This window comes from Muntiacus reevesi, chromosome 2, assembly GCF_963930625.1.
Source record: "Muntiacus reevesi chromosome 2, mMunRee1.1, whole genome shotgun sequence".
NCBI classification, from domain to species: Eukaryota; Metazoa; Chordata; class Mammalia; order Artiodactyla; family Cervidae; genus Muntiacus; species Muntiacus reevesi.
The window spans coordinates 137846162-138999594 of NC_089250.1; the positions used below are offsets into that span (position 1 = coordinate 137846162).

The 1153433-nt window shown below is 39.2% G+C and overlaps 10 protein-coding genes, 3 non-coding genes and 4 pseudogenes across 26 annotated transcripts; 14 read left to right on the top strand and 3 right to left on the bottom strand.

Annotated features, from left to right (window-relative positions):
- The first annotated feature begins 32716 nt into the window (after nucleotides 1–32716).
- Nucleotides 32717–391014, top strand: PLCE1 (phospholipase C epsilon 1). The gene is made up of 33 exons (XM_065922944.1): nucleotides 32717–32967; nucleotides 69706–71262; nucleotides 204600–204888; nucleotides 241381–241697; nucleotides 297145–297290; nucleotides 303674–303932; nucleotides 305963–306168; nucleotides 317096–317771; nucleotides 325488–325655; nucleotides 327235–327352; nucleotides 327942–328098; nucleotides 332034–332159; nucleotides 332251–332387; nucleotides 334490–334728; nucleotides 336491–336552; nucleotides 337277–337442; nucleotides 340617–340724; nucleotides 341837–341953; nucleotides 345461–345619; nucleotides 352274–352403; nucleotides 356026–356147; nucleotides 357049–357166; nucleotides 362543–362674; nucleotides 363818–364108; nucleotides 369652–369815; nucleotides 371092–371353; nucleotides 373705–373823; nucleotides 375966–376094; nucleotides 377754–377963; nucleotides 384933–385091; nucleotides 386528–386746; nucleotides 387057–387265; nucleotides 389750–391014. Exons 2-32 carry the CDS (start codon nucleotides 70060–70062, stop codon nucleotides 387240–387242), a joined length of 6894 nt encoding a protein of 2297 aa, XP_065779016.1. The 5' UTR covers nucleotides 32717–32967; nucleotides 69706–70059; the 3' UTR covers nucleotides 387243–387265; nucleotides 389750–391014.
- Nucleotides 42282–42388, top strand: LOC136162077 (U6 spliceosomal RNA). The gene has a single exon (XR_010661927.1). It is a non-coding gene; the product is annotated as a U6 spliceosomal RNA (small nuclear RNA).
- Nucleotides 376132–422011, bottom strand: NOC3L (NOC3 like DNA replication regulator). 4 transcript variants are annotated; one of them, XM_065922946.1, is made up of 22 exons: nucleotides 421864–422011; nucleotides 420494–420701; nucleotides 417591–417723; nucleotides 416549–416706; nucleotides 415889–415942; nucleotides 414435–414565; nucleotides 413216–413377; nucleotides 412751–412844; nucleotides 410833–411008; nucleotides 410299–410427; nucleotides 406046–406177; nucleotides 404275–404355; nucleotides 403850–403950; nucleotides 400821–400893; nucleotides 400672–400735; nucleotides 400514–400585; nucleotides 399995–400176; nucleotides 398612–398740; nucleotides 397884–397981; nucleotides 395834–395918; nucleotides 391869–391943; nucleotides 376132–376793 (listed from the first exon to the last, which is right to left on the bottom strand). In XM_065922946.1, the coding sequence occupies exons 1-21, from the start codon at nucleotides 421870–421872 to the stop codon at nucleotides 391911–391913; spliced, it is 2304 nt and encodes a 767-aa protein (XP_065779018.1). In that variant the 5' UTR covers nucleotides 421873–422011; the 3' UTR covers nucleotides 376132–376793; nucleotides 391869–391910. The 4 variants fall into 4 exon arrangements, 3 of the variants coding, with proteins under 3 accessions (XP_065779018.1, XP_065779019.1, XP_065779017.1); XR_010661547.1 differs by lacking the exon at nucleotides 376132–376793 and adding an exon at nucleotides 391162–391332 and having other exon boundaries at nucleotides 391414–391943; XM_065922947.1 differs by lacking the exon at nucleotides 391869–391943.
- TRNAE-UUC (transfer RNA glutamic acid (anticodon UUC)) lies at nucleotides 388505–388577 on the bottom strand. The gene has a single exon. It is a non-coding gene; the product is annotated as a tRNA-Glu (tRNA).
- Nucleotides 422012–435524: 13513 nt separating the features above from the next.
- On the bottom strand, nucleotides 435525–435627 carry LOC136162101 (U6 spliceosomal RNA). Its single transcript, XR_010661950.1, has one exon. It is a non-coding gene; the product is annotated as a U6 spliceosomal RNA (small nuclear RNA).
- An 8702-nt stretch (nucleotides 435628–444329) lies between these two features.
- Nucleotides 444330–533845, top strand: TBC1D12 (TBC1 domain family member 12). Of its 3 annotated transcripts, XM_065922949.1 has the most exons (14): nucleotides 444869–445370; nucleotides 485514–485637; nucleotides 487220–487279; nucleotides 508396–508511; nucleotides 513240–513322; nucleotides 515595–515712; nucleotides 516935–517041; nucleotides 522322–522402; nucleotides 524694–524782; nucleotides 526592–526663; nucleotides 528164–528292; nucleotides 528557–528666; nucleotides 530873–531131; nucleotides 531995–533845. In XM_065922949.1, exons 5-14 carry the CDS (start codon nucleotides 513298–513300, stop codon nucleotides 532061–532063), a joined length of 1059 nt encoding a protein of 352 aa, XP_065779021.1. In that variant the 5' UTR covers nucleotides 444869–445370; nucleotides 485514–485637; nucleotides 487220–487279; nucleotides 508396–508511; nucleotides 513240–513297; the 3' UTR covers nucleotides 532064–533845. The 3 variants fall into 3 exon arrangements, with proteins under 3 accessions (XP_065779020.1, XP_065779021.1, XP_065779022.1); XM_065922948.1 differs by lacking the exon at nucleotides 487220–487279 and having other exon boundaries at nucleotides 444330–445370; XM_065922950.1 differs by lacking the exons at nucleotides 444869–445370; nucleotides 485514–485637; nucleotides 487220–487279 and adding an exon at nucleotides 492219–492236.
- Nucleotides 533846–541207: 7362 nt separating this feature from the next.
- HELLS (helicase, lymphoid specific) lies at nucleotides 541208–581011 on the top strand. Its single transcript, XM_065922951.1, has 22 exons — nucleotides 541208–541366; nucleotides 541815–541936; nucleotides 546549–546671; nucleotides 549515–549571; nucleotides 551963–551999; nucleotides 552089–552153; nucleotides 557924–557965; nucleotides 561008–561232; nucleotides 561606–561788; nucleotides 562099–562242; nucleotides 562967–563163; nucleotides 565173–565269; nucleotides 566527–566688; nucleotides 567744–567883; nucleotides 567977–568115; nucleotides 569400–569483; nucleotides 569566–569685; nucleotides 570253–570369; nucleotides 570682–570841; nucleotides 573643–573739; nucleotides 573821–573897; nucleotides 578218–581011. The coding sequence occupies exons 1-22, from the start codon at nucleotides 541336–541338 to the stop codon at nucleotides 578310–578312; spliced, it is 2514 nt and encodes an 837-aa protein (XP_065779023.1). The 5' UTR covers nucleotides 541208–541335; the 3' UTR covers nucleotides 578313–581011.
- A 19216-nt stretch (nucleotides 581012–600227) lies between these two features.
- LOC136160001 (cytochrome P450 2C18-like) lies at nucleotides 600228–641169 on the top strand. 2 transcript variants are annotated; one of them, XM_065922952.1, is made up of 9 exons: nucleotides 600231–606364; nucleotides 613953–614115; nucleotides 614289–614438; nucleotides 617283–617443; nucleotides 619928–620104; nucleotides 624450–624591; nucleotides 630525–630712; nucleotides 638393–638534; nucleotides 640516–641169. In XM_065922952.1, exons 1-9 carry the CDS (start codon nucleotides 606191–606193, stop codon nucleotides 640695–640697), a joined length of 1479 nt encoding a protein of 492 aa, XP_065779024.1. In that variant the 5' UTR covers nucleotides 600231–606190; the 3' UTR covers nucleotides 640698–641169. The 2 variants fall into 2 exon arrangements, with proteins under 2 accessions (XP_065779025.1, XP_065779024.1); XM_065922953.1 differs by lacking the exon at nucleotides 619928–620104 and having other exon boundaries at nucleotides 600228–606364.
- An 8055-nt stretch (nucleotides 641170–649224) lies between these two features.
- LOC136157278 (cytochrome P450 2C9-like) lies at nucleotides 649225–681795 on the top strand (annotated as a pseudogene).
- Nucleotides 680781–735086, top strand: LOC136158237 (cytochrome P450 2C19-like). Its single transcript, XM_065920015.1, has 10 exons — nucleotides 680781–680892; nucleotides 697633–697842; nucleotides 699028–699190; nucleotides 699363–699512; nucleotides 715044–715204; nucleotides 716815–716997; nucleotides 725193–725334; nucleotides 728597–728784; nucleotides 733853–733994; nucleotides 734905–735086. The coding sequence occupies exons 2-10, from the start codon at nucleotides 697675–697677 to the stop codon at nucleotides 735084–735086; spliced, it is 1479 nt and encodes a 492-aa protein (XP_065776087.1). The 5' UTR covers nucleotides 680781–680892; nucleotides 697633–697674.
- LOC136158238 (GTP-binding nuclear protein Ran-like) lies at nucleotides 712743–713412 on the top strand (annotated as a pseudogene).
- A 12510-nt stretch (nucleotides 735087–747596) lies between the features above and the next one.
- LOC136157279 (cytochrome P450 2C18-like) lies at nucleotides 747597–771993 on the top strand (annotated as a pseudogene).
- A 53218-nt stretch (nucleotides 771994–825211) lies between these two features.
- On the top strand, nucleotides 825212–861336 carry LOC136158239 (cytochrome P450 2C19-like). Of its 2 annotated transcripts, XM_065920017.1 has the most exons (9): nucleotides 825212–825379; nucleotides 827764–827926; nucleotides 828084–828233; nucleotides 844351–844511; nucleotides 845792–845968; nucleotides 851531–851672; nucleotides 857381–857568; nucleotides 860283–860424; nucleotides 861155–861336. In XM_065920017.1, exons 1-9 carry the CDS (start codon nucleotides 825212–825214, stop codon nucleotides 861334–861336), a joined length of 1473 nt encoding a protein of 490 aa, XP_065776089.1. The 2 variants fall into 2 exon arrangements, with proteins under 2 accessions (XP_065776089.1, XP_065776090.1); XM_065920018.1 differs by lacking the exon at nucleotides 845792–845968.
- A 40886-nt stretch (nucleotides 861337–902222) lies between these two features.
- Nucleotides 902223–933930, top strand: LOC136158240 (cytochrome P450 2C19-like). Of its 3 annotated transcripts, none has more exons than XM_065920020.1 (9): nucleotides 902223–902324; nucleotides 911479–911641; nucleotides 911820–911969; nucleotides 916704–916864; nucleotides 918011–918187; nucleotides 925647–925788; nucleotides 930193–930380; nucleotides 932890–933031; nucleotides 933749–933930. In XM_065920020.1, exons 1-9 carry the CDS (start codon nucleotides 902223–902225, stop codon nucleotides 933928–933930), a joined length of 1407 nt encoding a protein of 468 aa, XP_065776092.1. The 3 variants fall into 3 exon arrangements, with proteins under 3 accessions (XP_065776092.1, XP_065776091.1, XP_065776093.1); XM_065920019.1 differs by lacking the exon at nucleotides 902223–902324 and adding an exon at nucleotides 909791–909958; XM_065920021.1 differs by lacking the exons at nucleotides 902223–902324; nucleotides 918011–918187 and adding an exon at nucleotides 909791–909958.
- A 41309-nt stretch (nucleotides 933931–975239) lies between these two features.
- LOC136158241 (cytochrome P450 2C19-like) lies at nucleotides 975240–1012232 on the top strand. 4 transcript variants are annotated; one of them, XM_065920025.1, is made up of 9 exons: nucleotides 975240–975323; nucleotides 988437–988599; nucleotides 988809–988958; nucleotides 993916–994076; nucleotides 995251–995427; nucleotides 1003066–1003207; nucleotides 1008258–1008445; nucleotides 1011169–1011310; nucleotides 1012051–1012232. In XM_065920025.1, the coding sequence occupies exons 1-9, from the start codon at nucleotides 975273–975275 to the stop codon at nucleotides 1012230–1012232; spliced, it is 1356 nt and encodes a 451-aa protein (XP_065776097.1). In that variant the 5' UTR covers nucleotides 975240–975272. The 4 variants fall into 4 exon arrangements, with proteins under 4 accessions (XP_065776097.1, XP_065776094.1, XP_065776095.1 ...); XM_065920022.1 differs by lacking the exon at nucleotides 975240–975323 and adding an exon at nucleotides 986794–986961; XM_065920023.1 differs by lacking the exons at nucleotides 975240–975323; nucleotides 995251–995427 and adding an exon at nucleotides 986794–986961.
- A 402-nt stretch (nucleotides 1012233–1012634) lies between these two features.
- Nucleotides 1012635–1045957, top strand: LOC136157280 (cytochrome P450 2C9-like; annotated as a pseudogene).
- A 22741-nt stretch (nucleotides 1045958–1068698) lies between these two features.
- Nucleotides 1068699–1104809, top strand: LOC136158243 (cytochrome P450 2C19-like). Of its 2 annotated transcripts, XM_065920026.1 has the most exons (9): nucleotides 1068699–1068866; nucleotides 1071251–1071413; nucleotides 1071571–1071720; nucleotides 1087832–1087992; nucleotides 1089264–1089440; nucleotides 1095004–1095145; nucleotides 1100854–1101041; nucleotides 1103756–1103897; nucleotides 1104628–1104809. In XM_065920026.1, exons 1-9 carry the CDS (start codon nucleotides 1068699–1068701, stop codon nucleotides 1104807–1104809), a joined length of 1473 nt encoding a protein of 490 aa, XP_065776098.1. The 2 variants fall into 2 exon arrangements, with proteins under 2 accessions (XP_065776098.1, XP_065776099.1); XM_065920027.1 differs by lacking the exon at nucleotides 1089264–1089440.
- Nucleotides 1104810–1153433: the final 48624 nt, after the last annotated feature.

Sequence of the window (1153433 nt, forward strand, 5' to 3'; positions counted from 1 at the left end):
TGGGACATTTGTTGTTTCCTCTGCTGAAAGCAGCATTCTGTCCACCTCTTCTGGGAAGTTTTTAGCTACCCATGTATACATGGGCTTGCCAGTATTCTTACAGAAGGCATCCCCAATACCTCTGTAACTGGTCTAAGGTTGGATAACTTACCCAAATTGGGCCAATTGGAGTCATTCCCTAGTAGTTTTGCACTTTAGGCCAGAGAACCAAAGACTCTGATTCTTCTAGTGACAAAACAGAAGCTGCCTGTCTGGTTGACAAGATACCTGTTCCCTACCACAGGAGAGGGAATGAAGCTGATGTTCAGAAAAGACAAGATGACAGGTAGAGATAATATGGCCCACTTGAAATCCTGAACTCCAAGGTCTATAGCATTCTTGTGGTTTGGTTATGTGAATCAGGAAAGTCTCAAGTTAGGCTTCTATTTCTTGCAGCCAAAACACAAAGAACAACCACAATGAAACCCTCTCAACTAATATAACTGATCCTCACTAAAAATGACACTTTTTGTTTTAGAAAGGTTTTCTATGTACCTCCTAACAATAGCCCAATTAAGTAGCACAGTAATTTCTTTAAAAATTGAGACATAATTCACACACCATAAAATTCACCATTTTAAGGTGCACAATGCAGTGGTTATTAATACATTTGCAAGATGTATAACCACCACCACCAACTAATCCCAGAACATTTCATTATCCCAGAAAAACAACTCCAATCCTATTAGAAGTCATCCCTATACCTTCCTCTCCCTTGCCCTTAGCAACCACCAAGCTATTCTCAGCAGAGATGTTCTCATGCTCATTTAAAGGCAAAGAAAAGGAGGCCTGGATATTCTGGTGGTTTTCTTAAGAGGTTGGAGCCAGGATTAGAACCTGTTAAACTACTCTACCTCCCTTTTGTGAACATATTTAGGCCCAAGTCATTATATTTATTTGTCACTGTAAAATGGAAGAGCGGGTTAAAACAATCACTGGTAAATTACTGCAGCCATTTAGAAATAGTGTTGGTTTGTTCTGAAAGGTCAATTGATTTTGACATTGCTTGCTTTACTTTTGTTAATGTTATGCCTTCCTAATGAAAGAGATTGTTTTTGTTTACTTCTTGGCAACTGAAACCCACTTGACACCCCCATGAAAGAAAAAAAAAGGCTATTGAAGTTAAGTCAATTGAGCTGAAACTGCCTTTTGTGTACATCTAAGGAGAAAACAAGTTTTAGTTCCTTTCATAGTCATATATCTTAAGCACAGTAATTACATTTTAGCCTATTAAGCTTCTGATGAGGGCAAATAAACCTTATACAAAATTTAGACCGAGTTCAACAGGATTAGAAACGGGAGGTCAGAGAGAAGATGTGGATATTACACGTTGAATCATTTGGAGTTCAAACCAACTTAGGGCCTTTCTTTTTGGCAGATATTATTTTAATAAGAGTCATTGCCTACAGACTGCTTTAATCTAATTCTAGAAACCAATAAATTGCAATCTAATTGTGAAATGATGAAAGACAGTGATTTGAAGAAATGAATGTGTTTACATGCAGTTTAGCCCAAGCTCAGTTTTGCAAAAAGGAGTCTGAAATGTCTAATCTCTACTTTAGGGGTAAAAATGCATTTAGGGGGCCACACCCATATAGCCGGATATGTTTCTCCCTTTGTGTGCCTTGCCTTCCACGCCTGGGAGTCTATTTCTGTCGAATCAGATACCACCAGGCCTGTACATCCCCGTCTCCAGAGCCCCTCAGGGTAAAGAGCTGAGGAACAGTAAGTCCCCAGAACAATTGGGGAGCCTGTTCACAGTTTTGGCTGCCTGTGCTGCTACTCTGCCAGTCTGTCTGAAGCATTTGGGGAACACCCAGTCTTTGCAAAAGTTTGAACATGGTGCTAGGGAACAAAAATGAATAAACAATAAAATTTACCCCAAGCTGAGAACAAGGACCTCACTCTCCTATCTGATTTCCTGCCATTGAGCCAGATCTGTATCAGAAAATCCAGTGCACATATGTGCAGGAGTAGGGAGAACACAGACTCCTTCCTAGGCCACCTGAATGTGCTGGGTCTATCAGTCTCTCCAGTCAGATCAATTGCTAAAATATAGTCAACTGGTTTATTTCACAAAGCAATGGTCGTCCTCATGCCTTTGTCCTTGGTTATACTGTCACTCTACTGGAACATCCACACCTCTCCTCTCCCAAGACTGACTCCCCCTGGAACCTTCCTGGTGGTCCAGTGGCTAAGATTCTGAGCTCCCAATGCAGGGGGCCCAGGTTCCATCCCTGTTCAGGGAACTACATCCACATGCCGCAACTAAGAGTTAACGTGCTGCAGTGAAGTTTGAAGATTCTGTGTGCCACAACTAAGACCTGGCATAGCTAGATAATTAAATAAATCGCTTCCTTTGAAAAAAAAGAATAAAAAGACTGACTCCCTGCTTGTCCTTCTAGGCTCAGCTGTGCTATTTTCCTGGGAAGCCTTTCCTAACCTCCATCTGCAGTTAAGTCCCTCCTCAATGTTCCTCCAGTGTCCACCCAGTTTCATTCTGCATCCTCCTATTGTGATGACTATTGTAGTTCTTTTCTATCTTTTCTTTAAAAATCTGTCTTTCCCATTAGATGGTTTCTACAAAATCTGGCCTATCAAATTTATCTCTGTATCCCAAAGACGTGATATCATACATGGCTTTCAGCAGGCATTGAATTCACTCAAAAATATGTGTTGGGATTCTTCTGTGTGCTACGTACTACGTGTGCTATGTTGGAAGCTGCAGCTAATCATCACTTGTGCTTGCTGAATGAATAGTCTCCCATCCTTTGGTTCTTTGCCATTTTTTGCACTGCAGTGGAAAAGAAACCTTGCCTGGTGGCTTAGTTACCAAGACCTGAATGCAAAGGGTGAGAGAGATGTCCCTTTGGATTCTTATTTATATGTATTGATTGCTCACTCTGCCATGGAGCAGCAAGCAGCTATGTGTTCTCATCCATTTAGTGGGCAATGGAGCATGGTGGATAAGAACCCAACATGAACTACATTCTGCCCATGAGTCCTACTTCTATAATGTCCTAACTCTAGGACTTTTGTGAGTTCCTTAACCTCTGTTTCCTCATCTGTAAAATGGGGAGAGACAGACTGGAAGAGGGTGATCAACCATCCCAGCTTGCCAGGGACTACCCCAGTTTTAGCTGAAAGTCCTGCATCCTAGAAAACCCATCAATTCCAGGCAAACCAGGATGTCTGGTCACTCTAAGCTAACTTTCTTGCCTCAGGACTCATGGTCTATAAGAGGCCCATTCGAGCTGAGTAGTATGAAGCACAGCTATTGAACAATCTCCCGCTGCAGCTCTCACACTTTAACCTACATCAGAATCACTTATAGAGTTTGTTAAACACAGACTGCTGAATCCCACCCCAGAGTTTCTGATTCAGTAAGTCAGAGGTAAGGCCGGAAAAGTTGTGGTTTAACAAGTTTCCAAGTGCTGCTGCTGCTACTAGTCTCAGAACCATACTTGGAGAATTACTGGTCTGTGCATTTAAATTGATATGTTATCAGCTGAGAAACAAAATTGCTCTCGACCTAAGCTGGCTGATCTCTCCCCCAAAATTGGAATTATAAGCTAAAAGAAAAATGTTAGAAAACCTTTGGAGCATCTTTCTATCAATGGCATAGCTCTAGTGAGAAGGTCTTTGTGTCTCAATTTGTGTAAAATGGGGCAAACAATAGGATCTACATCATATAGCTGTAGTACTGAATAAGTACTGAATAAGTACTGAATAAGTTAATACATGTGGAGTTCTTAGGGCAATGACCAATGCATGGTGAGAACTTCCTGTGATTGCTTATTTTCTTAAAAATAATTTTATTTCTTTATTTTTGGCTGTGCTAGGTGTTCATTCCTACACAGGATTTTTTTCTAGTTGTGGCAAGAGGAGGCTACTCTATAGATGCAGTGCATGGGCTTCTCCTTGTGGTGGCTTCTCTTGTTGCGGAGCACAGGCTCCAGGGCACACAGGCTTCAGTAGTTACAGCATGTGGGGTCAGTAGTTGCAGCTCCCAGGCTCTAGAGCACAGGCTTGATAGTTTTGGTGCACCGGCTTAGTTCCTCTTCAGCATGTGGCATCTTCTTGGATCAGGGATCAAACCCATGTCTCCAGCACTGACAGGTGAATTCTTTACCACTGAGCCACCAGGGAAGACTTGTGATTGTTTATTAATGTTTTTATTAATTATGGATGCTCATGTCTCTAGAGATGACGAGGCTTCTGCCCTCCTTAAATTTCCATGGTTTAACTTCTCCTCTGCTTTCATGAGATAATATAGTGTCCTTCCAAAACATTCCTCTATGGCATGTGGCATATGCCAAGCAGAATAACAGCCTCCCAAATACATTCACATTCTCATCTCTGGAACCTAAATGGTAAAAGAGACTTTGCTGATGTGATTTTAACAAAGAGAGATATCTGAATGGGCCCAATGAAGTCATGTGGGTCCTTAAAAGGGAAAGAGGGAGACAAGAGCATCACAGAAGAGAGGCAATGACGGGAGCAGAGTTGGAGAGATTTTTAAGATGTAACACTGCTGGCTTTGAAGATGGGGGAGGGGAAACAAGCAAAAGAATGTAGGCAGCTTCTAGAAAAGACAAGAGAAAGAAGTTTCCCATGCACATTCCAAATACCATACTGTTAGCTCACTGAGGGCTGTTTTGGACTTCAGACACTCACAACTGTAAGAAAATTATATTTTAAGCCACTAAATTAGTGATAATTTGGTACAGTAGCAATAGGAAACAAATACATGGCATAAGCTAACCAAAGCTAAAGTTACATTCCGTTGCTCACAACAAATAAACAGTTTGGCAACAGCTCCTGGAGAAGGGAAAGGCTACCCATTCCAGTATTCTGGCCTGGAGAATTCCATGGACAGTCCATGGGGTTGCAAAGAGTCGGAACTGACTAAGCAACTTTCACTTCACTCAGTACAGTCACTAGGAGAGTCTAAAGAATGGGCAGGTCTCTGCTGGGTGGTTGTTCAAGTCCTTATGGCATCTATTGGGATCACCGGGGGGCATTCTATTTGTAGCCGAATTGGTCTTGGGGGGAGGTGAATTTTAAGTTGACTTTACTCATTTGTCTGGCACATTAACAAGGACAGTTTGAAGGCTAAGCCTTCCTCAATCTCCTTGTGATCTCAGGGATTGTCCACATGATCCTTCCAGCAGTATTGCCAGACTTCATATATGGGAGCTCTGAGTTCCAAGACTGAGGGTTCCAAGAGAACCAGGCAAAGGTTCTAAGACTTCTTTTCAATTTTTTATTTTTAATTGATTGATGATTGGTTTACGATACTGGATTGGTTTCTGTCATCCAACATGAATTAACCATAGGGGTACATATCAGCTCAGTTCAGTTGCTCAGTCATGTCAGACTTTTTGCAACCCCATGGACTGCAGCACGTCAGGCCTCCCTGTCCATCATCAACTCCGGAGTTTACTCAAATGAGTTGGTGATGCCATCCAACCGTCTTATCCTCTGTCATCCCCTTCTCCTCCCACCTTCAATCTTTCCCAGCATCAGGGTCTTTTCAAATGAGTCAGTTCCTTGCAGCAGGTGGCCAAAGTATTGGAGCTTCAGCTTCAGGATCAGGCCTTCCAATGAATATTCAGGACTGATTTCCTTTAGGATGGATTGGTTGGATCTCCTTGCAGTCCAAGGGACTCTCAAGAGTCTTCTCCAATACCACAGTTCAAAAGCATCAGTTCTTCGGTGCTCAGCTTTCTTTACAGTCCAACTCTCACATCCATACATGACTACTGGAAAAACCATAGCTTTGACTAGATGGACATTTGTTGGCAAAGTAATGTCTCTCCTTTTTAATATGCTGTCTAGATTGGTCATAACTTTTCTTTCAAGGAGTAAGCGTCTTTTAATTTCATGGTTGCAGTCACCATCTGCAGTGATTTTGGAGCCCAAAAAAATAGTCTGACACTGTTTCCCCATCTATTTGCCATAAAATGATGGGACTGGATGCCATGATCTTAGTTTTCTGAATGTTTAGCTTTAAGCCAACTTTTTCACTCTCCTCTTTCACTTTCATCAAGAGGCTCTTTAGTTCTTCTTCACTTTCTGTCATAAGGGTGGTATCATCTGCATATCTGAAGTTATTGATATTTCTCCTGGCAATCTTGATTCCAGCTGTGCTTCATCCAGCCCAGAATTTCTCATGATGTACTCTGCATATAAGTTAAATAAGCAGGGTGACAATATACAGCCTTGACGTACTCCTTTCCCTATTCAGAACCAGTCTGTTGTTCCATGTCCAGTTCTAACTGTTGCTTCCTGACCTGCATACAGATTTCTCAAGAGGCAGGTCTGGTATTCCCATCTCTTGAAGAATTTTCCACAGTTTGTTGTGATCCACACAGTCAAAGGCTTTGGCATAGTCAATAAAGCAGAAGTAGATGTTTTTTTGGAGCTCTTTTGCTTTTTTGATGATCCAACGGATGTTGACAATTTGATCTCTGGTTCCTCTGCCTTTTCTAAGTCCAGCTTGAACATCTGAAAGTTCACAGTTCATGTATTGTTGAAGCCTGGCTTGGAGAATTTTGAGCATTACTTTACAAGCGTGTGAGATGAGTGCAATTGTGCAGTAGTTTGAGCATTCTTTGCCATTGCCTGTCTTTGGGATTGGAATGAAAACTGACCTTTTCCAGTCCTGTGCCCACTGCTGTACATATATTCCGTCCCTTTTGAATCTCCCTCCTACCTCCCACCCATTCCCACCTCTCTAGGTTATTACAGTGCCCCCATTTGAGTTCCCCAAGTCCTTCAGCAAATTCCCATTGGTTATCTATTTACATATGTTAGTGCATATGCATAAATGCTACTGTCTCCATTTATTTCACCCTCTCCCTTTTCTCCCCCACCCTTGTCCATAATTCTGTTCTCTATGTCGGCATCTCCACTGCTGCTTTGTGAGCAGATTCATCAGTATCATCCTTCCAGATTCTATATATATGCACTAATATACAATATTTGTTTTTCTTTTTCTGATTTACTTTACTCTGTATCATAGGCTCTAGGTTTATCCACCTCATTAGAACTGACTCAACGTGCTCGCTTTTTACAGCTGAGTAGTATTTCATTGTATATATGTACCACAGCTTCTTTATCCATTCATGTCGATGGACATCTAGGTTGCTTCCATATCCTAGCTATTGTAACTAGCGCTGCAGTGAACACTGGGGTACATGTATCTTTTTCAGCCTTGATTTCTTCAGGGTATATGCCTAGAAGTGGTATTGCTGGGTCATATGGTGATTTTATTCCTAGTTTTTAAAGGAATCTCCATACAATCCTCTATAGTGGCTTAATTAATTTACATTCCCACCAGCAGTGCGGGAGGGTTCCCTTTTCTCCACCTGCTCTCCAGCACTTGTTGTTTTTGGATTTTTTGATTATGGCCATTCTGTCTGGGGTGAAGTGATACCTCATTGTAGTTTTGATTTGTGTTTCTCTAATAATGAGTGATGTTGAGCATCTCTTCGTTTGTTTATTAACCATCTTATGAGCTAGTTTTTATTGCTTAAGAAGCAGCACATAAAGTTAGCTATACACACACACACACACACACACACACACACACACACACACACAAAGCACATGGCTAAGAATTGGGGAGTAGTAGTGCCCCTAGAGCAAGATTTGAGGCACTGTTACTGATGGAGGGGGAAAGGATACTAGAACCAAAACCACAGGACTCTTCTAATGAAGACACAGAAGGCAGCCAGTTGAGAGATAAGAGAAAAGCAACCCCCATAGCCAACCTATTTTAAAATCCCTATTTTAAAGAATGAGTCTATAGCTTAAAAGACATCAAATATGTAAAATAAGTGTTAAATGAATGGGGACTATGGGTTTCATTATTTGTTTCTTGTTTAAATTATTTTTTAATGTACTGATAAAATAACAATATTAAGAGAAATGAAAACATTCAGAATCTCACCACACTGGCACACAGTTTTGAGTTTTTTCTCTCCTTCCAGTCCATATAACCTTGGTCTCCATATTTTTGAAGGTTAACTAATTTGTTATTTTATCTTTAGAATACCCACACAACCAGGATTCATTAAAGTATGGTGTCTTTATTTACCAATTCATGAAAGTTTATAGGAAATATATTTAACTTCATTGAGATTATTTTTTCTTTATGCATAAACTGCAATTGTCTTAAGTTAAAGAAAAACTCATCTATAATTCTGACACTATAGTACAGTGAATTAAATGTTTATATATTACCTGTTAATCTTGGTTCATATACATTCATGCTCTTTTCCCCTAAAGTTGGAATCTATTTCTATTTTTCCAACTATTTACTTAAAATTTTTTTAATTTACAGAAAAGATTCAGCAATAATATCTTTATATCCCCTATACATAGATCCACCAATTGTGACTATTTTGCCACATTTGCTTTTGCTCTTTCTCTCTGTGTCTTATTCACACTCCTCCATACAACAGACACATACACGATTTCCTTTTGCTGAACCATCTGAAAGTTCTAGACATCATAATACCTGATGCCTGAATACTCAATCATGTGTCTTCTACATAACCAAAATACGACTGTCATACACAAAAAATTTGACACTTATATAACAGTATCTAATATACAGTACATAAGCATATACTTCCAGAATATCTTCTAATGTTGCTCTTTAAATTTTGGGACTTAATCAAGGTTCACTCATTACATCTTTGTCACATCTCTTAGCTTTCTTTTGGTCTAGAAAAATGCCCTGTCATAGTTTTAACTCTTTCAGAGACTGACTTTTATTTGAAGAGTCCTGACCAATTGTTTCATTGTATATCTCACATTCTAGATTTGCCACATTGTATTCTCATGATTAAATTCAGGTCAAACATTTTGCTCAAGAGCACTATGTATGTGATGATGTACATGTGCTTGTCACTGCATCCCAAGAGGAAGCACATGATGTCAGGTTGTTCAGTTACTGGTCATGCTAATCTTCACCCCTGGGTTAAAGTACTGTCTGTTGTGAAAGTAACTTTTCCCTTTGTAGTTAATAATTAATCTATGGAGGTGACACTCAGAGGCTGTGTGACTATCTCATTTCCCAACAACATTTTACCCAGAGGATTGGGATCCCTTAACAATGCTTCCTAATTACTACACTGGTGGCTACAAATGGCAATGTTAATTCAATCACTATTCCTGTTTACAGATTTAGCTGACACACTTCTGTATAAATGAGCTCTATTCCTCCCCTTTGAAACATCAATATAAACTCTGTTTTCCATGCCTGTGTGGTCTTCTCTCACACTGACACTAGACTTGGTCATGTGACTTGCTTTGGTCATGGGGACCCTAGCAAGCATGACCAAATAGAAGCTTGATTAGCTCTTGCATTAGAACTTGTCTCCTGGGAACATTCTTTTGTAAAACCAAGCCATCGAGCTACAAAGTCCAGGTTATCCTGTTGGAGATAGAGACCACATAGAAAGGCCTAGGAGAGTAAGACACCACGTGAAGAATGAGGCCAAAGCGTAAGGCAGCCAGAGGAATGGTTCCCACTGACAGCTCGTGGAGCAAAAGAACCACCCTCAAATCATGAGAAGTTATAAACTGTCATTGTTTTAAGCCACTAAGTTTGGGGCATTACATTTTATTAGATAACTAAAATAAAACACACACTCAGAGAAGTCTTAATGGTAGTGTTGCATAAAAAACTACCCCCAAACTTAAAAGCTTCAACCAAGAATTTATTAGTTCTCATGATTAAGTAGGTCAAAATTCAGAAAAGGAACAGCAGGGAAGACTTGATACTGCTCTACAATGTCTGAGACCTCCGTAAGGCTGATGTGAATGTGGGAGGCTGGAACAACTGGGAGCTGTCTGGTACTTCCCCCATATATATATATGGCTTATCCGCATGACTAGCTTAGGCTTCCGAGTAATATGGCAACCCCATAGTAACTATTTCTCACATGGCATTTCAGGGCTCCTAAGAACCAGTGTTCCCAGAGACAGGAAGAGGAAGCTCTTTCTTAAGATCCAAGTCTGCACACTGGCATAGTTACTTCTTCCACTGAATTCTATTGGTCAAAACAGCATCCAAACCTGCCTACAGTCAATCAGGAACACAGAATCTACCTCTTGATAGGAAGAAGTCAAAAAATCTACAGTATCTTTAATCTGCCAAACATCTCTTCTTTTTCATTCTATTCTCTCCTTCTCCTATAGGAAACTGTTTTAATTGTGTGTGTGTGTGTGTACATGCATGCACATTTTCAAAAATAGGTGAAAAAACCCATAAGTTTTATTTCTCCTTTCTTTTAATACAATAGGTAGCAATATTTAAATGTTCTTTTGTACATTGCTTTCTTCCTAGATGGCTTTATTGAGGTATTAATACTATATAATAAATTTCACATACATATCTAAAGTGCATAATTTCATAAATTTTGACCTGTGTATATACCTATGAACCACCAATACAATCAAGATAGTGAACAAGTCCATCACCTCTCTCTCATTTTCTTTGGTCACACCAGGAGGCTTGCAGGATGTTAGTTCACCCACCAGTAAAAGCATAGAGTGTCCTAATCACTGGACTACCAAGGAATTCCCAACCCCTGTCTCATTATAATCCTTCCCTCCTGACACTCTCTCCCACCTTGTCTCCAGACAGCCATTGATCTGCTTTCAGTCATTACAGATTAGCTTGCATTTTAAAGAATTATATATAAATAGAATAATACAATATATCTTTCTTTTATGTTCTTCTAAAATTTGACTTCTTTCACAAGGCATAATTATTTTGAATTCTTCCATATTGTTGCATGTATCAGCAGTCTTTTTTAAACTGATGAGTACTATCTAATTATACAGCTATATCACAACTTTTTTATCCATTCATCTGGTGATAGATATTTAGGTTGTTTCTAGTTCAAGGCTTGTCGTATTCTGCTCAAACTGCTGTAATAAAATACCATAGACTGGGTGACTCAAACAATAGACATTTGTTTCTCATAGTTCTGTGGACTCTGAAGTCCAAGATCAAGGTGCCAGCTGATTCAGCTCCTGATAAGGGCCCTCCTCATGGCTCACAGACAACTACCTTCTTGCTATATCTTTACATGGTAGAGACTACTCCCCACCATGCAGTGAATACTGTTATTATCAGCATTTTACAGAGAATGAAACTGAGTCACAGGTAAATGAACTTGCCTAAGTTCCCACAGCAATAAAGAACAGAGTCAGAATTGAGGTCAAGGTCATCTAAATCCAGGCTGCACCTTAACCATGGCTCTATATCTGCTTATTGAGCACCTTCTGTGCACCTGGTACGATTCTTGGTACTATCCTAGGATACCAGCTAACAAGCAAAACCCCTGACCTCATGGGGCCTTCAATGGGGAGGCAGACATTAATCACATTAATAAATCAATCTACAATATGCCTGCTGGAGATATAAGATATGGAGAAAAATAAAATGGGGTAAAGAGGATAAAGAACACTGGGGTGTGCAGGCAGTAGGGGTTGCTGTTTTGCCATTTAGATTTGTCAGGAAAAAGTATACTGATTAGGCCACATTTGAGCAAGAACACAAAGGAAGTGAGGATGAAACCATAGAAAACATTTAAGGGAAAATAAATATAAAGTCCCTGAAGTAGAAAAATGCCCATCATGTTAAAAAACAACAAGAAGGTAAGTAGGATGGAGAGGAAAAGTGGAAGGGAGAAAGAGAGAAGTTAGGGATACCAGGTCATGCAGGGCCTTAAAGGCCAAGGGACTTCTGAGTGAGGTGGGAACCCATGAAGGGTTCCGAATAGAAGAGAGATGTGATTCAGTCATGAAATGTGACTGACTCACATTGTGTAAGAATTATTCTAGCTGTACTATGGAGAAAAGTATGGAGATTCCTTAAAAAACTAGAAATAAAACTACCATATGATCCAGCAATCCCAGTACTGGGCATATACCGTAAGGAAACCATAACTGAGCAAGATACATGTACCCCAAAGTTCACAGCAGCATTATTTACAATAGCTAGTACACGGAAGCAACCTAGATGTCTACCAACGGATGAGCAGATAAAGAAGTTAGGGTACATATATACAATGGAATACAATTCAGCCATAAAAGAACAAATTTGAGTCAGTTGTAGTGAGGTAGATGAACCTAGACCTGTAGGGTAAAGTAAATCAGAAGGAGAAAAACAAGAATCATATATTAATGCTTATATATGGAATCTTGAAAAATGGTATCGATGAACCTATTTGTAGGGAAGGAATGGAGAGACAGATGTCAAGAATGGACTTGTGGACACAGTTGGGGAAGAAGAAAGTGGGACAAATGAAGAAAGTGTGTGCTGAGTCACTTCAGTCATGTCTGACTCTCTGTGACCCTATGGACCATGGCCTGCCAGGCTCCTCTGTCCATGGTATTCTCCAGGCAAGAATACTGGAGTGGGTTGCCATTTCCTTCTCCAGTGATAAAGTATGAAGTGAGTGAAGTGAGTGAAGTGAAGTCGCTCAGTTGTGTCCAACTCTTTGTGACCCCATGAACTGTAGCCTACCAGGCTCCTCCATCCATGGGATTCTCTAGGCAAGAGTACTGGAGTGGGTTGCCATCGCCTTCTCCTATGGAGAAAGCAGCATCAATGTATATAAACTACCATGTGCAAAATGGATAGCTGGTGAGAAATTGCTGTATAGCACAGGGAGCCCAGCATGGTGGTCTGTGATGACCCAGAAGAGTGGGATACGGGGAGGGAGGTGACATACATGTAATTATGGCTGAATCGCATTGCTGCATGGCAGAAACCAACACAACATTGCAAAGCAATTTGCCTCCAATTAAAGAATAAATAATAACAACAAAGATAAAAAGAATTATTCTGGCTGTGGTATGGAAAGTAGATGGTAGAAGGCAACAGCAGAAGCAGACAGATCAGACAGGAGGCAGTTGGCAAGGGTGCAGGTAAAAGGTGATGGTGGCTCTGGCCAAAGCAGGGGGTGAGAAATGAACACTATCTTTGGGGCACATAGCAGCCTCATTGCTTGTTTCCTGGGGGCTCTTGCTTCTCAGAAACTCATCACTGACCTTTGGGCACATCACAGACTACTGGAAGCCTATCTAAGAGTTTACTGAGTATCCAGGGTCTTCTGGGTTAAGGAAAGTGTCTTTAATCAGAACAGCAGCTCTGTGTTGTCTGACATCATGTAATGCATTTAGCTTAATATAGATGAATAATGAAAAACTTTAATGAACTACGGCAGAGCCTGCAGCCTCTGATAAATCTGAGCATTACTGCTCTTCCGACAGTAGAATTATGCTCAGGGTTCAGATAAAATTGCATTAACTGTTGCTTCTCTGTACTCAATAAAAAGCAGAAGCATGAGTCACATCCCCAATTCTAAAAGTAATACTTTTGAATACTGTGATAAAGTCTGCAGAAATGCATCCAACTGGATGTCAAGGACCGATCCTTTGTGGAGTTACCTTGGTCAAGGGCTGGTCCTTGGCTTTGAGGGGTCAGAGATCTAATTTGGTTGTTGATCCAAAGCTGCTCAAAGGCTGAAGGCAGATTCTGGCCTGCCTGAAGGTATATGTGGCCCAAAGCAGAGGTCATGCTGGCGTCTCCATGTGGGATCCAGAGTCTGAGGAAGATGTTGTGAGGTGTCAAGTGGTTTAACTGAGATGCCACTCTCGGCACTGGGGCACTCAGGAGGAAGCTGGGTCATCAGAGATCAGGACAACATAATCATTAACTCTAGGGAACAACTGCCTGGGTTCAAATCCCGATTCTGCCACTTAAATTGCTTAATCTTCCTGAATCTACACTCAGTGAGTTAAAATGTATGAGGTACATAAAATAGCACCTGGCATGTTGTGTTTTTACATGATAATATCACAGTTAATAGTAGAACAAAGATAAGGTAAATCAGAACAGCTACCAAGGGATCAGACTGAAAAAGAACCTATGTTTTACAAGGTGAAGCCCAAAAACTAATTCTCCCTGGTTAAGATCTGCCTGAACAGTGGACCTCCAACAATATCTATCTCCCAATCCCCCAGAACCTAGGAACATGCTACCTTACATGGCAACAAGGGACTGTGCAGATATAATTATGTTAAGGATCCTGAGATGGGTAGATTATCTTGGATTATCCAGGCAAGCCCAAGATCTTCCCATGGACCCTTGTAAAAGGGAGACTGGAAGATCAGAGGAATATACGTGACAACAGAAGCAAAGATCAGAGTGACAGAAGCCATGAACAAAGATACCATAACAGTTAAAGGGAGAAAATAAAATTGTATGAAAAACTGCAAAAAAAGCAGTTGTAAAGAAACTATCAATAAAACAGGATGACATGGTAAAAACTCATTACTCACTGGGTTTCCCTAGTGGCTCAGTGATAAAGAATCCTCCTGCCGATGCAGGAGATACAGGTTCGATCCCTGTTCTAAGAAGATCCCACACGCCGTAAAGCAACTAAGCCTGAGTACCACAACTATCAAGCTTGTGCTCCAGAGCCTGGGAACCACAACTACTGAAGCCCATGCACCCTAGAGACCATGCTCCACAACAAGAGAAGCCACTGCAATGAGAGCCCGGGCACTGCAACCAAGAGTAGCCCCTGTTTGCCACAACTAGGAAAAAGCCCATACATCAATGAAGACCCAGCACAGCCAAATATAAATACATACATAAAATAAATAAAATTCTAAAACAACAATAAAACTCATTATTGATTGCCTTATAGAATGATCACCTTCCATGCAGGGGAAGTAGTCTTGAGAAATACCTTTCCAACTGGGAAGCACTGGCATGGCTCAAAAGAGAGGACCTGGAGTTTTTTCCCCCCTGTAATTCAGAAGATTAACTTGTTTGTTCTTTCTAGGGCAAAAGAGGAGAGAATGTGTTAAAAGACCCTCATGCAGTAGATACAGGATAAAAATGTACTATTATTATTCATTATTTGTCAATGCCCAGTCTTCCATGGTTCTGAGTTCACTGGGTAGGTACAGTTACAAATTCACAGCAAGTGGTCTCACTAGGGCAATGGTCTGTCTGAAATATTTACATTTAGAGGGTGGATGATAGAAAGGTCATCTGAATCCCACACTGAGGTCCACTGCAATGACAAATGGCAGTGTTTGCTCTTCAAAGGAATGTGGCTGTACACCATTACCTGCCTGACTCAGGGTGAGTGCCTGGCATGTGCAAACTGCTTGGCAGAAAAGGCATCCAGCGTTATCCGAGCAAAGCCCACCAGAGACACTGCCCCATGACTGCTGATGACCTTCAAGTCCCTTGTCCCCAAGGATAAGCAAAGAGCTTCCCACATGTGAGCTTGCTGGCTGCTGCCTGAACTCTGAATCTTCCCCTGACTGCTTACTTTTCCATTTTGATTCCTGTCTTCACTGTTAACCTTCAGGACCATTTCCCCACCAGTCGACCTTGGATCTTTCAGTATCAATTCTTGTTCTCCATCCCAACTGTGCTGCTGCCTCACACCAGATCACATAAGCCCCATTCCAATTGTACTTCAACCCTCCAAGGCAGCTTTTCCCCCAGCGCTACCCATGTGAACCATCCCCCAGCCCTCAGAGTTTCCCCAGGGCATTTCATGAACTTGAAACTAAGCACTCAGAGTGTCTTTCAGGGATATTGGTTTTGATGCAGTGTAGTAATTGGAGTTAACCAAGTATGTTACAGAAAAACACTGCCTGGCTTTGAAAAGTAGATCTTTCACTTACTAGCTACGCAAACTTGGACAAATTACACCCCTACGTCTCAACTTTTTCATCTATAAAATGCGGCTAATGATTCAATGAGGCAATGCCTGTTAAGGGTTAGCTCAGGGCCTGATAAACAGCAAATAACCATTAGCTACCACTGGTGTCACTCTTGTTCCTTTGTCACAGATTAACTCAGTGGCATCATAGTAACCTTAAAATACTGAAGATTGCTTAACTTTCCACCAATGCATAATACAACATAAAAGCACGTACTTTTTAAATCTTAGTTTTAAGAATGGGCCCTCCTTCTCTGAAATCAAAATAGGAAAATGTGTGGCTATTTGGTTCATGTAAAAGATGACATGATGACTCTCTGGAGGATTTTTACCCAGCAGATATGACAGTATATCTGTGGCAGAAACCGTCTGATCCAAGGCTTAAACACAGAGCATCCTGAGAAAATAGTGTAGAAAGATGATAAGTCCGTGGCTGGATGAAAGAAGTACAGAATAAGGCTGACAAGACAGGAAGGTGATGGTGATGGAGGGCCTTGAATGCCAGGTTGAACAGTAAATGAATTGCAAGGCCATAGGATTTAGAGACCAATAGCCTGGGTGTGAATATTTGGCCTCATACTAAGTAAACAGTGACATTCAAATTTTTCAAATATGACACACAGTAAGAAAAATGGTTTATGTTTTGTTCCAGCACAAACACACACACTCACTCACTCACACACGTGCTCATATACATATACTCTTGAATCAAAGGTTAATGAAACAAGTCTGTTTTCTATGTCTATGTCTCTATTTCTGCCCTACTAATAGGTTCATCAGTACCATTTTCCTGGATGCCATTTATGTGTTAACATACAATATTTGTTTTTTTCTTTCTGACTTACTCCATTCTGTACAACAGGCTCTAGGTTCATCCACCTCACTAGAACTGACTCAAATGTATTCCTTTTCACAGCTGAGTAATATTCCATATTGTATATAGGTAACCATAACCTATTTATCTATCCATCTGTTGATGGACATCTAGGTTGCTTCCATGTCCAAGCTTAAATAGTGCTACAATGAACACTGGGGTACATGCATCTTTTTCAATTACGGTTTTGTTAGGATATATGCACAATAGTGGGATTGCTAAGTCACATGGTAGAGACATAGACATAGAAAACAGAATTGTGGACACAGTTTGGCGAAGGAGAGGGTAGGACAAATTAAGAGAGCAGCACTGAAACATATTTATTACCATATGTAAAATAGGTAGCTAGTAAGAAGTTGCTGTATAACACAGGGAACTTAACTCAGTCCTCTGTAACAACCTAGAGGGGTGGGATGGGAAGCAGGATTAAGAGGGAGAGGATACGTGTATACACGTGACTGACTCACGTTGTCGTATGACAGAAACCTACACAGCATTGTGAGGCAATTATCCTTCAGTTACAAATAAATTTTTAAAATGTTAAATCACATTAACATCACAAAAATGTTAAATCACATTAACATCACAAAAATGTTAATGAAACAGCTCCTACCCTTAATATGCATGATGTAGTCTGATGTTTTCTCTTCTATTTTATTTCATTTCTTAAAGCTGCTAGCCATGGCCATTAAATTGATCTCATGACCCATTAATGAGCTGCATCCTACAGCTGAACTAGAGAAAAATTACTTAATATCTCTGAACTTTAGATACTTACTATGAAGAGATGATGCCAATATTATAGAGTTGGGGATTAAAAAAGACATAGTATATAAAGCACCTAATATGGTGATTGATACATAGCACATACTCAATAAGTAGCAGTTGAAAATATTTTTGCAACTAATTGATGGAGGTGAAGAGAAATATTTTGAGGAGTTAAAGATTTCTGGAAATTTTAAGCCTAGTGATCAGGAAAAATTGTGCAGTGACATCAATAGGGTAAGAAGATGGTATAAGGCTGACGGGGAGATACCTAAGGTTTTGTTGCATGGCTTCATTTTTGCTTTCATTTCTGACTATAAAAATCACACCTGATCAATATACAGCTTGGTGTTTTTTTTTTTGTTTGTTTATAATACTTTAACTCAAAAGTCTAAAATATTTATGTACTTTAAATGTTCACTAAAATTCCTTTCAATGCTTTTAGACTTAGAAAGCATTTTCCCACAATTGGACAAGCAAAATATTCACCTCCACTTTATTTTACTTCCCTATGTTAATGATTTCACTTTAACGTTCAGTTATTAATTCCTTGAAATGTACTTGATATATATATGAGGTGAGGCTCTTGATAGTTTTAGCCAGTCAATTTTCCTAAGGCATTGTTTAACAAACCATCCCTTTCATACTGACTTATTGCATTTATCCTAATGTTTATTATACCTATGTATATTATATATACGCATGTATGTCTTTTGGGGTTATTTTCAAATCCATCTTTGCTATCATTTTGTTCAGTTTATACTTGTGCTCATACTATTCACTTTTCCTTTTAGTGGTATTGAGAAATTTTTCTAGCTCAGGAAGTACAGAAAGTAATAAACACTATGTAACCACATTTCAGAATCAACAAATATTATATTTGCTTCATATATTTTTAAACGAAAAAATTTTATTTTTTAGAGCAATTTTAGGTTCACAGCAAAACTGAACAGGAAGTACAGAGGGTTCCCCCAAACACCCTGTCCTCACACATGCACAGTGCCTTCTCTGTTATCAACATGCTGCCTCAGAGGAGTACATTTGTTAATTGATGACTCATGTTGATACATCATCATTGCTCAAAGTCCGCAGTTTACATTAGGGTTCACCTTTGGTACTGTACATTCTATGTGTCTTCATAAACATACCAGGCCATGTATTCACCACTGTAGTATCATGTGGAATAGTTCAGCTGCCCTAAAAGTCCTCTGTGCCCCAACTATTCATCCCTTCCTCCCACCTAACCTCTGGCAAACACTGATCTTGTTACTGCCTTCACAACTTGCCTTTTGCAGAATGCCATATATTAATAGCTGGAATCACACAGCAGGTAGTCTTTTCAGATTGACTTCTTTCACTTAGTAATGTGCATTTAAGGTTCCTCCAAATCTTTTCAGGGCTTGAGAGTTCATTTCTTTTTAGCACTAAAACACATCTCTTTGTCTGACTATACCACAGGTTATTTATTCATTCACTTATTGAAAATGTCTTGGCTATTATCAAGTTTTCTTAACTATGAATAAAGATTCTATAAACATCGATGTGCAGCTTTTTTATGTGGACATAAGTTCTCATTCTATTTTGGTATACACCAAGGAGTCCAGTGAGCTTCCCTGTTGGCTCAGTGGTAAAAAATCCACCTGCCAACGCAGGAGATGCAGGTTCCATGCCAGGGTTGGGATGATCCCCTGGAGAAGGAAATGGCAATCCACTCCAGTATTCTTGCCTGGGAAATTCTATGGACAGAGGAGCCTGGCGGGCCATATATAATCCATGGGGTTGCAAAAGAGTTGGACATGACTGAGCAACTAAGCAACAACAGGAAGTACAGTTGTTAGATTATATAAGAGTATGTTTAGTTTTATAAGTGCACCCCAATGTTCATCACAGCACTGTTTAAGCCAGGACATGGAAGCAACCTAGATGCCCATCAGCAGAAGAATGGATAAGAAAGCTGTGGTACATATACACCATGGAATATTACTCAGCCATTAAAAAGAATTCATTTGAATCAGTTCTAATGAGATGGATGAAACTGGAGCCCATTATACAGAGTGAAGTAAGCCAGAAAGATAAAGACCATTACAGCATACTAACACATATATATGGAATTTAGAAAGATGGTAATGATAAACCTATATGCAAAACAGAAAAAGAGACACAGATGTACAGAACAGACTTTTGGTCTCTGTGGGAGAAGGCGAGGGTGGGATGTTTCGAGAGAACAGCATCGAAACATGTATATTATCTACGGTGAAACAGATCACCAGCCCAGGTTGGATGCATGAGACAAGTGCTCGGGCCTGGTGCACTGGGAAGACCCAGAGGGATCAGGTAGAGAGGGAGGTGGGAGGGGGGATTGGGATGGGGAATACATGTAAATCCATGGCTGATTCGGTCAATGTATGACAAAAACCACTACAATATTGTAAAGTAATTAGCGTCCAACTAATAAAAATATATGAAAAAAAAAAGAAAAAGAAAATAAAAAAAAAGAACTGCCAAACTATCTTCCAAAGTGGCTATACTATTTTGCATTTCTAGTAGCAGTGTTTGAGAGTTTCTGTTGCTCCACATACTCACCAACATTTGATATTGTCAATGTTTTCGGTTTTGGCCACTCTAATAAGTGTGTAGTGGTGTTTCATTGTTTTAATTTGTAATTCCCTAACAATATATGATGTTGAACATCTTTTCATACAGTTACTTGCCAACTGTATTTCTTCTTTGGCAAGGTATCTGTTCAGGCCTTTTGCCCATTTTTCAATTGGGTTGTTCATTTCTTATTGCTGCGTTTTCTTTTATTTTTATAAAATACCTTTATCTATTTATCTGGCTGCACCAGGTCTTTGTTGCAGTCTGCTGGATCTTTGGTTGCAGCACTGAACTCTTACTTGTGGCATGTGGGATCTAGTTCCCTGACCAGGGATTGAACCCAGATCCCCTGTGTTGGGAGCATGGAGTCTTAGCCACTGGACCACCAGTTCAGTTCAGTTTAGTTTAGTCGCTCAGTCATGTCTGACTCTTTGCCACCCCATGGACTGCAGCATGCCAGGCCTCCCTGTTCATCACCAACTCTTGGAACTTGCTCAAACTCATGCATCGAGTTGGTGATGCCATCCAACCATCTCATCCTCTGTCATCCCATTCTCCTGCCTTCAGTCTTTCCCAGCATCAGGGTCTTTTCCAATGAGTCAGCTCTCTGCATCAGGTGGCCAAAGTATTGGAGCTTCAGCTTCAGTCCTTCCAATGAATATTCAGGACTGATTTCCTTTAAGGGACCACCAGGGAAGTCCCTTAGTGAGTTTTAAAAACTCTTTGTATATTTTGGATAATATTCCTTTAGCAAATGTGTCTTTTGCAAATATTTTCTGCCAATTTGTGGCTGTCTTCTCATCATTTTGACAGTGTGTTCTGCAGAGAAGTTTTTAATTTTAATAAAGTCCAGTTTCAGATATTTTTAGAAATCAGAAACATTACAGATATAATTGAAATGATTTTTATACCCTTCTCTTTTAGCTCCTTATCTGTCTAGAGGCAAATCCCTATCATGAAGTTAATGTGCACACATCTTATCCATGTTTTCAATACTTGCATTTCACACATGCCTGTAAACCAGATACTATCTTATTTTGTTTGTTTTTCAAATTTACAGCAATGCTATCATACTGTAAAAGTCATTCTGCAATTTTTCTTTTTCACTCAAAATTATATTTTTGAGATATATCCATGTTTATTTATTTATTTATTTTTTTAAAAAAAATTTTTCTTTTTTTTTTATTTTTCAGTGGGTTTTGTCATACATTGATGTGAATCAGCCGTAGAGTTACATGAATTCCCCATCCCGGTCTCCCATCCCACCTCCCTCTCCACCCGATTCCTCTGGATCTTCCCAGCCCAACAGGCCCGAGCACTTGACTCATGCATCCCACCTGGGCTGGTGGTCTGTTTCACCACAGATAATACACATGCTGTTCTCTCGAAACATCCCACCCTCCCCTTCTCCCACAGAGTTCAAAAGTCTGTTCTGTACTTCTGCGTCTCTTCTTCTGCCCTGCATATAGGGCCATCGTTACCATCTTTCTAAATTCCGTATATATGTGTTAGTATACTGTAATGTTCTTTATCCCTCTGGCTCACCTCACTCTGTATAATGGGCTCCAGTTTCATCCATCTCATTAGAACTGATTCAAATGAATTCTTTTTAAAGGCTGAGTAATATTCCATGGTGTATATGTACCACAGCTTCCATATCCATTCATCTGCTGATGGGCATCTAGGTTGCTTCCATGTCCTGGCTATTATAAACAGTGCTGCGATGAACATTGGGGTGCACGTGTCTCTTTCAGATCTGGATTCCTCAGTGTGTATGCCCAGAAGTGGTATTGCTGGGTCATATGGTAGTTCTATTTCCAGTTTTTTAAGAAATCTCCGCACTGTTTTCCATAGTGGCTGTACTAGTTTGCATTCCCACCAACAGTGTAAGAGGGTTCCCTTTTCTCCACACCCTCTCCAGCATTTATTGCTTGTAGACTTTTGGATAGCAGCCATCCTGACTGGCGTGTAATGGTACCTCATTGTGGTTTTGATTTGCATTTCTCTGATAATGAGCGATGTGTAGCATCTTTTCATGTGTTTGTTAGCCATCTGTATGTCTTCTTTGGAGAAATGTCTGTTTAGTTCTTTGGCCCATTTTTTGATTGGGTCATTTATTTTTCTGGAATTGAGCTTCAGGAGTTGCTTGTATATTTTTGAGATTAATCCTTTGTCTGTTGCTTCATTTGCTATTATTTTCTCCCAATCTGAGGGCTGTCTTTTCAAGTTACTTATAGTTTCCTTTGTTGTGCAAAAGCTTTTAAGTTTCATTAGGTCCCATTTGTTTATTTTTGCTTTTATTTCCAATATTCTGGGAGGTGGGTCATAGAAGATCTTGCTGTGATTTATGTCAGAGAGTGTTTTGCCTATGTTCTCCTCTAGGAGTTTTATAGTTTCTGGTCTTACATTTAGATCTTTAATCCATTTTGAGTTTATTTTTGTGTATGGTGTTAGAAAGTGTTCTAGTTTCATTCTTTTACAAGTGGTTGACCAGTTTTCCCAGCACCACTTGTTAAAGAGATTGTCTTTTTTCCATTGTATATCCTTGCCTCCTTTGTCAAAGATAAGCTGTCCATAGGTTCGTGGATTTATCTCTGGGCTTTCTATTCTGTTCCATTGATCTATATTTCTGTCTTTGTGCCAGTACCATACTGTCTTGATGACTGTGGCTTTGTAGTAGAGTCTGAAGTCAGGCAGGTTGATTCCTCCAGTTCCATTCTTCTTCCTCAAGATTACTTTGGCTATTCGAGGTTTTTTGTATTTCCATACAAATTGTGAAATTATTTGTTCTAGTTCTGTGAAAAATACCTTTGGTAGCTTGATAGGGATTGCATTGAATCTATAGATTGCTTTGGGTAGAATAGCCATTTTGACAATATTGATTCTTCCAATCCATGAACACGGTATGTTTCTCCATCTGTTTGTGTCCTCTTTGATTTCTTTCATCAATGTTTTATAGTTTTCTGTGTATAGGTCTTTTGTTTCTTTAGGTAGATATACTCCTAAGTATTTTATTCTTTTTGTTGCAATGGTGAATGGTATTGTTTCCTTAATTTCTCTTTCTGTTTTTTCATTGTTATTATATAGGAATGCAAGGGATTTCTGTGTGTTAATTTTATATCCTGCAACTTTACTATATTCATTGATTAGCTCTAGTAATTTTCTGGAAGAGTCTTTAGGGTTTTCCATGTAGAGGATCATGTCATCTGCAAACAGCGAGAGTTTCACTTCTTCTTTTCCTATCTGGATTCCTTTTATGTCTTTTTCTGCTCTGATTGCTGTGGCCAAAACTTCCAACACTATGTTGAATAGTAGTGGTGAGAGTGGGCATCCTTGTCTTGTTCCTGATTTCAGAGGAAATGCTTTCAATTTTTCACCATGGAGGGTGATGCTTGCTGTGGGTTTGTCATATATAGCTTTTATTATGTTGAGGTATGTTCCTTCTATTCCTGCTTTCTGGAGAGTTTTAATCATAAATGAGTGTTGATTTTTGTCAAAGGCTTTCTCTGCATCTATTGAGATAATCATATGATTTTTATCTTCCAATTTGTTAATGTGGTGTATTACGTTGATCGATTTGCGGATATTAAAGAATCCTTGCATTCCTGGGATAAAGCCCACTTGGTCATGGTGTATGATTTTTTTAATATGTTGTTGGATTCTGTTTGCCAGAATTTTGTTAAGGATTTTTGCATCTATGTTCATCAGTGATATTGGCCTGTAGTTTTCTTTTTTTGTGGCATCTTTGTCTGGTTTTGGAATTAGGGTGATGGTGGCCTCATAGAATGAGTTTGGAAGTTTACCTTCATCTGCAATTTTCTGCAAGAGTTTGAGTAAGATAGGTGTTAGCTCTTCTCTAAATTTTTGGTAGAATTCAGCTGTGAAGCCATCTGGTCCTGGGCTTTTGTTTGCTGGAAGATTTTTGATTACAGTTTCGATTTCCTTGCTTGTGATGGTTCTGTTAAGATCTTCTATTTCTTCCTGGTTCAGTTTTGGAAAGTTATACTTTTCTAAGAATTTGTCCATTTCATCCAAGTTGTCCATTTTATTGGCATAGAGCTGCTGGTAGTAGTCTCTTATGATCCTTTGGATTTCAGTGTTGTCTGTTGTGATCTCACCCTTTTCATTTCTTATTTTGTTAATTTGGTTCTTCTCTCTTTGTTTCTTAATGAGTCTTGCTAATGGTTTGTCAATTTTGTTTATTTTTTCAAAAAACCAGCTTTTAGCTTTGTTGCTTTTTGCTATGGTCTCTTTAGTTTCTTTTGCATTTATTTCTGCCCTAATTTTTAAGATTTCTTTCCTTCTGCTAACCCTGGGGTTCTTCATTTCTTCCTTCTCTAATTGCTTTAGGTGTAGAGTTAGATTAGATCTCAATTACAGGAAAAAAATTGTTAAAAATTCAAACATATGGAGGCTAAATAACACGCTTCTGAATAACCAACAAATCATAGAAGAAATCAAAAAAGAAATCAAAATATGTATAGAAACGAATGAAAGTGAAAGCACAACAACCCAAAACCTATGGGACACTGTAAAAGCAGTGCTAAGGGGAAGGTTCATAGCATTACAGGCTTACATCAAGAAACAAGAAAAAAGCCAAATAAATAACCTAACTCTACACATATCCATGTTTAAACTCACAAGTCTAGTTTATTCCCATAAGCTATTGTACAGCATTTGGTCATGAGTAGACAAAAGCAACGTGTTAGTGTATTCACCAACAAACATTCATATATTCAGGCTTGTTTCAATTAATTTTGGTAATTAACAACAAGCTGCAAAGAAATTATAGTATGTCTCTTTATGTATATATGCAGAACATTCTCTGTATAGACACAGATGTGGAACTGGAGTAGATGTTGTCTAATGACTCTTAAAAGAGGTGGTACTCATTTATATTCTCAGCAACAGTATAATTCTAACATTTATTCTTGCCAGACTTTAAAACTTTTTCGGTCAAGTAGCTGAGATAGCTATTTTATGTAAAAAGAATCTCATTTTAAAATGTTTTTATTTTTTCCAGATTATAAATAAGGTTTATATTTTCTATAAATTACCTGTTCATATCATTTGCCCATTTTCTATTTTTCCTTCTGATTTCAAGACAGTCTTTAAAAGACACTAATGATTTATTGGTTATTATGTTGCAACTTTTTTCTTTCAATCTTCAGATTTTGTTTTACATTTGTTAAAGATGCCTGTGATTATATGTTTGGGCATCCCTTGTAGCTCAGTGCTAAAGAATCCTCCTGTAAGGCAGGAGACACAGGAGATTTGGGTTCGATCCCTGGGTCGGGAAGATCCCCTGGAGAAGGAAATGGCAACCCACTCCAGTATTCTTGCCTGGAGAATCCCATGGACAGAGGAGCTTGGATGGCTACCATTCATACGATCACAGAGTTGAACATGACTGAAGCGACTTAGCACATAGTTATACAGGTTATATGATTAAAGCCAGATTTACTGATTTTCTCTTACTCCTTAGCTTTTTAAAGAACCTCATCAAAGAATTCCTTTTCTACTCTGAGACCACAGATAACTTATCCTATAATTTTGTCTAAAAGTTTCTATATTTGGTAGAGTACATCCCTTTCCTTTACTGTTTCAGAGTCATCTTGGCTATTGCATAGTCCTTTAGATACCCAGGAAAATGATCACCTCATCTAAAAGAGGAAGTAAACTAGGATTGGCCTCATGCATGAAGATACATGAAGCAGGCATGCATGCTCTGTCACTAAGTCGTGTTTGACTCTTTTTCGACCCCATGAACTGTAATCCGCCAGGCTCCTCTGCCGTGGGATTTCCCAGGCAAGAATACTGGAGTGGGTTGCTGTTTCCTTCTCCAGGGGCTCTTCCGTACCCAGGGATGCAACTCGAACCTCCTGCATTGGCAGGCAGATTCTTTTCCACTGAGTCACAAGGGGAACCCTCATCTCTGGATTAAACAGAGTTAAAAGGTTATTTATTTGGAATTTCTCATTATTTTTAATATGTCACTGTGAATTGTAAACCTCCAGCATTTTAAAATATATTTGCCCACAGAGACTCTTTACATTGTTTAAGTAGTAGCAGGTGAAAATGCTTTGAAAATACCGTACTAAAACTTTTTTTGTGTAAGGATTCATTGATATGTACTCCATTAAATTATAAGCTTTATGAAGGTAGAGATTATGTCACTCCTTCCCAGTCACTGTTGTTTTCCTAGTACTTTACACAATTCCTACACTAAAAGTCACTCAGTAAACATTTAATCAATTAATTACCTACTTTCATTTTTTTCAATGATTATTGTGTTAGTATTCTCAGTTACAAGTAACAGAAACTAACTTAGGCAAGAAAGCAATTTACCAAAAGGAATTTGAGTAACTTGCAGAATTGTTGAGAGCTGGATAGTCAGCCTCAAAACTAGGCTTCCAAGAATAATGCCCCAAATAATTTCCCAGGCACTGGAAGCTATAAGTTAGCACCACTGCCAGGAACTCAACTTTTCGGGAATTCCATCTGCTACCAGCACTGAAGCCACCTTGGCACCAATTTTCCAGCTTTACAGATGCCCCCAAAAGTTTACTTTGCTTGCTCTCATTGTTGCCAGCAAAATGTATTCTGTATAGAATTTCTGTCTTCAAATTGTTCACTTTTGAATCTAAGTCGCTCACACATATGCCTGACTGATGATGCCAGGTAACTGGTCACTGCCCCAGCTGCAATGGAGGCTGGAGCAAACATGGTTTATAGCTAATAACTTGGGAAAACAAGAATTGTAAGGAAGAAATTTCCAAACCCAGCAATGGTATTCCAAAGGAAACAAAGACTTTTCTACTTTTTTGATTAATCGTGGTAAAATAATTTCTCAGAATATTATCAATTTAAGGTAGATTTTTAAAAATTGGTTAGCTTAAACTTTATCATGGTCTTCACAGGTGGCACTAGTGGAAAAGAATCCACCTGCCAATGCAGGAGATGCAAGAGATGGGGGTTCAATCCCTGGAGTAGGAGATGGCAAACCACTCCAGTATCCTTGCCTGGAGAATTCCACGGACAGAGGAGCCTGGTGGGCTACAGTCCATAGGTTGCAGAGGCAGATACAACTGCGCGCAGCATAGCAACAGCAACAAACTTTATCATGGTATTCTTTTATAATTGAAAGTGTCACACATCTATTATAGTGTTCTGTTTCCCTTTTATAATTTTGTTAGTGTTTTTATTCTTGATTATGTTTTACAGAAGTGTTACTTTGTTTTAATGCTCCCCTCAAAGGCATTTTATATTTTCCAAAGAACCAGCTCTTAGATTTAACTTCTAGTTGGTTAGGTTTTCATTTTTACTTTCTTTTTTTTTTTAATTTTATTTTTCTTGGAATTGTTTTTGGCATTTTTTTCTTACATTTGAATTCTCAGTTCATATATTTTTATACTTTCTTGTTTAATAATAAAAACATTTAAAGATGCACATTTGCCTTTAATTACTGATTTAGCCACATCTCATAAATTTAGATTATGTAATATTCTCATTTTTGTCATATTCCAAGAAATCTACAATTATCATTTATATTTCTTATGTGACCCAATCATTATTTAGAAGAACATGGTTTAACTGTTGAGCAGTTGATGTTTTTGGTTAAAAATATTTAATATTAACTTCTAGTTTTCTTGCATTTTAGTCAGAGAATATAGCTCATAAATTTCCTGGAATTTCTTGAGATTTTCTTGGCCCATTCTTATAAATGCCCATGGAATTCAGAAGAGAAGATATCTATTCTCTATGTGCAGGTTGTAAATGTTGTTAAAAGTAATTTAGATTCTGTTTTCCCAACTTTCTTCATTATATTAGTAAAATCTATACCTAAATAATGAATAAAATCAGGCCTAGAGAACTGTTATAAAAACAAGTCACACGAACAAGCCATGTTAGTGGGAGAGACAGTGTTTTAGAGAAAAGAGGAGATCGAAAGGATACGGGAAGGGCTGGGAGAGCAGAAGGAAAGGTAGGCAGAGGAGAAAGGAAGAGTCAGAAGAGCAACTCGGACTTTTGAGAAAGTACAGTTGCCCAGGAGGGCAAGTGTGGAGCACATTTTACACACACAGAGCTATGGCTGATGGAGATGTTCTTTCAAACACTGCTTGCAATGTCTTTGTCAGGTTGGGAAGCTGCCCCTAGAACATAAGAATGAAGATAAAGAAGTGCCAGCCTAAAAGAAACAAGTGGAGGATGGATGCTAGAGGGAAATAAGCAGTGTCTTCCACCCTCCCTCACTTCCTATACTTCCTTTACTCACTTCCTTTACTCCAGTGTTACCTCTCAAAGAAGTCTTTCCTGAGACATTCTATTAAAATTGCAATCCTCTCCAAGACCTGCAGCGCTCTGTCTTTTATCCTTGCTTTGCTTTTCTCAAGCATTCATCACCTTCTACTATACTACATGCTTTACTTTTTACATAGTTCGTTGTCTATGGATACCAGAATATAAGCACCATGAAGGCCGGGACTTTGCTGACTATTGTGTTCACTGTTTGTATCTCTGATATACAATGCTTGACAAATAGTAGGTGCTCCATACATTTGCATATTGCAAATGCATATTGCATATCAAAATATATTGATATTTTTGCATAAAAGAATCAAAGAAGAGTACAAAGGTAAACAATTGGAGCCGCTGCTATCATTATTATAATTTCTGGCAGAAGGAGTGATTGAGCATGATGATTGTTAATAAAAGGATCTGGGAGAGCTGGCAGATAGTAACATGCTAACATTAATGCAGGAGGCTTGCAGAGAAACCAAAGAATGAGCTTGCAGAGGGGCTTGCACAGCTAATCAGCATCAAGATACCAGTTGGAGAATCAGTGAACAAATTAATAGCCAGTGAAAACCTGCTCCATATCATCTACTCTTCACAGGTGACCAGTCTGATGATCTATGGACAATTCACAGCACTTGGGATCACCCAGGAGCCAAGGTCATTTTCCTAGTGACTTACTTCAATTAAGTTTGTAGAAAAGATGAGTTTTTCAAAAGACTATTATTTTCCTTTGAATTCCACAACCATACCAGAGTTCTCTTCAACACTGTGGCCACTTAGAATGATATGAAACTTTAAAACCTACCTCTTGAGAAGTCTCTTGCCCCAAAGTCTATGCTTTGGGATTCTAGGACAGTTAAAATGTTTTTTTAAATTGTGCTTCTATAATTTTTAGCTATGGCTCCTTGAGATGATTTGAGCTACCCCTGCCTTTTATGGATAGCAACTGAACCAGATATTAAAATGAGATTCCAGAATATTTCAAGGGAACAAAAAATGGATGGACTTTCTGTCAAAACACCAAGACATCTGCAATATTCAAAGGAGATCCCAGTTTTTAAATACCATACATATAAATGAAAATTAAGTTCTGAGTTTTATTTCTTTAATCTAAGTGCTTCACATAGAGTAACTCGCTAAAGCCCTCACAGCCACTGTGAAGGGCAGGTATAGTTTACAGAAGAGGAAAATGAGGCACGAAGAGGTAAGAAACTTGCTCAAAGGCTCACTCACACCTGGGAAGTGGATTAAGGTTATCAACTCAAGTGGACTCACACAGGTCTGTGCCCCTAATATTGGCCATGTTGAGAGATAGATCTCCTCCACCCTCACTCCTATCACCCCACAGAAGTAGACCTACCTATTGCTCTAACATGCTGGTATTTCCACTAACCTTGAACAGCTTTAGTACTTCTACCCTCACATATGAGAAAACTCCGAAAAACTTGTTTTGGGCTCTGTGTCCACTCTCTGAACTCACCAGCCTATTTGCAGACAGCTGGTAAACCCCATACAGTCTGATGCATAGACTTAGAATGAGAGGAAAGGGCGAGTCCTAAACTCGGGGCCGCCTTGTTCCTTCAGTTCTTCCTTGGCTTCCAAAGCTGACCCAAAAGTCTGTTGGCAAATTCCTCTGCTTAGCAATTAGCTACTGTTGAACAAAGATCAGTACATTTGTCAGTTGTGCCTGTGCTGACTACTTAGTTCCCAACCTTAAGGTTTGTTTATAAATGGGTTAACTGATGGCTGGCTTGTTGAGTGTGGCAAAGGGCCAATCTTTTCTGTAATATGTGCAGTAGGGGGACTGCGGCCTCCCACTGGCAGCAACAACCATGAAGTCAGAGACACCGCCCCCCCCCGCCATAAAAATTACAGGATGTGAGAGGAAGAAAGTGGGGACATGATTCCATTTCTTAAAATGATTTTACAACTTAAATTCCCTAGCCCAACATTTACAGCTTAAATCAATTTCCATCAAATGGAGACCATTATGCAACAAGTTCAAAAGAGATGTGTGCTTTCTTCTGGAATTTCAAACAAAGATGCACTACATTTAAATAGCTTCCACAGCATTATTTCTTGGGGCTTTTGTTTTTGTTGTTGTTTTTGACTATGCAAAATGGTCTTGTATACAAAGATGCATAACTCAGTTTATTGAAACTGAATTTTCCATGGAAACCGTCCAGTGCTCCCCCAATTCACAAGCACTTTATCTGACCGTCTTTCTTCCTCCAGATAATGGCTGGCAGCAACCCACAGTGTGGAGGTTATACGCTGTACTTTAGAAAAAGTCTTGAATGGAGCCATTGTTCCCCTGAGATGGTCTGTGTGTTTCACTGAACAGAGAGCAGGGTGTAAAAAAGGCACCTTGTGTGCAACTGTTGGCGAGGTTGGGGAGTGAATTAAAATCTCCAGAAAGTCTGGGCAGTGCTGTTCAGAGGAGCAATGAACCCTCTGGAAGCACTGTTAGCTCAGACATTCCAATGCGGTGAGGCAGCCTCAGGGACATGGCTCCCTCCAGTCTCATTTAGAGAGGGATGGAGGGGGCGAGCAAAGGACATTGATCTGGACCTGATCTCTTTGCAAAAAATTGGGGAAGGCCTTTTCCAGGAATGGGGTGTTATTGATTATCACACTCAGATAACTTTCCTGTCTAATGGACCTAGACTTTCCTTGGTTACTAATAGTGAAGTGACTCATTTGGAGGATTCATGTTAACTGCTTGTGCATCTATCAGTTTGCAACAATCTAATTCCTGTGTGCCTTTTTTTTCTTTTTTTTTTAAACAGACAAGGCTTTGAGGGCTCCAGGTGATTAATGATGTTTGATATTACTAATTCATTAAATGCATTATAAAACCACAATCCAAAACTGTATATTGAATAAAGAGCCTACCTTGTGTATTGTCAATAATGCTTCCTTTTTCCTGGAGCCTGAAGCCTCATTCACCTCCTCAGAACGTGCAGGGACAGGGGTTGGGGTCAGTGACTACTTCCTATTCCTCTAGTACTAAGATCTCAAGCTTTTCTCGAACAAAAAGTTTCCTCCGTCTTCTGCAGAGGTCTTTCCACAACCAGCTCTCAAGGAAGGAGGTAATGTTGATTTTCATTAAAATCCTAGTGGTGAGAAAACAGCAAAACAGTGTAAGGACCCAGGCTGACATACTTTTCTTTAAGGCAGGATTCTTTGGTGCACCCTCCTGTGCATTCTTTGCTCCAACCCCTCCTGCGCCTGGAAGCTCAAAGGATGGGAGGCCACTTTTAACAGTGACCTGAAAGAAGGGGTCAAACTTGAGCAGCAGGAAAATGTGTGGGAGGAGGTGGGACCCTTCCAGGTAGAGGTTCAGAGTGGGAGAAACACCATGTCGGGTTCCTACAGTTACGGGGAGTTAGTCTGGAAGGCAGTAGGGAGCTGATGAAGGTTTCTGTACAGATTAAAGTTGCAGAAGAGAAAGGACAACATGGTTGCAGTGTGAGGGAGTACAAGGAGTGGACAAGTGACTGAATGTAGGAGGAGAGGTCATAACTATGGAACGGGTTGGTCCATTAAAATAGGTGAAGAGGGAGAGGGATTTAGGGGAGGGAGAGGGGTGTGATAATTCGATTTTTCTCCAGGTCTCTGGCTCTCTTGACTGCTAGTTGGGTATAAAAACCACCTCAACGGCCAGGGAGGGCTCGGTGCAGAGGCTGCAGTTTCTGGCAGCGCTGAACATCTCCTGCTTGCCTCAGCAACGAAAGACACTAGATTTGGAGTCCACAGACCTGGAGGCCACTATTTGGATGGTCACTACACTCCGCAGCCTGGCGCAGCACCGGGCACTGTGGTGCTCAATAACAAATAGCTGTTGGATGAGTGACGGAACACATTGGAGACTCGGTGCTGCCCTTACCAGAGTAACCTTGGTTCGAGTAATTTAACCTTCAAGAGCCTCAGTTTCCGTGTGTGTGTTGAGCAGGGACGGTGCCTGGCGGAAGGTGTGAGACGATAAATTCCCGCGGCCTGAGTTGGACCGAGTTTCGGCTCTCCAGCCAGAGCCGGGCGACCCCGCCGCACTCTCCCCAGCTCCCACTGAGGCCCGGACGCCGGGGGGCCCTGGGAGGCCGGGCGGGGGTCGCCGGGCCGACGTCCAGGGCCAGGGTGGCGGCGGGGTCCGCCCCTCGCGCCCGCCTTCTCCGCGCGGCCCGCGGCCCGGGGGCGGGCCCGTCTCAGGCCTCTCCCCCCGGCCGCCCGGCGGCCCGCGGCGGCGCTCGCGGCCTCTCACCCGGGGCGGGCGAGTTCTGGGAAAGCCCGGCCCAGGGCGGGGGCCCCGCTGCCGCCCGCGCCGCCGTCAGGGCAGCGCGCAGAGCTCGGCGGGCGCGGAGCGAGGTAGCGGCGCCGGGCGGGGGCGCACGGGGCGGCGCGGGGCCGGACGACCCCCGAGCGGGAGCGGCGGCGGCGCGCCCCGGCGGTGCCTCCCGGGCTCTGCCTCTCGGGCACTTGCCCGGCTCTGCGCGCTCCTGGCATCTGCTCCGCCGCTGACACACAGTAGCGGGGACACCCGACGCCGCTAGCGACAGGCACGTTCCAGAAGGACGCTGCAACTTGGGGACTCCGGCGCGCCCGGCCAGCAGAGGAAAGGTGAGGAGGAGACTCTGGAGCTCGGTTCCCGAGGCGTGGAGAAGGGGAGAGAGGGGCTTGTAATCTCTGAACCAGTCAGTAGAGCCGCCGAGGGCAGCCAAACTCACCCAGCTGTACCTGGCGGGAGAGTGTCCCTCCCCCGCCCCATCTCCAGGGGAAAACTGAGGCTGGCGACTCCCGAGGGGACGAGACCCAGCCTCACATGGGCTGGAGGACACCCTGGTGGGGCTTCCTTCGCCCCTTCAGATGTTTGCCTTGGGTCTCCACTGCATTTTGTGTGTGCAGTACGAAGATGAAAAATATAAACTCTTTCTGAGGCGGTTCCTAGTGACAGTATTTCAAGGAAAAGTGCTCAAGAGAGTGTTCCTGGAGAGATTAGCTACATCAAGTCCTAGAAAATACAATATTGGACCTGGGTCTCACTTTCACTGGCCACTAGAAGAATGGCTGCGTCTTTTTGCTTAACGTCCTCTAGTGCTGTGATAATGAATAACCTAGAAGGAAAAGTCCTCCATTGTGGCTGATGTTAAATGCACAGTGTAAATTTATGGTCCCCCCCGCCCCACTTGCCTTGTATTTAAGTCATGAGACACTTGGTACAACTGACTCAACTAATTATTGAATGTTAGAGAGATCCATCATCCATCATTTAAAGATTTAGCAGCGTCATTTTAAAGAGGGAGCACACTCAATAGATGTTAAGTAGGAGTCACTTGATGGAAAAGTTTTATTTCCACATGGTTTTTAATTTGGGTTGCATCATGCAAAGTTTGCCACTAGGTCATTTAGATCTTGCAGGATTAGTGCATTTCCTTGTGTTTCTGCTAAGAACCCCGGGTCGGGATAGGGTGGGGTCCCTGTCAGAATGGGCACAGCCAAGGCCTGGGGTGCTGCAACCCACCAGGAAGAATTTTTGAGAGCCTGTCTTGGGAGGTGGATTTAGGTGACCCCGTAGATGCAATTACAGGGCCCAGCTGGCCCTGGGGGAAGGGGTGGTCGACTATCTCTGGATGCTGTATCCAGCCACATCTTCACGTATGCTTTCTGAAGAGTGCCTGGGGTGCTGTCATCTAGCACACCCTTTGTTCTTCCTGAGTGCCCTTTCTGCTCCATTTCATTACTCTAAATCCTAACCAGTTTTGTTGCTGCCATAAGACCTTCCCTCATACCCCAGTCCCAAATAGTCAACTTTCTCAGGCTCTGATGCCTGCAGCATTTTACCTTCCTGGCTTTTCTCCTCTCAGCATTCTTTGAGAAGTATTTATGTAGATGTTTCATTTTCCCTACTGAAGGACTTCACTGTGGCTTTCTTGGCACAGTGTTCGCACCTAGAAGCCTCTCTGGAAATAAATAGTGCTATGGCTTTGGTTCTTCAATACAAATCTCTGTTTTGGAGAAGAGGGTTCAGAGAAGAGCATAATGTTTACCATTCGAATTGTCCTCCACTTACAACCCCACAGGGGAAATTTTCCTTATAGCCAAGAGTCATGCATAATAATCATTTTTGGTCCAAGCCTGGGGACCAAGTAAGAGCTGGAGGGGACTGTCTTCCAGTCCTTCTAGTAAAATAAGCTCCTTGGATATGCGCCAAGGTTGACCTGTGTCATTAAAAATTCCATGCTCCAGTGGGTTGTGGTGAAGCTAGATTCCAATGAAGGTGGTTGGTTTTCTTTTGCTATTTGCAACTATTCTAAGTTACAGTCTCTTCTGGGCGTTTGTTGTATACTTTAAACAATTCATTTAATGTGCAATTTGTTACCTACAAATTTTTTTAATGAATAATGGAAAGTTGAAAAGAATTGTGCTTGCTGTTTTCTCAAGCAGAGAGCAGGGAATGTTCCCCATGCCTGGGCAAGAGGGGATATTTGCACAGAGTAAGGCTGCTCTGCACTAGTGTATTGGCAGTCCCTGCCATGCCACACCAGGGTGGCAATCAGCCTGTATAGGATAACAGTTGCTTCAGCCTGGGCTCCTGCTTTCTTTGCCTGGTCTCACTGTGCTTGAGGGAAGAAGGGTCTGAGGGAGCACGATAATATAGAGCTTTGAGTTTGAAGGAGTAGTATAGCAGAGAAGAGGAGAGAAAAAGCAGTAACAGCGTAGAGTGTGAACTGGTATGATCCAGGTGCTTTCCTCTAGATGCTTGGTTAAGATCTTGGCACTTAGCAGGTGGAAATTTGGTTGGGGAGAGCAAGGGCAGGTGACTGGGGAGCCTGGTATTCCTGGAGAAGGCTGAGGGGTATTGATGGAGGCTTAGGGAAGCGTGTGGCCCAATTATGTGGGGTTTCCTATGAGGAGAGCTGGAGATGGGGAAGTGGGGAGTCGAGAAGGAAGAAGAAGATATCAAAGGTACACTTTGTGAATGGCCAGCTACAGGATCTAGAAAGGAAGAGAAAACCCTCTTCAGCATCATGTGATCTTCTCTTCTCCCAGGGTGCAGGACTCAGGCTTGGTTTTTTTGTGTTTTTTTTTTTTTTTTAAGTCAGCCCTGTAATTCATCTATATAGGTTTTCATGAGCCAGATTGGAACCCAGGCCTCTACAGCTGTGCCGTCCAGTCAGGGTAGCTACAAGTCACATAGGGCTATTTACATTTAACTTTGAGTAAGTTAGAATTAAATGAGATTAGTCACATTTCAAGCACTTAATTGTCACATGTTGCTAGTTGCTACCATACTGGAGCATGAAGATATATAATATGTCCATCATCTTAGATGTCTGCCCTGGGATATTCATAATGACTATTAATCTCCAAAGTACTAATTTCCAAGTCAAATTTAGTCATAAATTAACAATTTCCTATTCTTAGTCCCCTACTAAGTCTATTTAGATAAAAATAACAGTAGTAGTTGTTGTTGCTAACACTGCATTCTAAGTACTTTGTATCTGTCAATTCATTTAATCCTAACAACAGCATTAGGTGCTAAATGCCAGAGACCTGTTATCCCTTACCTGCAATTCCAAAATTTAAAAAAAGAAACTCTCAAAACTGGTTTTTATAAGTTTGGCCACAAAATTTGGTCTGAATTGACATGAGGTTCTTATGGTCTTAATTTTTCTCACTGATAAATAGTATATCTACATTTTTTATTCTGGAAATGATGGACATGTTTGCTATAGGTCATAGACTTCCGTGGTGGCTCAGATGGTAAAGCATCTGTCTACAATGCGGGAGACCCAGGTTTGATCCCTGGGTTGGTAAGATCCTCTGGAGAAGGAAATGGCAACCCACTTCAGTACTCTTGCCTGGAAAATCCCGTGGATGGAGGAGCGTTGTAGGCTACAGTCCATGGGGTCGCAAAGAGTCAGACACGACTGAGCGACTTCACTTTCACTTTGCTATAGATCTCACCTACAGCATTATTTAATATATGACATGTGTACTGTTTTGCCATTACCAAAGCCAAAAATCTTCTGATTTTGTGTAAGGACATATAGACTTCTATTTTTATGCCCCTTTTGAAGACAGGAAAACCGAGGAACTAAAAGGTTAGGTAACATACATGAAGTCAGAGCAAGAAAGTGCCAGGGCCAGGATTCATGCAGAGCTGGCTGGCTCCAGACCCTGTTCCCTTGACCACTGTGCTTTCCTGTATCAACCCTTAGGTTCATCACCGAAAACAAACAACTGGCTCTTTTTTGGTGGAGTGAAACCAAATAACTTGAACTTGGCTCATTAGAAAATTACAGATAGGGTTATGGCTAAATTGTTTAGCAATTGAGGTTTTGGAATGCTGTGACTAGTTAAACCACCGTAATTGGTATGCTTTGCAAGTGTTTAGCTTACCCTTTTCCACCTTAGCTAATCACAGTTTGTTTAGAGCCATTCTCTGTGAAAAGAACTGATAGGAAAAGAAGCTGCTCATTGTGGCTGTTGGTAAAACTGCTGGACCCTTGCTGAAACCTGTGGCACATGGTTCTCATAACAGTTGTAGAACAGAAGGTAGGGCATGGCTTGGTCCTGGTGTATACCGACTGTTGTGCTGTGGGTGGGACCATTCTGGTGGCCAGCCGGGGTTCTGAAACTTCCTGGTAGGGCGTTGGAGGATCTGAGTCAATCTGACTTGGTTGGAAGTCTCTCCCGGAGAGACTGAGGTTCTCTCTTCTTTTGGGGAGGTTTGACTAGAATCACAGGGTTGGCCTGGGGTCAGGAACAGACTTTTCACTTTCCCTCTTTAGCTGGTCCCTTCTTGGCTTTTTTGTTCAAGTCTGCATTTGAAGAAGCTCTTTAGTAACCCCAAGCTTTATCCTGTGAGTATAAGAAAATGTTCTGAAGCTCTACCATCTGTGGACCTTATAGCCTAGGGTCTGCAGGACCCCTGTCTTTCTGTGTCCTGGGTGCATGTGTACCTCTCATGACATAGCCTTCAATGTTCTAGTGGTCGTGGTACCTCCAGTTATAATAGCTTAAGGTATAGGGGCAAGGCACTCTTGGTCCAATACAAGGGCTCTAGAATCAAATTTACCTGGTTTTACAGAAGCTTTGCCATCTACTAGCTGTACAGCTTTAGATAAGAAGTTAACTTTTCTGTAAGATAGTAATTTTGCAGAGTTGCTCAGAGACCTAGGGCTTCCCTGACAGCTCAGCAGGAAAGAATCTGACTGCAGTGCAGGAGACGCAGGAGACACAGGTTCGATCCCTGGGTTGGGAAGATCCTCTGGAGGAGGACATGGCCACCCACTCTAGTATTCTTGCCTGGAAAATCCCATGGACAGAGGAGCCTGGCGGGCTACAGGCCATAGGGTCACACAGAGTTGGATACAATTGAACACTCACACATCACGCATTTGAGACCTCAGTAAGATAATGTACCTAAAGCGCTTTGCGTAGTGCCAGGCACATAGTCAGTGTTCAAAATGTTAGTTACTAATGTTATTGTCTTTTCTGGGTCTTCCTAAGTCTTGCCAGTCTGCAACTTTAGGCTTAGGAAAAATATGTCTAGTACGTTGAATAATGCCAGTGATCCTGTAAATTGTCCAAGTCTTAATCCCCATAACCTGTACACATATTTCCTAACAGGACAAAAGGAACTTTGCTGACGTTTTTAAAGATTTTGAGATGAGGGGATTATGCTAGATTACCTGAGTGGGCTCAACCTAGTCAAGAGGGTTCTTATAAGAGGGAGGCCAGAGGATCACAGAGTCCCTCATAGAAGGTCCGACTCATGTAAGAAAGGCGTCAGGAGCCAAGGGATTTAGGCTGCCTTGAGATGCTGGGCCTCCAGAAGGAAAACAGCCCTGCCAACCCACCTGAGACTTCTGGCCTCCAGAGCTGAAGATAACAAATCTGTATTGTTTACACCACATTTGAGGCCATTTGTCACAGTAGTTATAGGAAACTCACAAGAGTGTAGAAGAGAAAAAAGAAAGTAGTCAAGAGGGAAATGAAAGCTGTCAAAGTAAGAGAGTAATAAGCGCCAGGATTTAGTTTGAACTTTGCTAGGGACTTGTTCTGACTACCTTATGTGTATTAACCTGTCATCCTCACTACAACCTTCTGAGGTAGGTACTTTTATTATCTATATATCATGGAAGGAGATGCTCAGGCACTGAGAAGATAGGTAACTTACCCAAGTGTACACAGCTAGTATGGGGTGGTGGTTTAGTCACTAAGTCGTGTGTGACTCTTGTGACCCCGTGGGCTGTAGCCCGCCAGGCTCGTCTGTCCATGGGATTTCCCAGACAGGGTCACTGGAGTGGGTTGCCATTCCCTTCTCCAGGGGTTCTTCCCCACCCAGGGATGGAACCCAGGTCTCTCGCACTGCAGGCAGATTCTTGACCAACTGAGCTATCAGGGAAGCCCTAGTACGGGGTAGTGCTGGGATCAAATCCACAGTCTGGGACTCTCTTTATTTTGCTGGGGACATAATTGCTTTATAATGTTGTGCTAGTTGCTGCTGCACAATGAAGTGAATCCACTATATATATATTCATAGATCCCCTCCTTCTTCGACCTGTCTCCCACTGCCCCCATTCCCTGTCTCCCGCCCATTCCATCTATCTAGGATTCCCCAAAGCAGGCATTTCTGTGTCTGCTAAGGCTGACAGTGCCAGCCACTGAGTGGTATGTTACTGTAAGGAAGGAAAAAGTGATATTTGAATGGGGTAGAAGGAGTGTGTTATAGCCCTACCTCACCGAAAAAAAAAAAGAAAAGAAACATGGGTATCAAAGCCCTTGGTAAGTTCTTGCCCTTTCTGTCTCTTGTAATGTGAGTGGACAGCTTGCAGCCGGAGGACGCCGGCTCTGGGAGCAGTCCCTGTGCTGGCCTCCCTCTCGGCTTCCCACCTCTGTTTCTCCGGCAGCCCCGCTCACTCACCACAGACCGCTGGCCCTGGCGCCCAGTTGGCTCGGCTTCCCACCTCTGCCTGTTTATTGGATTTGCCTCATTCCTGACTCTCCGCTCCAGCCCTGAATTCCACCTTTTCCTGGCCCCTCATATGCTCAAACTTGAGATGGTTCGTGTCAGATGGTGAGGTACCTCTGGGACTGCTGGGGCGGGTGCGTGGTGGTGATTTCTTTCTTTTCCTTTGGGTTAGTTGCCTGTTGATGACTTTCTAGCTGTGCTTCTTTTGCCTCTCAAGCTCATAATGCAGAGTGATACTGGTTTTCCAATTGGAGCCTCTGCCAGGTGAAGGAGATGGTGGAAGAGAAAGGTCTCAACCCTTCATCCCATTTTGCTCACAGTCCCACTCTTACTCATTTTATTTATATAGTGAGGTCCTGCCTCAGATTTGGCATGTAAGCGGACCTCTGTGCTAGAGAGACAGAAGTTTGTTTTGAGAAGACCTAAACCCTGCATTAAGGCACACTAGGTATGACCTTAGCCCAGAGACTTGGATGTGCAGGAAATAGAACTCTGCTATGTTTTCTCTAATTGTCTTTTACAAGTTGAGGATCTGGAGCCAAGGTGCTTAGATTTGTTTACCTGGCTCCACTATTTATATGCAATCTGTGTGATCTTGTGCAAAATACTTGTTCTACTGGGGCCTAAACTTCCTCATTCACTAAATGGGAGGGGTGACAGATAGTAGCATCTGGGCCTCGCTGGTGGCCCAGTCATAAAGAATCTGCCTGCCAACGCAGGAGACTCAGGTTCGATCCCTGGGTTGGGAAGATGCCTTGGAGAAGGAAATGGCAACTCATTCCAGTATTCTTGCCTGGGAAATCCTTTGGACAGAGGAGCCTGGAGGGCCACAGTTCATGAGGTCACAAATCAGTCGGATATGACTTAGCGACTAAACAGCAACAACAAAACAGTAACACCTAGTGAGTGAGACTGTTCATGTAAAGGGCTTAGAACAGTGTCTGATAGACAATAAGAATTCAACAAATATTGGCTCTTAGGCTCAGTTTCATGCTGATGGAGTCTCCATGGTGCTCTCCCCTGGTGCGCTGGGGGTCTTACTTCCATTACTCCTCTCTCTCCTAATTGCCACTGTTCACTGTGCCTGACCACAGATGACTTCAGGTACATCAGGCTGCTTCTCATGGGGCCACAGCTGGCCCTCCCCGAGGTCTCTGAGGTCTTCCTGCCTCTTCCAGGAAGAGGGTCCCTTCGGTTCTGAGAAACTCTGGAATGTGTGTTCTTTTCTCTCCTGCCTGCCAGCTATGGGGGCTGAGATGAGAGGGACAGGGTGGAGCTCCAGTCTTCTCCCTGCTTTTTCTCCGTGACATTGGGTCTATAAGACAGGCTTCATACTCTTGCATCCTTTCCCCTCGCCCCTTAAGGCATAAAATAAAATAATCATACAGGGTGGCTAGGCCTGACAGGGTTGTTGGTTAAACAGGGCTGGCCAGTACCGTTATTTACGTAGTGGTGGTGTTGCTGCTGGCTCCATGGACTGATCTGCTGTGGGGCAACCCCACAGAAATATGCTCCAAGTCTAAAAACACTGGAATGTCTCCTTCAGAAGGCCTGGTTACATTTGTACATGAGTTCAGAGCTATAACAAAATGCAGTTAGCATTTATGAAATTTATTGCTTTGTAGAAGCAGCTACATTTTGATAACAAAACAGTAAGGGTGCTCCATTCAGAATTAAGGAAGAGGCAGAAGCAAGGAGAGACTCTATTTTGATGACTTCATTTTAGGTTTAAACTATACAATATCACTGACTATGGAAAATCCAGAGAATGGAAAAAAAATCACTGGGAAAAACACATGTGACCAAGTGCATACTAGACACATCTGGGATTAAAATATCATATAACACAGTTTAATTTGGATATCACTGGAGTTAGTTCAAGTTACTGTCATTTCTAAAGAAAGCTTCAATTCATTTGTTATTATTAATAACACAAACTCAGATTTCATTGATGAACATATTTTTGCCTATGATCCGCTTGCCTGGAGGAGTTGAAGCACTCTCTAATAGTCTGGTTTGTCCATCTCAGGGAGGTGGATAAAATTCACAGAAGTTAAATGCTTTTGGCATGAGATTGTATTCCTTTTTCCCCGCAAAGGCAGAATGAATTTGGATGACAGAGTCGAGCGTGAGCCTCACTGGGTCTGCAGTTTTGCTAACTGCTGGGGTCTGAGTAAATTCAGATTCACTTCTCTACCACTCAGCAGGCTAATTAGTCCCTAATTCAGCTTGGTTTACTGTGGCAGAGGTTATTCTTTCATGGTGCCTCCGGCAGGGTCCTAAAATTCACAGTGAGACGGATTGGTCAAGCTCCAGGCAGTTGTGAAAGAAATATGCTCAGTTATTATTTGAATCTCAGAGAGGACGGCAAGAGCTTCTTGACTTATGCATAGAAACGACATAAATTTGTAAAAAGAACTCCAAAAAGTGACTTTGCTGTGGCATCAGTGTAACAGCAGTCAGATAGCCTTGCAGGTTCTTTTCAGGGCACCTCTTCCATCTAGGATTTTGGCTAAGTACCCTTTGCTGACTGAGAACTTCTCGAATGCCAAGTCATGGGATGGCTGACAACAGGTGAAGTGTGTTCCTGACTCAGGCAGGCAAGTCCAGATCAAATTAGCTACAGAGGATCAGAGAGCGTGCTTACTTCTAGCCACGCGATCTATCTCTGATGAATTGTCACTATCTATCTAAGCAGTCAGGAAGGTCTCAAGTATGTCACTTGTTTAGATTATTAGTTATAAAAAATAAAGAATTTTTAGACAAACACTGTATGTTTTCACTTATATGTGAAATCTAAAAATCAAAACAAACGGACGAATACAACAAAACAGAAACAGACTCACAGATACAGAGAACAAACTAGTGGCTACCACAGGGGAGAGGAGTACAGGTTAGGGCAAATAGGTGAAGGGAATTAAGAGGAAAAAACTAGCAGTTATAAAATAAGTCAGTGCTAGCTTCGGTAGCACATATACTAAAATTGGAATGATACAGAGAAGATAAACATGTCTCCTGCACAAGGATGACACGCAAATTCATGAAGCAGTCCATACTTTTTTAAAAAAGTACTAAAAAAAAAGTCACAGGGATGTAATGTATAGCAGAGGGAATATAGTCAATATATGTCATAACTTTGTATGATATATAATCTCTAAAAATATTGAGTCATTATGTTGTACATCTGAAACTAACACTGTAAGTCAACTATACTTAAATAAAAAATTAATTAAAAAATAATTTTTAATCCAAAGCCATTTTAACAACTAAAATTCTGTCTTTTAATTATTAATGCAGATGTTATGCATCTATTTATGATTTGTTTCTTTTTTATTACATGCTGTGTCTTGCAACAGTGAAAATTGAGAAATCCAAATGTTCCCCTCTCACTTTGAAGAGTTGGAGAAACGTCTTCTCAGAGACAAAGATTTGACCAAGTCACGTGGCTGGGTAGCTGTAGGACTGGAACTTTTGTTTATTTCAAGCAAAATTAAGACCATAGTATAGATACCTAATTGGAGAAGGAAATGGGAACCCACTCCAGTATCCTTGCCTGGAGAATCCCATGGATAGAGGAGCCCGGCAGGCAAGAGTCCTTGGGGTTGCAGAGTCGGACACAACTGAAGCAACTTAGCAGGCAGCATAAATACCTAATACACAATTTTCAATTGTGTTTCTTTGCCTAACATTCTATCATTAAGATGTTTCCACTCCATTAAGTGTATTTAAATCTTGATTTCAGTGTCTGAATCTCATCTGTCATGTTGTCCCATGGAGGGTTTACTGATTCCCCCCCTTTTGGGCATTCAGTCGTTGATCCCCAATTTTTTCTATTTAAGTAACTCTTCATTGCCTAGGTCTCTAATTCTTTAGCACAGAGTCCTAGAAGTGAAATTACTAGGTCAAAGTGGAGAACTTTTTTAAAGGCTCCAGATAAATACTGGCAAAATGCTTTCCCAAAAAGGTTGCAACAGTTTGCACTTCAACTAATGATGTGCTAGAGTAGTCTTTCTGGTGGGATGTCAATGAGAGATATCAGACTTGGTACTTCATAGTTTGAATGTGCATTTCTTTGATCACTAGAGATAAAAAACATTGATATCTCATCAATGTGCTTCCTCTTGGTCAATTATTTAATCGCATACTTTGTCCATTTATTTGAGACATCCTAATGAATTAAGACTGTAACGTATCATTGTCATTTGATGCTGTTTTTCTCAACTAGCATTTTTTCCTGATTATAATACAATGCAAGTTAATTTTGGCTAATTTTGGAAAATAGAGAAAGGCACAGCAAAGAAGTCCAAAATCACCTGCATTCCTACCATTTAGAGTTCTTACTAATGTTTGGTTCATGGCTTTCTGGGTTTATTTTCTTTTTTTCCAACTTGAGATCATGTTTTCACATTTTATAGCTTTTCACCTAACTTTATAAATCATAATTAGGCAAATTATGTTTATCCTACTATGGGATACTCTGTATATATATATTAATGAAGTATCATATTTTTGAAATGTTTATTGTGTGTCTTAATGTGCAGAAAGTTTTCCATATGGCCAGATAGGTCTCTGTTCTCCCTGGAGATTACTTCCACAGCTTTCAATTTGTACTCTTTATTCCTTTCTGTGATTAACTGTTGTTTTTTTTTCTTAGGTTTTTAGGCTTTTACTTACGCTCAGTTTTTTATTTGAAATTAGTTTTTTTTGTTTGTTCATATTATGAGTTGAAGACCTATCTGTTTTCTAAATACTTAATTTTCCTTCATAATATATTTATTTCCTCAGATTTATATTTCATATATAGTTTTCTTAAATAGTATACCTATTCGATTATCCTAGATTATTCCTAATCTTATTTGGTATATTCTAAAGTCAACTTTGGAGAAGGAAATGGCAACCCACTCCAGTGTTCTTGCCTGGAGGATCCCAGGGACAGTGGAGCTTGGTGGGCTGCCGTCTTTGGGGTTGCATATATATCGGACACGACTGAAGTGACTTAGCAGCAAAGTCAATTTCAGGCCTAAGATATCTATTTGTAAATTCTTTAATGAGTACCACACTGTTTTGGTTAGTTAATATTTTAGCCTTATAACATTAATTACACACTGGATTCTCATTATAATTATTAAAATTTTTCTTATTTTCCTTGGTTATTCTTATAAATTAAGCTTTGAAACACTTTGTCAGAATGTCAAATATCTGTTGATATTCTGATTAGGATTATAATAAACCTATATATTGGGCTTCCCAGGTGGTGCTGGTAGTAAAGAACCCACCTGACAGTGCAGGAGACATAAGAGATGCGGGTTCAATCCCTGGGTCAGAAAGATCCCCTGGAGGAGGGCATGGGAACCCACTCCAGTATTCTTGCCTGGAGAATCCCATGGACAGAGGAGCCTGACGGGCTATGGTCCATAGAGTCACAAAGAGTTGGACATGACTTAGCAGACAGGCAAACATATATTAATTTAGGAAGAATTAATATGTTTATGTATTTAGTCTTTCCATACTCATATGTTTCTTAATTTACTTAAATGTTTTTATATCTCTTACTGAAGCTTGTAGTAACCGTCATGTAAATCGTAAATGTATGCATGCATGCTCAGTCCTGTCCAACTCTTGTAACCCAGTGGACTATATCCCACCAGGTTCCTCTGTCCATAGAATTTTCTAGTCAAGAATTCTGGAGTGAGTTGCCATTTCCTACTCCAGTGAATCATATATTTCTTACTTATTTTAAAATAAGTTTTACATTTTTATTTAATCAGCTTAATTTTTTAGCTGATTTTCCTGAACTTTCTAGGTAGAGAATTGTGTTGTCTGCAAATAATAATTGTTTCTTTTAAATCAGAAATTTGAACATAAATTACTAAAAGGGAGGATGATAGACCTTTTAATTTTACTCCTGATTTTAATAGAAATGCTTTTCATGTTCAGTAGTAATTATGATGTTGCTCTTGGTTAAAAATAGTTTGAGGAAGGAGTTTTATATTCGTAGATTTTTTTTTTTTTAAGTGAAAGGGAGTTGAATTTATCAAAAGTCAAAAGGTCATCTTTGAGATGACTGTGTGCTTTTTTTTCACATTTGACCTACTGATATGTTATATTAACAAGTTTCCCATCATTAAACCATGTTTTCAATCTTGTTGTGGCAGTTAATTATCATCATGTTAATGAATTCTATCTGTAGAGATTCATCTAGGACCTATTTAGATTTTACTTTGTTGGGTTTTTTTTTAGATTTATTTTAGCTATGGTTGTCAAAGACTGACATTAAAATTAGCATGCTGCCCCTGAGTGTGCATAGATTGAATTCCTGGAGACCTCCTGTGCTGTCCTGAGAGTGACAGGGCCAGCTTAAAAAATGGTGAGGAGCTGGAGGCCCTGTTGCTGTGGGATAGGGTAAGGACAATGAAGTGTCACAGTAGCTTGGTTCATTGGGGCTTTCCTGTGAAGTGAAAATGCAATGTCTTTTGTTTTTTTTTAAAAAAACTGGGACACTCTTGTTTCTTTGCACTCATCATAGAATAGGCAGAATTGAAACTACGACTAGAGGGTTAGGCACTGTTCATAATGATTCCAGACATCAAATGTGGACCTCAGTCTCCTTTTCTAAATTGATACAGGATTTTAAGTAGCAAAGCAGCAAACCTGAAAGATAAGCGTAGAGTCTAGTAGGAGTCAAATTGAATGTCAAGTCTTCGTTTAGGTGAAAAGTTAAAAAAAAAAAAAGTTCCTAAGGCATACAGAAGGGAAGAGAGAAAGTGGTTACAAAAGAAAAATATTAAATGGGGAGTACTGTAAATGTGCATTTGACAGCTTTAGGACTGAGAAACTGACCCAACGATTTAGCTGCTGTGTGCATATCTTTGTGGAGAAGTTGAGGAGACTCTGAGCCTAAGATGTAAGAAGGTGGTTGGTTGTTTCTTCAACTCAGTCTTCTTCACACTCTTCCTACTTCTGTATCGCCCCTCATTCTCTGTCTCGTTTTTCTACAGTTTTGTGTTTTCCCAGTCTTATTGTCTCATCCACTCAACATTGTCTCATCCATTCATCAGTCCTTCTCAGTCACTCCCATGTGTGAAGCACTGTGCTGGCTGATGGGGGATGCTGGTGAGCAAGACCCCCATGGCTACTGCCCACCTGAGCTTACCTGAGCCAGGTGTTGATGAAGGTGAGAATCTGATAATCTCTTAATTTATGAAACAAGATGTTACTAACTCTCCCCCTTACTCAGTATCTCAGACATTTGCTTATTTATAGAAGGATATTATAAAACATCGTGAATGAGGAATCATTTCTAAATTGTAAAATTAGACAGTTTGTTGTTGTTGTTCAGTCGCTCAGTTGTGTCCGACTCTTTGCGACTCCATGGACTACAGCACACCAGGCTTCCCTGTCCTTCACCATCTCCCGGAGCTTGCTCAGAGTCATGTCCATCGAGTCAGTGATTCCATCCAATCATTTTATCCTCTGTTGTCCTCTTCTCCTGCATTTAATCTTGCCCAGCATCAGGGTCTCTTCCAGTGAGTCTGCTCTTTGCATCGGGTGGCCAAAGTATTGGAGCGTCGACTTCAGCATCAGTCCTTCCAATGAATATTCATGATTGATTTCCTTTAGGGTTAACTGGTTTGATCTCCTTGCAGTCCAGGGGACTCAAGAGTCTTCTCCAGCATCACATTTCCAAAGCATCAATTCTTTGGCGCTCAGCCTTCTTTGTGGTCCAACTCTCACACCCATACATGACTACTGGAAAGACTATATCTTTGACTAGATGGATTTTTGTTGGTAGAGTAATGTCTCTGCTTTTTAGTATGCTGTCTAGGTTTGTCACAGCTTTTCTTCCAAGGAGCAAACATCTTTTAATTTTAGGCACTATTTTGTTTTAAGGGGCTTGGTTAAACTCTGTGACTTGACTTATGGGAAGGAGGCGTCTGTTGCTGCTCCTTGATGTTTTCTCAAGCAAAACATCTTCATCCTTGTTTCTTCCCTTCTGAAGAAATTTCTTTTCAAACTGGAAAAGTTCTGGAAGCAAGGGCTGCTGGGACTGAAGAAGGAGCACATTCTAAGGCATAAACTAGAAGGACCAAGGAGAGGCAGGGTGTGCTCACCTTGACCAGCTCTGTTCGGTGCAGAGGCTCAGGTGGAAGCTTGGGAGAGTGCCCAGGATGTGGTTGCTGCTGTATCGAGAAAGCCATTCAGGTTCATCTGGAGAAACTAGTTCACATAAATACTCTGCTGTTGCTTCATTATGCTTTTTAAATTGGTTCTGTAAAGAGCATATTGACTGCATTCCTAATGTTATCAAAAATCTTAGCCATCAAAGATCTTTCAGTCCAGTCAGGGAGAGAGGACACAAATACCTGAAATTGTCTACATCCTCACCAAGAAATGGCTGAGTCCCTGGCCAGCTGTTAAATGGCTTGAGTCCAGGAGAGGGAGCTCTGGGCTGGAATTTTCTGGACAGAGAGAGGGCTGAAGGAAGCTGGGTATGGCTTGATGAAAAGGATGGGAAGGTGTTTCTGCCTGGGAAGAGATAAAACCATCCTTAGAAGTCTGGTTCACGGGAGTGTGCTAGTTGGCCAGGTGAGCAGTGTCTCCTCTGAGGCCTTCTTTTTCCTTGTTTGCCTTACATGCATGTTGTGGATCCTTCAAATATATCCACCTCCATGAGTTTCATCAATGATTCCAGATCTTTCTGTAATCCATGCCCCACTCCTAAGCTCCAGAGCTGCACATACAGCTGCCTGTGAGACATCTCCCCAAAACCCATGTCTCAAATTGAACTGTCTTTTCCTAAACCTATTTCTTCCACATTCCCCATCACAGTGGATGGAATCTTTATGGATTCAGTTAACAAGACTGGAAACCTCAGCTCTCCAAGCACAACCCCCCACCCTTACCTTCTGAGCTTCTCCCTCCCGGTATTCACTACACTTTGCTACCTTCCATTTCCATGTCTATCTTTCCCAATAAATCATGTGCTCCATGAAGGCAGAGTCTTCCCAGGTGGCACTAATGGTAAAGAACTCTCATGCCAATGCAGGAGATGTAAGATACGCATGTTTGATCCCTGTGTGGGGAAGAATCCCCTGGAGGAGGGCATGACAACCCACTCCAGTATTGTTGCCTGGAGAAGCCCATGAACAGAGGAGTCTGGTGGGCTATAGTCCATAGGGTTGCAAAGAATCAGACATGATTGAAGAGACTGAGCATTCATTAAGCCAGGGGCAGGGTTCACTTCTTTTGATCTCTAGCTCCAGCACAATATTCAGCCTGTGACAAAAGTGCTCCATAAATACTTGTAGATTGATAGTATGAATTGAACTTCCTGTCCATTCTGCCTCCTAAATATTTCTTTAGTCAGGCAGACCCTAGTTTGAAATCTAGCTTTGCTGTTTACTAGCTGGGTAACTTTAATAGATCTATTTTTTTTTAATTGAGTTAGTTTTTAATTTACAGATTAAGCTATTTTTAATCTCACTATGCATCAGCTTCTGAATCAGTAAAATGGACCTAATTGTGGTGCCTACCTCATAGGTTTGACATGAATTAAATGAAATAAAGCATATAAACTATTATATGCATAATAAATAAATTATGCATAAATAAAGCATATAACACATTATACCATGTGTTTGACACATGGTGTAGTCTTAACTGTTACAAAGGTAGGTTTGAAGCTAGACTGTGAAAGTCCCTTAAAGTAGGTTAAGAGGTGTGTGCTGTATCTTTTAGAAGGGGAGGATCCATGAAAAGTTAAAACTGTGTGGCAGAAAAACCATAATCTGTGCAATCAACCCAAATTTGTGTAAAAATCAAAACTCTATCACTTAATAGCTGTAAGCTTTTCACAAAAGTACCTAGCCATTTTTGACCTCAGTTTTAAACCTCTAAAATTAATACACAGTATTATAATATTATATAACCTCTAATAATAATACTCAGTACCAGGATTTGTTGTAAGGTTTAAATGAGATGGTATATGAAAGGTGTCTGAGACTATTTTTTTTATAAGTTGCTGTCTTTCTTCCAGTGATAAGTTCTGGGTTCCCTTGGAAAGGTATCTGTAGTCCAGAGGGTTTTCTTTGGCTCAACTTCGTTTAACATTTTTGTCAGACTTGGATGAAGGCAAAAAACCTTATTTCCAAATTTGCAGATGACTCAAAGTTGGCAAAATAGCTAATACAATAGGTGATGGAATGGAGGCTCAAAATGACTTCAACAATCTGGAATGCTAGGCCTTCACCAAATGGGAAGTTGGGCATCTAGCAGATGGATCAAAGTAGTCAGGGACAAGGAGACCGTTTATTTACTTTAAAATTTTTGTTGGAGTATAATTGACTTACAATATTATGTTAGTTTTAGGTATACAGTGAAGTGAATCAGTTATACATATACATGTATCTACTCCTTTCAGATTATTTTCCCATATAGATCATTACAGAATATTGGGTAGAATTCCTTGTGCTATAAGTAGGTCTTTATTCATTATTTATTTTATATATAGTAGTGTGTATGCGTCGATCTCAGTCCCCTGATTTATGAGGAGACCATTTAGAAGGAGATTCCACTAGTCCAGATGATGAATGGAAAGGGTCTGACCAGGGGGTGGTGTCAGTGGCTAACAGTTTGGAAAAAATTTTTAGAAAAATCACCAGAATGTGACAAATAACTAGATGGGTGTGTGGACGAAGAGGACAAGTGATAACTGGGAAGTTTCCTTTCCGAATTCCTGGGAAGTAGGAGATGCCAGTTAATAGGAAGGAGGAAGTTAGGCAGAAGAATTGAATTAAGGAGAGAAGGGAGGACAGGAATCTGGTTTTGTACTTGGGGTGTTGGCTGTATCCAACAGGAAGTTGGAAAGTCAGGACTGTAGCTGGTGGGAGTGGCTGTGTCTAGAAAGAGGCATTTGGGAGTCATCCACTTAGAGGTGATAGTTGAAGCCGTGGGTGGGAGGGGTTGGGATGGCCAAGGAGTGGCCAGTGCTATTCAGAATAATTAGCGTTGTTGGCTCTAACTAGAGATAAGCAGGATAAACAAACCCATGCCCAAGTGGGAACTAGTTCTACTGCCTTCCAGGAGTTCTTTAATGCATTAAAGCAAACTTTCACAGGATGAAAAAAATCTCATATAATAATTTCAGATTTTCAAAAAGTTATTTTTCATTACACAATATGTAAATACGTTCTTGGTTGTAAAGAATGTGAACATTGTAGATAAAGTAAAAGCCCCTATAACCCCTTTCTAAGTCTGCTTTTTCTTTTTTAGAGGTAATCACTGTTCCTAGTTGGGCGGGTGCTGTTCAAACGTTTTGCTATGCGTTTATACAGTTGTACATACACATACACATAATGATATACTTTGTGTGTTTTGTTTTATATAAGGCACCCCTAACATGTTTTATTCTTTGATTTATTTTTATCTGAAGAAAATGAAACAATACACCCTGGAACCCTTTCTAGGTAAATGTATCTAGAGCTAAGTTATAAAAACAACAAAAAACTTGTTCTCCTGGATATGAATGTACTATATTTTATTTAATCATTCCCTTGTAGATGGAATATACCTTCTCTCCAACTTTTGCCATCTGCTCATTCTGCAAGGCACAGTGCGATCCCTGTGTTTTGGGAAGATCCCCTGGAGGAGGAAATGGCAACCCACTCCAGTATTCTTGCCTGGAGAACCCATGGACATAGGAGCCTGGCGGGCTATAGTCCATGGGGTCACAAAGAGTCGGACATGACTGAAGCGACTTAGTGTACACACACACAATGTGTAGCAGACTGCCCAGGAGAAACTGGGATACGTCAGTGATAGTAAGCCAGGAGTTGGCAGACTATTGGGGCAATGAGAAGCACATAAAGAAGAGGAAAGGCAGAAAATGCTGCTTCTCTCTCTCTTTTTTTTTTTTTTTTTGGTAATAACTTTGTATTTTGTATAATCTATAAAAATATGAAATCACTATTTTGTACACCTGAAACTAATATAACATTGGAAATTAACTCTACTTCAATTAAAAAGAAAGACAAATCAATAAATCACTTAAAAAGAAGGCAAAAGATATATAGACACATTAAGGGGTATACTAAAGGTATTTAATAAGATAAAGTAAAATCAAGTAATAGAAAATGCTACTTCTTAAGATTGCCTCACACTGTGTTGGTTTCAGGGAAGGAGACCTTGTTTGTTGTGGAGCTGCAGAAGGAGATGAGAGAGGCTGAACTCTTTGTGTTTTAGATGGAGACGTGGATGGACGATGGAGGTGTAATCTATCGCCCTAGTTCTTGGTGCCTTAGTTCTTCCTGCCTCACCAAGGGATCAATTACTAATATATTACGAACCTTAGGACAGGGAATTTCTGTGTCAGGCTCAGCCACCTGCTGTGTTTAACCTTGTCAGGATCCTTTCTCTGCCTTAAGCTGGAGGAGCTGGAAGTAGTGAGGAGAAAGGGAAGAGGAGGGTGTATGCTCATGAGATAGGGACTTTCATCTGGATCACCAGGTCCAAGCCAAAGTTGGAGTGATTGATTTGGGGAGGGGTGGGTTGGGTTTGAAAACATTTTTCTTCTTACAGATACCATCAAAATGAATACATGAAATTTTCAATTCCCACTGGGAGCTCCTGAAAATATACCATATACCCCAGTGAGACACTGGTATACTGTTCCCTTTTTCTTTCTTTTTTTTAATTTAGTTGGAGGATAATTGCATTACAAAGTTGTGTTTGTTTCTGCCACACAACAATGTGAATCAACCGTAAGTATACATATGTCCCCTCCCTCCTGGGCCTCCCACCCCCCATCCCATCCCACCCCTCTAGGTTGTCACTCACTGAGTTGAGCTCCCTTGTATTATACAGCAACTTCCCGCTAGCTGTCTATTTTATATACGGTAATGTATATGTTTTGATGTTACTCTCTCAGTTCGTCCACAGTCTCCTTCCCCGCTCTGACTCTGTTCCTGCTCTGCAAATAGCTTCATCGGTGCCGTTTTTCTAGATTCCATGCTGCTGCTGCTGCTGCTAAGTCGCTTCAGTCGTGTCCGACTCTGTGCGACCCCATAGACGGCAGCCCACCAGGCTCCTCTGTCTCTGGGATTCTCCAGGCAAGAACACTGGAGTAGGTTGCCATTTCCTTCTCCAATGCATGCATGCATGCTAAGTCGCTTCAGTCATGTCCGACTCTGTGCGACCCCCATATACAGCAGCCCACCAGGCTCCTCTATCTCTGGGATTTTCCAGGCAAGAATACTGGAGTGGGTTGCCATTTCCTTCTCCACTAGATTCCATATATGTACATTAATATACAATATTTGTTTTTCTCTTTCTAACTTACTTCACTCTATATAACAGGCTCTGGATTCATCCTCCTCACTAGAACTGATGCTCCCATTTTTTCTTGAACGTGTGGGATTTCTTGAGTGTAAGGACTCAAGAAGGAAAAGGAAGGACAGCCTTTTCTGTACTTGCTTTGTCCCACCTCAATCATTCTCTCTCTCTCTCCATCCACCTCTCTTTCTCTTTCTGGTTTTCCTGCCTTTGGTGCTCTGAATCATATTATGTTGTAAGCAAATTTGGGACTTGTGTATTTTATGCATAATACCAGGGACCTCCTTTTCCTTCTCTTCCTTGCTGCTGCCTTCATTCAGGGCTCAGGAGATTCTCCTTTGCTCAGTCTCAGGAAATCACACTGGTTCTACTTTCTACCCTTCCCTCTGTTCAGAACTGACTCAGCTGCTGCGAAGCTCTGCCAGGCAGTTAGGAAGCTGCACCATCCCAGGGCGAGATGGCCTAGAGCTGGGCTCCACAGCAGCCCCAAATCAGCTACATAGGCAGCCCATGTTCTCCAGCACATGTGGGAAGAATTTTCCCTTGGGGTCTCTGTCTAGTTCCCCAAGCCTAGCTCCTCCCGATTCACATCCTCCCTGTTTGCAGCACAGTGAGGTTTGGTTGACTTTTTGTGTTTCTCCTGTTTCTGCTTCCAGGCAAGTCCGGCCCTCTGAGGTCCAGGAGCTGGGCTCATCTCCCCAATGAGTGGGCTTATCTCTACAAGGCCTCCACAGGCCTGTGTTTGAAATGGCTCTGATCTGCTACTTGTGAGAGAGTGACCACCACCCACCTCTCTAGGTACATCTCCCAGCCCTTCTGCCCTGACTTGTCCCCTGACACACCAGATACTCCATCAGTAAAAACCCGATGCGTTCACTACTTGGAGCTCCCTGAGCATAGCACATGGTCTTTCCATTCTGTGCCTCACCCTGGGCTGCCCATTGGTCTCCAGCCCTCTTCCTTCTGTCCTTTAGGTTCAGTTTAGGTGTCAATCACTCTACAAAGCCTTCCCTGACTGCCTTCATGCCAGATTGACTTCATTGACTTTGGGTTTTCAATATTGCATCTGTATCCGCCCCTCCACTGTGATGGTCTCCTTTACCTCTCCATCCCTAGGGCGAGCTCAGGACCTGGATTATTGCAGGCACTCAGTTCATGCTTGTTGAACCCCACTGGCTTAGGGCAGGGAATATCTTTGTAGTTTTTCTTCTATGTTTGCCCTCCTGGTGGATCGCTTCCTTCCTAAGTAGCATCTTGTTATTTGAGTCCCACTAGTATCATCTTTGGAGGAGGCAATGGCACCCCACTCCAGTATTCTTGCCTGGAAAATCCCATGGATGAAGGAGCCTGGTGGGCTGCAGTCCATGGGGTCGCTAAGAGTCAGACAGACAGAGCGACTTCACTTTCACTTTTCACTTTCATGCATTGGAGAAGGAAATGGCAACCCACTCCAGTGTTCTTGCCTGGAGAATCCCAGGGATGGGGGAGCCTGGTGGGCTGCCACCTACGGGGTCACATAGAGTCAGACACGACTGAAGCAACTTAGCAGCAGCAGCAGCAGCAGCAGCAGTATCATCTTATTTGAGGCTCACCAAGAGGCCTTGCTTTATAATAAATTATTAGGTTGCATTCTGTTTGGATGGTTTGCTGGGGAGAGTGGCATTTTTAGATTCCAGACAAGTCTCTGTCTAGGAGGAGTGGAGAAACGAGGAGGGGCACATACTGTGCAGGGTCAGGAAGGAGGCCCCTTGAGGTGCTCAGGGCTTCATGAGCTGCCTTTCCATGCATGACAACCCCATCCTATGTGGAGTCTTTCCTTTCAAAGCACCTTGGCATACCTGGTCTCATTTGATCTTTCCTACAAGTCACCTTCAGAAGTAGAAGGCAACAGGTATACACAGTGAAACAGATAAGGCGGATTCTTTTATTTATTCTGTATAGATTTATTGAGTTCCCATTCCCTTGCCGGGAACACAACAATGAACAAAACCAGCATGTTTCCAGCTGTCAGGAAGTTCTGGTTCTAGTCAGGCAATGCCAACAAGTGAGTAGTGTACAAATAAGTAATACATAGAATTTCCAGTGACAGTACGTGCTCAAAAGACAATCAGACCAGGTAATATTACAGAAAGTGATGAGTGGGAGGGGTGAAGGAACTGCCCTAGAGCAGGTAAAGCCTTTCTGAGGAGATGACATATGAGCTGAAGTCTGAAAGGTGAGAAGAAACAGGCCAGGTGATATGTTGAGAGTCCGAAAGTGGAGCTGACCCTGGAGCCCCGAAGCATTTCCTTTAGCTGTTCTCTTACTGTAGGAAAGCAACCAAGGCCATCAGTCAGGACAGGAAAAAAATGTGTGTGTGTATATATATACATATATATATATATATATATATATATATATATATATATATATACAGAAAAAAGATATATATATATATATAATACATATATGTAAATACATATATCAGTTCAGTTCAGTTCAGTCACTCAGTCATGTCTGACTCTTTGTGACCCCATGAACTGCAGCACCCCAGGCCTCCTTGTCCATCACCAACTCCTGGAGTCCACCCAAACCCATGTCCATCGAGTCGGTGATGCCATCCAACCATCTCATCCTCTGTCATCCCCTTCTCCTCATGCCCTCAATCTTTCCCAGCATCAGAGTCTTTTCCAATGAGTCAGCTCTTCGCATCAGGTGGCCAAAGTATTGGAGTTTCAACTTCAACATCAGTCCCTCCAGTGAACACCCAGGACTGATCTCCTTTAGGATGGACTGGTTGGATCTCCTTGCAGTTCAAGGGACTCTCCAACACCACAGTTCAAAAGCATCAATTCTTATTTGCTCAGCTTTCTTTATAGTCCAACTCTCACATCCATACATGACCACTGGAAAAACCATAACCTTGACTAGATGGACCTTTGTTGGCAAAGTAATGTCTCTGCTTTTTAATATGCTGTCTAGGTTGGTCATAACTTTCCTTCCAAGGAGTAAGCGTCTTTTAATTTCATGGCTGCTATCACCATCTGCAGTGATTTTGGAGCCCAAAAAAATAAAGTCTGACACTGCTTCTACTGTCTCCCCATCTATTTCCCATGAAATGATGGGACCAGATGCCATGATCTTAGTTTTCTGAATGTTGAGCTTTAAGCCAGCTTTTTCACTCTCCTCTTTCACTTTCATCAAGAGGCTCTTTAGTTCCTCTTCCCTTTCTGCCATAAGGGTGGTGTCATCTGCATATCTGAGGTTATTGATATTTCTCCCAGCAATCTCGATTCCAGCTTGTGCTTCCTCCAGCCCAGCATTTCAGTTGCCCCTCAAACTTGGCTCTGTTTGGCCTAGTTTAATATCATAAAATGTCACTTAAACCTAGCAAATGTCCCTTTAATAAATTTCAACTAAACCCGTCAGTTTTATGGACCATCTAACTCAGGGCCTACCAAAGGATTTGGCACAAAGTAGGTGTTCAGAAAATAATTTGTTAAATGAGTGAATGAATTAATCTTACCCTTTGGTTGAATCCCATGGGCAGAGGAGCCTGGCAGGCTACAGTCCATAGGGTCACAAAGAGTTGGACACAACTGAAGCAACTTAGCACACATGCATGCACCCTTTGGTTGACCAGCCCTTGGAAGCAAGATTGAGCAATCTGGAATTTATTGTACTCGAAGAATAGGACAGTGTTTACAAGTATATCAAACAGGTGAGATGACGCATGATGATTTCAGGGGGGCACAGACTGTGATTTCTCTAGATCTTCTCCTTTTTAACATAAGATTTAGAATGTTAGGATAGAGATTGCTAAAGTTGATGTAGATTTTATTATGTCCCAAAGTTTCTTTTAGAGAATATAATATTAAACAAGAGAAGCAGGATAAGAATGGTACAAACAGTATAATTTCAGTTCTATTAAAAAAAATCTACATTCATGGGGGGAAAACTGGAAAGAAGTTATAACAAAATTGGGACTTACCCAATGATCTTACCTTATCTTTTCTACTTACCAGACTTTTTCCAAATTTTCTACAGTAAGTGTGTATTACTTTTATAATCAGAAAAATATAACATGTGATTTGTTAAACAGTTAGTATAGAATGTGGTATGACATTCTTGCCAAAGCCTGCTTTTTTTTTTTTAATCCCTGGCATTCATCATAAAAATCACAGCTGATATTTCAAATAATGACATTATGGTACCAAAAGTGAACTGCACCTTAGCAGATGTACTCCTACCTGTGTCATGTGACACAGTTGATCTGCCGAGGAGCCTACACTATCCAGATGCTGAGATTGGCCATATCATGGCTCCTTGCCTCTACCTGCGCGTCCCTCAGCTTCCCTGGGTACTTGCTTCCACCCCCCCACCCCGCACCTGTCAGAGGCTCGGGAATGGCTGGGAAGCTGGTAGCGCAGGTCAGAGCTGCCCTGCTTGCTTCTGATTGTGGACTCAGCAAACAACTCTGTAATTTGGATTATATTGACTGCCCTGAAAAATAGCAAATGTGCCAAGGTATTGTCCTGTAGACTAAACAAATTTAAAAAAACTAAAAGCAGCCAAACCCTGAAAACTTATTCACTTCATTTTTTCAATCAGGTGAAAAGTATGAATAATATTGCTTCTCCCTTTTGGATGATGACATCTCAGTGGTAAATCGAGACATCGCTTAAGTGAACTTCGAGTTTTAACAAGATCTTCTACTTGCGTTTTTGACTTTACCGAAAACAAGTGCCATTAGAATGATATCAACTGTTTGAGTCAGTTGTTGGCTTGGGCCTCCACCCAGAATTTGATGTCATTGATGGGCATCCATGAGCAACAGGAATAATTTTGAAACTTTTGACCACAGGACCTCTGAAGACCTTCATTAGTGCTAGTGTTAAATATAATACAAATGTAAAAATGAAAATGGCCATCTTATGCACTAAGTATGTGGATTTAAAATGCTTTCTATCTGCTAGGGCTTTGCATGGGAACCTTTATGAAACTGGAGAGTTACTGAGTCTGGAAATGTTTCACTCAGTGCGATGATGAAATGTAGACTAGGTATCAGATGTGGCAGACCCAGGATGGAGGGAGAGAAGGAAACACAGCCATGAGGAATAGAGTTTGCAGGACTTGAATCATATCTTATTTTGATTAAATCAGGATCAGTTTACTGAGAGCCTGTAATGTGAGAATGTGTTAGAGTAGTAGAGGGATTCTATTATGGTTATCTTACTCAAGAGTGAGTTCATTTTCATCACATGTATTTTTAATTCTTTGGAAAGACAATTACATTAATTGAGGAATGACATGTAGAATATCAGTTTGAAAAAACATTTAGCGAGTGGGAGTACTGATGTTGCCTAACTATCAATTAAATAAAAATAGCTTGTAACATGAGCTCTAGGTATCCCATCTAAAGGGTGTCAGTAGACTGCTTGGGGAAGCCCTTTATATTTTTGATGCATTGATTGGGTAAAACAAGATTTTCAAGGAAGAGGCTCCAGGTTATTCCCACTTTTCTCTTTTCATTGCACAGCTTCTAAAAATGTGCTGCTTTGACCTAGTATGAGAATTTTCCAACTCCAGGATGAATTGTCCAAGATGGTTCTACTGCTTCTGCTGCAGTTAGCCTTAGTGAAGGCAGAGTAGTCTCCAGGTGCCAGCCAACCCATGACCTTCCATCTCTCTCCAAAATGAGACTCCTCCCTCTCTCCTCCGCTTTCTCCCTGGCCTCACTTCCCTGGACAGAGTCCTCTTTTAAAGACTGTGACATTCTCTAGGAAGTATTGGTCAGAGATGAAGTTAGAAAAAATCAACTGAGACTAAATCACAGAGGGTTAAATGCCATCTTCTGCTGTCCACTTTTCTCTCTTCTCATCAGCTTACCAAAAACATAAATCTTTTTGTGCATGCATCTTGTGAGTGTCTATACCATAATCCTATCCGCCTCCACTCTTGACTTAAAGCTATATTCTACTATGTCTAATATCTCCATATTTCTGGGACAGCAACAAGGAGAGAAGGGGTGATTTGCAAGCTGATTGGAGAATGTGTTTTTCAGTGACATTTTCCTTTCCTTCTGAGTTTTATAATTGAAAATTAACCTGTGTGGACAAATGTTTTTTATGATCTTGCATGTTACTGTATTGTCAGCCTTATCAGTATATTCGTTTGGAATTACTTATTTGAGTAACTTTCTCATCTACTTATCAGTAGATTCCTGATCTTAATCTCTTTGGATTTCTGAGTCATAAGTCTAGAATCAGACTCTGAAACTTTTCTAATAGAGTAGAAGTCACAAAGGGTTAAGTCTTTGGGGTCTTGGGAAAGGATCTAGATGGGTACACCAGTGCTTTTGGGGAGTGTTTTTGAATCTTTGCTTCTTTGTGAATAATGGAATTTTTGTCATCATAGTTCAGAGAAAGGAGGTCAGAGAGAGGTGGAACAGCAGAGATTCAGTGGAGAAGAAAGACTCCTCTGAAGACTGACTCATATCATGCAGAGTTTGGGTGTGATTGTGTGCATACACCAACAACTGTGCACTCCATGTCCCTGTGGTAGGAAGAAGGGGAGGAGAGGGTTTTGCAGACATAATATTTTCTTTAATCTCTTTGCAGAGTGGACTTTGGAGAAGAGCAAGCCTAAGTAAACAACGTGGCATAGTTGTTTGTCTGTCATACACATGATACTCAGAAAGACTCTATGAAATCCTTTCTTTAAGTTAAGAAGCAAATAGAATTATTTGGTTACCAGCTTTGATGGTTACCCCAGTGTTTCTTTTCCATGATGGTGAAATTCCTGAGCAGTTTTCACCTTCTGTGATTAGTTGAAATGTTCTCCTACAAGCTTCAAATGAATTCATGGTTATGCATTGTATTTTCTTTATCTTTCTTTACACTGCTCATCCTATGTGAATATGGGTAAAGTGATTGCTACCTCTTTGTAAAGTTCCACCCCAGACCCCGCTCCAGCAGAACTTTACTGATCCCCTGGTGCTTGGCCATCTTGCTTTCTTAACTCTGTAGAATATAATCAGTACTTAATAAGTAATTGAGAGCTGTCTGATAGATTAGTTTTTGTTGTTGCTGTTAAGTCCCACCTCCTTCTAACACCTACAGTTAGAAAAGACAGTATGCTTGTATTTCATATTTTTCTAATTTTACTATTCTTTATGATACAAAGTACCCTTTCTGGTTTAAGAGCATAAAATTGGAAACATCATAGAAATTAGGGAATATAACTTCCCCTCCAATTCAGGAATTTTCTATATAGCTTCCTTGTTACATTAGTCTGTTCTCTTAGATAAGTCATTCAAGTACTTTGAGCCATATTCATAAAATGAGGGTGACAATAGTACTCACCTTTGTTAGCAACGTGTCTGGATGCCAGTGACAGAAAACCTAAAATAGTGGTGTCTTAAGAAAGATAGCATATTATTTTCCTCTCTCCCAAATCCAGGAACAGGCACAGTGGCTTCTATCTTAATTCTTTGCTATGCACAGCATCTAGTTTCATGTTCACCTTGCAGTCTGATATGGCTGCTCCAGTCCAGCCATCGTGCCTTCCTTGCCAGCAGAAAGGAGAAAGAGGAGAAAGAAAAGGGCATACTTTCTCTCTTCAAGGACACTGTCCACAAGTAGCAAACCATTCTGCTTATATCCAATTAGCACTAACTTAGTCACCTTGCTACATGTAGCTATAAGGGAGGCTGATAAAGAGATGGCCTTGTACTTGGCTGAAATTCAGAGTTTATATTACTGAGTGATATGGGAACAGATCTGGGGGACAATTAGTAGTCTCTGCCACCCTACTGATAATTTTATGAAATAAAAAATGATGAAATGAGATAATATGTACAATGTGCTTCAGGCATGTGCTTCATGCCTGACATATAATACATGCTCAGCTAATATGTAAGTATTAGCCATTGTTTTTATGGCTAAACATTATAGGCAGTCATTCATTCACTGTATTATTTGTTCAACAGATATTGAATACCTACTGTGCTGAATACTATACCTCTCCTGTTTAAATCCTTCTATCAACAATCTGAAGGAGACTACTGTCCAAAATAGCTTATTTTTTATGGGATAGCTCTAAAAGTTCCATAACTTATTTATCAGAGTAAGTCAAAGCATGCTTCCTAAATAATTCAGTCTTACCCTTTGAAACCATAGAACAAGCCTGTTTCCTCCATTCAGTTCGTCAAATATATGAAGTTGGCTAATAAGTCTCACATTTAGTTTTCTGACCCTAAGCAGGCATTTTTGTTGCTCATTTATTTAGTATGTGGTTGGCAAACTTTTTCTGTAAAGGGCTAGATGGTAACTATTTCTGGCTTTTCAGGTCATAAGTCCTCTGTCACAATTTCTCAACTCTACCATCATAATGGGAAAGCAGCCTTGGACGTTTTATAAGTGAATGGCTATGGCTATGTTCCTATAAAATTTGTTGTTGTTGTTTAGTCTCTCAGTTCTGTCCAACCCTTGCAACCCCATGGACTGTAGCTCACTAGCCTCCCCTGTCCATGGGATTTCCCAGGCAAGAATACTGGAGTGGGTTGCCATGTCCTCTTCCAGGGGATCTTCCAGACCCAGGGATCAAACCCACGTTCCTGTGTCTCCTGTTTTGCCAGGTGGATTCTTTATCACTGAACCACTGGGGAAGGCAGTTTCTATAAAATATTATTTACAAAAACAGATAGCAGGCCAGATTTTGGCCTCATGCTGTGGTTTGCCAACCCTGTGATTTAGCCCATGCTGCTGCTGCTGCTGCTGCTGCTAAGTTGCTTCAATCCATAGAAACTTATAAATAAGGTTATTTGTGACTGATATTCCCATTGTCTGAAGCTGAAAACTTTCTTTGTGTCACTCCTGATTTTTCTTTTACATTTCATTTCTCTTTTTGTCTTATTACTTTGGTTAAGATTTTCAGCACCCCTTGCATCTCCATAGCATTACTTGTTGGCCAATTATTTCCCTAGATATGTTATCCATCATTTCTAGCTTGGAAATGCTCTTTGACAAATCTTCTCTTGTTCTACCACATGTTGTTTGACCTCCCCCAGGCTGACTCTTCTCCAGTCATCTCACAAATCTGTCCACATTAAGAAAATAAGAATCCTTTTTCCATCCCTTTCTTCTTCAAACCTGTTAGACTTCGATTTTCCTTTGGTGGTGCTTCAGCTTTTCTTCACTGAGCAGTCTAATACTAACTATAACCTAATCCAACTTCCCTTAAAGACAATTTAGAGGAGGCAGGTAGAAAATTAACATTTACTAATGGACCAGGCACTGCTGACATTTACAATATGTGTGTTTCATTTCAATGTTATAGACATGGTAAGTGCAAGTTGAGATAGGTCATATCACCAGCTGTGGTCATGCAGCTGAAATACAAGGAATCATTCCCAGTTACAGAATAGAAATTCAAATCTGACTGGACTGGGGAATTTAAGTGTGCGCATCTGGCAAAAGTAATTCAAAACCATTCACAAATACAGCATAGTTGCTATACTTTGGTTGTCCTCTCTCATCAAGACATTTGTAAAGCAGAGAATAACAAACATTTGTGCTGAACTTTTGGTTTTCAGAACATTTACTTCATAGTTTTATAGAGTAGGTGATTGTATTTCAATTTTGCAGGAAAGCAAATCAAACCACAAAATGATTAAAATGTTTGCAGGAATTGCCAGCCACCTGCTTCTAGGAGAGTCCACAGTTGCTCTTCTCAGAAAAGTTCATCGCACCTCTTTTCTAGCTACCCCCTTATTGTTTTTTAGACCTCAGCTCGTCATCATCTTCTCCAGGAAACACTTTCTGCAGTCACCTCTACCTTGTGCCCACCATCTGATTTAGATGCTCTTTCTACATCTTAAACAAGATCATCACCCTCTTTGTACTGAACCTTAACTGATGTTGTATTAGCTTGTAAGGAAATCAAGGGCACATCCCTGCCTCATTTAACTTTGTACTCAATAAATATTTGTCAAGTAAAGGAATGCCCTGAGATGGAGCCAAGTCAGTGCTGCAGGGAGTCATTTCCTTGTGATGTTTCTCAGTTCTGATTATACCTGGAGGCAAAACAGAAACCTCAACCTTCCAGAGACAAACAAAAGAGGATCCTCCCTGAAGCCATTGATTTCTGCAGCCAGGGAACATCAGAAATTCAAATCTATGGGGTTTCAGACTAGAAAGCAAAGAATGCAGCATAACTTTGGTGAAGTGCACAGGTTCTAAAGTCAGTCTTCTTAGATTTGAATCCTGACTTCACCATTTTCCAGCTGTGTGATCTTTGGCAAGTGACTTAGCTTTTCTATACTTGGGTTTTTGTCAAACGTGGATAATGATGGAATTTTGGTATATTAGTTATCTATGGCTGTGCAACAACTTACCCCTAAACTGAGTGCCTCATAACAATAGACATTTATTATCTCACAGTTTCTATGGGTCAGGAATTTGAAAGAGGCTCAAGTGAGTGCTTCTGGCTCAGGGTTGCTCATTAAATGACAATCAAGATGTTGATTGAGGTTCCTGCCATGTGGAACCTTGACTGAGACTGAAGGATCACCTTCCAAGATGGCTGACTCAAGTAGCTTTTGGCAGGAGGCCATAGTTCTTCCCACCAGCAACTCTCATTATGGGATAATAATTGATTTCCCCCAGAGAAAGCAAGAGAGGAAGCCCCAGGGAGAAACTCCAGTGACTTTTATGACCTATTTTTAGAACATACACTGTTACTTCCACCACATTCTCTATAGAAGGGAGTCACTAAGGTGGCCCACGTTCAAAGAAAGGGGAATTAGGCTCCACCTTTTGAAAGGAGTATCATAGAATTTGTGGACATATTTTAAAACCACACACTATCTTATAGATTTGAGTGAGAATTCCATGAGATAAGAATTATAAAGTGCTTAATAGGACTTAAGCAGCATCTACCTTGAATTACTTTCCTCATAGATTAGAAAGGACAAATGAACTGTCAATCTGAAGGCTTTGACTTGAAAAATTACTCTATAAAATGGAGCAAAGATAACAGAATTAATTGATGCCATAAGCAATTAAAGTATTCAGTATAGTTCTTGGCATGAAAAGTTGTTCATGTTTTGAATTTTAAAAAGTGAGTAAAAACAGCATGTACAGTGTGATCTGGTGTTTGTGTGATTATATACAAATATCTCTGTATGTTGATACATAAGGGAGCATTCAATTTTTTTTTCCATTTATTTTTATTAGTTGGAGGCTAATTACTTGACAATATTGTAGTGGTTTTTGCCATACATTGACCTGAATCAGTCATGGATTTACATATGTTCCCCATCCCGATCCCCCCTCCCATCTCCCTCTCCATCCCATCCCTCTGGGTCTTCCCAGTGCACCAGTCCTAAACACTTGTCTCATGCATCCAACCTGGGCTGGTGATCTGTCTCACCCTTGATAGTATACTTGTTTCAGTGCTGTTCTCTTTGAACATCCTACTCTTGTCTTCTCCCACAGAGTCCAAAAGTCTGTTCTGTACATCTGTGTCTCTTTTTCTGTTTTGCATATAGGTTTATCATTACCATCTTTTTAAATTCCATATATATGTGTTAATATACTGTATTGGTCTTTATCTTTCTGGCTTACTTCACTCTGTATAATGGGCTCCAGTTTCACCCATTTCATTAGAACTGATTCAAATGAATTTTTTTTAATGGCTGAGTAATATTCCATAGTGTATACGTACCACAGCTTCCTTATCCATTCGTCTGCTGATGGGCATCTAGGTTGCTTCCATGTCCTGGCTATTATAAATAGTGCTGCGATGAACATTGGGGTGCACGTGTCTCTTTCAGATCTGGTTTCCTCGGTGTGTATGCCTAAGAGTGGGATTGCTGGGTCATATGGCAGTTCTATTTCCAGTTTTTTAAGGAATACCCACACTGTTCTCCATAGTGGCTGTTCTAGTTTGCATTCCCACCAGCAGTGTAAGAGGGTTCCCTTTTCTCCACACCCTCTTCAGCATTTATTGCTTGTAGACTTTTGGATAGCAGTCATTCTGACTGGCATGTAATGGTACCTCATTGAGGTTTTGATTTGCATTTCTCTGATAATGAGTGATGTTGAGCATCTTTTCATGTGTTTGTTAGCCATCTGTATGTCTTCTTTGGAGAAATGTCTGTTTAGATCTTTGGCCCATTTTTTGATTGGGTCATTTATTTTTTTGGAATTGAGCTGCAGGAGTTGCTTGTATATTTTTGAGATTAATCCCTTGTCTGTTTCTTCATTTGTTATTATTTTCTCCCATTCTGAAGGCTGTCTTTTCACCTTGCTTATAGTTTCCTTTGTTGTGCAAAAGCTTTTAAGTTTCATTAGGTCCCATTTGTTTATTTTTGCTTTTATTTCCAATATTCTGGGAGGTGGGTCATAGAGGATCTTGCTGTGATTTATGTCGGAGAGGGTTTTGCCTATGTTCTCCTCTAGGAGTTCTATAGTTTCTGGTCTTACATTTAGATCTTTAATCCATTTTGAGTTTATTTTTGTGTATGGTGTTAGAAAGTGTTCTAGTTTCATTCTTTTACAAGTGGTTGACCAGTTTTCCCAGCACCACTTGTTAAAGGGGTTGTCTTTTTTCCATTGTATATTCTTGCCTCCTTTGTCGAATATAAGGTGTCTGTAGGTACGTGGATTTATCTTTGGGCTTTCTATTCTGTTCCACTGATCTATATTTCTGTCTTTGTGCCAGTACCATACTGTCTTGATGACTGTGGCTTTGTAGTAGAGCCTGAAGACAGGCAGGTTGATTCCTCCAATTCCATTCTTCTTTCTCAAGATTACTTTGGCTATTTGAGGTTTTTTGTATTTCCATACAAATTGTGAAATTATTTGTTCTAGTTCTGTGAAGAATACCGTTGGTAGCTTGATAGGGATCGCATTGAATCTATAGATTACTTTGGGTAATATACTCATTTTCACAATATTGATTCTTCCAATCCATGAACACAGTATATTTCTCCATCTATTTGTGTCCTCTTTGATTTCTTTCATCAGTGTTTTATAGTTTTCTATGTATAGGTCTTTTGTTTCTTTAGGTAGATATACTCCTAAGTACTTTATTCTTTTTGTTGCAATGGTGAATGGTATTGTTTCCTTAATTTCTCTTTCTGTTTTCTCATTGTTAATGTATAGGAATGCAAGGGATTTCTGTGTGTTAATTTTATATCCTGCAACTTTGCTATATTCTTTGATTAGCTCTAGCAATTTTCTGGTAGAGTCTTTAGGGTTTTCTATGTAGAGGATCATGTCATCTGCAAACAATGAGAGTTTCACTTCTTCTTTTCCTATCTGGATTCCTTTTATTTCTTTTTCTGCTCTGATTGCTGTGGCTAAAACTTCTAAAACTATGCTGAATAGTAGTGGTGAGAGTGGGCACCCTTGTCTTGTTCCTGATTTCAGGGGAAATGCTTTCAATTTTTCACCATTGAGGATAATGTTTGCTGTGCGTTTCTCATATATAGCTTTTATTATGTTGAGGTATGTTCCTTCTATTCCTTCTTTCTGGAGAGTTTTTATCATAAATGGATGTTGAATTTTGTCAAAGGTTTTTTCTGCATCTATTGAGATAATCAGATGGTTTTTATCTTTCAGTTTGTTAATGTGGTGTATTACATTGATTGATTTGTGGATATTAAAGAATCCTTGCATTCCTGGGATAAAGCCCACTTGGTCATGATGTATGATCTTTTTAATATGTTGTTGGATTCTGTTTGCCAGAATTTTGTTAAGGATTTTTGCATCTATGTTCATCAGTGATATTGGCCTGTAGTTTTCTTTTTTTGTGGCATCTTTGTCTGATTTTGGAATTGGGGTGATGGTGGCCTCATAGAATAAGTTTGGAAGTTTACCTTCTTCTGCAGTTTTCTGGAAGAGTTTGAGTAAGATAGGTGTTAGCTCTTCTCTAAATTTTTGGTAGAATTCTGCTGTGAAGCCATCTGGTCCTGGGCTTTTGTTTGTTGGACGATTTCTGATTACAGTTTCAATTTCCGTGCTTGTGATGGGTCTGTTAAGATCTTCTATTTCTTCCTGGTTCAGTTTTGGAAAGTTATACTTTTCTAGGAATTTGTCCATTTCTTCCAGGTTGTCCATTTTATTGGCATAGAGCTGCTGGTAATAATCTCTTATCATCCTTTGTACTTCAGTGTTGTCTGTTGTGATCTCTCATAAGGGAGCATTCTAGAATGAGGTTCCTCATAGTATTAATCATGGTTATCTCTGGGTGGTAGAATTTGTGTTAAGGTAAACAAAAATTTGTGTTTTTATTCATTGTTTGAATTGTTTTGCACTGAGCATAAATCTACAAAAATAAGGGTGGCATTTTCCAAAGAAAATAAAAAAGAAACTAAGTTGGAAAGAAGACATGAAAGGTGGAAAGGTTTAGCATGTTGAGCCAGGATTTTGCTTCTCTAAGTGGACTAGTTTATTCCCTGTGATGTATCTGATTGATAGGCTATCCTCTGATCCTTCAAGTTTGTTGTGAAGACTTGTATGTGCTGGGATCAGGTGAGAGTTTGCGACTGTGTTTTGCTTGAGGGGACATATATTAAGAGAAGAAGGGGAAAGTATGGAGAATTAAGGAGAAGAGCATCTGTGTGGCATCTTTGCCATCTGTGTGGCAAAGAGCAAAGACAGAACAAATCTGGTGTTGACAGCAAAGCCTGAATGCTCATAAGTTGCCTTGGGAAGAACAACTTTATCCATAAAAGAACAATATACTTGTGATGGGCACTCACTCTGTCAGCCTAGAGTGCCTTGAATATCTTCTATAATTGCACTTGCTGCATTGAACTGAAATCTGTTCAATTCTCCCTCCCTCTTAACAGACTTCCAAGCAGGTCCTGGCTATCTAGCCTATTACACTGGCTATTTAGCTCCCAACATGTAGCAGGGTTTAATAATCTGAAGAATAAAATAGCTTAAATTATTTTTTAAACTAGTGTCATTCACAATTGAAAATATTTATGCTTCCTAACATTTAACTAAGTAATTTATTGAAATGAAAGAGCAAATTAAAAATGTGTATATTTTATGGAAGAAATTGGAGAAACTGCCCAAAGATGCTTTTTGAAAGGTTTAAATATATCATTTATTTCCCATTTGTCACATCTGTTCTTTGTTCACCTTTTCCTTTTTTCTACCTCTTTTTTTTTTTAATTACTTGAGAAAAATTTCTAAGATTCTAATGTTTTTACTTACTTTCTGTATTTTTGGTTAAAGTGATTGCATTGTGGCTTATAGTATACATCTTAAGCTTATGACAACCTGACAATATTACTTTAAGTAATATTACTGGGCTTCCCTGATAGCTCAGTTGGTAAAGAATCCGCCTGCAGTGCAGGAGACCCTGGTTTGATTCCTGGGTCAGGAAGATCTCCTGGAAAAGGGATAGGCTACCCACTCTAGTATTCTTGTGCTTACCTGGTGGCTTAGCTGGTAAAGAATCTGCCTGCAATGGGGGAGACCTGGGTTTGATCTCTGGGTTGGGAAGATCCCCTGGAGAAGAGAAAGGCTACCCACTCCAGTATTCTGGCCTGGAGAATTCCATGGACTGTATAGTCCATGGGATTGCAAAGAGTTGGACACAACTTTCACTTCACCCTAATTCATGTAGAAAATAGTCTTATATTAATATATTTCCATTTCTTCTCTTTTGATCTTTGTGCTGTTATTGTCATATATTTTACTTCTAGATTTAGTCATTGTTATTATTTTTGCTTTAAATGGTCAATTAGTTATTTAAAATGTAAGAAAAATTGTATTTATCTACATATTTAACATTTTTCATACTCTATTTCTTTTTGTAGATCCTGATTTCTGTCAGATTTCTATTTCTTCTACCTAAAGGACTTTCTTTACCATTTCTTATTTTAGTGAGCCTTCTTTTTTTTTTTTTTTCTTTTTGACTGCATGGCTTGTGGGATCTTAGTTCCCCAACCAGGGATTGAACCCATGCCCCCTGCAGTGGAAAGATGGAGTCCTAATCACTGGACCTTCAGGAAAGTCCCTCTTTATCTTTCTTATATGTAAGTTCACCCTTGATGAATTCTTTCAGCTTTTGTATGTCTAAAAGTCTTTATTTCATTTTGTTTTCAGAAAATATTTTTGTTGGGTATAGAATTATAATTTGGCAGTGTATATGTATATATATATATATCTATATATATATATGGGAGAAGGAAATGGCAACCCACTCCAGTATTCTAGCCTGGAGAATCCCGTGGACAGAAGAGCCTGGTGGGGTGCTGTCCATGGGGTTGCACAGTGTCGGACATGACTGAAGTGACTTAGCATGCATGCATGCATTGTTGAAGGAAATGGCAGCCCACTCCAGTATTCTTGCCTGGAGAATGCTAGGGACAGGGGAGCCTGGTGGGCTGCAGTCTATGGGGTTGCACAGAGTGAGACATGACTGAAGTGGCTTAGCAGCAGCATATATATATATGTATATGTATATATATATTTTTTTAAGTTTATTTTTTTAATAAACTTTCTTATTTTTTAATAAACTATTCTGCATTGTTCCTAATGAGAAGCCTGCTAGCGTCCCTATTTTTCTCCACTCTACTTTATGTGTCTTCCTTCTCTGATTTCCTTGACTTTATTGAAGTCTCAACTTCTCTTTAAATTAGACACACTGTTTGGTTTCGTCTGAGTCCCTTCTCCCTCCCCAGTAGCCGAAAAACTCAAAAGGTATAAGCTAGGGCATTTATCGAACTCACCTTATTTATTTATTCTTCTTTCTGGAATTACTATTCTATGTTGCCTGTTATTCAATATCTCAAAGCAATTATTTCATTATTTTTTCTGACTTTTTTCAGTTGTTTAAGGAAGAAGCATAAACCTGATCTCTGTTAATCTGTACTGGCTGGAAACAGAAATTTGAAATATTGAATCAAAAAAATAAATACCTAAAACCAACTTCTGATTGCAAAACTTCTCCTCAAAATGGATTCACATTTTGCAGTAGCTTAGAATTATGAGGTCATTTTTAAAAATTTGTTTAGTGTTTGACATTATCTCTTTTTCTTGCAGGATACATTCAACTGGATTTTTAAATCATTGTAAGCCAGTGATGGATCAGAAGTTACAGAATGCAATGCCGAATAAAAGTCTTCGAAAGAATTGCTTCAAAGAACCAAAAAAAGAAAATTGATCTACTTCCTTAATACCTTGATCTAGAAAAACATACTGCACATAGTAGGAAGTGATAACTGGAAAAGTTTATTTGGGTCTTAATATACCTAAGTGATAGGAACTGTCACTTTGTTTCTCAGAGGGCTTATACACCTGAGATTATGTTAAAAACCAGTAGTTTTATTAACATCTTGACATGATCACAAGAGAGGACAAACAGAGGGCTAGCTGAAACCCTGCACCTTGGTCAAGATGACTTCTGAAGAAATGGCAGGTTCTGTTCTCAGACCTGTGAGTCAGAGAAAAGTGATCTCTGCTCAGTCAACTGTAGATGAAAGTAATGATAAGGTCTCCGACATCAATGTTCCAAAGTCTCATCCTGTCAGGCAGAGTGGGGAGACTTCTCATACCATCTCGCAGCTGACCAAACTTACAGAAGAATCTTCAGGAAGCAACGTGCCCCAGATTTTCTCAGTAGCAAGGGAGAAAATAACCAGTGATGAGAACAGTAATGAAAATTGCTGGGAGAAAAGCATGCCAGATTCTGTGAAAAACCTTAACATTAACTGCAACAGCATATTGAAAAACCATCAGCATGGCCCTCCTCAGAGCCAGTTTTATGAAACGTGCAATTCTATCACAGAGGAAGGTCTGTGTTTGGAAACTGGAATCCCTTCTTCACTGGAAGGAAAGGTGTTCCCTGGAATTCAACTGGAAATAGACAGACCTCCCATGGGCATTAGTCCATTAGGAACTCAGTCAGCCATCATAGAGACAAGCAGGGCGGTCCCTGAAAGCAACATGACAGTATTTCACTTGCGTTACGAGGTTGACAGAAGAATGTCAGACAGTCTCTGTCCCCTGTCAGATAACTTGATTTTGGATGATTGTGGAAACTGTGTACTACCTACTGTTGGTGAGGATCAAGAGAAAAATTACATGGCGTATACTTGCCAACTGATGGAATTGACAAGTAACTGTGACAATAAGAATAGGCAGCTGCAGTGTGATCATTGTGACCCCTTGAATGACAAATACTTGTGCTTTGAAGGCTCTTGCCCAAAGGCCGATGTGGTATGTTCAAGTGACAGCTTTTGCAGGGAGGATTTTACTGACAGTCCACCTGCCAAGACCTTTCTGAGCCATTTTGAGGACTTCCCTGATAATTGTGAAGATGTAGAAGAAGATTTGTTTAAAAATAAAAAGGAGCGGTCTGCTTGGTTAGTGAGGAGATTTTGCAAAAATGACAAGGAAGTTAAGAAATCTGTGTTTACTGGGACAAGGGCAATTGTGAGAACCTTGCCTTCTGGTCACATTGGACTGGAGGCTTTGAGTTATATTGATCAGAAGAAAAATGGTCTCTTGTTGCCTCCTGGGAGAGTCATGGAACGGCTGTCAACAGTGGTGGTTAGGCAAGATGGTTCCCAAGGTCTGTCAGAAGCCCAGTGGTATCCGGTAAGAGTTAAAGTTTCTTTTAATCCATTTTTCAAAGTTGACTTTTTAAAACTCCAAATCTCCATTGTCTTAATTCATGGGAAATGTTCAGTTCTGGCCAGTGATTCTTAGGGGAAGCATTTATAGTTACTGGAAATTAGTAGACCTAACAGATACTGGAATTGACAGCTGTCAAGACTGAGTTAATTCCACAGCAACATAAGTCACAAAATACACATAAATATGCGCTCAGAGAAGTTAGGGAGAGTCCCTGATTACTGTATGCGGGCTTATAAAACAGAAACTCCTGGGAGTGGGAAAGTGGTTCTGCTAACTAATTATTCAGCTCTATCCTTCAGAGATATGTCTGTCCTCTTCTGCCATGGAGTTCATCGTTGTTTTTAGGTTGCAAAGCTTAAAAGAACTTAAATCTCATTTTCTTTCTTTTTTTTTCCTCTTATTTATTTTTCATTTATTTTTATTAGTTGGAGGCTAATTACAATATTGTAGTGGTTTTTGCCATACATTGACATGAATCAGCCATGGATTTACATGTGTTCCCCATCCCGACCCCCCCTCCCACTTCCCTCCCCATCCCATCCCTCTGGGTCTTCCCAGTGCACCAGCCCTGAGCACTTGTCTCATGCATCCAACCTGGGCTGGTGATCTGTTTCACACTTGATAGTATACTTGTTTTAAATCTCATTTTCTCTGCTCAGTACCTCTAGGCAGTGCTTCCTGGTTTTTCCCTCTTAACCCTTTTTATGCCATGGCCCTCTTTGGTTATTTGATGAAGTTTTCGGGTTGAGAAGAACACTTTTAAACACATCAAATGAAATAGAAAGGATCATAAAGGACACAGATTATGTGGATAGACATATATCAAAATATTTTTGAAATTGTAATATAGCAGGGTACTTCTTTATTAACACACTAAATAATGGCAGCTGATGATGTGATAACTACCATAACTTCAAGGTAGTGAAGAATGTTAGTAGGGAATGGTTTACCTGGGACTTTCCCAGTTTTAGCAGTGCAAGTCCCATACTCTGGGAAGCCACACAGTCTTGGACAAACCAAGACAAATTAATTAATTAGTTACCTTAATTATAAATACTATTTTAGAGTCTCTTCCATGACTATAATATATGGCAATATCTGTGATTTCTATTGGTGACAAAATCACACGTACTGCTAGTGTTACTGAAGTTTGTTGCTTACATTCATATTGAAAGGAAATGCTAGACTTCTATTTGAGGTTAATAAAAGAATTTTTTCTCATCCAAATTTCTGGACTCTCTGAGTTCTATCCATAGTTCTCCCTCTTTAAGATTCCTGCTCTGGAAATGCACTCAATTAGCTGTGCACTCTTAGACCTGATCTTTGCATCAGAAGCCAGCACCATGTAGTCTCTTGTTTTTTTTTTTTTTTCCTTCTGTGGCTAAGTAGCCCTATTTTCTTCAACTGATCTTAGTGAAGAAGCTGTTTCTATAACTTTTGCATTCCAGTTTTACACAATTCCTTAAAATCTGGCCCTAAAAATAAACCCAATCTAAAAGAACATCCTTTTATTGATCTATGACTAGTATATTTTTATTTTCATCATCATCAATTGTGGGAACGAATATTTATTGTGAATTTAAATATGCCAGGCACTGGACTGAATAACTTACACACTTCATTTCATGAAATCATCTCAACTACTTTCTGATGTGGTCTGATTATTCACCCCATTCTATCATTAAGAAAACAGAGTCTAAAGAAAATTCTATACCTTCAGTTCAGTTCAGTGCGTTGCTCAGTTATGTCTGACTCTGTGCGACCCCATGGATTGCGGCATGCCAGGCTTCCCTATCCATCACCAACTCCCGGAGCTTGTTCAAACTCATGTCCATTGAGTCGGTGATGCCATCCAACTATCTCATCGTTTGTCTTCCCCTTCTCTTCCCACCTTCAATCTTTCCCAGCATCAGGGTCTTTTCTAAAGAGTCAGTTCTTTGCATCATGTGAGAGTTTCAGCTTTAGCATCAGTCCTTTCAGTGAATATTCAGGACTGATTTCCTTTAAGATGGACTGGTTGGATCTCCTTGCAGTCCAAAGGAGAACTCTCAAGAGTCTTCTCCACTATCATAGTTCAAAAGCATCAATTCTTTGGCACTCAGTTTTCTTTATAGTCCACCTCTCACATCCATACATGACTACTGGAGAAACCATAGCTTTAACTAGACAGACCTTTGTTGACAAAGTAATGTCTCTGATTTTTAATATGCTGTCTAGGTTGTTCATAGCTTTTCTTCCAAGGAGCAAGCATCTTTTAATTTCATGGCTGCAGTCACCATCTGCAGTGATTTTGGAGCCCAAGAAAATAAAGTCAGTCACTGTTTCCACTGTTTCCCCATCTATTTGCCAGGAAGTGATGGAACTGGATGCCAGGATCTTCATTTTTTGAATGTTGAGTTTTAAGCCAGCTTTTTCACTCTCCTCTTTCACTTTCTTCAAGATACTCTTTAGTTCCTCTTTGCTTTCTGCCATAAGCGTGGTGTCATCTGCATATCTGAAGTTATTGATATTTCTCTGGGCAGTGAACCTGTGTGTAATGATGATGACAAACCCAGTGAAAACCAAATTATCTATCACAAGCATTCATGCCCACTAGAATTCAAAACGGAAAAATAGAGCTGTGCAGAAGAACAAAGGAATTCAATATATACTGATCAAGAAAGATGTTCAAGAAAATAACAAATGAAAAAAATATAAAGCACAAGTTTCCAACCGTCTTCTACTGAGGTATAATGTACACATCATTTTAAAGTATGCAAATCCATGCTTTTTAGTACATTCATCTATCACAACTATCTAATTCCAAAATAATTTTAACACCTCAAAAAAAAACTCTTGCGGCTTTCCTGATGGCTCAGTCATAAACAATCTGCCTGCCAATGAAGGAGACATGGGTTCAATCCCTGATCCAGGGAGATCCCACGTATGAAGAGCAGCTAAGCCCGTGCACTGCAATTATTGAGCCTGTGCCCTAGAGCCCAGGAACTGCAACTACTGAAGCCCCCACACCCTAGAGTCTGTGCTGCATAACAAGAGAAGTCACTGCAGTGACAGGCCTGCGTACCACAGCTACAGAGTAGCCCCTGCTCGTCACAATTAGAAAAAAAAGCCCAAGCAGCAATGCAGAGCCAGCACAGCCAAAAATAAGGACAAATAAGTAGATAAATAAGAAACTCCTTAACCATTAGTGACCACTCTTTATTCCTCCCCTTCCCCTGGCAACCACTAATCTGCTTTTGGTCCCTGTGGATTTGCCAATTCTGGACATTTCCTACAAGATCTGACTTCTTGTGACTGGCTTCTTTCACTTAGCATCATGTTTTCCAGGTTCATCCATGTCATAATGTATATCAGAACTGTATTCTTTTTTATGACTGAATAATATTCTACTATATGGATGTACCAGATTTACTCATCCATTCATCAGCTAAAGGACAATGGGTTGTTTCCTCTTTGGGGCTGTTATGAATAATGCTGCTATGAATGTTCCTGGACAAGTTTTAGAGTGAACATATGTTTTCATTCCTCTTGGTAAGATACTTAGGAGTGGGATTATTGGGTCGCATGGTAACGCCATGTTTAACATATTCGGGAAGGAACAAAACATTTTCCAAAACCACTGCTCCATCTTATATTCTCACCAGTAATACATGAGAATTTCAATGTCTCCACATCCTCACCAACACTTGTTACTATTCATTTCATTTGTGAAAGCTGTCTTAGTGGGTGTGACCTGGTAATTCATTGTGGATTCAATATGCATTTCCTTAATAACTAATGATGTTGAAAAGTTTTCCATTTCCTTGTTGGCCATTTGTATATCATCTTTGGAGAAATATCAATTCAGATCATTTCCCCATTTAAAAAAATTGTTTTTTTTTTCCTATTTATTGTTGCATTGCAAGGCTTCTTCATATATTCTTACGAGATATGTGATTTGCAAATATATTCTGTTGATGGGCTTTCACCTTTTTGATACTGTGCACTGATCCTCAGAACATTTTAATTCTAATGAAGTCAACAATTTATCTACTTTTTCTCCTTTGGTTGCTTGTACTTTTAGTGTCATATGTAAGAAATGATTTCCTAATTCATGAAGACTTACATCTATGTTTCCTTCCCAGATTTTAAGTCTTTGCTGTTGTTGCTATTCAGTCATTGTGTCTGACTCTTGATGACCCCATGGAGCACACCAGGCTTCCCTGTCCTTTGCTCCCTCCCAGAGTTTGCTCAAACTCATGCCCATTGAGTCAGTGATGCCTTCCAACCATGTCATCCTCTGTCATCCCATTCTCCTCCTATCCTCAATCTTTTCCAGCATCAGTGTCTTTTCCAGTGAGTCAGCTCTTGCATCAGGTGGCCAAAGTATTGGAGCTTCAGCTTCAGCATCAGTCCTTTCAGTGAATATTCAGGGATGATTTCCTTTAGCATTGACTGGTTTGATCTTCTTGCTGTCCAGGGGGCTCTCAAGAGTCTACTCCAGCACCACAGTTCAAAAGCATCAATTCTTTGGCGCTCAGCCTTCTTTATGTTCCAACTCTCACATCCGTACATGACTACTGGCAAAACTATAGCGCTGACTGTATGAACCTTTGTTGGCAAAGTGACGTCTCTGCTTTTTAATGCAAAGTCTAGGTTTGTCATAGCTTTTCTTCCAAGGAGGCAAGTGTCTTTTAATGTTGTGGCTATAGTCACTGTCCAGAGTGATTTTGAAACCCAAGGAAATAAAATCTCCCACTGTTTCCATTCTTTCCCCAGTTATTTGCCATGAAGTGATGGGACCAGATGCCGTGATCTTAGTTTTTTGAATGTTGAGTTTTAAGCCAGCTTTTTCATTCTCCTTGTTTACCTGCACCAAGAGGCTCTTTAGTTCCTCTTCACTTTCTGCCATTAGAGTGGTATCATTTGCATACCTGAGGTTGCTATTTCTCTGGATAGTCTTGATTTCTAGCTTGTGATGCATCCAACCCGGCATTTCACGTGATGTACTCTACATAGAAGTTAAACAAACATAGTGACAGTATACAGCTTTGATGTACGCCTTTCCGAAATTTAACCAGTCTGTTGTTCCATGTCCAGTTCTAACTGTTTCTTCTTGACCTGCATACAGTTTTCTCAGGAGGCAGGTAAGGTGGTCTGGGATTCACATCTCTTTAAGAATTTTCCAGTTTGTTGTGATCCACACAGTCAGTGGAGCAGAAGTAGATGATTTCCTGCAATTGTCTTGCTTTTTCTATGATCCAGTGGATGTTGGCAATTTGATCTCTGGTTCCTCTGCCTTTTCCAAATCCAGCTTGTACATTTGGGAGTTTTCAGTTCACGTACTGTTGAAGCCTAACTTGAAGGATTTTGAGCATTTCTTTGCAAGCATGTGAAATGAGCACAGTTGTATGGTAGTTTGAACATTCTTTGGCCTTGCCCTTCTTTGGGATTGGAATGAAAACTGATGTTTTCCAGTCCTGTGGCAATTGCTGAGTTTTCCAAATTTGCTGGCATATTGAGTGCAGCACATTAGCAGCAGCATCTTTTAGGATTTGAACTAGCTCAGTGGGAATTCCATCACCTCCACTAGGTTTGTTTGTAGTAATGCTTCCTAAGGCCCACTTGACTTCACACTCCAAGGTGTCCAGCTGTAGGTAAGTGACCACACCATCGTGGTTATCCTGGTCACTAAGACCTTTTTTTATGTAGTTCTTCCATGTGTTCTTGCCTCCTTTTCTTAGTATCTCCTGCTTGTGTTAGGTCCTTGCCATTTCTGTCCTTTATTGTGCCCATCTTTGCATGAAATGTTCCCTTGGTTACTCTGATTTTCTTGAAGAGATCTCTAGTCTTTCCCATTGTATTGTTTTCCTCTATTTGCTTTGTTCACTTAAGAAGACTTTCTTATCTCTCCTTGCTACTCTTTGGAACTCTGTACTCAACTGGGTGTATCTTTCCCTTTCTTCTTTGCTTTTCACTTCTCTTCTTTTCTCAGCTATTTGTAAGGCCTCCTCAGACAACCATTTTGACTCCTTGCATTTCTTTTTCTCTGGGATGTTTTTGGTCACCACCACCTGTACAATGTTAGGAACTTCTGTCTGTAGTTCTTCAGGCACTGTGTCTATCAGATCTAATCTCTTGAAACTCTTTGTCACTTCCATGATATAATTAGGAGGGTTTTGATTTAGGTCACACCTGAATGGCCTACTGGCTTTCCCTACTTTCTTCAGTATAAGTCTGAATTTGGCAATAAGGAGCTCATCATCTGAGTCACAGTCAGCTCTGGGTCTTGTTTTTGCTGACTATATAGAGCGTTTCCATCTTCAGCCACAAAGAATATAATCAGTTTGATTTTGGTGGACCATCTGGTGACCTCCATGTGTAGAGTCGTGTCTCGTGTTGCTGGCAGAGGATGTTTGCTATGAACAGTGTGGTCTCTTGGCAAAGCTCAGTTAGCCTTTTCCCTGCTTCATTTTGTATACTCCAAGGCCTAACTTGCCTGTTACTCCAGGTATCTCTTGACTGCCTAATTTTGCATTACAGTTACCTATGATGAAAAGGACATCTTTTTTTTTTTTTTGGTATTAGTTCTAGAAGGTCTTGTAGGTCTTCATAGAACTGTTCAACTTCATTTTCTTCATCATTAGTGACTGAGGCATAGACTTGGGTTACTGTGATGTTTAATGGTTTTCCTTAGAAATGAACTGAGATCATTCTGTCACATTTGAGATTGCACCCAAGTACTGAATTTTGGACTCTTTTGTTGACTATGAGGGCTACTCCATTTCTTCTAAGGGAATCTTGCTCATAGTCTTAACGTCTTAATTTCAGATCTTTGATCCATTTTCAGTCTATGTTTGTACGTGGTGTGTGAGTTAGGGGTCAAAATTCATTGGTTTGCTTATGGATACCTTCTTGCTCCAGCAGCATTTGTTGAAAAGACTAGTATTTCCTCACCAGATTTTTTCAGCACTCTGTTTGGTTGATAATCAGTTAACTGTTAATGTGACGGCTTATTTGTGAACTCTCAGTTATATTCCACAGATTCCTATAGTATCCACATGCCAGTACCACCTAGTCTTGATTACTGTGGCTTTGTAGCAAGTTTTGAAATTGGGAAATGTGAGTCCTCTAACACTATTCTTCTCTTTCAAGACTATCTTGGCACACTTCCCTACGAAGGTTAGGATAACCTTGTCAGTTTTTGCAGAGAAGGATTCTGATAGGGACTGTGTTGAACCTAGTTTGCTGTGGGTGGTATTCAGTTCACTTCAGTTGCTAAGTTGTGTCTGACTCTTTGTGACCCCATGGACTTCAGCACGCCAGGCTTCTCTGTCCATCACCAACTCCCGGAGTTTACTCAAACTCATGTCCATTGAATTGGTCATGCCATCCAAAACTCTCATCCTCTTATCATCCCCTTCTCCTCCCACCTTCAATCTTTTACAGAATCAGGATCTTTTCAAATGAGTTAGTTCTTTGTATCAGGTGGCCAAAGTACTGGAGTTTCAGCTTCAACATCAGTCCTTCCAATGAACACCCAGGACTGATCTCCTTTAGGATGGACTGGTTGGATCTCCTTGCAGTCCAAGGGACTCTCAAGAGTTTTCTCCAACACCACAATTCAAAAGCATAAATTCTTTGGCACTCAGTTTTCTTTATATTCCAACTCTCACATCCATACATGACTACTGGAAAAACCGTAGTTTTGACTAGAGGGACCTTTGTTGACAAAGTAATGTCTCTGCTTTTTACTATGCTCTTCAGGTTGGGCATAATTTTTCTTCCAAGAGCAAGCGTCTTTTAATTTCATGGCTGCAATCACCATCTGCAGTGATTTTGGAGCCCCCCAAAATAAAATCTTTCACTGTTTCCATTGTTTCCCCATCTATTTGCCACGAATTGATGGGACCAAATGCCATGATCTTAGTTTTCTGAATGTTGAGTTTTAAGCCAACTTTTTTCACTCTCCTCTTTCACTTTCATCAAGAGGCTCTTTAGTTCTTCTTTGCTTTCTGCTGTAAGTGGGGTGTCATCTACCTATCTGAAGTTATGGATATTTCTCAGGCAGTCTTGATTCCAGCTTGTGCTTCATCCAGCCCAGCATTTGCATGATGCACTCTGCATATAAGTTAAATAAGCAGGGTTACAATATACACTCTTGATGTCCTCCTTTCCCAATTTGGAACCAGTCCATTGTTCCATGTCCAGTTCTAATTGTTGCTTCAGAGTCTCAAGGAAATTCTGTACCTTACCCAAACTTACTAAGCTAGTAATTGGTATAACTAGGATTGCAATCCAGGCAATTAACACTCTTAGTTTCTCAAGATCTAGAAAAATATAAAATTTGATTAAGCTTTTAAAGTAACAAAATAATTTTGTTCTTTTCTGCGTCTGTTGATTTGAGTGACTCCACTCACTGATGCATATGATATCTCACATATGCATCAGAGTTGTGTGTTCAGCAGAGTGGCTCTAACCCTGCTTATGTTTTAGAATCAGTGTCCAGGCTCCACCCCAGACTCTCTGAAGCAGAACCACTGGGATAGGACACAGCATCAATATTTTTTCCAAGTTTTCTCCAGGTTGTTCTATGATTCTATGGAGTTGAGAACCACTGACCAGGAGCTTAAACTGAGCTTTTTGTGTTTTGGTCAGGACATTTCAGGAATATTTGCTCTTCCCTAAATTCCCTGGTGACTCAGTGACAAAGAACTCACCTGCCAGTGCAGGAGACGCAGGTTCAATCCTTGGGTCAGGAAAATCCCCTAGAGAAGGAAATGGCAATCCACTCCAGTATTCTTGCCTGGGAAATCCGATGGACAGAGGAGCTTGGCGGGCATGGGGTAGCAACAGAGTCGGACACAACTTAGCGACTGAACAACAAACTCCTTGACCTGGCTTCAGCTCTCAGGAGTGTCAGGGCTGTCCTGGGGGCCTGCCTGAACAATGCCAGCCTGGAGGCTCTTCTGTTTGTACATTTGAAGGGCAGTTCAGCCCAGCAAGTGTCAGGGAATTTGGTTTTGAATCTTCACCTGGTTTCTCAAGAAACCTGAATCAGGAAGTGGTGTCAACTACCCACATGCTCACCAGTGATTCTGGGGAATTTTGTCCACACAGAAGAAAATAGCTTGTCCTAGTCACATGTATCCTGCCAGCACCGTAGTGACTTGTCCAGTGCTTGCCATAAAACCGCTGCTGATGGCAGCATGCTGTCTCGCTAAAATAATGAATTGCTTTTAAAATCCATGTACACTTGAAATTGAACATTAAGAACACAACAGAAATTTAAATACAGCAAAGTAAATGGAGGTAGATTACTTGAAACCATTATCAGAGTCCCCTGGACACTTATATAAGCATGAGAGTCGTGAATGGGTTATCAGTTTCAGAGTACTCTTTGGCATTCCTGTACTCATTCCTCCTGTTTCTGGAGCCCTGCCACTTCTTCTGAGAATGTTCACTGGTCCCTAGCTCAAACCTGTCCCTTTCTGTCCATCCTGGAGGCCTTGGGATGGGTAATTTCCAATGAAAAGAACCAAAAAGATGATGCAAATCATCTCTTCCCTGCTTCTTAGTCTCTGGAGGCTGGGAGAAGCTGCCATACCTCCTGCAGAGTAAACCTCAGGAACTTCTCTCTCCTCCTCTCTCTCTGGGCTTCCAGGAGGCTGCGGGCATTTTTATTAACCCTTAAGCTGAAGCTGGGGGATAGACTGGTTGTCTTCCTGGTCTTTCTTTTTTTTGAAGTTAATTTACAATGTTGTATTAATTTCTGACGCACAGCAAAGTGGTCACTATATATTATTTTCATATTCTTTTCCATTATAGTTCATTTTAAGATATTGAATATAGTTCCCTGTACTATACAGTAGGACCTTATTGCTTGTCCTCCTGTCATCTCATAAGGGTGATTTCTGAAAGGGAGAGCCTTTTCTGAACATTCAAACATGGCCGGGATGAATCAATATTTTCTAAAATGTGGTATTGTCTCTGCATTTCCTTTTTTAGTTAGGGTCTAAACTAAAGAAATCCTTATCCTTGCAGTGTTTAAGAACACATGGATAAATAAATCACAGCCCCTTTCTGTAAATTGCTTTCTCCACCTAAAAAAGATACAGACTCCCACAGTTGTGCTCTTGTTCCTGTTCTTTGATTATTTTACATACTGGCTCTCCAGTCAGATTCTAAGTTTACTAAGGGAAAGAAATGGCCCTGTCTTTTTGTTATACTCTACATAATGTAAGCACGATGCCAAGTATTAAGAAAACATCATGCTTAGAAACATGGTCTCTGGAGTCAGTTGGCCTGAATTGAAATTGTGACTTTGACTTCATCACCTTCTGGCCCTGTGACCTTGGAGAAGTTGTTTAGTCTCCTTGTCTCTAGATATCTTATAGGTAAACTGGGAATAATGACTCTTGAGGGGTTAAATGAAATGCCAGCAGGGAGAATTACTCTCCTAGCCTGGGACCATTTATCTCTTGCTTGTTGTGAGCTGTCCCCACCTCCTTCCACTCCTTGGTGCTTCTCACACAGGGGTGTTTACGATGGTGCATTTGAATGTATGTTCCTTGATGGATGATGTAGTAGCTTCCATAGTCCTTCCTAAGCATTTAGAGAATGTGTTATTTATCTAATTACTACCTTTGCCTACATTAAAATTTTTTTCTTGTATGCCTTCGTCAAAATGACCCAATTAATTTATGTTTGCACAGCTGTGGAGAGAAGAATGGATTTGAATGGGAGACGTTAGTGAGGATTAATGCTCGCTGACTAACTATGGTATCCTCCTCCTCCTTCTGCCTGTTAAAAAATTAAAACCTACCCCTTATCCAGTTACACCTCCGCTCTCCTGCTCTCAATTTATTGAGAGCAGATGACTTATTTTAGTAAGTTGCTAAAGTCTTCAGGTTAAAAGTTGATTAAGGGTGCTTTTCCTTTAAAAAAAAAACTCTCCTTGCCCAAATTTTGGGGGCTTTAAGTACCTAAAGTTATCCTGAATATGAAGTACAAGAAGTTCCTGCCTCTGCTGGAATCACTCATGTAACTCTCTGCATGCACTGGATGATGGAACACAGATAGAGCAGGGTGGCAGGGCAGATAGCCCACCAGGTCCTGTCTTACTGCCTCATTTATTTCCCTGCCTTGATCCCCAAGAGGACTTACTGTGCAAGAATATGTACAGCAAAATAGAAAAAAGTCAAGTTTTATTATTTAGAAATCGGACTCTAAAACTAAATTTAAAACCAGCTTCTACATTGTTAGTTCCTATCCTACTTTTTTTTCCTTCTAAAATGTGTCTTTCTTCTTCATATTTTATTTTGCTCGCCAGAGAAAATTTAACTTAAGAGGCAGTGAAGAATATTTGAGTGTTTAACATAAATATCTTTGTCAGTATACATGTCTTGGATTCTTTATTTTCTCTATTATGTGTAAAGGGACCAACTGGTAATAAATTCATCTTCTAAGTTGTAGCTGTTATGGATGATCAAATATCCATTGAGCCCTGCTGTCCAGTGTTGTAATAGATGGCAGTTGAAATAGCAACATGTCTTGTTTTCTTGTCTGGAAATTTGGTCTCACTGCAACTTGGATACAGTTTGGATCTTGAAATAATTAGAATTTCACAGGGTGCACAGGCTAAACTGAAAGGCTATGCTTGGGGACATGCCAGACCTCCTCTTCTATTACGAAAGGTTATGTTGAGGTCATGACATGGGTATAGGACAATACCGGCCCCTTCCTGCTGAGCAGGGTGAAAGGGATCCAGCTCCCGGCCAAGCCCTGTGCAGTTTAGTCCCATCTAGAGCATCAGTGGAAAATGTGACGGGCTGTCAGAGGCCAGCGCTGTGATGGTAGGACAACTCTCTCAGTAGCTGCTTTGGGACAGTTTAGATGAAGTTACTTTCATATTACTGTAGTTCTACCAGCTCTTTGGCTAGGATTTGGCCCCTTCCCCCACACCAACCCCCCCCCCCCAAAAAAAAAAAAGAGGAAAAGGAAAAGACTAACACTGACCCTGGACCCTAGTTTAAGGTGAATGTATTCATGGCCATTGTTATGCTAGCTTTGGAACATGATCAGATTAGGATTTTTTTTTTCATTTTCCCCAGATGTCCTGCTTAGTAAGAATTAACAGCTGTAGAGGCCTGGAGCATCCCTGGAAATGGGCTCTGGTTAAGATGAGGCCTAAAAAGAATCAGAATCCATAGGCAAAGATAGAGCATTAGATGGAGGCTGGATCTAACCCACGCTGTGCATTTTTACACAGGAGAAACTCAGGCTTCCCATAGAATGACTTCCCTATTGTCATGAGTGGTGAAGTGGCCCTCTCCCCCCATCCCTTCCCTAGATGCTGACTCAAGTACAACAGGCCTCTCAGGGCTAAAGTCCTCCTGGAATGATGCAGATTCAACATCCAAGGATTGAAGCATCATTAGCAATGGGGCAGAGTGTTGGGGACAGTGACATTCCCTGACCCTCCATGACTAGACTAACTCAGGGCTCAGGCAAAGCCCTGCCTGAAAAGCTGTTCCCAGACAATGGTACCGGGGTCTTTTTCTGACCCTAAAGAGCCCCATCCAGTAGTTTTTGTCCTTGTAGCTGGCCTGGATACATTCAGAGCCTCAGCTTAAACATGGGGTTACAGAGCTTAGTTGTCCAAACCCCAACCCCTTCCCTCTCATTTAGGTCATCACCCCTTAAACCCTCAGAAAGAACTCAGCAGAAAACCACCTCTGCCTTCAGCAACACAAAGACACAGTGATTTTTAAGGAGAGCCCATACTTTGAAACTCACTGGCAGATCTCCTTAGAAGAAGAAATGCTTTGACTTCTTTTTTCTTTTCAAAATAGTTTTATTGAGATGCAATTTTCATATGGTACAGTTTACCTGTTTACAGTGTATAATCCAGTCATTTGGAGCATATTCACAAATGTGTGCAAACATCTCCACAATTTTAGAACATTTTTATCACCTTATAAAGAAACCCTGTACCCATTAGCTGTCATCCTCCATTCTCTCCACCCTTCTACCCCTCCCTTAGCCCTAAGCATCCACTAAGCTACTTTTCATGTCCATGTTGTTATTGTTGCTCAGTCACCCAGTCGTGCGTAACTCTGTGACCCCATGCATTGTAGCACACCAGGCTTCCCTGTCCCTCACCATCTCCTGGAGTTTGCCTAAGTTCATGTTCATTGCATCAGTGATGGCATCCAGCCATCTCATCCTCTGACAGCCTCTTCTCCTTCTGCCCTTGATCTTTCCCAGCATCAGGGACTTTTCCAGTGAGTCATCTGTTCACATCACATGACCAAAATACTGGAGCTTCAGCTTCAACATCAGTCCTTCCAGTGAATATTCAGGGTTGATCTCCTTTAAGATTGAGTGGTTTGATCTCCTTGCTGTCCAAGGGACTTTCAAGAGTCTTCTCCAGCACCACAGTTTGAAGGCATCATTTCTTTGGCCTTCTGCCTTCCTTATGGTCCAGCTCTCACAACCATATGTGACCACTGGGAAGACCATAGCCTTGACCTTTGTTGGCAGAGTAATGTTTCTGCTTTTCAACATCCTGTCTAGGCTTGTCATCGCTTTCCTGCCAAGAAGCAATTGTCTTCTGATTTCATGGCTGCAGTCACTGTCTGCAGTGATTTTGGAGCCCAAGAAGAGGAAATCTGTTATGACTTTCACCTTTTCCCCTTCTATTTGCTATGCAGTAATGGAATCAGATGCCTTGATCTTAGTTTTTTTTTTTAATATTTAGTCCTAAGCCAGCTCTTGCACTCCCCTCCTTCATACTCATCAGAGGGCTCTTTAGTTCCTCTTCTCTTTCTGCCATTAGAGTGGTATCATCTGAGGTTGTTGATGTTTCTCCCACCTGTCTTTATGCCAGCTTGTAACTCATCCAGCCCGGCATTTCTCATGATGTGTCAGTGTAAAGGTTAAACAAGTAGGGTGACAGCAGACAGCCCTGTCATACTCCTTTCTCAATCTTGAACCAATCAATTCTACATAGGGTTCTAACTGTTGCTTCTTGGCCTGCATACAGGTTTCTCAGGAGATAGGTAAGATGGTCTGGTATTCCCGTCTCTCTAAGAGCTTTCCACAGTTTGTTGTGATTTACACAAAGGTTTTAGCGTAATTGATGAAACAGAGATAGATATTTTCCTGAAATTCCCTTGCTCCCGCTATAATCCAGTGAATGTTGGCAATTTGATATCTGGTTCCTCTTCCTTTTCTAAACCTAGCTTGGACACCTGGAAGTTCTTGGTTCGCATAATGCTGAAGCCTAGCATGCAAGATTTTAAGCATGACCTTAGTAGCATGGGAGATGAATGCAATTGTCCAATGGTTAGCACATTTTTTGGTACTACCCTTCTTGGGAATTGGGATGAGGATTGACCTTTTCCAGTCCTGTGACCACTGCTGGGTCTTTCAGATTTGCTGACATAATGAACACAAAACCTTGATGGCATCCTCCTTTAGGGATTTAAATAGTTCTACTGGAATTTGAATGCATCCCCTAGCAGCAGTGCTTCTTAAGGCACACTTGACTTTACATTCCAGTGTCTGACTCTGGGTGACTAATCACACAATAGTAGTAATTGAGTTCGTTAAGACCTTTTTTATACAGTCTTCATATATTCTTTCCATCTCTTCTTATCTCTTTGGCATCTACTAGATATCTACCATTTTTATCTTTCATTGTGCCCATTTTGGGACAGAATGCTTCCTTGATGTTTCCAATTTTCCCGATGAGATCTCTAGTCTTTCCCCTCTTATTGTTTTCTTCTATTATTAAACACTGTTCATTGAAGAAGGCCTGCTTGTCTCTTCTTGCTATTCATTGAAACTCTGTGTTTAATTGGATGTACCTTTCCCTCTCTCCCTTGCTTTCCACTTTTCTTCATTCTTCCACTATTCATAAAGCCTCCTCAGATAACCACTTTGCCTTCTTGTTTTTCTTTTTCTTTGGGATGGTTTTGTTCACTGCCTCCTGAACAATATTACAAACCTCTGCCCATAGTTCTTCAGGCACACTGTTATCTAGACCAGTCCCTTGAATCTATTTGTTACCTCTACTGTGAATTCATATGAAATTTGATTTAAGTCATACCTGGCTGTCCTAATGTTTTTCCCTGTTGTCTTTAATTTAAGCCTGAATTTTGTTATGAGAAGCTGATGATCTGAGCCACAGTCAGCTCTGGGTCTTGTTTTTGCTGACTGTATACAGCTTCTCCATCTTCAGCTACAAAGAATGTAATCAGTTTGATTTCAGTATTGACCATTTGGTGATATCCATGTGTAAATTCATCTCTTGTGTTGTTTAAAGAGAGTATTTGCTATGACTAGTGCATTCTCTTGGCAGAGTTCAGTTAGCCTTTTCCCTTCTTCATCTTGTTCTCCAAGGCCAAACTTGCCTGTTACTCCAGGTACATCTTGACTTCCTACTATTGAATTCCAATCTCTGATGATGAATAGAACATCTTTTTTAGGTGTTAGTGCTAGGAGTTCTTCTAGGAGTTCATAGAACTGATCAGCTTCAGCTTCTTCAGCATCAGTGGTAGGGGCATAGACTTGGATTTCTGTGATGTTGAATGGCTTGCCTTGGAAACGAACTGAGATCATTCTGTCATTTTTGAGGTTGCACTGTAGTACTGTGTTTCAGACTCTTTTGTTGATTATGAGGGCTACTCTGTTTCTTCTATGGGATTCTTGCCCATAGTAGTAGATATAATGGTCACTGAATTAAATTTTCCCACTCCCATCCATTTTAGTTTACTGATTCCTAGGATGTCGATGTTTATTCTTGCCATCTCCTGCTTGACCTCGTCCAATTTACCTTGATTAATGGACCTAACATTCCAGGTTCCTATACAATACTGTTCTTTGTAACAATGGATTTTACTTTCATCATCAGGCATGTCAACAACTGAGCATCGTATCTGCTTTGGCCCAGCTGCTTCATTTGTTCTGGGGCTATTGGTAATTCTCCTCCACTCTTCCCCAGTAGCATATTGGACATCTTCAGGCCTGTGGGACTCATCTTTCAGTGTCATATCTTTTTGGCCTTTTATACAGTCCATGAGGTTCTTACAGCAAGAATACTGGGGTGGTTTGTCATTCCCTCCTCCAGCAGATCACATTTTGTCAGAACTCTCTGCTATGACTTGTCCGTCTTGGGTGGCTCTGCCTGGCATGGCTCATAGCTTCATTGAATTACTCAAGCCCCTTCTCCACGACAAGGCAGCGATCCATGAAGGGGATCCATGTCTATAGATTTCCCTATTCTGGACTTTCATATGAATGGACTCACATAGTATGTGGCTTTTGTGACTGGCTTTGTTCACTCAGTGTAATATTTTCAGGGTTCAAGTTTTATTTATATTTTTATCATATACTGGTAGTATTAATATGTCACTTTTTACTGCTGAATAATATTCCATGGTATGAATGTACCACATTTTCTTTATCCATCATCAGTTGGACAATGGTTTTTTTCTATTCTTTGGCTATTATGAATAATGCTACTGTGGACTTTCATGTACAGGTTTTTGTGTGGACAATGTTTTCTTAAGTGTATACCTAGGAGTGGAATTGCTGGCTCCTATAATTGTGTTTAACTGTTTTGAGGATCTGCCAGACTGTTTTCCAAAGAAGCTGCAGTTTTTTACATTCCCACCAGTGATGTGTAAGAGTTCTAATTTCTCCATATTCTGACCAACATTTCTTAGTGTTGACTTTTTGCTCATGGCCATCCTGGTGGGTATACAGTGATATCTCATTGTAGTTTTGATGTGCATTCTCTTGATGACTAATGTTGTTGAACATCTCTTCATGTGCTTATTGACCATGTGTGCATCTTTGAAGAAATGCCCGTTCAAATCCTGTGCCCATTTTTAACTTGTTTTTTTAAATTATTGAGTTCTTTGTATATTCTAGATATGTCTATATCTGGAAAGTAGGGAAAACCACTAGGCCATTCGGGTATGACTTAAGTCAAATCCTTTACAATTATACAGTGGATGTGACAAATAGATTCAAGGGATTAGATCGATAGAGAGAGTGCCTGAAGAACTATGGACAGAGGTTCATAACACTGTACACGAAGCAGTGACCAAAACCATCCCCAAGAAAAAGAAATGTAAGAAGGCAAAATGGTTGCCTGAGGAAGCTTTACAAATAGCTGAGAAAAGAAGAGAAGCAAAAGGCAAAGGAGAAAAGGAAAGATATATCCATCTGAATGCAGAGTTCCAAAGAATAGCAAGGAGAAATAAGAAAGCCTTCCTAAGTGAACAAAGCAAAGAAATAGAGAAAAACAATACAATGGGAAAGACTAGAGATCTCTTCAAGAAAATTAAAGATACCTAAGGGAACATTTCATGCAAAGATGGGTACAATAAAGGACAGAAACAGTATGGACCTAACAGAAGCAGAAGATATTAAGAAGAGGTGGCAAGAATACACAGAAGAACTATACAGAAAAGATCTTCATGATCTAGATAACCACGATTGTGTGATCATTCACCTAGAACCAGACATCCTGGAATGCGAAGTCAAGTGGGCCTGAGGAAGCATCACTACGAACAAAGCTAGTGGAGGTGATGGAATTCCAGCTGAGCTATTTCAAATCCTAAAAGATGATGCTGTGAAAGTGCTGCACTCAATATGCCAGCAAATTTGGAAAACTCAGAGCAGTGGCCACAGGACTGGAAAAGGTCAGTTTTCATTCCAATCCCAAAGAAAGGCAGTGCCAGAGAATGCTCAAACTACCACACAATTGCACTCATTTTACACGCTAGCAAAGTTAATGCTCAAAATTCTCTGAGCTAGACTTTAACAGTTGGTGAACTGAGAACTTCCAGATGTTCAAGTGGGATTTAGAAAAAGCAGAGGATCCAGAGATTAAATTGTCAGCATCTGATGGAAAATGGAAAAAGCAAGAAAATTCCAGAAAAACATCTGCTTCATTGACTATGCTAAAGCTTTTGACTGTGTGGATCACAACAAACTGTGGAAAATTCTTAAAGAGATGGGAATACCAGACCACCTTACTTGCCTCCTGAGAAATCTGTATGCAGGTCAAGAAGTAACAGTTAGAACTGTACTTGAAACAACAGACTGTTTCCAAATTGGGAAAGGGGTACAGCAACGCTGTATGTTGTCACCCTGCTTATTTAACTTACATGCAGAGTAAATCATGCAAAATGCCAGGCTGTATGAAGCACAAGCTGGAATCAAGATTGCCCAGAGAAATATCCATAACGTCAGATATGCAGATGACACCACCCTTGTGGCAGAAAGCGAAGAGGAACTGAAGAGCCTCTTGTTGAAAGTGCAAGAGGAAAGTGAAAAAGCTGGCTTAAAACTCAGCATTCAAAACACAAAGATTGTGGCATCATCACTTCATGGCAAATAGATGGGGAAACAATGGAAACAGTGAGAGACTTTATTTTCTTGGACTCCAAAATCACTACAGATGGTGACTGCAGCCACAAAATTAAAAGGTGCCTGGTTCTTGGAAGAAAAGTTATGCTCAATCTAGACAGCATATTAAAAAGCAGAGACATTAGTTTGCCAACAAAGGTTCGTCTAGTCAAAACTATGGTTTTTCCAGTAGTCATGTATGGATGTGAGAGTTGGACCGTAAAGAAGGCTGAGTGCTGGAAATTGATGCTTTTGAACTGAGAAGACTCTTGAGAGTCCCTTGGACTGCAAGGAGATCAAACCAGTCAATCCAGGAAATCAAACCAGGAAATCAGTCCTGAATATTCATTGGAAGGACTGATGCTAAAGCTGAAGCTCTAATACTTTGGCCACCTCATGCAAAGAACTGACTCTTTAGAAAAGACCCTGATGCTGGGAAAGGTTGAAGGCAGGAAAAGAAGGGTACTTTAGAGGACAAGATGGTTGGATGGCATCACCTACTCGATGGACATGAATTTGAGCAAGCTCTGGGAGACGGTGAAGGACAGGGAAGCCTGGCATGCTGCAGTCCTTGGGGTCACAGAATCAGACACGATTGAGCAACTAAACAGTAAGTCTATTATCAGATGTATGATTTGCAATTTATATCTTGAGAGAGGTATAGATATAATGAGTGAGAGTCAGGAGAGTAGCCAAGAAGGCTTACAGTTTTCATGCACAGTGAAGCTTGTTAAACCTTTCCTTTGAATATTGATCTCGTTCTTTGTCTCACACTACCACACTGGCAACGACTTTCAAGTAAAACTTTCTGTCTTCCTTTTCCCCACAGTTCTTTCCAGACCCCAGTCTGCATGGTTGCTCCCCCCTTTTCTGCCTCTGCCTAAGCTTTTTATCATGAATGTGAATTTTTCAAATTATCTAAGTTCTATTCCCTGGAACTGTGCCTGGGATCCCAATTGTCACCTGCAGACTGGTGCATCAAAAGGAAGGCATTGGAGGCAGTGATGATTGAGGAGGAGGTCACCCATCAGTTCATAGTAACATGCTCCTTCATGCACAGGTGCAGCAGGACCAGACCTGGGCTGAGAAAAGCAGATGCCTAGGGTGTAAGATTAAAGAGACAGGGTCTTGCAAGTGCCAGCCCTGTACTTATTAGTAAATTATGTATAATTCTTAAATTTTGTCTTCTTAAATTTTGAGCCCTGGGTAGCTTACATATCTCACCCTAGTTCCAGCCCTGGGTATGAGAGTCTAGGGGTATCTGTGGTTGCATGGGAATGTGTGCATGCTCAGTTGTGTCTGAGTCTTTGCAACCCCATGTACTTGGGTCTCCTAGGCTTCTCTGTCCTTGGGATTCTCCAGACAAGAATACTGGAGTGGGTTGCCATTTCCTACTCCGGGGGATCCTCCCAATCCAGGGATCAAACCTGTGTCTCTTGAGTCTCCTGCATTGGCAGGCAGATTCTTTACCACTGTGCCACCTCAGAAACTCCATGTATGGCTTGGAAATGCGTCTTATCTTCCTAGTTCCAGAATGGCCTTGAGTAAAACCCCATATACCTTAATACAGACATTCTTAAAATATAAGCTAGGAATGGCTCCTCATCTTTAAAGGATTCAAAAATATCACAAGAAGGATAATATTTTATAACACGTGAAAGTTATAAGAAATTCAAATTTCACTCTTCATCAATGAAAGTTGTTGGAACACAGCCACACCCATTCCTTTATGCATTGTTTATAACTAATTTGTGCTTGTTTATAATTAGTTAGTTTATAGTTTATAAACTATAATTTATAGTTAGTTTATAACTATAGTATATAGTTATAGTTTATAACTATAGTATATAGTATATAAACTATAGTTTATAGTTAGTTAGTTTATAGTTATAAACTATAGTTTATAGTTAGTTTATAACTAACTCAGCAGAGTTGAATAGCTGCAATCCAGACTGAATTGCCTGCAGAGACTGGACTATTTATTATCTGGTCCTCTACAGCTTAGAGGACCCCTTGCTTAGAACACCCCTTGCTGTCTGGCTAATTCCTACCCATCCTTCCTTCCTGAGCCTGGATTTCACATTCTCTCCATGGTCTTTACTATCAGTCCCCTCCCCCTACCACGGATCCCAGTCTAGCATTCTTCTGATAGTCAGTACTCAATACATATTTCTTGAATGACTCCCTGAAATATAAATGAATAAAGGCAGTTTCCACCCACTTTTGATGTTTTCTCTCCTTTCCCAAACCCAGTGCAACTTTTTAGTTGTCCTTCCCCTGACCCTCAGAGCTTGGAACCAGTTCCTTTGTGCAATACCTAGGACAGAATCAGAATTTTCCATTGATATTCAAAAGGATCTTTTTTAATCCCGTGAACCCAGAGATACATGCTTGTCACCTCCACAGACTTGGCCATAACAGACAAAGAAGGGATGTGTTTGGACTTCCTTGTTCCTAGTCCCCCATTTCTACTGGCTGCAAAAAAAAAAAAAAAAAAAAACAAACAAAACCTTGGGAAAGTTTTCAAACATTTTGAGTTTACAAGGGAACCCCTGGTTCTGCTGTGATCCACAGGGATCCAGGGAGGAAAGAGAGTCCCCTCCTCTCATAATCCAGAGGAGCTCCGTGTCTGCCCTTCAGAACCCCCAGTCCATACAGGCAGATTTCCATCATGGACCAGAGGGGATCTGGCTTCTGTTTCTCAGTTGTGGTCAGGGATGAGGTTGGTGGTGAAGAGGAGAGCATGCCAATGTCAATAACAGACCTGAGGTAGCACTTCCCCACCCCCAAGAAAAGACCTAAGTACCAGTTCCAGCTCTACTGTTAACTGGTTGTGTGACTTTAAGCATGTCACTTTAGGACCTGGGATTTTAGTTCCTTTGGATATAAAGAAAAGTGAGGGCCAACGTGTACTCATGACCTGCTATGTGTCAGCCACTGTGTATGTATTTGCCTGTATTAACTTAATGACTGTTTCCTCTTAACTCTAAAAGCCCCAACAGTCTATGACTTCCTGATTTAAGTCCCAACCCTGGATTTTGGGTTGAGTGAATATTCTCCCTCCTCAAGCAGTGCCTCCTGGAGGTTTGATTTGGAGAGAAACTTGGGAGAGATGATTCTTCATCACTGAGCTGCATGGATCAGCACATGAGTGAGCCCTTCCTGGGTTCTCACAGAGTACTGGGTCCTGGGCTTCCCAGAAGTCTTTGCTCTTTTCACTCCCTTTCATCCTCACAGTAATGGTGTAAGAGGCCGATAGTATGAACATTCTCATTTCATGCTTATGACAAGTAATGAGACCAAGTTCACACAGTGTCAGGATTTGAACCCTGCGTCTGACTACCTCCAAAGCCCACACTCATAATGGCTTCTCAGAAGTTTCCCTGGAAGATTCTGATGTAACTCACCCCGGTAACTTGGCAGAGGTTCTGCTCTCTTATTAAATGTGCGAATGTTGAGCTGGATGAAGCCTTGAGCTATTTCTTTCTTCAAATGTGAGCTGGGTGTGACCTTTGGATGAAATGGGAGACATGGGGGAACAATACCAGTTCTTAATGTGAGGGGCGTGTTGGCTATTGAAATGGCTAAGATTTATTTTTTATGACTCAGCCTGCAAGGGGGAGGAAACCAAGCCCGAAGATTTGAATTTTTCACTCAATTGCTGTAATTTAGAAGGACATTTTAAAAGTTTTATAAGTAAGTAAGCAAGAACACAGTCCAAAGCAAACTGCACACATCTGACTCACAATCTATAGCTTATTCATGATCACGCTGAAATAACCCAAACTAGGGGGGACATAATTCAGTATTTTTCCATATTAATTTCAAGTTTTCTCTCACCCCTTAAAGATTCTGACCAAGTGACCTGAGTATGAAAAACATTACTCAGTAACATTTCTTTCTGCAGTCACACCTTTATAAAGTGAAATTTTCACCTATTTCACAAGGTTTTGAGGCTGTAGGAAGAAAAAAAAAAAAAATGAGCTGGTTGTGTATTCAAGTGTTTGGCCAGTGTTATAAAATCTCCCTGAAATTGTAACTTTTCTCAGTCCCTGCTCTGAGGATGCACAGTGAGGTACTTGGTGGGGAAAGGAACTCAAAAGCTACTGCAGAGGCAGCATAACAAAACTAGAGTCGGCTGTATCCTTTCAGAAGCATCGCGCATCGAAGGGTACCTGGTTACTGAAATCTGACTCTTTAGTTTCTTTTTAGTGTGCCTGTCTAGTTTTAATAACCTTGTCTTCAGCTTGAGACTAGTTAACTTTTATCACCAACACCTAGTTGGTATTACCCCTATGTTTTGATAGAATAAGGAGTCAATGTTTTCAGTAGACCATGCTGAGTAGGCTAGCTTCAGAGAGATTTAGCACCAAATTATAAATGGTGACACTTTAATAGTGAGTGTGGATGTGTCTGAGAGCCAGTATGTGGGAGTTTGGCAGTGGGAAAGCCCCATGGCTTCAGTTTTTCCAGATCGTGTACCCTTCCATCAAAGAGTAATTTCTTAGCCTTAAAAATCTTTCTTTTACAAGGGGGAAGTTCATTTGAGTTCTAAATTGGTGAATCCAAAGCATGTTTAGTAGCAAATGCATTATTTTTCTCTTTAATGAGGGAAAGAAAATAGTCTCAGTCCTTGAACGGACCAGCCAGTTGTTTTCATGGCCACAAACCAAACATGGGCACCATGAAGATGGTGTGACTGGCATGACTGATATTTTGTGAAGGTAATGCCACTATTGTGGCAACCATATTTTCCAAATAAAAAGTTGAGAACTTTTTATTGAGAGGAGAAAGGGACAGACTATTTGAAATTGAGACTGACCCAGGAAATCCAGAATTATTGGACTTGGTAGTTATGGATCACAGTTTAAAAGAAAAACACTAAGAGTGACCTAGTGCAAATCTAATATGCTGCTAGAAAAATCAGGAGCCTCAAAATCAATGACTATATAATGATGGTAAAGAATTGTCCACATGTAAAGATAACCATTAAAAGCCTAGAATGGGATCCAGCAAGTATTTTTCCTAAAATTTTTGTTTTTCTGTATTTTGGCAAGTATTTGGTAGTTATCATGCTTTGAAATTGTGAAGGTAATTAAATAGGTTTATTTTAAACCCCAGGACATGCTCAGTTAAATAAGATTTGTCCCTTTCTGAGGAGTCACCTTGAAAGCTCTCTCTGCTTTCCATTCATGCTGCCATTATGCAAGATTTCTTAACCCTTTGAACTTGGATTGATATTTTCAAAACAGCCCATATTAACATCCTGGCTAATGGTAGTTTAGGTCATACTGATGTATAACTATGAAGGCTAGGTTTTTTTATATTTATTTATTTACTTTTAATTGGAGGGTACTTTACAATATTGTCTTGGTTTCTGTCATAGATCAGCATGAATCAGCCATAGGTATACATCTGTCCCCTTCCTCTTGAACCTCCTTCCCACCTCCCACCCCATCCCACCCCTCTAGGTTGTCACAGAGCACCAGTTTGAGCTTTCTGCATCCTATGGCAAATTCCCACTGGTTATCTGTTTTATTAGTACGTATGGTAAATGTATGTTTCCATGCTACTCTCTCAATTCATCCCACCCTCTCTTTCCTCCACTGCATCGTCAAGTCTGTGCCTCCACAGACCTGCAGATAGGTTCATCAGTATCATCTTTTCTAGATTCCATTTATATGCATTAATATATGATATTAATTTTTCTCTTTCTGACTTACTTCACTCTGTATAATAAGCTCTAGGTTCACCCACCTAATTAAAACTGACTCGAATGCATTCTTTTTTATGGCTGAGTAATATTTCATTTTATATATGTACCACAGTGTCTTTACCCATTCATCTTTTGATGGACTTCTTGGTTGCTCCCACATCCTAGCTATTGTAACTAGTGCTGCAATGAACATTGGGGTTTGTGTGTCTTTTTCAATTATGGTTTCCTCAGGATGAATACTCAGTTGTGGGATTGTTTGGTCATACAGTAGTTTTTTTTTTTTTTTTTTGTTCCTGACTTTATTTTTTTTTTTTTTTTTTTTTTTTTTTTAATATTATTTTATTAGTTGGAGGCCAATCACTTTACAACATTTCAGTGGGTTTTGTCATACATTGACATGAATCAGCCATATAGTTACATGTATTCCCCATCCCGATCCCCCCTCCCACTTCCCTCCCCACCCGACTCCTCAGGGTCCTCCCAGTGCACCAGGCCCGAGCACCTGACTCATGTATCCCACCTGGGCTGGTGGTCCGTTTCACCATAGATAATATACATGCTGTTCTTTCAAAACATCCCACCCTCACGTTCTCCCCCAGAGTTCAAAAGTCTGTTCTGTACTTCTGTGTCTCTTTTTCTGTTTTGCATATAGGGTTATCGCCACCATCTATCTAAATTCCGTATATATGTGTTAGTATACTGTAATCAGTTCTAATGAGATGGATGAAACTGGAGCCCATTATACAGAGTGAAGTAAGTCAGAAAGATAAAGAACATACAGTAGTTTTATGTCTAGTTTTTTTAAGGAATCTCCATACTGTTCTCCACAGTGGCTGTATCAATTTACATTCCCACCAACAATGCAAGAGGGTTCGCTTTTCTCCATACCCTCTCCAGCATTAACTTGTAGAATTTCTTTGATGATGGCCATTCTGACCAGTGCAAGTTGATACTCACTGTAGTTTTGATTTGCATTTCTCTAATAATGAGCGATGTTGAGCATTTTTTCATGTGTTCTTAGTCATCTGTATGTCTTCTTTGGAGAAATGTCTGTTTAGGTCTTCTGCCCACTTTTTGATTGGGTTGTTTGTTTTTTTGGTGTTGAGTTGTGTGAGCTGCTTGTATATTTTGAAGATTAATCCTTTGTCAGTTGTTTCATTTGCTATTACTTTCTCCCATTCTGAGGGTTATTTTTTCACTTTGTTTATAGTTTCCTTTGCTGTGCAAAAGCTTTTAAGTTTAATTAGGTCCCACTTGTTTATTTTTGTTTTTATTTTCATTACTCTAGAAGGTGGGTCATAGAGGATCTTAGGGCTTCCCAGGTAGTGCTAGTGGTAAAGAACCTGCCTGCCAATGCAGGAGATGTAAGTGATGCGGGTTCAACCCCTGGGTTGGGAAGATCCCTTGGAGGAGGGAATGGCAGCCCACGCCAGTATTCTTGCCTGGAGAATCCCATGGACAGAAGAACCAGGTGGGCTATGGTCCATAGGGTTGCAGAATCTAACACAACTGAAGCAACTTAGCATGCATGCATGCACAAAGGACGTTACTGTGATTTATGTCAAAGAGTGTCCTGCCTATCTTTTCCTCTAAGGATTTTATAGTTTCTGGTCTTACCTTTAAGTCTTTAATCAATTTTGAGGGCAGGAAAAGGGGATGACAGAGGATGAGATGGCTGGATGGCATCACCGACTCAATGGACATGGGTTTGGGTGGACTCTGGGAGTTGGTGATGAACAGGGAGGCCTGGCGTGCTGCAGTTCATGGGGTCGCAAAGAGTCAGATACGATTGAGCAACTGAACTGAACTGAACTGAATCCATTTTGAGTTTATCTTTGTTTATGGTGTTAGGAAGTGTTCTACTTTCACTCTTTTACATGGAGCTGTCCAGATTTCCCAGCATTATGTATTGAAGAGACTATCTTTTTTCCATTGTATATTCTTGTCTCCTATGTCAAACATAAGGTGCCCATAGGTGCATGGGATTATCTCTGGGCTTTCTGTCTTGTTCCATTGGTCTGTATTTCTGTTTTTGTGCCAGTACCATACTGTCTTGATGACTGTTGCTTTGTAGTTTAGTCTGAAGTAGGCAGGTTGATTCTTTTAACTCCATTCTTCTTTCTCAAGATTGCTTTGACTATTCAGGGTCTTTGTGTTTCCATAAAAATTTTTTTGTTCTATTTCCATAATCTGATAGGAATTGCATTGAATCTGTAGATTGCTTTTGGTAGTATAGTGATTTTCACAGTATCAATTCTTCCAATCCAGGAGCATGGTATATCTTTTCATCTGTTTATGTCATCCTTGCTTTCTTTCATCAGTGTCTTATAGTTTTCTGTATACAACTCTTTTGTTTCCTTAGGTAGGTTTATTCTTAGATATTTTGTTCTTCTTGTTGCAAAGGTAAATGGGATTGATTCCTTAATTTTTCTTTCTGGTTTTTCATTGCTGGTGTCTAAGATTTCAAGAGATCTCTGTGTATTGATTTTGTGTCCTGTAACTTTACTAAATTCAGTGGTTAGCTCTAGTAATTTTCTGATAGTATCTTTGGGTTTTTCTATATATAGTGTCATGTCATCTGCAAACAGTGAGGGTTTTACTTCTTTTCTGATTTGGATTCCTTTTATTCTTTTTCTTCTTTGATTTCCATGACTAGGACTTCCAAAACTGTGTTGAATGACAGTGGCAAGAAGGGGCACCCTTATCTTGTTCCTGGTCTTAGAGGAAATGCTTTCAATTTTTCACCATTGAGAATAATGTTTACTGTGAGTTTATCATATAAGGCCTTTATTAGGTTGAGATAGGTTCCTTTCATGCCCATTTTCTGAATTTTTTTTTATCATAAATTGGTGCTGAATTTTGTCAAAAGTTTTTCTGCATTTATTGAGATTTTCAAATGATTTTTGTGTTTTAGTTTGTTAATATGGTGTAACACATTGATTGATTTGTGTATATTGAAGAATCCTTACATCCCTGGAATAAACCAATTTGATAAAGGTGTGAGATCCCTTTAATGTGTTGTTGGATTCTGTTTGCTAAAATTTTGTTGAGGATTTTTGCATCTGTGTTCATCAGTGGTGTTGGCTTGCAATTTTCTTTTTTTGTGTGATGTTTTTACCTGGTTTTGGTACCAGGGTGATGGTAGCTTCATAGAATAAGCTTGAAAAGTGTTCCTTCTTCTGCAGTTTTTTGGAAGAGTTTGTAAAGGATAGGCGGTAGCTCTTCTCTAAATGTTTGATAGAATTTACCTGTGAGGCCATCTGGTCATGGCTTTTGTTTTTGGGAAGATTTTAATCACAGTTTTAATTTCAGTGCTTGTGATTGGCTTGTTCATGATTTCTATTTCTTTCTCATTCAGTCCTGGAAGGTTGAACTTTTCTAAGAATCTGTCTGTGTCTTCCAGGTTATCCACCTTATTGGCATATAGTTGTTCATAATAGCCTCTTATGATCTTCTGTATTTCTGCATTGTCTGTTGTTCTTTTTTTTTTTTTTTTTGCATTGTCTGTTCTAATCTATCCTTTTTCATTTCTAATTTTGTTGATTTGAGCCTTCTCCCTTTTTTTTCTTGATGACTATGGCTAATGGTTTATCAATTTTGTTTATCTCCTCAAAGAACTAGCTTTTAGTTTTACTAATCTTTACTATTGTTTCCTTCATTTCTTTCTTCATATATTTCTGCTCTGATCTTAATTATTTGTTTCCTTCTACTAACTTTGGGGTTTTTTCCTCTTCTTTTTGTAGTTGTTTTAGATGTAAAGCTAGGTTGTCTATTTGATCTTTTTCTTGTTTCTTGAGGTAGGATTGTATTGCTATAAACTTCCCTCTCAGAACTGCTTCTCTGAACCCCATAGGTTTTGAGTCATCTTGTTTTCATTATCATTCATTTCTAGTTTTTTGATTTCCCCTTTTATTTCTTCAGTAATCTATTGGTTACTTAGAAATGTATTTTTTATTGTTTAATCTCCATATGTTTGTGTTTTTGCAGTATTTTTTTCTTTCTGTAATTGATATCTAGTTTCATAGTGTTGTGGTCAGAAAAGAGACTTGATACAATTTCAATTTTCTTAAATGTACTGAAGCTTGATTTGTGACCCAAGATATGGTCTATCCTGGAGAATGTTTCATGTGCACTTAAGAAGAAAGTGTATTCTTCTGCATTTGGATGGAATGTCCTAAAGATATGAGTTAGGTCCATCTGATCTAATGTGTCACATAAGTCTTGTGTTTCCTTATTCTCTGTTTTGATGATCTGTCCATTGCTGTAAGTGGAGTGTTAAAGTCCTCTACTACTGTTGTGTCAATGTCTCCTTTTATGTCTGTTAGTATTTGCCTTCTGATTGAGGTGCTCTTATGTTGGGTGCATAAATATTTACAATTGTTATGTCTTTTTGGATTTATCACTTGATCATTATGTCGTGTCCTTCCTTATATCTTGTAATAGTCTTTAAGGTCTATTTTGTCTGATATGAAAATTGCCACTCTGGCTTTGTTTTGTTTTCCATTTGCATGGGATATCTTTTTCCATCCTCTCACTTTCAGTCTGTATGTGTCTCTAGGTCTAAAGTAGGTCTCCTGTAGACAGGATACATATGGGTCTTGTTTTTGTATCCATTCAGCTAGTCTGTATCTTTTGGTTGGAACATTTAATTCATTTATATTTAGAGTAATTATTGATATATGTGTTCCTATTGGCATTTTCTTAATTGTATTAGGCTTGTTTTTGTAAGCCTTTTCTTTCTCTTCTGTTTCCTGCTTAGAGAAGTCCTCAACATTTTTTGTAGAGCTGATTTGGTGGTCTAAATGCTCTTAACTTTTGCTTGGCTGTAAAGCTTTTTATTTCACCATCAATTTTGAATGAGATCCTTACTGGGTAGAGTAATCTGGTTTGTAGGATTTTCCCATTCAGTACTTTAAACATATCCTGCCATTCCCTTCTGACCTGCAGAGTTTCTTCTGAAAGATCAGATGTTAAATTTTATGGGGTTTCCCTTGTATGTTAGTAATTGCTTTTCCCTTGCTGCTTTTAATATTTTTTCTTTGTGTTCTGTCTTTGTTAGTATGATTAATACATGTTTCAGTGTGTTTCTCTTTGGGTTTATCCTGTATAGGTGTCTCTGCACTTCTTAGACTTGACTGACTATTTCCTTTCCCAGGTTAGGGAAGGTTTTGACTATAATCTCTTTAGAAATTTTCTCAGACCCTTTATTTTTCTCATCTTCTTGTGGGTCCCTTATAATTTGAATGTTGGTGCATTTAATACTGTCCCAGAGGTCTCTGAGACTATCTTCAACTCTTTTCATACTTTTTTTTTCTTTATTCTGCTCTTCAGCAGTTATTTCGACTATACTCTCTTCCAGCTCACTTAGGCTTGTTCTTTGGCCTCAGATATTTTGCTATTGATTCCTTCTAGAGCATTTTTAATTTCAGTATTTGTGTTGTTTATTTCTCATGTCTGTTTGTTTATTCTTTATTTCTTCTGAAAGTGAAGTGAAAGTGTTAGTCACTCAGTCGTGTCTGGCTCCTTGTGACCCCGTGAACTGTAGCCTGCCAGGCTGCTCTGTCGATGGAATTTGCTAGGCAAGAATACTGGAGTGGGTTGCCATTGGCTTCTCCAGGGGTCTTCCCAAACCGGGAAGATCTTCCCTACCTGGGACTGAACCCGGGTCTCCTGCACTGCAGACAAATTCTTTACCATCTGAGCCATTGATCCTTGTTAAATATGTTAACTCTTGCATTTTCTCCATTCTGTTTTCAAGATCTTTACTATTATTTTGGACCATCTTTACTATCATTTCTCTGAATTCTTTTTCATGTAGTTTGCCTATTTCTTCTTCATTTGTTTGGGCTTGTGAGTTTTTGCCTTGTTCCTTCATTTGCACAATATTTCTCTGTCTTTTCATTTTTTCTAATGTACTGTGTTTGAGGTCTCTTTTCTCCAGGCTATAGGGTCATAGTTCTTCTTTTTGGTCTCTGCTCTCATGTATGAGGTTGGTCCAGTGGTTTGTGTAGGCTTTGTGTTGGGAGGAACTGATGTTTGCATTCTACTGGGAGGCGGTGAGTTTATTCCTTTCTGATGGGCAGGGCTATGTGAGGTGGTGTGTTTGGAGTGTCTATGGGAAGCCTGTCTGCTGATGTTTGGGTTTATGTTTTTGTCTTGCTCATTCTTTGGGTGAGGAATCCTTCACTGGGTGCTGCCTGCAGTTGGGTGATGCTGGTTCTTGTATATAGGTGGAGGCCTTCATGGGAGTCCTCACTAATTAACATGCCCTGAGGTCAGGAGTTCTTTGGCAGTGTCCTGAACTCAGCACTCCCACCTCAGAGGCTCAGGCCTATTCTCTCTCCATAGAACCAAGACCCCACAAGCTATTTGTTATGGCATTAAAAGGGATTCAAACAAACACACAAAAACAAAATGTGAAACAAGAAACAAAAAATGAACCCCAAATAGGAAATGCAAAATCAGACAAATACTAAAACAAAGGACCATTCACACAAACACACACACACAAAACCACGAGCAGTCCAAAGAAAACAAAGCACAAGGGAGTAACCGAGTGGACAAAGGAAACCAAAAATTATATTGACCAATTAAAAACAAAACTAAAACACAAATCAGAAAATAAGACCAAAGCAGAGTGCCAACTTTGGAATAAAGCAAGGAAAACAAAGAAAACTAATAAACATGATGAAATAAAGAAACAAAAGGAAGAAAAGGAAAAAAATAGAAAAGCATATTAAATAGAAGTATATAAAAAGGATTTGCTTATATTAAAGAATAACGACAGCAGGAGAACCATAGGAAAACCAAACAAAAACAAAAACAAAAAATTTTTAAGGAAAAAAAAACCCCACTGAACCACAAAAAAGCCAGTGTAGAGGTAGAAGCTTAGAGTTAATAATAATAACAACTACAGCACAATGAAAAAAACAAAAGAGAAGTAAAGAAATCCAGAACCAACTATAGAATGAATCAAAATATAAGAATAGTAAATGTTTTTCTTGGGTCTCAGCTGTCCGTGTCCTTTTCCCCTCTGTGATTCATAGCCCACCTCTGCCTCTCTAGGAGACCTTCCAATACTGGGTGAGCTGGTTTCTGGACCTGCTTTGGGGACAGCTCAGACTCTAATTGGGCCCTACTCCTGCATGTTCTTGCCTCCAGTGTCCTCAGCTGCCAGTGCTCGGGCTCTTTCTTTTATGGGAACACTCATTGTCCTTTTATATATTCCACTGGACAGAGTCTACCTAGTTGATCATGTGGATTTAATCTGCAGTTTGTACAGCTGGTGGAAAGGTTTTCAATTATCTTAGCCACATTGCCTGTGGAGTTCAATTGTGGTTTTATCCCTACCTCTGCTTGTGGGTTATCTATAGGAGTTTGCTCCTGAGGCTCTCCCGGAGGACTTGGGTCTGCCTCAGTGAGGACTAGGCTTGGAGGTGGCACAGCTTTTTGGATTTCGGTGATCCTGGCAGTTTCAGATGCTCAGGGATGCTGGCGACCACGGGTGCAGGAGCCATGGCACTATTAGAATCTTTTTCTAACCTATGACAGCAGGCGCTCAAAGGGTCCCCCTGGCTGGCATCCTGCTCTACTGCTCGGCACATCAGTCATTCAATGGCCAGCCTCTCTGTGTTCTTTGTTGGTCAGCTGCCAGCGCTGGCGTGTGGGAAGAGAGAGGCTTCAGTGTGGCTCCGCCCTCTGTGTGTGACTCAGCAGCATGGCCCGGCCTCCGTGGCTTCCTGGCTTTCCTCCAAAGGCATTCCCTGCCACGATCTCCTCCCTTATATCCCCTTGGGCGTGTCAGCAGCAGTCTTCACCCTGCGTTCCAATCCCTGTGTTCCAGCTCCCAGCCACTGAATGTTCCAGCGGACTTGAGCCCCTGTCCGGGGTGTGTAGGTCTGCGGCATGGATTGTCTGTGTAGTTCTCACTCCATTCAGAGTGTCACAGACCAGCTGCTTCACTCTCTGACAGTGTCAAATGCTGCCCCTCCGTCCCAAACAATTTCCCCGATATGGGCATCTTGCCCCTGCTTCAGTTCCCCCAACCCCCGGTGCAGGTCCAGTCCCACTCACTCTCCTCTTTTTCTCTTCCTTCCTTCATCCTACCAAGTTTTACATGGATTTGTATATTTCTGTCCAGTGGTCAGGGACTCCTGCCCGCTGTCAGCTGGTGTTCTGTGAGATCTTCTGCATCTGAAGATGTATTCCTGATGCATCTGTGGAGAGAGATGTACTCTACATCCACCTACTTTTTCACCATCTTGTCTTCCCTGAAGATTGGTTTTATTTAGGGTCTTATAAGCAGATTGGACTTGAAAGGAGGTGTCTGGAAATGTTTTGAGCAAAGGTAAAATGACAAGCCCTATGTATGAAGCAACTTGAATGCAAACTTGACCATAGCTTTACTGTCTGGCTTCCCGTTCAGCATCGATAGATAGCTCAAAGGCACCCATGATCCCGTAATGCACCTTTGGTTTGGATCCAGCCTCAGGAGCACCAACCTCATGCCAGAGGGCAGGTTGAAATTTGGCCCCATCTCCTTCACCCATCTTGGCCAGGTGCTCTTGTACAGGGCACAACACTTTCAACTGTAAGTGATGATTCTGGGTAATACCACATGGAAGAGAATCAGAAGAGCTACTGAAATCCAAAGCTACAATTGTTTTTTTCCTTAGATTCATATATTATGTGCTCAGCACAGTGGAGTCTATTAAATCCCAGTGGTTGGAAATATAAACAAATTTGTCCAGTGTGAATGATTTGCTAGGCGAATATAAAATAAGTATTTGGTAACTTTATGAACTACAGAATTCTTGAGCTGGAAGGCTCATCTTCTATAACTTTATTCAGCCTCTTGTTTTATGGATAAATTAATCAAGGTCCTGGGCTTGTGAAGTTATTTGACCAGGTTCACATAGCTACTGATGGAAGCCACAGAATTAGAAACAGGATCTCTATCTCTTCATCTCTAAAACAGGATAAAAATATGTGAAACAGCCTGTCACACAGTAGGTGCTCTGTTAGTTGGCTGATTCTGAACCTAATGTCTTTAAGGTTCCTGGGGTGTATGGATTTCTGGTACAGCACCTGCCCTAGAATAGTTCATGGTGGGATAGTTCAGACTGACAAACCCATTCTAGCTTTTATTTATTTTATCATTTTCCCAGATTGTAAACAACCTTAGTTGGTGCATAGTTTATCACATTTCTCCTGTGTTCCCTGGCCCATTACAATTTTCAGGCTTATCCTATCTTCAGTTCTTTAAGAAGCTGGCTCATCTTGTTGCAATAACATTGTCAGTTCTTTAAGTACTCAAAGATGCCCTTTAAGTTTGAATGTAGCCAAGTTTTGTGAGTTCATTTCTCCTCTTAGTCCATGTTTCTTTCCATCCTTCACTTGGCAGGTAGCTCTCTCTGGTTAATGACTGTAAGTTCTTCAAAGCATCCAGAGCAGCCGTGGGATCCCTCCCAGTCTCTCAGGAGGATATTTCCCCTTGTTCTTTTTCTCTTATTTACGGGAAGCAGAGCCAAATGTGAGACACTGGGCCCAAAAGGAGGGGCCAGACCTGGCCTGGGAAGAGCCTGTATGGCCTGAGCTGCAAGGAATCCAGCCAGGAATCCCAGGCTCATAAAATGTTCGCACTGGAAGGGCCATGGAGACCATCAAGTCCAACCTGTCATTTTACAGAGAAGGAAACTGAGGCTTAAAGGAAGACAGGGGCCTTGCCCAAGTCTGGTCAGACATTGATTTCAGGTCTCTCAAGCCAGCTCTCCTCCCCTGTACCACTTGCCAGATGCTATTCCTGACCCATAGGCATGGGACTGAATTGACTGAATTATGATAGTGAAGTTATTGAAGGCTTAGGGCTCCAGGGTGGTTAAGTGAGCTCAGGAGCTAGAACACCTGGGTTAAAATTCTGACTACACTTACTAGCTTTGTTACCTAATGAAAGTTGCTTGAGCTCTTTGTGCCTCTGTTTCCTCATCTCTAAAGTCGGGGCAATAATTTGACCTACTTTGGGTTGTGAAGATTAATAGGTGGTTAGCTGTTAAATGGTAACATACGTTAACAAAAATATTCTTACTTTTAAAGCATCTAAATAGTGCCTGGCACTATCATTGTTGTTTCTCAAGCCTCAATTTTTAACCAAAATTCTATGTTATCTCCCTATAAATACATTTTCCTAGGTTCCTTGACAAAATAAATCTAAATTGTGGAATGTAGTATCTGCCATAAGACTGGGAAGAAAATTTGTGTAGCCTAAGAAGGCTTCCTGGAGGAGGTGGGGTATCTGCTCAGTCCTGTCAGGTTTGAGATTACTCATCTTCCCGCAGTGAGAAAGCAAAATATCCATCATAAGAAGACTGACCACCTTTCTCACTTGCAGGAGTCCATGTGACATTTTCCAAGTTGTTGATTTTAGAGACCGTTTGCCATTTTGCCTTACCCATTTTTTCCACCAAAGAAATTATTCTGTGTAAAACTTAAAGTGATTTAATTTCTGTCATTAGAAAAGGAATTTTCCTGTTTTATTGTCAAGGCATCAATTGTGAAAATTACCATCTACACTTTGCAAAAAGTTGTTAACAACATCTGTTGATGTAAGGAGGCAGGGGATCAGTTTGTTTATTTGTTTATTTATGTAATTGGTCATTTTCACTAATGAAATAAGCACTCATAAACTTATCAGCTAAAAGTAAAGCTGAGGCCTTGACATACTCTGTATCGAGCCATAGAGTCTCCTCTTTTGGCCATCTCACACCTCTGCCTCTCTCCTCTCCCCCTTCTTCCCCCACCCAAAAATACCATCATCATCAATTCTTTCTATTATTCCCTTACTTTTCTTTTTATACATTGTTATTGAATCTATATGCATTATTAAGAACTATACTTTTTTTTTAACTAAATGCCACTGAACTGTACACTTTAAAATGGTTAGTTAATTGTGTTTTGTGAATTTCACCTCAATTAAAAAGCTATACATTTCAAATTTCAATTGTTTTACTTTACACGAAGGCATGCCTATGTGTAATCTTTTGAGACCTTTTAAATACAACATTATATTTCTCAGTTGCATTTATGCTATAGTATATTGCTGTAGTTCATTTGCTTTGATTGCTGTAAATATTCCTCCAAATATGTCATAGTTTACTCATGTATTCTCCAGTTGATGGACATTTAGATTATTTCATGTTTTTTTTAAACTATTTTAAACTGACTTTCCATGATCATTTTTGTATGTGTTGCTTGTTTTCATGTCCAGAATATACAGCTGATCCTTGAACAACGAGAGTTTGAGTTGCACAGGTCCACTTATGTGTGGATTTTTTTCCAATAAATCCATACAGTAGTACACATCTTTTGGGTCAATTGATTGCAAAGATGCAGAACCTTGGATTTGGAGAAACTTTTAAAGTTACACACAGATGTTTCAACCACACAGTGTTAGTGGGGGTGCTGTGTAGTACCCCAACAGCCTTGTTGTTCAGCGGTCAACTGTATACCTAGGAGCAGAATTGCTGGAGCTTAGAGTGTGTGAGTATTCAATTTGGGAGATAGTGGCTGTTTTCGGAAGTGGCTATACCAGTTTTGACTTCATGACCACCCTAATGAAGTAAAAAATTCTCTGGATCTATATCCTTTCTAATACTTGATGTTTTTCAACTTGTTTTTGCCAATCAGGCAAGTTTATAGTATTTCTCTGTGGTTAACTTTGCATTTTTCTGACCACTAGTGATACTAACTGTATCTTCATATTGTCATTGTGTTTCTTTTTTCTATGAAATACCTCAGATCTTTTGCCCACTTTCTATTGGGTTGCTTGTGCTCCTGATTGATTTGTAGGAGGGTTTTATTTTATATGCATTCCTGATATTATCCCTTTTTGTTTGTGTGTGTTATTAATACTTTCCCCCTATTTTAAATGGTCTTCTCTTTTTTGTAATATTTCCTTTGGAAAATAAAATTCTTAGTTTTCATAGTAAAATTTAGTGAAGTTTTACTTTGTAGTCAGTACTTTTTTAAAGAAAAATTTTCACTACTTGAAGTCTAAAGGATACACTTATATTTTCTACTAGGAGTTATGAAGTTTTATGGTTGACATTTAATTCCCTAATCCATTTAAATCTTTGATTTTGTGTATGGTGTGAGACTGGGATCCCATTTTAATCTATTTCCATGTAGATATCCATTTTCCAGCTCTAATCTGACATGCCACCCCTGTTATATATCAAAATCCTACATATGCCTTGCTCTTCTCTGAGCCGTCATTATAATTCATATGTCACTGTGCCAATAATATTAGGAAATCATAACAACTTCTTTTCAGAAATGTCCTTACTATTCTTAGTTCTTTGCTCTTTATTATTATTATTGAATTATAACATACCTACAGAGAAATATACAGACCATACAAAGGGTACAAGTGAGCAAAACCCAGATTCCCCCACAGCCAGTCCCTCCCACCAGGAAGCTTCCACAAGCCTCTTATCCTTATCCATCAGAGGGCAAACAGAATGAAAACCACAATCACAGAAAATTAACCAAACTGATCACATGGATCACAGCTTTGTCTAACTCAATGAAACTATGAGCTATGCCATGTAGTGTCACCCAAGACAGATGGGTCATGGTGGAGAGTTTTGACAAAATGTGGTCCACTGGAGAAGGGAATGGCAAACCACTTCAGTATTCTTGCCTTGAGAATCCCATGAACAGTATGAAAAGGCAAAAAAACATGACATTGAAAGATGAACTCCCCAGGTTGGTAGGTGCCCAATATGCTACTAGAGAAGAGTGAAGAAATAATTCTAGAAAGTATGAAGAGACAGAGCCAAAGTGAAAACAACACCCAGTTGTGGATATGACTGGTGATGGATGTAAAGTCCGACGCTATAAGAACAATATTGCATAAGAACCTGGAATGTTAGGTCCATGAATCAAGGCAAATTGGAAGTGGTCAAACAGGAGATGGCAAGAGTGAACATCGACATTTTAGGAATCAGTGAACTAAAATGGACTGAAATGGGCAAATTTAATTCAGATCACCATTATATCTACTACTGTGGGCAAGAATCCCTTAGAAGAAATGGAGTAGCCCTCATAGTCAACAAAAGAGTCCAAAATGCAGTACTTGGGTGCAGTCTCAAAAATGGCAGAATGATATCTGTTCGTTTCCAAGGCAAACCATTCAATATCATAGTAATCCAAGCCTATGCCCCAATCTATAATGCCAAAGAAGCTGAAGTTGAATGGTTCTATGATGACCTACAAGACCTTCTAGAACTAATACCAAAAATAGATATCCTTTTCATCATAGGGGACTGAAGTGCAAAACTAGGAAGTCAAGAGATATCTGGAGTAACTGGTAAGTTTGTCCTTGGAGTACAAAACGAAGCAGGGCAAAGGCTAAATAACTGAGTCTTGTCAAGAGAATGCACTGGTCATAACAAATATCCTTTTCTAACAACACTAGAGGAGACTACACATGGTCATCACCAAATGGTCAATATCGAAATCAGATTAATTATATTCCTTGTGGCCAAAATGGAGAAGCTCTATACAGTCAGCAAAAACAGGTCAGGGAGCTGACTGTGGCTCAGATTATGAACTCCTTATTGCTAAACTCAGACTTAAATTGAAGAAAGTAGGGAAAACAACTAGACCATTTAGGTATGAGTTAAATCAAGTCTCTTATGATTATAAAATGGAAGTGACAAAGAGATTCAAGAGATTAGATCTGATAGAGTGCCTGAAGAACTATGCGGAGGTTCGTGACATTGTACAGGAGGCAGTGACCAAAACCATCCCCGAGAAAAAGAAATGCAGAAAGGCAAAAAGATTGTCAGAGGAGGCCTTACAAATAGCTGAGAAAAGAAGAGAAGTGAAAGGCAAAGAAGAAAAGGGAAAGATATACACATTTGCATGTAGAGTTCCAAAGAATAGCAAGGAGAGATAAGAGAGCCCTCCTAAGTGATCAAAGAAATAGTGCAAAACAATAGAATGGGAAAGATTAGAGATCTCTTCAAGAAAATTGGTGATACCTAATACCTAAGGGAATATTTCATGCAAAAATGGGCACAATGAAGGACAGAGATGGTATGAACCTAACAGAAGTAGAAGATATTAAGAAGAGGTGTCAAGAATACACAGAAGAACTGTACAAAAAAGATCTTAATGATCCAGATAGCCACGATGGTATGATTACTCACCTAGAGCCAGACATCCTGGAATGCGAAGTCAAGTGGGCCTTAGGAAGCATCACTACGAACAAAGCTAGTGGAGGAGATGGAATTCCAGTTGAGCTATTTCAAATTCTAAATGATGATGCTGTGAGAGTGCTGTACTCACTCTGCCAGCAAATTTGGAAAACTCAGCAGTGGCCACAGGACTGGAAAAGGTCAGTTTTCATTCCAGTCCCAAAGAAAGGCAATGCCAAAGAATGTTCAAACTACCGCACAATTGCACTCATCTCACATGCTAGCAAAGTAATGCTCAAAATTCTCCAAGCCAGGCCTCAACAGTACATGAACCTTGAACTTCCAGATGTTCAAGCTGGATTTAGAAAAGGCAGAGGAACCAGAAGTTAAATTGCCACCATCTGCTGGATCCTAGAAAAAGCAAGGGAATTCCAGAAGAACTTCTACTTCTGCTTTATTGACTGCGCCAAAGCCTTTGACTGTGTGGATCACAACAAACTGTGGAAAATTCTTAGAGATGGGAATACCAGACCACCTGACCTGCCTCCTGAGAAATCTATATGCAGGTCAAGAAGCAACAGTTAGTATAGGACATGGAACATTGGACTGGTTCCAAATTGGGAAAGTAGTACATCAAGGCTGTATATTGTCACCCTGCTTATTTAACTTATATGCAGACTGCATCATGTGAAATGCCAGGCTGGATGAAGCACAAGCTGGAATCAAGATTGTCAGAAGAAATGTCAGTAACCTCAGATATGCAGATGACACCACCCTTATGGCAGAAAGCAAAGAAGAACTAAAGAGCCTCTTGATGAAAGTGAAAGAGGAGAGTGAAAAAGTTAGTTTACAGTTCAATATTCAGAAAACTAAGGTCATGGCATCCAGTCTCATCATACGTGGCAAATAGATGGGGAAACAATGGAAACAGTGACAGATTTTATTTTGGGGGGGCTCCAAAATCACTGCAGATGGTGACTACAGCCATGAAATTAAAAGACACTTGCTCCTTGGAAGAAAAGCTTGAAAAACTTAGCATATTAAAATGTAGAGACATTAATTTGCTGATAAAGGTCCATCTAGTCAAAGTTATGGTTTTTCCAATAGTCTTGTAGGGATGTGAGAGTTGGACCATAAGGAAAGCTGAGCACGAAGAATTGATGCTTTTGAACTGTGGTGTTGGTAAAAGACTCTTGAGAGTCCCTTGGACTGAAGGGGATCCAACAAGTCCGTCCTAAAGGAAATCAGTCCTGAATATAGATTGGAAGGACTGATGCTAAAGCTGAAACTCTAATACTTTGGCCACCTGATGAGAAGAACTGACTCATTGGAAATGACCCTGATGCTGGGAAAGATTGAAGGCAGGAGGAGAAGAGGACAACAGAGGGCAACATAGTTGGATGGCATCACCAACTCGATAGACATGAGTTTGAGCAAGCTCTGGGAGTTGGTGATGGACAGGGAGGCCTGGAATGGTGCAGTCCATGGGACTGCAAAGAGTTGGACATGACTGAGCAACTGAACTGAACTGAATACAAAATGTACAACTCACTGTATTTCACAAAGTGAATGCAGTGATGTAACCAGCACCGAAATCAACAAATACAGCATTAGCAACCCCAGAAACCTTCCTTATGTCCTCTTCCAGTCTCTTTCTGCCTCCTTCCAAAGTCAGCAATCCTATCTTCTGACACCATAGATTCATCTGATCTATTTTTTAAGTTTATGTAAATGAACTCATAATAGGTACTATTTTGTAGGTCTTTTTTTACCTAACATTTTATCTGAAAGATTTATTCATGCTGTTTCATATAGTTGTAATTTCTGCATTTTCACTGTAAGTTAGTACATATTCTTTTCCATTTCAAGAATATACCACTTTTCACCCATTCTACTCCATTCTTAGTTTGAAGCTATTACGAATAGTGTTGTTCTGTTCCCTGTCTGCCTCTATCCTTTGCCTGAACTGGTTCCCTCTTCATGTCATGTCCTCCTTACTTCAGTACTTAAGATTCTGGCCATTTTATAAAGCCTTATTAAGTACATTCCATCTCGGTGTGAACCTTTCTTAGGCTTCCACAGTATACCAACTTATTCTTTGTCAGGGCATATAACCTTATAGTTTATGAGTTGAACCCTAAGTGCAATACTGAGAAGAATTTTGCCCAAAAAGTTTACAAAGTAATTATCTCTAGCAAATATGTCCTAATAGGGCCTAACTTTTTTTTTCTTTTCTTGTATTTTTTAATTAATTTTTTTTCATTTATTTTTATTAGTTGGAGGCTAACTACTTTACAATATTGTAGTGGTTTTTGTCATACATTGACATGAATCAGCCGTGGATTTACATGTATTCCCCATCCCGATCCCCCCTCCCACCTCCCCCTCTACCCGATCCCTCTGGATCTTCCCAGTGCACCAGGCCCGAGCCATACCAAAATTTGACAAGTTTTTCCTAAACATGTAAACACTGAGTTCCTGTGTGGTCATATGCAAGACAAGGAGGGAGTAAGAAGTGTCCAAAAGTTTGTGTAAGTCAAAGAAATGTTTGGGATGACCAACCTCCATTTTATTCTTCTTTAGGAGAAAGTCTTCAGTGGGCTCATGGTATGATGTGATGGAGAAAGTGCTCAGCGTTGTTAATGATGCTTTTTCTCTTAACCATTGCCAGTTTATGGGATGGGATACATGGAAGAAGTTGAAGCAAAATGTTAATATTTAGTATATTTTAACGTTATCAGATGGCTAGGGAATGGAAACTTGTGGAAAAGTTCTTCTCAACTACTTTTTCAGATTAAGGATACTTGGGGACCAAAAGGTTCTGTGAGTTAGTAGTAAGTGGTTTGAAATTCATCATTTTCTTACTAATGGGACAGGACATCTGAATATGCTGAGTCAAAAGATGCTAAAGTAAAAGCAAAATACAAACCAAACAAGTAAAAGTAAACATAATCCTGACTTGCTCAAATAAGTAAAGATATTCAAAGTCAAAGTGGACATATTATTTGAACATTGATTGATTGATTCATGCAGCAGTTATTTATTGAGCACCTACTACTCTGTGCCAGGTTCTATGAACGAGTTAGAGAAACAGTGAACAAAACAGAAATGCCCCTGCCCTCTTGTAGTGTGTTAGTTGGGATGGGGGTTCTGTTGTCTTTAACAGTGATGACAAATAAAAGTGGCTTAAATAAGATAAAACTATTTCTTTGTCACTTAAGAGTGGTCTGTGGTTATTTTGAAATTCTGCCCTACCACATTATCCAGGGACCCAAGCTTCATCTGGTATATTTCTCTCATTCACGTGGTCCTAGGTGGCTCAACATTCCATCTATGTCCTCAACAGTAGGAAGAACAGCAGGAAGAGATGGCACACCCAGTCCTTCTAAAGGACTGAATTGTCCAGAGTTTGTCTACATCACTTTTCAAAACATTTGATTGGCTAGAATTTTGTTATATGGTCACTGCATAGCTCCAGGGGAAGCTGGGAAATATAGTCTTAATTCTGAAAGATCATATGCAGATAAATTCAAGGGTTTTGTGTCCAGGGGAGAGTGGGTAATGCAGGACAGTCAGCAATCTGTTATGTTCTAGTAGAGGGAAAAATACCATCGGCAAGACACAAATAAATAGATACTGTATAGTCAGATGGTTATATGTGACAAAGCAGGTACATAAATAGAGACTAAAACGGAAAGAGATACTATCTTAATAAGAGAAATAAGAGAGGAATTCTCTGATTAGGTGGTATTTTATCAGGTGCATATGGGGAATGTATAACTTTACTATGTATACATGTTCTTAAGCTCGTGGTCTTGCAGAGCTATTTAGGAGAAATTGAAATCATAATTGCAGAAGAGATTCACAGCCTTTCATGAGTAAAAACACACTTTAAGATTTTTCCAGCTGTGTTGGGGTATCTGAGTGATCAAACATCTTCTTTGCCATTGGTAGCTCATTTTAAGAGAAATTCATCCATCTGAAAGGAAACTATGCTCATCAAAAGAATACATCATTCCATAAATTGTGGAGCATCAGTTCAGTTCAGTCGCTTGGTCGTGTCCAACTCTTTGCGACCCCATGAGTCACAGCACGCCAGGCCTCCCTGTCCATCACCAACTCCAAGAGTTTACTCAAACTCATGCCCATCGAGTCAGTGATGCCATCCAGCCATCTCATCCTCTGTCGTCCCCTTCTCCTCCTGCCCCTAATCCCTCCCAGCATCAGGGTCTTTTCCAATGAGTTTACTCGCATGAGGTGACCAAAGTATTGGAGTTTCAGCTTCAGCATCAGTCCTACACATCCTAGAACTAACCAGAAATTTCTGATAATGTGGCCAAAACACAGGGCAATGTTGGAGACCTAGAGTACATTCTTTATCATAAGGGTGCTAAAAGTGAAACTTAAATATCAGAGTTAGTAAAATAAACCTGGATTCAGAATTGAAATGTGCTGAGACTGAACACAGTCCATAATGCTTGAAAATAGTTATGCATGCTAAATATCCATGTTTTTGTAACCAAACTCAGGTTGAGCTGTTCACTGCTTGAAAACCAATATTCGAGGGGCAGATGTTAATAGAAAGGAAAGTTCTCTATTCCAGAGACTGGCAACCAAGGGAGAGGGTGGACTCAGGTCCAAAGCCCAACTCTTCCTGCAGACAAAATGAACAAAGCTTTTAAAGGAGAGTTTCAGGGGTGCACAGGTGGAGGGAGGGGACTTCATACAGAACAACTCAGTCAGCCATCTTGAAATTGGCCATGCAGTGGTCTGATCTGGTCTTCTTGATGGTTTAAGTATAGTTACTTTTTAGTTCCAGGGTCAGTTTATTCTTATTTCTTTGAGGCCAGTTCTTGGTATTGTGGCAGCTTGGGTGTGTTAGTTGCTCAGTCGTGCCCGACTCTTTGCGACCCCATGGACTGCAGCCCACCAGGCTCCTCTGTCCATGAGATTTTCCAGGCAAGGATACTGGAGTGAGTTGCCATTTCCTTCTCCAGGGGATCTTCCCAACCCAGGGATTGAACCCAGGCCTCCTGCACTGCAGGCAGATTCTTTACCAACTGAGCTACAAGGGAAGCCCATTGTGGCAACTTAGGTTATGGCTAGTCTTGTCATCATATTATAGTTAACTTCTTCCACCTGGTGGGGGTTTCAGTATCTACAAGGCAGCTCAAAGGATATGGCTCAGAATATTATCCATAACTTTTGAGGAGGAACTTATAAAGGTCCTTGACTTTGTTTAATGACTAAACTATTATTATTTAGTTTTGTTCGACTACTTTCCTTTGCTTTTGCATTTTCTTACTTCCCTGATTAAATTTATTCTTTGACTGAAGTTTTTCTACAGACAAAGGCAGGCAGAGGACATGGGTAGGGTGGGTCTGTCCTGGGAAGACTCCATAGATCTTGCTCCATTTCATTCTTATCAACATGATTAAAAGTGAACGGTGACAGGCAAACCCATCTATAGACCTATGGGTAGGTTTTTGGTCATTTGACTCACTTCTTGGGTGTCTTTGTATTTTTATATATTATCTCCCTTGGTGGTAGTGGTTTAGTTGCTAGGTCGTGTCTGACTCTTTGCAACCCCATGGACTGTGTGTGGCCTGCCAGGCTCCTCTGTCCAAGGGATTTCCCAGGCAAGAATTCTGGAGTGGATTGCCATTTCCTTCTCCAGGGGATCTTCCCGACCCCAGAACAAACTTGTGCCTCCTGCTTGGCAGGCAGATTCTTTATCACTGAGCCACCTAGGAAGCCATTATCTCCTTTAATAGTCTTTAAATTAAAAAAAAAAAAAAAGATACAAAAGCAATGCATATTCCTTGAAAGAAAAAATGGTGTATAAAAATTTACAAGTGATTGATTCTTCCTTGCCTAATCTCTCCCCACCGTTATCTCAACTCCATGTTAGCAATATCCTGATTCTGGTACCAGATCTTTTCCTATGAATTCTAATAGGTTTCAAGCTTCTGGAGGCTATGGCTTTCTTATTGAACTTTGTAACCCTTTATACCTAGAACAGTGCTTTGCCTAAACCAAGTTCTCTGTATCTGTTTATTTGACAAATGATTTTTTTTAAATCTTTCTTTATTTGGCTGCATCAGGTCTTAGTTGTGGCATACTCGATCTTAGTTATGGCATGTGAGATCTCACTCCCTGATCAAGGGATCGAACTCAGGCTTCCTGCGTTGGGAGCTCGGAGTCTTATCCACTGGATCACCAGGGAAATCCCTTGATGAATGATTTATTGAACACAGATTGGAGGGAGAAGTCCCAAATGGAAAACATTTATGATAAACCAAAAGCAAAGTCTTCAAAGTTCAATTCAGTTGTATCTGACAAGAAATATTAGTAATGACCTTTAAAGGAGCACTCGGAGAGGTATTTTTCTACTTCTTCCATGTCCCATAATACCAAATCATGAAGAGATAATGAACAAAAACTTGAGAAAAGATGGATATGTCTCTTCTGTCTCCTCCTTCTTAGAGAGTGAAGGACACATAGAAAGGAGAGGTTTGGAGGATTGAGAGGGGCTCTAGCAGTAGATAAATCTCTCACTTTGTATTACCAGACTCTAAAATTTGCTGTAGAGTATTTTTATGGATAATTTCTTTTACAGATGTGTTTGGAGAAGATTGAAATTATCTTGGTAAAAGCACACCTAGATTCCACATTGCAACTTAAACATATTGTATTTTATTTCCTTCAGCACAAGGGCAGGGAACTCATTTTTTCCTCCCTCCTTCTTTTAATTAAAAAAAAAAAAAAAAGAACAAAGAAAGTCCAAAGTGTCTTTTCCTACTTGGAATGAAAAATTAACGATTGCTTTGGGCATAGAGGTAGTGAGCATCAAGTCTTGATCCGAGTTAATCAGGAATCGCCTTTAAATATAAAGAGCCCTGACTCTGGAAGGCTAGAAAAATATAGTCTGAAGGTGTGATTCATATTATTTCCCCAAGGTTTCATTTTTATTTTATTATTCTTCAGCTCCATGACTAAACGTTTATTTGGTGCTAGCAAATTGAAAAAGTCTGGACTGCAATAAGCCGTTTGCCGTTGCTGATTAATTGCCATGGGCATGCTTTTGAATCCTCCTGGTGAACCTGAAGTGTACTGTCCCGCAGAGTGCTTTCCGAAGGGAAAAGTTCTGGAAGGATCTTCATTTCTTTGAGTTTTCATAATAGTGGAATGTGTTATACAGGCAGCAGAGCGAGCAGTTAAGAGTTGGACTCTGGAAGAAGTCCCGGCTCCACTGTTAACTCACAGTGGAGCCTTTAGCAATTTTCTTGATGTTTCTTAAGTCTCCACTTTTCTCACCTGTAAAATGAGAATAATGAAAATAGCACCTAATGCAGAGAGTCACGAAGATTGGATATCTGAAAAAGCACTAAACATAGCACATGGCAGTCGTTCCAGTAAATTGGAACTGCTGCTGTTGTGATTAAGATCTCTATGACTACTATGAATAATGAAATGGGAAGTTCTGTCAGAGGACTATGCTTTCCACATCTGAGCAAATATTGTACACTTCAGTATCTTGTAATATCTTATTATAGTACCTTATTTAGTGTGCATGATGGTTTTACTCTGCTAAATGGCAGTTGTGTAGAGGCCATGCCCCCCACTAGATTGTACACCCCCTGACTTGCTCTAATATAGTAGCCTTTGCATCTGCCAAGGTGTCTTGCCTACAGCAGGGCCTCAAGAAGGGCTTCTTGGATTGCATTGGGAAATTATAGGCAGAGGGCTGGGTTCCAGCTTTCTCCAGAGTGAGGGCTGTGTGTTAGAAATATCCCCCTGGTTGTTGAATGAAGGCCGGGGATAGGGATTTGGCGTTCCAAATAGGAACTAGGGCTGCCAAGGTCCTAGTCACCATGGTAGGAGCCAGCCATCCAGTCTCTGAATGAAGTTGAAGAGTTGAGCAGATTTGGAAAACAGAAGTTAGTTTATTTTACAGCGTGGCCACATTAGTTTCTTTCTTTTTCTCCCTAGTAAGTATTTTAAGTTACAAAAAGTAAATGGTAATTTGTAAATTGTCAGAATCTGGGTTGAAGAAACTGGCAGTGAAAGTGTCAGCACAAATGATCAAATCATCAAGGGAAAAAATGCAACTTTGCGTGTCTCAGGAGGTAGTTAAAGTCTTACCGTGTGAGGGAAGGGGATAGACAGCTGTGAATGAAGTCGGCCTTGCTGATCTTTTCAGCCTAGGATAAAATCAATCCTGAGCAAAGAGAAAAAATACTAATTCTCTGTACAGTTTGTAAATGAAGGGGTGACTGATCCTGCCTGCTGAGCAGGTGGAGTCCAAGAAGTTTGGGGAAAGAGAGAGACCAGTGTTAAATCCAACTCTGCAGTTGTTCCCTTTTGTTATCTTTACTCCCACTCAGTTTTCTTGCCTGGAGAATCCCCATGGACAGAGTAGCCTAGATCCCATGCGGTCGCAAAGAATTGGACATGACTGAGCGACTTTCATCATCATCTTTACTCCAGCTCATCTTCATTAAACTCTCAATTTCCTTCTTCCTCTCAGACCTCTGTTTATACGAGATTTCAGTTAAGGATTCCAAAATGTCCCCGTTGTCATTCTAAGACATAGCATAACTGTTTAATAATGATGACTACATACCTTATGTGTACCTAGTGATGTATAGGAGGGCTGTTTGATGATGATTTCCACTCAATTAATGATGCACTTGTATTTTTGAACTCCTTCCCTATACCATATATACCGTTTTCTTGTATAGCTTTTGCTTTATGTGTTTAAAGAGATTTTTATGATTTTAAGTTTTTAAAATAGTTAATTGCTTGGTTCCTGTGAAGTTAGCTGTTTTAAATTTCTACATGATCATGTAAAGTGAACTTACAGTTAACTAATTGACAGGATGCTAGCGTTTGAGGAAATTTCACTTATTAATCTTTATATTGTAGGCTTCTCTTTCATATTTTAGTCAATAAATGATTTCTTCAAGCTTAATCATTTTTTTTTACAGACTTTTAACACATTTGTTAGCATAGGCTTACTATGATGAACAAAACAAAACAGACTGAGTTTCTATCCTTGAGCTTATAGTCTGGTGGGGCTTTTTCTCTGTCGTAGAAATTAAAGACACCCTACTAGGTGAAACAAGAGATCATGTGGAAGGGGAGAGTCATCCCCCATTTCTGCACAATCTCTCAGAGTATCAAAAGATGAAAAGGTGCAATTGTGGTGGTCTGTTCTGTGAAGGAGGTTGGTTAGCTGTTACTAAACCTATTTCCCTTCCTCGTCAGCTCACGGCTAGACCAGACTCCCTTGCAGTCTGATATGTTTGTGTGTCTGTGTTTTTGGAATGTGGACAGAAGTGAGGTAAACCATGAGGTCTAGGAGGTCCCGGGAGGGGTGGAAGGCAGGATGCAAGGAACCTGGTTCCTAAATCGCCACTTAGAAATCTTCCTGCTGAGTGCCTGCAGCTGACTGTGTGAGCAGGAAATAAACTACTCTGTGAAGCTCCTGAGAGTTCAGGGTTTCTTTCTTACAGTATTCAGAATTACCTGAGCCATTAATAACATTCCCTTCTAGTGCTTTTAGTCAACTGGGGCAAACAGGCAAAAATTAAATGACCACTCAAATTATATGTGACGCTAAAATGCCCTGGTCCGTCAGAGAAGTCAAGGGCAAGCCTGTGTAGATTACTGAGTCATTTTGGAAGAGTTGAAATTTGAGAGCTGTCATCTGAAACAGGAATATGATTCATTTTATAATGAAAGAAGGCAGTATAATAATGAGGATAATAGTTGATCCTCTATCATAGGATTTTTCTAAGGATTAAATTAATGATGCATTATAAATAAGCTAATAATCACATGCATAAATGAATAAAACATAGAATGTTGCCTAAATCATAGTAAGTGTTTATTGGGGTTTTTTCCAGATAAAATAGACTTTATTTTTTTTTCCATTTTCCATTTTTTTTTTTTTTACTTTACAATGTTGTATTGGTTTTGCCATACATTGACTTTTTTGTCTTACTTTTGAGTTATACTTCCTGGGTTCAAATCTCAGCTCCGCCTCTTTCTTGTAACCTGGGCAATTTGTTTAACCTCGCTGAGTTTCAGTGTCCCCACCTGAGGCTGCCAGCAATGCATACCTCATAGAGTTATTGTGAGGAGTAATGAGGCAGTTTATGGATCTCTCCTTAGTGCCTCATGCAGTGCATGACAAATTCATGGTCTTCCTCTTCAAGCCGTTTTAGAGCATCTCTTACCTTGAGCTAGCCCTGTTAGACTCCATGGGGATTCTCTGTGATTCCTGCTTAGAGATTCTACTATCATTTGAGAAGGCAGGATGTGCACACAGAATTAAATAACCATTCAAAGCATTGTATGATTTCATATGAATTTGACTGGTTGTATCACTGTTGTGGCCACAGACCAGTTTGATTATTAGAGGACCTTTCAACCCATCCTGAGACATTGCCCATCTCAGTACTCTACATCCAGTAGATTTCTGTAGCTTAGCTAGTCTTTGGATATCTGTACAGAAAAATTATACATATGTGTGTGTGTGAGTATATATATATATATATATATAGGCAAACTCTTTGCTACCTCAGTAGATATGAATTTTCTGAAAGCTAAAGATACATTTTTTTCTGTTCCTTTCTTTCTTTTTTTTTTCATTCCTTTCATTTTGAAAAGCAGTACCATATGCTTAAATTTATACTACTCACTCTTGGATTTTATCAACATTAAAAAGAGAGGGTTGAAAAAAAAGAGATTAGAAGGTCAGACTAGATTAGTGGTTTTTAAATGTGGTTGAAAGATCACCCAGAATTTATGATTTGCTTTTCAAAAGCCATAAATTATATTTTATGAAATATTAAATAAGTAGGAATAGCAATTATATACTAAATTAAATACTTTCTTATTTTAGATTCTGGTATAGACTGTGGTAAACAGTATTAAAATTGTTTAAAGTAACTGATTTTTCAAACTTGAATATTTGTTCTAAAAAGTTGAGAATACAAAAAAGAGAAAAAGAAAAAAAAAATTTTTGTAATTGAACCACCAAAGAGTGACCGGTAAATATCCTTTCAATCTTTATTCTATGCATATATGTTTTTTCACAAATTTTGACTCATATATAGTGTTTTGTTTCTTAGTCTTTTTTAAAGGTATAATTTACCTTAGCATAAAATTAAAAACATAAAAATTCCTTGTAAAATGTACAATTCAGTGGTTTTTAGTATATTCACAAAGTTGTTCAGCTATTACTATAATCAATTTTAAAATATGTTCATCACTCCAAAGGGAAACTCTTGTACCTGTTAGCAGTTACTCCTCCAGACCTTGGAAGCTACTGAACTGCTTTGTGTCTCTGCTTATCCTGAACGTCTCATATAAATGGAATCAAAATATGTGGACTTCTGTAGCTGACTTTTTCACTGAGTATTATGTAGCCAAGGTTTGTCCATGAGTAGCACATATTCATACTTCATTTCTTTTTTGGCTGAATAAAATTCTTTTGTATGGATATACTACTTTTCACTTATCCATTCAGTAGTTAATAGGCATTTAGATTGTTTCTGCTTTTTGGCTATTATGAATAATACTGCTGTGAATATGTATGCCAGTTTTGTTTGTGAATATATTTTCAGTTTCCTTGAAAATGTTCATTGCTCAATCATGTTCAACTGTCTGCAATTCCATGGAGGACCCCTCCAGACTCCTCTGTCCATGGAATTTTCCAGGCAAGATACTGGAGTGGGTAGCTGTTGCCTTCTGCAGGGGATCTTCTCAACCCAGGGATCAAACCTGGATCTTCTGCATCATGGGCAGATTCTTTACCGTCTGAGCCACATTCCCTTGGGTCATATGATAATTCTATGTTTAAAATTTTGAGATATCTTCAAACTATTTTCCAGAATGACAGCACCATTTTCATACTGTTTTACAAGCTGCTTTTTTCTTTTTGGAAGAGAGGAAGAGGGAAGTGATAAATGCATTTCCCACATCAGATTTTACTTGCTAAAGCATTTAGATTCTTACTCTCTAATGTCTTTTACTGTTTGCCACTTCAAAGGTAGTATTCTAGTTCACATCCTCTTTATTTTTATTATTTTTATTTTTTATTAAGATGTAGTTGATTTAAAATATTACTTTCAGGTATATAACATAGTGATTCAAAATTTTTATAGATTATACTCAAAGCTATATAAGATATTGGCTATATTCCCTGTGATGTACAATGTATCCTTAAAGCTTTTTTATTTTATACATAGTGGTTTGTACCTCTAGATCCTCTACCGCCATCTTATCCTTCCTTGCTTCCCTCTCTCTGCTATGAATATTGGGGTGCACATGTCTTTTTGAATTAGTCTTTTCATTTGCTCTGGATATATACTCGGAAATGAATTGCTGGATCATATGACAAGTGTATTTTTAGTTTTTTGAGCACCCTCCATACTGTTTTCCACTGTGGCTGTACCAATTTACATTCCTACCAATGATGTACAAGGTTTCCCTTTTCTCCATATCCTTGTCAAAATTTGTTATTTGTAGCCTTTTGATGATAGCCATTCTGACAGGTGTGAGGCAATATCTCATTATGGTTTTGATTTGCATTTCTCTCATGATTAGCCATGTTGAGCATCTAATGATGTGGCTGTTGGCCATCTGTATGTCTTCTTTGGAGAAATATTTATTCAGGTTTTCTGCTCATTTTTTAATCAAGTTGTTTGTTGGTTGGTTGGTTGATACTGAGTTGTATGAGTTATTTGTATATTTTGGATAAAAACTCCTTATCAGTCATATCATTTGCAAATATTTTCACTCCATTCAGTGGGTTGTCTTTTCATTTTGTCAGTGATTTCCTTTGTTTTGCAAAAGCTTTTAAGATTAATTTGGTCTCATTTGTTTATTTTTGCTTTTGTTTCCTTTGCCTTAGAAGACAGGTCCAAAAATATCTTGCTATGATTTATGTCAGAGTGTTCTGCCTATGTTTTCTTCTAGGAGTTTTGTGGTTATGTTCTTACATTTAGGTCTTTAATTCATTCTGTGTTTATGTTTGCATATGGAATGAGAAAATGTTCTAATTTCATTCTTTTACATATAGTTGTTCAGTTTTCCTGGCACCAATTACTAAAGATTTAGTAACTTATACTAAATATACAATTGTATATACAATATACAATTTCTCCATTGTATATTCTTGCCTTCTCTGTTGTAGGTTAATTGACTATAAGTACATGGCTTTTACTTCTGGGATGTCTATTCTTTTTCCTTTTTAAGTCTTTATTGAATTTGTTTACATTGTTGCTTCTGTCTTATGTTTGGGGTTTTATTTTGGCAGCAAGGCATGTAGGATCTTAGTTCTCTGACCAGGGATTAAATCCAAACCCCCTGCATTGCAAAGTGAAATCTAAACCACTGAACCACCAGGGACATCCCCTGGGCTCTCTGTTCTTTTCCATTGATCTATATGTCTGTTTTTTTGTGCCAGTACTATACTGTTATCATGAGTGTAACTTTGTAGCATAGTCTGAAGTCATAGAGCATGATACCTCCAGCTCTGTTCTTCTCAAGATTGCTTTGGCTATTCAGGATCTTTTGAGTTCCTATACAAATTTTAGAATTATTTTTTCTAGTTTTGAACTTTCAGTTTGTGTATGTCTTTAGATCTGAAATGAATTGCTTGTAGGAGCATATTTTTGAGTCTTGGTTTTGTATCCAGAGCACGTGAGACTTTGTGTGAGCCCTTTAAGAGTGGAGTCTCTATTTCCCACTGCTTTCTGGGTCTCCCCAAAGTAAGCCTCACTGGCCTTCAAAGCCAAATTTCCTGGAGGTCATATTCCTTGTGCAGGACCCAAGGGCTGCAGAGCCTATGTGGGGTTCAGATCATTTACCCCTTGCAGAGATCCTTTCCAATTGTAATTATTCTCTCGATTGTGGGTCACCCAATCAGGGGTATGAGTCTTGACTATACTGCCACTCTGCCCATCCTACCTGTCTCATTGTGGTCTCTTCTTTATACTTTAATTGTGGAAGAGATTTTCTGATAGATTCTGGTCTTTCTAATCAATAGCTGTTCTGTGAGCAGCTGTAATTTTGGTGTGCCCTTGAGAGGAGGTGAACTCAGGGTCTTCCTACTCTACCATCTTGGTCAAGCTCCCAGGGTACTTTTTCATCTATCATTATATCACAGTCATTTGCATAACTGACTACATTTTCTTTGAAAATGTTATTTTTAGTAGCTGATCTACACTCCATCATGTGGTTTGCACAATAACTAAGTCAACCATTTTCCTAATACTGGCTCTTTTGTTATTATTATTATTAATAATTATACAGTGACATTGTATGCATCTGTATTTCTTCTAGAGTAAATTCCTGGAGGTGGAGTGACTGAGTCAATGGGAATAGATATACTTAAGGCCCGTAACACTTAGTGTAACATTTTCCTCTAAGAAGGATTAACAATATAGACTTCCACCAAATAGTGTGCATGGCACTTGTCATATCCTTTGCCCATTTTTCTAATGAGGACCTAGCAAAAAAATGTATTAGTTTTCTCTGGCTACACAGCAAATTATCACAAATGTAGTGCTTTTAAACACCATGAACTTATCATCTCAGTTTCTAGAGAATAGAAGTCTTGTGTGGTCGGATTGTATTCTCAGCTCACATTTTCACATTTCAACATCAAGTGGTCTACCAGGGCCCCCTGCCTTGTCTGGGACTCAAGGTCTTCTCCAAAGCTCACTAGATGTAGGTAGAATTCATTTCCTTCTCACCTTTTCTATTCATTATATTTCTTTCTTTTTCTTTGAATTAGGAAGTTACTCACTTTTAGTAGTTGCATACCCATGTTCTGCAGATATGAAGTTTGAGAATCAGTGGATGAGATTAACTTTAAGACCCTTCTAATTAGAATATTTTATAATTTATTAGTTATTTGGCCATCTTTCAGCAACAAAAACCTAGCTGTAGTTAAATTGGTGTAACAGGAAGACCCCTCCAATTAACAGAGACTTTTTAAAATGGAGAGTTAATGCTTCTTTTGTTTGTTAAAATGCTTTTTTAAATTGTCAAGTCTACATACATATTAGCTGATATTATTGTTATTGGTATGTAAATTTGGAGGAAGCTCAGAACAGTCTCTCAGTGCTCTTCCTTTTCAGGACTGGGCCTGTCTTTGGAATCAGAAACAGCCTTTTTCACAAATGTGTTCACAGAACTCCGGTCTTGCAAAGTATTCTTTTGAGCCAAGAATTTTGTGATAACCAAGTTTGAGATAACCTTACATTCTGTATTTTTACTCCTCCTTTTGTGCTCTCCTGGAAAGTCAGTAAAGAACTTGTTTAAATTGCTAGATCATGTTTTCCTTGGCTAAGGAATGAGCGCGCTATGACAGTGCTGCTTCCTGTGAATCCTGTCTCCATTAGCCAGGCTAAGCAGAGCTGAGCAGGCCATCTAAAACTTGGGTGATGACCAGGAGCCTGAAAGGGTAAGTTTTGGGGATCTAGAACAAATCACCTAACCTGTTGGGTGTTAATTCTTCTTGGTAAAATGAGGATGGGAGGTGAATTACACTTTAAATTCTCAGTTTCAATGTTATAGGATTCTATCATTTACTTTATTATGAAAGTGTAAAGAAAAGTGCTTCATAAACACAGCTTTGCCAAAAATAAAATAATAACAAACCACACCAAAACAAAACACACAAAAATTATTAAAGTCATCTGCTGGACCTCTGAGAAACAATTGGATCATGGAAATCTTTCCTCATGAATTTTTGAGTAGTCCCATAGTGTGAACTGTGAATTATGGTGCTGAAGAAGACTCTTGAGAGTCCCTTGGACAGCAAGGAGATCAAGCCAGTCAATCCTAAAGGAAACCAACCCTGAATATTCATTGGAAGGACTGATGCTGAAGCTGAAGCTCCAATACTTTGGCTACCTGATGGGAAGAACTGATTCATTGGAAAAGATCCTGATGCTGGGAAAAATTGAGGGCAAGAGGAGAAGGGGACAACAGAGAATGAGATGGTTGGATGGCATCACCAACTCAATGGACATGAGTTTTTTGTTTTTTTTTTTTTTCATTTATTTTTATAAGTTGGAGGCTAATTACTTTACAATATTGTAGTGGTTTTTGCCATACATTGACATGAATCAGCCATGGATTTACATGTATTCCCCATCCTGATCCTGCCTCCCACCTGCCTCTCCATCCCATCCCTCTGGGTCTTCCCAGTGGACCAGCCCTGAGCACCTGTCTGATGCATCCAACCTGGGCTGGTGATCTGTTTCACCCTTGATAGTATACTTGTTTCAATGCTGTTCTCTCTGAACATCCCACCCTCGCCTTCTCCCACAGAGTCTAAAAGTCTGTTCTGTACATCTGTGTCTCTTTTTCTGTTTTGCATATAGGGTTATTGTTACCATCTTTTTAAATTCCATATATATGCGTTAATATACTGTATTGGTCTTTATCTTTCTGGCTTACTTCACTCTGAATAATGGGCTCCAGTTTCATCCATTTCATTAGAACTGATTCAAATGAATTCTTTTTAATGGCTGAGTAATATTCCATAGTGTATATGTACCACAGCTTCCTTATCCATTCGTCTGCTGATGGGCATCTAGGTTGCTTCCATGTCCTGGCTGTTGTAAACAGTGCTGCGATGAACATTGGGGTGCACGTGTCTCTTTCAGATCTGGTTTCCTTGGTGTGTATGCCCAAGAATACAAAGGATCATAAGAGATTACTACCCGCAGCTCTATGCCAATAAAATGGACAACTTGGAAGAAATGGACAAATTCCTAGAAAAGTTTAACTTTCCAAAACTGAACCAGGAAGAAATAGAAGATCTTAACAGACCCATCACAAGCATGGAAATCGAAACTGTAATCAGAAATCTTCCAGCAAACAAAAGCCCAGGACCAGATGGCTTCACAGCAGAATTCTACCAAAAATTTAGAGAAGAGCTAACACCTGTCTTACTCAAACTCTTCCAGAAAATTGCAGAAGAAGGTAAACTTCCAAACTTATTCTATGAGGCCACCATCACCCTAATTCCAAAATCAGACAAAGATGCCACAAAAAAAGAAAACTACAGGCCAATATCACTGATGAACATAGATGCAAAAATCCTTAACAAAATTCTAGCAAACAGAATCCAACAACATATTAAAAAGATCATACATCATGACCAAGTGGGCTTTATCCCAGGAATGCAAGGATTCTTTAATATCCGCAAATCAATCAATATAATACACCACATTAACAAATTGAAAGATAAAAACCATATGATTATCTCAATAGATGCAGAAAAATCCTTCGACAAAATTCAACATCCATTTATGATGGACATGAGTTTTAGCAAACTCCAGGAGATAGTGAAGGACGGGGAAGCCTGGCGTGCTGCAGTCCATGGACTCGCAGAGAGTCAGACACCACTTAGCCACTAAACAACAACAGCAGAGCATGAACATGTATATGTTCATAATATAACTTGTGCTGATTTAATGGCCTAAGTGACAAATTCAGGTGCACACTTCCTTACATCAGACCCATAGAGTGGTGACAATTTGAAAGGGAAAGGAAGAAAAGAAATCTGGCTGGACAGACACAGTCATGGTGGAAAGCAGGAAGATTAGATGTCTGTAAAGGAATGCACTGCGGGCCTCAGATGATGTGGGGCTAATAGGCAGCCCCCGGTAGTTCCTGAGTACTGAAATAACACTCTGTAAGGAATGGTTTAGCCAGATTGCTTGGGCTGTGATGCTAAGACAGATCAGAAGGGAGAATTTCTGCAAAGACCAAGACTAAGGCTTTGGCAGCAACTTGGTGGGCAAAGGTGGGATTGTGTCAGGTTGATGCGTAAAGCAACGTAGAGGAAGGGTTGTTGGAATGTGGTGACTCATTGAGGCCTGACTGATGAGAGAGGAGGAGGAACCGGCAGTCACTCCAGGGTAGAGATTTCAGAAAAGGAAGTGGTGCCATTGGTGATGATAGAAAATGTGTGCGGAAGTAGTGATGTAGAGGTAAAATGATGTTCTTCGTTAGATAGTTGAGATTTGGAGATGCAGCTAGGTAGTCCAGTGCAGCTGCCCAGTGAAGAGGGCAGGCAAGCACATTGGGAAGTGGGACTGAGAGAAAGTAACTCTGTTGCTCTGAGTATCAGCAATATTTGTGTTCCATGCTAATCTTATTTACTCATGTACTATTGCACTGGGAAGGTACCTTGTACTCCATCTTACACACCTTCTACCTAGTTTGAAGGTAAATTTAATTCATTGCTTTAACACATTTGACATATAAACTGCTTTTTGAGCTTTATTTTATCTCTATGTTTTTTTTTTTTTATTTTTTCAGTAGGTTTTGTCATACATTGATATGAATCAGCCATAGAGTTTCACGTATTCCCCATCCTGATCCCCCCTCCCACCTCCCTCTCCACCCGATTCCTCTGGGTCTTCCCAGTGCACCAGGTCCGAGCACTTGACTCATGCATCCCACCTGGGCTGGTGATCTGTTTCACCATAGATAATATACATGCTGTTCTTTTGAAATATTTTATCTCTATGTTTTCATGAATGTAATGAGTGGTCCCTGTTTCAATTCAAGCATTCAGCATTCTCTTCCTTCTCCTGATAGATTTTTTTTGTTTGTTTATTTTCATTGTGGCTTTTGAAGAATTGCCTGGGTTTGATTAAACTTGGCACACTGTTAAATTACATCAGGTTACAGTGGAAGGGCTATTTGCATTTTTTGTTTGCCTTTTTAAAATTAAAAAAGGCAGTTAGAAACAATATCCATATGGACACTTCTTTAAGATTCATGATTTTAATGCCATGTGGTATGTAGGTCAGGGCTCGGGTGGTGTGAGGGGAGTGTGGCTTTGAAATGAAGGCTTACTTTATGCTGAGTTTTGGACAAGTTCCTTTTCCTCTCTAAGCTTCAACTTTCTCAACTGTAAAATAGAGTTATTCATACTACTTATTTCCTATTGTGGTTGTGAGATTCCAGTGAATTGATATGTATAAAGGCTTAGGATGGTGCCTGGCACCTATTAAAAGTACCCAATAAATAGAGCCTACCATTATAATTATTATTATCATCATTATTACTATTATTTTTATTAGCAATGGAAATATGTGAGGTCTACAGATAGAACTGGTCAGGAAATTTAATTATACATACAGAAAAGAATAAAGGCATATTAACAATCAAGAGAAAATGGGGAATAAGATTAGTTTGCTTTAAATGTCTGTTTCTTAGTTTTGCGAGCTTGGCAAGACTTTACTTCCCTGTGCCTTGAAGAAATGAGTACTCTGTGGCTGGCCTTACAAGAAAATTACAAGGATTAGTGCATTTATATTGAACTCCTGGACTCTGATTGCAAAGTAGGAAATATTTTTTGCAGCTGTGATGCATTAATGTTAGCATGAACTGAGGCACAATTATGGGACTTAGATTTTTTTCTGCCCCCTTTCAACTTTTATTAAACCTTTCTATGCTTCTCAGTTGTGAGACTAAGAAAATGGCAGAGAATGTGCCTTCCATATTCAGTGAGGTGGGAGCCATGGGACGGGGCACTGGCTGCTCAGCGTGACGAGCTTCAGGCGAAATCTGTTTTGCTTTTTTCTGATCTGAGCAAACTTTCTACAAAATGTGTTTCTAACTGAGTCAAGCTGGAGAAACCAGTTGTGTAGGAAGATTATAACAGGTTGTGGTTGAGGTGGAAATGAAGCTCTTCATTGGAGATCAAAAGATTAGCTTAAGCAGGTGATCTCTAAATGGTAATGCTCCTCAAGTCCATGGAAATGGAAAAGACCAAACCAACAGCACATTTCTGTGGACCAAGATTGAAGAGTACTAAAGACCAGGCCCTTAACGAATATATCCAGGACAAATGAAAATCACACAAAACAGTAGCTGGATTTCTTTGCCATTAGACAAAGAGAAATTTCCTTTTTACTTTTATTATAAAGAAATGATCCCCCTGATTTTCTATTTTTCAGACAAGAGAGTGGAAGTTTGACTGATGGTTTCTAAATTGTAGCACAATGAAGCTCAAGTACAAAGGCTAGTTTTTGTTTTCTCATGCCTCAATGATGCCATTTGGAGGGACCACTCATGTGCGGAGCCAGCGTAGTGATGGAGAGCAGACCCTTGAGCCTGACCGCCTGAGATTCAATCCAGGCTCCACCTCTTCACAGCTGTGTGCCTTCAGGAGAGTTCCTTGGCCTATTTGTCCCTCAGCTTTCTCACATTTACAATGTCAGAATAGTAGTAGCTACCTTGGAGTAGTAAGAAGGAAAAGAATTGATAAGTATATAATGCTAAGAACAGTACATGGCATATAGAATGAGCACTAGATATGAGTTAGCCCTTACGGTCTTGATAGTTTGGTGGTTAAGAGCGTGGGCTCTAAACTAACATGGCTTGAATTTTGTGTTCCTACTTGGCAGCTGACCTTAGGCAAGTTACTGACTTCTCAGAATCTTTATATTTGCTAAATGATTGTATCTATTTTGTATGATTGAAAAGTGAAAGTGAAGTTGCTCAGTCGTGTCTGACTCTTTGCGACTGCATGGACTGTAGCCTAAGGCTCCTCAGTCCATGGAATTTTCCCGTCAAGAGTACTGGAGTGGGTTTCCATTTCCTTCTCCAGGGGATCTTCCCGACCCAGGGATCGAACCCAGGTCTCCCTCATTGCAGGCAGATGCTTTACCGTCTGTTTGACTGATGTGACAAATTTACAAAACACTTCATGATTCACACAGTCCCCAGCATAAGGTAAACCCTCAATACATGTTACTTATTGCTTTCTTGATTTTTCCTGTGTTCAGATTTCAGAGACAACATTATGAGCCCTCAAGCAGAAAACTGGAAAATCTGAGGATGACAGCTCTGAGGGCTTATCTCTACCTTCCGTTGCTGGAATAGCCTTCCCAGATTTTATGTTGGCCCCTAGACAGCATAGTCAATTGTTGTCTTTCTGATTTTCCAGGCCCACAGTGTTCTATAGCCAATCTTGGCAATACATCAGGTTCTAGGAAAGTACATGAATCATCATGGGACTCTTGACTCTGCCCTTCTGAACTTCATAAAAACATGTGATTCTATGAGCTGATTTCCTAAGTATCCTTCTTCCCTGATGTGCTCACTTCCTTTCATCTACTTATGTCATCCACTGGCAGCCCCTTCCATGGCTTTCTTGTCCCTGGTTTCACACGCACCATTTATGCCCCCTCCCCTCCTGCTGCATTTATACCAATCCCCAAAACATATTTTGCACACTCCCTCCTGTCCTTTCCTTTATAGCGGTTTTCCTTTTTCTTTGACTGTGCTGGGTCTTCATTGCAGTGCCCTGCCTTTCTCTAGTTGTGGAGAGCAGGGGCTGCTCTCTAGTTGTGATACGTGGGCTTCTCATTGCGTGACTTCTCTTGTTGTGGAGCACGAGCTCTAGGGTGCATAGGCTTTAGTAGTTGTGGCACATGGACTTATTTGCCCTGCTGCATGTGGGATCTTCCTGGACCAGGGATCGAACCAGTGTCCCCTGCACAGCAAAGCGGATTCTTAACCACTGGACCACCAGGGAAGCCCAGAAGTTTCGTTCTTAATGAAGATATCACGTACTCTGCCTTCTTCACAAATGAAAGCCTCACCTTATTTGTAGGGAAGGAGTGGATTTGGCTTTCCCATTGCCCTGTACTGGGAGTAGACAATGAACTGCCACCTTCTTGACTCTCACAGGATGTTCTTGTCACCTGTCTGAGGTCCTTGCTATAGTATTACTACATTCCCTTTCTATAATCCCTGACTGAACATCTAGAATAGACCCTGGCACATAGTAGGCCTTCTAATATCTGTTGAGTGAACAGAATCAATGAATAAATTTTTCTCAGGAGTATTATCAAAATTATCAACCTTCATGGTTTTTGCCTACCTGGGCCCCATTTTTAATCATTGTTTTTTCATTCACTCAATAGATATTTATAAAGATGCTAGGGGTGGCTCACCACTGGTCTCTTCTGGAGACATCTCCTTTAGTAAGATAAATATATATTGCTTAAATAAATTAATCAGTGTTGTGAGATGTGTGTGAAGGAAAAGTGCAGGGTTCTGTGGGGCCTAACCTAGTGGGGAATGAGATGGTCAGTGAGGGCTTTTGTAAGGAATTAAGGCTCCATGCTGTACTAGGAGGAATGATGACTGGTTAGGTCAAGGTGTCTGGGAGGAGTAGGACAGAGTGTTCCAGGCAGACGGAGTCATGTGTGCAGAGGTGTGAAGGGAAGAAGCACAACATTCTTTGAAGAGTCCAAAAGAAGACCAGAGGTGAGGAGCCAGGGTGGGAGGGAGCTGAAGATTGTGAGAGGCGGGCAAAGGCAAGATCTGGGGACTTCAGTATTCATTTTGGTAACTCTCGATATTCCTTAACATCATAGCTGTCAACTCTGTACAAGTGCTTCCTTGCCTGGCATGCTTCTACACATTGTTTTTATCCCTATAAATACTCTTTTTACTTTGTTTTCAACCCAGTGAGATCACAGTGATGAGACCTGGAGCAGATCATTGGTAAGGGAGGCTAATTGAATGATTAAGAGAATGAACCTTGCAGTCAGGCTGAGCTATGGTTCAAATACTAGTTTCATCACCTAGTTGGGTGGCCTTGGGAAAGTTTGCTAAACCTCTCTGAGCTTCCATTCTCTCACCTGAAAAAAAGAGGATGCTAATATTTACCATGTGAGATTTGATAAAGATTAAATAAGCCAATGGAGTGGAAGTGCTGAGCACAGAATTTGGGTCCTAATTGCTCATTACATGACTGTGCTTGTTGAGAGTTGAGAAGTGTTTAGAGGCTCTGTGCTCTAGGAAGCAGAGGAACCCAGCCTTTTTTCTGCTGCTTCTTGACCTTTCTCGGGGGAGCCCTGACCAACAACTGGCATCAGAGTTAAATTTTTTTGTGTTTTGTTCTGCAACAGCTTTCTTGGAGTATGAGCCAGAGACTTTTTTCTTTCCTTGTTCTGCTTTCAAGAGCATCTAACATCCATGTTTAATACTGACCTCTGGTTCTCACTCAGCAGTCCTTAAGGAAGCTGTCTGTTCTAAGGTCTTCTACTTGCCTGTCTCTGTCACTCTCCATGTTTAAATTTCCCACCCCAGCTGCTCACTTAAACTCTGCCTCTCCCTATTCTGAACTCTTGTCTGCCCTGGACATTGAGATCTGGTTGTTTTTGTTTTGACTATCCAGTAATATGGTCCCAGACTCTAAGATTGCCCTGGATGGGTGATGTTATATATTCCTTTACCTCCCCTTGACCTACTGGCTCAGGAGCCAAGACTAGCCTCTGACACCTGCTAGCTGGGGAAACTTACACCCTGTTTTCCAGTCCTAACCCAGACTCATGTCCAGCTTCTTGGCATTACTCCCTACATGTAAAACCTCATGCTGTTGCTACCTTTATTTCATCTTAGATAAGAGACACAACCTTTGGATTCCCACAACCAGCTCTGAGTCAACCCAGTGAAAACAGAATTCACCTCTGTATGCCTCATTCTCTCTGCACTTTGGTCAGGTTCCAGGCCTAGAACTTATTATATCATATTCACCATGAAATTATGAAGTCTTCAAGGACAGCAGTTGTCCTTAATTATTTCTGTGTTCCCAGTATTTAGTTCAAGCCCTGGAAAATCAAAGAAGACCTTTAATTGAAGATTTTCAAAATTAATTAGAAATTGTCACCCCGCCAGGGAAGTTAGGGTCAACCTGTACTGTTGGGAAGGAATAGAGCCCATGTCTATTAGAGGACAGAGGGGCCTTGGAACAGTTCCAGAGATGGTTAGCTTCAAATTATTTTGGGGAAATTTCCATGATCAGCTGATAGTCAGTGATGTGGCCTCCCTCTCTGCTTGGGGAGGATTTTCTTGAAACCGGTATGGCACAAAAATTAGTGTATTGATGTTTGCAGCACACTCTGCTTCTCTAGCCTGCAAAGAATAACTCTGTATTCTATTTACTGTCTCTTCCTAAAGAGATAGTATACTGTCTGGCTGAAAGAGAAGCTAAGTTTATCAGCAAACTAATGGATACCCAGGGAAAAGTGGGAGAAGAACAGAAATCAAAGATCTATCTGGGCAGAGAGTGAACGTGGGGGAGGTCATTTTACAGAAAGCACTCTGTAGCTGCTGAAAAGTGAAAAGGAATTAAAGAGGAAAGAGAAGCAAGAAATGGGCCCCTCTGGTGATCTTTAAGGAAAGCAATAAAAGATTTGACTTGGGAATAAACTCTCTCTGCATTTTTTACTGTTGTATCCCTTATATCCAACGCAATGTCTGGCACATATAACATTTTCAATAATTGTTGGTTGAATTAATTTCTTTAAATATTGGAACTGAATCTTCAGCAAATGTTACTACTCAGACAGTAGGCCCTGTATTCACACCGTTCACAGTATTATGGGGCTTGGAATCAGATCCATTGACACCATGCGTCTAGTATGGCAAGGTGTTGTGGAGAAGCAGGGGAACATGTACCAACCCACCCCCAACTTCACAGAGTAAGACAATGGCCTCCTGCAATAGTACTTCAGGACCAAGGACAGCATCTGTTGGACATGCCCCCTCATGTTTTAGTGCTGCGACTCCCCTGCTTGTGTGTGACTTCAACATCCTGGGTCCCTTATCTTTCCATTACACCAGCTCTGCAACCCTCCCAGTTAGGATCAGTCCAACTACTGCCTTCTCCATTTGTAGACATGGCCTAGGACTGTTGGACAAAAATGACAAAACTAATCCCTTGGATGACACACAAATACACGTTCTTCTGTCTCAGCTCCACCAAGCAGTCCTAAAGTGTTGCTAGTCATCACTCTCTCCTCCATGCTCCACAGTGGTTATTCTAAACCTGCGTCACCCTAGCTCCTCATTCTTTTGCCTGTCCTTCCAGTCTCAGGATGACTCTTCCTCTAACTTCCATGAGAAATTGAAGGTACAGGGTGGGAATTCTGTTAATTTCCTTTTCATGCTCACTTTGTTTGCCCTCAAAAGGAAAGGTATTCTTTGGCCTTCTCAAAACAAATCCCCTACCTTTGCTTCTGAGTTCCTCTCCCCATCTCTCCAGGTCCTCCAGGTCCAGACCTTGTTCCATCAGCTGTCCTACCCTCTCCTCTGGATCTCTACTAGATTCTGCCCAACATACTAGTCAGTGTTGCTGGACAACTGTGAGGTTCTGTCATATTCACTCAGAGTCATTATTTAAAGAAATAGATTTGGAGACCCTTCCCCAGGTCTCCTGAATCAGGAGATAGTGTCCTATATTTAAAGCAAGTATTCCTGGTTTGCAAAATACTGTTAAAAACTCTGCCTTTATTATTGCTGCCCCCAAACCATTTTTCACCCCAAAACCAGAAATACCTCTCAGAAATGCAAATCTGATCACATCATTCCCTGTTAAAAGCCCCTTGAGAGTTTTCTAATAAGTTGGGGTCAAAGCAGGATGCACAAAGCACATTCAAAATGGGTAATTTAAAGAGAATTTAATCTAAGTGATATTCACAAAGGTGTTCCGGAGGTGAGACAGACAGGAGGGCCACTGCAGTGCCCCAGGACCAGCAACAGGAGCTCTAAAAGGGTTAGGTGAGGGAGGGATTCCTTGCCTAGGAACAGAGGACTGCCTGATCTGAGCTGTAGTTAGTGGAAGGATGCATCCAACCTGGGACAGCGATAGAACAAATGAAAATAAATCCTTTCTCCTTTCTTCCCTCTGAATTTGTGCCCGTGTTCTCCATTGAATGAGGGAAGGGGAGCCGGGGGGTGCAGTTTATATCGGGCAGCCTTCAAGGTAGGGAGCATGGTGGAGAAGGGAGGATAGTGGGATTTGGGGAGGTAAGGGAGAGGTGGGGCCCGCAAGCCATAGTTACCTATCTATAGGATAAGGGCTGGAGCCTCAGGGTGGCTGTGACACATGATGTCCTCTCCCCATGAGGCTCCTCCCTCCTGCTTCTATCCTCCCTACAGCGTCTATAGATGGCATGGGCTCCGGGAAGCTCCCGGTTGTTCCTTTGCTCATGTAACCTCCTTTGCCTGAAATGCTCACTCTGTTATGTCCACTGAACACTTGCCACACTTTCTGCAAAACTAAACTCGAGTGACACCATTTCTGTGAAGCCTTTCTTTAGCTTCCTCACCAAGTAGAATTGGCTACTCCTTCTTTTGTGTTCCCATCATTGTAATAACAGGTAACATGGATGGAGTGCTTACCCTGTGCCAGACACTAAGAAGTTTGCGTGTGTTTACTAATTAAATCATCATAACACATCTATTATCCCCATTTTACAGGTGAATAAACTGAGGCACAGAGTGGTTAAGTAAAATTGCACTAGCCAATGGGCTTCTCTGGTCATTCAGGTGGCAAAGAATCCGCCTGCAATGTGGGAGACCTGGGTTCGATCCCTGGATTGGGAAGATCCCCTGGAGGAGGGCATGGCATCCCACTTCAGTATTCTTGTCTGGAGAATCCCATGGATAGAGGAGCCTGCTGAGCTACAGTCCATGACGTTGCAAAAAATCAGACACAACTAAGTGATTAAGCACACAGAATCCAGCTGATAATTGGTTTAGCAGGATTTGAAGCTAGGCAGTCTGTCTCTAACTGCTTAACGACTTTGTCATAGAGTCTCATGATTCTATGTATTACCACTTGACTGCATTAATGTATTTATATGTCTGTCTTTCTCTATCAAACCACAAACTCACCAAGGGTAAGATGGTGTTTTATTGATCATTTCCTCACTAACCCCTTGCCTTGCCCCATTACATAGCACAGAGCTTGGCAAAATGTAGATATTTGATGAATGAAAAAAATGAATGAAGAAGGGAGGAAAGCAATCTTTTGCAAATATCCCCTCTTCACAGTTGAGACTACTACACTGTAATAGCCTATGCTATAATTTCAACCCAGATCTGCCTGACTACAGAACCCATACCCCTGTCCTCCATCTATCAGGTTGCTTTCAAGAGGAGTTCAAAACTTTAATGCTATACAACTGTTTCCAAACAGAAACTTGGCAAACTACTAGGCATAACTCAGATAACTCATTGGAGATTGAACGTCATTTAAGGTTAAGACCTAAAGCAGAAACTCTATTCAGGAATAATGAACTAGAACTAGGGGGTAGAGATGGGGAAATGGAACAAGGATAAAGTTCTAGGTCAGAATTCAACATAGTATCCAAAGAGATGAAATTTAAGACCCATAAGTCTAGAAACAGGACAGGCATCTGACCAGTTCTGTCTCTTCTTGAAGCCATGACTTAAGTAAACAGACAAAGAGTGAACATGATTTAAGGAATATGTCTTCCAAGGAGTTGGGTGAAGTTTGACCCAAGCCATGTCCACAGGGTAGCCCTCTAGAGGCTCTAGTTCTATAAGGGTTACTAAAATATTAGCAGAAAATATTGAGAAGAATGTGTCAGTTAAGTTAACTTTCCACAATCAACTCCTAAAATGACCTGGGAAGCAGGAGGTCACCTTCCATCAAGTGAAACATGTTTTGAAGCATCCCCACCAGTGCTGGTCACTCTTCAAGCAGTGAATGAATGTGCAGGCCATACCTGCAGCCACAAGCATCAGTCTCAACCCAGCTAGAGTCAGCTGTCATCAGCAGGTACCATCAACCAGACCTGGTATTGAGTAATGCACAGCATGATAGTGACTTATTTAAATTTTGAACAGTTAAGATGTGTAGCTTAGGAAAAAAATGCATGCCATCAATCAGTGTAAAAACATTCTCTTTTTAAAACATAAAGAATTAGGTATACATTTACTTATGAAAAGAGAATCGGTTTTTGCTCTTGTTCCAATGAATAAATGTTGAGCAGATATGTTAAGAACATCAGTGTAAGAGATGCCTAAATGTCTGATACTCCTCTCTGAACCCACATGCTCTGTTAATGCTTCATCCTAAAAGAAGAGAGCATCCCACACTTCAGCAGGAGCATTGATCTCCCAGTGCCAGCTGTTTCATTCTCCTCTCAGTCTGCCCCTCATCTCCCTCCTCTTTATCCAGGCTCAGTTCTAGTTGCCCGGTTACTGAATCAGTTGCTTCCAAGATATTTTAACATCCCAAGATTGTTCCTTGGCATGGAGATATGCTTTTTTTGAGCAAAACTTCCAGGCTTTTCCACAATCCAATGCCCCTCCACAGTAAACATTTTTCCTTACTATTCCTGCTACCCTCTTTTACTGGGAAAATTTCCACCTTAGTCCTTGCAGATAGAACATGTGGGCTCATTGTTGCTTCTGTGCCTTCAGCACTGCCTCCTCAATTCCCATCATCCTCCGTCCCTCCCCAGTCTCAATTCTCTTTTTTCTGTAAATCATACCCACTTTTTTGTCATTGTTCAGTTACTCAGTCATGTTCAGCTCTTTGTGATCCCATGGACTACAACATGCCAGGCTTCCTGGTCCATCACCAAATCCCGGAGCTTACTCAAACTCACGTCCATCAAGTCGGTGATGCTATCCAACCATCTCATCCACTCTTGTCCCCTTCTCCTCCAGCCTTCAATCTTTCCCAGCATCAGGGTCTTTTCCAGTGAGTCAGCTCGTCGTATCAGGTGGCCAAAGTACTGGAGTTTCAGCTTCAGCATCAGTCCTTCCAATGAATATTCAGGACTGATTTTCTTTAGGATTGACTAGTTTGATCTTCTTGCAGTCCGAGGGACTCTCAGGAGTCTTCAACACCGCAGTTCAAAAGCATCAATTCTTCGGCACTCAGCCTTCTTTATGGTGCAACTCTCACATTCATAAATGACTACTGGTAAAACCATAGCTTTGACTATATAGATCTTATTCAGCAAAGTCATGTCTCTGCTTTTTAACATGCTGTCTAGTTTGGTCATAGCTATTCTTCCAAGGAGAAAGCATCTTTTAATTTCATGGATGCAGTCATGCTCCGCAGTGATTTTTAACCCCCAAAAATAAAGTCTGTCACTGTTTCCATTGTTTCCCCATCTATTTGCCATGAAGTGATGGGATAGGATGCCATGATCTTCATTTTTGAATGTTGAGTTTCAAGCTAGCTTTTTCACTTTCCTCTTTCACCTTCATCAATAGGCTCTTTAGTTCCACTTCACTTTCTGCCATAAGGGTGGTGTCATCTGCATATCTGTGGTTATTGATATTTCTCCTGGCAATCTTGATTCCAACTTGTGCTTCATTCAAGTGGGCATTTTGCATGATGTACTCTGCATATAAGTTAAATAAGCAGGGTGACAACATACAGCCTTGATGTACTCCTTTCCCAATTTGGAACTAGTCCGTTGCTTCATGTCTGGTTCTAATTCTTGCTTCTTGACCTGCATACAGATTTCTCAGGAGGCTGGTAGGGAGGTCTGATATTCCCATCTTTTTCAGAATTTTCCACAGTTTATTATGATTCATACAAAGGCTTTGGTATAGTCAATGAAGCAGAAGTAGATGTTTTTCTGGAATTCTCTTGCTCTTTCTGTGATCCAGCAGATGTTGGCAATTTGATCTCTGGTTCCTTTGCCTTTTCTAAGACCATCTTGTACATTGAAAGTTCTTGGTCCATGTACTATTGAAGCCTAGCTTGGAGAATTTTGACCATTACCTTGCTAGTGTATGAAATAAGTGCAGTTATGCAGTAGTTTGAACATTCTTTGGCATTGCCCTTCTTTGGAATTGGAAGAGCAGTAATGTTTTCCAATCCTGTGGCCACTGCTGAGTTTTCCAAATTTGCTGGCATATTGAATGCTGCACTTAAGTAACAGCATCATCATTTAGGATTTGAATAGCTCAGCTGAAATTCCATCACCTCCACTAGCTTTGTTTGTAATGATGCTTCCTAAGGCCCACTTGACTTCACACTCCAAAATGTCTGGCTCTAGGTGAGTAATCAGTAATCACACTGTGCTTATCCAGGTCATTAAGATCTTTTTTTGTATAGTTCTTCTGTGTATTCTTGCCATCTCTTCCAAATGTCTTCTGCTTCTGGTGGGTCTGTACTGTTTGTTTCTGTCCTTCATTGCATCCATCTTTGCATGAAATGTTCCCTTTGTATCTAATTTTCTTGAAGAGATCTCCAGTCTTTCCCATTCTATTATTTTACTCTCTTTCTTTGCATTGTTCACTTAGGAAGGCTTTCTTATCTCTCCTTGCTATTCTTTGGAATTCTGCATTCAAATGGCTATATATAGGTCCTTCTTTCTCCATAAAGCCTTTCTTGATGGTACTGACCATTGTTAGTCCTTTCCTCTGATATGACCTTGTACATTTCACACATGGTGCTAAGTATTTTACTCCCATCCGCACACTTAAAAAAGCAGAGACATTACTTTGCCAACAAAGGTCCACCTAGTCAGGCTATGGTTTTTTCAGTAGTCATGTATGGATGTGAGAGTTGGACTATAAAGAAAGTTGAGCGCCTAAGAATTGATGCTTTCAAACTGTGGTGTTGGAGAAAACTCTTGAGACTCCGTTGGACTGCAAGGAGATTCAACCAGTCCATCCTAAAGGAAAGCAGTCCTGACTATTCATTGGAAGGACTTGATGTTGAAGCTGAAACTCCAGTACTTTGGCCACCTGATGTGAAGAGCTGACTCACTGGAAAAGACCCTGATGCTGGGAAAGATTGAAGGCAGGAAGAGAAGGGGACAACAGAAGATGAGATGGTTGGATGGCATCACTGACTCAATGGACATGAGTTGAGTAAACTCCAGGAGTTGGTGATGGACAGGAAGGCCTGGCATGCTGCAGTCCATGGTGTTGCAAAGAGTTGGATACAACTGAGTAACTGAACTGAACTGCAAACTTAATCTTGCCAGCAAATCTGGCAGGAGACATTACTTCCCCATTTCAGAGATGAACAGAGTGAAGTTTTGAAACACTATGCAGCTCAGGAGAAAAGGAAAGATATACCCATTTGAATGCAGAGTTCCAAAGAATATCAAGGAGAGATAAGAAAGCCTTCCTCAGTGATCAAAGCAAAGAAATAGAGGGAAATAATAGAATGGGAAAGACTAGAGATCTCTTCAAGAAAATTAGAGAAACCAAGGGAACATTTCATGTAAAGATGGGCACAACAAAGGACAGAAACAGTATGGACCTAACAGAAGCAGAAGATATTAAGAAGAGGTAGCAAGAGTACACAGAACTACACAAAAAAGATCTTCATGACCCAAATAACCACGATGGTATGATCACTCACCTAGAGCCAGACCTCCTGGAATGCAAAGTCAAGTGGGCCTTAGGAAACATCAGTATGAACAAAGCTAATGGAGGTGATGGAATTCCAGTTGAGCTATTTCAAATCCTAAAAGATGATGCTGTGAAACTGCTGTACTCAATATGCCAGCAAATTTGGAAAACTCAGCAGTGACCACAGGACTGGAAAGGGTCAGTTTTCATTCCAGTCCCAGAGAAAGGCAATGCCAAAGAATGCTCCAACTACCGCACAATTGCACTCATCTCACACGCTAGCAAAGTGATGCTCAAAATTCTCCAAGTCAGGCTTCAGCAATACGTGAATCGTGAATTTCTAGCTGTTCAAGCTGGATTTAGAAAAGGCAGAGGAAACAGAGATCAAGTTGCCAACATCTGTTGGATCATCAAAAAAGCAAGAGAGTTACAGAAAAACATCTACTTCTGCTTTATTGACTATGCATAAGCCTTTGACTGTGTGGATCACAGCAAACTGTGAAAAATTCTCCAAGAGATGGGAATACCAGACCACCTGACCTGCCTCCTGAGAATTATGCATACAGGTCAAGAAGCAGTAGTTAGAACTGGACATGGAACAACAGACTGGTTACATATTGGGAAAGGAGTACATCAAGGCTGTATATTGTCACCCTGCTTATTTAACTTATATGCAGAGTACATCATGCGAAATGCTGGACTGGATGAAGCACAAGCTGGAATCAAGGAGAAATATCAATAACCACAGATATGCAGATGACACCACCCTTACAGCAGAAAGCGAAGAAGAACTAAAGACCCTCTTGATGAAAGTGAAAGAGGAGAGTGAAAAAGTTGGCTTAAAACTCAACATTCAAAATAAAAAAGGATACATCCTTAAAAAAAAAAAGAAAAAACAACTCAACATTCAGAAAACTAAGATCACGGCGTCTGGTCCCATCACTTTATGGCAAATAGTTGGGGAAATGTTGGAAACAGTGAGAGAGTTTCTTTTCTTGGGCTCCAAAATCACTGCCTGTAGTGACTGCATCCATGAAATTAAAAGATGCTTGTTCCTTGGAAGAATAGCTATGACCAACCTAGGCAGCATATTAAAAAGCAGAGACATTACTTTGCCCATAAAGGTCTGTCTAGTCAAAGCTATGGTTTTTCCACTAGTTATGTATGAATGTTAGAGTTAGACCATAAAGAAGGCTGAGTGCTGAAGAACTGATGCTTTTGAACTGTGGTGTTGGACAAGACTCTTGAGAGTCCCTTGGACTGCAAGGAGATCCAACTAGTCCATCCTAAACGAAATCAGTCCTGAATATTCATTGGGAGGACTGATGCTGAAGCTGAAACTCCAGCACTTTGGCCACCTGATTGGAAGAGCTGACTCATCGGAAAAGACCCTGATGCTGGGAAAGATTGAAGGTTGGAGGAGAAGGGGATGACAGAGGGTGAGATGGTGGATGGCATCACCGACTTGATGGACATGAATTTGAGTAAGTTCCGGGATTTGGTGTTGGACAGGGAAACCTGGCGTGCTGTAGTCCATGGGATTGCAAACTCTCAGACATGGCTGAGTGGGTGAAATGAACTGAACTCATGCAGCTCAGGATAAGGTAGCTAGTAAGTGCTAGAGCTGGAATTCAAGACCCATTCTTGGACTTGCTGTGAATTCCGTGAAAATAACACTTTTTTCTTAAGGGCAAGGCCATTCTGTTTTGGCATGTCCCATACAGAGTCTAAGGGCTGGGAGGATATCTGTACTCATGTACTGCTTCCCTGCTCCTCTCACACCCCAAGGCTATCCTGGCTTGGAAGACTCTCCTTTGTGCTGGTGGCACCACCTTGATCTTGGTGCCTGACTTCTTTCTTCCTCCTCTGGGAAAAGGCATCTATTACACTATTCCTTCCTCTGCCACTGCTTCCACTCCAATCTAAGCTGCCCTTCCTACGGTGCATATAGAGACAACAGGGCTCATGGAGCCACCTCTTTGGTTCAGGAGTCTGTCACCCAAATGATGATTAAGTCATTTTTATTTTAAGAAATCGATAGTAAAGGAAGCCCTACCTCTGAAGCTCAGCTGATGGGAAATGGAGTGTGCAGCTGAGAGTTCTAGAGCTACAGGACCCCAAAGACAGGGCTGGGCCCTGGAACTTCTTCTAAGCCTCCTTCCCTGTCTTGAAAACCCTTTGTTTACAGCAGAAAAATCTACTTCTTTCTTTGCTACCTCATTACTCCCCTTCCTCTCTGTTGGTTATCACTCCTATTTTTGTGTTTTCTTTCTTCTTGATATTAACTCTTATCCTCCTATTTCTGTTCCCTCTTTTACCTCTCTTTCTCATTCATCCACTTCATTCCATTGAGGAGCTAAGGAATACCTGGATGGTGGCTGATTAAGAAGGCTGTGCTCCAGGGTACTGTTTAGGGTGGTGGAAATCGTTCTGCCTGGATTCAGCTCCCAGCTCTACCACCTTCTTACCTTGGATGCATGACTGACTGTCTCTTCTTCAGTTTTTTCGTCTGTTAAATGGGCATGAGAGAAGTTACTGAGGCTGAAATGCAGTGTGTGTTTGTGTTCTCAGTCACTGAATTTCGTCCAACTCTTTACAACACCATGGACTGTAGCCCGCCAGACTCCTCTGTGTCCATGGGATTTCCCAGGCAAGAATACTGAAGTGGGTTGCCATTTCCTTCTCCAGGCGATCTTCCCACCCACTGATCAAACCTGCATCTCCTGCATTGGCAGGTGCATTCTTTACCATTGAGCCATCTGGGAAGATTTTACCTCTTTATTATTTGGCTGTTATTGTCACTATTATTTGGATTTACATTTTAATTTGAATGTTCTTAGGTGGGGCCCATTGTCCCTACCTTTTACCTGCCGTGTTTCTACAACTTGGCCCATGTTGCCCATGTCATCTGTCTGCTTGTCTCCTGTAGGTATTTGAGCTGGTGATGAGCCCAGACCAAAGCTTGGAAACTACTCAAAATGTCTTCATTTATTTTTTTATTCCCCTACAAATAAATCATTTTTCTCTCAAGCATCAACAGTGACATTTGTAGAGTCTATTATTATTATGTTTAATTCCTAGAACTACAGTAAGAGTTTTCTGTTCTCATTTTTGTGGATCATGATGTGGGTTAAGTGGATGTCCCCAGATGCCATCTGATGGCCCTTTCTCTAACCTCTCTGTGCAGAAGCAGGCTTACTACATCACCTACACCTCAGCAAAAATTCAGACCCCTCCCCAAGCACCTCTGACTGCAAAGCTTCCTTTGCCAGGCAGGACCAGGAATTCTTTTTGTTTCCCTCCCCACCCAGGAGTACCCAGCTCTCTGGCTGCCATCTTCATCCTTCCACAGCCAACTTCCCACCCCAAACTTTGGGCATTTTCTTGGTGTGTAAACCTTCCCCTTTTTCCCCCTACTATCCATCTCAAGCAGCTCATCACAGTTATTTATTTAAAGAAACACAAACTGCCACAGGCAGTGCCTCATTTGCATGCACCTGGAGTCTTGGGAGCTTGATTACCCTATGTTGTCCTACAAATAGACATTGAGAGCTTATTTGGAGGTTCTAGCTGGGGAATGGAGAAGGCAATGGCAACCCACTCCAGTACTCTTGCCTGGAAAATCCCATGGGCAGAGGAACCTGGTAGGCTGCAGTCCATGGGGTCACAAAGAGTTGGACACGACTGAGTGATTTCACTTTCACTTTTCACTTTCATGCGTTGGAGAAGGAAATGGCAACCCACTCCAGTGTTCCTGCCTGGAGAATCCCAGGGACGGGGGAGCCTGGTGGGCTGCCGTCTATGGGGTCGCACAGAGTCGGACATGACTGAAGCGACTTAGCAGCAGCAGCAGGGGAATGCTGCTACTTGTATACCCTTGACTGAAGAATGGTCCTCCTCCTCCTCCTTCTCATGTGCTTCAACCAAGCACATGACTTCAGGAGGGACGTACATGGAGCAGTGAAGGAGGAAGGGACACCCACTTATCCAACCAGAGCAGCTGAATTAACCCTGGCGATCAATGGGTGACAGATGTTGCAGTTCAACTGCCTTCACGTCCTAGTTTGCCTTTAAATGAACATTCTGATAAATACATTTTCCCTTGTCATAACTTATTTTTATAGAGTGGCTTAGGATCCTAATCAACAACCTTTTCTATGGGTGAACATGTTCTGAATTTCTAATAACTGACTTAAAAATTTGTAACTGATGTGTCAAAAGTCATGTGGAACTTAGTGAGGCCTGAAAATCATCAGGAATAGCTTCATGGGAGGTGCATCTGGAGTTGGACCATAAGGGATGTGTAGATTTCAGTCTTGCATTGATCCATTTTCCAGAGCATGGTATTGATTTTTTAAGAATAGCTTTTCTAACACCAGGTGGGACATCTATACGAATAAGGTCTGCTTGCCCTGCTGCCACTGCTTAGTCGCTCAGTTGTGTCTGACTCTTTGTGACCCCATGAACTGTAGCCCGCTAGTCTCCTTGGGGAGACTAATCCATGGGGATTCTCCAGGCAGAATACTGGAGTGGGTTTCCATGCCGTCCTTCCGGGGATCATCCCAACCCAGGGATCAAACCCAGGCCTCCTGCAGTGCAGGTGGGTTCTTTACCATCTGAGCCACAAGGGAAGCCCAAGAACACTGGGGTGGGGGGGCAGGTAGTTTATCCTTTTTCCAGGGGATCTTCGCAACCCACGAATCAGATTGGGGTCTCCCACATTGCAGGCGGATTCTTTACCAGCTGAGCTACCAGGGAAGACCATGAATAAGTTCTACTCCTCTCTTATCAAATAAGCAAGGGCTTCCCAGTTGATGCTAGTGGTAAAGAACCGGTCTGCCGATGCAGAAGACATAACAGGTGTGGCTTCCATCCCTAAGTCAGGAAGATCCCCTGGAGAAGGGCATAGCAACCCACTCCAGTATTCTTGCCTGGAGATCCCATGGACAGAGGAGCCTGCAGGGCTACAGTCCATGGGGTCGCAAAGAGTTGGACATGAATGAAGGGACTGTGCATGCGTGCACACCTAGACAATACAGGGTCTACACCTATTGTTTGCCATAAGGACAGTAGGATTTCAAGTGCCTGGGCTTCCCTTCATTCCCTTCCTTCCCCTTCTCCTTAGGCTAAATTCTTATCTTTCATGAAGTGGTTCAAGAATCATCTTTCCTGTGAGATCTTTCCTAAACCTCTGTGTCCTCCATCAGTTAGTCTCTCTCTTCCTGCTCTGGAGCACTATGTTTTTGCTCCATTAGCGGAATAGCTGGGAACATGTCCATGTCTCCAGCTGGACCCAGAGCTCTTTGAGGGAAGCCTTGTGCCTCACCTTCCTCTCCCCATCACTCAGCACAGTGTAAGCCCCGGATGCATCCTCCAGTTTTGTTCACAGCAATAACACATCACTTAAAAATAGTAGGCTAGGGACTTTCCTGGTGATCCAGTGGTTAAGACGCCAGGCTTTCACTGCAGGGGGTGCAGGTTCAATCCCTGGTCAGGGAAGTAAGATCGCTCATACCAAGCAGCATGACCAGAAAGCTAAAAAAAAAAAGTCTAGTAGAAATTTCGTTTGAATGCATTAACATTCATTCTGATTTACCTGAGAAAGAAAAATTGGTGTAAAATTAGGTGACAAATCCATGAATGTGGATTTCAGGAGTCATTTATCTTGGAGGACTGAGTTGTTGTTTTTGTTTTTACTAACTAAGTTGCTAACATTCTGTCTTTTACATTAAAAGTTCCATGGGGTGAAAGCATTGCCTGAGTCTGTCTGACTGTCTCAGGCAGAGCCTACCTTCCTTTGAGTGAAGGGGATGTGTTTGAATCCTGTGGCTGGAAACATACACGTCATGAGATAAATACGCGGGCATTTGTGTTAGGACAACAGATGGTATCCTCTTCCTGAGTGAAACAGGAAAAGCAGGGCTTCTAGGAAGGCCTGCACCATGACCTGGTTGAGGGAGTAGTATCCAGAATGTGTCCCGCTTCAGTGTTCCCTTCTCCTTATCATTCTTTGCCTCAGTTTTGCAGATGGGAAATGGATGGAAGTCAGTGGAATTCTTGTGTCATAAAAAATAACTAACCCTTATTTCCTGTGAGTCAGGTAGTGTGTTGAATGCATGAGCTCCTTTAATCTAAGATGAGGGCCCTATGAGATGATAACATTAGGATTCCCGCTTCACAGGAAAGGAAACAGCAGCTTAAACAGGTTAAGTGACCGGTTGACCGCAAGTAAATGAAAGGATCTATAACTCAAATCCAAGTCTCTATGACCATAGATGGAGAAGGAAATGGCAACCCACTCCATTATTCTTGCCTGGAGAATCCTTGGACAGGGGAGCCTGGCCAGCTATGGTCCATGGGGTTGCAAAAGTCGGACACGATTTAGCGACTAAACCACCATGACCATAGAGCTTGTCCTTTTAGCTCTGCCTTGCGTGCATGCGTGCTCAGTCATGTCCAATTCTTTGCAACCCCATGGACTGTAGCCCACCGAACTCCTCTATCCATGGAATTCTCCAGGCAAAAATACTGGAGTGCTTTGTCATTTCCTTCTCCAGGGCATCTTCCTAACCCAGGTATCAAACTCATGTATCCTGCATTGGCAAGCATGTTCTTTATCACTGAACCACCTGGGAAGCCTCTGTGCTCAGCTGCCTCAATGGGAGCTCTGAAGAGCCTGATAAAAAAGCCAAATAGATAGAAGGGGTCAGAGACATCTTTATTAGAGTGTGTGTTCAGTAAAAAGGTAATGAAAATAATGTTAAGTATTTTCTTGAGAGAGCTCTCAGTCCAGAGAAAAGACAGATGCTATAAAGCTGCACAGTGGTTGATTCAATCAATAACTTGATTTTTTTGCATCCAGTTAAGCTGATTTGACTGTCAGGTGATTTCTAAGACCTGTAATACCTCCATTGCAGTAGTAGTTCAGAGGATAAAGTCTTTATTAGGGCTGGAAGGGGCAGTGTGAATGTTTGAGAGGTGTACTGCCTTTTTTGAATTGTGCATTGTTGTCTTTTTTCCTACCAGTAGGTGGAAATAGAACTGAATCTTTCAGCTGAGTCCTAGCAGGATTCCTTTCATTTCTGCCTCAAAGGAGCAACAACCCAAAAAAGCCCTCAGGAGAAGTTTGAAGCATGCAGTTAAAAGATTGCTATTCTGCAGTTGGACTGGAATATTTCCAATCTGATGGTCAGATAATGTTTTTATCCTCTTACAAGGCCAGGGTGTTCGAAGGAGGCGCTGGCAACCCTGGCTTTCCTGTGAACCTTGCTGGACACCCACTTTGAATCATCTTTTTTTTTTTTTCCTTTCCTGACTACGCGTCCTTTTCTAAGGCTTTTATCTCCAGTTTTAAAACCTTTGTACTTACTGTCAAATTGTGTATGATGGTGTTTTTTTCAGGAACTACATTTCTGAAATTAAAATTTACCCAAATTAGAACAATCCATAGTGAATAAAGTAGGTGAGGAAAGTCTCCCTTGCCTTCCCCACCTTCACCTGCATTCACCAACAGATACATGTATCTCCATTTAAATAAAAGGGGGATCATGTAATATGTGTTACACTGCATCTTGCTCTTGCCACGTATTGAGGTTTTGGGGTTGCCCGTATATGTGACTGTCTCTAGAGCAGTTCTCACCTGGGGACAGTTTTGCCCCCCAGCGGACACCTGGCAATGACTGGGAGCATCTTTGGGTGGATGGTGGTGCTACTGGCATCTAATGGGTGGAGGACAGGGACGCTGCTAAGACATCTCCAGTTCACAGGACAAGCCCCCACTGCAGAGAATAATCTGGTCCCCAAAGTCAGTAGTGCTGAGGTCGAGAAACCCTTTTCCAGAGAACCTCATTCTTTGTAATGGGTACATAGTATTCACAGTCTCGAGTTCTGTCTTGTATTAATCCATCTTCCTACTAGCAGTCATTTTTTTTTTTTTGAGGTATAGTTGATATACAACAGCATTATATAAGTTTCAAGGGAACAGCATAGTGGTTCACAATTTTTAAAAAAGTTATACTCCATTTATAGTTGTAAAATATTGGCTGTATTCCCTGTGCTGTATAATACATTTTTGTAGCTTATTTATTTTATACGTAGTAGTTTGTACCTCATATTCCCCTACCCCTATCTTACCCCTCCCCACTTCCCTCTTTCCACTGGCAACCACTAGTTTGTTCTCTGTGAGTTCGTTTCTTTTTTGTCACATTCAATAGTTTGTTTTATTTTTTTAGATTCCACACAAAAGTGGTAACATGCAGTTTTTGTCTTTCTCTGACTTATTTCACTAAGCATAATATCCTCCAGGTTCCATCCATATTGCTGCAAATGAAGCAAGATTTTTTTCATCTTTATGGCTGAGTGGTATTCCATTGTATATATAACACATCTCTATCCATTCATCTGTTGAAGGACACTTATGTTGCTTCCATACCTACTAGCAGTCATTTAAAGCTGTTTCTAACCCTTTGCTATTAAAAGCAATGTTGCAGTAGTCATTGTTTTACATATTTATGCACTGTGAGATTTTATTTCTATAAGATAAGGACATAGAAGTAAAATGTGTGAATATAGGGACTTTATTTTAAAAGTAAAAGACCTACAGACTGAAAGTATTTTGTTTTAATTACACAGCAAGTTTATTTGATGGCAAAACCTAATATGAAGGCATGAGGGCTAGTTACAATCTTTATTCTGTATACTGTATTTAGACATTTTGTAATTATGGAATACTGCCTTAGTCCCTGCTGGGGATGTTACATAATATATGGCATAAGTACCTCATTCATTTTAAAAAATTTTTATTTAAATTTTTATAAATTTTTCCTGAAATATAGTTGATTTATGATGTTGTATTAGTTTCAAGTATATAGCAAACACTGGAGTGTGTTACCATACCCTCCTCCAGGGTATCTTTCCAACCCAGGAATCAAACCTGCATCTCTGATGTCTCCTGCATTGGCAGGTGGGTTCTTTAACACTATTGCCACCAGAGAAGCCCATCAAGTGTGTATATATATGTGTATATATGTGTGTGTATATATATACTTCTTTTACATTGTCTTCCATTATAGGTTATTATAAGATCTCATTGGTTTTTTTAGTCTGAAAACAATTGAATCTCAATGCTCTCGTAATTAACTCTTTGATGCTGCAGGGATGCACCACATTTAGTTCCTATAATATTCTTGTGTTGCAACAAGCAGACAGCAATGACTGATGATTTTGTGTTCTGCATCTAAACCACCCCCCCCAAAAGATGATTTTGTTTCTATAAAAAAAGCTGTATATGTTCAGTTTATAGTTCTTGCCAGTGTCTCGTGGTTTTCCATGCAAATTAACTTATCAGAAAACATCAAGCATGACCCTGAGAAGCACTTGATAGTTGTTGCCTTGATAGTTATGAATCTCATAAAAAATATTAGCAATATTAGCAACAATTGAGTGCTTACTGTGCTTCATGCCTAATCAACATTACCAAGTCAGACTTTTATGATAATACCACAAGGAGGTGGTGTTATGGTAATACCACAAAGGCTTTTTAGCTTCCTTTATACTTAAGGGAGAATCCCATGAACAGAATAGCCTGGCGAGCTACAGCCTGTGGGGTTGCAAAGAGTTGGACATGACTGAGCAACCTAACACATACTTAAGGGAACAGGTCTCAGGAGTTGAGATCTTGGGTAAAGTAACATATCTGGGGAGAAGCAGAACCCAAGCTTGCAGTGCAATGTGCTATATCCTTCGCCGTTGTTATTCCAGTTCACTTTCCCTCATGGGGACAGAGTTTTAATATTTTTACATCAGTGGTCATTAAAATTTTTTTGAGAAAAAATTAATCCCAAGTTCCTTTTTCTCTCAAGGGGCTGCACTTGCATTTGAGGGCAAATAGGCAAATATTGCTCAAGTCAAGTGAATATTTTCATCACAATGTTAAGAGAAAGTCATTGGAACAGATCTGAGGTCACACGCTCTCCCACCAATGAACTCTAGCCCTGAGCGTTGTTTGAAATGAGAAAATGTTAATGTCCTCCCTGGAGCCTGTATTTGATATAATATTAGGGGAAAGCTTTCAGTTATATTTATTTCTCTTGGTGTAATCCCAAGAAGATGTCAGTTTCCATTATGAAAATTGCAGGTGTAAAAAATATTATCTTCTGTTTGCTACAGCAGAGCCAGTCCAAGAACCCTTTGGAGAAATTCATGCCCCAAGCCAACTGGAATTTCTGATGCCTAAATTTTTTGTGTGTGACCAGCCTAGGCTGAAGTGGTGTCCAAAAAGGATGCTCCTAGGTTAGTTTTTTAGCTACCATTGGCATAATCCACTTTGCTACCTCCTGGCTCTGAGAGTTCCTCCAAAATTCTGCATGCAAGGAACCTTCCCATTCCTCGGCAGATTCCCACTTCTTAATGCTTTTTTCCCACCGTGTCCTCTGCAGCTCAATCTCCTGTTTTATTAAAGTTTCTCAAGTTTATCATTGATTTTTACTTCAATGAAAGGGAATAATCTGACCCGCACAGTTTTTATTGTTGCTTTTAGATGTCTTTAGCTTATTACTCATGGTCTTTCACCCTGGATGAATTCTCTGTGGTTCCTTGAACTTTAAGGAAGAATAGGTACATTCTCCTTGACCATGACAACAGTGCCCTTCCTTAGAACTGCAGAACCTTTCATGGAGGTTTCTGTAGATTATGCACTAACACCTCCCAGGCCTGGGCTCCATTCTGCTTCAGGGCCTTTGCACATGCTTGCTTCCTCTGCCTGGGGCATACTCTTCTACCTACTACATCTTGGTACCTGGTAGTTGATTTCAGTTCATATCCTCAAGGAAGCCTTCCCCAAAACACACCATTCTCCTGCCCTTATCAACCATGAGTTTATTTCATAAATCTGTCTCTACCATAAGACTGGACATGGTATTGGGCCAGAGACCACATATTTCAGTGCAATAAGTATTTGTGCAGTGAGTTGACAAACAAGGGCTGTACATATTCTGGATTTCAGGAGAAGTAGCTCCTCTGCTTTTAAACTTTATTTCTGGACCAATATTTTTTCTAAAATGTGCATCTTTCTTCACATCATCCATCTGCCTTTTCACTGTGCTGATCTACTGGCCTTCACACTGGGCCTCTGCAGGGCATCCTGGTTCCCATTCTGAGCCCAGCCAGCCCTCTCAAAAACTGGCTTAAATAGATACTTTTATTTTCTGTTGTTCCTTCTCAGTATCAATAAGGTTGTTTTAAATATAGTTTATTTGCTTGTGTTTATTTACATTTCAAGCACACAGAAAAGCACAGAGAGGCTGATGGCAAACAGCCATGTACCCATTGCCCAGAGTTGCAAATGTCAACTTTTGTGGTGTTTGCCTCAAATTTTTTTAAAAGAAACAAAATGCTACAGAGACCAGTATAGACCCTATTCCCCACTCTCTCCTCCTTCCTCAGAGGTAACACTGTGTGCACAGTTGTCAGTCGAGTCATTTGAAAATCTGTAAGTGGACTAGAATAGACAACTTGACATTTTGGCTAGCCTTATGAATGGTAAACATTATCTTACTCTCGTTTTCATTAATATTTCCCTGATTATGGGTAAGGTTGAACATTTTTCATATTTACTAGCTGCATCTAAGAACAGTTCCTTCCATTTATCTGTTTGGTTGTTCCATTTACCTTTTTCCTGTTGGTTTGTAAGTTTTCTTGTGTAGTTAGATTACTCCTTTGCCTTTTCTATATGTTACACTTACCTTCTTCTAGCCCATAACTTGTCTTTTAGCTTTGTTTACATTATCATGCATTTTATAGAAATTTTAGATTTTAATATGATTCAACTAACATTTCCTATATGTTTTCTACTTTTTAAAAATTAAACCATTTTCTACTCTGTGACTGTAAAGGTATTCTCCTTAACATGTTTTTAATGCTTTGCTTTTCACAATTGGAACTTTCATTCATCTGGATTTTACTGTTGTTGTAATTAGATAGAAATGTAATTTATTTTTACCAAGCCTTCACATACAGTTGGGTATACTTCTTCTGGGAGGGGAGGAGAAGGAAAGATTTATTACTTGTAGCAAGTAAGGAGAATACTGGGGAATCTTTCCTAAAATAGTGTCTCTTATAATGGCACATTTCTTCCTTTGCCATTTTTATTCTTCTTATTTACTTTTCTTGTCTCATTATACTGCCTAGTACTTCTAGTCCATTATTAAAGGGATGTGTCATTAGCCCTATACTAAATTTCATTTAATTTGACTACACTAGTAGTCATTAATGTAGGTGTTATCTCATCTGTGTAGATGAAGGAATTGGAGCAGACAAGTAACCTTTCCAGAATCACACAGCTAGTAAGGAAATAATAGAGTCAGAGTTGAGACCCAGGTTTGAGCAACTACAAAGTTGAACTACTTATACTACCTTTTGCTCACAAATGACTTAAGAAAAAGATAGCCCCTTCCCTGCTCTTGCCCTGAACCTCTACGTCCAATGAGGAAAGAACATTTTATTGAAGTGATGCCATAAAAGCACTTCTTGTGTGTCTGAACAAAACCAATAGACTTTGTTTAGTTTAGACCTGCCAAAAGCAGATTAAAGAACCATATATGTATGAAACAGTTCTTATTCCAGATGGTATAAACATTCACTCAGGTAATAAAATCACATCTTGATGGAACTTCAGAAATGAGAAGTAGATCTTAATAGTAAGTTAACATTTTCAGGAATATTGTCGAGTAACTCAAGTTTCCTTCCTCCCTTCCTTTCTCCTTTCCTTGCTTCCTTCCTTCCCAGCTTCCATTCATGAAAAATCTGAGGCAACTTAGAAAGATCTACCCAAAACAAGGTAAAATTAAAAGATAAGGAAGTCAGAGCCAAGAGGAAATAGATACAGCAAAATAAAAATCAGTTCTAGCCTTAGTGTCATTTGCAGGAGTGTGGCCACAACATAGCCCAAAGCTTCCTAGCAACCAAAATAAAGAAAACCTATCCAGCTACACTATTCACAGGGGGAATGGGATCAAAATAGAATCATTGCCAAAGGGATACACAGTTTTTCCTAATTCAGAGAGAGGGGAGCTTCTGCCGTGACCTTCATATAGGGGCCCTGTGTGGTGTTGTGAGCAGTGCTTACCAGCATCTTCTTGGTAATGAGAAAGTATGCCTCACTTGGACCTGGTTCCCATACTTGACCCTGAGCCCCTTGAAAGGGCAGGGACCATATTTATTTTATTCTACATTACATAACAGAGTCCAGACCCCACCTGTTATGTAGTAGGTGCTCATAAAATATTTTTTCATTGAGTGAATATTACTTGTTCAGTTCAGTTCAGTCACTCAGTCATGTCTGACTCTTTGCGACCCCATGGACTGCAGCATGCCAGGCCTCCCTGTCCGTCACCAATTCCCGGAGTTTACTCAAAGTCATGTCAATTGAGTCAGTGATGCCATCTAGCCATCTCATCCTCTGTCGTCCCCTGCTCCTCCTGCCCCCAATCCCTCCCAGCATCAGGGTCTTTTCCAGTGAGTCAGCTCTTCCAATCAGGTGGCCAAAGTATTGGAGTTTCAGCTTCAGCATCAGTCCTCCCAATGAATATTCAGGACTGATTTCGTTTAGGATGGACTAGTTGAATCTCCTTGCAGTCCAAGGGACTCTCAAGAGTCTTGTCCAACACCACAGTTCAAAAGCATCAATTCTTCAGCACTCAGCCTTCCTTATGGTCCAACTCTAACATTCATACATAACTAGTGGAAAAACCATAGCTTTGACTAGACAAACCTTTGTGGGCAAAGTAATGTCTCTGCTTTTTAATATGCTGCCTAGGTTGGTCATAGCTATTCTTCCAAGTAACAAGCATCTTTTAATTTCATGGATGCAGTCACTACAGGCAGTGATTTTGGAGCCCAAGAAAAGAAACTCTCTCACTGTTTCCATCATTTCCCCAACTATTTGCCATGAAGCGGTGGGACCGGACGCCATGATCTTAGTTTTCTGAATGTTGAGTTTTAAGCCAACTTTTTCACTCTCCTCTTTCACTTTCATCAAGAGGGTCTTTAGTTCTTCTTCGATTTCTGCCGTAAGGGTGGTGTCATCAGCATATCTGAGGTTATTGATATTTCTCCCAGCAATCTTGATTCCAGCTTGTGCTTCATCCAGTCCAGCATTTCACATGATGTACTCTGCATATAAGTTAAATAAGCAGAGTGAAAATATACAGCCTTGACGTACTCCTGTCTCAATTTGGAACCAGTCTGTTGTTCCATGTCCACTTCTAACTATTGCTTCTTGACCTGCATACATTTTTCTTAGGAGGCAGGTCAGGTGGTCTGGTATTCCCATCGCTTTAAGAATTTTCCACAGTTTGTTGTGATCTATACAGTTATAGGCTTTGACATAGTCAATAAAGCAGAAGTAGATATTTTTCTGGAACTCTCTTGCTTTTTTGACAACGGATGTTGGCAATTTGATCTGTGGCTCCTCTGCCTTTTCTAAATCCAGCTTGAACATCTGGAAGTTCATGGTTCATGTACTGTTGAAGCCTGGCTTGGAGAATTTTTCAGCATTACTTTGCTAGTGTGTGAGATGAGTGCAATTGTGTGGTAATTTGAGCATTCTTTGACATTGCCTTTCTTTGGGATTGGAATGAAAACTGGAATATTATATGTAATATTTATCAATAAAAGTGAATAGCTCAATACAAAAATCAGTTGTATTTCTTTACACTAGCAATGAACAATTCCAAAATGAAGTTAAGAGGAACTTGATGTTCTTAAAGAGAAGTTAAGAACAATTCCAGTTACAATATCATCCAAAAGAATAAAATGCTTAGGAATAAATTTAACAAAAGAGGTATAAGACTTAGACACTGAAAACTGCAGAAAATCATTGAAAAGTCAAAGGCAAAACATTGGAGAAAATTTATAAAAAGCAATTTTATGAGAAGTAAAAATATTTATATTTTAGGTATGTAGCTTTCTGATGATTTGATTTGATCAAAGACTATAATTTAAAATTTTAAGAGGAATAGGTGAGCTGAACTTACTTTTGGTGATTCTTCATGATTACTTTTTGCATCCAAGCTCCTAGTAAGAAGGAATAGCAGAGAACTAGAGTTTACTTCTTGGTCAAGATCTGAAAGTAAATGTTATATATTGTCAATAAAAGATGCTGGTAAGAACTTCAATGTCGTTTAGTTGCTGAGTCATGTCTGACTCTTTTGTGATCCCATGGACTGTAGCCTACCAGCCTCCTCTGTCCATGGGATTTCCCAGGCAAGAATACTGGAGTGTGTTGCCATTCTCTCCTCCAGAGTATCTTCGCAGTCCAGGGATTGAACCCATGTCTCCTGCATTGGCAGGCAGATTCTTTATCACTGAGCCATCAGGGAAGCCCACTAAGAACATAGATGAACTCATAATACATATACGGTACCATAATTGTTTTGTAAATTGGAGAAGTTTGTATTAGGTAAAATGAAATCAGGATGTACAAAGAAAGTGGGAAACTGCCTCAAATGTTTAGCATCTAATTTATATTGAGGACATTTATATTACTAATTTCAATTAGTAATCTGTGTGTATATATATACACATATATATATGTATGTTTTAAAACACACGTCTGCTGTCATTAATAATTATCACTGAGCCCATAATGTGTACCTGGCACTTTTGTAAACAGCTTTCTTGACATTATCTCATGTAATGCCCATGACTCTATAAAGGAGACTCCAGTGTAATGTCTCCTGTTATAGAAGAGGAAATGGAGATCTAGAGAGGTTAGGCCACTTGCCTGGGTCACACAAAAGCATGTGACAATGCCGGTAACCACACCAAAACCTGTGCCCCCAGCCACCCTGCCATATTGCTCCACTTATTCCTTGCTCAATCATAGCAAACACCAGTTTCCTGTGGTTGGCTAGAAGTGAATGTCCCTTTCAGGTATAGCCTGTGGATGTACCATGGGGGTCTTGTTTTGCTGTTGTCCTCAGGATGCTACAATTAAAGAATTGTCCCGATTTTAAGACTGTCTTTCCAAAGAGTCTCTTGGAATTTTAGGATACCAGCTACAGTTTATAGGACATTTGCCAAGTTTTGGGCTCAGAAATTTCATTGTACATTGTAAAGTAATTATACTACAATAAAAAATTAAAAAGAAAAGAAAAAAGAAATTTGATTGCTCAAACAGAGGCCTGGACATAAACATGATTGCCAAACTTTGTTCCTGCCTCACAAGGATAAGTTTGTAGATAAGACCTTGGGCTCTAGTCAACAGGATCAGTTCATGTTCTGTTTCAACAATAGAACCTTCCACATGGTGTTGCTGAAAGTAAGGTTGTCACTTAGGGCATTTAGCACACCTTGGGGCACCTAGAAAGCTTTTAATAACGGTAGCTGCTAAAACACACAGCCTTTTAAGAGGACTTCGGTGTGAGCAGTGCATCTCAGCAACCAGCAGACCCAGCCTGCAGTTTAGAGCTGAGAGCAGCTCTGGACTGCAGACTCCTGAGGCCACCTGGAAACTGGCCAGCTTGGACTTTGAAAATTTAAACATTTTCAAATTTATTTTTAACCAAACTTAAAGGAAAGGGATTCCCACAGTGTGAAGGAGGCTGCTACAGCTTTGCCATTTCCCACAGGGAAAGGGACCCAGGGAGACTTCCTTTTGTTGGTGAAAGAAATGAAGGGGAGGGCGAGAGTTCGAGGTCAGGAAGAAGCCGAGGACTGGGAGCTTGAATCTGGGTTCTCGGCCAGCTGTCCCTGGAGTTCCCCAACTGCTCTTTCTATGGCTATAAAAGCAGCGGGCTGGACTGCAGGCCCTTGCAGTGTTGACATTCTGTGAAACCATAAACGCCTCTTTGGAGCTACAATTTAATGGGAGCCCTCAGCTTTTATGGTGGGGTCCTTGTAAGTTGGGGCCCTTGGAAAGATGTCTCTGTATCGTTCAGTCGAGTCCTGGGGAAGGCATTGTCCTTTTTGTTACCCAGTGCCCTATATCCCAGCTTGTAAATTCCTCTGGAAATTTGGAGCCAGAAAAAAGGTTGTCTTTCAGCTTAAACTCTTACAGTTTTTTCTGATTGGATGACATCTGTGATACCCCCTCAGTGTGTTTCTCTTATTGTTCCGTTTGCCAAGAAGCTCAGAGCTAAAGGCAGTGGTTAGCAATAGTGGCTTCCCTCAGACAGCTCAGGCCTCTGAATCCTTCTTAGAACTGACACTGTTGTTGTTGTTTAATTTTATTTACTTTAAAAAGCCCACCAGATCCTTCTGTGGCATCAAATAGGGCATAAAATGTTAGTGTAGGATGACACAGTAAATAGAAATACATGACTAGTTTTCCCCACCTCCAACTGTGTCCATCAGCTGCTTCCTTCCCCACTCCCAGCAAGTTGGAAACAGCAACAACTGACACATAATAGAACCTACCCGGGACCTTGAATTCTTCTAAGTCCTTTGTGTGTATTTTCTCATTCAACAACCTTGTGTTTGGGGATACTGTTATTTTCTTTATTTAAAGATGAGGGGAGTGAGCGGACTTCCCTGGCAGTCCAGTGGTTAAGATTCTGTGATACCAATGCAGGGGCCATGGTTTCAATCCCTAGGTGGAAAACTGAGATACCACAGGCCGTGTGGCCTATAGAAATAAATAAGAAAGAAAGAAAAAAGATGAAAAAAGTGAGCCACTGAAAGGTTAAATATCCAGGCGAGGTCTTGCCATCCCTTTCCTTCACTAGTGATGGATAGTCAGGCCAAGGGGTCACATTAGACCCAAAGAATTCCTCTGTCCCTGAGAATCCCAGTGGCCTAGAGGCCTTGGTTTGTTTATGTGGATGATTAGTAAGCCAATTACAGACAGCAGAAAGGGAGAATTGAAGCCTGGGGAAACCTCTCTCATTTCCAACTTCCCTGGGGTCTATTGCAAACTCCAGTTGGTCCTCTCTATTTGATGAACTCCATGGAGTCTCAGAGATGTCAACCCATTTTTTGCAGTGTGTATGGAGTTGGGCTGTGGTTGGGGGATGGTTCCTTGGACATTTCAGTTTCCCCCAGACTTAGATCTGGTAGGAGGCCAGCATGGCTGTTGGGCACAGAGGTTCACTGCCTCCCCTGATGGGGTGGTGAATGCCTTCCCTAGTGTTGCCAGACTTCCAGAGTGGGCACTCAGTCAGGGCATGTGGCCACAGACCCTGAGCAGGTCCTGCAGGGAGGCTTCTTTAGTACCTGCTTCTCACTCCTCTTCACACTGAATGCAGGAAAAACTATGGGTAGGGACAGGGTGGGAAATTGGGGCTTCCTTGGTGACCCAATTGGTAAAGAATCTGCCTGCAATGCCGGAGACTAGGGTTTGATCCCTGGGTTGGGAAGATCCCCTGGAGTAGGAAATGGCAACCCCACTACCGTATTCTTGCCTGGAGAATCCCATAGACAGAGGAGCCTGGCAGGCTACAGTCCATGCAGTTGCAAGAGTTGAGTGACTAAACCACTACAGTTAGGGCTCACCATCCAGGACCTGGCATGGTAGACAGACTAGGTAAGAATAGTCTTAGTTTGGCCATTGAGCTCAGTTTGGAAATGTGTCCACAGTCAATATGTGGATGTCTAAGTGTGACCAAATAATAAGACAGTTTTTAGAAGTAAATAATCCAGACTTTGTACTTTCAAATGCATCTCTCATTTAGTCAGTCTACAAACATCGGTTGAGCCTCCCCCAGTGCCAAGTGCACTGTCAGATGCTAGGACACGGCACAGGCAAGCTCTTCTGGGCTGCTGGTGGGGATTAAGTGATTTTGCAGGCTATGCCTCTGCTGTGGTCACGTTCTCTGCTCCGGAAGCCTTGTCTTCTGGAACTGCTTTGGGCAGCTCTGCCTTTAATCTGGAGATGGTATCATTGCTCGAAACATTTTTGGAACTCCCCTTTAGGAATTGCCTTCCGAGCTAGTCGGGGCCACACAGGAAAATCCATCTCACTATTTTATAGCCACACCTAGCTTGTGACCAAAAAAGGTATTACCCAGCTTGATGACCCACTTATTCCCCAGACTTGGCTCTGATTGACTTGCCTGTGAGCCAAAATTGCATCCACCCTCTAAGGATGGATATTTACCACCACTGAACATATTAGCAGTAATTTGGGTAATTTTGAAATAACACCTCACTTGCCCCAGACTCCCGTGGTCCTGTGCCTCAGTTGTAACACTTAGCCCGGTCACCCTTGTGGTGGAACAACCTTCTGCCTCTATTTCCCCCATCAGGCTGGGAGATTTGGAGGGCAGAACCATATGTCTATAACCTCTGCAGTGTCCAGCATGCATTTTGATGTTCAAAAATGTATATTTACCAAAATGCAGCGTACAGGTTCTGATGGAAGTTTCCAAAAAAGCGTTCCAGGATTGCTGCAAGTGACAAGAGTGTTGTTGGATCAATGGGCAGTGTAGTGGACCTGGAATACATAGGCTCTGGAATCTATCAGGCCTGACTCCAATCCCTACTTGTCCCCTTTACCAGCAGTGTGGCTGGCCCTACACAAATTCATTTCCTCTGAGCCTCTATTTCTGCAGCTGTGGAATGGGGATAATGATACTGCCTTCTAGGGGCTTTTATCAGGAAAAGTGAGAATGTTCATGTAATGCTCTAAGCATAATGCCTCTTGTGTAGTACGCTAATTCAATAAATGAGAGTGGTTCTTTTACTATTATTATTATTGCTGTGTCATTGTTGTGTTGGAGTGAATTCTCATTTGGATGCATAAATTCTGATTTTTTTAAAAGAATAATGTCTCACCTAGCACTCCCATCCTTTAAAATTGTATGTCATAGAGATTTCATGCTGAAATGTAGTTGCTAGAATCCAACTAAGTCCAAGCTCCTAATTTTTCAGAGCTCAGAAAGGGAAGTGGGTTGACTGAGGTCATGCTGGTTCATGGCAGTACTGGATCAGGCCAGAGATCCTTTTATGTGACATTTGATTCTTGCCCCCTACATTTGGAGGTTTTCCACCGTCCTTCCAAGGGTCTGGCAAGCAGGCTAGGGACTCTGGAGCCTGCCATTCTTGGGCGGCGACAGCCAAGGATTTGGCTTATACCTTTGGGGAACTGTAAACACATGCTTCCCATGCATTTGTGTAGTAACACTTTGTCACTTTGCAGAGCACAGAGCATGCTTGTGATGGTGTGGTTGTATAGCTGGTGAAGCCGGCAGGAACAGTGGGCTGGTAGTCAAGGAACACACCAGACAGACCTGGTGCCATCACTTAGGTACCAGGTTTGAGCTTCAGCTTCTTCATCTGCAGAACCTGAATGGTAATAAGTATCTGCCACATAGTGTTGTTGTGAGGGTTCAATGAGGTTTGCACGTAATGTGCTTAGCATAGTTATGTGGCACATGATAATTACTTTTAAAATTTCACATTATGATCGGTTAAACACATCTAAACTGAAACAGTCTACCTCTGGCATCCCCACTAGTCACAAGCCAATCTCTGATCAGTCTTGAAACTTTACCTGGGCTCTCTTGCAAATGGGCTCTATTGACAAACCACTTCCCCTCCCCTTCCCCCTTTTCATCCAGCATCATGCCTCTCAAACTTTCCCATCCCAGCCTGATCAGGGAAGACCATAAGATGCTAAAGTAACCAATAGCAGTTGTCCATCAGGAATGGTGTTGGGAACCCCTGAACTTTCTTGTTCACCAAAAGTCATGAGACTTCCCTGGAGGTCCAGTGGTTAGCTTCCAATGCAAGAGGCTCAGGTTTGATCCCTGGCCGAGGAACTAAGAGCCCATGTGCTGCACACTGTGGCCAAAAAGATAATTTTTAAAAAATTATGGAAAAACAATGGACTTCTGGCTTAAATAAGCAGTACTTTTCTTGGAAGATGCCTTTCCTTTGAATGCATTTGCACCTGTGAGAGGCTCTGGTCTCCTGCAGCATGGCAGGCTTCCACATCCCTGGGTTGATGCCTTCTACCATTGCCACCTTGATACCAGGTTCTTTGCACACGAATGCACTGGGTTCTGTCTGCTCCTTTTTTTTTTTTCAACTAAAACTTTATGTAATTGAAAAGTTCTGAATTTCTGTTTGGAAAGCATGATGATACTCAGTAAGACCAGAACAATCCAAATAATCCTAAATTTACAAAGACTAGATTCATAAAACCCCAGGGTAATTTTTTTTTTCCCCCATCTAGAAAAATCGTATTTCATAGCAGTTCTTACAATGCCCTGACTCTGGATGGGGCCCTCCCTTGATTCTAGATATTACATCATTTCATTTCGGCTAATGTAAACACTCATCACCCTGCATGTAACAGGATTTTTAGTACAGTTTGAGATTGGGCTTCACTCGGTGGGTCGTTGCAATGATTAATGGTTTCAGAAGGAAGTGCAGCAGGAAGAAGCTTTGCGGGAATGGAAGAGGTGAGGGAGCTCCATGTGAGATTCTGCAAAAGGATTAAGATTTGGCACCGGGCTTGGTTTCTGTGCAGCCTCTTAGGCAGAGAGCCTCAGGAGAGGGAAGCAGGCTGTCAGCTGGGGTTTTGCACGCTCTCAGCCTGCCTTGAGGGTTGCTTGGTTCTTCCCTCTCTCTGCAGTACCCAATTTTACCTTATTAAAGGATGGATGTGGATGCTGAAGCCTTAAAGAAGACCAGGTAAGGGTTCCTGTTGTCCATGAAGTCCCCTGACGTTCTTAATGCATGAAATCTGGGACTGTTCCTTTTCTCACACCGCTGTTCAGTGTTAGCCAAAACACAATTCCTCTGAGACATTTCACAGAGAGGATCAGGGAAGTTTCTTCCCTAGTTAAAGACGTTTCTAAAATGTTTTAACCCAAAATACTGAACAGTTAGAGATGCAAGTTTCTCTTCCTTTGAAGACATAGCTTTAAGATTATCGCTGTGCATTTTAATTTACAAGATTTTGAAAGGAATCCCGAGGGTGTATTAGATATTTGTTTTCCTTCCTTTTATAATGGCCTGTGGTGTGTTATGTCTGTATCAACATCTAGTTTAATGAAAACTGATTCATGATATTCTTCAGAATACTAGCTTTTGCATAAGTTGATCTTCCTTTTGCAGATTTGATTTTCTTTTTAATCTTTTGGCTTTTGTGAATACGATTGTGGTAAGAAATAGGCTTAGTATAACTAATTTTAAAGTATACTTAAGAGTTCAGTGCAGTCATGTTTGATAGCATCCCTGGTTGAAATGAGCTACATGTTTTTTAATGATTTAAATATACCTTATTGAAAATGTTTTTCCATGTCAGTGTCCATAGTTTATCCGTGTGGTTAAGCTGTTTATTCACCAACATTGAGAACATGTTGGACCTTTGATAAGATTAGTTCAAGAAATAACAGAAAGAGTAGTTTCCTGCTCACCACCAACTCAATTCCAAATTCTGTTCCTTTTCTTTAAAAAAAAAAAAAAAATTCTGGGGTTAAAAATAACCCAGAATAAAACTTGAAAACTGTTTTGTTTCTCTGTATTTGGCTAACTTCATTGCAAAGTACTGTGTTTAAGGAATTCAAGCTATGAAGACTACTCTTGAAATGGCTCACATAAGTCTATCTCTGAATTTCTACAGCCCCTTTCAAGAGCGTATGATGTTTTATGAGTGTTATTGGGATTCAAGTTTTCAATTAAGTTTTTATGCTTTCTACACCCCTTGTAGATGGATGAAAATAACATGAGAAATCATGTCAATTTCCTGACACAAGCTCATTTTTCTTGCATCCAAAGTAGTGTAGAGTTGTCAAAGTGAGAATAGGGGGCATTTGACACTCCTCTTTACCATAAGAGTGTGGGCGTCTTCATAGGAGCGAATGCCTGGTGCTTGTTGTGGCAGAAACATAGACACAGGAACTGTTTTTTAAAAATATTTATTTTTTATTGAGGTATAGTTGATTTATAATGTTGTGTTAGTTTCAGCTGTACAGTAAAATGATTTGCTTATATACACTTTTTCAAATTATTGTTCCACGTGCGTTGTTACAAAATATTGACTGTAGGAACTCTTGGTCTTTATGATTTATTGAAAATAAAATGTTTTTGTTCAATGTAGAGGACTCTGACCCTGTAGCAAGGAGGTCTGTATACCCAATTGGGCATAGGTCTCTATACTCTATGCCCTTTTTGCTTGATGAGCCCTTTTAGTTCACGTAGTCCCTGTTTCTTCCTTTGGGAGACAGACTGGCAGGAGAATCTCTAGCATTTTGTATTGCTTTAACTGAGCACTGCATCCATTGTGTTTCTCTTAGTGGGATGGCTAATAATAAAGCAGATTTATGGCTCAATTTGAGAAGGTGTGAGAGCAGCTGTAATCTTTAGGAAGAAAAGAATCATGCCAAGGATTAAACACACAAACTCTTTAGTTGTATTGTGTTCATTCTCTTCTGGTTATTAGAGAATCTAGACATGCTATTGTTACAAATACTTTTCATAATTGAGTTTAAAAAAAATCATGCTGTATAGTTGGAAATGGTTAACCGTGATGTTGTCCTGACTTGACTTATGGTCATATTGCTGTCTTCTTAAGGGTAACTTTAGTCCTCTAATATTTTTAGAAATATTAATCAAAATATATTTTGTTATATTTTTGTCAAGAAACAAAATATAATTTTGTCAATGTATTACTTTATCGTCATTCTACCTTCTTCCTCCTTATCTGTCATGTAGGATAGAGGGGAAATTGTCCAGGTAAACACTTGGGGATAATTACTAGGAACCTTCTAGGATGTTGCCATGAATTGTCCTTTCCATCCTGGCGTGCTGTTGATAAAGGTTCCATTTATTTGTTTTTTTTTATTTTATTTTTATTGAAATAGTAAGACATTCTCATGAAAAAACATAAGCAATACCAAAAAAACAACAAAAAGTCTCCGCCGTGGACCCCCGACTCCCATTTCTCCTCTAGGCCATGTTGAGAATTCTTTAAATCAGCCAACAGTGCTTTCAAGCTGTGCTTCTCAAAACACCTGTAGTATTGCTGCTGGATAAAACACAGCTTCCTGGGCTCCACCCTGGAGACACTGAATCTAGGAGACTAGAGTTGGGCCCCCAAATGTGCATTTCTAGTCGTTTCCCAGGTGAAGCTGCCACCTGCCAAGACAACCCTTTGATGTGTGCTGGCTTCAAGTGAAGGTCTCCTTCTGTGTCCATTTTTCACTTTCTCTTTTCTAGTTTTCAGAATGGTTGCAGTTGCAATGAATAGCCCACACTATCCCTTTGGGAGAGAACCATGGTGGCAGATAAAATCACATACCTGTAATCAGCACTGGGGTAGAGAGAAGGGTAGTGATAGCGGCAAATATTCTATGTGAATGGCTGCAATGTGTGAAGGGCATTGCTCTGTGGGTGGGCTGCTGTGAGTTCCAGGCTCGATTACAATCTGAAGCAATCATCAGTTAAAGTGAGCACAGCAGCCGCCACCAAAAATCTCTTTTTATTGGTTGTGATTTTGAAAACATTCACTGTAATTATACACACACACACACACACACCCTCGAAAAATGACCCATCTCTGCCCCTGCTCATTTCTGCTTCCCTACAAGTATTGCCACATCTGTCTGTCCTCTGGCATGTGCTGCAGGTGGCCCTGTTCGACACAGAAGAATCCAGGTCACACTTTGGTGTTGGGCAGAGTGCTTCCCATGACACCAGCCTGGGTTATAAACAGGTTTGTTCTCATTGATGTATTGGCCCAAGCCATTTTACTGGGGACCTTTTGTGCCACACACTGCTGAGCTCTGAGATACAGCATGGGCTGGACAGACAGTCCCTGCCTTTTTGAGGCTTTAGATATTGTAGAGATTCTTGGGGAAGGAGATAAGTAACCCAGGGTGGGGATGGAGAAGGGGAGAAAGAGAAGACTATGACATGTAGGTGCTTAGTGATAACTGGGTATACGGATGGAGCCCTTCCAGTTCATGTTCAGTTGGCTTAGATGGTTTCTTGGTGCAGGTCATAGTATTAGGAGGACCAGGAGATACCCTGGAGGGGGACATATAGTTCTTGCCCTCAAGGAGTTTGCTGTTCAAGGTGATACAACTCTAACAGTCCAGTGTGGTACACTGATAAAGAGCTTTTCCATACATGGGGACCCACCCCCCACAGACAGTGTTATGTGGTTGGATAATAAAATATAAGCAGTTGTCTCTGGCGCCCACTTCTGCCATTTCTTAAAGGAGCTATTGCTACAAGAAGAACAAAAAGGTAAAACACCTACTGTGTTTCATTTCATGTTCATTTCACACCCTGACTTGCTTGGCCACTGGGTGCAAATTGAATTCAAAGTGCTGAGACATAGAATACTAGTAACTTCCACATGCTCACCTGCAACATGAAGACATACAGAGAAGCATCAGGTATATGTGTGTGTGCTGGAGAGGGTAGGGGTTTTACCAGAAACTATGTCTGTTCAATGATTTCTCCATTGAGGTAGCTAGCTAGCTTAGGAATCCAGTGGGGTCTGCAGATCACATCCATGAGGAAAGAACTGTGGCAACCACTGCAGGCTTAGGCAGGTGCAAGACACAGGGAAGCCTTGGGGCATTCCAGAACTATTTAGCAATGGTTGGCAAATGGAGTCATAGTCCCCTGGCACAAATCGAGTGAAGACCATCTGGTGAAAATGATGGAATAGAGATAGGAAATCAGTTGGCTGGAAGCTGTCCCATGCATGCCCTGTGAGTTACATGCCAAACTCTCCTTTTTGGTTCCAGCACCATAACTTGAAACCATACAACAGCGAGGTTCTAAAGTCTAATTTGGGAAGCTGAGAAGGAAGCTGAAGATCAGAAACTTTTGTGATCATTGCTGAGCCATAGTCATAGATAGATAGATAGATAGATAGATAGACAGACAGATAGCTGTACAGACCATCCATGAAACAGGTGGATTTTAAAGGTCCTAATAAGAGCAGAATGCAGGGCTGTTGAATTTCTTAGAAACCAAAGGCTTTCATGAGACATCTGGCAAAGAAGGGTAGGAAACTAGGGTCATGAAACAGATTTTCAGAGCAGTGGAGAAATCCAAGGAGCCTTAGCATAAAAATGCCATCAGGAAATGCCTAGTGGGTGGAAATAGCCAGCAGTTAATGAAAATATGGCAGTAGAAAGGAGTTATGGGCCACCTGACAAGGATAATGAGATTGAGCTGGAGACTGGAGTAGGACTGGCCGAGCTAAAAAAATTGGGCCAATTAGTAATAATGAGGGTGTTTACTTGCTTGTAGATTGGCAAAATACCTCCCTGGGATGAATTAGGACAAATGATCATTTCCTGTGCTAATGATTTTACAGAAGAAAAGGAAGACAAGCACCGTAGAAGGTGCAGGAAGCATCTGTGTGTGAACACGGTGATTCAATGATCCTAACAAGTTTAAGATTAAGGGTCTGGTGCAAGAATGGAAAACTAAGATAATGTATACGTAAAAGGAGAAATGAGAAAAATGTGAATAGTGATTATGAAAATATATCTTAAACTTCAAGAATCTTGCCAACTAATTTTTTAAAAACGTTGCCAACACCTATGGGGAAGCATAAAGTATGACAAGATTCATAAAACCATTTAGTAGGTTGGGTTGAGAACCAGCTTCCTTTTCTTACCTCACCTTCTTTGATGAAGGCAATAAGAATAAATAACCATTTACTAAACACTTATTGTGTGCCAGGCATCAGGCAAAACTCTCTACGTACCTTCCTGCATTTGACTCACAGCCCTCCTTGTGTGTGCTAGGTCGCTTCTATCGTATCTCTTTGTGACACTATGGACTGTAGCCTGCCAGGCTCCTCTATCTATCCATGGGATTCTCTAGGCAAGAATACTGGAGTGGGTTGCCACTTCCTTCTCCAGGGGATCTTTCTGACCCAGGGATCGAACACATGTCTCTTATGTCTCCTGCATCGGCAGATGAGTTCTTTACCACCAGCACCATCTGGGAAACTGGCCCCCTGCAATAGGCCTAGGGGTTGGAATAATAACCTCTATTTACAGACGCAGCTCAAAGAGGATTGCTCAAGGCAAGACATATTCCTAAGAAATAGATATCTTCAGGAAAAATAGAAAGTTGATTGAAAGAACAGAGAAACCCACCTGGGAAGCCCATGAAAAAGATCCACCTATAATTTAAGGGGCATCTGTAAGAAATAGACATTAAAGCAAAAATAAGAAGGCCTTTTAAAGTAACTGGAGTGAAGGAGCCAGCCAGAGAACCGGTAGAACCTTTGTAGATTACCGGAAAACTCCTTCGGATGTATGAAAGGAAGCCAGCAGGCATAATAAATTATTTGCCTTGATCTTTTCAGAAAAAATATATCAAACTGAATAATACTCTTAAATCATCTTTAGAAGAGAGGTACTAGATCAAGTAGTGGTGGATGCACAGAATGTTCTAGACCAGTTGACAAACTGGATGTGGATAAATAACCAAAGACAACTCGGCATTCATCCAAGAGTTCCAAAGGAATTCAAAGGTGAAATTATGGGGCTGATGGTTAAAGCAACTAATCTTTAGCTTCAAAAACCCAGCAATCCCCTAAGCCTTTGTTGTCCGGAAAAGATGTCTGGCTCTACTACTTCATTTGAAAATAAATTATCATAGATATATGTAAAATATGAAATATGATAAATCAAATCTGAAAATAAAGACAGCAGTGATTTTTGAATTCCCAAACCCTGATGTCACAGTCCTGAAAGCTTTGTGAACATTTCATTCTTGAAATTGCCAGAATTACCCAGCCCCTTATGATCGTGTAGAATAAGCTTATAATTATTCATGTGAACTCAGTAGCTAAAGCAGAAAGAAACAAATGGGCAGTGACTCAGGGTTTTGAGAAAGTATTCATCATACAGTTCTGCTTCATTTAAGGGGGAGAAGATTCCTGCAGCCTCGGAAACGGACGCTCACTCTCCATTAATTAAATAGAAGGCATTCGCAGGATTTGGAAACTAATCAGCTTTTGAACCCCTAACTGCACAGTCCAGCTGCCCAATTTGCCTGGTGGTCTGGCCCTGCTCCCAGCTGGCTCAGGCCTTCTCCCCTTTTTCATGGTCTTGACTTTGTCTAGCGTTGCTCGCTGAGAAGTCCAGATGCCCTGTTCTTTGCTGTGCTGCAGGTATTATAGCTCTAGTTTTCTAGGGTATGTGCTAAATTGCTTCTGTCGTGTCCAACTCTGCAACCCTATGGACTGTAGCCTGCCAGGCTCCTCTGTCCATGGGATTCTCCAGGCAAGAATACTGAAATGGGTTGCCATTTCCTTCTCCAGGGGATTTTCCTGACCCAGGGATCAAACCCAAGTCTCTTGCATCCCCTGCATTGGCAGGCAAGTTCTTTACCACTAGCGCCACCTGGGAACCCTCTTTAATGTATAGAGCAGGAGTAAAATGGGCCTGGTGTGGGGAGGGGCCTGGCCAGAGTCAAAACATAGTCAGAAGTTGTACTAGATTAGAAGTTGTACTAGGCGAGGCCCATACAGGGAGTTGATCAGGGTCAAAGCAAGCAGCAGTAAACAAGAGATGGAAGCTGAGGTGAAAGTCATTCAGTCACTTAACAGATCTTTTTTGAGTACAATGTGCCAGGCATGGTACTGAGGATTTGAATGAGACAACCACTGTGAGAAAGATAATCAAGTAGACAGTCACACTAGAGCAGAGCAGGGTCTCTCAGCCTTGGCATGGGTGACATTTGGGGCTGGACAGTTTGTTGGGAGGATGGTCCTGTGCATTGCAGGATGCTTAGCAGCATTAGATGCCAGAAGCATCCGGTCACACGTACAGTCTTAACCAGAATGGTTTGCAGATATGTCCTCTGGGAGGTGGAATCATCCCTGCTGAGCATCTATGCAGTAATGTAGGATAAGGAAGAACAGTGATTTCAGTAACTCCTGCTCAGTCCCCTTAGCCCAGACCTGGCGGGGAGGGAGGTTTCCTGGAGGAAATCATGTCAGGAGGAGACTTGGCAGGGTGAGTAGCCCTCAGGTGAAGGTTTAGAGAAGTAGGGTCAGGCAGGGGAGAGCTGCAGGCTGAGGGAAAAGCCAGGTCTGGAGTCCAGAGGGAGGAAGTCCTAGGCCAGCTGAGTGGTTATTCATGGGTGGTGGTGGCTGTTGTTCGGTGGTAAGTCATGTCCAACTCTTCGCAAGCGACTCTTTGTTACCCCGTGGACTGCAGCACGCTAGGCTTCCCTGTCCTTCACCATTTCCTGGAGCTTGCCCAATCTCATGTTCATTGAGTCAGTGATGCCATCCAACCATCTCATCCTCTGTCACCCCCTTCTCCTCCTACCCTCAATCTTTCCCAGCATCAGGGTCTTTTCCAGTGAGTTGGCTCTTCACATCAGGTGGCCAAAGCATTGGAGCTTCAGCCTCAGCATCAGTCCTTCCAGTGAATACCAGAGGGAGGAAGTCCTAGGTCAGTTAGGTGGTTACTCATGGGCGGTAGACACTCCTTTTAGTGCATTTATCATTGCCCAAGGGGCAACGTTTCACACACCAGGTCCATCAGCAGGCCTGTGCTGTGGCCCAGCTCACATGCCATTAATACAGGCTGATCAGGGTCTTCTTAGGCTGCAAGGCAGATCTGGAACTTGAGGGATCTCCAGGTCAAAGAGTGAGGCTGTCATCTTGAACTGTTCTCAGGGGCTTTCTGTGATTCAGATTCATCCTTATTCAGCCCATCACGTCATTGCTTCAGTCAGAGATTACTAGCTCTCTTCACTCTCCCAGCTGTCTTGGCTATTGCTCCTATGGGCAACATGGAATGATGCTGAAGAGGCCAGGACCAGAATTAAGGAGACCTACATTCTAAGTACCTCTGTCTTTCACTTGCTGTTTGACCTTCATTGTGCTGCTTATCCAGCTGACTCATTTGCAAAATGATGTTCCTAGAGACAACCTAGCTGGTTGTCTCTACTCGTTGCCCTGGGTTTGGAATAACAATGTCTGTAAAGGCAGACTGAAAAGTTGCCTAATCTACTACTGTCAAAAGGTACTGTGTTGGCACTAGGAGGGACAAATTACCATTGAGTTGACTCATATTAATAATAGGAACTTAACATGTGAGTATCGGACAAGGGAATGAAAGAAACTCTCATCAGGAGGTGAGTTCAGAGAACTTCATATCAGCAAGTCTGGTTTCCCTGTCAGGCAAACAACTGCGACATGTAATAAAGAGGACTCTCTCTGAACACTCAGCTAACACAGCATGTCAGGCACAAAGCATTATGGCTTCTATATAAGAAAGTACTGAGAGGATTACACCTGACCGGATCCCACTGATGACCCAGGTACCTCCCCACTGGAGAGATGATGAAGAGCAGAAGCATTGGTGACCAGATAAAATTTACATGTAGGCAGTGGTAAAGCTCAGACTGTTCAGCTCTTCAAAGTCTGTTTACCCTGTGTATGTGGGAAAAGGGAAACCCTAGAATACTTTTTATTTGGTTATGCAAATAAGGTCTCCCAACAAAGATTCTTGAAGAATAAGTTATCGTGGACTTGGGGACTACTATATATATATATATATAAACATATATTTATTTAAATATATATAGATAAATTTATGCCATTTGTTTTTTTTAATTTTTATTTTTTGCCATGCCATGTGGCATGTGGGATATTAGTTCCCAGACCAGGGATCAAACCCATGCCTCCTGTGTGAAAGCGTTAGGTAAGGCCCTAACCATTGGACCACCAGGGAAATCCTGGGGGATACTGTATTGACAAGATGAGGACCTCTGCTGGGGAGAGTACTTCATATATGGTGGGAAAAGTGACATCAATGAAGTTTTTCACTGTATTTGTTCATTAATGAGTCCATTCATTCAACCAGTATTTACTGAGCACTCACAACTGTGTGCCAAGCACTGGGCTAAGTGGTAGACCAACAAGCCTCTGCCTGATGGAGCTTCCAGGCTTCCTATAACCAGACTTATTCTGAAACAGCTGGAGAAGGCATACAGGGAGCTGTTTGAAGCAGTAAGATGGAGCTCAGCCATAAGAACTCCTGAGAGAGCTATGTCCACTAACATAGTAGACAAGGGTGTAACAGATGAGTTTCAAAATGCCGTTTCTGAGAGCATCAAGCTTGGCAGCCTAGAATTTTAGAAAATTCAGCTGCTTGCACAGAAGAGAGAAGGGTCAGAGAAAGGAGGCCTGCCAGGAGGTTGCTGCAACAATCCAAGTGTGAGGTGTCTAAAGCCAGGGCTAAAGCAGTCAGAGTGGAGAAGAAGGGTGTCTGTCTGAGTCATGTTCCAAAGTATCACTGGCTGCCTGGTTTAGGGAGGAAGAGAGGGTAAGAGGCAAAGGTGACGCTGAGGTTTCTAGCCAGAACAGTGACATATCTCTTGTGTGACCGTGAACCAAATTCATTTGGGCCTGGTTACTTTGCTCTCCTTACTTGCTTGAGTAAGAAGTTTATTCTCAGTATCTGGAAGAATTGAGAGTGGGGCCACTTGATCTAAAATTGTGAAGTTACTTTTCCTTGGGCTTCAGACTGCCCTGGGGACTCTTTCCCACTTTCAGTGCTCAGCGCCTAGGTGCCTGCAGGTGGGGAGGTTGTAAAGGTCACTAACATGTTGGTGTAATCTGCTCTGCCCTCATGCTGCATGCACACCTCCAGGCAAGGTAACAATCAGTTTCAAGACTGGTGCTCAACAGTTAGCTTAGAGGGAGGGTGTCCAGGGCGCTGGTGGGGACACTGCATGTGGGAGGGTTCCTCATCTGGAGGTTCAGGTGTACTTCCTGGAGGAAGCACCTAGAGAATGAACGTTGACTTGGCCAGAGTTACCAGGAAGAGGAAATAGCATTTACAAAAACCTGGAAGTAAGAGAGAGGAATGAGCGGGTGATAAGACTTGGGACGCCTGGAAGGAGCTGTTTCTGCTGAGTAGCCAGGCTCCTCCCTTCTTTCCAGAGAGAAATGCAGGCCCAGGCCTCATTTACCAAGGAGAGGTGGCCTGTGACAGGCTGGGGGGTAGAAGGGCTCTTCCTCAGAGGCTGTGGTCTGCTTCCTATCTCCTGAGTGACTGTGTGACCCCCACAGAGGGGATCTCGGGGCCCTCAGTGCTTTCATGAATGAAGTGAGGACTCCTGAGTGCCTGTCAGTGTCTCAGTTCTGAGGCTCTCTAAAATTATTTTTAAAGCTGAGGAAAAAAAAAAAGCAACTACTGAAAACAGATTTCAGTCCTTATTAGGTTGCAGAATGGGAACAGAAACATAACCTGGTATTGAGAAAGAATTCAAAGAACCATTTGAGAAGAAGCATCTTTGATATTGAGTAGATAAAGGCTCTGTGGCAATTCAAGTCAATCCTGAACTTGAATTACCAAAAAGCATGAGATGAATCACAGGAGAAATCTGAGGAAGGAGAGAAAAATGCTCCTCAGAAACAAGTGGGCATTTGAGAAAAGGGACTGAGCACCTCCTCCCCTTGCCGCCAGGTGAGGTGAGTTTCTTGGTAAATATGGTGGCCATGGGCTGGCACAGAAGATGTGCAGGGTGACGAGGGCCACAGACCTGCGTCAGAGAGCTTGAGCTCCTAGGAGGGGCCACCCGTATCTGCCTGGAAGCTGTGGGGCACAGATGCTAGATGCTAGACAGGTAGGGCCTTCGAGACCAGAGGCTTTGTGGAACTGGGTGCCAGCTGAGCTGGGCAGGCCCAGCATCTGACAATGTAGTGGTGTGTGTGTGGTAGGGTGTGTTTGTGGGGGTGTGTGCTTGGAGTTGCCCGGGGACCTCTGAGGCCACGGGTCAGAATCCCGGAGGAAACCGGACAAGTGGACCTGGCAGCTGACCATTTATCTGCCCTTCCTGCTGAGAAGTCACATTCTGACAAGGAGTCCAGCGAAGAAGAGGAGAATAGGTTTCTTCTACAACAGCGTCACAATATGAGCCAGGTAGAGTCAGGCATCCTCATCATTTCTTCAACTTCATCTTCATAACAGCAGCAGCAGCTGTAATGTGCCGAACATTAAGCTAAGTTTGTTATCGACATTAGTTTCAAGCCTCACAACAACCCAGCAAATAGGTCTTATATTTATCATCCCCATTTTATCCATTTTTCCTCCAGTGAGGCAATGGAACCTCAAGGAGGTTGAGCCTCAAAACTAGTGATTTGCAGACATGAGGATTCACATACATTTTCCTCCTTCTCTTCTGTGAGACACAATATGATTTTTTTCCAGTCCCAATCAGTTGTACCAATGTGCCGTGTTCCCAGGAAAGAAATAATAATAAGCAAGGTTGTTTTTAGATTTTATTTTAATAATTTAAAAAAATGATGTGTTTGCATTCCTATAATTTGCATTTCTTTGATAATCAGTGAAGAGTACAATGTTTATACTATTTATCTTTCTGAGAGAATTGTCTTCCCTTTGTTTTTTTGTCCATTGTGAGATCTCTCATATCACAGATGAAGATAGCATAACCTGGAGAGTTTAAGTGACCCGTCCAAGGTCACACAGCTAGTTATTGGAAGGACCAAGGCCAGAACTTACCCACAGGCTCTCTTGATTGCTCTCTGCCCCATTGCCCTGGGCTGAGCTCCCAGGGCCCCCATCCTGCCGCCTCAGTGGGGGAGGGTACTTGAAACCTCACTCTTTGCAGGGGCTGTCCCAGGGGGAGAGAGAACAGGAAGACAGGTCCTTGAAAAAAGCATCCTGACATGAAGTCCTTTCTACAAAGAGCCCTGGAATCTCTTCTGATGAGCAACAGGCCAACCTCTCAGACATTAAAAGCTAGTTTGTTTTGGGGGAAAAAAAAAAAGGTACAAAGAAGAAAAACAGTGGAGGAGATAGATAGCACATATTTAAAGAATTCTCACTGGGGATTTTGAAAGCAAATATAAAAACCAGCTAATAAACTGCCCATCACAACCGAAAGATGAACCCACCTAAGATCTCCCTGAGGCAGTTGGGACAAGAACAGCTATTCTGTGAAACCTGCTGTTTAAAGAGCACTGGCTGCCAGGCACCATGCTGAGTGCTTCTGGAGGATTCTCACTTATGCCTCATGAGCACGTGATAAGATAGATACTGGTATTAGTATTACCACCATTTTATAGATAGGCAAACAGGCTTTGAGAGGTTCAGATTTTTTTTCAAGGTCACCTGATAAGAAGTGGCGAAGTTGGGGCTTGTACTGTGGCCTGAATCCAAGGTTTGCTCTTAATTACTTATGCTACCAGATACCCTGAGGTCGTGTCTTAACCAGTGAGTGGCAGCAGTCCTCCAGCTGGCATGCATGGGGACAGTCCTTATGAAGACAAATTATCCCAACCACTTTGAATAATGGTCTAGAAAACAGCACCCCAAAGACCAGGTTTTCAAGACCGTTATTCAGTTTCAGTAATGGAGGCTCAAGACATTTCATTGTAGGTAACAGCTCAAAGTGTTGGAGCTGAGATGACCCAGACTCAATTATTGAGGCATCTTGCCTCACCTGCGCTCTTAAAGTGAGGTGAAGTCACTCAGTCATGTCCGACTCTTTGCGACCCTGTGGACTGTAGCCTACTGGGCTCCTCCGTCTATGGGATTCTCCAGGCAAGTACACTGGAGTGGGTTACCATTTCCTTCTCCAGGGTATCTTCCCAACCCTGGGATGGAACCCGGGTCTCCTGCCTTGGAGGCAGACGCTTTAACCTCTGAGCCACCAGAGCTCTTACCCTTCCCCCATCGTGTGTGTGTGTGTGTGTGTGTGTGTGTGTGTGTGTGTGTGTGTGTGTGTGTGTGTGTGTACACACACGTACACATGCACTCACACAGTCACTTATACACCAGAACAGCTAAGAATAAATAGGTTCAAATAGCTTAAGCAAACAGTTGGCTGAAATGACAGGCTCTGAAGCTGACGGGCACTATGCCAAGGCATTCTAATTTCATCTCCACAACAAACTCATATCTCTCTTTTAAAGAGATGTGTCATTTTGATTTCAGCAGTTGAGGCAGGAGGTTTTTCAATGTGAATTCCTCCCAGCCCTTCTTAAATAAAATGAAGAACAGCTGAGCCTTGTCTTGTCTAATGTATGGCTTTCCGTGATACTTTTATGAGTGAGTAGCGTAAGCAGAGAGGAAGTAGCCTTTAAGAGAATCAGTGTGCCGCTGCTCTCAGCTGCCCAGTGTTGTCTCCAGCAATGAAGATTTATTTTATAAACACATACACAGTGCTTACTGTACAACAGGTGCTGTTCCAAACAATGTAGCAATAGTACATCCTCATCACAACCCTGTGAGGGGGAAACTGAGGCAGGACGAAACCTAGTAGTTGTTCAGCTGTTCCCCACCAGGGACCAGTTTCATGGAAGACAATTTTTCCATGGACTGGGGAGGGGAGGATGGTTTGGGGATGATTCAAGTGCATTACATTTATTGTGCACTTTATTGCTATCATTATTACATCACCTCCACCTCAGATCATCATACATTAGAACCCGGAGGTTGGGGCCCTCTGGTTTACCTGAAATCACTTAGCTGGGGAATTGGTGGAGCTGGACTCAAAGCTCAGGTAGCCTGGCTTCAGTACCGGTTACTCGTGGGTAGTTGAAAATTACATTTTCTTCTAACATCCAGTCAATTATCCTCATGCAGGACTTTTCTCACACAGAGAGTAAGCCTGAAGTTCATGCATTCCGTGACCCTGGAGGGGAAAAGAACTAAACTCCAACAAGCAATGGGAAATGAGTCAGAGTCTGTTTATTTTGGTGATTTATTTTGTGAGAGCAATCTGTTGAATGAATGAACAAGGGAAGCGTGAGCTTTTCACAGCTTCTGTGTGGCTACTCCGATATTTAATAACTCATTTCTTTTGATCTTCTAAGTCATCTAGTTGAAATATCCCCAAGTTCAGATATTACGGTTTATAATTGGCCTTCAGCCCCTGTCTGCATCTGGCATGGTGGACTCAACTACATCTCACCCCTTGTGCGTTTGACCTCTTACTCTAAAAATAAGGGGCAGATGAATGCTTATATTCTTTATAGAACAGATGATGGTTTTACTGGATGAGTATGGTTTATACTTTAGAACAGCTGCATGCATGGAAAGAAATTATTTGAGTAACCTGTTTTCAGACCTTGACACATACATTTGGCTTTAAATTCAATATGTACTTTCTCAAAAAGGATAAAAATATAAACAGTCTTCTCATACATTATCCTGCACATCTGAATCCTGTGTTTTAATGGTTTCTCTTGTGACTCTGGTGCATAATACACTGGTAATAGGAAAGGAGGTCCCATTCATTTGCCTCTTTGGAATGACATGAAAACTGTAGAATGTTAGAGTTGACAGGGAACTTGGAGGTCATCAGGGGTGACCCTCACCCCTTTCTTTATATGAGGATTCAGAGACCCACAGAAGTTTGATTCTCCAGGGCCCCTCTAGTCAATGGTGGTAAACATGAGGCTGGAACCAGGTCGCCTGACTGCAGGCCAACAGAGTTGGCCGAAGCTGAGATAAACTTTAAAAAGTTGGTCTCCAGAGGTTTTCTGGCCACCACTCTCTGCCTGACAGTGCCAGCCTCAGTCCTTGCCAATACGAGGGATTGGCTATCTGTCCTCTGAGCCCTCAGACACCTCTTCCAGGTTTCAGACCAGGAGTTGTCCCTTTTGTGTATCAGGCCCTCATTGCCTGAACGCTGCGTTGGCCTCCTCACTGACAGACCTGGTGTTCCTGATCACCTCCTCTCAAAATACATAAAACATTTTTAAGACATGTAACTATCATACCCAAAAGGCCAGTCTTGATGACATCAGACCTTTTCTAAAATACTGTTGTCCGTTTCATTCACTGATGTGTCCCAACCATCTGGAACAGAATCTGGCACATAAAAGGCACATAGTAAATATTTGTTTAATGAATAAATGACCTCATTTCCTACTGAATAAATGAATTCTTACTCCTTAGCCTAGTGTTTGAGGCCTTTTATCACCTGGCACTCATCTTTTCCCACCTTTCCCCATCTATCCTCTGTTAATTTAAAACGGCAACATAAAAGATATTCTTTTAGGCTAATGATTTATGGAGTGTTCATAAATGTCAGGCCTTTTCTAACCTCTTTATGTCCATTATCTCATTTAATTGGCACAAAAACTCTATAATGTGAGTGTACTATTATTAATGACATTCTACAGATGAGTAGAATAAGTCACAGAGAGGTTAAATTACTAAGGATGAGGCACAGCTGGGATTCAAATTTGGGTAGCATGGCTTCAGACCCATGTACATAACCGCTGTGCTATAGTTAGCTTTCCTGTTTATTTTATTTTTTAAAAGAATTTTTTAATGTGGGCCATTTTTAAAGTCTTTTACTGAATTTGTTACAATATTACACTGTCTCTCTTCTGTTTTTGGTTTTTTGACCACAAGGCCTATGGGATCCTAGCTCCCTGCCCAGGGATCGAACCCACACCCCCTTGCACTGGAACGTGAAGTTCTAATCACTGAACCACCAGGAAAGTCCCCTGTTTAGTTTATTTTTTAATTACAAATTCCAACAATCTAGAAATAAAAATAAAAAGTGACAATCGTCCTTCTCTCCAAAAAATTGAGATAATCCACATGTATCCTTTTAGATGACTTTCTTGTGTTTCAATGAATAGTTATATTATTTTAAAACTAAAATGGTTGATATTATACATATTGCAACTTGTCTTTTTCCTTTATTATATTTTTGAGATTTTTTTTCTTCTTACTGCACATATTGCTACCTCACTCTTTTTCACTGTTACCTACTATTCCATTGTATGGATATACCATAATTTATTCTATCAGTCACTGATGATGAACATGAACCCTTCCTTAAAAAAAGGAACAGAACTGCAATGAACATCACTGTACTTTCATCTGTACAATGTTAATATCTCTATAAGTTTAGATTCCTAAAAACGTGGTTGCTGGATCTTCAGGTATATACACTTAAAACTGTGATGGATATTGATAAGTGGCCCTCTGGAAATTTTGTGCCAATTTATTCTCCTGCTAACGGTGTATTGAAGTTTTTGTGATTTTCCTTACTTCCGTGTACAAGTTCAGGAAGTAAGCCCTAGCTCCCTTCCTAACAGTTCCCATCCTGAGAACTCCTGTCCTCTGATCTTCATGCCTTTCTTTCTGTAGAAAAGTTATTTTGTCTTCCTACACTGTTTGGCTATAATCAAATCCTTCCTGACCCCTCTCTTCTTACCTGTGTGAACTCTGTCTCTCTCTGTCTCTCTTTCTCTCTCCCCCCCCACCCCCCTACCCCGCTTGGTTATGCAACAACAAAATAGAGCTCCTCATTCAGGCCTTGATTTACTGGTTACAACTTTCCTATCAGGGAACTTGGAGATTACGTAGAGAAGAGTGAACTTGAACTCTGTGTTCCTGACTGTGATGACGAGTCATGTGGTGCTGGTTGGAGGTGATGTTCCCAATCTTGCAGTATCAGTGTTTGGCTGTGTAGGTAAAGATGTCATTGTCATCTCAACCAACCTTATTTGGAACACGTCCATGTTTATGATTAAGAAAGGAACAGAGGGTTACAGTGGAAGGCAAGACTGGAGAAGTCCTTTAACTGATGAAGGGGATGGAAAAGGAGAGATAAAGCCATGATGCTTGCTGGGCCCTTCCTTTGTGCCACCCCCCTTGCTTGGTGCTTTCAATACATTATTGAATTTAATCCTCCAGTGAGAATAGACTAAACAGCTTAGGAATGTTCTGTCTGGAAAGAGGAGGAGGAGGATGTGAACAGTGTCTAAAGTCATAATAGACTTCCTAGCATAACTACTAGGAAGAAGCAAAGATAGCCCTTGGAGCTAGAGCAGAACAAGTCTAGGACAAGATAAAGGTACTTCTGAAATTGGCAAGTAAGTGGTGCACTCTGTGGCCACAAGTGTGGTGCAGATGGAAACATAGATTTGTTTTTTAAAGGTTTTAGGAAGTTACATAGTAATGGATTGCTACTAGCTTTCTAAAGAAAATTAGAATTTTGGGGGTCCATACCATTCCTTGATGTTAAGGAGTCCAAACATGCTTTTGGCTCTAGTGTTCCTGAAAGTGTTAGTGGTTAGTGGAAAGGTTAGTGGTGGGTAGAAGGAAGGCATTCTGGACTTTCTTCATCTCACTTTAAGCCAGAATTGCTCTACTTCTCATCTTTTATAATTTCTCTGCTTCTCCATGAGATTTCACTTGAACATATTTTTTGTTACAAAAAAGAAGTCATAAGTCATTTCATTTGATTTCACTGAAGATGGGCTGTGGGGCTAACCCACCATGGCAGATCTTACCTGTGGATCAAGGCTCCACTGTTGCTTCTCTCCATAGCACAGGCTGGGGCCTGCTGGCCTTCTAGTCCATTCCTGACCCCAGTCATGGGAGGGGAAGAAAGAGAAGGCCCATGCAGCAGTAGGAACTGTTCCCTGTTACTGGAGGAACAAAGGCCTCAGCCTGACTCAGGTTCATGCCTCCCCTGTGCTGTTCCCCAGTTCCTGGTTTAAGTCCTACTCTTGCCTGATCGTTCCCTTGAGCTCTAAGTCAGAAGACAAGGGTTGAAATCTCTGCTTGGCCATTTTGCAGCAGTAAGGTTTTATTTTATTCTGAACCTCTCTCTAAGCCTGTCTCGTGTATGTTTCTCGTGTATTCCTGTTGGGCGGTTATGAGGATTGATTGAAATATGGCAAGTAAAGCACTTTGCAGAGTGCCTACGGTGAGGTCAGCCCTGAAATGGGGGTGTCAGTGGTCAGAGTTGCTGCTGATGTATGTTATTTTTATGCCTCTCATCATCATTGCTAATATCCTGTGACAGACCTGTGACTTGGAGGAGACTTTGATTCCTGCCATGAGACTTGATTCTGAACCACTGATTGTCCCCCTGGACACCTTTCTGCTTCTTTCCAGTCCCACAGCTCACCTGATCAACACTGACTGTTCTCTCCTTGTCTGTACTTGGGTTGATATCATAAAGGACAATACACAGGAATACACAATAACAACCCTCTTGGTGCCGTTGTTGCATTTAGAGAAGTACACTGTATCTCCAAAACACTTCACATAAATGGTTTCATATTTGATAGGTTTCCTTTTTTGAAATTGAACCTTTCAAATGTCAATGACAGAGCCGGGGACTGGCTAGTGGCATAGAGAAGTACAAACACAGGTCCTCTGGTTGCCAACTTCATACCATTCCCTGCCATCATTGAGTTTACACATCAAGACATACTGCTTTGCTTTCTATTGATATATACTTGTAAATTTTCCTTTGAGTCTGGGAGCAGGAAGAGCGTGAGAGTTCAATTCTGCTTCTCTGTAGTAGTGGTAGTGGTTTAGTCACTAAGCTGTTTCCTACTCTTTGCAACCCTGTGGACTGTAGCCTACCAGACCTCTCTGTCCCTGGGATTTCACAGGCAAGAATACTGGAGTGGATTGCCATTTCCTTCTCCAGGGGATCTTCCCGACACAGGGATTGAATCCAGGTCTCCTGCATTGCAGGCAAATTCTTTACCAACTGAGCCACCAAGGAAGCTCTAGCCATATTCTAATCAGCTGTTAAAACGGAGGAAAACTGGGTCTTTATGGAAAAAGAAACTTTTTTTCTTTGATCTATTCTTGTTCCAGAATGTTCTGGATTTATCCCAACAACAGCTGTAAAGATGTCTGTCAAGATTTTGCATTCCCAAAGGCCTGAATACCTGAGACAAAGAGAAAATACAGTCAAAAAATAAATAAAAATAAAATACGTAAACTGTTTTAATAAATAGAAAATATGCTTATAAGACAGACTTTCTAAGTAAAATCATTTTGCCTCTGTAACCAGTAGATCTTACCATCTTAAGGGTATATTATGTCTCTTTGTGCCAAAAATCACAAGACCTTTTGTTCTTGTCCTTATGATCCACTGCAGTGCTCTATTCAGAGTTCTGGGATGGAGCGTTTTTTTTTTTTGCTACTCATTTGAAGTTCCTCAAATGGAGACACTTTCGGTTGCAGGTTTGGAGTATGTTTTCAAACCAGTGTAGAGCCAGGATCTAGGAGAACTTTTCACATAACTTTCGATGTTTTGGATAGAGTCCTTTGACAAATCCTGTTTGCATTGCAAAAATTATGGAAGGAGTATAGACCCCTTCTAAAATTCATCCAGGAAGTAATCACCCATGTAGAGAAAATTTTATGCATAAATGTATATATCACAACAGCTTATATAATAGTGGGAAACAGGAAAACAACTGAAATTTACACTAATAAGAGAAGGTTGCATTACACTGTGGTTTGTTCTTGGAAAGAATCGTACAATGAAAGTGATATCTTTTAGTATTACAGAGAGCAGTTTGATTGCTATGTAGAAAAAGAAGAAAAATAAATTGTATTTAATACACTCACAATTAGGCAAAAATATATAGTGATGTGGTATCATGTGCAATCTTTTACTTTATTCTAATTTTTCTATATTCAGCATGAATTTTTATAATTGGGGGGAAGTTTTTGAAAACTGAAAACAGAAGCATTATCCTTCTTTGTTGGTAATCTTGTGTTTGTAGTGCTGCAAAAGCATCTTTGATTTTTCTAGAACAGTATTTCTCAACTTCAGCCAGTTTGGGGTTGGATAATTCTTTGTGGCAGGAGCTGCCCTGTGCCTTCCATGTAGCAGGATCATTGGCCTCTACCCATTAGATGCCAATAGCATGTCCTCAGTTGTGACAACCAAGAAATGTCTCCACATTTCCCCAAATGTCCCCTAGGGGCAAAATAACTGAGAACTGCTGTTCTATAACTGTGTACTGATACTCCCCAAATTCCCACCCGCTCTGTGGGCAAAGAGAGACCAGAGAGATGAGGGGCAGGAAAGAAAATGTCTGGAGATTGATCTGGAGGGTTTTGGTAAGGGAGTTATGCCAGTAACTTGTATAGCATTAGGTAAGTGTGGTCAGGAAGAAGGGGTAGAGAGAGAATGGGCTCCTGGAGTCCCTTGGAAAGGGAGGCAGCTGCTAGGCAAAGCTACATAGGCTGAGCTGGCCTCCACAGCACACAGTTTTCAACAAGGAGGACATAGTGTCTGGCAGTCCAAGGGCCACCCGCATCAGGGAGACCTACCAAGCCATAGCAGAGTCCGTTCAGTTGTGCACAATGATGGAGAAATCTAGGATTCATTCATTCATGAAACACTTCTTTGTGGCAATAAGGAGCAAGATTTCTTCCAGTTACAGATTAGGATTCTAGGAGAGGACCTCAGCCCCTTGCAGGAAGAAATGGGATAAGGAGAGAGTCCGAGCAGACTTGGAAGGACTAAGATTCCTGCAGGTCTGGTCACAGGAAGGAGGGAGAAGACTGACTTCCCAGCTAGGGTGAAAACAGATGCACTGGACTGGAGACTGTGGCGGCTGCACCACAGAACTAACGCTCCTTAAATCTCCCTTGACTTGGAGCAGGGTTGTCCTCATAAGTAGGGCAGCACAGTGCTCTCGAGTACATTAGGAGAAGCACAGCCTCAGATAAGGAGGAGGACTAGGCGAGATCGCTGAGGGCACTGGTGAGTCAGAAATGAGATCATGCAGAGTTGGTTCTAGACTGAGAGCCTTTTTTTTTTTCTTTCTTTTCATATTAAAAAAAATTGTTTTGTATTAGAGCATAGTTGATTAACAATGTTGTATTACAGACATAAAGAACAGACTTTTGGACTTAGTGGGAGGAGAGAGTGGGATGATTTGAGAGACTAGCGTGAAAATGTATACATTACCATATGTAAAACAGATGAGCAGTGTGAGCTTGATGTATGAAGCAGGGCATTCAAAGCCAGTGCTCTGTGACAACTTGGAGGGATGGGGTAGGGAGGGAGGTGGGAGGGGGGGTTCAAGATGGGGAGGAGGGACACAGGTATACCTGTGGCCAATTCCTGTTGATGTATGGCAAAAACCATCCCAGAATTTTAAAGTAACTGTCCACCAATTAAAATAAATAAACTTTTTAAAAATTCTAGAAAACCCCCCAAAAACAAAAACAAGACAATGTTTTGTTAGTTTTAGGTGTATAGCAGAATGATTCAATTATACATATACATGTATCTGTTCTTTTTCAAATTCTTTTTTCATTTAGTTTATTACAGAATATTGAGCAGAGTTCCCTGTGTTATACAGTAGGTCCTTGTTGGTTACCTATTGTAAACATCCTAGTGTGTACATGACAGTCCTAAACTCCTGATCTCTCCATCCCACATTTTCCCCCTGGTAATTATAAGTTCCTTCTCTAAGTCTGTGGGGCTGTTTTTGTTTTATAAATAAGTTCATTTGTATCCTTTTTTTTAGATTCCATATATAAGTGATACCATGTGATACTTGTCTTTCTTTGTCTGATTTACTTCACTTTGTATAATAATCACTAGATCCATCCATATTGCTGCAGATGGTATTATTTCATTCTTTTTGGTGGCTGAGTAATATTCCATTGTACATATGTACCACATCTTCTTTATCCATTCATCTGTTAATGGAAATTGAGGTTGTGTCCATGTCTTGGCTATTGTAACTGTTGCTGCAGTGAACATTGGAGTGCATGTATCCTTTTGAACCATGTTTTTCTCCAGATGTATACCCAGGAGTGGAATTGCTAGATCATATAGTAGCTCTATTTTTAGTTTTTTAAGGAACCTCCATACTATTCTCCACAGTGGCTGTACCAGTTTACATTCCCACCAACAGTTTAGGAGGGTTTTCTTTTCTCCATACTCTCTCCAGCATTTATTGTTTGTAGATTTTTCGCTGATGGCCTTTCTGACTGGTGTGAGGTGATATCTCATTGTAATTTTGATTTGCATTTCTCTACTAATTAGTGATATTGAACATCTTCTCATGTGCCTTTTAGCCATCTGTGTTAGACTGGGACCTTTTTACTTGGTGCTGTAAGTGGAGAAAAGAGAAGGCCAGGTTTTCTATAGGAAGGATCACTAGAAGCAGATCAAAGAATATGCACTTTTTGTATTTTGATGGGTAGTGCTAAATTACCTTTCACAATAACAGTATAATAATGAGTGGGTGAAATACAATTGTGGTATTTTATGGTGCTTGAATAAAAGATTTATTATTTTAGAAGTTTATAAAGGTTTATAGATGTTGCAACTTTGGTTTTGTGGCTTGTTTTGGATCATATCTCTGATTTATATGATATCCTGTCTGGAACACAGTCCCTAAGCATAAGATATTTCCTATGGAAAAATAACTTGCTTTATGATAATCTGCTTTATGACATGCTTTCCAGAAATAATGCATGACAAAAAGTAAAGGTTGTCTATAAAGTTGGTGTTTGTTTTACCTGTTTGTGAGTTACTGTGCTTTTGTTTTCCATAATGGCTGATTTATTTTCCACCCTCTACTACTATAAATATATATTTAATAAAACTTGAAATACTCTTTTTTAAAAGTTTATGAAGCACAGGGAAGATGCATAGATGGATTTGTAAGTCGACGGTTCGGATTGAATACTGTATGTATCTTCTATGTCATGAAATAAATGCATTCAATTAGTTTGAAAAGTACGAAATTTCCATTTTGTAGCTCAGAACAATCAAGAATCATCAGTTTCATATAGTTCAGTCTAATAGTAACGTTGGCTATAAAGAAAATTTTAGTGAAATGAATATTGTGGTTTTTATTGCTTTCTTTAAAATTTAGATTTATTTCCCTGAAGACAGGGTTGAAAACTTGGATTGTGTATCATTCTGGGCATGGCTGGAATTCAACCAATTATTCTTGCTTAGAGTGGTTGCTTCCATTGGAATGAAAGTTCTCAACCCTGGCTGTTCATAGAATCATATTTAAAATCAGGGAACATTTAAAAGATACTGATGTGCCCCATGGTAGCCTGATAAGTAAGAACCTTGTGGGGTGGGGTGGAGACAGGCCGGGCTCATGCCTTTTTGTTTCTCAGGTGACACTAAGCTACAGCCAGGTTTGAGAACCACTGCAGTAGAATTTCACTTTACGGAGACTCAGCAAAGCTTTTCTGTGCCTTAGATAAACAAAAACACAACGCCACTGCTCCTGATTTATCTCCCCAACTTACTTTTGGACCAACAAGGTCCAAAAAGAAACTATGGGGGGAAAAATGTGTTTACATCAAACCTGTTTTGATTTTCATTCAGCTTTTGGTTTTCATTCAACAGAACATTTATTGCATGCCTAGCATGGGCCTGGTCCTATGGCTGGGTGTTTTGAGGAAATAAATTAATGATGAGTGAAAGAAGAGTTTGGGCCCTTTGAAAAGCAGGAAGGGGACTTCCCTGGCTGTCCAGTGGTTAAAACTCTGCACTTCCACTGCAGGGGTATGGGTTCGATCACTGGTCCAGGGAATTAAGATCCCATATGCCACATGGGCAAAAAAAATCAATAAACAAAGAGAGAAGGTTAAAAACAAAAACCAGGTGATTATATAAAATGTCCAGAATAGGCAAATTTGTAGGGATAGAAGGTATGTTAGTGGTTACCTAGGCCTGGAGAGGTTAGAGAAGAAATGAGGAGTGACTGCTCATGGGAGTGGGGTTTCTCTTTGCAGTAATGAAAATGTTCTAAAATTAGAAAGTAGTATTGAGCTTCCCAGATGGCACTAGTGGTAAAGAACCCGCCTGCCAATGCAGGAGACAAAAGAAACCAGGGTTCAATCCCTGAGTCGGGAAGATCCTCTGGAGAAGGAAATGGCAACCCATTCCAGTATTCTTGCCTGGAGAATCCCATGGATAGTGGAGCCTGGTGGGCTACAGTCCAGAGGGTCACAAAGACTCGGACATGACTGAAGCAACTTAGCGTGATGTTTACACAACTCTGTGACTATACCAGAATTCATTGGTGGTACACTTCAAATGGGTGAATCTCAATAAAACTGCTGTTGAAAAAACTAAAAAGCCACAGCTATGCTTCACTAAGAGGACTTCACACTAAGTGAATTAGGAACAGCAGAGAAGAAACTTTCCTCTCCACCCATTCCTTTCATATTTGACAGAGCTTAAAATGGGGACAGTAAGAGAGCAAAATGGTGCAGAGCCTGCTTGGAGGCATTTAGTTCTCACCTATATTCCAGGTAGCATCTGAGTGTACAGGGGAAGATGGGCCAGAAGCTGTGCAGATGTTCTGGGACATCCAGTGGGTGAAAAAGACCAGAACTCACCGAGTCCCAGACAGTGCTTTACGTATATGATTAATCACCGCCCAATATTCCCATTTTACTTCAGTGAAACTTGGGTGTAGAGAGGGTAACTGTCCCAAGGTCATACAATTATTTCTAAGAAGCAGCCTTAAGACTGCCTTAAGGAATGGGTAGGTTTCTGTTAGGAGTGTGAAGCTAGAGGTATTGAGTGACAGTAGAGCTGAAGGCTGTGGTGTGCTGAGGGGGATGGAGAATAAGCAGCTCATTTTGGCAGGAGCAGTGGGTTCTGGTAGGGTGATAGTGGAAAATGATGCTAGAAGGATGGAAGGAGGGAGGTTATTGAGGAGCTCTCGTGACCATGCTAAAGCATCACCATTGAAGATCATCAAAGCAAGGCCATGTGGAGTCTTCTTGGTGCACAGGTGTGTGTGTGTGAATGGGTGTTTCTCTGCATCTACTTACAAGCAGCTATGAGTGTATTGTCTGGCACAGCACCTTGTTCCTTGCATGACTCCAGGTCTGTGATGGGCACCACAGGACCCAGAAGCCCACCTGGCCCCCTGATGGTCCCTGGGGAGCAGCCACCAAAATAGAAGTCATAGTGATCTGGGAGAACAGAAAGCTACCATAGGACCTGCCTTTAGAGCATAGATTCTTTGCTGTCATAGCAAAGTCTCAGCCCAGGGGACCTCCTCAAGCCCAGAATGTTCAGGATGTTTAGCATCAAGTCTCCTGGACTAAGAGGTAAACTCTCCAAAGGGAAAGAAGAGTCTGTTTTCAACTGACCCCCTCACTCTCCACCAAATGGTAGTAAGTTGGGTTTCCCAGTCTTTGTCTCCCTTCCCTCTGGGATGCACGGGGACCAGCAGTGATGTGGCCACAGCAGCAGAGGAGGGATAGACATTCAGCCTCTCAGGCTGATAGTCTGTTCCTCAACCCAGATCGACGCTTCAGAGCCAGAAGCTTTTTGTGCCCAAGAACACATTCCTCTCTGCCGTCCTAGCTCAACTCTCTCCATCTTGGGACTTAGTTCCTTTGTGAATGTCTTTTCATGATCTCTCCCTGGTCTGACTTCAGTCATGCTTGGGTTTTTATACCAAGCCTTGTAACACCTCACTCGCAGGTATCTTTACTAGTATGGTAATCTCCACATCCCCTCAGATACTCAAGGTGATCGCAGTGCACCTCTTTCCTTATTTCTTCATCCTCAGACCTTAGAGTAGGTTAATTCTAGTGTGCTCTGATTTTTTGCCCTCACATGATTCTAGGCACGTGGTGGCCACCCACATCCCAGTGAAATCAGCCTGTTCCCAAGTACTTGAGCCTCTCTCTTCTCACTTATTATCTCCTGTCTCATCCTATTAATTAACTTTCTCTAGTGCCTGCCCTGCTTTCACGGTTATCCCTGGTCATGTAAGAGACACTCGATGAAGCAAAGGTGAGTCATTGATTAATCAGTAAGCACTTCACAGAGGAGTGACAAAGAGCGATAATTGTTCTGATATCCAAAACCAGGGCGAACCATGGAACATGCTCATCTCAGACACACCATCCTTGCTTCTTTTTTTCCTGCCCCTGCCTTCCTCTCTGCATCTCCAACTTCAAAATTTTCTTCATGAAATTCTCCTTACCAAATTCTTACCATACCTACAGACACCCCAATTTATTTTTCAATTTTTCTTGGAGTATAGTTGTTTTACAATATTGTGCTAGTTTCTGCTGTATAGTGGAGTGAATCAGCCATAGTGAAAGTGAGGTCACTCAGTCGTGTCCAACTTGTAGCAACCCCATGGCTGCAGCCTATCAGGCTCCTCCGTCCATGAGGTTTTCCAAGCAAGAGTACTAGAGTGGGGTGCCATTGCCTTCTCCAGAATCAGCCATAGGTATGCACATATCCCCCTCTTTTTTGGATTTCCCAACTGTTCACTGTGTGGATCATTTGCTATCTATGTTCTACATACCACTCTTGACTTTTCATACCACATTTGCTATGTTCTACATACCACATTTGCTATGTTCTACATACCACTCTTGACTTTTCTTATTTCTCTGTCTTGTGTCTGAAAATACTATGATTTCTTTTAAACTTGTGTGTGTGGCCTTTGATTGATTTTGGATGTGGGGAAAGGATCCATGGCTTTGGTAGGAGAAGGTTGCCAAGTCTTCAAGAATTCTTAGGAACATGTGCAGGGCAAAATGTGAAAGAGCAGATGACAGAACCTGCTGGAGGAGATGAATGGAAACCAGAGTTAACCTGGTCAGGGACAGCCATGCTGAATATACTCCACTTCGTAAAAGAGATCGCCTTAGTTTCTCCATGACTGCAAGGGGGAGAGCTGACAAGAAGAAGGAGTGATTTGGAGGGAGGGCATTGAAAGAAAAGAAAGATCTTCTGATATCATCTCCATACCCTGACTCTCTAGAGCCTGTTCCCGAGCCTGTTCCCCCTGTGTCCTCCATGCCTAGCACATCCTGCTCACTATTGGAACCACACAAGTAGGTGTTGAGAGGATCCTCTGTGGCCTGGTGCCAGGTCCCCGTATGTGGTCCTTCTCCTCCCATCATGAACACAATGAATAGAACTCCTTCTCTCTTTCACACACATAAAGTGGATGGCTGAACATGGTTTGGGTTCTTGTAGTGAGGGCACAAGATTTTGAGAGAGGAACACAGGGATTGAGCCTTTCAAGGAACAGAAGGTGGCCATGGATCATAGAACCCTCCAGTTGAAGCCTCATTTGCTTCTGAAAAGCACCCATCCACTGATCATCTGAGGAAGCTACAGAAATGTCTGGGATTTACATGGAGTACGACCCCACAAAGTCTCCTTCCTCCACTCAGCCCTACATTCACATTTTTCAATTCACATTCCATCAGTTCCTACCTGCTTGCCTGGAAGTAAGCCTCAGTGTCCTCACCCTCCAGCGTACCTGGCCATGGACTCATGCCAAACACTAGCTGCATCATCTTTATTTGCCCCTGCCTTAACATACTGGTAATTTCCAGTAAATACAAGAGACAGTTTCAGCCAAGAGCTAGTTGAAATCAACTCAAGGAACAGTTCATGAATTTCAACTGTGTGCAATACAACATACCCTAAATCATTGTAATCATGGAGAGTACAAAGGAGAGAGACTCTTGGGACACCTCACAGTTGATCCCAGGGGAGTTGGTTACAGCTATGGCTAGTATTTACACTCTTGTTGACATTGTCTTTGGTTAGGTATAGTCACATCTGCATGGTGTCCTTTACAAAGTCTTAGAGAATCACGACTGCATCCAGTTGTTTAGGGCTCTTTCAAATTGAAGGACAATAGTATTTTAGATTGTTGTAAGAAGCCCAGAGACTCTGGAGACAGAGAAAGCTCTTTAGTCTACTTTTTGCACAATAGAGCTTCATAACATTGTTCTGTATATCATCTTTTTACCAAAACACTGTCACCTGTTTCTGTCAACAAAAGACCTCTTTGTTTTGATAGCCAAGGAAAACCTTAAGCTCAGTAGAGACAACAGTACAGGCTTTTTAAATGACAAAATGTAAGGGCTAAAATGCCTTATTTTGGGAATGTAAATTAGAAACTTTTTTTTTCTTTAATGTGACTGTCACCCTCAGTTTTGATCAACTTTAAGTTTGTTTTGCTTTGTTTTTAATGATATCCATGGAGTTCTTTGGAATGCCGCTCAGGATAACCACAGCTTTTTTATCTGACTACAGAGTAGTCATAAGGGAGGTGGGAGATGGTGACTTTCCCACACCCTTGAGCCCTCTGAAATGTTGTCTTTGACCTTCAGTTTCTCTGCGTAATCCTATCCCTGAACATATGTGCTCCGACACACATGTAGCTGACAGCCTCTGTAACAGGGCAGAAATTCTCTATCTGGGGATGAGACAGTGCTCTTGACTCTTCTCCGTGAACTGGAGTACAATTCTAATACATTCGCCTGTTTATTTCTCTGTAGTTCTTAATATTTTGGAACCTTCTCGGAGGCTTTTTTTTCCTCTGCTATCTTCCAGAGGTAGAGAGGAAGGTCATGTTTCCTTCAGAGCCTTCCCATTTCCATCTGACTCCACACCTCCTACTAGACAGGAAAAGTCTTAACCTGCAGCCCGTCCCGTGGGGTGCCTCTGTCAGTGTTACACTGTGGAGATGAATGAAGCCCATGGTCTCTCTTAGTACAGGTTGGCAGGTATGTTGGGTACTTCATTCCTTCCCTTTGGTTTTTGTTAATAACAAGGAAACTACCACATTTAGGAAATCTTAGACATGATCGTCTCTATCCCCTTGGTGAGTTAAGATGAGATTGGGTCTTGTTTGATGTTGCATCCTTAGTGTTTAGCATGACACCCTGAAGAGGTGATAGGTGTCCTCAGGCATAGGAAATATAACCCTCTAGCTGTAAACCTTTTTTTTTTTTTTCTATTGAAGGCAGTTCCATGGTAGTTAGCTTAGAAAATATGTGTGAGAGGAAACAGTTCTGGGCTCAAATGACATCCACTTGTAAAGACTCAGAAGGACTCTACTTATCTCCCCAGATTCATTGCCCATTCTCTTAGCTCCAATAGGGAGCCACTTTGTGCATGGTACTCCTTCTGTCTAAAACATTTTCGTCCCTCTTATCTTACTCTGCCCTCACCTTTGCCTGGCTGGCTCTCTGTCTTTAGGTTATGTGTAGATGTCACTTTCTAGGAGAAGCCTTCCATGGTCTTCTAAGACCTTCCTCTGTGTACCTGAAGCACATTGTATTCACAGTATTGCAGAATTGCCTGCCATCAGAGAATTGCCTACATTCTGGCCTACTTCCCCTGATGCTTGGAAACTTTTCTTGAGAATAAAAACGGTTTTATTCATCATTTTGTCTCTAGTTTCTGGAATGCTATTTGGCACAAAGTAGGCAGCCAGTAAATATTTGTTGAGCAAATGAATGATTGGTGTCCAAATAAGGAAGTTATTCATAGGCATAAATACCTTCTCCTTCAGAAATTTAAGTGCAGCCAGAGACTTTGTGTCTGCCCTGGCTGCCAGTTCAAGCTTCTCAGAGGATTCCCTTGGGTGAGTGCCTCTGCCTGAGGCCTGATTGTTGCAAAGACCCTTCAGGCTGCCTTCTGACCTGACTGGGCTCTTAGTGGCTCCAGTTCCTACAGACTCGGTGGGCTTTATCCATCCACTGCTGCCTAGTCTGCTTGCTCTACCTGAAGTATGCTCCCTAACTGGCTGTTAAGCTTGATTCTACCCTCAGATGAAACCTGAGAGTCTATACAGCTGGTTATAAACGACTCTCAAGTCTACTTGGTAGCGTGAGGCTCTGAAGTCAGTGTCATCGTGCCTGCAACCAGCTCAGCTAGTCAAGGCCAGCTTACATTGGGTCCTGTTGCTGAGGGAGGGTCCAGTGTTGGCTCAACGACTGAGTTCCTATTCCTTGGCAATGCGGGGGAGGAGTGTCCCTAGCTTCTCTCCACTGACCATTCACTTGGCTCCCATCATAGGAGAGACTTTCAGGAATTAAAGCCCTACAGTTTTCTGGTAGAAGAAACACATGCATTCAATAATGACAAACAGTTGACCGCTCACAACTAGAGGAGGGTCTCGGTTTGCAGATCATACTAGTCAGTACTGCTCCCTTATTCCCACCTTCTTCCTTTGCCCATGGAATTGAAGCTCAAAGGATCCAGATCAAAAGGGGATAAAAGAAATGAGAGTGGAGGAGAGAGATGAGAAAAGGAGAGCAAGTGAGGAGGATGGGAAGACAGAACAAGGAAAAACAGGGTACGAGTTAATAGGAATAACTATAAGAAATAAAGCATAAAAAGGCAAAACAGGGGACATGAACTTGGGGAGGAATAAAAAATTGTGGAGTGAAGAAACTTTGGCGACCCAGAGAGCTGGAGAAGACACCTCCAGGAAAAACCTGGAGAGAAAGAAGAGAACAGAGAAGTGAGAGGAAGGAAGGAATCTGGGGGGAGAAAGGACTCATGCTATAACTTCCATGTTACCAAGAGAATTATTAAGAAGTTCCCACTTATTGAATGCCACCTATGTAACCAGGCACTGTGATAAGACTTTGCATTAATAGCGTTGCAGGTGCATTTGGCATAACTCAGCTCAGAGTCTGATTGTTCATGGAGCTGTGGACCAGAAAAATGCTCAGACATCTCCACATGAGTTCACATTGAGGAGGCTGGGCAAACTTATTCCTGAGCATAGAAGAGGCTCCATTGCCTTGGGAGAACCAGTGAATAACAAGGAGGGATAGGGGAAGGGATGATAGGTGTTCAGGGTGGGAAGTTGTTTCTGGTCTTGGAGTCAAGCAGGCATGGCCTTAGAGCTCTAGAGATTCAGGCATGGATGCTATTCTGAGCACTTGGATCCTCCAGGGCTATGTAGTTGGAGAACCCATAGCTATCTTATCTCAGTTAATCCTGGTTTATACCAACCCTCTGATAACCTCCATTAAAGAAACACGAGTTACTTGCCCACTGCTACTAGGTGGTGGCACTGGAAGTCCAACAGGATCACAGGATGCAAAGACCAGGCTCTTTCTCTCCATCCTAAGGCATTTGCTCTTTGTCCCACCCATGGTGGTCAGAGCAGTGTGTTCCAGGAGGTCAGCCTCGGGCCGTCTTCAGGCAAAGAGGAGAAGGAGGAAAGGTAGTGTTGGTTGGTCCAGAAGCAATGACCTGGGCAGAAAGGGGCCTCTTGGAGCCATCAAGATAGATGGTGCCACTGATCCTTTTGATCACAACAAACTGTGGAAAATTCTTAAGGAGATGGGAATACCAGGCCACCTGACCTGCCTCCTGAGAAGTCTGTGTGCAGGTCAAGAAGCAACCGTTAAAACTGGACATGGAACAACAGACTGGTTCTAAATAGAGAAAGGAGTCCATCAAGGCTGTATACTGTCACCCTGCTTATTTAACTTAAATGCAGAGTACATCATGAGAAATGCTGTACTGGATGAAGCACAAACTGGAATCAAGATTGCCGGGAGAATTATCAATAACCTCAGATATGCAGATGACACTACCCTTATGGTAGAAAGCAAGGAAGAACGAATCAGCCTCTTGATGAAAGTACAAGAGGAAAGTGAAAAAGTTGGCTTAAAACTCAACATTCAGAAAACTAAGATCATGGCATCCCGTCCCATCACTTCATGCAAATAGATGGGGAAATGGTGGAAACAGTGACAGACTTTATTTTTTGGGTTACAAAATCACTGCAGATGGTGACTGAAGCCATGAAATTAAAAGATGGTTGCTCTTGGAACCTAGATAGCATATTAAAAAGCAAAGACATTACTTTGCCAACAAAGGTCTGTCTAGTCAAAGCTATGGTTTTTTCAGTAGTCATATATGGATGTGAGAGTTGGACTATAAAGAAAGCTGAGTGCTGAAGAATTGATGCTTTTGAACTGTGGTGTTGGAAAAGATTCTTGAGAGTTCCTTGAACTACAAGGAGATCCAACCAGTCCATCCTAAAGGAAATAGTCCTGAATATACATTGGAAGGACTGATGCTGAAGCTCCAATTCTTTGGCCACTTGATGCGAAGAACCAACTCATTGAAAAGACCCTGATGCTGGGAAAGATTGAAAGCAGGGGAAGGGGACAACAGAGGATGAGATGGTTGGATGGCATCACTGACTCAATGGACATGAGTTTGAGTAAACTCCGGGAGTTGGTGATGAACAGGGAGGCCTGGCGTGCTGTAGTCCATGAGGTCATAAAGAGTTGGACACAACTGAGCGACTGAACTGAACTGAACTGATTCTTCTGAGTTGGGCAGAGGAAGGGAAGTTAGAAGCTTGTTGAGTAGGGATTCAGTTGGGGCTCAGGAAGCAAACAACCTAGCCCTGCAGATTGACCTTGGTTTCATCCACCTGTTGTGGACACAGCAGCCTGGAGCCACAGGACTTCAGGAACTTTCTTTCCCTCATAGCTTCTCATGTGCATAGCTGAGCAAGAACACTGCCCCAAGCCTCTGAGCCAGGGCAACACAATCTAGAGGATTTGTAAAAGTTTGTTTTTGTCTTGCAGGGGCTTTGTCCCCATGTGATTCATTAACTGACCCGCTGCTCCTTAGAGTTGCAGGGAGCCTGGTAGTTCAGGCCTTTAAATCCCTTCTGTCGACCTAATTCACAGCCTGACATCACAAGCCTCCCAACATAATCCATTTGTACTGATTCGATTTTTTTTTTTCAAGAGGCTTCCTTGGCAGCCAGGTTTTCTCATTACGAATATGATTCATCTGTATGGTAATTCCCAGTAGAATTAGTATCTTAGACATGATTCATCTTGGGAAATATTAAGCCAGAAGCATCACTTCAGAAAGGCCTGGTACATGCATAGCTGCAGGGAACTTCTGCAAGAGATGCTTCTTCATGAAAATAGCATTTGTCAAGTTGGCCCTGTGCTGGACTCTGAGGTAGGGGCTTTGGGGAAACAGACATGAGCACCTCACCCCTGCCCTCAGGAGCTCACATTCTAGAAGGCAGATGACATGGATGTGCATGTTATGGGATGGATAACATGAGAAGTGCAATCAGAAATGAAAGGTAATGTGGTCTCATAAAATATCAGGTGGTCTCATAAAATATCAGGTTCTCAAACTTTAGCAGGAATTAGGATCACCCAGAGGGCTTGTTACAATACAGATTTCTGGGCCCCAACCCTAGAGTTTTGGGTTTAGTAGGTCTGAGGTGGGGCCCAAGAATATGTATTTCTAACAAGTTCCCAGGTGATGCTGCTGTTGTTCTGGGCACCCCACTTTGAGCACCTGCTGTAAAGACTTCAGTGCTTTCACCCCTATTCCCTCTCTTCACTGCTTACAAGGTGTTAGGCAGTGTGCTTTCTGCTGGGGACAAAATGTGGAACAAAACTTGACTGCCATCCCCACCTGGGGAACTCAGAGCCTGGAAGGGGAGTAAACAGCGACTTCCCCAGTCTACAGAAAGTACCACTATAGAGTTTTGTATGGGGGCAGCTGGAACTCAAAAAAATGATGTTTGCTGAAGCTGGGGGAAAGCTGCATGGATGAGGCAAAATCTGAACACAAGTGTAAAATGTGGATGGAAAGAAGATATGTGGAAGGGCATTCATTCCCAGCCTTTACCTTCTCAGATTATCAAATGTCCTGGGGCATCCCCTCACACTCCTTCTTAGACATCTCCTGCAGTCACAAAGTTTTGACTGCCTACAGAAGCGGGTGGCATAGCTCTGGTTAATTGGCCTGGCCTTAGCAAAGTCTTTATTTTTGGCTCTGTGGAGCTCTATTTGGTCAGTGTCTCGTGCATGGTCTGAATATTCTCAGTAGAATGGAATTCTCTGCACAGGCACTTGAATGGAATGTAGAATGAAGAGCAAAGGAAGCAATGGGCTTGCTACCAAATTCCTTCTCCCCATCCCTACCACTCCAGTCTCCAGGCTGCCTCAGCTACCACCCTCCAACCCATAACAGCCTCACTGTTTTTGTTGACTCTTCAGGAAACTTGGTGGTTTTTATGTCATTGCATTTTGTGTAGACACACACATGCATCAGAAATCAAGCTTCCAGCATCTCAACTTTCTAGAACACTGCTTCTGGATTCCAGAATTTAGGAAAGGGGCCCATGAGACCAGTAAAAGGGCTTTCCAAACCACAACTCTCACACTTGATTCCTTGAGGAAGGCTCCGGCATTGTTCCCCAGCCTATTAACTCTCAGTTCGCACAGTTCAGATGACCATGGTTATTTGTTTTTCCAGCTCAGGCTACTTTAAGAATCACATTATGGGGATTTTAAGGGTGCTGTTACAAGTGGATATATAGTCGCTAGTGAGAAATGACAGATGATATTGAAGGAGAACCCTGATGAGTGAGATACTGACTATATGCTGTATTCAAAAATGATGATGATCTAAAATAGAATGAAATGATGCCATCTGCAGTAACATGGATGGACATAGAGACTGTCATACTGAGTGAAGTAAGTCAGAGAAAGAGAAATATCATATGATATCACTTGTATGTGGAATCTAGGAAAAATGGTGCAAATGAGCCTATTTCCAAAACAGAGTCACAGATGCAGAAAACAAACATGGTTACCAAGGGGGAAGGTGGGGAGAGAGAAATTGGGAGATCGGGATTGATATATACATACTACTATATATAAAATAGATAACTAATAAGAACCTACTGTATAGCACAGGGAACTCTACTGAATACTTCATAATGACCTATATGAGAATAGAATCTACAAAAAGTGTATGTGTGTATATGTATATATGATTTACTTTGCTATGCAGCAGAAATTACGGTAACATTGTAAATCAATTATACTCAAAAAAATTAATTTAAAAAGTATCATGATCAAAATTATCATTAAAATTAAGGTTAATTAATATCCTTTGTCCTCCATTTAAGAAAGCTGAGACGTATTGGTCATCAAACAGTAACACTAAGAGGTATGTAGGGATAATGTTAGTTGACCCCTTCATGTTAAATGTAGAAAACTGTGGTAGGGGGTGGGTTTTGATCATGTGACGGAGTTTGTCTTTTTTTTTTTTAATCATTGTCCTCATGCATCTACCATAGTCTCTGTAACTGCAACTCAGCATTTGTTGAATCCAGAAAGTCCATATTGAATCCATATCTGTTTTCTTTTAAGCCCCATGATTCTTTTAAATCATCATTTTCATGAAAACTAAGGATGGAGACTAGATCTGATTCAGCATTCTCAACTCTTAGGAAAATCAGCAAATGATAATGGGATAATGTTAAAATATTGGTGAATTTCTCAGAACAGATCACATTTGTGTGTGTGCTCAGTCACACAGTTGTGTCCGACTCTTTGTGACCCCATGGACTGTAGCCCACCAGGAATTTAATCCACGGAATGGAATTTAATAGAATTAAATTCCACCATGGAATTTAATCCATGGAATTCCATCAAATCCTTTGAATTTTCCAGGCAAGAACACTGGAGTGAGTTGCCACTTCCTTCTCCAAAGGATCTTCCCAACCCAGGGATTGAACCCATGTCTTCTCTGTCTCTTTCATTGGCAGGCAGATTCTTTACCAGTGAACCACCTGGGGAGCCCCTCAGATCACATTTGGTTAGTAGCAATTAGAGCCTCATCTGGTTGCAGCTTTTCTGAATGCTTTGTAAAGATTTGGTGCTATTTCATGTGACTTCTGTATCTGATGTTCAGCACGTACAGGTAACAATGCAATGTCACCGGTGATTTAGATGAATCCTATAAGGTCATGACCAAAAAACTATCATGACCAAAAAACTAAAGGATTCTAGTCAATTTCTTGGTGAGGATATAAAAGACCTTCATTAATTCTATCAAGAACTATTTATTGAGAAGTTGTATTGCCAAAACTTCCAGACCTTGGCGATCAAGCAGTGAAAAAGGAAATAAGATCCTCTTGAGGTTGCATTCTAGAGGGAGAAAACAGACCATAAAGAGAGGTGGCAGGATCGCTATTGCAATACAGTAATCTCAGTTACCTTTTCAGATTTTGAAAGTATGATTCCAGTGTCTAATGGTCAATACCATTGTTGTTGCGAATTCAGCTGTTGGTAAAATTATCATTAGTTTGCATCTACTCTACCTTTCTTTCTAGCTTTTTTTTAAAAATTGGAGTATAATTACTTTACCATTTGTGTTAGTTTCTGCTGTATAACAACATAAATTAGCAATATGTATACATATATGCCCTCTCTCTTGTGTCTCCCTTCCACCCACCCCATCCCACCCCTCTAGGTCATCACAGATCACTGAGCTGAGGTCCCTGTGCCATACAGGAGCTTCCTACTAGCTATTTACCCCTCTCTAAAAAGAGCTTTCTTGGACAACTGCAGTATAGGATTCTCTAGCTGTTTGGTTTGGTGGCTCACAGTACTGGCTTAGAGATGCAGAGTCCTGATGCTGAGTCAGGTGTATGCACATTAGTTCCTTGTTTTTATGTGATGGTAATAGTAGGACCTCTTTCTCGAGCTGTTCTGGAGTTTCAGTGAACTCTTGTCTCAGTGCTCAGGGCCTACTTCATTTTAAACATTCATTAAATGTTGCAGTGATTACAAGTATTATTGTGTGTGTGTGTGCTCATCACTTAGTCCTGTTCAACTCTTTGAGATCCCATGGACTGTAGCCTGCCTGGCTCCTCTGTCCTTGGGATTTCCAGTGTAAGAATACTGCAGTGGGTAATCATTCCCTTCTCCAGGGGTCTTCCTGACCCAGGTACTGAACCCAGGTCTCCTGCCTTGGCAGGCAGATTCTTTACTGTCCCAACCACCAGGGGAGCCCATAAGTATTACTGTTAAGGGTCAATGGACACCTAAGTAACAAGCCTCCTTCTTGTTGAAAGATTTTGGGAGATAGCTAGCAGATCTTAGAACATTGTGATTTTCCATAGCTCTGACCCTAGAAAGAAAGCTTTTGGAACAGAGCAAGTACAAAATTGACTACCCTTGTCAAGCACTCTCTTGGACCCCAGTAGAAGTCAAGATAAGACAAAGCCCTTTCTGGCTGTACAGAGGAAGGAGCTTTCCTCCTGGGTGAGTGCTAAGGACCCGATGTGCCTGGCTGCTTTATGCCTTTCAGTGCTCTTAAGTCTTTGATTTCATCTCCGTCTGAATTACCCAGCCTTGGATGTTTGTTTTATTTGGGTTTGGATCTGAACTCCATGTCCCAGTGTTGGTTTCTTGAGTCACAAGGAACTTCAAATATTTCCTTAAGTATTGTCTTAAGGACTGCTCACTTTTATGCAAGTAACTTCGTAATGGTAAGGTCATGCTTCTCAAACGCAGCACCTGCCGTGGTGAAAGTAGTGTAATTCCATGGAGAGGACCCACTCACAGTTCACAGTGGTGGGTAAACCTAGGTGCTATGGAGGACAACATTGATCTATAGCTCTTTATGTAAATCTTTTTTATTGACATATAGTTGATTTACAATATTTACATTAACTTATGTTTATGTTATGCAAATGTACATATAAAGACAAATGCTTTGTGTTTATCTCAAAGACAAATATGTTATCCTTTCTACATGGGATCTAAAAAATATATAGAGATCTTAAAAGTTCTAAGAACTCCACAATGGCCATCCATAAAAATCTTGACTCCTTTCCTTCCTTCATTCCCAGTGACTTTAGCGAGTCCTGTAGAGTCCATATGTGAAATGTATCTTGACTATTTATAACAGCCTGCAATTGCTAGCTGGCTTATTTGATTTAATTGTTTGCTGTCTGCCTTCCTCCAGTGAAAGTTCTTTTTGCATGTTTGCAGAGTTCTTTTCTGTATGTTTTCAATGCATAGAGACCAGTCGTTGGATGAGTGGATAGACACACACCTTTTCACCAAGATTGGATGCCCTGCTGTAAGGTGCTGATCGTATATCGAAAAAGATATTGACGCATATAAGCAGTAGTCTAATTTTCAGCACCTTCTGTTACCACATTAATCAAGTGAGATAAAGTTTATATATTTTTTTCACCTTGTAATTCAAACTACAAATCTCCATAAAAAGGAAACACATTTGCTCATTCATTAGTCATAACTTGACTGTTTTCCAAAGTACTTTAGGGTGACCATGAAAGGAATGATCATGAATAGAAACTATAACAACTGCAATGTTAACATCACTTAACCCTCTTGCCAATTAATGACATTTTCTTGAATCCCGTTGTTTGGGTTTTGGGTGTGACCATGTTTAGTGCAATTGGATAAAGGGGAACCACAGAGCCGGACAAACTCAATTTCAGTCTTGGCTCAGTCTCTTACTGGTTGTGTAAAGTTGACTGTCTCACTCTGTCTCTCTAGGCTCACTGTCCCCATCTGCAAAATGAATCAACCTCATAGGGCTAGTGTGTGGATTCAGATATCATGCAAGGAAATGCTTATCATTGCCTCTACCACATCATCATTGTGTAAGTTGACTTTTGCCACGTGCCGAGGCATTCCCAGTGCTTCCTGGTTTATACAGCACTCATTCATGCAGCTCATGTACCTGTGAATTCTCTGGATGCTTCTCCTAGTCTGGATGAGCTGATCTTTGCTGGGCTCTCTCATGTGTCTGTGATGGCAGGTGGACTAGCCATTGGATGCTCTAGGAGGGATTCACTATGTGTTTGCCTGTTGGCAAAGTGAAAGAAAGTGAAGTCACTCAGTTGTGTCTGACTCCTTGCGACCCCATGGACTGTAGCCTGCCAGGCTCCTCCATCCATGGGATTTTCCAGGCACAAATACTGGAGTGGGTTGCCATTTCCTTCTCCAGGGGATCTTCCCAACCCAGGGATCGAACCCAGGTCTCCCACATTGCAGGCAGACTCTTTACCATCTGAGCCACCAGGGAATCTGCCTATTGGCAGGCTACTGGCAAAGGTGACAAGAATGACTCAGCCATGGTCTGTCATCCTCCATCAAGTTAGTTCTGGCTCCTTCACCTGGTAGTTGTTTCAGAATTCCCAAAAGTGGCAAGAGAGAGCAAGCTCCAACACTGAAGACTTCACTGGCAATACATTTACTGAATTCCCATTGATTAAGCAAATCCCAAGACTGGCCTGAAATCTGTGAAGGAATAATGTATGGTCATTTTTGTAGTCTATTGCAATCATCCTTGTCACCATCATCATAAAAGCCAATATTTGTTGAACGTTTATTAAGCAGCTGTTCCAGTCCTAGTACTGTGTTTATCAAAGCTTGTAATTCTTACTACAACTTTATAGATAATATGTATTATATCTCTATATTGGAGAAAGGGAGACTGAGACACAGAATGGCAAAGCAGCTTAGACAACGTCATACGACTGGGAAGCAGAGAAGCTCAGACTCAAACCAACACTTCAGAGAAACACTCATAATTACTGTTTTATACTGCCTCCTTCTCCCATTCTATTATAGGCAAAATTTTCAGTAGTTGCTTTTTTTTTTTTAAATGGATGATCTAGTAAGGGGTTATTGCCTATATTTTAACATGTACCCTAGGCACTTCCATATCTTTGAATTCAGCTTATCAAGTATTGGTATGAATGACATGTGTTAGTCCAGATCATGGTAGGACCTGTAAGTATCTTTCTGATCCTTTGTGGATGGGGTGTTAGCAGTAGTGACAGCAGCTCAGGGATGTATTTTTAGAACTCTTCATTTCTTCTTTCTTCAGACAAGTTGGAGGGCTTAGAAACAGCTGGTAGCAAGGCTGAATAATTACTTAGTATATCCAAGTGTGTGCATGCATACTCAGTCATTTCTGGCTCTTTGCGACCCCATGGACTGTAGCCTGCCAGGCTCCTCTGTCCATGGGATGTCCCTGACAAGAATACCAGAATGGGTTGCCATGCTCTCCTCCAGGGGATCTTCTCAACCCAGGGATTGAACCTGCGTCTGCACTGCAGGCAGATTCTTTATCACTGAACCACTGGGCCTTTCTAGCAGCATTCCTCTGCTGAAAACAAACAAAAAGACCAAAAAAAGTGAAGGGCTACCCATCTCTGATAGATTAAACCTCTTTTCTTGACTTTCAAGGCTCTCCTTTGTCAGGTCAACTGACCTTTTCAATTCCCCAGTGATTTCCCTATACTCTCTGCTCTTAATACCTGCTCTACTCACTGTCCCCAAGACACACTGTTTTCCAGCCTCTTCACCCTTACTTGCCACGTGACTTGCCTTCCTCAGTTGCCCCAGTTAGAGCCATGCTTCTTCTTTTATCTTTAGCTATCAAATCTCACAGTGGGTTCTCTTCTCTGAACTTTCAGATTGTTTACTTCTGAAGGACTCTTTTGAGACTTAGTGTGTTGGAGACTGCCCGTATGATTTGGAGCCGGGAGAAGAAAAGCATGTTCTGAGCTCTGCAACTCTCTACCCCCGTTTGTCCTCACAATACACCCAAATAAGGTTAGAATGACATTATCCAGCACGTAAGAGCAAGGGTATAACTCCATCACAGTGAATTTCATAGACTGTGCTCTGTGCTCTGTGCTCTGTTGTTATACAATCACCTGATGATTGTTTAGAGCAGGGTCCATTCTCTTCTTGCTCAGTGCTGATGGGCACTGTTTCTAGACCCCAGACTGAGCACTTTGTATGTATTGTCAGGGGGAAATCCCAGAACATCTCTAAGAATGGGCATTAGTATCCTCTCTGGCTGGTCAAGGCAGACCTGGGTGTGCAACCCCACAAACCTGATCCCAAAGCCTGGGCTCCTTCTGTCCCAGCACACCATCTCTGTGGCCACCAGAAATTTAATGACAGAATTAAAGTTAAGGATTCCACACTCTGTCTTCAAATGGAAAGTATATACCAGAAAGCAGAGGAAGGCAGAGTAGAAATCTAGTCAGGGTGTCATCACAGACTAGTTCAATAGGGGTCCTTTTGAGTACCCTGGCATGCTAGTTAAGGTGAGTTTTGGAGTGTGTGGCTTCCCAAGGGTGTGTGCAGAGTCTGAAGGGCATGCAAAGTTCTTCCCTTCCCTCGCCACTCATCACTGTCACCTCCACCCTACCCTGAACTTTTTATCTGTTCACCCTCCTTGTTAGACTGTGAACTCTTGGAGAGGAGAAGCTGTTGTATTTACCAAGGCCTAACACATAACTGGTATATAAACACAGAAGAACAATTTTTTAATTTGATGCATCAGTTGTCAACCAAGGCATGGTGCTCAAGGTAGCATGATGCAGACAACACAATATAGTAAACATTTATTCCACTGTCAGAAAGCTAGATTAACTCACCCTGTGTTTTCTTTCTTCTCTGGCATTTATACACTGCCAAGAAGGCTCTGGCTTCCCAGAGACCTTGACAAAACCCCATATCTCCCAGATATAATGTCAAACCTCATAACTTTCAGGTCTCATTTTCTAAATTAGATTGTGAAGTCCTACAGCACAAGAGGTGTCTGTTAATCTTCGTAAACACCTCACATCTTTCAATGCAGTGCCTTGCACAGAGCAGATCTACATAAACGCATGTTGAACAATTCCACTGAAATGGATTGGAATTATGGCTGGGAAAATGTGATAATCCAATCTCTTTGAGATAATTCCTGGCGAATTCAGGTGATGAAGGCAAGAGGAAATCAGGATAGTGGCAGAGGCAGAAGGAAGAAAGGAAGGAAGGAGAAGTGGGCAGGATCTGTCATCTCATTGGATGTGGGGGTGAGGGAGGAAGAGGGGGGAAAAAGGATTCAAGACTTTGATCTAAGCTGATGGATTGAAAGCTTATAACCAAAAAGGGAATATAGAAATTCTCCTGCCCCTTAACCCACTCACCCTTATTTCATTCTGAGCATGAAAGGAGGATTCCTCATGAATGTCAGTCTGAAGGGTTCCTTGAAGATAGACAGGTCTGGGGTAGTCACTCAAGAGAGTCCAGAGCGACAAATAGGAAAGGTATGCCCTTGTCCCGCTGTAGACGAGCTTTGCTCTGATAAAGAGAAGGAGGAGAAATTTGAGCTGAATATATTTTTGGTTGGTACAAGTCGTAAGTGCTCTGTTTGATAGCAGGGCTGTTTGAACGACCTATTTCATAACTGCACATAGCTTTCCCAAATAAATGGTGTCTGTAGAATGTTCAGGTTAATGTATGAGCCCGGTGTTCACGATGTTTGCGCTTAGAGCGACTGAGACTTCTTTCTTAATAAGTCATCTTGGCATTTTGTCAACAAGTTAATTTGCTTTTCTAAGAAACTAGATTAATACTTCCTGTACTTTGTGCTATTCACAGATCTACAGTGCAGTGAGAAGGGGAGAAGCCACAGAAGAAACAATTAGATCTCTTCTCCATTTCTTCGCCAAGCTCCCAGCCTCCGAGACAGCCCATGAAAGGATCAGTGTCAGTCCGTACTTAAAGCAATGTGTCCGAGACACGGTGTGTGAGTATCGTGCCACCCTGCAAAGGACTTCCATATCTCAGTACATCACCGGCTCTCTCCTGGAAGCCACCACATCTTTAGGAGCAAGAAGCAGCCTCCTCAATTCTTTTGGAGGATCCACGGGACGAATGATGCTGAAAGGTACTGTCTGAAATTTCACTTTTAACTCTTCATCATTGAATGCAGGAAAGAATCTGAGTTAACATTTATGCATCTCCTCATGGAAAATTGAGTCCACTTATCAACAACTTTCAGAAAAGGTAGCTGCTTCAAAGGAATATAAAATGATAGTCCTTTACCAAAATCCCTTAAGGTGTAAGCATTCTGAATAATGAACATTAAGATTTTGAAATTTCTTTTTCAAAAGAAGTAAATGACTAAAATGCTGTGTTTAATTTTTTTAAGTTATACTAATAGATGATGTCTCCTAGTGGTGGTCTATGATAGATGTCAATTACTGTAAAAAAATAAAAGTAAAAAAGCTCGTAAAAAAGTGTAGTCATGTGGTCACAGTGAAAACCAACTGTTTCACTCAAAACAGAGTGGAATAGAGTTCTCTCGCCTACACAGAATTAATAGGTTCATGTTGACCAGAGAAGCTAAAGGCCATCTTCCAGCGACCCCCATCTTAAAAGACAAGATAGTCAGAAATACTGCGAAGAAATTAAAACTAATGGAGAATGGGATCTCTGCATCAGAATTTCCCAGCTACTTCCCACAAGTGGCAGACAGGCAGGTCAGAAATGGCTGTGCACCAATGGAGATTTGTGCACTGCACAGCTGTCACCACCCACTTGGCATCCTTCCCTGGCAGGAAGCTGCCAACCAGACGGGGACCACGCAGAGCAGCGTTCCACTGCTCAGCGGCTGCCAAGAACTCTCTCTGACATCCTGCCACTTCTCTCAAGGAGAGCCCCTCTCATCCCTTCATAGCAAGCCCCAGACCTACGACTATCACACCAGTGGTCTTCCTCCTTGACCTTCAACCTCCCCTACCCCGCTCCACCCCAACACCCCTTGGGAAGACCCTAGAGGAGGTCCACACCTGTCTGTGTACCATGTGGGTGCCATGCTGATTTGTTTTCTAGTGTCACCTTAACTTTTGTGGATCAGTTACAAATCATGAATGAAGAAAAACACAAGATGGGGACCACTAATCCCAGAGACTAAAGAGGAGAAACTTAGATTCATATATGTTTCCTTCATTCATCATATGTTTTTTGAGCCCCTGGGTGCTGGGTTGGGGACAAAACATAGCCCTTACCCCCATGGAAATTGTTGAGAAGATCCCCTGGAGAAAAGAAAGGCTACCCACTCCAGTATTCTGACCTGGAGAATTCCATGGACTGTATAGTCCATGGTGTTGCAAAGAGTTGGATACAACTGAGTGACTGTCACTTTCACTTTTTCACCCATGGAACTTGTAGTCTCTAGGTACTAAGGGTTTCCCCTATCCACAGGATTCAAGATTTCTCTATTCTGATGCGACTCCTGGTGACTGCCAAGCTTGTATTCTCCATCAGTGATCTTCCTGGGAATTTGAGTCGAAACTGACATATAGAGTTGCCAGAGCTTCAGTGCTTGTGACTCTATGTGAGGAGCTTATCCTGTGTGTTAATCAGACTTTTGTATCAGATACCCACTCTGTGCCAAGCAGTGTTTAGGCCTTATGGGAGATCCTAATAACATACAAGTCAGTTTTCTTGCCTTTAAGTTTTTATGATCCTAGTGAGGCAGCCAGATTTGCATGCACCAACTATTCAAAGAAAAGACTGCAGAGAGTTAAATGCCAAATAATGTGGAAGTGACTCTAAGAGTTCAAAGTGTTTGAAAGTAGAGTTAATGGTCCATGTGACAAATGGTTTGGCTGCAAATGAACAAAGTCAATAAAAGCCACTTTGTTTCTTCTCTATTAATTGCAAAAGGACAGATTTCCAGGCTCCCGAAATGTTGTGTTTTAGTTCCCAGGTAGGCTGCCTCCAGTCTTACACAGACCTTTGGGGAGAAAAAAGGAGGCCATTAGTTAAGGTGTCTGTTGCCCTGATAATAAGTAAGTTGATCTCCATTGCTATTTGCACTTTCCTGTTCATATCAGAGCTCTGAGATCAGCATTCCTATCTCTGGGACTTGTTGGATCATCAGCTAATGAGTGATCATTGAATTGGATTTTATGCAAGAGTTGGGAGTTTCTTTTAACTTTCTGTTTTACACCTCTTTAATGGTTTCTGATATCCATCTGCAAGTAGTTTCTGCTGAATAATATAGTTAGCAGGTTGGCTTCAGCTCCAAGCTAATTTCTATATCTCTACCTTGCTCTCTTGGGAATCTTTTTCAACTTCAGCGCTTCCTCCCATGGGGTTTTCAAAATCTGTATGTGCTGTAGTGAAACATATGGTTCTTCAACATGCAGTGGAATATAATACATCTTAAAAAACCATACATGGCCGTTCAAAATCATGGAGTGTTTAGAGAACCTGTAGGTTCAGCATATTGAGTAGCTGGGTCTTGAGCTCTATTGGCCTCATACTCCAGCAGGAGGTCTGGACAATATTCTCGGCTGCTATACCACGTTTGTCTGCTTGTCTTATTGTTCACTATGTGTCCTATGGCATTGAGCAGGCCAACAACTTTCAGCACTGTGTCACTAATGAAAATCTATGGGAAGTGTGTAACATACTCAGTCTCCAGGTTATAAACGGCTCATGTTCCAGAGTTCATTTCTCAGGAGCTGTGTGGGACTCAGAATGCTTTCTGGAGAAGCAGTATTAAACATTGTGATTTGGTTCCAGACTTTACTTCTCAAAAACCTCTTTAACCCACAACACAATTGAAATCTACACACTTCCCATGGAATAGAGAGAAAAACACAATTATTAGAATACTGAGCATCAGCCTCCAGGAAATAAAGTGATACAAATGAGTTAAAAGGCATTTGTTGTTGAGGGGAAATCATTTTAATTAAGATGAGTAGAGTTAAAGTAAAACATCCTGGAGATTTTGTAAAGAACTTTGGGCCATTTCATAGATTTTAGATGTTGGCATCTATAGTTCTGTCATTATGGTTAATTATATTTTGAAACTCATATCTAATGTGAAAGATTCAGAAAATTATTATCCCAGTAACTTTATTTTCTTTTAACGAGAGGCTTATAAATGGAATGAATATGGGAAGAGGGAGGCAGGACAAAGTTTGTAATTTTTTCCCAGAGGGAAAAGGTAAGGAAAAGGGTCAAAAAGAATGACCTTTTCCATGAGAGAGATCACATTTAAAGTGGATTAAATCGAGTTGGAAAAGGTAGGGGGAAAAAAAGGAGGAGGGCGAAAAACAAATTCTATATGATTCCTTTTGTGTGGGGTGCTTAGAATAGTCCGAATCATCAGAGACAGAAAGTAGAACTGTGGTTGTAGGGGCTGGTGGAGTGCGGGTTTGGATGCGGAGTTACTGTTAATGGGTACAGAGTTTCATTTTGCAAGATGAAGAATTCTGAGGATGGATCATGGTGATAATTGTGTAACAATATGAATTTACTCAATACAACTCAGCTGCATTAAAAATGGTTAAGATGCTAAATTTTGTTATATGCGTTTTTACACCAATGAACACACACTCACAAATCAAAGGATTTAAACAGGAGGAACACATTATGCAGGTCTTTAGTGCCAGGCCCATTGAGATGTTAGAAAGAACCAAGTTTGTGAAAAAGAAATGTGAAGACAGATTTCCAGGTGACCTGCAGGTGCCCCAAGTCAACTTGTCTCCTAGAAGTGGTCATGATTTCAAAACGAGGTTTGGAGCTGCCTCTAGTAGGTGAGAATGGGAAGGGAAAATGTCCAATCAATTCCTTCATTACTCACAGGGCATTCCCAAGTCAGGTCTTGATAATGTCAGGGTTGATTGGCCAGAATTCTGCAGCTTTGCAGCGTTACCACAATCTACAAGATTCTCCTAACTCTCCAACATCTTCATCAGTTTGCACCCCTCCAGTGGTACGAGTAGCTCTAAAAAATCGGTCGACAGTCAGTTCATTCCTGGTTTTCTGCCTTCAGGACCAGTGAAGATGGTCTGTCTGCTCAATGGAAAGTTTGCCAAATAATGAGAAACATTTTCTGATATGAAGCATCGATCAGCAAGGGTACACTATCTCAAAAAATGGAAAATGGAGAACTTACTCCATCCTATCAGGGACTTCCACTAGTTGAGTACAGTCAAGATCTTTCCGGTTCCCATCTAATTCCCCTCCTCCTCCTCCGTTAACCTTTCTAGAATCCCAGAACCAGCTCTGTAGAGCAGTGGCAGCCAAGAGTTCTTGACTTCAATAATCAGGAAGACGTTTTCTAAATCCATTGCCTACTTTTCTTTTTTTCCAATGTACTCCCTACTAAAAGTTACAAAAGCAAGATAAAGACAAAAAAGGGAGAGAAAGGAATGAGGTAATTGACAGTAATGTAAAGCACTGAAATAGCAAAAGTAAAAAAAAATAGTGATAAGGAAGAGGATTTTTCAATATAAGGTGGCTGTTTTCAAGTGTACATTTTGTATCAGCTTGTTCCTAAGTTTGTAAATCAAAGGATTAAATATTTACATGTAACTTGGACAAAGCAGAGTCACCCATATTTAAATTATGTAGTAGGAAATGCTCATTTTTTAACCAGTTTGGGTGTGTGTAGGTATAGAATAGTTATTAATAAATAAAGTTATTCATCATAGATAGACTATAGGTAGAATATTAATATGAAAAGAGGGAGTTTCACTGGTGGCTCAGATAGTAAAAAATCTGCATGCAGTGCAGGAGACCTGGGTTCCATCCCTGGGTTGGGAAGGTCCCCTGGAGGATGGCATGGTAACCCACTCCAGTATTCTTGCCTGGAGAATTCCATGGACAGAGGAGCCTGGCAGGCTATAGTCCATGGGGTCACAGAGTTGGATGTGACTGAGCGACTTACACTTTCACTTTCACATGAAAGGAAAAAGTACCCTGCAGATGTAATATTCTTATTTGAAAATGGGGAATATTCTGTTTCTGATAGAAAGGTCTAATAATTTTCAGCTTATTTTCTTCTACTGCAAGAAGTATATTCTACTTGTCTTTTTCTAAAGTGAATAACTTTGAGCATAAAAATAGGTAGACCTAATAGGAATATACACACACATTTGAACTATGTGATTGTATCTCATAAATAATTTAGTTTATGAAGGCTGTCTTGGTTGACTTCCTCATAATCAAAACAATCACCCTTTACATGCCTACCAGGCAAGGGAAGACGTCTCCATGGTTCTAATTCCAAGATTGAAGTGTATTTAAATCTGACTTACTAATTTTGTGACCTTGAAATTATTTTCTTGATGTTAAAGTATGCTGAAACTTGGGGTATGTTTTTATACCAGTTAATCAACTGAGAAGTATTTATTCAGTGCCCGCTGTTGTCTAGGGCGGTGTCACCTCAGAGAAGAATGGAAAGATCACATCTGGAAGCCTTCAACTTGTAAGATAATATTTCTCACTCCAGCGAAAATGTAATAATAGGTTTCAGGTTTAATGAACTAGCCCTTACTGCCACCCTAAAAAGATTCACAAAGTTCAAGGCTAGTCAGTTGAAGGTGGGGTCTGTAGCTCATGGGGCCAGAAAGCTTGGTGGGTGCAAGATGAAAGCCTCTGCCTTGGGATACGTGTGGCCAGGCATGATCCAGGAGTGTGACTTCATGTCTAGATGTGACCTAAACCTGTGCAGGTGTTTCTGATGAGTGTGACACCATACCCCTGCTTATAACCAGGGGGAACATCTCCAAGGCTTCAGGGCAGCACGAAGTCATCAACCTCAAATATTACCAGAGATATGATGCTTCTTGAGTCAAAACAATCAAGTGTATTTTGGGGAAGGAGGAGGGTCAAGCAGAGGAACTAACTTTTTAAGAAAACTTTTCCAAGCTGACATCCTTATTACTGTTATCTCTGAAGTTGCAAACTCTCCCATCTGTAAAGAGAAAGTTGGGCATAGGGAAGGATTGGAATTAGAATCATAGTAATAGTTGTGAATATATTTTTAGTTCTTGCTGGGTGCCAGGTATTACTCTGGATGCTTCACATATTTGACTTCATTGAAACCATTCAGTGAGAGAAAACCAAACCAATGAGAGAGGTACTCTTTACTAATGAGGAAACTGAGGCCCAGAGATATGAAGAAACTTGCTTAAGAGTGCATGGGTAGTCTGTGATAAAGTCTGTGCTTGAACTCAGGCAGCTTGGTGAGTCCTTATTGTGTTTCAGACAATGCACCAAGTCCTTTATTTGCATTATTTCATGTAGTCCTTTTGGGTTGACTTGTGTCCCTTGAAAGAGATACGTTGAAGTTCAAACCCCAGATCCTATGATGGGACTTTATTTGGCAGTAATATCTTTGCAGATGTAATCACGTTAAGATGAGGTTGTTTTCTGTTAGAATGGGCCCTAAACCCAAGTGAATGGTTTTCCTTATCAGAAGAAAAAACAGGCAGACAGACCATGTTGGGATGGACACCATGTGACACGAGAGGCAGACATCAGAGTGATGCATGCAAACCAAGGAATGCCAAAAACTGCCAGCCAGCAGCAGCCACTAGAAAAAGACAGGAAAAAATTCTTACCAGCGTGTAAGAGGGAGTATGGCCCTGCCAACACCTTTCTTTGGGACCTCTAACCTCTAGAACTGAAAACAAAGTTCTGTTGTTTTAAACCATCCAGTTGTGGTATTTTGTTAGGGTAGCACTAGGAAACTACAACAGTCCTTTTCTGGCAGTCATGTAAGGAAGAAATTATTAGTGCTAGGAAACTAAAGCTCACAGAGGTTAAATGACTTGCCCAAGGTCATACAACTAGTCAGTGTGTGTAGCCAACTCAGATCAAGCTTCTCCAGGGCCTCTGGTCACAGTTGTGATGCAGACATGTTTGCAGCTCTCCGATGGCACTGTCCATTTCTGCTTTGTTTTCATTGATCATGGATTTTTCTGGTCTCAGTCTCTAATATTCATCCTCCTCTCCCATGAGCATCTTGCCTAACACAGGACCAGGCACAAAACAGACAGTCCATAAACTTTCATAGATTCCAGGGGCAGATGTGTTCATAGAATCAAGGAACATGTGATCATTGCTCTTTATCACATTTGATTGAATGAGATAATTTTAGAACCAAAGAAAGAAAGCACTAATTTTCACTGTAGGCTGCACTAACCTGTCAGACTCATACAAAATGCAGATACATTCAGTAAGTTTCCAAGCTGGTACAAAAGTTATTTTCAGTGTCTCAGAAGGTACTATCAGCACAAGGTCCTGGAATAGTTACAGAGCTATCTCCAGGGCTTCTCCCTTCTTCCTCAGACACGCCTTGCCTCTGGGGGTTCAGAGCCCCCTTGACTGTATCAGCCCATTTACTCCTCACTTGCTACCCCATAAAAACACAATTTCCTTTTCTTTCTGTAGTGGATCCTAGCTGGACTTTGTGAAGAGAGGGATCTGGTGGGTTGGAATGGAGACTTGGGGCGTTGACTGACTGATGAAGGAAACTCCCCTGCAAACATCAGGGACAGATAGAGGAGCCAATGGTAATTGATAGAGGAAACAGAGCACCCAGGTATAAAGGCATGAGACAGGAAAAGGCACAATGTGTTCAGGGACTGCTGGTCTACCATGCTGTTATGGCCAAAGTTTGAGGTGCACCGGAAGTAAATAGGAAGGTATGGGGCAAGAAAATAGGTCTCCAGGGGACTGTAATTCATGATAAAGAGCTTGAATTCTACCTTGTAAGTAGGAGAGACACAGAAGGGTTCTAAGGAAGGATGTGATGTGATCAGATCCTTTAGAAAGATCCATCTGGCTGCAGTGTGGAGTGGGGCTGCTCAAAGCATCATCTTTAGCCCACCTGCATCAGAATCACCCAGCCTGAGTGTCCACAAAATAGCTTTCCTTGGCTTCATTCCAAACCTACCAAATCAAGAGTCTCTGATCAGGAATTCCCTGGCAGTTCAGTGGTTAGGACTCCATGATTTCATTTCCCAGGGCACAGGCTCAATCTCTGGTTGAGAAACTAAGATCCTGTAAGCTATGAGGCATGACCAAAGGGAGGGGGGGAGCATGGCCAAAGGGGGAGGGGGAGAGCTAGAATCTCTGATACTTCAGGTGAGAATGCCTGATGTGGAAGGTGGATGGAAGGAAAGAGTAGTGAGAACTGGAGGCATTTAGGAGGAGGCATTGCTAAAGCTCCTGAGAGTCCCTTGGACAGCAAGGAGACCAAACCATTCAATCTTAAGGGAAATCAACCCTGAGTACTCATTGGAAGGGCTGATGCTGAAGCTGAAACTCCAGTATTTTGGTCATCTGGTGTGAACAGCTGACTCATTGGAAAAGTCCCTGATGCTGGGAAGGATTGAGGGCAGAAGGAGAAGAAGGTGTCTTAGGATGAGATGGCTGGACAGCATCACTGATGCAATGGACATGAACTTGGGTAAACTCTGGGAGATGGGGAGGGACAGAGAAGCCTGGCGTGCTGCAGTCCATGGGATCAGAAAGAGTCGGACATAACTGAGCAACTGAACAACAGTATTGCTAAGGCAGTGTCAGGTACTGCTGGCCCATTGTAATCTGTAAAAATTACAAAAAGGCCCCCTCTTCACTCTCTCCAGGGTGATGAAGCCTCATCCCCACATACATCATTTAGTGCACAGCATGTAGACTCAAATCTCTCTTCCACTTGGGTACAGACCTTTGTACAGTGCACAAAATTGTCCCCTGTTGTTACCATTAGTAATACATCCTTCCAATGTTGGTAAAAGTTAATTGAAGTATTGGATCATATGCCCATCTATCCTTCCCATTGCATCAAGAAATCAAAAAGTTAAGGTTTGGTTAAATCCTAATATTAAATTCAGAAAGATGACTGGTGAGGACAGCAACCCCAGTCAGTCACTTGGACTTCCCATATTTGTTCAGTTCAGTTCAGTTGCTCAGTCGTGTTCCGACTCTTTGCAACTCCATGGACTGCAGCATGCCAGGCTTCCCTGTCCATCACCAACTCCCGGAGCTTGCTCAAACTTATGTCCTTTGAGTTGGTAATGCCATCCAACCATCTCATCCCCATATTTGAAATGATCATAAAAATTCCAAGTCCTAGTTCTAGAAACTCTGAGTGGGCCATGTTTTAGAAAACCATTTGCCAGATAGTTGTTTGAAACTCTGTACCCAAAAAAACAACAACTCGATTCCAATCCTTTCCTCCAAAGCTTGTTTATTGCATGTAACACTGAACTCATAACTCTTTTAAATCAAGAAGTCTTAAAATATGACTTTTCAATGTCAGTAAGTAAATGTTCCCCCCAGTCAACCTGGCATAAGAAATCATTGCATTGATCTTGAAAAAGGAAGGTTTAGAGAAGGAGAAAGAGCAGTTGGATAACCTTGGAGGAGTTAGGAAATACATTTAAATTGAAATATAAAGAGAGAAAATTAAGAATAGTATTTAAATCAATTAAAAATAAATAAATTTTAAAAAAAGAAAGCACAGGAAGCATAGTATTTAAAGCTGAAACAATACAGTTATCAACAGAAAAATAAAATTAAAAAGATGTAATTTGCAGTGATGGGGAGAATGGGCCAAATTTCTCATCTTCCATCGAGGTGATTAAATACACCATTCTTGAAAGGGAAGGGAATTTTTTTTTTCAAATGAGATGCAAATCTTTTCTTTTCATCCTTAAATTGTACATTTATTATTTATTTATTTTTGGCTGGGTTGTGTCTTTGTTGCTGCGTACAGGTTTCTCTAGTTGTGGAGCTATTATAGTTGCAGCGCATGCTTGGGCTTCTCACTGCACTGATTTCTTTTGTTGTGGAGCACGGACTCTAGGGCATTCGGGCTTCAGTAGCTAGAGGGCATGAGACTTAGTTGCCCTGAGGCATGTGGAATCTTAGTTCGCAGACCAGGTGTGCAACCCATGTCCCCTGCGTTGGCAGGTAGATTCTCAAGCACTGGACCATCAGGGAAATCCCCAAAATCTTTTTTTTCTTACAGTTAAAAGATAACTGTCAAAGAATAGGCACAGAATCATGCAAAAATGATTGCCTCCAAGAGAGGCCTTTTACTTGTCACCTCCTACCCATTTATACTGTTTGAATGTTGATGTTCTTGTCTGTACCACATGACCAATGGTTAAAAAGAGGCATTTGGAGCCTGTGTGCAAACTTTGATGGATTTAAGCCCCTCGTCTCCAATGATACTGTTTTCTGAAGCCATTTGGGGCTCACATTCAGATGAGAAGGGGGAAAGAGGCATTGTTAAAGTAAGTGGGGAGAAAGGCTTAGAATGAATAAGAAAAGTATTACTGGGGCTCTCTTTGTCCTGTTAATTGCTTCATGGTTAAAAGAAATTGACTGGGAACATCATTCTGTCTTGGGTTTGAGTCTCGATTTCAACACTCTGCCATCTTGAATAGGTGACTTTACTTCCTAGGCTTTAGTGTCTGCCATCGTGAATCAGGAATAAAAGTGACAACTTCACAGAGGTGTTCTGAGGACTAAATGAGATAATGTATATAAAGAACTGAGCAAAGTATCTGGCATCTCTGTTCAGTAAATGTTAGGTTGATGATGTGATGCTGAGGATGATGAGGGTAGCAATGATGATTGCTGCCACCCTTACCAGCCCCTTGAAATGCCAGCCTTCCACTGTTCTTAATTCAGGTGCTCTGCTCTTAGCTCAGTCTTAGATGCACACAAACCTCCAGGTTTCCCTGGCTCTGGACTCAGAGAAGTAGTATCTTACAGGACACTTGAGAGCTTGTTTGGAGGTTTTAGCAGGGGAGCACAGCTTCTCGTATACCCTTGACCAAAGACTGGTCCTCCTCTATCGGGGATGGTCGGCCTCTTCAACCGAGCGTGCAGCTTCAGGAGGGATGCACATGGAGTGGTGAGGGAGGAAGGGGACACCCGCCTAGCCAACCAGATCAGCCGAATCAACCCTGGCGATCAATGGGGTGACAGATGTCGCAACCAGATCGCCCTGACATCCTTACAGGACACTTGAAAGGAGGTATCTAGAGGCTGGATTCTGCCCCTTTGTAAGGTTTTCCTTAGGATTCATGCATCAGATCATTCATTAATTCATTTAACAAACATTTGTTGAGCATCTTCTATGTGACAAGCACTGTGCTAGGCCCTGAGGTTAAAACAGTGAATAAGACAAAGTCTTAACTTTCAAGGAAGTCATCTGATAGTGCAGGAGATGGACGAATATCCCTGCAATTTTCAGATGGTAATAAATGTTGTAATTGAGATAAAAACAGGATGTAGGGGCTCAGAGGGTCCCTGTACCAACTTGAGTGAAGTCTGAGGTTTCTAAAATCACTTAAGAGCCTGGAGAAATGTGAACACCTTATGTAACTAAGGAAAACAAGCTCTCACCTCTGTTATGATGCTTCTGTTGTTTTAGTTCCGCTTTTTTGCTGGTATCATCTCTGTTCCCTCCAGAGTAGAAAAGGTGCTAAGCATTTATTCCTGGGATTGGGCACCATGTTTGCTAAGCTTGGTATAAAATTTAGTGTTCAAGTTAGAACTTGTACATTTTTATGAAGTTGCATTACTCTTTACAATAAAATTAAATGTTTCAATACATGTAACTAATTCTTTTGAGTGTTTTTAAATTGTTTACCTTTTTAAAGGACAAAAACCTCACTTCAATGAGCTATGAAAATTCTTGTCCATGGGAACATTTATAGAACATAGTGGAATATACTTATAATTTGTTTATAATAGCATGTGGGTCAGTAGCAAATATTTAAGAGGAAAAAAAAGAGAAGATCTCAGGACAATCTGAGTCATTATTTAAACTTCTGTCGGAATTGAGTCTTAAAACCAAGAAATTACTAGTACAGTTAAAGTTGTTAGTGGACATTTTAAGAGGGTTTGGTTTTCAATGGACTAAACTCTAACAGAAGATGTTACCATCTTCTGGAAAGTATAAAATGTTTTGCCAGCTGGAAATATGTACATATTTGGCATTTTAAGCCTTTTTACTCTCTATTTCATTGTAATTACAAACGATTCTATGATGGCCTGAAAAAATGGTTGCTTCAGCCCCTCTGAGGCTCTTCTTGTGAATTTTACAGTCACCAGAAACACCATTGCTCACAGTCAAGGGATTTCACCCTGATTCACACCCAGAATCATGCAACTTCTGCATTAGTAAGCAGACTCGTCTAAAATCCATTTCAAGCAGATATTTTGGGGGATGATCTGGAAACATGGAGGGAAACTGACAGTATAAAAAGTTTCAGAGACTCTGGCAATGCACAGGATCTGAGCTTATGGACTACCAAGTCTAGAACTAAAACCTTTAACTGGGCTTAAAGGGGCAAAGCCTACATTTGGTCTCCAAGCCTCTCTGATCCCCAACCCAAGTTATTTTCTTTTTCACAGGAAAACAGATGTGTGTATTTATTTATTTATTTTTCATTTATTTTTATTAGTTGGAGGCTAATTATTTACAATATTGCAGTGGTTTTTGTCATACATTGACATGAATCAGCCATGGAGTTACATGAATTCCCCATCCCGATCCCCCCTCCCACCTCCCTCTCTACCCGATCCCTCTGGGTCTTCCCAGTGCACCAGCCCTGAGCACTTGTCTCATGCATCCCACCTGGGCTGGTGATCTGTTTCACCAAAGATAATATACATGTTTCAATGCTGTTCTCTTGAAACATCCCACCCTCGCCTTCTCCCACAGAGTCCAAAAGTCTGTTCTGTACATCTGTGTCTCTTTTTCTGTTTTGCATATAGGGTTATCATTACCATCTTTCTAAATTCCATATATATGTGTTAGTATGCTGTAATGTTCTTTATCTTTCTGGCTTACTTCACTCTGTATAATGGGCTCCAGTTTCATCCAGTTTCATCCAGTTCCATCTCATTAGAACTGATTCAAATGAATTCTTTTTAATGGCTGAGTAATATTCCATGGTGTATATGTACCACAGCTTCCTTATCCATTCATCTGCTGATGGGCAACTAGGTTGCTTCCATGTCCTGGCTATTATAAACAGTGCTGTGATGAACATTGGGGTGCACGTGTCTCTTTCAGATCTGGTTTCCTCGGTGTGTATGCCCAGAAGTGGTATTGCTGGGTCATATGGTAGTTCTATTTCCAATTTTTTAACAAATCTCCACACTGTTTTCCATAGCGGCTGTACTAGTTTGCATTCCCACCAACAGTGTAAGAGGGTTCCCTTTTCTCCACACCCTCTCCAGCATTTATTGCTTGTAGACTTTTGGATAGCAGCCATCCTGACTGGCGTGTAATGGTACCTCATTGAGGTTTTGATTTGCATTTCTCTGATAATGAGTGATGTTGAACATCTTTTCATGTGTTTGTTAGCCATCTGTATGTCTTCTTTGGAGAAATGTCTGTTTAGTTCTTTGGCCCATTTTTTGATTGGGTCATTTATTTTTATGGGATTGAGCTACAGGAGTTGCTTGTATATTTTTGAGATTAATCCTTTGTCTGTTGCTTCGTTTGCTATTATTTTCTCCCAATCTGAGGGCTGTCTTTTCACCTTGCTTATAGTTTCCTTTGTTGTGCAAAGGCTTTTAAGTTTCATTAGGTCCCATTTGTTTATTTTTGCTTTTATCTCCAATATTCTGGGAGGTGGGTCATAGAGGATCCTGCTGTGATTTATGTCGGAGAGTCCAACCCAAGTTCTTAACCACCAGGAAATCTTACAGTTTTAACTCCCACTCACATTTCACCCTGTACTGACCTTGTGTGTGTTTGTGTGTATGTGTGTGTGTGCGTGCACGTGTACGTACATAAATATAACATAGAAGCCCCAATTTGATTGCAAGTTCATTCAGACTACAAAATTGATCTCTTCTCTGTGTACCTGCTGCCTCCTTGCCCTGTACTCCTCCCAGGACTTCTAAGACATCTCCGGTATTCTCTGTTATGCGAACCTGTAGGGGTGGATGGAAGGATCTTCCCATCTATGGCTGAGTAGTCATAGCACAGAATCAACCAAATGGGAGAGGATGTCTCAGAAAATATTTGTTGAGTGAAAAAATAAGTAAATGAATACATACATACAACTCGAGGTAACATACAATTCCCCGTACTAAAACGAGGAAAGAAATTTGAAGCCATCTGGTTCGAACCCGTGAGCATCACCATCTAGAGTTAACTTACCAGCAATGACTATTTTTCAAGCATCATTTACAAAACTCACTTGGGGCTGGTCCCCGTCCTGCTCAATCTGTGACTGGAGGTACAGGGCATAAGTCAGACCATCTGAGAGCCATACAAGGAATATTTAAGCCTTTGATCTTCCTTGGCCTCTGACTGAGAGAGTCCTGCCCTGGCCCATATTGAGGCAGACGGCCATGGAATGACTTCTCTCTGGTCTGTTTCTGTCACTGCTCAATGTGTCCTTGTACCCCTGAGCCAATTGACACGTGCACTTGAGGGTCTTATCTCTGCAAAGTGGACCTACACTGTTGTTGAGAAAAGAGAAAAGGCAGGGGGAAAAGAGTGACCCCAATCTCTGCATTAGCCCTGCTTTGAAGGGTCTGGAGTCTCTTTCTTGAGCAAAGAGATGAAGGCACCTCTGTTCCACAGCCCTCACACTGAGAGAGGAGTCCATGTTCCCTCTCTGTCTCTGGGGGAATGCCCTCTTCTCAGTGGTCATCATACCCCCACACATGCCAAGGACAGGCCGCTGGTGGTGGAAATTCATTTATCTTGCAAATATTATGAAACACCTTCACTGCCAGGTACCAGGAATAGAACAGACGTTGTACCCACCCACATGGAACTTAAAGACCAGTAGGGAATCAAGTAATTACAAAAATAAACGACAAGTTGTGGCTGTTGTACATGCTACCCGGGAAAGGGCCATGCACATGTGATCCTCGAAAAGGGGGATTTGACCCAAGCAGAGAAGGCTTCCACGTAAGGCTACAGGCTCTCCTTAGCCTGTAGGTAAGGGAAGGGGAGCAAGAAGATTGTTCTAGACAGAAGTAATCATTTGCCAAGGCCTCATGGCAGCCAGGAGTATGGCAAGTTTGAAGTTTGAGTGGACAGTTGAGATCTGGAGGGTTCCCTCTCAAGAAAGTCTGAAGAACTCAGAATGACAAAGGCTAACAGGTGTTGGGTGCTCACGGTGAGCCAGACACTCTGACAGTTTTTTTTTTTTTTTTTTTTTTTCGGTATTATCAAATTTAAAACTCATATTTTTACATGAGAAGAAGCTAAGCCACAGAAAAGTAAAGCAAGCTGCCAGATAGTACAGACTGTAGTTAAGGGCTCCTGTCTGTATCCTTGGGAGCCATGGGAAACCAAGTTTCAAACAGAAGAAGGGACACAATAGGATTTCTCTTTCAAAAGGATGATTCAGGCAAAAATCAGCTTGAGATGACTCCAGCCCTCTTTATACCCAGATAAAAATGTTAACATTTAACACCACTGAAGATATTGAATCAGAGAATAAAGGATAATCTGAAAGAAAGCTACAGCTCAGATGAGCCAGTACTCTGTGGTTGTTCTGAGGAGGCAGGCAAAGGACAAATAACCTAGTAACCCAGCTCTCTCTACTTCCTGGGAACTGTATTCCAAGAAGTTTAGAAGAAAGGTTTGTGGTGTGGACTAGAAAGGAGGATTGATGACACCCCACCCACCACCCCCCCGCAGGCCCAGAGGGACTGTTAACACTCCCCCACCCCAGGCCAGACTCTCTGAGTACTGAGTCATAGCAGTGTCTTGCTTTAACTAGGGAAGCAAAAACTCCCTGGTGGGCCAAATCCACGTCATGTGGCTTTTTCCTTGACAGCTTCAGTATTTTTTTAAATTAGGAAATTTTGCGTTAAAATGTAGAGTTCTATCTTTTCTGGCACCCCCGGGCCCCCCATTCTCCCCTGGCCCCTTGCACTGGCCCTGATCCATACACCTGCCTCCAAGCAAGATGCATCAGTTCAACTCACCCTCCCATACCTACCCACCCGGACCCCACCGCTGGGTTATCTCCCTCCCGTTCCGGGTCTCATTTTCTCACCTGCCCGACCCTGCAGACATCTTTTGTGTGCCCTGGGTGGTATGCCAAGGAGAGTTTTAGCTCTTGGGTTTAGGAGGCTGGGCTGGAAGCAGGGAAGTCTTCTGTGAACCAGCTTCTGCTTGGAAGTGGGGGAGTAGGGTCTCATTCCAGGCAAGAAAAATATGTGAGATAAAGTAAAGGGTAAGTATGAGGAAGTGATTCTCAGCCAAGATCTCATGGGGGGATTACAAGGAGGCATAAGGCTAAGTTGGTAGATCCGGTCACAATTTGGAGAAAACAAGGGGGAAATTTGGATCTAAAGCGTTAGACAGCCATCGCAGGCTCTTAAAGCAGGTTGAATTTTAGGAAGGAAAGACCAACAAAGGTCAAGCGTCTGGAGTTAGGACACCCTCGGAAGGAGGGAGAGTCGTAATCACAAACCTACAAGGATATTCCCGGATCAGGAATAGTGTGCTCAAAATAAAGGGCCAGAAGCCAGTGTGAACACATGTAGTTTATGTTGGCCCAGGGCAGTGCTTACAGGAAAAAAAAAGATTGGTCTTGAAAATTTAGCATCACAGGGAGAAAAATGAAAAGGTAATAAAAATTACGGTTGGTTAAGAATGGAGGCATTTTTACTATGACACAGCAACATTGTGAAAATCCCCACGCTCGTGCCAAGGGATATATGCTGCTAAACTTCTCTCGGAGTTTGGGCTTTTGGCTGGTCTTGATGCAGACTGCTCAGCCCAAGGGGCTGGGAGCAGGGCCTCATTGGACTTCCATAAAGCATAGATCTTGCCCAAATGTGGAAAACCTTTAGGGACATGAAAACCATTAGGGATCTGTAGCCCTGACTTGAACCAAGCAGAATAAACAAACCCCTGCCCAAATTGGAACTCACTGGATGCCTTTCAGAGTTATCCAAGGGGAAAGGCTGGAGGCCTCAAGGGTCTTCAAGTGGGTTAATGTCCTGTTTCACTGCTTCACTCCAGTCTAATTTAACTGCGTGCTCTTCAGTCTTTGTCCTTTTTTGAAGTGTCTGAACACCTCAGTTGCAAACCCAGAAATAGACTGTGTTCTGAACCTAAAACATATACAGAATTCCCCCGTTTTTTTCCTGCTAATGGGATGTTAAAGTCCAAGTTAGATCTTCTGGAAATGTGTTACATATTCAGAAACTGGGCTGGAAAAGTTCCAGAGAGCATTCACATTTTCCATAGACAGGGTCTTGGTAAGTTCCCAACCTTGATTTCTATTTTCAATATCCTTTGTCACTCTTTCCAGTCTCATTGTTTAGTTTTCTGTATGCATAACATAGTGTAATTGTCTCTCTCTCCCCATAACAGTTAGGTGACATGTTTTCTTTTTTATTCCATTTTTTTAAAATGGGGAGGCAGATGTATAGAGAATTGTGAACAATCATTCATTCACTGAATAGTCAACTTGATGCCTAATCAAGTTAGATGCTGTTTGGAGACAGTGAAAGGGGTAGATTGAAGAAGAATTAGCACTACTCCTGTCTTCCTGATGTTCACAGTCTAGTAACAGATGGAGATGGACACAGAGGTAGGAAACCAAGACTCAGAGCAGCTAAGGACCAAGCCCTAGATGGTCATGAATCCAAAGGTCACAGAAGCCTGATTTGAACTAACCTCAACCTAGACTTGGGGCTTCCCTGGTGGCTCAGATGGTAAAGAATCTGCCTGCAATGTGGGAGATCTGGGTTCAGTCCTTGGGTTGGGAAGATCCCCTGGAGGAGGACATGGCAACTCACTCCAGTATTCTTGCCTAGAGAATCCGCTTGGACAGAGGAGCCTGAGAGGCTACAGTGCATGGGGTTGCAAAGAGTCGGACACGACTGAGCAACTAAGCACAGCACAACCTAGACTTGAGCTCTTAGCCTGTCTCTAGTCCACCTCTGGGAAACGAAATGTAACACACCGTGAAAACGTTTGCTGAGTGCTAGCCATGGCTTTGTCCTAACCAGGGAAAGCAATGAAAAGAAAGCATGTTCTTCATCTCTAGGAGTCAGTGATTTAGTTGGTAGAAAGACTGATGTTTGAATATGTGGTTACACCATACCGTGACACATACGAAACAAAGATTAGTGATTAAAAGTGTGCACTTTGGCAACAGACAGACCTAAATCCCAGCTCTACATCAGGCAAGCTTTGTAACCTGGAGCAAATTGCTTAAACTTTCTGTTCCTAAGTTTCATCATGTTTTCTATAAAATGAGGACAATGTAGATACTTGCCTCACAAAATTATAATGGGATAAAATCAATGAACTTAGTGATTATAAAGCATACCGTGCAAAACAAACAACAGAAAAAGGTGGATGTAGAGCAAAGAAGACATTCCAGAAATAGTAAGAACAAAGGCTTAGATCAGAATGGCTCTTAGAAGGGATTCAGATTTGGGTCTAGCAAGGGGTCAGGTTTGGCAGAAGGGAGAGAGCATGGGGGGGCCTTTGGAAATGGAACTGGGTAGCGTGCCCTCATCTGGAGGCTGCCTGGAGCTGCGGGTGGACTCTGGGGGTCAGTGCAAACCTCAGGAAACAGAGCTTCCCCCAGCTCTTGACCTCAGAGCTCATTTCTCCCATCCACACCCACCCTTCTCATAATTCCAGGCCACATCAGCCACCAACAGCAACCCACCTGCCTGGAAGTTCTCTCCCTTCTTGGCTATTAATAATTCAGGTGAATAATGCACATATAAATTTACTTTTCTTTTTTTCTGCCTCAGACATGAGAAAATTGGAATTTTTTGTGCAAACTCTTTCTCTTAGAAGAAAAAGAGAAAAAGCATAGAAGGAAAGGAGGGAGGTAAAAGAGAGAGAAGAAGGGAAAGGGAGGGAAATGCCTAGAGATGGGGTGGACATACAGGTGCATGATGACCGATGTGTTCAGCAAAGCACAGACTTACTATCCCATTTATCAAAAACAGGTCACACAAATCACTCTTGCCAATGGATTCCATTGAAAGGACTTTCTGTTCTTCTCTTCCCTGCTCTGTCTGAATGCCTGGACTTAGAGAAATTACACTAGCTATTTGAGGAAGAGTTTGCTTGCTGACATGGATGCCACATCCCTTCCAGAACCTTCTGATTTCTCCACAGTAGGGGGAGCAGGGAGCCCAGGTCTTAGATTCCTTTGGCCCTGGACTTTGTCACATTTCCTCCTGTTTATCAGTCTCTCCATCCATTCATTCAGTGACACTTACTAACCTCTTCTCTCTGCAGGCACTCTGCCAAGAGTTGGAGATAGCAACATAAGCTATAGGAGGTCCAAACAACAGTACTACAGACTCTGAAAACAACACTGAAAAAGGACCAGGGCTACCCAGAGCACCTTTGTATCAATTTACAGTGCCCAAAGGTGACTGCTTACAGGTCCCAAAGGACCTGAATTCTTGTGCTTTTTCTTTAAAAAAAAAAAAAAATCATTTCTATACCTTTATTACTTTGGACTTAAAAGGAAAAAGCCTGCATTGCTTTAAAAATATTGTTTTTAATATTGTATTAAGATCTTAATATTTTAAGATCAAAATATTGATCTTTTCTACTGTTCGATTTAGTACAAGTTAATGAGAAACCATGTACTTATAAAGGGACCTGTAGTAGAATAAAATAGCTTTAATTTAGGCTTCTATGTTGAAGATCAATTTTTGAGGTATAGTTTCAAAGAGTCATTTTAGGGGGATCTCATATTTGATTATTCAATCTCTCTGAGCCTTAGTTTTCTTTATCCACAAAGTGGAAATAATAGGCTTAGTCTATAAATCAAAGGAATGTAGAGGCATTCAATTTTTTTACTCTAAGCCATTATACATATGTAAACTGCTTCTATCACCGTTGCACATAATTGTGATGATAAGTATTGACTATAGTTGAGGCCCTGCCTGTGGGTTTGTGAAACCAGTGGGCTTATTCTCTGCTATATCTGGATGCTTCTTTTCCTGTGGCCACTGCACTAGTAAAGAAATTCCATCAAAGCAGTGCTTTTCAATTAGTAATGTGCATATGAGTCTCCTGGGGACTTTGTTGAAATGCAAATTTCAATAAATTTGGATTTGTTAGGATTTAGTAAATTTGGATTTACTAAGTCTGGGTAAGGACTGAGATTCTGAGTTTTTCAGGGATTCCTAAATGATGCACTTGTTGATGGCCAAGACCCTCATGTGGAGCAGCAAGACTCTAGATTACCTCTGGAAGCCTCCTCAAGGGACCTTTCTGTATCTCATGGCTTCTGTGTTACCCACCTTTGCCAAAGGAGACCAAACTCCTCCTCTGAGGTTCAAGAGTTTCCACTCCAGCCTGTGCCTGGTCTTAGAATAGGAAGCCCACCTGCTGCACACAGAACAAGAGCCCTGTCCTGCTGCAGCACCCTTTGGTTCTTGCCACACACAGGAGGCAGCTTTAAAAAAAATATTCTCCTGTATCTTTGTTCCACTTTTCCTTGAGCTCTAATCCTTACTTCTGAAGGCATCTTCAAAGTTTGTTATGGTCAGTTCACCAGCCCATTTGAATTCATCTTTGATTCCTGAGGCACTGGTCTGAGCCAATCAAGTCCATGGAAAATGGACTTCTAAACCCAAATGCACTTGCCCAGTTTCTAAGAACTACATACAACTCAGCCAGTGCGAGTAATAGAAACAATAATATCTATCATTTGTTGAATCAGAAACTACATACCATAAACTATTCTAAGTGCTTCAGCAACATCAACCCTCTTGCAACTCTAAGTATGGTCCCAGAAACAGCAGAAATCTTAGACCCCACCCGGGACCTAATGAATCAGAATCTGCATTATTTTATCAATACAATTCCTAAGTAAAAATCCTGGGTTCAGTCCTAGCTATCCTACTCAATAATTGTACAAAAATCTTTTCTCCTTTGCCCTCTATCTTCATTCCCTTGGTCTCATTCAATTTCAGGGTCTTCTTGGAAAGGTCCCAGGTCTTTTTCATTGACAGAGATTGTTTGAGCATTCTCTTTGGTGCCCAGGATTGGCGGTCAACAACTATAAGACTCAGAGTGGCCAGAGAGGATTCTTCCTTTAGAGAGAGCAAGAATCAGCCAGTTGGGTCCCTTCAGTTGAAGAGCTTATAGAGTAATTAGATATGATTCCCACCCCCCCCCCCCAGCTGTTAGTAAATAGAATCTGCTTGTATTATTTATATTTATATCTGTAACTATAGATAAAAAGGAAGTCACCCTGAAAGAAATAACAGACCAATGAGCAATTGGTCCTTCAACAGAATGAGAAGTTACATGTCTTATGTGTATTAATGAGCTGTTCCCTCCCTTTGCCAACTCTCATGTGCTTATAAACAAGTAAATAATAAGACACTTCTAGGGCATATGACCACCTCCCCAGAGTTTATGTGGAAATATTCAGGTCTTCTGTGAATGGCTGAGTGTTTTATGTACATCTCATGTGGTTTCCAAAGCAACCTTGTAAGTAGGCTCATGATTCCCACTTCAAAGATAAGAAAACTGAGACTTAAGGACCATAAATTGGTGCCCCTACTTAAGAAGAGCTTGAGAAGGGGGAGGATAACTGGTAGCTTCACTCTCTATTGTCCTGAGCTATTCCCTTCTGGCCCCCAACTTGCCTGCCCCAGTCCACAAACTCAAACCTCTGTCATTAGGCTAAGTGGGTGTCTCTGTTTTAAAAGACACTTCGACAGCCTCATGATGATCCCACCCCCATCCACCTTCAGAGGTCTGCCAGTGTTTGTCCCAACCATAGATGATATTTCATTTCTAAGGAGTTGAAGAAAACTGATTTTCCCCATCTTCTTGTCTCTTCAGTGGTGGTTTGTACGCCTTCCAGCTGGGAGTTCACAGGAAGGTGAACAGATGGCCTGTTCCACTCAAAGAGATTAATTACAGGGTTAAGCAACTAAAGGGGGTGCTGAGCAGGATTTGAACTTAGTTCCATCCCATTCCATCCATTCCATCAGCCCAGGCACCTGATCACTCTCCCGACTTGCATGTGCAGTCCAGGGCTCCTTCTTTACCACCTCCTTATCACATGCCTCTGGTGGGAGACATGAGATTGAAGGTGCCCAAGGTACCCAGGCATGAAGCCCTGGATTGCACAGTCATAGCTGGCAGCAGTCTGGCTCAGGATCACAGATACCAGAGGCTGGGCATGTACTCATGTCCAGGAATGGGCACCAGCTCTTTTGTGTCTGCTGCTCCGAGAGAGGATGACAGCTGTTATTCCAGGTCTTATGACTGTTTTATACCAAATCAAAGAGGAGCTGGCCTCAGGAAGAAAGCGTGAGGTCTCTCTTAGACATCGTGAAACCCGTATGTGTTTTCTTTACACATTTTATTGAACTGGCTCCCTTCTCCCACGTCCCACTGCCATCATGGACATCATGTCACAGAGTCAAATGGCCTTGCTAACCCCCTAGACTTTGGCCTAAGAAAGGTCTTGTGAGGATTCTTCTGAACATCTTATAGTGGAGGACAGTCAAGAGGTTGATGCAGACGTCCATGCGGGTGGATTGAGAGAAAGCAATGAAAATGGGATGGAAGCGACTCATTCTGGAAATAACTAGTAGATGCAAACTCAGCCCAGGAGGTGGAGGAGTAACAAAGTCCCCAAGAATTTGGACCTGAGGAAGTGAAGATGATACCCTAAATAGAAGTTCAACTTGCATAACTTCACTCTAAGATGCTGGTTGTTCAAGTAGACCCTCCCAATAGAAGCATCAGAATTGGAGCTAAGTGAGAGGTCAGAACTGGAATTACACATTTACAAAGTCATCTGCTTAGCTGTGATGGTTGCAGCTTGAGATGAACATTTCTAGGAAAGAGAGAGGTGAGAGAATTGAGACTGTAGAGTTCAGGCTCAGGAGCTGCAAGAAGACTCAGAAACCAGTGTCATTTCTGGAGAGTAAAGAGGAAAGCCAAGATCATGTAGTGTCCTGAGGCCGGACTCAGGGAAGGTCCACGGTATTAGGCTTAGACTTATAGATCACCAGGCTCCTGCTCCATGACATTTGCATGGTAATTTTAATGCACCAAATCATAATTTTCTCTAATCTATCACTAGCCACCTTGGCATGACTCTTTTTTCCCCCTCTTAAAGGTGGCTTTGACTTTGTCAGTAAAGATCTTCTACTCAAATAATATTGCATAATTAAATACAAAATAGTTTCTATACAGTCATGTCCACTACTAGATAAGGTACATACCATAGGCTGAATTCTTGTGGTAAGTACTTACTAAGGATTTGAGTTGAAATAACATTTGGTCAACAAGTGACACAATGTGAATCCTTATGCCTTCAGGTTTTGGTCCCATTTTAGTTGAAAAGGGGAAATGAACAGTTTTGAATTTGTGCATAACTTTAACTGTGGTACCCAGAGTACAAGAAATGGTGAAGAGAATGGATTTTGAAGTCAAAATGAATCTGAGTCAAATTCCTGGCATCACTACTTACTACCTGTGAGTATTTAGGCAAGTTACTTAACCTTTGGCATTTCCTCAGCTATAAAATGAAATATTTAATCATACTTGGGGGCTTCTCTGGTGGCTCAGACAGCAAAGTATCTGCCTGCAATGCAGGTGACCCAGGTTTGATCCTGGGTCAGGAAGATTCCCTGGAGAAGGGAATGGCAACTCACTCCAGTATTCTTGCCTGAAGAATCCCATGGACAGAGGAACCTGGTGGGCTACTGTCCATGGGGGTCACAAAGAGTTGAACATGACTGATTGACTAACATTTAATCATACTTAGACCAGAGTCATTGGTAGGACTAAAGGAGATACTTAAATAAAATGTTAGCAAGTAATGCTGTCAGTACAATTAGTACTGCCTTTTATGGGCAAAAAGAAATAAATAAATTCCAGGTTGACGTGTGTTTTTCTTATTAAGTGACTTTGAGCTACCCAAAGTCTGGTACAGGTCAGTTCTAAAACAATATGTTTTAAATCAGAAATAACACGCACCAGTTTTAAGTCATAGAGCTATTTTAATTGATACTCAGATCACCATGGGTTGAAAATGTGATTATAATAACAAACAACAATTTTCAACATGCATTTTTAAAATATACATTTCCTTTCTTTAAAACAAACATAATTTTTAAAAATATCAGAGTGTTTGTGGTTTGAAGTCATGGTTACAGTCACGTCCCAGTTTGCCATCTGTTCTTGTCCAATGTACAGGTCCAAGTTAAGGTCAGAACTGCAAATAAACAATAAATGTCTGCTGGTCTCATACAAGGCTTTTCTCGGTTAGGATGTACTTGAATATGTGATATGTTAATATAAAATAAATACGCAGTTAAACATATGAAAATTAAAGTAATGCACCATATTAATGGAATAATGGATAACAACCACATGATCATCTCAATAGATGCAGAAAAATCATTTGACAAAATCCAATACCCTTTTACAATACCTTTTTACAATAAAAACTTTAAACAAAATAGGAATAGAAGGGAGTTTCTCTAACCTGATAAAGTGTATCTATGAAAAACCTACAGCTAATATAATGTGTTACAGTGGAAGACTGAGAATTTTTCACCCAAGATCAGGAACCAGACAAAGATATCTCTTCTCACCACTTTTGTTCCACATTTATTGGAGGGTCTTGCTAGGGCAGTTAGGTAAGAAAAAGAAACAAAAGGTATTCCAACTGGAAAAAAAGAAGTAAAACTATCTCTGTTATCAGATAACCTGATCTCATATATAGAAAATCATAAGGAATCCACTAAACTCCTATTAGAATTATTAACTGAATCCAGCAGGCTTGTAAGACAGAAACTCAGTCATACTTCTGCATGCTGGCCATGAACAATCTGATAGTGAAGTTACAAAAACTGCTTCATTTACAGCAGCATCAAAAATAATAAAATACTCAGGAATAAATTTAACAGAAGAAATTCAAGACTTGTACACTAAAAACTATAAAGCATTGTTGAAAGAATGAGACTGCAAAAGAGACACAGATGTATTGAATAGTCTTTTGGACTCTGGGAGAGGGCAAGGGTGGGATGATATGGGAGAATGGCATTGAAACATGTAAATTATCATATGTGAAATGAATCGCCAGTCCAGGTTCGATGCATGAGACAGGGTGCTCAGGGCTGGTGCACTGGGATGACCCAGAGGGATGGGATGGGGAGGGAAGTGGGTGGGAGGTTCAGGATGGGGAACACATGTACACCCATGGCTGATTCAAGTCAATGTATGGCAAAACCAATACAATATTGTAAAGTAAAAATTAATTAATTAATTAATTTGAAAAAAAAAAAGAATTTTAAAAGACTTCAATAAGTGGAAAGACCTCCTGTGGTCATGAATTTAAAACTAATATTGTTAAACTGACCATACTCCCCAAAGTAATCTACTGATTCAGTGCAGTCCCTACCAAATCCACCTGCTGTTTTGGGGGAATTAACATGCTGATTCTAAAATTCACATGGGCTTTCAGGGTCACAAAATAGCCAAAGTAACTTTTTAAAATAAACTTTAAAAGTGAAAAAAATTGGAAAACTCACACATCCAATATCTAAATTTACTACAAAGCTACAGTAATCATACTGGCATACAGACAGACATATAGACCAAAAGTATGGGATAGAGATCCCAGAAGTAAACCCTTGCATGTATGATCAAACAATTTTCAACAAAGATCATTCAGTGGGGAAAGTTTTTCCAAAAATGATGCTGGGAAAATTGGATACACTGTACAAAAATGAATTTGGACCCTTGCCTTACACTGTATACAAAAATTAACCTAAAACAAATCAAAGAACTAAATATAAGACCTAAAGCTATGAAACATAGGGGGAAAGCATCATGACATTGTATATGGCAATGAATTTTGGATATGACACCAAAAGCACAGTCAACAGAAGAAACATGGAAAATAGGACTTTATCAAAATGAAAAATTTTGTGATATCTAATGTCTTATAATAACTTATTATTGAAGATAACCTGAAAATATATATATGTAACTGAATCACTTTGCTGTACACTTGAAACTAACATAATATTGTAAATCAACTATATTGTCAATTTTTTAAAAATAAATTGTTTGTCAAAGAACACTATCAGTGAAGCTAAAAGGTAGCACACAGAATGGGATAAAATATTTGCAAATAACATATATGATAAGAGACTAATATCCAGGATATATATACAACTCAACAACAACAAAACAACCCAATTCAAAGTTGGGCAAAGGACTTAAGTCAATATTTCTCACAAGAAGTATACAGATGGCCAGTAAGCACAGGAAAACATGCTCAACATCGTTAGTGACTAGGAATATGCAAATCAAAACCATAAGATACCGCTTCACACTCACTAGGATGGCTATAATTTTTAAAAAAATTTAAGGAAAACAAATGTTGACCTGGATGTGGAGAAATTGGAGCCCTGTACATTGCTGAGGGAATGTAAATTGGTGCAGTCCCTGAGGAAAACAGTTTGAGCATTCTTCAATAACTGCTAAACACAGAGTTATCATATGATCCATCAATCCCATTCCTAGGTATTTACCCACACAAAAGATTTTACACAAATATTCGTAATAGCACTATTCATGATCATCAAAAGGTGGAAACAGCACAAATGTTCATTACCTGATGAATAGATAGACAAAATTTGGTATATACATAAAATGGAATCTTATTTAGCCAAAATAAGAAATGAAGTACTGATTCATGCTATAACATTGATTTACCTTGAAAATATTATAACTGAAAGAAGCCATACACAAAAGGCCACATACTGTATGATTCAGTTTTAGAAAATGTACAAATCCATAGAGACAGAGTGGTGGTTATCGGGGGCTGATATGAGTTGGGCCAGGGGAAATGACTGATAATGTGTGTGCATATATTCTAATATTATTGCTCAGTTGTGTCTGACTCTTTGTGACCCCATGGACTGTAGCCTGCCAGGATCCTCTGTCCATAGGATTGTCCAGGCAAGAGTACTAGAGTGGATTGCAATTTCCTCCTCCAGGGGATCTTCCTGATGTGGGATCGAACCCACGTCTCCTGTGTCTTCTGCACTACAGGTGGATGTTTTACTTGCTGAGCCTTAAAGGAAGTAGCAGTGATAAAAAATGTTCTAAAACTAACTATGACGACAATTCAACTCCATGAACATACTTAAAAACTGCTGAATTGTATACTTTCAAAAATGAGTTTTATGGTATGTGAATTATATCTCAATTAAAAAAAAAAAGAATGGACATAAATAACTCAGCAGTATTTTAGCATGAAAGGATTTAACTCTGAAACTATTCTGACTTTTCAATGAGGTTTGCTGATGATGCCAAACTAGAAGGGATGTGACTGTTCATAGAGGGTACAGCTGCCAAGTTAAGAACAGCAAATTCGGGGTGAGGAGGGGATAACATTTTTTAAAGTGGGGAATCTATTACTGAAGTGTATGGCAAAATGTGATGGATATTTTCCTATGAATAAATGAGGATCTTTAAAAAATGCTTGATTATGGTGGGCACCATACCAGAGGGTACAAGTTGCAGGTTATAAAAACAAAGCAAAAGTTTCCATACCCTGAAATGGTTTGATATATGACTAAGTCTCTCCATCTGACTTCCAAGATGAAAGGCCCCAAGATTCCTTCCTCTTTCAAAGGATAAATTCACTACAATAAAAAAACAGTTAACTACTGAGAGCTGAATATGTGCTAAATGTTTTTGCATGCATTTTCTCATTTTAATTTCCCCATCGTCATTGTGACATGCTTGTAGAGAACTTACCCAAGGTCAGTCAGCAAGTCAGGGCCTGAGCTGTGCTGCAGCCCCACTCCTGGACCCCACTCGTAACCACTGGATTATACTCTCCATTATCTTGTTTTCTTCCTCTGGGGGAGATTCCCCCCAGGAGTGTACAACACCTGAGGTTCTTCCTGCACTAAGTAGGGGAGACAGTGGAGTAGAGAGGGAATTCTCAACTGGGAGTTGGAGACCAACTTTGCAAATAATCAGCTCCAGGACCTTGGGCAGGAAGCGTGATCTCTTAGAGGCACTGTTTCCTGATTTGTAAGGTGTGGAAAATTTGTCCTAGCTGTCCCTGAATGAGGTCCTTCCAGCTCGATCATTTGGTCCGAGTCCCACCTCATTTACCTACCACTAGGAAACTGGTTGTATAGAGACACTAAGAGGAACAAGTCCTTCAAGCCAGAGAGGGTGGTGATTTGGGGAGCCTGGACTTTGGGTGTCAGACTGATGTGGCAAGGCTTCCATCACTAATCTCAGGATGATACTGAATAAGTTCTGTAACTTCTGTCCCTGTATGCTAAAATGAGTATAATAATAGGAGAGGGTATAAATAAAATGAGTATAATAATAAAATGAGTATATAATAATATAAAGTGAGTATAATAATAATAAAACTTTCCTGGTTTTCTAGTGACTAAGACTCTGTGCTCCCAATGCAGGGGACCTGGGTTTAATCTCTGGTCAGGGAACTAGATCCCGCATGCCTCAGGTAAAAGCTGGTACTCCCAAATAAATAAATAATTTTTAAAAATAAGCTTTAAAAAAGTAATAGCATAGGGTACTATGGCTTAAAGTGCTTGTGAGGACTGAGTGAGACCTCTTTAGGGAGCTTACAGCAATTCTTAGCATACTGTAAGTAGTGATTATTATACATTATTTAATGATATTATAATTTATTTAGTATTATTATTGATGATTATCATTATAAAATAGAAGCACAGAATCCCTTAAGGGTAAATAGTATAGGTTTAAGTTGCTCAGCCAGATCAGACTCTGATGTTCAGGTGACCTGCTTGGGCTCTGCTCTAGAAATATTCACATCTACTGGGTTGGCCATCAGGAATGGCCTGCTGGGTACAAGGGCATTAGATTGTCACTGGCACTCTAGAGTTTCCCTCCAGTTAACTTTGAGCCAGTAATGCCACTTTCCTCTGTAAGCATGGTATCTTATTATAGTTTACCATATGAATTTTGGCTCAATTAATTTTGTTTACCCAAAATAATCAGAAACAATAGGTGATCAATGAGAAATATGGCTAAAACATTTGACTAATGTGTGCTGTGAAAAGAAATTACTGCTCCCTGGAAATTTCCCAGTGTGGGTGGGGAATTTTTCTCTGCTTCAATGTTATTGGAAAATATAATAAGCACATATAATGATATATTTAAAAACTCTATCACTGTTATTTATAATGACATAAATGGTAAACATAACATTGACTACTAAAGAGCCATTAAGATCAAATATTAGAAAACCAGCTTTAAAGTTGGGTAAATGTGTACTGTAGAATAAGTTGGGTTTTTTGTTTCTTTGCTTCAAAAAAAAACCCATGTGTTCTGATCCTAATTTTGTAAATGCTTTGTACATTTGTAGAAAAAATATGAAATGCTGCAACAAAAGTATTAGCAGAGATTATCTGTGGGTGTAGGATTAAGATTGTTTTAATACACTAACAATGAAAAAACAGAGAAATTAAGGAAACAATACCATTCACCATTGCAACAAAAAGAATAAAATACTTAGGAGTACATCTACCTAAAGAAACAAAAGACCTATACATAGAAAACTATAAAACACTCATGAAAGAAATCAAAGAGGACACAAACAGATGGAGAAACATGCCGTGTTCATGGATTGGAAGAATCAATATTGTCAAAATGGCTATACTACCCAAAGCAATCTATAGATTCAATGCAATCCCTATCAAGCTACCAACGGTATTTTTCACAGAACTAGAACAAATAATTTCACAATTTGTATGGAAATACAAAAAACCTCGAGTAGCCAAAGTAATCTTGAGAAAGAAGAATGGAACTGGAGGAATCAACCTGCCTGACTTCAGACTCTACTACAAAGCCACAGTCATCAAGACAGTGTGGTACTGGCACAAAGACAGAAATATAGACCAATGGAACAGAATAGAAAGCCCAGAGATAAATCCATGAACCTATGGACACCTTATCTTTGACAAAGGAGGCAAGGATATACAATGGAAAAAAGACAACCTCTTCAACAAGTGGTGCTGGGAAAACTGGTCAACCACTTGTAAAAGAATGAAACTAGAACACTTTCTAACATCATACACAAAAATAAACTCAAAATGGATTAAAGATCTAAATGTAAGACCAGAAACTATAAAACTCCTAGAGGAGAACATAGGCAAAACACTCTCCGACATGAATCACAGCAGGATCCTCTATGACCCACCTCCCAGAATATTGGAAATAAAAGCAAAAATAAACAAATGGGACCTAATTAAACTTAAAAGCTTTTGCACAACAAAGGAAACTATAAGCAAGGTGAAAAGACAGCCCTCAGATTGGGAGAAAATAATAGCAAACGAAGCAACAGACAAAGGATTAATCTCACAAATATACAAGCAACTCCTGAAGCTCAATTCCAGAAAAATAAATGACCCAATCAAAAAATGGACCAAAGAACTAAACAGACATTTCTCCAAAGAAGACATACAGATGGCTAACAAACACATGAAAAGATGCTCAACATCACTCATTATCAGAGAAATGCAAATCAAAACTACAGTGAGGTACCATTACACGCCAGTCAGGATGGCTGCTATCCAAAATTCTACAAGCAATAAATGCTGGAGAGGGTGTGGAGAAAAGGGAACCCTCTTACACTGTTGGTGGGAATGCAAACTAGTACAGCCACTATGGAGAACAGTGTGGAGATTTGTTAAAAAACTGGAAATAGAACTGCCATATGACCCAGCAATACCACTGTTAGGCATACACACTGAGGAAACCAGATCTGAAAGAGACACATGCACCCCAATGTTCATTGCAGCACTGTTTATAATAGCCAGTACATGGAAGCAACCTAGATGCCCATCAGCAGACGAATGGATAAGGAAGCTGTGGTACATATACACCATGGAATATTACTCAGTCATTAAAAAGAATTCATTTGAATCAGTTCTAATGAGATGGATGAAACTGGAGCCCATTATACAGAGTGAAGTAAGCCAGAAAGATAAAGATCATTACAGCATACTAACACATATATATGGAATTTAGAAAGATGGTAATGATAACCCTATATGCAAAACAGAAAAAGAGACACAGATGTACAGAACAGACTTTTGGACTCTGTGGGAGAAGGCGAGGGTGGGATGTTTCGAGAGAACAGCATGTATATTATCTATGGTGAAACAGATCACCAGCCCAGGTGGGATGCATGAGACAGGTGCTCAGGCCAGGTGCACTGGGAGGACCCAGGGGAATCGGATTGGGGGGGAGGTGGGAGGGGGGATCGGGATGGGGAATACGTGTAACTCCATGGCTGATTCATGTCAATGTATGACAAAACTCACTGCAATGTTTTGAAGTAATTAGCCTCCAACTAATAAAAATAATTGAAAAAAAAAAAAGATTGTTTTAATTTTCTTCTATAAAGAAAGTATAAACTTCTCTAATTTTTTATACTTTCATGGTGGACTCATGTCTCTCTGGAAGTCAGAGTGAGCACAGAAGTTATTTTTTACTAATAGGAATACTGTCGTATTTTCTTCTTCTACGAAGCTCTTCCATCACTTATAAAGTATTTTATCTGACTGTGGTTTAATTCTCAATCTATGCATATTGGTTTTTTCCCTTTTTTTTAAAAAAAAAGTATGACTTAGAAATAGTATGCTTCATTGATTTGTGAACTCATAAAATCATGCAGTATTGAGGACCAGACACAGTTGTTGCAAGATTGATTGTTACTCCAAAAACCAATAACAGATAATGAGAAAGTATCACCAACTAGCTGACCTTTCTCCATCTAAACCTATTACTTCCCTGTTGAAAAACAGTTTTCAACTCTGCCTGAGATTTAGTGTCTGCAAGTCAACTTTGAATCTTAATAAAAGAAAGAAATCAACATCCTTCCTCTCCTGTCTTATTTTATATGATTGGAATCACATCACTCAAAGACTACTAAGTGTGAGGTTGATGAATCCAGGGCTTCAGTTAAAAAAATAAAGGATTGCCTACAAAATGAATTCAGATCAAAGAAAAATGGGTAGAGTAGATATAATAAAAGTTTTTTCTTCGCTCTTCCCTAATTGCAATTTGAACTAATTTTTCAAAAACAATACTGCAATATTTGTAAAAATCTGAACTGCTCAAATACCAAACCAGTTTGTGCCCATAAGAAGATTAGAATTTTGTTCTCTGGCTGAATTTTTCAGATAACATTTGATATATCTTTTTAATACTGTAAAATTACATTAGAAAAAAGTTCAATGAAATAGTAGACAGTCTCTGGAAGTGGAAGTTTATAGGCAAGATCAGGGCTTTCTGGTCCTAGGAAGGAAGGAACCAAGGGTTAAGTGGATGTCTCTCACCACAGCATCCCTCAAGGGAAGACTTGGCCCAGATTCTCCTCCTTCAAGGTCGGGTGATTGCATAGGTCCACCCAGAGACCCCAAAGTTTAAGATGTATATTTCTTCACGTGTATATTTGGATTCTCCTGCCACCCCCATTGTTTCTTCATGAGCCACACCTGTTCTGTAGTGCCTTCTAGAAAATAAAGCTCCCTTCATTTTCTACACGGATGCTTCATCTCTGTTAATATGTACTACAGCCTTGGGCAATGATTTGCAGTTTCCTAAATAAGCAATGCTCTCTCTCACCCTTGGATCTTTACATAGACCTGTATATATTGTCTTTGGCAATGTGACAGGCCAAGCTTCTTTGGAACCACTAACCTCACAAGTACCCAAGGCCCTATTTCCCCCAGTTGACAAAAGTTTTGAGGAAACTATAATTTCTATATAAATGATATAGAGATAGATAGCAAAATTGAGGATAGCTACTATGTGCTATGATAGTTTTTCCCCTAGTGGGAATTATTAAAGGCTCTGAGAAGTCCTGAAGTTAAAATAGAAAAAAGAAAGCTTGTTTAATTTTGTTTAACCCAGTATGTCTCTAAATTAGTAACCAAGGAACCATGTTTTGCATAAATTCAGTGTAATACACTTTCAAAAATGTTGATTTCAAGCATGGGAACTTTCATATGAATTTGTAAGAAGGAAAGGAGAGGGCACTTTTTCATTAGTGTTTGTTACATTCTAATGTAATTGTAATGTTGTGATTGACACGATGGTTCCAGGCTGACCAGAGAATGGAACTGTCACCTCTTTAGAGTCAAATCCTTACCTTTAAAGTTTGAAGAGTTCATCTCATCAGACCACTGCAAGTAAGCAAGCACAGGAAGTTGACTTATACTAACAGAAATCACTTGCGATGCATCTGAAATCCATAATGCCAATGTGAGTTTCTGTTGCTACATAAGTTCATATGCTGAGTGATCAAGAACACAAACTCTGAGGTCAAAAAGACCCTAATTCAAATCCCAACTTCCCAGCTGACCACTTATGTTACCTTATGTGAGTATCACATAATACCTACCACCTGAATTAATCCAACCATCTCATCTTCTGTCACTCCCTTCTCCCCTTGCCCTCAATTTTCCCCAGCATGAGGGTCTTTTTCAGTGGGTCAGCTCTTCGCATCAGGTGGCCAAACTATTGGGAGCTTCAGCTTCAGCATCAGTCTTTCCAGTGAATATTCAGGGTTGATTTTCTTTAGGACTGACTGGTTAAATCTCCTTGCTGTCTAAGGGACTCTCAAGAGTCTTCTCCAGCACCACAATTCAAAAGCATCTATTCTTCAGTACTCAACCTTCCTTATGGTCCACCTTTCACATCCTTACATGACTACTGGAAAAACTATAGCTTTTACTAGACAGACCTTTGTCAGCAAAGTAATGTCTCTGATTTTTAATATGCTGTCTAGATTTGTCATAGCTTTCCTTCTGAAGAGTGAGCGTCTTTTAATTTCATGGCTGCAGTCACCATCCATAGTGATTTTGGAGACCAAGAAGATAAAGTCTGTCACTGTTTCCACTTTTTCCCCTTCTATTTGCCATAAAGTGATGGGACTGAATGCCATGATCTTCAGTTTTTGAATACTGAGTTTTAAGCCAGCCTTTTCACTCTCCTCTTTCACCTTCATCAAGAGGCTCTTAGTTTCTCTTTGCTTTCTCCCTTTAGAGTCATATCATCTAGATATCTGAGGTTGTTGATATTCTCCTGGCAATCTTGATTCCAGCTTGTGGTTTTTTCACATGATGTACTCTGCATGTAAGTTAAATAAGCAGCTGTTTCATAAGATTAGGGAGTTATTTTTATTTCCTTCACAGAATGCTATACTTTGAAATCATGTCTTAAACCTGGTTACTTCTGGGAAGATTTACTATATATGGCTAGTTCTACTGTACATAAATGATCAGCATCAGAAACTGAAATCTGCCTCCGTCATCATTCATATTCTGGCTCAGTTTTGGGGAAATCTGGTCACTTTCTCAACCATTCAGCAAGTTGGAGAATGGGATCTTGTAGGCTTGATTGAGTACCTGCCTTATTTTAATTATTTTCAAATACGAGCTTAGAGAGAACCAGATATAATTTGGTATTCCACATCGACATTGTCATTTAAGACAGACCTGGTTTCCACTTTTCTGTTCCATCCACATCCTTATTGATTTATTAATTTGAACAGACTGCATGGCTTGAGTTTTGGATCAGAAGATATAGTCGCCATACTCATAGAGGAAGGAATCAGGGAAAGTAGACTACCCTTTAGAGAAGGTAGGTAATGCAGGGTAAGGCTAGTTGGAGTTTAAGGGAGAAGGGATATTTGACTGGTTTGTGTTTAAGGATAAAGATAATTAACATCTCTCTAGGCAAAGAAGAGTCAGTGGAAAGGAAGAAATGGAAGGTGGAGATATCCACTGTGGCAAAGTAAACATGTGCTAAGAGAATAATTTTGAGTCTACGAATGAATGCCTCTGGTACTTCTATCTAATGCACTTGCTACCTTCCTTCCTGCTACCACCTTCTTATTATCAGTTGTGAAGCAGGCAATAAACTTTATTTTATTTATTTAGATATATCTCCTAATTACCTATTTCTTCCTTACTTGTATAGGTGGTTCTGTCCCTGTAAGGAAAGTAAAGTTTTTGTCGCTCAGTTGTATCCGACTCTTTGCAACCCTATGGACTATAGACCTCCAGGCTCCTCTGTCTATGGGATTCTCCAGGCAAGAATACTAGAGTCGGTTACCCTTTCCTTCTCCAGGAAATCTTGACAACCCAGGGATTCAACCTGGGTTTCTTGCATGACTGGCAGATTCTTTACTGTCTGAGCCATCAAGGAAGCCCTCTGTCCCTGAAAACCCCCAGATAAATCTAAGTGGAACTGGCATCTTTGAGGGCGGGATATTGGCAGGGTAGACCGTGAAGTTTTGAAATCTGGTGTGCGGAGGGTCCTTAGGTCTCTGGTGTGTTCACACACAGGGTGCACATCCCTATACGTGTATAGGCCTCCTCCCCCTACAGCCTTCTGTCCTCTTCCATTTCAGTTGTGTTGCCCGTGCCCACCCTCAATCCTTTTCAGACTGATGGTTAGCCCTGGAGGATGAGGAAGCAAATAGTACATTCTCCTTCACTAATACTCTGCAGAGTATCACAGTGAACTGGTTAGGGAATGGTGTGCTAAATCACTTCTGCTTCTGAAAATGGGAAACCAAAGAGTGGGAGGGGGGCAAGACAGATATCAGAAAGGTCTCCATAATAGGAGAGATAGTATAGACTATTCACCAAGCAGAAACTTTGATTGATAAACCTATAAGATTTTTTAAATTTTTATTTTTAATTAGAAGATAATTGCTTTATAATACTCTATTGGTTTCTGCCATACAATGACATGAATCAGCCATAAGTATGCAAATATCCCCTCCCTCTTGAACCTCCCTCCCACCCCCCACCCCAGCCCACCCCTCTAGGCTGTCACAGAGCACCAGGTTGAGCTTCCGTGTTACATAGCAACTTCCCGTTAGCTGTCTGTTTTACATATGGTAATGTATATGTTTTAATGGTTTGTCTCACCCTCTCCTTACCCTCTACCACTGTGTCCACAAGTCTGTTCTCTACATCTGTGTCTCTATTTTTGCCCTGCAAATAGATTCATCAGTACTGTTTTTCTAGGTTTCATATATATGTGTTAATATACATTATTTGTTTTTCTCTCTCTGATCTACTTCCCTCTGTATAACAAGCTCTAGATTCATCCACCTCAGTTCAACTGACTCAAATTTGTTCCTTTGATGAGTGAGTATTATTCCATTGTATATATGTACCACAGCTTCTTTATCCCTTCATCTGTCGATGTACATCTAGGGAGAAAGCTGTAGGATTCTGAATGGCTCTCAAGTAAATATCTGTTGTGCATGCATGCATGCCAGGTCATTTCAGTCATGTCCAACTCTTTGCGACCCTATGGACTGTAGCCAGCCAGGCTCCTCTGTCCATGGGATTCTCCAGGCAAGGATACTAGAGTGGGTTGCCATGCCCTCCTCCAGGGGATCTTCCCAAACCAGGGATCAAACCCGTGTCTCTTACATCTCCTGGTTCTTTAGCATTCTCTAGCACCACCTGGGAAGCCCAAATATCTGTGATAGGGGATACCAATCACAGTGTAACCATGGCTTCTGTTGCTTTATTTCAGAACGCCAACCAGGCACGTCTATGGCCAATTCCAGTACCCTTTCTTCAAGTTCAGCTGGGATCAGCAAGGAACTGATTGATCTGAAGCCCCTCATCCAGTTCCCAGAGGAAGTCGCCAGCATCCTGATGGAGCAGGAGCAAAATATTTACCGAAGGGTCTTGCCAGTTGACTATCTTATTTTCTTAACCCGGGGCTTGGGCACCACAGACCGCCAGAGGTCCCTGCCCTCCCTCAAAGCATCCATCTCAGCATCCATTCTTACCTCCCAGAATGGAGAGCACAACGCCCTCGAAGATCTTGTGATGAGATTTAATGAGGTAAGAAGCCACTCTCAGATTTGTTGTGATTGAATCACTGGTGATTTTTTTCATTTTTAGTTAATTTTTAATTGAAATATAATTGATTATAATGTTGTATCAATTTTTGCTGTATAGCAAAGTGAATAAGCTATTCATATACATATGCCTTTTTAGATTCTTTTCCCTTATAGGACATTACAGAATATTAAGTAGAGTCCCCTGTGCTATGCAATAGGTCCTTATTAATTATCTGTTTTATATATAGTAGTGTATGTATGTCCATCCCAATCACCCAATCTGTCCCTCCCCCACTTTCCCCATGGTAACCATAAGCTTGTTTTCTGCATCTGTGACCCTACTTCTGTGTTGTGAGTAAGTTCATTTGTACCATTTTTTTATATTCCACACATAAACAATGTCATATGATATTTGTCTTTGTCTAACGGCTAGTAAGTGACCTTTAGGCATTTCTCCTTTTAGGTTTGTTTGTTACTGCTATCTCATCTGCCTGTCTGTCTCGACGCTTCCATAATGACTGTTTTCTTTCCAGGCAATGAGATAGACACACTGTCAGCTTGCCTTTCACTCCACTTCACCCTTCAACCTAATTGAGCCCATCTCCATCCCATAGCATAACCATGTTCTACAAGCTTTCACCCTTTGGACAACCAGAACCCCTCATTTTCTGTATGCCCTTGCCAAAATGTTCTCCCCGGGCTCATTGTCAAATTGTCTCCTCCTTGTAAGCCCAGGTGTCTTAATTTGGAGTTTGATGACATGATCACTTGCCCATGGGGTCCTTCTAGTCCACTCCATCTGCTATTGTCAGTTCTCCCCTGCAGAAATTAAACACTAATACACCTGGGTCAGGAGTGCTGGGAGGAACATGGTCTTGAAGGACAATGAATTGCCTCATTCCTGACCTCTGTATACCATCAATTTCTCAGCCCCAGAAAGTCCCTCCAAGGGCTCCGAGACCTTGCCAGAAGCAACTTCTAAAAAGGACAGGTGTGACCAGAGTCTGGGAACACCTAGAAGGGAGGTATTGTAAGAGGTCTAGGAGCTTGCTGGGAGCTTGCTGGACACCCTGTGACCTTGGACCAAGGATGAAGGACAGGTCTTTATGAAGCGCTAGGGTCAGGGGATGCTGTGCTCCTGGACTTAAAGAATACTTTCACTCCATAGCCTAACCCCACACCCAGAGCTTTCTGTTCTATATTTTATTTCTTTTAGACTTCATTTCCTTGTCTTGAATATTAAAACACAGAATTTCAGTCTGTGTGTTTGGTGGTTGTTGGTTGGTTGCATTCCACAAACCCAGTAGTTTCCTCATCATTTAGTAAACTACCTAAATGCTAACATAATATCCTAGGTCTCATATATCTCTGATTGGCAGAGGATCAATCAACCTTTGTTACTTAAACACTTTCCAACCATAGCAGCTCACCTTGCAGTCTCCATAGCCAGTCAATCATGACCCTGTTGATGGTTATATCATGACAGTGAGGCCCAGTGGATGAAGAGAGTGTTAGAGGCTGATCTCAAACAGCTCTGTGTTCCAGAGATGCCCTGAGCATCATTTCTCAAAGGGAGATCGTGATTCACAGGAATTGCTAGTAGTCATCTAGCACTGTCATGCTGATTATTTAACATGTGCCACTTATTTGTTCCTCACAACCAACCTTGGGAGACAGATTCTTGTCATTAACCCCATTTTACCAAAGGGGAAACAGACACGAGAAGATGAAATTCTTTTCAAAAGGTCCCATAGGTAGTAGGTGGCAACAGCGATACTGAAACCCACAGAGTCAGGTCTCAGAGCCTGGGCTTTGAACCATAACATGAGAAAAAAATCAGACAATCCCAAATTGAAGGCCATTCTACTCTTCAAATGTGTCAGGGTCATGAATGGTAATTGTCAAAAACTAGAGAAGACCAGGAATTTTGTGCTCAACTAAATATAGTTTGGGGTCCTATTACATCCTGGACTAGAATAAGGATATTGATGGGAAACTGGTGAAATTCTAATAATGCATGTAGTTTAATTTGTATGAATGTATCAATGTTAACTTCCTTGTTGTGATAATGGGACTATGGTTATGAAAGATGCTAACACTGGAAGAAGTTGGGTGAACTATGTACAAGAACTGTCTGTATTTTTGTAACTTTCCTGTAAATCTAAAATTACTTCAAAATTAAAAGGTTTTTTTAAAGAACTAGTGAAACTCAGAGAGGTTGAGTCACTTGACCAAGGTCACACAGTGGCTGAGTGATGTCAGGATCCAGATGTCTGTCTTTAAAGTATATTTTCTTCTCAACCAATTGCCTTGCCTCTCTACTTGTTGAATTACCAAGTTAAAGTTTGTAGTAAAATAAGCATTTCTGACTTAGACTTTAATTAGCCCAAGGTCTCCTTTAACTTCTTGTGCATCTACTCTTTTTCTACTTCTCCTACCATTTCTGTTTTTATCCAATTTCCTATTACCATTCATTCATTCATTCACTCACTCAAGATTTATTTATTGAGCACCTACTATTCTGCAAACTTCTCTTTTTTAAATTGGTGTGCCAAATATCTCTTTTAAATAAGAAATTAGCATCACTGACTCAATGGACATGAGTTTGAACAAACTCCAGGAGTTAGTAAAGGACAAGGAAGCCTGGTGGGCTGCAGTCCATGGGATCTCAGAGAGTCAGACACAACTTAGCGACTGAACAACATATGATGAAAATTTACAACATTATTATCCCATGCTTTGGTTCTTTCAGAATTGGATATACAAAATAAATGCACTTTCCTCAATGGAAGTAAAATATATTTTTCTTCAACATGGGAGAATCTCAAAGACAAGAGAGAATACTAGCTTCATTGCTAGTCACTTAGGAGAAAGGCAAATGCATTTGTTCACGCATTCAATCTTTCAGTTGACTTGTTTTCTGTACTTCTCAGAAGCAGGAGACCATAGTGGAAAAGCACTAAGGAAAGTGAGTAACAGTCTGTGGCTGCCAGAAGCTACCAGTCTTAGATTGTAGTCAGGCAGGGGCACAAATCTATACCAAAAAAGACAGAAATTATGTGCTGTGTGAGTGACACAGATGGTGGGAGCTGAAATATCCAGGTGGGCGATCAGACTCTGCTTCACACTGGTGTTTGCGGCCAGGCCTTGAGGGCTGGTTGGGATAGAGGGGGACCATCTCAGGAAACGGGAGGAGGTCATTTTGGGCAAGAATACAATATGACCAGTTCTTGTCATGAACAGGAAAGCCTCATGATCATGGTCTGAGGCAGCTTGCTCCTAATTGTCAAGAGAATGTGATCATGAGCTAGAAGTTTCCCAAATCCTAACAACTCTTTACATAAGGACTTAACTGTAATGTTGGGGAAAGGGAAGAATATCCCTGATGCCTCTCAGGCAGTGTTGCATAACATTAATTCTTAGGAAAATATGGTGAAAATGCAACTCCAAGTACAGTCATGAAATAACTGAAAGGGGTTTTGCTTATGTTAAAGAAGGCCAGGAGATAAATCATTTAAAATCCATTTAAATTGTGGCTTGGAAGCAAAATTTCTCCCCATTTCCCCTTCTCCTCCCCGATGTCAAGACTAGTACTTGCCAGTGACTTTTCTTTATCCTTGTAAGTAAGCAGAAGCAGGCACAAGGAGCCAGGCCCCAAGCCAGTGGTAGTCAAGGGGGTCCTAGTGAAAAGTAAAAAGTGTTAGTCCCTCAGTCATGTCCAACTTTTTGCGACCCCATGTACTGTAGCCCACCAGCCTCCTCCGTCCATGGGATTTTCCAGGCAAAAATACTGTAGTGGGTTGCCATTTCCTTCTCCAGAGGATCTTCCCAACCCAGGGATCAAACCCAGGTCTCCTGCATTGCAGGCAGATTCTTTACCATCTGAGCCACGAGGGGGTCCTAGGGGTGGGCTCAATCCTGCTCCCCTTGGTTTGGAAGGCAGGGCTTGCTGAACCCTTTTGACCCAGACACCTCTCTGCAGTATATTCTTGTTCTGAAGCTCCGAGAAGCCAGTGTTCTCTCTTGTTCCTCTCAGGCTCAGCAGGCTCACTTCCTGGCCACCCACAGTGTCTTTTGCTCTTGACAGTCTCAAATCATATTTTTCTTTTCCACACTCTTTCTTCCTTTCTCCCACCTCTACTTCTAGTCCATATTCTTTTTGATCTTCCTGTTTTTAGTTTCTCTTCGAATTAATTCCAGAGCCATTTATCTCTATGAAAAGGAGACAGAGAGGCATTTTTTGGTAGATAATTTTCCCAAAAAGATGACATACTTTATCACGTGCCTTTGAGAAGAGATGAAGGCAAATACAGATTGATGACCATCCTTACTAGCTCTGAGTTCACGTCCTTTTCTTGCAAAGGGCTGTGATAGAACATGATTAGGGGAAGCGGTGTATGAGTCACTAGTTCTCAAACCTTATGCCTCCTCAGTATGGCCTCTGCTTTTGTCTGGTTGTCCACCCACTGATGGCCTTTGGGGTCAGAATTCATCATCCTATGCCCTGAGAGGGCAGTTTTTCTTTTTGAATAGGTCTTAGCAAGACCATTCTCAGAGCTCCTCTCTTGAACCAGCTGATTCAAGGACAGGTGGCGAGCCCAAGACTGAGCCCCCAGTTAGACTGAGACCCAAGGAGGCTCAGGAGAGATTCCCCCTGGCTCTTTACCCCAGGTGACCTTCCCCCACCCTCCTGTGTTTGGTCAGCCTAAGCCATCATCAACCTGCTTCTCTAGACACACAAATGTAGGCAGCCCAGAGTGACACTCAGGTGCTGCCTGTCCCTTCCATCTGGTGAGTTTCACCAAATGTCAGTTCAACAGTGTAAAGGTCACCCCCTCTATAAAGAGTGCCAAGGTGCAGCTTAACTCTCTAGGAAAGATCATAAGAATAAATAAACCATCTGACCAGAGAAAGACTGTTTGGGCCTGAGTCCTTTCAGCCAGAATCTCCTTGCTGTTCCGTTGCTCTGTCATGTCTGACTCTTTGTGACCCCATGAACTGCAGCACGCCATGCTTCCCTGTCATTCACCATCTACTGGAGTGTGCTCAAACTCATGTCCATTGAGTAAGTGATGCCATACATCCTTCTTGTCCTCTGTCATCTCCTTCACCTCCTGCCTTCAATCTCTCTCTCCTAGCATCAGGATCTTTTCCAATGAGTCGGCTCTTTGCATCATGTGGCCAAAGGATTGGAGTTTCAGCTTCAGCATCAGACCTTCTAATGAATAGTCAGGATTGGATTCCTTTAGGATTGACTGGTTTGATCTCCTTGCAGTTCAAGTGACTCTCAAGAGTCTTCTTCAACACCACAGTTCAAAGGCATCGATTCTTCAATGTTCAGCCTTCTTTGTGGTCCAACTCTCACATCCATACATGACTATGAGAAAAATCGTAGCCTTGACTATATGGACTTTGGTCAGGAAAGTAATGAGTCTGCTTTTTAATATGTTGTCTAGGTCGGTCATAGCTTTTCTTCCAAGGAGCAAGCGACTTTTAATTTCATGGTTGCAGTCACCATCTGCAGTGATTTTGGAGCCCAAGAAAATAAAGTCTTTCACTGTTTCCACTGTTTCCCCATCTATTTGCCATGAACTGATGGGACCAGATGCCATGATCTTAGTCATTGAATGTTGAGTTTTAAGTCAGCTTTTACACTCTCCTCTTTCACCTTCAAGAGGCTCTTTAGTTCCTCTTTGCTTTCTGCCATAAGGGTTGCATCATTTGCATATCTGAGGTTATTGAAATTTCTCCCGGCCATCTTGATTCCAACTTGTGCTTCATCCAGCCCAGCATTTCATATGATACTCTGCATTTAAGTTAAATAAGCAGGGTGACAATATACAGCCTTGATGTACTCCTCTCCCAATTTTGACCCAGTCTGTTGTTCCATGTCCAATTCTGTTGCTTCTTGACCTGCATACAGATTTCTCAGGAGGCAGGTAAGGTGGTCTGTTATTCCTCTCTCTAAGAATTTTCCACAGTTTGTTATGATCCACACAGACAAAGGCTTTAGTGTAGTCAATGAAGTAGAAGTAGATGTTTTTCTGGAATTCTCTTGCTTTTTATATGATCCAACAGATGTTGGCATTTTGATCTCTGGTTCCTCTGCCTTTTCTAAATCCAGCTTGAACATCTGGAAATTGTTGGTTCACATACTATTGGATCCTCACTTGGATTATTTTGAGCATTACTTTGCTAGTGTGTGAGATGAGTGCAATTGTGCAGTAGTTTGAACATTCTTTGGCATTGCCTTTCTTTGGGACTGGAAAGAAAACTGACTTTTCCAGTTCTGTGACCACTGCTGAGTTTTCCAAATTTGCTGGCATATTGAGTGCAGCACTTTCACAGCATCATCTTTAAGGATTTGAAATAACTCAGCTGGAATTTCACCACCTCCACTTGCTTTGTTTGTAGTGATGCTTCCTAAGGCCCCCTTGACTTTGCACTTCAGGAGATCTGGCTCTAGGTGAGTGACCATAGCATCGTGGTTATCTGGGTCATGAAGATCTTTTTTGTACAGTTCTTCTATGTATTCTTGCCACCTCTTCTCAATATCTTCTGCTTCTGTTAGGTCCATACCATTTCTGTCCTTTATTGAGCCCATCTTTGCATGGAATGTTCCCTTGGTATCTAATTTTCTTGAAGGGATCTCTAGTCTTTCCCATTCTATTGTTTTCCTCTATTTCTTTGCTTTGTTCACTTAGAAGGCTTTCTTATCTCTCCTGGCTATTCTTTGGAACTCTGCATTCAAATGGGTATAGCTTTCCTTTTGTCCTTTGTCTTTCACTTCTCCCCATTTCTCAGCTATTTGTAAGGACTCCTCAGACAACCATTTTGCCTTATTGCATTTTTTTCCCTCAGGGATGGTTTTGATAACCCCCTCTTGTATAGTGTTAGGAACTTCCATCCATAGTTCTTCAGGGACTCTGTCTGTCAGATCTAATCCCTTGAATCTATTTGTCACTTTCACTGTATAATTGTAAGGGATTTGATTTAGGTCATATGAATAGCCTAGTGGTTTTCCCTACTTTCTTGAATTTAAGTCTGAATTTGGCAATAAGGAGTTCATGATCTGAGCCACAGTCAGCTCCTGGTCTTGTTTTTGCTGACTGTATAGAGCTTTTCCATCTTCAGCTACAACGAATATAATCATCATGATCACTTTGACAAATTCCAACATCCAGAAGTCTCTCTGTTCGTAGCCCAGGAAATACCATTTCAGCATAGTAACAAAAAAGCACAACGTATCATCATGATCAATGGGAACTTCCCTGTGGTTCAGTTGGTAAAGAATTTGCCTGCAATGCATAAGACCACCTGTAATGCATGAGACCAGGGTTTGATCCCTGGCTCCCTGGCTTGGGTCAGGAAGGTCCACTGGAGGAGGAAATGGCAACCACTCCAATATTCTTGCCTGGGTAATTCCACAGACAGAGGGGCCTGGAGAGCTACAGTCCACAGGGTTGCAAAGAGTTGAACATGTCTTAGTGACTAAACCAACAACAATGACCAAATGTGTTCCTTCACTTGAAATATTTTTTAAAAAAATATTGGTTTTGAATTTGTACACTCAACCTTGTTAGGAAAGTTTCCTATCAAAGCTTCCTGTCCCACACACTCATACTCTTTCATGCAGAAAGCCAAACAAATCCTCTGCTCAGGACTGCTGTACAAACTATTTTCCCTCATATTGGAATACTCATGAGGTAAGTAATAAAGCTCTCTCAGGGTAAGGGAAATTTCAGCTCTCTTTGGAAAACCAGATTTTTCCCTGGGAAAGCATTTCTCCCTAGAGGCATACCTCTGAGAGCAGAAATGGTATTCATTTCCCTGGAAATTTCATGCCACATTCCCCAGGGAACAGAAATTTTAGTTCAGAAGTTTCTGGACTAAAGAAATACGTGCATGCTAAGTCGCTTCGGTCATGTCCAACTGATTTATGAATATAGGACACTTGTGAGAGATGCAAGCAGGAAGACACGGGGGCTCTGCCCCGAGGATTAAATACGCTGCCCTTTTATAACCAAAGGAAAGTCAAGGAAGGGGGAAAGACACCTTCTTTAAGTAGGTATGAGGCTTAGATCTCTGGCTCCTCCCTATATCAGGCAGGAGAGAGTATGACCCTATGAGGTCAAACTAGGATTATCATAGCACTTACTCAAACCAGTAGACATGGGTGGTGACATTTTTATTTCACCTAATGGCCTGGAGTATATCTCGTGCATTTATTTATGCCTTTATAGAAGCAAGCCTGCTTCGGGGAATTTTGATAGCTTTCTTGAGTAATCATTAACTTACAGTGATCTTTCAAAATATCCTAGGTTTCCCTATCTACAGTGGCCTGCCTGGGTTCTAATCCATCATTTCTCACTGTGGAACCTCAAACCAAGTACCTAATCCCTCATCTTTCTCTGGGGATATTAATAGTACCTACTTCACATGGTTGATATAAGTCAGAGAGATGATGTGGGTAAAGCACTTAGTGAGGACCCAAGACACAGTCCTGGGTTCAATGTCAGTTACAAACAAAACTAAAATAGCTGCATTTTCACAATAACTAATTATAATAGATCCCACTTATTCTTATCCCCTCACTTAACAGATGATAAAATGGAAGCACAGAGAGGCTAAGTAAATGACCCATGGTTTCAGAGTTAGTGTTTGAACTCAGGTGGTCTGACTTCTGAAGGCAATATTCTTGATGCCATTGAATCAGAAGCCATAAGAGCCCTTTTCCCTCACCTTGGTCTTTTATTCTGAATTAAACCATTTGCTTCACAACGATATTCAAATATTCTTTATTATTTCAACATGTATAACACTGTTGACCTCCTTGTTGACTCCAAGATATTGAAAATGTGACATCTCCTTTGAATTGGCAGACTGTGGCGCTGGAAATGGGTAGGACAGTGGTATTGCACAATGTCTGAGAACATTGTCCTAGAAGAGTAACAGAATTTCCCAGTACCAGGCAGAAACGGGATTTAAGGTCTTTGGCTTTTAAAGTTTCCCTTTTGGTTTTGAAATCTGCTTAGGTACTGGGTACTTGAGAATGTAGGCTGCCAAAAAAAGAATAAAATAAAAATGTTACTTTAGGGACTTGCCTCATCCAGTGGTTAAGACTCCAGGCTCCTGTTGCAGGGGGTGCGGGTTTGATCCCTGGTCAGGGGACTAAGATCCCACATGCTGCACAGTGCAGCCAAAAAAAGTTTTTTTTTCCTTTGTTTCTTTATCCTCTTTCCTTGACCACACCACATCTGCAAATCTTTTTCCTCCTCTTTTTCTGTATTTCAATTTTGCATGAAACTTATACTCCCAACAGGCATGGGTTTTGAAATTCAAAATCTCCTTGAAAGACTGGGAGTACAGTTATTTTGTGGATTTTTTTTGGCTGTTCTCTAGTTGTGCTCCAATTTGGGGCAGCAGGAGGAGGCTTTGGAGAGGACCTGCTCAGTATCTTGTGAATTAGTCCCTCCACGCCTGAGTTCATGCTTTAAACATCAAACATGATTTCCTTTAACAGTGGCTTTCATTGATCAGCAGAATGAAAGCAATGGGCATCTGAATATTTTTCAAATACACACATGCCTGGAGCTAGTCCACAGGAGATTCTGGCTGTATGAATCCATGGTGGGCCTGGGGATCTGTATTTTTAAAAAGCTCCACTATATATTACTGATGCCACCAATGGTTGAGAATCATGACTCTAGACCATCAGGAGCACAGGTTTTCAAAGAGAAGAATAAAGCTGTATCCCAAAACAAATTGGGGGGAAATGATTCCAGTCTTTAGAGACAGTGTAATAGTTGAAAATTGTCTAAATAGATAAATGAACAATAAATGTTAAGTGTGATGGCTTGCTTATTTGCCTATTTGCTCTTTCCTTCCTTCCTTCCTTCTTTCTTTCTGTATTTTTTTAATTGTTTGGTCCTAGAGCACTTGGTTTTGAAGTCTTCAATATTCAAACTATTTTATTACTATGACAGGATATTTTTATTCTTATTTACCCTGCTTAAGGCTCACATCATGCCTTTAGTGTTTAGCCATTCTAGAAAGAGAACTGCCAAAGCCATAGATTCATTGGAGGCCTGTTTTATTCTGTTGAAAGTAAGCATCAAGTTATTACTTCAATCCCTGGACTGATAAAAATAAGAATGCGTCCAGTGGAAATTAGCAAACAGACAAATATGATTTTGATGTACATGAGAAGTATTTATTTTTAACTGGAAACAGTTAACATGACTCAGAGAAACACTCCAGCAGCTTCTCAAGACCCCATATTCTTTGCCATCAGGCGTGTCACTGAGTGACACTGAGGGAAAGAGACTGGGCTTTTGAGATTCTCCCCAGGACTGCCTTAAATGACCCTGTTAGGATGTTTAATTCCACTCTGAAAAACCACTCTTTCAGAGGTCTTTACTGCACATGTAGGAGCCAGGGCGGAAAATTTATGCTTTGCCAAGAATCTACATTCACCAAAGAGATTTAAACAGTCATAAATCCAGTTGCCTTCTTGATGCCCCGCCTTGGCTTTTATCATTCAACAGATTTTTACCAAGGTACGTCTTGTATTCTAGGTACTGTTTTGTGTGCTGGGGATACAGCAAAGAACCAAGACAGAGCCCCTCTATGCATAGAGCTCACATTCTAATGTCTAAAAGGCATCTCAAATGCCTTCTCTCTACTCTATTCACATACCACATAGTATTTTCCCCATTTATCTCCTTCCTCTCATTTCAGCATCTACCTGGGTGCTCAATTAACAAACGAAGAGTCACTCTTGATTTACTCTGTCTACCCAGACTACCAACACCCAAACCATCAGCAAGTCGCATTTGCTCGACTTACAAAATACACCTGGAATTGGACCACTCCTTAGCATTTCCCCTAGGAGGTTCCCTGGTGGCTCAGATGGTAAAGAATCTTCCTTCAGTGTGGGAGATGTGGGTTCGATCTCTCGGTCGGGAGGATCACCTGGAGAGGAGAATGGCTACCCACTCCAGTATTCTTATCTGGAGAGTTCCATGGGCAGAGGAGCCTGACGGGTTACAGTCCATGGAATCACAAAGAGTCGGACACAACTGAGTGACTAACACTTTCCCTTTTTTCACTTTAGCATTCCCCCTGCCACCACCTTGGAGCCAGTCACCATTGCACTCACCTCCAGTACTACTTTGATGCTTGCATATCCTATAATCCTTTTCTCCACCCAGTGGCCAGCATGGTATTTTATAAATATGAAGTGGATCAGATCACTGCTGTTGTTTAATTGCTAAGTCATGTCCAACTCTTTGTAGCCCCATGGACTGTAGCCCACCAGTCTCCTCTGTCCATGGGACTTGCTGGGCAAGAACCCTGGAGTGGGTTGCCATTTCCTTCTTCAGGGGATCTTCCCATCCAGGGATCGAACCTGTGTCTCCTGCATTGCAGGCAGATTCTTTACTGCTGAGCCACTTCCTAAAAATTCTACTAGGTCTTCCCTTTGCATTTGGAATGAAATCCAAAATGGCAAGACCCTGCATGATTTTGCCCTGTCAGCATCTCCAGCCATCTTTGTACCTGGCTCTGTTCCAACCACACTGGACTTCATTTTGTTCCTGAAGATGCTGAACTCATTCTTCCCACGCAGCCTTTGCACTTGTTCCCTCGACCAAAGACTGTCTCCCCCACTGCTGGTGTCTGCTTTTTCTTGATCATGTCTCAGTTCAAGAGTCAGGGAAGCCATTGACTTGTTTACTTTTTGTCAGAAACCTGCTTACCCTGTTCACTGCTATAGGTCTAGTTCTTTGCCAAGTGTCATTTAAGTTCAGTTCAGTTCAGTTGCTCAGTCCTGTCTGACTCTTTGCAACCCCATGGACTGCAGCACGCCAGGCTTCCCTGTCCATCACCAACTCCCGGAGCCTACTCAAATTCATGTCCATCGTGTTGGTGATGCCATCCAACCATCTCATCCTCTGTCATCCCCTTCTCCTCCTGCCTTCAATCTTTCCCATCATCAGGGTCTTTTCCAATGAGTTGGTTCTTCACATCAGGTGGCCAAAGTTTTTGAGTTTCAGCTTCAGCATCAGTCCTTCCAATGAATATTCAGGACTGATTTCCTTTAGAATTGACTGGTTGGATCTCCTTGCAGTCCAAGGGACTCTCAAGAGTCTTCCCCAACACCACAGCTCAAAAGCATCAATTCTTCAGTGCTCAGCTTTCTTTATAGTCCAACTCTCACATCCATACATGACTACTGGAAAAACCATAGCTTTAACTAGATGGACCTTTGTTGGTAAAGTAATGTCTCTGCTTTTTAATATGCTATCTAGGTTGGTCATAGCTTTTCTTCCAAAGAGCAAGCATCTTTTAATTTCATGACTGCAGTCACCATCTGCAGTGATTTTGGAGCCCCCAAAAATGAAGTCTGTCACTGTTTCCATTGTTTCCCTATTTATTGTCGATGAAGTGATGGGATCAGATGCCATGATCTTAGTTTTCTGAATGTTAAGTTTAAGTACTAGATGCTTAATACATATTTAATAAATCAGTTCAGTTTAGTCACTCAGTCATGTCTGACTCTTTGCGACCCCATGGACTGCAGCACACCAGGCTTCCCTGTCCATCACCAAACTCCCAGATCTTGCTCAAACTCATGTCCATTAAGTTGGCAATGCCATCCAACCTTCTCATCCTCTGTTGTCCCCTTCTCCTCCTGCCTTCAATCTTTCCCAGTGTCAAGGTCTTTTCCATTGAGTCGGTTCTTTGCATCAGGTGGCCAAAGTATTGGCGTTTCAGCTTCAGCATCAGTCTTTCCAATGAATATTCAGGACTAATTTCCTTTAGGATTGACTAGTTAAATCTCCTTGCAGTCCAACGGAATCTCAGGAGTTTTCTCCAACACCACAGTTCAAAAGCATCAATTCTTCAGTGCTCAGCTTTCTTTATAGCTTTCATATATAGTTAATAAATGAATAATGCTAATTGGTATTAGCATTTGTTTCTTGAAATAGATGTTGTTGGACATAATTAGCAAGACATGTCCCTTTGTTCAAGGAATTTAGTCAAGTTCCAGACACATAAGACATAAAATATTAAGTAAATACACATACTTAGAAAAAGGCAGTGCAAAGCATCACCTGTCACAGGAGAGACAGTGGTTGGAGAGACAGAGGTAGGTAGTGGAAAGAGTATGATTCTGTTTCAAAGTCTGGTTTTGCATCCAGGTTCTGCTCTTACTCACTATGAGACTCTAGACAAGTAAGTGATCACATTACTTGATAATCAGCTTCATATTTCCCACCTGTGAAATGGGTTAATTTTATCAAATTCACATAATTATTGGGACATTTAAGCAAGCTAATGTATATAAGATCTCTCAGTACAGGATAGGTATTCAATAAATAGTAACCAGGGGAATTCCTGCCACATGGGACATAGGATTGTGAGAGTGGAAGAGAGTCACACAGGCACATCTCGAGCATGGCCAAGGGCTTCAGAGCCTCAGACGTTGGGAAGGCTTTTATCAGACACAATTATAAACTTTATCACTGATGAAGTTTCAGAGATTATGGTATGTTCTCCTATCTTCACCAACTGTAGGAATCTCTCTCTTGCATAGTCTGACCCAGCTTTTGCTAAAAACTTTCAAAGACAGAGTTCATTCCATTTTAATGAGCCTGTTATGTTGATGGAACTCAGTTTGTTTTAAAAATTTTCCTTAAACTGAAATCTGCCTCTTCATAAATTCTACCTGTTCCTCCCAGGGGGCTAATAGAAATTGGCTTCCTTTGGTTTGGTTCTCTTGAGATTGGGCATTCCTCACACTGTCCAAACTTGTATTATTTTTGAACATCCCTCTTAAGAAATGAGGCTCCCTCGATTCATGGGGTCGCAAAGAGTCGGACACGACTGAGTGACTGAACTGAACTGAACTGAATCTGCTTTGAATAGTGAGACTCTTCTTTCTTGCAACTGGGTCATTCTCCTGCTCTTTACTTTTTTTATCTAATTATTAGCCCACTGATGATCAACTAAAACCCCTAGACTTGTATCATACAAAGAGACCATGCTCAGATTTTGTCTGTGCATAGGTTGTTTTGTTTGTTGTTTCCTTTTTTGAAAATATTTATTTATTTAGCTGTGCTGGGTCTTAGTTGTAACATGTAGGATCTTTAGTTTTGGCTTGCAGGATCTAGTTCCCTGACCAGGGATCCAACCTGGGCCCCCTGGATTGGGAGCATGGAGTCTTAGCCATGGGATCTCCAGGAAGTCCCTGTTTGTTGTTTTCTTATGTGGAGGTAGTATTTGATATTTAAGTCTACTAAGTGTTTTCTTTTGGCATATTAAAACCTGTCAAAAATTTTTGAATATTAATTTAGTTATGTATTAGCTTCCACTCCCCATATATATATATATTTTTATATTCAGGCTTGATATGCGTGTCTCATGTTTTTGTTGTTGTTGTTGTTGTTTTGTTTTTTAATTTTTTTTTTTCTAATTTTTCAGTGGGTTTTGTCATACATTGATATGAATCAGCCATAGAGTTACACGTATTCCCCATCCTGATCCCCCCTCCCATCTCCCTCTCCACCCGATTCCTCTGGGTCTTCCCAGCGCACCAGGCCCGAGCACTTGACTCATGCATCCCACCTGGGCTGGTGATCTGTTTCACCATAGATAATATACATGCTGTTCTTTTGAAACATCCCACCCTCACCTTCTCCCACAGAGTTCAAAAGTCTATTCTGTACTTCTGTGTCTCTTTTTCTGTTTTGCATATAGGGTTATCATTACCATCTTTCTAAATTCCATATATATGTGTTAGTATACTGTAATGTTCTTTATCTTTCTGGCTTACTTCACTCTGTATAGTGGGCTCCAGTTTCATCCATCTCATTAGAACTGATTCAAATGAATTCTTTTTAATGGCTGAGTAATATTCCATGGTGTATATGTACCACAGCTTCCTTATCCATTCATCTGCTGATGGGCATCTAGGTTGCTTCCATGTCCTGGCTATTATAAACAGTGCTGCAATGAACATTGGGGTGCACGTGTCTCTTTCAGATCTGGTTTCCTCAGTGTGTATGCCCAGAAGTGGTATTGCTGGGTCATATGGCAGTGCTATTTCCAGTTTGTGTCTCATGTTTTTAAATGCAAATTGTTGGTAAACATGTCAAACCAAATAAGAATTAATAGGAAACCTTTTGGCACATCGTTAGACTGCTCATCAGGTTGCCCTGAACCACATATCTCCTCTTTATGTAGTGTTTTTAAGCTAGATGTAAATTTCCATAATGCAGTCATCTGACAGATGTTCCTCATTTTGTTTCTGAGTGTAGCTTGAGATACTCTGTGAAATGATTTTCTTAAAACCAGTAAACATGCTTGATATGCAAGTCAAATTATCCTCTAAAAAGGAAAGAAAAAATTTGGTTAATTTGACAAAGAACTGTTGGAGGATGTCTAATTGTTATTCCACTTACTTAAATAACGATGATGATGATGATGATGATGACAGAGAAATTAATAATGTAACCACTGTTAATTCTGTGCCTTGCACTGGGCACCAGGCCAAGCACTTTACATACCTAATCACTTTTAGTTTCCACACAACTCTGAAAGATGGGAATCACTGCTTTATTTTGCAAATAAGAAAACTGAGATTCAGAAAGGCTACATAATTTGTCCAGTTATCACACAGCTAGAGAGTGACTAAACTAAGATGAAATTCAGGCTTTCATGACCCCAGAGCCTAAATTCTTTGTTTTATTGCTCTATGTATCTAATTACACAATAACTACTTGCCCCAGGAAATACCATGAATAAAGAGATGAGGGCAGGACTTCCCTGGTGGCCCAGGGGTAAAGAATCTGCCTGCCGGGCAGGCAGGAGTGCAGGAGACACAGGTTCAGTCCCTGGTCTGGGAAGATCCCACATGCTACAGAGCAACTAAGCCCACACACCATAATTGTTGAGCCTGTGCCCTGGCGCCTGGGAGCTACAACAACTGAACCCATGTGCTGCAACTGCTGAGCTCATGTTCCACAACAACGGAGCTGCCACAGCTACTAAGCTGGCACACTCTAGAGCCCGTGCTCCACAACAGGGCAAGGCACCTCAGTGAGAAACCCACACACTCTAAGAAAGCGTAGCCCCCGCTTACCGCAACTAGAGAAAAGCCCACACAGCAACAGAGACCCAGACAGTCAAAAATAAACAAATAAATTATTTTTTAAAAAAGGAAATGAGGCCAGAAAATGCTGGTTTGTTTGAGGGATTTGACTGGACTAGAGCAGCATCTCCTAAAGTGAGTTGTGTAGGAAGTCCGTTCACTCATGTGGCATATTCATATGCCGCAGCCTGGGCCAATGATAACTTTTTCTTTTTTCATTGCAGGACTTCTCAAGTCATTTATTGTGCTCATGTACGTTGGAACTCTCTTAGAGGGCAATATTTCATAAACATAACTTGAGTATTGCATAGTAGTAGGCCTGGTACCTATTATAAAACATGCTTTAAGAAACTCTGCCACATGGGAAAAGTAGGTGGGTTTGTCATATAAAGGAGAAGGTGGGTTTTGGCTTAATGCCTTAGCCTCTCTAAACTACATGGCTACAGATCCTTTGAGAGCTGGAGACAGAGCAGGGAAGGAAGTGAGGCTTCAACTCCGGTCAAAGCAGGGCAGATTCTGTGGAAGGTGAGGTCTTGGTCCCTCCTGCTCTGGCACATGGGTCTGAGCCGCATGAATTTACATGGTGAGACCCTAATCTCGTGATTCACATTTCACAAGCCTCACACAAATACAAGTTTCATTCCTTTATCATTATCCCTCCCACTTTAAAAGCTGTATAGACACTAAAATTGTATAAAAGTCATTAGGCTAGAAAACATGAAGGACAAACCCTGAGCAAAAAATGCAGCCAAGAAGGTTGCTGGCCTTTCCAACCACTACATCCATCTCTTCTATCCTCTCTCCCTCCTGCCCCTTCCCTAGGTACCTACAGCTACCATGATGCAAGGGTTTAATATGAACTTCAGTTCAGTTCAGCTCAGTCGCTCAGTAGTGTTCAACTCTTTGAGACGCCATGGACTGCAGCATGCCACGCTTCCCTGTCCATCACCAACTCCCAGAGCTTGCTCAAACTCATGTCCATTGAGTCAGTGATGCCATCCAACCATCTCATCCTCTGTCACCCCCTTCTCCTCCCACCTTCAATCTTTCCCAGCATCAGGGTCTTTTCTAATGAGTCAGTTCTTCGCATCAGGTGGCCAAAGTATTGGAGCTTTAGCTTCAGCATTAGTCCTTCCAGTGAATATCCAGGGTTGGTTTCCTTTAGGATTGACTGGTTTGATCTCCTTGCAGTCCAAGGAACTCTCAAGGGTTTTCTCCAACACCACAGTTCAGAAGCATCCATTCTTTGGCACTCAGCTTTCTTTATGGTCCAACTCTCATATCCACACATGACTATTGGAAAAACCATAACTTTGATTATACAGACTTTTTGTCAGCAAACTTATGTCTCTGCTTTTTAATAAGCTGACTAGATTTGTCATAGCTTTTCTTTCAAGAGCAAGCGTCTTTTAATTTAATGGCTGCAGTCACCATCTACAGTGATTTTGGAGCCCCCCAAAATAAGTCTATCACTGTTTCCATTGTTTCCCCTTCTATTTGCCATGATGGGATGGCACCGGATGCCACAATCTTAGTTTATTTAATGTTTAGTTCAATTCATATTAAAGTTGCCTTATCTTTTTGTTATGAGTCATTCCGTAATTTGTAAAATGCTATTCTCTTCAATGAAAAGTAAAATCACCATATGTTTGTGGCAGTTCTTTATTTGGATCAGTTGAATATATAAATGTAACATCTACTCCCTGGAAGTGGAGGAAATAAAAATCTGTATGTTTATGGAACTTCTCTGGTAGTCCAGTGGTTAAGACTCCATGCTTCCAACGTATGGAGCCCAGATTTGATCCCTGGTCAGGGAACTGGATCCCATGTGCTGCAACTCAGACCCAGTGCCACCAAATAAATAAATAAATAAATCAAATTGGAATTGTTTATTTTTTTAAATCGTCATATAAAAGATTAAAAAAACTATGAAGTTTTTTCTAGTTCTGGGCTTTCCTAGTAGCTCAGATGGTAAAGAATCTGCCTGCAACACAGGAGTCCCTGGTTTGGGAAGATCTTCTGGAGAAGGGAATGGCAACCCACTGCAGTATTCTTGCCTGGAGAATTCGACGGACAGAGGAGGCTTGCGAGCTATAGTCCATGGGGTCACAAAGAGTCATACACAACCAACCAACACACATTTATAGTTCTATCTAATACTGTCTTAAAAGCTTCCTATTGTTTTATAAGATATTATTATTTTTGTTGTTGTTGTTAATCATTAACTGGAGAAACCAACAGTCAATCTTGGGGGGGGGGGGAAATTCTAAGGTATACTTAAAACCCCAAATCATATAGTGACCTGTTTATACTGTGTTTTATACTGACACAGAGCTCATCACATGAGTTATTTCATCCTTACAGGGCCACTCTGATTTTGGTTCTGGGTCTCCAGTCTGTCCTTCTGTGTCCACATCCAGAGCTCTTACCCTCACCATTGCTGCCTTTCACTCCCACTGCAAGCCTAGCATTTTGATAGACATTCAGAGAGTAGCTTTTCCTAAAAATTGTGCTGCAGAATCCTGGTTTCTCAGCCTGCGCTGGAGGAGAAAATAAGATAAAATAAAAGATTCATGGTTCAGTACCTTCCAGAAACATGTTTGCAGCTTCTTCCTTGTGTATTGATATTCCCAATGCACATTAGTGTATTGAAGACCTGAGAAGTCCATCAATAAAGACACTTATAGTTATTAGTTCATCAGCATTTCCCAAATGTGTCTCACTTCCAACTTTATTTACTTGGTCTTTCTCTAGTTTCGCCAAACACACTGCTCTTGAAACAACCAAGGATAAAAAATAGTAAGGAACAAAAAGTACCCATCTGAAATATTTAAATTGCATGAGAGTTGATGTATGTTCTAGCCTTCCCCCTCTCCTCCCACCAGGATGAAGGCTGCAGGTCAGTTAGGGCTGAACAGTCCCAAGATAGGTTAAATGAATGGCAACGAGCAACAGCTGAAGAAACTTGGACTGTTTTGACAAAATGGGAGACTTCTGATGTGGGCAAGATAGGTGCATTTCAGTATTTGAAAGGTTACCATGAAAATGAAACTGAGTTATTCTTTGTGACTTTAGGGTTAGGGTCAGGCAAAACTAGGGCCCATCATTTTGTCTTAGCCTTGGAACAGACTGCCTTTGGAGGTAGTGAGCTTTCTACAACTGGAGAAATTTCACCAAGGGCCTGGCTGGCTCTCTGCAAAACTGGGAAGAAACTCATGGTTTGGGTTGGGAGGTTGTCCAAGATCAAGCTGTGGCTTGTGGGCCAAATCTATGCCACCTCTTGTTTTTGTATTGCTTGTGAAATATGAATAATTTTTGCATGTTTAAATGATTTTTAAAAATCAAAAGAAGAGTAAAATTTTGTGATGGTTGAAAATGATATGAAGTTCAAATATCAGTGTCCATACAAAAAATTGCACCAGAACACAGCCAGAATATTGGTTTGCATATTGCTCTATGGTTGCTTTCTTGCTGCAAAGCCGGTTGCAACAAAGATTGAATGGCTCACAAAGTCTAAAATATTTATAATCTGGTCTTTTAGAGAAAAAGTTTGCCAAAAACTTTGAGATCATCCAATTGCCTTTTTTTTTCCAACTGGGAGATTCTGTGAGGGAGAAAAGTTTTTGCCTTAGATTGGGTAGAAGGTCCTGGGTCACTTGGAGACCACTGGTACAATAACCTGCAGGGATGGAAAACCAGGGTGCAGTGGTGAGAAAATGTAGAATGATGGGGCAGGAAAACTTGTTTGAGAAGGAAGTCAGAACACAAAGGTGAGAGTCTGGATGGTGCTCATCAGATCAACACAGTACAGGAAAGGTATTTTTCTGGCAATAGGGAGACATGTATAAATTTGTGTCAGAAGAGAGACATAAAACCTTTTCCTGTGCTTGATGAACTTAACGGTGTTCTTAATATCTGCTTTATTTTACGGCACAGTTAAATATATCTGTTGTAATATCTCTCAGCAAGAGGGGATTTTCTAAATGTTCTTGTTTATAAATGTGCAGAAAATTTTTGCACAGAGAGTCATGCTTTTGTTGGCCAAAGAAAGTGAACACTTGCTGATTTTCTGGCAATCCTAACAAAAATACTGAAGTGTATTTATACTCTGGGGGCCAAAATGAATTTCAAGATGACAGCGCTGAGATACATAATCAGCCCAGCTTTCCTCTTCTGCCTCCACTGGGTTTAACAACTCTGTCAAATCCCTTCCTCTGAAATCCACTTCTGCAAATGAGTTGAAACTAATTTTCTCTACAGCCACATAAACACAAGACAGGCTTCCCTGCTGGGCTCTCAAAACCTTGGTCCCCAACCAGGGAGTGAGATAAGCATGCTATGTCCACCAAAAGTGTGGTGCAAAACTGTCTTTTTTAAAAAGCAAAGTTTTTACTGATTTTTACAGTGTGATTTCCTTATTAGCATCTCATAACTATTGTAAAAAAAAAAATGTTTACTTCACATTGTTTTGAAGTATTATGATATTCCAGAATGTCAAACCAAGCTTAGTTACTGTTCTTGTTTCAATCAAGGCAGGATACCTATTATGTAATACAATACTGTATGTGTGTGTTCTCAGTTGTGTCCAACTTGTGACCTCATGGACTGTAGCCCACTAGGCTTCTCTGTCCATGGGATTTCCCAGGCAGGAATACTGGAGTGGGTTGATATTACCTACTCCAGGGGAATCTTCCTGACCCATGGATCGAACCCACGTCTCTTGTGTCTCCTTCACTAGCAGGCAGATCCTTTTACCACTGCGTCACCTGGAAAGCCCTTCAGTACTGAAAAGTAACTATTATCTCTGCCAATGAAGGAATCAGATATTCTATTGATAAAAATCCACACAGAACCAAACATCCTACTTTGGCTAACAGTTTTGCCATCCTTTCCCAGGAGAATTCAGTGACAGAGTATTTAACAGGACTCACATTCATTCATTTGGTTGTTGCATTTATTCCCTGTCCCTGTGGCAATAACAGGAGCTAACTGCTCGTCCTTCTCTCGTAGCTTCCTATCCCTGACCAAGTAGTGTTCAGGCCTTTTAGCTGCATTCAAGCGTCTCCCTACGGACCTGTCCAGCTTTTTCCCTGAGTAATCCCTCATGCACCTTTCATAAGAATCAGCCTCGAGGATTCACTGTTGTGCTCTGTTGGGAGTGGCAGGGACCCCACAAAGTTTCAGAGGGCAGCATTCACCTAGTGCCCCAAACAGCAGCTCTGGAGGAGAATGCTGGCCCTGGGGCTTGAATTTAAATCCCAGTTCCAACAGTGAGTGTGGGATCCCAGGCAAGTTTCCTAACCATCCTGTACCCCAGTCTCATCATCCATGAAATGGTACTAATAACACCCATATAACATGTAGGCTTGTTGCAAGAATTATGAAACTGTTTTGGGGGAATATATTTGCCACAATGATCAACCTTGATTCAAGAACTCAATAAATATCAACTAAGGAAGATCTCCTGGAAGAGGGCATGGCAACCCATTCCAGTATTCTTGCCTGGGGAATCCCTTGGACAGAGGAGAGCCCGGTGGGCTACAGTCCATAGGATCACAAAGAATTGGACACAGCTGAAGAGACTTAGCATACCCACACACAGTGTTGAAGATAATGATTCTAGGAAAACTAGTAACTCTCAATCACTTCTTTTAGAGTGGATAAGAAAAATGTTTCCAATACTATAATATTTTAAGATTTCTATTTACAAGCTATCAGGAGGTTTGGGAAAATGGAGGTCCCCATTTTGAACAGTTGAACACGCCTATGCAGGCTCTTTGAATGACTGCAAAAGTGACAGATAGAGATACTGATATTAGGAGTGGTTCTACTGTCTGTATCTGGAGTCATAGAATGGAGAAACTGCATTTAAGGTATAGTGTGATAACATTTTTAACTCATGCTCTTTTTTCAGAATTAAAAAACATTCATATGTACATTTAATGTGATTTGAAATTTTAAAATATAATTGATAGCACGAGTAAAAGCATTTAATAAAGTGCAAAATATACATTTAAAAATATCATGTGTTCTCCTCTCCCCTACCTGCCCTGCCCCAACTGGGCAACAAGAGTGCCTTCACCCTTAGCAGGTGGTAGGATGGTCCAGATTCCACATGACCTCTTCCAGCCCTGGGAGTTTATGATTTGGCGACTCAGTGTTAAAACCCTAGAGATCCAAGTCCTCCTCTTAACAGGAAAGAAGTCCCTGTGTAAAAGGACACAATGAGATGACAAAGAAGTATTCCTAAGAACTGGAAGCTTGCTTTCTTTCTTTTCTATTTTTTGGAAGAGGAGGTGACATGACTGGACATCTTTGAGGAGAGTAATGCCACACCAGTGATGCCCTTTCTCTTGGGAAGATGAGACTAGTGAGAAAAAATCACACATACAGAAAGACATTCTGTCAGCTGTATAACTCCCTGAAGATTTTGAAAACTTCTTTCTTAGAAATCCTGAAGGAAACAATACATACTCATCTGCCTGGACTTAAGTTACATGACTCTGGACTAGCTGTGAGATCCTGACTTCAGGGAATTTCTGCCATCTCTGTACCATGAATCTAAAAATAAGGCCAAGGGTGCTTTTAACAAGGTGATGAGTCTGGATTCTTCCTTTTGCCTCTAGCCAGCCACATGATGCTGAGCAACTCCTTTAATCCCTGGACATTAGTTTCTGCCCTGTAAGACAAAGGTTGAAAACAAGCGATCTCTAGCACCCCTTAGAATTTGAGCTCTGGAGTCTGATCTCCCCAAGTTTGAATCCTAGATGCATTGTTTATGTGACCTACATTACTAAGCTTCTCTTTCCCCCTCTGTCAAATACCCTCTAGATGGGGCCATTTGATGCCCCCATCAATTCTGTTATGATCAGTTTTTTTGTACAGTCACTGAATTGTGTACATCTCTTTGCAACCCCATGGACTGCAGCATGCCAGGCTTCCCTATCCTTCACTATCTCCTAGAGCTTGCTCAAACTCACATCCTTTGAGTCGGTGATGCCATCCAACCAGCTCACCCTCTGTCACCCCCTTCTCCTGCCTTCCATCTTTCCCAGGATCAGGATCTTTTCCAATGTCAGCTCTTCGCATCAGGTGGCCAAAGTATTGAAGCTTCAGCTTCAGCATCAGTACTTCCGATGAATATTCAGGACTGATTTCCTTTAGGCTCAATAAATGCCATCTATTGTTATAGTCCTCTGATGCTTAATACATCAGATGAATTGAATGTAATACCGAATCCACAATACCCAGTATGTGCTATACACTCGCTATACCCCTATTTTCAGGGAAAGAAGGGGCAGGAACTGAGTCTGCCAGTCAGCAGCCATGGCCCTGGGTTCAGTGGCTTGGTTTCTATGGGGTGGGGTGACAGCAAGGGTTCTGTGACTGTTGCATCCTATATATTTTAGCATAGTGTGCTCTTCATTTCTTTGAGGTAATAACTTCTTATCTGATCCACCCTCAGCCTGGTTATTACAGTTGGGCAGAGCCCACAGGAGAAACAGCTACACCCCCAGCTGAATCTTCTTTGGATGAGAGAGGAGGCTCAATAGCCTGTCTTCCATGGGAGAAATTGAGGGAGAAAGGGCCCCACTTAAACATAGTAAGGGGGGACTGCCCAGCTCTGCATGCCTGATCCTCCTTCTGGTGTGTTTTCTCTACTGCTGGCAGCACTTCTTTTTTTGTTTATTATATTCAGTATTTGTCATTTTGTAACAGCTTTATTGAGATACAGTTTATATGTAATAAAACAGAAAGATTTAAATTATATACTTCAGTGACTTTTTAGTATATTCAGAAGAGTTACAGATAAAACCACAATCGATCTTATTTTATTTCATTTTGATATTTTATTTATTTTTTGGCTGCGTCAGGTCTTAGTTGCAGCATTTGGGATCTCTAGTTGCATCATACAAGCTCTTAGTTGTGGCATGTGGGATCTAGTTCTCTGACTAGGGATCGAACCTGGGCCCCCTGCATTGGGAGTGCAGAGTTTTAGCCATAGGACCACCAGAGAAGTCCCACCACAATCAATTTTAGAACATGCTCATTGTCCACAAAAGAAACCCCCTACCCACTGGCAATCACTCCCTATTCCTCTCTAACCCTAGTTCCTGGAAACCACTAATCTATCTCCTTTTAGTCTCTATGAATTTGCATATTTGGGACATTTCACACAAATGAAATCATACAACGTGTGGTCTTTTTGTGTGACTTCTTTCACTTAGCATAATGTTTTCAATGGGGGCTTCCCTGGTAGCTCCGTGGTAAAAAATCTGTCTGCTGTGCAGGACTCAGATTTAATCCCTGGGTCAGGAAGACCCCCTAAAGAAGGAAATGGCAACCCACTCTAGTATTCTTGCCTGGGAAATCCTATGGACAGAGGAACCTGGTGGGTTACAGTCCATGGGATCGAGAAAGTGGTCAGACATGACTTAGCGACCAAACAACAATGTTTTCAAGGTTCATTCACGTTGAGTTATAGCACACATCAGTGCTTCACTTTTTTATTGTTGAGTAATATTCCATTGTATGGATATAGCTCATGTTGTTTACCTGTCCTTCAGTTGATGGACATTTGGGTTGTTCCACTTTTTGGTTATTACAAATAATGCTGCTGTGAATATTCATGTATAAATTTGTGTGTGGATATATGTTTTGAATTCTCTTGAGTATTTATATACCTAGAAGTGAAATCACTGAGTTATATATTAACTCAATTTTTAACATTTTGAGGAATTGTCAAACGGTGTTCCAAAGTGCCTGTACCCTTCTATGTTCCCACCAGGAAAATAAGAGGATTCTGATTTCTCTACATCCTTGTCAAAATCTTTTCTATTATAGCCATCCTCGCAGAGGTGATGTAGTAGCTCATTATGATTCTGATTTCATTTCCCTAAATGGCTAATGATGTTGAGTATCTTTTCATGTGCTTATGTTTTTATATCTTCTTTGGAGAAATTTTCATTCAAATCTTTACAACATTTCTGACAAAGCTGCTTTGCACATTCATGTATAAATCTTGATAAAATGCTTCACTAAGATATGGTCTCATCCTTTATAGATTGGCTATTGTCATTCTGAATCCTTAAGTAGGAATATGTATCCTGGGCAGGAAAAGTGAGCTCTACTTCCAAGTGTGGATAAGAAGAAAGGGATCAGCACTTAAGACTGTCACTCTAACTGGGGTTTGTGTCTATAAGCAGGAAAGACAGAAAATCGGTTGTTTTCTAGACAAGTGTCCATTCTCAACAGAAAAACTCTGGACTTGAAGGTAGAAAACCTGGGTTCAATTCCTGGTTCTGCTTGGTAACTATGAATAAGTTGCTCAGTGGGTAACTTAGCTTATTTAAACTTTCCTTTCCACCATCAGCCCCCTCCCCTTTTAAGGAAGAGTTAAACCTCTTACTTAAAAAAAAATTATTTAATTATTTGACTGTACCGGGTCTTAGTTGCCACACTCAGGATCTTCAATCGGGCATGTGGGATCTTTACTTGCAGCATGTGAAGCATTTGTTATGCCCTGTGAACTCTTAGTTGCATATGTGGGATCTAGTTTCCTGATCAGGGATCGAACCCAGGCTCCCTGCATTGGGAGTCTGGAGTCTTAGCCATGTGGACCACCAGGGAAGTCCCTCCACTACCACTTTTCAATGATCCGATTCTCTTTTTTGAATTGAAGTATAATTTACACACTGTAGAGTTCACCTTTTTGGTGTACAATTTGTATTTTTTGACAAATGTGTAGATTTCTGTAATGACCACCACAAACAAATATTTCCCTCATTTCCAAAGTTCCCTTTGTGGTCAGTCTCCTCCCCATCTTCAAACCTGTGGGAATTAATTATCTGACTTCTCTCTTTATCCTTTTGCCTTATCCAAAATGTCATGTAAGTAGAATCTTACAGTCTTTTGAGGTTGGCTTTTTTTCATTAAGCATAGTACTTTGGAAATTCATTATTGTTATTGTGCATGTCAGTATTTTGTTCTGAGTAGTATTCACTAGTATATACGTCTATTATGGTTTTATTAATTCATCAACTGAAGGACTTTTGGATCATTTTCACTTTTTTTGCAATTATGAATTAAACCACTAAACATTCTCAAATAGGTAAAGATAGGTTTTAATTTCCTTTGGGTAAACCTAAACTATTTTGCAAAGCATTGTGCAAGGTGTCTATATCATTTGCCATTGTCTGTATCTGTATCATTTGCCATTCCCAGTGTGACCATTCCGGTTGCTCTGTGTCCTCACCAGCACTTACTGTCACAAACCTCAGTTTTTTAAATCTGTAAATGGAACACCAGTCTGTCTTCCCCTCTCAGGATTGTTATATAGAAGTAAAAATGAAATAGCTTAAGCAGAAGTGTTTTATAATCTGTTAAGTGCCACACCCAAGTAAGACATGCTCCCATGTCTGATGATAATGATCATACCCATACCCACTTATATGCAAAACTTGTTTCCCACATGAACTAAATGTCTTGTTTTTTTCCCCTACGTCTTGGCAGACAGAGTGAGTTACAGCAAGTCTAAAGCAACAAGAGGTTTTGCCTTAGATGCATTCTGAAGTTTGTTTTGGCTTCAGATTTTGAACTTTTCACAGAAGCAGATAAATGGTCAAGATGTAAATCATCAAGTGTGAGTCAGTTTTGTAAAGAAACATGACCCTCTGTGATGGAAGTCAGCAGGAGTGGAATCCGCAGAACAGGCAGTATGACGTGCTGTGGGAGAAATAACGGCAGGGCTAACCAGGCAGTGTCCCCAGGGTAAGGCATTCATACGACTGTGGCAGATAAGAGGACTGGCTGCCTCATATGCCCCATCAGGGTGGGGTGGAAGGGGTGGAGAAGAAAACTGAACATAAAGTAATAATTTTAGCTTACTCTTTGGTTGTTGTTTTTGTTCCTTATTTTTTTTTTTTTATAAAAATCAAAAGCTTTTTATTTTGTATTGGGGTATAGCTGATAAACAAACAATGTTATGATAGTTTCAGGTAAACAGTGAAGGAACTCCTTCAAACATATATACATGTATCCATTCTCCCCCAAACCTCCTCCTATCCAGATTGCCATACATTGGTTGTATGTATCATACATTGGTACATAACAGTTGAGCAGAGTTCCGTGTGCTGTATACAGTAGGTCGTTGTTGGTTATCCATTTTAAATATATCATTAACTTACTCTTTTCAACTTTGAGGTTTACTTTTGAGTTAAAAACAGAAGTGTGTGAGAAACAAATTGGCAAATGCTTTCTCATTGACATTGGTATGAACTAATGATTAGCATAATGTACAAGTGTACATGTAGTACATGATGTACATAATGGACATGTAGAAATGTTGGTAGGTATGTATGAATTCATAGGTCAATATACACACTTGTATTTCCTTGCTCTGACTTCTGAGGGCCTGGAAGCAACTGACACCCCAGTAGCAATGAGCACACCTTCTTCCCAGCTCTTGGTTTCTAATTCCATTCTTCAGTAAAAGGAAGGGCTCCTTGGATAAATGTCTGATTCTAGGACTAGGGCAAGCAATATACAAGATGAACCTGGAGCATCTAGTAGGGCTAGTATATAAGTAAGAGGCCAAAAATCCGCAGTGATGGTATGTTAAAGAGGCACAGGAGCCAACTGAAAGAGCTCCCAGTGGCCAAAGCTAGAGCAATTAGAGCAACAAAATAAAGTACTACAGGTACCTCTGGCTCTTTGAAAAGTTCATTTTACTGCATTTCAGTTTTACAAAAGATCTGCACTAGTACCTGTTTTTGCTCACCAAAAGAAATCCAAAAAGGATTTCCATTTCTACAAAAAAAAAAAAAAAAGGCAAAAAGCAAGAAAAAATAGCATTAAGCACAGGTTTTACAGTGAGCAGTTATAGACACAGCATGCATCATGGCCAGCAGTAAAGTGTCAACACCACTCTCCTTCCCGGAGAGCTACACTAAACGTCTCAGTGCCATAGCTCTGAGTTGTGTCTGTGAACATCTGTGCTTTCTATCAGTTTATCTTGTGGTAGCAAGATGTGTCCTAAGATAATCACTTATTCTCTCTATTACACTAATTTGGTTTACAAAATGATTCATAGGAACACTCTACTTTCAGATAGCAGGGAAAACCCATTTTAGAGTATATGGCCTGTCACGGCTTTTTATAATGAGCATTTGTTAAGTGGAATGTCTGGTGTCAGATGGTTCTATAAAGACTGTTTGGTGTCCTTGTACCTCGCAAGCACACTTAGAGGGACCACATGGAGAAGTCAAGACACGTGCAGGTAGTGAGAAAGGCAGGACCTGGGATATGTGCCTTTATTAGGATCCATGAGTGGAATGCTTTGGAATTTCTGGGATAAAGCCAGATTGGTCAATTCAAAACAAAAAGAGCAGGGTTTTGATAAGCTCCATGGAGGTCTTGTCTAAGATGCACAAGGCCTCAAGCAGAGTATTGGGGAAGAGTGCTCATCCAGAGAGTCTTTGAGGGAGTCCTTATCCTAAACCTGTATTTACTTGTGATTCTGTGCCAGGAGGAAGGGGCTAGTGTCAGTTTAACACTTGGCCACACAGAATGGCTATCAAGGCAACAATATCCCAGAGTAGCTGAGCTCTCAACCTATCCCAAAGTGTAAGTCTTCATGGATCTGTACTGATATATGTAAATGATTGAGTCAAAAAATAAGAAACATAGGCACGTATCCTATGGAAAAGAATTCAAAAGATCTCATTCTAGAAACTACCCTCTAAGAGATGGAGCATGACTCCCTACTGCTTCAGAGTGAGCTTCATCTGGTGACATACTACCGAAGAGGACCATGTGGAAAGGGAGGAAAAAATGAGTAACTTTTCAAAATAAGGACATTAAGTAAAAACTGAGGGAAAGTGAATAAATTATGGAATTTAGTTAATAATAATATACCAGTATTGTTTTATTGTGACAAATGTACCATACTAACGTAAGACGTTAAAAAAAGGGGAAATTGGGTTTGTGAGAATTCTCTGTATTACTCTTGCTGTTTTCCTGTAAGTCTAAAAATACTATAAAATTAAGCTTACTTTTAAAAAACTTCTCACAAAATAAGAATCGAGCTAAAATTTCATTTGTATATGTAAGTATATATAGGACATTTTGCCCCACTGAAAAATATTCTCTGAAGGATTTCAGTTTTAATCTTGATGAAATCTTAAACAAGATAATTTTTAAGGTTATGTGACATGAATTATGTAAGCTTCAAATAAATTTTTTTTAATTTTTTTGTTGTTGTCCTTTTTTTTAATTTTTTTGTTGTTGTCCACTTAGAAACCCAAAGAAAAGTATGACTATAGATATTTGGGGTAGAGGGCAGTTTTGTTCTAAAATTTAAATGTGGAGACATGTTTGGTAAAAAATAAATAAATAAAACCCAGAAGATAATTATTTAGACCATCACACACAAAATCATAGGCCACTTTTTATGCCAAGTTAAAAACAAAATTCAGCTTGTCTAGCTTCATTTCTGTTTGTCCTCTAAAACTTAAAAACAATTTTTTATATATAATTTTTGTTATTTTTTTTTTTTTGCCACATCACATGGCATGCAGGAATTGTACCCAGACCCCCTGCAATGGAAGCACAAAGTCTTAACCTCTGGACCACCAGGGAAATCCCTGTAAACTATTATTTTGTTTTGCTTCTCAAGTTAAATAAGAGGAAGTATACAAATAAGATCAATTTACAGATGGTATAGTATAGAACCCAATATTTTATAATGTGACCATAAGATGGCCAGTATGTGCCCATATCCAAACATCTGGACCGTCTAGGTCAATCAGTCAAGATGTTTTATGCCAAGAGGAAATTTCCATTTTCCTTTTATCAGATTAATTTATTCCTGGCCACAGTACCCTGACCCCCTTCCCTGAGATAATAGTGATGCCTTTAAAGGACATGTAGCAGCTTAACCTTCCATTGCTTTCTAGTGAGCTTCCTGTTACAGAAAGTTTCTGGCAGGATGTCTCACGTTCAGATCCAATTCACTGTGGTGAAACTGAGCCAAGAATTTCATGCCCAGGCCCCACAGGAACTGACACTCCAGTCTCACCTCCCAAGACTCAGGGCTGCCAATCACTCAGTTTTTGAGGGTCTTTTCTCTGTGGACTGTGACCTTAGGACTGTAGTCTTGGCCTATTATTACTCTTCAGGGTGCACTTTGACCCATTCTGTGCTCAGCTGGTCATTTATGACTTGATCACAATGTGAGGAAACCTTGGCCCTTTGGCTGCAAGATATATAAGTCCAACAGAGTTAGGCAGTTACCTAGGTACGAAGTTTATTTATTGGTTTGATTTATCCTAATGTAAGTCTGGCTCATCACAGTTTTAGTCTGAAAACATCTTTGCAGCTATGTCCACCCCTGAGAGGAAAGTGTGACCTCAGTTAAGCATACCCAGCACCTCTTCAGTACCTTCTGTGTACTGAAGGTTTTTCTTTGTGATTTTTGCCTAGTTGTTCAAGTAACTAAGTTACTGACTGGATACTGCGGTTTCTCTAACCTGACTTAGAAGTGGTGATAGCTATGATTAGTTGAGCACTTAAGTCTACACGGTGGGGTTCATCCAGGGGGGCTTATTAAATCCCCTGCACAGTCTTGTTTTTTAGATGGGCACACCGAAGTGCAAAGAACTTAGAACACATTTCAGAGTTCACACAGCTGGTACCTGGGAGAAACTGGGATTCCAAAACAGTTTGTGTGCCCCTAAAACCCCGACCCGTAGTGGCACTCCAGTCAGATCTGGGCTCTGCCATGCTCTCTGCTCCCCCTAGCTGTAACCCCTTCCTCTATGGCACTTAGGGGCACCTGTCAGTCTGCCCTGACAACACAGCACTCCTAGGTCCATCTTTATACTTATCCTATTTTCCTACACGTGCATGCTCAGTTGCTTCCATTGTGTTCAACTCTTTGTGACCCCATGGACTGTAGCCCACCTGGCTCCTCCGTCCATGGAATTATCTAAGCAAGAATACTGAAGTGGGCTGCCATGCCCTCCTCCAGGGGATCTCCCCAACCCAGGGATCAAACCGGCGTCTCCTGCGTTGCAGACGTATTCTTTACTAGTGAGCCACCTGGGAAACCCACACAAGGAAACCTTAAAGTACAAATTAGAGTGTTTACTTCATACTGATGTTTTAAGGGGAAATTATTTTAAATACAATCAATTTGGGGCTTCCCTCATAGCTCAGTTGGTAAAGAATCTACCTGAAATGCAGGAGACCCCGATTTGATTCTTGGGTCGGGAAGATCCTCTGGAGAAGGTATAGGCTACCCACTCCAGTATTCTTGGGCTTCCCTTGTGGCTCAGCTGGTAAAGAATTCTCCTGCAATGTGGGAGACCTGGGTTCGATCCCTAGGTTGGGAAGATCCCTTGGAGAAGGGAAAGGCTACTAACTCCTGTATTCTGGCCTGGAGAATTCCATGGACTGTGTAGTCCTTGGGGTCATAAAGAGTAAGACACAACTGAGCAACTTTCACTTTCACACACTTGCTTTGGGAGCATAAACTACCATGTTTCAAACTTCAAAATATGGAGTTCTTCAGCTTGCATTAAGCTCATAGTTTCCCTCTTTTTGGTGACTCCATAGTCCACAACAAAAATGTCATACTCAGAAATACCTTGTTTCCTAAATATATTTTGTCCATATCCCCATTATTATGTCAGAGTGAATAGTCACAATATCTGAAGGCAGAAAAAATACAGTATTTAATTTGAAATAATATATAGGGCAGTGAGAGAGTGGGGACCCTCAGGTTTTAATCTGAAAGCTTCTGCTAACTAGCTTTTTGTGACTCTTAGCAAAGGCAACCTCTCTGAGCCCTATTTTCCTTCCTTGTAAATTATAAAATGTTAGCGTTGGACTCATTGTTTTTTACATCTCCTTCTTCTTGCAAAAAAAAAAAAAAAAATAGAAAAATTCAAGAAGATTTTTAGAAATGGTGGAGTAGAAAGACTGGACAAGAAAGGATAAAACAGAGCAAGAAAGAACACATAGGCCAAGGGAAACTGATACCATTGATTCAAAAGTTAGGCCAAGCTTCCTGGTAGCCTAAGCAAAAAGAGAGAGGTGATAACACAGTATTATTGTTATCTGAAAAAGAAAGTTTAGAGAGAGGAGAGAGAAGATGAATGAGAGGAGGAAGGCAAAGAAGAAGCAGCATACCAGATTGTCTGAAAATCCAAGCTAAGTTCAGGGAGGAATTTTTTCTGCGTCCTACGGAAGGTGGATAGTCTCTAAGAACTGTTTGGGGGACAAAAACATTTGCAGAAACCATCTCTCTCCAGTCACATTTTATATTGACCCTCAGTAAAAGGAAATGATTTAAAAGCATAGCTCTCTAAAGATATGTACGTAGAGAGCTGAGATAAATCTAGTCCAGGTGTATTGCTCACTGAGAGTCACTTGGCACAGGGATAAAGCTCAGAAAATCTCAGGAATGAGTGCCTGGTATGACCCTTAGGATGTCTTTTGCAAATACCAGTCACCTCAGCCAAGCTTTTGACAAGCATGATATAGAACAGACAGTTGAAAGCTGAGATTCCTGGCAAGTTCCTTTGTATACAAAAGTCAAGTTTGTGGAAGTTCTCTCCCCTTTCATCACCTTTCTATTCCCCCAGGAATCTTACGTGTCTACCTGAAGAGAGGGCTGATAAATGTTATTATTAGAATGACCCGTAATGAGGGAGGGAATTTCATTTTCTACTGCGTGGAAAGCTATGTTGTTGGATTTTCTTTTTACAACAAACATGTATTGCCTAAAATAATGAAGTTGAAACTAAGGACCTTATGAGTGGTGAGAGAGAGAGAGGGGAGGGAGGTTGGGAAGGTGGAGAAAGAAAAAATGAAAACAAGTGCAGTTGCATGCAAATAAATTTGATAAAGTCTGCTTAACTAAAAGAAGAAAGTTATGCACATGAAGCCCTAGTGCTGTCTGTCCTTTCCCTTAGACAGGACAAGTATTTATTGAATGACTAAATACATAGAACACAGAGGAGAAGACCGGCCTTCGGGAGCCTGAGGGCAGAGTCTTCTGTTGGCCACCTTGACTAGGAAACAAGTGTACTTCAGCTCTTTAAAAACACTTTGTTGTGAGTGAGGCAGCATCCTAACGCCCTTTCCGGGGTGGACAGCTCCAAAATGCACTCTCCTCACCCTCAGATGCCTAAATGGATCACTAAATGGATTTATCTGTCAACCAGAATTATATGTCAGAGGCAGGCTGCCAAAAGCAACTCTTTGGATCCAGCGGAGTTGGAAATGAGCTCTTCCTCCTGTTGTCAGACAGCTAGCATTTTTGTTTGCTTCTTGAGGCCATGCTTGGAAGAGCTTTCATTTGTTCATTCAGTCATTCATGCAGAAATATTGATTGAGTGTCTATGACATGCCAGGCACTGTTCTAGGCTCTGGAGATCCTGCAGTGGGGAAAAAAAATGATGAAAATATCTACTGATAGAATTTCCATTCTAGTTAGGTGGAGACCCATGATAAGTAGAGCATATGGCATGATAAGTGCTAGAGAGAAAATAAAGCAGGGGAGAGGGTTGAGGAGTGTTGGGGAGGAGTGACTTTTTTAATACTTATTTAACTTTATTTATTTGTCTGCTCAAGGTCTTAGTTGGGGCATGCAGGATCTTTGATCTTCATTGCAGCATGCAGGGTCTTTAATTGCGGCATATGGGATCTAGTTCCCTGACCAGGGATCAAACCCAGGGCCCCTGCATTGCAAGCACAGAAACTTAACCACTGGACCACCAGGGAAGTCCCAAGAGTGACTATTGTAACCTTAAGTAGGGAGGTGAGGGAAGACTTCACTGAGAGGCTAATATTTGAGTAAAGACAGGAAGTGGGGGAGAAAGTGATCGATCTGGGTTTCTGAAGGAAGCTGTCCAGGCAGAGGAAATAGTAAGTGCAAAGACCCTGTGGAGATGTGGAGGGGGCGGAGTTAGGTTCACATGCCTGACACATTCAAAGTACAGTAAGGAAGCCAGTGTGGCTGTGAAGGATGGAAGAGAGCAGTAGGAGGTGAGGTCAAATAGCTTGATGGTATAGAGTTTTGTAAAACATTTCAATTTTATCCAGAAGGATATGGGAAATTGATAGAAAGTTTTGACCAAATTGTGGGTATTCTTTCCTGACTTGTTCTTTTACTCAATTTTGTATTTGAAATTCATCCATGTTGAAATGTGTGGCTATGGTTGATTCATTTTCATTGCTCTCTATTGTTCCATTGAGTACTCTTTACCCTTCTACCATTGGAAGACAGTTGTTTCTCTCTTTTTTTGCTCATCATGTGGATGCCTCTTTATATTTACAGTTGTGGGGAGTGGAAGCAGGTATATCCTATTCACCTCAATGCCATATTGAAATAATTTGGGGATAAGTTAAGAGTTAGGGATCTAGGCCATTCTTTCTCTTATGAACAGCTGTAATTTGTACCATCAATGGACAAATCCTATGTAATACAATCTTCTAAAATTCCTTCAAGTATCCAGAAGGAATGTAAGATCCAGAAGAATGTAAGAATCCTGAAATCCTGAAAGGAATGTTGAGATACATGGCTTGGCCCCATAGGTAGTTCCTGGACATGTATCAACAGTGGACAATGGTCAAATCTATGTGTCTGAGTTGTTAGCAAATAGCAAAGTTGTCGGTTAAGCCTGCCTTCTCCTTGTTTGGGCTTTGAGAGGTTGGATGAGACTCAACATGAGGTTGAAATGATGTTCTGAGGAGCTCTAGGAAATATTCCTTGAAGAGAGACTACTCTCATCTAGCCTGTCTTCATCAGAGAAGCTCTGCTTTCAATGTTGTATCCTAGGCATTAGCATAAAATCCTGGGGACTCCAGTTAAAACCATTTGACTAAGTGACCTTTGAAGTTCTTTACAACTTTAAAGTTCAGTTGCCACACACACACACACAGTGTTTAAATTATCTTGCTTGCTAAGTCACTTAAGTCGTGTCCAACTCTATGCGACACTATAGACTGTAGCCTCCCAGGCTCCTCTATCAATGGGATTTTCCAGGTGAGACTACTGGAGTGGGTTGCCATTTCCTTTTCCAGGGGATCTGCCCGACCCAGGGATTGAAACCATGTCTCTTATTTCTCCTGCAGTTGGCAGGTGGGTTCTTTACCACTAGCACTACTTGGGAAGCTCCTTAAGTTATCTTAGTATTTACTTTTTATTAGAGAGTGTTTTAACAAAAAAGTCAAATTTACTTTCACAATTATGAATTTACTAACCATTGTAGCTTAAACACAAGACACTTGATTCATTTACAAAGAATGAATAGCCTTCTCTTTCTTTCCCAGCATGGAACAGTTAGGAGCAGGTCTACCTCATTGAAGTGAGGGGTGTGGGAGCCACACAGGTACATCAATTGCATGCCAGAGAATGTAGGGTGGTGATGGGGCACGTAGGTGATGGTTGGAAGAGAAGGGCTGGATGGTTGGCATACCAGTTACTTTAAGCAAATAACCCAATCAATTGAATGGATAAGTACTAAATATATTAAGGAAAAATATATGAAAGCCAGGTTCATCACTGTTGGAAAAGATGCAAACTTGGAAAGAAGAAAGGACCTTAAGGTATTGTAATGGAAATGTAGATTTCATTATGAACTTATGTTTTTAAATATATATAGATATAGAGATAAATATGGGAGTAGTTAAAGGGGGTGTGTGTGTTTGTGTGTATTTTCTAGTGCTGTATAACTAAGGGACCTAGAAGAAATGACATTCCAGTAGCATGAGGACACTGAACACACAAATACCAGATTCTAAATATCACCCTTCACTTAAAGGAAACCAAGGGTTTCTTGGAGAAATGGCTTATTCTGTGGGTGGAGCAGGAAAAATTCAAGAGAAGTCTGAAACATCTTGTTATACTAGAATGTAAGGGAATGCTCAAATGATGATGGTGTATGTCAAGAAGACCCAGAATTTGAGCTTCTGCAATTTGAGCTTCATTATGATAGTCATGGATTCCAGTGTAGTAGGAAGTTTAGCAATCTATTAGTCTTTGCTGATTTAAGTTAATGAATAAATAAATAAATGAGGGGGCTTCCCAGGTGGCACAGTGATAAAGAATCTGCCTGCCAATGCAGGAGATGCGTGTTTGATCCCTGTGTTAGGAAGATCCCTGAAGGAGGTAATCGCAATACCCTCCAGTATTCTTGGCTGGAAAATGCCATGGACAGAGGAGCCTGGCAGGCTATGGTCCACAGGGTCTCAAAGAGCTGGACTCAACTGAGTGACTGAATACACTCATGTACAAAGAAAGGAAATCTCATCCTTACCAAGAATGCAACTAATAAAAATAGAAGAAATAGTGGAAATATAAATAATCATTTGGCAACTCTCATAGGGGTGGGTGGTTGATCCAGGTGGTAGTCATCTGTTGAAAGCAGGTAGACAAAGGGTTGATGAGGAGCAATATTTCAGTGTGTTCATTGAATGACCTCCACATAAACACTGATCAGTTATCGAGGACAAATGGTGATGTTATGGTACAGAGATCTGGTCACATGATCAAGATCTATATGACCAAGTGGTGTCATCCTGTACCTTCTGTTGTGATGCACTGAGACGAACCCAGTTTCATCCTGGGGCATTCCTGCTGAAACAGTGAAACTGAAGTCCGGTCATGAGGAAGCATCCCATGGAACTAGGCAAAGGGCTATCCTACAGAATGGAAGCCTGCAATCTTTGAAATTGTAGAGGACATGAAAGAGAGAAATGGAGAAATCATTCCTGATAGAGAAAGACTGAAGAGACCTGAGAACAAAATGCAGACTCTCCCCACTCAACCCCAATCTCAACTCAGACCTACTGAATCAGAACCTACATTTTAACAAAATCCCCCAAAATTCCTGTGCATACTGAAATTTGAAACAGCCAGAGCCCTAGCTCAGCAGTTCCTAGGCTTAATCAGTATCATCTAGAAGGACTTTTTAATAGGATTCCTCTGCTGGCTCAGATGGCAAAGAGTCCACCTACAATGCAGGAGACCTGGGTTTGATCCCTGGGTTGGGAAGATCCCCTGGAGGAGGGAATAGCAACCCACTCTAGTGTTCTTGCCTGGAGAATTCCATGGACAGAGAAGCCTGGTGGGCTACAGTCCATGGGGTCACAAAGAGTCGAACATGACTGAAGTGACTAGCACTTATTTACTTGATTTAATAGGACAGATTCCTCCCCTCTCCGCCCCCAGATCTATAGAATTAGATACTAAATGGCCAATTCTCACAGGTGGTTCTGATACTAAGCCACCAGGTTCTAAATGGTATTGTCTTCTGTATGTGACCAAAGTGGGGTTCATTCCATTCAGACCTGGAAATAGATTGGAGAATCAAACTAATCATCACCTTGATTCTTACTCTAAGCACAAAGACATGACCCCAAACTAATATTCCAATGCAGGGATGGAATGTAAATAAATATTGCTGGCTCACATTTCAGGAGTTTTCCAGGACATTTAAGTGGATTTGAAAAATACTTTTTAAAAGATTGTTTGTACAAACATCATACTCTTTCCAGTCCTTGTTTGGCATGGAGTTTAATCAGATTTAAAATGGTAAGTGTTCTTTGTAAGGTTGTATGTTTCTTTTCTTCCAGGGCATGTAAAACAAGACATCTGGGTTTTATCATTAAAATACTAAAACATGTCCAGCATTTTTAGGAAATCTGGGCCTGAGTTTATATGCTGCAGGTGTTGAACAGATTTGATAGAAGGCTCTAGTCTATTCATTTACAGTTAAAAGGAAAAAAATTTATGCATACCAACTTTGTTTCAGAAAAATATTTGACTGAAACATCTGAAGTTTTGACTGTATCTTAGAAAACTAAGATAAAATAGAAATCATTTAGTCAATCTTATATGGAAATGGTGTCAGATAGCCTTAGTTTTATATTGTACACTGAACTCTCATCCACTTATAGCAAAATTTGCTTTTGCTCTCTTATTAACATCTGTCAGTTTACCTGTGGACATAAATAGCTCATGGAGCAGAGGCCAGTGAGGGAGCGGTGAGAGATATATAATAAGACATTAAACTAGGTCTTCAGTGGTAAAGAATCCACCTGCCAATGCAAGAGATGTGTGTTCAATCCCTGGTCCAGGAAGATCCCACACGCTGCAGAGCAACTAAGTCAGTGCACCACAACCACTGAAGCCCTCACACCCTAGAGCCCCTGCTCTGCAACAGGGGAAGCCACCACAATGAGAAGCCCACACACCACAGCTGGAGAGTAGCCCCCACTCACCACAACTAGAGAAAAGCCCAAGCAGCAATGAAGACCCAGGTCAGCCAGTAAAGAAATAAGTAAATAAATTTTTTAAAGACATTCCTTAAATATTTTAATTTCTAAGTTAAGTGAAATGCCACATTAAATGTAGGTGCCTCACAAAACCAAATGCCATATCTGGAAATTATTGAATATGTGCCCATTAATATTGGTAAAATTGGCTAGCCTTTCTACTGTGCTTATAAGCACTCTCACCTTATTTCATTTAACCCTCCCATTCTGTAAGGTAGGTGTTGCTGACATGCCTGCTTTAAATTGAAGGAATAGAAGAGAGTAAGTAGTTGGCCCAGTATCACAGTTAGTAAATGTTAGAGCTGAGACGTGAACCTAGCACTTCTGACTTTGAGCACTGCCTACCCTGGCTCCACTGCATCCAGGAAAGAATATTTGTCCAGTCAGCACCCCAAAAGCATGATCTTGCTTTGTTTTGGTTTGGTTTGGGCTTTTGCCTTGTTTCGTCTAGTTTTGGTATAAGATATGCCACTTTCTAATACTTTAAGCAGCGTTTTTTATTTTTCAGTCTCTGTCAACTGTACCCAAGGCACTTTCGGAGTAAATATTCCTCTGAAGAGATTTCTTGAGCCAGTTGTAAAGCATGTCTTTAACCCCTCTGAAGTGAAAGCTCACCCTCCCGCCACAGAAGAAGCAAAGCTGGTGTTTAGCCCCCACTGCCTCCTGCCCTGGCTTCAGGGAACCTTAAATTACCAGACCCCAAACAGGTCAGTCACTTTTAGAGAAACTGTCAACACACCCTCAGAAACTGTCAACACCCAGCCAGACTTCTTTAACTGACTCTCCTGAAGAAAACAAGCAGAACTTTAGTCCACACAAGATCACTCTGAAGTCCTGCCAGCCGCGTGGCATGGCCCCCGTCTCCAAAGTAAATCCCCTCTTCTGCTGGCCTGAAGCTCCCTCCAGCCGCTCCAAGTTTTGAATTTCTGCAGCTCCTGTCCTTGGCTTTATGCCCATGCACTATTCATTGGGGTCCCCAACCCATAATCCTCACACCAACACTGGTGAGCAGTCGTTGTCTCCCTTCCCAGAACACACATTCTGGCAGGATCTTCTTGGAAGGCTTCTTCCCACCTGCCTTCCTCCTCCCAGAACAAGAAGGTTTTTTTTTGTTTTTTTTTTTTTTTGACTGCACCACCTGGCATGCGGGATCTTACTTCCTTAACCAGGGGTTGAACTTGCATTGGAAGCATGGAGTCTTAAACACTGCACCCCAGGCAAGTCCCTTTCCTAGGTCTTTTTGTTTGCTTATTTGTTTTTTCAGAGATTTCCTGACTCTTCCTCAGACCTCTCCTGTCATCACTGAAGGCAGTGATGTTGTAGCAACTCTACAAAATGTAGTTTCTCCTTATCTTTCTTCCAGCCTCCCTTCTAGAATCCTGCCCCAAATCTCTGTGAGCAGGCGGCTGCCCACTGAGAGCGTCTCATTGCCCTGACTCTTCTTCCTTTTGTTTCTTGGGTTTTGCCCAACTAGGACCTGCTGCCACTGTCTCTTAGGTTCCCTGAGCTAGTGTCTTCAGCACTTCCTCCAGTTCCCCTCCTCCTCCACTCCATCAGACCAGGTTAGCTTCTTGCTGGCATGTACTGCTTCTTCACCTGGGAAGTCTGCCTCTGCAGACCCATGGGTGGAGGGAGTGAGAGAGGGAGGGGGCAGTGCATCAGATCCTCTTCTCAGAGATAGCGGAAACCCAGCAGATTATGACTGCAGGATGTCCTGAGGTCAGAGACCTGAGGTCTAGCCCCAGCACTATCGCTGACCAGCTGGATAACCTTGGGTAAGTCACCTGACCTCTCTGGTTCTCTTGTGTTTCTTTATCTATGAAATACAGAAAGTGATCTAAATAACCTCTAAGGTCCTTTGATGTAGTCGTTGTCATATTGTATAGTGGAACCACAGCTAAAAGCTGGTCTGCTCAGCTCTTTTTTCTGACCGCCTTGGCTATGAAATAATAATTGCCTGCATGCCTTAATATCCTCATTATGGATTATAAAAAAAATCTTATTTTTGTATTGGTTTTAGAATTCCCACAATATATTGATTCTGAATTTTTGACACCTGTCACAAAATCACAGGCTGCCATTTCTGGCTATTTCTACCCCCTGATGTCCACTCACACCTTGCAGCTTCTAGAGGTGGAAGGATGTGTTCTGAGGTTGAGCAGATGCAGGCCAAGGTCTTCAGAATTGCCAGTGGAGATGAGGCTACGAGGGCTCCAGGCTGTAGGAGCTCAAAGAGATCCAATGCCAATATTCCAGAATTCCTTTAGGGAAAAATGACATGGTATAAAGAATTTCAGGCTTCCCAGGTGCCGCGAGTGGTAAAGAACCTGCCTGCCAATACAGGAGACACAGGCTCGATTCCTGAGTCGATCTCCAAGTCAGGAAGATCCCCTGGAGGAGGGCATAGCAATCCACTCCAGTATTCTTGCCTGGAGAATCCCATGGACAGAGGAGCCTGGTAAGCTACAGTCCATAGAGTCGCAAAGAGTCAGACATGACTGAAGTGACTTAATACCGATAAAGAATTTGGGAAACTCTGAATAATAGCCCCTTAGAGATTTACCATGCATGTTAGCATATTTAAAGATCTAAGAAATACTGTCAGTGAAGAAATCTTAATTGTTCCCAGCATCTCCCAAACCTGAATGGCCCCAGACACTTTCTTCACAAAATAGCTAATATCTGATAGAACATGTCCCCAGAACACAAGCTGGGACCTATTACCACAGAACCTGGCTGACCTGTCTCTGCCTGGGTCTTCCAAGCAGAAAGAGAAAACTACAGTTATTGAAATATTTACTAAGCACCTACTGTATGCGGAACAGCTCAAAACTGGCACAGAGTCTGCCTGCCAAGATTTCTTACAAGAAATCTTTCATGCAAACTCTTAAAGTTTTCTTTCATGCAAACTCTAAAGCTGCATGGGGTAGGCAGACGTGAAGAAGCATGCCAGTTGGCACACAGGGCAAAGTTCAGGTACCATGTGGAAGCGCTGCAGCCAGGCCCCGGGGCAGTGGTTTGCTTCCTGAAGTGAATTTCCACGCACTCAGCTGTCAGGCTCAAGTTCTTAGCTTTGTGCCACAGGGTTGTTACCATTCTCCCAGTTACATGACCTTATCACAGGACAGTCATTGTTTTCACAGATTAAGGGGTTGGAGAGACACACCAAGGACTTTTATTTTGTGCTGGCATCCTAGAATTTCTGCCTTACGTGTACAGCTCTGTTGGGTTTTATTTGGAATTGGGATCTATTCTTTCCCAAGAAAAGATGACCTCCTTCTCACAAAGTGAGACAGGTATTGAGCTGGCCAGCGTCCCTTGCTGCTGTTTAGCCCCACTCTGAATCAAGTGTCACTACTGACCAGCACACCTAGTGTTTCCTGGACAAAGGAGCCAGGGCTCTTAAGGCAGCTGCCCTTACAGAACCTAGCTCTGACTCACTGCTGTTTCCTAAGCACTTCCCCTCCCACCAAAGCACATCCACGTGTCCCCACTTCCTCAGACAGCCCTCACCACACCCTCGCTCCTCATCTCCTGTGTCCCATCCATCCCTGCTGACTGTCCTTAGACTTTTGTTGATCTGGTTTTTTTGGGGGGAGGGTCTCAATTTTTTCTTACATCCTTTCTGCCTTCCCTGTATCTTTCCTTTTTGGTCTCTTTAAAAGAAGCAAAGGATCATTCCTTCTGAGGGTTTGATCCGTGGGAAGTCTCTCTCTGCTAAACAAAACAGAGAGGCTGGCACTGTAATTAAAAGGCCAACATGGTTTCCTCAAAGAAACATCTTTGAAGAAGGAGCTGCATATTTTTTTTTCATTATCAGCATTACTTGACATTTATTGAGTATGTACTCTGCTCCAACCACTAGAGCCCTTTACATATATTTATTGTCTATTAGTTACCACATGCCCCTCTTATGGCAGGACATTTTATGGGTGAAAAATTGAGTCTCAGGGAAGGTAAGAAACTTGTTCAAGGTAACAGAAATAGTAAAAAGTAGTGCCAAGATATGAACCTACACTTTTTTGGCTCCAAATCCTGTGTTTTCCCTTCTCTCTCTCACCTCCCGTTAAAACAGGGAAGCTAAAATGACCGAATTCTGGTTTTAATCACATTTATTCCTTAGCAAGTTTCGTTCACAGAAGCTCACCCCTACGCACATGTACAGCACAGACAGCAGATTCCATTACCTTCCTCTTAATGATCTATTATATCTACCAGGGCCCAGCAGGGAGGATGTAATGGATCTTGGTGGGATGCTAATATCCTCTGTTTGTTCACACAGATTTGTCTTTAGAGGAACATAGGCGAACACATGCAAATGATTTTATTCCCTTACAATCTCTCCTTCCTGCTTGATTGCTGGTATCTCTTTAACTGTTGATCTCCTGTTACCTGCTTACCATCCACCTTGCGGTCAGCAAACATTTGCCATTGGGCCCTAGGGGTGAAACAGTGACTTGTGGCGCTCATTCTTCCTTTCCTGTGACAGGAATCCACCTGCCCTGGGGTCCAGAGTGATTCACAGCAGGTCTCAGAACCTCTGGCCCTGCTCAGTGGCCCTAGAAGACTCCCTTCTCTCTCCCTTCTCCAAGCAGTGTGGCCTGTGACCAGTGAGTTTCCCACTGGGGGACTTAGGTAACCAGGGAGTCCATTTCCTGTCCACCACTCAGAGCACCTCAGGATGGAGCCACTCCTGGGGTGACAGCAGCTCAGGGGAGGTTTCTTAGGGCATCTCCTGACACTTCCTCAGACCTCTGCCCAGGACACCTCGCTGCCCCCAGGAGTGAGCCCAGGGATGGAATCTCTTGCAGGGCTTCTCTCACACTCTCCCTCCACTTCCAGACTCAAATTCATGCTTGTCAGAGAAAACTTAGAACTTGACACAGGTGACAGAGCAGGAACACTGGGGGACAGCTGGCAAGCCCCTGCACCACATTCTCTGTGACCTATCAGGACGCCAACGTTCTATTTCTACAGGGGATGAGACTCAGCTGCTCAAATCTAGAGCAGAGCTCCGCATAGTCTGTGTGAAGGCATTTCTTTGCTCAGTAGATCAGGGCCCTCGTCAGGAGTAAAAGTTGGCCCTCTTTGCTCAAGAGAAAATGGAAAAGAATAAAGCACGTAGTTTAAAAGCTTTTGATTTGTCTTGTTCCTAGTTTTCAGGTTGTGTCGCCTTGGACAGACTACCTCAGTCACTTTGAACTTCAGTTTCCCCATCTGTAAAACGGGAACACTGTTAGGGCTGTGTAGGGCTGAGGGGATTAAACAGAATAAGCAGTGTCCCTCTCATAGCACACGACTAATACTTTGAAGCTATTGTTACTGTAAGTATTGTTATTAAAATCATGCAAAGAGGAAAAGAAATTGATTCATAAGCGATCCTGCAATAGGATCAGGATAGTGTGGAGCTGGCAACTCATGTCAAGATGTTTTGTGTAAACTGCTAGCCATGGTTTTTTTTAATTAATTGATTTATTTGGCTGCACTGGGCCTTAGTTGTGCATGCAGGATCATCCCTGTTATGTGGGATCTTTCATTGTGATGCACAGACTCTCTAGTTGTGGCCTGTGGGCTCCAGAGCGAGTGGGCTTCAGTAGTTGCAGAGCACGGGCTTAGTTGCTCCACCATGTGTGGGATCTTAGTTCCCTGACCAGGTAGCAAACCTTCATCCTCTGCATTGGAAGGTGGATTCTTAACTACTGGACCACCAGGGAAGTCCCTAGTGGTGAGTGTTAATCCCATTATTAAAATGGGATGAAATTAAAAAGACCCTGTTCCAGGACAACAATAATACTTTTACGAAAGGAGAGAATATGCATAAAATGAGGCTTATTCTTGAAGAGTTTTTAAAAAATGATTTCAGAATGAATGATCCATTCAGTTGTGGTAAGAGAGAAGAGGGTAACACAGCCTGCATAGCTGTTGTAATTCTCTGTAGACCATTTAAATAGAAATGGCATTTGGATCTTTAAGTCGAAGTATGTCCAACGGTGGATTTTAAAATAGTAAATATCCATACAAAGGAATGAAATCTTGTCATTTGTGGAAAATGTGAAGGGACCCCAAGGGTGTCATGTTAAGTGAAATAAATCAGATGAAGAGAACTACCTTGTGGTTTCACTTATATGTGGGATTTAAATCACACAAAACAAAACAAAAAAAAGTGAAGCTCATAGATGCAGAGAACAGTTTGGTGGTTGCCAGAGGCCAGTGAGGGGTGAGAGGGGAATGAGTGAAGGGGTCAAAATGTACAAATTTACAGTTATAAAATAATGAAGTCATGAGGATATTTTTTCTATATATGTATATATACATATTTATATATAAAATGGTAGTCAACATGTTATCGTTAATAACACTGTATTTCATTTTTAAAAGTTGCTAAGAGAAGAGATCTTAAAAGTCCTCATTACAAGAAAAAAAATTGTGTATGTGTGGTAATGGATGCTAACTGGACTTGTTCTGGTGTTTGCTTCATAATAAATACAAATATTGAATTGTTATGTTGTATACCTGAAACTAATATATGTCAATTATACTTCAATATTTAAAAGTAATGTAATGTCACAAAGAATGGAACAGCAAAACATTTTAAAAATTTATAATGACTGTATGCGTTATACAAAAAGGCAGTTTAAGTATGTCGTGTAAAATTGAGGACTTGTCAAAGTTTCTAGAGTTCACATCCTGGGAATATTCACATGTAACTTATGATACAAGCTTTTAGTTAAATGGAAGAACAATAAATGAAAAGTGTGTTTTAAAAACAGTAAATAATTCTAGTGTATTTAGAATCTAATTTCTGAGTATATAAGGAATTTTTAGTTGAATAATTTGAGAATAAGCAGTTATCTTTTGCAAACTACAGGGAAGACATTCTGCAAACAACAGAAAGGTGGCTGAGTGATATGGTCCCTATTTTTAAGGAGCTGACTATTTAGAGAAGGTGGACGTATATACAGTTGACATCATTGCAATGCAGAGCATGCTAACTTACTTTTCTCATACTTGATCCAACCTCTTCTGCCCCCATGCCTAGCATGTTCCTGGCAAGTTCACAGGCATGCAGTAACTGCTTGGAAAGAATAAGCACTGTATAGAGATATAAATAAAGTGCTTTGGGAGGTTGACTGGGACCAAGGAGTGGTAAAAAGATCAGACTTCCTTTTGGACTTCCAAAGATGGTAGCATATAAATGGGTAAAGTTGGCCTTGTACTTACCTAATCATGTTATCAACCACACTATTATTTAGTTCCTTGTTTATATTATTTTCCCCCATGAGGCTCCAAGCTCCCCATGGTAGGTATCATATTTGTCTTTTTTGCTAGTATCCTACATGGTGCACTGTGTAGTAAATACTCAGTAAGTGTTTGTTGGAAGAATGAGGGTCATCTGATAAAGAGAGTTAAGAATTTTTCTTTCCAGTTACAAGTTAACAGCAATAGCAACCTGCTCAAACAAAATAAGGGAATTTGTTCATTTATTAAATGAAATATTCTCAGGGCTTCAAGTATGGCTGGATCTAGGAATCTGACCAATAGCCTCAGGAATCTATTTTCATCTTTCGTTTGTGCTGGCTTCGTTCTCAAGCAGGCTTTCCTGATACTGTGGCAAAGGTGGCTGTTGATAGCTCCAGGCTCATATCTTTGAAGTTTATGATTCTGATGAAAAGATTGTGTCTTTTTTCCTAACAGTTTCAGCAGAAGACTCAAGGAGACTTCTGGTTGGCCTGACTTGGCTCCTATACCCATCTTTGAACAAATCACTGAGGCCAGGCCTAAAGGTGGGGGGTATGGGTGCAGCTTCATGTAATCTGTATAGATTGAGGTGGAGAAAAGGCAGTTCAGCTAAGAAATGTTGGACAGGCAAAGGGAAACAAGCACGTGCACACAGCACAAGGAGCAGACAGAACATCACCAGAGAGACAGGAGGAATAGGCCGAGAAGAGGAAATGGTATGAAATGTAGTAGGATTGGAATGTCAGACAGATGAGTAGTGGGAAAGAGTCAAAATTAATGCTGGAGATGTAAATTTAGATCAGATGGTACCAGGATGGAGGGCCAGAAAAAAGAGGTGGAGAGTTTGTTCTGTAGACACTTGTGCTGCAGTTTGAGGGGGGTATAATCCAGGATGTGTTTAGGGCTTCTCCAGAAGCCACCTTCAAGTGTCTCCTTTTTCCCGAGTCTCTCCTAAACAAAGTTATGGTGAAACCATGCCAGGCAGAATAGGAGTTTCTTCTGCACTCACTTCACATCCTCAGGGAGGATGCTATCAATATACCTATTAATCACATAGATAAATCTACATATATATATGAATTGGGGAAATTTAAATAGGAAAAATGATATTTTATTCCTAATGAGGTGTCAGAGAAGCCTTCAGAGAACAGGAAATAGGTGAGCTATCCTTTTAGGACAGGTTTGCATTTGAGGGACAAACCCTTCTTAAGGCTGCTACAGGTTCTTCCTGATCCAGCCTTGGGCTCCTTCCTTCCATGGAGTTAGGAACTGAGACTTAAAGACTCCTCTCTCTGGATTTCTGCGCTCTGCTTCCTGGAACTCAGATAGCAGTACTAATAGTGGTTATAGAAGCAGCAGGTGGCCGCAGTAATCCACTTCTGTTGAGCCCTTAAGTACATACTGAGCACCGCATTGAGGTCTTAGATATAGTCTCCAGGTTCATCCTGATGACAATTTTATGGGGTAAATATTATTATTCCCCTTATACTGAAACAGAAATGGAATCTCCAAGAGGGTAGATCACTTGTCTCAGAGACCTGCACAGAGTAACAGTGGAACTGGGAGTTGAAGACAGGTCCACTCTGAGGTCCATGCTCCTCACCACTGTGCCATGCCATCTCCTGCTGGCTCCGAGTTGTGAGTTCCAAATGGGTCAGAGCTCCAGCCTCAGGTGCAGTTACAGAGGTGGTGACTTAGAATACTGGACAGGTACTACAGAAGTGATGCTTCCTGACTCGAGGCTCAGGGGCCGAGAAAGGGACACTGAATCCCAGGGAAAGCTCTCAACTTAAGTGCATTTGAGAATGCAGATTTGTGGTCTGCAGATCTAGAGAGTCTGGTTTCTAGGTCTGAGTGGGGCCTTGTAATCTGTATTTGAATAAACAGCCTAAAGATTCTGATGCAGATGTGCCATGTTGTGAGGAGTGCTGCCTAGGCAGGGACGTGTGTGTGTGTGTGTGTGTGTTTCCTGCATGTGCATGCCAATTACCCTAGTTCAAGGGTTGTTCTAATAAAGCTCTGTAGAGGGTGGATAAAGATATGCACCACACACAACCCACTTCAGAGGAGCTTTTCTACTCAGACTTCATGGCCTTCTTTAGACTTTACCATTTAAGCCTGGACTTCACAGTGAGGGTGACCAGATACCCACTACAAAGGATCATCTTTCTATGAAAACTTGTGTTCAGGATATTCAAAAAAACTTTTTGGCAGGAAGTCATCGGTCCCCCTTTTCTGGACCTGGGAACAGCAGTAGGAAGTGTTCAGGCCTTTTCCCAAATATAATCTCTGGCCATTTGAAGGCTGAGAATCCTCTCTGCCCATGGCCTCCTGGGACTCTGAGTGGCCTGCCTGCTGGTCAGGGGCACCGAACATCCCCACACTGGGGATGTGGGAAAGATGGTCTCTGCCCTGGAGGTCTGGGTGGGGGTGCGGGGGGGAGACAGAAGAGACCCATGTGAAAGAGTCAGGCACACAAATATAACAAAAATAAGCCAGAGGCAAACGCGTGCAGCTGTGAGAATCCAAGTGCAGACGTGACGCTGGACTCAAGGTCCAACATCCAGTGAGAGAGAAGCCGGAGGAGGCTGTGTGTGAGGGGCTAGGTGAGCCGTCGGAGCGGCCTTCCCAGGGAGGTCACACGCACTCACACGTGACTCCCCTCGAGCGTCTGGAGTGAGCTGTGCTGCTGGTGAGTGCGGCAGCCCCCAAGTCAGCCTTTTGGGGAACACAGTGCTGACAGCGCAAGGGGTCTGGGGCACCACCAAGCGCAGAGGGTGTGGACCCTGCCCCCGTGCGAAGTCAGGGCAAGCCTCCCCAAGGTAGTGAGGCCTTCATCAGATTCCCGACCACAGCCCTGCCCCTGACTTTAGGGGAGTCGGGATGAAGTACAAGGAGAGGCCCCCAGACCCCAGCCCGTGGCCTGCCCACCTCCTCCTTCCACCTGGCTCGTACGCCTGTATCATGTGGATATCTCCGGCCCCAGGTGTAAACTCCGTCCATATACTACCCGCCCTTGGCCAGCCTTCAGGCCTATTGTTGTGACTGACCCTCAGGAGGACTGATCCAGATATCAGGCCCTTGCCATCCTAGAAGTGGGGTGCTTGAACAGGGGATTGGGAATACTGGTCTACAGGGGTGAGTGATCTGGTGGTGGGCTGACATGTTCCCTCTTGCCCACAGGCTTCTTATTCTTGGAGGGAAGCAGGGGACACAGCTGAATGAGGGCCAACGTGGGCCTCTATAGCTTGGGGCATGGGCAGGGTGCCTGGCTACAGGCCTAAGTATGGGTCTGCCTAAAGGATGTGTCAATGTTAGCTAAAGCAGAGGTGGAGGGCTGAGAAGGGGTACCTTCCCATAGAAGGAACAACCAGTACAAGCTCCATAAGATGGGAAGAGCCTGGTTCACCTCCCTAAGAGGAGGGGTGTGGGGAGAGCCAAGGTGAGACTGGAGAACAGACAGGGGCCTCCAGGGCCAAGGTAAGGACTCAGCTTTACAAAGGACATAGTCAAGGCGTGGTGCACCAGGGAAAGGTCACGTTGAATGGAGCAAGAACGTTCCTCTCAAACTGAGCTTATATGATGCCAGTAAGGTGTTTGATGTAGGGAGAGAGAGAGCAACTTGTTCAGTCTGTGGGCCTCAGAGTACTGAGAAAGGCCTGAGAAGGAAGGAAAAGAAAACAGTTATGGAGGAGCTGTAGCCATGTAGAAAGGGGTCAGGATTGTCAGGGTAAGCACAGAGCCTCTGGGAGGAACACTGAAGGAACGGGACTAGGGCCCAGATTCTCTGTCTATGCTGTGCTGACCATTGCAGTGAGGCAAAATAATCTGACACATATAACACCTTTCTGCTTTAGGACCGTTCCCTGTGTTTGAGTCGTAGTACTACACATGTGCGATTCGTGTTTTTCTGTGTGGTTTCCTGAAAGTCTTTATGGATTGGCAACACATTCCTTCATCCACTTAGTAAATATGACCATGTTTATGCTGTGATCTACATTTTACAGTCATCACTGAATCCTTGTTTTCTTTTTGCGTCATTTTAGAATTTGCGTTTTTTAGAATTAGTGGCGGCACTCTTGTTACTTAATGCTTGTGGAATTATTAGTACATTAGGCCACAGTAAGAATTGTTCCCAAAGTCTGTAGGCAGATATTCTGTATGTGTGTGTATCTGTGTGTGCATGTGTTTATGATAGCAGTGCTTACATAATCTCAATAACCAAGCCCTAGGGACTCACACTTGGAGATGGAACAGTTGGTTTAAATTAGGTTTCCATGTGAAATATGGTATCACTGTTTTTTTCCTAGCATTGTGGGAAAGTATATGGAAAATAATTTGACTGATAGGAAATAAATCTGGATGTGTGGTCAGGACTGAGGCACAAACCTCATGACGGTCAGTGCCTGCTCTCTGAAGCAGGTCTCTCCAGGGGAAGATGTGTTAACCCTTTCAGGTCACAGCACTGACAAGTCACTGTGTGGTACCCAAATAGCCTGAAAGAACAGTGACTTTGCAGAAATACTGATTTTCCATCCATTTCAACAGGAAAGGCACTAAAGCCATACAAAAAATATAGCCAGAGGCCTCAAGAATTAATGCATTGGGTGTCTTTGAAGAACAACTTTAAATTTTTAAGAATTTCATCTTTATTTTAAGGAGATGGTTTCGAATGTCTAGCTCAAAGAGTCAATGATGTTGTGATTCTGAATGTTTTCTCATGACTTCTTTTGGCAGGATTGGTGTTGCTCGGTCACTCAGTTATGTCCAATTCTTTTTGACCTCCTGGTCTGCATCACGCCAGCCTTCCCTGACCTTCACTATCTCCCAGAGTTTGCTGAGACTCACATCCCTTGCGTTGATGATACCAAGCATCTCATCCTCTGTCACCCCCTTCTCCTCCTGCAATCTTTCCCAGCATCAGGGTCTTTGAGTCAGCTCTTCACATCAGGTAGATAGGGCTTATCAAAAGCTGATCACACCAACAGAAGAATTGGCTGAAAACTTGAACGACACTCAGTCTCTATTGGCAATATAATGGCTTGGTCTAGAGAGCCAGAGTTCCACAAAAGTGACTGATAACTGGGTAAGCAGGTGAAGGGACAAGGCCGAGAAGCAGTGAGCCAGGGATTGCTCACAGCTGCAGGAGAGGGGTTGACTTTGGGAATCCCAGAGGTCTCCTGTGCTCCCAGAGGAGTCCCAGGAGACCAAGCGAAAGGTTATCTCTTTCCCAAGAGGATCTTCATTCTTTGCAGGATGGTCTGGACTCTGGCTCATCCCAGGGGTCTGATTCCAGATCTGTTCCCTGACGTCTCATGAGAGCTAAGCTAAGTCTGAGCAGGTGGAGAGTGGTGGTGCCTGCTGAGAGCCCACTGGGCTGGGGCTGGGCTCAGGACTAGAAGGTGGCCCATCACTTTTTGCTTCAGCCAATTTCAGAAAAGAAGAGACAGATTATTACTGCAGTGCTCCTGACTGGTACCAGATTATAACCCTGTGCTAGCATGGAATCTCTCTGTTGCTGTCTCCTACTTGTTTGTGTATAGGGAAAGGAAAGGTGTGTTCAGCACTGATCTTTTCTGTTCTGCTTTTTTCATTTTCTAAATCATATTTTGATACTCTTCTTGATACCTCCTCCTTTGATTCCATCTCTGTCTTCAAGTGTGCATCTCTTATTGAGTGCTTAGAAGGACCTACCGGTGCCAAGTTTACCAAAACTAGCTTCCCTTCATCAGAGGAAAAAGCACCAGCCTGGGAGTGCTAGTTTTGACATTGTGACGTTGGCAAGTCAATTTCTCCCACGAGCCTTGAATTCTTGATCTGGAAGAAAGAGGTTGGGCCGCCCTCTGTGGTTGCTGCCAGCACTAAATGCCATTCATTCCTCTCATTTTATTTGGAGGAAAGGAGGCAGAAAAGTGTTCCCTTAGACCTTGAACTTTTCCCCCTGTAACGTCCTATGTTCAGGCTTCACTCTCACTCAAGCCAGAGAAATGAGTTGCTCCCCAGGTTTCGGCTCTGTTGCTGAACCAAGTAAAACTCGTGGGCCGTGGCAGGGGTGGGGGTGGGGGATCAAGGTCAAGACCAAGGTTTTGATCTACTAACAACTGAACTTATCAGTCCAGACCTTAAGCAGGATGGAAAAAGTAACTTAAGTGAACATTAGTATCAAGGCACCAAAGTATAGGTAGCAGCAAAATAATCTTACAGATTAAGCAAAGGATTTTGAGGCTGCATACCATAAAGTGGGGACTTTAATACTAGATTATTATTAAGTATTATACTCTAGTTGCACTGGTCATAGGAAATACCCTCTTCCAACAACACAAGAGAAGACTCTGCACATGGACATCACCAAATGGTCAATACTGAAATTGTATTGATTATATTCTTTGCAGCCAAAGATGGAGAAGCTCTATATAGTCAGACAAACAAGACCAGGAGCTGACTGTGGCTCAGATTATGAACTCCTTATTGCCAAATTCAGACTTAAGTTGAAGAAAGTAGGGAAAACCACTAGACCATTCAGGTATGACCTAAATCAAATCCCTTATGATTATACAGTAGAAGTGACAAATATATTCAAGGGATCAGATCTGATAGACAGAGTGCCTGAAGAACTATGGACGGAAGTTCATGACATTGTATAGGAGGCAGTGATCAAGATCATCCCAAAGAAAAAGCAGTGCAAAAAGGCAAAGTGGTTGTCTGAGGAGGCCTTACAAATAGCTGAGGAAAGAAGAGAAGTTAGAGGCAAAGGAGAATGCAGAGTTCCCAAGAACAGCAAGAAGAGATAAGAAAGCCTACCTCAGTGATCAATGCAAAGAAATAGAGGAAAACAATAGAATGGGAAAAGCTAGAGATCTCTTCAAGAAAATTAGAGATACTGAAGGGAACACTTCATGCAAAGATGGGCTTAATAAAGGACAGAAATGGTATGGACCTAACAGAAGCAGAAGATATTAAAATAAGTGGCAAGAATACACAGAAGAACTGTACAAAAAAGATCTTCATGACCCAGATAATCACAATGGTGTGATCACTTACCTAGAGCCAGACATCCTGAAATGTGATGTCAAGAGGGCCTTAGGAAGCATCACTACGAACAAAGCTAGTGGAGGTGATGGAATTCCACTTGAGCTATTTCAAATCCTGAAAGATGATGCTGTGAAAGTGCTGCACTCGATATGCCAGTAAATTTGGAAAACTCAATAGTGGCCACAGGACTAGAAAAGGTCAGTTTTCATTCCAATCTCAAAAAGAAAGGCAATACCAAAGACTGTTTGAACTACTGCACAATTGCTTACATGCTAGCAAAGTAATGCTCAAAATTTTCCAAGCTAGGCTTCAACAGTCCATGAACCGTGAGACTTTAGATGTTAAGCTGGGTTTAGAAAAGGCAGAGGAACCAGAGATCAAATTGCCAACATCCGTTGGATCATTGAAAAAGCAGGAGAGTTCCAGAAAAACATCTACTTCTGCTTTATTGATTACACCAAAGCATTCGACTGTGCGGATCACAACAAACTGGAAAATTCTTAAAGAGATGGGAGTAGCAGACCACCTTACCTGTCTCCTGAGAAATCTGTATGCAGGTCAAAAAGCAACAGTTAGAACTAGACATGGAACAACAGGCTGGTTCCAACTCAGGAAAAGAGTACGTCAAAGCTGTATATTGTCACCTTGCTTATTTAACTTATATGCAAAGTACATCATATGAAAGACTGGGCTGGATGAAGCACAAGCTGGAATCAAGATTGCTGGGAGAAATGTTAATAACCTCAGATATGCAGATGGCACCACCCTTATGGCAGAAAGTGAAGAACTGAAGAGCCTCTTGATGAAAGTGAAAGAGGAGAGTTAAAAAGTTGACTTAAAGCTCAACATTCAGAAAACTAAGATCATGGCATCTGGTCCTATCACTTCATGGCAAATAGATGGGGAAATAATGGAAACAGTGAGAGACTTTATTTTCTTGGGCTCCAAAATCACTGCAGATGGTGACTGCAGCCATGAAATTAAAACACTTTTTCCTTGGAAGAAAAGCTATGACCAACCTAGACATCATATTAAAAAGCAGAGACTACTTTGCTGACAAATGTCCATCTAGTCAAAGCTATGGTTTTTCCTTTTTTTTTTTTTTAATTAGTTGGAGGCTAATTACTTCACAACATTTCAGTGGGTTTTGTCATACATTGACATGAATCAGCCATGGAGTTACATGTATCCCCCATCCCGATCCCCCCTCCCACCTCCCTCTCCACCCGATTCCTCTGGGTCTTCCCAGTGCACCAGGCCCAAGTAGTCGTGTATGGACGAGAGAGTTGGACTCTAAAGAAAGCTGAGCACAGAAGAATTGATGCCTTTGAACTTTGTTGTTGGAGAAGACTCTTGAGAGTCTCTTGGACTGCAAGGAGATCAAACCAGTCAATCCTAGATGAAATCATTCCTGAATATTCATTGGAAGGACTGATGCTGAATCTGAAACTCCAGTACTTTGGCCACCTGATTCAAAGAACTGACTCATTGGAAAAGATTCTGATGCTGGAAAAAATTGAAGGCGGGAGGAGAAAGGGACAACAGAGGATGAAATGGTTGGATGGCATCACTGACTGGATGGACATGAGTATGAGTAAGCTCTGGGAGTTGGTGATGGACAGGGAAGCTTGGCATGCTGCAGTCCATAGGGTCGCAAAGACTCAGACAGAGCTACTGAACTGAACTGAACTGATACTCTGGTCTGTATAGTAGAAAGGCAAATCACATTAGACTAAATTTAAGCCTAAGGGAGAACAGTATCTATATTAGGTATTTAACGAGTAGTTAACACCTCAGGGACACACATTTCATTTTTCATGTGTACGTGCTCAGTTGTGTTCAACCCTTTGCTACCCCATAGACTGTAGCCTGCCAGGCTCCTCTCTTGGTGTGATTTTTCAGGCAAGAATACTGGAGTGGATTACCATTTCCTCAGGGGATCTTCCCATAACCTGCATCTCCTGCATCTCCTGGTTGGCTAAGATGGATTCTTTACCTCTGAGCCACCAGAGGCACACAGCTCAGTTCAGTTTCAGGCTTTGCTACCTATTGGTTGGGAACTTTGAGCAAGTCTCTTAGGCCCTCTGTCCTTCAGTTTCCTCATCTATAAAATGAGCATAATTATGGTTCCTGACTCAGGATTGTTGTAAGAGATCCATGAGTTAACATATATGAAGTGCTTAGAACAGTAACAGAAGTGCTATGTTGGTTCTATTATTTAGTCATTTGAGGAGCATAATAGATAATGCATTTGTGTAAGATAGTTCAAAAAGTTTTTTGTGTTTTTTCATTTAATATTATGCATTGTACTCTTTGACAAATGGACTTTTGTTCATGTGCTAAGTGCATTGATTGCATTTATTCTTGCTCCATCAGTCAATACATTTAAACCATCTTACCTTTAGGCCTTGTTTTCCTATGGTCTCATGGAATTTTATAGATGAAAAGGGATTATGTGAATTACCTTTCAGCCTCATTTTAAAGGTGAGAAGATTAACAGAGAGGTTAATTCCATTGCAAAGCAGTAATGGAGCTAGAGCTTCAATTCAGTCTCTTGACAGGGTCCTTCCTTTCCTAACACTAAACTGACTTAAAAACAACAACAACAATATTTTTCTCATATGTGTCAAGCTTCCCTGGCCTGGTTTCAGTGGATGCCCCTTTCTGCATTCTACAGGTGAGCTCCTGGGTGACGTGGCTGATCCTCGCGGCAGGCTCCATGGAAGAGAAGCGGGAAGTCTTCTCGTACTTGGTTCATGTGGCCAAATGCTGCTGGAATATGGGCAACTACAATGCCGTCATGGAGTTCTTGGCCGGCCTCAGGTATGGGCAGTGGAATATAGTTATCTGGGGTTTCCTCTTAACAGCTGAATAGCACTGAATTAATTGTCTGGGTAACCATATTTACCCCAACTAGGCAATTGGTACTGATTTTTGGGGGGAAATATATTACCCTCTGTTAGTGCCACAATCCCTGTTCCTCAGAGGTGCTGCAGAATTAAGCAGGCATGATCCTACTCCACTGTGTCTGCCCTGATCCCATGCTCTTGGGCAGACTGAGTGTCTGATTGCTTAACTCATTCAGCGCCATCACTGACCCCCTTTTCCACTTCCTGCCCTGTGTGCCCCACTGTTACCTGTCTCTTCCCAGATCTACCTTACACATTACCTAGCACTGTAAGCTGCCAACCACTGACTGCCCTCACCAATAACAGTGGCTTATGTTGTTAATAAGCACTGAATAATCTTAGCTGTCATTTTTATTGAACACTTACTACATGTCAAGAATTGAACTAAGCATGTTCTGTGTATTAAAACTTTCGATTGTTGGAACAATTTTTTGAGGTAGATATGATTATTATTTCCATACCGGATGAAAGAAGAAATGTCTAAGATAAAAAGAAATGAAATCACTCACACAAGGTCACCTGGTGTGGCCAGGATGTGAATGCAGGCCACCTTGATTTCAGAGCCTGTGCCCTTAACTTCAGTGATATCTTCCTCTTACACCTTCTCTGTCAAGCTAATAATAAGATCAGCATTCTGTCATTAAAGCCTCCGGCTGTATTCCCTTTAAGTATCAGTTACCTTGCTAAAATAGCTGTTCCTCACTCTTGTGGGTGGCAGTGTGGTATGAGGAAGAAGAGGATAAATGGTGGAATTAGAATAACAGGGAATCAAATCCTGGCTCCCCTGTGGAACAGCTGTGTAATCTAGTTACTTGACCTCATTGAGCTTCATTTTCTTCATCTGCAAATGGGGGCAATAATAAAAAGCACCTACCCCTTTGCATAGGATTTAATGAGACAATGTAAAATGTTGAGTATGTGTGTCTGGCATGTAGTAAGGCTCAAGAAGAGAACTTGTCATTGCTGTTGTTGTTGTCTAAGATTTGTCTTCCCAACGAAGATCTATAAATAGATCTTGCTTCATAACATTTCAAGGTTTTTCTTTGATTCTCCAGGCCCGACATAGGGGTTCAGGATTGGGGGTGGAGAGGAAAATTCTTAGTTGGAAATTTTTTCGTCCTTTTGAACTTTCTCAACTAAGAATAAACTCACATGATCATGTCGTTGGCATTTAAAATGGTCATACAAATGCACTAAGCATGGCTTGAAAGAAGGAAAAATAGAAAAGTACTGGGTGAAGAAAAGGCTATATCCAGATGATTTGATTCTCTATGTGATAAATTTTCTACAAAGAATCTGTGCTACTTTTCTTTTTTAATATTTATTTATTTATTTGGCTGTACAAGATCTTAGTTGTAGCAAGCAGGATCTTTCATTGTGGTTTGCCGGCTTCTCTCTAGTTGCAATATGCAGGCTTAGTTGTCCCACAGTATGTGGAATCTTAATTGCCCAAGCAGGTATAAAACCCACATCCTCTGCATTGGAAGGCAGATTCTTAACTGCTGGACCACCAGGAAAGTCCCTGCATTACTTTCCTGTAAAAAAATAGAGATCATATTATGATAAATTAGTCCTGTTTTAATGGTGCTTGAGCTTCCCTGGTGGCTCAGCGGTAAAGAATCCACCTGCAATGCAGGAGATGCCAGAGATCCCGGGTGTGGAAGATCCCATGGAAGAGGAGATGACAATCCACTCCAGTGGGAAAATCCCATGGATGAAAGAACCTGGTAGACTACAGACCTCCTGGTGGGCTAGGGTTGCAAAGAGTCGGACACGACTGAGCAACTAAGGACACACATACAATGGTGCTGATCCTTCCGTGTTTGACTAGCAAACTGGTGCTGACTGTTGTCTGGGAACCTCACTTCCTCTCTTCTGGATGTCACCATCCTCACAGCATGGCAGCTGGCTCCCTCCAAAGTGAACAATCCAAAAGAACAAGGCAGGGACTTCCCTGGTGGTCCAGGGGTTAAGAACCTGCCTGCCAAGGCAGGGGACATGGGTTTGATCCTTGGTCTGGGAACTAAGATCCCTGCATGCCAGCGGGCAGCTGAGCCTATGCACCACACCTGTTGAACCCTTGTACTCTGGAGCCCGTGCACCACAACTACTGAACCCCTGAGCCCCAATTACTGAAACCCATTGCCTAGAGCCTGTGCTCTGCAACAAGACAAACCACTGCAATGAGAAGCTTTCACACCACAACTAGGGAGTAGCCTCCACTCGCCACAACTAGAGAAAGCCTGCACACAGCAACAGAGACCCCCTGCTGCCAAAAATAAATAAATAGATAAATAAATAAATGGAAAGAGCAAGGCAGAAGCTGCGGTGCTTTTTATGTCCTGGCCTCAGGAGTCACACACTGTCCACTTCTACCATGTGGTACTGATCATGTAGGACCAGCCCTGGCTCACTGTGAGTGGGGAGCACACTGCAGCAGGAAGTGTGGATCTTTGGAGGCCATCTTGGAGGTTGGCTGCCACGTACCATGTATTAGAGATCCCTTGATGCAAAGCATAGCCTCATAATGCCCAATGGAGGCCTTGGGGAAATGTGACTTTTAGACCCAATTTAATTTGAATTCAAAATCTAAGAAGTCCATGTGAAAGTGAAAGTTGCTCAGTCAATTGTCTGACTCTTTGCAACCCCATGGGCTATAGTCCATGGAATTCTCAATGCCAAAATACTGGAGTAGGTAGACTTTCCCTTCTCCAGGAGATCTTCCCAATGCAGGGATTGAACCCAGGTCTCCTACCTTGCAGGCAGATTCTTTACCAGCTGAGCCACAAGGGAAGTCTATAGAGCCAGGTAATTCTTTCTGAGATGAGAAATAATGTCAAAGCAGCTAAACCTTACCATTGATTCCTGGCCACCCCAGACCCACTGCTACCTAGTGTCACACTCCTATATTTGGCTTAAGGCTGAATTAGTCTTTACAAATAGATGGGTAAAACTACCAGGTTTAATAGTTCGTCAGCCAGAACAGTAGATACAGGAGGTAAGTTGCTGGATGTCCTTATGATGGAATGATAGTGGAGGAAGAGCTCACATGTGCACTTTAAAGTTTGAAAGCGTTTAGATTACAAGTAATTGAACTGCATCAAGATAACTGATTTTTTTTTTTAAAAACAATTAGAGGGGAAGGGGGCACAATCTAATTGTTAAGTGACTGCTTTTCTGTCACCTTTGTACATTTTGCTTTCTCGAACTAAATTCTCAGCTGTTTACAGGAAATGAGTAGAAGTACAAAGATTTACAAGCAGCAATATTTACTCAATTTTAATGTCAGTATAAAATAACCCAAATGTCAATGACACCTTGGTTTTAAAATAATAAAATAAAATAAACCAAATGAATAATAACAGAAAAATGAAGGAAATAACATGATGCATCCACACACTGGAATATTATTTAATCACCAAAAACAATGTTTATAATAATTTTAATATCACAGGACATCAAGTAACATATAATATATAAAACTACCTGGGAACAAAGCTGTCCATACTTAATAACCTCAGCAATATTTATACAACAAAATGTATAAAATATTTAGACCAGACGGACACAAATAGGATAAGTGCTGGAAGGAAATATACCTACTGTTTTCTGTGGTTGGAAGAACTGTGAGTGATGGTATTTTTGAGATTGTCTACAATGGGCATACCTTTTTAATCATGAAAAGAAATAAAGTTTTTTTTTAAAAAGTGTCAGTCCTCAGTCTAACAAAAAACCATTGCTATTTGCTAAGATTTGTCTCTTGCCCCACCCACATATCATGACTCATGAAAAAAAGGATGATCAGATAATGAGAACCAAGTCTCATTCATGTGTTCACTTCATTTATTTAAACCTCCATTCCATGCCCCCAAATGGATTCTCACCACCTTATAAGGAACTGTTTGTAGGATAAGTTGAACCCAGTTGGGGGAAATCAGGAGACAGTTTTATTTTTCTGACCTCACTGTCTTTCAAACCTGCCAATTGGCTCTTCTTTCCCTGAACTCTGGAATATACCTTGGGCCCCCTGTGTCTTTCCCTGTCACTTGTGTGGTTAATAAGCTGTCTCCTTCACCTATGCCCTTGAGCGCTAGTGAAACCCAGAATCATATGGCAGTGCCATAAAAGCAGGTCGCCTACAGCGTGACACCATTTGTATAAAGTTTAAAAATGCACAAACAATTGTACAAACTGCTTAGCAATATCTGCCCGACTTGAGAAAGTATGAGGAATTGTCAGGGAAGGAGTGCAGTAAAATTGCAGTCGTGGTCCCTTGTGAGGAAGGGAGGGGGGTGTGTTCACGGAGGAGTTCTCTGGGGCCTCAGCCATATTATGAATGCTTTAATTTTTTAAACTGAGAGGTTGATGCATGAGTGTTTGTCATGTTCTACTTCTTGATGTCTTTTGGATGTCTTAGATATTACCTAATGATTTTTTAACTCAGTCTGATATAAATCAGAGCTTCAAGTTTTCATTTAAAACTTCAATAAAAGGAGTCAAGGGACTTCTCTGATGGTCCAGTGGTTAACACTCCACACTCTACTGCATGGGACATGGGTTCAATCCCTGGTCAGGAAACTGAGATCCTGTATGTCACACTGCTGCTACTGCTGCTAAGTCGCTTCAGTTGTGTCTGGCTCTTTGTGACTCCATGGACTATATCCTGCCAGGCTCCTCTGTCCATGAGATTCTCCAGGCAAGAATACTGGAGTGGATTGTCATGCCCTCCTCCAGGAGATCTTCCCAACCCAGGGGTCAAACCTGTGTCTCTGATGTCTCCTGCACTGGCAGGAAGGTTGGTTCTTTACCACTAGTGCCACCTGGGAAGAAAAAAAAAAGGAAGAAAAACTTCACCCTTTCCCCAATTTCACAGCCCTACCAGTCTCAGAAAGCTGCAGTAAAAAAGAAAAAAAGCTGCAGTAGGTGGGAAGATATAATTTATCTTTTCTCTCCCTCTGTCTCCAGCTCAGGGTTCCTGCAGAAAACATGGGCAGGACAGGAGAGAAGAAGGGAGGAGGGGTAAAGGGAGCCAGTCTAACTTGACTGGGGCCGCTGTGGTCCAGCCTTGGTGACCCCACAGAGAGCCATGTGGGGTGTTTTCAGGGTCACTTCCTACTTACCTGTCCTAACTCCCCCCAGTTCCCGTCTGGAAGCAACCCCCTGTACCATCACCTGGAGAGGGGTGGTACACCCCCAGCCTGGCCCACCACTCAGTCCTCCCCCACAGCATCTAGTTCTGGAAGGCCTACCCTTACAGACTCTTTCCACTAGGGACCCCTTCTTTGGCGGGAAGCCTTTCAAGATAACTCAAGCCCCGCTGCCTCTCAGGGTCCATTCCAGACTCACAGAAAGCCCCAGCACTTTGCCCACCCAGGCTCTGCAGACGCAAAGCACGCCCACCGGATCCTTCTCCCTCACATAGCCATCCCGCGGCCCCAGGCAGCCTCTCGTCCTTACACTTTCCCAGGAAGTCACACACCAGGCAGCCCACATGATCAACAAGCTGCCAGGACATGGGCCAGCCTCTCCATGAAGTTCCCCGAAGCCCCTGAACTTGGGGAGATCTCCTCCTTCTCACTCACCATGTCCTGACAGCCATCTGCAAAGAAGTCCCCACTTAGCTGCTCAGACCCAGCTCTCTGCTGATGGAGGGTGGGAGACCTCTGCAGGAGAACACTTTGAGTCTCCTGGTGACGACATGCTGCCTCACTTTAGAAGATGGAGCTCAATGTCAGCTGTTGTTCTTAGCAGCAGTTTAAACATAGGAAGACTCTCATTTAACATCCTATTCTGCAAATGATACTTTAAGATAAGATCCCTCAAGATAGGCCAGTGACTTAATGTCAGTTGAAGCAGTTCAATAGAAGAGGCCAAAACAGGTTTTGTGGGCATCACTGCAGCACTGGCCTCATCCAGTTATGTTTAAAAGATCAAGAGGAGTGAATGGAACACATTTTCTGTGAGTGATCCTCCATGAATATTTGTAAAAACTGTATTACCCATCAGGTTTCCCTTTTGGGAAACCAGGAAAACTCAGACTTAAGGTTCGGTGCCCACCTTCCAAAATTAACTCCCCCCAATATGTGTTTTTGTATATATCTCTGTTTAATTTCATATTTCAATTTATTAAAGTAATATTCACATCATTTGGGGAACTACGTGGCAATGTGAATCCTAAATAAATATTAAAACAGAAAGAAAACATAAACAAATGAATTTCATACAGAATTTAAGCTGTCTACTGTTACGATATTATTTCTCCTTTGGTCTAAGAACAATGTCCCTGACTTGCCATAGGTCAAGGAAAGTTTTAAAAATGTGGCAGTTTATGGACCAGTCTGACCTGGAGACCATGAGGAGCCTGAAGGACGCCATGGCCCAGCACGAGTCTTCCTGCGAATACAGGAAGGTGGTGACACGAGCGCTGCACATCCCCGGCTGCAAGGTGGTTCCGTTCTGCGGGGTGTTCCTGAAGGAGCTCTGTGAGGTGCTGGACGGAGCCTCTGGCCTCATGAAGCTTTGCCCGAGGTACAATTCGCAGGAAGAAACTCTAGAGGTGAGACCTTTCAAAACTCTCATGATCTGGAGAGTCGTTGTTGCCTCCTGGCTTATCACACACAGAAGCCAGAAGCAAGACACCTCTGAGCCCGGGGCTATCCATTGTCACAGTTGTGCTGACTAACAGTTAGATCCTTGGGGGGTTCCCTGGTGGCTCAGACAGTAAAGAATCTGCCTGCAATGCAGGAGACCTGGGTTCGATTCCTAGGTTGGGAAGATCCCCTAGAGAAGGGAATGGCAGTCCACTCCAGTATTGTTGTCTGGAGAATTCCATGGACAGGAGCCTGACAGGCTACGGCCCATGGGGTCACTAAGAGTTGGACATGACTGAGCAGCTGACAGTTTCACTTTCACTAGATCCCTAAACATTCCAAAGAAAAGAAGGCCAACTAGCACTATTGGGGCTTTATATTAAGTTAGCTTTAATGGGGTAATGTACAAATGGTGTTGTTTTTCTGGGTGTTTTTTTTTTTTAAGGTTGATGGGATTTTACTCTCTTGTTAGGTGCAAATAGGTGAAGGGGATATAAGAAGTCAGATGAGAGTAGTAACTTTTTGGGGTCAGTGGAAGAAAGACTGAGGGAAAGTCAGTGCTGCCTTCTTTTCCTCCACTCTGGGAATTTGGCGTGTTCTCTGAGGATGTGCTCTGGGCTCCTGATCATGCTGTCCCCAGCCCATTGCTGCTCATTCCCAACCCCCAGCACGGGAAGAACCACATGAGCTTGGACTCAAGAGTATTGGGCTGTGCAGAGAAGAGGCACTGAGAAACAGAATATACAGACACCTCTCTATATGGTGTTTATAAATGAAAGAAGGGATTGAAAGGTGGGGGACTTTATAGAGAAATTTGAAGAGTCCCATGCCCGGAAGTCCCATACCTAAATCTAGAGTCATTCTCGCCATGGTACCAGCACCCACTGTTGACCTTACACACACACACTCTCCCCCTCTCTCCTCTCTCTCTCTCTTTCTCACCCTCATTCACACCCCTTCTTGGTGACAGTGGGAAGACTCTCCTAAAACTGCAGCCTCTTCCAGGTCTCCTGGGAGCAAAAGAATTACCTGGTATCAGGGAGACTTAGAGCCCCTGACAGGTGCTGGCAGCATTACTGGCTTCTATCTCCCTGACTTGTGAAAGGGTGCATAAAGTGCAAGAAGATACTTCCCCAGTGGTTCAGCGGTAAAGAATCTGCCTGCAGTGCAGGAGACGCAAGTTCAACCCCTGGTTTGGGAAGATCCCCTGGAGGAGGAAGTAGCTACCCACTCCAGTGTTCTTGCCTGAAAAAATCCCATGAACAGAAGAGCCTGGCAGGCTACAGCCCATGAGTCAAAAAGAGTCAGACACAACTTAATGACTAAATAACAACAACAAAAAAGAGTGCAAGAAATGAAGGAGAAAGCTTAAAGCAAGCCCCCCAAGCTGTACCCGCACAGGCTCCCTCACATCTCAAAAGTAGGGAACTCCATATCTCATGGCCTAGCCATCCCTCTGACCTCTGATGGAAGATACTTCCCTGATTACAAATACAGACAATAAGAGCTTATAAATCACCAGGAAGCCTCTGTGTTACTGTTAAGATATATGGGAAATAAAGCAAAATGTCCCCCTTCCTTGATCATTTCCTTGGGCCCCAGTAATTTTATCTGGTTCCATAGAATAATAGATTTCTGTCATGGTTTTCCTCAATTCTCACTACAGGAATAAAATAACTCTATCCTTCCTCTGTAAAGTGGCTAATCTTCTCCCTAGGGAACCTTGAAATAATATTGCTTTTCGTGTTATAAACTCGAAGTGGAGTGTTGATTCCTAGAGGGACTGAAGTTGTCTTAGTGGAAACAACAGTAAGTTTTGGTATTTCATGTGGTGAAAGGAAAAAATGTTTTTCCTGGAGGTTGGTTTTCCCCCCAATAAAATAGGCACAAATGCCATTATTTATGATTGTTATGATTTCGTTTCTCTAGCCAAGTAGGTTATTTAGATGTAGTATGTGAAACTGCGATAACAAATCCTCAATATATTTCTCTGTAGTTTGTAGCCGATTATAGTGGACAAGATAATTTCTTACAACGAGTGGGACAGAATGGCTTAAAGAATTCAGAGAAGGAGTCCACTGTCAACAGCATCTTTCAGATCATCAGGAGCTGCAGTCGAAGTCTGGAGACAGAGGAGGAGGACAGCCCCAGTGATGGGAACAGCTCAAGGAAAAATTCCCTGAAGGATAAAGCCCGATGGCAGTAAGTTTTACATGGGATGTTTTACATGAGATTTAAAAATTGAGATTCTCATTTCTTCTTTTTCCTACTCCAATTTGGTTTCAGTTGTAAATAGCATCCATGTATGTGTTAGTTGCTCAGTCGTATGCAATTCTTTGCAGCCCCATAAACTGTAGCCCAGCTTCCCTGGTAGCTCAGATGCTAAAGCATCTGCCTGCAATGCGGGAGACTGGATTCGATCCCTGGGTCAGGAAGATCCCCTGGAGAAGGATATGGCAACCCACTCCAGTACTTTTGCTTGGAAAATGCCATGGATGGAGGAGCCTGGCAGGCTACAGTCCATGGGGTTGCAGATAGTCACACACGACTGAGCGACTTCGCTTGCACTTTCAGACTGTAGCCCACCAGGCTCCACTGTCCATGGAATTTCCCAGGCAAGAATACTGGGGTGGGATGCCATTCCCTTCTCCAATAGTATCCAGAGTATACATTATAAATCAACTATACTTTGATGTGTTTGTGTATGTGTGTTAGTTGCTCACTTGTGTCCGACTCTTTGCAACCCCATGGACTGTAGCCCACCAGGCTTCTCTGTTTATGGAATTTTCCAGGCAGGAATAGTGGAGTAGGCTGCATTTTCTCCTGCAGGGGATCTTCCCGATCCAGGGATTGAACTGACATCTCCTGTATTTCTTGCCCTGGCAGGCTAATTTTACCACTGTGTCACCTGGGAAGCCCCAATACTTCAATTAAAAAAATAATTTTTTAAAAAGGGTTTATTAATTACTGGGTAAGTCATGGGGCAAATATTAACATTTTTAAATCAAATATACTGATTTAGTAGGATTGGCAGAGAAGGCAATGGCAACCCACTCCAGTACTCTTGCCTGGAAAATCCCATGGACAGAGAAGCCTGGTAAGCTGCAGTCCATGGGGTCACTAAGAGTCAGATACAAATGAGTGACTTCACTTTCACTTTTCACTTTCATGCATTGGAGAAGGAAATGGCAACCCACTCCAGTGTTCTTACCTGGAGAATCCCAGGGACGGGGGAGCCTGGTGGGCTGCCATCTATGGGGTCGCACAGAGTCGGACACGACTGAAGTGACTTAGCAGCAGCAGCAGCAGTAGGATTGGAGTCAGTCATACCCGGAAATCAGCACTGTTGCAGCTCCCCCCAACTTCTGATGATTCTAAGGCAGCTCATCACTGATTGACAAGCATTGCAATGCTTCCAGGATATCACTTTCAGGTGGCATCTGCAGTGTTGTGATTGCCTCGCTGTTCCGATTGCTGTTTATTGACAAGCATTGCAGTCCACCCATGACATGCTTGCTTAACCCAGGACCAAATGAGAAGTTCAGAAATCAATGGTCTTAGGGTAGCCGTTGCATCTCTTCAAGGCCATTTACTCATGGTCAAGCCCAACTCAAAGCGGAGTCTGATCCACCTGGAAGAATCCTTGAGCATGACCCAAAAGCAGAACATCTGCTGGCTTTGACATCTTGGCCACAAAAGGTTCTGTTTGTGTGGCATACTCATGAGTCATACCTGGCAGTTGTCTCCCAGTCCTTGTAAGACATCGCTGTTTGTTTTGCAAAGTCTTTCCTGGATGACTGTGTGTGCATGAACCTACATTGGGAAGAGACAGTGTTTCTGGAAAATAATTCCTTTGGAATGGTAGTGCTGGATCCTCAGGATCAGTTGTGAACTCAGAAATGAACGCCTTGTGCCTGAATCCCAAGTATTGTTATTAAAGAGATGAACCTATACACCCAGTTTTTCCAAAGCCTTTGAGCTTTTTTCCAAACCTCATCTCCTAGCTCATTCCCCCATAGGGAGGGGATCCAGGTGCTTAAAGATGAACCAATATTGTCCTTATCACAATGTCACATCCCTAAAGCTCAAATTTCACAAGTAGCTTCTACCAATTGTTCTTTTTAAGTTGGTTGTGAGTCAAAGATTATTTGAAAGTTTCTCACTAATTTTTGCTGATGTTGGTGCCATCATATATAAATAGAGAGAGGACCATCTACAAATAAGCACAGAGACTTCTCATAGCCCTTAACTCCTTAATCTACATCTATGTACCTGTCTCTATACATAGGTATCTATGTATATATCTACATCCTCCCACAAAATATTTTGTAAATGCTTATAAGAATAGATGTAAATAATTGAAGATATAAAGGGAAAAGGAAAGTAGGATAGGAAAAATAAACCATACAGAAATGTATACTATATTGTCTTTACAGTGACTAAATTTTGTTCTGAGATAGTGACCATAAAAAAGAGGGAATCAGAAGTCACAGTCTTTGTAAGAAAAATCAAACAAATGTTTGGGAGAGGCACACCTGTTCTTCATACTGAGATCTGGCTGAAATTCCTTCCTTAAATCCTCCAATAAAGGATATGTCATCTCTGAATAGATAAAATTTCATATGATTTTTTTTATAACAACCTTCACTTGGGGCTGTGTGTGTGTGTAGGTGTATATGTTACTTATAGGTGTTAGTCTTTCTAAAAATACTTTTAGGAATGCTTGTGACTAAGCTGGTAAAGAATCTGCCTGCAGTGTGGGAGACCTGGGTTCAATCCCTGGGATGGGAAGATCCCCTGGAGAAAGGAACAGCTACCCACTCCAGTATTCTGGCCTGGAGAATTCCATGGACTGTATAGTCGATGGGGTCGCAAAGAGTCGTGGACATGACTTAGTGACTTTCACTTCCCTTCCCTTCACTTTTGGTTGAGACTCAGAGACCAGGCCTCTGAGTGTTTCTTTACCATCTTTTTCCTTTTGACTAGGTTTCCTTCAAGTAATAAATTTCATACCTCATACCATCACCTCTTTTGAAATCATTATTTCCAATTCTCTACTTGTTCCTTTGTCCCCTCCCTAATCGTTTTATCATCTACATTCTAAGATCACTGCTTTTCTACTTCGCATTTTCTAGACTCCACTTGTAAGCACTCTTAGAAGGGAAAAAGAAGCACAAAATTGCAAATATTTCTTTTATAAAACCCAAGAAGTCAGATTGAAATCCTCACGTTGAAATTTATGTACTTCAGTAAATTTTCTTACCCCACATGATGGCTATTTTGAAAAGAACCACTGAACACACAAGATGAGGGTGGGGGTGTTTAATAGAATTCACTGAAATCAGATCAGCAAGCACAGTTTCCGGGACCATTTGCCAGGACTTGGGAATCCATTTCTGATTTGGAATCCTGCATTAAAATATCCAGTACAGGGCTGTGTGTGAAAAAGGGATTTCCAGATCTCAAAACCCACGGGAACTGTGCTTTGTTGTTGATTTTGCTGAAACAAAGACTCTGTAAACAGTAACCTCCAGCCCCTTTCCTATGGCAGCCACCAACCCTGTGAAAATTACATCAGAGAAAGAAGGGATGACCTCATGGTCATTTGGTTCACCCAACCTGTAGGGTGTCTAATAATTCTTCTCAAACATCTCAGCTACTCCTGCCAGAACACCCACTCAAAACATTGACAGAAACCCCAGAAAGATGGTCATAAGAAATTCAAGACCTCAGCAGGAAAGGAACAGGGTTGAAATAATCTCAAAATGTCAGTGAGATCTTAAGGGCATCAACTTATCATCTCCATGGACAGTTGAGAAAGTGGTGCCTAGAGAGGTGAAGTCACTTCCCTAAGTGGTGCCTAGCAGAGCTGGGTTGTGAGCCTGACTACGTGATCAACTGCAGGGCAGGCTCTTTCCTCCTGCAGTGTTGAAGGCATTTCTTGTCACTGTGGAACTCTCGACTTCTTTTTATTCCTAGTTCCTATAGATTAGGAACATCTAAATTCTAAAAGTAGCCCAGTTACATTTCATATGACCTATAAAGCTCATTAATAATGACTTTTCAAATTTACCAGTATGAAGAATAAATAAGTTTTGCTTGTGTGAGTGTAAGTCATGAAGGCATAAGAGTAGCGTATGGCACCATTGTAGGAAAATGGAAATGAAGAATATTTAGGTGTATAGAGAAGAGTGTTGGGTGCTATAGGAGCCACAAGTTCTTATTACCAACATTGTCCACCCTCTTAAAATACTTCTTTAAAAGGATTATTCCATTTGGAGAAGTTGGATATAAGCAGATAACAAGTTCAGGCAGAACCTTAGAAGGGAGGCTGTTTGGGATGATTCGGAACTCAAAGCTTGCAGTCACATTGTCTGGGACTCTATGTTGCCCCCACCACTTACTATTTGTGTCACCTCGGTAGGTGACTTAATCTTGCTCTTGTGCTGTGCTTAGTCACTCAGTCGAGTCTGATTCTTTGCAACCACATGGACTGTAGCCCACCAGGGTCCTCTGTCCATGGGATTCTCCAGGCAAGAATACTGGAGTGGGTTGCCATGCCCTCCTCCAGGGGATCTTCCCAACCCAGGGATCAAACCCAGGACTTCTGCATTGCAGGCAGATTCTTTACCTTCTAAGCCACCAGGGAAGCCTAGTAAGCCTCAATTTTATAATCTGTAAAATGGGAATGATTGTAATGCTTTATTTATAAGGTTGTTGTAAGGATTATGTGAGAGGATACATGTAAAATAAGGAATTTTGCATTATAAAGGCATATAAATGGTGGGAATTGTAATTAACGCTTACCATCACAAATAGCGGAGACCTTAAGGTATGGGCACTTGTGGCAACAGTCACCATTTGAGAAGCAGCCCTCAGTCACCCTGCCCTTCTTTATGGGAGAACACAGAGTATGCGCTGCTCTCCCATCCCAACAACCTCAGACACTTCCCTGAAAGATGACCCAACAAGGATAGAAATAAGAAAGCTAAACATGAGTTCCTTTGCTGTGTGCCTGAAACTATCACAACATTGTTAATCAACTATACTCCGATAAAAAGTAAAAAGTTTTTTAAAAAGCTAAGCATAAGGAAATAGAGTATCTGAGAAAAGATCATAGATACCAGGACTTGCCACACATACACATGCACACTTACGTGCACACATGAAATAATAAAATGATAGGAAACCAGTCACTGAATCTCCGTGAAGGATGGTGCAGCGTTATAAACACCAACCTCACAACATCCTTTAGGGACACCTGACTGCCTCCGCCCAGCCAAGAGCTTAACACGATCTCCTCCCACTCCATGGCTGGCTCTGTTAGGGGCTCCTGGGACTGGGGATACCCAGGAACCCTTCTCTTTCTCTTTTTTCCTGTCTGCTTGCCAGTACACCAGACCCAGTCCTGCTTTTATTACCATAACAAAGAAAGCCATTTCCCCGGTCTGCACAACATTCAAGGGCTTCCCAGGTGGTTCAGTGGTAAAGAAGCCGCCTGACAATACAGGAGACTGGGGTTTGATCCCTGGGTTGGAAGATCCCCTGGAGGAAGAAATGGCAACTCACTCTAGTATTCTTGCCAGATTAATTCCATAGACAGAGGAGCCTGGCGGGCTATAGTCCGTGGGCTCAGAAAGAGACAGAATGGAGCAACTGAGCATGCATGCACAACATTCAGTTTAAACTTTTTTATCACTTGAATCCCAGCATGAAACTTGGACCACATTTTTACAAAGAAGCAGTGTTTGTTTTTGTGGCTGTGTTTTAGGATATTGACTTTGCACACAAACTGGGCCATACTACTAGTATTTGACATGCTATTATTTATCAAGAGCCTACTTTTAAAGGAACACTGTTTTAAATACTTTACATTTAAATTAGTTAATCCTCAAAGCGATTCTATTTCGCTCAAGATCTCACATTTAGCAGGGCCAGAATTTAACCTCAGGCAGGCTGGCTTTAAAGTCCTTGCATTATGCAGCTATAATTTAGAAGCTGCCTATGGCTGAGGAAAGTGCTAAGTTAATTAAAAGCAAGAATTTGCCAGAAGCAAAGTTGAAACTCAATTTTATTACAGGGTACAGCTATAGCAAGTCCTTTGGAAAAAGTGCACCTTTTCATGTCTTACAAAATTAAATTTAGGCTTATCACTTGATGAATCATGTTTATATAATCCATTTAACTCTGCAGGAGTAACAAAATGTTATGAAAAAAATTAGTGCCAAGTCGCTTCAATCATGTCGGACTCTTTGCAACCCTGTGGACTATAGCCCACCAGATTCCTCTGTCCATGGGATTCCCCAGTCAAGAATACTGGAGTGGGTTGCCGTGCCCTCCTCCAGGGGATCTTCCTGAGTCTCTTGTGTCTCCTCCATTGGCAGATGAGTTCTTTACCACTAGTGCCACCTGGGAAGCCTGATAAGTAGCCCACTTTTCCCCTAATGTAAGATCTTCAGGGATTTCCCTGGTGGTCCAGTGGCTAAGACTCCACGCTCCCAGTTCAGGGGGCCGAGGTTCAATCCCTGGTCAGAGAACTAGAGTCCACATGCTGCATCTAAGAGTTCAAATGCCACAACTGAAAGATCCCTCATGCCACAATGAAGATCAAAGGCCCCATGTCCCCAACTAAGACCCAGTGCGGCCAAGTAAATAAATATTTTAAAAATAAATATTTTCTAAAATGAGTTATATTTTTAAACAGATTTTCATCATGGAACATTAGAAAGGTGTTTACCTGTCAATTTATAGTTTCTAACTGAAGGATGCTTCAGAACCTCTTCAGGGGTTGAATATAAACTTTCCTTCTCTTTTTATTTCTTGGTCCTCTCCTTAAGACATATGACCTAAATTTGACTAGGTAGGTTTTTTTTTGCCAGTACCACATCTTTGATGCCACTTGGTTCCTGAGTAACTCTTTAAGTCCCACCTAACTCCTTCTTGTAAACCCACAGAAACTTGTCTCCTGAGAGAATCAGGCACAGAAGTGCATAAAATTCACTATATGATGTAAGAGACAAAGCTACTAGTTTCTTTCTTAAAGTGATCTTATTTTATTACACCTGCCAATTTTATCTTGGGCATTAGTCCCTAGAAGACTGCCTTTTAGAGGAATTATTAACACCTAACATTAGTTCTTTTGTGTCTAAAATAGAACTGATGCTAAGAAAGATAGTGTCCATTCTCTCCCAGCTTACATCATAGCTGAGCAGTTGAAACAGGCTCCAGAAAAGCCTCATAATTTTTCTTTTCCAGATACGACTTTTCATAATGCCTATAGTTTTTCACTGGAAAATATTTGATTTAGCTCAGAACTCAAATTAAATGGGATATGGAAAACACCATTTCTCTTGCTAAATTAAAACCAGAAGTTCTATGTCCAAATTAACATATGTTACATTTCATGGGTATTGATACTCTCCAATTGAATCCTTTTTGCTCTTAGGGGAAAAAAAAAAACAACAAAAACACCAGCAAGCAGTGTGACAGGGAGAACGTGGAAATGGTCCCAGAGAAAGGAAATAAAAAGATTAAAGAACTTGGATGTGGCCCTGAGGAAAGCCCCTCTAGAGGAACAGCTGGACTGATTTAGCCTAGAGAAAAGGAAGTGGGAAGGAGAAGAAGCAGGATAAAACCTTGATCTTTTTTATGTTTAATTATAGTCATGTACTTTACTGAGCCAGAGTCTGTGCTGAATCACTTACCAGTATTATCTTATTTGAGCTTCACCATTACTCTTTGAAAGTGGGTATTGTCTTTTTGCCATTAGCAGATGAGTAAAGTGAGGGTCAGAGAGGTTGAGTGATTTGACTAGATCACACAGTGAAGAGGTAATAGAGTCTAACATTAAACCCAAAGTGAATAGAGGCTGTGCCCCTAACCACCTTGCTACATATATGTATAGAATGGACAGAAGTATTATGTAAGAGAACCTGAGTATTGGTTTCCCATTGTTACTGAGAGAAATTTCAGAGAGACTGATAATTTAAATACAAAAGATTTTCTTCCTTTCTCATTCTTTCTTCACTTTTTATGGTGAGATGTAACAATAAGAAAAGTGCATTAAAAAGAATGGATTTGCACCTAAAACTCAGATCTTAAATTCTAATAAGCCTTCAGTGAAAGAAAGCAAAGCTCCTTGGAGAGATGACTGCTTCTAGGACTGGGGCAGGAAATATATAAGATGAGCCTGGAGTATCTTGTGCTAGAAAAAGTAAATAAGTGCTGAGGAAAAAAAACTAAAACAATAATGAGGTTATATCAAAGATGCACAAGAGCCAATGGAAAGTTATATTCTGTTGGCCAAAGCTGGAGCAATTTGAGTAACAAAATAAAATAGTATTAGATTATAACCCAAGTAAGTAAGTGAAAATCGCTCAGTCGTGTCCGACTCTGCAACCCCATGGACTGTAGCTTGCCAGTTTCCCCTGTCCATGGAATTCTCCAGGCAAGAATACTGGAGTGGGTAGCCATTCTTTTCTCCAGGGAATCTTCCCAACTCATGGATCAAACCCAAGTCTCCTGCAATGAAGGCAGATTCTTTACCGTCTGAACTACCAGAGAAGCTTTGATTATAACCCAAAGTATTACATAAATATTCACAAGTCCATGTATGTAAGTGATAACAAAGCAAACACATGGGGGAGAAGAGACAAATTTCTCATGCAGAATTCCAAATAACTTGTGTGGATACTCTGACCTCTAGGTGGTAGAGCAGACTCACCTTTCCTTATGTGTGGGCTGCACACAATGACTTCCTTCCAAAGGGGACAATGTAGAAAGGAGGTTGTTGTTTTTTTTAAGTAACTTTAAGTGGACACTGTAAAGTGGACACTGACTAGCACTACCTCAGCCAGGTAAGCATCAATAGCATAAGCCCTGTTGATAGTATATTCCCTGGATATGATGTGACAAGAATGGCACTTTGCCTCTGTGGTCTTCCTCCCCAGAACCCAGAGCACCAGAATAATTATGAGAAAATTATCAGGCAAATTCTAATTGTTGGTCATTCTACAAAAATTCCTGACCACTGTTCCTCAAAACTGTCAAAATCATAAAATCAGGAAAAGTCTGAGAAACAATGACATAAAGAAATATGAAGGTTAAATGTAATATGGGCTCCTGGATGGAATCCTACAAGAGGAAAGGGAAATGGGTAAAAAACTAAAGAAATCTAAACAAAGTATGTGCTGTGCTGTGCTAAGTCATTCAGTTATGTCTGACTCTTCACAACCCCATGGACTGCAGCCCACCAGGCTCCTCTGTCCTTGGGGATTCTCTAGGCAAGAATACTGGAGTGGGTTGCCATGCCCTCCTCCAGGGGATATTCCCAACCCAGGGTTCCAACTCAGGTCTCCCGCATTGCAGGTGGCTTCTTTACTGTCTGAGGAACGCAGAGAAGGGCATCCTTGGGTGGGCTTGAACCACCAATCTTCCAGTTAACAGGCAAAGGCAATAATGCCACCGATCATGCCACAAAGACTAATACAAATACTAAACAAAGTATAAGACCAATACTAATACTAAGCAAAGTATGGGCTTTAATAAATAGTAGTGTTTTGTGGTATTGGTTCATGAATTGTGTCAAATACACCACCCTAATGTAAGATGTTAATATAATAGGAAAAAAGGTATATGGGGTATGCTATCTTTGCAATTTCTCTCCTAATCTAAAACTATTCTGAAAAAATTTTTAAACTAATGTTTTTGAATAGTTTCAAGTGAGTGTATGTGTAGCTACCATCCATTATCAGTACCCATAAACCCCTTTTTTCCTGTCTGTTATGTCACCATCTTTCCCCCTAGAGAAAAATTCACTTTTGTCATAATATATTCTGTTTTTCTTTATAATTTTACCACTTTATGCCTCTCTAAACAATATAGTATAATTTTTCCTTTTTTGAAATTTATATTAATGTAATCATGCAACATGTATGCCTGTATGTCCTGCTTAAGATTTGTCTGTGTTGTTGCAGGTGGTTAACCATTGCATGTTTACTTTCATGGCTGTGCAGGCTGGTGTTATATGAATACATCAAATTTTATTTATATATTTGATTGTTGCTGGACGTTTGGGTGGTTTCCAGTGTTTCCAGTGTGGATTATTTGAAAAGGATCTTTTGGTCATCAGATTTGTGAGATTTCTTGTGGATTTCTTTTCTTTCTTAAGAATATCTGTTTATGTGAGGCATGGAAGAAGAACATTTTCCTGTTTGAAAGCAGGAGTGGAATCTTGCTCAGGGACCAGGATCTAGACCGAGAGTCTGAGAAGCCCAAGGCCGCTTCTCAGACCTCGCCAAGAGGCTGTCAACTGCCCAAGTGTCTCGAGGTGATGGGAATATCCCTTCCCAGGGATGTATGGACCAATTCCTCAATTTTACCCACCCCTTTGCTAGTGATTTCTGTGGATCAAGCAGTGAAAAGCCTTGACCTTAGTAACAGTTTCTCATGCTTTGAAGAGAATGAGTCTCTCTTAGGCACATTCCTACCAAAGTAGCCAAATAGAAGAAAGAGAGTCAGGCAGACCAAATTCCTGCCTTGGGTAGGTCTCTTCTGAGCTGGGTTACCTGGAGCCAGTTACTCACCCCTCCTGAACCTCAGTTCCTCCATAGATTAAAAAAAAATATGTGTACTTGTGGCTGATTCATATTGCTATATTGCAGCAGCCAACACAATATTTTAAAACAATTATCCTCCAGTTTAAAAAATTTTTTAAAATAATAATAAAACTTACTTTGCAAGTAGGTCATATTAATTGCAAAAATGTGTGTATTTAACACAAGAGGAAAGACTAATAAATAATGAAGATTGTTGTTTACATTAAAAATACAATAATATAGTAGTTCCTTTATTCAACCTGCTCCAGTACTCTTGCTTGGAAAATTCCATGGACAGAGGAGCCTGGCGGGCTACAGTCCATGAGGCCTCAAAGCCTATGGTCAGACATGTTATTAAATATAAGGTTTTAGAATACCGCTATATAAAATCACTCTGACTTGTAGCATTTTATATTTCCTATGCTAATTTGAATTTATAATGGAATGAAAAATGATGCCAGTATCAGTGAAAGATTTTTGTTGTCCTTACTTCTGATTATAAGACAGATCAAATTTGTAATTCTTTCTGTCAGGTTTATAATTGGAGATTTGTTGGATTCTGAAAATGACATCTTTGAGCAGTCCAAAGAATGGGACTCTCATGGATCGGAAGAGCCACAGAAAGCCTTTGACCATGGGACGGAGCTCATCCCATGGTACGTGCTGTCCATCCAAGCTGATGTGCACCAGTTCCTGTTGCAGGGGGCCACAGTCATCCACTACGATCAGGACACGCACCTCTCTGCCCGCTGCTTCCTCCAGCTTCAGCCTGACAATAGCACCTTGACCTGGATGAAACCCACCACTGCTTCCCCAGCCAGTGCTAAAGCAAAACTTGGTGTGCTCAGTAACACATCTGAGCCTGGCAAATTCCCGTTACTGGGCAATGCTGGATTAAGTGGCCTGGTGGAGGGGATCTTGGATCTGTTTGCAGCAAAGGCTGTGTACATGGGACACCCTAACATTGATATACACACTGTGTGTGTTCAGAACAAATTGAGTAACATGTCTCTCTCAGAGACTGGTGTGACACTGCTCTACGGGCTGCAGACCACGGACAATAGATTATTGCACTTTGTGGCACCAAAGCACACAGCTAAAATGCTCTTCAGTGGATTGTTGGAGCTCACTAGAGCTGTGAGGAAGATGAGGAAGTTCCCTGACCAAAGACAGCAGTGGCTGCGGAAACAGTACGTCAGCCTTTACCAGGTAAGGGGAAAGGGATGCAGCCTTCCCTGTCTCCTTGGTAGTATAATTCTCCAGATTTATCTTGTAAAAACACACTGGACAACTAGACCACCAAGGTTCATTTTCCCAGCTCTGACAACTGTCTACCTGAGTGATGTTGAACAGCTTTTACTTAACCTCTCTGTGCCTTAGTTTCTTATCTATAAAGTGAGAAAAATAATGATATTACTCATATTGTCCAAAGGGTGACTGTGAGGCTTGACTGAGCTAATATGTGTAAAGCCATAATGTAAATTCTATGTATAAAGCATAGTGTCTGGCTCAAAGTAGGTCCTATTATTATTTTGTATGAAAATAGTGACTTCTCACATCTGGAAAGAAACAAGTTAATATAAGCATTTTCACTTAAAGTGAAAATGGAAAGCATTGTAATCTGAATGCTTTTATACTAATTAGGGACTAGCTGATGTGTTGGAAATCTTCACTTTGGAAACCGAAATCCTATTTCATCTTCTAATGTGCTCCATGACTCTCAGAGAGTTATTTAATTTACTGTGTATTGCTGCCAAACCGTAGAACTTGTAAGATTAAAAGAAACATTCCCAAATGTGAGATAGTCACAACTAGAGTTCTTCCAAACCTCATTTGTAGTGGCAACAGCCCTTAGGAGGCAGCTTAAACTGAGTGATTTTTTTGTTAACCCTGAAGTATCAAGATCCCTGGGTTGGGAAGATCCCCGGAGAAGGAAATGGCAACCCACTCCAATATTCGCCTGGAAAATTTCATGGACAAAGGAACCTGGCATGCTATACAATCCATGGGGTCACAAAAAGTCAGACATGGTTGAGCAACTGAGCACACACACACGCATCAGGTACTTTGACCCTCCAGCCAAAGGTCCACCAGCACTGGGTTGGATGAGGTGGTGAGAAGAGACACAGGTGTAGCTAGAACCACATGCTTATGGAGGAAGGAGGGCAGAGAGTGCTTGGAAATTGAGTCATAAACCCCACTACAAGGTGACACTATTGGTGGGATTGTCAAATGAGTTGTATAGAGTATTCAGTTTTTCTTTGCTATATTTTTGTGTCTTGAGTGAGTGAAAGTAGCTCAGTTGTGTCTGACTCTTTGAGACCCCATGGACTATACAGTCCATGGAATTCTCTAGCCTAGAATACTGGAGTGGGTAGCCTTTCCCTTCTCCAGGGGATCTTCCCAGCGCAGGGATTGAACCTAGGTCTCCCACATTGCAGGCAGATTCTTTACTAGCTGAGCCACAAGGGAAACCCTTTTCTATCTTATGGGGGATGAATTATCTTTTGTAGTGTCACAGAACAAATACCACTGTGACTTAAATTACTCAAAGGATTGATTTTCGTGTACTTTTCATAGTTCTAACATGTTTCTGACAATTTAAAACATTTTCTGCTCTGGAATGTTAGTAGAGTCACATGTGTAAAACCCCTTCTTTCCCCTTTCCCCACATCCATACAGTACTTAATGAGTAGAGATCTATCCTGAAGAACTCAGTTAATTAATAAGCACTTGGGCCTATATACATGATTATGCTGCACTGCACAAAGCCAGTTTTAGTTAACTCATCTAAAATGGAAACCAACGGACCTCTCTGGTGGTCCAGTGGCTAAGACGCCTTGCTCCCAATACAGGGGGCCCAGGTTCTATCCCTGGTCACAGAACTAGATCCCACATTCCACAACTAAAGATCCCACATGATGCAACTAAGACCTGGCACAGCCAAATAAATAAATATTTTTTGAAATAAAATGGAAACCAAAAATGCTTGCTTCCTGTCTACTGCACAGGGAACTCTCAGTGGTGCCGGCTGTTTGGAAGGAAGGTCTCCAGGAGCTATTATGAGTATTGGTTTTCAATTACAGTAATTCCTCAGCCTTCTACAGTCATGAAAATGCATTCAGTCTGGTCATGAACCAAAGTCTTTGGGCTCAATTACAGTCACTGTCACAAAACCTCTGTGGTTTATTTGCTCCATGTTTTTCCTTCCCAATCTTACAAAGTAGCTGAATTAACATGTAAAGCCTACTTAGTTTCTCATTACTAAGTTCACAGTTACTGTACTGTGGCTCAGGTGGTAAAGAATCTGCTTGCAATGCAGGAGACCCGAGTTTGATCCCTGGGTCAGGAGGATCCACTGGAGAAGGGCATGGCTACCCACTCCAGTATAGGAGCCTAGGGGGCTATAGACAATGAGGTCGCAAAGAGTCGGATACAACTGAGGAACCAACACACAGCACAAAGTTTCTCATTTACCCTGGCAACCTTCAGTTTATGCTGAGGGGGCACCAGATGAGACCACAGACAATGGATGAGAAAAGGTGCTGCTGGAGCTGAGACAGAGGAAGTGACTTGGAGCGGACTTGGTCTTACGCAGTTATAACCACAGCTATATCCCTCCCTTTCTCTCCACCCCCATCCTTCCACCCCTGTGAGGAACCAAGCTGTCACAGTGTAAGGGCAAAAAGCCTCCATATACCTCAGTCACTTCTGAAAACATAGATGGCATTCATCCTCAAAACAATGTATTACACAAGCTGCCTAAGACAGACAAGAGTCTTAGACACTCAAGATTTCTTTCTTTCTTTTTTTTTTTTTAAGTGAAAAAGGTCAACAGACTACTCATTTTCCCATCATATAGACCAGTTCCCAAATTGTATCAGGGAATATTAAAAAGATGCTAATTTGGCACTTGGAGAACAAAAGGTCAAATAGGTATTATCATTCTAAATCCCCCCTTGGTGATTTATAATACAGCTTAGCGTACTTAAAACTCTGAGAAGTCCCAAAGTACAAAAGAAATTTTTAAACTTATCTATAAACTAAAGAAACATATGGAAGATCTTGATTTCTTCCAAACTTCTGCTAACAGCCATATAAGAATATATCTTTATCCCCAATTTAGGAAGAGCTTATTTAGAAAATAATCTTCCTAACATCCAAGTCCTCGTCTGTGATAAATGTTTGCAGTGTTACTTTCAAATACAAGTATTTTAGTGCTAGTGAATATAAACTAAGCTAATGAAAATAGTAGTAAGAGATAAAGCAAAAGACAAGAAAAAATAGTGACTTCTGTTTTTGTTTGTTTGGTTTTTGGGGGGGGGCTCTGCTCTTGAGTCTTTGTTGCAGTATATGGGCTTCTCTTTTTTTCCAAGCACGAGCTCTAGAGCCCGTGAGCTCAGTAGTTGTGGCATGGACTTCATTCCCCCAAGGCATGTGGGACCTTAGTTCCCTGGCCAGGGCTTGAACCCGAGTCCTCTGCATTGAAAGACAGATTCTTAACCCCTAGACCACCAGGGAATTCCCAATAGTGATATTTGTAACAAAGTCTAGGAATACAAGAAATTTTTAAAAAGCAAACTGTGCAGAAATTTGATATGGGATGTGGAAGAAAGGTTGGTATCATGAGCTTTGGCTCAATGTTATGGGCAGAGCTTAAGAACTCGTATATTTGGAAAGATCTCTGGGAAGCTAAGGAGGTTATACACAGGATTATCAGTAAACTTCTTTGTAAGCAACAGAAACAGATTCTGGCTATCTCCAAGGAAAAAAGTGGGGCATCTATTTAAAGAGTTAGATTGTTTTAAGAGTCTTTAAGGTATCATATGCAAAGATATGCCAAGTTAAAAGTACATGAATTTTTAAAAAAAATATGTATTTATTTAGCTCCATGGGTCTTAGTTGTGGCACTCAGGATCTTAGATCTTTGTTCCTGCATGCTGGATCCTTAGTCTTGGGATGCAGGATCTTTTCATTGTGGCATGCAAACTCTTAGTTACAGCTTGTGGGATCTAGTTCCCTGACCAGCGGCTGAACCCAGGCCCCCCGCAATGGGAATGTGGAGTCTTAACCAATGGACCACCAGGGAAGTCCCAAAAGTACATGCATACTTTTTAAGGAGTCAATTTCCTAATTCTCAGTGTTCACATGAACCATTTTCTAAAACCGAGAATGTACCTTCACTTGCTATAGCCCAAATTTAAAATAGAAGGTACATCTTTCATCCATCCCAAACAAGGTTATTGTTTTGTGTAAAACAAAAGGAAGATTCAAAGTACATTTTAGTTCCCAGAAAGTCTCCTTTAAAGATTAAACAAAGGCATCCTGCCTTTTACAGGCCTAAAATACTTCCATTAATAGTAAAGCTTGGCCCATGTTAGGATGTTCTGAATTTATGAAAACCAAAGCAGTAGAGGCTGATTCTTTTATATGTACATGGTAATGGGTCTATTAAATTTTATTAAAGATTTTATTTTTTAGAGCATTTTTAGGTTTATTATAAAATTGAAAGGAAAGTACAGAGATTTCCCATAAACCTCCTGTCCCCACACATACATGGCTCCCCCATTATCAACATCACTAACAAGAATGATATATTTTTTACAAAGGATCAGTTCAGTTCTGTTCAGTCACTCAGTTGTATCCAACTCTTTGCGACCCCATGGACTGCAGCATGCCAGGCCTCCCTATCCATCACTAACTCCCGGAGCTTAGTCAAACTCATGTCCATTGAGTCAGTGATGCCATCCAACCATCTCATCCTCTGTTGTCCCTTTCTTCTCCCATTTTCAATCTTTCCCAGCATCAGGGTCTTTTCCAAGGAGTCAGTTCTTCACATCAGGTGGCCAAAGCTTCAGCATCAGTCCTTCCAATGAATGCTCCGGACTGATTTCCTTTAGGATTGACTGGTTGGATCTCCTTGCAGTCCAGGGGACTCTCAAGAGTCTTTTCCAACACCACAGTTCAGAAGCATCAATTCTTTGGTGCTCAGCTTTCTTTAGAGTCCAACTCGCACATCCATACATGATTAATGGAAAAACCATAGCTTTGACTAGACATCCTTTTACAAAGGATGAACCTACGTTAACATGTCGTAATTTCCCAAAGTCCATAGTTTACCTTAGAGTTCTCTCTTGGTGCTGTACATTCTATGGACTTGTACAGATAAAATATACTGACATATATCCCTCACTACAATACCATATGGAGCATTTTTGCTGCCCTAAATATCCTGTGTGCTCTGCCTGTTCATCTTGCTCCCACTCCATCCCACTCTCTCCTAGCCCCTGCAACCAGTGATCTTTTTATTGTCTCCATAGTTTTGCCTTTTCCAGATGTTATATAGTTGGAATCATAGAATATGTAGCCTTCTCAGATCGGTTTCTTAAGTTTTCCCCCATGTCTGCTTGTGGCTCGATAGTTCATTTCTTTTTATTACTGAGTGAAGTTTGATTGTCTTAGTGAACCACAGTTTATTCATTCATTCGCCTACTAAAGGTTTCTTGGTTGCTTCCAAGTTTTGGCAATTATGAATGAAGCAAGTGTAAGTATCCATGTTCAGGTTTTGGTATAGATACAAGTTTCCAACTCATTTGGGTAAATATCAAGGAGTGTGATTGCTGAATCATACAGTAAAAGTGTGTTTAGTTTTGTAAGAAACTGCCTTCTAACGTGGCTGTAACATTTTTAATTCGCACCAGCAGCAAATGAGAATCCCTATTGCTCTGCATCCTCACCAGCATTTGGTGTTGTCAGTGTTCTCAATTTTGGCCATTCTAATAGGTGTGCAGTTGTACCTCCTTGTCTTATTTCACATTTCTCTGATGACATATGACGTAGAACATCTTTTCATATGCTTATTTGCCATCTGCATATATATTTTGGTGAGGTGTCTATCAAATTCTTTGACCTATTTTTTGATTGAGTCATTTGTTTTCTTATTGTTGAGTTTTAAATTTTTTTTGTACATTTTGGATAACAGACCTTTATCAGATATTTCTTCTCAAATATTTTCTCCCAGCCCGTGACTTGTCTTCTAACTTTCTTGACCATGTCTTTTGCAGAGAAGAGCTTTTAAATTTTAATGAAGTGGTCTACTCTGTTTAAGCATTAGGTTTAATGTTTAAAAATGTATTAGTTAAAACCCATAGATAAAATTTTACAGAATTTTTTTGTAATCAGAGTATGTTATGCAATAAGGTAGTTAAAAATCAGCTTATGAAATTGTGTCACTTTGCAGTCAGTTTGGTGATATATTAGCAGGAACTCTCTCCAGCAGATCTGCACCAGGTGGAATCATCTCCAGCCGTTTTCATTCTTTGTATCACTCCATTCAAGATTCATTTTCCAGGGGTGGAGGTTTTTTTAACTTTTTATTTTGTATTGGGATATAGCCAATTAGCAACCAGTGTTGTGACAGTTTCAGATGAATAGCAAAGGGACTCAGCCATATGTATACATGTATCCATCCTCCCCCAAATTCCCCTCCCATTCAGGCTGCCTCATAACATTGAGCTGTACTGTAGGACCTTGTTGATTATTATTCATTTTAAATATAGTAGTGTGTACATGTCAGGGGTGGTGAGTTTGATTGACTTATTTGGATCCTATACCAACCATTGGTCAAGGGAGGATGTTCCCCATTGACTGATAGACCCAAGACAGTATCCAGTGACAAGAGATAAAGTAAACTTGGATATGGTTAAAGAAAAGAAAAATGACCCACAGACAGGCATAAATCACAGATATTCAGGACAGAAGCTCACCAAAAGGTTTCATCACATATCATTCAAAAGATCACCAAGTATCCAATTCACTAAGCATCCTGGGATCCGTAATGGGATTCAGGAAGTAGGAGGTCACAACTCAGGTCATCAAATCAGATAGTCATGGAACATTAGGAACAAGCACAGACATGAAGGTGCAAACACACACACACATGCACACATGTTTGCGCACAAAGTCGCTTTATTATTTGCATATTATCTACAACAAAGCCAAAATCTATTTATAAGCACATCTTTGCATTTGCAAAGGAGGACTAACCTTAAAAACTTGTAGAAAGTAAAGATAGTAAATAGAAATAGATTTAAAAGGTGCTTTTTCTATGACTTGTGAAACATCAATATTGTCTTCAATTTATATGTGACTTTTTGTAGTTTTATTAACTTTCCTGACTTACAAGGAGAATTGTTGAACACTGTTTAATTACTCCATCCCTTCTGATACTCAGTGCATGTTACATAGAGCTGCCTTACAAGAAACAGCTATTGTAAACCATTATGTACCCACTGAGGATGTTTTCACTGCTCAAGGCATCATAATATGCGTGGTGTTCTGAGTCCCCTGGGCTCTCTGTCCTTGGATATCAGTCACTGAAGAAGATGGCAGCTCAATTACTTGAGGTGCCCCCAAAGCCCTTCAAAATGAATTTCATGTACTCCACCTACTCTGACTTCAAGTCAGACTGTCCCAAGCATCAAGCTAGGTAAAAATATAGCTAGAGTGATGAAACAACAAATAGAACTTGATTTTACTTCAATAGAGTCATACACACATATACCCCCTCCAAGTCCTTCAAAGCCCAGATTTACAAAGTACATCTTAATGAATTTGCCTGCAGTGATAATGCTGAAACATAACTTCTGAAAGTGGAAAGGGAAATTTTTTTGTTAATCCCAATTGAACGTGGCTATATTAAAGCACAACACTGGAACTCAGCTGGATTTGACCAGGACCACATAGGACTTGATGAAATCCCCAACAGAGAGTCCGGACAGTTAGAGCCGCTTGGGTGGCCAGATCATTATTCTTTGGTGACAGCCTGTGCTCCTCTGCCTCTGGGAATTTCCGAAAGCCTTTGATACATTTACTCCCCCTTTACTCATTCTTTCCTTATGGGTTCAGAATGTGTCTCTTTTACAGGAGGATGGACGATATGAAGGCCCAACTTTGGCTCAAGCTGTGGAGCTGTTTGGTGGCAGACGATGGAGTACTCGAAACCCCAGCCCTGGGACATCAGCAAAGAGCGTCGAGAAGCCCAACTCCTTAAGTATAAGCAGCGCCAAGAAAAAGAAGAAAATCCTTATGAGGGTAGGGTGTTACTTGTTTATTAAGCATCCAACCCAATCATCTGGGACCACTGTATAACCATAAACTATTTTAGGTCATTTGGATTGGGGACAAGGTGAGATGTAAAACAAATAAAATACAAGAGCTTACCAAGTGCCCACTGGATGCCAAGCCCAGTACTAGGAACTGAGTCACCACCAGCAAAAAGTCAGGGTCCATAGAGGGACACAGAGATGCTAACAAACACAGTGAGATCTAAGTGAGAGTCCCTGTCACGCTGTCTGCAAAGTGCTGTGAGCTAGAGAGAAGGAAAATAGAAGACTGGGAGTCAGGCAGGGATGGTTCCACAGAGAAGGTGAGAGGTGGGTCTTAAAGGACAGATAGGATTCACCAGGCAGACAATGCAGGGGACTGCCTCTCTGGCACAGGGGGCCCTGGATTCAGGCTTCAGGTTGGAGCATGGGCTCTGTGGTGGGCAAAGAAAGGATAATAAGGAACAAGCATCATATTAGGAAGGTTTTGGAGGGTCAAAAGGCTAGAACTCAATTTAAAATATATTAACAAGAGAATCAAGTGTCCATCCACCAATGAAGGATAAAGAAAAGGTAACATGTACATACAATGGGGATAAAAAGAGGGAAATCCTGTCATGTGCTGCAACGCAGATGACCTTAAGGACATTATCCTAAGTGAAATAAGTCAGTCACAAAAGGACAAATACTGCATGATTCCAGTTATAGGTATGAGATACCTAGAGTGGTCCAACTCTTAGAAACAGAAAATAGAATGGTGGTTGCAGGGACTAAGGTGAAGGGGAAAGGGGGAGTTGTTTAATGAGTATAGAGTATCAGTTTTGCAAAAGTGAAAAAGTTCTAGAAATACCTTGCACAACAAAATACAAATAGTTAGCACCACTTTCTCTATGGTACATTTAAAAATGGTCATGTGTGTGTTAGTTGCTCAGTTGTGTCTGACTCTTTGCAACCCCATGGACTGTAGCCTGCCAGACTCTTCTGTCCATGGGATTCTCCAGGCAAGAATACTGGAGTGGGTTGCCAGTTCCTTCACCAGGGGATCTTCCCGACCGAGGGATTGAACCCAGGTGTCCCACATTGCAGGCAACTTCTTTACCATCTGAGCCACAAGGGAAGCATTAAAAATGGTTAAGATGGTAAATTCTGTGTTTTATTTTTTAGCATGATATATATATGTATCACTCTATATTATATGTTACATTATTTATATTATCACTATAGTGTGATACATTTTCTTCATGTTTAAATGGAAGAAGTTCCACTCTTTGCACTTGGGAGGCTGTTGACGCCTAGGTTGAACTTTATCTGCTTTATAATTCTCTCTCTGCACAGACTCCAGGGATCTTATGCCTTCTCTTGTCACCCTTTCCCCCAAGGAGTACTTCATTATTATGAAGAACACATGGGATAAACAGAACAAGGGAACACTTGGTCAGCCTTCACATAGGTCTTTACTGGTTTCACCAGGGGGAGGTGGTACTGATGGTGGATCAGTGAAAAAATAGGGACCCGCCTGAGCTAAGCAGAGATGGGAAGGATAAGCATGGTGAGTTTTCTGTTCCCAGGGTGAGAGTGGAGAGGTGACGGATGACGAGATGGCCACCCGCAAGGCCAAAACACACAAAGAGAGTCGGAGCCGGAGTGGTTCTGATCCTCAAGATGTCAATGAACAAGAAGAATCAGGTAAAGCAGCATCTTCACATCTAAGGGTTTTTTAAATGGGAAAATGTGCATTTGGTTTTAAATTGAGATATAAATATCACAGGTCTTCTTAACTAAACTCTTTATCTTATTAAATATACTTACCTTTGTTTTTAACTGGATGATGGAACCCAAGAGGTATTTCTGCAAACTCAAGTTTGCAGATGTAAGTTGCATTTAGAAGAAAATACTAACTAGTTAACTTGCCATTATTGACAAGGAATATTAGATTTGAAAGATACAATCAAATCACTGGATTAGACCAGTGATTCTTACCTCCTGGTTGGATATTAGAGCTTTTCAAAGACTCTCTGCATGCTCTAGCTACACCCCAGCCCAACCGATTCAGATTCTGTGTAACTCCAGGATATCTATGCACTGTTTAAGTTCCCCAGATGATTCTGATGTGTAGCCAGGATTGAGAACTCGCCAGAATATTTTAATGCTTCTTATACAGTAATTGCCTGTATAGATTGATTTCCTCAGACATTTAGAAACATCTTTTCTATCTGATTTGTGAGGGAAAGTTTAATCAGAGTCACTGTCTTTTTTCTGTCTTCCACTCTCACAGAGGCAAATGCCATCATGAACCCTCCCAACCCTCTCCCTTCCAGAAGAGCCCACTCCTTGACCACGACTGGGCCCCCTACCTTGGCTGCCGGGACATCATCTCCCATCAGGCCAGTGTCCTCCCCTGTGCTGCCTGCTTCCAACAAGAGCCCGACCAGGTGGGGCCTTAACATGATAAAAAGGACCCTTTACACCATTCGGGTTGTGTAGAAGGGCATCCTCTTTCAGCGCTCTGTCGAAAGATGGTCTCTAACAATCACTTTAAAACTGAAAACCCCCAAATTTTAAAAGCTATTAATTTTCTTGACTGCATTTTCCTACTTTCTCACATTACTACCATTCACACTACTTTGCGACCCCATAGACTGTAGCCCGTGAGGCTCCTCTGTCCAGGAATTCTCCAGGCAAGAATACTGGAGTGGGTTGCCATTTCCTTCTTCAGGGGGTCTTCCCAACCCAGGGATTGAACCCAGGTCTTCTGCTTTGCTGGCAGATTCTTTACCATCTGAGCCACCAGAGAAGCCCCTCACATTACTATAATGGCTTCTAATTTTTTTTGACAAACCAATCCTTCAAAGGTCAGGAACAGTAACAAAACCTGAGCAGTCCGTCTCTAAATCTGCATTGTCTGGTCTAGCAGCCACTAGCCACAGGAAAGACTTCCCCAGTGACACAGCAATAGAGAATCTGCCTACAACGTGGAAGTTACAGGATCCCTAGGTCAAGAATATCCCCTGGAGGAGGGTACAGCAACCCACTCCAGTATTCTTACCTGGAGAATCCCATGGACAGAGGAGCCTGGCAGGCTGCAGCCCGTGGAGTTGCAAGAGTCAGACATGACTGAAGCTACTTAGCACAGCACAGCAGCCACAAGAAAACAAACAAAAAAAGTTAACTGACTATTTAAATTCAAATTTAATTAAAATAAAATTTCAATTTCAGTTCCTCAGTCACACTAGCCACATTAAAAGTATTGCAGAGCTACCACTGGCTGGTGGCTACTGTATGTACTCAACAGTGCAGATAAAGAACATTTCTATCATTGCAGAAAGTTTTATTGGATAGCACTGCTCTAAATGAAGGATAAATGTTTTCATGTAAGCAACTTGATCCTTTGCTAATGGGTGAAATATATTTAACACTCTTCTCATGTATAAGATGTACATGTCTGGAGAAATGAATGTCTTACAGCTAGTTGGAGAGGTTTAGATATAATCCTAAAGCTGGTATTACTGTAAATAATTTTTTAAGGTCCATGCCAATTAAAGATTTGAAACAACAGCTACCCTCTTAAAAAAATATATTAAAATGAAAGTCTTTCAGAGGAATCAGAATGCCATACCATCTCTCTCAACCCCACACTAAAGTTTAAGAAATGTTGAGATTCCAGACAGAACCATGATAAAAAAAAAAAAAAGCAGACATTCTATTACTTCGTCAGAGAAGTGGGAGGAGGATATGGGTCTGTATAGGTACTGTTTTAGAAACATTTCTATACACACACACTTAACACACATGCATCACCCGCCCTCTTCTCTCCTTCTCTTCCTCCCCGCATTTCCCTCCTCCTCATGTCTGTTTTTCTCTTTCCTTGTCTCTGTGTCTCTGTCTGTCTCTCTGGGTGTCTCTCTCTCTGTACCTCTCTCTTTCTCTCTCTCAGAAGCTTGCTATAGATAAAAACCCTACAGTAAATCCTCTTTTAAAGGGAAGCATCCTTTCATAGTGTGAATAATGTACATAATTTCTGCATTTGGCTTAACTGGATCACAGGTACCTAGAAATCCTTTTTACCACTTTTGCAAGGTTTGTAGGTTTGTAACAAAATTAAAGCTACAAAGAATCAGGATTCTTTGCATTATATTTCAGCCTAAACAGTCTCTTGATGAAAGTGAAGGAGGAGAGTGAAAAAGTTGGCTTAAAGCTCAGCATTCAGAAAACTAACATCATGGCATCTGGTCCCATCACTTCATGGCAAATAGATGGGGAAACAGTGGAAACAGTGTCAAGCTTTATTTTTTGGGGCTCCAAAATCACTGCAGATGAAATTAAAAGCTGCTTACTCCTTGGAAGGAAAGTTATGATCAACCTAGATAGCATATTAAAAAGCAGAGACATTACTCTGCCAACAAAAGTCTGTCTAGTCAAGGCTATGGTTTCTCCAGTGGTCATATATGGATGTGAGAGTTGGACTGTGAAGAAAGCTGAGCACCGAAGAATTGATGCTTTTGGACTGTAGTGTTGGAAAGGACTCTTGAGAGTCCCTTGGACTGCAAGGAGATCCAACCAGTCTATCCTAAAGGGGATCAGTCCTGGGTGTTCATTGGAAGGACTGATGCTGAAGCTGAAACTCCAGTACTTTGGCCACCTCATGTGAAGAGTTGACTCATTGGAAAAGACCCTGATGCTGGGAGGGATTGGGAGCAGGAGGAGAAGGGGATGACAGAGGATGAGATGGCTGGATGGCATCACTGACTTGATGGGCATGAGTTTGAGTAAACTCTGGGAGTTGGTGGTGGACAGGGAGGCCTGGCGTGCTACAATTCATGGGGTCACAAAGAGTTGGACACTACTGAGTGACTGAACTGACTGACTGAACTGTCTAACTGAACTGAAACAGTACCCTGGGAAAATAAAACGGCCACATAAGTACAATTAAGTGGCCTTTCCCTTTACTTCCATCACTCATAAGCAGGAAAAGGAAAGACAAAGTAAACAAAGAAAATGTTTTCAAAGAGGTAAAAATAGAGAGACTACCATGCCAGATGCAAAATCAGAGGACCCCGCCATAGGAGGACAGGGGGCCAATAAGAGAAGACAAGGCGGGAGAAGAGAAGTCAGCCTGAATACTCTTCAAGAAGAAAGCAAAATTGAGCCCTAGGAAGGAACCGAGTAGAAGAATAGAGGTTCCTAAAGTAAGAGGGAGTTGGGTGCCTATAGACAGTGGCTGGTCAGGGAACCAGAGGAAGGAAGGCATGAAACATACATGTTTAAATTCAAATGAAAAACCACTTTGTTATCAGACCTTTGTCCTCTTCTTCAAGATCTACCCTCTGTTTCCCACACCATACTTGGAATCAACAATCCAGGCCTACAAAGTATAATACCATAAATCTATCCATTTGTAATACTCTTCCATTAATGGAGGTGACCTTCAGATGTCAACACAAAATAATTTTCCATAAATAAGCACTGTTGAAAGGATCAAGAACAAGCTAGCTATTCGTTACAATATTCTCTCTATTTTCTTATATATTTGAAATATTTTAAAAATGAAAAATTAAACACAAAAACAAAAATGAAAAAAAAAAAAAAAGAAAGAAAGATCCTACTAATTGATTTGACCAAAAACCAGCCAAAACATTTCTCATACTCTCCTCTCAAGGAACCAGCATAGGAAATAAAAAAATATTGTGAAAGAGCTAGACTCAATTTTTGACCCAGATGACTGATATTTTTATATTACATAGATACAGCCTTGGCAGGTGCAAATATAATTCTAGGCAAGAGTTGGCTTGTTTCCACCCTTCATATTTTTGTGACTCACATTTTCCATTAGCATTAAAAACCCTTCCTTGTTTTCATCTAAAAACTTTTAAAGAAAGAAGAAAGGGAAGACATTGATACATTCAAGATTTTCTTCTTAAATGTGTTTCTATGATTTAAAATATATGAAAGCACATGAATAATTTTCCATAAGTTATAATTGCACAATGTGGGGCTCTTTTTTGAAATGACTTTTCTTCAAAACCACTGAATTTATGGGGTTTTTTTCCCTCTCATTGACCTGTGATTTCAAAGACCTGTTTTGATTTGTAGAGGAATATTAACTCAGCTTTGTGCCCTTATTAAATAGGCTGTAAACATGAAGTGGTTTCAATATACAATGTTTTATTTCCTCTGATGCAATATAGATGAATTTGGAGAGAAATGAAAAGATGTAATAATTAAAGCAATGCTTAGAAAGAAAAGAGCCTAAATTTCAGTGACTTGCAGTCCATCTTTCTGTTCATGTTGCTAATCCCAGAACGTCTCTTAGGGCAGAGTGACAGAACCGGTCCCAGTTCTGCCCATCAAGGCCGTGTCTTTGTTGCAGTGCTTGGAACAGCAGCAGCTGCTGGCCAGGGAAGATCAAAGGAGGGATGCAGGGCTTTCAGAGCTTCATGGTTTCAGACAGCAGCATGAGTTTTGTGGAATTTGTTGAGCTGTTCAAATCATTCAGGTATGGCCGGCTTTCTTCTCAGCCTTCCCTCCTCTTACCCTTCCCTTGTTAAAACGGAGCTAAAGATGAGGTGTTCTCCACCCTGTGCCAGTGTGAGGAGCCGCAAGGACCTGAAGGACCTCTTTGACATCTACGCCGTACCCTGTGATCGAGCTGGCTCTGAGGCAGCCCCCCTCTATACCAACCTGACCATTGATGAAAATGTCAGCGGTCTTCAGCCTGACCTAGGTTTGTGTGACAATTTAATATTTCCCTTTGAGACCTTTCTACCTAAAAATTGAGAGACCCAGTCATGCAAACCTTCAGCCTGTCCCACATGGCACACTACCTCCAGGAGCATGGTGAAATGCTTAGAGAATCATTTCTCTAATGGGAGTGTCATGGGATGGTATTATTAGCATTTTGGACTAGGAAATTCATCATTGTATGGGTCTGTCCTTAGAGCCCAGGATATATTTAACCGAGCCTTCCAGTCATTGTGACAACTAAAAATCCTTTCCCACTTATTGCCAAATGTCCACGAAGTTTGTGGCATGTCCCAGTTGGGAACTGCCAGTTTCTTCCCTACCTCCAGGTGGGTGGGTGCTGCACCCAGCGTTGGGAGCAGTCTGCCCTTTGACAGGAGGGTCTTGCCTGACCTCAGCAAAGTACTCCTGCCTGAACATTCAGGACATTCTTCCTAATACATAAACCAGAATTCCTTGATCCCATTCATTGCCGCCACCATTACCATCACCACCCATTTATTTGAGGCCTATTATTTTTCTCTTCTGTTCTTGCTGGAAACCATAAACCTTTCTAAAAAGCAAAAAACAAAATTAACTTAGTCCTCTTTCCTGCATTTTCTTTTTTAATTATTTGAAAACATATTGTCCTTAAGAATACAAACCTTTTTCAACCTTATAACCATTCAGTTATAAATGTACATAACTGTAGATTTGTCAAGTAGTTATAGTTTTCAAAAAAAATAATAGACTATTTTTTTTAGGACAATTAAGTTTACAGAAAAATGAGCAGAGAGTACAGAGAGTTCCTGTATGCTCTCCCCCGTACATACAGTTCTCCCCTTAGTAATTTTTTGCATTAGTGTGGTATATTTGTTACAGTTGAGCCAATATTGATATATTTGAAGTCCATAACTTACATTAATGTTCACTGTCTGTGTTTTCTATAGGTTTTCACAGAAGTATAATGACCATGTATTTGCCATTACAATAGTATACAGCATAAATAGTTCTACTGTCCTAAAGACCTGCTGTGCTCCGTCATGTCATTCTCCCACTCTCCTCTGAACCTCTGGAAAATACTGATCTTTTTCCTGTCTCCATAGCTTTGCTTTTCCCAGAATGTCATGTAGTTGGGATCATATAGTATGTATGTAGCCTTTTCAGACTAGCTCCTTTCACTGGGTAATATGTGTTTTAAGGTTTCTTGATGTCTTCTCATGGTTTGACAGCTCATTTCTTTATATTGCTGAATAATATTTTGTTATATGTATGCTTGCCCATTCACCTGTTGAAAGACATCTTGGTTGCTCCTGAGTTTTAGCAATTATGTAGAAAACTGCTATAAATATTTGGTATGCAGGCTTTTTTGTGGACATAAGTTTCCAACTCACTTGGGTAAACATCTAGGAATGGAGTTGCTGGATCCTATGGTGAGCCTGTATTTAGCTCTGCAAGAAACTGCCACCCGTTCTCCGTGGTGGTTAGAATGAAAATGACCGGCCATACCAAAGAGGGTGCAAATGTGGAGCAACTAGGGCATTGCTCGTGGCAGTGTGAAACAGTACAGCCAGCTCAGAAAGAATTTGGCTGTTTCTTACAAAATAGAATGTACTCTTACCATATAATCCCGCAACTCTACTCCTTGGTATTCACCCAAATGAATTGAAAACATATGTTCACACAGGCACCTGCACACAAATGTTTACAGTTACACTTTTAAAGTACAAAAAAACGGTAATCTTAAGGGTACCTCTTCCATGCGTGCTCAGTCATAGAAGTGGTTATTCTCAAAAACCAAGGTCTGAATTCAACCTAAAGTCCCCAACTGAATTTACATGAGTTTGCATCTGATACTAAAGTTTATGAGCTTTTAGGATCATTGACCTAGCTCTCTTCATTTCTTTTATTTATTCACCAATTCGTTTTTTTATTCCTTCAACTATGTGAAGCCAGGAAGAAGCACTGAGCTTGATAGCTTGTTTAGACAGATTAGTGAAGAGTTACTACTGCTTAATATTTCCACAACACCATTATCTCCAAAAATGGGCTTTATGAAAGATGCTGGCTAGCCCGTCCATGTTCTGTCGGATGGTTCTGTTTCAGATTTGTTGACCAGAAATGTCTCAGATTTGGGGTTATTCATCAAGAGTAAACAGCAGCTGTCCGACAACCAGAGGCAGATATCTGATGCCATTGCTGCTGCAAGCATTGTGACAAATGGCACCGGAGTGGAGAGCACATCTCTGGGTGTGTTTGGAGTCGGCATCCTCCAGCTCAATGACTTCCTAGTGAATTGCCAAGGAGAACACTATACTTATGACGAAATCCTCAGCATCATCCAGGTTTGTATCTTTTTTGTGTGCAAGCACATGTGTAAAGCTTCTAACTATTCTAATTATTTTCTGCTGAATGTTTACTCTTTTTATACTTCCTTCCAATGCCTTTAAAGTCTGGAGGAGAAATAAAAGGTTATTTTTTTTTTTAAATACCAAATATGTGAGTGTTCTTATTTAACATACAGTTAACACAGGTCCTAAACCTTTTTCTTTTGCTGTTGTTGTTTAGTTGCTAGGTCATGTCCGACTCTTTTTCGATCCCATGGACTATCCAGCCCACCAGGCTCCTCTGTCCATTGGTGCTTCCCTGGTGGCTCAGCCGTAAAGAATCCGCCTGCCAGTGCAGGAGACTCAGATTTGATCCCTGATGTGGGAAGATTCTCTGGAGAAGGAAATGGTAACCCACTCCAGTTTTCTTGCCTGGGAAATCCCACGGACAGAAGAACCTGGCGGGCTACACTCCATGGCATTGCAATAGTCAGATACAACTTAGTGACTAAACACCAAGTCACTTTTACCCAGTGGCTACCATAAGGAATCAGTACATGATTGTTTTTTGTTGTTCCAGTACATGCAATGGAATCGGTAGTTAGGTCATCAGCTATTTTGATTGTCTGACAAATGTTTATCAGCTTCTCCTCTGGGCCTGGAAATATAGTATTTAAGATCAAGTTCTAACCTTCATAGCAGTTTACATTCTAGTGGGTGAGGCAAACTATAAATGAATAAAGTTATCATGTAATTTCAGATAATAATGGGCTCTGAAAAAAACCTGAGCAGAGTAAGGGAATGGAAGGTTGAGAGGAGTAGGCCAAGGCCACTCGAGCGAGGTGACACCTGGCTTGAGTCCTGAATGATTAAGCCTTGTAAGGATCTAAGGAGAGAGCTTTCCCGACAGAGAGTAGCAAGAAGAAGCCAGATTGGTGTATGTGAGGAATAACAAAAGCCAGAGGGACCGTAGCAGACTTGATTTCAGACAGTGGGCAGGGGCCAAACCATCCAGGCATCTTAGGCCATGGTAAGGAGTCCATGGGAGGTAGGAAGCTATTGGAAATTTTTGAGCAGGGGAAGATAATTTAAGTTTCTAAGAGGTCACTCTGGCCCCAGTGGAGTGTAAACTCTGCTAGGGAAGGAGTGAAGGCCAGAGAAACTGGGAAGGAAGCTGTCACTGTAACCCAGAGAAGGTGGTCATGGCTTCCTCTAGGGGGTGAGAGGAGAGAGGGGGCCAGATGGTTCCCTGTGGCTGCGCCACATGCATCAGAATTAGTCTAGGCTTTTAGCCTCCCTTGTCAATTGATTAGGAATCAGTGGATTAGCTGGCCAGCAACTGGACTTGATCACTGGCGATGCTAAAAATGTAAGATTATGATCACATGATTGAGTGTGCACTAAGATATGATGGAGTGTGACCACTGTCCTGAGTGGACCTTCACATTCATCTCCCACCAACTCTGTAGTAGCTGCTGTTCTGATTCCTGTCTTCACCTGGATAAACTGATACTGTTTGTTTCCATATAAATCAGCTTTATTCTTTTCTCCCTTTTTTTTTCCTCTTAAATAAATATGCTTCCTATAATAAACTCACACATAATAAATGTTTTCTTTTGGACTGAAAAACTACATTTTAACACTCCATAACTAAATTAGTCCAAATATTTGGTTTAGGTATTTCCTGATGAAAACAGAACAGTTTTAAAAAATGATGTGGTGGGTTTTTTTCCCTTTAGTTTCCTTTACCTAAATAACACTCCTTTTGTATCCCTTGCAGAAGTTCGAGCCTAGCATTAGTATGTGTCATCAAGGCCTAATGTCATTTGAAGGATTTGCAAGGTAACTTTTAAAATATTTTTGCCCATCATTTAAGCATGTATATTTTTCAAATAGACTTATAGATACAGAGAACAAACTAGCTGTTACTAGTGGAGAGAGGACTTGGGAGAGGGACAAGATAGGGGAAGGGGGACTTCCCCAGTGGTCCAGGGGTTGAGACTCTACATTTCCAACACAGGGGGCACAGGTTCAATCCCTGGTCGGGGAACCTTAGTTCTGCCGTGTGGTGCAACCCAAAAAATAAAATAATTTTTAAAAAGATAGGGGAAGGGGATTAAAAGATACAAATGATACATATGATAAATACAGGATTAATGTATAGTACAAGGAATATAGCCAATGTTTTATAATAGCTTTATGGAGTATAATTTATAAACATACTGAATCATGATGTTGTATACCTGAAACTGGGCTTCCCAGGTGGTGCTAGTGGTAAAGAATCCGCCTACCAATGCAGGAGATGTAAGAGACGCGGGTTCAACCCCTGGGTCGGGAATATCCCCTGGAGGAGGACACAGCAACCCATTCTAGTATTCTTGCCTAGAGAATCCCATGGACACACAAGCCTGGCAGGCTACAGTCCATGGGGTCGCACAGAGTTGGACACAACTGAAGCAACTTAGCATGCATACCTGAAACTAATATAATATTTTAAGTCAAGTATACTTCAGAAAAGAGAGTATATAGTTTTCCTATACAAGTCTGAGAAAATTGTTTCCCCTAGGTTTCTAATGGATAAAGATAATTTTGCCTCGAAAAACGATGAGTCACAGGAGAACGTTAAAGAAATGCAGCTGCCCCTCTCCTACTATTACATTGAATCTTCACACAATACCTACCTCACGGGCCATCAGCTCAAGGGAGAATCCTCAGTAGAACTCTACAGCCAGGTACCGAGAATTTCACTGGGAATGTGGTTTTCATTAACCTTATTTACGTAACCCCCAGTCACAGAAAGTTGACCCCAGGCTCCTTTGATGAGCTTATATGCTGTTAATTGTGAAATGTGAGGAAACATGATGTGTGGGAAGCTGCCGATATATACGACTGTTTCTTTGCTTCTTTTCTTTCCATTCCGCCCCCCACCCCCCATCTATACTTAACCTTTATTCTAGGCAAAAATAAATAAATAAATAAGTAGTAGTTTGAGACTCATAGCTTTTAGATCTTGGTTAGTTTGACCTACTCCTACTAAAATTAGATTTTCCCATGAGAAAACTATCTAATCACTTGCCTAGATGCTAAATAAATCAATATATTGTAGTGGGAAAGCACAGGAGAAAATGCAACTGTTTATGAAGTTATTCCCAGAATGTTATTTATTTTGTTTTGCAATTTGTTAGAAAATTAATCCATCATTATGACAACCAACTTACCAAAAAAAAAAAAAAATCTACAAAATGTAGGCATTATCCTTACACACTTAAATTGATAGGAATGTTCTTGAAAACTCAGAAGGGTCTCTGGACTAGAAAAAGCACATCCTTTTCGCCTAAACATCCAGCTCTCAATTATCTGTATGGCTGTTGCTTCTGTTGTATTTTCTGCAACACCTTTGTCTATGCTCCCTGTTTTCTGAACTCCCACAAGACCAGTTAATTGAGGGAGGATCTAGCTAGGTCCTGTGTGTGTGTGTGTGAGTGCCCATGTCTGTGTGTTGGGGGAAGGGGTCCAAGTGTAAAAATTATTACTGTATTGTATACATAAACACAGCACACTTGAGCTTCCTTTTTTCCTCAGATTACTCTAGATATTTCTCAAAGCATGGGTTAAACTTCTGTCCCAAAGCTTATCGGGTGTGGAGTATGTCTTTTAAACTCTAAAATTTAAAGAGTTTTTATTATGAAATGAAGATGTGTTCTTAGAGCGATGATTTTTAAAATAAGTGTCTGTCAAGGGACCTCAGCTGCTGACACAGAAGAGCTGACACTGGAGGGTCCCATGCCCTGCTTCCACTGCAGCTGAAGATTTGCTCTTTTATGTGTTTTCTATATTGACTCTCTGTTTGCACTGAGAATTCCAAGGTTAAAAGAAGTTTCAAATCTATTGTTCTAAGGGAAAGAAATGAAATGTGTGTGTGTGTGTGTGTGTGTGTGTGTGTGTGTGTGTGTGTGTGTGTTTATTCCAGGAAAATAAGCAGGGACTGGTGTCCTAGCTTTAATTCCTACTATACTTACCTATTTGACATCAGGGAGGTTTTCTTTTTTAATTTTTTTTTTCAGGGACATTTTCTTTTTAAACTCCTTAACATTACACCCCAAGCCTTTGAATAAAGCACAGAAACTCCTCAAATAGATTCATGGATGTGATTAAACCTTAAATGTGAGGCTCCCTTTTATTTCATTTCTTACCACTCTGCTGTCCTTCGACTCCTTCAATTACCTCCTAACATTCGTTACTTATGGGTCGTTGAGAAGTGAGAGAAAGCCCTGTTCTCACCTGGAATTTCCAGCCCTGGTTCTCCTATTCTAGCAGTATGTGGAACCTTTAAAGTTATGTGGACTTTAATACAGACCTTTAGTCTTTTCATGCTGAAAACCATCTGGTCTGCTGCCGGTCAGTGAACGTTCTTCCCAGTGTGGCTCAGTGCAGAGAGCCTCACGTCTCAGCTGTCATGTTACACAACAGTTTCAGCCCAAAGCAACTCACCCCTAGATACTCTGATGCTGAAAAATGCTGAGGGCCTTAGGATTCTTTACCACAGAATCAGTTCCCTGTGGGATGAGAGGTTGCCTAGGAAAACTGGGTTCTCTATGGTGTGCAATGGGAAGAATCTAGCAAGTATCTCATATAAAAGCATTAAGGGGGATTCAACTATCTAAGTTATGTTGTAGCAACTGTAGTGGCCACTAGCCCCCAGTTACTGGATTGCTGCTGTATGGAAATAGGTATGTGGATTCTTAAATCAGAGAGTTGGCTCATTCACAGATACATACACCTCTTAGCTTGGTTGACCCTTTTGAATATCATCATCTTTAAGATGGTCCACACATAGAGTCTATGGAAGAAGAAGTTGATCCAAGCTAACATTACAGAAATGCCACCCAAATACATGGGTCAGGAGCTCTGCTTCTAGCTTTTAGATTCAGGAAAGCAAATAGGTATCATCTCATCTAATTCATTGGTAATGTTTCCCGGGGTTCTTTGCTGAGGAGGTCATGAGACAATGCATCAGAGCTTTGGGGGCAAATGTGTTATGATTGATTACTGATGACTGCTATGGGTATGGAAAAGGGGAGTTTATGGATTTATTTGCCATCTCTGCTGTGGATGCTGTTCTAGGATTAGACAGCAAACAAATTCCTGATAACTCCTTGCTTCTACCCTTCTCACATGCTACATGTTCATAGCAAAGGTATTAGTTTTGGGGCTAAATAGAAGAGCTTTGGGCTTCCCAGGTGGTACTAGTGGTAAGGAACCTGTCTGCCAATGCAGGAGACATGAGACACAGGTATAGTCCCTGGGTCAGGAAGATCATCCCCTGGAAGAGGGCTTGGCAACCCACTCCAGCATTCTTGCCTGGAGAATCCCGTAGCCAGAGGAACCTGGCAGGCAACAATCCATAGGGTCACAAAGAGTCAGACACAACTGAAGCAACTTAGCACCACACACAGAGGAACTTTTATCCTGATTAGATTCATATAAATATTTCAGTTCATTAAAGAATCAGTGTCCTCATTTCCTCATCAGCACCTGTGTCATCTCCTCTGACATCTGCCCAAATAGAGCTCTAGCCTGGCTTTTTCATTTCAGGATATACCATATGTAGGTCACTTGAAGGACCAAAGTTGATGGGAAAATGATCATATGTTATTGCTATCAAATTTTACCTTCCACTAGTATTAGCTCTGGTCAGCACTCTTTCCACCTTAATCTGTTCTATCCCTTCCCCACCTGTGATATATTGTGGCCTTTGGCCAACATGCAATGTTTCTTTTCAATCTTAGGCCCTTCTGTTTTAGCCTGGAGCGTGAACACTGATATGTGGAAGCCTGTGCTGGGTTTAATTTGAGGCTTTATCTCCATTTGCTCATCTGGGGTGGATTCACTCATTGATCCCACAGGTCCTCCTGCAAGGCTGTAGGAGTGTAGAGTTGGACTGCTGGGACGGAGATGATGGAATGCCCATCATTTATCATGGACACACCCTGACAACCAAGATCCCCTTCAAGGTAATGCTTTATAACTTTCTTTAGATCAGATCACAGAGAGTCATTATCTTTATTCATCATTTAAATAGTGACTCTTCCAAGTTATACCTTAGGTTGGGGGGGTTCTTATCCTGGGGCTTAAGACCTCCAAATTGTGGGGATGTGCACATGTTCATTTTTGGGGGAACTGATCTAAAACTCTCCTTATATTCCCATTCAGCCAAAGTTTAGTAACCATTACCTTAAATTAATTATCATGTAATAATGTTATTGTAATTTCTGTATCGTAAAATGATACATAAAAGGTAGGAGTTGTTCTCTTGCTGTAAGAATTAAAGATCATTTTTCCTGGTGTTCTGCTGACAAAGGCCAACATCACATGTCGAGAGAGGATGAAACAACATTATAGAGTAATGAGAACCGATTCCACCTCGGGAGATTCATCACTCAGGAAGACTGGTCTCATTGTATTATGATGTCAGTTTCTAGGTAGTTTATTTGTTCATTGTGCAATTATAAACCTCAATCTGAGGGTCTTTGGCTGTGGCAAAGTTTCTGAACTGTAACTGGACTGAGAAGGAATATTACTGTTTCTGTCTTGTATGTGAAGATAATGGCTAAAGTATATTTTCTCTACAACTCATTTTCCTATTCAGCCTTCCTTAAACTTCTTTTGCCTTATACTGAGGAAAGGAGGGATTGATAACTATATTTATGTGCATACATAAATATAGGTGATATATGTCTTATTACCCCAAGTAGATTTGATTGTAAACTCCTTGAAAGCAGGAAAGTATCTTATGCATCATTATTTTTGATACTGTAACTAAAACAATGTATCTTACCTATAATATACTCAATATATATATGTTGATTTGTTAAACTGACGATACTGATAACTGTTCTACATAGTATGTGAACAATACTTAATATAATGTGAATAGTTTAATGTCTTTATAGAAAATAACCTATTGTATTGCTTAACTTGAAAATAAATTTAAAAAGATAGAAACCATTTTGGCCAGAGTCTTCTGCATACACCAAGTTAGATGCCTTCTGTGGCTATTAGTACCTTGCTTCCTGACACCCTGGGCAGATATCTGGGCTCTGATGAGACTTTTTGGCCCTCACAGGAAGTGGTTGAAGCCATCGATCGCAGTGCCTTCATCAACTCTGACCTACCCATCATCATATCGATTGAGAACCACTGTTCATTGCCTCAGCAACGAAAAATGGCAGAAATTTTCAAGGTAAGGTATCAGCTAAGTGACAGGATGGTGTCTTGGTCTTTGTCTTGTTTGACTATTGTTGAGCTTAATTTGGGGCAACCATGGACCACACTACAGCTAGACCTCAGCTGTGAAACATGTATAGTTAGATCCCTCAAACCTGAGAAATGGGGATGCCCCTATGAGCTTGGCGCTCTCTCTTGAGTGGTTCATCTTTTCAGCTAATGATTGAAGCATTCTTCTGTAGTCTTCTGGCAATTTCTAGAAAGCCTTCAGAGGTAAAAGAAGACCAACTCTCCAACACTTTTGGAATCACAAATCAAGGGTGCCAGGGTGTCATCTGCCAGTTATATATAGAAAAGCTGAAAATATTTAAGGGCAAAGAAGTCAAATCTTCTTGCGGCCCAACTTCAGATATAGAGATCCGTGTTGGCAAAGAGGTTAGACTGGTCACAACAATTGCTGTTAGCACCCAGCTCTTCCTTATGCAAAGAAACTATAATACAAACAGATTTAAAGGCAAATACTCCAGTATACTTCCCCCTTCCCCACTAGTAAAGGCATTTATGGGAATATGGCTCTCAGTGGGAGGGAGGGGCATGGAGAGAAGAAAATGTTCCCAAATACAAAACTAATGCCAACAAAACTAATTAGCCTTTCATATTGCCTTTTCTTTGCCATCATTTAGAATGATGGTCTCTAGACTTTTTTTTTTTAATAATGTTATTTATCTATTTTGTGTGCCAGTTTTTCTCCAGTCACAGCAAGTGGGGTCTACTCTCCAGTTGCAGTGCATGGACTTCTCATTGTAGTGGCTTTGCTTTATGCAGAGCGCAGGCTCTAGGGCGCAAGGGCATCAGTAAGTTAGGCCTGTGGGCTCACTAATTTCAGCTCCCGGGCTCTAGAGCACGATTCAATAATTGTGGCACATGGGGTTAGTTTCTCTAAGGAATGTGGGGTCTTCCTGACCCAGGAAGCAAACTCACATCTACATTGCAGGTGGATTCTTTACCGCTGAGCCACCAGAGAAACCCTCTAAACTTTTTTGATTGCATACTTTTTTTATTTTAAACTTTTTTTAAGTTTTTTGATTTTTTTTTAAACTTTTTTGATTTTAAACTTTTTTGATTGCATCAGTAAAATATGCTATGTACTCCTATTGTGTATATTGACTTATTCATAAAAATTATTCATAAATTATATATATATCCTACTTACTAACATATTTTATATATTAATTAAAACATGCAAAAATAAAATATAAAAAAGGGTAACAGAAAGGATGAAAGTAAAGAATAGCATTTTAGTGCTATTATTTATTAATAATACAAAAACCTTTTGTTATCATAAAAAAAATTAGGACTATTTATTTATTATCTAAATTTTCAGTGGGAACAATGTGATTGAATACACCTCATTATTTTTGAAACTTTTGTGATTGCTGACTTGCATGTCTGGTTTTAAGTTTAGTTTATTATTTCAGCATTTGTCTTTAATAGCTATAGTAGCTGATAAAGATGCCTTACAAAGATACCTATATACAGATGGAAAAGAGTTGTCATTAACTGCACTTGTTAAATCACGGTACTCATTTCTCAATTCTATTAATGAGGCAAAGGTTCTTGTTGGAATTTGGCTAGAGAGTTTGTATGTAAAGGTCTTGCCTTTATATACTTTTATATTTTGGGGCTTCCCTGGTGGCTCAGATAGCAAAGAATCTGCCTGCAATGCAGGAGATGAGAGTTCAATCCCTGGGTCAGGAAGATCCCCTGGAGAAAGGAATTGTGACCCACTCCAGTATTCTTTCCTGGAGAAGTCATGGACAGAGGAGCCTGGCAGGCTACAGTCCATGGGGTTGCAAAAAGTCAGACACAACTGAGCGACTGACACTTTCACTTTTATATTTTTAACAGATGAGTTCAAACTCCACTAAAATCCTTCATTTAGAGGATTTTGTAACCATTAGAAAATCTGTTTCCAAGTTTTTGACTGTGCCTACATGAGTGTTTATGTTAAAATACATTGTTTCCTATAACAAAATCACATAACAATAGAAATATCTTTAGACAGTTGTCTTTACTCTTTCCAGAACACAAATTTTATCTAAAAAGCAACTGCTTTCTCAATCAGTGTTAAAATGTTACACTTATCACATAGGAACAGACTAATAGTGATTTTATAATCATCATCATTTGGTAACAAAGTGCAGCACAGAAAAAGTCAGAAATTTTAGGGTACTTTTTTTTAAAGAAAATTGCATAACTTAGAATACTCCTTTGACTAACTAAGTGGGCTTCACCAGTGGCTCAGACGGTAAAGAGACTGCCTGCAGACCCAAGTTCGATCCCTGGGTCAGGAATATCCCCTGGAGAAGGAAATGACAACCCACTCCAGTATCCTTGCCTGGAAAATTCCATGGACGGAAACCAGCCAGCTACAGTCCATGGGGTCGCAAAGAGTCAGACACAACTGAGCGACTTTACTTTCTTTGACTAAGTGCATTTTCCTTGAATAAAGTGTAAGCTTCTGTATGTTTGTAAAGGATTTTCATAATCACTTTTCATCTAATTACAAAATATTTTAAAGAAAAATCTTTTTTCGAAATTAACCACAGTGGTCACCATGGCACCCAAACTGTGATCATCTCAATAAGCTGGTACCAAACAAAGATGTGAGGGACACACCTTTGGTCCCTCTGCATCAGTGGAGACCCCTTGCCAGCCCTGCAGGGACCTTTATGAACAGCCTCTGACATACATTGAGGGTTCCATTTTCAGTCTGTACATTAAGCACTAATAATCTTCCATTTGTGTTCTGTTTTCATTTAAAAAAAAAAAAAGACAACTAGAAATAGAAACTGCCATATTTTCTACCCTCACTCCAGGGGGTCATCCTGTACCTTTCCCCACACCCACCTCCTTGGGGGACACAAATGTCCCTTTGGAGACCAGTGCTCAGGAAACCTTTGTGAGAATGGCGTTCTTTATACCAAATGGTGACAAATTCTCCCTGTTATTTTTCATTTTGCCCCAACTCCCCACGTTCTTCAAGGTTTGTAGCCTGTGACCTCCTGCCCACATCTGGAACAGTCCATATTCTACAAACCACAGCTCTGACTGAATCTCTTTTTCTTCTTTTGTACATCAGACCCCAGAGTGTTTTCCTAAGCAGTTAGAGCTGCCCTCTGGTTCAGTTCAGTTTAGTTCAGTCGCTTAGTTGTGTCTGACTCCTTGCAACTCCATGAACCACAGCACGCCAGGCCTCCCTGTCCACCACCAACTCCCCAAGTCCACCCAAACCCATGTCCATCGAGTCAGTGATGCCCTAAAACCCTCCTCCTGGTTTCTCACTGCCTCCCTTCTTTCCACTAAGAAACTATGCAGAGGGGTGGGGACACATGGATACAGCTTCTTTCCTAGTTCCTCTTCTTGGGATTTTTAGAAGAATTCCATTGGGCTGAAATACCTAGCCAAATGATTTAAGTATAGACAAAAGTCATTGATGATGTGTTTTCCTGTATTGTTTTAGACTGTGTTTGGAGAAAAACTGGTGGCTAAATTCTTATTTGAGAGTGATTTCTCAGATGATCCAATGCTCCCCTCGCCTGACCAACTCAGAAGGAAAGTGCTTCTCAAAAATAAGAAATTAAAAGCCCATCAGACACCAGTGGATATCTTAAAGCAAAAGGTACGCTCTTGTTAAAGAGGTTACAGGGATGCTGCATGCCGAGAACAAAGAAATTGATGTCATTCTAAACTTTCAGCCAGGTAACCAGTTTTTGGAGATTCCCTTTCCTTGAATGATATATTTGAGTTTTGGCTTTTGTTTTAATAGACTGATAAATACTCTCTTCCCACTCACCTAAAATTTTATTTTGAAAAATTGACATAGCATATACCTCATTATTTAATTTATTCTGGGCAGAATAATGTGCGACCTTTATCTCTGGACCTGGGCTTCACAATTCTCAATCCCTCAGTGGTCACTGGAGTCCCCTTTAGAGTCCCTGCCCCTGTGGAGCCCTTGAACATGAAGTTGTGACCCCTGAGGTCAGCTGTAGACCCCCAGTAGCAGCAGCTCTGTGGTCATAGCCCTGTGGAAGCTGGCATGGTGTATCACTGTGGTATGTGGACCCCAAGGCACTTCTGTGTCTGCCTCACTCATGACATCTATACTCAGAGCACCCCAAACTTGCCTGCATAGGAGGGCCCTCTGCCTTAGGATATGTGAAAAAGTTCAGGTCCAGGACGGGTGAGTCCATATGCCAGGTTGCACTTACTCATTGCACAGAACGACAGCTGCCAAAACTATTTGCCCTGTTTAGGAGGGCACTGTTGGCCCTGAAACACCACTTTTGAAACTTACCACAGCCAAGAGTTGCTGCATAAACCTCAGTCCCCAACAGGAGGAGAATAGTATTTATTTTGTATAAATATATAATAGATAACATAAATTATATACAAATGTAACATACAAAAACAGTACTTGTCAAATAAATCAGCCCAGTCAGACTTACATTTGATCAAAAAATGTCTGACCTTATTTTTTTATTCACATAAATTTGTATTATCATCCCTCTGATGCACATCTCACTTCTAAAGTTTAATTCCAAGGTAGATGGATAGACAGACAGAGGAAAGGAAGGGAAGAAGGGAGAGATAGGTAGATAGATAGATAGATACAGATAGATGATAGACAAGACATAAAACCTTGAATGTATTTACTGCCTGGATGAAATAAGATGCCCCCTTCTTTCATTTCTTAAGACTCTCTCAGGAGCTCTGCATCCTCAAATGTTCTTTTTACTGCCTGGAATGGTTTTTCACCTCATCTCCTGTATCACTGTAAGATTGTTGCTTGATCAGTGAGAGTTCTGCCTGTTTTTTGTAAAGTGAGAAGAACAATCATGAAGAGAAGGTGGGAAGGGAAAATTAGCCAACCACAAGCTTGTTCTCAGGCAAGCCTGTTTTAAAAAGAGTGCCCAAACATGATGAAAAATCTTGAGTCTGGAGATAGATTTCTTTTAAAGATCCAAGCCTGCATGTTCCTAGAAGTCTTCGTGTACCCTGGAGGTACACATTGCCCAATTTGACCATCATGCACAGCTCTGGGCCAAGAGTTGCAAAAGCAGCCACCTTCAGGGGCCAACCAGGAAACATAAACATAAGAGCCAGCTGGATATATAACAGTTGGGAAGTGGTGAGGAGGGCAAGAGAGTGCACGTGGCTTCATGAATGAGCAACCGTAATTAAAAATTCTTAAAACACTGCATCAGCCAAACAAGTCTGGCCTGGAGGTGAAGTCAGCCCTAAGTGCCACCAGTTTGAGACATCTACCAGGTCTGCCTTTGTGCAGATCTGCACTCCCCAAAGCTGCTGCATTTACTTGGGTTCCAGAAGCCATGAGACCTACGCAGACGGGCTTTGTTATGAAGCCGTTTGACCAAAATGTTAGCGTGTATATGCTTATGCCTGACCTCCTCAAATTCTGCAGCAGAAACTGACTCCCCCACATAAAAGGCACTTTTTTTTTTGCAGCACTGTTCCTCCACTCTGCTGTCTTTATCCAGAAACTACTGCCCACATTTCAGTGCCAAGCAGATCCAGCTGCCCTGTGCTCTATGGTCTTCAAGACATAGTTGGATGTTCTTGTAGTTGCTGCCTTTCCTGTTCTTTACACATTTGCAATGACTTACACAGTGTCCATTCCACTAATGAATAGATCGTGTTGTTGCAAAAGTCTTCTGTATGTGGAGATTGAATCTTCCTTCCTGTTCCTCCTACTCTTTGGCACAACTTTCCTCTGCAGCTGCACAGACTAACTGCACATCTTGAAAGCCAGCATGTCTCTTCTCACCAGCTTTTCTCTTCTCCAAGTTAAACCTTCCTGTTGTGTCAACAGTGCCTCACAGGATATGACTCTTCCATTAAGACTATTTTGATATTCTTACGTTTGTGGATATGCTTGAATTTGTCCATCTTAAAACATGATTTCCAGAACTAAGTTCATGCTCAGGGTCTGTCAACTCATTAACAGTGTAAGCATCACCTCTCTTAATCTGAACTTTATACCTCAGTTAATACAACCTCAGACTGTTCTTGCTATTTAAATTCTTTAACACCTACCAGGCCCATGTTGAGTTTGTGAAAAACAAAGAGTTCAGTTGTTTTCACAGGACTAAACTTATGTCTAGTCTCCCCATATTTCCAGGTTTACAATTAATGTTAAACTTCTGCATGGCAGGAGCCTCACATTTATCGCTCTTAAATTTGCTCTTCTTGGTTTGAGTATGTTATTACAACATATAAGGTTCCCTGTGGGTTTTAACATTTGTCATCCAATGTATTTATTAGTAGTTTTCCAAACTGTGCCTTCTCCCAGGTTGCCCTTGACCCAGACGACCCATTGGAGAGCCCTGTGGCCCTTTTTGCAGGCCCTCCCTGGAGTTTAGGTGATTATGCCTCCTGTCTGGTTCTCTGTTCGCTGAAGCCCACATTTCTGCAGAATCTGGTTCAACCTCTTTCTTTACAGAATATAAATTGAGGTCTAGCCATCTATGGGACTTTCTCCAAGTCTCCCAGCTCATAGTGGCAGAGGCAGGATTCTGATTCTGGTCTTTAGGAAAGATTTTGTCAAAGGCAGTCCAGAAGTCAGGATATATTGATAAGAACCACTGGGGCAGGGACTTCCCGGGTGGTCTAGCTGCTAAGCCTCTGCACACCAATGCAGGAGGACTGAGTAGTTCAGTCCCTGGTAGGGAACTAGATCCCACATGCCACAACTAAAGACGCTGCATGCTGCAGCTAAGACCCAGTGCAACCAAATAAAGAAAGAAAGAATCACTGGGGCACTTTCAAAGACACAGAGTTTTAGGTCCCAAATCTGCCTAACAAAATCAGAATTGCCATAAGGAAGTCCTGGTAATCTGTTTACTTAAGAAGAATTTTTACCATCCTGAAAGTTGGAAAATGCTGCTTATTTGTTATTTCCCACAAAGTGAGTTACCATACCCAAAAGGTCTAAACAGGTTTCTGTATGGGAGATTTTTTCTTAGTAAACTTGTTCTACTTCTTTCTAGTCACCTCTTTATTTTCTGTGTTCTCACAACCAAATAATCCATTTTAAGACTTTGTCAGGTATCACCTTGACATTTCCTACCACTTGACTTCCACAACTTACTTCTTCCTCCTTTTGGAAAAATGGGACAATGTAATTCCATTATCAGTGTTTTAAGTACAGTTCCAGACCCCTGTGATTTTCCAGGGAGTTCCCTGATGGCTCAGATGGAAAAGAACCTGCCTGCAATGCAGGAGACCTAGGTTTAATCCCTGGGTTGGGAAGATGCCCTGGAGAAGGGAATGGCTACCCATTCCAGTATTCTTGCCTGGAGAATTCCATAGATAGAGGAGCCTGGTGAGCTATAGTCCATGGGGTTGCAAAGAGTTGGACATGACTGAGCTACTGACATGCTGCTGACAGTCATATTGTCAAGGCTTTTCAGTTGCCTGACAGGTTGTGGGTCCAGACCTGGTGATCTGAGTTCACATGGGGCTGAGTGGTGCATGCCTAGAGTTCCAGTGTGCTCAGACCCATCCCTAACTTACAGCATCTGGGTCCTTTCTATTCAAAGAACTCACCCTTAGCAAGGAAAGACTGACTCACAGCCTGATTTCTGAACCCTTGGTCTTCTGAACTCCAACCTGCTAGACTCAGTTCACTCAGTGCCAGGTGCTGTGCTAGGGGCTGGAGGAATAAAGCCAGTGAGACATGGCTCCTGCCTGGGCCCATCTGAGCCAGTCTCTTCACCTGATCCCTACCTCTGACCCTCTGACCTATATCTGAATTGCTTTTATCAAGGGCTGAGATCCTGTTCTGTCCTAAAGTAAGTAGGATATTGCAAAGAATAAAGAAGTCAGCTCTTGACTGTCATCAGGTCACCCATCCCATACTTCCTGCACTGGGGGAAGTACCTGCAAGTTGATGGGGCCTTGACACTCCGCTTTCTGATACCTGGTGGTAGAACTTTGACTGGCAGCTCTCCCCTTCCTGGTTTCCCCAACTTTCTGCCTGGGGAGGGGGTGGGGGGCCAGGCTTCCCAGCTCTTGGCATCGCTATTCATGATACTTGGCTCCACCCTGCGTGTTTACTGTTTGGAGGTTATTTGCTTATCCAGGACAGATAGACTTGCTTCTGTGGCTCACTTGTGCCTGGAGCATATTTCCCAAAGTTTGAAAGAACGCTAATCCTATGAGACACTCTGGGAAAAAAAAAAATTCCCAGTTAAATAAGCGTGGGAAATGCTGCACTGAAGATCTTTGAAGAACCGTGATGTCCTTTAGCATATTTAATGAAGGCTCTGAGAAACTCTGTAGTAGGAATGTGTTTTAGTTTCTGTAAGATGTTGTTTTTAAACTTCCATTGTGTTGTATGGTTACTGTAATTGTCATTTTTTTATATAACAGCTGTTAACATCCATGGAGCTAGTGTTCCATAAAAATTTTGAGCTTAGGCCATGTTCAATTATCTGGAGTTGACTGCATTGTAAAAGATTTATCTGGGTATTGAGATAGCCTAAATCCTATCTTCCTTATGTATATATTTTATTACAAATGCAATATAATCACATTTCAGGAAGCTTAAGAGAGAATTATTGTAAAATACACTTAATTCCAAAGCCAAACACAACCTACAGCACAGGGATTCTTAACCCTAATAGAATCTATGGATAGAATTCAGGAGGCCCATGAAGTTAGATGAAAAAAAAAATACATCTTTTTCTTTTTTGGCCACACCACGCAGCTTTCAGGATCTCATTAATAGTTCCCCAACGAGGGATTGAACCCATTCTCCTTGCAGTGGAAGCAGAGTCCTAATCACTTGGGCCTCCAGAGAATTCCTGAGGAAAAAAAAAATTACATCTTAATTTTCACTAACCTGTAGCTAAAATTTAGACTTTCCTCTGATTATAAATATAAGAAACACACCAGAATAGAATTGGCAGTATATGTCTTTGTCATCAATAGAAATCACAGGTTTTTCATATTATATCAGAGTTGCTGCCTTTATCTCCAAGAATTATTTATGCTCATCACTATTTTACAAGCATTACACGACCTGCCATTATATATTTTTCACTGTGTTAGTAAAGAAACATATATTCCTATAGCATTGATTTGTCTTTTTACCATGATAACTGTAGTCAACATTCCTTTTTTCCTTTGTAATCTTGTATATTTTATTCTATGCATTTAAAATATTCTGAGAGGGATCTTATCTCACTAGACTGCCCAAGGAATCTGTGCCTGCCTGTATTAATATTTAAAATCTAGCCTTTTATGCATGTCATTTTATATAATCATTATATAGAGGCATAAAGGTCTTAACGTATAGTTATCAAACAAAGGATATAGAATTATATATATTTGCATAGGTGTATATATATGTATATACTCACATGGATGTGTACACGTACACTTATGAGTCTACATATGTATATACTCACATGGATGAGCACATGTACACTTACAAGTGTATATATGTATATACTTGCATGACTTAGTTCCTCTATTGTTGGACTTTTAGGTTGTTTCCTGTTTTTAATTCACGCAAATAACTTTGCCTGTATTTTGGACTATTTCCTTATGCTAGGCTCCCAGATTTATATTTATTCTTGTGTCCTGTGTTATTCCCTCACAGTAATTCTACTCAAATGTAGAGGCACATGACCTTTCTGATAGCACACATCAAGTTTCCAGAAGCTTCTAAGCCTATTTTGTTAATCTGACTGATGGTTCAGATAAAAACTTTTTTCTGAAAAGTTGATAAAACTTTATTTGTTGAAAAAACTTTATATTGTTCAAAGAATTTTGTCTAAATCAACTATTCTTTTTTCCCATCCATAGGAATTCTAACATTTCTCTCAATGTCAAAGACCTTTAGATAGTATTTTAAGAAGAGGGGGACAGTTTTTTAGCAGAGATTTTCTTTTTCAAAATGAATGGACTGACTTACTTCCTCATCATTCATGATTGATGATTCTCTGAAGCACCCAGGTTTCTCCTGGGAAGGAGGGAAGTAGTCCTAGGGGACCTGGATTCCAATTCCTTGTGATAGTTTTCTAAATGTTCCTGGATTCCTCCTGCAAAGATGTTAACATTTGCCTAAGTATTAATGTTGTATTTTAAGCGAATGTAGAGTTTTGGGGTTTTTTTCCCCCTAATAATCAAAATAGGTTAAGCCACTTTTTAGGACTATGGTAAGCATTGGGTAGTCCTTTTGAAAACCATTGATGAAAGTTTAGTAGCTGGGTATCTACAGTCTTTAATTATTGATATCTTACAGGCTCATCAGCTAGCATCCATGCAAGCTCAGGCTTATAACGGTAGCAATGCCAACTCCCCACCTGCTAATAATGAGGAAGAGGAAGATGAAGAGGATGAATATGATTATGATTATGAATCCCTCTCTGATGGTAAGAGAGCCAACATGACGCTGTACTCAGGGACGCACAGTTGGATGATTTTTCTACTGGGTTTTTTGGTGTGGTTTTCTTTTTTTTTCTCCAAAATAAGTCTGGCACTCTATAGACAAACAGTACAGATTGTTGTAATATTATCTAAGAGTTTCTGGAATCCTGTCACTTAGCAAGGAGGACCAAGCAAGGAAGGGGATTCTGTCAGCCACTAGAGCCATTACTAAAGGAAAGAAGAGGATGCAGAAAGCAGCACAGGAGTTGTTCCTAAATTGGTTTCTAGAGAAAGAGGTAGAATTACAGCAGAGAGGCCACATTCTTACTCTTTCAGTATCTGGCATGTCTGATGCTCTTGGTGGAACTTGTAGACTGTGGTTAAATCTTTTCTATCTCCTGAACCACCTGCAGGGAGCAGCATCGAGTTCCCATACTCTGCTTCTCCTTCACTGCTTTCACTCTTGCTTTGCAAGAACATGGGAAAAAATGAAGCATCATTCCCCTTCTGCACCCACCCCCCTACCGTGGTTCTCCAATTACTAAGCCAACCAGACATTTCCTTCTGGCCCCACCAAAAAGAGAAAACAACACGGGTGAAGACTAATGGTGCACTACAAAAAAGTCACAGGAATGATACTACCTACCCTGTTTTACAGGTGAAGGGGTCTTCTTACAAAAGAATTAGGTTTCAGGTGTATTTCATCTGGACGAAATTCATATCTCTGCTAGGGATTACAAAATGCTTCCTCAGGTACCCACTGCTGATGATAGATTGTTTTAATTTTGGCAACATCTGAAAGACAAATATTTAGTCATGAAAAAATGCCAAAGTTCCTGTTTACTTAAGCATTTAAATGTAGACTATATTACTTCTCATTGTTTTGTTAATGTGCAGATATACCCAGACCAGCAACGCAACCATTTACCACTTGCATTAAGACTGCAGCCAGGGGACGTCCATGGAAGGCCAGTAGCTGAAACTTTGTCTTCCATTGCAGGGCATGCAGGTGCCATCCTTAGTCAGGAAGCTGGGAATCCCACATGCCTCACTGCCAAAAAGCCAAGACATGCAATGGAAGCAGTGCTGTATCAAATTTACTAAAGACTTTGAAAATGGCCTACATAAAAAAAAAACGTAAAAAAAAAATGACAGCCAAGCCTCCTCCAAATATCCACTTCTCATGCAGCGTGATTGTCTAGTCATGTTTCCGTGAGCCTCCATCATGGTCAGCAGCTACAGTCTAATCTGTTTCTGCCCCCAGATATAATACTAGTCTCTGTCCATTTAATAATTGTCCTTAGTAGTAGTTGATTGCTTCATGTGCTCAGTCAGTTGCTTAGTCATGTCTGGCTCTTTGTGATCCCAAGAACTGTAGCCAGCCAGGCTCCTCTGTCCATGGTGATTCTCCAGCCAAGAATACTAGAATGGGTTACCACGCCCTCCTCCAGAGCATCTTCCTAACCCAGGGATCGAGCCTAAGTCTTTGGGTGGAGTCTTTACCATCTGAACCACCAGCGAAGCCCAAGAATACTGGAGTGGGTAGCCTTTCCCTTCTCCAGGGGAACTTCCTGACCCAGGAGTTGAACTAGGGTCTCCTGCATTGCAGGCAGATTCTTTACCAGCTGAGCTACCTGGGAAGCCCTGACTGCTTCATACCATCAACTAAAAACTGACCTGAAATCCTGTCAGTTAACACAAGGGGCATATTCTCTAATTGGGAGACTGAAAAAGCATGATAACAGGAAGGAGTCAAGATCATTTCTTATAGCCTATTCCTCAAAAGCTGTGGGAAGATTCTCTGGAGAAGAGAATGGTAACCCACTCCAGTATTCTTGCCTGGAGAATTCCATGGACTTAGGAGCCTGGCGGGCTATAGTCTATAACATCACAAAGAGTCAGACACAACTGAGTGGCTAACACTTTCACTTTCACTTTTCTGAATCCATTGAAAGCAAATCAGGCTGAAAACTCACCTAGGTAGCCCAGTTTATCTCTTTGACAACTCTAGTCCTCAGTTTTCACATATATAAAATGAGCAAATTTCTCTAAAACCTTTTTTTGGCTATAAAACTGTGATAGTTCCTGGGAACTATCTGAAAATTACTTCCAGAAAATCTAAAGGAAGTTGCAAATGAGGCTCATTTATTTCAGGAAGTACTACTCTGCCTTTTGGCCAGTAAGTTCTTAATGAATATTTATTCAATTAAATTTTATTAAAGCAATATCAATTAATTTTTCCCCAACCTTGCTGTACATCTTAACTAGCGTTGAACATGCACTATAGATTTGAATTTACAACTTTATATAGATATTCTGTGACTTCATATATATGAAGTCTAATGATTGCATGATTCTAACAAATTAATCAATTTCTATCTATTCGACATGAAGTATTTTGCAGACTATTAGGACCATCAGTAACTGAAGATAGGTAATGTGAATGTGGCAGCATGATTAATGTTAACAATGTTTGCACTTCTTTTATTGCTAGTCTTTGCATCCCTTAATAGTCAAACTATTAAATCAGTGGAAGAGTTCTTAGTTCATTTATGTTGTAATTTAAGCTGTTGTTATTTATGCTTTACTTCATACCTTAATTTAATTTATCTGGCTTTTTGCCTTAATTTTCCTTACTTTTGTCCCCTTTCTGATTCTGTTTTTCTGTAGCAGATGTCCTTACTGCTTCTCCTGCTCCTAACAGTCAGGAAGGTAAAGCCATTTGAACCTGGCATTTTAACTGCATGAATGTCAGCATTCTGTTTTCTATTGTTTAGGTCTGATTCGCATGTGACACTTATAAGAATAAAAATGTCATTAACTGATAGATCTAATTTATTTCTTGGCAGCCTGCATGGCCCTGATTTGGTATAAGGATATTTTGGTCTAAGCATTTGTGGTCTGATGAGATAGTAAATTGTGGGTGAGAAATGAGCTTTCTTGTTTGTCATTTTAAAAGAACATAATCATGTTTATTTTCCTAAAACCTTTACAGTCATTTTGAATAGAAATACCAAAGTAAGAGCAAAGTATAAGATTATCTGTCATACTTTGGAAATGTTTAAATCTATCTTGATTCCTCATCTTAAGATTTTCCCTTCATAAATTGATAGACAATTATGAAAACTTTACTTTCCAATTAAGTATATTTGTGAAAACTGCATGGCAAATAACAATGCCTTTTTCCCCTCTGGTTTTGACATTTCTAGAGGTAAAAGAAACTAATAGCTTCGTTTTTAAGTGAGAGTGATTAAATCATGTCTGTACCATGAAGTGAAGAAGTGATTCAACCAATCAACCTTTCCCAAACTTGTGTGCTGAGAGCTTCTTGACAGGGTATCTTCCATAATCTGTGCACAATTCGAATTGTGCAAAAATGAGTTTTCTCATTTAGATTATGTCTATATGGTACCAGAACTAACTGGTAAGTTAGTCCATTCAATCAAAAATGAATATATCATTTAACAAAATTTAAAAATTTAAGCCATTATTTTGGTAATATGTAGTCAGCACCTCAGTCTTACAGATAAACACAAGAACCTGGATATTCTTGCAGTGATGTATAGACACAACCTTAAAGTAAAGCATTCAGTTCTTATTCACTAAAGCCTGCCAACTCATTTTCAGACAACATTCTAGAAGACAGACCTGAAAATAAATCATGTAATGACAAACTTCAGTTTGAGTATAATGAAGAAATCCCCAAGAGGATAAAGAAAGCAGATAACTCTGCTTGCAACAAAGGAAAGGTAGGTGAATGGTTTCTGTTGGATTGCACTTGGACATGGTATTCTTGTCAGTTTCAGATAGGATTTCACTCCATCCCTATCCCTTCCCTTCACCTTGCCCCTCACTTTCCCTTGAATGCCAAAGCCCATACAGTGATGATATGGGCCCCCTTCTATCATTTATAGAAAGTTAGTCATTTATTCCTCCAGCCAGTACCTACTGGAGGTGTAGCATGTGGTAGGCACTAAGGTAACACAGGTGGTGATTTAGCAATGGAAGTAAACATGTCAACAGCGCTTGGAAATAATTACAAAGAGCAGTGATTACACATTGTTATCAGATCATCTGGAAGATGAAGTTGAGAAGCAGATGAAAACAGGGCATTCAGAGCAGGAGGACAACCTGGTATGTTTAGTGAATTGCCGGAAGTTTTAAAGTTGTTTGGGATGACCAAGAAGATAAACGGGGCTGATTGGGAAGTGTTAGCAGAGGGAGGACACTAAGAATGGAAAAATAAATGAGATACCTGGACCCAGTCCTCAAGTGCCTCACAGTGTTAGACTTTGAGCAAATTGATAGTTGCAGTGACATTGTTGGAGAACAAAATAACAAAATGTGCCAAGAATTTGAGCCACAGAAGATACATACTCCATCATCTATTTGTTCAACAAATATGCATTGAATGTTCTACATTTTAGACCCTGAACTATATGCCCTGGGGGAAGATGAAAAATGTTAGACTCAGCCATTGCTCTCAGAAAGCTTTTCTCTAGGGAAGGTGTTAGAATGTGTATATGGATAGGATAGAGCAAGTGAAACACACTGATCACAAAAGAAAGGAACAAAGAGCTTTGGGGAGTCAGAGGTAAGTGATCTGATCGGTACCTTCCCTGTAAACCAGTATCATTGTTCCCTTAATAGGTTTATGACATGGAACTGGGAGAAGAATTTTATCTTCCTCAGAATAAAAAGGAAAGCAGACAGATTGCACCAGAGCTTTCTGACCTTGTCATCTATTGCCAAGCAGTAAAATTCCCAGGTAAGAGTAGACAGTATCATTTATAGCATTTAAAGATACCAAAAGATACAAATATGCTATTAAATCAGGTATTGTGAATGGTCTCAAAATAACTAAAATGTGTTGTAGAAATCACTGTTCTAGTACCTTCTAAATATTATTATTTGCTTTGATGCTGCTGTGGATAATACCAAAATATTATCATTTTTTCAGACCATACCATTTCTCTTCATAATAGTTAATAATAATCATAATATTCACAACAACTAATAGCTAAAATTTATTAAGCCCTTAATTTTAAGTACCAGGATTTGTATTAAATATTTTACATACATCATCTTAAATGACTTCATAATAATTCTGTGAGTAGGCAGATTTATCCCTATTTTTACATGAAACAATCTGAGAGAGATGAAATAATTGGCCCAAGGTTTCAGAGCATATCAGTTAAGACTCTTTTCTTTGAAAGTGGCAGAAATTGTCATAAGCAAAGAAGAAATGTATTGACTTGTGTGTTGAAAAATGAAGAGATAAACAAGTTTCAAATACATCTCTATCCAGGGCTTTCCTCTCACTTCATAGGATCACCCCATTGACTCTCACTGGGTCACCACTGTGTTGGCCCTTTTTCCTTCATGGTGGCAAGGCAGCTGCAGCAGGCCAGTGCTGCATGCTTCTAGATTCAGCTTCAGGATGAGTCTCTTTCAGAACTTTCAGCAGCAGTTTCATTGTTTTTCATTGGGTTTTTGCCCATCCCCAAACCAGTCACTGTGATCAAGGACATGCAATGCTCTGACAGTCTAGGGCAGTGGTCCCCAATCTTTTTTGGCAACAGGAGTTGGTTTCCTGGAAGACAGTTTTTCCACAGATGGCATGGGGGAAGGGGTGGGAGAGGAGGGCAGAGGAAGGCTTCATGATGATTCAAGAGCGTTACATTCATTATACTGCTGCTGATCTGATAGGAGTTGGAATGGGAAAGGGCTGTAAATACGAATGAAGCTTTGCTCACTCACTCACCTGCCCCTTACCTCCTGCTATGGGGCCCTGTTCCTAACAAGTTACTGACCACTACTAGTCTATGTCCTGGGGATTGGGGACCCCTGGTCTAGGACTTATGTCATGTGCCCCATCCCTGAGCTAGGTAGTGAGTCTCCACCCAAACTGCAAAGATCAAGGACAAAATTTCAGTGGAGGTTTCCCCAATTGGCCATTTTTAGAAGTACAAGTGAACTTATGCTGATAAACCATTGCCCCCAAAATTGTGCATTTCAGTTAATGAAGGATAGAATTCTGACTCTGAAGCTCGTCTGCCTCCAAAGTCCTGCTCTTAACCCTAGGACTACCCTCCTGTCTTGTTAGGGTGTGCTGCTAGTGAGCTCATCCAAATGGAGCAGCAGGAGGCAGAGGGCAAACAGGAAATCCATAAATATCTGGAAGTCAGAAAAATTCATCTCCTCTTATTAAGAAGAAAGATTCCCTTGTACAAGATTTCTGAGGACAGGAAAGCAGCTGGCATTGGGGCACCCATCTAAATGTTAGTAAGCAGCTTGGATGAATTTGACCTAGAGAGGGAAATTAAAACACCAACCCTCGTTTTTTTCAAGGTGGTCTGGATGCAGATCCTGCTTCCAGAGGCTTTATCTTAAGACCCAGTTCTCACACTCTGCCCTGCAAAGGGGACAGAAGTCTTAGGCTATCAAAAAATTAGATAACCAGTGGTCTCTTCACACACCAGAGGACGATAAAAGTCATAGAACTTTCTCAATTTTAGATTTGCTCTTATAAACTGCTTTTATTTTTTATTTTTTTATTATTTTTTTTTCTTTTTTATTTATTTTTATTAGTTGGAGGCTAATTACTTTAGGTTTTTGCCATACATTGACATGAATCAATCATGGGTTTACATGTGTTCCCCATCCTGATCCTCCTCCCGCCTCCCTCCCCATCCGATCCTTCTGGGTCTTCCCAGTGCACCAGCCCTGAGCACTTGTCTCATGCATCCAACCTGGGCTGGTGATCTGTTTCACCCTTGATAGTATACTTGTTTCAATGCTATTATCTCAGAACATCCCACCCTCGCCTTCTCCCACAGAGCCCAAAAGTCTGTTCTGTACATCTGTGTCTCTTTTTCTGTTTTGCATATAGGGTTATCGTTACCATCTTTTAAAATATATAAATATAAACTGTTTTTAAACTTTTGGCAGCTGCTACTGCCTATCTGCTAGCATATTCTGTTGAGGAGGATAAGAGTGAATAAGTAGCCAGCAATGGCAACCCACTCCAGTAATCTTGTCTGGGAAATCCCATGGACAGAGGAGCCTGGCGGGCTACATATTCATGGGGTTGCAAAAGAGTCAGACATGACTTAGAGACTAAACAACAACAGATTTCAAAGAAATGAAAGAACCTGGCCATGTAGGTTTAGTTTCACAGATCCGGACTTTCTGTCTCATGAGTACACCATATCTATAGTTAGTGAAATTGTTCTTATCATGGGATAAAATTCTTTCACTGTTGATGAGTCTCATGGCCTGCATGTCCCTCATCTCAGGAACAAATGTGAAGACCACTCCATCCAAGAACCATACTCACTGCATCTCTTGCTCTTTATAAATTTAGCTGTCACTGCACCCAGAATGTTCCTCTGGCTCTGTCTTTTCCTCTCAAGCACTGAGTCAACAAAGAGCACAAGTTCCCAGAGATATTTGAAGTCACCATGAAAGATTACATTTCTCTACTGATAGAGGATCGTGGAAGGGTCAAAGGTCATTTGGTACAGTTTCTGATGAGGCACAGGCAGAGCATGGGGTTGTTTGGCTTGTTTTTAAAATTCCAAGTGTGCTGTTTTTTAAAGTGTTTAAATAGCACACATCCTTTATAAGTATGCTATATTCTAATCCCCCCTTTTTTAACCTTTCTTTTAGTAATTGAAGTTTCTCACATTTTTTTCCCCAAATTTATTTCCTTTCTCATAATGAGTAAATTGCATTGCCCAAATCATTGTCGTAATAGCTTCTAAATATTTATTGTCATTATGATTTGTTTGAATAATTCAGGAGGAAAATACCCTACAGTGTGAATTTCTTTGAGATACAACTTAAAAATTTATATGAATATAATAATTTTTAAAAGTGTTCATTTTGCCCTACTGTTGGTTTAATTTTGCTACATCATCAATTTCTATGCATCTCACCTTTCACCATCCCAAGTCCCTTCCCAAGGAGCCACCATGCAAAAACTTCTTCAGAGCAGGGAAGCACCGTGAAGACCATGGGTGCATCCCTCCCCAGATCATGGACCTGCTTCACTGGCAGTCACTCCTCAGTGACTTGGCCAGGGCGTTCTATAACTTCTCTGCACTTTGGGTTCTCTACTGGTGAAACAGGCATAACTTGCAAGGTTTTTGTATAAACAGCCCTAACTTGCAAGGTTGTTATATAAATTAGCAATAAGGCGCACAGTGTGACTAGCACACTATCTAGAAAATAATTGGCTCATTGGAAATAGTTGTTGTCCTTGTCATTGGTGAAGGGACCAACCGGGCAGATTAAGGGTCTTTGTTGCTCTTTCAATAACTTCTTTGCGCCTCTCCAGATTCTTTCCCTTTTCTTGATCACTCAGCGCTTGTTTTCTTGCTTGCTCACCCCACCCCAGAGAACACCCAGGCTCCTCAAAGGGGATCATGTACCCTTGGGGGATGTCAGCATGTTCCAGGGTGTGTGCAAAAACCCCAGAATGAATGCAGCCCCTCACTCTGACCCTTCATTGGTTTTCCTTGGGAGAAAATCCACTGTTACATCATTGTGTAGAGGGCAAAATTCACAAAAAAAGTTTTAAGATAAAGAATTCACTTGTTCAACTTTGTGCATCTTTGCAGTTTCAGATACTTCAGAGGAAAAAAAAGATATAGAAGCCCCATAGCAACTTTGCACTAAACATTTTCTCTGAACAGGACACCCTACTAAGTATGCAGATATACATTATCTCATGTAATCCTAAGCAGGACTCTCTTAGAGATGAGGAATAAGTGGTGAGAGAGGTTAAGTAATTTGTGTGAGGTCACTCCGCAGGGAACAGGGTTTAAATTCCAGAGTCTAAACTCTTATTGAGCTCAATTGTGTCCGACTTTTTGCAGCCCTATGGACTGTAGCCCGCCAAACTCCTCTGTCAATGGGATTTTCCAGGCAGGAATATTGGAGTGGTTTGCCATTTCCTCCTCCAGGGGATCTTCTCAATCCAGATATCGAACCCGCTTCTCCTGGGTCTCCTGCATTGGCAGACAAAATCTTTACCACTGAGCCACCTGGGAAGCCCACACTGTTATTAAACACTACTTACTCCTGTCTTCTCACATGATATTCTTGGAAATTTTATTTTCATTTAAAGTGGCCTTCCTGAATACTGCTTCAGCTAAAGGAATTCTCTCTAATGGTACAATTGTAGAGAGTGGGACCATTTTGAAGGCAACTCTGGTTTCACTGTTGCCTTTACATCCTGCCCAGCTGCCATGTTTGTTTGGTGTGAATTTGTTTCCTCATTCAGCAAATACCTGTGAAGTTCCTGATGTGCCCTAGCACTGGCCAGACAGGAAGACCAGGAGTGAGGAAGAGAAGCCCTGAAACATAGTTATCAGCATAATCTGTTTCCCATTTAATCCTCAGGTTAACCCTGTGAATGAGTTCCTATCACTGCACCCATTTTGCTGATAATGCAGCTGAGGAACCAAGAAGGTAGATGTTAAATCAAGGTTCCTATGGGCAGGAATTGATCCTGGACAGTTATGATATGGGCTTCCCAGGTGATGTTAGTGGTAAAGAAACTGCCGCGAGTGGGCAGGAGACTTAGGGGACTGTGGGTTCGATCCCTAGGTTGGGAAGATTCCCTGGAGGAGGGTATGACAACCCACTCCAGTATTTTTGCCTGGAGAATCCTATGGACCTCTGTCCTGGCAGGCTAGAGTCGAAGGGGTCACAGAGAGTCGAACAGGACTAAAGCCACTTAGCACACAATTATATGACAGCTCAGGCCTTTGGCCATTCTTTCATCTCTCCAAACTGCACTAATTAGGTTCTAGAGTCTAATTGTTTAGGCTCTAAAAGATTTTTTTCTTGCAATTTTTCAAAATCTTTCTGTTGCATAACCCAGTAGGTATGGGTGTGATTTTGTGGTCGTCTTGTGATAATCCTGAAGGTCTTGTCCCATTTGCCTACAGAGATAAAAACTTCACTGTCATTACTTGCAATGCTATTATTAATCGTGCTAAAAATGCTAGTAGATCTTCTGTACTGGGTTAGAAGGGAGTAGCAGGACTTCAAAATAAACATTAGCAGGGATGGAAAATGTTGAGTTCCCTTGCTTGTAGTTTTTGGCTTATTTATTTTCATTTTATGGGAACAGGCCTGTCAACTCTAAATGCATCTGGCTCGAGCCGAGGAAAAGAAAGGAAAAGCAGGAAGTCCATTTTTGGCAACAATCCGGGCAGAATGAGCCCCGGGGAGACAGCACCATTTAACAAAACATCTGGAAAAAGTAAAGTCACCTTCTGACAATATCTTTGCCTGGTTCTGCATGCTGGAGAATTCTGAGATTTCACTAAGCACTTCCCTGGACATTTTTAATCTTTTTTTTTATAGTCATGATTATTCATATTATCTCAGTGTGGTGTAAATATTTTTTTTTAATTACAAAATTATCCTCTTAACTTCCTAAAAAATAGTCTTTCACTGAAGATGTTCTAAAAGTCTTTGCCTCAGAAGTAAAAATTGGAGCCACCTTGGAACCTTCTCATGGTTCTTGGAACTGTACTCATCCCCATTATAATTCCAGAAGATATATCCAGTTTATGTCTAATTACTTTTTATTGTCAAAGTCATAAATTCTCATAGTTAAAAAACTCCAACTATAGAGTATTATTAAAGTTTCTTTCCACTCGCAACATCCCAGTTCTACTCCCCAGAGGTAACCACTATTAAGTTTATTGTATTTAGTTCAAGAAAAATAAGATTCTTTTTAAGATAATCCAAATGGGATATAACTGAAAATGTATAGCTTTTATATGCACTGTAGCTTTCTGCATAGCTTTCTGTACATATAATCTACTTACCCTCCTTAATGTCCCTGTGGTATTCTGTTGTGTGGATATACTGCCATTTATTTAACCATTTCTCACTGGTAGAACTTCTGGGTTGTTTCCTGGGTTTTTATTGCTTTGTATGTGTGTGTGTGTGTGTGTGTGTGTGTGTGTGTGTGTGTGTGCTATAAAAAAATACTGCTGAGTGAATACCTTGCATATGCATACATTGTTTTATATCTGTGCAAATATATCTACAAGAAAATGAGATACTGAGGCAAAGTACTTTAGGGCTTTTAATTTAAATTGGTGTTACACTTACTTTCAAACTCTATAGCTGTTCCTTTTGGGGGGAAGATCTAGTTGGTTTTATTATTTATTGACTCGTGAATGGGTAGCATTCCATCTAGCAGGTAGAAAGGCACACCCTTTACGGCTGTCCTTTAGTCTCAAGGTGGGGGACTAACTCACAGGTAACACTCTAGGTGCGCGCCAATGTGTCCTGTGCTGTGATTGTAGCCCGCGATGTTGTTCAGGTTTCTCTTTCTAAATTACCTCAAGTGTTCTGCACTAATCTGAGGCTAATCTTTGGGGGGGTTTAGGTTCCTGTGAAGGAATGCGACAGGCCTGGGAGGACTCTCCTTTCTCCGTCAACCCAACCACGTCCCTCAGCGCTATCATTAGAACTCCCAAATGCTACCATATCTCCTCGCTGAATGAAAATGCCGCCAAACGTCTATGTCGCAGGTATTCTCAGAAACTGATCCAGCATACCGCCTGCCAGCTGCTGAGGACGTACCCGGCTGCCACTCGCATCGACTCTTCCAACCCCAACCCCCTCCTGTTCTGGCTGCATGGGATACAGCTCGTGGCACTCAACTACCAGACAGATGGTAATGGGCCTGCTTCTCCCAGAGGACTGCCATCGCCTCTCGCTCCTTTGCATCTTACATCTCAACAAAAAACATGTTTTCAAGGGGGCAAGAGTCCCAACTAGGGCCTATGTGAGGGTAAAAATACAGGAGACAGAAAAGAGAAGAGAATTAGACACTAAATTGTACTCTTGACTTTTCAGAGTTAAGGTGATAGGAGAAAAAAACCTCAAGGAGTCCTGAATAGTCCTTGTTCCTGCTCCATTTTTAAAGCACTTTTTAAAAATGTTTATTATTATTATTTGTTAATTTATTTATTTTAATTGGAAAGAAAGAAAGTGAAGTTGCTCAGTCATGCCTGACTCTTTGTGACCCCATGGTCTATATAGCCTAACAGGCTCCTCCATCCATGGGATTCTCCAGGCAAGAACACTGGAGTGGGTTGCCATTTCCTTCTCCAGGGGATCTTCCCGACCCAGGGATCGAACCAGGGTCTCCCACATTGTAAGCAGACGCTTTTACCGTCTGAGCCACTAGGAAAGTTTCATACAAAAGTCTCTGCCTTAATTGGAGGATAATTACATTTTGATGGTTTTTGCCATGCATCAATATAAATCAACCACAGGTATAGATACATGTGTCCCCCCTATCCTGAACCCCCCTCCCACCTTCTTCCCCACCCCATCCCTCCAGGGTGCCCTGCTTCATGTATCAAACCTGCACTGGTCATCTATCTTATATATGGTAAAGAACATGTTCCAATGCTATTCTCTCAAAGCATCCCATCCTTTCCTTCTCCCAGTGAGTCCAAAAGTCTGTTCTTTACATCTGTGTCTCCTTTGCTGCCCTGCATGTAGGATAGTTGGTACCATCTTTCTAAATTCCATATATATGCATTAATATACAGTATTTGTCTTTCTCCTTCTGATTTACTTCACTCTGTATAATAGGCTCCAGAATCATCCACCTCATTAGAACTGACTCACATGTATTCCTTTTTAATTAACATTAAATAGTATTCCATTGTGTATATGTATCACAACTTCCTTATCCACCCATCTGCAGATGGACATCTAGGTTGTTAAAGCCCTTTTTAAAAATAGGACTGCTACTGATAGAGCTGTGTCCAATTTGTTTTTAAAGACCTGTCGGGGTAAAGATTTCTTAACACTCTTTAGTAACTGTCTTGTTCATTTTTTCTTCTTGCAGTTAAAAAGTAGGGTCTTTCCAAACACTTTGCAAGTTAATACCATTTTAGCTTCTTCTCATCCCTTTGAGATTGAAATGGAGATGAATGGTCAGTGCTCAGCGAGCAGCTAATGCAAAGGAAACAAGTCTATGAATTATATGGACAGAGAAAGTAGTGTTCGGACTTCTCCTCTGTCCATGAGATGCTCACAGGGGATAACGGGTGAGGCTGAAAACTCCCGAGTACAAGCTAGCTTTTACTGCAGGCGGCTCCCTGTGCACTGGGTTTCCCTGGTAGCTCGGGTGAAAGAATCTGCTTATAATGTGGGAGACCCGGGTTTGATCTCTGGGTCAGGAAGATCCCCTGGAGAAGGGAATGGCAACCCACCCCAGTACTCTTGCCTGGACTAAGGCACCTGGTGGGCTGCAGTCCATGAGGTCGCAAAGGGTCGGATAACTGAGAGACTAAACAGCAGCAGCCTGTGCTCACTCTTGACCCTTGTTATCTCATTTAATCTCTGAAACCACCCTAAGAAGTAGGAACCTTTATAATCCCTATTTCTCAGAGAAGCAAACCAAGACAAAGAGCAATTAAGTTGCTCACGGTCACAGAATGACTTATAAATTCAAGGACTCTCAGAGCTTAGAATGATAAAACACTCTGGTTCCACTTAGATGTGGGGGGAGGTGGGGAGCTATAGCAGATGAAGAAAGAGCAGATGAGGAATGTTTCCTCAAAGCTCTTTCAAAAATCAGATTCTTCTCTTTGAACAGTCAAGCAGCCTGCGCCTTTCTCTCACGTGCACTGAATCAGATCCTAACCAACCGTGCTGACCCATCCACCATGGCGTAACCCTGTCTGCAGCCAAGGTCAAACCACAGCTATAGCTCTGGGATCAGCCAGCCACCTGGCACTGGCGCCACCAGAGCCCATTTGTGGCCAACCCTGGTTAGAGACATCAGTCATATTTTCTTGCCCTTGTTATATTTGCTCCTTTCAGTTGAAATTGAATAAGATAATGCAGGTGAAATACCATACTTAGCATAGTGCCTGGAGTGTGGACAGCATTCCACAAACATTAGCTCTCATTAAGTATTTTTGATAAGTTATGAAAACAGTACACTTTGGACTCGCAAGTGGAAATAATAGTGAAATATTTTCAAAGCTGTAAAAATTTCTTTTCAGTCTGTTCCAAGTGGCTTGTGGGTTTATATCTCTGGCCCTGTCTGTAGCCCTGTGTCCACTGGCGCCCTTGGTTGAGATGATATGGAAATATTTTAAGTGAACTGAAATAACTGGCTAAATGGTTTTCTCAAGGAAATGGAAATGCACTTGGTTTGGGACGTGTCCTTCCTCCTGAAGTGCTGAGGCTGGTGCAGACACACTGATGGCAGAGGGAGCCACAGCTGAAGGGGACATAGGAATGGGGCCCTCCTCAAGCCTCCTTGTGGTCTGGAAGCACACACGGAGGCTGCAGCTTGGCCTCCACTCCCCCCTGGAGGCTCAGCCTCTTCCCCAAATCAAGCTGGGTGCGTGTTCCAGCTGCCCCACTCAGGTTTCTCTGTGTCATCCTCAAGTTTCTCTATGTCATCTTCCAACCCAGGAGGGAGTGCTGCCATAGATCCTCTCTTGATTCAATGCAGCCAGTAATGATGAAGCCTCTTCCATGCTGGACAAAGCTCACACTGTGTCCAGTTTCAGTCTATCTGTAAAAAAGGTCTTCATTCTCGCACACTGGGGGTAGAGCCTAGTTCAATCCCTTGCATATAGTAGGTGCTCAATAAATGCATGTTGTGCTGTGCTAACACTGTCTCGATGAGCTTCAGCAGAACCTGTCATTCTTGATTTTTGGTCTAGATTCCTTCTAGGTATTGGCAGGTGAATTTTAAGTCCAAACAGACAGATAAGCGTCATTGGAATCACTATATTTTAATTTTTGGAAAAAAAAAAATCCTGGGTTAGGGAATGCTTGATTTTCCATGAAATATCCCAACCAAATAACAAATAACCCCTTCCCCATATCCCTTGTAATAATCCAAATATGTTCCATGGGTTGTTTGCCTTAAGTTTCCTGAATTTCAGGGGACCCTGGTGCCCCAAAGGTGTGCCCATGGACTTAGGGTCACTTCTTCCCAAGATTTCCAATGGCTCCATCAACTCCAAGAAGGTCTGCAGTGATATGAAACCAGGAGTATCGCAGGTCTACACTCAGTAAAACAAACTCTTAAGTTTGGAAACTGACCTCATCCTGATATGCAGACCCTGGTTATTATAGGCAACAGCCCCTGAAAGTTCTTTCCATTTGGGTCAGAATGGTTCTTCCCTCATATCCCAGGACCTACAGGTATGTAGAAATGCAGCCCCAAGTCAAAAGAAAAACTTCCATTAATATTTATTATGCTTTTCTGAATAATCGTCACACACTTTCTGATGACTTTTCCAGCCCCCAAATAAGCGTAATGATTATGAAAGTGTGTCAACTTCACACAGGGTTTTTAGTGACTAGAAGGACACAAAGGTAAAGGATATGCTTAATCTGCCATCCCATGCATTGACTGAGAGGGTTGATGGAGTTACATACATCTGTGCACATTCATTCTTGGTTAAAACGGGTTTTAAAACTATAGCCCTAGTTGAAGTTTGGGGACCACCCTAGGGGGCAGTAGGAGGGCTAGATTTAAGCCCCATCTTTATTCTAACTGAGCAGCTGCACGTAGATCTGTTTTACATAACAAATCAAGTGAGATTTTAGTTAGGAAAGGTGCTTTGAAGTTTTGCAGAGCTACAAAGATAGACACAATGCCAATGAAATCAGACTTCAAACCTAAATGAGTGTGGCCAGTATAATCATGACTTGATACCTACTGTTTATTGAGCACCTTCTATGTTCCAAAGGCTGGGGTAGGGATTTTTGCACATGATCTCGCTTATCTTTATGACATCCTTGTGAGATGCACATTATATGGCCCAGTACTTAAGATTAGGAACTGTGAGTCAAGCTGCCTGTGTTCAAACCTTATCATTCACTTCTTACTAGCTAGATGCCTTGGACTTTTTCACTTTTCATGCCTCAGTTTCTTCATCTATAAAAATGAGAAATACAAAAAGCATCTACCTCATGGGTTATTGGGAGGCACTAGTACACACATGTTCTTAGAATGGGGCTTGATCATCTGACCCATCCTTGCCCACGTCTGTGTTCCTCTGTAAGAGGATAGCCTGTTTTATCCCAGGAAGAGAGTTTTTTCCAGTTGCAGGCAATTGTCCCCAATGAACCAGGCACACTGGGACTGGTAGCATCCAGTGCACTAATTTTATTGATAAGGGAGACAGAGGCTCAAGGAGCTTTGATGTGTGTGTAAGACATCTGACCCCAGAAATGCCTGCACATAATCCTGGCCAACCCCACTTATGGGGAAATTTTTTAATCACAAGACAAGGAGAGAGGCCAACTTCTCATTGCTCTGTGGGGCTTACTTGCCACACTTTTCCTTGATGTTGGTCCAGGTAGCAGAGTTCATTCTGCACATGGAAGGAATCTGTCAGAGGGGACATTTGTCAGGTGTATCTCATAAACTTCTTGCTCACTTGGAATGCAGCTTTTCTACAGACTTGTGCCATCAGATGAGCATTTGGGTGTGTACAAGCCCCAAACCATGCAGAGATCCAACCATTCATCAGACAACTCTGCCAAATAAAATCTGGCCACAGAAGACTGGAAGCTGTTGTGAGGGTTCCCAGAGTGTATTATTGAGGGGATTGTGGACATAATGTGAATCACATGTGATAATGATTGTTTTTTCATACCTAACTACAATTTAAAAATAGAGGTAGAAATACTGTAATTTATGAGTTGAAATTGAGATTTCAAGGAAAAGATATGTTTCTTTGGCTCTTTTCCTGGCCTTTCTTGGATTCTTAAGATTTCATCTTATGTTTGAAAAGGCAAGAATTAGTCGTATGATTGTCTGCGTGGTTTGGTGTTTGGGGATAAGAAAATGCCATTATGCCTTTCTAAAATTCAATATAAAATTCAATATAAAAGTATTTCAAAGATTAGTTTTTAAAAGGATGTTGCAAATTTTAATTTGCAGAAGGAGTTTTAAGTGGCAGGAGTTTTTTTGAATGGCTCCTGGGTTGGAGCAGGAAACGAGGCATATCCCATAGACAGTGAGCTCCATGAAGACTGTGGGTATCTTGTGTCTTGGTCCACACTGTATCTCTGGTGCCCAAGAGCTGACACATAGTAGGCACTCAATCTATGGAGTGAATGGATAGTTCTCTCTTCTTCCTGTTTAAGTTTAGAGAAAATCGGTAAAATCTATTTGTAAGGTAACACTTAAGCGACCAAATAACAAGTGATGCTATTTTACAGATCTCTCTTTACATTTGAATGCCGCCATGTTTGAGGCCAATGGTGGCTGCGGTTATGTTCTGAAACCCCCAGTTCTGTGGGACAAGAACTGTTCCATGTATCAGAAGTTCTCCCCCTTGGAAAGAGACCTGGACAACATGGAGCCTGCCGTCTATTCTTTAACTGTAAGTCTGGCCCCTGTGGTCCCAAGAGAATATAAGAAGGTGTTTAAGCCCTACTGAATATGAACTGCTTTTGACTTCAAGGCATGGCCAAACTCTCATGTCACAATTTTGTTGGTGCAGATTTAGTTCCCAAAAGAATTTCTTTACTTCTCAGAAGGCACAGATGAGGTTTAGGTGCACAGTTGCCAGGTACTAGACTTGCCAGAGCTCAGAAGGTAGAGTGATGACCCCCCTCCCCTGCTTCCACCTCCATACTGGTGATGGTAATTCTGTCTTCCAGGGCCCTCAGAATCATAAGTCTCAGTGCACCCCAGAAAAGCTGAGGTCCCTGTTAGAGCAAGTCATCTTAAACTCTAATAGGCTCTTATAAAAAGTAAAACAGGCATCAATATACAAATCAATTAAACATCTTCCCTCCTTACAGTCATTCCTGGCCTCTCCTTATTCCTTTTATTGTCTAATTAACTAATTGTCAGAACTCCACAGACTGCCCTTAACATCAGAGTCCTCATAGCTCATTACTCAATTTTATTTCTAGCTTCTCTCACTCCCTCTTAGCTGAGGGAAAAAACACACACACACACACACACACAAAACTGAATGGGTGCTAGAAAAGACAGGGAGTGATGAAATTATCCTTCTGTCCATCTTTAGATCTCGTCTGTTTCCCTCCTAAGGAGGAATGCCAAGCAGTGTCTGCTCACAATACCTCACACCCCTGGGAAACCCCAACTCACAGATTATCCTACCACCAAACTGCATTTCCTCTTTCCCTAAGACAGGAGAGCAGTAGCTCCTTTTCTGTGTGACCATTTCTGCTAGACTTGATTATAGCATCATGTTGATAGAAGGCTATAAATTTTGAACAGCATTCCTTGTGCCTTGATCCAGAACTTAACTATTTAAGAAAAACATTTTGGAGTTATAAAAGATACACCTAAAACACTTTGAAGAGAATGTTAGTAACACATTTGTGGCTTCACAATTAAGGTCTTTTTTTCTCAATTTCTTGATAAACAATTTCATCTTAATTGTGTGGCTTTTTGAAGATGTTTAAGTGTATTGACAGTTGAAAGGTTATAGTTAGGTCAATGCTGTTGACAAAATAGACTTTCCCATGATTCCAGTCTCTTTTTTTTTAGCAGCCTTATTAATCATTTACTTGGTCCATTCCAGAAGGTTCTTTGTCTTTCTTTGCAGAGGGAAGAAGTGAAGCTCAGTGGTGACATCTGTTTCTTTTGCAACCCCATTAACTTTGATCCTTTCTTCCCCTCAGATTGTCTCTGGGCAGAACGTGTGCCCAAGTAATAGCACGGGGAGCCCATGTATCGAGGTCGATGTCTTGGGCATGGCCTTGGACAGCTGCCACTTCCGCACGAAGCCCATCCACCGCAATACTCTGAATCCCATGTGGAATGAACAGTTCCTCTTCCGGGTTCACTTCGAAGATCTCGTATTTGTTCGTTTTGCTGTCGTGGAGAACAACAGCTCGGTGGTCACTGCTCAGAGAATCATCTCCCTCAAGGCTCTAAAGCGAGGTAGAATCACTGTCAAAAGTTCGTGATCATTGTAGCTGAGTGACGGGTTCCTGGAGTCCATTACACGCCTCTCTCTACTTTTGTGTATGTTTGAAATTTTCATATTAAAAAGGTAAAATAAGAGGCAGAAGAAGATAATGCAAATTTGAACCCTGAGCATGCCTCAAAAGGCATTTTTCTTTTACGTTATTCCAAATCCAAGGTTATTGACAACATCTCTTATAAAATATGGCCTCTGCCACCTCTGCCTGTTTTGGGGAGCAGTGGTCCTTGTGTTCTTATTCCCATATATCCCTCCCCAGTAACTCCCACTGCACCCCTGGCATGTTTAAAGTTGGAACTGTTGTAAGGAGAGGAAACCAAGAGCGGGGAGGGTTGGGTTGTGCTGGTGGCATCAGTGGGCTGAGGTTGGAGTCAAGGTCTGGTGGGAGGCCATTGTGGAAGGCCATTGTGGGAAGCCAAGGGTGGGTTTGGGTGCAGAGCAGGGAAGGTGGAGAATCCTGAGCAAAGGTTAGAGCTGTTGTCTTGCTGTCTGTTGGCTTTGCCATGGCCCTCGGGGAAATGTCAGCTTGTCACACTTGTCCAGAATGTTCATGCACTGCTTCTCAAAATTGATGTGCAATCAAGTCACCTGGGCTCTGGGTAATAAAATGCAGATCCTGATACAGTGGGTTTGGGGCTTGAGATTATTTATGTCTTTCTAACAAGCTCTGCAAGGAGATCCAACCAGTCCATCCTAAAGGAGATCAGTCCTGGGTGTTCACTGGAAGGACTGATGCTGAAGCTGAAACTCCAGTACTTTGGCCACCTCATGCAAAAAGTTGACTCATTGAAAAGACCCTGATGCTGGGAGGGATTGGGGGCAGAAGGAGAAGGGGACGACAGAGGATGAGATGGCTGGATGGCATCACCGACTCGATGGACATGAGTTTGAATAAACTCTGGGAGTTGGTGACGGACAGGGAGGCCTGGCGTGCTGCGATTCATGGGGTCGCAAAGAGTCAGACACGACTGAGCGACTGAACTGACTGACTGACTGACTGAACAAGCTCTGGGGACACTGCCCCTGCTGATCTCATTTGAGTATCAAGTTTCCTGAACATGCTTCTTCCTGCAACCACATTTTGCCAGCCTCTGAGCTCCACCAACATGTTGCAGTCCCCTACTCTTTAGTTTTTTTTTTTCCTGTTTCTTTTCTCCATTGTGTGAGTGGCATATGGTCATACTCACTGTGTTATGTCATAACACTGACTGTGTTAGTCAGTTCGGGCTGTGTAACAACATACGACAGACTGGGTGTCTTAAATAACAGAGGTTTACTGTGTCAGCTTTGGAGGCTAGAAGCCCAGGATCAAGGTTTCAGCAAGTTTGCTTTCTACTGAGGCCCCTCTTCTTGGCTTGCAGAGAGTCACCTTCTCGCTGTGTCGTCACAGGACTGTCCCTTGGTCTGTGTGCACAGCATCTGGTGTCTCCCCGTGTCTGCCTTCCAATTTCCTCTTCTTATAAGGACCGTTGGTCATGTTGGATTAGGCCCCACCCTAATGACCCAACATCACCTCTTTAAATCCTATTTCCAGACACAGTCACATTCTGAGGTACTGGGAGTTAGAGCTTCAACACACAAATTTTAGGAGGACACCATTCAGTTTCTAACAGTTATTATAGAAATATGATGAAGTACAGAAGAACAAAAACAATTTTAAAAAAAATTAACCATCTTTCTATTTCTTCAAGATAGTGACTTTTGGTGTAGATATTTTTTGCAGGCTTTATTTCTCTGCCCATGTGTATAAATATTAACAAGTAAGCTTCCTACTAACCTTAATGTTTTGCGACTTACTGATTTTCACTAACATATGTAGTGAACAACTTATCAGGTAAATAGATACACATCTTCGTTACCACTTTACAGAGTTGCGTATTATTCTATTTTATATTTGTACAAACACTCACACTGTAACTTCTTTAACCAACTCTCTGTTGTTGGAATACTTTATTATCACTAAAGTTGTTCTAAGAGGAAATATTTGTAGAACAGTGAGTCTAGATGACTTGATACAAAAATGATCAGATTTTCCTACTGTACGTTGTTTAAGTTTAAAATGTTCGTTTTGAGTCCAAATTTAAAAACAGCACTTGGACAAGGTAATTACAACCACTAGGTGGCGCCAAACTGTCCCCGGGGGCAGCACGCGGAGAAAAGACATCTGTCGGTCACCTGCCTGTTGTCACCCCCGCCCATCTGAAGGTCTTATTTTTCCCTGTCATTTACTGACCTCCCTGGGGCATCTTCTCTGCAGAGCTCTGCAATGCATGGCTAACAAGCTTTTCCCAATTCTGCATTGTTCCAGGATATCGACATCTTCAGCTGCGAAATCTCCACAATGAAGTCTTGGAAATCTCTAGTTTATTCATAAACAGCAGGAGGATGGAAGAAAATTCCTCTGGCAATACTGTGCCGGCCTCTCTGGTAATTAAGTTCTATTTCACTCAGCATATTTGTGGGAATTGCTACACCAGAGGCAGGCTTTCTTGTGGTCCAGGAATGTGGTCCATTCGAGTCATATATTAGGTGGCTATGGATATAATTATAACAACAATGGCTGATACCTGACACATTCTAAGCACTTTACACATATACTGACTCATTTGATCCTCACTAACTTCATGACATAGCTGTTAGATCATCTCTATGTTACAAAGGAAGGGGAGTGCTAAGTACACCTGAGGTCACACAGCTATAAACCCAAGTTCATCATCTAGTGCCAAAGTACTTGCCAGGGAAGTGAGCCAAAATTAACAACACAGGGAAAAGGCTAATTACACAAAGCCTGCTAGGAAGCATCTTGATACTTCTAGAAGGTTTAGGTTAGACCAGGAAAATCCTTTGCTTCTTCAGTAGTGCAGGGGCAGATGTCACAAGTGAGCAGGATTGGGTGAGCAGCCAGGCGCTGCTGGCAACAGGTTAACTCTGCAAGCCTAGCAGTACCCTGGCACCTGAGACTCAGCACCTACACTCTCGGGAATGGGAGAGGAACACTGCAAAAAGGGCCACCATTGCAGAAGCTGGGTTTTAACAAGTTCCCCATTGGTTAAGGTCCGTCAGTAAAGTTTGAGAACTGATGGTGAGGTCCATCGGTTAAAGTTTGAGAACCGTTGGACCAACGCTCACCCTGGTAACGCAGGGTTGTTTACCTCGATAAGGCACTCTGCTTTGATTAACTGGTTGATTCCACTATGCTTGCTCTTGAAAAATTAAAGGGTGTCCATCCATTGCCACTTTACATGTTTAGGAATCTATTCACAGCCACACTGATCTTTTTTTAATTTATTTTGGCGGGGGTGCGGCTGCAGTGGGTCTTTGTTGCTGCACACGGGCTTTCTCAAGTTGCAGCAAGCAGGGTCTACTCCTTGTTGCAGTGCTTGGGCTTCTCGTTGCAGTGGCTTCTCTTGTTGGGGAGCAAAGGCTGTATGCACACGGACTTCAGTAGTTGCAGTGCTCGGGTTTAGGTGCTCTGCAGTATGCATGATCTTAGTTCCCGGACCAGGGACCGAAACTGTGTCCCTGCATTGGCAGGTGGATTCTTAACTTCTAGACCACCAGAGAAGTCTGGTTGCATCCACCTTATACTTCAGTGTGGTCCTAACAACCTTTGAAAAGCTGCCTTCTGTGCTCACAGTGGTGCCGACTTGACCGCTGCCGCCATCACCCTGCTTCCTCCTCTGCTTCTCCTTCCCTCACCTCAATGGTTTCTTCTCTCTCTGTGTCCCTCAGCTTGTTTTCTTGGGCTCTCCTCATTCTCCCTTCAGCAAGTGATCGAGGTTGAGTATAGCATGTTGGCCAGTAGAGAGAGGTGTTGCCTCTGCCTGGTGCCTGCCTGTTAGCCTGCCTGCCTGGGAAGCAGGGACGGTCTGCCTGGTACCTGAGAGCAAGAATTAGATGGTAGTGTCCCATTCTGGGTGTGTCCACTTATTCTTCTAGCTGTTCTATTCTAGAAACCCCCCACCTTGAAGCCAGGGATGTCTTATTTCTCCCTGAAACCCCAGAGCCATCATTGTCAGCCTTCCATAAATTATTTTGTATTTTGTGAATGAATCTATCTCAGTATACAAACTGCTCAAAGACTTGAGAGTTACACACCTCCCCAACTCTTCCTAACAAAAATACTTTTTATATCACAATTATTTGTGTGCCTGGACAGCAAGCTCCAGGAGGCCAGAATATTTTATTTATCATTTTACCATCAAAATTCTAGCCCAGTGCCCTGAAGAGAGATGGAACTCAGTAGACACTGTTGAATGTCACTTCATAAGTAAGGGCTGACATACATTTCAGACAATATCAGTCCCCTAATTATGATGGAAAGAAACACTGTTATTTAAAATAAATTGTTACTTTGGTGGTATGCTGCTAAATATTCTTACTAAACTATTAAGGAACATGCACTATTGCCTAAAACCACAAAAAGATGCATCTGGTTATAAAAGGTTGGCCTTATTTTGCATTTATCTGTCCCTGCATGTACTTCTAAGGACCAGCACTTCTGTATTGATGTAGCCTAGAAACAGAAGAATGAAAATGAATGAGAAACCATATGATCTTCCTTGACAGATGTTTAATACAGAAGAAAGAAAATGTTTGCAGACTCACAGAGTCACAGTGCATGGCGTCCCAGGTCCAGAGCCCTTTACTGTTTTCTCTATAAACGGAGCCACTAAGGCAAAGCAGCTTCTCCAACAAGTAAGTTCACTGAGTCTATAGTTAAGAAACAGTTCTTTGAGAGGCATCTCTAGGTTAACATCTTGTCTAGCATTTTACAACTGACTCAAAGTCAGAGCAGCTCAAGTGTCAAATTTCATAGATTATAAAACAGTAGCTACTACCAAAGGGTTTGGGCTGTTTTGTTTTTGAACTTTGGTGTCTACCCTCACAAAGCACTGTTGGGGTTTTGGAGACAGTGTACAATATAATGATGAAAAGTAAGGAAGCATTTCCATGGACCACCCATAAAAAGCAGCACATTACTCTCTACATGAGTAATCCCAGGGCTGTGGAGTAGGACTGGGGAGGGAGTGATGCTGGCCATCTCATGGAGATGACAGTGTCAACTGACCTACCCCTGGAAGCTTCATCCCTTAGTTGTTGCTGTAGTGGTAGCTGCCTTGCCCCACAAAATCCACAGTCCAGCATCAACCTGAGACCAAGGTCTGCAGTGAAGGGAGAAGAGTCTTCCTAAGAATCTTCTATCCCACCTCCAGCCCATCCCCAGGTCCTTCTGCTTCTCTGAGTGAGACCAATCAATCACCAGGTGCTAATTCTGGTCATTGCATGCTTGCATGGTCGAGTGGATGGATGCCTGAGGAGAAGGATGTTTGCTTACTCCATCCCAGAAGTTGGCAGCCTTCTCTGGTCACTCAAAGTTCAGCTTTTGCCAGTAATCTGGATAATAGAAAACCATGTGAAAGAATACATCAGTAAGAGTAGCTATCATAATGTTTACCAGGACTGCCCTGATGGCTCAGACAGTAAAGAATCTGCCTGTAATGCAGGAGACCTGATTTGATCCCTGGGTCCGGAAGATCCCCTGGAGAATAAACCCACTCCAGTATTCTTGCCTGGGGAACCCATGGAGAGAGGAGCCTGGCAGGCTCTAAGTTATCCTGATGCACCTGGGTTACATTTTGCAGTCAGTGCCTCAATCATAAAAGGAAACAAAATTAAGAGACAGAATTGTTCCTCTTATTGTTTCCACTGTATAGATGAGGACACTTGAGTCTCCACGGGTTCAGATATCTTGGCCAGAACCTCACAGCCAGTAAGTACTAAACGCAGGCCTCAGACCAGAGTCTGTTTGGCTCCCCAGCCTGGTCTCAGCCACTTCAACTGTCAGGGTCAGTAGCCAATAGAGAAAACAGGCCTCTAGGCACACTGTCAAGACTTTATTGAAAGGGGAATTCCCAGGAACTTAGATCAGATGAGATTAGAAGATGATTGAGTATTTCTAACATGAGAATGGGAGATTATCTTGGTAAAAGCTGGACTGGGTTCTTTGCCTTTGGTCTTGTGTTGCAAGATTACAAAGAGCTAAGTTCATAGATTGAAAAACCTAAAGTTTTTAATTCAGTAAGAGCTCTTATTCCATCAGTGGGAAAAACTGTTTTGCTGGCTGGTGATTATGAATAAATTGTTTCATTGCCCAGAATGAACATAAACAATTCTTTTTGGACATAAGAGAATTCTAAGATCTTCCAGAAAGAGTTACGCAACACTGCAGGGTAGATTTCATTTATAAATTGCAAACCAAACTTATCCGAACCCTGAGAAAATAGACTTGTTTGGGTTTAAAGTTTTTGCCATTCTTCAGAAGTGTGCCTTAATCAGCCTTTGCTTTTTCTTTAGATTCTCATTATGGATCAAGATACCAAACCTATTGCCACAGACTATTTTTTAATGGAGGAAAAATATTTCATATCTAAAGAGAAGAATGAATGTAGGAAACAACCGTTCCAGAGAGCCATTGGTCCAGAAGAAGAGATTGTGCAAATTTTAAGCAGCTGGTTTCCAGAAGAGGGATATGTTGGCAGGATTGTCTTAAAAACCCAGCAGGAAGTAAGTGTGTCCTGGGGCAGCCTACACAGTAACAGATTATATGTAACTCACTATCTCACCACTGGCCGTCTCCCTCAAATTCAGAACTTCTTATCACCGCAACTTGCTTTATAGTCTTCTTTTAAGGAAATGTGGAGAATTGATTTTATTCTTCTGCACATATGCAGAGGGTTAACTCTAAGTTATAGAAATCTGGTTTAAAAATCATCCCTTAGGAAACAAAGGGAGAAAGAACTCAAAGGATTCCTTAAGCATGTCATCAGTGTAGTGTCCAGCGTTTTACCTGAATGTGTGAAGACCTGGCTGTGGGGCTCACTGCTGTGTAATGGAAGGTCCGTAGGCATTTGCATTTGGGGGTTGGTTGCCCTCCCATCGCTGCTGCTGCTGCTGCTAAGTCGCCTCAATCATGTCCAACTCTGAGACCCCATAGACGGCAGCCCACCAGGCTCCCCCATCCCTGGGATTCTCCAGGCAACAACACTGGAGTCGGTTGCCATTTCCTTCTCCAGTGCATGAAAGTGAAAAGTGAAAGTGAAGACTCTCAGTCATGTCTGACTCTTAGCGACCCCATGGACTGCAGCCCACCAGGCTCCTCCATCCATGGGATTTTCCAGACAAGAGTACTGGAGTGGGGCACCATTGCCTTCTCCGGTCCTCCTGTAGTGCCCATTCAAGTTTTAGCTAATAAAAGGTTTTTTGCTAATTCATGAAACAACAGCATTGCTTTGAAAATACTCCATAAGATTACACAAAGTAAGAATAACCTCTCAGCTTTGGCCTGAATTTGTAGCAGATTATATTATGGTCCCTAATATTCCCATGATCATTCTGATAATGGAAACAGTACTGTCTGTTGACTCCAGATTGGGGGAACTCCTGATGGGGTTTGCTGATGGAGCACTTTTCTTTTTAATAGACTTATATTAGCCCACTAATTGACTGCCATTTTTAAAAATGACATATAAGGTCATTACATAGATAATAATGCCTTATGATAGATCAATAAGAAAGCAGTTGAAGCAGTTCAACAATCTGATTAAACAAATATTTATTGAGCACTTAATTGTGCCAGGCCCTGTTCTAGGCACATGATCTGCCTTTTTGGGGCATGAAATAGAGATGCTGTAAAATGCCCATTGCTGGTCCATGCTTGCTAGAACATAGAGATGATAAAGAGCCCATTTCAGCATTGTGTGTTATTTTTCACTCTCTGCGTAACTATGAACATGGCCTGCAGCCTCACCACACTCCTGCTTCTCTAGGAACCAGATCCTCTGTGTTCCCTCCTAACCTTGTCTTAGATCATAAAAGGACACTTCCTGTAAGCCAAGAAATGTAATTATCTCCCTAGCCTCTTCTCCCCATCAGACATGTACAAAGTACTAAGATGGCGGAGAAGCAATTCTAATCATAAAAACTGTAGAAGAAAACATCAGAGAGCTTACCTGGGCCATCTTTAATTTCTCTCATTTTTTTTCCTATTTCTAATTGTCTTTGTCACATGTAAATAAGTACACTAGGGACCTCCCTGGCAGTCCAGTAGTTAAGACTCTGTGCTCCAAATGCAGGGGGCACCGATTCGATCCCTGGTCCAGGAACTATTAATAAGATCCCGCCTGCCACATGGCCTAGCCAAAAAAACAAAAAAGTATCCTAGAAGTGACAATTTCGGTGAAGTGAATTTTTTAACCATATATTGCATCATGACTTACAGTGTTTAATGCTCTCAAGCACCCAATATTTTGAATCATCTTATGATATAATGGAAACCATTCTACACGGAGGAAACAGGTTCAGAGAGGTTAGATTATGACAGGGTGAGAAGTAGAAAGAACTGAAGTCTTACGGTTTCCAGTCAGTATTCATTCCACCACCCCATGCTGCCCAGGCTGGAGCTGAGTCAGGGCTTGTGGCTTCCCCATGCCCAGCACCAGGGGAGGCAGGAGGAGGCAGTGAGCAGCAATGGGCAGACTGCCGAGTGTCACGATGGGTCTTCATCACAGGGTTGGAAGGACTGGGAGGCCAGGGCTGCCCCTTATGCAATTAAAATGTATATGACAATAAGCAGTAGAGATGTCAGGAATAAATGTTTAATCCAGGCTGGTGGAACAGAAGCATTTTGCAAAAAGGATATAGTAGAGGGGAAGGCTAACAAGCATTTTCTGATGAGTATAATATAGCAAGTTCTTCTTTATATGCCTTGTTGAGAGGAAAGTTTTGAAATGACTGAAATATGTCTCAAAAGATAACAAATCATATTTCATGTATCTAAGCTTACCAGCTGCACAGTGACCACAATACAAATTTACTGATTGACCAAATGAATTCAGCACTTACTGAATGGAAGCAGACACTGGCATAGTTGATCGATTTGGGCTATAAGTATTTCCACTTAGTCTACTCTGTGAAACTAGAAAGCTATGTAGGCAGTTTGTCTGTATGTTAAAAGTTCCAAAGCTGCTGTCTTTGACCTTTGATCCTGCCTGTCTGCTTTGTATAATTTTCTTGTTTCCTGGGCTCGCAAGCTGTTAGGTATCTTTCTGAGGTCAATAGGCTCCCCTCTGACACCTGCTGGATTTGAAATGAGACAAACCCCGCTCTGACACAAATTAGATAGATGACCTTCAAAGGATCATCTGAATTCTTTAAACTTCTGTGTCCATGTTTGTAAAATTTATGATAGAAACTGGGCTTCCCCTGTGGCTCAGCGGTAAAGAATCCAACTACAATGCAGAAGTCGCTGGAGACACAGATTAGGTTCCTAGGTCAAGAAGATCCCCTCGAGGAGGGCATGGCAACCCACTCCCGTATTTTTGCCTGGGGAATCCCATGGACAGAGGAGACTGGCAGGCTACAGTACATAGGGTCACAAAGAGTCGGACATGACTGAAGCAACTTAGCACGCATGCCTGATAGAAACTACCCTGCTTGGTTCAAAAAATTATTATGAGACTCAAGTCAAACATGTAGATAAAATGTAGAAAAATGCTTAGTAAACTATAAAGGAAGATGCAAATGAGGATTATTGTTATGATCATAATCTATGGCTCCTAATGTGACTGAAAACAGCTTAAAAATCAATAAGCTCTAAGTAAGGCTCTAAGGAGTGCTCTTAGAAATAATTCCTAGTGCATGGTCATTGTGTTATTTTATATGGCAACTTAGAACTTTTCTGTCTTGCTTACTTACATCCCGGCTTTCAGGATTATAAATTATGTCGTGTGAATTACCACCCAACCCCACTCTCCAATTGGTTAAATATATTGTAATCAATGCAATGACATACTATGGAAAATCTTTAGAAACTGACATGAAATTATAATCACAATCTTTTTTTTAAAGGTATTTCTGATGTGGACCATTTTAAAAGTCTCTATTAAATTTGCTACAATATTGCTTCTGTTTTATGTTTTGGGCTTTTGGCCCTGAGGTATATAGCATCTTAGCTCCCTGACCAGGGATCAAACCTGTACTTGCTGTGTTGGAAGGTGAAGTCTCAACCCCTGGACCACGAGGGAAGCAGTCCCTGATCACAGTCTTTTAAATAGAGAAAAAATGAGTTGTAGAACAGTGTATGTACTACAGTCTCATTTTATGTAATAAAAATAGAGAATAGCTCTCTCCCCCTCACGCATAATCTGATGAGTGGAATCCAAACACTTTAGCTGTATGTAAATCGTAGGGATCACAACTGTAGGAACAATGAAATGACTGGAGCGAGGCTGTGCAGCTGATTGGTGAGAAGCCCCAGGAGCCAGTCCGTTTTGGTCCTGGCTACAGTTTGGCGCCACCTGGTGGCTGTTACCCATTTTGACCTTACAGAGGGCCCGGTAGGCTACAGTCCACGGGGTCGCAGAGTCGGACACGACTGAGTGACTTCACTTCACGTCACAGTTTGGCGCCACCTGGTGGCAGTTACCCATTTTGACCTTAATATCAACAGGGACAATTCTGGTTCCTAGGGCTGGTTGGAATTTCTAGGACAATGAGTGATTCTTGTATTCTTCTGGTTGGTTAGCACCGTTTCTGTGGGATGTTATGAGATTAAGCTAGAAGCACGCTGGGGACTGGAGGGCCTTCCTGCCAAATCCTCCCATCCTGAGATGGGATTGCCTACTGATTACTTGCCTCACCTCCCCATCGTCTCCATGCTGCTCCCTTGTGGGAGATAACTTTACACGACCCTCGTTTGAAACCGGCTCTAGCAAAGAACAGGAGCCATTTGACAATGACATAATATTTAAGTTCACGTAATTCCAGGATTTCTTTTTGTTTATTTATTTCTGGTTGTGCTGGGTCTTCGTTGCTCTGCAGGCTTGGTCTAGCTGTGGCGGGTGGGGGGCTACTCTCCACCGTGGTTCACGGGCTTCTCCCTGTGGTGGCTTCTCTTCTTGCACAGCACAGGCTTCAGTACTTGCGGCATGTGGGCTCAGTTGCAGCTCGAGGGCCCTAGAGCGCAGGCTCAGTTGTGGCACAAGGGCTTTAGTTGCCCGTGGCGTGTCGAACCTTCCCAGACCAGGGATTGAACCGTGTCCCTTGCATTGGCAGGTAGATTCTTCTCCACTGTACCACTATAGAAGTCCCAGGGTTTCTTTGTATATATTTATTCACATACACAAAAATACATTTTTATATCCATAGCAGATGGTTCAAAGGATACACAACCTAACAACAGTGGTTTTTTTTATGGAGAATGAGATGGGAAAGGTGGAAGAAAGAATGAAACAAAGTAGAAATGGGAAGTTTGCCTTTATATTGATATATTTCCTTACTGCTTGAAAATTTTTGATATCTATGTCTATGTTGGATGAGGCATTAATACCATTTCTATGATTGGCTAAAAATAAAAAACAAAAAATACATGTCTATAGATATGGTAAATAATCTGCCTGCAATGCGGGAGACCTGGGTTATATTCCTGGGTCAGGAAGATCCCCTGGAGAAGGGACTGGCAATCCACTCCAGTATTCTTTTTTTTTTTCCCCCAAAAACAAGAGTTTTATTCATTTCCAACTTATATGACTTGGGTTTTAGGGTTGATAATTCTTTTCATACATTGTGGGATTTGGTTTGCTAGTGTTTTGCTGAAGATTAGAGATAAACGGTTTGCAGCTTTTACTTATTTTTGGTACTGTCTTTGATTTTACTATCAGGGTAATACTGGCCTCATTAGTTGGGAAGTATTCTTGTTGATAGAATTTGTCCTATTGACAAAAATTACAGAATAGGCCAATTTCTGGAAGAGACATTTTCTGAAATAGATTTTTTTCCTGTAAGAGTCTCTTTTACATTGGTACTAATCCTTTAAATGTTTGGTATAATTTTTCAGTGAAATCATATGGGCTTGGATATTTTTTTCAGAAGCTATTAATTATGGATTTAAAAAGATTTTAATGGTATAGGGCTATTTAGATGATTTCATATTGAGCTTTGATGGTTATGTTTTTTGAGGAATTGGTCCATTTCTTCAAATTTATGAATATAAAGTTATTTGTAGTATCCCCTTTTATCTTTTTAGTGATTAGAATCTGTAGTGACTTGTGCCTTTTTCTTGGAGGTTTATGCCTTTCTCTAACCAATTTCATGGCTGCAGAGCAGGCAATAAGATTAATAAAGACTGGAATTTTGCCAAGTAATTCAACAAAGAATGGAGTGATGGAGTTGAGAGTATATGCAAGGGAGCGATTATTAATAATAATGTACTATAGACTCTGGGTAAGTGAGGGAGAGAGGGGAGAAATACTATGAGAAGCACTAGGATTAAAGGACTGTGGGTTCTAGTGAGGTCTAATGATTGCTGGAGTCAGGGCCTATCCAGAGTAAGAAAAGTTAAGGGCAAGTAGTGAGAGATTAGTGATAGTGATAGTGAAGTCGTTCAGTTGTGTCCGACTCTTTGCGACCCCGTGGACTGTAGCCTACCAGGCTCCTCCGTCCATGGGATTCTCCAGGCAAGAATACTGGAATGGGTTGCCACTTCCTTCTCCAACACTCCAGTATTCTTGCCTGGAGAATTTAATGGACAGAGGAGCCTGGCAGGCTACAGTCCATGGAGTCACAAAGAGTCAGACACGACTGAGTGACTAACATTTTCACTTTCAACTATGTATTTAAAGCACATAATTATAAATGTAAAATTCACTGAAAGTCAACCCACCAAAAACCATCTAACCTGATGACCAATTCTCATAATTACTGAGAATTTTGTCAATATTCATTTCAATGTGACTTACCTCCAGTCATTGTTTTAGCCTTTCCACTGTGAGTTTTGTTCATTCAGCCAGCCAAAATGTCAATCTTGCATGTTTCACATTTCAGATGTCTAGCATTTCTTAAATGCTCAAGTTTTGTTGGGGAATGGATGGGATTTCTCTTAAATGTACTTACTGTATTCTTATTTGACTTTTGCATGTGTGCTAAGTCGCTTTAGTCAAGTCTGACTCTTTGTGACCCTATGGGCTGTAGCCCACCAGGCTCCTCTGTACAAGGGATTCTCCAGGCAAGAATACTGGAGTGGGTTGCCATGCCCTCCTCCAGGGGATCCTCCCGACCTAGGGATGAACCAGCATCTCTTATGTCTCCTGCATTGGCAGGTGGGTTCTTAACCATGAGCACCACCAGGGAAGCCCATTTGAATTTTAGTAACTGGAAAAATGGCATATTGTCTTTTTACAAATTTATCTCTAGCTTTTTTGTGGACTCAAAATCCACAGCAAACACAAGCAGATCTACTGGCTTGTTCGGGACCAGACCTTATCAGGGTGTCAACATTAGCAGAAACTTACAGTACTTTCCTCCTCTAAGATGACATGTATATCTTTCTAGGATAGTTTGTGAGACAGTAACTAGTGTATGGGGTATCAAGCTAAGAAGTTGTTTCCACGTTACCAAGATCCAACTCAAATTTTTACTAGATTTTTCTTTCCTTATTCTACGTTATCATTTACTCAGACTTTCCTTTTCTTAACATAGAACCTGGAGGAGAAAAGCATTGTGCAAGATGACAAGGAGATGCTCCTGAGCTCAGAGGAGGACAGCTTCTTTGTCCAGGTGCACGACGTTTCCCCCGAGCAACCGCGCACGGTCATCAAAGCGCCCCGTGTCAGCACCGCGCAGGACGTCATTCAGCAGGTGAAGGCCTCCCCGCCCTCCCCCAGCCCTGTCCTCAATGTCAACTGCTGGGCCCAGCTCCCTCTGGGGATGAGGTTCGGGAACAAAGGGGACATGACAAGGCAGCATGTGCCTGGTAAGGCTGGGAAGTATCCGGTCCTTCAACGGTACTTGCCCAGTATATGCTGTGAGTCAGGCTCTCGGAAGCCTTGACAGCTGAGCCAGAAGGTGGTTCTGCAGAGCAGGAGCACCATCGTCTATCACCTAGTGTCCATCTCTCTGGGATCCTTCAGACGACATGCAGGAGGACTCTCTGACCCTCTCCCCTTCTATGTATATGGCTCCAGAGAACTCTGCTGCTTTCATTCCAAGCCCTGTAGTGGTTTGTGTTTATTAAACACTTGCTTGAGAAGTTAGCATAATGGTTCACAGCACAGACTCTAGATCAGGTTGCTCCAGATGTAAACCCTGGCTCTGCATCTTACTAGGTCAGAGAGCTTGGGCAAGTCATTTAACCACCTGTGCGTAAGTTACATGGGTGTGCTGGTAAATTGGCTCTCTTTAAAAAAAAAAAAAAAAGACCCTGATTTGTAGCATTTGTCAGTTTCTATCTTGTACATTCCTCACACATCAGATTCCAATGGGCTCCAGCACAATGCCGTGTGCCAAGCTACCACACAGGAAAACGTGAAGATAGTATAATAGCACTTTCTTTATAGTTACTGTGGACATTAAGTAAATACATGCAATGGACATTTGCCTAGTATAACACCTAACATGGCCAAGCACATTTAAGTGCTATTTGCTACACTGATTGCACAATAATTTGGTTAATGTTAGTCTCCTTAATAGGGGAGACTTTGAACTCCCCAGACTATATACAGTGTCTGGAACATAGGAAATTTTTGATGCGTGAATACATGCATAAATGAAAGATAGTCTCGATAAAAGATAAAAGAGAAGTGAGACCAGGTAATTCTTAAAATGCCTTCAACATCCAAGACCAAGAGATGCAGAGGCAGTGTCGTGGGCCAGAGAGGCTCTGGAGGGTCAGGATTCTGTCCCTCACTGTCTGGGTGACTTTCAGGTCCATGAACTTTGGTGGATGCAGAAAATCTGGCTCAAGTCCTTTTTGTGTTACTTACTAAGCTGTTCATCCTCTGGAATCTGTCTGACCTCTTAAGTTTAAGCTTCCTTGTCTGAAAAATGGGGATTAGAACATCTAAATCATGGATGGGTGCTGTGAAGCTAAATGAGGCAATATGTGCAAGTTTGTATAAGCTACAACTGTGAAAATGTAAAATGAGAAGTGGGATGACATGATCTGAAAAGGATCCTCCAACCCCCACCCCTGTCTAAAAGTCTGTGACATTTTTCCACCTTAAAGTCTCATTTACAGGGAAGCAAGTGTTGGAGATACTATATCTTTATTCTGTTGATCATAACTTACCTTTCAGACCTTATGCAAAGCCAAATATTCCTATAGCATCCTAAGCAACCCCAACCCGAGTGACTATGTGCTTTTGGAAGAGGTGGTGAAAGACACCGCCAACAGGAAGTCTTCCACCCCAAAGGCCTCCCAGCGTGTCCTTCTGGATCAGGAGTGTGTGTTTCAAGCTCAAAGCAAGTGGAAAGGTGCAGGAAAATTCATCCTTAAGCTAAAGGAACAGGTGCAGGTAAAGTTCATGGTTATTTTGCTCTAGCTGATTTTCATAACTACAGTAAAATCAAATTCAGGAGCTAGTGAAAGCCAGAGGAAGTTCCTGAGTCAAAGACACTAGTGGGAAGAATTTTGCTTGGCTCTATTTTCACCGTGTGCAAAGAAATGTCTTTCCCTCTGGGTGTAAGCAGTCCTGAGGTGGCAGGGGGGTGGGGGGTCCCCTCCGCCCTGCTTTCCAAAGCTCTGCCTACTAGAGAGAGAACAAGAAAGGGCTCTGATACAGTCTCTTTAACCTAATACCAAGGGAAGGTTCTTATTTTCCACAGGCATCTCGAGAAGATAAAAAAAAAGGCATCTCTTTTGCAAGCGAACTCAAGAAGCTCACCAAGACTAAACAGCCCCGAGGACCCACATCACCTTCTCAGGTCTTGGCCTCAGAAAATGTCCAAAACAAGGAAGAGAAACCTATGGGTGGCCTGCCTTCCAGTGACACCACAGACTACCGACAGTGAGCAAGATAGCACGGTTTACCCAGGTATCCTGAGTCTTTGCAACGTTCTAAACGGGGGTCAACTAGACTACTTTGTAAGACATAAGTTTGTGCACCGTCTTTTGTCTTTTCCTGGAGGACGAAGTCCCTGAGCCAGGTAGGGATAGAACCCTACAGAAAAGGGGCTCTGAAGATACACACGACTTCAGCACTGATGATTTCAGATCTCCTTCTTTTGTAGACAACCAAGGCCCCAAGAGGACAATAAACTTGCCCAAACTACAGTAGCTTTATTTCATCAGACATAAAACTGTCTTAATTACTGGTAATTCATATGAACATTCTCAAAGGACTACTATGGGTCATTCTGTTTTCATTCTTTGGATTTTTAGTTTGCTGTTCTTCTAATTTAGGTCTGATTTAGCCTCAACAACCTCCATTTCTTCTGACTCAATGGAAAAATTAAAATCTGGCATGCAGGTTGTGATGATTAAAAAGAAAGCAAAATGACATAATAGCCTGAAGTAAATCATGCCTTTGGTTGCCAGCTCACTGCTTGGTATTCACATACAGAGTAAATTTCATTCTGTTTTAAACTACTTAAATGGATCTGAATTTTTTTTAAAAAGGCATGTGAGGAAACCAAACATAGATCTCTTCTTTCACTTAGTTCTTTAATGAACTCAAGGGATTATTAAAGCCCTCTTTTCACCTGTTCCATCATAGAGTTTTAAGATTTAAAATCCTTGAGAGACCAACAGCATGGTGAAGGCATTGTTGCCTATATTACACAGCTGCATCATCTGTCTGTATCACAATCAGATATTTCTTATATAAAACTGTAGCTCACAATTAAAAGTATTTATTGATACCTCTTGATGGGGCCAAATCTGACTTACAAGAGCCCATATTGAGTCAATGTTTAAGAAGCAACTCCTAAAACAACTGGTGCCCCAGATACACTTACAAAGAAACCTCTTTCAAAACAGCCACAGTGAAATACAGGAAATCACCTTCTCCAGAGCTTCTGCACACCCCACTATTCCGAGTCAGGGCTGTTTAGGTTCTGTATGCAAAGACTCACCAGAAAGAAATCTCAGCACCATGGCAGCAGTCTACATCATACAGCATCAGATAATACTGAATCCGCACAGAATAGTGAAACCCTGGGCTGTTCCAGACTCTGAGAAGGCTCAGCACCCATTTTCTGTTGTGGTACATCTGGTATTTCACACCCTCCCCCTTTTTTATAGTTATCTTTATTACCACCTTCCTTCCTCTTAGTTCTCTGACCAGGAATTGAACCTGGGTGCTTGACAGTGAAAATGCAAAGTCCTAACCACTGGACCACCAGAGAATTTCCTGGTATCTTGTTTTTAAAGTTCCAGACTCAACTTACTTTCCTTCTCAGTGACAGTGTCACTGAGATAGTACCTTCTCCAAGAACTAAGTGAGCTTTAGGATTAAGCACCGTGTTGAGCCTCTCCAGCTTTTGGAAAATGACTCATCATGGTAGTAGGTCTGTGAGCACACACAGTAAAGACAGTGATCAGAATTTCAAATATTGTTCTCCATATTAAGAACTTAGCATCAAATAAATCATAGGTGTGATAATGTTATGCACACCTCTCACTTCTCTGTTATAACCTCCGTTAATGATAGAGTGAAATTACACTTGGCAGAGGAAGAGCCCTGGGTGTGCCATAAGATTAATAAGTATATAATACAACTCCATTAGAAACCTGACTTCAAAATAATGTGCTTGCTCTAATGAGCATTACTAATTGCTTATATTTTATGAGAATAGGGAAGGTGGTGGTGCTTTAGATGACTACCTTTGGATTCAATTTTCCTATCATAAGCAGAAATTCATAATCAGTCAGTTGACTTCTTTCCCTAAATTTGGGGAAGGTTCTCTTTAACAGTCATTGAAAGAATAATAGCCATTGGTGCATAGATGTATATATAGTAGTATATGTCCCATGTTATTAACTTTACAAATAGTGTCTCCAAGAAAGAGCACTTGTGAAAAAAGAAGGGCCTTTCTGTATATGCTCATAAGAAAACAAGTTTAGTATTTTTATTGCTTTCTGAGCAACATAATATTTCATGTTATTTGTTCTGAAATATTCACCTCTAAAGTTTCAAGAGTTACCCCCTAATAATCATCTAAGAATTTCTAAACAAGTTATTATTTACCTTATCTTAAGTAATATATTTAACCAGTTGAAAGAAGTCCACCTTTTAAAAAAAAAAGAAAAGAAAAAGCTGAACAGTTTAATTGTGGTTAAAAAACTTTCTAAAGAATGTGGTGTTCCAGGGCAGAAATAGCCTAATGTTCCACCTCCCAGGAACATCATGTTCTAACACTATGAGTTTATAGGAAATACTCTCTGCCCCAAACCCAGCCACCAGAGCTGTGGGTTTCTGTTGGTTGAACAACCCTAAACCTTGCTACACTGTGAATTGTTTCTGCTGCTTCACTTTGAAGATATTAATACTAACAAGCCTATGTATACAACTTTACAGGTGAAGATCTTTTGGCAAGAAGTTAAAATCAAGAACGAACATAATGGAGACAAATATAATTCCCTTATTTTCATAAACTAAACTGGAAACTTACGATTTCTGAACTCTTGATATGAGGTCCACACTGAGGTCAAGCAAAATGGTACAGGGCTTGCTATCAACTGGTTTCCTACTGAATGAAGGAAAGAAGCCCAGCAGACTGCCATTTTACATGTCAACAGTTGGAAAAACCACAGCTAAGCTTGCAATAATTGACTTAGAACAGGAGTCAGCAAACTTTTGTAAAGGGCTAGTCAGTAAATATCTTTGTTCTTATGGGCCAAATGGTCTCTGTTGCAATGACTCAGTTTAGTGCAAAAGCAGCCATAGACAATACATACATGATTGAATGTGGTGGCTGTGATCCAAGAAAACTATTTAAAGACATTGGAATTGGAATTGCATATCATTTTCCCATGGCATAAATATTCCTCTTTGGATTTTTTAAAAAAATCATTTTAAAATGTAAACTATTCTTAGTTCAACAGCCACACAAAAGCAGGTGGCAGGCTGGATTTGGCTCAAGGGCCACAGTTTGCTGACCTGACTTAGAAAACTGGGAACAAGATGCACAGAGGTAAGAAAACAAGCAGGCTAGTTTAGTCATACCTATTATGGCTAAGAATTGGAAGCTTTGGGGCATTGCACATGTAAATATGTCCTCTAGGACTCATTAAAAATTCAATCTACTCTCTGTATTGTGTACCATCGTGAACTCTCCTATAGTGTTTCTTTTTACATATAGAATGATGTTGGGTTTTTTATGTTTATTACTTATATTCACAGACTTTTGGTTTCTACAAAATGAATTTAGAATAATGTTATCTACTGAGTTGTGGCATCTTACTAAGAAACTTAACCATGTTTCTAACGCAGAAGTAGACTGAGTTGGTGTTTATTTATTTTACGAGGTTTGTACTGACACTGTACCTATGTATTTATTATACATAGCTTTCTTGATATTGCTTGCAGATTAGAAGCATTAGTGGTTCTATTTCACTATTTGAAAACAAATCTCCTTAAAAGAAAATGTATGCCCTGAATACCTGAAATAGGCCAGAATTTCATGTATCTTGCCATTTAATGTAAATTATTTTTAAAACCTTGCTGTATAAGACTATCATGTAAGTGGTAAAGGATTTGTCTTGTTCTTGGCACGAAGCAAATTGTGACTCTTCACATGAAATGTGTTCCTCTAAAGTAAAATCCAAATTTTATCTTTCTAATGACCTTCAAATTTGATGTTTTTCTTCAAATTATAAAACATACTAAAATCTCTAATCTCTGCTTTAAGACATTTTCACCATAAAAAAAAAATGAATAAAACAATTCCCCCTTCTTTGTGTACTCTAACAAAAGTATCAAAAACACAACACAGCTTTCATGTTATTGGAAGTTCTGACTAAGTCAAAGCCTTATTGCTAAAAGAATCACCGTTTACTTGTCAACAGCATTCAGGCTATTTCAATTTGATGCTGTTTGTACAGTACTACAGGTTTCTTTTTAAATGAAATAATCAGTCTACAACAAATGCACAATGCTGCCTTCACTTTATTTATTTATTTATTTTTTTGTTGTTGTTGGTCTTGTTTAGCTCACAAGACCTCCAAAAATTGAGGGTCTGCCTTCACTTTAAAAATTTTTCCAGAAACCGTCATCAAACTTGTCTCAACTAATGGGCGTTTTTGCCATCTGTTTGGGCTTTGCTGTGCTTTCCGACTCTCTACAACTCCATAGACTGCAGCCCATGTCTCCTCTGTCCATGGGAGTTCTCCAGGCAAGAATACTGGAGTGGGTTGCCATATCCTATTCCAGGGGAGTTTCCCAACCCAGGGATCAAACCCAGGTCTCCCGCATTGCAGGTGGATTCTTGACTGATGGAGCCACCAGAGAAGCCTCTGGTTGGTGTTACTGTGTCATAAAAATCGAGTTACAAGTCCAGCTGGCTAGAGTCAAGATGAAAACTGTGCAGAGTGGTGAGGTGGAAAGCAAGACTGGTCTCACTAGGTTTTATCAACTGGTCTTGACTCTAAGCCCTCCATCCCACCCCAGGGTCCTTAGCATAAAATCTGGAACTTACCTTGAGACTGGTTTTAGCAAGTGAGTGAACCCAGCCTTCTGCCTATGTCGCAACCCATCTTGGTTGTTCATCCCACTGTGAGGTAAAAGTACATACTCTAAGGTATTTGAGTCCTGGGGATTTTAGGAGGGACACATTGCTCAAAAATGTAGAGGGTTTACTCTATTATTACAACTAACCAACACAACCTGGTGTTTGCCAAAAGTAAGAAATTTTGATTTAAAGTTTCTCTGAATTATACAGCTGCATTAGTATACCAAACGAAAGAAACTGTCCTACTGTTTAGAATGCATCTAAAATAGCCACCCAGGCTCATACCCATTACCATTTCATACTTTTCAGACTACTAAAAACCTGGGTAGCAAACTTTCATCAGTAAAGTTGATATGGGAAAGAATCTAAATATGTAAGCTGGGTTTATTACAAGATTTTGAGGAAAAATATTTTAAGATGCTTCACTGAAAACAGAAAGAAAGGAGCATGAATTCTGTCCCTCTGCTGGGTGATTCCAACTTTTAAGATTACAGGAGTTGGCAGGAAAGGATTTAGACTGGGAATCCAATGTGATGTGTGACGCCAGAAGAAACAGAGTAACTTCCTATCACCTCATCTGGAATTTACTGTCTTGCCAACTAATGTAAGATCACATAAGGGTGTGAAGGAGTTGAGAATAAGTCTGAGGATAAACTTGTAGGAAGTAACAACATTATTTGGGCAGAAAGTGCCCTCCTGAAGGAACACCTCCTTTCATGTCATCTTTAGCAAGTAAAAGTTATTTATAAATTCTCCAGTTGGGGGGAAATACGGAGTCCAGACTCAACAAAAGCGAGTCAAAATTCAAATTTACTTTTCAACAAAGGTCTCTCATCTTGATGGCTCTGGAGACAGTGGAGGCTCATTAATGACAGTTGGCATCCCCAGTGGCTCCGTATGTTCTTTTCTTAAAAACTACATCTTTCCTTTCCTCTGTTCTCTCCCTTTCCAATATCTCTGTAGACCTCTCCTCCTCTGCCAGACACCCACAGGCCTTGCTTAATTCCGAAAAGTGATAAGACCTTGTGTACTGGTCTGGTAAAACAGAATTAACTAAAGCATAAAACTCCACAACTCTGCTGCCATGCCACTAAGGAGGATTTTCCTGACTGGTGTCTGATCTTAAACTTGGCACAGTGAGAGGCAGCCTACAGCTAAAGAAATCTCTAGATGGCAGCCTTGAACCCCTCCAGTTGCTTCTCTCACATCAGCAGCAAGACAACAGGGCAATCCCTGGACCCTCCAAAAAGTTACTAGAAAAGGAGACTGGCTTGCCTGATGGCTAAGGATTTTGACAGGACTTCCTGAATGTTTTTGAGATACTGAATCTCCAAGATTACCAAGCTGTTTGTATACATCTCTTAGATCTAAAACATGCTATGCTGAAGTCTGCCATTAAGCAGGCCTCTGAAACCTTCCCTGTTTCAGATGATACAGGTCTCTGAACTTCAACAACTCACTTTGACACTCAACTGGGTAATGCCTCATTCAAACAAAAATGATCTGACTCTGCATACAAGGGCATGGAAGACTGAGGCTGTATCATGTCTGTTGTTAACCCAGTTCACTTTGAAGTGCCTAGCACAATGCGAAGCACATAGCAGGTGTTCAATATATATCTAGTTAAAGAAACAGATATGAAGACTAGTTTATAATAGCCTCGGGCTGTATGTCTGTGTGTGTTATCATTAATGAGTACAATATTTAGCTCTGAAAATGAAACCCATCAGTACAAGACTGTAGAAGTTAAATGCACAAGTATGTTTCATCCTCAATTCAATGGCAACCCACTCCAGTACTCTTGCCTGGAAAATCCCATGGATGGAGGAGCCTCGTAAGCTGCAGTCTATGGGGTCGCTAAGAGTTGGACATGACTGAGCGACTTCACTTTTCACCTTCATGCATTGGAGAGGGAAGTGGCACCCCGCTCCAGTGTTCTTGCCTGGAGAATCCCAGGGATGGGGGAGCCTGGTGGACTGCCATCTATGGGGCTGCACAGAGTCAGACATGACTGAAGCAACTTAGCAGCAGCAGCAGCAATTCATACAGTATATTCAAATACAAGATGTATAATTTTATGGTCCCACTGTGATTCTCTGTATATGTAACAAGAAGGTTAAAAGCATAGTGCAACTGTGGAATAGTTGATGAACTTCTGTTTTAAAATTGATCTTTCATTTAAAGTATAGTTTCTGCTGCCAAAGTGAAATATAAATGTATTTATATATGTTTGGAAAAATAAATGATTTGTGACATGTCCTGGTCACTTGTGTTCCAACAGGGAAAGACCCCTTGGTCATCTAAACAAATATTCATAACATTTCTGGCTTTTAATATCTATAAAGTGGGTTAGAAGCAAATATTTATATGTTGAATCATACATTTCTCACCATTAAATAATCAAGCCTCAAAACTGATTTTATAAACTAGTTGGACTGCTGTGCTTTTTTTTTAATTCTCAAAAGAATAGAAAAAGGCAGCTGTTTTACTCAACTATTCACAGTAAAGAATATTTATAAACTGGTAATTAAAATACTTATTTCATAGGCCATTCCTAGAATATGTTAACAGTCACATAAAATACTACTTTTTTACTTATATTCCTAAGGATAGGCATTTCATCCATTAAAAAAAAAAGGGACGGGGGGAATAAAATCAAAGCCCCCCCGTGCTGCATGCACACTAAGCTGCTTAAATAGTGTCCAACTCTTTGCAATCCCACGTAGCCTTCCTACCTCCTCTGTCCGTGGGATTCTTCAGGCAAGAATACTGGCGTGGGCTGCCAAGACCTCCTCCAGGGGATCTTCTGACTCAGGGAACAAAACCACATCTCTCACATCTCTTGCACTGGCAGGTGGTTGGTGTCTTTACACCACTAGTGCCACCTGGAAAGCCCAAAAGACCCTCACTGGATACCTTTTATCCTTAAGACAGAATGGTAAAGTCTCAGACTGGTTTTTTCCACTTGGAAGGAATTTTTCCCCTTTCACCCTCCAGAGTATGTCAGAAAATATGAAGGACTTCCAACAGACTAGAATCACACTCAAACTTTCTGCGAAAGCAACCATGATGAGCACTCATTTTTTTCCCCCATATACCAAATTAGGTTACTTCTTGAAGTTTATTGTCCACTAAGAGCCAAAGAACTTGGTATCCAATTGCAAGCTATTTTTCCTTTTCTCAAAAATTTTCATAAAAATATATACACTCAAATTTAGACTGTTTCTCACTTCCATCATGGTGGTGCAATAAAAATAGATTTATTTGGTTATAAAGAGTAACTGACTGGTAAAAAGCAATCTCATAGTCTTGATTTTCCTGTGCGTATTTTTAGGATTGGGGCAGAACCCTGTGCCACGCAAAAGATAATTCTTTCTCCTCAAGAGAAAGTCCTAAATTAACAATATATCTTTATGTGCACCTGCACAAACACACAAAAATACATGAAGTCCAGTGACTCCTCATTCTTCTACTACCGTAGTGATGTTTCCAAACATTTGGTAAAATCCAGAGGCAACTGAGTAGCAACTTGACTGCAATGTCTTTTGATCAGTTGACTTAACTCTTCATTTAAAAATGAATCCCCTTGTAAAACTTTATCCTGAAAAAATATTAGAAGTATGAGTTAAAAGTCTGCTTATGCTGTAAGCAAAGCTAAAAATGGCAACAGCTGACATCAAACCAACACGTGAAACATAATGATGACAGGGGCTGTGTCAGGTCTTGGACGTGTCAGCTAGTCTACACTGAATAAGAGAGTCTCCTATCTCCATAGGATTCCAATCCCAGAAATTCACCCTACCATCAACTCCTAAACATGAAAAAAAAAAAACCAAACACCTAGAAAACAGTTTAGCAAGTTGAAATCAGCTACTAAGAGACATTTAGTTTTTATTTCATCTTTTAAAAAAATAATGAAAACTACCACATACCTTCCTTTTGGAGTTTGAAGATTCAACAGGAGGATTGAAGGTCATTGCTGCCATGCTATACGCCTCAAAAAGTTCTGCAGCAGATCTATAATAACAAACATAAGAAATGTAAAGACACCAACCCATCTGTATAACCTGTAAAGTTAGATTGTACCCAAAGAATTAGATCGTACCCAGAGAAAATAATTTGTACTCAATGTATACTTCTTAATCTCCCTCACCTATTTCTCTCCTCCTCCTAACCCCCTCCTTTCTGGCACCACCTCACTGTTCTCTGTATCCATGACTGTTTCTGTTTTGTTGGTTCATTTATTCTGAGAGTGAAATCATATAGTATTTGTCCTTCTCTGACTTATTTCACCAAGCATAATACGTTCTATGCCCATCCATGTTGTTGCAAAGGGCAAGCTTTAATACTTTTTTTCATGGCTGAGTAACATTCCAGTCATAAATACCTCATTTTCCTTATCCATTCATTTATTGATGGGCATTTAGGTTGCTTCCATATCTTGGTTATTGTAAATAATGCTGTGATGAACTTAAGGATACACATATCTTTTCTAATTAGTACTTTTGTTTTCTTTGAAAACCAGCAACACACACATACAAAATAAGTCCTAAATCCCTATGTTACAATTTCGTTATCCAACTAAATCCACCTCAGATAGGTCTGGTATACACTGATAAATAGAAGTTTGAACAAAAAGGCTGAGCAAAAGACCTCAAATTTAATGTGATCAAATCCCAACTCAATCAGTTACGTGAACAATATGCAACTAAGTGTTAAGTTAGTCACGAGAATACAAGGCATGGAGTTATCTTCCACGGATTTCCAACAGCATTCTTCAGTTGTTTGCTTGGATTGGAAGCAAGCAGGGGCCAATCAGGATAGAATAAATGTCCATACCCTTGCATGTAAATGAGTCCTTAATGATCTGAGACTGAAGAAGGGCAAAGGTTATCTCTATCCTACCCAGAATGAAAAGGGTTTATAGGAAATTATAATTTTATACTTCATTAAGAGAGGTGGGTAGCTGACTATTATGACGTAAAAATACAGATCTGTTTTGTCATCTCTCCCAGTATTTCCAGAGAAGCTGGAAATGTGATTTTTGGATGAATTCTCCCAAATTTGACAATTTAGCAACGAATCAGACTTTTGTTCAAACACTGAAGAGGCCAGAAAATCTTGTCTTCAGGCCACCTGTCTGTGGTCTTTGATTAAAGAAACCAAAAAAAAAAAAAATAATAATAATAATAAAGAAACCAATGGGGCTGTAATGGAAGGGGAAAATCTAAGGCACAATATTAATTCTGAATGGTGGAACTATCACAAAGGTGTCTTCTGTAGAATGAAGTATTTCCTAATTGATCTTGTGTGGGGGTGGGGGGGGAGAAAAAGATTAATTACTACTGTTTCAACTTCTTTGTACTTTTTGAAATTTTTCAGAATAAAAAGTTGTGGGTAAAGAAACTTCTTTTAGGAGGACCCCCTTTTCCCCATCTGAAAGAGTGTAAGATGAACACTGTAAGTGGCAGTCCAGATTCTGACTGGTCAGGGGGCACAAAAAGATAGTTGTGAGGGCTAAGAAGAGAAAGTGCTGTCTTCTCGATGGCAGGGCTCAAAGCACTTCTTCTCTCTGCCTCCTCACTTCTCCCCTTCTGGTCCTAGCAGAACCATTCAGAGGGGAGGGGAAAAGGGAATCTGGTTAGACTCAGGGATTTTCACATAAAGCAAATATGGCATCATCTTATTACATGTTGAACCTAAATAATAAGCACCTGGGAATTCACTATTCTTTCTACTTATCTGTATGTGTGAAACTTTTTATAACTAAAAAAAAAAGTAATTATGCAAAACAAACCAAATCTCAGTCAGCAATGTTTTCTCCTTGGAATAACTCAAGAATATGAAGTGGACCAAATCCAGATGACCAATTGCCACTTTCCATTTTGAAATCTATTACTTTGTAAAAAACAGATTTGTCATAGTCAAAACAGCTATTAGCTAAAATCTGCAGTTCTATGATAAGGCGATGCTACATACTACCTTCGGCTCAATTCTGGTTTGAGCGCTTCCGAGCCTTCCGAAGGGGCTCCGGCAATGAGGTGAACAGCGAACTTCTGCACTATAGGATGGTAATGTCGCTGAAGGGGAAAGAGGACAACCACATTTTGTGCAGGTCAGTATTTTATAAGACACGAGCCAAAGTTTAATAAACACCACTTTTTCTAAAAACCGCAAATGCATATCTAATTCATTAGAACCACCTACCCACAGAAAAAAACAGTATATTTGCTCACAAGTTGCTTTTACAGTATGAAAAGGAAAAGCAAAAGGCAATTTCTCTTTCAGAGTAAAAAAGTTAGTTTACAACAGGTTTCCTGAAATGTATTTCCACTCGAATGCTACTGTTCACACTATAGGGTCACAACATAGGTTAAACCCTCTTGAAACTGGCAGGCTTCTGAAAGTCTCCCTGGATAGGACCCAATACAAATATTCCTGATAACGAATCTTCTATTTTGAATAGTGTCAGGGAAAGATTTCAGGAAATCTCACCCTACAATACACTGTCACCACTTTCTGCTTCCTTAGAAAATGCATCTCAGCATCTTAATAGCAAGAGCAAAGTGAGATATGGACTATTAAGACAGGAATTGTAGGAAACGCAGTCCCAAAACAAAATACATTAAGTTCTCTGGCAATTATAACTATTTGGGCAAAAACTGAAAAATATTTTTCACAAAAAGGAAAGGGCTGGGGGGGACTCTTACCCGCAGTGCATGCAGTTCCCAAAGAGCGGTGTTCTGAGCGTTGCAGTACTCGGGTTCATCCAGCTCAGGAAGGAAAACCCCACTTCCCTGAGATTCATTGTCAAGCAACAAGTCTGTTTTAGGGAAAGTCTGCAAAAATGTCACATTAAAAGAAGGACTAATTAAAGCAATATTATTAATTTTAAGGATGCTATTGGATTCTGTACTTTTACTTCCATTTAAACATAATTTGGTTCTATAGTTACATAAGAGATACAAGTACATGTACTTTATACCTAGTTTTAATTTCTGCAATTTAAGTTTGTCCCATAACAGAACAAAAACTGCAAAAGAATATTTCTTAGCTTGCTTTGAAAATAATTCATTTCATCTTGCAAAAGAAAACAGATATTCTTTCACTCAGCAACCCCACTTTTAGGAATCTTTTTCAGAGAAATAATTACATTAGATACACATATAAGAATATTCACTATAGCATCATTTATAATAGCAAAGAAGCAAACAACTTATGTCCATCAAAAGAAAAATGCAAAGTGTAAAAGCCAGATTGCTTAAATTTTAATTTCAACTCTGCCACTTGCTAGAAGTGTCACTTTAGGCAAGTTTCTTTCTCTGGACCTCAGTTTTTCCTATCTATAAATGAGAAAAATAGTAGCTACTTCAGAGTTGCTATGAAAATTAAGTGAATTAATTTTTGCAAAGCATTGTAACAGTGCTTTCACACAGTAAGAACCATGTTAAACCAGCAGTCATTAACTAGACAAAGTAGCCGTATTCGTACTGACACAAAAATGTGTTCGCCACCATTAAGTGTTAAAAAGAAAAGTTGTAGAGCAGAAATGTAAATCATAATCCCCTCTCCGATAAAAGAAAAAAAATTATGTTGTTTGTGTGTGTTTAGGACTTCCCTGTAGCTCAAATGGTAAAGAATCTGCCTGCAATGCAGGAGACCAGGGTTCAATCCCTGTGTCGCGAAGATCCCCTGGAGAAGGGAATGGCAATCTACTCCAGTATTTTTGCATGGAGAATCCCATGGAAAGGAGCCTGGTGGGCTACAGTCCATAGGGTCGCAAAGAGTTGGACATGACTGAGTGATTACTACTTGTGTGTATTTAGCATAAACATTTATATATGAATTTTTTAAAGTCTTCTGGACAGATACGCATCAACTGGTAAAAACGGTTATTTCTGGAGAATGTCAGTAGGGGTGGAATGTTTTCTTTTCATAATTTTATGTACTTCTTTTATTACCTAATCTTATCACAAATATGAATTACTTTTATAATTAAAATAATAATGTAAATGGGGGAAAAGACATACATCAAACAAAATACCACTGTTACACAGCGAGAACTATGCTCTATTTGTTTGCACCCTACTTACATGCATTAATATTCTGTTAGTTGCTAAAATGCCAATGCTCGAATTTGGAAGCACATGAAGAGCAAGGGTACAAAGGCGCTTGATGAAGGCAAGGGCCCGCTGTTGAGAAACTTGCTTTCTGCGTTTAGTCAGCATGACATCAAGACACTGGAGGACGGTCTCAACACCTTCATTCGTAGCACCTAAAACAGCAGATAAGTCCCTTCAGGGCTGGTCTCATCCCTTTTTCACTATGCAACTTCACTGAACTAAAAAAATCCTAGATGAACCTGTCGTGCCTGTCCCACATCATTTCCCTAACTGATGAAGCAGTGCTACCCTGCCTATGTATTGCTCTGAATTGGAATTCATCTCCAGTCAATTCCAAAAGTTTTCTGAAATACAGATGTGTGGCACTGGCAGGTCAGCATTTTATAAACTAGCTCCTATTTCTCAATTCTCATTGACTAGAACTGCAGTCACAACATAATCTTAAAAGATAAAGATTTATTAAAGACACATTATCTAAAACATACATACCTGCATGTAATTTGAACAGTGTTTTGTAAAGATGAGTATAGAATTTCATTGGATCAATATTCAGAACATCACCTTTGAAATGACAACAAACATCAATTAGGTATGTTACAGCCTTCACAGGCTAAGACAAGCAGAACTTGGTCAAGAAACTATCTTACCTTGCCCAGAAAGAATATGAAAAGCAGTCTGGACACAGTGAAGACTTTCTTGATAGCTTAAGTCCTTCAAAAGACAAAGACAAAAAAGGGATATTAAGAATAACTACAATTTATATCTTAAAAAGTAATTCATTAGTAGAGTTACTTACACCAGACTCAATGAGAGAATGTAGAACTACTAATAAATCATCAAAAAACTCCACATTTATAAGGTGAGCAAACCTAGAATCAAACAAAATTTGGTTAAAAGGTAATGTAAAAATAGATATAGAGAACTTAAAAATTAAACGACTTTAAAACCATGTTTTTAATATTACTTGTTTCAAAATGTTAGCTATGCTAGAGATGATAGTGATTATATTTTTCATTAATTCATACTGGCCTCTTGGACAATTCATCCACAACTAGACACTATACTCAGCAGGAGGATATGAGGCACTAAACAAATTAAATATATTTCAAAAATACTCCTGCTCAGAGAAAGAAGGTGCTGAAAGCAAACTACTTCTCTGAGACAAGCTGCCTAAGTGCCCAAGCGATGTTCTAAGTAACAAAGGAGTCATCAGTTACAGCTTCTAGGGAAACAGGGCAGAAGAAGGAAGAGAGGAAAGATTTTGCTATTAACAAGAAAACAGACCCTCGGAAAGCTTAAAAAATATAAACGCTGGACCTAGTGCCCAGCTCAGGCTCTCCAATTAATTACCTACATAATCCTAAATTCTGGCCTTTTATTTCTAGAAATGACTGAGATAACTCAATAGATTTAAAGAATCATGTGAGCTACTAAATGTCATAGTACTCTGTACACTATAAAATGTTAGGCACTGAAGTAGTTCAAGTCAGAATATCTCTTCAGTATTAGTGCAAAAGAGCCTTTGACACAAAGTAAATATTAGAAGGAAAGACCTTAGAGGTCATAGATTCCCTGTGCATTGATACAACCTTTTGGAGAAGTAATACAGCAATAATTATCAAAATTTAAAATGAACATACTCTTCCACCTAGCAGTATATGCATATAAGTACATTGAAGCTATTTCCAGTGTAGCACTGGGGACTGATCAAATAAAGTATTATATATCCATAAAATGGAGTATCATGAACTTAAAAGTGGGTCTGTATGTACTAACAAGGAAGGATACACAGAATAACTGTTTATCAAAAAGAGAAAAGTTACAGAACAGTATACATTTGTGTGAAAGATTCAATCTATATGAAAGAAGACAGGTAGGCAGATTTACATGAGTTTGAGTAATCTCCGGGAGTTGGTGATGGACAGGAAGGCCTAGCGTGATGCGACTCATGCAGTTGCAAAGAGTCGGACACAACTGAGTAACTGAACTGAACTGACTAAATAGGAAAGAAAGGAACTTATGATCTTTTAATTTTTAACTGCATTATTTGAATTTGTATTAATAAATGACTATTATTAAGAATTTGTTTAAATATAGAAATTGGTCACTGAAAAAACAAACAGGTCCTCCTTAATGTAATAATACCTTCTCTCTGAATCTCTCACTAACCTCTCTTTCAATGACAAGAACCACACTATCTTACGAGGCAAACCATTTCATCACCAAACAGCTCTAGTCATTAGGAAGCAATTTCTTCTATATTGAACCGAATCTGCCTTTTCTCTATCTTTCAGACATTACTCCTATCTCTAAAGCTGGGCTGCCAAACAATGGTAGCCACTGGCCATCAGGCATTTGAAATGCAGCTTGTCCAAACTGAGATGATGTGCTACAATGTAAAATATATACCACTTCCCGAAGATACATTATGAAAAAAGGAATGTCAAATATCTCTTTAATGTTTAACACTCACTCTTATGGCAGAAAGTGAAGATTCTCTAAAAAGCCTCTTGATGTAAGTGAAAGAGGAGAATGAAAAAGTTGCCTTAAAGCTCAACATTCAGAAAACTAAGATCATGACATCTGGTCCCATCACTTCATGGGAAATAGATGGGGAGACAGTGGAAACAGTGTCAGACTTTATTTTTTTGGGCTCCAAAATCACTGCAGATGGTGACTGCAGCAATGAAATTAAAAGACGCTTACTCCTTGGAAGGAAAGTTATGACCAACCTAGATAGCATATTAAAAAGCAGAGACATTACTTTACCAACAAAGGTCTGCCTAGTCAAGGCTATGGTTTTACCAGTGGTCATGTATGGATGTGAGAGTTGAATTGTGAAGAAAGCTGAGCGCTGAAAAATTGATGCTTTTGAACTGTGGTGTTGGAGAAGACTCTTGAGAGTCCCTTGGATTGCAAGGAGATCCAACCAGTCCATCCTAAAGGAGATCAGTCCTGGGTGTTCATTGGAAGGACTGATGCTGAAGCTGAAACTCCAGTACTTTGGCCACCTCATGCGAAGAGTTGACTCATTGGAAAAGACCCTGATGCTGGGAGGGATTGGGGGCAGGAGGAGAAGGGGATGACAGAGGATGAGATGGCTGGATGGCATCACCGACTCGATGGGCATGAGTTTGAGTAAACTCCGGGAGTTGGTGATGGACAGAAAGGCCTGGCGTGCTGTGATTCATGGGGTCACAAAGAGTTGGACACGACTGAGCAACTGAACTGAACTGAACATGTCAAAATAATATTTTAGATAAAATAAATTCAGTAAAATATACTTAAATTGATTTCACTGTTTCTTTTTCCTTTTCAATGTGGTTAAAAGAAAATTTTAAATTACATATGTAGTTCACACCATATTTCTATTAGATAGCACTGTTCTATGGGACAATATCTCAAATAATTGTAGAAAACTATCATGACAACCATAACTTTGTCTCACATCCCCCAACAGGTTCATCAGGGTTCACAGAATAATACAAAAAGACCTATCTTAAGAGGAACAGATTATATAAGACTGAAAACTGACTACAGAGCAGAAGGAAACCAGAACTAAGGGATCAATCTTAGGGAAAGTGAGAACTGAGTAAGCAGGAAGAGTTAGTGAAGGATATTAAAAAAAATAAAGGTTTGAAGTGAGAAAACAAAAAAATGTGTAGTGTTATGAACAGTTTCAAGGAAAGGCTGGTAACAAATAGAAAAGGAATGAGAACTGAGGACATGAGGTAATCATTAGTGAACCCTGTTTAAAATTCATGATTACTTCAGTCTTATTTATTTAGAAAGAATTTAAAAGATTTCAACCTACACAGCCCTTACTTGGCAAGACCTTCCAAAACTGCTGGCAAGAGAGGTGACCTCTGGGCCTTCTTCAGTATTCTGAAGTAGGTCACAAACACGATGTTCAGAGTCTCCGTGTGCTGAGAACAGACAAAATGACTTCAGTATAACCTAGTATACTTTCTCCCAAGTTACCAAAACTATCACTTTTGAAAGCTCAGTCTTTTCCCATCCCTCCCTCACTATTCAACCTTAAGAGTTTCAACAAAACAGAATGAAGATACACATACTGTTATTTCCTAAAACTACCATCATCATTCAGATTAACATTTCCTGCATATCATACACCCAAGTCCCATGAAGTAAACCAAAATCATACAACCATAAGTTGAAACAGTAAGTCTCTAGTTAAGATCACTTAACAACAGTTTTAAAAGCATAAGAGAATGTGTGAAACTGCCTACCAGTTTAAGTTTTTTCTCGGTACTCTCTGAAGCTTCTGCCTCCCGAAGTTCTCTCTCTAATTTCTCTTCTGCTTTCTTCCACTGAAAATAGATTTTAAAAAAGGGTGTACCACTGAGTGAAGAAGCTAGTTTCAGAGACGCATTATATGTCAGTATTATGAAACACATACAACAATACTATAGACTGTCTACAGATACAAATACAAGCAAAAAGAGAAAATCATGGATAAAAAACATATACAAACCAAATTTATGACAGTGGCTGCCTCCGAGGAGGAAGACAAAAGAATGGGATTGGAGAGAGGAACAAAGGGGCTCCAACTCCATCACCAGTGTTTTCTTTCTTTTCAAGAAAAAAACTGAAGTGTATTAAAACTTGCTCTTCAGAATAGTAAATACTTGGGATATGTTATACTACTCTCTGTAACTTAAATTCTATTGCTACTCTCTGTAACTTAAATTTTCTACAACTTAAATTCTTTCAAAAAGAAAAAAAAGGACACGCTCAGCCCAGAAAGAATTCTTATTGTGAAATCATGTACAACGTGAAAACCAGTCATCAACAATACTTTCCAAACTTATTTACATACAATGCATAAAACTAGATACTATACATACAGAAATTCAACAAAAAAAACAATTTTTCCCCACTCCCTCCTGCTGTTAAGAGCAGTAAACAATGGTTGCCACACTGCCTGAGATACAGAGGACTGACTGAGGAATAGTTTCCTTCCCTCACATGAAGCTGTTGAAGATCTGCTAAGAATCTCTGATTCCCCACTGTAGGCACATACATGCTGTTCTTAACAGGCATGTCCAACCTACATTAGGAGAGTGTAGTATAAATAATTTAAATATTAACCTTCATTTGTTAACAATCACTAAGTCTATTTTGATATTTCTGTCTTTTTAAAAAATTTATTTTTTACTTGAGGTATAATTGCTTTACAGAATTCTGTTGTTTTCTGTCAAACATCAACAAGAATCAGCCATAGGTATACATGTGTCCCCTCCTTCTGATATTTCTGTCTTGTTTTCAAAAGTTATTAGTTTTGTTTTCAAAAGTTATTCACAGATGGATGTTCCTGGAAATTACTTTGTATTTTGTTCTTAATAACCCATTTGGATAACCTAATAAACTGTTTAGAAATGTTTTGAGAACAGATCATAATGACGATGATGGTGGTGCTAACTAACGTTTATATAGTACACCCAGTGCTGTACACTCCGTTAAGTGGTTTTCCTATGTTATTCTATTTAAACTGCACAGTGACCCCTGCAAGGCAGTGCTATTATTAGTTCTATTTCTCAAAATACTAAAAATTTTTAAAAAAAGCTTACAAAATCCCATAGCAAATAAATAAAAGTCTGGAATTTCAACCTGGGTTTCAAATCCAAAGCAATAGAAAAACAAGATTCAATTAAAACCTATTTTGTTGCCAACCTCACATGAATACACCCTTTCTTTTAAGGAAGGAATCTGTGTTACCACAACAAATCTAAGACGACCTTAAAAGCCAGCATGGCAAGAAAAAGCCAAAGGATAAAAGACAACATGGCAAGAAAACCTCTTCACCTGTTGCTCTCTTTGCTAATGAATTGTCAGTTAAAGCTGATTTCACAAAACATTTCTTTGCAATAACTGGGGAAAACAAAATCCTCTAAATATCAGATTTTGAAATATTTATATTTATGATTTAACTATGATTTTTACCTATGCCTATGATTTTACTCTAAAATCAATTAAAACCAAAAAGGAAATCAATCAAACCTTTCTCTGCATTCTTGATAGAGTTTTTCTCTTTTCCTTAAAAGTCATGAACTTTTTTGGTTTATTAATATCCTCTGTATCTTTTTTCACTTCTACTTCTTTGATTCTTAGGCATAAGAATGTTTTTAACATCTGTTATTAAAGAAAACACAAATACACAGCTTAATATTTATATTGCTTTCAAATACTTTACACAGAATAAGCATTAAACAATGTTATTTCCTTTCTTCAAGTTAAAAAAAAAAATCCAAAAAACAAAAAAAACTTTGCAACATCTTTTATCACATTTTATACAAAGTTCTATTAGCTTTTTGTTAAACATATTCAGTAATTTTCGTCTATGATTGGACACTAGCATTTGTCTAAATACACATAATATTACTTTGCAATGAAAATAAGAAGAAGAAGAGAACTCAATGTGGCACTGGTAGACAGGACGACAAGAGCAGACAGGCCAGAAAAGGTTGGACGAGCATGGGAGGCGAGGATATTTTAGATATTTCTAAACCAGCTTTCATTTCCCAAATCAGATTCAATTCTGCAGTTAACAGTTCTAATCTTTTTTTCTCAATAAAAAAATAATATGAAGACTAGCATTATTCATTTTAAAACAATTTCTTTAAGCCAGTGGTTCTCCAGCCTGATCAGATATCACACTCACTCAGAGGGCTTGTTAAAACACAAACAGCTAGACCCCATCCCCAAAGTCTATGATTCAGCAGGTCTGTAACAGGGGCCCAGCTGATGCTGGTCCGGGGTCCATGTGTACTACTGCCTTAAGTCATTAAAAAAAAAAATCAGAAACTAATTCAGAAATTGATGTATTGTGTGCTACAGTGGCCATCCAAACACAAAGACAAAGGGGCTTAAAATCCTACATTTTCTGGGGAAGACACCACTCTACTGACCAGCAGTTACAGCAGTATTCTGTGTGTGTGTGTGTGTGTTGCGGGGGGGGGGGGGGGGGAGGGGGAAGAACTACAGGTTTATATTATTTTGAAGTTCCTATATGTACATTTTGAAAAAAGTTGAGAATTTCATTTAAAGTGTGGAATGGAAACCAAGAAGAATGAAAAGGATAAATACTGCACCTTAAGTCATTCTAGGCATCAGAAGATTTTAGTGTTTTGTAGGTATTCTGTGTGCTCCTAAAATATCCCCAGGGTATCTTCCCAACCCAGGGATTGAACCAGTGGCTCCTGTGTCTCCTGCACTGCAGGCAGATTGTTGACTTGCTGAGCCATCAGGGACGCTCCCTCCCCAAATAAATAACTCCAAATCAAAGAAGGCAGCACACGGCCCCTTACTCATCTTTGGTAAAGGAACCAGGAAAGCAGAGCAGGAGAAGGACAGTCTCTGCAACAACTGGTGCTGGGAAAAATGGATATCCACACACAGAGCTGTGAGACTGGACCCTTATCTCACCAGGCATAAACATGAATTCAAAATGGATTAATAAAGACTTAAGTGTAAGACCCCAAACCATAAAACCCCATAAGAGAAAATGCAGGGGCAAAGCTCCTTGACGCTGGTCTGAACATTAATTTTTCAGATACAACACCAAAAGCACAGGCAACAAAAGCAAAACAAATGAGTTAGACTATGTTAAACTGCAAACCTTTCACATGCAAAGGAGACTACTGACAAGACGCAACGGCAACCTGCTGAACGGGAGAAAATATTTGCAAATCATGTATCTGCAAGGGGTAATATCCAAAATAATAAGGAACTCAACTCACAGAAAAAAAACAAATAACCCAACTTAAAAAAGAACAAAGAACCTAAATACATGTTTTCCAAAGAAGACGAACAACAAATGACCAATAGACAAATGAAAAGATGCTCAACAGCACTAATCATCATGGAAACGAAAATAAATATGGCAGTGAAATACCACCTCACATCTGTTAGAATGGTTATGGTGGCTCAGCTGGTAAAGAATCCACCTGCAATGCAGGAGATATGGGTTTGATTCCTGGGTCAGGAAAACTCCCCAGGAGAGGGGAATGGCAACCCACTCCAGTATTCTTGCCTGGAGAATCCCATGGACAGAGGACCCTGGCAGGATACAGTCCATAGGGTTGCACAGAAGTCAGACACGACTGAGCAACTAAGCATTCAAGCTTGCACACGGTGCAGTTAGAAAGAAAAGGAAAGCCTAGTACACTGTCGGTGGGAATATCAAGTGATACAGCCATTATGGAACAATATGGAGCCTCCTCAAGAAATTGAAAAATACAATTATCATATGATCCAGCAATCCCTCTTCTGGGTATATATCCAAAAGAAATGAAATCAGTATCTCAAAGAGATACCTGCACACCCATGTTCACTGCAGCACTGTTCACAAAAGGCAAGATATGGAAACAATCTACATGTCTGCTGGACAGATGAATGAATAAAGCAAATGTGGTGAATACATATAATACAAAGGAATATTATTCAGCCATTAAAAAGATCTTGTCATTTGTGATCACACGGACGAGCCTGGAGGACATTATGCCAAGAGAAATAAGCCAGACACAGAAAGACCAATACTGTATGATCTCAAGGTAAACACAGAACCAGAGTAGAATGGTGGTTGCCAGGGGGTGAAGGAAATGAGGAAACTGGTCAAAGGATACAAACTTTCAGTTATGAGGTGAATAAGTTCTGGGTATCAAATGTACAGCATGGGGACTACCGTTAATAATATTCCATCATACACTTGCAATTTGCTAAGAGAATAGATCTTAAGTATTCTCACCACACAAAAAAAGGTAATTATGAGAGGTAACGGATGTGCTAACCTGACTGTAGTAATCATTTCACAATGTATACATACATTAAATCATCACATCGTACACCTTAAAAAAAAAAAAACCACTGTAAAAATTGTAAACATACAAAACAAACAAATACCAAGAAAGTAAAGAAAGCAGTTTATATTCTAGCATCGATAAAATAAAAGTGTTTCCTCACATCCAGTTTTGTATTCAAGCCCTATTATCTGCTTACTCTAAAATTCTGAGTAATATTTAAGCCCAATATTTGTAATTTTAGCAGTTCAGCTAAAATGATCAGCTTCAGGTGATGAAAAGGGTTTGATGACAAAGGAAGACTTCAAAGTTATAAAATAAAAAAGTAAAAAATTAAATTAACAAAAATATCTAAGGCCCCAAAGAAGAAAACTATAAAACTTCAGTTAAGAACATAAAGGTAAGATACTTCATATTCTTGAATACAAAAAAAATCAATTCCATAAAATAAGTAAAATGTAAAACTTCTATGAAGCAAAAAGACCACAAGATTAAGAGGAACAAGTAAATATTTGCAATTTATATAACAAAGATTTAATATGCTTACTATGTAAGCTCAACAAACACAGACCTTTTGTTTCTTTTGTTCACTACTTTATCCCTAGGACCTAGAATAGGGCCTAGTACATAACTTTTATTGAAATAAATGAGTATTTAAAAAATTAACGTATCATTAAGAAAGACAAATATCTGAGAAAAAAAACTGGCAAACAATACAAACAGGTAAAATATTCAAATGACTAATAAATGTATGAAAGGAAGCAAAACCTTACTGAGAAAAATGTGTAAACAAAATAAACAATTTATTAATATACAACTTTTTTACCCAACAGACTAACAAAGATTAAAAAGTGAAAATACTCAACATTGGGTAGGTTGTAGGGAAATGACACTCCTATCATTGGTGGGAACACAAGTGTTCAAATGTTTTTGGAAGACAATTTGGCTTTATCTCTCAAATATTTAAATGTGTATCCTGTTGGACACAGAATCGACACTTAAGAAACTTAACTCACAGATTATTCACACAAATGTGAAAAAATAACGTGGCCAAGATGTTCTTTTCTATGCTGACTGTAATAGCAAAAATTTAGAAACAACTCAGCCGTCCTTCAAGTAGGGACTACATATTCACATAACGGAATACTAAGGCAGACATTCAAAAGAATGGAATAGCCCTTTACAGAAATCCACAATCCATAAAAACTCCAGAATAGTTCCCATTGTATAAACCCATTTTTAAAAAAAATATAAACACAGCATGTCTCTATCTGTATCCATAAATGTCTATGATAGAAGGATACATGCCAAATTGTTATGAGTGGTTACTTTGGGGGAGTACTTTCACTTTATAGTTTACACACTTCTACAAAAAACAAATGCTTCATAACAGCTGAAAATTAACTTTGTACTTTAAAACCAAACACAATGCGAGGTGAGAAAAGAAAGGCTTACCTCTGGCCGAACTTCATAATTTCTGCCCTTCACAAAACCAGATATCACTTTAATTACACCCAGGGAAGCTTGGCCTAATTTATCTTGTTTAAATAGTTTCTTTACTGCTTCACAACACATTTCAGATATCTGAAAAATAAAATGTTACACTAAACCAGTGTTTCTCAACTTCAGCGGTACTGACACTTTGGGCCAGGTGATTCTTTGTTGTGAGGGCCGTCCTATATGGTGTTTAGAAACCTCTCTGACCTTTGATCTAGCGGCAACAATCCCCTCCTCCCACCACCACAGTCTTGAAAATCAAATGTGTGCAGACACAAGCGTGATGTTCCCTGGAGGGTAAAACCAGTTGCTACTCAGAACCGCCGTGACAAACTTATTTTCAAACAATTTTCTTGAAGAGACAGTATTTAACGGACCCCATTTTAGCAATAAATAAGAACCCCAAAAGAATTTTGAGAGAGAGGGAAAAAAATAATCACATAGTCTTGGATTTTCTGTTAAGGAAAAGCAAAAGCAGCAAAAGCAACCCACCGATTTTGACATGTCATTCATGAGAGGGACAATCAATACAATGATGTTGTTGTGAAAGTTGAAATGAGGCAGGGCCACCAGCAGCTCACACAGGCTCTTCACAGCCACCTCTGCCAGCCCCTTGTAGGCCTTTAAGGAAACCACATTACTTTTCTTCAGCTTCCTTTGCTTCCAGTCTAATCAAAAGATAACTGGGGTTACTTTACTCACTGGTTAAAATTTCAATTAATTAGTTTCTTTTACACTAATAGGCAATCATATGAAAAATCAACATGCCATCTGAATTCTTAAATATGAGTTGTCTACACTTAAGACACAAGTACAAATGTTATCACTAACACTTACCTACCATCATTCATCTTCTGACTCTCCCCACAATTACAAGAATCTTGGATCTTACATCATTTCCCCAGGCTTAGTGCTAATGCTCATTGTGGTATCTTTACCCAAGAGGTCCAGAAGAGGTTTAACTTCTTCAAAATAACTGATGATTCACAGTACCTCTTTTCTAGAAATATCTACACACATACTCTGTAATGTACTGTAACACAGTATCTTGAATATGAGCATACGAAAATATGCCGATTTTTTTTCTAAAGTAGGTTCAACATCTCTCTCTTCATCATACACAGCCAGAGATGAGAAAGACAGTGACTTTTTACATTTTAATTAATTAATTAATTTTTTGGCTGTGCCACGAAGCATACAGCAACTTAGTTCCCCTACCAGGAATCGAATCTGTGCCCCCTGCAGAGGAAGCATAGATTCCTAACCACTGGACCACCAGGGAATTCCCCAAGTGCCTTTGTTTTGAACTTGCTTCTCATAAATGTGATTTTTCCTCAAACAGACTGCATTCACCATAATTAAGAACAATATATTCTATTTACTTAAAACTGACAAGACTTCATAATGGATGGATGAATGGATAAACAAAATGCAGTGTGTAAATACAATGGGATATCATTCAGCCTTAAAAAGGGAGGAAGATACTGACACACGCTATAACAGGGAAGAATCTTGAAGACATTATGATAGATAAATAAATGCTAGTACGCAGGTTCCAGCTGGGATGACAGAGCACAGAAGCAATATCCATGCCACCCACCCCACTCCATATCCTTACTGGACCAAAAGATTCAGCTCTGTTGCCGCTGAGAGGGCATCTGGGTGCCATCCAGATGGCAGCTGGATCCTTATACCCAGCACTGAGTAAAGGAACCCAACTGAGTCAGGTGAAAGCTCCTTGCCTTGGCAAGAAATCTCTTCCCCATTCATGTCAGAATGATCCCTGTGCCCTTTTTCCTCTGAACGAAGAGAAAGCAAACAGCGTCTGACAAAAAAGTTTATCATCCTGAAAATGTTAAGTCCATTTTCAAGGCACTCATTACATCCACTCACATTATCTTTCTTCCCCGAGAAAGATATCTTTCTCTTCCTACTCCTTCCAAATAAAAAACAGTAGAATAAATTCCAACCATTCATAAATTCAAAGAAACATAGAACTATTTACTAGGTACAGGACTACAGCAATGCTAATACTAATATTGATAGCTGATGAGGCACAGTATCTAGTACAGGCACTATAATCCTACTTTATACCTATAAATTAATTCACTCCTCACAACAATCTTGAGATTGGGTTGTTCCTATTAAAGAAAAGCATCAAAATACTATTAAAGAATAGTACTTTAACTATTCTTATTCCCATTTTATAGACAGAAAAACTGCAGCACAGAGAGGTTGTCCTTTGCCCATCACGGGTCTTCAGAGGTGAACCAGAACCTGAACTCAGAAGTCTGACTGTAGACTCTGTTCCTGATCATACACTAAACTGACTCAACACACAGGACAGAATACAGAATTCACCTTCCTGAGAGCTCAGTGCACTACACACTCTTAGGATACTTTAATATACCTTTGATCATTTGCTCCAGATTTTCCAGATAAAATCTGTATTGGCTAACCAGGCCTTCTTCAAATTCTCTTAATTTCTGGGTTTCTTTGCGGATCTAAAAAGACCAAAAAGATCATTTTCTTAAATCAAAATATTAAAATCCATTTTTAAATTAGCGCAAAATATGAGTACCCCCATTATTTCTCCCACCTCTGCATGCTCAGTTGCTACAGTCGTGTCTGACTTTTTGTGATCCTATGGACTGCAGCCCGCCAGGGTTCTCTGTTCATGGGGTTTTCCAGCAAGAATACTGGAGGGAGTTGCCATTTCCTCCTTCAGGGGACCTTCTTGACCCAGGAATTGAACCCACATCTCCTGCACTGTGGGCAGATTCTTTACTACTGAGCTATCAGGGAAGCCCTTCTCCTGTCTCTAGCGAAGCAAAGTTTTCAGCTTATTTTGTGTAGTAGTTATATCCAGCATTACCTTGGTGGATTTTTCTGCCTCTGTTAGGGGTCGTATTTTATATGAAGGAGTAATGTCTTTAAATAACTCCATCAAAGAAACTATCACCAGCTTTCGAACAGTAACAGCCACATCAGGATCCTGCTCCATCAGCATAGAACGTAATTCTTTCAATTTTTTAATCTGTTAAAGAAACAACATATAAGGCTAGAGAAATGGCAAGATAATTATGAACAAAAGAAAACCACCACACATCTGGCATGATAAGTGAAATTCTCACCATGGCTCACAGTCTAGTCCAGCCACATACAATTCCAGACACTGCTCACATTAACAACACATAAATCACTTAAGTTCTAAGTGCATCAAATTTTTGTTAAAAAAGCAGTTAGAAAAAATATACTTATTTATTAATCTATGTATTTTTAGAAATTCTTTTTTTGAGTTTTCTTTTTTAAATGATGCTACCTTTTTTTTTTTATGATGCTACCTTTTAAAAAATTGAAATATAATAGTTGATTTACAATGATTCATGTGTACAGCAGAGTGATTCAGTTATACACATACAGATACATATGTATTCTTTTTCAGATTCTTTTCCATTACAGGTTATTACAAAATAATGAATATAGTTCCCTCTGCTATACAGTAGTTCTTTGCTACTGATCTATATCTGAATCCCAAATTCCTAATTTATCCTCCCCCACCCCTTTCCCCTTTGGTAACTGTAAATTTGTTTTCTATGACTGTGAGTCTCTTTCTGCTTTTAAAATAAGGTCATTTGTATCATTTATTGAGATTCTACACATAAGTGATATCGTATGATATTTGTCTTTTTCTGTCTGACTTTATTTACTCAGTCTGCTAATCTCTAGATCCATCCATATTGCCACAAATGGCATTGAGTTTTCTTAAACCAGGTGTGTCCTACCTATTTCCCTAAAAACACTTTCTAAAACACATTGTTACATACATCAATCAAGTATAGTCCAATATCTTCATTTAGAGATGAAGAAAATAAGACTCAGAACTTTCAAGCAACTTTTCTAAGATCACAGAAGAAACAAAGTTCAGATTTGGATTAGGCTAAGCTTCTATGTACTCTTTTTTTAACTCAGGTACTACCATCGTGTTAATGCCCTTCCTCTCCGTGTGTGCTTACAGCTAGGAAGAGAATCTTAAAAGATCAGACTATCACACCACATAATATGAAGATCCTAAGGAAATTAATTATACTTACATTACTTTCTGGATCTGATAATATGGCAGATGCCAAGGCTGCAATATGCATTTTCCTCTCCTGCAGTTTCTTCTTCCTCTCAATTAAATGTTCTTCTAATGTCAGCTCCTTAATGGGCTTCTCAATTATCTCTAAAACAGATTAGGTTTCACCTCGTAAACATTTCTTTATTTACAAGTATCCAAGAATCTTAATGATTAAAATAATTTTCTTGTAGTAACAAACAACCATAATGATAGCTAACTTTTACCAAGTACTTGCTATGGGCCAAGATTACTATTAATACATATAAATCTTTCACTAATCACTTGAGCCAAATACTACTGTCATTAGCCTCATTTTGTAGATAAACTGAGGCAAAGAGAAAGTAACTTGCCTAAGCTCAGATATCTGGCAGAAATGGGATTAAATCCAGGTAGTCCGATTAAGAGTTCTTAAGTACTATGCTAACTGTTGCTGTTGTTTAGTCACTAAGTGAAGTCCATCCGACTCTTTGTGATCCCATGGACTGTAGTCCACCAGGCTCCTCTGTCTGTGGGATTTCCCAGGCAAGAATACTGGAGTGGGTAGCCATTCCCTTCTCCAGAGGATTTTTCTGACCCAGGGATCAAACTTGGGTTTCTTGCATGGGTAGAGGTTCCATGCCACTGAGCTATAAGGGGAGCCCACTATGCTAATAAATCCACAATAATTTATACAAATTAAGAGAAAAAACAATCTGATTTAGTTTTTAAAAAGTACAAAACATGCTCCTCTGTTTTCAGCTCTATGCAAAATACATCTACCTTAAGAAATTTACATGGAACTAGATTTAACAAACACACAAGCGTATCTGGTATAAGCCTATGAAGAATGACCAAAAACAGTTAAAATAGTTGCCCTGTAATCTCATTTACACTAATAAGGTTTGCTAAGACAAAGTAAAATTTAACTAGCTTGTTTTATCACAAATTCCAAACCAATATAGCTTCAAACAATAAAGTATGTTTTTTCAGTTTAACTGTGATTGGAATGGGTCCAACTATTAGAACCCACATTTAGTTACGTTAAACAGACATACATAAAGTACAACTGCTCTAAGAAAGAGCCACAGTAATTTTGTACCAGAGTCATTTTTATCCTTTAGGCTCAAAAGTTAATAGTTATTTGTAGGCAGGTCCTTACATTATGATTAAAAAGAATTCAAAATAGTAATGATTTATCAGACTCTCCACAAATGCCTAGACATCACAAACATAACTGCATAAAATCTTCCATAGGAAAAGCAACAAACAATCAAATTACACAAGGTGAGATTTTCAAAGTGTGGGAAAATGTTCAAAATGACCTTGAAATGACCAGTACTCCAAAATGCACATTCCAGATTACATCTAAAACTAATTCACTATTAAGTAAAAAAAAAATATATAATTCTCAATTAACAATTTAGTAACTAGAAAGATACATCCCATTACCTTCCTCAGGTTCCATCTCCTCTTGATCCTCTTCATCTTGGTTACTGTCAATAACTATACAGAAAATATGCATATTAAAAATGTGATAATATATGTAAGTTGTAAAACCACAAGGAAAACCAGGGAAGTGATTACCATAAAACTCAGGAAAAGAGTTACTTTTGTTCGGAGAGAGCAATTAGTGATTAAGGGGAGCAGAAGGGATATTTCTGAGTGCTGGCAGTATTTCTTTCTTGCCCAGATGGTAGTTTTACGGGCGGATTTTTTTTTTTTTATAAACCACATAATTTCACATCTTTGATTCCCAGACTTTTGTGTTTTATTTCACAAAAATAGATGTATGGGGAAAAAAAGGCTAAAAAAGGATGACTAGTATGTTTCTAATTTTAGAAACAAAAAAATGAAATACTCTGAAAAGAATCACCTTAACCTTGCAGCTTCAGCTGTACTCATAGTAGAATGGGCATAATTGAACTATGAGATAATCATTTGTATTTCCGGCCAGAACTGTCAACTTTGCTCTATGACTAACTGTAGCTACCCTGTTTTGTAGATATGAGTAAAAGTCAAAATAAAACAAATTTTGAATGAGAAAATTTTGAACGTGATATTAGTAAGGGACCCAAATTTTAACCTAATACACAGGCTGAGCAGATTCACCTGGTTTCTCTCTGGTCTGTGGGATTATACCACTTTTATCTTTGATAGGAAGTAAGTGAATCAGTTCCTTCTCTGGCGCAGTTTGCAGAGTTCTTGGTATTTTTTCATATTTATCTATAACACTCTCATGCTTCCGTTTCTTGACGTGAACAGGCTCACTGCAAGAAAAAATTTTAATATATTTAAAAAAGAACTCAGAGACTTATTATTTTAAAAGTACATAAAAATAAATCACTAACCAAATTCAATTGGCATAAAGATATTAGCACTTAGATCAGGAACATAAGAGGCATTTGTATAGTAAATGAATCGTATGGCCTACCATATAAAGCCATAAAACTACGGTTTACATTTAGTTTTCCCTTTAGCGGCAAAACAGAGGTGAAGTTAGAGATTTTTTTTTGAAGAATATTCCACACAACCAACGTGGACATCGTGCCAAAGGTTTCACTTTCCCCAAAACCTTCAGAACATAGCATGGACTTTGGACTTCACCTAAGTTTAAATTTCAGATCCATTATTTGTGACTATGGGAAAACAGTTTCCTTTCTGTGAAACAGAATAATACCTACCTGATATGGTAACATGGAATAGGAAATGGCAACCTATTCCAGTAATCTTGCCTGGAAAATTCTATGGACAGAGGAGCTTGGCAGGCTGTGGTCTATGGGGTCACAAAGAGTCAGACACAACTGAACAACTAAGCATGACAGGATAACAGCGACTGAGACACGGGTAACATGGCCGTAAGGAACCCGGGACTGTTTTGCCTCAAATGGAGGAGAGCATACTTCACTCTGCTTCACTATTCAGACTCAAAAGAAATAAAGATATATACTAAATAAAATCAGCTTTTTTTTTTTAATGAACTAGTTTTATTTACAAAATAAATAGAATAAGGTTTACAGAATAGGGTTTACAGTTTACAAACTTCAGTGTTCAGAAATGAGCAGCATCTTGCACTAACCACCTGAGTAAAACTCAGAACCAGGTTTTTAACATTGAAAGGATGTGAATGATTATAATCTAAAAGAAATATTACCTGGAAGAAATGTCTCTCGTTAGAAAAGATGCTCTTTGTCCTAAATCTTTCATTAACTGTAAGTCATCTTCATCCATCATATCTAAAGGAAGGGCTTCCTCCTCTTCTCCCTCTTCCCTCTCAATCCTTTTACCTGTTCCAACAAACAACAAAAAAAAAATCAGGAATTAGCATTAGAGACATAGAACCCTCTGTTTTTGTGTCTACAATAGGAAAAGCTTATGTTTTTCAACTACCTTACCCCAATGTTTCTAAATGTGAGCACTACTGACATGCTGGGCAGGACAATTCTTTGCTGTACTTGGGTGACCTATAAAGAAAGCCCCTTATAGTTGCCATATTTTTGCCATAATTAACCATAATAATCGCCATATATGCCATAATAATTGCCAAAAATTAACACTGTATGCAGGGCAGGAAGCAAGAGTTAGAACTGGACATGGAACAACAGACTGGTTCGAAGTAGAAAAAGGAGTACGTCAAGGCTGTATATTATCACCCTGCTTATTTGACTTATATGCAGAATACATCATGAGAAACGCTGGGTTGGAGGAAGCACAAGCTGTAATCAAGATTGCTGGGAGAAATATCAATAACCTCAGATATACAGATGACACCACCCTTATGACAGAAAGTGAAGAACTAAAGAGCCTCTTGGTGAAAGTGAAAGGGGAGAGTGAAAAAGTTGGCTTAAAGCTCAACATTCAGAACTAAGATCATGGCATCCGGTCCCATCACTTCATGGCAAATACATGGGGAAACAGTGGAAACAGTGGCTGACTTTTTTTGGGGGCTCCAAAATCACTGCAGATGGTGATTGCAGCAATGAAACTAAAAGACGCTTACTCCTTGGAAGGAAAGTTATGACCAACCTAGATAGCATATTAAAAAGCAGAGACATTACTTTGTCAACAAAGGCCCATCTAGTCAAGGCTATGGTTTTTCCAGTAGTCATGTATGGATATGAGAGTCGGACTATAAAGAAAGCTGAGTGCCAAAGAATTGATGCTTTTGAACTGTGGTGTTGGAGAAGACTCTTGAGAGTCCCTTGGACTGCAAGGAGATCCAACCAGTCCATCCTAAAGGAAATCAGTCCTGGGTATTCATTGGAAGGACTGATGTTGAAGCTGAAACTCCAATATTTTCGCCACCTGATGTGAAGAGCTGACTCATCTGAAAAGACCCTGATGTTGGGAAAGATTGAAGGCAGGAGGAGAAGGGGATGACAGAGGATGAGATGGTTAGATGGCATCCCCAACACAATGGACATGAGTTTGGGTAAACTCCGGGAGTTGGTGATGAACAGAGAGGCCTGGCATGCTGCGGTTCATGGGGTTGCAAAGAGTTGGACACAACTGAGCGACTGAACTGAAGTGAACAGTGTTGCAATGAACATGCTTGGGCATATATACTCTTGGAAAATATTTTCAAATAATCATAGGATACATTCCTAGTAGTGAGATCTCTGGTTCAAAGGAAAGTCTATTGCTTTTTTCTTTTAATTCTTACTGTGATAGTTCACATTTGAGTTTATGGGTACATACATATTTTTCTCCTTTTTACTCAACTGGTGTAAGCCCATCTTACAGGTGGTGATAATCTATAATTTCAAGTGGGTCGAAGCTCCAATATATACTACTTTTCATCTTACTTTTTAAAATTAAAATTCATCTTATAGACTATTTCATGTTAGAACATAAAAAAAGTTTCTTTCTTTCTTGAAACATGTTTCTCTCAATTTCTAAGACATATACAATTTAACTTTTCTTCCTAATTCTCTGGCTTCACCTCAAACCACATTACAGGTTTCTCTATTCACTTCTTAAATGCTGGCATTTCTTAAAATTATTTTCTGGGTTCTCTTATTTTCATGTTACACAGTCTCCCCGGTGATTTTACTCAAGTCAAAGGCTTTGATTACCATCTATATAGTAATAATTTGCAGAACTCTAACCCAGGTCTTCCACTTGAACATTACCTATACCCAACTCCCTAAGAGACTTAATTTATATGCTCAACATGTAAGAAGAAAGACATTTTTTGTTTTTATTTTTAAAATATAATACCTAACATATCATGCTTTTTAAATTCTTCTGAAATTTAGATAGATATTAAAAATATCTAACTCAAGCAAGGCCTTTTTTTTTTTTAATAAATGAAGTACCTGGAGATTAAGTGACAGACTAAGGCCACATCACTAATAAGAAACAAAATCAAGAGAAAAGCTCAGGTATCCTGACTTCCAGTCCCATGCCCTTTTATACATCACAATAGCACGGTTGCCAATGGAGCAAATTAAATAGGTCACGGTAAGAGAATGAGATGTGCACAGGAAGAAAGAAAAGTCAGATATAGTCAAATATTAATACCCTGAAAGTACCACTTCTGCTGTAGCAAAACAGGTCTGAGTCAGAATGATCATATTCCTTAACTGTTTTGAGTACTTGGGAGTTTTTGAACAGGCTGACAAAAGAATAACCTTGATGATTACAGCTCAATTTCATTCCAAGTGAAAAGAAAGCCAGAGTTTAGAAAACTAAGTGATACTTGGGAACACTGTAAAGAATGCAGCAGAGAAAAGCAACTTTTTTCTTAGCTAACTGCCAGTGAAATGGGAAAGTGGCAGCACTGGAATGCCCAAAAGTTATTTATATGGTTATTCTGAGTTTGTTTTCCCAAGTATGCACTGAAAATCTTCAGATCTGCTTTCTAAACAAACTAAAAGCAGAGGCTGGGTCTCTTTCACCGTGAATACTGCATTAAAATGTTTTCTCATAGTGACTGAAATACATAGGACTACGATCCTTCTCTAGGAGTGATGGCTAAAAAGCAAAGTTATTGCATGAAGAATATTTTAGAACAAATTAATAGAAACTGGAACACAGGAATGTTTTCACAGTTACCTGGTCGTTTTTCCTTTGGGTCCTCCAATGGAACGGGTTTCTTAGACACGGCATCTTTTACAGCTTGCCTTAGTTTCCTCTGCTCTTTACGGTACTTCTTGAGAGTGCTTTGTTGTTTAAACTGTTTGTTTTTTAGCTTGTTTTCAAGTTTGATTTTACTAGTTTTCAACAACTTCCGAAAGCTTGGAACCTGTTTTTTATTTCTTCTCTAGAAAACAACAACAGAAGGGGCACTGAATAACCAGAAAAATAAATTATTTTTTTTCCTTTATTTTTTATTAGTTAGAGGCTAATTACTTTACAATATTGTAGTGGTTTCTGTCATACATTGACATGAATCAGCCATGGATTTACATGTGTTCCCCATCCTGAACCCCCCTCCCACCTCCCTCTCCATCCCATCCCTCTGGGTCATCCCAGTGCACTAGCCCTGAGCACTTGTCTAATGCATCCGACCTGGACTGGTGATCTGTTTCACACTTGATAATACACATGAATATGTTATTTTAAAAATCAGGTTAAAAAGAACTGATTATAAAATTTCATTAGACCAATTCCACAATTTTAATGTCTCACAGTCACGGGTCTTGCATATAAGACCTAAAACCACACTATGGCATTAACCCTAGAGAACAGCACTAGATCAGGAGTTATTCAACGGGAGGTTCTTCCCGTGACCAGAATCCACAGCTGCTCAAAAGGGTCGAAGACTAAAAAAAAATGTGAAAAACCACTGAGTTACTGGTAAATGGTTATTCGAGGCTAGTTTAACACTCGTGGTTTGGGATACTAAGATTAAAATATTGGCTGTTTTTAGCAATAACAAGTGACATTTACATATCGCTTAACTGTTTACAAAGTGCTCTAACATATTACCGCCAACAGCCGAGAAGTAGTGATTGCTGTTATCCTCATATTACTGATGAAGCTACAGCTTAAAGAGATCAAGGCAAAGTGAGGAAAACAAAGCTGAACTCGGATGTGGATTACAATTTGCTTTTCTATATCCTTATCTTCAGGAGGAAAAAAAAAAAGAAGGTCCGAAGACTCATAAACTTATTGGAAGCAGGACCGTTTCTCATCTGTAAAATAACGAGTTCAAAAGAGGGTCTTGAAGAACTCTTCAAGTCTGACATCTTATGAACTCGAACTCAAGACTTCGTGCTAGTGTCATTGCGGCCCGCTGAAGCCAAGAGTGCACAGTGGGTGAAAAAGAAGGAGCCAGGTCTAAGAGAGAGGAAGTTGACAGCGCGGAGAGCCAGGAGGGAGCCCCTAATCTAGGCCACCGCCGCCGTCCCACATACAACGCAGCGACTCTGTGACCCAAAAGGGTCCTAAGCCGCGGGGACCGGGTTTCTGAGGACACTCACGGCCTTCATCCTTCAGTGTGCAGGGTACCCCGGCTGGACAAATTCACCGGGACAGCGGTAATCCAGGAATCCCGAACCAGCAACACACGTGGGAAATCAGCAACACTGAACCAGCCGGAAACTGCCACTAGCCCCTCCCCATCCTCCGCCGCCGGAAATGGGGGCGGGACTTCCGTAGACAGGGGCTGTCGTGCGCCCTCTCGCGGCCTTGGGCAGACGGCGCCCAGGCGTGCACGCGCATGGCCGCGCACGCACCGTGAATCACCAAAGGTGGGTAATCAGTGGTCACTCTACAGGGTCTCTGAATCTGACTCCTGCCCAATTTCCTTGCAATTCTTCAGGAAATCGGGCTTCTCTTCTCAGAACGATAGGATCTGAGTTTTTCAGTCATCTTCCTGTATTTTGTACCTCTCATGTTTAGCTTGTTATAGAATATAGCTCGTCTTATCTTTCTATTGTGAATACTGATTTTTGTGGGACAGAGAAGAGCTTATTCCATTTGTGAAATACCTGCCCCTTGACAGGTTCTCTGGGCGAGTTGTGGTTGGCTAATGATTTCTCATGAGTTCTGGCACTCAAAAGTCTATGACTCTTAATGTTTTATTTTGAAACCCTTTTTGCCTTAATTTAACCACTTCATAAACAGTTATATCAGTGAGATTCATCTGCCTTTCAGTTTTTTATAACTATAACTTTTCTGTAAATTCTACTGTCTCGTTAGTAATTCTTCCGAAGTCATTAGTTTTAACAGGAAGATTTATGCATTGCAAGAATAACTTTTTCAAAATGATTGACTTTAAAGACTTTTTCTTCATGAATAAATTTAAGAATTCTACTTTCGTGTTTTTTTTCTTGTTTGTTTGTTTTTGTTTTTAAAATCTGCAATTCTGAGAACATCTGGGCTGTCTGGCCTAGCAGTCCTGAGCTAGAGGGGAAAGGCCAGTAGATGCTCCAAAGAGTCTGAGCTCCCTTGTAGGTGCTGGTCTTCTAGAGACTGAGAAGAAACCTTTCAGTTTCTGGATCCCACTTTAGAGACCAAGAATCCCATTCTATCCAGAACTCTTCTTTCCCTCTCTTCCAACTTCCTCAATTTCCCCACTGCTGTCCTTTACACACATTCTCAGAGACAGCAGAACCTGTCCCACTGGAGTATTACTTCATCAGACAAATTGAAAACATTAGCCTGTGCTCTTCCCAAGTGTCTGAATTCCTTCTCAAACATAATGATTTATCTGTGGTCACTCCCATCCTTTCAACCTCTTGTTCAGTCTCTCCGAGGATAAGGCATATCCATTTCCATTCGAAATGAACTTCTCCTAGCTTCATCACACTCCATGTATCACTTACTATCCCTGCTCTCTATTTCCCTCCCTAGTGCATCTTTCCCCGTGGCCGATTAATGTGTGCAAATCTCTTCCATCCTTCATTTTCCTTCTAATGACTTCTCCTTTTAATTGCTGTTTTATTTTCCTCATTCTCTGGTTGTCTTTACTTCAAAAAAAAAAAAAAAAAAAAGGAAAGAAAGAAAAAAGCTATATTACTCTTGGTATCTCCACTTCATCTTCTCTATTATCACAGCCCAAGCCTGTGCTAGCTTTTTTAAGAATTAAGTCATACTTTTGGCCCATTTTTAGTTTATAATCAACTAAAAATCTTTGGATCATTTTTAAGCACTTGCCAAGCTAATCTTTCCCATCTTGATTTTGAGCAATCTGTCATTTAAACACAAAATTAACAAATGGAAGTTTACATGATTCCTACTAATGTAATCTGGTTTCTCAGTTATGTCATCACCAGCTTTGTGTCATTTCCCATTCACTCAGTCCACACTAAGTTCAGTTTGGGCTAGATTCTCTTGGATCTTCCATAGCTTTCCTGAATACCTGGACTAAGAGGGTCACTGGGCTACCCCATACTAACTTCACAGGGACTGTTCCCAGAGGTTCCTGTGAACCCTTTTGAGACCCTGCCCATAATAGTCTACTGTAACTGCTCTCAATAAGATCACCAGGAATCTCCAAGTAATGTGAATTTTTTTAAGCGTGCATTGAATTACATTATTTCTTTTTTTTTTTTAACCTCACTAGATCTCTCTACTGCAATTTTCCTTTCTCACATTAGAATTTGACTCCCTTGGCTCCATGAACAGCCTTTTTACCAGCTTCTCCTCCTACATTCTTTCCTTCATCCTCCTGCCTCTTCAATGTAGGTTACTCTCAGGGTCCCACTCCTGACCCACCTTTCTACTTCTCTTTTTGTTCTACTTGCCCTTCTGGTGTGATCTCATCCATCTACCTAATGCAAAGAACTTCCTAAACCTTATGTGTGTGACACCTATATGAAAAGATAATGATTGGACTCACTGTGTACAGCAGGTAAAGTAAAATGTCTGCCTCTCGAGAGATGTTTCTTTATGACTCCACTTAATAGATTCTATATGGGCGGGATGCACCTGTGCACATATGTGGTATATAAAACTTAACTGTGCTGAAGATTATTTTTATCATTAAAACTATTGTGTACTCTTCTTAAAAACTTTTTTTCTAAGCTAGGTCACACATAGCAAATAATTTATGTTGTGGGTCATTAGGAAATGAGGCTAAAATAGCTAATAATAATAATTATAACTAATGACTAATTATTCAATTTGAAATTATTAACCCAAAAATCTAAATAACAAAAAATAATAGTGTAGCAGATGCTGTCATCCCATTGACATCCTCTCAGCACTTTCCATTCAATACATGCAACTTTTAACTTGAGAAGTTTTTCTCAACCCCTACAGGGCAGTCAAGAAGCACCAAGGATCCTGAGAGCAGTCTTCAACCAATGACAATTGAAAGCTGAAGGGTAAATACATATGCCAAGTGTGGTAGGCTAAAAAATGTCCTCTGAAGATATCAGGCCCTGAAACTGGTGAATTTTATGTTTTAGAGCCAAAGGTATGATTAAAGATCTTGAGATAGAGAGATGATTCTGGACTGTCCAGGTAGCCCCTAAATGCAATCACATGTGTTCTTAGGGGAGCCAGGCAGAGGGAAATTTCACGCAGACAGAAGTGGAGACCTTGTGGCCACAGAAGCGGAGAGTGCAGTGATGTAACCACAAGTCAAGGAGGGCCAGCAGCTACCAGAAGCAGGAAGAGGCAAGGAGCAGACTCTCCTGTGGATCCTCTGGAGGGAGGATGGCCCTGCTGACTGCATGATTTCAAGGATACTGATTTCGAACTTCTGGCCTCTAGACCTGTGAGAGAATAACTTTTCATTGTTTTCAGCTACCAAATTTGTGGTAATTGTCACAGTGGCCACAGAACACTAATATACCAATATTTTTACCCATAAGTACACTTCTCAAAAGCAGAACAACTCTGAGGCATCTTCCATGGTCTCCAAGAGCCTGCAGAAGAGTTGAGCCCTACCTGGGGGATTACCCACCCGTCAGCCTACTCTATTACTGACTTTCTCTTCTCAGTCTCGCTGGCTTATTCTTCCATCAGAGGTTCCAGGTCACTCCATCAAGATAAACCACATACTCTCAAATCCTTCTATATTAGTTTCCTGGAGTTGCAGTAACAAAATACCATAAACTGTGTGGCTTAAAACAAAAACATTTATTCCCTCACATTTCTGGAGGCCATAAGTTGGAAATACAGTAAAGATGTTAGTTCAGTTGGTTCCTCCTCAGGGCTCTGAGGAGAAGTCTGTTTCATTCTTCTCTCCTAGCTTCTGGTGATGGCTGGCAATTCATGGTGTTCTATGGTTTATAAATGCATCTCTCCTATCTCTGCCTCCATCGTTGCATAGCATTCTCCCCCATCTCTGTGTCTTCACTTGGCCATCTTCCCCTCATATAAGAAACACTAGTTTCTTATATAAGAACTTCAGTTTCATGACATTATCACAACTTGGTAACATCTGTAAAGATCCTATTCCCAAATAAAGTCACATTTCTACATTCTGGGGATAAGAATTATAACATCTTTTGTAAGGCACATACTTCAACTCATAACACCTTGACTCAGTGTCAAATTTAGGGACCCCTAACCTAAGCCAAATCACTTAATAAGCACTTTTATTAAGCATTTTTATTTCCTAAGCATAAGCATTTTGATTTCCCTAAATATAATTATTTTTCCTCAGTAATCTTATGATATTGTATCCATTTCAAAGTTAATAAATCTGAGGATTAGATATTATGGTGTAGTCAAGTCTGTGTTTTACCAGGCAGGAAATGTAATAAGATGCCAGTTCTACCAGTGGGAATGGTTTTCAGTGAAAGAGATCAAATACCTTAAGTGCTTTTTTTCCCCCTCATCTGCAGTATTATAGATCAGGAAACAAAGAGGGATTTTCTTAGGGTTGTGATAATCTTTTCTATTTGAGATTTTGTTGATAAATTTAATTTCTAAGACCTGAACGTTTCCTCTTTCTTTGCTTGCATTGTCTGTTCAGAGCCACTTTGTTTATTCGTTGCTTTCCAGAATCTTTGGGAAAGGGGGAGTAGATTCCACACACAAAGTCATGTCCAGTTTCTGATAATCCCTTTGGCAGCAATAGTTGCTCCCTCTCTCTCTGTACCAGACTCTGCTAGGAGCTCTCTGTGAAAGAGTGTTCTGTAAAACAAGGACACATTGTCTCTGCCTCTGTTCTGAAGCTGCTGGTAAGTACCCTGCACAGGGAAGAGACCATAAAATGAAACTAATTTTCATGAAACTACCTAAATCTTAGGTACCTTGTATATCACAATGTGCCCCGGCTTATTCTGATATTCTCTACTTCATCTTTCATCAAAGGCCAAGTCCCCCCTCTGGTTACAAGTTTGGAAATACTTCCACTTATGGGCTTATCCGCATATAGTCCTAAAACCTGCTTAGGTGGCATTTATGCTTCTGATTGTTTCCCTTCATTTTCTAAGCTGACACTGCTATTTATTATTTTTTTAATTGTTTATTTATTTATTTGACTGTACCCAGTCTTGTGGGCTTCCCAGGTGGCACTACTGGTAAAGAATCCGCCTGCCAGTGCCTGAGACTCAAGAGACCTGCATTCTATTCCTGGGTCAGGAAGATCCCCTGGAGAGGGAAATGGCAACCCACTCTAGTATTCTTGCCTAGAAAATTCCATGGACAGAGGATCCTGGTGGGCTACAGTTCATGGTGTCATGAAGAGTTGGACACGGCTGAGCACACACATACATTCTACATACCCAGTCTTAGTTGTAGCAGGTGGCAGCTTCTATCTTCGTTGCAGCATGTGGGATCTTTAGTTGATTAGTTGTGGCATTCGAACTCTTAGTTGCAACATATTGGGATCTAGTTCCCTGACCGGGGATCAAACTCAGACCCCCTACATTGAAAGCATGGAGTCTTAGCCCCTGAACCACCAGGGAAGTCTGTGTTGCTAATAATTAAAATCCTCTCAGGTGAATAAATGGATGCATAAGTGAAATAAGTAGATATTTATGAATAGATTGATGAGAGATCTTGATGATCCAAAATGTCTCCTCCAACATCTGTCACACCTCAAAAAAGATAAAGTCTGCCCCTAAGGAATCCCTCTCTTGGGCTTGTTAGGAGCAAAAGGACTTTTTAATATCCAGAAATTATGGGAATGAGTGGCTTATGGAGGTGGCAAAGATGGAAAATGGAGGAGGAGTAGAAGGTAAGTGAAAGAGGCACCAAAACAGCTAGGTTTTAAACACCAGGTGCATGTATGTCATAACATCATGATAATTTCAGTAGGCACATGAGTTATGTATTTCTGCTTAACAAATTACTCTAAAAGCTATCAACTTAAAGCAATAATAAACATTTATTATTTCACATAATCTCTGTGCATCTGGAGTTTAGGAGCAGTTTAGCAGGATGACTCTACTTCTGGAAGTTGCAGTCTTAACTGTTGGTCAAGGCTACAGTCATCCGAAGACTTTACTGAGGCTCAAGGATTAACCTATTTTTTCTTTTTTAAAATTTATTTTTAATCAGAGGATAATGGCTTTACAATATTATGTTGGCTTCTGCCATACAACAACGCAAATCAGCCATAAGTTTACATATGTCCTCTCCCTCTTAAATCTCCCCAGAAGGATTACCTTCTAAGATGGCTCACTCATATGGCTCTTGGCAGGACGTATCATTCCTTATTTACTGGCTGTTAGCAGGAAGCTTCAGTTTCTCACTACATGAACTTCTCCATAGGGCTGTCTTCATGATACAGCCGCTGGCTTTCCCCAGAGCAAGTTATCCAAGAGAGAGCAAGGGGAAAACTCTAATGCCTCTTAAAGATCTTAGTCATGGAAGTCATCACTTCCACTATTCAGTTTGTTAAAAATGAATCACCTTATTTCAGACCACTCCCAATGATAGGGGACTTAGAGTATACTTTTTTGAAGAGAAAATATCAGAATTTGTGGACATATTTTAAAAACATCAGTTTTGGATTCAGTGAACATTTACTGAGCATCTTTACTGGGACCTGAGTAGGCACTGGATTTCAAACACAGATTATTTTCCTATTACCCAACGCTAAAGAAATCAGAATTTATATAGATGAGATGATTTTAGAATACGGGATGTTACATGACTATGATAGGTTTAAAGTTGAATGGATGTGTAGGTGAGATTTAAATCATGGACAGCATGAGAGACTGATTTTCTACTGAGAAGATAAGAAAGATTATTTTGTAACGTGTGTGACTGCCCATTAATTAAACCTTGTAAGTCCTGAACTGAGAATTAATACCAAAGTACAGGAGTCATAACTAATTCCATCTTTTAACCTGAGACACCTGGGTCATTACTCTGTATTTATAAACAATAAATATTTACTGTTTTTTGGATTATATGTAACTGATGAATTGAGGTGAATCCTAGGTATAAGTTTATGTACCCCCCCTTGCTTGTTGTAGATTTTGATTATTCTGGGTGTTTTCTGTTACTTATTTCTTTGACATGGTCTGCTCTTTGGGGTTTAGAACAGTCACTGGGGCACAGACTTGAGCCTCATGGCCAGATTCTGCCAGAGGAATAGTTTTGTTTGGTTAAAATTGTGTGTGTGTGATACTTTTCATTGATTTTTTAAATACCTTTGAGTGGACTATATATTCACTCGGTATTTAGTCTCTAGTTCCCCCACCAGCCCCAGTACTTCCTGTTGTCTGTTATCCATCAGCCTTATTGGTCCCTAAAGATTCTTGAGTATGAGACATGCATCTTTTTTTTTTTTTTTTTGAGACATGCATCTTGATTATTTTAAATCTCAGGATTGCATGGCATAATATTAGTTCAGCCTACTCTTACTCACCGTCCCAAAGGTGAACTGTTTTCAGTAGATCAATCACTTTAGGTCAAAAGTACTGTTTTGGTTGTTGTTTAGTCGCTAAGTTTTGTGACCCCCCCTGAACTGTAACCCACCAGGCTCCTCTGTCCATGTGATTTCCCAGGCAAGAATATTGGAGTGGGTTGGTAACTATCTCCTTTTTAGCTTAGTCAGTATCTATTTGCATTCTGCTAAACCCTTGTTTTCTCTCCAATTCTTTTTTCCTTTCCCTTCTTTTCATCATTCTTGGTGAATATTCCCCTCTTCCAGTGTTTCTCAATTGCCACATCCCAAATGGTATGTGGAAAAAAGCTTGAGGATAACAGTGCCTACCAGTGAGTGAGATGGTATACAGCACCTGGCTGCAAAAGGCATGATGAACTTAAGAAACAGTCCCTCCTCCTTTCTGGCAAATAATTTCAAGACCTTCTGTGAGGCTCTTTTCATAGCTCTTCCACTTTGGTTCTCTTTTCCAATCTTTATTGTTAGTTCATTAATTTATCCTTTTATTAATTCACCCATGTAACAGATATTAACTGGCCACTTAACTATCAGCCAGTGTCCGGGCAGGAGAACGAGAAAATGATACCATCCCTGTGCTTGTACGGAGAAGGCAATGGCACCCCACCACAGTACTCTTGCCTGGAAAATCCCATGGACGGAGGGGCCTGGTAGGCTGCGGTCCATGGGGTCGCTAAGAGTCAGACACGACTGAGCGACTTCACTTTCACTTTTCACTTTCATGTATTGGAGGAGGAAATGGCAACCCACTCCAGTGTTCTTGCCTGGAGAATCCCAGGGACGGGCGAGCCTGGTGGGCTGCCGTTTATGGGGTCGCACAGAGTCGGACACGACCGAAGCGACTTAGCAGCTGCGCTTGTAAGGCTTTGGTCTACTGGTGGGGAGCAGACATTAGTCAAACAAACCACCCAGATAGATGTAAAGTTTTCTAATTCTAAAACGTTTGGTTGTAATTAGTGCCGAAAAAGAGAGAATATGGTGTTAAGACCTATTATGATAAGGTACTATGGCCTCACACGAGAGGTCATACGAGGCTTTTATTAAAGAATTGATGGCTGAGCTGAGATCTAAAGGAAAGAGGAGTTAACTGTGTTGTATGTGTGGGTGGTGGTGGTGGCGGTGGTGATGGTCATCGTTGTCTCAGAATTTTTAGCAAGTGCAACAACATATGCAAAGCCCTGTGATCAAAGGGAACAGAGACTGATTGCCCATCACTTCCCTGCTCTCTTGCTTTTTCTTTCTTAACTTCTATCCTTTCTTTTCCTTACTTCCTCCCCTTGTTTCTTTCTTTTTTCTTGAATGCAGAGTTAACACCTTCCTCAGTTCTTGACACATTAACATTATTCATCCATGCAGAGACTCTGTTACTTTCTTATTTATCAGTATACTCAGTTTTATCACTTTTTAGCAATTCCTTTCTCTCTCTTCCATATTCAGCCATTATTTATATAGATTTTTAAAATTTATTGATGCTCTTGAGAAAGGCATATTTGTTTTGTATATATGTATTATTCATCTATGTAAATGATTTTGTTTTCTTATTCTCATTTCTTTTTTTCACTTGGCACTGGTTTTAATATAATTATTCTGTGTATATCTGTGTATCCTAACCTTGCTCTGTGTATATCTGATCTGTTGTTGCTAATTGTTCATAGTTCTTCATCTTGTTTATTACACATTTAAGTCAATTCAGAATTGTCTAGAATTCTTTTCCACCTTACACAAGAACAACAACATGCCTTAATACACACTTTAATGAGCGTCTTCTAATATTCCTCTTAAGGAACTGTGAGAAATTTCCTTTGAAGGATATAATCAGGAGAGGAATTGCTGGGTCACAGGTTATGCATGTACTTGATTTGACTAAGTCATGCCAGCTGGGTCACCAGAATAACTCAGCTACCAGAGGTTTTCTGTTATATGGTTACCTCATCCCTACTGCCCTCCAACAGAGCACCCTAGAATCTTCTATTCATTTTTTTCCCTCCTGTATTCTGTTTATCCTTCACGCATCCGTTGTGAGCAAGCCACAGGGGTTCTCTTCTCTCCCCAGTGGCCTAAATCCAGAGCCGGTTTATCACAACCCCTTCAGGAATTTACAATACACAGTTGTATACTAAAGATAATCACCAGCTCCTAAAGGAGGTTTCTGTTGTCCATTTTGTTAAACATTTAAAACCACATGAGATGGCCTATAATTTGTATACTTCTCCGTGGTGTCTTTTCAACTCACAAATATTTATTAGGATTATCTCATCACTAAGGTGGACTAGAAGCAGGTTGAACCAAAGAAATTTTTTACTTAATCTCAAAAGAAGAAATGTAAATGACTTAAGTAATATGGTTGTGGGGTGGGCTGGGATAGAGAAGGAGGTAGGTCCACCTTCATTAGTAGTACTTTTCAAAGAAAAGTATAATAGTTTGAAACAATTAAAGACAGTCGTCTTGTAAAGTTGCAAAGTTTTTTTTAAGAGATAGGATCTAGCTTGGTGAGGGTTTAGGATGATGGGGACTTTCACACAGTGCTGGTAGGAAATGTAAAATTGTACAACCTTTTCACAAAGCAATTTGAAAATGTGTATCAAAGGACAAGACCGTGACACTGGACAGTGCAGAAAACTGGAAGGCATCATCTTGACTAAGTTATTAAAGTTAGCGTTACAAGTATTGGGAATAAACTAGTATTCTGTACCTCCCGCTACTAGGCCTGGGGACACAAATTCAGTGGTATTCTTACCAAAAATTCATAACCTGGATTGAATTATGAAGAAACAATTAAACCAAACCTAAACTGAGGGATCTTATAAACAGCCAGCCAATCTTTTTCAAAACTATCAAGGTCATTCAGAATCAACTACTTAATTTACAGAGCCCTGATCAAATTAAAATGTGAAAATTTCAAAATTTCCTTGAAAATGATGAAGAATTTCAAGACAACAATGACAGAGCATTAAATCAGATGTGCAGGGCAGGACATATGCAACTGGACAGATAACCCAGAGGTCATGAAAGACAAAGAAAGACAGAAACTGTCCTGCATTGCAGGGGTAGAAGGAGACATGAAAACCAAAAGGAATGCTTGATCCTACACCGGATCAGTCACATTAGCAGGACAAACTGAACAATTTAAATGAGGTCTGTTTCTTAGTTCAGTTCAGTTCAGTCACTCAGTCATGTCTGACTCTTGGCGACCCAATGGACTGCAGCACACCAGGCCTCCCTGTCCATCACCAACCCCCAGAGCCTACTCAATCTCATGTCCATCGCATCAGTGATGCCATCCAACCATCTCATCCTCTGTTGTCCCCTTCTCCTCCTGCCTTCAATCTTTCCAGCATCAGGGTCTTTTCAAATGAGTCAGTTCTTTGCATCAATCAGGTGGCCAAAGTATTGGAGTTTCAGCTTCAGCGTCAGTCCTTCCAATGAATATTCAGGACTGATTTCCTTTAGGATGGACTGGTTGGATCTCCTTGTAGTCCAAGGGACTCTCTTATTTGCTTCTTCACAATTCATAGTTATGATATGTGTTTGGAAATGCATTTCAGACTATTCTTTTAAAGAATTGCTATTTAATCCGTTTTAAAATATCATAAAGGGGCTTCCCTGGTGGCTCAGTGGTAAAGAATCCACCTGCCAGTGCAGGAGACATGATCGCTGGTCTAGGAAGATCCCACGTGCTGAGGAGCAACTAATCCTGTGCACCACAAACTACGGAGCCCACACTCTAGAGCCTGCGAACTGCAACTACTGAGCCCATATGCTCCAGCTACTGAAGTCCATGTGCCCTAGAGTCTCTGTGCCACAAGAGAAGCCACCACCATGAGAGGCCAGTACGCTGCTACTGGAGAGCAGCCCCTGCTTGCCACAACCAGAGGGAAGCCCACACAACACTGAAGACCCAGCACAGGCAATAAATAAATGCACAAAGAAATAGAAATATTTTAAAAATAAAATATCATAAAAAGGAAAAGCATATATAAAAAAACTCTCCATCATTCTCTTTTCATATCTATCCTTTTTAATTTTTATCAAATTGGAGATGCTGGTTTTATGCATCATCATAGTTATGATATACAATTATATTTCTCTACCTTTTATCTAATATTGTTTTGTAAAATGGCCCCATATTTCTATATTTTGTCATTTTAATCAACTTTGTAATATTTCATAGATAACCCTAGTTTTTTGTACACTTTCTGTATTAATGACAATTTAAGTGATTTCTCACTTTATTAAGACATTTTGTTACAGGCCTTTTTGTGTAGCTTTTATTTTATTATTTTGAATTATTTCCTTATGACACATTCCCAGGAGTAGGATTGCAGTGCCTATTGATATGTGGCATCAGTTTGCTTCCCCAAAGGATCAGTATGCATTTCTAGAGCATCTTATCTTTCTCTTGGTTTGTGGCTGTCCTGCTGTGGTTTACCAAATGACAGTTGCTTTGTGATCTTACTATCATTCATTTCCCACATGTGTCTCACCCTTGTGGTTAATCTGCAATACACATCTTCTCAATACTTGTATTCTAACTATAATCCGCAACCTTAGTCCTAGCCACTTCTTTTACTAGCTAAGGCTTTACCAGGCATGCGTGGAATTTAAATCATTTCTGGAAGTTGAGGATGATTCAACGAAGAGGAACTCAGAAGAGTACTTAGAAGAAACAGCCAAAATGTAGGAGGAAAAAAATGGAGACAATAGAGAAATGAGACCTAAGGAAAAAGTGTTTCTTTTAAACTCCTGAAAGGTTAATATGAAGGTGACTAAAAGAGCAAGGCAGTGATCAGATATGGGTTTTTTAGAAAGTGCTTTGGTTGCAGCATGGGGAAATGTTTGAATATGGCCCCAAGGGAATGTGGAGAAACTGGTTGGAGGTTACTTATGTCACCCAGGGAAGAGATGATGGTGACTTAATCTGGGTGGATAGATATTGTGAAGTGAGTACATTTAGAGGATATTTACATTAAATCCTTAGACCTTATCCATCTTATAGCTGACAGTTTGTAAGGATCTCAGCTATCTACTTTCAGAGGATCTAATGTAAAACATGGTGAACTACAGTTAATAACATTCTTTTATGTAATTAAAAAAAAACACAGATATTCAGGAGGGTAACACAAACAGACCTTAGTGACTGCTTGGTATTGTTGTAGTCGCTCAGTCTTGTCCAACTGTTTTGCGACGCCATGGACTATAGCCTGCCAGGGTCCTCTGTCCATGGGATTTTCCAGGCAAGAATACTGGAGTGGGTTGCCACTCCCTCCTTCAGGGGATCTTCCCAACCCAGGGACTGAACCCTTGGCTCCTGCATTGGCAGGCAGATTCTTTTACCACCTAGCTACCTGGGGAGCCCAGACTAAGTATATTAGCCTCCTAAGGCCGTGATAACTAATTACCACAGATTTAGTGCTTTAAAACAACAGGAATTTATTCTCTCACAATTTTGGAGACCAGAAATCAGAAATCAAGATGCTGGCAAGGGGACTACTCTGGTGGCTGTGGTGAAGAATCCACCTGCCAATGCAGGAAACACGGGTTTCCCAGGTTGAGGGAAGATCCCACATGCTTCGGAGCGACTAAGCCCTTGCACCACAACTACTGAGCTGATGCTTTAGAACCGGGAACTGCACGTGTTGAGCCCACGCACTAGAGCTACTGTAGCCTGCATACCCTAGAGCCTGTGTTCTGCCGCAGGACAAGCCACTGCAATGAGACGCCTGTGCACTGCAACTAGAGAGTAGCCACTGCTAGCTGCAACTAGAGAAAGCCCACGGGCAGCAACAAAGACCCAGCACAGTAAAAAATAATAAATAAATAACATTAAAAAAGATTATGTTGGCAGAGTTGGTTTCTTCTGAAGTCTGTGAGAGAGAATGCACTTCATGCCTCTCTCCTAGTTGATGGTGTTGCCAGCAATCCTTTGTGTTCCTTTGGCCTGTAGATGCAGCATTCAAATCTCTGTCTCCATCTTCACATGGTCTTCTTCCCAGAGTCTCCATGTGCCTTCTCTCTCTTTTTTTTTTTTTTACCACTCATTACTATTTAAATTTTTTAATTTAACTTTTATTTTATATTGGCATATAGGTGGTTAACAATGTTGTGTTAGTTTCAGGTATATAGCTAAGTGATTTAGTTATACATACATATATATATGTGTGTGTTTATACATATATATATTCTTTCTTTTTCAGATTCTTTTCCCATATAGGTTATTACACCTATTGAGTAGAGTTTCTTGTGCAATACAGTAGGTCCTGTGATTATCTGTATTATATATAGTAATGTGTATATGTTAATCCCAAACTGTTAATTTATCCCTCCCCAGATATGGAATACTTCGTGAATATGTGAGTCATCCTTGCACAGGGACCATGCTAATCTTCTCTGTATCATTCCAGTTTTAGTATATGTGCTGCAAAAGCAAGCCCTTCTCTTTTTTCTTTTATAAGGACACCCATCACAGCTACTTATTAGCTCTATGAGGAAGGAGGAAGCACAGCTGGAATCAAGATTGCCAGGAGAAATATCAATAACCTCAGATATGCAGATGACACCACCCTTATGGCAGAAAGTGAAGAAGAACTAAAGAGCCTCTTGATGAAAGTGAAAGAGAAGAGTGAAAAAGTTGGCTTAAAGCTCAACATTCAGAAAACTAAGATCATGGCATCCGGTCCCATCACTTCATGGCAGATAGATGGGGAAACAGTGGAAACAGTGGCTGACCTTATTTTTCTGGGCTTCAAAATCACTACAGATGGTGATTGCAGCCATGAAATTAAAAGATGCTTACTCCTTGGAAGGAAAGTTATGACCAACCTAGATAGCATATTAAAAAGCAGAGACATTACTTTGCCAACAATGGTCCGTCTAGTCAAGGCTATGGTTTTTCCAGTAGTCATGTATGGATGTGAGAGTTGGACTATAAAGAAAGCTGAGAGCCAAAGAGTTGATGCTTTTGAACTGTGGTGTTGGAGAAGACTCTTGAGAATCCCTTGAACTGCAAAGAGATGCAACCAGTCCATCCTAAAGGAGATCAGTCCTGAGTGTTCATTGGAAGGACTGATGTTGAAGCTGAAACTCCAAAACTTTGGCCACCTGATGCGAAGAGCTGACTCATTTGAAAAGACCCTGATGCTGGGAAAGATTGAGGGCAGGAGGAGAAGGGGATGACAGAAGATGAGATGGTTGGATGGCATCATCGACTCGATGGACATGGGTTTGGGTAGACTCAGGGAGTTGGTGATGGACAGGCAGGCCTGGTATACTGCAATTCATGGGATCGCAGAGTCGGACATGACTGAGTGACTGAACTGAGAACTGATGAGGAAGGGAGTATGTCTAATCCAGGATTATCTCATTTGGGGAACCTTATCTTAATTATATCTGCAAAGACTCTTTTCTAATAAAGTCACATTTATAAGTCCTTGAATTTAGGACTTGGACATATCTTTTCCAGAGATAAATTCAACCCACTACACTTGGCTAATTGGATAAGAAAGAGGGTCGTATAAGAAAGAGAATGACTCTTGGGTTTTAGGTGTGAGCAACTAAAATATAGTCATTTGGTGAGATATGGAATATTATAATAGCAGATTTGGAGAAGGCAATTATGAGTTTAGACTTGGAGGTACTGGGATGGAGGTGACTTTTAAGACCACCAGGTATACTGGGTATACAGTTGGCATATAGGATTTGGAGAAACTGAGTGAATGGTGGTGGTATGTATTAAGATGGAGAATGCTGAAAGAAAACTAGGAGACTCATTTAATCATATTTATTATGTCTGTTATTGTTGTTCAGTCACTAAGTCATGTCTGACTCTCTGCGACCCCACGAACTGCAGCATGCCAGTCTTCTCTGTCCTTCACTATCTCAAAGTTTGCTCAAATTCATGTCCATTGAGTTGGTGATGGTATCTAATCATCCTTTCCTCTACCATCTTTTCCTGCCCTCAATCTTTCCGAGCATCATGGTCTTTTCCAATCAGTCGTCTCTTTGCATCAGGTGGCCAAAGTATTGGAGCTTCAGCATCAGTCCTTCCAGTGAATATTCAGGGTTGATTTCCTTTAGGATGGATGGTTTGATCTCCTTGCAGTCTATAGGACTCTCAGGAGTCTTCTCTATCACAAAAATTCAAAAGCATCAATTCTTCAGTGTTCAGGCTTCTTTATGGTCCAACTCTCATATCCATAAATGACTAAAAATATCTATATGTAAATATGTAAATATCAAGAAGGCATTTGGATGATAATGTTGGAGCTGTTGATACAAACTCTAGAGTCTTCAGTTGATAAATGATCATCTAAATACTGAGACTACCTGGGTTAAAGAGGGTTGAATAAGAAGAAAAGAGGGTTCAGAACTATTCCTTTAGGAAATTTCAGTTAAGAGGGAAGAAATTCTCCTTACCTTGAGGAAATTAAGAAGTAGTAACCGTAGAGGTAGGGGGAAAACTGAGGGAGTATGGCAACAATGGAGTAATGAAAACTGAGAGGAGCAAAAGTGTTTCTTTTAAAAGTTTGAAAGTCAGATGCATGAGTATTTCAGAATGGAGGGGTGATCAAGGAATGAATGCTGTTGAGAGATTAAGCAAGATGGAGGCTGGAATTTCTGTCTTAAGTTAGGGACAGGGAAGTCATTAATGAGAGTGTACACCACAAGCTAGAATTGTGGACACAAGCTAGAATGGAGTAAATGCGGGGGCAGAGAGGAGTGAGAAAATAGAGACTAGAGACATCTTTAAAATGTTATTCTTTGGAAATAAACTTACAGAAAGTTACAAACATAAAAATAATACAGGAAACACTCATATCATTCCCAGATTTGCCTAGTGTAACATTCTTAAAAATTTTTTTGAAGTATGGTTTACAATATCGTGTTAATTTCTGCTATATAGCAAAGTGACTCATACACACACAGACACATATTCTTTTCTGGTTTAGTTTATCTCAGGGCATTGAACATAGGTACATGTGCTATGCAATAGGACCTTGTTTATCCCACTGTTAACATTTTGTCCTACTTGCTTTATCCCTTATTCTGTGTATATGTGTGTGCATGTGTATTTTTTTAAGCCTTTGAGGGTAAATTACATATATCATGGCCTTTTATCCTAAATACTCCAGTGTATGTTTCCTAAGAATAGAAATTTTTTCTTATAGAATATAGCAATTGTTAATTATAAATATCAAAATTTTTATTTTGACACCTTTATTTAATCCACTATGCATAAGACAGCTGTGTTGGCTGATCTAACACAGTCCTTCATAGAATATTTTCTTTTTCTCTACCTAATACAAAGTCCAGTTTAGGGGCAGATATTACATGTAATTGTCATATTGTTTTAATATTCTTTAATCTCAAACATGTTCACAGTTTTTCTTTGACTTTTATAATTTTACCATTTTTTTTTTAATTTTTGAAGACTAGAGTATGCCCCCCCCCACCATTACATTTTATAAAAGAGAATTTTCCTCATTTTGAGTTCATCTGATGCTATTGTGTGATTAGACTGAGGTTGTACATCCTTGGACACATTGTATCCTTCTCAGGGTATAACCTCTAGAGGTGCACAATGTGTGAACATCCTTTTAAAGAAGCTTTAGCTTAGGGAAGCAGAGAGATAAGCTTGTAGCTACTAAGGCAGTATTCCTCAGCCTTGGTTATAAATTAGATTTACTCAAGTGGCTTTTAATACCAGTGTAAGGGCTCCTCCTCCAGAGATATTGACTTAATTCTTCTTGGGTATGGCCCAGTCATCAGGGTTTAAGAAAAAAAAAAATTCCCTGGCCCTCATCATCTCTCAGAGTTTGCCCAAGTTCACGTCCACTGCATCGGTGATATCATCCACCCATGTCTTCCTCTGTTGCCCTCTCCTTCTGCCTTCAATCTTTCCCATAATCAGGGTCTTTTCCAATGAGTTGGCTGTTTGCATCATGTGACCAAAGTATTGGAGCTTCATATTTTAACTAGGGTAATATTTTATGGTAGAGATTGAGAATATCCTTTCTCATATAATGATTTCATCAGATTTATAGGAATCTTCAAGGATGTATTATTTATGCCTGGAGTGGTAGTAATGTAGTAAGTGGTGTCAAAAGTTCTATGTCAAACACTTAATGACCACAAAAAGAATATGCTACACCTTGAAAGTAGATTTTGTACTTCTTTGTAAGATAGCTTATGATATTACTTATCAGATAAGACAGAAAATTTTATTGTTGAAAGTGGGAAGTATAACCGCTAATCACTAACAAGAATTACTAATGTTATTAATTATGCAGTACTATTATTGTAGACAAAGTTACAAAATAGAAATGTGTGTCAATTTTGAAGTCTGCACTGAGAAAACAGAAGGGTTGTATGGGCTATTATGGTTCATAAAAGCTTCTTGTATTGACTATGAGGAAGGAAGGAAATGAGCTAAATAAACAACTTGAAGAAACTTGATTTTAAAAATAGTATGATGTTCATAGAGGGAGAAGTAGAGTGGTTGCTAGAAAAAATAACAAGTTAGGGAAGTTTGACAGCAGGAAGAAAATTGCAGAGATAAATTCTCTAGGAAGAGAGGAAAAAAGATGAAAAGAGAAAAGATTGAAATTAAATTCTCTTAGCTACCCTCATCTTTACCATTTTACTGTACAACTATACTTATGTCTAGATATCTCCTACATTAACTTTTTTATTGAGATGAAATTCACATAAAATAAAGCCATTTTAAAATGTGCAATTCAGTAGCATTTAGTACATTCACAATGTCATGCAACAACCACTTGTATCAGGTTCCAAAACATGTTCATCACCCCCAAAGGAAAACCCTTTATCTATAAGACATTCCTGCCCTATTTTTCCCCTGCCCCAGCCATTGGCAATCACCAATCTGCTTTCTCTATGGATTTACCTGTTCTGGACAGTTCATATAAATGGAATTACACAACATGTGATCTTTTGTGTCAAGCTTCTTTCACTTAGCCTAATATTTTTTTGATATTCATCTACTTTGTAGCATTATCAATACTTAATTCCTTTTTATGGCTGAATAATAGTCCACTGTGTGTATATGTCACATTCTGTTTACCAACTCCTCTACTCATGGACATTTGGGTTGCTTCCATCTTTTGGTTTTTATGAATAGTGCAGCTCTAAACATTCACCTACAAGGTTTTGTTTGAACATCTGTTTTCAATTCTTTGGGGTATATACCTAGGAGTAGAATTGCTTAGTGGTAAAGAATTACTTAGTGGTAAAGAACCTGTCTGCCAGTGTAGGAAGCATAAGAGACTTGGGTTCAATCCCTGGGTCAGGAAGATCCCCTGGAAGAAGCATGGCAACCCACTCCTGTATTCTTGCCTGGAGAATCCCAACGGACAGAGGAGCCTGGCGGGCTACAGTCCATGGAGTCACAGAGTTGGACACAAGTGAGTGACTAAGCATAGCCCAGAACAGTGGGTGTGAGTGCTATCTTTGAGGTTTTGATTTGCATATCCCTAGAGATTATGGTGACCATCATTTTATATGCTTATTAACAGCTTTTAGCATATCTTCTTTCAGAGAAATATATGTTCAACTCCTTTACTCATTTGTAAATTGGGTTGTCTTCTTGTAATTCAGTTCTTCATATATTCTGGATACTGGGCAGTTTATCAGATATATGAATTACAAATATTTTCTGTCTTCCTATATTAACTTTTCCACCTGTATCTTGGAGGTCATTTCTTCTTCTGAAAAATCTTGATAATAAGTTTATTGCTAGGGACTTCCCTGGTAGTCCAGTGGTTAAGACTCTCATGTTTCCACTGCAGGGGGCAAGGGTTCAATCCCTGGTTAGGGAACTAAGATCCTGCACTAAGATTTGGACTCTCAGTCAAAAAAGGAAAAAAAACAAAAAACAATGTATTGCCAACTATGCCCTTGGCACTTTACTTAGGACCTTGAGAAATGCTCACTATAAAAGACATAATGTTTCTTAAACTGGATGCTAGGCACATGGATAGCCATTTTATTTATGTATTTTATTACTTATATATAGGTTGTATTCACTTTTTTGTGTGTATTTTTTTTAAAGGCTTGACAATGCTGCTTCCTCTAATTCTCCATTCTCCTACTGCTATCCTTTCATTGACATACTTCTAGAACGAGTGGTCTATATCTGCCACTTCATATTATCAACAACTAGTGTCTCTTTAGTCCCTTGCAATATGATTTCTTTGTCCATCCTTAAATAATTTTTGAGACACCTTTGAGTCTCTGCCTCACATTCATCTTTAGTCTTTCTTCCCAGGTGAAGTTACCAGTGACTCACCTAGTTGTATTATGCAAATACCTCTTCAATCTGCCTCTTTAAACTGAAGCCCTAACCAAAGTTTTAGAACTCTAAATGCTGGATATTTTACTTTCCCAGCTATATTTCCCCTGTTAATCAAGTTCTTTCCAATCCACAACTATTTTTGCAAACCACATCAGCTTCATTCTCAAGAGTTTTGTAGTGATTGACTGGTTCCTCCTGTAACAGAGTGCAGTGAGCTCAGCTTTTAGCACAGCAGCCTCTGCTATGCAGATGACACCACCCTTATGGCAGAAAGTGAAGAAGAACTAAAGAGCCTCTTGATGAAAGTGAAAGAGGAAAGTGAAAAAGTCGGCTTAAAACTCAACATTCAGAAAACTAAGATCATGGCATCCAGTCCCATCACTTCTTGGCAGATAGATGGGGAAGCAGTAGCAGACTTTATTTTTCTGGGCTTCAAAATCACTACAGATGGTGATTGCAACCATGAAATTAAAAGATGCTTACTTCTTGGAAGGAAAGTTATGACCAACCTAGATAGCATATTAAAAAGCAGAGACATTACTTTGCCAGCAAAGGTCCATCTAGTCAAGGCTATGGTTTTTCCAGTAGTCATGTATGGATGTGAGAGTTGGACTATAAAGAAAGCTAAGTGCTGAAGAATTGATGCTTTTGAACTGTAGTGTTGGAGAAGACTCTTGAGAGTCCCTTGGACTGCAAGGAGATCCAACCAGTCCATCCTAAAGGGGATCAGTCCTGGGTGTTCATTGGAAGGACTGATGTTGAAGCTGAAACTCCAAAACTTTGGCCACCTGATGCGAAGAGCTGACTCATTTGAAAAGACCCTGATGCTGGGAAAGATTGAGGGCAGGAGGAGAAGGGGACGACAGAGGATGAGATGGTTGGATGTCATTACCGACTCAACGGACATGGGTTTGGATGGACTCTGGGAGTTGGTGAAAGACCACAAGGCCTAGTGTGCTGCGGTTCATGGGGTCGCAAAGAGTCGGACACGACTGAGTGAGTGAACTGAAATGAATTGCTGTGTGCCATTACTCAGCACCCTGTTACCAGGAAATGGGTCCTGCTCAGCCATTGGTCCATTCGTCAGAGGTCCCCACCCACTGGCAACCAATTGTCAATCAGCAACCCCGATGACCCTGCTCAGACATTGGACAGCTCAGCAGTGGGCCCCACCCACAAGAACCAGCTGTTAAGAAAGGACAGTTAGTGAGGGGATTCAGCCAACAGTGCGTGGGGGAAGAGGGAGGTAAAAGGTGGATCCTGGCCTTCTCCCTGGGACCCTCCAGTTTATTTGGCCTTTGGTCAGTGAGTGAGCTAGGGCACCAAGAGAACAGGCTTGGAGCTATGTTCTGTAGGACTTAAGAGCCCTCAACAAGGCCCTCCACTGGCCTTGGCCCAGGTCTTGAGGCAGCGGTGAACCTCTCCCCCATCCTTGTCTCTGGGACCTAATAGTAGCGGTGGTCGGTCTGGGTCACAGTGTGTGGGACGTGGTGTCCCGCTTTGGGTGGCCTGAGAAGCCTGACAGCCAGATGAGTTAGGTGCCTGGCTCCCTCAGTGATGACAGTTGGTCAGGGTCTGGGGAACCTGACCCTGAGGGAACCGCCAGCTGAGCTCTGCTTCCTTTTAGCCAGGACCTGGACCTTGGAGGTTAAAAGTTGTACCTTGGGAGCTTGCCCTTTCTTATCAGGACAGAGAATAATATTTGTTTGGTAGAGGTTTACAGGAACATCGTTACCTGACCATGACCTGACTTTAAGAACAAAGGCTCTGACACCAAGAAGTTGCAACTAACCATAAAGTGCTTTGATGAAAGCTTTCAGTAACTTTGGGGTTAAGGTATGAGCCACCCATCTGCTTGCATGGTGCTGTAATAAACATTTCTCTGTTCCAAACTCCAATATTTTAGCATTGTTTTGGCCTATCTGTTGGGCACACGGATTTGGTGATGTTCGGTAACACTCTCTTCAATCCTTCTGTCTGAACAGTTATCACATCTTGGGATTTCTACCTTAAATACACGTCATTTCCATTCATTGGTTATCACCCCATTTTAATCCATTTTCATGGGGTGCTGGAATTATTTCAATAGCCCTCTCTGCCTGACTCTACTATCTCCTCAAGTGATAATGGAAATCTTTAAGAGTGATGCGATGTAATGTTGTCCTAGATGGGAAACATAACTTTGCTAATATTGGGAAAGGTGAAGTGGAGAAGGAAGCGTGTTAACTTGAGAAGAAAACAGCCCTGAATAGTGGGGATGGAGCAGTGGATATAAACTAGAGGTGGAAGGACTTATTCTAAATCCTGTATTCTATTCCCATAAATTGTGTTAGTCGCTCATTGGTGTCCAACTCTTTGTGACTCCATGAACTGTAGCCTGACCGTTTCCTCTGTTCATGGAATTCTCCAGGCAAGAATACTGGAGAGAATTGCCTTTTCCTTCTCCAAAGAATCTTCCTGACTCAGGGATGGAACCCAGGTCTCCTGTATTGGGAGGCGGATTCTTTACCATCTGAGCCACCAGGGAAGCCCGATATAAGTACATCAAGTGAATTTTTGCTAAGGGAGGCATACCCGGGCTTCCCTAATGGTCGTCCTGTTCGGAGTGGGCCAACCAGCCTCCACTGTCCAGAGGGCTGATCCCAGATTGCCGGTCGCAGTGTCACGGAGTGGGTCTCTCTAGCTACCGACTCTATGGTTCGCGGAATCTCCAGGTCGGAGCTTGACCGGTCTGGCTTTTGCGCGTGCGCGAGCCCAGGCGCGTGCCCGCCCTCCTGCAACTGCCCGAATTCCCGAGAGGGAGGGGTGGGTCTGGGAACGTTGCGGCGATAGCCGCTGCGGCCCCGGCATTCAGGGCTCTTCCCTGGCCAAGCCTGTGCTGGGGAGCTTCCGCTGCCTCCTCCGGCGGCGCTCACCCGGCCACAGATGGTGGGTCCGGAGGATGCCGGAGGCTGCTCGGCAAGAAACCCCAAGTTGCTCCCTTTGCCGGCGCCCGATTCCGCGGGCCCGGACGGGAAAATGATTCGGGCCACAGGCGGCTTTGGCGGAGGCGTCGGCGCTGTGGAGCCTCCCGAAGAGGAGGAGGAGGAGGAGGAGGAGACGCCGCCGCCTCAGCAGCTCCTTCGGTGTTACCTCGCGGCGGCCGGGGCACAGCTGGAGCCCGGGCTGTGCTACTGTCCGCTCCCTGCCGGCCACTCCTGTGGTCTGCCGCCCTCGGCAGCCCCGCGCTCGGACGCCTGCCAGCCGGACGCCGGCTCCAAGCACCGCGACGCGGAGGCGGTGGATGCTGGCTCGGCGCGACACGGTGGCATGACCAACGGGGACTCGGGCTTTCTGCTGGGTCAGGACTCTCGCGACCTGGCCCGCGTCGGCAGCCGGGAGCCGTGCCACCGCCGCCTCGGTCCGGACGGGCCTGGCGACGAGGGCGCGGACGGCGCGGGCATCCTGTCTGACTGGGCCGCGCCGCTCGAGGACCCACTGCGGAGCTGCTGCCTGGAGGCGGCGGACGCCGAGGAGCCCGAGGGCGCGGGCAGCGGCGCGAGGGACAGTTCGACCAGCGACGGCAGCGGCAGCGAGGACTTGGAGCGGCCGGGAGCCGGAGCCGGGGGTTCCGAGGAGGGCGCGTCGCCCATCACCTCGGCGGAGAGGACTAGTGGGGGCTCCGGCGCCAAGCCGCGCGTCGGTTTCTCTGACGTTCACTTGAACTCTCGGAATACGTTCGAGGTGAGCCGCTGCCAAAGCGCCCGCGACCACCTGCCGCCGGCGGGGGCGCCGGTGTCCTTGCCGGCCGCGGACCAGGGCCCTGCCGGGCCCTCGACTCGGGCTCGACGGAGCGGCGGCTTCGCCGACTTCTTCGCCAGGTACAGCTCAGGCTACGCCGGGGATCTGGGCGGGCTCGGGGCCGGGAGCGGGCGGAGAGCGACGTGAGTGCAGCCTCAGCGTGGCTCTCGCTGGCATCAGGATTGAGCTTTGATTTGTTACAGGAGGGACCAGGAACTAGGTCTGCATTGTGTTGCGCGTCTGGATCGGAGAAGTTGTGAGCGCGGGGAGCCAATCTTGGTGTTTCCCTGAGCTGGACGCTGTACCTGCCATTCACATCTGGTTTCTGTGAATTTAGGCCAGCGTGCTAGTGCCATATCTACAGTTTTGCCTCTTCCGGAGAAATAGACAGCCTTCTTCGTTCGCGTGTACTATACTGTTGGGATTTAGGGGCGGGTGGCGGTGCGGTTCGGGGTTTGTGTGTACTGGTGCGGTTGTGAAAGAGAAAGGGAAGTCTCTTTGCGTGGAATCTAAACCCATTCGAGTAGTTTGGGGATTATTGAAACTAGACGTGGTTGAGTTTCATAGCGTTTAACAGCCTGTTTCAGTGGCCTTTATGAAAAGACCGTCAGTTTAATGTTTAAAATTTGATCCAGCCTTTAAAACCAAATTACTATGGCACTTTATCTAGAAAATTCCTTTTCCCCACTTTTGCCAGATAGACCTATACTTTTTTTCGGTAACTTCTGTTAAATTTTTATGGTGTCGTATATGTGATTTGTCTTGCTAGTCTTCAAGTTAAATTGTGGTGCTGGACATCTCAGTTTCTCAGTGGGACGTTGATAGGGATAAATATGTCTTTAGAAAATACTCATCTTATTTCACCTTAGTGAAAAAGCAGTGTCCTGTGAGTCAGATTTTGACATGCTTTTTTTTAAAGTCTCTAGACAAATAGGAAAATATTTCCAACTTGGAAAACCCTCCCTTTCAAAGTTCTTTCTCCTTTTTTCTGTGTTTTTGTTCCCTTTTCAGGGATCATGACAAAAACCAGAAATAAAGAAACAAAGTAATGAGTCTCAGGTTTGAGAGGATATGCAAGCAGTGTGCGTATCTGTAGACTCACAGAGTTTTCTGATTGAAATTAGTGTTTCTTATTCCCTTTTCTACTCTAGTAACTTTTATTTTTTCCTGCTTGTGTACATTTACAAATAAATTATGAAGTTGTTTAAATCAAGATTGGGGAAATCCTAATTATGTTTTAGTCATGTGTGTATTTAGTTGCTCAGTGGTGTCCAACTCTTTATGACCACAGACGGTAGCCCACCAGGCTCCTCTGTCCATGGGGATTCTCCAGGCAAGAATGCTGGAGTGGGTTGCTAGTGCCCTCCTCCAGAGGATCTTTCCACCCGGGGATCAAACCCAGGTCTCCTGCATTGCAGGCAGAATCTTTACCAGCTGACCTACCAGAGAAGCCCTGTTTTACTCATAGGACAACATATATAGTAGTGAAATGTGTATTTGTGCCTCAAATTGTGCAAAGATCTGTGCAAAGAGACATACTTAAAGCTAGTAGTGGCAGTATTTTTAAAGCTCTTAAGGTGTGTGAAGCCTGTAGGTATTTTGTTTTTTTGTTTTTTGTTTTTTTTTTTGACTTTTTTTGTGTGGAACTTGTGGGTATTTATTGGTCATGTTTTGATGTCAGGTATCAGGCAGTTTTAGACTTGAACAGGGCTTTGGAGAGCATAGCTAGTTGACATTCATATGGCTTAGTTGGTATTCATATGATATACTTTTCATGTGTATCAGAGCACTGAGTGTAAAGTCAGTAAACTTAGGTCCCCTGAAATTAATTTCTCTAAGCTTCATTTTTGAGATATGAATGTCAAGATTCTAAGCATCGTTGCTTCCTTCATATAACATTTTTGGGAAAGTACAGAATCAGACATTAGAACTGTTTTTCTGTTAGCCTTTAGTCAAAACCTTAACTGGATGCTGAACACCTTCAAGGCAAAGACTATGACCTTCATTTCTGAATCTGAAATATCTAGTGTTGTATGAAGAATCCCATTCAGATTGTGTTGAAGTGACAACCTTCATGGACTGTCCCTCTTTTACTGTTCTCTAGGTAGTGTAATTTTGAACAAATCTATTTCCAAAAAGAATAATCAGAAATTTCTCTTCTCCCTACAACCTCAGAGTGTTTTTCTTCCCATAAACAGTTGTCAGCTAATGGCGGAGCTGGGTTAGAAACCAGGGTTCCTGATTTTCAGTCCAGGAATTCAATCATAACTTACGTTTACCTGTGACTCTCTTCTTTCCCACCTGATTATCTAAATCTTTCCCTTCTCCTTTCCATTTCCTCTCTTTCTCTTATCTGGGTCAAAAAATCTATAACAAGAAATACTTTAAAAGACTGGTTTCCTATTTGTTTTAACCTTTTACAAGTAAAGAGAGTGGACCATTTTATGGTTCTGTTTATGTTACTACAGAAATTTGTTCAATCAAGGCACATGATTTACAAAAGCCTCATCGAGTTGGATAGAAATCATGTAGGAGAAAAAGGAATTTGGTCCAAGATGGGACAGTTCTCATTATCTCCTTCCTGCTTGCCCTTCTAGATGAAGTGAGTTCTAGTTCAGACTCTGTTGGGAGCTTGCCTCAGCTGCCCCTGGGCATCTGTGTTTATAGTGACTTGATTACGGGAACCCTAGAAGTAACATTCAGAAGGACATGGCAGCCCACTCCAGCATTCTTGCCTGGAGAATCCTGTGGACAGGGGAGCCTGGTGGACCGCTGTCCATGGGGTTGCACAGAGTTGGACAGAAGTGAAGTGACTTAGCAGCAGCAGCAGCATGCATTGGAGAAGGAAATGGCAACCCACTCCAGTATTCTTGAGTGGAGAATCCCAGGGACGGGGGAGCCTGGTGGGCTGCCGTCTATGGGGTCGCGCAGAGTTGGACACGACTGAGCGACTTCACTTTCACTTTTCACTTTCATGCATTGGAGAAGGAAATGGCAACCCACTCCAGTATTCTTGAGTGGAGAATCCCAGGAACGGGGGAGCCTGGTGGGCTGCCGTCTATGGGGTCGCGCAGAGTTGGACACGACTGAAGCGACTTAGCAGCAGCAGCAGCGGCGGCAGAAGTAACATTCCCCCAGGTCTTTGACCTTTTCCTATCTCTAAAAGTTTTGAAGTGCTAGGTACATACCACTGCTGCCACTCTCACCAACTTAGCAGTGAGAAGATGAAAGCTAAAAGACAAATCCCTTGTGTTTGTAGGCTAGCTTTTGTTTCTCAAGGGTATGTTTATTATTCTGTTCTGAAAGTGAAGTAACTTGAAACCATTTTTATGGGTCCTTTAAGCAAATCCATGTCTTGTTTTCAAACTAGACTGGTTTGTTTTTTTAAGTTATACACTCCTTTTTGTTTGTTTTTTATGTATGCTCTTAATAGGTGTATTTTAAAAGACATTTAATACTTTTGAGTATTAATACTCAAATTGAATACTTTTGTTCTGATTGCACTGGCAAAGTCACTGTTTAGAAACACACAAGTATGTATCTGTGTCTCCTGATAGTGTTAATATATATTTTTTTAAATACAAACTGTGCATGATAAATCACAAGAATTTAGTAACTTAAAAGGGCATGACTAAGGTAGGGAAAAAATACTAAAGATTTTTTTCCTTCTATCTGAAAGATAAACTTTATAGATTCTGGAATTTATATAAGTCTTTATAGATTGGTTTTATAGATTCTGGAACATAGAGATTCATGTAGCTTACCCTGTAGTTACCAACTCTGAAACTTCCTAAACGTTGCACAAAATTATTTTTGTGGATCTCTTTCTATTATGGGTAGCTGAATAGGGAAGACTAGCAATGAATGGTAGGCTCATTTAGTGGTTTCTCTTCACATATTAGGCATCCCTTGTGGCTCAACTGGTAAAGAACCCGCCTGCAATGTGGGAGACCTGGGTTCAATCCCTGAGCTGGGAAGATCCCCTGGAGAAGTGAAAGGGTACCCACTCCAGTATTCTGGCCTGGAGAATTCCATGGACTATATAGTCCATGGGGTTGCAGAGTCAGACATGACTGAGCGACTTTCACTTTCATATATAGGCAGTCTCTAATCTCCCCACTATGAAAATTGTTGAGAATATATTTTTTGTTATGATATTGAGAATTTTTAAAATTTCTGTTATAATTTTTCTTAGTTTAAGATTCTCAGAAACAACAAAATCAACCATATTTTCACTACTACTCAAAATTTAGTTGGTGTACACTAGTTGATGAAATCATTATTCACCGGACTGAGCCATCATTGACCTTCATCAGAAAGGACTCCCTTATTTGTCCTACAGTGTATTTTCTTCCCAGTCAACTAAAATAAAAGCCACAGTTTCAGGACCAGTTTCTAAAAAAAAAAAAAATCCCTTCTTTAACATTTCAATAAAGGAAAGGTAAAATATCAAACCTCTGATAAGTTTTAAAAGATTTTTATAGTTCCCCAAAGCAAACAGTTCTTTATAACAGGTGTGGTATGATTATTTAAAAGGAGAATTAAGATATATCTTGCTCTAAACATTAATTTTTTGTTAGTACAATACTATAAAAATATTCATTAATGTGTCACTAAGGAAATTCTGTTGGACATTACTTTTATATTAATATAATTAAAATGTGTAAAATTTTAGAAAAACTGAAAAGAATGTCTAATTAGTTGCTTTAGAATAAAAATGAGTCTTTTAAGATTTTAGAGTGTTGTGAAGCTACCCATTATAATATTAGATTGGGGAGCTAATGGCTGAAGAGTGTTTTGTTCCCTTTATGGCTAGCCCTCTCCCCCAGCTCAGATCCAATAATTTCTTAAAAAAAAAAAAAAAACAAAAAACAACTAACTGCAAAGCACTAGTTACCTATACCAAACCATTAGAAACCCAACATTGATTCAAGGAGTTCATGGTTAGAGATGTAATCATCTGAATATAAATTCAGTAGAAAGTATTGCTACTGCTAAGTCACTTCAGTTGTGTCCGACTCTGTGCGACCCCACCCCTGGGATTCTCCAGACAAGGACACTGGAGTGGGTTGCCATTTCCTTCTCCAATGCATAAAAATGAAAAGTGAAAGTGAAGTCTCTCAGCCATGTCCGATTCTTCGAGATCCCATGGTCTGCAGCCTACCAGGCTCCTCCGTCCATGGGATTTTCCAGGCAAGAGTACTGGAGTGGAGTGCCATTGCCTTCTCCGTAGAAAGTATTGGGAAACTGTAATTTTTGTGGGACTTAGTTAATTTTAATCACTCAAACATTATTTCGAAGTGCTAAACTAGACTAACATTTTAACACTAAGCCCCAGTAAGCAAAGCAGACTCTAATATTAACTTGGAATTGGGACTTCCCTGGTGGTCCATTGGTTAAGAATCCAGGCTTCTGTGGTAAGACACAGAGATTTACTTTTTTATTTTATTTTTTGAGACTTACTTTTTATTTTTTAAGATATTTTTTGAAGAATAGTTTTATGTTTATAGAGAAGTTGCAAAGGTACTATAGAAAGTTCCGATATATCCCTCGTCCAGTTCTCCTGTTGACAGTATCACTTAACTCTGGTATATTTGTCACAACTAAGAATCCATCATTTGTATGTTATTACTAGTTAAACTCCACGCTTTGTTTGGCATAGAGTTATTGACTAAAAAAGCCTTCCCAGGTGGCTCAGTGGTAAAGAATCTGCCTGCCAATGCAAGAGATACAGGAGACTTGGGTTTGATCCCTGGGTTGGGAAGATCCACTGGAGAAGGAAGTACAGTCCGCTCCAGTATTCTTGCTTGGAAGAGTCCATGGACAGAGGAGCCTGACTGCCTACAGTCCATGGGGTCACAGAGTCGGACACAACTGAGCACGCATGCACCACGCCTTTACTGTTGGCTGTAAGACTCTCATATGGGAAACTATTGTGGTTTACTGTAAAATCAGAACTGTTTAAAGTAGAAGGAATTTTAGGAATCACTTTATTCATTCTTTAATACTCTATGGAAAATCAGGGTTAGCTTCTATTTGCTAGCCATCACTTAGTAAGATGGTATTAATTTAGTATTGGAAATGAACTAGAGATGTTAATGAGTTCAGGTGATCTAAAGCAATGTTTTTTTAAAGCTTTTCAGTTCAGATTATTTGGATTTAACAACCAGTACCCATTTGCCTCTGAAAAGAAAATGTCAAGTGTATTTTAATTTTACATAATTTCATATTTTTACAAAATATTTTAATATGTTTTTCCTTTATAATTTTTTTGATTCCTGAAATATTCCTGTGACCTAAGAAAGGTAGGGTTTATTTTTATTTTATAGCTATTTGCCCAGAGACAGTTAATTAAAGAAATATCAGAACTAGGGATAAGTATGATTCCTGGGGCTTGAAGCTAATACATTGATTTCTGTGAATTATAAGAAGTGTAGTGAACATACTATTGTCTTGAGACATAAGAAACTTGACTTTTGTCCTGGGTAGTTTCTTTTCTTGTATCATTAAATAATTTATGTGATCTTGGGCAAATCACTAAATTTCTTCACTTCACTTTCCTCATCTGTGAAATTTGGAGATTCAGAGTGCCTTTCAGCTCCAATACACTGTTGTAAACCTCAAATATTTGTTGGCTAAATACTACAAATGTGAATTGAATTGAGTTAAAGAGAATGCTTTTTTAAAAAAATAGCTTGTTTTTTCATCTATAAAATGAAAAAGTTGCCAGGGATAGAAATACCCCTTCAACTCTGAATTCTACCTTGAACATTTTTTTGGTAAAGGCCTAACTCTACCTGAGAGTAATCATGCTAAACATCAGTCTAAACATTAGTGATCTTTGTTTATTTTATTTTATTTTTTTTCAGTGATCTTTTTTAGTGTCTCATAAGCAGGCAGTCTCATAAACAGACCAACAGCTCTCTCTTTTTTTTTTCTTTAGCAATTCTAGATTTTTTTTTTCTTTATAATTTCTTTGGAGTAGGAAAGAGAGAGAGTAAGATAATAAGTAAATTCTAGTTAATCAGTGAATTGGAGTTGGATACTTGAACTTCCAGACCATGAGTTTTTTCTGTTTGCCAGTGTGCCGCTTTGGGGAACTGATCACTTAGTACAATAGTCCCTAGCCTTGTTATACTGCAAAATAACCTAAAAGCACATTAAAAAAATGGGATGCTTCATAATTCACAACCCTTAGTTGGATTTAGGGGACATGCCCTTGGCAGGTGGAATCTTTAAGCTATAGGATGGATATGGAAGTGAAGCAAAAGTTGTTCGGTCGTGTCTGACTCTTTGCAACCACATGGACTATACAGTCCATGGAATTTTCCAGGCCAGAATACTGGAGTCGGTAGCCTTTCCCTTCTCCAAGGGATCTTCCCAACCCAGAGATTGAACTCAGGTCTCCCTCATGGCAGGCGGATTCTTTACCAGCAGAGCCACAAGGGAAGCCCTGGATGGTTATAGCGTACTGCTTAAAGATGCTGATTGTGGAGTTAGACTGCTTGAATTAGCTTGTTGTTTTTTAGTCACTACGGTGTGTCCGACTGTTTGTGACCCCATGCACTGCAGCACACCAGGCTCCTTTGTCCTCCACCATCTCCCAGAGTTTGTTCACATTCATGTCCATTGATTTGATGATACTATCTAACCGTCTCATGACAACCTACTCCAGGTTCTTGCCTGGAGAATCCCATGGACAGAGGAGGCTACAGTCCATGGGGTCGCACAGAGTCTGACATGACTGAAGTGACTGAGCACAGGCACTGCACATGCCCATCGAGTCAGTGGTGCTGTCTTAACCATCCATCCTCTGCCGCCCTCTTCTCCGTTTGCCTTCAATCTTTCCTAGCATCAGGGTCTTTTCCAGCGAGTTGGCTCTTCCATCAGGCGGCCAAACTATTAGAGCTTCAGCTTCAGCATCAGTCCTTCCAATGAGTATTTAGGGTTGATTTCCTTTAGGATTGACTGGTTTGATCTCCTTACAGTCTAAGGAATTCTCGGGAGTCTTTAAGCACTGCAGTTCAAAAGTATCAATTCTTGGGCACTCAGCCTTCTTTATGGTCCAACTCACACCTGTACATGACTACTGGAAGCACCATTGCTTTGACTATACAGACCTTTGTCAGCAAAGTGTTGTCTTTGCTTTTTAATATACTGTATAGGTTTGTCATAGTTTTCCTTATAAGAAGCAAGCGTCTTTTAATTTCATGGCTGTAGTCACCATCTGCAGTGATTTTTGGAGCGCAAGAAAATAAAATCTATCACTGATTCAACTTCTTCCCCAAATGTTTGCCATGATGTAATGGGACCAGATGCCATGATCTTAGTTTTTTTAAGGTTGAGTTTCAAGCCAGCTTTTTCACTCTCCTGTTTCACCCTTATCAAGAGGCTCTTTATTTCCTCTTCACTTTCTGCCATTAGAGTGGTATCATCTGCATATATGAGGTTATTGATATTTCTCCTGACAATCTTGATTCCAGCTGGTGATTCATTCAGCCCAGCATTTTGTGTGATGTACTCTGCATATAAGTTAAATAAGCTGGGTGAAAATATACTGCTTTGTCATACTGCTTTCCCAATTTTGAACCAGTCAGTTGTTATGCATCTGGTTCTAACTGTTTCTTCTTGACCCACGTACGAGTTTCTCAGGAGACAGGTAAGGTGATCTGGTATTCTCATCTCTTTAAGAATTTTTCACAGCTTGTTGTGATCCACACAGGCAAAGGTTTTCTTGTAGTCAGTGAAGCAGAAGTAGATGTTTTTCTGAATTCCCTTGCTTTCTCCATGTTGGCAGTTTGATCTCTCGTTCCTGCCTCTTCTAAACAGAGTTTTTACATTTGAAAGTTGTTCATGTACTGCTGAAACCTAGCTTGAAGAGCTTTGAGCATAACCCTGCTAGCATGTGAAATGAGCTCAATTGTATGATAGTTTGAACATTCTTTGGCATTGGCCTTCTTTGGGATTGGAATGAAAATTAGCTTACTAGCTGTGTACTTACGGATAGGTAACTTGACCTCTCTGGACCTTAGACAACTCATCCATAAAATGTGGGTAATAACGATAGCTATCTCATGGGATTATCATGAGCGTTAAATGAGATAATATGGTAAATGCCTTGTATTTATTATGTGGTGTATAGTGAGGATCCACATCTTATTATTCAGACTACAGAAGATAGCCACAGTTCCTTTCCCAACTCCCTCACTGAAATCACTGGTTTAAAAAAAGGGAGAGCCTGAGATGAATTTTTTGTGTACTCACTAAAGAAGCATTGCACAATTTATGTAGTAGATTTTTTTAAATTTTTTAAATTTTAAAAATTTTTTTATTTTTCAGTGGGTTTTGTCATGTAGTAGATTTTAAAACAGTTTGTATTCAGAATTGGATGGGTGTTAAAGTGGACTCTGGTGTAATGATACAGCATTTCTAGAAGTCTTGAAGCTTTGCCTAAAAAGCAAATCTGAGAAGGAACTGAAAGGAGAGAATGTTGAGAAAGATTAAAATATTTGTATCTTTTATTGTTTTAAGGACCTTACATAGACAGGGAAAGACACTTTTTCAGTATAAATTCATGAACTGTTTAACTTGGCTTACTCATATATTTTATACTTAGTATGTTGTGGTAGGAAAACTATGGGGAAATGTGGAAACATTGGGAGATTTTGAAGTGATACAATTGTTACACATCTCCAAATGTATTATTCAGAAAGGGAAAGACAGACCTTTTTGAAGTGGCTTATTCCTATTCCTAGGAACCCTATTGACTACATTAAAGTTGTCCCCAGGGAGTTCTGATTGCTTGTTGCTTAGACCCTACTACAGTAGTTATTAAACATTAGTGTTTAAAACTGGGCTTTCCAGGCGGCTCTAGTGATAAAGAACCTGCCTGCCAGTGCAGGAGATATCAGATACCCAGGTTCAATCCCTCGGTCAGGAAGATCCCCTAGAGGAGGCATGGCAGTCCACTCCAGTATTCTTGCCTGGAGAATCCCATGGACAGAGAAGTCTGGCAGGCTATTGTCAGGTCTATACGGTCACAAAGAGTCGGACACAACTGAAGTGACTTAGCAGTAGCAGTAGCATCAGTGTTTAAAATTACCTGTGGTAGGGGATGGGGTGGGATGTGAATTCCTTGAGTACTCTTTTTGATTCTGTAGATCTTGGGTGGGGTCCAGTAGGAATCCAAATGTTTAACAGGATTTCTCAAGTGATTCTGATGAAAGTGGTTCACTTCAGTTCAGTCGCTCAGTCGTGTCTCACTCTTTGCGACCCCATGAATCACAGTACACCAGGCCTCTCTGTCCATCACCAAGTCCCGGAGTTTACTCAAACTCATGTCCATTGAGTCGGTGATGCCATCCAACCATCTCATCCTCTGTCGTCCCTTCTCCTCCTGCCCCCAATCCCTCCCAGCATCAGGGTCTTTTCCAGTGAGTCAGCTCTTTGCATGAGGTGGCCAAAGTACTGGAATTTCAGCTTCAGCATCGGTCCTTCCAATGAATACCCAGGACTGATGTCCTTTAGGATGGACTGGTTGGATCTCCCCGCAGTCCAAGGGACTCTCAAGAGTCTTCTCCAGCACCGCAGTTCAAAAGCATCAATTCTTTGGTGCTCAGCTTTCTTCACAGTCCAACTCTCACATCCATACATGACCACTGGAAAAACCATGAAAATGGTTACCACACTATAATTCGTGAAATACAGTTGACTGTTTTCAAACAGGAGTTTGAACTGCCCGGGTCCACTTACATGTGGATTTTTTTCAACAATAAATACTACAGTCCTACACCATCCTCTGTTGATTGAATTCTGGGTGGAGAGGAAAAGGGGATGACAGAGGATGAGATGATTGGATGGCATCACCGACTTGATGGACGTGAGTTTAAACAAGAGTTGGTGATAGACAGGAGTTGGCGATAGACAGGGAAGCCTGGCGTGCTGCAGTCCATGGGATCGCAAAGAGTCAGACATGACTGAGCGACTGAACTGAACTGCAGATAAGAAGGGCGGACTGTAAGATTATACTGGGATTTTTGACTATGTTAGGTCCCCCTAGTCCTCGAGTTGTTCAGGTGTCAGCTGAAATTATTGATAGGCAGAGCTCTCCAGGTGGTAACTAAAAGAAGGTACAACATACATTTAAAGCTTAGATTGCTTTATTGACTTAAAATTAAAATTGGGTCATATTGAGGTACTATGTAATTGATGAGTATGAATAGAGATACAGGAGAAAACAGAAATAAGTACAAATATAGAAGTATTTTACTAACTTTCACTAGATTGAGAAGCTATCTCTGCACAATTAAAATCCTGCTTTCCTTTTTATTAGTGGGAAGGTTCTTTTACTTTCACTTTATGTGGTTTTAGATAGCCATACTTATGTGTTCTGTGAAAAGCTTCAACTCAAAACACTTTACTCAGGTCTCTTCAACATGGAGTCAGAACTTAACTTCTTCTTATTTATACTTTATCAAAAAGGGCATTAATTTTCCTTCCTTCTGCTGAGTAGTTGTAATTCTTTTCCATGCCTTTAAGAAAAAATTCTGCACGTTGCATGTGGCTTATTCCCCTCCAGAATTTGCTGCTTCAGCCTTTCTTGCACTTCTTATTTCTGTAGCCAAAACAAGAAAGAGAGGGGAACTCATGTGACTGTCTGGCTTTTTAGCAGGCTCTTTCCTGCGATTAAGAGAAGTTTACCTAGGAAAGCAAGCCACAAATTACATTCCTACTTAGGGCTAGTTTAAGAGTTAACTTGGTAATGTGTTTAATTTTTAATTTACCTTTGAATTTGCTTTTCAGTTTCTTTTTAATTTAAATTTGATTTTGGGTTACATTTCTTGGTTAAAAACAATACTTGCTTCTGTCTCTCTCTAACCTCACACAGATGAAAACATTTTAAATTTGGAAATGAACATGATAGTTTTGAAATCAAATTCTGTGCTGTGTTCTCATATTTTCCCCAATACTGTAGCATACAACTACATTATTTAGAATTTCCAAATCTGGTTTTCATCTAGACTGTTTGTAGTCATTTTCTAGTCAAGTAGGTAAAATGCTTTTCTTTTGCTGTCCCAGAAAAGTTATTCAAAGACCACAACACTTTATTGGTTTTTGTTGTTGTTAGAAAAACATAAAATGCTCATTTACCTCCTTTCTAAAAACATCACGGGGAGTACAAAATACACTATAGATAAATACTTTGTTTTCACGCATTCCAGTTCAGGTAGTGAGAAAGGAGACAAAATTGGGAAGGTGTGGGGGTTTCCTTAGAGACGAGAGAAACTGTTAGAATGAGTCTGAAGAGGTTCCTGCAGAGAAAAATTGCTGGAGAGAGTAAGCGTTAGCTGCAAGTTAGCTTGGTACTTTGGTCTGTGCGCTTACCACAGGTTATTTACATATTTATTTTTCTATTCTGCTTATATCAATGCCCTGGGGTGCTTCTGGCAACTTCTTAAAGATTGTTGCTGTGCCTCTTCCTCTTAACTTCCCTAATATCCCCATCCTGGGGCTTCCCAGGTGGTTCAGTGGTAAAGAATCCACCTGCCTATGCAGGAGCCACAGGAGATACAGATTCAGAGCCTGGGTTGGGAAGATCCTCAGGAAGAGGAAACTGCACTTCACTCCAGTGTTCCTGCCTAAAATTCCAACAGAGGAACCTGGTGGGTTACAATCCATAGGGTCACAGTCAGACACAACTGAACAACTAAGCACCTTCATGGCTTCTTAACAGGTTATGTCTTGCAAAAGCAACTTTTTTTAATGACAGATTGTATCAGTTCAGTTCAGTCGTGTCCGACTCTTTGTGACCCCATGGACTGCAGCTCGCCAGACCTCCCTGTCTGTCACCAACTCCCAGAGTTTACTCAAACTCATATCCATTGAGTCTGTGATGCCATCCCACCTTATCCTCTGTCGTCCCCTTCTCCTCCCGCCTTCAATCTTTCCCAACATCAGGGACTTTTCAAATGAGTCAGCTCTTCGCATCAGGTGGCCAAAGTATTGGGAGTTTCAGTTTCAACATCAGTCCTTCCAATGAATATCCAGGACTGATTTCATTTAGGATGGACTGGTTGGATCTCCTTGTAGTTCAAGGGACTCTCAAGAGTCTTCTCCAACACCACAGTTCAAAAGCATTAATTCTTCGGCATTCAGCTTTCTTTCTAGTCCAAATCTTGTGTCCATACATGACTACTGGAAAAACCATAGCCTTGACTAGGCAGACCTTTGTTGGTAAAGTAATGTCTCTGCTTTTAATATGCTGTCTGGGTTGGTCATAACTTTTCTTCCAAGGAGTAAGCGTCTTTTAATTTCATGGCTGCAGTCAACATCTGCAGTGATTTTGGAGCCCAGAAAAATTAAGTCTGCCACTGTTTCCACTGTTTCCCCTTCTATTTGCCATGAAGTGATGGGACCAGATGCCATGATCTTAGTTTTCTGAATGTTGAGCTTTAAGCCAACTTTTTCACTCTCCTCTTTCATCAAGAGGCTCTTTAGTTCTTCTTCATTTTCTGCCATAAGGGTGGTGTCTTCTGCATATCTGAGGTTATTGATATTTCTCCTGGCAATCTTGATTCCAGCTTGTGCTTCCTCCAGCCCAGCGTTTCTCATGATGTACTCTGCATATAAGTTAAATAAGCAGGGTGACAGTATACAGCCTTGACGTACTCCTTTTCCTATTTGGAACCAGACTGTCTTTCCATGTCCAGTTCTAACTGTTACTTCCTGACCTGCATACAGATTTCTCAAGAGGCAGGTCAGGTGGTCTGGTATTCCCATCTCTTTCAGAATTTTCCACAGTTTATTGTGATCCACACAGTCAAAGGCTTTGGCATAGTCAATAAAGCAGAAATAGATGTTTTTCTGAAACTTTCTTGCTTTTTCGATGGTCCAACAAATGTTGGCAATTTGATCTCTGGTTCCTCTGCCTTTTCGAAAACCTATATATAAGGTTTAATTTAGACTTTAAAAGTTTAGGTTGTTAGTATGACAGATTCATATATTACAGTTTACATATATCAAAGTATAAGATAAATGCAATATACAGTTTTACAAAATGTAGTCTTACTTGAGCTCCAGTGCTAAAAGGTAAGTTTCTCCTACAAGGACCATGGTAAAATTAGCACACAGTTTAAATCTGCCACCCATAAGAAACTTATTCATTATCAGGAAGATATATTATGTATAAATTTAAGTTTTGAAGTAAGTTATTGAAGTTTTAAATCGTTTTTAAATCTGCCACCCATAAGAAACTTATTCATTATCAGGAAGATATATTATGTATAAATTTAAGTTTTGAAGTAAGTTATTGAAGTTTTAAATCGTTAAAAGTCTTAATTGACTAAGTAGTTTCTGTGTTGTGAAGAGTGATAAAATTTGAGTTGCTTTTTTGGTTACATAGCCCTTTACACTCCTTACCTCACCCATGTTGAATTGACTTTTTAATTTTATCAGTACACCAAGAGTTAAAGAGCTTGGGTGTTGTTTGGAAAACAAAAGATTTGTTGTAATTCATAATTGGGTGTTGAATACACAAAATTTGTTGTCTAAAAGTTAAAAAATATAACTTTTGATAAAAATGATATGAGGTAACCAGCACAGTGATTGAACATATAACCAGAGAGTGATGTCCATCTTTGTGATATACTTCCAGAAGCACAAGAATACCATACTAGGACCGTGATTACCTTTCAAAATAAGTTATACTGTTAGCACAAGTGAGAATTATACTGCGTGAAGAAAAAAAATTAGAAGCTAACCACTATAAAATGTTCTTGATTAAAATAATAACTAGCTACACATTGTAATGAAGAGATAAGATTGTTTTGCTGTTGTGTGAGACCACCAAAATCTTTTGATTTTGATGGAAATGTCATAACATCAAGTGGAATAAAAGACAGGTGCCTTGGTCAGTAGAGATATTTTAACTGTGCTCCTGGAAGACGGGTTCAATTCAGAAAGTGCTTCTAGGTCAGATGAGCAAAGTGTCAACTAAACAACCAACCCCAGAGCTAAGTGTCCGCCTTTCTATTGTGAGAGAGTTTAGGCACCTGATAGATGTGGTTTGGCCTCTGCTTGAATTTTTTCACTAACAAGCAACTCTGTTTCCTCAATGCAGCCCATTGAGGGTATTAATTGTTAGAAGGTTCTTTATGTCAGGGAACAGTGTATCTCTTTGTAATGTTCCTGGTCCTCATTTGCCCTTTAGAGCCACAAAGAACAAGTGAGTTCTTTTACATAATTGCTGTTCAGAAATTTAAAGATTGCTGCTGAATCTGTTTTTGACCCTGCTAGCTAAGCATATACAATTCTTATGAATTAGCTTGATATTTTCTTACCATTTATTCATTCAGCAAATGCTATTGAGCCCTATTATATATATGAGGTACTAAGGAAATTAGAGAAAAAATATTCTATTAACAAACTTAAGATGGGCGAATCATATAAATTAGTACTTACAATACAAACCTGATTAGTGTTATAAAAGAAAATACAAGGGTGCATCAGTGGCACTGAAGGAGTGATTAACTTTGGTCATAAGACATTAGGGAACTTTTTACATTAGATGAAACATGAATGCATAATTTTTCTGTTTTGTTTTGTTTTTACTGATGAGGAGGAGGGTTTGGATTGGAATGAGTCTGAAGCCAGTACAGGCACACAACAGCATATGCAGAATTATACATGAAATAGCACAGCACTTTTGAAACTATAGAGACTTATTAGTATGACCTCACCTTAGGACGCAGGGCTTCCTTGGTGGCTCAGTGTTAGTAAAAAGTCCGCCTGCCAGTGCAGGAGATGCAGGTTCAATCCCTGGGTTGTGGTGATCCCTTGGAGAAGGAAATGGTAACCCAGTGCAGTATTCTTGCCTGGGAAATCCCAGGACAGAGGAGCCTGGCAGGCTACACTCTACGTGGTCACAAAAGAGTCAGATGTGACTTAGCAACTAAATAATAGCAACAATAGAACAACACCTTAGGGCAAGTGAGGTAAAGTGTCAAAAATGGAGACGGAAAGGTTGGGGCTAAATTATCAATGAGTTTGTGTGACAGAACTACATAGTTTTAATTGATTCCATGAGGGGTGGCAGCATACCAGACTTTTGATGGGTTTTCAAAACAAGGGCAACATGCTTAAGATTGTGTTTTAGAACAGTGACTCTGGTAGCAGCGTAGCAGATGATTTGGGACTTGAGAAACTGGGACTTGGATAGTTTATCTGTAGTGGTAGTTTATCTGTACTTCTCAGTCTCTTTATTAAAGTGTGATATCCAAGTCATTGATGCAAATCCAGTCTCTATCAGAAGAGTTAACTAACAAATTCAGTGATATATGCTTACCTTGGGCTTCCCGGGTGGCTCAGATGGTAAAGAATCTGCCTGGAATGCGGGACGCCCAAGGAAGGAGGAAGAAATGGCGATCCACTCCAGTATCGTTGCCTGGAGAACCTGGGGCAACCTGGGGCTGCGAAGAGTTGGGACACAACTGAGCAACTACCATACACACGTGCCTACACAGTAGCCATTTTGTGAAGCTTTAGTGAAGGTAAACTTTGATTTTTGTTTTGAGGGAAGTGAGATGATATGAAATTGGAGAGTCATGTGAAAAATTATGTCTACCATGTTTTATAAGGAATTTGATGAGGGGGGTGAAGAGCCAGAATAGTTGTTAGGCCAATTTTTTCCCCTTTAAATTCAATTACAGTTGATTTACAATATTATACTAATTACAAGTATATAACCTAGTGATCTGATATTTATGGGTTATACTCCATTTAAAGTTATTACAGGGATGTTCCTGGTGATCCAGTGGCTAAGACTCCATGCTCCCAATGCCGTGGGTCCAGATTCAATCCCTGGTCAGGGAACTAGATTCCGCATGCCACAGCTAAGACCTGGTACAGCCAAATAAAAAGTAATTAAAAATAAATTAAAAAAATAAAATTATTGTAAAGTATTAGCTATATTTCATGTACTATACATGATATCCTTCTAATTTATTTTATACCTAGTAATTTGTAATTGTTGTGGAACAGAAGGGAAACAATTTCAGAGGAAATCCTGTGAGAATAAAGTAGTAAAATCATGTCTTTATATCCAATGCACAAGTTCTGTATATTGCTTCATAAAAGTGGATGGTGGACATGTACCCATCACCTGTTTTTGAGGATTGAATGAGGTAAAGACTAAGTGTTGAGACTTTCATCATTACTTGTAGGTGTATGTTTCTCTTCTACTAAAATGAAAACTCCCTGCAGATATGAAACATGTCTTTTTTGTCTTTGTAAAGAGACATAGAGCCATGTATATACGAACACAAAGATTTATTGGATTAAGAACTTTTTAAAAAAGTACCAGGGCTTAATAGTTAAATGATTGGAACCTTTGGAATGGTTACTCTGGGAGTAATAGTATCATTTCTCAAAGTATGTTTGATTCTCTGGGAGATGTTTCTGTAGGAGAGAAATCAGTTGGGCCCATGTAAGATAACACTGAAAAATTGAACGTGGAGGAGAGTCATAGTTGAAATACATTAGGAAACCAACTAAGCAAGTTCAGTTATATATTAACTATAGTAATTACTCTAATATTCTAGATATAATAGATTCATCCCCAGGCAAATAGTGAGACACATAATAATATGTAAATGGTTGAAATTTATATAAACAAGCATAAATTATTTCACCTCTGGTACTCTTCTTCCCCTCCCCTCCGGTACTCTTCTGAAGGATTAAATAAATTCAGTGACTTGGGGGTCTGCCACCCTTGAATTTGGTCATCTTGTGGTGGTTAGAGCTATACCAGTTTAATTTTGGTGAAGCCTACAACTCTTGTTAACAGGGTGTTTGCAAAACAGTCTGTATTTAAAGGACTCACTTATATAGTTTGTGGTAAAATACATAATACAGCATCTGTAACTGATACTGTTATAATGTAAAAGAAATATACTGAACTTTTTTTTTTTTTTAATTTATTTTTTTATTTTTCAGTGGGTTTTGTCATACATTGACATGAATCAGCCATAGAGCTACACGAATTCCCCATCCCGGTCTCCCATCCCACCTCCCTCTCCACCCGATTCCTCTGGATCCCCCCAGCCCAACAGGCCCGAGCACTTGACTCATGCCTCCCACCTGGGCTGGTGGTCTGTTTCACCACAGATAATATACATACTGTTCTTTCGAAACATCCCACCCTCCCCTTCTCCCACAGAGTTCAAAAGTCTGTTCCGTACTTCTGCGTCTCTTCTTCTGCCCTGCATATAGGGCCATTGTTACCATCTTTCTAAATTCTGCATATATGCGTTAGTATACTGTAATGTTCTTTATCTTTCTGGCTCACCTCACTCTGTGTAATGGGCTCCAGTTTCATCCATCTCATTAGAACTGATTCAAATGAATTCTTTTTAACGGCTGAGTAATATTCCATGGTGTAAATGTACCACAGCTTCCTTATCCATTCATCTGCTGATGGGCATCTAGGTTGCTTCCATGTCCTAGCTATTATAAACAGTGCTGCGATGAACATTGGGGTGCACGTGTCTCTTTCAGATCTGGATTCCTCAGTGTGTATGCCCAGAAGTGGTATTGCTGGGTCATATGGTAGTTCTATTTCCAGTTTTTTAAGAAATCTCCACACTGTTTTCCATAGTGGCTGTACTAGTTTGCATTCCCACCAACAGTGTAAGAGGGTTCCCTTTTCTCCACACCCTCTCCAGCATTTATTGCTTGTAGACTTTTGGATAGCAGCCATCCTGACTGGCGTGTAATGGTACCTCACTGTAGTTTTGATTTGCATTTCTCTGATAATGAGTGATGTGGAGCATCTTTTCATGTGTTTGTTAGCCATCTGTATGTCTTCTTTGGAGAAATGTCTGTTTAGTTCTTTGGCCCATTTTTTGATTGGGTCATTTATTTTTCTGGAATTGAGCTGCAGGAGTTGCTTGTATATTTTTGAGATTAATCCTTTGTCTGTTTCCTCATTTGCTATTATTTTCTCCCAATCCGAGGGCTGTCTTTTCACCTTACTTATAGTTTCCTTTGTTGTGCAAAAGCTTTTAATTTTCATTAGGTCCCATTTGTTTATTTTTGCTTTTATTTCCAATATTCTGGGAGGTGGGTCATAGAAGATCTTGCTGTGATTTATGTCAGAGAGTGTTTTGCCTATGTTCTCCTCTAGGAGTTTTATAGTTTCTGGTCTTACATTTAGATCTTTAATCCATTTTGAGTTTATTTTTGTGTATGGTGTTAGAAAGTGTTCTAGTTTCATTCTTTTACAAGTGGTTGACCAGTTTTCCCAGCACCACTTGTTAAAGAGATTGTCTTTTTTCCATTGTATATCCTTGCCTCCTTTGTCAAAGATGAGGTGTCCATAGGTTCGTGGATTTATCTCTGGGCTTTCTATTCTGTTCCATTGATCTATATTTCTGTCTTTGTGCCAGTACCATACTGTCTTGATGACTGTGGCTTTGTAGTAGAGTCTGAAGTCAGGCAGGTTGATTCCTCCAGTTCCATTCTTCTTTCTCAAGATTACTTTGGCTATTCGAGGTTTTTTGTATTTCTATACAAATTGTGAAATTATTTGTTCTAGTTCTGTGAAAAATACCGTTGGTAGCTTGATAGGGATTGCATTGAATCTATAGATTGCTTTGGGTAGAATAGCCATTTTGACAATATTGATTCTTCCAATCCATGAACACGGTATGTTTCTCCATCTGTTTGTGTCCTCTTTGATTTCTTTCATCAATGTTTTATAGTTTTCTATGTATAGGTCTTTTGTTTCTTTAGGTAGATATACTCCTAAGTATACTGAACTTTGTAAGTATTGCCTTTATAGCTGTTGCCAGTTTTGAAGTATCCTTTTATACTTTTCTACTTGTGAGGTAAATATTTTCTTTCACTTTTCTAATTAGCAAAACAAATTACATATTTTCTCCTGTTTTATGGTTTGTCTTTATACTTTCTTGATAGTTTCATTTGATGCGCAAAAGTAGAAATGTTTTAAATTTGATATATTACAGTTCTAAGTATGTATAACCAATTTAGTTTGTACTGTAAAAGGTAAGATATTTATGTAGCTATCCAGAGTACAGAGGCAAGAAATTGGAGAATGTGTGAAAAAGAGTACAGTTAGAGTTACTTAGTTTTAAGGAATATAAGCCAACTTAAGCTACTTAAATGCAGGAGAGTTTATTGTAGGCTTGTAATAGGAATCTTGTGCACATTCTGAAGACAGAAAATAAAATATACCTGGGCTATAGAGTACCTGGAATAATGGTTTGTCTGTTTTCCAGGGAATGCTTGGCTTTTCTCATCTCTTTTCTGCCTCTTGGTTGTTCAGTGCATGGTTTTTACCTGCATAAGCTGTTTCAACTGTACCTAATTTATCAGTTCAAGCTTTTATTGTCGTTTGACTCAATCTCTAAGTCTTCTATTTAAAAATCCTGGAAATCTGATTGTCTTAGCCTGCATATGAATTTATCCATGTTTTATCAGCAGTCCAACTTAATCAGTGCTGACTGAGGGGCAAGACCATGAAACACAAATATGGCCATTTTGGGCTACTGCTTCAGTCAGGGTTGGGACAAAGATACTGTCAAAGAAGTGGGAGTAGGTTGCAGGTATTCTAAAGTCATATATATTTCTCCTAGTTGTAAAAAGGGTAGTAGAAAATAATGTTGGAAAAATAATTTGAGTCCAAATTGTAAAAGAGTCTTTAATGCTCGGTTAACAAAAATTAAAACTTTTCCATAGATATTAGAGAGGGTTGAGGATTTGGGGCAAGAAATGAATTTCTTTATTCTTTTCTGCTTGTACTGTGAAGTTTATTCTAGCCAGAATGAGTTAATATGCTATTCTCTCCCTTTAATTTCTGTTTGTCTGAATCCTCCCTTGTTAATTCAACAAACATATTTGAGTACAGAATGTATAGCAGGAAGAGAAGGGGCTAGGATAAAACCTTTCTGGTAAAGCCAGTGATGATCACATTGCAAACATAAATTGAAATGCTTATGACGTTGATACTACCAGGGAGCGTGGGATGAGGGAAGCAATATTAATCCTCTAGCACTGAATCTGGCTTATAAATCCATCTTTGTGCTCATTTCAGTGCTTTACAGGGATTGGGAGGGGTAACTACAAAGAGGTAACATGATTGAGTTTTTTGGGGATGATGCAAATGTTTATTACCTCTACTGAGGTAATAGTTACACAGATCTGTGTGTGTGTGTGCTCAGTCGCTACTGAGCAGTTTTGACTGACTCTTTGTGACCTCATAAACTGTAGCCCACCAGGTTTCTCTGTCCATGGGATTTCCCAGACATCCCACTCGTTGCTGTTTTCTTCAGGGAATCTTCCCCAGCCAGGAATCAAAACTGCATCTCCTGCACTGGCAGGTGGATTCTTTACCATTAAGCCACCTGGCAAATGAATCTTTACATGTGGTAAAAGTTGTAGAACTGTATGCCAAAAGAAAGACAGTCAATTTTTATTCTGTGTTAGTTTTAAAAATGAAAATTTCCTGAGTTTAAATACCTTACGTGCAGGTTACTGTGGAAATAGTGCAAGTCTACTTCTCAATGCATTTAGAGTTTAAAAGTAGCATTCAGATTATTATATAAGATAGAAAGTAAAATAAGGAGAGAGTGATTTATAGAAGATATGGCTCATGGGGAGAAAGTTTCATAGAAATAATAGCTCCCCAGACTGCACTTCTCCATTAGACTAGTGTGATAGACTGAGTGTGTCACCTCTAAAATTCGTATGTTGATACCTAATCCCCACTGTAATACTGTTTGCTGGCGGGGCCTTTGGCATGTGCTTAGATCATGAGTGTGGAGCCCTCATGAATGGGATTAGTGCCCTTATGAAAGAGGCCCAGAGAGCTCTCTTGTGCCTTCTGCCTTGTGAGGACACAGTGAGAAGACTATGGTCTATGAACCAGGAAGCCAGCTCTCATCAGACACTGAATCTGCCAGTGCCTTGATCTTAAATTTCCCCAGCCTCCATAACTGGAGGGAAGAAGCGTCTTTTGTTTATAAACCAGCAAGTGTTTGTTTTTGTTGTTGTTGTTGTAGCAACCATGAATGGATAAGACAGCTAACTTGAGGATAGCAGTTATTTTTTTCTCTGCAGCCTTCAATTAGCAGACTGATTTATGTGTGCAAGCACAGCACCAGGGTACAATGGTCAACACGGAACTCACAGTCTAATGAGGTGGCAACATCCATAAAGCTCACATTCTAATGCAGAAAATGACAACTAATTAAATTTTCAAAATCGTTTTGGCTATTCTGCTTCCTTTGCCTTTCCACATCAATTTTAGAATCAGCTTATCTATATTTACAGATACTCTTTGTTAATTAACTTGGGGAGAATTAACATCTTTACTGTGTTGAATTTTCCATTCCTGAAACACAGTATATTTCTTTGTTTTTAATTTTGGTCTTATGAACTTTTTTTATCAGAGTTTTGTAGCTTTCAGCATACACATTCTGCTTATGTTTTCTTCAGTTCAGTCACTCAGTTGTGTCCAATTCTTTGTGACCCCATGGACTGCAGCATGCAGTAATGGACAGGCTTTCCTGTCCATCACCAACTCCTGGAGCTTACTCAAACTCATGTGCAACAAGTTGCTGATGCTGTGCAACCATCTCTTCCCCTGTTGTTCCCTTCTCCTCCTGCCCTCAATCTTTCCCAGCATCAGGGTCTTTTCTAATGAGTCAGTTCTTCATGTCAGGTGGCCAAAGTATTGGTGCTTCACCATCAGTCCTTCCAATGAATATTCAGGACTGATTTCCTTTAGGATTGACTGGTTTGATCTCCTTGCAGTCCACAGGACTCTGAAGAGTCTTCTCCAACACCACAGTTCAAAAGCATCAATTCTTCAGTGCTCAGCTTTTTTCAAGGTTCAACTCCCACATCCACACATGACTACTGGAAAAGCCATAGCTTTGAATAGATGGACCTTTGTTGGTAAAGTAATGTCTCTGCTTTTTAATATGCTGTCTAGATTGGTCATAACTTTTCTTCCAAGGAGCAAGCGTATTTAATTTCATGGCTGTAGTCACCATCTGCAGTGATTTTGGAGCCCAAGAAAATAAACTCTCTCACTGTTTCCATTTTTCCCCATCTATTTGCCATGAAATGATGGGACCAGATGCCATATCTTAGTTTTTTCAATGTTGAGTTTTAAACCAGCTTTTTCACTCTCCTCTTTCACTTTCATCAAGAGGCTCTTCAGTTCCTCTTCACTTTCTGCCATAAGAGTGGAGTCATCTGCAAATCTGAAGTTATTGATATGTCTCCCGGCAGTCTTAATTCCAGCTTGTGCTTCATCCAGCCTGGCATTTTGCATGATGTACTCTGCATATCAGTTAAGTAAGCAGGGTGACAATATACAGCCTTGACATACTCCTTTGCCAATTTGGAACCAGTCCATTGTTCCATGTCCAGTTCTAACTGCTGCTTCTTGATCGGCATACAGATTTCTCAGGAGATAGGTCAGGTGATCTGGTATTCCCATCTCTTTAAGAATTTTCCACAGTTTTTTATGATCACACAGTCAAAGGCTTAGGAGTAGTCAGTAAAGCAGAAATAGATGTTTTTCTGGAATTCTCTTGGTTTTTCAGTGATCTAACAGATGTTGACAATTTGATCTCTGGTTCCTCTGCCTTTTCTAAATCCAGCTTGAACATCTGGAAGTTCTTGGTTCATGTATTATTGAAACCTGGCTTGGAGAATTTTGAGCAGTACTTTGCATCATGTGAGATGAGTGCAATTGTGTGGTAGTTTGAATACGCTTTGGCATTGCCTTTCTTTGGGATTGTAATGAAAACTGACCTTTTCCAGCCCTGTGGCCACTGCTGAGTTTCCCAAATTTGCTGGCATATTGAGTGAAGCACTTCAACAGCATCATCTTTTAGGACTTGAAATAGCTCAGCTGAAATTCCATCACCTCCACTATCTTTTCTTAGATTTATGTCATGTTTTCTTAGATTTATGTCAAATATTTAATATTTTTGAGCTATTATCAGTTTAGTTCAGTCGCTCAGTTGTGTCCGACTCTTTGCAACATCATGGACTTGAACTATTACAGATTATGTATTTTTAACATTTCGGTTCCTAAATAGTCACTGCTATACTATATAAAAATATGATTGATTTTTGTTTGTTTTCTATCTTATAACCCTGGTAAATTATTAGTTCTAGAAGCTTTTCTGCGACATTTATTTTTCGTGCCTTGGTGTCCTGACGAGGATTTTACATTTTTTTTTGAAGGGAGTCATGGGAGTGGAAAACCTTACTTTGTTACCAATCTCCAAAACATTTGGTCTTTTACATTGAAGGATGATGTTCTTGTTGTTCAGTTGCTATGTCATGTCTGACTCTGCAACCCCATGGACTGCAGCATGCTAGGCTTCCCTGTCCTTCACTTTCTCCCTGAGTTTGCTCAAATTCATCTGCCTGCAACACAGGACATGCTGGAGTTGCGGGTTCGATCCCTGAGTTGGCAAGTTTCCCTGGAGGAGGGCGTGGCAACCCACTCCAGTATTCTTTTCTGGAGAATCTCATGGACAGAGGAGCCTGGCAAGCTACAGTCCATGGGATCGCAAAGAGTCAGACATGACTGAAGAGGCTGAGCACAGGCATAGCACGTGTCCATTGAGTTGCTGATGCTAACCATCTCATCCTCTGCCATCCTCTTCTCCTTTTGCCTTCAGTCTTTCCTAGCATCAGGGTCTTTTCCAGCGAGTTGGCTCTTCCCATCTGGTGCCCAGAGTATTGGATCTTCTGTCAGTGTCAATCCTTCCAATGAGTATTTAGGGTTGATTTCCATTAGAATTGACGGTTTCATCTCCTTGCAGTCCAAGGAACTCTCAAAAGTCTTCTTTAGCACCACAGTTGGAAAGCATCAATTCTTGGGCACTCAGCCTTCTTTATGGTCCAACTCTCACATCCGTACATGACTATGTAAAAACCATTGCCTATTGCTTTGACTATACAGACCTTTGTCAACAAAGTGTTGTCTTTGCTTTTTAATATATTGTATAAGTTTGTCATAGTTTTCCTTATAAGAAGCAAGCATCTTTTAATCTCATGGCTGCAGTCACCATCTGCAGTGATTTTGGAGCCCAAGAAAATAAAATTTGTCACTGATTCGACCTTTTCCCCATCTATTTGCCATGAAGTGATGGGACCAGATGCCATGTTAGTTTTTTTAATGTTGAGTTTCAGGCCAGTTCTCCACTCTCCTGCTCTCAAGAGACTCTTTAGTTCCTCTTCACTTTCTGCCATTAGAGTGGTATCATCTGCATATATGAGGTTGTTGATATTTCTCCTGGCAATCTTGATTCCAGCTGGTGATTCATCCAGCCTGGCATTTTGCGTGATGTACTCTGCATAGAATTTAAATAAGCAGGGTGACAACATACAGCCTTTTCATACCCCTTTCCCAGTTTCAAACCAGTCATTTGTTCTGCATCTGGTTCTAACTGTTGCTTCTTGACCCACATACAGTTATCTCAGGAGACACATAGGGTGATTTGTTATTCCCATCTCTTCAAAAATTTTCCAGTTTGTTGTGATCCACAGTCAAGGTTTTCTTATAGTCAGTGAAGCAGAAGTAGATGTTTTTCTGGAATTCCTTTGCTTTCTGTGATCCAGCAGATGTTGGCAATTTGATCTCTGGTTCCTCTGCCTTTTCTAAATCCATCTTGTACATCTGAAAGTTCTCAGTTCAGATACTACTAAAGCCTAGTTTGAAGGATTTTGAGAGTAAGTTTACTAGCATGTGAACTGAGTGCCATTCTGTGGTGGTTTGAACATTCTTTGGCCTTGCCCTTCTTTGGATTTGGAACGAAAACTTACATTTTCCAACCTGTGGCCACTGCTAGCTTTTCCAAATTTGTCGACATATTGAGTGAAGCACTTTTAACAGCATCTTCTTTTAGGATTCTAAATAGTTCAACTGGAATTCCATCAGCTCCACTAGCTTTGTTCGTAGGAATGCCTCCAAAGTGCTTGACTTCACACTCCAGGATGTCTGGCTCTAGGTGAGTGACCACACCATTCTGGTTACCTTGATCATTAAGACCTTTTTCGTGTAGTTCTTCTGTGTATTTTTGCAGAATCTTAATCTCTTCTGCCTCTGTTAGGTTCTTACTGTTTCTGTCCTTTATTGTGCCTGTTCTTGCATGAAATGTTCCCATGCTATCTCCATTTTTGTTGAATAGGTCCCTAGTCTTTCCCATTCTGTTGTTTTCCTCTACATCTTTGCTTTGTTCATTGAAGAAGGCCTTCTTATCTTTCCTGGTTATTCTCTGGAACTCTGCATTCAGTTGGGTATATCTTTCCCTTTCTCCCTTGTCTTTCACGTCTTTTCTTTCCTCAACTATTTGTAAAGCCTGCTCAGACAACCAGGAAGTTTACCATCTTGCATTTCCTTCTGCTTTATTTTGTACTCCAAGGCCAAAGTTGTCTGTTATTCTAGGTATCTCTTGACTTCCTACTTTTGCATTTCAGTCCCCTGTGATGAAAAGTATGTCTTTTTTTGGTGTTAGTTCTGGAAAGTCTTGTAGGTCTTCATAGAACTGGTCAACTTCAGTTTCTTTGGCATCAAAATTAGGACATAGACTTGGATTATTGTGATGTTGAATGGTTTACCTTGGAAATGAACCGAGATCATTTTGTCATTTTTGAGATTGTACCCAAGTACTGCATTTTGGACTGTTTTGTTAACTATGAGGGCTGTTCCATTTCTTCTAAGGGATTCTTGCCTGCAGCAGTAGATATAATGGTCATCTGAGTTAAATTTGCCCATTCCCGTTCATTATAATTCACTGATTCCGAAGATGTAGATATTTACTCTTGCTATCTCCTGCTTGACTATGTCTTATTTATCTTGATTCATGGACCTAACATTCCAGATTCCTATGCAATATAGTTCTTTACATCATCTGACTTTCACCACCCGACACATCCACAGCTGAATGTTGTTTCCACTTTGGCTCAGCAGCTTCATTCTTTCTGGAGCTGTTAGCAATTGCCCTCTGCTCTTCCCCAGCATCATATTGGACACCTTCCAACTTGGGGGCTCATCTTCTGGTGTCATATCTTTTTGCCTTTTCATACTGCTCATAGGGTTCTTAGAGCAAGAATACTGGAGTGGTTTGCTGTATCCTTCTCCAATGGACCATATTTTGTCAGAACTCATCTCTATGACCTGTCCATTTTGGGCCCCGCATGACATGGCTTATAGCTTCATTGAGTTATAAAGCCCCTTCTCCAAGACAAGGCTGTGATCCATGATGAGGAGTGTGATGTTAGCTGTAGGTTATTTTTACAGATGCTCTCAACCATGCTAGGTAACTTCCATTTTATTCATAGTTTTCTGTTTACTTTTTAAAATCTAGACTAGATTCAGGATATTTTCAAGCGCATAAATTGATATGGGTCATGTTTTTTCTTCTTTAGATTGTTAAGATGGTGAATTATATTGATTGACTATTGACTACTGAATGAGCGTTGCATTCTTGGAATACATCCCACTTGGTCTTTTCTTTTTACCTATTGTCACTTTTGATTTTTTTTTTATTTGAAAATATAATAGTTTTATTGAGATATAATTCACATGCCATAGAATGCATCCGTTCAAAGTGTACTCAGCTCAGTGATATTTACTCAGTTCACAGTTGTGCTATAATCACCATAATTTTAGAACATTTTTATCCCCCCCCAAACTGTGTATTAATCATGAAGATTAAATATTAATACATGAAAAGATATTTCACTTTTATGGTAAACAACACTAGCATAGTTTTATTTATGTAAGAGACATTAATGGATAAGTATTCACATGTGGTTAGTTTTATTCATCATTATCAGTCTTTATCTTGCCTTTCTCTCCCAGCTTTCTCTTTTTTTCCTTTGACTGAGCTGCATGGCTTGTGGGATCTTATTCTTCCAGCAGGGATTCCCTGACAGTGAGAGTGCTGAATCCTAACCACTGGACCACCAGGGAAGTCCCCTCCAAATTTCTCTTAGAGGTTAAAAGATATCTTACCTCCTGATGACTGAAATGTTTTTGCTTGTATTTTACTGATGTTGTTCCTTGTTCCTGCTCATGTTCTTCTCCTAAAAGTTCTTTCCTGTATCCTTCCTCTTTTCTTCTAGTGGTTTCTGTCTTTTCTCTGAATGTCTTAGGTACTACACTAGGCTTAACATAACAGTTTCTCTTCATGAAACTTTGATACATGATGTAATTAGTATGTAGCACAAAAGCAAGAATATTCTTATAATTATTTTTCCCTTCCTTAGTTGTATTCAATTGTGTTTTCTCCGTGCAAAGTGAAGGTTGCTCAGCTATGTTTGACTCTTTGCGACCCCATGGACTATACAGTCCATGGAATTCTCCAGGCCAGAATACTGGAGTGGGTAGCCTTTCCCTTCTCCAGGGGATCTTCCCAACCCAGGGATTGAACCCAGGTCTCTGCATTGCAGGTGGATTCTTTACCAGCTGAGCCACAAGGGAAGCCCAAGAATATTGAAGTGGGTAGCCTATTGCTTTTCCAGGGGATCTTCCTGACCAAGGAATCTAAGTGGGGTCTCCTGCATTGCAGGAGGATTGTTTACCAACTGAGCTCTCAGGGAAGTTAAAGAATTAAAAGATCTCTGTCAGTAAGATATTGCCTGAAACTTATTTACTAAAAGAAATAACACATACTATAAGATGACTTGCTGACATGAAAACAGGAGAAAGAAGAAAATAATTTATGTATTTGTGTTGTTTAAATGAGTATCAGGAAGCATTTTGGCGATGTGTTGGGTGAAAGCGAATAGGCATAGTTGGAAGCTCTTATGTTGTGATTGTGCTATGGAGGATGTGAACAAGATGAGTTTGATTAGAAAGAAGAGAAATTGTGTGAGAGACCTGGCTTCAACATTTACTATTGATGTGACCTTGGGAAATGGCTCGTGAACCTTTCTTGGGGGTGGTAGGGTGCCACATTGAATACTTGGAACATTTGATGAAAGCTATAGATAGCTGCCCAAGAAAAATGTTTATGAGTACATTATTGACTTTAAATTGTACATACAGTTTGAGGAAGCCCATGGACCTCCTCTAGTCTGTTCATGTAGGTGCACTGATTCTTGATCAAGGACCTTTGACCTGGTTTCTGTCTGAGGTCCCTAGCAACTCTGAAATACTTTTAAAAAAGAATTACAACCTTTACTTTCAGCATCGAAATTCTGTTTTTGTTTTTTTTTACAAAGAATAAATGATACTGAATTCTGTACTTTTCTGATAGTCCTGATCTGTGGCAGTATTTAGGTTAGTTAAACAGTATGTATTAAGTAAAATTCTCTATTTTTTTTTATTTTTAGGATTTGTAATAATGACAAAGACAAGATCCACAAACGGCCTAAAAAAGAAAATTCTTGAAATTCAAAAAAGCCTGTTATTTAGCAAAAAAAAAACCCAAACAAACTTTTTTTTGCATCTAGTCAGCTGAAAGTCTTTTTCAAGTGAAAAATGATTGAGGTTTGGAAAGAATGTAAGTAATCTTCATGCCAGATCTTTAATCCAAAATACTCAAGGGTAGCCAAAGAACTGTGTTTTAAAGAGACAGTACTTATACTTCTTTGAATTAATTATGTAGTCAACTGTAGCATTCCATGTTCACTAGATAATGTTTTCTTTTTGGCCTTCTATTATACTTTAGGGAAACTTAAGTACAAAGTCCAGGAAGTTGCTGTGTGTTCAGAAGTCCAACTTCTGCTGAGACAGAATTTGAAGATCAGGTCATGATTTCCAGTTTTTTAAGCTGATTTTTCTCTCTTGATTAAAGTTGAATTTTTTCCTGTTTTGAAAAGTATTCTAGCCCATTTTTAATGTATAACTACATTTAAATGATAGTTAGAATTTATTTAATGAATCTAAAAAGTGTAAAAAAGTCATATACATGTAAATATTAGGCAAAAATAGTGTTGTTTTGCCAGAACTGATGATATTGTTGGTGGTAAGAAGGTTCAGGATTATGTAGTCACAGTTTCCTGTAACTGTCGGATTTCATAGTCTGAGAAAATATGGAATTTATATGATTTTTGCTCAGATATATAAATGGGTTTGCTAATTCTTAAAGACCCAAGTACTGGAGATTCTACTTTAGAAATCATGAGCAGAGAACTTACATGGTGTGAATAAGTTGTGGCCCTTTTTGGTTAGCTATATCCCTTAATAAGGAGTAGTAGGCAAATGATCTCTTTTATATAGTTTTTAACTCTTTTAGTGTGGTGAAAGAAGTGAAGAAATCTTAGAAAAATGAAACAGATATGTGAAGCAGGTATTAACAAGTAAGAGCCATTCATCAGCCTTTATTATAAAAACCACTTAAAAGAAAAAACTTGGCCTTTTAAAATTTTCTTCCTCTTCTTATCCCCACATCTGTTATTTCGTTGTTGTTGTTGGTGGTGTTTCTCTTTTCTTTTTCTTTACATTTTCAGCAATATAGAAACATTGATCTGGTATTTCTTCAGTTGGTGCTGTTTCTTAACTGTTGCTACAGATTTTCTCAGTTTCTATTTGTTATGAAGAGTGGACGTAAGTAGTGCGGAGAATAGAAGATGGTGTATTTGTATCTCTGGTGTGTAGGTTGTTGTGTATGTGAACATAGTGTTGATTGGAGTGGAGAGTGATTTTAATGGAAAGATGAATTACTACTGCCTCTCCTTGTTCGCTATATACACTGACAAAATGTGTCATAGAATGAAAAGCAAACACAAAAAAACCCCGAACTAGAAAACATAATTTTAACGTTTCCAGTGTATCTGAATCAGTAAGATACCCAATCTGTAAAGACTTGACAGTTGGAGTGGAGGGAGAACAGCTCAACTGTTCCCAGATGTCAGCGCATCTGGGTTTGTTACTAGAAGAGAAAAAGACATGGACACAGACAAATAGGACCTCACAACATCAGCTTTAATACTCATAAAATCTGGGTTGAAAGATAACCTTTGTACCTCCTAACTCTAAATGTATCCAGCTAGTCACTAGCGCAGCAGGCCTTTCCTGTAGAGATGGGAGTAGCGAAAACAACCTGCATATTACAAAAGTAGAGCAAACAGTATCTTCTCTGCTGTTTGGTAACAATGTCTGTCAGCAAAATTTTATCTCCTAAGTTGGAGATGTATAAGGGAGAAAAGAGATGCTTGGAGTGTCCCTCTGCCCTGGCACTCCCGTGAAACATGAAGCAGTCAGAATGAATGATTTCTGTCCCCCAGCAACGATGTATAAATCTCATTCATACAGTCAGGCTTTACCTCCAATTCAGAGTGAAAGAATTGTCCCCTTTTAAGTGTGGATGCTTGAACACATTTAGCAGTTTTGTTCTGCTAAGACACCTTTAGTGTTGCTTTAAAGTCAAGAACTTTGAATGTCTTGGGAGGTGGGAAAAAGGTGGGGGGAAGAGACAGACAAAGACAGTTTGTCTTTAGTTTGAAAAGCTGGTGAGGAGGAACCTATGCCCACATGTTTATTTGCATTGGGACCTCCAATTTCTCAGTCTCTTGATGGTGGATTGGGGCAGGCAGGGGGCAAGGGAATGGGCATGAGAAGAACAACAGAGTATGGGATGTTTTTTAGTCTATTTTTGTAACTTTTAATTGTGTTTTCCCCTTAAGGTTTGATAAACTGGTATTTTTCTTCCTAGGCTAGCAAGTAGAAGCCCATTAGTCTGTAATGTTGTTTTAATATCATTCTGTATATTTGTAACAATGTTTTAAAATTATTTTTCATTGGAGATGTATGTCATTTAGCTACGTTATAGTTTTTTCATGGCAAGGGATAACCTGAAAACCCAATCCAAAATTTCTTAGTGGTTTAAGAAATTATTGTGAAACATTATCTGATGGCCTTTCTTTGCAGTTAGATACCTGTGGGTTCATATTTATTTTATGACAATCTCTTAGAGTAACTAAATTTTACTGGATAGGTAAATAGAAGATATTTGGCTTTGGTTTGTTTTTATGATTTAATGAGTATTTAGACTTCATTCTGGTCTTATTATAATATTGTACTATAATACATATTATAAGCAGACTTTTTATTGTGGGAGTTATCTATTTATTTGCTTTTTTTCCCCTTTGTATCCATTAAGATTAAGGAATTGCATCTATTGGAAGACCAACTGTTGTTTGGTTTAAAAAAATAGTATTCCTTGACTTTAATTTTGGAAGTTCAAAATATTTTTGTAAATTAATTTTGCACATAAACATATATATATACATGCATAACATTTTTTTTCCATTTATTTTTATTAGTTGGAGGCTAATTACTTTACAATATTGTAGTGGTTTTTGCCATACATTGACCTGAATCAGCCATGGATTTACATGTGTTCCCCATCCCGATCCCCCCACCCACCTCCCTCCCCATCCCATCTCTCTGGGTCTTCCCAGTGCACCAGCCCTGAGCACTTGTCTCCTGCATCCAACCTGGGCTGGTGATCTATTTCACCCTGGATGCATAACAGTTTTTAATGATTCAGAATAATTTCTAACTATATTTATTCAAAACTTTGTGTATATTTGGCATTTTGTGATTTGTAAAGGGTTCTGTTCTATAACTTACAGGGATCTAATGTACAGTGTCGATGTGTACAGCCTCTAGTTTTTCACATGAAATTGTGTTTGGTTGTAATTACAGTATCTAATTGTAGGTAAAGGTTATAGAGACAACCACTCCCAAAAACTCCTTGTAAAACTCTGCACATGAGTTTTCTGATGTCATTATCACTATTCTTTGGTATAATTGCTTCTTACATTTGTGGTCTTCTCATTCTTTTGCTCTGTCTGTATTCTCAGACAGGTGACATTCTTTGAAGCTGTGCTTCACTGAATGAAAAAATAATGCTTATGTTCTTTTACTTTATGGTGCTTTAATTAAGTAGATATGTAACCCTGCAATTTTAGAGAATGAAAAGCTATTTTTTTCACCTTACAGGCACTACCTTGTTCATGCATTGTTGTGAGGAGAAAAGCAATTTATAGATTTTTAGATCTGAAACTGTTAAAGTTGTAGTTAAAGATTTCGATCTTGTCAGCGATTGGAGTTGATGGTATCAATAGCTGTGAAAAACAGCCGCCCCCTGCCCTCTGCAAGAACTAATTATCAGTGTGAAGGCTTCTGACTAAATAATTACCTCAATATGATGAAGACAAATTTATATATGAATGTAAATTGACTCTAAGAGGAATACTTACAGTCTGAAATGTTTATCAACTTAGGCCCAAAGAAGTATGTCTAAACTTGTGATGCCTAAAACTATAGGCAGAGGCTAGCTTTATAACTCCTTAGTGATAGACTAAGAATATGAAATCTTTTAATTGGTTTAGTTAGTGCTCTCTAGTTACAAGGGAGTTCCAGTTGGTACATTAGGTTTATATAGCTTAATAAAAACTAGTGTTTTTTTTTTTTTTGACACATACAAAAGAAAATACATATGTAGCAGATATGTGAATTATGATGCCTGGTATACATTGGTAAACCTTTTGTCCAATCTCAGAAACAGAACATTACCAACGCTACTATTGAAAATATATTACCTTGTGAGTGCCTTTTTATCCTGCTCACCCCTAAGAGGTAGCAGCTATCCTGAATTTCCTTGATGTTTTAGGGAATAATTTTTGCCCCAAGTTTTTGTTATTATTTTTATCATTTTTGAGCTTTATAAAAATGATACACTGTGTGAACTTTGCATCTTGCCCCACCCCCTGTCTTTCTTTTTAAACTCACCGTTGTTTTTAAGATTCATCCATGTTGATGGATGTATCTTTAGCTCATTCTCATGGAGGAATAATATTGCGTTTACTAATTAGCATAACTTAAGTTTTCTATTCATCTGTCTGTGGATCTTTGAATTGTTAAAAGGTTTTTGCTCTCTTGAGCATGTTGCCTTGAATGTTTTTTATATATCTTCTAGTGCATATGTCCATAACATTCTCTGGAGTATGTAGCTAGAAGTATAATGCTCGATGGTAGTGTAGTGTGTGCAGCTGGAACAAATGTGATTACACCAATGTAAATTCCTCACAGTGTTTCTTTCCCTCTACGTTTGGTGTCATCAGGTTTCTTAGTTTCTGCCAATCCAGTATAAAATATTATTCTAGTTTCATATTCCAGAAAATCAAGCAAAACTTTAATAATATGTACACATGGGAAAGACCTAGGAAAACTGAGTAATGTTGTGCCTCTTCACTTTTTTAGAAGAATTTGAGAAAGATTGGTATTCTTCTTTAAATATTTGTTAGATTTTTCACCAGTGAAGCCATCTGTTCTTAAAGCTCTTCTTTGTTAGGTTTTTGACTATTGAGTCAGTCTCAGTCAGTCTCCTTACTTAAAAATCAGTTCAGATTTTCTGTTTCTTGAGTCAGTTTTGGTAGTGTGTGTATTTCTAGGAATTTTTCCATTTAAGTTATTTGATTTGTTTGTGAACAGTTGTTCATAGTATTCATATATACTCCTTATTGTTAGTAATATCCCCCTTTCACTTCTGCTTTTCATAATTTTAATCTTCTCCTTTTTTCTTAGTCTAGCTAGGAATTTGTCAACTTTGTTGATCTTTCCATAGAACTTGCTTAAAATTTTTTTCTATTGTTTGTCAATTCTCTTTTTCATTTTATCCACTCTAATCCTTATTATTTCCTTCCTTCTGCTAGCTTTGGGTTTAGTTTGTGCTTCTTTTTCTAGTTTTTTTTTTTTTTTTTCAGGTGTGCAGTTATATTATTGATATGAGGTATGGTTCTTTTTAAATATAGGTGTTTACAACTATAACCTTTCCTCTTATTGCCTTTGCTGTATACCATAGGTTTTGATATGCTGTATTTCTGTTTCAGTTCATCTTAGGTGTTTTCTAATTTATAATTTCTTGACTGATTTATTCACTTATTGGTTATTTAAGACTATGTTGTTTAGTTTCCATATATTTGTGAATTTTCCAGTTTTCTTCCTGTTACTTTATATATATGTGTGTGTGTATGTGTGTGTGTGTGTGTGTGTGTGTGTGTGTGTGTGTGTGTATTTCTTTGACACATTTATCTATTTATTTATTTGGCGTGGATGGGTCTCAGCTGCGGCACACAGGGTCTTCGCTGTGCCATGTGAGATGCCATGTGAGATCTTTCATTGGGGCGCAGAGACTCTCTAGTTATGGCACAGGGGCTCCAGAGCATGAGGGCTCAGTTGTGTGGTGCTCAGGCTCAGTTACTCCATGGCATGTGGGATCTTAGTTTCCCAACCAGGGATTGAACCTGAGTCCCCTGCATTGCAAGATGAATTCTTAACCACTGCACCACTAGAGAAGTTCCTCTTCCTGTTACTGATTTATAATTTCATTTTATTCTGGTTGGAAAAGATACTTTGTGTGTTTCTAATCTTTTAAAACTTATTAAAGCATTTGTGCCTTAACATATAGTTCATTCTGGAAACTATTCCATGTACCCTTAAGAATGTGTATCTTACTGTTGTTGAGTGGGATGCTCTGTATATGCCTATTAGGTATAACTTACTTAATGTTTAAGTCTTCGATTTCCTTTTTGACCTGTCTGATTGTTTTTTTATTAAAACTGTGGTACTGCAGTCTCTAGTTACTGTAGAACTGCCTTTTCCTTCAGTATTGTCAATTTTTCTTCATGTATTTTTCTTCTGTTGTTAGGTGTGTGTATGTTTATAATTGGGCTTCCCTGGTGACTCAGTGGTAAAAGAATCCACCTGCTAATGCAGGAGATGTGGGTTCGATCCCTGCGTTGGGAAGATCCCCTGGAGAAGGAAATGGCAACCCACTCAGTATTCTTGCCTGGGAAATCCCATGGACACAGGAGCCTGGTGAGCTACAGACTGTGGGGTTGCCAAAGGGTTGGGCACAAGTTAGCTACTTAACAACAACAAAAATGTTTATAGTAGTTATATCTTCTTGATGGATTAAACTTTTTTCCCCAACATATAATGTTCTCTTTTGCCTCTTGTAACCTTTTTGACTTAACATCTATTTTATGTGACAATAATATAATCACTGCCATTCTCTTTTGGTTACTATTTGCTTTCGATGTAATTTTCCATCTTTTTACTTTTAATCTCTTTGTATCTTTTTATCTAAAGTGAATATCTCATAGACAACATGTGCCTGCTGCTAAGTCACTTCAGTTGTGTCTGACTTTTTGTGACCGAATGAACCATAGCCTACCAGGCTTCTCTGTCCATGGAATACTCCAGATAAGAATACTGGAGTGGGTTGCCATGCCCTCCTCCTGCGGATCTTCCCAACCCAGGGATCAAACCCTTGTCTCTTCTGTCTCCTGCATTGACGGGCAGGTTCTTCACCACTGTGCCACCCAGGTAGACAACATACATAGTGTTTTTAATCCAGTCTTCCAGTCACTCTCCTTTTAATAAAAGAGTTTAATCAACTTATATATTTAAATTCAATGTTGATGAGGAAGGATTTCTGTCATTTAGCTGTTTATTTTCTGTATGTCTTATATATATTTTTTGTTCCTCAGTTCCTCCTTACCACTTTTTATATTTAGTTGAATTTTTAGTGTACCATTTTGATTCTCTTATGTTTATTTTAAAGTTATTTCCTAGTGGTAACTTTGGGGATTGCAATTGACATCATGAACTTAAAGAAACCTGGTTTGAATTATACCAAATTAATTTCATTAGCATATAAACCAGTTTCATTAGTGTACTAATATTGTGCTAACTATATACATGTCTGTACCTCCTTGTTTATATTGTTATTGTCAGAGATTACATGTTTGTATGGTGTATGCCCAATAACATAAATTTGTAAATATTATTTTCTGCATTTACCTTTTAAATCACATAAGAAAAATGTGGAGTTACAAACAGAAAAGTACAATAATACTGGTTTTGACATTTACCTGTGTAATTAATTTTAACAGTGTTATTTCTTCTCATGGTTTTGAGCTACTTTTCACTTCATTCTGAAGAATTCTTGACACTTCTTGTAGGGCAGATCTGTTAGGAATGAGCACTTTTAACTTGTTTATCTAGAAATATCTTCATTTTTCCTTCATTGTTGAAGGATAGATTTTTGCTGCATATAGAATTCTCAGTTGATAGGTTTTATTTTCCCCCCCAGAACTTTAAATTATGTCAGCCTGACATTTTATGGCCCACAAGATGTCATATGAGAAATCAGGTGTTAATCTTATTGAAGATAGATTGTTTGTGATAGTTGCTTCTCTCTTGATGCTTGTAAAATTCTCTTTGTCTTTTGGCAGCTTGACTATAATGTCTCTCCATGTATATCTACTTGAATTTATTCTGCTTGGAGTTTGTTGAGCTTCTTGGATGTGTAGGTTTGTGTCTTTCATCATATTTGAAAAAGTTTTAGCCATTCTTCAAATATTGTTTCTGCTGCCCCCTTTTTTCTTTCCTCTTCTGCTTCTGGAACTCTTATAGTACATATGCTAGTATACTCCACAGTGTTGCACAAATTTCTCAGGCTCTGTTCATTTTTATTCATTCTTTTTTCTTTGTGCTCTTGAGACTGAATAAATTCAATTGTCTTATCATCATGTTACATGGTGATATTTTCTTCTGCTTGCTGTAATCTGATGTTGAACTATTTTAATGAATTTTTAATTTTATACTACTTTTCAGTTCCAGAATTTGTTTGGTTCCTATATATAATTGTCTCTAATGATTCTCACTTTGTTCCCTGCTTGATTTCCTTTAATTCTTTGTTCATTGTTTTGGTTAGCTCATTGGGTATATTTACGACAGTTAATGTAACATGCTTGACTAGTAATCTCATTGTCTCAGCTTCCTTAGGAATGGTTTTTGCCAAATTCTTTCTCCTGTGAATGGTCTATACTTTGCTGTGTCTTTGTATGTATTATAATTCTTTTCTTGTTGAGACTTGGGCATTCTGAGTGTTATTATGTTGAAATTGTGTAAATCTGTTTTCTCAATTCTCAGTGACTGCAGATTTTTGTTCGTTGAAGACTAGAGCCATCTGTTTGTGTTATTTCCAAACTGTTTTTGCAAAGTGTGTAATCCTTTTTGTGTGTGGTTACAAGTTTCTGTTCTGTTATTTCCTGCAGTTAGCTGGTGGCCTGACAAAGATTTCCTTAAATATCTGGGTCAAAAAAAGTACCCTTTTTTAATGTTCTGATAGATACCACCAATGGAAGCTGCTGTTGCTGCCTGTTCTAGAAACTATTCCTCCTGGCTGGAGCCAGCAGGTTGCTGTCTCCACTGCTGCAGGAGGGAGGGACTGAGGAACAGTTGATGGTAGTTGGTTCACCCATGCTCTTTACTTAGGGAAGATCAGCAGCCTCTCCATTCATGCACTCCCTTGGTGGTTATAAATTTCTGCTAAGGTTCTTATAGTTCTAAAATGATTGATTCCAATTGCTCTTTCTGGCTCAATTTTTACTTTGGTGGAGGGACTGATTTCTAGATCCTTCTATTTGTTCATTTTGCATCAGTGATGTCTTTTGAAGTGCAGATGTTTCAATTTAAGCTTGATTCATCAGTTTTTCTTTTATAGATCATGGTTTTGATGTCTTATACAAGAATTCTTTGTATAAACCTTGGTGTCAAAGGTCCTTCCCCTGTGTTTAACATGGTGGGATGGGAAACCTTGGTTGGAAGGTGTGTAGGCAGGCCACATGGAGGCTTGTGGGGGAAGCAGAGCTTGAGGAGAACTTTCTGGGAAGTATGAGTGAGCTGTGTGGGGCTTACAGAGAGAATTAGTACTTCAGTGCTGGCAGGAAGCCTTTGGGGTGCCAGTTTAAATGTTAAGAGGACTACAGGAAAGCCATCTGCCAGTTGAGTTGCTGAGGCTGTAAGTTTGCTGAGGGACTTGGGCACATGACTGAGCAGAATTCTGTTGGATATCCTCACAGCAAACCACTGACACACTCTGCTTCAGCTGGGAACCACAGGAGAGCAGAGCCCCTTTCTCCTGCAGTGTCCCTGCAGTTCTCTCTACTGAGAAAGTGTAACAGCTTCATGTTTATTTTAAAAGGAGAGATGCTCAAAGGAATTCCATGTTGTCACAGAGCGTATACTGCAGGGTTCATAATGGAGCTACGAGGCAATAAATTGATGAGCACCACACAAGGTATAAAATAGTATTTAAATTAATAGGCTATCCTTTGAGGCATGAAACTTTATTGTAAATATACCTGTCCTTCATGTAATCATTATTGAAAATTTAGATATTTTATGAAATAGAAAACTGGGTAACTATATATGGTCTCAGATGAAACTTCTAGAGTATTCTAAGTAGGAATTAGTCTAAATTGTCATCAAAAGTCATCATTTCACTTCCACTGCACACCCAGGAAAATGAGACTGTTTCTTTATTACTGATTAACTCATATTTTGTAGGAGTCCATTGATATCTTTCTAAACTTGAAGAATAGCCTTAACATTATGCATTAAAAATTTATCCCATTCTTATCACAATAATGTACTTTTAAGAACAGATGTATGTATGTATTTTGAGTATAGATTAACCAAGTTATTTGAGATTTCAAATACTTTATGACTGTATGTAAAAATTGTAAATTTTCTTAGTGAATATTTATATCACAGCTTATATGAAGTGTTTATATTCAGTTGGATTTATTGTACCTTTCTGATTAGTCTGTGGTACCCTGGCATGCCATATTGATGTATACATACTTTGAATATCATTCCTGCTTACATGTACAATATATACTTAATTTGGTTGGTAAGGGCATGGTGATTATAGGTAAAATTCTTGTTCCTTATGCAGATTTTTTTAAGACTGTCAATGAGAAATAACTTTCTTACTAGGTTACATGTAAGCTTTTCTTTTGCATACTTGACTAGGAAAAACAATTTGCATATACATATATTATAGGAATAGGCTCAGTAGATACTCTTTTATTTCAAACACTAACAAATTGTTACAGAGAATAATTAAGTAGTATTTTCCCACAAAAATTGTATGGCTTAATCCTTTACCTATTTTATCCAAGTTCTCTTTAACTTTTTTGTTTTCAGATTTTTGGCTTTTACTGTCAAGTATAATACATGTATGGTCAATTCTAGTACACTTTGTAGCTAATTCAAAGCAAATATTTACATTTTATTTACATCTGTCACTTTTCAAATAGTTCCCTGGTTATCAGAAGCACAATTCATGTAATTTCTCTTGTTTCAGAAACCTTTTCCCAAAAAGGACAAAAGAACTCAAATCAGTTGTACATAGTGCTCCTGGCTGGAAACTATTTGGTAAAGTCCCTCCCAGAGAGAATCTTCAGAAAACTTCCAAAATCATTCAGCAGGTAAGTACTAATATAGACATATGGTTTGTTTTGCTTTTCAAATATTCTCTTCTAGATAATCAACCACATTCTACTTTCATTCATTTTTTTAACATACAAAATTTTGTGACTATAGACATTTGTAGTAACCTTAAGTTTTTTTTTAAAGCATGACGTATATTTTCAATTATATTTTATGGTTGTGAAAATTCTTTATAGTAACAGAACATTGATTTTATTTCCTAGTTATTCCTTGGAGAGTGTCTTTTTTCTTTCTTTTTTAAAATTTTCTCAGTAAACCATTCTCACCACATACTGTGACTTCTAATTGAACATGGTAGCGTTTGCAATGGCATAGATTTTATGTATGATAGGTAGTTGTGAACTGATGAAGCAGTATAAAGTGAAAACTGAGTAGATTTTGAGGTTGAAAATTTTCCTTGGTCATTTTCTGGTTTTCTACCAAGGACTTTGTGAGGTGGGTGGGTATATATTCTGTTTCTAGTAATTTAGAAGCCAACTTCTGTTACCTGTCTTAATACCCATCTTCTTGAGTTCTTAAGAACTTCATGTCTTATTTGACTTCTTAGCTTGTTCTGCTCAGTAATAGGAGATCAGTGAGACTGGACAACAGTGAGACTGACTCTTTTATCAGTTTCTGGCATTTTTAAGTTTAGAGAAGTTATTTCTCAGAAGGAGATAGAATGATAAATTTCTTATTTATCTCCTTCCAGTTGTAGTTTATCAAATTTAGCACATCCAGCATTTATAAAAATAATCACCATGAAAACAGTAATCATCATTTAAATTGGAAAAATATTTTCCTTAAAGGATTTAATAGTGTTCTCTTTATTGCTGAAAAGAAAAACTGGTTTCCGAAGTAAATGAGAACATAATTTTTAGATCTTTAATAGCATTTGTTATAGTTAATTTCATTTGCAAGTACTTAAAATATCAACTAGTTTATATGCTGCTCAGACTTAACACTAAAGTGCTATGATTCTCAAGCTGTGTGTCTAGGGCACCCCATGTGCTGCAGCAGCTAACGCTGATGGGAACCATGGCAAACTCAGTAATACTCTTCCACTGTTTGTTGGATACGGTGCAACCTGATAGCTTGAGGTGGTACACAGTTTTAACATAAAATGGCAATGTATTACTTTCTGTGACATTGTGTCTTTGTGAATCTGGTTTTTCTGAGTTTGCTGTGGTAAAAATCAGATACTCTGCAATAATCAGTGTGAAACAGGAAATGAAGGTGATGGTGTCCAGTCTTATTTCAAGATTTGTGAAATTGTACACTGCACAAAAGGCACACATGCCCAATTAGTGATTAATTGTGGTTATTTAAGAATGCAATAAGGCTTTCTTTTAATTTATGTGCATTTTTTCAAATGACTACTAAGTACTGGGACATAACTACTCATTAAACAGAATAATTGAGTACTTCTGTTGGTTTGGGGGTGCCAATAATAATGACTGAGACACTAAGGTTGCTGTTAATCCAATAAAGTTTGGGAATCTTTGCTATCTGGACATCTTAAATTTTAACTCTTTTTTTTTTTTTTTTGTAAAGTCTAAAAGTAACCTCTCTTGTCTATAGAGTTTTTCAGAAGACCAAGTTCGCCCTCTAGAGGCAAAAACAGTGGTCTTGCTATTGAAGGTTTGTATTCTTGACTTTATGGTAGTTTACCTGAAATATGCATGTGCATATAGTACTTTAATATCTTTATGTAAACTAACATTCTGTGATATTTTATTACTGTAGGTCTCTAATTACTAGTGGATAATTATCTGTTTACTGATGTGCCATTGCCTTTAATCTGCTGTTTTCATTTTGGAGTGCCAAGGCCTCACATTTTCTTTCCTTTATATATATATGTTGTTTCAAAATTTGATGAGTGGTCAGGAAAAGAACAAGTCTTATTTTCGTATGGGAAGAAAGAGTAGAATTGAAATGCAATTTCTATCTTCTACAGTGCCTTTCTGGCTGTTTACACTTGTTGATTTCTCCCAGCTGCTGCTTTTAATTTTTGAGTGTTCTGGTGTGTGTAGGGACTAGTGTGTATTTTGGTGCCTTTTTCATGCTTCTGTTTGTTTTCTGGGGGCCGTGATGGACAGCAAAGTCATTGTTCCTCTGACCATTTTCCACCCTCAAAAATATGTGTCTGTTTCACCATGTGATGGAGTATGTCTCTACTTTCTCTTTTACTACAGTTTGTGTCCTATACCCGACCCCCCATTTGTCTCATTTTGCTATTCTCTTCCTGCAATTGCCATTTTAAAAGTGGGCATGATTTTCTTTTATTAGTAATGGTAAAGCTACAATATTCTGTTTCTACTTGAAAACAGTTTTTTTTACAGTCCTAATTTCTAAACTCTGTAAACCATTATCAACATAAAACTACATTTGAGATCTTTGACTGTGTTCGCATGTAAAATGTGTGTTGTGTTTAGAGTCAGAAATATAAAATAATGTAAGAGTAAAACCATGAAGAGTGTTCAGACACATCTGTCATGTTTTAGGATAAGGTTTTAAGCTGTTACGGCTATAGGAAATGAAGGTAGCTAGTATTCCACTGTAAAACTGCTTGAAAAAGTGAGACAGTGCAAGAAGTACTAAGGAAAAAATAGATTCCTTTGATCTTTCTGAGGATGCATCACTTGCTTCAAGAAGGGCAAAACTGTAAAATTTGTTAGAATATTAGAGTGGTAGTAGTATTTTATAGGATAATTATTTCATTAAGCAGATATCCAGAAAGGAGTTGCCATATTCTTAAGGATGAGTATATGTTTGGGGGCTATAATTTTTTTCTAATGGAAAGACACTTATAAGATTATAAACTTAACTAAACTACTTTGAATTACAACCTTTTTCTCTATTAATTATTAATTGCACAAATAGCACATGATTATATTCTCTATAAAATATAAAACATTATAGGAAGGCATATCTCATTTTACTTTTCCCTTCACCAGTTTTAGGCCTTTTAAAATTCAATTTTTGTGTAGAAAATACAGTTATTTTCATGTGTATATATTTTTACATTATATGTTTTTTTTCCCCAAGAACAAAATGTTACTGTATATACAATTTTTTGCCTTCTTTTAAGTATTTTGTATCTATAGTTTTTCAGAGATAAGTGAAGTTCAAAAGTGAAAGATACTTGTAGGTTAAGTATTTTTAAAAGTTATTAAAGATTTGATCAATTTTAGTACTTTCCATGTTAATAGTAAAGAAGTATAAAGATCATTTTAGGATAATAGCAAAGTCAGACTGACTCAAGTTTGACATCAACTTGACAATCAGTCCCCAAATTACACGAATATTCATAATATTATTTTATGAGGATTATCACATGTGTTCTCTTGCAGGTGTGAAATTCCTGCTTGTGGCCATCTGAACCAGTTGGTGAGCCATGTTAAAAATCACATCTATTATTTATAAATAGTATTTCAGTTATATTGTAGTTCAATTGACCTAAGTTTTTGGTTTTTCTAAATTAATAGGCTGAAGTTGGAATACAGCTACATAGTTTGTCTTATGACCTCCAAACTGCAAGTGAGAATTATTTCAAATGCGCCATGTTATGTGTAACTGTAACATGATTGCATACTAGATCGAATATAGTCTATGTCAAACTCAGTCTTTCAGTAGAAAGTAATTTTTTGCTTGGCACTATTTTTATATTGGCATCTTTTTCATTATGAATAGGTGAGATTATAGTACTTAGAAGATGTTTCATGTTTTTCATCACTCATGTCTTTTTCTGAGTGGTGTTATAGTTGAGTGTTAGAATCACTTTCAGCTATCTTTTGGCAAGCAAGGAAAAAAGTTTTAAGACTCAGTTTCTTGATCTGAGCATTTCAAATTGTCTAAAATAGAATAGGTCATGGACTTACCTGGTAGTCCAGTGGTTAACACCTCACTTCCATTGCAAGGAGCGCACGTTTGTCCCCTGGTTGGGGAACTAAGATCCCACATGCCGCACAGCGTGACTGAAAAATAGAAGAAAAACTAAAGGAGAATAGGTCACTCTCCTCAGTTAAGCCTTTGACTTTAGGAACAGTAAGTAGCATTGTGGAAAGAACTAGAATACACATGCTTTGTGAGCACTAATTATATTACAGTTTGTAAGGGTAGAGCATAGTTTTCTGGTTACTAACTTTATTGGTTTATGTAGTTAGGATACTTGAAAAGTTTGTTATTTTTAGTTACGCTTAAATATAGATACCTTCAGTATAAAATTTGAGTGAACAATAAATGAACTGCAATAAATGAGCTGCAATAAATGAACTGCTTCATTGTTGTTAAATTGTGGAGGGTCTGAACTATGTTCAGAATTTGTTTCTGATAAGTCTTTAAAACTGTTACACACTTGCATGTTCTTTCATCTTTATTTACCTAATGTATTGTCACCTTGAAAAGGAAGTGAATAATTATCTTTCTTGCCACACATGTGTTCCATATTTATAGTTAATGATAAATTGCTGTGTCTTTCCTATGTATGAATAATTCTTGATTTCATAAATGTTGATTTCTGTGGCCTAAAGATTGAGAGAGGACTTTGTGCCAGCTCTGGGCCTGTGCTCCTGGGAGAGTGGAGAAGTATGAACCTTAAGAAAGAAGGTTAAATTAGTTAAAGAAATGAAAAGAATAACAATAATAAGTTATCACAAATTGAACAGGGCAGAATTGAGGGGAATTTTTTTTTTTTAATTGTTAGAGACAGAGACTTGGAAAAGAGCTGCAATTTGAAAATACTCTTACTTGTTATTTGATTCCAAACATGTAATTCTAGTATCAAAGTAGAAGTTATATTTGTTCTGTCATGATGTCAGACTTATAATTATGTTAGGCTTCAAATTACACTAAAACAAAATTGTGTTAATAGCTTTACCAAAATGAAGCTTGTTAAAACACTGCTGTATACCAGAGGATGATGAAATGCTTTTCCCTAGGTTTCAGTTAAACTTGAATTATGGGATGCGTTTTATTTCTTCTAATTCATAGATCCTAGAATCAACCAATAAAGGTATCCTAATTGGCTATCCCCTCTACTACAGGCATGATGATTTCCCTGGCTTTTGGATCAAATTGTGTAAAATTGTCTTTATCTTGGGTAGACATGTTCTTAAGGTGATAGAGATGTACACATGGGGAGTTTCTTCCATTTCTGAAACATTATTCTGGCTGTCTATAAATGGCTGCCATAATATAGAAACATGAGGGTATACTTACTGGCCTGGATTTAACACTAACCCCTTTAGGAATAGTGTTCTCACTCTACGCTGAAACTCAAAAGTCAAGTCAGTGTATATGCATCAAGCTTCTTTTGGCTTTCACATTGTCTTTAAAGGAGAAGCTCCTATTTTATTCTTCCTTCTCCCCAGACCCCATATCTTACTTCAAGAAGTTGATCAAAGACTCCTGCCACCCTCCCTTTGAACCCGTAGACTTATCTTTTCTCATATCCCCCTCCTGGTACGTTCTTTTTCTGGTGAGTCCTTTAGCCATAGAGCCTAAGACATCAAAATGTTGTAGGGTACCATTCTGTGACCAGCTTATTGTGTGACTTCATATTAGCAAGCTCTAAACCTTTTCTCTGGTAGAATTTGAAGGACAAAATTCTTTAATTGATCCTAGATTCTTCTCTAAGTTTGTTTGGCTTTCATTTTAATGAATGTGTATTTATTCAACAGACATTGACTGTATGATGAAATAGGCATGGTTTAGGTTCTTGAGAAATAGATTAATATGAGTCCTAGCTTTCCTGTTACTCCAGTATAACTGTGGGGAGGAGGGGAAAGATTCATATGTGGTTCTTAGACAGTGCAGTGAGTGCTGTAGTTGTGCACAAAGCACAGGAGTAGAGATGTACTCAGGATTGCGTGCAGCTTGTGTTCTCAAATATGCTAGTAGGAGTTCACCAGGTAGGCAAGATGGGGAAAGCCATTCCAGACAGAGAGAATTGAATGAGCAAGCAGGAATGCACTCAGTATTAGATCAGAAAGAATCTGCTTTCAATGCAGGAGACCCTGGTTCAATCCCTGGGTGGGGAAGATCTCCTGAAGAAGGAAATGATAACCCACTCCAGTATTCTTGCCTAGAAAATCCCATGGAAAGAGAAGCCTGGTGGGCTGCAGTCCATGTGGTTGCAAAGAGTTGGACACCACTGAGTGACTGAGTAGGGTAGAGGTGAAGGTCATTAGCCACAGGTTAGAAAGTTGGCCTCAACCAAAATACTTTCAGTGCTGAGACATCAAATTCATATATTGGAAAAATTCTGGAGGCTTTATAGAAACTAGAAAAGAGTGAGACTGCAAAGGGCTTTAAAATTTGTTGTAGTAGTCTATGATTCTTGTTCTCCAACACAGTGTGGATTACCTAGGGAATGAGTTAAAAATACAGTTTCTTCAACCCCATACATTGACGAGATCGGGCGCGTTCAGGGTGGTATGACCGTAGACAACCCTATACTTTGAGTTCTTAATGTCAATTTTGTGTTTTACAATTCTTGTGTTTCTAGTTGTTTCTTTTTCAAATCTGCTATATCACTTTTTGCAGTTTACAGTTCCCTGCTGAGATTTCAAGCTTGGCCTTTATCTCCTTAAACATAGTAAGTATAGTTTTACATAGCCTGTGTCTGATAATTTCAATGTCTGGAAATTCTATAGGTCTGTTCGTATTGAATATTGATTCTGCTAGTTTTTGTTAGTGGATGCTATTTCATTTCTGTGTGTGCTTTGTTACCTTTGCTTGGGTGCTGGGTGTAATATTTGAAATATTATATGTAGAAAGCAATTTGAAGTACATCTTGTTTGCTTCCAAGTTTTAGCAATAGTGAATAAAGCTGCTATAAACATCTATGTGTTAAGTATTTTTGTGGGTGTAAGTTTTCATTTCTTTTGGGTAAATACTAAGGAGCCTGGTTGCTGAATCGTATGGTATTTTAGTTTTATAAGAAACAGCCAAACTGTCTTCCAAAGTAACTGTACCATTTTGCATTCCTACCAAGAAATGAATGAGCATTTCTTTTGTTCCACATTCTCACCAGTATTTGGTAATATCAGTGTTTTGAATTTTGACCATTCTAATAGGTGTGTAGTTGGTATCTGAATGTTATTTTAATTTGTAATTTGCAATTGACATATGAATTAGAACATAGTACTTGTCATCTGCATATTTTATTTAGTGAGGTGTCTTTTCTGATCATTTTTGATTGGATTGTTCATTTTCTTATAATAATAAAAACAGAACTCAGCAGAATTTTAAGAGTTCTTTATGTATTTCATATAGCAGTCCTTCATCAGATATATCTCTTGTAAGTATTTCTTCCAGTCTATGTCTTCTCATTCTTTTGACAGTATCTTTCACAGAGCAGAAGTTTTTAATTTTTATCAAGTCCTGCTTCTCAATTTTCATTTTCATGGATTATGCCGTTGTTGTTATATCTGAATAAAGTCATCACCATACCAAAAGTAATCTAGGTTTTCTCCTGTCTTATCTTCTGGTAGTTTTATAGTTTTTTGTTTTATATTTAGGTCTATAATCCATTTTGGGTTAATATCTGTGAAGAGTGTAATTTCTATGTCTAAATCCTTTTTTCTTGCATGTGGATGTCCACTTGTTCCACACCATTTGTTGAAAAGACTACCTTTGCTGCATTTTATTGCTGCTGCTCCTTTGTCAAAGATTAGTTGATTGTGTTTATGTGGAATTGTTTTCCACCGTCTATTCTGTTCCATTGTCTAGTCCTTTGTCAATGCTGCATTGTATTGATTACTGTAGTTTTACATTAAGTCCTGAAGTCTGGTAATGTTAGTCCTCCAAACTTTCTTTTTCTTCGATATTGAGTTTGGTATTCTGGGTCTTTTGCCTCAGATTTTATATATTGACTAGATCATGGCATCTGCAAGCAAAAGCAGTTTTATTGTTTTCTTTTCCAATCAGTATACCTTGTATTTCCTTGTCTTGTTGCATTAGTCAGGACTTTTCATACAATGTTGACAAGCAGTGGTGGGAGGAGACATCCCTTGCCTTGTTCTTAGTGGGAAAACTTCAAAAATTTCTCACCATTAAATATAGTATTAGCTTTGGGTTGTTTTGTAGATGTTTTTTATCAAGAAAGGAATGACCCTTTTTTTCCTACTTTAATGAGAATTTTTGTTATGAATGAGTTGAATTTTCCCACTTGATCTTGGCATATAATCCTTTTTGTACATTACTTGATTATTCGATTTGCTAATATTTCATTGAGGATATTTGCATCTGTGTTTCTGAGATGTATTGATCAGGGTTTTCTTTTAATGTCTTTGCCTGTTTTAATATTAGGGTAATGCTGGCCTCATTGATTAAATTAGGAAGCATTCTCTCTGCTTCCATATTCTGGAAGAGATCATAGGGAATTGATATAATTTGTTCCTTAAATGTTTCTTAAAAATTTGCCCATGAACTCATCTGGGCCAGGAGCTTTCTCTTTTGGAAAGTAATTATCAATGCAGTTCTCTTTGTCCTTCCTTCTTTCACTCCTTCACTCCTTCCCTTTCTCCCTTACTTTTCATTTTCCCCAGCTTTTTTGAGAGTATAATTGTTGACTGAATTTTTAAAATAGATAGCAGGACTGTTCAGATCATCTCTTTCTTCTTCTGTGAGTTTTAACAGATTATGTCTTTAAGGAATTTATCCATTTCATCTAACTTATCAAGTTTATGGACATATGATTGTTCATAATATTTCTTTAACATACATCAAATCTGTGGTGATTACCCCTCTTTCATTTATGATATTTGTAGTTTGTATCTGCTTTTTCTCTCCCTGTTTCCCTTCCTTCCTCCCTTTATCCTAGAGTTTGCAATATGCATTTACAATTAATACAAACCCATTAAAAAATATTGTTTACCACTTCACCATGCTGCAAGTACTTCATAACAGCAAAATATTCCTAATTGCTTCCTTCCATCCTTTGTATGCTAGCTGTCATTCCTTTCATTTACACATGAGCATGCTCACATACACATACACACAACCATATATAACTGAATGTGTCATTATTGTTTTGAACAAGCTGTTATCTGTTGGATTAGTTAAGGATAGTAAAAATAGAATTTTTATTTTACTTTCATGTATTTCTTTCTGATACTGTTTCTTTTATGTAGATAAAAATTTCTGAGGTGTCCCTTTCCCTCTCTCTGAAGAGCTTCTCTCAACATTTCTTGCAAGGCAGATATCTATTGGCAACAAATTCTCTCAATTTTTGTTAGTTTGGAAAAGTCTTGTTCTTTTTTTTTTTTTTTGAAGAATAATTTTGTAGAGTGCAAAACTTCTCCATAAATTGTTATCTTTGCTTTTGTGTAGAGAGGTTTTTTCACCTCTGGCTTCTTTCAAGATTTTTTAAAATCTTTGATTTTCCATAATTGGCCACCCACTCCAGTATTCTTGCCTGGGAACTCCAGTGGACAGAGGAGTCCATGGGGTCGCATAGAGTCAGACACGACTGAGCGATTGTCACACTAACACACTTTCTGCAATTTATATATGATTTGCCTAGGTGTAGTTATTTGGGCATTTATACCACCTTGTGTTCTGAGCTTTCTGACCTGTAGTTTGGTGTTGACATTAATTTATAGAAATTCCTGGTTGTCGTTCCTTCAAATATTGCTTCTGTTCCATTTTTTCTCTCTTCTTTTGGTAGTCCCATTACATGTATATTACATATTTTGTAGTTGTCCCACAGTACTTGGATATTCTGTTCTGTTTTGCTCAGTCTTTGTTCTCTTTTTCAGTTTTGGAGGTTTCTAATGAGGAATCCTCTAGTTCAAGGTTTCTTTCCTCAACTGTTTGCCTCTACTCCATCAGAGGCATTCTCCGTTTCTCTTTTAGTTAATTTTCTTTTTTTTAATCTGTAGCATTTCTTTTTCGTTCTTTCTTAGAATTGCCATTTCTCTGCTTCCATTATTCATCAATTCTTGCATGTTGTCTACTTTTCCCATTAAAACTCTTAGCACACTAATAGTATTCAAAAATTCCTTGTTTACTAAGTTCAACATTGTTACCATATTGACTATGGTTCTGATGTGTTCAACCTCCTTGAACTGTAGTTTTTTGCTTTTTAGTATGTCTTATAATTTTTTGCTGAAGAGTGGATATGGTGGGCTCGATAAAGAACTTTAGTAAATAGACCCGAGTAATGTAGTGGTGAGGTGTAGCGGGAGGGAAAGGGTTGCATACTCCTGTGATTAGTTCTCGGTCTTTTGGTGATCCTGTGCCTTCAGACTGCACTTTGCCAGTGCACAGGCACTTCTCAGTCCCTCTGCCCCCTTAGGTGGGAGAGGTGGACTGGAGTTGGACATGTTCCTTTCCCCAGATAGGTTAGACTCTGATAAGACTGCAGTAAGTTAGGTTCTGGTGAAATAGTTTTTCCTGAGAGCAAGCTTTGTTAAGAACAGATTGCTCTAATATATTTCAAAATAGTTCCTTTTCCCCTCCTACTGCTGCAAGCACAAGGGCGTTTTTCTCTGTCATTCTCTGTGAGGACCTGATAGAGTTCCTGGAGGTAAAACTTGCTCAAGTATGTGGGGCTGGGATCTCTCAGAGTCTTAGCTTTCGGACATGTCCGCATTAAGCCTCTAGCAATTTGTCAGTTACAATTCAGGTTTTCCTACCCTGGCGTTGGTTCCCACAGAGGTTTCTTCAGGAGTTTCTACCCTGGTAAATTGTGATACTCGACATCTATCTACCTGTCTCTTTCTCTAATTTTGTGACAGCAGTTTGCCCTGTGACCTCATTTCTCTGAGAAATATAAGAAGAGTTGTTGATTTTTTTTTATATGTTCAGCTTTTTACTGACTAGAATGGGTAGGCAACTTTTAAGGTTCTTACATGCTGGAGCAGAAAAACAAAGTTGAAATACTAATATTTTGTTAAGAATTTTTGCTTCTGTTTTAATTTGAGATCTTGGTCTATAATTTTCTTTTACTAGTTTTGTCTGATTTTGGTATTGGGATAATGCTGGAATTATTGAATGAATTGAGAGCTGTTTCTTTCCTCTCTCTATTCTAAAAGAATTTGTGTAGAATTAATATTTTTTCTTCCTTAAATATTTGATGGAACTTGGCAGTGAGATTATCTAAGGCAAAGTTTCTCAGCTTTAGCACTATTGACATTTTAGGCCTTGTCATTTTTGTTCTTGGGGACCTTTCCTGTGCAGTGAAGAATTAGTAGCATCTTTGGCCTCTGCCCGGTAGATGCCAGCAGCATTCCCTCACAGTTGTGGCAACCAAAAATGTCTCTTGATGTTGTCAAACATTCCTTAGGGCCAGAGTCAACCCCAATTGAGAATTAATGACATAAACGAAGTATACTGGGATTTTTGTTGTTGTTACAGTAAGTACCTTACATGCGAACCTTTAAGTTGCATGCTTTCAAAAATGTGAAAGTGCGTTCTGTCAGCGTCAGGCTGGAGTGAAACTGCAGTTTGTCCTCGGTCTTCTTGCCTGTTCACTCAGTTCCAGCCCCTGTATGCCAACTACTCAACTGTCATACTGTGCTTTTCAAGGTACTGTACTATAGGGTTAAAAATGCTTTGTTTTTTTGTATTTGTTTTTTATGTATTATTTGTGTGAAAAGTATTATAAACATATTACAGTATAGTACTATATAGCTGTTTGTGTTAGTTGGGTACCTAGGCTAACTTTATTGGACTTACAAGTTGGACTTATGAACACACTCAGAATAGAAGTTTTTCATGTGTAGGGGACTTACTGTATTATTGGATAGCTTTTTAATTATAAATTTAAATTTTAATCGATAGGAGGTATGTTGTTTTCTGTTTTTTCTTGAGTCAGTTTTGGTTAACTTGTATCTTTCAAGAGATTTTTATGTTTCATCTCTGCTGTAGGATTTATTGGAATAAAGTTGTTAATAATATTCTCTTATCCTTTTAATATCTATCTGTTATGTCATAAACATAGAGATGATCTCTCACACATTCCTGAAATTAGTAATTCGTGTCTTCTTTTTTTATTGATCAATATTACCAGAAGTTTATCAGGTTTATTGACCTTTTAAAAATATACCCCTTTTGTTTCATTGATTTTTACCTCTCTCTCTATTTACTCTTGCTTTGGATTTTTCTAGTTTTTTAAAGTGGATCATTGATTTTAGACCATTTATCTTTTTAATATTTGTATTAAGCTGTACATTTCCTCCTAACTGTGCTTTAGCTGTGTTTAACAGGTATCAGAATTTTCATTTTCACTCAATTGAAAATGTGTGTTGTTTTAACTTTCAAATATTTTAGACTTTTCCCAGATAGGTTTTTGTAAATAACTTCTAATTTTATTCCATTATGCTCACGCAATATACATTATGCAATTTCAGTCTTTTTCAATATTTGAAAGTTGTTTTATGTCCCAGATATAAGATGTTTAGAGAATATTCCTTGTGCATTGGAAAAGAATGTATGTATTCTGCTGATGTTAGGTCAGTGTTTTATAAATCTCAGTTGGGTCGTTAGATGATAGTATTGTTTAAGTGTTGTATAATTTTGCTGATTTTTTGTTCTATGAATTACTGAGAGAGGAATAATGAAATATCCACCATAATCTACTTGACTGTTTCTCCTTTTCTCTTTTTTCTTCTGTTTTTGTTTTGAAGCTTTGTTTTTATGTCTTTTTGGTGAATTGACCTCTTTACCATTAATGTAATGTCTTTTTGCCCTGGTAATGGTTCTTATTAGGAAGTTTTTGTCCAATTTATCCACTATAGCTTGCTTTCAATTAGTGCTTACATGTTAATTGTTCTGTTCATTTGCTTTTTTCCATCTTTGTATTTAAAGTGTTTTTTTTTGTATATAGCATATATTTGGGTCTTTGTAGGCAGTCTAAATACCCTCTTCTTTTTAAAGAGTGTCATTTACTGTCATTTATTGGTATGACTGAATTTAAATTTACCATCTTGCTACTTCTTTTCAGATTGTCCCATCTGGTCTTTGCTAATTTTTATCTCATTTCCTGCCCTCTTTTGGATTAAATGAGTGTTTTTAGTACTCCGTTTTATCTCCACTATTAACTTATTAGGTATACGTTTGTTTTAGTTTTTCAGTTGTTGCTCTTGGCCAGCAGTTTTCAAATGTTTTATATTTACAACTGCTTTGGATTCTGGCTATTAAGGATCTCAAAGAGTTTCTTGTTTTTGTTTCTTCCAAAGAGTTTTTGTTCATGGGAATTGTCTATGAGTAACTGCTGTACCCAGAATTAATACTGACAGGTTGAAATATTTATTAGTTCATTTAAAAATAGCAATAATAAAGTCATTACATGTTAACATAAATAATATATATTTTAAAAACTGTTTTAAAAAACCAACTGATGGGAAGACTAGCATTGATTTACATTTTTACACATCTCTTAATGTCTGGCTTAATATTATGAAAGAAGATTGGATTATCATTTCTACTCCTGCATTCAGTTTCTGCTTGTCTATTGTTTTAGTTTAAGTGTGTGAAGAAAATATGGCCTTATACTAATATCTAGATAGTAAAGGAAAGAGTATTTTCATATAGTTGTGTGTTTTCTTTTTGATGAAGAAGGAAATGGCAACCTGCTCCAGTACTCTTGCCTGGAGAATTCCATGGACAGAGGAGCCTGGTGGGCTGCTGTCCATGGGGTTGCAAAGAGCTGGACATGACTGAAGCGACTTAACATGCATGCATACATTGGAGAAGGAAATGGCAACCCACTCCAGTATTCTTGCCTGGAGAATCCCAGGGACAGAGGAGCCTGGTGGGCTGTCGTCTGTGGGGTTGCACAGAGTTGGACATGACTAAAGTGACTTAGTATGCATGCATGCATTCTTTTTGATATGCACAAGGAATCAAAGGAGGAATATTGGTCAGATATTTTCCAAAATGGTCCTTAAAAGAAAAACTACTAATTTTTTCCTGCCCTCAGTACTTCTGACACCAACTGTGTAGACTGTGTAGGGTTTTTCTTCACATTGACCAATTCTTCCACCCCAGTTGAGTGTCCTACAATTCAGTTCAATTCTTGGGCTGTTTATCTGGAATTACTGTTAACCCCCAGGTTAAGAGTCCTACAAGACTGCCTCTGATTTTAGATGCTTAATACAAGTCAGGCTTCTAGTACTTCTTTTTTTTTTTTTCTGGCCATGCTGTGCAGCAGTTTATTACATAAACAGCCAGATGGAAGAGATACATAGGGCAAGGTATAAGGGAAGGAACATAAAACTTCGAAGCATGCTATGGGTTCATTACCCTTTTAGCCCCACAGAGTGCTCACCAACCCAAAAGTACTCCGAACTACTTCAGGTAGAATTTTTTATGGAGGCCTTACTATAATAAATAGGCACAATTGATTAAATCATTGCTTACTGGTGATTAATTCAGCCTCCAGGACCTCTTCCCTCTCCAGAGGTCAAGGGGTAGAGCTGAAAGTTCTGATTTTGAAAGTATATAGTTGGTACCCTTGGCAATGAGCCTCCATTCTGAAAATATTTAGGAACCTTCAACTACCAGTCATCTCATTAGCATACAAAAAGACACATCATGTCAGTGATTTCAAAGGTTTCAAGAACTGTGTGGCAGGAAATGGGACAGAGACAAATAAATATTTCTTATTATATCACATCCTCAATTTTGGGTTGTCTGATGATTTCCTCATGACTGGACTGGGGCTATGTTTTCTGGCTTAGATAGTAAAGAATCTGCCTTCAATGCAGGAGACCCAGGTTCAATTCCTGGGTGGGGAAGATCCACTGGAGAAGGGATAGGCTACCCACTCCAGTATTCTTGGGCTTTCCTGGTGGCTCAGCTGGTAAAGAATCCATCTGCAATGTGGGAGACCTGGGTTTGATCCCTGGGTTGGGAAGATACCCTGGAGAAGGGAAAGGCTGTCTACTCCAGTATTCTGACCTGTAGAATTTCATGGACTGTGTAGTCCATGGTGTTGCAAAGAGTCAGACATAACTGAGCAACTTTCACTTTCATTTTTCATGTTATTGCTTTGATTGTGCTAGGGGATCAACAGTTTTATTCCTTGTTTTGCTTTAGCAAAATTGTCAACATACTGACAAAGAAACTATTAGCATTATTAGGACTATAGTTTTGACTTTGTAGACATCATGAAACCATCTCTGGGACACTGTTATGATATATATCTGTAATACAATCTATCTCCAAATAACATTATACCACTTTGAGTACAATGTAATAATTTTACAACAGTATACTGCCGTTTTGTCCCTTCTGATTTTGTGCTGTAAACCCCCTCAATACTCTGGTATTATTTTTGCATTTAGTCAGATATCCTTTTAAAAATTACTTTTATATTTTTGTCTCTTAGTTGTGTCTTTTCTAAAATGTCTTTCCATATTTACTATTTTTGGTGCTTTTATTTCTTTGTGTTTTCATGTAATGTATTCTTTCTTTCTGCCTGAAAGATCTCCTTTAAAATATATAGCAGGTCTACTGACAACAGATTCTTTCAGGTTTTGTTTGTCTGAAAACATTCTCATTGTGCTTTTATTTTTCAAGTGTGTGTGTGTAGAATCCTAAGTCAACAAGTTTGTTCCCTGTTAATTATTTTTTTTCTTTCAGCAACTTAAAGATTTTCCCATTGTCTTCTGACTTGCATAGTTTCAGATCAGTTTGAATAATCAGGTCTCTTCTGAATATTCTGTGTATTCAGTGATGACTTTTGTATCTGGTTAGGGTTAGTAGGAATGTGAATACTTCTCAGCCATAGGTGAGCTGTGGGAACTCTTTTACTTACCACTCCATAGTAATTGTTCTTTCCCCAGAAGTTGTTTTTCTTTTTTCCCGGTCTTATAATGTTTTGCCCTACACACATCCATTTAGTATTCAGCTAAATAATACCTCCAGAGGACTTCTATGCAGATTCCTAGAGCTCTTTCTCATCAGAATGCTTCCTCTTCTGATGCTCTGGCCCACAAATTCTGCCCCCTACTGCCCCTGACCATTCCAACTAACAGTTGGGACGTTCTTCCAGTTTTCCCTTGTGCACTAGATATCCAGAACTGCCCCCATGCATAATTTTTTTTGTAGATATTAATATTTTATTTTATTTTTTAATTTATTTATTTTAATTGAAGGCTAGTTACTTTACAGTATTGTAGTGGATTTTGCCATACATTGACATGAATCAGCCATGGGTATACATGTGTTCCCTATCCTGAACCCCCTCCCACCTCCCTCCCCATCCCATCCTTGAGTGTCATCCCAGTGCACCAACCCTGAGCACTCTGTCTCATACATTGAACCTGGACTGGCGATCTGTTTCACATATGATAATACATGTGTTTCAATGCTGTTCTCCCAAATCATCCCACCCTCACCTTCTCCCACAGAGTCCAAAAGTCTGTTCTTTACATCTGTGTCTCTTTTGCTGTCTCGCATATAGGGTCATCGTTACCATCTTTCTAAATTACATATATATGTATTAATATACTGTATTGGTGTTTTTCTTTCTGACTTACTTCACTCTTTATAATAGGCTCCAGTTTCATCCACCTCATTAGAACTGATTCAAATGCATTCTTTTTAATAGCTGGGTAATATTCCATTGTGTATATGTACCACAGCTTTCCTATCCATTTGTCTGCCGATGGCATCTAGGTTGCTTCCATGTCCTGGCTATTATAAACAGTGCTGTGATGAACATTGGGGTACACGTGTCTCTTTCAGATCTGGTTTCCTCGGTGTGTATGCCCAGGAGTGGGATTGCTGGGTCATATCAGAACTGCCCCCATGCATAATAATAGGATGATCAATAGGCTTACCTTGTTTGTTTCCCCTTTGGGAACAAAGAAGTCATTTACAGAGAGACAGTATGAATTACCTCTTCCTTGCCCACCAAGTGGGAATCTACCTATCTTTCTGAAGAATTTTTTTGTCCAACATGTATATATAACTTTTAGAAATGTATAATAGATGAAAATCAAATACTTGTTTCTAATTACATATTCAATTTGCATATGTAATAGCATATTAAGAAATAGTACCTTTTTATTCAGATCTGTTTGCATACATCTTCAATGTCAATATATTCAGTATCATTGAGCATTTTTGTGGTCTTTAGCTCCAGAACAGTGCATCTTCACTTTTGTCCAAGTTTGTAGGAGGTACAGTGCCTTTTAAGTGTACTGTCTTGTTACTAGAAATTTTGTCTCAAGCCACAAACTTCCAGATGCTTTATATTTTTTCTTTTATTTGTTCTATAAGTATAAAATTATCTCTATGACCTAGTCTCTTACTATATTGCTGTTTACAGTAATGTTTTAAAGACTCTTCATGAGTGTTTGCAATTGAATGGTTACACCTCCAGGAATTGAGAATCCTTCATTACTTCATGTCCATTTTCTTCCTTTCCTACTCCAATTGAACAAAGCCACAACAAAAAAAATTGAACAAAAAATCACCTTCTAAGATTTTCCTGTGGTCCAGTGGTTAAGACCCCACACTTCTCCTGTAGTGGGCATGGGTTTGATCCCTGGTCAGAGAAGTTCCACATGCCACAGCAAAAAAATAAATAAATAAATCACCTTCCAAACTATATTCTGTATTGACTGAGATAATTTCAGGATGACGCACCTCCTCCAAATAGTGCCTTGCCATTCAAACTAATAGAGAAATCACCCATAATATGAGAGATGTTAAGCAAATATGTCCTCTTTTCTAAGAGATTATTTTGAGGAAAAACATCTTTTTCATTTATGTGAATCTAGTATTTCTTTGCCTTGGAATAATAAGTAATTTTTTCTACTCTGTGCTCATGGAGATGCTATCAGTTGTTTACCATCTTTTGAGCAGACTTAGAATTAATTGCCTATTTGCCTCCAATTTTCTTACAGTAGAAGTGAGTGAAGTCTCTCAATCATATCTGACTCTTTGCAACCCCATGGACTGTAGCCTACCAGGTTCCTCCGTCCATGGATTTTCCAGGCAAGAGTACTGGAGTCAGTTGCCATTTCTTCTCCAGGGGATTCGCAACCCAGGGATCGAACCCAGGTCTCCCACACTGCAGACAGATGCTTTACCGTCTGAGCCACCAATAGCTAGAATAAATTATCCTACAGATATTGCTAGCCTGCCTCTAGGATTGTTTTCATCTTCTATTCTAGTTATCCAATTAAGTAGCTTTCATAGAAAAATAGTTGAGTGAAAGATGAAAAATAAGTTAAATTGACAAAATAAACAAGCTTCGTTGCAATATCTCATAGAAATATATTCCCTAAGAGAAAAACTAGATGCTTCTTATCTTACCATTGGTAGGTAGCTCCAACAACTCAAAATAAGTCAGTTAAAACTGACCTTGGGAATTCCCTGGTAGTCTGTGGTTAGGACTCTGTTTTCACTGCTGGGGACCCTGGTCCACTCCTTGGTCCTTGGGGGGAACTAAGATCCTACAAATTGCATAGTGTGGCAGAAAAAAAAAATTAACCTTTGTTGTTAGGAAATGAGGAGATTGATGTGGTATTTTCAGATAGTGAGTGTTCTATAGCTAGCATTATATACTGATATCCTTGGACTATGATATTTCCAGTCATTTTTTAATATTGTAAGACTTCTTTCTGACTTATAAAATTATCAATATTTTGTTCATTATTAAAATTCTTTTCTTTTTTTTTAGTTCTACCACTTTATTGCTACCATCCCATCTCCCTCCACCCTCGTGCACACATGCTCAGTCATGTAATCCCATGGACTTCAGCCCGCCAGGCTCCTCTGTCCATGGACTTTTCCAGGCAAGAATATTGGAGTGGGTTGCCATTTCCTTCTCCACACTATTAAACTTCTATGGAAGGAATATACAGGGGATTTTTATGACATGACACATGGGTTTAAAGTGAAAATGGCTTCAGGAATCTCCCCATGATGTACTATTTGGTTGTATTTTTAAAAGATGTCTTATGGCTATCAACTACATATCAATAACTTGAACACTACTATCTCTCTCTGTTGTCCTCGAATTGAGTGATTTAAGAATTATGTGATTTTCCTCAGCTACAGCAATAGGCCCTGATTAACTTTAATTCACTGATAAAGCTTATTTCTCAGGTCATTGTGATTGCATGTTGAATGAAGTGTTTACTGGGACCTTCCAGGAAGGGTACTTTGTTTTTCTTTTGTGAAAGTTGCTATTAGAAGACCAGCTAGAGGATCTTTGAAAGTTGTGCTCTAAGGATGTGACAGTTGGCATTGCTACAGTCATTTCTCTGATCAACAAGCCAGCCTCCAGGTGAAGCCCACACATGGAGGAGGGCGTAGCTAAGAGAGTGGTGGAGCGGGTTAGTCTCTGACTGGTACTCTTGGTCAAACAGAAACCAAAGTTATAGAGAATTGTTGTTACAGAGACGTAAATATACAGAATATTAGTCCTGTAGTCTGATTCATTTGCCTAAATGTATCTGATATCACTTTGTGATTAATTTTGAAAGTACTGATATTTGATATTTTACTATTTCTGATACAATTTTGTACTTTTAATCATGTTAGACTAGCACTTTTATTTGGCAAATATTTGAGTCATTAAAAATGTATAAATCTATCCTATTTTCAGATGAGGATGGATTAATACCATGTTTTAAGCTTTTAAAAAAAATCATGCTCTAGAAATTTAAAGCATTTTTATGCTAAACATCTGTGATAGGAAGTACTCAAATATAAATTCCTTCTTCTTCTCATGTGAAAAATATCTGAGTGACAATTCTGTATAAAGCTCCTTTGTAAGGTGAATACATAAATGATATTGGTGAACTTGCTTTTGTGTTGCCTTTTATGTTAAACATGTACTTAGTTAATTTTTAATAAAGTATTCACTTTTTGTTCTGTCTTTAGTGGCTTTCCAGTTTGCTCAGCATGAATTCCAAGTATTTTTGCCAGTGAAAGGCCCTGTAATTTAGTCTATACTTTATTTCCTATCCTTTTTCATATTCATTGAGATTAATATTTCCCTAATCCACACTTTTGCTTGTTCCCCCTCACCTGTTCTTTCCAAGTCTTTCTGTCTAATTAATGTCTATCATTTTAGCCTTAGTTCTGATCCCAGCTCTTAAGTAAAATCTTTGTCAGTGATCCACAGTAACTTTATATAAAATGGCCTCTCATAAATAAGCTACTTTATTTCTTGTAAGAAAAGTCAGACAACACTGAGTAAAGTAAGACAAGTGCCCTTCTAGTCCAACCCTCCAGAGGGAAACCTAATTGTTCAAATTCCTTGATGTTTTTCTATGTATATTTGACCATAATACGACTTATTTGGTTATCATGTCTTTTGACTACCATATTGGAGAGTACAGTTCTAGGGACTTAATCATATTTGTTTGATTTTTCTTTTGGCAAGAATACTTCAAGAATGATGATATGTACTTCACATTGCATCAGGAAACACATACTGTCTGGTAGTCTTTTAAAATAATGTGTGGATGGATTGGTGATTGAGGTATTGTTAGCTCCAGCCTCCCATTTTAAAGTTCCTTATTAGCCTCTCACTAAATGATTTCATTTATCTCATCATTTAAAATTATTATAGATAGCTACTTGACTGTCTGCTAATATCATCTTTGTGCCTCAGTTTCCTCTACTGTGAGTTAGGTGCCTCACAAGGTTGTTTCAAGAATTAAATGTTTAAAGTGTTTAAAACACTGTGTGGTATGTTGTCAGTGTCAGTAAATGCTAGTTGTTATTTTTAATATGTTGACTTAGGAGTTTTATTTTACTCTCTGTGTACTGGCATTTGTTTGCATGGAACATGCTTTATTGGGTAGTATTCATTGCATTCTGTCTGGGAGTGAGGTCCAGGTCACATTGTAGGAAAACAAAGTGCCATGTAAGTGATAACAAACCTCATATGTGTTAGCATCTATGGTTTTTAATAAGAAAAACATTATCAGAAAAGGGGATTACACTTGAGTTTGTAATGAAGAAAAGAAATATTGATCATAATAACATGTATATCCTAGATATTAGAAAATTTTGAAAACAAAAAAGAAATGACTCCACTGTTTTTGACACTGAAAATTTTGAAAACAAAAAAGAAATGACTCCACTGTTTTTGACACTGAAAATTTTGAAAACAAAAAAGAATGACTCCATTGTTTTTGACACTGAAAGGCTGTACAGTTCTTTGAGATGGGAGTTAGCAAAAATGAACATACAAAGTTCTAAATAATTTGAGAAAGAAGTCTCTAAAAATCCAATGCAGTCATGCAAAGGAACTCTCAGACTAACAGCTTAGATTTGGTGGAAGGAAGAGGAGATGTGGAATTAAAGACAGTTATAAAAGAATAGTTTAGGGACTTCCCTGGCAGTCCAGTGGCTAAGGCTTCGCCTTACAAGGCAGGGAGTGCAGGTTCAATCCCTGGTCTGGGAGTTAAGATACCATTTGCCTGGTGGCCAAAAAACCCAAACATAAAACAGAAACAGTATTGTAATGAATTCAATAAAATGGTGCACATTAAAAAAAAATGTTAAAAAAAAAGAATAGTACAAACCATTGTAAACTGTGGCAGAAACCAAAAGTAAAGCTTGAAGTTTATAGAAAATGATTGACATCATAAATTGTTTTTTAAAGTAATATCAAATAAGATGAAGCTTCAACAAGATTATCAGATTTTTAAGAGGGATGGAACCATCATTTGTACTTTGCAACATCAGATTTGGTAGTGAGAATCAGTTTTTGAGTTAGAAAAAATAGTAATTTAAAAGAATTATACGCCATGGTAGGAAAACAGCTAGTTAATAAGAGAAACACTTGATCACTTTAAATGCATTTCATTTTCTTCATTTGAGTTAATGTCTTTATCTGACAGTGAACTTGAAGATGTACTCATAAGTAACCATTGAGAATATCATGAAAAATATATTTATTATCTGGAGATGATCAAATACTAGCTTGATTTCTTTTTGTTTTAGAAAGGGAATAATGTGGGTTCTGGAAATTATAAATAGTCACAATTTTGGTATTGATCTGCAACTTTCTAGAAATTTTAGCAGAAGCTTGTGAACATTTATGAAAAAATGCTCAAATGTAGAAATTTAAATATGTCCGACAAAAACATATCACGTTAAACCACCTTCATTTCTTTTAAGAGAATTATCAATTCAGTTGAGTGAGAAAATACCATAGTAACAGTTTTTTAAATTTTAGTGAAATATTTGAGTCTTTTGCCTTTTTTGGGGTAAGATATGTTGGTGAATTGTTGTTTCAGTTTAAAATGGTGGGTAGATTTATAGTAGTTAGATTCAGAGTATGTTGAAATCCAAAACCAGTATGATTAGGGGTTCAGTGTCACACTTGAAAGAGATCTTCAGAGCATTAAAACAGGATTATCTGTTTCTTGTGTCAATATTTTTATCGTTGATCTGGCTGAAAGTTTAGAAAGTAGGCTTATCCGGTGTAGATTATTCAAAGCTGGACTTTGAATAATGGAAGTGATATCATAGACTTGGAAACTGGAAACTGATACCATAGAATGCAAACAAGAACATCTTCCTAAACCTTACCTAATTAATCTAGTACATTGTACCTTCCCCTCTTTTAACATACTTTCATACTTTATATATTGCATAAATTAATAGTTTAGATTGCTTCAGGGCAAAAAAGTGACTTTTTTGCCTATCTGATATTTTTACCAAATTAATGTATGAATTGTATGTATTCCTTATTATAGCATAATATCCTAAATGATACAGATTTAATTGGAAAAGTCGCTGCATAAGTATATTTTTATCTACTCTAGGAATATGAAGCACGGACAGGGAGAACCTGTAAACCACCACCTCAGTCTTCAAGACGAAAGAATTTTGAATTTGAGCCACTTTCTACCACTGCCCTGATTCTTGAGGATCGACCATCGTAAGTATTTCTCATCAGGCATACTGTTTGTATTTTGAACTTAAATTTAATTTTTCTTATTAGTATTTCATTTAAAAGGTATCAGTAAATTAAAGAAATTGGTTTTAAAAAGTTCTTTTTAATTCCAGTGATGAATCCTAACATAAATAAGGAAGAATTGTTGATCTCCAAGATTTATGCATGTTTTCTATGTCTCTATGAGCCAGTGTATGAAACATAAAATATATATAACATAGTATATCTGTTACTGTGTCAGCCTTCCTCTGTCTTATCTTTTTTTTTAATTGAAATATAGCTGATGTACAGTGTTATATTTCAGGTGTACTGCATAATGATTTGACACTTTTATATATGTTATGAAATGATCCAGATAACAATAACCATCCATCCATCCTGATACAAAGTTATTGCAGTATTACTGATATATTTCTTATGTTATATCTTATATCCCTGTGAATTATTTATTATATAACTAGAGATTTGTACTTTTTTTTCTTTTTAAAGTTCTACCAGTTTATTGCTACCAACCCATCTCCCTCCACCCTCATGCATGTGTGCTGAGTCATGTAACCCCCTCCACCCTCAATGCATGTGTGCTGAGTCATGTACCCCATGGACTATAGCCTGCCAGGCTTCTCTGTCCATGGACTTTTTCAGGCAAGAATACTAGAGTGGGTTGCCATTTCCTTCTCCAGAGATTTGTGCTTCTTAATCCCTTTCACTTATTTTGCCCACCCCTCCCACCCCTGCTCTGTCTTGCCTTCACATGATAGAGCAGTTAGTTTTTGTTTCTTTATATTTAATATGCACTTAAGATATATTTATCCTTTTTGCCATGCAATTACTATCAACCAATTGGTTTACTGTTATTAAGAGTATATTTTTGAGACTTCTTTAGTGGTCCAGTAGTTAAGACTGCCCACCACTGCAGAGGATGTGGGTTTGATCCCTGGTCGAGAAGCTAAGATCCCACACGCTATATGGTGCGACCAAAAAAAAGGAAAGAAAAAACCCCAAATATATATATATATATTCAAATATATATATATATATTCAAGATTTTTTCCTGGGTATTAAGGATATATATATATCCTTCCCATCTTAGCTTTCTACAAAGCTGCTGTTCTTCAAAATAAAGTCTCTGATTTGTTATCAGACAAAACACACCGTCCCTAAACCAAGACTACTTGGTCCTTAACTCCTTTTTTTCCTTCTTAGGCTCTCTGGACCTAAACTTTTTCTTCTTTTAGATTTCTCTTTCCTTCCAGTATACAAACTCCTAACTTTATTTAAAGTTACATTCCTAGTCTGTATGTTTTTCCACCCATTATCCTGATGAGTGTAATAAAAAAAATCTGGAGCCAAACAGGTAGAGGTTGAACATGTTTTTAGATATTATGAGAGGAGAAAAGCTGAACATAAGTACATTATTTATTTGTTCTTGTTACATTTCTTCATACTAAAGATTGTGATCTCAGTAGTTTTTTTTTCTTTTTTAGGATTTGGTAAATATGTCCATATTCATTGTTCATTAGTATTAAAAAAAATTTTTAGTTATGAGACCATGTCAAAGTTTTATTAATATTTCAGTCTTGCTGCCAGGTGAATGAACAAGGCTAATTCAGAGAGTGTTTAGATAAGCAAGAAAAGAATACCTGGCTAGGTAAAGAATACTGACTAAAGATCTTTAGACTCTTGACTGACTGATAGCTTGGTAGGTAATAGCCAAATTCCCAGACCTTTCTTAAACTTTTAAAAATTCATCCAAAATAGATTAAGATTTTAACCAAGAATTGTAACTTCTTTCCAGAAGAAGTTTATAAAAATACAGTGCAAAAGGTTTTGTTCTAAACAGTGTTTGGGATAAATATTTCTTTACACCTTACTCTTTTATAATTAAACTTTTCTTTTAAGCCTTGTCTTTTCATTATTACCCTAATTTGGAATGCAGTTATTCTATTTCTACTTCTCACCTGCCTCATCCTTTAAGGATCAGACTTTTTCATTTCTTTCAAGTCTGTTGACTTTTTCAGCCTGCAGTGAATTCTTTTACTTCTGAATGCGTTTAAAAAAGACTTTGTTCTGTGTGATTTTCATGAATTGGATTATGGTATGCTTTGGTGTGGTTTTCTTCATGTTCTATCTGTTTGGGATTCATTGAGCTTAATGTATCTCTGCATTTATAGTTTTCTATTGATTTTGGTAAAATTTTAGTCTTTATTTCTTCAACAGCTTTTTGTTCTGCCCTCCCTCCTTTCTTCTGAGATGTACATTAAACATATGTTACTTGATATTTTTCCATAGAGTCCCATAGCTCATTTATGTTTGTTTTTTTTTTTTTTTTTTGAGGGGGTGGGGTTTCTTTCTCTGTACAGTTTTATATTGCTATATCTTAAAGTTCAGTTACTTTTTCTTCTGTAGTATATAATTTTCTGTCAGTCCTATCTTTTGAATTTATCATTCTAGAAATTTTCATCTGTAGACATTGGATTTGGATCTTGGATTTCTCTTATCATGTTACTTCCTTCTTCTTCTTGAGTATGTTTATAACAGGTTTATCGTCCTTGAGTTCTAGTCTTGTTATCTGACAATTTTGCCCTATTTCAGCTGATTGATTTTTCTTCTTATTATGGTTTTATTTTCCTGATTCTTTACATCCCTGATAATTTTTATTGGATACCAGATACTGCGTTTTTACATGGTTGGGTATTGGACTTGTTTGTATTCCTTTAAATAAATATTTTTTGGTGTGGTATGGAATTGCTTTGATCCTTTTGACCTAATTATTGTTACAGTGCTTCCAGAACAACCGTTAGTGTAGAGCTGATTTATAATTTATCCTTACTACTGAGGTAGTGCCCTAAGGAGTCTGTTGAATACTCTATTAGGAGATCTCTCTTCTTTGATGGCCCAGTCCAGTGTGATTTTGAAAATGTTCTACCTATTTATTTCTGGTGTTTCTTTCTCTCGCCACTATAGTTTAATCACACACATACATAGTTCAGTGTTCAGCCAAAGCCTCTGCAGCTGCCTTCTCTCTGGTACACAGTTACTCAAATTCTATCTGAAACTCTAATAAGTTTTCTCACTCAGCAAGACTGGTGGGCCCTGTTTTGGCACTTCCTTCCAGCACTGAGACCTGGAAATTCCAGGGAGTAAGGTCAGGCATCTGCAGGGTTACCTTGTTTCCTTTTTCATAAGGAGTATGGTCTTGTGCTGCCTATGGTCCAGCATCTTAAACTGTAATTTAATGTATTTTATTTGTTTTTCTAATTAATTAAGGCAAGAAGATAAACCTGATCCCTCTTATTCCATTATGGTCTGAAGCAGAAATCTTAACTTTTATTCCTTCCTGCTACAACATAGGAGAAAGCAATGGCACCCCACTCCAGTACTCTTGCCTGGAAAATCCCATGGATGGAGGAGACTGGTAGGCTGTGGTCCATGGGGTCGAGAAGAGTTGGACACAACTGAGCGACTTCACTTTCACTTTTCACTTTCACGCATTGGAGAAAGAAATGGCAACCCACTCCAGTGTTCTTGCCTGGAGAATCCCAGGGACGGGGGAGCCTGGTGGGCTGCCGTCTATGGGGTCACACAGAGTCAGACACGACTGAAGTGACTTAGCAGCAGCAGCAGCTACAACATATCTAAGGAATCTTAACCTGAGATGGCAAGAAGTAGAATATATAATTTGAAAGTTTGTCCCACCTTTCCCCACCTAGCCTGTTGAAAATCATTTAAAAAACTGGTTCTAAAAACTTGACATTATTATGACATATTTGGATATGTGGTAATATTCAAATGTATTTCATTTTGTATAGTCATATATCTAAATCATGCCTCTGTGAAGCCATTGATTTTATAAACCAAAATATAATATATGCAAGTGAGTAACGGATTATCAAAATTTTATTTAGAATGTTATGTTAAATCTCTAATAAAGTGGAAAGCATATAAATACTCCTACTTATTTGCCAAGAGAAATGAATGCAGATAGCCACACTTGAATATTTATAGTAGCTTTTATTCACAGTAGCCCCTAACTAGAAACAGTCTAAATGTCCATCCACATGGGTAAATGGAACATTACTCACCAATTAAAAGAAATCATTACTAATACACAGGACAAAGTGGATGAATATCAAAAATACGCTGAGCAAAAGAAGCCAGGCAGAAAAGAATCTATACGAAATTCTTTATTAGAGACTAATCTATAGTGATAGAATCAGATATGTGATTGCTTAAGGTAGGAGTTTGGTAAGTATTAAGTGTAAAGGGGTCAAAAACTAACTGTGGATTTATGGGAACATTCTGTATCTTGATTGATGCATATTTTGCACAGATATATACGTTTGTCAAAACTCATCAAACAGTACCCTTAAAATATGTATGTCCATTTTGTTGGGTGAAATTATACCTCAAAAAAGTTGACTAAAAAATAAACTATAATGAGTTTAACAAATAAGCTAGTTATTGGCTAAAATCAAACATATTTAAATGACATATAAACAAATATATATGATATTTGATATATATAACAAATATTAGCAACCTGGATCTGATTCTTTTCTAAAATGCAGAGTTCTTTTCAACCTTATACTTTCTTATTGTATGAAATGTGAAAATTAAGTTAGAAATTCTTTTGTATCTGGCTATATAAAGAAAGTAGATCAGTAAACTTAAGTTAGTCTTTAAAAAATTGACTTAAATTTTGTTTTTCCTCAGAAATCTTCCTGCCAAATCTGTGGAAGAGGCTTTACGTCACCGACAAGAATATGATGAGATGGTGGCTGAGGCTAAAAAACGAGGTATAAAATTTAACTCCAGGTGATATATTTTATTTATTGATGTTAGTACGAAATTCATTTCCTACTAAATTCATTTCAACAGGATGGCAAATGGTGAAATTGACCAAGTCTGTCTTTAAGATGATGCTGACTAGATTTGTTTAAGGAGAAATAAAATGTCATACAAGAATCATAGTTTTTAAAATACTTTTACAAAACTAGTATGAGGAGAAAGGTCTAAGACTATCTGTGAGAGACGTAATTGCATCATAAACCTGGGACTACTAGTACTTTAATTTATAAATGAAGATGTTATTCATGAATCCATTCATGAAATTCATTTGTTTTTTCACTAAGCTTTTGATATTTTATAATTTAAGAATTTTGACATTTTGCAGTAACTTTCTATAGGTTATGGGAATATGATTTGGAAGTAAAAAGTGACTTATGAAGTTTCATGACTTATGAAGTTTTTCTCAAGTCCCAGTTATGTTATTTTGACAGGCACAGAAGTGTATATTCTTATGTGTATAAATTCACACATTTATTCATTCTCTCTTCCAACCAAAAATAAAACATAAGGATGATTTAGCAATACTTACTTACCTAAGTATTGTTAGTTCAGGGTACATTTTTAGAAAATATTACACAGTTATCTATATTTTTTGGCATAAACTTTATTAACAACTGATATTTTTTCCTTTGACTTAAGTGAATCAAATATTATAATAATATACACTTCTGCTTTGTGGCACAATCTTTTTAGAAGGCATAATTATGTAAACATTGGTTACATTTATTTTACTATACAATTTGAAATATTTCTAGCATACCCAACAAATTTTAATTGACTCTTAACATTGACATTACTATTTGATTAATGTTTAAGATGATTATTGATAAATTAGATGAACCTAACAATATGATCGGAGAAGGCAATGGCACCCCACCCCACCTCCATCCCATGGATGGAGGAGCCTGGTAGGCTGCAGTTCATGGGGTCGCTAAGAGTTGGACACGACTGAGCGACTTCCCTTTCCTTTTCCCTTTCATGCATTGGAGAAGGAAATGGCAACCCACTCCAGTATTCTTGCCCGGAGAATCCCAGGGATGGGGGAGCCTGGTGGACTTCCGTCTATGGGGTCACACAGAGTCGGACACAACTGAAGTGTCTTAGCACCAACAATATGATATGATAGAAGTAACATTGAATTGGGAAGTCAGAAGGTCAAAGCTTTAATCTTGTTTTATGCTTCCTGGATGTGATACTCTAAATAAATCTTAATTTTCCTCATCTGTGAAATGTTTGTGTGTGTTGGAGAAGAAGGGTGGAGGAGGGGGCAGTTGACTACATCTGGACTTTTCATGCCCTTCAGTCAACACTTAGAATCTGAATACATAAATAAAAAAACGTGGAGCTATTTACTTGCCCCCTTAAGATGGTTTGTGAGTCATGTGTGAAACACAATTAGAAAACAGTTTAGCCAGCTAATCTCTGAAGTCCCACTGGTTCTAAAATTCATTCATTCTCTGTGTATGTACTTCTCTATTTGGGGGGCATCTCTTATTCCAAAATTGTGACTCCTGATCATCAGAGTGGTGTTAGGTGTATGTGTGTGTGTTAGGAGGATTTTAAAATTTCCATGTAATTAGTAAACTGAAACATCATAGCAAAAGAAAGGGTCACTGTAATAGTGCTATGGCAATATCATTTTTCAATGTCATGTGGGTTTTTGTTTTTGTTTTCTGTGCCACATGGCATGTGAGATCTCAGTTCCCCGACTGGGGATCAAACCCACACCTTGTGCATTGGAAGCTCAGAGTCTTAACCGCTGAATCACCAGGGAAGTCACTGTCATGTGGTTTTATGTGAAGAAATTCATAAACCCGTTGTATGAAAAAATTGGTATTGTTAGTCACTCACAGTTGTTTATTTTTACATAGTTAATTCATGAGAAATTTTACTTCATTGATTAAGTATAAGTAGACTATGTGATATAGTAATCTATTTAAATTATTTTTTTGAGCTTTGTTCCATCCATTTTTGTAGAATAGAAGAAGCTATTTTTAAATTATGTTAATCAAGTTCATTTTTTTCTTTTTCTCTCTTTCCCTCCTTTCCTCTTTCTCCTTTTTCCTTTCTTCCCCTTCTTCCCTTCTTCATTTCCATTCTTCCTTCCTTTTACCAGAATATTCTTTATGTGAAGGTCTCTTTTGTAGACTTCGGTAGAAAGAGAAGGGCATTTTGATCGGGTTGTTTTATGTTGAAATAATTTTTACTTGTTTAAAACAGAAATTAAAGAAGCACATAAAAGGAAAAAAATAATGAAAGAAAGGTTTAAACAGGAAGAAAGTATTGCAAGTGCAATGGTAATTTGGATCAATGAAATACTACCCAATTGGGAAGTAATGTAAGTAAGCAGACTTTTCCTGAATTTCAGTCTGTCTCCAAAGATCTCATGTTTCCAATTTTATATTTTGATGACTTCTAGCATGTATTGTGTTTTGGCTAAATTATACTGTTAACCAGAGTTTGAAAATTTTCATGCTTATCTCTGTTGTTTGCTTTTGTAAATCCCTCAATCTCATATGCCTGCTTCCCTTACTGACCACCCTCTATGCATATCAGAATTTTATCTATCATTTGAATCGTATCTGAATACTTGTTGATCTATGAAATTTCTAATTTCCTGTTACCATATTTTCTTAATTCTTACGTACTATCTATATTGCTACATGTACTGTTGATGTAATAGCAGGATTTTTGGCAAAGAAAATATTAAACATATACATTCATTGTAATATGCATTTATTAAATGGTAAATATTAAAGTGATTTTAATATGCTTCTCATAATCAAGATAATATGTTATATATGATCTTTCCCTTCTGTAATGTCCCATTATACTTTGAGACTAATACACTTCTTGCGTTACTTTGCCTTTATTTTTTGATAATATTTTTATACATGCATTATTTTTCCTCTGGACTGGTGGGAGATGACTTCTGCAATGCCAAGTATAGGATGTGCTTTGGGAATGTATTGAATATTGGCATAATGTGATAGATATTATATTAGGCTCTTTACACAAGTAATCACCTTTGATTCTCACAACCTTTATTTCCTTTTATCTTAGAGGGATTCTCAGAGTCAGAGAGGTTAAGTGATTTGCCCAAGGTTGTACAATTAATGAATGGCTAACTAGATTTGAACTCAAGTCTATCTGATTTTAAAGCCCACACTTCTTTCAGTAGACTGTGCTGCCTCCCAATGACTAGAGCTTTACCCGTAGTAAATACTTCGTGGTTTTGTTTTTAGGACTGTATTGACAATGCATTTTTATATTCTTTTTATGATGATTTTTCATGATTTTCCTATATTTCTAATTCTCTCATTGTATCCTTAGTGTAAGTGCAGTTATGGAAGACAGTTCCCTTTAAATTGCTGTATATTTTTTAGACATTTTTTTGCCTACATGCATGAACCCAAGGAAAGAATGCATCACATACTTAAGTCTCCATGTTCTAAAAAATCATTCAGTCATTTGGCCGTAGACTAGGTAAACCATCATGGAACTAGTATTTATTGGTATAAAAAGTAACTTTCTCCTTTTTTCTCCCCCTTCAATTCTAGGCGTAGTACGAGAAGAGTTCGAGAATTGTGGTGGCAGGGATTGCCCCCTAGTGTTCGTGGGAAAGTTTGGAGTCTAGCTGTAGGAAATGAACTAAATATCACTCCTGGTTTGTATTCTATATTCAGTTACTCCCACACATGTTAATAGCCATCTTCAGAGATACAAAACAGATGAATAGATTGGTCATTTAAAAAGGCAGTACCATATATATCATTTTAAGAGCATACTTCATTCCCCACGCCCTCTAAAACCTGATACAATTTAATAAGTTACTGTATTTCATATTATGTATATAAAATTTGTGTGTTTTCCTTTAGTTTACAACCATCAGTAATAATCTTGACATCCAAATTAAACTGTGGATAATAACTTCAAGAACTTCTGGGTATAGGTAGCAGTAGATGAATAAAGATATACAAGGAAAAATAAAATAGTCTAGTTGTGGACAAGTTTCCTCTTTATTAAAAAAAAATATTATGGGAAGGATAGAAATTTCTTTTCCTGTCTCTACACAAACCAGTCATTTTGAATGTTTTTATTTAAAAATTTGAAAAAAACAGAAGTAAGATTCTCATTGCTTTTATTTTTTTAAGTTTCTTAAAACCTTGAAGCATAGGAGTAAAATATAGATAGGAATAAAATGTAGTGTAGTTTTGATGAACTAAAAAAATTAGATAAAATAAGGATAGTATCACATAGAGTAAAATAATTAATAATATTAAAAATGGTCTGAATGATAATGATAATGCCAGACAGAGGCACCACAAAAAGACTTTTAGGGATTCTAGTATAATAATATAAATAATACATTGTTACTTAAAATTCTTATTTACATATTACTGAAAAAAATTCAATGGTGAAGTACAAACTGCATGTCTGTCCCCCTCTTTCACCCAAACATCTTCTCTTAATCCTACTATGGATTAGTGAACAATTTGGTATATGTTCTTTCAGATCTTTTTTCTATGCACATAAAAAGGGTACATCTACTTATGATACTTTTTAAGCCTTCTCGTTTTATTTTTTTCCCAAAAACCATCTGAACATCCCTCCATGTCAGCGTATACAGGTGTATTTATACTTACTATAGCTGCAATGTATTTCTTGGTTTGGCCATACTATAATTTATTTAACTATTTTCCTAATGATTGCTAAATCAGAGACATTTGTGTCAAAACAATATCAAGGTGAGTTTTTTTACTCCTCAAAAGTGAATAAAATGAATGAATATTACCCACATAGAGTATGACTGAAAATAATTTAGAAATATTTACAAAAGCTTCAAAAAATGTAACCTCTAACCCATTTATTCTAGTTCTAACACTTTAAGTAAATAAACAGAATTACAAAAGCTTTTCTACAAGGATATTCATTACAGCAGTCAGCATTATATATAGTTGTTTAGTCGTGAAGTCATGTCCGATTCTTTGCGACCTCATCGACTATAGCACACCAGGCTCCTCAGTCCTCCACTATCCTGGAGTTTGCTCAAATTCATGTCCATTGAGTCAGTGTACTATCCAACTATCTCATCCTCTGCCACCCTTCTCCTTTTGTCTTCAGTCTTTCCCAGCATCAGGGTCTTTTCCAGTGAGTCGGCTCTTTGCATCAGGTGGCCAAAGTATTGGAGCTTCAACTTCAGCATTAGTCCTTCCAATGAATATTTAGGGTCAATTTTCTGTAAAATTGATTGGTTTGATCTCCTTGCAGTCCAAGGGACCTTCATGAGTCTTCTCCAGGAGTTTTGCAGAATTTATAACAAAGACCTAAATGTCTGTCTTCGGTCTTAAAAGTGATGTCAAAAAAAATTTTTTTTTTCTTTTCCAAAACTCTGAAGAACATCTTTATGATAGCATGGGATAAAATCCTTCTGTAACAGCCTAGATTGGTAAATAGGATTACAAAAAAAAACACATATTTTGTACAATAAAAGCACTGTGATTAGTTGTGAAAATATGCAAACTCTGGAATTAAACAGGCTTTTCATAATTTCTCGTGGTGAGAAATTGATGAATTCATGAGATAATGTATTGTAAAATATGCTTTTCAAAGACTGTCTTTAACGAATTAATTTATATGCTTCTCCCTTCTGCCTTTATGGAAATATTGAAAAACCCATACCTAATTGAATTGTGTTTATTTGATTTCTTAAAATATGGCAAGTAGTGAATCTTAACTGTAGAAATGTAGCCCATTGTGTTAAAATAAATCTGGCTAAGAAAACATAGCAAAAAAAAAAAAGTGATGCCAACTTTGAGTAACATGATCATATATGGTTTATAAAATTGATTTTCACAGATATCCTATAATAGATGTCATTTTAATGACTTTTTTCAATTAAAAATAGAATTTAAGGGAAGTATTGAGAATTAAATTAAGCTTAGCAAACTATTATATTGGTTTAAAGTTTTAAGAATCAGTTTGCATACAGGTAAGATGATGAAGTATTGGTGGCTATGTTTTATTTGCAGTTTTGTTGAGAACTTTAGCTTTACAGTATTAGGTATATATAACTTAGACATTAAAATATTGATTAAGTTGGTGTTAATCTTTTGCAATACTCTAATCAAAAAGTTTTTTTTTAAGCTTGAAATTTATAGGGCTTATAAAGTAACTGGGTCATTCATTTTCAAAGTAATTTTAGCTTCTTTCTATTAAACAGTTATGTATTCAGGAGTGAATGAGGTTCAGTTGATCAGTCATGTCCGACTCTTTGCGACCCCATGGACTGCAGCACATCAGGCTTCCCTGTCCAGGAGGCTTCCCCTCCTGGAACTTACTCTAACTCATGTCCATTGAGTCGGTGATGCCATCCACCCGTCTCATCCTCTATTGTCCCCTTCTCCTCCTACCTTCAGTCTTTCCCAGCATCAGGGTCTTTTCAGATGAGTCATTTCTTCCCATCAGGTGGCCAAAGTATTGGAGTTTCCACTTCAGCATCAGTCCTTCCAGTGAATATTCAGAGCTGATTTCTTTTAGGAAGGACTCGGTGGATCTCCTTGCAGTCCAAGGGACTCTCAAGAGTCTTCTCCAACACTACAGTTCAAAAGCATCAATTCTTTGGTACTCAGCTTTCTTTATAGTCCCAACTCTCACATCCATACATGACTACTGGGAAAACTATAGCTTTGACTAGATGGACCTTTGTTGGCAAAGTAATGTCTCTGCTTTTTAATATGCTGTCTAGGTTGGTCATAGCTTTTCTTCCAAGGAGTAAGTGTTTTTTAATTTCATGGCTGCAGTCACTATCTGCAGTGATTTTGGAGGTACTCATTCTCCTTTTTTTTGTTAGTGGTGGTAAGAAAGCTAAATTTCAATGGAAGTAAATTTACTTTTGATAACTTTGTTTAGTTTCAGGGGCTCTAATAGTTTAACATTTTTTCCTGTTGTATTTGTTTTAATCATGAAATCTATAACCATTAGAGAATAGTAACTCTGAATAGAGGTTCTAAAGTTGATCACATGTAGTTCAAATCTTAGTTCCACTATATATTAGGTTTGTGACCTTGGGCAAATTACTTAACATCTAGAGGTCTTAGTTTTCTTTAAGTGGGGACGAGATAATTAGCTATCTCAAAGGAGTGTTCTAACAGTTATTTGTGATGATAAATATAAAATTATAGTGAAAATAAAATTTACTGAGAGTGTATATGGTATCATTATTGTCAGAAAATCAGAAAGTGAAATGTACACTGATTTCAAAGTATTCTCTGTTCAAGTCCAAGATACCTCTTTAAGTCTGCTTCAAGCTCTACATTTGCAGATACAGAATAAAATGTGTGACATGCGCAAAATGTCAAGCATGGAATCGAACCGAGATGCAAGTCATCTTATTATAGATAAGCACTATAACTCTTCCTGGGAGAGATATCCTTTGATGTTTGGAAATGCAGTGCTGCATTTTTATTATTGGGTTAATTTTGTGACTTCCAAAGGTGATGTAGTTATTTGGCAAGCCTCTCTTCTTCCAGGACAGTTTTGACATTTGAGAAGAATAGTGAAACTTTTGGACTTAGCTTGGAATTAGTTTGAAATCAGAAAAGTGCAAACTTTAGTTTGATAACTGCAAAAAAATTATGTCTAAATTTTAAGAGTATATCTACATCTTATATGAAGACTTGTGCCCACTGATGGAGTTGGGCACAAATAATAGAAATTTTAAGTTTTTTCTTCTTTTAAAATTTCTTCTTTCCAAACTATGAGTAGTAAATACATTAAAAAAATATTAATTGAAGCAAAATATGTTCTTGGTATATTGGGCAGTATTATATAAATTTTGATATTTGGGCACGAAATATTTTCTGCTGTCTTGTCATTGAAATTTACTATTTTTATGTAAATTTTAAAATATTTGTAGTGGTTAGTTAGAAAGTAGAAACAATTAAAATTTGAGAGTTGAGAAAAATTTTCAATTTCTTTTGTTCTTGGAATTTTAATGAGATCCTGTATATGAAAGCACAGAGTAACAGTCTCAAAAAGTTATTGGGCAATTGAAGTAAAAACACAGGGGTTGAGACTTTTGTATGTAGGCCTTCTGGCGAAATCTGTGAAGTTTGGTAGCTTTGAATAGCTTGGTTAGCCTTATCATAATGTCATAATAGAGATATCATATCATAGCAATATCATAATAGAGAAAACAATTTTAAGAGAAGGAAAGCAAGAACCAGCATTTGTATTTATTAAGGATCTATATGGTGTGAGGAGCTTAATGTAAATTACCTTACTTAATCATGGGCTTTCTGGATGGCTCAGCAGGTGAAGAACCCACCTGCAATGCAGGAGACTCGGATTTGATCCCTGAGTGGGGAAGATCCCCTGGAGGAGAGCATGCAACCCACTGTAGTATTCTTGCCAGGACAATCCCATGGACAGAGGAGCCTGGCTGGCTGTGGTCCATGGGGTCGCAAAGAGTCAGACACAACTGAAGAGTTGGAGCACACATATACAACCCCATGAGTGGTTGTTACTTTTCTCCAGTTTACCGACGAAGACAGCCTAGTTCCAGAGTGACCTTTCTTGAAGTCTCACAGGTCGTAAGTGGCAGAGCTGGAATTTGAATCTAGGTCTGACTAACTCTAAGAAAATTATGTTTCTGCTATTCCACAGTGATACTTCTTTAGCAGAAGCATCTTTTCCAGCCTCTTAACATTCTTTCTTTATTGTAGCTATTTGGATGACCTCTCTGCAGTATTTTATCTTTTTGGTTGTGTAATGAATAGTTTTGGTAGAATCAAGTACTTCCGTTTACCATGTTTTTGATACCTGCCATGTAAGAGAAATCTGACGATATAGTAAGATTTTTATCTTTATTTTTAAGAGTTAAAATAGAAATATGTGGATAAATTTCTCTTATTATTTATGAATTTTTATTCTTGTTTTTCCCCAGAACTTTATGAAATCTTCCTCTCAAGAGCAAAGGAACGGTGGAAAAGTTTCAGTGAAACAAGTTCAGAGAATGATGTAGAAGGTGGGCTATTTTTGTTGTTGTTACTAGAAATTTCTCAAAATCCAGGTGCTGAGATATGAGTGTGAATTTTACAATATGTCAGGAACTGCAATAATTCTTTACATACATTATCTCCTTTAATGTTAATAACCGTTTAAATAGATGTTATTATACTGAATCATATAAGAGGAAACTGAGGCTCAGAATAGTTAACTTGGGAACAGTGAAGCTATGATGTAAACCCAGGTTGTTGGACTCCAGAGTCCAGTTTTTAATCACAACAGTAAAAGTAATGGGGTGCAGTATTTTTAGGCCACCTCTTACTTAAAAGATAGATGATCTTCACAGCTCGCTTGTGACCTCCCCTGCAGAGGAAGCATGCTCTTTTCTCTTATGCTGTTGGATTATCACTTCAATTCAGTCAGTACCTGAGCTAGGTTGGGCAGGATTGCAGCTTTAGATAGACTTATTAGTTCATCTTGGGTTTCAAATTTGTTGATGGAAAGAACCACAGGCTCCCTGCTTTAATGAGACATTCTCCCAAGGGCCATGTGTCTGTGGGTGATTTCATATGTCTTTCCTGCCTGGCTTTCTGCACTACACTGGAACCCAGCAAAAGTTCCACAGAGGAAAACCAGATATACTTTCAGGCTCCTCCAAATCAGTCTTATTGGGCCGTGAAAAGCTCTTCTGCTTTCTCTTTCCTCAAGCAGAGTACCTTCGTCTCTGGCAAGCTCAGTCCTGAGCCCATTCCCACACTTGGCAGGTGCCCCTAGGAATAAAAATGGCCACTGGTATCCACTTACCTGGGAAAGGAAAGGAAAGGCTCTACTCTTTCTGAGATTTAAACCCTTTAGAACTCTCTGTGCTCACAATTCTCTTATGCCTTTTTTTTTTTTTTTTTTCCCTTTTCTGGCCACACCACATGGCTTGTGGGATTTTAGTTCCTTGACCGGGGACAGAACCCAGGTCCTCAGCAATGAGAGTGCAGAATCCTAACCACTGGATCACCAGGGAATTTCCTCTTATGCCTTTTTTTTAAATATATGGTATTTGAAATCTGTTTTTTCCTAATTGTTATTGCAAGAGCAGTAGTCTTTCCCCTACCTTTTATAAAACCTAGAAACAGAAATCTTTTACCATAAAACTTTGTGATAAGTGTATGGATTCTTTCTTCATATTCAGTTCAGTTCAGTTCAGTGGCTTAGTCGTGTCCGACTCTTTGCGACCCCATGAACCGCAGCACGCCAGGCCTCCCTGTCCGTCACCAACTCCCGGAGTCCATCCAAACCCATGTCCATCGAGTCAGTGATGCCATCCAACCATATCATCCTCTGTCATCACCTTCTCCTCCTGCCCTCAATCTTTCCCAGCATCAGGGTCTTTTCCAATGAGTCAGCTCTTCGCATCAGGTGGCCTAAGTATTGGAGTTTCAGCTTCAACATCAGTCTTTCCAATGAACACCCAGGAGTGATCTCCTTTAGGATGGATTGGTTGGATCTCCTTGCAGTCCAAGGGACTCTCAAGAGTCTTCTCCAACACCACAGTTCAAAAGCATCAGTTCTTCTGTGCTCAGCTTTCTTTATAGTCCAACTCTCACATCCATATATGACTACTGGAAAAACCATAGCTTTGACTAGATGGACCTTTGTTGCAAAGTAACGTCTCTGCTTTTTAATATGCTGTCTAGGTTGGTCATAACTTTCCTTCCAAGGAGTAAGCATCTTTTAATTTCATGGCTGCAATCACCAGTGATTTTGGAGCCCAGAAAAATAAAGTCAGCCAGTTTCCCCATCTATTTTCCATGAAGTGATGGGACCGGATGCCATGATCTTAGTTTTCTGAACGTTGAGCTTTAAGCCAACTTTTTCACTCTCCTCTTTCACTTTCATCAAGAGGCTCTTTAGTTCTTCACTTTCTGCCATAAGGATGGTGTTATCTGCATATGAGGTTAATGATATTTCTCTCAGCAATCTTGATTCTAGCTTGTACTTCCTCCAACCCAGTGTTTCTCATGATGTACTCTGCATATTAAATAAGCAGGGTGACAATATATAGTCTTGACATATTCCTTTACCTATTTGGAACCAGTCTGTTGTTCCATGCCCAGTTCTAACTGTTGCTTCCTGACCTGCATACAGGTTTAAGGCTATAAGTTCCAGGAAAAGCTGTGATGTTTCTTTCAAGTTATTGATTATTCAGCTTTTAACTTTCCTTAAGTAACATACATGCTGTGTGATCATTCTGTGTTTACAAGACTGAACTTGGTATAACAAGTAATCATTTCAGTTTTATCTACCTGACAAATGCAGGTGTATCTGTTGCTGATCGAGAGGCCAGTCTAGAATTAATTAAATTGGACATATCCCGTACATTTCCATCTCTCTACATCTTTCAGAAGGTAAGGGTATCTCAACTAACTTGTATCAACTATTTTTTTTTTAATCCAAAGGAACAAATTCTTTAAATGCATAGCTATTATTTTTTAAAAGCATAACTATAAAAATTGAAGGCCTTTATATAAAAAAAGGCAAAACTAGTAGGAAAATAGTAAAGGCATTTCTGTTATTTTATTCCACTGACTGAATGCATTGCAGTTAGATAGCACGGAAAGGTACCTGATGAGTTTTCCCTGAAGTGAATTTGTCTAGTTTCTATTCTGTACATTTTTGCCTAGTAAGTTGGTAAACTATAAGGAAGTTTGCTTCAAAACTTAATTTTTTTTTTCAGAATGATAATTGTAATAGGAAGGTTTGTTTTTTGTGCAGATTATTATGAAATTGCTTACATTTTATGAGGAGAGTAATGGTTACATTTTATATGCATATATGACAAGTCTTTATTCATCGAATTCTTCTCTATGTTGATAAAGTGATATTGAAAGTTTCACCATTAAGATTAAAATTTGTAATTATTAATAAACTTAATTTTGTGTCTTCTTGGTTTTCTTTTGCTGAAATTGTATTATATCAAATGAAAGAATCTGTTTTCATTATAAATTTATTGTGCCAACTTTAGATGTCTTTATTTTTATTTTTTTAACTTTGATGATATTTTAATTTTTTTTCTTTTAAATTAATTAATTTATTATTTTATTTAACAATATTGTATTGGTTTTGCCATACATTGACTTGAATCAGCCATGGGTGTACATGTGTTCCCCATCCTGAACCCCCCTCCCACCTCCCTCCCCACCCCATCCCTCTGGGTCATCCCAGTGCACCAGCCCTGAGCACCCTGTCTCATGCATCGAACCTGGACTGGCGATTCGTTTCACATATGATAATTTACATGTTTCAATGCCATTCTCCCATATCATCCCACCCTTGCCCTCTCCCAGAGTCCAAAAGACTGTTCAATACATATGTGTCTCTTTTGCTGTCTCGCATACAGGGTTATCGTTACCATCTTTCTAAATTCCATATATATACGTTAGTATCCTGTATTGGTGTCTTTCTTTCTGACTTAACTTATGTCACTCTGTATAATAGGCTCCAGTTTCATCCACCTCCTTAGAACTGTTTCAAATGTAGTCTTCTTAATGGCTGAGTAATATTCCATTGTGTATATGTACCACAGCTTTCTTATCCATTCATCTGCTGATGGACATCTAGGTTGCTTCCATGTCCTGGCTATTATAAACAGTGCTGCGATGAACATTGCGGTACATGTGTCTCTTTCAGTTCTGGTTTCCTCAGTGTGTATGCCCAGCAGGGGGATTGCTGGGTCATATGGCAGTTCTATTTCCAGTTTTTTAAGGAATCTCCACACTGTTCTCCATAGTGACTGTACTAGTTTGCATTCCCACCAACAGTGTAAGAGGGTTCCCTTTTCTCCACACCCTCTCCAGCATTTATTTGCTTGTAGACGTTTAGATAGCAGCCATTCTGACTGGCGTGAAGTGGTACCTCATTGTGGTTTTGATTCGCATTTCTCTGATAATGAGTGATGTTGAGCATTTAGATGTCTTTAAAATTGCATACAACTCTATAGTTTGTATCCATCCATCAAGTAAGTTTATTTGACTTTTTTGGTTTTCCACAATTACATATTTTTTATCCATACTTCAGAACATATCTTTGCAGAGTGATTAAGTATACTGACCAAAACTAGTCATTTAGGAAATATTAAGTTAATTACGTGTTTTTTGAGAATTAACTTAGAAACAATTATTTGTATAGCTTGACATTTCATTTTTCTCTTTTCTAAGGGTGGCCCATATCATGATGTCTTACATAGTATATTAGGGGCATATACATGTTACCGACCGGATGTTGGTTATGTAAGTATTTGTTTCAATCTGTCTTTTGAATATAAACATTCTCTCTTATCTCATAGTAGCTTATGTTGTATTAGCTCTCAAATGTCTGTATCTCTATAGTTTTTTTCTTGTTCCTGTCAGCTTACTCTGAGAGGAATTTTCCCTTTCCTGACAGAGGCTTGTGAAACTGATTGCCAGCTTTCTTGGAGAGCAGCTAGGGATTTGACCATTCAGTTTGTAAACTTTTATTTATTATCCCTCCTGTGTTGCCTTCTCCCCTTCTCCCTAACTCTCCTTTTCCTGATTGTCTCTTTAGAGATAAACCTCAGGTTCATCTGGGTTGAGGAAAAGGTAGGTACTTGTACATACAGAGTAGAGGGGAGGATTTGCTCCTTTTACAAATTTTTAACCAATCCAAGTTTTAGTCCTTCCTCTCAATTTTAGAGGTGCCTGATAACTTCAGTTCTTGAGCCTTCCAGAATTTGTGGCTGAACTGGCTTGCTGCTGACTGGCTTTCTCCTCAGCACATATTTTAGTCTCAATATTCCCTGTATAGTTAAATTAAAATTTCTAAAATGCTATTGACATCTTTTAACTACTGTCTATATTATTTTCCATTTTCTTTTTTGTTCTTCTAGGTTAACTCTTATCTTTTTATTTACTGTTATCTTAGTTGGATTTGGGAGGGAAGGGGACAAAGAAAAATGTGTTCAACTTCTCATGTTTTACTGGAAATCATAAAACCTTCATTTTCTTGCCTTTGTCTTAAAATGGAAAAATTTTAGAGATTTCACAATAGGGTGGCTGTCTGATACAACTTACCCTATTTTGTTGCATGTTCATTTGTACATTTGTTTATTCATCCATTCACTCAACAAATATTTATTGTGTGCTTATGGCTATATGCCAGGCTTTGTTCTAGGCATTTTATTTGGCTCTGTGAACAAAAGAAAGATTCCTCCTTTTGTCTCTTATAATTTAGAAGGAGACAGACAATAAACAACAAATAAGTAAATCACATGTTTATTAAAAGGTGATAAGTGTTATAGAAAAAGCATGGCATGGGTTGGGGGGAAAGGGAAGTTTGGGCATGGGGCAGGTTGTAGTATTAAAGATGTCCTTATGAAGAAAGTAAATTTAAACAGAGAATCTCTTTTGCTCATGTGTTCTATAGTAGAGTCATAAAAACATTACATAACCCCTTCACATTTTTAAGTTGACATTCATTTAAATTTTTTCATTATAAGTTTCATCATAAAGGATTTAATTTTTAGCACTTATTAAATATTGATATTTTAAAATAAAACTTTTATTTTAAAACTGTATGTGCTCAGTTGCTCAGTTGTGTCTGACTCTTTGGAACCCCATGGATTGTAGCCCACCAGGCTCCTCTGTCCCTGGAACTTTTCAGACAGGCATTCTTGAGTGAGTTGCCATTTCCTACTCCAGGGGATCTTCCCGACTCAGAGATTGGACCTGTGTCTCTTGCGTCTCCTGCATTAATTTCTCTTCCCTTTGAAGGTCCAAGGGATGTCCTTCATAGCAGCAGTTCTCATTCTCAACTTGGAAGAAGCAGATGCCTTCATTGCATTTGCAAATCTCCTGAATAAGCCATGCCAGTTAGCCTTTTTTCGTGTGGATCACAGCATGGTATGGACATTTAGAATGAATTATGTTTTTCTTTGACTGTCAGTTTCTATAGTCTGATTGCCCTTACAGAGTAAAATACAGTAATTAGAAGACCAAGGTGATCTAAAATAAGCCTTTCATTGAATTACAGTTTTATGAATACTTGATGAAAAGACTCAGAAAGAGGTGCTAAGCAAGATTTTCTATTAACTTATGAGTAAGGATTTAATTTCTCAGTTTCTTGAGTATACTCTTAAATAATTTTGTTGAAATTTCTATCTTTAGATGTTGAAATATTTTGCAACGTTTGAAGTATTTTTTGAAGAAAATCTCTCCAAACTATTTCTTCATTTCAAATCTTACAGTCTTACACCAGATATATACTTGATAGACTGGTAAGTCATAACATACGTAGAATATAGTAATTAAAAGGAAAGAGAGTAAAACTTTTTGCCTAAAGTAAATCTGATGCACAGGATAATACATACAAGAAAAACTCTTCTCTTAGGTATAAAGAAACCCTCACATTTCTGTTGGGAGGGATTTGATTAAGAGCGTGAACTCTGGGTTGAAATCTGAATCCCTGTTTGTATATCAATTTCCAAACTATAAATATATGGGAATAATAATATCTCTATCTTGAGTTGTAGTGAGAGTGTTCTGCATGGATTATCTCACTCAATGCCAGATATATACTAAGCTCTAAGAATTAGTTGCTATTCCTTTAATATTCTTAACATACAAGGGCTTATGATAGCTATGATAGGTTTTCTTTACTGAGAGCTTTGTGTTTTTCAAGGCCTTATCCAGTTGTGTGACCAAGTATTGATACCTTATTTAGGTGCTACTGCCTTTTTTTAACTTTACAATTCTAGCTCTTCTATTCTAACTTGGAAGGTTTGCCTAGGACTCTGCTGAGCAGTAGCAGTAGGTATTTAGAGGGGGGTGAATTTTGCCCAAGAGATAGAGCAGTTGATCTTAAGATAGATTGTTAAGAGTACATATGAAATATTTAAATCTTAAATCCTAATGATTAAAAATCAGTGGCTTTCATATAAGTGATAATAAGTTTTAATATAGACAGTGGCATTGATCAGCTATCTTTATGGTTGTTTGAGGTTTCTTCTATTTAGACTTTAAAAAAAAAAAACTTATTTTTCAACGTATTCTCCTGTTCCCATTAGGAACATTAGAGTTCCTTTGGGTAGGACCTAAGATCATGGGGAGAAGGGTTTTATATTATGGGACCTGAAGGACCAAGATCAAATACTAAATCTGTAAAGAATGGGGGTAAAACTGCTCAGCTGTCCATCTTAAGAACTGTGAACATGAGGCAAAACAGGATCACAACTGATAAAGGGAGCAGGATGAAATTAATACTGAGTGAGTACTGTATATTAGAAACTGCCTCAGCACTACTAATACCCTTTCACATTTTGAACAGTGAGTTGGTATTCTCTGTACTACCAAGAGTATGTTTTAGGTTTTCTGGAGGGCTTTTTTTTTTGGCTGGGCCTTATAGCTTTTGGAATATTAGTTCCCTGACTAGGGATAGAACCCAAGCCCTCTGCAGTGGAAACCAGACTCCTAACCACTGGACTGCCAGGGAATTCCCTCTGCTTTTTGTTATGCAATTAAATATGTGTTTATAATTTAAGAAATAGACATGGAGTTTTGTTTCACTCCATTGAGCTTGTAACATACAAAGCCCAGAACCAATGGTGCAAGAAAAAAGAAGAATAAGTAAGTGGCAGTGCTAATGAGGATTTATTTCATTTTTTGGCGGGAGAGCCTTTAGTTGACTTGCTCACATTTCATCAACAGTATCTCAGCTAAAGTCTGTGTAAAAAATGTGTACCTTCTTTGCCAAGGTAACATCAAGAGAAGTTCTCTAGCATCTACTCTCCCTACTTCCTCAACCACAGTGCTACTCCAAAGTACTACTGAATAAAGACACGATCAAACATTATCAGAAAAGATGGGAAAAACCTTTGGTGATTTTATTGGAGGGTATACATGCTCCAAAAGAAGTAGTAAGTAAAGTTTGGTGACCGGAAAACAAAACAGTAGGTGTTTGTGAAGAAGAAAAAAAAAAGGAGAGAAGTCAGGCTTTATGGTTTTGTATTTAGGTTAATATAAGGTACTTGTTGTCATACAATAATAAGAAGTAACTTTTATTGAGCATATCTTATGTGCCATTTACTATTCCAAACACTTTACATTTAGGTAATTTTATTATCTTTGTTTACTAATGAGCAAACTGAGGCACAGCAAGGTTAAGTATCTTACTCAGGGAACATAATCAATAAATTGCAAATCTAAGATTCAAACTCAGGTACGCTGGTTTCAGAGTCCATACCCTTAACCATGATGTTATTCTGCCACTGTAGTTTGTATTAGCCTGTATCGCTGCATAAGATTATAAATTCACATACTTCTGTCATTTATTACTTAATTTTCCACTACTCAAGTTGAGGGAAGAAGCCATATCTTATTTGCCTTTTCAGCCCTAATTTAAGCACTTCTTTTTATATAGAGATGCTTAATGAGTGAATGAATAAATGAATGAAAAATTTCAATGGCTTTTCCCCCTAATTTTAGGATCTTCACACTATATAGCAAATCACTACCACTTGATCTGGCCTGTCGAGTATGGGATGTATTTTGCAGAGATGGAGAGGAATTTTTATTTAGGACTGGATTAGGAATCCTCCGATTATATGAAGAGATTCTTCTACAGATGGACTTTATTCACATAGCACAGTTTCTAACTAAATTGCCGGAAGATATCACATCAGAAAAACTGTTCAGCTGTATTGCAGCCATTCAGATGCAGAATAGTACCAAAAAATGGACTCAGGTAGAGTGACATTTTCCTAATTCTAACAGATGTATTAAAAGTTTTTTTTAATGTAAAAAAAAAGTTAAGTATTTCACAAATGTTAGTGCTTAAGTTTAAAAAAAAGCTTTAAAAATAATTTTTGACTTTCAAAAAAATATTGCTTCTCTTTCACCTCTCCAGACCTATGGCTTTATGTTTATGTAAGTCCAGTAATATTTTGAGTTTAGTGAAGTACAGCCTACAATAGGCATGAATTGCCAGGGTAATTATATAAGCACCTTGGTATTTCAAATAAACAACAATTGTATTAAATACCTGAATGTGTACTAAGGGTTTGCAATAAAAAGAATGTAATATATGATTCTGACTTTTTAGATGCTTAATGTTGTTAGGGAAGCAAATATATTGACAGTCTAAAGTGTTAACACTTGCTTCATGAATGATGGACAGTAGGCATAAGTTCACAGTTTTATTGCTTATGAAAATGAAAATATAAGAATATTGGTCCAGTCAATGTATGGCAAAAACCACTACAATATTGTAAAGTAATTAGCTTCCAATTAAAGTAAATAAATTAGTTAAAAAAATAAATATTGGGAAAATGCAAAAAAACAAACAAACGAATGAATAAATATTGGTCCAGGAAATGTTTTGTTACCTAATAGTAATTTTATAATATTGGCAAGTGATGAAAACTGGAATCTAACTGTATATCATAAAATTGGGTTGAAACAAACGAGGATTTGAGAATGACAGTCTTTCAGACAGCAAAGTTATGTATGCTAAAGCTTTTTCATGTTAATAAACTATAGATTTTAACATCTCTTTAATCTGCATGGTTGTTGTTTTTAGCATTAATGTTTACTTTATATAATTTCCAGGTCTTTGCATCTATGATGAAGGATATTAAAGAAGGAGACAAGAATAATAGTCCAGCTCTGAAAAGCTAACCTTCAAAATTAACAAAATAATTGCAATATAACAAATGTTTTTTGATAAGTTTTTGTTTCCTATGTAAAAAGCATGGTAGAAAATGCTGAAGAAAGCTAAAAGAATCAAGACATGGAAAACTACTGATTTTGAATTCCATGGCTGAAGTAAATGAGTAACCCACTGACAGTATTAATTTAAAAAGTATTTTATAGGGAGAGCCATTTTACAAAGGAGAAAATTTAAATGGCTAGTTCATACTCCATAATATGGAGTGAATAGTTTAATGCAATAAATTTTTTAATAGCTTTGGATATAGTTCAAAATTTTTACATCTTTTCTTTTTTTAACTATTAGCATAAAGGCACTTTGGAGGTCAGAACAGGCTATTTAAATACTACTTTAACTCCTAAAATACTATTTGAAATAAACGCCTTAGTACAGATATTATCTCCGGTTCCAAATATTTGAAGATATTATAGACCAATAATAAGCAACTTTGATTGTAAAGTGTTTATGTCACTGATGTTTATATTCACTCCCAGGTTGGGGCGAATTTGGGTTATTTGGGAACTGGAAATATTGGTAGGAGATTGTTTAGCACTTATTTAAGTGTTTTCCACAGTATCATGTCTGTTTTTGAAAGGAAATTGTTTCTTTTTCTCAAGGAATTCCTGTCACTCAGAGGAATTTAGCTTTTCTGTTTCTAGTCTAAGAATTGTTCATCTAATAATTTAAGAAAGCTAACTGGTAGAAGAAAATTTCTTTGCACTTTAATGGACTGAATACTTTTTGGAGGGAGTAAGTCCATAAATATAAATGAGGTTTTTCACTGGTAAGAATAAAAAGTAATGAATTCTGAGAGTTCTTAAATAGCATGCTACTTGGCAAGACTTTAAGTTTGTTAGTTAAAATTCTTTCACTGTCTGTATAAACAAAATTTGGTAATTCCAGTTTGAATTTTGAAACATGTAGCAAAGTCCATGACTTGTAAATCCCTGTGTGTAATTTTCTAATCAATGGAAATGAGAGTAAAAGAAAGTTAAAATTTAATTTTTTTCTAATGAGTTTAACTTTGATGATATAGTAGATAAAGGAATGATTAATTATTGGTAATCTGACATTAAATTTATTATGTTTGATTCTTGAGCTTAAAATAAATCACTTTATTATTATTGATATCTATATAACATGGTATTTGGTTAATAAATAGACTTATAGTGTGCTTTTATGTTGCACTTTGGTTTGAAACAACACTTAAGCACACTATTTCTGTTAGCCGTATATAGTCTTCAAACTAACAAGTCTGAGAACCTTGTTAGTGTAGTGACTGCCTCTTTAGGAATATGGGACCAGATGGTATCCATGTATTTTTACCCCATGGGTCACTCTAGCCTAGGGACCACTAATGGAGCCCTCAGAAGTTAACTCCTGTCATAGGAGCTTTCTTAGTGGAAACTAGTAGTGTAATAAAATATTGAGGGAGTACTCAGGGTCTTAATAGGTTTTAGAATGACATATTAACTCTGATAACTACTTCCTTGGTATTGGTGGCCCTGATAGAGGGAACAAAACCCCTGGCAGTAATCTCATTGAGGTTGTACTACCTGCCAAAATTTAATCTTACTTTTGTGTATTTGTTTCCTAAGTTGGGCCTAAGTTACTGTATTTCTTTTTCTCATTTTTATTATTGTACAGTTTCTTTACCTTTCAAGTATAAATGTGTATATAAAATGTAAATACAAGGAATTTACTAAAACCCACTATTAACAATTACTGTGTAAATAAAACTTATAAGCAGAGCAATTACTTGAAATGAGTCTTCATTATTTAACTACATGGGGGATATTTAACTACATGTGGAGATAAAAAGGGAATAAACTTTTCTGCCAGATTTCTCTTCCTGAGGATGACTGGGCCTTTTGGCTTTTGAAATTGACAGTGCTGGTAGTGAGAAAGTTGTATCTTCCTTAAACCTCTTATATAGGCATTATAGAGTTACTCATTATTCACATGGTCAGTGTATGGCAATTTTTTGGGTAAAGTATATTTTCAATTAAAAAATAACTTGCCTGGGAGAGAGGTGGAAGGGAGGTTTTAAAGGGAGGGGACATATGTATACCTGTGGCTGATTTATGTTGATGATGGCAGAACCCATCACAATATTGTAAAGTAATTATCTTCCAATTAAAAATAAAACTAAAAAAATAACTTTCCTAAAAACCTCAAGATGTGAAATTGAATATGATGTTTTGTCTGTCTAATCAATATTTCTCACTCATTGTCCTTTCACCCCTGATCTGCACTATATTGTTTAAATGCTACTGGAAGACTCCAGTAACTAGTGTAGCTTTCTAAAGTCAGAACACATAGTTTTTGCTGATTTCTTTTGTAGTGATGACCTTCAGAGAATGTTATTGATTTGAGTATACACACACACACATATATAAGTAGAGTATATATATGTATATATGTATACTTTAATTGAGGTATAGTTGATATACAGTGTTGTGTTAGTTTCTGGCGTACAACAAAGTGATTCAATTATATATATATTCTTGCTTTCTGTTGAAGAACTAAGAAGGATTGAAGAAAATTTCTTCCCCTCTGACACTACCCAGGAAAACTTAACTCACCAAAATGACTCACCCTTACCTTAAATACTTCTTCAGCTGAAAACCAAAGATGTTAGGGGTATGGTTTGAGACTTCAAAGGGGAAGCAATTCACATGGAGATGAAAAGCAAATGTTTGATAAACAGATGTTTGCTGGGCCTTGCAAGACAATGAGTGGACTCTGATCTTTCGCCCCTGCAGTTTTCCCCACCTCACCTAGTCTATATTCTTAGTTCTATTACAGAATAGACCCTCTATCAAAATTCTTTTTGGCAGATAAGGGGACAGTAACAAGAAAAACTTACTGAGTCTTCTGTTTCTTAAAAATAATTAGCTTAATTTAAACTTCACACCAAAAAGACACATTTTTGGGTGACAAATTTTGCTTTCCTACAGTGCTGGTGGCTCAGCTGTAAAGAATTCACCTGTGGTACAGGGGCCACAGGAGACATGGGTTTGATCCTTGGGTCAGGAAGATTCCCTGGAGGAGGGCATGGCAACCCACTCCAACATTCCTGCTTGGAAAAGCCTGGCAGGCTACAGTGCATAGGGTAGCAAAGTCGGACACAACCAACTGAACATGCATGCACGCACAGTGGTAAAACCATTTATTTGGACTTCACTGTTTCACAACATGTGAAAGTGAAAGTTGCCCGGTCATGTATGACTCTTTGCGACCCCATGGACTATAGAGTCCATGGAATTCTCCAGATCAGAATACTGGAATGGGTACCCTTTCCCTTCTCCAGGGGATCTCCCCAACCCAGGGATCAAACCCAGGTCTCTCACATTGCAGGCAGATTCTTTACCAGCTGAGCCACCAAGGATGCCCAAGAATACAGGAGTGGGTAGCCTATCCGTTCTCCAGCGGATCTTCTTAACCCAGGAATCGAACTGGGGTCTCCTGCATTTCAGGTGGATTCTTTACCAACTGAGCTATCACAACATGTAAAGATGAAAATTATATCATGTTTTTAAACGATTAAAGACTTTCTTTTTTTAATATCAGGGAAATTAGCCCCTTCAGAGAGAGAAGAAAGCCTTGCCCTTTAAAAAAACTGTTTGCTAGAAATGCAAATCAAAACTGCAATGAGGTGTGAATGGCCATTATCACAAAGTCTACAAATAATAAATATGGAGAGGATATGTGTAAAGGGTACCCTCTTACACTGTTAATGAGAAAGTAAACTGGTATAGCCATTAAAGAGAAGAGTATAGAGGTCCCTTGAAAAACTAAGACTCTACACATGGACATCACCAGATGGTCAACACTGAAATCAGATTGATTATATTCTTTGCAGTCAAAGATGGAGAAGCTCTATACAGTCAGCAAAAACAAGACCGGGAGCTGACTGTGGCTCAGCTCATGAATTCCTTATTGCCAAATTCAGACTTAAATTGAAGAAAGTAGGGAAAACCACTAGACCATTCAGGTATGACCTAAATCAAATCCCTTATGATTATACAGTGGAAGTGAGAAATAGATTTAAGGGACTAGATCTGATAGAGGGTCTGATGAACTATGGACAGAGGTTTGTGACACTGTACAGGAGACAGAGATCAAGATCATCCCCATGGAAAAGAAATGCAAAAAAGCAAAATGGCTGTCAGGGGAGGCCTTACAAATAGCTGTGAAGAGAAGTGAAAAGCAAAAGAGAAAAGGAAAGATATTCCCATCTGAATCAGAGTTCCAAAGAATAGCAAGGAGAGATAAGAAAGCCTTCCTCAGCGATCAATGCAAAGAAATAGAGGAAAACAACAGAATGGGAAAGACTCGAGATCTCTTCAAGAAAATTAGAGATATCAAGGGAACATTTCATGCAAAGATGGGCTCGATAAAGGACAGAAATGGTATGGACCTAACAGAAGCAGAAGATATTAAGAAGAGGTGGCAAGAATACACAGAAGAACTGTACAAAAAAGATCTTCATGACCCAGGTAATCACAATGGTGTGATCACTCACCTAGACCCAGACATCCTGGAATGTGAAGTCAAGCGGGCCTTAGCAAGCATCACTACGAACAAAGCTAGTAGAGGTGATGGAATTCCAGTTGAGCTATTTCAAATCCTGAAAGACGATGCTGTGAAAGTGCTGCACTCAATATGCCAACAAATTTGGAAAACTCAGCAGTGGCCACAGGACTGGAAAAGGTCAGTTTTCATTCCAATCCCAAAGAAAGGCAATCCCAAAGAATGTTCGAACTACCGCACAATTGCACTCATCTCACACGCTAGTAAAGTAATGCTCAAAATTCTCCAAGTCAGGCTTCAGCAATACGTGAACTGTGAACTTCCAGATGTTCAAACTGGTTCTAGAAAAGGCAGAGGAAGCAGAGATGAAATTGCCAACATCCGCTGGATCATCGAAAAAGCAAGAGAGTTCCAGAAAAACATCTATTTCTGCTTTATTGACTATGCCAAAGCCTTCGACTGTATGGATCACAATAAACTGTGGAAACTTCTGAAAGAGATGGGAATACCAGACCACCTGACCTGTCTTTTGAGAAACCTGTATGCAGGTCAGGAAACAACGGTTAGAACTGGACATGGAACAATAGACTGGTTCCAAATAGGGAAAGCAATAAGTCAAGGCTGTATACTGTCACCCTGCTTATTTAACTTATATATGCAGAGTACATCATGAGAAATGCTGGGCTGAAAGAAGCATAAACTGGAATCAAGATTGCCAGGAGAAATATCAATAACCACAGATATGCAGACAACATCACCCTTATGACAGAAAGTGAAGAAGAACTAAAGAGCCTCTTGTCATGGGAAATAGATGGGGAAACAGTAGAAATAGCATCAGACTTTATTTTGGGGGGCTCTAAAATCCCCGCAGATGGTGATTGCAGCCATGAAATTAAAAGACGCTCACTCCTTGGAAGGAAAGTTATGACCAACCTAGATAGCATATTAAAAAGCAGAGACATTACTTTGCCAACAAAGGTCCATCTAGTCAAGGCTATGGTTTTTCCAGTGGTCATGTACGGATGTGAGAGTTGGACGGTGAAGAAAGCTGAGCGCCAAAGTATTGATGCTTTTGAACTGTGATGTTGGAGAAGACTCTTGAGAAGTCCCCTTGGACTGCAAGAGGATCCAACCAGTCCATCCTAAAGGAGATCAGTCCTGGGTGTTCATTGGAAGGACTGATGCTGAAGCTGAAACTCCAATACTTTGGCCATGCGAAGAGTTGACTCATTGGAAAAGACTCTAATGCTGGGAAGGATTGGGGGCAGGAGGAGAAGGGGACGACAGAGGATGAGATAGTTGGATGTCATCACCGACTTGATGGACATGGGTTTGGGTAGACTCCTGGAGTTGGTAATGAACAGGGAGTCCTGGCGAGCTGCGATTCATGGGGTCGCAAAGAGTCGGACACGACTGAGTGACTGAACTGAAGTGAAAAGCTAAAAATAGAGTTACCATGTGATCCAGCAACCCCACTCCTGGGCATATATTCAGAAAAGATGCAAACTCAAATTTGAGAAGATATATGCACCCCAGTGTTCATAGCAACACTGTTTACACCAGGTGAGACATGGAAGCAATCTAAGTGTCTGTTGACAGATGAATGGATAGAGGATGTGTTATGCATGCATGCACACACACATACACATCAGCTATGAAAAAGAATGAATGCCATTAGCAGTGTTGACTTAAACTGCACCACCTGAGAATTGAGTTAAATTCTATTTGGGGCAAAATGAGGACTGCAGCCTGCAAGACAGCACCTTAGCAGATAGCTCTGAGAAACTGCTTCATAGAGGTGGGGGGGGGGGGCGGCGGGGGGGGGGAGGTCAGTATACATATGATATTTGGTGAAGAGAGTATATATGCAATCAAGCACATATTTTTCCAAAAGGTTTCTACAATCTCATGAAGCCTTTCCTAGTCAAAAGGAACAGTCATCACCATGAAGGATTTTAATGTTTTTCTGGATATGAGGAGAATTGGGCTCATAAACTCAGCTCTTAGAATATCTATCTGAAGACCTGTCCTGCCAGTCTTTTCCTGAGTACAGAGTGCATTTCTGTTCTCCACTCTGAGCTCCTTCAATGGGTGTTGAAAGTCAGCAGCTACAGCAGCACATGATTTCATCCTTTGTAGAAGTAGATGGCAAGCAACCATGGAAAGTGCCAATTTGTAGTTGACAGCATCAAGATGCATGGACCTAGAGATTATCATACTCAGTGAAGGAGGTCAGAAGACAAATACATGATACCACTTATATGTGGAATCTAAAAAATGCTGCAAATAAAGTTACTTACAAAACAAATAGAATCAGACATAGAAAGCAAACTTAAGGTTACCAAAGGGGGAAGAGGAGTTTGAGATTAACGGATAAACACTATTATATATAAAATAGAAAACCCACACAATTTCATGGCTGCAGTCACTGTCTGTAGTGATTTTGGAGCCCAAGAAAATAAAATCTGCTGCTGCTTCCACTTTGTCCCCATCTATTTCCCATGAAATGATAGGACTGGATGCCATGATCTTAGTTTTTCGAATGCTTAGTTTTAAGCCAGATTTTTCACTCTCCTCCTTCACCCTCATCAAGAGGCTCTTTAGTTCCTCTTCACTTTCTGTCACTCTAATGGTTGTTGACATTTCTCCCGACAATCTTGATTCCAGCTTGTGATTCATCCAGCTGGGCATTTCACATGATATACTCTGCATAGAGGTTAAATAAGCAGTGTGCCAATATACAGCCTTGTTGTATTCCTTTCCCAATTTTGAACCAGTCCACTGTTCCCTGTAAGGTTCTAACTGTTGCTTCTTGACCTGCGTACAAGTTTCTTAGGAGACAGGTAAGGTGGTCTGGTATTTCCATCTCTTTAAGAATTTTCCACAGTTTTTTGTGATCCACACAGTCAAAGGCTTTAGCATAGTCAATGAAGCAGAAGATGTTTTTCTGGAATCCCCTTGCTTTCTCTATGATCCACTGAATGTTGGCAATTTGATCTCTGGTTCCTCTACCTTTTCTAAACCTAGCTTGTACATCTGGAAGTTTGCAGCACAGTGGCAAACGTGTCAGGAGATATACCAGTTCAAACGGTGTCAGGTGTGGGGCCAGATACTAGATGAAATTTCTGTCTTTCGAGAATCAAATGAAATTGTTTGAATTCCATCCTATTTGTGTTTGGATAAATCTTCCCCATTTGATCTCTGAGGAATCAGAAGGGAAGTTATTGGCCTTGAGCTGATCATTGAAGCTTGCAGAGCAGAGACTACAAGGAACAAAGTAGAGAAGAGCAACAGATGGAGAAAAGTTTTGGGTAGGTTGGCCACAATTGAGTTCAAAACAGAGAACAAGAAAAGATTCTCAGTAGATTAGGGGAAAGCCTTGTAAAAAGTAGTGTTTCAAAAGTCAGGAAAAGAAATTTTGGAATTGACTGTAGGTTAAAAATCTTAGTAACATGACACTGATTGATAGCTATTGTCCTTGATTAGAAAGGGGTAGGATTTAAGAGTAATTATTAATGAAGGTTATAATTTATCTTAATGCAATCTGAACTGGCTTTCAAAGACCTGGGTTTGGCTACTATTTTATCACAAAATGACTGTAGGCTTCTGGCTAAGTTAATTTATCCTCTGTGAGCATCAGTTTTCTCACCTATAATGTAGAAATGAAAACAATCTTCTCTGCTAATCTCAGTGTTACAAAGGTTGCTGAAGATGGTTATGGTGCATTGTAAACCCTTAAGTTTTGTACAATTACAGTTAGTAAAGCAGTTGGGAGTCAGAAATGGAGGAAACAGATGGTTACATGGCAGGTATACTGTAAATTCTGAGGCTGGGGCGGGGGTGGTACAAGAACTTGTTAGAAGGGGCTGCAGGCAAGAAAGTGTGGGACTGAAGACTGAAGTGAAAACCAGGGGCCAGAAGAGCCCAGCTCCTCCCTTTAGGCACTTTCTCTAATTACTGAACCTCTATTGAATTCCTGAACCTTATGTCTTTTCTACTGGCCACTCCGCTACGTTTATCACTGCATTAAATTCTCCTTTATCCTGGAACAACGTTTTAAAAAGAACTCTACCATAATACTATCTCTCTTATTCCAGCCACAAAAGAGCCCTCTTCTGGGTCACTTCGGGGAGTTTTCACTCAAAATGTTAACTGCGGATGGTGGCCAAAGTTGGCAGTATGTATTTCTCACATCTTCACCTGGATACTAGGTACCTCTTTCTACCTAAAGGATCATCCGTTGGCGGGGTTTAAATCACGTCAGCCAGTGTGTGTGAAGGTGCCTTTCAAACTGTTCAGAGTGCTGCTTAAGCCTGCATAGTGAGGCATTATCATCAGTTACGTAAGGAAACAGGGCCGTTCGCTAGGCAAACTCGTCCAGCATCACAGAGCTAAAGGCTAACTTCTGCAGCAGAATCCACCTACCCCAAGCCCGAGGTCCCCATAAAACGCTTACCGTCGCCGAAGTGGATTCTGAGGAAAACCAAACTCCGCCAAATCTCGCGCCTCTGGGACTCGGGGGCGGGGTGGGGAGCACGAAGCATCGCGAGATGACGGCGTTTTCCCGCGAAGGAGAAGCGCGCGTTTTTCTCTGGCTGGACGCTTGGGCGAGACACTGGGACTGCCGAGCGGCGAGTGAGGATTTAGCGTGCGGCATTGCAGGCACTGTGAGGAGGGCACCGGTTTCCGGAGTGTGTGTCCAGCCATGCCGGCGCAACGCCCCGCGAACAGCGGCGGTAAGTGAGGAGAACTGCCTTCCAGCGCGGGCTGTGGCGTCCGGGGCGGGGGTGGGGGAGCAGCATGGAGACTGCAGCCGAACTTTTGCGGGAAGAGCCGACCCCGGTCAGAGATTGAGGAGGAAAGGAGGTTTCCCCTTTCTGTGGGGAGGGGTAGGGGACACCCGAAGTTGCGTGTATTTGCATAGTACAGGAGATTTTACACAGGAGACCCGCGTTTTCCTGAACGTCCCCAGTTGTACACTGCGGTCCCGGCTACTACTAGTTGACATAGTGAAGACCTAGGAGGTCTCTGAGAGGTGATGCTGGCGTCCCCCCTGGGTCTTCAACTTTTGCGTCAAATGCATCTCGGAAGGCGACAAGGGTTGTTTAATTCGGACATCGAGTAATTGGTCATTTTTTAAAACTGCAATTTAAAAGCCCTTTTCCCCCCCGCTTTCCCCGCCAGGGCCCCTCGCTCCAGATGTGGTTGAACAGCCGGAGACTGCCGTGATTACCTCAGTCATGCTAGAGGAGGAAGAACAGCTTGAGGCTGCTGGGCTAGAGAGAGAGCGGAAGATGCTAGAAAAGGTAATTTAGGCATCAAGTTCATCGTCGTTAAGTAGTAACCTTATGCGTCCTTGGGGGTGTGGTTTGTGTGCTTAAGTTTACTAGTTTTTACAGACTTTTAAACAGACTGCCTTATTTATCTATCTTTACCGATACTACTTTTGGGAAAGCTTTGCACAAGCTTGGAATGATGCTTCTATTAGTTATAGTCTTGGTCTGGAAAGTGGCCTCATCTCTCTTAAGTTAGCATTTCAAATTGCTTGTTCAGCCATTATAATAATTCTTCCAAAGTTGGTAGTTAATTTTTTCAGTGTTCTCTTTCCACCTAAGTAATCAACTTGCTTTTTGCTTTCTTTTTCATTGTACTTTTTCAGTGACATTGTCCTTGAGGTTTTCTTATTTTGAAGACTGCTAAAAGCAGTTTTTAACCTCTTGAAAAGCTTCAGTTTTTGAATATATTTAACTCCAGTACTGTCCCACCCCGTTGCTTACCTGCCAGCTCTTAATGTGCTCCCTACTAAGTAATTTCTTGTAATAATTTGTAGTAATTTCTTGTAATAATTTATTTAGCCCTCCCAGTATTACGATTATATCGATTATATCGATATTTCCAGTTACATATGATGAAGCTGAGGCAACTGGGGCTCGTGTCACACACTAATGAGCTCAAATTTGACTGCTTCCAGAGTTTTTTTAACATTATACCTCTCTCAGGACATTAATACTGAATTAACATCCTGTAATTATAAAACTACTTAAATTGGGGATTTAAATTCGGACTACTTGAAAAACTACTTAAATTCGGTAGTGTACTCCAAAGGGAAGTAATACATTAGTTGGTTCCCTCCTATTTTATATCAGTAATGATTCTTTTGTTAGCCTTGTTAACACCTCGTGCTCATTTACTGTCAGTCACTGTTCTAAATGCTGTACATGTATTTTACTCATTGAATTCTCAAATATTCTATCATGTAGATACTACTGCTAACTCATTATTACTATTATTAAACTTAATAGTTTAATTATTAGTATAAATTATTTTATTAAAGTATTCTATAAAGTAGTTCTATTTTCATTCTGTGTTACAGATGAGGAAACTGAGGCACCGAGAGGTTGCCTCTAGGTGTCACAGCTAGTAAATGGCAGAGCAAAGATGGTAATGTAGGCCCTGTGGTTTCAGAATTCACACTTTTTAACCAGATTGGTATACTTTCACTCCAGTAAATTCTGGTTCTGTTGTTACTCATCATCTGTAGTTGTATTGGTTAAGGTAATAAGTTAATAAATTTTAATAGAATTGGGAGGTCAACCGTAAACCACTTTTACTCATTCTGTGAATTCCCATAGTACTCTGTTACACAGTATTATCATTACTTACTTTCTCACTTTGTTTCTTGAGGGCACATCACATTTTTTTTTTGTAGACTGTGCACTTGGCAAGATAGTAGGCAAGTAATAGGATAATAAATGTCTGTTGAATTTCTAACTAAAGTAAAAGAATATTTTATAATATATTACATAACATATATGACTATATAAATGAAATAAACTTTGTGACTGTTGTAGCAAGGTGAATTGTAAAGGATGGATCCTGGAGCACAGTCCAGAGTAGAATCAACTTCAGAGATTGTAAGAAGGATAAACCCTTAATTTTGAGTAGTGTAGTTCAGTTTTATAACCCATGAAGATTGTTGGATAAGGAAATGCTCTTCAAAGAAAGATAGGTATAATAAGAATACATTTCAAAAATGCTTTAATAGGTACTTCCCTGGTGGTCCAGTGATTAAGACTCACACTTTCAATGTAGGGGGCGTGGGTTCAATCCTAAATTGGGAACTAAGTTTCCACAGGCCCTGCAGTGCAGCCAAAAATTTTTTTTAAATAAAAAACAATTTTAAAAAGATGTGTCAAAATTTATGGAACCATAAGTATTTGCTGATTAAACGGGGAGTTCATTTCTCCTTTTAGTGAAATTTTTAAGCTTTCGAACAAACACTTTCATTCTAAGATTTTTTTGGAATTGTTAACACTTGAGGGATAGGTATGGTACAACTAGCTTTTCTTTAGCAGTTATGTATCATAGAACTTAAAATATCAATTTTTTAATTGATTTTTCAGATTTTCCATGAATAAAGCTCTTTTCAATCCCATTGGTACAAGGGTGAAAGACTGTGGTTCATTGTTATTACATGTCTTTTTATGAACAGGTATTGAAAGAATTTTGTTACTTTTTGTCCTTGACATAAATTATTCCTACCTCAGTGACTATGGAGAAAATTCCAATAAATCTCTTATAGGTCTTTGGAGCTAAAAAAAATTCATCATACAAAAGTAATGATTCCTTTTAGGAGAATGCAGTACTTATGGGCATATATTTAGAAGTACTTAAGAGAGGAAGAGCTAGCTTAAGTTCTTAATGAGAAGCATTTGCTTTGGTTTAGGAGATTGGAAGTTTTGTGAAGAGCCTGGAGAATGATATTGACATTCATTTGCTACAGTTATTTTCTTTGACTTTTCACCTGCATTTCCTTTTGAAAGAAGTCATTGTTAGTCTAGAAGTCTTTAGAGTAGCCTTAATGTCTGTGTAGTGGGGGGAAGGGAAAGGTAAGAGTTGGTTCTTGGAAAGGTAAAAGGAAAACAGCTCATATTGTGTAGACTGAAGTATACCTCCCTCTGCAAAAAGAAAATGAAAAAAAAAAAAAATTCTGGGCTTGAGAGAGATGATGGGATAGACAGTGACGAATTTATGCTCATGGTATCCATTGGCATACTCTTTTACCCATGAAGAGAAACTTACCACCAGGCACTCAGTACTTTCCACAGGTGAAGTTGATTTACTTTAGTATAACAAATAACAAAATTAAGAAAGAGAAATGATAGATGAGAAGATTTACTACAAAATTATTTTGAAATATGGAAGACTGGGTTTAAAGGTTAACCATTGGCATAGTCTGTTGTAAATTATTGTTCCATGATGGCATGTTAAAGGTTTAATTACTTTTAAATGTATGCTAATTTATTCTGAATAAGACTTAAATCAGCAGATAAATTAAGCCCAAAGGATTTTAAGTAAAATATAAAAATAAAGTTAAATATAGTTATTTTTATGAAAGTCAAGTAATTTCATTTCATTTATAATGTCCATTGCATTCAGTGACTGACTGTTGGAATCATAGTAGTAAATTGGTAATAGTCAAAGAAAGGCCATCCTAAAATAACTGAAAATAGTTTTATGAGATACTAACAGATTATTTGCATGGAGAAGTTTATGGATGATTTTTAAAGAATTTTAATTTTCTTGTAATCCACATATATTACTTTCATTAGATTTATTCTTTGATGTCTTATTGTCACTACTTTTGTAATAGAAAATAAATAATTTGTTTTGAAAGAAAAGTTAGATGACATAACATCTGAGAAATACAAGCCAGTGTATAATGGTGTCTGGTCTATAATGTCAGGCCTTAACCACTGAATTAAATTTACTTCACACACACACACACACACACACACACATGCAGGAGTGGGATTGCTGTTTAGTAAGATTTGCACATATTCAACTCTTTCTTGATTTTAGCCCACTTACTGCTTTTCTTTTGAGTTCAGAGTACAGTATTTAGTTGGCCACTTATAAACTGGATTTGGCTTCTGCCTGTTTATGTAAATAGGTTTTATTGGAACACAACTTTGGTTTATATATTTATTGTCTGTAACTGTTCAAAGGCAGATTTAAGTATTCGCAGTACAAACCATATCATGCTGAAATATTTAAATATTTGCCCTTTTACAAAAAGAGTTTGTGAACCATTGAACTATGCTATTTATTTGTTGCTTTTGTTTTCTCTCTCGTGCCTTCTGTTTACTTTTATTGTGACTTGAGAGATCCTCCTTAGCCACTAGAATGTTGCATACTTTTATGAATGAAAAATAGATAGTGTGTGGCAGCAATATGAAAAGCAGAGGTTTGTAGATAGAAGTTGTACAGAGGTCAAAGATAAAGCTAAGAGTATGAGAGTAAAAGGAACCTAAAAGGTAAGGGCAGATCTTGGGTAACACAGTACTGAGGAGAAAAGAAGCTTATAAGAAATTATCAGATTTAGCTTGTTGAAGTATTTTAACAATATCGTATTTAAGTTCTCATACTAGATGTTCTAGTCCTTAGCCAACGAGGTTATCTTCTACTTCCAGTGCTCTTTCACATAAAACTGGTGTATAAAATTTTTCTTTTTCTGAAATCATTTAGTTTTTTAAAAACTTAATTTCAACTTGAATTAAATATTTACTTTCGAATTGTAATTTCAGATATTTTGAAAATGGGCCTTCAGTTTCATAGATGCCAAAACCCATGTTTTCAGTGTCTGAAATTTCAATATTTTGGTAGCCAAGCTATTAACATATTTTACCAGATTGCCTGTTGAACCCCAGAATCATATTTTTTTAAGCTATTCTAGTTTTTTGTTTGAAGATAGGCATTTTTAGTAAGTGAATTTATTATTATAAAAGTATTTTATTAATTATAGGAAATATATTAAACCTAAAGTGCAGTTCTTTAGTCATCTTTGTTACACATTGTGCAGAAGGATCAATGTATGTCAGCAAACTTAATACTTATGGAAACTTTCTCTTTGGATAGGCTCGCATGTCTTGGGATAGAGAGTCCATGGACATTCGATATCGTAGACTTCAACATTTGCTTGAAAAAAGCAATATTTACTCCAAATTTTTATTGACTAAAATGGAACAGCAGCAGTTAGAGGTATGTACGTGTGATTGATTATAGTTAACAGCTTAATTTTTTTAAAAAAAGCTTTATTGAGATATAAATTATATGAAATATAATGCACACATTTTAAAATTTAGAGTTAGGTGAGTTTTGACCTGTGTAACCATCAGTACAGTCAAGATAAAGAACATTTCCATTACCCACAGAAGTTCTCTTCTCTCAGTGATCTCTGCTTCTGGCTCTGGACAAACTGATCTCTGTTTGCTGTAATTATAAATTGGTATTGATTTTTCTAGAATATTATATGGATGGAATCATGGAAAAAGCATTCTTTTGGTATTTTGCTTCTTTAGCTCAGCATATTTTTAAGATTCACTTATGTGTATTTATTTAATAGATCATTTTTATTCCTAAGAAGCATTCCATTGTATGAATATACTAACATTTTTTTAATTCACCTTTTGACTGATTTTTATTCTGTCCAGTGATTTTTTTTTTTGGATGCCAGAAATTTTGTATTTTATTTTGCTCAGTCCTTTTTTTTTTAATGCTTTATTGAAATGTAATAGATACACACAAAAGTGTACATATTTAAAATGTATACCCATGAAGCCACCCCAACTGTAATAATGAACATAACCATTAATTCCCAAAAATTCTGTCTGTCTCCTTTTTAATGAGATATGACATAGAGAGTTATCTTAGTTTCAGGTGTATAGTTTAATGATTCAGTATTGCTGTATATTTCAAAATGATCACCCCAGTAAGTCTAGTGAATATCACCATACCTAGTTTAAAAAAATTTTTTTCCTTACAGTGCACACTTTTAAGATTTACTCTCAGCAGCTTTCAAATATGCAATAAGTATGGTGGCACACTGGTAAATAATCTGCCTGCCAATGCAGAGATGCAGGAGACGCAGGTTTACCTCTGGGTTGGGAAGATCCCCTGGTAGGAAATGGCAACCCACTCCAGTATTCTTGCCTGGAAAATTTCATGAACAAAGGAGTCTGGAGGGCTATATTCCATGGAGTCACAGAGAGTCGGACACGATCGAGATTGTAGCACACACATTATTCACTGTGGTCACCATGCTGTATAGTACATCCCCTTGACTTGTTTATTTTATAACTGGAAATTTCTACCTTTTGACCCGCCCGACCCTCCAACACTAATCTGTTCTCTGTATCTGAGCTTTTTTTTTTTTAAAGATTCCACATGTGAGATTATATAATATTTATTTTTCTCTTTAATTTTACTTAGTATAAGGCCCTCAGATCCATCCATATGGTCACAAATAGCAAAATTAGATTCTTTTTTTATGGCTGAATTCTGCCCCCTTTTTAATTCCCTGCCATCCCTCACTTTCTGGCTTTCCTCATTTCCTGTCTTCTGATCTGCTTTCTGTAATTATAGGTTTGTCTTCATTTTCTGTTGTTGACAGGTTCTTTTAGCTTTTATGTTTGAAAAAGTCTTCATTTACCTTCATTTTTAAAAGATTATCTACAGGATGAAGAATGTGTTTTTCTTTAGTGCTTCCCCCACCCGCCCTCATGCAGTATTTTAATTATATTTCACTGCTTTCTAGCATTCACTGTTTCTAAGAAAGCCCAAGTCCTTATGATGGCCAGAAGACCATAAGCAGTCTGGTTGCCTCTCTCAACCCTATTACCTTTCAAACCTTGTTCCAGGTGTGTTTCCTGCTTGGAACCCTCTTCTCAATAGATTCCTGCCTGGCTTACTTCATTATCATCTTCAAGCTTTGGCTCAAATATTTTTCCAATGAGACCTGCCCTGACAACGTTAAATAAAGTTACCTGGCACCTCTTCCCTCATCTTGTTTACCTTGTTTTGTTCTTCCCATTGCATTTATCATCTAAGACACTGTATAATTTATTTCTAAGTCTACTATAATAGATGAAGATTTTAAAACTTGGGCTAATGTTAACACTACAATAAATCCTTTTGTCCCCATCATTGACCGTTAATGATTATCAATGAAGATCTTGCTACATTTGCTAAATTTTCTTTTTTCTTTGTTGGAGCCCTTTTCAAAACACTTTGATAAAATGAAACAGAAAAACAAATACCAAGCTTAATGACTCCTAAGGCAAATACCCTTAACCACCTCTTGGAAATAATTTGAATCGTTTTATGTCCTGCTTTTAAAACTTTGTTAGGGGGCTTTGGAACAGCTTCTAGTCTAAGAATAACTTGGTCCCTCTTCTGAAAGTTTTTCTTGATGCCCTGTGTGTTACGAGGCCTTTCAGGTTTGGCTGACGGGAATATGAACTGTTCCTGATCGGTTGTGAGTACAGAGATTGTTCTGCCTGCTTTCTAGTTGCTCTTTTCCTGGCCTTCATTTTCTACACTCACACACTGATTAATATTCAGCCTGAGAGTGCCCCTGTAGATCTTCAGAGCTTCTTTTTTATGTTGCTTTCTCCCCTCTGGTACTTTGACCGTGGTTTGCCAGCTCCTCTGAGTTTTGCACTTTGTCTTCTCAACTCAGACTGCAGAGCTCTACAGTTTGGGTTTCCCTCCATTATTTGCACTTGGACGTTGCCTCTAAGCAGGAAGCTTAATAGTCAGAAGATTCACCTTGTTTGTTTCCCTCTTGTCAGTGTTCAGTGTCCTTTGCTGCGTGATGAAAAGTTGCTGAAAACCATTGGTATGTTTTAATCTGGATTTTAGTTGCTTAAGGCAGGAGGGTAAATCTGTTCCCTTTTACTTCGTAAAGGCTTGAAGCTCAAATTTTTGGTTTTTTTTTTTAATTTTTGTATACAGTTCCTTCATTGTGATCTTAAGTTATTTGATATATGTGTTTCATACTTTGCATTTTCCACTTTTGACACTAAGAAAAAATTATCTTGTAGGAGCAGAAGAAGAAAGAGAAATTGGAGAGAAAAAAGGAATCTTTGAAAGTTACAAAGGTAATAAATAGTAAGCTAGAATATTTTATATACATTACCTTAGATATTGAAGACATTCTCTTGTATTCTTTTGACTCTTGATCATCTTTTTAATTTTAATCTTCTTTATCAGATAACCTTTCTTTGTTGGTTGCATAGAACCATGTAAAATCTGTTTCTCAGAATCTTAGATATGGAAGGAGAGCTAAACTGTGACCTTTAGTTTCTTATCCTATGGACTGTATTTCATAGTAGCAAAATTTCACTTTATAATCTCAGGAAAAATCTACAAATATTTTATTCCTCAAGGCATTTTATAAATGACCAACTCTTTTGGAGCCTGTAATGATTGCTCTTCTTCATGCCTCTAACCATACCAATAATCCAAATTTGTATCTTGTACATAGCTGTAGCAGTGGAACCAAAACTGGAGTAGATAGCATGTGTGGTAATAGCATTTCAGATAGAGCATCCATTTAGGGATAGCCTGAATTTTAGATGTGATCTTTTGGAGGAATATGTTTTCATTTTTTTTACCATGAGGCTTTATATGCCATATTGATAGGAATTGCACAGACAACACTTGTGCTAGTGAAAAGAGAAATAATATGGATAACAATTATTGAGTGCTTACTGTGTGGCAGGTGTTGTTCTAAACTTTACATGTCTTTACTTAATTCTCAAAGTAGCTCTTTTAGGAAGAGATACTATTACCCACATTATGTATAAAGAAGCTGATGCAAGGAGATAAGAGTACAGTCCATCCTCATTATTCATAGATTCCATGTTTTCCAATTAGCCTACTTGCTATAATTTGTTACCCCAAAATCAATACCCTTGTTTTTGTGGCCATTCACAGACATGTGCATGTATGGAATGGCAAAAAATTTGAGTCTCTCCATAAGTAACATTCCCAGCTGAGGTCAAAGCTGTCTGCCTTATTTAAGCTGTCACAGTGTCAACTTTTGTTGACACAAAAGTGTCCTTTTTGTCTGTGTAATGCCATGATTTTTGTATTTTTGTGGTTTTGGTGATTTTGCTGTTTAAAAGACTGTCAGTCACAGTGCTGTAGTGCTGTCTAATGTTTCTTATGCAAGAAGATTGTGATGTGCCTTATGGAGAAAATATATCTGTTAGATAAGCTTCCTTCATGTGTGAGTAAATTGCTCTTGACTTTGAGTTCAGTGTTAATCAGCATATGTTTTAAATGAGCTGTCATAACAGGGTTATGTATTGATCAGTTAATGAAGATGTGCTTGCAGGAACCTAAGCTTGTGTTTCTTCTAGATGCACTGATTCGGTGTTCACTAATTCAGTATTCTTTATGATGTATTCATGATGACTTTATAGAACTCAGCTATTGTGAATGAGAATTGACTAAGTTTGAAGGTCACATAGCTAGTTAATTGTAAGCTAGAATTTGATCCTAGGATTAATTTCAGACTCCACACTTGATTTCTACCCCAAACTGCCTTTGTTAGAAAATATCAAAATGCCAATAAGAAAAATAGGGAGGGTATCTAAGTCCAGTTACTTGATTTTTAGTGTAGTTAGTGGTGATGTTAAAGTACATAACAGGTAACTGTACAACAAAAGCAATTGTGGAAAACTGATACTTGACTCAGTTGCTAATTCCAGGGACTTTGGGTTTTTGAAGAATGTACTTATAATTTTACTGGCTTAACCAACCATTTACTCTGTACTCTTCAACCTGTTGCTTTAAAACAGTCTTTACTTTCACCAAGCTAACTTTTTATACCAGCTTTTGGGGTTTTTTTTCCCTTTATTCTAAAGGTGTCAGCCATCATATTCTGTCTATTCCATTTCACTATTCTCTTGATACTTTCTTTTTTAATCTTTTAAATTTTTTACTTCATTTTTATATTTACCTTCTTTGTCATTTTCATTTTTCATGCATGTTGTCTTCCTATTCTTTTCCAACTATAATTTTGAGACTGTTTTTGAATGTCTCTTCCTTTCATCTCCTTTCACTAGAATTTTTTCCATTGGTTTTCTCTTCGATAATCTACTCTCAGTTGTATTTAACTTACAAAATTATACTGAAATGAGTACTCCTTTCATACCATAACCATTGAGTACCTTCAGCGTAAACATAGTTAGAGAAGAGATGTACATGGTAATTACAAAATAAAAATGCCTCTGTTTAATTTTGAACTTTGTCTTTCTTACAATGGAAGAAAATGGAGGAAAGTAGAGTCTTTGGGAAAAAGTAGAGAGTTACAAACAAGTTATAGTAGGGAAATATAGGAAAAGGTTACCTTTTAATAAGCATAATAGTGAAGAGTTCTGGATTTGGTTGAACTGCAAGGAAAGCTTACTTAATCAGTGCCTTAAAGCTTGTAATACTATAGAAGTTTTGGGAAAATAATAGTATAAATCCTTGTTTTGTAGGATAAAAATTCCATTGATGCAAGTGAGGAGAATGCAGGTAAACTTCTTTGTTATAGTTTTGAAGAATATGTGTTTATATTTTTTGCTTAATTTACTATAAAAACTAAAATGGTATTGTTTTTATAGTCATGAAAAGGAAGAGAGGAAGAGAAGATGAATCATACAATATTTCAGAGATCATGTCAAAAGAGGTAAAAATAAAGGGGGAAGGACACATAAGGTTTTATGTTGTGTATAACCTATGTGATATTGATAACTATTACTTAAAGGTGTACTGATTACTGATATTTACCTGTCTTTTCAGCCAGTTAAGTGTTTTAGGGAAGAAGATGGTTCCGTCTTCCTGTCTGTTAAAAGATCATGAGCTTGACCTAGTGAGAAATTGTTACAACTTCTTATAACCTCAAAATTGTATCTTAAGAAAAATTGTTAGGGAGCTAAAACCATAAACTAATTTCTAAAGCCATTTCTGTTTTCACCTTCTCACTTAGTACCTCATTAAATAAAAATTAATTAAAGAGTAGCTTTAATTACAACAAACCCTAAATATTCCTTAAGCATAATTTATCACATTCTTAATATTAACAAAAATTCTAACTTTATTATCTGCTCTACTTTTCTTTTATCTGAAATTATAACTCTTCACATCTTCATAAAGTATAAAGTTTAACATAATACTTATCTTTTTTAAAAAGTTAACTAATTTATTTATTTTGGCTTTGTTGGGTGTTTGTTGTTGTGCGGGCTTTGCTATAGTTTCTGTGTGTGAGCTTCTCATTGCAGTGGCTTCTCTTGTGGGACACCGGCTCTAAGGTGTGTGGGCTTCAGTAGTTGCAGTTCCCAGGCTCTAGAGCACAGGCTCAGTAGTTGTTACGATTGCTCTGCACCATGTGGCATCTTCCTGGACCAGGGATTGAACCTGTGTCTCCTGCATTGGCAGGCAGATTCTTTACCACTGAGCCACAGGGAAGCCCCATACTTGTCTTTACTCTCTGGATATACTCTTTATTTTCCCTTCTTTCCCCATTTAAAAATAATATTCAGGACCCTCTTGATTTGTTGTGGAACACACTGAGACTGCAGTGAAAAACACTTAATTAATAATAGTGGAAACACTATTAATGAGGTTTATTCAAGTTTAGCTAATCACACGGCTGTTATTTTAATTCATCAAATGTTGGTGGCATATTTGCGATGAGCAAGCTTTGTGCTAAGTGGATAAGGTCAATTAGTAAAGAAAGGTAATTGTTATAGGGAGGATTCTATTTTAGGTTAATCATTAAAGGGATGTTGCCTATAAGTTTAAATTATATATAATGGCCCATCTCTGGGAACTCTGCTTCCCAAGTAATGAGCATTAAGCTAGAATATCTTTATTTAGCTCACAGGAAACATCCTGACCAGACCCACCTGTGAATGACTGCAGGGAGGAAGAAATTAACACATCTCTTGATGTGAACTGGGCTTCCCTTGTGGTTCAGCAGTGAGGAATCTGCCTGCCAGTGCAGAAGATGGGGTTCCATCTCTGGGTCGGGAAGATCCCCGTAGGAAAGGAAATGGCAACCCATTCCAGTATTCTTGTCAGGAAAAATCCCATGGACAGAGGAGCCTGGTGGGCTACAGTCCACAGGGTTGCCAAAGAGTCAGACACAACTTAGTTACTAAACGATAACATTGATGTGAACCGGGAAATGTTTGACTTTACTCCCTCCTCTTTTAGTATAAAAGGAGCCTGAATTCTAACTCAGGCAAGATGGTTCTTTTGGGTCAGGAGCCCACCATCGTCCTGGTTTGCTGGCTTTATGAATAAAGTTGTTATTCCTTGCCCCAGTAGCTCTTCTCTCAATTATTGGCCTGTTGTGCAGCAAGCAGTATGAACTTAGACTCAGTAGCATCATCACTCTTTTTGCCTCAGCATTTATGCAGTGAGAAATATTTGGAAGGAAGTAGTCAAATATACTCTTGAGAGTCCCTTCGACTGCAAGAAGATCCAACCAGTCCATCCTAAAGGAGATCAGTCCTGGGTGTTCATTGGAAGGACTGATGTTGAAGCTGAAACTCCAATACTTTGGCCACCTCATGTGAAGAGTTGACTCTTTGGAAAAGACCCTAATGCTGGGAAGGATTGGGGGCAGGAGGAGAAGGGGACGACAGAGAATGAGATGGCTGGATGGCATCACTGACTCAACGGACATGGGTTTGGGTAGACTCCGGGAGTTGGTGATGGACAGGGAGGCCTGGCATGCTGTGATTCATGGGGTCGCAAAGAGTCCAACATGACTGAGCGACTGAACTGAACTGAGTCAAATATAATTGGATAATTGGAAAATGCATTGAACATATAGAGGGGTATGTAACTCAAGCCTGAGTTTCATAAAGGTTTCATCTAGGAAGTTGAGACTTGAGGGATAAAAATTAAATCATGTAAAGGTGGTAGGCACAGGTTAATAGAAATAATAAGATATAGGGAAGATGCTGGGTTTGTGTTATAGGAAGAGGTGATAATCTTTGACAAATGTCCAGAGGCAGAAGAGTTCCTGGAAAATTCAAAAAATTTAAAAAGAAATTATATTTGACTCCAGTTTATAAACAGAAGAGAGGTATAGGATGAAGCTGTAGAGGTAAGCGGCGTCAGGAGTTTAGGAAGTTTAATTTCTAACAAGAATACTTATTAGTTGCTATTGTTTTGATTCATTCACAGATTGTTCTCCAGAAAGATTAATCTCAGCTAGGCATTTTAAAAGACAACTCTTCTATCTATTCTCTATATTAAATCTCTTTAGCCTTAGAATATGAATATCTGTATTTATATGATACTTTACATACACATATGTATGTATGTGTGTGCTGCCAGCCACTTACATGTCCTTTTTTTCTCCTGTGTATCTCAAATTTGAGATATGCTTAAAATTTCTTGAGTGTATTTTACTGTTTTATCCACTTTAGCCTCTGCCTATGCTATCCTAGAATTTAATTCTGTCTTTAATTGTAATGCCCTGATGACAGTTTTTTTCAGAAAATTTGATATAATGTTCTCCTAAGTCACTAGGGTCATTGTCTCCATACCCTTAGCATCTAGTAGGTAATTCAAAATCAGAACACTTTTATTCTTTATTTTTAATACATTTGTCTTTGCCTCTTGCTCAGGATTGCATATTCAGGTCTCTAATCCTGAGAGAGGCCTAAAGTGGCCTGGAGTTGGGATTTTAATACATTTGGAAGTGAATCCTTGAATAATGGTGGTAACCACAGCTTGACTCTAGAGCAGGATTTTGAAAACTTTTTCTGTCAAGGGCTAGATAATAAACATTTTATGACTTTGAATAGTTTTGTGGGTAACTCATCCTGAACTTTGCCGTTGTATCCAGAAAATAGTCACAGACAAATTGTACACCAATGAGCCTGACTTTTTTTCTAATTAAACTTTCAGTTCAGTTCAGTCACTCAGTCGTGTCCGATTCTCTGCGACCCCATGAATCGCAGCACGCCAGGCTTCTCTGTCCATCACCAACTCCCGGAGTTTACCCAAACTCATGCCCATCGAGTCGGTGATGCCATCCAGCCATCTCATCCTCTGTCATCCCCATCTCCTCCTGCCCCCAATCCCTCCAAGCATCAGGGTCATTTCCAGTGGGTCAGCTCTTTGCATCAGTGGCCAGAGTATTGGAGTTTCAGTTTCAGCATCAGTCCTTCCAATGAACACCCAGGACTTATCTACTTCAGGATGGACGGGTTGGATCTTCTTGCAGTCCAAGGGACTCTCAAGAGTCTTCTCCAACACCACAGTTCAAATCATCAATTTTTCAGTGCTCAGCTTTCTTCACAGTCCAACTCTCACATCCATACGTGACCACTGGAAAAACCATATAGCCTTGACCAGATGGACCTTTGTTGACAAAGTAATGTCTTTGCTTTTTAATATATTATCTCGGTTGGTCATCACTTTCCTTCCGAGGAGTAAGCGTCTTTTAATTTCATGGCTGCAGTCACCATCTGCAGTGACTTTAGAGCCCAAAAAAATAAAGTCTTAACACTGTTTCCACTGTCTCCCCATCTATTTCCCATGAAGTGATGGGACCAGATGCCATGATCTTAGTTTTCTGAATGTTGAGCTTTAAGCCAACTTTCATTCTCCTCTTTTACTTTCATCAAGAAGCTTTTTAGTTCCTCTTCACTTTCTGCCACAGGCTGGTGTCATCTGCATATCTGAGGTTATTGATATTTCTCGAGGCAGTCTTGATTCCAGCTTGTGCTTCTTCCAGCCCAGCGTTTCTCATGATGTACTCTGCACAGAAGTTAAATAAGCAGGGCGACTATATGCAGCCTTGACGTACTCCTTTTCCTCTTTGGAACCAGTCTGTTGTTCCATGTCCAGTTCTAACTGTTGCTTCCTGACCTGCATGCAGGTTTCTCAAGAGGCAGGTCACTTGGTCTGGTAGTCCCATCTCCTTCAGAATTTTCCACAGTTTATTGTGATCCACACAGTCGAAGGCTTTGGCATAGTCAATAAAAAAAATAGATGTTTTTCTGAACTCTCTTGCTTTTTCGATGATCCAGCGGATGTTGGCGATTTGATCTCTGCTTCCTCTGCCTTTTCTAAAAGCAGCTTGAACCTCTGGAAGTTCCCAGTTCACGTATTGCTGAAGCCTGGCTTGGAGAATTTTGAGCATTACTTTACTAGCGTGTGAGATGAGTGCAATTGTGCGGTAGTTCGAACATTCTTTGGGATTGCCTTTCTTTAGGATTGGAATGAAAACTGACCTTTTCCAGTCCTGTGACCACTGCTGAGTTTTCCAAATTTGTTGGCATATTGAGTGCAGCACTTTCACAGCATCATCTTTCAGGATTTGAAATAGCTCAACTGGAATTCCATCACCTCCACTAGCTTTGTTCGTAGTGATGCTTGCTAAGGCCCGCTTGACTTCACATTCCAGGATGTCTGGGTCTAGGTGAGCTGATCACACCATTGTGATTATCTGGGTCATGAAGATCTTTTTTGTACAGTTCTTCTGTGTATTCTTGCCACCTCTTCTTAATATCTTCTGCTTCTGTTAGGTCCATACCATTTCTGTCTCTTATTGAGCCCATTATTGCGTGAAATGTTCCCTTGGTATCTTTAATTTTCTTGAAGAGATCTTGAGTCTTTCCCATTCTGTTGTTTTCCTCTATTTCTTTGCATTGATCGCTGAGGAAGGCTTTCTTATCTCTCCTTGCTATTCTTTGGATCTCTGCATTCTTTCCTTTTCTCCTTTGCTTTTTGCTTCTCTTCTTTTCACAGCTATTTGTAAGGCCTCCCCTGACAGCCATTTTGCTTTTTTGCATTTCTTTTCCATGGGGATGGTCTTGATCCCTGTCTCCTGTACAATGTCACGAACCTCCGTCCATAGTTCATCAGGCTCTTGGTCTATCAGATCTAGTCCTTTAAAGCTATTTTTCACTTCCACTGTATATTCATAAGGGATTTGATTTAGGTCATATCTGAAAGGTCTAGTGGTTATCCCTACTTTCTTCAATTTAAGTCTGAATTTGGCAATAAGGAGTTCATGATCTGAGCCACAGTCAGCTCCAGGTCTTGTTTTTGTTGACTGTATAGAACTTTTCCATCTTTAGACATTTATAAAAACAGGTTGCTGGCTAGAGTTGGTCCATGGGTAGTAGTTTGCTTTTTTACTAGAGGACTGTGAATTTGGACTTAAGATAAACTTCAACTAAGAAAAAAAACAAACTGGAAAATTTGGGAGTAAATATTCCAATTTTAAGTTCTGCTTACAAATTCAGGATTTTATAAGATGCCATGGGCATAATTTTGTCTCATGTTTGATTTCTCTGTATTTTAGTTACTTTTTGAGCCTTATCCCCATTTCCTGGCAGAAAATCAGAATAAGAATAAATGTTTGTTGAATAAATAATTGAATGGACCACAATCATTGTTATTTTGTTTCTGTTTTCTCAATGTTTTAGGAAATTTTGTCTGTGGCCAAGAAAAATAAAAAGGAGAATGAGGTAAGAGATTTATAAGAGATAATAAATTTAGGAGTCATATTTGTGTCCCTGATCATTAGTTCTTTTTTCTCTTAATCACCAGTGTACATTTTTTCTAACTAGTTGTCCTATAACATTCTTCTTTCCTATCTATCAACTTTAAGTATAATCTATTATATGTTCCTTAATGTGTAAATATTAATTTTTGAGTCTTTGAGAGTCTGGCAAACATGCAGGTAACTGTTACTATATGTATATATACATTCCACATGTATATATTCCACAGCTTGTGGAAGTCCCTTGGGATACTTCAGTCTTGTTTCTGGCCTTCCAAGATTTTCTTTGCTTTTGTTTGAGAAGGCTTGTTTCTGTCCCCACCCTCAACCCCTCATTTTATGTAGAGAGATGCCTTGTGACCTGGATATTTACTATCCAAGACTCTATAATTACAGGATTTTTTTCTTTCTTCAGTATAAGGTTTGGTTTATGATGCAGTTACAGCCCACCTATGTTAAATGTAAATAAGATTAAGCATATTTTTTTGATAAATCTTAGATGTATTTTAAAAGATAAAGTCCAGTCTAATCTTCTATCACAATTTACTGTGGAATTGATATATATAATAAGTAACATACTGATCTTGTGTCATTCTGATGAGTTTTGTTAAGTGTATATATTTTTGTAGCCATCATCCAAATCAAGATTTTAGCACCTTTTCATTATGGTATAAGGATCTCTGGTATCCTTGCCAGTCATCTGCCCACCTCTATTTTCTGTTCCTTTTCATTCACCGTGGATGATGATCATTGATGATGTTTTGTGACTAGTAGGTTTTTTTTATTGCTGAGTAGTATTCTATTACATATTATAATGTTTCTTTATTCATTCTCTTAATGAGCATTTGGGTTGTTTCCACTTTGTAACTATTCTGAATGAGGCTGCTATGATAATTTCTGTAAAGATCTGTGTGGACATGTTTTCATATTTTTTTGATATATACCTAGCAATGGAATTGCTGGATCATATAGTAAATGAGGTTCAACTTTATAAGAAAGTAGAGCTATTTTCTGAAAGTGAACCCATCATTTTACTCTCGCTCAGTTCAGTTAAGTCACTCAGTCATGTTCGACTCTTTGCGACCCCATGAACCGCAGTATACCAGGCCTCCCTGTCCATCACCAACTCCCGGAGTTCACCCAAACCCATGTCCATTGAGTCAGTGATGCCATCCAGCCATCTCATCCTCTTTCATCCCCTTCTCCTCCTGCCCTCAATCTTTCCCAGCATCAGGGTCTTTTCAAATGAGTCAGCTCTTCGTATCAGGTGGCCAAAGTATTGGAGTTTCAGCTTCAACATCAGTCCTTCCAACAAATATTCAGGACTGATCTTTAGGATGAACTGGTTGGATCTCCTTGCAATCCAAGGGACTCTCAAGAGTCTTCTCCAACACCACAGTTCAAAAGCATCAATTCTTTGGCGCTCAAGCTTTCTTTATAGTCTAGCTCTCAAATCCATACATGACCACTGGAAAAACCATAGCCTTGACTAGACGAATCTTGTTGACAAAGTAATGTCTCTGCTTTTTAATATGCTGTCTGGGTTGGTCATAACTTTCCTTCCAAGGAGTAAGTGTCTTTTAATTTCATGGCTGCAGTCACCATCTGCAATGATTTTGGAGCCCCCAAAAATAAAGTCTGACACTGTTTCCACATCTATTTTCCATGAAGTGATGGCACCAGATGCCATGATCTTAGTTTTCTAAATGTTGAGCTTTAAGCCAACTTTTTCACTCTTTCCTCTTTCACTTTCATTAAGAGGCTCTTTAGTTCTTCTTCGCTTTCTGCCATAAGGGTGGTGTCATCTGCATATCTGAGGTTATTGATATTTCTCCTGGCAGTCTTGATTCCAGTCTGTGCTTCTTCCAGCCCAGCGTTTCTCATGATGTACTCTGCATATAAGTTAAGTAAGCAGGGCGACAATATACAGCCTTGACATACCCCTTTTCCTCTTTGGAACCAGTCTGTTGTTCCATGTCCAGTTCTAACTGTTGCTTCCTGACTCTCCACTAGTAGTGTATAAAAGTTTGAATTCATATCATGCCAGCATTTCATGTCATTAGTCTTTTTAACCTTAGCTGTGAAATGAATCGTATGTAGTTTTATTTTGTATTTTGTTAGTTACTAATGTAGAGTTAATTTTTGTGTTTGTAATGGCTGTTAATGTGTTTTCTTTTGTAAAGTTTCTGTTTATATCTTTTGCCCAGTTATTGTGTTATTTGTGTTTTTGTTGATACGTGAGTTCTGATTGTTGTCAGATATATATACTGTTATTTTCTTTCTGTTCCTGGCTTGCCTACTTAGTTTCTTAATGATATCTTTTTTTAGTGATATCTTTCAATAAGCAGAAAATTTTAAATTTTGTAATAGTCCAAATCATTACTTTTTTTCTTTTGGTGGTTAGTGCTCTTTTTGTCTTGTATAAGAAGTATTTGTCTATCACAAGGTTATCAAGATTTGTGATAACCTTGTGAAAATTTATCACAAGGTTATTCTCTGTTTTCTTCTGAAAGCTTTATGGTCCTCAGTTTGATGTTTAGGTATATCATTTAATCACAGATTTTATGTATGGAGTGGTGAAAGTCAGGTTCCCTATATTTCCAGTTGAATATTCAGTTGTTAGCATCATTTATAGGACTTCATTTGAATTGACTTAATCCTTGTTTTCATATTATTAAAATTGAGTTTGAGCATAGCTAACCAATGAAGTCTACCTTTGGTCAAAAGTTGGTGCTGTGTCAGATAAATTGACACTCTTTAAGTTTGATAGAGTTTTAAACTATATGTACTTTGTCCCTTTCCCTGTAGTTAAGGTAATTACTTAGAGAAAGTAAATAATTTTTATATTCTAGAATGGAACTAACTCTAGATTTTTATTCAACATGTGAAGTGATCTTCACCGTGATTATGTGACTGCAAATTTTGATTAGTAGTTACATTTTCTGATTAACAGAGGGTAGCAGCATAATTATGTATTAAACTTTTATCTGAACTTTTTTCTTTACAGAATGAGAGCTCCTCTTCTATTGTGTGTGTAGAAGATCTTCAGAAAAATAAAGATTCAAATAGTAAAATTAAAGATAGATTATCTCAAACGGTTAGGCAAAATACGAAATTCTTTTTTGACCCAGTTCGGAAATGTAATGGACAGCCAGTACCCTTTCAGCAACCGAAACACTTCACAGGAGGAGTGATGCGGTGGTACCAGGTGGAAGGCATGGAATGGCTTAGGGTAATAAATACATCCTCAATTTTGATACAAGATACTGTTTAATTTCTATATAATAACCTATTAATATGATATAACACAACTTGAGCTGTTCCTTCTGTGTGTCACTATTATATATAAGACATACATTTCTGTGTAAATATTTATTTTCTAATTTATTTACCCAAAGTAAGTTTTTGAAAGTGAAAATTTATCTTATTCAAGGCTACCATTTTTATGGCTTTGGAAACTGATTTCACACAGTGTTTTTATAACTTAAAATGTGAATATGTCAGTCTTATCATAATTATCCTCTTTGGATTAAAGGAAGAAATAAACAGCTGATTCAATAGATGTTTATATCAGCATTCAAACAGAGTGTATATTTTTTGTCCAGATGCTTTGGGAAAATGGAATTAACGGTATTTTAGCAGATGAAATGGGATTGGGGAAGACAGTTCAGTGCATTGCTACAATTGCATTGATGATTCAGAGAGGTGTACCTGGACCTTTTCTCGTCTGTGGCCCTTTGTCCACACTTCCTAACTGGATGGCTGAATTCAAAAGATTTACACCAGAAGTAAGACATGCTTCCTTTTGTTAAATATATTATCATTACAAATATTTTATTGTTTTGTTGCCTGAATTAAGTTACAGATCTCTTATTATAATTCTGTTGATTTCTGTGTAGCACTGCATCTTATTTAACTTATCTTTCAATAGCAGCAATACCTGCTGTAAGTTTATATAGACTACGTATTAGTCATCTCAGAAATCTTGCCTATTATATTTTTTTCTCTCGGAAATGTTTAACTTCATATTTTTCAAATTGTTGTTATTTATATTTTGTTCTAAAGTTTGTTACCAATCAATCTAATAAAATCTTATAGATTCCTACTATGTTATATCATGGGGCCCAGCAAGAGCGTCGAATATTGGTGAAGCATATTCACGAACGGAAAGGGACACTCCAGATTCATCCTGTGGTGATCACTTCATTTGAGATAGCTATGAGAGACCGAAGTACATTACAGGTACGAATGGTCTTATAGGAGTCTTTGTAATCCATAAATCACATTTCTGAAAATTTATATCACCTTCCAAGAGCATTTGTTTATTTTTTATTTTTTCCTGATGGAATAGATTGCATTGGGTATATTCCTTTAGAACCTGGAGGTTTATATTAACCACAAGATTGAGATGAAGATTGTAGTCTGTAACAAGAAAATTAAAGCCTTTGGCACTTAAATCTTGGTAGCCACAACACCATTTAAATAATTTTTTTTTCTTTTCCTTGTTTTTTTTTTTTCTTTTTTAATTTTATTTTTTTGGCTATGATGAAAATTCCAATGCTATTTAATGTTTCAGAGCATATATAACTAACAAAGTCTTTCAGTTCCTTTTTTAGGACTCCAGGATAACACTAATTAAAAACTTGACAAAGCATTAGAAAGGAAAACTACAGACTACTTTGCCTAAAGAATGTAAATGGAGATTCTTAAATACATAACAGCAGGTGAACTTTATTAGTTCAAGACCAAGTGAGGACTGTTTTAGGAATACAAGTATATATCATTTTCAGAAAATCTAACGTACTCTCTTAGTAGATCAGAGGAAAACATGATTATCTCAATAGAGAAATACCATTCAATAAAATTGGACATTCATTCCTAATAAAGTGGTTTTGTTTTTAGAATTGCTTTTAGGAGAAATTGTGAGACCATCATATAAAATGTTTCCCCTGAATTCCTTTTCTAGAATTGCTATTGGAAATACTTAATAGTAGATGAAGGACACAGAATTAAGAACATGAAGTGCCGCCTAATTAGGGAGTTAAAACGATTCAATGCGGATAACAAACTTCTTTTGACTGGTACTCCTTTGCAGAACAATTTATCAGAGCTTTGGTCATTGCTAAACTTTTTGCTACCAGATGTATTTGATGACTTGAAAAGGTAGGTAAGCCAGTTATTTAATTATTGCCTATGTTTTTCTAAACGTCTCAAAATCTGTGTTCATAGATTAATTTCTTCTAGGTAGCTGGACTTCAATAATAGCTTTTGGCTAGTTCTTTGTAGTATATTTGTTCTCTATTTTTTTCTAGTTTTATTGAAAAATAATTGATATACATTACTGTATAAGTTTAAGATGTACAGTATGATGGTTTGATTTACATATATTGTTAAGTGATATACCACAGTAGGTTTAGTGAACATCCATCATCTCAAATAGATACAATAAAAAGAAAAAGTTTTCCTCCTTGTGATGAGAACTCTTAAGATCTGTTCTCTTAACTACTCTACTATGTATCATAAAGCCATGTTAGCTATGGTTGTCATGTTGTACATCATATCCCTAGTGTTTGTTTTATAACTGGAAGTTTGTACTTTTTAACCACCTTCCTCCAAATCCCCCTCCCCTAGTAAGTTCTACTTTTGACACAAATTATGAGAAGAGATAAATAAAAATGATTTTCAAGTTTTTATTGCATTTATTAAAGGAAAACTTTTATACTGCTTAGTTTTTATTTTTATTTTTTTTGACTATGGCACATGATTTGTGAGATCTTAATACCCCAACCAGGGATTGAACCTGCAACCATGGCAGTGAATGCTCCCAATATCTTAACCACTGGACTTCCTGGGAATTCTCCGCCTTAAAATAATTTTATAAAGTTCCTTATTGTCTTAACTTTCACTTTCATATGGATTTTTCTCATTATATTCTTACAAACAAGAGATAGAGGTTGACTACATCTCCTATCTCACACATAAGAAAACCCAAGTGTCAAATTATTAAAAATATAACTAGTTAATGCCAGACTTAAAAATATAACCAAGGTCTCTCAGTTTCACCCTCAAGTTTTTTATTCTAGAAGCTGTATTTGAAGCATACATCATAAAGAACAAAATATAAACGTAGTTTTCAGAAAATCAGTGTGCTCAGAATGGAAAAGTAAATAATCTTACCAGACATTAAAAATAGTCAAAATAATTGGTTTATACTTTGGCATCAGTGAAGTAAGAAAGTTAATTTTATATGGGAAAGTAACTTTTAATGTTTTTGAGACTGTGTTCCTCCTCGGGTGACAAGATGTTAGCCCAAGGCCAGGCTGTCTTAGGGAACATTTATTGAAAGAGATTTCCAAGTCCTGTGCATTTCTGCTGAGTTAAGAGGTAGGAGCTGGGAATCTGAATTCATAAAATGTGCCTTAGGTGATGAAATTTTGGGAATATCTGGTCTATCTACTGTTATTACCATTTTCCCTAATTGTATTTACTGACAATATTAGTGCAGACATGCTTATATTTGATAGTTCATGTTAATATGGCTTTGTTTTGTTTTGTTTTACATTGTGAAGATCTTAAGGATATTAATAGAAAGCATTATCGGCCTACATATATGTTGAATCCTAAAACATTGTAGTGGGTCACATTTTTACTAAAAGAAAGAGAGTCATATACCCTTGATTTTCAGAGACAGTTTTTATTTCTATAACTTTATTAAAATGTTTCATAAAATGTGTATCTTAGGATGTGAGGGTGATGTGGCTGTGACATCTGTCATCCCACTGATAGCTAAGGTTGCTTTGATTATCAAGGCCAGTGTCCCTTTCTTCCCATGAGATATGTGCATTCTTCCTGAAGCTGCATATTTAGTGGAAGAGGACGTTTCCCAATAGAGGTGGACCTGTCTCGAGGTCCATTTGTAAGAGAACATGGGGTAGGCAAGCTTCCAGGACTCTAGACATATCCAAATGAAGTCTGCCTTTAAAGAAAGAGGAAAAAAATGTACCTTAATGTTTATTTGGTATTTATACTATTGTAAGATAATATATTTATAAATCAGAAAAAATGTTCCCTTTGGAAAAATGCTGCTTCATAATATACAGATTAATATATAAAAATGTATTAATGTAATTGATTTACATTGATAGGTTAACTTATAATTTTTTCTTTTACAGCTTTGAATCTTGGTTTGATATCACTAGTCTTTCTGAAACTGCTGAAGATATTATTGCTAAAGAGAGAGAACAGAATGTATTACATATGCTGCATCAGGTTTTTTGATTTTCTTATTCTGCTTACTATAGACTCACAGAATAAAAAAGACACCTTAGAAATTACCTATACAACCTGTTGTAGATTTTGAAAAATGAGCTTCCTGCACCCCATTTTAACTTACTCTCCTATCCTTTCCCCTCCCCCAGAAGTCTCATGGTATGATAGCAGAACTAAAGTGCTTTTTCAAACTTTTGTCCTTTCCACATAGACTCATTTTATCCATAATGGTTATATATGTATTTGTCAGCCAAAAATAAAAATAAGTGATTTTTATGCAGTATTTGCCAATAATAGTTGCATAATTTACTTACAAACTGTGATCCATTCTTCCATTTTATACAGATTCTATCTATCCTATCTGTCTTCAAACAAATACAGTCTTTCAAAAGTTTCTTATGTGGGCCTGAATTTCTTCTCAATTGTGCTTTGACAATTTTATTCAAAATCTTTCTGAAAAAGTTTTTTTGACTTTTCAAGTTTTTGACTTTGAAGTGAGACAGTACAGAAATCAAAGTAAAAATAATATCCCAAATCATATGAATGTTTTTTTCTGATAATTGCATGTAGGTGTATTTGTTTCTGGACTGCTGCCTACAGATACTTTTTTCTTAACCTTCTGGTAATGTTCTGTCTCTGGCTAAATTAAATTCTCACTGTACTTGGCTCTGTACCTGTGAAATACTTAAGTACAAGAGCCCTAAAAATGAACTTTCTATATGTAAATTTTAAGATAAGGCTGTAAAGGTATCTTTTAAACACCTGAACAGTTTGATAATGTATAATTATTGCTTGTCTGTTTTTAAAATGTGGAAATCTCTTGTCATCACAGCTGATGAAAGAATAATTTTTAAGTCTGAAGTTTTAAAACTTACTGAAGGAAACTTTTCATGTCTACTTTTCTGGGTCAGTTGTTTTTGGTTTTTTACTAATTCAAAACCTCACTTTTAAAAAATATGGGCTATAACTTTATCCCTAAGAAGTATATATACCATCTTCTTATTTTTGCTTTTTAAAATACTCAAGTTATACTAGAATTTTTGTAAAATTAATAAGTTGTGAACACAGATAAACACTGTGAGTTTATCATGTGGTCTGGTCCAGAAAATTTCATGGACATATTTTATATCACTTTTTGAGATGATAGGTTCATATAGGAAGAAAGGAAGAAGGGATAAGATGGTATTTGGGAGAATATTCCTTGAAAATATGGAAATGTTTAATGTTTACATGTATTTATTCATGTTTAAATTTTAGATTTTAACACCTTTCTTACTGAGAAGACTAAAATCTGATGTTGCCCTTGAAGTTCCTCCTAAACGAGAAGTAGTTGTTTATGCACCACTTTCAAAGAAACAAGAGATCTTTTACACAGCCATTGTGAACCGTACAATTGCAAACATGTTTGGATCCAGTGAGGTAGAGTGTGGACTTGAAATAACCTGTAAATGACAGTTGGCATAGAAAATTTTCATGGTTCATTTCAATCTTAAAAGGCTCATCGCCTGTTTTCATGACTTTTTACAATAAGGCTCATTACCTGTTTTCATGACTTGTTGAGGGTGAATTTCTAATTGGAGTATAAGGCATCAGGCCAATAGCAAAAACTGTCTAAAGTTCAGGTGATGGTTTTTGCAATAACTGCTTTATCGTCATCTGAAATACTGTGTGGGGGTCAACTTGAAAATAAATTTGAGCAAGCACACAGTATACTAAGGCTGGCCAGCTAGACCAGTCACCTCAAATATATAATCCCTTTACAGGAGGTTGTTGGTAGCCAAAAACTTAAATAAAATCCTGTCTCTGAAAGAAGCATCTCTTTTAGTCACCCATCATATTAAAAGAAATTGAATTAGAATGTGAATATCTTACAACTGGAGATCGGGAGACCCTTAAATTTTGTTAAGATGTCCAGATTTTTGACTGTTTGCCGTGTACCTATGTGTTTCTTTTCAAAGTACTTATGGTCATGCATCTTTGTTTTGTACAATCATTAGACCATTTTTATTTTAATTAAAGGAATCTCTGACTTTTTAGCTGTTAGAAAATTAAAAGTTGTCTTTTGGGAGGAATTTCATTGCTGTATTATACCAATCCAAAGAAATACCCTCTGTAATGATACACAGGGTCTTATTTTAGCCCAAAGCTATTATATTCCTTTTTATAAATTCAGAAGTTTTATCTACCATTTTTTTCCACTGTGATATGACTGCATTAACTCTGAAACTAGATATGGGCACCAGTGTTAAAATAATGAAATTTCACAGGAAAACATTTGCATTTGGCTATAGTTTATGGATCCTTGGTTTTGCACCTTTGAAAATGATGAAATTCAGTGATGAAAGAGAAAAGTTTTTTAATATCTTAAAACACTTTGTACATAAAAATGTTATACCCTACTTTATATATATGTATATATAGAATTTAAGGGTATGCTTTTTAAACAGATATTCCTTTAATTTGTTCTGTTACAGAAAGAAACAGTTGAGCTGAGTCCCACTGGACGACCAAAACGCCGAACTAGAAAGTCAGTAGATTACAGCAAAATAGATGATTTCCCTAATGAATTAGAAAAATTGATCAGCCAAATACAGCCAGAGGTAGACCGAGAAAGGTGTGAGTTTAAAAATAGATTTTTTAAAAGTATTCTTTAAACTGTATTTTTTTTAAAATTTCTTTTATTCATGGATTATACATTTTTGGGCAGAACTGTTGTGGAAACAAATGTCCCTATAGAATCTGAAGTTAATCTGAAGTTGCAGAATATAATGATGCTACTTCGAAAATGCTGTAACCATCCATATTTGATTGAGTACCCTATAGATCCAGTTACACAAGAGTTTAAGGTAAATACTATTTAATACTATACTATTTTGATTTCTGTGACTTTTTTATGTTGTGTGAAAGTGTCATTTTGTTATTATTTGCAGTAAATACTTTGCTGTTTGTCATGAAGATTGTAATCCTTTTAGTAAGTAGAGATGATAGTCTTCTCCCCCCAGATAAAGGTTGTTTTCTATATGTAAGCTAACTAATATTTTATTTATATGTTTTATATAAATAGCTAAGAATTCTCCTAAATTTAGAGTGACATTAGAAATATAAGTTTTTTTAGTAACCAGTTGGCTTCCACTCCATGTTTTACTTAGTGTCTGTTTTAGAGGTTGTTGTCACCTTTTCAGTATTCCTTTAGTTAGTATTCAGCTTGTCAAAGGCAATCTGACTGCTCATTGCTTAACTTTCAACAAATAGCCACAGAACAGAACAAAAAGTTGATGTTGAGTTGCAGGCTCCCAGATTAAATGAATGAAATTGGTCTCTTGGGTGATTGATGGGAAGACAACATATATTAAGTGACATCCGTTCTCAGTAACTCTAAATAACCCTGTTTTAGAGTAGATTCCTCATCCTTGGCATATTGACATTTAGGACCAGATAATTCTTTGTTAAGGTGATACAGGCTTGTGGGCTCTAGGCCAGTTGTCCAGCATCCGTAGCCTCTAGCCACCAGATGCCACAATAACTCCCCTCCCCCAGCTGTGTCAACCTAAAGTATATCTCAGGCACTGCCCAGTATACCCTGGAGGTTGGAGGGCAAATTTGCCCCAATTAAGAAGACTGCTTTAAAGCTTTTCATTGAACAAGGAAGAAGATAATCTCTGGCGGTGATTGATAATTCATCAGAAGATTAATTTCATCTTTGATATTTAGGTTACTTATAAGCTCTAACACTTTCTTTCATTTCTACTAAGAATTTTGTTAGTAATTTTCATACACATTTGGTTGAAAGTGTACTCAGTTATAAAGAATAAACCTCAATATTAAGTTGAACTTAATGTTTTATTATACAGAGTTTTGGGGTGAGGGGTGGGGAGGATAGATTAAGTATACACTTAAACTATAGTTTATATTTTGTGAGATCATTGATTTTAAATTCTAGAGTATATCTTTCCTTGAGAACTATCTCCTGATAAAAAAGGTCAAATAACAAAGTTAGTTTAAAAGGTGGGACTTACTTGTCATTGAAAACTTAAACCTGTAAACATGGTTTTTATTTTGACAAAAACAGATTATTATTTGTTGTGACTTTTTTCTTTTTTTTGTTTAAATTTTTCCTTTCTTTGCTCAAGGTTGATGAAGAGCTGGTAACAAATTCTGGGAAATTCTTAATTTTGGATCGAATGCTGCCAGAACTAAAAACCAGAGGTCACAAGGTTTGGTACTTTTGATTGGGCTTTTGGCTATATATTATTTTTTGTTAGTAAGTATAGATACTAAGATATATTTAAATTTCAGGTGCTGCTTTTTTCACAAATGACAGGAATGTTGGACATTTTGATGGATTACTGTCACTTTAGAAATTTCAGCTTTAGCAGGCTTGATGGATCCATGTCATATTCAGAGAGAGAAAAAAATGTAAGACTGCTTGTGTCATACATACTTAATTCTTTGTAACTCCTTTCTTGATTTCTGAAGTAATGTTCAATAGACCTAGGGACTCCCTGGTGGTCCAGTGGTTAAGACTCTCTGTTTCCACTGCAGAGGGCACAAAGTTGGGTCTCTGGCTGAGCAACTGGGATCCCACATGCCCTGTGGCACAACCAAAAAATAAAAAGACTTACATCCTAGGGCCTCTAGCTTATTGCCACAACCTGGGCAATAGGCATGATTATTTTGTTTCATGGAAGATGAATCTGATAGTTTTATCTCTTTTCCACCAAATTGGTCTTTTCTACTTTATGCCTTCTGGGGCTGTCAGTATTTATTTATCCCACATCAGAAGTCCTACAGATGCTTGAGAACTATACCCAGCTTGAAGAATGCTGGCTTATGTGTCCCATGGCATACCACTGCCTTCCCCCTCCTTTGCTGATAAACAGATGGTGATAAGATAGCTACTGCTACTTACTAGTAAGTTTTTTATCCACATTCCAGGAAGGAACAGTTTCTTATTTCCTTATGTTTACATCCTTTTGCTTTTAGATACACAACTTCAACACAGATCCAGATGTGTTTATCTTTTTAGTGAGTACCCGAGCTGGTGGCCTGGGCATTAATTTGACTGCAGCAGATACTGTTATCATTTATGATAGTGATTGGGTAAGTTGGAAGTATAGCAATAGACAGATTATATTTCCATTCTAATCTTTCATTGTATATTTTGCAATTTCATTTACCTGTTTTGAAAACATATCCATTATAAGATAAGAATCATTTCTTTGTCAAGTGTTTTGTGTGTAAACACTTAAAAATGTATTTTTATCACTGAAGTAACACTTAGAAGCCTAAATTGAGTTAAGGCACTGTTTAAAAGATTCTGGTTGGATCATCCTATTTGACTCTACCCACATAGTATGAGTTTAACTAATTTTAACCTTAAACTGTGAAATGTTTTTCTTTTTAACTTTTAAGAACCCCCAGTCTGATCTTCAGGCCCAGGATAGATGTCATAGAATTGGTCAGACAAGGCCAGTTGTTGTATATCGTCTTGTTACAGCAAATACTATTGATCAGAAAATTGTGGAAAGAGCGGCTGCTAAAAGAAAACTGGAAAAGTTGATCATCCACAAAAGTAAATAATATTTTGTAGTACTTTTTTGCTTCAGTTGTCTATTATGTGTTGTGAGTTTTGTTATTGTTGTTACTTTCTTTTTCTTTTTTTTTTTTTTTGTTGTTGTTGCTTTCTTAAAAGAAATCAGTGCAAGATTTAAATAGGCAGCGGGGAATTTGAAGCTATGTGTACTTTTTTTTTCCATTTATTTTTATTAGTTGGAGGCTAATTACAATGTAGTGGCTTTTGTGTACTTTTAAAGTATCTTAAAGTCTGAAGTCTGTCATGGCGCTTTGACATGATGTTACTGATTATTCTCTATTTTCATTAAAAAAAGTTTTATTGAAGTATAGTTGATTTCTAATATTATGTTAGTTTCAGGTATACAATTTTTATATATTTTACTCCATTTAAAGTTATTGAAAAATAATGACTTTAATGCCCCTTCCCTTCTCCCCACTAACCACTGGTTCTCTATAACTGTGAGTCTGTTTTCTTGTTTGATTTTTTTGGATTCCACATACAAGTTTTAGCATACAGTATTTGTCTTTCTGTCCTTTTTCACTAATCATAATACCCTCTAGGTTCATCCATGTTTCGAATGGCAGAATTTCTTTTTTTTTATGATGACTAATACTCCATTTTATACTCTTCCTTATCCATTCATCAGTTGAACACTTCGGTTGCTTCCATATCTTGGCTATCATAAATAATGCTCCTATGAACATTGGGGTGCATGCATCTTTTCAAATTAATATTTTTGTTTTCTTCAGATATATACCCAGGAATAGAATTGCTGGATCATATGGTATTGGGTTGGCCAAAGAGTTCATTCTGGTTTTTCTGTAACTATCTTACAGGGTGGGATGGATTAAGAGATTGGGACGGACATATATACACTATTATGTATATATATAGGTAACTAATGAGACCTGACCGTCTAACTCAGGGAACTCTACTTAGTGCTATGTGGTGCCCTAAATGGGAAGGAAATCCAAAAAAGAGGGGATATATGAACACATACAGCTGATTCACCGCACTGTACAGCAAAAACTAACACAGCATTGTAAAGCAACTATTCTCCAATTTAAAAAAGAAGATTAAAGGTATATTGAAGTAGTGCTACCATAAAAGTACTGACTTTGCTGAGCCCCCACTATTTAAAAAATATTTGGTTCCAGTATACCCTTTTCATAGTTTCGGTAATACAATATTAAAAACACAGCATTTTTTATATAGAAAAGATTCTGAGAAATAGGGAAAGTGATGTGGGTGAGGCATTGGCATTTTATGTTCTGTCCCCTGAGAGTCCTTGGAGTTCTGCTTTTGTTTATTTGATATAAAATTCTGTTTGGGCAAATGACTTGATGGGTGCCTTAAAAACATTGAAAATCATCTTCTGTACACTTTGAAGCATAGAGAAATCATAATAATGTTGAATATCACTAACAATTTATGCTGCTTTTCTACTCAAAAAAACTTTCTCCAGTGTATTTGATTTTGAGAGAAATAATGGATTAGGTTTTAGACATCTTTAATTTGACTTGATGGAGCATTCAGATTGTAGTTAGAATTTCCGTTGAAGAAAACAGGTGCTTGGTCCAAGTAAGATTTTGTGCAGATTAAAGTTTTTTCACCTATGCTGCTTTTAGGGATTTGAATGATGAAATACATTATATTTTGTTTATTGAATTTGGTTTAAATTGTGTGTGCTGTGTGCTTAGTTGCTCAGTTGTGTCCGATTTTTTGTGACCCCATGGACTGTAACCCGCTAGGCTCCTCTGTTCATGGGGATTCTTCAGGCAAGAAAACTGGATTGGGTTCCCACGCCCTCCTCCCAACCAAGGGGACCTTCCCAACGAAGGGATCGAACCCAGGTCTCCCTCATTGCAGGTGATTTCTTTACCAACTGAGCCACCAGGGAAGCCCAAGTGGGTAGCCTATCCCTTCTGAGGGGAACTTCCCAACCCAGGAATCAAACCAGGGTCTCCTGCATTGCAGGTGGATTCTTTACCAGCTGAGCTACCAGGGGATTTTAAATTAGGTACAGTCTTTATAGGTTTATTTTCCCAAGTTTTATTGTTAGTAATTTTAGAGATTAATTTCAGAGAACAAGTTGAAAATAATTTTTTAAATGCTGGCAATATTTTATTGAGGTGTAATACACATACAGTAAAATTCCAAGCTAAGGGTATGGCTTGATGCTTCTAACAAGTTATACTCAAATAATTGTCATCCATATCAAGGTAACATTTCTGTTTTCCAAGAAAGTTTCCCTTTACAGTATTTCCCAGACTCTTGCTCCTTACTAGAGGGCAGTCACTATTCCAGTTTTTGTCAAATGGGTTAGTTTTTCCTTTAACTTCACACCTGGATTCATTTGTACATACATATTCTTCTTTAGCCTAGCTACTTATATTTGACGTATTTTGAGATTCATTTCTGTTGTTGTGTTAGAAGTTTGTGATTTTTTTTTTAATTGCAAAATAATTCATCCATTCTTTCGTTGATTGATGTTTGGTTTACAGATTTTGGTTCTTACGAATAAGGTCCTCTTGTTACAAGTATTAATGGACATATGTATTTATTTGTCCTTTGTCTTAGGGTGGGTATATGTTTACCTATAGAACACTACCAAACTTTTCCCAAGTGGACATACCATTTTACTCCCACCTGCAAAGTATGAGAACTGCAGTTGCTTTTCTTTTTTACCAACACTGGGTTTGTCTGTCCTTTTTATTTAATGTAGGGTATTCTGATTGGTTTGTTTTGGTTTTAAAAGCAATTTTGAATGTTTTTAATTTTTTGTAAATTTTTTCCAGATCATTTCAAAGGTGGTCGATCTGGATTAAATCAATCTAAGAACTTTTTAGACCCTAAGGAATTAATGGAATTATTAAAGTCAAGAGATTATGAAAGGTAAGATTATTTTTACTTTAGAAAAATATAATTCATAGTTTTGATTTATCCTGTAGACCTGAGTATTTTGTTTTCTTATAGGGAAGTAAAAGGATCAAGAGAGAAAGTCATTAGTGATAAAGATCTGGAGTTGCTGTTAGATCGAAGTGATCTTCTTGGTAAGTATCTCTTATGGTTTTACTTACTATTTTTATGGAAACTTTGAAACATATGCATAAGTAGAGAGAAGTATAATATACCCCTGTGTACAACTCATTCTGCCCTAATAGTTTACAACATTTAGCCAATTTTGTTTCATTGCCATTTTCTTCAATCAGAATGTTAAATATATGCCATAGCCACTTTTAGGCATCATTTATTGAGAAGAACGTGTTTTTAAATATCATCACTATGTCATTATTACATTTGAGAGAGTTGACCCTAAAACTTTAATAGCAGCTAATACCCAGTTCATATCCAAATTTTTCCACTTGGCCCAGTCTTTTTACAGTTTGAATCAGGATCCAAATTCCATTGTTCTTGCTATCTTTTTTCTTCTGTATCACTTTCCTCCTCACCTTTGTCATTCCATGCTGTTGATTTGTTGGAGAAACGGGGTTATTTGTCCAGCGAAACGACCTGCATTCCAGAATTGGCCAACTTCTCCCTACCATTGTTCTTTGACTTGTTCCTCAATCTACGTATTTTCTGTGAAGTGGTAAATAGCTGTGAAAATAGCTCTACTGGCTTAATAAGATCCAAGTTCCGTATTCTAGGAATACCAGTGCTTTGTTCTCATTTTAAATCATATAAAGAGATGTATCATGTCTGGGTTTCTTATTTTTAGTTAGCTAAGTTTAAGATTAATCAGCTGATTCAGGCTGATCTTCATTTACTATTCTGTTCTATTTAACCCGACTTTTTTTAGCATTTATTTATTGTGGTTTAGAAGCATTATTTTTTTGAGCATTGCAAAATGCTGATTTTCTTATTCTGTCATTCCTTTATTAGCTGGAATTTGTCTATTATAACTTTGCCGTATAAATTATTTGGTTACTCTGAGATACAATCTGTATAAGCAAGATAGGGCTTCCTTAGTAAGTCAGTTGGTAAAGAATCTGCCTGTAGTGCAGGAGACCCAGGTTTGATCCCTGGGTCAGGAAGATCCCCTGGAGAAGGAAATGGCAGCCCACTCTAGTAATCTTGCCTGGAAAATCCTATGGAGGAGCCTGGTGGGCTATAGTCTATGGGTCTGCAAGATAAATTGCTGCTTTTATGTATAAATTGTAAGAATAATGAGTTGATGCCTACAAATGGTGATCATAAGTTATTTTGAATACAAATAAATATTTAAAACTCATCCTTTCCTACTCATTCTGTAACATGGATATCTATGCTCTTGTTTATTTATGTATATTGTATCTCCAGAGTGGAAATAAATAATGGTATCTTTTCCTAATTGTGTTCAGCAGTGTTACATTAGTAGCTTGCTGTTGGTGATGGCAGGCATAGAAACGGGAAAAAGATAAACCACAGCCCTTTTTGGGGAATAGGAGTCTGTTGTTAAACACCAGCACATCACTGAGTATAGCATCATGATATCTTCAACTTAGTTTCAAATAACTCTTCTAAAATTTGTCATCTTACTGAGTTGAGAGAATTCTTTATATATTCTGGACACAAATCCTTTATCAGATGTATGTTTTGCAAATATTTTCTCCCAGTCTGTGGTTTATCTTTGTACTTCCTTTGTGTCTCTTAAAGAGCAGAAGGAAAAATTTTGATGAAGTTATACTTATCCTTTTGTTGTTATTACTCACAATTTTGGTGTTGTATCTAATCTTTGCCTAGCAAAGTTGTGATTTTTTTTTCTCTTCTTTTTAACTAAAAATGTTTTTTTGGCCACACCACATGGCATGTGGGATCTAGTTTCCTGACTGGGGACTAAACCACACCCCTTGCACTGGTAGCGTGGAATCTTAACCACTGGACCACTAGGGAAGTCTGATGTTTTAAGAGTTTTATAGGCTCATATTTGAGTTAATTTTTGTGTAGGGTATAAGGTAAGGGTCTTGATTCAGTTTTTTGGTTGTCCAATTGTCTCAACACAGTTTACTGAAGATTATTCTTTCCCTATTGAATTGCCTTGGCACCCTTGTTGGAAATCTGTTGGTCATATATATGAGGGTTTTTTCTATACTCTCAGTTCTCTCCTATTCCTGTTAATCTGTTTGTTAATCCTGTGCCAGTACTACACTGTCTTGATTATTGTTTTATGGTGAGTTTTGAAATTGTGAAGAGTGAATCCTCCAATTTTGTTCTTCTTTCTCAAGTTGGTTTTAGCTGTTCTGAGTTCTTTGCATGTTTATGTGAATTTTAATTTTCATATAGTACAGGAAAAATATGAGATAAAGATACACCATTATGGCCAAATCTAAAATATATTATCAAATAAACAGCAGCAGCATAGAAAGCATAAAAGGATAGGGTAACATCTGAAAATATTAATTGACATTAACTGAATAAAAAAGAACTAGATTCTGAAAACCCGCTTGACATACCTTCATAATCAACCGCATAAGTCTTAAATATGACAAAGAAAATGTTCTTAATCTGAAAAAATACATTCATTTAGTAAATTACTAAGAAAATCAAGAATAGTTGAGTGTAACAGTTGTCATTCCCACTGTACATTATAAAACATAATGCAATATACAGGAAATCCTTAACTAATGTTATAAGATAATAAAAATAGGAATAATTAGTTTCATTATACTGCTTTTGCAGGTGATATAATTATCTCCATAGAAAATCTGAGGGAATCTAAAAGTTAGAATTCATAAAGTTTGCTATAAATTAATAGTATGTGTATTAGCAGTAATTATTTAGAAAATTAGATGTTTACAGCAACTACTAAGCTGTAACATACCTAGAATTAAATATAATAATTTCTTTAAGACCTTTATAGAGAAGCTATGAAACATCCAAGGACAATAAGAGAAGGACTGAATACATGACAAATTTAACTGTATTCATGGATACGATTAACTTGTATTCCTTACATTAATCTTCTAGTTAAAATCCACAATATTATGGTTCTTTTAAGAGCTTTGACAGGCTGTTTTTAAAATTAATATGGAATGGTAAAGGACCAAGAGCCAAGACAATTTTGAAGAACAACAAAATATTTTATATCGGGTACTAAGATTCAATATAAAAATCATAATAATTAAGGCTGTTGATTTAACATATAAGATAAATTGACTACTGATATGGCAAATCCAGAAAGTCATCCAAACTTCTATGGAAAGATCAATAGATGATAAATGTCATTTCAAACCAGAGAGGGGAAATTCCTATTATTCCTTGCAGATACTGCAGGCTGGGTTCCAGAGCACTGAAATAAGGAAATCACACATTAAAAAAAATTTTTTTTCAGTGCTTGTAAAAGTTAAGTTTACACTATAGTCTGTGTGAAATAAATGTGAAATAACATTGTCTAAAAGAAAAATATCCACACTTTAAAAATACTTGATTGCTAAAAAATGCTAACCATTATCTGAGCCTTCAGCAAGTCATAATCTTTTTGGTGGAGGGTTTAAAATATTGTGAGAATTAACCAAAATTCAAGACAGACATGAAGTGAGCAAAAAATGATTCTGATTATGTTTGCTCAACATAGGGTTGCAACAAACCTTCAATTTGTAAAAAATGTAATAGCTGCAAAGCACAGCAAAGCATGGTTTGCCAGTTTGTATCAACAGTGGTAAACCTCATCATATTCAAGAGTAAATTCTAGATAAGTTAAGTCTTCAAAACTTTAAAAGCAAGACATTTAACTTAAAAAATAGGAAAATATCTGTAGGATTTTAGGATAGGAAAAGAATTCTTAAATAGGATACAGAACCCTCAAACTAAATGAACAGATTAATAGATTTTATTAAAGACTTCTGTAAAAACAGTGCCATATACAGGTAAATGACAAACCACAGACATCTGCAGTACATAGCACACAGGAAATCATATCATATATAAATAAATGTCAACAAGAAAACTGAACAGTTAGTTACCAGGAGTGAAAGAGACAACCATTGAACATAAAAAGATGCTTCAGTCTCCCTAGAAGTCCGAGAATGCAGATTAAAGCCAGAAGTAATTTTATTTCAATAGCTATCATATTGACAAAAATATAAGAGATTTCAAATTAGCTGTGGGAGTATAAAGATATATTTTCATGGTGTTTTGTGTTCCTGCTTTTAAACTAACCATAATTGGGCTTTAAAAAAATTATATGTATGTATATATCTGAGAATATAATTCACATTGGTGGTGTTTATTGCTAGGTATAACTTAAGTTCAGTAGAAGTGATTTTGATTAGCAAACTGGTGTTTCTGTTTGTTCCTTGGAGGTCAGTTCTCGTTTTAATAAGAGGAGATTTCTTTGTTAAGTTCTTACACTTTTTTTTTTTAAAATACCTGTTTATATATTTTTCTCTTAGATCAAATGAATGCCTCAGGACCAGTTAAAGAGAAGATGGGGATTTTCAAGATACTAGAAAATTCTGAAGATTCTAGTTCTGAATGTTTGTTTTAAAAGAATGTCTTCAAAAAATTCTTGTTCACATCTAGTGATCTGTATTGGTGTTAAAATCCACATTTTTCACTCTACTTTGATTATATCAGTTTACATAATATAACTGTACCATGCATAATTTTTGAACCTTATTAAGAGCAAATACATATATTAAGAGTAAATTTAGATTTTCAGTTAATTTTTCAGGTTCGGTAGTACTCTTGGGTACAGGCTGATGTGTACTTAACCACTGCCAGATTTATACAGTCTTCCTGTGGAAGTTTAATGTTTTTCCCCCACCCTCCTTTTTAGCAGTACAGTTCATGGGTTTTTGGTACTTCAGTTATGGAGTAGATTTTGGATGGGGGAAAGACTGGGATGATACTGTCCATTGTTTTAGAAACGGTTTGATTTTTAGGGTCTATTTCTATAAAATGGTTTGCCAAATAAATATTTGTTATAAGATGATCTCATCAGATTATTTTTTCAGATAAATAATGGGTCAGGTAAATAATGTCAAAAGTCTTGACTGCCATTTCGATTTATCAGTACTTTACACATGTCATATATATAAAGATTTCCACTGGACACTGGGTCAATGCAGAGACGGCTTTGGAAGAAATTGCAGGTTCTTGACAAAAGAATTTGGTTCTAGAAGTTGGAAGTGGCAGGGTACCATGCAAAACAGAAACAGAAAAAGAGAGAAGAGACCCTGAAAATTATAACAGGGAGGGCTTAAAATAAGACTTAGGAATATAAGTAACACATGATCCATAACAGAGGAGCATAGAGACCAAGTTGGGAATCATTTAGGCCCTAATTGAAACTGAAGAAGAGAAATACTTAATGCTGCCTGAAGCACACATTTCTGTGTAGGTTGTTACTCTTGGTGCCATGTATATTCCAATGTAGATCAGATTCTCTTTGCTTTAGGGCAATGGAAGCTAGGTGGACTCAGAAGAAAAACTGTTTTCAGAGACTATTCAGCCAAGTAAAGAACAGACAACAGTGGATTTTCTTTAAAGTGGGAATGTTCACCAGTCTCTGACAAACTATCATCATAACCTTGGTTGGTTGCTTCTTACTCCATTGTCTTACATTCATCTCAAATGATTATTTCATTTGAGTCTATCTCTGTCCTCATATTTCTGATACTTCCTGTCTCTGGTCTTGCTCCCTTGTCCTCACAGAAAATAAAAACAATCAGAAAAGAACTTCTAAAAGTTGCCACCATTGCATCTGTAAACCTACCAGCACCTGTCCCCATGTATCCTTTCCCTTCATGGGTGTAGTCTGTTCTAGCTAGAGCCAACAGAAACGCCCCATTTCTTGTTTTACAGCAAACTCCTTGAAAAGTCTATATTCACTGTTGACTTGTTTCACTTCCATTTTTTTTTCCTGAATCCATTCCGTTCAGACTTTTTGTCTCCAGTGACCTCTGAGTCATTTTGAGTCCGACCTCAAAGATCACTTACTTGATCTTTCAGAAGCATTTCATATAGATGTTTAATTTCCACTAACCAGTTTCTGTAGTTTCCAAGTTTTTAGCAGACACATTTGTCTGGTTCTTCCTACTTCTCTGGCTCTTTATCAGTCTCCTTTGCTATTTATTTGACTCATTAGAATCTCCCGAGAGAACTTGGGACTCCCTTGATGGCTTGTTGCTTTAAATCCCAACTGTGTATTAAATGGATTTCCCTGGTGGGCCTGCAATGTGGGAGACCTGGTTTCAATCCCTGGGTTGAGAATATATCCTGGAGGAGGGCATGGCAACCCACTCCAGTATTCTTGCCTGGAGCCTCACCATATACAGGAGCGGGCTACAGTCCATGAGATCATAAAGAGTTGAACACAACTAAGTGACTAAGCACAGCACATGTATTAAATACCAACATTGTAGTGGTGACTCAAGATTTATATCTCCAGCCAGAATCTTTCTCCTGAACTCACTTCCAACTGCCTTCTTCACATTTTTACTTGGTTGCCTGATAAACCATCCCAGTCTGAACTTCATGAACTTGTTATCCAGCCTCTTAAGAATATTACCATTCATGTGGTTATTTTTCAGCTTCTGAAACCCTGTGTTATCTCTTGTGTCATTTTATTGACATTTTAATGACTTTAATCATTTTACTGTTACTTTAGTTTCCAAATTTTAGTTTATGGGGGCAAGGGTAACAGATGTATTCATTCTGTGATATTGAAACATGTTCCCTGCTTCATCTGTATGAAAAGGTATTCTTAAACCAGGACTTGTCTTCTGTCACTTGGTCAAATTGCCATGAAAAATAGTTCATTAGCTTTATTATTCAGTGAGTCATTCTGTATTATGAGACAGATCCTGAATGTATTGGGAGGTATAGTGAAAGTGGTCACTTGAACATTTCCAGGCAAACGTTTGATGGAATTTTTCAGGAATATTTTAGCAATTTGATTTGTTTAGTCTTAGAACTTTGAAGTAATACATTATGAAAAGCCTGAAATGCAATAATATTTATATTCAAAACATTAAATAAGTGCTTCTAGTTTTAAATTCTATACTCTTTATTTCAAAACTTAGTTTTGGTTTTGAGCTTTTTAACAATGCTACTTAAGTTTTTATGATTCTGTTTGCTGTATTAGTACATCTTCACAAATAACATACTATGTATTAATACTTTACCATCAATTGTGGCTATAAAAATCAAGCCCAAGGAATCCTATTTATGAGTAAAATTAAAGATATCCTTTTGGTCTTTATTTCTTTGGAATCACTGTTATCACTGGTTTATAATTGCTACATTCAGAGAAGAGGTAACTTAAAATCTAGGGAAACTTGTCTGTTACATACATTTTACATCCCTAATTTAGGTAATGATTTTAATTCTAAATGGATTTGATTAAAAGATAAATTTTTAAAGTGAATTATAAAAACAAATTTTTACTTTTTCTCAGAATTTTCAAATGAAAAGATGCCAATTATTGGAGAAATTCAAATCAAAAGTGCAATGAGGTACCACCTCACACCAGTCAGAATGACCATCATTAGAAAGTCTACAAATAAATGCTGGAGAGGATATGGAGAAAAGGGAACCCTCTTACACTACTGGTAGGAATGTAAGTTGGGGCAGCCACTTTGGAAAACAGTATGGAGTTTCCTCAGAAAACTAAAAATAGAATTACCATATGATCCACTAATGCTGGACATGATATACCCAGACAAAACTCTCATTCCCCGAAAAGATACATACACCTCTGGATTCATAGCAGCACTGTTCACAATAGCCAAGACATGGGAACAACCTAAATGTCCATCAGCAGATGAATAGATAAAGAAGGTGTGGTATATACACACAATGGACTACTACTCAGCCATAAAAAAGAACAAAATGATGCCATTTGTAGCAACATGGATGGACCTACAGATTATCATAGTAAGTGAAATAAATCAGCAAGAGAAAAAAATATAACACTTTTATGTAGAATCTAAAATACGACACAGAATTCGCTGGCAGTCCAGTGGTTGGTGAGAACTCTGCACTCTCACTGCAGGGGACATGGGTTCAATTCCTGGTTAGGGAACAAAGATCCTGCAAACTGTGGTGCAACTGAAAAAAAAAAAAAGGCAAATGAATCTATCTATGAATCAGAAACAGACTCAAGGACATAGAGGACAGACTTGTGGTTGCCAAGGGGGAAGGGATTGGAAGGGGGACAGACTGGGAGGTTGGGTTAGCAGATGTAAGTTAATATACATGGAATGGATAAAACAGCAAGGTCTTACTGTATAGAACAGAGAACTATATTCAATATCCTATGATTAAACCATAATAGAAAAGTATATAAAAAGAACTGTATATATATATATATATATATATGTATGTATGTACACACACACATATATATAACTGAATCACTTTGCTGTATTGCAGAAATTAACAACACTGTAAATCAACTATATGTCAATAAAAAATTTAAAAACAGCTGTACACACTGCTACATTTAAAATAAATAATCAACAAGGAAAAGAAAACAGTCCTCACCCCTTGTATGATGTAGATCTGTGGTCCTGATTTCTCCCAGGTGACATTTTTCTCCCTGCCCAAGGCAGTGACTTTGAACCAAGGACTTGACTTTGCCCAAGGACTGACAGTGAACTTTTTCACTTCCCTACATTGGTGGATAGAGCTCTTTTAATCCTTTATTAATAGAATGAAGCAATCTTGTAGACACCTAGGTGTTATGTAGTTGTTTCAAAACTTAATGCCCCATTTTGAGGCTATAATTCTGTCCTTTCCTTGGGCTTCGGAGAAGGCAATGGCACCCTACTCCAGTACTCTTGCCTGGAAAATCCCGTGGATGGAGGAGCCTGGTAGACTGCAGTCCATGGGGTCGCTGAGTTGGACACGACTGAGCAACTTCACTTTCACTTTTCACTTTCATGCACTCGAGAAGGAAATGGCAACCCACTCTAGTGTTCTTACTTGGAGAATGCCAGGGATGGGGGAGCCTGGTGGGCTCCCATCTATGGGGTTGTGCAGAGCCGGACACGACTGAAGCGACTCAGCAGCAGCAGCAGCAGTCCTTGGGCTTACGGGTCAATTCTGTATTCCACTCTTTATCTTTTGGATTCTGGAACCTGCATATTTGTCTATCTTTCCTTCTAGTTTGTATAAAAGTATTTTTGTAATATTTTATGCAGCATGTATATGTGTTTATATTACAGTTGATGGGTAGGTATTCACATCAGTTCTGTCTACCATATTTCTTTGGGTTTATTTTGACATTCTTATTTTCTGATTGTTGAAGTTGGTTGTCAGTCACTCAGTTGTGTCCGACTCTTTGCAACCCCACGGACTATACCCGCTAGGCTCCTCTATTCATGGAATTCTCCAGGCAAGAATACTGGAGTGGGTTGCCATTCCTGTCTCCAGGGGATCTTCCCAACCCAGGGATCGAACCTGGTCTCCTACAATGCAGGCAGATTCTTTACCATCTGAGCTACCAGGGAAGCCCTGAAGTTGGTTAGTGAGTTTATTTCTTTTCTTGCTTATAATTCAGTGATTACATGCAAAACTAAACAATTTATATACTGATAGATATCGGGCATTTATTGAGATTCATTTGCAAATAGTTGGGATTTTAGTTTTAGAATCTTTTCACACAAAATTATTTAGAAGGTGTTTTAAAATATTTTGAACAGTACTATCAACTGGTGGGTAGATTTAAAAAATTTTTTTGGTTAAATTTAAAAAAATGAATTCTGACTTCATTGCATTTTGATCAGTGGATGTTGCCTGAATAACAATTTTGCTTTTGGTGGTCAATTAACATATTCTTTGTGGCCTAGTAAGTGGTTAATTTTTGAGAGTTCTACTCTCAGCTTTGTCCTGGAGCTGATGCGAGGTCAACTACATCAAATGCTTTCAAGTTTGGCTTTGCTGCTCCATTCTTTCATGAGGAGGTTGACTGTGTCCTATAAATTCTGCCTAACTACCCCCATTCTACTTGCATCACATATAATTTCCCATTAGCCAAAGAAAACCACTGGGTCAAACCCAGAATCACAGGGTGCGGGGGAGGGCACTGTAAAGTTACATTGCAAAGAAGTGGGAACAGGGACAGCAGAGGCATTTAAGAAAACTACCATTGAGAATTATTTCTTACTCTCAAATGCAAGACCAGTTGGAGATAGTTGAAATTGTTTTTGGAAGCCTTGTGATATTTAGTTGACTCTGCCCAGTCTTCAAAGCTTAGTTCAAATATCAACGTTTCCATTAATTTTTCTTGATTCTCGTAACAGGGTATTTTTATCCCTTTCAGATTTCTACAGATCCTTCTACCATTTTTAGGACACTAATTATTCAGTATCTTACAACTCTCTGAGAATATGCATTTTATTCTTGACTAGAGAATAATGTCCTGATGACCTTTTTTTTTTCCTGAAAATTTTCCTTAATTCCTAGTTCAGACCCTGGTGTATGCAGTAGTTGTCCAATAAATATTTACTGAATAAACACAAGAATGAACAAATGGAAGAAAGTTTAAGTAAACCTTCAGAGAGGGTTTTTGGACCTAAGAAAATCCCTTAAATTCTGTAAGACATCCTTGTATGTTCTATTTATTATTTTTTTTATTCTTACAAGGAAAATGCTCAATTTCCAGTAATATTAATTTAAACTTGATCTTATTTGAAGTGTTTCCTTAAAGAGAAACAGACGCAAGTCACACCCAGACTCCAAGCGACAATTTATTTCTCCTAAAGAGGTATAATATCATATTGTATATAAATGTATATGATATTTGAATTATGAAACTAATCTGAACATTTTGCAGCCAAGACGCTTGCTGACTGAGCGACAGAGTAGGAAAAGGAGTGAAGCCAGACTGAGGACTACTGGGAAGGGACAAGGACACAGGACTGGCCCTTAGGCATCTCTCCATCACTCTGCCTCCCCTTGTCACGTCTGCCTCTGCAGAGGGGTCTGTGCCTCCAGGGATGGGCACCCATGGTTCTGACTATCAGAGGAGGAAAACGCAGACTTTCTTTCATGGAATCCTGGCTGCACTGACCACAGGAAGCAAAAAGGAGCACATGCGTAGAGGGAATCCACTTGTCCACAGTGAGTTTGTAATCAGCTCTGAAATACTTATACCCTTTGTCAGGGAGATATGAGTCACATGCTGTTATGGTCACTCGAAGGGTGATGTTTGTTTGTTTTCATCAGCAAATTGCTATCCTACTTCAGAAAAATTTTTTGTCACAAGCCAGCTTGTAGACCAAAAAAAAAGCTATAGTGACATCTAATGGTAATGCTGGGCTTCCCTTGTGCCTCAGATCGTAAAGCATCCACCTGCAATGCAATGATAATGTTAGCTACCATGTGTCTATAGGGCTACCGTGTACCACACACTGTTTCAAGAATTTTACCTACACTAAACCTTTCAGTATGAATTGTTCAAGGCCATCTGTTAGGGAGAACTCCCTGTCAATCCAGTATACCATTTTTCCCTTAAAAATGAAACCTTATCAAAAAAAAAAAAAAAAAAAGCTTATCAAATAACAGCAGAACTATTCTCTAAAAGCTGCTTTTATTCTTATGTATTTTAGAGAAAGATAATATAGGTTGGTGCCATCTTTTGCCAGATGTCTATTGTTATCAACTGCTTCCTGGGTTTTTTCCTACTTTGTTCTCTGTAAATCTGTCCTTAGTTCTTCTTGCTTTAAAATAGATTGCCTATAGAGGGAGAAGGAGCGGGTGGGACGAATCGGGAGAAGAACACTGACATATATACACTACCGTTGTTAAAACAGATAGCTAGTGGTAAGCTGCTATGCGGCACAGGGAGCTAAGTTCAGTGCTCTGTGATGACCTAAAGGGGTGCAGCTGCGGGAGGGAGGTTGAAAGGGAGGGAGGCTTCAGAGGGAGGGGATGCATGTATATATGGCGATTCATATTGTTGTATAGCAAAAATTAACACAACACTGTAAAGCAATTATTTTCCAATAAAAAATAAAAATAAACTGCCTTGAAACTTGCATAACCTGTTAACTCTGTGTTCAGACCTCCAGCTCAGGTGACTCTGCACCCACTGTCCCCTCCCAGCCCTATAAGCCTGCCTGGGATTACTGTGCCTGCAAGGATCTCATTGACAAGTACCCCTGAATAGCTCCACTGGTCAGTGTGGCTTCTAAAGGGTCCCTCAGCCCTTTTGTTTTTCACTTGACAATGAATGGGAAAATTTTTACTTAGTGACCCCTTTCTCTCCAAAGAATATAAACATTCTGCCACAGACTTAGTCTTATCATGTTTCAATTGAGAAGGAACTTCAATTGGGAGTCAGCTAACTCAAGGATTTCCTGTTACTGATAGTAGTGTAATACAAACTTGTTTTTTATTTTATAACCATCATACTTCCTAAACAAATTCTTCTTTGCTGCAAGTAAGTACCATGAAATAGAAAGAGAACCCCTCAAAGTGCAAGCTGGAGGACAATCCCAGAATTTAACCCTGAAATTTGTATTAATACCAAAAATGGTTATACATTGCAGTATACAGAAAGACCACAAGGTGGCATCATTTCCCAGATTAAAACTGACCTTCCCGGTTCTAAATACTTCAGTTTTTCTACTTTACTGGGTGAGATTTCAATTTTATTTATTTTATTTTGCCGGTTAAAAAATGGAAAGAGCAATAATTCAGTAACTCCTGTATCTGTAACAGCAAGGGAAATTTCCAAGTTATTTCATCATATTTTAAAGCAAAATCTACTTTTTCTAATTATAAAATAACAATTTCAGAAAAATTGGAAAATATAGAAGCACATATATTTATGTTTCAGGATAATATGGTATATAAAACCTAGTAAATTGCTTTTTCAGGTAATAATATGATACACAATTTATATCTGTAAATATTTCCCAAGAATATTATTGAGTACATACTCAATTAGTTTACAGTATTCATGGATCATTATTATTCTAAAAAAATTGTTTCTTATTGGATAAATATTGGATATATAAGGATGTTTCCTGTATAGGTGTTTGTAAATCTCTGATTTGCTTCTTAGGATACATTTCTACAAGTCTGAAAGTGTGAACATTTTCTAGGCTTTTGCTAAATATTGTCTAGGAATGATTTGCTTGTTTTTACCCATTTACCTGGTCTTTTCCAATGGTGCAGTGGTGAAGAATCCGCCTACCAATGCAAAAGATGCCAGAGATGTCGGTTTGATCTCTGGGTTGTGAAGATCCCCTAGAGAAGGAAATGGCAATCCACTCCAGTATTCTTCCCTGGAAAATCCCATGGAAAGAGAGGAGACTGGCAGGCTACAGTCCTTAGTCCTGAGGGCTGCAAAAGAGTCAGACAGGACTTAATTAAATAGCAATCCATTATCTAGTACTGTGTGTGTGTGCGTGTGTGTGTGTGCCTGCGTGTATTAATTTATTCAATTAATTTTGTTAAATCTGCAGTTGTGGTCCTTGGCTAAGAGGAGACTCTGCCTTGGGCCCGCCGGTGTAATAAACTGCACTCCACTATCTGCATTGTCCTTCTGAGTGAGTTTGTTTCCCGGAGAGTGTGGCTATAACATTTGGTGCATTGGCCGGGAAACTCCTCGCTTTGAGGAGACAGATCTCATTTGAGGCCACCCCAAGGTTTTGTAGCTTGAATCTCCTAGAGGGGGGAAGGCGCCTCGCCCCTCTGGAAGGATTCTGCTTTTCAATGCCAGGACCTTTCACATCAGCAGGTAGTGGACGGCAGCAGGGAAACTGAGTGCTCAGGTGAGGAGGAACCCACCCAGCAGGGTGGAAGAGGGGGCCTGGTCACCCCCCTGGGAGGGACTAGAAGGAGCGGGGACCCACAGGAGCCTGGAATAGGCAGATGGTGATTGCTTGGTACACAGGTCGACGAGTGTGCTAAGGTTTAGGAAGGAAATTTGTGAAGGACATTTAGGAGGTGTGTCCACGCTGTCTCGGGGAAAATTATTACCAAGCGATCGCCAGGGGATTTTTAGGATAAGAAACTGGTCCTTGTATGCTCGTATTCTGCCCTCCCCCAGGAGGTGTCCCGTCTGCTGTGAAATTCTTGACCCCCTCGGAATTGTTAGGCTAGAAGGAGGGGGATACAGAAGTGAGTATGAATTGGCTTTTCCGGAGATGGCCTGGGACATGAGATATTTAACCCATTTGTGTTTTCATCCACACCTGATCAAGCCCAGCAAGGCAGAATGAACTTTAAGGGAGAAACAGTCTCGGACCATGTGATGTTCTGGTTCAGCTGTGCTGACCGGCAGGTGAAGACATGCTGATCCCCCTTCTCCCTCTGGGATCTGGCAGGTAAGGCTCTTCTCACCCCAATTAGGAAGGAGGCAGAATGGCAATTTAAGTGTCACTGAGTGGAATTATCAGAAGTACATAGGGTACTGAGAACTTCTTAGACAGAACGAAAAGGAAAAGTAGAAGAAGGTCCAAGAAGGTAAGCAAGATGGGTGAAAGTGAATCTAAGGCAACTGTATTGGAGTGCATGATTAAAAATTTAAAGAAGGGATTAGGAGGAGACTATGGGGTGAAGATGAAGCCTAACCGCCTCCACATACTCTGTGAGGTCGAATGGCCCCCTATGGGAGCAGAATGACCACCAGAGAACACCGTGAACTTAAAAATAGTGGAAGCAGTCTATACAGTAGTCACAGGAGAGCGAGGACACCTGGATCAATATCCATATATTGACTCATGGCTAGGGTTAGCTTGAGACCCTCCTACTTGCACAAGGTTCTGTATCCAGAAGGGAAAGGGAAAAATATTAATGGCACAAAAATTGACTGATGATAAAAAAGGAAATTCTACAGGATTTGGACGTGGATGACCTGACCCCTCCCCCATGCTGGATAATGACACGCCTGCCTCCCAGTGCTTCACCAGGACCGGAGGCTGCCTTAATGCCTGATCCAGGGCCAGGTGAAGTTTCTGCAACACCCACTGCTCCTCCGCCAGCTTTCCTGGAGTTCGTAGAGCCGCCGTTTGGGGAGGCTCCGATCCGGTGACAGAAGCCTCTGGCCAACACTTCAAGGCTCTGGCTCCAACTGAACCGCCCAAGCTATACCCGCCTCTCCCGGTGAGTACTGACAAGAGGGGGAGGGAAATGCTGGAATTAAGCAGAGACTGCGCTCTGCCAGAGAGCCGGAGAGAATAAAAGAGAACAGACAAGAGACTTACAGTGCTAGCTACTGCTCTGGAAAAGTCTATCTCAGGCCCTCTGGAAAACCTCATCTGCCCCAGGGACAGGACAGTCCTTCAACCGGTCCCAAGGGAGGCCCCCGTCCCCGTTACAGCCTAACCATTGTGCCCGGTGCAAGCTTTTGACCACTGGAAGAATGAATGCCCTAAGGCAAGGAAAGAAGAGGAAGCTCCCACAGTTTTGGGGCTTGCTGACTTGGAAATTAACTAGGGCTGCCAGGGCTCAGAGATATCAGGTCCCTGAGAGGCCATGGCAACCGTAAAAGTGGGGGACCAAAACATTGACTTCATGGTGGATACAGAAGCAGAACTGTCGGTAGTAACAAAACCTGTGGTACCACTGTTCAAAAAGACTACTGCTGTTACTGGGGTATCGGGAGAAGAGATGATTAAATCATTTTGCCAGCCCAGAAAATGTCAGATTGGGGGGAGGCACCAAGTGACATTCCTGAGTGCCCAGTACCCCTGTTGGGAGGAGACTTGCTCTCCAAACTAGGAGCACAGGTGACTTTCTCCCCTAAGGAGAGGCCCACCTTCTGGACGGACTCTATGACTTATTTGCCCTCTTTCTCAGTGCCAACCCAAGATGAGTGGAGGTTGCATGAGCCCCTGAAGGCAGAGCCGGGTGGGCCGGAAGAGCATGAGAGAGCTAACTCAATTGTTCCCTGAGGTCTGGGTGAAAGACAACCCCCCCTCCCCCCAGGCTGGCTGAACATCACGCCCCAGTGATAATGGAACACAAACCAGGTACCATCCCGGTTAGAAGGCGCCGGTACCCACTATGGATGGAGCCTGAACTGGCATATTGCCCTACATCAATAGATTGAAACAAGCAGCCATTCAGTAGAGTGCCAGTCGGCTTGGAATACGCCAATCCTGCCAGTCAAAAGGGAAGGAGGACAGGACTATAGGCCTGTACAAGATCTCAGGCTAGTCAACCAGGCTACTGTGACTTTACACCCCACTGTTCCAAACCCCTATATCTTGCTTAGCCTCCTCCCGCCGAGGACTAAAGTTTACACTTGCCTAGATCTCAAGGATGCCTTCTTCTGCATACACCTTGCCCTAGCATCACAGCCCATCATTGCCTTTGAATGGGAAGATTCAGTCGGGAGCAACAGATAACAAAGGCTAACTCCACAGCTATCTTTGGGGAAGCCTTGGCTTCTGATCTGGACTCATTTCATCCGGAAGAGTATGGATGTCAGCTCCTACAATACAGGGATGAACTGCTGCTGGCTGCCTGAGGCCAAGGAAAAATGCTGGAAAGGGACAAATGCACTGCTCCAGCTGTTGATGGAAGCAGATTACCGGGTGTTGAAAAAGAAGGCACAATCTACCAAGAGGAGGTAAGGTATCTGGGGTTTGTTTTAAAGAAGGGCTCAAGGTTCCAGACCCTAATTGGGTCCTATATACTGATGGCACTAGCCTGATAAAACAAGGACAACAGCTGTTGGGTTAACCAGAGCAGAAGGGGCCATCAAGACTGAAAAGAGATGGTGGGAATTGTCAAGTGACAAATTATTGCTACCAGAGGAGCTGGCACACACTCTGGTAAGCCAAACACACCAAGCGACCCACCTAGGCCATGCTGCCTGCTCACAGGTTAATGCTGCCTCTCGGGTATTCAGACAAAATCCTCTCGGTATTCAGCTGAAAGGCACACTGCCCCTTGAACACCTGGGAGTAGACTTCACTGAAATGAAACCTCACCAACACTACCATTACCTGCTGGTCATGGTATGTGCCTTCTTGAGATGGGTAAAAGCTTTTCCTACCTGGACTGAAAGAGCATCAGAAGTAGCCTGGTGCCTGCTTAGGGAAATGGTTCCCAGATTTGGATTTCCTACCAGCATTGGATCAGGCAATGGCCCGGCTTCTGCAGCTGATTTAGTACAACAAGTAAGCAAAACTTTAAACATCAAATGGAAACTGCACACTGCACATAGGCCCAGAGTTCTGAGATAGTGGAATGAACCAACCGGACACTTAAAGAGACTGACTGCTCCTGAGTGGACTTGCTTCCAATGGCTCTGCTCAGACTCAGGATGACCCCACAGTCCCAAGACTATTCTCCATACGAAATTGTGTAATAATAAATAAATAATAAAACAGATGTCAACAAATTTGCCTCAGGTAAGGGGGGATAGGATTTCACAGCAGATGGAACTGGGTAAGGTAATAAATCGGGTAACTAAGTTTGTACAAGAAAGGGTGCCATTCCCCCTTGGGGAACAGATTCATGAGTTTACACTTGGTGACCAAGTATGGGTCAAAGATTGGGAACATGATTTGCTAGCCCTTTGGTGAAAGGGCCCTTATGTTATTCTAACTACCCCTACTTAAAGTTGCAGGGATTGTCCCTTGATCCATCACACCAGAGCAAAGAAGGCATACCATGCTGACCCGGAGGACGCCAAGTAGACCACCCAGAATGACCCCACCGACCCACGGGAAACCAAGATCATTCTGAGGAGGAAGAAGAAAACGAGGTCCCGGACGAGCCCTCTACAGGATGGAGCTGGGTAAACGACTCCTGCTGCTTGGCCTCACCAATGCAATTCTGAACCTGACCACTGCTCCTGCACAGGACAACGTCTTCATCTCGTGGGTCACAACTCTGCCAACTGTTGGGTGTGTGGGGTTATGCCCCTGTCAGTAATGGACAGACTCCCCTGGTGGGTATCGCCACTCTGTTCCTCTCTCCAACCATAACCTTTCTTTGCTCACCTGGTGTAAGAAGAAGCCATCAATGGGCCAGGGACATAGGGTTACATTTAACATGAACACCAGCCTTATGGAGATAACAAAGGCTTATACCTCATATATGAAAATTAAAGAGGAAAAGGGCTACCTTAACAAAAGGGGGACAGGCCTCCCGGTACCTTGAACAATACTACCAGGTCTGGGATGAATATTTCTGGATGACTCCTGAGAAAGGACAGTTGATTACCCCTGCTACTATTTGCTGGGAACAAAAAGAACAGCAAGTTGGATTTGGAGACCACCCCCTAGACCCAAAAGAATTAAAATATATGGGTTATTTGTCCCTTGAACAATGTAAACAAATCTTGAAAGTTATCTATCACCCCAATCAGTCTGTTCAGTGGCCTGGTTCCGACTGGAAATATAATCCTGGAATGCTCTGGGTAGCCCCCAATGGGACCCAGTGGCTCTGTGGGCTTAACTTATGGCCATGGTTACCAGTTGGCTGGGTGCGGCGTTGCACATTAGGATTTGCTTTCGCCCATGGCAGAATTAAGCCTAGCCTACACCAGCCTCCAGTAAACCTGCCTTATCTGCATGCAAGATGGACACGATCTGTGTTCCAATGGTATGACTATCTTGCTGCCTTGTTTGTACCCTCTGTAGGGACAACGGATATCATGGTTAAGGTAGAGGCCTTAACTGATTTCACTAAACAGGCCCTCTTAGATAGTACAAAAGCCATTCAAGCTTTGAACGAGGAACACATTCAGATGAGGAAGGCAGTAATTCAAAATAGGATGGCATTAGACATACTCACAGCAGCCCAAGGAGGGACTTGCACTGTAATTAAAGTCGAATGTTGCGTGTACATCCCTGACCTGTCTGGAAATGTATCTACTGCCTTGGAGGATATGCAAAATCAAGTGAAAGCCATGTCTAATGAAAATATTCCCTTTTGGACTGCAGTCCTCTCCTGGGTAAATGGAGACTGGTGGAAAACCATTGTAACTGTTGTTATAGTAATCTTAATTATACTGCTTTGTGGGCCCTGCCTCCTACAATGCCTTGTGAATTTTGTGATGCAGAGGTTGATAGCATTGTCTCATGTGGGTGGCAGGAGGGTTAAGGTACAATATATCTCAATGAATGATGCTCGTTACGGAAACTAAGAGCATCAAGAGGGGGGAATGAAGAAGGAATTCATAGGGCCTGGACTCCATCTCAGGCCTGTCTGTGCTGATCGTGCTCGGCCACCTCTCCACTGGACTCTGAACTCTCTGCTTAGTGCCTGTGGGAACGACAATGGAAGGATAAGACCCCCTCCGGACAGGTGAACCTTGAAGATCATATCCAGGTTACTCATCACCTAAGAGAAAACAGACACTAATCACCCCTGCCTCCGGACACTATCTATCAGAATGTAAGCACAGGCTTATCGGTTATTAACTATTTGGAATGTAACTGCGGGCTTATTGATTATTGACTGTTTGAACACATAACACGTGGATGATGGGGTTATTGTAGTTGTATTTGCCCTTCCTTTGTTTATGTAAGTCTCAAGGGAATTGGGGTAGTGGGTTTGGACACATACACATCATACACATGGGGTATAAAAGATTTTCACAAATGCTGGTCAGGGTCGTTGGCTAAGAGGAGACTCTGCCTTGGGCTCGCCAGTGTAATAAACTGCACTCCACTAAAAAATAAATAAAAAAATAAAAATCTGCAGTTGTAAATATTTATAAGTCTTTTAATGCATATAGTCTAGGAATGATTTGTATATACATCTATATATCTATATCTATACCACCAAAGAAGCTATTAAGAAAAGGTGGCAAGAATACACAGGAGAACTGTACAAAAAAGATCTTCACGACCCATATGATCACGATGGTATGATCACTCACCTAGAGCCAGACATCCTGGAATGTGGAGTCAAGTGGGCCTTAGAAAGCATCACTATGAACAAAGCTAGTGGAGGTGATGGAATTCCAGTTGAGTTATTTCAACTCCTGAAAGATGATGCTGTGAAAGTGCTACACTCAATATGCCAGCAAATTTGGAAAACTCAGCAGTGGCCACAGGACTGGAAAAGGTCAGTTTTCATTCCAATCTCAAAGAAAGGCAATCCCAAAGAATGCTCAAACTACTGCACAATTACATTCATCTCACATGCTAGTAAAGTAATGCTCAAAATTCTCCAAGCCAGGCTTCAGCAATACATGAACCGGGAACTTCCAGATGTTCAAGCTGGTTTTAGAAAAGGCAGAGGAAGCAGAGATGAAATTGCCAACATCCGCTGGATCATCAATAAAGCAAGAGAGTTCCAGAAAAGCATCTATTTCTGCTTTATTGACTATGCCAAAGCCTTTGACTGTGTGGATCACAGTAAACTGGAAAATTCTGAAAGAGATGGAAATACCAGACCACCTGATCTGCCTCTTGAGAAACCTGTATGCAGGTCAGGAAGCAACGGTTAGAACTGGACATGGAACAACAGACTGGTTCCAAATAGGAAAAGGAGTTCGTAAAGGCTGTATATTGTCACTCTGCTTATTTAACTTATATATGCAGAGTACATCATGAGAAACGCTGGGCTGGAAGAAGCACAAGCTGGAATCAAGATTGCCGGGAGAAATATCAATAGCCTCAGATATGCAGATGACATCACCCTTATGGCAGAAAGTGAAGAGGAACTAAAAAACCTCTTGATGAAAGTGAAAGTGGAGAGTGAAAAAGTTGGCTTAAAGCTCAATATTCAGAAAACTAAGATCATGGCATCTGGTCGCATCACTTCATGCGAAATAGGTGGGGAAACAGTGTCAGACTTTATTTTTTTGGGTTCCAAAATCACTGCAGATGGTGATTGCAGCCATGAAATTAAAAGATGCTCACTTCTTGGAAGAAAAGTTATGACCAACCTAGATAGCATATTAAAAAGCAGAGACATTACTTTGTCAACAAAGATCCGTCCAGTCAAGGCTATAGTTTTTCCAGTGGTCATGTATGGATGTGAGAGTTGGACTGTAAAGAAAGCTGAGCACTGAAAAATTGATGATTTGAACTGTGGTGTTGGAGAAGACTCTTGAGAGTCCCTTGGACTGCAAGGAGATTCAACCAGTCCATTCTAAACGAGATCAGTCCTGGCTGTTCATTCGAAGGACTGATGCTGAAGCTGAAACTCCAGTACTTGGGCCACCTCATGCAAAGAGTTGACTCATTGGAAAATACCCTAATGCTGGGAGGGATTGGGGGCAGGAGGAGAAGGGGACGGCAAAGGATGAGATGGCTGGATGGCATCACCGATTCAATGGACATGAGTTTGAGTAAACTCCGGGAGTTGGTGATGGACAGAGAGGCCTGGCGTGCTGTGATTCATGGGGTCGCAAAGAGTCAGACACGGCTCAGCAACTGAACTGAACTGATACCACCACAAAATTAAAATAGCACTTACCTATACTTTTATTAAGTAGGGTGCATATGTAATTATTTATCCATTCATTTTTTATCTATTAATTTAATTCGTGTGTGGTTGAGAGTGAGAGAGAGAGAGAGAGAGAGTGTGTGTGTGTGTGTGTGTGTGTTAGTTGCTCAGTCATGTGACTCTTTCAATCCCATGGACTGTAGCCTCCAGGTTTCTTTGTCCATGGAATTCTCCAGGTGATAATACTATAGTGTGTGTGTGTGTGTGTGTGTGTGTGTGTGTGTGTGTGTGTGTGCATTTTCTTGACATGTCAATGTGTTTCTTACTGAAAGTGATAGGAAAAAAAATGTTTTAAACCCCAAACATGTGGATACTGAGCACCAAAATTGCTACCAGAGCTCTGTTATACATTGTTCCTCTGTTCAGGGACCCTAGAGAATAAGTCTTCCAGTTTCATTTTATTGATAAGGAAACTAGGGCCACAGAGGAAAGCAATTTTCCCAAAGATGAGGACAGAAGCTAGACCCAACAAAACAAAAAGGCAGCCTACTAAGTTGGAGAAAATATCTGCAAATTATATATCTGTTAAGTGGTTAATATTAAAAATATATAAATATTTAATTTATATTATATAAGCATATATATTAATATTTAATTTAATATATAAATAGTAAATATGTATGCTGCTATCATACAACTCGACAGCAAAAAAACCCAAACAATGCAATTAAAAGTGGGCAGAGGATCTGAAGAAACATTTTTCCAAAGAAGACATACAGATGACCAACAGACACATGGAAAGATGTTCTATATCACTAATCATCAAGGAAATGCAAATCAAAACCATGAGGTATCACTTCACACACCTGTTAGAATGGCTATGATCAGAAAGTCAACAATAACAGGCACTGATGAGGATGTGGAGAAAAGGGAACCCTGGTGCATTACTGGTGGGAATGTAAATTGGTGCAGCCATTAAGGAAAACAGTATGGAGGTTCCTCAAAAATTTAAAAACAGAACTACCTCACAATCCAGCAATTATACTTCTGGGTATTTATCTTCAGAAAATGAGTTCACTAACTTGCAAAAATAGATGCATGACCATGTTTGCTGCAGCATGAATTATAATGGCCAAGATACAGAAAAAACCTAAGGGTCCATTGAAGGATGATTAGATAAAGAAAATGTAGTCTACGAATGCAATGGATTGCAATTTGGCCATAATAAAGATTGAAATCTTGGCATTAGCAACAACAAGGATGAAACTTGAGGGTATGATGCTAAGTTAAATAGGTCAGAGAAAGACAAATACTATATAATGTCATTGACATGTGGAATTAAAAAAAAAACCCAACAACCCCCAAAAAACTAAGATCCTAGATACAGAGAACAGACTGGTGGTTATCAGATGTGGGGGTTTAGAGAGAGCAAAATGTGAGGAGTCAAATGGTATAAACTTCAAGTTAAAAGAGAAAGAAGTCATGGAGATATACTTACTGTACAGCACGTTGACTATACTTAGTAATACTGTACTGCATATCTGAAAGCTGCTGAGAGTAAGTCTTAAAATTTTTCATCATGAGGAAAGAAATTCTGTAACTATATATAAGGATGGATGTCAACTAGACTTATTGTGGTGAGCATTCTGCAATATATACAAATATCAAGTCATTATATTATACACAAGAAACTAATATGTTATATGTCAATTATGCTTAAAAATATAGAAACATAATTTCTTTTTTTTACTGAGGTGAAATTTAACAACAGGGAATTGTACATATACTAAAATCGTACAATGTGATGAGTTTTGATCAGTGCTAACACCAATGTATCAACCATCTGATCAAAATACAGAATATTATCATTACCCCTTAAGTCCCATTATGTCTGATCCAGTCAATCAAGGTCCATAATTGTCCTAAGAAAAGACTTTTCTGATTCTGTAACTACAATTTTTCCTTTCCCTGAAATTTGTACACGTGAAATAACATAATTTGCCAGTTTCACAGCAACAGTTCCCATAATTTCTGCTACGGAGAAGAGTGACACCAGAGCTCTGCCTGCCCTGCGTCAGGCTCTTACTAACCAGGAGGCAATGTTCCTCTGCCCTGATTATCTCAGGGTCTGGTACCAGGTGACCAGGGGCAGTATACCTATGCCCTGGAGCCTGCTGAAATTATTCAAACAGTTAAATCTTAAACTTACTAATCCTACTTATTCTGCCTCACCCATTCCTTCCCACGAAAACCAGGATAAAGGCTTCTGCCCATGCTTTCCCTTGTCTTGTTTCAGCTGTGAGCAGCAACTTCTTCCGTCATGACAGTCAGTTCTGTGTCTGTGTGTATTACCAAACCTGATGAAAACAAATCCCAGATGTATTTTAACATAAGTAGTTTTTACAAAAAAAATTCAGATTTTCTACATATAAACTCATCCCTTTGGTGAACAAGGAAATTTTAATCTCTTCATTTTCAGTATTCTTGTCTGTTTTCTCTATTTTTTTTTCTTTCCATATCTCACTCACTAAGATCACTACTTAATGTTGAATAGAAGCAATGAGAGCTTGCCTTGTTGTTCATAGAGTGGGGAAATGTTTCCATGTTTCACCCACAGAGATAGCGCTAACTCAAAGACTCTATTGAGGTACTTTATCAATAGAGGAACTTTCCCTCTATTCCAGTTTTTTCTGCAGGGTTTTTCCATAATTAATGGGAAGTTATTTTCTTCCAAATTTCCCCAAACCTATTGAGATGAATTTTTTGCTTTGTCTTCTTTACTTAGTTAACGAAAGTGAACTTAAATTTTGTATTTTTTAAGGTGAACTTGCATTCCTGTTGATAAACGCCACTTGGTCATGACATTATGCTTGTTGCTGGATCAATATATTTTAAGACAACATGAGCACGATAGTGACTGGTGTGTGATTATTTTTCTGAGTGATGTCTTTGCTGGGTTTGGTGCCAGGATAATAATCGGTTTCCACAAGACATCAGGAAATTTTCTTCCTTCATCTTCAATTTGATAGAATTCTTGAAGAAGCCATCTGAACTCAAAACTAACTTCATGGGGTGAGTTTTGATTATAAAATCAGTTTCTCTGATCAACGTGACTTTTTTGATTTTTCTATTTGATCCTGTGTCATTTGTGTGAAGTTTGATACTCTGGGCATACTGGGGCCTGTCCTCAGATGGACAGTTCCATCTTCTCAAGCACTCCCTTCTAGGACCTCTTTGATCTGGGTGTCTCTCTAAATGCATTCTGAAATTGTTTTCTTATGAAAAACCTGCCCAGCCTGAATCGTTATCCACGAGAAGGTGAGATAGATTAGCTAGTCCACCTTTACAAAAGAGTGCAGTTCTCCCATTGCATCGCTGAATGGACATAAAAGGGCCCCTCTTACTCAACAGCACCACCACTGTTGTTCCCATTACTCATGTTGTTCCCATGACTAATGGGAACAAGTCTGGGCAGCAGGCTGATCCCAATTCAAAGGCTCCACTCATGTTGGAAGCTGCCCAGGATCACAAAAGCAGTTTCCAGTGTTGGACTCAGGTACCGATGGGAACTTGAGACTCGGTGGTGGTCGGACTGTGTGCGATTCTCCAGCCCCAGGACCTGGCTGACACCAAGGATCTGTGACACAGCTCCCCTGAAGACACCGACAGCGGCTCTGCCCTGACTGTCTGCAGTTCTGGACCAGACTGAGGATCAGTACAGCCTGTTCTGTTGTTTGTAGTGCAGGACTAGCCTAAGCATGAGACCCAAGACACTCTGCCTAAATACTTGAGCCTGCGGTTGTGCTCTCTGCTTCCACACCCTTCCATATGCCAGCTCTGGGGACACACCTGACCCTGCATCAGCCCCACTGCTGGGCAGAGATGCCTTCACACCTCATCCTCTAGCACCAAGGTCCCCCAGACCAGCTCCGGGGGCAATATCCCACTGAGGACATCAGGACATCTTTGTGAGAGTGTGTGTGTGTGAGAGTGTGTGCGTGAGAGAGAAAGAGAGAGAGCGTATGCGTGTGTGTGTACACATGCACTAAGTCGCTTTAGTTGTGTCTGACTCTGTGCAACCCTATAGACCGTAGCCTGCCAGGCTCCTCTGTCCATGGGATTCTCCAGGCTGGAATACTGGAGTGGGTTGCCATGCACTCCTCCAGGGGATCTTGCCAGCCCAGGGATCAAACCCATACCTCTTATGTCTTCTGCATTAGTAGACAGGTTCTTTACCACTAGCGTCATCTAGAAAGCTGTAAATGAAGTCTAAAGACACTGTTTTGAAGAGGGAGTTATACTGGGATAAGTCCATCTTTCCCATGAAGAGCCTGAGGGTCCCAGTGGCCACCAGGTCCCCTGGGGATTAGGGCAGAGGCCAGGAATGACCACCTGAGGCTACCTCCTTCTTCACTGAACATCTACAATCAGTGCAGCATCTTCCGGAGTGCCACAGAGCCAGAGGCACTGGACACAGATGGATCCAGCCCTGTTGGACTCCCACTCCACAGGGAGCCCTGTTGCCCTCCCTACGTGATCACCACACACTAGCCATTTAAAGATTCAACCATAATCTATTGAGACTACAAAGTAATTTTTAGCTCTTTCTTGTAAGACTGGTAGATAGAAACATCAACAGAGAAGAAATGCAGAACACATGTACACCCATGGCGAATTCATGTCAATGTATGGCAAAACCAATACAATATTGTAAAGTAAAAATAAATAAATAAATAAATAAAACTGGAAAAAAATGAAAAAAATAAAATAAAATACAACATTGTGTTCATGTCGATCCCAAACTCCCTACCTCTCCCTCCCAAAATGTCTACTTTCTTAATTATGTTTTTAATTCTCTTTCTATCAAAAATTGTTTCTAGAAAAAAAAATAAAATAAAATTTCAAGTGTCTTTGTGGATTAAACTGTAGTGTTTAAACAAAAATCAACTGACTCATCAAAGAAACATCTACTACTTGTTGTTTCCAGATGTATGATGTAATGAATAATGCAGTGTAATATCTTATATTGAATCAATCCTGAAACATTAATATCAAGATGAAAGGAAGCAAAACCACTTGCCACAAATGAGTTATTTATTTTAAAAATAAATACACACATAGTTCCACAATAGTTTGAGGAAGATAGGAAACTCAGTGGCATAGAAGTCTTACTGATACATTAGGATTTGTACAAGTGTCATGGTGGAAGACACAGGTAATACACTTCAAATTTCAGAATGGAGTTGTCCAGGGAAAAATGCCAGGACTTGATGGACAAAAAGGTGGACAAAGCCCCCTTGACAGGGTCTGATTCACAGGGGTATATGCAGGCTTCCTGGACTGGTCATAAGCATCCTCTTGCTAGGAGCTCCCTGCTAGACTCACAGGAAACATGGGTTGGGGATCGGAGCTGCAGGGCGGGTTCAGCCTGGCACAGGGCGAGGCGGGGGTCTGAGGAGAAAGAGGCAGCACCCTGCACGGGGGTTGGGGGAGCAAGTGGTCCTTTCCAAATCTCCTTAGGGCTCAACAGATGCCTGAGGAACCACTTCTAGAAGTTCCAGTTTAATCACAGGGCTTTTCCTTGTCTCAGGTCTTTAATCTCTTCCCTGTAGATGATGACGTTTCATTCAGTTCCCTCTCAAATTCTCATGAGGTTTTGGTTCCACAGATAGACTTCTGTGTGAAGAAGGAACGGATCCTGCCAGCTTTTTTTTTTTTTTTTTTTTTTTTGAGACCTTTGTTTTCTGTAAGTCTTTAAAAAAATTATTGATTTATTTTTGGCTGTGCTGGGTCTTTGTTGCTGCATGGGCTTTTGTGGCTAGCAGGGGCCACGCTCTAGTTGCAGTGCTCAGGCTTCCTGTTGTAGGTGCTTCTCTTATTGTGGAGCACAGGCTCTAGGGCATGTGGCTTCAGTAGTTGTTGTTCCCGGGCTCTAGAAAACAGGCTCAATTGCGGTGCACAGGCTTAGTTGCTCATCTGCATGTGGCATCTTCCTGGACCAGGGAGCAAACTAGTGTCTCCTGCATTGGCAGGTGGATTCTTTACCACTGAGCCACCAGGGAAGCCCTTCTGTAGGCCCTTAGCTCATCATTCTCACCCTTTATCAGGTCATCTCCTTCAGAACTTCCCACTTGTTGCCACTAAGGACCATCTTCTGCAACAGGCCATTCTGAGATGTTCTTCTTGTTTCTGTTGACAAGGCTCAGTCACTTCATTTCCTCCCTCCTTAGGATGTTGATCAACCCATTTGACTGAGGATATTTCAGTCTGGACAACTGGACAGTGATGATCTGTCAAGTGGGTGTTTTCGTCTCTTTTTCAGCCATGTGGGTATAGGATGAATTATTCCTGCTATTTTGAATGTCCAAATATACATGTGACTTTGGAGCATCCTGCTGTGTCAACCTGGATCCTTCCAGGTGGGCAACATCCTCTCTATCCTCTGACTCGAGGTTATCACCTATGTCCACTTTCTCCATGGAAGTGGTCAGGACTTTGATCCTAAGTCAGCATCCTGCAGGGACATGCCTGGACTCTACACTCAGGCCTGAGAGTGCATAGTGGGGACCCTGACCCAGTCACTAACAGTAGTTTTAATTGTGGTTTAGCCTCTTCCACTTTGTATAATGTTATTAGCTCCATCTCCCAGAGGCTAGATCTTTTGTTGTTGTTGCAGGAACAGAATCAACTGTTCTCGGTCTGAATACTGAGGATTTCCCCCCTCTCCCCATGTTTTACTACAATGCATATGATGTTCCTCATCACAGAGTTAAAGGTATCCAGGTCACAAGGTACTTCTGCATTTGCATCCTCTTCCCTCACAGAAGGAAACATCAAACATTTTGCTACAACCGCTCATGCTGAAGGGCTACTGGCAGATTCCTTGTCTCTCTGTAGAGAAAGCCATTCTTTGACTGCCTGGAAAATTCTGCCTAAAATGAAGTGAGCTGTGAACACCTGAACTGTCACAGCGCACTCCACCATCTCCCAGTGACATCCAGGGACAGTGAGACTGTGTGTCTCACTGTTGGTGGGTTCTGCCAGGAAACTCTTTAGAATTTGCCACAATCGCTACAATTACATCCCCCTGCCAGGATGTGGTTCCTCCATAGTGGCTCCTGAAGCAGAGGTCCCTACAGCTGCTCCCATGGCCTGCTGGACCACTCCACACTGTGGGGATAGCTGAGCTGGTTTCTCTGTCCAGTGTCGCTCCTGCGACAGGTAACTGGCTCAGACCATGCAGAGGGCTGATGAGCAGCATCACAGCAATAAAAAAATGCACATGCCTTCCACCCCACCTCGGCGTTTCCATTCCTTGACTTAACACTGTTCCCTCTGCAACCCCAGCAGGTCCATCCAACCCCCTGGGCCTGCTGTACTCTCAGCCTGGGAAGATCCTCTTTCCATTGCCAGTGTGGGGTCACACCCTTCTTTTAACAACTGTGTTCACTTGCCCCTGTGTTCAGTGCCCAGGGCAGGGCCTGACCAGGACGAAGAGCCCAGAGCTCCGGGCATGTTTGTGAGAGATACATGACTAAGCATTTGAATGAATGGAGGGAGGAGAAAGCCATCCTGGGCCAACTCTGGATATTCACATATCACATTCTGCTGACTCCTCAGGCAGTTAAAACTGGTCAACATAGAATGGAGAGTGATGTAATAAAAAATCTCGAACAAATGCTAATAACAGATGACCATGTAACACAGGGGCATCTGAGGTGGTACTAGTGGTAAAGTATCCACCTGTGAAAGCAGAAGATGCAAGGGCTTGATCAAGGGTCGGGAAGATCCTCTGGAGTAAGAAATGGCACCACACTCCAGTATTCTTGCCTGGAGAATCCCATGGGCGGAGGAGTCTGGTAGGCTACAGTCCATGGGGCTGCAAAGAGTCAGACATGACTGAGTACATATCACATTAATAAAAATTCACCATGTTGGACTATAAAAGATCCTCAACTTGGATAAAGTTAAACAGCATAATGAAGATCATTTCCTATAATTCCATTTCAGGATAATTAAAAACAAAGTGTAAAGCAAAGAAAACAACTGTTTGGAAATTTCATGAACGCTCCTAAATAATCTTTTAGAATCTTTAAAATAAACAACATTGCACACTACTTCAACAATACTAACAACGGATACACTAACGATATGTAGAATAGAGATTATTCAGTGAAGAAAATTCAAGGGCTCCCCTGGTGGTTAAGAATTTGCCTTCTAATGCAGGGGGCACAGGTTCCATTTGTGGTTGGGGAACTAAGATCCCACAGGCTGCCGGGAAACTAAGCCGGCGCACCACAAATAGAGAAGCCCGCCTGCCACAATGAAGACACAGCCCAGCCAATTAACTGAAGGGCTTCCCTGGTGGCTCAGATGGTAAAGAATCTGCCTGCAATGCAGGAGACCTGACATCACAAGTAGAGAAGCCCGCCTGCCACAACAAAGACCCAGCATAACCAAAATAAAAGCCAAACAGAATAAACAAAAAAAAGAAAATCCATACCATTTATTACTTAACACTTAGTACAAGCATGTCACAAGGAAACAAACAATAATGTAGTTTTAAAAAGTTAGAAACTGGAAAGGAGGTACAAAGAAAGCACAGCAGTAAAGAAGTTTAGCAGAATGGGTTTTAGAGCTCTGAAAACCAGAACACTTTATACAAAAATATAAGAGCTGCTTACAGAGTCTCTATTTTCCTTTTCTCTGAGGATGTCCGATGAACTATGGACTCTTGCTGAAGCTTCCCTCAAAAACAGCTTAAAATCCTGTTGGAAAGTACATGCTTCTATACAAGTGGACATAACAAAAGAAACAGACTCACAGATAGAACAGACTAGTGGTTACCAGTGAGGAGAGGGAAGGGAGGAAGTGGTAATATGAGGGCCGTGGGGTTAAAAGGCACAAACTACTATGTATCAAATAAGCTACAAGGATGTGTTGTACAACCCAGGGAATATAACCAATTTTTATAACTATAAATGAAGTATAACCTTGAAAAGCTGCACATCACTAAATTGTACATCAACTATACTTCAATAAAAACCCAAATATGATGATCTTATGAATGTCTTTGTACAATCATTACTGTTAGTGATGTAGTAATGCACAAGATTCCAGTCACATATAGAACTTCATGACCACTAAATGTTATTTCCTGTTCAGTTGTGCGTGTTGAGATGGTTCTGGGCTATGAGTTGCTCAATGAAGTCTTTGTCTTCCATTTTCCACTGAATCCACACCTTTTGTTCTATCTAAAATCTCCCTTTCTTGTGATGTGTACTTCGTTCCATCATGTCTGACAATGACAGAACAGAGAACGCAACCGAAGCCCCTGTACCTGGAGGTGACTGAGAGGTGGGGGAAGTCAAGTTTTTCTCAAGGCTTGACCCCTCGATTTTCTGAGACTGCCTTTCCTTAGTACCTGAGCAAGTTTCACCTTGGTAGTGATGGAGAAGGGCAAATTCCTATCTTTTATGTCTTCTCTTGAGACACCATGATCCTTTGATCTTTGCATCAAATAAGGAGCATCTGTTTAGTGTGAGCTTGTTATTCTGTGAACACCCACTGGGGTATGTGTTCGAGGAAACTAATGTTTAGGGGCTTTGGTTTTTCATTTTCTTAAAATTGTTCTTGAGGCAGCTGTGGAGTAAACTACGGTGTACCACAATGGGCATTAGAGGACTATTAGTTCAAATACCAGTTCAGTTCAGTTCACTTGCTCAGTCGTGTCTCACTCTTTGCGACCCCATGGATTGCAGCACACCAGGCTTCCCTGTCCATCACCAACTCCTGGAGCTTACTCAAACTCATGTCCATTGAGTCAGTGATGCCATCCAACCATCTCATCCTCTGTCATCCCCTTCTCCTCCTGCCCTCAATCTTTCCCAACATCAGGGTCTTTTTCAAGGAGACAGTTCTTCACATCAGGTGGCGAAAGTATTGGAGTTTCAGCTTCAGCATCAGTCCTTCCAACGAACATTCAGGACTGATTTCCTTTAGGATGGACTGGTTGGATCTCCTTGCAGTCCAAGGGACTCTAAAGAGTCTTCTCCAACACCACAGTTCAAAAGCATCCATTCTTCAGCACTCAGCTTTCTTTACAGTTCAACTCTCACATCCATACATGACTATTGGAAAAACCATAGCTTTGACTAGATGAACCTTTGTTGGCAAAGTGAGGTCTCTGCTTTTTAATATGTTGTCTAGGTTGGTCATAGCTTTTCTTCCAAGGAGTAACTGTCTTTTAATTTCATGGCCTCAGTCACCATCTGCAGTGATTTTGGAGCCCAAGAAAATAAAGATTAAAACTGGTTCAAATAACAGCTTTGTCATTTATTAGCTGTGGGACTCTGGACACATCTCTTGTTCTCTATGAATAATTTCCCTTTCCCCACATGAAAAAGAAAAATTAAAATTTTTTCCTCTAGTGATATTTTTGAGGGGAGGAGGAGGAGAATTTAATGGTAAAATGTGTAAATTTACTTTTAGCTAAGAACTTGATACATGTTTAGACCTTCAAGATGTATGAGTTATATTACCTGGTTTTTGTTTAAGAAGCTATACTGTTAGTATGGTACAGTAAAATATTTCAAAAGGCTTTCATTTTCAAGGACAAAGTATATTAGTATTTGATAAAGCATTAAAGGATAAGCATCTTGTAATATACCAGGTTTGCCCTCAAAGTCATAAATTCTCGACTGGTTACTGATCAGAGAATCCAGAATGTTGAGCAACTTTTTGATTAAATCATTTATTAGTTCACTAGTCGTCAACCCCCTGGAGTGTTTAAAGAAAACTCACCAGGTTGTTCCACCCCTGACTTGTTAAACTGGAATGCTCAGATGGGTCATTAAAAAAAACGGCAAGAGCAAACAAACAGTACCATATTTTAATCTTTATCACAGGGCTAAAGTCCCTTCAAAAGAGAGATTAAAGTAGACCTAGCTGACTGTTCACTTTCTGAGTTAGAGGCACAGGTTAAATTGGCAGGGACTGTTATAAAAGCTTTAGATTTCAGGCTCACAGCCATCTGAGTGAGAAGAGACGATGTCAATGGATCTGGCTGTGGCCCTGGTGCTCTGTCTCTCCTGCCTGCTTCTCCTCTCACTCTGGAAACAGAGCTCTGGGAAAGGGAAGCTCCCGCCGGGCCCCACTCCTCTCCCAATTCTTGGAAACATCCTACAGTTAGATGTTAAGGACATTGGCAAATCCTTAAGCAATGTAAGTAGGTTTTATGTTCCTCCAGTGGCTTGCAAAGGGTAAGTGAACATCTACTTTAAAAAATATATATTAAAATACATTACAGTATCTTAAAATTACTAAAATATGTCATTTTAAAGCAAATACTCCCATGGAATATTACTTTTTGTCTGTCATTGTCAAGAAGAGTGGAAAGCATTTCTTGAGTAGAGAAACATTTAGGTCTCTGTATAACTGAATCAAAATTATAATGTGGCAAAAGATTGGAGTATTGCTTCTCTTCTTTGTTTCACCACATTTGCTATGATTTTTGGCTGAAGGTAAATGATAAGGGAAGTGTTTTGTGATTAGAGATGTCATTCAAGAAGTCATCTATTATATAAACTGCGTGTTTTGTTCAGAACAACCATGAAAATTTAATGTCTGTGAAGAAGCGAACTACGCTTGATGTTAAGGAAATAGCTTGGGATCAGGACAAGTATGAGTGAAAGAAAGAAAAAAGTCATTATTCAGAGCCAGCTGGGTGGTAACAAAATCCTTTTGGATTCTGCACAAAACTGCTGTCTGCAAGACATGATGCTAGATGAAAGTAATTGTTCTTCCATGAGCTGCTGCGTGTCCTGGCACTGACTCTGTGATGCTTGCTTGCTTCCTGTCAGTAATAGCAGAGGATCTTAAACTGGGCTGGGCATTTGAATCACTGAGGGTGGTTTTTAAACATGTAGATTTCTAGTATTTATTACTGCTGAGTCAGAATTCCCATGGGATGAGCTTTACAAGTGATCTGGAGGCAGTCAGTTGTATATTGGTTCTGAGGTCGGCATAGTGGTTACCGATAAATGTCTTAGGCACTAGAGGTCGACTAAGCAGTGTTGAAATTTGGGTCTTCTCTTTAGTAAAAATTTCTCCAAAGAAGACATACAGATGGCCATAGACACATGAAAAGATGCTCAACATCACTGTTAGAGAAATGCAAATCAAGACTACAGTGACATATCACCTCACACTGGTCCAAGTGGCCTAAGTAATAAAAAGTCTACAAATAACAAATGTTGGAGAGGATGTACAGAAAAGAGAACACTCCCACACTGTTGGTAGGAATGTAAACTAGTGCAGCCACTATGGAAAACAGTATGGAGAGTTCTCAGAAAACTAAAAATAGAATTACCATATGATCCAGCAAATCACTCCTGGACATACACCCAGAAAAACTATAGTTCAAAAAGATACATGCACCACTATGTTCATAACAGCACTATTCACAATAGCCAAAACATGGGAGCAACTTAAATGTCCATTGACGGAAGAATGGATAAAGAAGATATGCTACATATATACAATGGGACACTACTCAGCCATAAAAAAGAAGAAATTGAGGCCATTTGCTACAGCAACATGGATGGGTCTAGAGACTATACCAAGTAAAATAAGTCAGAAAGAGAAAGACAAATACCATATGATTTCACTTATATGTGGAATCTAAAATATGGCGCAAAATGAACCTATCTTCAAAACAGAAGCAAGACTCACAGACGTAGAGAGACTTGTGGCCAAGGGAGAGGGAGGGGGTAGGGGAAGGACAGACTGGGAGTTTGGGATTGGTATATGCAAACTATTATATTTAGAATGGATATACAACAAGGTCCTACTGTGTAGTCTAAGGAACCACATCCAATCTCCTGGGATAAACCACAATGTCAAAGAATATTTAAAAAATTATATATGTGTAAAACTGAGTCACTCTGCTGTATAGCAAAGATTGGTACAACACTGTAAATCAACTATACTTTAATTAAAAAAAAGATATTTGGGTCTTCTATTAACTGTGAGACACCAGAAATAAATGGGAGAGTCTTTGAGCCTTAATCTTTTTCTCTATAAAGCAAGGTAAATAAACCTAGCTCAGGGTATTGATATGATAATGAGTAATAATCTGAGTACCAATTGCTCAGGCCATGGCCTGGCACATCAGAGATGATATAATAATCACCATCATATTTTGTCTTTTATAACATTTTAATAAAGGACTGTTGATTTACAATATGGCATTAGTTTCAGGTATACAGAAAACTTTTGCATTTTTTTTGCAGTTTATATTCCATTATACATTATTACAAAGTATTTTTAAATGGAAATAATGGTGGACCCTTATTATTTTAAGAAAAACATCCGGACACACATACACATATCCCTAAAGGTTTTCACGGAATTGGGACTGAGGTTTAGAACATACACATTTTACTAAAATTCCCCAGGTGGTTCCTGACATGACTTACATCATAAATTTAAGATAAATTGTATATTGTAGATATTAAAAATTTTAAAGTTATGACATTTATGAAGGACTACTGGCAACACAATATGACTGTGTCTGCTACATTTATCTAAAGATACCCACTTACTAAGAAACAATAGGCTCAGCAACTGATCTCAAACAGAAAAAACCGGATTCAGTCTGATATGGTACAACTTTGAATCTGTCAGTAAGTAGTACCATCTTCATAGAATACCTACTTCCAAAATGTTTGTTAGCACACTTTGAAATTACTCTGCCATCATCAAACATAAATTTTGAAATTATAGCCATCCATGACTTACTTCCAATGAATATTCATTGGAAGGACTGATGCTGAAGCTGAAGCTCCAATACTTTGGCCACCTTGCAAAGAGTCAACTCATTGGAAAAGACCCTAATGCTGGGAAAGATTAAGAGCAGGAGGAGAAGGGGGCACAGAGGATGAGGTGGTTGAATGGCATCACCAACTCAATGGACATGAGTTTGAGCAAACTCCAGGAGATAGTGATGAATAGGGAAGACTGGCGTGCTGCAGTCCATGTGGTCACAAAGAGTCAGACATGATTAAGCAACTGAAAAACAGCAAATGACTTAGTTCAGGTAGGTCAGATCACTACCATTCTATTCCAGCTTTCTGAATTTGTAAAAGGGAAAAGCCTTGTAATGCACCTTTCTCTAGCATACCGAATAAATTTCAAATTGAAAATGTGACTTACTATGGTAACACATGTGTTACTACTATAAACATTGTACAAAGAAAAACAGAGGCAAGATAGGTATGGAAAGAGAAAAACCTTCTTTTGTTGGCCCTCAAACTGAGTGAAGTTCTGAAATGCAGTGATGATCTCTGCATTTATAATAGATATCTGCATGTTCTTACTATGTAAATAAAATGGCTGGTATGAAGCAACATTAAAGTTTGTTAACAAGTGAATTCTTTCTAACTTTAACCCCAGAGGAAAGTCTGGATAAACCATATAACATTTAAATATGCTTTGGAATATAGCAATACAGCTTATACTATATGAAAGTTTTGACTTTTTTCCTGTTAGAATTTTGTAATTGACTCAAGTACTATTACATCTCCATTTCTGCATATGAAGATAGTGACTTGCTCCAAGTAATTCCCAAGTAGTATATCACCTATAATTTGAACTCTAAAGTCATGCTTTGGTGCCTGTAAGATGTTCTAGAACAAATCTGATTGTAAACCATTTTGTGTTTATGTTTTACTAGATCCTCAGGGAAAAAGGGGTGCTTACCTTGATTTTTCAGATTTTAGAATCATTTCCAGAGGACCAACTTGTCTAGTGAATGTAGAGCTTAATTTAACTAAAGTCTTGATTCCAAATCCTTTAAATCTGACCTAAAAATTTTTATCCTTTTTTATCTTTCAATATGTGCATATAATTGTCCTTTATTCTATCTTGTTGGCTACTTTTCAGTTCATCTCAAATTGCAATCTGCCTGGGGACAGAATCTGAAACTTAAAACTAAATGTTTATAAATTTATAAAGCCTTATAAATAAAAAAAAGCTACCTTTTTTACTAAGTAAAAAAAACAAAACAAAAACAAAGCAAAGTTAGGAATACATTTAATTCTATGGAACCCAGGAAAAGGACTGGAAAACTGAATAAGAAACTTTCCGAAAAGCCAAGTACTGATTTTTGTTCTCTTCTTTGAAAAGAAACTATTAATATTTCTACCAAAATTTCTAATGCCAACTATGGCTTCCTTTAACATTTCTCCTGTTTTAAGGAGAACTATATTAGCTTCCTAAACAACAAAAAAATCCAGTGAGATATACACCTGATATAAAAGTACCCATAGTTTCTTATACTGCCTCTTTTTCATTGTTTTTGTCTTCAAAAGGAGAAAGAAGGACAGAACAGGAAAAATAGCATTTAGTTTTTCATGTAAAGTAATTATTAAAAGAGATTATCCCTGGAAATCATACTTCTCTGTGGTAGCCCTTAACGTTTAAGGATCAGGAAATAAAATATCCCGCTATTACACAAACAGAACAAACATATAAATAATGAAATTACTCACCTGTGAGGCCTAGAGTATACTCCCTTCTCTGTGGTTTGATTTACATAAGTGAAGAATCTAAGTTCGTCTGTCTTGAGAATGAATGAAGGATACGTTTGTTTGAACCACTGAAAGGATTTTTCTTAATGGCTGAAGCCATTTTATAATGTCGAAATCCCTTTTCCCTATTTTGAGTAATGGAAGTTCATTCTTAAGAATATGGTGTCCAACAACGAAAACAATCTGAGGATTTGTTACTTGTCTGTGATGTAAACTGACTCCCCCTTCCTTTACCATCCACGGCCCTCCGGGACACTTTGGTAGGCGTTTATTTTACAGCATGCAGGGGCTTGCCCAGTGACTTAGTGGTAAAGAATTCACCTGCAGTGAAGAAGATGCAGGAGACGCCAGTTCGATCCCTGCGTGGGGAAGATCTCCTGGAGGAGGGCATGGCAATCCACTCTAGTATTCTTGCCGGGATAATCCCCTGGACAGAAGAGCCTGGTGGGCTGCTACCCATGGGGTCTCAAAGAGTCAGATACGGCTGAAGTAACTAAGGACACAGCATGTATCTGGGACGCTTGCCCCAGGGTTCCACCTAGTATAAATACTCTGCCAAACTCATGCCACGACGGAAGTGGCTGCCCACTGCCGCTAGGAAGTCCACCAGGTGATGCTTCTGGGGCCAGGCCGAGTTGTCCGCCACCGCAGAGCTGCTGGAGGGCCATTAGTGAGGAGCTGCTGGTGATCAGCCGCCCGGGCTGGGATTCCAGACGCAGGACAAGCACGTTGCTTTGCACTTGATCCGCTTCCAGCGGCTCGTGCTCAGTGGTACCGCCGCTCCCACGTCTCAGGCTCCCACTGGCGTCTCCCCGCAGTGCGATCGCTTTATGGCCCAATCGGTGATGGGCGCCGCCATCCTCGTTGTGGCCTGTTACAAGTTACTGAATGTATTTCCTTGTGCTGTACAGTAACCCTTGTTGCTTTTCTGTCTCATGTATAGTAGTTTGTATCTGTTCATCTCGTACCCCTAATTTGTCCCTCACCCATTTTGGTTACCCACAAATTTGTTTTCTGTGTTTGTGAGTCTGTTTACAATTTGTCTATAGATTCATTTGTGTTTTTTAAGATTCTCTATATAAACGATATCATGTAGTATTTTTCTTTTTCTGACTTAGTTCACTAAGCTTATTGCCTAGGCCCATCCATGTTGCTGCAACATTTTATTGTTTTTTTATGGCTTAGCAATATTCCATTGTATGTATATACCACATATACTTACACCATTTATCTGTTAACGGGCCCTTGGGTTGCTTCTATGTCTTGGCTGTTTTAAGTAATGCTGCTGTGAACATTGGGATGCGTTATCTTTTTGATTTAGAGTTTTCATTTTTTTTATCTGGTTATATACCCAAGAGTGAAATTGATGGATTATATGGTAGTTTTATTTTTAGTTTTTAAAGGGACCACACTGTTCTCCTTGGTGGCTGCACCAATTTACATTCCCACCAACAGTGTAAGAGGCTTCCCTTTCCTCCACACCCTCTTCAGCATTTAGTACTTGTAGACATTTTGATGGTACAAAATGGTACCTCATTGTGGTTTCAATTTTCACTTCTCTAATTGTTAGTGATTTTTTTTTAATTGTTAGTGATTTTAACAATCTTTTCATTGCATGTTGGCCATCTGTATGTCTTCTTTGGAGAAAGGTCTATTTAGGTCTTCTGCTTTATTATGCTGAGATATGTTCCCTCTATACCCACTTTAGTGAGAGTGCTTTTTTTTAAATCATGAATGGTTGTTGAATTATTATACTTATAAATCCCAAAGAAAGGCAATGCCAAAAAATGCTCAAACTACTGCACAATTGCACTCATCTCACACACTAGTACAGTAATCCTTAAAATTCTCCAAGCCAGGCTTAAAGCCGTACGTGAACTGTGAACTTCCAGATGTTCAAGATGGATTTAAAAAAGGCAGAGGAACCAGAGATCAAATTGCCAACATCCATTGGATCATTGTAAAAGCAAGAGAGTTCTAGAAAAACATCTACTTCTGCTTTATTGACTATGCCAAAGCCTTTGTGTGGATCACAACAAACTGTGGAAAATTCTTAAAGAGATGGGAATACTAGACCACTTGACCTGCCTCTTGAGAAGTCTGTACGCAGGTCAAGAAGCAACAGTTAGAACTGGACATGGAACAACAGACTGGTTCCAAATCGGGAAAGAAGTACATCAAGGCTGTATACTGTCACCCTGCTTATTTAACTTATATGCAGAATATGTCATGAAAAACACTGGACTGAATGAAGCACAAGCTGGAATCAAGATTGCTGGGAGAAATACCAATAACCTCAGATATGCAGGTGACACCACTCTTATGGCAGAAAGTGAAGAAGAACTAAAGAGCCTTTTGATGAAAGTGAAAGAAAAGAGTGAAAAAGTTGGTTTAAAACTCAACATTCAGAGAACTAAGATCATGGCATCTGGTCCCATCACTTCATGCGAAATAGGTGGGGAAACAGTGGAAACAGTGACAGACTTTATGTTTTTGGTCTCCAAAATCACTGCAGATGGTGACTGCAGCCATGAAATTAAAAGACGCTTGCTCCTTGGAAGAAAAATTATGACCAACCTAGACAGCATATTAAAAAGTAGAGACTACTTTGCCAACAAAAGTCTGTCTAGTCACAGCTATGGTTTTTCCAGTGGTCGTGTATGGATGTGAGTGTTGGACTATAAAGAAAGCTGAGCACCAAAGAATTGATGCTTTTGAACTGTGGTGTTGAAGAAGACTCTTGAGAGTCCCTTGGACTGCAAGAAGATCCAACCAGTCCATCCTAAAGGAGATCAGTCCTGAATATTTGTTGGAAGGACTGATGCTGAAGCTGAAACTCCAAAACTTTGGCCACCTGATGCGAAGAACTTACTCATCTGAAAAGACCCTGATGGGAAAACATTGAAGTTGAGAGGCGAAGGGGATGATAGAGGATGAGATGGTTGGATGGCATCACCAACTCAGTGGACATAGGTTTGGGTGGACTCTGGAAGTTGGTGATGGACAGGGAAGCTTGGTGTGCTGCAGTCCACAGGGTCGCAAAGAGTTGGACACGACAGCAACTAAACTAATACTGATATATAAGATCCAGAAATGTTTGTAGTTATGTGTGGGAGAATAAAATATCAACAATATGATGATAATAACAGTCTTAATCATGAGCAAAATAGACCACATTGTGACTTCTTTTCTAATATTTACATTTTCTTTCCATTTCTCAGCTCTCAAACACCTATGGCCCTGTGTTTACAGTGTATTTTGGCTTGAGGCCCACTGTTGTGTTGCATGGATATGAAGCAGTGAAAGAAGCCCTAATTGATCGGGGAGAAGAGTTTTCTGGAAGAGGCAATCTCCCAATGTCTCAAAGAGTTAATAAAGGATATGGTAGGTATGCATGTGCACGTGTCCAACATTGCTAATGGGGGTGGGGAGAATGGAAAAGAGGAATTTGAAGAGCCCCCTCAGCAGAGCTTGGTCCATCTCCGAGGCTGCCAAGTGTCAGCTCACTCCTCCTTCTCTAGGGCCTCCCTCCTAGTTTCTGTTTCTCTTTCTGGTAGGAATCCTCTTTAGTAATGGGAAGAGATGGAAGGAGATCCGACGCTTCTCCCTCATGACCTTGAGGAATTTTGGGATGGGGAAGAGGAGCATTGAGGATCGTGTTCAAGAGGAAGCCCATTGCCTTGTGGAGGAGTTGAGAAAAACCAATGGTGGGTAAATCTATGCTCTATTATTCTGAACTCAGCAGACTGCTCTCTTCTCCAGAGACACTCTTGGAAACATTTCAAGGGCGGCCATATTTTTCATATGGTTCATTGTTTTCAACCCTCCCATGGAGAAGAGAGAGAGGAGAGAGCCAAGAGGGCTTTTGTGTATCTATGCTTGTTGTGTGTGTACACCCACGAGGGTGCATATAGTGTGGATTAAAGGTCATTTAATCCTATTCTGTTTTGAAATTTTTGCTTTCAGATCATTAGGTCATGAAGGTAGGAGGTTTTGAGTCTCATTTTTTTGTGTGTGCTAGAGAGCAATTTTTCCCCCCCATAGTGTCAGTGTGGATTATCTATTCCAGAACATTTCATCAGGGAATATTTGTCAAGTGGACACGGTGGGAATGAATTCATCATGCCCCTCTGGAAGGCATGTGCTTTCACTTAATTGGCCTGTATTTGATGGTCAACCTTACTCAGATGTCTGAGGGTTTCTTCAGACACTCATTGCCTACAGTTCTAGCCAGTAATGATACGTTTCTATGGTTTTAATTACTTAGGTATCCTTCAGTGCAGGCCTCATCCATTGTGATTGCCTTGTAAACAACTTTTAAAATTATCAGCTTGAGTTATTTAATGTTGCTTCTAAGTTACAGTATTGTTTTATGAATTCTAAGAAATAGATGCTATAGAATAATCCTAAAATTTACACAAATACGAGGTTATAAAATGATTTGTTTAGATTTCAGCCTGTCTTCCCTATTAGTTGCTTCCAACTTCAACTTTCTCTTTACATTTATCTCTCCTCCTTTACTAGTAAAGAATCTGCCTGCAGTGTTGGAGACCAGGGTTTGATCCCTGGGTTGGGAAGATACCCTGGAGAAGGGAAAGTCTATCCACTCCAGTATTCTCGCCTAGAGAATTCCATGGACTGTATAGTCCATGGGGTTGCAAAAAGTTGGACATGACTGAGAGACTTCCACTTTCCCTTTCCCATGTTTTGTATTTTCTATATTGTATGATACTTTGACATCTTGGGAGGCCTTGCAGACCTGGGGAGCAACTGCCTCTCCCGGGGTCAGTTAATCCTGAGATAGAGCATCACATCTTTTCTATGAGCGTGCCTTTGATTTTCAAGCCAACCATCCAGAGCCCATACCCTCTGGATACCTACTTTATGAAACCCTCACGCACCAATCCAATATTCTCCCTGCCCTAAATCAACCCAAGGCATTATGGGACAACCAGGGACCATCCCTACTGCCTAGCTGCTGCTGCCGCTGCTAAGTCACTCCAGTCGTGTCCAACTCTGTGCGACCCCATAAGATGGCAGCCCACCAGGCTCCTCTGTCCCTGGATTCTCCAGGTAAGAACATTGGAGTGGGTTGCAATTTCCTCCTCAAATGTGTGAAAGTGAAAAGTGAAAGTGAAGCTGCTCAGTCGTGTCTGACTCTTTGAGACCCCATGAACTGCACCGTGCCAGGCTCCTCCATCCATGGGATTCTCCAGGCAAGAGTACTGGAGTGGGTTGCCATTGCCTTCTCCCTACTGCCTAGAACCCTCTGAAATTACCCAAACTATCCAATCCTAAGGTTAGTTAGCATACTGACCCCACCTTGCTCATTTCTTCTATGAAAACCCGTGAAAACTCTGCTCCATGCTCTCTCCTGACCAATCTTGGTGCTTCCCCATGTGGCCCTGGGTGGTGTACCCCTCCTCTTGGGAACAAACTATCTTCTCTATGACTATCATCTCCTGCTCTGTTGACCTCATCATGTGAATAAAAATAAAGCCCCAAGTACATTTTAAAACAATTGGATTTGGGACTAGAACTCTTAGGGTAATTTTTCACCCCTACTGCTAGCTGTATTGACTTATGAAGCGCTTGTCACAATGAGTCTTATTTTCAGTCTGAATTCCAAGTTATCTGCTTTGTAAGTCTTCCTCCGCGACGTGACAGGAAAAATTAAAAGTCAGATTTTAGTTGTCACACACATGGACATTTCATTTTAACCTTTCTTGTTTGCTTTGTGATTGAAGTTTGAAATGAAGAATTCTTACTTTCATTTGAGGCAAACAAATCTTACAACTTGTAGTTTATTTGTGTTACTTTTTCTTCTCATACAGCATGGATGACTTTTACTTTTACTCATTTTTCCATCAAATACCTGAATTTTTCCTTAATCTTTCTCTCTTAAATCTCTTCTTTTTCTGATCCTACCAGTCATTCCTTCAACTATTTATTATATATAAAAGGTTCCCAGGTTCCTAAATATTTTTTCCTTCGTACATAATGCTTAATTGTCTAGCTTACCAGACAGATGTGATTCTGTACTGATAGATAACTTGAATTATTGTTTTTAACCGGACCTTTACAATTTTTTTCCATTCTGCAAAATAACCAGCAATTTGGCTCAAGGTAGTGAAGTAAATGGAGATTTTGAAAACCAGTTATTAAACAAACTAGGATGGGGGAGTTCCTTGTTGGCTGAATTAGAATTCTGGGCGCTCTCTGCCATGGGCCCAGGTTCAGAATTCTGGTTAGAATTCTGGGCTCTCTCTGCTATGGGCCCAGGTTCAGTTTGTAGTTGGTGAGCTGAGATCTCTCAAACTGTGCAGCCCAGCTAAAAAGTTAAAAAAAAAAAAAAGGTCTGTTAAACCAACAAGGATGGAATGGTCAATTCATGTTAAAAGCAATAGTGATGTATTTTAAGCATGCTTAAATTTTTGCCAATAAGGGAATTTCTATTTAGATGTTGATTCAGAGATTCTAAAATTATCTGTTATCCACAGCAGCTTTATATTTATAATAACAGTGTTTTATAAATCTTTTCAATTCTTTAGGGTCACCCTGTGATCCTACTTTCATCCTGGGCTGTGCTCCCTGCAATGTGATCTGCTCCATTATTTTCCAAAATCGGTTTGATTACAGAGATCAGAATTTTCTTAACTTGCTAGACAAATTTAATGAAAATCTCCAGATTATGAGCTCCCCATGGATACAGGTGAGGTCAGGCTTCTTTTTTCCTAAGAAGTCATCTGTGTTCTTTTCTCTGACAAGTTCAGAATTCAGTATGGACCAAGCTGTGAAGAGAATGTTTGAAAACTGAACATTTTGGATATTACAGTGTGGCAACTGGGAATCAGATTTTCCCCTCTTTGCTTTGCTTTTTGGTTTGATATAGTTTGTTTGTTTGTTTGACTTTTGCAAGCTGTAGCTATTCATTTATTTAGTGACTTTTCTAAACTGTTTTGGTACAATCTCTCTTTTTTTTTTTTTTGTCTAGTGTGGTTGCTGACATTTCTGTTCCTTTAGCTTATGTTCAGCTAGTGTTTGGATAGAGTTTTTTGGGGTTTTTTTTTTTTTTGCTTTTCTTTTTCTTTTTAAAAAATTGAATAAAATATTCTTTAAGTTCTGTAGTGCTTTAAAATTTTCAGAAGTCTCACCTACAAGACTTCATATAATCCCATAAAACCCCTTTTCCCCTCACTACCCTTGTATTGCCCCTCTCCTCTCCCTCTATAGCTTGTTTTCATATCTGTGAGTCTGTGGATAGCAATGTCGCTGGATGTGAGGATCCTAAGAAAAGAAAGGTGAGACAAAGAGATGGAGATGGAGATAGAGAGAAAGGGAGGAAAGAAGAAAGGGAGAAAGGGAGGAAATAAAGGGAAGGAAATGACTCCTCTAGATTTGTCCTTGCATGCTTAGTTGCGCAGTCATGTCCGACTCTTTGTGATCCCATGGACTATACCTGTGAGGCTCCTTTGTCCATGGGATTTCCCAGGCTTTTCCCAGTATCCCGGCTTGTCCCAGGGATTTCCCAGTATCCCAAGAATACTGTGGTGGGTTGCCATTTTCATCTCCAGGGGATCTTCCTGACCCAGGGGCTGAACTTTTGCATTGGCAGGTGGGTTCTCACTGGGCCACCCGGGAATCCCTTAGCCAGGTTATTTTCAACTCTGTCTTGGTCTTCTCTTGTCACTTGCACTCAGCCTAGAGATCAGCCAGAGGTGAAAGCTTAGGTCTTAGGTCTTTTCTTAGCAGGTGTCCTGCCCTGGGCATGTGTATAGATTTCTAAATTCCTCAGTATATGTGGGCGCTTTTGAATGTCCTAATTTCTTAAAGGCACTCCCTCCCTAGCTGTTCTTTCTGGAGTTTGGTGCTCTTTTGTGTGCCTTAACTGTAATCTTTTGCTCCAGGCAACTGTGGGTTTTTCATTAATCTTGCCAGGTCTTTGAGAATCCCTACTGTGTTTCTACCCTAAGTTTCAAGTCAGATGAAACAAAAACAAGTGCCTGAGTCAGTGCCTCCGGTGGCCCCAGACAGGTTAGAACACAGATACACAGTTCTTTGTTAGTGAAATCTGCTCTGGTCCCACCAGAATGAGGAACCAGGCTCCCATACCACACTCTGCCCTTGTTAAGGCCACTGCCAAGGAAGGAGGTGGGACAAGGGAAAATATAACAGATCTTTTCTGCTGTTTTTAAGCTGTCTTTTCCTTGATTCAACATTTATGTGATTGCTATAAACCTTGGTGCTCTAGAGTTCTGACAAGTTGATTCTGATAGTATTTACTTAATTTTCTGACACTTTTTAAAAGAGGGATAGGCCTTTTGAGTTGTCTGCTGCATCATTTTTGCTGATGTTATTCTAAATGAATGTTCGAACGTAACAGTCTTGCCTTAGTGTCATAAAGTAAACTTCTGAGAAAGGTGACTGTGCCTTTATCTTACAAAGAAAAGAAATGCCTGAATATATGGCTGGAATTCAAGACTCTTGACTCCCTGGCCAGTGGTTTTTCCACTACCCCACAAAAACCCAGTTTCCATAAACTACTTTGGTGACTGCCCAAAAGCATGCACACAGCACTCAATGAACATCCAGGCCCTTACTGGAAGGTTTCCATTGTGCATAGACTTGTCCGCCAATCACACTTAGAAATTTCCTCATCACATTACTTAGCAGAAATATCCTACTTTAGGAAGAAAGAGGATATCTCTTTCAGAGAGGAAGAAAGTTTGTGAACAGTGATGCCACTGGGAACACTGACCAGGGCAGGGGTGTTTGATGCTTTAGTTGGTATCCTAGCTGACCAGGTGATTGGGCTTGGAATGATAAAACTTCCAAACTTCCTTGACCTCTGTCTTCATCTATAAAATGTGCATCATAGTAATTCATCTTACTCTGTATTTCAAGGTTATAAAGAAGAAATAATTTAGAAAAAGAGAGAATTGACATAAAAATGCTTTAATAACATAAAGTTGTTGTATGAATATAGGAAATTACTGTCAACCTTTATCACCTGGTCAGAGTTTTCTCCCTTAAATACCTCTATCAGCATAAAGGATTATTTTATATGTACAATATAAAAAGCTCCCCCTGAAGATATAGACCATTCACTTCAGTTTCTAACCAGGGCTTGGCATATGGTATATATGTCTTCAACATATATTTTTAATTTAATAAATACATATTTTTAATCTTCAAGGTCTGCAACAATTTCCCTATTCTCATCGACTATTTCCCAGGGAGTCATAACAAAGTACTTAAAAATTTTGCTTATGTAAAAAGCTATGTTTTGGAGAAAGTAAAAGAACATCAAGCAACTCTGGACATTAATAATCCTCGGGACTTCATTGATTGTTTCCTGATCAAAATGGAACAGGTAAAATGTTGATGACAGATTGGTTATCTGTTTGCGTGAATTTTTTTGTTCATTAACTTGTTCTGTACTTACTAGAGATGTTTAATGGTTAGAGAAGAAATGCTTGATTAGCACTTTGGGTACTATTTGTGCATGGGTTTGGCTTGAGCATCATGGGAGATTTAAAATTGACCTGTTAAATAACTGGGATACATGGACCTTGTCTGTTGGGTACTAATAGGCTGGCTGAGAAGAAAGAGAACACACATCTCAGGTGAAATGGAAGTGCAGACAAGTGAGAAATATGAAATACTGAGCCATAAAAGGAAGGTGGGTGTGATCATTTCATATAGCATGTGGGAGAGTGAGAAGCAAGGGTTTAGCCTGCTTGGGTTTTCTGTATGTCCTGAAGCTTGATGTATATCTTCAAATATTTGCAATAAGTCATCAGGGAGGGAATTTCAGATTGGTAGAATGATGTCATGAGAGGTTCAGAGGTGTTTGTGGTACAGAGACTAGGTGGGTAGAAGAGAGAAGCCTTAACTGAGTGTAACCAAAAATAATTCTGGACAGATATAGAGTTGGAGGTTGGTGTCCTTCAAGTAAATGTGAATGAGAAGTTTTGATTTTTATCAGGTAGATGTATGAACCAGAACAAGGGTAGAATGCAAATAATTACTGGGGAAGAGTATCCTGGGAGTTCTGTAGAATGACCGGTACAATAAGAATGGACCTCAAGGACCAGCTATGAGATTTTTCATTTCTTTGAACTTTGGCTTGAGGAAAGTCTGGAACATGGAAATGCAGAGGATTCTGAAACAAAAATCAATCTGTCCATCTTGTCATATTATCAGAGATCTATAAAGATTAGTTTTAGTTAGAAGAGAGGATAAGAGCCAAATTATAGGGACTGTCTGGGAAATCTCAGTAAAAAGATCAAATTTCTTACCTGAGAAGTTCAACCAAGGAGGGAAAAATTCAGATAGTAAATCTTAATAGTGAATATGATTAGTGGTAGGGTCAAGTTGGAAACTGTGGCAAGAGAAATATAGGTGCCATAAAAAAATCTGTGTAGGTGCAAAGCTGTTCTTGAACTGGGGAAAGGCAGAATCCAGCAAAAGCTGTAAAATGCCCTGTAGAAACTAATTCTAGAGAAAGAAATTTCTTCATCTGAGGCCATCACTATTTTATTCAACCACTTTGTAGCACTGGGCAGAAATGAGAAATTGGTTAGTAGGCTAAAATGGCAAGGAGTCAAAGATGCTGATGAAGGTGACATTCGAAGAATTGTTCATGGATTTGAACTGGACTGATCAAATCATGTGTTTCAAACAGAATGAAAGGAAGCACGTGGAGTGGCTTAAAGAAATGGGAGGAAGGAAGAAGCAAATCTGCTCTCTGCTTTCTTTGGTGCTTGGGCAATGATTTTTGTCTTTCTGGGGCCCAGTTGATTTGAGAATCTGATTAAGAGTAAGGAAACTGTCCTAGAAAGATGCATCTATATGAGTTCCTGATATTTTGCACATAATTTGAGGGATTCTCATTATGCTATAAAATCTCTCCACTAATCCTGGGTTAAGGAGGCTCTAAGATGTCTGGTATTCCATTTAACAGTGGCTGTTTCATCAGTGCTATGTTTAAAACCCTTATTGTTTCTCTGGACTTCACTATCATATTTATTTTTTATAGCATCTTTATTCAGTATAATTTATATACCATATCCCTCACACATTCAGTATACAATTCAGTTTTTTCACACAGTTGAACAACTACCACCACAATCAATTTCTGAATATTTTTATCACCGTGAAAAGAAATCTTTTATGCTTTTGGAGTTACCCTCATTCCTCCCCAATCTCCCCAGTTCTAGGCTTCACTAACCTACCTTCCATCTTTATAAGTTTGCTATTCTGTACATTTCGTATTAATGGAATTATACAATATGTGTCTTTTGTGTCTAGCTTCTTTCACTTAATGCTTTTAGGGTTCATTGATGATGTAGCATACATCAGTACGTCATTCCTTTAAATGATTAAATGGCATTTCAGTGTGGATATACCACATTTTATATTTCTGTTTGTTGGTTGATGGACATTTTGGTTCCTTCTATTTTGGTTTTTATGAGTTTGTGGACATTTATGTACAAGTTTTATGTATGTGTGTGTTTGTTAAGTTGCTTCAATCATGTCCAACTCTGCGACCCTATGGACTGTAGCCTGTCAGCTCCTCTGTCCGTGGGATTCTCCAGGCAAGAATACTGGAGTTGGTTGCCATGGCCTCCTCCAGGGGATCTTCCCAAACCAGGAATTGAACCCGTATCTCTGACACTTGCTGTAATGGCAGGTGGAATCTTTACTACTAGCACCACGGGGGAAGCCCCTCAAGTTTTGTATACACATATGTTTTAATTCCTCTTTGGTATATACCTAGTGATAGAGTTGTTGGTGGGCTTCCCAGGTCACACAGTGGCAAAGAATCTGCCTGCCAGTGCTAGAGACACAGGAGATGGGAGTTCAATCCCTGGGTCAGGAAGATCCCCTGGAATAGGAAATGGCAATCCACTCCTGTATTCTTGCCTGGGAAGTTCCAAGGACAGAGGAGCCTGGTGGGCTGTTGTCCATGGAGTCACAAAGAGTCGAACGCAACTGAGCACAGCACAGGCAGATGATAACTTTATATTTAACCTTCAAAGGAAGTGTGGCAGATCAAAGTCTTAATGTAAGAACTGAAGTTATAAAACTCTTAGAAGAAAACTTACACATAAAATTGACTGCACCATTTTATTTACTCACCAGGAGTGTGTGAAGGTTACAGTTTAATCACATATTTGACAGTGCTTCTAATTATCTTTTTGATTATCTAATTGTCTTTTTGATTCTAGCCATCCTAGTAGAATCTGATCCATTTTCACATGGATCATGTTGCATCTGTAGATCAGTTTGGGAGTAATGCCATCTTAACTATTCTAAATCTTTCAATAGATAAACATGGAATATATTTCCATTTATTTAGGTCTTCTTTAATTTCTTTCAGCAAGGTTTTGTATAGGCTAGCTTACTTTTGATAGGCTATGTGTACATAACCACTGATCCTTCAAATTCACTTGAACAGATAGAAATAGCAATAACAATTTATAAGAACTCTACTTTCCTTGGCCTCAGAGTAATTTTGAGTTGACAAACTTAGAAACTGTGTGAAGTTGATGTTACCAGTGGGGATAACTACTTTTGTCTATCAGGTACAACTGTGATAGGGTTAAGTCTATCTTAATGGTGTTGGATTACATAATATTAGGCATGCCACAGGTCGCTTGGGGATTATAATAGTCTTATTAAATTAATGCTAGTCTAGAGGACTGGATAGGAAAAAATGATTATTTTTTGGTATGTTCATGACCTATGTAGTCAGTATTTCAGATTGTTTCATTGTTATTACCAATTTTATGTCATATATATCCCTCCTCTAAACCCACCTTAGTTGTCCTTGTGAAGGGCTTTTACTCTCCCAACTTCCAACTTGTGAGAACTTTATTCAGTTAATTCCTTATTCTGAGCATCTGCACTCATTTCCTCGACCAAGCTGCCTATTGCCTCACATCTTGGAATACAGTAGTGGCTGGCCCCATTTTGTTTTTGTATGTGGGATAAATAAACTCACTATTTCTTTAAACCACTGTTAACTTTTTTTTTTTTTTGTAGGCAAACACAACCTTTATTGATAGAAATGAGCAAATTAGAGTCATATCTTGAGAAATGTTATAAACCAGAATCAAGACTTTGCAATTCTCTTTTCCTTTTAAACCCTTTTATCTGGACTCTGCCTAAAGACCCATGAAGAAGTTGAAAATGTGCAAAAGCTAACATAGCAGCACATCCTAGAATAAATTACAAATAAAAAGAATGGATTCACAGAGACTCTTATGTTGGGAAGTCCAGGACTAGTCATGAAGTATATTGAACTCAAGTGCCTTCCATTTTTCTTCAGCATATTTAAGTGTTTAGGTTTCATTTTCATGCTCAGATACTCATGTTTCAAAATGATGACTGCACCACTTCTACCTCTGTATCTGTGTTTTGACTATGAAGAAAGAAAGAGAAACTGGCATCAGCAAGCTGTTTGGTAAGAAGTAGGTTGCTTGACCAGTGCACCTGCAAAAGAGGCTTGGAATGAAGTTTTTAGGCAAGTTAGGGATGAGGAGTAGGAAATCAAGACTGCATCAGCCCAGTCCACACACTTTGCCAGTTGTTGTAGTACTGCACTCGAGTGTCTAGGTTTGTTTAGCTTTTTAACAGGGTGTGTTATTTTGGATTGATTTTAATTATTTATGCTGGCAAACTACCAGATAATTACTTCAAATAACTCCTAGGAAAAGCACAATCAAGAGATGGAGTTTACTTTTGAAAACTTGATAGAAACTGTGTCTGATTTGTTTGGAGCTGGGACAGAGACAACAAGCACCACGCTGAGATATGGGCTCCTCCTGCTGCTGAAGCACCCAGAGGTCACAGGTATGATAACATGGTGGGCAGGGTGAGTTTTGGGGAAGATATTGGGTCTTCTGTCTTATAATTTCTCTTAGAGAAGCTTTAGTTTTGAAATTTCTATGCCACCAGCTATAAGCTGCTGAAATATTTTTTTTAAAAAGGTGAAAGTTAGACAAATTTGTATAGTAGGGAGGATTGCTGAGAAAAGTGAAGACAGTATGAGTAGTAGCAAAGGCAATAAAGCTATGGATTTCATCAATAAAAAATTTTGATTTTTATGGACTTCATGGGAAGTTTGGACTTCATGGGAAGGGATCTGCAGCAGGCACAACCAGCATAAATTGGCCTACAATGCAATGTTGGTTTTCTTAAGAAGTAGACACTTGTTTTTACAGAAATCTTTCCCTGTTCTAAATATGCAGCATCATAATGCTAGGGTAGGGAAGATGGGAGCTATATTGTTGAAGTATAGCAGAAATGCTAGGAATTTGGTGAGAAAGCCTGATAATATTTTCACAGTCTGAGAAGTACTTTAAAAGGTTAGATTTAGAAAAAGATATATGCTATTTAGATGAAGATGTACCTAAAAGAATTTTTTCCCTTTTTAAACATTAAGTAAGATAGCATTTCAAGTTGTAAATAAATACACACACAATACATATACAATTGCAAACCATACATACATCAGTTATACAATTTGATTTTTAAAACATTGTATATTATTTTGATATGAAAATAATACTACTTGATTCCTGTTTTTCTTTCTGTGATTGTCAAGACCAGCTCAACAAGCTGGGTTTTTGAAAGCGCGATACGGTGAGAGAATAAGAAATGAGACCCAAGAATTCATAGAAAAGCGAGGATCAGGGGACCAACACTGCTCCAAGGTGAAGGTGCCGAAACTGAATCCAAGCCAGCTTTATTATACTTTCAGCCATGAATGAAAGAATATGTGGGGAGTTAAACTATAATTTATGTGGCCTTCAGGGCCAAAGAACAAAATGATCATTAATTACCATTGAGTGATTAGGAAACAGTAATCAATAACAAATCAGTAACTAAGACTAATATTTTTATTGATAGATTTTCCACCAGATACGTAAAACCTGTGACTCAGACGCCAGTTGAGAAACAGTCTGGGGTCGGTTTTCCGATCCCAGGATCATATCTTCTTTTCAAGATTATGCACTGTTCCCTCTGGACTTGTTCCAAGAGTCTCATGCCTTATAGCATCCAGTTTATCAGTAATTATAAATTTCTTTTGCGGCCCTTACTGGGGCCTGCTTTTCTTTTATTCTTCCTGTCTCCTACATCTCCCCCTTTTTGATTTTGTACATGATAAGAAATGGTGAGAAATGTTAGTTGCTGTTGTTGGCTGCATTGTCTCTTGATTGTTTTTCTCTAAAGAAACACAAACACATAATTAATAGCACTCCCATAACCAGAGCAATTCCATATCCAAATGTCTTGATCTGTTTTAAGGGATTAAGACAAGAAAGATTATCAGCAACAGTATCAAGAAAATCTAATCCAGAAATTACATCGAGATATTTATTAAAAGCTTTTAATATATCTTGTTGTAGATCTTGAATATCTACAGAAATATTATCTTGGTTCAATAGGTGTTGTTTAATTTCATCCCATCTGAATTGTGTCTTATTGTATTTGAAAGCTGTTATACAAAAGGAAGTATAGTTCCAATCACATTTTAGTCTCACCTGTTTTTGTAAACTGACTAGTTGATCTCTTAACAAAATAACTGATTGTTGAATGTTGGTCACTTGGGAGGCCAACTTTCTATCAATTTTTTGTTGAGTGGTCCAAAGGACATAGGCATCTTTATGTCATTCTTATAAAAAATGAACTGTTTGTACAGATTTATGAAGAGCCATTTCAGCTACGGCTGTTGTAGTGGTGATAGCAATAATGTCTAAGATGGCAGCAATTAGCAATCTCAGAAAACATTTAACATGTTTAAGATTTTTTAATATTTCTTCAATGACATAAAATGTAGGGCTTTCTTGTCAAGGTCGTTGTAAATCAACTGGAACCCATATGTTAGTTTTGGCTTTAAGAATGTAAATACTGTCAACTTTTAGCAAAAGGAATGGTATTATTTATACATGTATAAAATGAACAGTTAATAGATGTTACTAATCTCAAATTGGGATCATATTTTGTTGATCCTATCATAAAAACCAAAGGAATTTTTACACAAGTCTGAATAGTGTGGAAGGAGTTTTTTTGTAAAATTAAAGGTAGCTTTTGGGTCATTTAAAATATATTCAGTATATCGTCTTTTCCAAGCAATTAGTTTTTTTAATATCATGGATATTTTCCATATTTTATCATGAATAGGATAATGATCTAAATGAGGCACAGGGGGAGCTAATCCTACCCCATGTCATATGAGAGATTGAGTACCATAAGTACTAATTGTCTTATCATTATATAACCATGGGGAAGACACTTTAGATTTTATAAGTTTAAGGATTTCTTGGGGTCCCCAATTGATAATGGAACCTTCTGCAACATTTAATAATAAGTGACCTTCTGATCCTTTACATAATTTTCATCTTAACCAATTTTCAATACCATGGAAAGTCAATACCATTTTTCAGCAACACAATCAGGAAGGTCAGGTGGATTCATCATGCTGGAAGTTTCCTCTTTTTCTAAAAAAGTAAGAGCGGTTAGCAGAAAGAGGGAAGTCTTATCTTCATTTGATTCTTTGACAACTGACAGCCACTTTTGATATCCTGTTTTAAGGCATGTACTTCCAAAACCAATACAAATAGGAGTGGCATCAGAACCAATAGTATAATTTATCAACTGACTGTCTTCTTCTTCCTTTACAGTCTATTTTAATGTGTCCTAATTTTACATGTTGGTGACATCTCATATCTGTCTTTTATTAGCTTTAGACAATGTTTGAGCCAGAAGTTGCATTGTATATGGTTCTGACTCAATATCCTGGCAAACTTTAAAATATTCTTCTAGAGGGGCACTCTATGCTTTGAGAGCCTGAATCACCTTTTCCCATTCTGAGTTAGCATTGTCATAAGTAAGAACTGGCATCAGCAAATCTCTCAAACCGGGTTGTGAGACTGTTTTATTTAAATTTTGATGTAGCCTGGCAATAAAATCTGCATAAGGTTCCCTATCTGATTGTTTAATTTGGGTAAATGAAATCGAGCCTTGTCCGGGTGGATTTATTTTCTCCCAGGCTTTTAAACATATCATTCTCACTTGAGTGAGTAATTGATCATCAAGTTGTAACTGAGCTTGAATGTCAAAATGTACCCCACTACCCATTAATTGATCAAGTGTTATAGCAACTGGCGGGTTGGCTGTTGCATTTCTGTGAGCTTGTTGACTTGCCTCATCTTGCCACCAGGTCCTAAATTGTAAAAATTCTGAGCTGGACAGGCAAGTTCTGGCTATCATTTCCAATCATAAGGAATTAACTGTTCAGCTTTGAAAGTCCCTGAATTAGTCCCATGGTAGAAGGAGAATTAGTTCCATATTGGGTACATGCCTGTTTTATCTCCTTTATAGTTTTAAATGATATGACATTATAATCATAATGCATTCCTCCTTGTGGGAATTGAGGATCTGGTGGGATTTGAGTTACAGCCACAGGGAGAACTAAAGCGTCCTCATCCCACTGCGATTGTGCCATACGAACTCCCTTTTGTAAAGGCGTCATTATTAGGCACAGTTATCTGTGGTTTAAAAACAAATCCATCATCTCAAGGGGTTTCAGGATTGAAAGGAGGGGGCTCGACCAAAGGTATAGTTGGTTGAGCGAGAAAGATCTGTTCTTGATTTCTATCATTTTTTTGGCTCTTATTTTTTATTTTTATTGATTGTTTCTCTTTTTCATCACCTATGTTATAATATAAATTCATTTCCTCCTTTTGTTCTTGTGTTTGTTCTATGGAATCCCCTGAATCCGAGGTTTCGGATTGCAGCGGTCCTAAAGCTGTGTTTATAGGATTCCCTACTGACCATACAGACAAAGGAATCTTTTCGCCGCGTTGGTAGGCACGGCGCAGGCAATGCATATCTTCTTGCCATTCTTCATGCCTCAAAGTCCCTTTATCTGGATCTAGCCAGTAGCAATATTTTTCAATGGCAGAAAACAATTTTTTAGAAGAGGAGTGAGATATCTCAACCCCCGAACTTTTAAACAAAGTTTTTAACACTTGCATATAGTCACTATGTTTAGAAGGATTTTGCCCCATTGTTACCCCGATTGACAAATCCGCAGGGGTGTACTTACCAAGTACTTTCTTCGTCTGCCGAGCTGGCCGGTTTTCCCTGCGTTCTCTGCTGCTAGGAGCTAGCCTCGCAGGCTGGATTCACTTTCGGGCCCCTGTTCCGGCGCCACTTGTCTAGATCAACTCGCAAGCAGGGATTCCGAAAGCGCGATACGGCAAGAATGAGAAAAGAGACCCAAGAATTCATAGAAAAGCGAGGATGGGGGACCAACACCGCTCCAAGGTGAAGGTGCCGAAACTGAATCCAAGCCAGCTTTATTATACTTTCAGCAGTGAATGAAAGAATATGTGGGGAGTTAAACTATAACTCATGTGGCCTTCAGGGCCAAAGAACAAAATGATCATTAACCATTGAGTAATTAGGAAACGGTAATCAATAACAAATCAGTAACTAAGACTAATTTTCTTATCTATAGATTTTCCACCAGATACGTAAAACCTGTGACTCTGAGATGCCGGTTGAGAAACAGTCTGGGGTCGGTTTTCCAACCCCAGAATCATATCTTGTTTTCAAGTTTATGAACTGTTTCCTCTGGACTCGTTCCAAGAGTCTCATGCCTTATAGCATCCAGTTTATCACAATTATAAATTTTTTTTGCGACCCTTGCTGGGGCCTGCTTTTTTTTTTATTCTTCCTGTCTCCTACATGTGATGATAGAAATTTCTTGACTTAATAATATACTGTTTGTGTTTAAAGTCTTTCATCATTTCTATTTTTTATTAGTCATCCTCTATGCTAATATATGGGCTTCCCAGGTGGTGCTAGTGATAAAGAACCTGCCTGTCAATACAGAAGATGTAAGAGAGGCAGGTTCGATCCCTGTGTTCAGAAGAGCCCCTGGAGGAGGACACAGCAACCCACCCCAGTATTCTTGCCGGGAAAATCCCATGGACAGAGGAACCTGGCAAGCTACAGTTCATAGGGTTGCAAAGAGTTGGACATGACTGAAGTGACTTAGCATGCATGCATGCTAATATATAGGCTTCCCTGGTGGCTCAGATGGTAAAGAATCTGCCTGCGATGCAGGAGACAAGAGTCGGGAAGATCCCCTTGAGGAGGGCATGACAACCCACTCCAGTATTCTTGCCTGGAGAATTCCATGGACAGAGGAGCCTAGTGGGCTACTAGTCCATAGAGTCAGGAAGAGTCAGACACGACTGAGTGACTAACACTTTTTTCACTTTTCATGCTAATATATAGGTGTGCACAGATTTATCTCAAAGTCTAGCTTGTATGAGGGTCATTTGTACTTGTAATATGATAACTCTCTAACCTAAGTCTAGGTGTACTTCTGGACATATCAGTTCAGTTCAGTTCAGTCGCTCAGTCATGTCCGACTCTTTGCGACCCCATGAATCGCAGCACACCAGGCCTCCCTGTCCATCACCAACTCCCGGAGTTTACTCAAACTCATGTCCATCGAGTCGGTGATGCCATCCAGCCATCTCATCCTCTGTCGTCCCCTTCTCCTCCTACCCCCAATCCCTTCCAGCATCAGGGTCTTTTCCAATGAGTCAACTCTTCGCATGAGGCGGCCAAAGTATTGGACCTATAATTGATGTTTATAACGATGTTGGAACACCTTTACAGAGTTTTATGTCACCCTGATTTGGTATGAAAATATGGCATGTGTTTTCCTCTTTTTTCCAGTAGTCTTACTTGTGTCTTATCAGCTAAAGTCCAGGAAGAGATTGATCGTGTGATTGGCAGACACCAGAGCCCCTGCATGCAGGACAGGAGCCACATGCCCTACATGGATGCTGTGGTGCACGAGATCCAGAGATACATTGACCTGGTCCCCACCAACCTGCCCCATGCTGTGACCCATGACATTAAATTCAGAAACTACCTCATCCCCAAGGTAAAATTGTTTCTCTTACAGTGACCTCAACACTCTTGAAGTTCCCATATTCACAGTATGATTTCAGTCCTCAAGCTGAGAAAATTGGAAAAATCATACATGTGGCAGCTTGATGGGTTTTGTGCTGTTTCCAGTTTGTGGCTATAAATCTTTATGACAGATCTCGATATCTGGCTAAGTCTCCCAAATTTGTTCTGCTTCTTTAATGTTGTTTTGGTTACTCTTAGCTGTTTACATTTCCAGATAAATATTAGTATTCATTTGTCAATTACCCAAAACATTCAGTTGTGATTTTTTTCTTGGTAGTATCAAATCAATTTGGAAATTGACATCTTGACATGTTGATGCTTTCAATTCACAGATACAGTTAATCTGGATTTTCTTTAATTTTTTTGATACTGTTTTGTTTTTAGTACAGTGACTTGCACATCTGTTATGTTTTTCTGAGATAAGTAATATTTTTGATCTTATACATTTTATAATTTTAAAATTGCTTATTCCATTTTTTGGTATATCAAAATATCAAGATTTTATTATCTTGATGCCCTTATATCTAGCAACTTTTCCAGATTCATATATCATTGTTAATAATTTGTCTGTAGATTTATTTGTAATATCTATATGCACCACAGTTCTGCTACCTGGTTTAATACTTGTTTTATTCTTTATTTTCCAATTCTCATGACTTTGATTTACTTTATTGCATTATCACACTGGCAGGATTTCAAGGATAGTATTGAACAAGGTGGTGATAGTGGCTGTAGTTTCATTTATGATATCCTGGAAGAGGTAAGGATTATATATCTCATCATTGAGAATGATATTTTATGTACATTTTTGTAAATATTAAAAAAAACAGATTAGGGAAATACTTCATAATCCTATTTTTGTATGATTTGGGGGATAACCTTTATTTTTATAGCAGTTTTAGGTTCACAGCAATTTTAAGCTGAAGATGCAGTGATTTCCCATATACTTCCTGCCTCCACACATGCATTGCCTCACCCATTATCAATATCCTCTACCACATTGGTAGCCTTTTTTATAGTTGATGAGCCTATATTGACCATCATTAGCATCCAAAGTTCATCATTTACATTAGGGTTCACTCTTGTACATTCTGTAAGTTTGAGCAAGAGTCTAATGATATGTATCCATCATTGTAGTATTATATAGAGTAGTTTCATGGCTCTAAAAATCCTCTGTGCTCTGTCTATTCATCCTTCTCTCCCCCAAACCCCTGGCAACCATTTTATGTCCATTGATTAGGAACTCCCTATTTTCCCCTCTCCCTTGCTGTTCACAGTCTGTCTAATTTTTTCCACAAATGTGTGTATAATTTGATCAAATGAATTCTCTGCATTTGTTTACATGGTATATATTTTGTTCCCTTTGTCTCTGTCTCTCTCATATATAAAAAGCTGAATTAGTTTTGCTACATTTTATTGAGGACATTTATATTTATATTTGTAAGAGGCTGGTCTACAATTATCCTTTCTCAAAAAATTTTTGTCCGACTTCTGATACCAAGGTAATGCTGGCCTCATAAAATAGGTGGGATATTTTCCATACTGTGGGTATATTTTTATTATGTATATATATTTCTTTTGGGTGTTCAGTTAGTTCTGCCTTTTCTGTGCCTAATAAGTTTGGTTTAATTTCAGATATTATATAAGAAAAATACACAGTCTTAGGTGATGTTTATCTTCTCTGCTAGACAGAATTATGTAATACCTCCTATTTCAGAATTGTACATGTACACAGTCAAAAACTGACTGCAGATGCCAATTTACCTTTCCAAGTTTCTTCCGTCCGGAATCTGGAGACCAATTTTTGTTAGCAGTTTTCCAGTGCTTTCTAACACATGGTTTCTGTTTTTATTCAGACTTTCTAGTTGGTGTCCTACAAGCTATTCTATTTTGAAGACTGCATATGTTACTATTCTATATAAAAATAAGATAACTAAAAATTCTTCTTTGAGAATAAAAGGGTTGTGAGTTTCTTAAGGTTGAAATTATTACTGCTGTCTTCTGGGAAAGATGGAATTCTGAATATCTGTGTGCCCCTTATGAGAACCACTAGCCGCATGTGCCCAGTGGATGCCTGAAATGTGATTAATGCAACTGAGGAACTGAACTTTAAATTTTATTTACTTTTGACTGACTTTAAGTATAAATAGCCACAGATCACTCAAGTCTATCATGTTAGAGCTGTTCTAAGTTTTTTTTTTCCCTCTCATATGGGTTTAGAAATGCCTCATCCTTAATTCTGCAACACTAAAAACTTGAAAAACTAAAAACAAATATAAATTGAGTGCAATTTCATTTGGTGGTCAAAACATTACTGGAACTGAAGTGAATCTATTTTTATTCCTTATTTATGCCACTTTGTGTGACTATTCATGTCCTACTGGAGACATGTGTATACTGTCTGTAATACTAATTGTGTTTACCTCAAAATGTTGCAAGAATTAAACTAGGTAACATATATTTTAAAATATGAGCTAAAACTATGAGACATTTTCGTTTATCAGAGTGATGAGGTCAAAGGCTGAAAAAACCTTTTACTAGTGAGGATATACATAAACAAGTGCTTTCAGGTGCCACTGGTAAGACTGTAAATAAGTACATTTTTTCTTTTTTTGAAGGATATTTTGGCCATAACTATTAAAAAATAAAATATATCTTATAATGCAGCAGTTATAATTCTTGGTGTCTACTACAAATGCTTGTGAAGGAATATCAAAATGTATCCTTGCATCATTACTTGTAATAAAAAAAGTATTTTTAGCTATTAAATATTCATTGCAAGTTTAATGGCACATTTATATTGTGTAGCATGAATAAGGCGGATGTATATGTGTTGACACACTTCCCAGGTGGAGCTAGTGTTAAAGAACCCGTCTGCCAGTACAGGAGTCATCAGAGACACAGGTTCGATCCCTGGGTTGGGAAGATCCCTTGGAGGAGAACATGGCAATCCACTCCAGTATTCTTGCCTGGAGAGACACATGGGCAGAGAAGCCTGGTGGGCTATTGTCCATAGGGTCACAGAGAGTCTGACAGGACTGAAGTGACTTAGCAGCAGTAGCAGCATATGTGTTGACATCGAACAATATCTAAATTATTTCATTATAGAAAAAAATCAAAATCTAGTGGATGTTTGTCATTGGGTAAAAAGAGAAGAAAGTGATAAGTAGCATAAATGTATATAGGATTATCTGCTAATATGCATAATATCTGTGGAAGCACATATAACTAGTTGGTGGGAATGGTTGTTTTTGAAGAGTCTAAATGAGTTTGTGCAGCTAGATAGGAAGAAGACTTACTTTTTACTGTGTGTGCTTTTTTGTGACTTAATATCTTCCTCTATTTTTCACTTGAGGTATAAGTTATGTAAAAGAAAAATCACCATTTTAAGTACAGAGTCTAAAGAGTTTTGACCAATATGTGAAGGTATGTCACTACCAACACAAGTAATATATAAACACATTTTCATCATCTTGAAAATTTCCCATATTCTCATTTTGCAACCAATCCGTTTCCCCCAGTTTTAGCCCCTGATAACCACTAATCTGTTTTTAGTTCTACAGTTTTGCATTTTCAAGAGTTCAATATAATGGAATGTGACGTAAGTGAAATAACTTGTAATCAATATATGCCTTTAATCTCTTTTTTATGTGGCAGAATATGTTTGATTCATCTTTTTATTGCATATATTAGTTTATTCCTTTTCTATTGATGAGTAATCCATCATATGGAGTACCACAAATTGTCTATTCATTGACTGATTGATGAATATGTGGGTTGTTTCCAATTTGGGGCTATTTGAATAAAGGTGCTATAAACATTTCCATATAGGTTTTTGTGTGGATGTAAGTTTTCATTTCTTTTAGGTAATACCGAAGAGTGAGAGTGTTGTTTAAATGCTTAACTTCATTTTTAAAAACCCATCAAACGGTTTTCTAATATGGCTGTGATATTTTACATTCCAAGTAGCAATACATGAATGAGAGTTCCAGTTGCTGGGGGTACCCTTCATCACTTGCCTTTGTTAGTGTTCTTACATTTTTTTTAAAAAAATTCATTATCTTGTATTAATGGCTTCTGTTTGTTTTGTTTGTGGTATTTATTAGTATTCCTCTAGCCAAATCACCTGCCTTTCTATCCCAAACAAAGCAATATGTTTTGAAAATGGTTTTGAGGAGCTGTTCTTGGGTGGTGGTGGGAAAGGGAGTTTTGGTCAGATCGCCATTGATTGGTAGGGAAAAAAAGAAAAATATGAAACCAAGTACATGTCTCTCCTTCCGTAGAAGGGCTTGCAGGCTTGAGTCAAAAGAGGTCTGACCCCACGAGGAAGGTGGGGGCGGAGGCAGAGTTAAAGGTTAAAGGTCGGGACCTCAGCGCCGCACGGCGTTCCACTCGTTGGTACCCGTAGTCCCCGCGTGGAGAGTGACAGAGGAGGGGTGGAAGCCGCCTCGCGGCTTACACGGTGGGCTCTCCAACGCGCTTCGTTCAGCACATGGAGCGCCTTGGGGTTGTTGGCCGAGCGGCGCTGTGAGACGTAGTCCAACATATGGCAAGAGTCTCCTCTCCGAGGGCGCAGGGCACGTGGGGCGGCGCCGCCTGGACCAGGTGGAGAACTCGATTTTCTCGTCCCCCAGCCTGGCGCGACAGGTTGGCAGCGCTCACAGAACCCTAGCCGGTGGCACAGTTGCGCATCCCGCAGGGCTCGGGGCTTGCACTTGGGATGAGGAGGGATGAGGTCGGAGACTAAGCAAAGGCTCATTCCCACACTGTTTTGTTGCTGTCGTTTATGCCTTGCGTTGTGCGTGGCCAAGTGGCCGGGTTGCGGGCAAACACCGGCCGCTGGCCCTAAAGGGAAGGGACCTTGGTGCGCAGTCTGCTTGTCCCCTGACTCCCCCGCCCTAACACTTGCTGATGCGCCCTCTAAATTTTAGACACTGTAATAGTTGTGTAGTGATACCACATTTTGTTTTACTTCTGTTTCTTTGGCAAATAGTGATATATATATTTTTCATATGTTGATTGGCCATTCATATGTATTCATTGAGTGTTTGCTCAAGTTATAGTTCTATTTTTTATTGGGTTGTTTGCCTTCAGTTCAGTTCAGTTCAGTCGCTCAGTTGTGTCCGACTCTTTGCGACCCCGTGGATTGCAGCATGCCAAGCTTCCCTGTCCATCGCAAACTCCCGGAGTCCACCCAAACCCATGTCCATTGAGTCGGTGATGCCATCCAACCCATCTCATTCTCTGTCATCCCTTTCTCCTCCCGCCTTCAGTCTTTTCCAGCATCAGAGTCTTTTCCAGCATCAGGGTCTTTTCCAGTGTCAGCTCTTCACATCAGGTGGCCAAAGTATTGTAGTTTCAGCTTGAGCGTTAGTCCTTCCAATGAATATTCAGGACTGATTTCTTTTAGGATGGACTGGTTGGATCTCCTTGCAGTCTTGTTTGCCTTATTACTTACTGCAGTTCTTTATATATTTTGCATGCAATCCCTTTATCATGTCTAAGTGTTGCAAATATTTACTCCCAGTATGTGTCTTTTTCTTTCTTTTTTTGGTTTCTAACAATGTTTTTGAAAGAGCAGAATTTTTTTTTTAGAAAAAGGCAGAAGTTTAAGATTTTGATGATGTCCAATTTATCAGTTATTTCCCTTATGACTTGTGTTTTTGTGTCACACTTATTTCCAGCATGTTATCAAATATTTATACTCATCTTTTCTTTTTCAAGTTTTATACTTTTAGCTTTTATATTGAAGTCTATGATCCATTTAAAATTTATTTTTACTTATGGTGTGAAATAATGATCATACTTCTTTCTTCATGGATATCTACTTGTCCCAACACCATTTGCTGAAAATACACCTGCTTTTAAAATCTTAAAGTAACATTTTCTTGTATTATTTGTTTTGAGATTATACAAGGCAATAATTTTAATAATAAAATTATAAACCTTAGATGTGATAAACTTAAGGGGTGGAATTACTCCCAACTTTAAATTTAAAATTTTAAAATTTAAATAGTATTTAAACACACAGTGGATATATATAATATATGAAATATATATGAAAATGTGTATATATTTACATTTTAACTACATACCTATCATCTGTCTATCACACTTAAACCTAAATAATACTTCAGTATATATATCTTCCAAACAAGTGAACAAGGACTTTATCTACATAAAGTAAACATTTACATCTACGTAAAGTAAAAACATTTGCACTAAAGGAATTATCATCTATACAGTAATTTTATCTAGTATATATATATTATAATTACATTTTCTCAGTTATCCTAATATATCTTATGTAATTTTTCTTGAAGGGACATCTAGTGTCCAGTCAAGGAACAAGTATTTAATTTATCTGTCCCTTTACTCCCCTGTTATCAAGAACAGTTCCTGTTCCTATGTTTATTTCAATACATTGACAACTTTGAAGAGTCTAAGACAATTGTCACTTTAAACATTTGGCAGTCTGGCTTTGGTAATTGTTTTCTTGAGATTAGATACCAATTCTGTGCATTTGACAAGAAAATTACATAGGCGATGTTGTGTATGTCCCACTGCATCGGATTTTGGCTGAAGACATGTATTGTCAGTTTATCCCATTAATGGTAATGCTAAGATGATCACTTATTAAGGAGGAATCTTCTATATCTTTATTGATGAGTGTCTGTTTTCATAGGCAATTAATTAAAAATCTATGGCATGTACTTTAAGACTTAGTGTATACTGTTTCCCAAAACATTCATCCAACAGTTTTAGTAATAATTGATAATCTTTATCTGCTTTGTTGAAAAATGAGAATTTTTCTAATTCTGTCATCTGTTTTTTTAAAATCTAGAATTCATTCATAATGTGTTTCTCCACATTTTAAAATTAAGAGAAACAAATTTCATCCCAAAGATAAATGCTCAGTAGTTGTTAGTGTATTTGTCTAAGAAATAATTTTTTCCTCTTGGGAATATTTTCTTTTTTATTGTGGTAAAATAAGTTATAATGTAAAATTACCATTTTAACTATTTTAAAGTGAGCAATTCAGTGAAATATAGTACATTCACAATGTTGTGCAACCATACCTACTATCTAATCCAGAACATTTTCATCACTCCATAAAGAAACCCAACCCATCCTTTAAGCAGTCATTGCCCATTCCTCCCTCCCTCCAGCCCCTGACAACCACTAACCTGTTTCTGTCTGTACGGATTTGCCAGATGTCATTTTTAATCGTTTCAGACCTCTATTTTTGAAAAGCCCTGTAAACAGGTTCCAAATACATCTGACTTTTCAAGAGCCATCAGAGGCTTTCATTTTCATAATCCACATATGAGATGTATGAAAACGAAATGATGAAATTGAGCAAAACAAACAGCAGTGTCTAAACACTGTGATAAGTAACAGGGATTCAGAAACCAAGTAACCAAGTACTCAGTACTTCAGATGCTATTGGAGGCCACTTTAGTAACATCACTGCCATTGAGCTTAAACCCATCCGTGTTTATTGCTTGGTCTGTCTCTCTGAAATTGCCACTGCCCTTCTTTGGCCTTGGGGTTCCTCCCCTATAGATCAAAGATTGGACTAAATGATTTGCAACATTTCTTTTGCTCCATGACTTCTTATAACTCAGTTGATCTTCATCCTTCATTCCAGGGCACGACTATAGTGACATCACTGAGTTCTGTGCTACATGATGACAAAGAATTCCCCAACCCAGAGGTATTTGACCCTGCCCATTTTCTGGATGAGAGCGGCAACTTTAAGAAGAGTGACTACTTCATGGCTTTCTCAGCAGGTAATAAAATTAATTTCCTTAAGTACTTAGGGAACAAGGTACCTTTCTGGAGTTGGTTGGAATTTAATGATGCCCTTTCTGGGGCTGGTAGAAATGCTTTTTGTCCACAATCACAAGCACCACTCTCAATTCCCATGTGTTTCCCCCCTCACCATATATCCCCAGTATTGGAACTTCAGGGAGGTGACCCAGTTCTTCCAAAGTAAGAAAGCTAGAAAACAGGTTAATTAAATTATGCCTCTAGCATAATTCAATAATAATCTTAGGTAGCACTGAGCTACCTGTGAGGTCCTCTTAGCAGGTGAAACTTTTAGATTTTGCTTCTCTGCCATGAGAATGGTACATAAGTCCATAAGTTTGAGTATTTTCCATGAGTGATATCCCTCACTCCCTAGGCTGAGTTCTGGGGTTAAAAGTACAGAATGGGCACCAAAGTGGGCTCACAATCTAGTTAGGGAAGCAGATTACTAAAGAGAACATTGAATAGTGTTGTGAGAGAGGAAAGCACAGGCTGCTCATGAGACCAGAAGGAGAAACACTTTTCTGGTCACTCATACCCACAGTGAGGCATAAAATGGAATAAGGAACATTCTTACAGAAGAAAGGGAATTTGAACTGCCTCACAGGAACAAAGTGAGAAGAGAAGGCAGGGCAATTTTACAGGAGCAGGACATTCTTTTAGATTGAGAAAGTCAGAACCTGCCAGCTAACTGTAGTGTCAGTGCATCCTTGGGAATGTGGCAAGATACCCTGCAGTGGTTCCAGAGCACTGTGATCATCCTCCACTCTTGATCATAGATCTTGGATACTGGGTCTCTACAACTACAGTGTGTGCTGAGTCTCTGGCCACAGATTCACCTCCATGTATTTGATGGCTTTTGATGCCTGCTTTGTGTTATCTTCTGAGCCTTCATTTCAAAAGCACACATTTTAGCATAGCAGAGGAACCAGAATTATGATTCAAGGTGATTCATGCTTCAACTGAAGCAATAAATGTGATATTGAGGAAACCCAGAGAGGGTAAGATTCTGCTGTTTGTGAAGATTGCAAAGACCATAAAGAGGAAATGACATGGGGGCGTAGGTCCTGAAGGAAGTGTCAGGGACATGCATCTTGACCAAGTGAAACATCATGAGACAAAATTAGAGGTTTAATAGTGTTTTGGAGATTGATGAAGAGTGGATATCGCTAACATTGAGAGTAGAGGGTGTGAAGAATGGAAAGAATGATATGGAACATCATGTTGCTGCTGCTGCTGCGTCGCTTCAGTCGTGTCCGACTCTGTGCGACCACGTAGGCGGCAGCCCGCCAGGCTCCCCCGTCCCTGGGATTCTCCAGGCAAGAACACTGGAGTGGGTTGCCATTTTCTTCTTCAATGCATGAAAGTGAAAAGTGAAAGTGAAGTCGCTCAGTTGTGTCCGACTTCTGGCGACCCCATGGACTGCAGCCTACCAGGCTCCTCTGGCCATACTGGGAACAAAATATGAAGGGCCAGCTCAATTCATTTGGACCTCATAACAGATGGGAGAGACATTTAATATTTTCAAATGGGAGACTGACACATTTAGACATGTACTTTTGAAAGCACGTGGAGGAAAAATATCTTTGGCTAAATTTTGTGCCAGAAGTAGAAAGGAAGCACATATGTACAAGTTTCCTCCTCTCAGGGCTTCTCCTTTCAGTCCACCTGGACAAACAGAGTAGGGGTGTTTATACAAAGATTGATGGAAACTGGAAGTGGAATAGAGCAGTTAAAATGTGGGAATACACGATGAAGTACTTGATACTGAGCTGACAATCAATATTTACTGAATGAAAAGTTCCTATGAAGATATTACGTGAATAGCAAGTGTGTCTCTCCTTCTGTCTCTGTCTCTAACCATCTTTCCAGGCCTCCATCTGTTCAATCATTCATACATTTTGTGACAATTCAAAATGTAATGTTCAGGGAACAAATCCCCTGTGTGTATGTTATTTTCAGGAAAACGAAATTGTGTGGGAGAAGGCCTGGCCCGCATGGAGCTGTTTTTATTTTTGACCACCATTTTACAGAAATTTACCCTGGAATCTGTGGTTGACCCGAAGGACCTCGACACCACCCCAGTTTCTAGTGGGTTTGGCCATGTGCCACCCCTGTACCAGCTCTGCTTCATTCCTGTGTGATGAAGGGCAGTCCATCGGCTGCTGCTGTGCTGTTGTCTGTAATTAACTCTCCTCTGGGGCATCATTCACCTCCTTCTTACTACCAGGGATGCTCTTTTCTGACCGCCCATCTCATACCACCACAATTTTCTCCAGTGAATATCCAACTTCTATGTGAATATCCGGTAAATATCCAGCTTCTATGAAAGGAAAGTCTCCTGAGTTTTACTGCACAAATATATTTGCTGTCTTCATATTCTGTAACACTTATATTGACTACCACATATGCTAATACTTACTTAGAGTCAGTACCGTATTATCAGTGTAAAACAGAGTGAAATGGTTGGTATAAGCCAACACATAGCCATTTGCTCTCCAGATGTTCTAAATAAAAAGCAGAAGTTTTTGCTGAGCCAGTCTCAGACTTTCCTTCTTTTGTCGTAATGCAGGTAAAAAATGAATGAAAGTAAGAGTCTGAAGAGGCTGTGCTTGTCCTCATAATGATTAACACAGATAGGGACAAAGGGGAAGAGGGTAGGAACACTATTTGCTGAATATCACCTGGGCTTATTTGAGGATTAGATTTGGAAAAGAGAGAAATTGTGTCCAAGAGCAGCTCCAGCCTGTAGGGAAATAGTGAGAAAATCAGCAATTGGGAGGACTGAATAATAAGTGTTAGAATTCATTCCTCTGGTTGGTGTTACTATGAACACTAAAAGAAGATATGAAATGTTCACATTACTTTGTGTTTCAAACTTATAGTCAAATATTAACCTATGTTTCTGTATTTCTAATCATGTATTCTAAGTGTTATTTTTTTCTCTGTGAGCAAGAACAAAATCCCTTGAAGGTGTCACCAGATTCTATTTTTTTCTACTTTCCATCACATTGTTTTATATGTAACATCAGTGATGGCAATATGATTCTATGATCCTGAACTTTTTAGTCTCAAGACATCTCTGAAATATAGATAACTGACAGATAAAGAATATCTTTGGGACTTATCCCTGAAACACTAATGGAAATGAGAATTAGAAATTCCTGTTGAAGGTTTTATTAATATTATATAAAAGATTTGACTTCTTTTAAGGAAACATGTACTAAAATTATTCAGGTCTTTGATACCAAGATCAGGTATAAGGTCAGCAGTTTACATTCAGGTTAGCAGTTTATACTCACCTGGTTCAGAGTATAAATTCTTTGTACATACTACCAAATTTTCTCTCTGACACTTGGCGTTTGTTTTAAAAATGTATGAAGCAACTATTAGCTTATATCCCAATAAACTAGTTTTTCACGTATGAATACTTAGTATTGCCATTGGACATCTGAAAAAGTGCTCAGCACATTAAGCTTTATGGAAGTGCAAATTTAAATTTTAATGAGATATCCTTAAATAGCCATCAGAATGGTTAAAATGAAAAAAAAAATTACACTACGTTTTGGCAAGAAAGTGAAGCAACCGGCATTCTCAGAGTAATATTGTAAATTAGTTCAACCATTTGGACAACTATTTGGCCATTTTTTTGGAAGTAAACACATGAATGTTCAGCAGTTTCACTTGTAAGTATGTACTAAACAGAAATGCAGTACTTTGGGATTTGAACAAGACATGTTTAGAAATGCACATAATAGCACCAATCAAAATAACCCCACACAGCAAGAACCTGAAATGTCTATAACAGTACAATGGAAAACATAAATTATGCAATTCTTTTTTATGATTTGTGTCTTGATTACACGGAAATATTCACCCTCTGTTAGTGTTTGACATGCACATTTAGAATATGCATATTTTCTGTATGGATGTTATGCTTCAATTAAAACATTTATTTAAAGGCAAGCAAATCTACAGAAGAAATATTTGAGCAGTAATTTCAGAGAATTTCGCAAAATTAATGTCAGATGCCATGCCACACGTTCAGGAAACTCTAAGAACATCAGGTTGGAAAAATACCCTGAAGTCTACATGTAGGTATATCATATTCAAACATAGAATATAAAAACAAAGAAAATATCTGAAAGAAGCCAGAGGAAGAAAAAAAATCTTACCTTTAAAGGAACAGAATAAGAATGACATTGGGATTTTCTTCAAAATCTGTGCAAGCAGAAAGAGAATGAAGTGAAATATTTAAAGGAAAAAAAAAATGCACCAACTTTGATTTCTGTATACAGTGAAATTGTCTTTAAAAGTGAAGAGATAAGGACCCTCAAACAAACAAAACTGAGAGAATTTGAAGCCAGTCCTTGACTGGCAAGAGGGTACCTACATGTGAAACACATGCACATAGAATCTACATGCAGATCTTACACCCTTTACAAAAATTAACTAAAAATGAATCATAGAACTTAATGCAGAGTGCAAAATTTTAATTCCTAGGAGATCACATGAGAGAAAATATAGGTTACCTTGACTAGGTGATGACTTTTAAAATTTATCTCTGAATCATAATCCACAAAAATAATTGATAATTCGGAGTTCATTAAAATTAAAACCTTCTACTCTGTGATATATACTGTCAATGGAAGGAAGAGTGAGACAAGCAACAGACTGGGATAAAGTATTTGCAAAAGGCATATCTGGTGAAGGACTGTTACCCAGAATAAACAAAGAGCTCTTAATTAAAACTCAACAGTCAGAAATAAACAACCTGATTTTTAAAATGTGCAAAATATCTGAACAAAAACATTAGCAAAGAAGATATCCAAGGGGCAAATAGACAGGTGAAAAATGCTCAACATCATATATAATTAGAGGCTTGCAATTAGATACCACTACACACATCATGTGTGTGGGTGTACTTAGTTCTTTGTGTGTGTCCAGTTCTTTGCAGCTCCATAGACTGTAGCCCACCAGGCTCCTCTGCCCATGGAATTTTCCAGGCAAGAATACTGGAGTTGGTTGTCATTTCCTTCTCCAGGGGGTCTTCCCAACTCAGGGATCAAACCCATGTCTCTTGTGTCTCATGAATTGACTGTTGGATTCTTTACCATTTGTGCCACCTGGGAAGCACACATTATAAAATGGCTAAGGTCCAAATCATTGACAAAAGCAAATATTGACAAGGATGTGGAGCTGCAACATTTGTTAGTTGTTAACTGGTGGGATGCAAAATGGTATAACCACTTTGGAAGAGTTAGCAGTTCCTTAAAAAATGAAACATATACATACCATATGATCCAGCAGTCATACTCCTTGGAATTTACTCAAATGAGTTGAGATCTTACATCTGCACAAAAACCTGCACATTAATGTTTTTAGTTACTTTTTTTTAATAAAAACATGTTTATTCATAAAATTAACTTTTATAGTTGCTTTATTCATAAATTTATGTCAAAATTTAGAGGAGTCGAGATGTCCTTCAGTTGTTGAAGTATAAACAGTAATGTATCAATTGAATGGAATATTATTCATTGTTAAAAAAAAGGTAGCAAGCCATGAAAAGAACCCTAAACACATTATTAAGTGAAAGAAACCAATTTGAATGCTACATATTGTGTAATTCTAACTCTGTAACATTCTAGAAAATTATGGAGACAATACAAGATCAGTGGTTTCCAAGGGCTTGGAAAGGAGGGACAGATAGATGGAGCACAGAGAACTTTCAGGCCACTGAAATCATTTTGTATAATACTTTAATGGTGGATACATGCTCATGCTACATTTGTCAAAATCCATAGAATGTACAAAATTAAGAGTGAATCCTAATATAATCTGTGAACTTTGACTTATCATGTGTCAGTGTTATATCATTAATAGTAATAAGTGTACCATACTGGTGAGGGTTGCTGGTGGTGGGATAGGCTGTGTGTGTGTGAGTATGTGTGACCACTGTGTACCTAAAACTGCTGTAAAAAATAAATTATATTCTTTAGAAAGAAAACCCCTAACCCACAACTCCAGCCAACCTGAAGTTTGCATTACTCTGTGACAGTGGAGGACTTAATATTCATGGTGTCCTAATCATTTGGACAACAGAAATGCTATTTGATGTGAAATGTCATTGACTGGGAGTTGAAAAACAGATTCTAACCGAAGGCCTTATAAGAATGTAATGAGGATACTTTATCCACTGTCATTAATTGCTCATTAAAATAAAGGCTAGATTAACTGATCTCAGAGATACTTTCAGCCTTTAAATTATCTTTGACTCTTTCACTCTATAAAAAGAAATAGCTTTAACAGAAGGAATGCTAAGCAGAGCAAGCACACTGATTTCTCAAGGAATAAAATTGCTCTAACGAAAGTGACTGAATTTATTTCATCCAAAATTAGGTAGAGTTTAGACCTCTGTAAGTTAGGCAGCAAGTTACTACTTCTCCTTTTTTTCTAGTTGAAAGGTACACTATGTCTTGTACTCATTCAAGTTAATAGGTTACAAAACTAAACTTATCTGACCCCCACTTTAATCAGCTGGTGCAGTAATTATTAACTCAATTGAAATATTTGAAAATTCATTGACTAGGATGAGTCACAGAATATTGAATCATGGTACATATGCAGTAAGTGTGGTGACCCTGGTGAACTGAATGTTTGCATGGAGATGTGGGTTCCAGTCTCAACTCGATCACCTGCAGGTGCCATGTACACCCTTAGCACAGGAACTGAATCTCCAAGGCCCATCCATGAATTGGAAATAATTTTACCTTTGGGAAAGATAATTGAGATAATCATAAGAGAGATTATGGTGGGAAAATCCTCTGTTTAAGGTGAATAAGATATGAATCCATGTAAACATGAGGAATAAAACATTTTGTAATTAGCTTTTGGTGGTTTAGTCACTAAGTCGTGTTTGACTCTTGAGACCCCCTGGACTGTAGCCCACTAGGCTTCACTGTCCATGGGATTTCCCAGGCAAGAATACTGGAGTGAGTTGCCATTTTTTCTCTAGGGGATCTTACTGACCCAGGGATCAAACCTTGGTCTCCTGCACTGCAGGCAGATTCTTTATCGACTGAGCTACCAGGGAATTCCCAGGTATTAGCTCTTAACAAAAACTTGTTTTTCCTTACTAAAAGAGCTTAGGAATAACTTCACTAATTAATTTTGAATAAATATGATGATATGTTGTAGAACACGTTTGTAAAGCATTGTCATTGTGATCTAGTGATGTTTACCTTTCCAGTGATATTTAGATCTTCATGACCACTGTCAATCTCCCGTTCTGGTCTGCATGTTATAGTGGCTCCATGCTGTAGGTCTGTTTAATGAAGTCCTTGCCTCCCATCCTCCACTGAATCCATATGTGTTGTTCTGTGTAAAATCTCCCTTCCTTGCTGTTGATGATAAATTTAAATTATAATGGAGTGATCACAGGATTCCCAGGTGACTCAGTGGTAAAGAATCCACCTGCCAATGCAGGAAATGCAGGAGACACAGATTCAATCCCTAGGTCAGGAAGATCCCCCTGGAGGAAGAAATGGCAACCCATTCCAATATTTTTGCCTGGGAAATCCCATGGACAGAGGAGTCTGGTGGACTGCAGTCCATGGGGTCACAAAAGAGTTAGACATGACTGAGCAACTGAGCACAATCACAGTTCAGGCATACAAAAACAGGAGGCAATTGAGGATCTGGTCTCCAACATGTCTCTGAACCCCTGAGAACTTGATATCCCTTTGACCTGTACCAGACCCAAAGACAGGATCAGCCCTGTTCATAGCAACACCTGCCAGCTGCACCCTTATGTTCTAAAGGTCTTCCCTTGGAATTTTGCAACTGTTTCTGAGCCCAGCCAATGTTTATGTAACAGAAACTTTTACCCATTGCCATATCCAATTACGATTCTTGATAAGTAACTCATGTGACTAACCGTACTCTTGCAATCTTCCCGTTTATAAGTCTCCGCCATTTTGTAGTCCAGTGGAGCACAATTCAAGTGCTTCTTGAGTCTGTGTCTTCTGGGCTACAATCCTAACAAACCCTCAGTGAATACCTTTTTGTTTCAATCAGGTCTTTTCTAAAATTTTGGTTAGCACTGTGCAAACTTCATTCTGTTGCTTCTGACAAAGACAGACTTCAAAAGGCAATAGAAGCAATTGTGTCTGGAAGCAGCTGGGAGGCTGGAGTCATAGTTTCTCAAACTTTCCCTATTCAATTCTTGAGATTGGCTCTTCCCTCAGTTACTTGAGTAAGTTTTACCTCTGCAATGATGGAGAGGGGAGAATACCTGTTTTTGATTTCTTGTTTTGAGAATCTGTGACCCTTTTTTCCTTGGATCAAGTAGGAGACATCTGTTTAATGTGAAACCTGTTATTTTGTGGTCAGTGGGGTATATATTCAGAGTAATGTATCTGGGGGTGGTGGAAGAAACTTTCACATATTCAGGTATGGGGAAGTCATTCTGGCTTATACATGATTTGACGTGAACTTTATGATAACTAGAACAGCCTGTCTTATGGTCTGTTTTCATACCTTGTTTATCTGCTTTAACTCTTAAAGAGTGCATTATCCAGATGTAAAGAATGTCCACTTTGAAGATAGGGATACAATGCCTCCCTTCAAATGCCATCAAAGTTAAGGATGTCTTCCTAGATGCCAAAGTCATACTAACTCTCTGGGCATGTGCTGATCTGTCTCTTTTGAAACTTTGAAGAAATGTTCCCATGTCATGTTTGATGTGTATTATTTTTTCTGATAAGTTGTAAAACGGTACTGAAAACCATGCTTCTGTAGAGCTATTTTTCAGAGCTACTGAGAGGCTCTCTCTGTGGTATAGACTTCAATTTTACTTGAATAAAAGTCTCTTCTGTTCCTTATTATAAACTGCTTATTGATTATTTGTGTTCACAGGGTTTTAGTTGTCCTGCTAAATTTGTTCTTGAGGCAACTATAGTGTGAGTGCATTATAACTGATGGACATCAGAAGATCTTAAATTAAATCTTAGTTTTATTAATTATGAACCTCGTGACACAGGATAGGCTTCCTGTTCTCCCAGAATCTCTCTTTCCCCCATTTGAAAAAATACAAAATAATAATCCCTATTTCCAGTATATTTCTTTTCTTTCTTTCTTTCTTTTTTATTTTTTGTGGGCAGGGGAGGGAGACTGAAGATGTCAAGGTAAAAGGATGTAAATTTGCTTAGCTAATTACTTTATTTCTGTTTGGCCATTCAAATTGTTTGAATTATGTTAATGTTAACCAGAAGTTCCAAGAATGGAGACCTGGTTGAAATAAACAGGTGTTTAATTGAGGTTTATTAGGACTGTAGCCTAGGAGACACACATTGAAGAAGACCTTGAATTGTGTTCCACTGGACTACAAGGTGGGGGAAGCTTAACAAGGTAAAAAACAAACAAACAAAAAAAATCCAAAATACAAACAAAAAAAAAAACAAGGTAAAAAACACAAAGTTACATAAATTATTTGTCAAGAACTGGGATTGGAGCTGCATGAATTAATGGTGCTTTTTGTCAAGCAAGGGTAGGTTGAGGTTCAAAATGATTACAGAATGGAGTGTGTGGGAACTTGAAACTACATGGCGGCAGCTTGCTGCAGCTAGCATATATATTTTCTTTTTTTAAAAGGTGACACTTTACCAATTTAAGAGACCACAATTTAGAAAATGTTAGTGTATTCACAACATTATGCTTTATCTAATTCCAAGATATTTTTATCACTCCAGAAAGAAATACTGCCCACTAAGCAGATACTGTCCATATTAAGCAGACACTAGCCATTAAAATGGAGAAGGAAATGGCAAACCACTCCAGTATTCTTGCCTGGAGAATCCCAGGGACAGAGGAGCCTAGTGGGCTGCCATCTATGGAGTCACACAGAGTCGAACATGACTGAAGCGACTTAGCAGCAGCAACAGCAACCATTGAAAATGGCTAGTGGTATTTTTGAGTTTGACACAGTTCTAAAAATTCAGGTTCTCGGATATGCAGAAATATGTCTGAAACCACATCCACAATGGCTACGCATTTCCATTCTGGTGGTCAGAACCATAATTAACTTCATTTTGATTTTTAAATTATCTTAACTATGTCATCATTAGCTGTTTTATGTATAGGCAGCTGTAATGTTAGTATAGTACATTAAAATGTTTTAAAATCTTTCATATTCAAGGACAAATTAGATTTTAGATACATGTGCATATTAGATAGTGTTAGATATAACATTACAAGATAGAAAAGACATAGAATACACTGATATTCCTCAAAATCATAAATTCCCAACTGGTTGTTGACTTCAGTCCAGAGTTTTGAGCCTTTTTTGGCATCAAACTATTTATGTCAATAATTCTCAATCCTGGTTGTGTGTTAGAACCATTTAATTTTTTAATTAGCAATACCTGGACCCCAACCCAGTACAAATATACCAGAATCTCTGGAGTCATCATTGGACACAGAGAAAATAAGACTAAAGAACAGTTTGTTTTTGGTTTTGTCAGAGTGGCCAAGTCCCACAGAATAGAGTACAAAGTGGGTATAATTGATTGATCTCTTTACACCTAAGACAGGTGCAAATTGAATTAGCAGGGACTGTTATAAAAGCTTTAGGTTTCAGGCTCACAATCTTCAGAGTGAGAAGAGACGGCATCAATGGATCTGGCTGTGGCCCTGGTGCTCTGTCTCTGCTCTCTACTTCTGCTCTCACTCTGGAAACAAAACTCCGGCAAAGGGAAAATCCCGCCGGGCCCCACTCCTCTCCCGATTCTTGGAAATACCCTACAGTTAGATGCTAATGACATTAGCAAATCCTCAAGCAATGTGGGTAGGTTTTATGCTCCTCCAGTGGCTTGCAAACAGTAAGTAAATTAAGCCCAGTTATGACACTGGTGGGCTTCCCTGGGGTTTCCTAGGTGGTGCTAGGGGTAAAGAATCTGCCTGTCAGTGCAGGAGACTTAAGAGACTCATGTTTGATCCCTGGGTTAGGAAGATCCCCTGGAGGAAGGCACCGCAACCCACTCCAGTATTCTTGCCTGGAGAATCCCATGGACAGAGGAGCCTGGCAGGCTACAGTCCATAGGATTACAAAGAGCTGGACACAACTGAAGCAACTTAGCATGCACGCATGGTGGCTCAGAGAGTAAAGAATCTGCCTACAATGTGGGAGACCAGGGTTTGATCCCATCCCTGAGTCAGGAAGATCTCCGAAGAAGGGAATGGCTACCCATTCCAATATTCTTGTCAGGAGAATTCCGTGGACCAAGGAGCTTGGCAAGCTATAGTCCATGGTGTCGTAAAGGGTTGGTCATGACTGACTAACACACCAGTCTATCCTAAAGGAAATCAGTCCTGAATATTCATTGGAAGGATTGATGCTGAAGCTGAGACTCCAATACTTTGGCCACCTGATGTGAAGAGCTGACTCATTGGGAAAGACCCTGATACTGGGAAAGATTGAAGGCAGGAGGAGAAGGGGACAACAGAGGATGAGATGGGTTGGATGGCATCACCAATTTGATGGATATGAGTTTGAGCAAGCTCCAGGAGTTGCTGATGGACAGGGAAGCCTGGCATGCTGCAGTCCTTGGGGTTGCAAAGAGTCAGACACGACTGAGTGACTCAACTGAGCTGACTAACACACACACATGATACTAATACATATTTCTGGGGGCATATTGTCAAAATAGGTCCTTGTGTAGCAAATTAGTCCCTGTAAATACTGTTACTTCTCTTGCCTTTTCAGGCATGTCATTGTCATAAATAGAGGAACAAAGTAGGATTTTGTGAGTAGAGAAATGTTTAGCTCTTTGTATGGCTGAAATAAAAGTGTCAGAACCTGGGAGTATTGCTTCCCTTCTTTGTTTCATAGCCATTTGCTATGATTTGGGATAGAAGATAAATGGTAAGTGAAGTGTTTTGTGATTCAAAATTTTCTTCCAGAAGTCATATACTATATAAGCTATGTGTTTCCTTCAGATGACCAGGAAAGTAGGACATTTCTGAAAAAGGGCGTTGTGCCTGAGATTAAGGAATTAGCTTGGAATCAGAACCAGCATGAGTGAATGAAAGAAAAAGTCATCAGTCAAGGCCCAGTTGGTGGCATCAGCATTCATTTACATTCTGCAGGAAGCTGGTGTCTGTACCCTGTGAATGCTGCAGGCTGGAAGATGTTTTTTTTTCCCATGAGATGCTGTATGGCCTGGCACTGCCTCTGTGATGCTTCTGTTCTTTCTATTTTACTAATACCAGTGGATCTCAAACTGCGCTGGGCATTAGAGTTATCTGCACTTATTTTTAAAATACAGGTTTCTAATATTCATCTTTGGGCTACAGAATCAGAATTCTAATGACTGACCTGTGGTGATTCTGAAGCAGGCAGGTGGCTGTTGGTTTAAAGGTGGGCCTGGAGGGTTGATACGTTGCCCAAGGATCAGAGATTGAGTAAGAAGGTTTTCAAATTTGAATCTTCTATATATAGCCATGGAACGCTGGAAAGGAATTGAAATTCTCTACCTCAGTTTCCTTATTTATAAGCTGGGGTGAATAAACCTGCTGAAGATGCTGATATGTGGGTTAATTATAATCTGTGTACCAGTTACTTGAGTCCTATCTATAAAGTGGAAACTGTAACAATTACTATAATACTTATGTATTCAGAAATATTTTAGGCTGTTTGTGGAAGAATAGAAATGTAAAAGTGTGATAATAATATAGAGTCAGGTATTATATTTTATCAAGTTGTGACCTATTTTGTGATTACATGCATCTCCTTCCCCAGCTCTCAGAAGTCTATGGCCCTGTGTTCACTGTGTATTTTGGCATGAAGCCCACTGTGGTGGTGTATGGATGTGAAGCAGTGAAGGAAACTCTGATCGATTTGGGAGAAGAGTTTTCTGGAAGAAACAGTCTCCCGTTGCTTGAAAGAATTAATAAAGGACCTGGTAGGTGTGCTTGTGTGTGTGTTCAGCATTGGCATTGGGGGTGGAGAGGGTAGATTAGAGGAATTTGAAGAACCTGGCAGCAGGTCTTGGTTTACCTGAAAGGTTGCCAACTGTAAGCTCACTCCTCCTTGCCTAGGGCCTCCCTCCTGTTAATAGTTTCTGAATCCTCTTTAGCAATGGCAAGAGATGGAAGGAGACCTGGCACTTCTCCCTCATGACCCTGTGGAATTTTGGGATGGGGAAGAGGAGCATTGAGGACCGAGTTCAAGAAAAAGCCCGCTGCCTGGTGGAGGAGTTGAGAAAACCAATGGTGGGAGATGCTGTATTCTGTAAGCCTGACCCCCAAAGCCCCCTCTCTTCTCTTTTGACATCCTTGGAAACATTTCAGGAGAGGCCACGTCTTTCACATGGGTTATAGTTGTCAGCCCTTCTGTGGAGGGGGAGAGTATGAATAAGAGAGAGCCAAGGGAGCTTTTGTGTATCTGTGCTTGTCATATGTGTAATTGTGCATGCAGTGTGGATATTGGTCATTTAATCATAATCCTGAACCTCTTTTCAAGTCAGAAGTCACAAGGAATGGTTTTGAATTATTTCCTGCATTAAATAACATTGTTTTTCCATAGCATAAATGTGGTTGTCTATTTCAGAGCATTTCAGCAGGGAATATTTGTTAAGTGGACAGGGTGGGAATGACCTCATCATGCCCTTATGTAGTATGAAACTTGTGACTTGTATGTTACATAAGTGAACAATATTTATATAATAAGCCTCACAGACACATTTGAGGGCCCAGGCCTGTAGTTCTGACTAAGAGTAATACTATTTTATTTTATTAGGCATATCTTAGTACAGTTCTTATCAATATTGATTTCTCTGTGCAGACAGTACCATTTAAAAATATCAGCTTTCATTTTTCTTGTTAATACTTAGTGTATTGATTTATATATACATTTATTTATAAATTTTGAATAAATACTTGCTAAATCATAATTCTGCAAAATACACAAATACTAAGCTAGAAAATGTTTGGTTTAACTAGACTTTAGCCTTATCAGTAAATGCTACCCTGTCTTCTCTGAATGAAATTTGGCTTTGCTTTCGGTTTGCTAAACATTGCCCCCTCTTTACTGGATTTTGGTAACAAATGTATGGTAATTATTTACTTCCCACTACTAGGTATAATGACCCATACAATGGTTATCACAAGGATTCTGATTTTCAGCTCATATTTCAAATTACTCTGTTTTAAAATTCTTCCTTCTATATTAAATGGAAGACTTGAATCAGATTTACTGTGAATCACATGTTGACAAAGAAATTCCCAAGACTTTCAAAATTACTATCTATCTGTCTAGCCAAAACAAAAGTTGTTTTAAACTTGTTGCTGCTGCTGCTGCTAAGTTGCTTCAGTTGTGTCCAACTCTGTGCGACCCCATAGATGGCAGCCTACCAGGCTTCCCCGTCCCTGGGATTCTCCAGGCAAGAACACTGGAGTGAGTTGCCATTCCCTTCTCCAATGCATGAAAGTGAAAAGTGAAAGTGAAGTCGTTCAGTCGTGTCTGACTCCTAGAGATCCCACGGACTGCAGCCTACCAGCTTCCTCTGTTCATGGGATTTTCCAAGCAAGAGTACTGGAGTAGGTTGTCGTTGCCTTCTCCGGTTTTAAGTTTAGATCTCTCTAATTTTAAAAGGAACCAGGCTTAGAAGCTCCTTAAAGAAGCCTGGCATAGTTCCATGCCTTAACCATTTGTTCCCAACACTTTACAAAAATTTGTAGTAAAAAAACTATGTAACATGAGATCCATGATCTTAACAAATTAAGTGTCCATTATAACTATGGATGGAGGTTTGTAACATTGTAACAGGAGACAGTGACCAAAATCATACCAAAGGAAAAGAAATGCAAGAAGGCAAAGTGGTTGTTTGAGGAGACTTTAAAAATAGCTGGGGAAAGAAAAGAAGTGAAAGTCTAGGGAGAAAGAGAAAGATATACTCAACTAAATGCAGAGTTCCAGAGAATAGTAAGGGGAGATAAAAAGGCCTTCTTGAATGAACAATGCAGAGAAAGAGAGGAAGATAACAGAAGATCTCCTCAAGAAAATTGGAGATAACAAGAGAACATTTCATGCAAAGATGGGTGCAATAAAGGACAGAAACGGTAAGGACCTAAAAGAAGCAGAAGAGATTAAGAAGAGGTGGCAAGAATACACAGAACTGTACAGAAAAGGTCTTAATGACCTGAATAACCACAATGATGTAGTCACTCACCTAGAGCCAGACATCCTGGAGTGTGACATCAAGTGGGCCTTAAAAAGCATTACTACAAAAAAGGTTAATGGAAGTAATGGAATTCCAGCTAAGCTATTTAAAATCCTAAAAGATGATGCTGTTAAAGTGCTGCACTCAGTATATCAGTAAATTTGGGAATCTCAGCAGTGGCTACAGAATTGGCAAAGGTCAGTTTTCACTCCAATCCCGAAGAAAGGTAACACCAGAGAATGTTCAGACTTCCATACAATTTCACATGCTAGCAAGGTGATGCACAAAATCCTTCAAGCTAGGCTTCAGCAGTATATGAGCTGAGAACTTCCAGATGTACAAGTTGGGTTTTGAAGAGGCAGAGAAAGGCAATCTGAAACAGATCAGATTGCCAACATTTTTTGGATCATGGAGAAAGAAGGGAGTTCCAGAAAAACATCTACTTCTTCTTTATTGACTACATTAAAGCCTTTGACGGTGTGGATCACAGCAAACTATGAAAAGTTGTTAAAGAGATGGTAATACCAGACCACCTTACTTGTCTCGTGAGAAATCTCTATACAGGTCAAGAAGCAGTGATTAGAAGGAGACATGGAACATGGACTGTTAAAAATTGGTAAAGGAGTACAACAGAGCTGCATATTGTCACCTTGCTTATTTAAAACTTCTATGCAGTGTTTGGGCTTCCCTGGTGTGAATTGCCAGGCTGCATAAATCACAATCTGGAATCAAGATTGCCAGGATAAATATCAGCAGCCTCATATATGCAAATGATATCACTCTAATGGCAGAAAGTGAATTTTTGTGTAGCTATTTGTAGGTGGAAGAAAGGGCAACTTTTTTGGCATGTGATGCTTTATTATTTCAAGAAAGGTAAAAACATAGCTGAAGCACAAAAAGGATTTGTGTAGTGTTTGGAGAAGGTGCTATGACTGATTGAACATGTGAAAAGTGGTTTGCAAAGTTTCATGTAGGAGATTTCTCACTAGACAATGCTTCCTGATCAGGTAGATCAACTGAAGTTGATAGTGATCAGTTATTGAGAACAATCCAGGTGGGAGATAGCCAACATGCTCAAAATATCCAAATTAAGCATTGAAAATCATTTGTACCAGCTTGGTTATGTTAATCACATAGATGATTTGGTTCCACATAAGTTATGGGAAAAAACCTTGACTGTATTTCCACATGCAATGCTCTACTTAAATGTAATAAAAGCATTCATTTTTAAAACAAATTGTGATGCGTGATGAAAAGTGGTTACTGTACGATAATGTGGGAAGAGATCATGAAGCAAGCAAAATGAACCACCAACCACACCAAAGGCTTGTCTTCACGCAAAGAAGGTAATGTTATGTTTATGGTAGAACTCTATTATGAGCTCCTTCTGGAAAACCAAACTATTAATTCCCACAAGTACTGCTTCCAGTTAGAACTTGATGAAAAATGTCAGGAATTAGTCAACTGAAAATCCATAAATCTCCATGTGAATAATGCAAAGCCACATGTTTCTTTGATGACCAGGCAGAAACTGTTACAGCTTGGCTGGGAAGTTCTGATTCAACCGCTGTACTCACTGGACATTGCACCTTCAGGTATCAATTTATTTTGGGTTTTACAAAATTCTCTTAATGGAAAAATTTTCAGTTCCCTGGGAGACTGTAAAAGGCACCTGGAACATTTTACTCAAAACCAAAAAGTTTTAAGAAGATGGAAGTATGAAGTTGCGTGAAAAATTGCAGAAGGTAGGGGAACAAACGGTGAACATGTTGTTCAATAAAGTTCTTGGTGAAAATGAAAGATGTCTTTTCTTTTTACTTCAACAAAGGAAATTTTTGGCCAAATGGATACTTTTTGTTTCTGTAAGTTTGACTCATTTAGATATTTCATATAAGGGGAATTATGAATCCTTTGTCCTACTGTGATTGGCTTTTTTCACTGAGTACAGTTTGCTCAAGTTTCATCTATGTCGTATCATGTGGGAAGATGCGTTTCATTTTTATGGCTGAATACTATTCCAGTATATGTATTTACATGTTTTCTTTATTCATTAATCAATGGGGAATATTTAAGTTGTTTTACCTCAACTTTTAAGGTTATGGAAGTACAAATATCACTTTGAAAGTTTGAGTCAGTTCTTATGAATAGAAACTCAGAAAGGGGATTACTGGGTAATATGGTAATTCTAGTTTTAATTATTTGGGAAACCATCCTAGTATTTTCCATAGGAGCTCCTGGTAGTAGTATTCTATCTCCCCACCCTCACCAACAGTTGTTATTTTCTTCTCCACTCCCTCCCTCTCCTTCTATCCCTTCATCCTTCTTTCCTTCTTCCTTTTTTTTTTTTTTTGGATAGTGCCTATTCTAACAGATAGAATAAGTGATATCTCTTGCTTCTGATTTGCATTTTCTAATGTAGAGTGTAAATCTGGACAATTTCCCCACTATTTTGTAATGCAAGTGTCTGATTTGATCTTTGATGGCTGAGGCATCCATTTCAAAGGGGCATCCAAAGCTGACTGTCTCAGATAAACAGTCACAGGACTAGATAAAGAGCTGGTTGCCTCTCCTCACTGAGTCTCCTTTGTTTTAGAGATCTTGCTTGATTTCAGTGACTGACTTTTTGAGCTATGTTTTTTCCTTTTCTCTTCCTGTGCTTTAAATTCCCACTTATATATATTAAGTTCACCAATAGTTGTACACCTTAAACTAATATATTGTAACTCAGCTATACTTTAGGTAAAAAAGAAAGTGAGCCCTTCACTGGGAATATGATTAACTTGATTTAAATGATGGGAAAAAATCAGAATTTATTAAAACATACTGTGAAATATAATATTTCCTGCTGTATTGAAGGGCAAGAAGTCACAGCCTTCAGTGATTTTGGGCCTCCAAATGTGAGGTCTCCCAAAAGGGAACACAATGCCTGTGATCCAACAGATGCCGCCACCCCCACGGTGATTACTGAGGAGCTGGGACTGTGGTGGGGGAGGGGTGGATGCAGGAAGCAGCCATTTGCCACATCTGCCACCCCTGACTGTAACCCAGGAACTAGGTAGCTGAAGGTACATATGAAAGGAATGAATTCAGTGAGCCCAGAGGCTTGCACCTTATGAACCACAATCTCTCTCATGTAAGCTTCACCTCTTCTGATTCTACTTGTGATTCTTTCAGCTGTTCATTAAGCAAAAAATATTTTGAGGTCCCTAGTTATTCTCCTTTGTATATCAGTGCTTAATTTCCTACAGGCTTTCCAGACAGATGATATTCAGCACTCATAATTTTAGTTATTAAATGGTATTTTAAAATTGCCTCTTTAAATTTTAATTTTCACCATTTTCTCTTCAAATTAACAGGCATCTTGGGTGAAAAGGGTACAAGAAAAGGCAGCAGAAGTGAATTGAATAATAAAAAACAACCCGTTAATTAATTACCTATGCTGAAATCTACTCATTTTAAGTTAAAAGTGAAATGTTGATTTTATGCTTGGTGAATATTTGTTGTTAAGGGGATTTGTAGATATGATATTGTTTAAAGTTTCTAAAACAACTTTCACATGTTATCTCAAACACCAGGTGTTTCATCTGTATGACTTCAATTGTCCAAAGGGATGCCCACTGCAATTGAAGGACTTCTAGGTCCTTCTAGAAAGGCTCCCATTACTCACAAGTCTTGTCATTCAGTCTCCACTGTTGACTAAAAAAACATAGTCACATCCTGAAAGTAGAGATTTATTTTATTTGGTGGGAATGGTTAGGACTCTAAGTGTGGGAGACCACCTTACAGTCGCTCTGAGAAAACTGCTCCTAGGAGGCAGGAGGGGGAGTCAGGCTATATACAAGTTTGCAACAAAGGGAGCAAGCAGTCTGAATATCAAAGATCAGATATCAAGTTAAGGAATTTAGCATTCTGTGTATGAGAAGATGCAAGCCTATGGACTCACTGAATTCATTCCTTTGACATGTGCCTCAGCTCTCTGGGGCCAAATCCAGTTTCCTTGTTCACCTGGAGGAATGCAGCCTCCTGAAACTTCTTCTTGCCTTCCCCCAGCTCCTCAGCAGTCATCTTGGGGGGTGGCAGCATCTGTCAGATCTCAGTTTTGGGAGCCCTCATTCATATTTGGAGGCCAGAAATCACTAATGGCTATGACATTTCTTGTTTATTGATATGGCAGGAGGTACTTTAATTTCACACCACTTAGTTGCTATTTAGGGATTTTGCGGTGGCTCATCAGTAAAGAATCCATCTGCAATGCAGGAGATGTGAGAGATGCAGGTTCCATCCCTGGATCAGGAAGGAGGTAATGGCAACCCACTCTAGTATTCTTGCCTGGAGAATCCCATGGACAGAGGAGGCTGGCAGGCTACAGTTCAATTACAAACAAGGTATAAAATGCAAATATTATAGTATAATATGAAGATGGGCATGATCTCTGCACACACTGTTTGAGGGAATGAAAGAGAATGGCATAATCTAACTGGACTTCTTTATGACAGGTGGTTGAAAATAAATTTAATATGTTTGCATGAAGGACAAGGAAAGGAATTTCAGATGCGTGAATAGTGGATGTAAAGGTGCAAAGGTATATGATGGGAAAGAGTAGGTGAATGAAAGAGAGAAACCTTAATTGAGTATAAAGTAAAATTGAAGAAGGAATTCATAGGGCCTGGACCCCATCTTAGGCCTGTTCAGCTGATCATGCTCGGCCACCTCTCCAATGGACTCTGAACTCGGTGTTTAGTGCCTTTGGAAATGACAACAGAAGGATAAGACCCATTCCAGACAGGGGAACCTTGAAGATCGTATCCAGGTTACTCCTCGCCTAAGAGAACACATACACTAATCACCCCTTCCTCCAGACAGGCCATAAATTTTCTGTACCTATCGGAGTGTAACCTCAGGCTTATTGATTAGTGGCTAATTGTTTAACTATCTAAGCACTTGGCACATGAATGGTGGGATTATTGGGATTGTATTTACCCTTCCTTTGTTTATGTAAGTCTCAGGGAATTTGGGGTGGTGGGTTCGGACACGTACACATGGGGTATAAAAGATTTTCACAAATGCTGGTCGGGGTCCTTGACTAAGAGGAGACTCTGCCTTGGGCCTGTTGCAGGAAGGGGGACCCCTTCCAGGGCCCAAAGCTGGCTCTTGTCTAACACTCAGAAATGAATTGTCCGAGGAGACACATGCTGACAAAGCAAGAGATTTTATTGGCAAAGGGCACCCGGGTGGAGAGCAGTAGGTAAGGGAACCCAGAACTGCTCTGCCGCATGGCTCGCAGTCTTGGGTTTTATGGTGATGGGATTAGTTTCTGGGTAGTCTTTGGCCAATCATTCTAATTCAGAGTCTTTCCTGGTGGCCCACACATTGCTCAACTAAGATGGGTGCTAGTGAGAGGGATTCTGGGAAGTGGACAGACACGCGGTGTCTCCTTTTGACCTTTTCCGAACTCTTCCAATTGGTGGTGGCTTATTAGTTCCGTATTTCTTATCAGGATCTCCTGTCATAAAACAACTCATGCAAATGATTACTATGGTGCCTGGCCAGGGTGGGCGGTTTCAATCAGTGTGCTTCCCCTAACAACTCCCCCCTGAGAGACTTCATACTCAAAATGCTTCTTGGGAATTGGGGCAAAGGTCTCTTTCTTCTGTAACTTCTTCCTGCTGTGCCTGGGCGTAGGCCAGCCTAGCAGAGCAGAGGTCTCTCTCTACCTGATCTAAGTTGGGGTGTTCCATATCTGAAACCAGCTTTCACTCTTGTAATAACAGCAATTTAGTTTGAAACTGTTGGCACCTCTCAGAGAAGAAATAGACAGGGGCCAAACAGGAGCCCTAACAGGATGGTCATCACTGGTCCCCAGAAACAGGAGGCAACATTTGGGGTGAGGGCTGCAGGGTTTGTGACTTTTTTTTTTTTTTTTTTGATTGGCTGGTGGTGAAGCAACAGAGCTCTGCTCCAGGAATCTTGTGTTTAGTCTGAAGTTACCGTCCTCCACCTGGGTGGGGGCTCCAGTTCTGTAGAAGAACTCAAAAGACATTGTTATGCATATTTCTTTGAGTAGGAACCAGGACCCTGTCTCAAGGCTGTACCACCATTTGATTGTTTCTCTCCTGTTTCTATATTCCCTCCCTTCCCTGATTAGCAATCGTTTGAATCCACTCTTTGGAACTCAGGGAAGGTCAAGGAGGCTGAATGAAGCCTATATCCTACAGATAAGAAATGGAGAACACACAGCAGATTTGTACTCCAGAGTCGCCACCCCAGAGTCTTGCTCAGCTTTTTTTTTTTTTTTTTGGATTAGATTATTTATTTATTTATTTATTTATTTATTTTTATTTTTCAGTGGGTTTTGTCATACATTGATGTGAATCAGCCATAGAGTTACACGTATTCCGCATCCCGGTCTCCCATCCCATCTCCCTCTCCACCCGATTCCTCTGGATCTTCCCAGCCCAACAGGCCCGAGCACTTGACTCATGCCTCCCACCTGGGCTGGTGGTCTGTTTCACCACAGATAATATACATGCTGCTCTTTTGAAACATCCCACCCTCCCCTTCTCCCACAGAGTTCAAAAGTCTGTTCTGTACTTCTGCGTCTCTTCTTCTGCCCTGCATATAGGGCCATCGTTACCATCTTTCTAAATTCCGTATATATGTGTTAGTATACTGTAATGTTCTTTATCTTTCTGGCTTACTTCACTCTGTATAATGGGCTCCAGTTTCATCCATCTCATTAGAACTGATTCAAATGAATTCTTTTTAACGGCTGAGTAATAGTCCATGGTGTATATGTACCACAGCTTCCTTATCCATTCGTCTGCTGATGGGCATCTAGGTTGCTTCCTTACACGCCAGTCAGGATGGCTGCTATCCAAAAGTCTATAAGCAATAAATGCTGGAGAGGGTGTGGAGAAAAGGGAACCCTCTTACACTGTTGGTGGGGATGCAAACTAGTACAGCCACTATGGAAAACAGTGTGGAGATTTCTTAAAAAAACTGGAAATAGAACTACCATATGACCCAGCAATACCACTTCTGGGCATACACACTGAGGAATCCAGATCTGAAAGAGACACGTGCACCCCAATGTTCATTGCTCAGTTTTAATTTAGAGAACAGGGCAACTATGACTGTGATAACTTCTTGTCAAAATGGGGCATAGGACTGCCTCAGCTTGGAGAAGAGACACTGAATTGGAAGTATTTCTGAGTTCCAAGTCCTAGATCTGAGCCTTGTATGATTAAAATCTCAATCCCTTGGTCTACCATTTTGTTGTAACAGACCCAATTAGTAGTAGTTGGAGGAGGGATAACTGGAATTTTAATAGACAAAATAGATCTCTTTCTTTTTAGAAGAATAGGCCTGAAACCCAGTCTGGACCTGGCATTTCAGGGAGACTTTTAGCCAGGTGGCCAGTTGCCTAGTTTTATAAAAAGTAAGGTTGCAGTTACTAGCTTCCAGCAGACATTGTTTGGAGAATGGTGGCATCTAAGCCTGCCACGACTCAGACATTTCAAGAGTTTAGCAATACAAGGTCTAATCTGAAATTACACCCATAGTAACACCTAGTTATTCCCCAGGGTGCCTGAACCATAGCTGAGCACTCTGTTTTGACTTTTAATTGTAAAATTTTCCTTAATAACCAAAGCAGATGTCACCATTAATGATGTCAGTGTTTCTCTAGGTATGAGAAGATGCAAGAATTGGGACTCATAAAATCTCCTGAAAAGATCTAACTATCTGAAGGCCTGTTCTGCCAGTTTTTTTTAGAGCACAGAGTGCCTCATTCCTGATTTTCACCCCTGAACTCCTTTCAGGGCCGTTGAAAGTCAGAGTTGCAGTGGCCATGATTTAATCTCTCTAGATGCAGATGGCAAGTGTCAATCTTCAGTTGGCAGAGCCCCTTTTTGCTCATAAACTTGACCATGATTTTGAGGGGGGCATTTCATGACCATTTTATCCCATGGTGCGGAGAATGTCCATTCTCAGGTTTGGCAAAGATTTTGTTGACAGGCCACTCAATGTGCTGTTACTGAACTAGGCCATAAAACAATATCCAAAATTCTCTGGACCACCTGTCTTACTAGCCTCTTGGTCCAAGAAAACATTCCCTCTTGTTGTTTTTTCTCATATCTAGAGTTACACTGTTATCATCATCGTTCTCATAGGGAACTATGTATTATTTTATCAGAGGCCTCAGTCACTCATTTGGCAGTGTAAGAAACAGCAATTTTGTAAAACAGGTGAAATATAAAGAACATAGCCAGCAGTATTAGTAAAGTCACAAGTAAGACTTGAGCTTCCATTAGATGTAACCCAGTATATCCCAGGTCATCTGACTTAGTCTACTCTGTACGAATCTTTATCTTTCAGGGAAATTATACATTGGCACCACCATCTATAAGGCACATAGCCCAGTTTTCTAGTGTTACTAGACTGATTATCCTTAGTATGATTTAATTGTTTCCAACACAGAGGAGACTTTAAACCTAAATTACCATAGCCTGGTGTTATCTATATAAATCCTTCTCATAATTGTGGGAGATTTCTTTATCCTTTGCTGAAACTTTTCTTGTTGCTCTGATTAAGCTTGAGTAATAGAAAAAACCTCAAATTTATGGCCAGAGTCAGAGCAGGCATTATTAATTGACCCGGTGAGGGGATCCCATCTAGTAGTATCACAGTGACCTGAATATGACTATAATTTTTTTTTTAAGTAAATTTCCTTAGGGCCAACAATTTATAGAGTCTTGTAGTAGAGAAATTTACCAAGGTAACCCAGAACTAGATACAGGTAATTGGCCACAAACCCAACAACTGGATTGATTTCTAAAACTATCATAGGATCAGGCCTATGATAGAAAAGCATTTGATTTATAGGCAAAGGTCTAAGAAGTCAAGAAAACATTATAAATGATCATACGAATCAGGTCCAGCATCTTGGACAAGCTGTCTGCCTCTGATGTCGTCGTCTTCTCATCCTGGTGTAGTGTAGTTTCTCCTGTTTGAGCATCATTTTAAGGTGAGATCAGGTCAGCTGTTTTCTCTATAGACCAATCCAGTGTAGGGGCCTTTGGAAGTGGGAATTAATCTAAGAGTTAATTTCCTTCCGTTTCATTGTGCATGAGCTAGTTAAGAGTACCTGATAAAAAGTCTTTCCATCCAGGTTGGAGACAGTCCCTTAAATTATGTCTTTTTCCAGTCCTGGTTGCAGGTCATGAGGCATCTGATCTTTATCCAAAGATAGATTATTAAGATAAGCTTCAGAAACAAACTTAGGGTGTTCTTTAAGGATTCAATTAAATTTTACATTAATATCACATAACAGCAAAGAACTATCTGAGAAATGAGTCTTACTACATGCAGACCTCCATTAACAAACTGGGGTTTAACATTTTTTTGAAATATCTTTTTCTCCCTAAAGTTACCCTCATTTTTATCAAATACAACCAAATTAAGGCTAGTTTGCTTGCAAAATAGGTCTGTTATCACTAATTTTGGTCTGATGATTTATATAGCCATAACTGATGATAGACTTTTTATTTTGCTGAAACACTTATTGGATCTCAGACTGAACTTTTAATATAAAACAGGGCTGGGAAACTCACACGAAAGGCTTATCACAGATTTTGCCTAACAAATCTAGGTGAACTCTTTTCTTTTTAAGGTCTCAAAAATTCCTTGAGATTTTTGTACCTGTTAGTGAGATAACCTTTTTAGCTCATTTGATAAGCTTACTGGAAACTTAAAAGTTTCAAATTTCTGGAGGAGTCAGATAGACAGAAAATATAATTGTTTTGTTTATAACATGTAATTTTACCAAATTATTTTTATAATTAGTTTGAGAGGAAGGTTTTCCCTACTCCCAGAAAACACATGATTTAAACCTGTAATTTCTCAGATAGAAACCATGAAAGTTATAAGCATATTTGCTGGTTCATTCAGTCCTTTGTTAACTTTTGTGAAGTCATCAGGGTTTTCATTAGAATACCAAGACATATCAAAATGTTAAGAACTCCATATAATTTCTAGGATATCTGTATTAGTAATTTTTCATACATTATAACATGAGCAGATTTATTACTCATTTGATAATCTTTTATGTAATTTAACCAACCAAATAGTTTAATATCTCTCTTTGGGATGTTTCAGGGGCCCTCTGAAGCACCCCAAAGTTAGCTAGAGGTCAAAGGAACTTCAAAAGAATTCGATTTAGGAATTTTTATGGAAAAGATCAATTAAAAGCGTTTAGAACATTTGGTCAGATTTAGTCAATGTTGATGGCTGTATCATTTAGCTTGTTGATATGTCACAATGGGAGTAAATATCAAGGCTCAAGGTCTAGTGAAAGTCAGCTCAACCATCTTGGACCTAATTGGCTCTAAGCAGTTTTCTTACAACCATGTCATTCCTAACAAAATCCACTTACCTAACTAATTGTAATTCAATTTTAGAAAATCCTGATCATGCATAACTCTTTTTAGTATTCTTTCATACGTTACTGAAAGCACACTTCCTGCTTTCCTTTAGCAATCAAGAGCTAACTTTTATATTAGCATTTTATAGATTGGTGAGCATAAATACCAGTGATAATTTCTAAAACTCTTGCTTTCTTAAAACATTTTAGGATGACATCGAACATTATTCATTTATAGTCCCAAATCTCTTTAGTTTTTCTGTAAAAGGAAATCAGTGTTTAGTAGTAAATGTTTCAAAATCTTATTTCATTTGGAAATGACCTAATTATTTAATAGACTTCCAATACTTAGTTTAGCACAACCCTTAGAAATTCAAGTTATGCCAATCTGGGGAGACCATTGTAGACAGATATTCTTAAAGAATAATTATTCTTAATAGAGTTTATATATAAACTCATACCTCATTTACATTTTCTAGAAGTTTTTTCACTTGAGGTAATTTCCTTGTTGACAAACGAGGTAATAGGTATAATATTTAACTTATATTAAACCTAGGTACAATGAAAATATTCTACTAGAGGTTAATTACTCTAAGACATGTCTATATTAGATAGGTCAACAAACAAGCATTAATATCAGGTATTTAGTACTGAATATTTCCCAGTTCACCTAAACCTGGAATTTATTGTTTAATTTAGAATTATTTGATTTGTAAGCACTTACCCCCTTTTTTAAGCCAATTAAATAGAGCTCATTTAAAAATTAACCTAAAAAATATTTTCCACAGACAAAGACATACCAAAACATATTTAGACAGACACAGTGCAAGATCTAGCTTCATTTTCTAAGTTTGGTCATGAATTAGATATTACAATATAAAATTTACTAGTTTATAAAAAAAGTTGAAATAAATAACATTTTTAAAGGCTTTTTTCCTTTTTCTCTCAGTCTCAGGAGTTAGAGGTGGTCTAGATAAGTGTTCCTGAGAGCCGTGGTCTCACGGCACAGGAAAAGAAAATCAAGTTCTAACAAAATCGCAGCAGGTCTAAATGGTGTCCAGACAAAGCAAAATGGCCGTCACAAATCATAACACAGAACAGAATTAAAACACATACATATAAACCTGGCAGTCCTCATCAGACACTCCCTTAAATACAAGAATACAGTCTCTCAGAAAACCTTCTATAGAGACACAAAACTTCAGATGTCTTCAAAGATTTCAAAAGGAGGAAAGGAAGCCAGGTTGAAAGGATGAGGAGGAGGCGGGAAAGGGGGGCAAAAGGGGTGGATTTACAGACGTCTCCTGCCACCTACAGACACCCAGGTGTTACAGGACTTTTCCCTGGGCTTCCAGAAAAGGGAGACCAGAGACAATGCTGGCACACACACAAACACGGAGAGCCAAAGACAAACACACAGACAGACAAACGTCGGGCGACAACACAGCGCTGGGTTTTCGGGCCCCCTGAATTTTCTTTCCCCCCGGTACAAGGTTTACCTTACCAAATGGCGTCCACTGCTCACTAGACTCGGGATCAGGAGAGGAACTCTCCTTCCCGCAGAGCCGGCTGCCTTCCAGTGCACTCGCTGGCCTCGGTCTTGCGCTGGCTGGAACGTCCAATCCGTTCCCCCTTTATAGAAAGCTTTCTCCTGCGCCAGATACCTTTGTGCTTCTCAGCAGGGCCTCGGATTTACACTGGACTTTTCCTGAGCACCGGTGCTATTATCTATCCTTCCCCTCTGTCCTGGAAGTGTTCTCTTTCCCTGGTCAAGGGATCCCGGACGAGCCCCCAAAATGTTATGCCCGATGTCCAAATCCCCGAGTGGGAAGAGAGAAGTCTTCCAAGATAATGCAACTCGCAAAAAAAGGGAAGTTTATTGCTGACTCGAGTCAGGGCTTGCTGCCGCAACCAACGCAGTGGTGCAGGGTCAGAAAGCCCTGAGCAGAGGTGGTTACCCAAATTTATAAGGTATGCATAAGCGGTTAGTAGCTGGCTTAAGCAGATTGGTTACAAGTTTGCAAAGCAATTTTATTGGTACAAACTTTCGTGGGCTTTTGTTCAAACTTGGGCATTTGTGGGTTTTTCAGCTTTCCCCTGATAGGTTCCCTTTTTCTTGCTAGGCGCATGTTGATTGGCTGGCTCCAGGTGGCCTGATAATCATGTTACCCTGGAAAACCAGGCCTACTCCTAATCTAGGCTGCCAGTCATGGCGCAGCCTCACAGAAACAGTGTCACACTATTTTTTTGGGCTCCAAAATCACTGCAGATGGTGATAGCAGCCATGAAATTAAAAGATGCTTACTCCTTGGTAGGAAAGTTATGACCAACCTAGATAGCATGTTAAAAAGCAGAGACATTACTTTGTCAACAAAGATCCATCTAGTCAAGGCTATTGTTTTTCCAGTGGTCATGTATGGATGTGAGAGTTGGACAATGAAGAAAGCTGAGCACCGAAGAATTGATGCTTTTGAACTGAGGTGTTAGAGAAGACTCTTGAGAGTCCCTTGGACTGCAAGGAGATCTGACCAGTCCATCCTAAAGGAAATCAGTCCTGGGTGTTCATTGGAAGGACTGATGCTGAAGCTGAAACTCCAGTACTTTGGCCAGGTCATGTGAAGAGTTGACTCATTGGAAAAGACCCTGATGCTGGGAGGGATTAGGTGCAGGAGGAGAAGGGGATGACAGAGGATTAGATGGCTGGATGGCATCACCAACTCGATGGATATGAATTTGAGTAAACTCTGGGAGTTGGTGATGGACAGGGAGGCCTGGTGTGCTGTGATTCATGGGGTGGCAAAGAGTCGGACACAACTGAGTGACTGAACTGAACTGAACTGAACTGAATCTTAACTCATTGCTGATTTGTCTACCATGGATGGGAATAGATATGATGTAAAGCAATCCAAGCCTGTGCCCTGAGACTGGGAAACAGTGAAACAGTCATAAGCCTTATCCTCTTACTGCTCTAAGGGATTGTAAGTCATTGATTTCTTTCCCTAGTCCTCCTTAAGAGCAGATTAGGGTGTCTCCAATGGTAAACATTTCATTGTCATAGACCCACTTTAGGTAATAACAGAAGTAGTGACAAAGGAGTGGTCCTTTATCTGGTCCTGTTAGGGACATTAAGGTATTTTAATAGTAGGCTGGGTGGAGCAATGTTGCCTACAAGCAAAAGGGTCCTGATTATAAGAGTTAGTAATTGGCTCAAGAACAAATTGGTAAGAGGCAACCAACCAAATGTTCCATAAAAGTGGAATGGAGATTTGACCCAGGGATGTTTGTAATTTTAGGAGAAGGGTGGTAAGGGTTTGGGCCCCAACGGCCTGCAAGGCTAACTCCCAAAGTGGCAAACTTTATCCCTGGAAGCCCAATTGCCTTTGAAGGGATGCCAACTGATGAACTTCTAGCAGGCATTGTGTGCCTGTCGCTCATCCTAGAAGGTTCACTGAGAGATGGTGATGTTGCACATGTTATAGGAAACATGGAAGATGAAGACCTGAATATCTAGAGGAGTTGGATATTATACAGTATTTCCCTCCCACGGGCTAGCTATTTTTTTGGTTGTCCCTCCGTAAGATTGTAGAGGCGACATTGTGGGCCCAGCAGTGGGGCTGAGGAAAAGAGCATGAAACAGGAAGAAAGGGTGCAGAGCACAACCTTTGAAAGGATGAATAGCACAAGGGCAAAACATAAACCAATTAAAATCAATTGGGTCCGAGATAAGTCAAATTCAAGTAAACCTTAATCCCCAATCTGTAAGCCAAAAGACACACCCAGAGGTGGTGGAACAGTGCTAAGGCACTGTCAAAAGACAAAGGAGTGGGTGGTTCCCCAATGGGTGGGATGATCTTCCCACTCATTAGCATATGAATTCATCCCCCCCCCCCCATCCCCGCTCAAAAAACCTAGCCAGGCCTCATTCCATGGCCCATATCTTGTAGAATGTGACACTTCTCTCTGAATCTTAACAAGTCTACCTCTTACCTATCGCTTTGTCTCTCACTGAATTTTTGCAATAAGACATCAGAGCCTGAGCTTCATTAGGTCCTGAAGCCGGGCATCCTGGGTTTTGGTTAGGCTTGAGTCCTGGGAGAGAGAGCTGAAGGACAGGAGAAAAAAGCAGTGGGAAAAACATGCCAAGGAATCCCCTTCATAGTCTGCCGGAAAATTTGCTAAATATCTGACCGGTGCTCACAGTTTTCATTGGCCTGATCCTTGGCACAAAGAAGAGTAAGGACAGAAGAACCCCCACCGGCTTGTGTAACAGCTACGGGAGCTCAGCAGATAGAGCCTTTGGGACAGGCTGAGGAGTAACCGCTCCATAGTCCCTCAATTGTGCCCACTGCCGCCCGCCTGTTCACGGGGGGTTCGAGGAAACAAGAAACTCGAGATTGTAAAGGAATTAAGATTTCATTAGGCATATGTCCCTCCAGCCATAGGAGCGAGGATCATCTGGAGGTCTTCTGGAATCTGATACTGAGCCACAGAAGCTTTTTGTTGAGTTCGTTTTTTGCTGTCCCGGTTTCCAGCACAATGGGCCTCTTGTCACTTCCCTTGCAATGGGTTTTCTTCGCATTCCACTTCTACCGCGGGAGCTTCACCAAGTTGGGCTTCTGCTGTGGTTGGCCTCCTCCTTGTGGGGCCGTGCTGAGGTTGTTACAGCCAGGTTAAATCTGAGTCACGGCACCATAGATGTCAGGCGAGTGTCTACTCCTTGGTTCTGTCTCGTTGCAACAAAGATTTGGAGTGACAGACATTAAAGTCCTCAGCATATCACAGCTCTCGGGTCTTGGACAGACTGTGTTATAGCTCTCAGGTCTCGAACGGACCGTGTTATACCTCTTAGACAAATCAGTGTTACAGCTCCGTGTTACAGCTCTATTTTATTTAGATAATAACAGGAAAATCCATTCTCAAGGCGTGAGGGCCTGTCGACCCAAAGATGCGAGGAGAAGAGTGTCCCAGCATGTGGGGGAGAGAGAGAGAGAGAGAGAGAGAGAGAGAGAGAAAGAGAGAGAGAGAGAGAGAGAGAGTGAGAGTCCTCCAGCCCTTTGGCTCCTCTTTTTATGTTTTTTCTCCCCTTGGGCCTGCCCTATGTAAATTGGGTTAGCCAGGAGTGTTGTTTGTTCTACCTGAGGTCCTCACTCTGGTCCTCAGACCTTCCTTTGTTCTATTTTTGCAGGCTTTTCTCTTCCTTATCTTTTAGCCACCGCCATTCTGGACTCCTTTTCCCTATTTTAACTACCTAACATTAATAGAGCACACACTCAGTGAGTTTAGTCTGTCTTAATTGTGTTTATTACATAATAATAGGCATGGCACTGGGGCCCTGGAGATTATAAATGCATCATAAAATTAATGCTAGTCTAGGGACATGTTTACAAAATATACTTTTTGCATATTAATGATCCCTTCTACTTAGTATTTAAAACTACCTGCTTGTTATGTAGTCTATGTCACATCATAGCATCAATCCTAAAACAGCATTACTTGTCCTTTTTGATTGCTGTCTGTCTCCTTATTTATGAGAGATAGTTACTTAGTTTGTCAGCTTTGGCATTGCATAACTCCTTCCCTTCCCTTTTCCCCTTGGGCAGAGAAAGCCTCAACTTTCTGTTTTTATGATTGTAGTGTAACTTAAAGCTGTATATTCTTTTTATTCCTACATTTGTTTCTTAGGTCAAACTGCTAATTGCATTGCATGTGGAATACAACCACGATGGTCCTGTATTGTATTTGTGAATCCATCCCCTTTATTATAATTTACATGTAGTTCATTTCGGGTTGTGCTGCCATATTAGCTTTGTACAATTTCAACTTCATCGTGAATATACAGACAGTATTGAGTTCATGTACATTTTTAACAAAGAAGAGAATTATGAAATCTTGATTCAGGCTTATAACATCTTTCATGTTATGGCCCTAATTTATCTATTTCTACTAATTAAAATTTGTTCATCTATAAATAAGAGAAAACCTATTAATAAATGCTTTAATGAATAGAGGCTATATTTATCTCATGTACAAAGAATCTTCTGTCAGTGTAGGAATAGTACAGTAGTCCTGAAACATCAGGGATTCAAATACCTCCCATTTTTATTTACTTATGCTGAGTATATAGAGCTCATGTGCATGCATGCTAAGTCTCTTCAGTCGTGTTTGACTCTTTGCAACCCTTTGGACTGTAACCTGCCAGGCTCACTCATTATTAACACTTCTTGTCCGAAAATGATGTTGGGGTGTTCTAACAACTCCTTCAGATATTTGTTTTGGGTAGGAAGGAGGGCATAGAGGAAGCAATTCCAATAGCCTTCTGCTTGTATCACACTGGTGAAAACCGTGTTGCTTGTTGTTGTTGTTTAGTCACTAAGTTGTGTCTGACTCTTTTGTGACCCCATGGGCGGTAGTCCGCCAAACTTCTCTGTCCATGAAATTTCCCAGGCAAGAATCCTGGAGCAGGTTGCCATTTCCTACTCCAGGGGATCTTCCCAACCCAGGGGTCGAGCCCACGTCTCCTGCATTGGCAAGTGGATTCCTTACCACTGAGCCACCAGGGAAGCCCACTTCTTGGCTCACCTAAATGCAAAAGAGGCTGATGAATGGAACTTTTAGGCAAGTGAGGATTAAGTTAGGAGAAACTGATGTTTGAATCAGCTGATCTATAATCTCTTGCTATATTCTACAGTAGATTTTTTTTCTATAATTGCACCTTGCAGTGTGTGTGTGTGTGTGTGTGTGTGTGTGTATGACTTCCCAGGTGGTACTAGTGGTAAAGAATCCATCTGCCAATACAGGAGATGTAAGAAACATAGGTTCGATCCCTAGGTTGGGAAAAACCCCTGAAGCAGGGCACAGCAATCCGCTCCAGTATTCTTGCCTGGAAAATCCCATGGACAGAGGATCCTGGTGGGCTACAGTCCCTAGGGTCTCAAAGAGTCAGACATGGCTGAAGCAACTTAGCACACACACACACAGAGAGACATATAAAATAGGCTTAACTTTAAAATAATGTGAGTTATTTTGGATTACCTGTAATTCTGAAAAGTTAGCCTGTCAAATAATTGTATCAAATCATTCCTAGGAAAAGCACAATCAACAATTGAACTTTACATTTGGAAGCTTGACAGCTACTATATTTGATTTGTTTGGAGCTGGGGTAGAGACAAGCACTACCCTGGGATGTGGGCTCCTCCTGCTGCTGAAGCACCCAGAGGTCATAGGGATCATAATATGGTGGTCAGGGTGATTTCAGAAGAGATACTGGAAAGAAACTGGGAGTGCTTTCCGTCTTGTTACTCTTAGAGAATTACTTAAATCTCTGTTTGAGCAGCTTAATGTTTTCAGATTTAATGAAGGGGTCTTTCATAAAATAATAAGAGAACATCTTTGTATAACCTGAGAGGTTGAAGACACGGTGTATAGCAGCAAAATCAACACAGCAGCATCTGGATTTCATGAGAGGTCATTTCATTTCATGGCCTGGGACTTCATATTGGTTTTATTATAGAAGGGCCACTTACGTGTCTGCTCGTTCTGAAAATGCCATGTTCTAAAGCCAGAGTAGGGAAAATGGAACCTCTCCTTATTGAAGTCTGAGGGGAAGTTCTAAAACTTAATGAGGTAGCTTGAGATAACATCCAGATTCTGGGAGTGATGAGTGACTGAAAGTCACTTAGTTGTGTCTGATACTTTGTGACCCTATATACTGTAGCCCTCTAGGCTCTTCTGTCCATGGAATTCTCCAGGCAAGAATACTGGAGTGCGTTGCCATTCCATTCTCCAAGGGATCTTCCTGACCCAGGAATTGAACCCCGGTCTCCTGCATTGCAGGTGAATTCTTTACTGTCTGAGATACCAGGGAGGCCCACATTCTGGGAAGTGCTCTAAGCATATAGAGTCACAAAAAAGTGTACCTTTTAGGCATAAGATGCCTATAAAGGTATTTTTTCTTTTTAAGTCCAGAAGTCTGTTTCTATAAAAATGATGCTTACCAAAATAAGAAGTTTGAGGGTCAAAAATTTTAAATTTTACAAAGTGCTTTTTTTTTTTTTTTTTGAAATTTACCTTGTAAGAGTTTATGATTGTACATGGTGGGTTAGAAAAGACATTATCTTGTCCTGTTTCACCATCCCATTAAAAACTTATTACAAATAAGACTAAGAGTTTTAAAATTGAACAAGAGGAGGTCAGGAAATAGCCAGCAAAATTTCAGCATATTTCTGAAGCACAGAGAACATACTGAGGAGTAATAATGAACTCAGTAGGGAAGATGAACTTGCATCCTAAATGTAGAAAGGAAAAGGTACCTAATCAAAGTTAATATGTATCCCTCAGTTTAGTTTAGTTTAGTTCAGTTGCTCAGTAGTGTCTGACTCTTTGTGACCCCATGAATCACAGCACGCCTGGCCTCCCTGTCCATCACCAACTCCCGGAGTCTACCCAAACTCAAGTCCATCGAGTTGGTGATGCCATCCAGCCATCTCATCCTCTGTCTTCCCCTTCTCCCCCTGCCCGCAATCCTTCCCAGCATTAGGGTCTTTTCCAATGAGTCAACTCTTCACATGAGGTGGCCAAAGTATTAGAGTTTCAGCTTCAACGTCAGTCCTTCCAATGAACACCCAGGACTGATTTCCTTTAGGATGGACTGGTTGGATCTCCTTGCAGTCCAAGGGACTCTCAAGAGTCTTCTCCAACACCACAGTTCAAAAGCATCAATTCTTCAGTGCTCAGTTTTCTTCACTGTCCAACTCTCACATCCATACACGACTACTGGAAAAACCACAGCCTTGACTAGACGGACCTCAGTTGGCAAAGTAATGTCTCTGCTTTTTAATATGCTATCTAGGTTGGTCATAACTTTCCTTCCAAGGAGTAAGCGTCTTTTAATTTCATGGCTGCAGTCACCATCTGCAGTGATTTTGGAGCCCAAAAAAGTAAAGTCTGACTCTGTTTCCACTGTTTCCCCATCTATTTCCCATGAAGTGATGGGACCAGATGCCATGATCTTAGTTTTCTGATTGTTGAGCTTTAAGTCAACTTTTTCACTCTCCTCTTTCACTCTCATCAAGAGGCTTTTAGTTCCTCTTCCTCTTCTTCTGGAAACAGAGTCAGACTTTACTTTTTTGGGCTCTAGCTTGTGCTTCTTCCAGCCCAGCGTTTCTCATGATGTACTCCGCATATAAGTTAAATAAGCAGGGTGACAATATACAGCCTTGAGGTACTCCTTTTCCTATTTGGAACCAGTCTGTTGTTTCATGTCCCGTTCTAACTGTTGCTTCCTGACCTGCATACAGGTTTCTTAAGAGGCAGGTCAGATGGTCTGGTATTCCCATCTCTTTCAGAATTTTCCACAGTTTATTGTGATTCACACAGTCAAAGGCTTTGGCATAGTCAATAAAGCAGAAATAGGTGTTTTTCTGGAACTCTCTTGCTTTTTCGATGATCCAGCAGATGTTGGCAGTTGGATCTCTGGTTCCTCTGCCTTTTCTAAAACCAGCTTGAACATCTGGAAGTTCACAGTTCACGTATTGCTGAAGCCTGGCTTGAGCACATCTGAGGTCAGGGGCGGTGGCCGAGAGGAGCTACCCCACATCCAAGGTCAGGAGAGGTGGCCATGTGGAGATACCCCCTTGTCAGAGGTAGGGAGCAGCGGCTGCAGTTTGCTGGAGCAGCCATGAAGAGATACCCCACGTCCAAGGTAAGAGAAACCCAAGTAAGATGGTAGGTTTTGTGCGAGGGCATCAGAGGGCAGACACATTGAAACCATAAGTACAGAAATCTAACCAATCTGATCACATGAACCACAGCCTTGTCTAACTCAATGAAATGAAGCCATGCCGTATGGGGCCACCCAAGACAGACGGGTCATGGTGGAGAGGTCTGACAGAATGTGGTCTACTGGAGAAGGGAAGGCAAACCACTTCAGTATTCTTGCCTTGAGAATCCCATAAACAGTATGAAAAGGCAAAAAGATAGGACACTGAAAGATGAACTCCCCAGGTCAGTAGGTACCCAATATGCTACTGGAGATCAGTGGAGAAATAACTCCGGAAAGAATGAAGGGAAGGAGCCAAAGCAAAAACAATACTCAGTTGTGGATGTGACTGGTGATAGAAGCAAGGTCTGATGCTGTAAAAAGCAATAGGAACCTGGAATGTTAGGTCCATGAATCAACGCAAATTGGAAGTGGTTCAACAGGAGATGGCAAGAGTGAACGTCGACATTCTTGGAATCAGCGAACTAAGACTGGAATGGGTGAATTTAACTCAGATATGTATCCCTATAACTCCATAAAGTTCAGTATTTAAAAGTACCAAATGTCAAAGAGGGTAGAAGGAAAACGAGACTGAAAAAAGGAGCTGTCTCTGCCTCGTCCCCTTGACAAATCCTTTTATCATGTAACATTTTCTCCAGTGGGATGAGAAAGGCTTATTCTTCAGAGAAACTGAAACCAACAGGCTCTATACTCAGGGACACTGGGCAGAAAAAGAGGAAAATAGTGAGGTGCACAGATGAGAGGCAAGGTTGGGGAAGAATCCACTTCTTGAATTCAGAGACTTTTAGTTCCTTTCTCTATTGTAGTTCCCAAAATGCAGGGAGTTTCTGCTTGTCTTATTATGTATACTAATAAAGAGGTACATATAGATGTATCTTAAGCCTAGTTCACAGGAGAGTTGAATGTATCTATATTATAGCAGTTATCTCTTTATGTTTAGGTGAATTTCTGAACTATAACTGATGTTTATAATGTTGTTGGAGCACCTTCACAATACCTCACAAGTCCTTCAATTTGTATGCAAATGTGGTGTGCACTTTTCTTTCTCCATCATTCTTACTTATCTGTTACCAGCTAAGGTCCAGGAAGAGATTGACCATGTGCTTGGCAGACACCGGAGCCCCTGCATGGAGGACAGGAGCCACATGCCCTACATGGATGTTGTGGTCCATGAGATCCAGAGGTGTATTGATCTGGTCCCCACCAGTCTGCCCCATATGGTGACCTGTGACATTAAATTCAGAAATTACCTCATCCTCAAGGTAAGTTTGCTTGTGTGCTAGGTTGCTTCAGTCGTGTCTGACTCTGTGCGACTCCATGGGCTGTAGCTTGCCAGGTTCCTCTCTCCATGCGATTCTCTAGGCAAGAATGCTGGAATGGGTTGCCATTCCCTTTTCCAGGGGATCTTCCTGACCCAGGGATCGAACCCGCATCTGCTATGTCTCCTGCACTTGCAGTTGGGTTCTTTACCATTAGCGCCACCTGGTAAGACTGGTTCCTCTTATACTGACCTCAGTAGTCTTGAAGTTCCCTTTTATACAGTATGAGTGCAGTCCTCTATGAACACAAAAATCCTTTGTGTGGTGGCTTGATGGAAGATGTGCTGTTTCTAGTTTAGTCTGTAAAGCTTTATAACAGGCTCTGGCAGCTGACAGTGCAAGTGTTCCAAGTTTGTTCTGCCTCTTTTGTATTGTTTGTCTCATCTTAGCTGTTTATTTTTCCAAATGTTATCAGTTTTTATTTGATATTTATTAGTATGAGTATCAGTCAATTTACCAAAACACTCTGCTGGGATTTTTATCTGGGTGACATTAGATCAATTTGAAAAGATTTAACATCATGACACATCGAGTCTTTCAATTAATGGGCATGGTATATAGTCCTTGGTTTGGGGGCTTTCTTTAATTTTCTTAATAATATCTTTTTCAGTAAAATTGGCTTGCAAAACTTTTTTGCAAGATGCTTAATACTGTTATAAGTTTTAAATAACGACTATCATTTTATTATCTGGAATACAGAAGTATAATTAATTTTATCATTTGGATGACATATATAGCAGCATTGCTAAATTAAAAAAAATTACTAATAATTAATTGCAGTTTCTATATACATTGTCATACTATCTGGGTAAATATCTTTGTTTCATCCTTCATCATTTCTGATCTCTTGCAGGGTGAAGATTAACATAAACTATTAAGCATGATGTTTTATATACATTTTGTTAGATTTTTAAAGTCAGTTTCAGTTCAGTTCAGTTCAGTCATCCAGTCCTGTCTGACTCTTTGCGACCCCGGGGACTGTAGCACACCAGGCCTCCCTGTCCCTCATCATCTCTCAGAGTTTGCTCAAACTCATGTCCATTGAGTCGGTGATGCCATCCAACTATCTCATCCTCTGTCGTTCCCTTCTCCTCCTGTCCTCAATCTTTCCCAGCACAGGGTTTTTTCCAGTGAGTTGGCTCTTTGCATCAGATGGCCAAAGTATTGGACCTTCAGCTTCAGCATTAGTCCTTCTAATGAAAATTCAGGATTGATTTCCTTTAGGATTGACTGGTTTGATCTCCTTGCATCCCAAGAGACCCTCAAGAGTCTTCTCCAATACCACAATTCAAAAGCATCAATTCTTTGGTGTTCAGCCTTTTTTCAGGTCCAGCTTTCACATCCATATGTGACTACCGGAAAAACCATAGCTTTAACTAGATGGATTTTTGTTGGCAAAGTAATGTCTCTGCTTTTTAATATGCTGTCTAGGTTGGACATAGCCTTTCTTCCAAGAAGCAAGGGTCTTTTAATTTTGTGGCAGCAGTCACTATCTGCAGTGATTTTGGAGCCCAAGAAAATAAAGTCTCTCACTTGTTTCCATTGTTTTCCCATCTGTTTGCCATGAAGTAATGGGACAAGATGCCATTCATGATCTCCGTGTTTTGAGTGTTGAGTTTTAAACCAGCTTTTTCACTCTCCTCTTTCAGTTTCATCAAGAGGCTCTTTAGTTCCTCTTTGCTTTCTGCCGTAAAGGTGGTGTCATCTGCACATCTGAGGTTATTGATATTTCTCCCAACAATCTTGATTCCAGCTTGTGCTTCCATCCAGCCTGGCATTTCACATGATGTACTCTGCAAATAAGTAGGGTGACAATACAAATATACAGCCTTGACATACTCCTTTCCCAATTTGGAACCAGTCTATTGTTCCATGTCTGGTTTTAACTGTTGCTTCTTGACCTGCATAGAGTTCTCAGGAGGCAGGTAAGGTGGTCTGCTATTCCCATGTCTTTAAGAATTTTCCACAGTTTGTTGTGATCCAGACAGTCAAAGGCTTTAGGGTAGTCAATGAAGCAGAAGTAGATGTTTTTTCTGGAATTTTCTTGCTTTTTCTACGATCCAATGGATGTTGGCAATTTGATCTCTGGTTCCTCTGGTTTTTCTAAATCCAACTTGAGTATCTGGAGGTTCTTGGTTCACTTACTGTTGAAGCCTGGCTTTGAGAATTTTAAGCATTACTTTGCTAGCATGTGAAATGAGTGCAATTGTGCCATAGTTTGAACATTCTTTGGCATTGCCCTTCTTTGGGATTGGAATGAAAACTGACCTTTTCCAGTCCTGTGGACAACAACCATCAACAGGAGAATGTTGGATTCCACCAAAAAATAAAAGATACCCCATATCCACTGGTAAAGGAGAAGCCTCAGCAAGATGGCAGGAGGGGATCAATTGCATTTAAAATCAAATCTTAGACCTATGAGAGATGCTCAGAGGGCACAAACAAAACCTTGTGTGTGCAGCACTGAGGGCAAGGAGCAGTGACCGCCCAACAGGAGACTGATCCAGACCTGCCTTTGAGTGTTTGAGTGTCTCCTGCAGAGGCATGGGTCAGCAGTGACCTGCTGTGGGGACAAGGGCTCTGGCGGCAGCAGACCTGGGAGGCATGGCATGTGGCATTAGTCCTCTTGGAAGAGGTCGCCATTGGCCCACCATAGAGCCACTGAGCAGATGACACACACACTGCAGAACCATTATAGCAAAGAAGTTCTTACACTATTGCAAAAGTTCTAGGGCCCACAATGGATTTCCCAACCTGGGCATCTGGCAGAAGGACTGAGAACCCCCAGGGAAACAACAAAACCTGTGCACCAGGACCCAGGAGAAAGGAGCAATGACCCCACAAGAAACTGAGCCAGACTTGCCTGTGATTGTCCTGCAGTCTCCCGTGGAGGCTTGGGTTGACAGTTGCCTGCCGTGGGGTCAGGGCCACTGACTACCACAATCCTGGGAGCTGCAATATGTTGGCATAAATAAGTCTTTTTGAAGGCCAAACTACAGGGAGGGAACACAGCCCTACCCATCAGCAGAAAATTGGATTAAACATTTACTGAGCATTTACTGAGATTTACTTGGCCACCAGAGCAAGACCCAGTTTTACAAAGCCATCCTTTCCATCAGGAAACTTCCACAAGCCTCTTATCGTCATCCATCAGAGGGCAGATGGAATGGAAACCACAGTCACAGGAAACTAACCATACTGACCACATGGATCACAACTTTGTCTGACTCAGTGAAACCTTGAGTCATATTAGGAATAGAAGAGAGTTTTATTTGAGCCAAATTTAGGGCTAAGCCTGTGAGACAGCCTCTCAGATCACTCTGAAGAGCTGCTGTGGAGAAGCATGGTTTTCAGCACAGTTTTATACTTTGTCAGAACAAAGTTCATCAAGCAAGTCAGGGAAACATTCCTTCAAGTGACCCCCCCACCCCCGCCAAAAATCAGCAGGTATACAGAGTCAGTATGACTTTGATGCCTGGGAAGGGAGTCTTTCCAGCTTTGATGTCCTAAGAACATTTAATCTGTATTTTTAACATTCTTTATTTCTGGTCAGTCAACCCTTTTAAAAAATGATTAAACAGATGGGCAATGTATGTCTGATAGGCTACAAAGAGGCTGCTTTACTTAATGTAAAATTCAAGTTAAATGAAGTATAAGCCAGAATGACTTCCCCGTTCCTCAGTATGTAAAAATTTCTTCCATTAACATGAGTTTATCTATCTATCCACCTATCCATCAACACCTCACTACTTTAGTGTGTATGTCTCATTAACAATGATTTTTATAAAGAGAACAATAATATTCACACTCAAGAGTTACCTTGAGTACAATCATATTATCTTATGTACTGCCTATACTTAAAAATTCCTGACTTGCCTAGAATATACTTTATAACTTTCCTTTTTCTTTGCAATTTAGTATGTAGCCTAGGGACAAGCGTATAATTTAGTTAGCTTTTCTCTTTAGTTTCCTGTTATCAGTTCCCTTTGCTCTGTATTTCTTTCAACATTTAACTTTGTGAAGAATTCAATTTAGTAGTCTTGTAAAATATTCTGCAGGCAATTGTTTTCTAGAAATTAGATTTCAATTATTATTTGGTTAGACAGCTATGTAGGTGCATTTGTGTGTTCCACTGAAATTCATTTGGGAGGTGGGGATACATGTCACCCCATTATTGGTATGGGTTGTTCTTCATATAATAAAGTAGTATCTGCCAGATTTCTCTATGGGAGAGTTTCTTTTTTTTTTTTTACATTTAATTAATGAAAATCTATGGTGTAGTACTTCAGGGCTTTGTAAATATCAAACTTCTTAACAATTCACTCTACAGCTTTAGCATTTATGGATGACACTTGCTTGAATTAATGATCCTATGCTGAATTGTTATAAAATGATTTTTCTAATTTTATCTTCGTTTCTGTTTCTATGCTGAGATTAATCTGTAATGAAATCTACCCTATACTTTCAAATAAGATAATCTGCATGAAAGTGATTAACACTAATAGTTGCTCTAGTACTTATTATTATCATAGAAGAGGTTATTTTTGACTAGATCAGCTATCTGTTTACAAAAGTACTATGGACAGATAACTCCAAACGCTTCAAGTTCCAATAGTGATTTCCATTTCAAACTGTTGTCCACATGTGAGAAGAGTAGAAACTGGTGACAAAGCAGCTGTGGGGGACGGACACCAGTGTCCAAATGTGGTGATAAGCAGAATGGATTCACCCTAGGGTCCATGTACTCACTGTTTCAAATGCTTTTGAGATTTACTTGCAACATCACTGCCACTCTGTTGGGCCTTTAATGGACTGGAACCTGGTGGTCCAGAGTTGACAATGAGAAAGTGAAAGAAGGAAAGAGGCTAATATTCCCTGGGTTACGCAGCTGGCTTTCGCGCTCCAGGGAATCAGCCAGAAATAGAGAGATGGACGGAAGGAAGGAAGGGAGGGAGGAAGGGAGGAAGGGAGGAAAGATACGGGGACCAAAGCTCCGATGGGGCAAAGGTGTTTTAATCAACATGGTATGGGCATATATACTGTCTTACAAGGTAGTTATTCTCAGCAAAGATAAAGATTAAAATTCCAGATTTACAAAACACAAGGCGATCCCTATTAAAGAGAGAAGAGGGTACTTATCACCATAATGAGAAACTAACAAAAGAAATGCCTGGATTCCTCAACCCTGGGAAAGGGAAAGGCGTGCCTCTCCTCTTAATTCCTGAATATTCAGGAATTAATAAGGACCAGAGGATTCCTGACACCACTCATCTTTAATTTATTTTTGTTTATTACTTGCTCTGTCTGCTGCTGTCTTGCTCAAAATGCCACAGCCCTTCTTTAGGCCTAGGATTCCTCATCTATAAATCATAAAACTGGACTAAATGGTTTGCAACATTTGTCCAGCTCCAGGACTTCTGTGTAGTTCAGTTTATGTTCATCTGTTCTTTCCAGGGCACAGATGTATTAACGTTGCTGACTTCTGTGCTACATGATGGCAAAGAATTCCCCAACCCAGAGATATCTGACCCTGGCCACTTCCTGGATGAGAGTGGCAACTCAGTCACTCTAAGAAGAGTGAGTACTTTATGGTTTTCTCAGTAGGTAACACAAGTTTATTTTCTTCATCACTTCAGAGAGCAGGATACCTTTTGGGTATCAGTTGGAATTTTCATTCCCAAAGTAAGGATGGTGAAAGTGCTTTTTTGTCCATGATGAGGGGCAACGATCACAGTGCCCATACACTTTCCCTCCCCTCAATACATCATCATTGTTGGGCTAGATTACTGGAGCTTGGAGAGGTGACCCAGTTCTTTCAAATTCAGAAATAAAGTTTGAGCTACATTCTGAAAATGTAAGAAAAGTGCATCTTAGACAAAAGAAACTGTTATAAATCTTTGAAACTTCAAGGTTGATGAAGAGTAAATATACTTAGAGCAGAGAACAGAGGCTGTGGAGAATGGAAAGAAACATGTTGGACCATCAGATTAGGAACAGAAAATAGAATGAATATATGTGTGTTTCTAGAAAAAGATTGAACTTGAAAATATCAAATTGCAGCCATAGTATGAGAATACTTAATGAAGTATGTGGTATAGTGCTGATGCTCAGTAAATGTTTGTTGAAAGAAGGATACCTGTTAAGATAAGATTTAAGTGGATAGCATGTATGTCTACCCTTTGTTCATCTGTCTATCCAGCCATTCTGCCTTCCTTCCATTCACTGAAACATTCATCAAATGCATAGTCTCTTTCCGACAGCCAGAAACACAATGTTCTATACATATACAAGGAGTGTATGTACTCTCTGTGTTTCTTGTTTCCAGGGAAATGGATTTGTGTGGGAGAGAGCCTGGTCTGCATGGAACTGTTTTTATTCCTGACCACAATTTTACAAAAATTTGCCTTGAAATTTGTGGTTGACCCAAAGGATATTGACACCACCCCAGCTGCCAGTGGATTAGTTTCTGTGCCGCCTTCTTATGAGCTCTGCTTCATTCCTGTGTGAGGAATGTTAGATCATCTGGCTTCAACTGCCTCTCATCGGGGCATCACTCATCTCTTCCCCTTCAGTTTTCCTGAGAATTCCTTCTCTGACCTCTCATCTCATTGTGCTGTTTCACTGCAGAAATGTATCTTCTATTCTCCATATTCTGTAACATTTGTATTGGCCATCACATATGCTAATACTTGTCTATTATTGAGTATTATTATGTAATCAGTACCAAATATAGCAAGATGGTTAGTGTATACCAATGGAGAGCCTTCTCCTTTGCATGTTCAAAATAAAAGGCATAATTTGATGAGTCAGTTCTCAGATTCTCCCTTTTTTGTGCATAGTGCATGTACAAAATGGAAGAAAAGGTGCTTAAAGGTCGTGATGTTTCTCCTAATTATATGCCAGTACATTTGGCATTCCAAAGGATAACAGCTTTTGGGGGGGACTGGAATGAGGAACTCAATATCTTGCTTGTCTTGGAACATTGATAGGACTCAATATACTCTTGAAACCTGGTGAAAGCTAGAACAGAAAAGCAGGCTGCACTAGCATGCAAGTTTGAGACCTTCAGAATCTTTGACTGAGCTGGTTGGTGAGGTTCTTCACCTACATGAGACTGGTTACTGTAGATTGGGAGAACTGACTGTTGGTGTAATGTGCAAACACCAATGCAGAGTGTCAAAAAAATGAAGAAGCAGAAGATACATGATTTAACAAAAATATATTTCAGAATAGCCACAAAAATCATTACTGGTTTCAGGAGAACAATAAAGAAATGAAGCAGAAATTTCAACAAAAGAAAATTTAAAGGTACCAAACAGAAGTCAGATAATTAAAGAATGTAGTAATTGAACCTAAGACATCATTAGAGGGTTCACAGCAGACTGGATCAAGGAGAAGTGATCAGTGAACTCAAATATATATATATTACTGGAGATTATTCAGTCAATCAGGGGAGTGAAAGAAAGACCAGGAAAAAGAAAAGAAAGATTAAGAGATTTATGGGACACCATGAAATGGGCCAATATAATAATACAGGAGTCTAGGAGGAGAAGAGAGAAAGAGAAAGGACTAAAAATCTTATTCAAAGTAACAATGTCAGAAAATCTTCCAAATCTGGGGAAGAAGTGGACATAAAAATCCTGGGTGTATAAAGAACCTCAGATTTAAAAATCAAAGAAATCCATGCTGAGACACACAATAATTAAATTGTCAAAAATCAATGACCATGACAGTGAGAGCAGTCATAGATGATAGCTTGTCATATACAAAGAACCCCACAAAACTGTCAGTAAATTTTAGAGCAGAAACTGACTGGAGAGAAAATAGAACATATCCTCAGAATCCTGAAAGAAAAAATAAAATCTTAGATATGAGGACACTCACAGGCTGAAAGTAAATGGATAGAAATGACTTCCCTGATGGTTCAACAGTAAAGAAACCACCTGCAGTGAGGAGACATGGGTTCAGTCCCTGGATTGGGAAGATCCCTTGGAAGAAGAAATATTTTTGCCTGGAAAATCTAATGGACAGAGGAGCCTGGTGGACTGCAGTCCACAGGGTTGCAAAAGGTTGGACATGACTTGGAGACTACACCACCACAACCACATAGTTGAATTTGCAGCCTTGTGTTACTTTCTGCTGTAAAGTCATGTGATTCAGTTATGCATATGTACAGGTTCTTTTTCATATTCTTTTCCATCATGGTTTATCACAGGATATTGCATATAGTCTCCTGTGCTATACAGTAAGACCTTGTTTATCCTTCCTATGTTTAATAGTTTGCATCTGCTAGTCTCAAACTCCCAATCCATCCCTCTCCTACCTTTCTTCCCCTTGGCAACCACAAGACTGTTTTCTATGTCTGTGAGTCTGTTTTGTAAATAAGTTCATTTGTGCAATATTTTAAATTCCACATATAAATGATATCATACAGTATTTGTCCTTCTCTTTCTGACTTCCTTTGCTTAGTATGATCACTTTTAGGTCCATCTATGTAGCTGCAACTGTTACCTCTTGCTGAGAAGAGGCAAAGAGGGAAATAGATCACATGCAATACTTATATTAGGAAAGAAAAAAAAAAGGATGTATCTTTATCTAGACTAAGAGAAAAGTAAGACTCAAATAAATAAAATCATAAAGAGAAACCTGTACAGCATTACCATGGTATAAAAGGATCATAAGAGACTATTATGACCAATTATATGCCATTGAAGAAAGTCAGAAAAGACATACAGTGAGTTTGAATCAGTAAGAGATTGAATCAGTAATCAATAGCCTCCTGACAAAGAAAAGCCAGGGACCACTTAGTTTCATTGGTGAATTTTAAATACTTAAATGTAGAAGAATTAATGTTAATCCTTTTCAAACTCTTTCAAAATGTGAGAGGAGGGAACACTTCAATATTCATTTTTTTTTTGAGGCCAGAAATTCTGTGGTACCCAAGTCTGGCAAAGATGCTGCCCAGTAAAGAAAACTACAGGTTAGTTAGTATTCCTTATGATGATGGATGTGAATATCTTCGATATAATTCTAGCAGAAAAAATTCAGCTGCCCATTAGGAGTATCCTTTCACTATAAAAACACTCAACAAACTAGGAGTGACAAAGGCCACATGAAAAGTGATAGCTAAGATCTTAATGGTGAAAAGCAGAAAGCTCTCTCTAGAAGAAGCTCTCTCTCTTGAAGATATGGATGGAGTAAATATACTCACTCTCATTACTGATGTCCAATGTACTACTTAAAGGGCTGACTAGAGAAATTAGGCAAGAAAAAGAAGTAAAAGTCATTCAAATCAGGTGGAAGAAATAAAATGATATTTATTCACAGATCACATGATGTTATATGAAAAAATCATAAAGATTCCATACAAAAAGCCCTGTTAGATCTAATAAATGAATTCAATTTCAATGCAGAAAACATTTTCATTTCTACCCATTAATAATAAACTGTAAATTAAAAAGTAATATCATTTATAGCAGCACAAAAAAGAAAAACTTATGAGTAACTCAACTAAGGACATGAATGACTTGTACACTAAACAATATAAAAGTTGCTGAAAGAAATTTAAAAAGATGAGCAAATGAAAAGACATCTGTGTTCATAGATTGAAAGAATTAATGTTGTTAAAATGTCCATAGTACTAAGGCCAACTATGTTTCAATGCAGTATCTATTAAAACCCTAACAATAATTTTTTTTTTTTATTTTTTATTTTTTAAATATTATTTTATTAGTTGGAGGCCAATCACTTTACAACATTTCAGTGGGTTTTATCATACATTGACATGAATCAGCCATATAGTTACACGTATTCCCCATCAAAGGAAACCATAGACACAATGAAAAGGCAAACTATAGATTGGGAGAAAATATTTGCAAACAGTACAACTGGAAAGAGCTTACTTTTGAAAATATACAAGCTCATACAACTCAGCAGTAAAAAACAAATGGCCCAATTGGAAAATGGACAAATGACGTAATGACCTAAATAGACATTTTACCAAAGAAGACATACAAATGTCTTATAGACAAATGAAACATGTTTCATGTTGCTAATTATTTTAGTAATGGAAATCAAATAAGGTAGCATCTCACAAAGGTCAGAATAGCTATCATTAGGAAGTCTACAAATAATAAATGCTGGAGAGGGTTGTGGAGAAAAGGGAATCAGCTTACACTGGTGATGAAAATATGAATTGGTACAGCCACTATGGAAAATAGTATGAAAGTTTCTCAAAAAACTAAAAATAGAATAACCATGTGATCCAGTGATTCCACTTATGGACATATATTCAGACAAAGCTCTAATCTAAAAAGAAACATGCACCCACTATGTTCTCAGCAACACTAGTCACAATAGCTAAAACATGGAAACAAAAAAATGTCCATCAACAGAGGAATGGATCAAGAAGATGAGGTACATATATACAATGGAATAATACTCATGCATAAAAAGGAACCAAATAAAATGCAATTTCCAGCAATATGGATTGCAACTAGAGATTATCATACTAAGTGAAGTCAGAAAGAGAAAGGCAAATACCATACAATATCACTTACCTGTGGAATCTAAAATAAAACACAAATGAAGATATCTACAAAATAAACCCACAGATACAGAGAACAGATTTAAGGTTGCCAAGGGAGAGGGTGGGTAGGGGAGGGAAGGATTGGAAGTTTGGGATTAGCAGGTGTAAACTATTATATTTAGGATGGATAAACAATATGTTCCTACTGTATAGCACAGGGGACTATAGTCAATATCCTGTGATAAACCATAATAGAAGAGAATATATATATAACTGAGTCACTTTGCTGTGCAGCAAAAATTAAACACAACATTATAAATCAACTGCTGCTGCTGCTAAGTCACTTCAGTCATGTCCGACCCTTAGCGACCCCATGGACTGCAGCCTACCAGGCTCCTCCGTCCATGGGATTCTCCAGGCAAGAGTACTGATAAATCAACTATAATGCAATAAATTTTTTTAAAAAGAAAACAACAGAGCTGGAGGCATCACACTTCCTAATTTCAAAATTCTAATATATTATATTATGGAGCTATAGCAATTAATCAGTATTGCACTGATGTAAAGATACACATAAACAGTGCAATGACATTGTATAAAGTCCAGAAATAAATCCTAGCTAATAGAGTCACTTGAACCTTAATTAGTATGCCAAGACTACACAAAAGAGCAGTCTTTTCTACAAATAAAGCTGGAGAAATAGATACAACTGTTGAAAAGAATGAAATTGGAGTCTTATGTTACACTAGATATAAAAATCAACTAAGAAGGGGTTAAAGATTAATTGTAAGACCTGAACCTATAACACTTTTGGAAGAAAATATAGGGTGTAAGCTTCATGATCTGAGTTTTGATGATGATTTCATGGATAAGACACTAAAAACACAGGCAGAAAAAGAAAAATTAGACTAGTGGAACTATATAAAAATGAAAAGCTACAAAGCAAAGGGAATAATCAATAAGGTGAAAAGGCAACATATAAAATGGAGAAAATATCTGTAAATCATATCTCATGAGAGGTTAATATCCAAAATATGTAGGAACTCTTACAACTCAATAGTAAAAATCCATGAACCCAGTTTCAAAATGGGCAAAGAGCTAGAAGAGCCATCTCTTAAATAAACATAACATTAGCCAACAAGTATACAAAAAGGTGCTCAACATCACTACACATCAGGGCAAGGTAAATCAAAACCACAGTGAGATATATCCTTACACCTGTTGGGCTGGATATTTTAAAAAAGAAAGGGAGTGTTGGCAGGAGTGTGAAGAAATTGAAACCCTTGTGTACTAGAAATGCAAAATGATGCAGCTTCTATGGAAAATGGAATAGTGACTGATCAGAAATTAAAAGTAGGATTACCATATAACCAGCAATGTCACTCCTGGCTATTTACCTAAAGAACTGAAATTAGGATATTGAAGAGATACTACACTTCCATGTTAGTTTTGGCATTATTCATAGCAGTCAATATGTGAAGAATCCTAAATGTCAATCAGTGGATGAATGGAAACAATGGGATATACATACAATGGAATATTATTCAACCTTAAGAAATAGAATATGCTGCAGTACTTGATAACTTGAATGAACATTGACCAATTAGGCTGAGTGAACTTAGACAACTATGGAGTATAATCACTGCATAATTCCATTTATATGAAGCATCTAAAATAATGAAATTCATATAATCAAAGAACTGAATGATGTTTGCTAAATCCTAGAGAGTAAGACAAAGGGGCAGTTGTTAATCAACAGATATAAGATTTCAGTAACACAAGGTGAGGGCTTCCTTGCTGGCTGAGCTGGTAAAGAATTGCCTGTTAATGCAGGAGATGCAAGAAGCATGGGTTTGATCCCTGGGTTGGGAAGATCCCCTGGAGAAGGAAATGGCAACCCTCTCCAGTACTCTTGCCTGGAAAATTCTATGGACAGAGAAGCCTGGCAGGCTATAGTCCATGGAGTCTCAAAGAGTCGGACACGACTGAGCATGCATGCGCACAATGCAAAATGAGTATGTTCTAGATATCTACTGTATAGAAGTATGTCTATAGTTACCAGAACTGCATTGTACCTTAAAAATGAGTTATAAGGTTATATCTCATGTTAAGTGTTCTTACCACAATAAAACAATTTAAAAAGTACATGCAAGAAGAAATATAGTCCAAATAGGTATTTATCTATTAAATGAACTGAATCAATAATTATTATATTTCAGATGAGAAAAATCCAAGACTTTGGTTCACAGGTGAATTCTATGAAATAGTCAAGGAATAATTTATACCAATTGTCTATAATCTCTTCCAGAATATAGTAGTAAAGGAAATTCTTACTCAATCATTTTATGAGGCTAGCATTAATCTAATTCCAAAATCAGACAAAGACATTACAGAAGAGGAAAAGTACAGACCAATATTCCTCATAAACTTAGATGCAAGAAGTCTCAGCATAATATTAGCAAATCAAATCCAGTAGTGTAGAAAAGGAATTGTACACTGGGCCCAAGTAAGACATATTTGAGGTATGGAAATTATGAAATCAATTAATGTATCCCATGTGAAAATCAATGTACCCTATTACATCAACAGTTTAAAGAGAAGTCCCATGATTGTATATTGACAGATGTATAAAAATCATCTGAGAACATCTAAAACCACTTGTGATTTAAAAACTCTAAGCAGACCAAGAATGGAGGAGCAGCTTCCTCAACTTGATAAAGAAAATTTACAGAAATTCACAGCTAACATCATTGTTAATGGTGAGAGACTGGAAGCTTTCCTGCTAAGATAGATATGAGACATGATGTCCCTTCTAATTATTCCCATTTAGTATTGAACTGGAAGACCTAGCTAAATGCAATAAGAAAAGAAAGAAGAAATAACATTTACACAGATTGGGAAGGAAGAAATGAAACTATCTTTGTTTGACAATGATGTGATTATGTAGAAAATCCCAAAGAATGAAAAAACAACTAAGAGGCAATTTTAGCATGTTCCCACATACGGTAGGGAACAAGCAATAGTCAGTTGCTTTCCTATATACTAGCAATGGACATGAACTTGGGCAAACTCTGGGAGATAGTGAGGGACATGGAGGCCTGGCATGCTGCAGTTCATCAGGGTACGGAGTCAGACGTGACTTAGTGACTGAACAATAACAATATTAGCAATGAACAGTTGGAATTTGACATTAAAAACACAATATTATCTACATTAAAACAAAAATTAAGCACTTAGATAGAAATCTGACAAAATTTGTATGTTCTATTTGAGGAAAACTCTAAACCTCTGATGGAGAAAACTAAAAAGATTTTTAAAAAATGGAAATACATTCCACATCTATCAATAGGAAGATTCAATACAGTTTAGATTTCAGTTCTCCCCAGTTTAGTCTATAGATTCAATGTGATCCCAATCAAAATTTCAGGATGATTTTTTGAGATATTGACAGTAAGATTCTTAAGTGTACATGAAGAGGTTAAAGACCCAGAATAGTCAACACAATATTAAAAAAGGAGAGCAAAGTCAGAGCACTGACTCTCTCTGATTTCAAGACTGATTGCAAAGCTACCATGATCAAGACAGAGTGGTATTGATGAAAACAGAGACAAATGATTTAATGGAAAAAAGAGTCCAGAAATATTAATAGGTAGACAGATACAGTCAACTGATCTTTGACAAAGGAGCAAAGCAATTCAATGGAGAAGGCTAGTCTTCTCAACAAATGCTTCTGCAATTACTAAGTAGTCTCTCACTCAAACACATGCACACACACAAATTATCTTGTAACCTTCACAGATGTTAATTCAAATGAATCATAGACCTATGTGTAAAATGCAAAACTATAAAACTTACAGAAGATAATATAAGAAAAAATACTGGATGTTCTTGATTTTGACAATGATTTTTATGTGTATCACTTACAGGTAGAATCCAAGGAAAGAAAAGAGTAATTTGAATTGCATTAAATTTAGCCACTTCTGCTCTGCTAAATGTTCTGTCAATAGAAACCATTGAGTGGGGAAATTATTTGCAAAAGATGTATCTGATGAAGGATCATAATCCAAAATGCACAAAGAACTCTTAAAACTCAACAATATAAATATAACAATCTGATTTTAAAATGGGCAAATCAGAAACAGGCACATAAAAAGCAAACCAAATGGGAAAGGGTGTGGTGGAGGGATAAATCAGTAGTTTGAGATTAGCAGGTACAAACTAATATATCTGTATAATACAGATGAATAACAAGGTCCTACTGTATAGCACAGGGAATTATTTTCAATACCCTGTAACCATAATGGAAAAGTGTATGAAAAAGATATATGTCTCTCTCCGAATCATTTTGCTGTACACCAGAAACTAATACAACATTGTTTATCAACTATAATTCAATAAAAATAAAAATAATAGGAGCCACCCTAAAAATGCAAGAATATATAGACATGGCAAATAAGCATGTGAAAAATGCTCAACATCATATATCATTAGACACTTGCAGAAGAAAACAGCAATTAGATACCACTACAGAATGGCCAAATTTCAGACCATTGACAAAACCAAATATTGGCAAGGATGTGGAGCAACAGGGACTCTCAGTCATTGTTGGTGGGAATGCAAGCAGTACAGCCACTTTGGAAGACAGTTGACAGGTTTCTTAGAAAACTAAACACATGTTTACCATATGATTCAGTAATCACATTCCTTGGTATACCAATGAGTTGAAAACTTATGTTTGCATAAAAATCTGCACATGAATGTTTGTAGTTGTTTTATTTATAATTACCATAAAATAAATTCTATTAATTAAAAAGAAAGATGTGCATCCACAATTATAGCTGAAGTCAGGTTTGTATTGCTGTATGACAATGAAGATCTTAAAGCTGATCATTTGGACAGCAGCAGGAATGTTACTTAATGTGAGATGTCACTCAACTGGGAGCTGGAAGAATGGAATTCTAATGCAAGGCCTTGTACTGAGGCAATGAGGACACTTTGTCTCACTGTAATTAACTGCTCATCAGAAAAGTAAATTAGACTAACTGATCTCAGAAATTCCTTCAGTATTTAAATTATCTTTGACTCTTTCATTCTATGAAAAGCAATGAGCTTCATCAGAAGGAAAGTGGAGCAGAGCAGGCACTTTGTTGTTCAGTCACTAAGTTGTGTCTGACTCTGTGACTCCGTGAAGTTCAATCACACTCACACTGATTTCTCAAAAAATTAAAACAGCTGCTCTAAAACAAGTGATTGAACATATTTCACCCGATTTTAGCTGGCTTGTCTTTTAGGGCATAGGGCTGTGTGAGGTAGGTAACAAATTACTGCTTCTTTTTGTAGGAAATAAAGGTTACCCTGAGTCTTGTTGTTCAGTTGCTAAGTTGTGTCCGACTCTTTCCGACGCCATGGACTGCAGCATGCCAGGCTTTCCTGTCCTTCTCCATCTCCAGGAGTTTGCTCAAACTCATGTACACTCAGTCAGTGATGCCATCCAATCATCTAATGACTTGCTAGAGTATGAAGGTTACAAAATTAAACTTGTCTGACTCTGATTTAAATGAACTGGTGCAGTAATCATTAACTCACTTGATATATGTGGAAAGTCATTGACTAGGATGAGTCAGAATATTGAATCATGGTACATATGCAGTAAGTGTGGTGACCCTGGTGAACTGAGTGTTTGCTTACAGGGAGGCATGCCTGACTCAGGAGATATGAATTCCAGGCTTAGCTCTATAACCTGCAGGTGCTGTGTCCTTGGCACAGGAACTGAATCTCGAAGGCCCATCATAAAAAGGGAAATAATTTTATCTTTGGGAAAGGTAATTGAGAGAATCATAAGAGATAAAATGGTGTTAAATTCTCTGTTACATGAACTCATGTAAACCTGAGGAATAAAGCATTTTTTTTTTAGGAATAAAATATTTTGTAATTAGGTCTTGACAAACACTTATTTTTTTCTTACTAAAAGAGCTTAGGAATAACTTCACTAATCAGTTTTGAACATATAAATGTATGTTGTAGAACTTCTGTTTGCGAAGCATTGTCATTAGTGTTCTAGTGTTAACCTTTCCAGTGATATTTAGATCTTCATGACCACTAACTGTCATCGCCTGTTCAGGTCTACATGTACTGGTACTGTGGGTCTGTTTAACGAAGTCTCTGCCTCCCATTCCCCACCAAATCCATACCTGTTGTTCTGTGTACAATCTCCCTTCCCTGCTGTTGATCACAGATTGAAATTATAATGGAGTAATCATTGTACATAAATGGAGTCAGGCAGTCATTGGGAATCTGGTCTCAGACGTGTCTTTGCACCACTGAAAACCTGACATTTCTTTGACCTGGCCTAGATCCAAAGACAGGTCTAACCCTATTCAGAGCAACACCTGCCAGCTTCACTCTTGTAGTCTCAAGGTCTCCCCTTTCAACTATGCAGCCATTTTGGACCCCAGTTTATCCATATTTAATAGGAACCCTTACTTGCCAGATCCAATTATACTTCTTAAAACACTCATGTAATTTTGCAGGTTTTGCCGTTATAAGCCTCACCCATTTTGCAGTCCAGTGGGGCACCATTCAACTGCTTCTTGAGTCTGTCTCATGCCACAGTCTTAACAAAACCCCAATAAACATCATTTTATTTCAGTCAGGTCTTTTCTAAAATTTTGGTTAACACTGTGTATACTTCATTTCATTTTTTTCTTATTCTGATGAAGAAAGACTTCAAAAGGCAACAGAAGCAGTTGTATCTCGAGGCAACTGGGAGGCTTGAGCCATAATTTCTCAAGCCTTCCCCACTAAGTTCTCAGAAATTGGCTCTTCCCTCAGTTGACTGAGTAAGTTTTATCTCTTTGGTGAGGGACAGGGGAGAATCCCTATTTTTGATTTCTTCTCTCGAGAATCTGTGAGACTTTTCCCTTGGAGTTCAGGGACATCTGTATATTGTGAAGCCTATTATTTTGTGAACAATCAGGTGCATATTCAGAGTAACATTTGGAGGGTTTGATTTTGTTTTTCTGAAATATTCTTGAGGCAACTGTGGTATATATGAGAGAGCATCACAGTGGACATCAGAAGATCTCAGTTTAAATCCTGCTGCTGCTGCTGCTGCGTCACTTCAGTAGTGTCCGACTCTGTGCGATTCCATAGACAGCAACGCAGCAGGCTCCGCCGTCCCTGGGATTTTCCAGGCGAGAATACTGGAGTGGGTTGCCATTTCCTTCTCCAATGCGTGAAAGTGAAAAGCGAAAGTGAAGTCGATCAGTCGTGTCCAACTCTTACCGACCCCATGGACTGCAGCCTACCAGGCTCCTCTGTCCATGGGGTTTTCTTTTTTTTTTTCCAAATGCTTTTAATGCTTCTATTTTTTTTTCCAGTGGGTTTTTTCATACATTGATATGAATCAGCCATAGAGTTACACGTATTCTCCATCCCGATCCCCCCTCCCACCTCCCTCTTCATGCGATTCCTCTGGGTCTTCCCAGTGCACCAGGCCCGAGCACTTGTCTCATGCATCCCACCTGGGCTGGTGATCTGTTTCACTATAGATAATATACATGCTATTCTTTCAAAACATCCCACCCTCACCTTCTCCCACAGAGTTCAAAAGTCTGTTCTGTACTTCTGGGTCTCTTTTTCTGTTTTGCATATAGGGTTATCATTACCATCTTTCTAAATTCCGTATATATGTGTTAGTATACTGTAATGTTCTTTATCTTTCTGGCTCACCTCACTCTGTATAATGGGCTCCAGTTTCATCCATCTCATTAGAACTGATTCAAATGGATTCTTTTTAATGGCTGAGTAATATTCCATGGTATATATGTACCACAGCTTCCTTATCCATTCATCTGCTGATGGGCATCTAGGTTGCTTCCATGTCCTGGCTATTATAAACAGTGCTGCGATGAACATTGGGGTGCACGTGTCTCTTTCAGATCTGGTTTCCTCAGTATGTATGCCCAGAAGTGGTATTGTTGGGTCATATGGCAGTTCTATTTCCAGTTTTTTAAGAAATCTTCACACTGTTTTCCATAGTGGCTGTACTAGTTTGCATTCCCACCAACAGTGTAAGAGAGTTCCCTTTTCTCCACACCCTCTCCAGCATTTATTGCTTGTAGACTTTTTGGATACCATTACTGGCGTGTAATGGTACCTCATTGTGGTTTTGATTTGAATTTCTCTAATAATGAGTGATGTTGAGCATCTTTTCATGTGTTTGTTAGCCATCTGTATGTCTTCTTTGGAGAATGTCCATGGGGTTTTCCAGGCAAGAGTACTGGAGTGGGGTGCCATTGCCTTATCTGGTTTAAATCTGAGTCTTATTAATTATTAGGTTGGTGCAAAAGTAACTTTGCCATTTGATACTGGAATAAATTCTTAAATGTGGGGAATCAAACTTGGGTCTCCTGTGTTGCAGGCAGATTCTTTACATCTGAGCCACCAGGGAAGCCCCTGTTATGTTATACATCATTTTAATGCACATTTCTTGCTTTGTGTTTTTTGCCAATGACTTATCACTTGTGTTTATTTTATTTTTATTTTAGACTAGGGAAATGATGTTAGAGAAAAAGCAAATTCAAATGATTTTCTCTTTGAGTTCAAAATGGGTGGTATAGCAGCAGAGACAACTCACAACATCAACAACGAATTTGGCTTAGGAACTGCTAACAAATGTACAGTGCAGTGGTGGTTTGAGAAGTTTTGCAAACAAGACAAGTCTTGAAGATGAAAAGCACAGTGGCCAGCCATCAGAAATTGACAATGACCAACTGAGAGGATCGTCAAAGCTGATCCTGTTAAAACTACACGAGAAGATGCTGAAGAACTCAACATTGACAATTCTATGGTCATTTGGCATTTGAAGCAAACTGGAAAGGTGAAAAAGCTCTATAATTGGGTGCCTCGTAGGCTGACTGAAAATAAAAAAATGTCGTTTTGAAGTGTCAGCTTCTGTTATTCTGTTCTGTTCCATTCTATTTATATTCGCTGTCATGACCAACTCTTTGCAACCCCATGGACTATATCCCGCCAGACTCACGTGTCCATGGAATTCTCTAGGCAACAATACTGGAGTGGGTTGCCATTTCCTTTTTAGGGGATCTTCCTGATCCAGGAGTTGAACCTGGCTCTCCTGCACTGTAGGTGAATTCTTTACCATTTTAGCCTTCAGAACTACACAACAGCAGTGAAGCATTCCTTGATCAGATTATAACATGCAATGAAAAGTGGATTTTGTATGAGAACTGGCAATGACCAGCTCAGTGTTTGGACCAAGTAGAAGCTCTGAAACACTTCCTAAAGCCAAACTTACACCAAAAAAAGGTCATGGTCACTGTTTGGTGGTCTGCTGATCCACTACAGCTTTCTGAATCCCAGTGAAACCATTACATCTGAGAAGTATGCTAAGCAAATCAATGAGATGCACTCAAAACTGCAACTCCCTTATCCAACATTAGTTAACAGAAAGGGCCCAGTTCTCCACGACAATGCCTTACCACATGTTGTACAACGAACACTTCAAAAGTTGAACAAATTGGGCTGCCAAGTTTTACCTTGTCCGCCATATTCACCTGACCTGTTGCCAACTGACTACTGCTTCTTCAAGTATTTGGACAGCTTTTTTCAGGGAAACTGCTTCCATAACCAGGATGCAGAAAACGCTTTCCAAGAGTTCAATGAAGCTCAAAGCATGGATTTTTATACTACAGGAATAAACAAACTTATTTCTCATTGGCAAAAAAATGTGTTGATTGTAATGGTTTCTAAATAAAAAGGTGTTTGAGGCTAGTTATAAGGATTTAAAATTCATGGTCCAAAACCACAATTTTGTTTGCACCAACCTAATACAACCTTTAGGACACTGGCCATTTCTAATCACCCAGAATCTTCCTTTCCCATACTGAAAATTACAAAATTACCATCTCTACCTTCCAATGTTTAATTTTTGGTGGAGTAGACTTGAGCTTTCAAGGTAAAAGTCATGTACATTTACTTATATAATTACTTGATATCTCTTTGGTCTTTTGAGATGTTTGAATTATGTTAGTATTAATGACAATGGCGATCTGGTTGAAATCCAAGAGGTATTTGATTGGGGTTTGTTATGACTGCAGCCCAGGAGACACAGATCCAAGAAGCAGTTAAATTGTATTCCACCAGACTACAACACAGGAAATTTATAAATGCAAAAAACTGCAAGGGTACATACATTTCTTGTGAAGAATTAGAATTATTTGTATACTTATGGCTGATGCATATTGATGTATGGCAGAAACCAACAATATTAAAAAGCAGTTAGCCTTCAATTAAGAATAAATTTAAAAAGAATTAGAATTGTAGATGACAAGATGTAAGGATACTTGTCAGCAAGAATTTTGGAGTGGGGGGGGGTGTGTGTTCAAAATGGTTACATAGTTATGAAAGGGGTGGGGAACTTTGAAAACAAAATTGTAGCAAGTACCTGGTAGCAGATTCTGTTTTGAAATGGTTGGTGGAGTTGTTGAGTTTGACACAGTTGGCAATTCAAGTTCTCAGTAATGCAGGAACTTATCTAAACACACTCATAATGACTGTGTAGCTTCATTTTGGATGCCTGAACCACAGTAACTGCATTTTGATTTTTAAGTGATCTTAAATATGTCATCATTACGTATTTTATGTATAGGCAAATGTAATATCAGTAAGTACATTAAAATATTTTAAAATCTTTCAAATTCAAGGACAGAGTATTCTGGTGCTGGATATAGTATTACAAGATAAACATAAAAAAATAAAATTAAAAAGACATAAGAAGAGACATTACTTTGCCAACAAAGGTCCATCTATTCAAAGCTATGGTTTTTCCAGTAGTCATGTATGGATGTGAGAGTTGGACCATAAAGAAAGCTGAGTGCTGAAGGACTGATGCCTTTGAACTGTGGTATTGGAGAAGACTCTTAAGAGTTTCTTGGAATGCCAGGAGATCAACCCAGTTCATCCTAAAGGAAATCAGTCCTGAATATTCACTGGAAGGAGTGAGGCTGAAGCTGAAACTCCGGTACTTTGGCCACTTGATGTGAAGAACTGACTCACTGGAAAAGACCCTGATGCTGGGAAAGTTTGAAGGCAGGAGGAGAAGGGGATGACAGAGGATGAGATGGTTGGGTGGCATCACTGACTTGATGGACTTGAGTTTGAGCAAGGTCCAGGAGCTGGTAATGGACAGGAAAGCCTGGCATGCTGCAGTCCATGGGGTCAAAGAGTCAGACACGACTGAGCAACTGAACTGAACTGAACTGAAGATAAACTGATTATCCTCGGTGTGAGATATCTCCAACTGGTCATTGATTTGAATCCACAGTTAGGAGCCTTTTTTTTTTTTTTTTTTTAATTAGCCACACCTGGACCCAATCCCAGGGCTTCCCAGGTGGTAAAGAACTGTTCTGCCAATGCAGGAGACATAAGAGACATGGATTTGATCCCTGGGTTGGGAAGATCCCCTGGAGGAGGGCCTGGCAACCCACTCCAGTATTCTTGCCTGGAGAATTCCCTGAAGAGAGGAGCCTGGTGACTTACAGTTCATAGGTCACAAAGAGTCAGATATGAGTGAACTGACTTGGCATGCAATTATGGGCCCAATCCCAGTACAACTAAACCAGCTAGACTGGAATTTCCAGAGTGATCATTGGACACAGAGAAAATAAGATTAAAGTGCAATTTATTTTTCTTATTGGGATAAAGTCTACTCAGAATAGAGTGCAAAGTGGATGTAATTGATTGGTCTGTTTATATTGGAGAGGCCCAAGCTGAATTGACAGGGATTGTTATAAAAGCTTTCAGGCTCACAGTCGTCTGAGTAAGAAGAGACGGCGTCAATGGATCTGGCTGTGGCCCTGGTGCTCTGTCTCTCCTGTCTGCTTCTCCTCTCACTCTGGAAACAGAGCTCTGGGAATGGGAAGCTCCCTCCTGGCCCCACTCCTCTCCCGATTCTTGGAAACATCCTACAGTTAGATGTTAAGAACATCAGCAAATCTTTAACCAGTGTAAGTAAATTTTATGCTTCTCCAGGGTCTTGCAAATGGTAAGTAAGTTAAGCCTAATTATGAAGCTAATACGTATATTTCTATGGGCACACTGTCAAAATATGTAAATGTGAAGAAAATTACTTCCTGTAAATTTTGACACTTTTCTTGCCTTTTCAGGTATACCATTGTCATAAATAGAGGAAAAAGGAATGTGTTTTCTGAATAGAGAAACACTTAGCTCTTTGTATGGTAAAATGAAAATAATAAAGTATTTAAAGCTGGGAGTGTTGCCTCCCTCCTTTGTTTCACAGCCATTTGCTATGATTTGGGGCCGAAGGTAAACAGCATTTTGTGATTTGAAATTTTCTTCCAGAAGTCATATACTACGTAAGCTGCCTGTTTTGTTCAGAGAGTCAGGAAAATATAACTTTTTTGCAAAAGGGCATTGTGCCTGATATAGAGGAATTGACCTGGGATGAGGACAAGCATGAGTGATTGAAAGAAAGAAGTCATCACTCAGGAATCTGCAGGAAGCTGTTGTCTGTACCCTGTGAATGCTGCAGAGTGCAAGATGTTGTTCTTCCATGAGATGCTGTCTCTCCAAGCACTACCTCTACGATGTTGCCTCTCTTTCTGTATTAGTCTTACCAGTGGATCTCAAACGAGGCTGGGAATTATCAGAATATATTTTTTGAAATGATAAATTTCTAGTATTCATCATAGGGCTATAGAATCAGAATTTTAAGGACTGCTCTGTGAGTGATTCTGAAACATTTGGCTGGCTGATGGTTTAAAGCTGGGCTTTGAGGACTGTTACATTCCTCTCAAGGATCAGAGGATGATTATGAAGATCTTCAAATTGGAATCCTCTATATATTAGCCCTGGGATGCTGGAAATGCACCAGAATTCCCTGACCTCAGTCTCCTTATTTATAGTGGGGCAAATAAACCTGCTGAAAGTGTTGATTTGAGGATTAATTATAATCTGTGTACCAGTTATTTGGACCATTATCCAAGATCTCAGGTCATCCATAAGTGGAAACTGTAACAATCACCATCATACTTAAGAATTGAATTGAGAAGTATTTTAGGCTATGTGGCAGAATAAAAACATAATAGTAGGATGATAACACATTCTGTATCAGGCACAATATATTATCAAGTATTGACTTCTTTTGCTATTACATGCATTTCCATTCCCAGCTCTCAAAAGTCTATGGCCCTGTGTTCACTGTGTATTTTGGAATGAAGCCTACAGTAGTCTTGCATGGATATGAAGCAGTGAAGGAAGCTCTGATTGATTTGGGAGAGGAGTTTTCTAGAAGAGGCAGTTTCCCAGTGATTGAAAGAACTACTAAGGGATATGGTAGGTGTGTATTTGCATATGTTCAGCTTTGATAATGGATAGGGGTGGTCAGGGTGAAAAATAGGAATTTCAAGAACCCCCCAGCAAAGTTTGCTCATCTCAGTCTCCCAAGTGTCAGTTCACTCCTCCTTCCTTAAGACCTCCCTCCTACTTCTGTTTCTCCTCCCATCAGGAGTTGTATTCAGCAACGGGAACATATGGAAGGAGACCCGGCGCTTCTCCCTCATGACCCTGCGGAATTTCGGGATGGGGAAGAGGAGCATTGAGGACCGGGTTCAAGAGGAAGCTCGCTGCCTGGTGGAGGAGTTGAGAAAAACCAATGGTGGGTGATGCTGTGCTCTGTAACTCTGACTTTAGCAGCCTTCTCTCTCTCGGTGATGCCCTTAGCAACATTTTGGGGCAGCCACATCTTTCCTATGGGTGGTGGTTGTCAGTCTTCAGATGAAGGGGGGAAGGGTGTGAAGCACAGACAGCCAGGGGAGCTTTTGTATATCTGTGATAGTCATGTGTGTCATATGATTGTCCCATGATGGTACACACAGTGTGGGTATAAATGTGTTTTAATAATACTCTATCCTGAGGTTTGTGTTCAATTCAGAAATCACAAGGATAGCTTTGAGTCTTTTCCTAAAAAAGAGAACAATGTCTTTCCTGTAGCATTAAAGTGGGTTGTCTATTCCAGAGCTTTTTACCAGGGAATACTTGTTAACTGGACAGGGTGAGAATGACCCTTATGAGTCATGAAACAGTGACATTTATGTTCATTTAACTGGACGGTTTTTATACATATGGCCTCACAGACGTGTCTGAGAGTCACTTCAGGGCCCAAGGCTACAGTTCTGGCAAATAGTAATGACATTTAGGGATTTTAATCGTTTAGGTATGTCTTAATGCTGCTCTCAATATGACTTCTGTATAAATGCAGCACTTAAAAAAAAATAACTTCACTGTGTTTTACCTTTACCACTGAGCTTTCTCCATTGTAATTTTCCCATTTCTAGTAGTGGCTTTTTCTTTTCTCTTAGAGAAGTCTCTTTACTATTTCTTGTAAAGCTGATTTGGTGATGCTGAAGTCTTTTAGCTTTTGCTTGTCTGTAAAATTTGATGTCTGTATCGAATCTGATTGAGAACCTTGTGAGTAGAGCATTCTTGGTTGTTGATTTTTGCTTTCAATCACTTAAAAACTTTTAACTGTGTCATGCCAGTTTCTTCTGTCCTGCAGAATTTCTGTTGAAAAGTCAGCTGATTGTGTAATGGGAATTTCCTTACATGTAACTTGTTAATTCTCCCTTGCTGCTTTTAATCTCTCTTTAATTGTTTGACATTTTAATTACAATGCGTTCTCTGTCACTTTATCATTCTCTTCTTCTCCTGGAACCCCTATAATGTGATTGTCAGAGTCTCTTAAAGTGCCCTCATTTCTTTTCATGCTTTTTTCTGTTCCTTATCAGTGATTTCTGCTACTCTGTCTTCCACCTCAGTGATCCATTCCTGCATTTCATTTAGTCTATTCTTGATTCCTTCTAGTGTATTTTTCATGTCAGTTATTATGTTCTTCATCTCTGTTTGGTTGTCCTTTATATTTTTCAATTCTTTGTAAAAAACTACTAACTTCTTGCTTAGTGTATCCATTCTTCTCCAAAGTTCTTTGATCATCTTTTTTCTTTTTTTTCTAGTTGAGTCATGTGGCGTGTGTGATCTTAGTTCCCTGACCGGGAATCAAACCCGTGCCTTCTATAGTGGAAGCACAGGTTCATAACCACTGGATCACCAGAGAATCTCTGATCGTCTTATTGATCATTACCCTGAACTCCTTCTTGAGTAGATTATATATCTCCACTGCAGTTTGGAACGTGTTCTTCTGTTGCCCCATTTTTTGTCCCTAACTTGCTGTTTTTATTTCTGTGTATCTGGTAGGTTGGTTATAATTCCTGACCTTGGAGAAATGATGTTTTGTAGGAGATGTCCAATGTGTCCCAACAACACACTGCCCACTCATCATTAGAGCTATATTCCTCAGGATTTCCCCCCATGTGGGCTGTTTGTCTTTCTGTTGTGGGCTGACTACTGTAGGCAACATGGTAGTCTTGGTTGACCTCGGTCAGATTGATTGATTGTTCCTGCCTTGTACAGAGGCTGCCAGTTGCTGGTTGGCCATGCTATCCCAAGAAGTGGCTGATTGTGGAACCCTGGAGCATTCCAGAGGTAGTGCTGTTCACTGGTGGGTGGAGTCAGGGTTCATGAGATCCAAGGATTGGTGCCTGACCACTGGAAGGTGAAGCCAGGTGCTGTGTCACTTGCTGGCCCAGGTGAGCAGAGTCAGGTCCTGGGATCTGCCTAGGGGCCCAAGGATTCCAGAGTTGGTATGGGACCACTGGTTAGTGAGACTGGTTCCTGACACAGCAGGCTGTGGGTTCTGGGGTATTCAGAAGCTTGTGTTGGCCTGCTGGTTGTTGAGGCTGGGGCAACAGGGGTGGCCTTTTAGAATTGGATGGGTTGGGTCCACAATCTGCAGGGCTCCTGTTATTCTGGGGCTGGTGTCTGTCCACCAGTGGGTGAGGCTGGTGCTGAGCCTAGGCTAGGCTAACTGGTGGGCGGGTCTGAAGTCTAGCAGGTCTCAGGTTGGTGCTGGCCTGATGACGACTGGGCTGGTTCACAGACTATAGGCCTGTGGTAGTCCTGTGACTGGTGTCCACTCATGGTGCAAGAGGCTGGTCACAAGGCTAGGGCAGGCCTACGGGTTGGCAGGGCCAGGCCTAGCTGGTGCTGTTGTATGCATGTGTGCTCTGTTGTGTCCAACTCTTTGCAGTCCCATAGACTGTAGCACTCCAGGCTCCTCCATCCATGGAATTTTCTAAGCAAGAATACAGAAGCAGGTTGCCATTTTCTTCTGCAGGGAGTCTTCCTGACCCAGGGGTCAAACCTGTGTCTCTTGCATCACCTGCATTGACAGGCGGGTTCTTTACCAAGCTAAGCCACCATTAACCTACTGGTATGTGGACTGGGTCTGCATGCTGTGGGGCTGTCAAATTGTCCTGGGTTTCTTATCCACATCCTAATGGTTAGGCTTGTCTGATGAGAGCAGGCTTGCTGGTGGGTGGGGCTGGGGATTCTGGCACTGGTGCCTGCCAGTGGTGTTTTGAGCTGAGTTCTTTGTTCTCTGATTGTAGGGCCCTGGGATTCCTGGGTCTAGTGCCTGTGCAATGCTGTTTAGAGCTGAGTCCTTGTCCTCTGGTAGACAGGGCTGTATACAGGGGTGTTGTGAAGTCAGAGAATCTCAAAGCAGCCTCTCTGCTGGTGGGTAGGGCTATGTCCCCATTCAGTTAGCTGCTTGGCCTTGGGCAAGTATTGGTGCCTACAGGCTCTTGGGAGGTAGGAGGGGGCTGGGTCATGATGCTAAACCAGAGGGAAGATTCCAAAATGGCACTTGCCAGCACCAGTGTCTATGTGGCAGAACAATTTCCCCAAAATGGCTCCTACCAGTATTTATGGCCCCAGGGTGAGCCCCAGGTGCCTCCTGCCTCTCTGGGAGGCTCTTTGAGATCAGCAGGTGGGTCTGGCCCAGGCTTCTTTCAAATGAATGCTTCTATGCTGGGTACAGAGCATGTGAGATTTTGTATGTCCTCTTCATGAGTGAAGCTTCTATCTCCTCAGCCCCCTAGGGCAGCTGAAAGTAAGTCCCACTGGCCTTCAAAGCCAAACATTCTGGGGATTCATCTTCCTGTTGTAGGACCATCAGGCTGGGGAGCCCAGTGTGGGGCTCAGACAACTCACTTCTTGAGGACAGTCTCTGCAATTGCAATTTTTCTTGCCTTTGTGTGTCGCTTATGTGGGGGTGTGGTACTTCACTTCACCCCTCCTACTCATCTCCTTGTGGTTTCTTCTTTATATCTTTAGTTGTTTAAGATCTTTTCTGGTGGGTTCTGGCTTTTTTCATTGCTGGTTCTTCTGTATATTTTTGTAGTTTTGGGGTGCCCATGAGAGGAGGTGAGCTCAGGATCTTCCTGCTCTGCCATCTTTGCCAATCTCCCCCCACATTTCTTTTTTTTTCCATTTCTTTTTATTAGTTGGAGGCTAATTACTTTAAAATATTGTAGTGGTTTTTGCCATACATTGACCTGAATCAGCCATGGATTTACATGTGTTCCCCATCCTGATCCCCCCTCCCACCTCCCTCTCCATCCCATCCCTCTGGGTCTTCCCAGTGCACCAGGCCCGAGCACTTGTCTCATGCATCCAACCTGGGCTGGTGATCTGTTTCACCCTTGATAGTATACTTCTTTCAAGGCTATTCTCTCAGAACATTCCACCCTTGCCTTCTCCCACAGAGTCTAAAAGTCTGTTCTGTACATCTGTGTCTCTTTTTCTGTTTTGCACATAGGGTTATTGTTACCATCTTTTAAAATTCCATATATATGCATTAGTATACTGTATTGGTCTTTATCTTTCTGGCTTACTTCACTCTGTATAATGGGCTCCAGTTTCATCCATCTCATTAGAACTGATTCAAATGAATTCTTTTTAATGGCTGAGTAATATTCCATAGTGTATGTGTATCACAGCTTTCTTATCCATTCATCTGCTGATGGGATCTAGGTTGCCTCCATGTCCTGGCTATTATAAACAGTGCTGCAATGAACATTGGGGTATGTGTGTCTCTTTCAGATCTGGTTTCCTTGGTGTGTATGCCTAGGAGTGGGATTGCTGGGTCATATGGCAGTTCTATTTCCAGTTTTTTAAGGAATCTCCACATTGTTCTCCATAGTGGCTGTACTAGTTTGCATTCCCACCAACAGTGTAAGAGGGTTCCCTTTTCTCCACACCCTCTCCAGCATTTATTGCTCATAGACTTTTGGATAGCAGCCATCCTGACTGTTGTGTAATGGATGCTACCTCATTGAGGTTTTGATTTGCATTTCTCTAATAATGAGTGATGTTGAGCATCTTTTCATGAGTTTGTTAACCATCTGTATGTCTTCTTTGGAGAAATATCTGTTTAGTTCTTTGGCCCATTTTTTGATTGGGTCATTTATTTTTCTGGAATTGAGCTGCAGGAGTTGCTTGTATATTTTTGAGATTAATCCTTTGTCTGTTTCTTCATTTGCTATTATTTTCTACCATTCTGAAGGCTGTCTTTTCACCTTGCTTATAGTTTCCTTTGTTGTGCAAAAGCTTTTAAGTTTAATTAGGTCCCATTTGTTTATTTTTGCTTTTATTTCCAGTATTCTGGGAGGTGGGTCATAGAGGATCTTGCTGAGATTTATGTTGGAGAGCGTTTTGCCTCTGTTCTCCTCTAGGAGTTTTATAGTTTCTGGTCTTATATTTAGAGCTTTAATCCATTTTGAGTTTATTTTTGTGTATGGTGTTAGAAAGTGTTCTAGTTTCATTCTTTTACAAGTGGTTGACCAATTTTCCCAGCACCACTTGTTAAAGAGGTTGTCTTTTTTCCATTGGATATTCTTGCCTCCTTTGTCGAAGATAAGGTGTCCATAGGTACGTGGATTTATCTGGGTTTTCTATTTTGTTCCATTGATCTATATTTCTGTCTTTGTGCCAGTACCACACTGTTTGATGACTGTGGCTTTGTAGTAGAGCCTGAAGTCAGGCAGGTTGATTCCTCCAGTTCCATTCTTCTTTCTCAAGATTGCTTTGGCTATTCGAGGTTTTTTGTATTTCCATACAAATTGTAAAATTATTTGTTCTAGTTCTGTGAAGAATACCTTTGGTAACTTGATAGGGATTACATTGAATCTATAGATTGCTTTGGGTAGTATACTCATTTTCACTATATTGATTCTTTTGATCATGAACATGGTATATTTCTCCATCTGTTTGTGTCCTGTTTGATTTGAGGGGAAATCAAACCATCTGTTTGATTTCTTTCATCAGTGTTTTATAGTTTTCTATATATAGGTCTTTTGTTTCTTTAGGTAAATATATTCCTAAATATTTATTCTTTTTATTGCAATGGTGAATGGAACTGTTGACTCAATTTCTCTTTCTGTTTTCTCATTGTTAGTGTATGGGAATGCAAGGGATTTCTGTGTGTTAATTTTATATCCTGCAGCTTTACTATATTCATTGATTAGTTCTAGTAATTTTCTGGTAGAGTCTTTAGAGTTTTCTATGTAGAGGATCATGACATCTGCAAACAGTGAGAGTTTCACTTCTTCTTTTCCTATCTGGATTCCTTTTACTTCTTTTTCTGCTCTGATTGTTGTGACCAAGACTTCCAAAACTATGTTGAATAATAGTGGTGAGAGTGGGCACCCTTGTCTTGTTCCTGATTTTAGGGGAAATGCTTTCAATTTTTCACTATTGAGGATAATGTTTGCTATGGGTTTGTCATATGTAGCTTTTATTATGTTGAGGTATGTTCCTTCTATTCCTGCTTCCTGGAGAGTTTTAATCATAAATGGATGTTGAATTTTGTCAAAGACTTTTTCTGCATCTATTGAGATGATCATATGGTTTTTATCTTTCAATTTGTTAATGTGGTGTATTACATTGATTGATTTTCAGATATTAAAGAATCCTTGCATTCCTGAGATAAAACCCACTTGGTCATGATGTATGATCTTTTTAATATGTTGTTGGATTCTGTTTGTTAGAATTTTGGTAAGGATTTTTGCATCTATGTTCATTAATGATATTGGCATGTAGTTTTCTTTTTTTGTGGCATCTTTGTCTGGTTTTGGAATTAGGGTGATGTGGCCTCATCGAATGAGTTTGGAAGCTTACCTTCTTCTGCAATTTTCTGGAAGAGTTTGAGTAAGATAGGTGTTAGCTCTTCTCTAAATTTTTGGTAGAATTCAGCTGTGAAGCCGTCTGGCCCTGGGCTTTTGTTTGCTGGAAGATTTCTGATTACAGTTTCGATTTCCGTGCTTGTGATGGGTCTGTTAAGATCTTCTATTTCTTCCTGGTTCAGTTTTGGAAAGTTATACTTTTCTAGGAATTTGTCCATTTCTTCCAAGTTGTCCATTTTATTGGCATAGAGCTGCTGGTAGTAATCTCTTATGATCCTTTTTATTTCAGGGTTGTCTGTTGTGATCTCTCCATTTTCATTTCTAATTTTGTTGATTTGGTTCTTCTCCCTTTGTTTCTTAATGAGTCTTGCTAACGGTTTGTTTATCTTTTCAAAAAACCAGCTTTTAGCTTTGTTGATTTTTGCTCAGGCCTCTTTTGTTTCTTTTGCATTTATTTCTGCCCGAGTTTTTAAGATTTCTTTCCTTCTACTAGCCCTGGGGTTCTTCATTTCTTCCTTCTCTAGTTACTTTAGGTGTAGAGCTAGGTTATTTATTTGACTTTTTTCTTGTTTCTTGAGGTAAGCCTGTAATGCTATGAACCTTCCCCTTAGCACTGCTTTTACAGTGTCCCATAGGTTTTGGGTTGTTGTGTTTTCATTTTCATTCGTTTCTATGCATATTATGATTTCTTTTTTGATTTCTTCTATGATTTGTTGGTTATTCAGAAGCGTGTTGTTTAGCCTCCATATGTTTGAATTTTTAATAATTTTTTTCCCCTGCAATTGAGATCTAGTCTTACTGCACTGTGGTCAAAAAAGATGACTGGAATGATTTCAATTTTTCTGAATTTTCTAAGGCTAGATTTATGGCCCAGGATGTGATCTATTCTGGAGAAGGTTCTGTGTGCAGTTGAGAAAAAGATGAAATTGATTGTTTTGGGGTGAAATGTCCTATAGATATCAATTAGGCCTAGCCGGTCCATTGTGTCATTTAAAGTTTGTGTTTCCTTGCTAATTTTCTGTTTAGTTGATCTATCCATAGGTGTGAGTGGGGTATTAAAGTCTCCCACTCTTATTGTGTTATTGTTAATTTCCCCTTTCATACTCATTAGCATTTGCCTTACATATTGCAGTGCTCCTATGTTGGGTGCATAATTGTTATATCTTCTTTCTGGATTGATCTTTTGATCATTATGTAGTGTCCTTCTTTGTCTCTTTTCACAGCCTTTATTTTAAGGTCTATTTTATCTGATATGAGTATTGCGACTCCTGCTTTCTTTAGGTCTCCATTTGCATGAAGTTTTTTTTTTTCCAGTCCTTCACTTTCAGTCTGTATGTGCCCCTGTTTTGAGGTGGGTCTCTTGTAGACAGCATATATAGGGGTCTTGTTTTTGTATCCATTCAACCAGTCTTTGTCTTTTGGTTGGTGTATTCAACCCATTTACATTTAAGGTAATTATTGATAGGTATGGTCCCGTTGCCATTTACTTTGCTGTTTTGGGTTCGTGTTTATACAACCTTTCTGTGTTTCCTGTCTAGAGAAGAGCCTTAACATTTGTTGAAGAGCTGGTTTGGTGGTGCTGAATTCTCTCAGCATTTGCTTCTCTGTAAAGCTTTTCAATTCTCCTTCATATCTGAATAAGATCCTTGCTGGGTACATTAACCTGGGTTGTAGGTTATTCTCTTTCATTACTTTAAGTTTGTCCTGCCATTCCCTTCTGGCCTGAAAATTTTCTATTGATAGATCAGCTGTTATCCTTATGGGAATCCCTTTGTGTGTTATTTGTTGTTTCTTGCTGCTTTTAATATTTGTTCTTTGTGTTTGGTCTTTGTTAATTTGATTAATATGTGTCTTGGGGTGTTTCGCCTTGAGTTTGTCCTGTTTGGGACTCTCTGGGTTTCTTGGACCTGTGTAACTATTTCCTTCCCTATTTTAGGGAAATTTTCAGCTATTATCTCCTTGAGTATTTTCTCATGGCCTTTCTTTTTGTTTTCTTCTTCTGGGACTCCTATGATTCGAATGTTGAGGCATTTCACATTGTCCCAGAGGTCCCTGAGGTTGTCCTCATTTCTTTTGATTCTTTTTTCCTCTCTGCTTCATTTATTTGCACCATCTTATCTTCTTCATCACTTATCCTATATCTGCCTTTGTTATTCTACTGCTGGTTCCCTCCAGAGTGTTTTTGATCTCATTTATTGCATTATTCTTTTTTAATTGACTCTTTTTTATTTCTTCTAGGTCCTTGTTAAACATTTCTTGCATCTTCTCAATCCTTGTTTCCAGGCTATTTATCTGTAACTCCATTTTGTTTTCGAGATTATGGATCACTTTTATTATAATTATTCTAAATTCTTTTTCAGGTAGATTCCCTATCTCCTCCTCTTTTGTTTGGCTTGGTGGGCATTTTTCATGTTCCTTTACCTGTTGGGTATTTCTCTGCCTTTTCACCTTGTTTAGATTGCTGCGTTTGGAGTGGCCTTTCTGTATTCTGGTGTTCTATGGTTCCTTTTCATTGTGGAGGTTTCTCCCAGTGGGTGGGGTTGGACGATTGGCTTGTCAAGGTTTCTTGGTTAGGGAAGCTTGCGTCAGTGTTCTGGTGTGTGCAACTGGATTTCTTCTCTCTGGAGTGCAATGGCGTGTCCAGTAGTGAGTTTTGAAATGGGTCTATGTGTTTGGTCTGACTTTGGGCAGCCTGTATGTTGACGCTCAGGGCTATGTTCCTGCGTTGCTGGAGAATTTGCGTGGTATGTCTTGCTCTGGAACTTATTGGCTCTTGGGTGGTGGTTGGTTTCAGTGTAGGTATGGAGGCTTTTGGATGATGTCTTATTACTTAATGTTCTGTGTAGTCAGGAGTTCTCTTGTGTTCTCAGGTTTTGGGCTTAAATCTCCTGCCTCTGGCTTTCAGTCTTATTCTTCAGTAGCCTCAAGGCTTCTCCAATTATACTGCACTGATAATAAAACTTCTAGGTTAATGGTGAAAAGATTCTCCACCGTGAGGGACACCCAGAGAGGCTCACAGAGTTATATGAAGAGGAGAGGGAGGAAGGAGATAGAGATGAGCAGGAGGAGAAAAAGGGGGACTGAAGAGGAGAGAGACAGATCTAGGCAGTACTCTCTTCCCTAAGTGTTCTTCGTAGCCCAGAACACCCACAGAGATTCACAGAATTGGATTTAGAAGAGAAGGGGGAGGGAGGAAATAGAGGTGATCTGGGGGAGAAAAAGGTGAGTCAAAGGGGGAAAGAGTAATCATCACATCTTTGAGATCCTGATTCAGCTATTTTGCATGAAAACTCAGAAGTGGGACTGCTGGGTAATATGGTAATTTTCTGTTTATTCTTTGAGGAATGGCCATACTGCTTTTCATAGTAAATCTTTTGACATTTTATCAAGTGTATATAAGGGTTCAATCTCTCAACTCCCTCATAAACACTTGTTATTTTCTTCCTGTCTCTCTCTCCTTCCCTCCCTCCTTTCTCCCCTTTTTTTCTTTCTTTTTGATAATGGCCATCCTAACAAATGTGAGGTGCTACTTCTTGCTTTTGATTTTCATTTTCTAATGTGTAGTTTAAACTCAGACAGTTCTGGATATTTTTCTTTTTTGTAATGCAAATACCTGATGTCGGCCGGCCGTGATCACCAAGGCATCTGTTTCCGAATAGCATCCGTTTCAAAGGTGGTTATCTGAAATAAACACAAGCCAGCCAGGAGATTAAAGAGCTCTTCCCACTGAGCCTCCTTTGTTCTTGGATGATTTCAATTACAAGTATTTTGGCTACTTGTTTTTTTTTTATCTTTCAGTGCTTTGTATTTCCACTTTCTAAGTCCTAAATTCACCCATAATGAGCCCTCAAAACCCTGTGCCCCAAATTTTACCCCAGTGAGAGCAGAACTCCGGGCCACTGTGTGAGTTGTCACTCTCTGCCTCTCTCCACTCACAACCTCATAGTGTGTTCCCAGGTGTGTTGGCAATATCCAGGTCTTATTGGTAATAAAGTTCTATGTTTCAAAGTTTCCTGATGGGTTTTGCTGAAGGACTTCTTGCAGTCATAAAAAGAATCACAAGGTCTAGTTCATCTATACCTTTGGTTATTGATAGGCTGAGACCAGCACAAAATATGATGATTAACTTAATACTTTCATGTGATTTTCTGTTGCTGTTCAGTGTTGTTTGAAATTTATGAACCCCTTTTAGCATTTCTTTTAAGACATGTCTTTGTTGTTGTTATTTAGTTGCTAAGTCATGTCCAGCTCTTTTGAGACCCCATGGACTGTAGCCCACCAGGCACCTCTGTCCATGGGATTTCCCAGGCAAGAATACTGGAGTGGGTCACCATTTCCTTCTCCAGGGGAATCTTCCCAACCCAGGGATGGAACATGCATCTATCTCATGCATTGGCAGGCCGGTTCTTTACCCCTGAGGCACCGTTGAAGCCCTAAGACATGTCTAGTGTGGATTAACTCCCTCAAATTTTGTTTATTTGAGAAAGTGATTATTTGTCCTTTATTTTTGAAAAATTGTCTTGTCAGTAGAATATTCTTGGTTGGTAGCTTTTTTCTTTCCATGTTTTGAGTATATCATCCCATTGCTTTCTGGCTTGCAATGTTTTTGCTTAGAAATCATTTGTTAGTATTATGATGGTTGCTGCTATCAAGATTCTCTCCTTGTCTCTGATTTTGGCAGTTTGAGTATAATGTATCTCAGTGTGAGTTTCTTTTCTTCATCCAAGTTAGAATGTATTGGCCTTCTAGAATCTGTGTCAGTTTTTCACTCAGATGTAGGAAGTTTTTGCCGTTATTTCTTCAAATAAGCTTTCTCTCTTTTCCAATAATGTGTATATGGACCCCCTTGTTGATGTCCCATAAGTCCCTTGTGTTTTCTTCACTCTTTTAAATATTTTTTTTCCTTTTGTTCTTCTGAGTAATAGCAAATGACCTACCTTTGAGCAAAAATTTTATGTGACTTATTGTGTTCTTCAACCTGACAGATTTCAGCTGTTTTTAAAAAATGTATTCTGTTTCTTGATATTCTCATTTGTTCATTGCATCATTTCCTTGAGTTTGTGGAGCATCTGTGTCACTTTTTTTTTGGCCTTGTTGTGAGTCATGTGAGATCCTAGTTCCCAGACCGGGGATCGAACCGGTCCCCTTGCACTGGAAGCACACCATCTTAACTACTGGATCACTAGGAAAGTCCCTGCATCACTTTCTGATAAAAACTTTGTTTAGACAAGTGATATTACTCCATTTCTTTAGGATCAGTTTCTGGGATTTATTTTGTACATTGTTTGAGCCATTTTTCCTGCTTTGTGTGTTTCATGACTTTATGTTTAGATTCATTAATTTGAAAAAATAGCTACCTCTTTCAGATTTTATGGGCCAGCTTTATATAGAGCAAAAACACTTAGCAAGCATCTTGGCTGGAGATTCTGGGACCCTCTGAAACCTGTTTCTTTTGGTGGCCGCAACTACTGTGGGCTTATGTGTAGAATTTCACAACTAGGAAAGCTTGCCAAGCTCATTCTCAGGAGCTAGTCCTCTCTTGCTCTCTTTGTTATCTGTCTGCACACTGAAAGTTCTGTGGTTCAACAGAGGCAAGCTCTTCCATTTCTCAGTGGCATCCAAAAATCTGTAGGCTCCCCTTCAATGCCTTGAATCAGGTTAGACAGTTACCAGTCCTTTGAGCTGCCCTCCAAAAAACCAGGACACTGGATGAAACTCCACTCCTCTCCCCCTATTAGAGGATGAGCCTCAAGTTGTGCACCTTCTTTAGACTGTGTCAGGCCATGCTGGTCACAGCACATCACTTTTCTCACCCTCTATTCTCAGTGATTCCAGACATCCAGACTGTGCCAGTTCTGTCAGCACTCCAAGTGACGCAGGACAGAAACCGCTTCCTCAAGCAGCCCACTGCTGCATTGAATGCATGTTTCATCCGTCTCTTTCCTGGATTAATCACAACCTGGGGCATTCTTTTGCCTCAGCACTGAGTTTTTGCAGGGGAGGTGTTGATGCAGGTGAAGTGATATTGCACTTCTTATCAGTTTTATTTTCTCTGTTTTCAGCTTCGTAGTGGCCTATGGTATTGTGACTTCTTAAAAGTTTCTGAAAGTCTCATAAAGAAATTTTAATCCACATATCATTGCTAAACTGGTGTTTCTGTGGGGGAATGAAGGCTGGGACTTCCTCTTACACCGTCATTCTGATGTCACTCCTTACTGTACTTTGACTCAAGTAATCCTAATCACATCTATATATGTGAATATTGTATCTCTCTTTATATAGTGAATTAAAAAAAAGTTGATTTATTTATTTGACTGCTTCAGGCCTTAGGTGTGGCACGCGGAATCTTCACTGTGTCATGTGAAATCTTTCGCTGAAGCACAAGGGCTGCCCCCGGGCCTATGGGATCTTAGCTTCCCAACCAGGGATTGAACCTGTGTTCCTTGCATTACAAAACAGAGTCTTAACCACTGGACCACAAGGGAAGTGCCAGAATTTTCTTTGATTGCTTGATTGCACCAATTTTATTTTATAGATCTCCTACCAAAAAAGAAAACTTTTCCTCTAGTATAATTTCTTCATTGGAAATATAATAAACTTGATGTAAATGATGAAAAATTTAAATTTATCAAAATTTAATATTCTGTTGATGGGTAAACAGAAGACTAGCCCAGAGGTCCACATAATGCAGATTTATTAATTTTTATGGTCATTGGAAATGAAGGTCATTTAATTCTTAAGGAAGGAAATTTTTTTAACATTGAAATGACACATAAAGAAACTCCATTTGGAGATGGACGCGGAGACGCTTCTGGAAGTAACATCGCGATGACTGCCCAACGAGAACCCCAAGTTCAGTTCAAACTTGTTTTGGTTGGTGATGGTAGTACTGGAAAAACTACATTTGTGAAGCTTCACCTGACTGGTGAATTTGAGAAGTATGTAGCTACCTTGGGTGTTGAGGTCCATCCTCTTGTGTTCCATACCAACAGAGGACCTATTAAGTTCAATGTATGGGATACAGCTGGTCAGGAGAAAATTGGTGGACTGAGAGATGGCTATTATATACAAGCTCAGTGTGCCATTATAATGTTTGATGTAACATCAAGAGTTACTTACAAGAATGTGCTTAACTGGCATAGAGATCTGGTATGAGTGTGTGAGAACATCTTAATTGTGTTGTATGGCAACAAAGTGGATATTAAGGACAGAAAGGTTAAGGCAAAGTCAATTGTTTTCCACCGAAAGAAGAATCTTCAGTACTATGGCATTTCTGCCAAAAGTAACTACAACTTTGAAAAGCCCTTCCTCTGGTTTGCTAGAAAATTGACTGGAGACCCTAACTTGGAGTTTGTCGCCATGCCTGCTCTTGCCCCACCAGAGGTGGTCATGGACCCAGCCTTGGCAGCACAGTATGAGCACGAGTTAGAGGTTGCTCAGACAACTGCTCTCCCGGATGAAGATGATGACCTGTGAGAAAGTGAAGCTGGGGCCCAGCGTCAGAAGTCTAGTTTTATAGGCAACTGTCCTGTGATGTCAGTGGTGCAGCATGTTTGCCACTATTTTATAACTAAGCAGAACATGTGCTTAATCTTTGGGTGCTGAAGGAGATGGATGGGCTTTGGAGTGAATGTGGCAGTTTAAAAAAAAAATGCTTTCATTTTTTGGACCTGCATATTTAGGTGTTTTGGAACACAGTTGTTTCCTCCTTGAGTTTCAAATATAAGACTGCTATAGTCACATGACAATATTGAGAGGTGGAATCTTGTTTGTTACTGTCATTCCCATTCCTTTTCATTTAGAATCAGAATAAAGTCGTATTTCAAATATCTAAAAAAAAAAAGAAAAAAGAAACTCCATTTGCCAATTAACCTTTTCTGGTTTCACTTCCCTGGGATTTATGTTTGATATAAAAATTATATTTTATATTTACTTTGGACAAAAAATCCAGTTCATAATACTCGTTCACTCATATTAGTTTTTCTTCTCATATAGCATGGATTCTTCCTGCTTTTATACATTTACTTTTTCACATACACGAAGTCTACAATCTCTCTCTCTTTAGCTTCTTCATTGCTGATTCTGCAAATATTCATTATGTATTTCTTTTCTCTTTCAAATATTCATTATATAAAAAACATTTGGAGGTCCCTAACTGTTCCCATTTTCCTATGTCAGTGTTTATGATACTCAGCACTGATAATGTTAGTAATTAAATGATATGAAAACGGTCTCTTCAGCATTTTCATCATTCACCTTTCAAATTAACAGATACCTTAGGTGAAAAAGATATAAGAAAAGGCAGTGAATATGAATTGAATTTATTTTAAATTTTATGGCTGTGCCATGTGGTGTGTGAGATCTTAGTTCCCTGACAAAGGATCCATCTGTACCCCCGGAAGTGGAAGCGTGGAGTTTTCACCACTGGACGGCCAGGGAAGTCCCTGGATTGATTAAAAAAAGAAATTATTTACCATTTGCAGCAAAAATGGATGGACTTAGAAATTATCATACTAAATGAAGTAAGTCAGAATGACAAAGACAAATATCATATGATATCAGTTGTATGTGAAATCTAAAATGTGACACAAATGAGTATATCTGTGAAAAACACAGACTCACAGACATAAAGAATAGACTTGTAGTTTCCAGCAGTGGGGGAGGGAAGGATTGAAAGTTTGGATTAGCAGAGGTAAGCTATTATAAATATAATGGATAAATTACAGGGTACTATTGCCTTGAACAGGGAACCATATTAAATATCCTGTGATAAACCATAATGGAAAAAAAATTGAAAAAAAAATATATGTTTGTGTGTATAACTGAAACAATTTTCTGTACAGTAGAAATTAACAATGTAAATAAACTATACATCAATACAATGTAAAGATAAATGAATAGATAGACCTTATTTAAATCGGTTAACATGGTCTTTCAGATTAAGGTAAAAGTGATGTGTCAATTTTTGATTTTGAATATTTTGCTGTTAAGGGATTTTGTACAAGAAATATTGATTTAAAGTTTCCAACAGTCTACCTGTTGTTTCAAAAATAAAGTGTTTCATGTGTATGTTTTAATGATGTGTTTAAATGTTTGTTATTCTTCAGGATTGCCCTGTGATCCCACTTTCATCCTGGGCTGTGCTCCCTGCAATGTGATCTGCTCCATTATTTTCCAGAACCGTTTTGATTATAAAGATCAAACTTTTCTAAATCTAATGAAAACAATAAATGAAAATATCAAGATTCTGGGCTCTCCGTGGATGCAGGTGAGGCCAAGGGCCTTTCTTCTTGAGGAATCATTTATTCTCTTTTTCCCATGAGGTCCAGATCTCTCTATACACCAAGCTGTGAGGTGAAACTGTGAAGAGCACAGTACTACCCAGAGCTTAGCATCATGGAATGCTCATCTGGGGCTGCTGGCTGAGCCCTTTAATGTTAGACAGGAAAATGCTGCTGCTGCTGCTAAGTCACTTCAGTCGTGTCCAACTCCGTGTGATCCCATAGACGGCAGCCCACCAGGCTCCCCATCCCTTGGATTCTCCAGGCAAGAACACTGGAGTGAGTTGCCATTTCCTTCTCCAATGTGTGAAAGAGAAAAGTGAAAGTGAAGTTGCTCAGTCGTGTCCAACTCTTGGCGACCCCATGGACCACAGCCTACCAGTCTCCTCCATCCATGGGGTTTTCCAGGCAAGAGAACTGGAATGGGGCGCCATTGCCTTCTCTGAGACAGGAAAACACATGCCTGCAATTCAGTCCTGTTGACACTGTTCAGTGGTTTTTCTACCAGTTTTGAAAGCCCAGTTTCTGTAAACTACTTTGGTAACATCCCCAAAGCATGCCCACAGCAATAGAAGGAATTCCAGGCCCTTCTGGAAAGGCTTCCATTACTTACAAGTCTTGTCATTCAGTCTCCACCTAGTTACTACTTAACCACCTTAGTTGGCAGAAATATCTGCATTTAGAAAGCAGGAGAATATCTCTTTTGAGTGAAAAAGTGCTGTCAGGGGACACTGACTAGGTTAGGACTGTTTGATGCTTCAGCTGGCATCCTAACTGGCAAGTTATTTGCTTTGGGGATTGCAAAAAATGGGATTTTTTTGGGGGTAGGAACCACAAACCAACATCACAGGTGTACTCTATACTGAGCTGACATGTTCTGCCTTTTGCCTAAAAGACTGTGGTGTGACCTTACAGAGGTCACTTAAGTGCTCTGGTGCTCAGTTACTTTAGCCAAAAACATTGAGTTTCATGGTGTCTTTAGGACCCTTTCTGGAAAAGGAAATGACAACCCACTCCAGTCCTCTTGCCTGGAAAATCCCATGGACAGAGGAGCCTGGTGGGCTACAGTCCATGGGGTTGTAAAGAGTTGGACACGACTGAGCGACTTCACTTTCACTTTTTTCACTTAGGGCCTTTTCAGTCCTATTAATAAAATTCATATTTTATGTTTGAGTCTATGAGACAGAGGTAGAAACATCAGAGACCAGCTCTGTGCTCTATATCAGGCTGTGCAAACTTTCTTAACCTCCGTTGTCATCTACAAAGTGTGAGTCATTGTCCTTTGTGCCAACCCTTATTTCATGATTATAGAGAAGAACTGATGTAAAAAACAGGCAGAATTGATGTAAAGATGTTTTCATACTGGAAACATGATATGTAGGTGTAGGAAATGATTATTATTTTTGATCCCTGACCAAAATTTTCTCCTTGAAATACTTCTACCAGCATAGAAAACTATGTATTTGTATAATAAAAATACTCCTCAACATTTAGAGACCATATTTATTTTAATATTTATACTACAGTTTCCAACCAGGACTTGGCATGTAAGTTTTAACTGTTTATTTATTTAATAAACCATAGTTTTCTCTTCTAGGTCCTCAATATTTTCCCTGTGCTCCTTGATTTTTTCCCATGGAGTTATAGTTATAAAAAACTTATTACAAATATTGCTTATGTAAAAAATTATGTTTTGGAGAAAACAAGGGAACACCAAGCATCCCTGGATATTAACAATCCTCGAGACTTTATCGATTGCTTCCTGATCAAGATGGAGCAGGTAATAGGTTAAAGACAGTTCAATTATTTGATTACTTGTGCATTTTCTAGATCATTGAATCTTCTGTATTTACCAGGGATGTTTCAGTGGTTTGGCAAGCAATGCTGACAAGCATTTTAAGTACTTGTGTGCATGAATCTATGCTAAGCATTATGAAGATGTAATATTTAGTCATTAAATAAGTGAAATGCCTTGATTTTGCTCTTTGGGTGCTAATAATCTATGCAAGGAGAAGCAGAATGATGTCATAGGTGAATTGGAAACTGATAACAACTAGTTAAAAGTAACAAAATATCATGGTATAATATGATGATGAACGTGATCATAGCACACACAGTGTAAAGGGAATAAAGAAGGATGACTAGCTCTAGCTGGGCTTCCTGCTTGGCTGGTAGCTGCAAATAGATCAACATATTTGCATCGAAGGACAAGGGAGGGAATATGAGATGGATGAATGATGTATGTATGATGCTGTTTACATAGGCATGTGATGGCAAAGAGTAGGTGTGTAGACAGAAGAAGCCTTAATTGAGTGTAAAGTAAATGGATTAACAAAGATATGGAGTTATATTAATATTATATGATTCTGAGCATGAACCCTGCACTACGTGTTGGAAAGACCATTTTTCCCACATGAATTATCTTGGCAACTTTGTCGTAACTCAACTGACTCATAATTTGAGCATTTGTGCATTCTGGCCTCTGTTTCAGTAATCTAAATGTCAGTTTTTACATCAGTGGCACATCATCTAGACATCTTAATTACTAGTTTCATATTTAGTTTTGAAGTTGAGTAGTGTGAGACCTCTAATTTTTGGTCATTTTGTAAGATTGTTTTGACTTTTCTGTGCCCCTTAAATTTATGATAAACTTGTCAATTTATGCAAAGAAATCAGTGGTGATTTTTATAGAGATTGTGCGAAATCTGTCGATCAATTTATGGAGTAATGTTATTTGAAAAATTAACGTGAAATTCACATAAATTCAGTTCAGTCGCTCAGGTATGTGATTCTTTGTGTCCCTGTGGACTGTAGCACGCCAGGCTTCCCCGTCCATCACCTACTCCCAGAGCCTATTCAAACTCATGTCCATTGAATGGATGATGCCATTCAACCATCTCATCCTCTGTTGTCCCCTTCTCCTCCTGCCTTCAGTTTTTCCCAGCATCAGGGTCTTTTCCAATGAGTCAGTTCTTCGAATTAAGTGGCCAAAGTATTGGAGCTTCAGCTTCAGCATCAGTCCTTCCAATGAATATTCAGGACTGATTTCCTTTAGTGTTGACTGGTTGGGTCTCCTTGCAGTCCAAGGGACTCTTAAGAGTCTTCTCCAACACTACAATTCAAAAGCATCAATTCTTCAGCACTCAGTTTTCTTATGGTCCAACTCTCACATCTATACATGACTCCTGGAAAAACCACAGATTTGACTAGATAGACCTTTGCTGGCAAAGTAATGTCTGCTTTTTAATATGCTGTCTAGGTTGATCATAGCTTTTCTTCCAACGAGCGAGTGTCTTTTAATTTCATGGCTGCAGTCACTATCTGCAGTGATTTTGGAACCTAAGAAAATAAAGTATCTAACTGTTTCCATTGTTTCCCCATCTATTTGCCAGAAAGTGATGGGACCAGATGCCATGATCTTTGTTTTTTGAGTGTTGAATCTTAAGCCAACTTTTTCATTCTCCTCTTTCACTTTCATCATGAGGCCCTTTAGTTCCTCTTCGCTTTCTGCCATAAGGGTGGTGTCGTCTGTGTATCTGAGGTTATTGGTATTTCTTCTGGCAGTCTTGATTCCAGCTTGTGCTTCATCCAGTCTGGCATTACATGTGTTGTACTCTGCATATAAGTTAAATAAGCAGGGTGACAATATGCAGCATTGATGTACTCCTTTGCCAATTTGGAAACAGTCTGTTGTTCCATGTCTGGTTCTAACTGTTGCTTCTTGACCTGTATACAGATTTCTCAGGAGGCAGGTCAGATGGTCTGGTATTCCCATTTATTGAAGAATTTTTCACAGTTTGCTGTGATCCACACAGTCAAAGGATTTGGCGTAGTCAATAAAGCAGAAGTAGAGGATTTTCTGGAACTCTCTTGCTTTTTCTGTGATCCAATGGGTTTTGGCAATTTGCTCTCTAGTTCCTCTGCCTTTTCTAAACCCAGCTTGAACATCTGGAAGATCTTGCTTCAGGTACTGTTGAAGCCTAGCTTGGAGAATTTTGAGCATTACTTTGCTAGTGTGTAAGATGAGTGCAACTGTGTGGTAGTTTGAACATTCTTTGGCATTGCCTTTCTTTGGGATTGGAATGAAAACTGACCTTTTCCAGTCCTGTGACCGCTGCTGAGTTTCCCAAATTTGCTGGCATGTTGAGTGCAGCACTGTAAAAGCATCATCTTTTAAAACATGAAATAGATCAGCTGGAATTCCATCACCTCCACTAGTTTTGTTGGTAGTGGTGCTTCCCAAGGCTTGCCTCACTTTGGACTCCATGATGTCTGGCTCGAGGTGAGTGATCACACCATCATGGTTGTCTGGGTCATTAAGATCTTTTCTGTATAGTTCTTCTGTGTATCTTGCCACCCTTTCTTAATATGTTTTGCATGCCATACAATTAATAGTGTACATTTTGGTTGTATGTCATACCTTCACAATGTTGTGTGATCACTAGTTCTTATTTCAAAACTTTCTCATCACTGTACAGAAGCATATGCTGTGTATTAAATAATTGCTGTCCATTCTCTCCACCCCAGCATGTGTCAACTTAATCTGCTTTATGTCTATGATTTGCCTTTTATGGATTCATTGTATAAAAGGAATCATAGCATCGCCCCTTTTGTTTCTGGCTTCTTTCACCCAATATAATGTTTTGGAGCATTTTCTAAGTTGTAATATATATGAGCACTTTGTTTTTTTCATTCATGGTTGAACAGTATTCAATTGTATGTGTGTACTATAATTTTTTATGCATCCACAGATTGGTCAACATTTGTTTTGTTTTTCTTTGGGTGTTCTGAAAGAGACTGCTACTAATATTTGTGTACAAATTTCTTCATGGGCACATTTTCCTTTTTGTTTGATATTTTCCTTGAAGTGGAATTGAGAAGACATATGATATTAATAATTTTATGTCTAACATTTGAGGAATAGCCAGACTTTCCAACAGTGACTGCAGCATTTATATTCCTGCCAGCAATGTGTAGAGTTCCTATTTTCCCACATAATTGCCAATACTTACTTTCTAATTTTTAACGCTATTAAAGCTTGCTTAGGTAATGTGAAGTTGTATCTGGTTGTGACTATATTTTGTGTTTCCTTAATGAACAGTGACGTTGAGTGTATTTTCTTGTTTGGAGAAATATCATCCAAGACCTTTGCCTTTTTAAAACTGGGCACCTGTCATTGTTGTTGGGCTGTTTTCCCAACATATTGGTTGTCATTTCACATCTTTCATTATGCTTTTGATACATAAACATTTTAATTCTATTGAAATATGATATATATTAGACAAATACATATGTACACACATATGTATATTTGTTACTTTGGTGTCAAATTTAAGAATTGGTTGCCATTTTTGAGTTTCTAAAGCTATAGTACAATGTTTTCTTCTAAGTGTTTTATAGATTTACCTCTTGTAAAGTATTTTTCTGTATTTTTTTAGAATTTATTTTTAATTGGAGGATAATTGCTTTACAATATTTTGTTAGTTTCTGCCCCTACATAAACATAGATCAGCCATAGATAGACATATGTCTCTGTCCTCTTGATCTTCCCTCCCACTCCATCCCACCCCATCCCACCCCTCCAGGTTGTCAGAGAGCACTGGGCACTGTGTTAATTTGATACACATACATATTATAGAGTGATTGCCACACTAAGTGAAGTTTCTCAGCCGTGTTTGACTCTTTGTGACCCGTGGACTGTAGCCCACCACGCTCCTCCATCCATGGGATTTTCCAGGCAAGAACACTGGAGTGGGTTGCCATTTCCTTCTCCAGGGGATCTTCCCACCCCAGGGATCGAACCTGGGTCTCCCACATTGTAGGCAGATGCTTTGCCGTCTGAGCCACCAGGGTTACCACACTAGCATTGGGTTAAGTCCTCTATCTCTCACATAATTACTATTTCCTTTTTTTATGGTGAGGACATTTAACACTTTACTCTGTTAGCAACTTTCAAGTGTATAATACAGTATTGTTAGCTATAACCACCATAATGTACATTAGATCCCTAAAACATATTCATCTCACACCTGGAGGTTTTTATCCTTTGACCAATTATCTCCCTATTTCTTCTGGTACCACCACTCCCACTCCTGATAGTTGCTATTCTGCTCTCTTTTTCTGTGAGTTTCTTTGAGTTAGGCATTAAATATATATGTGTGTATCATATTTAAATTTTTCATCTATTTTGAGTTAAATTTTTTATATGGAGTGAGACAGGGTCCATTCAACGTCACTGTTCATTAAGGAAACAAACACAAACACAGGGTCATGTCCCGTGTTTTTCCTGCACCTAGTTGTTCCTGTACCATTTCACTGTCAGAGTAACTATCTCATAGTAACAACATAATTCTAATTCTTCCCTTCCATCCCTTGTAGCATGCTGTCATTCGTTCCACCTGTATGTAAGCATATATATATTTATATATGAAGTATTCATAGGCATTACTCCATCAAATACTTTGTTGTTATTTTGAACTTTTAGCTATTAAATCAATTATGAATGAGGAAAAGAAAACTTTTAATGTTTATGCATTCTTTTCTTTGTAATTCTTTATTTCTTTATGTAGATGTGGTTTTGATTGATATGATTTTCCTTCTCTCCAAAGAATTTCTTTTAACACTTCTAGCAAGGTAGTCATACTGGTAACAGATTACTTCTTCTTTTTTTTTTTTTTTTGATCTGAGCAGTTCTTTATTTCTTTCCCTGTGGAAACATCATTTTGCAAGGTACACAGTCTTGGTTTGTGGTTTCTTTTCCTCAACACTTTAAATATTTCACTCCACTGTCTTCATACTTGCAAGGTATGTGAGGGAAAGTTAAAATAATTCTCATCCTTTTTCCTCTTAAGTAAGGCACTTTTTACTTTTGGCTTTTTGAGAATTTTAAATTTACCTTTGATTTTTGTAGTTTGAAAATGTATGCCGAGAGTAGGATTTGTTTTTGTTTTTTGGCAATATTTTAATCAGTGTTCTTTGAGTTTCTTAGATCTGTAGTTTGGTGTATGATACTAATTTGGGGGAAATTCTGATTCATTATTGTCTCAAATATTTTTTTCTACTTCTTTTCCTCTTACTTTTCCTTCTGGCATTCCCAATATGAGTATGTTACACATTTTGAACTTGTCCCATAGTCCTTAGATTTGCTTTTTCCTTTTTCTGTCTCTCTTTTTAAAGTCTCTTTCTCTTTGTTTTAGAGGTTTCTACTGTGATATCCCCAAGTTCACAGATTATTTCTTCACTGTGTCTAGTGTAGTACTAAGCCTGTCTCCTACTATTATTATAGAACTCTTCATTTATCCTTTCAATTATTTCAATGTTTGCTTCATATATTTTGTGGCTCTGTTATTTGGTGCACATGGGTGTTGTTGTTATTGTTGTTGCTTAGCAGCTAAGTCCTGTCCGACTCTTTTGTGACCCCATGGACTGTAGTCCATTACGCTTCTTTGTTCATGGGATGTCCCAAGTGAGAATACTGGAGTGGGTTGCCATTTTCTTCTATATGGAATCTTCCCAACCTTGCAGGTCAAACCTGCAGGCAGATTCTTTACTGCTGAGCCACTGGAGAAGCCCACATATAGATGTATAATGTTATAGCTTCTTGAAGAATTCATCTTTGTTGATCCAGTAAAAAACACTCCATTCTCATTTGTTCCATTTAATTTCTTTTTGATTAAAATCTAACTTTTTTTTTTTAACATTCCTGCTGTATTTGGTTACTCACTGCTTGCAAAATCTTTTTCTCTCTTTTTCATTCAACATATTTGTATCTTTCAGTCATAAGTGGGCTTCTTGTAGACAATATGCAGTTTTTAATTGAAAAGAATTTACATAAAATATATTAATTATAGATATACAACATAGTGATTCAATATGTGTATATATCACAAGATGATTAGCATAATAAATGTAGTTACCATCCATTCACACATGGTTATAGGTTTTCTTTCTTGTAATGAGAACATGAGAACTTTTAGGATTTACTTTCTTAGAAACTTTCAGCGATACAGTACAGTATTAACTATAGTCATCATGCTGTGTAGTAGTTACCCATGACTTATTTATTTTATAACTGGAATTTTGTACCTTTTGAGTTCCTTTATTCATCTTGACCACTCCCTGTCTCTGGCAGCCAATGTGTTCTCTATATTTATGAGATCAGATTTTTAAAATATTTCACATGTAAGTTTGATCATATGGTAGTTATCTTTCTGTATCTGATCTGTTTCATTTACTGTGATAACTTCAAGGGCCATCCTTCATGATATCACAAGTGTTAGGATTTTCTTCTTTTGCATGCCTGAATTATATTCTATACATATATGGATATATTATGGATATATAATAGCTTATATATATATATACATATATATATATACACATAGAGTTTAAAATTTTGTTCTTTAAGTATCTGTCTTAAATTGTGAGTTTTAGTCAAAGTGACTAATTACTTTAATTAATATTGAAGAATTAGTTTAATGTTAATGACTTTATTTCTATTCTGCCATTTTTTTGCTCTAATGCATTTTATGATTGCTGTTTCTCAATTTTTCCATTATAATCATATTTTTTGTTTGATCAATTTTGCAGGCACCTTTTTAATGCCCTCTTCAAATTTTTTGTGTTTTTTTAATTGATTTCTTAGTACTTATAATGGGGATTACTGTTAATATCCTATATATATAAAATATATAGCAGTCCAGTATAAAATGCTTCCACAGTAGCTTCAAATTGCATATGTTAACTCTGCTCCCAGCCAATGTCATCTCCCTCTATTTTGTTGATGTTATAAATTTCATCCTTATATCTTTTCTGTCAAGAACAGGCATTTCTAATGATTTTTATTCAATTTTCTATTAGATAATATAGAAAAGAAGAGTTTTTATACTAGGATAAAATAATATTAGCTTTAGTATTTACCTACATTATTATTTTTAACAAAAATATTTATTTGTCAATCTGGATTTGAATTATCATGGAATACCTTTTGTTTTAACCTGAAAGATGATTCCCTTTAGCATTTCTTGTAGGGCCAGTCTTTTAAGAAGGAACCCCTTAGGTTTTATTTTGGAGATGTCTTCTATCACCTATTTTGTGGAGAGATAGTTGTGCCAGATATAGAATTTTTGGTTGACATTTTTACACTGAGGACTTAATAACTTTCCATTGATTTATGGTTTCCACAGTTTTTGGAGAAAAATGATATATTATGCTATTGTGGGTCCTTTGTACACCAGGGAGTGTGTACAAGGGAGTCACTTCTCCCTTGACACTTCAAACATTCTCTAGTTTTGGCTTTTGACAGTTTGATTAAAATATACTTTGCTCTGGATCTTTTTGGCTTCAATATTCTTGGAGTTTGTTTAGCTTCTTTTATTCATACATTCATGTATTTCACCAAATTTTGGAAGTCTTCAGCCATTCTTTTTTTAAATATTTATTTTTTATTTCTTCTCTCTTTCTTTTCTGGGGCTCCCATTAAGTGGATATTGGTATACTTGTTTGAGTTCCAGTTGTGTCTTAGGCTCTGTTCATTTTTCTTTTTTCCTTTTTCTTTCTGATAGTCACAGGAAATTTCTGTTCTCCTGGCTTCATGTTTGATTTTTTTTTTTTTTTTTTTTTGGGCTTCCTCCAGTCTGCTGTTGAAAAATTCTGGTAATTTTTTTTTTTTTTTTAATTTCAGTTATTGTACTTTTCAGCTCCAAAGTTTCTCTTTGGTTCCTTTTTATAGTACTTTTCTCATTATTCCCCACTTGTATATATATTTTCCTGATTTGCTTTAGTTCTTGTATGTGGTTTCCTTCAGCTCTTTGAGCCAGTTTAAGACATGAATTTTAAACTTTTTATTGAGTAAATCCTGTATGTCTGGGGTTCATCAGGAATGATTTGTGTCAACTTGTTTTTTACCTGTTAATGGGCCATGTTTACCTGCTTTTGGTATGCTTTCTAATTTTTAAAAAATCAAATCATTCCTAGGAAAAACACAATCATCAATCAGAATATACATTTGAAAACCTGACAATCACTGTATCTGATTTGTTTGGAGCTGGGACAGAGACAACGAGCACCACGCTGAGATATGGGCTCCTCCTCCTGCTGAAGCACCCAGAGGTCACAGGTATGATAACATGGTGGGCAGGGTGATTTCACGAAAGATATTGGAAAGAGACTAGGAGTGCTTTCCACCTTGTTTCTCTTGTGGTGATTTAGTCTCTAAGTCATGTCCAACTCTTGAGACCCCATGGACTATAGTCCGCTGGGCTCCTCTGTCCATGGGATTTCCCAGACTAGAATACTGGAGTGGTTTGCCGTTTCCTTCTCCAGGGAATCTTCCTGACCCAGGGATCGAGCCCAAGTCTCCTGCATTGCAGGCAATCTCTTGCATTGCAGGCAGATTCTTTAAGGACCGAGCCACAAGGGAAGGCCTTAAATCTCTGTTTGAGCACCTTAATGTTTTTCAGATTTAGTGAAGGGAAAGTAATGGGACATCTTTACATAATATAGCAGGATGACAGGAGTGAAGACACTGTGAAAGGTAGGAAAATCAACATAGCAGCATTTGGATTTCATGGGAGGTCACGTGTAGTGGGCATAGCCAGCATGAGTTGGCCTGTGGTTGCATAATGTCTTTCTTATGGAAAGATCACTCTGGGGTTTTCTCATCCTGAAAATGCAGTGTTCTAAAGCCAGGGCACAGAAAATGGAAATTCTGCTTTTTGAAACATAAATGGAAATCCTGGAAATTTTGTGAGACTGCCTGATGAAACTTTCAGTGTTGTGAGTGCTTTAAAAAGTTATATTTACAGGGAATTGGTTTAAGATGTGCATATAAAGGAATTTTATTAGTCAAGAAGTTTATTTCCAGGAAAATATTTCTTACCAAAATAAGAATTTGATAGTGGTGGGGGTTGGGGTCAATAATTTTATCCTTGCAAATAACTTTTTGTTAGAAATTAACCTTTAAAGAGTTAGCAGTTGTGAACAGCAGTTTAGAAATACACATGATCTTCTGTTGTGTTAGGGTTTCAGTAAAATGACCATAGCCTAACAGGCCAGGGTTAGCTTTTTAAAATTGGAGAGGCAGCCAACACATCTTCAACAAATTTTTGAAACACAGAGCATATTGAGAGGTGACAGTGAAGTCAGAAAGAGAATGAAGTTATGGCCTATATGTCAGAAGAGGAAGTTGTATAATAAGGAGAGTCATTTGTGTCCTTACCATCCTGTAAGTTTCAGTATTTAGAAGTACCAAGAGTCAAAGAGGATGGAGGGAGAAATAGGCTGATAAAGGTAACTGTCCCAGTCACAACCATTTGACAGCTCCTTTTATCAGACCATTCGTTCCCCAATAGGATGAGAGAAGCTTATTGCTTAGAGAAACTGAAACTAAGAGACTTTACACTCAGGACACTGGGCAGAGACAGGGGCAAAGAGTGAGGTCATGACTTGGAGGAAAGGTTAAGAAATCCCCTTCTTGAATTCAGGGACTCTTAGTTCCTTTCTCCATCCTGGTTTCTGAATTTGAACAGCCAGAGAAAAACTCCAGAGAGTGAGCACTCTGGAGAAAAGGCCTCCAAATTTTACCATGTAGATAGAAAATTCTCTTGACATGTCTAGCAGAGTGAATGAAATAAAAATTTCCACCCCAAGACACAGGTCATGAAATTTCTGAACACCAGAATAAAAGAGAAAAATCACAAAAACTTTCAGAGATGTTGGTCCTTTATTGGATCGAAACCTGATGGTCCAGAGTCGACGATGAGAGAGTGAAAGAAGGAAAGAGGCAAATACTCCCTGGGTTACGCAGCTGGCTTTTGCGCTCCAGGGAATCAGCCAAAAATAGAGAGAGAGAAAGAAGGAAAGACAGACATGGGGACCCAAGCTCTGATGGAGCAAAGGTGTTTTAATCAACATGGTGTGGGCATATATACTGTCTTACAAGGTAGTTATTCTCAGCAAAGATAAAGATTAAAATTCCAGACTTACAAAACATAAGGCAATCCCTGTTAAAGTGAAAGAGTTGTAAACAATCACTTTTTACCATATGGTTCATAAGAAGGAAGAGGGTACTTATCACTGTGTTGAAAAACTAATGAAGGAAATGCTTGGATTCCTCAGCCCAGGGAAAGGCATGCCTCTCCTCTTAATTCCTGAATATTCAGGAATTAATAAGGACCAGAGGATTCCTGACAGATCCAAAACAGCACACAGGAAGCTTCCTGTTAGGTGCTTCCTGACACAGAGAGATGTAGCATGTCATAGATAAAGGATTAGAGTTTACTAAGGCATCAGAATTCAAGTAAACTATCAAACTTTCATGTTCAAATGCCTGAAGTCATGTCAGAGAAAGTCATGGGCTTCAGGAATCTTGAGAACTCTTGAAGCAGAAAAAGTGTCAGGGCTGTTGCTAGATAGCAGGCCTGGAAAATATCCACTTCTAAATGGATCAGGTGGATAAAGCAGGTATGAAGGGAGATGCCAAGAACAAAAGACAAAAGGTGATGGATTGTTTGTGGCTTCTGAATAATAGGAAAATTATTATTAGGAGTTTGAAACATCTACCTCAGTATTTGGAAATAATCCTAAATCAGGGTACAGAGTTTTATGAATTGAACTAAAGAAACATAGTAAGGTCCAAGAAGTTACCAAAAGGAAGCATAATCATAGTTTTCTTATGAGTGAACATTGTTTATTTAGTCAGAATCATGTTAAAATGAATGTTCTAAGAGCTAAAAATTATGGTTTAAATATATTGGAAGTGGGGTAAGGGGATTTGTATGTGTATTTTGTATGAGGTGGGGATAGAGATGTACATTCTCAGCTCTCATACCAGGAAATCAGATATTGTTTAAAAATCTGTATATAAAAAATAGAAAGAGTCATTGATTAGAAATAGGACAAAAATTTCAGAAGAAATCACTACAATGTTGAAAGTGACATCATTTGGCAATTGGAGGATGAAGAGAGTAGCACTGCATATTGCACACACAGAATACACAAATACACTAAAACACATATAATTTACCTTTTCAATCTGCATATTGTTTTGATATAAAATTAATAGATTCCTGTTTTTCTCCCTCCAGTGACTTTAGTTTCTTTATCTTGTGTTTTTATTTTCAAACTTTTCATCATTTCTGCTTGTATTACTGTGTATGCTAACATAGAAGTCTCTTTAGCTGTATCTTAAGTCTAGCTTGTCAGAGACTTACATGTATTTGTATTATGGCAATTCTCTCTCCATGTTGAGGTGCATTTCTGAGCATATAACTTAAGTGTATAATGTTGGGATACCTTCATGAAGCATCATGCATCCCTGAATTGCTGTGCAAATGTGGTGTGCAATTTTTCCTTCTTCAGTCTTACTTATCTCTTATCAGCTAAGATCCAGGAAGAGATTGACCGTGTGATTGGCAGACACCGGAGCCCCTGCATGCAGGACAGAACCCGCATGCCTTACATGGATGCTGTGGTGCATGAGATTCAGAGATACATTGACCTGGCTCCCACAAGCGTACCTCATGCTGTGAACTGTGATGTTAAATTCAGAAACTACCTCATCCCCAAGGTAACATTGGTTTCTCTTATACTGACCTCAGTGGTACTGAAGTTCCCATTTTAGACAGTTTGGGTGCCATCCTCTATGAAAGCAAGATGAAAGAAGTATAAGTAATCATTTGTGTGCAGGCTTGATGAATTGTGTATTTTTTCCAGTTTAGTCTGTAAAGCTTTATAACAGATTTATAACAGCTAGCAGTGTAAGACTTCCAAATTTTCTATTTCTTTTATCTGGTTTGACGAAGATTAACTGTTTACATTTCCAAATGAGTGTTAGTATCAATTTGTCAGTTTACCAAAACGCTGCAGGGATTTTTGTCAGGGTGATATGAGGTCAATTTGGAAAGATATAACATCATGGCATGTTGAATCATTGCATTAATTAATATGATATATGGTCCAGTTTTGAAAGGCTTTAATTTTCTCAGTAATTTTTTTCTGTACAGTGGCTTACGTATCTTTTCTTTTTTCCCCTTAGGTGCTTATTGTTGTTTTAAAATGCCTTTTCCATTCTATTATCTGGATTGAAAATATAATTGATTTTATCATTTTAATAACTTTATAAGAAACAATCTTGCCAAATTTAAAAATCAGTGTTTAAAATTTCCCTCTAGATTAATCGCAATTTCTCTATACATTGTCATGCTGTCTGGGCTGATAACTTTCTTTTAGCCTTGTTTTCACTTCTGATCTCAGTAAATGGTGGCTAACATTTCACTATTGATAATGATATTTTATGTACATTTTGCTACGTACTTTTTAAAGAATCAGAGTGGAAAATATGTTCTCATTTTTAATGCTATTTTTAGTCATGGACATATATATATATATATATAATTTTTTCATATTGATATCTGTACTTATTGGTATGGTTGAATACATTGACTTCACTTTTCCCACTGAATATGCATATTATAAGTATATATACGCAGTTGGATTTCATTTGCTACATTCTGTTCAGGACTTTACTGATTATGGTATGAGATTTTTGGTTTACAACTTTTCTTCCTCAACATTTTTTCATTGAATTTCTGTTTTAAAGGTCAAGCTGGCATGATAAAATTAGGTGAGAAATGTTTCAAAGTGTGGGTGTATATTTATTGTTTTCCTCATTTCTACCTTTGGCCACTTAGTGTGTCTTTGAAATGTCTAGTTACTTTTGGTTAAATACCAATTTTTATAAATGAAAAAATGCAGAGTTCGGATATTATTTATTTTATTCCAGAAAGGGTCCATCCCTCTCCTCTTTGGCAGATGGAATGATGTAACTTCTCCCATTTTGAGTATTTTGAGTAAAATTTGAACATTGACAGAGACTAATACTAACTTTCGGTGTCAGCTTTCCTCTTTGAGGTTCTCCAAACTTTGGAATATTGAGAGAGATTTTTGTCTTAGCAGATTTCTCATGCTCTCTAACACAGAATATCTGTATATATTCAGACTTTCTAATTGGTGTGCTGAAACTTCTCTTATCAACTTGAAGCCAAGACATATTACTATTAAAATTACAAAATAATATAACTAAAATTTATATTTTGCTGGGGAAAGAAAGCAATGAGATTCTTAAGGTACAAGTACTAGTGCCAGTTCTTGGAGAAGACAGAATTGATGATTTTACTAGATTATGAGACGTGTCTCAGTGATTGCAGTTTTGATATAAGGGTTAGGACTTCAAGTCCTAACTGAGAGAAGACTTTTCTTTTGTGACACTGGGGTCTGAGGTAATAATTGATCAAGCTTGTTTCTACTCTTATTTCTAAGTATGTGGGAAACACTGTACTAGAATGGAGTGGCCCATCTCTCACATCCACTGTATTAGGAAATGACCATTATATTGTTATACATCTATTACCAAGCATATACTGGGGATGATCACCCCCTTCTGCATAGCCCTCCCAGTGTAGAAACATAAATATTGAGTTTTATTCTTGTTTAGTCACTAAGTCATGTCCAACTCTTTGTGACCCCATGGACTATAACACAGCAAGCTCTGCTGTCCTCCACTGTCTTCCAGTTTCCTTAATTTCATGTCCATTAAGTCGGTGGTGCTGTCTAACCATCTCATCCTCTGCTGCCCTCTTCTGCTTTTGCCTTCAATATTTTGCAGCATTAGGGTCATTTCCAATAAGATTATTAGGAGGCTGATTCTGTTATACCTTTTTACCAATCATATACGTGATTAGTTTTAATCCAAGGCTGGAGCCACTGGGCTAACTGGGAGAATGCTCTAAGACAGAAGTATTACAGTATTTAAGTAATACTTCAGAGTGTAAGTATTTCAGAATTTGAAGCTTTGAAGTGTCTGATGCCCTTTGTATCCTTTTGTACACTTCTGTTGTAGCATGGAAGCAGTCAAGGACATATTAAACAAACAAGAATGGCTATATCCCTGTCTTTTTGGAAGCAGAAATTTAGATTGCATATAATTCCCATGTGTCACAAAGTGTCTTCCCTGATTATTTTCCATTTAAAATACTTAGGTCATTGTTTGTACTAAGGCTATATGTGCAAATAGGTGGATATTTGTTAGTATGTAAGACTGTCTAAAAGAACATTTTGCAATGCTGTAAGATTGATGTGTGGTTGTTTTGTTTGTTTGTTTTTCTAAAGAACATTTTCCAGCACAGGGTCTGAAAGATTTACCCTTATAAACTTCATAATTTTAGTGCTTACATTTAGATGGTGGTTCATGCAGGTAATTTTTACTTATGATGATGAGTAATGATTATGCTTCTTTTATTTCTCTATGAAATGTGCATTTGTTTGAGCAGCGTTTGCTGAAAGTATTGGCTTTTGTACCTTTTTTGTTATCTTAAATGTTTTATTTATTTCTTATATAAACCTGAACAAGAGAATAATAAAGAGCTGTAGACCTTTTATATGATAACCTTAGGGGATGGACAGAGAAGGCAATGGCACCCCACTCCAGTACTCTTGCCTGGAGAATCCCATGAACAGAGAAGCCTGGTAGGCTGCAGTCCATGGGGTTGCTAAGAGTTGGACACGACTGAGCGACTTCACTTTCACTTTTCACTTTCATGCATTGGAGAAGGAAATGGCAACCCACTCCAGTGTTCTTGCCTGGAGAATCCCAGAGACAGGGGATCCTGGTGGGCTGCCACCTATGGGGTCACACAAAGTCGGACACGACTGATGCGACTTAGTAGCAGCAGCAACTGGAGGGGATGGAAGATTTCCCCAAGTTTGCATTAATTATTTTTTAAACATAAAACATTAAAAACATGTTCATATGTATGTTATATATGAATTTGTATATTTACCTGCTTTTGCAGTGTTGAGAAATAATCAATAAACGATCTGTAAGAGGGATAGAAAAGAGCTTTATCTGAGCCAAACTGAGGACTATAGCCCAGAAGACAACCTCTCAGATAACTCTGAGGAACTGCTCTGGAAAGGTATGGTTTATCCACACAGTTGTATACCTCGTCAGAGCAAAGAACATCACGAAGCCGGAAATACATTCTTACAAGGTTGCAAAAAATCTTTATCAACATATGCAAAGCGAGTTGGTATGGCCTTGGCACCTAAGAGAGGAGTCCTCTCGTTGCAAGAGTTTCAACATTGGCATCCCAGAAAGTAGGCATTTAATCTTTATTTTTAACATGGACATTCTTTATTTCTGTCCAATATACATTTTCTTAATAATTAGTGTGTATGTTTGATAGGCCACAAACAGGCTGTTCTAGTTAGCATAAAATTCAAGTTAAATCATTTATAAGCTAGAATGATTTCTCCATACCTCAATATGTAAAAATTTCTTCCACAAATATTCATTTATCAATCTATCCATCTACTATCTACACTTCTCTATTTCAGTATGTATAGCTCAAAATAATGATTTTTATATACAGAGCAATAACAGTAATTATACTCAAGAGTTATCATTGACAGAATAATATTATCTAGTGTACAGCCTATATTGAAAATTTCCTAGTTTTTCTGGAATAAACTTTATGGCTTTTTGTCTTTGAAAATCAGTGTCCAGCCGGGAAACAAGATTATAATTTGGATATCTTTTCCTTGTTCTCCCTGTTCTCTCCTGTTACCAGTTTTATTTGCCCTCTTTGTTTTCTTTCAGTACATTTTAACTCTGTGAAGAGTACAATTTAGTAGTCATGTGAAATATTCCTCAGGCTGGTTTTGTGTGATTGTTTTCTGGACATAGATTCCAGTTATGATTTCACCTATATGGGTGCTTTGTGTTTCCTGATGAAATTCATTGGGGAGGTGAAGGCACATACGTGAATTATCCCATTATTGGTTATGCAGTATTGTTCACATGATAAAGTGGTATCTGCCAGATTACTCCATGACATAGGTCCTTTATTTCACATTTAATTAATAAAAGATTGCCTGGTACTTTATTGGTTTGTATCTTGCTTCTCAATCATTTACCCAACAGTTTTAGCTTTAATAGATAAAACTTGCTTAAACTAATGATCTTAAGCAGAATTGCTGTGAAATGATTTTGCAAATTTTATAGTCCTTTCTGTGTTTCAAATCTAGGATTAATCCGTGATGAAACCTGCCCTATATTTTTAAATAAAGACAAACAATCTGCATGTCAATGGCAAACAACAATATTTGTTACTGTACTTACATTGTTATCGTAGAAGAGGTTATTTTGTATTAGATCAGATGCCTGTTTACAAAAGCCACACAAACAGATAATTCGAGATATTTCAAGCACAATAGAGACTTCCATATTAAGCCATAATCCACATATAAGATGAGTGAAAATTGAAATGATAAAGCAGCTGGTGGGGGCAGATACCATGTCCTTAATGTGGTGATTAGCAGAATGGGTTCATAAGTTCTAGGACCCACGTACTGAGTATTTCAGATGCTGCCAGTGTTCATTTTGACAGCATCACCACCACTAGTCTTAAACTTACCCTTGTTTATTACTGTTCTGTCTGACTCAAAATGGCACTGACCTTCTTTCGAGCCAAAATTAATCATCTATTGATGCTAAGATTTGACTAAATGATTTTCAGCAGTTCTTCTAGCTCTGTGAGTTCTTCATAGTTTAGTTTATCTTCATCTGTTCTTTCCAGGGCACAGATATATTAACATCACTGACTTCTGTGCTACATGATGACAAAGAATTTCCCAACCCAGAGGTATTTGACCCTGGCCACTTCCTGGATGAGAATGGCAACTTTAGGAAGAGCGACTATTTCATGGCTTTCTCAGCAGGTAACACAAATTTAGTTTTTTCATTGCTCCAGTGGACAAGTTTCCCTTGTGGCTCAGTGGGTAAATAACCCAGCTGCAATGTAGGAGACCAGGGTTCAATCCCTGGTTTGGGAAGATCCCCTGGAGAAGGGAAAGGCTACCTATTCCAGTATTCAGCCTAGAGAATTCCATGGACAGTCCATGGGGTTGCAAAGAGTCAGACACTACTGAGTGACTTTCACTTTCAGTGGACAAGGTGCCCTTGGGCATCCTTTGGAACTTCCATAGTGCCCACTCTGGGCCTGGTCAAAATATCCATTTTCCATGATGAGAGACAGCAGGCCCAATGCCCATGCACTTTCTCTCCCTATGAGACATCCTCATTTTTGGAGTAGATTACTAGAGCTTTGGAGAGGTGACCCAGTTCTTTCTGACTCAGAAATAAAATTTAAGCTATATTCTGAAAATACAAGAGAAGTGCACCTTAGACAAAAGTTACTCTGTGTTATAAAACTTAAAAACTTCAAGGTCAATGTAGATTTGATATACTTCCAGCAGAAAATAGAGGATGTGAAGAATGGAAAGAAAGACACTGGACCAACACAGTAGGAACAAAATACAACCAATGTATGAGTATTTCTAGAAAAAAATTGATGGAACCTTGAAAATGTCAAAATGGAGTTATAATAATCTTAATGAAATATGTGGTATAGTGCTGATAACTCGATAAATATCTGCTGAGAGAAGGATACCTGTTAAGATTAGATGTTAGATGGATAGCATTAGTGTCTACCATTTGTCCATCTGTCTATCTAGCCATTTGTCTTCCATCCATCCATTCAAACATTCATCAAAAAGTTACTGCATAGTCTGTTTCTGGCAGCCAGAAACACAGTGATCAAGAAGTATGTACTATCTATGTTACTTTCAGGAAAACGGATTTGTGTGGGAGAGGGCCTGGCCCGCATGGAGCTGTTTTTATTCCTGACCACAATTTTGCAAAAATTTACCCTGAAATCTGTGGTTGACTCAAAAGACATTGACACCACCCCAGCTGTTACCGGGATAGCTAATGTGCCGCCTCCTTACCAGCTCTGCTTCATTCCTGTGTGAAGAATGCTAGATCATACAGCTTCATCCGTGGCATTGTCTTTAACTCCCTTTCATTGGGGGCATCGTTCACCAGTGTCATGTTAATCTTTCCTGAGAACACATCTCTGACCTCTTCTCATTCCCTGTGCAACTTCACTACAGAAATATATCTGCTATTCTCCATATCCTGTAGTATTTGTATTGACCATCACATATGCTAATAGATATCTAATATTAAGTAGTAGTGTGTACCTAGTACCATGTACTCAGTACAAAGTAATGCATGATGATTAGTGTGTGCAAATGAGACCTATTTCTTCAGTGCATGTTTCTAATAAAAAGCAGAATCTGATGAGCCACTTCTCAGTCTTTTTTCTTTTGTGCATATTGAAAGTAAGAAAGGAAAAAAAAAGGCAAAGATGTCATACTTGTCATGATAGTGATATGCACAGAGGAGGACAGAGGGAATGAGAGCAGAAAACCTCCCTTGAATGTTTCTTATGTAGTTATTTGAGATTTGATTTTAAAAGTGAAAGAAATTATTTTCAAGAGCAGCTTCATCCTGTAGGGAATATTGAGATCAGTGGTAGTGAGCAATTAAAAGTCAGACACAGAAAACTACAATTAAAAATCAGAGGAGAAATCAATGAGATTGTGTATAAGAAATCACCTATAGCCAGTCTCTCTCCAAAATGAGAGAGAACACAAATTTCACAAGTTGTAATTAAAAGAGGGGCCATCTCTTTGATGCCATGGATATTGAAAGCATAATGGAGTATTATGAACAGCAGAAATAGAGAAGTCATGCTAAAATTTGTATGTAACCAAAAAGACCCTAAAAAGTCAAAGCAATGCTGAGAAAGAAGAACAAGCCCAGAGGCATTATACTTTCTGATCTCAAACTATACAATGAAACTACTGAACTGGCAAAAAATGTTGTGAAGATATTTATACTACACAAAGCAATCTATGTATTTAATGTAATCCCTATCAAAATATCCTTGACATTTTCCACAGCACTGTAAAAAACAATTTTAAGCTTCATGTAGAACTACAAAAGCCCATGAATTGCCAAAGCACTCGAGAAAAAAGAATGACGCTCCCAGACTTCAAACTATACTACAAGGCTACAGTAGTCAAAATAGCATGGTATGTCATAAGCACAGACAGAGCAATGGAAAAGAACAGAGAGCTCAGAAATAAACTCAGGCACATGTGGTCAATTAATCTGTGACAAAGGAGGCAAGTATATACAATAGTGAAAAGACAGTATCTTCCATAAGTGGTATTGGGAAAACATGGCACTACATGTTAAATAATGAAATTAGAATATTTACCTACACCATACACAAAAGGAACTTTAAAATTGATGAAAGACCTAAATGTAAGACCAGAAACCATGAAACTCACAGAAGAAAACAGAGAACACTCTTTGACATAAATTATAGCAATTTTTTTTTTTTTGGATTGGTCTCTTAAGGCAAAAGAAATAAAAGCAAAAATAAGCAAATGGAACTTAATTAAACATAAAAACTTCATACAGCAAAGGATGTCATCAGCAAAAACACAACCTTCAGAATTAGAGAAAATATTTACAAATAATATGACCAATAGGGGTTAATATCCAAAATACATAAAAAACTCATACAACTCAATATCAAACAAGCAATTCTATTAAAAATGGTAGAAGATATGAATAGACTTTTTAAAGAAAGACACACTGATGGCTACCAGGCACATGAAAAGATGTTCAACATTGCTAATCATCAGAAAAATGCAAATCAGAATGACAGTGAGAAGTCACCTCACACCTGTCAAAATGGCTATCATCAAAAACACCACAAATAACAAATGTTGGAGAGGGTGAAGAGAAAAGAGAACTCTTGTGCACTGTTGGTGGGAACATAAAGTGGTGCAGACACTTTGGAAAACAGGAGTGTGCTTAAAAACTAATAATAGAACTACCATACGACCCAGCAATTCCACCCCTGGGTATATAGCCAAGGAAAATGAAAACAGTAGTTCAAAGAGATACAAGCAGCCCAGTGTTCATAGAAGCGCTACTTATAAGTCAAGTCATAGAAACAACCCAGGATCTATCAACAGACAGATGGATAAAGAAGATGTAGTATAAACATACAATGGAATAAAAAGAATGGAAAGTCATAAAAAGTCATAAAAAGAATGAAATTCTGCCAATTACAGGAAGGTGAGTGTTCCTAAAGAATATTATGCTTAATGAAATAAGTTAGACAAAGAAAAATACTCTATGATAGCACTTATATGTGAAATCTAAAAAAATTATGCAAATTTAGACGAGATTTCAAGGTAAAAGTCATGTACATTTACTTATATAGTTGCTTTATATGTCTTTGGTTGTTTAAGAGGTTTAAATTTTATTATCGTTAACTATGAAATCCCAGAATGGAGATCTGGTTGAAATCACAAAGTGTTTATTTGGGATTTGTTAGGACTGCTGCCCAGGACACACAGATCCAAAAAACGCTTAAACTGTATTCTTTCAGACTACAAAATGTGAAAGTTTATAAAAGCAAAAATGGCAAATTGTGTCAATAATTAGGATTGGATATTTTGTAATAACTGTTGAGAGAAAGTAACCTTTAAAAATTGCACAAAAATTTAAGAATTTTAAAGAGTAAGTATTTTGAAACTAGAAAAATAATCTTGGATTACCTGGCACACTCAGGGGAATCACAAGAGTCCCTGAAGGAGGAGGTGGTCAGGGGGATCAAAGAGCCAGAAAGATGCTATGCTGCTGGCCCTGGCGATGGAGGAGGTGGTATGAGCTAAGGAATGCAGGTGGCCTCTAGAGACTGGAAAAGACAAGGAGATGGATTCTCTTGAGAGCTTCCAGGAGGAATGCAGCCCAGTCAACACCTTAATTTTCAGACTTGTGACCTCTAGAATTGTAATATAATAAATTAGTGTTATTTTAAGCCAGGAAAAAAAAAGTTAGGATTGGAGATGGCAAGATGTAAAGATTCTTCTTAAGCAAGGATTGGCTGTGTTTGAATGATTGAATAGTTGTGAAGCAGGCAGTTTTGAAACTACAAACTTGCAGTTAACAGCTACTAGTCTATATCATTTTGCAAATGGCTGGTGGAGTACTTGAGTTTGACACAGTTCAGAATTGAAGTAGTTAGTGATGCAGGAACATGTCTGAAATCACATCCACAATGACTGCCCACAGTTACTCCATTTTGATTTCCTTAAATATGTCATCATTAACTATCTTATGAGTAGGTAACTGTAACGTTGGGTTTCTGTGGTAGCTCAGTGGTAAAGAATCCACCTGCTGAAATCCCTTCATTCCTATACACTAACAATGAGAAAACAGAAAGAGAAATTAAGGAAAAAATTCCATTCACCATTGCAAAGAAAGGAAAAGAAAAAAAAAAAAAAAAGAATAAAATACTTAGGAATATATCTACCCAAAGGAACAAAAGACTGATATATAGAAAACTATAAAACACTGATGAAAGAAATCAGAGGACACAAATAGATGGATAAATATACCGTGTTCATGGATCAAAAGAATCAATATAGTGAAAATGAGTATACTACCCAAAGCAATCTATAGATTCAATGCAATCCCTATCAATACCAAATACCAAAGGTATTCTTCAGAGAACTAGAACAAATAATTTCACAATTTGTGTGGAAATATAAAAAACTTTGAATAGCCAAAGCAATCTTGAGATAGAAGAATGGAACTGGAGGACTCAACCTGCTTGACTTCAGGCTCTACTACAAAGCCACAGTCATCAAAACAGTGTGGTACTGACACAAAGACAGATATATAGATCAACGGAACAAAATAGAAAGCCCAGAGACAAATTCACACACCTATGGACACCTTATCTTTGACAGAGGAAGCAAGAATATACAATGGAGAAAAGACAATCTCTTTAACAAATGGTGCTGGGAAAACTAGTCATCCACTTGTAAAAGAATGAAACTAGAACACTTTCTAATGCCATACACAAAAATAAACTCAGAATGGATTAAAGATCTAAATGTAGGACCAGAAACTATAAAACTCCTAGAGAAAAACAGGCAAAACACTCTCCAACATAAACCACAGCAGGATCCTCTATGACCCACCTCCCAGAATATTGGAAATAAAAGCAAAAATAAACAAATGGGACCTAATTAAAATCAAAAGTTTCTGCACAACAAAGGAAACTATAAGCAAGGTGAAAAGACAGCCTTCAGAATGGGAGAAAATAATAGCAAACAAAGCAATGGACAAAGAATTAATCTCAAAAACATACGAGCAACCCCTGCAACTCAATTCCAGAAAAATAAAAGACCCAATCAAAAAGTGGGCCAAAGAACTAAACAGACATTTCTCAAAGAAGACATACAGATGGCTAACGAACACATGAAAAGATGCTCAATACCACTCATTATTAGAGAAATGCAAATCAAAACCACAATGAAGTACCATTTCATGCCAGTCAGAATGACTGCTATCCAAAAGTCTATAAGGAATAAATTTTGGAGAGAGTGTGGAGAAAAGGGAACCCTCTTACACTGTTGGTGGGAATGCAAACTAGTACAGCCACTATGAACAGTGTGGAGATTCCTTAAAAACCTGGAAATAGAACTGCCATATGACCCAACAATACCATTGCTGGGCATACACACCAAGGAAACCAGAATTGAAAGAGACCCGTGTACCCCAGTGTTCATCACAGCACTGTTTATAATAGCCAGGACATGGAAGCAACCTAGATGTCCATCAGCAGACGAATGGATAAGAAAGTGGTGGTACATATACACAATGGAATAATACTCAGCCATTAAAAAGAATTCATTTGCAGTTCTAATGAGTTGGCTGAAACTGGAGCCTATTATACAGAGTGAAGTAAGCCAGAAAGAAAAACACCAATACAGTGTACTAATACATATATATGGAATTTAGAAAGATGGTAATGATAATCCTGTATATGAGACAGCAAAAGAGACACAGATGTATAGAATAGTCTTTTGGACTCTGTGGGAGAGGGTGAGGACAGGATGATATGGGAGAATGGCATTGAAACATGTAAATTATCATATGTGAAATGAATCGCCAGTCCAAGTTTGATGCATGATACAGGGTGCTTGGGGCGGGTGCATTGGGATGACTCAGAGGGATGGGAAAGGAAGGGAGGTGGGAGGGGGGTTCAGGATGGGGAACACATGTACATCCATGGTAGATTCAAGTCAATGTATGGCAAAACCAATACAATATTGTAAAGTAAAATAAATAAATAAATAAATAAAACTGGGGGGAAAAAAAAGGAAGAAAAATCTACCTGCCAATGCAGGAGAGGCAGGTGCAATCCCTGGGTCAGGAAAATCCCCTGGAGAAGGAAATGGCAACTCACTTTAGTATTCTTGCTTGGAGAATCCCATGGGCATAGGAACCTGGCAGGCTATAGTTCATGGGGTCGCAAAAGTTAGACACAACTTAGTGACTAAACCCCCACCACCATTTGCTTGCAAACAGTAAGTAAATTAAGCTCAACTAAAAAATAGTAAATATTTCTATGAGCACACTGTTAACATAAGTCACATTACTTCTATAAACTTTTATATTCTCTTGCTTTTTAACTCTGTCACTGTCATAAATAGAGAAGCGATGTGCTTTTTGAGTAGAGGAACACTTAGATTTTTGTATGATCAGTTCAGTTCAGTTCGGTTCAGTCGCTCAGTCGTGTCCAAATCTTTGCGACCCCATGAATCGCAGCACGCCAGGCCTCCCTGTCTATCACAAACTCCCGGAGTTTACTCACACTCATGCCCATCGAGTTGGTGATGCCATCCAGCCATCTCATTCTCTGTCATCCCCTTCTCCTCCTGCCCCCAATCCCTCCCAGCATCAGGGTCTTTTCCAATAAGTCAACTCTTCGCATGAAGTGGCCAAAGTATTGGAGTTTCAGCTTCAGTGTCAGTGCTTCCAATGAACACCCAGGACTTCTCTCCTTTAGTATGATAGAATCAAAATAATAAAGTGTCAGAAGCGTGAGTGTTGCTTCCCTTCTTTATTTCACAGCAATTTGCTATGATTTGGGGCTGAAGGTAATTGGTAAATAAAATAGTTGGTGATAAAAAATTACCTTGTGAAAGATGTGCACTATATAAGCTGTGTGTTTTGTTCAGATAGCCGTGAAAATAGAACTTTTCTAAAGAATCACATTGTGCTCAGTATTAAGGAAATAGCTCTGCATGCATCAGTGAAAGAAATCATTAGTTAGAGCCCAACTGGCAGCAGCAGCATTCATTGGATTCTGGAGGAAGCTTCCATCTGTACCCTGTGAATGCTGCAGGATGCAAGATGTTGTTCTATGGGATGCAGCATGTCCTGACACTGCCTCTTTGATGCTTCCTTTCTTTCTGTGTTAGTGATACAAATGGATCTCAAACTAGTCTGGGCATTAGAATTATTTGAACTTATTTTTTAAAATACAGAATTGTAGTATATTCAGTATTTTGTAATGGCTTATAATGAAACAGAATTTTAAAAGATAATATATGTCATATATTTATAATTGAATCAATTTGCAGTACTCTTGAGATTAGTTATTGTAGTTTTACAACACGGTATTATAAATAAACCATACTTCAAAATATAATCATAGTATTCATCATGCATTCATGCATGCTAGGTCAGTTTAGTCATGTCAAACTCTGCAACCCTGTGGACTAGGGAATCAGAATTCTCTTGGGAAGAATTCTATATGTAACTCTGAAGCAGTCAGCTGGTTATTGGTTTAAAGGTAGGCTTTGATGATTGATATATTACTCAAGAATCAAAAGTTGAACAAGAAGAGTTCCAAATATGAATCCTCTGTATAGTAGCCATCAGGATTGGAAATTAATTGCGATTTCTTGACCTCAGCTTCCTTATTTAAAAGTAGAGCTAATAAACCCACTGAAGATGCTGATATGAGGATTAATTGTAATCTGTGTACCAGTTACTTGGGCCTTTGCCTGGCATTGCAGTTCACTCATTAGTGGAAGCTGTAGCAATCGCCATCATATTTATGTATTAAATTCAGGAACATTTTATGCTGTATGTGGCAGAATAAAAGCATAATTGTGGGATGATAATACATTTTGCATCAGGCACAGTATAATATCACATATAGACTTCTTTTGCTATTACATGCATCTCCATTCCCAGCTCTCAAAAGTCTGTGGCCCTGTGTTCACTGTGTATTTTGGCATGAAGCCCATGGTGGTCTTGCATGGATATGAAGCCTTGAAGGAAACTCTGATTGATTTGGGAGAGGAGTTTTCTGGAAGATACAATTTCACAGTGAATGAGAAACTAGAAAAGGACATGGTACGTGTGCATGTGCACATGTTCTGCTTTGGCAATAAGGGTGAAACTGTGTTCTGTGTTGGCAATAGGGGTGAAACTGAAAGTTGCTCAGTTGTGTCCAACTCTTTGTGACCCCATGGACTACAGAGTTCATGGAATTCTTCAGACCAGAGTACTGGAGTGGGTAGCCTTTCCCTTCTCCAGGGGATCTTCCCAACCCAGGGATCAAACCCAGGTCTTCTGCATTGCAGGTGGATTTTTTACCAGCTGAGCCACAAAGGAAGTCCAAAAATTCTGGAGTGGGTAGTCTATCACTTCTCCAGCAGATCTTCCCAACCCTGGAATTGAACCGTGGTCTCCCTCATTGCAGGTGGATTCTTTACCAACTGAGCCACAAAGGAAACCCAAGAATACTAGAGTGGATAACCTATCACTTCTCCAGCAGATCTTCTCAACCCAGGGATTGAACCCTGGTCTCCTACATTGCAGGTGGATTCTTTACCAACTGAGCTATCAGGAAAGCCCCAGGCAAGAGGGGTTGGGAGGATGGAAAAGAGGGATTTGATGAGCATTCCATCAGAGCTGGATCCACCAGAAAGGCTGCCAGCTGTCAGCTCACTCCTCTTTCCTTACTAGTTTCTGTTTCTTCTCCTGGTGTAGGAATCATTTTCAGCAATGGGAAGAATTGGAAAGAGACCCAGTACTTCTCCCTCATGATCCTGCAGAATTTCGGGAGGGGGAAGAGGAGCATAGAGAACTGTGTTCAACAGGAAGCCTGATGCCTTGTGGAGGAGTTGAGAAAAACCAATGGTGGGTGATTCTATGCTCTGTAACTCTCACCTTAACACACTGTTCTCTTCTCCAGTGACACCCTTGGAAATATTTCAGGAGTGGCCACATATTTCATGTGGATCATTATTGCAGCCCTTCTTTGGAAGGGAGGGGTATGAAGAAGAAGAAGCCAAGGGAGCTTTTATGTAGCCATGCTGACTGTCATATGTACACCCATGGTTGTTCGCACAGTGTGGGTTTAAAGATCATTTAATTATACTTTCTCCTGAACTTTGTTTTCACATCAGAAATCACAAAGAATAGTTTTAAATCATTTCCTGAAAAACTCAGAGAACAATAATTTTCATTGCATAAATATGGGTTGTCTATTTCAGAGCCTTTCAACCGGGAATACTTGTTAACTTGACAGGATGGGAATGACCTCCTCATACCCTTATGGAGCATGAAACAAGTGTTATGTGCATTCACTTAATTGAACTATATTTATATATTCAGCCTCACAGAAATGGCTGAGAGTATGTGCAGGGCCCAAAGCTATACTTCTGGCTGATAGAATTGTTCTGGCCACACTTGCTAGAAAATATCAGCATTTCTTATTGAAAGATTGCTACTGTAAACCGTGTGTTAGGCCAGAATTCTTGACCTCCAGAGGAGAATTTTAAGCTGGGGTCAGATGAGGCTTGAGTACTTGGAGCTTTTGCATAGCAGAGTTTTAGAGATAGGGAAAGTATAACAGAGATAGGGAAAGCTTCTGACATAGACATCAGAAGGGGACAGAAAGAGTGCCTCCTTGCAAGTTTTAGCAAGGTGTTTAATGTGGGAGGAAAAGGGGATGACAGAGGATAAGATGGTTGGATGGCATCACTGACTCAATGCACATGAGTTTGAGTAAACTCCAGGAGTTGGTGATGGACAGGGAGGCCTGGCATGCTGCAGTCCATGGGGTTGCAAAGAGTCAGACACGACTGAGTGACTGAACTGACTGTATGCCTGTTAGAAAGCTATTAATCAGATAAGAGAGATACCTCAAGGCTGAGGGAGTTTCACCAGGCCACTCTTCCACAGTATGCATTTTTGAGATAGTATGGCATGAAGTGTGTCATCCCCTGGCCATAAAACAATTGACAGGAATACTGGCTTGTTGAGCATTATGAGCCCAAGGTTTGAGAAAAGAAAAAAGTTAGTCCTGTGCAGAACCATTTTCAAGAAAGGCAGATTCCAAAACAAACACAGCGTTTCTCTAACACAGTTTAATAAAATCATTTCCATAAGAAAAACACATTGGTTAGCTCAAGGTAGAACCAGGTGTGTCAACACAGAATTAAAAGAAGCCTCTTTTAACTTTGTGTCAGTCAGTTCAGTCGCTCAGTCATGTCTGACTCTTTGTGACCCCATGGACTGCAGCACATCAGGCTTCCCTGTCCATCACCAACTCCTGGAGTTTACTCAAACTCATGTCCATTGAGTTGGTGATGCCATCCAACCATCTCATCCTCTGTTGTCCCCTTCTCCTCCTGCCTTCAATCTTTCCTAGCATCAGGGTCTTTTCAAATGACTCAGATCTTTGTATCAGGTGGCCAAAGTATTGAAGTTTCAGCTTCAGCATCAGTCCTTTCAGTGAATATTATGGACTGATTTCCTTTATGATGGACTGGTTGGATCCCCTTGCAGCCCAAGGGACTCTCAAGAGTTTTCTCCAACACCACAGTTCAAAAGCACAAATTCTTCAGCACTCAGATTTCTTTATAGTTCAACTCTCACATCCATACACGACTGCTGGAAAAACCATAGTCTTGACTAGACAGACCTTAGTTGGCTAAATAATGTCTCTGCTTTTTAATATGCTATCTAGGTTGGTCATATCTTTCCTTCCAAGGAGCAAATGTCTTTTAATTTCATGGCTGCAATCACCATCTGCAGTAATTTTGGAGCCCCCCAAAATAAAAACTGTCACTATTTCCACTGTTTCCCCATATATTTGCCATGAAGTGATGGGACTGGATGCCATGATCTTAGTTTTCTGAATGTTGTGTAGAGAAGGAAGAAAAGTTTGCCATTTGCAATTTACTTCTTCCTGCCGCTTGAAGTCCTCTGGTCTTCCTACCTGTTGTGCAAGTCGCTTAATCATGTCCAACTCTTTGGGACCCCATGGACTATGCAGTACATGAAATTCTCTAGGCCACAATACTGAAGTGGGTAACCTTTCCCTTATCCAGGGGATCTTCCCAACCCAGGGATCAAACCCAGGTCTCCCACGTTGCAGGCGGATTCTTTACCAGCTGAACCACAAGGGAAGCCCAAGAATACTGGAATGGGTAGCCTATTCCTTCTCCAGAGGATCTTCCCAGCCCAGGAATTGAACCAGGGTCTCCTGCATTGCAGGCAGATTCTTTACCAATTGAGCTATGAGCAAAGTTACCCTCTCATTATTTCTTGTTTTCAATACTCATTGTATTGATTTATATGTTTTGAATAAATATTTGCTATGTCATAATTCTCCAAAAATACCAAGTTACAAAATGTTTTTTTTAACTAGATTTCAACATTATCAACACCTGCTCTCCTGCCTTCTCTAAATCCAAATTGATTCTCTTTTCAGTTGCAAACTTTGCCCCATCTTTACTGAATTTTGGTAACAAATATATGGTAATTATTTACTTCCCACAACCAGATGTAATAACCTGTAAAGTGTTTGTCACAATGAGTCTAATATTAAGCTTATATTACAAATTCCACTATTTGAAAATTCTTTATTCTGTATTAAGTGAAACAAAAGACACCAAATCAGATTTTACCTCTGACTCACATATAGCTAAAGAAATACCAACAGCTTTTCCAAATTACCTCTGCCAGTCTAGCTAAAATAAATGTTGTTTTATTTATTATTGTTTTATTTATGTAATTGCTCTGGGACATCTAAAGGAGCCTGGCATAGAATCTACAAGCTACATATTTCTTTTATCTATGTCCTACCATTTCTTCCCAACACCTTTTAAAAATTTAAAAACACCTGAGATCTGCCATCTTAACAAATTATTAAGTGAATACTACAGTGCTGAGTATTGTTAACTATAATGATACTGTTATACAGCTGGTCTCTAGGACTTTTCATCTTTTCATGCAATAAGAAAAGAAAAATAAATAATAATTATATAGATTTGGAAGGAAGAAATAAAACTATCTTTGTTTGGCAATAATGTGATTATGTAAGTAGAAAATCTCGAAGAATCAAAAAACATCTAAGAAACAATTTTAGCGTGATTTCAGTATTTGGTGGAGAACAGGCAATAATCAGTCGCTTTCCTATATACTAGCAGTGGACATGGACTAGGGCAGACTCTGGGAGATGGTGATGGACAGGGAGCCCTGGTGTGCTGCAGTTCATGGGGTCACAAAGAGTCGGACACGACTGAACGACTGAACAGCAACAGCAATCACATTTCAGGTGTACAAAAATGGGAGTCAGGAGCCATTGAGAATCTAGCCAAAGACCTGTCTCTGTACCACTTAGAACTTGACGTTTCTTTGACCTGTACCAGACTCAGGCAGAGGATCAGCCCTATTCAGAGCAACACCTACCAGTTCCACTCAGTCTCAAGGTCTCCCTTTTCAACTCTGCAACCATTTTGGGCCCCAGTTGATCCATACTTAATGGGAACCCTTACTTGCCAGGTCCAATTATACTTCTTAACAAACAACTTATGGAATTTTGTTTTGCCCTTATAAGCCTCCCTCATTTTGTAGTCTGGTGGAAGCACCATTCAACTGCTTCTTGAATCTATGTCTCTCATGCTGCAGTTCTAAGAAACCCCTCAGAAACATGTTTTATTTCAGTCATGTCTTTTCTCAAATTTTGATTAACACTGTGTATACTTCATTCCATTATATCTGATAAAGACAGACTTCAAAAGGCTACAGAAGGGTTGTGTCTCATGGCAACTCGGAGGTTTGAGCCATAATTTCTCAAGCCTTCCACCGAAATTCTTGAGATTGGCTCTTCCCTCAGTTACCTGAGAAAGTTTTACTTATTTGGTGATGGAGAGAGGAGAATCCCTCGTTTTGGTTTATTCCCTTGAGAATCTGTGACCTTTTTTTCCTTGGAGTCCAGGGACATCTATTTATTGTGAAGCCTGTTACTTTGTGAATAGTCAGTTGGGTGCATATGCAGAGTAACATTTTAGGGGTTTGGTTTTGTTTTTCTGAAATTATTCTTGAGGCAGCTGTGGTATATATGAGAGAACATCACAGTGGGCATCAGAAGATCTCAGTTTGAATCCTAGTCTTATTAATTATGAGCTATATGACATTGGACATTTCTGTTCACCCAGAATCTTCCTTTCTCTCATTTGAGAGATACAAAATTACAATCTCTACCTTCCAATGTTTATTTTGGTGGGGTAGACATGGGATTTCAAGGTAACAGTCATGTACATTTAATTATATACTTATGTCTTTGGTCATTCAAGATGTTTGAATTATGTTAGTGTTAACCAAGAATTCCAAGAATGTAGATCTGGCTGAAATCAAGAGGTGTTTGTTAGGGATTTGTTAGGACTGCTGCCCAGGAGACACAGATCCAAGAAGCACTTAAATTGTGTTCTTCCAGACTACAAAATGGGGAACTTTATAAAGGCAAAAAACCACAGGGATAGATAAATGTTTTGACAGGAATTAGAACTGTAGATGACAAGATGTAAGAATGCTTGTAAGCAAGAATTGAATGGGTTCAAAATAACTATATTGTTGTGAAGGGGGTGGGAAACTTTGAAAATACAAAACTGCAGCAAGCACCTGCTAGCAGATATTGTTTTGAAATGGTTGGTGAAGTCCTTGGTTTGCCACAGTTGGGAATTCAAGTTCTCAGTAATGCAGGAACATGTCTGAACACACCCATGATGACTGTGCAGCTTCATTTTGGAGGCCTGAACCGGAGTTACTATATTTTGATCTTAAAATACAATGATCTTTAAAATACAGATGATCTTAAATATATCACCATTAACTATTTTATACATAGGCAAATGTAATATGAGTACAGTACATTGAAATATTTTAAAATCTTTCATTTTCAGGGACAGAGTATCCTAGTGTTGGATATAGTATTACAAGATAAGCATTCAAAAGCAAAAAAGGCATATTGGTTGTCCTCAGAGTCAAATATCCCCACTGGTCACTGATTTGAATTCAGAGTTATGAGCCCTTTTTGGCATCAAATTATTTATTTCTATAGTTCTCAATCCCAGCTGCACAGTGGGACTTTTTCCACCCACTAGACCCAATCCCAGCACAGTTAAACCAGCCTAACCGCAATTTCCAGAGTGATCATTGGACAGAGAGAAAACAAAGCTAAAACACAGTTTATTTTTATCATTGGGGCAGTCTGCTCAGAATAGAGAGCAAAGTGGATATAACTGCATGGTCTGTTTATATCAGAGAGGCATAGGTTGAATTAGCAGGGACTGTTATACAAGCTTTAGGTTTCAGAATCACAGTCGTCTGAGTAAGAAGAGAAGGCGTCAGTGGATCTGGCTGTGGCCCTGGTGCTCTGTCTCTGCTCTCTGCTTCTCCTCTCACTCTGGAAACAGAGCTCTGGGAAAGGGAAGCTCCCCCCAGGGCCCACTCCTCTCCCAATTTTTGGAAATGTCCTACAATTAGATGTTAAGAACATCGGCAAATCCTTAAACAGTGTAAGTAGGTTTTCTGCTTCTCCAGTCAGTGTCTTGTACATAGTAACTTAAGCACGATTATAAAACTAATGGGGTTTCCCTGGTGGCTCAGTGACAAAGAACCTGCCTGCCAAGTAGAAGATCCAGGTTGATCCCTGGGTTGGGAAAATCCCTGGAAAAAGAAACAACAACCTGCTCTAGTATTCTTGCTGGGAAATCCTACATTTCGCTAGGACACACTGCCAAAATAGGTCAGTGTGGAGCAAATTGCTTCCTGTGATTTTGACACTTTTCTTGCCTTTCAGCTATGTCAATATTGTAAGCAGGGGAAAACAATAATGTGTTTTGTGTGTGTTTAGCTCTTTGTATGGTAGAATCAAAGTAATAAAATATTAAACATTGGGAGTGTTGCTTCCCTTCTTTGTTACACAGGCATTTGCTGTGATTTGGGGCTGAAGATAAATGAAGTGAAATGTTTTATGATTTGAGATTTTCTTCCAGAAGTCATATTCTATATATGCCAGGTATTTTGTTCAGATGATCAGGAAAACAGAACTTTTCTGAAAAAGGCTGTTGTGCCTGATATAAGAAGTTGTCTTGGGATTAGGACGAGCATGAGTGATTGAAAGAAAGAAGTCATCAGTCAAGAATTTGCAGGCAGATGCCATCTGTACCCTGTGAATGCTGCAAGATGAAAGATGTTGTTCTTTCACAAGATGCTGTATGTCCAGGCACTGCCTCTATGATGTTGTCTCTCTATATTAGTAATGCCAGTGGATCTCAAACTGGGCTGGGAATTATCTGAATTTATTTTTTAATATTACAGATTTCTAGTATTCATCACAGGGCCACAGAATCACAATTCTAATAATTGCTGTCATTAACTGATTCTGAAGCAGTCAGCTGGGTGTTGGTCCAAAGGTGGGCCTTAATTATTGCTATGTGTTTCCTCAAGGATCAGAATGTGAATAAGAAGAGTTTCAGATTTGAATCCTGTACACATAGCAGCCCTGGGACACTGGACATGAAGTGGAATTCCCTGACCTCAGTTTCCTTGTTTATAAGTGGGGCAAATAAACCTGTTGAAAGTGCTGATACGAGGATTAATAATAATCCATGTACCAGTTACTTGGACTGTGGCCCAGCATCTCAGGTCATCCATAAGTGGGAAGTGTAACAATCTCTATCATACTTATGTATTAAATTCAGAAATATTTTAAGTTATGTGGCAGAATAAAAACATAATAGTAGGATGATAATGCATTCTACATCAGGCACAATGTGTTATCAAATATTGAGCTCTTTGCTATTACATGCATCTCCATTCCCAGCTCTCAGAGGTCTACAGCCCTGTGTTCACTGTGTACTTTGGCATGAAGCCCATGATGGTCTTACATGGATATGAAGCAGTGAAGGAAGCTCTGATTGATGTGGGAGAGGAATTTTCTGGAAGAGGCAGTTTCCCAGTGCTTGAAAAAGCTACTAAGGTTGATGGTAGGTATGTATTTGCACATGTTCAACACTGGTAATGGGTAGGGGTGGTCCATCTATGAGCCTCCCAATTGTTGGCTCACCCCTCCTTCCATAGGACCTCCCTCCTAGTTTCTGCTTCCCCTCCTGGGTAGGAATCATGTTCAGCGTTGGAAAGAGATAGAAGGAGACCTGGCGCTTCACCCTCACAACCCTGCAGAATTTTGGGATGGGGAAGAGGAGCATTGAGGACCGTGTTCAAGAGGAAACCCACTGCCTGGTGAAGGGGTTGAGAAAAACCAGTGGTGGGTGATTCTGTGCTCTGTAACTCTGACCTTAGCAGTCTTCTCTCTCTCTCCAGTGATGCCCTTGGAAACATTTCGGGGCAGCCACATTTTTTCTATGGGTGGTGGTTGTCAGTCTTCAGATGAAGGGGGGAAGGGTGTGAAGCACAGACAGTCAAGGGAGCTTTTTATGTATCTGTGATTGTCATGTGTGTCATGTGATTATCCCATGATGGTACACACAGTGTGGGTATAAATGTGTTTTAATAATACTCTATCCTGAGGTTTGTGTTCAATTCAGAAATCACAAAGGATAGTTTTGAGTCATTTCCTAAAAGAGTTAGAGAACAATGTCTTTTCTATAGCAACTGGACAGGGTGGGAATGACCCTTATGGGTCATGAAACAGTGATATTTGTTTTCACTTAATTGAACAGTTTTTATATGTACAGCCTCACAGACATGTCTGAGAGTCACTTCAGGGCCCAGGCCTACAATTCTGGCCAATAGTAATACCATCTATGGTCTTAATCATCTTGGTATATCTTAGTGCAATTCTCATCAATTATGCTTTCTTTGAAAAGACAGCAGTCTTTGAAAACTATCAGCATTCATTATTTCTTGTTATTCAATACTAATTGTACTGATTTGTATATTTTGAATAAATGTATGCTACATCTTAATTCTGTTAAAACACACATATACCAAGTCAGTTCAGTTGAGTTCAGTCTCTTAGTCGTGTCTGACTCTTTGCAACACCGTGAACCGCAGCACACCAGGCCTCCCTGTCCATCCTGGAGACCACCCTAACCCATGTCCGAGTTGGTGATGCCATCCAACTGTCTCATCCTCTGATATCCCCTTCTCCTCCTGCCCTCAATCTTTCCCAGCATCAGGGTCTTTTCTAATGAGTCAGCTCTTCGCATCAGGTGGCCAAAGTATTGGAGTTTCCGCTTCAACATTAGTCCTTTCAATGAACACCCAGGACTGTCTCCTTTAGGATGGATTGGTTGGATCTCCTTGCAGTCCAAGGGACTCTCAAGAGTCTTCTCCAACACCACAGTTCAAAAGCATCAGTTCTTCTGTGCTCAGCTTTCTTTATAGTCCAACTCTCACATCCATACATGACCACTGGAAAAACCATAGCCTTGACTAGAGAGACCTTTGTTGGTAAAGCAATGTCTCTGCTTTTTAATATACTGTCTAGGCTTGTCATAACTTTCCTTCCAAGGAGTAAGTGTCTTTTAATTTCATGGCTTCAATCACCATCTTCAGTGATTTTGGAGCCCCCAAAAATAAAGTCAGCCACTGTTTCCACTGTTTCCACATCTATTTGCCATGAAGTGATGGGACCAGATGCCATGATCTTAGTTTCCTGAATGTTGAACTTTAAGCCAACTTTTTCACTCTCGTCTTTCACTTTCATCAAGAGGCTCTTTAGGTCTTCTTTACTTTCTGCCATAAGGGTGGTGTCATCTGCATATCTGAGGTTATTGATATTTCCCCCAGCAATCTTGATTCCAGCCTGTGCTTTATCCAGTCCAACGTTTCTCATGATGTACTCTGCATAGAAGTTAAATAAGCAGGATGACAATATACAGCCTTGACGTACTCCTTTTCCTATTTAGAACCAAGTCATGAAATATTTATTTAACTAAATTTTTACCTTAGCAACACCTGCTTATCTTGTCTTCTCCAAGTAGAATTTGGTTCTGTTTTCAGTTTGTAAATTTTGCCCCATCTTTTTTTGGATTTTAGTAACCCACTCCAGTGTTCTTGCCTGGAGAATCCCAGGGACGGTGGAGCCTGGTGGGCTGCCATCTAAGGGGTCACACAGAGTCGGACACGACTGAAGTGACTTAGCAGCAGTAGCAACAAATGTACAGTCTGGAATATATTTCTCTGCCATCTCATTTTGCCTAAATTCCTGTGTTTGTGGTCTCTGTTCCACAGGCTGCAGGGCTGTAGTTCTTCTAGCTTGTCTGCCCCTTGGTGCTTGAGATTAGTCCTGGAGCTGTGCAGGCTTCCTGGTGGGTGGGACTGAAACCTGCTCATTAGTGGGTGCAGTTGGGTCTTGTCCTCTTGTGGGTAGAGCTGTGTCACAGGGTATGTTTAGAGGAAGCGGTTGGCTCAGGATAACTTTAGGCAGCCTAAAGTTAACAGGTAGAAGTCACCATTTTGGTAGAAATATCAATAACCTCAGATATGCAGATGACACCACCCTTATGGCAGAAAGCGAAGAAGAACTAAAGAGTCTCTTGATGAAAGTGAAAGAGAAGCATGGAAAAGCTGGCTTATTCTCTCAGATTATCCCACCCTCGCCTTCTCCCACAGAGTCCAAAAAGTAGTTAGCTAATAAAAATAAATGAAAAAGAAAAAAGAAAAAGCTGGATTAAAACTCAACATTCAAAAAAAAACTAAGATCATGGCATTTCCCCCCACCCCTATCACTTCATGGCAAATAGATCGGGAAACAGTAGAAACAGTGACAGACTTTATTTTCTTGGGCTCCAAAGTCACTGCAGATGGTGACTGAAGCCATGAAATTAAAAGACACTTGCTCCTTGGAAGAAAAGATATGACAAATCTAGACAGCACATTAAAAAGCAGAGACATCACTTTGCCAACAAAGGTTCAGATAGTCACAGCTATGGTTTTTCTAATAGATGTCGGGAGCCGTTAAGGGAGGTCCCGCCCGTGACGAGGTCATGAAGAAAATACTGGGCAGGCAAGGTCGTCCGGGACCCCATCCATGACGAGGGTCACGAGGAAAATACCTGATAGGCAAGGCCGTCTAGGATAAGGGACCCTCCAGGTTGGCCTCGGCCTCTACCCTACCCTATATCCTCCCCCCTTTTCTGCTGTTGTTCTTGTTTGCCCTGCTGCGGATTCTTGTGTTGCCTGCCGAGAGCTCTCCTGCTCCTCTTTCACTGAATGAGGACCAACTTAAAGCCCTAATTAATAAATCTCCTGGATGCTGGCACCCTATGAAGGGGCCAGGGATGAAGGAAATGCTTCAATTCGAACCCTTTTGCTGGCATTCTGGCTTGTTTGATAAATATGTGCTCTCATGCACAAAATGCTCATGATTGTTCTAAACATCCTAAGCACAGTACGCTAACAAAAGAAACTATTAAGCATAGGTCCCTCTGAGGGGTAAGAAAAGCTCCACAAATATTATAGCCACAAATGTGCCTAATAGAAAATAGTTTAGATAGAGATTAGCTGGTGACGTCTTGCAGGTAATTAACTTTTAGACTAAGAGCCTATTTTGTGCCATATCTGCTGTTTTTGCAATCCTTTGCATTTCTGTTCTATAAAAACTGTAATCCTATCTAGTTCCCATGGAGATGACACCTAATAGAAAGAAAATAGATTAATTTTAAGACAGGGTCGGCTACTGAAGTTACTTAAAGTTGAACCAGGTGCAAGCCATAAATTGTCAACAGGCCTGAAAGCCAAAAGATATTATACATAGAGATTAACCATTAAAAGGCCCTAATAGGCACAGAGCCCTTTGGGGGGGGTGGAAAGCCCTATTAGAAAATACAAAAAGTATTGTTTTAAAAGTGGTTATTAGATCAACATTTGATTGATGTTAATGTGTTGAAGTTATGCAGTGGAAACTATTGTTAATATAGTTGGAGATCTAGAAAAATAAGAGTTTAGCCCTAGTGTAAAAACAATAAGATAATTGTTAATTTTAACCAAGAGTGCTAAACAGGGGCTGCCTCACCAGAGCCACAGAGTCTTTGTGTGTTAAACTTTTTAGATAAATTTAGCTGAGAATTTCTGTAAAAAGACTGACTTTTATGTTAACAGGATTGTATTTCTATTATGTTACAACTTGCTGTACCATGAGACTGCCACTTTTCTGTTTTCTGCTAACCTCAAGGCCAGAAGATAGTGTATAAACAATCTATGGAAAAAGACTCTCATAAACAAAAAATATACAGAGCACACCTTGTTTCGTGAAGGACAAGCTGATATAATGTTAAACTAAGTCTATATGCTTATCTGCCCCTTAGAAATGTACCGACTTAGGGTATAAGTGCTATGGAGAAAAATAAAACAGAGCTTAGTATCATGGCGTACTCATCTGGGGATGACTGCAGAGCCCTTAATGATAGACAGGAAAATACATGCCCAGAATATAGAACTGCAGTTCAGTCCCATTTACCCTGTTTGGTGGTTTTTCCACCAAGATCCAAAGACCAATTTCTGTGAACTACTTTGGTAACTTCCCCAAAGCATGACCACAGCAGTAGAAGTACTTCCAGGTCCTACTGGAAAGGTTTCCATTTGCCCACAAGTCTTGTTCCCCAATTTCTACTCACGGATTCTTCAGCATGTTAGCTGACAGAAATATCTATTTGGGAAGAAAGAGAGTATTTCCTTCAAGGGGCTCCCAAGGGACACTGATATGATAGGGGAGATTGATGCTTCAGTTGGTATCTTAACTAACAAAATAATTGCTTTGAGGATAACCAAATGATTATTTTTTAGTGTAGGAACCGCAAACCAACATCACTGGTGTACCCTGTGCTGAGCTAAATGTTCTGTCCTCTGCCTGAAAGACAATGGTGTGACCTTACAGAGGTCACTTAATTGCTGTGGTTCCCAGTTACTTTATCCGTAAAATGTTGAGTTGTGTTTCATGGTGTCTTTAGGACCCTTTTAGTCTTAAAATACCGATTTTATGATTGAGGCCACTAAACAGAAATAGAAATATCAGGGATCAGCTTGTTTTCTATATCAGATTACCTAAACTCCCATAATCTGATATCATCTATAAAAGGTGAATCATTGTGTTTCATGCTATCTCTTATTACATAATTGTGGAGAGAATTGATGCAGAAAATGAAAGAATTGATACAAAGATGCCTTTATACTGTAAACATGATGTATGAGTATAGGAGATGAGTACCATCTTTGATTCCTGGTTATAATTTTCTCCCTGAAATATATCTATTAGCATAGAAAACTATGCATTTGTGAAGTTAAAAAGTCCCATCTATACAGTGACTGAATTATTTTAATATTTATAATTCATTTTCTAACCAGGGCTTGGCATATAATATTTAAATCTTCATTAAGTGTATTCTTTTTTTTTTTTTTTTTTTTTTTTTTTTAATATTATTTTATTAGTTGGAGGCCAATCACTTTACAACATTTCAGTGAGTTTTGTCATACATTGACATGAATCAGCCATATAGTTACATGTATTCCCCATCCCGATCCCCCCTCCCACCTCCCTCCCCACCCGACTCCTCAGGGTCCTCCCAGTGCACCAGGCCCGAGCACCTGACTCATGTATCCCACCTGGGCTGGTGGTCCGTTTCACCTTAGATAATATACATGCTGTTCTTTCAAAACATCCCACCCTCACGTTCTCCCCCAGAGTTCAAAAGTCTGTTCTGTATTTCTGTGTCTCTTTTTCTGTTTTGCATATAGGGTTATCGCCACCATCTATCTAAATTCCGTATATATGTGTTAGTATACTGTAATGTTCTTTATCTTTCTGACTTACTTCACTCTGTATAATGGGCTCCAGTTTCATCCATCTCATTAGAACTGATTCAAATGAATTCTTACATATACACCATGGAATATTACTCAGCCGTTAAGTGTATTCTTTTAATGAACAATTTTGTTTTCTAGTTTTGCAGTTATTTCCCTACTCTCATTGATTATATTCCAGGGAAACATAAAAAATTCTTTGAAAATTTTGCTTGTATGAAAAGTTATGTTTTGGAGAAAACAAGGGAACACCAAGCATCTCTGAACATTAACGATCCTCAGGACTTTATTGATTGTTTTCTGACCAAGATGGAACAGGTAAAATGTTAATGACAGCTCGATTATTTGATTGCTTGTTTTCTGACCAAGATGGAACAGGTAAAATGTTAATGACAGCTCGATTATTTGATTGCTTGTGCATTTTTAGAGCTGTTGAATTTACCAGTGATGTTTCAGTGGTTTGGCCAGCAATGTTGACAAACATTTTAAGTACATGATGTATGTCCAAATGTATGGTATGCATTATGGAAGATATAATGTTTAATTGTTAAATTAGTTGAATACATTGATTCTACTCTTTACCTACTAGCAATCTTACTACAGAGAAGTACAGAATGACACCTCAGATGAAATGGAAACAATTAGAAACAAGTTAGAAAATACAAAATATCATGGAATAATATGAAGTTGAACATGATCATTGCATACACTGTATTAGAGAATAGAAAAGAATGGCTTAATCTAGCTGGGCTTCCTGCATACCAAGTGTTTGGAAATAAATCTGAATATATTTACAGTGAAGGACAGGGGAAGGAATTTTAGATGGTGAACACTGCATATATTATATATAGTAAACATAGGCCTGTGATGAGGAAGAGTAGGTGGATGGAAGAGAGAGAGCACTTTGAGTGTGAAGTAAAAATGAACTGGTATGAATGGAATGAAATGGAATGGAATGGAATGGAATGAAATGGAATGAAATGAAATGAATGGAATGGAATGATATGGAGCTGGAATTATATGTCTGTGGGCATGAATTCTATACCATGTGTTGAAAAGACACCCCTTTTCCCTCTTTGCCCCCTTGTCAAAAATTAGTGCACTCAAAATTTGACCCTTTATTTGTGTAAGTAAGTAAGTAAGTGTTAGTCACTCAGTCGTGCCCGACTCTTTGCGACCCTGTGGACTGCAACCCACCAGGTTCCTCTGTCCATGAGATTTTCCAGGCAAGGATTCTGGAGTGGGTTGCCATTTCCTTCTCCACGGGATCTTCTCAACTAGGGATTGAACCCAAGTCTCCTGCACTGCAGGCAGATTCTTTACTGACTGAGCTACAAGGGAAGCCCTAGATTATTTGTGTAATCTGACATCTATTCCATTAATCTAAATGTCAGTCCTTATACTAGTAGCATATCATCTGGTCATCTTAATTATTAGTTTTGTATTTAGTTTTGAAGTTGAGAACTGTGAGTCCTCTAATTTTGTTGTTAATTTTTAAAAGTGTTTTGGCTATTCTGAATGTTTTGAATTTTCAGGTTAATTATAGGATAAACTAGTCAATTTATGCAAAGAAATTTGTGATTTTTATAGGGATTGCAGGAAATATGTTGATTGATTTATGGAGTAACATCATTTTAAAATATAGGTAAATTCATGTAACATGCAATTCACTGTTTTAAAGTATATGATTTAGTTGTATATACTTGCATTCTCAATGTTGTGTGATCACTAGTTCTCTCATTTCAAAACTTTCCTATGCTCTCCAGAAACATACCATATCCATTAAATGATCACTCTCCTTTCCTTCCACCCCATCATGTGTTAACATGTTTTCTGCATTATGTCTATGAATTTGCTTGTTATGAATATAATATGGGACTACTCAGGTGGTGCTAGGGGTAAAGAACCCTCCTGACAGTGCAGGAGACATAAGAGATGTGAGTTCAATCCCTGGGTTGGAAATATCCCTTGGAGGAGGGCATGGCAACCCACTCCAGTATTCTTGCCTGGAGAATCCCATAGATAGTGGAGCTTAGCAGGCTACAGTACATGGAGTCACAAAGAGTCTGACACGACTGAAGAGACTTAGCATGCATGCATGAATATAGCATATAAAAGAATTTATAGCATTGCCCCTTTTGTTTTTGGCTTCATCTAGTATAATGTTTTGGATTCTTGTCTAAGTTACAGTGTATATCAGTATTTGTTACCCTCTTGTATGGCTGCATGATATTCCTATTTAATATACGTACCATGACTTTTTATACATTCATGTATTTGTGGACATTGGTGGTGTTTCCCTTTGGGTCTGAATGAACACTATTGCCACAAATATTTGTGTACGAATTTCTTCATGGACGTATTTTCATTTATGTTGAGTATATTCCTAAGAGTGAAATCTATGAAACCTATGGTAATTTTAAGTCTGACATTTTGAGAAATAGCCAGACTTTCCCATGGTGACAAGCATTTATTTTCCTACCAGCAATGTAAAGCATTCCTATTTTCCCACATAATTACCATTATTTATTTTCTAGTTTCTTGTAGTTATTAAAGCTAGTCTGGTTAATGTGAAGTGATCTCTCTTTGTGGTTTTAGTTTGCATTTCCTTAATGAACAATGATCTAGAATATATCTCATATGTCATTACCCATTTTTATTTCTTCTTTGGAGAAATATTGTTATTCAAGTCCTCTGTCCCTTTAAAATTAGGTTCTTTGTCTTCGTTGTTGAGCTTTGATATTTTGGTATTATAAAAATAAAGTAAAAATTGATATTTTTGGTATTATATCCTTACATATATGTGTGCATGCATGCTCAGTCACTCAGTTGTGTCCGACTCTTGCAACTCCATGGACTGAAGTTGGCAGCCCACCAGGCTTCTCTATCCATGGGATTTTCCAGGCAAGAATACTGGAGTGGGTTGCCATGCCATCCTCCAGGGGCTCTTCCCAACCCAGGGATTGAACCCAGGTCTCTAGCATTGCAGGTGGATTCTTTACCATCTGGGCCATGAGGGAAGTGTAAATTATTAGAGAAATACAAATAAAAACTACAATGAGGTGTCACTTCACACTGGTCAGAGTGACTGTCATCAGAAAGTCTACAAATATGGCTCAGTGGTAAAGAATCTGCCTGCCAATGCAGAAGCCACAGGATATGTAGGGTTTGATACCAGGTCAGGAAGATTCCCTGGAGAAGGAAGTGGCAACCCACTCCAGTATTCGTGCTGGGATAATGCCATGGACAGAGGAGTCTGTCAGGCTGTAGTCCGTGGAGTCACAAAGAGTTGGACACAAATGAGTGACGAGGCATGCATGCTGTAAATGGTAGAGAGGATGTGGAGTAAAGGGAACCCTCCTACATTATTGGCGTAAATGTAAATTGGTGATGCCATTATGGGGAACAGTATGAAGGTTTTTCTAAAAACTATTAATAGAGTTCTCATATGATCAGCAATCCCACTCCTAGGTATGCATCCAGAGAACACTATAATTTGAAAAGTTATGCACCCCAGTGTTCATAGTAGCACTGTTTACAGTAGCCAAGACATGAAAGCAACCTAAGTATTGATCAACAGATGAATGGATAAATAGGATGTGATATATATATTCAATGGAATATTACTCAGCCATTAAAAATGAATTAAGTAATGCCATTTGAGCAATATGGATGGGCCTAGAAATTATCATACTAAGTGAAGGAAGATAGAGAAAGACAAATATTATATGATATCACTTATATGTGGAATCTAAATATATATACATATAAGTTAACTTATTTATAAAACAGAAACAGACTCAGACATAGTAAACAAACTTATTTGGTTAGATAATAAAGGGAAGGGGGTGATGAAATGGGAGTATGGGATTAATAGATACTCAAATACTATATATAGAATAGATAATTACTGTAAAACACAAGGGACCATGTTTCATACAGTTTACAATGTCTTGTAAAAACCTATAATGGAAAAGAATCCAAAAAAGTGTATATCCTCTGCTGTATACCTAAAACTAGCACAGTTTTAAAAATCAAGTATAATTCATTTAATTATTTTTTCCTTTTGCCCTTCCTCTGCTGGAAACATGAGTGGATTTTTCTCCAGTTGCACTGTCAGAATTTGCTCAAGCTCCTAGAATAAATTTCAAAAATTATGGTAGCTCCTGGATGACTCAGTCATCCTGTGGAGTCATCCTTCTCTCAGTGTTTTCCACACTGAGCTTTTAGCAATTTCTCAAATATGATTCAGATTTTCCTACCCTAGCACTGAATTTCATTGTGATTTCCATTCATGAGCTCTTCTTTGGTAAGTCTGACTCCCTATTTCCCCCTTTCAACCTCTCCAATTTAGGGGGCAGTGGTTTTCCCTTTGTGTTCAATTCTCTTAGGAGTCTTAAAAGATTTGTTGATTTTAGTCTGTTCAACTTTTCACTTGTTATTAGAAATGGAGTTGAAACTTCCAGGGCCTTTACATGTAGAGCTATCAGATTTATTTTTCTACATTTATGCATTTGTAAATTTTCATTCTGTTTTTTTATTTCCATCCTCATTTTATTGTGGTCAGAGAAGACGGTTTGTATCATTTTTATCTTTTTCAATTTGTCAAAAATTGTTTATGACCTCACATATAGTTTACTGTGGAAAAAATTGTATATACACTGGAGAAGATTGTACATTCTTCTGTTCTTGAGTGGAGTATTCTTTTATGTCTGTGAGAATAATTGACTCTAGGGTTGTTCAAGTCTTATATATTTACTCATTGATCTTTTGCCTAGGTGTACTATACATTATTGAAAGCTGAGTTTTGAAATCTCCCACTGTTATTGTAGAACTCTCCATTTATCCTTTCAGTTCTATAAATGTTTGCTTCATATATTTTGGGGGCTCTGTTGCTTGATGAATATGTGTTTATAATTATATGACTTGAGAATTCACCTTTCTTAGTCCAGTATAAAACATCTCATTCTTATTTGGTCCCTTTAAACTAATTTTGATAAAATTTTTCTCTAACATTATTATAGCCAGTCTTGCTTTATTTGGCTACTCATAATTTGCAAAATCTCCTTCCCTATTTCTCATTCAATGTATTTGTGTTTTGGCATCTCAAATGTACAACATCTTGTACCACATACAAGGTTTTTTGTTGAGAATAGTTGACATATAACATATTAGTTATATAGTGTCACATAATGATTCAATATATGCATATATTAAAAATGATGACTCCAATGTATATAATTAACATTTATTATTGCACATAGTTATAGAGTTTTTCTTGTAAATCTTAATTTGCTCTCTTAACAATCCAAATAGGGAATATGTCATTAACTATAGTCATCATGCTATATATTACATCACCAGGACTTATTTATTTTATAACTGGACTATTTGCACTTTTGATTCCCTTCATTCATTTTGAACTCCCCTCCCAACTCTCACAGCCACCAATGTATCCTCTCTATTTATAAGATCAAGTTTTTAAAATATTTCACATATAAATTTGATCATATGGTAATTTGTCTTTGTGTGTCTCATTTTTTTCACTTAGCATAACTTCAAGGCCAATCCGTGTTGTCACAGACATCAAGATTTCCTTCTTTTATGGCTAAATTATATCCTATACTTGTATAAATATATTATGAATATGTAGTGGAATGTTTAGATACACAGTTTAAAATCTTATTCCTTCAATATCTGTCTTAAACCATGAGTTTCAATCAATTAAAGTAATTATTCATATTGAAGAATTTATTTCTGCCCTGTAACTTTTTGCTCTAATGTATTTTATAATTTCTGTTTCTTAGTTCCATCAATATGGCCTTATTTTTGTTTGATCTTTTTCTAACGTACCATTTTTTCATTTCCATCCAAATTTTTTGTGTGTTTTAAAATTAATTTCTTAGTACTTATAAAAGAGATTACTGTTAACATTCTAAATTCATAACAATTCAGTATGAACTGGTTCCTCAATAGCTTCAAATCGTGTACATTAACTCTGCTCCCATCCAGCTTCATCCCCCCTTTATTTCATTGGTGTCACAAAATCACATCTGTTTATTTTGTGCCTAGAATCATATAATGATTGTTTCCTGATTTTTTTCCTTTTAAATAATATAGGAAATGAAATGAGGCTTTTATATTAGAAAACAGTAGCTTTTGCTTTTCCATTTACCTACATTGTTATTTTTAAGAAAGAACTTTGTTTGTCAATCTGACTTTGAATTATCATCTTCTTGTCCTTTGGTTTTGTTAACTGGAACCCCGTAGCTTTTAATTTGGGGATATCTTATGTCTCCTAATTTATGGAGGGATGGTTTTGCCAAATACAAAATTCTTGGTTGACGTATTTACACTTACGATTTTAAATATATCTTTCCATTGATATTTGGCCTCTACAGTGTCTGTGGAAAAAATGAGTGGTTATCCTAATGACGATCCTTTGTACATGACAAGTTACTATTCTCTTGATGCTTTGAACATTCTCTCTTTTGCTTTTGCTTTTCACAGTCTGATTAAAATATGCCTTACAGTGAGTCTGCTTGGTTTCATTCCTCTTGGAGTTTGTTTAGCTTTTTTGATTTCTAGATTCATGTACTTCACAAAATGTTGGAAGTTTTCAATCATTCTTATTCAAATACTTATTTTCTGTTCTTTCTGGGAACAGAAACTCTTTTCTGGGATTCCATAAAGTGGATGTTAGTACAATCGATTGAGTGCCTTGGGTTCTTAGGTTCTATTCATTTTCTTTATTCCTTTGTCTTTCTGATAATCACACTGGGAATTTTTATTCTGCTTCAGATTTGCTGTTTCTTGGATTTCCCATAGTCTACTGTTCAAACTTTCTGGTAAATTTTAAAATGTTCAGGTAGTGTGATTTTTAGCTCCAAAATTCTGTTTGATTTATTTCTATAGTACCTTTCTTGTTATTCTATACTTGTTCATACACTTTTCGGATTTTCTTTAGTTCTTGATGATTTTCATTAGCTATTTAAGCATATTAAAGACATATATCTTAAAGTTTTTGTTTAGTAAGTCCATATTTGGACTTCCTCAGGAATGATTTGTGTCAACTTTTTTTTTTGCTATTACTGGTCCATACTTCCTCCTTTTTTGTATGCTTTGTAACTTTTAAATTAAACTATTCCTAGGAAAAGCACAATCAAGAACTGGAGTATACGGCTGAAAACTTGGCAAACACTGTATTGGATTTGTTTGCAGCTGGGACAGAGACGACGAGCACCACACTGAGATATGGGCTCCTCCTCCTGCTGAAACACCCTGAGGTCACAGGTATGATAACATGGTGGGCAGGGTGACTGCAGAAGAGATGAGAGAAAGATGCTTGAGTGTACTCTACCTTGTTTCTCTTAGAGAATTACTTAAATCTTTGACTACTGAGCAGCTTAATTTTTTCCCCCAGATTTAGCAAAGGGATAGTAACATGATGTCTTTACATAATACATGAAGATATTAAGCACCTGATTTTCATGGGAGGTCATATGTAGCAAGCACGGCCAGTATGAATTGGGCTTGAGCTGCATATTGGTTTTGATTATGGAAAAACCACTCTGATGTTCCCACATGCTGAAAATGCAGTGTTCTAGAGCCATGGTCCAAGGACTTCCTCAGTAATCTAGTGGTTACAACTCAGTCTCCAATGCAGGGAGTATTGATTCAAACCCAGATCAGGAAATTAAGGTCCCACATGCTGTGGACAGAGCTGCCAAAAATCAAAAAAAGAAAAAAAGAAAGAAAGAAACCAGAGTTGGGAAACTGGAAGCTCTCCTTATTAAAGAGATTGGAAATCATAGAAACTTAGTGAGGCCGCCTGATGCAATTTCAACAGTCTAAGAAGTCCTCTAAAGAGTTAGATTGACAATAAAATAGCTTAAGATAGGAGGCAGGAGGGGGGATTGGGAAGGGGAACACATGTAAATCCATGGCTGATTCATGTCAATGTATGGCAAAAACCACTACAATATTGCAAAGTAATTAACCTCCAACTAATAAAAATAAATGTGAAAAAAATAAATAAAATAAAATATGAAAAAAAAAGATATGTATGTAAAGAAATTGTATTAATCCATAAGTTTGTTTCCAGAAAAATGGTTGTTGCCAAAATATACATTTTGAGGAGTCAAGAATTTTATCTTTCAAAAAGAACTTTTCGTTAGAAATTAACTTTTTAAAAAATTAATTAATTTATTTATTTTACTTTACAATATTGTATTGGTTTTGCCATACATTGACTTGAATCCACAATAGGTGTAGATGTGTTCCCCATCCTGAAGCCCCCTCCCACCTCCCTCCCCTTCCCATTCCTCCGGATCATCCCAGTGCACTAGCCCCGAGCACCTTGTATCATGCATTGAACCTGGACTGGCGATTCGTTTCACATAAGATAATTTACATATTTCAATGCCATTCTCCCATATCATCCCATCCTCGGCCTCTCCCACAGAGTCCAAAAGACTGTTCAATACATCTGTGTCTCTTTTGCTGTCTCACATACAGGGTTATTGTTATCATCTTTCTAAATTCCATATATATGCATTGGTATACTGTATTGGTGTTTTACTTTCTGGCTTACTTCACTCTGTATAATAGGCTCCAGTTTCAGCCACCTCATTAGAACTAATTCAAATGTATTCTTTTTAATGGCTGAGTAATATTCCATTGTGTATATCTACCACACTTTCTTATCCATTCATCTGCTGATGGACATCTAGGTTGCTTCCATGTCCTGGCTCTTATAAACAATGCCGCAATGAACATTGGGGTACACGTGTCTCTTTCAATTCTGGTTTCCTCACTGTGTATGCCCAGCAGTGGGATTGCTGGGTCATATGGCAGTTCTGGTTCCAGATTTTTAAGGAATTTCCACACTGTTCTCCATAGTGGCTGTACTAGTTTGCATTTCCACTAGCAGTGTAAGAGGGTTCCCTTTTCTCCACACCCTCTCCAGCATTTATTGCTTATAGACTTTTGGATAGCAGTCATTCTGATTGGCATGACATGGTACCTCATTGTGGTTTTTGACTTGCATGTCTCTGATAATGAGTGATGTTGAGCATCTTTTCATGTGTTTGTTAGCCATCTGTATGTCTTCTTTGGAGAAATGTCTGTTTAGTTCTTTGGCCCACTGTTTGATTGGGTCTTTTATTTTTCTGGAATTGAGCTTCAGGAGTTACTTGTATATTTTTGAGATTAATTCTTTATCCATTGCTTTGTTTGCTATTACTTTCTCCCATTCTGAAGGCTGTTTTCTCACCTTGCTTATAGTTTTCTTTGTTGTGCAGAAGCTTTTAGTTTTAATTAGGTCCCATTTGTTTATTTTTACTTTAATTTCCAATATTCTTGGAGGTTGGTAATAAAGGATCCTGCTGTGGTTTATGTTGGAGAGTGTTTTGCCTATGTTTTCCTCTAGGAGCTTAATAGTTTCTGGTCTTACATTTAGATCTTTAATCCATTTTGAATTTATTTTTGTGTATGGTGTTAGAAAGTGTTCTAGTTCCCTTCTTTTACAAGTGGTTGATCAGTTTTCCCAGCACCAATTGTTAAAGAGATTGTCTTTTCTCCATTGTATATTCTTGCCTCCTTTGTCAAAGATAAGGTGTCCATGGGTGTGTAGAAATTAACTTTTAAAGGCTATGGTTATGTTTAGAAGCACATGTTTTCTTGTTTGTCAGAATACCACTGAATGATTATAACCTATAACCTATGAGAATTAGCCTTTCTAAGTTGGAGTCAGGAAGCAGCCAACAAATATTCAACAAATTTTTGAATCACAGAGAGCATATTGAGGGTTGACAATGAAGTCAGTAGAGAGGATGAAGTTATAGCCTAAATGTCAGAAGAGGAAATGGTATAATATTGTGGTTGTTGTTCAGTCACTAAGTCATATTCAACTCTTTGCGACTCCATGGACTTCAGCATTCCAGACTCGCCTGTCTTTCCCTATCTCCCAGAGTTTGCTTAAATTCATGTCCATTGACTTGGTGATGCTATCTAATCACTGCCATAAAGTGAATGGGACCAGATGCCATGATCTTAGTGTTTTGAATGTTGAGTTTTAAGCCAGCATTTCACTCTCCTCTTTCACCCTCATCAAAAGGCTCTTCAGTTCCTCTTCACTTTCTGCTGTTAGAGTGGTGTCATCAAACGAGGAGAAGTCATTTATGTATTTACAGTCCTTAAGGTTATGTTTGGAAGTACCTAGTTTCAAAAAAGGTAGAGGAAGACATAGGCTGATAAAGGAAACTCTCCCAACCACAAGTCTTTGATAACTCCTTTCAGGTTACTCTGTTTCTCCAATAGGATGAAAGATGTTTACTGTCTAGAGAAAGAGAATCTAAGAGGTCCTACTTAGGACACTGGGCAGAGACAGGGGAAAAGAGTGAGGTCACAGCTTAGAGGAAAGTTTAGGGAAGAGTCCACTTCCTAAATTCAGAGACTCTTAGCTCCTTTCTTATCCTGCTTCCTGAAATTCAGCAGCCAGAGGAAAACTCCAGAGAGTGAGCACTCTGGAGAAAAGACTTCCAAGTTTTGCCATGTAGACAGAAAATTCTCTCAACATGTCTCACAGAGTGAATGAAATAAGAACATCCACCCCACGACACAGGGTCATGAAATTTGAACATACCTGGATGAAAGAGAAAAAAATCACAAAAACATTCACAGAGATGTAGCAGGTCCTAGATAAAAGAGTTGACAACAGCATCATAATTCAAGAGCAGCTATCAAACTAGGTAATAATTTTTAAAAGGGTATTTTCAGACTTGTATGTTTAACAAATTTTTACCCACTCTTTCCCCTTTCTCATCCAAATGCCTAAAGTTATGTCAGAGGAAGTCATGGGCTCCAGTGATTTGGAAACCTCATGAAGGAGAGTGAAACTGTCAGTGTTGTTGCTAGACAGCAGGCCTGGAAAATACCCATTTCTAAATGGGTTAGGTGAATAAAGCAGGTGTTTGGGGAGATACCAAGAACAAAAGAGAGGTGATGGACTCCCTGTGGCTTCTGAATAATAGGGTTATTATGATTAGGAATTTGAACATCTACCTAAGCATTTGGAAATAATCCTGAATCAGGGTACAGAATTTTATGAATTGAGCTAAAGAGATGTGGTTAAGTCCAAGAAAGTACCAAATATGAAGCATGGTCATAATTGTCTTACCAGAGAGCATTATAGAATGATGGTACAATGAATATTCTAACCATCAAAAATTGCAGTGTAAATATATGAGGGAAATAGATTAAGGATGTGTGTGTGTGTGTGTGTGTGTGTGTGTGTGGTGTGTGTTATTTTGTATGAGGAAGGATGGAGATGTAAATTCTCAACTCTCAGACCAAGATGTCAGATATTGTTTAAGAATCTGTGAGTGAGAAGTAAAAACAGAGAGTCATTATTCAGATATAGGACATGAATTTCAGAAGAAACTGCTAGAATGCTGAAAGTGGTGGCATTTGACAGCTGGAGAATGACCTGAGTACCATTGCAAATTGCACATGCATAATACACAAATACACAAAACACATGTATTATAATTTAACTTTTCAACCCATATTATTCTGATATAAAATTAATATTTGAGTCTTGTTTCTTTCTTCAAGGACTATAATTTCTTGACTTTATATTCTGTTTATATTTGAAACATTTCATTATTTCTCTTTTGTTTTATCATGTATGCTAATATAGAAGGATGTATAGATGTATCTTAAGCCAGGCTTGTAAGAGACTTTTATGTGTCTGTATTATGGCCGTTATCTCTCTCAGTTTAGTTCCACTTCTGGTCATATAGTTTATGTGTATAATGATACTGGGACACCATCGTAGTGCCTCATGTATCCCTGAATTGGTGTGGAATGTAGTGTGAATTTTCCTCTTTCTCCATCAATCTTTCTTACTTTCCTTATCAGCTAAGGTCCAGGAAGAGATTGACCGTGTCATTGGCAGACACCGGATCCCCTGCATGCAGGACAGGAGCCACATGCCCTACACGGATGCTGTGATCCACGAGATCCAGAGATACATTGACCTGGTCCCCACTGGCCTGCCCCATGCTGTGACCCATGACAATAAATTCAGAAACTACCTCATCCCCAAGGTAAGAGTGATTTCTCTTTTACTGACCTCATTGATCTTGAAGTTCTCATTTACACAGTATGGGGGCAACCCTCGATGAACACAAGGTGAGTAAAGTAAAAATAGTCATGTGTGTGGTGGCTTGATGGGTTGTGTGTTGTTTCCAGTTTAGTCTGTAAAGCTTTATAACAGATTTTGACAGGTAGCAGTGCAAGACTTCCAAACTTGTTCTGCTTCTTTTATGTTGTTGGGCTAACCATAGCTGTCCACATTTCCAAATGAATATTAGTATCAATTTGTCAATTTACCAGAACACTCTGCTGGGATTTTTTATCAGAGTGACATGCTAGATCAGTTTGGAAAGACTTAATATCATGACACATTGAATTTTTCATTTATTGGATATGATATGGTCTTTTTATTTTAAAGGGCTTTCTTTAATTTTTTCAGGCAGTGATTTGCATATTTTTTGTCTTTCCAAGGTGTTTATTATTGTTATAAGCATTTTAAAATGCATTTTCCATTTTTACATGAAATATCAAAATATAATTGATTTTATGATTTTGATGACCTTATGTGTAACAACCTTGCTAAATTTAAAGTCATTTTGAAAACATCTCTAGTTAATAGCAATTTCTATATACACTATCCTGCTATCTGGGCTAATATCTTCGTGTCATCCTTGTTTCATTTCTGATATGAAGGAGAGTAGAAGTTAACATCTCACTATTAGGAATGATGCTTTATGTATATTTTGCTAGAATTTTTTTTTATCAGGTTAGAGAAGTTTCCCTGTGGCTCAGTGATAAAAGAATCCACCTGCCAATATAGGAGATGCAGGAGATACCATTTCAAGCCCTGAGACAGGACGATCTCCTGGAGGAGGAAACGGCAACCCATTCCAGTATTCTTGCCTGAAAATCCTCATAGACAGAGGAGCCTGGTGGCTACAGTCCATGGAGTCAAAAAGAGTCGGACATGACTGAGCAGGAGCACGGACAACATGTATTCGATAGACCATAACAGGATGTTTTAATTAATACAGAATTCAAGTTAAATCATTTATAAAACAGAATGACTTCACTATATGGCAATATGTGAAAATTCCTTCCATTAATAAATGCTTATCTATCCGTATCCAACTATCCATTAAAAGCTCCCTACTTCAGTATGCATACCTCAATAACAGTGATTATTGTACGAAGAAGAATAATAGCATGTGCACACAGGAGTTATCACTGAAACAATAATAATATTTAATGTACAGGCTATGCTTAAAATTTCCTAATTTTCTTAGTATAACCTTTATAGTTTCTTTTTCCTCATAAGCCAGGTGAAGGTTTATACTGTCACTTATCCCATTATTATTGGTTATGCAGTGTTGTTCACATGACAAAGTGGTACCTGCCAGATTTCTCCAGGGAACAGGTCCTTTTCTTACAGTTAATACATAAAAATCTATTGCATGGTACATTAGACAGAGAATAGCACTTCTTAATCATTCGCCCAACAGTTTTAGCTTTGCTAATTAAACTTGTTTAAATTAATGATACCAAGCTGAATTGGTGTAAAATGTTGTTTCTAGTTTTATCATACTTCCTGTGTTTCAAATCTAGGGTTAATCTATAACGAAAGCTACCACATATTTTTTTTAAATAATTTTTTAAAAAAATTTTTAGCTGTGGCTCTGTCTTTGTTGCTACCTATGGGCTTTTCTCTAGCTGTGGTGAGTGGGGGTTAATCCTCGTTGCAGTGCACTGGCTTCTCACTTTGCTGTGACTTCTCCTGTTGTGTAACACATGCTTTAGGGCACATGCTATAGGGCACTAGCTGTAGTGCATGGGTTCAACAGTAGTGGTTCCCAGGTTCTAGACCAAAGGCTCAATATTTGTGGTGCTTGGGCTTAGCTGCTCCACAGCATGCGGGATCTTCCCAGGGCAGGGATTGAACCCGTGTCCCTGCATTGACAGGTGGATTCTTTACCACTGAGCTACTAGGGAAGCCCTACCGTATATTATTAAATAAAGACAAACAGTCTTCATGGCAACGGTAAACACTAATATTTGTTACCATGCATGCAAGCCAAGTTGCTTCAGTTGTGTCTGACTCTGTGACCCTGTGGACTAGCTCACTAGGCTCCTCTGTCCATGGGATAACTCCAGGCAAGAATACTGGAGTGGATTGCCATGCCCTCCTCCAGGGCATCTTCCAGACCTGTGTCTCTTAAGTCTCCTGCATTGGCAGGCGAGTTCTGTACCACTGAGCCACCTGGGAAGCCCCATTTGTTGCCATACTTATTATCACAGAAGATCATAATCCATTTACAAAAACACTATGAACAGATAGCTCCAGACCTTTCAAGTCCAATAGAGACTTCCCATATTCAACCATAATCCACATATAAGATGAGTGAAAATTGAAATGATAAAGTAAAGCAGCTGGTAGGGTCAGACACCACGGTTCAAATGTGACAAGCAGAATGGTTCATGAGGTCTGGCACCCTAGAAATACCTAGTATTTCAGAGGCTGTTCACTTAGCAGCATCATTGCCACTATTCTTAAACTTATTCTTCTTTATTGCTTGTTCTTTCTGCCTCAAAATGTCACTGTCCTTGTTTGGACTGAGGATTCTTCATTATTGATCATAAGATTGTACTAAATGATTTGCAGCTGTTCTTGCAGTTCTGTGACTTTTTCATAGTTCAGTTTATCTTCATCTGTTCTTTCCAGGGCACAGATATATTAACATCACTGACTTCTGTGCTACATGATGATAAAGAATTTCCCAACCCAGAGGTGTTTGACCCTGGCCACTTTCTGGATGAGAGTGGCAACTTTAGGAAGAGTGACTATTTCATGGCTTTCTCAACAGGTAATATTTTTTCCCCCCTATTCAGTACTTTAGAGGACAGGATACCTTCTAAGGATCAGTTGGGAGTTACATACTACCTACCCTGGGGCTGGTAGAAATGCTCTTTGTCCATGATGAGAGGCAGCAGTGCAATACCAATGCACTTTCCCTCCCCATGAAACATGTTCATTATTGGCTAGATTACTGGAGCTTTGGAGAGGTGACCCAATTATTTCCATTTAGAAATAAAACTTGATCTGGGAACTGAAAATATCAGAGAACTGCAACTTAGCCAAAGAGAATCTTGTGTTATAAAACTTGAAACTTCAAGGTGTGTTAGAGTTTGGTGAAGAGTAGGTATACTTAGAGCAGAGAACAGAGGCTGTGAAGAATGAAAAGAAACATGTGGGACTACTAGACCAGGATCAGAAAATAGAGTCAATATACGTGAGTTTCTAGAAAAAGATGGGTAGAAATTTGAAAATATGAAATTGCAGTTATAATGCATGAATAATTTAATCAAGTGCTTGGAATAGTCAGTAAATATTTCTTGAAGGAATGATATTTGTTATGATAAGATGTTAGGTGGATAGCATATGTGTTCACCCTTTTCCCATCTGTCCTTCCAGCCATTCCATCCATCCATTCAAACATTCGTCAAATGGATACTACATAGTCTCTTTCTGACAACCAGAAAGACAGAGTTCAAGGAGTATGTACCCTCTGTTTGTTGTTTCCAGGGAAACGGATTTGTGTGGGAGAGGGCCTGGCCCGCATGGAGCTGTTTTTATTCCTGACCACAATTTTACAAAAATTTACCTTGAAATCTTTGGTTGACCCAAAGGACCTCGACACCACCCCACTTGTCAATGGGTTAGTTTCTGTGCCACCTGTTTACCAGCTCTGTTTCATTCCTATGTGAGGAATGGTAGATCCTCTAATTTCTTCAGTGATGTTGTCTTCAACTCCCTCTCATCTGTGGCATCATTCACCTGCTTCCCGTCATCTTTTCTGAGAGTTCCTGCTCTGACTTCTCCTCATTTATTGTATAATTTCACTGTAGAAATGTATCTGCTGTTCTTCATACTCTGTAACATCCATATGGCCACCAGATATGCAAATAATTATATAATATTGAGTAGTTCTATGTGCATAGTACTATGTGCTCCATACAATATAGAGCAAGATGATTACTGTGTGTACAATACAGAGCTATTTCTGCTATGCATATTCCTAATAAAACACATAATTTGATAAGCCAGTTCTCAAGCTTTCCTTCTTTTGTGCATATTGCATATAAGGGAGGAAAGAGAGAAGGCAAAGATGTCACATGGTCCCATATACACAGAGGACAGAGGGAATAAGAGTAGAAAAACTCCCTGGGCTGAATCTGAAGGTGGAGGAATTGTTTTCAGAAGCAGTTTCATCCCTGTAGGAAATATTGAGATCAGTGATTGTTGTCATTTAATCACTCAGCCATGTCCAAATCTTCTGCCATCCCATAGCCTGTTGCCCACCAGGCTCCTCTGTCCATGGGATTTCTCAGCCAGAATTCTGGAGTGGGTTGCCCTACCCTCCTCCAGGAGATCTTCCCAACCCAGAGATTGAACCTACACCTTTTAGGACTGCTTATTGGCAGGCAGATTCTTCACCATTAGCACTATCTGGGAACCCTGTTCAGTGTGTACTAAGAACTCTAAAACTCAACAACCAGAAATATAACAAGCCCATTTTAAAAATGGGCAAATTACTTCCCAGGTGGTCCACTGGTTGAGATTCTGAGTTTCCACCTCAGGGGGTAGGAGTCTGATCCCTGGTTGGGTACGTTTCATTGGACAGCACAGTGCAGTCAGAAGGAAAAAGAGTGATCTGAATGGATACCTCACCAAAGTAGATATATGCAAGGCAAATAAGCATGTGGAAATGCTCAACATGACATATCACTAGGGACTTGCAAACAATAACAGCAGTGAGATACCATTACACCCAGATAACAATTAGTAAAATCCAAATCACTGACAAAACCAAATATGGGTGATGATGTGTAAGCAGCAAGGACTATTATTGTTGTGTACAATTTTGCATGGTACAGTCACTTTGGAAGTCAGGTGATAGTTTTTACAAAACAAAATATGTGATTATGAAATGATCCAGCAATCACACTCCTTGGTATTAACCCAATGAGTTGAAAACTTCTGTCCACATAAAAGCCCTCACATGAATTTTCATAGTTATTTTATTTATAATTGCCAAAACCTGGAAGCTACCACGAATCCTTCAGTAGGTAAATGCATAAACTGCAGCACTGTTTACATTTACCTACTTCAGTAGGTAAATGCATAAACTGTTCAAAATAATTGAACATTATTTTGTTATTAGAAATGAGCTGACAAACCATGAAAACTCATGGAAAAACCTTATGTGAATTACTTAGTGAGAGAAACCATCTGAAGACTACGTACTATGATTTCTACCATACAACATTCTGAAAAAGGCAAAATTATGGAGACAGTGAAAAAAATCAGTGGTTTCCAGGAGTTTGGTAGGAGGGAAGAATGAATAAGTGAATCATAGGTTTTTAGGGTAATGGAACTATTCTGTTTGCTACTACAATGATCTATTCAAGTTATTATGGTTTTGCCAAAAAACATAGAACACAACGCAGAAGATGAAACTTTTAGAAACCATGGACTTTGGTTGATGATGCTGTGTCAGTTCTTTGAGTGAAACAAATATACCACACTGGTGAAGGCTGCTGATAGGAGAGGTTTTTGGGTATGGTAATGGACATGTGGAAATTGTATACATTTCACCTAGTTTGAGTGAGAACCTAAAACTTCTCTAAAAATAGCTTCTAGTATTTAAAAGAAAAAATCCAACTCTACTTCATAACTCTTGTCAAGGCAAGGTGCATTCATCTATGGTGGTGCAGACTTTAATGCTGATGCCCTCCTGATCATTTGGACATCAATTTGAATTTCAGTTGATGTGCGATATCACTAAATTGAGAATGAAAAATGCAGAATTCTCAGATAAGTTCTGGTATTAATGAATTGATGACAGTTTAATTTCATGATTAGTCACCATCTGCAGTTCACTTGAAAAAATTTAAGATCAGGTGAGTTGATCACAGAGCTCCAATTATTTGTCATTCTTTCATACCATAAGAAGAATTGCCATTCATAACCCTAGCAAGAAGAAGGAGGTACAGAGCAAGACACTCCTTTCTCAAAGAATAAAATAGTTGCTAAAGGAGAATGACTGAGCTTATTTTATTCAAAATAAACTGATTTAGTTCTATCAGAGTTAGAGCCATTTGAGCTAGGCAACAAATCAGTGCTTAGGTTTGTCCTGATTAAAGTGGTCATGGAGACCTAGGTTCACTGAGCTCAAAAGATTACAAAACCAAACTTTTCTGACCTCCAATTAAATAAACAGGTTCTATAATTATTAACTATATTAATATTTACTTGAAAGTCACTGATTAGGGTGCATTATGAACCTTAATGGTACAGTAGATACTGGTGTACCTAGTTGCACTGAATGTTTTCCTGGAAGGAAAAGTCCAAGACCAAGTATGTGGGTTCCAATATGAGCCCTAATACCTGTGGTCTGTATGTCTTTGCCTTAAGTACTGACTCTCAGAGAACCTGTCTCTTCACACTTAAGTTGAGAGCAGTTTACATTAGGCAAAGTTATTTGAGAAAATCTGAAGAGATATGATGGTAAGGAAATTGTGTGAATTGTCAAGCTCCCAAAAATATCAGGGGTAAAACATTTTGTAAAAGGGGCCTTGACAAAACTTAATTTTTCCTTAAGAGCTTACCACTCCAGTATTCTTGCCTGGAGAATCCCATGGAAGGAGGAGCCTGGCAGACTACAGTCCATGGGATCGCAAGAGTCAGACACAATTTAGCAACTAGACCACCACCACTATAGCTCAGTTGGTAAATCATTTGCCTGCAATGCAGGAGACCTGGGTTCGATTCCTGGGTCGGGAAGATCCCCTGGAGAGGGAAATGGCAAACCACTCCAGTATTCTTGCCTGGAGAATCCCATGGACAGAGGAGCCTGGCAGACTACAGTCCACAGAATCGCAAGAGTCCGACACAATTTAGCGACTAAACCACCATGTTGACATTTGTACATATTTTCATTTGTGCAGATTCTTTAGTGATCTAGTAATTATGTCTTTCCAGGGATACTTAGATCTTCATGACCAGTACATGTTGTCTGTGTTTAGCTGTGTGGACTGTGGTGCTTCTGGCTGTGGGTGCATTTAATGGAGTCCCAGCCTTCTCTCCTGTACTGAATCTTCAATGGTTGCTCTTTCTATAATTTCACTTCCCTGGTGTGTATCCTTTAGTCATCATTTCTGACAATGACAGACTAAAAAGCGACAGGAGAAGCTATGTCTCAAAGTGACTGAGAGGTGAGGAAGGACATGGTATCTCAAACTTTCCCAATACATTATTTTTCAGTTACACTGATATTTTCAGATTGTGTCTTTATCAGTTAAACTGATGAAATTTTAACTCTTCAGTGATGGAAAGGGAAACCATGTATTTTTCTTTTTCTTCTTTTATTGTAATATAGTTGATTTACAATATTATATTAGTTTCAGATATACAACATAGTGATTCAATATTTTATGTATTATACTTTCTTTAAAGTTATTACAAAATAATGACTTCATTTCCCCATGTTGTATAATATATCCATGTTGCTTATTTATTCTATACATAAAAATTTGTTTCTTAATCCCATCCCCTGTTATGCCCCTCTCTATTTGTTTCTTTCTACTGGTGACTACTAGTTTGTTCTCTGCATCTGTGAGTCTGTTTTGTTACATACATTCATCTTATTTTTCAGATTTCACATGTGTGTTGACATAAAATATTTGCCTTTCTCTTTCAGACTTTACTCACTAAGCATAATGCTCTCTAAGTTCACTAATGTTGTTGCAAATGGAAAAATTTCATTCTTTTTTATGGCTGAGTAATATTTCAAAGCATATGTGTATACCAACTATTTTTAAAAATACATTTATCTGTTGATGTTCACTTATTCAGGCATCTCCATTTGCAGCTCTCAAAAGCCTATCGCCCTTTATATTTCAGTATGAAGCCCATTGAGGTCTTGCATGGGTATGAAGCAGTGAAAGAAGCCCGAATTGATCTGGGAGAGGAGTTTTCTGGAAGAGGCATTTTGCCTTTGGCTGAAAGATGTAATGAAGGACTTAGTAGGTGTGCATGTGTGTGTGCTCAGCATTGGTTCACCCACGGCTGGCTGTGGAGAGGATGGAAGAGAGGAATTTGAAGAACCCTGAAACATACCTTGTTTCATCTCTAAGGCTGCTATGTGCGGCACAGCCTCCCTCCTAGTTTCTGTTTCCACTCCTGGTAGGAATCATTTTCAGCAATGGGAAGATATGGAAAGAGATCTGGCGTTTCTCCCTCCTGACCCTGTGGGATTTCGGGATGGGGAAGAGGAGTCTTGGGGATCAAATTCAAGAGGAAGCTGGTTGCTTTGTGGAGGAATTGAGAAAAACCAATGGTGGGTGATGCTATACTCTAGCTCTGACCTTAACAGACTACTAACTTCTCCAGTGACGCCCTTGTAAACATTATAGGAATGGCCATATCTTTGCCATGAATAGTGGTTGTCAGTCCTCAGATGGAGGGAATAGGGTGTGAAGCAAAGAACCAAGGGGGCTTTTATGTATCTATGCTTATTGTATGTATGCTCCCAAGATTGCACATACTGTGTTGTTACAAAGGGTTATTTATTCATAGTCTCTCCTATGCTTTATTTTACTAAAATCAGAAATCACTAAAAATAGTTTTGAGTCATTTCCTGAAAGGGAGAACAGTGGTTTTCCTATCTCACAAATATATTGTCTATTCCAGAGCATTTCACCTGGGAATACTTTTAAATGGACAGGGTGGGAATGATCTCCTCATATCCTTATGGAGCATGAAACAAGTGTCATCTGTATTCACTTAATTGAACTAAATTTATATGTTCAGCCTCACAGAGAAATTTACTTCCAGGACCCAGGCCTACAGTTCTGACCTATAGTTCTGCCATCTGTGATTTCAGTCCATTAGGAATATCTCCATGTAATTCTCCTTAATCATGAGTTCTCTGTTTAGGCAGCACTATTTAAAAATGCCAGCATTGATTATGTGTTGTTACTCAACACTCACTATATTTATATTTTAAAAATATATGCTATGTCATAATTCAACAAAATACACAAAACCAAGTTATTAATATGAAATGTTTTATTTAACTAGATTTCAACCTAATCAATACTTTTTTACCCTGTCTTCTCTAAGTGAAATTTGAACTATTTTCGGTTTGATAAAATTTGCTTCATCTTTATTGGATTTTGATAATAAGTTTCTGGTAATTATTTACCTCCCACTACTGGGCCTATAATGTTCATCACAATGACTCTGATAGGAGTTGCTAAATACACATGCTCCTTTTATACCCTAACCCTTTTGTTCCATGTCCTACCATTTCTTTGAAACATTTAGAAATTTTTGTACTAAACAAACAAACAAACAAACAAAAAACACGTTATCTAGCCTCTTAACATGTTGTTAAGTGTACCTGATACTATTCTTAACTATAATCATGCTCTTGTACATCAGGCCTCTAGACTGTCATCCTGTATGGCTGATACTCTATTTAACTCTCCATTTCCTCGCCCCAAAGCCCTGCTAATCAGCATTCTACTTTCTGTTTCTATGAATCTGGCTTACTTTGGCTACTTCATGTAAGTGGAATCATACAACATTGGTCCTTTTGTGATCGACTTTTTTCACTTAGCAAAATGTGCTTATGGGTCATTCATATTGCAGCATGTGACAAGATTTCTTTCATGTTTGTGGCTGAATAACATTTCAGTGTTTGTATTTACACATTTTTAAATTCAATAATAATTGTGAGATCTTTAGGTTCTTTCCACATCTTGGCTATTGTGAACAATGCAAATATCTCTGAGATCCCAAATCACTCTTTTGGATAAAAACTCAGAGGTGGAACTTCTGGGTAATATAATAATTTTACTTTTAATTCTTTGAAGAAACTCCATAATCAAAATATGAATGCAAGGACCAGTCCAACCACAGCGTTGGTTATTGATAAGCTGAGGCCAGCGCAGAACTTAATGATTAGTGATGTTGAGCATCTTTTCAGATACCTGTTAGCCAATCTTCTTTATTTTTTAAATGAACACAAATTAAAGATACTATTTATTTCATTAATGAGCAAATCAGTTACAATCAGCTGTAACAAGGTGTTCCAAGCGGTTCAAAGAACATGGATGGAAAAGTTCAAATTTATTTAGTGTAAAAGAATGTTGATGTGAATGTGCAAATGAAGGCGAATTAGCTAGGAAAGTCACTGAATCTGAAAGAACAGAGTTTGTATGTCTATAGACAAGAATTATTTTGCATCACTATTATTGAAAATTTAGAAAACTGCACAATAACTCCCATAAAATCACAGAAAGGTGAACTATAGGCAATGAATAGTTTTCTGCTGAACTATACATTGTTCCTACACTGTAGCTGTAACTACACCTACATATCCAGTTTTTAAAAAATCAACTTCCTGAGTGAGTGTGGTCTGCATTCAATATTTTCTCCTAGTTTTATTGAGATATAATTGATATGTGTAAGTTTAAGGTATACAATATGTTTATTTTATATACTCATATATGCAGATTACCACCTTCATATAGCCTTGTTTAACACCTCCACCAAGTCGCTTAATTACCCTTTCTTTAGAAAACATATGAAATCTAATTTCTTGGCAACTTTCAGTAATGATTATGTTAACTGTAACCATAATGCTGTGCATTAGATCTCCACACTTGATTCATTTTCTAACTGGGAATTTTTTCTCTTCAACCAACATCTCGTCACTTCCCTGACCTCCAAGCCCCTGGTGATCACCCTTCTACTTTCTATAATTTAGGTTTTTTTTTTTTTTAGATTCGACATATATATTATATCCTATAGTATTTGTCTTGCCCCTTTGTCTTTTTTCACTCAGCATAATGTGCTCAAGATCCATTTGTGTTGTGACAAATGCAAGGATTTCCTTCCTCTCATGGTTAGATAATATTCCATTGCATCTATGGATGTATATACAGTTGACATTTGAACAACATGGATTTGAACTCGTGGATCCACTTATATGTGGTTATTTTTCAATAAGTACTTGCTATAGTACTACATGACTCATGCTTGGTTGGATCCTGGAATGTGTAACTGCACATATGGTGGTCCAACTCTAAAGTTATACATGGACTTGTCAACTGTATGGTGGGTCAGTTTTTCATCCCCATGTTGTTCAAGGGTCAACTCCTTGTGTGTGCATGTGTATATATATATATATATATATATATATTTTTTTTTTTTTTTCTTTATCCATTCAACAGTTGATGGGCACTTAGTTTCCATATGTTGGGTACTGTGAATAATGCTGCAATAAACATGAAGTATAGAAACCTCTATGATATCCTATTTTCATTTAATTCAGAAATATATCCAGAAGTAGGAGTGCTGGATCATATGGTAGTCTTTTAAATATGTATAGGAACCTTCAGCCTATTTAACATAGTGACTGTACCAGTTTACATTCCACCAACAGTGCATCAGTTCAGTTTGGTTCAGTTGCTCAGTTGTGTCCGACTCTTTGCGACCCCGTGAATTGCAGCATGCCAGGCCTCCCTGTTCATCACCAACTCCCAGAGTTTACTCAAACTCATGCCCATCGAGTTGGTGATGCCATCCAGCCATCTCATCCTCTGTCGTTCCCTTCTCCTCCTGCCCCCAATCCCTCTCAGCATCAGGGTCTTTTCCAATGAGTTAACTCTTCGCATGAGGTGCCCAAAGTATTAGAGTTTCAGCTTCAGCATCAGTCCTTCCAATGAACACCCAGGACTGATCTCCTTTAGGATGGACTGGTTGGATCTCCTTGCAGTCTAAGGGACTCTCAAGAGTCTTCTCCAACAGTGCATGAGTGTTCTATTTTCTCCACATCACAGGCAACCCTTATCTCTTGACTTTTTGATGGTAGCCATTCTATCAATGGCTTCCCTACTAGCTCAAATGGTAAAAAATCTGCCTGCAATGCAGGAAACCTGTGTTAGATCCCTAGATCAGGAAGAGGCCCTGGAGAAGGGAATGACAACCCAGTCCAGTACTCTTGCCTGGAGAATTTCATGGACAGAGGCTCCTGGCAATCTACAGTCCACAGGATCGCAAAGAGTCAGACACCTCTCAGCAACTAACACTTTCATCCTATCGACAACGTGGATTTTGTGATTTTGATCTGCATTTTCTTGACAACTGGTAATATTGACTACCTTTATATGCACTTGTTGGCCATTTGCGTGTCTTTTTGGGAAAATGTCTATTCAGTTCCTCTGCCCATTTTTAATCAGGTTGTTGTACTTTTTACTGAGTTGTATGAATTCTCTACATAATTTGGCTATTAATCCTTTATAAGATGTATGGTTTGCAAATATTTTCTCACACTTTATAGATTGCCTTTAATATTTATTTTGTTGTTCAGTAAGGCTTTTTTTCTTTGATGTAGTCCTATTTGTTTATTTTTACTTTTATTGCTTGTACTTTTAGTGTCACATTTAGAAAGTCACTGATTTCGTTCATTCATTCAAGTAATATCTAGTAACTACTACATGACATTCAGATAAGAGGAATAAAGAGGGGATTAAAAAAAACTTGTTTCTTAGATCAAGTTCAATGAGTATTTTCTCTAAGATTCATTCTAGTAGTTTTATGGTTTCAGGTCTTACACTCAAGTCTTTAATCCACTTAAAGTTAACTTTTGTGAGTGGTAAAGATAGGGGTCCTGTTTCATTCTTTTGTATGTGAATTTGTAGTTTTCCTAACAGTATTTATTGAAGAGACTATCCTTCTCCATTAAGTATTCTTGGCTCCCTGTCAAATATTAGTTCATAATATGTGTATGGTTTTATTGCTGGGCTCTGAATTCTGTTGCATTGGTTTATGTGTTTGTTTTTATGTCAGTACAACATTCTTTTGATATCTTAGCTTTGTAATATGATTTGAAATCAGAAGTTTTAATGTGTTCAGCATTTTTCATTCTTCTTGGAATTTCTTTGGGTATTTGGGGTCTTTTTGTAATTACATGTGGATTTTTAGAATTATTTTTTTATTTTTGTAAGAAATGCCATTAGAATTTGATAGAATTACAATGACTCTACAGACTGCTTTGGATATTATGGACATAATAATAATATTAATACTTTTGATTCATGGACACTAAATAGCTTTTCATTTATTCATGCCTTATTTAATTATTTTCATCAGTGTTTGTGAGAGATCAGTATACAGCACTTTTGTTTCATTGGTTAAATTTATTCCTAAGTATTTTATCATTTTATTGTGAAAAAATGGGATTATTTTCTTTGTTTCTTTTCCAGAGAGTTTGTTTTTAATGATTAGAAATGCAAATATTTTTTATGTTGACTTCATAGCCTGCAACTTTACTGAATTCACTGATTAGTTCTAACAGTTTTTAGTAGGATCTTTAGGGTTTTCCATATATAAGATCATAGCATGTGCAAGCAGACTTTTTTGCTTCTTCCTTTTCCTTTGTGTGTGCATGAGTGCTCAGTCGTGTCTAACTCTACAACCCTAGGGTCTGTAGCCGATCAATCTTTTCTGTCCATGTTATTTTCCAAGCAAGAATACTGGAGTGAGTTGCCACTGAGAGATTCTGGGGCTAGGATTCCAGTACTATGTTGAATAGGAGTGGTAAGAGTGGGCATTCTTATTGTTCCTGATCCTAGAGGAAAAACTTTCAATCTGTCACCTTTGAGTACAATGTTAGCTGTGGGGTTGTCATAGATCGCTTTACTGTATTGAATAAAGTAATATAGAAGTGTTTTTATCCTGAAATTTTGTAGTTGTTTAGTTGCTCATTCGTGTCCAACTCTTTGCAAACTCATGGACTACAGCATGTCAGGTTTCCCTGTCCTTTTCTATCTCCCAGTGTTTGTTCAAATTCATGTCCATTGAGTCAATGATGCCATCCAGCCATCTTATCCTCTGTTGTCCGCTTCTCCTCCTGCCCTCAATCCTTACCAGCATCAGGGTCTTTTCCAATGAGTAAGCTCTTCACATTAGATGGCCCAAGTATAGGAACTTCAGCTTCAGCATCAGTCCTGCCAATGAATATTCAAGGTTGATTTTCTCTAGGGTTAACTGGTTTGATCTCCTTGCTGTCCAAGGGACCCTCAAGAGTCTTTTCCCAGCACCACAGTTCAAAAGCATCAATTTTTCGGCGCTCAGTCTTCTTTTTGGTTCAACTCTGACATCTGTACGTGACTACTTTAAAAACCATAGCTTTCACTATACGGACCTTGGTGGGCAAAGTGATGTCTCCTGTTTTTAACACACCATCTAGGTTGGTCATAGCTTTTCTTCCAAAGATCAAGAGTCTTTTAATTTCATGGCTGCAGTCACCATCCTCAGTGATTTGAGAGACCAAGAAAATAAAATCTGCTACTGTTTCCATTTTTTTCCTCATCTAGTTGACATGAAGTAATGGGACTGGATCTTAGTTTATTGAATGTCGAGTTTTGAGCCAGCTTTTTCACTCTCCTGCTTGTTTCGCCTTCATCAAGAGGAACCTCTTCACTCTCTGCCATAAGGGTGATGTCATATGTATATCTGAGGTTGTTGATATTTCTGCCAGCAATCTTGATTCCAGCTCATGATTCATCCAGCCCAACATTTCACATGATGTACTCGGCATATAATTTAAATAAGCAGGGTGACAATATACAGTCTTAACCTACTCCTTTCCCATTTTTGAACCAGTCCATTGTTCCATGTATAATTCTGTTGCTTTTTTACATGAATACAGGTTTTGCAGGAGGCAGCATAGGTGATCTAGTATTCCCATCTCTTTAAGAATTTTCAAGTTTGTTGTGATCCACACAGTCAGATTTTCATGTGGTCAATGAAGCAGAAGTCGGTGTTTTTTTGGAATCATCTTGCTTTTGCTATGATTCAATGGATGTTGGCAATTTGACCTCTGGTTTCTATGCCTTTTCTAAACCCAACTTGTACCTCTGGAAGTTCTTGGTTCAGTGCTGTTGAGACCTATCTTGAAGAATTTTGACAACCTATTGAAAGGTTGTTGCTGAACGATGAGATGCGGGATTCTTGGCCTCCGGAGGAGATGAATTCAATCCGGGGCCAGAGACGAGGCTGGATCGCTCAGAGCTTTTGTGTAATAAAGTTTTATTAAAGTATAAAGGGGATAGAGAAAGCTTCTGACATAGGCATCAGAAGGGGGCAAAAGAGTATCCCCTTTGCTAGTGTTAGCAATGGAGTTATATATTCTCCAATGAATCCAAAGAATGTCTGGAGGTTGTAAAGACCTCACCAGACCCACTCCCATAATTTACATTTTAAGATAACAGAGTTGGCCAGAAGGTTTAATCCAAAGATTGTCCTCAGGTAGGATACATCCTTGTAAAGACCAGACCTACTCCCATAATTTATGTTTTAAGATAACAGAATGAGCCAGAGGGTTTTATCCAAAGACTGTCCTCAGGCAGGATACATTATTGTTATATAATTCTAAGGAATGTAGAGGAAAAAAATTAAAAATTTGTCCTTGAATATCCCAGACCTCTCTCTCCTTGGGGACCCCTAGGCTTCTTATCAACCTGCCTAGGAAATGACTCTCTCACTATCTTGTAGAAAAACCTTGACAACACATGAAATTAGGGCAATTGTGCAGTAGTTTGAATAGTCTTTGGCATTACCCTTCTTTGGGACTGGAATGAAAACTGACCTTTTCCAGTTCTATGGCCACTGCTGAGTTTTCCAAATTTGCTGGCATATTGAGTGCAGCACTTTAACAGCATCAACTTTTAGTGTTTGAACTAACTCAGCTGGAATTCCATCACCTCCACTAGCTTTGTTGATAGTAATGCTTCTTAAGACCCACTTGACTTTGCATTCCATGATGTCTGACTCTAGGTGAGTGATCACACCATCATGGTTATCTGGGTCATTAAGACCTTTTTTGTACAGTTCTGTAGATTCTTGCCACCTCTTCTTAACCATTCTGCTTCACTTACGTCCTCACCATTTCTGTCTTTATTGTGCCCATCTTTGTATGAAATGTTGTTTTGGTATCTCAAATTTTCTTCAAGAGATCTCTAATCTTTCCCATTAGATTGTTTTCCTCTACTTCTTTGTATTGTTCACTGAAGAAGGTTTTCTCATCTCTCCTTGCTAATTCTTTGGAACTCTGCATTCAGTTGAATGAAATTTGATATTTGTCAAATACTTTTTCTATATCTGTTGATATGATTAATTTTTGCTTTTCATTTGGAAAAAATGGTATATTGCACTTATTAATTTGCACATGTTCAAAAGAACTTTAGAAGGTGTGGCAATGTTTTTCTAATCCTTAAATGTTTGTAGAATTCATCAGTGAAACCATCTGATTCTGAGCTTTTTTGTTGTTGGGTTTTGACTACTGATTTGACAACCTTATCATTTTTGGTTTGTCAGATTTTCTGTCTATTCATAAATCAGTCCTAACTGGTTGTCTCTTTCTAGAAATATGTCCGCTTCTTCTAAGCTATACATTTTGTTGATGTATAATTACTCATAGTAATCTCTTCAACTTTTTGTATTTCTGCGGCATCACAGAAATGATATCAGTATCAGTCGTAATGTCCCCTCTTCGTTTCTGATTTTATTTATTTGAGTTTTCTCTTTTCTTCATAGATAATCTAGGTAAAGGTTTGTTAACCTCTTTTAACTTCTATATTAGAAGTAATGGTGGTTTATGCACCACCTTCACATTAGTATGAGATTCTGGATTAGTCTGTATATTTACATATATCAACAAGTTGTATACTTTTGTATGCTTTTGTGTTACTGTTCAATGTCCTATTGTTTGAACTTTAAGGACACCTTTTAGCATTTCTTGTAAGACATGTCTAGTGGTGATAAACATCTTCAGCTTTTGTTTATCCCTTTTTTTTTTTTTTTGAGAATTGCTTACCAGATATAGTATATTTGATTGGCAAATTTTTTCTTTCTTTTCTTTGAATTTATCATCCCACTCATTTCTCTCCTGCAACATCTCTGCTTAGAAATCTGTTGTTATTGTATGATGCTTTTGTTGTAAGTGACAAGTCACTTTTTTTCTTGCTGTTAACCATAATTCTCTCTTTATCTTTGACTTTTGACACTTTGATTTTCATATATCTCAGTTTAGATTTATTTTGTTTATAGTTAGAGTGTGTTGGACTTCTAGAATCAGGGTATCAGTTTTCCCCTTGATATGGAAACTTTTTTGCCAGTGTTTCTTCAAATAAGCTTTATGTCCTCTCTCCCTTTCCACATAATGAGTATATTGATAGAATTATTGGTGTCCCATAAATCTCTTAGGCTTTCTCCACTTTTTTTTTCATATTTTTCCATTAGTTCTTCTGATTGAATAACACCAGATGACCTATTTGAGTATATTTTTAGGTGAATTATTGTGTTCTTTAACCCAAGAAATTTTAGCTGCTGGTTCTTTTTTATGTGTCCTACCTCTTTGTTAACATTTTTGTTTTGTTTATGGATCATCTTAACCTTATGGAGTATCTATCACATTAAAAAAAATTCTTTGTTCATGTCAGTGATATTCTCCATTTCTTTAAGACCAATTTCTGTAGATTTATTTTCTACCTTTATTTGAATCATGTTTCCTGCCTCTTTTTGTGTTTTATGACTTTGCGTTGGGATTCAGGATTTTGAAAAAACTGCCACCTCTCCCAGTCTTTGTGGGTCAACCTACTATAAAGTCAAACACCAGGAATCATGGTCAGGGCCTCTGGAGGCCTCTGAAGCATTTTTCTTTTGTGGATGCTGCTTCTCTGGCCTTTCACAATTAAGGATGCTTATCAAATTAATTTCAGGTAATCTCTTGTTCCCTTTGTTGTCTGTCTGCAGCACTGTGATTTCTCTAGTTCAACGGAAGCAAACAACTCCACTTTCCCTTATCTCAATGACATCTAAAAATTGCACACTCCCCCTTAATGTCCTGAATCATATGTGACAGACACTATTCCCTTGTGTAGCCCTCCAAAAGATCAGAGCACCAGATGAAAGCTTTACTCCTCTCCCATCCCCTTCAAACAAAAGCCTGAAGTGGTTTAACTTCTCTAGGTTGTGCCAAGCCACGCTGGCCCTAACAAACTAGTATCCTCACTTTCCTTTATCCTCAGTGCTCCCAGACATCTGTACTGTGCTAGTTTTGAGAACTTTCTAAGTGAGGTAAGAAAGAAAAGCATTTCTTCAAGCAGCCACTGAAAAGCTGTTTTTTTTTTTTTTTTTTTTTTTTTGATGCATGCTTCATCCTTCTTTTTCCTGCATGGCTCTTCTTAGCTGTGTACTCACGTACAGTACTGCAACTACTTAACTGAATTTTGAAAATATCAAATTGCTTTAGCTCATTCATCATCACTAAATTAGTGTTTCTTTGGGAGGACAAGAGCTGGGGCTTGATGATTTCACCATCAGGAAGATGGTTTTGTTTTTGTTTGTTTGTTTGAATATTTATTTATTTGGTTGGGTCAGATCTTAGTTGTGGCTTGCGGGATCTTTCATTGTGGTGGACAGATTCTCTAGTTGTGGCACACAAGCTTAGCTGCTCCACAGCATGTGAGATCTTAGTTCCTGATTGAGAGTGAGCCCACATTTCCTGCATTGCAAAGTGGATTCTTAACCACTTAACCACTAGGGAAATCTCTTATTTTTCATTCAAGTAGTTCTTAATTACTTCTTTAGATGTGAATTTCTTTATCTCTCTCTGTGTAACAAATTTTCATTGATCATTTGATGGCAGCAATTTTATTTTATAGATCTCCTACCAAAAAAGAAAACTTTTCTTCTATGTAGTTTCTTTACTAGAAACGTGATAATGTTGATTTACATGATAATTTAAAATTTATTGAAATGTGCTGTTCTGTTGATGGCTACATAGAACAATATTCCAAATGTTTGCATAGGGAAGTTTTGCCAAAATACATTAATTTTTGATCATTAATAGAAAAAGAATGAACTTTTAACCCCAAGGAGAGAATTTTTTAACATTGAAAGTTAAAAAATTCATCAATTTACCTTTTTGTTTCAGTTACCTGAGATGTATATTCAAAATAAAAATTTTACATTTTATTCATATTTTAGAAAAGTAAACCATCTTATAGAAGTTGTTTACTTTTATTAGTTTTTCTTCTCATGCATCATGGTTATTTGCTGCTTTTTAAAATCTATTCCTTCAGATACATGAATTCACCCACAGTCTCTCTCTGTTTAGCTTCCCTGTTGATTCTAGAGATGATTCTTTCAACTATTCATTATATAAAAAACAGTTTACAGTCCCTAACTATTTTATTTCTTTCTCTATCAGTGTTTAATTTTCTACAGGGTTTGCAAACAGGTAATATTCAGCCCTGATAAATCTAAGTTATTATTAATAAATGACATAAAAATGGCCTTTGAAAGTGTTTTGCTTTTTTCCCTTCAATTTAACAGGCACCTTAGGTGAAAAGGATACATGTAAAGGCAGTGGAAGGAAATATTTTTTTCCCCTCAAAAAACTGTTATGAGCTAACTAGGGTGAAGTGATCTACTTAGGTTAAGGTAAAAGTGAAGTGCTGATTTTGTGCATGTGGAATACTTTGTTGTTAAGGGTTTTAGTAGGTAAAATATTGTGTTAAAGTTTCTAAAATTAGTTTTATCTCAAAGACAAAGTATTTCATGTGTATCTTTTAATGATGTATTTAAATTGTTTATTATTCTTTAAGTTGGCCTGTGATCCCACTTTCATTCTGGGCTGTGCTCCCTGCAGTGTGATCTGGTCCATTATTTTCCAGAACCATTTTGATTATAAAGATCAGATTTTTCCAAATCTAATGGAAAGATTAAATGAAAATATCAGGATTCAGGGTTCTCCATGGGTTCAGGTGAGCCCAGGGTCCTTTCTTCTTGAGAAATCATTTCTGCTCTTTTCTCCATGAGGTCCACGTCTCTATACAGCAAGCTGTGAGCTGTGAGGTGAATGTGTGAGCAGCACAGTCCTGCCCAGAGCTTAGCATCATGAAGTGTTCATCTGGGGGCAATGGAAAAGCCCGATATGATAGACAAGCAAATGCATGCCCAGAATTGTTGTTGTTGTTCCCTCACTAACTCATGTCCAACTCTTTGCAAGCCCATGGACTACAGCACACCAGACTCCTCTGTCCTCCACTGTCTCCCAGGGCTTGCTCAAATTCATGATCATTGAGTTGGTGATGCTAACTAACCATCTCAAACTCTGCCTCCCCATTCTCCTTTTGCTTTCAAGCTTTCCCAGCATCAGGATCTTTTACAATGAGTTGACTCTGCATCAGATACCCAAAGTATTGGAGCTTCAGCTTCAGCATCAGTCTTTCTGTTGAATATTCAGGGTTGATTTCCCTTAGGATTGACTGCTTTGATATCCTTGCAGTCAAGGGACCCTCAAGAGTTTTCTCTAACACCACAATTCCAAAGCACATTGTTCAGTGGGTTTTTTTTTTTTTTTTTTTTTAACCAATTTCCAAAGCCCAGTTCTCATAAACTACAATAGCGACTTCCTCGAAGCATGCCCACAGCAGTAGGACTTCCAGGCCCTTCTGGAAAGGTTTCCATTGCCCACAAGTCTTGTTACCCAGTCACCACTCATTGTTTCTTTGTCACATCAGTTGGCAGAAATATCTGTGTTTGGCAAGGAAGAGAATGTCTCCTTCAAGGGGGAGAGTGCTGCTCGGGGTCACTGACTAGGATAGGAGTGTTTGATGCTTTAGTTGGTATTATAACTGACAAGGTAATTGCTTTGAGGATGACAAAATGATTGTGTTTTGTGTGTGTGTGTGTGTGTTTGCGTGTGTGTGTGTGTGTGAAGCAACCACAAACAAATATTGCAGGTGTACCCTCTACTTTGCTGGCACGTTCTGCCTCTGTCTAAAAGACAATGGTGTGGTATTACAGAAGTCACTTAATTGCTCTGCTGCCCAATTACTTTATCTATAAGATGTTGAGTTGTGTTTCATAGTTCTTACAATGCTTTCAGTCTTAAAATAACTGATCTTATGTTTGAGTCTATGAGACAGCGGTAGAAACATCAGGGACCAGCTCTGGCTTGCATATCAGGTTGTCCAAACTCTCCTAACCTCTATTGTCATCTGCAAAATATGAGTCAGTTTTTCATGCCATTCCATATTTCATGATTGTAGGGAAGAATTGATGTAAGAAAATGAGATCGTTTTTGTAATGATAATTTTATTTTATAAAAATGTTGTATGAGTATAGAAAGTGATTATCATCTTTAATCCCTGGTCAGTATGTTCTCCCTCATGGAGACATCTATCAGCGTGGAAAGTTAAGTATCTATAAAGTAAGAATTCTCCTTAATACAGAGACTGTATTATATTAATATTTATATTACCATTTCTGACCAGAGCTTGGCATAGGGTATACAAGTATTCATAGGGGTTCTTTATTTAATAAACTATTTTCCTCTCTTCTAGGTCTGCAATAATTTCCCTATGCTCGTTGATTATTTCCCAGGGAGTCAAAACAAAGTACTTAAAAATATTGCCAGTTTAAGAAGCTATATTTTGAAAAACACAAGCGAACATCAAACATCCTGGGACATTAACAACCCTCAGGACTTTATTGATTGTTTCCTCATAAGAATGGATCAGGTTCAGTTATCTGGTTGATTGTACATCCTCTCATTCATTGAACAGTTCTGTATTTACCATGGTTATTTTCATGGTTGGGCAAACAAAGTTGTCCAGCAGTTTAAGTACCTATTGTGTGCATGAATATACAATGAATATAATGAAAGACATAATATTTGATTCTTAAATAAATGAAAAAATTGATCCTGCTCCTTGGGAACAAAGAATCTCTCCAAGGAGAGACTGAATGACACCTCATATGAAATGCAAACAATTATAAGCAATTTAGTAAGTCACAAGACTTACTCTGAGCAACTTTCAAATATACAATATATATGAACTGTAGTCATCATGCTCAGGAATTATTTGGACTTCCCTGGTTGGTGGATCAGATGGTAAAGAATCTGCCTGCAATGCGGGAGACCCAGGTTTGATCCCTGAGTCAAGAAGATCCCCTGGAGAAGGACATAGCAACCCACTCTAGTATTCTTGCCTGGAGAATCCCATGGACAGAGGAGCCTTGTGGGTTGCAATCCATAGGGTCAGAAAGAGTCAGACACAACTGAAGCAACTCGAGGGGTAGTCCTAAGATGGCAGGGGAATAGGACTGGGACTTTCTCCCCCACAAATTCATCAAAAAATCATTTGAACGCTGAGCAAATTCCACAAAACAACTTCTGAACGCTGGCAGAGGACACCAGGCACCCAGAAAGGCAGCCCATAATCTTCAAATGGAGGTAGGGAAAAATATAAAAGATAAAAAGGGAGACAAAAGAGTTAGGGATAGAGATCCATCCCAGGGAGGGAGTCATGAAGGAGGAGAAGTTTCCAAACACCAAGAAACCCTCTCACCGGTGGGTCTGTGGGGAATTTTGGGATCTCAGAGGGCAACATAACAGGGAGAAAAACAAAACAAAACAAAACACCCACAGATTACGCGCCTAACCTCAACTACTATTGGAGAAGTAGCCCAGATGCTCCTGTCCATCAGAAGCCACAGGGGCCTGAACAGGGAGGTGCAGGCTGCATGCTTAGGGTAAGGACCGGGCCTGAATGCCCTGAGAATAATCGGAGGGAGCTAACGTGAGATAGCAACCCAAGCTGTAGGATAGCCAGAAAGGGGGGAAAAGAGAGAGAGAGAGAGAGAGAGAGAGAGAGGAAGAGAGAGAGAAAACTTTCCTACAAAAAGCTATAAGGCACAACTTGGCCAGCTCACAGAAAAAGGATTGAGTGAAAACCAGAGGAGGGCTAGCTGGCTGTGGACTGGTCCCTGCCCCCACCAGAGGCAGAGAGACAGGCGGGAGACAGCCAGAGCCAGAAGGCAAGGGGCAATCTCAGCCCCAGAGAGGGCATCCTCCACCAAACTGTGAGCAGGCTCCCAGTTGCTAACCAAGTTTTCCTGGGATCCTGGATGGTTGACATCTGCCAGGAGGGTCGCAGGCAGAGATCAGTGCACTAGAGGAGACATGCAGCACACCTGAGATGGCGCTCCTGATGCGCACCCAGGAAACTGAGGGGCTGGGACCAGGGCGGTGATAAGACACAGTGCCCACCTGGGGAGACTGCGCTTGCCAAGCACCTGGCCGCCTGAGCTGCTTGGACCTGGGAAGGGCATAAAACGCAGGCCCAACTGAATCTGTGCCTCTGTGGAGTACCCAAGAACCTGAGCCTGAGCGTCTTAGACGTGGGAAAGACACGCAACCCAGGGCCCGCTTTGGACAGTTCCCCTGCAGAGCAACCTGGAGCCTGAGCTGTGTAGACCAGGAAAGCGCACACGCCGTGAGTGGGGGGAGACCCAGTGTGGCCCAGACACTGCTTGTTTGCAGTGTTCCTCCCTCCCCACACCACAACTGAAGAAGTGAGCCTAAATAAATGACCACATTCTCCCCCGTGTGTCATGGCAGTAATTAGACACTGAAGAGACTTGTGAAGAGACACAGAGGAAGCCAAAATAAACAAAGAACAGGGAACTGCTTTGGATGTGACAGGTGAAACAGATTAAAACCCTGTAGTTAGCACTGGCTACATTGGAAGGGGCCTATAGACCTTGAGAAGAAGTATAAGCTGGAACAAGGAACTATCTGAAACTGAACTGACCCCACACTGCATTCAACAGCTCCAGAGAAATTGCTAGATACATTTTACTATTATCATTTTTTTATTAAAATTTTTTTTAATTTTTAAGTTCTTTAGTATTCCTTTAATTTTCCTTTTTATAACCTACTATTATCTGCAAAAAGACCACATTTTTAAAGCATATTTCAGACATACATATTATAATTTTTGTGATTTTGTTTTGTTTTTTTAATATTGCATTTTTTACAGTCTAACCTCTACTCTAGATTTTTAATCTTTGCTTTTTGGCATTTGTTATCAATTTTATACCATTAAGAATCCAATCTTCAGTACCCATTTTTACTTAGGAGTGTGATTACTGGCTTGATTGCTCTCTCCCACTTTTGCCCCTCCTTCTTCTCCTTCAGGTCACCTCTATCTCCTCCCTCCCCCTTCTCTTCTCTACTTAACTCTGTGGATCTCTCCAGCTGTGTAGAATACTTAGGAACTGATTACTGGATAGATCTGTCTGTCTCCTTTTGACTCCCTCTCTTCTCCTACTGGTCACCTCTATCTCCTTCTTCCCTATCCCCTTCCCTATGTAACTCCGTGAACCCCTCTGAGTGTTCCAGACTGTGGAGAGCACATAGGGAATTGATTACTGGCCAGATTGCTCTCTCCTCTTTTGACTCCTCCTCTTCTCCTCCTGGTCACCTTTATCTCCCTCCTCCCTCTTCTCTTCTCCACGTAACCCTGCGAACCTCTCTGGGTGTCCCTCACTGTGGAGAATCCTTTCTCCATTAACCTAGATGTTTTATCATCAGTACAGTATGGATAGAGAAGTCTTGAGGCTACTGTAAGAATAAGACTGAAAGTCAGAGGCAGGAGGCTTAAATCCAAAACTTGAAAACACCAGAAAACTCCTGACTCCAGGAAACATTAATTGACAAAGCTCATCCAAAAGCCTCCATACCTACACTGAAATCAAGCTTCACCCAAGGGCCAACAAGTTCAAGAGCAAGATATACCAAACTAATTCCCCAGCAATGCCAGAACATAACCCTGAGCATTAAAATACAGGTGGCCAAAAGTCACACCAAACCCATAGACACCTCAGACCTCAATACTGGACACTTCACTGCACTCCAGAGAGAAGAGATCCAGCTGCACCCGCCAGAACACTGACACAAGCTTCCCTAACCAAGAAACCTTGACAAGCCACTGGTCCAACCCCATCCAGAGGGAGCAATCTCCACAATAAAGAGGAAACACAAACTTCCAGCATACAGAAAGACCCCCTCAAACACAGCCATCTAAACAAGATGAAAAGGCAGAGAAATATTCAGCCAGTAAAGGAACATGATAAATGTCCAGCAAGCCAAACAGAAAGGAGGAGATAGGAAGTCTACCTGAAAAAGAATTCAGAATAATGATAGTAAAAATGATCCAAAATCTTGAAAACAAAATGGAGTTACAGATAGTCTGAAGACAAAGATTGAGAAGATGCAAGAAATGTTTAACAAAGACCTAGAATAAGTAAGAAGGAGTCATTCAATAATGAATAATGCAATAACTGAGATCAAAAGCACTCTGGAGGGAACCAACAGTAGAATAACTGAGGCAGAAGACAGGATAAGTGAGATGGAAGAGAGAATGGTGGTAATAAATGAAGCAGAGAGGAAGAAAGAAAAAAAGAATGAAAAGAAATCAGGACAACCTTAGAGATGTATGGGACAATGTCAAACGCCCAAACATTCGAGTCATAGGGGTCCCAGAAAAAGAAGCAAAAAGAAAGGCCATGAGAAAATACTTGAGGAGATGATAGTTGAAAACTTCCCTACAATGGGGAAGGAAATAGCCACCCAAGTCCAAGAAACCCGGAGAGTCCTAAACAGGATAAACCCAAGGCAAAACACCCCAAGACACGTATTAATCAAATTAATGAAGATGAAACACAAAGAGCAAATATTAAAAGCAGCAAGGGAAAAGCAACAAATAACACGCAAGTGGATTCCCATAAGGATAATACCTGATCTTTCAATAGAAACTCTTCAGGCCAGAAGGGAATGGCAGGACATACTTAAAGTTATGGAAGAGAAAAACCTACAACCCAGATTACTGTACCAGCAAGGATCTCATTCAAATACAAGGAGAAATCAAAAGCTTTACAGACAAGCAAAAGCTCAGAGAATTCAGCACCACCAAACCAGCTCTTCAACAAATGCTAAAGGATCTTCTCTAGACAGGAAACACAGAAAAGGTGTATAAACTCCAACCCCAAACAACAAAGTAAATTGCAATGGGATCATGCTTATCAATAATAACCTTAAATGTAAATAGGCTGAATGCCCCAACCAAAAGACAAAGACTGGCTGAATGGATACAAAAACAAGACCCCTATATATGCTGCCTACAAGAGACCCACTTCAAAACAAGAGACATATACAGACTGAAAGTGAAGGGCTGGAAAAAGATATTTCACACAAATGGAGACCCAAAGAAAGCCAGAGTAGCATTACTCACATCAGATAAAATAGACTTTAAATCAAAGGCTGTGAAAAGAGACAAAGAAGGACACTACATAATGATCAAAGGATCAATCTAAGAAGAAGATATAACAATTTAAAAGATATATGCACCCAACATAGGAGCACTGCAATATGTAAGGCAAATGGTAACAAGTACGAAAGGGGAAATTCACAGTAACACAATAATAGTGGGAGATTTTAATACCCCGCTCACACCTATGGATAGATCAACTACACAGAAATTTAGCAAGGAAACACAAACTTTAAGTGGTACAATGGATCAGTTAGACCTAATTGGTATCTATAGACATTTCACCTCAAAACAATGAATTTCACCTTTTACTCAAGTGCACACAGAATCTTCTCCAGGATAGATCACATCTCGGGGCATAAATCTAGCCTTGGTAAATTAAAAAAAATTAAAATAATTTCAAGCATCTTTTCTGATCACAATATGGTAAGATTAGACGTCAACTACAGGAAAAGACATGATTAAAAATGCAAACATATGGAGGTTAAACAACGTGCTTCTGAATAACCAACAAATCACAGAAGAAATCAAAAAAGAAATCAAATTATGCATAGAAACGAGTGAAAATGAAAGCACAGCAACCCAAAACCTAAAGGATTCAGTAAAAGCAGTGCTAAGGGGAAGGTTCATAGCAATACACACTTACCTCAGGAAACAGGAGAAAAACCAAATAAATAACCTTACTCTAACCTAAGACAACTAGAAAAAGAAGAAATGAAGAACCCCAGGGTTAGTAGAAGGAAAGAAATCATAAAAATTGGGGCAGAAATAAATGAAAAAGAAACAAAATAGACCATAGCAAAAATCAACAAAGCTAAAAGCTGGTTCTTTGAGAAGATAAATAAAATAGACAAAGCATTAGCCATACTCATCAAGAAAAAAATGGAGAGGAGTCAAATCAACAAAATTAGAAATGAAAATGGAGAAATCACAGCAGACAACACAGAAATACAAAGGATCATAAGGGACTACTATCAGCAACTATATGCCAATAAAATGGACAACTTGGAAGAAATGGACAAATTCTTAGAAAAGTATAACTTTCTGAAACTGAACCAGGAAGAAATAGAAAACCTTAACAGACTCATCACAAGCTTGGAAATCAAAACTGTAATCAGAAATCTTCCAGGAAACAAAAGCCCAGGACCAGAAGGCAGCATGAGAGGTGTCATATATCAGACACTTTTATTGAAGTACATTGGTTGTATTAGACTAGTGTCTGACTAGTCCCCAGAGTACCAACATAGTTTCTCACTCTGTCCATAGACAAGTTTCTGAAACTTCCTCTCTGCCTTCTTTGTGACATTAATCCAGTAATGTTATCATAACAATACTGACTTTTGATCTATGTAAAGAAAGGTTTTTAAAATTTACATAAGTTTTCTTTAATTTCTTTCAACACTGTTTTTACAATTCCTTTCAGCAGTGTTTTGTGTAATCTAATAAAGGTGGACTGTGTACACATAACCACCTTATCTCCAAATCCAATTCAAGAAATAGAAATACTAATATTGTTTTATGAGTGCACTGCTTTTCTTACTGACTTTAGATTAATTTTGAATTGACAAGTTCATAGCTTGTGTGAAGCCAAGGGCAATGATTCTTTTTCTAACAAGTACACACATTCAGAGTGTTTAGTCTGCCTTGATTGCATTTATTACTTAATATTAGACATGGCACTGGACCCCTGGAGATTGCAAATGCATCCCAAAATTAATACTGACCTAAGGGTGGTTTTGCAAAAATACACTTTTTTGCATGTTAACAATCCCTTCTATTTAGTATTTGAAACTGTCTTGTTGTTGTCTATTCTATGTGCCATCATCTCCTCAGTCCTAAACCAATATTGCTTGTACTTATCAAGTGCTTTTTCTCTCCCAGTTTCCAAGTGACAAGAGCTCCATTCCATTAGTCTGTCAGTCTTTGCATTTGCATTATCCCCATCTGTCCTTTTGCCTTAAGGACAGTGAAGGTCCCAAATTTTCATCTTCATGAATGTGGTGACAATTCAGATTGTATGTTTCAATTCATTCTGTGTTTGTTTCCTAGACCAAGCTGCTCATTGCATTGCATGTGGAACACCATCGTGATGGCCCTGTATTGTCTTTGTGAATCCATCCACTCACTATCATTCATTTTAAGTTGTGCTTCAATATTAGCTTTTGCAAAATTTCAATTTCATAGTGAATGTACAGACAATTTGGGGTTCATATATATTTTTAACAAAGAAAAGAATTATGAAATGTTGATTCAGGCTTATAACATATTTCATAATATGGCTCTAAGTTATCTATTTCTACTAATTAAGATTGTGTTCATCTAAAAATAAGAGAAAATTTGTTAATAGTGGCTTTAACAAATAGTGGGTCTAATTGCCTGATATACAGGAGTGTTGTCATGTGTCAATATAGGGATATAGTAGCTCTGAAACATGAGTTCTAAATGCTTTCCAGTTTTCTTTACCCATACTTAATATATAGCCCTCATTTGATGGCAACATTCTCCTGCCTCCAAATCACGTGTACTCTATCAGTTCAGTCACTCAGTCGTGGCTGACTGTTTGCGACCCCATGAACTGCAGCATGCCAGGCCTTCCTGTCCATCACCAACACCCAGAGTCCACCCAAACCCATGTCCATTGAGTTGGTGATGCCATCCAACCGTCTTATCCTCTGTCGTCCCCTTCTCCTACTGTCCTCAATCTTTCCCAGGATCACAGTCTTTTCCATTGAGTCAGCTCTTCATATCAGGTGGTCAAATCATTGGAGTTTCAGCTTCAGCATCAGTCCTTCCAATGAACACCCAGGAGTGATCTCCTTTAGGACGGACAGTTTGGATCTCCTTGCAGTCCAAGGGACTCTCAAGAGTCTTGTCCAACACCACAGTTCAAAAGCAACAGTTCTTCAGCACTCAACATTCTTTACAATCCAACTCTCACATCCATACATGACCAGTTGAAAAACCATAGCCTTGACTGGATGGACCTTTGTTGGTAAACTAATGTCTCTGCTTTTTATATGCTGTCTAGGTTGGTCATAACTTTCCTTCCAAGGAGTAAGCATCTTTTAATTTCAAGGCTGCAATCACCATCTGCAGTGATTTTGGAGCCCAGAAATAAACTCTTCCAAATACTAGTTTTTTAAAAAATTTTTATTGTAGTATAATTGATTGACAATGTTATGCTAGTTTCAGGTGAACAGGAAGTGAATCAGTTATGAAAATACATATATCCACTCTTTTAAAGATTCTTTTCCCATATAGGCCATTACAGAGTATTGAATAGAATTCCCAGTACTATACAGTAGTTCTTATTAGTTAACTATTTTATACATAGTAGTGTGTATGTATCCATCCCAATCTCACAATTTATCCCTCTCTCCCACCTTCTGCCTCAACCCCTGATAACTATAAGTTTATTTTCTACATCCATGGCTCTTTTTCTGTTTTATAGATAAGTTCATTTGCACCCTTTTATAGATTCCAAATAAAAGCAGTATCATATGATATTTGTCTGTCTCTGACCTACTTCACTCAGTATGGTGATCTCTAGGTCCATCCATGTTGTGCACATGGCATTATTTCACTCTTTTTAACAGCTGAATAATATTCCATTGTATATATTTACTACATCTTCTTTACCCCTTTCTCTGTTGATAGACATTTAGGTTACTTCCTGTCCTGGCTGTTGTAAATAATGCTGCAATGAACACTGGGGTACATGTATCTTTTTGAATTGTGGTTTGGTTTTCTCCAGATATATGCCCATGACTGGGGTTGCTGGGTCATATGGCAGTACTATTTTTAGTTTTTTGAGGCACTTTCATACTGTTCTCCATAGCGATTATAGCAATTTACATTCTTACCAATAGTGTAAGAGGGTTCCCTTTTCTCTACACCCTCACCAGCCTATATTGTTTGTAGGTTTTTTCTGATGATGTCCATTCTGACTGGTGTGAGATGATACTCCATTGTAGTAATGACTTACATTTCTCTAATAATTTGCGATGTTGAGCTTCTTTTCTTGTACATCTTGGCCGTCTGTATATCTTCTTTGGAGAAATGTCTCTATATCTTGTGCCCAGTTTTTTAATTTGTTTTTTGATACTCAGTTGCATGAGCTCCTTGTGTATTTTAGAAATTAATCCTTTGACCATTGCTTCATTTGCAAATATATTCTGCCATTCTGAGGGTTACCATTCATCTTGTTTATGGTTTTCTTTGCTGTGCAAAAACTTTTAAGTTTCATTAAGTCCCAATTGTTTTTGTTTGTTTGTTTTTGTTTCCGTTACCCTAGGAGGTGGATCAAAAGAGATCTTGCTTCTATTTATATCAAACAATGTTCTACCTATGTTTTCCTCTAAGAATTCCGTAGCATCTGGCCTTATGCTAGATGGTAAAAAATCTGCCTGCAATGCGGGAGACCTGGGTTCAATTCCTGGGTAGGGAAGTTCCCCTGGAGAAGGGTATGGCATCCCACCCCAGTATTCTTGCCTGCAGAATTCCATGGACAGAGGAACCTGGTGGGCTACAGTCCATGGGATCACAAAGAGTCAGACAAGACAAAGTGACTTACACACACAATCCATTTTGAGTTTATTTCTGTGTATAGTGTTCTAATTTTATTCATTTACATGTAGCTGTCCAATTTCCCCAGCACTTCTTAATGAAAAAGCTGTCTTTTCTCCATTGTGTATTCTTGCTTCCTCTGCCATAGATTAGGTGACCATCAGTATGTGGGTTTACTTTTGGACTTTCTACCATATTCCATTGATATATCTATTTCTGTTTTTGTACCAGTACTATACTGTCTTGATTATTGTTCTAAAGCCCAAATCAGCAGAATTCCCATACAATCTAGTGCTTATGACTCTGTCTCCCAATGCAGGGGTATGGGATCAATCCCTATTCAGGGAACTGATGTCCCACATACTGCAGGGTGTACCGCCCCCCCCCCCTAAAAAAAGAGAGCCAGGGATGGGAAAATGGTAACTCTCCTTATTGAAGCATAATTGGAAATTGTAGAAATTTAGTGAGGTTGCCTAATATAATTTCCACAGTCCAGGAAGTTCTCTGACAAATTGGATTCACAAGAAATTGGCTTAAGATATGAACATAAAGGAATTGTATTACTCCATAAGCTTCTTTCCAGAAAAATGGTTATTGCCAAAATATACATTTGAGGGGTCGGCAATTTTATCTTTCACAAAGAACTTTTTGTTAGAAATTAACCTTTAATGGTTTGTGGTTATGCATAGCTGTTTAGAAATACATTTCATCTTGTTTAGTGTCAGAATACCACTAAAATGATTATAACCAATAACATATGAGAATTAGCCTTTTAAAGTTGGAGAAAAGGAGGTCAGGAAGCAGCTAACAAATATTCGACATATTTCTGAAACACAGCATATTGAGAGGTGATAATGAGGTCAGTAGAGAGGATGAAGTTGAGGTCAGTAGAGAGGTTGAAGTTAATGTCAGAAGAGGAGGCTGTATAATGAGAAGTCATTTATGTTCTTAGAGTCCTGTAAGTCTCTATATTTGGAAGCACTTTGTTTCAAAAAGGATAGAGGGAGACATAGGCTGGTAAAGGTAGCTCTCCCAGCCACGACTCTTTGATAACTCCTTTCATCAGGTAACTTTATTTCTCCAATACGATGAGAGAGGTTTGCTGTACAGAGAAAGGGAAGCTAAGAGGCCCTACACTCAGGACACTGGGAAGAGACAGGAGAAAAGACTGAGGTCACAGCATAGAGGAAAGTTTAGGGAAGAGTCCACTTCTTAAATTCAGACATTCTTAGTTCCTTTCTCCATCCTGCTTCCTGAAATTCAGCAGCCGGAGGAAAACTCCAGAGAGTGAGGAATCAGTTATGTCCAAGAAAGTACCAAATATGAAGCATAACCGGAATTGTTTTACTGGGGGCATTGTTTATTTAGTTAGAATGATGTTAAAACGAATAATCTAACAGTCAAAACTCATGGTGTAAATATATCGGGGAATTGGACTAAGGGGATTTGTGTGTGTATATTTTGTATGAGATGGGGATGGAGATATAAATTTTCTACTCGTACCAATAAATCAGATAGTTTTTTAAAATTTTTAAATAAAAAATAGAGACAGAGAATCATTATTTAGAAACAGGACGTGAATTTCTAAAAGAAATGGCTAAAATGCTGAAAGTGTTGGCATTTGGCAATTGGAGGATGAAGTGAGCCCCATTGCAAATTGCACACACATAATACACAACACAAAACAGATATATTATAATTTAACTTTTTAACCCATATTGTTTTGATATAAAATGAATATTTAATTCTTGTTTTTTTCTTCAAAGACTATAATTTCTTGACTTTATGTTCTGTTTATATTTGAAACATTTCATCATTTCTCTTTGTTTTATTTCATATGCTAATATAGAGGTATGTATAGATGTATCTTAAGCCTTGTTTGTAAGAGAGTTATATGCGTATTATGGCCATTCTCTTTATATATTTAGATGCATTTCTGGGCATATAGTTTATGTGTATATGATGCTGGGACACCTTCATAATGCCTCACATATCTGATTTGGTATGGAGATGTGGTGTGCATTTTCCTCTTCCTCCATCATTCTTACTTACCTCTCATCAGCTGTGGCATCACCAACTCAATGGACATGGATTTGGGTGGACTTTGGGAGTTGGTGATGGACAGGGAGGCCTGGCGTGCTGCGGTTCATGGGGTCGCAAAGAGTCGGATATGAGTGAGCAGCTGAACTGAGCTGAACTTGCCCCACTGCCAGAGATTGAGCTCTGTGGTGGCAGTGTCCTCTCCTGTGGAGAAGGTGGAAAGCAGTGAGTGAGTGCCTGGCCACCTTAGCTGTGTGGGATGCAGCTGGAGAAACTCATTGCTTTCCAGCATCAACCAGAGTACTATAGCAGGCCTCTCATGACCAGGGGCAGAAACGCAGGTAAGAATTTCAGAGGCCGTTATGGGGGACACAGCCCTGCTGACTGTTTATGACTTCAGCAGGGAGTCTGCCCACAAGCCTCTGGCATTGCCTCACATTTAGGACCTCCCCAAAAGGTCTGCAGGTGTTACCACTGCCTGGAGTGCTAAATCCGGTACTTGCCCACTATGGCTGGATACTAATGTCTGTTGTTTATTGCAGTGGTGTGGGTAGAACTAGCAATCAGAGTACTCTCAGAAAATGAGACCAGAATGTGTTGGACAAGTGAGAAACTATAAAATGGAGCTTTAGTCCTATCTTCTGGAAAACAGAAAAGAGGTTTCCACCAGCAAGTCTGGTTAGTTTTAAGAACAAGAGAAAACACAGAAGATTAAGAATTCTGCCATAAGAGAGAGCAAAGAAAGAGTGTGAGTTTTCAGTACAAAACCTAGGACACCTCAGATAGAGAAACACCAATAAATAATACCACTATCTGTAGACAACCAGTTAAGATTTAAGAAGGTGTCTGCTATTTCAAAGGTGAAAGCAACAAAACAAAACTACAAGAACGTGAAACATGAAGGCAACAGGCCATTGCCAAAAGAAATCAGTGATTCTCTAACAACTACGGAGAAGGCACTGGCGACTCACTCCAGTACTCTTGCCTGGAAAATCCCATGGACGGAGGAGCCTGGTAGGCTGCAGTCCATGGGGTCGCTAAGAGTAGAACACGACTGAGAGACTTCACTTTCACTTTTCACTTTCATGCATTGGAGAAGGAAATGGCAACCCACTCCAGTGTTCTTGCCTGGAGAATCCCAGGGAAAGGGGAGCCTGGTGGGCTGCCATCCATGGGGTCGCACAGAGTTGGACACGACTGACGTGGCTTAACAGCAGCAGCAGCTAACAACTAAGCACAAATTCATGGACTATTATTATCTAGTCACTAAAGAATTCAGCATAGCTGTTTGGAAAACAACAAATAGAATTCAGGAATATATAAAAAGATTTATAGCCTATGACCAAATGGGATTTACTTTATGTATGCAAGATTGATCCATCATTTGGATCAATTAAGGTTCAATAGCAACAGGTTAAAGAAGAGAAATCAACATGATCATACTAATAGATGTAGAGAACAATTTGGCAAAATCAAAGTCATTCAGGATAAAAATTCTCTGGAAAGCTGGAATAAGGAGGGAACTTCCTTGACTTGATAAACAGCAGGACACTTACATGCAAAAAAAAAAAAAGAAGGTCTACACACAGATGTTATATTCTTTACAAAAATTAACTCAACAATGGATCATAGAACTCAATGTAGAATGCAACACTTTTAAAAGGTAACATAAGGAGAAAATTTGATTACTTTGAGTTTGCTGATTATCTTTTAAATACATTATTAAAATCATCATCCATTAAAGAATTGATAGTGTGGATTTCATTAAAGTTAAAAACTTCTGCTTTGTGAAGCACACAGCCAAGGGAATAATAAGATAAGCAACAGACTGGGATAGAATGTTTGCCTAATGCATATGTGATTTGTGGTTGTTCTGGGACATGCCAGGCTTTCTGTCCTTCACTGTCTCCCAGAGTTTGCTCAAACTTATGTCCACCGAGTCAATGATGCAGTCCAACCATCACATCCTCTGTTTCATCCTTCTCCTGCCCTCAGTCTTTCGCAGCATCATGGTCTTTTACAGTGAGTTGGCTCTTCACATCAGGTAGCCAGCAAAAGTATTGAAGTTTCAGCTTCAGCATCAGCATCAGTCCTTCCAATGAATATTCAGGGTTGATTTCCTTTAGGATTGACTGGTTTGATCTCTTTGCAGTCCAAGGGACTCTCAAGCATTTTCTACAGCACCACAGTTTGAAAGCATCAATTCTTTGGCCCTCAGCCTTCTTTATGATTCACCTCTCACATCCATACATGACTACTGGAAAAACCATAGGTTTGATTTTTTTTTTTTTCCATTTACTTTTATTAGTTGGAGGCTAATTACTCTACAATACTGTAGTGGGTTTTGTCATACATTGACATGAATCAGCCATGGATTTACATGTATTCCTCATCCCGATCCTCCCTCCCACCTCCCTCTCTACCCAATCCCTCTGGGTCTTCCCAGTGAACCAGGTACGAGCACTTGTCTCATGCATCCAATCTGGGCTGGTGATCTGTTTCACCATAGATAATATACATGTTTCAATGCTGTTTTCTTGAAACATCCCACCCTCACCCTCTCCCACAGAGTCCAAAAGTCTGTTCTGTACATCTGTGTCTCTTTTACTGTTTTGCATATAGGATTATCATTACCATCTTTCTAAATCCCATATATATGTGTTAGTATGCTGTAATGTTCTTTATCTTTCTGGCTTACTTCACTCTGTGTAATGGGCTCCAGTTTCATCCATCTCATTAGAACTGATTCAAATGAATTCTTTTTAATGGCTGAGTAATATTCCACGGTGTATATGTACCACAGCTTCCTTATCATTCATCTGCTGATGGGCATCTAGGTGGCTTCCATATCCTGGCTATTATAAACAGTGCTGTGATGAACATTGGGGTGCACGTGTCTCTTTCAGATCTGGTTTCCTCAGTGTGTATGCCCAGTAGTGGGATTGCTGGGTCATATGGCAGTTCTATTTCCAGTTTTTTAAAGAAATCTCTACACTGTTCTCCATAGTGGCTGTACTAGTTTGTATTCCCACCAACAGTGTAAGAGGGTTCCCTTTTCCCCACACCCTCTCCAGCATTTATTGCTTGTAGACTTTTGAATAGCAGCCATCCTGACTGGTGTGTAATGGTACCTCATTGTGGTTTTGATTTGCATTTCTCTGATTATGAGTGATGTTGAGCATCTTTTCATGTGTTTGTTAGCCATCTGCATGTCTTCTTTGGAGATCTCAATTACAGGAAAAAAGTTGTTAAAAATTCAAACATGTGGAGGCTAAATAACATGCTTCTGAATAACCAACAAATCATAGAAGAAATTAAAAAAGAAATCAAAATATGCATAGAAATGAATGAAAATGAAAACACAACAACCCAAAACCTATGGGACACTGTAAAAGCAGTGCTAAGGGGAAGGTTCATAGCATTACAGGCTTACCTCAAGAAACAAGAAAAAAGTCAAATAAATAACCTAACTCTACGCCTAAAGCAACTAGAGAAGGAAGAAATGAAGAACCCCAGGGTTAGTAGAAGGAAAGAAATCTTAAAAATTAGGGCAGAAATAAATGCAAAAGAAAATAAAGAGACCATAGCAAAAATCAACAAAGCTAAAAGCTGGTTTTTTGAAAAAATAAACAAAATTGACAAATCATTAGCAAGACTCATTAAGAAACAAAGGGAGAAGAACCAAATTAGCTTTGATCTTTGTAATATGCTATCTAGGTTTGTTACAGCTTTTCTTCCAAGGAGCAAACATCTTTGAATTTCATGGCTGCAGTCACCATCTGCAGTGATTTTGGAGACCAAGAAAATAAAGTCTGTCAGTTTCCATTTGGCATGGCATCCGCTGATGCCATGATCTTCATTTTTTGAATGTTGAGTTTTAAGCCAACTTTTTCACTCTCCTCTTTCACTTTCATCAAGAGGCCCTTTAGTTTTTCTTTGCTTTCTACCATTAGGGTGTTGACATCCGCGTATCTGAGGTTATTGATTTTTTTCCAGGCAATCTTGATTCCAGCTTGTGATTAATCCAGCCCAGCATTTCCCATGATGTATTCTGCATAGAAGTTTAAGCGGGGTGATAATTTACAGCCTTGTCATACTCTTTCCCCAATTTTGAACCAATCAGTTGTTTCATGTCTAGCTCTAATTGCTGCTTCTTGACTCTCATATAGGTTCCTTTGGAGATAGGTAAGCTGCTCTGGTATTCCCTTTTCTTTCAGAATTTTCCAATTTTTGTGATCCATACAGTCAAAGGCTTTAGAGAAATAAATATCTTTCTGGAATTCCCTTGCTTACTTGCACATGAACATTTATAGTTGCTTTATTCATAAGTGAATGTGTATGAGCAAAATGATATTTATGCTTATTCATTATCCAAGTGGTTATAGTTGCCTTATTCATAAGTTTATGTCAAAACTTGGAAACACCCAAGAAGTACTTCAATTGGTGAATGTATAAACAAACTGTGATACATCAGTGCAATGGAATACTGTTCACTCATAGAAAGAAATGTGGTGTTAAGCCATGAAAAGACATGCTGAATGTTACTAAGTGAAAGAAACCTATGTAAAGACTTCATGCCATTGTTGTCCAACTCTATAATATTCTAGAAAAGGGAAAACTTTGAAGAAAATTAAAAAATCAGTGGTTATCAGGGTCTTGGGGAGGGGATGAATGAATAGATGAAGTACAGACAGTTTCTAAAGCAGTGAAACTATTCTGTGTGGTTTTAGTGGTGGATACATGTCATTACACAGTGGTCAAAATCCATAGAAGTCTCAAAATTAAGAGTGAATCCTAATGTTATTTATGGACTTTTGATTTATAATGTATCAACATTGTTTCACCAATAGTGACAAATATACAATGCTGGTGAGGGTTGTTGGCTGTGGCAGAGACTGTTTTGGGTGGGGGAGGTGTGGTGTGAGAACTATGTACATTCTGGTTAGTTTTGTTGTGAACTTAAACTGTTCTAAAAAATAAATTATATTAATAATAATAAAAAAAAAACCCCTAATTCACAACTCTAGTCAAACTAATCGAACTGGTTTTCATTAGTCTGTGACAGTGGAGGGCTTGATGTTGATGACCTTCTGATCATTTAAAAAGCAATGGGAATGCTATTTGATGTGCAATGCCAAAGAACTGAAAGTTGGGAAACTGGGGTTTGTAAGACAAGGTTTTGTACCAGCACAGTGATGATGCTTTATCTCGCTGTCATCAATTGCTCTTTAGGAAAAATAAAGATTAGACTAATTGATCTCAGAGATTCCTTCTACTTCTAAGTTACATTTGACTCTTTCATTCCATAGAAAGAAATGAGCTTCAACAGAGGGGAAGTGGGACAGAACAAGGACACTATTTTCCCAAAGAATAAAATGAGTGCTCTAGAGAAAGTGACCAAATTTGTTTGATCCAAAATAAACTGGTGTACATCTTTTACAGTATAGACCTGTGTGAGTTAGGCAGCAAATCACTGATTCTCTTTGTCCTAAATACATATTACACAGATTCTTGGAGTCAGTAAGGTTTAAATTTCACATAAAAAGCTAAACTTTTCTGACCCTCATTTTTTTCAACTGATGCTTAATTATTAACCAAATTGATATATTTGGAAAGTCATTACTAGAATGAATAACAAAATATTGAGTCATAGTACATAGTCAGTAAATGCAGTGCACCTGGAGAACTGAATGTTTGCTTGGAGAGAAGCATGAGTGTCTCAGGAAGAGGTAATTGAAAGAATCCAAAGAGTTATCACAGGTATGCTAATTCTCAGTTACATGAGGAATAAAACATGAATCCATGTAAACATTAGGAACAAAACATTTTGTAATTAGGTCTTGACAGAAACTTATTTTTTCCTTATTAAAAGTACTTAGCAATAAATACACTTATCACCTTAAACTGATATGAAGGTATCTTTGTAGAACATATGTTTGTAAGGTACCAGCATTAGTGATCTAGTGATGTTTACCAACCCAGTGATATTTAGATCTTCATGACCACTAACTATCCTCTCCTGTTCAGGTCTGCATGTCTGGTAGTTCTGTGCTGAGCATCTCTTTAATGAAATCCTTGTCTCCCATCCTCCACAGAATCCACACCTGCTGTTCTGTGTAAAAACTCCCTTCCTTGCTCTTGATGACAAATTGATATTATAAAGAAGTAATCACAGCTCAGACATACAGAAATGGAATCAGTGGGCCTTTGAGGATGTGGTCTTGGGTGTGTCTTTATATCACTGAGAGATTGGCATTTCTTTGACCTGATCCAGACCCAAAGACAGGACCAGCCCTATTCAGAACAACACATACCAGCTGCATTTTCATATTTTCAAGTCTCCCCTTTTAACTGTACAACCATTTGAGACACCAACCAATACTTACTCAATAAGAACACTTCTTTCCACCATCAATGATATTTCTTGATAAACAACTCATGTTACTAACTGTAACCTTGCAATCTTCGCACTTATAAGCTTCCCCCATTTTGTAGTCCAGGGAAGCACAATTCAAGTGTTTCTTGAGTCTTTGTCTCCTAGGGTACAGTACTAACAAACCTCCTATAAATACCTTTTTATTTTAACCAGGTCTTCATTTTCTAGAATTTTGGTTGACACGGTGCATACTTCATTCTATTATCTCTGACAAAGAGAGACTTCAAAAGAACAGAAGCAATTGTGTGTGTGAAGGCAGCTAGGAGGCTTGAGCCATAGTTTTTCAAATTTTCCCCACTAAAATCTTGAGATTGGTTCTTTCCTAAGTACCTGAGGAAGTTTCACCTCTGCAGTGATGGAGAGGGGAGAATTCCTGTCTTTTATTTACTCTCTTGAGAATCTATGACCGTTTAATCCTTGGAGTCAAGAGGTATCTATGCAGTCTAATTTTTGTGAACAGTCAGTGGGGTGTACATTCAGAGTCACATGTTTGGAGATGATTGAAGAAATTGTCATGAATTGAGATATAGGGAAGTCATTCTGCTTACACATGATTTAACCTGAGGTTTATGATAACTAGAAGAGCCTGTCTTATGGCTTTAGGTTATCATACATTGTACATCTACTTTAACCATTAATGAAAAGAAGATAAAATTCAGAAGCAAAGAGTGTTCACTTTGAAAACAGGGGTAAAATGCCTCCCTTCCTATGGTATACTAGTAGTCCACTGAAGATAAGATTTCATCTCAGGTGCCGAGGTCACACAACCTCGTTGTGTACATGCTAATCTGTCTCTTTTAAAATCTTGAAGGTATGTACCCCAGTCATGTTTGATGTATGACCTTTCCTCTGATGAGATATAAAAGTGCGATGAAACCATCCTTCTCTGGAGCAGTTTATAAGGCTGCTGAGAGACTGTCTCCTGGGCTATAGTTATCAGTTTGACTCAGATAATGCTCTTTTCTATTGTGTGTTATGGGCCTCCCTTGTGGCTCAGTTGTTAATGAATCCGCCTACAATGTGGGAGACCTGGGTTCGATCCCTGGGTTGGGAAGATCCCCTGGAGAAGGGTAAGGCTACCTACTCCAGTATTCTGGCCTAGAGAATTCCAAGGACTGTATAGTCCATGGGGTCACAAAATGTTGGATGTGACTGAATGACTTTCACTTTCATTCTTTATCATAGACTGCTTATTGCTTATTGGTTATTATGAACTCCCCAGGTTGGTAGGTGCCAAAAATGCTACTGAGAAGTGTGGAGAAATAACTCCAGAAAGAATGAAGGGATGAAGCTAAAGTGAAAACAATTCCCAGTTGTGGATGTGGCTGGTGATGAAAGTAAAGTTTGATGCTGTAAAGAATAGCAATTTATGCAAAGGAACTGGGATTGTTAGAACCATGAAACAAGGTAAACTGGAAGTGGTCAAATAGGAGATGGCAAGAGTGAACATCAACATCTTAGAAATCAGTAAACTAAAATGGACTGGAATGGATTAATTTAATTCAGATTACCATTATATCTACTATTGTCGGCAAGAATCCCTTAGAAGAAATGGAGTAGACCTCATAGACAGCAAAAGAGTCCGAAATGCAGTTCAGTTCAGTTCAATCACTCAATCGTGTTCGATTCTTTGCCATCCCATGAACCTCAGCACGCCAGGCCTCCCTGTCCATCACCAACTCCTGGAGTTTACCCAAACTCATGTCCATTGAGTTGGTGATGCCATCCAACCATCTCATCCTCTGTCATCCCCTTCTTCTCCTGCCCTCAACCTTTCCCAGCATCAGAGTCTTTTCCAATGAGTCAGCTCTTCGCATCAGGTGGCCAAAGTATTGGAGTTGCAGCTTAAACATCAGTCCTACCAATGAACACCCAGGATTCATCTCCTTTAGGATGAACTTGTTGGATCTCCTTGCAGTCCAAGGGACTCTCAAGAGTCTTCTCCAACAGAACAGTTCAAAAGCATCAATTCTTCGGCGTTCAGCTTTCTTCACAGTCCAACTGTCACATCCATGCATGACTATTGGAAAAACCATAGCCGTGACTAGATGAACCTTTATTGGCAAAGTAATGTCTTTGCTTTTTAATATGCTGTCTAGGTTGGTCATAACTTTCCTTCTATGGAGTAAGCATCTTTTAATTTCATGGCTGAATCACTATCTGCAGTGATTTTGGAGCCCCCCAAAATAAAATCTGACGCTGCTTTCACTGTTTCCCCATCTATTTCCTATGAAGTGATGGGACCAGATGCCATGTAATTAGTTTTCTGAATGTTGAGCTTTAAGCCAAGTTTTTCCCTCTTCTCTTTCACTTTCATCAAGAGGCTTTTTAGTTCCTCTTCACTTTCTGCCATAAGGGTGGTGTCATCTGCATATCTGAGGTTATTGGTGTTTCTCCCAGCAATCTGATTCCAGCTTGTGCTTCTTCCAGCCCAACGTTTCTCATGATGTACTCTGCATATAAGTTAAATAAGCAGGGTGACAATATACAGCCTTTATGTACATCTTTTCCTATTTGGAACCAGTCTGTTGTTCCATGTCCAGTTTTAACCACTGCTTCCTGACCTGCATACAGGTTTCTCAAGAGGCAGGTCAGGTGGCATGGTATCCCCATCTCTTTCAGAATTTTCCAGTTTATTGTGATCCACACAGTCAAAGGCTTTGGCATACTCAATAAAAGAGAAATAAATGTTTTTCTGGAACTCTCTTGCTTTTTCAATGATCCAGCGGATGTTGGCAATTTGATCTCTGGTTCCTCTGCCTTTTCTAAATCCAGCTTGAACATCTGAAAGTTCACAGTTCATGTATTGCTGAAGCCTGGCTTGAAGAATTTTGAGCATTACTTTACTACTGTGTGAAATGAGTGCAATTGTGCAGTAGTTTGAACATTCTTTGGCACTGCCTTTCTTTGGGATTAGAATGAAAACTACCTTTTCCAGTCCTGTGGTCACTGCTGAGTTTTCCAAATTTGCTGACATATTGAGTGTAGCACTTTCACAGCATCATCTTTTAGCATTTTAAATAGCTCAACTGGGATTGCATCACCTCCACTAGCTTTGTTCAGAGTGATGATTCCTAAGGCCCACTTGACTTCACATTCCAGGATGTCTGGCTCCAGGTGAGTGCTCACATCATCGTGATAATCTGGGTGCAATCTCACAAATGAGAGAATGATCTCTGTTCATTTCCAAGGCAAATCATTCAATATTACTGTAAGTCTATGCCAAACCACTAATTCTGAATAAGCTGAAGTTGAATGGTTCTATGATGACCTAAAAGACCTTCTAGAACTAACACTGAAAAATGATGTCCTTTCATCACAGGGGACTGGAATGCAAAAGTAGAAAGCCAAAAGATATCTAAAGTAACAGGCAAGTTTGGCAAGGTAGTACAAAATGAGGTAGGGCAAAGGCTAATAGAGTTTTGCCAAGAGGATGCACTGGTCATACCAAACCCTCTTCCAACAACACAAGAGATGACTCTGCACATGGATATCACCAGATGGTCAATATGGAAATCAGATTGATTATATTCTTTGCAGCCAAAGACAAGAAGCTCTATACAGTCAGCACAAACAAGACCAGGTGCTGACTGTGGCTGAGATCATGAACTCCTAGTCACAAAATTCAAACTTAAAGTGAAAAAAGTAGGGTAAACCACTAGAACATTCAGGTATGACCTAAATCAAATCTCTTACAATTATACAGTGGAAGTGACAAATAGATTCAAGCGATTAGACCTTCAGAGTGCCTGAAGAACTATGGATGGAGGCTTATGACACTGTACAGGAATCTGTGATCAAGACCATCCCCAAGAAAAATAAATGAATTTAGGCAAAATGTTTGTCTGAGGAGCCCTAACAAGAGCTGAGAAAAGAAGAGAAGTGAAAGGCAAGGGAGAAAAGGAAAGATATAGTCATCTGAATGCTGAGTTCCAAAGAATATTAAGGAGCGACAAGAAAGTCTTCCTTAGTGATGAATGTAAAGAAATAGAAGAAAGAAATAGAATGGGAAAGACTGGAGATCTCTTTGAGAAAATTAGCAATACCAAGGGAACATTTCATGCAAAGATGGGCACAATAAGCTACAGAAATGGTATGGACCCAACAGAAGCAGAAGATATTAAGAAGAGGTGGCAAGAATACACAGAAAAACTATACAAAAAAGATCTTCATGACCCAGATAACCACGATGGTGTGATCATTCACCTAGAGCCAGACATCCTGGAATGTGAAGTCAAGTGGGCTTTAGGAAGCATCACTACAAACAAAACTAGTGGAGGTGATGAAATCCCAGTTGAGCTATTTCAAATCCTAAAAGATGATACTGTTAAATTGCTGCACTTAATATACCAGCAAATTTGGAAAACTCCACAGTGGCCACAGGACTGGAAAAAAGCTGGCCACAAGTCAGTTTTCATGCCAATCCCAAAGAAAGGTAATGTTAAAGAGTATTCAAATTACTCAACAATTGCACTCATTTCACATACTAGCAAAGTAATGCTCAAAATTCTCCAAGCCAGGCTTCAACAGTACATGAACCAAGAACTTCCAGCTGTTCAAGCTGGATTTAGAAAAGGCAGGGGAACCAGGGATCAAATTGCCAACATCCATTTACATAAAAGAAGCAAGAGAGTTCTAGAAAATAATCTACTTCTGCTTTATTAACTATGCCAAAGCCTTTGACTCTGTGGATCACAATAAACTGTTGGAAATTATTTAAGAGATGTGAATACCAGAATAACTGACCAGCCTTAAGAAATCTGTATGCAGGTCAAGAAGCAACAGTAAGAACCAGAGATGGAACAATGAACTGGCTCAAAATTGGGAAAGCAGTATGTCAAGGCTGTATATTGTCAGCCTGCTTATTTAATCTACATGCAGAGTACATCATGTCAAATGCTGGATTGGATGAAGTACAAGCTGAAATCAAGATTGCTGGGAGAAATATCAATAACCTCAGATATGCAGATGACACCTCCCTTATGGCAGAAAGTGAAGAGGGATAAAGAGACTCTTGATGAAAGTGAAAGAGGAGAGTAAAATCTGGCTTAAAACTCAACATTCAAAAAACTAAGATCATGGCATCTGGTCCCATCACTTCATGTCAAAGAGATGGGAAAATAATGGAAACAGTGATAGACTTCATTTTTGAGGAGCTGCAAACTCACTGCTGATGGTGACTGCAGCCATGAAATTCAGACACTTCCTCTTTGGATGAGAACCTAGACAACCTAGACAGCATATTCAAAAGCAGAAACATTACTTTGCCAACAAAAGTCTGTCTAATCAAGCCTATGATTTTTCCAGTGGTCATGTATGGATGTGAGAGTTGGACCACAAAGAAAGCTGAGTTTTGAAAAATTGATGCTTTTGAACTGCGGTGTCAGAGAAGATACTTCAGAGTTCTTTGGGCTGCAAGGTGATCAAAGCAGTCAATCCTAAAGGCAATCAGTCCTAATATTCTTTGGAAGGACTGATGCTGAATCTGAAGCTCCAATACTTTGGCCACCTGATGTGAAGAACTGACTCATTGAAAAAGAGCCTGACGTTGGAAAATTGCCTGATGCTGGAAAAGATTGAAGGTAGGAGGAGAAGGGGACGACAGTCAGATGGCTGGATGGCATCACCAACTTGATGAACATGAGTTTAAGTAAGCTCCAGGAGTTGGTGATGGACAGGGAAGCTTGGTGTGCTGCAGGCCATTTTGTTGCAAAGAGTCAGACATGACTGAGTGACTGAACTGAACCAATTGATTGTTTCGGCAGCAGTTTAGTTTGATTTTACTAAAGCTTTTCTTCTTTGGTAATAACTGAGTGCAAGAAATGGGCATCAGAAGATCTCAGTTTCAATCCTAGTTTTAATAATTATGTGTGACCCTGGAAAGCTCTCCTGCTTTCCCAGAAGCTTCACTTTCCTCATTTGAAAAATATGAAATAATAATCTCTGCTTTCCAGAGTTTATTTTTTTTTTAGAAAAGGGGAAGATTTTATGATAAAAGACATGCAAATTTAGTTAGTTAATTACTCAATTTGTGTTTGGTCATTTAAGATGTTTGAATTATGTTAGTGTTAACCAAGAATTACAAGAACAGAAACTTGGTTGAAATAAAGATATGTCTAATTGAGTTTTATTAGGACTGCAGCCCAAGGGACACATTTCCAATAAGCACTTGAATTGAGTCCCACCAGATTGCCAAATGGAAGAAGTTTATAAAGGCAAAAAACTGCATGGCTACATAAATTGTCAGTAAAGAATTATTATTGGTGGGAATTTCCTGGTGGTCCAGTTGTTAGGTCTCCGTTCTTCCACTGCAGGGGGCACAGGTTCCATCCCTGGTCAAGGATCTAAGATCCTGCATACCTCACAACTCGGCAAAAAAAAAAAAAAAAAAAAAAAAAAAATTAAAATTGGAGCTCAAAAAAAATAAGGTGCTTTTGTTAAGAAAAAAATTGGTTGAGACTTGGAATGATTGCATACTTGTGAGATTGGAGGCATTGGAATCTTTTGCACAGCAAAGCTATTCATGAACAAAACAAAGACAACCTACAAAATAGGAGAAAATATTTGCAAATGAAGCAACCAACAAGTGAGTAATCTCCAAAATATACAAATAGCTCATGCAGCTCAATTAAAAAAAAAATCCAAAAGTGAGCACAAGATCTAAATGGACATTTCTCCAAAGAAGACATACAGAAGGCCAAAGAACACATGAAAAGATACTCAACATCACTAGTTATTACAGAAATGCAAATAAAAACTATCATAAAGTGTCACTTCACACTGGTAAAAAGGGCCATTATCAAAAATCTGCAAACAATAAATGGTGGAAAGGATGGAGAGAAAAGAGAACCCTCTTATACTGTTGATGGAAATATAAATTGGTACAGCCATTATGAAGTACAGTAGGGAGGTTTCTTAAAAATCTAAAAATAGAGATATCATATGATCAAGCAATCCCCCTCCTGGGCATATACTCAGAGAAAATAATTTAAAAAATAGCATGCACCCCAGTGTTCACTGCAGCACTATTTACAGTAGCCAGGACATGGAATCTACCCAAATGTCTATCAACAGAGTAATAGATAAAAGCAATATGATACATATATACAATGGACTATTACTTAGCCATAGAAAGAACAAAATAATTCCATTTGCAGCAACATAGATGGACAGGGGCAATGATAGCAGCAGTCCTGGCAGGTGCCTCTTGGCAAATGCCCTCTTGAGAGGTTGCTATTAACCCTATCATTCAGTTCAGTTCAGTTCAGTTTAGTTGCTCAGTCATGTCCGACTCTTTGTGACCCCATGGACTGCAAACACCAGGCCTCCCTATCCATCGCCAACTCCTGGAGTTTAATCAAACATGTCCATTGAGTCAGTGATGCCATCCAATCATCTCATCCTCTGTCATCCCCTTCTCCTCCTGCCTTCAATCTTTCCCAGCATCAGGATCTTTTCAAATGAGTCATTTCTTCACATGAAGTGGCCAAAGTATTGGAGTTTCAGCTTCAGCATCAGTCTTTCCAATGAATGTTCAGGACTGATTTCCTTTAGGATGGACTGGTTAGATCTCCTTGCTGTCCAAGTGACTTGCAAGACTCTTTTCCAACACCACAGTTCAAAAGCATCAATTCTTCTGTGCTCAGCTTTCTTTATAGTCCAACTCTCACATCCATACATGACTACTGGAGAAACAATTGCTTTGACTAGATAGATCTTTGGTGGCAAAGTAATATCTCTGCTTTTTAACATGCTGTCTAGTTTGGTCATAACTTTTCTTCCACAGAGCAAGCATCTTTGAATTTCATGGCTTTAGTCACCATCTGCGTGATTTTGGAGCCCCTCCCCCCCCAAAAAAAATTTGGTCACTGTTTCTATTGTTTCTCCATCTATTTCCCATGAAGTGATGGGACAGGATGCCATGATCTTAGTTTTCTGAATGTTGAAATTTAAGCCAACTTTTTCACTCTCGTCTTTCACTTTCATCAAGAGGCTCTTTAGTTCCTCTTCACTTTCTGCCATAAGGGTGGAGTCATCTGTGTGTCAGGTTATTGATATTTCTCCCAGAAATCTTGATTCCAGTTTGTGGTTCATCAAGTCTGGCATTTCTCATGATGTACTATACATGTAGGTTAAATAAGCAGGGTGACAATATACCACCTTGATATACTCATTTCCTGATTTGGAACCAGTCTGTTGCTCCATGTCCAGTTCTGACTGTTGCATCTTGACATGCATACAGATTTCTCATTAGGCAGATAAGGTGGTCTGATATTCCCATCTCTTTCAGAATTTCCACAATTTATTGTGATCCACACAGTCAAAGGTTTTGGCATAGCAATAAAGCAGAAATAGATGTTTGTCTGGAACTCTCTTGCTTTTTCAATGATCCGCGGATATTGGCAATTTGATCTCTGGTTCCTCTGCCTTTTCTAAATCCAGCTTGAACAGCTGGAAGTTCGTGGTTCAGTGCCTTTGAAGCCTGGCTAGGAGAATTTTGAGCATAACTTTGCATGTGAAATGAGTGCAATTGGATGGAAGTTTGAGCATTCTTTGGCATTGCCTTTGTTTGGTACTGGAATAGAAACTGAACTTTTTCAGTCCTGTGGCCACTGCTGAGTCTTTAAAGTTTGCTGTCATATTGAGTGCAGCACTTTCACAGTATCATCTTTTAGGATTTGAAATAGCTCAGCTGGAATTCCATCACCTCCACTAGCTTGGTTCATAGTGATGCTTGCTAAAGCCCACTTGACTTTGCATTCCAGGATATTTGGTTCTTGGTGAGTGATCACATCATCATGGCTATCTGGGTCATGAAGATTATTTTTATATAGATGTTCTGTGTATTCTTGCCACCTCTTCTTAATATCTTCTGCTTCTGTTGGTTCCATATCATTTCTATGCTTTATTGTGCCTATCTTTGCACCAAATGTTCCCTTGGTATCGCTAATTTTCTTGAAGAGATCTCTAGTCTTTCTCATTCTTTTGTTTTCCTCTATTTCTTTGCATTGATCACTGAGGAAGGCTTTCTTGTCTCGCCTTACTATTCTTTGGAGCTTTGCATTCAAAAGGATATACTTTTCATTTTATTCTTTACCTTTTGCTTCTCTTCTTTTCACAGCTATTTGTAAGGCCTTGTCAGACAACCATTTTGCATAATTGCATTTCTTTTTCTTGGGGATGGTCTTGATCATTGCCTCTTGGACATTTTCACGAACCTCCATCCATAGTTCATTAGGCACTCTGTCTATCAGATCTAGTCCCTTGAATCTATTTGTCACTTTCATTGTATAATCATAAGAGATTTGATTTAGGTCATACCTGAATGGTCTATTGGTCTTCCCTACTTTCTTCAATTTAAGTCTGAATTTGGCAATAAGGAGTTCATGATCTGAGCCACAGTCAGCTCCCAGTCTTGTTTTTGCTGACTGTATAGAGATTTTCCATCTTTGAATGCAAAGAATATAATCAATCTAATTTGGTATTGACCATCTGGTGATGTCCATGTGTAGAGTCTTCTCCAGCAGCTGAATGGCGCTGGAGTGGTGGCTGCATGGCACTGGAGCAACTTTGAGGAGATATCCCTTGACCAAGGGCAGAGAAGCCCTAGCAAGAGGGTAGACATTGTAATGGCAGCTGCATGGTGCTGGAGCAACTTTGAGGAGATACCCCATGTCCAAGGGCAAAGGAAAAGCCCCAACAAGACAGTTGGAGGGGCAAAATCAGTTTAGAATCAAACCTCATATCTGCCAGAGATGCTCAGGGGGCTCAAACAAACCTTGCATGCACCAGGACCCCCAAATCCCCAGAGACTGAGACAGAACTGTGCTTGAGTGTCTCCTGTGGAGATACAGGTCAGCAGAGGACTGTTGCAGGGGAAGGGACTCTGGGTACAGTAGATCTGGGTATGGCATAAGCTCTCCTAGAGGTCACCATTAACCCCACCATAGAGCCACCAGAATTTTCACAGGACTTGGGAAACAGACTCTTGGAGGGCACAAACAAAACTTTGTGTGCACCAGGACCCAGGAGAAAGCAGCAGTGGCTCCACAAGAGACTGACTCAGACTTGCCCATGAGCGTCCAGGAGTCTCTGGCTGAGGTTTTGGTCAGCAGCAGCTTGCTGCAGAGTTGGGAGCATTGAGTGCAGCAGTGGGTGCATGGGACCTTTTGAAGGAAGTGGTCACTTTCTTCAGTACCTCCACCATAGTTTGGCCTCAGGTCAAATAACAGGGAGGGAACAAAACCCCACCCATCAACAGAAAATTGGATTAAAGGTTTACTGAGCATGGCCCTGCCCATTAGAACAAGATCCAGTTTCCCCCTCAGTCAGTCTCTCCCATCAGGAGGCTTCCTTAAGCCTCTTATCCTTCTTCGTCAGAGAGAAAACAGAACGAAGACCCTATCATAGAGCCTGTAAACTCCAAGACTGGATATAATAGTGCAGATGGTCCAGGATCTTTGAAAAAGAATGGAGAAGATGCAAGAAATGTTTACCAAAGACCTAGAAGAACTAAAAAACAAGTAAACAGAGATGAACAATACACTGGAAGGAATTAATAGCAGAATAATGGAAGCAGAAGAACAGACAAGTGACCTGGAAGACAGAAAGGCAGAAACACTGGTATAAAACAGAATGAAAAACAAAATGAAGATAGCCTAAGAGTCCTCTGTGACAACATTAAACACACCATCCATTGCATTATAGGTGTTCCAGAAGGAGAAGACAGGAAGACAGGTTCAAGAAGGGAGAGTATAAGGATGTGCACTCATCTTCTACTGCGAGAACACCAAAATCACAAATAGTTGCTGAATAACCATCTACAGGAGAATGCTGGAACCCACTAAAAGAAGATACCCTACGTAAAAGGACAAAGGAGGGGCTGCAACAATATGGTAGGAGGGGTGTGATCATATTTAAAATCAAACCTCATACCCACCAGAGATGCTTGGAGAGCACATACAAAACCTTGTGCACATCAGGACCCAGGGAAAGGAGCAGTGACTCCCACAAGAAACTGAGTAAGACCTGTCTTTGAGTGTTTGAGGGTCTCCTGCAGAGGCATGGATCAGCAGTGGCCTGCCAGAGGGACAGGGTAGCAACAGTGGGAGGTGTGGCATGTGGCATAAGTCCTTATGGAGCAGGTTACCATTAATAATATAGAGCTGCCAGGTGGGTGATCCACAAACTGGAAAACAATTATACCAAAGAAGTTCTCACAGTGTTACAAAATTTCTAGGCCCCCAACAGACTTCTCAACCTGGGGATCGAGCAAAGGGACTGAGAATCCCCAGGGAATCTGACTTTGAAACCAGTGGGACTTGATTATGTAATTTCCACAGGACTGGGGAAACAGAGAGTCTTGGAGAGCACAAACAAAACATTGTGCACACCAGAAGCCAGGGGAAATGAGCATTGACTGCACAAAAGAGTAAGTCAGACTTGCCAATGAGTGTCCTGGTGTCTGTAGCAGAAGCATGGGTTGACAGTGACCGGCATGGGGTCAGGGACACTGACAGCAGCAGCCCTAGGACATGCTTTCATAAGTCCTTTTGGGGGAGGTTATAATTTTCGCTACCATAGTTTGGCCTAGGACAAACACAGCCCCACTGATTAGCAGAAATTGGATTAAAGATTTACTCAGCATAACTCTGCCTATCAGAGCAGACCTAGCTTTCCCCACAGCCAGCCCCTCCCACCAGGAAGCTTGCACAAACCTCTTATCCTCATCCATCATTGGGCAGACAGAATGAAAACCATAGTCACAGAAAACTAACCAAAATGAACACATAGGTCAAAACTTTGTGTAACTTAATTAAGCTATGAGGCATGCCATGTAGGGTGACCAAAGATGGTTGGGGTCACGGTGGAGAATTCTGACAAAACATGGCCCCCTGGAGAAGGGAATGGCAAACCACCTCAGCACTCTTATCTTGAGAACCACATGAATAGTATGAAAAGGAAAAAAGATATGACATGGAAAGATGAAAACCCAGTTTGGTAGGTGCCCAATATGCTACTGGAGAAAAAGTAGGGAAATAACTCCAGAAAGAATGAAGAGCCTGAGCCAAAACAGAAATGACACCCAGTTGTGGATGTGACTGGTGGTGAAAGCAAAGCCCAGTGCTATAAAGAACATTATTGCATAGGAAACTGGTATGTTAGGACCATGAATCAAGGTAAATCGGAAGTGGTCAAGCAGGAGATGGCAAGAGCGAACATTTTTAGTAATCAGTGAACTAAAATGGGCAGGAATGGGTGAATTTAATTCAGATGACCATTATATCTACTACTGAGGGCAACAATCCCTTAAAAGTAAGGAAGTAACCCTTATAGTCAACAAAAGAATCTGAAATGCAGTACCTAGGTGCAATCTCAAAAACAACAGAATGATCTCAGTTCATTTCCAAGGCAAACAATTCAATATCTCAGTAATCTAAGTCTATGCCCCAACCACTCTTCCAATGAAACTCTACACATGGTTGTCACCAGATGGTCAATACCACAATCAGATTGATGATATTTTTTACAAATGAAGGTGGAGAAACTGTATACAGTCAGCAAAAAACAAGACTGGGAGCTGACTGTGTCTCAGATCATGAGCTCCTTATTGCAAAATTCAGACTTACCTTGAAGAAAGTAAAGAAAACTGCTAGACCATTCACATATGATCTAAATCAAATCTCATGATTGTACAGTACAAGTGACAAGTAGATTCAAGGGATTATATCTGATAGGGTGCCTTAAGAACTATGGACAGAGGTTCACAACACTGTACAGGAGTCAGTGATCAAAACCATTCCCAAGGGGAAAAAATGCAACAAGGCAAAATGGTTGTCTGAAGATGCCTTCCCAATTGGTGAGGAAAGAAGAGAAGTGAAAGACAAAGGAGAAAGGAAAGATATAACCATATGAATGAAGAGTTTTAAAGAATAGCGAGGAGAAATAAGAAAGCCTTCCTAAATGAACAAAGCAAAGAAATAGAGGAAAACAATAGGATGGGAAAGACTAGAGATCTCCTCAAGAAAATTAGCTATACCAAGGGAACATTTCATGCAAAGATGGGCACAATAAAGGATAGAAATGATATGGATCTAACAGAAGCAGAAGATATTAAGAAGAAGTGGCAAGAATACACAGAAGAACTATACAATAAATGTCTTAATGACCCAGATAATCACGATGGTGTGATCACTCACCTAAAGCCAGACATCCTGGAGTGTGAAGTCAATTGGGCCTTAGGAAGCATTGCTATGAACAAATCTAGTGGAGGCGATGGAATTCCAGTTGAGTTATTTCAAAGCCTGAATGATGAAGCTTGTAAAAGTGCTGCACTCATTAGGACAGAAAATTTGGAAAGTTCAGCAGTCATGGGATTGGAAAAGGTCAGTTTTCATTCCAATCCCAAAGAAAGGCAATGCCAAAGAATATTCAAGCTACTGCACAATTGTACTCATTTCACATGCTAGTCAAGTAATGCTCAAAATTCTCCAAGCTAAGCTCCAATAGTATATGAAGAGAAAACTTCCAGATGTACACACTGGATTTAGAAAAGTCAGAGGAACCAGAGATCAAATTGCCCACACCCATTGGATCATAGAAAAAGCAACGGAATTCCAGAAAAACATCTACTTCTGCCTCATTGACTACACTAAACCCTTTGACCACATGGATCACAATTAACTGTGGAAAATTCTTAAAGAGATGGAATACCATAGCAGCTTACCTGCCTCCTGCAAAACCTGTATGCAGGTCAATAAGCAACAGATAGAACTGGACATGGAACAACAGACCGGTTCAAAATTGGGAAAGGAATATGACAAGGTTGTATATTGTCATCCTGCTTAATTAACTTTTATGTAAAATGCATCATTCAAAATGTTGGGCCAGATGAATCACAAGCTGGAACCAAGATTGCAGGGAAAAATACCGATAACCTCAGATGTGCAGATAATACCACCTTAATGAGAGAAATAAAGAGGAACTAAAGAGCCTACTGATGAAGGTGAGTCCTTCATTGGAAGGACTGATTCTGAAGCTGAATCTCCAATACTTTGGCCACCTGATGCGAAGAGCTGACTCATTGGAAAAAATCCTGGTGCTCAGAAAGATTAAGGGCAGGAGGAGAAGGGGGAGACAGAAGGTGAGATGGTTGGATGGCATCATCAACTCAAAGGACATGAGCTTGAGAAAACTCCAGGAAATAGTGAAGGACACGGAAGCCTGGCGTTCTGCAATCCGTGGAGTTGTATAGAGTCAGACATGACTGAGCGACTCAACAATGAACAAGAAGGCGAAGAGAGAGTGAAGAGAACTGAGAAAACATTCGTAAAAATAATAGCTGAAAACTTCCCTAGCATAGGAAAAGAAATACTCAGCCAAATCTAGGAAGCGCAGAGAGTAGTAGGCAGGATAAACCCAAGGATGAACACACCAAGACACGTAGTAATCAAACGGACAAAAATTAAAGACAAAGATAAAATATTTAAAAAAACAAGGGAAAAATGATAAATAGCATACAAGGGAACTCCCATAAGTTTATCAGCTGATTTCCCAACAGAATCTCTACAAGCCAGAAGGGAATGGCACAATATATTTGAAGTGATGAAAAGGAAGAAGATATAACCAAGAATACTCTACCCATCAAGTCTGTCATTCAGATTTAAAGGAGAAATCAAAAGCTTTACGAAAGCAAAAGTTAAGAGAATTCAGCACCACCACTCATTTGCTTTACAACAAATGAAAAAGGAACTTTTTTAGGCACGAAACACAAGAGAAGGAAGAGACCAACCTACGAAGAATAAACTCAAAACAATTAAGAAAATGGTAATAGTAGCATATATATTGATACTAACCTTACATATAAATGGATTAAATGCACCAGCCTAAAGACAGGTTGACTGGGTGGATGAAAGATGAAATATATGCATGTATGCATTTCCACTTATGCGTTTCTGCATCACTCTACTTAAGCCTCCAAAATGTAATTATTTTCTACTGTTAGGTTAATCATGTTTCCATTATGGCTTGCAATTGCAATTATGCAATTTTTGTCTGGCTATTAATTGTGAAAACTGATAAACATCTTTCATTATTGTGATTATGTGACTAGTGTTCATTTAATACGATTGTGTCATGGTTGTTCGACAGAAAATAATAGAATTCTATATCACTAAAACTACCATTTAATAGAAAAACCTGTAATTACTTTTTCAAATCCAGATGCATGTTATAATTATCTGCGAATTTTTTGAAAAATACAAATGCTTAAGTATTGTTTTTTTCTCCAAAGTTCCAGATGTGATTCTAGTGAGCAGCCATGTTTAAAAGTAACTGGATCATATGATAATCTTTTACTTTTATCTAGTTTATTTCACTTTTTCTCTTTCATATTCAGTGCTCCCATTTCATTTAGTTTGTTTTCCAATTTCTCTGTCTCTTTTTGTTGTTGTTCTTTCTCAAACCTTTATCAAGTGTAGCAGAAAAGCTTTCACTTATATATGTACAATACAATATGTAACTTTAGAAAAGTTATGAATTTTTGCTTAGCTAAAAAATGTACTACGTTTTGGTTCCACTTGTTTTACTACATATGAATAGAATGCTAGAATGCTAGAATTCTAATTTATATTCACTCAAACCATTGCTATAATTCCATTTATTCTGGCATCAAGTATTACTGCTGAAGGTCTAGAAAGCTTATTATCTCAGTGATTTTTAAAAAATTTTGAGTGAGGCTTGAAACTTCTAATCCAATTCTGAAAAATAGTAAAGAGATGCTATGTTGTAAAAAAAAAAATAAAACAAACAAACAAACAAAAAAAAAAAAACCACAGGAAATTAACAGGTGGTACAGTATTAACTGGGCTTTCCTCGTAGCTCAGCTGGCAGAGATTCTGCCTGCAATGCAGGAGACCCCAGTTCATTCCTGGGTTGAGTAGGTCCCCTGGAGATAGGCTACCCACTCCAATATTTTTAGGCTTCCCTGGTGGCTCAGATGGTAGAGAATCTGCCAGCAGTGCAGGAGACCTGGGTTTAACACCTGGATTGTGAAGATCCCCTGGAGAAGGGCACGGCAACCCACTCCAGTATTCTTTCCTAGAGAATCCCCTGGACAGAGAGGAGCCTGGTAGGCTACAGTCCATGGAGCCACAAAGAGTCGGACACGACTGTATTAGTATTTAGTATTTAGTATTAACTAAAGTACAGATTTTGTTCAAATTTCACAAAATTTTATGCTAGTGTCCATTGTTTGTTTTCATACCTTATTCAAGATTCCACATTGTGTTTAGTTGCATTGAGCTGCTTCAGCTTCAAGCAACAAATTCTGATAAATGCTCTTTTTATTTTTATTCCATTACAAATATTTTCTAGTTTCCCTTGTTATGACTTCTTAGATATACCCATCATTTAAAAGTGGATATTTAATTTCCAGATACCTGGAGTTTTAAAATTATCCTTGATATTAATTTCTCATTTAGATGCTTTCTTCTCTTCAATCACCCTCTGTGTTTTTTCTTTTAACCGTTTTAAGATTTTCAATGTCTAAGTCAAAGATCTGTATTGATAAATATCACATTGCACTTGAAAATATGTGGGCTATTAATAAAAGAAAAAAAAATAAAAATATATTTTGATATTGATTTCTGACATAATCCACAGTGGTAAGAGAACACAATCTGTATGATTTCAATATCTTTAGATCATGAAATTTTTGCACCTTGTTTTATGTCCCTGGATATGTTCCACTGTCTCCTGGATTATAGTATATGGGAACTTGAATAGAATTTGTATCCTGCTATTGTGTGAAAATTGTATAAATCTAGCTATGTTGAGTTGGTTCATAGTGCTTTTCAGATCTACTGTATACTTTCTAGTTTTCTTTCTATTCATTCTGTTAATTTTTGAGAATTTGATATTGAAACTCCAACTAAAAACCTTATTTTATCTACTTAAAAAGATAATTGCATTACACAGTGGAACTATATGCAAATTTGTTCTATATTTTCCAAGTCGCCTGTAAATGTGGTATCATACTTTCAGAATTTAAAGGATTAAAAATATTTTAAAGTGAAAAATAGATAACTAATTAGGACTTACTGTATAGCAAGAGGGTCTACTCAATATTCTAGATTGTCTATATGGGAAAATAATCTAAAGGATAAAAAGAATGGATATATGTATATGTATAACCTATTCACTTTGCTGTATACTTGAAACTAACATTTGTAAATCAAGTATACTCCAATAAACTTGTTTAATTTGGTAATAAATAAATAAATAAAAATGGCATAGAATATACTGATTGTCTTCAAAGTCATAAATTTGCAACTGATCATTGACTTGAATCCAGAGTTTTGAGCTTTTTTGGGCATCAAATTATTTATTTCAGTGGTTCTCAATCCTGACTGCACAGTGAGTTTTTTTTTTTTTTTTTAATTATCAAACATGGATCCCAGCCCAGTACATGTAAATGACAATCTCCAAAGTCTTCACTGGACAGAGGGAAAACAAGATTAAAGGGCACTTTAATTTTATCTTTATCAGTGGCCAAAGTCCACTCAGAATAGCGTATAAAGTGGATGTGATTGATTGATATCTTTAGTCCTCAGAGAGACCAGTGCTGAATCAGCAGGGACTTAGGTTTTAGGCTCACAGTCGTCTGAGTGAGAAGAGACGGCGTCAATGGATCTGGCTGTGGCCCTGGTGCTCTGTCTCTGCTCTCTGCTTCTCCTCTCACTCTGGAAACAGAGATCTGGGAGAGGGAAGCTCCCGCCGGGCCCCACTCCTCTCCCGATTCTTGGAAACATCCTACAGTTAGATGTTAAGAACATCAGCAAATCTTTAACCAATGTAAGTAGACTTCATATTCCTCCAGTGGCTTGAAAAGGCTAAGTAAATTAAGTCCAGTTTTAAAAATCATATATATTTCTCTGGGCACATTGTTTGTTTGTTTTTTTTTTTCTTTTACTTTTTAATTTGTATTCATTTATTTTTGAGTGCATTGGGTCTTCCTTGCTGCACACAAGCTTTCTTGAGTTGTGGCAGATTGGAGCTACTCTCTAGCCATGGTGCACAGGTTTCTCATTGTGGTGGCTTCTCTTGTTGTGGAGCATGGGTTCTAGGGCACATGGGCTCAAGAGTTGTGGAAAACAGGCTTAGTTGCCTTGTAGCATAAGGAATCCTTCTGCATTAGGGATTGAACTTTCATTAGCAGGTGAATTCTCAACCACTGGACCACCAGGAAAGTCCTGGGCACGTTGTTAAAACAGATTAGCAAATTACTCCCTGTAAATTTTAGTATTCCTGTTGCCTTTTCTGGCCTGTCATTGTCATAAGTAAGAGACAAAGTAATGTGTTTTGTGAGCAGGGAAATATTTGTCTTTGCACATGTAATAGAATCAAAATAATAAAATGGCAAAAGCTGCAAGTGTTACTTCCTTTCTTTGTTTCACAGCCATTTGCTGTGGTTTGGGACTGAGAGTAAATGGAAAGTGTTTTGTGATTAGAGATTCCCTTGCAGAAGTCTTTTACTACATAAACTGTGTGTTTTGTAAAAAATGGCCATGAAAATAAAACTTTTCTGAAGAAGCACATTGTGCTTGATGTTAAGGAAATAGCTCTGCATTCAGCACAAGCATGAGTGAATGAGAAAAAGAAGTCACCAGTCAGGGTCCCACTGGGGGCAGCAGCACTCATTTGGATTCTGCAGGAAGCTGCTGTCTGTACCCTGTAAATACTGCATGATGGAAGATGTTGTTCCTCCATGAGATATGCATGTCCTGAGGTTGCTCTATGATGCTTCGTGACACCAGTGGATCTCAAACTAAGCTGTGTATTAGAGTTATCTGAATTTATTTTTTAAAATATGGAATTCTGATATTCATCATAGGGCTAGGGAACATGAATTCCCATTGGAAGAACCCTACACGTGGTTCTGAAGCAGTTAGCTAGGTGATGGTTTAAAGCTGGGCTTCGGGGATTGATGCATTGCCCCTTAAGGATCAGAAGGTGAATAAGAGTTTCAAATTTAAATCTTCTATGTAGTACCCATGGGACGCTGGAAAGGAAATGGAATTCGCCAACCTGTTTCCTTATTTATTGTTGTTGTTGTTCAGTTGCTCAGTTGTGTCTGACTCTGCTACCCCATGGACTGCAGCACGTCAGGCTTCCCTGTCCATCACCATCTGCTGGAGCTTGCTCAAATTCGTGTCCATTTAGTCAGTGATGCCATCCAACCATCTTGTGCTCTGTTGTCCCCTTCTCCTCCTGCCTTCAGTCTTTTCCAGCATCCGGGTCTTTTCAAATGAGTCACCTCTTCCCATCAAGTGGCCAAAGCATTGGAGCTTCAGCTTCAGTATCAGTCCTTCCAATGAATAGTCAGGGTTGATTTCTTTTAGGATTGACTGGTTTGATCTCCTTGCAATCCAAGGGACTCTGAAAAGTCTCCAACACTACAATTCAAAAGCATCAGTTCTTCAGCACTCAACCTTTTTTATTGTCCAACTCTCACATCCATACATAACTACTGGAAAAACCATAGCATTGACTAGATGGACTTTTGTCAGCAGAGTAATGTCTCTGCTTTTTAATATGCTGTCTAGGTTGGTCATAGCTATTCTTCCAAGGAGCAAGCACTTTTAATTTCATTGCTGCAGTCACCATCTGCAGTGATTTTGGAGCCCAAGAAAATAAAGTCTGTCACTGTTTCCATTCTTTCCCCATCTATTTGCCATGAAGTGATGGAACTGGATTCCATGATCTTAGTTTTTTGAATGTTGAGTGTTAAGCCAGCGTTTTCACTCTACTCTTTCACTTTTATCAAAAGGCTCTTTAGTTCCTCTTCACTTTCTGCCATAAATGTGGTGTCATTGCATATCTGAGGTTATTGATATTTCTCCTGACAATCTTGATTCCAGCTTGTGTTTCATCCAGCCCAGCATTTCTCATGATGTACTCCTTATTTATAAGCCGGGCAAATAAACCTGCTGAAGTTGCTAATATGAGGATTAATTATAATCTGGGTACCAGTTACTTGGGCCATTGCCTAGCATAATGGACCATCCATAAATGGAAACTGTAACAATTGCCATCATATTTATGTATTAAATTCAAAAATATTTAGACTGTATGTGGCAGAATGAAAGCATAATAGTAGGATGATAACATTCTGCCTCAGGCACAATATAGTTTCAAATATTGACATCTTTTGCTCTTTTGTGTACCTCCTTTCACAGCTCTCCAAAGTCTACGGCCCTGTGTTCACTGTGTATTTTGGTGTGAAGCCTGTCGTGGTCTTGCATGGATATGAAGCAGTGAAAGAAGCCCTGATTGATCTGGGAGAGGAGTTTTCTGGAAGAGGCAGGTTTCCATTGGCTGAAAGATCTAATAAAGGAAATGGTATGTGTTAAGCATTGGCAATGGAAGTGGGCAGGATGGAAACAGGAATTTGAAGAGCTCTCCAGCAGAGCTTCGTCCACGTGGGAGGCTGCCAAGAGTCAGCTTACTTCTCCTTCCCTAGAACCTCCCTCCTAGTCTCTGTTTCTCCTCCTGGTAGGAATCGTTTTCAGCAATGGGAAGACTTGGAAGGAGATGCGGCGCTTCTCCCTCATGACCCTGAGAAATTTCGGGATGGGGAAGAGGAGCATTGAGGACCGAACTCAAGAGGAAGCCCGCTGCCTGGTGGAGGAGTTGAGAAAAACCAATGGTGGGTGATTCTATGCTCTGTAACTCTATCATTAAGTCTTCTCTCTCCAATATTCTGGGAGGTGGGTCATAGAAGATCTTGCTGTGATTTATGTCGGAGAGTGTTTTGCCTATGTTCTCCTCTAGGAGTTTTATAGTTTCTGGTCTTACATTTAGATCTTTAATCCATTTTGAGTTTATTTTTGTGTATGGTGTTAGAAAGTGTTCTAGTTTCATTCTTTTACAAGTGGTTGACCAGTTTTCCCAGCACCACTTGTTAAAGAGATTGTCTTTTTTCCATTGTATATCCTTGCCTCCTTTGTCAAAGATGAGGTGTCCATAGGTTCGTGGATTTATCTCTGGGCTTTCTATTCTGTTCCATTGATCTATATTTCTGTCTTTGTGCCAGTACCATACTGTCTTGAGGACTGTGGCTTTGTAGTAGAGTCTGAAGTCAGGCAGGTTGATTCCTCCAGTTCCATTCTTCTTTCTCAAGATTACTTTGGCTATTCGAGGTTTTTTGTATTTCCATACAAATTGTGAAATTATTTGTTCTAGTTCTGTGAAAAATACCGTTGGTAGCTTGATAGGGATTGCATTGAATCTATAGATTGCTTTGGGTAGAATAGCCATTTTGACAATATTGATTCTTCCAATCCATGAACACGGTATGTTTCTCCATCTGTTTGTGTCCTCTTTGATTTCTTTCATCAGTGTTTTATAGTTTTCTATGTATAGGTCTTTTGTTTCTTTAGGTAGATATACTCCTAAGTTTTTTATTCTTTTTGTTGCAATGGTGAATGGTATTGTTTCCTTAATTTCTCTTTCTGTTTTTTTCATTGTTAGTGTATAGGAATGCAAGGGATTTCTGTGTGTTAATTTTATATCCTGCAACTTTACTATATTCATTAATTAGCTCTAGTAATTTTCTGGAAGAGTCTTTAGGGTTTTCTATGTAGAGGATCATGTCATCTGCAAACAGCGAGAGTTTCACTTCTTCTTTTCCTATCTGGATTCCTTTTATGTCTTTTTCTGCTCTGATTGCTGTGGCCAAAACTTCCAACACTATGTTGAATAGTAGTGGTGAGAGTGGGCATCCTTGTCTTGTTCCTGATTTCAGAGGAAATGCTTTCAATTTTTCACCATTGAGGGTGATGCTTGCTGTGGGTTTGTCATATATAGCTTTTATTATGTTGAGGTATGTTCCTTCTATTCCTGCTTTCTGGAGAGTTTTAATCATAAATGAGTGTTGAATTTTGTCAAAGGCTTTCTCTGCATCTATTGAGATAATCATATGGTTTTTATCTTTCAATTTGTTAATGTGGTGTATTACGTTGATTGATTTGCGGATATTAAAGAATCCTTGCATTCCTGGGATAAAGCCCACTTGGTCATGGAGAACATAGGCAAAACACTCTCTGACATAAATCACAGCAAGATCTTCTATGACCCACCTCCCAGAATATTGGAAATAAAAGCAAAAATAAACAAATGGGACCTAATGAAAATTAAAAGCTTTTGCACAACAAAGGAAACTATAAGTAAGGTGAAAAGACAGCCCTCAGATTGGGAGAAAATAATAACAAATGAGGAAACAGACAAAGGATTAATCTCAAAAATATACAAGCAACTCCTGAAGCTCAATTCCAGAAAAATAAACGACCCAATCAAAAAATGGGCCAAAGAACTAAACAGACATTTCTCCAAAGAAGACATACAGATGGCTAACAAACACATGAAAAGATGCTCAACATCACTCATCATCAGAGAAATGCAAATCAAAACCACAATGAGGTACCATTACACGCCAGTCAGGATGGCTGCTATCCAAAAGTCTACAAGCAATAAATGCTGGAGAGGGTGTGGAGAAAAGGGAACCCTCTTACACTGTTGGTGGGAATGCAAACTAGTACAGCCACTATGGAAAACAGTGTGGAGATTTCTTAAAAAACTGGAAATAGAACTGTCATATGACCCAGCAATACCACTTCTAGGCATACACACTGAGGAATCCAGATCTGAAAGAGACACGTGCACCCCAATGTTCATCGCAGCACTGTTTATAATAGCCAGGACATGGAAGCAACCCAGATGCCCATCAACAGATGAATGGATAAGGAAGCTGTGGTACATATACACCATGGAATATTACTCAGCCGTTAAAAAGAATTCATTTGAATCAGTTCTAATGAGATGGATGAAACTGGAGCCCATTATACAGAGTGAAGTAAGCCAGAAAGATAAAGAACATTACAGTATACTAACACATATATACGGAATTTAGATAGATGGTGGCGATAACCCTATATGCAAAACAGAAAAAGAGACACAGAAGTACAGAACAGACTTTTGAACTCTGGGGGAGAACGTGAGGGTGGGATGTTTTGAAAGAACAGCATGTATACTATCTATGGTGAAACGGACCACCAGCCCAGGTGGGATACATGAGTCAGGTGCTCGGGCCTGGTGCACTGGGAGGACCCTGAGGAGTCGGGTGGGGAGGGAGGTGGGAGGGGGGATCGGGATGGGGAATACGTGTAACTATATGGCTGATTCATGTCAATGTATGACAAAACCCACTGAAATGTTGTAAAGTGATTGGCCTCCAACTAATAAAATAATATTAAAAAAAAAAAAAAAAAAAAGTCTTCTCTCTCTCCAATGATGCCCCTTGGAAGCATTTCAGGATGGGCCACACCTTTCCTATAGGTCATGACTGTCAGCCCTCATGTTGAGGAGAGAGGGTTTGAAGCAGAGAACCAAGTGGGCTTTTGTGTATCTATACTTGCTATGTGTGGACTTCTATGATTACACATACTGTGTGGTTATAATATGGTCATTTATTCATAGCATCTCCTGAGCCTTGTTTTAATATCAGAAATTGCTGAGAATAGTTTTGAGTCATTTCATGAAAGAGAGAGCAGTGGTTTTCCTGTATCATAAATGTGGTTATCTGTTTTGGAGCATTTCACCAGGTAATACTTGTTAAGTGGACAGGGTGGCAATGACCTCCTTATGCCCTTATGGAGCATGAAACAAGTGTCATATGTGTTTACTTAATTGAACTATATTCTTATATTCAGTCTCACAGAAATAACTGACAGTTACTCCAGGATCCAGTCCTACAGTTCTGGCCAATAGTTATGTCATCTATGATTTCAGTCCATTAGGAATATCTCAGTTCAGTTCTCCTCAATCGTTGAGTTCCTCTGTAAAGGCATAAGTGCATGCTAAGTCCCTTCAGTCATGTCCGACTCTTTGTGACCTTATGGACTGTAGCCCACTAGGCTCCTTTACCCATAGGATTCTCCTTGCAAGAATACTGGAGTGGGTTGCTGCCCCCTCCTCCAGGGGATCTTCCCGACCCAGGGATTGAACGTGTGTCTCCCTCTTAAGTCTCCTGCATAGGCAGGCAGGCTCTTTACCACGAGCTCCACCTGGGAAGCCCTCTCTGTAAAGGCAGCACTATTTAAAGATATCAGCATCAATGATTTCTTGCTACTCAATACTCACTGTATTTATATTTTGAAAAAGGATATGCTACATCATAATTCAGCACAATACACCAAACCAAGTGATTAATATGAAATGTTTTATTTAACTAGATTTCAACCTAATGAATACCTTTTTACCCTGCCATCTTGAACTAGAATTTGACTCTGTTTTCAGTTTACCAAACTTTGATTCATCGTTATTGATTTTGATAACAAATTTATGGTAATTATTTACTTCCCACTGCCGGGCACAAAGTGTTTGTCATAATGACTCTGATTTTTCAGCTTGTATTACAGATTACACTGTTTTAATTTTTTTATTAAATAAAATAAAATAATTAAAGAATTAAATAAAAGTAAAGCTTGAAAATCAAATTTCATGTGAATCACATATAGATGAAATTTCCCAAAGTTTTCATAATCACCCTCTACCTATAATGTAAAATAAACTTTATTTTATCCTTACAAGCCTGGAATATAAAGGAGATTGGCATAGGAACCACTAAGTATGGCTCCTTTTGTTCCATGCCCTACCTTTCTTTACAACACTTGAAAATTTTTTTATAGTAAACAGCATATAACACGAGATCTATCCTCTTAACATTTTACTGTGTGCAAGGCAGTATTATTAACTATAATCACACAGTAGGCCTCTAGAGCTTTCATCCTTCATGACTGTTATTCTCTACCCATTGGATTCTCCATTTCCTTTCCCCAAGGCCCTGCTAACCAGCAATCTACTTTCTATTTCTTTGAGTTTGACTTCTTTGGCTACTTCATCTAAGTGGAATTATGCAACATTGGTCCTTTCATGACTGACTTTTTTATTTAGCAAAATATGCTCATGGGTCATCTGTATTGTAGTATGTGACAAGATTTCTTTCATGTTTATGACTGAATAGTACTCCAGTGTGTGTATTTGCATATTTGATTTTTTGCTCTTTATTGAGGGGTATTTAAGTTCTTTCCACCCCATGGCTATATCTATTTGAGATCCCAAATCAGTTCAGTTCTTTTGGATAAGAACTCATAAATGGGACTTCTGGGTAATACAGTAATTGTGTTGAATATTTTTGATTTTTGAGGAGCCTCCACAGTCAAAATATGAACACAAGGGCTAGTCCAACCACACCTTTGGTTATTGATAAGCTGAGACAAGCGCAAAACTTAATGATTAGTGATGGTGGCATCATTTCAGACACCTATTGAGCAATCTTCTTTATTTTTTTAAATGAACACAAGTAAAAAATATTATATAACTCATTAATGAGGAAATCAGTTACAAAAAGTAGTAACAGAGTGTTCCAATCAGGTTATAGGACAAGGGTGGGAAAGTACAGATTTATTTAGAGTGAAAAAATGTTGATTATGAATGTGCAAATGAAGACAAAACTAGGTAGGAAAGTCAACTGAATCTCTACTCTACAGAACAGTTTGTATGTCTAGAGATAAGAATTATTTTGTGTCACTATCTATTGTTGAAAATTGAAAAAGTTGCAAAATAGCTCCCATAGAATTATAGAAGGGTGAACTATAGATAGTGCATAGTTTTCTACTGAACCATACATTTTCCCTATGTGGTAGCTGTAACTACACCTACATATCCAGGTTTTAAAAAAATCAACTTCCCAATATCTGCCTCCTTAGCGCAGTAGGCAGTGCCTCAGTATCATAAAAAATCAACATCCAGAATGGATGTGGTCTACACTCAATATTTTCACCCAGCTTAATATTGAGATATTATTGATACTGTGTAAGTTTAAAGTATACAATATGTTGATTTTATATACTCATACACTGCAATAGATTACTACCATAGCATTGTCTAGCACCTCCATCAAGTCCCATAATTACCTTTCTTTAGAGAACACATAAAATCTAACTTCTCAGTAATTTTTAGGTATGTAATATGGCTATGTTAACTCTAATAATATTGTTGTGCATTAGATTCCTCAGAACTGATTCATTTTCTAACTGGAAATCTGTACTCCTTATCTCCCCAACCTCCTGCCCCCTAGAAACCATCCTTCTACTCTGTTTCTATGAGTTAGTTCTGTTTTTTTTTTAGATTCCACATGTAAGTGATTTCATAAAGTATTTGTCTTGTCTGTCTTATTTCACTCAGCATAATATGCTCACGATATATTCAGTAGTAGCAAATACAAGGATTTCCTTCCTCTCATGGCTGAATAGTATTCCATTGTGTATGTGTGTGTATGTGTATATCACTCAAGTGCTGCACTTAAAGTGATGTATATACAGTAGACACTTGAATAACATGGATTTGAACTCATTGGTCCACATATATGTGAATATTTTCCAGTAAGTACTTGCTATAGTATCACATGACTCATGCTTGCTTGGATTCTGGAACATGTAACTGAAGATGTGGAAGGTCAACTGTAAAGTTATGCATAGATTTTGGACTGTGGCCAGGTGGAATGGGGGTCAGTGCTCCATCCACGTGTTGTTCAAGAGTCAACTCTGTGTGTATATTTATTTTTTCTTTATCCATTCAGCAGCTGATAGAGACTTCTTTGTCTGCATATCTTAGATATTGTGAATAATGCAGCAATAAACATGAAGTACAGAAACCTCTATGATATTCTGTTTTCATTTCATTCAGAAGTAGCAATGCTGGATCATGTGGTAGTTCTATTTTTAATATATAGAGGAACTTCTACTCTGTTTTACATAGTGACTGTAGAAGTTTGCATTCACACCAATAGTGTTTAAGTGTTCACCTTTCTCCACATCCCAGTCAACCCTTGATATCTCTTGACTTTTGATGGCAGCCATTCTAACGTGTGTTTTGTGGTTTCAATCTCCATTTTCCTGACAATTGGTAATGTTGAGAACCTTTTATGCACTTGTTGGCCATTTGCATGTCTTTTGGGAGAAATGTCTGTTCAGTTTCTCTGCCCATTTTTAACCAGGTTGCTTTTCTTTTTATTGTGTTCTATGAGTTCTCTACATATTTTGGATATTAACCCTTTATAAGAAATATGGTTTGCAAATATTTTCTCACATTTTGTAGGTTTTCTTTCATACTTATTTTGCTGTACAGAAAAGCTTTTAACTTTGAGGTAGTCCCATCAGTTTACTTTTGATTTTGTTGCTTGTGCTTTTGGTGTCACATTAAAAAAATCACATTGCCAAAACCATTCTCAAGGACTATTTTCTTGAAGCTTTATTCTAGTAGTTTTTTGCTTTCAGGTCTTACTTTGAAGTCTTTAATCCACTTAAAGTTAACTTTTGTGAATGGTAAAGATAAGGGTCCTGTTTCATTCTTTTGCATGTGAATTTTCCATTTTCACAACACCATTTATTGAAGAGACTATCCTTCCCCCTTTAAGTATTCTTGGCTCCCTTGTCAAATATTAGTTGATAATATATGTATGGGTTTATTACTGGGTTCTGAATTCTGTTGCATTGGTTTATATGTTTGTTTTTATGCCAGCACAGTACTATATTGATATCTTAGCTTTGTAATATGATTTGAAATCAGAAATTTTAATGTGTTCAGCATTTTTCATTCTTCTTGGGACTTCTTTGGGTATTTGGGCTCTTTTGTGATTCCATGTGGATTTTAGAATTATTTTTTGTATTTCTGTAAGAAATGCCATTAGAATTTGATAGAACTTGATAGAATTACAATGCTACAGACTGCTTTGGATATTATGGACATAATAATAGTATTAACACTTCTGATTCATGGACACTAAATAGTTTTTCATTTATTCATGCTTTATTTAATTATTTTCATCAGTGTCTTTGAGAGATCAGTATACAACACTTTAATTTTTTTGGTTAAATTTATTACTAAGCATTTTATCATTTTATTGTGAGTAAAAATGGGATTATTTTATTTCTTTTTCAGAGAGTTTGTTTTTAATGAACAGAAATGCAAATCATTTTTTATGTTGACTTCACACCCTGCAACTTTATTGAATTCACTGACTAGTTATAACAGTTTTTAGTAGGGTCTTTAGGCTTTCCATAGATAAGATCATATGTGCAAGCAGACATTTTTTACTTCTTCTTTTTCCTTTGGACACATTTTATTTCTTTTTACTGAGAGATAACTGTGGCCTGGACCCCCAGTACTATGTTGAATAGGAGTGATAAGAGGGGGCAATCATATTTTTCCTGATTCTAGAGGAAAAGCTTTCAGACTGTCACCTTTGAGTATGATGTTAACTATAGGTTTGTCATATATCACTTTATTATGTTGAGGAATATGGAAGTGTTTTTATCAAGAAAGAATTTCTAATTTTGTTAAATGCTTTTTCTACATTGATTGTGTTGATTTTTGCTTTTCATTTTAATAATGTGGTATATTGCATTGATAAATTTGCATATGTTCAAAAGAGTTTGAGAAGGATTGGCAATGTTTCTAATCCTTAAATGTTTGTGCAATTCACCAGTGAAACCATCTGGTTCTAGGCTTTTTTTGTTGTTGGGTTTTGATTACTGATTTAGCAACATTATCATTTTTGGTTTGTGAGATTTTCTGTTTCTTCATGATTCAGTTCTAACAGCTTGTCTATCCATTTCTTCTATGCTATACAGTTTTTTGATGTCATAGTAGTTGCTTCAACTTTTTTTGTATTTCTGTGGTATCAGTTGTAACATCTCATCTTCACTTCTGATTGTTTTTCATTTGAATTTTCTTTTCTAATTAAAATTTTTTCCCATTTATTTTTATTAGTTGGAGGCTAATTACTTCACAATATTGTAGTGGTTTTTTGTCATACATTGACATGAATACACATGTAATTAAAATTTTTTAAATAGCACTTGTTATTTGGAGTGAAACTTCCTTGTACACCTTTTCATCCATTTATTTGTTTGTTGTGTTTTGGCTGCGTGGCATGTGGGATCTTTGTTCCCTGACCAAGGATCAAACACATGCCCCCTGTATCGGAAGTGTAGAGCCTCAACCACTGGACTGCCAGGGAAGTCCCTGCCCTCTCTCTCCTGTTTTTTTTTTAGATAATCTAGGTAAAAGTTTGTCAGTTTATCTTTGAATTCCTATACTAGAGGTAATGGTGGTTTATGCACCACTTCTACATTACTCTGGGATTCTGGATTGTTCTATATATTTACCTATAGCAGCAAGCTTTATACTTTTGTGCTATGTGTTGCTGTTCAGTGCCCTATTGTTTCAACTTTAATGACACGTTTTAGCATTTCTTGTAAGACATGTCTACTGGTGATGAACACCTTCAGCTTTTATTTATCTTTAATTGGAGAATTGTTTTGCCAGATATATTAAGAGTTTTCTTGGCTGACAATTTTTTTTTCTTTTTACTGTATCATCCTACTCATTTCTGGCCTGCAACATCTCTGCTTAGAAACCTGTTGTTAGTTAGTTGTATGATGCTTCTGTTGTAAGTGACTATTTCCTTGCTGCTATCACACTTCTCTCTTTATCTTTGACTTTCGGCAATTTGATTATAATGTATTTCAAAGTGGTTTCATCTGTTCATCCTAGTTAGAGTGTGTTGGCCTTCTAGAATCTGAGTGTCAGTTTTCCCCCTGATATGGAAAGTTTTTGCCACTATTTCTTCAAATAAGCTTTCTGTCCCTTTCTATCTCTCTTCCCCATAAAATGCATATTGATATAATTATTGGTGTTCTGTAAGTTCCTTAGGATTTCTTCATTCTTTTTCATATTTTTCCCTTTTGATCTTCTGATTAAATAATATTAACATGGGCTTAGTTACTCTGAGGCATATAGAATCTTAGTTTCCCAACTAGGAATGGAACCCAAGTCTCCTGCATGGGAAGGCAGATTCTTAACCATTGAACTACCAGGGAAGTCCTTTTTTGATTCTTTTCTGTATTTTGTCTCTTTGTTGACATTCTCATTTTGTTCATGAATCATCCTCTTGAACTGGTGAAGTATCTTTATCATATTTAAAAAAATTCTTTGTTCTTGTAAGTAATACCTCCATTTTTTTTTAGGATCAGTATCCAGAGATTTATTTTCTACCTTTGAGCCATGTTTCCTGCTTCTTTTTATGTTTTGTGACTTAATGTTGGAATCCAGGATTTTGAAAAAAATTGCCAACTCTCCCAGTCTTTTTTTTTTTTTTAATGGGTAGTTCAGAGCTGATTCTGCCTTCTTTTTTTGATTATTTAAATTTAATTAAATTATTTTTAATTGGAAGATAATTTCTTTACATTATTGTGGCCCAGTCTTTATGGGCCAACTTTATATGAGGCAAAACTCTCACCAGGTATCTTGGCTAGGGATTCTGGGGGTTTCTGAAACCTTTTTCTTTTGAAAATGAAGATGCAACTTCTCTGTAGAGAATTAAATAACTTCTCTTTAGTGTAGACTTTCACAATTAGGAAAACTTGCCAAATTCATTTCAGGTAATCTCTTGTTCCTGTTGTTTGTCTGCAGCAAGGTCCCCCTTCATACCCTGAATCAGATGAGACAGATACCATTCTCTTGGGTAGCCCTGCAAAAAGTCAGAGCACCAGATGCAAGCTCTACTTCTCTCCCATCCCCTTCAAGAAAAAATCTGAAGTGGCTCAGTTTCTTTAGATTATGCCAAGCCATGCTATCCATAGCAAACCACTATCCTCACTTTCCTTTATTCTCAGTGGTCCCAGACATCCATATAATCCTAGTTCTGAGAACACCCCAAGTGAGTTAAGATAGAAATCATTCCTAAAGAAGCCTCTGAAAAGTCAGTTTTTCAGATGCATGCTTCATCCTTCTCTTTCCTGCGATGGAGTAATCACCACCTAGGACATCCTCTTCCATCATTGAGTTATGTCAGGTTGGGGGAGTTGCTAATACAGAAAAAATGAAATTTCACTTTTATGTTTTAATATGGCTGTTCTTAGCTGTGTACTCATCTATGGTACTGCCACACCTAACTGGATTCTGAAAACCTCATTAAAATTTTTACTGCATTTATAATTTCTAAATCAGTGTTTCTAAGGGAGAACAAGGGCTAAGACTTCCTATTTCACCATTTTCCTTATGTCACTCTGTCAGGTGATTTTTAATTGAAATAATTCTTGATCTATAGATATGAACTTTTAATCTCTGCACATAATGAATTTTCATTGATCATTTCATTGAAGCAATTTTTTTTTTATAGATCTCCTACCAAAAAAGAAAACTTTTCCTTTAATGTGATTTCTTTATTGGAAATATGAAAATTTTGATTTAAATGATGCATTTAAAACTGATTGAAATAAACTAATCTATTGCTAGCTACACAGAACAATATCACAGATGTTCACATAGGGCAACTCTGCCCAAATAATTAATTTTTGATCCGAAAGGAAATGATAAACATTTAATTCCTAAGGAGACAATTTTTAAAAATTTTTCATCAATTTACCTTTTCTGCTTCACTTACCTGGGATTTATGTTTTGAAATAGAAATTTTGCACTTTATTCTTATTTTTCTATGATCCAACCTGTGTTGGCAATTTGATCTCTGGTTCCTCTGCCTTTTCTACATCCAGCTTGTTCATCTGGAAGTTCTCGGTTCACGTACTGCTGAAGCCTAGCTTAAAGGATTTTTGGGATCATGGAAAAAGCAAGGGAATTCTAAAAAATTCATCTATCTGCTTCCGCTTCATTGATTCTGCTAAAGCTTTTGACTATGTATTATTGTTGTTCAGTTCCTCGGTTGTGTCCGACTCTTTGCAACCCCATGGACCTCAGCATGCCAAGCTTCCTTGTCCTTCACCATCTCCTGGAGCTTGCCCAAATTTATGCCCATTGAGTCAGTGATACCATCCAACCATTTCATCCTCTGTCCTGCCCTTCTCCTCCTGCCTTCAATCTTTCCCAACATCAGAGTCTTTTCAATGCGTCAACTCGTTGCATCAGGTGGCCAAACCATTGGAGCTTCAGCTTCAGTATCAGTCCTTCCATTGAATATTCAGGGTTGATTTCCTTTAGATTAACTGATTTTGTATCCTTGTAGTCCAAGGGACTCCCCCACAACTTTCTTCAACACCACAGTTCGAAAGCATGAACTCTTCCACACTCAGCCTTCTTTATGGTCGAACTCCCACATCCATACATGACTACTGGAAAAACCACAGCTTTGACTAGACGGACTTTTGTTGCAAAGTAATGTCTCTGTTTTTACTATGCTATCTAGGTTGGTCATAGCTTTTCTTCCAAGGAGCAAGCATCTTTTAATTTCATGGTTTCAGGCACCATCTGCAGTGATTTTGGAGCCCAAAAGAATAAAGTTGTCACTGTTCCCATTGTTCCCCATTTATTTGCCATGAAGTGATGGGACTGGATGTTATGATCTTAGTTTTCTGAATGTTGAGTTTTAAGCCAGCTTTTTACTCTCCTCTTTCACTTTCATCAAGAGGCTCTTTAGTTTCTCTTCGCTTTTTGCCATAAGGGTGGTATCATCTGCATATCTGAGGTTATCAATATTTCTCCCAACAATCTTGATCCAGCTTGTGCTTCATCCAGCCCAGCATTTCCCATGATGTACTCCACATAGAAGTTAAATAAGCAGGATGACAATATACAGTCTTGTCATACTTCCTTCCCAATTTTGAAAAGTCCGTTGTTCCATGTCCAGTTCTAACTGTTGCTTCTTGACCTGCATACAGGTTTCTTAGGAAGCAAGTTAGGTGGTCTGGTATTCCCATCTTTTAAAGAATTTTCCACAGTTTGTTGTGATCTACACAGTCAAAGGCTCTAGCGTAGTCAATGAAGCAGAAGTAGATGTTCTTCTGGAATTCTCTTGCTTTTTCTAAGATCCAACGGATGTTGGCAATTTGACCTCTTGTTCCTCTGCCTTTTCTAAACCCAGCTTGAACATCTGGAAGTTCTTGGTTCACATCCTGTTGATGCCTCACTTGGAGAATTTTGAGTATTACTTTGCTAGCATATGAAATGAGTGAATTTGTCTGATACTTTGAACATTCTTTGGCATTGCCTTTGTTTGAGATTAGGATGAAAACTGACCTTTTTCAGTCTTGTGGCCACTGCTGAGTTTTCCAAATTTGCTGGCATATTGAGTGCAGCACTTTCACAGCATCATCATTTAGGATTTGAAATAGTTCGGCTGGAGTTCCATCACCTTCAGTATCTTTTTCACATGATGTTTCCTAAGGCCCACTTGACTTTGCATTCCAGGATGTCTGACTCGAGGTGAGTGATCACACCATCATGGTTATCTGGGTCGTGAAGTTCTTTTCTGTATAGTTCTTCTGTGTATTCTTGCCACCTTTTATTAATATCTTCTGGCTCTGTTAGGTCCATACCATTTCTGTCCTTTATTGTGACCACCTTTGCATGAACTCTTCCCTTGGTATCTCTAATTTTCTCAAAGAGATCTCTAGTCTTTGCCATTCTCTTGTTTTCCTCTGTTTCTTAGCATTGATCACTTAGGAAGGCTTTCTCATTTCTGCTTGCTCTTTTTTGGAACTCTGTATTCAGGTGGGTAAAACTTTCCTTCTCTCCATTGACTGTGTGGATCACAACAAACTGTGGAATATTCTTAAGAAGATCGGAATACCAGATCACCTGGTATGGATTGACTTGTTTCATCTCCTTGCTGTCCAAGGGACTCTCAAGAGTCTTCCCCAGCACTACAGTTTGAAAGCATCAGTTCTTCATCACTCAGCCTTCTTTATTGTCTTACTCTCACATCTATACATGGCTACTTTAAAAACCATAGCTTTGACTATATGAACCTTTGTGGGCAAAGTGAGGTCTCTGTTTTTTAAAACACTGTCTGCCTTTGACATAACTATTCTGCCAAGGAGCTAGTATCTTTTCATTTTGCAGCTGCAGTCACTGATTTTGGAGCCAAAGAGCATGAAATCTGACACTGTGTCCACTTTGTGCCAGTCTATTTGCCATGAAGAGATAGGATCACATGCCATGATCTTAGTTTTTTGAATGTTGAGTTTTAAGCCAGCTTTTTCCACTCTCTTCTTTCACCTTCATCAAGAAGCTCTTTAGTTCTTCATTTTCTGTCATTAAAGTGGTATCATCAACACTGAATATGCTTTGGAAGGACTGATGTTGAAGCTGAAGCTCCAATACTTTGCCCAACCAGATGCGAAGAGTTGATTCATTGGAAAAGATCCTGATGCTGGGAAATATTGAGGGAAAGGGGTGACAGAGGATGAGATGATTGAGTGATATCACTGACTCAATGGACATGAGCTTGAGCAAAGTCAGAGAGATAGTGATGGACAGAGAAGCCTGGCGTGCTGCAGTTCATGATGTCACAAAGAGACAGACATGACTTAGTGACTGAACAATAACAATTCACATTTTAGACAAGAAACCCATTTTATAAAAAGTTACTTTTCTTGTTCTCATTTATTTTATTTGTTTTTTATTGGAGGATTTTTGCTTTACAATGTTGTGGTGGCCAACATTTTTCATTTGTATGTTTTTCTTCTCATACAGCATGGATACTTGCTGCTTTTTAAAATCTGTTCCTTCAAATACATTAATGCACCTACAATCGCTGTTTAAATTCCTTGTTGATTCTAGAGATGATTCTTTCAACTATTCATTATATAAAATGCATGTTGAGGTTCTCAACTATTCCCTTTTTTTCTTTATCAGTGCTTTATTTTCTACAGACTTTGAAAAAAGATAATGCTCAGCGCTAATAAATTTAGGTTATAAAATGATGTAAAAATAGCCTTTTAAACTGTTTTCTTTTTTTTTTTTTTCCTTGAACTTAACATTCGTTTTGCATGAAAATAGTACAAATAAACGCTGTGGATTTTATTTTTTGTTTTGCTTTTTTTTTTAATTAATTAATTGATTTATTTTTATTAGTTGGAGGATAATTACTTCACAATATTTCAGTGGGCTTTGTCATAAATTGGTATGAATCAGTCATAGAGTTACACGTATTCCCCATCCCGATCCCCCCTCCCACTTCCCTGTCCACCCGACTCCTCTGGGTCCTCCCAGTGCACCAGGCCCGAGCACTTGTCTCATGCATCCCACCTGGGCTGGTGATCTGTTGCACCATAGATAATATACATGCTGTTCTTTTGAAACATCCTACCCTCATCTTCTCCCACAGAGTTCAAAAGTCTGTTCTGTACTTCTGTGTCTCTTTTTCTGTTTTGCATATAGGGTTATCATTACCATCTTTTAAAATTCCATATATATGTGTTAGTATGCTGTAATGTTCTCTATCTTTCTGGCTTACTTCACTCTGTATAATGGGCTCCAGTTTCATCCATCTCATTAGAACTGATTCAAATGAATTCTCTTTAACAGCTGAGTAATATTCCATGGTGTATATGTACCACAGCTTTCTTATCCATTCTTCTGCTGATGGGCATCTAGGTTGCTTCCATGTCCTGGCTATTATAAACAGTGCTGCGATGAACATTGGGGTACACGTGTCTCTTTCAGATCTGGTTTCCTTAGTGAGTATGCCCAGAAGTGGGATTGCTGGGTCATATGGCAGTCCTATTTCCAGTTTTTTAAGAAATCTCCACACTGTTTTCCATAGTGGCTATACTAGTTTGCATTCCCACCAACAGTGTAAGAGGGTTCCCTTTTCTCCACACCCTCTCCAGCATTTATTGCTTGTAGACTTTTGGATAGCAGCCATCCTGACTGGCGTGTAATGGTACCTCATTGTGGTTTTGATTTGCATTTCTCTGATGATGAGTGATGTTGAGCATCTTTTCATGTGTTTGTTAGCCATCTGTATGTCTTCTTTGGAGAAATGTCTGTTTAGTTCTTTGGCCCATTTTTTGATTGGGTCATTTATTTTTCTGGAATTGAGCTTCAGGAGTTGCTTGTATATTTTTGAGATTAATCCTTTGTCTGTTTCTTCATTTGCTATTATTTTCTCCCAATCTGAGGGGTGTCTTTTCACCTTACTTATAGTTTCCTTTGTAGTGCAGAAGCTTTTAAGTTTCATTAGGTCCCATTTGTTTAGTTTTGCTTTTATTTCCAATATTCTGGGAGGTGGGTCATAGAGGATCTTGCTGTGATTTATGTCAGAGAGTGTTTTGCCTATGTTCTCTAGGAGTTTTATAGTTTCTGGTCTTACATTTAGATCTTTAATCCCTTTTGAGTTTATTTTTGTGTATGGTGTTAGAAAGTGTTCTGGTTTCATTCTTTTACAAGTGGTTGTCCAGTTTTCCCAGCACCACTTGTTAAAGAGGTTGTCTTTTTTCCATTGTATATCCTAAGGCAGTGGATTTTAATTGAATTGTCTTTTTCAAAAACCATTATTTACATAGCTAGGGTGAAATGATCTACTCAGGTTAAGGTAAAAGTGATGTGCTGATTTTATGCATGTGTAGTACTTTGTTGTTAAGGGAATTAGTAGGTAAAATATTGCTTTGTGAAAATGAAAGTCATTCAGTCGTGTCTGACTCTTTGCAACCCCATGGACTATCCATGGAATTCTCCAGGCCAGAATACTGGAGTGGGTAGCCTTTCCCTTCTCCAGTGTATCTTCCCAACCCAGGGATTGAACCCAGGTCTCCTGCACTGTAGGCAGATTCTTTACCAGCTGAGCCACAAGGAAGCCCAAAATATTGCTTTAGAGTTCCTAAAATTACCTTTACCTGTTATCTTAAATACAAATGTCTCGTGTATGTTTTAATGACTTGTTTAAATTGCTTGCTATTCTTTAGGGTTGCCGTGTGACCCCACTTTCATCCTGGGCTGTGCTCCCTGCAATGTGATCTGCTCCATTATTTTCCAGAACCGTTTTGATTATAAAGATCCGATTTTTCTAGATCTAATGGAAAAACTGAATGAAAACGTCAGGATTGTGAGCTCTCCATGGGTTCAGGTGAGGTCAAGGTCCTTTCTTCTCCGGGAATCATTTCTGCTCTTTTCTCCATGAGGTCCAGATACACCAAGCTGTGAAGTGAATGTGTGAACAGCACAGTCCTGCCCAGAGCTGAGAATCACAGAGTGCTCATCTGGGGATGATGATGGAGGCCTTTAATGATAGACAGGAAAATTCATGCCCAGAATACAGAACTGTAATTCAGTCCTATTGACACTGTTCTGTGATTTTCCCATCAATTTCCAAAGCCCCTTTCCATATACTATTTTGGTAGCTTCCTGAAAGCATGCCTACAGCAGTAGAAGGACTTCCATGTCCTGGAAAGCCTTCCATTGCCCACAAGTCTTGTCACCCAGTCACCACGTAAGGACTTCTTCAGCACATTAAGTTGGCAGAAGTATCTGTGTTTGGAAAGGAAAAGAATGTCTCAAGGGGGAGAGTGCTGCCAGGGGACACTGACTAGGACAGGAATGTTTGGTGCTTCAGTTTGCGTCTTAACTGACAAGGTAATTGCTTTGGGGGTGATAAAGGGGATTGGGGATTTTTGGTGTAGGTACCACAAACCAACATCACAGGTGTGGATTTGCTGAGCTGACATGTTCTGCCCTCTACCTAAAAGACAATGATGTGAACTTGCAGAGGTCACTTAATTGCTCTGGGTCCCAGTGACTTTATCACGTTGAGTTGAGTTTCATGTTTTTTTGTTGCTTGTTTTTTTTTTTTTTTTTTTTTTTTCAGCCTTGACCAGATGGACCTTTGCTGGCAAAGTAATCTCTGTTTTTTATTATGTTGTCTAGGTTGGTTATAACTTTAGTATTCTTTCAATCCTGAAATATGATATTATGTTTGAGCCTATGAGATAGCAGCAGAAACATCAGGGACCAGCTCTGGACTGGATATCAGGTTGTCCAAACTCTCTTAACCTCTGTTGTTTGTCATCTACAAAAAGTGAGTCTTAGTATTTCATGCCATCCCATGTTTCATGATAGTAGGGAAGAGTTGATATAAGAAAATGAGATAATTTTTATAACAGTGCCTTTATACTATACATAAAATATATGATTATAGGAAATGTTTATCATCTTTGATCCCTGGTCAGAATGTTCTCCCTCATAGGCATCTATCAGTATAGCAAACTGTGTACCTGTAAGGTAAGAATTTCCCTCAATACAGAGACCATATTATATTAATATTTATAATACCATTTCTGGCATATGGCATATGGTATAGAATTATTATTAAAGTGATCTTTATTTAATAAACAGTTGTTTCTCTCCTAGGTTTGCAATAATTTCCCTGCACTCATTGATTATTTACCAGGAAGTCATAACAAAGTACTTAAAAATGTTGCTGATTTAAAAAGTTATGTGTTGGAGAAAGCAAAGGAACACAAAGCATCCCTGGATATTAACAACCCTCGGGACTATATTGATTGTTTCCTGATTAGAATGGAGCAGGTAAAATGTTAATGACAGTTCAGTTATCTGATCGATTGTGCATTCTGTGGTTCAGTGACTAGTTCTGTATCCACCAGAGTTATTTTAATGGTCAGGCAAGCATTTTAAATACCTATTGTGTGCATGATAAGTAGAAAAATTGATCCTGCTCTTTGTGCACTAAGAATCTACCCAAAGAGAGACAGAATGACACCTCAGGTGAAATGTAAACAATTATAAACTAGTTGTTTATTCCCTAAGTTGTGTCTGAATATTTTGAGAAAATACAAAATATCATGCTGTAATATGAAGATGGTCATGGTAATTGCACACACTGTGTGAGGGAATGGGAAAGAATGGCTTAAGGCAGCTGGCCTTCCTGTATGTCCAGTGTTTGGAAATATAATAATATATTTGCATTGAAGGACAGGGGAGGGAATTTCAGATGGGTGTATGCTGTATTCAACAGTGCAGAGAAGTGTGATTGGAAAGAGTAGGTGGATGGAAGAGAGAAACCTTAATTGAATGTAAAGTAAAATGGGTTGGCATAGATATGGAGTTGGAAGTTGGTGTCTGTGAGCACCATTTATGGAAAAGACTTTTTCCCACATAAGTCATCTTGACATCCTTCTCAAAAATCAGTTGACTCAAAATATGGGGGTTTGTTTGTGTAATCTCAATTCTATGTCAATTATCTCTGCCACTCCTTATGTCAGTATCACATCATCTGGTGGTCTTAATTACTAGCTTTGTAGTTAATTTTGAAATTGAAATATAACTTAACTTTGTTGTTCTTTCTAAAGATAGTTTTGGCTTTAGTGGTCCCTTAAATTTCCATGTGGATATTAGAATAAACTTGTCAATTTATACCAAGAAGGCAGTAGTGATTTTGATAAGATTGCAAAATTTTAATGAGTCTATGCTTCTGGACTGTAAACTTCATGTGTGTTCCTCAGTGTTTTTCTCCCTCCTTAGATGGGGCAGGAAAAGCGAGAGTGAGCTAGAGCTGGGAATTTCACTTCTCCCACCTGGAATGCTAGAGATAACTGGATGGAATATTTTTCCACCCTCAAGTTGGTTAGTGTCTGATAAAACCCCAGCAGGTGAGGCTCTGATTAACTAGCTTCTCTTGAGGACAGGACTTCTTAAGACTTTATTTGGCTACTCAATCTTGCAATATCTTTTTTCTTCTTACTCATTCAATGTGTATTTGGGTCTTAAGTGACTTTCTTGTAAACAATGTACATTTTTATTTCTAATTTGAGGAATTAATATAATAAACATATAACATATTAGCTTTAGATGTACAACATAAAGATTCAATATATGCATGTATTGCAAAATGACCACCACGATAAGTCTAAATAACATTCATCTCACATATAATTGCAGGTTTTTCTTGTGATAAGAATTTTTAAGATTTACACTCCTAGCAACTTGCAAATTTACAATGCAGTATTAACTATAGTTATCATGCTGTATAGTACATCCCTAGGACTTATTTATATTTTACAACTGGAAATTTGTAATTTTGACCACGTTCATTCATTTTGACCCCTCTTCATCTCTGATAGCCACCAATGTGTTCTCTGCATTTATGAGTTCAGATTTTTATTTTATATTCCATGTATGTGTGCATGCTCAGTCACTCAGTTGTATCTGAACTCTTTGCGACCCCATGGACTGTAACCCATGAAGCTCTTCTGTCCATGGGATTTTCCAGGCAAAAATATTGAAGCGAGCTGCTATTTCCTATTACAGGGGATCTTCCTAACCCAGGAATTGAACCCAGGTCTCTTGTGTCTCCTGCTTTGGTAGGTGAATTCTTTAGCACTGCGCCATTGAGAAAGCCTATAGTCCACGTATAGGTGAAATAATATGATATTTTATTTTCTCTTCCTGATTTATTCCATTTAGCATAATGCCTTCAAGTCCCATCCACACAATCATAAATGGCAAGATTTCCTTCCTTTTTATGGCTATATTATATTCCATTGTAAATGGGATATTCATCTACACAGTTTAAAATGATTAGATGCAGTGAATGATTTACTTCAGTATACTACTGTTTATTGTAAAAAGTACAATGCCAGAAACTTTCTGGTAAATTTTAAAATTTTTCTGGTATTGTACTTTTAGCTCCCAAATTTCTATTGGTCCTTTATTATAATGCTGTTCTCATTATTGATATTCCCTATTGTTCTGATACTTTTCTGATATTCTTAGTTCTATGTACATGGTTTAATTCATCTCTTTGCACATACCTAAGACATGTATCTTATAGTTTTTAATCTAGTAATTCCAGTGTCTGGGCTTCCTCAACAGTGGTTTGTGTCAATTTTTTTTCAGCTGTTAATGGACTATAAGTTTTATATGATGTGATAATTCTGGAAATAAGATTTTACTCTCTTCTAACAATTGTTATTGTTATTTGATGAAGACTGTATTCATTTCTTTTTGTAGTAACTTTTCTACATTATTTTTGCCAAGACTATTTTATTATCTTGTATGGTCACTTGACTTTCTGTTCTATTATCTCCATAGTTGGATAGTGACCTTACAAAGATTCTCTTAAATACATGTACCTAAATATCAATAGGAAAAGAAAGCATTCTCTTTATGTTTTCAATGAAAACCATAGAGATTGAAACAGTGGTTTTTCTCTGTGCCAGCCTCTCAATAATCCAAACACACAGTCCCAATGTAGAAGAATGTGGTCTAGTTTCCTGCTCTGAGATCCGCTGGCTACACCACAAATACAGTCCATGCTTTCCATAACTGTCTGCCTTGGAACTGGGTTTTGAGGAGTGTTAGGCAGCATGGGAAATGTCACATTTACGAAACATTGCATTTAAGCACATTGGCTGCAAGTGTCTAACTAGTTTCCAGAATCCCAAAGTAGTTGCTCAGATACTGTGTGCATGGTGAGTTGTTTCAGTGGAGGGATGGATTTCTGAAACTTCCTATCTGCCTTCTTTGGGACATTAATTCAGTAAAGCTATCATAACAATACTGAGTGTTTTGATCTACGTTAAGAAAGGTTTTTTATTTATAAGCATGCTAAGTCACTTCAGTCCTACCTGACTCTGTGGACTGCAGCCTGCCAGGCTCCCCTGTCCATGGGATCCTCCAGGCAAGAATACTGGAGTGGGTTGCCATGCCCTCCTCCTAGAGATCTTCCCAACTCAGGTATCAAACCTGTGTCTCTTCCATCTACCTGCACTGGCCAGTGGATTCTTTACCACTAGCGCCACCTGGGAAGATCTTTATTTATGTAGGTTTTCTTTAATCTTTCAATATTATTTTATAAAATTCCTTTCAGCAGTGTTTTCTATAGCCTAACAATGATAGGCTATGTACACATAACCACTTTATCTTCAAATCCAATTCAAGGAATGAAAATACTAGTATTGTTTTATGAGTTCACTGCATTTCTTACTGACTATGAATAGTTTTGAATTGACAAGCTTATAGCTTGTGTAAAATCAAAGGTGATGACTCTTTCTCTAAAAAGTATACTCATTCAGAGTGTTTGGTCTCCCTTCAGTGTGTTTATTACTTAATATTAGACATGGCACTGGACCACTGGAGATTGCAAATGCATCGTGGAATTAATACTGGCCTAAGGACAGGTTCACAATGTTTTTGCATGTTAGCAGTCCCTTCTACTCAGTATTGAAAACAGCCTGTTTACTTTTACTTGTCAAGTGCTTTTTATGTTGTTGTTCTGATTCTGTGAAAAATGCCCTTGGTAATTTGATAGGGATTACATTGAATCTGTAGATTGCCTTGGATCATATAGTAATTTTCAAATATTGATTCTTCTGATCCACGAACATGATATATCTCTCCATCTGTTTATGTCATCTTTGATTTTTTCATTGGGATCTTATAGTTTTCTGAGTACAGATCTTTTGCCTTGTTAGGTAGGTTTATGCCTAGATGGTTTATTCTTTTTGGTGTGATGGCAAATGAGTCGGTTTCCTTCATTTCTCATTCTGATCTTTCATTGTTAGTGTATAGGAATGAAAGAGATTTCTTTTCTATGTATTAATGCTGTATCCTGCAACTTTACCAAATTCATCAATGAGATCTAGTAGTTTTATGGTAGCATCTTTAGGATTTTCTGTGTATAATATCATGTATAATACCATTGGTTGCAGTGTGGTGGGTATGTGCTCAGTCATGTTTGATCCATTGGTTATTTAACAACATATTGTTCAGCCTCCATGTGTTTTTGTCTTATACACTTTTCCCTGTAATTGATATCTAATCTCATAGTCTTGTTGTTGGAAAAGTTTCTTGATATGATTTCAATTTTCTAAAATTTACTGAGTTTTGATTTGTGACCCAAGATGATATCCTGGAGAATGTTCCATGTCTGCTTAACAAAAAAGTATATTCTGCTGCCTTTGAATGGAATGTCCAATTAATATCTAGGACAGTAAGTTTATCTAGTCTAATGGGTTATTTAAGGCTTGTGTTTCCTTCTTAATCTTCTGTCTGGATGATCTTTCCAGTGCTGTAATTTTAAGTTGCCCACTGTTATTTTGTTTCTATAGATTTCCCCTTTAATGGCTGTTAGCATTTGCCTGATACACTGTGGTGCTCCTATGTTGGGTGCATATGTACTTACAACTGTTACATCTTCTTGGATTGATCCTTGATCATTATGTACTGCCCTTTCTTGTCTCTTGTAAGAGTCTTTATTTAATTTACTTGTTTACCTTATTTATTTGGCTGTGCCAGGTCTTAGTTGTAACATGCAGGATCTTCTAATTGTGGCATGCAAGCACTTAGTTGCAGCATGTGAGATTTACTTCCCCAACCAGGGGTCAAACCTGGGCCACCTGTGTTGGGAGTGCACAATCTTAGTCACTGGACCACCAGGGAAATCCCAGTCTTTATTTTAAAGTCTATTTTGTCCAATATGAGTATTGCTACTCCAGCTTTCTTTTGATTTCCATTTGTATGGACTATCTCTTTCCATGCCTTCACTTTCAATCTATCAAATACTTGTTTTTGAGTAAGAAAGAGAAAGTGTACCAGTAGGCTTCTACTTACATCTTGTTTGCAAAATGTTAAGCTGCATAGCCTGAAAGTGAATGTGTTAGTCACTCGGTTGTGTCTGCCTCTTTGTGACTTCATGGACTGTAGCCCGCCAGGCTTCATGGAAGCCTGTCCATGGAATACTCCAGGCAAGAATACTGAAGTGGGTGGCCATTCCATCATCCAGGGGATGGAGAAGTCATTGCCTTCTCCAGGGGATCTTCCCTACCCAGGAGTCAAATTTGAGTCTCCTGCATTGCAGGAAGATTCTTTACCATGAAAGCCACTACCTAAATGCAAAAGAGACTGATGAATGGAACTTTTAGGCAAATGAGGAATAAGGCAGGAGAAAATGACATTTAAGTCAACTGATCTATAGTATTTTGTTTTTCTATACAGTGTTGTTTTTTTTTTTCCCTGTAATTGCCAAGTAGTTTGTATGTTGCCTTAATTTTAAAACACCATGAGCTATTTTGGATTAAGGGAAATTCTGATAAACTAGCTTGTCAAACAATTTTATCAAATCATTCCTAGGAGAAACAAAATCAACAATTGGAGTATACTTTTGAAAACTTGACAACCACTGTATTTGATTTGTTTGGAGCTGGGACAGAGACGACAAGCACCACTCTGAGATATGGGCTCCTCCTGCTGCTAAAGCACCCAGAGGTCACAGGTATGGTACATGGCGAGCAGGGTGACTGCAGAAGAGATATTGGAAAGAGACTGGGAGTGTTTTCCATCTTGTTGCTCTTAGTTCAGTTCAGTTCAATTGTTCAGTAGTATCCGACTCCTTGCGACCCAATGAATTGCAGCCCACCAGGCCTCCCTGTCCATCACCAACGCCTGGAGTTTACTCAAACTAACGTCCATGGAGTCGGTGATGCCATGCAGCCAGCTCATCCTCTATCATACCCTTCTCCTCCTGCCCCCAATCCCTTCCAGCATCAGGGTATTTTCCAATGAGTCAACTCTTCGCATGAGGTGGCCAAAGTACTGAAGTTTCAGCTTCTGCATCAGTCCTTCCAATGAACAACCAGGACTGATTACCTTTAGGATAGACTGGTTGGATCTCCTTGCAGTCCAAGGGACTCTCAAGTCTTCTCCAACACCACAGTTCAAAAGCATCACTTTTTTGGCACTCAACTTTCTTCACAGTCCAACTCTCACATCCATACATGACCACTGGAAAAACCATAGCCTTGAGTAGGCACACCTTTATTGGCAAAGTAATGTCTCTGTTTTTTAATATGCTATCTAGGTTGGTCACAACTTTCCTTCCAAGGAGTAAGCGTCTTTTAATATCATGGCTTCAATCACCATCTGCAGTGATTTTGGAACCGCAGAAAATAAAGTCTGATGCTGTTTCCACTGTTTCCCCATCTATTTCCCATGAAGTGATGGGATCAGATGCCATGATCTTAGTTTTCTGAATGTTGAGCTTTAAGTCAACTTTTTCACTCTCCTCTTTCACTTTCATCAAGAGGCTTTTTAGTTCCTCTTCACTTTCTGCCATAAGGGTGGTGTCATTTGCATATCTGAGATTATTGATATTTCTCCTGACAGTCTTGATTCCAGCTTGTGCTTCTTCCAGCCCAGCATTCCTCATGATGTACACTTCATATAAGTTAAATAAGCAGGGTGACAATATACAGCCTTGACATACTCCTTTCCCTATTTGGAACTAGTGTGTTTGTCCATGTCCAGTTCAAACTGCTGCTTCCTGACCTGCATATAGGTTTCTCAAGAGGCAGGTCAGGTGGTCTGGTATTCCCATCTCTTTCAGAATTTTCCACACTTGATTGTGATCCACACAGTCAAAGGCTTTGGCATAGTCAGTAAAGCAGAAATAGATGTTTTTCTGGAACTCTCTTGCTTTTTTGATGATCCAGCAGATGTTGGCAATTTGATCTCTGGTTCCTCTGCCTTTTCTAAATCCAGCTTGAACATCTGGAAGTTCTCGGTTTACCTATTGCTGAAGCCTGGCTTGGAGAATTTTGAGCATTACTTTACTAGCGTGTGAGATGAGTGCAACTGTGCATTAGTTTGAGCTTTCTTTGGGATTGGAATGAAACCTGACCTTTTCCAGTCCCGTGGCCACTGCTGAGTTTTCCAAATTTGCTGGCACATTGAGTCCAGCACTTTCACAGCATCATCTTTCAGGATTTGAAATAGCTCAACTGGAAATTCCATCACCTCCACTAGCTTTGTTCATAGTGATGCTTTCTAAGACCCACTTGACTTCACATTCCAGGATGTCTGGCTCTAGGTGAGTGATCACACCATCATGATTATCTGGGTCATGAAGATCTTTTTTTTACAGTTCTTCTGTGTATCTTGTCACCTCCTCTTAATATCAATCTCTGTTTGAGCAGCTTAATGTTTTCAGATTTAACGAAGGAATGGCGTTGGTACATCTTTACATAATACAGGAGGATGACAGACAGGAGTGAAGACACTGTGAAAGTAACAAAAGTGATAAAGCAACATCTGGATTTCATGGGAGGTCATGTGTAGCCCAGTATTCTTGCCTGGAAAATCCCATGGGCTGAGGATCCTGGTAGGCTACAGTCCATGGAGTCACAAAGAGTCGGACACGACTGAGCGACTTCACTTCATTTCACTTCACTTCACGTGTAGCAGGCACTCCCAGCATGAATTGGCCTGGGGCTACATAATGGCTTTATTATGGAAAGACCACTTTGTTGCCACCTCACTCTGAAAATGCAGTGTTCTAAAACCAGGGTAGGGAAAATGGAAATTCTCCTTGCTGCTGCTAAGTCGCTTCAATCGTGTTCAACTCTGTGTGACCCCATAGATGGCAGCCCACCAGGATCCTCTGTCTCTGGGATTCTCCAGGAAAGAATACTGGAGTGGGCTGCCATTTCCTTCTCTGGAAACTCTCCTTACTGAAGCCTGAATGGAAATCCTAGAAATTTAGAGAGGTAGCCAGAGATAGCGCCTACTTTCTGGGAAGTGATCTAAAAATTTATATTCACAAGAAATTGTACTATTCAGGTTTAAGGTGCCTGTAAAGGTATTTTATTAGTCCAGAAGTCTGGTTCTAGAGAAACAGTGCTTGCCAAAATAAGAACTTTGGTGGTCTATAATTTTATCTTTTACAAAGAACATTATATAAGACTTACATTTAAAGAGTTATGATTATTCATAGCAATTTAGAAACAATGCCCTGTCATGTGTCAGGATGTCTCTACAATGACTATGAACTATTACAAATGAGATTCAGTTTTCTAAAGTTGGACAAGAGGAGGCCAGGAAACAACCACAGATAGAACTTTAACAAATTTCTAAAACACAGAGAACATATTGAAGGGTGATAATGAAGTCAGTAGAGAAGATGACGTTGTATCCTAAATATCAGAAAAGGAAGATACTTCGCTGGTAGCTCGGATGGTAAAGAACCCACCTGCAATGCAGGAGACCCCGGTTTGATTTCTGGGTCAGGAATGCTCCCCTGGGGAAGAGATAGGCTCCCCAGCCAGTATTCTTGGACTTCCCTGGTAGCTGAGATGACAAAGAATCCATCTCCAATGCGGGAGGCCTGAGTTCGATCCCTGGGTTGGGACGATCCCCTGGAGGAGGGCATGGCAACCCACTATAGTATTCTTGCCTGGAGAACCCCCATTGACAGAGGAGCTTGGCAGGCTACAGTCCGTGGGGTTGCAAAGAGTTGGACACAACTGAGTGACTAAGCACAGCACAGAGAAGATTAAGTTGTGTCCTAAATGTCAGAAAAGGAAGATACATAATTAGGAAAAGTTATTTATATCCCTTCCATCCCGTAAGTTTCAGCATTTAGAAGTAGCAGGTGTCAAGCAGAATAGAGGGAGACAAAGGCTGATAAAAGTAGCTCACCTAGCCACAACTCTTTGACAACTCCCTAGTGGCTCAGAAAGTAAAGAATCTGACTGCAATGCAGGAGACCCAGGTTCAATCCCTTGGTCAGAAAGATCCCCTGGAAAAGGGAAAGGTAATCCACTCCAGTATTCTTCCCTGGAGAATTCCATAGACAGAGGAAGCTGGAAGGCTACAGTCCATGGGATCACAAAGAGTTGGGCATGACTGAGAGACTAACACTTTCAGTTTATCAGATCACTGTGTTCCCCCAATAGGATGAGAGAGGTTTACTCTCTAGAGAAGTGGAATCTAAGAGGCCCAATGCCCAGGACACTGGGCAGAGAAAGGAGGAAAGAGTGAGGTCACAGCGTGGAAAAAAATATAGGGGAAAATTCACATCTTGAATTCAGACTCAGCTCCTTTCTGCATCCTGCTTCCTGAAATTCAGCAACAAGAGAAAAACTCCAGAGAGTGAACACTCTGGAGAAAAGACCTCCATATATTTCCATGTAGATAAATAATTCTCTTGATGTGTATAGCAGAGTGAATGAAATAAAAACATTCACCCCAAGATAGAGGGTCGTGAAACTTCAAAACACCAGGATAAAAGAGGAAATCACAAAAACTTTCAGAGAAATTTAGCAGGTCATAGATAAAGGATTAGAGTTCACAACAGCATCAGAATTCAAGATCAACTATCAAACTAGGTATTGATTTTATAAAGGGTAATTTCAGACCAGTGTGTTTGACAAATTTTTACCCACTCTTTCCCTTTTCTCATCCAAATGCCTGAAGTCATGTCATAGGAAGTCATGGCTCCAGAAATCTTGAGAACTCATGAAGGAGAATGAAAGTGTCAGGACTATTGCTAGGTATCAGGCATAGAAAATATCCACTTCAAAATGGGTTAGATAGATAAAGTAGCTATGAAGGGAGACACCAAACAAAAGAGAAGTGATTGATGATCTGAGATTTCCTTATAGAAGGAAAATTATTATTTGGAGTTTGGAATATTTATCTCAGTATTTGAAAATAATTCTAGATCAAGATACAGAAATGTATAAGAAGAAATAAAGAGACATATTTAAGTCCAAGAAAATACCAAAAATTAAACATAATCATAGTTGTCTGATCAGGAAGCTTTGTTTATGTAATCAGAATGATGATAAAATGAAATTCTAACAGCCGAAAGTTGTGATCTAAATATATTGGGGGAAATGGAGTAACAGGAATTATGTGTGTTATGTGTGTTCTGTATGAAGTGGAAATGGAGCTATACTAATAAATTCTCATCTCCCATAGGACAATATTGTCTAGAAATAGGTATGTTAAAAATAGAAACAGTGAATTATTATTTAGAAATATAGCATCAATTTCAGAAGAAACTGCTAGAATACTCAGTGTGGTAGCTTATGGAAATTGGAAGATGAAAAGAGTACCATTGCAAATTGTACAAATATACAAAAACATGTGAAATTTAACTTTTCTACCTCTATATTATTTTGTTAAAAATTAACATCTGATTCCTATTTTTCTTTCAGCAAGGACTATAATGTCTTGAGGTTATGTTCTGTTTATATTTTAAAACAGTTCATCATTTATTTTATCATGTATGTTAATATAGAGATATGCATGGATGTATCGTAAGCCTAGTTTTTAGGAGACTTACATACATCTGTATTATGGTCATTTTCTCTCTATGTCTGGGTGTACTTCTGGGCATGTAATCCAAATTTGTTCTGCTTTGTTAATATTGTTTTTCTGATCTTAGCTGTTTACTTTTCCAAAAATTAAAAAAAATTTTTTGTTTATTTATTCATTTAGTTTTGGCTGTGCTGGGTGTTTGTTGTTGCATGTGGACTTTCTCTAGTTTTAGCAACTGGGGCTACTTTCTAGTTGCTGTATTCAGGCTTCTCATTGTGATGGCTTCTCTTGTTGTGGAGCACAGGCTCTAGGGCACACAGGCTTCAGTAGTTACAACACATAGGCTCAATAATTGCGAGACACGGGCTCAGTTGCCCGGCAGTATATGGAATCTTCCAGACCAGAGATTGAACACGTGCTTCCTGCATTGGCAGGCAGATTCTTATCCACTGGACCACCAGGGAAGTCCTAACTGATGTTTATAATGATGTTGGAACACCTTCATAATGCCTCGCGTATCCTTGAATTCAGTCCTGAATATTGATTGGAAGGACTGATGCTGAAGCTGAAACTCCAATACTTTGGCCACCTGATGTGAAGAACTGACATTGGAAAAGACCCTGATGCTGGGAAAGTTTGAAGGCAGGAAGAGAAGGGGACGACAAAGAAGGAGATGGTTGGATGGCATTACCAACTCAATGGACATGAGTTTGAGCAAGCTCTGGGGGTTGGTAATGGACAGGGAAGACTGGTGTACTGAGGTCCATGGGGTCGCAAAGAATTGGACATGGCTGAGCAACTGAACTGAACTGATCCCTGAATTGGTATGCAAATATGATATGCGCTTTTCTTTTTTGCATTAGTCATACTATCTCTTATCAGCTAAGGTCCAGGAAGAGATTGACCATGTGATTGGAAGACACCGGAGCCCCTGTATGCAGGACAGAAGCCATATGCCCTACACGGATGCTGTGGTCCACGAGATCCAGAGATACATTGACCTGATCCCTTCCAGTCTACCCCATATGGTGACCCGTGACGTTGAATTTAGAAACTACATCATCCCCAAGGTTAGATTGATTTCTCTTACAGTGACTTCAGTGGTCTTGATATTCCCATTTCACTGTATGGATGCAATCCTTAATGAACACAGATGAGAGAAGCACAAAAATCATATGTGTAGCAATTCAATGGTTTGTGTATTGTTTCCAGATTAGTTTAGAAAGCTATAAAATATTTTGACAGGTAGCAGTGTAAGTCTTCCAAATTTGTTCTGCTTTGTTAATGTTGTTTTTCTGATCTTAGCTGTTTACTTTTCCAAACAATGTTAGTACTAGTTTGTCAATTAACGAAAGCTCTCTGCTGGGATTTTTATCAGTGTTATATTTGATATATTTAGAAAGATTTAACATCATGACTCATTTTATCTTTGTGTTAATAAATATGGTATATACTTCCAATTTTGGGGGGTTTATAGCTCTCTCAAAATTTTTTGGTGTACTGATTGGCTTGCAAATCTTTTATTGTTTTTTTCCCCACTAGATGCTTAATATTATGTTTGCTTTTATAAAATTTTTAGCCTTTTCTATTTCTTTTATCTGGAATATGGGAATATAATCAGCTTTTATCATTTGATGATTTTAATGGTAGGAAACTTGCTAATTTTAAAATCATTACTAATAATCTTTCTCTAAATTAATTGCAATTTCTATATACATTGCCCTGTAATCTGGGTTAATATCCATGTTTCATCTTTGTTTCATTTCTGATCTATAGGAGAGTGGAGGTTAACCTCTCACTACTGAGCATGTTTTATGTACATTTTGGTAGATTTTAAAAATTAGATTAGGAAAACTTACCCTCTTTATTTTTTATGATTTTTAGGTTATAATTGCTATACAATTTTTTCATATTGATTTCTGCAACTATTGCTATGCTTGTATGGCCTTGTATTCCCCACTAAATATACATATTATAAGTATACACACAGCAGAATTTGGTTTGCTACATTTTGTTCAGAACTTCTCTGTTTAGAGTAAAGAATTTTGGTTTACTATATTTCTTCTTCAAAATTTTCTTGTCAGATTTCTGATATTAAGATAATGTTGTCCTTATAAAGTGAGATGAGAAATATTCCCTAATGTGGGCATATTTTATAAGTCTTCCCCTCTTCTACTTGTTGTCACCTAGCTGTGCCTTTGATGTGTCTAATAACTTTTTGTTGAGTATCAATTGTTATAAATGAGAAAATGCTGAGTTTTAGGCAATGTTTTTATTCTTCCACACAAAGTTCATCCTTCTCCTAGTGGATATTTGGAATGATATAACACCTCCCTTTTAAGTAAAATGTGGGCATTGACACAAGCTAAAATTAATAATAACTTTAGATGTTAAAGCAGTGGAAGCATGAGTCTTAACCATTGGACCACCAGGGAGGTCCCCCAGCCTGTATTTCAAATTTTCCCACTTTTACTGGAATATCCTTTATAGTCTTTTCCCCCCCTTTTTAATTCAATATCCAACCAAAGAACAAGCGTGAAATCTGGCAATCTTTACTTTTTAATCTTCCATTACGAGTTCTCTTTGCCCTCTTTGTTTTCTTTCAGTATATTTCACTTTGAGAAGTGTTCAGGCCAATACTCATGTAAAACATTCTTCAAGCTGGTTCTCTAGTAATTAATTAGATTCCAGTTATGATTGGGCAAGAGAACTACATAGGTGCTTTGTGTTTCCCACTGAAATTCATTGGGAAGGTGGGAGGCCACATCATGTCACTTACCTCGTTATTGGTTATGCACTGTTATTCAAATAATAAAATAGCATCTATCAGGTTTCTCCATGGCCTAAGTTCTGACTTTATTTTTACACTTAATTAATAAAAATCTATGGCACATATTGGCGGAGGTGGTTTAGTCACTAAATCATGTCTGACTCTTGCGACCCCATGGACTGTAGCCTACCAGGCTCCTCTGTCTGTGAGATTTTCTAAGCAAGATTACTGGAGTGGATTGCCATTTCCTTCTTCAGGGGATCTTCCTGACCCAGGAATTGAACCTGGGTCTCCTGCATTGCAGGCAGATTCTTTACCAGTTGAGTTATGAACTTGGTAAATTTCATGCTTAACATTCACCCTACAGTTTTAGCATTAATAGGTAAATGTTGCTTAAGTCAGTGACCCTAAGAGGAATGGTCATAAAATGATTTTTCTATTTTTTTCATCCTTTCTTTGCTTTTAAACTAGCATCCATTTCTAATGAACCCTGCCACATACTTTAAGAAACAATCCACATGGCAATGATAAATACTAGGAGTTGTTATTATACTTATTGTTATTATCACAGAAGTTATTATTAATTAGATGAGAAATTTCTTTATAAAAGCCTTATGAACAGATAATCTAGACATCCTAAGCTCTAACAGAGTCTCCCCATTTTAAACCATAATCCACATATTAGGTGAGTGAAAACCAAAGTAGAAATAAAGCAGCTGATGGGGACAGACACCAGTATGATAAGCAGAATGGATTCATAGGGTCTAACACCCTAGGATCTATGGACTTACTACTTCAAATGCCACCGAAGTCCACATTAGCAATATCACTGTCACTTGCCTTAAGCTTATTCCTTGTTTATTACTTCCTTGTCTGGCGCAAAATGCCATTGTCTTTCTTTGGACCTAGGATTCCTCACCTGTAGGTCATAAGATTGGAATAAATAATTTATAATATTTCTTCCAGCTCCATGACTTCTTTATAATTCAGTTTATCTTCATCTTTTCCTCCCAGGGCACAGAGGTATTAGTGTCGCTGACTTCTGTGCTGTATGATGACAAAGTATTTCCTAACCCAGGAGTGTTTGACCCTGGCCACTTCCTGGATGAGAGTGGTAACTTTAAAAAGAGTGACTACTTCATGCCTTTCTCAGCAGGTAACAAAATTTTTTTCCTTCGTTACTTCAAAGGATAAGATGCTTTGGGGGAGGGGGGATCAGTTGGAACTTCTTATAAAATTCCCAATCAGGGGCTGGTTGAATTGCTCTTTTCCTATACTCAGGTGTAGCAATTGCAATGCCCACACACTTTCCCTCCTCATAATATATGCTCTTTACTGGACTAAGTCACCAAAGCTTTGGAAAGATGACCCAATTCTTTCAAATTCAGAAATAAAATTTGAGCTAGGTGCTGAAAATATAAGAGAAGTGCACCTTAACCAGAAGGAACCATGTGTTGTAAAACTTGAAACTTCAAGATATGTTGAAGATTGATGAAGACGTAGTTAGAGCAGAGAATAGAGGCTGTGAGGGGTAGAAATAAAGATGATGGAGACATCAGACTAAGAACAAAAAATACAATGTGCTGTGTGTTTCCAGGAGAAGGAAAAGATTTATGAAAACATGAAATATCAAATTGTATGAGAATAGTTGATGAAGTACTTGGCATAGTGCCAAAGCTCATTGAAAATTTGTATAAATAAGGATAGCCGTTAAGATATGAAAGTATGTGAACAGCATGTGTATCCAGCCTATGTCTGTCTATCTAACTGTTGTGGCTTACATTTATCCACTCAACCATTCATCAATGGTTACTGTATAGTCTCTTTCTGACAGCCAGAAACACAGTGTTCAAGGAGTATGTACTCTCTGTGTTTGTTATTTTCAGGAAAACGGATTTGTGCAGGAGAGAGCCTGGCCCGCATGGAGGTGTTTTTATTCCTGACAGCGATTTTACAAAAATTTACTTTGAAATCTGTGGTTGACCCAAAGGACATCGACACCACCCCAATTGCCAATGGGTTCGTTTCTGTGCCACCTCCTTACAAGCTCTGCTTCATTCCTCTGTGAGAAGGTGTCTCCTATGATGTTGTCTTTAACTCCTTCTAACTGGGGCATTGGTCACTTCCTTCCTCTTCATCTTCTGCCTAGGAATGCCTTCTCAACCTCTTTTCTTGTTATGGTGTAGTTTCACTGCAGAAATGTACCTGCTATTCTCCATGTCCTGTAACATTTTTATTGGCCATCACATATGCTAATGCTTTAATCTATTATTGAGTAGCACTATGTAGTCAATACAAAATAGAACAAGATGATTAGTGTATGGCAGTGGAGAGTCATTATTCCAGTGCATGTTCCTAATAAAAGGCGTAATTTGATGAGCCAGTTCTCAGAGTTTCCTTATGGTGTGCCTAATACAAGTAAGAAAGGAAGGAAAGTAATCCAAAGAAGTCATGTTGGTCTCATAGTGATCAGCACAGAGGACTAGGGAGATTAAGCAGGAAAGTTCTCTTGGCTGCATGTCACTTAGAGTTACTTGAGGTTTGGATTTGAAACTGAAAGAGATTGTGTTCAGGAGTGCCTCAATAGGAAAATATTGAGATCAGTGATAGTAAGGAATTAAATCCAAAGTAAGTCACAGAAAACTACAAATGAAAATTAGAGCAGAAATCAATGAAATTGCAAACAAGAAATCAAGATAAAAGTCAATGAGACCAAAGCTAATTCTTTGAAAGGTTGAATAGAACTGATAAACCCATAAGTAACCTATTCCCCACTCCAAGAGAGAAGACACACAATATTAATATCATTGCTAAAAGAGGAACCATAACTTTGAATCCCAGAGCACTAAAAGGATAATAAGGGATAATTATGAAGCTGTATGCCCACCAGTTTGAGAAGTTCAATGACATAGTTAATTTCACACACAATCTTTCAAAATTCACACACAAAAGAGTAACATCAGTAACATGGCACAATAGGAAGACTTGAACTTTTCTTCTCCTAATGGGCACATTAATTCACAGAAACACATGGATAAATTCTTTGTAAAAATCCAAAAGCTAGTTGAAAGACTTCTGCACCCTTAGTGAATGTGAACCTAACCACATCAAAGCCAGAAAGAGAAGCAGATCCTCTCTCACCACAACTACGAAGCCCAGCAATGTGCTGTATAACTTGGCAGGAATCCCCCTTCCAGCTCTCAGCTTCTCCTTGAGGAGCAAAGGAGTTGGCATGCACATCTGGCATTCCAACTTCTCACAGCTGTGGGGGAACTTCATGAGGAACTGGCCTCTGTGTTACTTTTCTTGGAGCACTGAAAGGACTCAGCTAGCTGTAGCTACCTGGGAGTTTCAAGAACATAAGAAGCAGGCTGGACTAGCACACAGGTTTGAGAGACCTCCAGAGTCCCTGGCTGAGCTGATTGGTGAAGTTCTTCTTCTCCATGTGACTAGTCAGTGAAGACTGAAACTAGCTGTTGTCTAATGTGCAAATAGTAATGGAGAGAGTCAAGGAAAATGTAGAAACAGGAGATGTCTGATTAACCTGAAACATCATTCAAAATTAGTCATGAAGTTGATCACTGGGGTCTGGAAAACAGTAAAGAAATGAAGTAGGAATTTCAACAGCAGTGCAGAAAATTCAAAGGTATGAAACAGAAGTCATAGAGCTGAAGAGTACTTTTTGTATTTAAAGAAAATCATTAGTGGATGTAACAATAGACTAGATCAAGCAGAACAAAAGATCAACAAACTTGAAGATAAGACATTGGAACTTATTCAATTGAGGGCAAAAAGAAAAAAGGAGGAAAAAGAAAAGGAGTTTAAGGGACTTATAGAACACTATCAAGTAGATCAATACATGCAGTAAAGGAGTCATAGACAGAGAAGAGAGAAAGAGAAAGGACCAGAAAAATTATTATTTCAGAAAAGTTATTGAAATTAACAATGGCAGAAATCTTCCCACATCTGGGAGAGGAAGTGCACATAGAAGGAAGGAGGTACCAAGCAGGACAACCCTTACTCAGGGAATAAAATGGTAACTCCAAGAAAGTGATAGTTTTTTTATTCAAAAGAAGCTGGTCTGGTTCTATTAGAGTTAGAGCCATGTGAGTTAGACAGGAAATTAGTGCTTTGGCTTGTCCTGGTTAAAATGTTCCCTGAGACATGGGTTCACTTAATTTTTTTTTCCATTTATTTTTATTACTCGGAGGTTAATTACTTTATAATGTTGTAGTGGTTTTTGCCATACATTGACATGAATCAGCCATGGATTTACATGTGTTCCCCATCCCGATCCCCACTCCCATCTCCCTCTCCATCCCATCCCTCTGGGTCTTCCCAGTGCACCAGCCTTGAGCACTTGTCTCATGCATCCAACCTGGGCTGGTGATCTGTTTCACCCTTGATAGTATACTTGTTTCAATGTTATTCTCTCAGAACATCCCACCCTCACCTTCTCCCACAGAGTCCCAAAGTCTGTTCCGTACAGCTGTGTCTCTCTTTCTGTTTTGCATATAGGGTTATTGTTACCATCTTTTAAAATTCCATATATATGCATTAGTATACTGTATTGGTCTTTATCTTTCTGGCTTACTTCACTCTGTATAATGGCTCCAGTTTCATCCATCTCATTAGAATTGATTCAAATGAATTCTTTTTAATGGCTGAGTAATATTCCATGGTGTATATGTACCACAGCTTTCTGATCCATTCATCTGCTGATGGGCATATAGGTGACTTCCATGTCCTGGCAATTATAAACAGTGCTGCGATGAACATTGGGGTGCATGTGTCTCTTTCAGATCTGGTTTCCTCGGTGTGTATGCTCAGGAGTGGTATTGCTGGGTCATATGGCAGTTCTATTTCCAGTTTTTAAAGGAATCTCCAAACTGTTCTCCATAGTGGCTGTACTAGTTTGCATTCCCACCAACAGTGTAAGAGGGTTCCCTTTTCTCCACACCCTCTCCAGCATTTATTGCTTGTAAACTTTTGGATAGCAGCCATCCTGACTGGCGTGTAATGGTACCTCATCGAAGTTTTGATTTGGATTTCCCTGATAATGAGTGATGTTGAGCATCTTTTCATGTGTTTGTTAGCCATCTGTATGTCTTCTTTGGAGAAATTTCTGTTTAGTCCTTTGGCCCACTTTTTGATTGGGTCATTTATTTCTCTGAAATTGAGCTGCAGGTGTTGCTTGTATATTTTTGAGATGAATCCTTTGTCTGTTTCTTCATTTGCTATTATTTTCTCCCATTCTGAAGGCTGTCTTTTCGTCTTGTGTATAGTTTCCTTTGTTGTGCAAAAGCTTTTAAGTTTAATTAGGTCCATGGGTTCACTTAAATTCTAAAGGTTACAGAACCAAACTTTTCTGACTCCAGTTTAATAAGCTGTCACTGTAACTATTAACTGTATTAATATTTATTTTGAAAGTCACTGATTAGTGTGAATCATGGAATATTGAACAGCAGTGCCATATAAAGGAATTATAAAAATCAAACAAAGCCTATAGTCAGCATAAAGAAGGAATTAATAAAAATCACAGTGGAAATAAGTTAAACAGAGACTAAAAGAATGATAGAAAAGACCAACAAAACGAAGAATTGGGTTTTTTGATAAGGAAAAGAACATTTGGTAAAATTTTAGCCAGACTCATTAGGGAAATTAAGAGGGGAACATATAAAATTAGAAATCATTGAGCTGTTACAACCAATATCACGGAAATACAAAGAATCATCAGAGAATACTACCAACAGTTATTTGCCAATGAGCTGGACAACCTAGAAGAAATGGATACATTCCTAAAAACATATAATCTTCCAGGACTAAATCAAGAAGAAATAGATAATCAAAACAAATTACTAGTATTGAAATTGAATAAGTAATAATAATAAAAATATGCCTACAAACAACCGCTCAGGACTGGATGGCTTCACAGGGGATTTTACCAAACATTTAAAAAATAGTTGATAATTCCCTGGTGATTCAGTGATTAGGACTTTGTGCTTTCACAGCTGGTGATCAGATTCAATTCCTGGTCAGGGAACTAAGAACCCACAAGCTGCACAGCACAGGCAGAAAAAAATAGTTAATACCTATCCTTCTCAAGCTATTCCAAAAAACTGAAGAGGAGGGAACACTTCCAAACTCATTCTGTGAGACCAACACTACTTTGATACCAAACCAAGATACCATTATGAAAGAAAACTACAGGTCAATATCCCTGGTGAACAAAGAGAAGAAGTCCTGAACAAAATATTAGCTGAATTCAGCAATACGTAAAAATGATCCTATACCATGGTCTAGCGGGATTTATTTTAAGGATGCAAGGATGATTCAACACTTGCAAATCGATTAAAGTAATATACCATATTAACAAAGCAAAGGGTTAAAACCCCATGATCGTCTTCCCCGATGCAGAGAAAGCATTTGACAAAATTCAATATCCATTCATGACATATATATACATTAAAAAAAAAAGACTCTCAACAGACTTGGTATAGAGGAGGGAACATATTTCGAGATAGTAAAGGCTGTTTATGACAAACCAACAGCTAACATCATATATACAATGGAATTTTACTCAGCCATAAAAAAGAATGAAATTTTACCATTTCCAGAATGTGGATAATCCTGAAGGGTATTATGCTTAGCAGCATAAGTCAGATAAAGAAAGACAAATACTGGACATTTTCACTTATATGCAGACTCAAAAATAAAACAAGTGAACTAATACAACAAAACAGAAGGAGACTCACAAACACAGAAAATAAGCTAGTGGTTACCAGTGCAGAGAGGGGTAGAGGGAAAGGGTAAGATAAAGGAAGGGCTTTAAGAAGTACAAACTACAAAGCATAAAATTAAAGTTAATAAGATACGAGGATATAATGTACAGTGCATGGAATATAGCCAATATATCATGACAGCTTTGCATGGAAGATAAACTGTAAAAATACCTAATCACCATGTTGTACACCTGAAATTAATATAATATTTGAGTTAACTATCAAAAAAGTGAAAGTGTTTGTCGCTCAGTTGTGACTATAGCCCACCAGGCTCCTCTGTCCATATTCATTCTCCAGGCAAGAGTACAGGACTGGGTTGCCATGCCCTCCTCCAGGGAATCTTCTCAATCCAGGGATCTATCCCAGGTCTCCTCCATTGCAGACAGATTCTTTACTGTCTGAGCCACCATGGAAGTTTGAGTAAACTATGACAATAAAAAAAAAAAATTGGGGCTTCCCTGGTGGCCTAGACAGCAGAGAATTGCCTGTTAATGTGGGAGACACAAGTTCTATCCCTGGATCAGGAAGATACCCTGGAGGAGGGCATGGCCGCCCACTCCAGTATTCTTGCCTGGAGAATCCCATGTGCGGAGGATCCTGGTGGACTACAGTCCCTGGGGTCACAGAGAGTTGGACACTTCCACTTTTTTCAATAAAAAATAATTTGGGGTATCACTAGTTTTACATTTTATGGACAACTTCAGAAATTTACCTTTAAGGAGACTCTGTATATGCATAGCAGATTAGAAACATACTTAATCTTGTCCTGTGTCAGAATCTCACTGAAATGACTATAATCTCAATTACAAATGAGACTTAGTCTTTTATAGTTGGAGAAGTGTATCCCTTAATACACCAGTATGCATATCTCAAGTACAAATATCTTCTCATTCATAACTTTAAAAAATTTTGTGCTCAGGAGTTGTTATTGATGCAATAACATCTAATATATAAGCTATATGTAAGTTTTTCTAACTTTCCTAGAATATCTATTATAGCTTTTTTTTTTCCTTTGCAATTTAGTATCCAGTGAAGAAAATGGCATATAATTTGGTTATCTTTTTCTATTGGTATCCTGTAATCAAGAATAAATTCACTTTGTTTCTTTATTCCCAATCATTACATTTACATTTTGGGGGTCCAAACTAGTAGCCATGTGAAATGTTTGATTGTTTTCTAGAGATTAGATTCCAGCTACGATTTTGGCAAGAGTACTACATAGATGCTATATATATGTCCCACTGAATTTCATTGGGAAGATGGAGGCACATAATATCGTGTATCCCATTATTGGTTATGTCAACCTCCTCACTAAACAAGGAGGTATTCCCAGATGTCCCCATTGTAGAGGTTTCATCATTTAATACATAATTAATAAAAATTTATGGAATGGTACTTTAAGACCTTTTGAATATTCTACAGTCAAAGCATTCACCCAAGAGCTTTAGCATTTGTTAATGGTCCTAATCTGAATTGTTGCCAAATGATCATTTTTTTTTTCTATTTTATCCTCTCTTCTGTGTTTTTAAGCTAAGATCAATCCATAGTGAAGATTTCCCCCATATTTTTTACCTAAGGGAAGCAAATTACACTTCAGTGATAAACACACCTTAGTTGTTACTGAACTCTTTCTCATTGTCTCAAAAGAGGTCCTTTTTCATTAGGTCAGATTTATTTGTATACTTACAAAAACCCTGGGAATGGATACTTCGGACATTTCAAGTGCCAGCAGAGATGAGGTGAATGAAAACTTGAATAATGAAATAGAGCAGCAGATGGGTACAGACACCAGTGTCCAGACTCCATGATAGCAGAACAGATTCAGGTCTGGTAGCCAACCACCCATGTCCTTGGTATTTCAAATGCTATGGGAGGCTACTCTAACAAGATTGCTGCCACTGGCATTAAACTTACCCATGCCTGTTGCTTTGTCTGTCTGGTTTGAAATGCCTCTGCTCTTCTTTGGACCTAGGCTTCCTCAACTATGAGCTGAGTTGCACCATTTCTTCCAGCTCCATGACTTCATAACACATTTCAGGACACAACCATATTTACATTTCTGACTTCTGTGCTGGATAATGACAAAGAATTCCCCAACCCAGAGGTGTTGGACCCCAGCCACTTCCTGGAAGAGAGTAGCAACTTGGAAAAGAGAAATTGGTAGAAAAAATTTATTTCCTTCAGTATTTCATGGAGCAAGACACCTTTTTGAGATCAGATAGAATTTACATGGTGCCCACTCTGGGACTGGTAGGATGGCTGTTTGTCAATGATCAGAAGCACCAGTCCCTAAGCCCACGTGGTCCCCCCTCTTCATGATACACCATTATTAGGCCAGATCACTGAGGTTTCAAAAGTTGATCCAGTTCTTCCAAATTGAGAAAACTAGAATATGAGTTGATGAAATTCTTCCGCTAAACACATCACTGTGTGTCTGAGAACTCCTCAGAATGTAAAACTCATTAAGACTTCCCTCACCTGCCATGAGAAGGGCACCTAAATTTGGCCAAATACAAAAATGCACTGAAAGGATCATGCGCCATGATTAAGTGGGATTTATTCCAGGGATGCAATGATGATTCAATATCTGTATTTGGCTTGCTAATTGTTTGTAGAGAATTTTGGCATACAATGCTCTCTAATGCGTTCATCATCTCATTTATTGAGTTCTTTACCTCAGAATTTGTTTGGTTCTTTTTTAAGAGTTTCAAACCCTCATTGGTATGCTTTCTATTCATCAGTTGTTTTCCTGAGCTTCTTGAACTGCCTCTCTGAGTTTTCGTGTAGTTCATTGAATTTCTTCATGACTGCTATTTTGAATTCTCAGATCACATATTTTGTGACTTTAAGTTTGGTTTCTGGGGATTTATAATTTTCTTTTTGTGGTGCAGTATCACTGTGGTACTTGATGAGTTAGTTGTTCCTCTGCTGGCTCATTTGAAGTCCTGAATACCTTTTTTCTCCAAGTAAAGGCTTTAAAAAAATCAATCAATCAAACAAACAAACACACAAAAAATTGATTCTAATCATTCAACTGATTAGAAATTAGAAGCCTTTCTTTTATTTTCCAGTAGTTGGCAGTATAGCACAGGTTTTTGGTTTCTCTTCCCTGAGCTGCCTCTCAGTTCCGTTCAGTTCAGTTGATCAGTGGTGTCCAACTCTGCAACCCCATGGACTGCAGCACCCCGGACTTTCCTGTCCATCACCAATCTGTGTTCAGACTTGCAGTGACTCCCCTGGTTTTCCATCCATCTGATTCACCACAGGTGTCCTGACGCCTTCAGTCTGGAGCTTCTGATAAGCTGCCTCCAGAAAGAGCTTAGCTTGCTCACACTCTGCAGTTGCTGGTAAGGTTCTACCTTCCTCACTTTTGCCAAAACGTAACTACTCATTCACACGAAACATATTTTTACTTCCAAACTTCCACTGTTACTGTCTCCCTGCCAAGTCTATTTATTTTTGTGGTTTCACCTTATATGTTACTTTCTTTACTATTTTAATGGAATTCTAGGAGAGAGTGGAGGTAAACGCCTTTGCTCATTTTTTGATGACTACTACTGGGAAGTGTCTCATAAAATTGTTATAAATATTTTATGCGCTATTGAAGTTCAAGGCAGTATCCTAGAACTCTTAGAGCAAAACAACTATTTTGTGTGTAGGTACATGCATTTGTGTGTGTGTATCCAGAACAAGAGGTCATCAGTGCTAGACTCAGATGTTTCAGTTCAGTTCAATTCAGTTCAGTCGCTCAGTTGTGTCCGACACTTTTTGTGACCCCATGAATTCCAGCACGCAAGGCCTCCCTGTCCATCACCAACTCCCGGAGTTTACCCAAACTCATGTCATCAAGTCTGTGATGCCATCCAGCCATCTCATCCTCTGTTGGCCCCTTCTCCTCCTGCCCCCAATCCCTCCCAGCATCAGGGTCTTTTCCAATGAGTCAACTCTTCGCATGAGCGAAGAGTTCCCAATGAGTCAACTTTAGCCAAAGTATTGGAGTTTGACCCTTAATTTTATATTGTTACTATATGTAATCACAAAATATGGTCTTTACTCCTTTCTCCACTAGAGAGAGAGAGAGAGAGAGAGAGCGAATGCACATACATATATAACAAACTTTTAAAATAAAAGTTTTATTAAGCTTTTGACAATAATATTTAAACAAATGTCCATATCGGCATTGTCATTTAAGCTAGTTCCTAAAAGGCTAAATCATTTACTGAAGGAACATAACATTTTTGTAGTTTTGTCTTAGAATTTCTTCTGGTCTTGTGGATTAGAGCAACAGACTGAAGTCAGTCTGGTAATTTTAAAAAGAGTTCATTCACTGGTCTCCATCTGATCTACTTTCTCTATGGACACTTGTGTATTTCACCCACAATCCCTTGGATGTTTGGTCTTTCCCCAACCTTATTAGCCATAGTGGGATGCCTCACCAGGTGGGAGAAGCAAATGCCAAACTCTTGTTTTCCCTGACCCCCATGTGGCTAGGACATGGTCTGGTGACTTTCAGTGACTTGTAGGCAGGAACCAATGACTCAAAGGGGTAGAGACTGGGAGCCCCCCCTTGCATTGAGTTCCTAGGGCAGCAGTGGCAGCCGGGCTGTGCTGGAATGTCAAGTGCAGTGCTGGAGGGCTTGGAGGTGCAAGATGTGGAATCTTTCACTTGTCAGTGGTGGTAGGGATGTCCACACTTGAGTTGTGCCATGTAGTAATGGACATTGATCCCATGTTTCATAGAACCTGTTCATTTATTCTAAAAATTTTGTGAACTACCTAGTCTCATTATCAGAAATTCCTTTCTTATTGAAATCAATCTGAGTTGGTTTCTGTGTTGTGCCACTAAGACCTGTGAACTGATGGCCTTCTCTTTCTCTGTGTCGTCATGCCTTTGTGCTGTGTGCTTAGTCGCTCAGTCATGTCCAACTCTTTGTGACTCCATGGACTGTAGTCTGCCAGGCTCCTCTGTCCTTGGGGATTGATTGTCCAGGCAAGAACACTGGAGTGGGTTGCCTTGCCCTCCCCCAGGACATCATGCCTTTCATTTTATATTTATTAACTCAAATATGTCATTGCTTCATTTGACCTCTGTAACTTGAATTTTCTGGCATTAGCTAGAAAAGGGGTTCTTGAAGAAGCTGGGAGGGGAGAATATAAGGCCACAGTAGGCCTGAGAGCCAGAGAGAGCCGTTCTGGAGATCCACCAGAAATCAGACCAGCTGAGGGCTAGCTCAACGAGGACAAGATGTCCCTGCAGAACCAGCTTTGCTCTAAGTCCCAGCTCATTTATCCTCATATATCACATGCTCCAGAGCCACTGCTCACCAGCCACACAGAGCTCAGGAGAAACCTCTTAGCCCCAACCAGAGTAAAAAATCACTTGGGTACAAGCCTGACAGCATGGTTCAAATGGAAACATCATAACAGAAATAATTTTGTGATGCAAGTATATCCCCTTAGATTAAAAGAAGAATGCAAAAACAAAACTCTTTACTGTTTATGTGAAATTCAAACTTTTAATTTTTTAAAATTTTATTTTATTTTTAATTGGTGCATAATTACTTTACAATATTTTTCTGGTTTCTGCTATACATCAACATGAGTCAGCCAAAGGTATACACATGTCCCCTCCCTCTTAAACTTCCCTCCCACCTCCCTCCCCATCCCATCCCTCTAGGTTGTCACAGAGCACCTGCTTTGGATTCCGTGCATCATACAGCAGTGAAATCCAAATTTAAGTCGATATCCTGTATTTATCATTTGTTAAATTTGGCAACCTTGCCTATAGGACCACCATTAGTGCAAATAATGAGGAACTGGTCTTGTACATGACTTATGATTTAGGTCCACGTCCATCCAACCAAGGAATAAATCTTACCTAGAGTGTCACATCTGTCTAAGAATCTTTCAACATCTGTTTCTGCTGCTTTCAGATACATCTTCAGTGTTTGACAGAATTATAATTCTATGAGAACAAGTTGAAAGCTGACAAATATCCATTCAAAGTATCTTGCTGCCTTCGTACTTAAAAAAAAAAAAAATTCTTACTTGGCTCTCTGGGTTTTCATGAAACTTTCATATAACTCCCACCTCATCATCTTTCACAGGAAGCTTCTTAGAAGAGAGGATAAGAGTAAAGTATCTTAAAGTAGTTGGCCTGAGTGCCAATCCCAGTTAGAGCTCAAAAGAGGTGGAGGGAGCCACTCGGTGACCAACTCCCTGCTCCCACTGGCACTCCTGCATTCACAGCGCTCTTTCTGTGGGCCAGCCCTAGCTCACAGAGGGTAAACTGTAAAATGACTGACATGGAGACCCAGACGCCCTGCCCTCAGGCACATGGAGATGTGGGATGGGACACAAATGCAGGAGTGGGGATGACAGCGACCAAATACAAGAGGAAAGAGGATACAGAGGATGAAGAGTCTCATCCAGCCCTTTGGGAAGTGGGAGTGGAGAGTGCAACAGCAGTGAACCACTCCTCGTGGGAGAACATTTGAGCTAGTCTCCAAATTTGGAGAGGAACTGGCATGAAAGATGGGGAAAGGGCCTTCCAGAATAAGGAAGCAGCCTGAGAAGGCCCAGATGGGAGAATACAGGGCACGCTTGTATGGCAGGAGGGAGAGTGCTGAAGGGCAGTGGGAGGGATGATTAGAAGGAGGCCTTGAATGTGGAGAACAGGTCCTCAGTACCTGGAAACTATGGAGAATTTCATAAAAGTGACTGGTGTGACCCATCCCCCCCACAACGTGGAGGCAGAGGTGGTAGAGGTAGGGTCACAGTGAGGACGCCAGACCAGGGAGAATAGAACCCATAGGATATGATGTTCAATTCCTGGCTGGGCATGAAGTTCCCAGAAGGAGCCACAGAAACCTTGAGCTCCAGCTGGACACAGATCAAGGGTGCTGGCCCAGAAATCAGTACACAACAGTCACAGGACTGTTAAGATGATGAGGAATTCCGTGCTGCCTGTGTTGTATTGTGGTTGGTGCAGGTGGAGGGTTCAGGGACTCCTTCCTCAAGCCAGCTCTAAGTCATGCATCCTCTGTGCAGGGGCTCCCAGTGTGGGGGGATGGAGTGATCCAGACTCAAAGTGACTGCTCCCAATGAGTGGGCTCAGGACAAGTGACAGAGCAGTGTTTTCTTCACTGCCCTGGACTTGGCATTGGATTCTTGGGCTGAGGGCTGGGTGAAGGTTCTCTTGGATCCTCCAGGTCCTTTGAGGGGAACTTGTGCATCTGAGAAGAAACCTGGGGGCACCCTGGAGCTCTAGAATGTTTCTACTTGAAAACATTTAAAAAAAGGAAGAGTGTTTGGACATTTCAAATGATTCTGGTGGCTGATCGCTCACAGAAAATATCGTATTTTTTAGGGAAAGGTAGACTGATATCTTGAATTAAAGTTTGCTGCTAATCAGGACATCTCTGGTGGTCCAGTGGTTAAGAATCTACCTGCCAATTCAGGGGATGCAAGTTTGACCTCTTAAGGGGGAACTAAGATCCTACATGCTATGGGGCAACTAAGCTCACACACCACAACAAGAGAAGCCAGGGAACCATAATGAAAAATGCCCAGCACAGACAAAAATGTTAAAAAAAATTTTTTTTTAATGTTGCTTATCTAAATAATGCAAAGAACAGCATAAATGAGTAAACTATTTTGTGTAATAAAAACCATTCAGAAAACTATAATATTGGCAAGGTGTGAAGTGAACACAAGTGAAATTATTCAGGGACCTGGTGCTGGATGGAAAACTTTACCATCAGAGAATCTACCTCCTGTGTTACCCCATCACTCTATCCTCTCCAGGACATGATGATTTGAGTGACTCTGCAGCGACTTCTGTGAGCTGTTTTCTTGTGAATAATTTCTCTAGGTTGAAACACTGTTATCCATGGCAAGATTGGTTTGATCAAGTAAATCCATCATGAATCAGAAGAATTAAATTCTCCACCATATCAGTGGACTTCAGTGGACTTAAATGAAAGGATAACCCACTTCCTCTCTAATTCCAAGCCTCTGCTCTAGAATGAGTCACTGTGAACAAGGCTGGGCAGCTAGTTTTAAGTGCTTTCAATGCCTGATCTCAGAATGTCTGCAAACCCTTCAGACAATGAAGGGGAGAGTCCCTTGGGGCCACACTCAGAGGTGAGATTCTTCACAAGATTGTTTCATTCTCAGGACCTGCAATGGGACACAGAGCTTTCAAAAAATTGGTTCTAACTAAAGTGGGGACTCTTGCCTGGAGAATCTCATGGACAGAGGAGCCTGGCAGGCTACAGTCCATGGGGTCACAAGAGTTGGACACAGTTAAGTGACTAAACCACCACCACCACAAAGTGGGGACTTGGATTTGGATTGTGAGGAAAGAGAGACTTCCCTTTCTTTGATTTTAAGACCAGCTCTTTAGGACCCAAGGGAAATTTCAGGTTAGGAATAAAGGACGACAGCCTTCCCTTAAGGAGAGGACTCAGGGACAGAACATGGGACCCTCCTGTCTCAGAGGAAGCAGCACCCTTGGACAGGGATCAGGAAACACATGCTCCAAGAGTTCCATGCACCAGCTGGTTCCAAGCATCAGCTACCTAAGGTTCCATGCCTGGAAGCTGGACTTTAATCACAGCTGGGTAGATCTTTGTGTGAAGTCTATAATCTCCTCCACACAGATGAAGAGATTTTGTCCAACCTCCCAGGATCTCAACCAAAGAACACAAGATTTTAGTTACAGGAAACAGAATCTGCCTTTGTAAAGAAATGATTCTCTGCAGTATTTCTTTGAGGTTTTTAAAATCACTTTCTGTAGGTCTTAAGGAAAATTCCACTTCTTGCTCCAAGCCACAATCTGCCTTGACAGGCAATACCTCCAGGTGCTCTCCTTTTTTATGTTAATAAAGTTCAGTTATTTAATTTCCTTTTTCTCAACTTGTTGATATACTCTTTCAAAGGAGCCTTCTTCAGTCTGGAAAATTTTATGATGACATGTCACGTGGGTTTTTATTTCTCTTCTCAGCCACATTGGTGTAAGATGGATTGTTCTCTTTGATTTGAATGGTTAAATGAGCACTTGACTTGCAATCTACCTCCAAAGTCCTCTGGGCTTCCCAGGTGGCTCAGGTGGTAAAGAATCTGTCTGCAATGCACAAGACCTGGGTTCGACCCCTGGATCAGGAAGATCCCCTGGAGGAGGGCATGGCAACCCACTCCAGTATTCTTGCCTGGAGTATCCCATGGACAGAGGAACCTGGCTGGCTACAGTTCATGGGGTCACAAAGCCAGACACTACTGAGCCAATTGCCACATCATTAACTTTCAATTGCCACATCATTAACTTTCGATCTGTCCCTTGATTTCACGTTACCTAATGCACCCACTCCCACATCGAGCAGAGAAGCTGCCTGAACTTTGACTTTGAGCCAGCTTCCTGCAGAGGTGTGACTGGACTCTCAACACAGGACCTGGAGCTCATCTTGGAGACTTTGAGGCTTTTTTCAGTTTGTAATAGTTTCGGTACATAGGATTGGACTAGTCTTGATGCCTTATTTGTATTTAAAATGTTTTATCATTTTAAGTATAAAGATTGAAAGGACAGATTCTGATTCTCATGGATTCTACTGGAGGGTTACTTTGAAGAGTGAGCGGAGTGCAGACCTTCTGTCTGGGATGTGCCTGTTCATGGCATAACTGAGCAGGACCCTCTGGGGCCTTCCCCTGTATCCTCTGCTTTAGCCCCTCTCTGAATTACCTAGATACTAGTATTTGATCCACATTTCCTGAGTCGTTTTGCAGATGTGAATCCCCCTTACCAACAAATGGGGGAACCGATTGATGACCATAAGCACATACATAGCCCAGGCCTGCCGGAGCCTAAGGACTGATAATATTAACCCCTGTGACACCACTCTGCCACCTTGTCATTAGCCAGCCTGAGAAGTGTGCACAAGGCTGATCACATACCCTGCAGATGGCATCCCGCCCCCTGCCCCACCACACATGCCTTTTAAAAAAAAAGCTTTGCCAAAGCCATTCAGGAAGTTCAAGGCTTTTTAGTATATGAACCACTCAACTTACAATAAATCTTTCTCTGCTCCAAATTCCAGCCTTTCAGTTTGTTTGGCCTCACTGTGCATCGGGCACACAAACGTGCATTAACAATGGTTGTGGGATGAATCAATGAGAAAGGAAATGAGTGAGCCAGGGACAAAGTCATCATTGGCTGATGCCGAGGTTGCACAGTGAACTCTGAACTCCGCAGAAGGTTCCCCTAAGTACAGCTTAAAACCCTGCTGGAAAAGCACACACTCATGGGAGATTTGGGGGCTAATGTAAACCAGACCCACACCCCGCTCCCAGAATGGGTGCTCTATTCATGGGAAGCTGAGAGTCTCATGTCCAAATGTGAAAACTGAAAATCAAAGAGCCTGTGCTTCTCCCTAAACTTCTTAATTTCTGTGGGGTCCAGAACAGGACAAAAAAGTGGATGCCACTAGCCTGAGAGACAGGCAATTCTGTCTTTCTAGCTGTCTCTTCAACCCATGGTCCTCAGACATCATATAGATCTTATGTGTACCTGCCTTTTTCCAAAGCCGGTGTTCAGTTCAGTTCACTTCAGTCACTCAATCGTGTCCAACTCTTTGCGACCCCATGAACCACAGCACACCAGGCCTCCCTGTCCATCACCAACTCCCGGAGTCTACCCAAACCCATATTCATCGAGTCAGTGATGCCATCCAGCCATCTCTTCCTCCGTCGTCTCCTTCTCCTCCCACCCTCAATCCTTCCTGGCATCAGGATCTTTTCGAATGAGTCAACTCTTCACATGAGGTGGTCAAAGTATTGGAGTTTCAGTTTCAACATCAGTCCTTCTGATGAACACCCAGGACTGATCTTTAGGATGGACTGGTTGGATCTTCTTGCAGTCCAAGGGACTCAAAAGAGTCTTCTCCAACACAACAGTTCAAAAGCATCAATTCTTCGGCGCTCAGCTTTCTTCACAGTCCAACTCTCACATCCATACATGACTACTGGAAAAACCATAGCCTTGACTAGATGCACCTTTGTTGGCAAAATAATGTCTCTGCTTTTTAATATGCTTTCTAGTTTGGTCATAACTTTCCTTCCCAGGAGTGAGCATCTTTTAATTTCATGGCTGCAATCACCATATGTGGGGATTTTAAAGCCCCCAAAATCTGATGCTGTTTCTACTGTTTCCCCATCTATTTGCCATGAAGTGATGGGACCAGATGCCATGATCTTAGTTTTCTGAATGTTGAGCTTTAAGACAACTTTTTCACTCTCTTCTTTCATTTTCAACAAGAGGCTCTTTAGTTCTTCTTCATTTTCTGTCATAAGGGTGGTGTCATCTGCATATCTGAGGTTATTGATATTTCTCCCAGCAATCTTGGTTCCAGCTTTTGCTTCTTCCAGCCCAGCATCTCTCATGATGTACTCTGCATATAAGTTAAATAAGCAGGGTGACAATATACAGCCTTGATGTACTCTTTTTCCTATTTGAAACCAGTCTGTGGTTCCACGTCCAGTTCTAACTGTTGCTTCCTGACCTGCATACAGGTTTCTCAAGAGACAGGTCAGATGGTCTGGTATTCCCATCTCTTTCAGAATTTTCTATAATTTATTGTGATCCACACAGTCAAAGGCTTTGGCATAGTCAATAAAGCAGAAATAGATGCTTTTCTGAAACTCTCTTGCTTTTTCGATGATCCAGCAGATGTTGGTTATTTGATCTCTGGTTCCTCTGCCTTTTCTAAAACCAACTTGAACATCTGGGAGTTCACGGTTCACGTATTGCTGAAGCCTGGCTTGGAGAATTTTGAGCATTACTTCACTAGTGTGTGAGATGAGTGCAATTGTGCGGTAGTTCGAGCATTCTTCGGCATTGCCTTTCTTTGGGATTGGAATGAAAACTGACCTTTTCCACTCCTGGGGCCAGTGCTGAGTTTTCCAAATTTGCTGGCATATTGAGTGCAGAACTTTTACAACATCATCTTTTAGGATTTGAAATAGCTCAACTGGAAATCCATCACCTCCACTAGGTTTGATCATAGTGATGCTTTCTAAGGCCCACTTGACTTCACATTCCAGGATGTCTGGCTCTAGGTGAATGATTACACCATCATGATCATCTGGGTAGTGAAGATCTTTTTTGTACATTTCTGTGTATTCTTGCCACCTCTTCTTAATATCTTCTGCTTCTGTTATGTCCATACCATTTCTGTCCTTTATCGAGCCCATCTTTGCATGAAACATTCCCTTGGTAACTCTGATTTTTTGGGATATTGGGATCTCTAGTTTTTCCCATTCTGTTGTTTCCCTCTATTTCTTTGCACTGATCACTGAGGAAGGCTTTCTTATCTCTCCTTGCTATTCTTTGGAACTCTGCATTCAAATGGGAATATCTTTCCTTTTCTCCTTTGCTTTTCACTTCTCTTCTTTTCACAGCTATTTGCAAGGCCTCCTCAGACAGACATTTTGCCATTTTGCATTTCGTTTCCTTGGGGATGGTCTTAATCCCTGTCTCCTGTGCAATATCACGAACCTCCTCTGTCCATAGTTCATCAGGCACTCTGTTTATCTAGATATAGTCCCTTAAATCTGTTTCTCAGTTCCACTCTATAATCATAAGGGATGTGATTTAGGTCACACCTGAATGGTCTAGTGGTTTTTCCTCCTTTCTTCAATTTAAGTCTGAATTTGGCAATAAGGGGTTCATGATCTGAGCCACAGTCAGCTCCCAGTCTTGTTTTTGCTGACTGTATAGAGCTTCTCCATCTTTGGCTGCAAAGAATATAATCAATCTGATTTTGGTGTTGACCATCTGGTGATGTGTGTAGAGTCTTCTCTTGTGTTGTTGGAAGAGGGTGTTTGCTATGACCAGTGCGTTCTCTTGGCAAAACTCTATTAGCCTTTGTCCTGCTTCATTCTGTACTCCAGGCCAAATTTGCCTGTTACTCCAGGTGTTTCCTGACTTCCTACTTTTGCATTCCAGTGTCCTATAATGAAAAGAACATCTTTTGGGGGTGTTAGTTCTAAAAGGTCTTGTAGGTCTTCATAGAACCATTCAACTTCAGCTTCTTCGGTGTTACTGGTTGGGGCATAGGCTAGGATTACCATGATATTGAATGGCTTGCCTTGGAAACGAATAGAGATCATTCTGTCATTTTTGAGATTGCATCCAAGTACTGCATTTTGGGCTCTTTTGTTGACCATGATGGCTACTCCACTTCTTCTAAGGGATTCCTGCCCACAGTAGTAGATATAATGGTCATCTGAGTTAAATTCACCCATACCCGTCCATCTTAGTTCACTGATTCCTAGAATTTTGACGTTCACTCTTGCCATCTCCTCTTTGACCACTCCTAATTTGCCTTGATTCATGGAGCTAACATTCCAGCTTCCTATGCAATATTGCTCTTTACAGCATCAGACTTTGCTTCTATCACCAGTCACATCCACAACTGGGTATTGGTTTTGCTTTGGCTCCATCCCTTCATTCTTTCTGGAGTTATTTCTCCACTAATCTCCAGTAGCATATTGGGCACCTACCAACCTGGGGAGTTCCTCTTTCAGTATCCTACCATTTTGCCTTTTCATACTGTTCATGGAGTTCTCAAGGCAAGAATACTGAAGTGGTTTGCCAGTCTCTTCTCCAGTGGACCACATTCTGTCAGACCTCTCCACCATGACCTGTCTGTCTTGGGTGGTCCTACGTGGCATGGCTTAGTTTCATTGAGTTAGACAAGGCTGTGTTCCATGTGATCAGATTGGCTAGTTTTCTGTGATTATGGTTTCAGTGTGTCTGCCCTCTGATGCCCTCTCGCAACACCTACCATCTTACTTGGGTTTCTGTTACCTTGGACATGGGGCATCTCTTCACGGCTGCTCCAGCAAAGCGCAGCCGCTGCTCCTTACCTTGGACGAGGGGTATCTCCTCATGGCGGCCCCTCCTGACCCTGAACGCGGAGTAGCTCCTCTCGACCCTCCTGCGCCGGTGCAGCCGCTGCTCCTTGGACTTGGGGTAGCTCCTCTCGGCCGCGCTTCTGCGTCATCTTTCGCAGCCACCGTGCTTCTTCAAAAGCAGGTGTACTTTTGCATTTTTCTTAGAATCTGACAGTACTGGGTTTCCCACATCTTTTCCAATTATTACTATTTTTGAAATTTAGCCTTTTTTATGAAGTGTGAATCCCTGCTGAATAATTTTGCTGTATCACTTTTTTCATCTACTCCTTGAACTTTCATATTTCCTTCTTTGTGGATTATCATTACAATATGTGCACTTTAAAAAAATTTTATTTGACTGTGTCGGGCCTTAATTGTTGCATGTGAATGTGAAATCTTTAGTTGAGGCATGTGGAATCTAGTTCCCTGTCCAGGGATCAAATCCGGATGCCCTGCATTGAGAGCATGGAGTCTCAGCCACTGGATCACCAGGGAAGTCCCAAGGTATGCACATTAAAAATATTGCTTTGTAATTTTATTTTTGAAGCTTGATTAATTTTTTTTGAAAATGTTTGTTTAGTGAGGTATCTTGGTTTGGGGTGGGGATGAGGGTGCAGAGGCAGAGTATGTGACAACCTGGGGAGGAGACAGCATGAAGTAGGGTGAAGAAAGCACTCCCACTGAGGGACACCCCAGTAGGGAGTATCAGAGCCGAGAGAGGTAAGGAGGGTACCCATATGGAGCAGGTGGGAGGAGCTACCTTGTTTGGAAAGTTATAGCCCATCCGCGTGGATGGGAGGAGGCTAACAAATACTAACCTAACCAAGTAATCAAAGCAAATAGTATCTGTCATGACAGATTGAAACTGTCACCTCACAGCATGCAGTAAACAGAAAAAACATAATTTTGTAATATTCCTGTCAAAGATGCACAACCTGAATCTAATCATGAGGAAACATCAGACAAATTCAAACTGAAGGATGTTTTACAAATGCCCAGACTATACTCTTCAAGAGTGACAAGGTCCTGGAAGTCAAGGAAAAACTGAGGAACTCTTCCAGACTGAAGGTGACTAAGGAGACATGAAACTAAATTGCAGGATGTGATTCTAAGGAACTGGATGCAAGGAATATCTTGGGAATGTATTGGTGAAAGATAGAGATAAGAATTAGATGGTCCAAATGCATCAATATTAATTTCCTGTTTGTATTTAAGTTTGTATTATGGTCATGCAGGAAAATCACCTAGTTTTAAGAAAATGTATACTAAGTATTCAGATCTTTAGAACATTGGGCCAGCATCTTACTCTCAACCTATTCAAAATGCATGCTACCAACTTTCCTATATACTTGCACTATATAATTATGTACATATCTGTGTGTTTATATAGAGAGAGTCAACTATGGGTTCATTTCCAAATACACAAGCCTTTCACAAAAGATTTGATACTGCTGGTGGACATCTGAAAAAGTTCTCAGCATTGTTAATCAGTTTTCACAGAAATGCAAATTGAAACTTCAATGAAGTATTATTATATACCATCAGGATGATTAAAATTGGAAAAGATTATACTAAGTATTGGCAAGAAAATGAAGGAACTGGCACTTTCAAAGTAAACCATAAATTGCTTCAATCATTTGACCAATTATTTGACAAGTGTTTACTAATGGCAACCCACTCAAGTATTCTTGCCTATGGAAAATCCCATGGACAGAGGAGCATGGTGGGTCCATAGCATCACAAAGAATTGGACATGACTGAGCAGCTGAGCACACACACACATATACTTAAAGTGAACTCATGCCTATCCAACAATTCCACTTGTCAGTATGTACTGAACAGAAATGTGGTACATTGGAATATCAAAGAGCCATGCTTACAAATTGTTGGTGGGAGAGTAATTTGATACTGCCACTATGGAAAACAGAATGGAAGTTCCTTAAAAAACTAAAAATAGAACTACCCTATGATCCAGCAATCCCACTTCTGAGCATATACCCAGAGAAAATCATAATTAAAAAAGATGCATGTGCTCCAATGTTCATAGCAGCACTATTTACAATAGCCAGGACATGGAAGCAACCTAAAAGTCCATCATCAGAGGAATGGATAACGCAGATATGGTGCATATATACAGTGAAATATTATTCAGCCATAAAAAGGAACAGAGTTGGATCATTAGTAGGGTTGTGGATGGATCTAGAGTATGTCATACAGAGTGAGGAAAGTCAGAAAGAGGAAAACAAATATCATATATTAAAACTTATATGTGGAATCTAGAACAATGGTATAGATGATCCTCTTTGCAAAGCAGAAATAGAGGCACAGATGTAGAGAACAAATATATGAGTATGAAGGGGGATAAGGGTGAAGGAGTTAGGAGGACTGGGAAATTGGGATGGACACATATACGCTATTGATATTGTGTATAAAATAGATGACTGGACTTCTCTGGTGGTCCAGTGGTTTAGAATCTGCCTGCCAAGGCAGAGGACATGGGTCAGTCTCTGCTCCAGGAAGATTCCACATGCTGAGAAGCAACGAAGCCTATGTGCCACAACTACTGAAGCCCGCATGCCTTAAAGCCCATGCTTCACAAGAGAAGCCTTGAGCACCACAACTGGAGAGTAGTCCCCACTCACTGCAACTAGAGAAAGCAACTAGAGAAAGCAATGAAGACCCAGCATTGCCAAAATAAAAATAAATAAATCTTAAAAAAAAAAAAAAAAGTAGCACAGAGAACCTTTTGTATAGCACAGAGAATTCTAGTTAATACTCTGTCGTAGCCTAAATGGGAAGGAAATTCAAAAGGAAGTGGATGCATGTATATGTATGGCTGATTCATTTTGATGTATAGCAGAGACTAACACAATATTGTAAAACAACTGTATTCCAATAAAAATGAATTTAAAAGAGAAAGTAGTGTAGAAAGAGATGTTAAAGTTATTAGATCTTAAAAGAAAAAAGTATTTTCATAATGACACCATTCAAAATGATACCAGTCTAGAAGCATCTAATATCCATAACAATACAATGCAAAAAATAAGTCGTAGAATAGTTATTCAGATTAAACAAAGCACTAATCACAAAGCAAAATCTTACTACTATTATTTGTAACAACATGAAATAACCTCGGGCTTCCCTGGGAGCTCAGATGGTAAAGGATTTGCCTGAACTCACAAATGAATTATCAAATGAAAAAAGATGGATACAAAAAAGAAAATGTATGATTCCACTTATTTAAAGATTGCAAACAGGCAAAACTAACCTATGGTATGAAGCAATGCATTTCAGGTCCGGGGTAAGTAGTGAGAAGAGAGTATATAAACAGACTTCTGGGTCCTGGCTAATTCTTTTCCTTGACCTGTGTGTTGGCTGCACAGTATATGTTCACATGATAATTCACCAAGCTGTACATTTAAGACATAGGCAACCTTCTCTAGGCATATTATGCTTCAGTGACAATGGTTGTTTAAAAAGAAAGTTTCAACTTACAGTTCTGCCCAAGCTTTGACTGTGGAGGACTTCGTGTTGATGTCTTCCTGGACACCCTTGGTGGTTTAGTTGCTAAGTCGTGCCCAACTCTTGCAACTCCATGGACTGTAACCTGCCGGGTTCCTCTGTCCATGGAATTCTCCAAGCAAGAATACTGGAGTGGGTTGCCATTTCCTTCCCAGGGTATCTTCCCAACCCAGGAATCAAACCCGGGTCTCCTACATTTCAGGCAGATTCTTTACTAACTGATATACAAGGGAAGGAATTTCCTGGACACCCATAGGAAATCTCTTTGATGGGACAAATTCTTGAAATGGGTGTTGGGAAACTTAGACACTAAGATAGGGTCTTGTACTGATATGTTGGTGCCAATCCACCTCACTAAGTCAGCAATTCCTAAAAATAAAGTAGGAATGAGACTAGTGGATTTCTGAGACCCTCCTACCTCTTAAATATCTACGATTCTTTCATTCTACAGAAAGATAGAGGACCAACAGAAACCTCAGATGGAGGGAGGAGCAGGGCAGAGTAATAAAATGATTACTGTCAAGAGAGTAACTCAACTTTTTTTTTCTTTTTTGACCCAAAATAAAGTACATCATCTGTCTCCGAGTGTACACTATGTGATTCAGGTAGCAAATGACAGCTCTTTGTCCTGGGTAAAAAATTCATTGCAACCTGGGCTTATTGAAGTCCCAAAGGTTGCAAAAGCAACATTTCTGATCCTTATTTTAGTCAACTGATGCTGTAATTATTACCTCAGTGTTTATTTTAAGCATCCCTGATTAGGGTGAATCATGGAATACTGAACTACGGTACACATTCAGTACATGTTGGTGACCTTGCTTAAGCTGAATGTTTGCTTTGTTCTTGTTCAGTTACTAAGTTGTGCGACCCCATGGACTGCAGCACACCAGTCTTCCCTGTCCTTCACTATTTCCAGGTGTTTACTCAAACTCATGTCATTGAGCTGATGATGGCATCCAACCATCTCATCCTCTGTTGCCCCCTTCTCCTCCTGCCTTCAATTTTTTCCAACATCAGGGTTTACTTAGAGGGAAGCATACAGGCCTCAGAGGAATTCAGGCTCAGCTCTACTGGCTGCAGACACCATGTCCTTGGCCCAAGTATTAAATTTCTAAGGCCCAGCTTCTTCATCCTTAGAATAGGAATGATTTTACTTTAGGCAAAGTTAATCAAGATTATCTGGAGGGATATGATGGGTATGAAAATTTTCTAACTGTCAGTATTCCTGTAAGCATGTGAGGAATAAAATATTTTGCAGCTGGATTCTTGACAAATCTTAATTTTTCCTTATGAAAAGAGCTTAGAAGTAACTGAATTAGCCAATTTAGAATAAACATCAATATGATAATTCCCCCACAGAAGATGCCTCAGTCAAGCATGGCCATTATTGATCTAGTAATGTATATAATTCCCTGCTATTTAGAATCTCATGATCATTGAATGGCTTTTCCTGTTCAGGTCTTAATGCTGTGCTGTGGGTCAATTTAATGAGGTCCCTGCCTCCCATCCTTCACTGAATCCACACCTATTGTTCTGTTTAGAACCTCCTTTCCTTGATATGTATTCATCATTCCATTATTTCTGAATATGATTGGAAACAAAACAACAGAGGCAACTGTACCTGGAGGTGACTGGGAGGAAGTCCTCCCTCCTAAATTCTCTGAAATGGACTCTTTCTCAGGTCCTTGAGCTAGTTTCTCCTCTTTAGTGATGGAAGGGGACAACCTTTATCTGATTTTCATTCTTTGAATTCCTATGACCCTGGTATCCTTGGGCTTCCATTTAATGGTAAATCTTTTGTTCTGTGAACCCTGCAGCGACTTTCAAGAGAAGCCACTAGTTTGGTCATTCACATGTGAGTTATATTTCCATTTCTTTTGGTGACTGTAATGTTAGTACAGTGCATTGAATTATTTAAAAGGTTTTCTTCCATTTCCAGGACAATGTATTCTGGTATTTGATAAATCTTTATAGGATACATTTTTATATATAAGATTTAAAATACACTCATCTCTTTCAAAGTCTAATTTCCTGACGGAGCACCAGTCTGAAAAGCCAAAATATCAGGCAGGTTTTTGGATCAAATAAGTTACATCAGTAATTCTCACTCCTGGCTGTATGCTGTAACTACGTCTGGGGTTTTCTTTTTTAAAAAATTACCACTATGTGGGACACAGCCAAGATGTGTCCAGAGTGGGGCATTGGGAGAAAGAAAAGCGAGACCAAGCAGCTGCTAATTTTTATCTTTATCGGTGGGCCAAAATCCAGTCAGAAGAGACAATAAAGTGCTTTTAGCTGATTGATCAAGCTGATTGTATGCAGGTCAAGAAGAAACAGTTAGAACTGGACATGGAACAGCAGATGGGTTCCAAATCGGGAAAGGAGTACATCGAGGCTATATATTGTCACCTTGCTTATTTAACTTATTTGCAGAGTACATCATGAGAAATGCTGGACTGGATGAAGCACAAGCTGAAATCAAGATGGCCGGGAGAAATATCAATAACCTCAGATTTGTAGATGACACCACATTTATGGCAGAAAGTGAAAAAGAACTAAAGAGCCTCTTGATGAAAGTGAAATAGGAGAGTAAAAAAGTTGGCTTAAAACTCAGCATTCAGATAGCTAAGATCATGACATCTGGTCCCATCACTTCATGGCAAATAGATGGGGAAACAGTGGAAACAGTGAAAGACTTTATTTTGGGAGGGTCCAAATTCACTGCAGGTGGTGACTGCAGCCATGATGCTTACTCTTTTATACCAACCTAGGCAGTATATTAAAAAGCAGAGACATTACTTTACCAACAAAGGTCCATCTAGTCAAAGCGATGGTTTTTCCAGTAGTCATGTATGGATGTGAGAGTTGTGCTATAAAGAAAACTGAGCACTGAAGAGTTGACGCTTTTGAACTGTGGTGTTGGAGAAGACTCTTGAGAGTCTCCTGGACGCCAAGGAGATCCAACCAGTCCATCCTAGAGGAGATCAATCCTGAGCATTCATTGGAAGGACTGATACTGAAACTGAAACTCCAATACTTTGGCCACCTGATGCAAAGAACTGACTCATTTGCAAAGAGCCTGTTGCTGGGAAAGATTGAAGGAGGGAGGAAAAGGGCATGACAGAGGACGAGTTGGTTGGATGGTATCACACACACAGTAGATATGAATTTGAGTAAACTCCAGGAGTTGGTGATGGACAGGGAGGACTGATGTGCTGCAGTCCATAGGGTCACGAAGAGTCGGACATGACTGAGTGACTGAACTGAACTTAGGCGATTGGTCACTTTGCAAATGAAAGAATGCTAAGTCATTTTAGTCTTGTCAGACTTTTAGTGACCCCATGGACTGTAGCCTGCCAGGCTTCTCTCTCCATGGGATTCTCCAGGCAAAAATACTGGAGTGAGTTGCCATGCCTTCCTCCAGGGGATCTTCCAGACTGAGGGATGGAACCTGGGTCTCTTATGTCTCCTGCATTGGCAGGCAGATTCTTTACCACTGAGCCACCTGGGGAGTCCAAATGAAAGAGTAAGAAGTAGATCATCAGGAAGTCTTATAAAAGCTTGGACTGCTAGCTCAGGCTGACTTTACAGGAGAAGTTGTCAGTGGATCTGGCTGTGGCCCTGGTGCTCTGTCTCTCTTGTGCACTTCTCCTCTCACTCTGGAAACAGAGCTCTGGGAAAGGGAAGCTCCTCTCCCAATTCTTGGAAACATCCTACAGTTAGATGTTAAGGACATCAGCAAATCCTTAAGCAATATAAATATGTTTTATGTTCCTCCTTGGTTTGCAAAGAAGAAAGAAATTAATCCTTACTTTTAAATAAAATATCTTTCTTGAGGCAAAGTATTAAAATATAACATATTACAGCTAACACTCCTTGTGGATTTTTAAAAATTTTATTTTATTTTTAATTGGAGGATAATTTCTTTACAAAATTATGATGGTTTTTGCCATATATCAGCATGAATCAGCCATAGTTAAATATGTGCCCTCCCTCCTGAAACTCCCTTCCACTTCCCTTCCCTTCCCACCCCTCTAGGTTGTCACGGAGCACCTGCTTTAGGTTCCCTGCATCATACATCAAATTTCTGATTTTGATCTTTCCATTGCTTTTTTTTTTTTTTTTTTTTTTGTCTGTCATTGTCAGAACTAGAACAGAGTGATATACACTTGTCATGAACAAAAGCTTTACGTCATTATAAAGTGAGATCAAAAATAGTAAAGTGGATGTATGTTTATGTATAACTTATTTACTTTGCTGTACAGCAGAAACTAGCTCAGCATTATAAGCAATTATACTTCAATAAAAATTAATTTTAAAAAAGGTGATGAGGTGGCAAAATTCAGGACTGTTGCTGCTTGAAAGAAGGAAAATCCTACATTTTTTCATGGCTATTTGCTATGATTTTTGGCTGAAGATAAGTGATAATGAAACTGTTTCATTTTAGATTTCATTTACAAAAACACATGTACACCCATGGAGGATTCAAGTCAATGTATGGCAAAACCAATACAATAATGTAAAGTAAAATAAGTAAATAAACAAATAATTTTCAAAAAAAAGAAAGGAAGAAAAAATTGATGAGTTGCTAAAACAAAAGCCGATCTAGAGGGGGAAGTGCCTTCCTCTCCTGGAGGCTCTATTCCCAGAGAGCTGGAGGCAGAGGCTCAAGTGGCCTGTCTCTTTGATGGCTTCCCAGCCAACACACCAGAAATGTTGTGGAACCTGGAGTTGCAAAACACACCTAGGAGGACACTCAAGGCAGTGGATTATAGTTTACAATGCCAGCGGATCCAAGGGGAATCAGTTCCCAAGGACCCTGATGCTCTGAGAGACCCAGTTTTATACCCCCCACTACATGACTGGTTACATGCTAGCAACCTCTTTGTTGTACATGATTGAGTTTTACAACAAATAGGTGCTAGGAGAACAAACAAGTAAGGTTGGTGTGGGGACAAAAGTTATATATCAATGGGGGATGTCTCCATGGTTAATATAACAGGGACAGCCTGACTTCAACTACAATCCCCGTTTGTCATCTGTAGGGAAGGAAGTCTCCAGGAGACCTGGTTTTCACTAGCAATGGTTTCCTCACTCTTGGGCAGGGTCCAGGCCCAGTTCACAACCAGTCTTTAAGATGGATGACAGGCTTTAAGATGGAGTCTCTCCTGCTTTCCTCACACTGGCCCCAACTTTAGCTTCACCTCTACTGATTCTACATTTGATTCTTTCAGCTGTTCATTGAACAAAAAATATTTTGGTGTCCCTAACTATTCTCCTTCGTTGTATATCAGTGCTTAATTATAGGCTTTTCAGAGAGATGATATTCAGCACTCCTAATTTTAGTTATTAAAGGGTATTTTAAAATGACCTCTTTAAGTATTTTCACCATTTTCTCTTCAAATTAACAGGCATCTTGGATGAAAAAGGTACAAGAAAATGCAGTAGAAGTGAATTGAAAAATGAAAGAACAACCCATTATTTAATTACCTACGCTGAAATCTATGCTTGGCTAAGATAAAAGTGGAGTGCTGAGTTTATCCTTGTTGAACATCTGTTGTTAAGGGAATTTATAGATAAGATATTGTTTTAAGTTTCTAAAACTAATTTCACCTGTTATCACAAACACCAAGTGTTTCATCTGTATATTTCAATGGTGTCTTAAAATTGTTTCTGATTTTTTAACTTCATCCTGTGATCCCACTTTCATCCTGTGCTGTGCTCCCTGCAGTGTGATTTGCTCCATTATTTTCCAGAACCATTTTGATGATAAAGATCAGACTTCTCTAAATCTAATGGAAAAGTTGAATGAAAACCTCAAGATTCTGAGCTGTCCATGGGTTCAGGTGAGGCCAAGGTCCTTTCTTCTTGAGGAATTATTTTTGCTCTTTTCTCCATGAGATCCAGAACTCTTTCTGTACACCAAGCTGTGAGGGGAAAGTGTGAAGAGCACAGTCCTGCTCAGAGCTTACCATCATGGAGTGTTCATCTGGGGCTGATGGTTGAGCCCTTTAATGATAGACAAGAAGATGCATGCCCAGAATACAGAAATGCAGTTCAGTCCTGTTGACACTGTTCAGTGGTTTTTCCCACCAATTTCCAAAAACTACTTTTGTGACTTCTCCAAAGGGATGCTGACAGCAGTGGAAGGACTTCCAGATTCTTCTGGAAAGTCTCCCATTATTCACAAGTCTTGTCATTCAACCCCCACTATTGACTAAAAAATATAGTCACAACCTGAAAGTAGAGAGTTATTTTATTTGGTGGAAATGGTTAGGACACTGAGTGCCAGTGACCACATCTCAGTAGCTCTGAGAAAACTGCTCCAAGGAGGTAGGAGGGGGAGTCAGGCTATATACAAGTTTGCAACAAAGGGAGCAAGCAGTCTGAACACCAAAGATCAAATATCAAGTTAAGGAATTTAGTGTTCTGTGTATTGGAAGATGCAAACCTCTGGGCTCACTGAATTCATTCCTTCCATATGCACCTCAACTCTGTTGGGCCCGATCCGGTGTCCTCGTTCACTTGGAGGAGTGGCAGTCTCCTTAAGCTTCTTCTTGATTTCCCACAACTCCTGAGCAGTCACTTTGAGGGCTGGCAGCATCTGTTGGATCTCAGTTTTGAGAGCTCTCATTCACATTTGGAGGCCGGAAATCACTAATGGCTATAACATTTCTTGTTTATTGATATGACAGGAGATATTTTAATTTCACACCACTTAGTTGCTACTTAGGGCTTCCCTGGTGGCTCAGTGGTAAAGAATCCTTCTGCAATTCAGGATATGTGAGAGATGTGGGTTCGATCCCTGGGTCAGGAAGGAGGGAATTGCAGCCTGCTCTAGTATTCTTGCCTGGAGAATCCCATGGACGGGGGAGCCTGGCAGGCTATAGTCCATGTGGTTGCAAAGTGTTGGACATGACTTAAGTGACTTAGCGCGCGCACACACACACACACACACACACACACAATTGCTACTTAAGCACATGAGTTGGCAGAAATATCTGCATTTAGTGAGGAGAATATCTCCTTCAAGGCAGAGAGTGCTGCCAGGGGACAATTAGGATAGGAGGGAGAGTTTGATGCTTTATTTGGCATCTTAACCTGCAAGGCAATTGCTTTGGGAATGACGAAACGATTGATTTTTTTTTTTTTTTTTTTTGGTGTAAGAAACATAAAATAAACATCACAGGTATGCCCTGTGCTGAGCTATGTTCTATCCTCTGCCCTCTTTTAAGACCTCACAAAAATCACTTAATTTCTCTGATGCCCAGTTACTTTATCCATAAAATATTGGTTGTGTTTCTTGTGTTTTTAGGATACTTTCAGTCTTAAAATACCGATTTTATGTTTTAGTCTATGAGCCAGAAGTAGAAACATCAAGGACCAGTCCTGTGCTCTTTATCACATTAATTAAATTCTCTTGTCACCTACAAAAGTGAATCATAGTATTTCATGTCATCCCATATATCATGATGGTAGGGAAGAATTGAGGTTAAAAAAAAGAGAGAACAGATATAAAAATGCATTTATGCTATAAACATGATATATGAGTATAGGAAAAAATTATCATATTTGATCCATGGTCACAATTTTCTCCCTCAAATGCATCTGTCAACATGCGCATGTGTGTGTTAGTCACTCATTCATGCCTGACTCTATATGACTCTATGTACTGTAGCCCACCAGATTTCTCTGTACATGGGTGACAATATACAGCCTTGACATACTCCTTTTCCTATGAAAACCTTATACCATAACACATTATCTGTTTGTCTTAGTTACTAGCTTTGTATTATAGTTAATTTTGAAATTGAGAGGTGTGAGTCCTCTAACTTAATTTTTAAGAGTATTTTGGCTAGTCTCATTGCTCTGAATTTTCAGATTAATTATAGGATAAACTCATCAATTTTTGCCAGGAATACAGTAGTGATTTTCGCAGGGATCACAGGAAATCTGTAGATCAGTTTGTGGAGTAATGTCATTTAAAAAAATAAGGTGAAATTCACATATCATACAATTATCTATTTTAAAGTGTACAGTTTATTGTATTTAGTGCATTCACACTATTGCATTATTACTTGATCTCTCTAATTTCAAAAATTTTCCATCACTCTGCAGAAATATACCCTCCCATTAAATGATCACTAACACATCATGTGTTAACCTGTTATCTGCTTTATATCTTTATATATTTGCCTATTATGTATATATCATATGAAAGGTCTCATAGGATTGCCCTTTTTGTTTCTAGCTCTTTGATCTAGTATAGGGTTTAGAAGGTTCATCTAAGTTGCATGCACACGTGCTTTGTTATTTTCTTTTATGGTTGAATAATATTACATGTTTTCACTTATTGCAATTTTTTATACATTCATCTATTGGTATACATCTGTGTTATTTCTATCTTTGAATCTTATGAATAGTGTCACTGTAAAGACTTGTGTACAAGTTTTTTTTGGACATTTTTTCATTTTTATGGGGTATATTTCTATGAGTAGAATTGATGGGGAATGTGGTAATTTTATGTCTTAATTTGGAGGAACTGCTAAACTTTTCTACAGTGACTACAGCAGTCATGTTCCCATAAGCAATGTACACAGGTTCTATTTACCCACATAGTTGCCAATGTGTATTTTCTAATTTTTTGTAATTATTAAAGCTAGCCTAGTTAATGTGAAGTGGTATCTTGTCATGGCTTTGATTTCCATTTCCTTAATGACCAATAATGTTGAACATATTTTTATGTGATTTCAGTATAGTATGTCCACCATTTTTACATTTTCTTTGGAGAAATGTCATTCGAGTCCCTTTGCACTTTTTAAATTGGGGAGCTTGTTTTTGTTGTTGAATGTAAAAGTTGTTTATATAGTTTGGGCATTAAACCCATATACTATATATATAAAATACATGAAATGCAAATATTCTTTTCCCATCCTGTAATTTTTTTGTTTTACATCTTTGATTGTGTCATTTGATGTGTGTGTGTGTGCACCTGAACACGTGCATACACTTAGTCATTCAGTTGTGTTCAATTCTTTACAACCCCATGGACTGTAGCCTGCCAGGCGTCTCTACCCATGGAATTTTCCAGGCAAGGATACTGGAGCAGGTTGCCATTTCCTCCTCCAGGGGCTCTTCCTGACCCAGGGATCAAATCCGTGTCTCCTGCATTGGGTATATTCTTTACCACTGAGCCACTTGGGAAGCACACACACACACACACACACACACACACACACACACACACACACCCCTTATGGTAAATGCACATAAAAAAATCTCTGTATATAGAACTCATGGTAACCACACCAAAATTCTACAATAGGTACAAACACACAAAAAAGTGAAAGGAATACAAATATAATGCTAAAGATAGTCATCAAATCACAAGGACAGAGAAGAAATAAAGAATGGAACAATTTATTCTTGCATTGGTCTTATACTCTGGAGTTGTGCTGAATTCATTTATTATCTCTAGTAATTTTTTTTTTGTGGGTTCTATATGTATACTGAATTATTTGCAAATAATCATAGTATTACTTCTTCCTATTCAAACTGAATGTCTTTTATTTGTTTTTCTTGCCTAATTGGTCTGGAAGTGAAGTGAAAGTTGCTCAGTCATATCCAAATATGTGACCCCATGGACTGTATGTCCATGAAATTCTGCAGGCCAGAATACTACAGTGGGGAGCTGTTCGCTTCTCTGGGGGATCTTCCCAACTCAAGGATTGAACCCAGGTCTTCCTTATTGCAGACAGATTTTTTTACCAGCTGAGCCACCAGGGAAGCCCAAGAATACTGGAGTGGGTAGCCCATCCCTTCTCCAGTGGATCTTCCTGACCCAGGAATTGAACTGGGGTCTCTGGCATTGCAGGCAAATTCTTTTTTTTTTTTTTTAATTTTATTATTATTATTATTTTTTACCAGTTGGAGGCTAACTACTTCACAACATTTCAGTGGGTTTTGTCATACATTGACATGAATCAGCCATAGAGTTACACGTATTCCCCAACCCTATCCCCCCTCCCACCTCCCTCTCCACCCGACTCCTCTGGGTCTTCCCAGTGCACCAGGCCCGAGCACTTGTCTCATGTATCCCACCTGGACTGTTGATCTGCTTCACCATAGATAATATACATGCTGTTCTTTCAAAACATCCCACCCTCACCTTCTCCCACAGAGTTCAAAAGTCTGTTCTGTATTTCTGGGTCTCTTTTCTTTTTTGCATATAGGGTTATCGTTACCATCTTTCTAAATTCCATATATATGTGTTAGTATGCTGTAATGTTCTTTATCTTTCTGGCTTACTTCACTCTGTATAATGGGCTCCAGTTTCATCCATCTCATTAGAACTGATTCAAATGAATTCTTTTTAACGGCTGAGTAATATTCCATGGTGTATATGTACCACAGCTTCCTTATCCATTTGTCTGCTGATGGGCATCTAGGTTGCTTCCATGTCCTGGCTATTATAAACAGTGCTGCAATGAACATTGGGGTGCACGTGTCTCTTTCAGATCTGGTTTCCTCAGTGTGTATGCCCAGAAGTGGTATTGCTGGGTCATATGGCAGTCCTATTTCCAGTTTTTTAAGAAATCTCCACACTGTTTTCCATAGTGGCTGTACTAGTTTGCATTCCCACCAACAGTGTAAGAGGGTTCCCTTTTCTCCACACCCTCTCCAGCATTTATTGTTTGTAGACTTTTGGATAGCAGCCATCCTGACTGGCGTGTAATGGTACCTCAGTGTGGTTTTGATTTGCATTTCTCTAATAATGAGTGATGTGGAGCATCTTTTCATGTGTTTGTTAGCCATCTGAATGTCTTCTTTGGAGAAATGTCTGTTTAGTTCTTTGGCCCATTTTTTGATTGGGTCATTTATTTTTCTGGAATTGAGCTTCAGGAGTTGCTTGTATATATTTGAGATTAATCCTTTATCTGTTTCTTCATTTGCTATTATTTTCTCCCAATCTGAGGGCTGTCTTTTCACCTTACTTATAGTTTCCTTTGTAGTGCAGAAGCTTTTAAGTTTCATTAGGTCCCATTTGTTTAGTTTTGCTTTTATTTCCAATATTCTGCGAGGTGGGTCATAGAAGATCTTGCTGAGATTTATGTCGGAGAGTGTTTTTGCAGGCAAATTCTTTACCAGGTGAGCTACCAGGGAACCCCAATTGGTCTGGAGAGTTCTTCTATTTCAACTAAATAATTTTCTACGTGTCAATTAAACATCAGTAAAGCTTGGAATATGTAGAGTACATGCAGAGTACATCGTGCGAACTGCCAGGCTGGATGAAGCACAAGCTGGAATCTAGATTTCTGGGAGAAATGTCAATAACTTTAGATACACAGATGACACCACCATTATGGGAGAAAATGAAGAGGAACTGAATAAAGTGATGAAAAGTGAAAAATTGATGAAAGTGAAAGAGGAGAATGAAAAACCTGGACTAAAAGTAAGCATTCAGAAAACTAAGATCATGGCATTTGGTTTCATCACTTCATGGCAAATAGATGGGAAAACAATGGAAATAGTGACAGATTTTATTTTGGGGGACTCCAAAATCACTGCAGATGGTGATTGCAGCCATGAAATTAAGACACTTGCTCCTTGGAAGAAAAGCTATGACCAAACTAGACAACATATTAAAAAGCAGAGACATGATTTGGCGAACAAAGGTTCATCTGGTCAATGTTACGGTTTTTCCAGTAGTCAGGTATGGATGTGAGAGTTGGACTATGAAGAAAGCTGAGCGCTGAAGAATTGATACTTTGGAGTTGAACTGTGATGTTGGAGAAGACTCTTGAGAGTCCCTAGGACTGCAAGGAGACCCATCCAGTCCATCCTAAAGGACATAAGTCCTGAGTTTTCATTGGAAGGACTGATGCTGAAGGTGAAACGCCAATACTTTGACCACCTGATGCAAAGAACAGAGCCATTTGAAAAGATCCTGATACTGGGAAAGATTGAAGGCATGAGGAGAAGGGGAAGACAGAGGATGAGATGGTTGGATGCATCACCGACTCGATGAATATGAATTTGAGTAAGATCCGGGAGTTGGTGATGGACAGGGATGCCTGTTGTGCTGTAGTCCATGACGTTGCAAAGAATTGGACGTGACTGTGAGACTGAACTGAACTGAAAGCCTGGAAATTTTTTATGTATTTAATGTGTGTTCTCATGCATTCTCAATCTCTTTTTTTGTGTCCAGCTCTTTGCAACACTATGAACTGTAGCCCACCAGGCTCCTCTGTCCATTGGATTCTCCAGACAAGAATAATGGAGTGGGTTGCCATGCCTTCCTCCAGGGGATCTTCCAGATCCAAGGACTGAAGGTGGATTCTTTACCACTGAGTCACTGGGGAAGCACATTTAATGTGTACTACATGCTATTTTGATACATGTATGCTGGAGGCTGTGCTTAGGAGTTGAATGGGATTTTGAACTTGCTTTTCTGCCACACTGAGCCATAAGATGTACTCTGCCATTGCTGGGTACTTGTGGCTAGCATTTCTGGCAGAAAAAAATACTATATTTTTGCTTGATTTTCCTGTACGTTGGTGTCATATTGAACAAGTCTTTGCCCAGACCAATATAAACAAGCTTTCCTTTTATGCTTTCTTATAGGTGTTTCATGGCTTTAGGTCTTAGGTTTATGTCTTCAGTCCACTTTGAGGTGATGTTTGTATGTTGTAAGATAATGATCGAAATTCTTTTTTTTGCAGGTGGTAATCTAGTTTGCCCAGCACTCTATTTTTGACAGATTGTGCTTTCTGTATTATGTGTCTTGAGATCAGTTGATCATAAATTTGTCCACTTCTGAATTCTTTATTCTTTTACATTTGTCTGTGTATTTGTTTTTAAACTGTTTGATTATTATAGCTTTGTAATATAGTTTGAAATTAGAAAATGTGATTGCTCCACACCTAGTCCTTTTTAGCATTGCAGTGATTATGCAGGGTCTTTTGTAGTTCCATATGAATACTGACTTTTGACTGCACTGAATCTTCATTCCTGCACAGGCTGTCTCTAGTTGCAGCAAGTGGGAGCTATTCTCTAGCTGTGGCACATGGACTTCTCACTGTGGTGGCTTCTTTTGTTGCAGAGCATAGGCTCTGGGGTGCATGGGCTCAGTAGTTGTGGCACATGGGCTTAGTTGTCTCACAGCATGTGGGATCTTCCTGGACCAGAGACTGAACCCGTGTCCACTGCATTGGAAGGAAGCTTCTTAACTACTGGACCACCAGGAAAATCCTTACATATGAATTTTAATTTTTTTTTAATTTCTGCGAAAAGTTCTGTTTTCATACAGATTTCATTGACTCTGTAGATTGCTTTTGATGATATAGCCATTGTAACAATATTAATTCTTCTTATTGATATACATGGGATATCTTTCATAAATTGGTCCTCTTCATTTTTTTTTTTTTCATCAATGTCTTGTAGTTTCTAGTGTGCAGATTGTTCACCTCCTTGGTTAAATTTATTTTAAGTATTTTATTCATTTTGTTTCTATTTCCTAAAGCTCTGTCAGTTTTGCCTCACATATTGTAATGCTCTGATGCACTTGCAAATAAAACTATTGCACTTTACAGTTAATGTCTCCTATAATAAAAAATAATTATACTTCTTCTTTTCCATCCTTTGTATCATTGTTGTGGTTCATTACACTTATATATAAGCATATGTATGTTTATATATATATTCATAACCATTACATAATCAAATGCACTGTTATCACTTTCTGTAAATTTTTATCTGTTAGAGCAATAAAGTAAATAAAGTAAAACTTTTTATTTTACTGTCACTCATTCCTTCTTTATAACCATTTCTTTATGTTGATGTGTTTCTGACCTATGTGTTTCTGACCTATATGATTTTCCTTCTCTCTAAAGATTTTTAAAACATTCTTTGCAAGGCAGTTCAACTGGCAACAAATTCCCTCAATTTTGTTTGCTCAGAAAGTCTTCATTTCTCCTTACCTTTTTAAGGGAATTTTGAAGGGTACAGAATTTAGATTGTTGGTTTGACCATCTGTATGTCTTCTGTGGAGAAATGTCTGCTTAGGTCTTTTGCCCTTTTTTCAATTAGATTGTTCATTTTTGTATTGTTGAGTTAGATGAGTTCTTTGTATATTTTTGAAATTAAGCCCTGGTTGATCACATCATTTGCAAATATTTTTCTCCCATTCTGTATGTTGTCTTTAAATTTTACTTATGGTTTCCTTTGCTGTGCAAAAGCTTACTCATTTGATTAGGTCCTATTTGTTTATTTTTGTTTTTATTTGTATTGCCTGGGAGACTGACCTAAGAAAACATTGGTATAATTTATGTACCAGACACACTTATCTAAGCCTACCCCTGGATGCTGCAAGAGTTTAATCTCCAGGGCGCAAAAATAATTTCTGAGACCCTTTGTGCACAGCCAGTAGTTGTTTCAGTGGAGGGACTGATTCCTAGAACTTCCTCTCTACTATTTGTGTGACATTACTCTAGCAATGCCATCCTCACAATACTGAGTGTCTAAACCTATGACGAGGAAAGTTATTTGTTTATTTAGGTTTCATTTAATTTTTGTGTGTAATAATGATAGACTGTGTACATGTAACCTCTGTATCTCCAAATCAAATCCAAGAAATGGAAACACTAATAATATCGTTTTACTAGAGCACTGCTTTTCTTAATGACTTCGGAGTAATTTTGAATTGAGAAGTCAAAAGCATGTGTGAAGCCAATGTTACTGATGGAAATGACTTTTTACTTAACAAGAGCACACATTCAGTGAGTTTAATCTGTCTTTATTGTGCTTATTGTATAATAATAGATATGGCACTGGGGCCCTGGAGATTATAAATGTATCATAAAATCAATGCTAGTTTAGGGACATGTTTACAAAATATGCTTTTTTTGCATGCTAACTATCCCTTCTACTCTATTTAAAACTGTCTGCTTGTTGTTATCTATTCTGTGTCATTTCATTGCCTCAATCCTAAAACAGTATTCAAATCAGTTCAGTTCAGTCGCTCAGTCGTGTCCAACTCCTTGCAACCCCATGGACTGCAGCACTCCAGGCCTCCCTATCCGTCACCAATTCCTAGAGTTTACTCAGAATATTGAGTTGGTTATGCCATTCAACCATCTCATCCTCTGTTATCTCCTTCTCCTTCTGCCTACAGGGTCTTTTCAAATGACTCAGTTCTTCACATGAGGTGGTCAAAGTATTGGAGTTTCAGCTTCAGCATCAATCCTTCCAATGAATGCTCTGGACTAATTTCCTTTAGGATGGATTGGTTGGATCTCCTTGCAGTCCAAGGGACTCTAAGTGTCTTCTCCAACACCACAGCTCAAAGGCATCAATTCTTTGGCACTCACCTTTCTTCATAGTCCAACTCTCACATCCATACATGACTGCTGGAAAAACAATAGCTTTAACTAGACAGATCTTTGTTGGCCAAGTCATGTCTCTGCTTTTTAATACGCTGTCTAGGTTGGTCATAACTTTTCTTCCAAGGAGCAAGCGTCTTTTGATTTCATGGCTGCAGTTACCATCTGCAGTGATTTTTGGAACCTCCAAAAATAAAATCTGTCACTGTTTTCATTGTTTCCCCATCTATTTGCCATGAAGTGATGGCACTAGATGCCATGATCTTAGTTTTCTGAATGTTGAGTTTTAACCCAAGTTTTTCACTCTCTTTTTTCACTTTCATCAAGAAGCTCTTTAGTTTCTCTTTGCTTTCTGCCCTAAGTCTGGTGTTATTTGCATATCTGAGGTTATTGATATTTCTCCCAGTAATCTTGACTCCAGCTTGTACTTCCATCTAGCCAGGCATTTTACATGATGTACTTTGCAAATAAGTTAAATAGGCAGGGTGACAGTGTACAGTCTTGACATACTCCTTTCCCAATTTGGAATCAGTCTGTTGTTCCTTGTCCAGTTTTAACTATTGCGTCTTGACCTGCATACAGATTTCTCAGGAGGCAGGTAAGGTGGTCAGGTATTCCTATCTTTTTAAGAATTTCCCACAGTTTGTCATGATCCACGCTGTCAAAGGCTTTTAGGGTAGTCAATGAAGTAGAAAAAGATATTTTCCTGGAATTCTCTTGCTTTTTCTATGATCCAATGGACATTGGCAAATTGATCTCTGGTTTTTCTGCCTTTTCTAAATCCAGCTTGAACATCTGGAAGTTCTTGGTTCATGTTCTGTTGAAGCCTGGCTTGGAGAATTTTGAGCAATCCTTTGCGAGCATGTGAAATGAGTGCCATTGTGCCATAGTTTGAACATTCTTTGGCATTACCCTTCTTTAGGATTGGAATGAAAACTGACCTTTTCCATTCCTGTGAACAACCCTCAATAGCAGAATGTTGGATCCCACCAAAAAAGATACCCTGCATCCAAGGGCAAAGGAGAAGCCTCAACAAGATGGTAGGAGGGGGTTCAATTGGGCTTAAATTCAAATCTCAGACCCACCAGAGACACTCAGAGGGCACAAACAAAACCTTGTGCACACCAGGACCAAGGGCAAGGAGCAGTGATCCCCCCACAGGAGACTGAGCCAGACACACCTTTGAGTGTTTGAATGTCTCCTGCAGAGTCATGGGCCAGCAGTGACCTGCCATGGGGACAGGGGTAGTGACTACAACAGTTCCAGGAACTGTGGCAGGTTGGCATAAATAAGTCTTCTTGAAGGCCAAACTACAGGGAGAAAACACAGCCCTACCCATCAGCAGAAAACTGGATTAAAGATTTACTGAACATTTACTGAGATTTACTTGCCTGCCAGAGCAAGACCCAGTTTTACAAAACCATCCCTCCCATCAGGAAACTTCCACAAGCTTCTTATCCTCATCCCTCAAGGGGCAGATAGAATGGAAACCACATTGACAGAAAACTAACCAAACTGACCACATGGATCACAATCTTGTCTAACTCAATGAAATCATGAGCCATATTAGGAATAGAAGAGAATTTTATTTGAGCCAAATTTAGGACTAAGCCTGTGAGACAGCCTCTCAGATCACTCTGAAGAGCTGTTGTGGAGAAGCATGGTTTTCAGCACAGTTTTATATCTTGTCAGAACAAAGTACATCAAGCAAGTCAGGGAAACATTCCTTCAAGTTTTTTTCTTTCTTTCTTTTTTTCCCAAAGATCAGCATGTTTACAAAGTCAGTATGGCCTCGATGCCTGGGAAGGGAGTCTTTTCAGCTTTGATGTCCCAAGAACACTTAATCTGTGTTTTTAATATTTATTTCTGGTCAGCCAATTCTTTTAAAAAATGATTAAACAGACCACAAAGAAGTTGTTTTCCTTCAAGTAAAATTCAAGTTAAATGAAGTATAAGCCAGAATGACTTCCCCATACCTCAGTATGTAAAAATTTCTTCCATTAATATCAGTTTATCTATCTATCTATCGATCTACCCATCAACACCTCACTACTTTAGTGTGTATATCTCATTAACAATAATTTTTTTATAAGCAGAACAATAATATTTACACTCCAGAGTTACCATGAGTGCAATCATATTATCTAATGTACAGCCTATATTTGAAGATTCAATTTAAAAATGATTTGCCTAAAATATAATTTATAGCTTTTTTTTCTTTACAATTTAGTCGGTAGCCTACGGACAAGCATATAATTTGGTTACCCTTCTGTTTAGTTTCCTGTTATCAATTCCATCTGCTTTGTATTTCTTTCAAGATTTAACTTTGTGAAGAATTCAATTTAGTAATTTTATAGCAGGCAATTATTTTCTAGAGACTACATTTCAGTTACTATTTGGTTAGACAACTACATAGATGCATTTGTGTGTTCTACTGAAATTCATTTGGGAGGTAGGGATACATAATGTCACCCCGATATTGGTATGTGGTGTTCTTCACATAAAAGAGTAGTATCTGCCAGATTTCTCCTTGGGAGAGTTTCATTTGCTTTTATATTTAATTAATAAAAGTCTGCGGTGTAGTACTTCAGGGCTTTGTAAATATCAAACTTCTCAACCATTCACTCTACAGTTTTAGCATTTATTGATGAAACTTGCTTGAATTAATAATCTTACGCTGAATTGTTGTAAAAAGATTTTTCTAATTTTATCATTGTTTCTGTTTCTAAGCTGAGACTAGTCTGTAATGAAATCTACCCTATACTTTCAAATAAGATTATTTGCATGAAAATGATAAACACTAATAGTTGCTCTAGTACCTATTATTATCACAGAAGAGTTATTTTAACTAGATCAGATAACTTTTTCCAAAAGTACTATGGACAGATAACTCCAAACACTTCAAATTCCAATAGTGATTTCCATTTCAAACTGTTGTCCACATATGAGAAGAGTGGAAACTGAAGTGATGAAGCAGCTGTTAGGGATGGATACCAGTGTCCAAATGTGATAAGCAAAATGGATACACCTTAGGGCCCATGTACTCACTATTCCAAATGCTGTTGAGGTTTACTTTAGCAATATCACTGCCACTCATCTTTAATTTATTTTTGCTTATTACTTGCTCTGTCTGCCACTGTCTTGATCAAAATGCCACAGCCCTTCTTAGGGCCTAGGATTCCTCATCCATAAGTCATAAAATTGGACTGAATGGTTTGCAACATTTGTCCAGCTCCAGGACTTCTGTGTAGTTCAGTTTATCTTCATCTGTTTTTTCCAGGGCACAGATGTATTAACATCACTGACTTCTGTGCTACATGATGACAAAGAATTCCCCGACCCAGAGGTATTTGACCCTGACCAATTCCTGGATGAGAGCAGCAACTTTAAGAAGAGCGAGTACTTCATGGCTTTCTCAGCAGGTAATAACGCAAGTTTAGTTTCTTCATCACTTCAGAGAGCAGGGTACCTTTTGGGCATCAGGTGGAACTGGCATCCTGCGCTAGGATTGGTAAAAATGTTTTTTTGTCCATGATGCGGGGCAGTAATCACAATGCCCACACACTTTCCTTCCCCTCAATACATCATCATTGTTGGATTAGATAACTGGAGCTTGGAGAGGTGACCCAGTTCTTTCAAATTCAGAAATAAAGTTTGAGCTACATTCTGAAACTGTTAGTAAAGTGCACCTTAGAAAAAAGAAACTCTGTATTATAAATCTTTGAAACTTCAAGGTTGATGAAGAATAAATATACTTAGAGCAGAGAACACAGGCTGTGGAGAATGGAAAGAAACATATTGGACCACCAGATTAGGAACAGAAAATAGAATGAATATATGTGTGTTCCTAGAAAGAGATTGAACTTGAAAATATCAAATTGCAGCTATAATATGAGAATACTTAATGAAGTGTGTGGTATAGTACTGATGCTCAGTAAATGTGTGTTGAAAGAAGGATACTCGTTAAGACAAGATGTAAGTGGATAGCATGTATGTCTACACTTTGTCCATCTGTCTATCCAGCCATTCTGCCTTCCTTCCATTCACTGAAACATTCATCAAATGGTTACTGCGTAGTCTCTTTCTGACTGCCAGAAACACAATGTTTAAGAAGTATATGTATTCTATGTGTTTGTTGTTTCCAGAGAAAGAGATTTGTGTGGCAGAGAGCCTGGCCTGCATGGAACTGGTTTTATTCCTGACCACAATTTTACAAAAATTTGCCTTGAGATCTGTGGTTGACCCAAAGGACATTGACACCACCCCAGCTGCCAGTGGGTTAGTTTCTGTGCCGCCTTCTTCTGAGCTCTGCTTCAGTCCTGTGTGAGGAATGTTAGATCATCTGGCTTCAACTGCTTCTCTTCAGGGCATCACTCACTTCTTTCCCTTCAGTTTTCCTGAGAATTCCTTCTCTAACCTCTCATCTCATTGTGCTGTTTCAGTGCAGAAATGTATTTGCTATTCTCCATATTCTGTAACATTTGTATTGGCCATCACATATGCTAATAATTGTCTAATATTGAGTATTATTATGTAATCACTACAAAATATAACAAGATGGTTAGTGTATACCAATGGAGAGCCTTCTCCTGTGCATGTTCAAAATAAAAGGCATAATTTGATGAGTCAGTTCTCAGACTCGCCCTCTTTTGTGCATAGTGCACGTACAAAATGGAAGAAAAGGTGCAAATAGTCATGATGTTTCTCCAAATTATGTCAGTACATCTGGCATTCCAAAGGATAATAGCTTTTGGGGGGACTTAAATGAGGAACTCGCTTTATCTTGCTTGTCTTGGAACATTGACAGAACCCAGTATACTCTTGAAGAAAGCTGGTGACAGCTAGAACAGAAAAGCAGGCTGCACTAGCATGCAAGTTTAAGACCTTCAGAAACTTTGACTGGGCTGGTTGATGAGGTTCTTCACCTACATGAGACTAGTAACTGTAGATTGGGAGAACTGACTGTTGGTGTAATGTGCAAACGCCAATGCAGACTGTCAGAAAAAAGGAAGAAGCAGAAAATGCATAATGGAACAAAAATATAATTCAGAATAACATCCACAAAGATCATTACTGGGTTCAGGAGAACAGTAAAGAAATGCAGAAATTTCAACAAAAGCCAATTTAAAGGTACCAAACAGAAGTCAGATAATTAAAGAATATAATAATTGAGCCTAAGGCATCATTAGAGGGTTCAGAGCAGAATGGATCAAGGAGAAGAAGTGATCAGTGAACTAAAATATATATCATTGGATATCATGCAATCAATCAGGGGATTGAAAGAAAGACTAGGAAAAAGAAAAGAAAACTAAAGAATTTATGGAACACCATGAGATGGGCCAATATAAGAGTCTAGAAGGAGAAGACAGAAAGAAAAAGGACTAGAGAGCTTATTCAAAGTAACAATGTCAGATAATCTTCCATATCTGGGGAAGAAGTGGACATAAAAATCCTGGATGTATAAAGAACCTCAGATTTTAAAAAATCAAAGAAATCCATGCTGAGACACACAATAATTAAGTTGTCAAAAATCAATGACCATGAGAGTGAGAGCAAACATAGATAGTAGCTTTTCATATACAAGGGACCCCATAAAGCTGTCAGTAACTTTTAGAGCAGAAACTGACAGGAGAGAAAATAGAACATATCCTCAGAATTCTGAAAGAAGAAATAAAATCTCAGATTTGAGGACACTCATAGGCTGAAAGTAAATGGGTAGAAATGACTTCCCTGATGGTTCAGCAGTAAAGAAACCACCCGCAGTGCAGGAGATGTGGGTTCAATCCCTGGATTGGGAAGATCCCTTGGAAGAAGAAAGAACAACCACTCCAATATTCTGGCCTGGAAAAGAATCTGATGGAGAGAGGAGCCTGGTGGACTGCAGTCACAGGATTGCAAAGGGTTGGACATGACTTAGAGCCTACACCACCACGAACACATAGTTGAATTTGCAGCATTGTGTTACTTTCTGCTGTAAAACAAATTGATTCAGTTATGAATATGTAAATGTTCTTTTTCATATTCTTTTCTTATCATAGGATATTGCATATAGTCCCCTGTTCTATATAGTAAGACCTTGCTGTTTATCCATCCTATGTTTAATAGTTTGCATCTGCTAGTCTCAAACTCCCAACCCATCCCTCTCCTACCTTTCTTCCCCTTGGCGACCACAAGTCTGTTTTCTATGTCTGTGAATCTGTTTGTAAATAAGTTCATTTGTGTAATATTTTAAATTCCACATATAAGTGATATCATGCAGTATTTCTCCTTCTATTTCTGACTTACTTTGCTTAGCATGAACATTTCTAGGTACATCTGTGTAGCTGCAAATGTCAACTGTTGCTAAGAAGAGGCAAAGAGGGAAATAGATAGCATGCAATGCTTATATTAGACAAGGGAAAAAATGGATGTATCTTTACCTAGACTAAGAAAAAAGTAAGATTCAAGTAAATAATATCATAAAGAGAAACCTATACAACATTACCACAGAATAAAAGGATCGTAAGAGACTATTATGACCAATTATATGCCATTGAAGAAAGTCAGAAAAGACATACAATGACTAAAGAGATTGAATCAGTAATAAATAGCCTCCTGACAAAGAAAAGCCCAGGGCCACCTAGTTTCCTTGGTGAGTTTTAAATACTTAAATGTAGAAGAATTAATGTTAAACCTTTTCAAAGTCTTTCAGAATGTGAGAGGAGGGAACACTTCAAAATTCTTTTTTTTTTTTTTTTTTGAGGCCAGAAATTCTGTGGTTCCCAAGTCTGGCAAAGATGCTACCCAGAAAAGAAAACTACAGGTTAGTTAGGATTCCTTATGAGGATGGATGTAAATATCTTCAATATAATTCTAGAAGAAAAAATTCAACTGCCTATTAGGAGTATCATTTCGTTAGGTAGTTAGAATAGGAAAAAGGAGTCCAGAATGGCGGTGACAAAAAGACAAGCAAGGGAAAAGCCAGTGAAAATAGAACAAAGCAAGGCCAGAGGACTGGAATGAGAACCTCAGGTAAAACAAAGAGCACTCCTGGCTAGTCCAGTTCACATATGGCAGGTCCGGGGGAGGAGAAAAAACATATCAAAAGAGGAACCAACGGGCCGGGGGTCTCTCTCACACGTTCACTCTCTTTCTCTCCTCTTTTGGGTCAGGATGCCATCATGCCTCAAGGATGTATTTTCCTTTATTTTCTAAATAAAGCTGAGCTGTAACACAGAGCTGTAACACTGATCTGTCTGAGAGCTATCACATGGTCTGTCCAAGGGCTGAAACACTGGTCCATCACTTCAAATTTTTGTTGTGATGAGACAGAACACTGCCCCAACATTCAACATTCAGAAAACTAAGATCATGTCATCCGGTCCCATCACTTCATGGCAAATAGATGGGGACACAGTGGAAACAGTGGCTGACTTTATATTTGGGGGCTCCAAAATCACTCCAGATGGTGATTGCAGCCATGAAATTGAAAGACGCTTAGTCCTTGGAAGGAAAGTTAGGACCAACCTAGACAGCATATTAAAAAGCGGAGAGATTACTTTGTCACCAAAGGTCTGTCTAGTCAGGGCTATGGTTTTTCTGTCCATGGCATTTTTCCAGGCAAGAAATCCTGGAGTGGGTTGCTATTTCCTTTCCAGGGGGATTTCCCAACACAGAGCTCAAACCTGCAGCTCCTGTTGCATCTCCTGCATTGTAGGAAGATTCTTTGCTGATGAGCCACAAGAGAAGCTCCCATTATTTCATTATTTTTGACAAAGTCAGACTCCAAAGGGCAGCAAAGCATTTGGGTTTGGAGGCAACTGGGAGGCTTAAACCACAGTTTCTCAGGCCTTCTACATAAATTCTTGAGATTGACTCTTCCTTCTATTGCCTGAGCAAGTTTTATCATTTTGTTGATGAGGAGGGGAGAGTACCTTTTTAACATTTCTCCACTTGAGAGTCTATGACCCTTTGCACCTTGAATTCCAGAGAGATGTATTTACTGTGATGCCTGTTGTTTTGTGAACTGCCAACGTGGTGCATATTCAGAGTACCATTTTAGTGTGTTTGTTTTTTTTTTTCCCCAAAGTAGTCCCTGAGACAGTTGTGGTATATATGAGAGAGCATCACAATGAGCATCAGAAAAATTTCAGTTTAAATCCTAATTTTATTTATTATGAGCCTTGTGACACTGGACGGTTGTCCTCTTTACCCAGAATCTCCCTTTCCCCCATTTGAAAAACACAAATTTGCCATCTCTACCTTCCAGTGTTTGTTTTGTTGGGGTAGTCCTAGAATTTCCAGGTAAAAGTCATGTTGATTTACTTAGACAACTATTTTATATGTCTTTGGTATTCAGGATGCTTGAATTATGCTATTGTTAACCATGAATTTCCAGAATGGAGATCAGGTTGAAATCAAGAGTTGTTTATTTGGGATTTGTTAGGACTGCTTCTCAGAAGACACATATCCAGGAAGTACTTAAACTGTGTTCTTCCACACTACAAAATGAGGAAGTTTATAAGGGTAAAAATTACAAACTGTGTCCAAAATTAGGATTGGATATTTTGTAATAGCTATTAATGGAAAGTAAACTTTCCATTGTACAAAAGATTAAAGATATTAAAAACTAAGGATTTGAGAATAGAAAATCATCCTGGATTACCTGGTATGCCCAGTGGAATTGTAAGAGTCCGTGAAGGAGGTGGTCAAGGGGATCAAAGAGCCATGAAGATGCTGTGCTGCTGACCTTGGCAATGCAGGAGGTGGTAGGAGCTAAGGAATGCAGGTGGCCTCTAGAGACTGGAAAAGACAATGAAATGGATTGTCCCGAGAGCCTCCAGGAGGAATGCAGCCCTGTCAACACCTTAATTTTCAGATTTGTGACCTCTAGAGTTGTAGGATATAAATTAGTGTTGCCTTAAGCCAAGGGAAAAAAAAGAATTAGAATTGGAGATGGAAAGATGCTTCTTAAGCAAAGTATGGCTGTGTCTCAAGTGATTAAATAGTTGTGAAGCAGGCAATTTTGAAACCACAAACTTGCAGTTAACAGCCACTAGTCTATATCATTTTGAAAATGGCTGATGGAGTATTGAGTTTGACACAGTTCAGAATTGAAGTAGTCAGTGATGCAGGAACATGTCTGAAATCACATCCACAATGACTGCCCACAGTTACTCCATTTCGATTTTTTTAAATATGTCATCATTAACTATTTTATGAATCAGTTCAGTTCGGTACAGTTCAGCTTCTCAGTCGTGTCCGACTTTTTGCGACCCCATGAATCACAGCACGCCAGGCCTCGCTGTCCATCACCAACTCCCAGAGTCTACCCAAACCCATGTCCATCGAGTCGGTGATGCCATCTAGACGTCTCATCCTCTGTCGTCCCCTTCTCCTCCTGCCCCCAATCCCTCCCAGCATCAGGGTCTTTTCCAATGAGTCAACTCTTCGCATGAGGTGGCCAAAGTACTGAAGTTTCAGCTTCAGCATCAGTCCAATGAACACCCAGGACTGATCTCCTTTAGGATGAACTGGTTGGATCTCCTTGCAGCCCAAGGGACTCGCAAGAGTCTTCTCCAACACCATAGTTCAAAAGCATCAATTTTTTAGCATTCAGCTTTCTTCACAGTCCAACTCTCACATCCATACATGACCACTGGAAAAACCATAGCCTTGACCAGACGGAACTTTGTTGGCAAAGTAATGTCTCTGCTTTTTAATATGCTCTCTAGGTTGGTCATAAGTTTCCTTCCAAGGAGTAAGCGTCTTTTAATTTCATGGCTGCAATCACCATCTGCAGTGATTTTGGAGCCCCCCAAAAATAAAGTCTGACACTGTTTCCACTGTCTCCCCATCTATTTCCCATGAGATAATGGGACTAGATGCCATGATCTTAGTTTTCTGAATGTTGAGCTTTAAGCCAACTTTTTCAGTCTCCTCTTTCACTGTCATCAAGAGGCTCTTTAGTTCTTCTTCACTTTCTGCCACAAGGCGGGTGTCATCTGCATATCTGAGGTTATTGATATTTCTCCCGGCAATCTTGACTCCAGCTCGTGCTTCTTCCAGCCTAGCGTTTCTCATGATGTACACTGCATATAAGTTAAATAAGCAGGGTGACAATATACAGCCTTGATGTACTCCTTTTCCTATTTGGAACCAGTCTGTTGTTCCATGTCCAGTTGCTTTTATGAATAGGTAACTGTAATGTTGGGTTTCTGTGGTGGCTCCATGGTAAAGAATCTACCTGCCAATGTAGGAGAGGAGGGTTTGATCCTTGAATCAGGAAGATCCCCTGGAGAAGGAAATGGCAACCCACTTCAGTATTCTTGCCTGGGAAATCCCATGGACAGAGGAGCCTGGCAGGCTACAGTCCATGGGGGCACAAATAGTTGGACACGACTTAGTGACTAAAGAGCCACAAGTGCAATGTTAGTACAATGCATTCAAATACTTTGAAGTCTTTCACTTTGAAGGACAAAATACCTAGCATTAGATAGAGCATTCTTTTCAAATAAAGAGAATATATATTACAGTGATTGTCGTTCACAGCTGGTCATTGATTTAAATTCAGCATTTCAAGCCCTTTCTGTCATTAGATTTTTTATTTCTTTAGTTCTCAATCTTGACTGCATAATGGAAACACTTTGTAAAATTATAACTGGAACAGCATCTATTGTGATTAAACCAGAATCTCCAGAGAGGTCACTGGACACAGAGAAAGCAAGACTAAAGGACAGTTTATTTTGATTTTTATCAGTAGGGTAAAGTCTACTCAGAATAGAGTGCAAAGTGGATATAACTGATTGACCTGCTTGTATGGGAGAGGCCAAGGTTGAGTTAACAGGGACTATTATAAAAGCTTTAGGTTTCAGAATCACAGTCGTCTGAGTAAGAAGAGACGGCGTCAATGGATCTGGCTGTGGCCTTGGTGCTCTGTCTCTGCTCTCTGCTTCTCCTGTCACTCTGGAAACAGAGCTCTGGGAGAGGGAAGCTCCCGCCGGGCCCCACTCCTCTCCCGATTCTTGGAAACATCCTACAGTTAGATGTTAAGGACATCAGCAAATCCTTAACTAATGTAAGTAGACTTTATGTACTGAAAACAGTGAGTAAATTAAGCCAAACTTAAAAAATAATATTTATATATACATAAGCTTTGATATTTCCCCTGTTTTTTTTTTTTTTAAGCTCTGTCATTGTGATAGAGAAACAAAATAATGTGTTTTGTGAGTAGAAGAGCATTGCTTTTTGAATGGAGCAATCAAAATAATAAGGTGTCAAAAGCTAGAGTATTGCTTCCCTTCTTTATTGTTTCCCCAAGCCATTTGCTGTGACTTGGGACTGAAGGTAAAGTGGTAATGAAGTGTTCGGCAATAAAAAAAAGTTCTTTGCAGAAAATGTGCACTATATAAGCTATGTATTTTGTTCAGATGGTCAATTCTATGGAAACAGAACTTTTCTGAAGAAGCACATTGGGCTTGGTATTAAGGAAATAGCTCTGTGTTCAAGACCAGCATGAGTGAGTGAAAGAAACAAGTCATCAGTCAGGGTCCAACTGGCGGCAGCGGCGTTCATTTGGATTCTGCAGGAAGCTGCCGTCTGTACCCTGTGAATGCTGCAGGATGGACGATGATGTTCTTCCATGAGATGCTGCATGTCCTGGCACTGCCTCTACAATGCTTCCTCTCTTTCTGTGTTAGTGACACCAGTGGATCTCAAACAAGGCTGGGTGTTAGAACCGTTTGATCTTATTTTTTAAAATATAGAATTGTAGTATATTCAGCATTTTGCAGTGGCCTATAATGGAACAGAATTTGAAAAAATAACATGTTTTATATTTATGTATTATATATATTATACATATGTATGTATATACATGCATGTATGTATGTATACATTTATATAAAACTGAATCATATATACACATGTGATACACATTGTACAATATGTATATATACAAACATGTATACATACATATATGTGTATATATATATACATACTTATATATGTATATAAAACTGAATTCGTGTGCTGTAATCTTGAAACTAGTACTGTAGTTTTATAACAATATTATAAGTCAACTATCCTTCAAAAAATTATTGTAGCATTCATCACAGGACTGGAGAATGAGAATTCTCATGGAAAGAACTCTACATGTAACTCTGAAGCAGTCAGCTCGATGTTGGTTTAAAGGTGGGCTTTGAGGAACCATATATCATTCAAGGATCAGAAGTTGAACAACGAGAGATTCAAATTTCAATCCTCTCTATATAGTAACTCTGGGACACTGGCATGAAATGGAATTCCTTGACCATGGTTTCCTTATTGATAAGTGGAGCAAATAAACTTGCTGAAGTTCTTGGTATGAGGATTAGTTGTCATTGTGTATCAATTACTTTGGCCATTGCCTGGCATTGCAGTTCATCCATTAGTGGAAGCTGTAACAATCACCATCATGTTTAGGTATTGAATTCAGGAATATTAGGCTGTATGTAGCAGAAGGAAAACATAATCATAGGATGATAACACATTCTGCATCAGGCATAATGTATTATCAAATATTGACTTCTTTACTATTACATGCATCTCCATTCTCAGCTCTCAAAAGTCTACGGCCCTGTGTTCACTCTGTATTTTGGCATGAAGCCCATGGTGGTCTTGCATGGGTATGAAGCAGTGAAAGAAGCTCTGATTGATCTGGGAGAGGAGTTTTCTGGAAGAGGCTATCTCCCAGTGAGTGAAAAAGTTAGAAATGGACATGGTAGGTGTGCATGTGTGCATGTTCTGCATTCAAAATGGGGATGAGGAGGATGGAAAAGAGGGATTTGAAGAGCCCTCCAGCAGAGCTGGATCCACCAGAAGGGCTGCCAACTGTAAGCTCACTCCTCCTTGCCTCGGGCCTCTCTCCTGTCAATAGTTTCTGTTTCTCCTCCTGGTAGGAGTCGTTTTCAGCAATGGCAAGAGATGGAAGGAGACCCGGCGCTTCTCCCTCATGACCTTGCGGAATTTTGGGATGGGGAAGAGGAGCATTGAGGACCGCGTTCAAGAGGAAGCACGCTGCCTTGTGGAGGAGTTGAGAAAAACCAATGGTGGGTGAGTCTATGCTCTAGAACTCTGACCTTAAGGAACTGCTTCTCCAGTGACGGCCTTGGAAGCATTTCCGGAGTGGCCGCATTTTTCCTGTGGATCATGATTGCCAGCCCTTCCTTCGAAGGGGGAGGCTGTGAAGAAGAGGGAGTCATGGGAACTATTGCGTAGCCATGCTGATAGTTTGGTGTACACCCATGGTTGTGCACACAGTGTGGGTTTAAAGATCACTTATCATACTTTCTCTGAACTTTGTTTTCACATCAGAAATCACAAAGAACATTTCTGAATTATTTCCTGAAAAAGTGAGAAAACAATATTTTTCTCATGTCGTAAATATGGATGGTCTATTTCAGAGCATTTCAACAGGGAATAGTTGTTAACTGGACAGGGTGGGAATGACCTCTTCATACCCTTATGGAGCGTGAAACTAGTATCATGTACATTCCCATAAATGAACTATACTTTTGTTTTCATCTTCACAGACTTGTCTGAGAGTACTTCCAGGGGCCAAACCTACAATTCTGGTCAATAATAATGCCATATGATTTTAATCATTTAGGGATATCTTGTTGCAGTTCTCATCAATTATGATTTTTCTAAAAATCAACACTATTTTAAAATAGCAGCACTCATTATTTTCTGTTGCATAATACTCACTGTATTGATTTATTTTTTGAATAAATATTTGCTATGTCATAATTCTGCAAAATACCAAGTTGCAAAATGTTTTATTTAACTAGATTTCAACATTTCAACACCTGCTTACCCTGTCTTCTCTAAGTCAATTTTGGCTGTCTTTTCAATTTGCAAACTTTGCCCCACTGTTATTGGACTTTGTAACAAATGTATGGTAGTTATTTACCTTGCAGTACCAGGTGTAATCACCTATAAAGTGTTTGTTATAATGACTCTAATTTTCAGCTTATATTACAAATTCCACCATTTATTTATTTATTTATTTATTTGGCTGCACTGGTTCTTACATGCACTATTTGGGATCTAGTTCCCTGACCAAGAATTGAACCCAGGCCCCCTGCATTGGGAACATGGAGTCTTAGCCACTGGACCACCTTGGAAGTCCCAAATTCTGCTATTTTAAAAAAGAAAATCAGATTTTACCTGTGACTCACATATAGACAAAGAAATACTCGCCCCAAATTACCTCTTTTCCAAATTACCTCTGCCAGTCTAGCTAAAATAAGTTTGCTTGTTTGTTTTTTTAAGACTTAGGACTCTGGAACCTGGCATAGAAGCCCAAGATACACGTTTCTTTTACCTATGTCCTACCATTTCTTCCCAAAACCTTTCAAAAATTTATGGTAAAAAAAAAAAAACCCACCTAACATGAAATCTACCATCTTAGCAAATTGTTCAGTGACTACTTGCTTACAGCACTGAGTTTGTTAGCTATAGTCATACTGTCATACAGCAAGTCTCTAGAACTTTTCATCTCACATGCCTGATACTCTGTACTCTTTGAACTATGACTCTCTGTTACCATACCAAAAAGAGTTCACTTCTCAGTGAGTGTTTAATCAGAGACAACTCCAAGAGTAATTGTCATACAAATTGAAGTGTTTATTTGCATCTAGTAAAGGGAATCATTCTTCAAAGCTCTGGCTTCCTGAGCAAGGAAAGCTTTGTCCTTTTATCAGGGCAGGGAATGAATATTAGCAGGAAAGTTTTGTCATTACATATAAAGGTGGTCATAATTTCACAGAAGCCCAGTTTGGGAACATGCTTCTTCATACATCTTGTGTTATGTTAATGGGCCTTAATCTCTGACCACAGAGGAGATTTTAGCATTCACATGAAGCAAAGGTAGCTTTTGGACAGTTTTTGGTTTGTGTGCTCAGTCTCCAGTCTTGTGGTTGGGCCCAACCTGGTTTGAACTGGCTTTTGAGAAAAATCTCTTCCTGGAACCTTCTGTACCTTAAAAAAAACAACACAACACCAACAAAGAAACCAACATTTGTTGATATCCTTACATGAATTCCCTAGGAACACAGTGAGATTTCTTGATCTCACTCTTTGCATGAGTTACTCAAGGGCAGAGGCCTACTGGAGTCATCTTCATTTCCTCTTCCTCCAGACTCTGGCAACTAGCATTCTGTTTTCTGTTTCCATGGGTTTGACTACTATACACACACACACACACACACACACACACACATACATATGTATGTATACATATGTATACATATATACATACATATATAAGTGGAATCATGCAACATTTGTTCTTCTGTAATTGATTATTTTCACTTAGTACAGTGCGTGCACTTTTCATTCATGTTGTAGCATATGATGCAATCTTTCATTTGTATGACTGAATAATATTTCAGTGTATCTATTTATCACATTTTCTTCTGTTTAAATAGCTTTATCTTGAATTTCTAAGCAACATTGTACATTACCTAGTGCAGATTTTCCATGATTTGATAAAAATTCAGAAAAATTGTTTATGTGAATATAATTCAATCATATAACTGATACACTGAGATTGCAGCTAATTGGTCTCTGACTTTCTCCTCTTTTTTTTTTTAATATTTATTTATTTTTGGCTGCATTGATCTTAGTTGTGGCATCCTGGATCTTGACTGCAGTATGTGGGTTTCTCTCTAGTTGTGGCCTGTGGACTCTGTAGTTTGCAGCACATGGGCTCCCTGGTTGAGGTTCACAGGCTCAGTTGCCTCGTGGTATGTGGAGCCTTAGTTCTCCAATAGATCCCACGACCCCTGCATTGGAAGGTAAATTCTTAACCACCAGACCACCACTGGAAAGTCCCCAGTGTTTAATTTTCTACAGAAATTTCAGATGGATGATAATCAGCATTGGCAATGTTAGTAATTAAATTATATGAAAATGCCATCTTTTAAAAATTTTTAAATTATTTTTTAGTCAATTTCCTTCATGGAAGTATAGTTGATTTCCAATGTTGTGTTAATTTCTGCTGTAAAGCAAAGTGATTTAGTTATACATACAATATATATATATCCTTTTAAAAATATTTCTTGCATTATGGTTTACCATAGGATAACAAATATAGTTCTCTGTACTGTACAGTAGGACCTTGTTGTTTCCACACTATACATAACTCTTAACATCTTCTAACCCCAACTTTCCACTCCACTCCACCCCCCTGTCAAAATCCTCCCCACTGGCAACCACCAGTCTGTTTTCTATGTCTGTGATTCTATTTTTGTACCCATGATTTTTCTTTTTCTTTTTATTTTTTTTATTAGTTGGAGGCTAATTACTTCACAGCATTTCAGTGGGTTTTGTCATACATTGATATGGATCAGCCATAGAGTTACACGTATTCCCCATCCCGATCCCCCCTCCCACCTCCCTCTCCACCCGATTCCTCTGGGTCTTCCCAGTGCACCAGCCCCGAGCAATTGTCTCATGCATCCCACCTGGACTGGTGATCTGTTTCACCATAGATAATATACATGCTGTTCTTTTGAAACATCCCACCCTCACCTTCTCCCACAGAGTTCAAACATCTGTTCTGTACTTCTGTGTCTCTTTTTCTGTTTTGCATATAGGGTTATCATTACCATCTTTCTAAAGTCCATATATGTGTTAGTATGCTGTAATGTTCTTTATCTTTCTGGCTTACTTCACTCTGTATAATGGGCTCCAGTTTCACCCATCTCATTAGAACTGATTCATATGAATTCTTTTTAACGGCTGAGTAATATTCCATGGTGCATATGTACCACAGCTTCCTTATCCATTCGTCTGCTGATGGGCATCTAGGTTGCTTCCATGTCCTGGCTATTATAAACAGTGCTGCGATGAACATTGGGGTACATGTGTCTCTTTCAGATCTGGTTTCCTCAGTGTGTATGCCCAGAAGTGGGATTGCTGTGTACCCACGATTTTTAAATTGCATTTTCATTTTGCCTCATGGCTTTGCTCTTAAATTCTAATTTAAAGGCAGAGAATGATAGGATTAGAAAGCAGTGGGAGCATTGCATGGACTCCAAAGACCCAGGTTTGAGTCCCAATATTGCCCCTATCTTGCCAAGTGATTCTGGCTGAATCTTTCCTGCTTCCAGGACCTTGTCCTCTTATTCTTTAAAATGGGCACAGTAATACCTAACAATATTAGTATGAAATATATTCAGTGAGTTTAACTGAAGGGGCTTTGAAAATGCTGAGGTACCACACAAATACTACAAAATATAGTTACTCAAGACCATGTTAAGTACAACCACTTCTTACAACTAATTGAAAGTTGCCCCTTTCCTTTTCTGAGCTTCCGTAATCCTTTTCCCAACAATTGCTTGTATTCAGATTGAGTGTTTGTATTGCATGGTGTGCCTCCTGCTGTTCTCTGCCAGCTCTGCATCTTGCCAGTCCGGGGGATTGTAAGCCACCCAAGGATTATAAACCACCACTTATATTCTCTCCTATTTCTCTTAAAAATAGTATTTTTAAATATTTTCTTCTTTATCCCTTGGACAAAGGAACACTGGGTGAAGAGAGCACAAGTATTAGCAGTGGATATGAATTTAATATTTTTTTTAATGTTATTTAACTAGCTATTCAGATCAAGGTAAAAGTGATATGTTAATTTTATGCATGTTGAATATTGCTCTGTTAAGGGAATTTGTAGTAGAAATATTGACAAACTTTCTAACATAACATTTCCTTGCTGTCTCAAAGGCAAAATGTTTTTCACATGTATGCTTTAATGATGTGTTTAAATTGTTATTCTTTAGGGTTGCCCTGTGATCCCACTTTCATCCTGGGCTGTGCTCCCTGCAATGTGATCTGCTCCATTATTTTCCAGAACCGTTTTGAGTATAAAGATCAGATTTTTCTAGGTATAATGAAAATGTTTAATGAAAACGTCAAAATTGTGAGCTCTCCATGGCTGCAGGTGAGGCCAAGTTCCTTTCTTCCCAAGGAATCATTTCTGCTCTTTTCTGCATGAGGTCCAGATCTCTCTCTGCACGAAGCTGTGAGGCGAATGTATGAAGAGCATAGTCTGGCCCAGAGCTTAGCATCGTGGAGTGCTCATCTGGGGTAGATGGCTGAGCCCTTTGAGAGCAGACAGGAAAATACATGCCCAGAATGATACAGAACTGCAATTCAGTCCTGTTGACTCTGTTCAATGGTTTTTCCATAAACTACTTGGGTGACTTCTCCAAAGCATGCCCACAGCAGTAGGAGGACCTCCAGACCCTTCTGGAAAGGCTTCCATTGCCCACAAGTCTAGTCATTGTCTCCACTTAGTTGCTACTTCAGCGTATTAATTGGCACGAATATCTGCTTTGGGGAAGGAGGAGAAGATCTCCTTTAGGGGGAGAGTGCTGCAGGGGACACTGACGAGGACAGGAGAGTTTGATGCTTCAGTTGGCGTCCTGACTGACAGAATAGTTGCTTCGGGGATGCCGAAATGATTGTTTCCTTGGTGTAGGATCCAAAAACAAACCTCACAGGTGTACCCTGTGCTGAGCTGACTTGTTCTGCCCTCTGCCTAAAAGACAATGGCGTGACCTCATAAAGGTCACTTAACTGATCTGGTTCCCAGTTACTTTATCCATAAAATGTTGAGTTGTGTTTCATGGTGTCTTTTGAACCCTCTAGGTTTAAAAATATTGATTTTATGTTTGAGGCTACTAAACAGAAATAGAAACATCAGGAATCAGCTCTATGCATATCAAGTTATCCAAATTCTCTTAACCTCTACTGTCATCTATAAAATGTAAATCCATCCCTTATTTCATGACTGTAGGGAAAACTTGTTGTAAAAAATTAATAAGATAATTGATATAAGGATGATTTTATACTATAAACATGATGTGTGAATATAGGAAATTATCCTCTTTCATCCCTGGGTTGAATTTTCTTCCCCAAATACATCTATCAACATAGATACAGTGTATTGTGAAATAAATATTTCCTTCAATACAGTGACCATATTATATTACTATTTTAACATGGCTGCTCACCAAGGATGGGCATATAGTTATAAATTTTCATAAAGTGTTCTTTATTTAAAAAACTATTGCTTCTTTTCTAGGTCTGCAATACTTTCCCTGTTCTCATTGATTATTTCCCAGGGAGTCATAATAAATTCTTTAAAAACTCTGCTAATTTAAAGAGTTATATTTTTGAGAAAGCAAGAGAACACCAAACATCCCTGGACTTTAACAATCCTCGGGATTTTATTGATTGTTTCCTAATCAAGATGGAGCAGGTAAAATGTTAATGACAACTAAATAACTTGATTGCTTATGCAGCTTGAGGGGATCATTGAATTTACTGGAGATATTTCAGTGCTTGACATTCTATGCTAACATGTATTTGAATTGTGCATAAATCTATAGTAAGAATCTATTGTGAAAGATAAAACATTTAACTGTTTAATCAGTTGAATATATTGATTCTACTCTTCACATACTAATAATACACCTATGGAAAGGCAGAATGACACCTCAGGTGAAATGGAAACATTTAGAAACAAGTTAGAACATACGAAATATCATGGTATGATATGATGATGGACATGATCGTTGCACACACTGTATGAGGAAATGGAGAAGAATGGCTTAATCTAGCTGAACTTTTTGCATGTCAGGTGGTTGGAAATAAATCTGAATATATTAGCACTGAAGGGCAAGGTAGGGAATTTCAGATGGGTGAATGCTGTATATATAATGCCGTATATATTGGCCCGTGATGGGAAAGAGTCGGTGGATGGAAGAGAGAAGCCTTAATTTTGTGTGAAGTAAAATGAATTGCCATAGATATGGAGGTGGAGTCACATGTCTGTGAGCATGAATCCTGCACCATGTGTTGAGAAGACTATTTTCCCACATGAATCATCTCGGCATCTTTGTCAAAAATCAACTGACCCAAAATTTGAGAGTTTATTTGTGTAACCCGACATCTGTTCCTGTAATCTAAATGTCAGCCCTTACACTTTCATCTGGCCATTTTAATTACTGTTTTGTTTTTTTTTTAATCAGATACATCTCTTTGCCAGCATAGGTCCATATAGTTAAAGCTATGGTATTTCCAGTAGTCATGTATGAATGTGAGAGTTAGACCGTAAAGAAGGCTGAGTGCCAAAGAATTCATGCTTTCGAACTGTAGTGCTAGAGAACTTGAGAGTTCCTTAGATTGCAAGGATAGCAAACCAGTCAATCCTAAAGAAAATCAACCCTGAATATTCATTGGAAGGACTGATGCTGAGGCTGAAACTCCGACATTTGGCCACCTGATATGAAGAACTGACTCATTGGAAAAGACCCTGATGCTGGTAAAGATTGAAGGCAAAAGGAAATGGGGATGGCACAAGATGAGATTGGTAGATAGCATCACCGACTTAATAAACATTAATTTGAGGAAACTCTGGCAGGTAGTGGAGGACAGAGGAGCCTGTCCTGCTGCAGTCCCTGGGGTCACAAAGAATTGGACCCAAGTTAGCAACTGAACAACAACAGTTAGTTTTGAAGTTGAAAAGTGTGAGTCCTTTAATTTTTTGTCATTTTAAAGATTGCTTTGGCTTTTGTGTGTCTCTTGAATTTCCAGATGCATTTTGGGATAAACATCAGTTTATGCAAAGAAATGAGTGGTGATTTTGATATGGATTGCAGGAAATATGTAGATCAACTTATGGAGTAATGGCATTTTTAAATTGAGGTGAAATTTGCATCCTTATAACTAGCCATTTTAAACTGTACACTTTAACAAAAAATAAAGTGTACATTTTAGTGATATTTAGTGCATTCACATTATTGTGTTACAATTAACTCATTCATTAATCACTTTATAGAAACATATCCTATCCATTAAATCATCACTGTTCCAATTCCTCCACCCAATTATGTCCCAACCTGTGGTCTATGTTTTGTGTCTATGAATTTTCTTGCCATGGATATAGTGTATAACAGAACTCATAGTATTGCCACTTTTGTTTCTAACTTCTTTCACCTAGTATGTTTTGGAGGTTTATTTAACTTATAGCATGTATCAGTACTTTGTTTTTCTCTTTTATGGCTGCAAAATTTTTGATTTTATGTACATATGATAATTTTTATTCATTCATGTGCTGTTTCTTCATGGAGTGAAATTGATGAGATGTGGTAATTTTATGTCTAATATTTTAAGGAACAGCCAAACTTTTTCACAGTGACTGCAGCATTTATATTCCCACTGGCAATTAAAGGTTTCTATTTTCCAACATAATTGCCTGTACTTAATTTCCAATTTCTCGTCATTATTAAAACTTGCCTAGTTAATGTGAAGTGGTTTCTCATCATAGCTTTAATTTACATTTCCCTAATGAGCGATGAATTGGACATGTTTTTGCAGGGTGTTTGTGGCTTGTTATCTGGGTCATGAAGATCTTTTTTGTATAGTTCTTCTGTGTATCCGTGCCACCTCTTCTTAATATCTCTGCTTCTGTTAGGTCCATACCATTTCTGTCCTTTATTGAGCCCATCTTTGCATGAAATGTTCCCTTGGTATCTCTAATTTTCTTGAAGAGAGATCTAGCCTTTCCTATTCTATTGTTTTCCTTGATTTCTTTGCACTGATCCTGAGGAAGGCTTTCTTATCTCTCCTTGCTATTCTTTGGAATTCTGCATTCAAATGGGTTTATCTTTCTTTTTCTCCTTTGCTTTTCACGTCTTTTCTTTTCGCAGCTATTTGTAAGGCTGCCTCAGACAGTCATTTTGCTTTTTTGCATTTCTTTTTCTTGGGGATGGTCTTGATCCCTGTCTCCTGTACAATGTCACGAACCTCCTTCCATAGTTCATCAGGCACGTTGTCTATCAGATCTAGTTCCTTAAATCTATTTCTCACTTCCAGCGTATAATCATAAGGGATTTGATTTAGGTCATATGTGAATGGTCTAGTGGTTTTCCCCACTCTCTTCAATTTAAGTCTGAATTTGGCAATAAGGAGTTCATGATCTGAGCCACAGACAGCTCACAGTCTTGTTTTTGGACTTCCAAAACAAGCCACTGGTGATGGAATTCCAGTTGAGCTATTTCAAATCCTTAAAGATGATACTGTGAAAGTGCTGCACTCAATATGTCAGCAAATTTGGAAAACTCGGCAGTGACCACAGGACTGGAAGATGTCAGTTTTCATTCCAATCCCAAAGAAAGACAATGTCAAAGAATGCTCAAACTACCACACAGTTGCACTCATCTCATATGGTAGTAAAGTAATGATCAAAATTCTCAAAGTCAGGCTTCAGCAATACGTGAATTGTGAACTTCCAGATGTTCAGGTTGGTTTTAGAAAAGGCAGAGGAACCAGAGATCAAATTGCCAACATCCACTGGATCATCGAAAAAGCAAGAGCGTTCCAGGAAAACATCTATTTCTGCTTTACTGACTATGCCAAAACCTTTGACTGTGTGGATGACAATAAACTGTGGAAAATTCTGAAAGCGATGGGAATACCAGACCACCTGACCTGCCTCTTAAGAAACCTGTATGCAGGTCAGGAAGCAACAGTTAGAACTGAATATGGAACAACAGACTGGTTCCAAACAGGGAAAGGAGTAAGTCAAGGCTATAAATTGTCATCCTGCTTATATAAGGTATACGCAGAGTACATCATGAGAATCGCTGGGTTGGAGAAAGTACAAGCTGGAATCAAGATTGCCAGGGGAAATATCAATAACCTCAGATATGCAGATGACACCCCCATTATGGCAGAAATTGAAGAAGAACTAAAGAGCCTCTTGATGACAGTGAAAGAGGAGATTGAAAAAGTTGGTTTAAAGCTCAACATTCATAAAACTAAGATCATGGCATCCGATCCCACCACTTCATGGTAAATAGATGGGGAAACAGTGGAAACAGTGACTGACTTTATGTTCTTGGGCTCCAAAATCAATGCAGATGGAGATTGCAGACATGAAGTAAAAAGATGCTTACTCCTTGGAAGGAAAGTTATGACCAACCTAGACAGCATATTAAAAAGCAGAGACATTACTTTGTCCACAAAGATCCGTCTAGTCAAGGCTATAGTTTTTCCAGTGGTCATGTATGGATATGAGAGTTGGACTATAAAGAAAGCTGAGCGCAGAAGAATTGATGCTTTTGAGCTGTGGTGTTGGAGAAGACTCTTGAGGATTCCTTGGACTGCAAGGAGATCCAACCAGCCCATCTTAAAGATCATCAGTCCTGGGTGTTCATTGGAAGGACTGATGTTGAACCTGAATCTCCCATAATTTGGCCACCTGATGCGAAGAGCTGACTCATTTGAAAAGACCCTGGTGCTGGGAAAGATTGAGGGCAGGAAGAGAAGGGGATGACAGAGGATGAGATGGTTAGATGGCATCACTGATTCACTGGACATGAGTTTGAGTAAACGCTGGGAGCTTCATGGACTGAGTGGCCTGACGTGCTGCACTCCATGGGGTTGCAAAGAGTCAGACACAACTGAGCGACTGACCTGAACTGAACTTCTTGATGAATTCACCTTTCTTAGTCCAGTATAAAGCATCCCATTCTTGTTTTTTCCCTTTAAACTATTTTTGATAAGCTTTCTTCTAATATTAATATAGCCAGTCTAGCTTTATTTGGTACTCATAGCTTACAAACTCTCCTTCTTTCTCATTCAATATATTTGTATTTTAGCATCTCAAGTGAGTTTCTTGTACAACACACAGGGTTTTTTGTTTTTTTTAGAATAGTTGACCTGTAACATGTACAGTTATATAACAGTAAGTTATAGGTGTACCACATAATGACTCCCTATATTACAAAATAATTACTACAATATTCACAATTAACATTTTACCACACATAGTCATAGATTTTTCCTTGTAAATCTTAAGATTTACTTTCAGCAATTCAAATAGGGAATATGCCATTAATTACAGTCACCATGCTGTATATTACATCACCAAGGCTTATTTGTTTTATAGCTGGACATTTGTACCTTTGATTCCCTTCGCTCATTTTGACCTCTTCTCCCATCTCTGGTAGCCACCAATGTGTTCTCTCTGAGATCAAGTTATTAGAATATTTCACATATAAAGTTGATCACGTGGTATTTGTCTTTCTGTTTCTAATTTCCTTTACCTAGCATAATAAATACAAGGCCCATCCATTTTGCCACAGGTGTCAGGATTTCCTTCTTTTATGGCTAAATTATATTCTATACTGGTATAGATTTATTGGGGATATGTAGTGGAATATTTCCATACACAGTTTAAAATTTTATTCCCTCAATATCTGTCTTAAATCATGCGTTTCAATCAAAGAGATCAGTCATATTGAAGGATTTATTTCTGCCTGTAATTTTTTCCTCTAATATATTTTATAATTTTGCTTCTCAATTCCATCAGTATAGCCTTGTTTTGGTTTGATCAAATTTTTTCTAGTGTAACTTTTTAAATTTCCATTCAAATTTTTTGTGTATTTTAAAATTAATTTCTTAGTACTTTTAAAAGAGATTACTGTTACCATTCTAAATTCGTAACAATTCAGTATGAACTGATTCCTCAGTAGTTTCAAATCACATACAGAAACTCTGCTCCCATCCATCTTCACCCCCTTATTTCACCAGTGTACAAAATTATATCTCTACAGTATACTAACACATATATATGGAATTTAGAAAGATGGTACCGATAACCCTATATGCAAGACAGAAAAGAGAAACAGATGTATAGAACAGACTTTTGGGCTCTATGAGAGAAGGCGAGGGTGGGCTGATCTGAAGGAACAGCATCAAATCGTGTATATTATCAAGTGTGAAACAGATCGCCAGTCCGGTTTGGATGCAGGAGACAAGTGCTCAGGGCTGGTACACCTGGGATGACCCAGAGGGATGGGATGGGAAGGGAGGTGGGAGAGGGGTTCAGGATGGGGAACACATGTAAATCCATGGCTGATTCATGTCAATATATGGCAAAAACCACTACAATATTGTAAAGTAATTAGCCTCCAACTAATAAAAATAAATGAAAAAACTTATATGTTTATATTTTGTGCCTAGAATCATCTCTTTATAATGAATTTTTAATAAAGTTTTCTTTTACATAATTTAAAAAGTGAAATGAAGCTTTTCTATTAGAATACAGTAGAAGCAGTGATAGATTTCTTCTTCTTGGTATCTAAAATCACTGTGGATGGTGACCGCACCCATGAAAGCTATGACAAATGTAAATAGCATATTAAAAAGCTGAGCCTCTACTTTGTAAACAAAGATCCTTGTAGTCAAGGTTATGGTTTTTCCAGTACTCATGTATGGATGTGAGAGATGGACAATAAAGAAGGCAGCGCGCCAAGGAATTGATGCTTTCTAACCAGGGTGCTGGAGAAGGCTCTTGAGAGTTCCCTGGATGGCAAGGAGATCAAACCAGTCAATCTTAAATGAAATCAACCCTAAATATTCATTGGAAGGACTGATGCTGAACCTGAAGCTCCAGTACTTTGGCCACCTGATGCACACAGACGACTCACTGGAAAAGACTCCGATGCTGAGAAATACTGAGGGCAGAAGGAAAACAGGGTGACAGAGGATGAGATAATCGGAGGATGAATCATCTCAGAAGATGAATGGTATCACCAATTCAGTGGACATGAACTTGTGCAAACTTCAGGAGATGGTGACAGAGAGGGAAGCCTGGCATGCTGCAGTCCTTGGGGTACCAAAGAGTTAGATGCCACTTGGTGACTGAGCAACAACAACAATAGTAGTTTTTGCTTTTTTATTTGCCTACCTACTTATTTTTAACAAGGAACTTTATCAATCTGGCTTTGACTTATCATCTTGTATCTTTGGTTTTGTTAACCAGGAACTCCTTACCCTTTATTTTGGGGTGTCTTATAGCTCCTATTTTATGGAGGGATAGTTTTGCCACTTACAAAAGTCTTGGTGGACATAATTACCTTCAGGATTTTAAATATATCTTTCCACTGATTTTTGGCCTCTACAGTTTTTGTGGAAAAAATGAAATGTTATCATATGGGTGATACTTTGTATATGACAAGTTACTATTCTCTTGATGCTTTGAACATTCTCTCCTGTGCTTTGCCTTTTGACAGTTTTACTAAAATATGCCTTACTGTGAGTCTGTTTGGTTTTATCCTTCTTGGAGTTTGTTTAGCTTTTTGGATTTAGAGATTCATGTACTTTGCAAAAGTTTGGAAGTTTTCAGTCATTCTTATTTCAAATACTTATTCATTCTCGATCTCTCTTCTGGGACTCTATAAAGTGGATGTTAGTACAATTGATTGAGTTCCATGGGTCCTTTAGGATCTATTTATTTTTCTTTATTCCTTTTTCTTTCTTATAATCACATTGCAAATTTTTATTCTTTCTTCAGGCATGCTGTTTCTTTCTCGAGTTTTCTGTTGTCTACTATTCAAACTTTCTAGTAAATTTAAAATTTTTCAGGTATTGCATTTTTTTAGCTCCAAAATTCTGTTTGATTTATTTTTATAGAAATTTTCTCATTATTTTGTACTTGTTATGTACTTTTCAGATTTTCTTTAGTTCTTGATGTTTTCCATCAGTTGTTTAAGCATATTTAAGACATGTATTTAAAAGTTTTTATTTAGTAAGTCCATGCCTGGACTTCCTCAGGAATTATTTGTGTCAGCTTGGTTTTTTACGTGTTAGTGGCCCATGCTTCTTCCTTTTTGGTATATTTTATAACTTTTTAATTAAATTATTCCTAGGAAAAGGACAATCAAGAACTGGTGTATACGGTTGAAAACTTGGCAAACACTATATTGGATTTGTTTATAGCTGGAACAGAGACAACGAGCACCACACTGAGATATGGGCTCCTCCTCCTGCTGAAACACCCTGAGGTCACAGGTATGATAACATGGTGGGCGGGGTGACTGCAGAAGAGATGAGAGAAAGATGCTTGAATGTACTCTACCTTGTTTCTCTCAGAAAACTATTTAAGTCTCTGAGCAGCTTCATTTTTCTCACATTTAATGAAGGTATAGTAATCTGACATCTTTACATAATATGAGATGACTAAGAGGAGTAGAGACTCTGTGAATGGTAAGAATGTCAACACTGTAGCATATGAATTTCATGGGAGGTCATGTGTAGCAGGCATGGCCAGCATGAATTGACCTGGGGCTGCATATTGGTTTTATCATGGAAATGTAACTGTGATGGCCCTTCATTCTGAAAATGAGATGTTCCAAACAACAGTGTCTGAGGACTACTCGGTGGTCTAGTGTTTACAACTCCACCTCCAATTCACAGGGTATGTCTTCAATCCCAGTTTGGAGAGCTAAGGTCCCATGTGCTATGGAGGGTGGCCAAGAGTCAAAACAAAAGAAAAAAAAAAAAAAAAAAGCCAGTGTTGGGAAAATGGAAATGCTCCTTACAAAACCATAATTGGAAATCGTAGAAATTTAGTGAAGCTACCTGATATACTTTCCATAGTCTAGGAAGTTCTCTAAAGAGTTAGATTGATGATAAATTGGCTTAAGATATTTATGTAAAGGAATTTTGTTGGTCCATAAGTTTCTTTTCAGAAGAGTGGTTATTGCCAAAAAATGCATTTTGAGGAGTCAAGAATTTTATCTTTCACAAGAACTTTTCGTTAGAAATTAATTTTTAAAGGATTATGGTTATGCGTCACTGTTTAGAAACATATATTACCTTGATTAGTGTCAGAATAGCCCTGAAATGATTATAACATATGAGAATTAGCCTTTTAAAGTTGGAGAAGAGGCCAAGAAGCAGTCAACAAATATTCAACAGATTTCTGAAATATAGAGAGCATATTGAGGGGTGACAATGAAGTCAGTAGAGAGGATGAAGTTGTTGTTCAGTCACTGAGTTGTGTCCAGCTCTTTGCAACCCCATAGACTGCAGCACGTCAGGCTACCCCGTCCTTTAGTATCTCCCAGAGTTTGCTCAAATTCATGTCCATTGAGTCGGTGATGCTATCTACCCATCTCATCTTCTGCTGCTCCTTTCTCCTTTTACCCTCAATCTTTCCCAGCATCAGGGTCTTTTCCAAAGAGTTGGCTCTTTGCATCAGGTAGCCAGAATATTGAAGATTCAGCTTCAGCATCTGTCCTTCCTTTGAATATTCAGGGTTGATTTCCCTTAAGATTAATTTTTTTGATCACCTTTTAATCCAAGGGACTCTCAAGAGTCTTCACCAGGACCACAATTCAAAGCCATCAATTCTTCAGTGTTCAGCCTTCTTTATGGTCCAATTCTCACATCCATACATGACTACTGGAAAGGCCTTACCTTTGACTATATAGAATTTTATCAGCAACATGATGTCTCTGGTTCCTATTACTCTGGCCTGGTTTGTCATAGTTTTCCTTCCAAGGAGCAAGCATCTTTTAATTTTGTGGCTGCACTCACCATCTGCAGTGATTTTGGAGCCTAAGAAGATAAAATCTGTCACTACTTTCACTTTTTCCCCTTCTATTTGGTATGAAGTAATGGGACCGGATTCCATGATCTTAGTTTTTTGAATGTTGAGTTTTAAGCTGACTTTATCACTCTCCTCTTTCACCCTCATCAAGAGGGTCTTCAGCTCCTCTTCACTTTCAACCATGAGAGTGGTATCATCAAATGAGAAGTCATTTATGTTCTTATAGTCCTAAAAGTTCTGAATTGGGAAGTACCTAATTTCAAAAAGGATGAAGGGAGACAAAGGCTGATAAAAGTAGCTCTCCCAGCCACAAGTCTTTGATAACTCCTTTTATCAGGTAACTTTGATTCTCTAATAGGATGAGAGAGGTTTACTGTCTATAGAAATGGAATATAAGAAGTCCTACACTCAGGACGCTTGGGGGAAAGAGTGAGGTCACAACATAGAGGAAAGATTAGGGAAGAATCCACTTCTTGAATTCAGAGATCCTTAGTCCCTTTCTCCATCCTGCTTCCTGAAATTCAGCTGCCAGAGAAAAACTCCAGAGTGAGCACTCTGGAGAAAGACTTCCAAGTTTTGCCATCTAGACAGAAAATTATCTTAACATGTCTCACAGAGTGAATGAAATATAAACATCCTTCCCAAGACACAAGGTCACGAAATTTCAGAACCCCAGGATGAAAGAGAAAATCACAAAACCTTTCAGAGAGATGTAGCAGATCATAGATAAAAGATTAGAGTTCACAACAGCATCAGAATTCAAGAGTAAATATCAAACTGGGTATTAATTTTTAAAGGGTGTTTTCAGTCTTGTATGTTTGTCACAGTTTTTATCCATAGTTTCCCCTATCTCATCCAGATGCCTGAAGTCATGTCAAGGAAGTCATGGGCTCTGGGGATTTGAAAAGCTCATGAAGGAGAGTGAAAGTGTCAGGGCTATTGCTAGATAGCAAGCCTGGAAAATATCCACATCTAAATGGACTAGGTGGATAAAGCAGGTGTGAGGAGAGACATCAAGAGCAAAAGAGAGGTGATGGAGTATCTGTAACTTCTGAATAATAAGTAAATTTTTATTAGGAGTTTGAAACATCTGCCTCAGGGTTAGGAAACAATCCTAGGTCAAGATACAGAGTTGTTTGAACTGAACTAAAATAATATGGATAGGTCCAAGAAAGTACCAAAAAGGAACATAATCATAATTTTCTTACCAGGAAGCAATGTTTATTTAGTCAGAATGCTGTTAGAGTGAATATTCTAACAGCCAAAAGTTGTGGTGTAAATATATTTGGGAAATGGACTAAGGGGATTTGTGTGTGTGTTTTGTGTGTGTGTGTGTGTGTGAGTGAGTGTGCATGCGATTTTGTATGAGTGGGGGGGTGGAGATGTAAATTCTCAACTCTCATGCCAGGACATCAGATTATTGTTTTAAAATCTGCAAGTTAAAAATAGAAGCAAAGAGTCATTATTTAGAAATAGGATATGAATTTCAGAAGAAACTGCTAAAATGCTCATAGTGGTGGCATTTGGCAATAGGAGGATAAAGTGAATACCATCACAAATTGTTCATGCAAAATACAAAATAAAACACATATAAGTTAAATTTTAGCCTATATTATTTTGAAGTAAAATTAATACTTTATTTTATAAAATTTTATAAAATTAACATTTTATTCTTGTTTCTTTTTTCAAGGACAATATTTTTTAATAATTAATTTTAATTGGAGGCATTACTTTACAATATTGTGGTGGATTTTGCCATACATTGACATGAATTGGCCACGGTGTACATGTATCTCCCATCGCCAACTCCCCTCCCACCTCCCTCCCCATTTCATCCCTCTCAGTTGTCCCACTGCACCGGCTTTGAGTGCCCTGTTTCATGCATCAAACTTGAACTGGTGATCTATTTCACATATGGTAATCTATATGTTTCAATGCTATTCTCTCAAATCATACCACCCTCACTTTCTCCCACAGAGTCCAAAAGTCTGTTCTTTATGTCTGTATCTCTTTTGCTGTCTTGCATATAGGGTCGTCGTTAACCATCTTTCTAAATTGCATATATATATTGCAGTATATATATATATGTATATATATCTTGCAATAAATATACTGTATTGGTGTTTTTCTTTCTGACTTTCTAAATTGCATATATATATTGCAATAAATATACTGTATTGGTGTTTTTCTTTCTGACTTACTTCATTCCGTATAATAGACTGCAGTTTCACCACTTCATTAGAACTGATTCAAATGTGTTCTTTTTAATAGCTGAGTAATATTCCATTGTGGATATGTACCACAACTTTCTTATCCATTCATCTGCCAATGTGATTTCTTGACTTTATATTCTGCTTATATTTGAAACATTTCATCATTTCTCTTTGTTTTATCATGTATGCTAATATAGAGATATGTATAGATGTATCTTAAGCCAGGCTTGTAAGAGACTTACATGTGTCTGTACTATGGCCATTACCTCTCTATGTTTAGGTTCCTTTCTGGTCTTGTAGTTTATGTGTATAATGATGTTGAAAGTGAAAGAAAGTGTTAATTGTTCAGTTGTGTCCCTTTGCGACCCCATGGGCTGTAGCCCACCATGCTCCTCTGTCCATAGGATTTTCCAGGCGATTGCTAGAGTGAATAGCCATTTCCTGCTCCAGGGCATCTTTCCAAACCAGGGATAGAACCCAGGTCTCCAATATTACAGACAGATTCTTTACCATCTGAACCACTAGGGAAGTCCATAATGCTGTTGAGACACCTTCATAATGCCTCATGTATCCCTGAATTAGTATGGAATAAGGGTGTGCATTTTCCTCTTTCTCCTTACTCTTTTCTTCTTACTTATCTCTTATCAGTTAAGGTCCAGGAAGAGATTGACCGTGTCATTGGCAGACACCGGATCCCCCGCATGCAGGACAGGAGCCACATGCCCTACACGGACGCTGTGATCCACGAGATCCAGAGATACGCTGATCTGCTCCCCACCAGTCTTCCCCATGCAGTGACCCGTGACATTAAATTCAGAAACTACCTCATCCCCAAGGTAAGACTGGTTTCTCTTATACTGACCTCATTGGTTGCATAGTTCCTATTTACAGAGTATGGGCACAACCCTCGATGAACACAAGGTGAGAGAAGTAAAAATAGTCTTGTGTGTGGTGGCTTGATGGGTTGTGTGTTGTTTCCAGTTTAATCTGTAAAGGTTTGTAACAGATTTTGACAGGTAGTAGTGCAAGACTTCCACATTTTTTGTTTCTTTTATATTGTTTGTTTAACCATAACTGTCCACATTTCCAACTGAATGTTAGTATCAATTTCTCAATTTACCAAAATACTCTGCAGGGATTTTCTTTTAGAATGGTGACATTTTAGATCAATTTAGAAAGACTGAATATCATGATATGAATATGATACAGTCTCCCTGTTTGAAAGGGTTTTCTGTAAGGTTTTTCAATAATTTATTCCAGGCACTGGCTTGAATATTTTTGGGATAATTTTCCCAAGGTGGTTATTGTAGTTACAAATTTTTTAAATGCCTTTTCCATTTTTTGTATGTAATATCAAAATATAATTGATTTTATAATTTTTATGACCTTATACATAACAAACTTGCTAAATTTAAAATCATTTCTGAAAATTTCTTTCTAGTTAATTGCAATTTCTATATACATTATCCTGTTATCTGGGTTAATATCTTTGTACCATCCTTTATTTATTTCTGGTCTGAAGGAGAGTTGAGATTAACATCTCACTATTGGGAATGATGTTCTATGTATATTTTGTTAGTTTTTTAAAAATCAAATTAAGAAAGTTTGCCTGGTAGCCTAGTGGTAAAATAATCCTCTTGCCAGTACAGGAGATGCAGGAGACACCAGTTCAATCCCTGGGTCAGAAAGAGCCCCTGGAGAAGGAAATGGCAACCCACTCCAGTATTCTCGCCTGGAAAACCCTGCCAGAGGAGCCTGGTGGGCTACAGTCCATGGGCACAAAAAGTGTTGGACATGACTGAGCAGGAGTACGGACAGCGTATATTTGATAGACCATACCAGGTTGTTTTAGTTAATGCAGAATTCAGGTTAAATCATTGATAAGTCAGAATGATTTCACTATATTGCAATATATGAAAATTTCTTCCATTAATAACCACTTATGTATCCAACTATCCATCAAAACCTCCTTACTTCAGTATGCATGCCTCAATAACAGTGATTATTGTATACAGAGGAATAATAGCATGTCTACACAGGGGTTATCACTGAAACAATGATATTATCTAATGCACCGGCTATACTTAAAATATCCTAATTTTCTTAAAATAACCCTTCTAGTCTTTTTTTTCCCCTTCATAAATGAGGTGAGGGTCCATACTGCCACTTATTCCATTATTATTCATTATGCAGTCCTGTTCACATGATAAAGTGGTATTTGCCAGACTGCTCCAGAGCAGAGGTCCTTTTCTTACATTTAATACACCAAAATCTATTGCATGGTCCATTAGGGCTTTGAGAGTATAGTGTTTCTTAATAATTGACCCAACAGTTTTAGCTTTGCTAGCAAAACTTGTTTAAATTGATGATATTAACCTAATTGATATGAAATGATTTTTCTAGTTTCATCATTCTTCCTGTGTTTCAAATCTAGGATTAATCTGTGATGACGTCAACTGCATTTTTGTTTCTTAAATAATTTTATTTATTTATTCATTTATTTTTGGCTGTGCTGGGTCTTTGTTGCTACACGTGGGCTTTTCTCTAGTTGTGACGAGTGGGGCTTAACCTTCGTTGCAGTTCATGGGCCTTCCATTTTGCATGACTTCTCTTGTTGTGGAGCATGTGCTCTAGGGCACAAGGGCTTCACCAGCTGTGGTGATTTGGCTCAATAGTTGTGGTTCCCAGGTTCTAGAGCACAGGTTCAGTAGTTTGGTGCCTTGGCTTATCTGCTCCACAGCATGTGGGATCTTCTTGGACAGGGATCAAAACTGTGTCTCCTGCATTGGCAAGTGGATTCTTTACCAATGAACTACCAGGGAAGCCTTACCATATATTTTAAAATAAAGACGGACTGTCTGCTTGGCAATGGTAAACACTAATATTTGTTACCATACTTATTATCACAGAAAATCATATATCCATTTATAAAAAACACTGTGAACAGGTAACACCAGAACTTTATAGTTCAATAGACACTTCCATTTTAAACCATAATCCAAATATGAGATGAGTGAAAATTGAAATGAGAAAGCACCTGGTGGTAATAGACACTAGTATTCAAATATAATGGTTAGCGGATTGGATTCATGAGGTCTGACACCCTAGGACCTAGATATCAAGATTTTCAGATGCTGTTGAAGTTCACTTCAGCAGCATCACTGCCACTAGTCTTAAACTTATCCTTGTTAATTACTTGTTCTGTCTGCCTCAGAATACCACTGCCCTTCTTTGGACTAAGGATTCCTTATTATTGATCCCTGGAATGGACTAAGTGTTTTGCAGCATTCCTTCTAGCTTTGTGACTTCTCCATAGTTTAGCTTATCTTCACCTGTTCTTTCCAGGGCACAGATATATTGACATCACTGACTTCTGTGCTTCATGATGACAAAGAATTCCCCAATCCTGGGGTATTTGATCCTGGCCACTTCCTGGATGAGAGTGGCAACTTTAGGAAGAGTGACTATTTCATGGCTTTCTCTACAGGTAATAATTTTTTTTCCTCAGTCCTTTAGAGGACAAGATACCTTCTAAGGATCAGTTGGGAGTTACATAGTAATCCTATGGGGCTGGTAGAAATGCTTTCTCCATGATGAGGGGCAGCAATCCCAATGCCCACGCACTTTCCCTCCACATGAGACATTGTCATTATTGGGCTAGATTACTGGAGCTTTGGAGAAGTGACTCAGTTATTTCAAATTTAGAAATAAAACTTGAATTGGGAACTGCAAATGTAAGAGAACCATATCTTAGCCAAAAAGAACCGTGTGTTATAAAACCTCAAGATGTGTTGGAGGTTGGTGAAGAGTAGGTATACTTAGAGCAGAGAACAGAGGCTGTGTGGAATGAAAAGAAACATGTGGGACTCCTAGACCAGGATCAGAAAATAAAGCCAGTATATGTGACTTTCTAGAAAAAGATGGATAGAAACCTGAAAATATGAAATTGTGGTTATAATATGTGAATAATTTAATGAAGTGTTTGGAATAGTCAGTAAATATTTGTTGAAAGAGTAATATTTGCTATGGGAAGATGTCAGGTGGATAGCATATGTGTCCACCCTTTGTCCATCAGTCGCCCTAGTCATCCTGCTTTCCATCCATCCACTCAAACATTCATCAAATGGATACTACATAATCTCTTTCTGAGAGCCAGAAAGACAGAGTTCAAGGAATATGTACTCTCTGTGTTTGTTATTTTCAGGAAAACGTGTTTGTGTGGGAGAGGGCCTGGCCCGCATGGAGCTGTTTTTATTCCTGACCACAATTTTACAAAAATTTACCTTGAAATCTGTGGTTGACCCAAAGGACCTCGACACCACCCCATTTGTCAATGGGTTACTTTCTGTGCCACCATTTTACCAGCTCTGTTTCATTCCTGTGTGAGGAATGGTAGATCCTCTGATTTCTTCAGTGATGTTGCCTTCAACTCCCTCTCATCTGGGGCATCTTTCACCTGCTTCCCCTCATTGTTCCTGATAGTGCTTGCTCTGACCTCTCTTCATTCATTGTGCAATTTCAATGCAGAAATGTATCTGCTGTTTTTCATACTCTGTAACATCTGTATTAGCTACCAGATAATGCACATAATTATCTGATGTTGAATAGTTCTGCATTCATAGGACTATATACTCCATCAAAATAAAACAAGATGATTACTCTCTGTATAATGCAGAGCTATTTCTGCTATGCCTGTTCCTAATAAAACACATACCTTGGTAAGCCAGTATGAAGCTTTTCTTTTTTTGTGCATATTGCAGATAAGGGAGGAAAGCAAAAAGAGGCAAAGATGTCACATGGTCCTCATATGCACAGAGGAGGGAATGAGAGTAGAAAAGCTTCCTTGGCTGCATGTTACCATGAGTTACTTGAGGTTTGGACTTGAAAGTGAAAGAAATTGTTTTCAGGAGCATCTTCATCCTGTAGGGATTATGGAGATCACTGAGTGTTGTTTAGTTGCCCAGTAATGTCTGACTCTTTGATGAAACTCCACGGACTGTGGCCCAGGTGCCTCTGTCCATGGAATATCTCAGCCAGGATTACTGGAGTGAGCATCCATTTCCTTCTCCAGGGGTTCTTCCCCACCCAGGATTGAACCCCGGTATCCTACTTTGGCAGGCAGATTCTTTACTGCCATGCTACAAGGGAAGCTCAAAGTCAAAGTAAGCCAGGAAAACTACAATTGAAAATCAGAATAGAAATAAATAAGATTGTATAAAAGAAATCACTAGGAGGAGCCAAGATGGCGGAGGAGTAGGACGGGGAGACCACTTTCTCTCCTAGAAATTCATCAAAAGAATAACTGAACACAGAGCAAACTTCACAAAACAACTTCCGATCGCTGGCTGAGGTCACCAGGCGCCCAGAAAAGCAGCCCATTGTCTTCGAAAGGAGGTAGGACAAAATATAAAAGATAAAAAGTGAGACAAAAGAGCTAAGGACGGAGATCCGTCCCGGGAAGGGTCTTAATAGAGGACGTTTCTAGACACCGGGAAACCCTCGCACTGGCGGGCCTGGGGGAAGTGTTTGAATCTCGGAGTTTGAATCTGGCTGGGAAGGATAGAATAAATATAACCCACAGATTACGAGCCTAAAAGCAACTCCCAGCAGAAAAGTACCCCAGACGCCCGCATCCGCAACCAGCAAGTGGGGGCAGAACGGAGAGGAGTGGGCGGCATTGCTTGGGGTAGGGTCTGGGGCCTGAGTGCCCTGAGGACAATCGGAGGGAGCTTTTGTGGGTTCCCAGCTTGAACTGTGGGAGAGCAAAAGAGAGAGAAAATTAACCGGCCGAACACACTGCCGGCCGCTCGCAGAACAAAGGGACCGAGAAAGTCCTGAGAAGAGCTCGCAGACTGCGGACCGGCCCAGCCCCGCCGGAGGCAGGGGGCAGGGGGGAGGGGAAGGGGGCAGGCTCGGCCCCAAGGACCGCATCCCCTACCACACTGCAAACGGGCCTCCGCCTTCTAAGCAACACCTCCGGGGATTCTGGATGGTCGACATCCGCCGGGAGGGTCGTGGCTAGACACAGTACACGCACCCGGCCAGTGCGGGCGGGATTGGGGCTGGGGACGCAGAGGGCAGAAGGCACACGCACCCGACTGGCGCAGCGGAAACTGAGGCTGGGATAGCGGAGGACAGAAGGCGCGCCGCACCGGGGAGAGAGCGCCTGGCTGCCTGAGCCACTCGGGCGGCGTAGGGACAAACCACAGGCGCAGCTTTGTGTTCCGCGCTTTTGTGAATCACCCGAGGGCTGGAACCGCCTGGAGCCTGAGCAGCCCAGACGGAGAAAATAGCGCCAGCCCCTCCCTGCAGCGCCAGCTCCACCCCGAAGCGCGACGGAACTAGCTGCCTGAATAAGAATCCACCTCCGCCCGCCTGTGTCAGGGCGGAAATTAGGCGCGGAAGAAACCGGCAACAGAAGCCGAATAAACAAAGGGAACCTCTTCAGAAGGGACCGGTGCAACAGATTAAAATCCCTGAAGAAAACACGGACTTCACCGGAAGGACCTATAGATATCGAGAAGTATAAGCTGGAACGAGGAGATATCTGAAACTGAGCCGAACCCACACTGACCGAAACAGCTACAGAGAAATTCCTAGATATATTTTTTCTTTTTTCTTTTCTTTTTTTTTCCTTTTTCTCTTTTATTTTCCTTTAAAATTCCCTATTACTCCCCCATTACTCCTTAACTTTCATTTTCATAAGATTTTTACGATTTTTTTTAATTAGGTAAAACAATTTTTTTTTCTCTTTTTTTTTTCTTTTTCTTCTTCTTTTTCCTTTTCTTTTTTCTTCTTCTCTTCTATTTTCTATTTTTCTTTTTCTCATTTCTTTTAAAGTCATCTAGTACTCCTCTTACTACTCCTTAATTTTCATTTTCAATACACTATAACCTTACAGGGGGAAAAAAAAAAAAAAAGGAGAAGAAGAGAAGCCCTATTTTTAAACCAAACTTCATATATATTTCTAAAAAAATTTTTTTTTTATGTTTTGGTTTTTGTTTTTAATATAGTATTTTTAAGAGTCTAACCTCTACTCTAGATTTTTAATTTTTGTTTTTCAGTATATGATATAAATTGTGAACATTTAAGAATCCAATATTCAGCTCCCATTTTTATTCAGGAGTGTGTTGATTATTCTCTCCCAATCTTGACTCTCTGTTTTCTACCTCAGAACACCTCTATTTCCTCCTTTCCCCTTCTCTTCCCAATCCAATTCTGTGAATCTTTGTGGGTGTCTGGGCTACGGAGAACACTCTGGGATCAGACAACTTCGTAGATCTGTCTCTCTCCTCTTGAGTCCCCCTTTTTCTCCTCCTGCTTATCTCTATCTCCCTCCTCCCTCTCCCCTTCCTCATGTAACTCTGTGAACCTCTCTGGGTGTCCCTAACGGAGGAGAAACTTTTCACCATTAACCTAGAAGTTTTATTATCAGTGCTGTATGGTTGGAGAAGTCCTGAGACTACAGGAAGAATAAAACTGAAATCCAGAGGCAGGAGACTTAAGCCCAAAACCTGAGAACACCAGAAAACTCCTGACTACATGGATCTTTAAGTAATAAGTGACCGTCCAAAAGCCTCCAAACCTACACTGAAACCAACCACCACCCAAGAGCCAATAAATTTTAGAGCAAGACATACCACGCAAATTCTCCAGCAACGCAGGAACATAGCCCTGAATGTCAACATACAGACTACCCAAGGTCACACCTAACACATAAACCCATCTCAAAACTCATTACTGGGCACTCCATTGCTCTCCAAAGAGAAGAAATCAAGATTCATGCACCAGAACACTGACGCAAGCTTCGCTAATCAGGAAACCTTGACAAGCCAATCATCTAACCCCACCCACTGGGTAAAACCTCCACAATAAAAAGGAACCACAGACCTCCAGAATACAGAAAGCCCACTCCAGACACAGCAATCTAAACAAGATGAAAAGGCAAAGAAATACCCAACAGGTAAAGGAACATGAAAAAAGTCCACCAAGTCAAACAAAAGAGGAGGAGATAGGGAATCTACCTGAAAAAGAATTTAGAACAATGATAATAAAAATGATCCAAAATCTTGAAAGCAAAATGGAGTTACAGATAAATAGCCTGGAGACAAAGATTGAAAAGATGCAAGAAATGTTTAATAAAGATCTAGAAGAAATAAAAAAGAGTCAATTAAAAATGAATAATGCAATGAATGAGATCAAAAACACTCTGGAGGGAACCAAGAGTAGAATAACGGAGACAGAAGATAGGATAAGTGAGGTAGAAGATAGAATGGTGGAAATAAATGAAGCAGAGAGGAAAAAAGAAAAAAGAATCAAAAGAAATGAGGACAACCTCAGGGACCTCTGGGACAATGTGAAATGCCCCAATATTCGAATCATAGGAGTCCCAGAAGAAGAAGACAAAAAGAAAGGCCATGAGAAAATACTCGAGGAGATAATAGCTGAAAACTTCCCTAAAATGGGGAAGGAAATAGCCACCCAAGTCCAAGAAACCCAGAGAGTCCCAAACAGGATAAACCCAAGGTGAAACACCCCAAGACACATATTAATCAAATTAACAAAGATCTAACACAAAGATCAAATACTAAAAGCAGCAAGGGAGAAGCAACAAATAACACACAAAGATATTCCCATAAGGATAACAGCTGATCTGTCAATGGAAACCCTCCAGGCCAGAAGGGAATGGCAGGACATACTGAAAGTAATGAAAGAGAATAACCTACAACCTAGATTACTGTACCCAGCAAGGATCTCATTCAGATACGAAGGAGAATTCAAAAGCTTTACAGACAAGCAAAAGCTGAGAGAATTCAGCACCACCAAACCAGCTCTTCAACAAATGCTAAAGGAACTTCTCTAGACAGGAAATGCAGAAAGGTTGAATAAACGTGAACCCAAAACAACAAAGTAAATGGCAACGGGTCCACACCAATCAATAATTACCTTAAATGTAAATGGGTTGAATGCCCCAACCAAAAGACAAAGATTGGCTGAATGGATACAAAAACAAGACCCCTATATACGCTGTCTACAAGAGACCCACCTCCAAACCAGAGACACATACAGACTAAAAGTGAAGGGCTGGAAAAAAATATTTCATGCAAACGGAGACCAAAAGAAAGCAGGAGTCGCAATACTCATATCAGATAAAATAGACTTTCAATAAAGGAGGTGAAAAGAGACAAAGAAGGACAGTACATAATGATCAAAGGATCAATCCAAGAAGAAGATAGAATAATTATAAATATATATGCACCCAACATAGGAGCACCGCAATATGTACGGCAAACGCTAACAAGTATGAAAGAGGAAATTAATAGTAACACAATAATAGTGGGAGACTTTAATACCCCACTCACAACTATGGATAGATCAACTAAACAGAAAATCAATAAGGAAACACAAACCTTAAATGATACAATGGACCAGCTAGACCTAGTTGATATCTATAGGACATTTCACCCCAAAACAATCAACTTCACCTTTTTCTCAAGCGCACACGGAACCTTCTCCAGAATAGATCACATCCTGGGCCATAAATCTGGTCTTGGAAAATTCAAAAAAATTGAAATCATTCCAGTCATCTTTTCTGACCACAGTGCAGTAAGATTAGATCTCAATTACAGGGAAAAAATTGTCAAAAATTCAAACATATGGAGGCTAAATAACACACTTCTGAGTAACCAACAAATCATAGAAGAAATCAAAAAAGAAATCAAAATATGTATAGAAACGAATGAAAATGAAAGCACAACAACCCAAAACCTATGGGACACTGTAAAAGCAGTGCTAAGGGGAAGGTTCATAGCATTACAGGCTTACATCAAGAAACAGGAAAAAAACCAAATAAATAACCTAACTCTAAACCTAAGGCAATTAGAGAAGGAAGAAATGAAGAAGTTAGCAGAAGGAAAGAAATCTTAAAAATTAGGGCACTTCTGTGTCTCTTTTTCTGTTTTGCATATACGGTTATCGCCACCATCTATCTAAATTCCGTATATATGTGTTAGTATACTGTAATGTTCTTTATCTTTCTGGCTTACTTCACTCTGTATAATGGGCTCCAGTTTCATCCATCTCATTAGAACTGATTCAAATGAATTCTTTTTAACGGCTGAGTAATATTCCATGGTGTATATGTACCACAGCTTCCTTATCCATTCATCTGCTGATGGGCATCTGGGTTGCTTCCATGTCCTGGCTATTATAAACAGTGCTGCAAGGAAATGTTGTAAAGTGATTGGCCTCCAACTAATAAAATAATATTTAAAAAAAAATAAATAAATAAAAAAAAAAAAAAGAAAGAAACTAAAAAAAAAAAAAAAAAATTAGGGCAGAAATAAATGCAAAAGAAACTAAAGAGACCATAGCAAAAATCAACAAAGCTAAAAGCTGGTTTTTTGAAAAAATAAACAAAATTGACAAACCATTAGCAAGACTCATTAAGAAACAAAGAGAGAAGAACCAAATTAACAAAATAAGAAATGAAAAGGGTGATATCACAACAGACAACACTGAAATACAAAGGATCATAAGAGACTACTACCAGCAGCTCTATGCCAATAAAATGGACAACTTGGATGAAATGGACAAATTCTTAGAAAAGTATAACTTTCCAAAACTGAACCAGGAAGAAATAGAAGATCTTAACAGAACCATCACAAGCAAGGAAATCGAAACTGTAATCAAAAATCTTCCAGCAAACAAAAGCCAAGGACCAGATGCCTTCAGAGCTGAATTCTACCAAAAATTTAGAGAAGAGCTAACACTTATCTTACTCAAACTCTTCCAGAAAGTTGCAGATGAAGGTAAACTTCCAAACTCATTCCATGAGACCATCATCACCCTAATTCCAAAACCAGACAAAGATGCCACAAAAAAAGAAAACTACAGGCCAATATCACTGATGAACGTAGATGCAAAAATCCTTAACAAAATTCTAGCAAACAGAATCCAACAACATATTAAAAAAATTATACACCATGACCAAGTGGGCTTTATCCCAGGAATGCAAGGATTCTTTAATATCCGCAAATCGATCAACGTAATACACCACATTAACAAATTGGAAGATAAAAACCATATGATTATCTCAATAGATGCAGAGAAAGCCTTTGACAAAATTCAACACTCATTTATGATTAAAACTCTCCAGAAAGCAGGAATAGAAGGAACATACCTCAACATAATAAAAGCTATATATGACAAACCCACAGCAAGCATCACCCTCAATGGTGAAAAATTGAAAGCATTTCCTCTGAAATCAGGAACAAGACAAGGATGCCCACTCTCACCACTACTATTCAACATAGTGTTGGAAGTTTTGGCCACAGCAATCAGAGCAGAAAAAGACGTAAAAGGAATCCAGATAGGAAAAGAAGAAGTGAAACTCTCGCTGTTTGCAGATGACATGATCCTCTACATAGAAAACCCTAAAGACTCTTCCAGAAAATTACTAGAGCTAATCAATGAATATAGTAAAGTTGCAGGATATAAAATTAACACACAGAAATCCCTTGCATTCCTATATACTAACAATGAAAAAACAGAAAGGGAAATTAAGGAAACAATACCATTCACCATTGCAACAAAAAGAATAAAATACTTAGGAGTATATCTACCTAAAGAAACAAAAGACCTATACACAGAAAACTATAAAACATTGATGAAAGAAATCAAAGAGGACACAAACAGATGGAGAAACATACCGTGTTCATGGATTGGAAGAATCAATATTGTCAAAATGGCTATTCTACCCAAAGCAATCTATAGATTCAATGCAATCCCTATCAAGCTACCAACGGTATTTTTCACAGAACTAGAACAAATAATTTCACAATTTGTATGGAAATACAAAAAACCTCGAATAGCCAAAGTAATCTTGAGAAAGAAGAATGGAACTGGAGGAATCAACCTGCCTGACTTCAGACTCTACTACAAAGCCACAGTCATCAAGACAGTATGGTACTGGCACAAAGACAGAAATACAAATCAATGGAACAGAATAGAAAGCCCAGAGATAAATCCACGAACCTATGGACAACTTATCTTTGACAAAGGAGGCAAGGATATACAATGGAAAAAAGACAATCTCTTTAACAAGTGGTGCTGGGAAAACTGGTCAGCCACTTGTAAAAGAATGAAACTAGAACACTTTCTAACACCATACACAAAAATAAACTCAAAATGGATTAAAGATCTAAATGTAAGACCAGAAACTATAAAATTCCTAGAGGAGAACATAGGCAAAACACTCTCCGACATAAAACACAGCAAGATCTTCTATGACCCACTACCCAGAATATTGGAAATAAAAGCAAAAATAAACAAATGGGACCTAATGAAACTTAAAAGTTTTTGCACAACAAAGGAAACTATAAGTAAGGTGAAAAGACAGCCGTCAGATTGGGAGAAAATAATAGCAAATGAGGAAACAGACAAAGGATTAATCTCAAATATATACAAGCAACTCCTGAAGCTCAATTACAGAAAAATAAATGACCTAATCAAAAAATGGGCCAAAGAACTAAACAGACATTTCTCCAAAGAAGACATTCAGATGGCTAACAAACACATGAAAAGATGCTCCACATCACTCATTATCAGAGAAATGCAAATCAAAATCACACTGAGGTACCATTACACGCCAGTCAGGATGGCTGCTATCCAAAAGTCTACAAGCAATAAATGCTGGAGAGGGTGTGGAGAAAAGGGAACCCTCTTACACTGTTGGTGGGAATGCAAACTAGTACAGCCACTATGGAAAACAGTGTGGAGATTTCTTTAAAAACTGGAAATAGAACTACCATATGACCCAGCAATACCACTTCTGGGCATACACACTGAGGAATCCAGATCTGAAAGAGACACGTGCACCCCAATGTTCATCGCAGCACTGTTTATAATAGCCAGGACATGGAAGCAACCTAGATGCCCATCAGCAGATGAATGGATAAGGAAGCGGTGGTACATATACATCATGGAATATTACTCAGCCGTTAAAAAGAATTCGTTTGAATCAGTTCTAATGAGATGGATGAAACCGGAGCCCATTATACAGAGTGAGGTGAGCCAGAAAGATAAAGAACATTACAGTATACTAACACATATATACCGAATTTAGAAAGATGGTAGCAATGGCCCTATATGCAGGGCAGAAGAAGAGACGCAGAGGTACAGAGCGGACTTTTGAATTCTGTGGGAGAAGGGGAGGGTGGGATGTTTCGAAAGAACAGCATGTATATTATCTGTGGTGAAGCAGACCACCAGCCCAGGTGGGAGGCATGAGTCAAGTGCTCGGGCCTGTTGGGCTGGGAGAATCCAGAGGAATCGGGTGGAGAGGGAGGTGGGATGGGGGACCGGGATGGGGAATTCGTGTAACTCTATGGCTGACTCACATCAATGTATGACAAAACCCACTGAAAAATAAAAAAAAAATAAATAAATAAATAAAATAAAAAAGAAAAAAAGAAAAAAAAGAAAAAAAAAAAAAAAAGAAAAGATATTTCTATTATTTAAGTCACCCAATCTGTAGTGCTTTGTTTTGGCAACTTTACCAAACTAATACAGACTCTTTTTAAAAATGAAAAAAAAATTTAAAAATAAAAAATAAAAGAAATCACTAGATAGAATCAAAGAAACCAATGCTAGTTCTTTGAAAATTTGAATAGAATTGATATATCTGTAGCTAGGTTACCCTCAAAAACATGTCGGACGTGAGCTTGAGTAGGTTCAGGGAGTTGGTGATGGACAGGGAAGCCTGGTGTGCTGCAGTCTGTGGGGTCGCAAAGAGTTGGACCTGAATGAGTGACTGAACTGAACTGAACTGAACCCTCAAAAAAGCTATAAAAGAGAAATTACACAAGTTTTCCTTGAAATGGGGAGTCATCTCTTTACTGCCATGGACATAAAATGGATAAGGAAAGAGTATTCTGAAAGGCTCTATGTCCACCAATTTGATGACTTAACTGAAATGGGTCAATTTCTTAAGAACACAGTCTGACAAAATGTACACAAGGAATAACATCTGTACCATGACATTATAGGGAGTGCTAAACTACACTTTCCCTTGTGAGCATATTGATTCAAAGCAACATGAATAAATTCTTTTTGTAAAAAAAAAAAAAAAAAGTCTGGAAACTAGTGGAAAGATTTCTCCCATCCAAGTACTAACCAGGCCCGACCCTGCTTAGCTTCTGAGATCAGACGAGATCGGGTGCGTTCAGGGTGGTATGGCCGTAGACAAGTGGAAAGATTTCTATATCCTGAGTGAGTGTGAATTCAGCTACATCAAAGTCAGAAGGAAAGACAAGGACAGAGTCTCACAAATTCAACAGCAAATTAGAAGGACTATACATCATAGCTATTCAGGTTTTATCCCTGTCATGCAAGAGTGTTTCAACATACAAAATTCAAACAATGTGATATGCAACATTGCCACAACAAAGAATAAAAATCACATGATTTTCTCAACAGATGTAGTAAAAGCATTTGACAGCATTCAACAAACTTTCATTACAAAATAAAACTCAACAGACTAGGAATAATAAACCCATGTGAAAACCAGAACTTAAAATCACAGATTTCAAAAAGCTGAAAGCTCTTTCTCTAAGCTCTGGAGCAAGGAAGGAAATCCACTCTCACCCCTGACACCTGACATCATATTAGAAAACATAGATAGAGAAATTAGAAAAAGAAGTAAAAGGCATTCAAATCAGAAGGAAGAACTAATATTATATCTGTTCACAGATGACATGATCTTATATGAAGAAAACCATGAAGATTCCATGATAAAATCCTGTAAGAAATAATAAATGAAATAATTCAGTAAATTTGCAGAATATAAGGTGGTCAACATGCAAAAATCAGTTGCTTTTCTATATACTACTACTAAGCTGTGTGTTAATTAAAAATACAATACCATCTGTCATAGCAAGGAAAATATCTAAAAGTTAAGAATAACTTAATTAAGGAAATGAAAGCCTGTATACCAAGTCATGTAAAACATTGCTGAAAGAGCTTTTAAAAGACACAAAGAAATAGAAAGATATTTCATGAACATAGGTTGGAAGAGTTAATATTGTTAAAGTGTCCATACTACCCAAAGTCATCTAATATTCCATGTAGTATGCATCAAAATCATAATGACATTTTATACAAAAATAGAAATAATTCTAAAATTCATGTGGAACCACAAGGCTCCAAATAGCCAATGCAATTTTGAAAAAGAAGGACAAAGCTGGAGGCATCACACTTTCTGATTTTAAATATATTAAAAAGGTAATTAAACAGTTTTGTACTAACTTAAAAATAAACACAGAACAATATAATAGTATAGAGAGGCCAGAAATGAATCCAAGTTAACAGAGTCAAGTGATCATCATCTAGTATGCCAAGACTACTCAATGGGGAAAGAATAGTCTCTTCAACAAATAATGCAGGAAAAATAGATACTCATGTGCAAAAGAATAAAATTGGACCCTTATTTTACACCAGAGAGAAAAAGTCAGCTAAAGATACATTAAAGATCAAATATAAGACCTGAAAATATAGAAGTTTTGAAAGATAACACAGCTTATGATCTCCATGATATTGATTCCGACTGTGATTTCATGCTTATGACACTAAAAGCACAGGCAACAAAAGCAATCTTAGACCAGTGGAACAATAAAAACAAAATCTACACAGGAAGCAAAAACAGTCAAAAAGGTTAGAAGACAACATACAGAACAGGAAAAAAATATCTTCAAGTCATATCTGACAAGGGATTAATCTCCAAAATATATAGGAACTCTTAAAACTCAATAGTAAAAGTTAGAAAACCTATTAACCCAATTTAAATATGGGCAAAGGGCTAGAAGGGCCATACCTCTAAAGAAAAACAAGAATGGCAAACAGGTGTATGAAACAGTGCTCAACATCAGTAATCTTCAGAGAATGCAAATCAAAACCACAATGAGATAGCTCCTCACATCTGTTAGGCTGAATATTATAAGAAAGAAAGAAGTGTTGGCAAGGATATGAAGAAATTGAAATCCTTGTATACTGTTGGTGAAAAGACAAAATGGTGCAGCTTCTAAGGAAAATAGAAGAGAGGTAAACCAAAAAACTAAAAATAGAATTACCACATGACCCAGCAATCCCATTTTGGACTATTTAATAAAAGAAGTGAAATCATGATGCTAAGGAGATGTTACACACCCATGTTCAAGTTGGCATTATTCACTCTAGACAAATGTGGAAAATCCTCAATGTCCATCAGTGGGTGGATGGGAGAAATGTGGTATTTAACACATGAATAGGTATGCAAAGCTGAAACAGACTCACAGACATATTAAAGAAACTAGTGGTTTTCAAAGGGGACAGGGAAGTGGGCATGGATAAATTGTTGGTTCGGATTAAGAGATATAAATTAGTATGACTAAAATATGTTAACAAGAATGTATTGTGTGGGCTTTCTGGTGGCTCAGCTGTAAAAAGCTGACTGCCATGCAGGAGAAATGAGTTGGATCCTCTGGTGGGAACTATCTGCTGGAGAAGGAAATAGAAACCTACTCCTGTATTCTTGCCTGAAAAATAACATGAACAGAAGAGCCTGGCGAGCTACAGTCTCAAGGCTATAGCCTTGGACGTGACTTAGCAACTAAGCAACAACCATAATAGAATGTATGACACAAGGGGTTAAACTTTAGTAAACCATGGGCTTTGACTGATATTGCTGTGTCAGAGTTGGTTCATTGAAACAAATGCACCACACTGGTGAGGGTTATTGATAGGAGAGGCTTTGTGGGTTGAGGATGAGCTATGTGGGAATTGGATACATGTTGCCCGGGTTTTGTGTGAACCTAGAACTTCTTCAAAAATAACATTATTTAAAAGGAAAATATACAAAAATAGTTGTAGAATAGCTCCATTCTACAACTCTTGCCAAGACAGGATGCATTCCTCTCTGGTTGTGGGGGCTTTAGTGCTGATGCCTTCCTGGTCATTTGGACATTAATAGGAATTCCATTAGATGTGTGATATCGCTAAACTGATAGTAAAAAATGCTGAACTCTCAGATAAGATCTTGTACTGATGAATTGGTGATAGTTAAACTCACTAAGTCATACATTGTTCACTTGAAAAAATAAAGGTCAGATTGACTGATCTAAGATTTCCAATTATTAGTCATTCTTTCATTCCATAGAAAGAAGAGCCTTTCAGAAATCTTAGCAGGAAGAAGGAGGTACAGAGCAAGATACTCCTTAGTCAAGGAATAAAATAGTTGCTAAAGGAGCATGACTGAGCTTCTTTTATGCAGAATAAACTGCTGTGGTTCAATTACTGTGAGAGACAAATGAGTTCCTCACTGTTCAGTTGCTAAGTCTCGTATTACTAACTGCGACCCTATGGACTGCAGCACGCTGGGCTTTGCTGTCCTTCACCATCTCCTGGAGTTTGAACAAACTCATGTCCATTGAGTCAATGATGCCATCCAAGCGCCTCATCCTCTATTGCCCACTTCTCCCCCTGACCTCAAGCTTTCCCAGCATCAAGGTTTTATTTCCAATGAGTTGGCTCTTCCCATCTGGTGGCCAAAGTATTGGAGCTTCAGCTTCAGCATAAGTCCTTCCAACGAATATTCAGGGTTGATTACTTTGGGATTGACTGGTTTGATCTCCTTGAAGTCCAAGGGATTCTTCTCCAGCATCACAGTTCAAAAACATCAATTCTTTTGTGCTCATACTTCTTTATGACCCAATTCTCAAAAAAAATGGGGAAAACCATAGCTTTGACTAGACAGACCTTTTAAGTGATGCCTCTGCTTTTTTAATATGCTGCGTAGGTCTGTCATAGCTTTCCTTCCAAGGAACAAACATCTTTTCATTTTATGACTGGAGTCACCATCCACATTGACTTTGGAGTCCAAGAAAATATTATCTGCCACTGTTTCCACTTTTCCCCCCTCTATTTGCCATGAAATGATGGGATTGCATGCTATGATCTTAGTTTTTTGAATGTTGAGTTTTAAGCCAGTCTCTTCTCTCTCCTCTTTCACCCTCATCTAGAGACTCTTTAGTTTTTCTTTACTTTGTGTCATTAGAGCAGTATCATCTGCGTATCTGAGGCTATTGATATTTCTACAGCAATCTTGATACCAGCTTGTGATTTCATCCAGTTTGTTATTTCATATGATGTCATTATCATAGATGTTAAATAAGCAGGGTGACAATGTACAGCCTTGACATATTCCTTTCCCATTTTTGAAAATATAGCAGTAATGTACTTTGTGAGTATATTTTATGGAAAGTGAGATATATTACAGCAATTCTATTAGTAAGGGGAGAGAGACCTTAGATATACTTTGTTACAAGGTACATGTACTTCATATGAAATAGTATTGGATTATTTTTAAATGAACTTGAATTAATTGTATATTGAGAACTCTAGGGAAACCATGAAAAAGAAGTAATAAAGTAGGTCCAAGTATTAAGAATAAGTAATAAGAAAATTGAGAAGGTGAGAGGTGTCAGCTGCATGGTGACTTAAAACGTTCCTCCTTTCTCTTCCCTCTTTAACAACAACCAGTTAGAGATCTTTGCCGGTAAAGGTCTGTTTGTGCATGCATGTGTGCTATGTCACTTCAGTTGTGTCAGACTCTGTGTGACACTGTGGACTGTAGCTCACCAGGCTCCTGTGGCCATGGGATTCTCCAGGCAAAAATGCTGGAGTAGATTGCCATGCTCTCCTCCAGGGGATCTTCCTGACCCAGAGATCGAGCCTGCATCTTTTATGTCTCCTGCATTGGCAGGTGGGTTCCTTACCACTAGCACCACCTGAGAAGCCCCAAGGTCCCTATAGTCAAAAATATGGTTTTTCCAGTAGTCATGTATGGATGTGAGATTGGGCCATAAAGAAGGGTGAGCACTGAAAAATTGATGCTTTCACACCGTAGGGCTACACAAGACTCTTGAGAATCCCTTGGACAGCAAAGAAGTCACACCAGTCAATCCTAAAGGAATTCAACCCTGAACATGCAGGGGAAGGACTGATGCTGAAGCTGAAGCTCCAATACTTTGGCAACCTGATGTGAAGAGCCGACTCATTGGAAAAGACCCTGATACTATGAAAGACTGAGTGCAAAATGAGAAGGTGGCAGCAGAAGAAGAGATGGTTAGATAGTATCACCAACTCAATGGTCATGAATTTGAGCAACCCCAGGAGATAGTGAAGGACTGGCATGCTGCCGTCCATGGGGTCAAAAGAGTCGGACAACACTGAGCAGCTGAACAACAGTTAGAGATTTATCCGTGAGTAAAATGCTTCAGTGGAAGCAGTGGGGCCACCTGTGCACCTGAAAATGGACAGATTGGTCTCAGTAAGGGCTGGAGACCCAAAGGGGTTGGTGAAATTGCCCCATTACCTCTTCCTGCCATCAGGGTGAAAACATGAAGCGTGCTGACCTTGGCAGATATCCACACATGAGAGGGAATTTCTAGCAGTCTAGTATGTCTGATGGACAATTCCAGTGCAGCATCAGAGCAAAAAGGATATGAGTTGAGATGCAGTGGAGAGAGAACTCCACCACAGACCCCTCCCCTCACCCCACTACCAGGGACTGAACTGTGTGCTGGCAGCATCCTCTCCTGTGGAGGACATGGAAAGCAGTGCGTGAGTGCCTGGTCACCTTAGTTGTGTGGGTTGCATCTGGAGAAACTCATTTATTTCCAGCAGCAACCAGAGTACTACAGCAGGACCCCCATGACTAGGCCAGAGAGGAGAAAGTAATGCAGTAGATAGGAAATTCAGAGGACACTGGGGGGATGCAGTCCTGCTTACTCTCTTTATGACTCCAGCAGGGAGTCTGTACACAAGCCTCTGCTATTTACTGGAAAGTGAAAAAGAGGTTTCCAGCAGCAAGTCTGGTTAGTTTTAAGAAGAGAAAATACAAAAGATTAAGAATTCTGCTGTAAGAATGAGCAAGAAAGAGTGTGTTTTTCAGTACAAAACCTAAGAAACAGCACCACCAAAAGCAGCACCAATGATCTATACCACCGTCTGAAGACAACCAGTTAATGAGATTTAAGATTTTCACTTAAAGCGTGACTGGGGCATAGGCTTGGATTGCATGATATTGAATGGTTTGCCTTGGAAATGAACCAAGATCATCTTCTTGTTTTTGAGATTGCACCCAAGTACTGCATTTTGAACTGTTTCATTGACTATGAGGGTTAATCTATCCCTTCTAAGGGATTCTTACCTACAGAAGTAGATCTAATGGTAGTCTGCATTAAAGTCACCCATTCCTGTCCATTTTAGTTCATGATATCTAAAATGTTGATATTCACTCTTGCCATCTCCCACTTTACCACATACAATTTACCTTAATTCATGGACCCAACATTCCAGGTTTCTATGCAATGTTATTTTTTATAGCATCACACTTTTCTTTCACCACCAGACACGTCCACAACCGGGCTTCATTTCTGCTTTGGCCCAGGCTCTTCACTCCTTCTGGAGCCATTTCTCCACTCTTCCCTGTTGGATATTGGAGACCTACTGACATGGGGGGCTCCTTTTCTGGTGTCTTTCTTTTGATGATGGTGAAAGAGAGTGAAAAAGCTGGCTTAAAACTTAACATTCAAAAAACTAAGATCATGGCATCTGGTCCCATCACTTCATGGCAAATAGATGCGGAAAAATTGAAAACAGTGGCATATTTTATTTTCTTGGGTTCCAAAATCACTGTGAACATTGACTGCAGCCACAAAATTAAAAGGTGCTTGCTCCTTGGAAGAAAAGCTTTGACAAACCTGGACAGTGCATTAAAAACCAGAGACATCACTTCTCTGCAAAGCTCTGTCTAGTCAAAGCTGTGGTTTTTCCAGTAGTCATGTACAGATGTGAGAGTTGGACCATCAAGAAGGCTGAGTGACAAAGAATTAATGCTTTCAAATTGTGATGTTAGAGAAGACTCTTGAGAGTTCCTTGGACAGCAAATACATCAAAGCAGTCAATCCTGAAGGAAAGCAATCCCAAATATTCATTGGAAGAACTGATGCTGAAACTGAAGGACTGAACAACAGCAACTATTATTGTAGATCTCTCTGTTTATTGTTTTAGGTCTTTCATTATTTGCCTTGTATATTTTGGGGCTCTGTTGCTAGGTATATACATATGTGTATAATTATATTGCTTCTTGAAGGATTTACTTTTTTAATCCAATATAGAGCATTTCCCTGGAGAAGGAAATGGCAAGCCAGTCTAATATTCTTGCCTAGATAATCCCATGGACATGAACCTGATGGGCTACGATCCATAGGTCACAAAGAGTTGTACACGACTGAAGTGACTTAGCATGCAAAGCATTTCATTCTTATTGTTTCTTTTAAGTTGTTATTTATTAAAAACCATTTCTTCTTAACTTTAGTATGCCCATTCCTGCTTTATTCGGCTATTCATTGATGGCAAAATCTCTTTTCCTCTTTTCCATTCAGCATATTCATGTCTTTGTGTTTCAAAAAGTGAGTTTTGTATTGACAAACTGTAGTTATTTTAAATTGAGAGTGATTGACATGACTTTAATTTCGGGTGTACAACATAATGATTCAGTAAAAGGGGATATTGCAAAAGGATTACCACAATAAATATAGTTAATATCCATTGCAACACATAGTTTCAATTTTTTCTTGTCATGGAAGTTTTAAGATTTGCTTTCCTAGCAACTTTCAAATATGCAATACAGTATTATTTACAGTCATCATGTAGTATAGTGTATCTGCAACACTTATTTTATAGCTGAAAATTTACACATTTTGATTCCCTTCATTCTTTTTGACCACCGCTCATCTCTGGCAGGCACTGATATCAAATACCAAATTTGTATTTATGAGATCAGATTTTAAAGTATTTTACATACAAGATTGATCATATGGTATTTGTCTTTCTGTGTCTGATTTATTTCACTTAGCACAATAACTTCAAGGCCCATCCATGTTGTCACACGTGTCAGGATTTCTTTCTTTATTTTAAAACATATTGTATTCTATATATGTATGAATTGGGTATTAGAGATATGTAATGGAATATTTATGTACATAATTTAAAAATGTATTCTTTTGGGCATTCCTTGGTAGCCTGATGGTTAGACTCCTGGTTTTCACTGTCATGGCCTGGGTTCAATGCCTGAGATCCTACAAGTGAAGTGGCCAAAATATAAATATGTATATATTCTTATAATATATGTTTAAAATTGTGAGTTTCACAAATCAATTTCACAAATTTTTTCACAAATAATTTCACAAATCAATTAAAGTGATTATTAATATTAAAGGACTGCTGTTAGTTTTTGTTCTCATGTATGTTTTTTGTTTCTCAGTTCTTCTGGTATAGTCTTATTTTTTGTATGATCACTTTTTTCTAGTGTACAATTTTACCCCTTTCAAATGTTTGTTTATTTTTCAGTTACTCTTTAAAATGGGAATTATTGTTAACCTCTCTTAAAAAATAATTTTATTTATTTGTTCATTTTGGTTGCAATGGCCTTTCATTGCTTTGTGTGGACTTTCTCTTCTTGTGGTGAGAGGGGACTACTCTTTGTTGTGATATGTGAACTTCTCATTGTGGCAGTTTTTCTTGCTGCATAGCACAGGCTCTAGGTGTGTGGGCTTCGTTAGTTTCAGCATGCAGGGTCAGTAGTTGTGGCACACATGCTTAGTTGCTCTGAGGTATGTGGAATCTCCCCTGACCAGGGATCAAACCCATGTCCCCTGCACTGGCAGTTGAATTTTTAACCACTGGACCACCAAGGAAGACTTGTTCCCTTCTTATCTTTAGAAAAATCCAGTATGAATTGTTTTCACTGTAGCTTCTAATTGTATATGTTAATTCTGATCCCACCCAGTTTCATTCCACTTTATTTCATTGGTATCACAGAATATATCTGTATATGATTTTTCCTAGAATAATGTGTTTCTAATGATTGTTTTTATGCATTTTTCTTATACTTATTTGCTTTTTCCATTTATTTTTATTAGTTGGAGGCTAAATACTTTACAATATTGTAGTGGTTTTTACCATATATTGACATGAATCAGCCATGGATTTACATGTGTTCCCCATCCTGAACCCCCCTCCGACCTCCCTCCCCACCCAATCCTTCTGGGTCTTCCCAGTGCACCAGCCCTGAGCACTTGTCTCATGCATCCAATCCGGGCTGGCGATCTGTTTCACACTTGATAATATACATGTTTCAATGCTATTCTCTCAGATCATCTCACCCTCGCCTTCTCCCACAGACTCCAAAAGTCTGTTCTATACATCTGTTTCTCTTTTTCTGTCCTGCACATAGGGTTATCGTTACCATCTTTTAAAATTCCATATATATGCATTAGCATACTGTAATGGTGTTTATCTTTCTGGCTTACTTCACTCTGTATAACGGGCTCCAGCTTCATCCACCTCATTAGAACTGATTCAAATGTATTCTCTTTAATGACTGATTAATATTCCATTGTGTATATGTACCATAGCTTTCTTATCCATTCATCTGCTGATGGGCATCTAGGTTGCTTCCATGTCCTGGCTATTATAAACAGTGCTGCGATCAACATTGGGATACTCGTGTCTCTTTCAGATCTGGTTTCCTTGGTGTGTATGCCCAGAAGTGGGATTGCTGGGTCATATGGCAGTTCTATTTCCAGGTTTTTAAGCAATCTCCACACTGTTCTCCATAGCGGCTGTGCATTCCCACCAACAGTGTAAGAGGGTTCCCTTTTCTCCACACCCTCTCCAGCATTTATTGCTTGTAGACTTTTGGATAGCAGCCATTCTGGCTGGCGTGTAGTGGTACCTCATTGTGGTTTTGATTTACATTTCTCTGATAATGAGTGATGTGGAGCATCTTTTCATGTGTTTCTTAGCCGTCTGTATGTCTTTTTTGGAGAAATGTCTGTTCAGTTCTTTGACCCATTTTTTGATTGGTCGTTTATTTTTCTGGAATTGAGCTGCAGGATTTGCTTGTATATTTTTGAGAGTAATCCTTTGCCTGTTTCTTCATTTGCTATTATTTTCTCCCATTCAGAAGGCTGTCTTTTCACTTTGCTTATAGTTTCCTTTATTGGGCAAAAGCTTTTAAGTTTAACTAGGTCCCATTTGTCTATTTTTGCTTTTATTTGCAATATTCTGGGAAGTGGGTCATAGAGGATCGTGCTGGGATTTATGTTGGAGAGTGTTTTGCCTATGTTCTACTCTAGGAGTTTTTATAGTTTCTGGTCTTACATTTAGATCTTTAATCCATTTTCAGTTTATTTTTGTATATGGTGTTAGAAAGTGTTCTAGTGTCATTCCTTTACAAGTGGTTGACCAGTTTTCCCAGCACCACTTGTTAAAGAGGTTGTCTTTATTCCATTGTATATTCTCGCCTCCTTTCTCCAAGATAAGCTGTCCATAGGTATGTGGATTTATCTCTGAGCTTTCTATTTTGTTCCATTGATCTATATTTCTGTCTTTGTGCCAGTATCACACTGTCTTGATGACTGTGGCTTTGTAGTAGAGACTGACGTCAGGCAGGTTTATTCCTCCAGTTCCATTCTTCTTCCTCAAGATTGCTTTGGCTATTCGAGGTTTTTTGTATTTCCATACAATTTGTGAAATTATTTGCTCTAGTCTGTGAAAAATACCGTTGGTAGCTTGATAGGGATTGCAGTGAATCAATAGATTGCTTTGAGTAGTATACTCATTTTCACAATATTGATTCATCCAATCCATGAACACGGTATATTTCTCCATCTGTTTGTGTCCTCTTTGATTTCTTTCATCAGTGCTTTATAGTTTTCTATATATAGGTCTTTTGTTTCTTTAGGCAGATGTACTCCTAGGTATTTTATTCTTTTTGTTGCAATGGTGAATGGTATTGTTTCCTCAATTTCTCCTTCTGTTTTCTCATTGTTAGTGTATAGGGAATGCAAGGGATTTCATTGTGTGTTAATTTTATATCCTCCAACTTTACTATATTCACTGACTAGTAATTTTCTGGAGTCTTTAGAGTTTTCTATGTCGTGGATCATGTCATCTGCAAACAGTGAGAGTTTTACTTCTTCTTTTTCTATCTGGATTCTTTTATTTCTTTTTCTGCTCTGATTGCTATGGCTAAAACTTCCAAAACTATGTTGAATAGTAGTGGTGAGAATGGGCACCCTTGTCTTATTCTTCACTTAGTGGAAATGCTTTCAATTTTTCACCATTGAGGAAAATGTTTGTTGTGCGTTTGTCATATATAGCTTTTATTCTGTTGAGGTATGTTCCTTCTATTCTTGCTTTCTGGAGGATTTTTTATCATAAATGGCTGTTGAATTTTATCAGAGGCTTTCTCTGCATCTATTGATATAATCATATCATTTTTATCTTTCAATTTGTTAATGTGGTGTATTAAGTTGTTTGATTTGCAGATATTGAAGAATCTTTGCAACCCTGGGAAAAACTCCACTTGGTTATGATGTATGATCTTTTCAATATGTTGTTGGATTCTGTTTGCTAGAATTTTGTTAAGGATTTTTGCATCTATGTTCATCAGTGATATTGGCCTGTAGCTTTCTTTTTCTGTGGCATCTTTGTCAGGATTTGGTATTAGGGTGATGGTGGCCTGATAGAATGAGTTTGGAAGTTTACCTTCCTCTGCAATTTTCTGGAAGAGTTTGAGTAAGATAGGTTTAACCATACACTCAATTTTTGGTAGAATTCAGCTGTGAAGCCATCTGGTCCTGGGCTTTTGTTTACTGGAAGATTTCTGATCACAGTTTCGATTTCCGTGCTTGTGATGGGTCTGTTAAGATTTCCTATTTCTTCCTCGTTCAGTTTTGGAAAGTCTACTTTTCTAAGAATTTGTCCATTTCCTCCAAGTTGTCCATTTTATTGGCATATAGCTGCTGGTAGTAGTTTCTTATGATCCTTTGTATTTCAGTGTTGTCTGTTGTGATCTTTCCATTTTCATTTCTAATTTTCTTAATTTGGTTCTTCTCCCTTTGTTTCTTGATGAGTCTGGCTAATGGTTTGTCAGTTTTTTTACCTTTTCAAAAAACGAGCTTTTACCTTTGTTGATCTTTGCTATGCTTTCTTTTGTTTCTTTTGCATATATTTATGCCTTAATTTTTAAGGTTGCTTTCCTTCTACTAACCCTGGGATTCTTCATTTCTTCCTTCTCTAGTTGCTTTAGGTGTACAGTTAGGTTATTTATTTGATTTTTTTCTTGTTTCTTGAGATAAGCCTATAATGCTATGAACCTTCCCCTTAGCACTGCTTTTACAGTGTCCCATAGGATTTGGGTTGTTGTGTTTTCATTTTCATTCATTTATATGCATATTTTGATTTCTTCTATGATTTATTGGTTATTCAGAAGTGTGTTATTTAGCCGCCATATGTTTGATTTTTTAATAGTTTTTTTCCCTGTAGTTTAGATTTAATCTTACTGCATTGTGATCAGAAAAGATGATTGGAATGATTTGAATTTTTTTGAATTTACCAAGGCTAGATTTATGGTCCAGGATGTGATCTATTCTGGAGAAGGTTCCGTGTACACTTGAGAAAATGGTGAAATTGATTGTTTTGGGGTGAAATGTCCTATAGATATCAATTATGTCTAGCTGGTGCATTGTGTCATTTAAAGTTTGTGTTTCCTTGTTAATTTTCTGTTTAGTTGATCTATCCGGAGGTGTGAGTGGGATATTAAAGTCACCAGTATTATTGTGTTATTGTTAATTCCCCCTTTCATACTTGTTAGCAGTTGCCTTATATATAGTGGTGCTCCTATGTTGGGTGCATATATATTTATAATTGTTATATATTCTTCTTGAATTGATCCTTTGATCATTATGTAGTGTCCTTCTTTGTCTCTTTTCACAGCCTTTATTTTAAAGTCTATTTTATCTGAAATGAGTATTGCAACTCCTGCTTTCTTTTGTTCTCTGTTTGCATGAAATTTTTTTTTTTCCAGACCTTCAGTTTCAGTCTGTATGTGTCCCTTGTTTTGAGGTGGGTCTCTTGTAGACAGCATATAGTAGTCTTGCTTTTGTATGCATTCAGCCAGTCTTTGTCTTTTGATTGGGACATTCAACCCATTTACATTTAAGGTAGTTATTGATAAGTACGGTCCCGTTGCCATTTGCTTTGTTGTTTTGGGTTCACATTCATACAATCTTTCTGTGTTTCTTGTCTAGAGAAGATCCTTTAGCATTTGTTGAAGAGCTGGTTTGGTGGTGCTGAATTTTCTGAGCTTTTGCTTGTCTGTAAAGCATTTGAATTCTCCTTCATATCTGAATGAGATCCTTACTGAGTACAGTAATCTGGGTTGTAGGTTATTGTCTTTCATTACTTTAAGCATATCCTGCCATTCCCTTCTGGCCTGAAGTGTTTCTATTGAAAGATCAGCTGTTATCCTTATGGGAATCCCCTTGTGTGTTATATGTTGTTTCTCCATTGCTGTTTTTAATACTTGTTCTTTGTGTTTGATCTTTGTTAATTTGATTAATATGTGTCTTGGGGTGTTTCATCTTGGGTCTATCCTGTTTGGTACTCTTTGCGTTTCTTGGACTTGTATGACTATTTCCTTCCCTATTTTAGGGAAGTTTTCAGCTACTATCTCCTTGAGTATTTTCTCATGGATTGTCTTTTTGTCTTCTTATTCTGGGACTCCTATGATTCGAATGTTGGGGCATTTCACATTATCCCAGAGGTCCCTGAGGTTGTCCTCATTTCTTCTGATTCTTTTTTCTTTTTTCCTTTCTGCTTCATTTATTTCCACCATTTTATCTTCTACCTCACTTATCCTATCTTCTGCCTCTGTTATTTTACTGTTGGTTCACTCCAGAGTGTTTTTGATCTCATTGATTGCATTTTTCATTTTTTTTTAAATATTATTTTATTAGTTGGAGGCCAATCACTTCACAACTTTTCAGTGGGTTTTGTCATACACTGACATGAATTAGCCATAGAGTTACACGTATTCCCCATCCCGATCCCCCCTCCCACCTCCCTCTCCACCCAACTCCTCAGGGTCCTCCCAGTGCACCAGGCCCGAGCACTTGATTCATGCATCCCACCTGGGCTGGTGATCTGTTTCACCATAGATAATATACATGCTGTTCTTTCAAAACATCCCACCCTCACGTTCTCCCCCAGAGTTCAAAAGTCTGTTCTGTACTTCTGTGTCTCTTTTTCTGTTTTGCATATAGGGTTATCGCTACCGTCTATCTAAATTCCATATATATGTGTTAGTATACTGTAATGTTCTTTATCTTTCTGGCTTACTTCACTCTGTATAATGGGCTCCAGTTTCATCCATCTCATTAGAACTGATTCAAATGAATTTTTTTTAACGGCTGAGTAATATTCCATGGTGTATATGTACCACAGCTTCCTTATCCATTCATCTGCTGATGGGCATCTAGGTTGCTTCCATGTCCTGGCTATTATAAACAGTGCTGCAATGAACATTGGGGTGTACGTGTCTCTTTCAGATCTGGATTCCTCAGTGTGTATGCCCAGAAGTGGTATTGCTGGGTCATATGGCAGTTCTATTTCCAGTTTGCATTTTTCATTTTTAATTGACTCTTTTTTATTTCTTTTAGGTCCTTGTTAAACATTTCTTGCATCTTCTCAATCCTTGTTTCCAAGCTATTTATCTGTAACTCCATTTTGTTTTCAAGATTTTGGATCATTTTTATTATCGTTATTCTAAATTCTTTTTCAGGTAGATTCCCTATCTCCTCCTATTTTGTTTGGCTTGGTGGGCATTTTTCATGTTGCTTTACCTGTTGGGTATTTCTCTGCCTTTTCATCTTATTTAGGTTACTGTGTTTGGGGTGGCCTTTCTGTATTCTGGTAGTCTGTGGTTTCTTTTTATTGTGGAGGTTTCCCCCAGTGGGTGGGTTTGGACAATTGGCTTATCAAGGTTTCCTGGTTAGGGAAGCTTGTGTTGGTGTTGTGATGGGTGAAGCTGGATTTGTTCACTCTGGAGTGCAATGGAATGTCCAGTAGTGGGTTTTGAGATTGGTCAATGCGTTTGGTGTGACTTTGGGCAGCCTGTATATTGACTCTCAGGGCTATATTCCTGCATTGCTGGAGAATTTGCATGGTATGTCTTGCTCTGGAACTTGTTGACTCTTGGATGGTGCTTGGTTTCAGTGTAGGTTTGGAGGCTTTTGGATGATCTCTTATTAATTAATGTTCCCTGTAGTCGGGAGTTCTCTGGTGTTCTCAGGTTTTGGGCTTAAGCCTCTTGCCTCTTGTTTTCAGTCATTCTTCCAGTAGCCTCAAGACTTCTCCATCCATACAGCAGTGATAATAAAACTTCTAGGTTAATGGTGAAAAGATTCTCCACAGTGAGGGACACCCAGAGAGGTTCACAGAGTTATATGAAGAAGAGGAGAGGGCAGAAGGAGATAGAGATGAGCAGGAGGAGCAAAAGGGGGATTCAAGAGAAGAGAGACAGATCTAGGCAGTACTCTGTTCCCTAAGTGTTCTCTGCAGCCCAGAACACCCACAGAGATTCACAGAATTGGATTGAGAAGAGAAGGGGGAGGGAGGAAATAGAGATGATCTGGGGGAGAAAAAGGAGAGTCAAGAAAGGGGAGAGAGTAATCAAACCAGTAATCACGCTCCTGAGTAAAAATGGGTACTGAAGGTTCAATTCTTAAATGTCCAAAATTGATATCAAATACTGAAAACAAAGATTAAAAATCTAGAGTAGAGGTTATACTCTTAAAAATACAATATTAAGTCACAAAAAGTTGGACACGACTGAGCAACTGAACTGAACTGAACTGAATACTTCAATAAAAATAAATAAAAAAGAAAAAACATACAATATTAAAAAAACACAAAAATATTTGAGAAATATATATGAAGTTTGCTTTAAAAATAGGGTCCCCTCCCTTTTTTTTGCAAGGATATAGTGGGTTATAAAAATGAAAATTAAGGAGTAATAGAGGACTAATAGAGGACTTCAAAAAAGAAAAAAAAATTTAAATTAAAAAAAATAATAGTAAAAATATATCCAGGAATTTCTCTGAAGCTGTTGTGGGCAGTGTGGGTTCAGTTCAGTTTCAGATAGCTCCTTGTCCCAGCTTACACTTCTCGATATCTATAGGCCCCTTCCAGTGTATTCGGTGTTAACTACAGGGGTTTTAATCTGTTGCTCTTGTCACTTCTAAAGTGGTTCCGTTTGTTTATTTGGCTTCTGTTTGCAGGTCTCTTCAGTGTCTAATTTCTGCCCTGACACAAGTGGGCGGAGGTGGTCTCTTGTTTAGGTTCGCTTGTTCAGTCGTGTTGTGGGGAGGGAGGGGCTCTGCAGACAAATATCACTGGTGTGTGGGGGGAGTACTCGCAGTGTTCTGGCCACACTAGGTTTGCCCCCACTCACAGCGTGTGTGCTTTCCCTGTCTACACTGCTCAGGCTCCAAGCTGCTCTACAGGGAGTGGGCCCTGAATTGCATGCACTTCCCAGGCCCAAGTCACTCAGGTTCAGGTTTTAGGGTACTCCACAAAGGCACAGCCTCGGTTGGGCCTGCGTTTTGTGCCTTCCCTGTCCGAGCAGCTCAGGGAATCAGGGGCTTGACTAGCGCACTCTCCCCAGGTGCAGCATGATTTCACCCCTCCCCGTCCCCGTCTCAGTTTCAGAGAGCACCAGTCTGGTGCGCCTTGTGTCTCTTCTGGGGAGCTGATCTCTTGCTGCGACCCTCCCAACGGATGTCAACCATCCAGAATCTCAGGAAATGTTTGGTTAGAGATTGGAATCCAGTTTGCAGTTTGGTAGGGTATGCTGTCTCTGGGGCAGAGTTTGCCCCTTTCCCCTCCCCCCTGCCTCTGGCGGCAGATGGGCCGGTCCGCAGTCAGTTAGCTCTTCTCTCGAATTGCTCAGTCCTTCCTTTTTTCTGCAAATGGTCGGCATTGCCTTTGGTTAGGGCTTTTCACAGATTAATTCTCTCTCTCTCTCTCTCTCTCTCTCTCTCTCTCTCTCTCTCTCTCTTGCTATCCCACAGTTTAAGTTGCTATCTCATGCTAGCTCCCTCAGATTGCCCTCAGGGCTTTCAGGCCCGGTCCTTACCCTAAGCAATGCCTCCCACTCCTCTCCTTTTAGCCCCAACTTGCTCGTGGCGAATGAGAGCGTCTGGGGTACTTTTCTGCTGGGAGTTGCTTTTAGGCATGTAATCTGTGGGTTTTATTTATTTTCCCTCCTGGTTAGGTTGCCCTCTGAGATTCGAAAACTTCCCCTAGACCTGCCTGGTGAGAAGTTTTCCTGGTGTTTGGAAACTTTCTTTATTAGGACTCCCTTCCCTGAATGGTTCTCCATCCCTAACTCAATTGTCTCTCTTTTTATCTTTTATATTTTGTCCTACCTCCTTTCAAAGACAATGGGCTGCTTTTCTGGGTGCCTGATGTCCTCTGCTAGCGATCAGAAGTTGTTTTGTGGAGTTTGCTCAGCGTTCAAATGATCTTTCGATGAATTTGTGGGGGAGAAAGTGGTCTCCCCGTCCTACTCCTCTGCCATCTTAGCTCTTCTCGCATTTTTCTTTTAAATAAAATAGAAAATTAAAAGCAGGTTTTGTATTAGAATATAATAATATTAACTTTTATATTTACCTACATGGTTATTTTTAACAAGGAACTTAGTCTGGCTTTGAACTATCATCTAGTGGCTTTTGCTTTTAACTGGGAAGATGATTACCGTTAGCATTTCTTGTAGGGTCAATCTATTAGTCAGGAACCCCCTTAGCTTTTATTTTGGGAATGTCTTATATCTTCTATTTTCTGGAGAGATAATTGTGCAGATACAGACTTCTTGGTTGATATTTTTACATCCAGGATTTAAACTATATCTTTCCACTGATTACTGGTCTCCATTTGTATAGAAAATGAACTGCTATCCTATTACAAACCTTTGCATATGATGAAGGATTTCTCTGTTGATGCTTTAAACTTTCTCTCTTTTGCCTTGGCTTTTGACAGTTTGATCAAAATGTGCCTTGCTGAGACTCTATTTGGGTTTATAATTCTTGAAGCTTATTTAACTTCTTGGATTCATTGGTTCATGTATTTCACCAAATTCTGAAAGTTTTCAGCAACTCTTTTATTTTTTTTATAAAGATTTTTTGATGTGGACAATTTAAAAAGTCTATTTAATTTGTTACAACAATGCTTCTGTTTTGTGAGTTTTTTTGTTTTGTTTTTTTTTTTACTGGGAGTCATGTGGGATCTTAGCTCCCTGACCAGGGATTGAACTCTCACCTTCTGCATTGGAAGGTGGAGTCTTAACCATTAGACCAACAGGAAAGTTGCCATTCTTTTTTTTAATATTTATTTTTTATTCCTTTGCTCTCTCTTTTCTCAGATTCCCATTAAATGGATGGTGTACACTTGACTGAATTCCATATGTCTCTTCAGTTCAGTTCAGTTCAGTTCAGTTCAGTCACTCAGTCGTGTCCAACTCTTTGGGACCCCATGAACTGCAGCAAGACAGTCCTCCCTGTCCATCACCAACTCCCGGAGCTCACCCAACGTCATGTCTGTTGAGTTGGTGATGCCATCCAATCATCTCATCCTCTGCAGTCCCCTTCTCCACCTGTCCTCAATCTTTCCCAGCATCAGGGTCTTTTCCAATGAATCAACTCTTGCCATCAGGTGGCCAAAGTACAGGAGTTTCAGCTTCAGCATCAGTCCTTCCAATGAATATTCAGGATTTATCTCCTTTAGGATGAACTGGTTGGATCTCCTTGAAGTTCAAGGGACTCTCAATAATCTTCTCCAACACCACAGTTCAAAAGCATCAATTCTTCAGCGCTCAGCTTTCTTTATAGTTCAACTCTCACATCTATACGTGACTACTGGAAAAATCATAGCCTTGACTAGACGGACCTTTGTTGGTAAAGCAATGTCTCTGCTTTTTACTATGATGTCTAGGTTGGTCATAACTTTCCTTCCAAGGAGTAAGCGTCTTTTAATTTCGTGGCTGCAGTCACCATCTGCAGTGATTTTGGAGCCCCCAAAATAAAATCAGTCACTGTTCCCACTGTTTCCTCATCTATTTGCCATGAAGTAATGGGACCAAATGCCATGATCTTAGTTTTCTGAATGTTTAGCTTTAAGCCAGCTTTTTCACTCTCCTCTTTCACTTAGTCAAGAGGATGTTTACCTCTTCTTCACTTTCTTCCATAAAGGTAGTGTCATCTGCATATCTGAGGTTATTTATATTGCTGTCATCAATCTTGATGTGCACTGTGCTTCATCCAGCCCAGCGTTGGATGTACTGATGTACTGATGTACTCTGCATATAAGTTAAATAAGCAGGGTGACAATATATAGCCTTGACGTACTCCTTTTCCAATTTGGAACCAGTCTGTTGTTCCATGGCTAGTTCTAACTGAGGCTTCCTGACCTGCATACAGGTTTCTCAAGAGGCAGGTCAGGTGCTCTGGTATTCCCATCTCTTTCAGAATTTTCCACAGTTTTTTGTGATCCACACAGTCGAAGGATTTGGCATAGTCATTAAAGCAGAAATGGATGTCTTTCTGGAACTCTCTTGCTTTTTTGATGATCCAGCGAATGTTGGGAATTTGATCTCTGGTTTGTCTGCCTTTTCTAAAACCAGCTTGAACATCTGGAAGTTGATGGTTCATGTATTGCTGAAGCCTCGCTTGGAGAATTTGGAGCATTAATTTACTGACGTGTGAGAAGATTGCAATTGTGTGGGAGTTTGACCATTCTTTGGGATTGCCTTTCTTAGGGATTGTAATGAAAACAGACCTTTTCCAGTCCTGTGGCCACTGCTGAGTTTTCCAATTTGCTGGCATACTGACTGCAGCACTTTCACAGCATCATCTTTCAGGATTTGAAATAGCTTAACTGGAATTTCATCACCTCCACTAGCTTTGTCCATTGTGATGCTTTCTAAGGCCCATTTGACTTCACATTCCAGGATATCTGACTCTAGGTGAGTGATAACACCATCACGATTATTTGGGTCATGAAGATCTTTTTTGTACAGTTCTTCTGTGTATTCTTTCCACCTCTTCTTAATGTTTTCTGCTTTTGTTAGGTTCATACCATTTATGTCCTTTATTGAGCTCATCTTTGCATGAAATATTCCCTTGGTATTTCTAATTTTCTTGAAGAGCTCTCTAGTCTTTCCCATTCTATTGCTTTCCTTTTTTTTTTTTTTTTTTTTTTTGGCATTGTTCACTGTCTCTTAGGTACTGTTAATTTGTTTTGTCAATTTGTTCTGTTACTATGTCTCTTAGGTTCTGTTAATTTTTCTTTTTTAAAAAATTTAAATTTCTTTATTTTAATGGGAGGCTCATTACTTTAGAATATTGTATTGACTAGCAGTGGGATTGCTGGGTCATATGGCAGTTCTATTTCCAGGTTTTTAAGAAATCTCCACACTGTTCTCAATAGTGGCTCTAGTAGTTTACATTCCCACCAACAGTGTAAGAGGGTTCCCTTTTCCCCATATCCTCTCCAGCATTTATTGCTTGTAGACTTTTGGATAGCAGCCATCCTGACTGGTGTGTAATGATATCTCATTGTGGCTTTGATTTGCATTTCTCTGATAATGAGTGATGTTGAGCATCTTTTCATGTGTTTGTTAGCCATCTGTATGTCTTCTTTGGAGAAATGTCTGTTTAGTTCTTTGGCCCATTTTTTCATTGTGTCGTTTATTTTCCTGGAATTGAGCTGCAGGAGTTGCTTGTATATTTTTGAGAGTAATTCTTTATCCATTGTTTTGTTTGCTATTATTTTCTCCCATTCAGAAGGCTGTCTTTTCACTTTGCTTATAGGTTCCTTTGTTGTGCAGAAGCTTTTAAGTTTAATTAGGTCCCATTTGTTTATTTTTGCTTTTATTTATTTCCTATACACTGGGAGGTGGGTCATAGAGGATCCTGCTGTGATTTATGTCAGAGAGTGTTTTGCCTGTGTTTTCCTCTAGGAGTTTTATAGTTTCTGGTCTTACATTTAGATCTTTAATCCATTTTCAGTTTATTTGTTTATGGTGTTAGAAAGTGTTCTAGTTTCATACTTTTACAAGTGGTTGTCCAGTTTTTTTCAACACCACTTGTTAAAGAGTGTCTTTTCTCCATTGTATATTTCTGCCTCCTTTCTTGAAGATACAGTGTCCATAGGTGTGTGACTTATCTCTGGGCTCTCTATTTTGTTCCACTGATCTATATTTCTGTCCTTGTGCCAGTACCATACTGTCTTGATGGCTGTGGCTTTGTAGTAGAGACTGACATCAGGCAGGTTGATTCCTCCAGTTCCATTCTTCTTTCTCAAGATTGCTTTGGCTATTCGAGGTTTTTTGCATATCCATACAAATTGTGAAGTTATTTGTTCTAGTCTGTGAAAAATACTGTTGGTACCTTGATAGGGATTGCATTGAATCTATAGATTGCTCTGGGTAGTATACTCATTTTCACTATATTGATTCTTCCGTTCCATGAACAAGTCTCCATCTATTTGTGTCCTCTTTGATTTCTTTCACCAGTGTTTTATAGTTTTCTATATATAGATCTTTTGTTTCTTTAGGTAAATATATTCCTAAATATTTATTCTTTTTGTTGCAATGGTGAATGGAATTGTTTCCTCAATTTCTCTTTCTGTTTTCTCTTTGTTAGTGTATAGGAATGCAAGGGATTTCATTGTGTGTTAATTTTATATCCTCCAACTTTACTATATTCACTGACTCGCTTTAGTAATTTTTGGTGGAATCTTTAGGGTTTTCTATGTAGAGGATCTTGTCATCTGCAAACAGCGAGAGTTTTACTTCTCTTTCTTTCTGATTTCCTTTCATTTCTTTTTCTGCTCTGATTGCTGTGGCCAAAACTTCCAAAACTATGTTGAATAATAGTGGTGAGAGTAGGCACCCTTGTCTTGTTCCTGACTTTAGTGGAAGTGCTTTCAGTTTTTCACCATTGAGGATAATGTTTGCTGTTCCTTTGTCATATATAGCTTTTATTCTGTTGAGGTATATTCCTTCTATTCCTTCTTTCTGGAGGATTTTTATCATAAATGGCTGTTGAATTTTATCAGAGGCTTTCTCTGCATCTATTGATATAATCATATGGTTCTTATCTTTCAGTTTGTTAATGTGGTGTATTATGATGATTGATTTGCAGATATTGAAGAATTTTTGCATCCCTGGAATAAACCCCACTTGGTCATGGTGTATGATCTTTTTAATATGTTGTTGGATTCTGTTTGCTAGAATTTTGTTAAGGATTTTTGCATCTATGTTCATCAGTGATATTGGCCTGTAGCTTTCTTTTTCTGTGGCATCTTTGTCAGGATTTGATATTAGGGTGATGGTGGCCTGATAGAATGTGTTTGGAAGTTTACCTTCCTCTGCAATTTTCTGGAAGAGTTTGAGTAAGATAGGTTTAACCATACACTCAATTTTTGGTAGAATTCAGCTGTGAAGCCATCTGGTCCTGGGCTTTTGTTTGTGGGATGATTTTTTATAACAGTTTCAATTTCCATGCTTGTGATGGGTCTGTTAAGATTTTTTATTTCTTCCTGGTTCAGTTTTGGAAAGTTGTACTTTTCTAAGAATTTGTCCACTTCTTCCAAGTCGTCCATTTTATTTGCGTATAGTTGCTGATAGTAGTCTCTAATGATCCTTTGTATTTCTGTGTTAATGTTGTGATTTCTCCATTTTCATTTCTAATTTTGTTGACTTGGTTCTTCTCCCTTTGTTTCTTGACGAGTCTGGCTAATGATTTGTCAATAGCTGCTTTTAGCTTTGTTGGCTTTTGCTATGGTCTCTTTTGTTTCTTTTGCATTTATTTCTGCCTTAATTTTTAAGATTTCTTTCCTTCTACTAACCCTGAGGTTCTTCAGTTCTTCCTTTTCTAGTTGCTTTAGGTGTAGAATTAGGTTACTTATTTGACTTTTTTCTTGTTTCTTGAGGTAAACCTGTATTGCTCTGAAGCTTCCCCTTAGTACTGCATTTACAGTGTCCCATAGGTTTTGGGTTGTTGTGCTTTCATTTTCATTTGTTATTATGCATATTTTCATTTCTATTTTTATTTCTTCAGTGATTTGTTGATTACTCAGCAGTTTGTTGTTCAGCCTCCATATGTTGCAATTTTTAATAGTTCTCTTTTAATTGACATCTAATCTTACTGCATTGTGGTCAGAAAAGATGCTTGAAATCATTTCAATTTTTTTGAATTTACCAAGGATAGGTTTATGGCCCAGGATGTGATCTATCCTGGAGAAGGTTCTATGTGCACCTGAGAAAAAGGTGAAATTCATTGTTTTCAGGTGAAATGTCCTGTAGATATCAATTAGGTCTAACTGGTCTATTGTATCATTTAAAGTTTGTGTTTCCTTGTTAATTTCCTGTTTAGTTCTATCCATAGGTGTGAGTGGGGTATTAAAGTCTCCCACTATTGTTGTTTTATTGTTAATTTTCCCATTCATACTTGTTAGCATTTGCCTTACATATTGCAGTGTTCCTATGTTGGGTACATATATATTTATAATTGTTATATCTTCTTCTTGGATTGATCCTTTGATCATTATGTAGTTCTCTTCTCTGTCTCTTTTCATGGCCTTTATCTCAAAGTCTATTCTATCTAATATGAGTATTGCCACCCCTGTTTTCTTTTGGTCTCCATTTGTGTGGAATATCTTTTTTCAGCCCTTCACTTTCAGTCTATATATGTCTCTTGTTTTGAGGTGGATCTCTTGTCAGTTCAGTTCAGTTCAGTAACTCAGTCGTGTCCGACTCTTTGCGACCCCATGAATTGCAGCACACCAGGCCTCCCTGTTCATCACAAACTCCCAGAGTTTACTCAAACTCATGTCCATTGAGTCTGTGATACGATCCAGCCATCTCATCCTCTATCGTCCCCTTCTCCTCCTGCCCCCAGTCCCTCCCAGCATCAGGGTCTTTGCCAATGAGTCAACTCCTCGCATGAGGTGGCCAGAGTACTGGAGTTTCAGCTGCAGCATCAGTCCTTCCAATGAACACCCAGGACTGACCTCCTTTAAGATGGACTTGTTGGATCTCCTTGCAATCCAAGGGACTCTCAAGAGTCTTCTCCAACACCACAGTTCAAGAGCATCAATTTCTTTGTGCTCAGCTTTCTTCACAGTCCAACTCTCACATCCATACATGACCACTGGAAAAACCATAGCCGTCCAAGAAAATATCAAATATGATGTGTAATCATAATTGTCTTACCAGGGAGGATTGTTTATTTAGTCAAAATGATGTTAAAATGAATATTCTAACAGCCAAATTTGTGGTGTAAATATATTGGGGAAATGGACTAAGGGGATTTGTGTGTGAATGTGTGCGTGATTTTGTATGAGGGGGGGATGCAGATGTAAATTCTTATCTTTCATACCAGGACATCACATATTGCTTAAAAATCTGTAAGTAAGAAAGAGAAACGGAGAGTCATTATTCAGAAGTAGGACAAGAATTTCAGAAGAAATTGCTAGAGCTTTGAAAGTGTGTCATTTGGCAATTGGAGAATGAAGAGTAGCTTTACGAATTGCACACATATTTCACAAATACAATAAAACGCATTTATTATAATTTAACTTTACAACCCACACTCTTATGTATTATGACAAGTACTTTTATTTCAGTAGTAAGATAGTTTCCAAAAAGAAAAAGAGCTAAGTTTCCTACAAGCAAAAGTTTTTTAAAATGTGTATAGTTTTCTTTTTCTACCCACTCACCGTTTTCCCAGTGAATGTTACAAAGAATTGTCAAGTATCCTATTAAACATATAATATACCATCGTTATCATAATGCCTAGTGATCCTGCATTAAAACATAATTCAAAAAAAGTGCTATTACCATAATTACAATGAAATAGTTTTCCTTATCATTTCAATCTCAGTTATTACTGTACTATAATTACAGCCCAATAGCTCAGTTGAAAAATAAAATCCGCCTGTAATTCAGGAGACCCCATTTCAATTCCTGGGTCGGGAAGATCTGGTCCAGAAGGGATAGCCTACCCACTACAGTGTTTATGGGCTTCCCTTGTGGCTCAGCAGGTAAAGAATCCACCTGCAATGTGGGAGACCTGGGTTCGATCCCTGGGTTAGGAAGATCCCCTGAAGAAGGAAAAGGCTTCCACTCCAGTATTCTGGCCTGGAGAATTGCATGAACTAAATAGTCCTTGGGGTCCCAAAGAGTTGGACATGACTGAGTGACTTTCACTATCACTACTATATGTGTGTGTGTGTGTGCATAATTTTGATACAAAATCAATATTAGATTTCTGTTTTCTTTTTGCAAGGACTACAGTTTCTTGTGTTTTTGTTCTGTTTATATTTTGAAACATTTCATCATTTCTGTATTTATTACTATGTATGCCACGCTTAGTCGCTCAGTCACGTCTGACTCTTTGCAACCCCATGGACTGTAGACGACCAGGCTCCTCTGTCCATGAGGATTCTCCAGGTGATAATACTGGAGTGGGTTGCCATTCCTTTCTCCCGGGGATCCTTCCCAACCCAGGAATGGAACCCAGGTCTCCTGCATTGCAGGTGTATTCTGTACCATCTGAGCCACCAATATAGAGATATTTATTGATATATTCTAAGCCTAGCTTGTAGGAGTCTTACGCTGTCTCTATATTATGGCCTTTTCCTCTATATATTTAGGTGCATTCCTAGGCATATAATTGATGTTTAAAATGATATTGGGATTTCTTCATAATGCCCATTTATCTCTGAATTTGTATGGAAATGTGGTGTGCCTTTTTCTTTTTCCATCAGTCTGAATCGTCTCTTATCAGCTAAGGTCCAGGAAGAGACTGACTGTGTGACTGGCAGACACTGGAGTCTCTGCATGCAGAACAGGGGCTACATACCCTACATGAATGCTGTGATCCACAAGATTCAGAGATAAGTTGACCTGACTCCCATCAGTCTGCCCCATGCGGTGACCCATGACATTAACGTCAGAAACTACCTCATCCCCAAGGTAAGATTGATTTCTCTTATACTGGCCTCAGTGGTAAATTTCTGCTTTTAAGTATGGGTGCAATTTTCTATGACTACAATATGAGAGAAGTTAAAAAAAAAAACACCCATATTTGTGGCAGCTTAATGGGTTCTGTGTTGTTTTTAGTTTAGTCTATACAACTTTAGAACAGGTTTTGATGGCTGGTGGTATAAATATTCCAAATTTATTCTGCCTCTTTAATCATGTTTGGCTAATCTTAGCTGTTGACATTTCCAAATGAATGTTAGTATCAGTTTGTAATTTATCAGAACACTCTGCTGGGATTTTTAATCAGAGTGACAGAAGATGAAATTGGAAAGATTTATGACATGTTGAATCTTTCAACTAATGAATTTGATAAATGCCCCCAAATTTGAAGGGGTTCCTTTAATTTTTTCAGTAATGGTTTTCTTTTGGTGATGTGACTTGCAAATCTTACATTTATTTTTAATTGCTACCTGTTATTGTTGCTATAAATTTTTTAAAAGGCCTCTTCCAGTCTTTTATCTAAAATCTAAAAATATAACAAGTGTTATGATTTTGATGACTTATCTGTAGCAACCTTGCTAAATTTAATATCATTGCCAAAAGTTTCTCTCTAGATTAATTGCAATTTCTCTATACATTGTCCTGCTTTGTGGATTAATACCTTTGTTTTGTCCTTGTTTCGTTTCTAATCTGTAGTAGAGCAGAGGTAACATCTCACTACTGAGAATGATTTTTATATACATTTTGTTATAAATTTAAAAATCAGATTAGGGAAACCTACCTTCTCATTTTTAATGCTTTCTTTTAGTCATGAACATGTATGTAGTTTTTTCACTTGACAATTTTATCTACTGGTATGTTTGAAGTTATTGGCCTCATATTCCCACTAAATACACGTATTGTAAGTATATACAGCTGGATTCGATATGCCACATTTGATCAGTACTTCTCTGTTTACAGTCATTAGAAATTTTGGTTCTACAATTTTTCTTCCTCAAAATTTTCTTGTCATATTTCTGTTATCAAGATAATTCTGGTATCATAAAATTAGATGAGAAATATTCCATAATATGGGTGTATTTTTATTGTCTTCCCCTCTTCTACTTATGGTCAATTAGTTGTGTCTCCAAAATGCTTGGTTACTTTTGGTTAAATATCCATTATTATAAACAAAAAAATGCTTGGTTTTGGATGGTATTTATTTTCTTCCAGAAAGGGTTCATCCCTCTTCTCCTTGGCAGACAGAATGATACAACCTCTCCCATTTTGAGTAAAATTTGGAGATTGACACACACTAAAATTAACCTAGGTGTCAGCTTACTTCTCTGAGATTCTCCCAAATATGGATTATTGAGATGGATTTTTGTCTTAGCAGATTTCTAATGCTTTCTAACATACATTTTCTGTATACATTCAGACATTCTAGTTGGTGTGCTGAAAACTACTCTATTCCACTTGAAGCCAAGACATGCTGGTATTCATATTAGAAAAGGTTATAACCAAAATTTATATTTTGTTGGGGAATATAAGTAATAAGATTGGTAAGGCTGCAAGTACTAATGCCAATTTTTGGAGAAGACAGACTTGCTGATTTACCAAGAAGTTATGGGACTTGTCTCAGTGACCACCAGTTTTGTACAAGGGTTAGGACTTGAAGTCAACTGTTTTTTCACCAAAGGATATAATAAGAAAATACTTTTTAAAAAATATTGAGTTTAAGGTAATAAATAGTCAAATTTGGATTTTCTTTTATTTCCAAGTAAATGGGAAACTATACACTAGAAATCAGAATGGAATGACTCATCTTTCACATCTATTGTAATAGGAAATAACCAATATATTGTCTCATGTATAGTCCCAAGTGTACATTGAAAATGACCTTTCCCTTCTGTATGGCCATCTCAGAATATTGGCAGGCTGATTTTACTTTTTTACCAATCAGATAAGTGATTTCTTTTATCCAAGGCTGGAGCCACCGAGATAATTGTCTAAGACAGGAGTTGGTAAACTTTTTCTCAAGTATACCACAGTGTAAATATTTCAGATTTGGGGGCCTTGCACTATCTGATTCCAGTATTCACTTCTGCAGCTGCAGCACGGAAGCAGTCATAGACATATTGAAACAAATGTGAATGGCTGTATTCCAGTCTTTATGGAAACTGAATTTGAGATTTCATATAATGTTCATGCGTATCAAAATGTTTTTCTTCATTGATGTTTTTCAATTTAAAATATACAGCTTATTGTACAAAAACAGATGGTAGGGTATATTTGCACGTGGGTTGTCAGCATCTAAGAGTGTCTGTCTAATAGAACACTTTGCAGTGCTATGACATTGGTTTGTAATAGTTTTGTTTGGGTTTTTTTTGTTTGTTTTTTTGTTTCTCTAAAGAACATTTCCTAGCTCAGGGTCCCAAAGATTTACTCTTAACTATTGCTAAAACTTTATAATCTTAGTTTATACGTTTAGATTATTGAGTCAGGGCTTCCCAGGTGGTGCTAGTGGTAAAGAACCTGCCTGCCAATGCAGGAGACATAGATTATTGATTCATTCAGTTAAGTTTTATTCGTGATGGGAAATAATGATTATGTTTCCCTTTTTGTGAACATGAATCTTATCCAATTTCTGGAGCAACATTTGAAGAGAGTATATTGGTTTTTGTATCTTTTAAAAAGATTTTATTCATTTATTTATGTATGACTGTGCTGGGTCTTTGTTGCGACAAGGATTTTTCTCTGGTTGCAGCCAGCGGGGGCTACTGTCTAGTTACTGTGTGTGGGCTTTTCTTTACAGTGGCTTTTCTTGTTGCAGAGCATTGGCTCTAAGACGCTTGGACTTGAGTAGTTGTGGCAAGTGGGCTCAGTAGCTGTCGCTCCTGGTCTCTAGAGCACAAGCTCAGTAGTTGCAACACATGGACTTAGTTGCTCCACAGCACATAGGATCTTTCTGGATCAGGGGTCTATCCCGTTGGTGTCTCCTGCATTTGCAGTGGATTTTTACCCCTAAGCCACCAGAGAAGCCTCTTTTTTTGTACCTTATAAAAATATACAAGGGAATAATAAAAGAGTTGCAGACCTTTTATATAATAAAATTAGGGGATGGAAGCCTTCCCCAAGTTTGCATTAATTATTTTTTAAACATGAAAAACCTGTTTTATGTATATGTAGTACATGAATTTGTATGTATATCTGCTTTGCAGTGTCAGTGGAAATCATCAATAAACAATCTCTAATAGGAAGAGAAAAGATTTTTGAGTCAAACTGAGGGCTATAAACGAGAAGGCAACCTCAGATAACTCTGAGGAACTGCTCTGAATTTTCCACACAGTTTTATACCTTGTCAGAACGAAGGACATCAAGAAGTCAGGGATACATTCTTTTTTTTTTTTTTCTTTTTTTAATTTTTTTTTTATTAGTTGGAGGCTAATTACTTCACAACATCTCAGTGGGTTTTGTCATACATTGACATGAATCAGCCATAGAGTTACACGTATTCCCCATCCCGATCCCCTCTCCCACCTCCCTTTCCACCCGACTCCTCTGGGTCCTCCCAGTGCACCAGGCCCGAGCACTTGTCTCATGCATCACACCTGGGCTGGTAATCTGTTTCACCATAGATAATATACATGCTGTTCTTTCGAAATATCCCACCCTCACCTTCTCCCACAGAGTTCAAAAGTCTGTTCTGTACTTCTATGTCTCTTTTTCTGTTTTGCATATAGGGTTATCGTTACCATCTTTCTAAAATCCATATATATGTGTTAGTATGCTGTAATGTTCTCTATCTTTCTGGCTTACTTCACTCTGTATAATGGGCTCCAGTTTCATCCATCTCATTAGAACTGATTCAAATGAATTCTTTTTAACGGCTGAGTAATATTCCATGGTGTATATGTACCACAGCTTCCTTATCCATTCATCTGCTGATGGGCATCTAGGTTGCTTCCATGTCCTGGCTATTATAAACAGTGCCGCGATGAACATTGGGGTGCATGTGTCTCTTTCAGAGGGATACATTCTTTGAGGTTTAAAACAACACCAACAAAATATCAGCATTGACACAGAGAGTTAATATGTCTTTGGCGGCTGGGAGGGGAGACTCATCATAGGAGTTCCAGCATTGGTGTCCCAGGAACAGGACATTTAATCTTTATATTTAGTATGGACATTTCTGGTCAGTGCATCTTTTTCTTCAATGATTAAACAAATGTACAGTGTGTTTGATAGCCTACAAACTGTTTTTAATTTAGTTAACATAATATTCAAGTTAAACTATGTATAAGCCAGAATGACTTCCCCATACCTCAATATGTGAAAATTTCTTCCATTAGTATCCATTTAACAATCTGTTCATTTACACATCATTACCTCCCTACTTCAGTATGTATTCCTCAATAATTTTTATATACAGAGCAGTAATAGCATGTATACATAAGAGTTGTCACTGATTCAACAATATTATCTAATATATAAGTTATATGTAAAATTTCCCAGTTTTCCTCAAATAACATTTTTTTCTTTTTTAAAAAGATTTTCTTTATTGATTTTTTTGGGGGGAATAACCTTTATAACTTTTTTTTTTCATTGCAAATCAATATCCAGCCAGGAACAAGCCTAACATTTGGTTATCGTTCCCTGTTTTCTCATGTTATCAGTTCTCTTTGCCTTGTTTGTTTTCTTTTAGTACATTTAACTTTGTGAAGAGTTCAGTTTAGTAGTCATGTAAAATTTTCCTCAGGCTGGTTTTATGTGATTGTTTTCTGGACACAGATTCCAGTTATGACTTGGTAAGAGAATTACATGGGTGCGTTGTGTGTCCCACTGAAATTCATTAGGGAGGTGGAGCATGCCGCGTCACTTATCCCATTGTTAGTTATGCAATGTGTTGTTCACATGATAAAGTGGTATCTGCCAGATTTCTCTACGGCAGAAGTGTTTTTTATATTCAATTAACTGAATGTTTCTTTATGGCTTTCTGAATATCTGCTTCTTATTCATTTACCTAGCAGTTTTTAGCATTAATAGATACAATTTGCTTTAATTAATGATCCTATGTTGAATCGCTTTAAAATAATTTTTCTAATTTTGTCATCCTTCCTGAATTTCAAAGCTAGGATTAATCTGCAATAAAGTCTACTCTATATTTTAAAATTAAGACAAATAATTTGTGTGGCAGTGGTAAACACTAATATTTATTACTGTGCTCAGTGTTGTTATCACAAAAGAGGTTATAACTCCAGATATTTCAAATTCACAATAATGATTTGTTTTAAATCATAAACCACATATGAGATTAAGTCATAAACCACATATGAGATGAGTGAAAATTGGCATAATAAAATAAAGCAGCTGGTGGGGACTTATACCAGTATGATAAGTAGATTGGATTAATAAGGTCTGACACCCTAGGACCCAGGTACTGAGTATTTCAGATGTTGTTGAAGTTCATGTTAGCAACATCACTGCCACTTGTCTTAAACTTATCCTTGTTTGCTACCTGTTTCTTTTGCCTCAAAATGCCACTGCTCTTCTTTGGACCTAAGATCATTCATCTATATCATAAGACTGGAGTAAATAATTTGCAACATTTCTTCCAGCTCCATGATTCTTCATAGTTCAGTGTGTCTTCATCTGTTCTTTCCAGGGTACAGATGTATTAACATCCCTGGCTTCTGTGCTACATGATGACAAAGAATCACCAACTCAGAAGTGTTTGAACCTGACCACTTCCTGGATGAGAGTAGAAACTTTAAGAAGACTGACTTCTTCATGGCTTTCTCAGCAGGTAACTTAAATTTATTTTCTTCACTACTTCAGAGGACAAGATTAACTTTTGGTGATCAGTGGGAACTTACATAGTTCTCACTCTGGGGCTGGTAAAAATGTTCTTTGTCTATGGTAAGGGGCAGCAGTCCCAGGGCCACACACTTTCACTGCTCATGATACATCCTCATTCTTGGGCTAGGTTACCGGAACTTTGGAGAGGTGACCCAGTTATTTCAAACTCAGAAGGAAAATTTGAGCTGGGTACTGAAAATGTCCAAGAAGTTAATCTTAACCAAAAGGAACCATGTATTATAAAACTTGAAACTTCAAGGTGTTTTGGAGGTTGATGAAGAGTAGATATACTTACAGCAGAGAAAAGGCTGTGAAGAAATAAAAGTAACTTATTGGGACCATCAAGCCAAGAACAAAAATACAACCAAGGTATGAGTGTTTCTAGAAAAAAATTTATGAAAACTTGAAAATATTAAATTGCAGCTATAATGTATGGATACTTGGTATAGTGCTGATACTCAGTAAATATTTGTTGAAAGAAGGATGCCTGTTAAGGTAAAATGTTACATGGATAACATGTGTGTCCACTTTTGTCCATCTGTCTATCCCGCCTTCCATCCATCCACTCAAACATTCATCAAATGGTTACTACATAGTCTCTTTCTGACAACCCGCAACGCAGTGTTCAAGAAGTATGTGCTCACTATGTTTGTTATTTTCAGGAAAACAGATTCGTGGGTGAGAGTACCTGGCATGGTGCTGTTTTTATTCCTGAGCACAATTTTAGAAAAAATTTACCTTTAAATCTGTAGTTGACCCAAGGGACATTGATACCACCCCAATTGCCAGTGGGTTTGCTTCTCTGCTGCCTCCTTACCAGCTCTGCTTCATTCCTGGGTGAGGAATGTGTTAGATCATTTGACTTCTGTTGTGTTGTCTTCAACTCTCTCTTATCTTGGGCATCCTTCACCTGTTTCTCATCAAGCTTTCCTGAGAATAGCTTCTCTGACATCTCCTCATTCATTGTACAGTCAGAAATGTGTCTGCTGTTCTTCATATTCTGTAACATTTGTATTGGAGACCATATATACAAATACTTATCTAACACTGTGTAGTATTCCAAACGTGGGCTTTCCCAGGGGGTGCTAGTGGTAAAGAATCCGCCTACCAATGCAGGAGACTTAAGAAACGTGGGTTTGATCCCTGGGTTGGGAAGCTTTGCTGGAGAAGGAAATGGCAACCCACTCAAGTATTCTTGCCTGGAGAATCCCATGGACATAGGAGCCTTGCAGGCTACAGTCTATAGGATTGCAAAGTGTTGGACATGAATGAAGAGACTTAACACAAACATGCACACTCCATACTTCATACTAGCTGCACACATGCGAAGTCACTTCAGTCCAAATATTTGCAACCATACGGTCTGGAGCCCACCAGGCTCCTCTGTCTGTGGGATTATCCAGGCAAGAATACTGGAATGGGTTGCCATGACCTCCTTCAGGGTATCTTTCCAACCCAGGGATTGAACCCAAGTTTCTTACATGTCTTGGATTGGTAGGTGGGTTCTTTAACACAAGCAACAACTGGGAAGTCCACATAGTACTAGGCACTCCAGATAAAATAAGGTGATTAGTGTATATCAATGCAGATCCATTTCTCCTGTATATGTTCCTAGTGAAAAGCAGAGCTTGATAAGTCATTTCTCAGATTTGTGCACATTGTAGGTAAGAAAAGAAAGGAAAAAGTGCAAAGATATCATGCTGGGTTGCCATGCCCTCCTCTAAGTGATCTTTCCAACCCAGGGACCGAACCCAGGTCTCCCGCATTGCAGGCGGAGTCTTTATTGTCTAAGCCACCAGGGAAGCCCTGGTTGCATGTTCCCTAGAGTTAATTCTTTCTGGGTTTGATGTGGCTGGATTCACATTCACTAAGGGTGTAGAAGTCTTTCAACTAGGTTCTGGATTATTTTTACAAAGAGAAGTGCTCCACATGTTGCTCTGAATCAGTGTGGCCATTGGGGGGTGAAAAGTTCAGAGCTTCCTATTATGGCATGTTACTAATGCTATATCCTCTTGTGTGAGTTTCAGCAGATTGTATGCTTACAAATTGACCCATTTCAACTAAGCTATCAAATTCATGGATGTACAGCTGTTAATAATACTATTTTATTATGCTTTGAATGTCCATGGCATCAAAGAAATGACCCCCCCATTTTAACTACAATTTGTTTAATTTGTGTCTTCTTGACTTAGCAGGTGAGGGTAGCCCTGGGTATAGCTGTATCAATTCTATTCTAAAGAACCACCTTTGGTTTCATGGATTTTTTTTTTTTCCTGGTGATTTCTTATACACAATCTCATTAATTTTTATTCTGATTTTCATATGTAGTTTCCTGTGGCTTAGTTTGAATTTGAATTTCTCACCATTACTGATCTCAATATCCCTACCCGGGAAAACTGCCCCTGGAAGCAATTGTTCTCCCTTTCAAATGCAAACCTCAGTTAACCTTTGGTTGCATGTTACCTAGAGTTAATATAGTAGTAGAAATTCTTCCTGAAGCATTTGATGAGGCTAGTATTTTATGAAGCTAGTATTTCATGAGGCTAGTATTACCCTAGTTCAGACAAAGGCATTACAAAAGAGGAAAAGCACAGACCAATATTTCTCATAAACATAGATGCAAAATTCCTCAGCAAAATATTAACAACCCAAATCCAACAATGTCCAATAAGATTTATCTAAGGTGTCCATGACTGGTTCATGCACTGGTTCAGTATTTGAAAACCAATCAGTGTAAACCGTCACTTCAACAAATTAAAGACTAGAAATCACAAAATTGCATTTTTGTTTATGTGTAAAAATCATCTGACAAAATCCAAAACCCACTCATGATAGAAACTCTCAGCAAACTAGGAATGGAGGTGCAACTTCCTTAACTTGAGAAAAAACATCTGCAAATTAGTCACAGCTAACATCATTGTCTTTGGTGAGAAACTAGAAGCCTTCCTGCTAAAATGAGGGGTAAGGCAAGGTGTCCTCTGTCATCATTCCTATTTGATCTTGTAGTAAGACAGGAAATGGAAATAAGAGGAGTATGCAGACAGAAAGAAACAAAACTGTCTTTATCTCAGACAATGTGATTTTCTGTGTAGAAAATCACCCAAAAGTTTTTTCAAAAACTCCAGGAACTACTACTAATAAGCAATTTTAGCATGGTTTCAGTATATAATATTGTAAAGTGAAATTTCTCAGTGGTGTCTGACTCTCCATGCCTGAATACTGGAATTCTCCAGGCCAGAATACTGGAGTGTGAAACTTTTCCCTTCTCCTGTGGATCTTCCCAACCCATGAATCTAACCCACGTCTTCCACATTGCAGGCAGATTCTTTACCTGCTGAACCACAAGAGAAGTCCATAGTGTTAACATATAGCCATCAGTTTCTTTCCTATATACTAGCAACTAACAATTGGAATTTGACATTAAAAACACAATATTATGTACATTAAAACAAAATTGAACTACTTAAATCTAAATCTGACAATACCTCTACAAGTTCTATTCAAATAAAACTATAATACTCTGATTAAAGAAACCAAAGAGGCCCTAAATAATAGGAAGTATATTCCATGTCCAGCAAATATGAGGTCTCAGAATTGTGTCCTATTTAGTTCTCCCCAATTTAGTGTTCTTCCCTGGTGACTCAGTTGGTAAAGAATCTGCCTACAATACAAGAGAATCAGGTTTGACCTCTAGGTGGGAAATATCACCTGGAGAAGGAAATGGCAACCCACTCAAGTATTCTTGCCTGGAAAATCCCATGGACAGAGGAACCTGGTAGGTTACAGTCCATGGGGTCGCAAAGAGTCAGACACGATTGAACATCTGAGCAATTTAGTATAAGATTCAATGCTATCCTAATCAAAATCTCAGCAAGATTTTTGTTAAGATATGGACAGTCTTTTCTAAAATCTGTGTGAACAGTTTAAAGACCCAGAATAGCCAACACAATATTGAAGAAAAAGAACAAGGACAGAGCACTGATACTATCTGACTTAAGACTTACTGGAAGCTACAGTGTTTAAGACAGTGTGGTATTGATGAAAGCATAGAGATATGGATCAGTGGAACAGAAGAGGGAGGCTAGTTATTGTTGTTGTTTATAGTTACTCAGTCATGTCTGACTCATTGTGACTCCACGGACTGTATTCCACCAGGCTCACTACTGTCCATGGGAATGTCCAGGCAAGAATACTGCAGTGGATTTCCACTTCCTAGATATAAATATAGAAAACTGAGCTTTGACAAAAGAGCAAAGCAATCCAATGGAAAAATATAGAGGCTAGTTTTTTCAGCAAAGGTTTCTCCCAATATGGAATATTCTCTCCCCCAATTCCGTCTCTCTTTTCCACACACACACAAGATCTTATACCATTCGCAAAAGTTAACTCAAGTAGATCATAGCCTTAACTGTAAAGAAGATATATTCAGTGGAATATTACTCAACCATGAAAAAGAATGAAATAATGCCATTTGCAGCAACATGGACGGACATAGAGATTATCATAGTAAAAATGAAGTCAAACAGAGAACAACAAATATATGATATTGGTTATGTGTGACATCTTAAAAAAATGATACAAGTGAACTTACATACAAAACAGAAATAGACTCACAGACAGAGAAAACAAATATGGTTTTCCAAGGGGAAGGGAGACAGAGGAATAAACTAGGAGTCTGAAATGAACATATATATCACACTGTATATAAAATAGATAATCAACAAGGATCTACTATATAGCAGAGGGACCTATATCAGTATTTTGTAATAATCTATAACTGAAAATAATCTAAAAAGGATATATATATATATATATATATATAAATGAATCACTTTACTGTACATCTAAAACATAATACAGCATTGTAAATCAACTGTACTTCAATTTAAAATAAATAAATATCTGTACATGAATCTTTATAATTGCTTTATTCATAATTGCCAAAACTCAGAAGAAACCAAGATGTCCTTCAATAGGTGAATGGATAAGCAAACTGTAGTATATGCAAACAATTGAATATTGCTTTTTTCCCTTAGAAAAGACCTATCACGCCATGAAAACACATGGAAGAACTTAATGAGAATTACTGAGAGAAATCAATCTGAAGGCTACATTGCAAAATTATGAATACAGTGAAAAGATCATCAGTTGCCAGGGGCGTGGTGGAGGGAGGGACTAATAAGTGTATCACAGGGTACTTTTAAGGTAATGCTGTTGTTCTGTATGATACTACAGCATTAGAGTTATCATACGGAATAGCAGAGACATGACTCTGCCGACAAAGATCCATATAGTCAAGGTTGTGGTCTCCCCAGTGGTCACGTATGGTTGTGAGAGCTGGACTGTAAAGAAGGCAGAATGCCAAAGAATAGATGTGTTTGAACTCTGGTACTGGAGAAGACTCCCGAAAGTCCCTTGGACAGCAAAGAAATCAAACCAGTCAATCTTAAGGGAAATTAACCCTGAATGCTCGCTGGAAGGACTGATGCTGAAGCTGAAGCTCCAGTATTTTGGTCATCTGATGTGAACAGCCGACTCAATGGAAAAGTTCATGATGCTGGGAAAGATTGAAGGCAGAGGAGCAGAAGGCATCAGAGGATAAGATGGCTGGATGGCATCACCGATGCAATGGACACGAACTTAAGCAAACCTCAGGAGTAGGTGAAGGACAGGGAGACCTGGCGTGCTGCAGTCCATGGGATCACAAAGAGTAGGACACGACTGTGCAACTGAACAACACGACTATATACCAGAAAGAAAATGAAAACACTAATTCAAAATGATAAATGCACCCCAGTGTTCATAGTAGCACTACTTACACTTGCCAAGATAAGGAAGCATCTCATGTGTCCATCAATAGATGACCAGTAAAGAAGATGTGTCTGTATATTTATACTGGAATATAATATAATCTTCAATAAAATAACTCCTCAACCATTAAAAAGAATGAAATTCCACCAGCTGCAACAAAGTGGATAGTCCTAGAAAATATTATGCATAGTGAAATATGTCAGACAGATAAAAAATTATTGTAGGATCACTTATATCAGGAATTGAAAATCTAATGAAAATGAATGTATATGCAAAACAGAAACAGACTCACAAATATAGAAAACTAAGTAGTGCTTACTAAATGGGTGAAGGGAGGGGTGTGTGGCAAGTGAAGAGTATTAAGAGATACAAACTACTGTATATAAAATAGATTAGTAATAAGAATATATTGTACTGCACAGTCAATTATAGCCATTATCTCTTAGTAACAGTGGAGTATAATTTGTAAAAATACTGAGTCACTAGGTTGTACACCTGAAGCTAATATAATATTAGAAACCAATTGCATTGTGCTTCAATAAAATATAAAATAATTTCTATTAATAAAAAAAAACACTAATTCACAACTCTAGCCAAACTGAAGTTTGCATTATTCAATGACAATGAAGGAGTTAATGATGATGACCTCCTGATCATTAGGACAGTCAGAAAAATGCTATTTGATGTGAGACAGTATTGAATTGGGAGATGGAAAACTTGGATTTTCACTCAAGGCTTTGAACTAATGCAATGAGGAAACATCATCCAAGTTGATTTTCTAATTGCCCCTTAGAAAAAAGAAAGACTGGACTAATTGATCTCAGAGATTCCTTGAATCTTTAAATTATCTTTGTTTCTATTATTCTATAAAAAGCAATGAGCTTTTAACAGAAGGAAAGTGGAACAAAGCAGGCACACTCATTTCTCAAAGAATAAAAGGGAAGCTCTAAAGAAAGTGACCAAATAGATTTCATCCACAATAAACTGTTCAGTTATTTTAGGGTTTAGAGCTACCTGAGTTAGGCAGCAAATTACTGCTTCTCTTTGTTGTAAATAAAAGCTACTCTGAGTCTTAGACTCAATCAAGTTCACAGGTTAGAAAACTAAACTCTTCTGACCCCCATTTTAATCAACTGGTACACTAATTATTAACCAAGTCAACATATTTGGAAATTCACTGATTAGGATGAATCACAAAATATTGAATCATGCCACATACACAGGTAGTGTGGTGACCCTGGTGAACTGAATGTTTGGTTTGGGGGAAGCACACATGATTTAAGAGATGTGAGTTCCAGTCTCAGCTCTACCACATGCAGATACTGTGTCCTTGGCACAAGTATTGATTCTCCAAGGCCCAGTTTCTTCATTCCCCAAATGGAAATAGTTTTACCTTCAGCTAAGGTAATTGAGAGAAAATCATGGGTGTGAAAATCCTATTACATGGTGAGTAAAACATGAATCCATGTAAACATGAGGGATAAAGGATGAATGGAAGAAGATAGATAGCCCCAAAATAAACTCATGCAGTTTTGGTCAATTAATCTGCAACAAAGAGGGCAAGAATGGACAATGGAGTAAAGACAGTCATTCCAATAAGTGGTTCTAGGAAAACTGGACAGCTGCATGTAAAAGAATAAAATTAGAACATTCTCTAACACCATATACAAAAATAAACTCAGATGGATTAAAGACCTAAGTGTAGGACCAGATACTATAAAACTCTTAAAGGAACACATAGGCAAAACACTCTTTGAGATAAATCGCAACAATATCTTTTTGGATCCACCTTCTTGAGTAATGAAAATTTTAAAAAGTAAGTAAATAGGACCTGAATAGTTTTTGCATGGCAAAGTCAACCATATACAAAATGAACACACAACCCACAGAATGGGAGAAAATATTTGCAAATGATGCAACTCACAGGGGATTAATCTCCAAAATATACAAACAATTCATGCAGCCCATTACTAAAAAAAAAAAAAAAAACCAAGCATCTCAAGCTAAAAGTGGGCACAAAATAGAAAAAAATAGAAATAGACATCCCTCCAAAGAAGAGGTATAGATGGCCAAAAAGCACATGAAAAGATGCCCAAAGTCACTAATTATTAGAAAAATGCATAGCAAAACTCCAATGAGAAATCACCTCACACCATACTGAATGGCCACCATCAGAAAGTCTACAAACAGTAAATGCTGGAGAGGGTGTGGAGAGAAGGTAACCTTCCTGCACTATTAGTAGGAATGTAAATTGGTACAGCTACTGTGGAAAACAGTATGGAGGTTCCTTAAAAAACTAAAAATAGAGTTACCATATGATCCAACAGTCCCACTCCTGGGTTTATATCTGGAGAAAAACATACTTCGAGATAATACATGCACCCCATTGTTCACTGCAGTACTATTTACAAAAGCCAAGACATGGAGTAGATCTAAGTGTTTATTGACAGATGAATAGATGAAGAAGGTGTGGTACATATGACAATGGAATGCTACTCAACCTAAAAAATGAAGGAAATAATGTCATTTCTAGCAACAAGAATAGACATAGAGATTATCATAGCAAGTGAAGTCAAAAACAAATATCATATGATATCACTTACATGTGAAATCTAAAACGTGATACAAATGACTCATTTACAAAACAGAAATAGACTCAAAGTTATGGCTACCAAAGTGGAAAGGGGGAGGGGGAGATAAACTAGAAGGTGGGAATAACCTACACACACTACTGTATAAAAACAGATAGTAAACAAGGACGTACTGTATAAGACAAGGAACTCTACTCACTATTCTATAGTAACCCATACGGGAAAATAATCTGAAAAAAAATAGGTATGTGTATAACGAAATCGCTTTGCTGTACACCTGACAGAGAAGACAATGGCGCCCACTCCAGTGTTCTTGCCTGAGAATCCCAGGGGCGGGGGAGCCGGTGGGCTGCCGCCCATGGGGTCGCACAGAGTCGGACACGACTGAGGTGAATTAGCAGCATCAGTACATCTGAACTTAACACAACACTGTAAATCAACTATGTTCCAATATACTCCAATATAAACTATTGGAGTAGTTTATATAGTAGTTATATATACTCTAATATAAACAATATACTCAACTATACTCCAATATAAAATAAAATTTTTAAAAAGTTAAAAAAATTTTTGTAATTGGGTCTTGACAAAAACTTATTTCTCCCCGCAAAAAGATCTTAGAAATAACTGCATTAGTCAATCTAAACAAATAGGATATCTTTGTAGAATATGTGATTGTAAAGGACTGCTATTAGTGATCTAGTGATGTTCACCCCTCCAGTGATATTTAGATCATCATGACCACTAACTGTCTTCTGTTTGGATCTGCATGTACTGGTGGTTCTGGGTTTAATAAGTCTATGCCTCTGATCCTCCACTGAATCCACACCTGTTGTTCTGTGTAAAATCTTCCTTGCTCTTAATGACAAATTGGAATTAAATTGTAGTAATCACAGTTCAGACATACAACAATGGAGTCAGCAGGCCATTGAGGATCCAGTCTCAGGGTTGTCTCCACACCTCTGAGAACTTGGTGTTTCTTTGACCTGTACCAGACCCTAGGACAGGGTTAGCCCTATTCAGAAAACCAGCTCATCCTTATATTCTCAAGGTCTCCCATTGTAACTGTGCAACCATTTTGAACCCCAGCCAACGATTACTTAATAGGAACCCTTACTTGCCAGCTCCAACAGTGATTCTTGACAAACACGTTTTGTAATTTTGTGAATTTTGCCCTCATAAGCCTCCATATTTTTGTAGTCCAGCAGAGAGTGATTCAGTTGTTTCTTGAATCTCTGTCTCTTGGGCTGCAGTCCTAACAAACTCCTACTAAACACCTTTTTATATCAGTCAAGTCTGCATTTTCCGTGTATTCTTTTTTTTTTTTTTTTTCCCGTGTATTCTTAATTTCATTATTTCTGACAAAGACAGACTCCAAAAGGCAACAGAAACAATTGTGTCTGGAGGCAAGTAGGAGGCTTGAGTCATAGTTTCTCAAGCCTTCCCCACTAAATTCTGGAGACTGTCTATTCCCTCCATTGCCTGAGCAAGTTTTGCTCTTTGATGTTGGAGAAGGGTGAATATCTTTTTAGAATTTCTTGTCTTAAGAATCTATGACTTTTCCCCTCGAAGTCCAGGGACATTCGTATCCTGTGACGCCTGTTATTTATGAACAATCAATGAACAATCAGTGGGGTGCATATTCAGAGTAATATTTTAGGCTATTTGGTTTGGTTTTTCTAAAATTGTTCTTGAGGCAGCTGAGGTATATATGAGAATGCATCACAATGGGAGTCAGAATATCTCAGTTTAAATCCTAATTTTATTTATTATGAGCCTTGTGATGCTGGACAGTTCTCTTATCTCAGAATCACCTTTTCCCTCATATAAAAAATATCAAATTACTATCTCTTCCTTCCTTTTTTTTTTTTTTTTTTGCTAAAGTAGAATTGAGATTTCAAGGTAAAAATCATGTAAATTTACTTAGATAATTACTGTATATGTCTTTGGTCAGGTTTGAATTATGTTAATGTTAAGCATGAATTCCAAGAATGACAATCTGGTTAAAATCAAGAGGTGTTTATTTGGACCTTGATAGGACTGTAGCTCAGGAAGCACAGATCCAAGAAGGTCTTAAATGACGTTCTCCTAGGCTACAAAATGGGGAATTTAATAAAGACAAGAAATCACAAGAGTAGGTGAAGTTTTTGTCAAGAACTAGACTTGTAAGCAAAATTGGTTGGACTTAGAAATGACTACAGAGTTGTGAAGGAGTGGATGCAGGGATGGGGGATCAGAGGGAGGAGAGTCTGGAGAGGACTTTGAAAATACAAAATTGTAGCAAGTACCTGCTAACATATATTGTTTTGAAAATAGTTGGTGGAGTCCTTGAATTTGACACAGAAAAGAATTCAAGTTCTCAGTGATACAGGAACACTTATGTCTAAAAACCACATCCACAATGACCACCAAACTTCATTTTGGATGCCAGAACCATAGTTACTCTATTCTGATTTTTAAACTATCTTAAATATGTCATAATTAATTATTTTTTTATAACTGCAATGGTAGTGCATTACATTAAAAATTTTAAACACATACATTTTTAAGGACAAATTATCCTATATTGCATTACAAGATAATTTTTTTTTTAAATAAAAAAAGGCACAGAATACACAGATTTCCCTCAAAGTCATACATTTGCAACTGGTCATTGACTAGAATCCAGAGTTTTGAGCTGTTTGGGGCATCAAGTTATTTATTTTAGTGGTTCTAATTCTTGGCTGCACAATGGAAATACTTTTTATTTGTTGTTATTAGCAAACCTGATCCCAACCCAGTGCAATTAAATGACAGTCTCTACAGTCGTCATTGAACAGAAGGAAAACAAGACTAAAGGACACTTTAATTTTATCTTTATCAATGGCCAAAGTCCATTCAGAATAGAGTACAAAGTGGATGTGATTGAATGGTATCTTTATTCCTCAGGGAGGCCCAAGTTGAATTAGCAGGGCCTGTTACAAAAGCTCTCGATTTCAGGTCCACAGTTGTCTTGAGTAAGAAGAGACGGCGTCAATGGATCTGGCTGTGGCCCTGGTGCTCTGTCTCTGCTCTCTGCTTCTCCTCTCACTCTGGAAACAGAGCTCTGGGAAAGGGAAGCTCCCGCCGGGCCCCACACCTCTCCCGATTCTTGGAAACATCCTACAGTTAGATGTTAAGGACATCAGCAAATCTTTAACCAATGTAAGTAGGTTTTATGTTCCTCCAGTGTCTTGTAAAAGGTAAGTAAAATAAGCCCAATTTAAAAAATAATATATATTCTTATGAGCACACTGTTAAAGCAGGTCAGTTTGAAGCAAATTACTCCCTGTAAATTTGATATTTTTCTTGCCTTTTCAGGCCTGTTATTACCATAAATAGAGGAACAAATTAATGTGTTTTGTGAGTAGAGAAGTGTTTATGTCTTTGTAAGGTAGAATCAAAATAATTAAGTTTTAAAAGCTGGGAGTGTTACCTCCTTTCTTTATTTCATATGGGACTGAAAGTAAAGGGTAAGTAAAATGTTTTGTGATTAGTGATTTCTTTCCAGAAATAATTTACTATATTGTTGATCAGTCGCTCAGTTGTGTCCGACTGTTTGTGACCCCATGGACAGTAGCACGCCAGGCTTCCCTGTCCTTTACCCCCTCCCAGAACTTGCTCAAACTCAGTTCCACTGAAGTCAGTGATGCCATCCAGCTATCTCATCTTCTGTCGTCCTCTTCTCCTGCCTTCAATCTTCCCCAGCATCAGAGTCTTTTCTAATGAGTTGGCAGCTTCAGCATGTGATTAGCGATTTCTTTCCAGAAATCATTGACTATATAAGTTGTGTGTTTTGTTCATATGACCAGGAAAACAGAACTTTTCTGAAGAAGGGCATTGTGCCTGGTGTTAAGGAATTAATTTAGGATTAGGATGATCACGGGGGAATGAAAGAAACAAATCATCAGTTAGAGTCCCACTGGTGGCAGCAGCATTCATTTGGATTCTGCAGGAAACTGCCATCTGTACCCTGTGAATGCTGCCGCATAGAAGGTGTTGTTCTTCCGTGAGATGCTGCATGTCCTGGCACTGCCTCTATGATGCTTCCTCTCTTTCTGTGTTAGTGATACCAGAGGATCTCAAACTAGGCTGGGCATTAGAGTTATATGAACTTATTTTTTAAATTATCAATTTCTAGTATTCATCATAGGGCTACAGAATCAGAATTCTAATGACTGCTCCATGGGTGATTCTGAAGCAGTGAGCTGGCTATTGGTCCAAAAGGTGGGCCTTGAGGATTGCTACATTGCTCTCAAGGATCAGAGGGTGACTATGATCTTCAAATTTGAATCGTCTACATATTAGCCCTGGGGTGCTGGACATGGAACAGAATTCTGCAACCTCAGTTTCCTTATTTATAGTGGGGAAAATAAACCCACTAAAAGTGCTGATCTGAGGATTAATTATAATCTGTGCACCAGCTACTTGGGCCATTACCCAGCATTTCAGGTCATCTGTAAGTAGAACCTATAACAATTACCACCATATTTATGCATTAAATTCTGAATTTAATACATAATTAGGCTCTCTCTGGCAGAATAAAAACATAATAGCAGGATGATAATACATTCAGCATCAGGCACAGCATAGTATCTCATATTGACTTCTTTTGTTGTTACATGCCTCTTCATTCCCAGCTCTCAAAAGTCTACGGCCCTGTGTTCACTCTGTATTTTGGCATGAAGCCCACCGTGGTCTTGCATGGATATGAAGTAGTGAAGGAAGCTCTGATTGACCTGGGAGAGGAGTTTTCTAGAAGAGGCAGTTACCCAGTGATTCAAAGAGCTACTAAGGGATACGGTAGGTGTGTATGTGTGGGTGTTCAGCATTGGCAAAGGGTAGGAGTGGTGAGGATGGAAAAGAGGAATTTGAAAATGCCGCGCCCCCCACCCCCGCCCCCGCACCGTGGCTCCCCAGCAGATCGTGTTCCCTCTCTGAGGCTGCCATGTGTCAGCTCACTCCTCCTCCCCTAGAACTTCCTTCCTAGTTTCTGTTTCACTCCCTGGTAGGAATTGCTTTCAGCAATGGCAAGATATGGAAGGCGACCCGGCGCTTCTCCCTCATGACCCTGCGGAATTTCGGGATGGGGAAGAGGAGCATTGAGGACCGTGTTCAAGAGGAAGCACGCTGCCTGGTGGAGGAGTTGAGAAAAACCAACGGTGGGTGAGTCTATTTTCTAAGTCTGACCTTAACAGGCTGCTCTCTCTCCAGTGACATCCTTGGAAATATTTCAGGGACGGCTGCATCTTTCATATGGGTATTGACTGTCAGCCCTCAGATGGGGGAGGGGGCGGGTTATAAAGCATAGGCAGCCAAGGAGCCTTTGTGTATCTGTGCTTATTGTGTGTGTACTCCCATTACTGTGCACGCAGTGTGGGCATAAAGATCATTTAATCAAATTATCTCCTGAACGTTGTTTGTTTTCAAACCAGAAATCACAAAACATAGTTCTGAGTCATTTCCTAAAAATATTAAAGAACAGAGAAGGGTAGAGATAATGTGGTTGTCTATTCTGGAATATTTTACCAGGGAACACTTGTTAATTAAACAGGGTGGGAATGACCATTATAGGACATGAAACAAGCAACATGTGTGTTCACTTAAGTGGACTATATTTGTATATTCAGCCTTACAGACACTTGTGAGAATTACTTCCAGGGCTCAGGCCTACAATTCTGGCCAATAATAATACGATCTATGGTTTTAATCATCTTGGTATATCTTAGTGCAATTCTCATCAATTATGCTTTCTTTGAAAAGACAGCAGTCTTTAAAAAGTGTCAGCATTCATTATTTCTTGTTATTCAATACTAATTGTAATGATTTGTATATTTTGAATAAATGTATGCTACATCTTAATTCTGTTAAAACACACATATACCAAGTCAGTTCAGTTGAGTTCAGTCTCTTAGTCGTGTCCGACTCTTTGCGACAACATGAATCGCAGCACGCCAGGCCTCCCTCTCCATCCCGGAGTCCACCCAAACCCATGTCCGAGTCAGTGATGCCATCCAACCATCTCATCCTCTGTCATCCCCTTCTCCTCCTGCCCTCAATCTTTCCCAGCATCAGGGTCTTTTCAAATGAGTCAGCTCTTTGCATCAGTTTTCCAAAGTACTGGAGTTTCAGCTTCTACATCAGTCCTTCCATTGAACACCCGGGACTGATTTCCTTCTGGATGGACTGGTTGGATCTCCATGCAGTCCAAGGGACTCTCAAGAGTCTTCTCCCCATTCCGATCCCCCCTCCCAGAAAAAAAAAAAGAAAAGAAAAGAAAAAAAATTATTTTTTTTTAAAGAGTCTTCTCCAACACTACAGTTGAAAAGCATCAATTCTTCTTTGCTCAGCTTTCTTTATAGTCCAACTCTCACATCCATACATGACTACTGGATAAACCATAGCCTTAACTAGATGGACCTTTGTTGACAAAGTAATGTCTCTGTTTTCAATATGCTGTCTAGATTGGTCATAATTTTCCTTCCAAGGAGTAAGCGTCTTTTAACTTCATGGCTGCAATCACCATCTGCAGTGATTTTGGAGCTCCAAAAAATAAAGTCAGCCACTGTTTCCACTGTTTCCCCATCTATTTTCCATGAAGTGATGGGACCGGATGCCACGATCTTAGTTTTCTGAATGTTGAGCTTTAAGTCAACTTTTTCACTTTCATCAAGAGGCTCTTTAGTTCTTCTTCATTTTCTGCCATTAGAGTGGTGTCATATGTATATCTGAGGTTATTGATATTTCTCCCGGCAATCTTGGTTCCACCAGCCCAGTGTTTCTATGATGTACTCTGCATATAAGTTAAATAAGCAGGGTGACAATATACAGTCTTGACATACTCCTTTTCCTATTTGGAATCAAGTCATGAAATATTTATTTAACTAAATTTTGACCTTAGAAACATCTGCTTATCTTGCCTTCTCCAAGTAGAATTTGGTTCCATTTTCAGTCTGCAAATTTTGCCCCATCATTTTTGGATTTTAGTAACAAATGTACAGTCTGCAATATATTTCTCTGCCATCTCATTTTGTCTAAATTTCTGTGTTTGTGGTCTGTTCCACAGACTGCAGGATTGTTGTTCTTCTAGCTTGTCTGCCCCTTCATGCTTGAGATTGGTCTTGGAGCTGTACAGGTTTCCTGGTGGGTGGGACTGAAACCTGCTCATTGGTGGGTACAGCTGGGTCTTGTCCCACTTGTGGGCAGAACTGTGTCACAGAGTATGTTTAGAGGAAGCAGTTGGCTCAGGATAACTTTAGGCAGCCTAAAGTTAATAGGTAGAAGTCACCTTTTTGGTAGAAATATCAATAACCTCAGATATGCAGATGACACCACCCTTATGGCAGAAAGCGAAGAGAGACTAAAGAGACTCTTGTTGAAAGTGAAAGAGGAGCATTTGAAAGTGAAAGAGGAGCATGAAAAAGCTGGCTTAAAACTCAACGTTAAGAAAAACTAAGATCATGGCATTTCCCCCAACCCCTATCACTTCGTGGCAAATAGATCTGGAAACAGTGGAAACAGTGACGGACTTTATTTTCTTGGGCTCCAAAGTCACTGCAGATGGTGACTGAAACCATGATATTAAATGACACTTGCTCTTTAGAAGAAAAGATATGACAAATCTTGACAGCACATTAAAAAGCAGAGACATCACTTTGCCAACAAAGGTTCAGATAGTCAAGCTATGGTTTTTCCAGTAGTCGTGTACAGATGTGAGAGTTGGACCATAAAGAAAGCTGAGTGACAAAGAATTGATGCTTTTGAACTCTGGTCTTGGAGAAGACTCTTGAAAGTCCCTTGAATAGCAAGGAGATCAAGCCAGTCAATGCTAAAAGGAAATCGGTCCTCAGTATTCATTGGAAGCATTCATGCTAAAGCCCTAATACGTTAGTTATCTGATGTGAAGAACTGACTCTTTGGAAAGACCCTGATGCTTGGAAAGATTGATGACAGGAGGAGAAGGGGACAACAGGGAATGGGATGGTTGGATGGCCTCACTGACCTGATGGAGGTGACTTTGAGCAAACTCCAGGAGTTGGTGATGGACAGGGAAGCCTGGCATGCTACAGTCCATGGGGTCACAGAGGATCAGGACAGGACTGAGCAACTGACCTGAACTGAATTGATTGATATTTCTCCTGGCATCTTGATTCTAGCTTGTGCTTCATTCAGCCTGGCATTTCACATGATGTGCTTTGCATATAAGTTAAATAAGCAGGGTGACAATGTACAGTCTTGACATACTCCTTTTCTAATTTGAAACCAGTCTGTTGTTCCATGTCTGGTTCTAACTGTTGCTTCTTGACCTGCATGCAGGTTTCTTGGGAGGCAGGTAAGGTGGTCTGGTATTCCCATCTCTTTAAGAATTTTCCACAGTTTGTTGTGGTCCACACAGTTAAAGACTTTAGTGTAGTCAATGAGGCAAAATTAGATGTTTTTCTGGAAGTCCGTTGCTTTTCTATAATACAACAGATGTTGGCAGTTTGATCTCTCGTTTCTCTGCCTTTTCTAAATCCAGCAGGTACATCTAGATGTTCTCAGTTCACATACTATAAGCAATATCATGTGATAGTTATCTTTTCTGGCTTACTTCACTCAATATAATAATTTAATATTGCTGAAAATGGCATTATTTCTTTATTTTAATGACTGAGTAATATTTACTGGGGGTTTTCTGGTGACATTAGTGGTAAAGAATCTGCCAGCCAATGCAGGAGATGTGGGTTCAATTCTTGGATTAGAAAGATCTCCTTGAGAAGCAAATGGAAACCCACCCCAGTATTCCTGCCCGGAAAATCCCATGGACAGAGGGGCCTGGCAGACTATAGTCCCAGGGTCACAAAGAATCAGACATGACTTAGAGACTAGACAACACAACAATATTCATTACGTGTGTGTGTGTGTGTGTGTTTCACACCTTTGGCATCCAGGCTTCTGCCGATGGACATTTAGGTTGTTTCCGTGTCTTGTGCCAAGTCACTTCAGTCGTGTCTGACCTTTTGTGACCTCACGGACCGTAGCCCACCCGACTCCTCTTTCCATGGGATTCTCCAGTGGGTTGCCGTTGCCTTCTCTAGTTTCCTTGTCTTGGCTATTATAAATAGTGCTGGCATGAAATCAGGATGCATGTATCTTTTTGAATTAGAGTTTTTATCTTTTCTGAATATACGCCCAAGAGTGGGATTGCTGAATCATATGGTAGCTCTATTTTTAGTGTTTTAAGGAGCCTCCATACCGTTCTCTATAGTGGTTCCATCAATTTATATTCCCACCAACAGTATAGGAGTGTTTCCTTTTCTCCAAATCCTCTCTAATATTAATTCTAAATGTATTAATTTTAATGGCCATGGTAAGTGAGGGACATTAATTCTTAAAAAAGAAGAAATTTTAAACATGAAAACAAAATTAAGGGAATTCCACTCATCAAGTTACTTTTTTTGTTTCACTTATCTAGGGATTTATGTTTGAAATTAAAATGCTACATTTTATTAATATAAATTAGACAAAATATAATTAGACAAAAATCCAATTTATAATAATTGGTTAATTGTTCACTTGTATCTTAGTTTTTCTTCTCATATAGCATGGATACTTTGTGTTTTATTACATTTATTCTTTCAAATGCATGACTTCAACTACAGTCTCTCTCTCTCACTTTAGCTTTTCCTCCCTGATTCTGCACATGAGTTTTTCAACTATTCATTTTGAGTTCCCTAACAATTTTCTTTCTTTCTGTCAGTGTTTAATTTGCAGACAGATGATATTGAACATTGATAACTTTCGTTATCAAATCATACAAAATGGCCTCTTTAGATGTTCTTATCATTTTCCCTTCGAGTTAACAGGCACCTTGAGTGAAAAGGGTACAAATAAAGGTGGGAGGATTGAATTGAATATTTGTAAAAGTCTGTTATTTAACTAGCTGTGCTGAAATATCCTCCTCAGGTTAAGGTAAAGTGATGTGTTGATTTTATGCATGCTGAATATTTATTTTTAAAGGAATTCATTGGTGAGATATCACTTCAGAGTTTCTAAAATTACCTTTACCTGTTATCTCAAACACCAAGTGTCTCTTGTGTGTGTTTTAATGGTGTGTTTAAATTGTTTGTTATTCTCTAGGGTTGCCCTGTGATCCCACTTTCATCCTGGTCTGTGCTCCCTGCAATGTGATCTGCTCCATTATTTTCCGGAATCGTTTTGATTATAAAGATCAGATTTTTCTAGATCTAATGGAAAGACTGAATGAAAACGTCAGGATTCTGGGCTCTCCATGGCTGCAGGTGAGGCCAAAGTCCTTTCTTCTCAAGAAATCATTTTGGCTCTTTTCTCCATGAGATCCAGATCTCTCTGGGCACCAAGCTGTGAGAGGTGAATGTGTGAACAGCACAGTCCTGCCCAGAGCTTAGCATCATGGCGTACTCATCTGGGGATGACTGCAGAGCCCTTAATGATAGATAGGAAAATACGTGCCCAGAATACAGAACTACAGTTCAGTCGCATTGACCCTGTTCAGTGGTTTTTCCACCAAGATCCAAAGACCAATTTCTGTAAACTACTTTGGTAACTTCCCCAAAGCATGACCACAGCAGTAGAAGTACTTCCAGGTCCTACTGGAAAGGCTTCTATTGCCCACAAGTCTTGTTCCCCAATTTCTACTCATGGATTCTTCAGCATGTTAGCTGACAGAAATATCTATTTGGGAAGAAAGAGACTATTTCCTTCAAGGGGCTCCCAGGGGACACTGAATATGATAGGAGAGTTTGATGCTTCAGTTGGTATCTTAACTAACAAAATAATTGCTTTGAGGATGACAAAATGATTATTTTTTAGTGTAGGAACCACAAACCAACATCACTGGTGTACCCTGTACTGAGCTAAATGTTCTGTCCTCTGCCTGAAAGACAATGGTGTGACCTTACAGAGGTCACTTAATTGCTGTGGTTCCCAGTTACTTTATCCGTAAAATGTTGAGTTGTGTTTCATGGTGTCTTTAGGACCCTTTTAGTCCTAAAATAGGGAATTTATGATTGAGGCCACTAAACAGAAATAGAAATATCAGGGATCAGCTTGTTTTCTATATCAGATTACCTAAACTCCCATAATCTGATATCATCTATAAAAGGTGAATCATTGTGTTTCATGCTATCTCTTATTACATAATTATGAGGAGAATTGACGCAGAAAATGAAAGAATTGATACAAAGATGCCTTTATACTGTAAACATGATGTATGAGTATAGGAGATGAATACCATCTTTGATCCCTGGTCATAATGTTCTCCCTGAAATACATCTGTTAGCATAGAAAACTATGCATTTGTGAAGTTAAAAAGTCCTATCTATACAGTGACTGAATTATTTTAATATTTATAATTCATTTTCTAACCAGGGCTTGGCATATAATATTTAAATATTCATTAAGTGTTTTCTTTTAATGAACAATTTTTTTTTCTAGCTCTGCAGTTTTTTCCCTGCTCTCATTGATTATATTCCAGGAAAACATAAAAAATTCTTTGAAAATTTTGCTTGTTTGAAAAGTTATGTTTTGGAGAAAACAAGGGAACACCAAGCCTCTCTGGACATTAACAACCCTCAGGACTTTATTGATTGTTTCCTGATCAGGATGGAACAGGTAAAATGTTAATGACAGCTCAATTATTTGATTGCTTGTGCATTTTTAGGGCTGTTGAATTTACCAGTGATGTTTCAGTGGTTTGGCCAGCAATGTTGACAAACATTTTAAGTACATAATGTATGTCCAAATGTATGGTATGCATTATGGAAGATATAATGTTTAATTGTTAAATTAGTTGAATATGTTGATTCTACTCTTTACCTACTAGTAATCTTCCTACAGAGAAGTACAGAATGACCCCTCAGATGAAAGGGAAACAATTAGAAACAAGTTAGAAAATGCAAAATATCATGGAGTATTATGGAGTTGAACATGATCATTGCACACACTGTATTAAGAAATGGAAAAGAATGGCTTAATCTAGCTGGGCTTCCTGCATACCAAGTGTTTGGAAATAAATCTGAATATATTTGCAGTGAAGGACAGGGAAAGGAATTTTAGATGGTGAATACTGTATATATTATATATAGTATACATAGGCCTGTGACTTTGAGTGTGAAGTAAAAATGAATTGGTATGAATGAAATGAAATGGAATGGAATGGAATGGAATGAAATGGAATGAAATGAATGGAATGAAATGATATGGAGCTGGAATTATATGTCTGTGGGCATGAATTCTATACCATGTGTTGAAAAGACACCCCTTTTCCCTCTTGTCCCCCTTGTCAAAAATCAGTGCACTCAAAATTTAACCCTTTATTTGTGTAAGTAAGTAAGTGTTAGTCACTCAGTCGTGCCTGACTCTTTGCAACCCTGTAGACTGCAACCCACCAGGCTCCTCTGTCCATGAGATTTTCTAGTCAAGGATGCTGGAATGGGTTGCCATTTCCTTCTCCAGAGGATCTTCCCAACTAGGGATTGAACCCGGGTCTCCTGCACTGCAGGCAGATTCTTTACTGACTGAGCTGCAAGGGAAGCCCTAGATTATTTGTGTAATTTGATATCTATTCCATTAATCTAAATGTCAGTCCTTATACTAGTAGCATATCATCTGGTCATCTTAATTATTAGTTTTGTATTTAGTTTTGAAGTTGAGAACTGTGAGTCCTCTAATTTTGTTGTTAATTTTTAAAAGTGTTTTGGCTATTCTGAATGCTTTGAATTTTCAGGTTAATTATAGGATAAACTAGTCAATTTATGCAAGGAAATTTGTGATTTTTATAGGGATTGCAGGAAATCTGTTGATCAATCTATGGAGTAACATCATTTTAAAATATAGGTAAAATTCATATAACATGCAATTCACTGTTTTAAAGTATATGATTTAGTTGTATATACTTGCATTCATAATGTTGTGTGATCACTAGTTCTCTTATTTCAAAACTTTCCTATTGCTCTCCAGAAACATACCATATCCACTAAATGATCACTCTCCATTCCTTCCACCCCATCATGTGTTAACCTGTTTTCTGCATTATGTCTATGGATTTGCTTGTTATGAATATAGTATGAGACTACTCAGGTGGTGCTAGGGGTAAAGAACCCTCCTGACAGTGCAGGAGACATAAGAAATGTGAGTTCAATCCCTGGGTTGGAAATATCCCTTGGAGGAGGGTATGGCAACCCACTCCAGTATTCTTGCCTGGAGAATCCCATGGATAGTGGAGCTTAGCAGGCTACAGTCCATGGAGTCACAAAGAGTCTGACACGACTGAAGCGACTTAGCATGCGTGCATGAATATAGCATATAAAAGAACTTATAGCATTGCCCCTTTTGTTTTTGGCTTCATCTAGTATAATGTTTTGGATTCTTGTCTAAGTTATTGTGTATATCAGTATTTGTTACTCTCTTGTGTGGCTGCATGATATTACATTTTAATATACGTACCATGACTTTTTATACATTCATGTATTTGTGGACATTGATGTTGTTTCCCTTTGGATTTGAATGAACACTGTTGCCACAAATACTTGTGTACAAATTTCTTCATGGACATATTTTCATTTATGTTGAGTATATTCCTAGGAGTCAATCTGTGAAGCCTATGATAATTTTAAGCCTGACATTTTGAGAAATAGCCAGACTTTCCCATGGTGACTGAAGCATTTATATTCCTACCAGCAATGTAAAGCATTCCTGTTTTCCCATGTAATTACCATTATTTATTTTCTAGTTTCTTGTAGTTATTAAAGCTAGTCTGGTTAATGTGAAGTGATCTCTCTTTGTGGCTTTAGTTTGCATTTCCTTAACGAACAATGATCTAGAATATATTTCATGTGTCATTACCCATTTTCATTTCTTCTTTGAAGAAATATTGTTATTCAAGTCCTTTACCCCTTTAAAATTAGGTTCCTTGTCTTTGTTGTTGAGCATTGATATTTTGGCGTTATAAAAATAAAGTAAAAATTGATAGTTTTGGTATTATATCCTCACATATATGTGTGCATGCATGCTCAGTCACTCAGTTGTTTCCGACTCTTGCAGCTCCATGGACTGGAGTTGGCAGCCCACCAGGCTTCTCTATCCATGGGATTTTCCAGGCAAGAATACTGGAGTGGGTTGCCATGCCATCCTCCAGGGACTCTTCCCAACCCAGGGATTGAACCCAGGTCTCTAGCATTGCAGGTGGATTCTTTACCATCTGGGCCATCAGGGAAGTGCAAATTATTAGAGAAATACAAATATAAACTACAATGAGGTGTCACTTCACACTGGTCAGAGTGGCTGTCATCAGAAAGTCTACAAATATGGCTCAATGGTAAAGAATCTGCCTGCCAATGCAGAAGCCGCAGGAGATGTAGGGTTTGATCCCAGGTCAGGAAGATTCCCTGGAGAAGGAAGTGGCAACTGACTCCAGTATTCATGCTGGGATAATGCCATGGACAGAGGAATCTGTCAGGCTGTAGTCCATGGGGTCACAAAGAGTTGGACATGAATGAGTGACGAGGTATGCATGCAGTAAATGGTAGAGAGGATGCAGAGTAAAGGGAACCCTCCTACACTATTGATGTGAATGTAAATTGGTGCTGCCATTATGGGGAACAGTATGAAGGTTTCTCTAAAAACTATTAATAGAGTTCTCATATGATCAGCAATCCCACTCCTAGGTATACATCCAGAGAACACTGTAATTTGAAAAGTTATGCACCCCAGTGTTCATAGTAGCACTGTTTACAGTAGCCAAGACATGAAAGCAACCTAAGTATTCATCAACAGATGAATGGATAAATAGGATGTGATATATATATATTCAATGGAATATTACTCAGCCATTAAAAATGAATTAAGTAATGCCATTTGAGGATGGGCCTAGAGATTATCATACTAAGTGAAGCAAGACAGAGAAAGACAAATATTATATGATATCACTTATATGTGGAATCTAAATATATATATATATAAGTTAACTTATTTATAAAACAGAAACAGACTCAGACATAGTAAACAAACTTATTTGGTTAGGTAATAAAGGGAAGGGGGTGATGAAATGGGAGTATGGGAATAATAGATACTCAGCTACTATATATAGAATAGATAATTACTGTAAAACAAAAGGGACTATATTCAATATCTTGTAAAATCCTATAATGGAAAAGAATCTGAAAAAGTGTATATCCTCTGCTGTATACCTAAAACTAGCACAGTTTTAAAAATCAACTATACTTCATTTAATTATTTTTTCCTTTTGCCCTTCCTCTGCTGGAAAGATGAGTGGATTTTTTTCCAGTTGCACTGTCAGAATTTGCTCAAGCTCCTAGAATAAATTTCAAAAATTATGGTAGCTCCTGGATGACTCAGTCATCCTGTGGAGTCATCCTTTTCTCAGTGTTTTCCACACTAAGCTTCTAGCAATTTTTCAAGTATGATTCAGATTTTTCCTACCCTAGCACTGAATTTCATTGTGATTTCTGTTCGTGAGCTCTTCTTTGGTAAGTCTGACTCCCTTTCAACCTCTCCAATTTACGGGGCAGTGGTTTTCCTTTTGTGCTCAACTCTTTTAGGAGTCTTAAAAGAATTGCTGGTTTTAGTCTGTTCAGGTTTTCACTTGTTATTAGGAATGGAGTTGAAACTTCCAGTGTCTTTACATGTGGAGCTATCAGATTTATTTTTCTACATTTATGCATTTGTAAATTTTCATTCTGTTTTTTATTTCTAGCCTCATTTTATTGTGGTCAGAAAAGATAGTTTGTATCATTTTTATTTTTTTCAATTTGTCAAGAATTGTTTATGACTTCACATATAGTTTACTGTGGAAAAAGTTATATGTACACTGGAGAAGACTGCATTCTTCTGTTGTTGAGTAGAGAATTCTTTATATGTTTGTGAGAAAAATTGACTCTAGGGTTGTTCAAGTCTTATGTATTTACTCATTGATCTTTTGCCTAGGTGTACTATACAGTATTGAAAGCTGAGTTTTGAAATCTTCCACTGTTATTGTAGAACTCTCCATTTATCCTTTCACTTCTATAAATGTTTGCTTCATATATTTTGGGGGCTCTGTTGCTTGATGAATATGTGTTTTTAATTATATGACTTGATGAATTCACCTTTCTTCAGTTCAGTTCAGTTCAGTCACTCAGTCATGTCCCACTCTTTGTGACCCCATGAATCGCAGCATGCCAGGCCTCCCTGTCCATCACCAGCTCCCGGAGTTTACTCAAACTCACACCCATCGAGTCGGTGATGCATTCTAGCCATCTCATCCTCTGTCGTCCCCTTCTCCTCCTGCCTCCAGTCCCTCCCAGCATCAGGGTCTTTTACAATGAGTCAACTCTTCACATGAAGTGGCCAAAATACTGGAGTTTCAGCTTCAGCATCAGTCCCTCCAATGAACACCCACGACTGATCTCCTTTAGGAGGGATTGCTTGGATCTCCTTGCAGTCCAAGGGACTCTCAAGAGTCTTCTCTAACACCACAGTTCAAAAGCATCAATTTTTCGGCTCTCAGCTTTCTTCACAGTCCAACTCTCACATCCATACATGACCACTGGAAAAACCAGAGCCTTGACCAGACGGACCTTTGTTGGCAAAGTAATGTCTCTGCTTTTTAATATACTATCTAGGTTGGTCATAACTTTCCTTCCAAGGAGTAAGCGTCTTTTATTTTCATGGCTGCAGTCACTATCTGCAGTGATTTTGGAGCCCCAAAAAATAAAATCTGACACTGTTTCCACTGTCCCCATCTATTTCCCATGAGGTGATGGGACCAGATGCCATGATCTTAGTTTTCTGAATGTTAAACTTTATTTTCACCTTTCTTCATCCAGTATAAAACATCCCATTCTTATTTGGTCCCTTTAAACTATTTTTGATAAAAATTTTTTCTAACATTATTTTAGCCAGTCTTGCTTTATTTGGCTACTCATAATTTGCAAAATCTCCTTCCTTCTTTCTCATTCAATGTATTTGTGTTTTGGCATCTCAAATGTACAACATCTTGTACCACATAAAAGGTTTTTTGTTGAGAATAGTTGACATATAACATATTAGTTATAGATTATAGTGCCACATAGTGATTCAACATATGCATACATTAAAAATGATGGCTACAATGTATGTAATTAACATTTATTGTCACACATAGTTATAGATTTTTTCTTGTAAATCTTAGAATTTGCTTTCTTAGCAATTCAATAGGGAATATGTCATTAACTATAGTCATCATGCTGTATATTACATCACCTGGACTTATTTATTTTATAACTGGACTATTTGCATCTTTGATTCCCTTCATTCATTTTTATCTCTCCTCCCAACTCTTGCAGCCACCAATATATCCTATTTATAAGATTAAGTTTTTAAAATATTTCACATATAAATTTGATCATATGGTAATTTGTCTTTGTGTGTCTCATTTATTTCACTTAGCATAACTTCAAGGCCCATCCATGTTGTCACAGACATCAGGATTTCCTTTTTTTATGGCTAAATTATATTCTATACTAGTATAGATATATTATGATTATGTAGTGGAATATTTAGATGCACAGTTTAAAATCTTATTCCTTCAATATCTGTCTTACACCATGAGTTTCAATTGATTAAAGTAATTACTCATGTTGAAAAATTTATTTCTGCCCTATAATTTTTTGCTCTAATGTATTTTATAATTTTTGTTTCTTAGTTCCTTAAATATGGCTTATTTTTGTTTGATCTTTTTCCAATGTAGCTTTTTTTATTTCCTTCCAAATTTTTTGTGTGTTTTAAAATTAATTTCTTAGTACTTATAAAAGGGATTTCTGTTAACATGCTAAATTCATAACAATTCAGTATGAACTGATTCCTCAATAGCTTCAAATCATGTACATTAACTCCGCTCCCATCCAGCTTCATCCCCCTTTATTTCATTGGTGTCACAAAATCACATCTTTATATTTTGTGCCTAGAATCATAAAGGAGAATCATATAATGATTGTTTCATGATTTTTTTCTTTTAAATAATATGGGAAATGACATGAGGCTTTTATACTAGAATACAGTAGCTTTTGCTTTTCCATTTACCTACATAGTTATTTTTAACAAGGAACTTTTTTTGTCAATCTGGCTTTGAATTATCATCTTGTCCTTTGGTTTTGTTAACTGGAACCCCTTAGCTTTTAATTTGGGGATGTCTTATGTCTCCTAATTTATGGAGGGATGGTTTTCCCAAATACAAAATTCTTGGTTGACGTATTTACACTTAAGATTTTAAATATATCTTTCCATTGATACTTGGCCTCTACAGTGTCTGTGAAAAAAATGAGTGGTTATCCTAATGATGATCCTTTGTGTATGACGAGTTACTATTCTCTTGATGCTTTGAACATTCTCTCTTTTGCTTTGGCTTTTGACAGTCTGATTAAAATATGAAACAGATCACCAGCCCAGGTTGGATGCATGAGACAAGTGCTTGCGGCTGGTGCACTAGGAAGACCCAGAGGGATCGGGTGGAGTGGGAGGTGGGAGGGGGGATCAGGATGGGGAATACATGTAAATCCATGGCTGATTCATGTCAATGTATGACAAAAACCACTACAATATTGTAAAGTATTTAGCCTCCAACTAATAAAAATAAATGGAAAAAAAAATATGCCTTACAGTGAGTCTGTTTGGTTTCATTCCTCTTGGAGTTTGTTTAGCTTTTTGGATTTCTAGATTCATGTGCTTCATAAAATGTTGGAAGTTTTCAGTCATTCTTATTCAAATACTTATTTTCTATTCCTTCCCTAAGTCTTTTCTGGGATCTCATAAAATGGATGTTAGTACAATTGATTGAGTGCCATGGTCCTTAGATTCTATTCATTTTTCTTTATTCCTTTTTCTTTCTGATAATCACACTGGAAATTTTTATTCTGCTTCATGTTTGCTGTTTCTTTCTTGGATTTCCCATAGTCTACTGTTCAAACTTTCTGGTAAGTTTAAAAATGTTCAGGTAGTGTGATTTTTAGCTTCAAAATTCTTGATTTATTTCTATAGTACCTTTCTTGTTATTCTATACTTGTTTGTACACTTTCCAGATTTTCTTTAGTTCTTGATGATTTTCATTAGCTATTTAAGCATATTAAAGACATGTATCTTAAAGTTTTTGTTTAGTAAGTCCATATCTGGAATTCCTCAGGAATGATTTGTGTCAACTTATTTTTTTTGCTAACTCTGGTCCATAATTCCTCCTTTTTTGTATGGTTTGTAACTTTTAAATTAAACTATTTCTAGGAAAAGTACAATCAAGAACTGGAGTATACGATTGAAAACTTGGCAATCACTGTATTGGATTTGTTTGCAGCTGGGACAGAGACGACGAGCACCACACTGAGATATGGGCTCCTCCTGCTGCTGAAACACCCTGAGGTCACAGGTATGATAACATGGTGGGCGGGGTGACTGCAGAAGAGATGAGAGAAAGATGCTTGAATGTACTCTACCTTGTTTCTCTTAGAGAATTACTTAAATCTCTGACTGAGCAGGTTAATTTTTTCCCCCAGATTTAATAAAGGGATAGTAATGTGATGTCTTTACATAATATGTGAAGATATTAAGCACCTGACTTTCATAGGAGGTCATGTGTAGCAAGCACGGCCAGCAAAAATTGGCCTTGAGCTGCATATTGGTTTTGATTTTGGAAAGACCACTCTGATGTCCCTACATGCTGAAAATGCAGCATTCTAAAACCATAGTCCAAGGACTTCCCCGGTGGTCTAGTAGTTATAACTCAACCTCCAATGCAGGGAGTATTGATTCAAACCCAGGTGAGGAAACTAAGGTCCCACATGCTGTGGACAGAGCTGCCAAAAATCAAAAAAAGAAAAAAAGAAAGAAAGAAACCAGGGTTGGGAAACTGGAAGCTCTCCTTATTAAAGAGATTGGAAATCAGAAATTTAGTGAGGTCACTTGATGCAATTTCAACAACCTAAGAAGCCCTCTAAAGAGTTAGATTGATAATAAATTAGCTTAAGATGTATATGTAAAGAAATTATATTAATCCATAAGTTTTTTTTTTTTTTTTTATTAGTTGGAGGCCAATTACTTCACAACATTTCAGTGGGTTTTGTCATACATTAACATGAATCAGCCATAGAGTTATACGTATTCCCCATCCCGATCCCCCCTCCCACCCCCCCCTCCACCCGACTCCTCTGGGTCCTCCCAGTGCACCAGGCCCGAGCACTCGTCTCATGCATCTCACCCGGGCTAGTGATCTGTTTCACCATAGATAATATACATGCTGTTCTTTTGAAACATCCCACCCTCACCTTCTAATCCATAAGTTTTTTTCCAGAAAAATAGTTGTTGCCAAAATACACATTTTAAGGGGTCAAGAATTTTATCTTTCAAAAAGAACTTCGACTCTTTGTGACCCCATGAATCGCAGCATGCCAGGCCTCCCTGTCCATCACCAACTCCCAGAGTTTACTCAAACTCATGTCCATCGAGTCGGTGATGCCATCCAGCCATCTCGTCCTCTGTCATCCCCTTCTCTTCCTGCCCACAATCCCTCCCACCATCAGGGTCTTTTCCAATGAGTTGACTCTTCGCGAGAGGTGGCCAAAGTATCAGAATTTCAGCTTCAGCATCAGTCCTTCCAATGAACACCAGGACTGATCTCCTTTAGGATGAACTGGTTGGATCTCCTTGCAGTCCAAGGGACTCTCAAGAGTCTTCTCCTACACAACAGTTCAAAAGCATCAATTTTTTTGTTAGAAATTAACTTAAAAAATTAATTAAAAAAATTTACAATATTGTATTGGTTTTGCCAATGTTGACAAGAATCTGCCATGGGTGTACATGTGTTCCCCATCCCAAAGGCCCCTCCCACCTCCCTCCGCTTCCCATCCCTCTGGGTCTTCCCAGCGCACCAGCCCCGAGCACCCTGTATCATGCATCGAACCTGGACTGGTGATTTGTTTCACATATGATAATTTACATGTTTCAATGCCATTCTCCCATATCATCCCGCCCTTGCCCTCTCCCACAGAGCCCCAAAGTCTGTTCTGAACATCTGTGTCTCTTTTGCTGTCTTGCATACAGGGTTGTTGTCACTATCTTTCTAAATTGTATATATATGTGTTAGTATACTATATTGGTGTTTTTCTTTCTGGCTTACTTCACTCTGTATAATGGGCTCCAGTTTCATCCACCTCATTAGACCTGATTCAAATGTATTCTTTTTAATGACTGAGTAATATTCCATTGTGTATATGTACCACAGCTTTCTTATCCATTCGTCTGCTAATGGACATCTAGGTTGCTTCCATGTCCTGGCTATTATAAACAGTGCTGCGATGAACATTAGGGTACACATGTCTCTTTCAATTCTGGTTTCTTCAGTGTGTATGCCCAGCAGTGGGATTGCTGGGTCGTATGGCAGTTCTGGTTCCAGTTTTTAAAGGAATCTCCACACTGTTCTCCATAGTGGCTGTACTAGTTTGCATTCCCACCAACAGTGTAAGAGAGTTCCCTTTTCTCCACACCCTCTCCAGCATTTATTGCTTGTAGACTCTGATAGCAGCCATTCTGACAGGCATGACAGGGTACCTCATTGTGGTTTTGATTTGCATTTCTCTGGTAATGAGTGATGTTGAGCATCTTTTCATGTGTTTGTTAGCCATCTGTATGTCTTCTTTGAAGAAATGTCTGTTTAGTTCTTTGGCCCACGTTTTGATTGGGTCATTTATTTTTCTGGAATTGAGCTGCAGGAGTTGGTTGTGTATTTTTTAGATTAATTCTTTGTCTGTAGAAATTAACATTTCTAACAGAAATAGCTTCATTTGCTATTATTTTCTCCCATTCTGAAGGTTGTCTTTTCACCTTGCTTATAGTTTCCTTTGTTGTGCAGAAGCTTTAATTAGGTCCCATTTGTTTATTTTCATTTTCATTTCCTATACACTGAGAGGTGGGTCATAGGGGATCCTGCTGTGGTTTATGTCAGAGAGTGTTTTGTTTATGTTTTCTCTAGGAGCTTAATAGTTTCTGGTCTTATGTTTAATCCATTTTGAGCTTATTTTTGTGTATGGTGTTAAAAAGTGTTCTAGTTTCATTCTTTTACAAGTGGTTGACCAGGTTTCCCAGCACCACTTGTTAAAGAGATTGTCTTTTCTCCATTGTATATTCTTGCCTCCTTTGTCAAAGATAAGGTGTCCATAGGTGCATAGAAACTAACTTTTAAAGGCTATGGTTATGTTTAGAAGCTCATATTTTCTTGTTTGTCAGAATACCACTGAAATGATTATAACCTATATCCTATGAGAATTAGCCTTTCTAAGTTGGAGTCAGGAAGCAGCCAACAAATATTCAACAAATTTTTGAATCATAGAGAGCATATTGAGGGTTGACAATGAAGTCAGTAGAGAGGATGAAGTTATAGCCTAAATGTCAAAAAAGGAATGTCATAATTTTGTGGTTGTTGTTCAGTCACTAAGTCATATTCAACTCTTAGTGACCCCGTGGACTTCAGCATTCCAGACCATCCTGTCTTTCCCTATCTCCCAGAGTTTGCTTAAATTCATATCCATTGAGTCGACGATGCTATCTAATCACTGTCATAAAGTGATGGGACCAGATGCCATGATCTTAGTTTTTTGAATGTTGAGTTTTAAGCCAGCATTTCACTCTCCTCTTTCACCCTCATCAAAAGGCTCTTCAGTTCCTCTTCACTTTCTGCTGTTAGAGTGGTGGCATCAAACAAGGAGAAGTCATTTATGTTCTTACAGTCCTTAAGGTTATGTTTGGAAGTACCTAGTTTCAAAAAAGGTAGAGGAAGACATAGGCTGATAAAGGAAACTCTGCCAACCACAAGTCTTGATAGCTCCTTTCAAGTAACTCTGTTTCTCCAATAGGATGAAAGGTTTACTATCTAGAGAAAGGGAATCTAAGAGGCCCTACTTAGGACACTGGGCAGAGACAGGGGAAAAGAGTAAGGTCACAGCTTAGAGGAAATTTTAAGGAAGAATCCACTTCTTGAATTCAGAGATTCTTAGCTCCTTTCCCATCCTGCTTCCTGAAATTCAGCAGCCAGAGGAAAACTCCAGTGAGTGAGCACTCTGGAGAAAAGACTTCCAAGTTTTGCCCTGTAGACAGAAAAATCTCTCAACATGTCTCACAGAGTGAATGAAATAAGAACATCCACCCCAATACACAGGGTCATGATATTTCAGCATACCTGGATAAAAGAGAAAAAAATCACAAAAACATTCAGAGAGATGTAGCAGGTTCTAGATAAGAGTTTACAACCACATCATAATTCAAGAGCAACTATCAAACTGAGTATTAATTTTTAAAAGGGTATTTTCAGACTTGTATGTTTAACAAATTTTTACCCACTCTTTCCCCTTTCTCATCCAAATGCCTGAAGTCATGTCAGAGGAAGTCATGGGCTCCAGGGTTTGGAAACCTCATGAAGTAGAGTGAAATTATCAGTGTTGTTGGAGACAGCAGGCCTGGAAAATATCCATTTCTAAATGGGTTAGATGAATAAAGCAGATGGGGAGATACCAAGAACAAAAGAGAGGTGATGGACTCCCTGTGGCTTCTGAATAATAGGGTTATTATGATTAGGAATTTGAACATCTAACTAAGCATTTGGAAATAATCCTGAATCAGGGTACAGAATTTTATGAATTGAACTAAAGAGATGTGCTTAAGTCCAAGGAAGTACCAAATATGAAGCATGATCATAATTGTCTTACCAGAGAGCATTGTAGAATGATGATACAATGAATATTCTAACCATCAAAATTTGTGGTGTAAATATATTGGGGAAATAGATTAAGGGGATGTGTATGTGTGTGTGGTGTGTGTGTGATTTTGTATGAGGAAGGATGGAGATGTAAATTCTCAACTCTCATACCAAGATTTCATATTGTTTAAGAATCTGTGAGTGAGAAATAAAAATAGTCATTATTTCCAATAGGACACGAATTTCAGAAGAAACTGCTAGAATGCTGAAGGTGGTGGCATTTGACAGCTGGAGAATGACCTGAGTATCATTGCAAATTGCACACGCATAATACACAAATACACAAAACACACATATTATAATTTAACTTTTCAACCCATATTATTCTGGTATAAAATTAATGTTTGAGTCTTGTTTCTTTCTTCAAGGACTATAATTTCTTGACTTTATATTTTGTTTATATTTGAAACATTTCATCATTTCTCTTTGTTTTATCATGTATGCTAATATAGAAGGATGTATAGACGTATCTTAAGCCAGGCTTGTAAGAGAATTTTATGTGTCTGTATTATGGCCATTATCTCGCTCAGTTTAGTTCCATTTCTGGTCATATAGTTAATGTGTATAATGATACTGGGACACCATCATAGTGTCTCATGTATCCCTGAATTGGTATGGAACGTGGTGTGAATTTTCCTCTTTCTCCATCAATTTACCTTACCTTCCTTATCAGCTAAGGTCCAGGAAGAGATTGACCGTGTCATTGGCAGACACCGGATCCCCTGCATGCAGGACAGAAGCCACATGCCCTACACGGATGCTGTGGTCCACGAGATGCAGAGATACATTGACCTGGCCCCCACCAACCTGCCCCATGCTGTGACCCGTGATATTACATTCAGAAACTACTTCATCCCCAAGGTAAGATTGGTTTCTCTTTTACTGACCTCATTGGTCTTGAAGTTCTCATTTACATAGTATGCATGCAACCCTCAATGAACACAAGGTGAGAGAAGTAAAAATAGTCATGTGTGTGGTGGCTTGTTGGGTTGTGTCTTGTTTCCAGTTTAGTCTGTAAAGCTTTATAACAGATTTTGACAGGTAGCAGTGCAAGACTTCCAAATTTGTTCTGTTTCTTTTATGTTGTTGGGCTAACCATAGCTGTCCACATTTCCAAATGAATATTAGCATCAATTTGTCAATTTACCAGAACATTCTGCTGGGATTTTTTTATCAGAGTGACATGCTAGATAAGTTTGGAAAGACTTAATATCATGACACATTGAATTTTTCATTTATTGGATATGATATAGTCTTTATATTTTAAAGGCTTTCTTTAATTTTTTTCAGCCAGTGATTTGCATATTTTTTTATCTTTCCAAGGTGTTTATTGTTATTGTGATAAGCATTTTAAAATGCATTTTCCATTTTTATGTGGAATATAAAAATATATAATTGATATTATCATTTTGATGACCTTATATGTAACAACCTTGCTAAATTTAAAGTCATTTTGAAAACATCTCTAGTTAATAGCAATTTCTATATACACTATCCTGCTATCTGGGCTAATATCTTCATGTCATCCTTGTTTCATTTCTGATATGAAGGGAAGTGGAAGTTAACATCTCACTATTGGGAATGATGTTTTATGTATATTTGTTAGAATTTTTTTTTTTTATCAGATTAGAGAAGTTTCCCTGTGGCTCAGTGATAAAAGAATCCACCTGCCAATGTAGGAGATGCAGGAGATACCATTTCAATCCCTGAGTCAGGAAGATCTTCTGGAGGAGGAAATGGCAACCCATTCCAGTATTCTTGTCTGGAAAAACCCATGGACAGAGGAGCCTGGCAGCTTCATGGAGCCAAAAAGAGTCGGACATGACTGAGCAGGAGCATGGACAACATATATTTGATAGACCATAACAGGATGTTTTACTTAATGCAGAATTCAAGTTAAATCATTTATAAAACAGAACAACTTCACTATATGGCAATATGTGAAAATTTCTTCCATTAATAAATGCTTATCTATCCATATCTGATATCCATTAAAAGTTCCCTACTTCAGTATGCATACTCAATAACAGTGATTATTGTATGCAGAAGAATAATAGCATGTGTACACAGGAGGTATAACTGAAACAATAATATTATTTAATGTACAGGCTATACTTAAAATTTCCTAATTTTCTTAGTATAACCTTTATAGTTTCTTTTTCCTCATAAACCAGGTGAAGGTTTATATTGTCACTTACCCCATTATTATTGGTTATGCAGTGTTGTTCACATGATAAAGTGGTACCTACCAGATGTCTCCAGGGAGCAGGTCTTTTTTTTATACTTAATACATAAAAATCTATTGCATGGTACATTAGAGCTTTGAGAGAATAGCACTTCTTAATCATTCGCCCAACAGTTTTAACTTCGCTAGTAAAACTTGTTTAAATTAATGATGCTAAGCTGAATTGGTGTAAAATGATGTTTCTAGTTTTATCATAGTTCCTGTGTCTCAAATCTAGGATTAATCTGCAATGAAAGCTACCACATATTTTTTAAAAATAATTTTATTTGTTTATTTTTGGCTGTGGCTCTGTCTTTGTTGCTACCTGTGGGCTTTTCTCTAGCTGTGGTGAGTGGGGGTTAATCCTCGTTGCAGTGCACTGGCTTCTCACTTTGCTGTGACTTCTTCTGTTGTGTAACACATGCTTTAGGGCACATGCTTTAGGGCACTAGCTGCAGTGCGTGGGCTCAACAGTTGTGGTTCCCAGGTTCTAGAGCAAAGGCTCAGTATTTGTAGTGCTTGGGCTTAGCTGCTCCACAGCATGTGGGATCTTCCCAGGGCAGGGATTGAACCTGTGTCCCTGCATTGACAGGTGGATTCTTTACCACTGAGCTACTAGGGAAGCCCTACCGTATGTTATTATGGCAACAGTAAACGGTCTTCACGGCAACGGTAAACACTAATGTTTGTTACCATGCATGCAAGCCAAGTTGCTTCAGTTGTGTCCGACTCTGTGACCCTATGGACTGTAGCTCACTAGGCTCCTCTGTCCATGGGATAACTCCAGGCAAGAATACTAGAGTGGATTGCCATACCCTCCTCCAGGGCATCTTCCAGACCCAGGGATTAAACCTGTGTCTCTTAAGTCTCCTGCGTTAGCAGGCAAGTTCTGTACCACTGAGTCACCTGGGAAGCCCCATTTGTTGCCATACTTATTATCATAGAAGATCATAATCCATTTACAAAAACACTATGAACAGATAACTCCAGACCTTTCAAGTCCAATAGAGACTTCCCATGTTCAACCATAATCCACATATAAGATGAGTGAAAATTGAAATGATAAAGAAAAGCAGCTGGTGGGGTCAGACACCACTGTCCAAATGTGATAAGCAGAATAGTTCATAAGGTCTGGAAATACCTAGTATTTCAGAGGCTGTTCACTTAGCAGTATCTTTGCCACTATTCTTAAACTTATTCTTCTTTATTGCTTGGTCTTTCTGCCTCAAAATGTCACTGTCCTTCTTTGGACTGAGGATTCTTCATTATTGATCATAAGATTGTACTAAATGATTTGCAGCAGTTCTTGCAACTCTGTGACTTTTTCATAGTTCAGTTTATCTTCATCTGTTCTTTCCAGGGCACAGATATATTAACATCACTGACTTCTGTGCTACATGATGACAAAGAATTTCCCAACCCAGATGTGTTTGACCCTGGCCACTTTCTGGATGAGAGTGGCAACTTTAGGAAGAGTGACTATTTCATGGCTTTCTCAACAGGTAATAATATTTTCCCCCCCCCTTTCAGTACTTTAGAGGACAGGATACCTTCTAAGGATCAGTTGGGAGTTACATAGTACCTACCCTGGGGCTGGTAGAAATGCTTTTTGTCCATGATGAGGGGCAGCAGCCCAATACCTATGCACTTTCCCTCCCCATGAAACATCCTCATTATTGGGCTAGATTACTGGAGCTTTGGAGAGGTGACCCAGTTCTTTCCATTTAGAAATAAAACTTGAGCTGGGAACTGAAAATATCAGAGAACTGCAACTTAGCCAAAGAGAACCTTGTGTTATAAAACTTGAAACTTCAAGGTGTGTTAGAGTTTGGTGAAGAGTAGGTATACTTAGAGCAGAGAACAGAGGCTGTGAAGAATGAAAAGAAACATGTGGGACTACTAGACTAGGATCAGAAAATAGAGTCAATATACGTGAGTTTCTAGAAAAAGATGGGTAGAAATTTGAAAATATGAAATTGCAGTTATAATGCATGAATAATTTAATCAAGTGCTTGGAATAGTCAGTAAATATTTCTTGATGAATGATATTTTATCAAGGAATGATATTTGTTATGATAAGATGTTAGGTGGATAGCATATGTGTTCACCCTTTTCCCATCTGTCCATCCAGCCATTCCATCCATCCATTCAAACTTTCATCAAATGGATACTACAGAGTCTCTTTCTGATAGCCAGAAAGACAGAGTTCAAGGAGTATGTACCCTCTGTTTGTTGTTTCCAGGGAAACGGATTTGTGTGGGAGAGGGCCTGGCCCGCATGGAGCTGTTTTTATTCCTGACCACAATTTTACAAAAATTTACCTTGAAATCTGTGGTTGACCCAAAGGACCTCGACACCACCCCACTTGTCAATGGGTTACTTTCTGTGCCACCTTTTTACCAGCTCTGTTTCATTCCTGTGTGAGGAATGTTAGATCCCCTGATTTCTTCAGTGATGTTGTCTTCAACTCCCTCTCATCTGCGGCATCGTTCACCTGCTTCCCATCATCTTTTCTGAGAGTGCCTGCTCTGACCTCTCCTCATTTATTGTGTAATTTCACTGCAGAAATGTATCTGCTGTTCTTCATACTCTGTAACATCCATATGGCCATCCAGATATGCAAATAATTATATAATATTGAGTAGTTCTATATGCATAGTACTATGCGCTCCATACAATATAGAACAAGATGATTACTGTGTGTACAATACAGAGCTATTTCTGCTATGCATATTCCTAATAAAACACATAATTTGATAAGCCAGCTCTCAAGCTTTCCTTCTTTTATGCATATTGCACATAAGGGAGGAAAGAAAGAAGGCAAAGATGTCCTGTGGTCCTCATATGCACAGAGGACAGAGGTAATAAGAGTAGAAAAGCTCCCTGGGCTGAATCTGAAGGTGGAGGAATTGTTTTCAGAAGCAGTTTCATCCCTGTAGGAAATATTGAGATCAGAGATTGTTGTCGTTTAATCGCTCAGCCATTTCCAACTCTGCTACGATCCCATAGCCTGTCGCCCACCAGGCTCCTCTGTCCATGGGATTTCTCAGGCCAGAATTCTGGAGTGGGTTGCCCTGCCTTCCTCCAGGGGATCTTCCCAACCCAGAGATTGAACCTACACCTTTTAGGACCCCTCATTGGCAGGCAGATTCTTTACTGTTAGCACTATCTGGGAAGCCTGTTCAATGTGTACTAAGAACTCTAAAACTCAACAACCAGAAATACAACAAGCCCATTTTAAAAATGGGCAAATTACTTCCCAGGTGGTCCACTGGTTGAGATTCTGAGTTTCCACCTGAGGGGGTAAGAGTCTGATCCCTGGTTGGGTATGTAGCACAGTGCAGTCAGAAGGAAAAAGAGCTAGTGATCTGAATGGATACCTCACCAAAGTAGATATATACATGGCAAATAAGCATGTGGAAATGCTCAACATGACATATCACTAGGGACTTGCAAACAATAACAGCAGTGAGATACCATTACACCCAGATAACAATTAGTAAAATCCAAATCACTGACAAAACCAAATATTGGTGATAACGTGAAAGCAACAAGGACTATTATTGTTGTGTACAATTTTGCATGGTACAGTCACTTTGGAAGTCAGTTGATAGTTTTTACAAAACTAAATATATGATTATGAAATGATCCAGCAATCACACTGCTTGGTATTAACGCAATGAGTTGAAAACTTCTGTCCACATAAAAACCCTCACATGAATTTTCGTAGTTACTTTATTTATAATTGCCAAAACCTAGAAGCTACCAAGAATCCTTCAGTAGGTAAATGCATAAACTGCAGCACTGTTTACATTTACCTACTTCAGTAGGTAAATGCATAAACTGTTCAAATAATTGAACATTATTTTGTTATTAGAAATGAGCTGACAAACCATGAAAACTCATGGAAAAACCTTATGAGAATTACTTCGTGAGAGAAACCATCTGAAGACTACATGTTATGATTTCAACCATACAACATTCTGAAAAAGGCAAAATTATGGAGACAGTGAAAAAAATCAGTGCTTGCCAGGAGTTTGGTAGGAGGGAAGAATGAAGAAGTGAATCACAGATTTTTAGGGTAATGGAACTATTCTGTTTGATACTACAATGATCTATTCAAGTTATTATGGTTTTGCCAAAAAACATAGAACACAACGCAGAAGATGAAACTTTTAGAAACCATGGACTTTGGTTGATGATGCTGTGTCAGTTCATTGAGTGAAACAAATATATCACACTGGTGAAGGCTGCTGATAGGAGAGGTTTTGGGGTATGGTAATGGACATGTGGGAATTGTATACATTTCACCTAGTTTGGGTGAGAACCTAAAACTTCTCTAAAAATAGCTTCTAGTATTTAAAAGAAAAAATCCAACTCTACTTCACAACTCTTGTCAAGGCAAGGTGCATTCATCTATGGTTGTGCAGACTTTAATGCTGATGCCCTTCTGATCATTTGGACATCAATTGGAATTTCAGTTGATGTGCGATATCACTAAATTGAGAATGAAAAATGCAAATTCTCAGATAAGTTCTGGTATTAATGAATTGATGAAACTTTAATTTCATGATTGCAGTCACCATCTGTAGTTCACTTGAAAAAATTTAAGATCAGGTGAGTTGATCACAGAGCTCCAATTATTTGTCATTCTTTCATACCATAAGAAGAATCACCATTCATAAACCCTAGCAAGAAGAAGGAGGTACAGAGCAAGACACTCCTTTCTCAAAGAATAAAATAGTTGTTAAAGAAGAATGACTGAGCTTGTTTTATTCAAAATAAACTGATTTAGCTCTGTCAGAGTTAGAGCCATTTGAGCTAGGCAACAAATCAGTGCTTAGGTTTGTGCTGATTACAGTGGTCATGGAGACCTAGGTTCACTCAGCTCAAAAGATTACAAAACCAAACTTTTCTGACCTCCAATTAAATAAACAGGTTCTATAATTATTAACTATATTAACATTTACTTTGAAAGCCACTGGTTAGGGTACATTATGAACCCTAATGGTACACTAAATACCTGTGTACCTAGTTGCACTGAATGTTTTGCTGGAAGGAAAAGTCCAAGACCAAGTATGTGGGTTCCAGTGTGAACCCTTATACCTGTGGTCTGTATGTCCTTGCCTTAAGTACTGACTCTCAGAGAACCTGTCTCTTCACACTTAAGTTGAGAGCAGTTTACATTAGGCAAAGTTATTTGAGAAAGTCTGAAGAGATATGATGGTATGGAAATTGTGTGAATTGTCAATCTCCCAAAAATATCAGGGGTAAAACATTTTTTAACAGGGGCCTTGACAAAACTTAATTTTTCCTTAAGAGCTTAGAAACAATTGGACTAAAATTTGGGCTTCCCTCATAGCTCAGCTTCCTGGAGAAGGAGATAGCAACCCACTCCAGTATTCTTGCCTGGAGAATCCCATGGACAGAGGAGCCTGGCAGGCTACAGTCCACGGGATCGCAAGAGTCAGACACAACTTAGCGACTAGACCACCACCACTATAGCTCAGTTGGTTAATCATTTGCCTGCAATGCAGGAGACCTGGGCTAGATTCCTGGGTTGGGAAGATCCCCTGGAGAGGGAAATGGCAAACCACTCCACTATTCTTGCCTGGAAAATCCCATGGACGGAGGAGCCTGGCAGACTACAGTCCACAGAATCGCAAGAGTCCGACACAACTTAGCGACTAAACCACCATGTTGACATTTGTACATATTTTCATTTGTGCAGACTTTTTCACTAGTGATCTAGTGATTATGTCTTTCCAGGGATACTTAGATCTTCATGACCAGTACATGTCCTCTGTGTTTAGCTGTGTGTACTGTGGTGCTTCTGGCTGTGGGTGCATTTAATGAAGTCCCAGCCTTCTCTCCTGTACTGAATCTTCAACTGTTGCTCTTTCTATAATTTCACTTCCCTGGTGTGCATCCTTCAGCCCATCATTTCTGAAAATGACAGACTAAAAAGCGACAGAAGAAGCTATGTCTCAAAGTGACTGAGAGGTGGGGAAAGACATGGTATCTCAAACTTTCCCAATAAATTATTTTTCAGTTACACTGATATTTTCAGATTGTGTCTTTATCAGTTAAACTGATGAAATTTTAACTCTTCAGTGATGGAAAGGGAAACCATGTATTTTTTTTCTTCTTTTATTGTAATATAGTTGATTTACAATATTATATTAGTTTCAGATATACAACATAGTGATTCAATATTTTATGTATTATACTTTCTTTAAAGTTATTACAAAATAACGACTTCATTTTCCCATGTTGTATAATATATCCATGTTGCTTATTTATTCTATACATAAAAGTTTGTTTCATAATCCCATCCCCTGTGATGCCCCTCTCTATTTGTTTCTCTCTACTGGTGACTACTAGTTTGTTCTCTACATCTGTGAGTCTGTTTTGTTACATACATTCATCTTATTTTTCAGATTTCACATGTGTGTTGACATAAAATATTTGCCTTTCTCTTTCAGACTTTACTCACTAAGCATAATGCTCTCTAAGTTCACTAATGTTGTTGCAAATGGAAAAATTTCATTCTTTTTTATGGCTGAGTAATATTTCAAAGCATATGTGTATACCAACTATTTTTTTTAATCCTTTTATCTGTTGATGTTCACTTATTCAGGCATCTCCATTTGCAGCTCTCAAAAGTCAATCGCCCTTCATATTTCAGTTTGAAGCCCATTGAGGTCTTGCATGGGTATGAAGCAGTGAAAGAAGCCTGAATTGATCTGGGAGAGCAGTTTTCTGGAAGAGGCATTTTGCCTTTGGCTGAAAGATCTAATGAAGGACTTAGTAGGTGTGCATGTGTGTGTGTTCAGCATTGGTTCACCCACGGCTGGCTGTGGAGAGGATGGAAGAGAGGAATTTGAAGAACCCCCAAACATACCTTGTTTCATCTCTAAGGCTGCTATGTGCGGCACAGCCTCCCTCCTAGTTTCTGTTTCCTCTCCTGGTAGGAATCATTTTCAGCAGTGGGAAGATATGGAAAGAGACCTGGCGTTTCTCTCTCCTGACCCTGTGGGATTTCGGGATGGAGAAGAGGAGTCTTGGGGATCAAATTCAAGAGGAAGCTGGTTGCTTTGTGGAGGAGTTGAGAAAAACCAATGGTGGGTGATGCTGTACTCTAACTCTGACCATAACGGACTACTCACTTCTCCAGTGACGTGCTTGGAAATATTATAGGAATGGCCATATCTTTGCCATGAATAGTGGTTGTCAGTCCTCAGATGGAGGGAATAGGGTGTGAAGCAAAGAACCAAGGGGGCTTTTATGTATCTATGCTTATTGTATATCTATGCTCCCAAGATTGCACATACTGTGTTGTTATAAAGGGTTATTTATTCATAGTCTCTCCTGGGCTTTATTTTAATAAAATCAGAAATCACCAAAAATAGTTTTGAGTCATTTCCTGAAGGGGAGAACAGTGGTTTTCCTATCTCACAAATATATTGTCTATTCCAGAGCATTTCACCTGGGAATACTTTTAATTGGACAGGGTGGGAATGATCTCCTCATATCCTTATGGAGCATGAAACAAGTGTCATCTGTATTCACTTAATTGAACTAAATTTATATGTTCAGCCTCACAGAGAAATTTACTTCCAGGACCCAGGCCTACAGTTCTGGCCTAAAGTTCTGCCATCTATGATTTCAGTCCATTAGGAATATCTTCATGCAATTCTCCTTAATCATGACTTCTCTGTTTAGGCAGCACTATTTAAAAATACCAGCATTGATTATGTGTTGTTACTCAACACTCACTATATTTATATTTTAAAAATATATGCTATGTCAAAATTCAGCAAAATACACAAAACCAAGTTATTAATACGAAATGTTTTTTTTAACTAGATTTCAACTTAATCAATACCTTTTTACGCTGTCTCCTCTAAGTGAAATTTGACACTATTTTCAGTTTGATAAAATTTGCTTCATCTTTATTGGATTTTGATAATAAATCTCTGGTAATTATTTACTTCCCACTACTGAGTTCATCACAATGACTCTGATAGGAGTTGCTAAATACACATGCTCCTTTTGTTCCATGCCCTACCATTTCTTTGAAACATTTAGAAATTTTTGTACTAAACAAACAAACAAAAAACACATGTTATCTAGCCTCTTAACATGTTGTTAAGTGTACATGATACTATTCTTAACTATAATCATGCTCTTGTACATCAGGCCTCTAGACTGTCATCCTGTATGGCTGATACTCTATTGAACTCTCCATTTCCTCTCCCCAAAGCCCTGCTAATCAGCATTCTACTTTGTGTTTCTATGAATCTGGCTTACTTTGGCTACTTCATGTAAGTGGAATCATACAACATTGGTCCTTTTGTGATCGACTTTTTTCACTTAGCAAAATGTGCTTATGGGTCATTCATATTGCAGCATGTGACAAGATTTCTTTCATGTTTATGGCTGAATAACGTTTCAGTCTTTGTATTTACACATTTTTAAATTCAATAATAATTGCGAGATCTTTAGGTTCTTTCCACATCTTGGCTATTGTGAACAATGCAAATATCTCTGAGATCCCGAATCATTCTTTTGGATAAAAACTCAGAGATGGAACTTCTGGGTAATAAAATAATTTTACTTTTAATTTTTTGAAGAAGCTCCATAATCAAAATATGAATGCAAGGACCAGTCCAACCACAGCATTGGTTATTGATAAGCTGAGGCCAGCACAGAAGTTAATGATTAGTGACGTTGAGCATCTTTTCAGATACCTGTTCACCAATCTTCTTTATTTTTTAAATGAACACGAATTAAAGATACTATTTATTTCATTAATGAGGAAATCAGTTACAATCAGCTGTAACAAGGTGTTCCAAGTGGTTCAAAGAACATGGATGGAAAAGTTCAAATTTATTTAGTGTAAAAGAATGTTGATGTGAATGTTTAAAGGAAGGCAAATTAGCTAGGGAAGTCACTGAATCTGAAAGAACAGAGTTTGTACGTCTATAGACAAGAATTATTTTGCATCACTATCTATTATTGAAAATTTAGAAAGCTGCACAATAGCTCCCATAAAATCCCAGAAAGGTGAAATATAGGCAATGAATAGTTTTCTGCTGAACTATACATAGTTCCTACACTGTAGCTGTAACTACACCTACATATCCAGTTTTTAAAAAATCAACTTCCTGAGTGAGTGTGGTCTGCATTCGATATTTTCTCCTAGTTTTATTGAGATATAATTGATATGGTGTAAGTTTAAGGTATACAATATGTTTATTTTATATACTCATATATGCAGATTACCACCTCCATATAGCCTTGTTTAACACCTCCACCAAGTCGCTTAATTACCCTTTCTTTAGAAAGCATATGAAATCTAATTTCTTGGCAACTTTCAGTAATGATTATGTTAACTGTAGCCATAATGCTGTGCATTAGATCTCCACGCTTGATTTATTTTCTAACTGGGAGTTTGTTCTCTTTAACCAACATCTCATTTCCCTGACCTCTTAGCCCCTGGTAATCACCCTTCTACTTTCTATAATTTAGGTGTTTTTTTTTTTTAGATTCCACATATATATTATATCCTATAGTATTTGCCTTGCCCCTTTGTCTTTTTTCACTCAGCATAATGTGCTCAAGATCCATTTGTGTTGTGAGAAATGCAAGGATTTCCTTCCTCTCATGGTTGGATAGTATTCCATTGCATCTATGGATGTATATACAGTTGACATTTGAACAACATGGATTTGAGCTCATGGGTTCACTTATATGTGGTTATTTTTCAATAAGTACTTGCTATAGTACTACATGACTCATGCTTGGTTGGATCCTGGAATGTGTAACTGCACATATGGTGGACCAACTCTAAAGTTATACATGGATTTGTCAATTGTATGGTGGGTCAGTGCCTCATCCTCATGTTGTTCAAGGGTCAACTCCCTGTGTGTGCATGTGTATATATATACATATATATATATATATATATGTTTTTTTTTTATTCAACGGTTGATGGACATTTAGTTTCCATATGTTGGGTACTGTGAATAATGCTGCAATAAACATGAAATATAGAAACCTCTATAATATCCTATTTTCATTTAATTCAGAAATATATCCAGAAGTAGGAATGCTGGATCATATGGTAGTCTTTTAAATATGTACAGCAACCTCCAGCCTATTTTACATAGTGACTGTACCAGTTTACATTCACACCAACAGTGCATCAGTTCAGTTTAGTTCAGTTGCTCAGTCGTGTCCGATTCTTTGCGACCCCATGAATTGCAGCATGCCAGGCCTCCCTGTCCATCACCAACTCCCGGAGTTTACTCAAACTCATGCCCATCGAGTTGGTGATGCCATCCAGCCATCTCATCCTCTGTCATCCCCTTCTCCTCCTGCCCCCAATCCCTCTCAGCATCAGGGTCTTTTCCAATGAGTTAACTCTTTGCATGAGGTGGCCAAAGTATTAGAGTTTCAGCTTCAGCATCAGTCCTTCCAATGAACACCAGGACTGATCTCATTTAGGATGGACTGGTTGGATCTCCTTGCAGTCCAAGGGACTCTCAAGAGTCTTCTCCAACAGTGCATGAGTGTTCTATTTTCTCCACATCACAGGCAACCCTTATCTTTTGACTTTTTGATGGTAGCCATTCTATCAATGGCTTCCCTACTAGCTCAAATGGTAAAAAATCTGCCTGCAATGCAGGAAACCTGTGTTAGATCCCTAGATCAGGAAGAGGCCCTGGAGAAGGGAATGACAATCCAGTCCATTATTCTTGCCTGGAGAATTTCATGGACAGAGGCTCCTGGCAATCTACAGTCCACAGGATCGCAAAGAGTCAGACACCTCTGAGCAACTAACACTTTGATCCTATCGACAACAAGCATTTTGTGATTTTGATCTGCATTTTCTTGACAACTGGTAATATTATATGCACTTGTTGGCCATTTGCGTGTCTTTTGGGGAAAATATCTATTCAGTTCCTCTGCCCATTTTTAATCAGGTTATTGTACTTTTTACTGAGTTGTATGTGTTCTCTACATAATTTGTCTATTAACCCTTTATAAGATGTATGGTTTGCAAATATTTTCTCACATTTTATAGGTTAGCTTTAATATTTATTTTGTTGTTCAGTAAGGCTTTTTTTCTTTGATGTAGTCCTATTTGTTTATTTTTACTTTTATTGCTTGTGCTTTTAGTGTCACATTTAGAAAGTCACTGATTTCGTTCATTCATTCAAGTAATATCTAGTAACTACTACATGACATTCAGATAAGAGGAATAAAGAGGGAATTAAAAAAAAAAAAAACTTGTTTCTTAGACCAATGTCAATGAATATTTTCTCTAAGATTTATTCTAGTAGTTTTATGGTTTCAGGTCTTACACTCAAGTCTTTAATCCACTTAAAGTTAACTTTTGTGAGTGGTAAAGATAGGGGTCTTGTTTCATTCTTTTGCATGTGAATTTGTAGTTTTCCTAACACTATTTATTGAAGAGACTATCCTTCTCCATTGAGTATTCTTGGCTCCCTGTCAAATATTAGTTGATAATATGTGTATGGTTTTATTGCTGGGCTCTGAATTCTGTTGCATTGGTTTATGTATTTGTTTTTATGTCAGTACAACATTCTTTTGATATCTTAGCTTTGTAATATGATTTGAAATCAGAAATTTTAATGTGTTCAGCATTTTTCATTCTTCTTGGAACTTCTTTGGGTATTTGGGGTCTTTTTGTAATTACATGTGGATTTTTAGAATTATTTTTTTATTTCTGTGAGAAATGCCATTAGAATTTGATAGAATTACAATGACTCTACAGACTGCTTTGGATATTATGGACATAATAATAATATTAATACTTTTGATTCATGGACACTAAATAGCTTTTCATTTATTCATGCCTTATTTAATTATTTTCATCAGTGTTTGTGAGAGATCAGTATACAGCACTTTTGTTTCATTGGTTAAATTTATTCCTAAGTATTTTATCATTTTATTGTGAGAAAATGGGATTATTTTCTTTGTTTCTTTTCCAGCAAATATTTTTTATGTTGACTTCATAGCCTGCAACTTTACTGAATTCACTGATTAGTTCTAACAGTTTTTAGTAGGATCTTTAGGGTTTTCCATATATAAGATCATAGCATGTGCAAGCAGACTTTTTTGCTTCTTCCTTTTCCTTTGTGTGTGCATGAGTGCTCAGTCATGTCTAACTCTACAACCCTAGGGTCTGTAGCCCATCAATCTTTTCTGTCCATGTTATTTTCCAAGCAAGAATACTGGAGTGAGTTGCCACTGAGAGATTCTGGGGCTAGGATTCCAGTACTATGTTGAATAGGAGTGGTAAGAGTGGGCATTCTTATTGTTCCTGATCCTAGACGAAAAGCTTTCAATCTGTCACCTTTGAGTACAATGTTAGCTGTGGGGTTGTCATAGATCGCTTTACTGTGTTGAATAAAGTAATATAGAAGTGTTTTTATCCTGAAATTTTGTATTTGTTTAGTTGCTCATTCGTGTCCAACTCTTTGCAAACTCATGGACTACAGCATGCCAGGTTTCTCTGTCTTTCACTATCTCTCAGAGTTTGCTCAAAGTCATGTCCATTGAGTCAATGATGCCATCCAGCCATCTTATCCTCTGTTGTCCGCTTCTCCTCCTGCCCTCAATCCTTACCAGCATCAGGGTCTTTTCCAATGAGTAAGCTCTTCACATTACATGGCCCAAGTATAGGAACTTCAGCATCAGTCCTGCCAATGAATATTCAAGGTTGATTTTCTCTAGGGTCAACTGGTTTGATCTCCTTGCTGTCCAAGGGACCCTCAAGAGTCTTTTCCCAGCACCACAGTTCAAAAGCATCAATTTTTCGGCGCTCAGTCTTCTTTTTGGTTCAACTCTGACATCTGTACGTGACTACTTTAAAAACCATAGCTTTCACTATACGGACCTTGGTGGGCAAAATGATGTCTCCTGTTTTTAACACACCATCTAAGTTGGTCATAGCTTTTCTTCCAAAGAGCAAGAGTCTTTTAATTTCATGGCCACAGTCACCATCCACAGTGATTTGAGAGCCCAAGAAAATAAAATCTGTCACTGTTTCCATTTTTTCCTCATCTATTTGACATGAAGTGATGGGACTGGATACCATGATCTTAGTTTATTGAATGTTGAGTTTTGAGCCAGCTTTTTCACTCTCCTGCTTGTTTCGCCTTCATCAAGAGGAACCTCTTCACTCTCTGCCATAAGGGTGATGTCATATGCATATCTGAGGTTGTTGATATTTCTGCCAGCAATCTTGATTCCAGCTCATGATTCATCCAGCCCAACATTTCACATGATGTACTCGGCATATAATTTAAATAAGCAGGGTGACAATATACAGTCTTAACCTACTCCTTTCCCAGTTTTAAACCATTCCATTGTTGCATGTCTTATTTTGTTGCTTTTTGACCTGAATACAGGTTTTGCAGGAGGCAGCATAGGTGGTCTAGTATTCCCATCTCTTTAAGAATTTTCAAGTTTGTTGTGATCCACACAGTCAGATTTTCATATGGTCAATGAAGCAGAAGTAGGTGTTTTTCTGGAATCATCTTGCTTTTGCTATGATTCAATGGATGTTGGCAATTTGACCTCTGGTTTCTCTGCCTTTTCTAAACCCAACTTGTACCTCTGGAAGTTCTTGATTCAGTGCTGTTGAGACCTATCTTGAAGAATTTTGACAACCTATCTTGAAGAATTACTTTGACAACACATGAAATTAGGGCAATTGTGCAGTAGTTTGAATATTCTTTGGCATTGCCCTTCTTTGGGACTAGAATGAAAACTGACCTTTTCCAGTCCTGTGGCCACTGCTGAGTTTTCCAAAATTGCTGGCATATTGAGTGCAGCACTTTAACAGCATCAACTTTTAGCGTTTGAAATAACTCAGCTGGAATTCCATCACCCCCACTAGCTTTGTTGATAGTAATGCTTCTTAAGACCCACTTAACTTTGCATTCCAGGATGTCTGACTCTAGGTGAGTGATCACACCATCATGGTTATCTGGGTCATTAAGACCTTTTTTGTACAGTTCTGTAGATTCTTGCCACGTCTTCTTAACCATTCTGCTTCTCTTAGGTCCTCACCATTTCTGTCTTTATTGTGCCCATCTTTGCATGAAATGTTGTTTTGGTATCTCTAGTTTTCTTGAAGAGATCTCTAATCTTTCCCATTAGATTGTTTTCCTCTACCTCTTTGTATTGTTCACTGAAGAAGGTTTTCTCATCTCTCCTTGCTATTCTTTGGAACTCTGCATTCAGTTGAATGAAATTTGATATTTGTCAAATACTTTTTCTACATCTGTTGATATGATTAATTTTCATTTTTATAACATGGTATATTGCACTTATTAATTTGCACATGTTCAAAAGAACTTTAGAAGGTGTGGCAATGTTTTTCTAATACTTAAATATTTTTAGAATTCACCAATGAAACCATCTGATTCTGAGCTTTTTTTGTTGTTGGGTTTTGACTACTGATTTGACAACCTTATCACTTTTGGTTTGTCAGATTTTCTGTCCATTCATAAATCAGTCCTAACTGGTTGTCTCTTTCTAGAAATATGTCCGCTTCTTCTATGCTATACATTTTGTTGATGTATAATTACTCATAGTAATCTCTTCAACTTTTTTGTATTTCTGCGGCATCACAGAAATGATATCAGTATCAGTTGTATTGTCTCCTCTTCGTTTCTGATTTTATTTATTTGAGTTTTCTCTTTTCTTCATAGATAATCTAGGTAAAGGTTTGTTAACCTCTTTTAACTTCTATATTAGAAGTAATGGTGGTTTATACACCACCTTCACATTAGTATGGCATTCTTGATTAGTCTGTATATTTACATATATCAACAAGTTGTATACTTTTGTATGCTTTTGTGTTACTGTTCAATGTCCTATTGTTTGAACTTTAAGGACACCTTTTAGCATTTCTTGTAAGACATGTCTAGTGGTGATAAACATCTTCAGCTTTTGTTTATCCCTTTTTTTTTTTTTTTTGAGAATTGCTTACCAGATATAGTATATTTGATTGGCAAATTTTTTCTTTCTTTTCTTTGAATTTATCATCCCACTCATTTCTCTCCTGCAACATCTCTGCTTAGAAATCTGTTGTTATTGTATGATGCTTTTGTTGTAAGTGACAAGTCACTTTTTTTCTTGCTGTTAACCATAATTCTCTCTTTATCTTTGACTTTTGACACTTTGATTTTCATATATCTCAGTTTAGATTTCTTTTGTTCATAGTTAGAGTGTGTTGGTCTTCTAGAATCAGGATATCAGTTTTCCCCTTGATATGGAAAGTTTTTTGCCAGTACTTCTTCAAATAAGCTTTATGTCCTCTCTCTCTTTCCACATAATGAGCATGTTGGTAGAATTATTGGTGTCCCATAAGTCCCTTAGGCTTTCTCCACTTTTTTTCATGTTTTTCTTTTAGTTCTTCTGATTGAATAACACCAGATGACCTATTTGAGTATATTTTTAGGTGATTTATTGTGTTCTTTAACCCAAGAAATTTTAGCTGCTGGCTCTTTTTTATGTGTCCTACCTCTTTGTTAACAATTTTGTTTTGTTCATGGATCATCTTAACCTTATGGAGTATCTTTATTGCATTTAAAAAAATTCTTTGTTCATGTCAGTGATATTCTCCATTTCTTTAAGACCAATTTCTGTAGATTTACTTTCTACCTTTATTTGAGCCATGTTTTCTGCCTGTTTTTGTGCTTTATGACTTTGTGTTGGGATTCAGGATTTTGAAAAAACTGCCACCTCTCCCAGTCTTTGTGGGTCAACCTAATATAAAGCAAAACACCAGGAATCATGGTCAGGGCCTCTGGAGGCCTCTGAAGCATTGTTTTTTTGTTGTTGTTGTTGATGCTGCTTCTCTGGACTTTCACAATTAAGGATGCTTACCAATTTAATTTCAGGTAATCTCTTGTTCCCTTTGTTGTCTGTCTGCAGCACTGTGATTTCTCTAGTTCAACAGAAGCAAACTTTCCCTTATCTTTCTTTCCCTTATCTCAATGACATCTAAAGATTGCATGCTCCCCCTTACTGCCCTGAATCATATGTGACAGGTACTATTCCCTTGTGTAGCCCTCCAAAAGATCAGAGCACCAGATGCAAGCTTTGCTCCTCTCCCACCCCCTTCAAACAAAAACCTGAAGTGGTTTAACTTCTCTAGATTCTGCCAAGCCACGCTGGCCCTAACAAACTAGTGTCCTCACTTTCCTTTATCCTCAGTGCTCCCAGACATCTGTACTGTGGTAGTTCTGAGAGCTTTCTAAGTGAGGTAAGAAAGAAAAACATTTCTTCAAGCAGCCACTGAAAAGCTGGTTTTTTTTTTTTTTTTTTTTTTTGATGCATGCTTCATCCTTCTTTTTCCTGCATGGCTCTTCTTAGCTGTGTACTCACATATAGTACTGTAACTACTTAAATGAGTTCTGAAAATATCAAATTGTTTTAGCTCATTCATCATCATTAAATTAGTGTTTCTTGGGAAGATAAGGGCTGGGGCTTTCCATTTCACCATCTTCCTGGTGTCACTCTGTCAGTAGTTTTGTTTTTGTTTGTTTGTTTGAATATTTATCTGTTTGGTTGGGGCGGCTCTTAGTTTTGGCTTGCGGTATCTTTCATTGTGGTGCACAGATTCTCTAGTTGTGTCACACAAGCTTAGCTGCTCCACAGCATGTGGGATCTTAGTTCCTGATTGAGAGCAAACCCACATCCCCTGCATTGCAAAGTGGATTCTTAACCACTTAACCACTAGGGAAATCTCTTATTTTTCATTCAAGTAGTTCTTAATTACTTCTTTAGATGTGAATTTCTTTATCTCTCTCTGTATAACAAATTTTCATTGATCATTTGATGGCAGCAATTTTATTTTATAGATCTCCTACCAAAAAAGAAAACTTTTCCTCTATGTAGTTTCTTTACTGGAAACATGATAATGTTGATTTAGATGATAATTTAAAATTTATTGAAATGTGCTGTTCTGTTGATGGCTGCATAGAATATTTCAAATGTTTGCATAGGGCAGTTTTGCCAAAATAAATTAATTTTTGACCCTCAATGGAAAAAAATTAACTTTTAATTCCTAAGGAGAGAATTTTTTAACATTGAAAGTAAAAAAAAAAAAAAATCATCAATTTACCTTTTTGTTTCAGTTACCTGAGATGTATGTTCAAAATAAAAATTTTACATTTTATTCATATTTTAGAAAGGTAAACCATCGTATAGAAATTGTTTACTCGTATTAGTTTTTCTTCTCATGCATCATGGTTATTTGCTGCTTTTAAAAATCTGTTCCTTCAGATACATGAGTTCACCCACAGTCTCTCTGTTTAGCTTCCCTGTTGATTCTAGAGATGATTTTTTCAACTATTCATTATATAAAAAGCATTTTGCAGTCCCTAACTATTTTATTTCTTTTTTTTATCAGTGTTTAATTTTCTACAGGCTTTGCAAACAGGTAATATTCAGCCCTGATAAATCTAAGTTATTATTAATAAATGACATAAAAATAGCCTTTGAAAGTGTTTTGCTTTTTTCCCTTCAACTTAACAGGCACCTTGGGTGAAAAGGATACAGGTAAAGGCAGTGGACAGGAAATAATTTTTTTTTCCCTCAAAAACTGTTATGAGCTAACTAGAGTGATGTGATCTACTTAGGTTAAGGTAAAAGTGATGTGCTGATTTTGTGCATGTGGAATACTTTGTTGTTAAGGGTTTTAGTAGGTAAAATGTTGTGTTAAAGCTTCTAAATTTAGTTTTATCTCAAAGACAAAATGTTTCGTGTGTATCTTTTAATGAGGTATTAAATTGTTTATTATTCTTTAAGGTTGGCCTGTGATCCCACTTTCATTCTGGGCTGTGCTCCCTGCAATGTGATCTGATCCATTATTTTCTAGAACCATTTTGATTATAAAGATCAGATTTTTCCAAATCTAATGGAAAGATTGAATGAAAACATGAGGATTCAGGGCTCTCCATGGGTTCAGGTGAGCTCAGGGTCCTTTCTTCTTGAGAAATCATTTCTGCTCTTTTCTCCATGAGGTTCAGATCTCTCTATACACCAAGCCATGAGCTGTGAGGTGAATGTGTGAGCAGCACAGTCCTGCCCAGAGCTTGGCATCATGAAGTGTTCATCTGGGGACAATGGCAGAGCCCGATGTGATAGACAGGCAGATGCAGGCCCAGAATTGTTGTTGTTGTTCCCTCACTAAGTCATGTCCAACTCTTTGCAAGCCCATGGACTACAGCACACCAGGCTCCTCTGTCCTTCACTGTCTCCCAGGGCTTGCTCAAATTCATGATCATTGAGTTGGTGATGTTAACTAACCATCTCAAACTCTGCCTCCCCCTTCTCCTTTTGCCTTCAAGCTTTCCCAGCATCAGGGTCTTTTACAATGAGTTGACTCTGCATCAGATACCCAACATATTGGAACTTCAGGTTCAGCATCAGTCTTTCTGTTGAATATTCAGGGTTGATTTCCCTTAGGATTGACTGCTTTGTTATCCTTGCAGTCAAGGGACCCTCAAGAGTTTTCTCTAACACCACAATTCCAAAGCACACTGTTCAGTGGGTTTTTTTTGTTGTTGTTGTTTTGTTTTGTTTTAACCAATTTCCAAAACCCAATTCCCATAAACTACAAAAGTGACATCCTTGAAGCATGCCCACAGCAGTAGGACTTCCAGGCCTTTCTGGGAAGGCTTCCATTGCCCACAAGTCTTATTACCCAGTCACCACTCATTGGTTCTTTGTCACATCAGTTGACAGAAATATCTGTGTTTGGCAAGGAAGAGAATGTCTCCTTCAAGGGGGAGAGTGCTGCTCAGGGTCCCTGACTAGGACAGGAGTTTTTGATACTTCAGTTGGCATTCTAACTGACAAGGTAATTGCTTTGAGGATGACAAAATGATTGTGTTTTTTTTTGTGTGTGTGTGTGTGAAGGAACCATAAACAAACATTGCAGGTGTACCCTCTACTTTGCTGACACCTTCTGCCTCTGTCTAAACGACAATGGTGTGGTATTACAGAAGTCACTTAATTGCTCTGCTGCCCAATTACTTTATCTATAAGATGTTGAGTTGTGTTTCATAGTTCTTAGGATGCTTTCAGTCTTAAAATAACTGATCTTATGTTTGAGTCTATGAGACAGCGGTCGAAACATCAGGGACCAGCTCTGGCTTGCATATCAGGTTGTCCAAACTCTCCTAACCTCTATTGTCATCTGCAAAATATGAGTCAGTTTTTCATGCTATTCCATATTTCATGATTGTAGAGAAGAATTGATGTAAGAAAATGAGATCATTTTTGTAATGATAATTTTATTTTATAAAAATGTTGTATGAGTATAGGAAGTGATTATCATCTTTAATCCCTGGTCAGTATATTCTCCCTCATGGAGACATCTATCAGCATGGAAAATTAAGTATCTATAAAGTAAGAATTCTCCTTAATACACAGACTGTATTATATTAATATTTATATTACCATTTCTGACCAGAGCTTGGCATAGGGTATGCAAGTATTCATAGGGGTTCTTTATTTAATAAACTATTTTCCTCTCTTCTAGGTCTGCAATAATTTCCCTATGCTCGTTGATTATTTCCCAGGGAGTCAAAACAAAGAACTTAAAAATATTGCCAATTTAAGAAGTTATATTTTGAAAAACACAAGTGAACATCAAATATCCTGGGACATTAACAACCCTCAGGACTTTATTGATTGTTTCCTCATAAGAATGGATCAGGTTCAGTTATCTGGTTGATTGTACATCCTCTCATTCATTGAATAGTTCTGTATTTACCAGGGTTATTTTCATGGTTGGGCAAGCAAAGTTATCAATCAGTTTAAGTACCTATTGTGTGCATGAATATACAATGAGTATAATGGAAGACATAATATTTGATTCTTATATAAGTGAAAAAATTGATCCTGCTCATTGGGGACAAAGAATCTCTCCAAGGAGAGACTGAATGACACCTCATATGAAATGCAAACAATTATAAGCAATTTAGTAAGTCACAAGACTTACTCTGAGCAACTTTCAAATATACAATATATATGAACTGTAGTCATCATGCTCAGGAATTATTTGGACTTCCCTGGTTGGTGGATCAGATGGTAAAGAATCTGCCTGCAATGCGGGAGACCCAGGTTTGATCCCTGAGTCAAGAAGATCCCCTGGAGAAGGACATAGCAACACACTCTAGTATTCTTGCCTGGAGAATCCCATGGACAGAGGAGCCTTGTGGGTTGCAATCCATAGGGTCAGAAAGAGTCAGACACAACTGAAGCAACTCGAGGGGTAGTCCTAAGATGGCAGGGGAATAGGACTGGGAGACCACTTTCTCTCCCACAAATTCATCAAAAAATCATTTGAACGCTGAGCAAATTCCACAAAACAACTTCTGAACGCTGGCAGAGGACACCAGGCACCCAGAAAGGCAGCCCATAATCTTCAAATGGAGGTAGGGAAAAATATAAAAGATAAAAAGAGAGGCAAAAGAGTTAGGGATGGAGATCCATCCCAGGGAGGGAGTCATGAAGGAGGAGAAGTTTCCAAATACCAGGAAACCCTCTCACCAGTGGGTCTGTGGGGGAATTTTGGAATCTCAGAGGGCAACATAACAGGGAGAAAAACAAAACAAAACAAAACACCCACAGATTACGCGCCTAACCTCAACTACCATTGGAGAAGTAGCCCAGATGCTCCTGTCCATCAGAAGCCACAGGGGCCTGAACAGGGAGGTGCAGGCTGCATGCTTAGGGTAAGGACCGGGCCTGAATGCCCTGAGGATACTCGGAGGGAGCTAACGTGAGATAGCAACCCAAGCTGTAGGATAGCCAGAAAGGGGGGAAAAGAGAGAGAGAGAGAGAGAGAGAAAACTTTCCTACAAAAAGCTATAAGGCACAACTTGGCCGGCTCACAGAAAAAGGATTGAGTGAAAACCAGAGGAGGGCTAGCTGGCTGTGGACTGGTCCCTGCCCCCACCAGAGGCAGAGAGACAGGCGGGAGACAGCCAGAGCCAGAAGGCAAGGGGCAATCTCAGCCCCAGAGAGGGCATCCTCCACCAAACTGTGAGCAGGCTCCCAGTTGCTAACCAAGTTTTCCTGGGATCCTGGATGGTTGACATCTGCCAGGAGGTTCGCAGGCAGAGATCAGTGCACTAGAGGAGACATGCAGCACACCTGAGATGGCGCTCCTGATGCGCACCCAGGAAACTGAGGGGCTGGGACCAGGGCGGTGATAAGACACAGTGCCCACCTGGGGAGACTGCGCTTGCCAAGCACCTGGCCGCCTGAGCTGCTTGGACCTGGGAAGGGCATAAAACGCAGGCCCAACTGAATCTGTGCCTCTGTGGAGTACCCAAGAACCTGAGCCTGAGCGTCTTAGACGTGGGAAAGACACGCAACCCAGGGCCCGCTTTGGACAGTTCCCCTGCAGAGCAACCTGGAGCCTGAGCTGTGTAGACCAGGAAAGCGCACACGCCGTGAGTGGGGGGAGACCCAGTGTGGCCCAGACACTGCTTGTTTGCAGTGTTCCTCCCTCCCCACACCACAACTGAAGAAGTGAGCCTAAATAAATGACCACATTCTCCCCCGTGTGTCATGGCAGTAATTAGACACTGAAGAGACTTGTGAAGAGACACAGAGGAAGCCAAAATAAACAAAGAACAGGGAACTGCTTTGGATGTGACAGGTGAAACAGATTAAAACCCTGTAGTTAGCACTGGCTACATTGGAAGGGGCCTATAGACCTTGAGAAGAAGTATAAGCTGGAACAAGGAACTATCTGAAACTGAACTGACCCCACACTGCATTCAACAGCTCCAGAGAAATTGCTAGATACATTTTACTATTATCATTTTTTTATTAAAATTTTTTTTAATTTTTAAGTTCTTTAGTATTCCTTTAATTTTCCTTTTTATAACCTACTATTATCTGCAAAAAGACCACATTTTTAAAGCATATTTCAGACATACATATTATAATTTTTGTGATTTTGTTTTGTTTTTTTAATATTGCATTTTTTACAGTCTAACCTCTACTCTAGATTTTTAATCTTTGCTTTTTGGCATTTGTTATCAATTTTATACCATTAAGAATCCAATCTTCAGTACCCATTTTTACTTAGGAGTGTGATTACTGGCTTGATTGCTCTCTCCCACTTTTGCCCCTCCTTCTTCTCCTTCAGGTCACCTCTATCTCCTCCCTCCCCCTTCTCTTCTCTACTTAACTCTGTGGATCTCTCCAGCTGTGTAGAATACTTAGGAACTGATTACTGGATAGATCTGTCTGTCTCCTTTTGACTCCCTCTCTTCTCCTACTGGTCACCTCTATCTCCTTCTTCCCTATCCCCTTCCCTATGTAACTCCGTGAACCCCTCTGAGTGTTCCAGACTGTGGAGAGCACATAGGGAATTGATTACTGGCCAGATTGCTCTCTCCTCTTTTGACTCCTCCTCTTCTCCTCCTGGTCACCTCTATCTCCCTCCTCCCTCTTCTCTTCTCCACGTAACCCTGCGAACCTCTCTGGGTGTCCCTCACTGTGGAGAATCCTTTCTCCATTAACCTAGATGTTTTATCATCAGTACAGTATGGATAGAGAAGTCTTGAGGCTACTGTAAGAATAAGACTGAAAGTCAGAGGCAGGAGGCTTAAATCCAAAACTTGAAAACACCAGAAAACTCCTGACTCCAGGAAACATTAATTGACAAAACTCATCCAAAAGCCTCCATACCTACACTGAAATCAAGCTTCACCCAAGGGCCAACAAGTTCAAGAGCAAGATATACCAAACTAATTCCCCAGCAATGCCAGAACATAACCCTGAGCATTAAAATACAGGTGGCCAAAAGTCACACCAAACCCATAGACACCTCAGACCTCAATACTGGACACTTCACTGCACTCCAGAGAGAAGAGATCCAGCTGCACCCGCCAGAACACTGACACAAGCTTCCCTAACCAAGAAACCTTGACAAGCCACTGGTCCAACCCCATCCAGAGGAAGCAATCTCCACAATAAAGAGGAAACACAAACTTCCAGCATACAGAAAGACCCCCTCAAACACAGCCATCTAAACAAGATGAAAAGGCAGAGAAATATTCAGCCAGTAAAGGAACATGATAAATGTCCACCAAGCCAAACAGAAAGGAGGAGATAGGAAGTCTACCTGAAAAAGAATTCAGAATAATGATAGTAAAAATGATCCAAAATCTTGAAAACAAAATGGAGTTACAGATAGTCTGAAGACAAAGATTGAGAAGATGCAAGAAATGTTTAACAAAGACCTAGAATAAGTAAGAAGGAGTCATTCAATAATGAATAATGCAATAACTGAGATCAAAAGCACTCTGGAGGGAACCAACAGTAGAATAACTGAGGCAGAAGACAGGATAAGTGAGATGGAAGAGAGAATGGTGGTAATAAATGAAGCAGAGAGGAAGAAAGAAAAAAAGAATGAAAAGAAATCAGGACAACCTTAGAGATGTATGGGACAATGTCAAACGCCCAAACATTCGAGTCATAGGGGTCCCAGAAAAAGAAGCAAAAAGAAAGGCCATGAGAAAATACTTGAGGAGATGATAGTTGAAAACTTCCCTACAATGGGGAAGGAAATAGCCACCCAAGTCCAAGAAACCCGGAGAGTCCTAAACAGGATAAACCCAAGGCAAAACACCCCAAGACACGTATTAATCAAATTAATGAAGATGAAACACAAAGAGCAAATATTAAAAGCAGCAAGGGAAAAGCAACAAATAACACGCAAGTGGATTCCCATAAGGATAATACCTGATCTTTCAATAGAAACTCTTCAGGCCAGAAGGGAATGGCAGGACATACTTAAAGTTATGGAAGAGAAAAACCTACAACCCAGATTACTGTACCAGCAAGGATCTCATTCAAATACAAGGAGAAATCAAAAGCTTTACAGACAAGCAAAAGCTCAGAGAATTCAGCACCACCAAACCAGCTCTTCAACAAATGCTAAAGGATCTTCTCTAGACAGGAAACACAGAAAAGGTGTATAAACTCCAACCCCAAACAACAAAGTAAATTGCAATGGGATCATGCTTATCAATAATAACCTTAAATGTAAATAGGCTGAATGCCCCAACCAAAAGACAAAGACTGGCTGAATGGATACAAAAACAAGACCCCTATATATGCTGCCTACAAGAGACCCACTTCAAAACAAGAGACATATACAGACTGAAAGTGAAGGGCTGGAAAAAGATATTTCACACAAATGGAGACCCAAAGAAAGCCAGAGTAGCATTACTCACATCAGATAAAATAGACTTTAAATCAAAGGCTGTGAAAAGAGACAAAGAAGGACACTACATAATGATCAAAGGATCAATCTAAGAAGAAGATATAACAATTTAAAAGATATATGCACCCAACATAGGAGCACTGCAATATGTAAGGCAAATGGTAACAAGTACGAAAGGGGAAATTCACAGTAACACAATAATAGTGGGAGATTTTAATACCCCGCTCACACCTATGGATAGATCAACTACACAGAAATTTAGCAAGGAAACACAAACTTTAAGTGGTACAATGGATCAGTTAGACCTAATTGGTATCTATAGACATTTCACCTCAAAACAATGAATTTCACCTTTTACTCAAGTGCACACAGAATCTTCTCCAGGATAGATCACATCTCGGGGCATAAATCTAGCCTTGGTAAATTAAAAAAAATTAAAATAATTTCAAGCATCTTTTCTGATCACAATATGGTAAGATTAGATGTCAACTACAGGAAAAGACATGATTAAAAATACAAACATATGGAGGTTAAACAACGTGCTTCTGAATAACCAACAAATCACAGAAGAAATCAAAAAAGAAATCAAATTATGCATAGAAACGAGTGAAAATGAAAGCACAGCAACCCAAAACCTAAAGGATTCAGTAAAAGCAGTGCTAAGGGGAAGGTTCATAGCAATACACACTTACCTCAGGAAACAGGAGAAAAACCAAATAAATAACCTTACTCTAACCTAAGACAACTAGAAAAAGAAGAAATGAAGAACCCCAGGGTTAGTAGAAGGAAAGAAATCATAAAAATTGGGGCAGAAATAAATGAAAAAGAAACAAAGGAGACCATAGCAAAAATCAACAAAGCTAAAAGCTGGTTCTTTGAGAAGATAAATAAAATAGACAAAGCATTAGCCAGACTCATCAAGAAAAAAATGGAGAGGAGTCAAATCAACAAAATTAGAAATGAAAATGGAGAAATCACAGCAGACAACACAGAAATACAAAGGATCATAAGGGACTACTATCAGCAACTATATGCCAATAAAATGGACAACTTGGAAGAAATGGACAAATTCTTAGAAAAGTATAACTTTCTGAAACTGAACCAGGAAGAAATAGAAAACCTTAACAGACTCATCACAAGCTTGGAAATCAAAACTGTAATCAGAAATCTTCCAGGAAACAAAAGCCCAGGACCAGAAGGCAGCATGAGAGATGTCATATATCAGACACTTTTATTGAAGTACATTGGTTGTATTAGACTAGTGTCTGACTAGTCCCCAGAGTACCAACATAGTTTCTCACTCTGTCCATAGACAAGTTTCTGAAACTTCCTCTCTGCCTTCTTTGTGACATTAATCCAGTAATGTTATCATAACAATACTGACTTTTGATCTATGTAAAGAAAGGTTTTTAAAATTTACATAAGTTTTCTTTAATTTCTTTCAACACTGTTTTTACAATTCCTTTCAGCAGTGTTTTGTGTAATCTAATAAAGGTGGGCTGTGTACACATAACCACCTTATCTCCAAATCCAATTCAAGAAATAGAAATACTAATATTGTTTTATGAGTCTACTGCTTTTCTTACTGACTTTAGATTAATTTTGAATTGACAAGCTCATAGTTTGTGTGAAGCCCAGGACAATGATTCTTTTCCTAACAAGTGCACACATTCAGAGTGTTTAGTCTGCCTTGATTGCATTTATTACTTAATATTAGACATGGCACTGGACCCCTGGAGATTGCAAATGCATCCCAAAATTAATACTGACCTAGGGGTGGTTTTGCAAAAATATACTTTTTTGCATGTTAACAATCCCTTCTATTTAGTATTTGAAACTGTCTTGTTGTTCTCTATTCTATGTGCCATCATCTCCTCAGTCCTAAACCAATATTGCTTGTACTTATCAAGTGCTTTTTCTCTCCCAGTTTCCAAGTGATAAGAGCTCCATTCTGTTAGTCTGTCAGTCTTTGCATTTGCATTATCCCCATCTGTCCTTTTGCCTTAAGGACAGTGAAGGTCCCAAATTTTCATCTTCATGAATGTGGTGACAATTCAGATTGTATGTTTCAATTCATTCTGTGTTTGTTTCCTAGACCAAGCTGCTCATTGCATTGCATGTGGAACACCATCGTGATGGCCCTGTATTGTCTTTGTGAATCCATCCACTCACTATCATTCATTTTAAGTTGTGCTTCAATATTAGCTTTTGCAAAATTTCAATTTCATAGTGAATGTACAGACAATTTGGGGTTCATATACATTTTTAACAAAGAAAAGAATTATGAAATGTTGATTCAGGCTTATAACATATTTCATAATATGGCTCTAAGTTATCTATTTCTACTAATTAAGATTGTGTTCATCTACAAATAAGAGAAAATTTGTTAATAGTGGCTTTAACAAATAGTGGGTCTAATTGCCTGATATACAGGAGTGTTGTCATGTGTCAATATAGGGATACGATAGTAGCCCCGAAACATGAGTTCTAAATGCTTTCCAGTTTTCTTTACCCATACTTAATATATAGCCCTCATTTGATGGCAACATTCTCCTGCCTCCAAATCACGTGTACTCTATCAGTTCAGTCACTCAGTCGTGGCTGACTGTTTGCGATCCCACGAACTGCAGCATGCCAGGCCTCCCTGTCCATCACCAACTCCCAGAGTCCACCCAAACCCATGTCCATTGAGTTGGTGATGCCATCCAACCGTCTTGTCCTCTGTCGTCCCCTTCTCCTACTGTCCTCAATCTTTCCCAGGATCACAGTCTTTTCCAATGAGTCAGCTCTTCATATCAAGTGGCCAAATCATTGGAGTTTCAGCTTCAGCATCAGTCCTTCCAATGAACACCCAGGACTGATCTCCTTTAGGATGGACTGTTTGGATCTCCTTGCAGTCCAAGGGACTCTCAAGAGTCTTGTCCAACACCACAGTTCAAAAGCAACAATTCTTCAGCACTCGACTTTCTTTACAATCCAACTCTCACATCCATACATGACCACTTGTAAAACCATAACCTTGACTGTATGGACCTTTGTTGGTAAACTAATGTCTCTGCTTTTTATATGCTGTCTAGGTTGGTCATAGCTTTCCTTCCAAGGAGTAAGCATCTTTTAATTTCAAGGCTGCAATCACCATCTGCAGTGATTTTGGAGCCCAGAAATAAACTCTTTCAAATACTTGTGTTTTAAAAAATTTTTATTGTAGTATAATTGATTGACAATGTTATGCTAGTTTCAGGTGAACAGGAAGTGAATCAGTTATGAAAATACATATATCCACTCTTTTAAAGATTCTTTTCCCATATAGGCCATTACAGAGTATTGAATAGAATTCCCAGTACTATACAGTAGTTCTTATTAGTTAACTATTTTATACATAGTAGTGTGTATGTATCCATCCCAATCTCACAATTTATCCCTCTCTCCCACCTTCTGCCTCAACCCCTGATAGCTATAAGTTTATTTTCTACATCCATGGCTCTATTTCTGTTTTGTAGATAAGTTCATTTGCACCCTTTTATAGATTCCAAATAAAAGCAATATCATATGACATTTGTCTGTCTCTGACCTACTTCACTCAGTATGGTGATCTCTAGGTCCATCCATGTTGTGCACATGGCATTATTTCACTCTTTTTAACAGCTGAATAATATTCCATTATATATATTTACCACATCTTCATTATCCCTTTCTCTGTTGATAGACATTTAGGTTACTTCCTGTCCTGGCTGTTGTAAATAATGCTGCAATGAACATTGAGGTACATATATCTTTTTGAATTGTGGTTTGGTTTTCTCCAGATATATGCCCACGACTGGGGTTGCTGGGTCATATGGTAGTTCTATTTTTAGTTTTTTGAGGCACTTTCATACTGTTCTCCATAGCGAATATAGCAATTTACATTCTTACCAATAGTGTAAGAGGGTTCCCTTTTCTCTACACCCTCACCAGCCTATATTGTTTGTAGGTTTTTTCTGATGATGTCCATTCTGACTGGTGTGAGATGATACTCCATTGTAGTTATGATTTACATTTCTCTAATAATTTGCGATGTTGAGCTTCTTTTCTTGTACATCTTGGCCATCTGTATATCTTCTTTGGAGAAAAGTCTCTATATCTTGTGCCCAGTTTTTTAATTTGTTTTTTGATACTCAGTTCCATGAGCTCCTTGTGTATTTTAGAAATTAATCCTTTGACAGTTGCTTCATTTGCAAATATATTCTGCCATTCTGGGGGTCACCATTCATCTTGTTTATGGTTTCCTTTGCTGTGCAAAAACTTTTAAGTTTCATTAAGTCCCAATTGTTTTTGTTTGTTTGTTTTTGTTTCTGTTACCCTAGGAGGTGGATCAAAAAAGATCTTGCTGCTATTTATACCAAACAATGTTCTACCTATGTTTTCCTCTAAGAATCCAGTATTCTTGCCTGCAGAATTCCATGGAGAGAGGAACCTGGTGGGCTACAGTCCATGGGATCACAGAGTCAGACAAGACAAAGTGACTTACACACACAATCCATTTTGAGTTTATTTCTGTGTATAGTGTTCTAATTTTATTCATTTACATGTAGCTGTCCAATTTCCCCAGCACCTCTTAATGAAAAAGCTGTCTTTTCTCCATTGTGTATTCTTGCTTCCTCTGTCATAGATTAGGTGACCATCAGTATGTGGGTTTATTTTTGGACTTTCTACCCTATTCCATTGATATATCTATTTCTGTTTTTGTACCAGTACTATACTGTCTTGATTATTGTAACTTTGTAGTTAGCCTGAGGTCAGCGTGCTTGACTCTTCCAGCTCTGTTGTTCTTTCTCAGGGTTGCATTGGCCACTTGGGGTCTTTTGTGTTTCCATATAAATTGTAAAATTTTGTTCTGATTCGGTAGAAACTTGTTAACTTGGTAGGGGTTGCATTGAATTGTAGATTGCTTTGGGCAGTAAAGTAATTTTCATAATACTGATTCTTCCAATCCATGATCATGGTATATTTTTCCATCTGTTTGTGTCATCTTTGATTTATTTCATCAGTACCTTATAGTTTTCTGAGTACAGGTCTTTTGCCTCCTAAGATAGGTTTATTCCTAGGTATTTTATTTTTTGATGTGATGGTAAATGAGATTTGTTCTTTGATTTCTCTTTCTGATCTTTTGTTGTTAGTGTATAGGAATGCAGGATATTTCTGCATATTAATTTTGTATCCTGCAGCTATACCACATTCATTGATGAACTTGAGTAGTTTTCTGGGAGCATCTTTAGGGTTTTCTATGTAGAGTATCATGTCATATACCACCAATGACCATTTTACTTCTTTTCCAGTTTGGATTTCTTTTATTTCTTTGTCTTCTCTGATTGCCCTGGCTAGAACTTCCAAAACTATGTTGAATAGTAGTGCCAAGAGTGGACATCCTTATCTTGTTCCTGGTCTTAGAGAAAATGCTTTCCATTTTGCACCATTGAGAATGATATTTGCTGTGGATTTGTCATGTATAGCCTTTATAATGTTGAGGTAGGTTCCCTCTATGCCAACTTTTTGAAGAGTTTTTAATCATCAATGGGTATTGAATTTTTTAAAAATCTTTCTCTGCACCTATTGAGATGATTGTATGGTTTTTATCCTTCACTTTTTTAATATGATGCAGCACATTGATTGATTTGTGTATACTGAAGAATCCTTGCAGCCCTGGGATTAAACCTCACTTGATCATGCACAGTATATGATCCTCTTCATGAGCTGCATTCAGTTTACTGGTAAAAAAAAATTGAGAATTTTTGTGTCTATGTTCATCAGTGATATTGGCCTATAATTTTTTTCTGTATGATATCTTCCTGTGGTTTTGGTGTCAGGACAATGGTGGCCTCATAGAATGAACTTGAGAGTGCTCCTTCCTGTGCAAATTTTGGAAGAATTTCAGAAGGGTAGATGTTAACTCTTCTCTGAATGTTCGATAGAATTCAGCTGTGAAGTCATCTGGTGGTGTACTTTTGTTTGTTAGAAGATTCTTAGCCACAGTTTCAATTTCAGTACCTGTGTTGATCTGTTCATATTTTCTATTTCTTCCTTGTTCAGTCTTGGAAAGTTGTACTTTTCTAAATATTTGTCTATTTCTAGGTTGTCCATTTTATTGACATACAATTTCTGATAGTAGTCATTCTGATCCTTTTTGTGTTTCTATGATATCCTTTGTAATTTATCTTTTTATTTATAATTTTATTGATTTGAGTTTTTCCTTGAAAAGTCTGTCTAAAGGTTTATCAATTTTGTTTATCTTCTCAAAGAATCAGCATTGGTTTCATTGGTCTTTGTTATTCTTTTATTCACCTCTATTTCATTTATTTCTGCTCTAATTTATGATTTCTTTCCTTCTAATAATTTTCATTTTTGCTTGTTCTTCTTTCTTTAGTTACTTTAGGTGTAAAGATAGGTTGTGTATTTGTGAGTTTTCATGTTTGTTGAGGTAAGACTGTATTGCTATAAACTTCCCTCTTAAACTGCTTTGTTGCATTCCATAAATTTTGGATTGTTGTTTTATGGGGTCATTTGTCTCCAGGAATTTTTTATTTCCTCTTTTATTTCTTCAGTTATGCATTGGTTATTTAGTATTATATTGCTTAGCCTCCATGTGTTTGTGTTTTTTTTCCAGTTTTTTCTGTGATTGATTTCTGATTTCATAGCCTTGTGGTCAGAAAAGACGTTTGATATGATTTCAGTTTTCTTAGATTTACTGAGTCTTGATTTGTGACCCAAGGTGTGATCTATCCTGCAGAATATTCTATGTGCTTTTAAGAAGAAAGTGTATACTGTTGCCTTTGGATGGATTGTTCTATAAATATCAATTAAGTCTATCTGATCTAATGGGTCATTTAAAGCTTGTGTTTCTTTTTTAAATTTCTGTCTGGATAATCTGTCCATTGCTGTAAGTGGAGTGTTAAAGTCCCCCAAAATTATTGTGTTACTGTCAAATTCCCCTTTTATGGCTATTATCATTTGCCTTATATATTGAGGCTCTCCTATGTTGGGTTCATATATGTTTACAATTGTTAGATCTTCTTCTTGGTTTGATTCTGTGATCATTGTGTAATATCTTTCCTTGTCTCTTGTAGCAGTCCTAGTTTTATTTATTTTTTGTTTGTTTGAACTGCTCCAGGTCTTAGTTTTGGCACAAGGATTCTTTGATCTTTCTTGTGGCATGTGAAGTCTTAGTTGCAGCATATGAGGTCTAGTTCCCTGACCAGGGATCAAACCCAAGCTCCCTGCATGGGGAGTGTGAAGTCTTAGCCATTGGAACACCAGGGAAGTTCCAGTCTTTATTTTAAAGTCTCTTTGGTCTAATATGAGTATTGCTACTCCAGTTTTCTTTTGATTTCCATTTGTATGGAGTATCTTTTCCCATCCCTTCACTCTCATTCTGTCAAATACTTGTTTTGGGTAAGAAGAAGAGAAAGTGTACCTTCTACTTATACTTTACTGGCAAAAACTAAGCTGCATAGCTTACCTAAATGCAAAAGAGGTTGATGAGTGCAACTTTTTAGGAAAGTGAGGAATAAGATAGGAGAAAATGATGTCTGAGTCAACAGATCTCCAGTAGTTTTGTTTTACTGTACAGTAGTTTTTTCTTGAGCTTCCCTAGTGGCTGAGTGGTAAAGAATCTGTCTGCCAATGCAGGAGATACAGGTTTGATCCTGGGTTGGGATGATCCCCTGGAGAAGGAATTGGCAACCTGCTCCAGTATTCATGCCTGGGATACCCCACGGATAGAGGAGTCTGGTGAGCTATAGTTCATGGGGTCGCAAAGAGTCAAACATGACTTAGTGACTAAAAAGCAGCAACAATTTTTTTTTCTATAAATGCACCTTGTGTTTATATGTTGCTTTAACTTTAAAGGGCTTCCCTTGTGGCTCAGCTCCTAAGGAATCCACCTGCAATGCGTGAGATCCGGGTTGCATGAGATCTAGGTTGCAATGCATGAGATCTATACCTGGGTTGGGAAGATCCCCTTGAGAAGGGAAAGGCTACCCACTTCAGTATTCTGGCCTGGAGAATTACATGAACTGTATGTTTATTCCATGGGGTAGCAAGGAGTTGAACACAACTAAGCGACTATCGCTTTTACTTTCTTTAACTTTAAGACACTATGAACTATTTTGGACTAACTGCAATTCTGGTAAATTAGGTTGTCAAACAGTTTTATCAAATCATTCCTAGGAAAAACACAATCAAGAATTGGAGTTTACTGTTGAAAACTTGATGATCACTGTATCTGATTTGTTTGGAGCGGGGACAGAGATGACAAACACCACTCTGAGATATGGGCTCCTCCTGCTGCTGAAGCACCCAGAGGTCACAGGTATGATACATGGCGGGCAGGGTGACTTCAGTAGAGATGATAGAAGCATGCTTTAATGTATTCCACTTTGTTTCTCTCAGGGAATTATTTAAATCTCTGTTTGAGCAGCTTAATTTTTTCAGATTTAATGAGCAGATGGTAATGGCGGCATCTTTATATAATACAGGAGGATGACAGGGGAGTGAAGACACTGTGAATAATAGAAGCATCAACATTGCAGCATCTGGATTTCATGAGGTCATGTGTAGCAGCCATGGCCAGCATGAATCATCTTGGAGCCGCAGAGTGGTTTTATTATGGAAAGACACTCTGATGCTTCCTCATTGTAAAAATGTAGTGTTCTAAAGCCCAGATCAGCAGAATTCCCATACGATCTAGTGCTTATGACTCTGTCTCCCAATGCAGGGATATGGGATCAATCCCTGTTCAGGGAACTGATGTCCCACATACTGCAGGGTGTACCCCCCCCCCAAAAAAAAAAAAGAGAGCCAGGGATGGGAAAATGGTAACTCTCCTTATTGAAGCATAATTGGAAATTGTAGAAATTTAGTGAGGTTGCCTAATATAATTTCCGCAGGCCAGGAAGTTCTCTGACAAATTGGATTCACAAGAAATTGGCTTAAGATATGAACATAAAGGAATTGTATTACTCCATAAGTTTCTTTCCAGAAAAATGGTTATTGCCAAAATACACATTTGAGGGGTCGGCAATTTTATCTTTCACAAAGAACTTTTTGTTAGAAATTAACCTTTAATGGCTTGTGGTTATGCATAGCTGTTTAGAAATACATTTCATCTTGTTTAGTGTCAGAATACCACTAAAATGATTATAACCAATAACATATGAGAATTAGCCTTTTAAAGTTGGAGAAAAGGAGGTCAGGAAGCAGCTAACAAATATTCGACATATTTCTGAAACACAGCATATTGAGAGGTGATAATGAGGTCAGTAGAGAGGATGAAGTTGAGGTCAGTAGAGAGGTTGAAGTTAATGTCAGAAGAGGAGGTTGTATAATGAGAAGTCATTTATGTTCTTAGAGTCCTGTAAGGCTCTATATTTGGAAGCACTTTGTTTCAAAAAGGATAGAGGGAGACATAGGCTGGTAAAGGTAGCTCTCCCAGCCACGACTCTTTGATAGCTCCTTTCATCAGGTAACTTTATTTCTCCAATACGATGAGAGAGGTTTGCTGTACAGAGAAAGGGAAGCTAAGAGGCCCTACACTCAGGACACTGGGAAGAGACAGGAGAAAAGACTGAGGTCACAGCATAGAGGAAAGGTTAGGGAAGAATCCACTTCTTAAATTCAGAGATTCTTAGTTCATTTCTCCATCCTGCTTCCTGAAATTCAGCAGCCAGAGGAAAACTCCAGAGAGTGAGGAATCAGTTATGTCCAAGAAAGTACCAAATATGAAGCATAACCGGAATTGTTTTACTGGGGGCATTGTTTATTTAGTCAGAATGATGTTAAAATGAATAATCTAACAGTCAAAACTCATGGTATAAATCCGGGGAATTGGACTAAGGGGATTTGTGTGTGTATATTTTATATGAGGTGGGGATGGAGATATAAATTTTCTACTCGTACCAAGAAATCAGATAGTTTTTTTAAATTTTTAAATAAAAAATAGAGACAGAGAATCATTATTTAGAAACAGGACATGAATTTCTAAAAGAAACGGCTAAAATGCTGAAAGTGTTGGCATTTGGCAATTGGAGGATGAAGTGAGCCCCATTGCAAATTGCACACACATAATACACAACACAAAACAGATATATTATAATTTAACTTTTTAACCCATATTGTTTTGATATAAAATGAATATTTAATTCTTGTTTTTTTCTTCAAAGACTATAATTTCTTGACTTTATCTTCTGTTTATATTTGAAACATTTCATCATTTCTCTTTGTTTTATTTCATATGCTAATATAGAGGTATGTATAGATGTATCTTAAGCCTTGTTTGTAAGAGAGTTATATGTGTATTATGACCATTCTCTCTATATATTTAGATGCATTCTGGGCATATAGTTTATGTGTATATGATGCTGGGACACCTTCATAATGCCTCACATATCTGATTTGGTATGGAGTTGTGGTGTGCATTTTCCTCTTTCTCCATCATTCTTACTTACCTCTCATCAGCTATGGCATCACTAACTCAATGGACATGGGTTTGGGTGGACTCTGGGAGTTGGTGATGGGCAGGGAGGCCTGGCGTGCTGTGGTTCATGGGGTCGCAAAGAGTCAGACATGAGTGAGCAGCTGAAATGAGCTGAACTTTCCCCACTGCCAGAGATTGAGCTCTGTGGTGGCAGTGTCCTCTCCTGTGGAGAAGGTGGAAAGCAGTGAGTGAGTGCCTGGCCACCTTAGCTGTGTGGGATGCAGCTGGAGAAACTCATTGCTTTCCAGCATCAACCAGAGTACTATAGCAGGCCTCCCATGACCAGGGGCAGAAACGCAGGTAAGAATTTCAGAGGCCGTTATGGGGGACACAGCCCTGCTGACTGTTTATGACTTCAGCAGGGAGTTTGCCCACAAGCCTCTGGCATTGCCTCACATTTAGGACCTCCCCAAAAGGTCTGCAGGCGTTACCACTGCCTGGAGTGCTAAATCCGGTACTTGCCCACTATGGCTGGATACTAATGTCTGTTGTTTATTGCAGTGGTGTGGGTAGAACTAGCAATCAGAGTACTCTCAGAAAATGAGACCAGAGTGTGTTGGACAAGTGAGAAACTATAAAATGGAGCTTTAGTCCTATCTTCTGGAAAACAGAAAAGAGGTTTCCACCAGCAAGTCTGGTTAGTTTTAAGAACAAGAGAAAACACAGAAGATTAAGAATTCTGCCATAAGAGAGAGCAAAGAAAGAGTGTGAGTTTTCAGTACAAAACCTAGGACACCTCAGATAGAAAAACACCAATAAATAATACCACTATCTGTAGACAACCAGTTAAGATTTAAGAAGGTGTCTGCTATTTCAAATGTGAAAGCAACAAAACAAAACTACAAGAACATGAAACATGAAGGCAACAGGCCATTGCCAAAAGAAATCAGTGATTCTCTAACAACTACGGAGAAGGCACTGGCGACTCACTCCAGTACTCTTGCCTGGAAAATCCCATGGACGGAGGAGCCTGGTAGGCTGCAGTCCATGAGGTCGCTAACAGTAGAACATGACTGAGAGACTTCACTTTCACTTTTCACTTTCATGCATTGGAGAAGGAAATGGCAACCCACTCCAGTGTTCTTGCCTGGAGAATCCCAGGGAAAGGGGAGCCTGGTGGGCTGCCATCTATGGGGTCACACAGAGTTGGACACGACTGACGTGGCTTAACAGCAGCAGCAGCTAACAACTAAGCACAAATTCATGGACTATTATTATCTAGTCACTAAAGAATTCAGTATAGCTGTTTAGAAAACAGCAAAGAGAATTCAGGAATATATAAAAAGATTTATAGCCTATGACCAAATGGGATTTACTTTATGTATGCAAGATTGATCCATCATTTGGATCAATTAAGGTTCAATAGCAACAGATTAAAGAAGAGAAATCAACATGATCATACTAATAGATGTAGAGAACAATTTGGCAAAATCAAAGTCATTCAGGATAAAAATTCTCTGGAAAGCTGGAATAAGGAGGGAACTTCCTTGACTTGATAAACAGCAGGACACTTACATGCCAAAAAAAAAAAAGAAGGTCTACACACAGATGTTATATTCTTTACAAAAATTAACTCAACAATGGATCATAGAACTTAATGTAGAATGCAAAACTTTTAAAAGGTAACATAAGGAGAAAATTTGATTACTTTGAGTTTGGTGATTATCTTTTAAATACATTATTAAAATCATCATCCATTAAAGAATTGATAGCTTGGATTTCATTAAAGTTAAAAACTTCTACTTTGTGAAACACACAGCCAAGGGAATAATAAGATAAGCAACAGACTGGGATAGAATGTTTGCCTAATGCATATGTGATTTGTGGTTGTTCTGGGACATGCCAGGCTTTCCTGTCCTTCACTGTCTCCCAGAGTTTGCTCAAACTTATGTCCACTGAGTCAATGATGCGATCCAACCATCACATCCTCCGTTTCATCCTTCTCCTGCCCTCAGTCTTTCGCAGCATCATGGTCTTTTACAGTGAGTCGGCTCTTCACATCAGGTAGCCAGCCAAAGTATTGAAGTTTCAGCTTCAGCATCAGCATCAGTCCTTCCAATGAATATTCAGGGTTGACTTCCTTTAGGATTGACTGGTTTGATCTCTTTGCAGTCCAAGGGACTCTCAAGAGTTTTCTACAGCACCACAGTTTGAAAGCATCAATTCTTTGGCCCTCAGCCTTCTTTATGATTCACCTCTCACATCCATACATGACTACTGGAAAAACCATAGGTTTGATTTTTTTTTTTTTCCATTTACTTTTATTAGTTGGAGGCTAATTACTCTACAATACTGTAGTGGGTTTTGTCATACATTGACATGAATCAGCCATGGATTTACATGTATTCCTCATCCCGATCCTCCCTCCCACCTCCCTCTCTACCCAATCCCTCTGGGTCTTCCCAGTGAACCAGGTACGAGCACTTGTCTCATGCATCCAATCTGGGCTGGTGATCTGTTTCACCATAGATAATATACATGTTTCAATGCTGTTTTCTTGAAACATCCCACCCTCACCCTCTCCCACAGAGTCCAAAAGTCTGTTCTGTACATCTGTGTCTCTTTTACTGTTTTGCATATAGGATTATCATTACCATCTTTCTAAATCCCATATATATGTGTTAGTATGCTGTAATGTTCTTTATCTTTCTGGCTTACTTCACTCTGTGTAATGGGCTCCAGTTTCATCCATCTCATTAGAACTGATTCAAATGAATTCTTTTTAATGGCTGAGTAATATTCCACGGTGTATATGTACCACAGCTTCCTTATCATTCATCTGCTGATGGGCATCTAGGTGGCTTCCATATCCTGGCTATTATAAACAGTGCTGTGATGAACATTGGGGTGCACGTGTCTCTTTCAGATCTGGTTTCCTCAGTGTGTATGCCCAGTAGTGGGATTGCTGGGTCATATGGCAGTTCTATTTCCAGTTTTTTAAAGAAATCTCTACACTGTTCTCCATAGTGGCTGTACTAGTTTGTATTCCCACCAACAGTGTAAGAGGGTTCCCTTTTCCCCACACCCTCTCCAGCATTTATTGCTTGTAGACTTTTGAATAGCAGCCATCCTGACTGGTGTGTAATGGTACCTCATTGTGGTTTTGATTTGCATTTCTCTGATTATGAGTGATGTTGAGCATCTTTTCATGTGTTTGTTAGCCATCTGCATGTCTTCTTTGGAGATCTCAATTACAGGAAAAAAGTTGTTAAAAATTCAAACATGTGGAGGCTAAATAACATGCTTCTGAATAACCAACAAATCATAGAAGAAATTAAAAAAGAAATCAAAATATGCATAGAAATGAATGAAAATGAAAACACAACAACCCAAAACCTATGGGACACTGTAAAAGCAGTGCTAAGGGGAAGGTTCATAGCATTACAGGCTTACCTCAAGAAACAAGAAAAAAGTCAAATAAATAACCTAACTCTACGCCTAAAGCAACTAGAGAAGGAAGAAATGAAGAACCCCAGGGTTAGTAGAAGGAAAGAAATCTTAAAAATTAGGGCAGAAATAAATGCAAAAGAAAATAAAGAGACCATAGCAAAAATCAACAAAGCTAAAAGCTGGTTTTTTGAAAAAATAAACAAAATTGACAAATCATTAGCAAGACTCATTAAGAAACAAAGGGAGAAGAACCAAATAAGCTTTGATCTTTGTAATATGCTATCTAGGTTTGTTACAGCTTTTCTTCCAAGGAGCAAACATCTTTGAATTTCATGGCTGCAGTCACCATCTGCAGTGATTTTGGAGACCAAGAAAATAAAGTCTGTCAGTTTCCACTTGGCATGGCATCCGCTGATGCCATGATCTTCATTTTTTGAATGTTGAGTTTTAAGCCAACTTTTTCACTCTCCTCTTTCACTTTCATCAAGAGGCCCTTTAGTTTTTCTTTGCTTTCTACCATTAGGGTGTTGACATCCGCGTATCTGAGGTTATTGATTTTTTTCCAGGCAATCTTGATTCCAGCTTGTGATTAATCCAGCCCAGCATTTCCCATGATGTATTCTGCATAGAAGTTTAAGCGGGGTGACAATTTACAGCCTTGTCATACTCTTTTCCCAATTTTGAACCAATCAGTTGTTTCATGTCTAGCTCTAATTGCTGCTTCTTGACTCTCATATAGGTTCCTTTGGAGATAGGTAAGCTGCTCTGGTATTCCCTTTTCTTTCAGAATTTTCCAATTTTTGTGATCCATACAGTCAAAGGCTTTAGAGAAATAAATATCTTTCTGGAATTCCCTTGCTTACTTGCACATGAACATTTATAGTTGCTTTATTCATAAGTGAATGTGTATGAGCAAAATGATATTTATGCTTATTCATTATCCAAGTGGTTATAGTTGCCTTATTCATAAGTTTATGGCAAAACTTGGAAACACCCAAGAAGTACTTCAATTGGTGAATGTATAAACAAACTGTGATACATCAGTGCAATGGAATACTGTTCACTCATAGAAAGAAATGTGGTGTTAAGCCATGAAAAGACATGCTGAATGTTACTAAGTGAAAGAAACCTATGTAAAGACTTCATGCCATTGTTGTCCAACTCTATAATATTCTAGAAAAGGGAAAACTTTGAAGAAAATTAAAAAATCAGTGGTTATCAGGGTCTTGGGGAGGGGATGAATGAATAGATGAAGTACAGACAGTTTCGAAAGCAGTGAAACTATTCTGTGTGGATTTAGTGGTGGATACATGTCATTACACAGTGGTCAAAATCCATAGAAGTCTCAAAATTAAGAGTGAATCCTAATGTTATTTATGGACTTTTGATTTATAATGTATCAACATTGTTTCACCAATAGTGACAAATATACAATGCTGGTGAGGGTTGTTGGCTGTGGCAGAGACTGTTTTGGGTGGGGGAGGTGTGGTGTGAGAACTATGTACATTCTGGTTAGTTTTGTTGTGAACTTAAACTGTTCTAAAAAATAAATTATATTAATAATAATAAAAAAAAAAAAAACCCTAATTCACAACTCTAGTCAAACTAATCGAACTGGTTTTCATTAGTCTGTGACAGTGGAGGGCTTGATGTTGATGACCTTCTGATCATTTAAAAAGCAATGGGAATGCTATTTGATGTGCAATGCCAAAGAACTGAAAGTTGGGAAACTGGGGTTTGTAAGACAAGGTTTTGTACCAGCACAGTGATGATGCTTTATCTCGCTGTCATCAATTGCTCTTTAGGAAAAATAAAGATTAGACTAATTGATCTCAGAGATTCCTTCTACTTCTAAGTTACATTTGACTCTTTCATTCCATAGAAAGAAATGAGCTTCAACAGAGGGGAAGTGGGACAGAACAAGGACACTATTTTCCCAAAGAATAAAATGAGTGCTCTAGAGAAAGTGACCAAATTTGTTTGATCCAAAATAAACTGGTGTACATCTTTTACAGTATAGACCTGTGTGAGTTAGGCAGCAAATCACTGATTCTCTTTGTCCTAAATACATATTACACAGATTCTTGGAGTCAGTAAGGTTTAAATTTCACATAAAAAGCTAAACTTTTCTGACCCTCATTTTTTTCAACTGATGCTTAATTATTAACCAAATTGATATATTTGGAAAGTCATTACTAGAATGAATAACAAAATATTGAGTCATAGTACATAGTCAGTAAATGCAGTGCACCTGGAGAACTGAATGTTTGCTTGGAGAGAAGCATGAGTGTCTCAGGAAGAGGTAATTGAAAGAACCCAAAGAGTTATCACAGGTATGCTAATTCTCAGTTACATGAGGAATAAAACATGAATCCATGTAAACATTAGGAACAAAACATTTTGTAATTAGGTCTTGACAGAAACTTATTTTTTCCTTATTAAAAGTACTTAGCAATAAATACACTTATCACCTTAAACTGATATGAAGGTATCTTTGTAGAACATATGTTTGTAAGGTACCAGCATTAGTGATCTAGTGATGTTTACCAACCCAGTGATATTTAGATCTTCATGACCACTAACTATCCTCTCCTGTTCAGGTCTGCATGTCTGGTAGTTCTGTGCTGAGCATCTCTTTAATGAAATCCTTGTCTCCCATCCTCCACAGAATCCACACCTGCTGTTCTGTGTAAAAACTCCCTTCCTTGCTCTTGATGACAAATTGATATTATAAAGAAGTAATCACAGCTCAGACATACAGAAATGGAATCAGTGGGCCTTTGAGGATGTGGTCTTGGGTGTGTCTTTATATCACTGAGAGATTGGCATTTCTTTGACCTGATCCAGACCCAAAGACAGGACCAGCCCTATTCAGAACAACACATACCAGCTGCATCTTCATATTTTCAAGTCTCCCCTTTTAACTGTACAACCATTTGAGACACCAACCAATACTTACTCAATAAGAACACTTCTTTCCACCATCAATGATATTTCTTGATAAACAACTCATGTTACTAACTGTAACCTTGCAATCTTTGCACTTATAAGCTTCCCCCATTTTGTAGTCCAGGGAAGCACAATTCAAGTGTTTCTTGAGTCTTTGTCTCCTAGGGTACAGTACTAACAAACCTCCAATAAATACCTTTTTATTTTAACCAGGTCTTCATTTTCTAGAATTTTGGTTGACATGGTGCATACTTCATTCTATTATCTCTGACAAAGAGAGACTTCAAAAGAACAGAAGCAATTGTGTGTGTGAAGGCAGCTAGGAGGCTTGAGCCATAGTTTTTCAAATTTTCCCCACTAAAATCTTGAGATTGGTTCTTTCCTAAGTACCTGAGGAAGTTTCACCTCTGCAGTGATGGAGAGGGGAGAATTCCTGTCTTTTATTTACTCTCTTGAGAATCTATGACCGTTTAATCCTTGGAGTCAAGAGGTATCTATGCAGTCTAATTTTTGTGAACAGTCAGTGGGGTGTACATTCAGAGTCACATGTTTGGAGATGATTGAAGAAATTGTCATGAATTGAGATATAGGGAAGTCATTCTGCTTACACATGATTTAACCTGAGGTTTATGATAACTAGAAGAGCCTGTCTTATGGCTTTAGGTTATCATACATTGTACATCTACTTTAACCATTAATGAAAAGAAGATAAAATTCAGAAGCAAAGAGTGTTCACTTTGAAAACAGGGGTAAAATGCCTCCCTTCCTATGGTATACTAGTAGTCCACTGAAGATAAGATTTCATCTCAGGTGCCGAGGTCACACAACCTTGTTGTGTACATGCTAATCTGTCTCTTTTAAAATCTTGAAGGTATGTACCCCAGTCATGTTTGATGTATGACCTTTCCTCTGATGAGATATAAAAGTTCGATGAAACCATCCTTCTCTGGAGCAGTTTATAAGGCTGCTGAGAGACTGTCTCCTGGGCTATAGTTATCAGTTTGACTCAGATAATGCTCTTTTCTATTGTGTGTTATGGGCCTCCCTTGTGGCTCAGTTGTTAATGAATCCGCCTACAATGTGGGAGACCTGGGTTCGATCCCTGGGTTGGGAAGATCCCCTGGAGAAGGGAAAGGCTACCTACTCCAGTATTCTGGCCTAGAGAATTCCAAGGACTGTATAGTCCATGGGGTCACAAAATGTTGGATGTGACTGAATGACTTTCACTTTCATTCTTTATCATAGACTGCTTATTGCTTATTGGTTATTATGAACTCCCCAGGTTGGTAGGTGCCAAAAATGCTACTGAGAAGTGTGGAGAAATAACTCCAGAAAGAATGAAGGGATGAAGCTAAAGCGAAAACAATTCCCAGTTGTGGATGTGGCTGGTGATGAAAGTAAAGTTTGATGCTGTAAAGAATAGCAATTTATGCAAAGGAACTGGGATTGTTAGAACCATGAAACAAGGTAAACTGGAAGTGGTCAAATAGGAGATGGCAAGAGTGAACATCAACATCTTAGAAATCAGTAAACTAAAATGGACTGGAATGGATTAATTTAATTCAGATTACCATTATATCTACTATTGTCGGCAAGAATCCCTTAGAAGAAATGGAGTAGACCTCATAGACAGCAAAAGAGTCCGAAATGCAGTTCAGTTCAGTTCAATCACTCAATCGTGTTCGTTTCTTTGCCATCCCATGAACCGCAGCACGCCAGGCCTCCCTGTCCATCACCAACTCCTGGAGTTTACCCAAACTCATGTCCATTGAGTTGGTGATGCCATCCAACCATCTCATCCTCTGTCATCCCCTTCTTCTCCTGCCCTCAACCTTTCCCAGCATCAGAGTCTTTTCCAATGAGTCAGCTCTTCGCATCAGGTGGCCAAAGTATTGGAGTTGCAGCTTAAACATCAGTCCTACCAATGAACACCCAGGATTCATCTCCTTTAGGATGAACTTGTTGGATCTCCTTGCAGTCCAAGGGACTCTCAAGAGTCTTCTCCAACAGAACAGTTCAAAAGCATCAATTCTTCGGCGTTCAGCTTTCTTCACAGTCCAACTGTCACATCCATGCATGACTATTGGAAAAACCATAGCCGTGACTAGATGAACCTTTATTGGCAAAGTAATGTCTTTGCTTTTTAATATGCTGTCTAGGTTGGTCATAACTTTCCTTCTATGGAGTAAGCATCTTTTAATTTCATGGCTGAATCACTATCTGCAGTGATTTTGGAGCCCCCCAAAATAAAGTCTGACGCTGCTTTCACTGTTTCCCCATCTATTTCCTATGAAGTGATGGGACCAGATGCCATGTAATTAGTTTTCTGAATGTTGAGCTTTAAGCCAAGTTTTTCCCTCTTCTCTTTCACTTTCATCAAGAGGCTTTTTAGTTCCTCTTCACTTTCTGCCATAAGGGTGGTGTCATCTGCATATCTGAGGTTATTGGTGTTTCTCCCAGCAATCTGATTCCAGCTTGTGCTTCTTCCAGCCCAACGTTTCGCATGATGTACTCTGCATATAAGTTAAATAAGCAGGGTGACAATATACAGCCTTTATGTACATCTTTTCCTATTTGGAACCAGTCTGTTGTTCCATGTCCAGTTTTAACCACTGCTTCCTGACCTGCATACAGGTTTCTCAAGAGGCAGGTCAGGTGGCATGGTATCCCCATCTCTTTCAGAATTTTCCAGTTTATTGTGATCCACACAGTCAAAGGCTTTGGCATACTCAATAAAAGAAATAAATGTTTTTCTGGAACTCTCTTGCTTTTTCAATGATCCAGCGGATGTTGGCAATTTGATCTCTGGTTCCTCTGCCTTTTCTAAATCCAGCTTGAACATCTGAAAGTTCACAGTTCATGTATTGCTGAAGCCTGGCTTGAAGAATTTTGAGCATTACTTTACTACTGTGTGAAATGAGTGCAATTGTGCAGTAGTTTGAACATTCTTTGGCACTGCCTTTCTTTGGGATTAGAATGAAAACTACCTTTTCCAGTCCTGTGGTCACTGCTGAGTTTTCCAAATTTGCTGACATATTGAGTGTAGCACTTTCACAGCATCATCTTTTAGCATTTTAAATAGCTCAACTGGGATTGCATCACCTCCACTAGCTTTGTTCAGAGTGATGATTCCTAAGGCCCACTTGACTTCACATTCCAGGATGTCTGGCTCCAGGTGAGTGCTCACATCATCGTGATAATCTGGGTGCAATCTCACAAATGAGAGAATGATCTCTGTTCATTTCCAAGGCAAAACATTCAATATTACTGTAAGTCTATGCCAAACCACTAATTCTGAATAAGCTGAAGTTGAATGGTTCTATGATGACCTAAAAGACCTTCTAGAACTAACACTGAAAAACGATGTCCTTTCATCACAGGGGACTGGAATGCAAAAGTAGAAAGCCAAAAGATATCTAAAGTAACAGGCAAGTTTGGCAAGGTAGTACAAAATGAGGTAGGGCAAAGGCTAATAGAGTTTTGCCAAGAGGATGCACTGGTCATACCAAACCCTCTTCCAACAACACAAGAGATGACTCTGCACATGGATATCACCAGATGGTCAATATGGAAATCAGATTGATTATATTCTTTGCAGCCAAAGACAAGAAGCTCTATACAGTCAGCACAAACAAGACCAGGTGCTGACTGTGGCTGAGATCATGAACTCCTAGTCACAAAATTCAAACTTAAAGTGAAAAAAGTAGGGTAAACCACTAGAACATTCAGGTATGACCTAAATCAAATCTCTTACAATTATACAGTGGAAGTGACAAATAGATTCAAGCGATTAGACCTTCAGAGTGCCTGAAGAACTATGGATGGAGGCTTATGACACTGTACAGGAATCTGTGATCAAGACCATCCCCAAGAAAAATAAATGAATTTAGGCAAAATGTTTGTCTGAGGAGCCCTAACAAGAGCTGAGAAAAGAAGAGAAGTGAAAGGCAAGGGAGAAAAGGAAAGATATAGTCATCTGAATGCTGAGTTCCAAAGAATATTAAGGAGCGACAAGAAAGTCTTCCTTAGTGATGAATGTAAAGAAATAGAAGAAAGAAATAGAATGGGAAAGACTGGAGATCTCTTTGAGAAAATTAGCAATACCAAGGGAACATTTCATGCAAAGATGGGCACAATAAACTACAGAAATGGTATGGACCCAACAGAAGCAGAAGATATTAAGAAGAGGTGGCAAGAATACACAGAAAAACTATACAAAAAAGATCTTCATGACCCAGATAACCACGATGGTGTGATCATTCACCTAGAGCCAGATATCCTGGAATGTGAAGTCAAGTGGGCTTTAGGAAGCATCACTACAAACAAAACTAGTGGAGGTGATGAAATCCCAGTTGAGCTATTTCAAATCCTAAAAGATGATACTGTTAAATTGCTGCACTTAATATACCAGCAAATTTGGAAAACTCCACAGTGGCCACAGGACTGGAAAAAAGCTGGCCACAAGTCAGTTTTCATGCCAATCCCAAAGAAAGGTAATGTTAAAGAGTATTCAAATTACTCAACAATTGCACTCATTTCACATACTAGCAAAGTAATGCTCAAAATTCTCCAAGCCAGGCTTCAACAGTACATGAACCAAGAACTTCCAGCTGTTCAAGCTGGATTTAGAAAAGGCAGGGGAACCAGGGATCAAATTGCCAACATCCATTTACATAAAAGAAGCAAGAGAGTTCTAGAAAATAATCTACTTCTGCTTTATTAACTATGCCAAAGCCTTTGACTCTGTGGATCACAATAAACTGTTGGAAATTATTTAAGAGATGTGAATACCAGAATAACTGACCAGCCTTAAGAAATCTGTATGCAGGTCAAGAAGCAACAGTAAGAACCAGAGATGGAACAATGAACTGGCTCAAAATTGGGAAAGCAGTATGTCAAGGCTGTGTATTGTCAGCCTGCTTATTTAATCTACATGCAGAGTACATCATGTCAAATGCTGGATTGGATGAAGTACAAGCTGAAATCAAGATTGCTGGGAGAAATATCAATAACCTCAGATATGCAGATGACACCTCCCTTATGGCAGAAAGTGAAGAGGGATAAAGAGACTCTTGATGAAAGTGAAAGAGGAGAGTAAAATCTGGCTTAAAACTCAACATTCAAAAAACTAAGATCATGGCATCTGGTCCCATCACTTCATGTCAAAGAGATGGGAAAATAATGGAAACAGTGATAGACTTCATTTTTGAGGAGCTGCAAACTCACTGCTGATGGTGACTGTAGCCATGAAATTCAGACACTTCCTCTTTGGATGAGAACCTAGACAACCTAGACAGCATATTCAAAAGCAGAAACATTACTTTGCCAACAAAAGTCTGTCTAATCAAGCCTATGATTTTTCCAGTGGTCATGTATGGATGTGAGAGTTGGACCACAAAGAAAGCTGAGTTTTGAAAAATTGATGCTTTTGAACTGCGGTGTCAGAGAAGATACTTCAGAGTTCTTTGGGCTGCAAGGTGATCAAAGCAGTCAATCCTAAAGGCAATCAGTCCTAATATTCTTTGGAAGGACTGATGCTGAATCTGAAGCTCCAATACTTTGGCCACCTGATGTGAAGAACTGACTCATTGAAAAAGAGCCTGACGTTGGAAAATTGCCTGATGCTGGAAAAGATTGAAGGTAGGAGGAGAAGGGGACGACAGTCAGATGGCTGGATGGCATCACCAACTTGATGAACATGAGTTTAAGTAAGCTCCAGGAGTTGGTGATGGACAGGGAAGCTTGGTGTGCTGCAGGCCATTTTGTTGCAAAGAGTCAGACATGACTGAGTGACTGAACTGAACCAATTGATTGTTTTGGCAGCAGTTTAGTTTGATTTTACTAAAGCTTTTCTTCTTTGGTAATAACTGAGTGCAAGAAATGGGCATCAGAAGATCTCAGTTTCAATCCTAGTTTTAATAATTATGTGTGACCCTAGAAAGCTCTCCTGCTTTCCCAGAAGCTTCACTTTCCTCATTTGAAAAATATGAAATAATAATCTCTGCTTTCCAGAATTTATTTTTTTTTTAGAAAAGGGGAAGATTTTATGATAAAAGACATGCAAATTTAGTTAGTTAATTACTCAATTTGTGTTTGGTCATTTAAGATGTTTGAATTATGTTAGTGTTAACCAAGAATTACAAGAACAGAAACTTGGTTGAAATAAAGATATGTCTAATTGAGTTTTATTAGGACTGCAGCCCAAGGGACACATTTCCAATAAGCACTTGAATTGAGTCCCACCAGATTGCCAAATGGAAGAAGTTTATAAAGGCAAAAAACTGCATGGCTACATAAATTGTCAGTAAAGAATTATTATTGGTGGGAATTTCCTGGTGGTCCAGTTGTTAGGTCTCCGTTCTTCCACTGCAGGGGGCACAGGTTCCATCCCTGGTCAAGGATCTAAGATCCTGCATACCTCACAACTCGGCAAAAAAAAAAAAAAAAAAAAAAATTAAAATTGGAGCTCAAAAAAAATAAGGTGCTTTTGTTAAGAAAAAAATTGGTTGAGACTTGGAATGATTGCATACTTGTGAGATTGGAGGCATTGGAATCTTTTGCACAGCAAAGCTATTCATGAACAAAACAAAGACAACCTACAAAATAGGAGAAAATATTTGCAAATGAAGCAACCAACAAGTGAGTAATCTCCAAAATATACAAATAGCTCATGCAGCTCAATTAAAAAAAAATCCAAAAGTGAGCACAAGATCTAAATGGACATTTCTCCAAAGAAGACATACAGAAGGCCAAAGAACACATGAAAAGATACTCAACATCACTAGTTATTACAGAAATGCAAATAAAAACTATCATAAAGTGTCACTTCACACTGGTAAAAAGGGCCATTATCAAAAATCTGCAAACAATAAATGGTGGAAAGGATGGAGAGAAAAGAGAACCCTCTTATACTGTTGATGGAAATATAAATTGGTACAGCCACTATGAAGTACAGTAGGGAGGTTTCTTAAAAATCTAAAAATAGAGATATCATATGATCAAGCAATCCCCCTCCTGGGCATATACTCAGAGAAAATAATTTAAAAAATAGCATGCACCCCAGTGTTCACTGCAGCACTATTTACAGTAGCCAGGACATGAAATCTACCCAAATGTCTATCAACAGAGTAATAGATAAAAGCAATATGATACATATATACAATGGACTATTACTTAGCCATAGAAAGAACAAAATAATTCCATTTGCAGCAACATAGATGGACAGGGGCAATGATAGCAGCAGTCCTGGCAGGTGCCTCTTGGCAAATGCCCTCTTGAGAGGTTGCTATTAACCCTATCATTCAGTTCAGTTCAGTTCAGTTTAGTTGCTCAGTCATGTCCGACTCTTTGTGACCCCATGGACTGCAAGCACCAGGCCTCCCTATCCATCGCCAACTCCTGGAGTTTAATCAAACATGTCCATTGAGTCAGTGATGCCATCCAATCATCTCATCCTCTGTCATCCCCTTCTCCTCCTGCCTTCAATCTTTCCCAGCATCAGGATCTTTTCAAATGAGTCATTTCTTCACATGAAGTGGCCAAAGTATTGGAGTTTCAGCTTCAGCATCAGTCTTTCCAATGAATGTTCAGGACTGATTTCCTTTAGGATGGACTGGTTAGATCTCCTTGCTGTCCAAGTGACTTGCAAGACTCTTTTCCAACACCACAGTTCAAAAGCATCAATTCTTCTGTGCTCAGCTTTCTTTATAGTCCAACTCTCACATCCATACATGACTACTGGAGAAACAATTGCTTTGACTAGATAGATCTTTGGTGGCAAAGTAATATCTCTGCTTTTTAACATGCTGTCTAGTTTGGTCATAACTTTTCTTCCACAGAGCAAGCATCTTTGAATTTCATGGCTTTAGTCACCATCTGCGTGATTTTGGAGCCCCTCCCCCCCCAAAAAAAATTTGGTCACTGTTTCTATTGTTTCTCCATCTATTTCCCATGAAGTGATGGGACAGGATGCCATGATCTTAGTTTTCTGAATGTTGAAATTTAAGCCAACTTTTTCACTCTCGTCTTTCACTTTCATCAAGAGGCTCTTTAGTTCCTCTTCACTTTCTGCCATAAGGGTGGAGTCATCTGTGTGTCAGGTTATTGATATTTCTCCCAGAAATCTTGATTCCAGTTTGTGGTTCATCAAGTCTGGCATTTCTCATGATGTACTATACATGTAGGTTAAATAAGCAGGGTGACAATATACCACCTTGATATACTCATTTCCTGATTTGGAACCAGTCTGTTGCTCCATGTCCAGTTCTGACTGTTGCATCTTGACATGCATACAGATTTCTCATTAGGCAGATAAGGTGGTCTGATATTCCCATCTCTTTCAGAATTTCCACAATTTATTGTGATCCACACAGTCAAAGGTTTTGGCATAGCAATAAAGCAGAAATAGATGTTTGTCTGGAACTCTCTTGCTTTTTCAATGATCCGCGGATATTGGCAATTTGATCTCTGGTTCCTCTGCCTTTTCTAAATCCAGCTTGAACAGCTGGAAGTTCGTGGTTCAGTGCCTTTGAAGCCTGGCTAGGAGAATTTTGAGCATAACTTTGCATGTGAAATGAGTGCAATTGGATGGAAGTTTGAGCATTCTTTGGCATTGCCTTTGTTTGGTACTGGAATAAAAACTGAACTTTTTCAGTCCTGTGGCCACTGCTAAGTCTTTAAAGTTTGCTGTCATATTGAGTGCAGCACTTTCACAGTATCATCTTTTAGGATTTGAAATAGCTCAGCTTGAATTCCATCACCTCCACTAGCTTGGTTCATAGTGATGCTTGCTAAAGCCCACTTGACTTTGCATTCCAGGATATTTGGTTCTTGGTGAGTGATCACATCATCATGGCTATCTGGGTCATGAAGATTATTTTTATATAGATGTTCTGTGTATTCTTGCCACCTCTTCTTAATATCTTCTGCTTCTGTTGGTTCCATATCATTTCTATGCTTTATTGTGCCTATCTTTGCACCAAATGTTCCCTTGGTATCGCTAATTTTCTTGAAGAGATCTCTAGTCTTTCTCATTCTTTTGTTTTCCTCTATTTCTTTGCATTGATCACTGAGGAAGGCTTTCTTGTCTCGCCTTACTATTCTTTGGAGCTTTGCATTCAAAAGGATATACTTTTCATTTTATTCTTTACCTTTTGCTTCTCTTCTTTTCACAGCTATTTGTAAGGCCTTGTCAGACAACCATTTTGCATAATTGCATTTCTTTTTCTTGGGGATGGTCTTGATCATTGCCTCTTGGACATTTTCACGAACCTCCATCCATAGTTCATTAGGCACTCTGTCTATCAGATCTAGTCCCTTGAATCTATTTGTCACTTTCATTGTATAATCATAAGAGATTTGATTTAGGTCATACCTGAATGGTCTATTGGTCTTCCCTACTTTCTTCAATTTAAGTCTGAATTTGGCAATAAGGAGTTCATGATCTGAGCCACAGTCAGCTCCCAGTCTTGTTTTTGCTGACTGTATAGAGATTGTCCATCTTTGAATGCAAAGAATATAATCAATCTAATTTGGTATTGACCATCTGGTGATGTCCATGTGTAGAGTCTTCTCCAGCAGCTGAATGGCGCTGGAGTGGTGGCTGCATGGCACTGGAGCAACTTTGAGGAGATATCCCTTGACCAAGGGCAGAGAAGCCCTAGCAAGAGGGTAGACATTGTAATGGCAGCTGCATGGTGCTGGAGCAACTTTGAGGAGATACCCCATGTCCAAGGGCAAAGGAAAAGCCCCAACAAGACAGTTGGAGGGGCAAAATCAGTTTAGAATCAAACGTCATATCTGCCAGAGATGCTCAGGGGGCTCAAACAAACCTTGCATGCACCAGGACCCCCAAATCCCCAGAGACTGAGACAGAACTGTGCTTGAGTGTCTCCTGTGGAGATACAGGTCAGCAGAGGACTGTTGCAGGGGAAGGGACTCTGGGTACAGTAGATCTGGGTATGGCATAAGCTCTCCTAGAGGTCACCATTAACCCCACCATAGAGCCACCAGAATTTTCACAGGACTTGGGAAACAGACTCTTGGAGGGCACAAACAAAACTTTGTGTGCACCAGGACCCAGAGGAAAGCAGCAGTGACTCCACAAGAGACTGACTCAGACTTGCCCATGAGCGTCCAGGAGTCTCTGGCTGAGGTTTTGGTCAGCAGCAGCTTGCTGCAGAGTTGGGAGCATTGAGTGCAGCAGTGGGTGCATGGGACCTTTTGAAGGAAGTGGTCACTTTCTTCAGTACCTCCACCATAGTTTGGCCTCAGGTCAAATAACAGGGAGGGAACAAAACCCCACCCATCAACAGAAAATTGGATTAAAGGTTTACTGAGCATGGCCCTGCCCATTAGAACAAGATCCAGTTTCCCCCTCAGTCAGTCTCTCCCATCAGGAGGCTTCCTTAAGCCTCTTATCCTTCTTCATCAGAGAGAAAACAGAATGAAGACCCTATCATAGAGCCTGTAAACTCCAAGACTGGATATAATAGTGCAGATGGTCCAGGATCTTTGAAAAAGAATGGAGAAGATGCAAGAAATGTTTACCAAAGACCTAGAAGAACTAAAAAACAAGTAAACAGAGATGAACAATACACTGGAAGGAATTAATAGCAGAATAATGGAAGCAGAAGAACAGACAAGTGACCTGGAAGAGAGAAAGGCAGAAACACTGGTATAAAACAGAATGAAAAACAAAATGAAGATAGCCTAAGAGTCCTCTGTGACAACATTAAACACACCATCCATTGCATTATAGGTGTTCCAGAAGGAGAAGACAGGAAGACAGGTTCAAGAAGGGAGAGTATAAGGATGTGCACTCATCTTCTACTGCGAGAACACCAAAATCACAAATAGTTGCTGAATAACCATCTACAGGAGAATGCTGGAACCCACTAAAAGAAGATACCCTACGTAAAAGGACAAAGGAGGGGCTGCAACAATATGGTAGGAGGGGTGTGATCATATTTAAAATCAAACCTCATACCCACCAGAGATGCTTGGAGAGCACATACAAAACCTTGTGCACATCAGGACCCAGGGAAAGGAGCAGTGACTCCCACAAGAAACTGAGTAAGACCTGTCTTTGAGTGTTTGAGGGTCTCCTGCAGAGGCATGGATCAGCAGTGGCCTGCCAGAGGGACAGGGTAGCAACAGTGGGAGGTGTGGCATGTGGCATAAGTCCTTTTGGAGCAGGTTACCATTAATAATATAGAGCTGCCAGGTGGGTGATCCACAAACTGGAAAACAATTATACCAAAGAAGTTCTCACAGTGTTACAAAATTTCTAGGCCCCCAACAGACTTCTCAACCTGGGGATCGAGCAAAGGGACTGAGAATCCCCAGGGAATCTGACTTTGAAACCAGTGGGACTTGATTATGTAATTTCCACAGGACTGGGGAAACAGAGAATCTTGGAGAGCACAAACAAAACATTGTGCACACCAGAAGCCGGGGGAAATGAGCAGTGACTGCACAAAAGAGTAAGTCAGACTTGCCAATGAGTGTCCTGGTGTCTGTAGCAGAAGCATGGGTTGACAGTGACCGGCATGGGGTCAGGGACACTGACAGCAGCAGCCCTAGGACATGCTTTCATAAGTCCTTTTGGGGGAGGTTATAATTTTCGCTACCATAGTTTGGCCTAGGACAAACACAGCCCCACTGATTAGCAGAAATTGGATTAAAGATTTACTCAGCATAACTCTGCCTATCAGAGCAGACCTAGCTTTCCCCACAGCCAGCCCCTCCCACCAGGAAGCTTGCACAAACCTCTTATCCTCATCCATCATTGGGCAGACAGAATGAAAACCATAGTCACAGAAAACTAACCAAAATGAACACATAGGTCAAAACTTTGTGTAACTTAATTAAGCTATGAGGCATGCCATGTAGGGTGACCAAAGATGGTTGGGGTCACGGTGGAGAATTCTGACAAAACATGGCCCCCTGGAGAAGGGAATGGCAAACCACCTCAGCACTCTTATCTTGAGAACCACATGAATAGTATGAAAAGGAAAAAAGATATGACATGGAAAGATGAAAACCCAGTTTGGTAGGTGCCCAATATGCTACTGGAGAAAGAGTAGGGAAATAACTCCAGAAAGAATGAAGAGCCTGAGCCAAAACAGAAATGACACCCAGTTGTGGATGTGACTGGTGGTGAAAGCAAAGCCCAGTGCTATAAAGAACATTATTGCATAGGAAACTGGTATGTTAGGACCATGAATCAAGGTAAATCGGAAGTGGTCAAGCAGGGGATGGCAAGAGCGAACATTTTTAGTAATCAGTGAACTAAAATGGGCAGGAATGGGTGAATTTAATTCAGATGACCATTATATCTACTACTGAGGGCAACAATCCCTTAAAAGTAAGGAAGTAACCCTTATAGTCAACAAAAGAATCTGAAATGCAGTACCTAGGTGCAATCTCAAAAACAACAGAATGATCTCAGTTCATTTCCAAGGCAAACAATTCAATATCTCAGTAATCTAAGTCTATGCCCCAACCACTCTTCCAATGAAACTCTACACATGGTTGTCACCAGATGGTCAATACCACAATCAGATTGATGATATTTTTTACAAATGAAGGTGGAGAAACTGTATACAGTCAGCAAAAAACAAGACTGGGAGCTGACTGTGTCTCAGATCATGAGCTCCTTATTGCAAAATTCAGACTTACCTTGAAGAAAGTAAAGAAAACTGCTAGACCATTCACATATGATCTAAATCAAATTTCATGATTGTACAGTACAAGTGACAAGTAGATTCAAGGGATTATATCTGATAGGGTGCCTTAAGAACTATGGACAGAGGTTCACAACACTGTACAGGAGTCAGTGATCAAAACCATTCCCAAGGGGAAAAAATGCAACAAGGCAAAATGGTTGTCTGAAGATGCCTTCCCAATTGGTGAGGAAAGAAGAGAAGTGAAAGACAAAGGAGAAAGGAAAGATATAACCATATGAATGAAGAGTTTTAAAGAATAGCGAGGAGAAATAAGAAAGCCTTCCTAAATGAACAAAGCAAAGAAATAGAGGAAAACAATAGGATGGGAAAGACTAGAGATCTCCTCAAGAAAATTAGCTATACCAAGGGAACATTTCATGCAAAGATGGGCACAATAAAGGATAGAAATGATATGGATCTAACAGAAGCAGAAGATATTAAGAAGAAGTGGCAAGAATACACAGAAGAACTATACAATAAATGTCTTAATGACCCAGATAATCACGATGGTGTGATCACTCACCTAAAGCCAGACATCCTGGAGTGTGAAGTCAATTGGGCCTTAGGAAGCATTGCTATGAACAAATCTAGTGGAGGCGATGGAATTCCAGTTGAGTTATTTCAAAGCCTGAATGATGAAGCTTGTAAAAGTGCTGCACTCATTAGGACAGAAAATTTGGAAAGCTCAGCAGTCATGGGATTGGAAAAGGTCAGTTTTCATTCCAATCCCAAAGAAAGGCAATGCCAAAGAATATTCAAGCTACTGCACAATTGTACTCATTTCACATGCTAGTCAAGTAATGCTCAAAATTCTCCAAGCTAAGCTTCAATAGTATATGAAGAGAAAACTTCCAGATGTACACACTGGATTTAGAAAAGTCAGAGGAACCAGAGATCAAATTGCCAACACCCATTGGATCATAGAAAAAGCAACGGAATTCCAGAAAAACATCTACTTCTGCCTCATTGACTACACTAAACCCTTTGACCACATGGATCACAATTAACTGTGGAAAATTCTTAAAGAGATGGAATACCATAGCAGCTTACCTGCCTCCTGCAAAACCTGTATGCAGGTCAATAAGCAACAGATAGAACTGGACATGGAACAACAGACCGGTTCAAAATTGGGAAAGGAATATGACAAGGTTGTATATTGTCATCCTGCTTAATTAACTTTTATGTAAAATGCATCATTCAAAATGTTGGGCCAGATGAATCACAAGCTGGAACCAAGATTGCAGGGAAAAATACCGATAACCTCAGATGTGCAGATAATACCACCTTAATGAGAGAAATAAAGAGGAACTAAAGAGCCTACTGATGAAGGTGAGTCCTTCATTGGAAGGACTGATTCTGAAGCTGAATCTCCAATACTTTGGCCACCTGATGCAAAGAGCTGACTCATTGGAAAAAATCCTGGTGCTCAGAAAGATTAAGGGCAGGAGGAGAAGGGGGAGACAGAAGGTGAGATGGTTGGATGGCATCATCAACTCAAAGGACATGAGCTTGAGAAAACTCCAGGAAATAGTGAAGGACACGGAAGCCTGGCGTTCTGCAGTCCGTGGAGTTGTATAGAGTCAGACATGACTGAGCGACTCAACAATGAACAAGAAGGCGAAGAGAGAGTGAAGAGAACTGAGAAAACATTCGTAAAAATAATAGCTGAAAACTTCCCTAGCATAGGAAAAGAAATACTCAGCCAAATCTAGGAAGCGCAGAGAGTAGTAGGCAGGATAAACCCAAGGATGAACACACCAAGACACGTAGTAATCAAACGGACAAAAATTAAAGACAAAGATAAAATATTTAAAAAAACAAGGGAAAAATGATAAATAGCATACAAGGGAACTCCCATAAGTTTATCAGCTGATTTCCCAACAGAATCTCTACAAGCCAGAAGGGAATGGCACAATATATTTGAAGTGATGAAAAGGAAGAAGATATAACCAAGAATACCTCTACCCATCAAGTCTGTCATTCAGATTTAAAGGAGAAATCAAAAGCTTTACGAAAGCAAAAGTTAAGAGAATTCAGCACCACCACTCATTTGCTTTACAACAAATGAAAAAGGAACTTTTTTAGGCACGAAACACAAGAGAAGGAAGAGACCAACCTACGAAGAATAAACTCAAAACAATTAAGAAAATGGTAATAGTAGCATATATATTGATACTAACCTTACATATAAATGGATTAAATGCACCAGCCTAAAGACAGGTTGACTGGGTGGATGAAAGATGAAATATATGCATGTATGCATTTCCACTTATGCGTTTCTGCATCACTCTACTTAAGCCTCCAAAATGTAATTATTTTCTACTGTTAGGTTAATCATGTTTCCATTATGGCTTGCAATTGCAATTATGCAATTTTTGTCTGGCTATTAATTGTGAAAACTGATAAACATCTTTCATTATTGTGATTATGTGACTAGTGTTCATTTAATAGGATTGTGTCATGGTTGTTCGACAGAAAATAATAGAATTCTATATCACTAAAACTACCATTTAATAGAAAAACCTGTAATTACTTTTTCAAATCCAGATGCATGTTATAATTATCTGCGAATTTTTTGAAAAATACAAATGCTTAAGTATTGTTTTTTTCTCCAAAGTTCCAGATGTGATTCTAGTGAGCAGCCATGTTTAAAAGTAACTGGATCATATGATAATCTTTTACTTTTATCTAGTTTATTTCACTTTTTCTCTTTCATATTCAGTGCTCCCATTTCATTTAGTTTGTTTTCCAATTTCTCTGTCTCTTTTTGTTGTTGTTCTTTCTCAAACCTTTATCAAGTGTAGCAGAAAAGCTTTCACTTATATATGTACAATACAATATGTAACTTTAGAAAAGTTATGAATTTTTGCTTAGCTAAAAAATGTACTACGTTTTGGTTCCACTTGTTTTACTACATATGAATAGAATGCTAGAATGCTAGAATTCTAATTTATATTCACTCAAACCATTGCTATAATTCCATTTATTCTGGCATCAAGTATTACTGCTGAAGGTCTAGAAAACTTATTATCTCAGTGATTTTTAAAAAATTTTGAGTGAGGCTTGAAACTTCTAATCCAATTCTGAAAAATAGTAAAGAGATGCTATGTTGTAAAAAAAAAAAATAAAACAAACAAACAAACAAAAAAAAAAAACCACAGGAAATTAACAGGTGGTACAGTATTAACTGGGCTTTCCTGGTAGCTCAGCTGGCAGAGATTCTGCCTGCAATGCAGGAGACCCCAGTTCATTCCTGGGTTGAGTAGGTCCCCTGGAGATAGGCTACCCACTCCAATATTTTTAGGCTTCCCTGGTGGCTCAGATGGTAGAGAATCTGCCAGCAGTGCAGGAGACCTGGGTTTAACACCTGGATTGTGAAGATCCCCTGGAGAAGGGCACGGCAACCCACTCCAGTATTCTTTCCTAGAGAATCCCCTGGACAGAGAGGAGCCTGGTAGGCTACAGTCCATGGAGCCACAAAGAGTCGGACACGACTGTATTAGTATTTAGTATTTAGTATTAACTAAAGTACAGATTTTGTTCAAATTTCACAAAATTTTATGCTAGTGTCCATTGTTTGTTTTCATACCTTATTCAAGATTCCACATTGTGTTTAGTTGCATTGAGCTGCTTCAGCTTCAAGCAACAAATTCTGATAAATGCTCTTTTTATTTTTATTCCATTACAAATATTTTCTAGTTTCCCTTGTTATGACTTCTTAGATATACCCATCATTTAAAAGTGGATATTTAATTTCCAGATACCTGGAGTTTTAAAATTATCCTTGATATTAATTTCTCATTTAGATGCTTTCTTCTCTTCAATCACCCTCTGTGTTTTTTCTTTTAACCGTTTTAAGATTTTCAATGTCTAAGTCAAAGATCTGTATTGATAAATATCACATTGCACTTGAAAATATGTGGGCTATTAATAAAAGAAAAAAAAATAAAAATATATTTTGATATTGATTTCTGACATAATCCACAGTGGTAAGAGAACACAATCTGTATGATTTCAATATCTTTAGATCATGAAATTTTTGCACCTTGTTTTATGTCCCTGGATATGTTCCACTGTCTCCTGGATTATAGTATATGGGAACTTGAATAGAATTTGTATCCTGCTATTGTGTGAAAATTGTATAAATCTAGCTATGTTGAGTTGGTTCATAGTGCTTTTCAGATCTACTGTATACTTTCTACTTTTCTTTCTATTCATTCTGTTAATTTTTGAGAATTTGATATTGAAACTCCAACTAAAAACCTTATTTTATCTACTTAAAAAGATAATTGCATTACACAGTGGAACTATATGCAAATTTGTTCTATATTTTCCAAGTCGCCTGTAAATGTGGTATCATACTTTCAGAATTTAAAGGATTAAAAATATTTTAAAGTGAAAAATAGATAACTAATTAGGACTTACTGTATAGCAAGAGGGTCTACTCAATATTCTAGATTGTCTATATGGGAAAATAATCTAAAGGATAAAAAGAATGGATATATGTATATGTATAACCTATTCACTTTGCTGTATACTTGAAACTAACATTTGTAAATCAAGTATACTCCAATAAACTTGTTTAATTTGGTAATAAATAAATAAATAAAAATGGCATAGAATATACTGATTGTCTTCAAAGTCATAAATTTGCAACTGATCATTGACTTGAATCCAGAGTTTTGAGCTTTTTTGGGCATCAAATTATTTATTTCAGTGGTTCTCAATCCTGACTGCACAGTGAGTTTTTTTTTTTTTTTTAATTATCAAACATGGATCCCAGCCCAGTACATGTAAATGACAATCTCCAAAGTCTTCACTGGACAGAGGGAAAACAAGATTAAAGGGCACTTTAATTTTATCTTTATCAGTGGCCAAAGTCCACTCAGAATAGCGTATAAAGTGGATGTGATTGATTGATATCTTTAGTCCTCAGAGAGACCAGTGCTGAATCAGCAGGGACTTAGGTTTTAGGCTCACAGTCGTCTGAGTGAGAAGAGACGGCGTCAATGGATCTGGCTGTGGCCCTGGTGCTCTGTCTCTGCTCTCTGCTTCTCCTCTCACTCTGGAAACAGAGATCTGGGAGAGGGAAGCTCCCGCCGGGCCCCACTCCTCTCCCGATTCTTGGAAACATCCTACAGTTAGATGTTAAGAACATCAGCAAATCTTTAACCAATGTAAGTAGACTTCATATTCCTCCAGTGGCTTGAAAAGGGTAAGTAAATTAAGTCCAGTTTTAAAAATCATATATATTTCTCTGGGCACATTGTTTGTTTGTTTTTTTTTTTCTTTTACTTTTTAATTTGTATTCATTTATTTTTGAGTGCATTGGGTCTTCCTTGCTGCACACAAGCTTTCTTGAGTTGTGGCAGATTGGAGCTACTCTCTAGCCATGGTGCACAGGTTTCTCATTGTGGTGGCTTCTCTTGTTGTGGAGCATGGGTTCTAGGGCACATGGGCTCAAGAGTTGTGGAAAACAGGCTTAGTTGCCTTGTAGCATAAGGAATCCTTCTGCATTAGGGATTGAACTTTCATTAGCAGGTGAATTCTCAACCACTGGACCACCAGGAAAGTCCTGGGCACGTTGTTAAAACAGATTAGCAAATTACTCCCTGTAAATTTTAGTATTCCTGTTGCCTTTTCTGGCCTGTCATTGTCATAAGTAAGAGACAAAGTAATGTGTTTTGTGAGCAGGGAAATATTTGTCTTTGCACATGTAATAGAATCAAAATAATAAAATGGCAAAAGCTGCAAGTGTTACTTCCTTTCTTTGTTTCACAGCCATTTGCTGTGGTTTGGGACTGAGAGTAAATGGAAAGTGTTTTGTGATTAGAGATTCCCTTGCAGAAGTCTTTTACTACATAAACTGTGTGTTTTGTAAAAAATGGCCATGAAAATAAAACTTTTCTGAAGAAGCACATTGTGCTTGATGTTAAGGAAATAGCTCTGCATTCAGCACAAGCATGAGTGAATGAGAAAAAGAAGTCACCAGTCAGGGTCCCACTGGGGGCAGCAGCACTCATTTGGATTCTGCAGGAAGCTGCTGTCTGTACCCTGTAAATACTGCATGATGGAAGATGTTGTTCCTCCATGAGATATGCATGTCCTGAGGTTGCTCTATGATGCTTCGTGACACCAGTGGATCTCAAACTAAGCTGTGTATTAGAGTTATCTGAATTTATTTTTTAAAATATGGAATTCTGATATTCATCATAGGGCTAGGGAACATGAATTCCCATTGGAAGAACCCTACACGTGGTTCTGAAGCAGTTAGCTAGGTGATGGTTTAAAGCTGGGCTTCGGGGATTGATGCATTGCCCCTTAAGGATCAGAAGGTGAATAAGAGTTTCAAATTTAAATCTTCTATGTAGTACCCATGGGACGCTGGAAAGGAAATGGAATTCGCCAACCTGTTTCCTTATTTATTGTTGTTGTTGTTCAGTTGCTCAGTTGTGTCTGACTCTGCTACCCCATGGACTGCAGCACGTCAGGCTTCCCTGTCCATCACCATCTGCTGGAGCTTGCTCAAATTCGTGTCCATTTAGTCAGTGATGCCATCCAACCATCTTGTGCTCTGTTGTCCCCTTCTCCTCCTGCCTTCAGTCTTTTCCAGCATCCGGGTCTTTTCAAATGAGTCACCTCTTCCCATCAAGTGGCCAAAGCATTGGAGCTTCAGCTTCAGTATCAGTCCTTCCAATGAATAGTCAGGGTTGATTTCTTTTAGGATTGACTGGTTTGATCTCCTTGCAATCCAAGGGACTCTGAAAAGTCTCCAACACTACAATTCAAAAGCATCAGTTCTTCAGCACTCAACCTTTTTTATTGTCCAACTCTCACATCCATACATAACTACTGGAAAAACCATAGCATTGACTAGATGGACTTTTGTCAGCAGAGTAATGTCTCTGCTTTTTAATATGCTGTCTAGGTTGGTCATAGCTATTCTTCCAAGGAGCAAGCACTTTTAATTTCATTGCTGCAGTCACCATCTGCAGTGATTTTGGAGCCCAAGAAAATAAAGTCTGTCACTGTTTCCATTCTTTCCCCATCTATTTGCCATGAAGTGATGGAACTGGATTCCATGATCTTAGTTTTTTGAATGTTGAGTGTTAAGCCAGCGTTTTCACTCTACTCTTTCACTTTTATCAAAAGGCTCTTTAGTTCCTCTTCACTTTCTGCCATAAATGTGGTGTCATTGCATATCTGAGGTTATTGATATTTCTCCTGACAATCTTGATTCCAGCTTGTGTTTCATCCAGCCCAGCATTTCTCATGATGTACTCCTTATTTATAAGCCGGGCAAATAAACCTGCTGAAGTTGCTAATATGAGGATTAATTATAATCTGGGTACCAGTTACTTGGGCCATTGCCTAGCATAATGGACCATCCATAAATGGAAACTGTAACAATTGCCATCATATTTATGTATTAAATTCAAAATTATTTAGACTGTATGTGGCAGAATGAAAGCATAATAGTAGGATGATAACATTCTGCCTCAGGCACAATATAGTTTCAAATATTGACATCTTTTGCTCTTTTGTGTACCTCCTTTCACAGCTCTCCAAAGTCTACGGCCCTGTGTTCACTGTGTATTTTGGTGTGAAGCCTGTCGTGGTCTTGCATGGATATGAAGCAGTGAAAGAAGCCCTGATTGATCTGGGAGAGGAGTTTTCTGGAAGAGGCAGGTTTCCATTGGCTGAAAGATCTAATAAAGGAAATGGTATGTGTTAAGCATTGGCAATGGAAGTGGGCAGGATGGAAACAGGAATTTGAAGAGCTCTCCAGCAGAGCTTCGTCCACGTGGGAGGCTGCCAAGAGTCAGCTTACTTCTCCTTCCCTAGAACCTCCCTCCTAGTCTCTGTTTCTCCTCCTGGTAGGAATCGTTTTCAGCAATGGGAAGACTTGGAAGGAGATGCGGCGCTTCTCCCTCATGACCCTGAGAAATTTCGGGATGGGGAAGAGGAGCATTGAGGACCGAACTCAAGAGGAAGCCCGCTGCCTGGTGGAGGAGTTGAGAAAAACCAATGGTGGGTGATTCTATGCTCTGTAACTCTATCATTAAGTCTTCTCTCTCCAATATTCTGGGAGGTGGGTCATAGAAGATCTTGCTGTGATTTATGTCAGAGAGTGTTTTGCCTATGTTCTCCTCTAGGAGTTTTATAGTTTCTGGTCTTACATTTAGATCTTTAATCCATTTTGAGTTTATTTTTGTGTATGGTGTTAGAAAGTGTTCTAGTTTCATTCTTTTACAAGTGGTTGACCAGTTTTCCCAGCACCACTTGTTAAAGAGATTGTCTTTTTTCCATTGTATATCCTTGCCTCCTTTGTCAAAGATGAGGTGTCCATAGGTTCGTGGATTTATCTCTGGGCTTTCTATTCTGTTCCATTGATCTATATTTCTGTCTTTGTGCCAGTACCATACTGTCTTGATGACTGTGGCTTTGTAGTAGAGTCTGAAGTCAGGCAGGTTGATTCTTCCAGTTCCATTCTTCTTTCTCAAGATTACTTTGGCTATTCAAGGTTTTTTGTATTTCCATACAAATTGTGAAATTATTTGTTCTAGTTCTGTGAAAAATACCGTTGGTAGCTTGATAGGGATTGCAGTGAATCTATAGATTGCTTTGGGTAGAATAGCCATTTTGACAATATTGATTCTTCCAATCCATGAACACGGTATGTTTCTCCATCTGTTTGTGTCCTTTTTGATTTCTTTCATCAGTGTTTTATAGTTTTCTATGTATAGGTCTTTTGTTTCTTTAGGTAGATATACTCCTAAGTATTTTATTCTTTTTGTTTCAATGGTGAATGGTATTGTTTCCTTAATTTCTCTTTCTAATTTTTCATTGTTAGTAAATAGGAATGCAAGGGATTTCTGTGTGTTAATTTTATATCCTGCAACTTTACAATATTCATTGATTAGCTCTAGTAATTTTCTGGAAGAATCTTTAGGGTTTTCTATGTAGAGGATCATGTCATCTGCAAACAGCGAGAGTTTCACTTCTTCTTTTCCTATCTGGATTCCTTTTATGTCTTTTTCTGCTCTGATTGCTGTGGCCAAAACTTCCAACACTATGTTGAATAGTAGTGGTGAGAGTGGGCATCCTTGTCTTGTTCCTGATTTCAGAGGAAATGCTTTCAATTTTTCACCATTGAGGGTGATGCTTGCTGTGGGTTTGTCATATATAGCTTTTATTATGTTGAGGTATGTTCCTTCTATTCCTGCTTTCTGGAGAGTTTTAATCATAAATGAGTGTTGAATTTTGTCAAAGGCTTTCTCTGCATCTATTGAGATAATCATATGGTTTTTATCTTTCAATTTGTTAATGTGGTGTATTACGTTGATTGATTTGCGGATATTAAAGAATCCTTGCATTCCTGGGATAAAGCCCACTTGGTCATGGAGAACATAGGCAAAACACTCTCTGACATAAATCACAGCAAGATCTTCTATGACCCACCTCCCAGAATATTGGAAATAAAAGCAAAAATAAACAAATGGGACCTAATGAAAATTAAAAGCTTTTGCACAACAAAGGAAACTATAAGTAAGGTGAAAAGACAGCCCTCAGATTGGGAGAAAATAATAACAAATGAGGAAACAGACAAAGGATTAATCTCAAAAATATACAAGCAACTCCTGAAGCTCAATTCCAGAAAAATAAACGACCCAATCAAAAAATGGGCCAAAGAACTAAACAGACATTTCTCCAAAGAAGACATACAGATGGCTAACAAACACATGAAAAGATGCTCAACATCACTCATCATCAGAGAAATGCAAATCAAAACCACAATGAGGTACCATTACACGCCAGTCAGGATGGCTGCTATCCAAAAGTCTACAAGCAATAAATGCTGGAGAGGGTGTGGAGAAAAGGGAACCCTCTTACACTGTTGGTGGGAATGCAAACTAGTACAGCCACTATGGAAAACAGTGTGGAGATTTCTTAAAAAACTGGAAATAGAACTGTCATATGACCCAGCAATACCACTTCTAGGCATACACACTGAGGAATCCAGATCTGAAAGAGACACGTGCACCCCAATGTTCATCGCAGCACTGTTTATAATAGCCAGGACATGGAACCAACCCAGATGCCCATCAACAGATGAATGGATAAGGAAGCTGTGGTACATATACACCATGGAATATTACTCAGCCGTTAAAAAGAATTCATTTGAATCAGTTCTAATGAGATGGATGAAACTGGAGCCCATTATACAGAGTGAAGTAAGCCAGAAAGATAAAGAACATTACAGTATACTAACACATATATACGGAATTTAGATAGATGGTGGCGATAACCCTATATGCAAAACAGAAAAAGAGACACAGAAGTACAGAACAGACTTTTGAACTCTGGGGGAGAACGTGAGGGTGGGATGTTTTGAAAGAACAGCATGTATACTATCTATGGTGAAACGGACCACCAGCCCAGGTGGGATACATGAGTCAGGTGCTCGGGCCTGGTGCACTGGGAGGACCCTGAGGAGTCGGGTGGGGAGGGAGGTGGGAGGGGGGATCGGGATGGGGAATACGTGTAACTATATGGCTGATTCATGTCAATGTATGACAAAACCCACTGAAATGTTGTAAAGTGATTGGCCTCCAACTAATAAAATAATATTAAAAAAAAAAAAAAAAAAGTCTTCTCTCTCTCCAATGATGCCCCTTGGAAGCATTTCAGGATGGGCCACACCTTTCCTATAGGTCATGACTGTCAGCCCTCATGTTGAGGAGAGAGGGTTTGAAGCAGAGAACCAAGTGGGCTTTTGTGTATCTATACTTGCTATGTGTGGACTTCTATGATTACACATACTGTGTGGTTATAATATGGTCATTTATTCATAGCATCTCCTGAGCCTTGTTTTAATATCAGAAATTGCTGAGAATAGTTTTGAGTCATTTCATGAAAGAGAGAGCAGTGGTTTTCCTGTATCATAAATGTGGTTATCTGTTTTGGAGCATTTCACCAGGTAATACTTGTTAAGTGGACAGGGTGGCAATGACCTCCTTATGCCCTTATGGAGCATGAAACAAGTGTCATATGTGTTTACTTAATTGAACTATATTCTTATATTCAGTCTCACAGAAATAACTGACAGTTACTCCAGGATCCAGTCCTACAGTTCTGGCCAATAGTTATGTCATCTATGATTTCAGTCCATTAGGAATATCTCAGTTCAGTTCTCCTCAATCGTTGAGTTCCTCTGTAAAGGCATAAGTGCATGCTAAGTCCCTTCAGTCATGTCCGACTCTTTGTGACCTTATGGACTGTAGCCCACTAGGCTCCTTTACCCATAGGATTCTCCTTGCAAGAATACTGGAGTGGGTTGCTGCCCCCTCCTCCAGGGGATCTTCCCGACCCAGGGATTGAACGTGTGTCTCCCTCTTAAGTCTCCTGCATAGGCAGGCAGGCTCTTTACCACGAGCTCCACCTGGGAAGCCCTCTCTGTAAAGGCAGCACTATTTAAAGATATCAGCATCAATGATTTCTTGCTACTCAATACTCACTGTATTTATATTTTGAAAAAGGATATGCTACATCATAATTCAGCACAATACACCAAACCAAGTGATTAATATGAAATGTTTTATTTAACTAGATTTCAACCTAATGAATACCTTTTTACCCTGCCATCTTGAACTAGAATTTGACTCTGTTTTCAGTTTACCAAACTTTGATTCATCGTTATTGATTTTGATAACAAATTTATGGTAATTATTTACTTCCCACTGCCGGGCACAAAGTGTTTGTCATAATGACTCTGATTTTTCAGCTTGTATTACAGATTACACTGTTTTAATTTTTTTATTAAATAAAATAAAATAATTAAAGAATTAAATAAAAGTAAAGATTGAAAATCAAATTTCATGTGAATCACATATAGATGAAATTTCCCAAAGTTTTCATAATCACCCTCTACCTATAATGTAAAATAAACTTTATTTTATCCTTACAAGCCTGGAATATAAAGGAGATTGGCATAGGAACCACTAAGTATGGCTCCTTTTGTTCCATGCCCTACCTTTCTTTACAACACTTGAAAATTTTTTTATAGTAAACAGCATATAACACGAGATCTATCCTCTTAACATTTTACTGTGTGCAAGGCAGTATTATTAACTATAATCACACAGTAGGCCTCTAGAGCTTTCATCCTTCATGACTGTTATTCTCTACCCATTGGATTCTCCATTTCCTTTCCCCAAGGCCCTGCTAACCAGCAATCTACTTTCTATTTCTTTGAGTTTGACTTCTTTGGCTACTTCATCTAAGTGGAATTATGCAACATTGGTCCTTTCATGACTGACTTTTTTATTTAGCAAAATATGCTCATGGGTCATCTGTATTGTAGTATGTGACAAGATTTCTTTCATGTTTATGACTGAATAGTACTCCAGTGTGTGTATTTGCATATTTGATTTTTTGCTCTTTATTGAGGGGTATTTAAGTTCTTTCCACCCCATGGCTATATCTATTTGAGATCCCAAATCAGTTCAGTTCTTTTGGATAAGAACTCATAAATGGGACTTCTGGGTAATACAGTAATTGTGTTGAATATTTTTGATTTTTGAGGAGCCTCCACAGTCAAAATATGAACACAAGGGCTAGTCCAACCACACCTTTGGTTATTGATAAGCTGAGACAAGCGCAAAACTTAATGATTAGTGATGGTGGCATCATTTCAGACACCTATTGAGCAATCTTCTTTATTTTTTTAAATGAACACAAGTAAAAAATATTATATAACTCATTAATGAGGAAATCAGTTACAAAAAGTAGTAACAGAGTGTTCCAATCAGGTTATAGGACAAGGGTGGGAAAGTACAGATTTATTTAGAGTGAAAAAATGTTGATTATGAATGTGCAAATGAAGACAAAACTAGGTAGGAAAGTCAACTGAATCTCTACTCTACAGAACAGTTTGTATGTCTAGAGATAAGAATTATTTTGTGTCACTATCTATTGTTGAAAATTGAAAAAGTTGCAAAATAGCTCCCATAGAATTATAGAAGGGTGAACTATAGATAGTGCATAGTTTTCTACTGAACCATACATTTTCCCTATGTGGTAGCTGTAACTACACCTACATATCCAGGTTTTAAAAAAATCAACTTCCCAATATCTGCCTCCTTAGCGCAGTAGGCAGTGCCTCAGTATCATAAAAAATCAACATCCAGAATGGATGTGGTCTACACTCAATATTTTCACCCAGCTTAATATTGAGATATTATTGATACTGTGTAAGTTTAAAGTATACAATATGTTGATTTTATATACTCATACACTGCAATAGATTACTACCATAGCATTGTCTAGCACCTCCATCAAGTCCCATAATTACCTTTCTTTAGAGAACACATAAAATCTAACTTCTCAGTAATTTTTAGGTATGTAATATGGCTATGTTAACTCTAATAATATTGTTGTGCATTAGATTCCTCAGAACTGATTCATTTTCTAACTGGAAATCTGTACTCCTTATCTCCCCAACCTCCTGCCCCCTAGAAACCATCCTTCTACTCTGTTTCTATGAGTTAGTTCTGTTTTTTTTTAGATTCCACATGTAAGTGATTTCATAAAGTATTTGTCTTGTCTGTCTTATTTCACTCAGCATAATATGCTCACGATATATTCAGTAGTAGCAAATACAAGGATTTCCTTCCTCTCATGGCTGAATAGTATTCCATTGTGTATGTGTGTGTATGTGTATATCACTCAAGTGCTGCACTTAAAGTGATGTATATACAGTAGACACTTGAATAACATGGATTTGAACTCATTGGTCCACATATATGTGAATATTTTCCAGTAAGTACTTGCTATAGTATCACATGACTCATGCTTGCTTGGATTCTGGAACATGTAACTGAAGATGTGGAAGGTCAACTGTAAAGTTATGCATAGATTTTGGACTGTGGCCAGGTGGAATGGGGGTCAGTGCTCCATCCACGTGTTGTTCAAGAGTCAACTCTGTGTGTATATTTATTTTTTCTTTATCCATTCAGCAGCTGATAGAGACTTCTTTGTCTGCATATCTTAGATATTGTGAATAATGCAGCAATAAACATGAAGTACAGAAACCTCTATGATATTCTGTTTTCATTTCATTCAGAAGTAGCAATGCTGGATCATATGGTAGTTCTATTTTTAATATATAGAGGAACTTCTACTCTGTTTTACATAGTGACTGTAGAAGTTTGCATTCACACCAATAGTGTTTAAGTGTTCACCTTTCTCCACATCCCAGTCAACCCTTGATATCTCTTGACTTTTGATGGCAGCCATTCTAACGTGTGTTTTGTGGTTTCAATCTCCATTTTCCTGACAATTGGTAATGTTGAGAACCTTTTATGCACTTGTTGGCCATTTGCATGTCTTTTGGGAGAAATGTCTGTTCAGTTTCTCTGCCCATTTTTAACCAGGTTGCTTTTCTTTTTATTGTGTTCTATGAGTTCTCTACATATTTTGGATATTAACCCTTTATAAGAAATATGGTTTGCAAATATTTTCTCACATTTTGTAGGTTTTCTTTCATACTTATTTTGCTGTACAGAAAAGCTTTTAACTTTGAGGTAGTCCCATCAGTTTACTTTTGATTTTGTTGCTTGTGCTTTTGGTGTCACATTAAAAAAATCACATTGCCAAAACCATTCTCAAGGACTATTTTCTTGAAGCTTTATTCTAGTAGTTTTTTGCTTTCAGGTCTTACTTTGAAGTCTTTAATCCACTTAAAGTTAACTTTTGTGAATGGTAAAGATAAGGGTCCTGTTTCATTCTTTTGCATGTGAATTTTCCATTTTCACAACACCATTTATTGAAGAGACTATCCTTCCCCCTTTAAGTATTCTTGGCTCCCTTGTCAAATATTAGTTGATAATATATGTATGGGTTTATTACTGGGTTCTGAATTCTGTTGCATTGGTTTATATGTTTGTTTTTATGCCAGCACAGTACTATATTGATATCTTAGCTTTGTAATATGATTTGAAATCAGAAATTTTAATGTGTTCAGCATTTTTCATTCTTCTTGGGACTTCTTTGGGTATTTGGGCTCTTTTGTGATTCCATGTGGATTTTAGAATTATTTTTTGTATTTCTGTAAGAAATGCCATTAGAATTTGATAGAACTTGATAGAATTACAATGGTACAGACTGCTTTGGATATTATGGACATAATAATAGTATTAACACTTCTGATTCATGGACACTAAATAGTTTTTCATTTATTCATGCTTTATTTAATTATTTTCATCAGTGTCTTTGAGAGATCAGTATACAACACTTTAATTTTTTTGGTTAAATTTATTACTAAGCATTTTATCATTTTATTGTGAGTAAAAATGGGATTATTTTATTTCTTTTTCAGAGAGTTTGTTTTTAATGAACAGAAATGCAAATCATTTTTTATGTTGACTTCACACCCTGCAACTTTATTGAATTCACTGACTAGTTATAACAGTTTTTAGTAGGGTCTTTAGGCTTTCCATAGATAAGATCTTATGTGCAAGCAGACATTTTTTACTTCTTCTTTTTCCTTTGGACACATTTTATTTCTTTTTACTGAGAGATAACTGTGGCCTGGACCCCCAGTACTATGTTGAATAGGAGTGATAAGAGGGGGCAATCATATTTTTCCTGATTCTAGAGGAAAAGCTTTCAGACTGTCACCTTTGAGTATGATGTTAACTATAGGTTTGTCATATATCACTTTATTATGTTGAGGAATATGGAAGTGTTTTTATCAAGAAAGAATTTCTAATTTTGTTAAATGCTTTTTCTACATTGATTGTGTTGATTTTTGCTTTTCATTTTAATAATGTGGTATATTGCATTGATAAATTTGCATACGTTCAAAAGAGTTTGAGAAGGATTGGCAATGTTTCTAATCCTTAAATGTTTGTGCAATTCACCAGTGAAACCATCTGGTTCTAGGCTTTTTTTGTTGTTGGGTTTTGATTACTGATTTAGCAACATTATCATTTTTGGTTTGTGAGATTTTCTGTTTCTTCATGATTCAGTTCTAACAGCTTGTCTATCCATTTCTTCTATGCTATACAGTTTGTTGATGTCATAGTAGTTGCTTCAACTTTTTGTGTATTTCTGTGGTATCAGTTGTAACATCTCATCTTCACTTCTGATTGTTTTTCATTTGAATTTTCTTTTCTAATTAAAATTTTTTCCCATTTATTTTTATTAGTTGGAGGCTGATTACTTCACAATATTGTAGTGGTTTTTTGTCATACGTTGACATGAATACACATGTAATTAAAATTTTTTAAATAGCACTTGTTATTTGGAGTGAAACTTTCTTGTACACCTTTTCATCCATTTATTTGTTTGTTGTGTTTTGGCTGCATGGCATGTGGGATCTTTGTTCCCTGACCAAGGATCAAACACATGCCCCCTGTATCGGAAGTGTAGAGCCTCAACCACTGGACTGCCAGGGAAGTCCCTGCCCTCTCTCTCCTGTTTTTTTTTATAGATAATCTAGGTAAAGGTTTGTCAGTTTATCTTTGAATTCCTATACTAGAGGTAATGGTGGTTTATGCACCACCTCTACATTACTGTGGGATTCTGGATTGGTCTATATATTTACCTATATCAGCAAGCTTTATACTTTTGTGCTATGTGTTGCTGTTCAGTGCCCTATTGTTTCAACTTTAATGACACGTTTTAGCATTTCTTGTAAGACATGTCTACTGGTGATGAACACCTTCAGCTTTTATTTATCTTTAATTGGAGAATTGTTTTGCCAGATATATTAAGAGTTTTCTTGGCTGACAATTTTTTTTTTTCTTTTTACTGTATCATCCTACTCATTTCTGGCCTGCAACATCTCTGCTTAGAAACCTGTTGTTAGTTAGTTGTATGATGCTTCTGTTGTAAGTGACTATTTCCTTGCTGCTATCACACTTCTCTCTTTATCTTTGACTTTCGGCAATTTGATTATAATGTATTTCAAAGTGGTTTCATCTGTTCATCCTAGTTAGAGTGTGTTGGCCTTCTAGAATCTGAGTGTCAGTTTTCCCCCTGATATGGAAAGTTTTTGCCACTATTTCTTCAAATAAGCTTTCTGTCCCTTTCTATCGCTCTTCCCCATAAAATGCATATTGATATAATTATTGGTGTTCTGTAAGTTCCTTAGGATTTCTTCATTCTTTTTCATATTTTTCCCTTTTGATCTTCTGATTAAATAATATTAACATGGGCTTAGTTACTCTGAGGCATATAGAATCTTAGTTTCCCAACTAGGAATGGAACCCAAGTCTCCTGCATGGGAAGGCAGATTCTTAACCATTGAACTACCAGGGAAGTCCTTTTTTGATTCTTTTCTGTATTTTGTCTCTTTGTTGACATTCTCATTTTGTTCATGAATCATCCTCTTGAACTGGTGAAGTATCTTTATCATATTTAAAAAAATTCTTTGTTCATGTAAGTAATACCTCCATTTTTTTTAGGATCAGTATCCAGAGATTTATTTTCTACCTTTGAGCCATGTTTCCTGCTTCTTTTTATGTTTTGTGACTTAATGTTGGAATCCAGGATTTTGAAAAAAATTGCCAACTCTCACAGTCTTTTTTTTTTTTAATGGGTAGTTCAGAGCTGATTCTGCCTTCTTTTTTTGATTATTTAAATTTAATTAAATTATTTTTAATTGGAAGATAATTTCTTTACATTATTGTGGCCCAGTCTTTATGGGCCAACTTTATATGAGGCAAAACTCTCACCAGGTATCTTGGCTAGGGATTCTGGGGGTTTCTGAAACCTTTTTCTTTTGAAAATGAAGATGCAACTTCTCTGTAGAGAATTAAATAACTTCTCTTTAGTGTAGACTTTCACAATTAGGAAAACTTGCCAAATTCATTTCAGGTAATCTCTTGTTCCTGTTGTTTGTCTGCAGCAAGGTCCCCCTTCATACCCTGAATCAGATGAGACAGATACCATTCTCTTGGGTAGCCCTGCAAAAAGTCAGAGCACCAGATGCAAGCTCTACTTCTCTCCCATCCCCTTCAAGAAAAAAATCTGAAGTGGCTCAGTTTCTTTAGATTATGCCAAGCCATGCTATCCATAGCAAACCACTATCCTCACTTTCCTTTATTCTCAGTGGTCCCAGACATCCATATAATCCTAGTTCTGAGAACACCCCAAGTGAGTTAAGATAGAAATCATTCCTAAAGAAGCCTCTGAAAAGTCAGTTTTTCAGATGCATGCTTCATCCTTCTCTTTCCTGCGATGGAGTAATCACCACCTAGGACATCCTCTTCCATCATTGAGTTATGTCAGGTTGGGGGAGTTGCTAATACAGAAAAAATGAAATTTCACTTTTATGTTTTAATATGGCTGTTCTTAGCTGTGTACTCATCTATGGTACTGCCACACCTAACTGGATTCTGAAAACCTCATTAAAATTTTTAATGCATTTATAATTTCTAAATCAGTGTTTCTAAGGGAGAACAAGGGCTAAGACTTCCTATTTCACCATTTTCCTTATGTCACTCTGTCAGGTGATTTTTAATTGAAATAATTCTTGATCTATAGATATGAACTTTTAATCTCTGCACATAATGAATTTTCATTGATCATTTCATTGAAGCAATTTTTTTTTATAGATCTCCTACCAAAAAAGAAAACTTTTCCTTTAATGTGATTTCTTTATTGGAAATATGAAAATTTTGATTTAAATGATGCATTTAAAACTGATTGAAATAAACTAATCTATTGCTAGCTACACAGAACAATATCACAGATGTTCACATAGGGCAACTCTGCCCAAATAATTAATTTTTGATCCAAAAGGAAATGATAAACATTTAATTCCTAAGGAGACAATTTTTAAAAAATTTTCATCAATTTACCTTTTCTGCTTCACTTACCTGGGATTTATGTTTGAAATAGAAATTTTGCATTTTATTCTTATTTTTCTATGATCCAGCCTGTGTTGGCAATTTGATCTCTGTTTCCTCTGCCTTTTCTACATCCAGCTTGTTCATCTGGAACTTCTCGGTTCACGTACTGCTGAAGCCTAGCTTAAAGGATTTTTGGGATCATGGAAAAAGCAAGGGAATTCTAAAAAATTCATCTATCTGTTTCCGCTTCATTGATTCTGCTAAAGCTTTTGACTATGTATTATTGTTGTTCAGTTCCTCGGTTGTGTCCGACTCTTTGCAACCCCATGGACCGCAGCATGCCAAGCTTCCTTGTCCTTCACCATCTCCTGGAGCTTGCCCAAATTTATGCCCATTGAGTCAGTGATACCATCCAACCATTTCATCCTCTGTCCTGCCCTTCTCCTCGTGCCTTCAATCTTTCCCAACATCAGAGTCTTTTCAATGCGTCAACTCGTTGCATCAGGTGGCCAAACCATTGGAGCTTCAGCTTCAGTATCAGTCCTTCCATTGAATATTCAGGGTTGATTTCCTTTAGATTAACTGATTTTGTATCCTTGTAGTCCAAGGGACTCCCCCACAACTTTCTTCAACACTACAGTTCGAAAGCATGAACTCTTCCACACTCAGCCTTCTTTATGGTCGAACTCCCACATCCATACATGACTACTGGAAAAACCATAGCTTTGACTAGACGGACTTTTGTTGCAAAGTAATGTCTCTGTTTTTACTATGCTATCTAGGTTGGTCATAGCTTTTCTTCCAAGGAGCAAGCATCTTTTAATTTTATGGTTTCAGGCACCATCTGCAGTGATTTTGGAGCCCAAAAGAATAAAGTTGTCACTGTTCCCATTGTTCCCCATTTATTTGCCATGAAGTGATGGGACTGGATGTTATGATCTTAGTTTTCTGAATGTTGAGTTTTAAGCCAGCTTTTTACTCTCCTCTTTCACTTTCATCAAGAGGCTCTTTAGTTTCTCTTCGCTTTTTGCCATAAGGGTGGTATCATCTGCATATCTGAGGTTATCAATATTTCTCCCAACAATCTTGATCCAGCTTGTGCTTCATCCAGCCCAGCATTTCCCATGATGTACTCCACATAGAAGTTAAATAAGCAGGATGACAATATACAGTCTTGTCATACTTCCTTCTCAATTTTGAAAAGTCCGTTGTTCCATGTCCAGTTCTAACTGTTGCTTCTTGACCTGCATACAGGTTTCTTAGGAAGCAAGTTAGGTGGTCTGGTATTCCCACCTTTTAAAGAATTTTCCACAGTTTGTTGTGATCTACACAGTCAAAGGCTCTAGCGTAGTCAATGAAGCAGAAGTAGATGTTCTTCTGGAATTCTCTTGCTTTTTCTAAGATCCAACGGATGTTGGCAATTTGACCTCTTGTTCCTCTGCCTTTTCTAAACCCAGCTTGAACATCTGGAAGTTCTTGGTTCACATCCTGTTGATGCCTCACTTGGAGAATTTTGAGTATTACTTTGCTAGCATATGAAATGAGTGAATTTGTCTGATACTTTGAACATTCTTTGGCATTGCCTTTGTTTGAGATTAGGATGAAAACTGACCTTTTTCAGTCTTGTGGCCACTGCTGAGTTTTCCAAATTTGCTGGCATATTGAGTGCAGCACTTTCACAGCATCATCATTTAGGATTTGAAATAGTTCGGCTGGAGTTCCATCACCTTCAGTATCTTTTTCACATGATGTTTCCTAAGGCCCACTTGACTTTGCATTCCAGGATGTCTGACTCGAGGTGAGTGATCACACCATCATGGTTATCTGGGTCGTGAAGATCTTTTCTGTATAGTTCTTCTGTGTATTCTTGCCACCTTTTATTAATATCTTCTGGCTCTGTTAGGTCCATACCATTTCTGTCCTTTATTGTGACCACCTTTGCATGAACTCTTCCCTTGGTATCTCTAATTTTCTCAAAGAGATCTCTAGTCTTTGCCATTCTCTTGTTTTCCTCTGTTTCTTAGCATTGATCACTTAGGAAGGCTTTCTCATTTCTGCTTGCTCTTTTTTGGAACTCTGTATTCAGGTGGGTAAAACTTTCCTTCTCTCCATTGACTGTGTGGATCACAACAAACTGTGGAATATTCTTAAGAAGATCGGAATACCAGATCACCTGGTATGGATTGACTTGTTTCATCTCCTTGCTGTCCAAGGGACTCTCAAGAGTCTTCCCCAGCACTACAGTTTGAAAGCATCAGTTCTTCATCACTCAGCCTTCTTTATTGTCTTACTCTCACATCTATACATGGCTATTTTAAAAACCATAGCTTTGACTATATGAACCTTTGTGGGCAAAGTGAGGTCTCTGTTTTTTAAAACACTGTCTGCCTTTGACATAACTATTGTGCCAAGGAGCTAGTATCTTTTCATTTTGCAGCTGCAGTCACTGATTTTGGAGCCAAAGAGCATGAAATCTGACACTGTGTCCACTTTGTGCCAGTCTATTTGCCATGAAGAGATAGGATCACATGCCATGATCTTAGTTTTTTGAATGTTGAGTTTTAAGCCAGCTTTTTCCACTCTCTTCTTTCACCTTCATCAAGAAGCTTTTTAGTTCTTCATTTTCTGTCATTAAAGTGGTATCATCAACACTGAATATGCTTTGGAAGGACTGATGTTGAAGCTGAAGCTCCAATACTTTGCCCAACCAGATGCGAAGAGTTGATTCATTGGAAAAGATCCTGATGCTGGGAAATATTGAGGGAAAGGGGTGACAGAGGATGAGATGATTGAATGATATCACTGACTCAATGGACATGAGCTTGAGCAAAGTCAGAGAGATAGTGATGGACAGAGAAGCCTGGCGTGCTGCAGTTCATGAGGTCACAAAGAGACAGACATGACTTAGTGACTGAATAATAACAATTCACATTTTAGACAAGAAACCCATTTTATAAAAAGTTACTTTTCTTGTTCTCATTTATTTTATTTGTTTTTTATTGGAGGATTTTTGCTTTACAATGTTGTGGTGGCCAACATTTTTCATTTGTATGTTTTTCTTCTCATACAGCATGGATACTTGCTGCTTTTTAAAATCTGTTCCTTCAAATACATGAATTCACCTACAATCGCTGTTTAAATTCCTTGTTGATTCTAGAGATGATTCTTTCAACTATTCATTATATAAAATGCATGTTGAGGTTCTCAACTATTCCCTTTTTTTCTTTATCAGTGCTTTATTTTCTACAGACTTTGCAAACAGATAATATTCAGCGCTAATAAATTTAGGTTATAAAATGATGTAAAAATAGCCTTTTAAACTGTTTTCTTTTTTTTTTTTTCCTTGAACTTAACATTCGTTTTGGGTGAAAATAGTACAAATAAACGCTGTGGATTTTATTTTTTGTTTTGCTTTTTTTAAAAATTAATTAATTAATTTATTTTTATTAGTTGGAGGCTAATTACTTCACAACATTTCAGTGGGCTTTGTCATAAATTGGTATGAATCAGTCATAGAGTTACACGTATTCCCCATCCCGATCCCCCCGCCCACTTCCCTGTCCACCCGACTCCTCTGGGTCCTCCCAGTGCACCAGGCCCGAGCACTTGTCTCATGCATTCCACCTGGGCTGGTGATCTGTTGCACCATAGATAATATACATGCTGTTCTTTTGAAACATCCCACCCTCATCTTCTCCCACAGAGTTCAAAAGTTTGTTCTGTACTTCTGTGTCTCTTTTTCTGTTTTGCATATAGGGTTATCATTACCATCTTTTAAAATTCCATATATATGTGTTAGTATGCTGTAATGTTCTCTATCTTTCTGGCTTACTTCACTCTGTATAATGGGCTCCAGTTTCATCCATCTCATTAGAACTGATTCAAATGAATTCTCTTTAACAGCTGAGTAATATTCGATGGTGTATATGTACCACAGCTCTCTTATCCATTCATCTGCTGATGGGCATCTAGGTGGCTTCCATGTCCTGGCTATTATAAACAGTGCTGTGATGAACATTGGGGTACACATGTCTCTTTCAGATCTGGTTTCCTTAGTGAGTATGCCCAGAAGTGGTATTGCTGGGTCATATGGCAGTCCTATTTCCAGTTTTTTAAGAAATCTCCACACTGTTTTCCATAGTGGCTATACTAGTTTGCATTCCCACCAACAGTGTAAGAGGGTTCCCTTTTCTCCACACCCTCTCCAGCATTTATTGCTTGTAGACTTTTGGATAGCAGCCATCCTGACTGGCGTGTAATGGTACCTCATTGTGGTTTTGATTTGCATTTCTCTGATTATGAGTGATGTTGAGCATCTTTTCATGTGTTTGTTAGCCATCTGTATGTCTTCTTTGGAGAAATGTCTGTTTAGTTCTTTGGCCCATTTTTTGATTGGGTCATTTATTTTTCTGGAATTGAGCTTCAGGAGTTGTTTGTATATTTTTGAGATTAATCCTTTGTCTGTTTCTTCATTTGCTATTATTTTCTCCCAATCTGAGGGGTGTCTTTTCACCTTACTTATAGTTTCCTTTGTAGTGCAGAAGCTTTTAAGTTTCATTAGGTCCCATTTGTTTATTTTTGCTTTTATTTCCAATATTCTGGGAGGTGGGTCATAGAGGATCTTGCTGTGATTTATGTCAGAGAGTGTTTTGCCTATGTTCTCTAGGAGTTTTATAGTTTCTGGTCTTACATTTAGATCTTTAATCCCTTTTGAGTTTATTTTTGTGTATGGTGTTAGAAAGTGTTCTGGTTTCATTCTTTTACAAGTGGTTGTCCAGTTTTCCCAGCACCACTTGTTAAAGAGGTTGTCTTTTTTCCATTGTATATCCTAAGGCAGTGGATTTTAATTGAATTGTCTTTTTCAAAAACCATTATTTACATAGCTAGGGTGAAATGATCTACTCAGGTTAAGGTAAAAGTGATGTGCTGATTTTATGCATGTGTAGTACTTTGTTGTTAAGGGAATTAGTAGGTAAAATATTGCTTTGTGAAAATGAAAGTCATTCAGTCGTGTCTGACTCTTTGCAACCCCATGGACTATCCATGGAATTCTCCAGGCCAGAATACTGGAGTGGGTAGCCTTTCCCTTCTCCAGTGTATCTTCCCAACCCAGGGATTGAACCCAGGTCTCCTGCACTGTAGGCAGATTCTTTACCAGCTGAGTCACAAGGAAGCCCAAAATATTGCTTTAGATTTCCTAAAATTACCTTTACCTGTTATCTTAAATACAAATGTCTCGTGTATGTTTTAATGACTTGTTTAAATTGCTTGCTATTCTTTAGGGTTGCCGTGTGACCCCACTTTCATCCTGGGCTGTGCTCCCTGCAATGTGATCTGCTCCATTATTTTCCAGAACCGTTTTGATTATAAAGATCCGATTTTTCTAGATCTAATGGAAAAACTGAATGAAAACGTCAGGATTGTGAGCTCTCCATGGGTTCAGGTGAGGTCAAGGTCCTTTCTTCTCCGGGAATCATTTCTGCTCTTTTCTCCATGAGGTCCAGATACACCAAGCTGTGAAGTGAATGTGTGAACAGCACAGTCCTGCCCAGAGCTGAGAATCACAGAGTGCTCATCTGGGGATGATGATGGAGGCCTTTAATGATAGACAGGAAAATTCATGCCCAGAATACAGAACTGTAATTCAGTCCTATTGACACTGTTCTGTGATTTTCCCATCAATTTCCAAAGCCCCTTTCCATATACTATTTTGGTAGCTTCCTGAAAGCATGCCTACAGCAGTAGAAGGACTTCCATGTCCTGGAAAGCCTTCCATTGCCCACAAGTCTTGTCACCCAGTCACCACGTAAGGATTTCTTCAGCACATTAAGTTGGCAGAAGTATCTGTGTTTGGAAAGGAAAAGAATGTCTCAAGGGGGAGAGTGCTGCCAGGGGACACTGACTAGGACAGGAATGTTTGGTGCTTCAGTTTGCGTCTTAACTGACAAGGTAATTGCTTTGGGGGTGATAAAGGGGATTGGGGATTTTTGGTGTAGGTACCACAAACCCACATCACAGGTGTGGATTTGCTGAGCTGACATGTTCTGCCCTCTACCTAAAAGACAATGATGTGAACTTGCAGAGGTCACTTAATTGCTCTGGGTCCCAGTGACTTTATCACGTTGAGTTGAGTTTCATGTTTTTTTGTTGCTTGTTTTTTTTTTTTTTTCAGCCTTGACCAGATGGACCTTTGCTGGCAAAGTAATCTCTGTTTTTTATTATGTTGTCTAGGTTGGTTATAACTTTAGTATTCTTTCAATCCTGAAATATGATATTATGTTTGAGCCTATGAGATAGCAGCAGAAACATCAGGGACCAGCTCTGGACTGGATATCAGGTTGTCCAAACTCTCTTAACCTCTGTTGTTTGTCATCTACAAAAAGTGAGTCTTAGTATTTCATGCCATCCCATGTTTCATGATAGTAGGGAAGAGTTGATATAAGAAAATGAGATAATTTTTATAACAGTGCTTTTATACTATACATAAAATATATGATTATAGGAAATGTTTATCATCTTTGATCCCTGGTCAGAATGTTCTCCCTCATAGGCATCTATCAGTATAGCAAACTGTGTACCTGTAAGGTAAGAATTTCCCTCAATACAGAGACCATATTATATTAATATTTATAATACCATTTCTGGCATATGGCATATGGTATAGAATTATTATTAAAGTGATCTTTATTTAATAAACAGTTGTTTCTCTCCTAGGTTTGCAATAATTTCCCTGCACTCATTGATTATTTACCAGGAAGTCATAACAAAGTACTTAAAAATGTTGCTGATTTAAAAAGTTATGTGTTGGAGAAAGCAAAGGAACACAAAGCATCCCTGGATATTAACAACCCTCGGGACTATATTGATTGTTTCCTGATTAGAATGGAGCAGGTAAAATGTTAATGACAGTTCAGTTATCTGATCGATTGTGCATTCTGTGGTTCAGTGACTAGTTCTGTATCCACCAGAGTTATTTTAATGGTCAGGCAAGCATTTTAAATACCTATGTGTGCATGATAAGTAGAAAAATTGATCCTGCTCTTTGTGCACTAAGAATCTACCCAAAGAGAGACAGAATGACACCTCAGGTGAAATGTAAACAATTATAAACTAGTTGTTTATTCCCTAAGTTGTGTCTGATTATTTTGAGAAAATACAAAATATCATGCTGTAATATGAAGATGGTCATGGTAATTGCACACACTGTGTGAGGGAATGGGAAAGAATGGCTTAAGGCAGCTGGCCTTCCTGTATGTCCAGTGGTTGGAAATATAATAATATATTTGCATTGAAGGACAGGGGAGGGAATTTCAGATGGGTGTATGCTGTATTCAGCAGTGCAGAGAAGTGTAATGGGAAAGAGTAGGTGGATGGAAGAGAGAAACCTTAATTGAATGTAAAGTAAAATGGGTTGGCATAGATATGGAGTTGGAAGTTGGTGTCTGTGAGCACCATTTATGGAAAAGACTTTTTCCCACATAAGTCATCTTGACATCCTTCTCAAAAATCAGTTGACTCAAAATATGGGGGTTTGTTTGTGTAATCTCAATTCTATGTCAATTATCTCTGCCACTCCTTATGTCAGTATCACATCATCTGGTGGTCTTAATTACTAGCTTTGTAGTTAATTTTGAAATTGAAATGTAACTTAACTTTGTTGTTCTTTCTAAAGATAGTTTTGGCTTTAGTGGTCCCTTAAATTTCCATGTGGATATTAGAATAAACTTGTCAATTTATACCAAGAAGGCAGTAGTGATTTTGATAAGATTGCAAAATTTTAATGAGTCTATGCTTCTGGACTGTAAACTTCATGTGTGTTCCTCAGTGTTTTTCTCCCTCCTTAGATGGGGCAGGAAAAGCGAGAGTGAGCTAGAGCTGGGAATTTCACTTCTCCCACATGGAATGCTAGAGATAACTGGATGGAATATTTTTCCACCCTCAAGTTGGTTAGTGTCTGATAAAACCCCAGCAGGTGAGGCTCTGATTAACTAGCTTCTCTTGAGGACAGGACTTCTTAAGACTTTATTTGGCTACTCAATCTTGCAATATCTTTTTTCTTCTTACTCATTCAATGTGTATTTGGGTCTTAAGTGACTTTCTTGTAAACAATGTACATTTTTATTTCTAATTTGAGGAATTAATATAATAAACATATAACATATTAGCTTTAGATGTACAACATAAAGATTCAATATATGCATGTATTGCAAAATGACCACCACGATAAGTCTAAATAACATTCATCTCACATATAATTGCAGGTTTTTCTTGTGATAAGAATTTTTAAGATTTACACTCCTAGCAACTTGCAAATTTACAATGCAGTATTAACTATAGTTATCATGCTGTATAGTACATCCCTAGGACTTATTTATATTTTACAACTGGAAATTTGTAATTTTGACCACGTTCATTCATTTTGACCCCTCTTCATCTCTGATAGCCACCAATGTGTTCTCTGCATTTATGAGTTCAGATTTTTATTTTATATTCCATGTATGTGTGCATGCTCAGTCACTCAGTTGTATCTGAACTCTTTGCGAGCCCATGGACTGTAACCCATGAAGCTCTTCTGTCCATGGGATTTTCCAGGCAAAAATATTGAAGCGAGCTGCTATTTCCTATTACAGGGGATCTTCCTAACCCAGGAATTGAACCCAGGTCTCTTGTGTCTCCTGCTTTGGTAGGTGAATTCTTTAGCACTGCGCCATTGAGAAAGCCTATAGTCCACGTATAGGTGAAATAATATGATATTTTATTTTCTCTTCCTGATTTATTCCATTTAGCATAATGCCTTCAAGTCCCATCCACACAATCATAAATGGCAAGATTTCCTTCCTTTTTATGGCTATATTATATTCCATTGTAAATGGGATATTCATCTACACAGTTTAAAATGATTAGATGCAGTGAATGATTTACTTCAGTATACTACTGTTTATTGTAAAAAGTACAATGCCAGAAACTTTCTGGTAAATTTTAAAATTTTTCTGGTATTGTACTTTTAGCTCCCAAATTTCTATTGGTGCTTTATTATAATGCTGTTCTCATTATTGATATTCCCTATTGTTCTGATACTTTTCTGATATTCTTAGTTCTATGTACATGGTTTAATTCATCTCTTTGCACATACCTAAGACATGTATCTTATAGTTTTTAATCTAGTAATTCCAGTGTCTGGGCTTCCTCAACAGTGGTTTGTGTCAATTTTTTTTCAGCTGTTAATGGACTATAAGTTTTATATGATGTGATAACTCTGGAAATAAGATTTTACTCTCTTCTAACAATTGTTATTGTTATTTGATGAAGACTGTATTCATTTCTTTTTGTAGTAACTTTTCTACATTATTTTTGCCAAGACTATTTTATTATCTTGTATGGTCACTTGACTTTCTGTTCTATTATCTCCATAGTTGGATAGTGACCTTACAAAGATTCTCTTAAATACATGTACCTAAATATCAATAGGAAAAGAAAGCATTCTCTTTATGTTTTCAATGAAAACCATAGAGATTGAAACAGTGGTTTTTCTCTGTGCCAGCCTCTCAATAATCCAAACACACAGTCCCAATGTAGAAGAATGTGGTCTAGTTTCCTGCTCTGAGATCCGCTGGCTACACCACAAATACAGTCCATGCTTTCCATAACTGTCTGCCTTGGAACTGGGTTTTGAGGAGTGTTAGGCAGCATGGGAAATGTCACATTTACGAAACATTGCATTTAAGCACATTGGCTGCAAGTGTCTAACTAGTTTCCAGAATCCCAAAGTAGTTGCTCAGATACTGTGTGCATGGTGAGTTGTTTCAGTGGAGGGATGGATTTCTGAAACTTCCTATCTGCCTTCTTTGGGACATTAATTCAGTAAAGCTATCATAACAATACTGAGTGTTTTGATCTACGTTAAGAAAGGTTTTTTATTTATAAGCATGCTAAGTCACTTCAGTCCTACCTGACTCTGTGGACTGCAGCCTGCCAGGCTCCCCTGTCCATGGGATCCTCCAGGCAAGAATACTGGAGTGGGTTGCCATGCCCTCCTCCTAGAGATCTTCCCAACTCAGGTATCAAACCTGTGTCTCTTCCATCTACCTGCACTGGCCAATGGATTCTTTACCACTAGCGCCACCTGGGAAGATCTTTATTTATGTAGGTTTTCTTTAATCTTTCAATATTATTTTATAAAATTCCTTTCAGCAGTGTTTTCTATAGCCTAACAATGATAGGCTATGTACACATAACCACTTTATCTTCAAATCCAATTCAAGGAATGAAAATACTAGTATTGTTTTATGAGTTCACTGCATTTCTTACTGACTTTGAATAGTTTTGAATTGACAAGCTTATAGCTTGTGTAAAATCAAAGGTGATGACTCTTTCTCTAAAAAGTATACTCATTCAGAGTGTTTGGTCTCCCTTCAGTGTGTTTATTACTTAATATTAGACATGGCACTGGACCACTGGAGATTGCAAATGCATCGTGGAATTAATACTGGCCTAAGGACAGGTTCACAATGTTTTTGCATGTTAGCAGTCCCTTCTACTCAGTATTGAAAACAGCCTGTTTACTTTTACTTGTCAAGTGCTTTTTATGTTGTTGTTCTGATTCTGTGAAAAATGCCCTTGGTAATTTGATAGGGATTACATTGAATCTGTAGATTGCCTTGGATCATATAGTAATTTTCAAATATTGATTCTTCTGATCCACGAACATGATATATCTCTCCATCTGTTTATGTCATCTTTGATTTTTTCATTGGGATCTTATAGTTTTCTGAGTACAGATCTTTTGCCTTGTTAGGTAGGTTTATGCCTAGATGGTTTATTCTTTTTGGTGTGATGGCAAATGAGTCGGTTTCCTTCATTTCTCATTCTGATCTTTCATTGTTAGTGTATAGGAATGAAAGAGATTTCTTTTCTATGTATTAATGCTGTATCCTGCAACTTTACCAAATTCATCAATGAGATCTAGTAGTTTTATGGTAGCATCTTTAGGATTTTCTGTGTATAATATCATGTATAATACCATTGGTTGCAGTGTGGTGGGTATGTGCTCAGTCATGTTTGATCCATTGGTTATTTAACAACATATTGTTCAGCCTCCATGTGTTTTTGTCTTATACACTTTTCCCTGTAATTGATACCTAATCTCATAGTCTTGTTGCTGGAAAAGTTTCTTGATATGATTTCAATTTTCTAAAATTTACTGAGTTTTGATTTGTGACCCAAGATGATATCCTGGAGAATGTTCCATGTCTGCTTAACAAAAAAGTATATTCTGCTGCCTTTGAATGGAATGTCCAATTAATATCTAGGACAGTAAGTTTATCTAGTCTAATGGGTTATTTAAGGCTTGTGTTTCCTTCTTAATCTTCTGTCTGGATGATCTTTCCAGTGCTGTAATTTTAAGTTGCCCACTGTTATTTTGTTTCTATAGATTTCCCCTTTAATGGCTGTTAGAATTTGCCTGATACACTGTGGTGCTCCTATGTTGGGTGCATATGTACTTACAACTGTTACATCTTCTTGGATTGATCCTTGATCATTATGTACTGCCCTTTCTTGTCTCTTGTAAGAGTCTTTATTTAATTTACTTGTTTACCTTATTTATTTGGCTGTGCCAGGTCTTAGTTGTAACATGCAGGATCTTCTAATTGTGGCATGCAAGCACTTAGTTGCAGCATGTGAGATTTACTTCCCCAACCAGGGGTCAAACCTGGGCCACCTGTGTTGGGAGTGCACAATCTTAGTCACTGGACCACCAGGGAAATCCCAGTCTTTATTTTAAAGTCTATTTTGTCCAATATGAGTATTGCTACTCCAGCTTTCTTTTGATTTCCATTTGTATGGACTATCTCTTTCCATGCCTTCACTTTCAATCTATCAAATACTTGTTTTTGAGTAAGAAAGAGAAAGTGTACCAGTAGGCTTCTACTTACATCTTGTTTGCAAAATGTTAAGCTGCATAGCCTGAAAGTGAATGTGTTAGTCACTCGGTTGTGTCTGCCTCTTTGTGACTTCATGGACTGTAGCCCGCCAGGCTTCATGGAAGCCTGTCCATGGAATACTCCAGGCAAGAATACTGAAGTGGGTGGCCATTCCATCATCCAGGGGATGGAGAAGTCATTGCCTTCTCCAGGGGATCTTCCCTACCCAGGAGTCAAATTTGAGTCTCCTGCATTGCAGGAAGATTCTTTACCATGAAAGCCACTACCTAAATGCAAAAGAGACTGATGAATGGAACTTTTAGGCAAATGAGGAATAAGGCAGGAGAAAATGACATTTAAGTCAACTGATCTATAGTATTTTGTTTTTCTATACAGTGTTTTTTTTTTTTTTTTTCCTGTAATTGCCAAGTAGTTTGTATATTGCCTTAATTTTAAAACACCATGAGCTATTTTGGATTAAGGGAAATTCTGATAAACTAGCTTGTCAAACAATTTTATCAAATCATTCCTAGGAGAAACAAAATCAACAATTGGAGTATACTTTTGAAAACTTGACAACCACTGTATTTGATTTGTTTGGAGCTGGGACAGAGACGACAAGCACCACTCTGAGATATGGGCTCCTCCTGCTGCTAAAGCACCCAGAGGTCACAGGTATGGTACATGGCGAGCAGGGTGACTGCAGAAGAGATATTGGAAAGAGACTGGGAGTGTTTTCCATCTTGTTGCTCTTAGTTCAGTTCAGTTCAATTGTTCAGTAGTATCCGACTCCTTGCGACCCAATGAATTGCAGCCCGCCAGGCCTCCCTGTCCATCACCAACGCCTGGAGTTTACTCAAACTAACGTCCATGGAGTCGGTGATGCCATGCAGCCAGCTCATCCTCTGTCATACCCTTCTCCTCCTGCCCCCAATCCCTTCCAGCATCAGGGTATTTTCCAATGAGTCAACTCTTCGCATGAGGTGGCCAAAGTACTGAAGTTTCAGCTTCTGCATCAGTCCTTCCAATGAACAACCAGGACTGATTACCTTTAGGATAGACTGGTTGGATCTCCTTGCAGTCCAAGGGACTCTCAAGTCTTCTCCAACACCACAGTTCAAAAGCATCACTTTTTTGGCACTCAACTTTCTTCACAGTCCAACTCTCACATCCATACATGACCACTGGAAAAACCATAGCCTTGACTAGGCACACCTTTATTGGCAAAGTAATGTCTCTGTTTTTTAATATGCTATCTAGGTTGGTCACAACTTTCCTTCCAAGGAGTAAGCGTCTTTTAATATCATGGCTTCAATCACCATCTGCAGTGATTTTGGAACCGCAGAAAATAAAGTCTGATGCTGTTTCCACTGTTTCCCCATCTATTTCCCATGAAGTGATGGGATCAGATGCCATGATCTTAGTTTTCTGAATGTTGAGCTTTAAGTCAACTTTTTCACTCTCCTCTTTCACTTTCATCAAGAGGCTTTTTAGTTCCTCTTCACTTTCTGCCATAAGGGTGGTGTCATTTGCATATCTGAGATTATTGATATTTCTCCTGACAGTCTTGATTCCAGCTTGTGCTTCTTCCAGCCCAGCATTCCTCATGATGTACACTTCATATAAGTTAAATAAGCAGGGTGACAATATACAGCCTTGACATACTCCTTTCCCTATTTGGAACTAGTGTGTTTGTCCATGTCCAGTTCAAACTGCTGCTTCCTGACCTGCATATAGGTTTCTCAAGAGGCAGGTCAGGTGGTCTGGTATTCCCATCTCTTTCAGAATTTTCCACACTTGATTGTGATCCACACAGTCAAAGGCTTTGGCATAGTCAGTAAAGCAGAAATAGATGTTTTTCTGGAACTCTCTTGCTTTTTTGATGATCCAGCAGATGTTGGCAATTTGATCTCTGGTTCCTCTGCCTTTTCTAAATCCAGCTTGAACATCTGGAAGTTCTCGGTTTACCTATTGCTGAAGCCTGGCTTGGAGAATTTTGAGCATTACTTTACTAGCGTGTGAGATGAGTGCAACTGTGCATTAGTTTGAGCTTTCTTTGGGATTGGAATGAAAACTGACCTTTTCCAGTCCCGTGGCCACTGCTGAGTTTTCCAAATTTGCTGGCACATTGAGTCCAGCACTTTCACAGCATCATCTTTCAGGATTTGAAATAGCTCAACTGGAAATTCCATCACCTCCACTAGCTTTGTTCATAGTGATGCTTTCTAAGACCCACTTGACTTCACATTCCAGGATGTCTGGCTCTAGGTGAGTGATCACACCATCATGATTATCTGGGTCATGAAGATCTTTTTTTTACAGTTCTTCTGTGTATCTTGTCACCTCCTCTTAGTATCAATCTCTGTTTGAGCAGCTTAATGTTTTCAGATTTAACGAAGGAATGGCGTTGGTACATCTTTACATAATACAGGAGGATGACAGACAGGAGTGAAGACACTGTGAAAGTAACAAAAGTGATAAAGCAACATCTGGATTTCATGGGAGGTCATGTGTAGCCCAGTATTCTTGCCTGGAAAATCCCATGGGCTGAGGATCCTGGTAGGCTACAGTCCATGGAGTCACAAAGAGTCGGACACGACTGAGCGACTTCACTTCATTTCACTTCACTTCACGTGTAGCAGGCACTCCCAGCATGAATTGGCCTGGGGCTACATAATGGCTTTATTATGGAAAGACCACTTTGTTGCCACCTCATTCTGAAAATGCAGTGTTCTAAAACCAGGGTAGGGAAAATGGAAATTCTCCTTGCTGCTGCTAAGTCGCTTCAATCGTGTTCAACTCTGTGTGACCCCATAGATGGCAGCCCACCAGGATCCTCTGTCTCTGGGATTCTCCAGGAAAGAATACTGGAGTGGGCTGCCATTTCCTTCTCTGGAAACTCTCCTTACTGAAGCCTGAATGGAAATCCTAGAAATTTAGAGAGGTAGCCAGAGATACCGCCTACTTTCTGGGAAGTGATCTAAAAATTTATATTCACAAGAAATTGTACTATTCAGGTTTAAGGTGCCTGTAAAGGTATTTTATTAGTCCAGAAGTCTGGTTCTAGAGAAACAGTGCTTGCCAAAATAAGAACTTTGGTGGTCTATAATTTTATCTTTTACAAAGAACATTATATAAGACTTACATTTAAAGAGTTATGATTATTCATAGCAATTTAGAAACAATGCCCTGTCATGTGTCAGGATGTCTCTACAATGACTATGAACTATTACAAATGAGATTCAATTTTCTAAAGTTGGACAAGAGGAGGCCAGGAAACAACCACAGATAGAACTTTAACAAATTTCTAAAACACAGAGAACATATTGAAGGGTGATAATGAAGTCAGTAGAGAAGATGACGTTGTATCCTAAATATCAGAAAAGGAAGATACTTCGCTGGTAGCTCGGATGGTAAAGAACCCACCTGCAATGCAGGAGACCCCGGTTTGATTTCTGGGTCAGGAATGCTCCCCTGGGGAAGAGATAGGCTCCCCAGCCAGTATTCTTGGACTTCCCTGGTAGCTGAGATGACAAAGAATCCATCTCCAATGCGGGAGGCCTGAGTTCGATCCCTGGGTTGGGACGATCCCCTGGAGGAGGGCATGGCAACCCACTATAGTATTCTTGCCTGGAGAACCCCCATTGACAGAGGAGCTTGGCAGGCTACAGTCCGTGGGGTTGCAAAGAGTTGGACACAACTGAGTGACTAAGCACAGCACAGAGAAGATTAAGTTGTGTCCTAAATGTCAGAAAAGGAAGATACATAATTAGGAAAAGTTATTTATATCCCTTCCATCCCGTAAGTTTCAGCATTTAGAAGTAGCAGGTGTCAAGCAGAATAGAGGGAGACAAAGGCTGATAAAAGTAGCTCACCTAGCCACAACTCTTTGACAACTCCCTAGTGGCTCAGAAAGTAAAGAATCTGACTGCAATGCAGGAGACCCAGGTTCAATCCCTTGGTCAGAAAGATCCCCTGGAAAAGGGAAAGGTAATCCACTCCAGTATTCTTCCCTGGAGAATTCCATAGACAGAGGAAGCTGGAAGGCTACAGTCCATGGGATCACAAAGAGTTGGGATTGACTGAGAGACTAACACTTTCAGTTTATCAGATCACTGTGTTCCCCCAATAGGATGAGAGAGGTTTACTCTCTAGAGAAGTGGAATCTAAGAGGCCCAATGCCCAGGACACTGGGCAGAGAAAGGAGGAAAGAGTGAGGTCACAGCGTGGAAGAAAATATAGGGGAAAATTCACATCTTGAATTCAGACTCAGCTCCTTTCTGCATCCTGCTTCCTGAAGTTCAGCAACAAGAGAAAAACTCCAGAGAGTGAACACTCTGGAGAAAAGACCTCCATATATTTCCATGTAGATAAATAATTCTCTTGATGTGTATAGCAGAGTGAATGAAATAAAAACATTCACCCCAAGATAGAGGGTCGTGAAACTTCAAAACACCAGGATAAAAGAGGAAATCACAAAAACTTTCAGAGAAATTTAGCAGGTCATAGATAAAGGATTAGAGTTCACAACAGCATCAGAATTCAAGATCAACTATCAAACTAGGTATTGATTTTATAAAGGGTAATTTCAGACCAGTGTGTTTGACAAATTTTTACCCACTCTTTCCCTTTTCTCATCCAAATGCCTGAAGTCATGTCATAGGAAGTCATGGCTCCAGAAATCTTGAGAACTCATGAAGGAGAATGAAAGTGTCAGGACTATTGCTAGGTATCAGGCATAGAAAATATCCACTTCAAAATGGGTTAGATAGATAAAGTAGCTATGAAGGGAGACACCAAACAAAAGAGAAGTGATTGATGATCTGAGATTTCCTTATAGAAGGAAAATTATTATTTGGAGTTTGGAATATTTATCTCAGTATTTGAAAATAATTCTAGATCAAGATACAGAAATGTATAAGAAGAAATAAAGAGACATATTTAAGTCCAAGAAAATACCAAAAATTAAACATAATCATAGTTGTCTGATCAGGAAGCTTTGTTTATGTAATCAGAACGATGATAAAATGAAATTCTAACAGCCGAAAGTTGTGATCTAAATATATTGGGGGAAATGGAGTAACAGGAATTATGTGTGTTATGTGTGTTCTGTATGAAGTGGAAATGGAGCTATACTAATAAATTCTCATCTCCCATAGGACAATATTGTCTAGAAATAGGTATGTTAAAAATAGAAACAGTGAATTATTATTTAGAAATATAGCATCAATTTCAGAAGAAACTGCTAGAATACTCAGTGTGGTAGCTTATGGAAATTGGAAGATGAAAAGAGTACCATTGCAAATTGTACAAATATACAAAAACATGTGAAATTTAACTTTTCTACCTCTATATTATTTTGTTAAAAATTAACATCTGATTCCTATTTTTCTTTCAGCAAGGACTATAATGTCTTGAGGTTATGTTCTGTTTATATTTTAAAACAGTTCATCATTTATTTTATCATGTATGTTAATATAGAGATATGCATGGATGTATCGTAAGCCTAGTTTTTAGGAGACTTACATACATCTGTATTATGGTCATTTTCTCTCTATGTCTGGGTGTACTTCTGGGCATGTAATCCAAATTTGTTCTGCTTTGTTAATATTGTTTTTCTGATCTTAGCTGTTTACTTTTCCAAAAATTAAAAAAAAATTTTTGTTTATTTATTCATTTAGTTTTGGCTGTGCTGGGTGTTTGTTGTTGCATGTGGACTTTCTCTAGTTTTAGCAACTGGGGCTACTTTCTAGTTGCTGTATTCAGGCTTCTCATTGTGATGGCTTCTCTTGTTGTGGAGCACAGGCTCTAGGGCACACAGGCTTCAGTAGTTACAACACATAGGCTCAATAATTGCGAGACACGGGCTCAGTTGCCCGGCAGTATATGGAATCTTCCAGACCAGAGATTGAACACGTGCTTCCTGCATTGGCAGGCAGATTCTTATCCACTGGACCACCAGGGAAGTCCTAACTGATGTTTATAATGATGTTGGAACACCTTCATAATGCCTCGTGTATCCTTGAATTCAGTCCTGAATATTGATTGGAAGGACTGATGCTGAAGCTGAAACTCCAATACTTTGGCCACCTGATGTGAAGAACTGACATTGGAAAAGACCCTGATGCTGGGAAAGTTTGAAGGCAGGAAGAGAAGGGGACGACAAAGAAGGAGATGGTTGGATGGCATTACCAACTCAATGGACATGAGTTTGAGCAAGCTCTGGGGGTTGGTAATGGACAGGGAAGACTGGTGTACTGAGGTCCATGGGGTCGCAAAGAATTGGACATGGCTGAGCAACTGAACTGAACTGATCCCTGAATTGGTATGCAAATATGATATGCGCTTTTCTTTTTTGCATTAGTCATACTATCTCTTATCAGCTAAGGTCCAGGAAGAGATTGACCATGTGATTGGAAGACACCGGAGCCCCTGTATGCAGGACAGAAGCCATATGCCCTACACGGATGCTGTGGTCCACGAGATCCAGAGATACATTGACCTGATCCCTTCCAGTCTACCCCATATGGTGACCCGTGACGTTGAATTTAGAAACTACATCATCCCCAAGGTTAGATTGATTTCTCTTACAGTGACTTCAGTGGTCTTGATATTCCCATTTCACTGTATGGATGCAATCCTTAATGAACACAGATGAGAGAAGCACAAAAATCATATGTGTAGCAATTCAATGGTTTGTGTATTGTTTCCAGATTAGTTTAGAAAGCTATAAAATATTTTGACAGGTAGCAGTGTAAGTCTTCCAAATTTGTTCTGCTTTGTTAATGTTGTTTTTCTGATCTTAGCTGTTTACTTTTCCAAACAATGTTAGTACTAGTTTGTCAATTAACCAAAGCTCTCTGCTGGGATTTTTATCAGTGTTATATTTGATATATTTAGAAAGATTTAACATCATGACTCATTTTATCTTTGTGTTAATAAATATGGTATATACTTCCAATTTTGGGGGGTTTATAGCTCTCTCAAAATTTTTTGGTGTACTGATTGGCTTGCAAATCTTTTATTGTTTTTTTCCCCACTAGATGCTTAATATTATGTTTGCTTTTATAAAATTTTTAGCCTTTTCTATTTCTTTTATCTGGAATATGGGAATATAATCAGCTTTTATCATTTGATGATTTTAATGGTAGGAAACTTGCTAATTTTAAAATCATTACTAATAATCTTTCTCTAAATTAATTGCAATTTCTATATACATTGCCCTGTAATCTGGGTTAATATCCATGTTTCATCTTTGTTTCATTTCTGATCTATAGGAGAGTGGAGGTTAACCTCTCACTACTGAGCATGTTTTATGTACATTTTGGTAGATTTTAAAAATTAGATTAGGAAAACTTACCCTCTTTATTTTTTATGATTTTTAGGTTATAATTGCTATACAATTTTTTCATATTGATTTCTGCAACTATTGCTATGCTTGTATGGCCTTGTATTCCCCACTAAATATACATATTATAAGTATACACACAGCAGAATTTGGTTTGCTACATTTTGTTCAGAACTTCTCTGTTTAGAGTAAAGAATTTTGGTTTACTATATTTCTTCTTCAAAATTTTCTTGTCAGATTTCTGATATTAAGATAATGTTGTCCTTATAAAGTGAGATGAGAAATATTCCCTAATGTGGGCATATTTTATAAGTCTTCCCCTCTTCTACTTGTTGTCACCTAGCTGTGCCTTTGATGTGTCTAATAACTTTTTGTTGAGTATCAATTGTTATAAATGAGAAAATGCTGAGTTTTAGGCAATGTTTTTATTCTTCCACACAAAGTTCATCCTTCTCCTAGTGGATATTTGGAATGATATAACACCTCCCTTTTAAGTAAACTGTGGGCATTGACACAAGCTAAAATTATTAATAACTTTAGATGTTAAAGCAGTGGAAGCATGAGTCTTAACCATTGGACCACCAGGGAGGTCCCCCAGCCTGTATTTCAAATTTTCCCACTTTTACTGGAATATCCTTTATAGTCTTTTCCCCCCCTTTTTAATTCAATATCCAACCAAAGAACAAGCGTGAAATCTGGCAATCTTTACTTTTTAATCTTCCATTACGAGTTCTCTTTGCACTCTTTGTTTTCTTTCAGTATATTTCACTTTGAGAAGTGTTCAGGCCAATACTCATGTAAAACATTCTTCAAGCTGGTTCTCTAGTAATTAATTAGATTCCAGTTATGATTGGGCAAGAGAACTACATAGGTGCTTTGTGTTTCCCACTGAAATTCATTGGGAAGGTGGGAGGCCACATCATGTCACTTACCTCGTTATTGGTTATGCACTGTTATTCAAATAATAAAATAGCATCTATCAGGTTTCTCCATGGCCTAAGTTCTGACTTTATTTTTACACTTAATTAATAAAAATCTATGGCACATATTGGCGGAGGTGGTTTAGTCACTAAATCATGTCTGACTCTTGCGACCCCATGGACTGTAGCCTACCAGGCTCCTCTGTCTGTGAGATTTTCTAAGCAAGATTACTGGAGTGGATTGCCATTTCCTTCTTCAGGGGATCTTCCTGACCCAGGAATTGAACCTGGGTCTCCTGCATTGCAGGCAGATTCTTTACCAGTTGAGTTATGAACTTGGTAAATTTCGTGCTTAACATTCACCCTACAGTTTTAGCATTAATAGGTAAATGTTGCTTAAGTCAGTGACCCTAAGAGGAATGGTCATAAAATGATTTTTCTATTTTTTTCATCCTTTCTTTGCTTTTAAACTAGCATCCATTTCTAATGAACCCTGCCACATACTTTAAGAAACAATCCACATGGCAATGATAAATACTAGGAGTTGTTATTATACTTATTGTTATTATCACAGAAGTTATTATTAATTAGATGAGAAATTTCTTTATAAAAGCCTTATGAACAGATAATCTAGACATCCTAAGCTCTAACAGAGTCTCCCCATTTTAAACCATAATCCACATATTAGGTGAGTGAAAACCAAAGTAGAAATAAAGCAGCTGATGGGGACAGACACCAGTATGATAAGCAGAATGGATTCATAGGGTCTAACACCCTAGGATCTATGGACTTACTACTTCAAATGCCACCGAAGTCCACATTAGCAATATCACTGTCACTTGCCTTAAGCTTATTCCTTGTTTATTACTTCCTTGTCTGGCGCAAAATGCCATTGTCTTTCTTTGGACCTAGGATTCCTCACCTGTAGGTCATAAGATTGGAATAAATAATTTATAATATTTCTTCCAGCTCCATGACTTCTTTATAATTCAGTTTATCTTCATCTTTTCCTCCCAGGGCACAGAGGTATTAGTGTCGCTGACTTCTGTGCTGTATGATGACAAAGTATTTCCTAACCCAGGAGTGTTTGACCCTGGCCACTTCCTGGATGAGAGTGGTAACTTTAAAAAGAGTGACTACTTCATGCCTTTCTCAGCAGGTAACAAAATTTTTTTCCTTCGTTACTTCAAAGGATAAGATGCTTTGGGGGAGGGGGGATCAGTTGGAACTTCTTATAAAATTCCCAATCAGGGGCTGGTTGAATTGCTCTTTTCCTATACTCAGGTGTAGCAATTGCAATGCCCACACACTTTCCCTCCTCATAATATATGCTCTTTACTGGACTAAGTCACCAAAGCTTTGGAAAGATGACCCAATTCTTTCAAATTCAGAAATAAAATTTGAGCTAGGTGCTGAAAATATAAGAGAAGTGCACCTTAACCAGAAGGAACCATGTGTTGTAAAACTTGAAACTTCAAGATATGTTGAAGATTGATGAAGACGTAGTTAGAGCAGAGAATAGAGGCTGTGAGGGGTAGAAATAAAGATGATGGAGACATCAGACTAAGAACAAAAAATACAATGTGCTGTGTGTTTCCAGGAGAAGGAAAAGATTTATGAAAACATGAAATATCAAATTGTATGAGAATAGTTGATGAAGTACTTGGCATAGTGCCAAAGCTCATTGAAAATTTGTATAAATAAGGATAGCCGTTAAGATATGAAAGTATGTGAACAGCATGTGTATCCAGCCTATGTCTGTCTATCTAACTGTTGTGGCTTACATTTATCCACTCAACCATTCATCAATGGTTACTGTATAGTCTCTTTCTGACAGCCAGAAACACAGTGTTCAAGGAGTATGTACTCTCTGTGTTTGTTATTTTCAGGAAAACGGATTTGTGCAGGAGAGAGCCTGGCCCGCATGGAGGTGTTTTTATTCCTGACAGCGATTTTACAAAAATTTACTTTGAAATCTGTGGTTGACCCAAAGGACATCGACACCACCCCAATTGCCAATGGGTTCGTTTCTGTGCCACCTCCTTACAAGCTCTGCTTCATTCCTCTGTGAGAAGGTGTCTCCTATGATGTTGTCTTTAACTCCTTCTAACTGGGGCATTGGTCACTTCCTTCCTCTTCATCTTCTGCCTAGGAATGCCTTCTCAACCTCTTTTCTTGTTACGGTGTAGTTTCACTGCAGAAATGTACCTGCTATTCTCCATGTCCTGTAACATTTTTATTGGCCATCACATATGCTAATGCTTTAATCTATTATTGAGTAGCACTATGTAGTCAATACAAAATAGAACAAGATGATTAGTGTATGGCAGTGGAGAGTCATTATTCCAGTGCATGTTCCTAATAAAAGGTGTAATTTGATGAGCCAGTTCTCAGAGTTTCCTTATGGTGTGCCTAATACAAGTAAGAAAGGAAGGAAAGTAATCCAAAGAAGTCATGTTGGTCTCATAGTGATCAGCACAGAGGACTAGGGAGATTAAGCAGGAAAGTTCTCTTGGCTGCATGTCACTTAGAGCTACTTGAGGTTTGGATTTGAAACTGAAAGAGATTGTGTTCAGGAGTGCCTCAATAGGAAAATATTGAGATCAGTGATAGTAAGGAATTAAATCCAAAGTAAGTCACAGAAAACTACAAATGAAAATTAGAGCAGAAATCAATGAAATTGCAAACAAGAAATCAAGATAAAAGTCAATGAGACCAAAGCTAATTCTTTGAAAGGTTGAATAGAACTGATAAACCCATAAGTAACCTATTCCCCACTCCAAGAGAGAAGACACACAATATTAATATCATTGCTAAAAGAGGAACCATAACTTTGAATCCCAGAGCACTAAAAGGATAATAAGGGATAATTATGAAGCTGTATGCCCACCAGTTTGAGAAGTTCAATGACATAGTTAATTTCACACACAATCTTTCAAAATTCACACACAAAAGAGTAACATCAGTAACATGGCACAATAGGAAGACTTGAACTTTTCTTCTCCTAATGGGCACATTAATTCACAGAAACACATGGATAAATTCTTTGTAAAAATCCAAAAGCTAGTTGAAAGACTTCTGCACCCTTAGTGAATGTGAACCTAACCACATCAAAGCCAGAAAGAGAAGCAGATCCTCTCTCACCACAACTACGAAGCCCAGCAATGTGCTGTATAACTTGGCAGGAATCCCCCTTCCAGCTCTCAGCTTCTCCTTGAGGAGCAAAGGAGTTGGCATGCACATCTGGCATTCCAACTTCTCACAGCTGTGGGGGAACTTCATGAGGAACTGGCCTCTGTGTTACTTTTCTTGGAGCACTGAAAGGACTCAGCTAGCTGTAGCTACCTGGGAGTTTCAAGAACATAAGAAGCAGGCTGGACTAGCACACAGGTTTGAGAGACCTCCAGAGTCCCTGGCTGAGCTGATTGGTGAAGTTCTTCTTCTCCATGTGACTAGTCAGTGAAGACTGAAACTAGCTGTTGTCTAATGTGCAAATAGTAATGGAGAGAGTCAAGGAAAATGTAGAAACAGGAGATGTCTGATTAACCTGAAACATCATTCAAAATTAGTCATGAAGTTGATCACTGGGGTCTGGAAAACAGTAAAGAAATGAAGTAGGAATTTCAACAGCAGTGCAGAAAATTCAAAGGTATGAAACAGAAGTCATAGAGCTGAAGAGTACTTTTTGTATTTAAAGAAAATCATTAGTGGATGTAACAATAGACTAGATCAAGCAGAACAAAAGATCAACAAACTTGAAGATAAGACATTGGAACTTATTCAATTGAGGGCAAAAAGAAAAAAGGAGGAAAAAGAAAAGGAGTTTAAGGGACTTATAGAACACTATCAAGTAGATCAATACATGCAGTAAAGGAGTCATAGACAGAGAAGAGAGAAAGAGAAAGGACCAGAAAACTTATTATTTCAGAAAAGTTATTGAAATTAACAATGGCAGAAATCTTCCCACATCTGGGAGAGGAAGTGCACATAGAAGGAAGGAGGTACCAAGCAGGACAACCCTTACTCAGGGAATAAAATGGTAACTCCAAGAAAGTGATAGTTTTTTTATTCAAAAGAAGCTGGTCTGGTTCTATTAGAGTTAGAGCCATGTGAGTTAGACAGGAAATTAGTGCTTTGGCTTGTCCTGGTTAAAATGTTCCCTGAGACATGGGTTCACTTAATTTTTTTTTCCATTTATTTTTATTACTCGGAGGTTAATTACTTTATAATGTTGTAGTGGTTTTTGCCATACATTGACATGAATCAGCCATGGATTTACATGTGTTCCCCATCCCGATCCCCACTCCCATCTCCCTCTCCATCCCATCCCTCTGGGTCTTCCCAGTGCACCAGCCTTGAGCACTTGTCTCATGCATCCAACCTGGGCTGGTGATCTGTTTCACCCTTGATAGTATACTTGTTTCAATGTTATTCTCTCAGAACATCCCACCCTCACCTTCTCCCACAGAGTCCCAAAGTCTGTTCCGTACAGCTGTGTCTCTCTTTCTGTTTTGCATATAGGGTTATTGTTACCATCTTTTAAAATTCCATATATATGCATTAGTATACTGTATTGGTCTTTATCTTTCTGGCTTACTTCACTCTGTATAATGGCTCCAGTTTCATCCATCTCATTAGAATTGATTCAAATGAATTCTTTTTAATGGCTGAGTAATATTCCATGGTGTATATGTACCACAGCTTTCTGATCCATTCATCTGCTGATGGGCATATAGGTGACTTCCATGTCCTGGCAATTATAAACAGTGCTGCGATGAACATTGGGGTGCATGTGTCTCTTTCAGATCTGGTTTCCTCGGTGTGTATGCTCAGGAGTGGTATTGCTGGGTCATATGGCAGTTCTATTTCCAGTTTTTAAAGGAATCTCCAAACTGTTCTCCATAGTGGCTGTACTAGTTTGCATTCCCACCAACAGTGTAAGAGGGTTCCCTTTTCTCCACACCCTCTCCAGCATTTATTGCTTGTAAACTTTTGGATAGCAGCCATCCTGACTGGCGTGTAATGGTACCTCATCGAAGTTTTGATTTGGATTTCCCTGATAATGAGTGATGTTGAGCATCTTTTCATGTGTTTGTTAGCCATCTGTATGTCTTCTTTGGAGAAATTTCTGTTTAGTCCTTTGGCCCACTTTTTGATTGGGTCATTTATTTCTCTGAAATTGAGCTGCAGGTGTTGCTTGTATATTTTTGAGATGAATCCTTTGTCTGTTTCTTCATTTGCTATTATTTTCTCCCATTCTGAAGGCTGTCTTTTCGTCTTGTGTATAGTTTCCTTTGTTGTGCAAAAGCTTTTAAGTTTAATTAGGTCCATGGGTTCACTTAAATTCTAAAGGTTACAGAACCAAACTTTTCTGACTCCAGTTTAATAAGCTGTCACTGTAACTATTAACTGTATTAATATTTATTTTGAAAGTCACTGATTAGTGTGAATCATGGAATATTGAACAGCAGTGCCATATAAAGGAATTATAAAAATCAAACAAAGCCTATAGTCAGCATAAAGAAGGAATTAATAAAAATCACAGTGGAAATAAGTTAAACAGAGACTAAAAGAATGATAGAAAAGACCAACAAAACGAAGAATTGGGTTTTTTGATAAGGAAAAGAACATTTGGTAAAATTTTAGCCAGACTCATTAGGGAAATTAAGAGGGGAACATATAAAATTAGAAATCATTGAGCTGTTACAACCAATATCACGGAAATACAAAGAATCATCAGAGAATACTACCAACAGTTATTTGCCAATGAGCTGGACAACCTAGAAGAAATGGATACATTCCTAAAAACATATAATCTTCCAGGACTAAATCAAGAAGAAATAGATAATCAAAACAAATTACTAGTATTGAAATTGAATAAGTAATAATAATAAAAATATGCCTACAAACAACCGCTCAGGACTGGATGGCTTCACAGGGGATTTTACCAAACATTTAAAAAATAGTTGATAATTCCCTGGTGATTCAGTGATTAGGACTTTGTGCTTTCACAGCTGGTGATCAGATTCAATTCCTGGTCAGGGAACTAAGAACCCACAAGCTGCACAGCACAGGCAGAAAAAAATAGTTAATACCTATCCTTCTCAAGCTATTCCAAAAAACTGAAGAGGAGGGAACACTTCCAAACTCATTCTGTGAGACCAACACTACTTTGATACCAAACCAAGATACCATTATGAAAGAAAACTACAGGTCAATATCCCTGGTGAACAAAGAGAAGAAGTCCTGAACAAAATATTAGCTGAATTCAGCAATACGTAAAAATGATCCTATACCATGGTCTAGCGGGATTTATTTTAAGGATGCAAGGATGATTCAACACTTGCAAATCGATTAAAGTAATATACCATATTAACAAAGCAAAGGGTTAAAACCCCATGATCGTCTTCCCCGATGCAGAGAAAGCATTTGACAAAATTCAATATCCATTCATGACATATATATACATTAAAAAAAAAAGACTCTCAACAGACTTGGTATAGAGGAGGGAACATATTTCGAGATAGTAAAGGCTGTTTATGACAAACCAACAGCTAACATCATATATACAATGGAATTTTACTCAGCCATAAAAAAGAATGAAATTTTACCATTTCCAGAATGTGGATAATCCTGAAGGGTATTATGCTTAGCAGCATAAGTCAGATAAAGAAAGACAAATACTGGACATTTTCACTTATATGCAGACTCAAAAATAAAACAAGTGAACTAATACAACAAAACAGAAGGAGACTCACAAACACAGAAAATAAGCTAGTGGTTACCAGTGCAGAGAGGGGTAGAGGGAAAGGGTAAGATAAAGGAAGGGCTTTAAGAAGTACAAACTACAAAGCATAAAATTAAAGTTAATAAGATACGAGGATATAATGTACAGTGCATGGAATATAGCCAATATATCATGACAGCTTTGCATGGAAGATAAACTGTAAAAATACCTAATCACCATGTTGTACACCTGAAATTAATATAATATTTGAGTTAACTATCAAAAAAGTGAAAGTGTTTGTCGCTCAGTTGTGACTATAGCCCACCAGGCTCCTCTGTCCATATTCATTCTCCAGGCAAGAGTACAGGACTGGGTTGCCATGCCCTCCTCCAGGGAATCTTCTCAATCCAGGGATCTATCCCAGGTCTCCTCCATTGCAGACAGATTCTTTACTGTCTGAGCCACCATGGAAGTTTGAGTAAACTATGACAATAAAAAAAAAAAATTGGGGCTTCCCTGGTGGCCTAGACAGCAGAGAATTGCCTGTTAATGTGGGAGACACAAGTTCTATCCCTGGATCAGGAAGATACCCTGGAGGAGGGCATGGCCGCCCACTCCAGTATTCTTGCCTGGAGAATCCCATGTGCGGAGGATCCTGGTGGACTACAGTCCCTGGGGTCACAGAGAGTTGGACACTTCCACTTTTTTCAATAAAAAATAATTTGGGGTATCACTAGTTTTACATTTTATGGACAACTTCAGAAATTTACCTTTAAGGAGACTCTGTATATGCATAGCAGATTAGAAACATACTTAATCTTGTCCTGTGTCAGAATCTCACTGAAATGACTATAATCTCAATTACAAATGAGACTTAGTCTTTTATAGTTGGAGAAGTGTATCCCTTAATACACCAGTATGCATATCTCAAGTACAAATATCTTCTCATTCATAACTTTAAAAAATTTTGTGCTCAGGAGTTGTTATTGATGCAATAACATCTAATATATAAGCTATATGTAAGTTTTTCTAACTTTCCTAGAATATCTATTATAGCTTTTTTTTTTCCTTTGCAATTTAGTATCCAGTGAAGAAAATGGCATATAATTTGGTTATCTTTTTCTATTGGTATCCTGTAATCAAGAATAAATTCACTTTGTTTCTTTATTCCCAATCATTACATTTACATTTTGGGGGTCCAAACTAGTAGCCATGTGAAATGTTTGATTGTTTTCTAGAGATTAGATTCCAGCTACGATTTTGGCAAGAGTACTACATAGATGCTATATATATGTCCCACTGAATTTCATTGGGAAGATGGAGGCACATAATATCGTGTATCCCATTATTGGTTATGTCAACCTCCTCACTAAACAAGGAGGTATTCCCAGATGTCCCCATTGTAGAGGTTTCATCATTTAATACATAATTAATAAAAATTTATGGAATGGTACTTTAAGACCTTTTGAATATTCTACAGTCAAAGCATTCACCCAAGAGCTTTAGCATTTGTTAATGGTCCTAATCTGAATTGTTGCCAAATGATCATTTTTTTTTTCTATTTTATCCTCTCTTCTGTGTTTTTAAGCTAAGATCAATCCATAGTGAAGATTTCCCCCATATTTTTTACCTAAGGGAAGCAAATTACACTTCAGTGATAAACACACCTTAGTTGTTACTGAACTCTTTCTCATTGTCTCAAAAGAGGTCCTTTTTCATTAGGTCAGATTTATTTGTATACTTACAAAAACCCTGGGAATGGATACTTCGGACATTTCAAGTGCCAGCAGAGATGAGGTGAATGAAAACTTGAATAATGAAATAGAGCAGCAGATGGGTACAGACACCAGTGTCCAGACTCCATGATAGCAGAACAGATTCAGGTCTGGTAGCCAACCACCCATGTCCTTGGTATTTCAAATGCTATGGGAGGCTACTCTAACAAGATTGCTGCCACTGGCATTAAACTTACCCATGCCTGTTGCTTTGTCTGTCTGGTTTGAAATGCCTCTGCTCTTCTTTGGACCTAGGCTTCCTCAACTATGAGCTGAGTTGCACCATTTCTTCCAGCTCCATGACTTCATAACACATTTCAGGACACAACCATATTTACATTTCTGACTTCTGTGCTGGATAATGACAAAGAATTCCCCAACCCAGAGGTGTTGGACCCCAGCCACTTCCTGGAAGAGAGTAGCAACTTGGAAAAGAGAAATTGGTAGAAAAAATTTATTTCCTTCAGTATTTCATGGAGCAAGACACCTTTTTGAGATCAGATAGAATTTACATGGTGCCCACTCTGGGACTGGTAGGATGGCTGTTTGTCAATGATCAGAAGCACCAGTCCCTAAGCCCACGTGGTCCCCCCTCTTCATGATACACCATTATTAGGCCAGATCACTGAGGTTTCAAAAGTTGATCCAGTTCTTCCAAATTGAGAAAACTAGAATATGAGTTGATGAAATTCTTCCGCTAAACACATCACTGTGTGTCTGAGAACTCCTCAGAATGTAAAACTCATTAAGACTTCCCTCACCTGCCATGAGAAGGGCACCTAAATTTGGCCAAATACAAAAATGCACTGAAAGGATCATGCGCCATGATTAAGTGGGATTTATTCCAGGGATGCAATGATGATTCAATATCTGTATTTGGCTTGCTAATTGTTTGTAGAGAATTTTGGCATACAATGCTCTCTAATGCGTTCATCATCTCATTTATTGAGTTCTTTACCTCAGAATTTGTTTGGTTCTTTTTTAAGAGTTTCAAACCCTCATTGGTATGCTTTCTATTCATCAGTTGTTTTCCTGAGCTTCTTGAACTGCCTCTCTGAGTTTTCGTGTAGTTCATTGAATTTCTTCATGACTGCTATTTTGAATTCTCAGATCACATATTTTGTGACTTTAAGTTTGGTTTCTGGGGATTTATAATTTTCTTTTTGTGGTGCAGTATCACTGTGGTACTTGATGAGTTAGTTGTTCCTCTGCTGGCTCATTTGAAGTCCTGAATACCTTTTTTCTCCAAGTAAAGGCTTTAAAAAAATCAATCAATCAAACAAACAAACACACAAAAAATTGATTCTAATCATTCAACTGATTAGAAATTAGAAGCCTTTCTTTTATTTTCCAGTAGTTGGCAGTATAGCACAGGTTTTTGGTTTCTCTTCCCTGAGCTGCCTCTCAGTTCCGTTCAGTTCAGTTGATCAGTGGTGTCCAACTCTGCAACCCCATGGACTGCAGCACCCCGGACTTTCCTGTCCATCACCAATCTGTGTTCAGACTTGCAGTGACTCCCCTGGTTTTCCATCCATCTGATTCACCACAGGTGTCCTGACGCCTTCAGTCTGGAGCTTCTGATAAGCTGCCTCCAGAAAGAGCTTAGCTTGCTCACACTCTGCAGTTGCTGGTAAGGTTCTACCTTCCTCACTTTTGCCAAAACGTAACTACTCATTCACACGAAACATATTTTTACTTCCAAACTTCCACTGTTACTGTCTCCCTGCCAAGTCTATTTATTTTTGTGGTTTCACCTTATATGTTACTTTCTTTACTATTTTAATGGAATTCTAGGAGAGAGTGGAGGTAAACGCCTTTGCTCATTTTTTGATGACTACTACTGGGAAGTGTCTCATAAAATTGTTATAAATATTTTATGCGCTATTGAAGTTCAAGGCAGTATCCTAGAACTCTTAGAGCAAAACAACTATTTTGTGTGTAGGTACATGCATTTGTGTGTGTGTATCCAGAACAAGAGGTCATCAGTGCTAGACTCAGATGTTTCAGTTCAGTTCAATTCAGTTCAGTCGCTCAGTTGTGTCCGACACTTTTTGTGACCCCATGAATTCCAGCACGCAAGGCCTCCCTGTCCATCACCAACTCCCGGAGTTTACCCAAACTCATGTCATCAAGTCTGTGATGCCATCCAGCCATCTCATCCTCTGTTGGCCCCTTCTCCTCCTGCCCCCAATCCCTCCCAGCATCAGGGTCTTTTCCAATGAGTCAACTCTTCGCATGAGCGAAGAGTTCCCAATGAGTCAACTTTAGCCAAAGTATTGGAGTTTGACCCTTAATTTTATATTGTTACTATATGTAATCACAAAATATGGTCTTTACTCCTTTCTCCACTAGAGAGAGAGAGAGAGAGAGAGAGAGCGAATGCACATACATATATAACAAACTTTTAAAATAAAAGTTTTATTAAGCTTTTGACAATAATATTTAAACAAATGTCCATATCGGCATTGTCATTTAAGCTAGTTCCTAAAAGGCTAAATCATTTACTGAAGGAACATAACATTTTTGTAGTTTTGTCTTAGAATTTCTTCTGGTCTTGTGGATTAGAGCAACAGACTGAAGTCAGTCTGGTAATTTTAAAAAGAGTTCATTCACTGGTCTCCATCTGATCTACTTTCTCTATGGACACTTGTGTATTTCACCCACAATCCCTTGGATGTTTGGTCTTTCCCCAACCTTATTAGCCATAGTGGGATGCCTCACCAGGTGGGAGAAGCAAATGCCAAACTCTTGTTTTCCCTGACCCCCATGTGGCTAGGACATGGTCTGGTGACTTTCAGTGACTTGTAGGCAGGAACCAATGACTCAAAGGGGTAGAGACTGGGAGCCCCCCCTTGCATTGAGTTCCTAGGGCAGCAGTGGCAGCCGGGCTGTGCTGGAATGTCAAGTGCAGTGCTGGAGGGCTTGGAGGTGCAAGATGTGGAATCTTTCACTTGTCAGTGGTGGTAGGGATGTCCACACTTGAGTTGTGCCATGTAGTAATGGACATTGATCCCATGTTTCATAGAACCTGTTCATTTATTCTAAAAATTTTGTGAACTACCTAGTCTCATTATCAGAAATTCCTTTCTTATTGAAATCAATCTGAGTTGGTTTCTGTGTTGTGCCACTAAGACCTGTGAACTGATGGCCTTCTCTTTCTCTGTGTCGTCATGCCTTTGTGCTGTGTGCTTAGTCGCTCAGTCATGTCCAACTCTTTGTGACTCCATGGACTGTAGTCTGCCAGGCTCCTCTGTCCTTGGGGATTGATTGTCCAGGCAAGAACACTGGAGTGGGTTGCCTTGCCCTCCCCCAGGACATCATGCCTTTCATTTTATATTTATTAACTCAAATATGTCATTGCTTCATTTGACCTCTGTAACTTGAATTTTCTGGCATTAGCTAGAAAAGGGGTTCTTGAAGAAGCTGGGAGGGGAGAATATAAGGCCACAGTAGGCCTGAGAGCCAGAGAGAGCCGTTCTGGAGATCCACCAGAAATCAGACCAGCTGAGGGCTAGCTCAACGAGGACAAGATGTCCCTGCAGAACCAGCTTTGCTCTAAGTCCCAGCTCATTTATCCTCATATATCACATGCTCCAGAGCCACTGCTCACCAGCCACACAGAGCTCAGGAGAAACCTCTTAGCCCCGACCAGAGTAAAAAATCACTTGGGTACAAGCCTGACAGCATGGTTCAAATGGAAACATCATAACAGAAATAATTTTGTGATGCAAGTATATCCCCTTAGATTAAAAGAAGAATGCAAAAACAAAACTCTTTACTGTTTATGTGAAATTCAAACTTTTAATTTTTTAAAATTTTATTTTATTTTTAATTGGTGCATAATTACTTTACAATATTTTTCTGGTTTCTGCTATACATCAACATGAGTCAGCCAAAGGTATACACATGTCCCCTCCCTCTTAAACTTCCCTCCCACCTCCCTCCCCATCCCATCCCTCTAGGTTGTCACAGAGCACCTGCTTTGGATTCCGTGCATCATACAGCAGTGAAATCCAAATTTAAGTCGATATCCTGTATTTATCATTTGTTAAATTTGGCAACCTTGCCTATAGGACCACCATTAGTGCAAATAATGAGGAACTGGTCTTGTACATGACTTATGATTTAGGTCCACGTCCATCCAACCAAGGAATAAATCTTACCTAGAGTGTCACATCTGTCTAAGAATCTTTCAACATCTGTTTCTGCTGCTTTCAGATACATCTTCAGTGTTTGACAGAATTATAATTCTATGAGAACAAGGTGAAAGCTGACAAATATTCATTCAAAGTATCTTGCTGCCTTCATACTCAAAAAAAAAAAATTCTTACTTGGCTCTCTGGGTTTTCATGAAACTTTCATATAACTCCCACCTCATCATCTTTCACAGGAAGCTTCTTAGAAGAGAGGATAAGAGTAAAGTATCTTAAAGTAGTTGGCCTGAGTGCCAATCCCAGTTAGAGCTCAAAAGAGGTGGAGGGAGCCACTCGGTGACCAACTCCCTGCTCCCACTGGCACTCCTGCATTCACAGCGCTCTTTCTGTGGGCCAGCCCTAGCTCACAGAGGGTAAACTGTAAAATGACTGACATGGAGACCCAGAGGCCCTGCCCTCAGGCACATGGAGATGTGGGATGGGACACAAATGCAGGAGTGGGGATGACAGCGACCAAATACAAGAGGAAAGAGGATACAGAGGATGAAGAGTCTCATCCAGCCCTTTGGGAAGTGGGAGTGGAGAGTGCAAGAGGAGTGAACCACTCCTCGTGGGAGAACATTTGAGCTAGTCTCCAAATTTGGAGAGGAATTGGCATGAAAGATGGGGAAAGGGCCTTCCAGAATAAGGAAGCAGCCTGAGAAGGCCCAGATGGGAGAATACAGGGCACGCTTGTATGGCAGGAGGGAGAGTGCTGAAGGGCAGTGGGAGGGATGATTAGAAGGAGGCCTTGAGTGTGGAGAACAGGTCCTCGGTACCTGGAAACTATGGAGAATTTCATAAAAGTGACTGGTGTGACCCATCCCCCCCACAACGTGGAGGCAGAGGTGGTAGAGGTAGGGTCACAGTGAGGACGCCAGACCAGGGAGAATAGAACCCATAGGATATGATGTTCAATTCCTGGCTGGGCATGAAGTTCCCAGAAGGAGCCACAGAAACCTTGAGCTCCAGCTGGTCACAGATCAAGGGTGCTGGCCCAGAAGTCAGTACACAACAGTCACAGGACTGTTAAGATGATGAAGAATTCCGTGCTGCCCCTGTTGTATTGTGGTTGGTGCAGGTGGAGGGTTCAGGGACTCCTTCCTCAAGCCAGCTCTAAGTCATGCATCCTCTGTACAGGGGCTCCCAGTGTGGGGGGATGGAGTGATCCAGACTCAAAGTGACTGCTCCCAATGAGTGGGCTCAGGACAAGTGACAGAGCAGTGTTTTCTTCACTGCCCTGGACTTGGCATTGGATTCTTGGGCTGAGGGCTGGGTGAAGGTTCTCTTGGATCCTCCAGGTCCTTTGAGGGGAACTTGTGCATCTGAGAAGAAACCTGGGGGCACCCTGGAGCTCTAGAATGTTTCTACTAGAAAACATTAAAAAAAAGGAAGAGTGTTTGGACATTTCAAATGATTCTGGTGGCTGATCGCTCACAGAAAATATCGTATTTTTTAGGGAAAGGTAGACTGATATCTTGAATTAAAGTTTGCTGCTAATCAGGACATCTCTGGTGGTCCAGTGGTTAAGAATCTACCTGCCAATTCAGGGGATGCAAGTTTGACCTCTTAAGGGGGAACTAAGATCCTACATGCTATGGGGCAACTAAGCTCACACACCACAACAAGAGAAGCCCGGGAACCATAATGAAAAATGCCCAGCACAGACAAAAATGTTAAAAAAATTTTTTTTAATGTTGCTTATCTAAATAATGCAAAGAACAGCATAAATGAGTAAACTATTTTGTGTAATAAAAACCATTCAGAAAACTATAATATTGGCAAGGTGTGTAGTGAACACAGTGAAATTATTCAGGGAGCTGGTCCTGGGTGGAAAACTTTACCATCAGAGAATCTACCTCCTGTGTTACCCCATCACTCTATCCTCTCCAGGACATGATGATTTGAGTGACTCTGCAGCAACTTCTGTGAGCTGTTTTCTTGTGAATAATTTCTCTAGGTTGAAACACTGTTATCCATGGCAAGATTGGTTTGATCAAGTAACTCCATCATGTATCAGAAGAATTAAATTCTCCACCATATCAGTGGACTTCAGTGGACTTAAATGAAAGGATAACCCACTTCCTCTCTAATTCCAAGCTTCTGCTCTAGAATGAGTCACTGTGAACAAGGCTGGGCAGCTAGTTTTAAGTGCTTTCAATGCCTGATCTCAGAATGTCTGCAAACCCTTCAGACGATGAAGGGGAGAGTCCCTTGGGGCCACACTCAGAGGTGAGATTCTTCACAAGATTGTTTCATTCTCAGGACCTGCAATGGGACACAGAGCTTTCAAAAAATTGGTTCTAACTAAAGTGGGGACTCTTGCCTGGAGAATCTCATGGACAGAGGAGCCTGGCAGGCTACAGTCCATGGGGTCACAAGAGTTGGACACAGTTAAGTGACTAAACCACCACCACCACAAAGTGGGGACTTGGATTTGGATTGTGAGGAAAGAGAGACTTCCCTTTCTTTGATTTTAAGACCAGCTCTTTAGGACCCAAGGGAAATTTCAGGTTAGGAATAAAGGACGACAGCCTTCCCTTAAGGGGAGGATCCAGGGAAAGAACATGGGACCCTCCTGTCTCAGAGGAAGCAGCACCCTTGGACAGGGATCAGGAAGCACATGCTCCAAGAGTTCCATGCACCAGCTGGTTCCAAGCATCAGCTACCTAAGGTTCCATGCCTGGAAGCTGGACTTTAATCACAGCTGGGTAGATCTTTGTGTGAAGTCTATAATCTCCTCCACACAGATGAAGAGATTTTGTCCAACCTCCCAGGATCTCAACCAAAGAACACAAGATTTTAGTTACAGGAAACAGAATCTGCCTTTGTAAAGAAATGATTCTCTGCAGTATTTCTTTGAGGTTTTTAAAATCACTTTCTGTAGGTCTTAAGAAAATTCCACTTCTTGCTCCAAGCCACAATCTGCCTTGACAGGCAATACCTCCAGGTGCTCTCCTTTTTTATGTTAATAAAGTTCAGTTATTTAATTTCCTTTTTCTCAACTTGTTGATATACTCTTTCAAAGGAGCCTTCTTCAGTCTGGAAAATTTTATGATGACATGTCAGGTGGGTTTTTATTTCTCTTCTCAGCCACATTGGTGTAAGATGGATTGTTCTCTTTGATTTGAATGGTTAAATGAGCACTTGACTTGCAATCTACCTCCAAAGTCCTCTGGGCTTCCCAGGTGGCTCAGGTGGTAAAGAATCTGTCTGCAATGCACAAGACCTGGGTTCGACCCCTGGATCAGGAAGATCCCCTGGAGGAGGGCATGGCAACCCACTCCAGTATTCTTGCCTGGAGTATCCCATGGACAGAGGAACCTGGCTGGCTACAGTTCATGGGGTCACAAAGCCAGACACTACTGAGCCAACTGCCACATCATTAAGTTTCGATCTGTCCCTTGATTTCACGTTACCTAATGCACCCACTCCCACATCGAGCAGAGAAGCTGCCTGGACTTTGACTTTGAGCCAGCTTCCTGCAGAGGTGTGACTGGACTCTCAACACAGGACCTGGAGCTCATCTTGGAGACTTTGAGGCTTTTTTCAGTTTGCAATAGTTTCGGTACATAGGATTGGACTAGTCTTGATGCCTTATTTGTATTTAAAATGTTTTATCATTTTAAGTATAAAGATTGAAAGGACAGATTCTGATTCTCATGGATTCTACTGGAGGGTTACTTTGAAGAGTGAGCGGAGTGCAGACCTTCTGTCTGGGATGTGCCTGTTCATGGCATAACTGAGCAGGACCCTCTGGGGCCTTCCCCTGTATCCTCTGCTTTAGCCCCTCTCTGAATTACCTAGATACTAGTATTTGATCCACATTTCCTGAGTCGTTTTGCAGATGTGAATCCCCCTTACCAACAAATGGGGGAACCGATTGATGACCATAAGCATATACATAGCCCAGGCCTGCTGGAGCCTAAGGACTGATAATATTAACCCCTGTGACACCACTCTGCCACCTTGTCATCAGCCAGTCTGAGAAGTGTGCACAAGGCTGATCACATACCCTGCAGATGGCATCCCGCCCCCTGCCCCACCGCACGTGCCCTTTAAAAAAAAAAGCTTTGCCAAAGCCATTCAGGAAGCTCAAGGCTTTTTAGTATATGAACCACTCAACTTACAATAAATCTTTCTCTGCTCCAAATTCCAGCCTTTCAGTTTGTTTGGTCTCACTGTGCATCGGGCACACAAACGTGCATTAACAATGGTTGTGGGATGAATCAATGAGAAAGGAAATGAGTGAGCCAGGGACAAAGTCATCATTGGCTGATGCCGAGGTTGCACAGTGAACTCTGAACTCCGCAGAAGGTTCCCCTAAGTACAGCTTCAAACCCTGCTGGAAAAGCACACACTCATGGGAGATTTGGGGGCTAATGTAAACCAGACTCACACCCCGCTCCCAGAATGGGTGCTCTATTCATGGGAAGCTGAGAGTCTCATGTCCAAATGTGAAAACTGAAAATCAAAGAGCCTGTGCTTCTCCCTAAACTTCTTAATTTCTGTGGGGTCCAGGACAGGACAAAAAAGTGGATGCCACTAACCTGAGAGACAGGCAATTCTGTCTTTCTAGCTGTCTCTTCAACCCATGGTCCTCAGACATCATATAGATCTTATGTGTACCTGCCTTTTTCCAAAGCCGGTGTTCAGTTCAGTTCACTTCAGTCACTCAATCGTGTCCAACTCTTTGCGACCCCATGAACCACAGCACACCAGGCCTCCCTGTCCATCACCAACTCCCGGAGTCTACCCAAACCCATATTCATCGAGTCAGTGATGCCATCCAGCCATCTCTTCCTCCGTCGTCTCCTTCTCCTCCCACCCTCAATCCTTCCTGGCATCAGGGTCTTTTCGAATGAATCAACTCTTCGCATGAGGTGGTCAAAGTATTGGAGTTTCAGTTTCAACATCAGTCCTTCTGATGAACACCCAGGACTGATCTTTAGGATGGACTGGTTGGATCTTCTTGCAGCCCAAGGGACTCACAAGAGTCTTCTCCAACACAACAGTTCAAAAGCATCAATTCTTCGGCGCTCAGCTTTCTTCACAGTCCAACTCTCACATCCATACATGACTACTGGAAAAACCATAGCCTTGACTAGATGCACCTTTGTTGGCAAAATAATGTCTCTGCTTTTTAATATGCTTTCTAGTTTGGTCATAACTTTCCTTCCCAGGAGTGAGCATCTTTTAATTTCATGGCTGCAATCACCATATGTGGGGATTTTAAAGCCCCCAAAATCTGATGCTGTTTCTACCGTTTCCCCATCTATTTGCCATGAAGTGATGGGACCAGATGCCATGATCTTAGTTTTCTGAATGTTGAGCTTTAAGACAACTTTTTCACTCTCTTCTTTCACTTTCAACAAGAAGCTCTTTAGTTCTTCTTCACTTTCTGTCATAAGGGTGGTCTCATCTGCATATGTGAGGTTATTGATATTTCTCCCAGCAATCTTGGTTCCAGCTTTTGCTTCTTCCAGCCCAGCATCTCTCATGATGTACTCTGCATATAAGTTAAATAAGCAGGGTGACAATATACAGCCTTGATGTACTCTTTTTCCTATTTGAAACCAGTCTGTTGTTCCACATCCAGTTCTAACTGTTGCTTCCTGACCTGCATACAGGTTTCTCAAGAGACAGGTCAGATGGTCTGGTATTCCCATCTCTTTCAGAATTTTCTATAATTTATTGTGATCCACACAGTCAAAGGCTTTGGCATAGTCAATAAAGCAGAAATAGATGCTTTTCTGAAACTCTCTTGCTTTTTCGATGATCCAGCAGATGTTGGTTATTTGATCTCTGGTTCCTCTGCCTTTTCTAAAACCAACTTGAACATCTGGGAGTTCACGGTTCACGTATTGCTGAAGCCTGGCTTGGAGAATTTTGAGCATTACTTCACTAGTGTGTGAGATGAGTGCAATTGTGCGGTAGTTCGAGCATTCTTCGGCATTGCCTTTCTTTGGGATTGGAATGAAAACTGACCTTTTCCACTCCTGGGGCCAGTGCTGAGTTTTCCAAATTTGCTGGCATATTGATTGCAGAACTTTTACAACATCATCTTTTAGGATTTGAAATAGCTCAACTGGAAATCCATCACCTCCACTAGGTTTGATCATAGTGATGCTTTCTAAGGCCCACTTGACTTCACATTCCAGGATGTCTGGCTCTAGGTGAATGATTACACCATCATGATCATCTGGGTAGTGAAGATCTTTTTTGTACATTTCTGTGTATTCTTGCCACCTCTTCTTAATATCTTCTGCTTCTGTTATGTCCATACCATTTCTGTCCTTTATCGAGCCCATCTTTGCATGAAACATTCCCTTGGTAACTCTGATTTTTTGGGATATTGGGATCTCTAGTTTTTCCCATTCTGTTGTTTCCCTCTATTTCTTTGCACTGATCACTGAGGAAGGCTTTCTTATCTCTCCTTGCTATTCTTTGGAACTCTGCATTCAAATGGGAATATCTTTCCTTTTCTCCTTTGCTTTTCACTTCTCTTCTTTTCACAGCTATTTGCAAGGCCTCCTCAGACAGACATTTTGCCATTTTGCATTTCGTTTCCTTGGGGATGGTCTTAATCCCTGTCTCCTGTGCAATATCACGAACCTCCTCTGTCCATAGTTCATCAGGCATTCTGTTTATCTAGATATAGTCCCTTAAATCTGTTTCTCAGTTCCACTCTATAATCATAAGGGATTTGATTTAGGTCATACCTGAATGGTCTAGTGGTTTTTCCTCCTTTCTTCAATTTAAGTCTGAATTTGGCAATAAGGGTTTCATGATCTGAGCCACAGTCAGCTCCCAGTCTTGTTTTTGCTGACTGTATAGAGCTTCTCCATCTTTGGCTGCAAAGAATATAATCAATCTGATTTTGGTGTTGACCATCTGGTAATGTGTGTAGAGTCTTCTCTTGTGTTGTTGGAAGAGGGTGTTTGCTATGACCAGTGCGTTCTCTTGGCAAAACTCTATTAGCCTTTGTCCTGCTTCATTCTGTACTCCAGGCCAAATTTGCCTGTTACTCCAGGTGTTTCCTGACTTCCTACTTTTGCATTCCAGTCTCCTATAATGAAAAGAACATCTTTTGGGGGTGTTAGTTCTAAAAGGTCTTGTAGGTCTTCATAGAACCATTCAACTTCAGCTTCTTCGGTGTTACTGGTTGGGGCATAGGCTTGGATTACCATGATATTGAATGGTTTGCCTTGGAAACGAATAGAGATCATTCTGTCATTTTTGAGATTGCATCCAAGTACTGCATTTTGGGCTCTTTTGTTGACCATGATGGCTACTCCACTTCTTCTAAGGGATTCCTGCCCACAGTAGTAGATATAATGGTCATCTGAGTTAAATTCACCCATTCCCGTCCATCTTAGTTCACTGATTCCTAGAATTTTGACGTTCACTCTTGCCATCTCCTGTTTGACCACTTCTAATTTGCCTTGATTCATGGAGCTAACGTTCCAGCTTCCTATGCAATATTGCTCTTTACAGCATCAGACTTTGCTTCTATCACCAGTCACATCCACAACTGGGTATTGGTTTTGCTTTGGCTCCATCCCTTCATTCTTTCTGGAGTTATTTCTCCACTAATCTCCAGTAGCATATTGGGCACCTACCAACCTGGGGAGTTCCTCTTTCAGTATCCTACCATTTTGCCTTTTCATACTGTTCATGGGGTTCTCAAGGCAAGAATACTGAAGTGGTTTGCCAGTCTCTTCTCCAGTGGACCACATTCTGTCAGACCTCTCCACCATGACCTGTCTGTCTTGGGTGGTCCTACGTGGCATGGCTTAGTTTCATTGAGTTAGACAAGGCTGTGTTCCATGTGATCAGATTGGCTAGTTTTCTGTGATTATGGTTTCAGTGTGTCTGCCCTCTGATGCCCTCTCGCAACACCTACCATCTTACTTGGGTTTCTGTTACCTTGGACATGGGGCATCTCTTCACGGCTGCTCCAGCAAAGCGCAGCCGCTGCTCCTTACCTTGGACGAGGGGTATCTCCTCATGGCGGCCCCTCCTGACCCTGAACGCGGAGTAGCTCCTCTCGACCCTCCTGCGCCGGTGCAGCCGCTGCTCCTTGGACTTGGGGTAGCTCCTCTCGGCCGCGCTTCTGCGTCATCTTTCGCAGCCACCGTGCTTCTTCAAAAGCAGGTGTACTTTTGCATTTTTCTTAGAATCTGACAGTACTGGGTTTCCCACATCTTTTCCAATTATTACTATTTTTGAAATTTAGCCTTTTTTATGAAGTGTGAATCCCTGCTGAATAATTTTGCTGTATTACTTTTTTCATCTACTCCTTGAACTTTCATATTTCCTTCTTTGTGGATTATCATTACAATATGTGCACTTTAAAAAAATTTTATTTGACTGTGTCGGGCCTTAATTGTTGCATGTGAATGTGAAATCTTTAGTTGAGGCATGTGGAATCTAGTTCCCTGTCCAGGGATCAAATCCGGATGCCCTGCATTGAGAGCATGGAGTCTCAGCCACTGGATCACCAGGGAAGTCCCAAGGTATGCACATTAAAAATATTACTTTGTAATTTTATTTTTGAAGTTTGATTAATTTTTTTTGAAAATGTTTGTTTAGTGAGATATCTTGGTTTGGGGTGGGGATGAGGGTGCAGAGGCAGAGTATGTGACAACCTGGGGAGGAGATAGCATGAAGTAGGGTGAAGAAAGCACTCCCACTGAGGGACACCCCAGTAGGGAGTATCAGAGCCGAGAGAGGTAAGGAGGGTACCCACATGGAGCAGGTGGGAGGAGCTACCTTGTTTGGAAAGTTATAGCCCATCCGCGTGGATGGGAGGAGGCTAACAAATACTAACCTAACCAAATAATCAAAGCAAATAGTATCTGTCATGACAGATTGAAACTGTCACCTCACAGCATGCAGTAAACAGAAAAAACATAATTTTGTAATATTCCTGTCAAAGATGCACAACCTGAATCTAATCATGAGGAAACATCAGACAAATTCAAACTGAAGGATGTTTTACAAATGCCCAGACTATACTCTTCAAGAGTGACAAGGTCCTGGAAGTCAAGGAAAAACTGAGGAACTCTTCCAGACTGAAGGTGACTAAGGAGACATGAAACTAAATTGCAGGATGTGATTCTAAGAAACTGAATGCAAGGAATATCTTGGGAATGTATTGGTGAAAGATAGAGATAAGAATTAGATGGTCCAAATGCATCAATATTAATTTCCTGTTTGTATTTAAGTTTGTATTATGGTCATGCAGGAAAATCACCTAGTTTTAAGAAAATGCATATTAAGTATTCAGATCTTTAGAACCTTGGGGCAGCATCTTACTCTCAACCTATTCAAAATGCATGCTACCAACTTTCCTATATACTTGCACTATATAATTATGTACATATCTGTGTGTTTATATAGAGAGAGTCAACTATGGGTTCTTTTCCAAATACACAAGCCTTTCACAAAAGATTTGATACTGCTGGTGGACATCTGAAAAAGTGCTCAGCATTGTTAATCAGTTTTCACAGAAATGCAAATTGAAACTTCAATGAAGTATTATTATATACCATCAGGATGATTAAAATTGGAAAAGATTATACTAAGTATTGGCAAGAAAATGAAGGAACTGGCACTTTCAAAGTAAACCATAAATTGCTTCAATCATTTGACCAATTATTTGACAAGTGTTTACTAATGGCAACCCAGTCAAGTATTCTTGCCTATGGAAAATCCCAAGAACAGAGGAGCATGGTGGGTCCATAGCATCACAAAGAATTAGACATGACTGAGCAGCTGAGCACACACACACATATACTTAAAGTGAACACATGCCTATCCAACAATTCCACTTGTCAGTATGTACTGAACAGAAATGTGGTACATTGGAATATCAAAGAGCCATGCTTACAAATTGTTGGTGGGAGAGTAATTTGATACTGCCACTATGGAAAACAGAATGGAAGTTCCTTAAAAAACTAAAAATAGAACTACCCTATGATCCAGCAATCCCACTTCTGAGCATATACCCAGAGAAAATCATAATTAAAAAAGATGCATGTGCTCCAATGTTCATAGCAGCACTATTTACAATAGCCAGGACATGGAAGCAACCTAAAAGTCCATCGTCAGAGGAATGGATAACGCAGATATGGTGCATATATACAGTGAAATATTATTCAGCCATAAAAAGGAACAGAGTTGGATCATTAGTAGGGTTGTGGATGGATCTAGAGTATGTCATACAGAGTGAGGAAAGTCAGAAAGAGGAAAACAAATATCATATATTAAAACTTATATGTGGAATCTAGAACAATGGTATAGATGATCCTCTTTGCAAAGCAGAAATAGAGGCACAGATGTAGAGAACAAATATATGAGTATGAAGGGGGATAAGGGTGAAGGGGTTAGGAGGACTGGGAAATTGGGATGGACACATATACGCTATTGATATTGTGTATAAAATAGATGACTGGACTTCTCTGGTGGTCCAGTGGTTGAGAATCTGCCTGCCAAGGCAGAGGACATGGGTCAGTCTCTGCTCCAGGAAGATTCCACATGCTGAGAAGCAACGAAGCCTATGTGCCACAACTACTGAAGCCCGCATGCCTTAAAGTCCATGCTTCACAAGAGAAGCCTTGAGCACCACAACTGGAGAGTAGTCCCCGCTCACTGCAACTAGAGAAAGCAACTAGAGAAAGCAATGAAGACCCAGCATTGCCAAAATAAAAATAAATAAATCTTAAAAAAAAAAAAAGTAGCACAGAGAACCTTTTGTATAGCACAGAGAATTCTAGTTAATACTCTGTCGTAGCCTAAATGGGAAGGAATTTCAAAAGGAAGTGGATGCATGTATATGTATGGCTGATTCATTTTGATGTATAGCAGAGACTAACACAATATTGTAAAACAACTGTATTCCAATAAAAATGAATTTAAAAGAGAAAGTAGTGTAGAAAGAGATGTTAAAGTTATTAGATCTAAAAGAAAAAAGTATTTTCATAATGACACCATTCAAAATGATACCAGTCTAGAAGCATCTAATATTCGTAACAATACAATGCAAAAAATAAGTCGTAGAATAGTTATTCAGATTAGACAAAGCACTAATCACAAAGCAAAATCTTACTACTTTATTTGTAACAACATGAAATAAACTCGGGCTTCCCTGGGAGCTCAGATGGTAAAGGATTTGCCTGAACTCACAAATGAATTATCAAATGAAAAAAGATGGATACAAAAAAGAAAATGTATGATTCCACTTATTTAAAGATTGCAAACATGCAAAACTAACCTATGGTATGAAGCAATGCATTTCAGGGCCGGGGTAAGTAGTGAGAAGAGAGTATATAAACAGACTTCTGGGTCCTGGCTAATTCTTTTCCTTGACCTGTGTGTTGGCTGCACAGTATATGTTCACATGATAATTCACCAAGCTGTACATTTAAGACATAGGCAACCTTCTCTAGGCATATTATGCTTCAGTGACAATGGTTGTTTAAAAAGAAAGTTTCAACTTACAGTTCTGCCCAAGCTTTGACTGTGGAGGAATTCGTGTTGATGTCTTCCTGGACACCCTTGGTGGTTTAGTTGCTAAGTCGTGCCCAACTCTTGCAACTCCATGGACTGTAACCTGCCGGGTTCCTCTGTCCATGGAATTCTCCAAGCAAGAATACTGGAGTGGGTTGCCATTTCCTTCCCAGGGTATCTTCCCAACCCAGGAATCAAACCCGGGTCTCCTACATTTCAGGCAGATTCTTTACTAACTGATATACAAGGAAAGGAATTTCCTGGGCACCCATAGGAAATCTCTTTGATGGGACATATTCTTGAAATGGGTGTTGGGAAACTTAGACCCTAAGATAGGGTCTTGTACTGATATGTTGGTGCCAATCCACCTCACTAAGTCAGCAATTCCTAAAAATAAAGTAGGAATGAGACTAGTGGATTTCTGAGACCCTCCTACCTCTTAAATATCTATGATTCTTTCATTCTACAGAAAGATAAAGGACCAACAGAAACCTTCTCAGATGGAGGGAGGAGCAGGGCAGAGGAATAAAATGATTACTGTCAATAGAGTAACTCAACTTTTTTTTTCTTTTTTGACCCAAAATAAAGTACATCATCTGTCTCCGAGTGTACACTATGTGATTCAGGTAGCAAATGACAGCTCTTTGTCCTGGGTAAAAAATTCATTGCAACCTGGGCTTATTGAAGTCCCAAAGGTTGCAAAAGCAACATTTCTGATCCTTATTTTAGTCAACTGATGCTGTAATTATTACCTCAGTGTTTATTTTAAGCATCCCTGATTAGGGTGAATCATGGAATACTGAACTACGGTACACATTCAGTACACGTTGGTGACCTTGCTTAAGCTGAATGTTTGTTTTGTTCTTGTTCATTTGCTAAGTTGTGCGACCCCATGGACTGCAGCACACCAGTCTTCCCTGTCCTTCACTATTTCCAGGCGTTTACTCAAACTCATGTCATTGAGCTGATGATGGCATCCAACCATCTCATCCTCTGTTGTCCCCTTCTCCTCCTGCCTTCAATCTTTCCCAACATCAGGGTTTACTTAGAGGGAAGCATACAGGCCTCAGAAGAATTCAGGCTCAGCTCTACTGGCTGCAGACACCATGTCCTTGGCCCAAGTATTAAATTTCTAAGGCCCAGCTTCTTCATCCTTAGAATAGGAATGATTTTACTTTAGGCAAAGTTAATCGAGAGAATCTGAAGGGATATGATGGGTATGAAAATTTTCTAACTGTCAGTATTCCTGTAAGCATGTGAGGAATAAAACATTTTGCAGCTGGATTCTCGACAAATCTTAATTTTTCCTTATGAAAAGAGCTTAGAAGTAACTGAATTAGCCAATTTAGAATAAACATCAATATGATAATTCCCCCACAGAATATGCCTCAGTCAAGCATGGGCATTATTGATCTAGTAATGTATATAATTCCCTGCTATTTAGAATCTCATGATCATTGAATGGCTTTTCCTGTTCAGGTCTTAATGCTGTGCTATGGGTCAATTTAATGAAGTCCCTGCCTCCCATCCTTCACTGAATCCACACCTATTGTTCTGTTTAGAACCTCCTTTCCTTGATATGTATTCATCATTCCATTATTTCTGAATATGATTGGAAACAAAACAACAGAGGCAACTGTACCTGGAGGTGACTGGGAGGAAGTCCTCCCTCCTAAATTCTCTGAAATGGACTCTTTCTCAGGTCCTTGAGCTAGTTTCTCCTCTTTAGTGATGGTAGGGGACAACCTTTATCTGATTTTCTTTCTTTGAATTCCTATGACCCTGGTATCCTTGGGCTTCCATTTAATGGTAAATCTTTTGTTCTGTGAACCCTGCAGCGACTTTCAAGAGAAGCCACTAGTTTGGTCATTCACATGTGAGTTATATTTCCATTTCTTTTGGTGACTGTAATGTTAGTACAGTGCATTGAATTATTTAAAAGGCTTTATCCATCTCCAGGACAATGTATTCTGGTATTTGATAAATCTTTATAGGATACATTTTTATATATAAGATTTAAAATACACTCATCTCTTTCAAAGTCTAATTTCCTGACGGAGCACCAGTCTGAAAAGCCAAAATATCAGGCAGGTTTTTGGATCAAATAAGTTACATCAGTAATTCTCACTCCTGGCTGTATGCTGTAACTACGTCTGGGGTTTTCTTTTTTAAAAAATTACCACTATGTGGGACACAGCCAAGATGTGTCCAGAGTGGGGCATTGGGAGAAAGAAAAGCGAGACCAAGCAGCTGCTAATTTTTATCTTTATCGGTGGGCCAAAATCCAGTCAGAAGAGACAATAAAGTGCTTTTAGCTGATTGATCAAGCTGATTGTATGCAGGTCAAGAAGAAACAGTTAGAACTGGACATGGAACAGCAGATGGGTTCCAAATCGGGAAAGGAGTACATCGAGGCTATATATTGTCACCTTGCTTATTTAACTTATTTGCAGAGTACATCATGAGAAATGCTGGACTGGATGAAGCACAAGCTGAAATCAAGATGGCCGGGAGAAATATCAATAACCTCAGATTTGTAGATGACACCACATTTATGGCAGAAAGTGAAAAAGAACTAAAGAGCCTCTTGATGAAAGTGAAATAGGAGAGTAAAAAAGTTGGCTTAAAACTCAGCATTCAGATAGCTAAGATCATGACATCTGGTCCCATCACTTCATGGCAAATAGATGGGGAAACAGTGGAAACAGTGAAAGACTTTATTTTGGGAGGGTCCAAATTCACTGCAGGTGGTGACTGCAGCCATGATGCTTACTCTTTTATACCAACCTAGGCAGTATATTAAAAAGCAGAGACATTACTTTACCAACAAAGGTCCATCTAGTCAAAGCGATGGTTTTTCCAGTAGTCATGTATGGATGTGAGAGTTGTGCTATAAAGAAAACAGAGCACTGAAGAGTTGACGCTTTTGAACTGTGGTGTTGGAGAAGACTCTTGAGAGTCTCCTGGACGCCAAGGAGATCCAACCAGTCCATCCTAGAGGAGATCAATCCTGAGCATTCATTGGAAGGACTGATACTGAAACTGAAACTCCAATACTTTGGCCACCTGATGCAAAGAACTGACTCATTTGCAAAGAGCCTGTTGCTGGGAAAGATTGAAGGAGGGAGGAAAAGGGCATGACAGAGGACGAGTTGGTTGGATGGTATCACACACACAGTAGATATGAATTTGAGTAAACTCCAGGAGTTGGTGATGGACAGGGAGGACTGATGTGCTGCAGTCCATAGGGTCACGAAGAGTCGGACATGACTGAGTGACTGAACTGAACTTAGGCGATTGGTCACTTTGCAAATGAAAGAATGCTAAGTCATTTTAGTCTTGTCAGACTTTTAGTGACCCCATGGACTGTAGCCTGCCAGGCTTCTCTCTCCATGGGATTCTCCAGGCAAAAATACTGGAGTGAGTTGCCATGCCTTCCTCCAGGGGATCTTCCAGACTGAGGGATGGAACCTGGGTCTCTTATGTCTCCTGCATTGGCAGGCAGATTCTTTACCACTGAGCCACCTGGGGAGTCCAAATGAAAGAGTAAGAAGTAGATCATCAGGAAGTCTTATAAAAGCTTGGACTGCTAGCTCAGGCTGACTTTACAGGAGAAGTTGTCAGTGGATCTGGCTGTGGCCCTGGTGCTCTGTCTCTCTTGTGCACTTCTCCTCTCACTCTGGAAACAGAGCTCTGGGAAAGGGAAGCTCCTCTCCCAATTCTTGGAAACATCCTACAGTTAGATGTTAAGGACATCAGCAAATCCTTAAGCAATATAAATATGTTTTATGTTCCTCCTTGGTTTGCAAAGAAGAAAGAAATTAATCCTTACTTTTAAATAAAATATCTTTCTTGAGGCACAGTATTAGAATATAACATATTACAGCTAACACTCCTTGTGGATTTTTAAAAATTTTATTTTATTTTTAATTGGAGGATAATTTCTTTACAAAATTATGATGGTTTTTGCCATATATCAGCATGAATCAGCCATAGTTAAATATGTGCCCTCCCTCCTGAAACTCCCTTCCACTTCCCTTCCCTTCCCACCCCTCTAGGTTGTCACGGAGCACCTGCTTTAGGTTCCCTGCATCATACATCAAATTTCTGATTTTGATCTTTCCATTGCTTTTTTTTTTTTTTTTCTCTGTCATTGTCAGAACTAGAACAGAGTAATATACACTTGTCATGAACAAAAGCTTTACGTCATTATAAAGTGAGATCAAAAATAGTAAAGTGGATGTATGTTTATGTATAACTTATTTACTTTGCTGTACAGCAGAAACTAGCTCAGCATTATAAGCAATTATACTTCAATAAAAATTAATTTTAAAAAAGGTGATGAGGTGGCAAAATTCAGGACTGTTGCTGCTTGAAAGAAGGAAAATCCTACATTTTTTCATGGCTATTTGCTATGATTTTTGGCTGAAGATAAGTGATAATGAAACTGTTTCATTTTAGATTTCATTTACAAAAACACATGTACACCCATGGAGGATTCAAGTCAATGTATGGCAAAACCAATACAATATTGTAAAGCAAAATAAGTAAATAAACAAATAATTTTCAAAAAAAAGAAAGGAAGAAAAAAATTGATGAGTTGCTAAAACAAAAGCCGATCTGGAGGGGGAGGTGCCTTCCTCTCCTGGAGGCTCTATTCCCAGAGAGCTGGAGGCAGAGGCTCAAGTGGCCTGTCTCTTTGAGGGCTTCCCAGCCAACACACCAGAAATGTTGTGGAACCTGGAGTTGCAAAACACACCTAGGAGGACACTCAAGGCAGTGGATTATAGTTTACAATGCCAGCGGATCCAAGGGGAATCAGTTCCCAAGGACCCTGATGCTCTGAGAGACCCAGTTTTATACCCCCCACTACATGACTGGTTACATGCTAGCAACCTCTTTGTTGTACATGATTGAGTTTTACAACAAATAGGTGCTAGGAGAACAAACAATTAAGGTCGGTGTGGGGACAAAATTTATATATCAATGGGGGATGTCTCCATGGTTAATATAACAGGGACAGCCTGACTTCAACTACAATCCCCGTTTGTCATCTGTAGGGAAGGAAGTCTCCAGGAGACCTGGTTTTCACTAGCAATGGTTTCCTCACTCTTGGGCAGGGTTCAGGCCCAGTTCACATCCAGTCTTTAAGATGGATGACAGGCTTTAAGATGGAGTCTCTCCTGCTTTCCTCACACTGGCCCCAACTTTAGCTTCACCTCTGCTGATTCTACATTTGATTCTTTCAGCTGTTCATTGAACAAAAAATATTTTGGTGTCCCTAACTATTCTCCTTCGTTGTATATCAGTACTTAATTATAGGCTTTTCAGAGAGATGATATTCAGCACTCCTAATTTTAGTTATTAAAGGGTATTTTAAAATGACCTCTTTAAGTATTTTCACCATTTTCTCTTCAAATTAACAGGCATCTTGGGTGAAAAAGGTACAAGAAAATGCAGTAGAAGTGAATTGAATAATGAAAGAACAACCCATTATTTAATTACCTACGCTGAAATCTATGCTTGGCTAAGATAAAAGTGGAGTGCTGAGTTTATCCTTGTTGAACATCTGTTGTTAAGGGAATTTATAGATAAGATATTGTTTTAAGTTTCTAAAACTAATTTCACCTGTTATCACAAACACCAAGTGTTTCATCTGTATATTTCAATGGTGTCTTAAAATTGTTTCTGATTTTTTAACTTCATCCTGTGATCCCACTTTCATCCTGTGCTGTGCTCCCTGCAGTGTGATCTGCTCCATTATTTTCCAGAACCATTTTGATGATAAAGATCAGACTTCTCTAAATCTAATGGAAAAGTTGAATGAAAACCTCAGGATTCTGAGCTGTCCATGGGTTCAGGTGAGGCCAAGGTCCTTTCTTCTTGAGGAATTATTTTTGCTCTTTTCTCCATGAGATCCAGAACTCTTTCTGTACACCAAGCTGTGAGGGGAAAGTGTGAAGAGCACAGTCCTGCTCAGAGCTTAGCATCATGGAGTGTTCATCTGGGGCTGATGGTTGAGCCCTTTAATGATAGACAAGAAGATGCATGCCCAGAATAAAGAAATGCAGTTCAGTCCTGTTGACACTGTTCAGTGGTTTTTCTCACCAATTTCCAGAAACTACTTTTGTGACTTCTCCAAAGGGATGCTGACAGCAGTGGAAGGACTTCCAGATTCTTCTGGAAAGTCTCCCATTATTCACAAGCCTTGTCATTCAATCCCCACTATTGACTAAAAAATATAGTCACAACCTGAAAGTAGAGAGTTATTTTATTTGGTGGAAATGGTTAGGACACTGAGTGCCAGTGACCACATCTCAGTAGCTCTGAGAAAACTGCTCCAAGGAGGTAGGAGGGGGAGTCAGGCTATATACAAGTTTGCAACAAAGGGAGCAAGCAGTCCGAACACCAAAGATCAAATATCAAGTTAAGGAATTTAGTGTTCTGTGTATTGGAAGATGCAAACCTCTGGTCTCACTGAATTCATTCCTTCCATATGCACCTCAACTCTGTTGGGCCCGATCCGGTGTCCTCGTTCACTTGGAGGAGTGGCAGTCTCCTTAAGCTTCTTCTTGATTTCCCACAACTCCTGAGCAGTCACTTTGAGGGCTGGCAGCATCTGTTGGATCTCAGTTTTGAGAGCTCTCATTCACATTTGGAGGCGGGAAATCACTAATGGCTATAACATTTCTTGTTTATTGATATGACAGGAGATATTTTAATTTCACACCACTTAGTTGCTACTTAGGGCTTCCCTGGTGGCTCAGTGGTAAAGAATCCTTCTGCAATTCAGGATATGTGAGAGATGTGGGTTTGATCCCTGGGTCAGGAAGGAGGGAATTGCAGCCTGCTCTAATATTCTTGCCTGGAGAATCCCATGGATGGAGGAGCCTGGCAGGCTATAGTCCATGTGGTTGCAAAGTGTTGGACATGACTTAAGTGACTTAGCGCGCGAGCGCACACACACACACACACACACACACACACACACACACACACAATTGCTACTTAAGCACATGAGTTGGCAGAAATATCTGCATTTAGTGAGGAGAATATCTCCTTCAAGGCAGAGAGTGCTGCCAGTGGACAACTAGGATAGGAGGGAGAGTTTGATGCTTTATTTGGCATCTTAACCTGCAAGGCAATTGCTTTGGGAATGACGAAACGATTGATTTTTTTTTTTTTTTTTTTTTTTTTGGTGTAAGAAACATAAAATAAACATTACAGGTATGCCCTGTGCTGAGCTATGTTCTACCCTCTGCCTAAAAGACCTCACAAAAATCACTTAATTTCTCTGATGCCCAGTTACTTTATCCATAAAATATTGGTTGTGTTTCTTGTGTTTTTAGGATACTTTCAGTCTTAAAATACCGATTTTATGTTTTAGTCTCTGAGCCAGAAGTAGAAACATCAAGGAACAGTCCTGTGCTCTTTATCACATTAATTAAATTCTCTTGTCACCTACAAAAGTGAATCATAGTATTTCATGTCATCTCATATATCATGATGGTAGGGAAGAATTGAGGTTAAAAAAAAGAGAGAACCGATATAAAAATGCATTTATGCTATAAACATGATATATGAGTATAGGAAAAAATTATCATATTTGATCCATGGTCACAATTTTCTCCCTCAAATGCATCTGTCAACATGTGCATGTGTGTGTTAGTCACTCATTCATCCCTGACTCTATATGACTCTATGTACTGTAGCCCACCAGATTTCTCTGTACATGGGTGACAATATACAGCCTTGACATACTCCTTTTCCTATGAAAACCTTATACCATAACACATTATCTGTTTGTCTTAGTTACTAGCTTTGTATTATAGTTAATTTTGAAATTGAGAGGTGTGAGTCCTCTAACTTAATTTTTAAGAGTATTTTGGCTAGTCTCATTGCTCTGAATTTTCAGATTAATTATAGGATAAACTCATCAATTTTTGCCAGGAATACAGTAGTGATTTTCGCAGGGATCACAGGAAATCTGTAGATCAGTTTGTGGAGTAATGTCATTTAAAAAAATAAGGTGAAATTCACATATCATACAATTATCTATTTTAAAGTGTACAGTTTATTGTATTTAGTGCATTCACACTATTGCATTATTACTTGATCTCTCTAATTTCAAAAATTTTCCATCACTCTGCAGAAATATACCCTCCCATTAAATGATCACTAACACATCATGTGTTAACCTGTTATCTGCTTTATATCTTTATATATTTGCCTATTATGTATATATCATATGAAAGGTCTCATAGCATTGCCCTTTTTGTTTCTAGCTCTTTGATCTAGTATAGGATTTAGGAGGTTCATCTAAGTTGCATGCACACGTGCTTTGTTATTTTCTTTTATGGTTGAATAATATTCCATGTTTTCACTTATTGCAATTTTTTATACATTCATCTATTGGTATACATCTGTGTTATTTCTATCTTTGAATCTTATGAATAGTGTCACTGTAAAGACTTGTGTACAAGTTTTTTTGGACATTTTTTCATTTTTGTGGGGTATATTTCTATGAGTAGAATTGATGGGGAATGTGGTAATTTTATGTCTTAATTTGGAGGAACTGCTAAACTTTTCTACAGTGACTACAGCAGTCATGTTCCCATAAGCAATGTACACAGGTTCTATTTACCCACATAGTTGCCAATGTGTATTTTCTAATTTTTTGTAATTATTAAAGCTAGCCTAGTTAATGTGAAGTGGTATCTTGTCATGGCTTTGATTTCCATTTCCTTAATGACCAATAATGTTGAACATATTTTTATGTGATTTCAGTATAGTATGTCCACCATTTTTACATTTTCTTTGGAGAAATGTCATTTGAGTCCCTTTGCACTTTTTAAATTGGGGAGCTTGTTTTTGTTGTTGAATGTAAAAGTTGTTTATATAGTTTGGGCATTAAACCCATATATTATATATATAAAATACATGAAATGCAAATATTCTTTTCCCATCCTGTAATTTTTTTGTTTTACATCTTTGATTGTGTCATTTGATGTGTGTGTGTGTGCACCTGAACACGTGCACACACTTAGTCATTCAGTTGTGTTCAATTCTTTACAACCCCATGGACTGTAGCCTGCCAGGCTTCTCTACCCATGGAATTTTCCAGGCAAGGATACTGGAGCAGGTTGCCATTTCCTCCTCCAGGGGCTCTTCCTGACCCAGGGATCAAATCCGTGTCTCCTGCATTGGGTATATTCTTTACCACTGAGCCACTTGGGAAGCACACACACACACACACACACACACACACCCCTTATGGTAAATGCACATAAAAAAATCTCTGTATATAGAACTCATGGTAACCACACCAAAATTCTACAATAGGTACAAACACACAAAAAAGTGAAAGGAATACAAATATAATGCTAAAGATAATCATCAAATCACAAGGACAGAGAAGAAATAAAGAATGGAACAATTTATTTTTGCATTGGTCTTATACTCTGGAGTTGTGCTGAATTCATTTATTATCTCTAGTAATTTTTTTTTTGTGGGTTCTATATGTATACTGAATTATTTGCAAATAGTCATAGTATTACGTCTTCCTATTCAAACTGAATGTCTTTTATTTGTTTTTCTTGCCTAATTGGTCTGGAAGTGAAGTGAAAGTTGCTCAGTCATATCCAAATATGTGACCCCATGGACTGTATGTCCATGAAATTCTGCAGGCCAGAATACTACAGTGGGGAGCTGTTCGCTTCTCTGGGGGATCTTCCCAACTCAAGGATTGAACCCAGGTCTTCCTTATTGCAGACAGATTTTTTTTACCAGCTGAGCCACCAGGGAAGCCCAAGAATACTGGAGTGGGTAGCCCATCCCTTCTCCAGTGGATCTTCCTGACCCAGGAATTGAACTGGGGTCTCTGGCATTGCAGGCAAATTCTTTTTTTTTTTTTTTTTTTAATTTTATTATTATTATTATATTTTACCAGTTGGAGGCTAACTACTTCACAACATTTCAGTGGATTTTGTCATACATTGACATGAATCAGCCATAGAGTTACACGTATTCCCCATCCCTATCCCCCCTCCCACCTCCCTCTCCACCCGACTCCTCTGGGTCTTCCCAGTGCACCAGGCCCGAGCACTTGTCTCATGTATCCCACCTGGGCTGGTGATCTGCTTCACCATAGATAATATACATGCTCTTCTTTCAAAACATCCCACCCTCACCTTCTCCCACAGAGTTCAAAAGTCTGTTCTGTACTTCTGGGTCTCTTTTCTTTTTTGCATATAGGGTTATCGTTACCATCTTTCTAAATTCCGTATATATGTGTTAGTATACTGTAATGTTCTTTATATTTCTGGCTTACTTCACTCTGTATAACGGGCTCCAGTTTCATCCATCTCATTAGAACTGATTCAAATGAATTCTTTTTAACGGCTGAGTAATATTCCATGGTGTATATGTACCATAGCTTCCTTATCCATTCATCTGCTGATGGGCATCTAGGTTGCTTCCATGTCCTGGCTATTATAAACAGTGCTGCAATGAACATTGGGGTGCACGTGTCTCTTTCAGATCTGGTTTCCTCAGTGTGTATGCCCAGAAGTGGTATTGCTGGGTCATATGGCAGTTCTATTTCCAGTTTTTTAAGAAATCTGCACACTGTTTTCCATAGTGGCTGTACTAGTTTGCATTCCCACCAACAGTGTAAGAGGGTTCCCTTTTCTCCACACCCTCTCCAGCATTTATTGTGACTTTTGGATAGCAGCCATCCTGACTGGCGTGTAATGGTACCTCAGTGTGGTTTTGATTTGCATTTCTCTAATAATGAGTGATGTGGAGCATCTTTTCATGTGTTTGTTAGCCATCTGAATGTCTTCTTTGGAGAAATGTCTGTTTAGTTCTTTGGCCCATTTTTTGATTGGGTCATTTATTTTTCTGGAATTGAGCTTCAGGAGTTGCTTGTATATATTTGAGATTAATCCTTTATCTGTTTCTTCATTTGCTATTATTTTCTCCCAATCTGAGGGCTGTCTTTTCACCTTACTTATAGTTTCCTTTGTAGTGCAGAAGCTTTTAAGTTTCATGAGGTCCCATTTGTTTAGTTTTGCTTTTATTTCCAATATTCTGCGAGGTGGGTCATAGAGTATCTTGCTGAGATTTATGTCGGAGAGTGTTTTTGCAGGCAAATTCTTTACCAGGTGAGCTACCAGGGAACCCCAATTGGTCTGGAGAGTTCTTCTATTTCAACTAAATAATTTTCTACGTGTCAATTAAACATCAGTAAAGCTTGGAATATGTAGAGTACATGCAGAGTACATCGTGCGAACTGCCAGGCTGGATGAAGCACAAGCTGGAATCTAGATTTCTGGGAGAAATGTCAATAACTTTAGATACACAGATGACACCACCATTATGGGAGAAAATGAAGAGGAACTGAATAAAGTGATGAAAAGTGAAAAATTGATGAAAGTGAAAGAGGAGAATGAAAAACCTGGACTAAAAGTAAGCATTCAGAAAACTAAGATCATGGCATCTGGTTTCATCACTTCATGGCAAATAGATGGGAAAACAATGGAAATAGTGACAGATTTTATTTTGGGGGACTCCAAAATCACTGCAGATGGTGACTGCAGCCATGAAATTAAGACACTTGCTCCTTGGAAGAAAAGCTATGACCAACCTAGACAACATATTAAAAAGCAGAGACATGATTTGGCGAACAAAGGTTCATCTGGTCAATGTTACGGTTTTTCCAGTAGTCAGGTATGGATGTGAGAGTTGGACTATGAAGAAAGCTGAGGGCCGAAGAATTGATACTTTGGAGTTGAACTGTGATGTTGGAGAAGACTCTTGAGAGTCCCTAGGACTGCAAGGAGACCCATCCAGTCCATCCTAAAGGACATAAGTCCTGAGTTTTCATTGGAAGAACTGATGCTGAAGGTGAAACGCCAATACTTTGACCACCTGATGCAAAGAACAGAGCCATTTGAAAAGATCCTGATACTGGGAAAGATTGAAGGCAGGAGGAGAAGGGGAAGACAGAGGATGAGATGGTTGGATGCATCACCGACTCGATGAATATGAATTTGAGTAAGCTCCGGGAGTTGGTGATGGACAGGGATGCCTGTTGTGCTGTAGTCCATGAGGTTGCAAAGAATTGGACGTGACTGTGAGACTGAACTGAACTGAAAGCCTGGAAATTTTTTATGTATTTAATGTGTGTTCTCATGCATTCTCAATCTCTTTTTTTGTGTCCAGCTCTTTGCAACACTATGAACTGTAGCCCACCAGGCTCCTCTGTCCATTGGATTCTCCAGACAAGAATAATGGAGTGGGTTGCCATGCCTTCCTCCAGGGGATCTTCCAGATCCAAGGACTGAAGGTGGATTCTTTACCACTGAGTCACTGGGGAAGCACATTTAATGTGTACTACATGCTATTTTGATACACGTATGCTGGAGGCTGTGCTTAGGAGTTGAATGGGATTTTGAACTTGCTTTTCTGTCACACTGAGCCATAAGATGTACTCTGCCATTGCTGGGTACTTGTGGCTAGGATTTCTGGCAGAATAAAATACTATATTTTTGCTTGATTTTCCTGTACGTTGGTGTCATATTGAACAAGTCTTTGCCCAGACCAATATAAACAAGCTTTCCTTTTATGCTTTCTTATAGGTGTTTCATGGCTTTAGGTCTTAGGTTTATGTCTTCAGTCCACTTTGAGGTGATGTTTGTATATTGTAAGATAATGATCGAAATTCTTTTTTTTGCAGGTGGTAATCTAGTTTACCCAGCACTCTATATTTGACAGATTGTGCTTTCTGTATTATGTGTCTTAATATCAGTTGATCATAAATTTGTCGACTTCTGAATTCTTTATTCTTTTACATTTGTCTGTGTATCTGTTTTTAAACTGTTTGATTATTATAGCTTTGTAATATAGTCTGAAATTAGAAAATGTGATTGCTCCACACCTAGTCCTTTTTAGCATTGCAGTGATTATGCAGGGTCTTTTGTAGTTCCATATGAATACTGACTTTTGACTGCACTGAATCTTCATTCCTGCACAGGCTGTCTCTAGTTGCAGCAAGTGGGAGCTATTCTCTAGCTGTGGCACATGGACTTCTCACTGTGGTGGCTTCTTTTGTTGCAGAGCATAGGCTCTGGGGTGCATGGGCTCAGTAGTTGTGGCACATGGGCTTAGTTGTCTCACAGCATGTGGGATCTTCCTGGACCAGAGACTGAACCCGTGTCCACTGCATTGGAAGGAAGCTTCTTAACTACTGGACCACCAGGAAAATCCTTACATATGAATTTTAATTTTTTTTTAATTTCTGCGAAAAGTTCTGTTTTCATACAGATTTCATTGACTCTGTAGATTGCTTTTTTTTTTTTTTTTTTAATTTTTCAGTGGGTTTTGTTATACATTGATGTGAATCAGCCATAGAGCTACACGAATTCCCCATCCCGGTCTCCCATCCCACCTCCCTCTCCACCCAATTCCTCTGGATCTTCCCAGCCCAACAGGCCCGAGCACTTGACTCATGCCTCCCACCTGGGCTGGTGGTCTGTTTCACCACAGAAAATATACATGCTGTTCTTTCGAAACATCCCACCCTCCCCTTCTCCCACAGAGTTCAAAAGTCTGTTCTGTACTTCTGCGTCTCTTCTTCTGCCCTGCATATAGGGCCATTGATACCATCTTTCTAAATTCCGTATATATGTGTTAGTATACTGTAATGTTCTTTATCTTTCTGGCTCACCTCACTCTGTATAATGGGCTCCAGTTTCATCCATCTCATTAGAACTGATTCAAATGAATTCTTTTTAACGGCTGAGTAATATTCCATGGTGTATATGTACCATAGCTTCCTTATCCATTCATCTGCTGATGGGCATCTAGGTTGTTTCCATGTCCTGGCTATTATAAACAGTGCTGCGATGAACATTGGGGTGCACGTGTCTCTTTCAGATCTGGTTTCCTCAGTGTGTATGCCCAGAAGTGGTATTGCTGGGTCATATGGCAGTCCTATTTCCAGTTTTTTAAGAAACCTCCACACTGTTTTCCATAGTGGCTGTACTAGTTTGCATTCCCCCACACAGTGTAAGAGGGTTCCCTTTTCTCCACACCCTCTCCAGCATTTATTGTTTGTAGACTTTTGGATAGCAGCCATCCTGACTGGCGTGTAATGGTACCTCAGTGTGGTTTTGATTTGCATTTCTCTAATAATGAGTGATGTGGAGCATCTTTTCATGTGTTTGTTAGCCATCTGAATGTCTTCTTTGGAGAAATGTCTGTTTAGTTCTTTGGCCCATTTTTTGATTGGGTCATTTATTTTTCTGGAATTGAGCTTCAGGAGTTGCTTGTATATATTTGAGATTAATCCTTTATCTGTTTCTTCATTTGCTATTATTTTCTCCCAATCTGAGGGCTGTCTTTTCACCTTACTTATAGTTTCCTTTGTAGTGCAGAAGCTTTTAAGTTTCATGAGGTCCCATTTGTTTAGTTTTGCTTTTATTTCCAATATTCTGCGAGGTGGGTCATAGAGTATCTTGCTGAGATTTATGTCGGAGAGTGTTTTTGCAGGCAAATTCTTTACCAGGTGAGCTACCAGGGAACCCCAATTGGTCTGGAGAGTTCTTCTATTTCAACTAAATAATTTTCTACGTGTCAATTAAACATCAGTAAAGCTTGGAATATGTAGAGTACATGCAGAGTACATCGTGCGAACTGCCAGGCTGGATGAAGCACAAGCTGGAATCTAGATTTCTGGGAGAAATGTCAATAACTTTAGATACACAGATGACACCACCATTATGGGAGAAAATGAAGAGGAACTGAATAAAGTGATGAAAAGTGAAAAATTGATGAAAGTGAAAGAGGAGAATGAAAAACCTGGACTAAAAGTAAGCATTCAGAAAACTAAGATCATGGCATTTGGTTTCATCACTTCATGGCAAATAGATGGGAAAACAATGGAAATAGTGACAGATTTTATTTTGGGGGACTCCAAAATCACTGCAGATGGTGACTGCAGCCATGAAATTAAGACACTTGCTCCTTGGAAGAAAAGCTATGACCAACCTAGACAACATATTAAAAAGCAGAGACATGATTTGGCGAACAAAGGTTCATCTGGTCAATGTTACGGTTTTTCCAGTAGTCAGGTATGGATGTGAGAGTTGGACTATGAAGAAAGCTGAGGGCCGAAGAATTGATACTTTGGAGTTGAACTGTGATGTTGGAGAAGACTCTTGAGAGTCCCTAGGACTGCAAGGAGACCCATCCAGTCCATCCTAAAGGACATAAGTCCTGAGTTTTCATTGGAAGAACTGATGCTGAAGGTGAAACGCCAATACTTTGACCACCTGATGCAAAGAACAGAGCCATTTGAAAAGATCCTGATACTGGGAAAGATTGAAGGCAGGAGGAGAAGGGGAAGACAGAGGATGAGATGGTTGGATGCATCACCGACTCGATGAATATGAATTTGAGTAAGCTCCGGGAGTTGGTGATGGACAGGGATGCCTGTTGTGCTGTAGTCCATGAGGTTGCAAAGAATTGGACGTGACTGTGAGACTGAACTGAACTGAAAGCCTGGAAATTTTTTATGTATTTAATGTGTGTTCTCATGCATTCTCAATCTCTTTTTTTGTGTCCAGCTCTTTGCAACACTATGAACTGTAGCCCACCAGGCTCCTCTGTCCATTGGATTCTCCAGACAAGAATAATGGAGTGGGTTGCCATGCCTTCCTCCAGGGGATCTTCCAGATCCAAGGACTGAAGGTGGATTCTTTACCACTGAGTCACTGGGGAAGCACATTTAATGTGTACTACATGCTATTTTGATACACGTATGCTGGAGGCTGTGCTTAGGAGTTGAATGGGATTTTGAACTTGCTTTTCTGTCACACTGAGCCATAAGATGTACTCTGCCATTGCTGGGTACTTGTGGCTAGGATTTCTGGCAGAATAAAATACTATATTTTTGCTTGATTTTCCTGTACGTTGGTGTCATATTGAACAAGTCTTTGCCCAGACCAATATAAACAAGCTTTCCTTTTATGCTTTCTTATAGGTGTTTCATGGCTTTAGGTCTTAGGTTTATGTCTTCAGTCCACTTTGAGGTGATGTTTGTATATTGTAAGATAATGATCGAAATTCTTTTTTTTGCAGGTGGTAATCTAGTTTACCCAGCACTCTATATTTGACAGATTGTGCTTTCTGTATTATGTGTCTTAATATCAGTTGATCATAAATTTGTCGACTTCTGAATTCTTTATTCTTTTACATTTGTCTGTGTATCTGTTTTTAAACTGTTTGATTATTATAGCTTTGTAATATAGTCTGAAATTAGAAAATGTGATTGCTCCACACCTAGTCCTTTTTAGCATTGCAGTGATTATGCAGGGTCTTTTGTAGTTCCATATGAATACTGACTTTTGACTGCACTGAATCTTCATTCCTGCACAGGCTGTCTCTAGTTGCAGCAAGTGGGAGCTATTCTCTAGCTGTGGCACATGGACTTCTCACTGTGGTGGCTTCTTTTGTTGCAGAGCATAGGCTCTGGGGTGCATGGGCTCAGTAGTTGTGGCACATGGGCTTAGTTGTCTCACAGCATGTGGGATCTTCCTGGACCAGAGACTGAACCCGTGTCCACTGCATTGGAAGGAAGCTTCTTAACTACTGGACCACCAGGAAAATCCTTACATATGAATTTTAATTTTTTTTTAATTTCTGCGAAAAGTTCTGTTTTCATACAGATTTCATTGACTCTGTAGATTGCTTTTTTTTTTTTTTTTTTAATTTTTCAGTGGGTTTTGTTATACATTGATGTGAATCAGCCATAGAGCTACACGAATTCCCCATCCCGGTCTCCCATCCCACCTCCCTCTCCACCCAATTCCTCTGGATCTTCCCAGCCCAACAGGCCCGAGCACTTGACTCATGCCTCCCACCTGGGCTGGTGGTCTGTTTCACCACAGAAAATATACATGCTGTTCTTTCGAAACATCCCACCCTCCCCTTCTCCCACAGAGTTCAAAAGTCTGTTCTGTACTTCTGCGTCTCTTCTTCTGCCCTGCATATAGGGCCATTGATACCATCTTTCTAAATTCCGTATATATGTGTTAGTATACTGTAATGTTCTTTATCTTTCTGGCTCACCTCACTCTGTATAATGGGCTCCAGTTTCATCCATCTCATTAGAACTGATTCAAATGAATTCTTTTTAACGGCTGAGTAATATTCCATGGTGTATATGTACCATAGCTTCCTTATCCATTCATCTGCTGATGGGCATCTAGGTTGTTTCCATGTCCTGGCTATTATAAACAGTGCTGCGATGAACATTGGGGTGCACGTGTCTCTTTCAGATCTGGTTTCCTCAGTGTGTATGCCCAGAAGTGGTATTGCTGGGTCATATGGCAGTCCTATTTCCAGTTTTTTAAGAAACCTCCACACTGTTTTCCATAGTGGCTGTACTAGTTTGCATTCCCCCACACAGTGTAAGAGGGTTCCCTTTTCTCCACACCCTCTCCAGCATTTATTGTTTGTAGACTTTTGGATAGCAGCCATCCTGACTGGCGTGTAATGGTACCTCAGTGTGGTTTTGATTTGCATTTCTCTAATAATGAGTGATGTGGAGCATCTTTTCATGTGTTTGTTAGCCATCTGAATGTCTTCTTTGGAGAAATGTCTGTTTAGTTCTTTGGCCCATTTTTTGATTGGGTCATTTATTTTTCTGGAATTGAGCTTCAGGAGTTGCTTGTATATATTTGAGATTAATCCTTTATCTGTTTCTTCATTTGCTATTATTTTCTCCCAATCTGAGGGCTGTCTTTTCACCTTACTTATAGTTTCCTTTGTAGTGCAGAAGCTTTTAAGTTTCATGAGGTCCCATTTGTTTAGTTTTGCTTTTATTTCCAATATTCTGCGAGGTGGGTCATAGAGTATCTTGCTGAGATTTATGTCGGAGAGTGTTTTTGCAGGCAAATTCTTTACCAGGTGAGCTACCAGGGAACCCCAATTGGTCTGGAGAGTTCTTCTATTTCAACTAAATAATTTTCTACGTGTCAATTAAACATCAGTAAAGCTTGGAATATGTAGAGTACATGCAGAGTACATCGTGCGAACTGCCAGGCTGGATGAAGCACAAGCTGGAATCTAGATTTCTGGGAGAAATGTCAATAACTTTAGATACACAGATGACACCACCATTATGGGAGAAAATGAAGAGGAACTGAATAAAGTGATGAAAAGTGAAAAATTGATGAAAGTGAAAGAGGAGAATGAAAAACCTGGACTAAAAGTAAGCATTCAGAAAACTAAGATCATGGCATTTGGTTTCATCACTTCATGGCAAATAGATGGGAAAACAATGGAAATAGTGACAGATTTTATTTTGGGGGACTCCAAAATCACTGCAGATGGTGACTGCAGCCATGAAATTAAGACACTTGCTCCTTGGAAGAAAAGCTATGACCAACCTAGACAACATATTAAAAAGCAGAGACATGATTTGGCGAACAAAGGTTCATCTGGTCAATGTTACGGTTTTTCCAGTAGTCAGGTATGGATGTGAGAGTTGGACTATGAAGAAAGCTGAGGGCCGAAGAATTGATACTTTGGAGTTGAACTGTGATGTTGGAGAAGACTCTTGAGAGTCCCTAGGACTGCAAGGAGACCCATCCAGTCCATCCTAAAGGACATAAGTCCTGAGTTTTCATTGGAAGAACTGATGCTGAAGGTGAAACGCCAATACTTTGACCACCTGATGCAAAGAACAGAGCCATTTGAAAAGATCCTGATACTGGGAAAGATTGAAGGCAGGAGGAGAAGGGGAAGACAGAGGATGAGATGGTTGGATGCATCACCGACTCGATGAATATGAATTTGAGTAAGCTCCGGGAGTTGGTGATGGACAGGGATGCCTGTTGTGCTGTAGTCCATGAGGTTGCAAAGAATTGGACGTGACTGTGAGACTGAACTGAACTGAAAGCCTGGAAATTTTTTATGTATTTAATGTGTGTTCTCATGCATTCTCAATCTCTTTTTTTGTGTCCAGCTCTTTGCAACACTATGAACTGTAGCCCACCAGGCTCCTCTGTCCATTGGATTCTCCAGACAAGAATAATGGAGTGGGTTGCCATGCCTTCCTCCAGGGGATCTTCCAGATCCAAGGACTGAAGGTGGATTCTTTACCACTGAGTCACTGGGGAAGCACATTTAATGTGTACTACATGCTATTTTGATACACGTATGCTGGAGGCTGTGCTTAGGAGTTGAATGGGATTTTGAACTTGCTTTTCTGTCACACTGAGCCATAAGATGTACTCTGCCATTGCTGGGTACTTGTGGCTAGGATTTCTGGCAGAATAAAATACTATATTTTTGCTTGATTTTCCTGTACGTTGGTGTCATATTGAACAAGTCTTTGCCCAGACCAATATAAACAAGCTTTCCTTTTATGCTTTCTTATAGGTGTTTCATGGCTTTAGGTCTTAGGTTTATGTCTTCAGTCCACTTTGAGGTGATGTTTGTATATTGTAAGATAATGATCGAAATTCTTTTTTTTGCAGGTGGTAATCTAGTTTACCCAGCACTCTATATTTGACAGATTGTGCTTTCTGTATTATGTGTCTTAATATCAGTTGATCATAAATTTGTCGACTTCTGAATTCTTTATTCTTTTACATTTGTCTGTGTATCTGTTTTTAAACTGTTTGATTATTATAGCTTTGTAATATAGTCTGAAATTAGAAAATGTGATTGCTCCACACCTAGTCCTTTTTAGCATTGCAGTGATTATGCAGGGTCTTTTGTAGTTCCATATGAATACTGACTTTTGACTGCACTGAATCTTCATTCCTGCACAGGCTGTCTCTAGTTGCAGCAAGTGGGAGCTATTCTCTAGCTGTGGCACATGGACTTCTCACTGTGGTGGCTTCTTTTGTTGCAGAGCATAGGCTCTGGGGTGCATGGGCTCAGTAGTTGTGGCACATGGGCTTAGTTGTCTCACAGCATGTGGGATCTTCCTGGACCAGAGACTGAACCCGTGTCCACTGCATTGGAAGGAAGCTTCTTAACTACTGGACCACCAGGAAAATCCTTACATATGAATTTTAATTTTTTTTTAATTTCTGCGAAAAGTTCTGTTTTCATACAGATTTCATTGACTCTGTAGATTGCTTTTTTTTTTTTTTTTTTAATTTTTCAGTGGGTTTTGTTATACATTGATGTGAATCAGCCATAGAGCTACACGAATTCCCCATCCCGGTCTCCCATCCCACCTCCCTCTCCACCCAATTCCTCTGGATCTTCCCAGCCCAACAGGCCCGAGCACTTGACTCATGCCTCCCACCTGGGCTGGTGGTCTGTTTCACCACAGAAAATATACATGCTGTTCTTTCGAAACATCCCACCCTCCCCTTCTCCCACAGAGTTCAAAAGTCTGTTCTGTACTTCTGCGTCTCTTCTTCTGCCCTGCATATAGGGCCATTGATACCATCTTTCTAAATTCCGTATATATGTGTTAGTATACTGTAATGTTCTTTATCTTTCTGGCTCACCTCACTCTGTATAATGGGCTCCAGTTTCATCCATCTCATTAGAACTGATTCAAATGAATTCTTTTTAACGGCTGAGTAATATTCCATGGTGTATATGTACCATAGCTTCCTTATCCATTCATCTGCTGATGGGCATCTAGGTTGTTTCCATGTCCTGGCTATTATAAACAGTGCTGCGATGAACATTGGGGTGCACGTGTCTCTTTCAGATCTGGTTTCCTCAGTGTGTATGCCCAGAAGTGGTATTGCTGGGTCATATGGCAGTCCTATTTCCAGTTTTTTAAGAAACCTCCACACTGTTTTCCATAGTGGCTGTACTAGTTTGCATTCCCCCACACAGTGTAAGAGGGTTCCCTTTTCTCCACACCCTCTCCAGCATTTATTGTTTGTAGACTTTTGGATAGCAGCCATCCTGACTGGCGTGTAATGGTACCTCAGTGTGGTTTTGATTTGCATTTCTCTAATAATGAGTGATGTGGAGCATCTTTTCATGTGTTTGTTAGCCATCTGAATGTCTTCTTTGGAGAAATGTCTGTTTAGTTCTTTGGCCCATTTTTTGATTGGGTCATTTATTTTTCTGGAATTGAGCTTCAGGAGTTGCTTGTATATATTTGAGATTAATCCTTTATCTGTTTCTTCATTTGCTATTATTTTCTCCCAATCTGAGGGCTGTCTTTTCACCTTACTTATAGTTTCCTTTGTAGTGCAGAAGCTTTTAAGTTTCATGAGGTCCCATTTGTTTAGTTTTGCTTTTATTTCCAATATTCTGCGAGGTGGGTCATAGAGTATCTTGCTGAGATTTATGTCGGAGAGTGTTTTTGCAGGCAAATTCTTTACCAGGTGAGCTACCAGGGAACCCCAATTGGTCTGGAGAGTTCTTCTATTTCAACTAAATAATTTTCTACGTGTCAATTAAACATCAGTAAAGCTTGGAATATGTAGAGTACATGCAGAGTACATCGTGCGAACTGCCAGGCTGGATGAAGCACAAGCTGGAATCTAGATTTCTGGGAGAAATGTCAATAACTTTAGATACACAGATGACACCACCATTATGGGAGAAAATGAAGAGGAACTGAATAAAGTGATGAAAAGTGAAAAATTGATGAAAGTGAAAGAGGAGAATGAAAAACCTGGACTAAAAGTAAGCATTCAGAAAACTAAGATCATGGCATTTGGTTTCATCACTTCATGGCAAATAGATGGGAAAACAATGGAAATAGTGACAGATTTTATTTTGGGGGACTCCAAAATCACTGCAGATGGTGACTGCAGCCATGAAATTAAGACACTTGCTCCTTGGAAGAAAAGCTATGACCAACCTAGACAACATATTAAAAAGCAGAGACATGATTTGGCGAACAAAGGTTCATCTGGTCAATGTTACGGTTTTTCCAGTAGTCAGGTATGGATGTGAGAGTTGGACTATGAAGAAAGCTGAGGGCCGAAGAATTGATACTTTGGAGTTGAACTGTGATGTTGGAGAAGACTCTTGAGAGTCCCTAGGACTGCAAGGAGACCCATCCAGTCCATCCTAAAGGACATAAGTCCTGAGTTTTCATTGGAAGAACTGATGCTGAAGGTGAAACGCCAATACTTTGACCACCTGATGCAAAGAACAGAGCCATTTGAAAAGATCCTGATACTGGGAAAGATTGAAGGCAGGAGGAGAAGGGGAAGACAGAGGATGAGATGGTTGGATGCATCACCGACTCGATGAATATGAATTTGAGTAAGCTCCGGGAGTTGGTGATGGACAGGGATGCCTGTTGTGCTGTAGTCCATGAGGTTGCAAAGAATTGGACGTGACTGTGAGACTGAACTGAACTGAAAGCCTGGAAATTTTTTATGTATTTAATGTGTGTTCTCATGCATTCTCAATCTCTTTTTTTGTGTCCAGCTCTTTGCAACACTATGAACTGTAGCCCACCAGGCTCCTCTGTCCATTGGATTCTCCAGACAAGAATAATGGAGTGGGTTGCCATGCCTTCCTCCAGGGGATCTTCCAGATCCAAGGACTGAAGGTGGATTCTTTACCACTGAGTCACTGGGGAAGCACATTTAATGTGTACTACATGCTATTTTGATACACGTATGCTGGAGGCTGTGCTTAGGAGTTGAATGGGATTTTGAACTTGCTTTTCTGCCACACTGAGCCATAAGATGTACTCTGCCATTGCTGGGTACTTGTGGCTAGGATTTCTGGCAGAATAAAATACTATATTTTTGCTTGATTTTCCTGTACGTTGGTGTCATATTGAACAAGTCTTTGCCCAGACCAATATAAACAAGCTTTCCTTTTATGCTTTCTTATAGGTGTTTCATGGCTTTAGGTCTTAGGTTTATGTCTTCAGTCCACTTTGAGGTGATGTTTGTATGTTGTAAGATAATGATCGAAATTCTTTTTTTTGCAGGTGGTAATCTAGTTTGCCCAGCACTCTATATTTGACAGATTGTGCTTTCTGTATTATGTGTCTTGAGATCAGTTGATCATAAATTTTCCACTTCTGAATTCTTTATTCTTTTACATTTGTCTGTGTATCTGTTTTTAAACTGTTTGATTATTATAGCTTTGTAATATAGTCTGAAATTAGAAAATGTGATTGCTCCACACCTAGTCCTTTTTAGCATTGCAGTGATTATGCAGGGTCTTTTGTTGTTCCATATGAATATTGACTTTTGACTGCACTGAATCTTCATTCCTGCACAGGCTGTCTCTAGTTGCAGCAAGTGGGAGCTATTCTCTATCTGTGGCACATGGACTTCTCACTGTGGTGGCTTCTTTTGTTGCAGAGCATAGGCTCTGGGGTGCATGGGCTCAGTAGTTGTGGCACATGGGCTTAGTTGTCTCACAGCATGTGGGATCTTCCTGGACCAGAGACTGAACCCGTGTCCACTGCATTGGAAGGAAGCTTCTTAACTACTGGACCACCAGGAAAATCCTTACATATGAATTTTAATTTTTTTTTATTTCTGTGAAAAGTTCTGTTTTCATACAGATTTCATTGACTCTGTAGATTGCTTTTGATGATATAGCCATTGTAACAATATTAATTCTTCTTATTGATATACATGGGATATCTTTCATAAATTGGTCCTCTTCATTTTTTTTTTTTCATCAATGTCTTGTAGTTTCTAGTGTGCAGATTGTTCACCTCCTTGGTTAAATTTATTTTAAGTATTTTATTCATTTTGTTTCTATTTCCTAAAACTCTGTCAGTTTTGCCTCACATATTGTAATGCTCTGATGCACTTGCAAATAAAACTATTGCACTTTACAGTTAATGTCTCCTATAATAAAAAATAATTATACTTCTTCCTTTCCATCCTTTGTATCATTGTTGTGGTTCATTACACTTATATATAAGCATATGTATGTTTATATATATATTCATAACCATTACATAATCAAATGCACTGTTATCACTTTCTGTAAATTTTTATCTGTTAGAGCAATAAAGTAAATAAAGTAAAACTTTTTATTTTACTGTCACTCATTCCTTCTTTATAACCATTTCTTTATGTTGATGTGTTTCTGACCTATGTGTTTCTGACCTATATGATTTTCCTTCTCTCTAAAGATTTTTAAAACATTCTTTGCAAGGCAGTTCAACTGGCAACAAATTCCCTCAATTTTGTTTGCTCAGAAAGTCTTCATTTCTCCTTACCTTTTTAAGGAAATTTTGAAGGGTACAGAATTTAGATTGTTGGTTTGACCATCTGTATGTCTTCTGTGGAGAAATGTCTGGTTAGGTCTTTTGCCCTTTTTTCAATTAGATTGTTCATTTTTGTATTGTTGAGTTAGATGAGTTCTTTGTATATTTTGGAAATTAAGCCCTGGTTGATCACATCATTTGCAAATATTTTTCTCCCATTCTGTATGTTGTCTTTACATTTTACTTATGGTTTCCTTTGCTGTGCAAAAGCTTACTCGTTTGATTAGGTCCTATTTGTTTATTTTTGTTTTTATTTGTATTGCCTGGGAGACTGACCTAAGAAAACATTGGTATAATTTATGTACCAGACACACTTATCTAAGCCTACCCCTGGATGCTGCAAGAGTTTAATCTCCAGGGCGCAAAAATAATTTCTGAGACCCTTTGTGCACAGCCAGTAGTTGTTTCAGTGGAGGGACTGATTCCTAGAACTTCCTCTCTACTATTTGTGTGACATTACTCTAGCAATGCCATCCTCACAATACTGAGTGTCTAAACCTATGACGAGGAAAGTTATTTGTTTATTTAGGTTTCATTTAATTTTTGTGTGTAATAATGATAGACTGTGTACATGTAACCTCTGTATCTCCAAATCAAATCCAAGAAATGGAAACACTAATAATATCGTTTTACTAGAGCACTGCTTTTCTTAATGACTTCGGAGTAATTTTGAATTGAGAAGTCAAAAGCATGTGTGAAGCCAATGTTACTGATGGAAATGACTTTTTACTTAACAAGAGCACACATTCAGTGAGTTTAATCTGTCTTTATTGTGCTTATTGTATAATAATAGATATGGCACTGGGGCCCTGGAGATTATAAATGTATCATAAAATCAATGCTAGTTTAGGGACATGTTTACAAAATATGCTTTTTTTGCATGCTAACTATCCCTTCTACTCTATTTAAAACTGTCTGCTTGTTGTTATCTATTCTGTGTCATTTCATTGCCTCAATCCTAAAACAGTATTCAAATCAGTTCAGTTCAGTCGCTCAGTCGTGTCCAACTCCTTGCAACCCCATGGACTGCAGCACTCCAGGCCTCCCTATCCGTCACCAATTCCTAGAGTTTACTCAGAATATTGAGTTGGCTATGCCATTCAACCATCTCATCCTCTGTTATCTCCTTCTCCTTCTGCCTACAGGGTCTTTTCAAATGACTCAGTTCTTCACATGAGGTGGTCAAAGTATTGGAGTTTCAGCTTCAGCATCAATCCTTCCAATGAATGCTCTGGACTAATTTCCTTTAGGATGGATTGGTTGGATCTCCTTGCAGTCCAAGGGACTCTAAGTGTCTTCTCCAACACCACAGCTCAAAGGCATCAATTCTTTGGCACTCACCTTTCTTCATAGTCCAACTCTCACATCCATACATGACTGCTGGAAAAACAATAGCTTTAACTAGACAGATCTTTGTTGGCCAAGTCATGTCTCTGCTTTTTAATACGCTGTCTAGGTTGGTCATAACTTTTCTTCCAAGGAGCAAGCGTCTTTTGATTTCATGGCTGCAGTCACCATCTGCAGTGATTTTTGGAACCTCCAAAAATAAAATCTGTCACTGTTTTCATTGTTTCCCCATCTATTTGCCATGAAGTGATGGCACTAGATGCCATGATCTTAGTTTTCTGAATGTTGAGTTTTAACCCAAGTTTTTCACTCTCTTTTTTCACTTTCATCAAGAAGCTCTTTAGTTCCTCTTTGCTTTCTGCCCTAAGTCTGGTGTTATTTGCATATCTGAGGTTATTGATATTTCTCCCAGTAATCTTGACTCCAGCTTGTACTTCCATCTAGCCAGGCATTTTACATGATGTACTTTGCAAATAAGTTAAATAGGCAGGGTGACAGTGTACAGTCTTGACATACTCCTTTCCCAATTTGGAATCAGTCTGTTGTTCCTTGTCCAGTTTTAACTATTGCGTCTTGACCTGCATACAGATTTCTCAGGAGGCAGGTAAGGTGGTCAGGTATTCCTATCTTTTCAAGAATTTCCCACAGTTTGTCATGATCCACGCTGTCAAAGGCTTTTAGGGTAGTCAATGAAGTAGAAAAAGATATTTTCCTGGAATTCTCTTGCTTTTTCTATGATCCAATGGACATTGGCAAATTGATCTCTGGTTTTTCTGCCTTTTCTAAATCCAGCTTGAACATCTGGAAGTTCTCGGTTCATGTTCTGTTGAAGCCTGGCTTGGAGAATTTTGAGCAATCCTTTGCGAGCATGTGAAATGAGTGCCAT

What these genes read in the sequence shown, in the direction of transcription:
- PLCE1 (XM_065922944.1), top strand. Translation starts at nt 70,060, where the DNA reads ATGACTTCTGAAGAAATGGCAGGTTCTGTTCTCAGACCTGTGAGTCAG. An exon ending in AGTACGTCAGCCTTTACCAG is followed by an intron (nt 317,772 to 325,487) that starts GTAAGGGGAAAG and finishes TCTCTTTTACAG; the next exon opens with GAGGATGGACGATATGAAGG. An exon ending in CCTCAAGGCTCTAAAGCGAG is followed by an intron (nt 371,354 to 373,704) that starts GTAGAATCACTG and finishes GCATTGTTCCAG; the next exon opens with GATATCGACATCTTCAGCTG.
- NOC3L (XM_065922945.1), bottom strand. An exon ending in ATTATGAAGTTCGGCCAGAG is followed by an intron (nt 406,178 to 410,298) that starts GTAAGCCTTTCT and finishes CTTTAATAACAG; the next exon opens with ATGTTAAAAACATTCTTATG. An exon ending in CCGAGAAAAAACTTAAACTG is followed by an intron (nt 403,951 to 404,274) that starts GTAGGCAGTTTC and finishes GTCTGTTCTCAG; the next exon opens with CACACGGAGACTCTGAACAT.
- TBC1D12 (XM_065922948.1), top strand. Translation starts at nt 444,436, where the DNA reads ATGGTGGGTCCGGAGGATGCCGGAGGCTGCTCGGCAAGAAACCCCAAG. An exon ending in TTCGCCGACTTCTTCGCCAG is followed by an intron (nt 445,371 to 485,513) that starts GTACAGCTCAGG and finishes CTCTTGTTTCAG; the next exon opens with AAACCTTTTCCCAAAAAGGA. An exon ending in GGCTGAGGCTAAAAAACGAG is followed by an intron (nt 513,323 to 515,594) that starts GTATAAAATTTA and finishes TGTTTAAAACAG; the next exon opens with AAATTAAAGAAGCACATAAA.
- HELLS (XM_065922951.1), top strand. Translation starts at nt 541,336, where the DNA reads ATGCCGGCGCAACGCCCCGCGAACAGCGGCG. An exon ending in AAAATAAAAAGGAGAATGAG is followed by an intron (nt 557,966 to 561,007) that starts GTAAGAGATTTA and finishes TTTTCTTTACAG; the next exon opens with AATGAGAGCTCCTCTTCTAT. An exon ending in GAGACCGAAGTACATTACAG is followed by an intron (nt 562,243 to 562,966) that starts GTACGAATGGTC and finishes TTCCTTTTCTAG; the next exon opens with AATTGCTATTGGAAATACTT.
- LOC136160001 (XM_065922952.1), top strand. Translation starts at nt 606,191, where the DNA reads ATGTCAATGGATCTGGCTGTGGCCCTGGTGCTCTGTCTCTCCTGCCTG. An exon ending in TCCTGATCAAAATGGAACAG is followed by an intron (nt 620,105 to 624,449) that starts GTAAAATGTTGA and finishes AATAACTCCTAG; the next exon opens with GAAAAGCACAATCAAGAGAT. An exon ending in GAAACTACCTCATCCCCAAG is followed by an intron (nt 630,713 to 638,392) that starts GTAAAATTGTTT and finishes CCTTCATTCCAG; the next exon opens with GGCACGACTATAGTGACATC.
- LOC136158237 (XM_065920015.1), top strand. Translation starts at nt 697,675, where the DNA reads ATGGATCTGGCTGTGGCCCTGGTGCTCTGTCTCTCCTGTCTGCTTCTC. An exon ending in TCCTGATCAAGATGGAGCAG is followed by an intron (nt 716,998 to 725,192) that starts GTAATAGGTTAA and finishes AATCATTCCTAG; the next exon opens with GAAAAACACAATCATCAATC. An exon ending in TTTCATGGCTTTCTCAGCAG is followed by an intron (nt 733,995 to 734,904) that starts GTAACACAAATT and finishes TGTTACTTTCAG; the next exon opens with GAAAACGGATTTGTGTGGGA.
- LOC136158239 (XM_065920017.1), top strand. Translation starts at nt 825,212, where the DNA reads ATGGATCTGGCTGTGGCCCTGGTGCTCTGTCTCTGCTCTCTGCTTCTC. An exon ending in GGAGTTGAGAAAAACCAATG is followed by an intron (nt 828,234 to 844,350) that starts GTGGGTGATTCT and finishes GCTATTCTTTAG; the next exon opens with GGTTGCCGTGTGACCCCACT. An exon ending in CTTCATGCCTTTCTCAGCAG is followed by an intron (nt 860,425 to 861,154) that starts GTAACAAAATTT and finishes TGTTATTTTCAG; the next exon opens with GAAAACGGATTTGTGCAGGA.
- LOC136158240 (XM_065920019.1), top strand. Translation starts at nt 909,791, where the DNA reads ATGGATCTGGCTGTGGCCTTGGTGCTCTGTCTCTGCTCTCTGCTTCTC. An exon ending in GGAGTTGAGAAAAACCAATG is followed by an intron (nt 911,970 to 916,703) that starts GTGGGTGAGTCT and finishes GTTATTCTTTAG; the next exon opens with GGTTGCCCTGTGATCCCACT. An exon ending in TCCTAATCAAGATGGAGCAG is followed by an intron (nt 918,188 to 925,646) that starts GTAAAATGTTAA and finishes AATTATTCCTAG; the next exon opens with GAAAAGGACAATCAAGAACT.
- LOC136158241 (XM_065920022.1), top strand. Translation starts at nt 986,794, where the DNA reads ATGGATCTGGCTGTGGCCCTGGTGCTCTGTCTCTGCTCTCTGCTTCTC. An exon ending in GGAGTTGAGAAAAACCAACG is followed by an intron (nt 988,959 to 993,915) that starts GTGGGTGAGTCT and finishes GTTATTCTCTAG; the next exon opens with GGTTGCCCTGTGATCCCACT. An exon ending in GAAACTACTTCATCCCCAAG is followed by an intron (nt 1,008,446 to 1,011,168) that starts GTAAGATTGGTT and finishes TGTTCTTTCCAG; the next exon opens with GGCACAGATATATTAACATC.
- LOC136158243 (XM_065920026.1), top strand. Translation starts at nt 1,068,699, where the DNA reads ATGGATCTGGCTGTGGCCCTGGTGCTCTGTCTCTGCTCTCTGCTTCTC. An exon ending in GGAGTTGAGAAAAACCAATG is followed by an intron (nt 1,071,721 to 1,087,831) that starts GTGGGTGATTCT and finishes GCTATTCTTTAG; the next exon opens with GGTTGCCGTGTGACCCCACT. An exon ending in TGAGCTCTCCATGGGTTCAG is followed by an intron (nt 1,087,993 to 1,089,263) that starts GTGAGGTCAAGG and finishes TTTCTCTCCTAG; the next exon opens with GTTTGCAATAATTTCCCTGC.